The 1,153,433-nt window shown below is 40.4% G+C and overlaps 4 protein-coding genes, 3 long non-coding RNA genes and 1 other non-coding gene across 50 annotated transcripts; 6 read left to right on the top strand and 2 right to left on the bottom strand.

The window, feature by feature from the left end:
* Positions 1–217,611: 217,611 nt before the first annotated feature.
* LOC145508724 (uncharacterized) lies at positions 217,612–1,103,059 on the bottom strand. Of its 7 annotated transcripts, XR_014055558.1 has the most exons (13): positions 1,102,881–1,103,048; positions 1,098,895–1,099,012; positions 1,096,291–1,096,400; positions 1,036,705–1,036,826; positions 923,710–923,779; positions 864,952–865,055; positions 847,706–847,806; positions 733,887–733,963; positions 728,514–728,620; positions 659,615–659,706; positions 648,951–649,053; positions 564,098–564,255; positions 551,596–552,008 (listed from the first exon to the last, which is right to left on the bottom strand). XR_014055558.1 is itself a non-coding variant. In XM_081495989.1 (12 exons), the coding sequence occupies exons 2-5, from the start codon at positions 1,098,912–1,098,914 to the stop codon at positions 847,708–847,710; spliced, it is 345 nt and encodes a 114-aa protein (XP_081352115.1). In that variant the 5' UTR covers positions 1,098,915–1,099,012; positions 1,102,881–1,103,009; the 3' UTR covers positions 275,132–277,475; positions 450,556–450,697; positions 528,879–529,056; positions 532,316–532,364; positions 551,858–552,008; positions 648,951–649,053; positions 659,615–659,706; positions 847,706–847,707. The 7 variants fall into 7 exon arrangements, 1 of the variants encoding a protein (XP_081352115.1); XM_081495989.1 differs by lacking the exons at positions 564,098–564,255; positions 728,514–728,620; positions 733,887–733,963; positions 923,710–923,779; positions 1,096,291–1,096,400 and adding exons at positions 275,132–277,475; positions 450,556–450,697; positions 528,879–529,056; positions 532,316–532,364 and having other exon boundaries at positions 551,858–552,008; positions 1,102,881–1,103,009; XR_014055559.1 differs by lacking the exons at positions 551,596–552,008; positions 564,098–564,255; positions 648,951–649,053; ... (5 more) ...; positions 923,710–923,779; positions 1,036,705–1,036,826 and adding exons at positions 1,073,660–1,073,844; positions 1,099,338–1,099,526; positions 1,099,609–1,099,721 and having other exon boundaries at positions 1,102,881–1,103,059.
* On the top strand, positions 276,834–283,060 carry LOC145508727 (uncharacterized). Its single transcript, XR_014055570.1, has 2 exons — positions 276,834–277,143; positions 281,659–283,060. It is a non-coding gene; the product is annotated as an uncharacterized LOC145508727 (long non-coding RNA).
* NMUR2 (neuromedin U receptor 2) lies at positions 496,013–509,167 on the top strand. Its single transcript, XM_081495974.1, has 4 exons — positions 496,013–496,854; positions 502,841–502,925; positions 505,091–505,216; positions 508,872–509,167. The coding sequence occupies exons 1-4, from the start codon at positions 496,138–496,140 to the stop codon at positions 509,165–509,167; spliced, it is 1,224 nt and encodes a 407-aa protein (XP_081352100.1). The 5' UTR covers positions 496,013–496,137.
* Positions 775,786–794,816, top strand: LOC145508732 (uncharacterized). Its single transcript, XR_014055574.1, has 2 exons — positions 775,786–775,948; positions 791,128–794,816. It is a non-coding gene; the product is annotated as an uncharacterized LOC145508732 (long non-coding RNA).
* Positions 822,866–822,937, top strand: TRNAC-GCA (transfer RNA cysteine (anticodon GCA)). Its single transcript has one exon. It is a non-coding gene; the product is annotated as a tRNA-Cys (tRNA).
* Positions 998,646–1,093,209, top strand: GLRA1 (glycine receptor alpha 1). Of its 2 annotated transcripts, none has more exons than XM_081495973.1 (9): positions 998,646–1,000,033; positions 1,036,267–1,036,394; positions 1,041,642–1,041,709; positions 1,071,441–1,071,664; positions 1,074,410–1,074,492; positions 1,075,815–1,075,952; positions 1,078,223–1,078,437; positions 1,085,866–1,086,012; positions 1,092,473–1,093,209. In XM_081495973.1, the coding sequence occupies exons 1-9, from the start codon at positions 999,978–999,980 to the stop codon at positions 1,092,761–1,092,763; spliced, it is 1,350 nt and encodes a 449-aa protein (XP_081352099.1). In that variant the 5' UTR covers positions 998,646–999,977; the 3' UTR covers positions 1,092,764–1,093,209. The 2 variants fall into 2 exon arrangements, with proteins under 2 accessions (XP_081352099.1, XP_081352098.1); XM_081495972.1 differs by having other exon boundaries at positions 1,092,449–1,092,763.
* Positions 1,103,060–1,111,578: 8,519 nt separating the features above from the next.
* On the bottom strand, positions 1,111,579–1,140,048 carry G3BP1 (G3BP stress granule assembly factor 1). Of its 36 annotated transcripts, none has more exons than XM_081495941.1 (15): positions 1,139,584–1,139,701; positions 1,139,198–1,139,258; positions 1,138,657–1,138,941; positions 1,130,313–1,130,371; positions 1,127,171–1,127,283; positions 1,124,829–1,124,910; positions 1,124,198–1,124,371; positions 1,121,334–1,121,424; positions 1,120,458–1,120,551; positions 1,119,287–1,119,488; positions 1,117,941–1,118,042; positions 1,117,330–1,117,441; positions 1,116,987–1,117,115; positions 1,116,086–1,116,195; positions 1,111,579–1,113,061 (listed from the first exon to the last, which is right to left on the bottom strand). In XM_081495941.1, the coding sequence occupies exons 5-15, from the start codon at positions 1,127,263–1,127,265 to the stop codon at positions 1,112,855–1,112,857; spliced, it is 1,398 nt and encodes a 465-aa protein (XP_081352067.1). In that variant the 5' UTR covers positions 1,127,266–1,127,283; positions 1,130,313–1,130,371; positions 1,138,657–1,138,941; positions 1,139,198–1,139,258; positions 1,139,584–1,139,701; the 3' UTR covers positions 1,111,579–1,112,854. The 36 variants fall into 36 exon arrangements, with proteins under 36 accessions (XP_081352067.1, XP_081352048.1, XP_081352047.1 ...); XM_081495922.1 differs by lacking the exon at positions 1,139,198–1,139,258 and adding an exon at positions 1,128,390–1,128,508; XM_081495921.1 differs by lacking the exons at positions 1,138,657–1,138,941; positions 1,139,198–1,139,258 and adding an exon at positions 1,128,390–1,128,508 and having other exon boundaries at positions 1,139,289–1,139,701.
* Positions 1,140,049–1,140,551: 503 nt separating this feature from the next.
* LOC145508729 (uncharacterized) lies at positions 1,140,552–1,144,093 on the top strand. Its single transcript, XR_014055571.1, has 2 exons — positions 1,140,552–1,141,683; positions 1,142,436–1,144,093. It is a non-coding gene; the product is annotated as an uncharacterized LOC145508729 (long non-coding RNA).
* The last annotated feature ends 9,340 nt before the right edge of the window (positions 1,144,094–1,153,433 follow it).

Raw genomic sequence — 1,153,433 nt, 5'->3', positions numbered from 1 at the left:
TTTGGGTAGTCTGTAGAACTTAGTTTTGCTTGCTTGAGGAGTGGAAGAGGGAATGGATGAGGCTCAAGAAAGATCTTGTTATCTTCCGTCAGCTCCTAGACTTATGATGAATCTTTCCTTCTGAAAGCCTTGTCTCTGCCTTGAGAAGGAAGTGGCTATGAAGCAACATGGGGATGGTAAGTTGGTAGTGAATGGCAAAGGAAGAAAGACATAATGTTCATAGCCATGTCAAGCATTTATTAATTTTTTCAAGCAAAACATTTCAGAAAGACTGTTATGGATAACAGATCACAGAGACATGCAAATCAATAGGCAGTGTCAGATGAGAGGAAGATAGAATGTGAATCTAAGTCAGTGGAGTAAAAGTAGAGGAGAAGACTGCTAGACAGAAGACCCAGATTCATCTACTGTGTGAACTTCCAGGCCCGGAGAGGTAACTGCATTCACTAGTTTCTTATCTTTAGAGTGAGGAACAACTTTAGACTAACTCTAAATTACTCCCTGATTAGATAACCAGTGATTTGGGATATAATATATACTCTCAACACACTTCTGAGGGATCTCATGTCCTCAGTTACATCCAGTGATGGACAAGTGATGACCTTGGATGGGTCATGATGAGAAGGTGACTGAGATCTGGCACTCTGTATACATTTTCTCATTAAATACTCATATCCTGAAAACATAGTGGTATTATCCCATTTTCTAGGTGAAAAACAAACAAACAACAAGGCTTGGAAAGATTTAGGCAGGCACAAATTACCCTGAGAATACCAGAAATTAGTCTAGTGAAAGAGAATGAAGTAATGCAAGTTTCTCTCAGGAGGTATCAGAATAAAACAAAATAAATGAAAAATCATTCTGGATATACCAGCAATACTTAATGATGTTTTCAGAGTAACTGTGTGTATACTCAAAGCATACATTAACAAAAAATAATGGGAATACAATAATAAGGAGGAGAAGGAGAAAAAGTGGAACAACCAACTTACTGAATATCTATTTCTTGCCAGGCATTACGTATAAGTCCTCCAGTGGACCAAGTCCTTTACTCTCTAATTCACAAAAATTCTATGAAGTTGGTTCTATTATGGACCCCATTTTCAGGTGAAAAACAAACAAACAAAGAAACAAAACAGGTTTAAAGTGGCAGGAAGTGAATGGTTCAGTTTACACAACAGATGGACGGTAGAGCTGAATCAACACCAAAGAGTCTGACTTTGAAAAGTGTATACTTTGCCACTGGACTATATCAAAGCCAGAATGCTTTTATTAACAGGAAGAATCAAGTAAGGGTTCATGAAGGAGATGGTATTTGAGATGTTGCTAAAGATGAATAGGATTTTGTTTGGAGAAAGTGGTCCAGGACTTCCCATTAAAGGAGAGGCATGAGCTAAAATACAGAAAGATAGTGATTTCAGATGACATGTTTTAGACTAACATGTTTTAACATATTTTATTCCTCTACATAACAGAATTTTAAAGAGTTCTTAGGTAAGACTAAATAATGTATTAGACACTGGGTTCAAACAGATGTGATTCTACCCTCATGAGATTTAAGTGAAGTGTGAAGAGTGACCTTCATTGTCATCACTTAACAATATAATTCCACATGGTGGTTTAATGAGAGGACAGGACTGTGAAGCTATGAGTGAGATTCCTGAGACTGGGTATAAATGTCTGTGCATGGATCGGAGTGAAAGGTGGAGAGCGAGTACCAGTTGAGGTAGAATGAAAAACTAGGGGCAGATCACAGAGGGTTTTGTACCCCGGGAATAGAAATGTGGACTTTACCCTTAATGGTGAGAAGTCATAAAGGAAATATAAAGCCAGGAAGAGGCATGCTTAGTTGTGTATATTTGAAATACTTTATAACAGTTTAGAAAACTGGTTTGAGATAGGTAAGACTAAAGGCAGCAAGAGTAATAGGCAGATTCTTCCTAAATTTCTCATGAGAGATGCTATGCTATGCTATGCTAAGTCGCTTCAGTCGTGTCCGACTCTGTGCGACCCCATAGACAGCAGCTCACCAGGCTCTGCCGTCCCTAGGATTCTCCAGGCAAGAATACTGGAGTAGGTTGCCATTTCTTTCTCCAGTGCATGAAAGGGAAAAGTGAAAGTGAAGTCGCTCAGTCGTGTCCGACTCTTAGCGACCCCATAGACTGTAGCCTACCAGGCTCCTCCATCCATGGGATTTTCCAGGCAAGAGTAGTGGAGTGGGGTGCCATTGCCTTCTCCAAATGAGAGATGAGAATAGCCTAATGCTGTGACTGTGAGGAGGGAGAGAAGATCAAATAAGAATCAGTGATGTTAGAGAAATAAAAGCAACAGGGCTTGCTGGCCAGTTGGTTTTATGGTATTATTTCTCATGGCATAGCTGGGAATCTACTTGCATTAAAAATCCCATCCTAGAGACACAATCCAACCCCCAGAAGCAGAGTTCGGTACATTTAAGTCACTCTCCTCCCACTCCCACCAGCTGACACTGACATACATAGTGTTCAGTACCCACTGATGGCAGGGATGTGGCGAACACACAGAGGATGGCCTGTGGTTTCTGACTTAGATTTTGGAAGAAAGCAGTATGATTGGCTCGCAGACTCTAATGTGCTCACGAATCTGCTGAGGTAGTTGTTATAATGCAGATCCCCAGGCTGTCCTATGAGAGACTGTTTTCCTCTGGGCTAGATGTGGGTCTTGGGAATCTCATTTCCCAGGTTATCACAGGTAATACCACAGCAAGAGGAATCATTTAAAGAGAACTCATGGCTGGACTACTGACCTAGCTCACCTCACAATTTTGCCCCCTCTCCTTGCTTCCAGTCATCTCAAACGCCTTACTGATGTAAATACTAAGAAATAAAACAAAGTAGAAGCATCATCCCTCAGGGTTTTTTTTGTTTGTTTGTTTGTTTTCTCTCTCACTGGGCTCTAAGCCTGTTGAGTGCAGGTCTTTCTCTGTTTCATCCTAAACATAATACAATGATCTGCACATAATAGGCTTGTAGCATGTTTTCCGAAATTCCAACATGGAGAAATTCCAACAGGAAAAGCAAAGCACCATATGAGAGAAGTTTTAAATTCAGTACCCATGAATAAAGTAGCAATAGAACTTTAGAGAATGCCGTTAGTGAATATAATATTTCCTCTATAAATGGCTGTGTTCTGGTCCCCCCTCCCCAACCCCATACAAACTAAAATTAATGCTGGCTAAAACTGACATCAAGTACCACTGTGGAGGTAGCTTGAGCTGCTAGCATCTTTTTAGAGTCTTCAAAATTGTCACTGTAATTGTTCATATAAAATACTTGTTTGGCATGAGGTACTACACTAATTTAAATTTACACATTATGGCAAGTCTTGCAAAGTAGACATTATGGCTGCCTGTCAGTTATAAAAGCCCTGGCTTAATATTGTTCCTCACGAGGTTGAATGTCATTTTTTAAAATAGCTTTCATTGGAAGTTGCATCTATCTTTTCATTTTATCTCCTCTCCCTGCAAGAAAATATTATATAATCACGTGTAACTTACTTGATGGCTGGATCAAAAAATATTTATTGATGTGATACATCACTTCCATTTCCTTTCCCTGCTGCTTCTGGAAGCTGCGGAATCTGTTGTTCAATTAACTAAAGGTCAGAAAGCTGTCAGCCTTTTCTCACTGTTCCCTCACTGTCAGTTCAGCGAGAGTGAGAAAAGCAAAAGCCCCCAGGATGGGTGAGGACTACGGGAAGTAGTCTCCCATGAGCTGTGTGTGGCCGCATTTCTACACAGATGTCCAATCCCGACACACCAAGCCCCCAGGCATGTAGGAATCACACTTTTTCATTAAAGTTTGAAAAGAACCAAAGATGAGTAGATAAAATATTCAGGATGTCAAAGCTGTCACATTTACTCACAAAAGCAGCAGCAACTAAGGTTGAGCTTCCCTGGTGGCTCAGTGGTAAAGCATCCACTTGCCAATGCAGGAGATGCAGTTTCAATCTCTGGGTCGGGGATATTCCCTGGAGTAGGGAATGGCAACCCGCTCCAGTATTCTTGCCTTGAAAATCCCATGCACAGAGTAGCCTGGAAGGCTACAGTCCATGGGGTCGCAAAAGAGTCAGACATGGCTTAGTGACTAAAACAACAAACTAAGTTTAGCTTAGAGACCAGTTGCCCCCAATGAGAAAATCCAAGTTCCTGGATTCAGTTTCCATCTCTGTGACCTTGATGAGACAGTCTCACCTGCTTCAGATCAGGGTATTCTGAATTAATCTTCAAAAGTTGATTTATTTGCTTATTCATTTATTCATTCATCTTTCTGTTTTTCTGTCAGTGAGATGGGGCTTAATGTTCTTTAAAGGGGATCGTCTGCCTTTGCAGTTCATTCCAGTTAACTGAGAAAGCAGGAATCTACATTTTTTTGGTAAAGAGTCACATAGTAAATATTTTATTTTATGTAACCATATGTTTCCCATTGCAACTATTCGAATCTTTCCTATGCAAAGCAGCTGTGGACAGTATATAAACAAATGAACATGACTTTTCTTTATACAATCTTTATTTTCAGAAGCAGGTGGTGACCTACATGCTCTAGTTTTCTGATTTCTGAACTAGGACCATCCTAGAGTTGATGGAAACATCCAGTATTTCAGAAAATCCTGGTTAAAGTTGGCATGGGTGGCTTAATACCCACAGGGTGTGAAATGAAGACAAAAGAAACAGTACTAAATAAGGGTAGGGTTGCATTTTATCACTGACGCTGCCTTCTGCTGTGACCAAGGATAATTGCATCACTTTTCTCTTCTCCTATATCTTAACCTAGGTTTCTTCTCCTGGACTTAGAGACTAATGAGGGCCTCTTCAATGAATGGTCAAGATGAGAGATATTTAAACCCTAGTTGTAGGGTGAGCAACAGAGTAATAAATCAGTGAAAGCCAACAAATAACGTGTGATCACTGAGATACAAATCACAACGACTAAAGGCTTTACTTACAGCTGATGTGCACAAGATAAAATTGATGTGTCTTTCTCAGGAAAAGAGCCTGTCTCTGCTGAAAGCACAGATCATGAGAAATGCTTTTCAGTAAGCATGGGAGCTAGAGAAAATGTAAGATTACAAATTGGCCCTGGAACTAACCTCTTGTTTTACAGTTCAATAGAAAAGTGAAATAAGCAAAAGCTCTTTCGTAATCATAGCACTCATTCATTTGAAAACGGTCTTGGTAACGATCAAAGAAATCCTTCCTGCATTACTAAGAAGCTGTCCATGGGGTGTGACTTGAGTGAGTTTCTGGTAACTGTCCAATTAATCTATCCATCACCAAGATCCTGCTTTCTAGATTTGATTGTTCTCTGCTTCATGGATGACATGTGGCTAAAACTAATCCAGATGAGAAAAGCAGACACAGATTGCCCAATTTGTGTATGAATCAATACGCAGAAATTGGTTGAACATTATCTTCTGTTTTATAGGGAACACAGCATTATTGGGCTAAGCATTACCAAGCATCAGAACACGCACAGCAGGTAATTCATAGTTGTCAGATGAAAGATCTGGATGCTAGCTTCCTACCAAACCTGGAGGAAGAAGAGTTGACTTTTGCAGGTGGTCAGGAAAACTCAGAGGACAAAGTAAAAACTTGATGCATGAAATGTAAGGGTTATCTTCAAGATATAAAGACAGGATATAGGGTGAAAAGTGAAGTGAAAGTGACGTCACTCAGTCATGTCTGACTCTTTGTGACCCCGTGGACTGTAGCCTACCAGGCCCCTCCGTTCATGGGATTTTCCAGGCAAGAGTACTGGAGTGGGCTGCCATTTCCTTCTCCAGGGGATCTTCCCGATCCAGGGATCGAACCCGGATCTCCTGCATTGCAGACAGACGCTTTACTGTCTGAGCCACCAGGGAAGCCCAGAATATGGGGTATGGAAAAGAGAAAAGCATATTGAATGTACACAAAATAGACTCGTAAATGAAGGAGCTAAATGAATGAGTCTGGAAAATAGGTTAAGTTACATTGGAAAGGACTTCAAGTTACACCATGGAAGGCTTGTAATTCTGTACCTGCAGTGACAAAATAGGGAATATAAATAAGTGGAGCAAACAAAGAGAGAGCAAGAGGAAGCAGGCAGGAAGGAAAGCAGGTCACCAAGGCCCCTGTCGCTGCTGCTAAGGGGAAGGTGGCTTTCAGTTCAAGGACATTTTGTGTCCCAGGGATGTGAGCTCAATGTTGTCCATCACATAACTTTTCAGGTTGAGTGGAAGATCTAGGACTTTATGTGAAATATTCTGCAGATTAGACTAGCCAACTGAACACTTTTTAAGCACTGTGTGAAGCAAAATAATAGCAATAAAAAAACCCCAAACATAGGGCATAATCTGCTGGTGACACATTTGTAGCTTCTGGGCTGACCAGAAAGCACTGGGGAGCACCTGTTGCTGATGAGTCTGGAAAGGATGGCATTTAGGAGGGACTGAGAAGGAGAAGCTTGAGAGCTCCTATGAGACTGCCAGGGTGGTCCAGGTGGGGACAGTCAGTTGGACTTGATCGTGGTTCTGGAAAGTGAGAGGGAAAGAAGATGGTAAATGGGACATGGTGTGTGGCTGCAGAGGGAGGTCCAGTAAGATGGAATCTTTCTGGGAAAGCCAAGAGATAGGCTGTGCTCTATTTCTCCACAATGGCCCTGCCTGTGTCTTGCCCTGCGTGGGACACATCCTCAGTGGACCTTTCGCTGAGCTGATAATTTGAATCACTGTGCTATTATTTATTGACATTTCCCAGTGCAACACTTCCATCCCCCTCCTCCCCAGGTAAACTTGGATGCAGGTCCAAGTGAAGGCTGTCATCTTTAAAAGTGCCAAATAGGGACTTATCTTACAGGCATATTTTGATGTTTTTTCTTTTTTTTCTCTTACATTTCAAGTTGAAGAAGATCAAGGGCTTGCAACTAAATGATTTTAGAGATAAATGATCATAGGAAAATGCAATACTTTTGAAGAATATTCTATTTTCTCTTCTTGTGGCAATGCTCTTCTCTTTGGAGAAACTTCTCCTAACCACTGCAGCACACCATAACCCTTTATATATTTTGGACCTTCTAAAACTTTCCAGGGTATAGTTCATTTTCACAGCGTAAAGATTTACTTTGTTCTCTGGTTTAAGGATTGTATACTTACTAAAATAATGTTTCCCCAAAAATACAAAACAGAAATTTAAACATCTCCACTGCTATATGTTTGTTTTAAATGGTGTTTTCTATATATTGTTCCAAAACCTGAAGTTTCTCATTTAATAACAAATGTGTATATGAAAAGTGAAAGCTGCTCAGTCATGTTCGATTCTTTATAACCCCATGGATTGTAGCCTGCCAGGCTCCTCTGTCCATGGAATTCTCCAGGCCAGAATACTGGAGTGGGTAGCCATTTCCTTCTTCAGGGGATCTTCCCAACCCAGGGATGGAACCCAGGTCTCCCACATTGCAGGTGGATTCTTTACTGTCTTAGCCATCAGAGAAGCCCAAATTCATATATACATTTCAATAAATATGAAATTGCATTTGCATTTTTTGTAGCTCTACAGTATTCTCCTAGATATATCTGTGTGTATATCTACATAAATCTAACAATATATCATTGCCTTTTCAGTGGCTATTTAGACTGTTTCCAAATTTTCAAAAGTCTTATTAGTGAAGTAGACATCTTTTAGGCTCATTTTTATGTGATTATCCAGTGATTCCCTTAAGATACAGAATTAAAATAGTTGTATTGAAAGTAAAAATTTTTAAGGGTATTTGACTGTTTTTCCTCATAAGTGTTGTCACATTTACTTCCAGTAGCAAATGGAAGGGTGACCCCTTCCCTCCAGTCATGAACATTAGCAACATTTAGATATTTAATTATTCGAAAGGTAGAATTTTGTCTCTTCAGTTTCTATAAAATGTATTGTTTGTTTCTCTCATTTTGGGATTTAGATGCTTAGTGAGTTTATTGACATTTAAAGATCTTGGAAATAATTGTCTTCCATGTTAAAATATGAAGACTTAAGATGCTGTTTCCATTTATGACAGCAGTCTCTAGCATGGCTCTATCCCCTTCATTTCTTCATTTGTTTTCAGTGGCCTTCCAGCCTTATTTCACCTTGCATACCCCCCCAAATAAGGAATCATGAGATTAAAAAATAAATTATTAATATGATTTTTCATCTCCAAAACAGCAAACATTTACTAATAGCCTATTCTGTGTTAATTTTTCATTACTGCTGGAAAAAAGCCCCTGTAAACCCTACTAGTGACACATATGTCAAGTATACAAATGCAGCCAAGGTTTAGAGCTACACTGTCCAATAAAGCAGCCAATTGTTGCGTGGATCTAGTGAGCATTTGAATAATGGCTAGTCTGAATTGAGATATGCTATAAGTATGAAATGCACATTGATTTTGTAGGCTTAGGAAAAAATCCTACAAATAATTCTATATTGAGTGCATTTTGAACTGATAATATTATGGATATGTTGAACTCAACATAATAGACTAATTCATTTCACCTGTCTCTAACAATTTTTTTTTTAGTGTAGCTACTATAAAAATTTTGATAATGTGGCTTGCATGTGTGATTCACATTTTCTTATCTCTATATTTTTTTGGCCATGCTGGGTCTTCATTGCTGCCGGGCTTTTCTCTAGTTGTGGAAAGTGGTGGCTACTCTCTAGTTGCGGTGCAAACTTGTTGCAGTGGCTTCTCTGGTTGCAAAGAACAGACTCAAGAGCACTTAGACTTCAGTAGTTGTGGCATGTGAACTCATTAGTTGCAGACTCTGGGCTCTAGAGCACTAGCTCAATGGTTGTGGCACACAGGCTTAGTTGCTCCGGGGCATGTGGGATCTTCCTAGACCAGGAATCAAACCTGTGTCTCATGCATTGGCAGGCAGATTCTTTACCATTGAGCCACCAGAGAAGCCCTCTCTAGTCTTTTTTTTTTTTTTAATTTCATTTTATTGGTTAACTTTTTTCATTTTTATTTTGAGTATAGTTGATTAACAATATTATGTCAGTTTCAGGTGTACAACAAAATGATTCAGTTATACATACACATGTATCTAGTCTTTTTCAAATTCTTCTCCCATTTAGATTGTTACAGAATATTAAGCAGGCTTCCTGTGCTATATTGGAGGTCCTTGTTGGTTATGTTTTAAATATAGCAGTGTGTACATGTCAGTCCCAAACTCCTGATCTATCCACCCCACGCTTGCCCATTGGTAACCGTAAGTTTGTTCTTTAAGTTTGGGTGTCTGCTTCTGTTTTGTAAATAAGTTAATTTGTATCATTTTTTTAAGATTATGCATATAAGTGATATCATATGATATTTGTCTTTCTCTGACTTACTTTACTTAGTATGATAATATTTCTATCAAATGGTGCTGCTCTAAACATTTTTGCAGTGTAAATAAATATTAAGACCATAAAAGGTCAGCCCTGAATGTACTACTGGATGGTCTTCAGGTCAGAATTTCATCAGTCTTTTACAGTAAGAAAGAAAGCAAAGCCCTCCAATACCGTTGTCATACTGGCTAATGTTTGCCTTGTCTTTCATCTGAGGGAGCTTTGATGCAAGGAAACAGCTTCAACCAGAATAGTCTATAGACCCTTTGGAAAGAAGCTTATATTGAAAAGGAAGAGATAAATTGAAATAGTTCTGACTTTGAACAACTGCTCATGTCACCACAAAGCCAAGGCCACTGTGTGATCTGTCAGCTGGCTGCAGAAAGAGGGCAAATCACTGGTCTCCTCAAAATGCTGGCTGTTGCAAAATCCTGAAGGCGGCACAGAACTGATGAAAGCTCAGCCTGAGCTGTGAGGAGGGATCTTTATATGGCTCGCTGGTCCTTCTGTCTGTGGGAGTGGAGGCACGAGAATGGCTCTTCACACGGGGTCCCGATGATCTTCCCAGTAATGATGCTTCTTTAGGGGCAATGTGGCCTCCCTCCCATTAAAATGGACACTTGCAACACTTTGCAGTTGGCTTTCTCATTTTGTACATGAGATACATGACTAGTGAAGTAAATGACCCCGACCCTAGAATGGAAGTGTCTGCTGAAGTAGAAGTCAAATTCAAGTTTTCACATTTATGGTGCAATGCTCCTTTTGTAGCAGTTTCAACTGCCTATCATAGTTCTTTTAAGAGTGATATATCTTAGCTTTTTCTCCTCAAAGATTTCAATTCTCATTTCTCCTTGAATAAGCTTCATCAGTTGTCTCTGGACAAAGCCTGTTTTATACTAGATTTTTTGAATGCAAGTTCTCTTTATTATCTAACTTCTTTCCTCTATCCCCCTAACATTTGGCTTTACTGTTTGTTTTTTATTTTTTGTTATTATAATTTTTATTTTTGTTTTATTTTCTGTTATTGTACACACATATTTGTGTGTAAAATATTGTTATTTTTATTGTGTTTTTCTGTTATTATTGTTATTTTATTATTTTCTTTTTCCCTGTGTTAATGTATGCCTTTGGAGTGGCAGGGATATAGTTTGAACTCATCAAAATCAGAGTGGGTCTAAAACCCCTAACCGTACAAAAGAACACAACTTCTTCATTCATTCATCTGTCGATAGACATCTAGGTTGCTTCCATGTCCTGGCTATTGTAAATAGTGCTTCAGTGAACATTGGGGTACATGTATCTTTTTCAGTTATGGTTTTCTCAGAGTATATGCCCAGTAGTGGGATTGTTGGGTCATATGGTAGTTTTATCCCTAGGTTTTTAAGGAATCTCCATACCGTTCTCCATAGTGACTATATCAGGTTACATTCCCATCAGCAAGGAAAGAGGGTTTACTTTTCTCCATACCCTCTCCAGCATTTATTGTTTGCAGATTTTTATGATAATGGCCATTCTGACTGGTGATACCTCATTGTATTTTTGATGTGCATTTCTCTAATAATGAGCAATGTTGAGCATCTTTTTATGTGTTATTAGCCATCTGTATGTCTTCTTTGAAGAAAAGTCTGTTTAGGTCTTCTGAGATGCAGGTGTAGAGAACAGACTTGTGGTCACAGTTGGGGAAGGAGAAGGGAGGGATGAATTGAAAGAGTAACACTGAAACATATACATCGCCATATGTAAAATAGATAGGCAGTGGAGATTTGCTATATGAAGCAGGGAGCTCAAACCTGGTGCTCTGTGACAACCTAGAGGAGTGGGATGTGATGGGAGGTGGGAGGGAGGTTTAAGAGGGAGGGGACATATGTATGCCTATGGGTGATTCATGTTGATGTGTGGCAGAAACTAACAAAATATTGTAAAGCGATTATCCTCCAGTTAAAAATAAATAAAAAAATAAAACAAAATCCTATCCTTAACTTCCATCTTTGCATATTAGAAGATACTTAGATATCACACATCCAGATCTTACTAAATGTGTGTAGTATGTGGCTGCCCATAGGTGTTGAAGGATATGAAAAAGGCATTTATCTCACGTATCTTCTATAGAGACACTGCATTTGGAAAAAAATAAATATCCTACTAGAATGAAAGGACCAGGGAACAAGCTACTATATTGTCTATAAGTTATTTTGTGTAGCTTCTTTCATTCTTACATTTAATGAATTTCTTCATTTTTCTGCCCATCTAGAAGCTACCAAATACAGACGACTTTCGACTGTGTTATTGGCTTGGCCAAAAAGTTTGTTCAGGTTTTTCAAGTACTTTGTACAGAAAAACTTGAATGAAATTTTAGCCGACCCAATATGTTATGTTTGTTATTCTAGGAGAGATAGTCATAAGACTAGACCCCACTGTCCAGGATCTCATGGTAGAGTTATGATTCTCATATTAAGAGAATCAGGATGTTGAGAAAAGATGGTGAATGTTGACCTCTAGGAACCTGGGTTGGGTGGGGGATTTTGTCCTCTGGAAAAGGCCTTGGGCATCCATGGAGTGGTATGTGGCCTTGAGAACCTGGTGATGAATGATGAATAAATGATGAATAAAAGATGAGAGGAAAGAAGAGATGGTTCATAGATAGGGGATGATAAACTTCATTTCCTTCCTAATTTTGTTAATGGTGGTCCATAAAAGAAGAGTTATACATTGAAACTGTACAACTCGGAGGGATTCATCAGACTCTGTGTCTTTGGACTTTAAAGAGGAAACTGTTTACCATGGTCTAGCAGTCTGGGGAAAATTTGTCTTTCTCGATAAGAGAAATTTTAAGAAAGAGAAATGATTTTATTCTCTCCAATTTTCATTTTCTTTGAAACTAGAAACATAAGGCTTAGCAAGCCTGGGATTAGGGAACAAAGTCCCTTCATCTCTCAGTAAATAGCCATTTCCTGTAACAAGTCTGATTCCTTCCCCAGATGCTTGGAATTTGCAAGCCTTGTGATTCTATTTCTAGAATTGTTTATAATGGGCCTCTCTTTCCTCATTTCCTCCCCCTTTCTTTTTCCTGCATTCTGAATATGCTGTTGCTACTCTCTAGCTCTATTCTCAATCTCAAAGATAGCCAAGGTCATGGCAGAGGAAAATAGGGCTGAATGTTAAGACTTGGCTAAATAAAATCATTTGGAAACTCTGGAATTCATTATTTGGAAAACATATAATGTGCACTTGTTTAGGAGTAATGAAAAACATTATAGAAGATTAAGTAAGTGTTTCTACCCTGTAGTTACACATGCTTGTGGAATAGAAATAGCTTCATAAACAACTGCACTTCCCAGGTGGTGCTAGTGGTGAAGAATCCACCTGCCAATGCCAGAGACACAAGAGACGGGGGTTTGATCCTTGGGTCGGGAAGATCCCCTGGAAAAGGCAATGGCAACCCACTCCAGTATTCTTGCATGAAAAATTCCATGGACAGAGAAGCCTGGTAGGCTACAGTCCATGGGGTCACAAAGAGTCAGACATGACTGAGCAAGTGAGTACACACGCATTAAACAATTGCTTGAGGTTTGGAAGTCATGCCATCTTAGATATGATCCTTGAGTAGTGCGACTGCATCAGTAGCTTACCCATCTTGGCCCATTTCTCCACTTGTAAACTAAATACTAGTCCAGTTTAGTATTGGTGACCTCTTATCTATTGAGATAATAATATGAGGTAATATATATCTCTTGAGCCCTTAATATGAAGCAGCAACTGTGCTAATGACAGAAGTGAATTCTCTGTTTTATTTTTTACAGGCTGTTCTACAGCTTGTTAGGTTAGGTAATAATGCTGTCCAAAATCGAAGGGGCTAGTACTTGAACTAAGGTTGTTGAACTCTGGAGCTGAACTCTAGGCAGCTGATATCTTCCTATATCATCTATTGCTTGATTGAATATTAAAATTGGAACAAGATTCATGACTAGATAGTGATCTCAAAGTTAAAAAAAAAGTTTGCTATATTTTTCAATTTGAGGTTCTATAATATGAACTTAAAACTAAAAGAAAAAAAAATGTACTTGATGTTTGGGGGGATATTTGTATAGAAAAGGAAGAAGAATGCCAACCTTTCAGGTTGAGCCAAGAGAGACATGTGTCAGAAGTGAACTGGGTGAGTGAGACAGAGGAGTATAAAATGGTTAGGTTGGCTTTTAAGCAAGTCTCTGGATAGATGAGATTGAATAGGTAATAACAGTGGCCTATGGACAGCATCAAATATCATGCTCAGTAAAAAGGAATAAATTCACTCATTTAAAAGATATTGATAGAAATGAAACATAGATACTTTCATGAGTGCATAACCTAATACAGAATGAGTGTCCCTTTTGTGTTTGAATCGTGGCTCTGCTGTTTGCTAGTTCTTTGGCTTGAGTGAGTGATTTAACATCTCTGGACTTCAGTTTTTCATCTGTGGAATGGAAATAATGATGCACCTTACATAGTTTTATGAGAATTCAAAGTTGTATCTCAGATACCTCCAAAATCATGTACTCAATGGAGCAAATGATATGCTCAATCTATAGTAATGCTGTTATTTCCTGAATGAAAAAAATAATACATACAAAGTATCTGATACAGGGTCTAGCCCTTTGTAAGCCCTGAATAAATGTGAACACTTTCTGCTGCTACTTCTAGTGTAAGACAGATAATCAGCCTCAAATTGTTGGTAATCTAGTAGAAAGAAAAGCCAAATACAATTCATGAAAATGCAATGTAATTGTTATGGAGATATTACAAGGTACACTGTAAATATCAGTGAAGAGACAACAAGGTTGGCCAAGAAAATGTGGATGATCTGTGAAAGCTTTATAGAGAAAACCACATTTAGGGAAATCATCTTAAAAATAAAGAGGAATTAGAGTAGAAGAAGAAGTAGGTGAAGGGTATTTTAACAGGAAACCCAAGTAGGAAGATGTTAGAGATCATGGAGCACTACCTGAAAACAAATAGGAAGTGAATTGCTGAGACATGATATGAGAAGGGGGAATGGCAGGAAATGGGGATGAAGAAGTAGGCAACAACCAGATAAGGCTGGACTTTATACACCATCTGAAGTCATTTACGATTCCACATGGAACACAACAGGAAAACAGCACCTGACTGACATGGTCATGATCGTGAAAAGGAGACTTTTCATGAGTGTGTAAAGGAGTCTGCAAATGTCAAAGTGTCCAAAGGGAGGGAGCTACTTTTTGCATTTTTAAAAATGCTAACTGAAGGTGTGAGTCCTCTCCAAATCGAGGTGTTAGACTCCCGACTGCGGTGGGGAATTAATAGTATCAATCTTCACTTTGAATTCTGTCCTCTCGTAGTTGGAGGATGACAGTCTTCAGTTTGCGTCAAAAGAAGCAAAGTTACATGGGAATAGTGTGTCACACTGGTGGTGAAAATGACAGCTTGACACAAAAAATATTGATTCCAACTGTAAACAAGATACTTTTAAAAGGTCAGACCTGGGAGTCACAAAACACACTGTTCACCTTGTCAAAAAAGAGGTTGATGTACATTAAAATTTTATGATGAAATGAAACAAGCATGGACTTTGGAGCTCTTTCTCCTGGGTGGATCTGCCCCTCTCTAGCTGCCCACTTGCCTGTCTACCTTTCTTCCTTCCAAAATACTTATTGAGCACTTGCTGTTTAACCTTAGACAGATTACTTTACCCCTCTGAGACTTATTCCTCACTTGCAAATTGGAGATGAGCTCCCCAGTGCCTGAGCAGTAAAGAATCTACCTGCAATGCAGGAGACACAAGTTCAATCCCTGGGTCAGGAAGATCCCCTGGAGAAGGAAATGGCTACCCACTCCAGCTTCTTTCCTGGATAAAACCAAGGACAGAGGTGCCTGGCAGACTACAGACCATGGGATCACAAAGAGTCAGACATGACTGAGTGACAGATCACAAAAAACAAAAACAAAAGAAATGCCTCCTTCAAAACTGAGAATCAATAAGGCAATAGCATGTTTTCTTTTAAAACTTTTTGTTGAAGTATAGTTGCCTTACAGTGTTACATTACTTTCTGCTGTACAGTGAAGTGAATCAGCTATATGTATACATACTGTTATTGTTGTTCAGTCACTAAGTCATGTCGGATTCCCTGCAACCCCTGGACTACAGCATGTCAGGTTTTCCCGTCCTTCACTATCTCCCAGAGTTTGCTCAAACTTCCACCAAGTTGGTGATGCCACCCAACCGTCTCATCCTCTGTCACCCCCTTCTCTGCCTGCCTTCAATCATTCCCAGCATCAGCGTCTTTTCCAATGAGTTGGCTCTTGGCATCAGGTGACCCAGAGTATTGGAGCTTCTGCATCAGTTCGTCCAAAGCATATTCAGGGTTGACTTCCTTTAGGATTGACTGGTTTGATCTCCTTGCTGTCCGAAGGACTCTCAAGAGTCTTTTCCAGCAACCACAGTTTGCGATAAATATATATATATCCACTCTCTTTTGGACTTCCTTCCCCTTTAGGTCACCACAGAGCATTGAGTAGAGCTCCCTGTGCTGTTTGAAAACGCTCAGTCCAGGTCTAGTCACATGGTAGATGCTCAGCAAGCAATTGTCCTTTGTACTCAGTGTTCCCTAGATATTCACTCAGTACCGTTTGTGTTCCAGGCACTAGTGTGAACACTGGCCGGGAGCAGAACAGGCAGACTCTCCTGAAGCTTTCAGTGGAGAAACAGAAAATAAACGAGTTTAAAAAAAAAAGCAAAAACACAATTTCTGATAGTGTCAAATGTGACAGTTAAAACAGTGATGTAAAAGGCAGCTTGCACTGGAGAGAGTGTTAATTTTGTAGGGTGGTAAGTTGTATTCTCCTGGAGGAATGGTATTTTGCAGCTGAAACATGAATAAAAATTGGAGCCTAATGTGCCCAGTTCTGGGAACATGCTTTCCAGGCAGAGAGATCTCTAAGTAGGTTGGTGTTGAAGCACAAACTTGGGGCATCAGTGAAGCATAGCAGAGGCCAGAACCTGATCCATGAGGGGGAAAGTAACCTTAGGAGGTTTGGGGATAATACTCAGTAGCCTACTGTAAACCAGCAATCCTCGATAGCAGAGTGAGGTGCTGCTGTCAGAGATGACGCAGTTAGAAAACCAGCATCCTCTAAAGCAACCTTCTTCCTGTACGTGAATCCCTCCTGCACGACCTTGCCAAGTGAGCATTTAAGAGGGTCTTGGACATCTGGACTAGACAGATAATTTTCCTATTTCCTTTAAGCCAGCAGTTTTCAAAAGCACAAACTCAGACCTTCAATCTTTCTTTAATCTCTCAGTTTGTGCCATATGTCACTTTTGAAGATACACATTTTATGATAAAATCATAGAGCTTACAAGGTTATGGTAGAGATAAGTGCACACAGTAGAGGTAGTACTATAGCAGAATTACAGAAGCTCTGTGAGAATGCAGAAGATAGGCAAAATCTACATGTGTGGTCTGAGAAGGCTTCACAGAGGAAGTTTTAAGTCAAATGTTGCTGGTCCCCAAAGGTGGAAGGTGTAGTCTTCTTCCCTCTGTTTTTGTTGTTATTGTTGTTCCTTCTAAATATGTCCACATTTTTACCAACCTAAATAATTCTAGATTTCTTCTAATTCATTTCTTTCTGCTTTTCTTTAGAATTTCCTTTAACATAAAGAGATGATATTTTTTTATTTGTCCCAATTCGGGATCAGGTGTGCCCACGTCTTAGATGTGACCGTTCTGGTTTATATTTTCTTTTATAACCTCCTGTAAGGTGATATGATTTAATTTGCAGTGAAAAATGTCAGTTCCCAAACACTTTCAATAATTAAACATTACCTAAGATTATAGCTTTGTTAGAACCCAGAAAGCTCTAGCATGTTTTCTAGTTGCCACTCCAAAATTACATGATCACCCTCATTACATGCAAAAACACATAAGAGAAGGTGTTTTCTCACTTTGCAAAGCACAAGCAACATTTTCCTCTTTTTCTCCTTCATATATTTATTGTGCACTAATTAGATGTCAAGCTTGGCAGTAAGGATTCTGGCTTAGAACATACAGTTTGGTGGGGAGATGGGATGGAGCAAAGGATATAGAATTGGGAAGAACAGTGTGGTCATTTCTGGGTTCTTGAAGAAACTTCTGAGAAGAGGATATACAAGGCTTTTTTTTCTGAATAGAGAGGCCATTTCCTGGAAGGAGATATATAAGTAGGTCCTGGGTCCCAAATATCCAAAGAAAGGATATTTATTTATTTATTTATTTAAATTCAACTGTAGACTGAGTGGTCACAACTATCTGTGCTGGAGAAAGAGGCCAGGAGTAATCACATGTCCAGAGAGGCAATGGCACCCCACTCCAGTACTCTTGCCTGGAAAATCCCATGGACAGAAGAGCCTAGTAGGCTGCAGTTTGTGGGATCATGAAGAGTTGGACACAACTGAGCGACTTCACTTTCACTTTTCACTTTCATGCATTGGAGAAGGAAATGGCAACCCACTCCAGTGTTCTTGCCTGGAGAATCCCAGGGATGGCGGAGCCTGGTGGGCTGCCGTCTATGGGGTCGCACAGAGTCGGACACGACTGAAGCGACTTAGCAGCAGCAGAGATATATGGATTTTTTTTTCAGACAGTCATTACCATAATTCTAAGTCTTAGCCCTCTCTATTACTGATACAGTTCGTATTTATAGTTCATCTTCCTCCAAACCATTTGCTACCTAAAGAAAAATAGAATCATGAAATCTAGCCAATTTTTGTAGTGGTCTGCGGGTAGGTGCATTCATTCCATTTGCTAGTTAGCCTCCAGCACACTCAGGATGGAGAGGCATAGGTGAATTATTCTTCTTACCTGTAGCTGCAATAATATTTTGTTGAATGTAACTTATTTTCTCTGATAACAGTAAAAGCTCATTGAACAAAATTTGGGGAAATTGAGCATAAATAATAGGAGACAAATGAGCTATAACTTTAGAGCTCAAGGAAAATTCACTTTATTATTTGTATCTTGCTTCTGTTGCATGCATGTTTGTGCTAAGGACAGCTTGCTCTCCATAAACTTTTTAATAACATGAGATACCTAAATGGCCTATCATAAGAATGAGCCATACTGCTTTTTTTTTTTTTAGAGCTTTTTATTTTATACTGAAGTATAGGTGATTAACAATGTTGTGATACTTTCAGGTGAACAGCAAGGGACTCAGACACACACACACACACACACACACACACACACACACACACACGTGTATATACCTGTATCCATTATCCCCCAAGCCCTTCTCCCATCTAATTTGCCATGTAACATTGAGCAGGGTTTCCCTGGTCCTTGTTGGTTATCCATTTCATACTGCTTTTAAATGGCAGGGATATGTCCAGTGTTCACTGTGGTTGTTTCTCTTTCTGTTCTCATTGGGTTGCTATGATAGAAGCAGTATATTGGAGAGGTTCTGACTCAATTCTGGAGCCAGAATATCTAGGTTTGAGCCCAAGGTTACAATAGCTGTGTGACCTTGATTAAGTTTCCTAATATCTTAGTGCCTTGGTTTCTTCATCTGCAAACTGGAGATAAAACAAGTACTGAGTAGCGGCTAGGTACTTTGTTGAATGAGTTAATATGTAGGGACCAGAAGAATTCCTGGCACATACAGAGTGTGGAATAATGTAAGCTATTACCACAGGGGGATACAAGCTCTAATGCCTATAAAGAGATCAAGCAGATGATGTAATAAAGTCAGGTGTTAAAAAAATGCAGCTCTTTTTGTCTTTCATTTTCTAGCAGTGTATTTAAAATAAGAGGATAGAGGACACATCTCAAACATGAAGGGGAAAAAAGTCCCTTGAAAGCATAATAAATGCAGATAACTCTTATTTATTGTTGGAAAACAGTAGTAAATAATCAGGACCATAGACAGAGGACTTGGAAGCTAGGTGTACTAAGATCCACACAACTTCTGCCAAGAGAAGCTGGAACACTAGATTAATATGTGAAATTTCCCAGTGTTTAAATGTTAGCACCCAATGCAAACTTGGAAAAAAAAAATTGTGTGTGTGTAACCTAAGCAACTTATGCCTTCAAGCTACATTTGACCCCAAAGTTGGCAGTTTAAGAACTCTGAACTTCGACTAAGTAAGTAGTATGTTTTGAGTTCTAGTCAAAGAGATCTGTCTCTGATTCCTGGACTCCTTCTATGACAGCTGGCTGTAATGTCACACATTTATGGACTACTTTAACTCTTGGATTGAAAGGACCAAAAGATGTGACCCACACTGGTACTCTGCCCATTGCTAGCACTGGTATATATGGATCATCTGGGGGCCGCAGTAAGGAATGATCAGTCAGAGAAAATAGCACTGTCCCTAGTTCCTGTCCCTGTCCCTGTCCCTTGGCCACACAATAGCTATTTTGTCTTAGTTGGGAATCCCATCCTCTGCCTAAATCGCTGTCTACTTACTGGCTGATGATGGAGGCTTTCCAAATCCTCCATCTGACTTCAGAAATGTCATTGTGCTACTCATTCTGTTTAATTGCTCCCTCCTGTGGAAACACTGTGCTGTCCCTGCTGCTCCTTCAAGTGGAGAATAACATGTCTTTAGGTTTTTCTTGGCTCTTACTTGCTGAGGAAGGAGATGATAAATGCTCCGTGCTGTGGGGGCTGCTTTCTGAACCACCCTGAGGCGACAATTGCTTATTCAGACTTAAGGAAAGGAGGCAGACCTGCAGGGAGTAGCTTTTGAATAAAACAGTTTAGGATCAGGGAAGGCAAAGGAGAAAGTCAGACTTGACTTGACCTCTGGGGCTGTCCTCTCACCACGACAAAGAGCAGACTGTGAAGTGCTGCCGGGAACCAGAGCACAGCATTTAGAACCAGCCAAAGGGCTGCCTCGAAGCAGTCTGGTTGGCTTTACGATAACTGTCTATAACAGCTGGTCAAATAGAATGAAATAGGGAAATTCTGACAACCCTGTCGCTCTCCAAATCTCAGACTCTCCTCCCCCCACCCCCAACAAACTTCCAATTACATTTGAAGAGAGAAATCTTACATAGTCATTTCTTTAACTAGTCTTATCTAATGAGGCTCCGTTCCTTTTATTTCTGTCTTATCTAATCCCACTACCCTCTACCTACGCTCTAGTCTTCTCACTTGCTATACACTGTCTTTGCCTTTGCACATTGACTTTTCTATTTGGAATACCCATCTCTCATCCCATCCTGCAGAAATCCTGGGCTCACTTCAAACTTTGTCTCTACCAATAAATCTGTCTGGATTTCTCCCAGTGCAATAGAAATCACAAGCCTCTAGGAAGGAAAAGACGTTCTTTGCTTTTCTTCCACCCATTCTTCCATCCTGCATCCTATTCCCAGGAAAATATATAAATCTGAATGGCCAAATTCTAATACTTTTAGTGGGAAAGTTTTGCTAATGGGAGAATCACCTTACTTCCACAGCTATGTGTCAAGATGTTTCTCTCTCTCTCTACACTGTGTTTTGTTCTTATAGTGAGAGGAGTGATTGCAATTAGGGTCTGCCCTGCTGGAAATGACAAAACCAGCTTTCCAGGAAACCCTTCTCTTTTGTTGTGAGTCTTTCCTTTCCCACACTGATACTGTAGAACTGAGGTGGTAATGAGACAGGAGTCTGAGTTCTTGAGCTGAAGAATGGAATCCACAAACGCACAAACACTCATGGCAGCAAGTGAAGAGGATTTATTAAAGATGAGGAAAGTACAAAGCTCTCAGCATAGACACTGAGAGGGGGTAAAGAGTCCCCCCAAGGTGGGACTTATAGCAGCTTTTATATCTTTCCTTAAATCACATTATTTCTTACCAACCAATTTTAAAGGTCAAGATACTTGACATCTTTATGGCTTCTCTAGATCCTTGGATTAGTTCACCACCTTTTCTCGTGCCCTCTGGCCATTTTACCATGGACCAAATGGGCTTAAGATTAATGATCACCAGTATTTTGTGTTTTTTTCCCCTCAAGCACATGGAACAGAATTTAGTTACTGCCCTTCCCTGGATCTGAGTGCTGATAATTTATCAGACTAAAGACACATTCCAGAAATTCAGGACAATGGAGTGGGATGTTTACTGAGAACATGACTGAGGTCTCAGAGTTCTACACTGACTGCCTAGTAATTTCTACCTCAGTAAGGAATCCGGGGTACAATTTGGGAGTAATGGGCGATTCTTAAGCCTTCATCTTAGTGTATGTGTTCTAGCTCCTTTCATCAGAGCTTCCTTACACTATGGTTAGGTTTACAAGTTCGCTAAATGGGAAAAAGAATGTTTGCTTTAAGTTTGCTGATGTTATTATCTCCTTTGGGGACTCTTTAGGCGTGGTTTCAAACTCACTCCCTTTTCAAGAGGGAGAAGATTGGCCTGAAGAGAACAGTGTTTGAAGCTAATCTCCCTGGATTCAAATCCAAGTTCTGCCACTGAACAGATGTGTGATTTTAAGACAGTTATCTAACTTCTGTGCTTCAGTTTCCTCATCTGTATTATGAGGGTGGTTATAGTGCTAGCCTCTTACGATAGCTTGGGAAATCAATTAAAATATTATCTCCAAAATGCTAAGAGCAGCTACCTGGAGCACAGTAAAAATTTACCAAATGTTAGTCTTCATCCTCATCATCATTTGTGCGCCTAAGTGTTGTTGTTCAGTCACCAAGTCATGTCCAACTCTTTGTGATCCCTTGGGCTGCAGCACACCAGGCTCCTCTGTCCTCCACTATCTCCTGGAGTTTGCTCAAACTCATGTCCATTGAGTCGTTGAGGCTATCTAACCATCTCATCTTCTGTTGTCCCCTTATCCTGCCCTTACCTTTCCTAGCATCAGGGTCTTTTCCAATGAATCAGCTCTTCACATTGGGCAGCCAGAGTATTGGAGCTTCAGCTTCAGCATCAGTCCTTCCAATGAAAATTCAGGGTTGATTTCCTTTAGGATTAACTGGTTTGATCTCCTTGCAGGCCAAGAGACTCTCAAGAGTCTTCTCCAACACTGCAGTTTCAAGGTATAAATTCTTTGGTGCTCAGCCTTCTTTATGGTTCAACTCTCACATCCATACATGACTACTGGAAAAACCATAGCTTTCACTGTATGGACCTTTGTGGGCAAAGTGATGTCTCTGCTTTTTAATATGCTGTCTATGTTTGTCATAGCTTTCCTTCCAAGGAGCAAGTGTCTTTTAATTTTCTGGCTGCAGTCACCATCTGCAATAATTTTGGAGCCCAAGAAAATAAAATATGTCACTCTTTCCACTTTTTCCCTTTGTATTTGCCATGAAGTGATGGGACCAAATGCCATGATCTTCATTTTTTTGAATGTTGAGTTTTAAGCCAGCTTTGTCACTCTCCTCTTTCACTTTCATCAAGAGACTCTTGAGTTCCTCTTCACTTTCTGCCATTAGAGTGGTACCATCTGTAAATCTGAGGTTGTTGATATTTTTCCTGGCAATCTTGATTCCAGCTTGTGATTCATCCAGCCTGGCTTAATTCCATAACAGTCCTCAACAGTTTTCCAGGTCATATTATAGCTTGTATCTTACGCATTTGTCTCTCCACATTTTCAGCTGTGTATGAAAGCTGTTTACTTAATCACAAAAGGGGTCTGAAGTTTATTTTATAAGAAGAGCAGCAACAGAACTACCTGCTGATGAAAATGTGCCGTGTACAATGTCATCACAAATTTTAGAACTGAAATAAACTTTAGAGATTATTGAGTCCAAATTCTTCTTTTTAAAGGTAAGAAATCTAAGGCCTGGAATGTAGAACAAGTCCCTGGACCTCCCAATCTGCAGAAGGCTCATCCATGCAGCCCAGCTGTCAGAGCACATCATTGAGCACCTTTGTCTCTGCAGTGCAACTGTGGGGAGCATACAAACCCTTCAGTGTTCCAGAGTCTCACTGGAGGCTTTAAAAATTAAGGGTGGTGGTTATCTTTGCATCCAAGATAAGAAATAGTGTGTTTAAATGTCTCTCCAGATGGCTATATTTCCAGTTTAATAGGCACATTGCTCTCGTGTGTTAATTAGACACCAAGTTCCTGTTTGAAAGGATACCTCATAAGGTTTTATAAGTAAGTTTAGAGTCCAGTGCTCTGTGACTCCCTACTGAGTAATTAGTTTCACCTGTTTATGATGAGCATTACCAGCAGGGTTAACATAATCATGCATACAGTGTAACAAGTATAGCAGCAAATACTGATCTTTCTACTCTTCTCCTAGTCTATGCCTTTACCTGCATTCATTCCCAATTTACTTGTAAACTGTGTGGCTTCTTTCAGCATTTGGACAGTTGCCAAACACTTGTTAAAAACTTTAAATTGATAGCTAATTGATATGTGAAAGGATGACCTTAAATTTTTTTCCTACTATTCATTAAACACCAGCAATTTTCTTCTAAGATTCATGGGCTCTTTCCAAGTGCCCTGTAGCCAGTAACAGTGTCTTTGTAATTTGTAGATCATTGTTTGCTAATCTGGGCTTATGTCATAATCAGTAGTTAAAAAACCAGTGAAGGTCCTTTCAGAAATCTGCAGACATCAATCTAATATGGAACATCTCACCAAGAGTAATAAAGTAGTCATGCACAGGAGATATTAAACAATGATGAAAACTCTAAAAAAAAAAAAAAAGAAATTTAAGTCATTGGAGAAATAATCCTCCTTGTATTCAATAGTCTATACAGCTACCAAAAGATAGATTGTGCTTGTGCATTTTCTATGTATAAACATCATCCTAGTCTTAACATAAGATAAAGTCCTATGTCCCAAGGTGTTTATTGTACAGTGAGAAAGATAAGGCATCTCCTGAAAGAATGTTGCTTCAAGGTATGAAGTGGAAAGAAACCTCAGGAATTTCATACAAAGGGCATTTATATTAGAATACAGGAGATACACACAGGATAGGGTTAGAGACACAAGCTTTGGGAGGCAAAGAGATAAGGAATCAATCCCGCCTGACAGTATGCCAGTTTTGGGATAACCAAGTTGTTTAAATCATCACAACCTCAATTTCTTCACTTTAAAAATAAAACTGGCACAATAATGAAACTGCCCTTGACTGGTGTTTTATACACTGAGAGTCTTAGAGAGGTGGTGTTTATACTAGTACTTGAAGAATGAAAATATTTGGATAGGTGATGATGAGTGAGGTATAATGTGTCTAAGGAGAAGAAACTAAAGCAGATACTAGACAACCATGGCATTGAAAGGAGAAGAGTGTTAAAAATACATAGTTTGTCAAGGGAATATTTAAAGATAAAACTAAAAAACTTAGGGCCGGATAATAGAGTGATGTATCAAGACATTCTGTGTAATAATGTAATTTCCATATCATTGCATGGATGGAGCAAAAAATTATCATGCTTTTGTCATGCTTAAGATGTGAGCTCAGTAGATAGTCTGTGTGGCTTTTTAGCTTAGCTTTACTTTTTGCTATCTTGGTGATTTCAGGAAGGTAGCTTAACTTCTCTGCTTAGTGCCTCATTCATAAAATAGAGCTTATACTAGTAAATATGCTTTCTATGTTCACTCTTTATTATTGTGTTTGTCTCAAAAATGAGTATTTTGGATAGGTTGAAAAAAAAATCTTCTCTGAACAATCATTGAATAATTTGTAGCTCCCTTATCCTTCTATCATCTACTTCTAGGAATAATGAGCTAGATTCTCCAAACTGTTCTGCTCACATTGCCCAAAAATCTGCTAATAATACTGGACCAAATAAATATGTTAATTCTCCTTTAAAAAAAAACAACAACAACAACTATAGAGCTAAAAGATAATGGGGCATTACCATGCCAAGGGAAAGGCTGTAGAAAAGATATCCCTGGGCATACAATAAGGAAATATGCCCCTACCCATGACATGGAACTGGAACTCTCCCACCCTGTCTGGATATGGGTAGTGAAAATGTGTACAACGTATGTTGGGGACTGTCAAAAAGCATTAGAAACATGAATGTGGGTGAATCTCCTTAGATGACAAACTTTATTCCCATCACAATGTGTAAGCCCTCACCCATATATACCACTTGGGTACTGTTCTTAAATATTCACTTCAGTTTGTCACTCAGTTGTGTCCAATTCTTTGCAACACCATGGACTGCAGCACATCAGGCTTCCATGTCCATCACCAAGTCCATCCCGGAGCTTGCTCAAAGGCATGTCCATTGAGTCAGTGATGCAACCCAACAATCTCATCCTTTGTCACCCCTTCTCTTCCCGCCTTCAATCTTTCCCAGCATCAGGGTCTTTTCTAATGAGTCAGTTCTTCATATCAGGTGGCCCAAGTATTGGAACTTCAGCATCAGTCCTCCCAATGAATATTAAGGATTGATTTCCTTTAGGTTTGACTGGTTTGATCTCCTAGCTGTCCAAGGGACTCGCAAGAGTCTTCTCCAACACCACAGTTCAAAAGCATCAATTCTTCAGCACTCAGCTTTCTTTATGGTCCAAATCTCACATCCATACATGATTACTGGAAAAACCATAACTTTGACTAGATGGAAATTTGTCAGAAAAGTAATGTCTCTGGTTTTTAATATGCTGTCTAGTTTGGTCATAGCTTTTCTTCCAAGGAGCAAGTGTCGTTTAATTTCACGGCTGCAGTCACCATCTGCAGTGATTTTGGAGCCCCCAAATAAAGTCTGTCACTGTTTCCATTGTTTCCCCATGTATGTGCCATGAAGTGATGGGACCATATGCCATGATCTTAGTTTTTTGAATGTTGAGTTTTAAGCCAACTTTTTCACTCTCCTCTTTCACTTTCATCAGGAGATTCTTTAGTTTCTCTTCACTTTCTTCCATAAGAGTGGGGTCATCTGCATGTCTGAGGTTATTGATATTTCTCCCAGCAATGTTGATTTCACCTTGTACTTCATCCAGCCCAGCATTTCACATGATGTATTCTGCATATAAGTTAAATAAGCGAGATGACCATATACAGCCTTGACGTACTCCTTTCCCAATTTGGAAACAGTCTGTTGTTCCTTGCTTGGTTCTAACTGTTGCTTCTTGAACTGCATACAGATTTCTCAGGGGGCAGGTCAGGTGGTCTGATATTCCCGTCTCTTTGAGAATTTTCCACAGTGTATTGTGATCCACACAGTCAAAGGTTTGGTGTAGTCAATAAAGCAGAAGTAGATGTTTTTATGGAACTCTCTTGCTTTTTTTATGATCCAACGGACATTGGCAATTTGATCTCTGGTTCCTCTGCCCTTTCTAAATCCAGCTTGAACATCTGGAATTTCATGGTTCATGTACTGTTGAAGCCTAGCTTGGAGAATTTTGAGCATCAGTTTGCTAGCGTGTGAGATGAGTGCAACTGTGCAGTGGTTTGAACATTCTTTGGCATTGCCATTCTTTGGGACTGGAATGAAAACTGACCTTTTCCAGTCCCATGGCCACTGCTGAGTTTTCCAAATTTACTGGCATATTGAGTGCAGTGCATTCAAAGCATCGTATTTTAGGACTTGAAATAACTCAGCTGGAATTCCGTCACCTCCACTAGCTTTGTTTGTAGTGTGCTTCCTAAGGCCCACTTGACTTCTCATTCCAGGATGTCTGGCTCTAGGTGAGTGATCACACCATCATAGTTATCTGAGTCATGAAGATCTTTTTTTTTTTTTTTTTTTTGTATAGTTCTTCTGTGTACTCTTGGCACCTCTTTTTAATATCTTCTGCTTCTGTTAGGTCCATATCGTTTCTGTCCTTTATTGTGCCCATATTTGCATGAAATGTTTCCTTGGTATCTCTAATTTTCTTGAAGAGATCTCTAGTTTTTCTCATTCTATTGTTTTCCTCTATTTCTTTACATTGATCACTGAGGAAAGCTTTCTTATCTCTCCTTACTATTCTTTGGAACTCTGCATTCAAATGGGTGTATCTTTCCTTTTCTCCTTTGCCTTTCACTTCTCTTCTTTTTCCAGCTATTTGTAAGGTCTCCTCAGACAACCATTTTGCCTTTTTGCATTTTTTCTCTTGGGGGTGGTCTTGATCACTGCCTCCTGTACAGTGTCATGAGCCTCTGTCCATAGTTCTTCAGGCCCTCTGTCTATCAGATCTAATCCCTTGAATGTATTTGTCATTTCTACTGTATAATCGTAAGGAATTTGATTTAGGTCATCCTGAGTGGTCTAGTGGTTTTCCCTACTTTCTTAAAATTAAGTCTATATTTTGCAATAAGAATATATATACACACACATATATATATATATATATATATATTTTGCAATTACTTACGAAACTACTGAAAGTGAGAAGTGCTCACTTTTTGTTTGTTAATGCTGCATGCTTCTTAACTAGCCTTAGAGTTAAGAGTTAGGGCTAGAATCTGTTTTACTTACTCAGAAAATATATATTCTATGATGACTGATATAAACACTATGCAAGACATTTTTACATTCCTTAGCCTATCGTTGATCACTCTATTTTGTAGATAGTATTGTCATCTTTGTAAATGAGGAAATAAGGATGCAGAGAGATTAAAGATCTTGTCCGTGTTTGCTCAGCCAGTGGATGGCAAATGAGGAATATGAACTCAGAGCCTGTGATTTTTCTAGGATTCCAAATTGCTCTACTAGAAATTTCATTTTCAGTCTGTAGGAACTAGATGTATTAAAAGCCCTTTTTAAAAAATTTCAAAGCTTTTGGATTCTTTCTTATATGTAGGATAGGTTTTTTCTTTTTTGACAAGTGTAGTTGATTAACAATATTATTTTCATGTGTACAGCATAGTCATTCATTATCTTTACAGATTATACTTCATTTAAATTTACTACAAAAAAATGGCTGCATTTTCCTGTGCTGTACAATATACCCTTGTTGTTTATCTATTTTAGTAGATAGTAGTTTGTATCTTTTAGTTCCCTACCTGGGGAAGGAGCATGTTTTCTTTTCCTTTGCCCAGAGATATCTTATCTGCAGCCATGTCCTTGAATTTACTTGCCTAGGAGTGTGCAAGCCAACCTGGAATTGAACAAAAGAATAAGAGATGGATTTAGAGATTCACTGACTTACAAGGTGAAAATAAGTGGGAGAAAGAGTGATGAGATGGTAAAAAGTGACCGTACAAATTCTTCAAAAATGTTAACAAGTAGAAAACTCAAAGTAATGGAATTATTGGTCCATGGACAGTCAGGTCTGAAAGGACCCCAAGAAACAGAGGATTCAGCCCCCAGTATAAAATCATGAGGAGTAGAAAGGGCCATTTCCCGAGTGAAGGAGCAAAGCAGGCTTGCTGGAGACTCAGTTCTCTTCCGATGTGCAGGACTGAACACACAATGGGAAGTTTAGGGCAGACAGTGTTAAGTGCTTTTGCTTCCAGAGACACACAGATTTGCTTTGGTGATATTTCAGGTGAGTTAGAGACACATTTTGTAGTTCCAAATTTGAAACTAAGAGTAAACTCTCTTTCTATAACTGAGTGGGCTCTCACAGGGAATACAACATTCTCTAGGTAAGAAGTTTTAAAAATAAATCTTAATGACACTTCTTGCCACTCCAGAGCCAGTGGAAGGAAAAGGAAGGTCTTGAACTCAGGGGAGAATAAGGGTCACATTCTTACTGCCCCAGACAAAGTGACGTGTCCAATGAACCAGTGATGGGAAGAAGTAGGCGTCATTCCACAAAACTCAGGTCTCCTATGATTCTGGTCACCTCCTCCACTCGTGGCAAGGACGGCAGTTCTTGCCGCAAGTTCTATTCATTGCTTTGGCACAGACTTAAGTGTACGTACCCTCCTCCATCAGGTTGTCGCATGCGTATTCAGTAACTCAGTCATGTCTTAACTCCTTGCGCCCCCACGGACTGTAGCCCAACAGGCTTCTCTGTCCATGGAATTTTTGAGGCAAGAATACTGGAGTGGGTTGCCATTTCCTCCTCCGAGGAATCTTCCTGACCCAGGGATCAAACGTGCGTCTGCTGCGTCTTCTGCATTGGCAGGCAGATTCTTTACTACTGAGCCGCCGGGGAAGTCTCATCAGGATGTTAGAGAGCCAAAATGCTTTCTCTCATGAGGCTGAAAGGTACCTCCACAACTCTTACCAAAAGAAGTCAGACACTATAGACCTCATATATACAAGTTCCCTGCACCTCTCCTCAAGCAATAAAAACCAAGCCTACTTTTAGAGGCACAAGAAATTTGTACCTAAAGTCAAACTGTCCTGTGAAATATCTTGGATAATTCAAGGACTAGAGGACCATTCTCTTGGTCCAAGGCAGGAAGCCTCTTTACAAAACAGCACTTACTTGGAGGGTCTGGGTACCTTACATGACAGAGATCCTCCCATTTTCCCATCACTGTAACCAAAAGGGAGAACTTGAAAAATGACACTTGCTGAATGGTTACAGTGTGCCAAGTGCTATGCTGATTATTTTACATAAGCTACCTGTGAAGCTCAAAACATTTGAAGAAGAACTATTATTCTAAACTCCCAGAGAAGTTAAGGAAGTCACCTAAGTGTGCAAATAGTTAATATTTAGGTGATAGAAATGAGATTTAATAGAGGTCTATCTTTTAAATTTTTTTCTGTTTTTTCTGCTGTGCCTATTTCCAATAAGAAGTTATTCAGAAGTTATTCAGATGTTGTTGATCCTGTACTGTTAAGACAAGAAAAGATAACATTTATCTAGAGAGACAGAGTCTTCCTTTGAGTAGAAAATGATACTAGTCGTAGGTGATGATTACTTAGAATATTAAATCACTGTTCATTTCTAAAATATATTAGGTATTAACATATTCTTCCTCCATTCATGAAGTATTTCAGCATAATACACTGAACTGCTTTGTGTGCTTATGGCTTCAAACTGACTATATTCTTAAGTTCATATGAAGTTTCATTTTTTTTTCTTCATTTGTGTATTAAGACATATTAGCAGACAGAATTCAAAGACTATAGCTATCTTTCCATGTATATTTGTTGCCTAATTTCTGCCTAATGAGCTTTATGAGAATAAAGAAAGCTAGAAAAATGAAAGCAACTCTATTTGTCTTTTTTTTTTTTTTGGATAGCTAATGCACTTAAAAATGTGTTTTTCTAGAGAAATTGTTTGGCTCTGTATGCTTATTTTTATCTTTACTTTTGTTGCCATTATTATTCAAAGTACCTCCTGCTTCTCTACAAGAAGATAAAAGTATTTCACATTCTTAAAGTGCCTCATAATATCCCCAGGGAATAGCAAGGCATAATTAACCCCATTTTTCAGCTAAAGAGGTATGGAGCTGTTGACTAGTTTTCCTGGGTCAAACGATCGATTTCATTGAAAATCTAGGATCCGGGGGTCCTTCTGAGTTCCACTATTCAGTTTTGGGATTGAGGGAAATCTAACTTTTATGCTTGTGAGTGCTTTTGACTGTTCATAACCCATGGACAGATATGGGGAGATCTATTAGCTGTGTTACGGGCTTCTCTGGTGGCTCAGTGGTGAAGAACCTGCTTGCAGTACAGGGGACAAAAGAGACACAGCATTCGTTCCCTGGGTTGGAAAGATCCTCTGGAGGAGGGCAATGCAAATGACTCCATTATTCTTGCATGGAGATTCCCGTGGACAGAGGAGCCAGGCGGGCTGCAGTCCATAGAATCGTGGAGTCAAACATGACTAAAGTGACTGAGCGTACATTATCTGTGATATACATCTCATTCTCTTTTCCCACACCTGCGTTAAATTAGATCAGAGGAAGCACAGAATAATAATCTTTCCCAAATATCAAGAAACTTCAAAATGTGCATGTTTTCTACCCCTTCATGGCCCCCAACCTAACTATAACATCCTACCCAATACTGAGTCTCTAGAATCTACATTTTTAAGAAGCATTTATGATGGCTCTGGGACTCAGCAAGAAGGGTTTGGGAGGTATTAAGTTGTCCCTGGTTTATCTGATGCATGAAGACTCTTGTGAATCTCTAGTTTCAGTAATCATTGTGCAAGTAGGTATGGCTTGGATTTGAATGCTTGTTCTGCCCCTTGCTAACTAGTTGATCTTAGATAAATTTTGTAACATCTCTGAATTACATGGGGATTGACAAGTTAAAAAGGTTAGATATATAAAGGTAAAGTACCTAGGAACAAAAACAACTGAACAGAATAAGGATGCAATTAATTTCTGCTAGTTGAAGTAGTGTAGGGGTAGTAGAAGTAACATTGGCCCTCTGACAGCCTATTCCATTTGTACCTATTTATTAGATGATATTATTTATGAAATTAAAAGACGCTTGCTCCTTGGAAGAAAACCTATGACCAACCTAGACAGCATATTAAAAAGCAGAGACATTACTTTGCCAACAAAGGTCAGTCTAGTCAAGGCTATGATTTTTCCAGTAGTCGTGTATAGATGTGAGAGTTGGACTGTAAAGAAAGCTGAGCACTGAAGAATTGATGCTTTTGAACTGTGGTGTTGGAGAAGACTCTTGAGAGTCCCTTGGACTGCCAGGAGATCCAACCAGTCCATCTTAAAGGAGATCAGTCCTGAGTGTTCATTGAAAGGATTGATGTTGAAGCTGAAACTCCAATACTTCGGCCACCTGATGCAAAGAGCTGACTCATTTGAAAAGACCCTGATGTTGAAGGTGGGAGGAGAAGGGGATGACAGAGGATGAGATGGTTGGATGTCATCACCAACTCAATGGAGATGAGTTTGAGTAAACTCTGGGAGTTGGTGATGGACGACAGCGAGGCCTAGCATGCTGCAGTCCATGGGGTCACAAAGAGTCGGACACAGCTGAGCAACTGAACTGAACTCAACTTAGATCAAGGGGATGTTTTATGTTACTTCAGTTTCTGGCAATCATTGTTAGGCATACCTTCTTAATGGCGAACAACTTGTATTTCTTATTCCACATGAGAGGCCTACTCAACTATTTGCTGAAATCTCTTCTACCCTCATCCATTTCTTATCTCTAGATCTGTTCCTTCAACAGCAGCACATAAGAAATGACCCTGGTCCTGGTGTGTAGTTTGAGAGCAGTAGAATATCCCTGATTGATCTTCTCTACTAAGGAACGCCTCTGACCCATAGTGGACCAGTATTTCCATACCATTGTAAAACCAGAGCTGAAGACAGTATGTCCACTACATCAATGCCTCACCAGTTTGAATATGCATATGACTCACCTGGGGATCTGGTTAGGATAAGGACACTAATTCAAGAGGTCTGGAGTGAGGCCCAATATTGTGCATTTCTTACCCCTCCCCAGGTGATGCTGATGCTGCTGGTCCCTGGGCTTCATCTTGAGGAAAAATGCACTACACCACTAACTGTCCTTTATACCTAGCTTTATGTGGTAAATTCTTTCTTTAATCATATAGAAAATAAAATAATCTCTGCATATGAATGTATATAATGTCTACTGTCAGAAAATGGCATCCCTACAACTCAGTCACAGTTTGCTTTTGGAAAAAAACTTGACAAAAATCGCTGTCCACCTGTTAGGTCCTCCGTGCTGGTTCCTGCAACCATCTATCATGTCAGATATTTTTACTTAAATTTACTTATATTTAAATGGAGTATAATTGCTTTACAATATTGTGTTGGTTTCTGCCACGCATCAACATGAATTGGCCATAGGTATACGTATGTCCCCTTCCTCTTGAACCCCCCTCCCACCTCCCACCCCATCCCACCCCTCTAGTTTGTCACCAGCTGAGCCACCAGGGAAGCGCAAGAATACTGGAGTGGGTAGCCTATCCCTTTCCCAGCAGATCTTCCCGACCCAGGAATTGAACCAGGTCTCCTGCATTGCAGGTGGATTCTTTACCAGCTGAGCTACCAGAGAGGCACATTTAGGTTGTCACAGAGCACCAAGTTTGAGCTCCCTGCATCATAAAGCAAATTTCCACTGCATGCTAGGTAGTTTTAGATGAGCATTCTCTCCATTAATGCTCTCTCTTGAAAGTTTCTGTGTTAGGTCATGTTTAATTCTCCTTAGCAATAAGACTTTTAGTCTTTCAGGATTAACAGTGGCAACCTGTGTGTGTGTGTGTGTGTGTGTGTGTGTGTGTTGAGGGAATCGAGTGGGACCTAATTTTGACGTCCAAGATTTGCTGTTCCCCTGGCTACTTGTGTTCTGTTACAGTGAAAGGATCAGCTAAACAGCCTGGAGCTGATGTCACAGTTGACAAAAACAGCCCCCTTCGACTTCATGTCGTGTTAGTTAGGCTGGGGATCAGTGTAAGAAATGGGCAATGTGGGAGTTTTGTTTCAATCCAAGAATTTGGGTAGGGAAGGTATTGGAGATATTTTTATATTACCTGTCTTTCCTTGTTTACTTTAAAAATATTTTAAGATGAGATTAATATGTATAGAAAAATTTAAGCTACATGGAAAAAAAAAAACTTAAGGGAGAAAAGTTCCATATGCCAACCAGAGCCATATACTGTTGAATTTTTTCATTCCAGAACTTTATGTTCAGTGTATCTATGTGCAGTTTACCAAAAAAAAAAAAAAATAGTGTGCTAAGGCATATAAAATTGACATGTGTGTATACCCAAACAATTGAACATGTTACCAGTTCCATGTTCCGTATTTTGGACTGTATATATTTTGACTTGTAATATGGTTTTAAAGCTTAAAAGCCTCCTGTAAACATTCCCCTGTTCTATCTTCAACAGCATCATTAAAAATGGTAATATTAATGCATCAGTGTATATTTTGTTTGTTGTTCAGTAGTATCCAGCTCTTTGCAACCCCATGGACTCCTCTGTCCATGGTATTCTCCAGGCAAGAATACCAGAGTGAGTAGCTGTTCCTTCTCCAGGAGATCTTCCCTTCTCAGGGATCGAACCTAGGTCTCCCACATTGCAGGCAAATTCTTTACAGTCTGAGCCACCAGGGAAGCCCCAGTTCTCTATTATTGGAGGATTTGTTTCCATTTTGTTTCTAGTTTTTTTCACTATTTGAAGTGTTGCTCAAAAAATAGTACTCCGATACTTTGACCACCTGATGTGAAGAGCTGACTTATTTGAAAAGACCCTGATGCTGGGAAAGATTGAAGGTGGGAGAAGGAGACGACAGAGGATGAGATGGTTGGATGGCATCACCAACTCAATGGACATGAGTTTGAGTAAACTTGGGAGCTGGTGATGAACAGGGAGGCCTGATGTGGTGCTGTCCGTGGGGTTGGAAAGAGTCGGACACGACTGAGTGACTGAACTCAACTAAGTGTTTTTCAGTAAATGTCCTTACAAAGAACTGCTTGTGTATAGTATATACTCATAATGATTTTCTTAAAATTCCCCTCAATTGGATTAATCCATTAAAGATTTACACATATTTTAGATGCTTTTGATGCATTTGTAAATGCCAACATCTGTATACGAGCACGCACCTTTCACTGGATCTCTGCCAGCTCACAATCTTGATGTATTTTAATCGTTTCTAGTTTGATAGATGAAAATGGTATTTTATTATTTGCTTTATGTTATTAAGGTGAACGATGTTTGTACTGTTAGCATGTTTTATCTTTGGTAAACTGCATACAATATAATCTTCTTTGGTATATTTTATTAGTTTGGCTGTCTTCTTATTTCCAGGTTAGAAGAGTTTCTAATTTATAATGTTGGCCTTTTCCTGTCACTGATACTGCAAATATCCCACATTTTCACTTACTTTTTAACATTCTTCAAGATAGATTTCTTCTTATTCTGTGATTTTAAATGCCTGTGTAGCCTTTTTTTTTTTTTTAACTCTTTTCATTTGTGGTTTATGCGTTCAATGTTTAAAAATGTCTCATGCTCTCTAATTATTTGGGAAAAAAAAAATCCCTAGCTTTTCTTTGCCTAGTTGTTTTTAACAATTATTTATTCAGTTAATCCAAGATTATTTTAGGACGTTACATGAAACAAAGGTCCAGCTTTCCTTTCCTCTGAGCACAATTTATTGAACAATCCATCCTTTAATTGGAAATTTTAAATTCACATTTATCCTAAACTTAATTTTTTTATATGTGTGTGTGTTTCATGTATTTCACTTCTTTTTTATTCATCTGAAGGCCTATTCTGCAGCCATTACCAGTAATAACTAAACTATTATACATATTTTGAGTGGTTGGAACTATGCTACTCACTGTTGTTTGTCTTCGAAAGTTTCCTTCACTCTTCTTTCTCATTTACTCCTTTGCTACTCATTTTGTTCAGTTATGAAGAAAGCATAATTTCCATTGAGTATCAATGAGAATTACACAGAATTTTAAAATAAATTAGGGGAAAATGAAGATAAATAAAATTGTGAAATTTTCTCCGAAAATGGCAATTATTTTCAGTTCTACAAATTATCTTTTATATCACTAACTAGAGATTTATTTTGAATGGATCCTACACATTTTTAGTTAAGTTTAGTGAAATGAATATTCTGTCTTTGATTGCCTTATGAATAAGATTGTTAAAAATCACATTTCTGACTGGTTTTTGTAGGATTCTAGGCGTTGTTCCTTTTCTTTTTTTTAATAATAAATTATCTTACCAAACTCCAGAGATTTAATAATTATTCCATTTCCCCTTAGGCTCATTATATGAATCATCTTATCCCCAGTACTTCAGCAGTTAATGAAATTTTGGCATTGACTTTTTAAATAAATTTCATATTTGTATTCATTTATCTTATGTGATTTTTACCCTATCTTAACGTCTAGAATTTCCAGAATCTAGTGATGATAGCATTATTTTCTTTTTTCAGGTTTTAGTTAGAAATCCAGTGTAGTTTTACCTTGAGTACAGTGTTGACAGTTAATTTTAGATACACTTTTTCCATGTTAATTTAGTGCCATTCTTTTTTATAAATTGCCAGGAGGTTCTTTTTTTTTTTTTTTTTAGCTCTAATGTCTGTTGAATTCTGTCAGCTGAATCCTGGCCTCATTTGAGATAATGCTATTTCTCCTTTGATCTGTTTATTAATAAATTACACTGATAGGTTTCCTTATATTGTACCATTATTGTCTGCCTAAATAGTACCTGTTTGTTAATATGTTATGCTTTTTAAATGACTTTAACTCAGATCCATTTTATTAGAGGTATACACATATACACATCTTTATTAGGTTTTATTTTCAGAGTATGTTAGCTTGGTGAGAATAGTCAGGAAGATTCCCTACTTGTTAAAGCCTTTGAGCAGGTTATAGGAGGTAACATATCTGGGGCCCAGTTCCATCCCCTCCCCATAAAGAGTACAGATATGTTATTAGCTGTCTGTACTCCTTATTCTTGCCTTGAGAACCCCATGAACAGTATGAAAAGGCAAAAGGATAGGACACTGAAAGATGAACTCCCCAGGTCAGTAGGTGCCCAATATGCTAATGGAGATCAGTGGAGAAATAAATCCAGAAAGAATGATGGGATGGAGCCAAAGCAAAAACGATACCCAACTGTGGATGTGACTGGTGATAGACACAAAGTCCGATGCTGTAAAGAGCAATATTGCATAGGAACCTGGAATGTTAGGTCCATGAATCAAGGCAAACTGGAAGTGGTCAAACAGGAGATGGCAAGAGTGAACGTTGACATTCTAGGAATCAGTGAACTAAGATGGACTGGAATGGGTGAATTTAACTCAGATGACCATTATATCTACTACTGTGGGCAGGAATCCCTTAGAAGAAATGGAGTAGCCATCATGGTCAACAAAAGAGTCCGAAATGCAGTACTTGGATGCAATCTCAAAAACGACAGAATGATCTCTGTTCGTTTCCAAGGCAAACCATTCAATATCACGGTAATCCAAGTCTATGCCCTGACCAGTAACGCTGAAGAAGCTGAAGTTGAACGGTTCTATGAAGACCTACAAGACCTTCTAGAACTAACACCCAAAAAAGATGTCCTTTTCATTATAGGGGACTGGGATGCAAAAGTAGGAAGTCAAGAAACACCTGGCGTAACAGGCAAGTTTGGCCTTGGAGTACAGAATGAGGCAGGGCAAAGGCTAATAGAGTTTTGCCACGAGAACGCACTGGTAATAGCAAACACCTTATTCCAACAACACAAGAGAAGACTCTACACGTGGACATCACCAGATGGTCAACACCGAAATCAGATTGATTATATTCTTTGCAGCCAAAGATGGAGAAGCTCTATACAGTCAGCAAAAACAAGACCAGGAGCAGACTGTGGCTCGGATCATGAACTGCTTATTGCCAAATTCAGACTTAAATTGAAGTAAGTAGGGAAAACCACTAGACCATTCAGGTATGACCTAGATCAAATCCCTTATGAGTATACAGTGGAAGTGACAAATAGATTTAAGGGACTAGACCTGATAGACAGAGTGCCTGATGAACTATGGACGGAGGTTCGTGACATTGTACAGGAGACAGGGATCAAGACCGTCCCCATGGAAAAGAAATGCAAAAAAGCAAAATGGCTGTCTGAGGAGGCCTTACAGATAGCTGGGAATAGAAGAGAAGCGAAAAGCAAAGGAGAAAAGGAAAGATATTCTCATCTGAATGCAGAGTTCCAAAGAATAGCAAGGAGAGATAAGAAAGCCTTCCTCAGCGATCAGTGCAAACAAATAGAGGAAAACAACAGATTGGGAAAGACCAGAGACCTCTTCAAGAAAATTAGAGATACCAAAGGAACATTTCATGCAAAGATAGGCTCGATAAAGGACAGAAATGGTATGGACCTAACAGAAGCAGAAGATATTAAGAAGAGGTGGCAAGAATACACAGAAGAACTGTACAAAAAAGATCTTCACGACCCAGATAATCACGATGGTGTGATCACTCACCTAGAGCCAGACATCCTGGAATGTGAAGTCAAGTGGGCCTTAGAAAGCATCACTACGAACAAAGCTAGTGGAGGTGATGGAATTCCAGTTGAGCTATTTCAAATCCTCAAAGGTGATGCTGTGAAAGTGCTGCACTCAATATGCCAGCAAATTTGGAAAACTCAGCAGTGGCCACAGGACTGGAAAAGGTCAGTTTTCGTTCCAATCCCAAAGAAAGGCAATGCCAAAGAATGCTCAAACTACCGCACAATTGCACTCATCTCACATGCTAGTAAAGTAATGCTCAAAATTCTCCAAGCCAGGCTTCAGCAATACGTGAACCGTGAACTTCCAGATGTTCAAGCTGGTTTTAGAAAAGGCAGAGGAACCAGAGATCAAATTGCCAATATCCGCTGGATCATCGAAAAAGCAAGAGAGTTCCAGAAAAACATCTATTTCTGCTTTATGGACTATGCCAAAGCCTTTGACTGTGTGGATCACAATAAACTGTGGAAAATTCTGAAAGAGATGGGAATACCAGACCATCTGACCTGTCTCTTGAGAAACTTGTATGCAGGTCAGGAAGCAACAATTAGAACTGGACATGGAACAACAGACTGGTTCCAAACAGGAAAAGAAGTACGTCAAGGCTGTATATTGTCACCCTGCTTATTTAACTTCTATGCAGAGTACATCATGAGAAACGCTGGGCTGGAAGAAACACAAGCTGGAATCAAGATTGCCAGGAGAAATATCAATAACCTCAGATATGCGGATGACACCACCCTTATGGCAGAAAGTGAAGAAGAACTAAAGAGCCTCTTGATGAAGGTGAAGGAGGAGAGTGAAAAAGTTGGCTTAAAGCTCAACGTTCAGAAAACTAAGATCATGGCATCTGGTCCCATCACTCCATGAGAAATAGATGGGGAAACAGTGGAAACAGTGTCAGACTTTACTTTTTTGGGCTCCAGAATCACTGCTGATGGTGACTGCAGCCATGAAATTAAAAGACGCGTACTCCTTGGAAGGAAGGTTATGGCCAACCTAGATAGCATGTTTAAAAGCAGAGACATTACTTTGCCAACAAAAATCTGTCTAGTCAAGGCTATGGTTTTTCCATTGGTCATATATGAATGTGAGAGTTGGACGGTGAAGAAAGCTGAGCGCCGCAGAATTGATGCTTTTGAACTGTGGTGTTGGAGAAGACTCTTGAGAGTCCCTTGGACTGCAAGGAGATCCAATCAATCCATCCTAAAAGAGATCAATCCTGGGTGTTCACTGGAAGGTCTGATGTTGAAGCTGAAGCTCCAATACTTTGGCCACCTCATGCGAATGGTTGACTCATTGGAAAAGACCCTAATGCTGGGTAGGATTGGGGGCGGGAGGAGAAGGGGACGACAGAGGATGAGATGGTTGGATGGCATCACCGACTCGATGAACATGGGTTTGGGTAGACTCCGGGAGTTGGTGATGGACAGAGAGGCCTGGCGTGCTGCAATTCATGGGGTCACAGAGAGTCGGACACGACTGAGCAACTGAACTGAACTGAACTGACTCCTTATTTTTAGAGCCATCTAAAAAGTTTCTGCCTCTGAAGCAGCCCTTATGAAATGGTGGGAAAACTTAGGTTTTATCCCTAATTTGTTTTTCATTTGAACCATGGCTGCTTTCCAGTTGTTGAGAAATTTCTCTCTCTTCTTTCCAAATGAGTTTTAAACATAGCTACTTGATATTAACTGTCTTAGACTGTATGGTTCTGAAGTCCAACCTTTTAAATTCAGATTTAAAAACTAAACTAACAAACACTGCAAGTAAGAACTGTAGTTTTACTTGACATTTGGGAGATCCATCCATGTGTGCAGAGGTGGGTGGGCAGTGGTTGAGCAAGAGAACTTGGACATAGTCAAAAATTCCTTCTTTACGTTCACTACAATAGCTGCAAATTAGCTGGGGTAACCTGTCTCTAACAGAGGAGTGGTCTTTTGGGGGAGATTCAACTACCATGCTAGTATTCTTGGGGTAAAATAAGCACAAATATGCCATATGGGTGCTTATGTTACTAGAATGAAAATATGTTATTTGTTAATTATTTTTTTCCTTTGATCCCTTTATAAATTAGAAAATATAGATAAGTGGATGTTCATTAGAGATTCATTTTATCAGCCAACACGTCTTATATATATGGTCAATAATGGGCCATCTTGTCCTTTTTCATTTTAGTGTTTTCTGTATCTTTTCTTTCAAAATATTTCCCTTTGATCTGTAGCATAGGCAGCCCCTTTCCTCAATACCATTCCTAGTTTGAACTTCTCTCCTCATTGTATTCTTTTGGTCATGTGAGTGGGGAAGCAGAATGAAAAGAAAGATACGTACATAAAGATAAAACCCCGTGTCCTCACTTCCCAAAATTTCCTCGTAGGTACGTGTTGCCTTTTCACTTCACCCTGAGGACACTTGTCCAAGGAAATCAACGAGAAATCAACGTAGATTTCATGTGAATCTAAGGGTAGGCTTCTCATGTTGTAGAGGCTTGAGGAAAGGTTGGTTGTAGGAGTTTAGGGAGCAGAGAGCTAGCTCAGACCTTTGTGTGAGAGGGTTTTCAGCATCAGTGACCCCATGACATACGTAGATGGGGGGTAACTATCAACAATAGGACACACGGTCCCCCAGTTGTGTATGTGAGAGTCAGACGTTCTTCTTATGGGCACCTGAAGCACAAATATTTCACTACCTTTATATGCTTTATAAAGACTCATCTCTTGATTCCATGTAAATTTAAGAATCAATTTATTCTTGACAGTGCCCACCTAGGCAGTGAAGCCTGAAAAACTAGGGTTGTATTTTACATAGACGGCTAGGATATGCCTGCCGTTTTGTAAACAAGGAAACTGAAGTTCACTAAGGTAGGCGATGTCACCAAGCTAGTCAATGATATGACACAGGACCAGAAACCCAGGTCCTTAGACAACTAGTGTGTGGTCTTTTCCATGCTGCCCTTTTTTTTTTTTTAAGTCATTTCAGGATTTTGGTGCCACATCTTTACAGGGAAATTTCACAGAGGCCATTTCTATTTCTGACCCAGATTGTAAAACCCAAACCTGAAGCAGTTCACTCTTTACCAACTGAAGTGTTTTCCCTTAGAGTCTTCAGAGGAGTTAGCCAAAGGAAAATTCAATAATGCACCTAGAAAATTGAATACTACTGTACTATTCTATAGACAGTTCATTCTCTGACCCCAGCTTGAGCTCACTGCATACCCTGACACCAGGGGATTAATTGGCCATGTAATTGTTATTCTTGCTAGTAACTGCACAAGCTGTTCTTATTCATAAAAGCACCTAATCCTTTTCCAAATTCTTTTTGCTTCAATTTGCCTCAATAATATCCTGCAGTAGTGGATAATTGCACATTGTGTAGAGAAGGATTTCCTTTGATCTTCTCTAAATTTAGGCCCTGCTAATTTCATTTGCTGTCCCCTTCTGGGTAGGCAACAGGACCAGGTAGCAAGGAACACCCAATTAGATCCCCTATGGCATATCATTTAGATTCCTCTGTCCTATCAGATAGCACTTAGTTCTCTCCATCTCCCTGCTGAGGAGACTGGCTCTTTTTGTCCCTGCCTGAAATATTTCCCTGTTACACTTCCCCAGCCATTCTAATTATTTCTGCTGCAATCTGATAGACTTGGCAGCATTGCTCAGGTTCAAAGGAAGAATAAATGGAGATAAAATCATTGATTTCAAGTGTCTGGAGGGATATCACAAGGATAAAGGATGAGACTTAGCCTGAAGAGTTTAAGATTCTGAAATAACGATTATTATATAAGTTGTTGAAAAATGGACTTTAGATGAATGAGAAGTGGGAGTTATATATCTAATAGAGTTATCCAGCTAGGAAATGGTTACCTCAGAACAAGCTTTCCTATGGGAGACTTTGAAGCTGGTAAACAGTGAGCTAAGGATCTGTTGATTCTAGGGCATTTAACTTCCTTCTGTCCTTCTAACTTCTTCTATGTAAACGGATATGATCACCTATTTGGAAACACTTGTATAACCATTAATTACCACCATAATTATTCATCTCAGTGAAGGTCAAGAGCCAAGAGAGCAGAATTTGAGATATGTGTAGGAGACAAAATCAGAAGTACTTTGAATTTTTTTGAGGATGAAAGAGGTTTCAGGCACAACAACTTTCTTGCTTTTAAGGATCTCACATTTGTGGAGAAAAAAACACATATGAACTATAATATATTTTGCATACATATTTTTATTTGTATGTTTTTCCCCACAAATACTTTTCTGGACAGAAATATACATGCAAGAAATGTATGTATAAAGTATCACTTTGCATGTGTTAAATGTTACAATAACTTTAATAAAGGTAAAGGTAGGAAAGGGGCTTTCCAGGTGGCTCAGTGGTAAAGAACCCACCTGCCAATGCAGGAGATGTAGGTTTGATCCCTAGATCAGGAAGATCCCCTGGAAGAGGAAATGGCCACCCAATGCAATATTCTTGCCTGGGAAATCCCATGGACAGAGGAGCCTGGCTGATTACAATCTATGAGGTTGCAAAATAGTCAGGCATGACTTCGTGACTACACAGCAAAGTAGGAAAGGTCAAGCAACGCTCCACAGAGGTAGTGATGGAGCTGTGTTGTAACCTGGAGGAAGCATTAGAAGCAGGGCAAAGGCATGCTGAGCCAAGGATGGTGATGATAATGATGGCACCAATAATGACATTTATTGACTATTGTATCTGAGGATCTGTGCAAAGGAAGTTTATGTAGGATCTGATAGAACGTTCTTTTTCATATGAAGGAACTGAGTTTCAGAAAGATTAAGTAATGTCTCCACAGCTGTATATCCAGTAATTGATGAGGGAGGGGATTCCAACCCACTGCCAGTGTCTTTAATAATTTTGGAAAACTACTTGAGATAGATACATTAAGAGAGATTCTTAGAAATGTGTCTGTCTTCAGGAGACATTGTGAGTACATGGAGGGCTAAGTTTGCATTGATAAATTTTGCAGAGAAAACGTTCTAGGATAGAGCAGCAGAGATAGAAAAGAGGAAGGCATAGAGGAATCTGATGATGCTGGGAAAACTACAACCAAAGGGAGCCCCAAAATGGACATTGAGGTGAAGGTTCACACAACATTCAATTATATGCTAAAAAAAAAAAAAAGAGGAATGGCCAAGAAGGATGAGGCTGTGGGCAGAGAAAATTCCCCAAAGAAACTTGTTGTGTGACATCAAGTTAGCTTCAGGGTCTAAATAGGATTCATTATTATGAAGATAAACAAGTATAAATTCATGAACATGGTTTCAGAGATCTCTTAGTTCAAGCTACTCCATCCTGCTTCCTTCATTAAACAGAACGTGACTAGGCTGTCAGGAGCAGGCTGAAATAAAGGACACTGTGTGGTATGGTTGCAGAGAATTGAGAGTATCCAGGAATGGGTAATGAAACCCCTCCGAGCCTCAGTGAAGCTAGAAATGAAAACTGTACAGTTAGAACCTAGGCAAATGGCTCAGTGTTTTAAGTGGCCTCTGTTTTGTGTTCGCTTGGACATTTATCTTTGCCTTGATTGCTGGGAGAATATCATAACCTCAGATATGCAGATGATGCCAGCCTTATGGCAGAAAGTGAAGAGGAACTAAAGAGCCTCTTGTTGAAGGTGAAAAAGGAGAGTGAAAAAACTGACTTAAAACTCAACATTCAAAAATGAAGATCATGGCATCCTGTCCCATCATTTCATGGCAAACAGATGGGGAAACAATGGAAACAGGGACAGACTTTACTTTCTTGGGCTCCAAAATCACTGCAGATGGTGACTGCAGCCATGAAATTAAAAGACACCTGCTCCTTGGAAGAAAAGCTATGACCAACCTAGACAGTGTATTAAAAAACAGAGACATTACTTTACCAACAAAGGTCCATTTAGTCAAAGCTATGGTTTTTCCAGTAGTCATGTGTGGATGTGACAGTTGGACCATAAAGAAGGCTGAACACCAAAGAATTGATACTTTTGAACTGTGTTGTTGGAGAAGGCTCTTGAGAGTCCCTTGGACTGCAAGGAGGTCAAACCAGTCAATCCTCAAGGAAATCAACCCTGAGTATTCTTTAGAAGGACTGATGCTGAAGCTGAAGCCCCAATACTCTGGCCACCTGATGTGAAGAACTGACTCACTGGAAATGGATCCTGGGGAAGATTGAGGACAGGAGAAGGGGACGACAGGGAACAAAATTGTTGAATGACACCGCTGACTCAATGGACACGAGTTTGAGCAAGCTCCGGGAGTTGGTGATTGACAGGGAAGCCCGGCATGCTGCAGTCCCCAGGGTTGCAAAGACTCGGACATGACTGAGCAACTGAAGAACAATCTCATCTTGAACATGAAGCAACATCGCTGCCCAAATCCCATCTCTGTGTAACCTCTCACCAAAAAGACTTCCATGGATTGGCTTCCAGGTTCCATGAATCATAATTTAGATTTACAAGAGAAAAATAATCTGGTCGTCATTGATTCCACAGTATACTCTAGTGTTCTTTTTAGGATCTGAGAGCACAGAACACAGGGATAGCTATGTCTGTAACAGGTAGCATCCTAGAGGAGAATCTATTTTAACAAAGTTACACAACCCAGGCTTCAAGATTTGCTCAGGATCCATTGCATCATTCTGAGATGCCCCCAAGGAATTCTCTTAACAGCGCTGCAATGGCTAGAGTTAAACAAGCTACAGTAGGAAAGAGAGCAAGTGGTAATAATTGGAGATGGCATTATTGCACTTTTATTTGACTGTGAATTTAAAATAACTTTACAAAAGTAACAGGGAAACACTCCCTGCCACCCACATCCTTTCCATCAGTGGCTTAGCATGCCAACTAATCTATAAGATCCCTGCCGGAGGAAGGGAAAAAAAGTTTGGTGATTCTAGCATAGGCAATAAATATTGACAGTTGTGATCTCAGAGGGGCAGCTGATACCCAGAAAAGGGAAGAAACTAGTCCATAGTACAGAGTAGATCAGTGGCTAAGCTAGATCTAGAACACTGGTATCTTAATTTCCAGTCTGAGACTAGAATCCAACTTTCTGCAAATTGGTGTTATCTCATATGTCAAGTCCAGTTGGCCACTGTAGTAGTCTGGATTGTTTTTGCAGAAGGATTCCAACACCAATTCTTAACAGAAAAGAGCTCTGTGATTGATTTGTAATGTCTGTATCAATGTGGGAAAAGGGGATGGTGGGCTGTTTGTTTACCATCATACATTTGTTTGGTCCTCTTTTCCTCCCTGCCTCATTATGACTGGGCTACTCCTCACAAAAGCAGTAAACTACATTTCACATGCAGTGTTTTTTTTATTTTTTTTCCCCTATACATGATGATATCTTTTACTAGCATTCTGATTTCTAATCTGTTCTGTCTGAACAGGAGAGGATTGATCAGAGTTAAATTTATTTTAGCTAAAGTGATAATGTGGAATACTTGTTCAGTTGTTTCCAATAAACGTCCGTCTTCTACTAGTTTATTTGCCTTGAAAGGAAATCAGAGTTTTAAAGATACACTGAAACCACTAATGGTAATAATCACTTATGTTTATAGTACTTTAAATTATAAATAATTATTTTTATTTTTTCCATCTTTATGTTTAAAGGAATGATATAAATCAGCAGGCCTAAGAGAAAAATATTTTTGTGTGTTCTGTACTATAATAGGTCCCTCTATAAAATGCACTTAAACTCAAGCTGGTGACATGAAACAGAATCATATCATATAAAACTATCACCACTTGTTTTATTTCTTATATCTATTCTACCCTGTTTTCACTATAGGCCATTGTATCATTATTAGATAAAATTCCTAAAAACGTTGAACTGTAGTGTGAGGGACATTGAACCACAGAAATTGTAGCCTGAGTTTTGTGTCAGATTGTGTGAAACAGAAAGTGTTAATTGCTCAGTCATGTTGGACTCTTTGCAATCCCATGAACTGTAGCCCACCAGGCTCCTTTGTCCATGGAATTCTCTAGGCAGGAATACTAGAGTGGGTTGCTATTCCCTTCTCTAGGGGATCTTCCCGACCTAAGGGTAAAACCCGGGTCTCCTGCATTGCAGGCAGGTTCTTTACCATCTGAGACACAAGAGAAGCCCTGGTATGACTATTAAAATATCCCCAACTTGGATACTTCTTATTGTACACATATTTGACCTTATGTTTTTACAGAAGGATATACTTGGAAAGTATTTGATTCTTGAACATTAGGCCACATTCAAAATCGCTTCCTCTCTCTGAAGGAGTCTGAGTGCTGCTGCTGCTAAGTCGCTTCAGTCATGTCCAACTCTGTGCGACCCCACAGACGGCAGCCCACCAGGCTCCCCCGTCTCTGGGATTCTCCAGGCAAGAACACTGGAGTGGGTTGCCATTTCCTTCTCCAATGGATGAAAGTGAAAAGTGAAAGTGAAGTCGCTGTCATGTCCAACCCTTAGCGGCCCCATGGACTGCAGCCTAGCAGGCTCCTCCGTCCATGGGATTTTCCAGGCAAGAGTACTGGAGTGGGGTGCCATTGCCTTCTCTGAGTCTGAGTGCAGTGACAGAAAATATTTCTGGTCTCTTAAAATAACTAATCTATTGGCTATGGTTGTGCTGGGATTAGAAAGATACTGAGAATACATATAACATTAGCCAAAGGAATGTCAGGCAACTCTAAACAATACCTGGCAGAGAGGTAAGCTGAGCCATTTGCTAACAAAGTTTTAAATAGAGCCCCCCTTACCATATTCTTAGTTCTTTTTCCCAGAATGTGATTCTTCCATGTTTAGATGGGTCTAAACCATAGCAATTAATAAATCTACAAGTTAAGACTACCACCCTACCTACTCCTACTCATCATGAGAATTATCTTTCCCAGAAATTCTTTTTTTAGTCGATAGAATTCTCATCTAATCATACTCATGGGGTCACAAAGAGTTGGACACGACTGAGTGACTGAACTGAATTAAAATCATACTCAAAGATCTATTCTCAGTGAACAGTCTCACAGAAATTCCAAAGGTAGATGTGCTCACATCCTTCATGCCTGGCTATCTGTACTTCCCCCTTTTCAGAACCTGATACCTATGCTGAGTGATGTATGAGACGTGGAGTTGGGTGCTTGGGGAAATACTATGATACTTGGATTACAAATCGGGAGACCCATGTTCTTATCCTATTTCCATTTTCTATTCTGTGTGCCCTGGGAAAAGACACTGCATTTCCTAATGAAGAGCAGAGAGGAGTCACCATCCTCCTCCTCAACAGTAGAAGGTCAGAGTGGTGACTGCTCAAGGCTTCCTACTTCCAGGGATAGCCCCCAGGCCCAGTAATCTTTCTACCACATTTTTCCTGCCGCCATAGTCCCATCCTCTGAGTTCTGAAGTCAGTTCTGTAGAAAGAAACAGGAAAATGGTTTAGTTAGAAAATGGGAGCCTTCAGAAGCCATTTGTTTGCAGCTTCTTCCTGTCTCCCATCTAGTTAAGCCATCTGTCCATTGAGCCCTTCATCCGGATGTGATTTGACTCCAAAGACACAGACATAGTTTCCTTGGGAATATAGAGATTCAAGAAAGTCAATCAATTGTCAAAGTATCAAATCGTTTCCTCCTCCCTTTCATGCTGAGAACTCTAAGGAGCACACCCTTTTAAGCACATTTTAATGCCCAGAGAAGACAGAGCCCCTAATTCTGGCTATTTATCTTTTTCATTATTGTTGAAACCCTTAGTTTTCATTTATAGACTAAAAATTCAGTGGCAAGCACCTAAGAGTTAAACTAGTCAGATCACCTCAATGTACATAGAAGGAACTTGAGACCTATAGATGAGATTTCCTAAGGTTAGATAATATATTAGTAGTGGAACTTGGACTAGAACCCAGGTCCCTGGAGGAGTGTTCCTACAAGGTAGCTGGTCAACCTCATTCAACAAATATTTTTCAAAATTTGGTGGGCCTATGCTCCAGATGCCTATTGTTATGTTAGGAAACATCCTAATGTTAGAAGACATTCTGAGATGTTAGTGGCATAAAACAGTCATTTTCTTATTTTTATTGATTACACACATCAGGAATCAGAACAGGCACCACCAGAACAGCTCTGCTTTGCTCTGTGATTTTACAATTTCCAAGGCTTTTCCTGGGATGACTTAAATGAGGACTGAATCACTGGAAGCTGAAGGATCTACTTGCAAGATAGACTCTTTACTCACATACCTGACTCTTGGGTTGGGATAGCTAAAGAAAGGGATCGGCTTATTTACCAACACTCCCATGTGTGGCCCCTCCAGCATGGTAGTCCATGAGTAATGGACTTCTTACGTGGCAGCACAAGGATCTGTGTGTGAGCATTCCCAGCAGACAAGGCAGAAGCTGCATGTCCTTTCATGACTTACTCTCAAAAGTCACAAAGAATCCCTTCCACTGTATCTTATTTATTAAAGCTTTCCCAGATTGAAGAGCCAGGAGCATAAATCTTACCTCTCAGTGGAAAGAGTATCAAAGAATTTACAGCCGAGTTCTAAACCTGCCATAGCCAGTTGTCTTCAATAAGAAGTCAGTGTCTTAGGTAGACGTAACCACTAAGATTCTTCTCTTAATGGAGCTGATCTCTTTAAGAAATGGACAGATGAAAATAAGCAAATAAAATCATATAAATAAGAAAATAATTAGATTTTACATGCAGTAAAAGAAATACATGGGATGCTGTGATCAGTGGTTAGTACACCAGGGTAGAATCATGGGCTGAAACATGAAGGGATCAAGAATTGTTTCTTGAAAGAGATAATATTTAAGCAAAAACTTGGAGGATGAGAAGGAGCTAGCCATGGAAAGCCATGGGAAAAGCATTCTAGGGAGAGAAGAGAGTGTAAAGGCCCTAGAGTAGGAATGAATTTAAGCAAACCAATGATGAGGCCAGACAGTTGAGATAGAACAAATGTTGGGACAAGAAAAGAGCTTGCAGAGGTGGGTTACAGGTCATGAAAAGAATCTGTGTGTCCTGATTTGTTTTAAAAAAGCACAACTTTTGTCTCAAGTGTGATGGGAAGCCATGAAAAGGTTTTGAAATTATTCTAGTGGTATGGATGAGAACAGTTGGATTGGGTTATTATTGGTAGTGGGAGACCATTTACATGCATGTGGTAATGTCCCAGGAACAAATTGCAAGATACTTGTGCTGAAATGGAGTTTAAGAAAAGTAGATAGAATGCAGAATATGTTGGAGGCAAAGAGACACACATTTCTAATAGATTTGAAGGGAGAAATTCTTTTTTAAAAGCCAAAGATAATTTCTAGATTTGGGGCTTGACTAGTTGGGCTGATATTGCTGCCACTTGCTAAGACAGTTTCATCTTGCATGCTAGCTCTGATCAGTCATGTATGCCTCTTCAGGCACTGTATTATGTGCATGCTTTTGAATGCAAATAACGAAATCTTTGATTCAAATCTCTTTAAACTAGAGTGTGTTTATTATGTCTATAACTGAAAGTTCAGAAGTGGATAAGTCTTAATAATGTTACTAGGGACCCAGTTTTTTCCATGTCTCCATTCTGTCTTCCTCAGTATTCATTTTATTATAATGCTTATTCCTTTATGGTAGCAATGTGATGTCTTCTGATATTTGTAACCATGTGGTGTTTTGTTTATTTTCTGTAGAAAAGAGACACACAGCTACGCAAACTGACTGAGGTTGAAGCCAATCAACCAAGCATAGTCCATGATGTTCCATTTGTATTAAGTGAGATCATCTCTGAACCCTGTAAGTCGTCCAGAAAAGACCACGGGCTGCTAGCTTGGACCAATCAAAATCTGTACCTGGATTAGATGGTAAGGTCATCTTTCCTTGAATCATATTTGAAAAATTTAGCAACCTGAATGTATGAAGAGTTCTAAAAAGAATAAACAAAGGAGAAAGGAATGTTGAGTGCCTAATAAAAACTGTTGAAGATTCTGACCATGCCATAGCTGGACCTAGAGGAGAAAACTGACTTTGTCCAAAGAAATTACTTTGTTGTAAAAATTTCAGATATTTAATTTGGACAGAAGCATGTCTCTCATGCTTCTGATGAGGGATTGTTGATAGTTAAACAGTTTCTAAGCATCATCTCTCATGAATTATGGCCCACCCCATTCTCCTTCCAAGAAAACTGGTGCAGTGGAAAGTGATGGTTGTAATACATTTTTGTGGGCCAAACAAGCAGACACTCTCAGAAAGAGGAACTCTGGTAGAAAGAGGTAGGCATCACCTTATACTTACCTTTTAACTTCTGAAACTCCATGATGCTACTTTTTTTTAAAAGTTAACTATGAAACAGTTTCTACTATTTCATGCAAGTAGACTGCCTTAATATGAAGAGTAAAAAGATTTTATGGTTTATAATAGGCAAGGTTAGAGTAAAAAGTCAAGGTTCTTGAGTATTATTAGTGTGACCGTATAACTTACTGTCCAAATTGGGACAGTTCTGAGGATGTTGACAATCATTTTGGGACATCAACATAAGCCAGGGCCATCTTGGGCAAATGGAGACTCATTTGCTGTAAAGTATGTCTGGTTGAGAATATTTTGTGGCTGCAAGAATAAGTGACTTAAAGTTAGTTTAATATACCATAGAAATATTAGTCAATTATTGCTTTAGTCTACATTTGTAGGGGTTTTTTCCCCTGAAACTTAACAGTTATATTATTTACTGTTTTTATCCCAGTAAATTTTCATAGTTTGCATTTATATCCATGAATATAAATATGGATAAATATATATACATAGTTTTTAAAAGATGAAACTGTCATATTTTGAATTGTGGTCCCAACAAAATAGTTTCCACTCTAGACTATCAGTTCAGTCCAGTTCAGTCACTCAGTCATGTCCGACTCTTTAGGGCCCCATGGACTACAGCATACCAGGCTTCCCTGTCCATAACCAAGTACTGGAGCTTGCTCAAACTCATGTCTATTAAGTTGGTGATACCATCCAACCATCTCATCTTTTGTCGTCCCCTTCTTCTCCTGCCTTCAATTTTTCCCACCATTGGAGTCTTTTCCAGTGAGTCAGTTCTTCACATCAGATGGCCAACGTACTGGAGTTTCAGCTTCAGCATCAGTCCTTCCAGTGGATATTCAGGATTGATTTCCTTTAGGACAGACTGATATGATCTCCTTGCAGTCTAAGGGATACTCAAGAGTCTTCTCCGACACCACAGTTCAAAAGCATCAATTCTTCGGTGCTCAGCTTTCTTTATAGTTCAACTCTCACATCCATACACAACTACTGGAAAAACCATAGCTTTGTCTAGACGGCCCTTTGTCAGCAAAGTAATGTCTCTGCTTTTTAATATGCTGTTGAGGTTGGTCATAGCTTTTCTTCCAAGGAGCAAGTGTCTTTTAATTTCATGACTGCAGTCATCATCTGCAGTGATTTTGGAGCCCAACAAAATAAAGTCTGTCATTGTTTCCCCTTCTATTTGCCATGAAGTGATGGGACCAGATGCCATGATCTTAGTTTTTTGAATGTTGAGTTTTAAGCCAGCATTTTCACTCTCCTCTTTCAGTTTCATCAAGAGCCTCTTTAGTTCCTCTTTGCTTTCTGTCATGAGGATGATGTCATCTGCATATCTGAGGTTATTGATATTTCTCCATGCAATCTTGATTCCAGCTTGTGCTTCATCCAGTTCAGCATTTAACATGATGTACTCTGCATATAAGTTAAAAAAGCAAGGTGACAATATACAGCCTTGATGACATACTCCTATAGATTTTACTGAATTATGATTTTTAAAATGCAAAAATATAGGGAATAAGTATTAAATATACTCAGTCTTGTTTTCCCTTGCACATTATTTTGCATTGTACTTAAAGTACATCATCAAAATATACAGTATGAACTGATGTAAAATTACACATGAAGACACACCATATGTAGTTTGATTTTGATAATTTTGTTTCCACAGTGCTACTTGGATAGTCCTCTCCTCTGCTTTCCCCTAGGCCCTAAATCTGAGGCTATTCTTTTGGGAACTTGGATTATTACTTTGAATGTTGAAATCATTTTCTTATAATCAAGGAACTCCAGTCATGGTTAAGAATCACAGCTTTGGAGCCACACCTGAACTTGACCCATATCTCAGCTACTGTGAACTAGAGCCGTGTTTACTTGTCTGCACCTCAGTTTTCTCATCAAAGCCTCAATATCTTCATCTTTCATTTTACCTTAGGGCTGTGTGGAGTAAAATAAAATATTTGTAAGGCATTTTTCAGTGTACTTGGAACATAGCAAGTAATCAGAAACAGTATTTTGAAGAAAGGGATGGCAATAAAGAATCAATGTGGAAGACTCAAGGACGTATAAAAAATTCAAACGGGAAGTGTGGTGACACTTGATAGTCAACTAGGTCTTCAGACTTCTGAGAGGATAGCTCTGGTTATTTATTAAAAGAGATGATTCATTTTTCATAATGTTACTTTACTTAATTATATAATTAAAACACTATTGATTATAAGACACTTTTGATTTCAATATAATATTTTAAGAGAAAATAGCCATAGGTATCACATTAAATGCATGCATCAATTTTAAGGCTCATCCTAATTTCAGAAATAGTTAAGAAAAAATTCCAAAAACTATTACCATAGAATTGAAAAATAAGGGATTTATAGAGTGTAAGAGAAATGTTAAGCACTTACCTTTATTATATCCATAATATTTGAGAACCACTGTGATTCTCCTCATATGTCTAATGTCTTTGACACTCTTGGTTACCAAGAGAAACTTGTCGTCTCTTTATGTAGAGTTGCATGTTGATAGAATTTGGAAAAAATTTATTACATAATTGCTTTGGGCCAAACAATGTTCTGATAACCCTACTTTTGTTATCTCATTTAATTTGGCACCAATGCAGTGATAAGTAATTACCAATGCCCTTGTGTACAAGAAGAACCAGAATTGGCCAACATCCTTGGACTAGAGGGTAGCAGGAGTTAGTTTAGAATCCAGGCTTGTATGTCTAAAAAGCCTCTACTTCTGTCTTACTAAATCAGCTCTCTGCATAATTTGCCTGCCTTAGTATCTATCAAATCCATCACTCCTTTCAGCTTGGGTAGTATGAAGAAGTGGCAGAGCTCAAAGAAGCCAATCACTCAGTCTCAGGGCTCTCCACCGCAATTCCTTTTCTAGATTCCTCTGGCAGCCATAATTAACATGGACTCTGAGGAGTGGGGGAAAACAGCAGAGGTGATTTCTTCACTGCTGGCTTGCTCTGGTTAAAGTCATTGCCCACATTTAGGGTTTCAGGAGAAGAGCATCCCCGGAGAAAGAGTCAGAAGGAAGGATAATGGGAGTACGGGAAGGAAAAAAAAGAGTTTAATTATAGTGGATGCTGCTAATTTGGAGCTGTGACAATATGCTATTTTTTTTCTTCTTCTAATTAGGTTTGTAAATTTTATGTTTAGTTCAGTTCAGTCGCTCAGTCATGTCTGACTCTTTGCGACCCCATGAACCACAGCATGCCAGGCCTCCCTGTCCATCACCAACTCCCAACTTGCCTCTTGATCAAAGTGAAAGAGGAGAGTGGAAAAGTTGGCTTAAAACTCAACATTCAGAAAACTAAAACCATGGCATCTGGTCCCATCACTTCATGGCAAATAGGTGGAGAAGCAGTGGAAACAGTGACAGACTTTATTTTCTTGGGCTCCGAAATCACTGCAGATGGTGACTGCAGCCATGAAATTAAAAGACACTTGCTCCTTGGAAGAAAAGCTATGACCAACCTCGACAGCTTATTAAAAAGCAGAGACATTACTTTGCCAACAAAGGTCCATCTAATCAAGCTATGGTTTTTCCAGTAGTCATGTATGGAGGTGAGAGTTGAACTATAAAGAAAGCTGAGCACTGAAGAATTGATGATTTTGAACTGTGGCATTGGAGAAGACTCTTGAGAGCCCCTTGGACTGCAAGGAGAGCCAACCAGTGCATCCTAAAGGAAATCAGTCCTTAATATTCATTGGAAGGACTGATGCTGAAGCTGAAACTCCAATACTTTGGCCACCTGATGCAAAGAACTGACTCATTTGAAAAGATCTTTATGCTAGGAAAGATTGAAGGTGGGAAGAGAAGGGGACGACAGAGGATGAGATGGTTGGATAGCATCACCAACACAATGGACATGAATCTGAGTAAACTCCAGGAGTTGGCGATGGACAGGGAGGCCTGGCCTGCTGCAGTCCATGGGGTCACAAAGAGTTGGACATGACTGAGCGACTGAACTGAACTGAAAGATACAAAATATGTCTGTGTCGCGGTCCTGACTTCTCAAACTATCCGAGCCATTCCACCAGCTTTGGGTACACTGATGGCAATTTGCTGAATGTTCTAATTAAATTAGTAGTTGATGAATGTATTAAGTTTGTTAATTGAATTCTGCTTGCATAAAATCCTTACTTTTCAGCAGTTAGTATTTTGGAAAAAAGCAATGGATTTTTCATCCTGGTACTGAAAAACAATTTTGAACAATTGGAGAAATATATAATATACATAGTATAGCACAGACTCAACCTAAAAAGATTTCTTTGGCAGCTTGCAAAATTATTATCTTAAAAACAAAATGCATCTTTCATGAACACATTCACTATGCTTCACCTCTGACTTCTTCCCCCTAAAAAAATGGTAGGGTCTCTTATGAGCTGGAACATGATTTTGGGAAAGCTAGTTCTGTTTTTAGTGATGGAACTTTTCAAACAAACGAGAAACAAAATTCAAACATGTAAAATAGAGAAAAATGGGACTCCTTTCATTGGCAGTGTGAGTAGAGGACACAGAATCCAGCCCACTAGACACTTTTCAACCCCATAGGCCCTTTTGGCAGAGTATTTGAACCTCCTGATCCTAACCAACCCTTTAATATATGAAAAAGCAATTGGTATTCATGTGGGCTTAGTGACTTACTCAAGATCACACATTGAGATATTGGCAAAGTCAAAGCTTCTACCTGGGTATCTGACCCCCACATCAGTGCCATGAGATAGAACTCTTGCCATATGGCTGAATTTTAGTGTTCTTACATTATACATTATCTTTATACAGATCAGTGAAGTTCCGCCTCTTTCTTTTCTCCTGTTGTTTATTTTGTAACCTATTTAAATAATTTACGACTCAAAAGCATTTGCAATTGTATTAGTAAGTTCTAACAATATTTTTGTTAGATTATTTGTTTATATATATGTATTTTCTGGATGAGAGTTTCCTTTAGGGTAAAGCCTCAGTGTCCAGCATATCTTTTTAATAAGCATGTCTTAATATAATAAATGTATAATAATAACCTGGAACATATATTTATAGAAACTTTTTATTAAAAAAAAAACAAACAAGACACACCCACAAAAATCAGGCATATAGAATGGTCCCACTTCAACATCTTGGTACCAATTTTTTGTGACATTTGAACACCAGAAGCACTTATTGACTAGAGTCCTAATTGGAAATGTTTTTATGACTGTTCTTCCTAGGTAGCTTTTTCTGTTAATACATCTCATGTTCTAAATTAATCTGTGCACATTTATTCTTGACTTATCATATTGTGCTATCATATGTATTCTACCACGTTATTACTAGAGACACTAAAATTATTTAGCAACTGTTATACAACACAGGCCCTGGCCAAGCAGAATGGATACTAGCTATAACAACGAAAAGCCATCACAGCCCTCTCTGTGCTGTCTGCAGAGTATTTATGTCATGCACTCCAAATGGAGCAAGGAGCAGGCTCCCATGGGAATCCTCTTTTCTGAGCTCACCAGCCTCCCCCTTGCTCAGCAAATCTGTCCATCTTCTAGTCTCAATCTGCTCTACTAGACATTAATGAAGCTAGTTATCTTCCCGAAGGGTTTGTACAAACATGAAAGAATGTTATAGTACATAGAATTTCACTTTCCAAATACACATCACACTTTCAAGCCTTTTTTCAGCAAATGTTAATTAAATGCCATAAACCATAAGGTATCTTCTTTTCCATTACCTTCTTTTTAGGTTCTGTGTCTCCAGGTCTCTCACTTTCCCTCCCACCCTTTCCCATGGGCAGCCTTCAGCTCAGTCCTCCTCCCAAATCTTCCTCCCAAGTTCTCTGTATCCTTGTTTTCTTTTCCAGAATGATTCTAGTCAGCCACCAGCCAGCCATATCCATCATTAATATATGGTTCAATATGAGGATATTTGCAGAAAGATGATGTGAGCTCACTAAACAAATGCTGCTTAGTTGTTAGGACTTAGTCTCCTTAGAAACAGGAAGAGGAAAAATAACTATTTGTGTCATAAGATAACAATTTTTAAGATAACAATTTCTATTATTACCAATACAGTGAAATGCATATAATAGATGCTCTGATAAAGTGAAAGTGAAGTTGCTCAGTCATGTCCGACTCTTTGCGACCCCATGGACTGTAGCCTATCATGCTCCTCTGTTCATGGGATTTCCCAGGCAAGAATATTGGAGTGGGTTGCCATTTCCTTCTCCAGGGGATCTTCCTGATCCAGGGATCGAACCCAGGTCTCCTGAATTGTAGGCAGACACTTTACCATCTGAGCCACCCGGGAAGTCCCCTCTGATAATATATATTGAAAGAAAAATCATGGAAATAAGTTAATTCAACAATCCTCTTTTCTCATTTTTAAAGTATCTACTAAAATATATACAATGTTGGATGCTGATGCTAAATGGAAAGCATTTATTCAACCATCAATAAATCAATTTTTGACAGCTTGCTTTTTTGATGTGAGAGAATGGGGAATGCACAGTCCATTCTATGGGAGGGGCATTCAAGGCAAGTGAGATGGGCTGGAGACCACCAGAAAATGATCCACAGAACACAGAACACTTTCCAGGACTTTGAAAGAAGGAGTAGGAATTACTCAGGTGAAAGGGGTCCACACATTCCAGATAGTTGAAGCAGGTCGTGTATAAACCACAAAGAGCATTAGTGACTTCAGGGCACAGCGCAGGCTCAGTAGAGGGTAACTGGAGGTATGAACAGGGGGTCTGGGAAAGCAGAGGGTGCAGAGGTAGGCACCTTCTGTTTTCTTTTGTTTGCCTGATTTTAATCACTTTATTTGGATTAAATTTCAAACTTAGGGAAACATCATCAGAATAGTGCAAAGTACTCTTTTTAAAAGTGGAGTATAATTGTTATACAATGTTGTGTTAGTTTCTGCTCTACAACACAGTGGATTAGCTGTAGATATTTGTATATATATATGCGCATACACATACATACATATATACATACGTATATATGTACACACACACACACACACACACACACACACATACATAGCCCCTCCCTCTAGAGCCTCCCTCCCCACCCACCCTTGAAGTTATCACAGAGCAAAGTACTCTTATTTCTATTGTGTCCTATTGACCTTCCACTTCTCCCCCTCCCCTCCCCATCTCTCTCTCTGTCATTGTGTTTTAGCTAAAAGTTGCTGATATGTTGCCCTTTTGGGCTTCCCAGTTGGCACTAGTGGTAAAGAATTCGCCTGCCAATGCAGGAGTCTTAAGAGACACAGGTTCAATCCCTGGGTTGGGAAGATCCCCTGAAGGAGGAAATACAACCCACTCCAGCATTCTTATCGGGAGATTCCCATGGACAGAGGAGCCTGGACGGCTATAGTCCATAGGGTCACACAGAGTCATACATGACTGAATTGACTTAGCACAGCACACGGTATACGAAATGTGTTGTCCTTTTGATATTTCACGCACTTAAGTGTGTATTCCTAAGAACAAGAATATTCTCTTACATATGACCACAATACAGTTCTTGAACTTACATAATTTAGCATAGATGTACTGCTAATATTTCTTGATACTCATACTTTGCCACTGACCCAATACTGTTCTTCATAGGTGTTGAGTTCCCCCCTCCCCTCAATTCAATACCCAGTCCAGAAACAGTTATTGCATGTGCTGGCAGATATCTTTAGTCTCCTTTAATTTAGGACAGTTCCTCTGTTTTTCTTGACATTTTTGGAGAGTACATACTAGTTATTTTGTAGAATGTCTCACACTTTGGGTTCCTCTGACTTTTTCTCATGATTAGATTTAAATGTTACATTTTTTGGCAGGAATTTTGCAAAAGTGATACTGTGTCCTTCTCAGAACATCACATCCAGAGGCACAAGATGTCCTTTTATTGGTGACCTTAACTGTGATCACTTTGTTGAGATGATGTCAGTCAGGTCCAACCATTGTAAAGTTACTATTTTTACCTATTATAAAAAATAGGTTAAAAATTTGTAAATTTCTAAAAAATACAATAGGTAAAGATTCTGTAAGTAGTTTATGGGAGATACTTTGAGGCTGTCAATATTAAGTTCTCACAAGACTTTCACCCACTGATCTTAGGATCTCTTGATTTTTTTTGTCTGAGTCACTTATTAGTGTGGCGGTTGAAAATACTGATCTAACTCCATCTTCCAGATTTATTGGCATTCTATTGTTAAGAAAGGTTTTCCCGCCTCTTCCTTTATTTGTTTATCATCAGTGTGTAATCCTGGGTTCTTAATTTAGGCATTGGGTTATTATCTAGTGCTGTCATTTATTTTGAGGCTGAAATTGGCCAGGGGGAATCCCTCCAGGTTGTTTCCTGTGAACTTTTGGAATGCCTTCACCATTTTCCTATAGTATTTTTGCTTTCTGGCAATAGATATTCTGAGCTCAATTTATCTTTCCCCTGCCCCAGACCCTGAATCAGTTATTTTGATTCTTCCCTTTGAGCAGAGCTTTTTTCAGATCTGAAGTTTAGACTATGGGACACTCTGTAGGTTGTTTGGCAACATCAAAGGCTTTCAGGTGGGCAAGTGACATATTTGTGTTTGTTTTTGAAATCGATGATGTTAGCTCCAGTGAAAGAATGGATTGGAGGTAGTACAACTCTCCAGACCAAGCTCAGATAAACCAGTGATTCTAAGCTTTGCTGCCAGTTAGTTAAACACTAACCCTAACCCTTTGACAAATCCTCATGCTCAACAGGACTCCATGACTTATTAATCAGAATCAGAGAATGAGACAGAGATATAGGTACTTCAAAAAAAATTCAGATAATTCTAATACGTATCCAGGACTGAGCATTAGTGTGTTAGGGGCCCTTGCAATATCCAGGGATAAGATGATAATGGTCTCTGAAGTAATAGCTGTGGATTACTGCGAACGACCTTTGTGTCAAATCTTTGGGTTTAGAACTTATTTCCATTTCTTGCTTATTTCTGTGCCATCTTGAGTTCCATGTTCTTTCCTTAAAGGACATACTTTATTTTGTCTTGTTTACAAAATTTTTATAAAAATCAGATAAAACCGTAGATGAGAGGAGTGTCTGTTCACATGCAAATGCTTTAACTGTGAAGTCGTAGTATTATAATTATTTCATTGATTGAATAAGTAAATTAGATAAATAAATAAAACCTTTTTCATCCTTTACCAGATCCTTAATTTTGCTGTCAGATTCTTTTATTCTTTCAACCAGTATTAATTACACATAGGTACCAAACCCTGAGACTGTGATAATAACGAGGAGCAACAAGATTCTAAGGTTCGTGTTTCTTACAGTCTCACTGAGTGAGGTAGACATTAATTCAGTGGAAATAAATGCAAATATACAACGTGATAAGTCCTGAAAAAAAAGAGGATTACAGTGCTAAAAGCAAAAGTAGATAAAGGAAATTTAATTGGGAATAACTCAGGATGAGTTATTTGAAGGAATGAGAGATGCAGATTAACCTAAATGTCAAAAGGATATTAAAAGTTAACAATGCAGGCAGGCGTGTATGTCTGTAAAGTAAACCATACATCTTGGTTTGCTAAGGGAAATCTTGGTTTATACCATCTGGCATAGCATTTAACTAGATTTTTCTCTCTTTTGTTCCCCCTGCCTTCAGTAAGGTATAATCAAAGTACAATAAATCGTATATGTTTACTGTATGAAAGTTGATACATGTGTACACTTGTGAAACTATCACCCCAAAGGTAATGGATATGTCCATCTTCCCAGAAGTTTTCTTGAGTACTTTTGCAACCTGGCCCTTCCTTACCCACCACCAAGTCTCACTTTGTCTCAAGGGAACCATTGATCTACCTTCTGTCCCTATAGGTCTATCTTCATTTTCAGCAGATTTATATAATAGAATCATCAAGTATATACTGTTGTTGGTATGTGAGGTGAGGGTCTGGCTTCTTTGACTGAGTGTGATTATTTGAGATTCATCCATGTTGGTGCATGTCCCAGTCATCCGTTTCTTTTTATTGCTAAAGTAGTGCTCTTTTGTATGGATAAACTACAATGGTTTTACTCTTTCTACAGATGAACATGTGAGTTGTTTCCAGTTTGAGGCTATAACAAAAAAAGCTGTTAATGAACATTTGTGTACAAGTAAATATTTGGGTAAATATTTGTTTTTCTTTCTCTTGAGTAAATACATAGGAGTGGAGTAATTGTGTTATAGCAGAATATGTTCAAGAAAGTCCCAGACTTTACTCTCTTCCAAAGAATCTAATCTGTAATGTATGAGACTTCCCATTCCTCCTTATCTCTGGCAACATTTGATATGATCAATTTTTTAAATTGTAGCTGTTCTAATGGGTGTGCAATGCTAGCTCACATTATTAATTTACATTTTCTTAATGACAAATGATGGTAAGCATCTTTTCATATGGTTACTTGCCATCTTTATATCTTCTTTGAAGTGTTTGTTCAAATTTTGACCAATATCTCTAAGTCAAGTTATTTATAAAAACAAAGATATTAAAACAAAGCAAAGGTTTTTTGGTGTTCTGTTTTACATTACTTTTAGAGATGAGTCTTGCAAAATTATTTTCTCCCAGGATGTGGATTGCCTTTACTTTTTCTTCACTATTTTATGAGGAGCATAGGTTTAAATTTTGATGAAATTTAATTGATTTATTTTATTATTCATTCTGTTTGTGTCTTGTTTAAAAATCTTTTCCACACTCTGTGTCACAAAGTTTTTCTTGTATTTTTTTCTATTCTAGAAGGCTTATAGTATTAGCACTTACTTTTAGGTCAATTTTGAGTTGGTTTTTTACATATGGCATGATGTGGATTGAGGTTTTTGTTTTGTTTTGTTTTGCATATGACCATCCAGTTGTTGAGGCAACATTTATTGATAGCTTGCCCTTTCTCTATTGAGTTGCCTTGGCACCTTTGTTGAAAAATCAATTAAAAATATATGTGTGGGTCTATTTCTGAACTCAACCATCAATAATTGTTTCATGAAGACTTTCTCCAAAACAGAGATTTAATGCTTCTAACTGCAGAAGGTACACTTGCAGAGCACTCTGTGAAATGTGACTTTTTATTGAGATAACATTCTCATATTTACATGTGCATCTGTGTATCCTGGGAGACTTGTTAAAACACAGACAGCTGAGGTCTACCTCCAGAGTTTTTGCTTCAAGTAGGTTTGGATTGGGGGTCAAAGAATTTGCTTTCTTTAACAAATGTCTAATCAAAAATCAAATGAATACTCTCCTACGTTTAATTTTGCTCATTTGTATTTCTAAGTTTTCTGTGAATGCACAGGAAATGAAACAATAACTGATAATACATGGGCTCAGTTTAGCAGAAAAAGGACTTTGCAAGTTGCTAATGATGCCTATTTTCCATTGTTACCATCAAATGCTTCTATTATAAAATTAATTCATTCCAGTCATGAATCAATGTTAACCAATTCATGGAATCAATGTAAAACTTTGTAAACTTCATCTGTCAGTGGTGAAATATGACATTATTTTGATTGCTAATATAAATTCAATTTAAAATTTCATCATTGAAAATAATTTTTATGGTGGTAAAAAGAATGCACATTTTGCTGTGATATAATATTATATTCGTTCTAAATTAAGTGTTCTTACTAAATTAAGTTTATGAAGCTGAAATGTACTTGGCACTATTTGTTAGACATCCATATTTATAACTGCCTCCAAGCAACATAAGAGGTTTTTTTTGTTATTGTTTTTAACCAATCAAAATAGACACAGCAGTTGTCAAAATTTACAACCATTTTTATGCAGGAAGAATTAGAATAATTAAACCACGACATTTGTTTAACAAAGATAGGATTGAGTGTATTTTTGTTTTAAACCTTCATTGTGGTGATACTCACTTTTTCTCTTTGCTACCCAAATTCAGTTGATTTTCAGAAATATTTAAGTTTTTATTAAAGTCACCTAATGGAGTCTTATTGTATTACTGATTTTTGTAAATGAACCCTCTATATATTTTTTGTTTTCATAAGAATTTGTAGACAGCCTTTATTCAGTACAGTGGAGTACAAAGTACATCCACCTTTTTTTTTTCAACCCCTTAAAGTGTATTTGTTTGTTTTCTGGCCCGAGTTTTATATTAATTACCTGAGTATTAATTACTTTGGGAAAATATTAGTGATCTTGACATGAGTTTCCAATATTCATATTAGTTAGAGCTACCACATAACTCCAATCTTAGATAATTTTTTGTTTTTGTTTGTTTTTTTGTCTGTTTTTAAGAGCTTTTTTTGGAAATAATTTCACTGTGGTATGATTTACTTACCTTAAAATTCACTCCCTCTGCTGTACATTTCTATTTATTTTGATAAGCTTGTTTAATCTTGTAACTACCACCACAATCAAGGTATATAATGGTTCTATCAAAATCTCCTTATGTCCTATATAGTCAGTCCCTTTCCTACTCTCACTCTGTATTCCTATATTTTTTCCCTTTTCCAGAATGGAATGTAAACTGAATCATACAGTAGTAATCTTATGAGTTTGGATTCTTTTATTTAGGGTAATGCATTTGAGACCAGTGCCTGTTAATGTATTGATCATTCCTCTGTAGTGTAATACTTCATGGTATGGATGTACCAGAGTTGTTTTACCCATTAACAATTTGGAGGACACTTGGACTGTATTCAGCTTTTGGCAATTATGGACAGAGTTGCTATAAACATCCACATACACATTTTTGTGTGAACATAACTTTTTATTTCTCTTGGGTAAATACCCAGGAGAGGAATTACTGGATGAGTTAGTGAGTGTATGTTTTTCTAACTGTATAAGAAACTACCATACCATTTTCTAGCTTGCAAACTAAAAAATAGTAAAAAAAACTTTCCCTATAAAATGAGGAGGAGCCAGTCATATTAAATCATGAGAGTGCAAATGTTATGCTGAATTTTAAACTTGAAATTCTACAATTGGGGTATTATCTTGATGTGTAAGGAAAACCTTTTGATGAAGCTCATATTCTGAATGGATGGATTTTTACTCCCTACTGAAATAGAATGGAATTGAAATGATATATGATTGTGCTTTATCAACTTAAAAATATCAAATCAATCCTAGAGGTAAGTTACTTGGAAGAATTTTTTCCCGTAAAAATATTTAATGAAGAAATGAACTCTTAAGTCAAAGCTAAAAAAGTATGAAAATATTTGTATACAAGAGACTATTTTCCATTTAGGAGAATGGACATCTAGTAAGCATATGCCATATCTAGAAAAGTTTTATAATTTAAAACATTTTTGTAGAGAAAAGTTACTTTTAAATTGTCAAATTTTTCAAATTTATTAAACACAAAATTTGAAGAAACTTGCAAGTAATTTTAAAGAAAAAGCAGTAATAACAACAAAGCCATACTATCGGGGAAAACATATATTCCTCAGAAAAAAAACATAGTATATTTGATAAAAGACAAATATGGCTGGGAAACTGACTAAAATACTCGATTATCTCTTTTTCTGATCATTTTATTTTTAATATTTAAGCAATCAACATAAAGTTTTGTAAAATTTGCATGCAAATATATGTTGCTTTTATATTTTGAGAAATACTTTTATTTTTGAGGATAGTTTAGGAATAGGACAATAAATATAAAACAATAAAAATTATTTTAAAAAATAAAACCAGTTTAAGAGTGCATAATCATTTCAGTGGGGCTTCCCTGGTGGCTCAGATGATAAAGAATCTGCTTGCAATGTCAGATACCTGGATTCAGTCCCTGGGTTGGGAAGATCCCCTGGCGAAGGAAATTGCTACCCACTCCAGTACTCTTGCCTGGAAAATCCCATGGACGGTGGAGCCTGGTGGGCTGCCGTCTATGGAGTCTCACAGAGTCAGACACGGCTGAAGTGACTTAGCAGCAACAACAGCCAGTACTCTTACCTGGAGAATTCCATGGATAGAGGAGCCTGGCAGGCAACAGTCCATGGGGTCACAACTGAGCAACTGGGATATGACTGAGCAACTAACACTTTCACTTTTCTTTTCACTGTCAAAACTGTTCTGGTTTGAAGCATAATTTCTGTTGTCATCCAGCTTGAAGAAAAAGTAGTTTTGACTAAATGATCAGTATGTTAATGTTAGTGCAATTTTTTGTGCCCAGTGCACAGTGAGGGCTTCCCAGGTGGCACAGTGCTTAAAGAAGCCACCTGTCAATGCAGGAGACTTCATCCCTGGGTTGGGAAGATCTCCTGAAGGAGGAAGTGGCAACCCACTGCAGTATTCCTGCCTGGAGAATCCCATGGACAGAGGAGCCTGGCAGGCTACAGTCCATAGAGTCACAAAGAGACACAACTAGAACACAAATTGAAAAGAAGGCTGGTGAAGACTTTCTGTGCTACAAGATTTCAGATCAGCCACATTATCAACTCTCTTTCCTGATAGATAGAAATGTCACTGTCTTATAGCCAAGGATGTGCTTTCTAGTAAGTGAGAATCTGCAAAGACCTGCCACTTGTACAAGATCCAGCCACTCATTTAGAATAAATACAGCCTGCTATTTAATAACTGAATTAGCATTCATCTGGCTGTGCTTCAGCATCAAACTGAGTGTAATTGGACCCTATTGTATTATTCTTTCTTACTCTATTTCAGTTAACAGATGCTAATTTTGTTGGAGACTAAAGAGAACAATAACAAAAACAAAGATAAAAATTCTTCCTTAAGGTGTTTCCTCTGAGGGCAGTTCAGGAGCATTGATCTTGCCTGATGACTTCTTTAAAAATTGCCTCTGCCTAAGAGCAGATTCTCAGGGTAGAGGCCCCACCTGCTGAGAAGGTATTAAAAGGAACCTAAGTTATCAAACATGGAAGCTCTTTCTTTTATTTTTATGGAAACCATGCAATATTGTTGCAGGAAGAGGTACCCCTTTCAGGGCCTGAGAGTTGTCTCTTGTGTAACGTTCATAAATAGTCTGAGGAGACACACTAACTAACAAAGCAAGATACTTTATTGGCAAGGGGTGCCTGGATGGAGAGCAGCACAGTAAGGGAACCCAACAGAACTGCTCTGCCACGTGGCTTGCAGTCTCAGATTTTATGGTGATGGGGTTAATTTCCAGATTATCTCTGGCCCGTCATTCTCACCTGGTGTCCTGGTGCTGTGTGTATTGCTCAGCTGAGATGGATTCCAGAAAAAGTTCTGGGAGGTTGGTAGGACATACGGGCTGGTGTCTTCTCTCTCCTTTTGACCTTTCCCAAATTCTTCTGTTTGGTAGTAGCTTGTTAGTTTCATGTTCCTTACCAGGAGTGCCTGTTGTTAAGATAACTCAAGCAAGTGGTTACTATGGTGCCTGGTCATGGCGGATGGATTCAGTTTCCCCTAACAATATCATGGAAAAAAGTGTATGTATATATAGACATAAATATACATTTGACACACACACACACACACACACACACACACACACACACACACACACACACATATATATATATGAGTGAAAGTATTAGTTACTCAGTCATGTCCAACTCTTTGCAACCCCATGGACTGTAGCCCACCAAGCTCCTCTGTCTATGGAATTCTCCAGGCAAGAATACTATAGTTGGTTGCCATCTACTTCTCCAGGGGATTTTCCCAACCCAGGGATTGAACACAGATCTTTCACATTGCAGGCAGTTTCTTTACCGTCTGAGACACCAGGGAAGTCCATATATATATATATATATATATGAAGTCTTCCTAGTAGTTTACCAAGGTTCCATTAAGAATCATTAAAGTTGAGTGCTCTTCCTCCTCAGCTACTTAGACTGTCACTTACATTGTTGACTGAACTCTAAATATATATGTTTTTAACCAGAGACTCTACACATTCACTGACAACACTGAAAATTTCTTTCATTCCCTCCACACACCAGAGTTTCTTGCTTTTTCCAGTAAGATCCTTGATGAGCTGGCTATAGTTTTCAACTGCTGCACTTCTATTAGGTTAGACTTCTCTGGGTTATTTTGTGCTTTCATGATAAAAAATCTTATACCATTATGACTAATTTGATTCTCATTATTTCTCATCACCAAATTCTATCCCTCCACACACATCCCAAAGGCTAGTAGTGGATTAAGTAGGTAAACCAAGGGATTTTCCTCATTTAGAGAAACTGTGGTACAATTAAAATAAAAATCAGTGCTGTACCTGAAGGTACATCTTCAAGTAATTTAAGCCTGACTGGATTTAGATGGCTAGCAGGAAAAGTTTTTTGGAGTAATCTTGATTGGTCATGGAGGATCAAAGGGAACTGGCATTAATTCACTTATTCATTTGAAATACATGAAACACTTTAATTGTGCTGTTCTAGGAACTGAGGAAAAGGTAAAGTATATTGCTTAGGTGCTCAGTCCAGCTGGGGAACTAAGCCATGACATAGAAAAGTTTAAGTGAAAGTCACTCAGTCGTGTCTGACTCTTTGCAACCCCATGGACTGTATAGTCCCTGGAATTCTCCAGGCCAGAATACTGGAGTGGGTTGCCATTCCCTTCTCCAGGGGATCTTCCCAACCCAGGGATTGAACCCAGGTCTCCCACATTGCAGGCAGATTCTTTATCAGCTGAGCCACAGGAGAAGCCCAAGAATACTGGAGTGGGTAGCCTATCCCTTCTCCAGTGGACCTTCCTGACCCAGGAATTGACATAGAAATCAGTTCAGTAACTATGTTAGGCAGCATATGTTTAAGCATCCAAAAACTTTGCCAATAGTATGGTACAAGGACTCATAGAAAGGTGCAGAGACTTCAAAGAAAGCTTTGTAGATGAACACAGAATTAGGCAGCATATTAAAAAGCAGACAGCATATTAAAAAAACAGAGACATTACTTTGCCAACAAAGGTCTGTCTACTCAAAGCTATGGTTTTTCCGGTAGTCGTGTATGGATGTGAGAGTTGGACTGTAATGAAAGCTGAGTGCCAAAGAATTGACGCTTTTGAACTGTGGTGTTGGAGAAGACTCTTGAGAGTCCCTTGGATTGCAAGGATATCCAGTCAGTCAATCCTAAAGGAAATCAGTTCTGAATATTCATTGGAAGTACTGATGATGCTGAAACTCCAATACTTTGGCCACCTGATGAGAACTGAATCATTGGAAAATACCCTGATACTGGGAAAGATTGAAGGCAGGAGGAGGAAGGGATGACAGAGGATGAGATAGTTGGATGGCATCACTGACTCAATGGACATGAGTTTGAGTAAGTTCCAGGAGTTGGGGATGGACAGGGAAGCCTGGCATACTGCAGTCCATGGGGTCACAAAGAGTTGAACACAACTGAGCAACTGAACTGAACAGAATTAGGATAGATTTTGAAGATGAGTAGTCTTTGAAAAACTAAAGGGAGAAAGAGATAAAACACTTAAGGTCATAATTTAAGATTCTCAAGTGTTCAGCCAAACATAATATTTACCCCTTCATGTCAGTGTGGTCTACTCTGTTCTAGAGACAAAGAACGTTCCCCATGACTGTAGTAGGGAGGATAAGGTAAATATGGTACTACATTTATTGTTAGTTAACACTGAAAAATACATATCTTAGGAACTTCCTCAGAGTTTGTAAACTTCTTGAGAGCAGGCACCATCTATTTCCCACCCACCTCCACACCTTCTGCCTTCACGACATATACAACATATTCAACACAGTGCCTTGTCTAAAATGTTTGGTAAATATGTATCTTCAAGAATACTTGAGCACCTTGACTCTGATAGAATTTTCCTTGGTTCATAGAATTTCATTTGAATTAGGTTACATTTAGATTGGAAATTTAGGCAGAATGAAGGTGAAATTCCTGGCTAAATCTCAGCCATTGACAAACTCACAGGTTGCTTATCAAATCCACCTCTTATATTGCGGTTTGGGGGGGAATCCCTGATTATGATTATCTCTTTCTTCCAAATCCATTGCACTTGCTATCTAATTTATTTGACAGTTGATCATATGCTGTTGAGTGAAACTGACATCATCAAAACAGAAGGGATGTAAAGGTCTGAAGACCTGAGATTCATTCCTGTCTCTTTCTGACTTTGGGAGAGTCTCCTGCATTCTGTGGAACCCATGCATAAATTTTAACATCTTGCTGATTTTACCACTGTTAATGATGATTTTTTCAAGGATTTGTGAGCATATACTTCCTGCTTTGAAAGGGTTTCCCCTGCAACTTCTTTATATCTTACCCTAGATGTTTATGAGACATTTAGCAGCTGTTCCCATTCCATGAAAAATGAAGTGAGTAGGTTTGACAGCTGTTTCCATGTTGCTTTGGGATACATGAGCCTACACTATTCTGTGTAAATGGAATGTATTAATCATTCTTCATTCAAGTGTTTACATTTTATAAGCAGCTTCAGAAATGAAAAAGAAAAAAAGTTCAACTTGTGCACAGACACCTAAAGATAATTTAATGTTCATTCCAACAATTGTTCATAATAACAAATATAGTGACTTTGAGATGTCCTTATTAAAATTTTTTATGGATTAGACAAGCTTAGAGTTTAGGTTTGAAATCTCAGTGTGTAAGAAACTTTGGGCAGGGGGTGGGCAGAGAGTGGGGGGTGAAGAAGATGGAATGGGTGAGGAGGAGGGATAGTAATATATCCAGATATCTATGTGCCTATGTGAATAAACAGACATCTGACTCCAAAGAAAGGATAGGAGAAATGGGTATAGTGTAGAAGACAAATTTTAACTAAACATAGGACCTTTCTAAAGTCAGCCCAGGGATGGAGCTCACACTAGGACCTTTCTAAAGTCAGCCCAGGGATGGAGCTCACACTAGGACCTTTCTAAAGTCAGCCCAAGGATGCAGCTCACATATGGCTATAGATTCTCAGTCTCTTGGCACATTTGGGGGTATGACAACATTGAGAACTACTTGATTTGGATATCTTTCAGTTTCAAGTGAAACACAGCAACAACAACAAAAAATCAAAACTCTTCAGTCTATTTCAAAAAAAGAGAACTTATTATTTCAGATTGCTAAATAGTATAATCCCAGCAGAATCCAGGGGTTCAAGTAATATCATGGGACCGAGTGTCGACCTATGTCCTGACTCTGCTCTCTTCTATGATGGATCTATATATCTTCATCTGTCAGCTCCACTGTCCCAGGCAAGTCCTGGTTCCTCATATAAGCAAGATGGCTTCTAGAAGAGTCAGATTTACATGCTATGAATCAGTTCTGAGCTTAATGAAAATAACAAATCCTCTCTGTCTAGTGCTCATGTTGGTCTCAGCACTGGCTCAGAGTTGAAGTGTGAGTCCCCTGACCTTCATCATAGCTTCATCATAGTCCAGGTCTGGATAAGAATTCCTTCTCCTACCCAGAGGTATCTTTACTGCTATCTTGGCAGACAGTATCCAGTGTCTAAGCATATTCTATGAAACAAAATCAAGTTTCTAGTGGCATGAGAAGAAATGAAAGGTCAGTAGCAAAAGTGACAAGTTTCCATCATAGTACCAGAGCCCTCGAGAAGTGATAAGATCAAATCAACCATTTTTAGTACATTTATAGCAGTGAATTAATATTCAGTTAAGTTCAGTTGCTCAGTCGTGTCCAACTCTTTGTGACTCCATGGATTGCAGCACGCCAGACTTCCCTCTCCATCACCGACTCCCAGAGCCTGTTCAAACTCATGTCCATCGAGTCAATGAAGCCATCCAACCATCGCATCCTCTGTAATCCGCTTCTCCTGCCTTCAATCTTTCCCAGCATCAGGGTCTTTTCCAGTGAGTCAATTCTTCACATCAGGTGGCCTAAGTATTGGAGTTTCAGTTTCAGCAATGCATTATTTCATGAAATATATATGTGTGTGTGTGTGTGTATGTGTATGTATAAAACATAAAGAATGCTCTTCTAGTTGAAGCAAGATGAATGCCTAATTAAACAAAATGAATGACAAATTAAGCAGACCTTCACCCCTATTTACATTCCCCTCTGAAATCTACTGAGCAGGATAAATAGTAAGACCCCATAGAATCTTGAGTCTGTGATCATTATATCAATTTGGTTCTTCTCTCTGATGGAATCTTACTGTGCTTAATCAGTATTTGTTGGGTTGAATTTTAATGAGATGAATTTAGCAGGGAGGGGGGGATACCTGTGTGCCCCTCATGTATCATTTGCATTTTCCAAAGCACTTTTGCTTATGTGATTATTTGTTTTTAATGACATCCTTGTGAGCTAGGTTATTTTCATTTTTCAAATCTTTATTTTGATGTACTTATATGAACACTAAGGAAGAATAATATAATGAACCACTTTGAACTCATGAGCTCACTTTTTTCAAGTTTTAATATTACATCTACTCCAGTTCTCTTTCTCCATTTTTATGAAGAAAACTTTACAGTTAAAATTTCCTATATTCTACCTACATTCATTTCCCTCCCTCTCTGCCCAGAAAAAACATTATCATGAATTTGAGCGTTTACAATTTCCATGAATATTTTATTATTTTTCTGCTACCTATTTGATTATCCAAAAATATGAATACATATACTTTGCATTTAATATAAATAACATTAACCATATGTATCAATTTTTTTTTTTTTTTTTTACCTACATGATTTTGAAACTTGTACTGATACATATTGGAGTTGAAAATAGCAACCCACTCTAGAATTCTTGCTTGGAAAATTCCATGCAAAAAACAGTTCATGGGGTCGCAAAAAAGTGGACACAACTGAGTGACTCAGCATGCACGCACCAGCGCATACAGATATAGCTTGTTTTTACTATTGGAAGGAGTTAAAATGATCATTTTAATCCAAATAATACAATAATTAGCTCAGTAGTTTGTTTAGGTGATTTTTTTCCCTGTGTTTTTTGTTTGTTTGTTTTTCAATGAACATTGATCATGAATCAATGGATTTAACAAACGTTGAGAAACCATCACCCTGTGAAAAGCTAGCTTTAATCTACAGAACACAGACACACGGCCATATCTCCATAGCAATTGTTCCTGCCCTGGGATCTCTGTTTAAGATCCAGGAACTCCATGAACATCCTGAAGCAGATTGTGGAAACTCGATGTTTGTATTAGAATTTCTCAGAGAAGGATCTGCTTTTATCTTTGGAATCTCAGAGAGAACTATAACGTGCAAAATTTAAGAATACTACCTTAGATGTTTTATAAAACATTTACATCTCCAACTTACAGAATTAAAACAAACTTCTAGCAGGTAGAATAGGGGTACTTTGTAGTCCCTTTCTCAGCAGCCTACAGAAATGACATTCATTATTTTTTATTCCCCCTATGTCTCAAAAAGCAGGGGGTGAATTTTAGCAAATGAATAATCACGGCAAAACTGGATCAATCTATTCGTTTCACATACTTCCATATCACAAGACTTGTGAAACCAAAAGCCAGCCTGATCCTTTGCTCTTTTGTGATCAGCATATTATGATAACATATTATTGTTTCTAAACCCATTGAGCTCAACACAGTGAGAACCATCTCAACACACTCATTGAGAACTTAGAGGAAACTGTGCTTCTCAGCGCATTGAAAGTAAGGTGAAGAAAGAACCCTCTACTTTTTCCAACCCCATTCTGCCTAAACTTCTGACCAGAGAAGCTTGAATTTTAGAGAATATCTTAAATATAGGTTTCATGTCTGTGTCTCAGGCTAGAGACCCTTCAACCCATGGGTCCAGGTTGGACAGATGATACAGTTGGGTTTCTGTTCAGCTACCATATAAATTTCTTATTCTCCACTAAGCTTGGAGAACTGCTCTAAACCTTATCATCCTATATTTGATACCCTACATTTAACACCATATATTTTTCTTAACCTCCCTATCCCTTTCTTCTCAACTACTACAGAAGTCTAATACCAGAAAACAATAAGAACAAATGTAACAGTAACCAGTGGTTACTGAGTGCTGGCTCTAAGTCAGATACCATGCTAAGCACTTGATTCATGATTCATTTGCCAATTCATTTATCTATTCAAGTAATATTTGCTGTATACATACCATGTTATCTGCCAAGGATAATCAGTGCTGAACATAGACACTTTTCCTTGAGGTCATGGAGCTTACAGTCTAATGGGGAGGTAGATATGAACCAAACATCAGCTAACGAATGTGAACTTGCAGTTCTGATCAGAACTACAAAGGAGAATTGTACAGGAACAGGTAATGAAGGAACTTGAACTGGCTAGGAAGGAAAAGGAATGGATTTCCTCAAGAAATGATGATGGCATTGACATAAGAAGGATCAGTAAGAGTTAACTGGGCAAAGGAATGGGACTCTAAATAGAAAAAACATCATGTGTAAATGTTCTAGATGATGAGAAGGAACATCCTGGGTTCCAGGCATTATTATCTTTATTTTACTGTTGAATTTAGGCTAAGTGAATTTAAGTTGGGAAGTAGCAGGGCCAAATCAAATTTATGTCTAGCCTCAAAAGGTGTACAGTTAAAACCACATCCCTCCTTTGCCTCATGAAAGGAGCCACAAATCCAGATGATTCACAGAGGAATTCTAACAGATAGAAAGATCACATAGTCTCAGTACTTATTTTAGATAATAAAAAAAAGAACAATTCTCAAAGTTTTCTTTTTTATGAGACAGCTCATGGCCAAGCTTGTTTCATTTATATACCTCATACTGTGTGATTTTTAATCAAACCTATCATGTCATTTCATTCATAAATATACCAGAATATATCTCTCAAAATATTCTTTAAAAATAAAACTCCTATAATATTGTTATCATATCTAAGTAGATACAAATATTAATAATAATGATTAAAGTACTGAAATCTTATCAATTGTCTCAGAAGCTCTGTGCCCGTGTCTCTCTTATTTTCTGCTTTTCGTGAATAGTTCCAAAAATAAAATGTAAGTCTATATGTTTTTAATTGATTGATAAGTCATTTAAGTTCCTCAATCTTTAGGTTCTCTTTCCATCTATTACCTTTTTATTCTAGTATATTTTTTAAAGAAACAATTTTAAAAGGAAAAAAGTTTGTTTTTTTATAGTTCCCCATATTCTTGATTCTCATTATTTCATATTTTTCTCTCACAAAATTTTCTGCCATTTGGGAATTATATCAGTAGCTTTTTTTTTTTTTTTTTTGGCAAGAATCTTAATAAGTGTAATGTACACAATAGCTATTTTATTGTTCAAACTGAAAATGGTTGGCTGGAAACTTCCATTCATGTATCCCAAGTTACTATCCACATAAGATAAGTAGGATAAATACTTGACTCATTTCCTCTGTTTACCAGCTTTCAAACTGATAAACTCTTGTCTTCTGTCATATGCTAACATTGACCAATACGTTCTTCTCATATGCTGTTACTTGGTTTTATTATGAACTAATTCATTCATTAAATGTTTATAAAATTATTAGATATATTTTAAGTCACTGCAGTTATTTTTCTTGTTGAACAAAGCCCTGTAACATTTCTAGCTGAGCCTATTCAAACTGGCTCCTGAGTCTCTTTGACATGATATTGTTTTGGTTCAGTCTGGATTTTCTAAATCCAGCTTGTACATCTGGAAGTTTTTGGTTCACGTACTGTTGAAGCCTAGCTTGAAGGATTTTAAGCATTACCTCTGTAATATGTGAAATGAGTATATTGACATGATACTAGTAGTAATTGATAATTTCTTTGATGCCTGATTTGACAAAATTCTAGGGTCCTCTTATTATTTCTTATCTCAAACCTCAAATCATTCTTCCTTTAAAAATCCCTAGTGCCTTTAAATTAGAAAGTTACATTTGGGGGTCAAAATGTGTATACTCAGAGTGTTCACTGCTACCAGGTTAAGATAGCATTTATAGTCCTTCTCAATAGACAGAGGTAGGAAAGAAGCAGTGAAAAAAATAAAGAAGAAAAATACATACTTCTTGAATATATATTATTATTTACAATTGAAATTTGTGATTATAAGACTTTAACCTTCTTTGATTTTTTATCACATTTCTCTTATATTGAAATTCTTATTTTCTAAAGCTAAGTCTAGGTTTTTTGCTTTATCCTCCAACTTATTTATAATTATATCAAAAGTACATTGTCAATAGTATTTTTACTAATAATATTGTGACTGAAGGCTGCTAAAACGTCTTTTCAGTTACCTATGTCTTTGGGATATATCCCCCTAAAAAGAAAGTACTTCTAAATTTCTGTGCTTCAAAAATCACTTAAAATAATTCTTTTCTCTGTGGATATGCACATTCGATATGTGCTTGAATTCATTCATCCCCACCTTCATTTTGGAAATTAAAAAAAATTATCTTGTTTTCTAATTATGTAAAACACTAACAGGGCATTTAAATAAATAGGGCACAATAAGGAAGAAGTACTATCCTTTCTTGGTGATTAAAATATGACCAAGAGCAATGAATGCAGTGGTACAGTGAATATATGGATTGGAAAGTACTGGATCCACAGCAACCTTTGTGCTCCACAGCAGCAGGCTTGATTTTCTGGGTTTATTAGTTTGACTTCTGACCTACAGGATGAGGAACAGTACTGCTTGTATTGGTCAGGATTCTTTTGATTACTGGAAACAAAACTTAGTTTCCATGTTTATGAAAAATACTTCAAAAAAAGAATAAAACATCTATATTTAGATATTATTATATTAGAGGCCCCAAACAAAACCTGAACAAAACCGACTGGCTCATTAGATTTTTGAACTTCCTTCTCTTTTTGAATTTACTTTTAGATTTGGTTCTTTTCATGTCATAGCCAAGTGAGGATTTTCTGACTCATACAGACCATTGTTCAAATTCTGGCTTTATACCTGAAGGCTTATCTCTAGAAAATTCACCTAACCTCTTTGCCTCAGTTTCCTTATCCATAAAATGAGGATTCTACTTTAGGAATCTTGTGAAGATTAAATGAGATAATACATGTAAAATACCTAGTGCTATGGTCTGGCACATCCTAAGATTCCAATTGCTGTTGGATTTTGCTATAGATATTGTTTTTTTTATGTGTGTCTGATTAAAATTGGTGCAAACCATATTTTTTGTTGTTGTTCTCCTTTCTCTGTCATGTTCTTCCTTGAAAATTGCAGAGACTTTGTGCCCTATAATTTTTAATTCAGTTCTACTTGTCAACCAAAACTTAGCTAAAGATAGCTCTCTAAACTTAGACTTCTTAAAAGAGAAAAGGGGGAAAGATGTTTGAGCCTTTCTTTAATCTGAGCTAGCTTGGTTCTATATTTTGAATTCTCAGTGCCAAGCCAGGACTCAGACCCATGTGGTTCCTCTTGCCTCCTGGAGGAAGGCGCTATGTGGATTTCAAGGTAAATGATGCAACAATATGGGAAACATGGTGGCCTCTGAGCCCCTTACCCCTGCATTAGCCAGTTTATGATTTAGGTGATGTTAGGAAATTTACTTCCCTTCTCTGTGCCCAAGTCTCTCTGTGAAATTAGGTCACTCAAAGAGATCTGAATTTGCTTCCAGTTTTTGAAGTGTGTGGTTCTATTATATCAACTCTCTCCTTGATGTATTTCATGTAATCAGTTTTGTGACTTCTGTAATGCATGCTTCTCTTGCTCAATGTTTGGTATCCTTCCTTTTCTAAACGATAAACCTTATGGAGTCTGTAGGTTTTCCTTTTTCCTTCTTGGCTGCCAATAAGCCTGGAGTTAATTTTCATAGAAAATTGTAGTAACTCTAGTCAGAGTTTTTTTCATACAATAATACCCTTCTCTTAACTGTGTGGATTTTATTCTTTTGACATACCTCTCGCTTCAAGTAATAATCTGTCTTATTTTATGCCATCTTAACCACTTTGTTGCTATTATGAGACCCTTTATGGATTATAAATATTACTTCTGTGTCCAAATTGTTTTATGACTATTTAGGAGGAAATAATCCCAATCCAACCTATTCTGTTATGAGATAAAAGAGAGTGATAGATATAAAAATTAAGGGAATTTATAGTTTTTATAAATATAAAATTAAGGAAATTATGTAGTTCATGCTGAAGGCCTGTTTCCTCAGCTATACACAGAGGACTAGTTCCTTATTGGATTTAAACCATGACTCAGATGGTAAAGAACCTGCCTGCCAATACAGGAGACGCAGGTTATATCGCTGGGTTGGGAAGGTCCCCTGGAGAAGGAAGTGGGAACCCACTCAGGATTCTTGCCTGGAGAATTCCACAGACAGAGAAGCCTGGTGAGAGCTTCAGTCCATGGGGAAGTAAAGAGTTGAAAACAACTGAGCGACAAACCCTTTCAAGGAGATTATAGTTTTTAGATATAGCTTTCAGTTACTACTATAAAGGAGTTAAACATAACTCCAAAGGGATGATAATTAATTGTTAAATTAGTATGTGTCTCTGAGTTAAAAACATTATCTAAAATCCAGTATTTTAGTCTTATACAAAGATTCTAGTACTGAAACTGCTGTCCCCTAAGTGGTGATCAAAATGTTCTCCTCAGAGTAAGAAGCTGTTGTTTAGTCACTGAGTTGTGTCTGACTCTTTTGCGACCCCATAGACTGTAGTCCACCAGGCTCCTCTGTCCATGGGATTTCCCAGGCAAGAATGCTGGAGTGGGTTGCCATTTCCTCCTCCAGGGGATCTTCCCAGACCAGGGACCAAACCTTCATCTCCTGCATTGGCAGGTGGGTTCTCTACCACTGCGTCACCATGGAACCCAGTAAGTTGTTTCACTACGTGAAGCAAATTATAGGACTCCATTTCTATAGCTTTTTTGGCGACACTGACAAGTAATTTGCCAGGTGGTATGATAAGGTTCTAACTGACTTTTCAAATGTTCTCATGGATTCTAGGATGGACAAAGAGCCCAGTCCTTGGTAAAAAGAAAAAGCACATGAAAACTAGTTGTGTTATTTCCTCAATCTAATTCTATTGATCAATTCTGTTTGTAACTTGGACAGCGCATATTGACTACATTTGTACATGACACTACAAGAATTGAAGAAAAGTCGCGAAGAGTATGGCCCTGGAGTTATATAGACCTGTGTTGGAATGCCAGCACCTCTACACACTATTTTCATAACCTTCTACTGGCAGAAATTAGAATAAAGCCTAATTGCTACAGGAAGACCGACTTCAACTCATACATGAAGGACTTTTCTAGAGAAAATGCTTAAATGACTTTTAGCTATATTGTTGGTTTTAGAACCAGTAGGAAGTGGTAATGATTAAAAGTTTTTATTATGAATTTAAATTCTGAACTTGTAAACTCTGAATTAGAGTATTGCTAATTTTTTTTTTTTTTAATTCTTATTTTCTATTTGACTGCACCAAGTCGTAGTGGGCTGTTTGGTCTTCATCGCAGTATGTGGGATCTCTAGTTGTAGCATACAGGATCCTTTGTTGTGGCGTATGAGATCTAGTTCCCTGACCAAGGAACTCAGACCCCCTGCATTGGGAGTGCAGTCTTAGCCACTGGATCACCAGGAAGTCCTCTAAATTAGAGTATTAATTGCTTTTGTGATACTGGCAGTGGACAATGGTTGATGAATGGGATTGATGACATTGTTGGCCCTGTCCCACTTAGTAATTATAAGATCACACCTGTATTCCAGTTCTAGGGATAAGAAAAATGTTGCTGAATTCTAATGAATAGGGAGCTACAAGACCAAGTAGAGATGACTATGAAGCCAGAATGAAGGAATGGGGATATTTAATGAGATGTTTAGTTTGGGGAACATATCTTTAATGTCATGCACAGTGTACCTTTTAAGACAGTTCAGACAGTAGAATAAGAACTAGTGGTTTGAAGCTCCAGAGAAACTGACTTCAGTTCAATACAAAAAATTACAGAGAAATAATTTGGATATTAGATTGCCTTGGGTTTGAGTTCCAGCTTGGCCGTTTACTGAGCCTCAGTAATCTCAACTGTGAAGTGGAGGTGATATTAGACTTTTACTTCATAGGACATTTATACAGATTAAAATGAGATATTACATGCAGATAAATAACACAATGTCCAACACATAGTGCTTGCGTCCTCAGTTGTGTCTGGCTCCGTGACCCCATGGACTATAGCCTGCCAGGCTCCTCTGTGCATTGGATTTCCCAGGCAAGAATACTGGAGTAGATTGCCATTTCCTACTCCAGAGATCTTCCCAACTGAGGAATCAAACCCACATCTCTTGTGTCTCCTGCATTGGTAGGTGGATTCTTTACCACTGTAACACCTGGGGGTACATACTTCTAATTTTTATTATAGTTGTGGTTGGTGTTCTTGTTAATATTACTAGTAGTTAGGTCTAAAATATAATGAAAGTTTGCATGCTTCAAGGGGAGGCAACAAGGTAGTTGTCATTTGTCATTGGGTATTGTTTTCAAAAGGCGGGAAACAAAGGGTTTGCAGATGACTTGACGTGAGATGGACATGTCCATGACCCCATTAATTCCTGAAGTGCCTTTCTGGCATCATACTGTGGGTACCCCTGGTACGTTTTCACTGATGCCCGGTTTTCCTGGGTTCTTCTATCCTAGGTCCCCTATCACTGTGATCTACTTAGGCATCTGCTGGACCAGATTTAGCAGTCTCCCTACCATATAATTATCTGTAACTGCTTGAGCACTTACATGCCTAAATTTTTCATAAACCACTTTATGCTTTAATACCAATGGCTAATCATAGAGCCTTTGATTATAATCTCTCCAACATCAGTCTTTCTTTCTTGTTTACAACTGATTGGCCAGAGTCTATAATAGTAGCAGACATTGAATACATGATGGCTGAATGAATGGATGCATGCTTGAATGCATGAATAAATGGAGAAAGGTGCAAGTAAACTGGTAGAATTTCGTATGTATATGAGCAATCATTATGTTTAATATTCCATTCAATACCTAAATATTTATATTTGATACTTCTTCCAGGTGGCTATTTGGCCTCCACTTGAGAACCTTCTACAGTAGGGAATTCATCACCTCTTTAGGCATCTCATTTTTCCTTTGGACAAGTTTATTAGCATAGACTTGCAATGTTTCACCATATATTGAACTAAATTGCATCACTCAGCTAATAAATGAATATATTGCCTCTCCTAGTAGTATTTCAGTTTTAACAGGAGATTCCTAGAAGCGCATTCTTTAAATAAAATAATTTAATTTTGAGGACAGGATTTTAGATACCAGGGCTTGCAAAAAGAAACTATGCTGATTTGCTTCTTCACAAGTACAAGATCCTATTGTTATATAGTTATGGGGGATATAGGATGACAGATGTTTGCAGTATTTCCATGTTACAATAAGAAATGGATTTTACACATCAGTAGGTATGTGGGAGATGAAATATAAACTATGATAGAACTAAATACATAGTAGTCATGCTTCATGAATATATAAACAGTTGCATAAAATTTCTTAAAACTAAAAGAAAAATATAGCTTTTAGTTTTCAGAAATGCTATAGAAGTGCATTGTATTTTTTTTTAACTCAACAGCTCTTTCAAGTTAAACTTAGAGAACCATGAGAGTCACTGTATTTGAGTCAAACATTTTAAAAAATGGTTTATCCTAAGGAGCAATTAAGACTTAAATGTCATTATTTGATGTCTCCCGAGAAAGCATTTGTTTGCCATCCTCTGACTGAGCCACAAAATTGGCCACATCTGGAGACAAACCAAAGACAATGCTATATCAAATCTAATTTTCGGAGAACACATCTGCTTCTTGAGGGAAAAAAAAAATAAGACAACCAAAGATAAACCGAAGAACCATAGTAAATATGTGAGGGTGAGTGATAAACAAGTTATACCATGGAGAGATGGATTAATTTGTGTCCCACTTACCAGTGTGTCTCTGTAGTATGATGGTGGCTCTTGATGGGGCAGAGACTTCTAGAAAGAAGGATGTCTCAGGACAAAGATCTAGGTAGACTGATGGACATGTGATCAGACTATAACAATCCTGTTCCTCTGACAGCTGCCAGAAAGAGTTACTCAAAGGGGTAAGCTCCAGAAGCCAGGTTTATATGGTGTGATCCTATCTCCCTCTCATGGCCATAACTGAAAGGACCTGTGTAGACACTTGGCTTGAAGTTGATCAGTCTTTGTCAGGTATTTGGCGCTTGGTTTGAGATATCTCTCACTCTGACCTGTTTGCTTGAATAGAGGAAATGTTAACCTTAGAGCTTTGAGAAAGGTGTGTTTGTCCAAGTGCTGGGGAGGGGAGAGTAGATGAAAGATGGAAGTAAATCACTGCCATAGTTCTGAATGGATTTCTAGTCTCTGGTTCTGGACCTTTCATTATCCTTGGCTTCTAAGATATCACCCAATAACTCTAGCATATTTCTCTTAATTGGTTGAAATATTTGAAGTCAGTTTCTGTAAATTGGAAAATAAGAACACCAACTTAAAAGGTGCAAAAATTGATGCCATTATCTTGGTTCTGCAGTGGTCAGTGATTAAGTGTTTTAGAACTTTTAAACCAGGGAGACTTTCTTTAGTGCTTCATCTGTACTAGATGATGAAGAGAACATAGAGAAAATATAAGTTACTATATTATCCTCTTCTTTTTCTCTTTTTAAAAGAAATTTCATTGAAGCATATTTGATTTACAACATTGTGTTAATTTCTGCCATACAGCAAAGTGATTCAGTTATACATATATAGATTATTTTTCATCTTCTTTTCCATTGCAGTTTATCACAGGATACTGAATACAGTTCCCTGTTTTGTACACTGGATCATTGTTTATTCATCCTATGTATACTAGTTTGCACCTGCCAATCCCAAACTCCCATTCCTTCCCTCTGTCCTCCTAGCTTGGCAACCACAAGCCTACTCTATGTCTGTGCATCTGTTTCTATCTCATAGGTGTGTTCATTTGGGTTGTATTTTAGATTCCACATGTAAGTGATATCATACGGTATTTGTCTTTCTTTTCTGACATACTTCACTTAGTATGATGATCTTTAGGTCCATCCGTGTTGCTGAAAATGGTATTATTTCACTCTTCTTATTCTCCTATCACTGCGTGATATGTCAATATCATATCCATACTATGCCTTTCTAGGGAAAGTGAAACTCTGTGGAAGTAGATGTTCATATCTCTTTAAGGTTAAAAACAAGTCTGAAAGGACATTGCACTTCCAGTGTTCTCATTTTAACATTGACTAAAAGGTAATGTTCCTCTTAATAAATGACCACCTCCATCTCCCAAGATGGGAGCATTGTTTGCTCTTTTAATTAGACGGCAACATTTCCTTAGCTTAGAGGAATGAGTTGTATTAATTTTAAGTTATTAGTAAAATTAATAATTCATTGATTAATTTTCCATTTCTCTCTGGAATGGGAGGAGGGGAATATGAGATTTCCTCAGTTGGGAAAGTCTGAGAGGCTTGAATTTATCATGAAGTCTCCTTGTAGGACCACAAGGTTACAGAAACTGAAATGAATCAGTGGTTTGGAGTGAAAGAATAGATTTCATGGAGACTATTCACCATTACTTCATAATGGGCTTTCCTTCTTTTTTTTTTTTAATTAATTTTTATTGGAATACAGCTGCTTTACAATGTTTTGTTAGTTTTGACTGTAGCAAAATGAATGGTATATATATGGTATAATCATTTGTTCAAAATAATGATAGCAACAGTGTATGCTTATGGTTATTTATCAGTGAAATGAATGATGGTAATGATACAGTGGACAAGAGGAGGGAATTAGAAATACTGTGTTGTTATAAGTTACACTGCTCAGGAAGTGGTATAGTGTTACTTGAAAATGGATTTGAATTAGTTGGAAATACATATTGTAAACTCTAGGTCAAGGGCTTAAAAATATTAAAGAGATAGATAGGAAAATAAATATAACTAATTTTCTAAGAAGAGAAAATGGGATCATCTAAAATATTCAAAATGACAGAAATTAGTAAGAGTGTGGAAAGTAAAAAAAAATGTAACAAAGGATAGGTTAATACTTTTTTTTAAGAAATCAGTATGGTAGATATTAATATAACTAGCAAAGCAGAAGCCTCAACAAGATGGTAGGAGGGGCGCAATAGAATTTAAAATCAAATCTCAGACCTGCCAAAGATGCTCAGAGGATGCTAACAAAATCTTGTGCACACCAGGACCCACAAGAGACTGAGCCAGACCTGCCTTTGAGTGTTTGAGTGTCTCCTGCGGAGGCAAGGGTCAGCAGTGACCCGCCTCGGGGACAGGGGCTCTGGCTGCAGCACACGTGGGAGGCCCATTGTGCAGCATAAGTCCTCTTGGAGGAGGTTGCCATTAGTTCCAATATAGAGCCACCAAGCCAGCAGATGAGCTACAAACCGGAGAACAATTATACCAAAGAAGTTCTTGTACCACTACAGAGTTTCTAGGGCCAACAACAGATTTCCCAACCTGGGGATCCGGAAAAGAGGCTGAGAACCCTCAGGGAATTTGTTTGAAGGCCAGTGGGATTTGATTACAGAACTTCCACAGGACTGGGGAAAAGACCTGGAGTGTGCACCTTGTGAGCACCAGGACCCGGCAGAAAGGAGCAGTGACCTCTCAAGAGACTGTGCCAGACTTGCCTGTGAGTGTCAGAGAGTCTACAGCGGAGGCATGGGTCAACAGTGGCCTGCCGTGGGGTCAGAGGCACTAACTACAACAGTCCTGGAAGCTGTGGCATGCTGTAATAAGTCCTTTTGAAGGCGGTCACCTTTACTGCCATTGCCCCTACCATACTTTGGCCTCAGACTAAACTTCAGGTAGGGAACACAGCCCAATCCATCAACAGAAAATTGGATTAAAGATTTACTGAGCATGGCCTTGCCCACCAGAACAAGACTCAGTCATACAGATGATAGAGGAAATGAAAATCAGACAGAATGAAAATCACAATCACAGGAAACTAATCAGACTAATCATATGGATGACAACCTAGTATAACTCAGTGAAACTATGAGCAATGCTGTGTAGGGCCACCCAAGACAACTGGGTCATGGTGGAGAGTTCTGACAAAATGCAGCCCATTGGAGAAGCGAATGGCAAACCACTTCATCATTCTTGCCTCGAGAACTCCATGAACAGTATGAAAAGGCAAAAGATGTGACACTGAAAGATGAACTCCCCAGGTTGGGAGGTGCCCAAGATGCTACTGAAGAACAGTGGAGAAATAGCTCCAGAAGGAATGAAGAGGCTGAGCCAAAGCAGAAACAATGCCCAGTTGAGGATGTGACTGGTGATGGAAGTAAAGTCGCTGTTAAAACAAAATTGCATAGGAACCTGGAATGTTAGGTCCATGAATCGAGATAAATTGGAAGTGGTTAAACAGGAGATGGCAAGAGTGAACATCAACATTTTAGGAATCAGTGAACTAAAATAGACCAGAATGGGTGAATTTAATTCAGATGACCATTACATCTACTACCGTGGGCAAGAAACCTTAGAAGAAGTGGAGTAGTCCTCAGAGTCAACAAGAGAGTCTGAAATGCAGTACTTGAAAATATCTCAAAAATGACAGAGTGATCTCTGTTTGTTTCCAAGGCAAACTATTCAATAGCACAGTAATTCAAGTCTATGCCTCAACCACTAATGCCAAAGAAGCCGAAGTTGACAGTTCTATGAAGACCTACAAGACCTTCTAGAACTAACACCAAAAATAGATGTCCTTTTCATCATCGGGACTGAAATGCAAAAGTAAGAAGTCAAGAGATACCTTGAGTAATAGGCAGTTTGGCCTGGAGAACAAAATGAAGCAGGGAAAAGGCAAACAGAGTTTTTCCAAGAGAATGCACTGTCATAGCAAACACCCTTTCTAGCAAACACAAGAGAAGACTATACCAGGACATCACCAGATGGTCAATACCAAAATCAAATTGATTATATTCTTTGCAGCCAAAGATGGAAAAGCTCTATACAGTCAGCAAAAACAAGTCTGGGAGCTGACTGTGACTCAGATCATGAACTCCTCATTGCAAATTCAAACTCAAATGGAAGAAAGTAGGGAAAACCATTAGGCCATTCAGGTATGACCTAAATCAAATCCCTTATGATTATACAGTGGAAGTGAGAAATAGATTCAAGGGATTAGATCTGATACACAGAGTACCTGAAGAACTATAAACGGAGGTTCATCACATTGTACAGGAGGCAGTGGTCAAAATCATCCCCAAGAAAAAGAAATGCAAAAAGACAAATGGTTGTCTGAGAAGGTCTTACAAATAGTTGAGAAAAGAGGAAAAGATAAAGGCAAAAAAGAAAAGGAAAGATATACCCATCTGAATGCAGAGTGCCAAAGAATAGCAAGGAGAGATAAGAAAGTGTTCTTAAGTGAACAATGCAAAGAAATAAAGGACAACAATAGAATGGGAAATAATAGAGATCTCTCAAGAAAATTAGAGATACCAAGGGAACATCTCATGCAAAGATGCTTACAATAAAGGCCAGAAATGGTATGGACCTAACAGAAGCAGAAGATATTAAGAAGAGGTGGCAAGAATACACAGAACTATACAAAAAAGATCTTAATGATTCAAATAACCATGGTGGTGTGATCACTCACCTAGAGCCAGACATCCTGGAATGCGAAGTCAAGTGGACCTTAGGAAGCATCACTAGGAACAAAGCTAGTGGAGGTGATGGAATTCCAGCTGAGATATTTCAAACCCTAAAAGATGATGCTGTGAAAGTGCTGCACTCACCATGCCAGAAAATTTGGAAAACTCAGCAGTGGCCACAGGACTGGAAAATGTCAGTTTTCATTCTAGTCCCAAACAAGGGCAGTGCTAAACAATGCCTAAACTACCGCACAATTGCACTCAATTGACATGCTAGCAAAGTAATGCTCAAAATTCTCCAAGCCAGGCTTCAACATTACGTGTACCAAGAACTTCCAGGTGTTCAATTTGGATTGAGAAAAGGCAGAGGAACCAGAGATCAAATTGTCAACATCCATTGCATCATAGAAAAAGCAAGAGCATTTCAGATAAACATCTACTTCTGCTTCATTGACTACACTGAAGCCTTTGACTATGTGGATTGCAACAAACTGTGGAAAATTCTTAAAGAGATGGGAATATCAGACCACCTTACCTGCCTCCTCAGAAATCTGTATGCAGGTCAAGAAGCAACAGTTAGAATCAGAGGTGGAACAATAAACTGGTTCCAAATGGGGAAAGGAGTACGTCAAGTTTTATATTGTCACCCTGCTTATTTAACTTATATACAGAGTACATCATGAGAAATACAGGGCTGTATGAAGCACAAGCTGGAATCAAGATGGCAGGGAGAAATATCAATAACCTCAGATATGCAGATGATATCACTCTCATGGCAGAAAGCGAAGAAGAACTAAAGAGCCTCTTGATGAAAGTGAAAGAGGAGAGTGAAAAAGCTGGCTTAAAATTCAACATTCAAAAAACAAAGATCATGGATTCCAGTTTCATCATTTCATGGCAAATAGATGGGGAAACAATGAAAACAGTGACAGATTTTGTTTTCTTGGGCTCCAAAAATCACTGCAGGTGGTGACTGCAGCCATGAAATTAAAAGATGCTTGCTCCTTGGGAGAAAAGCTATGACAACCCTAGACAATGTATTAAAAAGCAGAAACATTGCTTTATCAGCAAACGTCCATGTATTCAAAGCTATGATTTTTCCTTTAGTCATGTATGAATGTGTGAGAATTGGACCATCAATAAAGCTGAGTGCTGTGGAATTGATGCTTTTGAACTGTGGTGTTGGAGATTCTTGAGAGTTCCTTGGACTGCAAGGAGATCAAACCAGTCAATCCTAAAGGTAATCAACCCTGACTACTCATTTGAAGGATTTTGCTGAAGCTCCAATACTTTGGCCACCTGATGCAAAGAGGTGACTCATTGGAAAGCCCCCAATCCTGGGAAAGATTGAAGGCAGGAGGAGAAGGGTATAACAGAGGATGAGATGGTTGGATGGCATCACAGACTCATTGGACATGAGTTTGAGTAAGCTCTGGGAGATGGTGAAGGACAGGGAAGCCTGGCATGCTGCAGTCCACGGGGTTGCAAATAGTTGGTCATGACTGAGTGACTGAACAACAACAATAATTACTTTAAACACCAGTAGTGTCAGAACAGCAGTTTAAATAATAGAAATTTTGAGAATGAATGAAAGAAAAACACAGCTACATGCTGTCTACAAGAAACCCACTTTGAATACAGAGAAATGTATAGAATAAAATTGTGGATGGAGAAAAAATACATCATGGTAACACTAATCAAAGAAAAGTAGGAGTGTATAACTTTCAGATAGAGCAGATTTCAGAGCAAGAAAAATTAACAGGCATAGAGAAAGACTTTGCAAAATAAAGAAGTCTATACTTCAAAGAAGACATAACAATCTTTACTGTGTGAAAAAAGAGTATAAAATATACAAGGCAAAAACTGTTAGAATGACAAGAAGAAATGGATGAATCCACTATTATAGTTGGAGACTTTACCATCTCTTTATCAAAAATGGACCAATATAGCAGACAGAAAATCAGTAAGGACATATTTGAACTCAACAGCACTGTCAACCAACTGGATATAATTAATATTTGTTGACTACTTCACCCAACCACAGCAGAATATATGCTCTTCTCACAGTTACAGGGAATATTCACCAAGAGAGACAATAATCTGGACATTAAAACACAGTCTAAAGAAACTGAAAAAAAATACAAATCATAGAATGTCTGCTCTTGAGGGAAAATTATATTTTAAACTACAAATCAATAACAAAAGAAAATTGGAAAATCTTCCAAATACTTGGTGATTAAAAACACAATTTTCATAACACATAAAGGAAAAATTTCATGAGGGATTTTAAAATATTTTGAACTTAAGAAAAATGAAAATACAACTTACCAAAATTTGTAGGAATCTATGAAAGTAGTGCTTAGAGGAAATTTATAGCATTAAATACACATACTTGAAAAAGAGAAAGATCTGAAATCAGTCATGTAAATTTCCACCTTCCAGAAATAGAAAAACAATCCAAAATTAGCAGGAGAAAAGAAATAATAAAAAATAAAGCAAAAATCAATGAAATTGAAAACAGTAAATCAATAGGAAAAATCAATAAAACTTAAAGATGGTTTCCAGAAAAGACAAATAAAATGTATTAATCTTTAGCCAGGCTAATTAAGTAAAAAGAGAAGACATAATTACTAATGTCAGGAATGAAAGAATGGCCATCACTACAGATCCCATAGAAAGTAAAAGGATAATAAAGGAGTATTATGAATGCCTTGTGCTCACATATTTGATAACCTAGATTAAATGGATGAATTCCTTGGAAAACACAATCTACCAAAACTCATATAAGAAAAAATATACAAAAAGTACTCTCTGTACTTTCCACTCAACTTTTCTATTAACTTAAAACTATTCTGAAAATAGTTTACTTAAGAAAAAAAAAAAGAAAGAAAAAAAAAAGCTGGACCCCAACAGGCAGGAAAAAAAATCAGAGTAGAAATTTACTTTTGTAGTTAGTATATTTTTAAAGGAATGCTTTTAAAAATGTTAGGCATGAACAAAATATTGTTATATTGTTTTGAGCAATATTATTTAACTCCATGTGAACAAGGGCAAAATATATCTTCCCCAAATCTTCCTCCATCTCTCACATTGAAGTCTTCTCAATTATTTCTGGAATTCACTATGTCTTAAGGCAAGCTCTAAGTCATAGTAGGTAAGAGCACAGCTTTAGAGCTCTGCTATTCACCATATGACCTTGGACAAATAATAAAAACTCTGAGAACCCTTCTGTTTTCCTAAGTACAATGAGGGAAATTATAGGACTTCCCTGCTAGGATTGCTATAAGCATTCAAGGAGAAAATGCATGCCAAATTCTTATGCAGGGCTTGGTACATGTGAGTGTTCAACACTTGATCATTTCTATTCTAATCCTTTGTTCTTAGTCAGTCTATTATGTTAACCCTTTCATCCTGCCCTGCTTCAGATACCTAACCCAAAGTCATGTGGTCATGTCTTATTGCTACAGGCAAGATTTTAACTGATGGCCCCTCAAATTCATGAAGTAGTTACTCACTACAGATATTGTTCTCAATCTCTCTTGAGCAAGATTCACTCTCATTACTCCACCAAAAAATATTATTATTAGGTTCACCAATAACCACCTTCACATTGATAAGTTTGTTGTTAATCTGTCCTCATCATACTTGACCTATTAGTAGTATTGAACATAGCAAATAATAATCTTTGATTGCCTTTTTCTTTAAACTTTTTTTTTTGTACTGGAGAATAGACAGTTAACAATGTTGTGATATTTTCAGGTTCACAGTGAAGGGATTCAGCCATATGTATACATGTATTCATTCTGCCCCAAACTCCCCTCCCATCCAGGCTTCCACATAACATTAAACAGAGTTACCTATGCTATACAGTAGGTCCTTGTTGGTTATCCATTTTAAATATAGCAGTGTACACATGTTGATCCCAAACTCCCTAACCTTCTCTTCCTGATGTCCTTACCCACGGGTAACCATAAGTTAATTTTCTTAAGTCTGTGAATCTATTACTATGTTGTAAATAAGATCATTTGTATCATTTCTTTTTAGATTCTGCACATAGGGGATGTCTTAGGATATTTATCCTTCTCTGTCTGACTTACTTCACTCAGTATGGCAATTTCTAGGTTCATCATGTTGCTGCAAATGGCTTTATTTAATTCTTTTAATGGCTAAGTAATGTTCCATTATATATATGTACCATATCTTCTTTATCCCTTCCTCTATCAGTGGACACTTAGGTTCCTTCCATGTCTTGGCTATTGTAAACAGTGCTGAAATGCTCCCCTCTCTTTTTGTTGTAATATATATATTCCCCATCAGGAAATCTCCTGTCATCAAAATATATCCAAAGTCACACCAGTTGTCATTATCTATCCTGTTAGTGCCTCTTTTCCTTCTCCATCAGAGGGCAGACAGACTGAAAACCACAATCACAGAAAACTAGCCAATCTGACCACATGGACCACAGCCTTGTCTAACTCAGTGAAACTATGAGCCATGCCAAATAGGGCCACCCAAGAAGGACGCGTCATGGTGGGGAGTTCTGACAAAATGGGGTCCACTGGAGAATGGAATGGCAAACCACTTCACTATTCTACCTTGAGCACCCATGAACAGTATGAAAAGGCAAAAAGATAGGACACTGAAAGATGAACTCCCCAGGTCGGTAGGTGCCCATGCTACTGGAGATCAGTGGAGAAATAACTCCAGAAAGAATAAAGAGACGGAGCCAAAGCAAAAACAACATGAAGTTGTGGTGGTGACAGGTGATGGAAGTAAAATCTGATGCTGTAAAGAGCAAAATTGCATAGGAACCTGGAATGTTAGATCCATGAATCAAGACAACTTGGAAGTGGTCAAACAGGAGATGACAAGAGTAAACATCGACATTTTAAGAATCAGCAAACTAAAATGGACTGGAATGGGTGAATTTAACTCAAATGACCATTATATCTATTACTGTGGGCAAGAATCCCTTAGAAGAAATGGAGTAGCCATCATAGTCAACAAAAGAGTCCAAAATGCAGGATTTGGATGCATCTCAAAAATGACGGCATGATCTCTGTCCATTTCCAAGGCAAACCACTCAATATCACGGTAATCCAAGTCTATGCCCCGACCAGTAACGCTGAAGAAGCTGAAGTTGAACGGTTCTATGAAGATCTACAAGACCTTCTAGAACTAACATCCAAAAGAGATGTCCTCTTCATTATAGGGGACTGGAATGCAAAAGTAGGAAGTCAAAAAATACCTGGAGTAACAGGCAAATTTGGCCTTGTAGTACAGAATGAAGCAGGGCAAAGGCTAATAGAGTTTTGCCAAGAGAACGCACTGGTCATAGCAAACACCCTCTTCCAACAATATAAGAGAAGACTCTACACATGGACATCACCAGATGGTCAATACTGAAATAAGATTGATTATATTCTTCACAACCAAAGATGGAGAAGCTCTATATAGTCAGCAAAAACAAGTCTGGGAGCTATGACTCAGATTATGAATTTCTTATTGCCAAATTCAGACTTAAATTGAAGAAAGTGGGGAAAACCACTAGATCATTCAAGTATGACCTAAATCAAATCCCTTATGATTATACAGTGGCAGTGAGAAATAGATTCAATGGATTAGATCTGGTAGACAGAGTGCCTGAAGAACTATGGACAGAGATATGTGACATTGTCCAGGAGGCAGGGATCAAGAACATCCCCAAGAAAAAGAAATGCAAAATGGCAAAAAGGTTGTCTGAGGAGGCCTTACAAATAGCTGTGAAAAGAAGAAAAGTGAAAGGCAAAGGAGAAAAGGAAAGATATACCCATTTGAATGCAGAGTTCCAAAGAATAGCAAGGAGATATAAGAAAGCCTTTTTCAGTGATCAATGCAAAGAAATAGTGGAAAACAATAGAATGGGAAATACTAGAAATCTCTTCAAGAAAATTAGAGATACCAAGGGAACATGTTATGCAAAGATGGGCACAATAAACGACAGAAATTGTATGGAACTAACAGAACCAGAAGATATTAAGAAGAAGTGGCAAGAATACGCAGAAGAACTATACAAAAAAGATCTTTGTGACCCATATAATCACGATGGTGTGATCACTCACCTAGAGCCAGACATCCTGGAATGCGAAGTCAAGTGGGCCTTAGGAAGCACTGCTACGGACAAAGCTGGTGGGGGTGATGGAGTTCCGGTTGTGCTCTTTCAGATCCTAAGAGATGATGCTGTGAAAGTGCTGCACTCACTATGCAAGCAAATTTGGAAAACTCAGCAGTGGCTGAGAAAAGATCATAGGACTTGAAAAGGTCAGTTTTCATTCCAATCTCAAAGAAAGGCAATGCCAAAGAATGCTCAAAATACCACACAATTGCACTCGTTTGACGTGATAGCAAAGTAATGCTCAAAATTCTCCAAGCCAGGCTTCAGCAGTACATGAACCATGAACTTCCAGAAGTTCAAGCTGGATTAAGCAAAGGCAGAGGAACCAGAAATCAAATTGCCAACATCTGTTGGATCACTGAAAAAGCAAGAGAGTTCTAGAAAAACATCTACTTCTACTTTATTGACTATGCCAATGCCTTGACTGTGTGACAAAAAGCTGTGGAACATTCTTCAAGAGATGGGAATACCAGACCAGCTTACCTGCCTCTTGAGAAATCCGTATGCAGATGAGGAAGGAACAGTTAGAACTGGACATGGAACAACAGACTGGTTCCAAATGGGGAAAGGAGTACATCAAAGCTGTATATTTTCACCCTGCTTATTTAACTTATATGCAGAGTACATCTTGAGAAACGCTGGGCTGGATGAAGCACAAGCTGGATCAGGGTTTCTCAGAGAAATATCAGTAACCTCAGATATGCAGACACTACCCTTGTGGCAGAAAGTGAAGAAGAACTAAAGAGCCTCTTGATGAAAATGGAAGAAGAGAGTGAAAAAGTTGGCTTAAAACTCAACATTCAGAAAGCTAAGATTATGGCATCTGGTTCCATCATATCATGAGAAATGGATGGAGAAATAGTGGAAACAGTGACAGACTTTATTTTTGGGGGCTCCAAAATCACTGCAGATGGTGACTGCAGCCATGAAATTAAAAGAGGCCTGCTCCTTGGAAGAAAAGTTATGACCAACGTAGACAGCATATTAAAAAGCAGAGACATTACTTTGCCAACAAAGGTCCATCTAGTCAAAGCTATGGTTTTTCCAGTGGTCATGTATGGATGTGAGAGTTTGACTATATTTAAAAATGCTGAGTTCCGAAGAATTGATGCTTTTGAACTGTGGTGTTGGAGAAGACTCTTGAGAGTCCGTTGAACTGCAAGGAGATCCAACCAGTCCATCCTAAAGGAGATCAGTCCTGGATGTTCATTGGAAGCACTGATGTTGAAGCTGAAACTCCAATATTTGGCTACCTCATGCGAAGTGTTGACTCATTGGAAAAGACCCTAATGCTAGGAAGGATTGGGGACAGGAGAAGAAGGGGACGACAGAGGATAAGATGGCTGGATGGCATCACCGACTCGATGGGCATGGGTTTGGGTAACCTCCGGGAGTTGGTGATGGACAGGGAGGCCTGGCGTGCTGCGATTCATGGGGTCGCAAAGATTTGGACATGACTGAGCAACTGAACTGAACTGACATAGTGCCCTAGTCATAGAGCCCTAGACATAGAGCCACTTACATCTCTGCAATAGCCTCCTGATTAATCCTGGCTGCAATTACAGTTAATATACCATGAGCTGTTTATATTCTGCTAAAATGTGATTGAGTGAGTTTCTTTCTCTTCCTATTCCCTAATTTGCTGCCAATATACAGTCTGATGGTAACATTTCTTACAATGATCTCAGAAGAGTTTCCTTTGCTCCCACATTTCAGGAAAATTTTGCGTGTGAGATACTTTTTCCTTTCTAAAACCCGCCAGTCATGAACCTGTAATGCACAGTGTCTGAGATGCTTATTGACACTCATTACTTGTCCACACTCTCCACCTTCCTTTACTACTCAAGCCATTCTTTTATTTCCCCCCTCTCCTCTTCTGATGATCCACACTCCCCCATTGTCTGTAAAGCAGTGCTCTTTATTATTCTTAAGGTTTTGCTATAAAAACTGAGAAGCTAGCAGTCTTCATTTACATATGTCATAGCCAAGCCCATGACATTCTGTGTAATAGACATGTATATAGCTGCCAAACTCTACAGAAGAGATGAAGCACAGAAAGTGGGAAGGATAAATGATGCATTGTACAGTTGATCAAAATGTGTTAGCATCACATTTTTTAAATGGAGTTTTTCTGTATTGTCTCTTAGGAAGCATTGCATAAATTTTCTTGTGAAATAGAAAAGCCATAGTGATAAATGATGACATCCAAGGGGTACAAGTTGGTTAGGTAGCAGAGCACTTTGAAAGGTGGAATGGGAAAACACTCTTTTATGAGCTAGCATGATTCTGTGCTCAGGAGGAAAGTACAAGAAAGAAGGCATGGGATCTACCTTCTTTGTTCAGAAGCCCAGGAATATATGCACAGTTTATACTTGATCCCTTCAGCCATGTGAAGATGTCTTAAAGAGAAATAAATTGTTTCCAAGTTTCCAGAGAAACAGCACACTTCACTTTCTGATTTGCTTTTCTAGTTCAGTTCAGTTCAGTTGCTCGGTCGTGTCTGACTCTTTGAGACCCCATGAATCGCAGCACGCCAGGCCTCCCTGTCCATCACCAACTCCCGGAGTTTACCCAAACCCATGTCCATTGATTCAATGATGCCATCCAACCATCTCATCCTCTGTCGTCCCCTTCTCCTCCTGCCCCCAATGCTTCCCAGCATTAGGGTCTTTTCTAATGAGTCAACTCTTCTCCGGAGAAGGCAATGGCACCCCACTCCAGTACTCTTGCCTGGAAAATCCCATGGATGGAGGAGCCTGGTAGGCTGCAGTCCATGGGGTCGCTAAGAGTTGGACACGACTGAGCGACTTCACTTTCACTTTTCCCTTTCATGAACTGGAGAAGGAAATGGCAACCCACTCCAGTATTCTTGCCTGGAGAATCCCGGGGACGGCGGAGCCTGGTGGGCTGCCGTCTAGGGGGTCGCACAGAGTCGGACACGACTGAAGCGACTTAGCAGCAGCAGCAGCAACTCTTCTCATGAGGTGGCCAAAGTATTGGAGTTTCAGCTTCAACATCAGTCCTTCCAATGAACATCCAGGACTGATCTCCTTTAGGATGGAGTGATTGGATCTCCTTGCAGTCCAAGGGACACTCAAGAGTCTTCTCCAACACCACAGTTCAAAAGCATCAATTCTTTGGCGCTCAGCTTTCTTCATCATCCAACTCTCACATCCATACATTACCACTGGAAAAACCATAGCCTTGACTCGATAGACCTTTGTTGGCAAAGTAATGTCTCTGCTTTTAAATATGCTATCGAGTTTTGCCATAACCTTCCTTCCAAGGAGTAAGTGTCTTTTAATTTCCTGGCTGCAATCACCATCAGCAGTGATTTTGGAGCCCCCAAAAATAAAGTCTGACACTGTTTCCACTGTTTCCCCATCTATTTGCCATGAAGTGATAGGACCAGATGCCATGATATTATTTTTCTGAACGTTGAGCTTTAAGCCAACTTTTTCACTCTCCTCTTTCGCTTTTCTAGGGAACTGCTCAATTTCAAATTCAGCAGACTTTTATTATGGGCAAAACTGTGCACAAAGTACAGTAGAAAACATTTTAACAAAAATTTTTATAACAAGCCTGTGAAGCAGGTGTTCAGTCATCTAATCTTCTTACTTCTGTCCTCTCTTTCCATCATGTATAGCTCACGTCTTATGTACCAAGTCACTGATGCAAAGAATCATAAGGCATTGTCCTTGCCCTCAGGAGGTTCACAGTGTGAGATTGGTTACATAAGCTGAGTATGTATTCTAGTCTATGGATGATTTGAAGACTGTTTAAGTGTCCCTTTCTTTATATGTGGCTTTCTCATTATCCCTAGTTGATATCTACATGTTCTGTTAAAAGTAATTCCATTGTATGTCCTATATATCACCACCCCACTACCTTGTCTCAGGTTACTGTAGATGGGGTACACAGTTTCTTCTACATTAATCAAGTGTTTCTCAGCCTTCAAGCCTAAAGTTTCCATAAAACACTGTTAGTTCCCCTAGCCTAAAACATCACTCTTCTGTTTATCCCCCAGCATCTGTGTTGGCATCTAATTATACGTCTCATTCTACCTTGCCTCAGCTGATAGCAGTTGTGATGTCTCGCTTTTCCACTGGACCAGGAAGTTCCTTGAGGGCACTGGGAAACTGTGGTTCTCTTTACTTTCCTTGGGATGGTCAACACTGGACTATCCCTGAATACATGTTTCCTGAGCTAAAAAAATAAAGAAATATATATCCTTGGGAATAAGTTCAGGCTTATTGTTGTTTAGTTGCTAAGTCATGTCTGACTCTCTGCCATCAGGCTATTCCCTTGTAAATAATCTATGGGTTTTTTATTATTATTATTATTAAGAAAGTACTTTTTTCAATGGTTTAGCCTTGAGGTCCATTTTCTAATTAGCCATGGTGTAACTAGTGTCTATAAAACTGACATCGGTCAATTACAAGTGTTGCAAAGATAAACTTAGTTAGAAAAACACTGCATAAACATTAGGAGATCTGCATTCTACTTTCAGCTCTGACAATAATGTGCTTTGTCACCTGGGTAAGTTCCTTCCTACTTCTGAGCCTTAGCTGCCTTAAGTATAAAAGGAAAATAATAATCTGTGCAGTACTTTTTCTATAGTTCTACTAAAGTACCTTCTAAATCAGTGCTTCCCAATGCTGGTTTCCCATCAGAGTGTCTAAGGAGTTTTAATTTAAAAAACAAAATAAATAACAACAAAAGTAAAACCCAGATGCCTAGGTTCTTTGTCCAGTGATTCTGATTTCAGCATGTTTAAAGTGGGGGCTGGGATTCATGTGCACCAGAGCACTATCATTTAAAAAGCACCCCAGGTTGTTGTAGTGTACAAAAAATTTGGAAATAATTGTCCCAAATGAAGAGGGAGTGAGTATATACTGCAATAAGTGTAGGGGGATGGGCTTCCCAGGTGGCTTAGTGGTTAAGATTCTGCCTTCCAATGCAGGAGATACGTGTTCAATTCCTGGGTGTGGAGGATCCCTGGGGAAGGACATGGCAACCCACTCCAGTATTCTTGCCTGGGAAATCTCATGGACAGTGGAGCCTGTCAGGCTACAGTCCATGGAGTCACAAAAGAGTCAGACACGACTGAGTGACTGATCACACACAGAAGTATAGGGGGATAGTCTGAAGCAATGCAAAATCTCAATTTCTTTGAAGTGTCACAATATGTCTTAAGAGTAGTTTGCAACTGTTTTATTTTAAAAAATCTATGCTCGTTTTACTCTAAAATGTATGTTTTCATTTACTCACAATTGAATACAATTGCTTTCCTAGAATGATGTGCAGTTGCCTTATGGCTTTGCATATCCTCTGGTGCACCACTAAAATACATACACTCCAGATTCAGAAACACAGGGCTTAATAGTCTTCTGAGCTCATTTCCAGTTCATACAACTATTGAGAAATATTTAGAGCTGGATACATGTTGTCCAACTTTAAATGCGCTGTTTCCACCCTCTGGATCTTGCATACAAAATGGCATGAACATTGTCCTCGCCTACACAGTGAAATGAGGCTTTGAGAAATTCTTTTAATGAGGTCTAATTAACTCAGAGATGCTGGCAGATGAAATAATGTTGATTTTTATTACATTAGGTATCATTCTTTAAAAAGCTAAGTCTATAAAAAGCATTGGCACCTATGATGGAATCAAGAAGTGTCTTCACAGTTTCTCCCAATTCGTTCTGAACCTCTCTGGAAGAATGTCTTGCCTTTTTAGATGTATTCCCAAAGTTTTTTAATATAGAAGGAAGTGCATAGGCTAATAAAGATAAAACCAAAAAGGAGAAAGAGGAGAGAATAAGATTTAATAAAACATGTTAGGTTCACTGACATAATATTCAAGAAAAAAGAGAAAAACCACACAGATTCTAAAAAGCATTGCATGCAACATTGCATACAAGAGGCTTAGAAAGGAGAAAAAGTCATATAAGGAATGCCTTTTGAAAAACATAAAATATTGTAATATTTAAAAATTAATTTTGACTCTTTGGATTTTATTTCCATTTAAGCTATTTTGGGACGTAGACTAATTTTTAAAGCATTTCACAACCTTACAAATTTCAGGGTATTAAAATGAAAATAATGTAATTCAAAGCTAGTGAGACACAATCTGAGTGTGCAAGGGAATTCACAATATTAACTCTAAGAGGAATTCACAATATTAACTCTAGGGAGTATACAACTATGAAGATAAATTCTAGTTCTCTGTGTAAAATATTTGTTCTTTTTCCTGCTTGAATCACAAGCCCTGGATTCAGTGAGATGGGCAGTTTGTATGAAATCAGCACACTATTTCAGTCAAGCAAGCAGGTGTTCTTGAAAGTAAGTTATCACACCAACTCTCCTGAGGTGGCAACTGCCTACTGTCATTGAAGGTTTAGTGGCAGCTGTATGTGATAGACTTGTCAAAACAAACAAAAAGGCAGGGCAGAGAAATGACATCTGGGCCACCTATGGTTGCCAATCATGAACTCTGCCATGTGTTTTCTTAAAGAACACTTGCCTCTAATAATTCCATATTCTTATCTGCCCCAGACATGTTTTATTTTTATAATCTTTTGAAGATTCACAGTGAATGCCAAAATGCAATAAAATTATAATAGAAAAATGAGCAGGGACTAAGGAAATAATATGTTATGATTTTAAAAAATTGGTATTATGGAGTAAAGTAAAAAATCCATTCCCAGAGAGAAATCACTGAGTTTCACATCAAACAATAGATCACTGACTCATATCGAGGAAACCAACTTCTGCCCATTGTTAGGATATGCTGATGGTTTTTATGCTACACCAGTCACCCCAAGTCTGTAGTCTTATGATACTCAAAATATCCATGTTTAAACTGAAAATAAGTCATTATGCCAAGAACTGGGAAGATCTAAAACTGAATGATGAAAGGTAACAGTGAATGCCAGCACCAAGATAAAAGAAATGTTAGAATCATTTGACAAAGACTTGAAAGTAACCATCTGGAAAAATGAAAGACAAACAATTATGAACATCCTTGGAACAACTAAAAAGAAAGTTTCAGCAAAAAAAAAAAAAAATAGTAGAACTAAATGGAAAATTTTAACCATAAAAATACAGTAACCAAATCAAACTTAATGGGTGAATAAATAGCAAATACAGAAGACAGAGAAAAGAATCAGGAAGCTTGATACTAATGATACAGTGTGAAACACAGAGAGAAAGTAGACTAGAAAAAAAAATGAGAACTTCAGGGACATGTGGAAATAAAAGATAGAACATTCTTATTACTGAAGTCTTAGAAGGAGAGGATGAAAAGTGCATGGCTAATAAAGTAATTAAAGCTTCTAAAATTTGGCAAAAAATTAAACATACAGATTCAAGGATCTTAGCAAATAGTATAAACTTCAAAAAATACACTTCAAGATAGACTATACACAAACCTGTGAAAACTAGAGACAAAGGACAAATCATGGGAAGAATGGAATTAATAGGAAGGACAGCTTAGCTATTGAGATACACTCCAAATGACAGCAGATTTCTCCCCAGAAACTATAGATGCCAGGAGGAATTAGCACCACATTTTCAAGTTACTGAAAGAAATGTCAACTCAAAATTCTATATCCAACAAAAATGTCCTTTCTCCAAAAAAAAAAAAAAAGAGATATTCTCAGGTGAAATAAAACAATTTATTCCAGCAAATTTACCTTAAAAGAATGGCCAAAAAAAAGAGAGAAAGAGAGAATAGCAAAAGAAAGTCGTCCAAACAGAAAGGACACAATAAAAGAAGGATTCTTGGAACATTAGAAAGGAAGAATAGGTAAGCCAAAAATGAGGATAAATACAGTAAGTCTCTTTCTCAAGTTTTCTTCATTGTTTAAAGGGGCTTCCCTGCTGTCTCAGCGCTAAAGAATCTGCTTGCAATGCAGGAAATGTGGGTTTGATTCCTTGATCAGAAAAATTCCCTGAAGGAGGAATTAGCAACCCACTCCAGTATTCTTGCCTGGCAAATTCCATGGACAGACAAGCCTGGCAGGCTACAGTCCATGGGACCACAAAGAGTCGGACATGACTGAGCAACTGAGTACACACACACATGCCAAAACTAAGACCCAGTACAGCCAAATAAATAGACAAATATTAAAAAAAAAAAAGAATAATAATAAGAAGAGGATTGCAATACAAGATTGAAGGACTCAGGAGTACAGAGGAGAAAATACACAGCTCTACTGGCTAAAGTCCATGAGCACCTACTTCCTATGTGCTCGGCTCTGTGAGTGAGTCGTCTTCTGAGTCTTCATTGCTTGGCAATAGAAGCAAAAGTTTTAGTACTCTTTCATGTGATTCTAAATGTATTTGAAAATATAAATAAGACAACTATACTTTTTAAAATGCTATGAGGTGAATTGTACTCCCCCCAATTCATATGTTGAAACCCTCCCCTAAGGTGATGGTATTTGGAGATGGAACTCTTGAGAGATAGTTAAGCTTAGATGAGGTCATGAGGGTAGTGCCCTCATGATGAAATTAGTACCCTTACAGAATAAGAAGAGGCTGCAAACTGCGTGCCTTCTCTCTCTTTCTGTCTCCCTGTTCCCCTCTCTTACTCCTTCCCCACCCCATGAGAGAAAATAGTGTGGAGATGGCCTTCTGCAAGTCAGGAACAGAATCCTTACCAGAACCAGATCATGTTGGCATCCTCATCTTGGACTTCCAGCCTCAAGAACTGTGAGGAATGAATTTCTGTTGTCTATGTCCTAAGTCTGTGGCATTTTTGCTACAGTAGCCTGAACTAAGCCACAAATGGAAGAAGAAAAAAGGACATAAAAGTAGGCAAAATTTGTATCTTTCATTTAAACTATTAACAGATGACATAGCAGCCTATTAAGTTATGCATATACAGAGAACCCACTATAAAAGTTATACAAAAATATACTACAAAGCACTGGAGATTATCAATCAAACTGGAATTCTAAAAATATTCAATCCATCTACAGAAAAATGAAGAAAAAAACAAAGAAATAAAAAAGGGAGAGCAAACATAAGTCAAAAAATACAATGGCAGACTTAAGCTCTATTACATCAATAATTGAATTAAATTAAAATGGTCTAAACATACCTATTTGAAGACATAGATGGACAGAGTGAAAAAAATATCAACGTGCTATCTATAAGAAAATCACTTCAAGTATGATATAGGCAGATTGATAGTAAAATGTCTCATTCAAATAGTCATCAAAAGAAAGAAGATTAAATCTATATTAATATCTGATAAAGTAGATTTCCCCACAGAGAAAATTACCAAGAGTAGAATGGAATATTAAGAACCCATGGAACTCTAACAAAACTGCAAATTACACAAAGCCAAACAGTTTATAACTGAAAGGAGAGATAAACAAATCCACTCTTACAGAACAAGCTTATGGTTACCAGGGGATGAAGTGGGGGAGGAATAAATTGGGAGATTGGGATCGATATATACACACTACTATATATAAAATAGATAACTAATAAAACCTACTACTATATAGAACAGGGGACTCTAGTCAATACTCTGTAATGGCCTATAAGGGAAAAGAATCTGAAAAAGTGTAGACATGTATATATATGTATATATGTCTGTGTGTGTGTGTATATATATATATATATATATATATATATATATATATATATAACTGATTTGTTTTGTTGTATGCCTGAAACTAACACAACATTATAAATCAACTATACTCCAATAAATATTACAACAAAACACACACACACAATCAAATCTGCACTTACAGCTGAGAAGTTCAACATACATTTGTCAACAATCGATGAAACAACTAGACAGAAAATCAGGAAGGATACAGAAGAATCTGCCAAGCCCATCCATTGACAAAATCTAGTCAATATCTATAGAATGCTCCAGCCAACAAAAGTAAAATATACATTCAAGTGCCCAGAGAACATATTCCAAGACAGACCATATACTGAGCATGAAACAAACCTCAACAAATTTAAATCAACTGAAATAACCACAAAAGAATCAAATTAGAAATCATTAACTGAAAGGTAACTGCAGCATCTTCAAAGACTTGGAAACTAAATTGAGTATGTCTAAATAACTCAAAAAAGAAGTTTTCAAGACAAAAAAACTTTAGCTAAAGCATAGCTGAGAGGAACAGCTAAAACACTGCTGCTGCTGCTGCTAAGTCGCTTCAGTCGTGTCCGACTCTGTGCGACCCCATAGACGGCAGCCCACCAGGCTCCACCGTCCCTGGGATTCTCCAGGCAAGAACACTGGAGTGGGTTGCCATTTCCTTCTCCAGTGTATGAAAGGGAAAAATGAAAGTGAAGTCTCTCAGTCGTGTCCGACCCTTAGCGACCCCATGGGCTGCAGCCTACCAGGCTCCTCCGTCCATGGGATTTTCCAGGCAAGAGTACTGGAGTGGGGTGCCATTGCCTTCTCCAGCTAAAACACTACATACATGCATAAGAAACAAGGAAAACTCTCACATCAATAATCTAAGGTCCAACCACAGAAACTCAGAAGAAGAATAGCAAATTAAAGGCAGAGCAAGCAGACAGATAGAAATAATAAATAGAAGAACAATAACAAATGAAATGAAAAACAAAGTACCTACCTTATAATATTCATTCAAAAATAGTAATTATCATCATTATATATTCAATGCTTTTCAAACTCTTTTGACCGTATTTTTCTTAGAACATTTTTGAGTGTACTCAAATATATGAATATTTATTGTTTATAGATTATGTATAGATGTTAGTCTACACCTATCTGCACACTCTAAGCATAAACAAAATTTTAAATAGGAAGAGATAAAATTAATTAAAATATAGTATCCTTGTTGTTTGCCAGTGAATTGTCTTGGATACCTTAATTGAGGATCACTAGTTGAACATCATCATCAACTAAGGACTCTCTCTTCAAATTTAGCTGAAGTAGCATCATTTCCAGGAGGCTTCTGCTAATCCTATGAGTCCTCATGAAAACTTCATTTCTCTAAAATCATATGTTAATTTTGACTGTGCCTTTGATTTTATACATATACTGTCTTAATTGTCATAGTTCAATTCAGTTCAGTCACTCAGTCATGTCTGACTCTTTGCAACCCCATGGACTGCAGCAGGCCAGGCCTCTCTGTCCATCACCAACTCCCGGAGTTTACTCAAACTCATGTCCATTGAGTCAGTGATGCCATCTAACCATCTCATCCTCTGTCGTCCCCTTCTCCTCCTGCCTTTAATCTTTTCCAGCATCAGAGTCTTTTCCAATGAATCAGTTCTTCGCATCAGGTGCCCAAAGTATTGGAGTTTCAGCTTCAGTATCAGTCCTTCCAATGAATATTCAGGACTGATTTCCTTTAGGATGGACTGGTTGGATCTCCTTGCAGTCCAAGGAACTGTCAAGGGTCTTCTCCAACACCACAGTTCAAAAGCATGAATTCTTCGGCACTCAGCTTTCTTTATAGTCCAACTCTCTCATCCAAACTTAACTACTGGAAAAACCATAGCTTTGACTAGACGGACCTTTGTTGGCAAAGTAATGTCTCCACTTTTTAATATGCTATCTAGGTTTGTCATAACTTTTCTTTCAAGGAGCAAGTGTCTTTTAATTTCATGGCTGTGATCACCATCTGCAGTGATTTTGGAGCCCCCCCAAAAAAGTCTGTCGCTGTTTCCACTGTTTCCCCATCTATTTGCCATGAAGTGATGAGACCAGATGCCATGATCTTAGTTTTCTGAATGTTGAGTTTTAAGTCAACTTTTTCACTCTCTTCTTTCACTTTCATCAAGAGGCTCTTTAGTTCTTCTTCGCTTTCTGCCATAAGGGTGGTGCCATCTGCATATATGAGGTTATTGATATTTCTCCTGGCAAGCTTTATTCCAGCTTGTGCTTCATCCAGCCCGGCATTTCACATGATGTACTCTGCACATAAGTTAAATAAGCAGGGTGACAACATACAGCCGTGATGTACTCTTTTCTCCATTTGGAACCAGTCTGTTGTTCCATATCCAGTTCTAACTATTGCTTCCTGACCTGCGTACAGGAAGGTTTCTCAAGAGGCAGGTCAGGTGCTCTGGGATTCCCATCTCTTAAAGAAATTTCCACAGTTTGTTATAACCATTTGCCTAATAAATTTCCTGATATAAATATGATCCTAAAAAACACATATAAAAATCTGAAGGATTGAGCACTTGACAAAAAGTATGGAAAGGAAAATGTCAAACATTCTCACAAAGATACATAAAATATTAAAAATCTAGAGGTTGATGGAACTAGAACTGTGTAATCATTTTTTTTTCATATATATTGAAGGATCATAACCTGGCAGTCCAAAGACCAGGCTATGCAGACATGTGGTATGTTTGGCACAGTGCTTTGGATTATGTTTTTTGTTACTGCTTTTACACTGGGCATGAACTCTCCCTTTCAGCCATCCTTCCATTATTCCCAACTTTTAATACCTGAGTGCTTCCAGTATTTTTACTTTTAAGTCACCTGATGTTAGCTTTGACAACTCTCTGAGGGTGTTCATACTTTATAGACCAGCACACTAAAGTACAAAGAATAGTGATGGAAGAATCAGAAGATCTGAGTTTCTGGCTCATGTGCCACTTGCTAGCTGTGTCATCTTGAGAAAGTCATATTACTTTCTAAAACACAGTTCCTTCAAGTACAGAATAGAGATGGCAATTCCTGCCCAGTGTGTCTCATGGGGAAAATGCAAAGACTGGTTGAAAACTGTAAAACTGTTGAACAAATATTACAGTTATCGTCAGATGACCTTGGTTCCCTTCCTACTGTGAAATATTTTGTTTCTATCATTTCTGGGAAATCGTGGGTAATTACAGCTTCATTTCCTAACAAAGTCATCAATCCCATAGCTATAAATATGCTACTTAGAGTTATGAGAATAAAAATGTTAGAAATCCTTGGCTGGTTTTCTGATAGAATTATAATTATAATACATGAAAAGAATGCATTGTGTGTTAAATGTTGACATCTTAGGAAATTGTGTGATACAGTTTGATAAGAGCTTGCCTATAAGATTAATTATAAATTGGCTTGGATATGAACACTGTCATCAGGATTGAACATTGTCAAAAAAAAATGTAATGACAACAGTGACAATGGGTGGTATCACAGGCTTCAAGAAGGTCAGGGTGTCTACAGGAGGGGTTTCTGGGATCAGAGTTCAATGAAATCTCGTTGCCATCTTCATTAACTACTCCAGGAAAGGGCTGCATGTTTCCCTAGAGAAATTTGCACAGGATTCTTAGTTGGCAGGGGCTGTAAACAGAGATGCAAAATTATCACAAGAAATCAGACAGATTACAGTGGAATTTTAGGCACACATAAAAACCAGATTGTTCTGGGGACATGGATGTTTGAGATTATGATCTCTGAAATGCTTTCCTCAACTCTGTTTACTGAATTAAAGCTGTACTGTTTGAAAATTTAGAGACCCCTCTTTCTTAAGGTTTCCTTGATCCCTTCAAGGAGAACTACGTCTCTGTCTTGTGAAAGTCTACAGCTTCTCCTATCTTAAGCTACTTATTTGGGCTTATAGAAATGAAACCAAGTTTTACTCCTATCTAAGTCATAAATACCTTGAGAGAGAGGATCACTCTATTAATTCTTCATGAATATCATGGTATCCAGCATGACGGCATATTCGTATAACTTTAGAATTTGAATCTGCTTTTCTTCCCTATTTCCACTGTCCTATTTCCAACCTTTTATGTCTTTCTTGGAATATGTGGCATCGCCTCCTAATTGCTCCCCCTCTGTTTAATCACTTACTCTCTTTGACTCTGCCCTTTAATCCATCTTTTATAAGCAGCCCTGAGAATCTTCCTGATGTTCTTACTTAGTCATGCACTTCCACTTACCATCTTCCGCAGTTTGCCCAAGTTCATGTTCACTGCATTGGTGGTGCCGTCCATCCATCTCATCCTTTGACACCCTCTTCTCCTTCTGCCTTGATCTTTCCCAGCATCAGATTCCAATGAGTCTATTCGGATCAGATGAGTTTCAGCTTCAGCATCAGTCCTTCCAGTAAATATTCAGGGTTGGTCTCCCTTAAGATTAATTGGTTTGATCTCCTTGCTCTCCAAGGGACTTTCAGGAGTCTTCTCCAGCACCACAATTTGAAGGCATCAATTCTTTGGATTTCTACCTTCTTTACAGTCCAACTCTCACAGTCATACATGACCATCAGGAAGACCATAACCTTGACTATATGGACCTTTGTCAACAGAGTAATGTCTCTGATTTTCAACACATTGTCTATATTTGCTATTGTTTTCCCACCAAGAAGCAATTGTCTTCTGATTTCATGTCTTCAGTCACCATCCACAGTGATTTTGGAGCCCAAGAAGAGGAAATCTGTCATTACTTCCACCTTTTCTCCTTCTATTGGCCATGCAGTAGTGGGGCCAGATGCCATGATCTTAGTTTTTTGTTTGTTTGTTTTTTTAATATTTAGTCTTAAGCCAACTCTTCATTCTCCTCTTTCACCCTCATCAAGAAACTCTTTAGTTCCTCTTCACTTTCTGCCATTAGGGTGGTATCATTGCCTATTTGAGGTTGTTGATGTTTTTTCCACCTATCTTGATTACAGTTTGTAATTCATCCAGCCCGGCATTTCTCGTAATGTGCTCAGTATATAGATTAAGCAAATAGGGTGATAGCAGACAGCCCTGTCATAGGTCTTTCTTGATCTTGAACTGTTCAGTTGTTCCTTTCAGGGTTAGAACAGTTGCTTCTTGACCTGCATATAGGTTTCTCAGGAGACAGGTAAGATGATCTGGTATTCCCATCTCTCTAAGAGTTTTCCACAGTTTGTCATGATCCACACAGTCAAAGACTTTAGCGTAGTCCATGAAACAGAGATAGATATAAACAGAGACAGATAGATAGACCATAGGGTCTGTTTATAGGGTCTGGAGTTCATGGCGAAGAACAAAAGGTTGAAACAAAGAGACCAGGAACTTGGTGATATTCTCTTGAAACAAGCTATTTTTAAAATCTTATTTATCTTTTAATTGAAGGATAATTGCTTTACAGAATTTTGTTGTTTTCTGTCAAGCATCAACATGAATCAACCATAGGTATACCTATGTTCTCTTCTCTTGAAACTCCCTCCCATCTCCCTCCCCAAGCAAGCTATTCTTAAAGCCAGATTTCCCTTAGAAATGCTAAGGGAAATATACATAAGCTACATAAGACAATAAATGTCCTTTTAAAATATAAGCCAGTTAGAATTGAGTTTTCTGTCAGTTGCAATAAAAATAATCAAGAGTGATTCATAGCTTGTGATTCATGGCTTGTGATTCATGGCTTCAAAGATGAAGATTAAGCCAAATCTTAAAGATGGCCAGGTCTATTACAAAAGACCCAGGCAAAGGGAATAACAGGTCCAAGACATGAAGACTGGAATAACATCATGGGCTTGGGGAACTGCAAATATGGGTTGATTCTTGTTTCAGGGTAAAAGAAAAGAGATTGCTTAGTTTGTGAGCATGCCTTGTTCCTTAGAGGCACTTCCCACCATAGTTTCTGTGTTGGTCTCTGCACAGTCACCTAAACAAATGTTAAATTAATAAGCAAATAAATTAATGGAAATATGAAAAATGCACAGAAATCCCCAGAGGAAAGAGAAATGTTAGGGGCAAAGAGTGGGGAAAAACTAATTTCTTCCCATACTGCATTTAAAGATTGGAGAGAAAGACAGACTTTAAAAGCTATCTACTGGCTACTGTACAAATATTAGTGTCATAAAGCATGCAAATTAAAATCCTGCTGAAGACAGATAAAATTGCATTAGCCATTCAGTGTTTATTCTGAGACTAATAATAATTCTAGCTCAAAGAATGGTTATTAATTGGTACCCCTGATGCTGTCAGGCCACCTTGTCCTCATATATCCAGGAGCCCTGCTTGAATGTTAGGGACATGTAAGCTGTCTGGAGACCACCGTCACCAATTATATTGTTTTGTTTATCCTTAAAATCATTGCATTATAATGTAGAATGGACAGGAAGTCTCATCATGTTAAAGAAAAGGAAACTGAGACTTCCTGCTGTCAAGTCACTCACTCATGATCACTCCTTAAGGAAGTATCAAGCTGAAATTAAACCCCAGATTGTCTGTTTCTAGTGATTTTTTTCCTTCTACAAAACGATGTAAATGTTTATTTCTGATGTTTTTCTGATGTTGACTGGATCAGTTAGATCCATTCATTGCAATATCTTTTGATAAGGAAAGGAATATTGAGGGCCTAAGAGATACAGGGAAGATAGGTGGTGATGGAAAACAGAGAGGAGCAACAAAGAGGATCAGGGGAATACAGTTAAAGAATCAAAGGGTACAGCCTGATGTTGGTCTGAGGTGCCAGATAACATACTAGCATCTTGCAATTAGTAGGACAGGAGTTGCGTTGTAGATTGCTTCAAATATAGAAGCAACTGCTGTACAACTCATTCACTTTATCTAAAAATACACCCCTCTTTCTCCTACATACCACTTAATATGTATTTTTTTTTAATTTTGAGATAATCATAGCTTGATCAGCAGTTTCAAGAAATAATACAGAAGGCTTCTACTTATTATTTACTCAGTTTACTGCAATATAACATCTTGTGAAACTATAGTACAATATTACAACCTAGGATGATGACACTGATACAGTCAAGATACAGGAAAATTCCACCACTTCAAAAGTGGTGCAGCTCTTTTTTTTAATAGGCATATAATTGCTTTACAATGTTGTGTTACTGTGCTGTATAGCACAGTGAATCAGCTATGCATATACATATATCCCCTCTCTTTTGAGTCTCCTTCCCACCCCCTAGAGGAGTGGAATGTACCAGTTTTTTTTTTTTTTTTTTTTTTTAATAATTCACATGTTGAAGGGCATCTAGGTTGTTTTGGATGGAATGGTTTGGGGCAATTATGAATAAAGCTGCTATAAACATTCGTGTACAGGTTAGGTGTGAACATAAATTTTCAATTCTCGGGACAAATCTCAGGATTATAATTTTTGGGTCCCATCATATTCATACTTTATATTTTTTTTAAGAAACTGCCAAATTGTTTTCCTGAGTGGCTATATCATTTTATATTTCCTAGTAATATGATCAAGTGATCAAATTTTTCTGGCTCCTTTCAAGCATTTGGAGGTTTTGTTTCATTTTTCTTTTCTTTTTTTAGTTTTAGCTATTCTTCTAGGTGTGTGATGATATCTCACTATGGTTTTGACCTGCACTTCCCAAAGGCTAATGGTATGAGCCATTTTTCATGTGCTTGTCATCTGTTTATCCTCTTTTGTGAAATACTTATTCATGTTTTTTGCCTATTTTCTAATTTGAATGTTTGATTTTTCAGTATTACATTTTGAGAATTTTTTATATTTTATAGATACTAGTCATTTGTCAGATACATGTTTTATAAATGTATTCTCCCATTCTGTAACTTGTCTTTTCATCTCTCACCACAGTCTCTAAGAACAAGTTTTTTAATGTGAATGAAGTTCAATTTCTTTCTTTTATGACTTATGCTTTTGATGTCAAGACTAAAGACTCTTTGCCTAGAGCTAGATGCTAAAGATTTTATCTTACTTTTTCTAAAATATATATAGACTTGCAAAATCACATTTAAATCTATGATTTGTTTTGAGTTAATTTTTATAAGGAGTGATATTTACGGTTTTTTATTTGTTTGTTTGACTACTGATGTCCAATGATTCCAACACCATTTGTTAGAAAGGGTCTCTTACCTCTGTCAAATTGCTTTTGTGTATTTATCCAAAATGAGTTGGACATATTTGTGTGTATCTATTTCTGAGTTCTCTCTTTTGTTCCATTGATCTCTATGGCTATATCTTGGCCACTATATCAGTCTTGATTCAGTTCACTTCAGTTCAGTCACTCAGTCGTGTCCGACTCTTTGCGACCCCATGAATGGCAGCACGCCAGGCCTCTCTGTCCATCACCAACTCCCGGAGTCCACCCAAACCCATGTCCATCGAGTCAGTGATGCCATCCAACCATCTCATCCTCTGTCGTCCCCTTCTCCTCCTGCCCCCAATCCTACCCAGCATTAGGGTCTTTTCCAATGAGTCAACTCTTCGCATCAGGTGGCCAAAGTATTGGAGTTTCAGCTTCAACATCAGTCCTTCCAATGAACACCCAGGATTGATCTCCTTTAGGATGGATTGACTGGATCTCCTTGCAGTCCAAGGGACTCTCAAGAGTCTTCTCCAACACCACAGTTCAAAAGCATCAATTCTGCGGCACTCAGCTTTCTTCACCGTCCAACTCTCACATCCATACATGACCACTGGAAAAACCATAGCCTTGACTAGATGGACTTTTGTTGGCAAAGTAATGTCTCTGCTTTTAAAAATGCTATCTAGGTTGGCCATAACCTCCCTTCCAAGGAGTAAGCGCCTTTTAATTTCATGGCTGCAATCACCATCAGCAGTGATTTTGGAGCCCAAAAAAATAAAGTCTGACACTGTTTCCACTGGTTCCCCATCGATTTCCCATGAAGTGGTGGGACCAGATACCATGATTGTCGTTTCTTAATGTTGAGTTTTAAGCCAACTTTTTCACTCTCCTCTTTCACTTCATCAGGAGGCTCTTTAGTTCTTCACTTTCTGCCATAAGGGTGCTGTCATCTGCATACCTGAGGTTACTGATATTTCTCCTGGCAATCTTGATTCCAGCTTGTGTTTCATCCAGCCTGGCATTTCACATGATGTACTCTGCATATTAAGCTGGGTGACAGTATACAGCCTTGACGTACTTCTTTTCCCATTTGGAACCAGTCTTTTGTTCCATGTCCAGTTCTAACTGTTGCTTCTTGACGTGCATACAGGTTTCTCAGGAGGCAGGTCAGGTGGTCTGGTATTCCCATCTCTTTCAGAATTTTCCACAGTTTATTGTGATCCACACAGTCAAAGGCTTTGGCATAGTCAATAAAGCAAAAGTAGATGTTGTTCTGGAACTCTCTTGATTTTTCAATGATCCAACAGATTTTGGCAATTTGCTCTCTGGTTCCTCTGCCTTTTCTAAATCCAGCTTGAAGATCTGGAAGTTGATGGTTCATGTACTGTTGAAATCTGGCTTGGAGAATTTTGAGCCTTTATGTAATATTTGCTTCACATATCTTGGTGATCCTCTTGATACATAAACATTTATAAATGTTGTAATTTCTTGCTGGATTAATCCCTTTGTCTAATTATGTAATTCCATTCATTGTCTTTTATTATATTATTTGTTTTAAAGTCTATTTTATCTGAGTATAGTTATTCCCATTTTTGTCTTCATTTCCATTTGCAGAGAATATATTTTTTTCTTCACTCTCATTCTGTGTTTTTGTAATTTCATCTGAAGTCAGTTTCTTATAGGGAGTGTACAGATGAGTCTTTTCTTTTTTTTTAAGTCACTCAGTGTCTTTTAATAGGAGATTATAGTCTATTTACTTTTAAAGTAATAATTGATACGTTGTACTTATTGTCACTCAGTTTATTCTTCTTAGCTGTTTTTGTAGTTCCTCTTTGTCACCTCCCCTTTTTTCTCTATCTCTTCCCAGGTGTTTTTGTGGCTTTCTGTAATGTAGGTTTAGAATTCATTCTTATTATCTGCTGTGTATGCACTATAAGGTTTTCCATTGGGGTCACCATGATTTTCACATACATATGACATTCGGTAACAAGTTAATGTGAATACATTCCAAAGCTTTACATTTTACTCCCACACCTCTGACAATTTATACTTTGCATGACACATTTTACATCTTATTTTCTGTATACCTTGACTAATTGTTTACTTTTTATTATTATCAATACTTTTTGTCTTTTAACCTCTATGATTATATAAGTGATTGATATTTTATATTTACCTTTTCAGTGAGATTTTTACTTTTGTATGTTCTCTTATTATTAATTAGTGCCATTTTTAGCTTAAGGCAGTCTCATTAATTTATCTCATAGAGCCAGTTTAGTGGTGAACTTCTTTACTTTTTGCTTAACTAGGAAGCTCTTGATTTCTCCTTTGACTTTGAATGATAACCATGATGGATAGAGAACTCTTGATTGGAAATTTATTTTCCTTTCAGCACTTTGAATATATTATGTCATTCCCTTCTAGCCTATAAAGTTTCCAGGGGAATTCTATTCATAATATTACAGGATTTCCCTTCTATATAACAAGTTATTTTTCTCTTGCTATTTTTAGGATTCTCTCTTTATCTTTAACTCTTACCAATTTAATTATAATATGTCTTAATGGTTATCTCTTTGAGTTCATCTTGTTTGGAACTCTCTGCCCTTCTAGCACCTCAATGTTTGTTTCCTTCCCCATATTAGGGAAATTTTCAGCTACTATTTCTTCAAATCATTTTATCGGCCATTTATCTCTCTCTTCTCCTGAGATAACTACACTGAATGAGGTATAAGAATGAAATAGTGAGCCATAAGATAAAACAGTAGAATTCACCCAAACAGAATAGCAAAATGAAAAATGACCACCAGATTTAGGTACTCAGTGATTTTCCCCTCTGTAGGCTCTGTTTGCCTTCCTGTTTTTGGGGGTCACAGAGTGCTGGAATGTGGTGTTAATGCTCAGCCAGCTGTGAAGCTGAGCAGAAATGCAGCTGTGAGTAGGTCTCTCAGTAGGTATGCCAATTGGCACTAACAGGTTAAATGGAGAATTCCAAAATGATACCTACTAGCATTGATATTATCAAGTTAAGCTGAGATCACATAAGTGGCTCCTGCCAATTCCTCACGAGGTGTCCCACCTGATTCCTGCATATCCTCAGAAGATTCAGGATTAGTATGTGAGTTCCCTTTGCCTGTGTTCCATACACTTTTAGCTGATGTTTTTGCACTGGTTTTCAGGTCTGTATACAAACCCTTTATGAGTAAATTTTCCATTCACTGCAGTTATGTAATTTGGGGGGACATATTCCCTATTGATTTACAAATCCAGTTGTTTCAGGGGGTTTGTCTCTGCAGTGAAGGACCTAGGGGTTATGGTGCTTGATGTGGAGCTCAAATCACTCATTTGTCAGGGAATATTTGTACCTTTGTGGTTGCTCTCAATTGTGGATTGCTGCAGATGTGCTGTGTATTTTCCTAGACCAGCCCATATCTCTGCCTCTTCTAACTGTGTTGATGCTGTCCTTTTACCTGTTTTTGTGGAGGCTCTGTTCATCCAATTTTCAGGCCCTTTCTGAGAGAATTATTCTATATTTAGTTATAGATTTGTTATGTTTGTGGGAGGAAGTAAGTTCAGGGTCTTCCTACATGACCACCAAGAGACTTCTGAATGTTGAACCAGCCTTGCATCTCCAGAACAAATTCTACTTTATAATTATTTTTATATATTATTTATTTTGCTAATATTTTGTTAAGGATTTCTGTGGTCATATTCATAAAAGATAGTGGTCTATAGTTTCTTTCTTTATACTGTCTTTGTCTGATTTGGTATCACCTTGATGCTATCTTCATAAATGAATTAGGAAGTATTTCTTCCTCTTCTGCATTCCAGAAGAGATTGTGTAGAATTGGTGTTACTTCTTTTTAATAATTTGGTAGAATTTTTCAGTGAAACCTTCTGGGCTTGGAGATTTTACTTTGATGGGAGTTTTTAAATTATAAACCTCATTTCCTTAATAGTTAAAAGGCTAGTCATAATATTTCATATTGAGTGTATTATGGTAGCTTCCAGGAATTCATCCATTTCATCTGTTTTCCAAGTTATGTGTGTAAAATTGATCATAGTATTCTTTTATTATTTATGTCTCAGAGTTTGTGATAATAACCCTTGTCATTACTGATAATAATAATTTACATCTTTTCCCTTTTTGTGCTTGTCAGTCTTGCTAGAGGTGTGTCAATTTTATTGATCTTTTCAAAGAGCCACTTATTTATCTCATTGATTTTTCTCTATTTTTTGTTTGCATTTTTATCTGTTTCTGCTCTTACATTTATTGATGTGAGAATTTTATTCTTTTCTAATGTATTTTGGGGATTCCCTTGTAGCTCAGCTGGTAAAGAATCCACTTGCAATGCAGGAGACCCCAGTTTGATTCCTGGTTTGGGAAGATCCACTGGTGAAGGGTTAGGCCACCCACTCCAGTATTCTTCGGCTTCCCTTGTGGTTGAGATGGTAAAGAATGGACCTGCAATGCAGGAGACCTGGTTCAATCCCTGGGTTGGGAAGATCCCCTGGAGAAGGGAATGACTGCCCACTCCAGTATCCTGGAGAATTCCATGGACAGAGGAGCCTGAGCCATAGTCCATGGTTGCAAAGAGTTGGATACAACTGAGTGATTTTCACTTTCACTTTCAACGTATGTTAGTACTGTAAGTTTTTCTCACAGCAATGTGTTAGCTATGCCATGTGATCTTTGATAAATGTGTGTCTCTTTATTTATTTACAACTATTTTTAAGTAGTTTAAGATTCATAACAGAATTAAGGAGAATGTAGAGATTTCCTAAATACCCCTTGCCTCCATATAGGTATAAGCTTTTGTCTTTATCAACATCCCCACCTGAGTGGTACATTTATTAAAATTGATTGAGCCTCCATTGACACATCATAATCACCCAAAATCCATAGTTCGTATTACAATTTATTCTAGGTGTTCTACATTCTATGTGTTTTGATAAACATATAATGACAATTGTCCATCATTTTGCTATCATATTTAATAGTGTTGCTGTCCTAAAAATCCTCTGTGCTCTGCTTATTCATCCTGCCCTCCCCCTTAACCCCTGGGAATCACCGATCCTTTTATTATCTCCATGGTTAGCCTTTTCTGATATGTCATATACTTGAAATTATTTTATAGTATGTAACCTTTTCAGATTGGGTTCCTTCCCTCAATAATAGCCATTTAAGATTCTTACATGTCTTTTTAAGTTGTAATCCTTTATTTCTTTTTGGTACTAAATAGTATTCCATTGTCTGATGTACCACGGTTCATCTGTTTATTCACCTACTGAAGGTAGGTTGCTTTAAAGTTCTGGCAGTTATAAATATAAAGCTGGTGTAAACATATTGTGCACATTTTTGTGTGGACACAGTTTTCAACACTTCTGTGTAAATACAAAGGAGTATGATTATTGGGTCGTGAGGTAAGAGAATGTTTAGTTGTTTTGTAGTTGTTGTCCAGTCACCAAGTTGTGTCAGCTCTTTGCAACCCAATGGACTGCCACACGCCAGGCTTCTCTGTCCCTCACCATCTCCCAGAGTTTGCCCAAGTTCACGTCCATTGAATTGATGGTGCCATCCATCCATCTCATTATCTGTTGCCCTCTTCTCCTTCTGCTTTCAATCTTTTCCAGCATCAGGGTCTTTTCCAGTGAGTCGGCTGTTTGCATCAGGTGGCCAAATACTGGAGCTTAATCGTATAAGAAACCACAAAACTGTCTTCCAAAGTGGCTGCACCATTTTGTATTCCTGCCATCAATGAGCGAGAGTTCCTGCTGTTCCACATCCTAACCAGCATTTGATGGATTCAGTGTTTTGGATTTTGACCATTCTAATAATTGTTAATTTGCATTTTTCTCATGACACATGATGTGCAGCATCTCTTCATATGTCTTTCATCTGTATGTCATCTTCTTTGATATGTCATATTTTTATAGTCATTTATTTCAATACATTTTTTTCATTTCTCTTGAGCCTTCCTCTTTGATCCATGGATTGTTTGGAAGTATATTGTTTAGTTTTGGCATGATTAGAGATGGCTCTATTATCTTTTTGTTATTGATTCATGTTTTGATTCCATTGTAGTCAGACAAAACACTATAATTTCAATTCTTACCAAGATTTGTATGACAAGAATGTTAAATCTTTTCTTTGTGTTTTTTTTTTTTTTATAGACATACAAATCCCTGAGGCTCTTTATTTTTTTGTCCATTTTCTCTTTGTTCATATTGGGTAATTTCTATTCTTTCTTTTCCCTACATTTTCTTTTGAGCCTATTCATTGACTTTTTTGGGGGGGTAAGCTACTATATTTGAAAATGTATACTTTGTATTTATTTCTTCTTTATACCCATTTCTTTGTTGAGACTTTATTTTTCTATTTTGTTTCAAATATGTTCTTAATTACTTGGTGATGCATTTTTTTGATAGTTGCTATAAAACCTTTTTCAGAAAAGCCTAGCCTCTCTTTCAACTCAATGCTGGCATCTATTAATTGTTTCTTTCATTCAGTTTGAGGTCTTTGTGGTTCTTCATATGTTGAGTGATTTTTAATTAAAACCTAGATATATAGGATAGTGTTGTTCTGGATCTTATTGATACCTTGTGTTTTTACTGGCAGTTTCTGACTTCATCTGGCAGTGGAAGCATAGCAGGATTTTACCTTGTTATGGCCAGTTAGGAGTAGAAGTCCAGGTTTCCCACTTGGCCTCCATTTACACTTTAGGGTGAGGAGTTCTTCATTACTGAACATTGTTGGGACTTAATGTTTCTCATTAGGCTTCCTCTGGGATCGCCCCTGCTACAAGGAGAGCCTGCCTTACGTCTCTGTGGCCCCCACTGACACTAAGGTGGAGCAGTGGCCTTACTAGCACTGGTGGTGTGAAGACCTGATTCTTCATTAGGTCTCTTGTTATACCACTCAGACGGGAGAAGAGTAATGCCAGTTTTGTCTCCCTTTGGTAGCAATTTTTGTGTCTTTTGTTGTTCTTATGCCCATTGGCACTTCCCAGTTACTGGATTCTGCAGCACCCAGTCTGGGTTATATGAAGCAAGAAGAAAACCAAGGGAATTCATTGTTCAGGGCACAGTTCCCTCTCTAGGCTGCCACCTCCACCTCACCTTTTAGAATTTCTTATATTTGTTGATATAAGAAGTTTCATTTGTAGTTAGCAGGAAAAGTAGGGAAATGTTTATTCTTTTCTCCTACCATCAGAAGTCTATTGTCCTTTCAATGGCAGGTATGTTCTTAGAAACATGTCTAATGTTAAAATGGTTTACACATGTAGACCTTTTAATATGTCTGTAGAACCTGAGGATTCAGAGAAATCAACCAAGGATCAGAGAAGGAAAAGTTGATCAAGTTTTCAGTGACTGGCAAGTAATCATATATAGCTATGATGTAGTAGGTACGTGGTAATACCAAAGGAGAGTGGCTAGAGATAAAAACTTTGAAGAATATGGAATTCTTTTCCATGGGCAGTCATGGAAGCCTATTTCTTAGAGAAGAATAAAGCTCAAGGGCACTTTCAAAGTTCCCTTCTTCCATCCCCAGTAACATCCTCATCTGAGCCGATGAGCTAGAGACAGGTCCAAATTTCCTGGAGGTGGAGGTGGGGACAGAAATATCACACTGAATGGATTACACAGGTCATTGAAACACTTAGCATGGCAATTGGAATACAGTTGTACATGGTCAAAATGAAGACTGGCTTATGTATTGAACAAAAAACGCCAACAGTAATTTACACAAAAGCTAGTAACACATCCTGCTGATTACCATGTATACCTGTAATCTCTACAGTTAATTTCATAATAATAAATTATGCAATTAGGCTTCTGTCAGTATAGATACAAACACTACAGAAAAACTGATTATGGTTTTGTATTCCCTTGGTGCATTTGTCAAATCAATTATGCCATATTTTCAATATAACAAACTGCTGGAGAGATTGCACATGATTTTTTTCTTCCTCATTTTTGTATTGTAATTCAACAGGCAAAAATCACTGTTACTAAGAGTAAGAAACATTTTCTTTTCAAGTTTGTTTTTACTCTCTTGTCTTTCAGGACTGTGTGTTGTCAGCCACTTTCTGCTGGCTTGGAGCAAATGTATGGACATTCTGTTTTGGAGACAGGCTGTGGATGGAGTCAAAGAACTTAGGATGAAGGTATATCTTCTAAATATTGTATTTTTACAAGTATTTAATTTTTCCAGTGGGTCATTTTTCTTTATCTATTACATTATTTATCATTGGCTCTGCTGGGTCTTCGTTGCTGCAAATGATCTTTCTCGAGTTGTGGTGAGCAGGGACTACTCTTGGTTGAGGTGCTCAGACTTCTCATTGTGGCAGCTTCTCTCATTGCGGCGCACAGGTTCGGTGCATGTGGCATGTGGCCTTCGTTGCCATGGCAGGTAGGATCTTCCCAGACCAGGGGTCGAATCCATGTCCGCTGCATTGACAGGTGGATTCTTAACCACTGGACCACCAGGGAAGCCCCCAGTGAATCATTTTTAGAGGAAATTTCATCTTAACCTCGGTGCAGAAAAAAAACAGAATGGCAAGGAAGTTCTTTGGTTGAAGCATTATGGGTTTGCCTAGATCTGTCTGCCTGCCTCTGACCCCTTCTTCTTCTAAGATAACCCCAGAGATACATCTCGAGATACTTAGACATGGTTTGAAATATTAGAGTTCTATATGACCTGGTTTCATCCTTTGATTTAAGCAGTGGGAAAGTCCATTCATTCATTTATTCTGCAAATATTTATTGAGTACCCACAGCATCAAGCACAATGTTTAGAACTGAGAATATAATAGTAAACAAAATACAGGATGAAATGCACAGACTATCGACTCTTAATCTGCATCCTTCTCTAGTATACCGTGCCCCCTTTAGTGCCCATACATGCATCAGGCTGCTCTTATTCCTCAGTGTTTGCCCTTTTCTTCTCCCGTTCAAGTGGGCAGTAACCTCATATTCTCCTCCTTCCTGTTAAGTCCCCCAAATAAAATATATGTACCATACTCCTCCTAAGCATACTTAATTCCTCCATAATATGATTGAAAGTAGGCAGGGGCTTCTAGCAGAGCCAGTAGACTCATATGTATAAAAGCCATGATTATGTTCCTTATGTAATTATAGTGGTGAGCCTTTCTTTTCTGAGACCAATATTGATGAAATTTCTGCTAGTCTAGCCTGTTCTTATTCTAAACGTTTTCTTCTTTGAAAGAAAAATTGCCTAACCCACAAACTGTAGTTCTTGTCTCATTTATCTAGTTTGGAGAGGCAATAGAACTAGCTTGTCAGATTTAGGGAAAAATACAGAATATCCAGTTAAAATTTTATTTTAATTGACACATAATTGATGTATAGCCTTATATTAGGTTTAGGTGGACAGCATAATGATTCAATACTTGTATACATTGCAAAATTATCACCACAGTAAGACTAATTAATGGGAGTTGGTGATGGACAGGGAGGCCTGGCATGCTGCGGTTCATGGGGTCACAAAGAGTCGGACACGACTGAGCGACTGAAATGAACTGAACTGATAGTTACAAATGTTTTTTCTTGTGGTGAGAACTTGTAAGATCTATTCTCTTAGCCGCTTTCAAATGTGCAATACTTAGTTACCATGCTTTACGTTACATCCCTTTAATGTATTCTATGAGTGGTTAAAATTTAAATTTGAATTACAGATAAACAACAAATATATTTTAATATATGCAGATGCCAAAAATTGCATGGCACATGCTTGTACTGAAAAGAAAAATTTAAATACTATTTTTAGTATAAATGTGACCCCAAGTACTTCATGGGTTATACTTATACTAAAATATTATTTGTTGTTAATCTGAAATTTAAACTTAACTGAATGTCATGTATGTGTTCTCTCTCTTTCCATATGTGTGTGGAAATATATGCATATACTGCTGCTGCTAAGTCGCTTCAGTCGTGTCCGACAGTATATATATACTAGATATATCGTGTGTGTGTGTGTGTGTGTGTGTGTGTGTTCTGCTTCATAGAGCAATCTTGCTATAAGTACAGAAGGGAAAAATGATCACTCTGCTAACAGCAGTTCAGGATTATTGAGCAGGGGAAAGCAGAACTATAGAAATGGGAGCTGTTATTATGCAGTTAGGTTTCCTGACCCATTGGAGGGGGGGGCGGAAATCTGTGCTTAATTTAAGAGTTATTTTCATTGCTTATAGAATACCACAGATATAATTTCAGTCTGTCAAATCCCTTTTCAAGGATCTGTAAAGCTTAAATGAATTTTGTCAGCCATGTTCCCATATTGAGAAAATCAAGACATATGCTTCTGATTCATTTACATTGAATCAATCAAATTAATCTTTTTTTCTTTCCCAACTCATAAATGCTTGCAAGGTTTTCAGTAAATATTTTATTTTGATGTTGTAGAGTTGGCTGCTATTAACTGAGATACTGGTGATAATTCCTGCACCTCCTTCTTTTCCATAGCTTAATTACTGATCACACAGGAGGTGGAATTATGAAGCAGCAGTTCTCTGTGCTGGATTGTTTCCATCTGGAAAATTGAATGAATGCTAACGGCATCAGTCTTTTGGAAAATAAGAATTTCAGAGAACACCAGCAATCAAGTTTGTATCTGAAACTGTTAGGAGGAGGATATCCAACATGTTCAGTTCCCTAATAACTAACACTGATTTATAGCAAAGATAATTGAAGCTTTTGCTCTTTAGTTTTGTGCCTATAGGAAAAAGCAGAGTCATCTGAGGTATAAATGTGGTAAGGAGCACTTCATCTGTCCATTTGTCTATTTTAAGTAACCACAAACACCAAAAAGAAAGGATTTCTTTTCATTGTGGTAGATTCAAACCAAGGTTATAAAAGCCCCAGAATAATGACTAGTAAATTCTGTGAAAGGATTCTGTTAACTGCTTGACAGTGACTTGCAAGACAGGAACTATAATTACTTTTGTTTTCTCTAAAATATCAAAATGACAACTAAATAGAAAAATATCCTGTAATTCACATGGATGAATATTCCCAGAATATGATATAAAGTTGACCAAAAAGTGCAACGTTAGAGGTAGACCATCTCATTTACCCACTTCATCTTAACAATTCTTATACCTTATAAAGTACTTTCACAAATGGCTGACAGAGGCTAAGACTTTGTGGCTGAGTTCAAGGTTGCTGTTGATTCATGAGTGAATGATTATTTTGTGGTTCAATTTAGAGTCTTAAAGGATACTGGAGGCAATAGGATTAGCACCTAATTTACTTTAGTGATGTGGTATTGGGGATCTTAAGGGGTAAAGTTAAAAACAGGTAGGCTGTACTTAGGAATAGCCAGTCTTGCCTTTACTAAACCTTCAAAGGCTGTTTTTATCGATTCCCCCAAATAATTAAGCTACCCTGTATTTTATTTATGTAGGCACGGTGAGTTTACCTGCTAGACTATGAGCTGAATTAGGACATCTCTCTGCAGAGTGTGATTCAACTTTGTTTCCTTTTAATCCTTTGTGCAGTATGTTTACTGTATTAAGTTCTCAGCAAATATTATCCTTAATCCATGTTTAAGGATTGGGGATCTTTCTACAGGCATGGATAAAAAGCAGGGTTGGCTGGCTTTGCATGTTCAGTTTATAGTTAGGCCTAACAGGCCCATCTGTAGCCAGAGCTAATAAATCTATTATGGTTTTTAACATGAAAAACACTGTAGGCTATAGAGCTTATCAGACATACCCAGGGAGTTGGGGTTTGGAATCAGAAGACCTGACTGAGTATTTGCTTCACCTCCACTATGTGGTATAAGTACTCTCTGTGAAATGTTAGGGAAATTCCTACATTTCTGGAATTTAATCTCTTCTGTGGCACTCAGTTACCCTGTTTCCCCTTAGAGTTTCTGCAAAAATACAGCTGAGAGGATCTTGTACTTCTGAGAATCTGTCCTGTAGAGAAACTCTTAGGAATGTGCAACGATAAACTGACAAGGAAGTTAAGCCACTGCTAGCCTACCCATGTTCAAGACTATGTGATTATTAATGGTGCAGATCTGTATATATTGATAAGGAGAATCTCTATGATGCATTTTTAATTTAAAAAGAAAATTTTAAAAAATTTGTTGTAGCTTATAGTCTTATTTAAATAAAATAGAGATAAAATGTTCATAAGTAGATGAATGTTTAGATTGAGAACTGTAGGGAACCCACCAGGTGTGGTTGGCTTTGGAGTAGAGGAGTAATGAAATGGATGAAAAGAATAGCTGATATTGATGAAGCTCGTATACGTACTAGGCACTATTCTAAATTATACAGTCATAAAGTGATCCCTCTCACAACTCTTTTACAAAGGTCCTACTATTATTTCCATTTAACAGAGATGAGGTAAAAAGAACTGAAATAACATGTCTGGAGTTAGAACAGAAACTTATCCTAAGAGGTGAAAACAGGGTACAAAATCATTTAGTCTGACTATGTACAGTCTTAGCTAAGCCACTGAATCATACGGGGTAAACTGGGCATTCACTTCAGAAATACTTTCTTTCAATTTTGTATGCTTCTTTCTGGTTTGAATATCTTCATCAAACACATATTACTTAATAACCCTAATATAATGTATTTGCAAAATGAAATCATATATGTGAAAGCACTGTTTTCTAGACTGTCACTTGCTGTACTTAGAGAAGTTCAAAGCTCCAAGAGAGGCTCATTATATTAAAAAAAAAAGTTGGTTCACACATCAATACCTCTTTGCTCCGTCTTTGCTAGGATAAGGGAAGTCAAAAATAAGTCAGTTGCATCCCCAGTTTTACTTGCATTTTCTTCATAATGTGGCTCATGATTGCTTTGCAGATGCACTCTGATTATCAAATTGTGCCTCCTTCTAAACCCACTCGTGTCAATTGCACAGCAGACAATAACTAGCAAGTGGTGTCAGCGCCCCATCGTCAGAGCTACTATCTGGCACAAAGCATCTGGGCCAAGAATAAGAATGACAAGTGTATACATTTCCAGCTTTGCAATCAACATGGAAATTAGTCAGCTTATAGATGCTGAGTGGTCTTATAGAGAGGGCCCCAGCTGCAGACAAAATGCCAAACTGATGCTGATAAACAGAGCAGAGACATTCAGCAGCTTTTCTTTTCAGCTGCTTGAAGTTTCAAAGCCTTGGCAGTAGGGCGGGTCTGGCAGGAGTTATTGATTTCAGAACTGGAGGGGATCTTCTAGGAGTATTGTTCTATGAGGATCCTGAGGCTCAGGAAGGGACTAATGGGAGGTCACACGGCGAAGTAGGAAAGGGGGGAGGTGAGGTGTGAGTCCAGCATAAGGGTGCAGCCCTTGGGGTTTTCTTTTTTTTTTTTTTTTGCATCATTGAATTCATATATTTATTCATTCATTCATGCATGAATGTGTTTGGGCACTTATTAAATAAGTATCTATTGGATGCTGGTAATTCATTCTCCTCATTGTAGTTAGAGCTAAGTAAGTAAGTGTTAGTCCCTCAGTCGTGCCTGACTCTTTGCGACCCCATGGACTGCAGCCCACCAGGCTCCTCTCTCCGTGAGATTTTCCAGGCAAGGTTACTGGAGTGGGTTGCCATTTCCATCTCCAGGGGATCTTCCCAACCCAGGGATCAAACCCGGGTCTTCTGCACTGCAGGCAGATTCTTTACCGAATGAGCTACAAGGGAAGCAGTTAAAGCTAAGTCATCTTTTAAAATTCTTACATCTCTTCTCCCTAAAACATACCAGTAGCCTCACATTGCTCTTCAAATATAATCCCAATGATATTACTAAGACCTGTGAAGCCAAATAGGATTTGTTCCTTGCTTGCCTCTGTTAACTCATCTTGTACCATTTTCATCCCTCATCATCTCCATCACTACTCTTGGGGAAGAAAAATAACTTTCCCTCTCCCCTTCTAAGTTCTTGTTGCTGTTCACTAACTCAGTTGTGTCTGACTCTTTGTGACCCCATGGACTGCAGCACCCTAGGCTTCCCTGTCCTTCACCATCTCCTGGAGGTTGCTCAAACTCATGTACATTGAGTCGGTGATGCCATCCAACCATCCCATGCTCTGTCGTTCCCTTCTCCTCCTGCCTTCAATCTTTCCCATCAGGGTATTTTCTAATGAATCATCTCTTTGCATCAGGTGGCCAAAGTATTTGAGCTTCAGTATCAGTCCTTCCAATGAATATCCAGGATTGATTTCTTTAGGATTGATTGGTGTGATTTCCTTGCAGTCGAAGTTACTTTCAAGAGTCTTCTCCAACACCACAGTTCAAAAGCATCAGTTCTCAGTACTCAGCCTTCTTTATGGTCCAACTCTCACATTCATGCCTGACTACTGGAAAAACCACAGTTTTGACTACATGGATCTTTGTTGGCAAAGTAATGTCTCTGCTTTTTAATACACTTTCTAGGTTTGTCATAGCTTTTCTTCCAAGGAGAAAGCTGCAGTCACCATCTGCAGTGATTTTGGAGCCCAAGAAAATAAAGTCTTGTCACTATTTCCATTGTTTCCCCATCTATTTGCCATGAAGTGATGGAACTGGATGCCATGATCTTTGCTTTTTGAATGTTGAGTTTCAAGCCAGCTTTTTTACTCTCCTCTTTCACCTTCATCAAGAGGCTCTTTAGTTCCTCTTCACTTTCTGCCATTAGAGTGGTATCATCCACTTATCTGAGATTGTTGATGTTTCTCCCACCTATCTTGATTCCAGCTTGTAACTCATCCAGCCTGGCATTTCTCATGATGTGTTCAGCATATAGGTTAAAGAAACAAGGTGACTTGGGTATACTTGGGGAGGGAGGTGACAAATTCTGCTCCCTGTCACCAACATACAGCCACATGTCAGGTGTTCTGTTCTCAGATCATACTAAGCCCTACCTACCAAGCCTCAGGTCTTTGTATTTGCTGTTTCCTCTGCCTAGAATGTTCTTTCTGGGTCTTACATGGCTGACTCCTCGTGTTTTAGCCTTAGTATAAAAGCTAACTTCCCAGAGAGGTCTACCTTTAGCATCCTATCTAAATTAGCCTACCATTGATTTTGGGTGGCCTCACCTGCAACAGCTTAAAACAAGACGTTGGTTCCTGGCCAGAGATTGAGGTCAGGTCACTGCAGGCAGGGCACCAAATCCTAGCCACTAGACCACCGGTGGCCAGTGGCCAGTGACAAGGCCCTAGTTTATCAGCTGTGTAGAAATGAATTTCCACATAGAGACAGAAAATAGTGAAACAAAGTGTTTATTAAGAGGAAAAAGAGAGCAGGATGTGTGGATAGATACAGGAGTGGTCTCAGAAAGAGAGTCTCAACTTTGTGGTAGTTTGAATCACTTTTATGGGGCATTCCTTTTGGGTTTCCTTTGGCCAATCATCTTGCTTTGCCAGGTTCAGAGTCCATCTTCGGTATATCTCAGAGTCCTCCCACGTGTGTGCACATCTCTTAGCTAAGATGGATTCTAGCAAAGAGGTCTATGGGTATGTTGACTGCACTTACTATGAGGTGACACCCCCTCTCTTCTGACCTCCAAAGAGCCTTTCTGTTCATGTATAGTTGGGAAGGTCTCCTTTGCTTGAAGAATGAGGAATATGTGGTCTTTTATCTCTTCTCTGGGCAAGGCTCCTCTCTCACTCCTGCTATTCTAGAGTATCTGTCCACAGGGGAAGGTCTCTGGCTACTTAGCCTGGGGCCCATCTATCTCCAGCCTCACCAGAATTCGTATTCTGGCACCTGCATTTCCCTCTTGGTGCTTCACTGCTATATGTGTGTATCTTTATCTGTTGCTTGTCTTGTACATGGTCATAATCCTGGTTGTGCCTGACCTAGAGCAGGCGTTAGAAGTATTTGTGAAGGGAGTAGGTTATCCACTAGAGCTGAGATGCTCTGTCCTAGGTGTCAGGACTGCCATGGTGAATAAAAAAGATCTCTGGTATGTGGCACTGATAATCTTAGGAAGGTTGAAAATAAAAAACAAGCAACCATTAAAACATTACAATCTGTTGATCTGTATGTCAACCTTACTAAACCTAACCCTCTCCACTTTTTAAAAAATATTTGTAACATTTTCCTTTCATATCCTCATACAGAGTTTATAGTTAATGTAACCAACTTTGATGGATACCTTTATAAAATCAAAGTAAGGCTATAAATAAACTATGAAATAGAAATGAGAGAAAACCAATTTATAGTAAACATATTATTCAGCACCTGGATACCATTATACTAGAACACACATCTACTTGTAAGGATTGTGTTTGGATTTGAGAGAAGCAAGACAATATCTAAATGAGTGTAATCAACACTTTTCTTACAGCTACTGTTTTGAAATTGGGGCTTATACGCACAGACACATACATTTAGAATCACAATGACTGTCACAGCTACAAACACAAACTGACACAAGTGTGTTGTAGCAGCAAGCCAAATACTAGGAACAGCAATACTGTTGATCACACGGCTTACCAAAGTGGTGAATGATTCTTGGTAAAGTTGTGGACAAAATAAAATATAATCATCCTGTGACTTACCTTGAAGTTATAGGCCTAGAAAATTCATTTTAAAAAATCATGCCAAAATACAACTTTTTTCATAGGTAAAATGGAATTAGGTTCTGGGTGTAAGTGAATTATAAATTGTTTTTTTTTTTTTTTTTTTTACTTCCTTAAGAATCTGTCAGAATATTCAAGAATTTGGGGGGAAAGGACAATTATTCTTACTGTGGATCTTATGCAGTGTAATTTGTAACATTTCTGATTTAGGGGAGGAAAAATCTTCCTAGATTCTATTAATTAGATTGGTCTATTAATTACATTGACATAAGACATTAGCAGGAGAAAAACAGATTTGATTGTATATGTATGGGGTCCCCATAAGAATATGAGACCCAAGAGCAAATCAGGCAGTTGGGATGTATAGACCATCCTGAGCTAAGGAAAGTGATAAAAACTTGGAGTTCAGAGGGTAGGAGAGTAATTCAAAGGATAGTAAGAAGAGCAGACACTTGGTAATTAGGTACTTGCCCCGATGTATAGAGAGGTCACTCAGGTAAAAGTTATCTCTAGGAATAGCTTTCTCTTTGAGCCAGGATCACCATCTAAATTCTTTTAGGTAGTTAAGGGAGAGGTAAAAACTTTTAGTTGGCTGTGTCTTGATTGTCTTGAACTCAAAATGAGCTTCAGTTCAGTTGCTCAGTCATGTCCAACTCTTTGTGACCCCATGAACCGCAGCACGCCAGGCCTCCCTGTCCATCACCAACTCCCAGAGTCGACCCAAACTCATGTCCATTGAGTCGATGATGCCATCCAACCATCTCATCCTCTGTTGTCCCCTTCTCCTCCTGCCCTCAATCTTTCCCAGCATCAGGGTCTTTTCAAATGAATCAGCTCTTCGCATCAGGTGGCCAAAGTATTGGAGTTTCAGCTTCAACATCAGTCCTTCCAATGAACACCCAGGACTGATCTCCTTTAGGATGGACTGGTTGCATCTCCTTGCAGTCCAAGGGACTCTCAAGAGTCTTCTCCAACACCACAGTTCAAAAGCATCAATTCTTCTGCACTCAACTTTCTTTATAGTCCAACTCTCACATCCATACATGACTACTGGAAAAACCATAGCCTTGACTAGATGGACTTTTGTTGACAAAGTAATGTCTCTGCTTTTTAATATGCTATCTAGGTTGGTCATAACTTTCTTTCCAAGGAGTAAGCGTCTTTTAATTTCATGACTGCAATCACCATCTGCAGTGATTTTGGAGCCCCCAAAAATAAAGTCTGTCACTGTTTCCACTGTTTCTCCATCTATTTGCCATGAAGTGATGGGACCAGATGCCATGATCTTTGTTTTCTGAATGTTGAGCTTTAAGCAAACTTTTTCACTCTCCTCTTTTACTTTCATCAAGAGGCTCTTTAATTCTTCACTTTCTGCCATAAGGGTGGTGTCATCTGCATATCTGAGGTTATTGATATTTCTCCCGGCAATCTTGATTCCAGCTTGTGCTTCATCCAGCCCAGCGTTTCTCATGATGTACTCTGCATATAAGTTAAATGAGCAGAAGTGGCATATTTTGGGGTCACATATTCTCACTTTCACTGAACTTACCTAGTAAATACTAGTAGCACCAATCAGCTATTGTGACCATGAAAAGTGCTCTCTTGGGGGTGACCCTACCCTTGCTGAGAACCACTGATTAAATTAAGCAGACTTATGTGTTGATATTCTACAAAAATGCTAATTAGGTTGTTCAAAAGATCATATTTCTAAAATGATGACCTGACCATGTGAATAATAATGCCAAGGCATTTGGAGAATAGAGTCAAAATCACTCTGAGTACTTTAGATGGGTCACAACATGTGACCTGTGGACACTTGTTCCCATTTCAGCTTCCACCACTGTGTGATATTGGGAAACAGAGCTTAGCAACTTGTAGCTCGCAGATTTGAAGAAATATCCTTCTCTACTGGAAAATCTTCTGAAAATCAAAATAAAACGCAGGGTACTTAAAGCATGTTTATGCCATCCAAACATTAGAAATACATAGGAGACTGGGAAATACAGATATGATGTTATCTGAAGGTGAAATATTTTTTATAAATATAAACTATTGCCCAAACTTGAATATGTATGCAGAAGGGAACCAAAAATAATGTGGAAAACTCAAATCCACAAAATCAGCCTATGATTTGAATCTATTTTGAATTAATGAATAAATATTTATCAATTACTTAGCATGTGCATTTCTGTACATTACTCGTTTTTAGAGTTTTAATCTTTTTGAATCAAACTTTCCAGCAGAAACCAAGCTTTTCCATTCTCTTAGAATCTACATTGTGCCTAGCGTAATACTTGACACAGAGTGAACATGTATTGTTGTCTTAGGAGAAGGGGTTTTCAAAGTGCACTAAAATCACCTGGAAGGTGGAGTCTGTGATTCAATAGTGTGGGGTGGTATCTGAGAATTTATTTTGCTAACAAGTTCCCAGGTAATGCTGATACTGATGATTTAGGAAACACATCTGGAGGATCATTGCCTTAAAGCATAATATTGTTGTGAAGAGTTCAGACTTTAGAACCAGGTAGGCATAGTTTTGAAGCCTAGCTGCACTACCTGTAGCTGTATCTTCTTGGATCATCACCTGATCTTTTAGAGATCAGGTAATGAGATTATGTAATAAGATTATGAAGATAACAATCCCTATTTCATCAGTTGTGAGGATAAAATTAAATAGTAAATAGAAGGCATTGTGTAACTAGCACACAGTATGTGCTCAGCAGACATTAGTTATTATTATGAAAGTTTCTCCACTAAGAAAAGGCATGGGGTCACTTGCAAAAGATATTAATTTGAAATGTATATGATAAGTATTATAATAGAGGGATTTTAGGAAATGTTTCAACTTTGTGTTTAATGATCTTCCTCTGGGTCTATCTGAAATACGGAGGTCATTCAGAGGAGTTTGATGTGGGGGGAAAAAAAAAACAAGCCAGTCAAGTACCCGTTCAAGTTGGTAATTAAAACATTGTCGAAGCATCAGCTGTATTTATATGAAAACAGCTCAATTTGCCCACTGCAGAAAGTAGCTGTCTGGGAAGAAATACAATATTCAAACAGCCTGTAATCAAAACAGCTACCCCACACCTGGGAAGAGCATCTTAGTAATTTTTTTGAGTAGGACAAGGGTGGAAATTAAATGCTTTTCTTTGCAGCAGCAGTAATAACAGTACTTGTAGAAAGACTTTTGTTTTTTCCTGCAATGTGATGATTCCTTTGATTGTCACTGAGCACAGGAAGTAGCAAGGTTTGAGAGTATAGCTCGTGTCCTCATGAAGGAAAAGGGATCGGGCACTTCAGAGAATAGCCTATACTGTTTGAATATTATGCTCTCAGTGAATTATCCATGCAGCCCTGGGTGAACCATCTGATTATAACCTCCTGGGGCTGGAGAAGAACTTAATGATGATCTGGTCTCCCCCTGCCTCCATTTGAAGTTTGAATGCCTTCTAACAATTCCTTTCCAAGCTGTCAGATATATTCTTCAGTACGTCTGGTAGCATGGAACACAACTCCAAAGGCAGTGTGCTCTGATCTTGATCAGCATTTACTGTAAGAACTGTCTTCTTCACATGGAGCTGAAAGCCCATCATTTTTTTACCGATATGAAATCAGTGACTGGGGCTCATCTAATTCTTGTTTTGTCTTGGCAAATATTTCCATGTCCAAGGGATTAATAAGAAATAATAATTCTAACAATTCAGATATAGGAAAACTTAAGGGTATAATCCTAGAATAAATTGCTTAGCATTAATAAAAAAAAAAAAATCCACAGATGTTCAGAGCTCTGATGTGAGCTAGGCATGACTTAAGGCTTCTCTCCCATCTAGGTCTTCATTTTCCTCTGACTTTTCCATGTAAGGTTCCCCTGGGCTCTGAGATGTGGACTGTGGCATTCACGGAGACATCCACATTAGATAGATGCATTCATCTATTTGTTTACCAAAGAAATAGTTATCCCTGAGCATAGTCTGTCTCTCGCGCTTCTTCATTGTTCAGTAGGTTTGAAGCGACTTGACTATGGATGACTGGCATGAGCAAAGAGGGCCTCCAGCCTCAGTTTGTTGCAGTATATTTGTGGATTCTATTCTGGCTTATCGAAGCACATAAATATATACCCAATGAGTACTACAGGTAGGAAATGCTGCCAGAAGAAAGAAGAAATAGATCACCATGGACTGGAATCACCTAAAGAAATGTGCCTTGAGCTTGTTTGGATAGAAAGGAGGAAAACATTCCAGGCGAGAAGAGGAACAGGTGTAAAAATAGAGAGAAAGGAATAGACACATTGTATTTGGGGACACAGATGAAATCATCAGACACTTGTCCCAGAAAAAAAGGACAAGGAGAGGTTTAATAAATACAAGTGTTGCCAAAGTCGAGTCAGGAAGTCCAGAAAGACTCATGTGTAGTTCTTGTAGCTGAATACTAGTAACTGAGAACTAGGAACAAAACATAAGAGGTGCTTCTCTTTTTGCCAATGACTTTCAGCCGAGAGACAAGCTTAGATCAGATGAATTGATTTGGCTAAATCATGAGCCCATATATTCAAGTTCACATTTGTAAGTGTAGAAAATAGTTTATTCTGCACAAAGGAAATGAATGTAATTTCATAATTGTTTTTACAGTGTCACTGTAATCACGCATGTGTGCCTGCTCAGTTGTGTCTGACTCTTTGTGACTCTATGGACTGTAGCCTATCAGGCTCCTCTGTCCATGGGATTTTCTGTGCCAGAATACTGATGCGGGTTGCTGTTTCCTTCTCCAGGGGATCTTTCTGACCCAGGGATCAAACCCATATCTCCTGCGTTGGCAGACAGATTCTTTACCACTGAGTCACCTGGAGATCCCCGTCACTCTGACAGTACCCCTTAAAATCATTGTGCAGACATATGAAACCAAATTGGAATTTTTGAAAAATCTCTTGTATAGCATTTAAGTTTAATTGCAAGACTGAAAGCAAGTTTGCAATATCCCAAGAACCTGTATTCTCAATTGGGACAGTATTGACATCAAAGAGGTAAAAGTTGATCCTTGGAAGGTAGGGCAAAACAATTTACTCCTTATGCATAAAGTGCAGATATATACAATATATAAACTGATATGCAGTATATCTGTGACATTAAAATTTCATAGGGCAGCAGTTAGGTTAAAAAAAAAATCCAAAATTAGTTTAAAAGGCTCCTTGAAGGAGTAATAACGAAAAAAAGATTGACAAATAGTGCTTTAATGGAAGAGCAATCGGTCAAGCAGAAGAAGATTTGGCTGGAAAGTTGAGAAACCTTATTTTTGTTAGTAAACACAGTAGAGACTCAGCTTTCAAGAGCATTGTCATCATTTATCACAATCACAGAAACTTATAAAGGCTCCAGAATGCCTACAGTGTTTCTCATTGTAAATGAATAAAGGGTTACCTGAGCTGAAATATCTATGTGGCTTGCCTAGCATCGCCACCTTTCTATACAGAAGGCTATGTGAGAAACCAAATACACACACATACACACACGCAAAATCAAGACTTGTCTTCAACAGCATGAACCAGATAAAGGAATTTACATATTTGATTTCAAATGTGAGATAGCAGAATTTAGCAGACCCTTTCACAGCTAATTTCCTTTTTAGGAATAAACCTGCCAGGGGAACTGGAAGCTCCCATGAGTGAGTTGAAGTGAGTCAGACCTAATTTCCTTGGATGGTTGCTGCTACTTTTTGCTACTGGCAGACCATTTTCTTATGCTTTTGTACCTGACCTCTCAGGTTAGTCATTTCTTATTTAAATTGCTGTATCATATCTGGTTGTCAATATTGTTTAAGGTGACTTTACATATCTCTAATCTCATCAGTTTCTGTTGCTGAACTCTGAGCAGGCAGTAGTGTGCATATCTGGGTTGGAACAGCTTTTCACACTACTCCTGTACAAATCTTGCTATGGTGACATCACTTCAGAACCTGCCTGAATAGTATGGTTCAGGGAGCATTTTGTTCTCAAGTATGACTTAGGCACTAGAAACAGACTACAGGGCTCTATCCACACCCACTGTGAAAGTATTTCTGAAGGTAGGCCTGAGGAATTTGCATTTTTATAAGTGTAAGGTGAGTGCAGAGAAAAAGAGAGTGAGCCGGGCAGTCAGGCAAGAAAAGGAAATTTATTAGAAAGGAAAAGAGAGGGTGACTGGCTCTTAAGGAGAACCAGCATTCTCCCTTTCTGACAATCCTTCTTATACCCCACCAATGAAAAATTCTCTGAAGGGATGGTCTCATAGCCAGAGGTCTGGAATCTGCTGGTCTTGCAGCTTTGAGAAGATAAGCGCCAGTGAGATAACAGGATGCCATTTGGGCAATTTGGTCAGTCTCACAGATCACTGTGATTTTATTTTTCATTTGCAAGGTCAACATAACAAACCATCTTATCAATGAGACCCCACGTGGCCCCTATCAATAAGCACTCTGTATGATTGATTCTGACATCTCTTGAAGCTTGAACAACACTGTTTTAGTTGCTCTGAGACATCTCTGTGGCAAGACTTTCCTGTTGCAGGAAGAGTGATCAGACCTCCTTTCCTAGGTCATTGTCAAACTGGTGACTCTGGTATGAGCTGCCTTTCTATATTTAATATAAATACTTGGGTATGTCAGTCTTAACCCTCAAGCACCACTGGTAAAGTTATAGGATAAAAGGTTTTCTGTCACAAATTTTATCATCACATTTTATCCCAAAGCATATAAATGTCCCTAAGTGAATTTATTCTTCACTTCGATAGAGCAGTCCTCTTTCAACTCTCTAATTTCTTAGAAGAATTATGTTGGAATTATGGAAAGATTTCTGGGGTAGAGTCTGAAATTTGGAGTTAAAGCCTAGCTCTGTAATAATCATGTCTTTTCTTGTAAGTAACTAGCTTAGCTTCTTTGGGCTGTAGTCGTCTAATTGGCTAAAACAGGATCAAAGATTTCCTAGGTATTTAACAAGATATGTAGAAAATCAAAGGAGGGAATGGTTGTTATGGCACCATGAAAAAAATGTAAAAGAATACAAAAGAATTTAAGGTATCATTATTGAAAACTTATTCCAAAATGTAGACATGCTTGTGATTGGTGTAATTATTTTTTTCTTATATTATGTTAAGATAATGGTGATGGGTTTGAGGAATGTTGAGTTGAAGACAATTTCAAGGAAATGAGATTAAATTTATAAATAATCACTGGAAGTGAACATATGTTCCTGAATGTGAAATGACACCCCCAGAATTTCCCAGGAACCTAAAGTGACATTTAAGCAATTGAAAACATCAGTGGAACGAATCAACTCACAGAACACAAATTTATGTCAAGAATGAAATAGAAGTTCAGTGTTGCATCTGAAAAAAATAAGAGAGACTTTCAAGAACATTAATAACATGTCTATCACATGGCCTTCTCTACCCAAGAGAAAAAATCCTTTCCCTATAAATCCACCCTAGATACAATGTCCTTCTTACTTTTTCTAAAGCACAGCTCTGCTTGTGCCAAAAGTTTCTTTAAAGTCTGTGGTGTTTCCTATTTCTTCTCTAAGCTCAGCTCTTTGGTATAAGATTGAAGACTTTCCCAAATATAATCCTATCCTGCATTTCCAAACTCATTCTCTCACTATGTCCCTTCACTCATAGTTGCAACCAACATCATGCTTTGTATTTCTCAGACTAATCTGTATTTTTCATACCCTCTTTCTAGAGCTCCACCTTCTAACTCCTTCTCATGCACACACATCTAATATCTGCCAGTCTATCAAGACCAAGTTAAAATATCACTGCTCTCAGTTATAAATTAAAATCCCACATTAAACTGGTTTAATTTATATCATAAAAGTGAAAAGATCAAATATTGCATTCACTTAAGGTATAACTGCTAGCTGCTGAAAGGATATCGTCAGTAAATCTGCATGTTCCTACCTCTTAGCTCTGATTTCTTTTGTACCGAAAAGATTTTTCATCAAGATTTCCTTTTGGAGTTAAAAAAAAAAAAGGCTTCCAATAGCTCTAAGTTCTACTACTTTACCAGCTCTACTAAAGTGAGAAAATCTGTAAAATTTATTTATTGTTATTGTGTCCAAAAAAGGTTCTAGGTAGGGTCCTCATGGCTGCCATTGGACCATGTGACCATCTCTAAGGTGACTGCCATGGCTGGGGAATGGTACTCTTATTGACAAAGTCATATGCTGAACCTGGTCCTGAGGGTGAGGTTATGTCTGTCTATACTATAGGGACTAAAAGTAATGGAGGATGAATCCTGGGAGCAAAATATGAATTCTACTAACAGAATAAAGAGGAATGGATGCTGGGATGGCACAGACATGATATTTTACTTCAACTATTTCTTCTAGCTGGAAGTAGCATCTTATTCTATTAAAATCCCCATAGCACTTTACAGCTTTCTATCTTGCATTACAGTTATTTGCGCATCCATATCATTTCCCCATTAAACTTGAAGATCCTGGAGACTAAGTGGAAGCTCTGAATCATCACTTTCTTCCCCATACTGCTTTGCAGGATGCTTTGTTCTTCTTTACTTTATGTGAAACACTGTGGAATTACAAACAAGGCACTTAACCTCCTTGGACCTCTTTCTGGAAAAAGAGGCATTGTAATCATTTCTAAGTTCCTTTCTAGTGTCACAATTCTTTGATTCTACTATATAATCAAATAGTTGTTGAGTGAATGACTGAATATAACACAGAGAAAATGCAAATACTTTCCTACCTTAGATTTGTTTAGATATGCTTCAGAAATGTCAATTACGGACTGAATTAAAAGCCCAAATCCAGGAACCCAGCATGTTCAGTATAAAAAATTATCTGACAGGGTTTTTTTCCCCCTCTGGTTTTCTACACATGTAGTGTATAGGATTAAGAATTATTTTCCTGTTTGTTACATTCACAAAGGTAGATGTGAAGGCTCAGTGTTCCATGGAAGGGAAGTGAATGAGAGTTTGTTTTGTTAGCTGATGTGAGATTTACTGGGTTACTAAGCCTGAGAACCTGAGTAAAAATAAAGATGCAAGAGGTAAATAACTGGAAGTGAATAGATTCTATATTACTTAAGTTAGCAAGGACTTTAAGGTTATTATATTATACTAAGTGTGAGGCAGTATACCAATTATATATTTTGTATTATCTGATTTTTACAAGGATCCTATGAACTAGGTCTGATATTCACATTTTAAAAAAGGGAAAACAAGAATTAAGATTCAGACTAAATGGCCTGTAAGAACTGACTCAGCAGCACAGATGTTAATCCCAAGGGGTTCTCTTCTGAATCCAGAACCCAAACATTCAAATCAGCATATCCTACTGTGTTTAGGGTCATCCTGCATCAGGATGTAATTTTGTACTCAGTGTGATTTTGTTAAACCATGAACTAACCACAGCAGATAACTTAAGGTGTTTTCGTCATCAACCTTCCTATGGCTTTCTTAAAAGAAGCACATTTGTAGGCTCCTCTATGATAACAGCAGAATGTATGGAATGTGGCATGAATGATTAGGGTCCAACTAGAAACCAGAGCTCACCTCTGTCCTCTGTTCTCATATCTGTCCCTCTGACGTGATTTCTCGAACCAGTAGTAGTGTCCCAGCATTTTCCACATCTGCTCTTAAGTGTGTGCAAGATATAGTGCAAGTCCATTGATAAGCACTTTTTTTTTTATGGTACTTTAAATAAATTTATTTATTTTAGTTGGGGGCTAATTACTTTACAATATTGTAATAGTTTTTGCCATACATTGACATGAATCAGCCATGGGTTTACATGTGTTCCCCTTCCTGGACCCCCCACCCACCTCCCTCCCCATCCCATCCCTCTGGGTCATCCCATTGCCCCCGCCCTAAGCCTTTGTCTCATGCATCGAACATGGAATGGTGTTCTGTTTCACATATGATAATATACATGTTTCAATGCTATTCTCCCAGAACGTCCCACCCTCACCTTCTCCCTCAGAGTCCATAAAATTGTTCTATGCATCTGTGTCTCTTATTCTGTCTCGCATATAGGGTTATCGTTACCATCTTTCAAATTCCATATGTATTCATTAGTATACTGTATTGTTGTTTTTCTTTCTGGCTTACTTCACTCTGTATAATGGGCTCCAGTTTCATCCATCTCAGTAGAACCGATTCAAATGTATTTTTTTAATGGCTGAGTAATATTCCATTGTGTATATGTACCACAGCTTCCTTATCCATTCGTCTGCTGATGGACATCTAGGTTGCTTCCATGTCCTGGCTATTGTAAACAGTGCTGCGATGAACATTGGGGTACACGCATCTCTTTCAATTCTGGTTTCTTCGGTGTGTATGCCCAGCAGTGGGATTGCTGCGTCATACGGCAGTTCTATTCCCAGTTTTTTAAGGAATCTCCACACTGTTCTCCATAGTGGGTGTACTAATTTGCATTCCCACCAACAGTGTAAGAAGGTTCCCTTTTCTCCGCACCCTCTCCAGCATTTATTGCTTGTAGACTTTTGGATAGCAGCCATTCTGACTGGTGTGAAATGATACCTCATTGTGGTTTTGATTTGCATTTCTCTAATAATGAGTGATGTTGAGCATCTTTTCATGTGTTTGTTAGCCATCTGTATGTCTTCTTTGGAGAAATGTCTGTTTAGTTCTTTGGCCCATTTTTTGATTAGGTCGTTTTTTTTCTGGAATTCAGCTGCAGGAGTTGCTTGTATATTTTTGAGATTAATTGTTTGTGTGTTGCTTCGTTTGCTATCATTTTCTCCCATTCTGAAGGCTGTCTTTTCACCTTGCTTATAGTTTCCTTTGTTGTGCAAAAGCTTTTAATTTTAATTAGGTCCCATTTGTTTATTTTTGCTTTTATTTCCAATATTCTGGGAGGTGGGTCATGGAGGATCCTGCTGTGATTTATGTCGGGGAGTGTTTTGCCTATGTTTTCCTCTAGGAGTTTTATAGTTTCTGGTCTTACATTTAGATCTTTAATCCATTTTGAGTTTATTTTTGTGTATGGTGTTAGGAAGTGTTCTAGTTTCATTCTTTTACAAGTGGTTGACCAGTTTTCCCAGCACCACTTGTTAAAGAGATTGTCTTTTCTCCATTGTATATTCTTGCCTCCTTTGTCGAAGATAAGGTGTCCATAGGTGCGTGGGTTTATCTCTGGGCTTTCTATTTTGTTCCATTGATCTATATTTCTATCTTTGTGCCAGTACCATACTGTCTTGATGACTGTGGCTTTGTAGTAGAGCCTGAAGTCAGGCAGGTTGATTCCTCCAGTTCCATTCTTCTTCCTCAAGATTGATAAGCACTTTTTTTTATGGCCCTCGTAGCCGAATGGGTAGCCAGACTGTCTCTGTGAATGTCCAGATGTGTCCGATGTGTTGTACCTGACCTCTCAGCTTTCCAGTCCTCTATTCCATGTGGCCCCCAATAGCTGTGTTTCTTTGAAGCAGAGAACACAGAAGGAAGTCCTTGATCTTTTTCTAATTATAATTCCACAGAAAGTGGTAGACAAAATAAACATAATGGAACAAAGCATGTCGTCATGTAGATTCCCCTTATGTTTGCCCCAAATTCATTGAGGCTGGGTCTTATTAAAGATGACAGGAAAAAAGCCTGAAGAGTCAGTTTCTGTTTGAGGATGCCAACCTCCTCAGCAGGCCTGGTCACGTCAGCTGTCACTTCATTAGCCAGGAATTGGACAGTCTTTACGAAGTGGTTCTTAATTCATTAGTGCTAAGTGACACAATTGACTTACAAGTATTAATGATTTTGACACTTTTATCACAGGGTCACTGGAGAGAGGCATTGCATGGAGGATATCTAAGTTCTCCAGAGCTCAGTGGCCAGTTATTTTTTAATGAGCATTTAACTCCAGTTGGTTGCCTTATTTTCTTGATTCTAGGGCACCATCATTTAATAATAGCTTTTCAAGGAAAATTCTATTGTTTGAAATGGGATTGATATATTCTATGTAGAGTAAAGGTAATGTAGATGATATACATATTTATTATTTTACATATTATACATTATTTTCTAGATACTATATTACATATTATCTAGAGCTCTGTAGGTAAGTGGAAAGATGTTATATTAGTTTAAATTTAAAAATATACAAGAAGTAGATTTAGATCATTTTATGTGAGTGTGTGAGTATTCTTGCCTGGAGAATCCCAGGGACAGGGGAGCCCGATAGGCAACAGTCCATGGGGTCACAAAGAGTTGGACATAACTGCAGCGACTTAGTATGCACGCATGTGTGTGCATACCTGTCTACATATATGATATTTGTGTTTCCTTTCTACTATTATCAGTAGGATGTTGTCAGTGTGTATGTGCACGCTTAGTCATGTCCAACTCTTTGTGATGCCCTAGACTGTAACTCACCAGGCTCCTTTGTCCATGGAATTTTTCAGTCAAGAATACTAGAGTGGGTTGCCATTTCCTTCTCCAGGGGATCTTCGGAACCCAGGGATCGAACCTGGGTCTCCTGCATTGCAGGCAGTTTATTTACCACTGTGATGTCTGGGAAGCTGTGGTGCTAACAGAAAGCCACCCACTAAAGATACTTCTGAGTTGACAGGAAACATACTGAGTACCTCCAGATCAAGCCTAGGTAGCCTAGGTTTAATGTCACCCTGTCAGCAAGATATAATGGTATTTGTGATTGTAATGAAGAGAATACAATGTCCAAATAATGACACCATGCTGTCTGAAAAATAAATGAGCTATCCCAAGCAAGATTAATCTGCATTTCTATAAAAGTGTAGAGAAGAGGAGTAAAGTTTGGTAACATCTCTGAAACATATCCAGGAAAGAAGATTCTGTACCCCACTGAGGAGTTCCTAGTATCTGTGTCACAGTATCTATAGATTTACTCATCATTCCTTTGGCAAATGACAGAGTAGTATATTTTGTGCCATACACTGTGTTGAGCTTTACAGATATGACTGTAAACAAACAAACAAACAAAGACATTTATATACCTTTCCCAAACAGACAAAGGGAAGGTAATCAATAATGAATGTACAACTAAGTCATGGATTACAGTCTATGAAAAGTATAAAGAAACAAAGAAACAGGGTATGCCAGGTGCATCAAGTTCAGTTCAGTTCAGTCGCTCAATCATGTCCAGCTCTTTGCGACCCCATGGACTGCAGCATGCCAAGCTTCCCTGTCCATCACCAACTCCCAGAGCTTATTCAAACTCATGTCCATTGAGTTAGTGATGCCATCCAACCATCGCATCCTCTATCATCCCTTCTCCTCCCGCCATCAATCTTTTCCAGCATCAGGGTCTTTCCCAATGAGTCAGTTTTCACATCAGGTGGCCAAAGTATTGGAGTTTCAGATTCAGCATCAGACCTTCCAATGAATATTCAGGACTGATATCTTTTAGGATGGACTGGTTGGATCTCCTTGCAGTCCAGGGGACTCTCAACAGTCTTCTCCAACACCACAGTTCAAAAGCATCAATTCTTCAGCCTCAGCTTTCTTTATAGTCCAACTCGGACATCCATACATGACTACTAGAAAAACCATAGCATTGACTAGATGGACGTTTGTTGACAAAGTAATGTCTGTGCTTTTTAATATTCTGTCTAGGTTGATCATAGCTTTTCTTCCAAGGAGCAAATGTTTTTTTTTAATTTCACAGCTACAGTCACAATCTGCAGTGATTTTGGAGCCTCCAAAAATAGTCTCTCACTGTTTCCATTGTTTCCCCATTTATTGCCATGAAATAATGGGACTGGATGCCATGATCTTAGTTTTCTGAATGTTGAGCTTTAAGCCAACTTTTTCACTCTCCTCTTTCACTTTCATCAAGAGGCTCTTTACTTCTTTACTTTCTGTCATAAGGGTGGTGTCGTCTGCATATCTGAGGTTATTGATATTTCTCCCAGAAATCTTAATTCTAGCTTATGCTTCATCCAGTCCAGCATTTTGCATAATGTACTCTGCATATAAGTTAAATAGGCAAGGTGACAATATACAGCCTTGACGTACTCCTTCTCCTATTTGGACCCAGTCTGTTGTTCCATGTCCAGTTCTAACTGTTGCTTCTTGACCTGCATACAGATTTCTCAGGAGGCAGATCAGGTCGTCTGGTATTCCCATCTCTTGAAGAATTTTCTACAGTTTGTTGTGATCCACACCATCAAAGGCTTTGGCATAGTCAGTAAAGCAGAAAAGCAAAAGTCCATGTTTTTCTGGAACTCGCTTGCTTTTTCAATGATCCAGCAGATGTTGGCAATTTGATCTCTGGTTCCTCTGCCTTTTCTAAATCCAGCTTGAACATCTGGATGTTCATGGTTCATGTACTACTGAAACCTGGCTTTGATAATTTTGAGCATTACTTTGCTAGCATGTGAGATGAGTGCAATTGTGCAGTAGTTTGAACATTCTTTGGCATTGCCTTTCTTTGGGATTGGAATGAAAACTGACTTTTCCAGTCCTGTGGCCGGTGCTGAGTTTTCCAAATTTGCTGGCATATTGAGTGCAGCACTTTCACAGCATCATCTTTTAGGATTTGAAAGAGCTCAACTGGAAGTCCATCACCTCCACTAGCTTTGTTCATAGGGATGCTTCCTAATGCCCAGTTTGACTTCTCATTCCAGGATGTCTGGCTCTAGGTGAGTGATCACACCATCATGGTTATCTGAGTCATGAAGATCTTTATGTATAGTTCTTCTGTGTATTCTTGCCACCTCTTCTTAATATCTTCTGCTTCTGTTAGGCCCATATCATTTCTGTCGATTATTGAGCCCATCTTTGCATGAAGTGTTCCCTTGGTATCTAATTTTCTTGAAGAGATTTCTAGTCTTTCCCCTTCTACTGTTTTCTTCTATTTCTTGGCCTTGATCCCTGAGGGAAGCTTTCTTATCTCTCCTTGCTATTCTTTGGAACTCTGCATTCAAATGGGTATATTTTTCCTTTTCTCCTTTGCCTTTAGCTTCTCTTCTTTTCTCAGCTATTTGTAAGGCCTCCTCAGGCAACCATTTTGTCTTTTTGCATTTCTTTATCTTGGGGATGGTGTTGATCCCTGCCTCCTGTACAATGTCACGAACTTCCGTCCATAGTTCTTCAGGGACTCTGTCTATCAGATCTAATCCCTTGAATCTATTTCTCACTTCCACTGTATAATTGTAAGGGATTTGATTTAGGTCATACCTGAATGGTCTAGTGGTTTTCCCTATGTTCTTCAATTTAAGTCTGAATTTGGTAATAAGGAGCTCATGATCTGAGCCACAGTCAGCTCCCGGTCTCGTTTTCGCTGACTATATAGAGTTTCTCCATCTTTGGCTTCAAAGAATATAATCATCTGATTTAGGCATTGACCATTTGGTGATGTCCATGTGTAGAGTCTTCCTTTCCAACAGGAAGAGGGTGTTTGCTATAACCAGTACATTCTCTTGGCAAAACTCTGTTAGCCTTTGTCCCGCTTTGTTTTGTACTCCAAGGCCAAATTTGCCTGTTATTCCAGGTATTTCTTGACTTCCTACTTTTGCATTCCAGTCCCCTATAATGAAAAAGCTGTGACTAAATTCCAGGGAGCTGGTCATAAATAGAATGTGGGGAAAAACAGTCTAGAAAAAGGGGAAAAAGAGTTAAAGACCCTAAATAAAAATCTCATAATAAGCAAATTTAGCCAGAGGACAGAGCAGGAAGGAGAGTGTAATGAAAGGAACTTAAGGTACATAGGTTGGGTCACACAGTGCCTTGTAGACTTCTGCATGAAGTTTATTTATTAATCTAAGTTCAATATCCTGTTCAATGCCTGTATAGCTTCTCTCTCTTTCTCTTTCTCTCTCTTTTTTGTTTCATGTGGCTGGATCCTCTGGTACATGTTAAGGAGGAGAAATACAGATTACCCTTATCTTTTTATTAATTTTCAGGATTGCATCTAAAATGTAGTCACTAAATATATTTGCTCTAGTTTTCTCATGGATATCCTTTGTCAGGCTAAGAAAATCATCTTCTGTTTTTAAATGAGAATGATTTTCTTCATAAAAAAATGTTTGACTATTGAATGCTTGATCTGTCTCTGATAAGATCACATTTTGATTTCTGTATCTATTAAAGCGGTATATTTTATAGACTTCATTATTTTAAATAATCTTACAATCTTGACAAAGCCTACTTATTCTACATATCTCTATCTATATATTTATTGTAATATGCTGCTAAATTCAGCCAGCATTTATTTTCTTTAGTCTTTTTGATCTGTGTGCTTAGAAGAGAGTGGTTTGTGATTCTTTTCTGTAGTGTCCTTTTCTTATTTAGAATTAAGGTTATATGCACCTCATACAATGAGTTGAGTAGTTCCCCTCCTTTTTCTATTTTCTGAAATGTTTTTAAAATTTGACATAATAACTGTATGGATTTTGGATCTCTTGTGAAGGGACACTTTTACATGTATTCAGTTTTTCAATGCCCATTGGTTCATACTGGTTTGGGTTATTCATAGCTTTCTAGAAAGCAGTCCTGGTTTTGTTTTCAAATTTATTGACATAAAGTTATTCATTAATAATGATTAAAGATTCTTCTCTGACTTGCAGTATGCTGGTAAATTGTATCTCCCAAAGTAACTTATCTGTAGCATTTGTCAATTTCCATGGTGTAAATACTTTGCCATAGTAGATTTCAAGCTATCAGCATGGCATCAGTGAACATGGAATTGGTCCACTATCAGCTCTCTAGCATCTTCTAGCTTCTGCATACCAGTGAGTTATATTTTTTTCTTTTTTCCTTTCTGATTTTATTTATTTGTGCTTTTTCTCTGCTCCGTCCCCCAGTCACACCAATTTGTAAGTTAGTCTTGTTAGAGAATTTTATATTTTATTAGACTGTCTTAAAAGAATGAATTTCCAGTTTTGTAGAGTCCCTCTTTTGTTCCTTTGTTTTCTCTCTTATAAATTTTCACAATCTTTAATGTAACCTTCCTGTTCTTAGGGTTTGTCTTTACTTAAAAAAAAAATTAAAAACTAGAAATTTAAAAGCATTTATTTTCTATTTGTTTGTAACAAATGAACTTAAACATATAGATTTATAAGTACTTTTTAGCTGCATAACACAAATTTTCATTTAGCATTCTCATATGTCAATCCTACAGATTCAGTGATCTATAAAATGTTTTACTTCAGGTGTCTAAAATGTATTCCTTTGCTTTTTGATAAGAAGGGCTTCCCTTTCATGAATAATTCCTAACTAATACCTGTAGGGCAAAGAAGATTAGATGATAGAACTTCTTTGAAATCTGAAACCAAGTGTTTGATTTTGCTCCAGTTTATGCATGCCTGAATGAGTCTATGGTCTTTAAAATCATTTCTACCTTATGAAATATTTAATTCCAGTGTTTGTAATACAGATATGTGTTTACTATTTATTTTGGTGGAAAGCATTTTGAAACAGTGTCTTCAAATAAATTACTCCATAATGTCTCTCTTCCACAGTACTCCATGTAGCAATCTTTTAATTTTTAAACACTGATCACTTAGAACTTTGCTAACAAAGCATACATATGCTACTCATTGTTTATATAACTGAACTTCAAAAAAAAATTTACTAAAGACAATGAAAGCAATGCAAATGATGCATTACATTATCATTGCCACCAACTAAAAAACCAGGAATGCAAACACAAAGATGATTGATAGCTCTCATTTCTTGCTGCTCAAAAGATACTCAAAATCCAAATTCAACTCAGTAAGAAGCAATAGGGAGTTACATTGAATCCCTTTTAATCATTATAATTCTTGTACTCTTAAGAGAATATCTTAGAGTATTACTTTAACAGATGTAGAGATAAATGTATAGATTTACAGACATACATGCCTATTTTTATTCATTTAAGATTCTTAGTCGTGCTAATTTTTTCTTGTCTCCTTCATCTGTCAGTTTCTCATAAAGGTGTTTTAAAATATCCCAATACAATTGTGGATTTGTCAATTCCCTTTTATGCTGTTGGATTTTACTTCACATACTTTAATGCCAAGATGATATGAACATTCAGAGTTCACAGGTTTTATATCTACTCAGTGAATTATTCGTTTTATTACCATGTAGTGTTCCTCTTTATTCCTGTTAATGAGATCTGCCCTGTAATATAAGTTATTCCCATTTTTAATATTGCTATCCAGCTCATTTTTATTTCACCTTCATTTCAGGAGTGTTGCAGATGTGTTTCTTATAAATAGGTCATTGCTATATATTGCTATCTTTCTGTAATATGGTAATATTTGTCTTCTAATCAGTGAGTTCAGTTACATTATATTCATTATAATTATTGATGTATTTGGACTTATTTATACCACATAGTTACCATCTTTTTTCTTTGTTTCTTATCCTCTCCTCTGCCTTTTGTTACATTGACAAAAAGTTTAATCTTTAAATATATAAAAATTCTATAGCTATTCAGGATTTCTATTCTTTTCCAGGCCAAGAAAGAACCCATGGTATATTTTAACTAACCATTTCACCTTGTTACTTTTGGTTTGCTAAACAAATAAAAATAGTTGTCATATTAATTTGATTATTAACACAACCTGGCAATAAAACAAATCCTGAAATCTCAATGGCATGATAAAACACACTTTAAAAGTTTCTTTTCATGCAAAGTCCACATTAGGCAGCTCCTTTCCAAGCAGACTTGGAAACTGTCTTAGCTTCTACCTTGTAAGAGGTCACAGTGACCTCTTAGGCTTACAGCTAGAAGTTTAGAATTAGTGCCTCTTCCATGATGTCAGGATGGTGTCAGATGCAAAACTAGTGCACAACTTGGCCTTATTACCAAGACTGAGTCCACATCTATGTTCCTTGCCTCTTGGGCCCTTAGCTCTGACAAAGCTTTCCCAGTTAAAGATTGACAACCTTTATTGGAATAGTGTGGGAGAGTGATCTTCCAGAATTAGACATGATTTATCCAGGCTCTGGCTCGAATCTGTGAACCTTCCTCTAGGTCACTAACTTTAAAGAGGTCCCACTACCGGCTTTACTCCCTGACCCAGGGGACCTTTGCCTTCTGCCTTGGCCACGTGTATTCTGAATCTGGTCCACTGAGCCAAAGGAGGATTGTAATCATAAACTCATCACTGCACAGATATCCACTTGCTTCTTTTATACCTACCTCTCATTTCATTTCTTTCATTCTATGGTTGTGATTCATTTTAGTATGTTAATAAAAGTGACTTACCTACATTTTGAACATCATAGATATACACTAGTATACATTTTAAAGTCTATTACAGATCATCCCATAAGATTAATTTTATGTGTTCCTTCCTGCAAAGAGACATTTTAGGTACTGTTACTTTCACTCAAGAGCTGACCTACGTCCACCATTGTCTGTGACGGGCCCAGAGCAGCTCATGGCTTTGGTTCTTCTCTTGCTTCGTTTCTTATCCATTTCTTTTTATCTCGTTTTGGGACCCTGTTGTATATTTGTTCATTTGTGTTTTGCATATCATTATGGTGTATTTAGAGTGGAGTGAGCAAATCAAAGCATGAAATTACTGTTACCTAGATCAGAATTATCATTTCAGTGTATTTCATTATTCTAAGGAAATGGGAGATTGAGTTTAAACAAAGAAGTTTTCCCCAATATGTTTGATTTACTTTTAGTGGTATTATTTATTTTTGAATTTAAAATAGCATTAGTTTTTTTTTAATGTTCAGCATATGGCCACATGGATTAAAATAAACTGTTGTGATGTATTTCTCTCAACCTTGTTACTCCTACGTGCTCTGTCATAGATCCATAAATGCACACTACAGTATGTTTTTAGACCCTGTGAACAACACATAATAACATGATCTGCTTTAGCTCAGGTGAGAGGACTGTTATGAACCCCTTTGACTTCAGCGAAGAATAGAGAAAACCTTAGGTTGAGAGCTCTTAAAGACTTTCCCATTACTTGAAGAGCTTTTCGAGGCTGGGGGCTGTGGATGTAACTCTCAAATATATTTGCCTCCTTTTCTGTCACTGCAGACAAGATAAAAAATGGTCTGCACTCTGCTCACAAGAGATTCAATGCTGAAATGATTCATTTCTGCTTCATGTGAACTAAGAAACACAGGAGCCATCACTAAAAACCACAAAGGCTTAAGCTGTCTATTGATCATGTCGTCAACAAATAGCTGTTGAGTCACCAGTATGTTCCGGGTGTTGTCCTTTGTTGTTCAGTCACTCGGTCTTGTCTGACTCTTTGCAACCTCATGAACTGCATCACACCAGGATCCTCTGTCCTCCAATGTCTCCCAGAATTTGCTCAGATTCATGTCCATTGAGTTGGTGGTGATATCTAACCATCTCATCCTTTGTTTCCCTCTTTTCCTTTTGCCTTCAGTCTTTCCAAGCATCCGAGTCTTTCCCAATGAGTCAACTCCTTACATCAGGTGGCCCATTTATTGGAGCTTCAGCATCACCCTTCCAATGAATATTCAGGGTTGATTTCCTTTAGGAGGCATTTTTCAAGGTACTGGCAATACAGAAGTACACAAAGCATAGTTTAAAAAATCCCTGCCTATATAGATATAGAAACAAGTAATACATGTAAAATGTTGGAGAGATGATATACACTGTATTATAAAACAAAGCAGGGAAGTCATGTTTAAAATTGTCATTTTAAACTGCGTAGTAACTGAGAAGGTGATACTGCTATAAAACATAAGAAGGGCATGTGAGCAAGTCACATGGACCATGTGAGGGGCAGCTTTGGGGCAGGGGCTACTGAAGCAGCTAAATAGGTGTGAAAGTACTCAGAGAAGTGAACCGAGAGGACTTAAAAGTAGGATTTGGGGGTTATATGGGAGCTATTTTTAATTTTTTGAGGAACCTCTCTATACTGTTTTCTTTAGAGGCTGCATCAATTGACATTCCCACCAACAGTGCACCAGAGTTCCCTTTTCTCCATGTCCTCACAAACATTTTTAATCTCTTGTCTTTTTGATAACAGCCATATTCTAACAGGAATGTGGTGGTATCTCATTGTGATTTTGATCTGCATTTCCCTGATGATTAGTGACGTTGAATATCTTTTAATGTACTTGTTAGCCATTTGTATGTCGACTTCATAAAAATGTGACCAAGTCCTTTGCCCAGTTTTTAATCACACTGCTCCTTCATTAATTTATTTGTTTAACACTTCTGAGTTGTATGAGTTGTTTATATATTTCGGATATTGATCCCTTATCAGATATACGATATGCAAATATTTTCTTCCATTCTCTATTGATTATATCTTTTCCTGTGCATTTAGTTTGATGTAATTCCACTTATTTTTTTCTTTTATTCCTAAATGCTTTTCATGTCATATCCAAAAAATTGTTACCAAAATCTATGTCAAGAAGCTTTTATCCGTATGTTTTCTTCTAAGAGGTTTATGGTTTCAAGTCTTATATATATGTCTTTCATTCACTTTAAGTTAATTTATGTAAGTGATATAAGATAGAGATCCAATTTAATTTTTCTGCATGAATTTATCCAGGTTTCCCAACACCATTTTTTAAAGAGACTGTGCTTTTACCACTGAGTATTCTTGGCTCCATTTTCAAATATTAGTTGATCATATATGTGGGAATTTATTTCGGGGATCTTGATCCTCTCTCACTGGTATACATGTCTTTTAATGCTAGCCTCACACAGCTTTGATTACTGTAGCTTTGAAGTATAGTTTGAAATCAGGAAGTGTGATCCCTCTAACCTTGTTTTTCTTCCTCAGAATTGCTTTAGCTATTTGGAATCTTCTATGGTTCCATAGAAACTTTAAGGTTGTTTTTTCCATTTTTTTGAAAGTTGTCATTGGAATTATGACAGGGATTGCATTGAATCTATAGGTGACTTTGGATAGTATAGACATTTTAACAATAATAACTTTTCTGAACTATGAACATGAGATATTTTTTGACTTATTTGTGTCTTCTTTATTTTTATTTATCAGTGTATAGATCTTTCACTTCCATGGTTTAATTTATTCTTACGTATTTTATTATTTTGATGCTATTATAAACAGGATTGTTTTCTTTACTTTTTCATACATCTTATTGTCAGAATATAGAAGAACAACTAATTTTTATATATTGATATTGTATCCTGAAACTCTACTGAGTTTATTTGTTCTAACAACTTTTTGCTAATCTTTAATATTTTCTATATAAAAGATGTCATCAGAAAACAGCAGTTTTACTTTTTCCTTTCCAATTTGGATAACTTTTATTTCTTTTTCTTGCCTAATTACCTGTCTAGGACTTTCTGAACTATGTTGAATAGAATTGGTGTGGGTAGACATTCTTGTTTTGTTCCTGGCCTTGAAGCCAAAGCTTTTAAACTTTAATTCTTGAGTATAATATTAACTGTGGATTGGCCATATATAACCGTGATTATATTGAGGTATGTTACTTCTATATCCAATTTGTTGAGTTTTTTTCATAAATGGATCTTAAATTTTGTTAATGCTTTCCCTTAATCTATTGTGATAATGATAAGATTTTTTGTTTTTAATCCTATATATGGCTTATATCACATTGCATAAGTTGAATCATCCATGTATCCCAGGGATAAATCCCTCCTGATCCTGGTGTATGATCCTTTAACGTGCTATTGAATTCAGTTTGTTAATGTTTTCTTGAGAATTTTTGTTTTTATATTCATACAGTACACTGAATTGTAGTTATATTTTCTTATATTGTTGCCTGACCTTGATATCGGCTATACTGGTATCATAAAATGAGTTTAGGAGTTTTACTTCCTCTTCAGTTTCTTAGAGCAGTTGGCATTAAATATTTGGTAGAATTTACCTGTGAAATCAAATGGCCTTGGGCTGTTCTTTGTTGGAGGTTTTTGATTATTGTTTTAATCTTCTTGTTTTTGGTCAATTAAGATTTTCCTTTTATTTATGATTCAAATCTCTTAGATAGTATAGTTGTAGAAATTTATCCATTTCTCTTAGATTGACCAATTTGTTGGCATATAATTGTTCATAGTATTTCCTTATAACCCTTTGTATTTGTGTGATGTCCTAATGTCTTCTTTTTCATTTATAATTTTGTAATAATTTGTAGTTTTCTTTAAAATTCTAAAAAGTGTGTCTTATTTTTGTTTGTTCTATTCTTTTCCTATTTTCTATTTCATTTATTTCTGCTATGGTCTTTATTTCCTTCCTTATGCTAACTTTAGGATTCACTTTGTTGTTCTTTTTATAGTACTTTAATGTGTAAACTTAGGCTGTTTGAGATTTTCTTTTTTAACATAGGCATTATTAGTATAAATTTCCCTCTTAGCAATACTTTTCCTCTATTCAATGTGTTTTGGTATGTTGTGTTTCCATTTTTATTTGTTGCAAAATATCTTATTTCCCTTTTGGGTTTTTCATGGACCAATTAGAGGTTTAGAAGTGTGTAGTTCAATTTCCACAGTTTGTGAATTTTCCAGTTTTTCTTCTATTACTGATTTAAGTTTTATACCATTGTGGTCAGAAATATTTGGTAAAATATTGATTTCAATCATTAAAAAAAATTTGTATAGTTCTGAAGAATGTTCTATGTGCACTTGAGAAGACTACATTCTAGTGTTGTTGGACAGAACGTTCTGTGTATTTCTGTTAGGTCCATTAGGATTAAAGTAGAGTTCAAAACCAATGTTTTCTTATCCATTTCCTGTATGGATGATATGCCCATTGTTAAAGTGGGGTTCAGTTCAGTTAAGTCTCACGGTCGTGTCCGACTCTTTGCAACCCCATGACCACAGCACGCCAGGCCTCCCTGTCCATCACCAACTCCCTGATTCCACCAAAACCCATGTCCATTGAGTCGGTGATGCCATCCAGCCATCTCATCTTCTGTTGTCCCCTTCCCTCCTGCCTTCAATCTTTCCCAGCATCAGGGTCTTTCCAAATGAGTCAGCTCTTCGCATCAGGTGGCCAAACTATTGGAGTTTCAGCTTCAACATCAGTTCTTACAATGAACACCCAGGACTGATCTCCTTTAGGATGGACTGGTTGGATCTCCTTGCAGTCCAAGGGACTCTCAAGAGTCTTCTCCAACACCACAGTTCAAAAGCATCAATTCTTTGGCGCTCAGGTTTCTTTATAGTCCAACTCTCACATCCATACATGACTGTTGGAAAAACGATAGCCTTGACTAGACGGACCTTTGTTGGCAAAGTAATGTCTCTGCTTTTTAATATGCTGTCTAGGATGGTCATAACTTTCCTTCCAAGGAGTAAGCGTTTTTTAGTTTCATGGCTGTAGTCACCATCTGCAGTGATTTTGGAGTCCAGAAAAATAAAATCAGCCACAATTTCCACTGTTTCCCCATCTATTTCCCATGAAATGATGGGACTGGATGCCATGACTAAGTTTTCTGAATGTTGAGCTTTAAGCCAACTTTTTCACTCTCCTCTTTCACTTTCATCAAGAGGCTCTCTACTTCTTCTTCACTTTCTGCCATAAGGGTGGTGTCATCTGCATATCTGAGGTTATTGATATTTCTCCCAGCAATCTTGATTCCAGCTTGTGCTTCCTCCAGCCCAGTGTTTCTCATGATGTGCTCTGCATATAAAATAAATAAGCAGGGTGACAATATACAGCCTTGACATACTCCTTTTCCTATTTGGAGACAGTCTGTTGTTTCATGTCCAGTTCTAACTGGTCCTTCCTGACCTGCATACAGGTTTCTCAAGAGGCACGTCAGGTGGTCTCGTATTCCCATCTCTTTCAGAATTTTCCACAGTTTCTTGTGATCCCCACAGTCAAAGGCTTTGGCGTAGTCAATAAAGCAGAAATAGATGTTTTTCTGGTACTCTCTTGCTTTTTTGATGATCCATTGGATGTTGGCAATTTGATCTCTGGTTCCTCTGCCTTTTCTAAATCCAGCCTGAACATCTGGAAGTTCACGGTTCATGTATTGCTGAAGCCTGGCTTGGAGAATTTTGAGCATTACTTTACTAATGTGTGAGAAGAGTGCAATTGTGTGGTAGTTTGAGCATTCTTTGGCATTGCCTTTCATTGGGATTGGAATGAAAACTGACATTTTCCAGTCCTGTGGCCATTGCTGAGTTTTCCAAATTTGCTGGCATATTGAGTGCAGCAGTTTTTTCACGATCATCTTTTAGGATTTGAAAGAGTTCAACTGGAATTCCATTACCTCCACTAGCTTTGTTCATAGTGATGCTTCCTAAGTACCACTTGACTTCACATTCCAGGATGTCTGACTCTAGGTGGGGATCACATCACAATGATTATCTGGGTCATGAAAATCTTTTTTGTATAGTTTTTCTGTGTATTCATGCCACCTCTTCTTAATCTCTTCTGCTTCTGTTAGGTCCATGCCATATCTGTTGTTTATTGAGCCCATCATTGCTTGAAATGTTCTCTTGGTATGTCTAATTTTCTTGAAGAGATCTCTAGTCTTTCCCATTCTATTCTTTTTCTTTATTTCTTTGCTCTGATCCCGAGGAAGGCTTTCTTATCTCGCTTTGCTATTCTTTGTAACTCTGCATTCAGATGGGTATATCTTTCCTTTTCTCCTTTGCCTTTCACTTCTCTTCTTTTCTCAGCTATTTGTCAGCCCTCCTCAGACAGCCATTTTGTTTTTTTGCATTTCTTTTTCTTGGGGATGGTCTTGATCCCTGTCTTATGTACAGTGTCACGAATCTCCATCCATAGTTCATCAGGCACTCAATCTATCAGATCTAACCCTTTGAATCTATTTCTCGCTTCCACTGTATAATCATAAGGGATTTGATTTAGGTCATACCTGAATGGTCTAGTGGTTTTCCCTACTTTCTTCCATTTCAGTCTGAATTTGGCAATTAGGACTTCATCAAGATGGTTTTAGAAAAGGCAGAGGAACCAGAGATAAAATTGCCAACATCCGATGGATCATCGAAAAAGCAAGAGAGTTCCAGAAAAACATCTATTTCTGCTTTATTGACTATGCCAAGGCCTTTGACTGTGTAGATCACAATAAACTGTGGAAAATTCTGAAAGAGATGGGAATACCAGACCACCTGACCTGCCTCTTGAGAAACCTGTATGCAGGTCAGGAAGCACCAGTTAGAACTGGACATGGAAGAGACTGGTTCCAAATAGGAAAAGGAGTACGTCAAGGCTGTATATTGTCACCCTGCTTATTTAACTTATATGCAGAGTACATCATGAGAAACACTGGGCTGGAAGAAGCACAAACTGGAATCAAGATTGCCGGGAGAAATATCAATAACCTCAGATATGTGGATGACACCACCCTTATGGCAGAAAGTGAAGAAGAAGTAAAGAGCCTCTTGATGAAAGTGAAAGAGGAGAGTGAAAAAGTTGGCTTAAAGCTCAACGTTTAGAAAACTAATATCATGGCATCTGGTCCCATCATTTCATGAGAAATAGATGGGGAAACAGTGGAAACAGTGTCAGACTTTGTTTTTTTGGGCTCCAAAATCACTGCTGATGGTGATTGCAGCCATGAAATTAAAAGACGCTTAATCCTTGCAAGGAAGGTTATGACCAACCTGGATAGCATATTTAAAAGCAGAGACATTACTTTGCCAACAAAGGTCCATCTAGTCAAGGCTATGGTTTTTCCAGTGTCATGTATGGATGTGAGAGTTGGACTGTGAAGAAAGCTGAGCGCCGAAGAATTGATGTTTTTGAAATGTGGTGTTGGAGAAGACTCTTGAGTGTCCCTTGGACTGTAAGGAGATCCAACCAGTCCATCCTAAAGGAGATCAGTCCTGGGTATTCATTGTAAGGACTGATGTTGAGGCTGAAACTCCACTACTTTGGCCACCTCATGCCAAGAGTTGACTCATTGGAAGAGACCCTAATGCTGGGAAGGATTGGGGGCAGGAGAAAAAGGGGACGACAGAGAATGAGATGGTTGGATGGCATCACCGACTCGGTGGACATGGGTTTGGGTAAACTCCGGGAGATGGTGATGGCAGGGAGGTCTGGCATGCTGTGGTTCATGGGGTCGCAAAGAGATGGACACGACTGAGCGACTGAACTGAACTGAACTGATCTGAGCCATAGTCAGCTCCCGGTCTTGTTTTTGCTGACTGTGTAGAGCTTCTCCATCTCTGGCTTCAAAGAATATAATCAGTCTGATTTCAGTATTGACCATCTGGTGATGTCCATGTGTAGAGTCCTCTCTTGTGTTGTTGGTAGAGGGTTTTTGATATGACCAGTGTGTTCTCTTCACAAAACCCTATTAGCCTTTTCCCTGCTTCATTCTGTACTCCAAGGCCAAATTTGCCTGTTACGCCAGGTGTTTCCTGACTTCCTACTTTTGCATTCCAGTCCCATATAATGAAAAGGGCATCTTTTAGTTCTAGAAGATCTTGCAGGTCTTTATAGAACCATTGAACTTCACCTTCTTCAGCATTACTGGTTGGGGCATAGGCTTCAATTACCATGATATTGAATGGTTTGCCTTGGAAACAAACAGTCTGTTGTTTTTGAGACTGCATCCAATTACTCTTCCTCGGACTCTGGTTGACTATGATAGCTACTCCATTTCTTCTAAGGGATTCTTGCCCACAGTAGTAGATATAATGGTCATCTGAGTTAAATTCTCCCATTCCAGTCCATCTTAGTTCGCTGATTCCTAAAATATCTATGTTCACTCTTGCCATCTCCTGTTGACCACTTCCTATTTGCCTTGATTCATGGTCCTAGCATTCCAGGTTCCTATGCAATATTGCTCTTTACAGCATCGGACTTTACTTCCATCACCAGTTACATCCACAACTTGGTATTGTTTTTGCTTTGGCTCCATCTCTTCATTCTTTCTGGAATTATTTCTCCACTGATCTCCAGTAGCATGTTGGGCACCTACCGACCTGGGGAGTTCATCTTTCAGTGTCCTGTCTTTTTGCCTTTTCATACTTTTCATTGGGTACTCAAGGCAGAATAGTGAAGTGGTTTGCCATTCCCTTTTCCAGTGACCCCATTGTCAGAACTCCCCACCATGACCCGTCCTTCTTGGGTGGCCCTACATGGCATGGCTCATCATTTCATTGAGTTAGACAAGGCTGTGGTCCATGTGATCAGATTGGCTAGTTTTCTGTGATTGTGGTTTTCAGTCTGTCTACCCTCTGATGGAGAAGGATAAGAGGCTTATGGAAGCTTCCTGATGGGAGAGACTGACCTAGAGGGAAATTGGGTCTTGTTTTAATGGGTGGGCCATGCCCATTAAATCTTTAATCCAATTTTCTGTTGATGGGTGGAGCTGTGTTACCTCTCTGCTATTTACCTGTGGCCATACTATGGTGGTAATGAAGATAATGGTGACCTCCTTCAAAAGATCCCATGCATGTACTGCTATACTCACTGCCCCCAACCCTGCAGCAGGCCACCACCCACCCATGCCTCTGCTGGAGACTCCTGGACACTCCTAGGCTAGTCTGGGTCAGTCTCTTGTGGGGTCACTGCTCTTTTCTCCTGGGTCCTGGTGCACATAAGGTTCTGTTTGTGCCCTCCAAGAGTCTGTTTCCCTAGTCCTGTGTAAGTTCTCACAGCTCTATGGGGGGATTAATGGTGACCTCCTCCAAGAGGACTTATGCTATAACCAAGCCTGCTTCACTGAGAGACCCTGCCCCTGCGGCAGACCACTGCTGATCCGTACCTCCACAGGAGACACTCAAACACAGTTCTGACTCAGTCTCTGTGGGGTCCCTGGTTCCTGGTGCACACAAGGTTTGTTTGAGCCCTGTGAGTGTCTCCAGTAGGATTGGGGTTTGATTCTAAACATGAATTCTCCCCTCCTACCACCTTGCTGGGGCTTCTCCTTTGCCCTTGAGCGTGGGGTATCTCCTCACAGCTGCTCCAGCGCTATGCAGCTGCCACTCCCGCACTGTGCAGCCACTGCTCCAGCGCCACATATGTAAGTTTAAAATTGTTATATCCTCTTGATGATTTGATCCACTTATCAATATATAACAACCATCTTGTCCCTTATTATGGTTTTTGACTTAAAGTTTATTTTGTCTGATATAAATATAGCTATTTCGTCTTTCTTTCAGTTTCTATTTGTATGGAGTATCTTTTTCCTTGCCTTCACTTTTGAGTGTCTTCCTGAAACTGCAGAGTCTCTTATAGACTGCATATAGTTGGGTCTTGTGTTTCTTTAAATTCAGTCCTCCACTCTTGTGTCTTTCAATTAGAGGATTGGATCCTTTTATATTTAAAGTAACTATTGATAGATAAAGACTTACTATTGCCATCTTATTTAGGTCTTTTTGGCTATTTTGTCATGCCTTTTTTTTTTTTTGCTTTCTTCCCTTCTTCCTTCCTGCCTTTGTAAATAGATGATTTTCTATAATAGTATACTTTCCTTTCTTTTTATTTTGTATGTATCAACTACTGGGTTTTGTTTTGTAGTTACTTAGAGGCTTTCTGAAATATCTTATCAATTTAATGGCCTATTTTAAACTGCTAATGCTCCACTGTCCTTTATATATCCTGAAAACTGGGAGGTGGCTCCAAAGATTTGGTTAGACTCAGGTTTGACCTCTTATGAATGATGAATGATTTTTTGTGATACTAAGTTCTTTCATCAGGAGATACCTAATATCTAGTTTTTGTTCTTTGGGATATTAACACCTATTTTTGCTTAAAACCAGCATACATTATTTCATCAGAGGTTGTAACATATAATATCTTAATACTGTTTTGTGATCTACTTGGAGAATAATTTTATGACAGAGTATTTCCCCTCATCCACTGTTTGGTTGCAAATAATAGAATTCATATAGGAAAGACAAGATTCATGCATATTTCCTTTCTTTGATAAATCTATATTTCAAAATAAAATGTCACCTGTCAGTCTCATCGAGTGAATATTACCATTACAGACAGTCCCTGACTTTTGCTGGTTTCACTTAGGATTTTTTGAATTTACGATGGTGCAAAGGAGATGCACTTTCAATAGAAATCACATTGTGAGTTTTGAATTTGATCTCTTCCTAGGCTATCAGTATGAGGTACTGTCCTTTCTCATGGTGCTAGGCAGTAGCAGTGAGCCACAGCTCTCAGCCAGCCATGCAGTCACAACCTTAACACTTAGACCCATTCCATACTCAGTTATTTTTTTCACTTTTAGTACAGAATTCAATAAATTGCATTAGATATTCAAAAACTGTATAATAAAATAGGCTTCTTGTTATATGATTTTACACAAAAGTATATGATTTTACCCTTAAGAATACTTAAGGTGGGTGTGGTTAAATGTATTAAGTGCATTTGTTATTTATATTTTCAATTTGTGATGAACTTATTGGGATATAATGATATCATAAGTTAAGGAAGATTTGTATAAAATTGTGAATACAACATTTTTGAAAGTCTGCAAAAGATGTCTAATTTCCTAGGAAACATAACTTGCCCAAACAGGTATTGTGAAGATAGATGGTGTTAAGCAGATACTTTCCCATTGGGGATAAGAGTGAGAAATAACAGTGAAATTCCCATAGAAAACAAAATAAAGTAAAACATTAGCACAAATGATTTTACATAATCTTAAAAACCATTTAGATAACACTAAAACCTGAACTATTTCTGACCATAATAAATATAAATGCTTTTTATGAGCAAAGTTTATCAGTGATAATAAAGCCTGATTTTTTTCAAGTTCACAAGATACTATAAACCCCTTGCTTAAAATGTTGATACAAAATCATAAATAAAAATAATATCAAGCAAAATTTAATTAGAAATCATATATCATGACCTGGTGAGGTTTATTTTAGGAATGCAGGAATAGTGTGATGTTAGGAAATTCTGCCTTTTAATCCATCATTGTAAGAGAAATAAAAATAAAAATTATATGATCATCACCATAGATGCTAAAAACATATTTTTACAAAACTTAATATTAATTTCTGATAGTTGAAGATTATCAGAAGAAGATATTAGTTTCCTTATCATGATAAAAATGTATACATTACATTCTCAAAGTCAGCATGTATACACAATTTATATCTCAATAAAGTTTAAAGATAGCATCTGAATTTATGATTTTGTCATACACATACACAAAAAACAAGGAACACATTTAGCAAGACACAGATAAGACTACTGCAGTGTAAACTATAAAATACTGTTGAGTGAAATAAAAGAATATCTAAATAAATGGAGAGTTATTTGATGTTCATGAATTAAAAGTTTCAGTGTTTTTTAAAGTGTTAAGTCTCCCCAGAATGACCTATAGCAAGCTTTCTTAACCTTAGCACTATTGATGTTTTGAACTAAATAATTTTTTATTGCCAGGGGAGTGGCTTTGATGTTCTGTGTGTTGTTGGATATTTAACAATATACATGACCTCTACTTACTGATACTTCCCCTAGTTATGACAACAAAAACTGTCCTTAGGCATTGTCAAATGTCCCCTGGGGAAGGAAATCACCCCAGCTGAAAACCACTATCTCTAGGTCAATGTAATTTCAAACATAATCCCAGCAGGACTTCTGTAGAAGTTGACAACATAATTAAAAAATGTGTATGGATAAGCAAAGCACCTAAGCTACCAAAGCACTCCCCCATCCAACCCCTCACAATAAGACTAGTTAACACCCGTCACCATACGTAGTACATTTCCCTGGTGACTCAGAAGGTAAAGATTCTTCCTGCAGTGCAGAGACCTGAGTTTGATCCCTGGGTCAAGAGGATCCTCTGGAAGAAGGGAATGGCTACTCCCTCCAGTACTCTTGCCTGGAGAATTCCATGGACAAAGGAGCCAGGCGGGCTACAGTCCATTGGGTTGCAAAGAGTCAAACGTGACTGAATGACTAACACACACACACACACACACAGACACACACACAGACACACACACACACACCCCTCCATACCCCCATACCCCCACACCATACATGGTTAAATTTTTTTCTCATGAAAATCTACTCTTCTAGTAACTTTCAAACATGCAATCAGTATCATTAACTATAGTCACCATTTTGTATATTACTTCCCCATGATTTATTTATTTTATAATTGGACGTTTGTACTTTTTAACCCTTTTCACCCATTTTGCCCATCCCCCAACCCCACCAATCTATTCTCTGTACCTGTGTCCCTTCTCTCTCTTTTTTTAAAATTCCATATATAAATTTGTTGTTTAGTCGCTAAGTCATGTCTGACTCTTTTGTGACTCCATGGATTGTAGCCTGCCAGGTTCCTCTGCCCATGGAATTTCCCAGGCAAGAAAACTGGAGAAGGTTGTCATTTTCTTCTCCAATATCTAAGTGTAGCAATACGGTATTTGTCTATACACACACACACATGATTTTATATAAATTTTTTTCTTTGTCCCTTCGTAAATTGATAGACACTTAGGTTGTTTCCATATCAGGCTATTACAAATAATACTGCAATGAACATGGTCATGCATTTTATATATATATATATATATATATATATATATATATGTATACATATATATTATAATTTTATATATGTATTTTATATAGTAATAATATATATTATATATACATATATATTGATTTAGTGATTTTGTTTCCTTAAGATAGATGCCTTGAAGCAGAATTGCTGGATCATATGGTAGTTATATCTTTAATTTTTTGAGGACTCTCCATACTCTTTTCCATATTGACTGTACCATTTACATTACCATTAATACTACTGGAAAAGGTCAGTTTTCGTTCCAATCCCAAAGAAAGGCAATGCCAAAGAATGCTCAAACTACTGCACAATTGCACTCATCTCACATGCTAGTAAAGTAATGCTCAAAATTCTCCAAGCCAGGCTTCAGCAATACATGAACCGTGAACTTCCAGATGTTCAAGGTGGTTTTAGAAAAGGCAGAGGAACCAGAGATAAAATTGCCAACATCCAATGGATCATCGAAAAAGCAAGAGAGTTCCAGAAAAACATCTATTTCTGCTTTATTGACTATGCCAAAACCTTTGACTGTGTGGATCACAATCAACTGTGGAAAATTCTGAAAGAGATGGGAATACCAGACCATCTGACCTGTCTCTTGAGAAACCTGTATGCAGGTCAGGAAGCACCAGTTAGAACTGGACATGGAACAACAGACTGGTTCCAAATAGGAAAAGGAGTCCGTCAAGGCTGTATATTGTCACCCTGCTTATTTAACTTACATGCAGAGTACATCATGAGAAATGCTGGTCTGGAAGAAACACAAGCTGGAGTCAAGATTGCCGGAAGAAATATCAATAACCTCAGATATGTGGATGACACCACCCTTATGGCAGAGAGTGAAGAAGAACTAAAGAGCCTGTTGATGAAGGTGAAGGAGGAGAGTGAAAAAGTTGGCTTAAAGCTCAACATTCAGAAAACTAAGATCATGGCATCTGGTCCCATCACTCCATGGGAATAGATGGGGAAACAGTGGAAACAGTGTCAGACTTTACTTTTTTGGGCTCCAGAATCACTGCTGATGGTGACTGCAGCCATGAAATTAAAAGACGCTTACTCCTTGGAAGGAAGGTTATGGCCAACCTAGATAGCATATTTAAAAGCAGAGACATTACTTTGCCAACAAAAGTCCGTCTAGTCAAGGCTATGGTTTTTCCAGTGGTCATGTATGGATGTGAGAGTTGGACGGTGAAGAAAGCTGAGCGCCGCAGAATTGATGCTTTTGAACTGTGGTGTTGGAGAAGGCTCTTGAGAGTCCCTTGGACTGCAAGGAGATCCAATCAATCCATCCTAAAAGAGATCAATCCTGGGTGTTCATTGGAAGGTCTGATGTTGAAGCTGAAACTCCAATACTTTGGGCACCTCATGCGAAGGGTTGACTCATTGGAAAAGACCCTGATGCTGGGTAGGATTGGGGGCAGGAGGAGAAGGGGACGACAGAGGATGAGATGGTTGGATGGCATCACCGACTCGATGAATATGGGTTTGGGTAGACTCCGGGAGTTGGTGATGGACAGAGAGGCCTGGCGTGCTGCAATTCATGGGGTCGCAGAGAGTCGGACACGACTGAGCGACTGAACTGAACTGAGCGTTTCCTTTACTCCACATCTTCTCTAGAATTTGTCATTTCTTGTTTGTTTGTTTTTTTATAATGGTCACTTTAGGGCAATGGCACCCCACTCCAATATTCTTGCCTGGAAAATCCCATGGACGGAGGAGCCTGGTAGGCTGCAGTCCATGGGGTCTTGAAGAGTCGGACACGACTGAGAAACTTCACTTTCACTTTTCACTTTCATGCATTGGAGAAGAAAATGGCAACCCACTCCAGTACTCTTGCCTGGAGAATCACAGGGACGGCGGAGCCCAGCAGGTTGCCATCTATGGGGTCGCACAGAGTCGGACACGACTGACGTGACTTAGCAGTTTATTAGATATGGGGTTATATCTTGTAGTGGTTATGACTTTCAGTTCCTTGGTGATTAGTGATATTGAGCACCTTTTCATGCACCAGGTGACCACTTGTATGTCTTCTTTAGAAAATGTTTATTCAGATCTTCTGCCCATTTTTAAATTGGATTGTTTATTTTTTGTTATTGAGTTGTAAGATAAACTTCTATTAAAAAGACAGATTAAGTTGGAGTACTTAGTCTACCTTACTACAAGGCATTCTGTGAAACTGTAGTAATCATGATGATGTGGTACTGGAATAAGTATTGACAAATGGATTAATAGAACAAAATAAAGTCAACTCATCTTCCATGGCCATTTGAGTTTTGACCAAGATGCCAAAGAATTCCAATGAGGAAAGAAATGTCTTTTCAACAAATTTTCCTGGTACAACTAGATATCCATAAAATAAAAGCATGAACCAAATGAACCTTGACCCCATCTTATACCAAGCACAAAATTACCTAAACTTGAGTCAAATACTATGCAATTTTTAGGGGGAAAAAAGCAAAATATATTCTGAACAGGAAAATATTTTCTTACTTGAAAAAACTAAAATCTCTTAACTGGAACATAGAGGAAAATATCATAAAAGTAAAAATTGATACTATGGACATCTTTAAAACAAGATATTTTTTCATCAAAAGATGTTACTAAAAATTAATAGGTACACCACAGATTCCAAAAATATATTCACAAAACATACACCTAACAAAGGACTAGTATCCAGGACACATAAAGAACTTCTAAGAATTAATAAAACAATCTCATTTTTAAAAAGGGCAAAAAGTATGAAGAAAGTTATATTGCAAGTGGGAAGGTAAAACAGTACAACCACTTTGAGAAGTGTTCTGGTTCTTTCCGATACAATTCCACTGCCATATATTTACCCATTAAAAAAAAGAAAACTATAAAATAAAAAAAAAAAGAAAAAAAAGAAAACTGATGTCAACAAAAAGACTGATGAATAAATTTCCATAGCAACTTCTTTATTTTTTAAAAATTAATTTATTTATTTTAATAGGAGGCTAATTACTTTACAGTATTGTAGTGGTTTTTGACATGAATCAGCCATGGGTGCACATGTGTTCCCCATCCTGAACCCCCCTCCCACGTCCGTCCCCATCCCATCCCTCAGGGTCATCCCAGTGCACAAGCCCTGAGCACCCTATCTCATGTATTGAACCTGGACTGGCAATCTATTTCACATATGATAATATACATGTTTCAATGCTATTCTCTCAAATCATCCCACCCTCACCTTCTCCCATAATCCAAAAGTCTGTTCTTTACATCTGTGTCTCTTTTGCTGACTGGTATATAGGGTCATCGTTACCATCTTTCTAATTTCCATATATATGTATTAATATACTGTATTGGTGTTTTTCTTTCTGACTTCACTCTGTATAATAGGCTCCAGTTTCATCCATCTCATTAGGACTGATTCAAATGCACTCTTTTTAATAGCTGAGTAATATTCTATTGTGTATATGTACCACAGCTTCCTTATCCATTCGCCTGCTGATGGGCATCTAGGTTGCTTCCATGTCCTGGCTATTATAAACAGTGCTGCAATGAACGTTGGGGTACACATGTCTCTTTTAATTCTGGTTTCCTCAAGGCATATGCCCAGCAGTGGCATTGCTGTGTCATATGGGAGTTCTATTTCCAGTTTTTTAAGGAATCTCCACACTGCTCTCCATAGTGGCTATAGTAGTTTGCATTCCCACCAACAGTGTAAGAGGGTTCCCTTTTTTCCGCACCCTCTCCAGCATTTATTGTTTGTAGACTTTTGGATAGCAGCCATTCTGACTGGCATGAGATGGTACCTCATTCTGGTTTTGACTTGCATTTCTCTGATAATGAGTGATGTTGAGCATCTTTTCATATGTTTGTTAGCCATCTCTATGTCTTCTTTGGAGAAATGTCTGTTTAGTTTTTTGGCCCATTTTTTGATTGGGTTGCTTATTTTTCTGGAATTGAGCTGCAGGAGCTGCTTGTATATTTTTGACATTCTTTGTCAGTTGCTTCATTTGCTACTATTTTTGCCCATTCTGAACCCTGTCTTTTCACCTTGCTTATAGTTTCCTTCATTGTGCGAAAGCTTTTAAGTTTAATTAGGTCCCATTTGTTTGTTTTTGCTTTTATATCCATTACTCTGGGAGGTGGGTCATAGAGGATCCTGCCATAATTTACGTCAGAGAGAGTTTTGCCTATGTATTCCTCTAGGAGTTTTATAGTTTCTGTTCTTACATTCAGATCTTTAATCCATTTTGAGTTTATTTTTGTATATGGTGTTAGAAAGTATTCTAGTTTCATTCTTTACAAGTGGCTGACCAGTTTTCCCAGCACCACTCGTTAAAGAGATTGTCTTTTCTCCATTGTATATTCTTGCCTATTTTGTTAAAGATAAGGTGTCCATAGATGTGTGGATTTATCTCTGGGCTTTCTATTTTTTTCCATTGATCTATATATCTGTCTTTGTGCCAGTACCATACTATCTTGATGACTCTACCTTTGTAGTATAGTCTGAAGTCAGGCAGGTTGATTCCTCCAGTTCCATTCTTCTTTCTCAAGATTGCTTTGGATATTCGAGGCTTTTTGTATTTCCATACAAATTGTGAAATTATTTGTTCTAGTTCTGTGAAAAATACCGTTGGTAGCTTGATAGGGATTGTATTGAATCTGTAGATTGCTTTGGGTAGTATACTCATTTTCACTATATTGATTCTTCCAATCCAAGAACATGGTATATTTCTCTATCTATTTGTGTCATCTTTGATTTCTTTCATCAGTGTTTTAGAGTTTTCTATATATAGGTCTTTTGTTTCTTTAGGTAGATTTATTCCTAAGTATTTTATTCTTTTCATTGCAATGGTGAATGGAATTGTTTTCTTAATTTCTCTTTCTGTTTCTGTATACATTGTTAGTGTATAGGAATGCAAGGGATTTCTATGTGTTAATTTTATATCCTGCAACATTACTATATTCATTGATTAGCTCTAGTAATTTTCTGGTGGTGTCTTTAGGGTTTTCTATGTAGAGGATCATGTCATCTGCAAACAGTGAGAGTTTTGCTTCTTCTTTTCCAATATGGATTCCTTTTATTTCTTTTTCTTCTCTGATTGCTGTGACTAAAACTTCCAAAACTGTGTTGAATAGTAGTGGTGAGAGTGGGCACCCTTGTCTTGTTCCTGAATTTGGGGAAAATGCTTTCCATTTTTCACCATTGAGGATAATGTTTGCTGTGGGTTTGTTGTATAGGGCTTTTATTATGTTGAGGTATGTTTCTTCTATGCCTGCTTTCTGGAAGGTTTTTTTTTTTTTTAATCATAAATGGACGTTGAATTTTGTCAAAGGCTTTCTCTGCATCTATTGAGATAATCATATAGTTTTTATCTTTCAGTTTGTTAATGTGGTGTATCACATTGATTGATTTGTGAATATTGAAGAATCCTTGCATCCCTGGGATAAAGCCCACTTGGTCATGATGTATAATCTTTTTAATATGTTAAGGATTTTTGCATCTATGTTCATCAGTGATATTGGCCTGTAGTTTTCTTTTTTTGTGGCATCTTTGTCGGTTTTGGTATTAGGGTGACAGTGGCCTGATAGAATGAGTTTGGGAGTTTACCTTCCTCTGCAATTTTCTGGAAGAGTTTGAGTAGGATAGGTGTTAGCTCTTCTCTAAATTTTTGGTAGAATTCAGCTGTGAAGCCATATGTCCTGGGCTTTTGTTTGTTGTAAGATTTTTGATTACAGTTTCGATTTCCATGCTTGTGATGGGTCTGTTAAGATTTTCTATTTTTTCCTGGTTCAGTTTCGGAAAGTTATACTTTTCTAAGAATTTGTCCATTTCTTCGAAGTTGTCCATTTTATTGGCATATAGTTGCTAATACTAGTCTCTTATGATCCTTTGTATTCCTGTGTTGTCTGTTGAGATTTCTCCATTTTCATTTCTAATTTTGTTGATTTGATTCTTCTCCCTTTTCTTCTTGATGAGTCTGGCTAATGGTTTGTCTATTTTATCTTCTAAAAGAACCGGCTTTTAGCTTTGTTGATTTTTGCTATGGTTTCCTTTGTTTCTTTTGCATTTATTTCTACCCTAATTTTTATGATTTCTTTCCTTCTGCAAACCCTGGGCTTCTTCATTTCTTCTTTTTCTAGTTGCTTTAGGTGTAGAGAGGTTATTTATTTGATTTTTCTCTGGTTTTTTGAGGTAAGCTTGTATTGTTATGAACATTCCCCTTAGCACTGCTTTTACTGAACCCCATAGGTTTGGGGTTGCTGTGTTTTTATTTTCGTTTGTTTCTATGCATATTTTGATTTCTTTTTTAATTTCATCTGTGATTTGTTGGTTATTCAGAAGCATGCTATTTAGCCTCCATAAGTTTGTATTTTTCATAGTTTATCTTTTCCTGTAGTTGACATCTAATCTTACCGCATTGTGGCCAGAAAAGATGCTTGAAATGATTTCAATTTTTTAAAATTTACCAAGGCTAGATTTATGGCCGAGGATGTGATCTATCCTGGAGAAGGTTCCATATGCACTTGAGAAAAACTTGAAATTCATTGTTTTGGGGTGAAATGTCCTATAGATATCAATTAGGTCTAACAGGTCCATTGTATCATTTCAAGTTTATGTTTCTGTGCTAATATTCTGTTTAGTTGATCTATCCATAGGTGTGTTCAGTTCAGTTCAGTGGCTCAGTCATGTCCGACTCTTTGCGACACCATGAATCACAGCACGCCAGGCCTCCCTGTCCATCACCAACTGCCAGAGTTTACCCAAACCCATGTCCATCGAGTCGGTGATGCCATCCAACCATCTCATCCTCTGTCGTCCCCTTCTCCTCCTGCCCCCAATCCTTCCCAGCATTAGGGTCTCTTCCAATGAGTCAACTCTTGGCATGAGGTGGCCAAAGTATTGGAGTTTCAGCTTCAACATCAGTCCTTCCAATGAACACCCAGGACTGATCTCCTTTAGGATGGACTGGTTGGATCTCCTTGCAGTCCAAGGGACACTCAAGAGTCTTCTCCAACACCACAGTTCAAAGGCATCAATTCTTCGGCACTCAGCTATCTTCACCGTCCAACTCTCACATCCATACATGACCACTGGAAAAACCATAGCCTTGACTAGATGGACCTTTGTTGGCAGAGTAATGTCTCTGCTTTTCAATATGCTATCTAGGTTGGTCATAACCTTCCTTCCAAGGAGTAAGTGTCTTTTAATTTCATGGCTGCAATCACCATCAGCAGTGATTTTGGAGCCCCCAAAAATAAAGTCTGCCACTGTTTCCACTGTTTCCCCATCGATTCCCCATGAAGTGATGGGACCAGATGCCATGATCTTAGTTTTCTGAACGTTGAGCTTTAAGCCAACTTTTTCACTCTCCTCTTTCACTTTCATCAAGAGGCTCTTTACTTCTTCTTCACTTTCTGCCATAAGGGTGGTGTCATCCGCATATCTGAGGTGACTGATATTTCTCCCAGCAATCTTGACTCCAGCTTGTGTTTCTTCCAGCCCAGCGTGTCTCATGATGTACTCTGCATAGAAGTTAAATAAGCAGGTGACAATATACAGCCTTGACGTACTCCTTTTCCTATTTGGAACCAGTCTGTTGTTCCATGTCCAGTTCTAACTGGTGCTTTCTGACCTGCATACAGGTTTCTCAAGAGACAGGTCAGATGGTCGGGTATGCCCATCTCTTTCAGAATTTTCCACAGTTGATTGTGATCCACACAGTCAAAGGCTTTGGCATAGTCAATAAAGCAGAAATAGATGTTTTCTGGAACTCTTGCTTTGTCAATGATCCAGTGGATATTGGCAATTTGATCTTTGGTTCCTCTGCCTTTTCTAAAACCAGCTTGAACATCTGGAAGTTCACGGTTCACGTATTGCTGAAACCTTGCTTGGAGAATTCTGAGCATTACTTTACTAGCGTGTGAGATGAGTGCAATTGTGCGGTAGTTTGAGAATTCTTTGGCATTGCCTTTCTTTGGGATTGGAATGAAAACTGACCTTTTCCAGTCCTGTGGCCACTGCTGAGTTTTCCAGATTTGCTGTCATATTGAGTGCAGCACTTTCACAGCATCATCTTTGAGGATTTGAAATAGCTCAACTGGAACTCCATCACCTCCACTAGCTTTGTCTGTAGGGATGCTTTCTAAGGCCCACTTGAGTTCACATTCCAGGATGTCTGGCTCTAGGTGAGTGATCACACCATCGTGAATATCTGGGTTGTGAAGATCTTTTCTGCACAGTTCTTCTGTGTATTCTTGCCACCTCTTCTTAATATCTTCTGCTTCTGTTAGGTCCATACCATATCTGTCCTTTGTCGAGCGCATCTTTACATGAGTGGGGTATTAAAGTCCTCCACTATTATTTTGTTACTGTTAATTTCCCCTTTCATACTTGTTAGCATTTGCCTTACATATTGTGGTGCTCCTATGTTGGTGCTTATATATTTATAGTAGTTACATCTTCTTCTTGGATTGATCCTTTGATCATTATGTAGTGTCCTTCTTTGTCTCTTTTCACGGCCTCTATTTCAAAGTCTATTTTATCTGATATAAGTATTGCTATGCCTGCTTCCTTTTGGTCTCCATTTTCATAAAGTATCTTTTTCCACCCCTTCACTTTCAGTCTGTATGTGTCCCTTGTTTTGAGGTGTGTCTCTTTAGACAGCATATATAGGGATCTTGTTTTCGTATCCATTCAGCCAGTCTTTGTCTTTTGGTTTGGGCATTCGACCCATTTACATTTAAGATAATTATTGTAAGTATAATTCCGTTGCCATTTACTTTGTTATTTTGCATTTAAGTTTATAAACCTTTTCTGTGTTTCCTGTCTAGAGAAGTTCCTTTAGTGTTTTGTTTGTTTGTTTGTTTGTTTGTTTGTTTAGCATTTGTTGAAGAGCTGATTTGGTGGTGCTAAATTCTCTCAGCTTTTGCTTGTCTGTAAAGCTTTTGATTTCTCCTTCATATTTGAATGAGACCCTTGCTGGGTACAGTAATCTGGGTTGTAGGTTTTTCTCTTTCATCACTTTAAGTATGTCCTGCCATTCCCTTCTGGCCTGAAGAGTTTCTTTTGAAAAATCAGCTGTTATCCTTATGGGAATCCCCTTGTGTGTTATTTGTTGTTTTTCCCTTGCTGCTTTTAATATTTGTTCTTTGTGTTTGATCTTTGTTAATTTGATTAATATGTGTCTTGGGGTGTTTGGCCTTGGGTTTATCCACTTGGGACTCTGAGTATCTTGGATTTGGGTGGCTATTTCCTTCCCCATTTTAGGGAAGTTTTCAACTATTATCTCCTTAAGTATTTTCTCATGGTCTTTCTTTTTGTCTTCTTCTTCTGGGACTCCTATGATTCGAATGTTGGGGCGTTTAACATTGCCCCAGAGGTCTCTGAAGTTGTCTTCATTTCTTTTAATTCTTTTTTATTTTTTCCTCTCTGCTTCATTTATTTCCATCATTCTATTTTCCACCTCACTTATCCTGTCTTCTGCCTCAGTTATTCTACTGTTGGTTCCCTCCAGAGTGCTTTTGATCTCAGCTATTGCATTATTCACTATTGATTGACTCTCTTTTATTTCTTCTAGGTCCTTGTTAAACTTTTCTTGCATCTTCTCAATCCTTGTTCCAGACTATTTATCTGTAACTCTATTCTTTTCAAGATTTTGGATCATTTTTACTATCATTATTCTGAATTCTTTTTCAGGGAGACTCCCTCTCTCCTCCTCTTTTATTTGGTTTAGTGGGCATTTATCATGTTCCTTTACCTGCTGAATATTTCTCTGCCGTTTCATCTTGTTTAGATTGCTGTTTGAGGTGGCCTTTCTCTATTCTGAAAGTTTGTGGTTCCTCTTTATTGTGGAAGTTCCTCCCTGTGGGTGGGGTTGCACGAGTGGCTTGTCAAGGTTTCCTGGTTAGGGGAGCTTGCGTTGGTGTTGTGGTGGGTGGAGCTGGATCTCTTCTCTCTGGAGTGCAATGAAGTGTCCAGTAGTGAGTTTTGAGGTGTCTCTGGGTTTGGTGTGACTTTTGGCCGCCTGTATTTTAATGCTCAGGGTTATGTTCCTGTGTTGTTGGAAAATTAGCTTGGTATATCTTGCTCTGAAACTTGTTGGCTCTTGGATGGAGCTTGGTTTCCGTATAGGTATGGAAGGTTTGGATCCACTCTTGTCAAATAATGTTCCTGCAGTCAGGAGTTTTCAGGTGTTCTCAAGTTTTGGATTTAAGACTCCTTAATGCAAGGGATTTCTATGTGTTAATTTTATATCCTGGAACTTTACTATGTGGGAAATCTGTTAAAACGAAAACTTCTTGGCCCCACCTCCAGAGACCCTGCTTTATGTGTCTGCAGTGGAACCTATTAATTTGTGTTTCTAATGAGCTCTCAAATGGTACCAATGTTGCTGGTCTACAGAATACACATTAAGTAGCACTGATATAGGCCATGACTGCTAACATCACAAAAGGAAAGACCGTCAAATATGTGCCTTCTAATTGGAATGCGCTATTTCACCTATGACACTATCATGCCAGAGCAAACTAAGGTAGAATCAAAACAAGTTTCTATATCTAACTTGCAATTTGCCGAAAATATAAGAGCTATTGGAAATGCCATGGCAATAAAATTCAGCAAAGTCCGAAATATGGGAAACTCTACGGGTCCAAGAACTCAGTTACTTTAACAAAAATTGGAAAGGAAATCGATGAGAGAAAAACATAGTTTAAAAGAGAAGAAAGTAAAAATTCAAAACAACCTGTTACAGTATCTGGACCTTATTTAGACCCTAATGCAAAAACAAATGATAAGGAAAAGTGATATTACAAGTGAGGGAATTTGAACACTGGCTTTGTGTGGCACTATAAAGAAACAGCCATTATTTTTTAGGCATACCACATATTCATTATAATCTTAAAAATAACAAGTCCCCTCTTTACTAGGCACATTCAAATATTTACATATGAAATTATAGATTGTTTGAAAACTTCTTTGAAATAACTTTGCTGAGATGGCAAATGTGGGATAAATTAAATAGAGTTGAGTATGAGTCATTGAAGCTGGGTGATGGATACATAGGGCTCCTCAGGTGGTACAGTGGTAAAGAATCAGCCTGCCAGTGCAGGAGACACAAGAGACTTGGGTTCAATCTCTGATTCAGGAAGATCCCTTGAGTAGGAAATGGCAACCCACTTCAGTGTTCTTTCCTGGAAAATTCCATGGACAGAGGAGCCTGGCAGATTACAGTATATGGGGTTGCAAAGAGTCAGACATGACTGGGCACACACATACAACATGCAATAATGAATCATGGGAATTCATTATACTAATCTCCCTACTGTGGGAAACACTTGATCTTTCCACACAGCGTGTTTTAAATATTCTTTAAAAACTGCAATAACACAAGAATAATGTATTATTTTGCAAATTCATTAAGCAGCATGGTTAAGATTCATTCATTAAGTGGTACATATAGGGTGACTTACTGCATAATGGGTAGGTTGAAAACAACTATCACAGTCTACTTCATATTGTAAAAAAATTCCTTATAAACTTCTTACAACAAAGTTAATCTGCCAGTCAGGAGGAAATACCAGAGAAACATAGGCTGAAAAATTTTGAAAAATAAAGTTACACCTAGATCAAAAAGAAAATCCTTGAAATTTCATTAAAACAAAACACTGCTGCTCCCTTCCATTCTTCCACTTAGATTTGTCAAGTGTTTTTATAACAACTTCCCTATCTCCAGTTCAACATTGCACAATATATTACCCCATTGTTATTTGCTTCCCTGATAGTTTCAGGGAATTAGTATGCATTGCAAATTTTGATTTTTCAGTGTAAAGACATTTAAGTAAAATGGATTTACCTAATATTGGAAGTCTATATAATGTGTTGTTTCATATTTAAGTAAGGCTACTTTTTACTTGATGAAAAGTACATACTTACACGTTCTTGAGTTGCTTTGCATAATAAAATGTATACTAAACAACTGTTTTAAGATACACAGTTATATAGTGTGTCAGTTGTTCTCCCAAGGAACAGTTGATACCATCATGAGACTTACATCAACAGACATTTTCCAGATCATCACAATTAACCAGTATTATCAAAGTATTTCATTATTGTCAGTTTATTGGGGGAAAATATTCTGTAACTGAATGTCTTTAATATCCGATGATGCTGAGAATTATTTAGTGTGTGCATTTGCATTAGTCTTTAGTGATTTGCTTATTCATAGCCCTTGTCTATTTTTTAATGGATCATTTGCCCATTTTCAATGATTTGTAGGACTTTTTAATGCGTTCTAAATACAGATTCTTTGTTAGATATTTGCAAATGTTTTCTCCCAACTGGTTACTCTCCTTTGAAATGTATCTTTTTAAAACCTTTACTGGGGTATAATTGATTTACAATGTTGTGTTAGTTTCAGGTATACAGCAAAGTGACTCAATTATTTAAATATATATATATATATTTACATATATATCATTTTTTTCTTTTCCCCATATAGGTTATTGCAGAATATTGAGTAAAATTCCCTGTGCTATACAGTAGGTCCTTATTAGTTATCAATTTTATATATAGTACTGTGGATATGTTAATCCAAATCTCCTAATTTATCACTTCCCCTCATGTTTCCCCTTTTGTAACCTTAAGTTTCATTTTGAGATCTGTGAGTCTGTTTCTGTTTTGTTAATAAGTCCATTTGTATCATTTTTTATTAGATTCCACATATAAGTGATATCATATGATATTTATCTTTCTCTGTCTGACTTACTTCACTTAGTTGATAGTCTCTAGGTCAATCCTTGTTGCTGCAAATGGCATTATTTCATCATTTTTTTTCAGCTGAGTAATACTCCATTGTGTATATATATATATATTACATCTTCTGTATCCATTTGTCTGTTAATAGACCTTTGTGCTGTGTGCTCAGTCGTGTCTGACTCTTTGCAATCCCATGGACCATAGCCCACCATGCTCCCCTGTCCATGGAATTCTCCAGGCAAGAATACTGGAGTAGGTTTCCATTTTCTTCTCCAGTTGATAGACCTTTAGGTTGCTTCCATGTCTTGTCTACAGTAAATAGTCCTGCATTGAACATTGGGGTGCATGTATCATTTCAAATTGTGCTTTTTTCCAGATATATGCCCAGGAGTGGCTTTGCTAGATCATATGGTAGTTCTTTGTTTAGTTTTTAAGGAACTTCCATACTGTTCTCTACATTCCCACCAACAGTGTAGGAGTGGTCCCTTTTCTCCACACCCTCTCCAGTATTTATTGTTTGTGGATTTTTTGATGATGGTCATCTGATCAGTGTGAGGAAATATCTCATTGTACTTTTGATTTGCATTTCCCTAATAATTAATGATGTTGAGGATCTTTCCATGTGCTTTTTGGCCATCTGTATGTCTTCTTTGGAGAAATGTCTATTTAGATCTTCTTCCCTTTCTTTGATTGGGTTGTGTTTTTTTTTTGTTGTTGTTTGTTTGCTTTTGTTTTTTGATGTTGAGCTGCATGAGCTGTTTGTATATTTCAAGATTAATCTCTTGTTGTTCACTTCATTTGTGAATATTTTCTCCCATTCTGTGGGTTGTCTTTTCATTTTGTTCATGGTTTCTTTGCTGTGCAAAAGTTTATAAGTTTACTTAGGTCCCATTCGTTTTTGTTTTATTTTCATTACTCTAGGAGGAGGATCAAAAAAGACATGCTGCAATTTATGTCAGAGAGTGTTCTGCCTATTTTTTCCTCTGAGTTTTACACTATCCAGTCTTATAGTTAGGTCTTTAATCCATTTTGAGTTTATTTTTATGTATAGTGTCAAGGAATCTTCTAATTTCATTCTTTTACATATAGCTGTCAAATTGTCCCAGCACCAATTATTGCAGAGTGTGTCCTTTCTCCAATATATTTTCTTGCCTCCTTTATCATAGATTAGTTGACTATAGGTGCTGGAGGAACCAGGCTCCTTGACCTCAGACTGTATACTACAAGGGTATACTAATCAAAAAAGTATTATATTGGCACAAAAACAGAAATATAGATCATTAGAATAGAACAGAAAGTCCTGAAATATGTCTTTTTTATTGTATCTACATTTTTGACTTGATGTACTCTCTTAGTGGTGAAAATTTAAATCGCTGGATGTCTGATATTACCTATTTTATTGATTTTTTTATTTCTAAGATTAATTAAAATAATTTTTACATGCGTTATATATGGTGTCTGCCATCAAGTAGAATGTTAAGTACTTTAAATATTTTATCTCAAAGCAACCCCAAGTGACATAATAATCCTTAGTTAGCAGAGGATGTAATAGAAGTTTAGAGAAATTTCTCAACTCAAACTACTAGTAAGAAGTGAAACTAGAATTTTATTCAAAGGAGTTTTATTGCCAAACTGAAACTGAAATTCTTTTTTGTTATGCTATGCTGCAGCTGTTTTTATTGACCTAATTGTGGGTTGTGAGCTCCATGAAGGCAGGAACCATATTGTATGTGCTCAGTTTATAAACTATACTCACCTTCAAGGAGCCAGTACTAAATAAAGATATATTAAGTTCATAAATGAGCTAACAAGCCCACTCTTGGCAAAATGCATTCAATCAATAAGATATTAACTTTCAGAGGTGCTTTGGCATCATTTTAAGAGGAGGAGTAAGTCTGTCTCCTTTGATGATGATTTATGCAGTAAAACTTGGCAGGTAGGAGTTATTTGGAGGAACAGGGATCAAGTATTTTAAGAGTTTCTGATGTCTTTACACATACACAGTCACCACCTATGTTCCGGCTGTTACCTTTTCTTCCTCTAGGTAAGAGTTATATATACAGGAACTTGTGTGTCCATTAACAGGTAACCATCTGATATAACTTGAAATTCACTGTGGACATCTAAAGTAAGACAACACTGAGATACTACTATCATGAAACTTAAAATCCAGGAAATTTATTTGGAATTTTCATAAGAAAACCTATTCAGAGTTCTTCTGTACCTGATAGACATTCTGTACATTGTATTTAGACATAACATGCATGATTAAAACAATAACCAGATTATATATTTATTTTTTAAAGTGTAGACTAGAAAAGGGGCAAGCTTACCACTGTAGTTTAGTTAAATTTATTATTATTCAGTAGTTATCAGTGGCTCACACAATGTTGCATTTGGTTTAATTAGTGGTGATACAAATAGAATAGGTAATTTATATTTTTAAGAAATTTATAATGTATCTGAGTGAAGAAGTCATATTAGCACTGCCTAAATTGTGATTATCTTATTTGGGAGCATCTTGGGATTCAGTACTTAAATACCGTCTGTTCCTGCTGACTTGGCCACTGAGCTGTTGGTGGACCTAGGTTTAAATTACTGACTGCTTCAGGGACCTTGTGTTTCTCTACCATTTCTTTATTCCTAGCATGTATCATATTCTCATTTTGCTCCAGAATCTCTCTGTATTTCACCTTATAATATTTCTTTCTAAATAGCACAGTTTCAGGAATCAGAAAAATAAGCATAGCTTCACCATTCACTAGTGTGACCTTGAATTTTACATAACTGTTTTTTAGAACCAATTTTCCAAAATGAGAGTAATAACAAACATGTTATAGAATAATGTATGAGGTAATGAAAGAAAGAATTCCACTTTGGGTTTTGATGGAGGAGCTTAAAATCTTTACCTTCCTGCTAAGAACAATTACATAAATTAAGGGAAATAAAAAGAAACAGCATATGAAGACACTGAAGAGCAACACAAGGCATCCAAGATTGAGAGGCCCAGTTTTCAGAGAAAGTATAGGACTGCAAAGAAATTTGTCCAATATTGTGTATGACTTCCTCTCAATGAGTTTGCCTCTTCCTAAATTGCACAAAGCAACAGTATGAAAACCAAGGAAAAAGGAGAAACTGGGAAGGTAAGTTGAGATGTCAGCCCAATAATTGGAATTCAGATTTCCTAAAGAGGGGCTGTGTAGATACTCTGGCTTTCAGTTGAAGACTCTGAAAAACTAAGCCGTAGGACACATCAAAATAGAGCAAGCAGGGCTTTCTAAGAGTAAAGCTCAGCCATGAAAAATTGCCATTCTTGGTTGAATTCAGGTGCTTACACCTCTAGTCTAACTTTCTGTCAAGAACAAAACTAATTTCATGTCTGAAAAAAGATTCCCCCATCCTGCATCTCTCTCATTTTCAATATGAAATGTCTGGCATTCAATAAAAAGTTGCCAGGTTCACAATGAAACAAAGGAATATCTTCAGGTGGAACAAAAATAAACTCAGAAGTGTGAAAATACAGGAGGAGATGAAGAACACAAGAAAAGTAAATATATAAAAACACTAAATGAATACTGGAAACTTAAAACAACAATGATAATGTGTTTTGGAGTTTTAAATATGTAAAATTTAAATATGATAGCAATACCACAAAAGATATGAAGGGCTAAATGATACATGACTTTTTAAGGTATTTTGTCTGGAAAGTGGAAAAACGTGAATTTATGATAGATGCTAATAATGCATAGTAGCATATCTAGAGTAAAAATAATTCATAATGTGTAACAAGTGACAAAATGAAAATGGAAAAATCAGTGAGTAAAACAATAATAGATTAATTTTCAAATGGCAAGAAGAGTAACATGAGATAGTTGACTTAAATAGAAAATAGTGAGTAGAATGATTTAAGCCCAAATATTTAAGTGGTCATATGCATCTTAATCAGAGAAGGCAATGGCACCCCACTCCAGTACTCTTGCCTGGAAAATCCCATGGACAGGGGAGCCTGGTAGGCTGCAGTCCATGGGGTCGCTAAGAGTCGGACACGACCAAGCGACTTCACTTCCACTTTTCCCTTTCATGCACTGGAGAAGGAAATGGTAACCCACTCCAGTATTCTTGCCTGGAGAATCCCAGGGACGGTGGAGCCTGGTGGGCTGCCGTCTATGGGGTCGCACAGAGTCAGACACGACTGAAGCGACTTAGCAGCAGCAGCAGCATGCATCTTAATGGACTAAATATTCCATTTAAAATATTAAGTTTGTCAGGTCAGAGTTAAATCATGCAATGCTATTTACAAGAGACAGTTTAAATAACAGGAACACAGATAAAAATGAAATACATTAGAAAGTATACTGTGTAAATCCTAAACAAATGAGAACTAATATCAAACATGTAAAATTTTAAAAAAGAATTACCAGAGCTTAAGTGGAACATTTCATTGTGCTAAATGACAATCTACATACATACACCCACAAAATTAATATAACTCCAAAGTACAGAACAGAACGAGCAAAGGAACCTGGCAAAGGAAGGAAGAACTAGTCAGATCAATTAACATTATTACAGATTTTTAACATATCTCAATAACTGAACAAAAACAGTAATAATAGCAAGGCTTTTTACAACACATCTCACAAAATCAATCACATGCATATAAACAGCACTGAAACATGTTTTAAGTCTACATGGAATGTTTACCAGTATTTACCATCTGATGTCATTTAATCAATTTCAAACAAATATCGGGTTTTAAATCATACAGAATAGTTTTTTTTTTAAACTAGGCAGAATTATATAAAAATTAGTAAAACCAAAAATTTTAAATTAACTTTAAAATCCTTAAATATTTAGAAATTAATCAGAACACATCTGAATAACTGAAACTTCCAAGAGGAAATAAAAATAGAAATTAGGAAATATCTTTAAATACTTTGTGATGACAGTACTCATCAAATCTTATGGGATGTGGTTTAAAAAGCCCTTATCAGGAAAATTAGAGTCTTAAATGAATAAATTAGAAAAGAACACCTCAGCATATGAAAAAAGATCTCACACAATAATCCAATGGGATTTATACCTGGAATGCAAGATTAGTTCAACATGAAAATCAGTCAAAGCGATATATCACATTAACAAAGGAAAAGATAATTTTTTGTGATCATTTCAATAGATGCATAAAAAATATTTGATAAAATTCAACTCCCTTTCATGATTAAAAAAAAAAAACACTCAACAATTGTGGGGGAAAATGGAATTTCTTTGACTTAAAAATGGACTTCTATGAAAAATCCATGCTATCATCAGACTTAAGTGTGAATACCTGAAAGCTTTCCTTCTGGAATCAGGAACAGGACACAGTGTTTATTCTATTCAACTTGGAACTGGAGGTTCTCACCACATCAATTAGCAAGGGGATAAAAGGTGATTCAGATTGAAAAAGAAGTAAAAATCACTATTTGCAAATAACATCATTTCATGCATAGAGAACCCCAGAAGAATCTACTAAAAACTATTAGTGCTAATAAATGACTCAGAAAAGATGCTGATAAAGATCAATAGAGAAAAAGTAGTTATATTCTTATGGAAATAATGAATCTGGAACTTGTATTAAAATATATAAAGAACTCTTACAAGTCAATAATGAGAAGACAAGTAGCCCAGAAACGGTCAAAGGATTTGAAAAGTCATTTCTTTAGAGAAGATATATAAATGGCCAATCAACACACACACAAAAAAACTGAAAGGTAGAATTATCAAACTAGAAGAAATAAAACTATTTGTTCAGACACAATAATAGTATACACATAAAGTCAAAATGAACCTACAGATAAATTATAAGTTCATGTAGCAACATTCAAGATACAAGGTAAATAAAACTTTCAAGTTTTTTAAAGAGCTGAAATTTATAATTGCATTAAAAAATCAAATGCTGTGCTCAGTCACATTCAACTCTTTGCGACCTGTGGACTGTAGCCAGCCAGACTCCTCTGTCCATGGCATTCTCCAGGCAAGAATACTGCACTGGGTTGCCATGCCCTCCTCCAGGGGATCTTCCCAACCAGGAAATCAAGTACCTAGGAACAAATTTAACAAAAGCTGTGAATGGCCTTTGCACAGAGAATACAAAACATTACTGAGGTGAGAAAACGGCTTCCTTCCCCAAATATTGGAGGTATTGTGCACATGCAGTGGAAAAATTGATGTAACAATAATCTCAGTTTTTCCTTAATGAATTATCATTTCACAGCAATCTGAAGCAGTATCAGTTTGTCAAAATCAATAAGCTGATTTGAAAATGTATATGAAAAGACAAAGAGCTGAGACAGTCTTTTAGAAAAATTAAATTGAAGGCCCTAATTGCTGAATACACTTTTTATAAAACACAGCAATTGGCCCAATGTATTAACAAAAATGTACAAAGAGACTATCAGAACAGAAAAGTAGAAAACATTGGTGAACTTATAACAAAGAAAGCAGTTCACTGCAGTGGCAGAAAGACTAAACTGAATACTTTAATAGATAGTATAATGCCTCCCCAAATATGTTCACATCTTAATCTCCAGAATTTGTGAATATGTTATTATGCATGGCAAAGAGGAATTAATGTTGCAGATGAGATCAGCTTGCTAATCAGCTGATCTTAAAATAGGGAGATTATCCCAAATTTTACGGATGGACCCAAAGTAATTGTGGTGGTCATTTAGTCACTCAGTCTAAGTGTCCAACTCTTGTGATCCCATGGACTGTAGCCAGCTAGGCTCCTCTGTCCATGGCATTTCCTAGGCGAGAATATTGGAGTGGGTTGCCATTTCCTTTTCCAGGTGATCTTCCAGACTCAGGAATCAAAACTGGGTCTTCTGCATTGCAGTCGGATTCTTTACTGACTGAACTATGGGGGGAAGCCCCCAGAGTAATTGAAACGTTCTTAAAAGTAGAAGGAGGAGGAAGAGGAGGTCAGAGTCAGAGTATGATTCAGCTACAGAAGAATTTGTTTCATTATTGCTGGCTTTGAAAATGGAAGAAGCATATGAACCAAGGAATGTGAATGACTTCTAGAGATGGAAAAGGCAAGGAAATGGATTTTCCCCTAGAATGTCCAGAAGGAAATACCACTCTGCAACCACTTGATTTTAGCTGGGTGAGACTCATGTCAGACTTCTGACCTAGGTAATTACAAGATAATAAGCTGTGTTGTTCTAAGCCATCAAGCTTGTGGTAATGTATTAAAATAGCAATATAAAAGTAACACAAGTTCCAGTATGGGAAAGTATGAACTCTAGCCCCTGACATCACACCATTAACAAAAATCGATTCCAGAAATTTGCCTACCTAAATGAGAAAAGGTAGATGAATGAAGAGATAGAGAAGGAAGGAAGAAAGCTTCCAAAGGAAATGCAGCAAAATATCTTCATAACCTTGATGTATACAAAATTTCTTAAACAGGGAAAAACTACACAAGGCATAGATAGTAGCCAATGCTTCTACTTTTAACTTAATGAAGCATTACATAAAATAAACATGTAATAGGAATTCTACTTTCTTAATGATAATAGATACCAGGAGCAAAATGAAATGCAATCTATGAAGTAGAAAAAAATAATTCCCTGGACTCATACCCAGGTTACCAAAAAAAAATTCTATAAATCAACATGTAACAGACAGACAACTCAATGCAAAAATCAAAAACACTTGGGCAGACACTTCATCAGAGAGGCCACATTTGTCCAGCAATAAAATGAATATATGGCAACTGCATACAAAATCATAGATGACTGTCACACACAAAATGGAAAAGAAGCCAGGCACAAGAGAGTGCATACTGTGTGCTTGCATTTATATAATGTTCAAAAGCAAGTCTAATTACCCTATGGTTTTAGAAGTCAGGACAGTGCTTACCCAGGGCACGGGGTTTGTGACTGGAAGGGTAACTGAGGAAGGCTTCTTGGAGTAAATGTCTGCTTGTTTCTCTAGATGCTTGTTACACACCAGGTGTGTTCAAATTATAAAAATGTGTCAAGGTGAACACTTACAATTTGTGCATTTAATAATATGTATTTTATCCTTTGATAGAAAACTTGGCTATAAACAAGAGCAAACAAACTAACAGAAATACTAGTACTTAGTATAAGAAAAACACTTACCTGTCTCTTATTAATCCCTCGATAGGTGGTAGCTATTAAATTACTTATTTTGACCTTTTTTTCCTCCTACTTTTTGCTAATATATTAGGGGGGGAAAACCCTCTCTCATTTTGCTACTCCACATTCATCCAGACATGAAAAAGACTAGTGTTATGCATAATTATGAATGTATGCCGTAAAGTTCTAAAATGCATTTAAGTGTTTAGATATCCCCTTCAGAATCTCTATAAAAGGTATCTGTTTCCTGCACTTCCTCTAATTAAATTCATTTTTCTTTAAGTATCAGTAATCAGTATTTTAAAAAAAAATATTCTGATTACATTGCATTGGATTAACTTTCAACTTCTAGTGCCTACTGGTGTAACAGTGTTTTCTACAATTTTACTGTATAAATAAGTTACTATACTCTACATATATATACATTCACACATGCACACACACATGCCTTTAATACATACATTATTATGTAGGCAGGTATACATACTCTGTGTGTGTATAGTATTCTTAATACAATTCAGATTAGATATGTTTTTATCAGAATGTACCTTCTAAAATTGTATTCATTGAAAAATAAATTCTATGTTTTAAAGTATAGACTATAAAATGAGCTTTATGAACTTACAAACGTAATCGTGTATCTTAAAAAAAAGCAAGTTCTAGACAGGCACATACAAATGTGGTTGATTTTTCTCAGTTATTTACTATATGTACTATTTTACTATATATCCATAATTTTTCTTTAAAAATTGTTCCATGAAGGACCAGGACAAGTATTATTCTTTATATTTTACACAGGTGGAAAGTGAGGCTCAGTAAAGTTAAACTTGATTGTCAGTAAACTCAGTAAACTTGATTGTCTCAAGTTAAATTAGCTTCAGATTCAAGGGAAAAACAAAACCCAGAACACCCAGGTCTTCTTTTTCTAATTAAATCCATTCTTTTTGTCCCTGGACTCCAGTCTCCCTCTCCCACTCAACTCAACCAGCTCCTCTCTACTCTTTTGGGTGCATCTTGTACTCAGAATAAGGAAGGCTCGTGTGGGTGCTAAGACTATACAGAGAAGTTAATAACAGTACAGGGGAATCTTAAGAATATAAGTTCTGGAGGACAGTTAGGGTTTAGATTGGTGTTGAGCAGAGACAAGAGCCATGTTGATGGGGAACTGTGCCACCTAACAGGTGATTAGCAGCTGGTGACGAGCAAACTGAACTTAGAATGGACTGACAGTGTTGAGATGGGAAGAGAGAGGTGAAGTTAGAAACAATTACAAATACTTCAACCTGCACTGCAGTATTTCTACCCAGAGAATCAGAATTAATTAATGAAAAGCTCCAGCAATCTGTTGGACTTTAAGGGCTTTATGGGTTTTTGTTTCCTGTTTAGCTCAGTTAGGAATAAAGGAGAAGGAACTCTCCCCAGATGGGAATTTGCCTCATAGGGCAAAATCTTGAGCATATTTCAAATGATAGATACTCATCTTGACCCATTCAAATTTCTTTAGTGCAGTTTGCCTTAGTAAATATATTTTCATATATTTTTTTAAAAAGTATTGGAATATAGTTGCTTTAAAATCTTTTAAATTCTTCTGTACAGCAAAGTGAATCAGACATATGTATACACACATCCCCTCTTTTTTGTATCTCCTTCTCATTTAAGTCACCCCAAAACACTTAGTTCCCTGTGCTGTACAGTAGCTTCTCATTAATTATCTATTTTATAATAGTGTGTATCCCACTCTCCCAACTCATCCCACACCCCATTCTGCCCTTGAGGTATATACATTTGTTCTCGATTTCTGTGTCTCTATTTCTGCTTTGCAAATAGCTTTATCTGTACTGTTTTTCTAAATTCCATGTATATGCATTAATATATAATATTTGTTTTTCTCTTTCTGATTTAAGTCACTCTGTGTGATAGGTGGTCAACAAGCCCTGAGTCATTTACCTTAGTGTTTTGGGTTTTTTTTCCCCTCTCTTTTCTGGAAGGCTCCGCAATGTGCCTTAATTACTGCAGCATAAGGAATGTGATGTGGCCTTCTCAAAAATTCATAATTCAGAGCACAGAATGTAGCTAATTACAGAAATAATGAATACATGCAGCTTCCTATCTCCTTAATTATTTTATGTTTCCTTCTTTTGCAAAACACAAGCCAGTTGCCTGCTGAGATGCAATTCCTCATTCACAGAGGAAACCAAATTGTAAGCTACAGCTAGTTGGGATCAGTAAATCTTCCTAGGTTAATTCTTAGAAAGGAAAAGTCTTAGTCACTTAGTTGTGTCCAACTCTCTTGACCTCATGGACTGTGGCCCTCCAGGCTCCTCTCTCCATGGGATTCTCCAGGTAAGAATAGTGGAGTGGGTTGTCATTCCCTTCTCCAAGCAATCTTCCTGACCCGGGGATCAAACTCAGGTCTCTTGCCTTGCAGGCAGATTCTTTACCATCTGAGCCACCAGGGAAACCCCTTGGAAAGGAATCATGCTGTAAAAATTAAGGTATATGTGTTTGCTTTGGGGAAGGGGGTCACTTTTATTCTTTTACTTTAAAAGGAGATCCAACCAGTCCATCCTAAAGGAAATCAGTCCTGAATATTCATTGGAAGGACTGATGCTGAAGCTGAAACTCCAATACTTTGGCCAACTGATGCAAAGAACTGACTCATTTGAAAAGACCCTGATGCTGGAAAAGATTGAAGGTGGGAAGAGAAGGGGATGACAGAGGATGAGATGGTTGGGTGGTATCACTGACTCAATGAACTGGACACGAGTTTGAGTAAACTCTGGGAGTTGGTGATGGACAGGGAGGCCTGGTGTGCTGCAGTCTATGGGGTAGCAAAGAGTCAGACACGACTGAGCAACTGAACTGAACTGAAAGATCAGCTTCACTATGGACTAGTCCTGTGGAGCAAGCTGTAGAAACTTGGAAATTCTTAAAGAAAGGTAAAAATATAAAAACTGAATATTCTGTTGTATATATAGGCCACATTTTCTTAATCTAATTATCCATCAGTGAACACTTAGATTCTTTCCATATCTTGTCTTTTGTAAATAATACTGCAGGGATCATGGAGGTGCATATATAATTTTGAGGCAGTGTTTTTCCTTTCTTCAGATAAATACCCAGAAGTAGAATTGCTGGATCACATATTAGTCCTCATTTAACTTATTACAAGCCCCCATACTGTTTTCCAGGGTGGCTGCATGAATTTATATTATTATCAACAGTACACAAGGGTTCTCTTTTATCTACGTTCTCACCTACACTTACTATCACTTGTCTTTTTGATAACAGCTATTCTAACAGGTATGAGGTGATATCTTATTGTGGTTTTGATTTACATTTCCCTTTTGATCAGTGATGCTAAGTATCTCTTCATGTGTCTGTTGGCCACCTGTATGTCTTCTTCAGAAAAATAAATATTTAGATCCTCTTCTCATTTAAAAAATTTTAATTTATTTATTTTATTTTTTGGCTGATGTTGGGTCTTCATTGCTGCTTGGGCTTTTCTCTAGTTGCAGTGAGTGGAAGCTCCTTGCTAATTGAGGTATGCAGGCTTCTCATTGTGGTGGCTTCTCTTGCTATAGAGTATGACCTCCAGGGTGCAAGGGCTTCAGTAGCTGCAGCATGAGAACTCTGGAGTTGTGGCATGAGGACTCAGTAGTTGCTTTTCCCAGGCTCTAGAGCACAGGCTCAATAGTTGTGGCATATGGGCTTAGTAGTTTCGTGGCATGTGGGTCTTTCCAGACTATGGATTGATCCCTTTCTCCTGCACTGGCAGGCAGGTTCTTTACAACTAAACTACAAGGGAAGCCCCTTTTCCCATTATTTTAATTGGATTGTTTGGTTTTTATTTAATAGTAAGAGTTCTTTATTTATTCAGGGTATTAACCCCTTATCTGATATATGGTTTGCAAATATCTTCTCCCATTCAGTAGGCTTGCTTTTTATTTTCTTAATGGTTTTTAGAATGATATAATCAAACTTCTGATTATTTATATTCTGCAAACCGTGAAGAAGCTCTTTAGTTTGATATAATTCCATTTGTTCATTTTGGCTTTTGTTGCCATTGCCTTTGGATTCTGGTCAGAAAAAAGAAAATCTCTATAAGGTTAAGAATACACAGAAGAATACAAGAATACACAGAAGAACTGTACAAAAAAGATCTTAATGATCCAGATAATCACAGTGGTGTGATCACTCACCTAGAGCCAGACATCGTGGAATATGAAGTCAAGTGGGCCTTAGGAAGCATCACTACAAACAAAGCTAGTGTAGGTGATGGAATTCCAGTTGAACTATTTCAAATCCTAGGCGATGATGCTGTGAAAGTGCTGCACTCAATATGCCAGCAAATTTGGAAAACTTAGCAGTGGCCATGGGACTGGAAAAGTTCAGTTTTCATTCCAATCCCTAAGAAAGGCAATGCCAAAAAATGCTCAAGCTACCGCACAATTACACTCATCTCACAAGCTAGTAAAGCAATGCCCCAAATTCTCCAAGCCAGGCTTCAGCAATACGTGAACCGTGAACTTCCAGATGTTCAAGCTGGTTTTAGAAAAGGCAGAGGAACCCAGAGATCAAATTGCCAACATCCACTGGATCATCGAAAAAGCAAGAGAGTTCCAGAAAAACATTTATTTCTGCTTTATTGACTATACCAAAGCCTTTGACTATGTGGATCACAACAAACTGTGGAAAATTCTTTAAGAGATGGGAATTCCAGACCACCTGACCTGCCTCTTGAGAAATCTCTATACAGGTCAGGAAGGAACAGTTAGAACTGGACATGGAACAACAGACTGGTTCCAAATAGGAAAAAGAGTATGTCAAGGCTGCATATTGTCATCCTGGTTATTTAACTTATATGCAGAGTACATCATGAGAAATGCTGGATGGATGAAACACAAGCTGGAATCAAGATTGCTGGGAGAAATATCAATGACCTCAGATATGCAGATGACACCACCCTTATGGCCGAAAGTGAAGAATACCTAAAGAGCCTCTTGATGAAAGTGAAAGAGGAGAGTGAAAAAGTTGGCTTAAAGCTCAACATTCAGAAAACTAAGACCAGATCTTAGTTTTCTCATCACTTCATGGCAAATAGATGGGGAAACAGTGGCAGGCTTTATTTTGGGGGGCTCCAAAATCACTGCAGATGGTGATTGCAGCCATGAAATTAAAAGATGCTTACTCCTTGGAAGGAAAGTTATGACCAACATAGACAGCATATTAAAAAGCAGAGACGTTACTTTGTCAACAAAGATCCGTCTTGTCAAGGCTATTGTTTTTCCAGTAGTCATGTATGGATGTGATAGTTGGACTATAAAGAAGGCTGAGTGCCGAAGAATTGATGCTTTTGAACTGTGGTGTTGGAGAAGACTCTGAGAGTCCCTTGGACTGCAAGGAGATCCAACCGGTCCATCCTAAAGGAGATCAGTCCTGGGTGTTCATTGGAAGGACTGGTGCTGAAGCTGAAAACTCCAATACTTTGGCCACCTGATGCAAAGAGCTGACTCATTGGAAAAGACCCTGATGCTGGGAAAGATTGAGGGCAGGAGAAGAAGGGGCCGACAGAGGATGAGATGGTTGGATGGCATCACCGACTCAATGGACATGAATTTGAGTAAACTCCGGGATTTGGTGATGGACAGGGAGGCCTGGCATGCTGCAGTCCATTGGTTCACAAGGAGTCAGACACAACTTAGCGACTGAACTGAACTTCTAAGACTAACATCAAGGTGGTTTCCACCAGTTTTTCATGTAAGAGTTGTATGGTTTCTGCTCTTACATTCAAGTTTTTAATCCATTTTCAGTTAATTTTTGTGTATGATGTAAAATAGATTTTCAGTTTCATTATTCTGTGCATAACTGTCAAGATTTTCCAACATCGTTTATTGAAGTGATTGTTATGTATCCTTCTATACGCTTGCCTCTTCTGTTGCAGATTAGTTGGCCATATATGCATGGGTTTGTTTCTGGGTTCTTGGGTCAGTTCCATTAATCTGTGTGTCTCTTTTTATGCCAAAACTATTCTGTTTTAATTACTATAGCTTTGTAGTAGTCGGAATCAGGGTACATGATGCCTTCAACTTTGTTTTTATTTTTCATAGTTTTACTTCTTCTTTTTCTAGATTGCTTTGACTATTCAGGATTTTTTGTGGTTCCATTTAGATTTTAGGATTGTTCTAGTTCTTTGAATAATGCCATTGGAAGTTTGATATGGATTGCACAGAATCTGTAGATTGCTTTTGGTATAATGGACATTTTAACTGTTTTCATTCTTCAAATCCATGAGCATGAGATATCTTTGTATTTACTTTTGTCTTTTTGATTTCTTTTCATTAGTATCTTACAATTTTTAGTATATAGTTCTTTTACCTCCTTGGTTAAATTCATTTCTTGGTGTCTTATTCTTTCAAATGTAATTGTAAGGGGGATTGTTTTCTTAATCTCTCTTTCTGATATTTTGTTGTTAGTGTATAAAAATGCAAATGATTTTGTATATTGAATTTATACCCTGCAAATTTACTGAATTCATTTATTCTAACAGGTTTTTTATGTAATCTTTAGGATTTTCTATATATAAAAGCATCACATCCACAGGTGATAGTTTTACCTCTTCCTTTCCAACTTGAATGCATTTTACTTATTTTTCTTGATTAACTGCTGTGGCTAGGACTTCCAATACTTTGGTAAATAAAAGTAGCAAGAGTGATCATCCTTGTCTTCTTCCTGATCTTTAAAGTTTTTAGATTTTCACCATTGAGAATGACACTAGCCCTGGGTTTGTCATATATGACCTTTATAATGTTAAGGTACATTTCCTCTATACCTATTTTGTTGAGAGTCTTTATTGTCAATAAATAGTGAATTTGGTCAAAATGATTTTTCTGTGTTTATTGAGATGATAATATTTTTGTCAAGGTGAATCATCACATTGAATTGTAGATGTTCAACCATCTTTGCATCCTGGAATAAATTCTACTTGATCAAGGTATATGATCCTTTTAATGCATTATTTAATTTGGTTTGCTAATACTTTGTTGATAATTGTTGTGTCTGTGTTCATCAGGGATATTGGCCTGTAATTTTATTCTCTTGTAGCATCCTTATCTGGTTTTGTGATCAGAGTAATGCTGGCCTCATAAATGAGTTTAAAAGTGTTCCCTCCTGTTCTGAAGAGTTGAAAAAGGACTGGTATTAATTCTTCTTTGAATGTTTTGATAGAATTCATTAGTGAAACTGTTTGGCCTTGACTTTTGTTTGTTTGGAGGTTTTTGATTGCTGATTCGGTATGCTTACTAGCAATCAGTCTGTTCAGCTTTTCTGTTTCTTCATTATTCAGTATTGGTAGATTTCATGTCTCTAGGAATTTATCTATTTCTGCTAGATTGTCCAATTTGCTGGCATTTAATTGTTCATAATAGTCTCATTATTGTTTGTATTTCTGTGGTATTAGTTGTAATATCTCTTCTTTCATTTCTGATTATATTTGAGTTCTCTTTTTTTTTCTTGTTGACAGTAGGTAATGTTTTGTTGATTTTGTTTACTTCTTTAAAGATCTAATTTTTAGTTTCATTGATTTTCAGTTGTCTTTTTCTTCTCTATTTCGTTTATTTATTATATTATTTATATTTATTTATTATTTTTATTCACTCTGATATATGTTATTTCCTTTCTTCTACTAACTTTGGGTTTCATTAGCTCTTTTGTTTCTAGTTATTTGAAGTGTGAAGTTAGGTTGTTTATCTGAAAATGTCCTTGTTTTAGGAAGTCATACTCTCAGATGATGGCTTGTTAATAGCAAATATAAATAGTCTTGTGTGACTGTAAGTGTAAATCCTGCTAACCATCAGAGCCAGGCGATCTGGAAGTATCCCCTGGGCACCAGTTTCAAAAATCAGGGGCCCAGATGAGTGTGCAAGATTGTTTCCAGGAAATACCAGGAATTGGAGTGAGGGAGAAGGACAGTGTAAACATGGAAGCAACCATCCTCCCTCCCCAGAGTTTATCTCAGTAGGCTCCTAAATGTGCCAGACCAGAAGCCTGCCCCTCAGGTTAAAGCTCAAGGGCAAGCAAATAGACACCCTTCACAAGAAACCTGGAGCTGCATTTCAGTCTGTTTTCTGGGCAGTGTCTTGGGTTCTCTAACTGGTGAAGAATTGTCTCTCCTCTTATTACCATCCCCGGGGACCCAGGAATGAAAGCCCATTAGCCACCAGAGCCGGTACATTATGAAGTGTCCCCTGGGTGACAGTCACAAAAACTGGGGCACTAGATATGATGACTGTGGCACCAAAGATGTGTAAAAGCTCCCCTCCAGAAGATACTGGCTCTCTGGAATACAGCAGATATATATAGAGAGAGTGGTGATTTAGTCACTCAGTCGTGTCTGACTCTTGCGACCCCATGAACGTAGCACGCCAGGCTGTTCTGTCCATAGTATTTTCCAGGCAAGAACACTGGAGTGGGTTGCCATTTCCATCTCCAGGGAATCTCCCTGACCCAGGGATCAAACCCATGTCTCCTGCATCTCCTGCATTGGCGGGCAGGTTCTTTACCACTAGCGCCACCTTGGAGGCCCAGTACAGCAGGGGGAGTGTGCAAAGAGCATCCACACCCTGAGTTTCTGAAAAGGATTACAGTGAGCTCTTAGATGTATGTTTAATTAGAAGCCTGCCCCTCAGGCCCCAGCTATGAAGATAGGTTAATAGGACTCTTTCGTGGAAAGATTGTACCAATGGGACTGTTGCCTCTTGCTTTGCCCTGGGAGTAGTAGCTGCTCAGGAGCTCTCTCCATTGGTTATGGTCCTGTGGAATCCACAGGCATAACCCTCACTGGCTACCAGAGCCAGGCAATATACAAGTGTCCTCTGGGTGGCAGGCAGCCACAAAACTCAGGGTGACAGAAGAGGGTACAAGCCCCTTTCTAGGCGATCCTGGGGAGCTGGAATGAAGTAGGAGAGCACAAAGATGGCACCCACTAGCCTTCACTCCCAGAGAGTACCCCAGCCAGCACCCAGAGGTACATTAGGTCAGATGCCTGCCTCTCAGGCAACACTTTAAACAAATAACACTCTTTTTACATGAAGGGTCCAAACAGAGTTTTATCAGAGAGGTGGTGGCCTCACCTTGAGGCCTGTAGCCCATGGGAGGCTTTGTTCAATCTCTTCCTCATCTTGTGCTTAGAACAAGATTTATTTATTGTCCGTAAAGAACAATATGTGCGTCTCTGCCAATTACCTTTGTGTCTGCATTTTAGGGGCTTCTAAATTCTAATAATAGTCCACTTGGCCTTGGCAATTAGCCAGAAATATTGGCTAAACTATACTCACCCACTTGAATGGTGGGTCTGTCTTCTTCTATGCTCTTAGGAAAGCCAATGCCTGCATCTCCTTGCAGCTGCCTGTATGTCCCTGTATTTCAAAATAGCTGGTTGCCCTGAGACCTCAGTTTCTGATGGATTCAGGAAAATTTATGCTCTCAGAAATTATGCCATTTTTTTCCTTAATGTTCAAGTGAAAGCAACACCTTCTAGCTTTTGATATCTTGAGTAGAAGCCAGAAATCCACTTTAACTTCTTAAGCATATGTTAGAGTTTTTCCTCAGTAATATAATCCTAATCTAAAATATTATCAATCCATTAATTATGATTGATTATATCTGATTTAAAACTACTAGAAGATTTTCTTACTTTACCTGTGTCTGATTTTGAGGTCTCTAAAAGCAATTGATCTCATTTTAATCTTCATTGAATGTTGTATTAAAAAAAAAAGAAAACCTTGCTAAAACTGTATCTGTTGCTTATCACATGTTCAAATTTTGAGAAATAACAGAGTTCTCAATCTCCTGGAGAAATTGTCTCGTCAGCTGCTGTTCTTTCCTCTGATCATAATGTCCCTCCAACATTTTAATATATTCTGGTTTAATTCCCACCTCAAAAATCCTCACTGATCTCTAGTTTCTTCAACACCTTAAAAATATGAGAATTCTAAAATTTAATTAGTGGTGGCTAATCGCTAAATCGCTAGGTGGCATTTTGGGGGGCTCCAAAGAGCTCTGGTCCTTTGTGTCTCAGCAGAGAAAGGATTCAGTGAGAGGCAAAGTGATAGATAAGAAGTGATTCATTAGAATTGGATGCTTGTGAGGCTTACAGGTTGGTGGGCGAGAGGGTACCATGCCCCAAGACTTAGTGGGCTACAGTTTTATAGTCAAAAGAAAGTGGGGAGGGGAGGAGACCAATTTTCTTCCTCATTCTTGAGTAGGCATCAAGCTTCTATCCTCCAGGTTGAGGGGGGGTAGTTTTCCTGTCCCTACATGATCAAGATAGGACTGTCATGACACTATGGAAAAATTATTTCAGGTGTCAGTACAATGAATGCCTTTCAGTTTGAAATGTTACATTTCCATATTTTTTTTTTAAACTGTGTGCAGAGAGCATGTCTTAGGGGTCATCAACTTACTGAGCTCACTGGGTAGAGTGTAGGTCTCATGTCACCATTTTTTTTTTTATAGTTTAGGGGCATGTCTCATGGTTCTGTTGCATAATTTTGCTGCTAAGCAAATCTGCTTGGTTTTGTGTTTAAGCAAACCTGCTTTCTTGAGTAATCATTAACATACAGGGTCTCCTGCATTTTTTTCTTTACTTACAATCCCCTAGTGGGAGTAACTATTTAATCACTTATTTTGCCCCTTTACTCTGTCCCTATCGGAACCAAAGCTGCTTCACATAAACTAGAAATTCACAGGAAGTAAGTACATTGATCAGCCCTTCCATGATTAACTCAAACATCTAACTCAAGAAATATTCATTGTACACAATGTGTTCTGCCTGGCACAGTTAGGAAGATGTTGGGAAGAGAAATTTCTAAAGATGTGTATTGTTTACTGCATACATCCTTGGCACTTTATAGTAGCATTTGACAAGTGCCACCTGACATAAAATTGACTTAGACGCTGAAGAAAGGTCATTTTAACCAAAATCTTTATCCAAGATCTTAATCCACCTGTATTCAAATAAACCACTGCCAAGGTTTGAATAATTCTAGAGTGGTACATTTTTAAGAATCAGCATGTATCAGTTAGCTACTGCCACCAGGCACTATTCTAAGAATATTATGTGCATAATTTTATTGAATTTTTACAACATAATGAGATAGATAATATTTATCTCCATTTTGTATATGAACAAATTGAAGCTTTGAGAAGATAAGAAATATTCCTAGGTTCCCAAAGCTAGTGAGTAGAGAAGCCAAGTCTATTTGTCTCCACATGCCACTCAACTATATGTTATGCTGTGCCTATAATGGCATTTCTACATTTTAATATCTGGAACAGAATGGGATTGAAAGGAAGAGCATTGTATTGAGGTTCCTCCTTTTTGAGTTCCAAAGCTGATTATAAAACTAGCTGTGGATTCCTGATCAAACCATTCCCCTCTCCCACCTTCAATGACTTAGTCTGATTGTGAGAGATTGAATTAGGTGATCTTTCAGACTCTTCTAATTCAGGAATTTGTCCAGAAGGTAGGAAGCAAACTGAATAATCTAATTTCTCAGTTCAGTTCACTCACTCAGTCATGTCTGATCTTTGCAACCCCATGAACCGCAGCACGCCAGGCCTCCCCGTCCATCACCAACTCCCGGAGCTTATGCAAAACCATGTCCATTGAGTCAGTGATGCCATCCAACCATCTCATCCTCTGTCGTCCCCTTCTCCTCCTGCCCTCAATCTTCCCCAGCATCAGGGTCTTTTCAAATGAGTCAGCTGTTCACATCAGGTGGCCAAAGGATTGGAGTTTCAGCTTCAGCATCAGTCCTTCCAATGAATATTCAGGACTGATTTCCTTTAGGATGGACTGGTTGGATCTCCTTGCAGTCTAAGGGACTAATTCCTACTAAGCTATAAATGACCATCTTCTGACCCTTCAGGGGCATTTGCATTTTCCAAGAGGAAGTAAAAGATGTCAGGCAACTGGGATTCTTGCCATCACTTATTTCACCTGTAGTGCCTATCCAGTTTTCCTCAATCTTTACCAGCCTTTCTTTTTCATTTGCTTCTTCTGTTTATTGTTCAGCTAAAGATTCTATCAGCCATATGCTGAAATTCAGGAGAGATATAAAATTGTTTTAAAATGTAAGACTCTAAAACACCAAAATTGAAAACAAACCCAGTGAAGGAATAGGGGAAAACACCCTATTGGGACTCCATAGAAAGAGATGCATTTGAGTAAACTTATTTGTCACTATCAGTCAGGGTTACCCATTTCTTAGCACCTCTTTTCATCCCAATGTCTAAATGACACTAGAAATGGTCAATGTTGTACTTCTCCATAATACACGGTCAATACAATAGAACTTACTATTTTTCAGCATCATTACAAACAGGCTGAAAAACTTGGATGGGGCAGTTGAAGAGTTGTGAATTCCTCTTTTCTCTCTTAGACAACGAAAAAAGTACTCTCATTGTGGTGCATATCTAAGTTACTGATCTTTCACAAACAGTATTCTAGGGTACATTTACCTGCTCTAGTTGTCTCTTAACTAAAGCTCAGGTTTAGCAGAGTCATTTCTATAGTAAGTCAAAGAGAAATAATATAGAATATTTAAGTTCTTCTGCTTGAGCATGAGACATACCTAGATTTGAAATTGCACTGACCTTTACGAGTTGTGTGTCCTTGAGATGTTTATTTAATTTACTTAAAGTTCAGTTCTCTCCTCTGTAAAAGAATGGAAGCAGGATGGTGTTAAAAAAACAAAATTTAACTGAATAAATTTTAAATACTTTGCTGGATGTATTCAACAATTCATGAATTGGGCAGCATCCAATCAAGCAGATAATAAAATGGAGCTCTGAGGAGCCGTACAGAATGGCAGACTTTTATAGGAAGAAGGGAGCAGGAACAAGGAAGTTATATACTAAGCAAAAAAAGCAGATTGGTTGTTCCAAGGTCACTCTCCTTTCTGTGTTTGCAAGGGTCTACCAGGAAAATTACTAACTAATGCCGATCAGGCGATTCCTGACTGGTTTAAGATTGCATTTTTGAAGGAGTTGAAACTGTAAGTCTCAGTTTGATGATGTGGGCTTTGGCATAAATGATTCCCTGTTGGGCATGTTGCCTTGTTTCCTACCAATGCATAATAAATGACAATGCCGCTTTGTACTGATTGTGAGGGTCAAGTAGAATATTGCATTTAAAGCGGTCTGTGTTGAACAACAAGAATTATTTGGTATTTAAAGTTGGTTTTGGTAATGTCTAAAGATGATCAACCTTTTTTTCCTCCCTGTATAATTTCAAATTTTTATTTTTTTTAAAAAATTATTGGAATGTAATTACTTTACAATGTCGTGTTTGTTTCTGCTGTATAGCAAAGTGAATCAGCTATATGTATACATACATTCCCTCTTTTTCAGATTTCCTTCCCATTTAGGTCACCATAGAGCACTGAGTAGAGTTCCCTAGGTTATATAGTAGGTTCTAACTAGTTATCTTAGAGCTTTCTTTGACATCACAAATTGAATGGCGGTTCTTAGACTATATTTTACTTAACCTCTTCCCAGACCAATGCTCACGCTTCCTTTGTCACCTTCTAGTGATGGAAAAGTTTATATTCAAAAATATTGTTTTATGGTTATGGAACAGTTAAACTTATTAATCCTGGAAATAGAGCTGAGTTCAAATACCCCACCCCACTCCCCTAACTATATGACCATATGGAGGTTATTTTATCATTCTTTGCCTCAGTTTTTGCACATGTAAAATAATGAAGACCAATATCTCTAGCCAAGATTTTCACAAGCTCTGAAGTGAATAAGACAGAAAATAGTTATTATGATGTGTGTTCTGAGTGAACAGCCAGGAGGATGGCCTGGCTGCTAAGAGATCAGGTGCATGACAGGTTGAAGAACATCACCCTGAGAGCAAAGAAAGTAACTTCTGACAGTTGGGATTGAAAGGCAGTCTTCACCCCTTATGGCCTGTGTAACCTTGGACAAGGTGCTCAAACTTTCTATCCCTCAGTATCCTCATCTTCGAAATGGAAATTACAAGGATATCTACCCCACAGAATTGACATGAGGATGAAATAAGTCAAAGCACATAAAATTGAGGCTGCCACTTAGTTATAAATAATAGCTGTTATTAATTGGATTTTATTAAATTCTGTGCCATTTTATTTACTAAATAAAAGAGCCTATGCTACTTTTCCAAAGTATATGCAAAATTCCTGACTTGAAACTCTTATCAAAGCCTCAAAATTCTATAGCCTACCACTGCCCACCAGACATTTCCGTTTGTATATCATGCATTACAGTTTGGCTCCCTCAAATTGGTCTTGTTTTACATTTAAACTCTATGTTTTGTCTATAGATTTCTCTGCTTCAATCACTGGTATCTCGATCTACCAAAGTACCCAAGAGACATGAGGACCTTCCTAGACTTTTCCTTCTTTCTCACCATCACTCTCCACTTACGAACAGTCACTGGATTCTGCCACTTTTCCCTCTTAATATAATATTCATGTATCCATACTCCAAAGAGTAAGTCCTACAAGGGCAGGAATTACAGGTCAATTCAGTCAGTCAGTCGTGTCCGACTCTTTGTGACCCCATGGACGGCAGCACGCCAGGCTTCCCTGTCCATCACCAACTCCAGGAGCCTACTCAAACTCATGTCCATTGAGGCAGTGATGCCATCCAAACATCTCATCCTCTGTCATCTCCTTCTCCTGCATTCAATCTTTCCCAGCATCAGGGTCTTTTCCAATGAGTCAGTTCTTCGCATCAGGTGGCCAGAGTATTGGAGTTTCAGGTTCAGTCCTTCCAATGAATATTCAGGACTGATTTCCTTTAGGATGGACTAGTTGGCTTTCCTTGCTGTCTAAGGGACTCTCAAGAGTCTTCTCCAACACCACAGTTCAAAAGCATCAATTCTTTGGTGCTCAGCTTTCTGTATAGTCCAACTCTCACATCCATACATGACTACTGGCAAAACCACAGCTATGACTAGATACACCTTTCTTGCCACAGTAATGTCTCTGCTTTTTCATAGGCTGTCTAGGTTGGTCATAACTTTTCTTCCAAGGAGCAAGCGTCTTTTAATTTCTTGCCTGCAGTCACAATCTGCAGTGATTTTGGAGCCCCCCAAAATAAAGTGTGCCACTGTTTCCACTGTTTCTCCATCTATTTGCCATGAAGTGATAGGACCAGATGCCATGACCTTAGTTTTCCAAATGCTGAGTTTTAAGTCAACATTTTTACTCTCCTCTTTCAATTTCATCAAGAGGTTCTTTAGTTCTTCTTCGCTTTCTGCCATAAGGGTGGTGTCATCTGCATATCTGAGGTTATTGATATTTCTCCCAGAAATCTTGATTCCAGTTTGTGCTTCATCCTGTCCAGCATTTCTCATGATGTACTCTGCATATAAGTTAAATAAGCAGGGTGACAATATGCAGCCTTGACACACTCCTTTCCCCATTTGGAAACCATCTTTTGTTCCATGTCCATTTCTAACTGCTGCTTCTTGACCTGCATACAGATTTCTCAGGAGGCAGGTCAGGTGGTCTCATATTCCCGTCTCTTTCAGAATTTTCCACAGTTTGTTGTGATGCACACAGTCAAAGGTTTTGGTATAGTCAATAAAGCAGAAATAGATGTTTTTCTGGAACTCTCTTGCTTCTTTTATGATCCAATGGACATTGGCAATTTGATCTCTGGTTCCTCTGCCTTTTCTAAATCCAGCTTGAACATCTGGAAGTTTATGGTTCATGTATTGCTGAAGGCTGGCTTGGAGAATTTTGAGCATTCACTAATGTGTGAGAAGAGTGCAATTGTGTGGTAAGTTGAGCATTCCTTGGCATTGCCTTTCCTTGGGATTGGAATGAAAACTGACCTTTTCCAGTCCTGTGGCCTCTGCTGAGTTTTTCAAGTTTGCTGGCGTATTGAGTGCAGCACTTTCACAGCATCATCTTTTAGGATTTGAAATAACCCAACTGGAATTCCATAACCTCCACTAGCTTTGTTCATAGTGATACTTCCTAAGGCTCACTTGACTTCACATTCCAGGATGTCTGGTTCTGGGTGAATGATCATACCATTGTGATTATCTGGGTCATGAAGATCATTTTTGTACAGTTCTTCTGTGTATTCTGGCCACCTCTTCTTAATATCTTCTGCTTCTGTTAGGTCCATACTATTTCTGTCCTTTATGGTGTCCATCTTTACATGAAATGTTACCTTGGTACCTGTAATTTTCTTGAAGAGATTTCTACTCTTTCTCTTTCTATTGTTTCCTCTGTTTCTTTGGATTGATTACTGAGGAAGGCTTTCTTATCTCTCCTTGCTATTCTTTGGAACTCTGCATTCAAATGGGTGTATCTTTCCTCTTCTCCTTTGCCTTTTGCTTCCTTTCATTCACAGATATTTGTAAGGCCTTATGAGACAACCATTTTGCCTTTTTGCATTTCCTTTACTTGGGGATAGTCTTGATCACTGCCTACTGTACAATGTCAGGAACCTCTGTCCATAGGCAGTCTGTCTATAAGATCTAATCCCTTGAATCTATATGTTACTTCCACTGTATAATCATAAGGGATTTGATTTAAGTCATACCTGAATTGTCTAATGGTTTTCCCTACTTTCTTCAATTTAAGTCTGAATTTGGCAGTAAGGAGTTCGTGATCTGAGCCACAGTCAGCTCCTCGTCTTGTTTTTGCTGACTGTATAGAGCTTCTCCATCTTTGGCTGCAAAGAATATAATCAATCTGATTTTGGTATTGTCCATCTGGTGATGTCCATGAGTAGAGTCTTCTCTTGTGTTTTGGGAGAGGGTGCTTGCTATGACCAGTGTGTTCTCTTGGCAAAAGTCTATTATCTTTGCCCTGCTTCATTCTGTACTCTGGCCAAATTGTATTGTGTATTCTGTGTATTCTGTACAAGGCCAAATTTTCCTGTTACTCCACGTGTTTCCTGACTTCCTACTTTTGCATTCCAGTCCCCTATAATGAAGAGGACATCTTTTTTGGGTGTTAGTTATAGTCAATAACCATTCAACTTCAGCTTCTTCAGCATTATTGGTCAGGGCATAGACTTGGATTACTGTGATATTGAATGGTTTGCCTTGGAAATGAACAGAGATCATTCTCTGATTTTTGAGGTTGCATCCAAGTACTCCTTTTTGGACTCTTTTGTTGACTATGATGGTTACTGCATTTCTTCTAAGAGATTCTTTCCCACAGTAGTAGACATAATGGTCATCTGAGTTAAATTCACTCATTCCAGTCCATTTTCAGAGAAGGCAATGGAAACCCACTCCAGTATTCTTGCCTGGAAAAATCCCATGGATGGAGGAGCCTGGTAGACTGCAGTCCATGGGGTCACTAAGAATCAGATATGACTGAGCAACTTCGCTTTCACTTTTCACTTTCATGCATTGGAGAAGGAAATGGCAACCCACTCCAGTGTTCTTGCCTGGAGAATCCCAGGGATGGGGGAGCCTGGTAGGCTGCCATCTATGGGGTTGCACAGAGTTGGACACAAATGAAGTGACTTAGCAGTAGCAGCAGTCCATTTTAGTTCACTGATTCCTAAAATGTTGATGTTCACGCTTGCCATTTCCTGTTTGATCATTTCCAATTTGCCTTGATTCATGGACCAACATTCCAGGTCCGTATGCAATATTGCTCTTTACAGCATCGGACTTTACTTCCGTCACCAGTCACATCCACAACTGGGTGTTGTTTTTGCTTTGGCTCCATCTCTTCATTCTTTCTGGAGTTATTTCTCCACTGATCTCCAGTAGCATATTGGGCATCTACCGACCTGGGGAGTTCATTTTAGTGTCCTATCTTTTTGCCTTTTCATACTGTTCATGGGGTTCTCAAGGCAAGAATACTGAAGTGGTTTGCCATTCCCTTCTCCAGTGGACCATGTTTTTTCAGAACTCTCCACCATGGCCCATCTGTCTTGGGTGGCCCTACATGGCATGCCTCATAGTTTCATTGAGTTAGACAAGGCTGTGGTCTGTGATCAGATTGGCTAGTTTTCTGTGATTGTGGTTTTCATTCTGTCTGCCCTCTGATTGAGAAGGATAAGAGACTTATGGAAGCTTCCTGATGGGAGAGACTGACTGAGGGGGAAACTGGTCTTGTTCTGATGGGCAGGGCCATACTCAGTAAATCTTTAATCCAATCTTCTGTTTATGGGCAGACCCATGTTCTCTCCCTGTTTTTTGACCTGAGGCCAAACTATTGTGGAGGTAATGAAGATAATTGCAGCCTCATTCAAAATATCCCATGTTCGCTGGTACATGTGTAGTGCCCCCAACCCTGCAGCAGGCCACTGCCAACCCACGCCTCTGCCGAAGACTCCTGGATACTCATGGGCAAGTCTGGGTCAGTCTCTTGTGAGGTCACTGCTCCTTTCTCCTGGGTCCTGCTGCACCCAAGGTTTTGTTTGTACCCTCCAAGAGTCTGTTTCCCCAGACCTGTGTAAGTTCTGGTGGCTCTATGATGGGGTTAATGGCGACTTCCTCAAAGAGGGCTTATGCCATACCCAGGTCTACTGCACCCAGAGCCCCTGCCCCTGCAGCAGTCCACTGCTGACCTGTACCTGTGCAGGAGACACTCAAACACAGTTCTGTCTCAGTCTCTTTGGGATCTTTGGGTCCTGGTGCACACAAGGTTTGTTTGAGCCCTCTTTGAGTGTCTCTGGCAGGTATGGGGTTTGATTCTAAATGTGATTTTGCCCCTCCTACCATCTTCCTGGGGCGTCTCCTTTGCCCTTGAATGTGGAGTATCTCCTCAGTTAGTTTTATAGTTGTTTCATGTATACTTTTAGAGCTGGAGATAATGAGCCAGCCAGTAGAACTTATGATTAAATGAATGAGACAGTTATTTCACAAATAATTAGAGGTATTTCTCACTTAATTTTAAGTCATTATTAGTGCTAAAGAGGAAAAGTATAGAAAGCAATGTGAGTGTATCAAAATGGCATGGCATACATGTGAGAAACCTGAGGCCCTGACAAGGTCCAAGGGATTTACTGTCAGAGTCTGAAGCCAACTGAATGTCTTTGGACCCCTTGAACTGGAGACTTTTACCCCAATCACTTTTGTCTTATCCCAACAAAAGCACATCCTTGTCCACAGAGGAGCCTGGCAACAGGAAGTCTCCTCAAAGAATGTGTTCTCATCATGGCAGCAATGCCTCAGTTCAGTTCCTCTCTTCAAAACCAGAGCAAGAGTTAACAGGGTCATGATGGCATTTAGTGTCTGTAGGATTACTAAGTCCTGTTGATTGGACCTCCTTAATGCTTCCGGAATCCATCAATTTCACTCCATTCTCATTGCCTCTGATCTAATTCAAGGTAGCATTCCCAGGTGGAGCAGTGGTAAAGAACCTACCTGTTCATGCAGGAGACATAGGAGACATGCATTTGATCCCTGGGTCAGAAAGATTCCCTGGAGGAGGGCATGACAAACCACCACAGTAGTCTTGCCTGGACAATCCCATGGACAGAAGACCCTGGAGGGTTATAGTCATGGGATTGCCAAAGTATAGGACACAACTGAGCACACACACAGAGCATTTCTTGTTACCGAATTATTGCCACAGTCACCTCCTCATTGCCCAATATCCTCTCTAGAGATCCCAATCCCTTCAATCGGTTTTTAATTTTTTTTTTTTAATAAATATTTAACTATGCTCTTCCATAGGCTAAATTTCTTCAGTGGCTTGTGAGCAAATCCGAAATCCTAAACAATACTGACATGCCCCTGCTCCTGAAGTCTTGCCTTTCTCCATTGAGAAGATCGTCTCCTTCTTCCACTCACTTGGGCTCTTCATGGCTCTCTTACTCCTACCTGGGAAACTCTCACCCAAGCCCCCTTACTTTAAGCCTCATCTTGCACAAACGACCTTCTTTGAATTCTTCCCCAACTATCACCACACGTGGACACATATCAATGATTCCCAACTTCAGTGTGCAAAAGAAAGACCTAAGTAGTTTGTTAAAAATGTAGCTTCCCAGGGCCCATGTCCAGAGTATCTCAGGTGTTGATCCAAGCATTTTACATTTTTGCTAACAAATATCCTGGGGATTTCTGACCAGGTAGCTCTCAGACCACACTTAGAGAAGCCCTGAGTGATGTTAACTTCTTTTACTAAATGATGTTAGAGTACCTTTTTTATTGCCTCCATGAAAGTCCTTCATTTTAGGTCTGTGGTCCTTGCTAATGTGTGTGCTATACTGCTACGGCAGCAACCTCTCTGTGTTGTTTAGCCATAATCCATAGCAGAGTGGATGCTTGATAAATGTTTGTTGAATTGATGATAACCCCTTACTTTTGTAAACTACAGTAATTTATGAAGAACAATACATGTAAACCAGGAAACAGGTGCTGTGAGAAGAGGTGGGGTATCCCACTGTACAAGACAGCAGGCTTGAAATCTTGGGAAGGCCCTGACTTCTGAAAGGTGGCTAATCTGCTTGTTAAAGCTCATTGATTTTAGCTCCCTCCGCTCGGGTCTCTTCCTTCTCCTCCTCCACGTACTCTGGCGACACTTAAGCCTTAATTGAACAGTGAAGTTCCTGTCACCTTCCAGTGACTCTGCTGATGAGCTGTCAACATAGAAAACACCAGGGACAAAATGCTGCTACCAGCAAAAAGTCTCCTGGTGAATCAAACATTCCACTGCAGCTCTATGCTCTAAGAGGTCAGTCTTTGGGGATGAAGGGTAGTTGATGAGGAAATTGAATTATCATTCCCATGGGCTTCTTTCCATTTCCACAGAAGCATTTAGCTAGGAAAGGACTGACTGATCCACAAAATCTCAAACCTGCCTCATGTAACTAAGAGGCAGCAATGATTCCAGGTCACGCTGTCAACACAATGTGTAGAAAGTGTAACAGGCTCAACATACTCGAGTTAAAAATCCTGAATGAACCAAAGCACCTGGGCACATTGTTGTTTAGTCACTAAGTCATGTCCAACTCTTTTAGAGACCCCATGGACTGTAGCCTGCCAGGCTTCTCTGTCCATGGAATTCTCCAGGCAAAAGTGCTGGAGTGGGTTGCCCTTTCTTTCTCCAGGGGATCTTCTTGACCCAAGGAATGAACCCAAGTCTCCTGAATTGGCATGTAGATTCTTTACCACTGAGCCACCAGGGAAGCCCAAGCTACTTGGCAGTAGTTTGTTAATGGAGAGTTAGGACTATCAAAAGTTCTAGGATGTACCCTTGTAGATTGTGAACCAGGATATCTTGGGTTGGCCTTCCTAGTTCCATTTACAAAAGTACTTCTCCTAATAATCCTAGTGCACGTGGTCCTCAGACCACAACTTGAAAACTAGTGTTTTGACTTAGATGAGTTAGATGTATTTTCTGAACCTCAGTTTCTTCAACTGCAAAATAGAGCTGAAAACTCTAGCCTGACTACTTCACAGGTCTGTTTGAGGGGATTGTGAATTTTGTGACAGTTCTAAAGTGGTATAAACATATAGAGATTTTTGTTACTAGCTTTGTTGATGACAGTGTTATTATTTCTAGGAAATGTATGAATTGCGATAGAGGCTTTCTAAATGTAACTATGTAACCCAAAGGAATACCTAAAAACTGAAATTTAAAGGTTAAATGAATTAATGAGGCATAGGGCATATCTGTCTTGATTTATGATCTATCTCCAGAGCTTGACATGGAATAAATGCTCAAAAAAAAAAAAAAAAGCTGTTGAAATTAGTAAAGGATGTGCTGTTTCTTTGATAGCTAGCATTTGTTGTTGTTCAGTTGCTAAATCGTGTCCAACTCTTTGCAACCCCATGTTTCTCACCACACCAGTCTTCCCCATCCTTCACCATCTCCCAGAGTTTGCTCAAACTCATGTTCATTGAGTCCATGATGCCATCCAACCATCTCATGCTCTGTCGTCCCCTTCTCCTCCTGTCCTCAATCTTTCCCAGCATCAGGGTCTTTTCCAACTAACACCCTCAACTGCCTCCTGAGGTTTTCTCACTTTAGCTTCCTTCACCAGGACCAGCCCTGGATATGCAAAGCATCAGGGACCCACAGGAACACTGATTTTATTGACTTAAGATCCCTCCTTTCTGAGTACCAACTTCCTGCTTAGCACTGTCCTAGGCCTGCAGCATCACTTGTGAATTTGTTTTCTGCATAGATATCACAGGAGAGAACCACATTTTGGGGATGGAAGAGAATTTTCTTGAAAAGCACCTCCTTGTAAATGCCTCGCTCCTTCAAAGAAAGGGGCGACGGGACCCCTGTCTGTGTGGCAGAGATAACCTTCCCAGATCCTCTAAGAATATCAACCTCCCTTTCCCCCACACCATGCTTTTATGCTTACCTGTCTGTATTCTGGCGTGTCTATTAGTCCTTAGCATGGACAGAATTTCTGAAACCCCCTTGTGTTCAGTAAAAGGCAGTGTGCTAGGTAGAAAACAGAGAAAGAACAGGTGGGTGGTTCCAGTCTGCAAGGGCAATGCTGGGAGACCTGCCAACTGCAGCAAGGGTGGCTAAATCGCCATGGCAACAAGCGAGTTGATCACTTAGGCACCATCACCCACTCCATAGACACAGCCTTCACGGACAAAAGGAACACACATCCCTCCTGAGGGCTTTGATATTAATGCAGGGGCTGCCTTCTCTACAAGGTGCCTAAATTTCTGGCCTATTTTAGAGTTTTGTTATTCTCTTTCAGGCTTCTTTGAAATCTCAAGGAAGCAATTAAACTGCACATAATGCTTTTGTAAGAAAGAACAATCTTTTCCTTTCAAGTTCTATAGCACTATTTGTATTTGTTTATTTGATAACTATTTACTGAATATGAAATTAGAGATATATTCTATCCTCAAGTCCTTTTAATCTAGAAGGAAAATAAAGACATAAGCAGAAATTCCTATAATTAAAAAAAAAGAGTAGGCCCTGGAAAAGGTTCTTTAGGTGCTTTGCATTCACAGATTTAATATTCATGATTTTGATGATTCAAAAGTTATTGCAGTGACCCGTGGCATGATAGAATTTGAGATGATTGCATTCTGCGTGGGCAAGACTGGTATTTAGGAATAAATCACATCATTGGTAAATGAATTAAGATGTCTTCCTGATATCTCTGTTGTGTGGCTTGGTTTCTTTCTCTTCATTGGCATCTGCACATCTGACTCTTTGTGACCCTATGCACTGTAGCCCGCCAGGCTCCTCTGTCCATGGAATTCTCAGGCAAGATTACTGGAGTGGGTTGCCATGCCCTCCTCCAGGAGACCTTCCCAACCCAGGGATTGAACCTGCCTCTCTTATGTCTCCTCCATTGGCAGGCAGTTTTGTTTTGTTTTGTTTTTTAACACTAACACCACTGGGAAGTCTCTTTCAAATATTAAGGATTTATTTTAGTGATAAAGGATATTAGAATTTTAAAAAAGGAAGTTCATTTGGTAGAGAAGATGGATATTTTGAGAGGAACTTTAAGGAGTAAGTGGCAATGAAATCAGCTTTGAATGGAAAGAGTTTTCTTATTTTGAGGAAAGGTATAGAAATGTGCACAGATTAAATCAACAATGAAATACCACTAACACATCTGGGCTTCCCTTGTGGCTCAGATGGTAAGAATCTGCCTGTAATGCGGGAGACCTGGGTTCAGTCCCTGGGTTGGGAAGATCCCCTGGAGAAGGGAAAGGCTACCCATTCCAGTATTGTGGCTTGGAGAATTCCATGGACTGTATAGTCCATGGGGTCACAAAGAGTCAGACACAACTGAGCGACTTTCACACTTCAACACATCTATGCAAATAACTTTAAAATGTCAATAACAAATGCTCACGAGAATGTGGAACTCTCATTTATTGATGGTATGAATCCAAAATGGTCCAGCTACTTGGAAAGACAGTTTGTCAGCTTCTTCCAAAGCTAAATATAGTCAAAATCTTAGGTATTATGTTTAAAGCAGCTTTATTAATCATTAGTAATAAATGGAAGCAACCAAGATGCCCTTTAATAGGTGAATGGATAAACCATGATACATTCATACAATGGAATGTTATTTAGTGATAAAAAGAGATGAGCTATTATTAAGCTAACAAAAGGCAAGGAAGAACCTTAAATGCATATTGCTAAGTAAAGAAATCATATGAAAAGGGTACATACTACATGATTCAAATTATATGACTTTCTGGAAAAGGTGAAACTATAGAGATAATGAAAGATCAGTGGTTGCCAGGATGTCAGAGGAATAGGACGGGGTTGAATAGATGAAACGCATGGTTTTCTTTTAGGGTAGTAAAAATATTCTGTATGATACTATAATAGATACCATGTAGATACATGACATTATGCATTTGTCAAAAGCCATTGAAGTTTATAGCATAAAACTTATGAAGTATAATGTATTGATAGATAAAATAAGTCATTTAGGAAGTGGACAACTTTACTGAAGAGGGTGGTGCAAAAAGGTGCTGACTTAAGGAACCTAGGAAATGAGTCGGAAAGTCTAAAGACAAAAGGAACTACATACAATGACTATTCTCTAGTTGGTAAAATTGTACCTCATAGAGATAGAGGTTAACAATTATGATATTGTTATACATGTCAACTGGAACCAAATGACTAAGTAACTCGATGGCAGATGGTGGGAGCCAGGTCTCTAACTGGAGGTGTAGGAGTTTATAGATAAGGATAGAAAGCTAGAATGATTCATCTGGTGATGGATTAAAGTTGGAGACATAAATCTGAACTCATAAGGAATGTTGTAATGGCATATATGATTTCATATAGAAATAGCGATCTGTGTATGTTTACAGGTTAGTAAACACACATGTAGTTCCTTGTCCTATCACCTAAGAAGATCCAGCAATAATGACACCTCAGTAACGGTGTGTACATCTACACCAAGATCTTGATTTCAAATACCATTTTTCCAGTAAAATAGACCAGGGCAGAAAATATGCAAGATGAGCTGGGAGCACTTTTCAGTGCCAAAAAGAAAGTGCTTAAAAACTACAGACGCATATTGTTGTGGGTATGTCAGAGGGACACAGCAGCTAACTAAGAGAGTTTCCAACAGACAAAGCAGAATTAATTTGACCAAAAAAGTAAGGTATTAGATTTTAACCCACAGTATAAAGTAAATATCAATGTATCTATGCTAATATATATACATAGATGAATAAATATACTGGGGAAAAGGGATACATCACCCATGCAGAAGAATTCCAAATAATTTATGTAGATACTCCACTTTCAAGGGGCAGAAGAATAACTCTTTACTCAAGTGTCAGCTGTGCATAATGACTTCCTTCTAAAGAACACAGTATGTGAAGGGTGAAAAGGTGTAATTTTATAATAGAGAAACTTGAGCTGCACCTCGTGTTGATAGTACATTTTTGATATGATGCAAGTGGCACTTGATCCATGGTCTTGTTCGCCAAAACCCCTCATAACTCCAATCTAACAATACAGAGAAAAAATACCAGTCAAATCATAGTGGAGAACATTGTGTAAAGCGTGACCAATGCTCTTCAAAACTGTCAAAAGACATCACAAGCAAGGAAAGTCTGAGAAACAGTCACGCCAACAGAACTTAAAGAAACATGACACCTACATGTGTTTCCCAAAAGAAAAGAGACATCACCTAAAAGCTTTCTTCAGAAGTCTGAATAAAGTATGGAATTTAATTGATAATAATTTATCAATATCAGTTTATCAGTTATAACAAATATGCCAACTAAAGTTAGATTTTAACAATGGAGAAATTGTGTGTGGGATATATAATAACTATATATAATAACTTCCTGTACTACCTTCTCATTTTTCTGTAAATCTGAAATGGTTCTAAAAAAATGTCTGTTTTTTGAAATGTAGGGGGCAGAATTGTTGGGGGGATAGTAAATAGTTGGGTTGGAAGAGGGACTGTACAGTACTGCAGTGGGAAATCAGGCAGGGATCATATAATGGAAGGCATTACTGTCTACTGTGACAGACAGTAGAGGTTGGCTACATCAAAACCCATTCACAATCTACTTTATTGCTCACTCTCACCTTAAAGACTGGGGGGAAAAACTTTCCTGCATTAAGAAATGAATAAATGGCATATTTTAATAAAGTGTCAGGAAAAGATACCTGGAAAACTCTTACTATCCAGAAAAATAGGGTAGATGTTTTTATTACTACCACTTCCACCTTCTCTGTCTTGAGTATACACTTGCTGCCCAGTTCTACAACCACCATCCCATGACCATGCAGCTCCAAACCATTATGGTAAAAAGTGTAGGGATGAAGATAGAGATTATATCTTTGATACATCTTTTAGCGCCTATTAGGTCAAGACTGCTTACCTCCTGGCTTCTTACTGTAAAACCTAATTTAGTGTCTTTATTACTTAAACCACTGCTGATCATGTATGTTGTTAGTTGAATATGGAAGTATTCCTAACAGAGTGACTTTGGAGGCCAGGATAGAGAGACAGGACTTCATTTACCAGGCAGTGGGGAGCTCATCTTAGTATTTTATTCCTTCATTCATTCATCTTCTATAATCATTAAGCCATTTAGGTTTTCTAGTTCAGCCAAAGTATTAACATTTCCTATACATCAGGCACAATTCTAGGTTTTATAGATATCCTTTTCTCATCAAGATTGCATAGTTTGGTGGAGGGGGGCAGATAAATCAACCATTTTAGTGGTTCTTAAATACTGAGAAGAGGGATAAATCAGGGGAGAAAGACAGAGATGAGTGTATTCTAGATGGATGGGTCAGGGGCATCCTCACTGATAAGTCCACATTTAATAAGAAACCTAAATGAAATGAAAGAGAACACCATGTGTGTGCCTAGGGGGGAAACAGCACAGACAGAGGGAAGAACAGGGAAAGGGCTTGAATCATTACTGAACCTGAGGAACAGCCACAGGGCAGTGGAGTCAGGTGAGAACGAAAGGGGAGGACAGGAGGCAGGATATAATGTCAGACCAAGAACAGGCTGTCATAGACAGCCTTACGGGCCGTGGTGGACTTTGGCCTTAGCATAAGGTGAGCATGAAGCCACTGGGGAATATGTAGGAAGAAAATGATGGCATGGAAATGATGTTTTAACAAAAAAGAGACAAAGGGATATTGGTTAGGGTTACTGACATTGCAATAATATGGGCAAAAGGTAATGGTCATTTCATCAAGAGTGATAAATGAAAATCAGATTCTAAAAAATTGCTTCTGTGTATATTTCCCCTTGTAAACTAAACTGCAAGACCAGAGTGAACAGGGAACATACGTTAAACTTCTTTCCTGATGTCTTCTCCTGTCCTAACACATTGTGTATAGCAGAATAAAGAAAGACACTCTTGAAATGAACACAATTTCTTGAAGGGTAAACACAGAGAGCAAGAAGGAAGTGCAGGTTGGCTTGAAGCATAGTCAGGGTACCAGATGTAGGCATTGCTAAGCCTTTTCTTCCTTTAAGCCCATCTGGCCAACCACTGAGAAGCAGCCCCTGCACTCGGAGCCCAGCTCAGACACAACTGAGCCTCAGCATGTTCCACAAATCTGTTCCTACAAGAGGTGGGTGCCATCTCTAAGGCTATGTGGAAGACTCCTGGAGAAATCTTGTTTGAGAAGTGTCAGCAGACATATTATCCCAGTGCTTAGGGATTCACAAATTGCTTGAAAATGCAGCTGAGAAAACCTATGATCAATTTCCTTGTAAGTGCGATTCATGAGGGCTATTTGGGGCAATCAACATATCATTCTGCAAGGCTTCCTTCTCAGGCACAACTCCAGTTTTGCTTGATGAGAGTTTTTCTGAAGGCTTTTGCAACATGATCTCATATTATATAGATAATCAGCAGAACCTGCTCACCCCTTAATGCAAGCAACTGAGACCAAGAGCCAGAACGACAGAGATAAAATCACAGCTTTACTACGTAGCCCATTAACTGGGTAGGAAGTGCATCCTGAGGTCATAAATAGTTATTAGCCAGTTAATGATAACTATAGTCAAATCGTTACATTTACATCTGATGAACAGGTATGAGGCCTTTTATGGTTTTTCAGCACTCAGACCATTTACTATAGGGTTTTAATATTCCAGGCAGTAGGATTTCTAAAATTAAAAAGACCAGTCCTTCCACTGATCTTGAAGAAACACAGTAAATGAATATAAGAATTATGTAAGTGTTCTTAGAGTATTCTACCTTATATTAATTCCTATCATCTTTGTGTTCCTAAAGTGCTTATATCTCATTGGAGGGGAATTGAGGCTGGAACCAAGTCTCCTGTCCATGTTGTGTGACTCTGCTTGGGTCATTTAACATTTAACTCTGCTTCAGTCATCTCACCTATGACATGAGGTTAGACCAGCTCACCTCCAAGCTCTTTCTTACAGAAAATCCATGCTATGACACTGAGACTTTGTTCCAAATGGCAGGAACACATTGAGTTTTGTGTTCTCTTGTGCTATTTTTAAAAGCCAATATTTTATCTTGTCCTATTTCCCTAAGTGGTTCCTGAAATTGAGAAATTTAAAATATTGGTTGAATCTAGCAATGACCCTTCTCCAGCCGTAGATGCAAATTAATCCACAATATACTGTTTGTGGTTGATTTTACACCCAAAGATACATAGTTTGAGCTTGTTTTCTACTTTGTTTAACTAAGGGTTTATGCTTTAATTGGAGCTATTTGGATGAAGGAAGAATATTTGCTCTGGCAGGCTCTCTGATAGGTACAGAAAACAAAATGTGATCCACTGGTATCACTGAAAGGTGAGCAGATTCAGAAGTCTTCAGTTCAGAATTTCTGAAAACAGCTCTAGGAATTGAAGGTTAAACATTATGTTAACTGTGATTCTGCAACTTCTCTTCTCTCATCAATAGTTACCATTAGTCCAAATTTGAACTTATGTGCATAGGCTGAATGCTTGGATATATGAGAGATGTGTAGTTAGGGGATGAAGTTTTACATGTATATAACAGCTAACAAGCATTTATTTAAGGTTCATTATCACTTACTGTATGTCCAGTTCCCAGTAAGTTACAGATGGCTTAAGATGAAATAGGAAGAGGATAACAATGTGATCATTGTCCTCAAGGATTTTCAGATTTATTTAAGACTATAAGACTAAATAAATATAGAATAATGGAAGTGTTTATAACCAATATTTGTTTGTTGAGTTCTGACACAAACTGCTATTGATGTTTTTCTGAACAGATAGAAGAATTAGGGAAGGCTTCCTTGACCTTAGGGGGCCTTGAAGGAGGCTGGAGATTTGAAACGGTGATGACAAAGGGAAAGAAAGGGCATCCGCATGTAGAGAAGCCTCCTCCCCAGACGTCTACTTTGAAGAAATGTCTCATTACAAAAAAAAAAAAAAAAGTTATAAATAATGTCATTTCCTCAACTTTCTTCTTGCTCTGCTTTCCAGAATGAAAAGAAATATAACTGGATTGATAGTGCCCGTTTGCATGGCCTACTCAAGTTTGCTACCACAACTGTCACATGTTCCTTCTTCCAGCATCCCACCCTGCCCCCTCCCCCCCCAAATACCAACCGAGACAGTTCCAGGAACTGTGAGCATTTATCTTTCCCTTTATCTTCATCCCAAACTGCTTCTCTTCTCTTCCTACTTAGCCTTCTCTCACCTTGCACTCCAGCTTGCCAGAATAAAAGGACCTCTCAACCAGTAGACACAATAGGATTCCACTGCACAGCGCTCAAATCAAAGGGACACACAAACACAATAATCGTGTGCTCTTTCCTCTTAAGATATCAGCTGCCCTTTGAAGTTGATAACATTATTACATAGGCTAACTGTGGGGGCAGGGGTGGGGGTGGGTGTGGAGGGAGGGATAAGATAATAAAAACAGTATTCTTCTTTAATATAGAAAGAATCCTATAATTCTTACTAACATTTATGAATGGTTAACTGAAGTGGAATTATAACCATATTTCCATGGTTATCCCTTCCCATATCTCCAATGTTTTAAGGAGCTACCTCTTTAGAGATTGCTGAGACTGTGTAGGTGAGACCCTCCCACAGTTATGTAATATTTAGGGGCAGAAATAAAAAACCACATGTGTGGATCAAACTAATTTTCCCAAGGGTAAGGCAGTTTTAGTTGAATAGAGAGGGACAGGTTAGCATCATGTTTTAAAACTGCAATAGCCTGAAGACAGGGAAATAGATAAGCTACACTCTTTCTAAGCCTCACTGTGCTGAACAGGGACAAGCTGGTACCCATCTCACAGAGTGTCTGTAGTGATAATGTAGGAACAGGTTGCGCACAGCATCTGAGAGATAGTATTTCACTGAGTGTTAGCTTCTGCCTTTGGTGAAGGTAGTAGGTGTGAGCATCGTGCAGGGATATGCAAACAACACAGGGTTTGGAGTCACAGAATCCCACTTTGAATCTCAGCCTTGGCAATTACTACATGGGATTGGACGAATAACTCTCTGTGTGAACGCAATTTTGAAAAACTAGAAAGTGGGTATTAGAAGATCTCCTTTTAGTTTTACCTCGTAGACTTTTTTAGGACCTCAGATGAAATAAGGCACATGAATGTGTGAAGTAAAGTGTGAAGTACTCTAAAATTGAACCTGTTTTGTTCTCAGCCATATATCTGACCAAGCTGGGGCCCACACAGCCTTGGCTGTTTCTCGTGAACGTTTCCTATGCCTTCTTTTTGGAAGGATGCCACTGCCCAGGGCCCCAGAAACTTCTCCATGAAATGAGTGATTAAAAGGGCCCAGTGATTTGCTTGGCCGGCTGCATGCAGGATTGTATTTGGAAGGCATGGAAATCTAATCAGATTTTCTGACTCGTGAGACTGAGCAGCTCCAAATGCAATTTTTCAGAGCATCTCTCTGGAGCAGTTGATGGGCCAGTGGTGAGATGGTGTCAGCCTGGAGTCAGGAGCAGGTGGGGGTGGTCACGTGGGGCAGAGGAGTGAGCAATCAATAAAAAACTCAGGGAAGCAGAGGCCTCGTGGTGGCCTGCTGACTGCTTTTACAGTTTCCTGGGCTCTGTGACACTAATCTCTGAAAAGGGACTCATTTTGGAAGAATGGTCAGCCACCTACCCAATTAGTAAGATAGAGAGAATGGAATTTAAATCCTCGCTACACAATAAGGGGATTCAAAATGCAATATACATTTCAGCAGGTAATCGAATTCATTCCAAAGCCTGGCGCTTCTTGCCACCTTTGTGAGTGGAGAGCCCATTATCGTCTCCAAGAAGAAGGAAAGGGGTTGACACATGTAAATTGCTTTGTCGGTTGACTGATTTGCAGATCAACTGCTCCAGAGTGATAGCAGGTTTCCCTCCGTATTAGTCTATGTGTCGAAATAAATTTGCTAACCGTGGCCTGAGCCCCCTGGATATTTTCAAGTCAGTGACTGCTTATGTTCAGGTTCAAATTTATAGCACAGGAGAGACGACCTTCAAAGCCTACGTTTTCTGTTTCTACACTTTCTGACTTTTAAGAATAAAAGTTTCCTTCAGAGGTGTTGTTGTATCTGGGCTGGAATGACAAGACCGCTCATTTGACAATGAGTCCATGTATAACACTGGAAGTGGCTGTGCCCATTCTGTTTTGGTACATCCCTCTTTTAAAATCATGTCATTTAGAGGTTGAGAGTTCTACTGAGGTATTGAGGAAGCAATACCTCAGGAAGCAATACCTCAAGCAATACCTGTTGATTGGTCAGAAAAGAAAGAAGAAAGTCAAATAGTGTGGGAAGCCTTTGATTCCAACGAACCCCCAGCCCCTGTGGTAATCACAGTCACTCAGCATTCATTGGTTCAATGTACTAGGGCTGTGCACAAGGTTTTCTGTAAAAGAAAAGAAAATTTTCTGATATTGATGCTAATGGTGATCCTTGATAGTTCTTTGTCAGTAGTAGCTGCTGTGCTTCCTGTGTCCTGTCTGTATCTAGCTCAATCATAGCAGCACCAATGCAGAGTGAAAAGAACACTGCCTAGGGAGTCAGAAGACTAGGCACTGGTCCTATTCCTGCCCGTGGTTAACATGTGACTTCATAAAGTCATCTGCACCACAGTCTCTAACCAAGATCTGGGCCTACCTTTTGGCTTTAGTACTAAAGACATATTGGGGGCTTCCCTGGTGGTCCAGTGGTTAAGACATTGTGCTTCCAATGCAGGGAGCATGGATTCAATCCCTGGTGGGAAAACTAAGATCCTACATTGTGGGTGGCCAAAAAATAAAGACCTTTCTTTCCCCAGACTCTCTGCCCAGTATCAGCACATCCCTTATTCCTTTATGGCAGCATCAGTTGCTATGAACTGATTTATGTTCTTTCTTCCTCTCCTCTGACTCGTATATTCATCCATTAACAAATTTCCTTATTAACTGTAATGTACAAAGTGACATACTAACCAACATGTGGACAGACCTCTCATTTAGACATCAATCTTGTCCTCAAGGAACTTATAGACATAATTTTGTTGTTGTTCAGTTGCTCAGTCATGTCTAACTCTTTGTGACCCCATGGAATGCAGCATGCCAGGCTTCCCTGTCCTTCACCATCTCCCAGAGTTTGCTCAAACTCATGTTCACTGAGTTGGTGATGCCATCCAACCATCTCATGCTCTATCCCCCTTCTCCCCCTGCCTCCAATCTTTTCCAGCATCAGGGTCTTTTCCAAGCATTGGCTCTTCACATCGTGTGGCCAAAGTATTAGAGCTTCAGCTTCAGCATTAGTCCTTCCAATGAATATTCAGGGTTATTTTCTTTAGGATTGGCTGGTTTGATCTCCTTGCTGTCCAAGGGACCCTCAAGAGTTTTCTCGAGCACCACAGTTCGAAGGCATCAATTCTTCAGTGCTCAGCCTTTTTTACTGTCCAGCTCTCACATCTGTAAATGACTACTGGAGAACCATAGCTTTGACTATACAGACCTTTATTGGCAAAGTAATGTCTCTGCTTTTTAATATGCTGTCTAGATTTGTCATAGCTTTTCTTCCAAGGAGCAAGCCCACAAATTACATTCTGCTTTTTCCTGTAGCTATAAATACCTGAATATAAGAGACTAAGCCTGTATTTACGAGAATATAACTCTTTCCTATAGTTTTAAATACCTGTATAAGAGAAGTTCAGATGTAGTGCCATTAGCACACAGAGAAGATAAAAAACATAATTCCAAGAGGCAATATCAGGGATAACTTCTGGGAGGAAGTTGCAATTGCCATCAGGCTAAGAAAGAAAGTAAAGTTTCTCAGTTGTGTCCAACTCTTTGCGACCCTATGGACTGTAGCCTACCAGGCTCCTCCATCCATGGAATTTTCCAGGCAAGAATACTGGAGTGGGTTGCCATTTCCTTCTCCAGGGGATCTTCCCAACCCAGGGATTGAACCTGGGTCTCCCGCATTGTGGGCAGACGCTTTACCACCTGAGCCACCAGGGAAGCCCCTACCTGTTCAGGCTAAGGTATGAACAATTATTATTCAGTTCAGTTCAGTAGCTCAGTAGTGTCCAACTCTTTGCGACCCCATGAATTGCAGCACGCCAGGCCTCTCTGTCCATCACCAATTCCCGGAGTCTACCCAAACCCATGTCCATCGAGTCAGTGATACCATCCTACCATCTCATCCTCTGCCGTCCCCTTCTCCTCCTGCCCCCAATCCTACCCAGCATTAGGGTCTTTTCCAATGAGTCAACTCTTCGCATGAGGTGGCCAAGGTATTGGAGTTTCAGCTTCAACATCAGTCCTTTCAATGAACACCCAGGATTGATCTCCTTTAGGATGGATTGATTGGATCTCCTTGCAGTCCAAGGGACTCTCAAGAGTCTTGTCCAACATCACAGTTCAAAAGCATCAATTCTGCGGCACTCAGCTTTCTTCACCGTCCAACTCTCACATCCATACATGACCACTGGAAAAACCATAGCCTTGACTAGATGGACTTTTGTTGGCAAAGTAATGTCTCTGCTTTTAAATATGCTATCTAGGTTGGCCATAACCTTCCTTCCAAGGAGTAAGCATCTTTTAATTTCATGGCTGCAATCACCATCAGCAGTGATTTTGGAGCCCCAAAAAATAAAGCCTGACACTGTTTCCACTGTTTCCCCATCTATTTCCCATGAAGTGATGGGACCAGATGCCATGATCTTAGTTTTCTGAACGTTGAGCTTTAAGCCAACTTTTTCACTCTCCTCTTTCCCTTTCATCAAGAGGCTCTTTAGTTCTTCACTTTCTGCCATAAGGGTGGTGTCATCTGCATATCTGAGGTTATTGATATTTCTCCTGGCAATCTTGATTCCAGCTTGTGCTTTTTCCAGCCCAGCGTTTCTCATGATGTACTCTGCATATAAGTTAAATAATCAGGGTGACAATATACAGCGTTGACGTACTCCTTTTCCTATCTGGAACCAGTCTGTTGTTCCATATCCAGTTCTAACTGTTGCTTCCTGACCTGCATACAGGTTTCTCAAGAGACAGGTCAGATGGTCTGGTATTCCCATCACTTTCAGAATTTTCCACAGTTTATTGTGATCCACACAGTCAAAGGCTTTGGCATAGTCAATAAAGCAGAAATAGATGTTTTTCTGGAACTCTCTTGCTTTTTTGATGATCCAGCGGATATTGGCAATTTGATCTCTGGTTCCTCTGCCTTCTCTAAAACCAGCTTGAACATCTGGAAGTTCACGGTTCACATATTGCTGAAGCCTGGCTTGGAGAATTTTGAGCATTACTTTACTAGCGTGTGCTATGCTATGCTAAGTTGCTTCAGTCGTGCCCGACTCTGTGCGACCCCATAGAGGGCAGCTCACCAGGCTCCGCCGTCCCTAGGATTCTCCAGGCAAGAATACTGGAGTGGGTTGCCATTTCCTTCTCCAATGCATGAGAGTGAAAAGTGAAAGTGAAGTCGTCAGTCATGTCCGACTCTTAGCGACCCCATGGACTGTAGCCTACCAGGCTCCTCCATCCATGGGATTTTCCAGGCAAAGATGAGTGCAATTGTGCGGTAGTTTGAGCATTCTTGGGCATTGCCTTTCTTTGGGATTGGAACGAAAACTGACCTTTTCCAGTCCTGTGGCCACTGCTGAGTTTTCCAAATTTGCTGGCATATCGAGTGCAGCACTTTCACAGCATCATCTTTGAGGATTTGAAATAGCTCAACTGGAATTCCATCACCTCCACTAGCTTTTTTTTTTATTATAAATGAGCCCATATACCATGAATTGCTGGATGAGTCTATTGTCTTTTCTTACTCCCTCTCCCAAGGTGGCAGCTGAGGAAAGAAGCACAGATCACAGATGTGAAAAAAGGTTCATTAGAACCTTAATAGATGAAGCCAAAGAAGATGCAGATGCTGGGAAAGCGTTCACTATCATACACAGTTTTACTCGCACAGTTTCATCCTTTTTAGTTGCATAGGATTATCCCCACAGACTATCAATAGAGACAGCCTCCAAACCACTGAGTTATTATTATAAATCAGACATATGTTATTTTTTTTCCATATGGTACTTTAAAAGGGACAGAATTATGGTAGGAGCTGGAAAAACTGAATGAGTAAATATGGACAGTGAGGCATGCTAGAAGAGAAATGAACATAAACTTTCAAAAGTAGGAAAAAGAATTTTCAAAGCTGTACCCTTACTATAATGGTAAAAGTTTACTGAATGAATTTCAAGACACATGGGGGAAAAAGCCTCTTAGGACTTTAACAGAGGAATCACATTGAGCCTTTAAAACAATTGGTATAGAATAGCCATCTTGGAAATATCTAGTTTTCCAACCCATGAATTTGGTATGTCTCTCCATTTACCTAGATCTTCTTTAACTATGGTTGACAACTTTTTGTAATTTTTTTAAAAATCATTTTATATTGTAGTTGATTAACAAAGATGTGTTACAGAAAAGTGATTCAGTTACACATACACGTGTATCTATTCTTTTCCAAATTCTTTTCCCATTTAGGTTATTAAAGAGTATTGAACACACTATACACTAGGTCTTGTTGGTTATCTATTTTAAATATAGCAGTGTGTATAAGTCAATCCCAAACTCCCAATCTCTCTCTCCCCCGAGCCCTTTCAACCTGGGAACCGTAAATTCATTTTCTAAGTCTGTGAGTTTGTTTCTTTTTTGTAAATAAGTTCAATTGTATCATTTTGTTTAGATTCCACATATAAATGATATCATATGATATCTCTTTTTTCTGTCTTTCTTACTTCACTGGGTGTGATAATCTCTACATCCATTCATGTAGCTGCAAATGGCATTACTTCATTCTTGTTTGTGGCTGAGTAATATTCCATTGTATATATATACGACTTCTTGATCCATTTATCTGTTGATGGACACTTCGTTTGCTTCCATATGTTGGCTATCATAAATACCACTGCAGTGAACACTGGGATGCATGTATTTTTTAGAACTATGTTTCTCTTTCTGAATATATGCCCAGGAGTGGGATTGCTGGATCATATTATAGTTCTATTTTTAGTTTTTAAAGGAATCTCCATACTGTTTTCCATAGTGGCTGCACCAATTTACAGTAGGGGGGATATCCTTTTCTCCACACCCTCTCCAGTATTTACTGTTTGTAGACTTTTTGATGATGGCCATTCTGACTGGTGTAAGGTGATATCTCATTGTAGTTTTGATTTGCATTTCTCTAATAATTGCAGTGTTGAGCATCTTTTCTTGTGCCTCTTGGTCACCTGTATGTTTTCTTTGGAGAAATGTCTACTTAACTCTTCTCCCCGTTTTTTGATTTGGTTTGTTTGTTTGTTTGATATTCAACCTAATTTACAAATTCAGTTTGTAAATTTTGGAGATTAATCTGTTGTCAGTCACATCATTTGCAAATATTTTCTCCCATTCTGGGGTTGTATTTTTGCTTTGTTTCTGGGTTTCTTCGCTTTGCAAAAAGGCTTTTGAGTTTAATTGGGTCTCATTTGTATATTTTTGTTTGTTTCCAGTACTCAAAAAGACAGATCAAAAAAGATATTGCTGTGATTTATGATGAAGAGAGTTGAGCCTGTTTTCCACAGAGTTTTATAGTATCCAGGTTTATATTCAGGTCTCTAATCCATTTTGAGTTCACTTCTGTGTATGGTGTTAAATAATATTCTAATTTCATTTTTTTACATGTAGATGTCAGATTTTCCCAGGACCACTTATTAAAGACTATCTTTTCTCCATTGTAGTCTTTTGTTTCTCCACCAAAAAAAATTGTTCTAGTGAAAAATTTGTTCTGTGAAAGAAAAATGCAATTGGTAATCTGATACGGATTCCAATGAATCTGTAGATTGCCTTGGGTAGTATATTCATTTGGATAATATTGATTCTTCTGATCCAAGAACATGGTATATCTTTCCATCTATTTCTTCCATCTTCATTTCTTTCATCAATATTTTATAGTTTTTGGAATACAGGTCTTTTGGCTCTTTAGGTTTATTCCTAGGTGTTTTATTCTTTTTGATGTAATGGTAAATGAAATTGCCTCTTTCATTTCTCTTTCTGATCTTTCACTGTTAATGTATAGAAATGTTCATTTTCTGTGTGTTAGTTTTGTATCCTGCAACTTTACCAAACTCATTGATGAGCTCTAGTGTTTTCTCACAGTATCTTTAGGATGTTCTATGTATAATATCATGTCATTTGCAAACAGGAACAATTTTACTTCTTTTCCAATCTGGATTCCTTTTACTTATTTTTCTTTTCTAATTGCCATGGGTAGGCCTTCCAAAAACTATGTTGAATAAAAGTGGAGAGAGTGGACATCCTTGTCTTGTTGTCGATCTTAGAGGAAATGCTTTCAGCCTTCCACTCTTGAATATTATGTTAGCAGTAGCTTTGTCATATATGGCCCTTATTATGTTGAGGTAGCTTACCTCTATGCCAACTTTCTGGAGAGTTTTTATCATAAACGGATGCTGATTTTTGTCAAAAACTTTTTCTGCATCTATTGAGATATCATATGGTTTTTATTCTTTAATTTATTAATGGGGTACATCACACTGATTGATTTGCAGATATTTAAAAAATCCTTGCATCCCTTGGGTAAATCCTACTTGATCATGGTGTATGATCATTTTAAAATATTGTTGGATTTGGATTGCTAGCATTTTGTTGAGAATTTTTGCATCTATATTCATCAGTGATATTGGCTTGTAATTTTCTCTTTTTGTGCTGTCTTTGTCTAGTTTTGGAATCAGGATGGCAGAGGCCTCACAGAATAACTTTGGGGAGTGTTCCTTCTTTTGAAATTTTTGGGAAAATTTTCAGAAGGATAGGTGTTAATTCTTCTCTAAATATTTAATACAATTTGCCTGTGAAACCATCTGGTCTTGGATTTTTGTTTGCTGGGAGTTTTTAAATCACCATTTCAATTTCAGTACTTGTAATTGGTTTGTTCACATTTTCTATTTCTTGTGGGTCCAGTCTTAGAAGTTTATACATTTCTAAGAATTTGTCTATTTCTTCTAGACTGTCTATATTTGGGGACATAGAGTTACTTGTAGTAGTCTCTTATGATCTTTTGTATTTCTGTGGTGTCTGTTGTAACTTCTTTTTCATTTCTAATTTTATTGATTTGAGCCCTCTCCCTCTTTTTCTTGATGGGTCTGATTTAAAGTTTATCAATTTGGTTTATTTTTTCCAAGAACGAGCTTTTAGTTTCATTGGTCTTTTCCAGTGTTTTCTTCATCTCTATATTTCATTTATTGCTGCTCTTATCTTTATGATTTCTTTCCTTCTACTAACTTTGGGTTTTGTTTGCTTTTCTCGACTTGTTTTGGTGTAAGATTAAGCTGTTTGAGATTTTTCTTTTCCCTGAGATAACACTGTATCACTATAAACTCCCCTGTTGGAACTGCTTCTGCTGAGTCCCATGGATCATTGTGCTTTTGTTTTCATTTGTCTCTAGGTATTGTTTTTTATTTCCTTTTCAATTTCTTCAGTGATCCATTGGTTGTTTGCTAGCATATTGTTTAGCCTCCACATATTTGTGTTTTTACAGTTTTTTTTCTTTATAATTTATTTGTTTATTTGAGAATTGTTTTATTCAACAGACTTTTTGAGGGCTCAAGCCCAGGAGACAGCCTCTCAGATAGTTCTGAGGTACTGTTCTGAAGGATATACAAAAATTTTGCAACAAAAGCAGGTAGTCAGAACATCAAAAGTTTACTATTCGAGAAAACCAAGCATCTCACATGAATGAATTTAGCTTTTTTCTGTGTAGTGGAAGAAGCAAGAATCTGGGGTCAATGAAATCATTACTTTGCTATGCACCTTAGCTACCCAATGCCAGTATCTTGTTCTTTTCCATTCTGAATCCCCTCAGGGTACACCACTGGGAGTGTCTGCAGTGGCTAAAGGCTTGGCAATAGTCAGCCCATTGGTCTCCATACCGGAGTCCCTCAGGGCCCACCAACCAGGCCACAGTACTGGCTGATGGCTAGACAGCTGCAGCATCCTTTGTTGACAGGGCAGCAAATTTTTCATTCTCAGCTACAAAGGACATTGAGCTTCAGTTGTCTCCAAGCCAGGTTCCTCCAGGTGGTTCCTCTGCCCATTAAGAGGGTCAGCAGGCCTGTGGCCTTGGGTCTGGAAAAATAAAAAGCAATCAAGTTTTGAGAAAATAATATATAGGAGACTCTTCATGACCTTGAGGTGAGCAGGTAGCAAAGTATTCTTAAACAGGACTCACACAGGACTAATTATAATAAAAAATAAATTGAACTTAATTAATATTTGGCTACAGGTTTTTTTAAATTATCTATTTATTAAAAAAAATGAAAATTGCTCTTTAAAAAGAGACAGTGACAATAAGATGGTAATGGTGTATTTTCTATCACAGCACACCCGACTCATACTCCTCTACCTTCTCTCGTTCCCCAATGATTGCCCAGAAAAGAATTTTTGTACAACAACCATACTTGTCATTGACAGGTTAACTGGTTTGGTGATATTTTATAAGCAAAAGAATATTCACATTTAGAAAAATAATTAGATTACAGTTTCCTTGATGCCATGGACTAGCTTAGACTTATCCAGGTAATTAATCTGACTTGATCATCGGTAAGAGTCGTAACAGACTTAATCTGCAAGACTCCAGAGAGAAACAAGGCTCAATGAGAAATCAAAGTGAGTAGCACTAGAATCTTAGAAGGGCCTGGAATCTAACTTAAAACAGCTCTCAAACCAATTAGTGTCACGTATGGTCATGGTTTAGAAGAGGTAAGGTAACTGGGAATAGAAGCAGCAGGATGAAACCTACTGGCAGAAAATCACATTTTCTCATAGTGTGTAAAAAAAAAGTGAGGGGATCACACAATCACAAGACCAAGAATTAGAGAAGGGCATTTAAGGGCAGAGGAAATGGCACATTCTGTGGCATGAATGATGGAATGATGGAATACTCAATGTCCTGCATTAAGAGGGGGAAAACAGTATGAGTGATGATTTGAAAGTAATCAGTGGTAATAGGAGAGATTTAAAAGAGCAAACTGAATTGCTGGCTTAGAAAAGGGTTTTTGTAATGTACTAATGTTTCAGATGTCGTTCTGTAGGTAAAGCTTTTTGAGTAGGCAATTAACACTTCTAATTTTCAGAATTTGATAACTCTAAAAATGCAAAAAAATATATAAAATAAGTAGATATTGAATTTGGAGCCTTTTTTTAATTGGCAAAAAGTACATGCTCATTGTAAATAATCAAACAAGATGTTGATGTATTAAGAAAAGGGGATATTATCCACCATTCTCCCCTAACCCCAAGCAGTTCTTCTTGGATGTGTTGCTAATCACTCAGTCATGTCCTACTCTTTGTGACCCCATGGACTGTAGCCCGCCAGGCTCCTCTGTCCATTAGCATTCTCCAGGCAAGAATACTGGAGTGGGTTGACATGCCCTCTCCTCTAGGGGATCTTCCCAACCCAGGAATACAACCCTGGTCTCCCACATTGCAGGCAACTTCTTTACCATCTGAGACACCTAACCAGTGTTAATAATTTGGTATTTATCATGTTATACCTTTATCTACAGTCAAAACATAGAAAAACATATGCATGTGTACACATACAATTTTATAAAAATAGGATAATGCTATAGGCATTGCCCCTGAATTTGTTTATCTAAATTCAAAAGTTATTGCTTCATAGTAATTATAAAGAGTGATAATGTAAAAAAAAAAAAAAAATTACCATATGTGCCTGGTCCTCTTTTAACAATTTTATTGGCAGTATTTCATTTAACCCTCATTATAATCATGTGGTGCTATTATTTTCTCTATTTAAAGATAAGAAAGTTGAAACTCGGAGAGGTTAAAGAACTCGCCTAAGGTCAGATCACCCAGCCATGTTAAGATCAATGTCAGTGAGTGTCCTGCATGTATTTTATTCTAAGAGTTTTATAATTTCCAGTCTTATGTTTAGGTCTTTAATCCACTTTGAGTTTATTTTTGTATGTGGAGTGAGAAAAGGTTCTAGTTTCACTCTCTTACATGTAGCTGACCATATTTCCCAACAGCACTTATTGAAGACACTGTCTTTTCCCTATTGTATATTCATGCTCCCTTTGTGGTAGAGTAATTGGCCAAATGTGGGATTCTTTCTGGGTTCTATTCTGTTCCATTGATCTGTGTGTTTCTCTTTGTGCCATTTCATACTGTTATAATTACTGTAGTTTTGTAGTATAGTCAGAAGTTAGGGAGTGTAATACCTCTAGCTTTGATCTTTGTTCTGAAGATTGCTTTGACTATTCAGGGTCTTTTGTGGTCCAACACAAATGTTGGTATGATTTGTTCAAATTCTGTGAAAAATGTCATGAGTGTTTTGATAGGGACTGCATTAAATCTATAGATAGTAAAGATAGTTTTTTAGCTTTATTTATATTTTAATCAGTGGAAAATTGCTTTACAATTTTGTGTTGGTTTCCACAGTAAAACAATGTGAATCAGTTGTAAGTGTGTGTGTGTGTGTGTGTGTGTGTGTGTGTGTGTATCGCTTCTCTCCCTCCCGTCCCAGGATATTTTAACAATACTAATTCTTCCAATCCATGAAAACAGAATATTTTTCCATTTCTTTGTGTCATCTTCAATTTATTTTAGCAGTGTCTTACAGTTTTTGAGTATTCCTACATATACTCTTTTTTATTTGATCATAATCAAATCCTTTTCATTTGATTATAAATGAAATTGTTTTCTTTCTGATAGTTCATTATTACTCTGTAGAAAAGTAACAGATTTCTATATATTGTATCCTGAAACTTAGCTGAGTTTATTTATTCTAAAGCTTTTTTGGTGGCGAATTTAGGGTTTTCTAAATATATTATACATCATGTCATCTGCAAAGAGTGACAATTTTACTTCTTCCCTTCCAATTTGTATGCCTTTTATTTCTTTTACTTGCCTAGTTGCTGTGACTAGGACTTATAATATTATGTTAAATAGAAGTGATGGTAATGGTCATCTTTGTCTTATTGATGAATTCAGAGGAAAGGCTTTCCAGCCTTTCACCATTGAGTATGATGTTGGCTGTGGGTTTGTTTTAAAAGGATTTAATATGTTGAGATATGTTCCCTCTATATGCACTTTGGTGAGAATTTTTAGCATGGATTGATGTTGAATTTTGTCAAATGCTTTTCCTCATACATTGAGGAAATTATGTGTTTTTTATCCTTCCTTTTGTTAATGTAGTGTATCGCATTGATTGATTTTGCATGCGTTAAGACATCCTTGTGGACCTGCAATAAATCCCACTTGATCATGGTATAGGATCCTATTTATGCATTGTGGAATTCTCTCTTCTAATACTTTGCTGAGGATTTTTGTGTCTGTGTTCATCCAGGATTATTGTTGTTCATTCCCCTCAGTCATCTCCAGCTTTTGCGACTCCATGGACTGCAGTATGCCAGGCTTCCCTGTCCTTCGCCAACTCCCAGAATTTGCTAAACTCATGTCCATTGAATCAGTGATGCCATGCAACCATCTCATCCTCTGTCGTCTCCTTCTCCTCCTGCCTTCAATCTTTTTAGGCATCAGGGTCTTTTCCAATGAGTTGCATCTTTGCATCAGGTGGCCAAAGTACTGGAGCTTCAGCTTCAGCATCAGTCCTTCCAATGAATATTCAGGATTGATTTCTTTTAGGATTGACTGGTTTGATCTCCCTGCAGTCCAGGGGACTCTCAAGGGTCTTCTCCAGCATCACCATTCGAAGGCATCAATTCTTTGGTGCTCAGCCTTTTTTATGGTCCAACTCTCACATCCATACATGACTAATGGGAAAAATCATAGCTTTGACTATACAGACCTTTGTCAGAAAAGTAATGTCTTGGTTTTTAATATGCTGTCTAGGCTGGTCATAGCTTTTCTTCCAAGGAGCAAGCATCTTTTAATTTCATGGCTGCAGTCACCATCTTCAGTGATTTTGGAGCCCAAGAAAATAAAGTCTGTCACTGTTTCCATTGTTTCCCCATCTGTTTCTCATGAAGTAATGGGACCAGATGCCATGATCTTCATTTTTTGAATGTTGAGATTTAAGCCAGCTCTTCCACTCTTCTGTTTCACCTTCATCAAGAGACTCTAGTTCCTCTTCAATTTCTGCCATTAGGGTACTGTCATTTGCATATCTGAGATTATTGATATTTCTCTCGGCAATCTTGATTTCAGCTTGTGCTTCATCCAGCCTGGCATTTCACATGATGCAGTCAAACAAGCAGGGTAACAATATACAGCCTTGACGTATTCCTTTCTCCATTTGGAACCAGTCTGTTGTTCCATGTCTGGTTCTAACTGTTGCTTCTTGACCTGCATACAAGATTTCTCAGGAGGTAGGTAAGGTGGTCTGGTATGCCCTTCTCTAAGAATTTTCCACAATCTGTTGTTATCCACACAGTCAAAGGCTTTAGCGTAGTCAGAGATGTTTTTCTGGAATTCTCTTGCTTGTTCTGTGATCCCACAGATGTTGGCAACTTGATCACTGGTTCCTCTGCCTCTTCTAAATCCAGCTTGTACATATGAAAGTTCTTGGTTCACATACTAGTGAAACCTAGCTTGAAGGATTTTGAGCATGACCTTGCTAGCGTATGAAATGAGTGCAATGGTGTGGCAGTTTGAACATTCTTTGGCATTGCCTTTCTTTGGGATTGCAATGAAAACTGACCTTTTCCAATCCTGTGGCCACTGCTGAGTTTTCCAAATTTGCTGGCATATTGAGTGCAGCACTTTCACAGCATCATCTTTGAGGATTTGAAATAGCTCAACTGGAATTCCATTCCCTCCACTAGCTTTGTTCATAGTGATGCTTCCTAAGTAAGGCCTACTTGACTTCACACTCCAGGACGTCTGGCTCTTGGTGAGTGATCACACTATCATGGTTATCTGATCATGAAGATGATTTTTGTACAGTTCTGTGTACCTTGCCACCTCTTCTTAATATCTTCTGCTTCTGTTAGGTCCATACCATTTCTGTCCTTTATTGTGCCCATCTTTGCATGAAATATTGCCTTGGTATCTCTAATTTTCTTGAAGAGATCTCTAGTCTTTCCCATTCTATTGTTTTCCTCTATTTTTTTGCATTGTTCTCTTAAAAGGTTTTCTTATCTCTCCTTGCTGTTCTTTGGAACTCTGCATTCAGATGGGTATATCTTTCCTTTTCTTCTTTGCCTTTTGCTTGTCTTCTTTTCTCAACTATTTGTAAGGCCTCATCAGACAACCATTTTACCTTTTTGCATTTCTTTTTCTTGGAAATTGTTTTGGTCACCACCTCCTGTACAATGTTGAGAACCTCTGTCAATAGTTGTTCAGCACTCTGTCTATCATATCTAATCTCTTGAATCTATTTGTCACGTCCACTGTATAATCGTAAGGGATTTGGTTTAGGCCATACCTGAATGGCCTAGTGGCTGTTCCTACTTTCTTCAGTCTAAGTCTGAATTTTGCAATAAATAATTCATAATCGGAGCCACAGTCAGCTCTCAGTCTTGTTTGCTGACTGTATAGGGCTTCATCTTTGGCTACAAAGAATATAATCAATGTGATTTCGGTATTGACCATCTGACGATGTCCATGTATAGAGTCATCTCTTGTGTTGTTGGATGAAGGTGTTTGCTATAACCAGTGTGTTCTCTTGGCAAAACTTTTGCAAGGATATTGACCTATTATTTTCTTTGTTTGTAGTGTGTTGGTCTGGGTTTGATACTAGGGTAATAATGAGTAGAATGAGTTTGGACTTATTTCCTCGTCTTCAATTTCTTGAAATGGTTCATGAAGGATAGGTATTGACTCTTTAAATGTTTGCTAGAATTCGATTGTGAAGCCATCTGATCCTGCACTTTCGTTTGTTGTGATTTTTTTTATTACTGATTCAATTGAAATACTACTAATTAGTCTGTTGACATTTTCTCTTTCTTTGTGATTCAGTCTTAGAAAACTGTATGTTTCTAGGATTTATTTGTTTCTTCTAGGCTCTCCAACATGTTGGTGTGTAACTGCTCATAGTTCTCTGCTTTGATTGTTAATATATTTGTTATATTGGATATAACTTTAACTGTTTAATTTCTATTTTTCTTTGAGACTTCTCTCTTTTTCTCTTAATGAGTCTAGCTAAAGGTCTATCAATTTTGTTTATCTTTTCCAAGACCAGCTGTTACGTCTATTGACCTTTTACATTTTTTTTTCTTTTGGGAGGGGGAAAAAGGCATCTTATGTTTTATTTCCTCTCTGATCTTTATTATTTCCTTCCTTCTGCTGACTTTGGGCTTTGTTTGGTCTCCTTTTTTTCTAATTCCTTTAAATAGAAAGTTAGGTTATTAATTTGAGATTTGTCTTGTTTCTTGAGGTAACCCTTTATCACTATAAACTTATATCTTAGAACTACATTTGCTGAGCTCTATAGGTTTGGGGAAATTTTGTGTCTATTTTCATTTGTCTCAGGGTATCTGATTTCCTCTTTGATTTCTTCAGTGACCCATTGTTTTTTTAGTGGCATGTTGTTTAAGTCTCCACGTGTTTTGGGTTCTTCCCCTATTTTTCTTCCTGTAATTGATTTCTAGTTTCATATCATTATGGTCAACAAAGATGTTTAATATAATTTCAATCTTCTTAAATTTATTAAGACTTGATTTCTGGCCCAGCATGTGCTCTATCCTGGAGAAAATTCTATGTGCACTTGAAAATAATGTATGTTCTGCTGATTTGGGGTGTATTGTATCAGTTCAGTTCAGTTCAGTCGCTCAGTCGTGTCCGACTCTTTGCGACTGCATGAATCGCAGCACGCCAGGCCTCCCTGCCTGTCATCAACTCCCGGAGTCTGCCCAAACCCATGTCCATCGAGTTGGTGATATCTATTAAGTCTATCTTGTCTCATATGTTTTTGAAGGCCACTGTTTCCTTATTGATTTTCTGTCTGGATGATCTATCCATTGATGTAAAAGTCCTGTACTACTAATGTGTTACTGTCAATTTCTCCTAGTATGTAAGTTCACATTTGCTTTATATATTTAGGCTCTTATATCAGGGGCATAGGTTCACAAAAGTAATACCTTCTTCTTGGACTGACTCCTTTATCATCATATAATGATCTTCTTTGTCTTTTGTTGTAGGCTTTGTGTTAAAGTCTATTTTGTCTGACATAAATATTGCTACCTCAGGTTTCTTTTTATTTCCATTTACATGGAATATCTTTTTACATCTCTTCACTTTCAGCCTGTGTGTCTTTAGCTGTGAAGTGAGACTTTACAGACAACATACAGCTGGGTGTTACTTTTTATCCATTCATGCACCCTATACTTTTTGATTGGAGTATTTATTCCACTGACATTTAAAGTGATTATTCATAGTTATGTGATTTCGCCATTTTGTTACTTATTTCTCACTGTTTTTTGTGGTTCTTCTCTGTTCTTCTTTTAGCCTCTTCCCTATATAGATTGATGATTTTCTTTAGATTTGTATTTGGGTTCCTATCTCAGTGTTTGGTGTGTGTGTGTGTGTGCATCTATTGTAGGTTTTTGAATGGTAGTGACAAAAAGGTTTATATATATATATATAAATAAATCTCAACCTGTTACTATCTGCTTGCTTTAAATAAGTTCAAACACATTCTAAAAGTACTACATCTTTACCATGTTTTAGGTTTTAGCATTATATTTTACATCTTTACAGCTATCCCTTAAGTGTTTACTATAGTTATATTTGATTTTACAATTTTTTGTGTTTTAACCTTTATAATAGCTTAACTGCCTTTACTATATATTTACCTTTACCAGTGAGATCATTGTCCTTCATATATTTTTCTTACAGCTTGTTATAGCCTTTTCCTTTTTGCTTCAAGAAGATCTTTTCCATTTCCTGTAAGGCCTAAAAGTGGCGATGAACTCTTACTTTTTGCTTGTCTGGGAAACTCTTCATCTTTCAATTCTGATTGAAAACCATGCTGAGCAGAGTATCTTGGTTGCAGATTTTTTCCTTTCATCACTTTAAATATATCATGCCACTCCTTTCTGGCCTGCAAAATTTCTGCTGAAAAATCAGCCAATAGTCTTATGTTGGTTCCCTTGTATGTGGCTCTTTGCTTTTTCTTGCCACCTTTAAAAGTCTCTAACTTTTGCCCTTTCAATTATGCTATGTCTTGGTGTGGGTCTCCTTAGGTTAACCTTGTTTGAGACTCTCTATGCTTCCTGAACCTGGATATCTGTTTCCTCCTTCATGCTAGGGAAGTTTTCAGCTGTAATTTCATCAAATACATTTTCTGCCCCTTTCTTTTCTTCTTCTGTGAACCATATAATATAGATGTTAGTATGACTGATGTTGTCCCTAGAGTCCCTTAAATTATCTTTTTTCTCTCTCTTCTATTTGGGTGATTTCTGCTATTTTGTTTTTGGGCTGTTCATGCATTCTTCTGTGTCACATAATCTGCTGTGAAGTCCTAGTATGCTTTTCATTTTAATTCTTTTATTCTTCTGCTCTGATTGCTTATTGTTTCAAGTTAAGTTTCCGATTTCTTTAAGTTCTCATTGTGTGGTTGTATTCACTTCCTGAGTTCACTGTATATTTTTATGCCTATTGACCTCTTTATTAGGTAAGTTCAGTTGCTCAATCGTGTCCGACTCTTTGCAACTCCAGGCCTCCCTGTCCATCACCAATTAAGTAAATTATTTATTTCTAATTCATTAGGTTTTCTCTCTCATTTTATCTTGGTTTTCCTCTGGAAGATATTCCTCTGCTTCTCAGGTTGTTGGGCTTTCTCTGTCTGTATGATATAAGGTAAAACAGTTACCTATCCTGATCCTGAAGATGTGTCCTTGTATGGGAGTGTCCCTATGCAATCTCGTGAGCCTAGTGGGTTTTGGTGAGAAAGCTGCACCTGAAGTGAGCATGGGCTGTATTTCATTGCTGGAGGTGTGCTGATGATGCCACTTGGTGGGGATGGTGTATGGCTGAGATCAGAGGGGCTAACACAGGAGCCTGGTGTGAACCAGGGGTGTTTGATGGTGGCCACTGCCCGTTGGGGAGTGAGGTCAGGGCCTGAGGGGCTGGAACAGGAGCCCTGAGGGAGTCTGGCTTCTCCATAGGGTGGTGGTGGGGGGTCTCAGACTTGACTGAGGATGGGGCTGGAGATAAGCCATCTCTGCTGCTCCCCTATGTAGTGATGTCTCTGCCTTGATTAGGGGTGGGATTGGGTCCTAAGGTATGAGAACAACAGTTCCAAGTAAGCTATGTTTCTCCTCAGTATGTGCTGTGACCTGGGTTGGATCCTTGGGTCAGAAAGATCCCCTGGAAGAGGGCACAGCCACCCACTTCAGTATTCTTGCCTGGAGAATCCCACGGCAGGTTACAGTCCACGGGATTGCAAAGAGTTGGACTCGATGGAGCCGCTAACACTTTCACTTGTCAGTGGCTGTGGTGGCACTGCCGTGTCTCTACCTTGGTCAGGAACAGTGCCAGAGCAGGAGGCGTCGAAGCAGGACTGAGCCTGGTGCAGACTGTAGGGTGGGCTGGGGGGTTCTGGCAGGACCACCAGAACAGGTGGGCAGTTTTCAATCTGCTGCCTTGTTCTAGGACTGGGAGCAACAAGTGTATGTGTGCACTCTTAGGAATCTTGGTTGCCTACATCCCTTTGGTAAGCCCCAAGGAGTCTCCTTCCCAGGGCTGGGATGCCCAACATGGGGCTTGAACCTCTTGCCTTTTAGGGAGGATGTGAGAGTCTACGATAACCCCCTCCTCTTCTAGGTCTCCCACCAGGGGATCTTTTCCAAGATCACTTCTCTCCTCCTGCCATACTCTGTAAAGAACCATATAATCTTGGTTGTAGAAGAGCTCTTCTGCTAGTCATCAGGTTGTTCTCAGAGAAAGATGCCCTGCAAGTAGTTGTAGTTTTGATGTGTTCATGGTGGAGAGGAGGTGTGTTGGTAAGCTCTGGATCCCCTATTCCACCACCTTGATCCTGCCTCAGTTTCAAATCATCTCCTCTGTTATTGAGATAGGGGAAGAAGTTTGGAAAGTGCTTGGCTGCCTTTCTTGATCTGTTGTCTTGAGATCTGCACGTGGGCATATATACATACACATATGTACATTGCACATGTGCTACTCCTCCTGTGTAGGCTTTGGCTTTAACCCAAGCACATCAGTGCTGTTGAAACAGCCTGCAATGTTTGTGCTACTCGGCATGTGACTGGGTAGTAAAGAATCTGCCTGCAATGCAGGAGACCTGGGTTCCACTCCTGGGTAAGGAAGATCCCCTGGAGGAGGGCATGGCAACCCACTCTAGTATTCTTGCCTGGAGAATCCCCATGGACAGAGGAACCTGGTAGGCTACAGTCCATGGGATGTATGAAGGAATTAGAAATTGTACTTTGTAACCAGAACCTAGGGCTCCTTCTCCTATCCAACTTTATTAGGATTCTGCTAATATTCAGGGTCTAGTCTTGTATCTGTGTTTTTTCTCCACTGGTCCTGAACTTGGTCCCCTGCCACATCATCAATTATTGAACAAAACCAAAGAGTGGGATACTGAATTCGATGCTCATTCAGTGCAGGAGATGGCCAATTAACCTTCCAGCACAGGTGAAAGCTGTTGGCCCATGAGGAGTGAGAACTATTCAGAAGAAATGGATGAATAGAGAAAGCACATAAGGAGACATAATAGAGGGTCTAAAATTCATGATTAAATTGTTTTGAATATATTCTCTGAGCTACTAGAAGACAGGAAAGCTCTACGCTAATGCATATTTTGAAATGCGTATGCATTTACTGATCCATTTTTATGCTAAACTGACAGCTACTGAAATTTGTAGGTAATCTAGCAATGGTTGATTGTTGTCATCTTCTCTTTCCTGTATCATGGGCCTTTCTTGGCACTCAAGGAAGGATATCTTGCTGTGGCATTTAGGGAAGTGAAAGAGAGGGCATTGGTGCAGGAATCTGAAAATAAATTGCTGTGATCCTGCAGCTGTATAAAACTGTCTTAAGCAATATTCCCATGGGGCCCATGGATAAAATACTGGCTTTAAACAGTGCCTTGTGAATAGGTCCACGATTCTAAATTATGTCTGGGTTTAGCCACTTGTTACAGAGGTAAGATGGATGCCTAGGAATAAACCCTGCCATCTGAAGCCCTCCAGAATGTGGACAGAGATGAAACATGTTGATGGAGGGCCATACTTCAGACTGATACATTAAAAATGGATTAGCTGGAGAGGTAGTGATTCTTGGTAGAACTTGGCCTATGTTGTTCCCTTGTTGCCCTTGGAAAAAGGGAGACGCCCCAAGCTGTGCCAGTGGCGCAGAAACGATGGAGCTGAGCTAAGCTAGAAATATTAATATCACTCCTAGTCCCATCTCTGTAAATGGTAAATCAATAGCTTGTGACATATAAATATATAAAACGTATCTTCTCACCAAGAATGAGGGTTTTAAAATTACATGATTTCTGTGAACACTTAGAGTCAGAACTCTGTGCTTGAGTTAAATGAAAGGGTTTCTTATCAAATGAATAGTGCTTAAAAAAAATCTTTGTTATATTACAGGCTTACTTTTCTATGAGGGCCACTGAGCCTTTTATTTAATCCCCCCAAATATTACATTTTTTTCAAACACTTAAATATTTGTAATTTGCTTAAATGTGGTAACAATATTGTGCTTACTTAGGAGAAGATATTTTAATTATGCTGGACAACTTAGGAGTAAAGAGTTATGACTGCAGCTTTTAATATTTTAGGGTAAAAAAAGTTGGTTTTATTTGTAATGTAAATATATATTTATCTCATTGAATTTTGGCTTCCTAAAGCCTTTGAGACTAAGATACTTAAAATACCTTCAAGGCTCTGTAGAATCTGGACCCAGCCTAATTCTTCACTTTTCTCTTGTGCCAATCTCTCCTTTGACTAGAAAACTTTAGCCATTTGCAATCCACAATATATCATACCTTTTACCACCTCAGAGTCTTTGAAAATGCAGTTCCTTTTTAGCCTACATCAAACTTTTCTATCCTTCCTCACAGTTCTTCTGTTACTTGTAGAGTACTACTCAGCTTTTGCTTAGTTGTGCATGTGCTCAGTTGTGTCCGACTCTTCGTGACCCCATGGCCAGGCTCCTCTGTCTATGGGATCTTCCTGACCCAGGGATTGAACCCACATCTCCTGCATTGGCCATCAGATTCTTCTCCACTGAGCCACCTGGGAAGCCTTTGCTTGGTTATGCCACAATAGCCAACATCCCCCCACCCCACCACATCAAGGATGGTTATATTCTCAGTCTTTCTTTGACTCTCATATCAGCCTGTTAAGAGCCCTAGGAAATGTATTCACTTTACTGGGATTTCTCCTTCATCTATAAAACAGGTTATGGTATCCATCCTTCCCCTGTCATAGACCTTTCCACTGTACTAGGTTATAATCCAAAGCCCTTAAGTGCAGCCTGTGTGTCCTGAACACAGCCTCAAACTCTGACCTTATTGTGAATCCCTTTCCTTCTTCCTCACCTTGTACCCTTGACAGTTGTCTCCTTCTGGCTCTTTGGAAGCAGACTACCACTCACTCATTCAGTGTTAAGCAATGTTCCCTGTCTTAGAAGGGTTTTACCCCTAGTGCACAACTGTCTTCTACTCTCCAGTTCTCAGCTAAAATATCTACGCTCAGAGAAGTCTTTGGAGTATCATAACTTAAAAGGAAGAGTTTCACTGCTGGTTTATTTGTTAAATGTATCTTTAATTGGAGGATAATTGCTTTACAATGTTGTGTTGGTTTCTGCCATACAACATGAATCGCCCTGAGTATACATACATCCCCTCCTTCTTGAGTCTCCCAGCTACTCACCCCTCCATCTCACCCATCTAGGTTGTTACAGAGCACCAGGCTGAGCTCCCTGTTATATGGCAGCTTCCCACTAGCTAGCTATTTTACACTCGGTAGTGAATATATTTCAGTGCTACAATCTCCTTCCTCTACTGTGTCCACAAGTCTCCTCTCTATGTCTGCATCTTTACCCCTGCCCTGCAAACAGGCACATCACTTTACCATTTTTCTAGATTCCATCTATATGCATTAATACCAATATTTGTTTGTTTTTCTCTTTTTGACTTAACTCTGTATAACAGGCTCTTGTTACTCATTTTCTTTCATAGGCCAAGGGAGTAAGTGGAGTGGCTAACAATGCAGGCTGTTGAGTCAGATGCTTGGGTTTGAGTCTCAGCTCTGATACTTATCTTCCACATCTTTAAAAGGGGCATAAAAACAAGTCTGGGAAATGGTGAAGGACAGGGAAGCCTGGCTTGTTGCAGTTCACAGGGTCACAAAGAGTGGTACATGACTTAGCACCCGAATAATAACAATAAAAACAGAAGGCTGTCATGAATAGATATGTACGTATATTTCTTCAACAATTGGCCTTTCAAGTTGAAAGGAATCTTAAAATCTTAAATGATTACTCCCACATTTCCAAGTTTTTTTTTTCTCTGTTATTGTTACCTAGACTTTGTTTGAACAATTCCTTGGAAGAATTCACTATATCATAAAGCAACCTTCAATGTCTGTAGATTTATATTCTTGTACATTCTACCACTTAACTCTTCCTTCTAGAACAGACCACCACAATCTATTCTCTTTTCTACCTCATAACTGCAGCTTTCCTGGCAGCCCAGGGAGCACCATTTCCAGTCAACTTTCCATCCTGGAGCCTCTTCTCCGTGCCGTATGAGTTAGTTTGTCAACATTTGTTTTATGGAGCTCAGTGTTGAATATGCCTAGGTGTTAAATCTATGATTTAGAGCTAATGTGAAAGGGTGAGGAAGTCCTATGCAAAAATAAAGGTTTAGTAGAGAATGCCGATAACATGTTTGGCATGTAAACACCACTAAATATGTGCTCTCACCTGATAAGACACTTCCAGATTCCTCCTTCTCATCTGTATACTCTCCTCCCTCCAGAACATTTCAAGAAATCATTTGGTAAATCATAACTTGCTTGGTACCAGTGATATGCCAAGCTCAGAGTACAGGGGTGTGGATGCTCTGTGCACATGGGGAGATTAGAGTCATGGACATCTCCAGTCTAGACAGGAGGGGATTCACAAGTGAACTGATAGTGGAGTTTTAGGCTTTTATAGGTATTGGATTTAATAAAATGACTGGTTGTGTTAAGTCAACACAAGCTCTAAGCATTTGGTGGTAATTATTGAGTACCTACTGTGTGTCTGCCCCTGTAGGTGCTAAAGTGAAATAAACAAGAAGGCAAGGAGATAGAGCAATTACAAGTCAACAGAAAGGGTAAAGATGTGAAATCATGAGGACTATCCTTCAGGTGTTCCTGAGGCTACTAGAGTGGGGGCAAGTCATGGGCTTCGTGAAGGAGAAAGAACAAGACTATGAAAAGTGTAGATTTTAGAACCTTAAAATGAGAGAAACTGTTTATCAAGTTCCTTGTCCATCTCAGCATTCAGAAAGTTGAAAATCTGCTTATTTTGGAAGTGAAGAATGCAGCCTGTCTTAGTCAAAATCTCTGGGGACAGACGTTAGATTTTTTGTGACTTAATTACACCCATTTTTTTCTCCTTTCTAACTGCAATATCTCTTGCCTCATTGAGGAGAAAATGGACTTATTTTGTCTGACAATCATATAGATAATCTGATCAGCACCCTGTCCCGCCAAGTGATTTTCCCATTTCAATTGCAAAACTTCCTGGACCAGTTAGAGGCAGAAACATTATTTGGTTTGCAGCTAAGCTAGAAAGGCTACTTCAGTGGAAATGCTTCTGACTTCATTCACTAAGCTACTTGTTTCTGTTATTAACACTGGTCCAGAAAGGTTGCTGGTAGTGAGAAACAAGCCGAACAAGGATGCTTGTTATATAAAATATGCAATTTTAATACACTAAGCAGTTTATCTTTTCACACAGCTTAGTTTGCTGGGATAATTACCTTCCTGAGCAGTGCATGTCATGTACAAGGCAAAGCATGTGCAAAATACACAAATCTGTGTGTGCCATTGGAAAATACGGCAGAGAGAGGAGTATTACATTTTAGAAAAACATGCTGTAGACAGTCAATCCAGGAAATCTGCTGAAAATTGTGCTATTGTTGTTGTGAAACTAAGTAAGCTTAACTTTATCTTACCTTATCACAACAATAGGTAATTGAGCCCTGTGCTCAGTATTTTTCAAGCCCCCCAGAGGTTAAATAACTTAGCCAAAACTGGCATTCAGTGAAGGCATGTGGAGGCTGAGTTTGACCCCAGGAAATGTGCCCCAGAGCCTGGATCATCTTCCCTGAGAGAAGCCCTCTGTACTTCCTTCAACGACCAGCACCTCCACTGGTGGACTAGACCCCATCCCCTCTTGCCTTGTAGGGCATAGCTCCCATATCTCCTCCACTCCCTCCTGGGACATGTGTTTTCCTTTCTCTTTTGCATCTTTTCCCGTCAGCATATACAAATGTTGCAGTTTGTTTTATCCTAAGGAACTTCTGTTGATCTCATTTTTCCTTCCAGTTATCACCTCATAGCTATGCTTTCCTTGATAACAAAACTTCTTAAAGACTTTATATTTAGTCGCCACTTCTGATTTTCTCCGGAACCCATTCTGCTTAGGCTTTTGCTGCTGCTAAGTTGCCTCAGTTGTGTCCGACTTTTTGCAACCTGTAGACCGTAGCCCTCCAGGCTTCTCTGAATACCGGAGTGGGTTGCCATGCCCTCCTCCTCCAGGTCATCTTTCCAACCCAGGGATCGGACCTGCATCTCCTGCTTTGGCAAGCAGGTTCTTTACCACTAGGGCCACCGGAGAAGCCCTACTTAGGCTTTTCTCTCTGTACTTCTGACACGGCTGCTTTAATGGTTACCTGTCCATTGTAGCATGTGACATTGATTACTCTCTCTTAAAGCATTTTCTATGTTTGGCTTCCAAAAATACACTCTCCTAGTTTCCTTCTGTCTTTGCCCTCCACTCCTTCACATAGCCCTTGTTGGTTTCATCTCCATCAAGTTTTCACGGTGAAGTAGAAGTAATACAGAGCTTTAGGACTTCTCTATGTTCACTGCCTTGTGCCATGGCTCTAGGACTTTATCTCCATCATGAAACCCTTCCAATACCCATATTCTTACTTAATGTCACTTGAATGTCTAACAGCCATCTCACACTCAACGTATCTTAAATGTACCTTGCGACTTTCCCCCAACACATGATTCGTGGCCGAATCAGAGCCATCTAATTATCCATACCTCTGCTGAGAAAAACTCCTTCTTTCCAACTGCTCAAGCCGAAATCATGAGGTCCTCTTTGACTCCTGTTTCTCTCCCATCTAATCTTTCAAGAAATCCTATTGGCCCCATCTTCAATATCTATCCACTCTTGGTACTACTAACCACCTACACTGATACCACCCTAATCCATGTCACCATCAGATCTTACTTGGAATAATATCTCAGTTGCCTCCTGCTTTCAAACTTAGCCCCCTGCACCCTAGTCTCAATCCATAAGCCATATGATACTTTAAATGCACCAGTTAGATCATCTCACTTCTCTGCTTAAAATATTTCAACGGCTCCCCATCTAATTCAGAAAACACAAAGTCCTTACAAAGATCTATAAGGTCCTATATGACAAGCCCCATCCCACCTCCAAATTTCTGATCTCTGGGGTACTTTGATTCAGGCATAATGGCTTCTTTGGTAGGTCTTCTGGAAGTTCCCTCTGCTTGGAACGCTTCCTCCTGATGCACACATGGTTGCTCCCCTTTCCTCATTTAGGTCCTTGCTCACAGGGCTCCTTCTCAGTGATGCCTCCTCTAGCAACTTTATTTAAAATGGAACACCCCCACACGCTTACATTCACACATAACCTTTTCCTCTTCCCTGCATTATTATTTCCATACTATTTGCTGTCCTTTTGCTTACTACATAATTTACTCACCCGTTTTGTTTACTGTCTGTACCCCTCAACTCAATACCAGCTCCTGGAAAGTAATGATGTTGTCTGTTTTCTTCATGGCTGTATCCAAGAGCTTAGAGGAGTGCTAAGTGACTGTTTGTTGAACTAATCTGTCCTAATACTGCGGACCTAGAGAATGGTGTTAATGACATCCATCACAGCCACAGGCCCATCTTCCAAAAGGGTTGGTGTGCTGCCTGGATTAGTATCGGGAACCCTACCTGTAACTCCATCAGTGTAATGTCTACATTTACTTGTGGGATGCAGTGGAGTATAGAGGTTATGGGTGCAGTCCTAAAGCCAGAACTCTTGGGTATGGATTCCACCTTGGGTACTTATTAGCATTTTGAATAAGTTCCTAAAATTTCTTGTGCCTCATTTTTTTCCCCCACATCTGTAAAATTAAGGTAATAATAGCATTTGCCCCAGAGGGTTGTTGTAAGGATCCATTAAGTTAAAATACATAAAGTGCTTAGGCCGGCACCCTATAAAAGTCATATTAATAATAACAGTAATAATGAGGATAAAGCTAACAGTCACATTTCTGCTTATCAAGAGAGATCAAAGATGTTGATCAAAGAATACAAACTTTCAATTACAAGATGAATAAATTCTGGGGATCTAAGGCACAGCATGGTGACTACACTCAATGACACTGTATTGTACACTTCAAAGTTGAGAGTGAGATGAGTTTTAATATTCTCACCATGACAACGACAAAGTAGCAATTATTTGAGGTAAAGGACAAGGTAACTAACCTTACTGTGGTAAACATTTCACTATATATATAAATGTGTATATATAATCACATTGTAAACCTTAAATTTACACAATGTGACATTACATGCCAATTATATCTCAATAAAGCCAGGGAAAATAGAGAGCAAAGAAACACTATGGAAGATACTATGAAAACCCTTCCATTTCCAAAGAAAGCAAAATGTAAATGGTAGCCCCTAAGAAATACATCTTAGCAACTAACCTTTTTTGAGCACTTACTCAGTAGAGGTACTGTTCTAAGTACTTTGTATGTTTTAACTCACTTAATCCTCACAAGAAACCTATGATATATGTACTAAAGATGTGGAAAATGAGGGCAGAGAAACTAATAAATCTGCTGAAGATGGATTTGCATAACTGCTATAACAGAAGAAAATGTTTCATTGGATGTTTCTAAGGTAAAAAAGGATACTTGCTGCCTAAGGAATTTATTACTGATTACAGCAGGACAGGTCACAAGTGCAAAACTTCAATGGTAGGCACTCAGATGTATCTCCCCAACTTTTCAAGCACAGTAGTTCTTAATGTATGGTCATGACACTAATGTCCAGAAACAATTCTAAGTTAGGTCCTGAATAATCTTCCCTCATAGCAAAGTACTGAAATTGGAAAATTATTTAAACAATAGAGCAGATACAAGTTTATCACTGCAATTACACCACTCTTACTATGATATGATTTCTAAACAGGGAGAGAAAGAGATGGAGTTACAGCTAGGATGTTGATAATCACCCTGAATGGACATTACCTCTGCCATAGCAACATTTAGTGGGGAATGACCACTGGTATGTAATTAATAGGTCAATTACTGTAGCACTTATAAGGTTTTTGAAGCTATATCAAGATGCGGGTGTATGCATAGGAAACTGTCACTCACTGGAACACCACGTGTTGCGTATGCTATAGCAGAAAAGGGTTGATACCTTCTGGACCACATGGTGAGGGTTAGTACTTATAAGACATTGCTTAGTTAAGGTTCCTGTCTGTACTTTAGAAGACTGATAATTAGTTGGAGACCTCTGGTCTTACATGCAAAGACTATACAGAAGAGGTACGATTGCAAGGCTAGTACAGCTCATAAATGGGCTTGGATCAGTAAAGATTTTGTCATCAAGCCTTATGCTGAACCCAGACACAGGAATGGGAATTGATGGGCAAAGGGAGGCTAGGTGCTTCCATCAGGGAAAGATGTTATTCTCTCATTAAGAGATACTTCAACTAGTTCCTGCCTTCAGGAAGAGTAAAGCCTAAACCCTAGATTTCTTCATACTCCTAGGAAACCCCATCACTCTCCAATGTGCATCATCTTCTGACTGCTGTCACCACAAGAAACCCAGGACTCCCTGGGAACCCATTTTCCTCCAGGCGCTAACACCTACATGACTCTATATGTAGATCACTGTTGCTGACCCCAGTTCCTCTCCTCCCCCATATCCTGCAACCACCTTACTGTGACCAGTGGGCTCCTTCCACGAACTCTCCATACTTTCTACGTCTTCAATCTTGCCTTCAGGAACCTTCAACCTTGGCAGGCAGATTCTTTACCCCTGAGCCACCACGGAAGCCCCTTTGTGTCACTAGAAACCATTAAAATAGCTGGTATCAAACTGGAGAGGGGCAGAATAAGCAAACCTTGCTACAATTCTACTGCCTTTCTCTTTCTTTAATTCAGTGTAAATAGAAATCCCCAAAGCCTTCAGTATTTATTAAAATATATAAAACAAACAAAAGTGTTCATCACCTTCTTATTCTCATAGAAACCTGGCTCTCCCCTGAGGTCAGTGCTACTTTGAAGTCTTCTCATGGATTCTTTCCCCACGTCTTTACCAGAGGCCTACGGTGTCACTTCCTTGCTTTTAACTGCTACTTCCAACTCTTTGTCTTTTTTTTTTTGAAAACTCCCACTGGAGTCTCACATTATTTGGCTCAAATATATATTACCTCCTCCTTACTGCAGTTGTCAGACGAATCTGTGCAACTATCCCTCATTTCTTAAAAACTTTGGTTCAATGTCTTTCCCTATTTGATCTTTCTCCTAAATTCAATTTTAGTGAATTACAAAAAGTAACCACAGGGAATTTTTAAAATCCCTGGACTTTCAATTCCCAAATGTTTCCTTTTTCAGTATTTTTCCTCCTACCCTTTCCCTAGACCTTATGAGTAGCAATAACCGCAACTCCTCTATAATCTCATTTTCAAACTAACTTACAAACTACCATCTTCTCTCTCTCCTGTTTATTCTGTTTTGTAATCTGACTTCTTCATTCTATGGGGCATGCAGTGAACTAAAGTCTCTGATCTTAGTAAAGGAGAGTCTACTTATGATCTTTGAAAGTACACCTAACTTGACCAGTGCCAAAGAAGAGGAACATTAGAGGTGGAAGACTAAAGACAGCAAAGATGGCAGAGTAAGCATGTTTGACAGTCTTCTGTTCCATAAAAACAAGAACAACACTGATATAAATTGTCAGAATAGATGTTTTCATTATTTTGCAAATTAACTAAAAGTTTATAGAAACCCTAAGAATATCTAAGAACAATGGTTGACTCTAGGTAAGAACAGTGAGCATTATGGCATTTACACTTGTCCTGTTTGTTTGCTCTCCCCAGCACTACAATAGCCTTGAAAATCAAAGGCCTGGCAACCAGTCAAGGGAGCAGAATGAGACTGGAGCACTTTCAAAACCACAGTATCAGAGAATCTGCCTGGTGATTTTCTGGACGAGCCTACTAGCAAGGCTATCTTTATTTGACCTAACATGGAGCTCAACATCTGAGGCCCTAGAAAACAGGTGAGCTACGTACTAGGCTAACCAAAGAGCTTTCCAGGAAATCAGAGGAATGAGATGTCCAAAGAGGGCTTTGAAAAATGCTGACATATTCCACAGTCTCTCGGAGGCCATGCACACAAGGCTGTGCTCATGCTCATGGTTAATGTAAATGCTTAGGATACACTTGAGAAGACCCTAAGTGCTTATCTTGGGCTTACTTTGAGTTTCTGCAGAAGTAGAAGGCTAAGTCGGGGTGGTTAACTGCCTGGCAGAATGCTGACTTCAATATCCCAATTTAAGTAATGGATAAAAAACAGTATAAACTAACTAAACATAACAGACACCTATAGAATCTTCTAGCCCACAACAGTTAGAATAAGTATTCTTCTCAAGAACAGACCTTATATTAAACCACAAAACAATTTTCAATAAATTTTAAATGACTGAAATCATAAAAAGTATGTTTTCCAAGCACAATGGAATGAAATTGGGAATCAATGACAGAAGCAAATTTGGTACATTTATAAATATGAATAAATAAAGCAACACACTCATAAATAACCAATGAGCCAAGGAAGAAATCACAAGGGAAATTTGAAAACACTTCAAGATGAACATAAACTAACAACATAGAAAATTTAAAGATGCAACTAAGGTAATCCTTACAAAGAAATTTATAGCTGTAAGTGACTCAATTAAAAAAGAAAGACATTTCTCTGAGGAAAAAAATAGATATACAAATGATCAATAAACTGTGAAAAATGCTCATACTCATCAAGGAAATTCAAAGCAAAATGACAATGAGATATAACTTCACAACCACTAGGATGGATATAATATTTGAAAAGTATTGGGAAGACTATGGAGAAATTAGAATGTCATACATTGCTAGTGAGAAAGTAAAATGATAGAGCTACTTTGTAGAACATTTTTCAAGTTCCTCAGTGCAAATGAAAACAAAAGTCCATACAAAATCTAGTACCTAAATGTTCACAGAAACATTATTCATAATGGACAAAAGTGGAAACAGCTCCTCAGATGTATTATCAGCTAATAAATGGTAAAAAAGAATATGGTATATTGATACGATGGACTGTTAGTCAGCCACATAAAATAATGAAGTGTTGCCCCATACTACGACATAGATGAATCTTGGAAAATGCTAAGTAAATGAAGCCAGAATTATAAGCCCATTCATTTTATGATTTCATTTTAAACAAAAGTGCCAACTAAGCAAATCCACAGGAACAGAAAGTAGATTAGTGGGTTCTAGGAGCAGGTGGAATGAGGAATGACCACTGAGTATGGAAGTTTCTTTTGGGGTGATAAAAACATTCTAGAATTAGATAATGGTGTTAGATGCACAACTGTACTATAAAAGCCATTGGATTGTATATTTTAAAGGGGTAAACTTTATGTCGACAAAGTAAAAATTAGGGCAGAAATACACAAATTAATCCTGACTGGAAAAATTATAAAAGACTTCATGAGTAGTGGGCAGCATTTGCATTGGAGCAAGATCATGAACGCTCTGCAAATAGGGAAACACTGTCCTGAGAAGAGAGGGAAGGCAGCATGATTGAGAAATTAATGCTTTTCTCTTTGATTACAAGATAGTATTCTGGAATGACATTAGAGTATTATATGTGGCTAGATTTGAGAGTAGCAACACTAGACCTCTGTGTATGTAGCAGATCGGCTCTTATGGCCCCTGGCTAAAATCAAATCATGGAAGATGTAAGGTGTGCTCCTTAAGGATCTCTAATTCTGCTTTTATTACTCTTGACTCTGTACATCTCAGATTGTCCCATTGGGAGTTTTTCAGGCTAAACAGTAAAGGAATCCAAATCCAGATTTCTCTCAAAACCACAGAATGCAGGTCATCTTCTGCCTGCTCTACTTAATTGTGGGGTTAGGTCTGTATTTCACATTTCAAAATAGCTTTCTGGGGCTGACTGTAGGTGACTCTGGTCCAAGCCACATTCCCAAGAAGCAGAAAGAAATCCAGAGTTAACAGAAGAGCGCATTTCCCCAAAGAGGATTCAAATTGTTTGGTTTATAGTTTAAAGAAACAAAATATTTTTCTACCTATAACAAGTTTTTTAGCTCCACTGGCTGCCTAAAAGCAGAGGGTTTGCCTGTACCTATGGGAAGAGAGAGATTAGGGTAAGAAATAAGGAACCCAGGGTATTTGGGGTTTTGCTTTTAGCTTTTCATATAATGGTAAATAATATACACACATGAAAGTTATATTAGAGTACGAAATAGCAACCCACTCCAGTATTCTTGCCTGGAAAATTCCATGGACAGAGGAGCCTGGTGGGCTACAGTGCACAGGGCCTAAAGGGTCAGACACAGCTGAGCGATGGAGCACATGAAGGTTATATATAAAGATTAATAACAAAAGAAAATCCATATAAATCCGAAGAATAGAAATAAGTCAAGAAATAAAACCTGTATTTGTGGTCATACCACGGCAACTCAAAGAGGAAAGGATAATCTTTTCAACAAATGGTTCTGGAACAATTGGATATATCCATACACAGACAATGAACAAAAACCCTTAATTCACGCTATACGCAGAACTTAATTTGAGATGCATCATAAGCCTAAATGTGAGAGCTACAAATACTTCTGAAAGAAAATAAAGGAGAAATCCCTTGTGACATTATATTAGGCAAAGGTTTCTTAGATATGACACCAAAAGCATAGCCTTAAAAGAAACAAAAAGTCAATCTTATTCAAACTTAGATCTTTGGCTCTTTAAAATAGACCGTTAAGTAAATGAAAAGGAAAACTACAGAGTAGAAGAATAACCACAGACTATTTACCAATTGTATGTGTGTGTGTGTGTGTATGTGTGATCAGTCACGTTCGACTCTTTGTGACGCCATGAACAGCATTACATCAGACTCCTCTGTCCATGGAATTTTCTTAAAAGCTTTTGCAACACTCAATAAAACTACAAACAAGGTGAAGAAAACCCTTAAAATGGGAGAAAATAATAGCAAATGAAACCACTGACAAAGGATTAACCTCAAAATATACAAGCAGCTCAATACCAGAAAAACAAACAACCCAATCAAAACGTAGGCAGAAGACCTAAACAGACACTTCTCTAAGAAGACATACAGATGGTTGATACACAAAAAGATGCTCAACATTGCTCATTATTAGAGAAGTGCAAATCAAAACTACATTGAGGTATCACCTAACACCAGTCAGAATGGCCATCATCAAAGATCTACAAGCAAGAAATGCTGGAGAGGGTGTGGAGAAAAGGGAACCCTCCTACACTGTTGAGGGGAATGTAAATTGATACAGCCACTATGGAGTACAGTATGGAGATTCCTTAAAAAAAAAACTAGGTGTAAAACTACCTTATGACCCAACAATCCCACTACGGGGCATATACTCTGAGGAAACTGTAACTGAAAAAGACACACGTACCCCAGGTTCATCGCAGCACTATTTACAACAGTGAGGACAGGGAAGCAACCTAGATGTCCATCAACAGATGAATGGATAAAGTAGCCGTGGTGCATATATACAGTGGAATATTACTCCGCCACAATGCATTTGAGTCAGTCCTAATGAGGTGGATGAACCTAGAGCCTGTTATACAGAGTGAAGTCAGTCAGAAAGAGAAAAAAAAAAATATCGTACACTAATGAGAGTATATGGAATCTAGAAAGATGGTACTGATAAACCTATTTGCAGGGCAGCAATGGGGACACAGACATAAATAACAAACCTGTGGACACAATGGAGGAAGGAAAGGGTGGGACAACTTGAGAGAGTAGCACTGAAACATATACGTCACCATATGTATAATTAGATAGCCAGTGGGTATTTGCTGCATGACACAGGGTGCTCAGATGCAGTGCCCTATGACAGGCTAGAGGGGAGGGGTGGGAAGGGGTCGGAGGGAGGCTCAAGAGGGAGCAGACATGTGTATACTTATGGCTGGTTCATGCTGATGTATGGCATGTACATCATATTTGTATAATACTGTAAAGCAATTATCCTCCAATTAAAAAAAAAAAAAACTAAAAGAAGACTGGAGTGGGTTGTAATTTCCTACTCCCAGGGATCTTTCCAACCCAGGGATCAAACTGGCGTCTCTTGTGTTTCCTGCATTGGCAGGCAGATTCTTTACCACTGGTGGCACCTGGGAAACCCAATTACAAATCTAATAAATGACTACTGACCAGAATATATAAAGAATTCTTACAACTGAAAGATAATTATTTTAAATAGCTATATTTTTATTTCAGAATCTTTAGTAATGAGAACTGTATAATTTGAACTGTGGTGCTGGAGAAGACTTGTGAGTGTCCCTTGGATAGCAACGAGATCAAACCAGTCAATTCTAAAGGAAATCAACCCTGAATATTCACTGGAAGGACTGATGCTGAAGCTGAAGCTCCAATACATTGGCCACCTGATGCAAAGAATTAACTCATTGAAAAAGACCCTGATTCTGGGAAAGATTGAGGGCAGGAGGAGAAGGGGCCAACAGAAGATGAGATAGTTGGATGGCATCATTGACTCAATGGACATGAGTTTGAACAAAACTCCAGGAGATAGTGAAGGACAGGGAAGCCTGGTGTGCCACAGTTCATGAGGTCACGAAGAGTCGGACACAATTGAGAGAATGAATAACAAACATGTATGAAGACAAAATAAATCTGACCAGCTCATCCTCCAAACCTTAGGTTTTTTCATGTGCCAGACAGATATAGAATTAATTTTGAGTAGATTTGGCTCCTAAGGAAAATCTAGGCTTTTCCTACATTATTAAGACATACATTTTGCATTTGTTAAGGGTACCTATTCAGAATTTTCCTCCTCTTGGAATACTGTTAAATTAATATGGTTATCTTTTCCACCATGACATTTTAGAAATCTCAGTTCTGTACAGCATGTTACAATGTTCTTGTCCTCCATAACCTCAGTGAACATAGGGTCAGGGGTAGCAGCAGTCATTGGGGATGATAAAAAGAAATCCAGACTGTTTTGCCACAGTGAGTCCCAGTTAGGTGCTGTCTGTGGGTCTGGACATGTCACACAATTCCCATACTGCTGCATTTACCCCCAAAACTGGAAGTCCCAGATCTAACTTTACCTAAGTCATCAGGTAGGTAGTGAAGGTTGTGAAGGTCAAATGAGATGAATGAAGCTTTTCAAGATGCTTCCCCATGTACTCAGTGTCATCCAAGGCCACGTCTTGGTGTTATTAACAGCAGCAAGTACATAAGTTAGAAAATTTAACTTGCTTTCAGTTGCGCAGCTTTTAAAATTGAGGTTATAATGAGTTCCTTGAAAAATGCCTTATCTGCAAATATTACGTTTCTCCATTTAGTATAGAAATGGGTTCTCTAATGATCTGCATACCAAGCTTGAATTTGATATGATCCCAATGGCAGTATAATTCTGTAGAAGGAGACTGGCTGTAAATGTGGGAGTCTTCAACATCATTTCCACCCCCACCACACCTAAGATGGACCACACATAGCATGGCCATTGATGACACTCCCCAGGCTGAGACGGCAGTTATGGACGGAGGATGGGAAGAGCATTTTCCTATACTTGACTAGAAGCTTTGGGGGTTAAGGAGTTACTGGTTCGAGGCCCAGGTCCTGCTCATGGAAGATTCTGGCATGCCTTTATAGGGTATACAGTCCTCTCTGAGAATGAAAAAAGTAATAGAAGGATGGAAACAGCTAACACTTCTCAACTACTATAAACAAGACATTGCACTAAGCACTCTCCTTATATTTACTCCTAATTAGTCTTCTACATAGAAACTAAAGAGATTTGGGGAGTAAAGTAAATTAGATTATGTCATACCAGTGCTTATAAAATCCTTTCGTGGATCGCCTCTCCATATAAAGCAAAATCTTGCCCTAACTACAAGATCAGATCTCGTGTGGTCTGTCTCTGCCTGTCTTTCTGACCTACCTTGTGCCCCTCTTCCTATGGCTCATTCACTCTTGCCACAATGGCTCATGCGTGCGTGCATCCTAAGTCACTTCAGTTGTGTCTGATTCTTTTGGACCCCAAGGACTGTAGCCTGCCAGGCTCCTCTGTCCATGGGACTTTCCAGGCAAGAATACTGGAGTGTGTTGCCATTTCCTACTCCAGGAAACCTTCCTGACCCAGGAATTGAACAGGCACCTCTTACATGTCCTGCATTGGCAGGCAGGTTCTCTACCACTAGCGCCATCTGAGAAGTCCCTACCGTGCCTCACAGCTTTTGCCTTTGCTCTTTGTTTTCCCAGGAGAGTCCTCACTCTTGATGATCGTGGAGTGGGCTCCTTTAGCTCCTAGCTCAATGACATCTCTACAGAAAGGCCTTTTCTGACCTTCCCCTCTTGAGATAGACTCAAAGGAATTAATCACTTGACACACAGGAGCAAAGCAACAATTTGCATCTAAGACCTTCCAAAGCAGGGGTCAAAAAAAGCTACTGCTGAAAGAAGGAGAGTAGAGAGTTGTCTTTATCTTAAGAAAACAATTAAAATGAACTCTCTCATATTCCAAGTTGAAACAAAAATTGTTCTTGACTGTAGGTTGGGTTTCTTTTTCTTTTTAGTCCAGAGAGAACTAAAATCAATAGAATTAAATAAGGCCACATTTCAAAATGACAGAAAGGGAGAAAGTTATAAAGGAGATGAAAGTGAAGGAAAATTCAGATCTTCTATCTCCCTTTAGGATAGCTTCATTATTTCTCCTCATCAAAGTAATTGTTGGTCTAATGCCAGATCTTTCCATCAGATAGGCCCAATAAGACATTGGAAACTGAATAAACACACTTCCTAATGACAAGTGATAGAGGCAAAAGGTGAAATTTCTATTTAGAAATAGCTATTTCCTTGTTGAAATTTCCCAGGGGCAAAGGGTCACCCAGCTGAGATAATTGCTAATTAAGATTGGACAGTCTAGGCAAGAAGCCAGACCAGTACCCCAATGTCACAATGGGTCAGCCATTGATTAGATTTCTGGGTCTTGATTAAATGTCATGAAATGATTAATCAGGCCTGTCTGGAAGAGACCCTCGTTCCACATACTAAGCTATAGCCCAATAATTCTTGTTCAATTCTTCTCTTGGGCATAGAATTCTTTTGAAAAAAATGTATGACTCACTCTATTCTGCTTTCTTCCCAGTAGCCTTGTTCAGCTTCTCTTTCACTTTGTAATCACTAATAAATGTGCTCCCTTCTTCTCTAAAGGTATGGCTTGGTTAATTTAACATTCCCCTCTGTATCCTTACCTGTCTATACAAACCATCAGGTAAGAATGCCTAGGACCAAGAAAGCATAATACAAATTGTAAGTGCTTATATATTGACTAATTTGGGAGGCAGTAAGCAAACTCTAGGAGATAGTGGAAGACAGAGAAGCCTGGCATGCTGCAGTCCATGGGGTCACAAAAAGTCAGACATAACTTAGTGTCTAAACAACAACAAAGTCTAACTGCCTGGGTTCACACCCAGCTCCAATGTCACCTTGGTGAAGGTACTTTTCGAAATTTTAGGTTTGGTTCTATAGCAGGAGGAAAATAATACTGTTTATCTCAATGGTTATTGAAAATTAAATAATATTATGTAAAAAAGCAGTTAAACATACACTGAATTGTTTATAAACATTTATAGAATGAGGCTAATAAAGAACTAGTAGAAATATCAGACTACAAACATCGGCCTCTTACCATATCGGGCTTTCCCAGAGGAGTGACTAGGAATATCCCTGTTCTCCTCTTAGACAGAGTTCAAAGAAAGCAGAGGTAAATCCTGCTAGCTCATAATAGACTAAATCTGATAATAAATCCCATTGTTGTCTTGGAAAATGTGACTTTTTATCAAATGATGAGAGAATTATACCACTTGCTAATTATTGTGTTTTTTCTTTTTTTATGTGTCAGGCACTATGCTGAGCACTTTATACCTGTGAGATCATGTAATCCTCCTAAAACCCAGTGAGGTCGGTATTAAGAATGGCAGAGTCAGCAGGCAAATTCAGAGACCACTGCCATGTGACTCCAGAGTGAGGCACTGTAAGCCTTCCCTTGCATGCTCTGAATTCCCATCTAGTCAGTTCCTGTACTTGTTCACTGAATGTCATTTTGAATCTTTTCAAAAACATCACTCCAGCAATTTGATCCATTCTCTAACACATCATCAAGAATTGTCTTCCCTTACTTTTTGATTTTTTCCATCAAATCATATTGGATTGGCCAAAAAGTCATTTGGGTTATCTTATGGAAAACCCACGACATTTTAGGCAGCTCACTACATATGCCATTGTCTTTCCCATTGTCTAAACCGAAATGACAAGAAAACAACTTTATCCTACTTTCTTCTCTAGCTGCCTCCCCACTGCTCTGCTTCTCTTCCCAGCGTAACTCCTGGAAGGATTTCTGTAACACTCGCTCTTTCCAAAGTTCCTCTTCCAATATTTTCTTGAACCAACTCCCATTTGACTTCCACCTACTCTCTATTAAGATTTGGCTTCCCAGGTGGCACAGTGGTAAAGAATCCTCTTGCTGATTCAGGAGATATGAGCTATTAAGATCACCATTGCTCTATACATGTTACTAAATCCAGTGATCTATTTTCCTTTCTCATGTTTATTGTCCTATCAGTAGTATTGGGTATAAGATCAGCTCCTCTTTGATACATTTATTCACTTTGTTTCCCAGATACCACCCTGTCCTGGGTTTGCTTCTACCCTTTCCATCTTAACTCCTGTGCCGCTTCCTCCTTTTCTCTCCAGCCTCAAGATGTTGGAGCAATCCACACCTCCATCCTTGGTCCTCTTTTCTTCTCTGTCTGTACACACTGCCCTGTTAATCTCATCTTTTTGTAGTATGTAAATACAACCTAAATGTTGATGACTACTAAAGGTGTAGTATCTGCTGTCCAGAACTCTCTCCCAACTGTAAACTTGTTTAAATAACCGTAGGCTTCCCAGGTGGCACAGTGGTAAAGAATCTCTCTGCCAGTGCAAGAGACCCCAGAGTTGCAGGTTTGATCCCTGGATCAGGAAGATTCCCTAGAGTAGGACATGACAACCCAGTATTCTTGCCTGGAAAATTCCATGAACAGAGGAGTCTGGTGGGCTGCAGTCCATGGGGTAGCAAAGAGTCTGACATGACTGAGTGCGTGAACACACATACACACACAGCTCTTAAAATGTGTGCAAATCATCTTGCATTGTTTCTTCTTTTCTTTTAGAATACTTTACAGCCTTTACTTGTGCACCCCACATTGGTGGCATCCAAGGCAGGGCAGATTTCTTACACAACCAATACATTATGCTATAAATGTCTATGTGGAAATTCTCTATGATTTTCAAGCTTGCGTGGAGATCATTAATGAAGCAATAAACTAAGGAAATCCTGGCCTAGTGAAGAGAGAACCTGTGATTTCAACAAGGACAAAGGGGTTTGATTAAGGTACTATTAAAATTCAAGTATCTATTTGCACTAGAAGTTTTACACCACCATGCTTTTTTTGTTGTTGTTGTTAGCCCTTTTATATCAATGGCAAATGTACAGTACTGGAATATTTCTGTCATCCTTGCATTATAATTGTGCCATACTGCTTTAATGAGTATTTCATTCATTTAATAGTTCTCATTGTTTCTCTTCTTTCCAAGAAGATAATGATAACCTCCATCCCAAAGCTTTGGTTTATGAAATTAGAGTAGCCTCAATTTACTCATATATGGTGATATAAACTCTGAATTTCAATGGGAAAAATAAAGACTGATTCAAAAAAATATGGTGTGAGTTACTAAAGTGTTATAAACATGTAAAAAGCAATTTGTTTAACCTTCATATGTATGAAATCCCATCTTTCACAGTGAACAATATCCAACATGTAGTCCAAATTCAGAACAGTATTTGTAGCATTTTAACTATAAATGGACAATTAGGCTGCCTAATTTCACAGCACAGCTAAAACCTACGCTCTTTAATCTCAATTTACATCGCGTATTCATTTCCTGAAACAATCTCTTTACTTAACGTAGTGTATAGTTCTTTCACAATTAAAGAGATGGTTCTATTTCCTTCTTATAGCTTCATTAAATCTCCCCTTAAAGTTTTAAGAAACAGAAAATGAGAACTGTCTTGTCTAAAAAGACTGAAGATAAATTTCTCATGCTTCTTATAACACATTCCCTTTCTCTTCCTCCTGTAAGTTCACGTGCCTTGAAAACCGAGGTCTAAGAATGAATGTCAAGACAACTGCTACAGTTATTTTAACCTCTTGATGATGAAGGTTTGAAGTATTAAAGTCATTTTGTAGAAGTTGGTAACCAGTTTCTTTTTAGGCATGAGACCAAAGAAAAAGCCAAGTGGATAGACACAAAGTACTTCTGGGATGTGGAGATTATGAGAAAATGCAAATTATTTACTTGAGAGGTTATAGATTTGGCCTCTCTGGGAATTACAGCCTACTCTTATTAATATATAATTTGGACCTTTTCTTGAATACTTACTGGGGGCCTGGCACTGCACTCAGAACTTCTTATATAACTTTTAAAATCTTCTCAACAATCATTTTGGTAGTAGGGTAGGTCTTAGTCTTATGCCCAATTTGCATAATAGCTAAGGGGGTTTAAGTACCTGGCCCAAGCTAACAAATTTCAAATCGTTTTCACAGTGCAAAAGTATTCTCCATTGAGATAATCAAGTATTGCTCTGGCTGGGGATTCAAAAAACATGAAAATTATCTCTGGACAAACTAACAGAAACATGCGTCTTCAATATAAGGTGCAAACAAGTGTATACCTAGGAGACAAGAAGCTGTGACCTGGCAGGAGTGGAATGAAATCTGAAGAAAATGTGACAGGCAGTTGACACTGTAAGAACTGTGAGATGTAGGATTCAGATTAAGAGAGTGTGCAGTTTTTTCAGTGCCATCCTTTAAGGAGGACACTATTGCCAAGTCAATGTTTTAAGAGAAAACTTGCCAAGAGAGAAAAAGGATCTTAAAGCTAGGTCCCACGGAGAATATTTCAACAACCTCAGGTATTTTACTGAGAAGAAAAGATTCTAACGCTCATGGTATCAAAAGAAGAGACCGCCTTGCTGAGAAAAGATTCATCATGTACTTTGTGAGAGCAAGAATTGAATTTCTGGAAGTGGCAGGAAGTCAGAGATGTCTTTCTTACATTGAATTTAAATAGAACAGTTTGAGCTATCCAAGTCCAGGTGAGAATAAACAGCTTTGAATGGTAACAGGATTCTTACTCTGAGGTATGGAAGCAGAAATAGGAGGGTTAGTGTAGGGAAACACCAAGCACTGGGTTTGGAACAGACTAGATTACTCTTAAAGCTCTCCTAAGAGACTATTCACGATCTTTGATACAGTTTCTTCTGATTCTGATTGTGATGACAGAGTCTTTAAGAATTATCTAGCTTTCTAAGATTCTTATCGCAAAGGTGGAACGCCCGTCATTAGTTGAGTAGCCTGTGGGTATTATACATGTTGCTCTCAATTTAAGGTTAACAACTTCATTGCTTTTCTTGTTCACTGTTTCTCTCAGAATGCCAAGGACACTGCATCAATTTCTAAGTTATTTCTCAAAACAAATTTACTAAGTTTTTTCTTTCCAAATAAAATTATATTTTGTTAGCTATAGATATAAGAAGGGTTGCAACCAACTTCTATAAGATTTTTCATGACTAGGTTTTGATGTAACGACTAGAGGTTCAGCAACAAAGTTAAACTGAACAATCCTAAGTTTTTCACAAGTGATAACTTTTCCAACCTTTGAGACTTAAACCACTGTGTTTTTCATTATGTAGTCATGGAAACCGTGGCTTCAAGAAGTTAAATATCTTGTCCAATGTCTCATGGTCAGTCAGTCAGGTGGCACAATTATGTGTCCATCTCAGATCTGAGTGACTTGACTTTCTAACCAGGGTAAGAGCAGGGATCAACCAAGCTGGGAACCCACCTGTCTGCTAGTAGACAATGACCACACCACAGCAGAAAGCATGTAACTATTTGCATTAACTTGGCAAAAACTCAGGAACCAGGAAAAGAAATAACAACAAAAGTACTGCCTGTTGCCTTGAAAAATAACTGTCTCCGAAGGTATGGCCACATGGCCTCAGTGCCTTAGAGTTTAGCTTGAAGGAAAGCATTGGTGTGATGGATATTCCCTTTGCAGAGGACTGTGAAGCACACATCTACCCATACAACTAATCTTAGAGGGGTTTTGGGGATGATATGTATGCTCAGTCGTGTCTGACTGTTTGCTACCCCATGGAATGTAGCCCACCAGGCTCATCTGCCCATGGAATTCTCCAGGCAAGAATACTGGCACGGGATGCCATTCCCTTCTCCAGGGGATCCTCCCAACCCAGGAATCAAACCCACATCTCTTGGTCTCCTGCACTGGCAGGTGGGTTCTTTACCACTAGCACCACCTGGACGTGCTGTGAAGCAGAAGCGTCTCCAGAGCTTCCCTGGGTGGGTCAGCCCGCTCCCTCAGCCGTAGGCTTTCAGCAAGGACTGCACTGACCTCGCTCACAGTGGCAATGACAGCCTTGTCCACAGCTATCCAGGAAACCATCCTTCACTCTTGGGTCACAGCTTTGTACTTACATGCATGTTAATATATTGATTTACCCTATTCCTTTACTATCAGAGTAGGTCACATCCAATGCACCACTATCTGGGTGATTTCTTACTCTCATTACACCATCTTATTTATTTCCTGATTATTATTCTAACAAAAAATTGTTTCCACTTCAATCAATCCCCCTCCCACACCTTCCCTTCTCAGCTGTCCCTCTCATGGGGCAGGCTTCCATTTTCTCTAACTTTCCTTAACTTCACAGTTCAATGACACTTATTCCTTCCTATGGAATTGTGAAAGACCTGTATTTACAGAGTGCTTCCTCACCCCAAACCAGTGGAAACATTTTGTTTTTCAAAACAAGTCTGAACAAGCTAAAGGGTTAAAAAAGGAAATTATAATTTAACTTAAAAAAAGAGTCACACCAATGAGAAAATGAACTGTATATGTTTTGTTTTCTTTTTGAAATCCCAGAGTTCAGACAGAAATATCAGACAGCTGTAACCTGCCTCTCTTGTGTATACAATTGTATATTCATACTGCCTGAGGTCATGTTCATACTATGGGGTCACAAAGAAAATACTGAGTCATATGGGGGTTAGGTGTGAACAGTGGTGGGCAGGCAAGTACTTCTGTCCCTAAGTCCCTCAGAGCTTGGCTGGAGAGAAGGCAACAAAAACAAAGATGACAGTTTCCGCATTCTGACAGACCTGGGCTATATTATTAATATCCACTCAAGATTTATTTGCACTATTGCCATACTCACATTATCTCATTTCATTCTCAGAACAGTAAGGTCACTACTATGGCTACTGATTTTGAGGACAAGGAAGCTGAGACACAACCAGCTGAATGGACTTACCCAATGTGTTAGGGGAAGCCCACTCCACCTACCCTGACCAGGCACCAAAGTAACCATTTGTGTGCGTTAATTTATAACAGGAGGTTCTGGTGGGGAACACTGAACTAAGAAGCTACCATCCACTGGAAAAGTTTGAGAAAAGTCAAAAGGAGACACCACATATCCGACCACCTCCGAGAATCCTTCTTGCTGGCATCCATCTTGGCTGAGCAATGTATGTGCCACCAAAGACACAAGTCACACTTTGATTGGCCAAAGACAACCTGGAAACTAATCCCATCACCATAAAATCCGAGACTGGGAGCCACCAGGCAGAACGGTTCTCCTGGATTCCCTTACCCTCCTGTTCTCCACCTGGGGTGGGGGGGTCTTTCCCAATATAGTCTCTTGCTTTGTCAGCATGTGTGTCTCCTCAGACAATTCATTTCTGAGTGTTAGACAAGGGTCCGCTCTCAGGCCCTGGAAGGGGTCCCTCTTCCTGCAATAAAAATCTACTTAAGCACAAAGTTTTTCCTGTACATATATTATTGCCAGTTTCTAAATGATGAAGTCTGAGGGAAATTTGACTTACTTTTTTGATTACTGTCAGATAACATATGTAAGGCTATATATTGTTCATGCAAAAAAAAAAAAAAAAAGCCCAAACCAAAATACTAAGTCCTACTATTCCTCTCAAAAAAAAAAAAAAAAAGACTGACACAAGATCTCTAGCAATGAGATGGCTGAAATTCCTGAGGGATACAATTATTCATCTAGAATCGCTCACTAATAGGCAAGAACAATAATAGCCATTAATAGCCATTTTAGAATGTCAGAGCAGGGATAAACAATGTTGAGTGGGAAGGGGAAACTGTTGAGACTTCAGACAAGTCTGCCCAGACTTGGACTCTTTGTAGTATCCTGCAACACTAGGGCGGAGGATGAGGCCTTGGTTACCTAGACAACAAAGGCGAATTGGAAAGAAGTACAGAGATGAAGAATAGGGATGACCTAGTACAAAGAAGAGAACTCATAACAGGCCTGGGTTTGGGTCCCAAATCCTTCCCAGTCTCCTTTAAATCACTGAGCTGAGTTCTCTTATTTGCATAAGAGAACTAAATAGTATTGTCTCTCTATGAGTTGCCCTGGGGATCAGATGCACATAAATAGGACACTGATTTACAAACTTTGAAGTACTAAGAAGTTACAAATGGGGGGCCCAGGACCAGTCAGGTTGATGGATGTTTTAAGTTTGGCCTGAAAGACTGGTCCCTCACAAAAGAGAAAAAGATGATGATAGTGATAAAGGAGGATAATTTTAGGCCAGGGAATGGACTCCTTTGTTGACCACTGGTTTCATCAGTCCTGCACACTTTATATTTTTGCTACCTGACCCTGCGACCCCATGGACTGTAGCCAACCAGGCTCCTCTGTCCATGGAATTCTCCAGGCAAGAATACTGGAGTGGGTTGGCATTTCCTTCTCCAGAGGATCTTCCCAACCCAGGGATCAAACCTGGGTCTCCTGCATTGCAGGCAGATTCTTTACCTCTTGAGCCATAAGGGAGGCCCAAATTGGAGCAAAGGTCTACACTATAGGATGAAGAGGTGACAATTTGGGTAAGAGCATCTCCCAGCAATACTTTCAATGCAGAGGACAAAGAGCAGCAGAACAAAAAGCATGATTTTATGAGATCTTTCCTGATATTCTAGATCAGCTACCACTCTCCTAGTTCTTCACTTGATGCTGTTGAGGTTGGGAAGGAAGGTGGGGATATGATCATACCACCAACATATCCCTTTTTCACAGGTAGTCTTAGCATCCAGGAATTTATAAATTTAACAGATGCTATATAGCATATTAAAAAGCAGAGACATTACTTTGCCAACAGAAGTCCGTCTAGTCAAAGCTATGGTTTTTCCAGTAGTCATGTATGGATGTGAAAGTTGGACCATAAAGCTGAACACCAAAGAAATGATGCTTTTGAACTATGGTGTTGGAGAAGACTCTTGAGAGTCCCTTGGGCTGCAAGGAGATCCAACCAGTCCATCCTGAAGGAAATCAGTCCTGAATATTCATTGGAAAGACTGATGCTGAAGCTGAAGCTCCAGTAGTTTGGCCACGGGATGCAAAGAACTGTCTCATTAGAAAAGGCTCTGATGCAGGGAAAGACTGAAGGCAGGAGGAGAAGAGGATGACAGAGGATGAAAAGGTTGGATGGCATCACCGACTCAATGGACATGAGTTTGAGCAAGCTCTGCGAGTTGGTGATGGACAGGGAAGCCTGATGTGCTGCAGTCCATAAGGTCACAAAAAGTCAGACTGAGTGACTGAACTGAAATGAACTGACACCAGCCAGAGTAACAAGAAAAACAAAAGCACAAAAGATATGAGAGGAAAATGCATTTTGGCATCCAAAGGGACCAATCATTAAGCAGCAGTAAGAATTTAAAAGCCCATCTCTGAAAGGCCTCAAACAAGCGCCTCTGGAGTGTTCTGGCAGGCTGGTGAAGAGGACAAATTCAGGAATTGCAATTCACGTAGCAACTGCCCATTCATCCTGAAAATAAATCTACGCTGGTCGCTATTTATCCAGCAGTTATCTTTGATTGCTAAATGAATCCGCGGTACCTCATGTTTGTTCCCCAATTCTTTGATGTCTGGTGTCAACCAGGCGTTTAATAACTGTCAACCAAGATACTGTATTTGAGAGAATATATTCAGTGAAAGATTAAATTAGTCACTGTAGCTAGACCACCAACTGTGCAGGAAAGTATTCCGTGCTAGAAAATAACATAACTGGCATGAGGATAAAAAGAATTTCAAATGAAACACTTAGGGTTTTCCACCCCAAAATGCAAGGTGTGAGTTTTTATCCTCAAGCTAGGATGTGTGTGGCTTAGCCTAGTTTCAAATGCACCCCTGGCCCAGCCATTGTCCATCAGGCCTTTGAGGCTCATTTCTGCCCAGAAGTTTTCCCTGATTATCCCTACCACATGCATCATTCTCTCACCTCAACTCCTCAAGTCAAAACATTTCAGGCCAAAAGGAGCAGAAATAACATTGAACTTATGGTCAGAACACTGGAGCTTGAATAATAATTCCCTTCCTCTCTACCACATGACCTGGTCTTTCCTGGACCTCAGATCCCTCATCAATAGAATCTGGTGTTATGTAAGCATATATACTATTAGAGCTTTAACATGTAAACATAGCCTTGTAACAGTTGTCCTATTGTTTCAGTATGTGCCCTTTGTTAAACTTGATTCAGTTCAGTTCAGTTCAGTCGCTCAGTCGTGTCCAACTCTTTGCGACCCCATGAATCACAGCACGCCGGGCCTCCTTGTCCATCACCAACTCCTGGAGTCTACCCAAACCCATGTCCATCGAGTCAGTGATGCCATCCAACCATCTCATCCTCTGTCATCCCCTTCTTCTCCTGCCGCCAATCCTACCCAGCATTAGGGTCGTTTCCAATGAGTCAACCCTTCGCATGAGGTGGCCAAAGTATTGGAGTTTCAGCTTCAACATCAGTCCTTCCAATGAACACCCAGGATTGATCTCCTTTAGGATGGACTGGTTGGATCTCCTTGCAGTCCAAAAGACTCTCAAGAGTCTTCTCCAACACCACAGTTCAAAAGCATCAATTCTTCGGTGCTCAGCTTTCTTCACCGTCCAACTCTCACATCCATACATGACCACTGGAAAAACCATAGCCTTGACTAGACGGACTTTTGTTGGCAAAGTAATGTCTCTGCTTTTAAATATGCTATCTAGGTTGGCCATAACCTTCCTTCCAAAGAGTAAGCGTCTTTTAATTTCATGGCTGCAATCACCATCAGCAGTGATTTTGGAGCCCCAAAAAATAAAGTCTGACACTGTTTCCACTGTTTCCCCATCTATTTCCCATGAAGTGATGGGACCAGATGCCATGATCTTAGTTTTCTGAACGTTGAGCTTTAAGCCAACTTTTTCACACTCCTCTTGCACTTTCATCAAGAGGTTCTTTAGTTCTTCTTCACTTTCTGCCATAAGAGTGGTGTCATCTGCATATCTGAGGTTATTGATATTTCTCCCGGCAATCTTGATTCCAGCTTGTGTTTCTTCCAGACCAGCGTTTCTCATGATGAACTTGATTAGCCCCTTAGCAATGGTCCCCAACCTTTTTGGCAACCAGGGATCGGTCTGGTGGGAAACAATCTGTCCATGGACCTGGAAGGGGAACGCTTTCAGGATGATTCCAGTGACTACATATATTATGTACTTTATTTGTATTATTATTCTATGAGTTCCACCTCAGATCATCAGGCATTAGATTCCAGAGGACTTAGAGGACTATTAGAAGGAGTAGAATTAATACAATGAAATACTGCAGCCAACGTGTTGTATACGTGTGTTAGTCGTTCATTCATCTCCGACTCTTTGTGAATCCGTGGACTGTTGGGCATTTCTGTTGATGGGGCTTATCAGACAAGAATACGGTTTACCAGGGAAGGTAGCCATTCCCTTCAGGGGATCTTCCTGAACCATGGATCAAACCAGGGTCTTCTGCATTGCATGTGGGTTCTTTACTGTCTGAGCCACCAGGGAAGCCCTCAAAACATGCTGGATGTGTTCAAGTTCACAGAAGAGGACAGATGCTAGTCACGCAGGGAAAAATGCAAATAGTAGGGTGGTGGTTGTTATGGATTAAATAAGAACAACGGTAGTGACAGGTCTGAACGCTGCCCCATGGCAAAAACTGTCGTTAGTTGTGCCATCTTTTCACTCCCAGACTGAGCTTGCCCAAAAAGTTAATCAGGCAAACCTGGAAAGTCACGGAGCTAAGGGTGAACCTACAGTGGGATAAATCATCTTCTCTCTGTAGGTCCCATGACACTTTAAGACATATGTCTGTCATCAAATGTGGCTTCAGTTCAGTTCAGTCGCGCAGTCGTGTCCGACTCTTTACGACCCCATGAACCACAGCACAACAGGCCTCTCTGTCCATCACCAACTCCCAGAGTTTACCCAAAATCACATCCATCGAGTTGGTGATGCCATCCAACCATCTCATCCTCTGTCGTCCCCTTCTCCTCCTGCCTTCAATCTTTCCCTGCATCAGGGTCTTCTCAAATGAGTCAGCTCTTCGCATCAGGTGGCCAAAGTATTGGAATTTCAGCTTCAACATCAGTCTTTCCAATGAACACCCAGGACTGATCTCCTTTAGGATGGACTGGTTGGATCTCCTTACAGTCTAAGGGACTCTCAAGAGTCTTCTCCAACACCAGAGTTCAAAAGCATCAATTCTTCAGTGCTCAGCTTCCTTTATGGTCCAACTCTAACATCCATAAATGACTACTGGAAAAACCATAGCCTTGACTAGACAGACCTTTGTTGGCAAAGTAATTTCTCTGCTTTTTGATATGCTGTCTAGGTTGGTCATAACTTTCCTTCCAAGGAGTCTTTTAATTTCATGGCTGCAATCACCATCAGCAGTGATTTTGGAGCCAATCAATAAATAAATAAATAAATAAAGTCAACCACTATTTCTACTGTTTCCCCATCTATTTGCCATGAAGTGATGGCACCGGATGCCATGATCTTAGTTTTCTGAATGTTGAGCTTTAAGCCAACTTTTTCACTCTCCTCTTTCCCTTTCATCAAGAGGCTCTTTAGTTCTTCTTCACTTTCTCCTATAAGGGTGGTATCATCTGCATATCTGAGGTTATTGATATTTCTCCTGGCAATCTTGATTCCAGCTTGTGCTTCCTCCAGCCCAGTGTTTCTCATGATGTACTCTGCATAGAAGTTAAATAAGCAGGGTGACAATATACAGCCTTGATGTACTCCTTTTCCTATTTGGAACCAGTCTGTTGTTCCACGTCCAGTTCTAACTGGTGCTTCCTGACCTGCATACAGGTTTCTCAAGAGGCAGGTCAGGTGGTCTGGTATTCCCATTTCTTTCAGAATTTTCCACAGTTTCTTGTGATTCACACAGTCAAAGGCTTTGGCATAGTCAATAAAGCAGAAGTAGATGTTTTTCTGAACTCTCTTCCTCTTTCGATGATGTGGCTTAGTGCAAACATAAATACCAAGAGCTACTCCAAAAAGCTGCAGGCTATACACATTCAAAGAGTCACACCTTTGCTAGTAGTAAGGGACGTTCAATGTAATTTGATTCTCTACTTGAAGGAAATATAGCATTCTCAGAAACGTGGTTGCTATACAATAGAAAAAGCTAGTAATATTTGCTTTCTTTATTGTTTTTCTTTATTTTTTGATTCATTCACTTTTTTCATTGATTATATTAAAATTGGAAGTGGTCAAACAGGAGATGACAAGAGTGAACATTGACATTCTAAGAATCAGCGAACTAAGATGGACTGGAATGGGTGAATTTAACTCAGATGACCATTATATCTACTACTGTGGGCAGGAATACCTTAGAAGAAATGGAGTAGCCATCATGGTGAACAAAAGAGTCCGAAATGCAGTAGTTGGATGCAGTCTCAAAAACGACAGAATGATCTCTGTTCGTTTCCAAGGCAAACCATTCAATATCACGGTAGTCCAAGTCTATGCCCCTACCAGTAACGCTGAAGAAGCTGAACTTGAATGGTTCTATGAAGACCTACAAGACCTTTTAGAACTAACACCCCAAAAAGATGTCCTTTTCATTGTAGGAGACTGGAATGCAAAAGTAGGAAGTCAGGAAACACCTGGCGTAACAGGCAAATTTGGTCTTGGGGTACAGAATGAAGCAGGGTAAAGGCTAATACAGTTTTGCCAAGAGAACACACTGGTCATAGCAAACACCCTCTTCCAACAACACAAGAGAAGACTCTACATGTGGACATCACCAGATGGTCAACACCGAAATCAGATTGATTATATTCTTTGCAGCCAAAGATGGAGAAGCTCTATACAGTCAGCAAAAACAAGACCGGGAGCAGACTGTGGCTCAGATCATGAACTCCTTATTGCCAAATTCAGACTTAAATTGAAGAAAGTAGGGAAAACCACTAGACCATGCAAGTATGACCTAAATCAAATCCCTTATGATTATACAGTGAACTGAGAAATAGATTTAAGGGACTAGATCTGATAGACCGAGTGCCTGATGAACTATGGATGGAGGTTCGTGACACTGTACAGGAGACAGGGATCAAGACCATCCTCATGGAAAAGAAATGAAAAAAGCAAAATGGCTGTCTGAGGAGGCCTTACAAATAGCTGTGAAAAGAAGAGAAGCGAAAAGCAAAGGTGAAAAGGAAAGATAGTCCCATCTGAATGCAGAGTTCCAAAGAATAGCAAGGAGAGATAAGAAATTCTTCCTCAGTGATCAATGCAAAGAAATAGAGGAAAACAACAGAATGGGAAAGACTAGAGATCTCTTCAAGAAAATTAGAGATACCAAGGGAATATTTCATGCAAAAATGGGCTCGATCAAGGACAGAAATGGTATGGACCTAACAGAAGCAGAAGATATTAACAAGAGGTGGCAAGAATACACAGAAGAACTATACAAAAAAGATCTTCACGACCCAGATAATCATGATGGTGTGATCACTCACCTAGAGCCAGACATCCTGGAATGTGAGGTCAAGTGGGCCTTAGAAAGCATCCCTGTGGAGGCGGGGCTAAGATGGCGGAGGAATAGGACGGGGAGACCACTCTCTCCTCCACAAATTTATCGAAAGAACATCTGAACGCTGACCAAACTTCACAAAACTACTTCTGAAGGCTGGCTGAGGACGTCAGGCTTCCACAAAGACAGCGCATTATCTTCAAAAGCAGGTAGGAGAAATTATAAAAGATAAAAAGAGAGACAAAAGAGCTAGGGACGGAGACCCGTCCTGGGGAGGGAGTCGTAAAAGAGGAGGAATTTCCAAGCACCAGGAAACCCTCCCACCGGCGGGTGTGGGGGAAGATTTCTTATCTCGGAGGGCAATGTAACTGGGAGGAAAAAATAAATAAAATCCACAGATTACGTGCCTAAAGCAACTCCCAGCAAAGAACCCCAGACGCTCGCATCATCCGCCACCAGCAAGTGGGGGCTGAACGGAGAGGAGCGGGCGGCACTGCCTAGGGTAAGGACAGGGCCCGAGTGCCCCGAGGGCAATCTGAGGGAGCTAACGTGAGATAGTAACCTAAACTGTGGGACAGCCAGAGAGAGAGAACTATCCCGCGAAAAGCCCAACTCTAAGGCACTGCCGGCCCGCTCACAGAACAAAGGACTGAGCGATACCAGAGGAGAGCTAGCCGGCTGCGGACCGCCCCATCCCCCGCCGGACACAGCGGGCAGGCGGGGCCCGCCAGAGCCGGAAAGGGGCAAACTCCGCTCCAGAGAGGGCACCCCCTACCAAACTGCAAACAGGCTCCCAGTTTCTAAGCAAAGACTGCCTGAGATCCCGGAGGGTCAACAGCCGCTGGGAGGGTCGCAGCCAGAGACCAGCTCCCCAGAACCGACACAAAGCACACCGGAGCCGGGCGCGCCCGTAAACCGAGGCGGGGACCAGGGAGGTGATAAGCCGCACCGCCCCAACAGGGGAGAGCGCGCTCGCCAAACTCCTGGCCGCCGGGGCAGCTCCGACCGGGAACGGCACAAGCCGCGGACGAAACCGAGTCTGCGCCTTTGTGGAGTAACCGAGAGCCTGAACCTGAGCGGCTTAGACCAGGGAAGTGCACGCAGCTCAGGGCCCGCTCCCCGGCCGAGTAACCTGAAGCCTGAACAGGGTAGACGGGGAAAGCACACACGCCGTGAGCGGGGGCGAACCCAGTGCGGCAGAGAACTGCGAGCTTACCACACACACGCCAGATTTGCAGTGTTCCTTCCTCCCCACAGCACGATTGAACAAGCGAACCTAAAGAGATCACCTCCACCGCTTTGTTGCAGGGCGGAAATTAGATACTGAAGAGATCTCCAAACAGAAGCCAAATAAACAGAGGGAAGCGCTTTGGAAGGGACAGGCAAACAGGTTAAAATCCCTGTAGTTAATACCGACTGCACTGAAAAGGACCTATAGATCTTGAGAAGTATAAGCAGGAATAAGGATCTATCTGAAACTGAGCAGATCCCACACTGCTCACAACAGCTCCAGAGAAAGTCCGGGATATATATATTTTTTTACTATTATTATTGTTTTAATTTTTTTTTTTAACTTAAAAAAAAATTTTTTTTTCTCTTCTTTCCTTTTTCTTCAAGTCCTCTATTACACCTTTACATTTCATTTTCATAACCCACTATTAACTTGCAAAAAAAAAAAACCCTATTTTTGAAGCAAACTACATACATATATCTTATACCTTTTGTGTTTTCTTTTTTTAATGTTTTTTTTCCTGTTTTACTTTTTTTTACTGTTTCTTTTTTTACTGTTTTACTGTTTTTTTTTCTTTTTACACTGTTTCCTTTTTTCTTTTTTTTTATATTGTAAGTTTTATAAGAGTCTAACCTCTACTCTAGATTTTTAATCTTTGTTTTACATATTTGATATCAATTTTGTACATTTAAGAACCCAATCTTTAGGACCCAGTTTTACTCAGGAGTGTGATCACTGGCCTGATCACTCTCTCCCCCTATTGATGCTCTTTCTTATCCCCCAGGGAACCTCTATCTCCCACCCTCCTCCTTCTCTTCTCAACCCAATTCTGTGAATCTCTGAGGGTGTTCTGGGTACCGGAGAACACTTCAGGAACAGGATACTGCCCAGATCTCTCTCTCCCCTCTTGATTCCTCCCTTTCTACTCATGCTCACCTCTATTACCTTCCTCCCCCCTCTCTATGTATCTCTGTGAACCACTCTGAGGGTTCCAAACTGTGGAAAGCACAGAGGGAAGTGCTTACTGGCTAGATTGCTCTCTCCACATTTGAATTCCCCTCTTCCCCTCCTGGTCACCCCAACCCCCCCCCCACCTCATCTCTCCATGTAACTCAGTGAACCTTTCTGGGTATCCCTCACTGTGGAGAATCTTTTCACCATTAACCTAAAAGTTTTATTATTGAGGCTGTATGGAAGGAGAAGTCTAGAGGCTACTGCAAGAATAAGACTGAAAGCCAGGGGAAACATTAATTAATAAGAGACCATCCAATAGCCTCCATATATACACTGAAACCAAGCTCCACCCAAGAGCCAATAAGTTCCAGAGCAAGACGTACCATGCAAATTCTCCAGCAACGCAGGAACATAGACCTGAGCATCAATATACAGGCTGCCCAGAGGCACACCAAATCCATAGACATCTCAAAAATTAATACTGGTCACTCCATTGCACTCTAAAGAGCAGAAATCCAGCTCCACCCACCAGAACACCAACACAAGCTCCCCCAACCAGGAAGCCTTGACAAGCCACCTGTCCAACCCCAACCGCAGTGAGAAACCTCCACAATAAAGAGGAACTTCATACTACCAGAATACAGAAGGGCCACGCCTAACACAGCAATCTAAACAAGATGAAAAGGCAGAGATATACTGAGCAAGTAAAGGAAAATGAGAAATGCCCACAAAGCCAAACAAAAGAGGAGGAGATAGGGAATCTATCTGAAAAAGAATTTAGAATAATGATAATAAAAATGATCCAAAATCTTGAAAGCAAAATGGAGTTACAGATAAATAGCCTGGAGACAAAGATTGAGAAGATGCAAGAAATGTTTATCAAGGACTTAGAAGAAATAAAAAGGAGTCAATATAGAATGAATAATGAAATAAAGGAGATAAAAGACACTCTGGAGGGAACCAACAGTAGAATAACGGAGGCAGAAGATAGGATAAGTGAGGTAGAAGATAGAATGATGGAAATAAACGAAGCAGAGAGGAAAAAAGAAAAAAGAATCAAGAGAAATGAGGAAAACCTCCGGGACCTCTGGGACAATATGAAACGCCCCAACATTCGAATCATAGGAGTCCCAGAAGAAGAAGATAAAAGGAAAGGCCATGAACAAATACTCGAGGAGATAATAGTTGAAAATTTCCCTAAAATGAGGAAAGAAATAGTCACAGAAGTCCAAGAAACCCAGAGAGTTCCAAACAGGATAAACCCAAGGCGAAACACCCCAAGACACATATTAATCAAATTAACAAAGATCAAACACAAAGAACAAATATTAAAAGCAGCAAGGGAAAAACAACAAATAACACACAAGGGGATCCCCATAAGGATAACAGCTGATCTTTCAATAGAAAACCTTCAGGCTAGAAGGGAATGGCAGGACATACTTAAAGTAATGAAAGAGAATAATCTACAACCCAGATTACTGTACCCAGCAAGGATCTCATTCAGATATGAAGGAGAATTCAAAAGCTTTACACACAAGCAAGAGCTGAGGGAATTCAGCACCACCAAACCAGCTCTCCAACAAATGCTAAAGGATCTTCTCTAAACAGGAAACACAGAAAGGATGTTTCAACACGAACTCAAAACAACAAAGTAAATGGCAACGGGATCATACTTATCAATAATTACCTTAAATGTAAATGGGTTGAATGCCCCAACCAAAAGACAAAGGCTTGCTGAATGGATACAAAAACAAGACCCCTATATATGCTGTCTACAAGAGACCCACCTCAAAACTAGGGACACACACAGGCTGAAAGTGAAGGGATGGAAAAACATATTACATGCAAACGGAGACCAAAAGAAAGCAGGAGTCACAATACTCATTTCAGATAAAATAGACTTTAAAATAAAGGATGTGAAAAGGGACAAAGAAGGGCACTACATAAAGATCAAAGGTTCAATCCAAGAAGAAGACGTAACAATCATTAATATATATGCACCCAACATAGGAGCACCACAATATATAAGGCAAATACTAACAAGTATGAAAGGGGAAATTAACAATAACACAATAATAGTGGGAGACTTTAATACTCCACTCACGCATATGGATAGATCAACTAAACAGAAAATTAACAAGGAAACACAAACTTTAAATGATACAATAGACAAATTAGATTTAATTGATATTTACAGGACTTTCCACCCCAAAACAATCAATTTTACCTTTTTCTCAAGTGCACATGGAACTTTCTCCAGGATAGATCACATCCTGGGCCATAAATCTAGCCTTGGTAAATTCAAAAAAATTGAAATCATCCCAGCCATCTTCTCTGACCACAATGCAGTAAGATTAGACCTCAATTACAGGAAAAAAACTATTAAAAATTCCAACATATGGAGGCTAAACAACACGCTTCTGAATAACCAACAAATCACAGAAGAAATCAAAAAAGAAATAAAATTATGCATAGAAACGAATGAAAATGAAAACACAACAACCCAAAACCTATGGGACACTGTAAAAGCAATACTAAGGGGAAGGTTCATAGCAATACAGGCGTACCTCAAGAAACAAGAAAATAATCAAATAAATCAACTAACTCTACACCTAAAGCAACTAGAGAAGGAAGAAATGAAAAACCCCAGGGTCAGTAGAAGGAAAGAAATCTTAAAAATTAGGGCAGAAATAAATGCAAAAGAAACAAAAGAGACCATAGCAAAAATCAACAAAACTAAAAGCTGGTTTTTCGACAAGATAAACAAAATTGACAAGCCATTAGCCAGACTCATCAAGAAACAACGGGAGAAGAATCAGATCAACAAAATTAGAAATGAAAATGGAGAGATCACAACAGACTCCACAGAAATACAAAAGATCATAAGAGACTACTACCAACAGCTATATGCCAATAAAATGGACAACTTGGAAGAAATGGACAAATTCTTAGAAAAGTATAACTTTCCAAAACTGAACCAGGAAGAAATAGAAGATCTTAACAGACCCATCACAAGCACGGAAATCGAAACTGTAATCAGAAATCTTCCAGCAAACAAAAGCCCAGGACCAGACGGCTTCACAGCGGAATTCTACCAAAAATTTAGAGAAGAGCTAACACCTATCCTACTCAAACTCTTCCAGAAAATTGCAGAAGATGGTAAACTTCCAAACTCATTCTATGAGGCCACCATCACCCTAATTCCAAAACCAGACAAAGATGTCACAAAAAAGGAAAACTACAGGCCAATATCACTGATGAACATAGATGCAAAAATCCTTAATAAAATTCTAGCAAACAGAATCCAACATCATGTTAAAAAGATCATACATCATGACCAGGTGGGCTTTATCCCAGGAATGCAAGGTTTTTTTAACATCCGCAAATCAATCAATGTAATACACCACATTAACAAATTGAAAGAAAAAAACCATATGGTTATCTCAATAGATGCAGAAAAAGCCTTTGACAAAATTCAGCATCCATTTATGATAAAAACCCTCCAGAAAGCAGGAATAGAAGGAACATATCTCAACATAATAAAAGCTATATATGACAAACCCACAGCAAACATTATCCTCAATGGTGAAAAATTGAAAGCATTTCCCCTAAAGTCAGGAACAAGGCAAGGATGCACACTCTCACCACTACTATTCAACATAGTTTTGGAAGTTTTGGCCACAGCAATCAGAGCTGAAAAAGAAATAAAAGGAATACAGATAGGCAAAGAAGAAGTAAAACTCTCACTGTTTGCAGATGACATGATCCTCTACATAGAAAACCCTAAAGACTCTACTAGAAAATTACTAGAGTTGATCAATGAATATAGTAAAGTTGCAGGATATAAAATTAACACACAGAAATCCCTTGCATTCCTATACTCCAAGAATGAGAAAACAGAAAGAGAAATTAAGGAAACAATACCATTCACCATTGCAACAAAAAGAATAAAATACTTAGGAATATATCTACCTAAAGAAACAAAAGACTTATATATAGAAAACTATAAAACACTGATGAAAGAAATCAAAGAGGACACAAACAGATGGAGAAATATACCGTGTTCATGGATTGGAAGAATTAATATAGTGAAAATGAGTATACTACCCAAAGCAATCTATAGATTCAATGCAATCCCCATCAAGCTACCAATGGTATTTTTCACAGAACTAGAACAAATCATCTCACAATTTGTATGGAAATATAAGAAACCTCGAAGAGCCAAAGCAATCTTGAGGAAGAAGAATGGAACTGGAGGAATCAACCTGCCTGACTTCAGGCTCTACTACAAAGCCACAGTCATCAAGACAGTATGGTACTGGCACAAAGATAGAAATATAGATCAATGGAACAAAATAGAAAGCCCAGAGATAAACCCACGCACATATGGACACCTTACCTTCGACAAAGGAGGCAAGAATATACAATGGAGAAAAGACAATCTCTTTAACAAGTGGTGCTGGGAAAACTGGTCAACCACTTGTAAAAGAATGAAACTAGAACACTTCCTAACACCGTACACAAAAACTCAAAATGGATTAAAGATCTAAACGTAAAACCAGAAACTATAAAACTCCTAGAGGAAAACATAGGCAAAACACTCTCCGACATAAATCACAGCAGGATCCTCCATGACCCACCTCCCAGAATATTGGAAATAAAAGCAAAAATAAACAAATGGGACCTAATTAAAATTAAAAGCTTTTGCACAACAAAGGAAACTATAAGCAAGGTGAAAAGACAGCCTTCAGAATGGGAGAAAATAATAGCAAACGATATAAGCAAGGTGAAAAGACAGCCTTCAGAATGGGAGAAAATAATAGCAAACGAAGCAACAGACAAACAATTAATCTCAAAAATATACAAGCAACTTCTGCAGCTGAATTCCAGAAAAATAAACGACCCAATCAAAAAATGGGCCAAAGAACTAAACAGACATTTCTCCAAAGAAGACATACAGATGGCTAACAAACACATGAAAAGATGCTCAACATCACTCATTATTAGAGAAATGCAAATCAAAACCTCAATGAGGTATCATTTCACACCAGTCAGAATGGCTGCTATCCAAAAGTCTACAAGCAATAAATGCTGGAGAGGGTGTGGAGAAAAGGGAACCCTCTTACACTGTTGGTGGGAATGCAAACTAGTACAGCCACTATGGAGAACAGTGTGGAGATTCCTTAAAAAACTGGGAATAGAACTGCCATATGACCCAGCAATCCCACTGCTGGGCATATACACCGAGGAAACCAGAATTGAAAGAGACACGTGTACCCCAATGTTCATCGCAGCACTGTTTACAATAGCCAGGACATGGAAGCAACCTAGATGTCCATCAGCAGACGAATGGATAAGGAAGCTGTGGTACATATACACAATGGAATATTACTCAGCCATTAAAAAAAATACATTTGAATCGGTTCTACTGAGATGGATGAAACTGGAGCCCATTATACAGAGTGAAGTAAGCCAGAAAGAAAAACAACAATACAGTATACTAATGCATATATATGGAATTTGAAAGATGGTAACGATAACCCTATATGCAAGTCAGAATAAGAGACACAGATGCATGGAACAATTTTATGGACTCTGAGGGAGAAGGTGAGGGTGGGACGTTCTGGGAGAATAGCATTGAAACATGTATATTATCATATGTGAAACAGAACACCATTCCATGTTCGATGCATGAGACAAAGGCTCAGGGCCGGGGCAATGGGATGACCCAGAGGGATGGGATGGGGAGGGAGGTGGGTGGGGGGTCCAGGAAGGGGAACACATGTAAACCCATGGCTGATTCATGTCAGTGTATGGCAAAAACTATTACAATATTGTAAAGTAATTAGCCCCCAACTAAAATAAATAAATTTATTACAAAAAAAAAAAAAAAAGAAAGCATCCCTATGAACAAAGCTGGTGGAGGTGATGGGATTCCAGTTGAGCTACTTCAAATCATCAAAGATGGTGCTGTGAAAGTGCTGCACTCAATATGCCAGCAAATCTGGAAAACTCAGCAGTGGCCACAGGACTGGAAAAGGTCAGTTTTCATTCCAATCCCAAAGAAAGGCAATGCCAAAGAAGGCTCAAACTACCGCACAGTTGCACTCACCTCACACGCTAGTAAAGTAGTGCTCAAAATTCTCCAAGCCAGGCTTCAGCAATACATGAACCGTGAACTTCCAGATGTTCAAACTGGTTTTAGAAAAGGCAGAGGAACCAGAGATCAAATTGCCAATATCCACTGGATCATCGAAAAAGCAAGAGAGTACCAGAAAAACATCTATTTCTGCTTTATTGACTATGCCAAAGCCTTTGACTGTGTGGATCACAATAAACTGTGGAAAATTCTGAAAGAGATGGGAATACCAGACCATCTGACCTGTCTCTTGAGAAACCTGTATGCAGGTCAGGAAGCAACAGTTAGAACTGGATATGGAACAACAGACTGGTTCCAAATAGGAAAAGGAGTACGTCAAGGCTGTATATTGTCACCCTGCTTATTTAACTTATATGCAGAGTACATCATGAGAAACGCTGGGCTGGAAGAAACACAAGCTGGAATCAAGATTGCCGGGAGAAATATCAATAACCTCAGATATGCGGATGACACCACCCTTTTGGCAGAAAGTGAAGAAGAACTAAAGAGCCTCTTGATGAAAGGGAAAGAGGAGAGTGAAAAAGTTGGCTTAAAGCTCAACGTTCAGCAAGCTAAGATCATGGCATCTGGTCCCATCACCAGAAATAGATGGGGAAACAGTGGAAACAGTGTTAGGCTTTATTTTGGGGGGCTCCAAAATCACTGCGGATGGTGATTGCAGCCATGAAATTAAAAGATGCTTATTCCTTGAAAGGAAGGTTATGGCCAACCTAGATAGCATATTTAAAAGCAGAGACATTACTTTGCCAACAAAGGTCCATCTAGTCAAGGCTATGGTTTTTCCAGTGGTCATGTATGGATGTGAGAGTTGGACGGTGAAGAAAGCTGAGCACCAAAGAATTGATGCTTCTGAACTGTGGTGTTGAAGAAGACTCTTGAGAGTCTCTTGGACTGCAAGGAGATCGAACCAGTCCATCCTAAAAGAGATCAGTCCTCGGTGTTCATTTGAAGGACTGATGTTGAAGCTGAAACTCCAATACTTTGGCCACCTCATGCGAAGAGGTGACTTATTGGAAAAGACCCTAATGCTGGGAAGGATTGGGGGCAGGAGGAGAAGGGGATGACAGAGGATGAGATGGTTTGATTGCATCACCGTCTCGATGGACATGGGTTTGGGTAAACTCCGGGAGTTGGTGATGGACAGGGAGGCCTGGCGTGCTGTTATTCATGGGGTCGCAAAGAGTCGGATACAACTGAGTGACTGAACTGAACTGATATTAAAAATAGCTATTGGAGGTTCAAGAGGGAGAGGACATATGTATACCCCAAGGCTAATTCATGTTGACGTATGGCAGAAACCAACACAATATTGTAAAGCAATTATCCTCCAAATGAAAATTAAAAAAAATTTAAAAAATACATATGGAGAGATATTGCATGTTCCTGGGTTTAAAGAATCAACACTGTGAAAATACCTATACTATCAAATGCAACCTACAAATTCAGTGTGATCATTATCAAATTACCAATGGAATTTTTCACAGAACTAGAACAAAAAAACCTCAGAATTCATGGAAACTCAAAAGACTCCTAATAGCCAAAGCAATCTTGAGAAAGAAGAATGAAGCTGAAAGAATCAACCTTCCTGACTTCAGACTATATTACAAAGCTACAGTCAGCAAGACAGTATGGTACTGGCACAAAAACAGAAATATAGACCAATGGAACAAATTAGAGAATCTAGAGAATAAACCCACACACCTATGGGTACCTTATTTTTAATAAAGGAGGGAAGAATACACAATGGGGCAAAGACAGTCTCTTGAATAAGTGCTGCTGGGAAAATTGACAGCTACGTGTAAAAGAATGAAATTAGAACACTTTCTAACACTATGTGTGCTAAGTCACTTCAGTCATGTCCAACTCTTTGCATCCCTATGGACTGTAGCCTAGCAGGCTCCTCTTTCTATAGAATTCTCCAGGCAAGAATACTGGAGTCAGTTGCCATTTCCTTCTCCAGGGGATCTTTCCTATCCAGGGATTGAACCCACATCTCTTACATCTCCTGCATTGGAAGATAGGTTCTGTACCACTAGCACCACCTGTGAAGCCTCAAAGATAAACACAAAATGGATTAAAGACCTAAATGTAAGACCAAACCAGAAACTATAAAACTCTTAGAAGAAAACACAGGCAGAACACTCTATGACATAAATCACAGCAAGATCCTCTAAGACTCATCTCCTAGAGTAATGGAAATAAAAATAAACAAGTGGGACCGAATTAAACTTAAAAGCTTTTGCACAGTCAAGGAAACTATAAACATCATAAAAAGACAACCCTTAGAATGGGAGAAAATAATAGCAAATGAAACAACTGACAAAGGATTAACCTCAAAAATGTACAAACAGCTCATACAACGCAATACTAGAAAAACAAACAGCCCAATCAAAAAGTGCACAAAAGGCCTAAACAGACATTTCTCCAAAGAAGACATACAGATGGCTAATAAACACATGAAAAGATGCTCAACGTTGCTCATTATTAGAGAAATGCAAATCAAAACTACAGTGAGATATCACCTAACACTGGTCAGAATGCCCTCGTCAAAAAATCTACAAACAATAAATGTTGGAAAGAGTGTGGAGAAAAAGGAACACTCTTGCACTATTGGTGGGAATGTAAATTGATACAGCCACTATGGAAGATGGTATGGAGATTCCTTAAAATCTAGGAATAAAACCACCATATGACCCAGCAATCCCACTACTAGGAATATACCCTGAGGAAACCATAACTGAAAAAGACACATGTACCCCAATGTTCATTGCAGCACTATTTATACAATAACTAGGACATTGAAGCAACCTAGATGTCCACTGACAGACGAATGGATCAAGAAGCTGTGGTACATATATACAATGGAATATTACTCAGCAATAAAAAGCAATGTATTTGAGTCAGTTCTAATGAGGTGGATGAACCCAAAACCTATTATACAGAGTGAAGTAAGTCAGAAAGAGAAAACAAATATCATATATTAACGCCTATATATGGAATCTAGAAAGGTGGTTCTGATGAACCTATTTGCAGGGCAGCAATGGAGACACAGACATAAGAGAACAGACTTATGGACATGGTGGGGGAAAACAGAGAGGATGGGATGTTAGGAAGAGTAACATGGAAACATAAATAACCATATGGATAACAGATAGCCAATGGAAATTTGCTGTGTGACTCAGGAAACTCAAACCAGGCCTCTAACAACCTAGAGGGGTGGGATGGGGAGGATGTGGGAGGGAGGTTCAAGAGGGAGGAGACATGGGTATACCTATGGCTGATTCATGTTAAAGTTTGGCAGAAACCAATGCAATATTGAAGAGCTATTATTCTTCAATTAAAAATACATAAATTTAATTCTAAAACATAAGTAAAAATTTAAAAATACCCATTTAAACTGCTTAGTTGTCAAATGTTGTACAAATATTTTATATAGCAGTATCTTACTTAATCTTCTTCACCAAACCTTTTTTAGATAAGAAAATGGAAACAGAGAATGAAGTGCTAGGTTCTTTTAAGAATTAATAATTGCTGAAGTCAGAACATGCATTCAATTCTGTGTGATTCCATTGGGAGAGTTTTTATAACCTGAGATATTTTGTCTCTGACATTGCTGTTTCCTCTACTAGGAACATGTTGCTGTTATTGCTGTTTAGACACTTAGTCTTGTCTGACTCTTGAAACCTCCTGTAGCCTGCCAGGCTCCTCTGATATCTCCTTCCAAAAAGGGGAGACCAAGCTGAGTGGCTGTGGCCAATCTCTGGGCTTTTCTTTTCAGCATCTGAGGGCATCTCTGGATTATTTACAACCTCCAATTCATTCTGTCTTACTCTTTAGTTTTCCTTTCTCTGTGGAAACCAGCTAGAAACATCTTAAGCCCCAGTAATTAATCTGACTTGTAGTCACTTCCTCAGCCTAGTGTCCATCTATTTTATTTGATCCATTTATTAGTGAGTTTAAACTCACTGGGAAATTTTTCAAAACCACTTAGATCTTATTATCAACAGGTCACATGAGCAGATTTGAACCGACAGGAAGGACATATAATACCATGAATTCTAGCTACATAGCTGTCTCCAAGCCTGTATTTCATAATTATGGGGTGAAATATGGTCCCTCTGAGTTGATAAGGTATTTTCTAAGTGAGATAGGAAGATTATTATAGGAAAACAATAATTTTCCAGGGGATCTTCCCAATTCAGGGATCAAACCCAGGTCTCCTGCATTGCAGGTGGATTCCACCAGCTGAGCTACCAGTGAAGCCCCTGGTAAAGTTTTAATTTATAAAGCTAAAGACAGTTATAATTTAGCTTTAATAGTCTAGTCTGCTAAAGAAAGCGAGTGTTTTCACTATGCACCCATTGTCAATAAAGCAGAAGTAGATGTTTTTCTGGAACTCTCTTGCTTTTTTGACGATCCAACGGATGTTGGCAATTTCAATTCTGGTTCCTCTGCCTTTTCTAAATCCATTTGCTGTTCAGACAATGTAAAATTTTTTTAAGTGATAACAAATAATAAAAATTGGATAAACATTAATGAAAGAACTATGTTAAATACCTGACCTTGGTTTAAAACTGGGGAACTTTTTCCTTATTAAACTCTAGTCCTCCATACTGCTTGACATTTTGTCCCTACCCTTTTAATTCTTGTGGTCTCTGAGCTTCTGTAACTGGCATCTCAGATTTACTATTTGCTTAAGAGTCTGGGATCTCCAGCACACAAATTTGTGGCATGTCTGAAATGCTCAGTTTGGCTGCTTCAAAGAGCCATATGGATTGAGTCAGCTGTGATGCATCTGGGTAGACTGGGTATAGGCCAGGTTAAAAAAAAAAAAAAAAAAAGACTGGATGGAGTTACCTTTCAAGAGTCTGGTTATTCTTACTTTAAATACTTGGCCATAAAATCATAAATTAGAAAGTAGCTTCAATGAGTGGAAACCCTTTCAAAGAATCACCTAGTATAATCTTGCCTTTCTATTTTGGAAACTCTTCCTCACATCTAAACAAACTTTTTCTTGCTACAGTTAAAGAGAAGCCACATTGTTTGGTTTAACTTCAGCACTGACTGGGAAGTCTTCCATGCCATCCCACAAAGTTATGAAAACTATCACAATGAAACCATGATCACATGGATGATATGAGTTTGGACTACCTGGGGGTTTCAGATAACTGACAGCTGGCTTGGCTAAAATAAATTTAAAACTTTCATCAGTGATTATTTACATTGAGGATGAGGTGGTTAGATAGCATCACTGACTCAGTGGACATGAATTTGAGCAAACTCAAGGAGGTAGTGAAGGACAGGGGAGCCTGGCATGCTGCAGTCCATTCGGTCACAAAGAGTCAAACACAACTTAGTGATGGAATAACAACATTGACAATCTGCCTCCAAAATGTCTGATTTTACTTTCTAGACATAGTAACTTTTACTCCTTTTTCTGTTCTTTAATGGTATCTTTTTTATGTATGATAAGTTGTTAGGTTTCATTTCTATGGACCATCTCAAGTGTTGACACTGACTTTCTAAAATGGAGAGGCTTAAGAGGCAGCCATTATTCCACAGAACCTCCTGTGCTATATAATTTATATTCTACTTTATCACCCCAGGTGATTTTTCAAGACATGCTGTCATTCATTTATCCTCTGCTTCACAAGCCTTGGTCTGAATAGAACACTAGGGAATGAAGGTAGCTCATCCAAGAATATTGGGGTCTTAGAATGGCTCACCTCCTTAGGGATGACCTATCACAAGGTATCTAATCACTTTTTAACCTCCCTCTGAGAAAGGTGCCCAAGCCAGACTTGATTTTTTTTTTTTTTTGCATCTCAGAAAAAGTCATTACTTTCCATCCATGTTTCAAGCCAAACACCTAGGAGTCATTCTTGACTAATTTTTTTCCTCTTCTAAAATAGTCAGTCCGTAAGTCCTAACTACCCCTACCCCAAAATTATTATTTCTCTGATTCATCAACTTCTTGCCACTTCCACTGTAATCAGCCTTGAGAGTGATTATTTTCTCTCAGGTGTAACAACTTCCCATCTGGACTCCGATTTTCACTCTTTTTCTCTTTGCCATCCATTATTTTTAGGCAGATGAGAACACCATAACCTTAATCTTACACTCAGGGATCACCACCAAGGTTAACACCTTAGTGTATGTCTTTATGGATCTTTTTCTCCACATGTATGTGTGTATGCATGTGTTGTTTTTTAACCAAAGTGAGAACAAAGTGTCTCTGCTGTTTGCTAACTTGTACGTTGCTTGATAGTGTTGCGTCTGCATTTCAGTAATCTTTAAAATCTACCCGATGATCTTGAAATGTCTTGAGACACATTTTCCCTCTCTTCCAGGATCATAATTTCACCATACTCTTAATCTAGCATAGTCCCTTTTTTCTATTCCTGACTTATTGAAAAGATAGGGCCAATTTTCTTAAATTTTCTTCACAAGGAAGTCTGACTTTCGTTCCTATATATGTAAATCAGATCAGACGAGTCTCTTTTTTAAGCCTATGAATGGCTTCTCACTTGCATGTAACCGAGTAAAATCCAAGCTCCTACTGTGGTCCTCTAGGCCTTAAAATCTGGCCTCTGCCCAAGCTCACCGACTTGATCTCATCACGGCCTCTTGCTCATCAAGTATGAGTTATCCAGGGCTAATCACAGATCCTCAGGAAGACCAAGCTTTTCTTACTCAGCACCTCTGTTCTTATCATCCTGTCTCTGATCTTCTTATACCCTTCTGGTCTAAGTTCAGGTATCACTGTTTCTCAGAGGTTTCCTATATAAAGCATTTACCACCAACTGAAATAATCATTTTATCAACCTAATACAGTTCATCTCCTGTCATTGTAAACTCGGTAACAGACATTTCGCTAGGATGTGACCAATGTATGTGTCTTTTGCATCTATGGCAGCAACTAGGACCTAGTAGACACTCAATAAAACTTATTTGGTGAATGAACAGAAAGCTCCAAGACTCTTAAGAAAAAAATATAAAAAGACGAGATGGAGTAAATACAAAGACCATTTAGGTCAATCTTTCTTGTTATTGGTGACAAAGTGGTAGCCCAGGGCCGGGGTGGTGGGGGGTGGGCGCAGGGAAGGGCACACAACGTGTAAAAGCAAGACCTATAGCATCTGGACTTGGAGCTGTTCTCCTAAACTCTGCCTGGAGTAGGGCTCTCTAGCGCTTGGGAAGGCAGTCTTGGGCATATGCCTGCTCTTTCAGTGCCAATTCCAAGCTGTCACAATTGCACATTGGGGCTTGAAGTGCCTAGTGGTGACCTAGACCCTCACAGATGCCAGGTTTCCCAGCTTCTACTAGAGGACTTTTCCATTCCGACATCCTGCCCTGGAGCTTTGAGTTTTGTTTTTTCTTTCAAAAAATAATATTGCCCAGTTTTACTCTGTGACAGTGACCTAAGTACCTACATGGATCAGCTCACTAGTCTCTATTTAATCGTTTACAATATATCAGGGCCTCTGCTAAGTGATTCCCTTGCATTATTCTACTTAAAGTTCATAGCATCTCTTTTTTTAACTTTTTATTTTATATTACGGTCTAGTTGATGAACAAGGCTGTGTTGGTTTCAGGTGTATAGCAAAGTGATTCAGTTATACATGTATATTTATTCTTTTTTAGATTCTTTCCTCATATAAGTAATCACAGAATATTGACTAGGGTTCCCTGCTCTATACATTAGATCCTTGTTGGTTATCCATTTGATCATGTTTTATTTTTAAGTGGAGAATAATTGCTTTGCAGTATTGTGTTGCTTTTTGTTGTTGGTTTGTACAACAATGTGAATCAACTATATGTATACATATATCCCTTCCCTCATGAGCATCCCTTCCCCCCCACTTCCCGCCTCTAGGTCATCACAGAGCACTAAGCTGAGCTCCCTGTGCTATACGGCTGCTTCCCATATCTGTTTTACACATGGCAATGTATATATGTCAATGCATAGCATCTCTCAGAGGTAAATACTATTCTTGTCCCCACTGTACTGGTGAATAAGCTGTGCATGAAAGAACTTAGGTAACATGTCCAAAGTTAACAACTAAAATAAGAGAAGAAGTCCTGCTTCAAATGTCTGTCTGTAATCTGCAAATCTTACCATCCAGTGCCTTCTCTCTGTAATGACTCAACCCTCAAGCACCTACACATGCCAACCCCAGCCCAGTTCTCAACCCTGGGTGCCTTTCATAGCAAATCTCACTAAAAGTTGCCTCATTCCTTTGTGTTCAAATAAGCTGTCAGGTATAAGCTGAGAATCAGTGAATGTTTACCTGATATGTCAGACTTCCTAAGTGGCTCAGGAGTAGTTTATGCCTTAACTCTCCCAAAAGTACTTACTCTTGCATCTTTCAAATGTGCTGGCAGCCTAGTGAGGAACATATTTGATGAGAAAGGAACTATACGAGTTTGGCTGTGTGAAAGGTAACTTCCCCTGTATCTCCATTTTGGCATATTCTGCCCTATGTAAATATTTAATGCTGTTTAGGCATGGGAAATAGTCATTTAACTTAGAACCTTCAGCTTAAAAAATTACAAAGCGCATTTACTCTGGGGTTTTTGGTAATACAGCCTTTTCTATCCATCCTTTCATGAAAATACAGAATATAAAAGATCTGAATCGCATGTCTCCAACTGAAAGAGGTACATGCACATTTGGTGGCTGCAGCGGTAGAAATGAGAACTTAGTGATACTTGGCTCCTTGGCTTTCTGATTTGGTCACACAGCCTGAAGCAGGAGAAAGTCACCAACCCAAGGTCACACAGTTCTCCAGATAATTGTAGAGCTACCTGTGAGCATTGGCACCTAACATGTTCGATGCTAAAATGCACAATTTAATTCAGTATGTGTACCTCATTTGTACCAGGGTAGTAGGCAGTGCTTTTTCTTTTCCTGCCTCAGCTGACTCTGAATAAGGAATCCCTTCTCCCTATTTTCCAGGCTCACCTCCCTGGATTCCCTCCTGGTGCACACTGTTTACTGCCTCCAGACTGGGTTGCTTAGCAACCAAGCTTGGCAGGCTTCCTAATAGACAAAGGTTTTTCCTTCCAGTTGACAAGGGAACAGTTCCCTGCTGAGCATACTCTGTAATCTGGAGGCAGATTTGGGGGCTTATTGCCAGGAGCCATGGACATCTCTCCTAAACGGGGAGGAGGAACAGAAGTTTGAGGACCAATTCATATTGAATGGACTGTTTCCTGTGTTGATAGATGACTACGCAGGCATTTCAACTTGGTCACTTACCAGAGATTGTATCACAGGAGACATTTGGTTACAGTGGTATCCAAATTCATAGAATAATTCACATTGCCATCTTCTTGTCCTATACAACCCGCAAAGAAATCATCTCCTATTGCCAGGTACGCAGCCACAACATTTGACATTATTTCATAGGCATGAATTAAGCTATCAGATTGAAGCTCCATTAAACTAGAAAGCCTTGAATCCATGGAGTGCTTTCAAATCCATCTCACGGGATCCTAACATTGGGCCATCCTCAAGGTAGGCAGAACATGGAAAAGCATTCCCACTTAGTAGAAGATGAGGCGACTCACCCAAAAGTAGACAGGGAAAAGGAGGCAGAGCTGCTTCTTCAAAACCAGCTCCTTAGAGTCCTCTGGCTCCAGGTACATGTCCAGCTCTGGGACAGATACATCTTCATGTGGAAAATGGTTTGATATTTGTGGTTCGCCTGCAGAGAAAGGAGGGCAGAGGGTTAGTTTGTAAATTACTAAATAAGCTTGGAGAAATGTAACAACTTATTCTGGGTTACTCAGCAAAGCTGTGACCCTCTCACCTTTCTGAATCAAGGCAATCAGCCATTAAACTCTACACTACTTGAGTCTCCATGGCTTTATTATGAGACAGCTTGTGAATGCACTTAGAAACATATGCAAGCAACTAAACTTTAAGTATAGATGAGTGACAAATTGCAGTTAATACACCCTACCATTGAATGCGGCAAGATTTCATAATCATTTTTTACCCCTTAGGACAAAGCAAGATAATAAACTTAATGAGAATAGGCGTTATGTTTCTTTCCCTTGCCTTGGGTCTTGTATATGTCTGCAAAGAGCCTGCATATGATAAATATTAATAGAAGTAAAGAATAGAAAGATGGCCAAGGTCAGGCCCAAGTTCAAAGATATGTTCAAGGCCAAGGTCAAAGTCAAGGGTAAGTCCAAGGCCCTTAACTAATCTAGTGCCAGACATATACAGGTATACTGAATATATTTATTACTTTACAGATACTTAGTAGCATTCCACTCCTGTTTTTATTGCCTTATCTGTGAGGAGTTTCTCCCTTTTTCCTTTGTTTTAATAACTGTATCTTTTCCTCAGACTTGCATACATATTTAGATACCGCACAAATGAACTCTTTGTCTTAACCACAAGAAATATAGGAGCAGAGTACAGCATATAGAAATATGAATTTTATATGGATAAGAAAATACATATGATTCCAAAACTAATGGTCATGTCTGTTCAGAGATACAATGATACAGGACTATAGTAGCAAAAAGCAGACACAAAGTGCATAGAATCATACCAATTAATCAGAATGCCTCTAGAATGGGATCTATCAAATAAGTTACTTTCTTGGTTAATAGTAATTAAATTTACAGATTTTTTTTAAAAAGAATTCATATGTTATTTATTTGATCCTCACAATGAGCACAGTGGTAACTATTAGCCCAAGATCACAAATGACAAAGCTAAGGCCTAGAGAGACTCGGTTACTTATTGTCTAAGATTACATAAGCAGGAGCTGATTTTCAGATCTTCCAACTGAAAATTCCATAGCCTCTTCAGTATACTATATAACATCCGATCAGCCAAAAATTAACCTAGACCACCTTTTTTTGGGGAGAGGGGTGTCCAGAAATTTTTGTTTTAATGATTGCTGCAGGTGATTTTGATGCATCCTAAAATTAGAGAAGCTCTGCTATCATAGACCAACTTTCACTGTATCCTCTTTTTATTTTATTTTTGATTACAGGATAATTGCTTTTCAATGTTGTGTTAGTTTCTGCTGTACAACAACGTGAATCAGCTATAAGTATACATATGTCCCCTCCCTCTTGAGGCTCCTCCCATCCCATCCCTACATAACCTAGACCACTTATTTAGAAGTCTTCTTGAAAATCGTTCTAAAGCATTTTCATATACTTGACTCAGGAGGCAAGTATAATCCCAATTATATACAAATTCTAGAAAATGCAAACTGATTCATAATGACAGAGAGTAGTAGTAGTTGCCTGAGGATGGGGAAGGGAGGGCTGGATTACAAAGGGACAGAAGGAAACTTTTGGAAATGATGGGTATGTTCATTATCTTAATTGTTTAGCTTAAAACAATTTAGAAAATGGTTTTCTAGATGCAGTATATGTCAAAGCTCATCAAATTCGCCACCTTAAATATGTGCATATTACTGTACATCAATTATATTTAAATAAAGCTGCAAAAGACTGAAAAGAAAGAAAAATGAGGAAGCATTCTATTAGCCAATATACCCAAAATAGCTTATATCCCAATACTACCCATATTATCTAGTTAGACTAAATAACACCACTTTAGATTCAAAATCAGGAAGAATTTTCTGGCACTTTCTGGTATTTTAGTATCACTAAAATCTTGGAATGTTGTCCAGAGAAAACATAAAAGATCTTCCCTGTGAAACAAGACTGGCTACCCAACTGTAAGGCCAGAGCCCCACATAATTTAGACTGGGAACAGGAAGAAAAGTCAGTCAAACCAGAAATGCCCTTCTAGCCGTCAGTATTTTAATTATTCTTCCATTCAATATTATTCCATCCTTCACCACAATGATTATTAAAGATCTTTTACTTAGCTAGTTCTATAATCTATTCTTTCTAGGGTAAGTTCATCATAGCGTACAGCATAATAATCAAGCATATAAAATTTGGACTCAAGCTGGCCCAGGTAAAAAGGCCTTTCCCCCTAGTGGTGTTTAGATCCTCAGGCCTCTTTGAACCAGTTTCCCTATACGCAAAATGGGAATTATCAAAGCACTTGTGTCAGAATGCGGCCATAGACATTTAATGAGGCAATGCTTAGTAAAGCTTTTGACTCAGATCTGACCTACAGGAGTCGATAAAGTTAGTCATTAATTTAAAAGATCACAGTAAGTACTATAATTTTAGTTTTATATCTGATTTTTTTCTTTGAAGAGCCCATATTCTTTGAACAAGGTCCCAAGATATCCCACACTTTTCAATCAACTGATGGAACAAGTGCCTAGTGCATTTCCAAGAAACATGTGTTCAAATAGCATTTAACCAAGATTAATACCTTTCTAGGTCCAGGGAGGAAATTCTAGAGAAGCAGCATTCTAGATCTTTTCCATGTAGGACTGTGCTGTTGGTATCCCACTATTTCCTTTTACTTCCCACCTTCACCACCAGAAGGAGGAATAATTCAGTTCACACGGTTCCTGCCCCTTCCTGTGCTGGATGGGAACATACCATGTGTTTCCCTCACATGCTAGATTTTTTTGACACCATCTGTTCTCCTAAGCCTACAGCACACAGTTTGCCTTGCTGTCACAACTCTATTTGAAAATGTCGAGAAGACATGTGATGAATGATTTAAGGAATGTTGTTTACCTACCAACCATCTCACTGCTGAGTGCTGGGCTGGAGCTGGGTAACAGTCTAAGACCTTACAGTACTGGGATTCTATGTGTAGCCCTACTTTATATGTCACAGAGGTTGAATGACAGAGACAGGGCTGATTCCAAACATTTTTAACTCAGTAAGGACATACTGCTACAGATCCTAGGTTAACTCTCAACTACTGAGGTCTTAGTTTCCACTGGGAACTATGGTAGTCACCTTCTACACATAATATAATCCTCACAAAACCCCAACAAGAAGGAAGACACCCTAATCATCTACATGTGTAATTGAGAAACTAGAGACTTAAATAGATGAGTTGCTCTTCTCCTGGTCACATTGCTAGTAATGGCAGAGTTGGGATATGAACCCAAGCTGTCTGTTTCCAGATTCTCGGTCCTTGCCTACAATGCCTCCAACAAGAGCAGTAAACTAAGGAGCAACTGCCTTGCAATCTCCAGTCCAACCTTTAGGATTTTTTGTCCCCTGGAGTTATAGTTCCATTTTTCTATATTACTTTCTTTCCTAAACTGGAAGGAAGTTCATTAAGGGCAGAGACCATGAACTACTTATATTTATACACTCAGCCACACAAACACACACCTCTCACACCACCTTTGCTCACTTGGTTGGTTGTTGTTCGGTTGTGAAGTCATGTCTTGACTTTGAGACCCCACGGACTGCAGCACACCACATTTCCCTGCCCTCCACTATCACCCGGAGCTTGCTCAAACTCATGTCCATTGAGTCGGTGATGCCACCCAACCATCTCATCCTCTGCCGTCCCTTTCCTGTCCTAAGTCTTTCCCAGCATTATGCACAGTAGGTGCTCAGTAAATATCAGTGATGGTTAGCAACTCAAATGTGATCAATCACCTATTACAACCATAATCAAGTAATTTATCATCCAAATCAGGGTATGTTTGAGAGGGAAATGGGTCCTACTAAAAATTATGCTGGGAAAATAGCTATCGAGATCATCCAAGACAAACTGGACCAGGTGGTTATCCTAATTATAACCCCTCTTCTACTGTATCTATTCAACATGATGAGTTTCCTCTGAGATAAAACTAACAGCCAGCCATCGAAACAGTTAAACTGAAACATGGAAAAATGGAGCCATCTATTCCAAACACAAACCCCAAAACAGAGACTATCAAAAAGACAACCTGGATGTCACCCTGATTCTGTTTTCCCTTTTATAAATGTGTTTATGAGTTTTTTTCCTCTCCTCAGCAGATGCTACCTGATTTGTGCTCTGGCTAATGTCACTCACGTCAACAGCATTGCCAAATGCAATGAGGTGCGACTGACACCAGGAAAGATGATGAGCAAGAAGAATGGCAGCTGGCTGCGTTTCCTTCTTGTAGAATTTTAATGAATCAAGGAGCATCCTGATAGAGTACATCTGTACATGCTAGAAGCTCAGCTGAATGCTCTAGTTCCCAACTCTGAGATCTGAGAAACCCAAAGCGGGCTCCATGCTCATGATAGGGCTACATGGGTCCTGAATAGAGGATGAGGACTGGGGCATACAAGAAACAGCTACAGGAGAAAACTACAGCTATGGGGAAAACGGCAGAGAAGTGGGCAAGAAACCTGAGTTCTCTCTCACTCTGTACTACTCATTAGTTTTGTGACTTAGGCAAATTATTTGTCTTATTAGGACTCTATTTTTTAATAATAAGCAAACATGAAAGCTATCATAAGTTAAGACAATAAAATAAGTTGTTTACTTCAAGGATGCACAGGCATTTCGTGAAAGTTGAAGGGAGGAACACACAGTCTCAGAAGTACTGGGTAAAGGAGCTACAATGGCACTGCATGCCTAGGAAGAAGACTTCCTTCCTCTTTCCTTATTGCTTCCTTCTGTGAATCTGCTTTTTTCTCACCTCAGTCAACCATTTTTTTGCAACCTAGTATGCCTGGTGGAATAACCCAAGTTTGAATGGTGCAGGTCCAGCCACAAGGAACGACTGATTCTCAATTCTTGTTTCTATGCCCGATTCCCAGTCAAAGATCTGAGCAGCCTAGCTAGGGCCAGGTGTCTCCCCCAGACCCACAAAGCATTAATAGAGTATACATCAATTCTAGATACCATGCCTGGGGCCTAGTTCTATGGCCCAATAGAAGGTAGATCCATCCCTGTCACAAAGGGACTGTTTGTAAGCTGAGACAACATTTTCAAAGGTATCCCATTAGCTTATGTAACTTTACTCCCTCAATATTAAAATCTGACTTTTCTTTCTTCATGAGGTTTTTAAGTCTTAAATGATACCATGTCTAGGGGGAAAATGTGGAAATCAAATGACATTCTATCTGTCAGGTACTAGCTTTAACCTTAAATCACCCCATTAGTCAGATGTAAAGCAGTCATATTTAAACCTATATCCTCTAGATCCCCAAGTTGTAGCCTTCCTTCCACAGATACCTGGAGGTCAATGTCACTGCCAGAAAAAAACAAAAAGCTTTCCTAGTGTGAACGTTATAGGTTTTAGAGGTCACTGACAAGCCAGAACATTCTCCCTTTTCTAGGTTTGTAATTGATTCCCCTGTTTGCATTATGTAAATAGTGCTTTGTATAATTTCATATCCATAATTGTTATCATCAATAAATTCAGTTGTTATTTCTCTAACTGAACTCTGTGATGCTTAATTATTAGAACTGTAAACAGAACATAAGGGGTGCAGAAAGCATGAATATTTAGTGATACTGACAGATTTTGTTCATGACCTGCCACAATTATTAATATTACTATTAATTTTTCCAGGATAGGTTGTCAACATCAGTACAGAGTACGAAGCAAAGAAAACTCCTTTACCCAGAACTTAATAGTCCAAGGAATACTACTAAAAAGGAAAGGATACACATCTCACAGAAGCCCTGAGAAAATAATCAATTGATTAACAGATCTCTACTAAGGCCTGTGATGGATAATGACTCAATAATGTCAGGGGGCAGGAAAGGGCTGGAAGGTAAAATAATATTCTGTAATATTCTCCACATGTCTGATCTAAACACTTCCTCCTCCCCAACCCTCCACATAAATGACTTTGTGGAAAGAGCACCAAGTTCTAATCTGATTCTGTAAATTACTGGCCTGAAATTCCTCACCATTAAAAGGGGTATAATTCAAATATCCGATCTGCCTAGCTGGAACTAGCAGAAAGGAACTACTTTGTCAAGGAGCAGCAGAGAAAAGCTGAAATTCAAGATTTGAGGCATGTTTTTCTCAAGAAAGCCTAAAGTGATATATGCCCTGGGTAAACATGAGCTATCTTGCCTAGAACTGTTGAGCAACCAAGTAGATCCAGCCTGTGAGTCCCTCTGCAGGTATACACAGAGGCTCTAAGAGAACGAGGGTACAGTACAGATCACTAAGTGGTGGTCATCACCCGAGAGGGCAAAACTTACAGAGATGAGGAAGGGAAAGTGATAGAGAGGGGCTAGAAAAAGGGGAGGGAAAGGGAGAAAAAAATATGAGATTATACTGACCAGGCTGTTTAAAGAAAACATCAACTAGAGGAGTGACTGTTTTTTATACTCACAAGGGTGCGCATGGGCAAACACAGAGACAGAGACACACGTGGTTAAGTACTTCCTCCACCCACAGACACTACATGTGTACATAGTATCCTTGTATTCCTCAATATGTACAGCTTGTGTGTCCGTCCATTGTTGTTTAGTCGCTAAGTCATGTCTGACTCTTTTGCAACCTCATGGACATAGCCTGCCAGGCTCAGGGGTTTCCTAGGCAAGAATACTGGAGTGGGTTGCCATTTTCTTCTCCAGGGGATCTTCCTGACCCAGAGATTCAAACCACGTCTCCTGCATTGGCAGATAAATTCTTCACCATCTGAGCCACCAGGGAAGCCTTCATTTGTCCATGCACACATATAAATGCACACCTACAAATCACACCCCCCCACACACACACACTTTCCACCTTGCTTATATCCATGAGAGTAGCAGCAGCACCTCAGCAAGCTGTCTGAAACAAATGCAGAAATGGAGTGCACAAATGCTTTAAAGACAGGCAGACAGTCATAGGGACAGAGGTTGCCACTGTCAATCAGAAAAACAGAGACCTATCCAAATGCCAACAGAAAGATCAGCATCACTGATACCTGCTTCCTTGAGCAACTGGTGAGTTTTTTGTGCTTCTGTAAATAGAATTGAAGAGGGAAGAAATTCAGGTTAATGGCTAAGTGCTACCATTAGCCAGATCACTGCCCATTTTGGAAAGGATATTTTAGTGACATGTTTACCAAAGGGTCTAATTCAAATACTAACTAAAATAGAAAATTATAAAAAATGTAAATTATTCTCCATCTTGACCCATCTCCTTGAAGGCACAGAGGAATCAAGTATTACACAAACATACAAACACACACTTGAACATCTGTAATTATTAAATATCACTCCTAATGCCCATTATCCAGCTGTGAGTTATCAAATAAGTTTTTAACTATTATATCTGAAGGTCATACTGTAAAAAGGAATGGGCTGTTGAGTTCACTTGAAAGCTATCATTTATTAAGCACTGACTGTGTGGACACTGCTCCAGCATCTTCACATTATCTCACTTAATCTTTTCAACAACTCGATGAAGTAGGTACTCTTATAATCTCCATATTGTGGATGAGGAAACTGAGACAGATAAGCCATGCTGAGGAAACATGCATAATATCATAAATAATATGCTGAAAAAGAGGCAGAGCTTGAGCTTGAACTCAGATGGTCTAGCTCTAGAGTGGTAGGCTAAAATGAGGATATTTCATCCCCATGTCAACTACCAACTATCAGTAACCATCTCTGATGCTATATGGAGAACTGTTTTTGACTGTATTTGAACCTGACAAGGAGTGCTACAGTCCATGGGGGAAGTGTACTACCCGTAGGAAGATGAGAGAGATGTGCATAGTGAGTCTTTACAATGCAGACCTGAGATCCAAAGACTGAACAACCACCAACCACAAGTGCAACCTTGCCCAAATATGACAGATGGAAAGTAAAACAATCAAAGATAAGGTCACAGGCTGAGCAATGTTGCTATGGGTTTGAACACTGGTGAGGACCTCTTAGCACAATGCTGGATGGCTAAAATAGCTTAATATACTAAGATCTTAGATCATTATCCTCTAGTTCAAAATGTGATTTCACAATTCCAATCTTTGTTTTTTAAACTCCATCCATCTCCATGTTGATTACTAAAAATAACAGAATACACTCAACAGTAAAACTCCTCTGTGTGCTTCAAACAAGTGTGGACTGAAATGCATGTCTGAAAGTCAGGTAACAATTAAAGAAAGAGAATTTCCATACTCAAAACAATTCCATGCAGAAGAAAAAGGAAAGGAAGTTGAAATTCTCATACTTAAGCAACATCTGAAAAGTTTGGCAGTTTGACTAGCTCTAAAAAAAAAAAAATGATATTTATTACTGAGCATTGATATGGGTAAGGGGAGTGCTCTGTGTCAATTTAATCCTTACAGTGACTTCCAAAAGCCCTGTTAGAACACTTAGCCTAGGTCATCCAGCCATTCTGATCAGATGAGAACTATTACTCCAAATAGCTAAAACTAGCTTGGTTTTTTTTTTCTATGGCCTCAAGATTGCCATTTGAGGCAATCAGACAAACAAAGCATGTCTCAATTTCTCTTATAACCAAGGGTCTATAGACTGGTGATGGGCAGGGAAGAGACCTGTGGACTATGACTGCGGAATGGACTGCCATTCAGCCTGGCTTCGTTTGAATCACACTCTCAAGTGACAGAATCAACCAGCCATGGAGATTGAGTTCACTGAACAGGAAAAATGAGGCTGCCAATAAAAATTTTAAAAAAAAGCTAATTCAATCTAAGCCTGTGTTAAATAGAACAGTCATTTATTTATTCTCTCCCCTCCTCCAAGAAAGATTTAAAGGGGCAATAAACAATAGTGTCCTGAAACAAGTAAATGAAAATCTCATTCCATTTCTGGTTTTCAGGCCACACATTGGAGACAGTCCTAAATTCCACAAGAAATACTTCACAGGGTCTTTGGAGAAACTAGAGTTCATTTATTTGGAGTGTCCAGGATGCAGATAGGCAAAAAATCGTGGCATGTAGCAAATGGCTGAACATCGGAGAACCTGAGGATATTTACTATAATGAAAAGACCCAGAAAATAGTTACCTTGTTTTACCTAATACTTAAAGTTCAGTTCAGTCACTCAGTCATGTCCGACTCTTTGTGACCCCATGGACTGCAGCATGCCAGGCTTCCCTGTCCATCACCAGCTCCCAGAGCTTGCTCAAACTCATGTCCTTCAAGTCAGTGATACCATCCAATCATCTCATCCTCTGAAATCCCCTTCTCCTCCTGCCTTCAATCTTTCCCAGCATCAGGGTCTTTTCCAATGAGTCAGTTCTTCACATCAGGTAGCCAAAGTATTGGAGATTCAGTTTCACATTCACTCCTTCTAATGAATATTCAGGACTTATTTCCTTTATGATGGACTAGTTGGATCTCCTTACAGTCCAAGTGACTCTCAAGAGTCTTCTCCAACACCACAGTTCAAAAGCATCAATTCTTCAGTGCTCAGCTTTCTTTATAGTCCAACTCTGAAATCCATACATGACTACTGGAAAAACCATAGCTTTGACTAGATGGACCTTTGTTGAAAAAGTAATATCGCTGCTTTTTAATATGCTGTCTATTTTGCTCATAGCTTTCCATCCAAGGAGTAAGTGTCATTTAATTTCATGGCTACAGTCACCATTTGCAGTGATTTTGGAGCCCGAAACATAAAATAACTCACTGTTTCCATTGTTTCCCCATCTATTTGCCATGAAGTGATGGAACCAGATGCCATAATCTCAGCTTTCTGAATGTTGAGTTTCAAGCCAGTTTTTTCACTCTCCTCTTTCACTTTCATCAAGAGGCTCTTTAGTTCTTCTTCACTTTCTGCCATAAGGCTGGTGTCATCTGCATATCTGAGGTTATTGATATTTCTCCCAGCAAACTTGATTCCAGTTTGTGCTTCATCCAACCCAGCATTTCGGACAATGGACTCCACATATAAGTTAAAAAAAGTAGGGTGACAATATACAGCCTTGACGTACTCCTTTTCCTATTTGGAACCAGTCTGTTGTTCCATGTCCAGTTCTAACTGGTGCTTCCTGACCTGCATACAGGTTTCTCAAGAGACAGGTCAGATGGTCTGGTATTCCCATCTCTCTCAGAATTTTCCACGGTTTATTGTGATCTACACAGTCAAAGGCTTTGGCATAGTCAATAAAGCAGAAATAGATGTTTTTCTGGAACTCTCTTGCTTTTTCAATGATCCAGCGGATATTGGCAATTTGATCTCTGGTTCCTCTGCCTTTTCTAAAACCAACTTGAACATCTGGAAGTTCACGGTTCACGTATTGCTGAAGCCTGGCTTGGAGAATTTTGAGCATTACTTTACTAGCATGTGAGAAGAGTGCAATCGTGCGGTAGTTTGAGCATTCTTTGGCATTGCCTTTCTTAGGGATTGGAATGAAAACTGACCTTTTCCAGTCCTTTGGCCACTGCTGAGTTTTCCAGATTTGCTGGCATATTGAGTGCAGCACTTTCACAGCATCATCTTTGAGGATTTGAAGTAGCTCGACTGGAATTCCATCACCTCCACTAGCTTTGTTCGTAGTGATGCTTCCTAAGGCCCCCTTGACTTCACATTCCAGGATGTCTGGCTCTAGGTGAGTGATCACACCATCGTGGTTATCTGGGTCGTATAACCCAGATATAGTTTTTTGTATAGTTCTTCTTTGTATTCTTGCCACCTCTTCTTAATATCTTCTGCTTCTGTTAGGTCCCTACTGTTTCTGTCCTTTATTGTGCCCATCTTTGCATGAAATGTCCCCTTGGTATCTCTAATTTTCTTGAAGAGATCGCTATTATTTCCCATTCTATTGTTTTCCTCTATTTCTTTGCATTAATCATTGAGGAAGGTTTTCTTATCCCTCCTTGCTATTCCTTGGAGCCCTGCATTCAAATGGGTCTATCTTTCCTTTTCTCCTTTGCTTTCTGTCATATTGAAGAGTGCTTAGATTTTTAGAATGTGGTTTCAGAGAACAGAATACAACTGATAGGTGAAAATACTGAAACCTATCCAAAAATGATAAGCAAAGCCTATGAAGTAGTGAGAGTTACTAATATCTCAGGTATTGAAGAAGAGGCAGGGTTATAAATCTCTTGACAAATGCTTCATGTCAGGTGGCAAGGAAGGACTTTTTAAAAAGTCATGCATTTAACCACCTCAAAAGTATGTACGTTGAAAGATATCTTTTCCTCTTTACTAGGCACTGGTGTGAAAGATTTGGCATAGTTTATGTGCTAAGCACAAGAAATAAGGAGCTAGGAAGAAGAATGAAGGAATTTCTATGAAAAGGCACAGAATTTTTCAGTCACAACCAAGTAGAAGTGAAATATGTCGCATTACTGAATGGACCAAGATGGCCGGAGTGAGAGATCACTGACTTCAGTCATCATAGGATTTACCTTTTTTTCCCCCACATTAAGAGCAAAAAATGTCCCCTCTATACAGACTTCTGAGCTGTAGATTATACCATCAGCCATTCAAGAAGATTGGACAATAGCAAATCATTTATCACTGGTGAGGAGCATTAGCCCAGCTTCTTTGAACTGAAAGGGGCTTTAAGAGCAATCCTGGGATCCCATTCTTTTTTCTCTTTAAAAATGTGACTAAGGCATCATACTTGCAAGAATCAGCCCACCTGATCAAGCTATTTGTAACGCAGTTAGTGACCTCATCGCCTCTACCCTAGTTGAATACCTTATTATATGTGGAAAGAAAAGAATGAAGCTGTTTTTTCATCTGCAATTTCCAGATTAAAAAGAAATATCTCTGCATTTTCAGAAGGTTTTATATCAGATTTCCTTTTCCTTACTTTGCCGATACAGCAGTACACACAATAGCTGTGAGGGGCAAATATCTAGCCAACTTTCTGCAACTAAGCAGTGAAGGATGAGAGATTGTATTCAGAATTTCCAGCATCCCAGTTTTGTCTTTCCAGATGACTAAGATCATGGCTTTCATTCACATACAATAAAAATAGGACAATAAAAATAAAAATAGGACAATAAAAATAACAGTAATTAAAAAAAAATCAGATTTTAGGTTACTTATAAAAATAAGCTAAGATAGTACACCCATATGTACAAATGTGTCTGATAATTTGTTATGTAAGGGGGTGTTATGAAAATGAAACCTTTTTGGTTTGATCTGTTTTTCTCAAATAAGAAATAACTAGTAACGCTTCACATCAAGTTTATAAAGTCTTATTTTTTTCTCCATGAATGCAACTAATTTTGATAAGTAAATGCTGGGTTTTATGAGCTTCTCCAGTGGCTCAGGGGTAAAGAATCCATCGGCAAAGCAGGAGACACAGAGACCAGGGTTTGATCTCTGGGTCAAGAAGATCTCCTGAAGAAGGAAATGGCAACCCACTCTAGTATTCTTGCCTGGAAAATCCCATGGACAGAGGAACTTGGTGGGCTCAAGTCTATGGTATCACAAGGAGTCTGACATGACTGAGTGACTAAGCAACGATAGTAGGTGAATATATTTAGACAGAAGACCATAAATAAGATCATAAATTAAGAAATCTAATATTTTAAAGGCCCAGGGAGATAATGCAGATATCTGAAAAGGATGGATATGAGGCAACAGAAAGCAGTGTTGGTGTCCAGTTGGAAATGCTGTGCCCTGTCTAAGCATACTATAGTTCAATAATATAAATAAAAACAACATTAAAAAAATGTGCCTTTACAAAATAATTGAATGTTCACAGCTTAGACTTCCATTTGAGCTGCAAAGATCTTTTTTTTTTTTTTTTTTTAAACCAGAGGTCTTAAAAGATCACCTGATCTGGGTGTTTTCAACTGACACCACATTCAAACCCCTGGATCTAAAAAATACTAGTGCCTGGATCCCATACCAGATCAACTGGATGAGCATCTCTGAGGGTGGGAAACAAGCATCAGTGTGATTTGAAAATCTCACCAGGTAATTCGAATATATAGCAAGGCATGAGAAACAAGATGAGAAAACTAAAGCTGAAAAAAGTAAAGGGATTTGTTCAAGATCATATTAGCACTTGGTAGGAAGCAAGCCTTACCTTAATCATCAGTGATTAAGTTCCAATAGAGAAGATGCCCAAAAGCAAATGGATAGAGGAAGTAATAAAAGGAGAATGTACAAAAGTTGTCAAGGCTCTTATTTGATTATAGCAAATATTTGGCTAGTTGGAAATTTAGTTGCATTGATGATGCAATGCACTTTCTTAGTGCCAATAATGTGCCAAAAATCACTAAACACTTGATGCATAGTTATAAGTTTTAACAATTCATTAAAGAGATGAAGATAGTAATGCACAGAAAGATAAATTATATTGCCAAGTATATAAAGCTAAGAAATATAGGATACATTTACATCTGTCTCTTTGAGATAAAATTTACATGAAACAAAATGTACAGATTTCAGCATACCGTTACATGTGTTTGCCAAATATATACATACACCCATGTAACCAAACCTACAATCAAGATATTAAATATTCCCATTACCTTAAAAATTCCCCCATATCCCCTTCTACTCACTCCACACCCCACAGGCAACTATGACTCCAATTTCTATCATTATGGACTAGAACATTCTTAAATGAAATTATATAGTGTGTTCTCATTTGTTTTTGTTTTTACATTTTTAAAAGATTTTATTTATTTTTATTTTTGGCTGCTCTGGGTCTTTGTTGCTGCACTTGGGCTTTCTCTATTTGCAGGACACGTGTTTCTCATTGCAATGGCTTCTTTTGTCATGGAGCATGGGCTCTAAAGCATGGGCACAGTAGTTGTGGTTCATGCGCCTAGTCGCCTCACGGCATATGGGATCTTCCTGGACCAGGGAATGAACCCATGTGCCCTGCATTGACTGGTGGAATCTTAACCACTGGACCATGAGGGGAGTCCCCTCATTTGTTTCTTACTGGTTTGTTCAACATCATTTTTTTTGATATGCATCTATATTATTCCTTGTATCAGTAGTGAGTTGCCTTTCTGTAGCTGAGGAGTATTCTATTGTATGAATGTACCACAATTTGTTCACCAGTTGTCTTGCTGATGATCATTTGTCTGTTTTTAAGTAATGATTTTTGGCTGATTATTAATAAAGCTGCTCAAAATGTGTTTAACTTTAGGAGAAACTACCAAACTACTTTCTAAAGTGCCTGTCTTGTTACATACCTACTTCCCTGAGCACTACGTGAGTTGTACAACTTCACACTGTCAACAGCATTTGTTGATGCAACAAGAAAGTGGTATTACATTATGGTTTTAATTTGCATTTCTCTGGTAACTAATGATATCAAGTTCTTTTTCATGTTCATATTCACCATTCATACATCCTTCCTGGTGAAATGTCCAGATCTTTTGCCTCATTGTATAAAAATTGCTTGTGATTTTATTATTGGCTTTTTCCTTATTTATTCTGGATCAAGTTTATTGTAAAATATATACTGTAAACATGTTCTCTCATATTGTAGCTAAACTTTTAATTTTCTTTTGCTGAGTAGAGGTATTGTTTGGTGAAATTCAAGGTATCTTTTTCTGTAGCTTTTTCTTTCACTCTAAGAAACCTCTGCCTGCTCAAAGATGATAAATATATGCTTCCATGTTTATTTCAAAAAAGTTTTAGTTTCTACTATTAGGTCTATAATTTATCTAAATTAATTTTGTGGATGAAATAAAGTTGATATTCATATTTCCATATGTTTATCCCATTATTCCAGCACCATTTGTTTAAAAAGATTTTTTCTCCTGAATTGCCTTGAAGTTTCTATACAATTTATTATATGTGTACTGATCTAGTGCTGAACTCTACTTTGCCTCAACCTATGCATCTTTATGTAACACAACACTGTCTTGATTACTGTGGCTTGTATCAAGTAATACAATTCACCTGATTTTGTTATTATTCAAGACAATTTCAAATATTGTATATTCTCTACACTTTCATATACATTTCAAAATAAGATTTTCTGTTTCCACACAAAAATTTGTGGAAAAAATTTTGCTTGAGATTGAAAAGTGTAAGTCACTCAGTTGTCTCCTTTGCAACCCCAGGGACTGAGCTTGCCAGGTTCCACTGTTCATGGAGTAGGTAGCCATTCTCTTCTCCAGGGATCTTCCCAACCCAGAGATTGAACCCAAGGTCTCCCACATTGCAGGCAGATTCTTTACCATCTGAGCCATCAGGGAAGCCCAGGAATACTGGAGTGGGTAGCCTATCCCTTCTGCAGCAGATCTTCCCCACCCAGGAATTGAACCGGGGTCTTCTGCATTGCAGGCAGATTCTTTACCAGCTGAGCTACCAAGGAAGCCCCTGCTTGAGATTATGTTTAATCAAAATAACATCGAATCTTTTAGTTCATGATATCGCCACCAATTTAGGTCTTCTTTAAATCTTTTAGGAATATTTTAGAATTTTTAGTAGAGAAATCTCATGTATCTTTTTGCTAAATTTATCCCTAGATTTTATGGGTATCTTTTATGCTATTGTACATGGTATATTTAAAGTTTATGTTCCAAATGTGTGCCGCTAGTATATATTGACACTATATCAATCACTACCTACTAAAAGTACCTATAATGTGCCACAGACTATACTAAACATGCTCCACACTAAAATCTTTACAGAAATCTCTTTAAGAGACAAGTAGACTCATTTGTAGAGACGTGGATGGACCTAGAGACCATCATACAGAGCGGAGTAAGACCGAAAGAGAGAAACAAATACCATATATCTAAAATGGCATAGTTGAACTTATTTGCAAAACAGAAATAAAGACACTGATGTAGAAAAAAACATGGACACCAAGGGGGAAATGGGGAGGAACAGAGTGATTTGGGAGATTGGGACTGACTTACATACACTATTGATACAATATATAAAACATAACTAATGAAAATCTAGCATATAGCTCAGAGAACTCTACCCCTTGTTCTGTGATGACCTAAATGGAAAGGAAGTTCAAAAAAAGAGGGGATATGTATACATACAACTGATTCACTTTGGTTATAGTAGAAACTAACACAACATTATAAAGCAACTATACTCCAATAAAAATTAATTTTTAAAACAGGGACAAGCAAACTAAGGCAGAGATAAATTTAATTTTATAGCTAAGGCTACAGAGCAATAAAGTTCCAAAGGTGAATTAGAACTTAATTCAGCTTAATGTGAAAGTCTATGTTAAACCACTGTGCTTTGCTTATGCTATACCATGGGAGACCTTGAATATCATGTCTTTGAGGATATAATACTACCATTCAGTGGGCTTCCACAGTCGATTCTTTAGCAAGGAAATAACATTTTGAAAGAGCTGTTCTAAGAATCCTGTACAGATTGAGGTGGGAAGAATGAAATAGGGGTGATGAGGGACAGACTACATATTGTCCAACATCCCACACTCTGCCACCTCCAATTTGACTTCATTTGCTTAAGCTCGCCAAGACTGAAATTCCATGCCACATCTTTGGAAAATGGGGGCTTCCCAGGTGGCTCAAATGGTAAAGAATCCGCCTGCTAAAGCAGGAGATGCAGGTTCAATCTATGGGGATCTCCTGGAGGAAGAAAAGGCAACCCACTCCAGTATTCTTGGCTCCTCTGTTCATGAGGTTATCCCGGCAAGATTACTGGAGTGGGTTGCCATTTCCTTCTCCAGGAGATCTTCCCCAACTAGGGATGGAACCCATGTCTCCTGTGCCTCCTGCCTTACAAGAGGATTCTTTACTGCTGAGCTAGGGGAGAAGCCCGAAAATAGTCTTCAAATGATTGAATATAGAGTTAACAACTCTACAACTAGTTATGTACCCAAGAAAAATGAAAACATGCCCTCACAAAAACATGCATGCACTAAAAAGAGTGAATATACATACATGTATAAAAGAATCATTTTGCTGAATACCTGAACCTAACACAACTAAATCAACTACACACCAATAAAATAATGCATGCAAACATTTACAGCAGTATTATTCATAGGAGCCAAAAGGTAGAAACTACACAAATGTCCATCAACTAATGAACAGATAAGCAAAATGTGATATATACAAATAATGGAATATTTTGACCATAAAAAGGAATAGAGTACTGATATATACTAGAACATGAATGGACCCTGAAAACATTATGAGAAATGAAAGAAGTCAATCACTAATGACTATATATTATATGACTCTATTCTTATAAAATGTCGAGAATATAAAAGTAAATCACTGATTGATTAGGGTTGGGAGGGGACAAATTTGGGGGAGAAGGGGATATCTAACTGGTATGGTGTTTCATTCTGAGATGATGAAAATGTTCTAAAATTGAACATCTGAAATATATTGCAGATATTTGTAAAAATGCTAAAAAATATTGAATTTCATTGCTTAAATGTATGAATTGTACAGTATGTGAATTATATCTCAGTAGAGCTATTAAATTTGCTGGCATATCGAGTGCAGTACTTTCACAGCATCACCTTTGAGGATTTGAAATAGCTCAACTGGAATTCCATCACCTCCACTAGCTTTGTTCGTAGTGATGCTTTCTAAGGCCCACTTGACTTCACATTCCAGGATGTCTGGCTCTAGGTGAGTGATCACACCATCGTGATTATCTGGGTCGTGAAGATCTTTTTTGTACAGTTCTTCTGTGTATTCTTGCCACCTCTTCTTAATATCTTCTGCTTCTGTTAGGTCCATACCATTTCTGTCCTTTATCAAGCCTATCTTTGCATGAAATGTTCCCTTGGTATCTCTACTTTTCTTGAAGAGATCTCTAGTCTTTCCCAATCTGTTGTTCTCCTCTATTTGTTTGCACTGATCGCTGAGGAAGGCTTTCTTATCTCTCCTTGCTATTTTTTGGAACTCTGCATTCAGATGGGAATATCTTTCCTTTTCTCCTTTGCTTTTCACTTCTCTTCTCTTCCCAGCTATCTGTAAGGCCTCCTCAGACAGCCATTTTGCTTTTTTGCATTTCTTTTCCAAGGGGATTTTCTTGATCCCTGTCTCCTGTACAATGTCACGAACCTCTGTCCATAGTTCATCAGGCACTCTGTCTATCAGGTCTAGTCCCTTAAATCTATTTGTCACTTCCACTGTGTACTCATAAGGGATTTGATCTAGGTCATACCTGAACGGTCTAGTGGTTTTCCCTACTTTCTTCAATTTAAGTCTGAATTTGGCAATAAGCAGTTCATGATCTGAGCCACAGTCTGCTCCTGGTCTTGTTTTTGCTGACTGTATAGAGCTTCTCCATCTTTGGCTGCAAAGAATATAATCAATCTGATTTCGGTGTTGACCATCTGGTGATGTCCATGTGTAGAGTCTTCTCTTGTGTTGTTGGAATAGGGTGTTTGCTATTACCAGTGCATTCTCGTGGCAAAACTCTATTAGCCTTTGCCCTGCTTCATTCTGTACTCCAAGGCCAAACTTGCCTGTTACGCCAGGTGTTTCTTGACTTCCTACTTTTGCATTCCAGTCCCCTATAATGAAAAGGACATCTTTTTTGGGTGTTAGTTCTAGTAGGTCTTGTAGGTCTTCATAGAATCGTTCAACTTCAGTTTCTTCGGCATTACTGGTCGGGGCGTAGACTTGGATTACCGTGATATTGAATGGTTTGCCTTGGAAACGAACAGAGATCATTCTATCGTTTTTGAGATTGCATCCAAGTACTGCATTTCGGACTCTTTTGTTGACCATGATGGCTACTCCATTTCTTCTAAGGGATTCTTGCCCACAGTAGTAGATATCATGGTCATCTGAGTTAAATTCACCCATTCCAGTCCATCTTAGTTCGCTGATTCCTAAAATGTCGACATTCACTCTTGCCATCTCCTGTTTGACCACTTCCAATTTTCCTTGATTCATGGACCTAACATTCCAGGTTCCTATGCAATATTGCTCTTTACAGCATCAGACGTTGCGTCTATCACCAGTCACATCCACAGTTGGGTATCGTTTTTGCTTTGGCTCCATCCCATCATTCTTTCTGGAGTTATTTTTCCACTGATCTCCATTAGTATATTTGGCACCTACTGACCTGGGGAGTTCATCTTTCAGTGTCCTATCTTTTTGCCTTTTCATACTGTTCATGGGGTTCTCAAGGCAAGAATACTGAAGTGGTTTGCCATGCCCTTCTCCAGGGGACCACAATCTGTCAGACCTCTCCACCATGACCCATCCATCTTGGGTGGCCCCACACGGCATGGCTTCGTTTCATTGAGATGGACAAGGCTGTGGTCCGTGTGATCAGATTAGCTAGTTTTCTGTAATTCTAGTTTCACTGTGTCTGCCCTCTGATGCCTTCTCGCAACACTTACCATCTTACTTGGGTTTCTCTTACCTTGGGCCTTGGGTAATTCCTCTCGCTGCTGCTGGCCGCCAGCCCCTAGCCCCCGGCCCGGCCTAGCCCCTGTCGGCCGCCGCCCCCGGCCCCCGGCCCAGCCTAACCCTGTCGGCTGCCGCCCCAGGCCCCCGGCCCGGCCTAGCCCCTGTCGGCCCCCGGCCCGGCCTAGCCCCTCTCGGCCGCACTCGATATGCCAGCAAATTTGGAAAACTCAGCAGTGGCCACAGGACTGGAAAAGGTCAGTCTTCGTTCCAATCCTAAAGAAAGGCAATGCCAAAGAATGCTCAAACTACCGCACAATTGCACTCATCTCACATGCTAGTAAAGTAATGCTCAAAATTCTCCAAGCCAGGCTTCAGCAATACGTGAACCGTGAACTTCCAGATGTTCAAGCTGGTTTTAGAAAAGGCAGAGGAACCAGAGATCAAATTGCCAACATCCAATGGATCATCGAAAAAGCAAGAGAGTTCCAGAAAAACATCTATTTCTGCTTTACTGACTATGCCAAAGCCTTTGACTGTGTGGATCACAATAAACTGTGGAAAATTCTGAAAGAGATGGGAATACCAGGCCATCTGACCTGTCTCTTGAGAAACCTGTATGCAGGTCAGGAAGCAACAATTAGAACTGGACATGGAACAACAGACTGTTCCAAATAGGAAAAGGAGTACGTCAAGTCTGTATATTGTCACCCTGCTTATTTAACTTCTATGCAGAGTACATCATGAGAAATGCTGGACTGGAAGAAACACAAGCTGGAATCAAGATTGCCGGGAGAAATATCAATAACCTCAGACATGCTGATGACACCACCCTTATGGCAGAAAGTGAAGAAGAACTAAAGAGCCTCTTGATGAAAGTGAAAGAGGAGAGTGAAAAATTTGGCTTAAAGCTCAACGTTCAGAAAACTAAGATCATGGCATCTGGTCCCATCACTTCATGGGAAATAGATGGGGAAACAGTGGAAACAGTGGCAGACTTTATTTTTTTGGGCTCCAAAATCACTGCTGATGGTGATTGCAGCCATGAAATTAAAAGACGCTTACTCCTTGGAAGGAAGGTTATGGCCAACCTAGATAGCATATTTAAAAGCAGAGACATTACTTTGTCAACAAAAGTACGTCTAGTCAAGGCTATGGTTTTTCCAGTGGTCATGTATGGATGTGAGAGTTGGATGGTGAAGAAAGCCGAGCGCCACAGAATTGATGCTTTTGAACTGTGGTGTTGGAGAAGACTCTTGAGAGTCCCTTGGACTGCGAGGAGATCCAATGAATCCATCCTAAAAGAGATCAATCCTGGGTGTTCATTGGAAGGTCTGATGTTGAAGCTGAAACTCCAATACTTTGGACACCTCATGCGAAGGGTTGACTCATTGGAAAAGACCCTAATGCTGGGTAGGATTGGGGGCGGGAGGAGAAGGGGATGACAGAGGATGAGCTGGTTGGATGGCATCAACGACTTGATGGACATGGGTTTGGGTAGACTCCGGGAGTTGGTGATGGACAGAGAGGCCTGGCGTGCTGCAATTCATGGGGTCGCAAAGAGTCAGACACGACTGAGCGACTGAACTGAACTGAACTGAGAGCTATTAAAAATAAAAGAGCAATATTCCTATTCTTTTTTATAGCACAATGCTTGACTCCTACTAAGGACCAATAAATATTTGTTGGAAATATTAAAGAAAGAATAAATCCATTAGAAATAGGCGTCTCGTTTTCAGGTAAGGGGTTACATTAAGGGATAAATGTGTTGAAAATTTGAGGAAAGTATAATGTCATTCCCCTTACTTATACATATACATAATAAATCACCTTGAACACTATTTACTATTCTAGGTTTCATTGGACTAAATACTTTACATATTTAGATCTTTCTGGAGTATTGTTGCCATCCATTATTACTGGCATTTTCAGCGCTGCCTTGCGGCATGACCTTCGATAGCTCTCTCTACTTTTCCTAGTTTGTTTCCATTAGAATTATTGAAAGCAGCCTTGAGAAGCTGATTGATGCCGAGAGCCAGGGAAGCTGAAAAGGACACAGCTGGAAACTACAACAGAGCTATAAGGACTAAACACAAGAAGAACTCTGTATCCCTTGGCAATTTTGCCTCCATAATTTTGAACTAACAAGAAAGAAAATTTTTTGACTGTGTCAGTAGGGAGCATTGCAATGTACATCACAAATACAGGTCATTCTTCTCAGAGAGAATAAAACAGCATTGTCACTGAAGCGGCTTTGTTTTGTTTTTCACTTTTTTCTTTTGAGTCCTGTTAATCATTAAAAGTTACGATAGAAAGGGGCCTTCGAGAGTCTTCTGTCCAATGCTTTCCAAACTTTAATGTGAACCATCAGAGGATTTTGATAAAATGCAGAATCTGATACAATAGGTCTGAAGACAGGTAATCCCAGGCAATGTAGGTGCCTCTCTTTCATGGACCGGACTTAGAGTAGCAAAGTTCAGTTCCAATCTCTTCATGTTACGCATTTAAAAAAAATGAAGAGGTAGAGAAGAAAAGGAGACTTACTCAAGGTCACAAAGTTTTGCAGTAAAAAGATCAAGGCCAGACATGAAGTCTCTAAAATACCAACTCAGAATTGTTCCTACTACGTAGCTTCTATCAGAAACCCAAAACACATTCTTCCTTCATTCCCATGGCATTAAATCTTGGTCCTAAGATTATTACATTTAACAAGCAAAAATCTCTGTATGAGTTTGTTCTTTGCCCTACCAAATACTTAAGAACATGGAACATGAGAAAACAAAACCAAACCTGTTTTTGGCCATCAAGGACCAACTGTTTTCCTCATCAACTGCCATTCTAACATCCCGGCATATGGTGAGCCTCTGTTTTGCCTCTGGTCGTTATCAGAAAGGGATTAGAAATACAGATATAGTTTAGCTTAAGCAAACTATGCCTATGGCACATCTAATAGAGTAACACCCTAAAGTTTGAGTGTTCTCTGATTTCTTATCCTACCAGTATGGATTAATGAGAAAGGATTTTATAACTCAAATATATATAGACTTAATAGTATACAGTAGTATTTACATGCGTGTGTTAGTACATGCATAGAATACTTCTGAAAAATTATGCAAAGCTAATAAGATGAATTACATCACTATTTAATAAACAGGAGTGCAGAATTATTGGTAGGAAAAAGCAGAGGAGTCTTTTAATTTTTAATTTTCACACTATCTTTTTTTGTCTTATCTTTATTTATATATATATTAGTTTAATTTTTTAAGCTAGGAATGTTTTAGTAATGTAAATAAAAGATAGCATAGAAGATTGTAGTTTCTTAAAAAAAAAAAAAAGAAGAAGATTGTAGTTTCTTAAAATGATCACAGTAGTATTTTTAGTTACACATGGGCCTCCAAAACCTTACAACTCCACATCGAAAGTTGTAGTTGGGACTTCCCTGGGGGCAGTGGTTAAGAATCTGCCTTGCAAGGCAGAGGACTGAGGTTCAATCCCTGGTTGAGGAACTAATATCCCACATGCCAGAGAGCAACTAAGCCCACACTCTCTAGAGTACACATGACACAACTACTCAGCCCTCACCCTCTGGAGCTCGCATGCCACAACTAGAGACTACGTGCACCACAGTGAAGATCCCACCTGCCACAGCTAACACCTGATGCAGCCAAATACATAAATAGTAAGTATTTAAAACATTTTTTAAATTGTAGTTTATTTTCATTCCCCTCAAACTTGGGAAGGCTTGTGACTTTTAACCAACCGAGTGAAGCAATACTTTATTTTCTGGGGCTGGGACTTAAAAAAAAAATACAGCTTTCACTTGAATCCCCTTTTTTGGGGGGTGGTGGATGTTTGTTTTGAGAAAGCAACCGCCATGCTGTGAAGAGGTCCACATTCACCCACATGAAAAGATCACATGGAGAGAGATCCATGTGGAGAGAAGTTGAGACCTCAGTCAACAGCCTTGATCAACCACCATGCTGAATCAACATGCCTTCAGATGATTCCAGTCCTCAGAATGAATCGTCTAGCCTAAACTCAGACATCATGGAGGAAAGACGCAACATCCCCTATACACACTGTCTAAACTCCTAACTCAGAGAATCCACGAACACAACAGATAGATTCTATATCCTAAATTTCATAGTAATTTGTTGTGCAGCACCAAATAATGGAAACAGATTTTTATACCTGGAAGTAGGAAAATGCCATTACAAAAATACCTAAAACCAATGGGTGACTTGGAGGTGGGCAGAGACTGGTGAAACATTGGGGAGGTTATTTCTGAAAACTTCAAGGGTTTTATAAAGTCAGTCAGGAAACCTTGATGGCTCTTCAGAAGATTGAAAGTGAGGGATTAAAGGAATGGAAGAAAAGTGTCACTAGAAGCTGAAAGAAAGCCCCATGTTCATTTATCCAGACCATTCAATCCATTTTCCAGATTCCATATTATCACAGGAGATAGTGTTCCTAAACTTTCCATCACCACATCACAAATGTCTTCTTTCTTTCAGCTTCCAGGAACACTTCCAGAGTCACCCGTTGGTTGTGTTTGAGAATTCTATGAGTTAGGAATTTAGACAGGGTGTAGGGGGGATGGTTTCCTTTGCTGTGCAAAAACTTTTACATTTAATTAGTTCCCATCTTTAACTTTTACTCTTATTTTGATTATGCTAGGAAATGGATTCTCCCACAAATTGCTGTGATTTATGTAAAAGAGTGGTCTGCCTATGGTTCCTCTAAGATTTTTATAGTATCTGGTCTTACATTTAGGTCTTTAATCCATTTTGAGTTTATTTTTGTATATAGTGTTAAGGAATATTCTAATTTCATTCTTTTGCATGTAGCAGTCCAGTAGCTTTCTTTTGCATGTAGCTTTCCCAGCACCACTTATTGAAGAGACTGTCTTTCCTCCACTGTATATTCTTGCCTCCCTTGCTGTGGCTTAATTTACCATAAGTGTATAGCCTTATTGATGAGATCTCTATTCTGTTTCATTAATCTATGTGTCTGTTTTTCTGCTAGTACCACACTACTTTAATTACTGTAACTTTGTAGTATAGTCTGAAGCCAAGGAGCACAATTCCTCCAGCTCTGTTCTTTCTCAAGGTTGTTTGGGTTATTCAGTGTCCTTTGTGTTTCCATACAAATTTTAAAATTACTTGTTCTAGTTTTGTGGAAAATGCCGTTGGTATTTTGATAGAGGTTGCATTGAATCTATAGATTGTCTTGGCTAGTATGGTTATTTAACAATACTGATTCTTACAATCCAAGAACATGGTTGTGTTGACTTCAGTTTCTTTCATCGGTGTCTTATAGTTTTCAGAGTACAGTCTTTTTACCTCCTTAAGTAGGTTTAACCCTAGGTATTTTATTCTTTTTCATGCAATGGTAAATGGGATTGACTCCTTACTTTCTCTTTCAGATCTTTTGTTAGTGTTTAGAAATGCAACAGATTTCTGTATATTAATTTTCTATCCTACAATTTTACCAAATTCATTGATGAGTTCTAGTATTCTCTAGTAGTATCCGTAGGGTTTTACATGTATCATATCATGTCATTTGCAAACAGTGACAGTTTTACTTCTTCCTTTCCAATTTGTATTTCTTTTTCTTCTCTGATTGCTATAGGTATTTTATTATGGCAACCTTAACTAATGCAACTGTAAAGCTCTGGTCAGGAAAATTCAGGATAAATGACAGAAAATGGTTTAGAATCCTATACTCAGATCTTCCAGATCTCTCGAGCACCTTATAATTCATCCAAGTAAGGCCCCCCCATTTGACCACTGAGGAAAATTAACCTTTGCCTCAAGCCACATGACTACTTAACATCAAAGGACCACAGAGTCATCTCCCATTTCAAAGTTTTTTTTTCTTTAAGTCTGGCAAACTCATTACTTCCAAATAGCTATGCAGAACTAAAAGACAGATTTAGGAAAATATATCATCAAAGGAGAACAGGATGTCTTCATCATGTCCCAAACCTTTGAAACTAGAATCTCCAAGGTCAGTTTCTTCCAACTCTGGCTCCTGAGTTATTGCTTGCAAGAGATTGTGATGTGGAGATCTTTAGGAGATACTACTGATTGGTGTCTAGATTTCTTGCTGTATATAAGTGGAAACTGAGATTCAGAAAAGATTAGGGATTTTCTTAATTTTCAGTTACAGAGACAGGATTACCCCATAATCTTACCTTCATTTAGTTAAGATTTGAAAGAGAAAATGAAAGTCGCTCAGTCGTGCCCAACTCTTTGTGACCCCATGGGCTATACAGTCCATGGAATTATCTAGGCCAGAACAGTGGAGTGGGTAGACTTTCCCTTCTCCAGCAGATCTTCCCAACCCAGGAATAGAACTGGGGTCTCCTGCATTGCAGGCGGATTCTTTACCAACTGAGCTATCAGGGAAGCCCCAAGTCAAAATTTATTGATTACTAAATGCTATACATTAGGCTAAGTGTTTTACCATCATCTTTTTAAAATCACCTACCAATGATATGGTAGAAGCAATCAGAAACATCTCCAGTTTATAGATGAGAAAAATGTAGAATGTACATTATTTGCCCCAAATCAGTCAACTAATTAGTTGTAGATCTGGATTTTAAACCCAAATACACCTGAATCTAAAGTCTATGACATAGGTTATAAAAATAATCATTTCTGGTTCAGCGCAGAAATATAAATTCTTTGACCCAATGGAGTTACTCCCAGGCTCTCCCTCCCGTGAGTTTTGGGTTCTGTGATAAAACAAACATCTAATTAAAGGAGGTCTCTTTTAATGAAAGAGAAGTACTTCTTATAAAGAACACTTATTCCTACTGACCATTACTTTCCTGTCTCCCTTATTTCCTCCAAAATGTCTTCATCACTGTTGCACTTCATTGCCATCTACAGGGTCTCAGGTTTCATCACACCTCCTCCAGAGAAACCTCTTGTGTGTTCTCCTTCATTTGCTGAGATGAGGAGTGGGGTGGGAAGAAAGTCAGCTAGTCTTCATTGGACCAGCTGGTCTGTGGAAGGAGGAACATTAGTGCCAAGCTGCAGGTCCTACAGAAGGAGGCCAAAAGCCTGCCACATCCCATTTGTTTTCTTTCAAAAGCCACTGCACTGGCTGTAGACAGATGTCTGACAGGCTGCATCTGAGGATGTTTATTCCACGCCTACCCACAGATGGCTTTACCAACTTCCACAGCATAAGTTCAATTTCTTTCCAAGCTTCAATTTATAACTAGGGCATCACAAAGTTATAGCTGAAGAGAATATCCTTATGACTTATATGTGAATACCTCATATTTGAATACCCACGTGCTTGACAATGTAGAAAACACTCAACAATACCTCATTTAATCCTCATGCCAAGCTTATAAAGTAACCATTATCACTAGTAACCATTATCACTACTCCCATTCTACTAATGAATTAGCTAATACCAAAGTCACTTGCCTAAGGTCACACAGCTAGTAAGAAACGAAGTTGGCTTTTAAATCCAAGTAGAGTTTGACTTCATAGTCTATATTCTTTCCTGTTGTTCCATAAAAGCTAACAGAGATGATGATAGTGGTGATGATGGTATTTACTGTTGTTAAGGATAAAAATATCAGCAACAACAAAAGACAACTGCGGTCCCTGCATTATGCCAAGTGTTTTACATGTACCAGTTCATTTAATGGTCACAATTCTTCCTGTGGCATGGAATTAATATCTACTACTTACCTGAAAAATCTGAGCTAATTTAGAGAGGTTAGTAACATGCTCAGGGCTACAAACCAGTGACAGCACCAAAAGGGCCCATTCTATCTAACCCTAGCTCAAGGTCTTACCAGTTATGACCACTGCCATCTTATTTTAAAGCTGGGGAAACTGAAGCTCAGAAAGGGAAAGCTCCAGGCCCCTATTTCTAGAGCATGGTAGCCTACCAGTCTAGCTGTGACATTCCTCCAGCTTGGATTACCAGCTCCCAGGAAAGGGCTATTTACTTAGCACCACGTATGGGAAAACTCAACCAGTCTTCATTTTCCAGAGTAGAGGAGTATTGTGGAAACAATGAGGGATAGAGTGGTTTGGGAGCCAGAAGGTAAGACGTGAGCCATTTATTAGGCTGCTTCACTTTGACCAAGATACTTAACTTGTCTCAGGCCCCTCCTTTTCCACAAGGGAGCTTATTATATGATTGGGAAGTTCTGCCGTTAGGGACTATTCCAAGATGGTGTGTAGGCAAGACCTAAATGAGCTTGTAAAAATATTAAGTGCTATCATTTGAGACTAAATAGATCACTATGGGTCAAAGTAATAAACGTGTGTTAATTGAGAGGGTGGCACCTAAGGTTGATTTGAAACATATGAGAATAATGACTATGTTTTTTTTTTTTTTTTTTTACTATGTTCTTACTACACATCAGATCCTGACGTAGGTAATTTATATGTATGATTTCAGTTTATCCTTATGAAACTTTTTATGTTTACTGTTATTGTGCTTCCTATTCTAGAAGTGTAGAAACTGAGGCCCAAACAGGTGCAAGGTTAAAGAACTAGCTGGTGACACAGTTGAGATTCAAACTCAGGGGTCTAGCCTTAATCACTGCATCACACTGCCTTTCTAGGTTGGTTAAACAGACAATTGTGGGGACAGCTTCAGTGAAAGCAAGAAGCATCCAGGGAGTTGAATTCTCTGCAGCAACTAGCAATGCATGCATTCCACAATATGGAATTTGCATTTCAGATCCTACAATGATAACCTGGTCATGCCCTGTGCTTTCAGGCAGAGCAAGCATCACCACCACCGTGTACTTCAGAAGAGTTGAAGGATACTCCCAAGGTCAAGCATCTAAGTTATCACCCCTTCCACAGCAGTGTTTCTTCCTCAGTCTCTTGCCATGAAGCACTGTTTAAATTCATGGACACCCAGGTTTCAGGTAATAATTTCTCTGTCTACCTTACATGTATTGGTTTTATAGACCACAGATTACAAAGAAGGGTGCTGAGATGTACTAAATTTCCTTCAGAGACAGAAAACTTTGTAAACACATGATATGTGGAAATCTAGAATAACAGGCCTTAGACAAGATCATAAACAGCTAGCCAAATGGAAACTGAAATACAAGGGCATTTCTGCTCCACAGAGTATTAAAGCTAGGAGAAGCCTTAGAAGTCAGGTTATGCAAACCCACCATGTTACCGACAGGGAAACCGAGGGGCAAAGTCTACTATGATGTGCATGAGGGTCCACGGGTGGCTGATGTTTAACCTAGGCCAGAAGCCAGTTTCTGGATTTGTAATTTGTTGCCTTTTTTTTTTTTTTTGCCATCCAGTCCTCTCCCTCACATGTCATCACTGTCAGTTCTAACCCACCACTTCTCATTCTAATCACTTGCCAGTTTCTCTGAAGCCACAGCCCCAGGATCCATTGCTTCTTAACCATCTGTCCCTCATTAAGGCATTCTCTCTGCTGGCCTTTCCACCTTCTGCATGCTTGGTTCCCTCAGAGGGAGGCACTGGAAGGTTCTCATTAACTGAGAGGATGCTGATGGGACTCTTGCAGGTACAAACATGCCCATTCCACTGAGCGAGCCCTGGTTATGCCAAGCGGAAAGGGCCTTCCCTCTGATAGGAAGCCCAAGAGAATTCTGAAGCAGGACAACTGTCAGTGTGGAGAGGGAATAGCCTGCTCTGAGCAGAAAAGCTTTCTCTGTATAAAAACCCACATGATTGCACAAAATGGCAGCTGAAAGGACCTGGAGTGAATGATGGCAGAGATTCATTTACATTTTAAATGAACACAACATTTGCCTGGGGGCATTGCTCCCTCCTAATGATCTAATCTATAAAACACATCATTCCTTTTTCTACTAGAAAAATCATTTTTCTTAAAGTCAATAAACAAATATATTTCTGCTGCCCAAAGCTGTTACTATCTGTATATCTTTTAAGCACAAAATCAAGACTGTACCTTGAACGAATGCTGATCTAAGCCATAGAGACATTTTCACATGAGTTAATAGATGGAATGACTCCTGAGATTCTCTTTATTTAAAATGCAAAGAATTCTCAATGGGGACAGGTTCCCCAGCCAGACTTCCTATCTCCCCTTTCACTGCAGAGGGAGAAAAAGAAATATTGCTTGGCAATAATGGCTTCACAGATGCTTCGGTGATTCCCAAGGTAATTCCACAGAGAGAAAAATTCATGCCTTTTAGGCACCCAGGTCACAGGAACTGAGTGTGTGCTTTACCACAAAGAGCATTTGTCATTCAGTGAAATTACATTTTTTAAAACAGAATCAACAGAGGATTCCAAGAGTCATGGAGGAGAACTCTGGCAGGGGAAAGAGTGATGAATTTTCTTAGCACTAGCTTCTCTAATACATGTTTACAGGGCCTGGGTGTAACTAAGGTTTGCCAGTGTTATCTAGTAGAAAAAGACAGAAACAAAAACTAAAGACTGACTATGACCCCTCCAACTCCCATAACCACATCAAGGCACATACATTTTCCCCATCACCCCAAGAAAAACAGTTGTTTCATGGGAGGCTCTGGTTCCCAGCTACATTTCTTCCTTTATTCTACTCGAGCAGTTGTTTCTGCTTTTTTAAGAATCTTGGTTTTGTTGGGACCCAGGGTACATTGCCCCAAAATACACCTTAATGAAATATTGATTATTTTGAATTAAAGTTACTTAAGAAAGAACTGATGCAAAAGAAACACTTTGACTTTCCTCTCAGCTTCATTGAATGCAGGGAATTTATCTCCCATGTGAAAGGTGCCCTTCCTGTGTCTGGAGGTAGAAAGACACCCTCATCTCCAGAGATAAGGAATTGGGCCAAGAAGCCTATATAAATAAACCTTGCCACTTCCTGAATTTACTATCCAGTTATATAATATTATAATACATATAAATAGGCTTCCCTGGTGGCTCAGAGGGTTAAGAGTCTGCCTGCAATGTGGGACACTCAGGTTCAATCCCTGGGTCAGGAAGATCCCCTGGAGAAGGAAAAGACAACCCACTCCAGTATTCTTGCCTAGAGAATCCCCATGGACAGAGGAGCCTGGTGGGCTACAGTTCATAGGGTCCCAAAAACTTGGACATATAAATGTAAGATATATTCCCTCCCCTGCCTCTTGCTAGACAGGCATTCCACTTTGAAAACCTCTGACCTAAATTAGCACTGAGTGACCCCTGCCTGCACACTTTGTCTCACTATTTCTCCACCTGGAATCAACCTGGAACCAGACAATAACCACAGATAGAGCAACTATCAAGTTCAAGTGAGGAGCAGCCAGTGTGAGAGATCTCAGACCTTGAAGGCCCTGTGCTTATGAAAACTCAACTCTTCAACTAATGTTCTGGGGTTCTACCACCACAAGTTCTACCACCTCCATAACACTTTTCTGATTATTTGGATCTGAAATACTCTTTTTACTCCAACAAAAGTCTATTGTCAATTTGTTGGGGACCAGGCATTTTGCTAAAGGCTTTTCGTCTATTTATATAACTCCAACACTCTAAGAATGAAGAAGCTTAATTCCCTTTTTCCCAGATTATAAAAACAAAGTTGGTTAAAATCTCACAGTTAAGTGAGAGGTAGACCTAGGACATTCAAACACTGGTCTCACACGAAATTATGTCAACTACACTGGGCTTCCCTTGTGGCTCAGCTGATAAAGAATCCGCCTGCAATGCGGGAGACCTAGGTTCGATCCCTGGGCTGGGAAGATACCCTGGAGATGGGAAGGGCTACCCATTTCAGGATTCTAGCCTGGAAAATTCCATGGACTGTATAGTTCATGGGGTCGCAAAGAGTTGGACATGACTCAGCAACTTTCACTTTCACTTTCACACTGCCTTTCGGCTTCCTGATGGCTCAGATGGTAAAGAATCTGCCTGTAATGCAGGAGACCATGATTTGATCCCTGGGTCAGGGAGATCCCCTGCAGAAGGGAATAGCTATCCACTCCAGCATTCTTGCCTGGAGAATTCCTTGGACAGAGGGGCCTGGCAAGCTACAGTCCATGGGATCACAAAGAGTTGGACACGACTGAGCAATTAACACTTTCACACTTCTCATTTTCACACTGTCTTTACAATAATACATATTACCTGAGCCATTAATTTGACACTTAACACATATGTCTTTTCCAAAAATAATAATTTGCTGGACTTTAGGCTCCTTCAGTAAGCCATTTGTGAGAGTGCCTGCTTTGAAGTTGTCTCTCTCAGCATTGAAATTCCTCCATGAACTTGCATTGAGAAAATGCTATGTGCTAGGAATAGTCCATGAGTTATCTCACTTGTCTTGGTCATTTTTCAGCATTTGTAACTATATCCATTTTAAAAATGAAAAACATATATCAGATTTGTTAAGAAAAAAAAAAAAAAAACTTCTAAACTAAATCAGTAATTTTGTAAGGGACAGAGTCAGGAATTGAGCTGTACTTAATTCCCAAATCCCATTACTGTATCTTTTCACACATCCCTTATCATAGGTAAGTCCCTCACTGCACATTTCACTGATGGGCTGCTATCTGTACATGTCACATGTTCCCGTTATATATAGCTAATGCCTCTCACTGTATCGTTTACCATGGTAAGTACTCAGCACATAATATATTTTTTAATTCTGCAGATGAACTGCTTTTGAAAAGGAATACTTGCTGTGGGATGCAAAAGAATGTGCTGGACTTCATTTCATATAAATGAATCTGATAATATGTTAACTGTGTGTGACTTTGTTCACTCAGCATATTGTTTTCAAGGTTCATCTATGTAACATGCAAGGTTCATGTATGTTCATCTATGCATATATATGTACACACTAGCACTTCATTCCTTATCATAGGAGAATAATATTTTACATTTCACTGCATAGATATACCTCATTCTGTTTACCCATTCATCAGTTGATAGACATTTGTGTTGTTTCACTTTCTGGCTATCATGAAAAATGTGGCTATGAACAATTGCATAGAAGTTTTTGTGTGGACATACATTTTCATTTTTCTTTAGCATATATCTAGGGAGAAAGGCACAGAAAAAATATTTTAGAAAAATAATGGCCAAAAACTCTCCAAATTTGAGGATGCAAACAAAAGAAGGACAAAAAGCACTTCACTCACCATCCAGGTCTACAAAGATTTACACACTACAGTCACTGACCAATAGGGCACTCTTTGCCTTTAGAAAGAAGAAATTAAAGAGCAATAATACAATGCTCTGTGCTTTGGACAATTAGGCCCCTTAGATAGTTAGGAACATTTCAGGAATAATTTTAATGAACCCAGATTCTCGCTAACTAACACTTGCTAACTAACATCTTCCCATACATAGAAAAGCACTTTAATCATTAATTTGAGATAGCTGTTCTTTGCGACAAGCAGTAATCCTTACCAAGATGTATGCTTGACTGCATGTATTCCCTAGATGAAGAAAAAATCATACATAAGCTAGCCTGTTCCCCTACCTCTTTGGAGCAGAGCTATCTGAGAAGCTGTCTTTCAGGGTATAGTTCTCAGTAAGGCCATAAATGAAACAACTTGAAACTGATAGGTTGGGCATTTTTCTTGACAATGAAAAACAGTAACCTACACATCCAACAATATCAATTAACTCCAAGTAAGATAACTCAAAGTGTTCCACATGTAGACACATCATGTTCAAACTAGTCAAAGTCAAAGAGAAAATCTGGAAAGCTGCAAGAGAAAAAGTATTCTTCACATTCAAAGAGTCCTCAGAAAGATTAAGAGTATACTTTACATCAGAACACATGGGGGCTGGAATGCAATGGTGTGACACAGTCAAAGTGCTGAAAGAAAGGGTATCAATAAAGAATTCTATATCCAGCAAAACCTAGGCAAATCTGCAAAGACAAAAAGAAGATTAGAGATTGCCAGGGACTGAGAGGTATGGAGAGAATTGCTAATAAGTACAAGATTTTCTTGATGGGGTGACGAAACATATTCTAAAATTAGACAGTAGTAACAGTTACACAATTATGTGGATATACTAAAATCCAATGACTTGTGTACTTTAAAAGGTACATAATTATATGATATGTCAATTATATATCAATAAAGTTGTTTAAAAACAAAAACAGTGGAGAAGGAAATGGCAGCCCACTCCAGTATTCTTGCCTGGCAAATCCCATGGACAGAGGAGCCTGGCAGGCTGCAGTCCAAGGGGTCACAAAAGGGTCAGACATGATTTAGTGACTAAACAACAACCTCAATACAAAATAAAAAGTTTTAAAAAATCAAATAAACTGGTAATAAAAAAAAAAACACAAAAACAGGATTCAGTGCATGGTAAATGCTGTATCAGGGTTGCTGTATCAGGGATAGTCATCACTATTACTATTTTTCATTATTTGTATTATTTCTATTTTCAAAATCATGGATCTTTCTGGTTACTGTGTGCAGAATGGGTTGCTTGGAGGCAACTGGGTAAAAAATAACTGTAGTACACTGATGAAGTGACTGTGAAGATGAAAGGAAGTGGCAGGATTCAGGATACATTTTGAGGCAGAGCACGCCTTGTGTGAAAGAAAGAACTATTCTTGGATAGGATGTCTGAGTGACTGGATGCATGCAATAACCCTTAGTGAACAGATAACCACCGACTCCCTCAGTAAATACAGCTGCTTTCAAAGGGACTTCTTGAGTATAGAGACTATTTTCTTTTCTTGCCTTGAAGACAACATTTCTTTAAGCAGATAGGTCTAAAGATGTTCCTGTGGCAAGTCTTGAGGACATCCACAATGATAAAATACAGCCTGAAGGAGAGGACCCAGTTTGGACTCATGATCCAAAGAATGGGTGGTTTGCTTCTTGGTTCAGCAAATATTGATTGATTATACCTTGAAATTCAAGTAAAGTGTCAAAGTGAGTAAGTTCTTGATTCATGCTGCAATAAGCAAGGAAACATTAAGCCCTCAATTGGTAAGGAGGAGCTGCCAAAAAGCACGGGATACTAGGCCATTTCCTGTCACTCATTAATGTCAGGCATGGTATTGAAAGCCCTCAGTGATTTCCACAGAGTTCTAATTTAGCTGAAGTGGGCTGGTCAGGTAATGATTAAGACCACAGAGGTCTTATCCTCAGCTATAATAATTCTCAGGGGAAAACACCTGAATGGGACTATTATGGAGAGTTGATTAATTCTGAAAATAATATATTGAAAAAGCCCCCTACAAAATTAGGCATTAAAAATAAAGTCATTCCATACTGGGACTCTTGAAGATAATATTAACATTTAATGAGTGCTAGTCCCGTGGACAGAGGAGCCTGGTAGGCTACAGTCCATGGGGTCACTAGGAGTCGGACACGACTGAGTGACTTCATTTTCACTTTTCCCTTTCATGCACTGGAGAAGGAAATGGCAACCCACTCCAGTATTCTCGCCTGGAGAATCCCAGGGATGGCGGAGCCTGGTGGGCTACCATCTATGGGGTCACACAGAGTCGGACACGACTGAAGTGACTTAGCAGCAGCAGTAACATTCTAACAGTGCACAAACTACTTTAAATGCATTGTTTCATTTAATCTTTATAATTCCATGTGGTAGATACCATTACTGTTCATATTTTGAGAGATCTAACTTTATACCTGTTAACTGCTAGAGCTGGGATTGAAATTCAGAGTAGGCAGAAGAAACATTGTTAAAGATAATCACTGTTTTCCTTTAGCCTAATGTGAAGATATTCAAGATGATGACATGCTAAGCCCCTTCATGTCTTTTGACCAACTTTAATCATCCTTTCAACTGGTATTTGTTGTTGTTTAGTTGCTAAGTTATGTCCAACTCTTTTGCAACCCCATGTACTGTAGCCTGCCAGGCTCCTCTGTCTATAGGATTTCTCATGCAAGAATCAGTTCAGTTCAGTTCAGTCACTCAGTCGTGTCCGACTCTTTGCGACCCCATGAATCACAGCACGCCAGGCCTCCCTGTCCATCATCAGCTCCAGGAGTCTACCCAAACCCATGTCCATCGAGTCGGTGATGCCATCCAACCATCTCATCCTCTGTTGTCCCCTTCTCCTCCTGCCCCCAGTCCTTCCCAGCATTAGGGTCTTTTGCAATGAGTCAACCCTTCGCATGAGGTGGCCAAAGTATTGGAGTTTCAGCCTCAACATCAGTCCTTCCAATGAACACCCAGGACTGATCTCCTTTAGGATGGACTGGTTGGATCATCTTGCAGTCCAAGGGACTCTCAAGAGTCTTCTCCAACACCACAGTTCAAAAGCATCATTCTTCGGCACTCAGCTTTCTTCACTGTCCAACTCTCGCATCCATACATGACCACTGGAAAAACCATAGCCTTGACTAGATGGACCTTTGTTGGCAAAGTAATGTCTCTGCTTTTAAATATGCTATCTAGGTTGGTCATAACCTTCCTTCCAAGGAGTAAGTGTCTTTTAATTTCATGGTGGTAATCACCATCAGCAGTGATTTTGGAGCCCCAAGAAATAAAGTCTGACACTGTTTCCACTGTTTGCCCATCTATTTCCCATGAAGTGATGGGAGCAGATGCCATGATCTTAGTTTTCTGAACGTTGAGCTTTAAGCCAACTTTTTGACTCTCCCCTTTCACTTTCATCAAGAGACTCTTTAGTTCTTCTTCACTTTCTGCCATAAGGGTGGTGTCATCTGCATATCTGAGATTATTGATATTTCTCCCGGCAATCTTGATTCCAGCTTGTGCTTCTTCCAGTCCAGTGTTTCTCATGATGTACTCTGCATATAAGTTAAATAAGCAGGGTGACAATATACAGCCTTGACGTACTCCTTTTCCTATTTGGAACCAGTCTGTTGTTCAACGTCCAGTTCTAACTGGTGCTTCCTGACCTGCATACGGGTTTCTCAAGAGACAAGTCAGATGGTCTGGTATTCCCATCTCTTTCAGAATTCTCCACAGTTTATTGTTATCCACACAGTCAAAGGCTTTGGCATAGTCAATAAAGCAGAAATAGATGTTTTTCTGGAACTCTCTTGCTTTTTTGATGATCCAGCAGATGTTGGCAATTTGATCTCTGGTTCCTCTGCCTTTTCTAAAACCAGCTTTAACATCTGGAATTTCATGGTTCACGTATTGCTGAAGCCTGGCTTGGAGAATTTTGAGCATTACTTTACTAGCATGTGAGATGAGTGCAACTGTGCGGTAGTTTGAGCATTCTTTGGCATTGCCTTTCTTTGCAAGAATACTGGAGTGTATTGCCATTTCCTTCTCCAGGGGATGTTACTGACCCAGGGATCGAACCCAAGCCTCCTACATTGGCAGGTGGATTCTTTACCAGTGAGCCACCAGGGAAGCATCAGACTGGTAATTATTAATAGCTTAATATGTGTCCGGTATCTGATCAATTAGGAAACATGAACACAGTGTCCAACAAAATGTCAAGCAATGAAAATTTTTTAAATATGTGCTTAGCTCTCTGTTAGACATTTTAAGTGGGAAATGCAAAGGTCATATAGGGTTTAGCACTAAAATATTTTTGAACCTAGAGAAGTAACCCACCAATCTTATAGAATACAGTCCAAGGCAGCATTTAATTATATGCTCTACCGTGTGATCTATAAAATGTACACTGTGAGCATTAAGAAAATAAAACGAGTTACGAATGACTTTCATACACCTTCCAAGATTAGTATGATTATAAAGCTCTCCATTTTAGTAAATGCCTTGACTGGCAGTGAAGAAATTTGATAGAAATTTTACATTAAGAACAATTATATGGTCTATAGGATTCATATAAGAATCTCAAAACTGTTTCTGTCTCCCTTTGAATTGCAGAATTATGGAATAGTAAGGTAATTCATAAGACAGCAAACAACCTTGAAATATGAGAAAAGAAGGATATAAAGAACCTATCTCTAAAGGCATGCATGACTATCCCAAAAACTAGCAGTAGAGAAAAAAAAAAAGAGCAGTAGAGAAAACATTCTCACTCACTTGTGTTTACTAATAGGGACATTATAATAATGCAGCACTTTTTAATGGTCTGTAATTAGAAGCTGGACATTTAGTTGTCTTTAAAGTTATGGTAAGAAATATCAGTGCACTCAGGGAGCTCAGCTGGGTGCTCTGTGATGACCTAGAAGGGTGGGATCAGGGAGTGGGAGAGAGGCTCAAGAGGGAGGAGATATATGTCACACATAGCTGACTCACTTTGAAAAAAAATAAAATAAAAATTTTTGCAAGGAAAAAAATTAGTGTAGTGAAAATCCAGTCATCTAGATCCATAATGGTTTGCCCTAACTTTGATATTATCCTATTATACCTATGATATGTTAGTCCAATGTGATAGCATCCTTACACATATATGCATATTCCATGTCCCCTCTTATAACACCCCACATTACTCATTGTCCCCTCTATATAAAACCTAATTAACTATTTGAAGTCTGCCCTATATTTCCACTCTCCTTGCTAGATTGCTCCCTTCTTTGAATTCATGTGACATGTTTTGCTTAAGCCTTATGATATAATTGCTTTATTATTCCCTTGAACTAATCTGATTTTCCATGCAGAAAAAAAAAAGCAAGTCTGTATCTTATACCTCTCAGAAATTTCTGGTGTAGCCAGTAAAAATGTGGACACAGAATAGATGGGCAATAATAGGACAAATAATTTATGTTCCAACTAACAGGCTACCCTATTCAATTGAATTCTTACAACAACAGATACACAGTTGCTGAGGAAATAAAAATTGAGATATTGAGGTGATGTGCTGTAAGTCTCACAAGTATCAAATAGCATGAGTTCCGCTCCTCCCAACCCAAGCCTGATGTGATTCTGTTGGTCACATGATTGCCTAGTACTCTTCTATTTCCTCTTCATGGAATAAATATATCAGCAATTATTTGTTGTTTTTAATTTCTTTCTTCCCTACTAAGTCTGTGAACACCATAGGGGTAAGACTCTGGTTAACATGAGTGCTTTCTCGAGTCTCCCTGTAGAGACACAAACTAAGTATGTGTGGAAGAAAGGGAAGAGGCGAGACAGAAGAAGTGGGGTTGTTGAGAAGCATCAAACTAGAACCAGAGTCAAAACCTGGGTTTTGGACTTGCCTAGTGTTCCAGTGGTTAAAAATCCAATTTCCAATGCAGGCAATATGAGTTTGATCCCTGCTTCTGGAAGATTCCACATGCCTTGGGGCAACTAAGCCTGGGTACCACAACTACTGAAATCCATGAGCCACAATTACTGAGGCCTGCACACTCTAGGGCCCATACTCCATGACAAAGAGTAGCCCCTGCTCGCCACAACTAGAGAAAGTAATGAAGAGCCAGTGCAGTCATAATTAATTAATTAAATTTTTAAAAAACATCTGGTTTTTAATTTCTTATCCACCTGACCCGCCTCTTGAGAAACCTGTAATGCAGGTCAGGAAGCAAAAGTTAGAACTGGACATGGAACAACAGACTGGTTCCAAATAGGAAAAGGAGTACCTAAAGGCTGTATATTATCACCCTGCTTATTTAACTTATATGCAGAGTACATCATGAGACACGCTGGGCTGGAAGAAGCACAAGCTGGAATCAAGATTGCCGGGAGAAATATCAATAATCTCAGATATGCAGATGACACCACCCTTATGGCAGAAAGTGAAGAAGAACTAAAGAGCCTCTTGATGAAAGTGAAAGAGGAGAGTCAAAAAGTTGGATTAAAGCTCAACATTCAGAAAACTAAGATCATGGCATCCGGTCCCATCACTTCATGGGAAACAGATGGAGAAACAGTGGAAACAGTGGCTGACTTTATTTTGGGGGGCTCCAAAATCATTGCAGATGGTGATTGCCACAATGAAATTAAAAGATGCTTACTCCTTGGAAGAACAGTTATAACCAACCTAGACAGCATATTAAAAAGCAGAGACATTATTTGTCAACAAAGGTCTGTCTAATCAAGGCTATGGTTTTTCCAGTGGTCATGTATGGATGTGAGAGTCGGACCATAAAGAAAGCTGAAAGGTGAAGAATTGGTGCTTTTGAACTGTGGTGTTGGAGAAGTCTCTTGAGAGCCCCTTGGACTGCAAGGAGATCCAACCAGTCCATCCTAAAGGAAATCAGTCCTGGGTGTTCATTGGAAGGACTGATGTTGAAGCTGAAATTCCAATACTTTGGCCACCTGATGTGAAGAGTTGACTCATTTGAAAAGACCCTGAACCTGGGAAAGATTGAGGGCGGGAGGAGAAGGGGATGACAGAGGATGAGATGGTTGGATGGCATCACCGACTCAATGGATGAGTTTGGGTAGACTCCGGGAGTTGGTGATGGACAGGGAGGCCTGGCGTACTGCGGTTCATGGGGTTGCAAAGAGTCAGACACGACTGAGTGACTAAACTGAACTGAACTATCTGACATGCATTTAGGCATATTTAATTAGACTCATTCTTGGGCAGTGGGGAAGAGCAATAAGTGAAAAGATGAGAGAGCGAACAGGCGAGTGTGATTCCACACACCATTCCCCTCAGTGGGGACTTAAAGTGACTGTTCCTCAGAAGGTCCCCTCCTCACCTGACTGCACCTTCCCTCCTAAGTGAGCATCTTATAAGGTTGTATGTGATTTATCTTTAAAGACATACTGCACTTTCTTCCATATAACACAATCCTGAAAATACTTTGTGTTCATGCAAATAAAGTGGTTCTGTCACTAGAGGTGACACTGGAAAATCAGCACCTCTTCTGTCTGGAGGAAAAACTGGAAGAAGTCCTGGTTGGACTTCTCAGGTATTGTGCCACCTCCGTAGGTATTTTCAAGGGTGGTTTTCACGAGACTTCTTTTACCTCACATACTGACTTGAGAGCCTAACTCTTCTCTGAGATGACACCTGGCCGCCTTTTAGTCTTCATTGATCCACTAGTTCTAGTAAACTTTCCTTTTACATAACACCTTGAAATTATATAATTCTAGGACAGAATCTTCTTCTATTGCCTTTCTTCTTCTTCTCTATGACTCACAAAATACTTGTGCATCTAAACAGAAATCACCCTTTCATTTAGAATACCTGTAAAATACTGTAGGCTAAGAAGTTCAAATCCAACCCACAAATATAAACCTTTTGCACACCTTAGAGAACTGCACAAAGTGTTCTGTAGACTCAGTAGGACTGCAGTGCACTCAGTATTTAGCTGGCCTTGGAGAAGGGGTGCTCACCTTAGAAAGCAGAGATTTTCTCCTATTGAAGCTATAAGGTTAAGTAATTGCTTTATGGGAAAGGATTTGCTTTCCTCAGATACTGAGACCTGGTTTTCAAACCCAACCCTTCTGTGACCTTGGAACATTTACTACCTAACCCCCATCTTTTGAATTCGATGTCCTCATCAAATTAGAGAAAAGTCAAAGCAAGTAATATATACAGTTGTCTCCATTCTTGGCAAGGTGACTCTCTACTCTAGCTGCCTCAAGTGAGTATATTAGAGTCAAACAATGTTTCAATATCAAGACAAGCTTACCAGGCCATTTAAGACTCTCCCATAGGGAAATTATGGTGTCACCACTATCTGTAACTATGGTCCTGGTATGAAAAGGAAGTAACATAGGAGAGAAGAAGCCAATTTGTGTCTGTCATGTATTTCACATCTAAGTAAAATTACCAAAATAACTCCTGGGACTAATTTTAACTATATAATGAAAAATAAATGCCCATTGTGTTGACTTTGGGGGTATGTCCAGGTTAACTAACAATATATTTCACAATCCAAGATACCCTTCAGAAGTTTTATTTTTAAAGATATATTTTTCTGGGCTGATGGATCTTCTAAGTTCCACTGTTAGAAGGCAAATTCTATTTGCAGGACAACCCCTTAAGCCTATGTTTCTTACTTAAAGGCTGGACATGAAAGTCACACTTCACTTATTTCCTAATTCACCAAGGTTGCCTCCCACACTTGGGTCTCTAGATTTGATAGATGAATGCTTCATATGGTTCTGCCAAAGAGACTACCCACTCTGCCAAATGTCTGTGACCTAAACCTCACAGAAGAAAAAGCCTCTTCATTCTACTTGCTGAGAAACACTTCAGTCCTGGAAATTTAAGAAGTATAAGAATTCAGCCAAGACCCTAGAGCACAGCCACAGTTGGATGGAGAGCAGGATATTCCTACCCTAATTATGACTTTAAAGGAATCAATAAAAACAAAGGCATGCGTGAGATTGCATCCAACTCAGAGGAAACAGAGTTGGAGCAAGACATTGGGAATCATGGCCAATGCAGGCAAAGGGCGATAGCCTTTCATGTGAATACACCCCCATCAGTCAACACAACAGGTAGGCTTAACCTACCAACTCCTTCCCATGGTAATCCCTCATGACGGATCAATTCTCACCCTCTCATTTACATTTGGGATGTGGCACAGCATCAAAAAACAAAAAAAAAGAAAAAGCAATTACTTGTGTATAGGCACAAAACTAGTTTTAGTGGTAAAAAAATGGAATAGAATCCTGTCTTTCCTGTATACAACTTTGTAGGTAGCTATGTGTGTAATGGGGTCTTAAATTATCCTGATTTCCCCCACAAACAATTTCTTTTCCAGAAACATGCCAAGTCGTGAGCAATGACAAGAGTCATAGGAGTCATTCATTTCATTCTCAAGACAGACAAAGAATGAGGTACCTAAATTAAAAGAAACAAAAAAGCCTTAGAATTATCTCGTCTTTTCCACTGGGAACAGATATCCATGCTGATTTATGTCAGTTCCCTTCCCACAGTCACGTCTCCCATTTATAACTGCTAAATAAGCCAGGTTCACAACGTTTCCCCATTTGAATTTGTTTATAAATACTCATTCCTCCAAATGTTCTAGTTGAACACACAAAATATTCACTTCAGCACAGAGTGTATAAATTCAGGGCCAGAGGAGGTGTGTGGCATACTGCATAAAGGCACTAATCCAGGATGAGCTTGTAGAGGTATGAATAGAGCTCAGCAGTATGCTTGCCATGGAAGCTTGAGGACCTTCGTTTTTCCTCTCTGAATACGTTCCCTGATCATCAAATTGGGGGAAACTAGATTTCTCATGCTCCTCTCATGGATAAGTGGAAGACCATATGAAATCACAGATAGACTTTTTAAAAAACTTTTGATGATCCTCACTTTTTGAATAAAGGGGAACAGCTATAACATCAGGCAAGTGCTTAAAGAAATTACAAGGAAATCCCAGGCCCAGTGAAATGGATTCTAGTTCCAATATTTCCATCAGCTTGCTCACACTTCTCTAGAAACTCTATCCATAAAATCAGAGGCTGAATGGTCTTTTATGTCTCCTTCAGTTCTATTTCTGGGTGATTGAATCTCTGCACCATTATTAAGAATACTGTCATTGTAGCTTGAATTAAAATATACTTATATCAGGACTTGAATTGGGCCTTTGGCTGCCTTCAGAGCCAGAATTCAGCCACTGTAGCTGTTACTGTTTAGTCTCTAAGTCATGTCCGACTCATTACGACCCCCTGGACTGTAGCCTGCCGGGCTCCTCTGTCCATGGGATTCCCAGGCATGAATACAGGAGTAAGTTGCCATTTCCTTCTCCAGGGAAGAAGAGACCTCCTTCTCCTTCCCAACCTAGGAATTGAAGCTGGGTCCCCTGCAGTGCAGGCAGATTTTTTACCACTGAGTCACCTGGGAAACCCAAAATTTGGTATACATAACAACCGAAAACAATGTGGGACCCTAAATTGGATCTCAGAACAACAAAAAGATAATTAATGAAAAGAAATGGTGAAATATGAATAAAGTTCATGGTTGGTAGGAATAATGGTTCAATGATATGATTTTTGGATAGGTATACTCTATTATTAAGTAAAATGTTAACATTAAAAGCTAGATGAAATATTCATGAGAACTTTCTGTACTATCTTTGCAACTCTTCTATAAGTCTAAAATTATTTCAAAAGAAAAAGTAAAAACACTGTCATAGGAGTCACCTCAGGTACATGTTGAAAATGCAAATTTCTCCAATTTAAGGGCATGAAAACAGTAGTCCTGGAGTAGGGTCCAAGAATCTGCATTCTAACTGGCACACAAGGAGATTCTAATGCAAATTTCTCAGGGGTCATACTTGGAGAAACTCTGGTCTGAAACAAACACTGCTTCAGAGTAAAATAAATGATGATTAGAGATGAGTAAATGGAAAATACAACCTGAGACTCTTGTGTGAGATCTCGATTTTTTTTCATTTTTTGAACAGATTTTACTAAAGGTCTTTATAGACCAACATGCAGACTCTCCAGATCCAGCTGTCAAGGAGACCCTATTATGCCAGGCGTACTGCTGGGGCATAGCAGGCAACTCTGACTTCCTATCCTTCTGTTCTGAGACAGAGGTGGTTGGCAGTGTCTCAACTCTGGGTCCACAATGCTCACATGGTCAGGCAGGGGCTTCTTTAAGGCCAGTCTTACCATTTAGGTCCCAGGATAGCATAATCTTCACTTGATGCCCAATGCACCCTGTCTTAGCATGACATGGTACATGGTGACATCAACATAGCAGTTAACAAGATCCCAGTGTGGATCATTATGCCATCCACAGTCTTCATGGATTTAGCCCTCTGTCCACAGAATTTCCCAGACACCGTGACCTCAGAGTCTTTGGCCCCACTCTCCATGACGAACAGAGCGCACCATAGCAGGCCCTTCAGATAGCAAGTTTGTAATGCAGAGATTTTGCCTGGGCAGTGGCACACAGACCTCTTGTGGCTGCCATTTTAGGATACCTCCGCCAGCTTATGTGTAAATTTAGGAAAATTGTTAATCTGCTGGGCCTCAGATTCCTCATTTATAAAAGAAGGTGAACCTATGGAATTCTAATGATCATCCCTGTATAGTACATAAAAGGAAAGGTCAAGGGTTTCTGCAGCATCACTCCCATGCATGCAAGAGTCTGGTCCTGCAGTGAGTTAAACACAGTCACAAAGGAGACACAACCATGTTGAAAATACACAGTCACTGTGACAATGTCAGCAGCGAGGGACATTAGGTTTTGAATTTGCTTTATTGAATCGAGAAGCAGACACTGTAGTTGTGATAGCATGCCCTTTTGCTTTGTGAAGCAGAAATCCTCTCTGCCATCTGGGAAGACTCTAGGGAAAGGAAGTGAGGTCTCTGGCTCCAGGCCTTTCATTAGAGAACAGTTTTGTACCAGATGAGGCCATAGACTCAGAACCACCATGTCTCTGCAGAGACCCTGCCTCGGATATGAAGAAAGATGGATTTAAGTTAGCTCAGGGCAACTGAATTTAGATGTGGCACTGAATAGAATCTTAGGATTGCCTCTGGCTTCTTGCTAGACTGGCTGTCTCTGCTAAGTATGTGTGCACATACACGTTAGCATGTGTGTAAACCTTTCAAGTCAGAGGGGAATAAGGTATTTATCTGAACAAAAATTCCTAGATGGCAGGAAATATGCCAACCTCATCGCATTCCAATTCCATTGACCTGACTCAACAGTTTAGAAGGGGCTCAAGTGGTAAAGAATCTGCCTGCAATGCAAGAGATCAGGGTTCAGTCCCTGGGATGGGAAGATCCCCTGGAGGAGGAAATGCAACCCCTTCCAGTATTCTTGCCTGGAAAATTCCATGGACAGAGGAGGCTGGTGGGCTACAGTCCATGGGGTTGCAAAGAGTCAGACACAACGAGCAACTAACACACACATTACACACATGAACTAAATCTAAGTTTTGTTTTCCCATACAGAAAGGAGATCAAAAGAACATATGACACTAAAATCTTCTGAGTACAAATATGCTATGTGTTATTAAAGAACATGATTGTATAGCATACTTAACTTCATATACCTTTCGTTTTTTCATTTCTGAAAAGAGCTAATAACACCTACAAAATTTTGTTTGAATCTTGACAAAAATTCTATGAATTTTAATTTATGTTAAATTATCCATATAGATGTATACACACACACACACACACACACACACACATATATATATATATATGAAAAAGGAAAGTGAGCTTAAACATCTAAATTTCTCAGTTTAGACATTAATCATAGTTAAGTGCAAGAGCTGACATTTGAATCCAGATTCAACAACTTGAAAACTCACACATCCATTAGGATGACTCCAGGCAAACAACTGTTAACTCCAGTCTCTTCATGAAAGCCAAAATGAATTTATGTCTCTAAAGCATAAAAAGAAGATAAAATTGGATAGGGGAGGATGGTTTATCACTTTCATATCTGTTCGTGGGTTTTTCAGTGTGATGATTTGTGATTAAGTATGAATGAAATGTATTTGCTGAGTAGAAACAGTTCCGATGACATCTGGAAACCAAGATCTACCTCAAGGTAAGGTACAATGAACTGAAAAGGTTTCTATTTATTCCACATATATTGGTCTCCTTGATTAGGAATTAGAGATGACAAAGTAGGAAGAATTAAGCAGAGTTAATAAAGTGCAGGACAGTGATATAACTGAATCAGGAGTTTGGTTTTCCTTTAGGTTTGCTCTATTTTGTGTATATCAGGAAAAGAGCAGGTTATTTGTTTTGCCAGGACCACTGCTTATTATTGTAAAAGTTTTCTGTCTCCCAACACTGGAGGGCACATTTCTAATACCTCTGTATGTGTGTGTTAGTCACTTGGTCACATCTGACTCTTTGAGACCCCATGGCCTGTAGCCCACCAGGCTTCTCTGTCCATGGAATTCTCCAGGCAAGAATACTGGAGTGGGTAGCCGTTCCCTTCTCCAGGAATCTTCCCAACCCAGGGATCAAACCCAGGCCCCACCTGCTTTGCAGACAGTCTTTACTGGTTGAGCCACCAGGGAAGCTCCAATCCCTATATTTATATGCTGAGGTACTACTGTAATTTTCAAGCAGATGGCAATAAAATAACTTGAGAAAGTTATTCTACATTGAAAATACTTGCTCAAGTTTACTTTCTTGACATCTGCTCTCAAGTTAGTATATTACCATACTATTATTTGTGATGATACATTTTTAAATGTAGACACTTCTGGATTTTAAGCTATATTACAAAGCTGTAGTAATCAAAACAATATGGTTCTAGCATAAGAACAGACAAATAGGTCATTGGATCAGAATAGAGTCCAGACATAAATCCATGCATATATAGTCAGTTAGTTTTGGACAATGGTGCCAAGAACATCCAATAAGAAAGGAATAAGTTTCTTCAATAAATGCTGTTGAGAAAACTTGATAGTCACATGCAAAGAAACAAAACTAGACACTTTATACTACTCACAAAACTTAACTCAAAATGGATCAAAGACTTAAATATAAGACCTAAAACCATAAAAATTCTAGAGGAAAACAGAAAAAAAAAAGTTTCCTTGGCAATGATTTCTTGGATAAGACACCCAAAGCACAGGCAACTATTAAAATAAGTGAATGAGAGTGTATCAAACTAAAAGTTTCTGCAGAGCAAAGTAAACAATAAATCAAAAGACAACCTATGGAAGGGGATAAGATACTTGCAAAATATACATTTAAAAGGGTTTAATGGCCAAAATATACAAAGAACTCATACAACTCAATAGAAAAAACAAACAAAATTGGGCAAAGGACCCAAGCAGACATTTTTCCAAAGGCATTCAAATGGGCAATAGATAAATAAAAGGGGCTCAGCATCACAAATCATCAGTGAAATGTAACTCAAGAGCATCATAAGATATCACTTCACACCTGTTAAGATAGAAAGTGGAAATGAAAGTGTTAGTCATTCAGTTGGGTCTGACTCTTTGTGACCCAAAAGGGTGTAGCCCACCAGGTTCCTCTGTCCATGGGATCCTCCAGGCAAGAATACTGGAGTGGGTTGCCATTCCCTTCTCCAAGGGATCGTCCTGACCCAGGGATCAAATCCAGGTCTCCCACACTCCAGGCAGATTCTTTACCATCTAAGCCACCAGGGAAACCAGCTATTTATCAAACAGATAAGACATAACAAATATTGGTGAGGATGTGGAGAAAAGAGGATCTTACCCACTGTTGGTGGTAATGTAAATTGGTACAGCCATTTTGGAAAACAGTATAGCCACTCCTCAAAACTTAAAGAAGAACTACCATATGATACATCAGTCTTACTCCTTGGTATATATTGGGCTTCCCTCATAGCTCATTCAGTAAAGAATCTGCCTGCAATGCAGGAGACCCAGGTTCAATTCCTGGGTCAGGAAGATCCCCTGGAGAAGGAAATGGCAACCCACCTAGAGAATTCTTGCCTGGAGAATTCCATGGTCAAAGGAGCCTCACAGGCTACAGTCCATGGGTTCATAAGAGTTGGACATGACTTAGCAACTAAACCACCACCGTATATCTAAAGGAATCGAAATCAGTATCTTGGAGAAATATCTGCACAGCCATGTTCACTGCAGCATTATTCCTAATAGCTAAGATACTAAAGCAACCTAAATGTCCTCCAAAAGATGAATAGATAAGAAAGATGTGAGATGTATGTATACAGACAGTCCCCAACTTATAATGGTTCAGCTTATATTTTTCAGTTTTATAATGCCATGAAAGTAATATGCATTCACTGGAAACAGTACTTCAAGTTTTGAATTTTAACCTTTTCCTAGGCTAGTAATATATTGTAGGGTGCCTCTAGTGGTGGAGAACCTGCCTGCTGATACAGGAGGCTTACAAAGAAGTAGGTTTGATTCCTGGGTTGGGAAGATCCCCTGGAGGAAGGCATGGCAGCCCACTCTGGTATTCTTGCCTGGAGAATCCCTTAGACAGAGGAGACTACTGTCCATAGGATTGCAAAGAGTCAGACACAACTGAAGCTACTTGGCATGCATGCATTCTTGTCATACTGGGCAGTGGCAGTGAGCCAGCCATGGGATGAGGAGGGTAAACACCCTCCTCATGTTTACAGTGGTTTTGTACTCTCACAACCATTATGTTTTTCACTTTCATTATAGTACTCAATAAACTACATAAGATATTCAACACTTTACTATAGAATAGACTTTGTGTTAGGTAACTTTGCCCAGCTGAAGGCTAATGTAAGTGTTCTGAGCACAGTTAATGTAGGCTAGGTTAAGCTGTGATGTTTGATAGGTTAGTTGTAACAAACATATTTTGACTTATGATACTTTCAACTAATGATGGGTTTATCGGAATATAAACCAAATTTAAGTGGAGGAACACCTGCATATATGTGTATATAATATATAATTTTTCTCTGTATATATATCCTATATCTTATGTCTTATATTACATATATCGTATACATGTAGTGGAATATTATTCAGCCATAAAAACAGAAATTTTGTCATTTGCAACAACATGGATGGACCTGGCATACATTATGCTAAGTAAAATAAGCCACTCAAAGAAAGGCAAATACCTTATAATATCACTTACATGTGGAATCAAAAAGTATCACATGCATGTGGAAACTGTAAAATAAAAAGAGAGAGAGAGAAAGAGAGAGAAAAGAAAAAATAGCCAATTTCATAGAAACAGAAAATACACTTGTGGTTGCCAAGGACTGAAGGAGAGGAAGAAATGTGGTGATGCAGGTCAAAGGGTACAAACCTTAAATTATAAGAATAATTTCTGAGGACCTAGTGTACAGCATCTTGAATATAGTTAATGTAGCATTTTATAATGAAAGTTGCTAAAAGTAGATTTTAAGCATTTTTAACACATACACACATAATCACACACAGAGTTAACTATGTGAGGTGATGAATATATTAATTATCTTGATCTTGGTAATTATTCTACAATGTATATCAGATCATCACACTGTATACTTTGAATATGTACAATTATATTTGTCAATTATTGTTCACTAAAGATGGAAAATGTTTACCATCAGATGCTGGTATTCTGTTTTGCCTTAAAATTACAAAGAGAGGAAAAGAAAAGAATCATCTGAAGGCTGTTGGAAGTCACAGCATAAAATCCAGCATTGTTGTAGGTAAGATACCAAGGCAGGGGAAAAAAAAAACTCCAGTGATAGCAGGGAAATGATGATGTGCTCAGCACACTTCTTGCTTTCTCCCCATCTTCCATCTCACTTGAGTTCCACACACATTTAGAAAGCTCATAATTTTGGATCAGTTCTACAATGCTCTCTCTGCTTCTCTGATCAAGTAGGCCAACATCACTGGAGAAATTAAATTTACTGGAGAATTCCTCAGTCTTTCCCTCCAGAAGCTGCTCTCTCTTTATATACTCATGCTTCTTTTTAACCCTTTATTTATGTATATCAACCACAGTTTGACCAACTTCACCTGCCTGAAATACAGCTTGTCTAAATTCACATTCTCCCCTGCAAATTGTTTTTTTTTTTTCTATAAATATTCTAGATGTCATATGGTGGTACCATGAAGCTGTAAATCTAAGATTCATCCCTTACTCTCATCATTCTCTCATCTTTATATACAGTATAATTATTCTTCTAATCAGTCATTAGAAATCATAATGATTTTGTCTTCTAAATGCTTCTTGAATCTGATTTTTGCACCTCTAATGTCTTTCGTGGCTACTCTATTTTTGGATATCAATCCTCTTTTGAATAGCCTCCTAATAATGTGACTATCTCTTGTGCGTTTTTTTCCCCAACCATTCTTCTAGGTATTTTTATAAAATGAAAACCTGAACACATTGAAGCTTTGCCTAACATGCTTTGCTGGATACCAAATGACCAACTTTTCCAACTTCACCTCTCCTTTGAGCTCCACATTTGCTTAAAACAACTCACTCTTGGCCTTTTCTTTAAAGCTTCAGAAAAATCTGAATCTATGGGTAATTCTTTACACATAGCTCCATAACTCTGCTTATGTTATCTCCTTTTAATGAAATGTACTTTAACTCTGCCCTTTTCTCTATGATAATTCTTCACCTAACTTTACTTTCACTTCAGAACTTATCTCAGCCATTACATTTTCCAGGAAGACTTCTGTAAGCAGCAATGTTACCAGACTAAGTTAGTGGCTGTGACAGAGACCTTACGGCCTGAAAAGTCAAAAACATTAAGTATATGGCCTTTTCAAGAAAAAGTCTGTCAACCTCTATCTTGGAGGGAAGTAATTATTTCACTCATTTTTTTTCATCCCCATCACAATATCAAGTGATTTTCATACTGCAGGAGTTTGATATTTGTCTAATAAATTCTATCAAATTAATAAAGATGGTTCTGAAGTTGCTTGATTTATCCATTAATTATTCAGTTCAGTTGCTCAGTCATGTCCAACTCTTTGCAACCCCATGGACTGCAGCACACCAGACTTTCTTGTCCATCCCCAGAGCCTACTCAAACTCATGTCCATCGTGTTGGTGATGCCATCCAACCATCTCATCCTGTCATCCCCTTCTCCTCCTGCCATCAGTCTTTCCCAGCATCAGAGTCTTTTCAAATGAGTCGGTTCTTTTCATCAGGTGGCCAAAGTATTGGACTTTCAGCTTCAGCATCAGTCCTTCCAATGAATATTCAGGACTGATTTCCTTTAGGATGGACTGGTTGGATCTCCTTGAAGTCCAAGGGACTCTCAAGAGTCTTCTTCAACACCACAGTTCAAAAGCATAAATTCTTCAGCACTCAGCTTTCTTTATAGCCCAGCTCTCACATCCATACATGACTACTGGAAAAAACCACAGCTTTGACTAGACAGACTTATGTGGCAAAGTAATGTCTCTGCTTTTTACTATGCTGTCTAGGTTGGTCATAGCTTGATTTACCAATGAAAATTGTGTAATAGTCAAATCATGATGTTAAAAAATTTAATGTAACTAGACCTAAATCAAATCCCTTATGATTATACAGTGGAAGTGAGAAATAGATTTAAGGGACTAGATCTGATAGACAGAGTGCCTGATGAACTATGGACGGAGGTTTGTGACATTGTACAGGAGACAGTGATCAAGACCATCCCCATGGAAAAGAAATGCAAAAAAGCAAAATGGCTGTCTGAGGAGGCCTTACAAATAGCTGTGAAAAGAAGAGACGTGAAAAGCAAAGGAGAAAAGAAAAGATATTCCCATCTGAATTCAGAGTTTCAAAGAATGGCAAAGAGAGATAAGAAAGCCTTCCTCAGTGATCAATGCAAAGAAATAGAGGACAACAGAATGGGAAAGACTAGAGAGCGCTTCAAGAAAATTAGAGATACCAAGGGAGCATTTCATGCAAAGATGGGCTTAATAAAGGACAGAAATGGTACGGACCTAACAGAAGCAGAAGATATTAAGAAGAGGTGGCAAGAATACACAGAAGAACTGTACAAAAAAGATCTTCAGGACCCAGATAATCACAATGGTGTGATCCCTCACCTAGAGCCAGACATGCTGGAATGTGAAGTCAAGTGGGCCTTAGAAAGCATCACTACGAACAAAGCTAGTGGAGGTGATGGAATTCCAGTTGAGCTATTTCAAATCCTGAAAGATGATGGTGTGAAAGTGCTGCACTCAATATGCCAGCAAATTTGGAAAACTCAGCAGTGGCCACAGGACTGGAAAAGGTGTTTTCATTCCAATCCCAAAGAAAGGCAATGCCAAAGAATGATCAAACTACCACACAATCACACTCATCTCACACGCTAGTAAAGTAATGCTCAAAATTCTCCAAGCCAGGCTTCAGCAATATACCACATGCCCCTCAGCAAACAAAAGATCATATGGCTGTTGGGAGTCTCTGGTTCTGTGTAAGAAAGTAATCACACACTACTCTATCTCTCCTACTAAATGTGGCTAAAAAATCTGGGCAAAATGCATGCAGCAGTTATTTCTTAACTGGTAGCTAAGCTGATAAAGAATGTGCCTACCAAAGCAGTAGACACCAAAGACATGGGTTCAATCCCTGGGTCAGGAAGATCCCCTGGAGAATGAAATGGCAATCCGCTCCAGTATTCTTGCCTGGAAAATTCCATGGACAGAGAGCCTGGTGGGCTATAGCCCATGCAGGTGCAAAGAGTTGGACACAACTGAGGGCACACACACACAATGAGGTATAATTGATATACAAAAATGCTGCACATATTTAATCCCACAATTAAATGAGTTTGCATATAAGCATACACCTATGAAGCCATTTCCATAATCAAAGTAATGGACATATCCATTACCCCTAAATTTTGTGTCTCCTCTTCTTTTTTGGAACACTTCACATGAAATCTACCCTTTTAACAAAATTTAAGTGGGCAGCACAGTATTGCTAATTATGTTGTACAGCAGGTCTCTAGAATGTACTCATCTTGAATAACTGAAATTTTGCACTAACTGAACATCTCTCCACTTACCCCCCTTCTCAACCCTTGGTGAGCAGTTTTCTTTGTTTCATGCAGTGGTTACTGAAGACTCTAACAAGTCAATAGTGGCAGAGAGACTGAGGAAGGAGACCAGGATTTCCAGTACCATCCAACTGGAAGTAAAACTGCCACACTCATTTTCTTCCTGCAACATCCCCATATCTAAATTCAACGTGGCTCAAAATTGGGAAGTGGGAACTAACTGGACCAAGAGAGATCCCAGAGAAGACCTCTAGGAGTGACTTAAGGAGTGGGAAAGGAGAGTAGAAACCTGTTGTTTTTTCAATTGTCTGTTCTCTTGTGCCCTGGCCCCCCAACAGTCTCATAGCAATTGGCAGCAGTGGCAATAAGAGGAGCCACAGGACCCAAAACTCCAAGGGAAGGCTATTGTCTTCTCTGGTTAAAGGAACTGTGGTCCTAAGAATGAGTGATTTTTTTCCTCTCTATCCTTCCCCTGCCTGGCCCGAAACTGTGATGCTTTTGCCAGAATTGTATGGCAGAATAGAAGAACTAGTCTCAGGTTTCTGGCCAGATTGAGAGGAAAACCCCAGGAAAACAAAAAGTACTGGGGAGATTGCAGAGAGGAAAAAGCTCAGAAAGAGACTTCATAATATGGTTGTTTATGAACTGCTGGACTTAAACTAGGTTGAACATGTATGGATCTGACTCTAAACAGCATACAAAGACTTTGAGAACTAAATTATAGTGGGACAAATGCCCTACTAGGAAGCTGCTATTAAAGCACAGGAAGCTCACCTCAGTGCCCTGTGATGACCTAGAGGTGGGGGGGGCGGGGGATGAGGGAGTGAGATGGGAGGGAGGTCCAAGAGGGAGGGGATATATGTGTACCTATGGCTGATTTACTTCCTTGTACAGCAGAAACCAATACAACATTGTAAAGCAATTAACTTCCAATAAAAATAAATGCCCCACTAGGTGGCACACACAAAGGACAGATCCAAGTAACACTGCAGAGGCTTTGACCACAGAACTGACACTGAGATTCAGTTCAGTTCAGTTCAATTGCTCAGTCATGTCCAACTCTTTGTGACCCCATGGACTGCAGCATGCCAGGCTTCCCAGTCCATCACCAACTCCCAAAGTTTACTCAAACTCATGTCCATTGAGTCGGTGATGCCATCCAACCATCTCATCCTCTTGTCCCCTTCTTCTCCTGCCTTCAATCTTTCCCAGCATCAGGGTCTTTTCAAATGAGTCAGTTTTTTGCATCAGGTGGCCAAAATTTTGGAGCTTCAGCTTCAGCATCATTCCTTTCAATGAATATTTATGACTGATTTCCTTTAGGATGGACTGGTTGGATCTCCTTGCAGTCCAAGGGACTCTCAAGAGTCTTCTACAACACTACAGTTCAAAAGCATCAAATCTTCTGCTCTCAGCTTTCTTTATAGTCCATCTCTCACATCCATACATGACTACTAGAAAACCATAGCTTTGACTAGATGGAACTTTGTTGGCAAAGTAATGTCTCTGCTTTTTAATACACGGTCTAGGTTGGTCATAACTTTTCTTCCAAAGAGCAAGCATCTTTTAATTTCATGGCTGCAGTCACAATCTGCAGTGATTTTGGAGCCCAAAAACATAAAGTCTGTCACTGTTTCCACTGTTTCCCCATCTATTTGCCATGAAGTGATGGCACTGAGACTACTGTCCATATAAAACTGCTCAGGACTTGTGGCCTAAACCCAAGAAGACTGAATACATGCTAAGATAGAAGTGATGAAATTCTTTGAAGAGTTTAAATATGAACTAGACTCATAAGATAAAATTTAAAAAGTCTAGAATACAAGCCAAAATTACATGGCCATTAAATAATCAGGAGAACCTCACTTCATGTGGAAAAAGACAATTAAGAAATACCAATCCCAGATGACCCAGATATTGTAATTGTCTGACAGACTTTAAAGTAACTCCAAGTAATTGTGAACACTCTTGAAATGACTGGAATGTTTAAAAGGTTAAGAAAAGAAATAGAAGATGTAAAGGAGAACAAAGTAGAAATGAAAAACAGAATAACTAAAGTATCATTAAATTAACTAAATGGGCAAATAGCAGAATGAAGATGACAGAGGGAATAGTTTTAAAATGTAAAGCTCAATAAAAATGATCTAATGTGAAAAATAGAGGAAAATGACCGGGAAAAAGTTAAGAGAGCCTCAGTTACTTGTGGAACAATGCCAAAGAGTCAAATATTCATGTCAAAGAACCAGAATAAGATGAGCAAAGGTACAGCATAATAAAAATATTTGGAGAAATAATGACTGAAAAGTTCCTAAATTTGAGGAAAAACTTATAAACCTACAAATTCAGTAATCTCAGAATACACAAAACAGGACAAACATGAAGAAATCCATGCCAGGACAAATCACAATCCAATACTACAAACTAAACACAAAGAAAAATATGGAAAGCAGAGTAAAATTATGCATTAGTTATAGATGAACAGAAATTCAAATAGCTGCACATTTCTCATTAGAAACCACGGAGCCAAGAAGAAAATAGAACAATATATTTCAAGTGCCAAAAGAAAATGACTGCAAAACCAGAATTCTGTATTCAGAAAAAAATACCCTCCATGAATGAAAACAAAGCGATTCTCTGATGAAAAAAATTTTTTAATAAACCATTGCTCTAAAATAATTGCTACAGGAAGCTCTTCAAGGGACATGATATAAGAAGGAAACCTGGAATATCAGGCATGAATAGAGAGCATCAGAAGTGGTAAATATATGATTAATACATTATGTTACTCTTCTATTGGTTTTTCATCTGTGTCCCCAGCCACTTTATTTTTTATCAAAATATAGTTGATGTACAGTATTAGTTTCAGGTGTACAATGTAGTTTTTTGACAATCAAATACATTGTGAAACGATTACCACAGTAAGTCTAACAGACATCTATTACCATACAAAAGTATTGTTGACTATGTTCCTTGTGCTATATCACACCCCTGTGACATTTATTTTATAACTGAAAATATGTACCGCAATTCTCTTCACCTGTTTTGCCAACCCTACCCCACTCCTCTGGAAACCACTAGCTTGCTCTGTGTACCTGTGAGTTTGCTTCTGTTTTGTTTTGTTTGCTTTGTTTTTTCAGATTCCACATGTAATTGAAATCATACACTATTTGTCTTTCTCTGATTTATTTCACTTAGCATAATACCCTCTAGGTCAACAATTCTACTTTCAGGTGTTTTTCCAAAGAAAACAAAAACATAAGTTTAAAAGTATATATATATATATATATATATATTCATTGTAGTATTATTTATAAGTCAAGATATGGAAGCAATATAAATGCCTATTAATAGATGGATGGACAAAGATGAGAGATACTTATACATAACTCAGGCATAAAAAAGAATGAAATTTTACCATTTAAAACAATATGTATGGACCCAGAGGGTACTTTTACATAATGTGTTGAACTGCTGAACATTAAAATTATGGTTTAAAGAGGTTTTCAATGGTTGTATATATAATACATAAGAAAACTGCAATATAAATGGAGTAGGAAAATGATTTTAATATATTACTTTAAGTGGTAAAATACTGATTCTACAAGGGAGTTAATTATTTTCTTATAATCCCAAGTGAATTCACTACCAAAGGTATAGGATAAGGTAAAGTTTAAAAACACACTAGATAAAATATTTTTAAAAAATATTCAGATAACACCAGAGAAAACAAAGAAACCAAAAAAAGAGATAATAGCAAACAAATAATAAAATAATAGTCCTAAATCCAAACATGTTGATAATTATGGTAAATTTAAATGGCCTAACCAACGAAATTGAAAATCAAAGATTTTCAGAATGTATGTAAGTGATCCAGCTACATCTCTGAGAAAAATGACTTCTAATGTTATGATATAATTAGGTTAAAAGCCAAAAGGATGAAAAAAAAATATATCATACACATCTTAACCAAAATAGGGTTACATTAATGTAAGACAAATGAGACATCAGAGCAAAGAAAAGAATGAAAAAGAAGAACAATAATGATAACAGGATCAAAACATCCACAAAGAATAAACGTAATTGTATGTACATCTAATAATAGAGCTTAAAAATGAAGCAAAAATTGATGGTATAAAGAGTCAAACCCACAATTATAGGTGGAGACTTCAACAGTCCTTTCTCAGTAATGGATAGAACAGGTAATAAATCAGTAAAAATATAGTAATAGAATAACGGGACTATATCATCAACCAATTGGATCTAATTAACAATTTTAGAACACTTGATCCAGCAACAGTAGAATACATATTCTTTCCAAGTGCACATAGGCTATTCAACAAGATACATCATATCTCTGTTTATAAAACAAACTTTAGCAAATTTTAAAGAAGTTAAATCATTCACAGCAATTTCTATGCCCATAATAAAAGTAAACTAGGACTAAGTTACAGAAGGACAGTAATAAAATCTCCAAATACTTGAAAATTAAACAAAATATTTTAAAATAATCTACAGATCCAACAGGGAGTCTCCAAGAAAATTAGAAAATATTGTGATTTAAACAAAAATGAGGATACTACATTCCAATATTTGTGGAATTCAGCTAAAAATACTGCAAGCAGCTAAATGTATAGCATTAATGTTTCCATTAGAAAAGGAAACTGATCTCAAGGAAGTAATCCAAACTTTCATGTTAAGAAACTAGAAAAATAACAGCAAATATAAGGAAGGAAGTAATGAAGGTAAGGGAAGTCAATAAAATATAAAGCACATGAAATAGAGAAAAATCAATGACACCAAAAGCCAGTTCTTCAGTAAGATCTTTAAATTTTATAAATCTCTGACAAAACTGGAAAAGAGAGAGAGACAGAGAGACAAACTACCAAAGTAGGAATGAAAGAGGGGATTCCTGTACAGATTCTGCAGACATTAAAATAAGCATATATTATAAAAAAAAAAAACTACATGCACATAAGTTTAACAGCTTGAATAAAATTGACAACTTGCTAAAAAATGCAAATGCGAGAGAAATGAAATGGATAGCATGAATAGTTACATAATCATTATAGAAACTGAATTCATACTTAAAAATCTTTAGAAAAAACTTCCTAAGCCCAAATGGTTTCTCTGATGAATTCTACCAAATATTAAAATAAGAAATAACATCAGTTCTACCAAATATATTCAGAAAACTTAAAATAAGGAAACATTTCTCTACTCCTTTTATAAGATCTGTGTTACTCTAATACCAAAATCCAGCAATGACATTGACCACCTCCCAGTGAACTCCACAATACGTAGGCTCTATATAATTCAAATGGAGAAGGAAATGGCAACCCACTCCAGTGTTCTTGCCTGGAGAATCCCAGGGACGGGAAAGCCTGGTGGGCTGCCATCTATGGGGTCGCATAGAGTCGGACACGACTGAAGCGACTTAGCAGCAGCAGCAGCATATAATTCAAAATTATGGAAATCATATTTCTGCCTAGCTCTTGAAGTGAAACTTAAAAGCCAATTTCCCTATTAAAGATAAAATTTTTTGCCAAATAGTAGCAAATATAATCCAACACTCAATGTAAAGAATGATACAACACAACAAAGTGTGGCTTATCACAGGAATGCATGGTTGGTTCAATGTTTGAGAATCAATCTATGTAATCTAGTATATTAAGAATCTAAAGAATAAAAGCTACAGGATAATATAAATGGACACAGAAAAAGCATTTTAACAAAACAACATCTTTTCATGATAATGCTATTAATATAAGCAAAGTAGGAATGGATGGGAACTTTCTCGACTGAAAGAGGGTATATCTTTATAAAGACTGCAACTTCCAGTCTTACATTTAAGTCTAATTTACTTCTGTATATGGTGTCAAGAACCTAAATGTAAGACTGAAAACCATAAAACTCATAGAGGCAACCACAGGCAGAACACTCTTTGACAGAAGTAGCAATATTCTTTTTTAAATCTGTCTCCTAAAACAAAGAAAATAAAACAAAAAGTAAGCAAATGGAACCTTATTACACTTAAAGGCTTTTGCCCAGTAAAGAAAACCATTGACAAATGAGAAGGCAATCTACTGAAAGGGAGAAACATTTGTAAATGTTGTGACTGAAATAGAGTTAATATCCAGCGTACTTAAATAGCTCATACAACTCAACATCAAAAAAAACAAAAACAAAAAACAACAGCCCAATCAAAAAATGGGCAGAAGAACTCAATAGACATTTTTTTTGAACAAAATGCAGATGACCAACAGCCACATGAAAAGCTGCTCAACATCACTAAGCATCAGGGAAAAGCAAATAAAAACCACAACGAGCAAACTTCACACTTGTCAGAATGGCTTTTATCAAAAAGAACACAGATAAAAAATGTTGGTGAGGATGTGAAGAAAAGGAAGCCCTCATACACTGTTGGTGCAACTGTAAATTGGTGCAGCCACTGTGGGAAACAGTATGGAGGTTTCTCAAAAAGAACTTAAAAGAGAACTACCATATGACCCAGCAATTCCATCCCTGGGTATAAATCAGATAAAAAACCAAACCACTAATTTGAATAGATACATGTACCCAACGTTCAAAGCAGCTTTATTTACAACAGCCAAGACACAGAAACAACCTGTGTCCATCAACAGACAGGTGAATAAGAAAGATATGGAATAGATACAATGGAATACTACTCAGCATAAAAGAGAATGAATTTTTGCCACTTGCAGCAATATGGATGGACTTAGAGATTATGCTAAGCAAAAGAAAATCAGAGAAAGACAAATACTGTATGGCATCACTTATACATGAAATCCAAAAAATACAAAAAACTAGAATCTAGTAAATAACAAAACAGAAGCAGACTCACAGATATAAAGAACAAACTAGAGGAAAGAGGTAAGGGACAATATAAGGGTAGGGGATTAAGAAGTGTATAATAAGCTACAAGAATATATTGTACCACAAGGGGAATATAATCAGTATATTATAAGAACTGTAAATAGAGTATAACAATTAAAAGTTGCGAATCACTGTACTGTACACCTATAACTTATATAATACTGTACAGGGACTATACTTCAATTAAAAAAAAAAGATTATGGCTAACATCATAGTCATTTGATGCTATGATGCTTCACTTTCATAAAAGTGAAAGACAGGATGCTTTCCCCCTAAGACTGTGAACATGGCATGGCTATGTACTCTCACTTCTTATTCAACATCATACTGGAAGTCTTGGCCAGTAAAGTAAGTTTAAAACAAAAAATATTAAGTCATACAGATTGAGAAGGAAAATGATGGGAGAAAATCCCAACAAGCCACAACAACTTCTTAGAACTAATCATTGATTTTACATAGGTCATAGAATACAATGTTAACACACAAAAATCAATTGTATTTCTATATATTCACAATGAAAAACTGGAAACAGAATTTTTTTCAATGTGTAAGAGTTCCAAAATAATGAAATACATAACTATGAATCTAACAAAATGTTAATAGTGTCTGTATAATGAACACTACAAATGTTGATAACATAAAAACATTTGGATAAAATGGAGTGATATAGGATATTCATAAATTGAAAGACTTATTCTGTTGATGATGCTTTTGAACGGTGGTATTGGAGAAGACTCTTGAGAGTCCCTTGGGCAGCAAGGAGACCCAACTAGTCCATCCTAAGGGAAATCAGTCCTGAATATTCATTGGAAGATCTATCTGATGCTGAAGCTGAAACTCCAATACTTTGGCCACCTGATGCAAAGAACTGATTCACTGAAAAAGACCCTAATGCTGGGAAAGATTGAAGGTGGGAGGAGAAGGGGATGACAGAGGATGAGATGGTTGGATGGCATCACTGACACGATGGACATGAATTTGAGTAGGCTCTGGGAGTTGGTGATGGCAGGGAAACCTGGCATTCTGCAGTCCATGGGGTCGCAATGAGTTGGACACGACTGAGCAACTGAACTGAACTGAACTGTACGTAGCACTTGGGGTTCCCAGGTGGCACTAGTGGTAAAGAACCTGCACACCAATGCAGCAGATGCAAGAGACGCGAGTTACTACATGAAGATGAAGGAGCTAGGAGAAAGGTTTGAAAAAAAAATTCTAAGGAAAAAGTGACATATTGTTGCAGACGTTGGACCAGTTAAGAAATCAAGCACCAAACTCGGAGAGTTGGAGAACTCAGGTTTTTTATGCCGGCAGGCCCAGAGGTGTTAACACTCCAAGCTCTGAGCCCTGAATAAAGGGGTTACAAAGTTTTATAGACTGTGCATGACATCAGACTATAATGGGCAATGCTAACTGTTAATAGGCTGGTTTAAACTAGGGATAACAGAGGTTAGGACAAGGTAGGAGAGTATCTGACCTTTATACAGACAAGCATAGTTAAGCAGGATTACAGCAGCTGGGCAATTGAAAAAGCAGGGCAAGGGTAGTGAGATAAGCTTTTGTTTCTAGTATTGTTGCAAGTCTCCACTTTCTCGAGACTACCTGACTTACGTGATCCAGGCTTTGCAAGGAGCAAGCTGAGTTACAGAAGCAGAACAAGCAAGAAGTTAATGTAAATTTTAACTTTTCCTTTTCAATATCACTGAATACTGAGAAACATAATTTTAGTGAGAAGAGGTGGAGGGAAAAAAACTTACACATCTCCCTGTCTGAAAGTAGAAAATAACCTGCCTCATTTGAGAAAAGTCCAATTTGCTTAAATAGATAATTTGGAGATGGGGCAAAAACTTAGCTTAGGGACTGATCATAAAACTTTGAATCCCAGGCAGAGGAGTTTGTTCCTAATTTATATCCTATGTAGCATACCTGACAATAAAGATCATCTCATATCCTATCATTTGGCCTTATCATGCATGCTAAGTCACTCAGTCGTTTCTGACTCTTTGTGACCCCATGGACTGTAGCCCAACAGGCTCCTCTGTCCATGGGATTCTACAAGCAAGAATACTGGAGTGGGTTGCCATTCTCTTCTCCAGGGGATCTTCCCAACCCAGGGATTGAACCCTGGTGTCCTGCATTGCAGGCAGATTCTTTAACCTATGAGCTACAGGGACTTATCAGTTGGATCCTATTTGAAAAAAAAATAAAAAAGGAATTTGCATCACTAAAGCCAACACTCAGAGTTAGAAGATGGATTCCATACTCCATCACCAATTTACCATATGAATAACATTGTCAAATTAACCTCAGCATCTGCTTTTTTCCATGCGTAACATACAAGGAATTATGCCAACATTTCCTATTTTGTGAAGCTTAATGACAAATGAATCTGATGAAAATGTAAAATGAATTTTTAAAGAGTAGTGTGAAGCATTTTCTCTAAGTGTGGTCTTTGAGTCAGCAACTTTAGGACAACCTGGAAACTTATTAGAGATGCAAATTCTTACACCCCACCCCAGACTTACTGAATCAGAAATGCTGGTGCATGTTCAAGCTTAAGAACCACTCACATAAGACATTATACAAATATACTCAAGTGCTATGAAACTCAAACTATGCATACATTAGTCCATGCTGAACATCACAATCTCAGGAAGGGAAAATGTCTTATTTGAAACCAGAAAATCAGATATTTTTCATTGGCATTTTGCTTCTCACAACTTATGAAGCTATTGAAAGCTGATTTTCCTAGAGGAATAATTACTTTCAGAAATCTTCAGCACTCTGTATCAGAAGGTCCAGGAGTGATTTCTTCAAGGGAAGGAAAATAGATAGGGAATTTTTCTTCACTGGTTTGTATTTTGATAAAGCAATTTTGCTTGAGAGAATTGATGTCAGCACACTGACCCTCAGTCACAATAAATTTGTGTCAGTTTAGTCAATGAATTATCTCTCTAATGTCAACATTTTCCCCTATACCCAAGTGCTCTTAAGCATTATAAATTCCTGCTGCAAAAAGGATAAACAATAAAGACTTACTAGTCGGAGGACAGAGCATAAACGACAAGGAGATAATGAGGACACTTTTCTCTCTCAGTGCAAAATAATAAACAAGAATATATTTCTATGTAATATATTTCAACACAAGATATGATCAGAATAAATAATTGAAATACATTGCCTGGTGCCTCACTCAATTGAACAATTAGGAAACAGTGAAACTGTTAATGTTTTTTAATCTGTATGCTTTCTTTCACTATATATAATCTATACAAGGTTATACATAACAAAGTGCTTAGACAAAACACCTGTGCTTGTTGTAAGACTTTGCAGTTATCAGTTGGCATTCCTTGGCTTCATCTTTGGGTACTTCATACCCAAATCCCTCAAATTAAGCCCCTCTCTTCTCTTTTACAATTGAGGTAGAAGATTATCAGTTAGGTAAAATGTGTGGCCATGACTCATTACTAGGAACTTAAACATGACCTTCTTGTCAAAGACTCTTTCAAATGCCATCTTCTACATCTAGTCTTTCATTTGCATAATATATGATCTCTTCGGGCTACATTTCAATTATACTTTCTGCACCTCTGCATAAAGGGTTTAACGTATTTCACCTTGTAGTGAAGTGTATTGGGTATAGGGCACCAGTTACACCATATATCATTTTATATTCTGATATCAGGGATTGTGCATTTTTGCTCTTTAACTCCAACATCATTTAGCACTGTGCCTGGAATATTTCTAAATCTGCCCCAAGTAAGAAACTGCTAAAAGTGGACTTTAATTCATTGAATTAAAATAAGCATGCATACGTGATTATCTATTCTTGCCCCAGCATAAGCACTAAACACAGTCACCTCCACTGTAATAGACTCCTACGCACACATGTCTATGAAGTAAACATCCTTGTGCCCTACAGATTCTAGTATTCTTTATCCTGTAGATTTTACTATGAAAAAAGGCAGACACTGGCTAGGAAAAAGGCTGCCTGGGTTGGGAGACTAGAGAGGAAGCAAAGCACACAACTTTTCCAACACTATAGAACACCGATTCATTTCTAAAATACTTTTCCTTCCTTAAAACTGTATTTACTAGAAGTTGTTGTCAGGCTGTGATTAAATACATTGATCACCAACTCCTCCCTGTTAACAAGACTAGCAATCAGTCCTCGTAGAGGAGGTCTGATTGCCCCCATTGTGAAGGCCTAAATATTCCAGATGGCTTTGCACAGATTCTTGGGTTTTGTCCAGTCCCATGGACAGCTCCAGTTATTCATCCACAATAGCCTGTGTACAAGTGCTCCCCAGAAGTGTTATTATGCATCTTTTGTCTAGCAGTTGTCACAACCCTAAGTATATATTTTTCTCTTCCACTGAGAGACACAGTGGCATTTTAAGATGCAGCATCCAACATTTCATGTGCATTAGACTTCTCTCTGAGCCATCACCAAGCTTTACAGCAAGTTTTTTGATAAAGTACATAAAATGATGACAAAAAAGTAATTTCTGCCAAATCTCAAAAGCATCTTAAAACGGCCATCTTTTTTTGTTGTTGTTTAGTGACTGACAGTTTTTATGAGTCATTATTACTGTGTGTTGTTTTTTTTTTTTCCTTTAAGTATCATCACCAATATTAACGTATCATTGCAGAGGGAAAGAAAGAAAGAAAAACTCTCAAACTATCATTGGCGAGATTTTAGATGAGGAAAGAACTGTTAGAGTTTTACTGAAAATAAGTGTTTTGCTGATGACTTATTTGTTTCAATAGGAGGAAAAGTAATCCCAGAAACCATAGTTACACATAGAATGTTGGCAGCCCATTGTCAGATCACAAAGGCTTAGCAGCCCAGTCACTGCCAAGAAACTCAGACTCAGTGAGGTCAGTGAGACTCTGTCCCCCTCTAGTGTCTCCAGTTCTCGATGGGAATCAGTTTCCCTGCTGGTCTCGACACATCAATTTTTTCAAGTATCATTGCAAGACAATCCATTTGTATTGTACTTTTCATTCAAAGTGTTAATAAAGAACCTTGATAAACCCTCAAATATCTTCCTATAATCTAATCTAAAACTGCTCACACTGGAAATAATAATAAGGATCTCCTCCAGTAACTAACCAATGGCCATATTTGCAGATAATCAAGGAGTTAAGATGGATTAGAAGACCTTTTGGTCATTCTAACATTGTGGGCATCAATTAATATGACATATAACTGTAAATAGTGTCCCTTACCTAGTCAATCTGTTCATAAATGTGATTAAAAGATAGTATGCTTTAAACCTGATGCTATTATTAGTGCAATATATAACAATGAATAAATGATGCCTTCTCCCTGCAAAAATTTCCTCTTTAAAATGACAAGTTTAAACAAGATGAGCTCAAGAGTTCTAGAATTCTGTGAATAGCACAGTTTCTTGTCACACCATTTTAGGCCTCTAATCCTCAGTCTCTTCACTTATGAAGATAATAAAATATGTCTTCTCTACTTCACAGATCAAAGGCAGATTATTAACAGAGCATTCTAGAATTATTTCAGCTAGACAACTCTGTTGTATTTTCTTTTGGCAGAGTTACATGTCATCAAGAGCCAATACTTCATAGCCAAGAAGTACAGGTACTCTTGAGTAGCATCATTACTTATAAGCTATCCTATTTTAAGGAAGTTGATTATAACCTCTCTTGGTATAAATTCCCTCAGTTGTAAAATAAAAAGGACATGAAAAAAAGAGAAGGAAGAGGAGAAGAAAGAAGGTGCTATTAAAACCATTAAATGAGAAATCTATCCAGAACACTCAAACATGGTAATAATTATTATGTCTACAAACGATATCATCTGCATGGCAGAGTCATCAAGAAAATAGTCTACAACTAAAACAATAAGAGCAGAAACCGCTTTGGCTGCATTGAGCCATTTCCCATGAACTGGGAACTGTGTAACCTGCTTTCTATGTCTTGTGTCCTCCGTTTCCTTATCTGTACCCCTCTTGTCCATTTCATTTTACTAATGGCCAGTCTGAAAAATGAGATCGTTTCAGGATTCCTTTGTGAATAACATCCTATGATTAGAGAACAGTCTCATACGTCCTCTCTCATTTGATTCTAGAGGCAATCGAGGGGTTATTTATCAAAGGACTTTTTATTCCCGTTTTCCAGAGGCAGAATATTCAGAGAGACTGCAGAGTCCAACCACACCTCCTGATTTCAAGCCTGGTCTTCCTGTCGTCCTACCTCACTGTCTCCTGCTGCAAAGCCTCTCCAGGTAAGCAAGTGGCATAGGCCTAATTGCTGATGGGTGCTGCAATGGCATGGTGCCCCACCGAGGAGGAAATCTGAGTACATGGAGAGCTTGCGTTCTGGCCAAGGACTTGTTTTATTCATCAAATGCCAGAGGGTTGAATTTTTATGTAAGCTTAGGATTGGGATGGCTGGCCAGAAGAAGGCAAATGAAAACTGCATGAAGTCTGCAGCAGGCTGGGGGTGGGTGGCAGGAGTCTCCCTGCTGACTTGGCCTTTGCTGCACGAAAAGAGTAAGCTGAACCTCAACAAGCCTTATGTGCCTCTTAGCAAATCTCGTTTGGTGAAAATCTAAGTCTTCCATAGGAAGGGAAATTCACAAGGCTGCAAAGCCTAGACAAGCTGATCATCCAATTTTTTTTTTTTAGAAGGAAATATGAAAAGTAGCAACTCTCCTTTTTGCTCTTTGTTCATGGAGATATATTTAACGTCCACTTGTATCTGGACTTTTGCTAGGAACTTGAAAGCCGATATAAGACACATCATATCTTTAGGCTCAAAGAATTAAATACAATAAGGACCAATGCTGGGCTATGAAGAATAGAAAAAGATAGGCCCAGCTTTAAGGAGCTCACATCTAATCAGAAAATAGACACTAATAGCCAACTACAATACCACAAGTGCTACTGTACTAGTATCAATACTATCAGAGGCAGACTCTTAAGTATTATCACAGAACCGGTTAAGTACTATAAGAGGGAAAAGGTGGGAAGGCTTCACAAAGGAGATGAGAATTTAGGGAGATCAGTGATAATATTTAAATATCATTATTTCAAGAGAAAATAAGACCCAGAAATGCTGAGGCATTCAAGGGAGGCTGAACAGTGGAGGCAGTCCTCCCACTCTAGAAATATCTTTTTCCTTTAAAATAACATCTTCATGGAAGCTAATGGAAGCAGTGGAGTGGGAAGAAAGTGACTACTGCTAATGTGATACAGCAAAAGCAGAACAGCAAAACGTTTAAGAGCTGGCACTGGCAATCAACTGCTCCCAACTTCAAATATCAGCATCACCATTTTTGAGGCTTGATTAACTCAAGGAAAGTCTCCAAACCTGTTGCCTCAACTGTAAGAGGAGGTAACATGACCAACTTAGAGTTGATGTGGGCATATTAGTAAGCTTGTTATTAATGTGTAAAGTGTAAAAGTGTATAGTATTTAACGGAAGAGAAAGAAGACAGAGCTCTGACTGACGTCCAGGAATTGTGTCAGGAAATAGTGGATGATTAGGTTTATGGGAATAAAAAAGTGGGAAAGAAAAATAGAAATAAATCAATCGGAGTTGAATGGTTTTACTTGATATTCAGCCTTTGGGGATAAATAATACACAGGTTGTGCATCACTACAGCTAAAGGCCAAGTAGAGAAGAACTAGGATCGGAGGGAAGCATCATCCCCTGCCTATTTTGAGCTCTTCAGTGGGTGGTTTTGCCTTTGGAACAAAAACGGCCAAGGTCCAAAGGCATTTGCCTAAGGAGGCACGGATTTTTAACTGTCCTTTGCCACCTGGAGAAGTAAACTATATCAGGATGCTCTACAGAATAAGCCCTGCAGGTAAGGAAAATATGAAAGACTCAAGAAAGATGAAAATTTCAGTAAATCAAAACTTTATTATTCCTCATGCTCTTACCAATTCTTGAAAAGCTTGGAATTTCTCTCGACTCCTAACTTTCTCTCCTAATGACACCTGCTCCACCTGCTCTACTTTTAAAAGGTGTCCAGAATCTGACCCTAAAGCTGTCCCTTTAGTCCAAGCCACCATCATCTCTCACTGGACTGTGACAATGGTTTCTGAACCAGTCTCCACTTTCTATTCTTTTCCCCCCTACAATCTCTTTTCCATGTAATAGCCAGAGAGATGGTTCAAAATCCTATCAAATGATGTCATTCCTTTGCTCAGATTCCCTCAAAGTCCTCCCATTCACTCAGAGTTTTTTTTTTTTAAAAGGTTGCCTATATGGTGGTTTAGTTGCTAGGTCATGTCCGACTCTTACGACCCCATGGTCTATAGCCCGCCATGATCCTCTGTCCATGGGATTCTCCAGGCATGAATACTGAAGTGGGTTGCTATTTTCTTCTCCAGGGGCTCTTCCTGACCCAGGGATTGAACTTAGGTCTCCTGCATTGCAGACATATTCTTTACCATCTGAGCCATCTGTTCAGTTCAGTTCAGTTGCTCAGTCGTGTCCGACTCTTTGCGACTCCATGAGCTGTAGCACACCAGGCCTCTCTGTTCATCACCAACTCCCAAAGCCCACCCAAACTCATGTCCATTGAGTCAGTGATGCCATCCAACCTTCTCATCCTCTGTCATCCCCTTCTCCTCCTGCCCTCAATCTTACTCAGATCAGGGTCTGAGCCACCAGGGAAGCCCTAAATTCTCTCTTTCCTGTTCAGCCTTCTACTGCTATTCTGGCTTCTTCGCTCTTCCACAAACATGGCAAGCACCCACATCAAGACTCTTATACCTCTTTCTCTCCCTGGGTTGCTCTCCTCCTAAGTAACATCCTGAGTTACTAGCTCACCTTATTCGTGCTATAATAAAATAGTAAGGTATTAAGATTAACACGTCCCAAATGAATAATTCTGAAAGAGTAACCAGTCCCTACCATCACTCTCTTCCCATCTTGCTATTTATTCCACAGCATTTATCACTGTTTGATAGATTAAATATATTATTCTCAACTACCTGTTTCCCCCTACCAGACTGAAGGACTAAACACTGTGGTTTGTTCTCTGCTATATCCTCAATGTCCATTATATATACTTAGTACAGTTTTGTTGAATAAATACTACCAGAGTCAGCTTTAGGAAATGAAATGTAATCGACTCACCAACCATGTAACACAAAAATCCATTTTAAGATATTGCTGTTCATTGACTTAATGCTAAAATGAGATGCTAAAAACCTGAAATGTTTATTAATGCACACATCAATGTGGAATGAAATCTACAATATTAAACAGATCCTAAGTTATTGGATTTTACAAACTCTATGTTGCTTTTTATTAAAGGTAGAAGATGAATTGCAAGTGCCAAGTTGAAATAAAAAAAACAAAAAGAAAAGAAACTGAGCCCTGCTACTTTAAACAGCTACTTCATAAATAAAAAATTTTTTTCTCATTAAAAGTAATGGTCAAAATTTACTATACAGTTATGTTGGAGCTAGCATACCACTCATCTCTTTTCATTCAGTACAGTCAGTCAGTCATGTCTGACTCTGTATGACCCCATGGACTGCAGCACACTGGCCTCCCTGTCTATCACCAACTCCCAGAACTTGCTCAAACTCATGTCCATTGAGTAGATGATGCCATCCAACCATCTCATCCTCTGTCATCCCCTTCTCCTCCTGCTTTCAATCTTTCCCAGCATCAGGGTCTTTTCCAAGGATTCAGTTCTTCGCATCAGGTGGCCAAATTATTGAGTTTCAGCTTCAACATCAGTCCTTCCAATGAATATCCAGGACTGATTTCCTTTAGGATTGACTGGTTGGATCTCCTTGCAGTCCAAGGGACTCTCAAGAGTCTTCTCCAACACCACAGTTCAAAAGCATCAATTTTTCAGCACTCATCTTTCTTTATGGTCCAACTCTGACAACCATACATGACTACTGGAAAAACCATAGCTTTGACTAGATGGACGTTTGTCAGCAAAGTAATATCTCTGTTTTTTTAATATGCTGTCTAGGTTGGTCATAACTTTCCTTGCAAGGAGCATGCGTCTTTTAATTTCATGGCTGCAGTCACCATCTGCAGTGATTTTGGAGCCCATGAAAATAAAGTCTGTCACTGTTTCCATTGTTTCTCCATTTATTTGCCATGAAGTGATGGGACCAGATGCCATGATCTCAGTTTTTTGAATGTTGAGTTTAAAGCCAGCTTTTTCACTCTCCTCTTTCACTTTCATCAAGAGGCTCTTTAGTTCCTCTTAGCTTTCTGCCATAAGGGTTGTGTCATATGCATATCTGAGGTTATTGATATTTCTCCTGGCAATCTTGATTCCAGTTTGTACTTTATCCAGTCTGGCATTTCACATGATGCACTCCGCATATAAGTTAAATAAGCAGGGTGAGAATATGCAGCCTTGATGTATTCCCTTCCCAATTTGGAACCAGTCCACTGTTCCATGTCAGGTTCAAACTGTTGCTTCTAGACCTGCATACAGATTTCTCAGGAGGCAGGTAAGGTGGTATGGTATTCCCATCTCTTGAAGAATTTTCCACAGTTTGTTGTGATCCACACAGTCAAAGGCTAAAGCTTTCATAGTCAATGAAGCAGAAATAGATATTTTTCTGGAATTCTCTTGCTTTTCTATGATCCAACAGATGTTGGCCATTTGACCTCTGGCTCCTCTGCCTTTTCTAAATCCAGCTTGAACATCTGGAAGCTCTCAGCTCATGTACTGATGAAGCCTAGCTTAGAGAATTTTGAGCATTACTTTACTAGCATGTGAGGTGAGTCCAATTGTGTGGTAGTTTGAACATTGTTTGGCATTGCCTTTCTTTGGGATTGGAATGAAAACTGACCTTTTCCAGTCCTGTGGCCACAGTTGAGTTTTCCAAATTTGCTGGCATATTGAGTGCAGCACTTTCACAGCATCATCTTTTAGGATTTGAAATAGCTCAGCTGGAATCCCGTTACCTCCTCTAGCTTTGTTCCTAATAATGTTTCCTAAGACCCACTTGACTTCACACTGTGTTCCTTATTTGTATTTTATTTTACAAACGTGTTAATCTTATGAAAGCCCTGAAGATTTTGGAAGTGTAAAGTGGCACACAACCAAACTCTTTTAAAATGGTTTCAGATTTAATTTATCATGTGATTGGGGGGGAGGGGCTGTGATTTAACTCATATTTCTATAAATATTAATGCTTTGACTAAAAGCAACATAGATATTTGTAGATTTTTACAAATGAGCCAAAATAAAAATATTAAGGAAATAATAGTAGACGTATTACTTGGATGTGGCAAAAACTGCGAAGGTTGTTTGTGAATTACTCAAGTTTGGAAAATGCTGCTACACAGTCTTTCACTTTAGCCTTGCAGAAATTCTGTGAAGAAGATACCATTAATCCCATCTCTCCTTTCAGATAAAATATTAATACTCAGAGAGATGAGGCAAATGACTCAAGGCCTCAGAGCTAATGAACTGAAGAACTGAAACTAAAATCAAGTCTCCCTGACCACACAGTTAGTATCCTTTCCCGTAATCTACCAGAATCAGAGACCTCTTCCATCTCAAAACCAACAGTGGCTGTCAAAGACTAGACCAGGACTGTAAACTGGTAACCCATTATCTGCATCTGGCCCACAGAGGGGTTCTGTTTATCCTACTTGGTATTTTTGATAAATGTGAACTCAAAGGAGATATTTTTTTACAAATCGAGAAATTTCATATTAAAAAGTATGTGTCTTTCTGGCTTCATTTGAAAACTCCAGACAGACAACAAAAGGTGGTCCAAGTCAAAAGTCAGCCAGAGTTGTGTTCCATGGATGTGCACATACTCTATAGAGAGAAGTAGAATCCCCAGCAGTACAATTTTTGTTCCTGGCTGGCTGTTATTATAGGCATTTTTGAGCATTGAGACCACTGGGTTATAGAAGAATTATTTTATAATCAATGGGGTTCTGGGTTCTTCTCCTGAAAGTTGAACAGAGACACTGGATGAAATTCAAACAAGTTCAATAACAGGACCACACATGTTTAGCTCAGGACCTGAGGCAGAATCAGTACTAAATAATCACTAGAGTACTGCTTTCCAGTCTATTTTTATCTCCCTGCTGTACTGAAAGGGATGTTCTAGGATGTTACAATATTTCTCAAAAAGTGGTCCATTGATCACTTCCTTCACACTGATCTGGAATGCTTGTTTAAAATGAGCATTTTCCAGGTCCCAGGTTGAGATATGTTTGGTTAGATCTTACAAAAGAGTAGGGCCTCATCTCTGGATCATCGCTGGAATCCACTTCCAGTTGGAACTGTGCTTCAAGGGATGGGACCTACACAAGTGGCAACATGAACCGTGCCCTGAAATTACACAATATGCCAGCCCTAAGTCCCAGGATTAGGTTTCCAGGATGCCAGAAAAACACTGGAACAAAAGTAAAAACATTTTCAGAAAAGCAAGAAAACTGTGGAAACACACAAATTTCCACAGAGACAGGGCAAAGTCAAATGGAGACAGGCCAGGTAAGTCAAACTAAGTAGTCTCCAGCAGCCACAGATAGCAATTTATCATATACACTAGCAACTGTAAGCAAAGTCTTGGTCCATCAGTCTAATGATCTCATCACAAGGTTAATTCTTCACATCACTTCAAAATCCTGCCTGTGAAAGTCAATTCCCCAAACACCTCTGTCACATAAGTAGAATTATTCTCTATTTCAAAAGAATGGAAATAATTCCCAAGGTGACTAAATGTCAATTTCAGGATGGACAGTCAATCTGTCACCAGCAAGGGAGGGGGCTCCTCCTCCACCATACCTCAAAAGCCCACGGAATGGGCCATGGCAGAGCCCAGGAACCAGGATGAAGCATTCTGGGATCAGCTGCTAGAAGAGCTGCTGTAAGACCATGAAATTAGACATACATTAAAGGTCCTTCATATCCCTGAGATTCTAGCCTTCCATTTTCTATCTGAAAAATAATAGAAGTCGTAACTCCTAGAATTGGGTGCTGCCAAAGTACTGGCCATAGAATAAAGCCTGAGCCGGCCTTTCATATACAGATGGAATTCACCCCCAGTAAGACTAGAGAACTAACAAAATGGGTAAGGCAAGTTACTTACTACCTTTCTGTCACATGGCTTTGTATTGGTGTCAGCCCTATAGAAGCCGTGAACATGCTTCTTACCATAGCTATTTAAATATTAAACAATAACAGCCACACGATTTGTTTTCAGTACAGGGAGTTAGAAAGCAATCTTGTTCTGCACTTGTAAGCACCATGAAGACATCTCAGAGGAATACGACCACACAAAGACTGTCAGACAGTATTATGCACAACAGAGTCCGCTTCTGGCTGGAGTGAACATGCACTGCCCCCTTGTGGTCACAAAAGGCCACAAGTGCTTGTCCACAAAGGACACAACACCCAGGAAGCCTTGGAAATGGGGCTCAAAGTATCACATCTGGCATGATTGATGGTGCTGATTGATGGAGCCATGTTTTCCCTGCTCAGGTGGCAATTGCAGGAACTTGCTGCAGTGAATTTGTCTGACGACATAAAAATCCCCGAAACAGACACAGCTCCTTTTAGATATGGAACAATCTTCTATGATACTAAATCTTTCATTGACTTATCAACATTTACTCAATAAATATTTATTGCCTACTAAGAGTAAAGAATTTTTCTGGATATTGAGAATATCTATGGGAAAAAATAGTCTCTGCTGTCACCATGCTCACTGTTTTGTGCATACTGTGAATATATATATATATATAAATAACAATCATGACCTTGAGTTTTCTGAATACAAAGTGTGTCAGGTTCACACTGAATCCTTCTCCCTCAGATGTAGAAAAGAAGACAAGAAGATACGGCCTTGCCCTATGCCATTCTGCCATTCTAAATCTGTGTTGGAAATGTTTCAAAAGACCACTCAGTAAATCCTTTCATTTGCAGTGGTAGCAAGACAGAGTTGTGATCAAGAGTATGCAGTTTACGTTCCAATGTCAAGGATTCACATTCTGGATCTACAACGTGTGCAAGTCATGGTAAATCTTTCTGAATCTCCATATCCTGTGGAGATATTTAACAGATATCATAAAGTTCAAAATGAACCTATTTTAAAGCAGAAATAGAGATGCAGACATAGAGAGCAAACATGTGGACACCAAAGAGGGAAGCTGCTGCTAAGTCGCTTCAGTCGTGTCTGACTCTGTACGACCCCATAGACAGCAGCCCACCAGGCTCCTCCGTCCCTGGGAGTCTCCAGGCAAGAACACTGGAGTGGGTTGCCATTTCCTTCTCCAATGCATGAAAGTGAAAAGTGAAAGTGACATCGCTCAGTCGTGTCCGACTCTTTGCGACCCATGGACTGCAGCCATTTAAGGGGGTATGAATTGGGAGATTGGGATTGACATATACACACTACCTTATATAAAACAGATAACCAATGAAAGCTACTGTATAGCACCAGGAACTCTACTCAGTGCTCTGCGGTGACCTAAATGGGAAGGAAATCCAAAAAGGAGGGGACTATATGTAAACATACGGCTGATTCACTTTGCTGTACAGCAGAAACTAACACAACGTTGTAAAGCAACTATACACCAATAAGAATTTTTAAAAAAGAAAAAGATCAAGAAGTAAAGTGCCCAGCCAAACACCTGACAGGGGTGTTTTAGGGAGGTGAAGGGGGTAACCATTCAGAGGTGGCAGCAGAGAGTTGTTCCATGAATGACTCCTCCCGTACCCTTGCTTTTCATTTTTATCTAGAGGGGGGAAAATGTGATTTCCACACAGCTGCATAACAAACAGAACTGTGACTTTTGTTTCACATTGTACATTTGTGTGTTTTTGAAAGGTTCAGATGGTCATGGTCATCCTCCTTTCACATATCATGGGAGTGTGTCTAGATGTCGTGCCAGGTCGTTAGGAAAGAGCATGTGAGAGTGCTGATGCTGCCCTTAAGGTGACTTACTCAGAATTGGATTCAATAAGTGTTTAAAAAGTCACTCATGCTTTAATAATATTATAGACAATAATTATTTTGTTATCAATAATTGTGTGTGTATACTCACTCATGTCCGACTCTTTGTGACCTCATGGACTGTAGCCCAAAAGGCTCCTCTGTCCATGGGATTTTCCAGGCAAGAATACTGGAGTGGATTGACATTTCCTTCTCCGGGGGATCTTCCCGACCCATGGATCGACTCACGTCTCCTGCACCTCCTGTATTGCCGGGTGGATTCTTTACCACTAGCACCACCTGGGAAGCCCTTATTAATAATTAGTAAGATTGCAATTATTATTACTACTACTACTTTAAGCAGATCTAAAATGGCCCTCAGGCAACAAAGAATAGCCCTAAAATCTATGAGCTTAGTTCAAAGCATGTTACGCTTGCATCATTTTGGACATTGTCCCTGAGAAACAGATGGCTCACGGAGTCAGGACACAAAACAGAAGTAAAACTGCCAGGTCACCATGAATAGCAAGATCAAGGTCACCACAGTTGTGCAGATTCATATTCCTTCTTAGCCTTTAAGGTGGGTGTTTCCATGGTGATATATCATACTATGACAATATAAGCAAAGAATTTCTCATCTATGATTGACCCCTATGGTTTTTCAGAAATCAAATACATTCAAGGTGGGTGGGAAACAGCACGCTGGTTTGGGTAAGAAATGCAACCCAGATGGATAGAAAGCACTTGGAGAAAAGAAGGATGTATTTAAGCTGAATTATTCTCATTTTTTTGTGCCTCTACAAGTAGTCTACATCAGGAAAGAGTTATCCAGTTAATGTAATGAGATGTAGGGCCATAATCATCTTTAAATAGGAGAAGGGAATAATGTAAGAGCCTAATTACCAACCTAAAATTCCTACTGGGATTCAGTTAAATTTTGGTTTTAGCCCCATTTTGAGATCTAACCAGCCAGTAACATGGAAAAGTCACTTTTTCTCTATAGCTCCCCTGGGATGATTAATCTCTCCCACCTTCAATTCCAAAGTTGTTCAGCTTTATCCTTTTTTTTGATGATTGAAACAAATATCTAGGAATCTAGAACCTAGGAGGAACCACAGATGCTCAATCCCACATTGGAGGGAACCATGAAGGAGGTAATATTGGGCCCTCGACCTTGGGTTTTGGAATCTCCCTTCACTGCTCTCAAGAATCTGGTCCCAGGGCCAAAGCAGAGCTCACCATTACTGCTAGAAAGATGTTGTTGAAGGAAAGGGACAATTGGACAAAAGACAACAGTGTGTAAAAACTTACTCTCACATTTAAACACGTTGCTTAAGAAGTTGGCATCCTCTATATTTCTGGGTTCTGGGTCTCTAAATCTAGTTCGTGGCTTAATCTAAAGAAAGCCTTTTTTCAGGTGCTATGAACAGAAGTCTGTTCCTCCAAAATTTATCTATTAAAGCCTCGGTATGGCTATATTGGGAGATAGGGCTTTTAGGAGGTAATTAAAGTTCAATGAGGTCGTAAGAGTGAGGTCCTAATACAATTTTTAAAATTAGAGCTTTCTAAGAAGCGAAAGAGAGAAATCTCCATACCCACATGCACACACAGAGAAAAGGTCTGTAAGGACATATGGAAAAGGCAGTCAAGACCTTGAACTTGGACTTCCAAGCCTCTAGAACTATGAAAAGTAAATGTCTGTTGCTTAAGCCACCCAGCCTGTGGTGTTTTGCTACGGTGGCCAAGGTGATAAAGATATCAGGTTCATCTCATACACTTGGATGGTGCTTTGACTACTACAAGCACGTTCACTTTTATTTTACGCTCTCATGGATACTGGGCAATAGAAAAGTAGGGAGTCCTTGACTCTGAAATGTGGGGACATACAAAGTGATGTCAAAGGACTTGCTGAAGTTGTGGAGCAAGTGGGAAGCAGTGGACCTTGAAGCCAGCTCCACACCCAGCTCTCCTTCCCAGAGGCAGATGCTCCTGTGTTGAGAATCAGCCTCCTTAAACAGTGAGCGTTCTCTCCTAACAGAGGGGCTTTGGTGACACGGTGCTAGCTTCACACTGGTCACCTTTCACCCTACAGCATGTTTCTAATTAGTACAAAAGGGAGGAGGGAAAAGAAACGACACTTTGAAACTGGGCAGAGGAAGGGAGGGAGAGAGAAGGATTAATCGCTTCCCAACTGTCAGGACAGTAATTAAATTCAGGTTGTTGATTCCAACCTTGCTTAGATTATGTGAAATAAATCTACAAACGTGTCCACATTTCTGTTGCCTTTCGCTTCTGTGCAGAAGGCAGGGTGGCTTAAACAACCTGCAGCAGAGAGAGAGTGACTTGTCTTTGGCCAGGAACCAGCCCATGCAACCTCTGGTTGCTGAGCAAGGTTAAGGCTTTCTAACTTAACTTTCAGTACTCTTTATCAAAGAGAACCACTCAAACTGTGTATGCATATAGGACTGCCTTTGGAGGGAATGAAATCTATGTGTTTTGGAAGTAGTTTCAGAAAAAGAGAACCATCTGTTATTCACAAGCTCAGGGAGTTTAAATCATTCCAAAGGGAGGGTGGGTTTTTTGATCAGTGATGATGACCTGCAGGTCTAGAATCCCAGGCTCTTGGACTAGGAATCCTGGGTCCTAGAGCAGGCTCTGACATTCAGTCTCCCTGACTTTGAGCACAATGTATATTTTACCTCTGGGCCTCTGGTCCCCAGGTTAAATCCTGACCCAATCCAATCCCTTCTGGAAGGATGAGAAGATTAAACTGATTCCCTCCCAGGGCTAATAGTCCTTGATTCTAAGATATGATCTTCCCACTTTCCATGAAAATATGTTCATGTCTAAATATTCTATGCTTCTTCCCTAATAAAATTGTAGCTGCTAAGTAGCCAGAATTTTCCTCTGGCCTACAGATACCTAGGAAAAGGGAATGAAGTGAAGTCGCTCAGTCGCGTTCAACTCTTTGTGACCCCACGAACTGTAGCCCACCAGGCTCCTCCATCCATGGGATTTTCCAGGCAAGAATACTGGAGTAGGTTGTCATTTCCTTCTCCAGAGGATCTTCCCAACCCAGGGATTGAACCCGGGTCTCCCACATTGCAGGAAAAGGGAATATTAGCCAATGTAAGTAGAAAATACCATGTGCATCCTCAGCTGCTAAGTCCTGTCTGACTCTTTGTGACCCCACAGTCTGCAGCCCACAGGGCTCCTCTGTCCATGGGATTTCCCAGGCAAGAATGCTGGAGTGGGTTGCCATTTCCTTCTCCAGGGAATCTTTCCAACCCAAGAATCAAACCTGTGTCTCCTGCATTGGCAGGGGGATTCTTTGTTGTGAACTTTAATGACCACAGGTTTTACCTGTACCTGCTCTCTGATGCCTGGAATTCAGTTTGGCAAGAAAAGTCTTAGTGCCCTCGGAGTCAAACAAAGTAGTAAAACCCCCAGGAGAGGGAACTCAAAGCCCGTCTCCCCAAAATGCAGTGGCTGTTGGCAAAGCAAAGATTCTGCCAAGTGAAGATACTGAGAAATATCTTGTCATTTCTTGACATCAGGATTGGAGGTGTGAGGAGGACCTGGTACAAGGGGACAAGAAACAGGTGAGGTGTGCACTATTTTGTCCAACACCAGGCTTGTCTATCAAGCTTTGCCTATCAAGTCTATCAAGGTAAAATTGCATTTTTTGTCTGTAAGAGAATGAGGAAGCACACAAAGACACTAGCTTCTCATTGGAAGACTTACAACAATGATGATTCCTACCAAAACTATGACAAACATCTAAGGAGATAAGAATCCAAAATACTTTCAATGGTGCTATTTCAATGGAAAGACAATGTTAGACATTTGTAAGGATGAACTGAAAAATTACTAACAAAGTGTACAGAGGACTGGATATGGGTCAGGGACCCTGATAAATGCTTTCCCTTCATTACTTCATTTAAACCCCCATCAGCTTTGTGATGTAAACACTATCCCCTCCCCACCATCAGCATTTTTCAGACAGAAGTTCAGAGACATTAAGTCATTTATTCAAGGAAAGCACTGCTGATAAATTATGAGTCCAGTACTCAAGTAAGCTTTTCTGATTTCAGAAACTTCCTTTTTAATTAACTAAACCCTATAATGTGAGAGTGTTCCCCATCACTGGACAGGTCCAAGAGACTGGAGAAACAAGTGTCATGAACACCGAGTGTGACATTTCTCTTTAAGGTTGGAGCCAATCTATAGAGACTTCTAAGGCTATTCTTAGAGAAGGCAGATTCTACAGACACAGCCAGTGGTTTAAATGCCAGCTGAACTTTACTTCCAGGGCATTGCTTAACATCCAAGGTGTTAAACAGTCAAAGATGAGCTGATTTCTCCAAGACGACTGTCTTTCTTCCAGCAAGAATGTACCTTCTATCTACTTGGTTGGAAACTGCATAACAAACCCTTGGTGTTTCAGAATGTGCATCTGCTCTTCCTCATCCTATTACCCAGGCTTCCCTGATGGCTCAATGGGTAAAGAATCCACCTGCAATGATTCTTTACCTTGCAGGAGATGCATGTTTGATCCCTGGGTTGGGAAGATCCCCTGGAGAATGAAATGGCAACCCACTTCAGTATTCTTGCCTGAAAAATCCCATGGACAGAGGAGCCTGATGGCCTACAGCCCAAAGGGTCACAAAGAGTTGGACACGACTAAGCACTCACGCATGCACATGTCCCCTCACAGTCAGATCCTCTTTATTTGGTGCTCTCCACTGTGGCTTACGGTGCTCAATCCCCATGCCCTCTCATCAACCCAATTTTCTCTCCCATGACCTGTAACAAAACCATGACTAATATTACTTCCTTGGCTCTGTGCTATGGGCCCTGAATATCTGCCTCTAGTTAATGAGAACAAAAGGTAATTAAACCACCCAGGTACTATTACTTCTGTGTAAAAGGCTATTGTTAATATTTTTAGAAGCTCTAAGATTAATCTTTATAGAATAGGAAATGTGCCTTTGGATGGAATGAGAACATCCACATCCCCCTAGCTTCTGCTCATGGCCTGATTTTAATAAGCAGTCATTTACCCAGTATCTACTATGTGTACCGGCCTGTGCTTAAATTAATAAACTGTAAAAATTACAGAGGGGACTCATTATTTCCCTGATATGGGTGGGAAATAAACTATTACTCATAAGTGAATTCTCCTTAATTAAAATGTATTCCTTTGACTCCCAAACTTTTTTTTTTCAAAGTAGCCCCTTTTTTTTCCTATAAAATTTCTGTAATGAGTTAAATATTTCTTAATCTATTGGAACAGAGTATACATGTAATTAGATAATCCTGCTACTTCTAACTTAAGAGTCAGGCACAACAATTAGCAAGCAATGCTAGGACACATGAATGCTCCTAGGGATCCAACAGGCTTTTGCCTTCATGTTAAATGTCCCACAAAGCGCTATGATTTTGGAAGTCTTGAGCCTTTTATATGTTTATGTGTTTTCTGCCACCACGTACCCACACACACATACACTCATACCAACACAAATATTATTTAACTGATCGACTGAGTCTCTGTCATTAGCCATGCATTCTAAATTATATTTCGTATCATTTAAGTTCTGAGAACTAGGTATAGTAGTTTATCTGCAACTGTGGCTGACTACAATCCCTCCCATCGATAGGCAGATCTGTTTGAATCTGAGTCAGCCCTATTTGGCTTTGATGAACAGAATTCTCCAGAAGTGACTCTATGCTGGTTCGGACCCCAGGTCTGACAGTTCCTCTTTCACTCATGAAGCCAATCTCCATGCTGTAAAGAAATTCCAAACAGACTACCAGACAGCAAGAGGCCAAGAGAAGAGTGAGGCCTACACAGTGGGAGGTCTTCTAGGACACTGCAGCCACATTATGTGAGCTCAGCTGACATGAAACAGATCCACCCAGCTGAGCTCAGAAAACCTCAGATTTATGAAAAATAACTGTTGTTGACTTAAGTCACTTAGTTTTGGGTGGTAAGAAATATTTTGAAATCATATATAATGAGAATGAAGCAGCTCTGTGTATACATTTGGGTCACACTATACATTAAATGTATTATATTTAGTAATAGACTCTGATATCTATTTAAATAGTGAGAAAGCAAATTTTCTCATCTTTCTAGTTATGATTATAAAGGTGATGGTATTAGATGAATGAAGAACTATTAAAAAGTGGAGGGAAGTCTTTTCTCAAAAGGTGTCTAAGGAAAAGATGCAAAGGTAAGGCTGAATGTAGTATGAGGCAAGACGGGAAGATGAGCCTGGTAATGACATCAAAACATTCATGTTGGGAACCAAAATAAAGGGTTAAAAGGGGTGAGTAAGAAGATGTAGATAACAAAGGAGCATAGGAGGATTTACAAGGTAGCTGAGAACTTTCTCTACGAGTGAAAGTTCATCAGTTGTGTTCGCCTCTTTGTGATCCCATGGAATAGTCCATGGAATTCTCCAGGCCAGACTACTGGAGTGAGTAGCTGTTCCCTTCTCCAGGGGATCTTCCCAACCCAGGGATCGAACCCAGTTTTCCCGCATTACAAGTGGATTCTTTACCAGTTGAGCCAGCAGGTGTGTTTTTTAAACAATAGAATGTCAACTCTAACCATGAGGTGAATTATACAAGAATAGCAGTTACATCCTTAGCTGGGACTAACTGGAAGTTTATAATTGTGCTGAAAGGGTTTTATGAATTCTCAAAAAGCTCGCAGATAAGATAGAAAGGGAGTGAAGTTTGCCTGGAAAATCCCATGGACAGAGGACCCTGGTAGGCTGCAGTCCGTGGGGTCGCGAAGAGTCAGACACGACTGAGCAACTTCAGTTTCACTTTTCACTTTCATGCACTGGAGAAGGAAATGGCAACCCACTCCAGTGTTCTTGCCTGGAGAATCCCAGGGACGGCAGAGCCTGGTGGGCTGCCGTCTATGGGGTTGCACAGAATCGGACACGACTGAAGCGACTTAGCATCAAAGTAGGTTATGTTCCATTAATTTATTCAACCAATATTTACTGAGTACCTCTTCCAGATGATAGAAATACATCAGTGAAATGCGCAGCCAAAGAGCCCTGTGTTTTTGAAGACTGCATTCTAGCTGGGGGAGAGAGATAATAAGCCTAATAAGTAGGTGAATTTTAGATAAGAGCTATGGAAAGAAACAGAACAGTGAGAGATCAAAAGAGCTGTGGGGAAGTGATAATTTTAAATTTAGTGATCAAGGCAGACCTCATTGAGAAAGGGGCCTGTGAGCACAGACCTGCAGGAGGTAAAGGAGGGAACCATGTGGAAGTTCTGTAGGAGAGTGCAGTGTGTCTAGCCAAGAAAACAGCCCTTGAAGAGGTCATAAAGTGGGAGCAGGCCTGGCCTAAGTGAGGAGCACAGAGGACAGTGTGGCCAGAGTGGGATGCATGAGAGGCAGGGGCAGTAAGACAAAGCGGCATGGTAGCAGGGGACACATCCTGTTCTTGAGACCATCCTAAGTGCTTTGGCTTTTCCTCAGTAAAAGCAGCAGCCTTTGGAGGCTTGAACAGAGGATGGATAGGACTACTTTTCCAAAACATCATTCAAGCTACCATGAAGTAGCTTGAATGTAGTCACTGAAGAACAAGGGCTAAATCAGTGAACTTATTTAAGAGGTTATTTACTTGATCCAGAGAAGGCAATGGCACCCCACTCCAGTACTCTTGCCTGGAAAATCCCATGGACGGAGGAGCCTGGTAGGCTACAGTCCATGGGGTCGCTAAGAGTCGGACACGACTGAGTGACTTCACTTTCACTTTTCCCTTTCATGCACTGGAGAAGGAAATGCAACCCACCCCAGTATTCTTGCCTGGAGAATCCCAGGGATGGCAGAGCCTGGTGGGCTGCTGTCTATGGGGTTGCACAGTCGGACACGACTGAACGACTTTCACTTACTTGATCCAGTGGAGAATTAATAGTCTCTTAGGTGAGGATGTATACACACACACACACACACACACACACACACACACACACACACTGACCCATGAATGATTAGAATTTTGAAAGACTTGGGGAAGAACTAGTCATGGGGTCATAAATATGAAGCGTCTTACCCTGAGGCTTCTGGACCTTGGACAGATAACCTGCAAGGTGTGATTCTAGGGGACTCAAGAGCCCTGCTCACCCCAACAGCCTTGTCCTTCTTCGGATGCTTCCTGAAACTTCAGGAAAAAGTTTCTTCTTCTTTAGGATCTTCTTCTTTTTCTTTAGGATTCAATTCCAGTTTAGCTGTGAATTACCCAGAGGACCTGAACACTAGAGATCTTTGTCACTTACACATACGTTTGAATGAAGAAACTGAGAAAACTGCTGCTGTAGAGAAAGGGGTCAGGACGTGCTCTACACATGTTCTAAGAGAAACACTTCCTTTTATGTGGAAGCTAAAGAAAAAGTGATTATAAAAGAAAAAAAGCGTGACTAATAAGTACAATTGCCATTGGCACGTGTTGGGTTTGTCACAGAGAAGACTCTTCATTTTGGTCAGCCATGAAAGAAAGGGAGGTGAGAGGCAGGGCCTGTGAGAGGTAAAGCGCCCCGTTCTGCAGTGTGCTCCTTCCCTGTAGCTTTCAAGTCGTCAGTTAATGCACTGAAATCACAAAACAGTGACAGTGAATGTGTGGTGTGTGTATATGTGTACATAAAGGGATCAAGGGGTGTGCAAAGAAGCTGATATGACAGAAAGCACATGAGTGGGGCTAAAACACTATAGGATGTTCTTGAGACAAGTCGTAGAGGCAGCTAAGCCAGACTGAGAGATGAGGAAGAGGTTGTCAGGATGAGAGTCTCTAACTGAGATCTGAAGAATGAGCAGACATTTAATAGGAGGGAGTGGAGATGGGAGGGAATGTAACACTCCAAGCAAGGGCAAAGCCCTTGAGGTGAAAAAGAGGAGAGTCGGCTGTTTCAAAGAAATAGAAGAGGTCATTTGCTGAGATATGGATGGACCTAGAGATTGTCATACAGAGTGAAGTAAATGAGAAAGAGAAAAATACATATCATATATGAATACATATACATGGAATCTAGAAAAATGGTTTAGAAGATCTTATCTGCAAAGCAAGAACAGAGACACGGACATAGAGAAAAACGCGACAGATGGACACAAAGAGGGCAAGGGGAGGGGTGGGATGAACTGGAAGATTGGGGTTGACACATATACACCATTGATAATACGTATAAAATAGACGACTAATAGGAACCTACCGTATAGCATGGGGAACTCTATACTCAATGCTCTGTGGTGACCTAAATGGGAAGGAAATCCAAAGAGGAGGAGATATATCTGTACACATAGCTGATTCACTTTGCTGTACAGCAAAAACTGACACAACATTGTAAGGCAATAATACTCCAATTGAAAAGAAAGAAAGAAAAGGTCACTGTGCCATGATGGAGGTGGGTCTGGGTATTGGGCAAGAGAAGTAGTGGGAGAAACATGGTCAAAGACTTAAAAGTTAGAGGCAAAGGCAATGGGAGCAACTGAAAAGCTTTCTGTAAGGGACAGTCAGGACTAGATCTGCGGTTTATATGACTTTGTCTGTTGCTGTGAGCAGACAGTCCACTACAGGGATTGACCTGCTGTCAGCCAGGAAAAAGATGATGGTGGTCTAGAGAGTGAAGACCCCCAAAAGTTAAGAAATTTAGAATGTACTCACTCACTACATATGGCAGAGAAGTGGGAGAGGGAACTAGAGATGGTGGCCAAATTTCTTTCTGTAATAAATACATACCCTTTATCAAACTTCACTCAACTTGTATTTTTAAAATGACATTTCAGATTTTAAAGATTAAGCAGTATACAGTGGAAAGAGCGCAACGCACAGAGTCAGGAAACCTGGATTCTATTCTCAATTCTGCCATAGGCTGTGTAACCTTACCCTGCTACATGAGCTAGGAAATACATTGATCTTTGAAAAATAGAAGGCTTCCACTTGGCGATGGGAGCCAGGCTGCTGCTATAGACAGAGGAGCCATCTCTCTCCCTGACATCCTGGCAGAGGGCCATATAATACACTGATTCCGTTTGGCAGCAGCAAAGTAGTTAATGAAAACTCCTCTTTCAAGATGTGACATGTTCCGCGTGAGCTGTCAGAAGGAAAGTTTACATAATGAAGAGTACTGGCATGGATCAAAGCCATCTGGAACAGCCCAGTTTCCCTTGGGGCATCTCGTGACTGGGGAGTCCTTCCGAGGAGAAAGCAGGGATGAATTCTGGTTCTGTCAATGGCTAACCAAAGGGATTAGCTCATAGGACTCAAAAAGGTGAGATCAGAGGTTTGATTTTTAGGGAATCGGTGAATGTAATGTTTCCTGGTGTGTGATTTTTGGACAGAGGACCCAGAATGCATTCACTGTAATTCCAGCAATAAACAGCCCCCTGTTTCAAGCTTCTGTCTCCTCCATGTCTATTCCACGGTTCAGGTAACACAAGTACACAGGTGGCACTCCATTGCTCAAGTCCTCATAAGTGGGTCTGGGTGGGCATGAGACACATGTGAGTCCAAACAGAGAAAAATCTCTTTTCTGAAAATTCCGTGATCAAGGTGCTCCCCTCTCCAACCATCCTCCCTACTTCCCCCTGCACTCTCCTCACTCCAGATCTGCATCTGGAAAGATATAATGCTAGGAATCTACTCACACTTCTCCAACTACACTGACAGGTGAAGCTCATGCAGCCAGTGGCAGAATTGAGACTAGAATCCAGATTTCCTGACTGCCACACCTGCGTCCTTTCCACTGTGTGTTACTTTATCTTTAAAATATGGAAGGGTCTTCTGTAAATATGAGTTGAGTAAGTACATGAGAAAGAGGGCTTATTTCATGATGGAACCAATCAAGAGAACAAGGAGAGGAGAGTCAGGTCATGACTTCATTATTTGAGCCCTGAAGCCAGCCCTCTCTGGGCTTCTTACATATAAGAGTCAATAAACTCATGCTGATCTTTAGACCATGATGTGTTAACAGTTTGGTTGCTTGTAATACAAAGATTTCTAACTGACATGTAGAGTCTTTCTTTTTCTAAGCCCAAAGACTTTTCTCAAACTAATCCATGGTTTTACTAGCACAGGACACTGAATGTTAAAACAGAGGTAGAGGAGACTCCATACTATTCTTCTCTCCATCAAGAAGAGGGGCAAACGGTACAACAGCCTGTATTCTGACTTCAAGTTCTGTCCACATTTCATTCGCGCTCCCAAGGTACAAAATATGTGGCCTCCGGGTTCCTGTACATAAGGGACAGGCAATGTCCCATTCCACAAACTTCTCATGGGGCTGCTGGGGGTATGAAATTATATCATATTTGTGAAAGAATTCTGGTAGGTCTAAAGCCTGATACAATGACTGGCTCAAAAGATGTACTTATTTATATGCTTTTAGTATCACAATGAGTTAGAAAAACAAACTGCCCATGTAGAGCACATGAATGTGTGTGGTGCTGTAATAGGCAAGTTGAAAAAGTTAAAGACATTCTAGTGAATGTTAGCCATGAGATTAAAAATTAGCACATCTATAATGCACACTGCTATTTTAATGAAAAGTTCTATTTTTACAGAACAAAGCATATAATGACATTTTACTTTTTGTTTTTTCTTTATCGGTTAGAGGTGATTCCCTGGGCACCAGAACCTAAACTAATGTACCATGATTGTAAAGAGAAAAAAATGTGTATGAACATTGCCCCCAGAGGAATCTACATTCTATAATGCAAGTTCCTGACAATTTTTAAAATCAATGAAGCTGACAGAAGTGACAGCTGAAAAATACAGCTATTTGCCAGCACCCCCTACCATGGACATTTCATCTGCATAATGACTGCATCTCCCTGCATAAATCACTTATCTCTAAAGCCTGAATATCTATACATTCAGAAAAGAAAATCCAAACTAAGGACTGACAGCCTTAAAAACAGTCAAGTTATTTTTAAGTCAATTTCTTATCCTTTTCTTCGTCTCCCTCATGTTTCCTCCCAAAAGCTTTCAGGAAGTATTCCCCGACCTCATCAGCTAGCTTCTTTCTAGCAACATTAAACTAGAATAGTTTTCATCCTATTTTTTAATCATTTATAATTGTCTACTCTTATTAAAATAACATTTCTTGGGACTTCCCTGGTGGTCCAGTGGTTAAGACTCCCCACTTCCAGGGCAGGGGGGCATGCGTTCAATCCCCAGTCAGGGAGCCAAGATTCCCACATGCCTTGTAGCTGAAAAAGCAAAATATGAAGGAAAAAAAAATAGAAGCAATATTGTAACAAATGAAATAAAGCCTTAATTTTTTTTTTCTTAAATAGTATTTAGTTTATTGTACATCTTGCAAGTATGGACCTTGCCTAACTGTTTCAAGAGAAGAAATATTTTCCTAGCGAATCACCTAGTGGAGAAGGCAGATGATCAAATGTGATGGGTTGATACTGTGAGGTGCTCTGGCAATTTAGTTCTATTAAAAAGCATGCATTAGGAAGTGACCACTGGACTGGAAAACAAGGACCAGGCATGCCTCAGGAGACAGCATGGTACACTTGATGGAAGTGACAGACACTGCCTGATTTCTGCGTGATATGGCTCTTGCATCCCCCCCAACCTCCAGCCTCCACTTATCCACACTATTCTCACTTAGCAAGCTCCAGGCACTCTTCTTCAGTCCCTCCCACATGCCAAGCAGTTCTTTTCTTTATGGACTTTTTCTCTTCTCTGTTCCTCCAGAAACCTTTCCCTAACTGCTCTTTCCTGTCCTTCAGGTCTCAACTTAAAGGTGGTGATGAGTTTTATCAACGCATCCTTTAAAATACATCCTCTCCCATCTTTTTTTTTTTTTCACTTAGGATCTCATGTATTTCTTTCACAGCATCCAAAATAATTCCATATTTAAAATGTATTATTTGTTTATATAAAGTTATTTCTTAGTTGTTTATCACTTCTCCTAGAACCATGCTGTGCAACTCAAAAGCCACACTAATTTAAATGAATTAAAATTGTTTGTTCAGTTGGTGAGTCATGTCCTACTCTTCATGACCACATGGGCTATAGCATGCCAGACTCCTCTATCCTCCACTACTCCCAGAGTTTGCTCAGATTCATGTCCATTGAGTCAGTGATGCTATCTAGCCATCTCATTCTCTGCTGTCCCCTTCTCCTTTTGACTTCAACATTTCCTAGCATAAATTAAAAATCCAGTTTCTTAGTCATGCTAGTCATGCTTCAATGCTCAGTAGCCACAAGTAGCTGGTAGTACCCCAATAGGAAGCAGATATAGGACAGCAGAAAATTATGACATGGTTCTAGAATATAAGCTCTTTAAGACTGAGTTCACCATCCATCTTGTTTGCTGTTGTGCTCTAGCACCCATCACAATGCTTAGAATGTGGTAGGTGCTCTAGTATTTGTTGAATACTTGCACAAATTAAAGAAATAGAAGGATTATCCAATGATGACTAGTAAAGATAGTCGTAAATTAAGACTAAGAACCAGAATAGATAGTTGGGATAGATTATTTGAAAACGATTCAAGCCCAGCCTTAGATAGTGTTTGCCATAAAATGCATCATATGTAATTACTGTTGATTTATGCCCTCCTCATGCTAGCATATAAGCTCGCTAAGAGCAGGGACTTTCCCTTGTTTGCTGCTGTATTCTCAACACCCTAGACAGAGCTCCTCTATGGGAAAAAAACACAGACCATTTAGTTCCTTTTCACACCGAGAAATGAAATGACAATTTTTAGAGAAGATCGCATGTATTCCCCAAATATACCACTTGTATCACTGGTCTTCATAATACCTGCCCAGTTTGTCAATTCTTCTTGTTTTTAATCCACAGGTTCCTCCTTGTTCTAGGTAGATCCCTGGAAGCAGATGCAGGACTCTCTCCCGAGTCCCACTGCCCTTCTCCATTCCACAGTGTGACCTGCAACTTCAGACAGTCGCTTGTGCTCAGCCCTCCCTCTTTCCATCTGCATCCACACTGGGGTATCCACTTTTAATTCTAACAAATAGCTGTCACCGTTCAGCTAAGCATGTAATGGCTGCCAATAGGTTCGAGCGTTCCTTCTCCAAGGTGATATAAGTCCTGAGCAGGATTCCTTGGAGTTGAATTAATTCTGAATCTTACTGACCTCTCAAGGGCCCAGCTTAGAACTCTTCTTCATGAAGCCTTCCCTTCCTTCCGGAATTAAATGTGAACATGCTTTTGCCTTTAGTCTAAGCACATTTGAAGGAAATCATTTACTTGTAGCCAAAAACTGCCCAAGTACAGCACTCTATAGCCCCTCTCCAACAAAGTAATTTCTTTATCCTCTCACCTCTCACGGCAATTTATCTATTCCTCTCCGATGACACATATTACTATCTATCTTGTATTGTAATGATTTATGTCCAAGTCTTATCTCTATAAGGCAGCGATTCATCTTTATATATCATCCAGCCTTACACAGAATAGCATTCAAAAAGTTATTTTCACATGAATGAGATGGAGTGCCTTGTGCTGGGTCTATGGTTTGGATTTGAAATTCGTATCTAGTAATTCTGTGTGAAACGTTTGCAAGATGTAGAGAAGAAAGCAAGTCTTTTAGCCCTAGGAATAGACAATGTCAACAGCAACATAGAAAAATTACATGGAATACACAAGGTCTAATATGCTAAGATTTTTAAATTACCAAAAGCTCCACTCTAGTCTAAAATTTCACTCATACTGACATATCATTATAAGGGCAATAGCTAGGGAAGGAGGAGAAGCCATGTTCTGAGAAAATGGCATGTTTTCATTGTTTGATAATAGGTTAGAATGAAGATATTGCAGAGACTGTGAGGAAAACAAGCATGATAGCCACGAAAACAGGAGCATGGCAAGGCAGACAGAAAAGCAGTCAAAGGCAGGTAGATGTTTTTTCAGCTAATTATTCTGTCCCCAAATTATGGCACCGACCCTGTCATCGCTCCCATGCTCCTTCAGTGTTATGACCCACTTCTGGTTAAAGTACCTCAAATTCCTGCATCTGAGACATATACATCTGAGTTATAACTTCTTATTTCTAAGAGACTCTCATAAATTGTAAAAATCCTTTTCAATGGTTAACATACTGAGATTAATACATGAATAAAGGAAAAAAGCTGTCCACTAAGAAATAAAGTTAAATCACTGGTTCTGTCTCCTTTCTGGGGAACCCTGGTGGCTTCTCCTCCGTTGCCTGGTATGCAAACTGAGTGCTATATGCACACACACACACACATGGACAGGCACATGTTTATTTCATATAGCTACATTCAATATAAAATGTGTAATATATACAAACAAAGGCTACAAAAGACTGTTCTTTTCATAGAAAATTAAAATGATTAGGCAACATATAAAGACCAACTGATTTATATTTTCTGTTTTACATACAGGGAAATTGTGACCCAAAGCACAGATATCTTTTCCTAGAAAATGGTTTTTTTCATTTCCTTTTCTTCTAGTGTAATTTTCCTATGAGGAATACATTACTTTCACAATTCCAGATTTTGAGACTCAAGAGAAATCATATTTGTTCTCAACTCTCAGATCAGGACTATCCAAGAACAGGGGGGGCATTCACAACATTTAACATCTGGATGGCATAAATATCAGCTGCAGACAACTGTAACTGCCCAGGCAAGAACTGAGCAGTATCTTCTCTGCTCGGGAGTAAACACATGAGGCTGCTCCATTCCCACTGGTATAGTGACAGGTGACTGGTTTAGGAATGGTCAGGACATTCCTAAAGAGACAAGAGACAACTCAGGCCAAAGAGTGGAGCCAAAGCCTTGTGGGGCTTATCGAAGAAAGACATTCTCTCCCTCTTTGGAAGTTCTTTAATGATCAGAGACAACTAATCATAAAGTGCTTGAGACTCGGAGAGAAGCACCAATACAGAGGGAAGAAGAGCTAAAGAGATGGAGAAATATATTTCCTTATAATACTGCTTGTACTCCAGCCAGAATCGACCTGGCATATTTTCAGTATGTGAGCCAACACCCCCCTCTTTTTGCTGAGACCAGTTTAACTTGTTCTTGCAGACACATAAGACCTGAATAATAACCAAGATTTCCTAGGAAATGTAACAGGGCCAAGATTCAAATCTAACTATGTCTCTTAAATTTTCTTTTCATTACATCAGAGGTTCTCATTAGGGGAGTGGGGGAAGATGTTAGGCGGAGGAACTTTAAAAAATGTACATTTGCTCTTAACACTTCCCTGCCCCCAAGGAAACCAGAAGAAAGAAAGAATGGGGATGGGAGTAGCAGAAACGTGGAGGTGAAAATGTAAGCATATATATTTTGAGAAAGGCCCTCCAGTGATTGACAGATCCTTAGTTCTATAACAACTCTATAATCTCAGGTTGCTTTGTTGCACTGAGTGCCAAGGGCTCAATTATGGTAAAGAAGTGAAACTTTGATTTAAAGCACTGCCTTAAGCTTTATGAATCAAAGAGCTGGTTTCTGAGCTAGTAACAATGAGCAATGTACAAGGAAATGACCTTCCTAAAAGGAAATGATTGACTTCTCTGGGTACCTGATATAAAATTAATTTTTAGAATTGTAGGAAATAAGTGCACAACAGTCATGCTTTTGAAGCAGGAAATTCACCAATGACTACTGGAGGGCCGCTTTGTCTTCTCACAAGCAGAAATGACAAGATCCTCAAAGATGTAGAACAAACAAAAGTACTGGGTTTGTCAGCTCCTGTACAAATTTCATGTTCTTGGGAATGTTTACATAATTTTGCTTGAATTGCAATAATGCAGGCTATCTTGTTAATAGGTTTCAGACATAATAAAGGAAGTGATAAATTCTCTTTCAGTATTACCTAGAAAAGAAAATGGGGTTTCGAATATGGCTTTGGACTGAAAGGCTGAGGCAGACCTTTAGGCCAATTCTGAATACTTCACAGTGCCTGTTGGGGATGCAAAATTGAGAACTGTGAAGCCCCATCTGGATGCAGTAGGAAAAGAGGTCATGATCAATGACTGATGTCCATCGCGGTCATGAAAAGGGAAAGCAGAGTTTGAGTGCAATTTACTTATCCTCTCTGATTTAAATCATCCACAACTAATAAAGGCCTGCAGTTGTATTTTTCAACTTGTGCAATCTCTCACAGATACACTCTAATAAATAATCTCATTGGCATCTGGCCATTATTTTTGAGCTAAATAGCGATTAATTGACATATTTTGAGAAATAACACTTAAGCTGTGTTGTCTGTGTCTGCCAACTGCATCTCTCCTGCCCTTTCCAGGGAAACTTCTCTTTCACTATTTCCTACCATCTAGTACAAGTGAAAAGGATGGATGGCAACTGGTAACTTTCACTCTTAGGGAGAAACACATTCTGGGAAAAGCTGTTACATCAGTTAAAACTGTAGGTACCAATCCCATTTCTTCTAAGTACTGATTGTGCATCCTTGTGTTCATTGGTTGACCTTTCTGAGCTTTGGGTTCTTCATTTGTACCACAGAGAGACCTATTAGCTATGCTGATGCCCACTGGAATAATGTATATGAAAGTGCTTTGGATATTGAGAAGTGCCATGTAATATACAAGTGCTATGAATAGGAGCTATTACTAAGTGAAAATATTTTGGAGAGCTCACTCTGTAACATCAAGAGATCTTCTGCAATTACAGGCCCCTAAAGCTCTATCAATTTCAATTATGGTTAAGTAAACTCAATCCTACCACACAGGGTGATAGCCCTGGGAAGCAAATATTATGCTGACTTACCTGATGCCTTCAGCCTTGTCACCCTGTCGAGCTTTAGTCCAGTCTCCCTCCAGGCTAGTTAGAGCTCTCTTTATGAGCTTTCCTTCTGTCTGCCTTCATCTCCAAATAGATTAGAACCTATTCATGTTATAAATTTCTATCCCATTAATCTCATATTCTCCTCACTCCTGCCCAGGTTTCCCCTGTTGCCTCGATCTTTGGCCTATAAACACAGGTTCCAAACTCCTCAAACCTCTAACTGTGCTCCTCTTCCACTGAATTATCTGAGCGAGTTCAACGGCCTCCATCTTAGCATCTAAATCCAATATTTTTGTCATCATTTTATGATCTTCGCATTTCTATTCCTAAATACTTAAGTCCTAACTTCGTATTCTCTTTTTCTCACTCATCTTTTTCCAATTCTTTTAAAGTATAAAAATAAGACGTACTTCAGAAGCATTATTTTATTTAATTCTCTTAACACACCTATGAGGTTTGTAGATGAGAAAATGAATACACATAAAGACAAATAAAACTGTCCAAGGTCACAGAGATAGTATCTGATGCAGACAAAATTTAAATCTAGGTCTACCTAACTCAGAAGTCATACTCCTTCCAGAGTATCAGGCTGTTTTCCAAATCCTCATCCATCTTGCAATTATCTCCATCCTGTTCTTCAGATGATGACTGTGCCAGAAAGGTTTCTAATGCAATCTGTTCATTATCCAAGAAAGATACACCATTGAGGTAAACAGCATCTAAATACCAGTCAGCATTACTAAAGTTGACCATCGGCCTCTATATCTCTCTATGTATAGTATCTGTGGACTTTGAAAAACAATAAGGAGAAAATATAGGGTCAGTATCACTGGTCATATAATTAGGACAGAGTAAGACTCTTGCTGGGAAAACTCCATGGACAGAGGAGCCTGCCAAGCTCCAGTCCATAGGGTCACAAGGAGTTGGATACAACTAAGTGACTGAACGTACACACGAGACAATATTAAATGCTTCTATTTTAAAGTTGGAAATGAAAATGCAGGTCAAACCCTTATGTTTCTCATGGGTTATGTCAGAGGCTTAGAATAGACACTCAATTTGTTCTAAAACTCTGGGCTCCTGGGAAGCTACCAGTTTTAAAATTAGAGAAATTGGTTTATTTTCCAACCCCATCATTTGAGAGAGTGAAATTCAGATCAGAAAGGTCAAGTGGTTTACTTACAATCACTGCAGCTAACACTACTCAAAGTGTCAGACTTTTAATAGAATATAAATCAGCATATATGGTTTCCTTCATCAAGAAAGTTTTGCTACCCACCGAAAAAATATCATTTGAACCAAATAGTATGCTGAGTGATGTAGCTGACTGACATTCTGTGCATGCTCATTATGTAGTGCAGTCTAGCACTAGGAAGTTTGTGAACTTGAAGTCCCTTATTTTAGTAGCATTGACTGCAGCTAAGTTGTTTACACAGGATTGGAAATTCATATCCAGATACCAAACTTATGCTCTTTCAATTCAAGTAGCATTTCCTACACGGCACTCCATGAAGCAGTATTCCTAAAAGTCATTTGGTAATAGGTGTTCCATACTTTCAGTAAGTTTGAAAAGCATCCTTCAAGCTCCTTTATTTCTGTTTTACACTCCAGAATCTTGGTGGTTTTATTATGTCCATATTCTCCATGACATTCAGGACAAAAGAAACTATATATCATTCTCCAAAACTCATTGCTCAAACACTCATTAGAATAACTGATCCACATTTTGGATTAAATGCTACACTCCTCAGGCAAGTTTCTGCTCTACCCTTTCACTCCTGTTTATGAATAAAAGCCTGAACAGCAGAAACCTCTGTAACACAGCCAGAGTTCATACAATTCCAAGGTCAAGATAAAAATGCTAGCAGTAGACAAAGCAAGCAAGCACAAACAGCTCATTTCTCCTTTGGGTAGGCTAGGATCACTTCTTGTTGAGTGAGCTGAGAGTCTGTCTACTCTATGACAAGTACTTTGGTAGAGGACAAAAGCCAAAACACCTTGTTACAGGCCTTGAAAGGCTGTCAATGGCAACTACACAACTTCTATACACAGGAACGTTAGGGGGGCAGTTGGGATGAATGGGAATTTGGGAAGAGTTCAGTGACTTATCCTGAATTTGAGTTTGCATAGAAAAATCATTGTGAGCTGGTATAATTTGTTGAAGGGTAAATTTGGTGGAGTTGAAAGAAATTTAAAGATGACGTCTCCTGAGCAACACCTCAGTTCTGTCATTAGAAACAGGTCTTCTGATGGAAGAGACAGATGACAAAACATTATAATAGGAAGATGAGCTCGCTAAACAAGGAACAGCATATTGAGCTCAGGGAGACCAGAAAAGGGAGTGACTCTGGGGACATTTTTATCTGCATCCATAATAGAAAAAAAATACTTTGAATTACTGTCATACTGGCATATGGGGGGAAAAAATAACATGGTATTCTCACTTATGCCCTAGTGAAGGAGACATTGTGTAACAGTCTTTTGGAATAATAATAAAAAAACAATGTTCCAGATGGATGCTTTCTGTTCTTATTATCAAAACCTCACTATCAGAACTGGGAACAGAAAATGTAGGTTCTCATACTGTCACCCTTCAACCAGAATGACCTTGAACAAATCCTTTAATATCTATGTGACTCAGCTTATTTATCCATAATTTGGGAGGCTTAAAGTACTCAGCTCAAAATGAGGCAATTTCATAATACTCTTCAATGCCTCTCAGATATTCAGACAGTGATTAAATGATCAGGCTCTTTGCCACTTAGTGTTTGCATGACTTTGAGCAAATTAATTAGTCTCTCTTGGCCTTATTTCTGTAATTAATAAAATAGAAATGATAATAATAATACCTATCCCGTATGTTTGGAGAGGATTAAATGAAGTAAAGTATTTAAAGTAGTTAACTGAGTTGCTAGCACCTGGTTACAGCTCAATACATAGCAGAAATTACCAGTGACACTATGTATTTTTTTTAATTTATTTTTTATTGAAGGATAATTGCTTTACAGAATTTTGTTGTTTTCTGTCAAACCTCAACATGAATCAGCCATAGGTATACATATATCCCCTTCCTTTTGAACCTCCCTTCCATCTCCCTCCCCAGCCCACCCCTCTAGGTTGATACAGAGCACCTGTTTGAGTTTCCTGAGCCATACAGCAAATTCCCATTGGCTATCTATTTTATACATGGTAATGAAAGTTTCCATGTTACTCTTTCCATACATCTCACCCTCTCCTCATGTCCATAAGTCTATTCTCTATGCCTGTTTCTCCACTGCCACCCTGTAAACAAATTATTCAGTACCATTTTTCTAGATTCTGTATATATGCATTAGAATATGGTATTTATCTTTCTCTTTCTGACTTACTCCACTTTGTATAATAGGTTCAGGTTCATCCAACTCATCAGAACTGATGCAAATGTGTTCCTTTTTACGGCCGAGTAATATTCCATTGTGTATATGTACCACAACTTCTTTATCCATTCACCTGTTGATGGACATCTGGGTTGCTTCCATGTTCTAGCTATTGTAAACGGTTCTGCAATAAACAATGGGATACCTGTGTCTTTTTCAATTTTGGTTTCCTCAGGGTATATGTCTAGTAGTGGGATTGCTGGGTCATATGGTGGTTTTATCCCTAGTTTTTTAAGGAATCTCCAAGTTGTCTTCCATAGTGGCTGTATCAATTTCCATTCCCACCAACAGTGCAAGACCATTCCCTTTTCTCCACACCCTCTCCAGCATTTATTGCTTGTAGACTTTTTGATGATGGCCATTCTGACCAGTGTGAGGTGATGCCTCATTGCAGTTTTGATTTGCATTTCTCTAATAATGAGTGATGTTGAGCATCTTTTCATGTGTTTGTTAGCCATCTGTATGTCTTCTTTGGAGAAATGTCTGTCTAGGTCTTTTTCCCACTCTTTGATTGGGTTGTTTATTTTTCTGGCATTAAGTTGTATGAGCTTCTTGAATGTTTTGGAAATTAATCCTTTGTCGGTTGTTTCATTTGCTATTATTTTCTGCCATTCTGAGGGTTGTCTTTTCACCTTGCTATAGTTTCATTTGCTGTACAAAAGCTTTTAAGTTTAATCAGGTCCCACTTGTTTACTTTTGTTTGTATTTCCATTGCTCCAGGAGGTGGGTCAGAGAGGATCTTGCTTTGATTTATGTCATTGAGGGTTCTGCTTATGTTTTCCTCTAAGAGTTTTATAGTTTCTGATCTTACATCTAGGTCTTTAATCCATTTTGAGTTTATCTTTTGTATGGTGTTAGGAAGTGTTCTAATTTCATTCTTTTCCATGTAGTTGTCCAGTTTCCCCAGCACCACTTATTGAAGAGGCTGTCTTCGCCCGTTGTATATTCTTGCGCCTTTGTTAAAAATAAGGTACCCATAGGTGTATGGGTTTATTTCTGGGCTTTCTATCTTGTTCCATTGGTCTATATTATTGTTTTTGTGCCAGTACCATACTGTCTTGATGACTGTAGCTTTGTAGTATAATCTGATGTCAGGAAGGTTGATTCCTCCAGCTCCATTCTTCTTTCTCAGGGCTACTTTGGCTATTCGGAGTCTTCTGTGTTTCCATATGAATTGTGCATTTTTTTTTCTAGTTCTGTGAAAAATGCCATTGGTAATTTGATAGGGATTGCACTGAATCTGTAGATTGCATTTGGTAGTATAGTCATTTTCACAATATTGATTCTTCCTACCCAGGAACATGGAGTATCTCTCCATATGTTTATGTTATCTTTGATTTCTTTCATTAGTGTCTTATAATTTTCTGTGTACAGTTCTCTTGTCTTCTTAGGTAAGTTTATTCATAAATATTTAATTCTTTTGGTTGCAATGGTGAATGGGATTGATTCCTTAATTTCTCTTTCTGATTTTTCATTGTTAGTATATGGAAATGCAAGTGATTTCTGTGTATTGACTTTGTATCCTGCAACTTTGCTAAATTCACTGATTAGCTCTAGTAATTTTCAGATACTATCTTTAGGGTTGTCTATGTACAGTATCATGTCATCTGCAAACACTGAGAGCTTTACTTCTTTTCTGATCTGGATTCCTTTCATTTCTTTTTCTTCTGATCACTGTAGCTAGGACTTCCAGAACTATACTGAATAATAGTGGTAAAAGTGGACACCTTTGTCTGGTTCCTGATCTTATAGGAATGCTTTCAGTTTTTCACCATTGAGAATAATGTTTGCTATAGGCTTATCATATATGGCCTTTACTATGTTGAGGTAGGTTCCTTCTATGACCATATTTTAAAGAGTTTTAATCATAAATGGGTGCTGAATTTTGTCAAAGGCTTTTTCTGGATCTATTGAGATGATAATATGGTTTTTATCTTTCAATTTGTTAATATAGTGTATCACATTGATTGCTTTGCATATATTGAAGAATCCCTGCATTCCTGGAATAAAACCAACTTGATCATGGTGTATGAGTTATGTGCTGCTGAATACTGTTTGCTAAAATTTTGTTGAGGATTTTTGCATCTATGTTCATCAATGATATCGGCCTGTAGTTTTCCTTTTTGTGTGTTGTCTTTGTCTGGTTTTGGTATCAGGGTGATGGTGGCCTCGTAGAATGAGTTTAGAAGTGTTCCTTCCTCTGCAATTTTTTGAAAGAGTTTTAGAAGGATAGGCATCAGCTCTTCTCTAAATGTTTGACAGAATTCTCCTGTGAAGCCATCTGGTCCTGGGCTTTTGTTTTGGGGGATATTTTTGATCACAGCTTCAATTTCAGTGCTTGTAATTGGGTTGTTCATAATTTCTATTTCTTCCTGGTTCAGTCTTGGAAGATTGAACTTTTCTAAGAATCTGTCCATCTCTTCCAGGTTATCCATTTTATTGCCATATAGTTGTTTCTAATAGTCTCTTATAATCCTTTGTATTACTGCACTGTCTGTTGTAACCTTTCCTTTTTCATTTCTAATTTTGTTGATTCAATTCTTCTCTCCTTTTTTTTTCTTGATGAGTCTGGCTAAAGGCTTGTCAATTTTGTTTATCTTCTCAAAGAACCAGCTTGTAGTTTTATTAATCTTTACTACTGTTTCTTTCATTTCAATTTATTTCTGCTTGGATCTTTATGATTTCTTTCCTTCTACTAATTTTGGGTTTTCTTTGTTCTTATTTTTCTATTTGTTTTAGGTGTAAAGTTAGGTTGTCTGTTCAATGTTTTTCTTGTTTCTTGAGGTTCAATTGTATTGCTATAAACTTCCCTCTTAGAACTGCTTTTGCTACATCCCATAGGTTCTGAGTTGTTGTGTTTTCATTGTCACATGTTTCTAGAAATCTTTTGATTTCCCTTTTGATTTCTTCAGTAACCTGTTGGTTATTTAGAAACATGTTGTTTAATCTCCATGTGTTTGTGTTTCTTACAGCTTTTTTCTTGTAATTGATATCTAGTTTCATAGCGTTGTGGTCGGAGAAGATGCTTGATATGATTTCAATTTTCTTAAATTTACCAAGGTTTGATTTGTAACCCAAGATGTGGCCTATCCTGGAGAATGTTCCATGTGCACTTGAGAAGAAGGAGTATTCTTCTGCATTTGGGTGGAATGTCCTGATGATATCAATGAAATCCAACTCATCTAATGTATCATTTAAGGCTTGTGTTTCCTTATTAATTTTCTGTTTTGATGATCTGTCCATTGGCGTGAGTGGGTGTTAAAATCTCCCATTATTATTGTGTTACTGTCAATTTCTTCTTTTATGTCTGTTAGTGTCTCTCTTATGTATTGAGGTGCTATGTTGGATGTGTAGATATTTACAATTGGTATGTCTTCCTTCTGGATTGATCCCTTGATCACTATGTAGTGTTCTTCCTTATCTCTTGTAATCTTCTATATTTTAAGGTCTATTTTGTCTGATATGAGGATTGCTACTCCAGCTTTATTTTGCTTCCCATTTACATGGACAATATTTTTCCATCCTCTCACTTTCAGTCTATATGTGTCTTTAGGTCTGAAGTGGGTTTCTTGTAGACAGCATATATACGGATCTTGTTTTTGTATCCATTCAGCCTGTCTGTGTCTTTTGGTTGGAACATTTAATCCATTTACACTTAAAGTAATTATTGATATATAAGTTTCTATTGTCATTTTCTTAAATGTTTGGGGTTGATTTTGTAGATCTTTTTTCTTCTCTTGTATTTCTTGACTATATAAGTCCCTTTAGCATTTGTTGTAAAACTGGTTTGATGGTACTGAATTCTCTTAACTTTTGCTTGTCTGAAAAGCTTTTTATTTTTCCATCAATTTTGAATGAGATCCTTGCCAGGTACTGTAATCTTGGTTGTAGATGTTTCCCTTTCAGTACTTTAAATATATCCTGCCATTCCCTTCTGGCCTACAGAGTTTCTGCTGAAAGATCAGCTGTTAAGTGTGTGGGGTTTCCCTTGTATATTACTTGTTGCTCCTCCCTTGCTGCTTTTAATTTCCTTCTTTGTGTTTAGTTTTTGTTAGCTTGATTAGTATGTGTCTTGGCATGTTTCTCCTTGGGTTTATCCTGTATGAGATTCTTTGTGCCTTTTGGACTTGATTGACTATTACCTTTTCCATATTGGGGAAATTTTCAACTACAATCTCTTCAAGAATTTTCTCATACCCTTTTTTTCTCTCTTTTCAGGGACCCCTATCATTCGAATGTTAGTGCATTTGATATTGTCCCAGAGGTCTCTGAGACTATCCTCAGTTCTTTTCGTTCTTTTTACTTCTCTTAAGAAGTTATCTCCACCATTTTATCTTCCAGCTCACTGATTCGTTCTTCTGCTTCAGATATTCTGCTATGGATACCTTCTAGAGTTTTAACTTCAGTTTTAACTTCATTTCCAGTCTTATATCTGACCTCTCTGACTCACCCTTTCTAGATAGTTCACTGTCCTCCTCACATCCCCCAAACAGTCCAAGCTGATTGGCTCATCCATAGCACTATGCTACCAACCCCACCTCCCCCCACCCCCGCTAACCTCTTCCTAACCCATCGAGTGGCATCTCCCATTCCTACGCTCTATTTACCTGAATCTAAGATGCCCAACAAGATTTACAGTTCCCCCCCCCATGAAGAAGTCAGTTTTCCTTCAGTTCACTCTAATTTCTCCTGTCTCAGTCCATTCCACTTGCAAGTAAGGATAATAACTTGTCTTCTTTCCTCCTATCCCACTAAACTGTAATTACTGAGAGAATAGGACCCAAAGGATTCTTTTGCATTTGTTTCTCAGGAATGACTCTCTTAATGCCTTAAGACAGCCCCAGAAAACTCCTCATGATTTGAAGCATTAGGATACAAGGCACATACTCCGTCTCATTTTTCTTCCTCTGAGCATATTTGAAACAATGGATAAGGCAGTCTCGTTTGACAAAAGCTAGTCTAGAGTGACATCTGGTGGTCATTTCTCAAAAGATCACACATGTTCACTGTTCTTACATGTCACAACTGTGCTACCCATCAGGACAGCAGGAAGAATCCAGTGAGACCAGGTGAACAGAAAGCCCTCTATACTCAATCATAAAAGCACAGAGCACCTTCCCTCAAGATGAGAGACCTTGGGTGCTAAGGCCCAGACTCAGAGAAAGAAGGTAAGTACCATTTTCAGTCCTGGCTGTTCACCCCTACAGAACAGCCAAGTTTCTTCCCCTCTCTGAGCCTCGGTTGCTTTTTTTTTTTTTTTTTCCCCCAATTGGGATTAAACTCTAAGTACTCTTCTCTCTTAGGGCTTTCCTGGTGGCTCAGTGATAAGGAATCTGCTTGCCTATGCAGCAGACACAGGTTTGATCCCTGGGGTCGGGAAGATCCCCTGGAGAAGGAAATGGCAACCCACTCCAATATTCTTGCCTGGGAAATCCCATGGACAGAGGAGCCTGGCAGGCTACAGTCCATGGGGTTACAAAACAGTTGGATAACACTTAGCAACTAAACAATTACAAAACTTTTCTCTCTACAAAATAGAGTGTCGCCTATAAATAAAAACATAAAATCCTCCTCAATTCCCAGGACCAAGGAAAGCTGGTAGTTATGACCTCCTATTTAAATACCATTTTGCTTTAAAACAAATTTATTGGAGTATAGTGACTTTATAATGTTGTGTTAGTTTCTGCTGTATAGCAAGGTGAATCAACCATACATATACATATATCCCCTCTGTTTTGGATTTCCTTCCCACTTAGATCACCACAGAGCACCAAGCAGAGTTCCCAGTGCTAAACTATAGGTTCTCATTTATTATGTGTTTTGTACATAGTAGTGTATATGTGTCAATCCCAGTCTCCCAGTTCATCCCACCTCCCCTTTCCCCCTTTGCTGTCCATATATTTGTTCTCTGAGTCTGTAAATACCACTTCTCTTAACACTAGTCCTTAAAAAAAATGAACCAACATAAAGAAGCTGAAGGTATGCTCATAAAAGTAGTAAGAAGAGTACCACTCATACCCTTAAGAGTAGTAGGAGTTAACACATGCTGTGCTAAGTATTTTTCTTTGTGTTGCCTCAAGCTGTTGGATACAGACAGATGCTTAGAACGCATCACCAGCAGGCAGGCAGTATCAATCTATTTTTTTTTTTTCCAGGAGCCACTGAGAAAGAGGAGGGGACCTCACAAAAGCTCCCACATTGAGACACACACCATAAGCATCAACACTGGATTAAGAACTCTGCCTGCCCTTCCCCTTTCCCACAGCTCTTCTGCAGTCATACAGGAGCGAGGAGCAGCCTTGTAAGGGAACGACCTGGAATGGAAAGACAGAGGAGCAGGTGGCAAAGCTAACCCACTATTTCCCAACTTTTCCACTGGAGGCACCCAAGAATGAATCAGGCTTAAACTGGAGGAGGGGGTCAAGTTTGAAACTGGAAGGAACACTGATGCTCTGATGTTAGAATGAATGGATTTTTTTTGCCTGGAAAACGAGACTACTTATTATTATTTTTGAAAGTGACAGAAAAAGCTATAAAACAAACCCAATGTATTGTCAGGGACATCAAAAAGAGATCTGACATAATACAGAGGGACAGCAATGGAGAAAAAGATTAAAGTTGTTTATTCTTTGAGAAGGACTTACCCTATCCAGTTCACTCACTAACCCATATTTACTCTTTGGACTCAATAGAACAGTCCATTTGAAAGATAACTAAACAAAAGCAAGAACTCACCACAAAACCTCTGAAAGAATGGGAGAGACAAGGATGAGACATGAAATACAAGAAAACAGCATGCTCTAGCTGCCTGTCTCTGTCAAGGAAATTAAATAAAACATAAAGGCTCTGAAACAGGAAATAAATTTATAACACAGTGAAAAGAAAGCTAGCAGATTAAAGGAATACAGATACTACGTGAACTGTCTAAAACGACAGGGAGTTATCCACAGCAGATTTGGCATTCATGAAAAATAATGAGTTGGTGACATGAGGGCAGGCTTGAGAAAAATCACATAATGCTGAAGTGAAAAAAAAAGACTAAGGTGGTGAGAGAAAATCTAATATATATTTTGTGAAAGGTCATAGAGAGCTATTATATTAAAATTGCTCTCCCTGAAGAGGAGAAAAAAAAAAAAAACAATTCCAACAGAAAAAAATTATTCAAATATACTGGGGGAAAAGGTAATTTAAAAGACAAGTTTATCTGAAGGCCCAATGAGTTTCCTGTTTTCCAGGAAATTTTAATAAATACTATCACAAATATATTCTGATTGAGTTATATTTTAAAATTAAAAGTATCCTACAAGAATAGGGGACAGAAGGAGTGGCTATTGAAATAGGAAAAAATATATATAATAGGCCCCGACTTCTCAGTGTACATGCAAGCAGTTAAGAGCTATGTCAACATAGTTTGGAAAGGGAACTACATATTTAAAAAACAGTTCATTCAACAAATTTTTCAATACATATTTTTATATATTGTATATATACATTCATATGTATTTCTATACACACACACACACACATATATATACACATTCAGATTTATGTGCTTACCCTGAGCTGCTCTCCTGAATTCTAAACTCCTTTAAGTTCAGATGATCATCTCCCCATGATCATCTGATAGACATTTCAAAAGTATAATTTCCAAAACCAAACTTCCAATCTTCCCCTGAAAACTAGGTTCCAGTTTTTTCATTTAAGTAAATGAAAAATGCATTTTCTACTCAAACAAAAAGACAAAAATAGTGGAGTTATCTTACACACACACACACCCCCCTCTCCTCTCTGCGTGTTTGGAAACTGCACTGGATCTACTTTGAAAGCACAGCCCAAAACAAACATTTCTTACTACCTCCACTGCTATCACCAATTCCATGGCACTATCATTTCTCACTGGAATTATTAGAACAGCTTCCGACTGTCTCTCTGCTTATATCCTTGCCCCCAGACTGTCCATGCTTAGGGTGATCCCATGTTTCCTTGTCTAACCTAGGACATTGTGACTGCGGAAGAGACCAGGACAACAGGCATAAACTAAGACTGTCCTGTACAAGCCAGGGCGTGCGGTCACCCTACCTAAACACTGCAGCCAAGATGTCTTTTTAAAACAAAAGTCACACTCTGTGAGTCCCCTGCTCAGAGATGTCTCAGCTCACTTCCTGTAGAAGCCACAGGGCTTCCAGTGTCCCAGAAAGCTTTCCATGATACAGATCCCTGAGGCCTCTGACCACATTGCCTCCTTTTCTCCTTCCCCGTTTTCTCCAACCCCAAGTGCCTGCTTTTTCTAGAAATTGTCAGGCACATTCCGGCATCAGAGCCTCTGCCTTGGGGTTCCTACATGGAATACTTTTTCCTCCTGTATTTCAGCTTTATATATTAATTTCACAATCCCTTCCACTTTTTGCTCAGATATCATCTTTTCAGCAGAACATCCTGACAATCCTATTTAAAAATGGTAACCTCCTATGCTATTTCTTTCTCTATCTTGCTTCACTCAGTATGACAATCTCTAGGTCCATCCATGCTGCTGCAAATGGCATTATTTCATTCTTTTTATGCCTGAGTAATGTTCCATTGTATATATGCACCGCATCTTCTTTATCCATTCCTCTGTTGATGGGCATATAGGGGTTACCAGAGCTTGGCTATTGTAAATAGTGTTGCCATGAACATTGAGGTACATTCTTTTGGACCATGTTTTTATCCAGAAACATGCTTATGAGTGGGACTGCAGGATCACATGGTTTTTTAGTTTTTATTTTATTTTTTTTAAAGAAGCTCCATACTGTTCTCCATAGTGGCTGTACCAATTTATATTCTCACCAACAGTGTAGGTGAGTTCTTTTGGAAGTAATGACCTAAATATGAAAAGAATTTTAAAAAGAATAATGTATAACTGAATCACTTTGCTGTATATTCAGAACAATCACAGCATTGTTAATTAACTATACTCCAATATAAAATAAAGTTTAAAAAAAAATGGTACCCTCCTACCCCAGTCCCTCCACGTCTCTCCCCTTGCTCACTTTTATACCACTCATAACCTACATATATTCTACATAATTTATTTATCATGTTTTTTGTCTTCTCCCATCACTGTCCATTAGTTCCATAAAGGCAGAATTTTGTATGTTTTTGTTCTTTCTCTGGTCTAATACTCATGATACAGCAGGCCATGGAAATAAACACCAACCAAATGAGAAGAAACAAACGCTATTTACTCTGAGCTTGCTAGAGCAAGTGTCTTGGTCACCATCACTGAGTATTCACAGAGACTTAAAGGCGGGGAGAGTCCTGGGGAGGCTTTATAGTGCCAAGAGAGAAGATCTGAGATGTGCCCTGATTGGAAGCTGTCAGCCTGGAGAAGCTAAAGGTAGGCTAACTATTGATAGAAGTAGGCATCCACGTGATCAGTTAGGAAATACATATTCAGCCTTCTGTGTGGATTCTAAGTTGGAAGAGGGGACAAATACTAAGGAAATTATCACTTATTAATCAAATCCTGAGCATTTGGGGCCAACTGTTACACAAATTTTTGTTTGCCTTCCTGGAAATAGCAGAATCTGACTTCCTGTAAGTCTGACTCATAGCAGGCTGGTTTCTGGGCTGGTAAATGGAGACAGGAGGGTTGATTTCCTGGACAGATTGCTGTAGATGGTGGGTCAGAGTTCTGCTTTTGCATGTGGTCAGGTCATTGGCCATTTGTGTATTCAATCTCTCAAGCACCTAGCATAGGATAGGTGCTCAATTAATATTTGCTGAGTAAATAAATATCACCTTATTTCTATACAATTTCAAAATTTGTAAAACTAAACAAAATATTGTTTAAAGATAGAAACATACATGATAGAAATATGACTAAAAACAGTGATAATTATAAACTATAATATTTAAATGAAATATATATTGTCTGAAATAAGGATAAACCAAAATATAATGAACTTCTGATACTAAAGTGGTCAACATGCTATTTGTATCATAGATGTGATGATGAAAAAGAATGTCTTTATAATGATAAACATTACAATCTACTAAAAAAATAAGCTGCCATCTATCAATCTTTTAGCACTCAAAGATATAGTACTGACATACATAAAGTAACCTCTGGAGACACCGAAGGAAAAATTTACAAAAAATAGTGGGAAACTACTTATCTCATAAAACTTGACATTTCAAGTGAATAAAAGTAAATTATTATTAAGGGAATCTTAACAATATAGTAAACAAGATGAAATACACTCAAAGTATCAATATAGCATTTAAAAAATTGACTGCCTAATATGGCACAAGGAAAAACTTTTTTAAAAAGCTATAAAGCAGGAAAAATACCAACTTTATTTTTTAATCTTTGCAATAAAAACAGATATAAATAATAAAAAGCAAAAGCTAAATAGGAAAAACAGCAGCAGTAACACTGGCAGCTTATAAAATGTAACTGAACAACTTAAAAATGCAAATCACTCTCCTAACAGCTCCTATATCACAAAAGAAATAAAACTTCAAGTATAGACTTTGCATCTAGCAATGTGGTGCACTGTATTCTTTAACAAGATCCGAATAAATTATAACCAACATATTTGTTAGTTCATTGCTAAGCATTCAAGAAAATAAGGGGATGTAAACAGCAACAGCTTGCTGAAATCAGAGTCCTAAGCTAATATAAGAGCCACAGCTGCCCTCAAAGCAAATGGACAAAAGACAACGGAAAACTCTAAACCCTTAAATAGTTTGATGGTAAATTCTTGGCTTGGCTTCTTAGCCTGGAGAGGCTTTTCAAATCCTTGTGAAAAGTCTAATTCCTTGTAAAAATCTAAGATTCCTTGTGAAAAGTTACAGCAGAGTGTATATGGTCAGTGACTATTTCTGCTGCTCTTATGTGAACAAACAGAGACCAGACTTATTCTGCAACAAGTTAGTCTTACTATGATTATCTTTGATAAAAATGAAGATGATCCCTGGAGAAAGAAATGGCAACCCACTCCAGTATTCTTGCCTGGGAAATCCCATGGACAGAGGAGCCTGGTGGGCTACAGTCCATGGGGTTGCAAAGAGTCGGACATGACTGAACATGCATACAAGTCCTTGTAAAGTTCTGGAGTTGAACTTAGACTTCCCCATTAAGCCAAGAACCACAAAGCAGTGTTATATGCTGAAAGAGTCTGCCTACCAGCAAAGGGAAACTTCTAGGAATCCTGGCTGCAATATTTCCACATCCAAGAATCCTTTGAGAATATTAACTCCTAGTCTGCTCTCATCTGGGTCTAGAGTTAAAACAGATAGCATCTGCCTGGCCAGGGAAAGAAAGAAAATAAAGCCCAAGCCAAGAAAATAAAGGAGTCCCCACTTCGCAGCACCTCCTGGTGTCTAACAGAAGCAAATGCAAGCACGACATGAACCCAGATCTCCCTATCTTAGGGTCTGTGATATTCTGTGATCAAGTTCAATGCTAAACGTGCTCATTAAAATACAAAACAAAAAAATATTGAAACCATAAATGAGAGTCAGCAGATTTTGATCCCAGAGGATTTCAAATATTGGAGTTACCAATAGACCAAATAGATAAATCTCAATATATTAATTTTTGAGAGCTATGAGATGAAATAAAAGTGAACAAGAAAATGCAAATTTAAGAAAAAGATTTTGTGAGTAGAGTCGCAAGAGGCTGCCATAGGAGCCCACACAGGCATCTTGACAGAAGGGGCACTGTTCCCTTTCTTAGGTCAGAGGGTGGGATCACAGGTGTTTGGTTATTATTATGTACCATAACATAATCCAAAATTATGAATAACCTTTGTTTCAAATACTGCACGAAATGCAACTTGAATACTTAAAAAATACTTCAGAATCTTCGTGCACATTTTGTTTCTTCCTGAAACCTCATAAAATATTTCAAATATTTTTAAAGGTGTAAATCAAGCCACAAGAACAAAAAGAACAGGAGAGGTGAAACAGGTATACAGAGGAGGGTGGACGCTTCCTGGAGTTCTCCAGTCCCCCACACTGGCCCCTCCAGCCCAGCAGTGCTTCTCCATCTGGCTGCTTCCAACTCCACTTTCATCTTCTACTCCCAGAAACACACCCCACAGCCTTTTAATGCTGGCTTCCCCTTATCCTGCCAGACTATACTCTTGCGCAGCATCTTTTTAAAAAATAACTCTGTGCCTTGACATCTATCACGGGTTTTGTATTTAGACTGACGGATTCATGGCTTTGTGTCCTCTGAAGGGACTTCAATTAGATCTAGACTACTTGCTCTTTCCCAGGCACAACTCAAGCACCAGGGCCTATTTCCTCCAGGCAAACAAATCAATCCCCTTTCTTATTCCACAAACTCAGGCAAACGCTTCTTCCCTTTGCCCATTTTGGAAAAGTCCTAGAGATTTATCCTCTGGGAGGGTGAACAGAAGGTTCCTGAACACCAGGCACAGTTCAAAGCAGCGATACCAAAACACAAACAGGAGGATTAAGCACCAAGTCCACCAAAATACGAAAAAAAATCACAAGAAATGGCACATGTATGTACAATGTAATGTGAGTGAGTTGCCATTTTCTTCTCCAGGGGATCTTCCTGACCCAGGGATCAAACTTGGATCTCTCACACTGTGGGCCAATTCTTTACTATCTGAGCTATCCAAGAAGTCAATTGCAGAGTACTAAATCAAAAAGAAGGATTTAAAAATTAGAGAGGAGAGACGGCTTTGCTGTTAAAAAAGAAAAGAACAATTCAGCTACAGTAGGTTTCTTAACAGCAAAAATTGAAGCCAGAGAGTAAATGTCAATCTAGAAATATGCACCTGATAAAACTATCTAAAAATGATGTTTTCAGCAAATAATTCTGAGAGCTTGCCATCAGCAGAACCTTAAGAAATTCCCAAAGGGTAGTCCCAATTCAAGTTCCCAATTTCATGATTAAGAAAAATTACAAGAGGACCTAGATAGAAGATCTCAAGTTTTTTAAAAGGGAGAAAAAAAAGTTGATAAATGTCAACATATAAACTTTGTATGAAAATAGTATCAGTTTTCAGCTTCAAAAAATGATAAACACTAGAAAAACTGCATTAAATCGGGAGTGGTCATAGATAAAATACTCTAAGTCCCTTGCAATTTGAGTAGAAAAGGTTAATAAGCTAGCTAACCTCAGATTTTTAATTATGTATTACTGAGACATTGAAATAAATAGAAACCATGGGGATTTATCATAAAGTTGTAATCTTCTCATTTTTCCTGCTCAATGGGTGACCTTTCTCTGTCTCTGAAGGAAAATTCTTCTGGTCACCAAGGCTTTTCTTGTCACTTTTAGATAACAAAAAGTCAGGCAATCCTTAAAACATAAAAGTATATAATACATATAATTTGTCTCAGTTCAATAACCAGCAGTTTCCAGTCGCATGTAGTGATGAACACCTTAATCTTTACATCAAAGTGGGTTTCCTTCCCCCTTCCTGATTTAACTCTAGATTGACTGCACTTTGGTTCTGAATGACAGGGTACTATGTTCTTCTTCTCTTTCCTCTGTGGATGCTTCTTCTTTTCCAGACTGCCAATAGTTACTATTGAATACTTATCACCAATAGTTACTACGACTGTTGAGTTCCAGCATCCTCTGCCCCTTCTTGGTCTCAGAAAACTAACAATCTGGCCTACTCTTTCAGGTAGAACATTACGAGCATCTCCTCTGGGAATCTGATGAGTATAAGAGGAAACACCTCAAGATATTCACATTTTGGGGATACCTCCATGAAAACACTTCCTCCATATTACCCTCAGTAAAACCCTCTTTGGAGGAATACCAATCTCACACCCAAAATTCCACTCAATTTCAAGTGCCCTAGTCTTAAACAAGAAAAAACACCAAGGAGCACAAACATCTTAGAAAATCATTTTTAGAAGCCCCCAATATCGAATGCAACCAACAGAAAGCCAAGAAATGAGAAGAAGCATAAATAAAATGATAATGATATCCCACCCTCCCCAGACTTCCAGCACATTAAAAGCAGATTTTTCATCGATAAAACATGAATAATACATGAAAAGGGGTATGTTTCTGAAAACCAGAGTTCTTACATATTAAAAAGATGAGCAGAAATTTCAGCCTCAGCACAGGAATAGAAAATAAGTAAAGGGAAACTAGAGAATAGAGCAAAGAGACAGGGAGAGAACACAGAAAGCATTGACGTGTATACACTGCTATATTTAAAACAGATAACCAACAAGGACCTATATAACACAGGGAACTCTGCTCAATATTATGTAACAATCAAAATGGGAGCAAAATTTGAAAAAGAATAGACACATGTATATGTATAACTGAGTCACTATATTGTACACTTGAAACTAACATGACATTGTTAATCAACCATGCTCCAATATAAAATGAAAATTAAATGGATAAATAAAACCACTTGGGCAAAATTTACTTCTCAGATCCACAGGTCAGTTCCTCTCCACCTTGAGCACCTTTTAAATGGTCATGACATCTATCTAGTTGCTCAAATATTTATTCTTGATTCTCTACTTTCCCACTTCTAATCCATCAGAAAGTCCTACCAACTCCATCTGCAAAATTTATTTCGCCTTTGTCTCCTCTTCCATCTCCCTACTGCTATCCTAATCCTAGCCCATCTCCACTCACCCAGATTGCAGCAGCAGCCTCTTAACTGGTCTTGCTCCCCTCTTGGTCTTCTCACTAAGGCATCTTTTAGACTGTAAGATCATGTCATTCCCCTGACTACAACCCTTCAATTACTTTCTGCTACTCTTAAGATAAAACTCAACCCCATTATAAAAACTGTAATGAGTTCAAGGGATTTTGTAGCTGATGATGCGGAGAAGTGACCACAAGATGGAGCAGCACAACAAGCTTTATTGGGGTGATGCTCGGACAGACAGTGGCTTCCCTTGTGGCTCAGACAGTAAAGAATCTGCCTGCAATGCAGGAGACCTGGATTCGATCCCTAGGGAATGCAACCCAGTCCAGTATTCTTGCCTGGAGAATTCCATGGACAGAGGAGCCTGGCGGGCTACAGGACTGAGCGACTAACACATTTACTTTCTGACAGTTTGAATGAGGGGAAGGGATGGGCATAAGTCCCTCAAAGTATGAGACTGTTCTAGTGGCCACCACATGGGGGAACACCAAACAGAGGGGAAGAAGACAAGATATTCTTGGGAGAGGGGACAGAAGGGGCTCACAGGTCTAGGTGATGTTGCTCAGCAGCTCAGAGGGGAGTCTGGGTCAGAACACGCCAAAGAACAGCAGAGGCTGAAGGTCTTGTATAGCTCTGGGGTTTATCATGCTTATGACCAGCTGATGTTGGGTGCAGCCAACTGTGTGCAAAGTAGGTAGGCTCTACATGGGAGTTTGGCTGTATGATCTGAGGTCCCCATGTAACCTTGGTCTTCTGTAAACCTTCAAGGTATATTTAAGTGTTGATTTTTCAGATGATTGTTCCTTTTCTGTGTTTGTCCATTTACTCATTAGGCATCTGCTTTGTAATAAACATTTTTCTCAAGCAGGAAACACTGGTGTGAACAAGGCAGATACAGTTCTTCCCTTTTAAGTTCTTATAGTCCAGTAGGCAATGAAGGTAACTATTCACCCTACACTAGGTGATAAGACCAGTGTACTGCAGGATGTCATGGCAACATACAGAAGGGTCACCTACAAGGCCAGAAGTCAGGGCCACTTTTCAATGATAGTGAATCTCAGCTGAAACCCATGCCGGACACAGGGTGTAGGGGTGTTGTTGGGATAGGGGTTACAGAGGGGTCGATTCCAGAAGAGCCTGTATAGATGCCTGGTCAAAGAATACATATAAAGAAATGGATAAAAGGTAAAATTTAACAGGGAGTGGTGTGGCCTGGTCTGGAAGGCAAGTGGTGTTTGGAATAGGAAATGCCTCTTAAACCCCATTAAAGAAATGAGAATTCTAGGTACTCAACCCAAGTGCACCGTGAAAAGCCACTGGAGGGGTGTCAGCAAACGAATCGCATGGGACGGATTACTCATCTACTGTGTGAAAAATGGATGGGAAGGAGCCATGCTAGGGGCTAAAAGACCTGTTAGGAAGCTGTTGTAGCTGTTCTCAAGGACAAAGAGGATGTCCTGCATTAGGATAAAGATGGTGAGAAGAAACGCTCTGACCAGACTCAGGAGAATTCTGTAGAGATTCAGTAGAGCTTCAGATCGATTCAAAGGAGCTTGAGGAGTTCTAGCAATAGGACTCTGTAGACTCGAGTGGTAAGGGACAAACAAGTCAAGGATGGTAAGCCTTTCACAGCTACCCTTCTCGCTGAGCCGACTCCTTGACACTATTGCAATCCACAGCATCACCTTCACTCCAATGCTAGCAGAGGGCAGTCTTAACCCCCACCTTACATGCAAATCGGGAAAGAGGTTGATCAGTTAGGAGTGCATTATATTATCCCTATATGTTAACATACATTCTCAAGTGTTGGGATTCTATACGTTCAGGTATTTTCACATTAGTCAACTATCAGAACCAAACACTGAACACCCCAGTTAAATAAAATCAACACATTTTAGAACTTGGCTGAACCTCAGAGGCAACACGGTTTGATATTAACTGATTTCCAGGAACGGTATGTAAATCACAGAACAAGGCCTGCAACTCAGGTTCCTAAATCTGTCCCTCCTAATTGCTTCACTCTACCTAGCAGAATTCAAGGGATCATAAGGCTTCAAAAGCCGACTAACGGGTTTAAATCCAAGCTCCTATAATTACTAGCTTTGTGATTTAGTGAAAGTTATCAAAAACTTGATGTCTATTTACTCAAATTAAAATGAGAACTATAATACCTACCTCAGAGGATTGCTATAAAATTTAAATGAGATCATATGTAAAACTAATTAGAACAGTGGCTAGAACAGTAACTGCAATACATCAGGGTTAGCACTTACCATCATTGTTGTTGCTAATACTAACATCATCTTTTATTACTATTTTAATTACTCTTCATTAATAATTACTCTATTGCTCAATTAACTCTCTTATAGAGATAGTTCAATTAATTCACTTATCCTTTCTACTTCCTCTTTAAGTCCCAATGAGTTCAAAGAGATAATGATATTCTGGATGAGCTCTATAATTCAAACTTTTTTTTTCTGTTGCCCTGAATTTATCCTCTTCTATGATATTCTTTCTGTTGCCTATCCATATCTTCTTCATATTTCAAAACTCATGTCAGTTCGTAGTGTTTTAGTGACAATCTCCCTGTGACCTCACCCTCTGGGTTTCCTTCTTCCATTTATAATTTAAAATTCAATATTGAGTCATTGCATCTTGAATTTTTTTCCTGAAAACAACAGCCATGTTTTATTCTTTAATATTCCCTCTCTTCTTCTCCCTCTTCCCCTCTATCCCTTCTCCACTCCTCCTTCCCTCCTTCCCTCCCTCCCTCTCTCTTTCTCTCTTTTCTCACACGTACTAGAAAATCTCTGTATATTTATGGCAATCTGAAATCACTTTGTTAAATAAACTCAGATATTCAGGACATTAACTTGCTGACTAATCTTTGCTAGTTTCTTTTCTCTACCATGCCTCTCCTAGTTATGGACCCCACTGTAGTCTTAAATATGTGGTCCATACCCAAAACATTGACATGCTTTTCTTATTTAGGGCAACTGAATAAGATTTCAATTTAGTTATTTTTAATCAATCTTTTCTGTGGTTGCTCTATCAAAACACATTTTCCTTACCTCCACTAGATGGCACCCACATCAGTCTATTAATCTTGGAGAACCAAAAAAAAAAAAACTTAAGACAATAAAAGGACTGATATAGAAATGGCAGTATCTCACAACCAATTAGATGTGATACATACATATAACATAGAGGAAGTAGTAAGAGGATGTGTGTATGGAATTTAATATAATAAAAATTGCTCCAAGTTTGTTTGTTGTTGTTTTTTTTTTGGCAAAACTAGACATACTCTTTCTGTACAATCCAGCAATCGTTCTCTTCAGTTTTTACCCAAATGACTTGTAAATTTATGTCTACACAAAAACCAGCACATGTGTGATTACAGTAGCTTAACTCACAATTGACAAAATTTGGAAGCCACCATGATGTTTTTCAGTAGGTGATGGATAAACAAACTATGAGACATTCAGACAATGAATACTATTAATAAAAAGTAATCAAACCATGACAAGACATAGGATAAAGTTAAACACATATTATTAAAAGAAAAGCATCTTAAGAGTTGTATATTGTATAATCCAACTATATGACATTCTGGAAAAAACAAAGATATGGAGACAGTAAAGGGTCGGGGGTTACCAAGTTTTGCAGGGAGAAAGGATGAATATGGCAGAGCACAGAGGATATTAGGGCAGTGAAAGTATTCTGTATGATTCTGTGAAGTTGGATACATGTCATTTTTATCTGTCAAAACCTACGGATTATATAACTCCACTGAACCCTAATGTAAACTGTGGACTTTGAGTGATAATCACATCATAGATTGTAACAAATCTACCACTCTAGTGAGATGTTAATAGTAGGGGAGATTATGCGTGTGTTTAGGAAAGTATATACGGGTACTTTCTCTACAATTTTGCTGTGAACCTAAAATTTCCTTTAAAAAATCAAGTCTATTAAAAAGAAAATGCTCTAAGACATTGATTCTTTGTATCCATCTTCCCTCTAGTGCTGTTCATCTAAATGCTCAGCCCCATAGATTGATCATATCAGGACTTCTCTTGGTCACTTATTTCACCCATTAGGAAATCCCGCAGCCCGTCTCCAACCATATACTCAGAATGTGATCACTTTTCATTCAATCCACTCCCCTCATCTTGATCTAAGCCACTGTCATCTCTCAACTGCATTATTACAACAGCCTTAAACTAGTCCCCTTGTTTCCACTCTCTTGTTTCAGTCCATTCACAAAACAAGTCAGGATGAGTACTGTATGAGCAGAAAATAGACCATGTCACTCTCTATGTTAACCCTGCTCCACCGGCTCCAAACTAATTAAATAAAATCCAACCTCTTTACTGCATGGCTCACAAGTCCCATACTGTCTTGTAACTGCCTCCCTCTTTAAAGAAATTCATTTCGATGGTACCTCTAGGTCTACTGGCCTCCTCCTATGATCAATTTATTTCTGCTTCAGGGTCTTTGCACTTACTATTTTGCTCACTGAGTATATTCACACGACTAATCCTTTCTAATGATTCAGGTCTTAGCCAATTTTACCTCCCCACAGAGGTCTCATCTTTATACTCTAGGTAAGGTACCCTATGGGGCTTTCCCATTGGCTCAGTGGTAAGGAATCCAACCACAAGGCAGGAGCCACAGGAAACTAGATTTTGATCCCTGGGTCTGGACAATCCCCTGGAGGAGAGCATGACAACCCACTCCAGTATTCTTCCCTGGAGAATCCCACAGACAGAGGAGCCTGGTGGGCTACTGTCCATGAAGTTGCAAAGAGTTGGACATGACTGAAGCAACTTAGCATGCACGCATGCAAGATGTCCCATCCAACGGTTCTACATCTTATCGCTTTGTTCACTTTCTTTATAAATTAATTACCATCTGACATTATACTTCATATGTCAATCATCTGATTCCCCACGTAGAATGTCATGTCCATCCGCATGATGGACAGACTCTAAGGGGGCTGCGGTAAGCCCCACTTTCTGTACTAACTCATGTGTAATCCCCTCCCCTTGAATGTGAGTTGCATGTATCCCTATTAGAATACAACAAAGTTGGTTTGATGTCAACTTGGGGATGACATATTATACTGTACATTACCTTCTCTTCCCTGCAAGTTGGGAGAAGCAAGTTGCCATGTGTTAAGATGCCTCCTGGAGAGCACTACATGGCAAGGAACTGAGGGCGGACTCTGGCCAATGGCCAGGGAGGGACTGAGGCCTGAGGGCTGACAGCCTGTGAGGAGCTGAACCTGGCCAACAACACAGAGGCTTAGAAGATTGCTTCCCTAGTTGAGTTTTCAGGTGAGGTATATTTTCAATATTTAGAGATGTGATGAATATTGAGAAGTTTGGGGCTCTAAAGGCCTGTATGTTACAGAGAAATGAGCCTAATCCTGAGAGTCCTCAGACTTTCCTGGTATTCTCTGAGGAAACAATAATTAAAAGAGATTAAAGGATGATTTAATCAGAGGATTAATGGGACAAAGTTCACAAAGTCGGCTGCATTTTTTCTCGACGTCTTATACTCACACCAGGGTTTTGAAAATATTTGCATACTGCTCTGTCTAGTGCTCAGATCTCAGTTTCTAATTACCATACTCTGTTTCTTTTAGTGGTGATTCCAGGTTGGCGGAGGCAGAGTACAAGATGAGCCTGGGACAGTCTGTGCCGGGAAGTAAGGAGGTGATCAAGTATCTGCAAGAACAGAAGAGCCAGCTTCAAGGAGCTCTCATTGACCTGACGTGCAACATCTTCAGTTTCAGTAAAAGGGAAATGGTGGCAATGGGTTAAAATACTTTGGATTTTAAAAAAATCCAAGTCCATAGTCACACCCAAAAGAGAGAAGGGGAAAACAGTTCTTTTGAAAATAATGTGAAATAATGTACAAAAAATAAGAAAATTACTATTTTCCACTTCCACTGTAATAATAATGCTACAGTTCATCTATAGACGCTTAAAACTTTGATGTCAAAATATATCTGAAAATAGAATGTTCACACAGGCTCAAAGTATCATCCCACAAATACTTAATATAACCAGAAGAACGTGACTTTACAACAGAAATACCTAGGAGTTACCAACTTAAATGATCAAACTTAGTAGCACCAATAGTTATAATCTACCTCCTGAAATCTTCAAAAAGTCAACATTATGCAAAATAAAATGTTAGTTTGAGGGGGTATCATTCTAAATTATAAGAAACCACAGGGATATAACAAACAAATGTAATACACTAACTCGGTTAGATTCTGGATTGAAAAATGATGTAAAAGCATGGGACAATTAAAGAAATTTAAATATAAATATTAGAAAGTATTACTGCTGCTGCTGCTGCTAAGTCACATCAATCATGTGCGACTCTGTGCGACCCCATAGATGGCAGCCCACTAGGCTCCTCCGTCCCTGGGATTCTCCAGGCAAGAATACTGGAGTGGGTTGCCATTTCCTCCTCCAGTGCATGAAAGTGAAAAGTGAAAGTGAAGTTGCTCAGTCGTGTCTGACTCTTCCTGACCTCATGGGCTGCAGCCTACCAGGCTCCTCCGTCCATGGGGTTTCCCAGGCAAGAGTACTGGAGTGGGGTGACATTGCCTTCTCCAGAAAGTATTACAGAACTATTAATTTTTAGTTATGTTAATGGCATTATGGTTATATTGAAAAACGTCTTTATTTTTGGTGATGTATGCAGAAGAATTTATGAGCAGAAGGTATATATACAACTTTCAAATATTAATAACTGGTGAACCTAGGAAAAGGGTATTTGGGTATCACCTATTCTTTCAAATCTTTTACAGACTTGGAATTTAAGGGAAAAGGCAAGGAAAAAAATTTTTAAATGAAACATCTTTTTCACAGGGACTGGTGAGGGGAATAGAGAAAGACCTAGAAAGACAGAGAGATCAACTGACCAGGAAGTATGACAGAGTATTGTGTTTCAACTTAAATCTCAAGAGGACTCTGAGCTAAAGACCCTCCATTCAAGAGAGAAAAAAAGAAACCAACTTCATATTATTAACACACAGCCTCAAGGGAGCACAGCCATGACTCAAAATAGGGATATACTCGCCCTCTGTATCTTAAATATGACATGTGATAATGCTGTTTTTGTCATTTCTCTCCCCTGGCTGAATGGAGGTAGAGTGAAAGTCAACAAAATCACAACACAGTGCCATAATATATCTTCAGATGTGTATACTGAGCAAATCCCTCAACAGAAGATACAAACCCTTCTGACCTCTCAGTGAGCTACTGGGATGTTTCAATACCATGCCATACATAGTGCTTTCATGATATGCACAGAGATGTTTCCAAAAGATCTGCGAGAACTTATCACATCTATCTTCTTTTGTAACTATGACTCAATAGTCTCTGATGGGGAGAACTTTTACAATTTGAGATGGATACAAAAGTCTGAGCACTGGACATGAAATGAAGAAGCCTGGTGACCCTAAATGAGTTGCTGTCCTTCCCTGGACTGTAAAAGCAGGAGATTGAAGATGTTAATCTTGAACTCTCTTTTGTGCTAATGTCCTATGCATCTGAACTCCTACTGCTGCTGCTGCTGCTAAGTTGCTTCAGTCGTGTCCAACTCTGTGCGACCCCATAGAAGGCAGCACACCAGGCTCCGCCATCCCTGGGATTCTCCAGGTAAGAATACTGGAGTGGGTTGCCATTTCCTCCTCCAGTGCATGAAAGCAAAAAGTGAAAGTGAAGTCGCTCAGTCGTGTCCGACTCTTAGCGACCCCATGGACTGTAGCCAACCAGGCTCCTCCGTCCACGGGATTTTCCAGGCAAGAGTACTGGAGTGAGGTGCCATTGCCTTCTCCTTCTGAACCCCTAAAACACCCCTTAATCTCAGACTCTCTTTTGTGTTAACATCCTATACATATGAACCCCTAAAATCCCCCTTGGTCTTCTGATTTTGCCAACTCACAATTCAGCCTGAGTATTGGTCTGACTCAGTTTATATACCCCATTGTGTATCTAAATAATGTATCCATTAGTGTTACTTATCACTTTAGATAAATTTCACTCAAACACTGCTAGTATTTTTTCAGCTGAAGTTGACTCAGAATCCACTAGATGGCGATCTTATCCATTTTTCTTCCAAGACATAACAAAGCTTCAATTCCTCTTTTCAACATTCCCTGAATATGTACTATGCATCAAACACAGAGGGCTAAGATCCTGCCTTCGTGAACTTCACAATGCAATAACGTCTCTGAGGACTCAGTGCCATCCACTTTATTTTTTTAAATCAATAATCAGTACTTACATTCTCTCTTTATATTCAAGTTACGGCACTATCTTCTCAGTTAGACATTTAGATAAATATTACCATTGAGAAAGAAAAAAACCAGTATGGAAATCTAAGTACTTCTAGAGCTTCCTTATTGCATCCACACATCTTTAATCTTCATTTGTAATGATTTGCTGATGAACTCTAAAGAGAATGCCAAGTTTGCTTCCTTCAGAGCCCTTACCAAGGGTCATGTTAGAAGGACACTGAACTTCGGAAGAGGTTAGGCTAAAAGCCTCTGACACTGGACTAAACAGAGGCCTATCTCACTGCTGTTCACTGATTGAGACTCTGAGTAACTTTAACTTTTACAAACCACAGCATCCTTCTCCATAAAGTGGAGATAATTAGATACATACCTTATAGGATGTTCTGAGAATTGAATAAGATAATGACAGTAAAGCTCTTAGACTAGTCCCTGGGGGAAAAGTGCCCAATAAACCATAGCTACTCCGTTGTTACTACTACTGTTATCAGTGTTTTTTTTTAATAGTAAGTTTAATAATTATAATCATTCTTGCTGCTAATTATAGTATTGCTATTATGATTGACCTAGTAAGTATTTAAGTATTGACAAGATTATGATGATCATTAATTGTTTGATCTAACAACCTTATGAGATAAACATATCATTCACACCTAAGGATTAGCTCAGGTAAGTTTAGTAACTGGACCTAGTCCATAGCTTCAGGAAGTAGAGCCAGAAGACCAGTAAAGGTTCTCTGCCCATAGAGCCAGGACTTTAACATATATAGACTACAATCAAGTGATGGGCTACAGCCTTCTCTTGCACGGAAGACAAATAATGGACCTCTGTTTTACATTCCTACAGAGTGTCAGTGGCTTGCCAAGGACATACAAAGGGCTAAGTGTCTGCCTAAGAACTAGAAATCAAATCCCTTCATGCTTAACCCAATGTCTTTTATCTTATACCAGCATTGGTTCAAGTACGCATCAAATAGCTGGATGTGACTATGCAGCCTCTTTGACAAACATCACCTTGCATGCTCGGTGTCCTATGGAACAGGCGTGAAGTGATCCCCTATGTGGATACTCTTCTTCAAACACTGAACTTTTGCCAGTGTAACTCGTACGCTGGCCATCAGGGTTCTGGGGTGGTTATTTCTGGCAGTGCAAATTCCTGGTGGACACTAACATAAACAGAAACAGGATAACTATTTCATTATGTCCAGCCTCTTTGGATGCAGCCTAGGAAGTAAGACAGCAAGCAATGTGAAAAACATTGATGGAAGGTAGATGTCAGGAGGGCAAAGCCAGTGACAACAGTGTGTTGGCATAAGGGTGGAGAACTGGTATTGACTATTTTAAAATTTGCTTCAAAGGTACTGAATCATTAAATCACAAACGCTAAGACTAGGGAATCTGTTCCACTTATTCTTCTCTCACAGAAGATGTGTTCTTACAGCAAGCCAGAAAGATTCCACAGTCAACATGTTCTTAAAAATGAGGAATCAGATTTGTCAAGTTGTGTGAATATCAAAAAATTTTCATAGTACACTGCTACAATCAAGAAGTACACATAGATCTAAATTTTCTTGCTTAGAATTTTAAGTCTTTGGTGAAAACAGTAAACATTTCACGGATCCTTTACTACGCACTTATTTATATGTATATACTCTTCTCATCTTCCCCTTTCAGCTTTTCCACTGCTTTCTGTCTTTTGTGCAATCTTCATATAAACAGTGACTGCCCATCCTCTAGTCTTTTCTCTGTGTCATGTTCAAGAGACAGCAATCAGAAGCAATTACAAGCAATCACAGTCTTACTGACGTCCCTCAAGCACACAAGGAACTCTAATTCACAGTCCATAGAAATAGTTTCAAATCGTCTTTTCCCTGTTGTCACTTCACACCTGCTCTGAAGCCTCTTTTCTGTGCCAATTCACTCTCAACCTCACTAGAATTCTTGGCATCGTTAACCTCCTTCATGACTCTATTCTTTTACCCTTCGTCTTTGCAATCCCAAAGATCCCAAAACCATACTTGATGGCTTTTTCTTCTATCCCTCATGATGTTTTCTTCCTCCAATCCATGCTTTATCCTCTCCTGCTTCTCATGGCATATCTACCTCCTTTCCCAACACGAGTTACCATGATCTGAGGAAAAGCTCACACACTGAATGACCCAAGACAAAATTCTCTTATATGGAAAAAGATTGTTTAATACATTTTCTTCTAATACTACCAATATCAGGCAACACGGAAAGGTAGAGAGACCCCAGTGGACTTGGCTTAGCAGCCCTTATCTCTCTTCAAACTGAAAGTGTTAACACCAGTTTGAAAATGCTTCTTCTTTCCAAATTACCTCCTCCAAACTGAGGACAGTACTTATCCATCAGTCTTTCTCTTGACCTTTCTCACTCTCATCCATTCTTCTACCTCCACACTACATGGCTGTTTAGCTCCCCTCCCCCTACCAGCCTCCGGATGTTTTTCCTCTCTTCTGCCTGTTTCTCAGGCTTGCTGGTGGTTCCCAAAGGCATGGCTAAGAATGTTCAAGGTCATGAGAAGTGGAAAATGATCACCCACTTCTCAAAATGAGAAAGGAAGAAGAAAAGCAAGGAAGGAAGAAGAGAAGGAAGGAAAGAGGGGAGGAAGGGATAAAGAGAGAAGGAGGGATGGATCCTTTGGTAAACAGAGATAACTAAGTCTTCAATATGCAGAAACATGGCTTGTATTTTCCTTGTTTCCAGAAAATGTTCTGAACGAGAGAGTGTTTTCTTAGTACTCAACCTTTTTTGGGCAAAGAAATGTAGCCCTTGAGATGTGAAGGGACATCTCTGTAGATACATAGTCTGTATCAACATCCACTCCATCCTGCCCTTTGCACCTGCCTAATAACCACTAGGTGAGTAAGCCAGCTGTACTCTAAATCCAGTTAGTCTCTGGCCCACCTTCCCAGTATTACAACTCTTCTAGAAGAATCAGATCTTGGGCCAGCAGCAATTCTGATCCAGCTAGTAACTGTCTTCTTTCCAAATGAAGATGGTGAAAAAGCTCAGATAGTATGAAGAGAGGAAGTCGTGATCAGCTGAGGGATACAGAGGGCAGGTTGAAGCAATATCACCAAACTATCATTAAACTGAGTTGGCATCTTCACACAAAGCAACTGGCCTTTGAGGATTTATATAAAAACAGCTTTACACACACACACACACACACACACACAACTTGATAAAAGAAAGAAGTTAGTGATCAGTTGTTGTGACCTCGTATTTGACTGATAGGGAAACTGAGGTTGCAACAGGAAAAGTGACGTGACCTTTCCTAGCACACAGAACAAAGGCACTGATGGCAGTAGAGCATAATGGTCTCTTATTCTGGTTCTCTTTCCACGGTATCAGTTTGTTCAAAAACCATGTCCCTCAGTTCACAAGTGAGTGTTCTGTGAGAAGGTGATAAAAAAGAAAAAGGCAACAGGGTTTCTTGATCAAAGGATCTTAGAAAGTATGGGAAGAACAAAGTTAATGTTTTTCTTTACTGCTAGACTCTCAGAATTGTCAGTATGCCTTTATGCTCTGTGAATCTCTAAATGGGAATATTAATTATTGTGTCTGTTCCCTATACTTCTTTGGCTACAGAGCAATCCTATCTGCATCCTTTTTTTTTTTTTTTAAGTAACATCCTCTTAAACCAGTAGTCCATGAAGTAAGCTAGATTTACAACACATGTATTCTCTTTTGATGAAACTGACACAATGTACCAGCCATTTCATACTTGTCATACCAGCAAGAGTTGGTATGTACCCAAACACTTCACAGGATCTGCTTTGAAGCAGTAGTTAGCGCAGTACCTACAGGTACATTATGTGATCTCTACATCTCCATGGAAACCTCCTTTCTCCAAGACATTTTCTCTTGACTGATCTTTTTTCTGTAATCTCACTGGTTTTCCTTCTATTTTTTTTTCCCCCTTCTGAGACATGTTCTCTATTCATTAACCATCACAGGATTTTAAAAACCTACAGCAGGGCAAGTTACCCACTTTGAAATAATTTCCCATTATGGCTTCTCAAGATCTTCACCAGGAGTGTGAGATTCAATGATCAAGTTCTTGCTTTTTTTCTGGCATCATCTAGCACCAACTTTCCTTTTGTTTGCAATGCCACAATCAACTCGTCCCTTTCTTCTCTTCCTTGAACACGAGAAGCCTCTTCTGGCTTAAGTACCTCTGCTCTTGCTGGTGTCTTTCTACATCCTTTTGCCCCTGCATCATCAACTGGCTGATTGGTTCTTTCCCTTCAGGTCTCTTCAGATGTCAGCTTTTTAGAATATTTTCCTAATCTGATCTCTGCTGCATACCCCTAGTTTATTTTCTTCAAAGTGCATTACTGAAATTACTTTTGTTAATTGTTTACCATCTGTCTCCTCTACAAGATTTTCAATTGTGTTATTTATTCATAAAACTTCAGTTCCTAGGATAATTTCTGGCACACAGTAGGTATTCCACAGATACTTGTTAAATAAATGAATGAATACAGTGACAACTCTTTGCCTTCCAGGGTTCTCAGAATATGGGCACCCTTCCAAAATTGAACATAGCTTATTCTGTTCATACATAGCAAAGTGTGTACATTAATATGTATGAATATTTTAACAATCATTTATTAGGTATTTTATGTGTAAAAAGCTAAGCAAGGTTTTGCTATCATCTGAAATATTTTTCTTTCAAGAATGATTATTATTTTAAGAACACCTCAGTTCAAAAGTTATCAGAATGTGTTATTTTGTAAACAATAGACCAAGAAAGGCATGATTCACAGCGCCCTGTACTGCAGCTCAGGTCACCAAGGTCTCCATCGATACATGCCACTCACTCTGAATGATCTGAAGCAAGTCGCTGCTTTGCTCTAAGGCTCAACCTCCTCATTTGCAAAATGCAAGAGTGGATGAAATGATAGTCAAGCCCCTTTGAAGCCTTTGCATTCTGATTGCTAAAGTCAGAGGTTTGATTATAATATTCAATCTTCTTTAACTCTCTTCAATGTACTCTCTTTTGGGGGGCTCTTAGGAAGCAAATTCTTTTCATCACATATGCAACATAAATTAAGAAATCCCTACATTAAAATGGAGAAGTAACAGAATTTGTAACAGATTTTTTTCATTAATTCTAATAAGTACTAAGCACCTAGAACCAGGCACTGTTATGTCCTGTTAGAGCTCTCATTATTCTAGTTGATGAGACAGATAGTAAATATTATACAGAAGTAAAATATGCAGTAAATAGATAATGTTGAGTACTAAGGACACAAAATAGAGCATGGAAAGTGAATAAAAAATGTTTTGAATAGAATTAAAATTTTACATAAAAAGGCCAAACAAGACATCACTGAGACGGTGATGGTTGAGGAAAGACCTGAAGGGATAGAGAGCCACGCAGACATCCAGGGAAAGAACACTCCAGACAGAGGAAAAGGCAAGGATAAACACCGTGGGACAGGAACCTTCCTGGTACATAAAATGAACAGAGAACCATGTAGAGATGACACCCTAAGGCTGAGCTGTCTTCCTTGAGGAGGCAGTCTACTCTAAAACCAAGGGGACTGTAAACTGGTACAACCATTGTGGAGAATAGTACAGAAGTTCCTTAAAAAACTAAAAATAGAGCTACCATATGACCCAAAAGTCCCCCTACTGGCCATATAACCTGAGAAAACCATAACTCAAAAAGATACATATACCCCAATGCTCTTTTCAGCACTGTTTACAATAGACAACATATGGAAGCAACCTCAATGTCCATCGATAAATGAATGGGTGGGGAAGATGTGGTACATGTATACAGTGGAATGTTGCTCAGCCATAAAAAGGAAGTTAAGTCAGGTGAAGTGATGTGGATGAATCTGGAGCCTGTTATACAAAGTGGAGTGAGTCGGAGAAAAACAAATATCATATATTAATGCATATATGTGAAATCTGGAAAAGAGGTACTGATGAACCTATTTGCAGGGCAAGAATAAAGGCATGGATGCAGAAAACAGACTGGAGGGGATGAATTGAGAGAGTAGCTCTGACATATACACTACCATGGGTAAAGAAGAGGAAAGCTGCCATACAGCACAGGGAGCTCAGCTCAGTGCTCGGTGATGACCTAGACAGGAGGGATGGGAGAGTGTGAGGGAAGCTCAAGACAGAGAGGATATGTGTACACATACGGCTGATTCACAATGTTGTATAGCAGAGACTAAACACAACGTTGTAAAGCTATCATGTTCCAATAAAAAAAGAAAAAAATCAATAAGCATTTTATGTAGGTTCATTCCACACAGATCACTTGTGGAATAACATTGATTAAATTAACATTAAAATACTAACCTGCTCAACAGGTTAAAAAGCACTTTTATAGTTGTAGCAGCATTCTGAATCAGTCTTTCTGTAAAATAGGCAAAAATGAATGCAGTGAATATTCTGGTAACAAAGGAATTAAATTAGGAGTGGCCTCCTCACCATCATTCTTAGGTGATTGTGTAGGCACTCACCATTCTCAGTAAGCAAATACATGCCTCCTATATCCATACTTTAGGTTCTGTGGTTCTAGAGGTGCTGATTCCCAGAAGGGAACAATTTGCGCAGTAGACATAGTATGAGAGCCACTAAATTCAAAGTGAACATGCCACTGGCTTACTTTAAGATTCTGTGTCAGTAGACCAGTATCCACAGAGAAAAGGTTTCATACTATCAGGAAGAATTAATCCTAACGGTCATAAGGGGATCATTAAACAGTATTAAAAAGCAGAGACATTACTTTCCCAACAAAGGTGCGTCTAGCCAAAGCTATGGTTTTTCCAGTAGTCGTGTATGGATGTGAGAGCTGGACTATAAAGAAAGCTGAGCCTTGAAGAATTGATGCTTTTGAACTGTGGTATTGGAGAAGACGCTTAAGAGTCCCTTGGACTACAAGATCAAACCAGTCAATTCGAAAGGAAACTCCTTAATATTCACTGGAAGGACTGATGCTGAAGCTGATATTTTGGCCACCTGATGTGAAGAGGTATCTCATTGGAAAAGACCCTGATTTCTTTGAAAGATTGAAGGCAGGAGAAGAGGATGACAGAGGATGAGATGGTTGGATGGCATCACTGACTCGATGGACATGAGTTTAAACAAACTCCAGGAGATGGCAAACGACAGGAAAGCCTGGTGTGCTACAGTCCATGGAGTCGCAGAGAGCTGGACACAACTGAGTGACTGAACAACAACATGAGGGGACAGGGCGGATGTCACTTAAGAAGCAGGAGGGGACTTTTCTTACACTCAGATAATCTAGTGGGGCATCTCTTGATAGTCTCGTGTTCAATTTCAACTCTAAATGGCAAAGTGAGGGGAAGAGCAGTCATAGCCTGATAAGGGCTTAATAACCAGGGGACTCAGACCTCTTAGGGATGAGGGTCTGGACCATCCAACACCTGAGAAGTACTGGCTGAGAGAGAATTGTCTAGAATGAGCTGTAGAGAAGGGAGATGATGAGAATCAGTCACAACCTCAGGACTGAAAACAATAGCTCTGGAGTTCATCCCACTAACCCTCCTCTTGAAAATTTCCCCAGGAAATGAACCTAGAATCCTGGAGAAGATATGATTGGATGGAATGAACATGTGAGAAGCAAGTGGTTATAAGCAATGGAAGAACTGGACTCCACACTACAATGCTCTGCCTGGACAACTTTCCTGGGCTGGCACATGAAGACCCCAGACTCTCCAAGGCATCAGCTAGGGAGTTTACTCTGCCCTTCCTCCCTGGAGAACTGTCTTCAGTTGGCATGACTGATCTCATCTGGAAAATTATGCACACATCCCCTTCTAAGGGTATCCCACAGCTGGTAGCTACCTTACATGTGGTACAAAAGGCTGCCCCTTTACTTTAAAGTGGAACACCTCTACAGGGCAGTTTACACTTCAGAGATTCCCACATCTCCGTAGAGCAGAGATTAGACTTTACCTGAGACCACAGTCTCGCTCTCCTGCTTCACCTTTTCTTAACCTGCTACACTCCCTCCCTTGTAAGTTTGCCCCTGAATCCCTGTCTGGAGCTCTGTTTCTACAAAAACTCATCCTGAGACACTAGTAGTATAAACAGTTGGGGGCAGTGGTTTTCTCATTTATGAAATCAGGGAACCAGGAGTCCCAGGACAGTATAACAGCTCCCAAGTCATCAGTGACTCAGGCTCTTTCTTTCTCTCCCTGCATCCTTAGCTTGTGGCTACTGCCATCACATCCAAGTTGCAGGCGAAAGAGAAGAAATGATATCAACATAATAGTATATCTTATCATGCTTAGTCCTGCCTTTCAGGGAGGGACTATTCAGTGACTTTTGTTCAGGACTAGTGGCCCCACCCGTGTCTGTAAGAGACACCAGAAAAGGCAGAAGTTTGGCTGGGCACATTAACACACCCAGGAACAAAGTCTGTTAGAAAGGAAGAAGAAAGGGCAGAGATTGTAGCAGTCTCTGCTACAGGGCCTGACTGTGACAGTGGGTCTTAAAAAGGGGATCCAAACCTTCTAAAACAGGAGCCTCTCATAGAGCACTTCATTAGATGTAGTTCAAAATTGAACAAGAAGTATGTGAAGAGGAGTAGATATACCTGGTAGGAGTAACGTAGTGACAATACACATGTTATTCAGGGCAGTCTGGGGTCTATTCATGTGTTCATATATTCAAATTCTTGGGCTTCTCTTGTGGCTCAGCTGGTAAAGAATCCGCCTGCAATGCAGGAGACCTAGATTTGATCCCTGGGTTGGGAAGATCCCCTGGAGAAGGGAAAGGCTACCCACTCCAGTATTCTGGCCTGGAGAATTCCATGGACTGTACAGTCCATGGGGCCGCAAAGAGTTGGACATGACTGAGCAACTTTCACTTTCACTTTTAGGGGATAGAGAATGGACAGACATTTTTTGATCCTGAATCCTTCCTTTAGAAGTCACAGTTTTTTTCTCTCTCTAGTCACACATTGTAATCTGCGAGTAGAAGTCACAGTATCAAGGTTTAACAAAAATGCTCAGAGCTCCTGAGAGCTTACAGTTTATTTATCAGGCAATTTCTAAATGCTTAGATTCATCCATGGTATAACCAATTATAGCAGTGAAATCTCTGAGAGAATTATCAGAATCAGTTTGTATCTTCCAAAATCACTCAGTGGGGGAAATAATCACATTAAATTTCTGCTGAACATTACAAAGCAACAATGTTAACTCTAAACTGTTTTTCTTCCCAAAAGGTATATTAAACCATGAGGAAAATAATTGCTGAAGAGCCTTAACATATAAAAACATTTTTCTGATTTTTTTTTTTTTTTTGGCCACACCATATGGTGTGTGGGATCTTAGTTCCCCAACCAGAGATCAAACTGGCATCTCCTGCATTGGAAACATGGAGTCTTAACCACTGGACCACCAAGGAAATCCCTGAAAGTATTTTTCTGAATAACTTCATTTTTTTAAAATAAGAAATATGCAATCGACTTGAGACTTATTACATTTAAAGAAAGCAGATTATTAAAACAGTAGGTATGATAAATACAGTAAGAAAATAACTTTAAATTTCAAACAAAACAAAGTAAATGAGGGACAGGGTTCAGTCAATAAGAATAAGCAATGTAAAGGCAACATAGTACTAAAATCAATGCTTAATTTGATATAGGAAGAAAAAAAAGCAACTGATTCTATCTCATAATAGTTTCCCAGCTATATCTCAGTATTGAAGTTAACTTTAGAAAGTATGATTTTAACAATTAGAAATATAATAAAGATAAAAATCAGATTTATTAAAAGTTAAAGTTACTTGTTTAGCGGTACATAAAAGTCTTCAGAAAATTCAAGTTTGACAAAAAATGGAAGTATAATCAAAGAAAGTACACTTAAAGCTGTTTGCCAGCAATCAAAAAGTAGCCTACTATTACTATACTGCTTATGATAAAGTGATTTTTCAATTACAAAAAGAGTATAGTCACAAAAACAATTCTCTTTCAAAAGTAGCACAATAAATTTTTAAATAAAAGTAACCCCAAACAATGGCCCTTTGCATTTTCATCTGTTTGCCATTTCTGGAATTTAGGAATGTTCTGTCTCCTATAATTCCACTTCACTAGATCCTAATAATGTCTTCATTCCAAAGAGGTCACTTAAAGGATAATCACATTGACTGTGATTCCATTATAAAATCTTTTTAATTCAACAAGTAAAATCACTTTTATAATTAAATCACAGTATTTTTGTGAAACAGAAAAAAAATGGAATATAATTTATATTCCTTTTAGAACTAAAGGTAAAGTTAAACAATTAAGTGACTGGGTAGAAGTCAGCTTCCCAGCTTCCCACCAGAAACGTGGTTGTCCAGATTGAGGTGGTATTTTCCCATCTCCCTGACAGCTAGGTGTAGTCACCTAAATAATGCTGCAAGTGATACGCAAAACCTCCAACCATGGTCTTAGAGAGGGAGCTGCTTCCCTGCATGCCCTTTGTTTCCCACACTGCTGGCTGGGAAGAGAGGACTATAGAAATGCTGGAAGCCTATCCTGAAGATAACAGAGCAATGCCACTAGCCTCAGACCACTCACCTCTGAACTTCTACTTCTACATGCCGCAAAAGGAAACTTACATATTATCTAAGCCACTATATTGGATGATCTCCTTTCCCAGCTCCAGTCAATAAGGAGCCTCACTTTAAGGCTCATTTAAAATGAAATGAGTTCACAACTGGGCACAGCAAGGTAACTAGAAATCATGTCCCAAGAGAGACTATTTGAAAGACACAGAAATATATAACTTGAGGAAGAGACGAAAAAGAGATACCAGAGGGATTTCCCTTCATATTCTTTAAAGATCATCATGTGAGAAAATTATCACCCTTGTACCCACATTTATCAAGGTAATAAAGTTATCCTGCAGAAACCCAGTAGGAACAAATTTCAGCCTTGTTAAAGGATGAGCGTTCTCATAATCATAGTAAAAGACGAACAGAATACCCTGAATATTAATGAGCCCCCTGTCATGGGAAGTATGCAAGGAAAACGATGTGAGAGAACATGGAATATAGAATACAGTAAGGATTCTAACTGAACCAAGTCCTAATTATTGCTGTGGTATTATCCATTGTTGTTTCTTAATATTTATGAGCCAAGTCTTCATCTATAAAATGGGGTTAATGTTATTATTTCTCTAATAGGGTTGTAAATAACAAAAGAGAAACTACATATGACTGTCCAGTGAAGATGCTAGAATATATATGCATGTATATATATATATATATATAGGAAATATATAACCTATTTGGTGGATATATTAAAGTAGGGTTTAATCATTGGAAGGAGTGAAGAATGGTCATGATAAACAGCCTTGCAATTCTGTGATTCTGAAATATTTATTTCCCTTTCAGCAATGTATAAGCATGTTGCTTAATGAAAAAGCTTGGCTAACAAACAAAGTTAGCAAATCATGTCTCCCTCTGTGAGCACCAGATGTTTCATGGATAATTAAATTGAGTGGCCCTCACTCACAACCACCTCCCATTCCACACCATAGTAAAGCCCAGAACACTGAAGCATCATTGTTGGATGGGAGCATTGCAACTCCTGGATGGCCTGAAAGTTCTGCCAGCAAAGTTTTCCTATTTGACTCCTATTTGGTCCAAAACGTTGAGAGAATAAGGGGTATCTGTGAGACAAGAGGTACCTGTGACACAGAGGAAATAACTAATACTTGGGAGTTAAGACAAGTGAGCTCTGGTCTAATGACTGACACTTACTGACTCTGAGATCTTGAACATGTTCGCACCTCTTTAGAATTTGTATACATGTCTAAAAGACAAAGGGTTTAGAAAAGATACTCTAAGGGTCCTTCCAGGTCAGAATCCTATTATTTTAATTCAAAGAAGTAAAACAATCCTCTCCTTAGAAGCCTGGATAATTCCTACAAGTTCAAAAGCTACTGAAGCCCAGGGCATGGAATCTAGAATAATATCCCAAGGAATCTAGAATGTGTAACACTGTCCTTTGAGTCTATAAAAATTTTAATAAGTCATTAGAATTAAGACATAGCCTCTCAACACACACCACCATTCCTCTGAGTACAGTCAGTTTGTAGATACATTTTCTACCTAGTCAACCACCAGTTGTGACATTTTTATGCTAGTTTACAGAGCTGGAGTTTTACACAAGCCAATTTAGACATATTTTTGCCTTGGGAATCAAGACAATTATAACTGTAATACCAAAAGTCTACTTTTTAAATAATCAACATCATTATTATAATTATTTAGCAACAAAAAGGGCCACTTTCAAAGTAGAAGGCTTTTACAGCCAGGATATTATTAAATGTGAATCCCCAAAAGATAATTTCATAGAAGAACCAACAATGTGTTCTATTAAAAATAACAATCTGTTGGCAAATGCTTCACATAAATAATGGACATTATGCAAACTGATTTGGCTTTGCTGTTTCTAAAATCTTTTTGCAAAACTTTAGAACTTATTTTATGTCACTGAAAATATTGACAAGATCTACTTTTTAATTTTTTTTCCAAAATACAAGTAATGGTATATATTATTTTTAATTCCTGTAAAATTGTATTTGTACTGATAGCTTCCATTATTAAGACCAATTCATTTATTAGTGAAAATACAGAAATAATTTTTTATCATTTAGATTTATGTACGCTGCTCAACATGACAGTCTTTAGTCAGTTGTAACCACTGAACACTTGACATGTGGCTAGTAAGACCAAGGAAATGAATCTTTATTTCTTTATTTTTGTTTGATTTTGTTCGGTTGGTTGGGTTTTTAATTTTTTAACTGGAATACAGTTGATTTATAATATATATGTTTCAGGTGCACGTCATAGTGACTGTATTTTTAAAAGATTCTGTTCAATTAAAAGTTATTACCAAGATGTGTACTCAGTCACTCAGTCTTGTCCGAATCTTCCGGACCCCATGGACCATAGCCCACCAGGCTCCTCTCTCCAAGGAATTTTACAGGCAAGAATAATGGAGTGGGTAGCCATTTCCTCCTCCAGAGGATCTTCCTGACCCAGGGATTGAACCCACATCTGCTGTGTCTCCTGCACTGACAGGTGAATTTTTTACAACTGCACCACCTGGGAGTCCCTATTACAAGATAATTATAATTCCCAGGGCTATACATTATATCTTTCTTGCTTATTTTATACATAGTAGTTTATATTTTTTTAATTTTTAGAAATTTTTATATAATTTTACAAGTTTACTTTCCCTTTGGACTTATTTCAAAATATTGGCTATATACCCTATGCTGTATACCTCCTTATAGACTATCTTACACCCCTTCTTCCATCCTTATATTGTCCCTCCTCATCCCCACTGGTAACCACTAGCCTGTTCTCTGTATCTGTGGGCCTGTTTTTTTGTTATATTCACCACTTCGTTGTATTTTTTTTAGATTCCACATATAAGTGATATCATAAGTCTTTTTCTGCCCGATTTATTTCACTTAGCATAATGCCCTCAAGTCCATCCATCCATGCTGCTATAAATGGCAATTTTTCATTCTTTTTTATGGCTGAGTAGTATCCCATTGTCTATGTATACTACATCTTCTTTATCCATTTATCTGTTGGTGGACAGTTAGGTTGCGTCCAGATCTTGACAAGTGTATATAATACTGCTATGAACATTGAGGTCCTTGTATCCTTTTGAATTAGTGTTTTGTTTTTTTTCTTTCAGATATATACCCAGGAGTGGAATTACTGGGTCATATGGTAGTTCTATTTTTAGTTTTTTGAGCAATCTCCATACTCTTTTCCACAGTGGCTGCACCAGTTGACGTTCCACAAATGTGTACAATTTCATATTACTGACATAAATTTATAAAATAAGGTATTATAAAATACTTTTACATTTAAAATAATTATGAATTCAGTAATATTACCTTCCTCTTTAACTGTTATAAATTTAGCATCTATCTGAAAGAGGCGAGTGAAAAAGCTGACTTAAAACTCAACATTCAAAAAACTAAGATCAGGGCATCCAGTCCCATCACTCCATGGCAAATAGATGGAGAAACAATGGAAACAGTGACAGACTTTATTTTCTTGGGCTCCAAAATCACTGCAGATGCTGACTGAAAGCCATGAAATTAAAAGATGCTTGCCCCTTGGAAGAAAAGTTATGACCAACCTAAACAGCGTATTAAAAAACAGAGACATTACTTTGCCAACAAAGGCCCATCTAGCCAAAGCTATGGTTTTTCCAGTAGGCATATACGGATGTGAGAGTTGGACCATAAAGAAAGCTGAGTGCCAAAGAATTGATGCTTTTGAACTGTGGTGTTGTAGAAGACTCTTGAGAGTCCCTTGGACTGCAAGGAGATCCAACCAGTCAATCATAAAGGAAATCATCCTGAATATTCATTGGAAGGACTGATGCTGAAGCTGAAGTTTCAATACTTTGGCCACCTGATGCGAAGAACTGACTCACTAGAAAAGACCCTGATGCTGGGAAAGATTGATGGCCAGAGGAGAAGGGGACAACAGAGGATGAGATAGTTGGATAGCATCACCAACTTGATGGACATGAGTTTGAGTAAGCTCCGGGAGTTGGTGATAGACAGAGAAGCCTGGCGTGCTGCAGTCCATGGGGTCGCAAAGAGTTGGACATGACTGAGCGACTGAACTGAACTGAAAGCATATTCTTCAAATTAAAGGAAAATGATGATAGATTGTGATTCCATAAACTAATGTAGAGCATAGTCAGTCATAAATATATGGGTAAATATCTAGAGGGTATTATGCTAAGTAAAATAAGTCAGACAGAGAAAGACAAACACTGAATGATATAATTTACATGTTGAATCTAAAAAATACCACAAACTAATGCATATAACAAAAAAAAAATAGACTCACAAAAAACAAACTAGTGGTTACCGTGGGTACAAGAGAGGAAAGTGGGGAGGGGCATATAGGGGTAAGGGATTGAGAGGTACACATATGATGTATAAAACAAGCTACAAGGATACAAGATATAGCCAATATTTTATAATTACATAAATGAAGTATAACCTTTAAAAATTGCAAATCATTATACTGTAACTTGTATAATGTTGTACATCAACTATATGTCAATAAAATTAAAATACTGGGAAACCAGGAAAAAATGCAAATTATAATCTCTAAAACAATCAACAAAACAAAGTATAGTTAAAAAGCCAATAAAATAGACTACTAAAACTATCTGATTAACCTAAAATATGGCATGAAAGAAGATGTGGGGAAACCATAAGTAGACAAACAATCCAGCCAATCTAAATAAAAACAAATAGCAAAATGATAGATTTAAACCTAACAGATTAATAACTACATTAAACAAAAATGGACTGAATACTTCAATTAAAAGTGAAAGATGACTGGACTGAAAATAAAAGACAAGAACTATATGCTTTCTAAAAATACTGCTATTTAAATTTAATCTACAAGTAAAAGAATGAAAGATGATTTATCATACATATAATAAACATAATGAAACTGGAGTAACATATTAATAGTAAAGTAGAATTTAAGGCAAGGAGTATTTTAAGAGATAATGAAAAACAGTTCATAACGACAAAATTGTTCATTTCTTAGGAAGACAACAATTAGAAATTTATGTGCCGATCAAGAGATCTTTGAAAAACATCAAGCAAAACTGAAAGACATAAAGGGAGAGACAGACAAATCCACAGTACTCATTAATATCTTTAACATTCCTCTCTGAGTAACTTACAGAAGATTCAGAAAATAAAATCAGTAAGAACATAGAAAATCAGAGCATTAATAACTACCTTGACCTAGAGAACATTCACAGAGCACTACACTCAGCAAATAGCAATTACAAGAAGACACGTACTCTTCAAGTGTACATAGACTGCTCAAAAAAGAGACTATGTGCTAAGCCATTAAAAAAAACTTCTCAAAGTGTTTTAAAAGATTGCTATATCAAGGTCTGTATTCTTTGACACACTGGAATCAAACAGAAATCAATAAAAAATATTTGACAAAAAACAACAAAATTCTGTAAGGCAATTATCCTTCAACTAAAAAATAAATATACTTTTAAAAATCTATAAAACCCTATGTATTTGGAAATTAAACAGTACACAGAGAAGCAATGCATGGATCAAAGTTACAGAGATTTTAAAAACTATTTCAAACTGAGTGACACTGAAAACACAACACATAGAAATGTGTTGCATATAGCTAAAACAGGAGCTAGTGAGAAATGTGTAGCCTTAAATGCTTATCTTAGAAAGGGAGATGCACTTTTTAATCAACAATCTGCTTCCATCCCAAAAACCTAGGCAAATTAAATTCAACATAAGTAGAAGAAAGGAAATTCTACAGAAAAGAGCTGAAATAAATAAGATGAAAAACAAATAGTAGATAAGATTAAAATCCAAAGCAGTCTCTTTGAAAAGATTAATAAAAAAGATCAACCCCTCACAAAAAATTATATGGAAAAAAGAGGGAGAAAGCACAATTATCAACATCAAGAATAAGAAGGAACATCAGGGCAAATCTTATAGCTATTAGAAAGGATGATAAGAATAATGTGTTATGTGAAAAAAAAATATATCAAAGTGCAAAAAAGAAGCTACAGGTTGCCTTTGGGTAAGTAAGAAGGGGAAAAAAAAAAACTTGCAGAAATCTCGTTTACACAAGAAGAAACATAGAAATGATAAACTAGAAACGGAAGAGACTGATTACCTATGATGTAGGTACACGGTAAAGGGGATGGAGGACTGGGAACTGGACAAAAAGGAATAGCAGAGGTTGGAGGAGTGACAATTTCGAGTATAATTTTTTGTACAGTACTGACTATTAAAATATATTTTTCAGTTCAGTTCAGTTACTCAGTCGTGTCAGATTCTTGGCAAGCCCATGAATCGCAGCACGCCAGGCCTCCCTGTCCATCACCAACTCCAGAGTTAACCCAAACTCATGTCCATCAAGTTGGTGATGCCATCCAACCATCTCATCCTCTGTTGTCCCCTTCTCCTCCTGCCCTCAATTCTTCCCAGCATCAGGGTCTTTTCCAATGAGTCAGCTCTTCACATCAGCTAGCCAAAGTATTGGAGTTTCAGCCTCAACATCAGTCCTTCCAATGAACATCCAGGACTGATCTCCTTTAGGATGGACTGGTTGGATCTTCTTGCAGTCCAAGGGACTCTCAAGAGTCTTCTCCAACACCACAGTTCAAAAGAATCAATTCTTCAGCGCTCAGCTTTCTTCACCATCCAACTCTCACATCCATACATGACCACTGGAAAGACCATAGCCTTGACTAGACAGACCTTTGTTGGCAAAGTAATGTCTCTGTTTTTTAATATGCTATCTAGGTTGGTCATAACTTTCCTTCCAAGGAGTAAGTGTCTTTTAATTTCATGGCGGCAATCACCATCTGCAGTGATTTTGGAGCCCCCAAAAATAAAGTCAGACACTGTTTCCACTGTTTCCCCATCTATTTCCCATGAAGTGATGGAATCAGATGCCATGATCTTAGTTTTCTGAATGTTGAGCTTTAAGCCAACTTTTTCTCTCTCTTCTTTCGCTTTCAAGAGGCTTTTTAGTTCTTCACTTTCTGCCATAAGGGTGGTGTCATCTGCATATCTGAGGTTATTGATATTTCTCCCGGCAACCTTGATTCCAGCTTGTGCTTCTTCCAGCCCAGCGTTTCTCATGATGTACTCTGCATATAAGTTAAATAAGCAGGTTGACAATATACAGCCTTGACGTGCTCCTTTTCCTATTCCGAACTAGGAATCAGTGAACTAAAATGGACTGGAATGGGTGAATTTAACTCAGATGACCATTATATCTACTACTGTGGGCAGGAATCCCTTTGAAGAAATGGAGTAGCCATCATGGTCAACAAAAGAATCTGAAATGCAGTACTTGGATGCAATCTCAAAAACGACAGAATGATCTCTGTTCGTTTCCAAGACAAACCATTTAATATCACGATAATCCAAGTCTATGCCCCGACCAGTAACGCTGAAGAAGCTGAAGTTGAATGGCTCTATGAAGACCTACAAGACCTTTTAGAACTAACACCCAAAAGAGATGTCCTTTTCATTATAGGGGACTGGAATGCAAAAGTAGGAAGTCAAGAAACACCTGGAGTAACAGAATGAAATACAGAATGGAGCAGGGCAAAGGCTAACAGAGTTTTGCCAAGAGAACGCACTGGTCATAGTAAACACTCTCTTCCAACAACACAAGAGAAGACTCTACACATGGACATCACCAGATGGTCAACACTGAAATCAGATTGATTATATTCTTTGCAGCCAAAGGTGGAGAAGCTCTATACAGTCAGCAAAAACAAGACTGGGAGCTGACTGTGGCTCAGATCATGAACTCCTTATTGCCAAATTCAGACTTAAATTGAAGAAAGTAGGGAAAACCATTAGACCTTTCAGGTATGACCTAAATCAAATCCCTTATGATTATACAGTGGAAGTGAGAAATAGATTTAAGGGACTAGATCTGATAGACAGAGTGCCTGATGAACTATGGATGGAGGTTCATGACATTGTACAGGAGACAGGGATCAAGACCATCCCCATGGAAAATATATTCTTAGTGTACATAAAATATAAATAAAATCAATAAGGATTGGGGAGATACATGGAATAGAAACAGAAACAAATGAACATAATTAATTCAAATGAATAACATAATCCCAGTGAAGAAGAAAAATAAACCATTCCAAGTTAACTACTGAATACCTTACTTTTGCTCTATACCCTCAAGCTAAAAACAAAAAGAGTAAACACAGGTTAGACTCTAGACAATAGATGTGTTTTTCAGTTTTAGCAAAACTAAATTGACCATATTAAGCATTGCAAATTCAAATACTAGTTAGAAATACTAAAATTACATGTACTCTAGGACTAATAAATAATATATTTTGGATAATTAGAGTTAAGTTTCTCAGTGTCAGAGAAAAGAATTATAAATTTGGAAAAGGGGAATGAAGAATTCTGTAAAATTGGAAACATCAGTATGAAGTCACAGTTCTAGATACAGGTGTGTATGTCTTTTGATGTACATACACACAAATAACTATGGAGTTCTTATCTAAGTCTACTTAGGGGACTTATAAGCATTGACACCCAGTAACTTGTCATGTCCAGATCATAGTTTTTAAATATGGCCCTCAATGAAAGGACCTATGGTTCTTTGGAGAAAGGCTGACTCCAGGACTGGGGCAGACCAAATGAAATATGAACATGGAGCTCTCCATAAGTAAGAAAGTACTCAAAGAATGATTGTGTATATGTGCTCAGTTGCTTCAGTCATGTCTGACATTTTATGACCCCATGGACTGGAGGCTGCCAGGTTCTTCTGTCCACGGGATTCTCCAGGCAAGAATACTCAAGGATGATTAGTATACATCAAAGGACACAGAAACTAGCTGAAAGTGAGCCCCCCTGGCCAACTCTAGCAAAATTTGAGAAAAAATAATAAATAATATCAATAGATCTTGTCCAATAAATAAGAATCCAAGAGACAATAAATGAGAAAATTAAATGGGAGATTCCCCCCAAAAAAACCTTTCTACACTACAGTGCCAACTAAAGTGTAGAACGGAACGATGCGATTTAAAAGTCACCATTTGTTAATCACCACAGTAATAATTGTCTCAGGCTAGAACCATTGATTGATGCTAAAACTAGTAGGTGAGTGCTTAATGAGAAACAGATTATTTTCATAGTCTCAAAGTATTAATACTTTCTAATTACGAGGGGCAAAGTAGCAACTTTATGGTGGAGAAAACTTGCAGACACTGACAAAGTCAAGTGATGAAAGTTGACAACACCATAAACAATTCCAGAAGATATAATATGCCTACTGATTTGATTTGCTGGAAAGGACACAGCATCATTTCTGAGATATTTCTGACAGAAACTTATAACTCAAATATAGTAACAAGAAAATTATTTTTCCAAAGACAAAAATTAAAGGACATTCTACAAAATTGTCAAGGTTATGAGAGACAAAGACTTAGAAACTACCAGACTAAAGAGACAACACTCAAATGAAATGTGTGGGCTGGAAATTGGAATAGAAAGCCTTTGCTTTTGTTGATTTTTTTTCTTTTCTCTATGAAGGCTATTTAATTAAGCAATTGATAAAATTTGAATAAAGTCTGTATATCAGGTAATAGTACTGTACCAGTGTTAATTTCCTGATTTTGAAAATTGTATTATAAAAGAGAATATCTTTGTTTTTAGGAAACACACACTGATGTGTTTAGTGGATAAAGGATAATTACATCTTATTTACTCAGAATAATTTACTCAGAACTCTGTACTGAGTCCAGAGATTTATATTTATTACATTATATAATATTTGTATACATTTAATAGATACATACGCATAAAAGGAAGCAAAAGAGAAAACAAAGCACAGGTATTAAATGTTACCATTTGCGGAATTTGATTCAAGAGTACACTGTCTGTATTATTTTTGTGACTGTTGTTTAACTCTGGAATCAAGCCCACAATATCTCTGAGGTATGCCTGCATATGCTTGAAATGATGTCTTTTTATTCTGCAACCTCTAATGTATTAGAGAAGAGATCCTCAAAAGAACAGGAATGGCTATAACAAGCAGTATCGAAGAATGCCGCAAAGGTCACTGAATACGTGGATCCTCAGCTATTTTGTGCTCTGAGTTACCCCAGGCAATGCTCCCCCACCTTCTCCCCTTTCTCCAATCCAGACCTCAGTTCCTGGAAGGAAATACTGGCAGCTAGAACTCAAGCAGATGCCATTTCACTCACCTAACATAAACGACAGTGCTATGATATGCAGTGGTTTGATATGCTTTCAAACTCATTTGTTTATGACAAAAATGATGATGTTCTTAAGAATGAAATTGTTTTCAAGAATGAAGGTATCATTTTGATATAGTAAAAGGGAACTGGTGCATCAGGACGTCACCACGTCTGTGTTTTCTGATCAGTCCTCTAGCTCAGGTGCAGAGGGGTCCTGCTGGAGGCTTATCAAGCAACTATGAAAAAGCAACTCTGGGGAGGGAACATTTAACACACACATTTGTGAGGACTATTCAGGAGTGGTTGGTTTGGACAAGGCCACCCTTGGCTGATCTAGATACCTCTCCAAAGGCCTTGAGGCATTAGCTCCTGCCATGGTAAAGGCGACTCTTTTACTGGCATTGGGGTAGCAGCCTCGTGAAGACAATCATCTTGCCTGTCAACACCACCACATCATTCCCTAGCAACTTGAAGGTTTTACTTTTGTTTGGCCAACAGATGGTTAAACCATTTATCTCTGAGAACCAACTCCATAAAGGTACTCCTCAAAGTACATATGGACTTTATCCCCTCATCTCCCATCTCCTTAATGTAATTAATCTATCATTTGTTTGGATTATGTTATTTATTTGTTGGCTTGTTAAGCCATTATTCTGTATGCTACTAGCTTGTGAAATTATTTAAGTTCTATAGTAAATCTGTGTTTAAAACGTTGGCAAAGACAGTCTCACTCTCTGAGCCTCATTTGCCACCCTCAAATCAGAGAGACAATAAATATAAGAAAAAGGGGAAAAAATGTAATTTGGTAATAAATAAAGGAACCACTAAACCAATGTTTTAGTGGAAATGAGACATTTGAGCCATTTTTACAAAAGAATTTCTTTCACTTTTGGTGGGATAATCAATCAGGTCAGCATTTACGAAGAGGCAATTTGGCAACCTTAAACAAAATGGCACTGAGAATCTCTTTTTCTCAGCAATTTCACTTCTAGGAACCCATTCTGTACGAACAGGAAATGTTTTGCATCTGTAAATTCCATTGGCATGCCTGATTCTACACAGCCTAAGGATAATCAGATTAGGCATGAAAGGCTTGATCCAGAAGCTCCACTACATCAAGCTCAATACTCTAATTACATAAAATTAGACAAGAAGCCAGTGGCACCCACTCCAGTACTCTTGCCTGGAAAATCCCATGGACAGAGGAGCCTGGTAGGCTGCAGTCCATGGGGTCGCTAAGAGTTGGACACGACTGAGCGACTTCACTTTCACTTTTCCCTTTCATGCATTGGAGAAGGAAATGGCAACCCACTCCAGTGTTCTTGCCTGGAGAATCCCAGGGACAGGGGAGCCTGGTGGGCTGCCATCTATGGGGTCGCACAGAGTCGGACACGACTGAAGCGTCTTAGCAGCAGCAACAGCAGCAGACAAAAATAAATCCGCCATATTACTATTAATTTTAATGGCATCATTCCTGTTGCTTTCAGTGGCATCTTAGCATCTTGGATCATCTTCTCAGGAACAGAAAGGCCTGTACCTCCCTTAGAGCCTGGGTTCTCAAGGCCATTTCTTTCTCCTACTGTAATCAGTGTGTGTGTATTTTCTAACAGAACAGTATAAAAAGTTAGTGTTAGGGACATTTCTGTAGTTCAATATACTAAGAAATATAGGTTGCAGTGATGAGAATATAGCAAATGTTGTGGGAACTTACAGTATCTTTGAGGAGATCCTCAAAAGAATATACAGAGTCTCTTTGAATCTAGCAACTATCAGAGCTCTGAAACACTATAGAATATGGCCTCACTCATGGGGATGTCACAATACACATATAGAGGTTATCTTTCAGAGTCTAGAACTATGTTACAGCCCTCTCCTATATCCCCTTCCTGCTTTTCCTAATTCTTCATCTTTCACATAACAAACCCACATTTTTCTCTCTAAATAATTTCTCTGGGGTCACTCTTTTTCCTCTCAGCTGAAGATGCCTGCTTTCCCTTGATACAGAAGGGAAATACTTTTAACACACCATAAAAAATGGTTACAGCTAACTCAGATTCCAGAAAGAAAATTATCAGCTATAGAATATTAAGCGTATTAAACTTTCAGAGTCTCCTTATTGGTAAAATGGATAACTGAGGTATCTACCTCATATATGAATCTGAGGATTAAATGAAGTCATCCACACTTAATAGGCCTGCAGGAAGAACTGACTCTTACTGTCATTTTTTGTAGTAGTCTATTAATAGCTTCACTTGGAGAAGGTTCCTGACTCTCTTTCTTGACTACTTTCTGATATACTCAACCTGTAAAATAACTAACAAGAAGAGGACTATAAACAATCCATATTTGTTTCTTCTTTCTTCCCCCTTCCATCCCCATAATTTCTAAACAAATATATTGCTTAAACGTATTTTATTTTGGGAGACGTTGTGGAAAGGAAATTTCCTAAGTAGGATCAGCACTATGAGTAGAGAATGTATAGAGGGAGTTAAGGTTTATGCTAATACCATGTTCATTTCAGACATCTAAAGACAGACTTCGAGGCTGTAGATGGCAGGGCCACCTGCTTCTCTCTTCAACATCCATCCACTCTTTAACTAGACATAAGCTGGGCAGCCCTGAGGCCCTATAGAATCCCTCCAAACTACACCCCAAACCACCTGAGAAGTTGCTCCTTCTTTGCACAAACTGCTCACGAAAATTTAAACAAGGCAGTCACATTCCAAGTTTCATAAGCACAACATTTATACTTTTAAATATGCTCAATATTCAGAAATATTTTATATGAAAAATACATAATCTTCCAATAATGATTTTCTTTGACAGAGTCCAAAGGTCCAATGTAGATATTTGTTTTTTTAATATTCATAGAATATAGCATACTAAGTTAAATCCTTAATGTCCCATCAAATGCATTCATAGTTTTTAGGTTATTACTACAATTGAGGTAGTCCTCTGCTTATCTTCCTCCTAACTTTGAATTTAACCCGCATCTGTTTAGAAACGCTTGACTTGCAGAGTTATGAACCAATAACCATTTAAACCAATAACCAATGACCCCATAAGAGACTGACCCAGACATGCCTGTGAGTGTCCAAGAATCTCTGGTGGAGGCATGGGTTGGTGGTGGCCTGCTGCAGGTTGGGGGGCAGCGAGTGCAGAGGTGCATGCATGGGACCTTTTGAAGGAGGTCACCATTATCTTCATTACTTCCACCATAGTTTAGAGGTACAAACAGCAGGGAGGGAACACAGTCCTGCCCATCAACAGAAAATTGGATTAAAGATTTACTGAGCACAGCCCACCCATCAAAAGAAGACCCAGGTTCCCCCATAGTCAGTCTCTCCCAACAGGAAGCTTCCATAAGCCTCTTATCTTTCTTCATCAGAGGGCAGACTGAAAACCACAATCACAGAAAACTAATCAAACTGATCACATGGACTACAGCCTTGTCTACCTCAATGAAACTATGAGCCATGCCGTGTAGGGCCACCCAAGATGGACGGGTCATGGTGGAGAGTTCTGACAAAACATGGTCCACTGAGGAAGGGCATGGCAAACCACTTCAGTATTCTTGCCTTGAGAACCCCATCAACAGTATGAAAAGGCAAAAAGATATGCACTGAAATATGAACTCCCCAGGTCAGTAGGTGCCCAATATGCTACTGGAGAAGAGTGGAGAAAGAATGAAGAGACAGAGCAAAAATGAAAACAGTGCCCAGTTGTGGATGTGACTGGTGATGGAAGTAGAGTCTGATGCCGTAAAGAACTATATTGCATAGGAATCTGGAACGATAGGTCCATGAATCAAGGTAACTTAGAATGGTCAAACAGGAGATGGCAAGAGTGAATGTCGGCATTTTAGGAATCATGAACTAAAATGGACTGAAAAGGGCAAATTTAATTCAGATGGCCATTATATCTACTACTGTGGGCAAGAATCCCTTAGAAGAAATGGAGTAGCCCTCATAGTCAACAAAGGAGTCCAAAATGCAGTAATTGAGTATAATCTCAAAAATGACAGAATGATCTCTGTTCGTTTCCAAAGCAAGCCATTCAATATCACAGTAATCCAAGGCTATGCCCCAACGAGTAATGCTGAAGAAGCTGAAGTTGAATGATTCTATGAAGACCTACAAGACCTTCTAGAACTAACACCCCCAAAAGATGTCCTTTCATCATCGGGGACTGGAATGCAAAAGTAGGAAGTCAAGAGATACCTGGAGTAACAGGCAAATTTAACCTTTGGTACAGAATGAAGCAGGGAAAAGCCTAACAGAATTTTGCCAGGAGAATGCATTGGTCATAGCAAACACCCTCTTCCAATAACACAAGAGAAGACTCTACACATGGACATCACCAGATGTCAATACTGATTATATTGATTATAATCTTTGTAGCCAAAATGGAGAAGCTCTACACAGTCAGCAAAAATAAGACCGGGAGCTGACTGTGGCTCAGATCACGAATTTCTTATCGCCAAATTCAGACTTAAATTGAAGAAAGTAGGAAAAAACACTAGACCATTCAGGTATGACCTAAATGAAACCCTTTATGATTATACAGTGGAAGTGACAAATAGATTCAAGGGATTAGATCTGAGAGACAGAGTGCCTGAAGAACTATGGACACAGGTTCATAACACTGTACAGGAGGCAGTGATTAAGACCATCCCCAAGAAAAAGAAATGCAAAAAAGCAAAACGGTTGTCTGACGAGGGCTTACAAATAGCTAAGAAAAGAAGAGAAGCGAAAGGCAATGGAGGAAAGGAAAGATATACCCATTTGAATGCAGAGTTTCAAACAATAGCAAGGAGAGATAAGAAGGCCTTCCTCAGTGATCTATGCAAAGAAATAGAGGAAAACTACAATGGGAAAGACTAGAGATCTCTTCAAGAAAACTTGAGATACCAAGGGAACACTTCACACAAAGATAGTCACAATAAAGGCTAGAAACGGTATGGACCTAACAGAAGCAGAATTTATCAAAAAGAGATGGCAAGAATACACAGAAGAACTGTACATAAATGGTCTTAATGATCTGATAACCACAATGGTGTGATCACTCACCTAGAGCCAGTCAGTCAGGTGGGCGTTAGGAAGCATCACTACGAACAAAGCTAGTGGAGATGAGGGAATTCCAGCTGAGATATTTCAAATCCTAAAAGATAAAGCTGTGAAAGTGCTGCACTCAGTATGCCAGCAAATTTGGAAAACTCAACAGTGGCCACAGGACTGGAAAAGGTCAGTTTTCATTCCAATCCCAAAGAAAGGCAATGCCAAAGAATGCTCAAACTACTGCACAATTGCACTCATCTCACACGCTAGAAGAGTAATGCTCAAAATTCTCCAAGCCAGGCTTCAGCAATATGAGAACCATGAACTTCCAGATGTTCAAGCTGGTTTTAGAAAAGGCAGAGGAACAAGAGATCAAATTGCCAACTTCTGATGGATCATCGAAAAAGCAAGAGAGTTCCAGAAAAACATATATTTCTGCTTTATTGACTATGCCAAAGCCTTTGACTGTGTGGATCACAATAAACTGTGGAAAATTCTGAAAGAGATGGGAATACCAGACCACCTGACCTGCCTCTTGAGAAACCTGTATGCAGGTCAGGAAGCAACAGTTAGAACTGGACATGGAACAACAGACTGGTTCCAAATAGGAAAAGGAGTATGTCAAGGCTATACATTGTCACCCTGCTTATTTAACTTATATGCAGAGTACATCATGAGAAATTCTGGGCTGGAAGAAGCACAAGCTGGAATCAAGATTGCCGGGAGAAATATCAGTAGCCTCAGATATGCAGATGATACCACTCTTATGGCAGAAAGTGAAGAAGAACTAAAAAGCCTCTTGATGAAAGTGAGAGAGGAGAGAGAAAAAGTTGGCTTAAAGCTCAACATTCAGAAACTAAGATCACAGCATCTGGTCCCATCACTTCATGGGAAATAGATGGGGAAACAGTGGAAACAGTGGCTGATTTTATTTTGGGGGGGCTCCAAAATCACTGCAGATGGTTATTGCAGCCATGAAATTAAAAGACACTTACTCCTTGAAAGGAAAGTTTTGACCAACCTAGACAGCATATTAAAAAGCAGAGACATTACTTTGCCAACAAAGGTCCATCTAGTCAAGTCTATGGTTTTTCCAGTAGTCATGTATGGATGTGAGAGTTGGGCGGTGAAGAAAGCTGAGTGCCGAAGAATTGATGCTTTTGAACTGTGGTGTTGGAGAAGACTCTTGAGAGTCCCTTGGACTGCAAGGAGATCCAACCAGTCCATCCTAAAGGAGATCAGTCCTGGGTGTTCATTGGAAGGACTGATGCTGAAGCTGAAACTCCAATACTTTGGCCATCTCATGTGAAGAGTTGACTCATTGGACAAGACCCTGATGCTGGGAAGGATTGGGGGCAGGAGGAGAAGGGGACGACAGAGGATGAGATGGCTGGATGGCATCACCGACTCGATGGACATGAGTTTTGGTAGACTCTGGGGGTTGGTGATGGACAGGGAGGCCCGGCGTGCTGCGATTCATGGGTTCGCAAAGAGTCAGACACGACTGAGCAACTGAACTGAACTGAACTGAGTGACTTTCACTTTCACTAAGGTCAACTGAGTATAAATGTTAATCATGTCTAGAAAATGCCTCCACAGCAACGTCTAGATTGTATTTGACCAAACAAGTGAGCACCACAGCTTAGCCAAGATATCATATAAAGTTAACCATCTCATCTACTTCCCTTCCTTTCATTCTTACTTTTCCATTTGACCATCTAGCCTAGAGATGTCTCTATATACGTGGTCATGTACAATACCTCAAGTTTTTTCCTGCATTTTTTTATATGGCAGCTTAACACTCTATTGTATAGACACATTTATTTAACCAGGTGATTCCATTGTTTTATAAATATGGTACAATAAAAAATCCTGCACATATGTTGCTTCATATTTGTTCTAGCATATTTTAGGAATAGATTCCTAAAAGGCATTTCTCAATTTTCAACTGAGACAATACATAATTTTCTTTGATGTCATCAAATTTCCCCTCCATTGGGGTCAGATCTATTAGAACTCTGCCCAGCAACATTGAAGAAAGCCTGTTTTGCCATAATCTCATCAAAAGCAAATTTTTAAAAAAATTTTATAAAATGTATATTTTTTCTCAGTTGGATAAGTAAGAATGGAATCTCAACAGAATAAGAAAAATCTCCTTCTACAAAAGGGTGTGAAACTCTCACCTCCCAGTCCCAGGCCAGAGTCACCTTCCACTAAGGGGATGTCAGGAAACTCGACTGAAGTCCTAAATCATCACCACTGAAAGAGGGGTAGGAAACTTGCTCTCAAACAAGACTCTCTGATACAGGGCAGAATTTGGCAGCCCAGAAGGAGGAACAGGAATACTGAGAAAATCCCACCCCTGAGGCTCAAGTACACAGAACCTAAGACAGAGGCTGGAAATGAGTAAGAACATCTCTTGCCCATCAAAAGGCTCACAGTGAATAATGATCGATGTCAGGATTTTCCGAGGATCATATCAGCTTCCCTGGAACAACATGGATCTCCAAACAAGAATCAGAAGCTGATGGCAATGGTGCACATGTTTACTAGGGGGACAACCACAAATGGCCAGTGCAGACTGAATTCTTAAGTGAGCTTCTTCATGTGGAAGAAGAAAACAGGTTTGGCATTTCCTTTTAAGGGAGGCAATTCTGTAAGCAGAGAGTCCTATACCTATTTAGTAGCTTGTATTTTTACACGTCCTTCACTAGAGGCCCAGTGAAGGGTGAGGATGAAGTGGGAAAGAGGAACAGGTGAAGGTATTCAGGATCTAACTTGGCAGGTAAGACCTACCCTGTTGATTTGGTGGAAGAGCAAAGCTTTTTAAGAATCGGCAGTCTTTCGACTATCTTCTCACTATTTTGTTCTTCTAGCAGTTAAATTTTGCTCTAATATCTGGTTATCACTGCACTGCTCAAGTTATGTGTCTGCAGTTATGTGTCTTAAATATTGAGAAGCAATACCATTAGACATGTTTGAGGGAAGAGTCTATTCTTTTGTTACCATTTTAGTGACACTTTCATCATTACTTAGGAGCTGTCATAAATTGTCAGCAGGTTCACACTCAGTCCCCAGTGGCAGAGTCACCCCCCACCAGTGAGTCATCAAGTTTGGACAGTGAGCTCCCTACATGACCATGGTGAGCTGAACTTCATGAATGTTCTTTGGCCATGACCCAGAGACATACAGGATAATTTGGTCCTTGAGTAAAATTAGGGAGAGGGAAGGTACTTAAAAAATTAACAGATGGAAAGGTGGGTCTCAGAGTTTAATTTGATACAGAGAAATGAATTGATGTGGTATTTCTTTTACTGGGATATATGTAATGAAATTTATACTCATTACACGTAAATGAATTTCAACTATACATTAGGGAATAATTCATCTAATACCAAAACTAAAAGTTCACAATTTTCTCCAAGCCTGATTTTTAAAAGAATTTTATTCTTTAAATATATGTTTGATTTAAGCACAAGAGGACAATTTGTTTCGCATATGTCATGACAATTACATCTCCAATCTGGCCGAGCAACTGTTCCACTTAGAGTCGAGGAAGGACTAAAAGATCTTTCAAAGTTCCCTGGAATACAAATACTGACAGTTTTGCAAATATATTTCAGTGTAATGTTTTTGTACAAAATGCTGGAGGTAGACAGAATTGATACAATCCTTTTCAGTAGACATTATTCCACCAATGCTTTCTATTTAAGAGGTCCGCTGGAGACTGATAGTTACAGCAGTTTAAGGAGTGTTGGCAAGAGGGAGAAATCCAATAACCTAACTGCCATGAGAAATTAATCTAAATGTTAATACTTCCACATCCCAGACTCCTCTGGGTCTGGGTTTGAAAGAATGGTAGCAAGGCAGAATGTTACTGGGGGAATTGCCAGACGGACACCACCAGAGGAAACATTGTACAATCTCTTTCATAATAAGATGGAATCCAATTAGAACTTGGCCACACAGGTAATGTTTTTCAAGTAAATCAATGCATGATCTTTCCAGATGTCTATATCCAGACTCCAACTGAAGGTAAGGAGGGTTTTAGTCTACGTGCTGCTAGAAATGGAACGTTCCTTAGCTGAATGTCTCTAAATGAAAGAGTATGTTCATCCATAGGCACTAATTAGGAACCAATGACCTATTAAACCCTGCGACCGTCACTAGAAAGTTATAATTCATCACACATGGAGTATTTTTGGACCCATTGCCATTTACAAGTCAGTCTCTCTCTCTCTCTCACACACACACTTACACAGACACATACACACACCGAAATTTTATTTTTGTACTTCAAGAAAATTACAGTTTAGATTGTGGATGAGAGAGTGAGAACAGATGCTGAATATTCCTTGAACAACTAAAAACACACAACTCTAATTTTATAAACAAAAGTTAAGCACTTACCATTCCAGGAATTGTGTTGATGACATATTAAATGGATTTAACATATATGGAAACAGGTGCTCTGTACAGTGCTAGGAGGCAAAAGGGTGCAATGATTGGCTTAAAAAATAATAGACATTCTTGTTCTCCTGAAATCCACACTGGTTTGCTACCAAATGCTAGAGGCAGACAGAACTGATACAATTGGTAAGACAGCTATTAATCCAACATAACCCTACCAGGTGGCACTCATGGTAAAGAACCCGCCTGCCATTACAGGAGACATAAGAGACATGAGATCGATCCCTGGGCTGGGATGACCACTTGGAAGACAGCATGGCAACCCACTCCAATATTCTTGCCTGGAGAATCCCATGGGTAGAAGAGCCTGGCGGGCTACAGTCCATAGGGTCACAAAGAATTGGACATGACTGAAATAACTCAGCACACACATTTGTCATCAACTCACTTTCTTCCCCTCTTTTCAACTTTGTTGAGAAGCATCTTGCTGTCATTCTCTTTGGAATTTTGTTGATCTTGGTCACTGTGGTTATCTATTTTCTCTTCTATGCTCTTCCTTCTTTCAAGGTATCAAAGCCTCCCTTCTGCACCCAAGTAGCTGTGAGAGAAGATTACTCCATCCTTCTTAGGGGTAAAATATGTGACTCAGGCATAAACTGATTAGGATATTCTCATCTCTGATTAATCAAAATTGGACCAATAAGAGGGAGGCATGGGTTTGCTGAAATTTTAAGCTTCCTTGTTCTAGGAAAACATCTTAAAGGGACATTTATTACACTGTATCCGGATGAAGAAGCTTGCTGCCCCAGGAACTATTGGTGGCCTTATTCTGACCACAGGAAAAAAACTGGTATGGAACAGGGCTGAGGCAAGAGATGAAGTGATATAGACAGATCTTTGATGGTATCATTGAAATGCTGAATCCAACTAGCTCTGAAATTCACTTAATCTCTAGATTTACCAGTTATTTGAGCCTATAAATCTCCTTTATTGTTTAAGTCAATTTGAACTAAGCTTTTTCTTATTTGTAGCTGTAATACATCCTAAATGATATTGATCATCACATTAAACAGGGCAATTTGGCAATGTTCAGAAGCCTCAAAAATGGATGTACCCTCTGAGCCAGCAGTTCCTAAGGAAATAGTTGAACAGCTGTGAAGATTTATAAGCACAAGACTCTTTGCAATACTTTTTAAAATAGTTGAATACTTAGAATGACTGAAATTTCTAATGTACAGCTAATCAAGTAAACTGGACTGCCACGATACTACTGAATACGAAGCAGCCATGGAACTTGATAAAGAAGATAGTGACACATACTTGGCAATAAAAACTACACATCATACAGAAAAACAGAAATACAGTGAGAGCGTGTTTTATTAATTCATTTTCTTTTAAAAAAAAACACAGTATAAAAATGGTGCCCATGCCTTTCTGAGTTCTAAGTATTGAGAGCTTTGCACACATTATTGCAGTGCTTTGCATCACAGTCATCTAGAGAACACTTTAGAAAAAACAGGACAAGCCAGGGCAATACAATGAAGTCAGCACTCTGAGGAAGTGGGGTGATCAGAATTTTTCAAGGATTTTGGGTGACTCTCATGCACAGTCAAGACTGAGAATCATGATATTAGCTCTTCCTTGGGACAACTTTCCTAGTATTATTTGCATAGTAGTTGTATTCCTCATACAGCTGAGGAAATCTTAGAAAGGTTAAGTAACTAGGTTCCTGTAACATGGAGGAAATCAAACTCTACTCAGCGTTACCTAATTAGAAAATGACAATCTTGGCGACGATATCAAAATGCCTTTTAGTGAATGAGGGTGATTATGTGAGGAGTTTGGGTGCCACAAAAAAAGACCAGAAGACACACAGAAGTGTTGTGTCTCTAGGAGATGAGATTATAAATTTTGACTTTCTTTCTTATAGATTGAAATGTCATTTTTAATACTCAGGATGCCTTTGTATTATAAATATATATATATACAGGTACATGTGATAGCTTACAGTGAACGATGCCGGATTTGTGACCTCCGAAGAAGAAGATTTAGCTTTGGGACCAGGGACAAGCCTCGATCACTCAAGAGCTTTTGTGTAGTAGAGTTTTAGTAAAGTAAGAAAAGGGACAAAGAAAGCTTCTGACATAGACAGCAGAAGGGGGACGGAGAATGCCCCCCTTGCTGGTGTTATCAAGGCCTTATATATTTTTTTCAGACAACATACATCTTAAATTAACAAGATTAGAATGAACAATAGAAAGATCTTACCAGACCCACTCCCATAATAAACATTTTAAGATGACAGGATTGGTCAGAAGGTTCTTGTGAAGGAGAAACATGTCCTTGAGCAAGATACATTGTTATACTAACTAAGACAAAGCAACGCAGAAAAGAACATTTGTCCTTTTCTCCTGGAGAGCCCCAGACTGCTTTCTCCTTCTTGAGGGCTCTGGACACTGGACTTCTTATCAACCTAACTAAGAATTGACTCTCTCATATGTATGTATGCATATGTTTACATATACACGTAAATGTGTGTATACATATACCTACGTATAGGGCTTCGCTGATGGCTCACATGGTAAAGAATCTGCCTGCAGTGCAGGAGACCCGGGTTTGATCCCTGGGTAAGAAGACCCCCTGGAGAAGGGAATGGCTACTCACTCTAGTATTCTTGCCTGGAGAAACTCATGGACAGAGGAGCCTGTGGGCTACAGTCCATGGGGTCACAAAGAGTTGGACACAACTGAGTGACTAACACTTTCATTTTCTCATATATCTACACATATGCCATGTCAGGGTCACTGCTGTGTCACCATCATCTCACTGCTTCCAAAACTCTCCTCCATGTTACCAGCTCATCCGTAGCACTGCTGTCTAGAATAGCACCCCATCTTCTCCTGAGAGAATCATATTGTGTCTGAATATCAAATTGCCCCCATCCTCAGTTTCTCAGACTCTCATTTTGAGTTGCAAGGTAACATTTCCATCTGTATTGAAAATAGGCATCAAAAAAACCCCCAAAAAACAAGCAGTACAATTATTAGAGAAATGCAAATCAAAACTACACTGAGATATATATACATCTATATATATATATCCTCATATATATAAGTATGTATGTATACTTATGTCTGATTCATGATGTTATATGGCAGAAACCAACACAACTGTGTAAAGCAATTACTCTCCAATTTAAAAAAAGCTACTAGGACATCAAGTTTTCTTTCCAAATCCATGTGAATTTATAACAAGGCAGTCCGTGTCTAACATAAGCAGATCAAAGTCATAAAAATTGCTAGGCTCTACACTCCTTGACAGTAGGGACTGGGTAGCACTGAAACATATATATTACCATAGGTAAAATAGATACCCAGTGGTAACTTGCTGTATGATGCAGGGAGCTCAACCCAGGGTTCTGTGACAACCTAGAAGGGTGGGATGGGGTGGGAAGAGTGAGGGAGGTTCAAGAGAGAGGGGACCTATGTACACCTACGGCTGATTCATGTTGATTGTGGCAGAAACCAACAAAACACTGTAAAGCAATTATCCTCCAATTCAAAATAAACAAATAAAAAAAAAAAAACCCTCATGTGATTACATTAGACTCATCTAGATAATCCAGAATAATCTTCCTGTCTCAAGATCCTTAATTTAATCACATCAGCACAATCCTTTTGGCCTTGGAAAGAAATAGTCACAGGTACTGGAAATTAAGATGTTGACATTTTTGGGGAGCCATTATTCTGCCTACCACCATGACTATCAATACTGTTTTCTGTCCTAGCAGGACTGACAGACACAGCATACTCATTAATGTTAATACCTACTTGCCAAGGCCATGATTCCCAAGCACAGACATGTACACTGCTAGAGAAGTCCATAAGGAGAGGGACAGAGATGAGAGTGGGAAATCATTTTTCAAAGGTTTTAGGCATTGGTTTTATTTTGTTTTTAAAATCACAGATGCCCTCTATTTCATGCATAGTATAAACTCTCAGCACAGTGATTATATTAATACCAACATTTCTTTTTGTATATTCTCATAGAGTTTAAATTCTATGACAGAGACATTTTACTGGTATGGGGTATATAAAAAGCAAGAAAGGAAGATTAGGAACATTTTTCTAAAAAATATGTATCATGTAGATTTTAATGTAAGGACTTAGCAAGTTAGAATTCAGGTTGCACGCTATCACATATAATTTACTTCGGACCCATCTCATGCAAAATGTGAATGTCATTGCCAAGAAAACACATGTCCTTAAGTGGCTGAGTAACATGAGGAAATTTTTTGGAAAACAAACTGGTAACTCAAGTTCCTGAGGGCAAAACTGTCAAGTCTCTTAGTCAAACAGTCCTTTTGCATTAGCAAGTTGCTGGAGGCAATGTCACAGCCTTGAATCAAGGGGTCTGGTAATTCCTAACAGGAGGGGAAAAATCCCCCAGGAGCTCTGGAATCTCTGCTCTCTATATACCCTCCACAAAGACCTCAGCTATGCTGATCACACTGACAGATGTGACATTTACCCTCAAAGCCACCCTTCCTTTTCCTACCTTCAAATCTCTAGCTCTTTCACTCTCTCTCCATCCTCCTTTTAGAGGTTATACAGTATCCTTCAATCACACAAAACAACGTCATTTCTCTCTTCAGTCAAACACAAAGGGGTTTAGAGAATGTGAGATTATGCTTTAAACAATAACATCGTACATCCTTGACATTTCTGGAGAACCTCAGAGGACAGCCATTTATCAAACATACACTGAGAACCTATTTCGCTAATTTCTGAGCAATAGGTTTTAATCTGGGTTATAACATGGAATCACCAGGCAAAATCTTTTAAGTTTATTGATGCCTGTGGTTCTACCTCTGAGAGTCTAATATAATTGTCTGGGATATGGTTCATTAAAAATGCAAACCCTATGGCTGCTTACCCACCCTTTACTTCCTCATGAAATTATTTTCTAGAGGAGAGAGGTGGGCCCCAGAAATAGTTATGTTAATAAACATCTCAGGTCAGTGGTAGTGGTTCTCAGAATATACTTTGAGTACCAAAGTGATGGGTGACAAAGAATTTTAGGGCAGCAGAGAAAGGCTGAACTAGAAGGTATGCTCATTTGAGACATAGTATGTTTTAGTGATTACAGGGTAAAAACAAAGACAGAAACATAAAGCTTAGACTCGACAGAATGAACTAAAAGTAAACTATTTTCTCATGAACAACAGCAAAGAAACAGCAAGTCTGGAATCCAAATACAGAAATTCTAACTTCTATGCTGTTTCTTTCCTTACTATCTCCACCATTTTATGATTTATAAATATGTCATAAAATCTTCAGAATTCACCCAACTGAAATCAGCCTTAAATGTCGATAGTGTGTAAAATAGATAGCTAGCGGGAAGCTACTGTATAAAACAAGGAGCTCAGCTTGGTGCTTTGTGATGACCAGAAGGTAGACAGCTTATTAAAAAGCAGAGACATTACTTTGCAACAAAGGTCCATCTAGTCAAAGCTATGGTTTTTCCAGCAATCATGTATGGATGTGAGAGTTGTATAAAGAAAGTGAAGAGCTGAAGAATTGATGCTTTTGAGCTGTGGTGTTGGAGAAGACTCTTGAGCATCCCTTGGACTGCAAGGAGATCCCACCAGTCCATCCTAAAGGAAATCAGTCCTGAATATTCATTGGAAGGACTGATGTTGAAGCTGAAACTCCAATACTTTCACCTGATGCGAAGAACTGACCCATTTGAAAAGATACTGATGCTGGGAAAACTGAAGGCGAGAGGAGAAGGGGACGACAGAGGATGAGATGGTTGGATGGCATCACGGATTCAGTGGACATGAGTTTGAGTAAACTCCGGGAGTTGGTGACGGACAGGGAAGCCTAGCATGCAGCAGTTCATGGGGTTGCAAAGAGTCGGACACAAGTGAGCGACTGGACTGAACTGAGAAGGGTGGGATGGGATGGAATGGGGGGAGGTGGGAGGGAGGTTCAAAAGGGAGGGGATTTATACCTCTACCTGATTTACCTCATTGTACGGAAGAAACTAAAACAACATTGTACAGCAGTTATACTTTAATTAAAAAAAATGTTGATGATAACTTGCACCCTGCCTAGAAGACAGCAATTCCAAACTGAGATCAATAACTTCATGCTCTGCCATTACTTAATAAAGATCATTTTCTAAGCCATGGCCTTTCCAGGCTGGTTTGCTCCTTGTAGATCATGAAGCTGAAATTTGAACTCTTCTCTCATTAGAAATCACTGAAACTGCAGTCTGTCTGCATGTTGTACTTCTTCATGCACAGATACAGAGAAAATAACTAACAAGTTACCAATTTGGGGCTTTGTATAAGAGTGCTGATGAAAAAGTGTGTATGTTATTTTAAAGCATTTAACCCGCAGATTCCCATGTGGGTATCTAAAGTATGACAGAAACTGCTATTCGAAGCAAACTTGAAAGAGCAAAAATTCAAGGAAAAATTGACTCCAATCTTTCACCTTGATTCAATCTTAGCTTAACCCTTAAGTTGATTCCCCAGGCTAAATAGAACCAGGCTAATTTTAACTTCAGAGTCTGAATTCTTTAATACAGAATACTGTCTCTAGCCTTCCTTTTATTCCTGGGCACAATTTCTGAGAGACAAACTGCCTCTTCCTGGCACATCATAAGAACAGAAAAGATCATGACCTTTGCTGTCATCTTCATTTGTGAAACCTCAAGCTAAATTACTTATTTGCTGTACCTAACATACTTGAAAAAGAAATTCAGTTGCAAAGAAAGCTTCACTTACTTTGCATCTGACCTTTATAAATGGCCTTTCAGTCTTATTATACTATTTTCTCTTTTCCTTAAGGAAGGAAAAGAAATGTACTTGACTAAGGGGTGACCTACCTATCAGTTCAATGTTCCCTGGCTTAACTTAGCAGTTATTAATGTGGAGAAGCTCTTCACATATCTTTGACTTGGTCACTTAATGAGAATTCAGTTCAATAAATCTTTCCAGGGCTCAGGGACTGTTCCACTGTTATCATCCCCAAACCTGCATCTATGTTCTTAAGAGGAGTTATCTTTTTGCTCCTATTAGCACAACACATTCACACACACAAAAGAAAAACAAAACAGTATTTATATCTAAAGATATAGGTACATAATGTACAAGTCAAACAGTACCATAAACAAGAATAAAAATGTAGGTGGCTTCTGCTTGGCTTTGCCACAAGCTAGGGAGAAGAGGTATGGTAAATTGCCTCATCAAACTAGGGTGAGAGGACTCTGCGGAAGTTTTTCTTGAAGAGGTGTATTTGCGAATAAAGGTGTGATTTCCACAAGGTGAAGAAAAAAAAATAAAAAACTTCTGAAAAGAGTCTGGTCAATATCTGGTAACCCAGCCTCTCAAGTTTCCCCCAGAGCACTGCAACCACCCACCTGCCCTTCTAATGCCACTTCTGCAAACAACTTCTGCTGAATAGCCAACATACCTATACCTCCCCGGGTGGTGGTATGAAGGTAGTCAAACTGACAGCAAATTCATCTTTGCATTTATTCATTAACTTCACTCTCCCTCTCAAACACAGTTGAGAAAGAGCAAGACCTCTTCTCCTCTCTCCTATAACCAAAGAGTGGGAGAAAGTCTATTCTTTTTCCCTTTCCCTCCCAAGAATAGAAACAGGAGAGTGAAGACAAGTAACATGAATTTCCATCAGTTATGCCCATTTGCTGGTCATAGTGTGGTCCTTCCTGGAACAAAGACACAATAATTTCTCTCCAACTTTCATATATTCATAGGAACATATAGATTTGTGAGAATATTTCCAATTCATGTTTCCTTATTCATTCAGGCCAGTCTTTCCACTTTTATCAGCTCACGATATCATTTTCTCAATCATCTCCCATGTGGGTGGATGAATTATTACCTCCTGAGTATCCAGCCTCAGGAGACCGCCCCCCCCAACCCCTTGTCACATTCTTCCTTCTCAGACACTGTTTAACTCTTCCTGGCCTGTTTCATTTCAGCCCCTTCAGCCTCTTTGTCTTTTCACAACTGCTGGCCCCCGGCCCAGGTCCCCCTCTCTGTTTCTCTCTCCCCAGGTCTCCCTTAAACATTTTCTGAAGCTTTGGTCCCCCGTGCCCTCAGGCTATGCCACACAGATGGCCGGGTCTTCTGCCAACACAGAAGAGAAGCCTATTGGCTTCAATTGTTTATTGGTTCAAAAAACGAAAATAATTTCCCACAGAGATGGCAAGAACCTGACTCCCCTCACATCATGAAGCTGGATGAGCCTCTCTCCTCTGAACCTGAACACATGATACCTTTTCCCTCAGAAATCCCAGGCCAGGCTCCTGGGTGATTCCTGCCCTCTGAGACAGGAGCGAAAGGGGTGGGGCACAGCTGCTAGAGAAATGCAGAAAGGGAACAGCACTTAGAATGCGATAAAAACTGGCAGCAACCAGCTGATATCAAGAGAAAAGTGTGGTCGCTGACCTTTAGCTCATTACACCTTCATTAGAATACAAAAAATCACTTTCCCTTCACACCATGACATTTTCAGGGCAGAACTAAAAAAGGCCAAAAAATAGGCAGTGGCCCAGTTCCTGAGAATCTCCACCTTCCCCAAAACAGCAGGAATACAGCCATTTCTCCAAAGAAGACACACAGATGGCCAAAAAACACATGCAAAGAAGCTCAACATCGCTCACTGTTAGAGAAATGCAAATCAAAACTACAGTGAGGTATCACCTCACACCAATCAGAATGGCCATCATCAAAAAATCTACAAACAATGAATGCTGGAGGGAATGCGGAGAAAAGTACCTCTTATACTGTTGGTGGGAATGTAAATCGATATAGCCACTATAAAGAACAGTATGGAGATTCTTTTAAAAAAAAAAAAAAAACAGACCTAGGAATAAAACTACCATATGACCCAGAAATCCTACTACTGGGTATATACCCTGAGAAAACCATAATTCAAAAAGACACATGTACCCCAATGTTCACTGTAGCACTATTTACAATAGCTAAGACATGGACACAACCTAGATATCCTTCAAGGGATGAATGGATAAAGAAGTGTGGTATATATATACAATGGAATATTACTAAGCCATAAAAAGGAGTGAATTTGAGTCAGTTGTAGTGTGCTGGATGAACCCAGAACCTGTTATACAGAGAGAAGTAAGTCAGAGAAAAATCTTATATTAACACAAATATATGGAATCTAGAAAAATAGTACTGATGAACCTAATTGTAGGAAAGGAATGGAGACCCAGACATAGAGAACAGACTTGTGGACACAGCAGGGGAACTGGGCAAGAGCCACCTCCAATGTGGAGAAATCAGAACAGTCACAGAGTTGGATGCCACAGGAGTCTTGTTCTTATTTCCATCAGTTTCTACTAGTGACTGAAAAGCAGCCACTGGAACTTACTGCATCTATGATGCCCCAGTTAACCCCTTCCTCTCCCTCAGTCCCCTGTGGACTGTAACTCTCAGCCCGAGTCCAAGCTTCAGTGGAGTGCAGAGTCTTCCTGACAGTGGAACCCAGGGGTAATAGACCAGGTTCTGTCTGAATGACCTAGAGATACAGCTGGTTTTCAAAACTCACCTAACAAGCTTTCACACATATACCTCTAGGGAAAGAGGGTACCATCAGAGACGCAAAATAAAAGCCCTTGGATCATTCATGCTTGCCTTCTCTTCCCAGTCTCCCCAAACTGACACCAGACATCCCTCATCAATGAAACCTTCACCATGTGCCAGCACAAGGCAAGACCACTCCAACTCCTGCAAGGCTCCTGACTTTTCAAACAGGAGTGGAAGACCCAACAAACGCTAGGGAGACCCTCAAGTGCCAGAAACCAATAGAAATAGGCCCAAGCTAATGCTAAGCTCTAGATACCTGCTCCCCTGAGTCTAGGTTCACCCGTGCTGCCTGGGATCCTGGAACAAAGCTGACCTGAGTCCAAGGACATCAGACTCAGACATACCCCCAAAAGCCTCACTCTCTCAGTGAAGGCCAAGGGAGGCACTGCCTGCGGTCAGCTCTGCCCTCCTTGGCAGTAGAGTCCTTGTGCTCTAGACCTGACTAGCTCTCCAAATCTGAAGGACACACAGATATAAGCATTTTGAGGATTTCTCTGGTAGTCAAGCGGTTAAGAATCCAACTGCCAGTGCAGGGGACATGGATTCGATCCCTGGTCTGGGAAGATTCCACGTGCTGTGGAGCAACTAAGCCCTTGCACAACTACTGAGCCTGTGCCCCACAACGAGAGAAGCCACTGCCGTGAGAAGCCCATGCACCGCAACTAGAGAGTAGTCCCTACTCACCGCAACTAGAGAAAGTCTGCAAACAGCAAGGAAGACCTCGTGCAGCAATAAATAAATAAATAATTTTAAAAGATATAAGCATTTTGAAAATTCTGTCAGCTACAAAGTTTTCTCACTGAAAACTCATTCTGCTCCCAGAAACATTCAGTCTTTCCTTTGCCCACCTGCCCAAAGGTGGGTAGGTTATCTTGGCAAAACATGTCTATCAGCAAGCCCAGAACAGGACTGACCAGCACTTACCCCCAAACCAGGAGAAGAGACGCCGACCTCCCGGTCAGAGATCTGATGCTGTCCTCTTGACAGCAGCCTCTCTACTCTGTAAAGGGAGAAGAGTGAGTTTCCTATAAGTTACAGCAGGTGTGAGGAGGATGGAAGATTGCTTCAGAGAAACACGTGTGCACAGAGGGGAACAACAGGAGACTGTAGGGATGGTTTTCAAAGCCCCACTGTGTACAAAATCACCTGGGAATGGTAAACATGCATGGTTCTGGGCTTCAGGCACAAAGATTCTGTTCAGTGATGAACACCTGGGGTACGCCTAGTGCACATACACTGCCAGCACCAGAGAGACGGGCCTAGAATGATGATAACCCAAGAGGACAGACCTTTCTACTTTATGGGAGCTTTCCGTTTCCAGGAAAAGAGTGGCTTTGGCCTCTGGCTGAGTCCATGATAATAACAATAAAAAAGTTACCTTTTACACAGTGCTTACTTTCTGCCAGGTACTATGTGGGGTGCTCTGTATGTATTATTTAGTTAACCTTCACTAAGAGATGGTAATGTCATCCCCATTTTATAAACGAGGGCAAGATTAGCTGCTACGTGCCCGAGGCTACACAGCTGTAAGTAATTAACACTAAGCAGAACTCTTATTTTTCCAACTCAAATCCCTGATCTCCATTAACAGTAATTCTCATATCCTGGTAATGTCCCTCTGTGCCACTGAAAATACTGAGACATGTCATGACCAGCCCGCTGCTGGCAGCCACTTCCCATAAACTCTGCGCTTATCTGTGCTCTTAGAGAGTTTCTGAACCTTTGGTGTAGCTGCCTGGGATCACAGCCTCTGGAGTAAGCTGTAGAGAACGAAGGTAGCAAATACTTCCTCAGCCCTCACTCTCTGTTAGTGAGATTCTAAGAGCTCTACATGAGTAACTCATTTTATCTTGACTACAGCCCTACAAATGTCAGTATGTAGATTAGAAAACACTAAGCTCTAAAGAAATTTAAAAGTTATGAGAGACTGATTATATACTTGGACAAGGCAGGACCATATATAAAAATAGAATTCTGATGCACAACATGCAGCAACCTGCCCGGGAAACCAATGCCCTTATCTATAGTAAACAGCCCAGGGAGCCAGTCTGCTGTAAGTCAGACTTGTAAGAAGTCTAATTACTATCTTTAGTAACAATCCAAGACGCTACATGATAACTTATGTAATAATCAGGTGAACTTCATTAACTGAAGGTTTGGATCCAGAACTCTTTTCATTCTGATTCCAGAGCCTATTTTCGTTTCACCCCCGTGCTACTTCCCCACTGCCCGTATATCACACACACACACACACACACACACACACACACACACACACACTGTATATCACACACACACACCGTATATCACACACACACACACACCATATATCACACACACTGTATATCACACACACCGTATAACACACACACAGCGTATAACACACACACACACTGTATATCACACACACACACACCGTATATCACACACACACACACACACACACACACACACACACACACACACACACACACACACACACACACACACACACACACACCGATACTCTGTGCTAGGCACAACAGAATAGCCAGATAAAAAGTACCATGATTCTTACTCTCAATAAAGCTAATTGTATAAGGGCACTAAGTATGATTTGCAAAGAGCCTTTTTAAGGTGGGGGTGAGGGGAAAGGACTAAGAGAAAAGTAGCCAGCTACTTGGTAATAACGTACCAACCACCAAGAGTTTTTCTTTTTACTGCTGTATCCCTACTGCCTGTAACAGTGCCTGACACATAGTAGGAACTCAATAAATGTTTGCAAAATGGATGCATGAATGAATTGGACCATTCAGTGCTATGGATTTTCCCCATTTTCTTCATGTATTTGGATGACCTCGACATAAAAGTCCCAGAACTACCACAACACAGATATAATGGAAGAGTCTAAACTTAATCTTTATTTTCCATTTTGTTGATGACATTTCTCAACATTTTGTTCCTGAATTAACACAGCACTTGACAAAATGTCTCTGAGGTTCTTGTAGTGTTTGAACTGAGATCTGGAATTTGATTCTTGAGATTCTACTAGAGGTACTTGAGAAGATTCTAAGTAAAAAAGTTAGAAGGTAAACTATTACCAATTTGTCCTTAAGAAGCTAAGAAATCTTGCCAAAGAAAAGCATCCCTAATCAGAATAATTCGACTACAACACCACTGGCACACACCTTGCCTAAGGCCTGTGCTCTGTACAGTGAGCATTGAAAAGAGGGATGAGAAGCAGCTCATGCCACTGATGACTCTGGTATAGCAGGAGATGAGGAAATGATGGAAAGACCTGATGCCCACTTAATGGTCTTCACAGATGCTCCAAGTCTTAGCCATCTTTGAAGATACAATTGAATTGCCATCACTTCGGAATTAATCTCTCCTTTTTTTCCACTTGATTGATCTCTTACATTGATCTCTATCTTACATTAAATTCATTTTTTAGTATATGTCATGTGCCAGGTCTGACTGTGACACCTTATAATTCTACAGTATTTTATGGCTAAAAGGAAAAAAAAGTAATTCCAGCCCCCAATCTCATTCTCTTCTTAGTCTTGAAAAAAACTCTCTGAGGCAGGAAGGAGTGATATAACCATAGCCAGTTTACAGATAAGGATATTAACAGTGGAAAAGTTTGGGTTTCGACAGGCTGAGATTTGAAATCCAGCTCTGCTGTTTATTAACCATGCGACTCTGAATGCTCATTTTATTACTCTGAGCCTCAGCTTCCTGAAAATGGGGAATAATGTCAAGTCTTGCTTATAGTTGTGAAGATCAAGTATAATAAAGAGCTCAGCACATAGTGAATGACAATGAGTTAATAAACCACAGCAATAAATCAATAAAGAAGGTGTGTTACATGACTAATTAAAAGGCATATTTTGAACCCAGATCTCAACTCCAAGTCCAGAACTCTTTTGGATATACTCTACACTGACTATTTTACATCATAACCTTCTTCATGACAGAAAAATCACTTAAGGCATCTTTGTACCTGCAGGAAGATTTGGCACGGTAATTTTCAATTAATAAGGGTTCAAAATTGTTAAAGAGAAATAATTATTTTACTGAATTGCCAGACATCTTTAGTCACTTTTTTAATGTTCTAGAGTAACTCATATATACTACCAAAGTATGTATTATTTAGGATAGTGTTTGGCTGTGAGAAACAGAAAGCAAGACAACAGTAGCTTAAATGCATAGAAGATTATTTATCCCATGCAAGAATGGACTCAGGGGGCCCAGGGCTTGTACCAGAGGACACCAATGCTGTCAGGGAATCAGGCTCTATCTTCTTGCTCTCCTTTTTGTTTCCATTGTCTTAACATGGCTACTGAACCTTGAACTAACATCTACACCCCCAGGTCCATAATCCAGGCAGAGAGAAAAGCAAAGAAAGATGCGTAAATAACCAAAGGACAAGAACTGTTTTATGGCCACTCTTAGCTGCAAGGGAAGCATAGATCATATATAGATATAGATAAAGAATTTGGATATAGACAGAGGTATACAAGCCTCTAGTGTTGTAAATCAGACAAAAAAGAAGAATCAGGATGGAGGGGATCAGATAGGTGTAGAAAGAGCCAACATATATTATCTGTCTCAGGAATATCTGATAAATTTATTTTATACTGTTATATCAAATTATTGCATTCATCTTTTATCAAGATTATTTTAGATGTGGCTTAAAATTCCTACTTTTCAGGATGGTGAAAACTTAAACATCAATCATATTTTTGAGTCTCTCCCTAGAATCATAAATGTTGAAATGTTGGGTAGGGATATGCATATGTGCTCAGTTGTTCAGTCATGTCCAACTCTCTTTGTGACCTCCATGGACTGTAGCCCGCCAGGATCCTCTATCCATGAGATTTCATAGACAAGAATACTGGAGTGGGTTGCCATCTCTACTCCAGGGGATCTTCCTGACCCAGTGATCAAACCTGCGTCTCCTATGTTTCTTGCATTGGTAGGCCAGGAAGTCCCTAAGGGTAGACATATATGGTATCATAAAAAAAGAGGAAAAGTCTCAAGTCTTCCATCCATTATGGCTTCCATTAAATTGTTCATTGATATATTCAATAGCACAGACAAATATTAAAGGCATTTTGATAAGTGAAAAAAGGCAAACCTCCAAAACTGCATATTGCGTGATTTCAACTTATAAGACATTTCAGGAAACACAAGACTGCAAGCATGGAAAACAGATCAACGGCTGCTGAAAAGCAGTGGAGGCAGAAATGGGTGAGTACAAAGGAGAACTGGGACAGGGAGGGATTGGATAGGTATAGAGTGAGCCAACATATCGTATCTGTCTCAGGAAGATTTGATACATTTCTTTCACATTAAGTTGCATGAAATATTAAATTACTATAGTCTTCAGAGGAAATTTTATGGAATTGTTCTATATGCTACTGTCGTGTTGAACATATGACTCCATACTCCATGCATTTGTCAAAATTCATAGAATTTTACATCACAAAGAATAAACACTGATGTATGTAAGTTATAAAATAAAAATAAGTAACTAGAATGTCAAGAGATTCCCAAAATACAGACTAAAAATGTTAGTCTAACTACATAATATAAATATATAACATAACTGTAATATAAGAGGAAGGGAGAAATAGAGATGACCTAAGTCACTTTGAAAGTGTGTTTAGACTGAAAACTATAAGGGCAAAGAAAAAAATTATGCATAGAGAGTGCATTCTAGTTGTCAAAGCTGTTTATCATGGGGACACATGAAACTTCTTTATATGTATACTGGGGTTGAAAAAAATAAATAAATGGATGGTAAGTGCCAGAATTCTCATTACTGGGAAGAAAACTTACTGCATGAATAGAAGACTGAATAACCTTGTTGTACATCAGTACACATTTATGTGTAGCTAAATATGCATATACAGTTGGATGGATAGAGAAACAGTTGCAGATAAGTGCATGGGTTAGTATATGTACATATACTACCAAGCTCTACCAAGCAATGTCACTCCAGAAGATCTTGGTTTCAAAATACCATCCTCCAGCAAAATAAACCAAGCTTCCTTGAAGAAATGACCGATTGTAGGGCCATGGCAAGGAGATTAAGAGCTAAGCCTGACAGATTTGGTAGTATCAGGAAGTTAGAAAATGCTCAGGAAATAAAACAATGAGGACACCTCAGAGGGACATAAGAACTAAACTAATGGAACTCTCAGTGACCAAACCTGGAAAACACGCAATATCAATAATAGCATACTGGGTCATAACACAAAATATAAACTAAATATGCATAGTATCTTGGCCAATTAGGGCTTTGACAACAAAAAACTACATACTGGGTGGCTTATATACAATAGTAATTTATTTCGCACACTCCTGGAGGCCAGAAGTCTAAGACCATCAGCACTGTCCTGTTCTTTGGGTAAGGGATTATGGGCACTCTTTGTACCCTGTACCCTCTTTGCAACTTTTTAGTAAATCTAAAGTCATTCCAAATCAAATATTCTTTTAAATGTTTACACTCTTACTTAATATTTAAATTGTAGTTACATTTAATTTAATAAAATACTTTAACTTCAAATCCTTGAATGTCAGGATGGAAAAATATTTTTAAATTGTCACATTTGAGTACCTCAGTGGAATCATTTATTCACTGAGGTGGTAGTAAGTGAGAAGGGACTTACATATTACCAACAAAATAGAGAAGAGAGATGTCTGGTCTTCAGTTCATTACAGCTGCCAATACATTGCTCACAGTCCATGACCATCTGATCTATCTGAAGATGGACCGGTGTTTAACGTAGGTGCGTCTTGTCATGTTCACTGAACACCTCCCAACCCCACCCAATGCACATCCTCAGCAGAGAGCCCATCTCCTCTCTGGGTGCTTTGAGGAAAGACCCGATGGTACAGTTTAGACATACATGGTTTCATTGCCCTAGTGACTCATTCTAGGAGGAGGCAAATCTCTTTTCTTTGGGACAGGCCAGTTTTACTCTGTGTCTGGCAACTTTCATTTGCAGTCCTGAAAAACAAGTGTTTTGTTTTTACCAAATCCTTGACCATTGAGATCCATATGCACACACTTATATATAAAATGGATAACCAACAAGGACCTACTGTATAGCACAGGGAACTCTGCTCAACGTTATGTGGCAGCCTGGATGGGAGCGGCATTTTGGGGAGAATGGGCAAGAGACACAAGAAACATGTTCGATCCCTGGGTTGGGAAAGACTCCCTGGAGTAGGAAATGGCAACCCACTCTAGTATTCTTGCCTGGAAAAGTCCATGGACAGAGGAGCCTAGCAGGCTACAGTCCATGGGGTTGCAGAGTCAAACACAAATGAGAAACACACACACACATCTATGTGATAATAACAGAAGCAGTACAAATAATAAAAATATCTTGATGGTTTATTGTGCTGTTGCTATATGCCAGACGTATGTATAGCCGAGTCGCTCTGCTTTGCACCTGAAACCATCACAACATTGTTCCTCAGCTATACTTCAATGTAGAATAAAAAGTTTTTTAAAAAATTCTAGACAAAATGGCAGGCTCAAAGGCTCCTACACATGTGGGAAGAAGTTGTGCTACCCCACCCACCACACACACACATATATTTTTGGTCTCTTACAGCTGGAAAAGACCACGTTAAAACAATGCTTCAATAAGCTGATGTGGCTCTCCTTTATTAATTCATTCTACTACTTCACACATCAGTATATATTTGTCTATCTCAACCCCACACGTGATTTCCTTGAGTTTAAAACTGTTTGGTATTTTTCCTCCTGAACCCAGAAGGGAGAACGGTGTCTGACACCTAGTATAAGTCATCAGTAAAAATGTGTCAAATGGATAAATGTGACCTTAATAAGCCCACGACCTCAGTCTCCCCACTTTGGCTTGATCAACAGAGCCACACGTTAGAAACACTTGGCAAGTTCTGGAGTTCAATGATCATCACTGAGCTGAAACCCAGCTGGATTTCTGCACAGATAGGGTACCAAGACACTGGAGTCCCACTTCTGAATTCCCCACTGGTACTGTCTTCATAATGCTAGTGATGCTGACTAGATCAGGATCCCAGAGGCAAACTGTTTTTGGTATAAATGGCCACCATCCTCATGCCCAGCACTATGCCAACATTCTTGCCAAGAAATATTTACTGGTTATTACATAAGATTCACTCTGCTAATCCATGCCAAGAGTTCTCTCTGGAAACCTCACAGTGCCAACTCAGGGTTGCCTGTAGGAACCTGTGTTGCATCTGATAAAAACAATCAGTGCTAAGGCTGAGGTTTTTCATTAGGGTGGAGGTGGAGTACGAGTTAAAAAAAAGAAAAAGTTGCTAGAGTCTGCTAATTTCTCTGCAGCCAGCAGCTAAGATTTTCAAATTGAACACGAACTTTAATGTAATTTAGTATATTTGCTCAGTGTGCCATTTTACCCCTGGGTTAACATGGGAAAATGAAGAAAGAACTAATTGCACCATTATCACTTTAACATAATGGGCCAGTGCCCCAGAGCAGCTGCTGTTCTTATTAGATGGTGTTACCAGGGGGACATACTATTTCCTCTTTCCTTAGGTTCAACTTCTTTTGTTCAGTAACTGTGTTTACAGGACACACTTGTCTGGTTTTGCCACTCTAGGTCTGGTGGCATTGCCACGTCCTCACTATAGCTTTCTTGCTCCCATAAACTCAATTTCAGGCTTTTATCTCTTATACAGCTACTCTGTTTTTGAAGGTAATGCATCTCTGGAAATCATTAATAAAATGTGGCAAACAGAATACTTCAACAGATCTTGAGTCCTATTCCTATCTCTTACCCACTGCATGTTCTTGGGCAAGTTAATTCCCTTGAACCTCAGTTTCCTCATCTGTAAAATGGGGATTATAATAGAAGCTATCTCTGATGGTTGTGAGGAATAAATGAAGAAAGTGAATGGTTTAGCCCTGTGTCTAGTATGCAGTAAATGCATCACGGCTACACAGTATGCTTTTTAATTTAAAAATATGATTAATTTATCAGTTTAAAACATTCTATATACCATCCAAAATTACTGAAAGCAATGGCAAAGGATAATAAAGGGTAATGGCAAAACATGAAGAAAAGGTGTCTTGGCAGCATTCTCTAAGTAAAGCAATAAAATGAGAAGTAGCAAAAAACAGGGGTAATGTTTGTAGTTCTCTTTTTAATTTATACAGCAGATTACTCTTTCATTGTCTGTGATTTGTTGGGGGGGATAGATGCAGTGACAAAGACGATAAACAAGAACAACAACAAGCTGTGATTTAATAAAATAACTAATGTTTGGATGGTATACAAGAGTTTTTAATTATTTCCTCAAATAATTTACTGAAAGCTATAAAATATGTAAATTATGAATGAAGGAACAGAGATTTGGGGTTAGAAAGGGGTTAGACCTTTAAGTCTCAGCTCTGCCTTTCAACAACTGTACAAATTGAGGCAAGAACCTCAATTTTTCTGAGTCTTCTTCAGTGTGTGACACAGGTATGATGCTGTTTCATTTATCATACCCTCAGTTGGGTGGTAGTGAAGACTCTTGAAAGTCCCTTGGGCTGTAAGGAGATCAAACCAGTCAATCATAAAGGAAATCAACCCTGAATATTCATTGGAAGGACTGGTGCTGAACCTGAAGCTCCAATACTTTGGCCACCTGATGCAAAGAGCCAACACTTTGGAAAAGACTCTGATGCTGGGAAAGAATGAAGGCAAAAGGAGAAGAGGGCAGCAGAGGATCAGATGGTTAGATAGCATCACTGACTCAATGGACATGAATTTGAGCAAACTCTGGGAGACAGTCAAGGACAGGGGAACAGCCTGGCATGCTGCAGTCCATGGGGTCACAAAGAATCAGACACAATTCAGGCACTGAACAACAACAATAACAAATATTTTGAAAATAAAAATGAAAAAATGAAGTTAGAAATGCCTCAAACATTTAATTGCCCCCCCATACACATGCATACACATACATACACAAACCCTGCACATGAATGTTTACAGTAGCTTCATTTATAATCTCCACCAAAGGAGATTATGGAGGCCACCAAAATGTCCTTTATAAGTGAATGGATAAACTGGCACCAATCTTGTTTGCTAATGTCATTCTCCGGTAAAAGATCCAGAGCTCACTGAAGAAATGACAAACTCTATAACTGAGGCAGGAAATATGTAAGAGGAATGTGTGGCCTCAAGGAGGATGGAAGGAAGAGAGGGAAGAAGGGATGGAAAGAGGAAACCCATGGTGACTGGGTATGCTAAAGGAACACAACCGTCAACCAACAGCCAAAGCTGAAACAGTCTGAGTAATGAAATGCGGTAGCATTGGAGAATAACTGAAATAACAAAACAAATATTCACCAGTTCGTACTGATACAAATAAGTGACCGGATAAACAGATGGGGAAAAGAGACAAATCTCCCGCGTAGAAAAATTTCAAATGCTTTATATAAATACTCTGCCCTCCAAGAGGTGAAAGATATCTCCCTATACCTTAAGTGTGGATGTGTATAGTGACACCTTTCCGAAGAGGAGGTGGGGAGAAACAACTTTATAAAGTGGAGAAATCTGACAAACACTGCCTCAGCCAGGTCATTGAGGGCAACATCAACAGTCATAAATCATACTAAAAATCTGCAGCTTGAACATGATGTAATAAAAGTGTAATTTTATGGCTGTGATCTTCTAAAAAATCCATGATCATAGCCTCATCTTGAGAAAAGCAACAGACAAATTCCAAAAGAGGGACACCATATAATACACCCGACCAGTACTGCTCAAAACTCTCAAGGTTATAAAAAAAAAAATAGACAGTCTGAGAAATGTTCACAACCAACAGGAACTTAAGGAACAATGACAGCTATACATAATGTGATGTTCTGAATGGATGAGCATCCAAAGGACATTATTGTCATTGCTATTTAGTTGTAAAGTCATGTCCGACTCTTTGGGACCTTATAGATTGTAGCCCGCCAGGCTCCTCTGTCCATCAATTCCCCAGGCAAGAATAGTGGAATGGGTTGCCATTTCTCTTCTCCAGGGGATCTTCCTGGCTCAGAGATCAAAACCACATCTCCTGCACTGGCAGGCAGATTCTTTATCGCTGAAGCACAAATAAAGTATAAACTTCAGTTAATAATATCAGTTATATCAATTCATTAATATAACAAATTTACCATACTAATATAAGATGTTAATTGTAGGGGAAGCTGTGTGCAGAAGAATACAGGAACCCTCTGTATTATCTTCTCAGTTTTCTTATAAATCTAAACCTTCCAAAAAGGTTTATTTAAAATCAAAATAAAACAAATAACAATCTAATGTCCTGCACAGTTGTAATTACTTATTACTTCATGTGACTGCAGGGGAGTTCTTAATATCCCTGCTTAACTGATGAGAAGCTCAGAATGAAAAAAGAGGAATTTGCCCAAAGCACCACAGCTATGAAGTTCTGAATGCAGATGTCCTGCTCAGGCTTTCTTATCCCTTCCTTAATTCCTTAATTCCACACTCTTTCCGTTCTACCAGATACTAAGGTTCATGAGTAGGGACTATATACATTCAGGTCATCACCGCTGTATCCCCAGCATCTAGGTCAGAGGTTGGCCAATGACGGCCACTTAATAGATAATTCATGATAGAGTAAATGATCACTCCTCTGAGCTATAAGAACACAGCTCATTAAGGGCTTAATCCCCAGACCTGACCCACAGCCTCAGGGCATACTACTTGTGTCCTTTGGGCATCTGCCATTACTGTAATTACAGAAGTTTGTTCATGTAAGCATGTCCTTAAGGGTTGGCAAATCCTGTCAATAGAGTATTAAGTGACCAATGTTCAATTACATTTGTTAAAAATCATGAAGAATCTCTTGTGTACATGAAAGAAAGCATTGTAGCAGGAAAAAGGGTATAGACAACTCAAAGTCCAAATGAAATGAGAATCAAAGAGTACTTTGTGCAGATAGTTTCTGTAAGAGAAGAATAAAAGACCTAAAATCCCAGATTTGGCAAATGTGAAGAAGATGGGGGGAAGGAGGGTTGTTAAATAAAACCTCAGACCCAAAGAGAATTTGTAAAGATTAAAGACTTTCTAATAGTAATCAGACTGACCAATCTGAAACTGTACTCCCTAATTTGATCTCAAGAAGAGGAATATCAAAGACATAAAGTCTTTGGATTAAGTCAGTACGGTATGCTTTTCTCAACTCTGTCAGTTGTCAGGGTCAAAACTTACCTTCTTCCATCCCCTTCCCAGACTGAAGAAGGAAAAGGAAGAAGAGGTGATGGAGGCAGAGGCAGATGTAGGATCCACCTGAGAAAAACTCAGAAGACAGGCACCCGCTGTCTTCTGTGTCAACAGGACTACATGTTTGCCGAGAATATAGCTGTACAAAGTACTTTCTCTCTCAGACCATCTCACTCAGCAGCTCAAAATGCTCCAGCAGCTTCCCATCATACTTAAGATAAAACCCAATTTTATTAACATCACCTGTAAGATCCTACATGATTTGGTCCCTGCTTTCCTTTCTGACCTTCCATCCTAATGTTCCTTTCCTCACTCTCCACATTTCAGCTCGCTGTCCTTTTCCCTGTTTCTTGAACATGCCAAGCACACCCCTGCCTTATAACATTTGCACTTGATGTTCTGTTTTCCTAAAATGCTCTTTTCTAGATCTCACCTCAATCATGTTCTCTTCCAACAAGCATTGCCTGAAACACACTGAAATTAGCAGTTCCTCCCCTGAATTAGTTGTCCTCTGAGAAGCAGGCACCCAGTGATATTAGACATGTAAGAGACATATTGGGAGACAATGCCTGTGAGGGAGTTGGGGGTGGAGGCATCACTGTGATGTAAGTTTGACCCCTGTGAAGAGAGAGAAAAGGAAGAAGGTTTGGGTAAGAAGCATCTTAGACTATGCTACAGTTCTAATGACATTTCAGCAAGGCTGATGTCCAGTCCTCAAGCCATAGTAACCATTGGAAGAATCCTTCATTCCACAGCAATGAGCCAGCATTAGAACTCCATCCTCCTGCATGCTGAGCGACTGGTGGGGAGCAGTCCTTGATAAGGGCAACTTTAGCATGAACATTGCCGTGGATTCCGGATGCAACAAATGAGGCCATCAATCAGTGATCTTCTTCAGAGTAAGAGATTTTTCATGGTCACCACACCCTCTACTGGAGCTATACTCCATCACATCCATTTGTTTGCTTCTTCATAGCATATTTGATAGGATCTTATTAATTTAATATCCCCTCTCTCATTATCACTGAAAAGAATATGGAAGTTTTAGTTTTCTTGTTCACCACTGTATCCTGGCAACCACAACACTTCCTGGCACACAGTAGGTGTTCAAAAAAAGCGTTAAACAGCTTTTTAGGTCCTTGACAAGGGGAAAGGGAAGAAGGGCTTTTTCATGTTTCTTCTCTGCACTGGACACTCCAACAGATAGTGCGTGTGTGTAGGTTAAGCCACCTCAGTCGTGTCCGACTCTGTGACTCTATGGACCAGAGCCCACCAGGCTTCTCTGTCCATGGGGATTTTCCAGGCAAGAATATGGGTTGCCACGCCCTCCTCCAGGGGATCTTCCTAACCCAGGGATCGAACCCAAATTGTATTTTGCTGTAAAAACTGTTTCATATAGGTTAGAAAAGAAATCTGCTAAACTGAAAGTTTGTCTCTCCCCCTTCACACTTAAATAGATTGTCCATTGTAACTACTATTTTCTCTGATTTTTTCTATGTTTTCCTAGGTGGAGATATTCTATTTAATCCACAATCAAATGAGAAAAGTTATAATATAGTTATACAGTATTTTATATTCTTAGTTGATAAAGCACATCCATATACATTATCTCACTGAATTCTCTCAACAATTCTATATGGCACTTATTATCCTTACATTCTGGAGGAGGAAACTGAACATAAACAAAAAAGAAGCAAAGTGGACACATTAGGAAGCCTATGCCAATGTGTTCAATAGAAAGGAAGAGAGAGTACATTTAGTCCACATGGAATTCTTTAATTATTCCTCCAGAGGTCCAGCCTGAGTCAATGCAGCAATTCTTTGTAAGATCAGAAAATGAATTTTAAAACAAAATCTGTTATCTGACCTACTTCTATTTCAAGTATTTTGCTTTCCTGACTCCAGTTTTTGAACACAAAAACTGATTACACAATGGTAATTTTCTGGGTGTCCACATTTCTGTGCTAAGAGACTCCTACCCTGACCTCTAAATGGTGTATTGGCTACCTAGCAAACTCCAGGCACCAGCACTTCATGAAGAGATTTGGGAAAGTCCTCATTCATTCCTCTTTGTGAAGTTATTTCTCTTTCACAGACTATGGACTATTTTTAGGAGTCAAGAAAAATAAACCTATTTGGCCAGCAATATGATCCTTCTGCTTGCTCACTTTTCCCTACATTTTCTTTAACAATAAACTCAATTGAAAATCAAATTAATATTACCTATTTTTATAAAACTGCTTATGATGTTAACATATTTACATGTTACATATAAACATATACTATTTATTTCTTATAGTATAGGTAGTGATTCATGTATTGCTTGACTGGATCATTATTTATTGATGACTTACTGTGTGAATATCCTTGTGCAAGATGTCATGAGACAGCTTGCCTGTGTAGCAAAGTTAAGCTATGATCTCCTTTAAGAGCTTCATGGAAAGGCTGGGACATGAACTGGACCATGAAACAGAAATCAGTAGGAAAGCTTCAAACCTAGAACAACAGGCAAGAAATTCTAGGATAAGAAAAGGAGTAACTCCAAAGCACTTGTATTCCTATCATGGTATCTGTGTTTCCTACAGATGGCAATTCTGATGGAGTTCATCTTTTTTCACTGTTTTTACCTGAGAATTTTCCAGATGCTCCACAGATATATACATATAACAGGCAGAATATCACAGCCTCAGGATCAACTTTATTGGTGCGCATGTACCCTCTCAAAAAGGTGGACATGTCAAGCGCAGGCCCACCTACATGTGGAACACATGCTGTTGTGACCTACTCCAAGCTGCATGCTAGTCATGGCTCACAGATCCCAGCTCTTATACTTAGCCTCCTTAGATGTCTTCACATTCAACAGTCCCTGGAATCTACTGGAATGGGCCCTATAGATGAACCAACCTGCCGCTCCAGACCTTACTCTCCTGGCAACAAGAAGACAGTTGAATGCATCTTGTCATTTTTCTTTTTTTTTTAACATTGATTCAATTTAAGTTTACATCCCAATAAAGTCTCATAATGAAAGTTAAAGTTTCTTAGAAGTTGTTTTTTTTTTTTTTTGCAGCCTGCTTGTGCATCATTATCAAAGTAACATGATGAAGAGAGCTCAGATGTGTTCAAATTTCATTTGACAAACAAGAAAACAGACAGGAAATGAGTGAAAATGACACATCCAAGGTTATACAGTAATTTTCTGCAAACCTAGGTCTCTTCATTCTTACTCAGTCCCTTCATTAGCAATCAAATAACAAGCTTTTGAATACATGTGCTCCATGGTGGGATATTACAGATTTTCTAAGTATTTAACCCTGAAATTAAGTCAGGGGATTTGCAACATACTAAAAATATCTAAATTGTTGAGTTCTGCATGCAATTAGCTTTAGGTATTTTAGTTGTGTTCTAGGAAATACCACTTCAGAAACATTGATCTAGTTCAACCTCCTTCCATTTCATTGATGAGAAAGCTGAGGCCCAAGAGGTTATGATGTCTTTATAAAGAAATATACAGAGAAGTAGAGTCAGAACTAAAAATTAGGTCTCCTCATAACTACCTTTCTTTTATACTCCACCTAAAAGTATCTTTAAAGGCAGCATGGGAGGGGAGGGTGGTTCTATCAAGACACACTGAATAGTTAATAATAGAGACCCTGGGTAAAGTGATTGAGAAATTGGAATCTCAATCTAAGCAAGGCTTTAGAACAAATATATTTGAATTTGTTTATAAGCATGGCACAGTCTAGTTTCCAGACTCTTCTTCAGAAACTGCAGTATTATTCTGCATCCTATTTTTACAGGTACACAGTCTAAATTGAAAATAAATTCCAAAGAAGCTATAAGGGGAAGACTGCAGTAATTTCAGCCTAAATGAGTTGAAAAAAATCACCTCTGAGCTAGACCATAAGTCCCAGCTATTTTATACCTTTCTCTGTTCTACTCTTTGGTTTGTTGAAAATAATAATAATAATAATTTCCTTAGTGAAAATACATTTTTTAAAAAGTTCAGAATGCAAAAGTAGATCTTAAGAGTTTCCCTTGGGATAATACTATCCAAGGGCTTGAAGCCCCATATGGCTATCTCTTGAGCTTTAGATAGTCTGTCTGGGAGTACTCTGGGTCTTCATGCAGCACAGAATTCAGGCTGCTCTTGATGTCAGTAGTTCCCTGAAGAGCAAGGCAGCACTAGACCAGGTGATGGTGGCTCCTGGCCTTGCTCTCTGGCCTCATGTGACGCACAGCCCACCTCAGCCAAAGCAACAGTCTCTTGCTAGCGGCAAGGAAATGATTTAGCCTGTGTTCTTCTCCCCCATCATGACGCACAAAGAGATACAAGAAAAATTACCTAACTAAACAACAATTGGAGAAGGCAATGGCACCCCACTCCAGTACTCTTGCCTGGAAAATCCCATGGATGGAGGAGCCTGGTAGGCTACAGTCCACAGGGTCGCGAAGAGTTGGACACGACTGAGTGACTTCACTTTCACTTTTCCCTTTCATGCACTGGAGAAGGAAATGGCAACCCACTCCAGTATTCTTGCCTGGAGAATCCTAGGGACGGCGGAGCCTGGTGGGCTGCCGTCTATGGGGTCGCACAGAGTCGGACATGACTGAAGTGAGTTAGCAGCAGCAGCAGTAGCAGCAAACAACAATTGGGAGGCTTCCCAGGTGGTGCTAGAGGTAAAGAACCTGCCTGCCAATGCAGGAGATATAAGAGACTCAAGTTCAATTCCTGGGTCAGGAAGACCCCCTGGAGGAGGGCCTGGCAACCCCCTGCAGTATTCTTGCCTCTTAGAGAAACCCATGGACAGAGGAACTTGGGGGGCTACAATCTACATAAAGTCGCAAAGAATCAGAAACGACCGAGGGACTAACACTTTCATTTTTCAGACAATAATTGAGGGATTAATAGAAATCTGGTCAAGACATGATAAAAGTATAGATTTCACCTTCACTCTTTGTGTGTGAGCATATAAGATATTTTAAATATTGTAAACAGGTCTTACATTTATATAAAACACTAGGCTCAGCTTCATTTTCTTTTTTCCAGCTGCAGAGATTTTTTTCTTTGTTCAGCAATGTGTCTCAATCTTCCTGCCTGAATCCCCATCCTGTTATTATACACACTCAACAGTGTGACAGAATTTTCTTTGAAAGGTTGGTGAGTCAAGCCTTAAGCAGACTGCAAAATTTCCGGTCAGGTGGATATTTGCCTTCATCAATGTGTCTTTAGACTATTTAGATGGTGACCCTGTAGGGGTACTTCTGGAGAGAGATTTTGGGGCCAAGAGAGGCAAAGACCAGGACCATTCTGGTGCAAAAATAAATGTTCTTAAAATTGCATTTATACAATGCCCTATACTGTATAAAGCACTTTTCCAAAACATTTAGGGGAAGCTCTAAATCATTTAGCGGTTCTTAAACCTAAATGCACATGAGAATCACTTGGATAAAATCCAATTCTGAGAGCCAGACATTCTAAATCAAAAGGTCTAGAGCAGAGCCCAGGAATATGCATAATTACTATAACAGCACCTACTCTTGACTCTTCCAATCCATTTGCCACCTTTCATCCTGAGTCATCTTCTCAAAAAGCAAAACTATTCACAATCCCCATATAAAACCCTCTAAGGTCTTCACCTTGAACCTTCAACTTAAATTCCTTACTATGACCTAAAAGTTAGGGCACATGCTTGTTTTGTTCTCTCTTGTATCCACCCCTAGGGCCTAACACAGGATAGATAAATATTTCTTGAATAAATTAATAAACGAGTGAATGAAGGGTAAACTGCATCTAGGCACCTGGGCTGGCCCTTAAAGGGAAGGAGAGCTGCGTGAGGGAAAGTCTGGAAAGATAGACGGGCAAAGTTTCAGGCGTGACACAGGGGAGAAGGAAAGGGATTCAGTCCCTGTGTAAGACAAGGAACCAGCAGAGGAGGTCTGAATGCACAGAAAATCCTCCTTATTCCACTGTGAAGAAACACCTGAGATGCAGAGTGGGAGCCTGCAAACACAGGGAAGCTTTGTCTTCTTTTCAAGAGAACTAAAATTCTCAGAGCTCTTGGTATTGCTGGCACCAAAACAGTACTGACTAGTTGAGTCACTGATGCTGATGGACAATTCTGCTGCTTTCAGAGCCAAGAGACTTGTAGGGAAGACCCAGGAATCAACCTTGTTATCTTGCAGACAGTTTTCACATCAGAAGCTCATTTCCCTTCATTAGATTCCATGCCTTACTCCTTTCTTTCCCTATTTATTCCTTTTATTTTGTCAATCTGACCACTTAGAGCTGGCACAAGCCTAGTTTCAGGGCTCACTGGAGCCTGAGAATGGATAATCAGTGCTTCATGTTCACTATGCTTCTCTTAGCTGATGAGATCTCCTAGGAAAAGTGGGGCAAACCAATTTAGAGCTGTCACAAACCTGTCTTAGCCAGACAGATACACCTTGTATTGAGCACAGTGCTGAGCCTCTGGATGCTTTATCCAGAGACAGTTATAGCCAGGTCGTTGAGGGTGTGGGCTGCAGATTCAGATACTATTGTTTCTCTCCTGGCTCTCTTCTCACCAGCTAGGTGACAATGGGTATGATGATTAACCTCTATATGTCACCTTTGCCTCACTTGTAAAATAGGGATAATACTAACATCTACTTCATAGGTGGGAATAAAGGAGTTAATATATGTAAGTCCTTAGAACAATTCTTGGCTCATAAGAAAGTGTTAGTTGCTCAGTCATGTCCAACTCTTTGTGATCCCATGGACTGTAGCCCACCAGGCTCCTCTGTCCATGGGATTCTCCAGGCAAGAATACTGGAGTGGGTAGCCATTTCATTTTCCAGCGGATCTTCCTGACCCTGGGATCGAATCTGGGTGACCTGCATTACAGGCAGATTCTTTTACCATCTGAGCCACCAGGAACCCTAGTGGCTCATAAGAAGTATCACATAATTATCTGATGCTGCTGGTGGTACTAACAGGAGTGATGTTGCTGCTGATACTATTACTACTACTACTCAGATAATCCTTTAAAAAAAAAAGATAATTGTGAAGTATGAATTGAAATTCTTCAGGAAATTGAGAACTGGAGAGTTTAACTGACTAGCCCAAGGTCACACAATTAGTAAGGGGTGGAGCTCCATAAAACTGAAGTAATTCTGTCCCTGAAGTCCATGCCTACACCACAGCCAAAGTTTTCATTATCTCAAATGCTGAGACAAGTGGAATCAGAACTGCAAAAGGAAGCAGGAGCTGAAAAGATGAATGAAGGAATAAACGAAAGAATGATGCCACGGATGCAGTCCTACTGTGCGACTGTCAGGTGAACTGTTTAGCCTCAGTTTCTAGAATCTGCGAAATCAGGTCAAGTGCAGTTTAGACAGTAAAACATGGCAGTAAGCACACATCTGAACCATCACTCCAAACCACCTTACACTTGGAAAAATAGTGTACAGAGCAATCACACACCTAAATTCTTTTATTACCGCTTGTTACTGTAACTGAGCAGGACCCCATGGGGTCTTCCCTGGGAGTGGCAGGTAGATACTTCTCACATACGCTCTGCTTTAGCTCCTCTCTGAAGTACCTAGATAACAGCACATTTCCTGAGTTGTTTTACAGATGTGAAAACCCCCCACCAAGTGGAAGATGTTAACTCTTTGATGGCCTTGAGTACATAGCCCCCAAGTCTCCAGGAACCTAAGGATTGATAATGTTAATTCCTGTGATACTACCTTGTTACCTCACTGTCAATCAGAGAATTGTGTACAAGCTGATCACACATCCTGCGATCCTTCCCCTCATGCATGCTCAGTCACTTAGTCGTGTCTGACTCTTTGTGACCCACAGACTGTAGCCCGCCAGGCTCCTCTGTCCATGGGATTCTCCAGGTCAGAATACTAGAGTGGGTTGCTATTTCCTCCTCCAGGGGATCTTCTGAACCCAGGGATAGAATCTGAGTCTCTTGCATTGGTGGGCGGATTCTTCACCACCGAGCCACCTGGGAAACCCTGCCCTCATCACCTTGGCCTTTAAAAATGCTTTGTTGAAATCCTTTGAGGAGTTTGGGATTTTTTTGAGCAGGAACCATCCATTTTCCTTGCATGACCCTGCAACAAACCTTTCTCTGCTCCAAACTCCAACATGGAGGTTTGTTTGACCTCACTGTGTGTCGGGCACACAAACCTGTGTTCAGTAACACCATAAGAAGTAAAAGTTGAAGAAATAAGGATGAGAAACTCCACTAGACTGTAAAGTCCATCAGGTAAAGGACTGAATCACTCTTGTTCAAAAGTACGGTAATTGGTACTCGGAAGGTTATCCATAAAAATTTTGAATGAAATGAATAAGCACAGGGCCCAAGAAGCACATATGAACAAGACCAATAAGTTTTTGCCCTTAACAGATCTTTTCCTGGGAGGAAATGCGAACATTCAACATATCATTGTGTAACTGTTGGCGTGGATGTTGTGCTGCAAAAAAAAAAAAAAAAAAAAAACAGAAGAAACTGACCTAGTCTAAGGTGTGAGAGAAAAGTCTTTTCAGGAAAATGACGTGAGACCTAAAACCAGAATGAGTTTGTGGAACCAGGTCAGTGGATGGCACCAAGAATGGGAGGCAGGGTATGTGATTTCTGATTGTTTCTTCCTAAAAGATGTACAATTTTATTTCAGGATTCTACAGAAAAACTAGCACATTTGTTCTTTGTTGATCAACAAAAAAGAACAAAACAAAGGAAATTCAAACTTGAGACAAGAGAGGAGCTCTGAAGCAGGAAGCCAGTCTGAAGGCTGTAGTGAATTCATGGTCACAGAGGTGGTATAGCAGAGACGGGGGAGAAAATTAACAACTCCTGTTGTTACAGAGTGGGTGCTTTCAATGGAGGAGAGTTGAAGGCTATAGTCTCCAAATTCTTTCCCAACCCTTGTTGTTTTTGTTCAGTTGCTAAGTCATGTATGACTCTTTGCAACTCCATGGATTGCAGCATGCCAGGTTTCCCTGCCTTTCACTGTCTCCCAGAGTTTGCTCAAACTCATGTCCATTGAGTCAGTGATGTCACTCAACCGTCCCATCCTCTGTCACCCCCTTCTCCTCTTGCCCTCAATCTTTCCTAGCATCAGGGTCTTTTCCAATGAGTTGGCTCATGTATCAGGTGGCCAAAGAATTTGGAGTTTAGCTTCAGCACCAGTCCAATAAACAGTCAGGATTGATCTCCTTTAGGATTGACTAGTTTGATCTCCTTGCTGTCCAAGGGACTCTTAAGAATATTCTCCAACACCACAGTTCAAAAGCAACAGTTTTTCAATGTTCAGCCCTCTTTATGGTCCAACTTGCCCATCCATACATAACTACTGGAAAAACCATAGCTTTGACTATACGGACCTTTATTGGCAAAGTGATGTCTCTGCTTTTTAGTATGCTGTCTAGGTTTCCCAGCCCTGAGCCTCTGTAATTCTTACTGGAATCAGGATTGCCTTGTCTCCCAGCAGCAATCCCAGCATGAGGGCAAAGTCAAAAAAGGAAAGGCAAGTTAATCTCCATAACCAGCCCTCCTCAGCCCTGGGAAATTGGCTTTCAAGGCTTTTTTTCTCTCTTTTTAATTGGCCTCTCCTCCCACACAACTGTGTTCTTCTTGCTGTTCTGGTCCTTCCTCTTATGGAGAAAATGACAGGAGAGACAAATGAATCCATATTTATGTAATAATGACTCTATCCTACTTCTTCCAGGCCTATCTATTGGTGACAGAATGGCAGAATGGTTAAGAGTGTAAGTCTAGAATCAGAGAAATCTGGATTGAATCACAGTCCCACCAGTTATAAACCGCGTGATCTTCATCATCTCTCTGAACTTCGTACTTTCATATGTGACATGGGAATAATTACTGTATATATTCTCTGTGTGCATATCCTTCATAGTTGTCATGAGGAATAAAAGTGATAATGGCCTGGCATAGCATAATTCCTCAACCCAATCAACATTTTTATTGTCAATAATAACAAGAAGTGAGTGAAGTAGCTCAGTTGTGTCTGACTCTTTGCAACCCCATGGACTGAAACCTACCAGGCTCCTCCATCCATGGAATTTTCCAGGCAAGAGTACTGGAGTGGGTTGCCATTTCCTTCTCCAGGGGATCTTCCCAACCCAGGGATCAAAACCGGGTCTCCCGCATTGCAGGCAGATGCTTTACCATCTGAGCCACCGGGATCTTGCTAAAAAGATAATGCTTTCCTGAAGGAAATTACATTATAATGCTGACATTAGTTCAGTCCAGTTCAGTCGCTCAGTCGTGTCTGATTCTGCGACCCCATGGACTGCAGCACGCCAGGCCTCCCTGTCCATGCTGACATTACTGGCACTGAAATAAGGAAGGTAGTGGTATTCTGGGAGTCAGGGAAGAATCAATGGCTATTGATTCGTAAAGCAAAACTTAGTATGGCAATAGTTTCTAGTATAAAATTTGTTATTAATGCATTGACAGTCTGAGAGGGGTTAAGTAATTTGCCATAAGACACTCATAGTGTAATGGAGCTTTCATTAGAACATGGGCAATTCTGATGCCAGAGCCCAGGCAAGTATGCAGTTTCAATTAGTTCTAGCTAAGCCAGCTGTTCTAGCTAAGCCAGCAACCCTCTCAGTTGCCGCCCCCGGCTCCCGACCCCCGACCCCCGGCCCCCGGCCCCCGGCCCGGCCTAGCCCTTGTCGGCCGCCGTCCCCGGCCCCCGGCCCCCGGCCCGGCCTAGCTCCTCTCGGCCACGCTTCTGCGCCGAGCCGTCGCGGCCGCCTCGCTTCGCGAGAGCCGGGGGCCGGGGGCGGCAGCCGAGAGGGGCTAGGCCAGGCCGGGGGCTGGGGCCGGCGGCGGCGGTGGCAGCGGCAAGAGGAATTACCCGAGGCCCAAGGTAAGAGAAACCCAAGTAAGACGGTAAGTGTTGCGAGAAGGCATCAGAGGGCAGACACACTAAAATTAAAACTACAGAAAACTAGCTAATCTGATCACACGGACCACAGCACTGTCTGTCTCAACGAAACTAAGCCATGCCGTGTGGGGCCACCCAAGACGGATGGGTCATGGTAGAGAGGTCTGACAGAATGTGGTCCACTGGAGAAGGGCATGGCAAACCACTTCAGTATTCTTGCCTTGAGAACCCCACGAGCAGTATGAAAAGGCAAAAGGATAGGACACTGAAAGATGAACTCCCCAGGTCAGTAGGTGCCCAATATGCTAATGGAGATCAGTGGAGAAATAAATCCGGAAAGAATGATGGGATGGAGCCAAAGCAAAAACGATACCCAATTGTGGATGTGACTGGTGATAGACGCAAAGTCCGATGCTGTAAAGAGCAATATTGCATAGGAACCTGGAATGTTAGGTCCATGAATCAAGGCAAACTGGAAGTGGTCAAACAGGAGATGGCAAGAGTGAATGTTGACATTCTAGGAATCAGCAAACTAAGATGGACTGGAATGAGTGAATTTAATTCAGATGACCATTATATCTATTACTATGGGCAAGAATCCCTTAGAAGAAATGGAGTAGCCAATGGTCAACAAAAGAGTCCGAAATGCAGTACTTGGATGCAATCTCAAAAACGATAGAATGATCTCTGTTCATTTCCAAGGCAAACCATTCAATATCACAGTAATCCAAGTCTATGCCCTGACCAGTAACGCCAAAGAAGCTGAAGTTGAACGGTTCTATGAAGAGCTACAAGACCTTCTAGAACTAACACCCAAAAAAGATGTCCTTTTCATTATAGGGGACTGGAATGCAAAAGTAGGAAGTCAAGAAACACCTGGCGTAACAGGCAAATTTGGCCTTGGAGTACAGAATGAAGCAGGGCAAAGGCTAATAGAGTTTTGCCACGAGAACGCACTGGTAATAGCAAACACCTTATTCCAACAACACAAGAGAAGACTCTACACGTGGACATCACCAGATGGTCAACACCGAAATCAGATTGATTATATTCTTTGCAGCCAAAGATGGAGAAGCTCTATACAGTCAGCAAAAACAAGACCAGGAGCAGACTGTGGCTCTGATCATGAACTGCTTATTGGCAAATTCAGACTTAAATTGAAGAAAGTAGGGAAAACCACTAGACCATTCAGGTATGATCTAGATCAGATCCCTTATGAGTATACAGTGGAAGTGACAAATAGATTTAAGGGACTAGACCTGATAGACAGAGTGCCTGACGAACTATGGACAGAGGTTCGTGACATTGTACAGGAGACAGGGATTAGAAAATCCCCATGGAAAAGAAATGCAAAAAAGCAAAATGGCTGTCTGAGGAGGCCTTACAGATAGCTGGGAAGAGAAGAGAAGCGAAAAGCAAAGGAGAAAACGAAAGATATTCTCATCTGAATGCAGAGTTCCAAAGAATAGCAAGGAGAGATAAGAAAGCCTTCCTCAGCGATCAGTGCAAACAAATAGAGGAAAACAACAGATTGGGAAAGATTAGAGACCTCTTCAAGAAAATTAGAGATACCAAAGGAACATTTCATGCAAAGATAGGCTCGATAAAGGACAGAAATGGTATGGACCTAACAGAAGCAGAAGATATTAAGAAGAGATGGCAAGAATACACAGAAGAACTGTACAAAAAAGATCTTCACGACCCAGATAATCACAATGGTGTGATCACTCACCTAGAGCCAGACATCCTGGAATGTGAAGTTAAGTGGGCCTTAGAAAGCATCACTACGAACAAACCTAGTGGAGGTGATGGAATTCCAGTTGAGCTATTTCAAATCCTCAAAGGTGATGCTGTGAAAGTGCTGCACTCGATATGCCAGCAAATTTGGATAACTCAGCAGTGGCCACAGGACTGGAAAAGGTCAGTTTTTGTTCCAATCCCAAAGAAAGGCAATGCCAAAGAATGCTCAAACTACTGCACAATTGCACTCATCTCACATGCTAGTAAAGTAATGCTCAAAATTCTCCAAGCCAGGCTTCAGCAATACGTGAACCGTGAACTTCCAGATGTTCAAGCAAGTTTTAGAAAAGGCAGAGGAACCAGAGATCAAATTGCCAATATCCGCTGGATCATCGAAAAAGCAAGAGAGTTCCAGAAAAACATCTATTTCTGCTTTATTGACTATGCCAAAGCCTTTGACTGTGTGGATCACAATAAACTGTGGAAAATTCTGAAAGAGATGGGAATACCAGACCATCTGACCTGTCTCTTGAGAAACCTGTATGCAGGTCAGGAAGCACCAGTTAGAACTGGACATGGAACAACAGACTGGTTCCAAATAGGAAAAGGAGTACGTCAAGGCTGTACATTGTCACCCTGCTTATTTAACTTATATGCAGAGTACATCAAGAGAAACACTGGGCTGGAAGAAACACAAGCTGGAATCAAGATTGCCGGGAGAAATACCAATAACATCAGATATGCGGATGACACCACCCTTATGGCAGAGAGTAAAGAAGAACTAAAGAGCCTCTTGATGAAGGTGAAGGAGGAGAGTGAAAAAGTTGGCTTAAAGCTCAACGTTCAGAAAACTAAGATCATGGCATCTGGTCCCATCACTCCATGGGAAATAGATGGGGAAACAGTGGAAACAGTGTCAGACTTTACTTTTTTGGGCTCCAGAATCACTGCTGATGGTGACTGCAGCCATGAAATTAAAAGACGCTTACTCCTTGGAAGGAAGGTTATGGCCAACCTAGATAGCATATTTAAAAGCAGAGACATTACTTTGCCAACAAAAGTCCGTCTAGTCAAGGCTATGGTTTTTCCAGTGGTCATGTATGGATGTGAGAGTTGGACGGTGAAGAAAGCTGAGCGCCGAAGAATTGATGCTTTTGAACTGTGGTGTTGGAGAAGACTCTTGAGAGTCCCTTGGACTGCAAGGAGATCCAATCAATCCATCCTAAAAGAGATCAATCCTGGGTGTTCATTGGAAGGTCTGATGTTGAAGCTGAAACTCCAATACTTTGGCCACCTCATGCGAAGGGGTGACTCATTGGAAAAGACCCTAATGCTGGGTAGGATTGGGGGCGGGAGGAGAAGGGGACGACAGAGGATGAGATGGTTGGATGGCATCACCGACTCGATGAACATGGGTGTGGGTAGACTCCGGGAGTTGGTGATGGACAGAGAGGCCTGGCGTGCTGCAATTCACGGGGTCGCAGAGAGTCGGACACGACTGAGCGACTGAACTGAACTGAAGCCAGCTGTAAAACAAAGCCACTGACTTTAAAAAAAGAAAAGGCAATATAGCATGGGGGTGATGTGTGGAGTTAGACCTGCTGGGTTCAAATTCTAACTTTTACATCTACTAGCTTGCTGAGCTATCTTTTTCAATTTCCTTAACCTCATTAAGCCTTGGTTTCCTCATCTACAAAATATGAGACACAATAATAGTACTTGCCTGTTTCATTTTCTTGAGTACCAAATAACGTTCTTAACTGAATGCCGAGCCCATGATAAGTGATGATGTGTGAAAACTAGCAAACTTGAAGAGGCAGATAAACCTTAAATATCATCCCTAGTTCCTGGATTTATAAGGAGATAAAGTAAAAGGACCAAGAAGTAAAGAGAAACCCTTGCTCAAAGTTATTTAGATCATTAGAAGGTACTGCAGTAACTCCCAGTCCAGGGCCTCTTAGTGGCAGGAATTGAATCTGACTCATCCTGCATCTCTCAGGTGCCTAGTGCTCCAGGGATGCAGGAGAGGAAATGAGGGGAAGGATGAAAGTATGGAGTAAAGGAGGGAGAATCAAAGGCAGGAAGAGAGGCTACCCCAGAGGGGTCCATGGTCTACTTTGAGCAACTTCCAGCTCTTGTTCTCGCCTCAACATTACTGATTTTCTATAATAGCGCTCTTCTCAAGGCTGCAGCCAATTCCTTCCCAACTCTTACTGCTCTCAGCTGCTATTCAATCTCTCAGCAGAAGCTTGGGCGGTGGGGTGGGGGGGATATTCTTATGCAAGGGGCACTAGCTGGGATCTGGCAAGTAGTGAAGTCTACTATTGCAAGTATCAGGTTGGGCAAAAAGATCTGAACCAGGATCTGAAGATGGGTAAGAACTAAATTGTTCTGAACAGGCATGGTCTCTTTGAGATACTGACACTGGCAAATGGACCACTAGGCACTTGCTCTGCTACTCCTAACTTCTGATTCTGCCACCACCCAAACTGTACTTGCATCTCTGTTTTGCTGCTGCTGCTGCTAAGTCGCTTCAGTCGTGTCCAACTCTGTGCGACCCCATAGACGGCAGCCCACCAGGCTCCTCCGTGCATAGGATTTTCCAGGCAAGAACACTGGAATGGGTCGCCATTTCCTTCTCCAATGCATGAAAGTGAAAATGAAAGTGAAGTCGCTCAGTCGTGTCTGACTCTTCGAGATCCCATGGACTGCAGCCTACCAGGCTCCTCCGTCCATGGGATTTTCCAGGCAAGAGTACTGGAGTGGGGTGCCATTGCCTTCTCCGCATCTCTGCTTTACTCTCTCAAAATTCCCCAGTCGGCAGGAGCACTGAGCTAGCAATCTGAAATCTTATGCCCATACTCAGGGAGCAGGGAACAGTCCTAGCACCTTGAGGAAGAAATATGACCTACTTTGCACCAACAACCCCTAAAGAAGTATTCTCCCATTACATGAAGAAGACTGAGTGGCCAAAAACAATAAACCTATCTGTAACACAGTAATTGACTTGACTATACCTCTGAGCAGATTGTGAGCCTCATGAGAGCAGGAGTTGGACTTTTCTGGTTGCTGAAGGATGCCTAACTCCTAATCTAAATTCTGTGTCATAAAAGCTACCCAAGGACTTTCATTAAAAAATTCACAAACAATAAAGGCTGGAGAGGGAAAGGAGAGAAGGGTAATAAATTCTTACTGTTGGTGGGAATTTAACTTGCTGCAGCCACTATGGAAAACAGTATAGAGGGTCCTGAAAAAACTAAAAATAGAGCTGGTAAAGAATCTGCCACAATGCGGGAGACCTGGGTTCAATCCCTGGGCTGGGAAGATCCCCTGGAGAAGGGAAAGGCTACCCACTCCAGTATTCTGGCCTGGAGAAGTCCATGGACTGTATAGCCCATGGGGTCGCAAAGAGTCAGACATGACTGAGCGACTTTCACTTTCAGAGCTACCATATGATCCTGCAATCCCACTCCTGGTCATACACCCAGAGAAAAGCATGGTTCAAAAGGATACATACACCCCAAACACTACAGCACTGTTTACAATAGCCAGGACATGGAAGCAACCCAAAAAAGGATTGGATAAAGAAGACGTAGTACATATACACAATGGAATATTCCTAAGCCATTAAAAAGAATGAAATAATGCCATTTACGGCATCATAGATAGACCTAGAGATTGTCATACTGAGTGAAGTAAGTCAGAGAAGGAGAAATAGCATATGACATCCCTTATATGTGGAATCTAAAAATAAACGATACAAATGAACTTATTTCCAAAACAGATACAGACTCACAGGCCTAGAGAAGGAATTTATGGTTTCCAGGGGGAAGGATGGGTGGAAGGGATAGGTAGGGAGTTTGTGATCTATATACAGACTGCTATATTTAAAATGAATAACCAACAAAGTCCTACTGTATAACACAGGGAACTGTGCTCAAAGTTATGTGGCAGCCTGGATGGGAGGGGAGTTTGGGGGAGAATGGATACATATTATATATGTGGTTGAGTTCCTTTGCTGTCCACCTGAGTTACCATAATATTGTTAATCAGCTATACTCCAATATACAATAAAAAGTTAAAAACAAAATAAAATTTAAAATATGAAAAAAAAAAACCCAGTACCCAAGAATGTATGATTAATGAACGAAAGAAATGTTTTGGGAGTGGTCTCTAGAAAGGGGTATATTTGTCAGGATAAAAAAGAAGTAGGGCTTACACACAGGGGCAATACCATGACCGGAGGGGCAGAAAGGCAGGAACTCACAGGGGAAGGGAGGAAGAAAATGGTCTCAGTGAGCGAAAGATTCAGTAATAGATGAGGCTAATCAATAAGACGGAGTCAAATTAAGGAGTCTTCCAGCCTTAGAAGCATTGGGAAGGCAGTGGAGGCGGCAGCCACCATATATCCTTTTCTGTTAACAGCTTTTTAATGGTATCATTGGCCACTATGCTTAATGTTTAAATTTTGATAAGTTTAACAAATGTATACACCTGTAAAACTATCATTATAATAAACACAATCAAGATAATGAACATATTTATCCTCCTAAAAATTTCCCCATATTTCTATTTCCTCTGTCCTGCCTTTTCTTATTGTCTTCTTACCCCATTTCCAGGCAACACTGACGTGCTATTGGTCACTACAGCTTGCACTTTATAGAATTTTATATAAATGGGATACACAGTAAGTGCTTTTTTGTCTGGCTTCTTTTACTCAGCACAATTATGTTGAGATGCATCTGTCCTGGCGTGTGTATCAGTAAATTAAATTCCTTTTATTGTTGAGTAGTATTACATTGTATGGATATACTACAATATGTTTATCCATTCAACTACTGATGGGAATTTGGATTGTTCCCAATGTTTGGCTATTATACATGAACATGTGAACGTCTATATATGAAGCACTATTTGGACACACATTTTAATCCTCTTGGGTAAACACCTAGGAGAAGCAAGGTTGGGTCACGTGGTAGTGGTATCTTTAGCTTTTTAAGAAAGTGCCAGATTCTTTTCTAAAGTGGCTTTACAATGTGTAGTCCCATCAGATGTGTATGGGAACTCCAGTTGCTCCACATCTTTGCCAACACTTACTATAGTCATTAGTACTATTAATTGGTATTACAATTTTAGCCATTCTGAGAGGTATAAAGTGGTATCTCTACATATAAGTTATGCAGAACACATATAACGTATATGCAGAGTACATCATGTGAAGTGCTGGACTGGATGAAGCACAAGCTGGAATCAAGATTGCATGGAGAAATATCAATAACCTCAGATACACAGATGACACCACCCTTATGGCAGAAAGCGAAGAAGAACTAAACAGCCTCTTGATGAAAGTGAGAGAGGAGAGTGAAAAAGCTGGCTTAAAATTCAACATTCAAAAAGCTAGGATCATGACATCCAGTCCCATCACTTCATGGCAAATAGGGAAATAGTGGAAACAGTGACAGACTTTATTTTGGGGGGGCTCCAAAATCACTGCAGATGGTGACTGCAGCCATGAAATTAAAAAAGACACTTGCTTCTTGGAAGTAAAGTTATGACCAACCTAGACAGCATATTAAAAAGCAGAGACATTACTTTGCCAACATAGGTCCATCTAGTCAAAGCTATGGTTTTTCCAGTGGTCATGTATGGATGTGAGAGTTGGACTACAAGGAGAGCTGAGTGCCAAAGAATTGATGTTTTTGAACTGTGGTGTTGGAGAAGACTCTTGAGAGGTCCCTAGACTGCAAGGAAATCAAACCAGTCAATCCTAAAGGAAATCAATCCTGAATATTCATTGGAAGGACTGATGCTGAAGCTGAAACTCCAATACTTTGGCCACCTGATGTGAAGAACTGACTCATTTGAAAAGACCCTGATGCTGGGAAAGATTGAAGGCAGAAGAAGGGGACGACAGAGGATGAGATGGTTGGATGGCATCACCAACCCAATGAATGCTAGTTTGAGTAAACTCCGGGAGTTGGTGAGGGACAGGGAGGCCTGGCGTGCTGCAGCCCATGGGGTCTCAAAGAGATGGACATGACTGAATGATTGAACTAAACTGAAACTGGTACTTCATTATGGTTTTGATTTGCGCTTCCTTAATGAATAATAATGTCGAGCATCTTTTTCGTATGCCTGTTTTCCATCTGTACACCTTATAAAGTCTTTTTAAATCTTTTGCCCATCTTAATTGGGTTTTTTTGTTTGTTTGTTTTTAACCACTGAATTTAGACAATTTTTAATAAATACTGGAATCAAGCCCTATATCCAGGGTTTTTTTTTAAGCAGTAGTTGTAGTAATAGTACAAGAACTAACAGTAACCAAGAACTAACATTTATTTAGGACTAATGCTGTGTTACTTACTTCAAACACATTGTCTCAACATTTCCAACAATCCTATAAGGAAGATACCACAACTATTCCAGTTCTGCAGGTGAGAATCCCAAGGCTTGCAGAGATTAGGTAATGTTCGAGTTCTCACTACTAATAAGAGGTGGAACCAGAACTTGAACTCCAAAACCCTTGCTTTTTATCTCATCTCCAGAGATATAGGAAAACCAATTCTCGCTTAAGCAAGCTCTCCAAAGGGGAAAAATAAATAAATAAATTAATATATACTTCTATCATGAGAGAACAAACTGTAAAAATATTTTCCCATATACCTAGGAAGTCTTTTCCTAAAATATCTAGGAGGTCTTTGAAGAATTTTGGATCTGAGTTCCCATAATACATTTTGGAACAGAAAGTTCTGTTCCAGAACTAAATGGGTAAGGTTAATCATAGCTTGGCTGTGCTTAGCCTTGTTCCCTTAGCTGAGGACACCTGCATGAATCAATCGTCAATCAGCAGCAATGTTGATGAAAGGTATAATCTCAAGAGGAAGACGACATAAGAAACTGTGATGAGGGCACTTTGAAAGTTAGGGAACAAAAACTGACATCTTAATGCTTCCTGGTAAAAGTGACTTAACTGTCCTTAGAAACAACTCATTTCACAGACTTTTGAAATTACCTCCATTTTCACTCAGTGTGCCCTGGGGTAGATGTTCATATATTTACCCACCTTTAATTCAACAACAACTATTTCATGCCCATTTTTCTGCTAGCACTGTAAAGACACACAATATATAATAAAACTATGAAACAAACAAACAAAAAAGAACTATGAAACATAATATTCAGGAGTTCTGTTAAAAATATTTAAACACTGGTATAGCAGTGGGCACTGATCAATCAGACCAGTGACTGCCAGAATGCCATGCTGATACGTACCAGAGAAACACAAGCCTTGCAGTAAGCATTATCATATTATTATATTGTTTTACAAGTCACAAGACTTTTTTATATCAAGCGTCTCATTTGAATTTCATAAAAGGCAGTTAGGCATGATTATCCCCACTTCACATATAAAAATGATGAGAAAGGTAAATGATTTTTTCCACTGCTTTTTTTAGAGCTAGTAAATGGTATAGATGGGAACTGTCAGGTGTTATGACTCAATGATCCACAAACGTTCTACTAGTCCCCACAGTCTCTGGCTCTAAGGAACGATCCTGTTGGAATAATAGACACACACCTATGAAACAAAGATAACACACTGAGTGGAGCAAATGTATATTAAACACAGGTGCTTTGGGCTCAGAGAAGGAACAAGGAGGATCGAAGGTTAAAAACTGACCTTCTAAAAATGGTGGGAACTATTAAGTAGTTCTGTGAGGATGTTCAGAGCTCCAAACATCGTTGATCAAATGCACCTCTGACGTCCCCTCCCAACCTTGACGCTCTCGCACTCGTCCAAGCCTGCGGAGCCTCGCTCCTCAAAGTGCAGTCCTCAATCCAGCAGCCTCAGCATCAGCTTGCCTCACGTTTGAAAAGAAGAATCTCAACCCCTGGCTCCTCTTCTCCCTAAGACCTACTCAGTCTGAATTTTCACAACATCCCAAGGAGACCTGCAGGTGCCTTGAAGTTTGAGAGTATTATTCTGGATCAACAATCACTACTCAGATAAGCTATGGACCTCCTCTAATATGCTTCCACAGCCATTATTCACCACCACCACCACCATCCATCTGAGCTTTTCCTCTCAGTTCTCTAGAACTTATGGTCTATCCTGGAAAACTCTCTGGTTCTTCCAACTTCTTTTTAGCTTCTCCATCACATAATGATGTGTGTGCTCCTCGTGAAACCAGGTTCCTTCCTGTGGAACTCCTGTCCCCTGCAGGGCTCTCAGGTGAAGGGTGTTTTTCCTTCCACATTGCACAGAGCCTGAAGGTGAGACTGGGCACTCTCCATGTTCCTCACAATCATTTATAGTCAATTATTTCCTCCTTCTTTCTTTAAAAACCCACCATTTTTTAAGCATGGGCCATCAAGCTCTACCAGCCATCATCCTGCTGTGTTGCAGTCACATGCCACCCTTCTTAGCTTCCTTAGTCACTGAAGACCTAACCTCAGTGCACTGTCTTACTCTGCACCCTTTCTATATTACTCTCTCACAGCCATATCACCACTCTTCACCTCCTCCACTCTATGACTATGTCTATAGTCTTGATCTTTTCCACATAAATGTCAATGTCACCATTCAACTCCTGAGCTTCACCCTTTACTATCTCACCTCCAGTTTTATCTTTCATCTCTATGGCCACCCAATACCATGGCCATAGTTTGTTGTTGTTACTAGACTTTGTTGTTACTAATAACTGCATTGCTTGTGAAATATTTTTTCAAACATCTGCTCTTATTTTTGCAACTATGTTAATTTTATACCCTCCCTTCTTCTCCTTCACAAATCACTGACCTGCATCAGGACCTCCAGCCCACTAGACCCACCATTTTTCATTGTCCGTTACCTGTCTCATGCCCCCAGTTCCTTCCTTATTTTTCTCCAATTCAATGATCAGTCTCTACAACCATGCCTTTTATATCTTCCCCAAACCCCAAATGGGGTTTTGGAGAAGAGCCTGGCTCCAGAGCCTGGCTCCAGGCTCTCTCCTCTTTTACCCTAGCTTGGCAAAACCCCAAGTTTAGTTTAACTCAATCCTCCCCCTAGTTTGCAACAACATTCAAGCAGCATAAAGGGGCTGGAGAAAAACTCACTAACGGTCTAACTTGTCTCTCAGTAAACATTATGACCAATACACTAAAGTGGGCTTCTAGTACTACCCACCAATTTCACTTTATGTCCCTAACTAACCCACTCTTTCAACCTCTGAGATGGATGTTCACATGCTCTCATCTCTTCTGAAATCTTCAGCATTCTCTCCTTTTCCTCTCTCTCAGCTTTTGACATTTTATTTCGGTGAGAAAACCAAAGAAAACAAAAGAGAACCACTGTGTCTTTCTACCACCTAGTTTCTCAAGCCACCTGCCTCTTCTCTCATAAACTCTGTTTTCACACCTGTATAAAACCAAATCCTCTATGTGTGTACTGGATCACATCCCTCTCACAGACCCAAGAGTTTGCCCTTGTGACTCACATTTCTTTCACCTCAGAATCAGTTTCCTCCTAAATATGGGCTCATTCCCAAGAGCACACAAATAGACTGTGCTTTAATCTATATTTTGAGAGATCCCTTCACTGGCTGCATGTCTCTCTCTAGCTATTTCATTTCTCTACTCATCTTAGGGGAAAATTCTATGAAATATTAGTATCCTTTCACTCCCTCACATCCTATGCTCTTTTTAACCCACGTTGGACAGGTTTTCCTTCCACCATCACACAGAGGCTACTATAATCAGAATCACTAACGAATCCCATCTTGCCAAACCCAGGGCTAGTTCACACCCCAGTCTGTGCGCTGCGCTCTTTGTCCCACCTTCTGGTCTCTCTTGTGCCTCAGGCATCTTGGTGGGCCCTGGTGTGACCTCAATAACAACTGATTCTCAACGAACCTGAATTAAGTATTAATATTTCCAATTTAGCACGCTCCTTATCCTAGAGAAAAGCAAATTTAATAACAGGCTTTTATTAAAAACAAAAACAGATAATAAAAAAGCAGTATGCTCCAAGGAATGTACCATATAATGATATTTCGGGTATTATTACAGAAAGCTTTGTCATTTATTCACCGTGGAGACATAAAACATTTCATGTCATCTCTCCAGGCCTCTATTTATCCATTAGTAAAATGAGAATGTTAGAACAATTCTAAGATAGTTGAAGTGTGAGAGAGAAATTCTAAGCATCCCTGAAAATGAAATATATCATTGGTCAGTGACTAAAGTCAGAACCAGTTACATGTGAAGATTAAACAACTGGTCATATCACTGGTGTTGGGGGGAGGTGTCCTAATTATTCATCAAATATGAAAAATATGAGAGCCACCAATCTAGATTTATATCAGGGCCTTGGAAATTGTGGTCCAATCACAGAACTTCATGGAAATATGCTCCCTCCTCACTTCTTAGAGCATGAAACTTATTTAATAGGAAACAAGAGCTCTCATTTTACAGTTAGAGAGAAGGTGTATGATTCAGAGATCCAGGCCTGTAGGAGAAGAGAGAAGGAGAACGGGAGAAGAAGGCTAGAAATGTAGGAGAGACATCTCAGGAAGGATGAAGAGTGGGAAGGTCTGAGTTTCCCAAAAATGCTACCTACTTCATAGTTTACTGTATACTCGCTTTCTGAACTCTATATTGTAACTGAGAAAGCATAGCTATCTTTCACCAGTGCTCAAGAGTTCTTACATATTTTAGAAAAAAAAAAAAGTCAATTGTTTATCTTCTTACAATGCGAAATATGCCTTATTCTATTCACTTTAGCATTTCAGACCAGGAAGGATCTTAAAGAGCACAATCCAAACATCAGCTTTACAGATGATGACACAGAAGATCAATATATCAAAAACAGATAAAGCAAAGACTCTCAATGGAGGTGAAAATTCTCCGGTTTTTATTCAAACAATAAATAAAAACTGTAAATAATGGCTATCTTTTATGGATGCATAACTAAAATGTTAGTAGTAGTTACCTCCAGACAGAGGGGGAGAAAGGGTGATATTTATTTTTTTCTTCAAATTTTCTGAAAAGTTTGCAGTAATTCTTTCTAATTAGAAAATATGACATGGCTATTTTCATTAAGATAGTTTAATGAAATAAGTAATAAATAAACTAATCCTTTTAGGTATTGACCTAAATACATTATTTTGTTAGTGTCAGTATAGAAGTTTTCCAGTTTCCAGTGACTTCATCATTTTTTGTACTTGTAACTCCCGCCAAAACTGAATTTACTCACTTTAGATAATTTTATTTCAAACTATATGCATCACTTGGGAGTTGACAAAATATTTAAATAAAGGACTGAAATTTGAAAACAAAACAAAAAATCTCCAAGTAATGCACACTGATTGCTTACCATGGGCCAAGTATTTTAGGCCCTGAATACTCTAAAATTTTAGTATTTTTAGATAGGCTAGTATTTTACACGATTATTTCATTTAACCTTGTCAACAACTTATGACTTTGTTACTATTATTTTGCTTCTCTCATAGACAAGGTAACTTATCCTAGAATGGTTAAGTCATTATGGCAAGTCTTGTCAAATTCAAATCCAGGCTCCTGATTCTTTAGCCTCTTAAACAAGACCATTCCTTCTCTATTATGCCACTGGAGGCAGGGTAGGTAATGAGTACAGAAACCTGAATCTACATCAAACATTTCCACTATTTCCAAAACTGGCTCTAAATGAGGACCTCCCTGCCAGGGCTGAGATGTGTGTAATCTGGGATGAAATGGGAAATTTGGAGGAGTCTTGCTGGGAAAATTCTGGCAGACCTACAAATAGAACAGATGGAGAACAACGTGAGGACATAATACTGTTCCCTTCTGTTTGGCCACCACTCTTGGCTCCCACTGTACTCTTGAAAAGACCCATCATGCATCATGAGCAGAGAATATTTTGTTCACTGGCAAGACATTCTGAAGCTTGATTTCCCCCCAGGGATTATAAATTTTATGGCACGAACAATAATTGATTAATGGCAATTCTATTTTAAGCAATATACCCAGACATGACTCCAGATGACCACTGCTATTTTAAAAGTAATTGCCTTTTGAGGCTGTCCAGATGAATTGATGGAAGGGAAGGCAACAATCTAGGTTAGATTTAAAAAATGTTCCAGGTGGAAAAAGATCTCTTTAGCTCCTCTGGTCCAATCTTCTCATTATAATCATGGGAGAAATTCAAGTGCCAAAGTAGGCACCTAACTTATCCAATATCATGTTGTAAGCAGAAGCCTTTCTAAGTCTAGAATTCAGATTTCCAGACTTCCAGTCTTGTGTTCTCATGACTACAACTTTTGGTTTAGTAAATTCTGTATGCCAAACTGAACACATAGCTGAAGCAAGCAAAGGAAAATATAAAAGCAAAAACAAAGAAGTGGTAGGTCTGAGAGACTAGGAAGTGACAGCCACAGAATGGAAGAGGGACATTTCTTCTCCTATTTGTAGTTGAGAGAGTGACTAGGAGAGGTGCTGTTAGAGCATACTTTTATCTATAATGAACCAAAAACTCAGAGAGTGATGTATCGATTCACTCACTTGTCATGTAGCAAATTTTACTGAGTGCTTGCTAGGTGCCAGTCATTGTGCCAGATGTTGGAACACAGCCATAAGTGGAATATAGTTCCAACTTTTATGAAGCTTACCTTCCAAAGGAGTAAACAGACCAAAGAAGATAAAGTAAACACAATAGAAGAAAGTGATTATTACAAAAGAAATACAAATTGAGATTGCTGCGAAGATAAGAAATCAAAGGTAGTAACAGAAAATAATATGGTACACTTGTTTTTAGGAAAGGTATTCAGGGAAAATCTCTGAGCAAGGGACATTTAAGCTGAGAACTGAAGTAGGAGAAAGAGGCAGTTTTGCAAGTCTCCAAGGGAAGGAACATTAGAGGCTGAAATAGATGCATAGGCAAGACCTGGAGGCAGGAAAGGAAAGTGGGTTGGAAGAACTAAAAGTCTTTTGTTGCTGAAAGGCATTGAGAAAGATTGAGAAAGGAGAAAGATGAGGGAAAAGTGGGGAGAGGCCAAATGGTGTGAGATCTTGTAGAACAAGTTGACGATGTTGGGAGGCTAATGAAGGATTTCAAGTTGGAGAAAGACGTGACTCGTTTTGCAGTTTATGAAGATGACTTCTTCAAGATCAGATGGGCTACATTAAACTCCAGCCAGAGAAAACAAATAACGTATATTAACACATATATGGAATGAAATTTAGGAAATCGAATATAGAAAAAAATGTATAGATGATCTTATTTACAAAGCAGAAATAGAGAACTCAGACATAGAAAACAAATGTATCAATACCGAAAGAAGGGGTAGGATGAACTGGGAGATTGGGACTGACATGTACACCCTATTGATACCATGTATAAAATAGAGAGCTGATGAGGACCTGCTGTATTGCCCGGGGAGCTCTCCTCAGTGCTCTGTGGTGACAGAGGGGACATATGTATACATACAGCTGATTCACTTTGCTGTACAGTAGAAATTCATGCAACATTGTAAAGCAACTCTACCCCAATAAAAATTAATTAGAAAAACAAATACATCAATTCCAAATAAATAAATAAAACCCAGCCAGGACTAAAACTGGAGTTCCAACTCTGCCTGGTGAGGAACATGTCAGTTTTCTCTCCCATGTTCACCTCTCATCGTTGGTGTCACCGTTAAGTGAACTGATGGATATGAAATCCCTTTGAAGAAGCAATCTGAGCCAAATGGCCCCCAAGAGTAAAGAGGCCCCTTGCATCCCTCTTCCCACAGTGCCAGTACACACGGGGTGCTGAGTACAAGCTAGAGACGGCGATAAGCCTAATCCAGTTCTCTTGCATGTCCTCATCTTTTCCTCACAACAATCCTGACAGGATATGCAATTCTGAGCCTGATTCATATATAAGGGAACTGAGGCTGAGAGAGGTTAAAATAACTTTTCCATCAACAGAAAGTCAGCATTTGTTTCTAAGACCCTTGATGTCTATCCCAAATTTCAATTATATTCATTATTATGTCTCTTCTCAAGCAGAAAGTTCTTAAGATCATCAGCCTTTGACAGTGGTAAAAAGGCAATACAAAGTCCCAAATTAACCTTAATATTTATAAAATAGATATACATTTCTACCAAGGTTTACCAATGTCTCCAAGAGACCCAAGTGTTTTGGTCTAAACTATAACTGTCACAGTAATACTCTGATATCATCCAATGATGTGACGTCACCAAGACTTGTCACAAATAGCAATGGAGCTCTAGAAGGAACAGACAGAAATATATCAAAGGATGCCTAAGCTAATGGGCCTGGAGACCACGAAGCCACAGATAAAAGAGTCTTCCTGTCAGATTGACTGAGACATATATTGAGAAGCCTGCTTTGAGCAATGATACTGCTCATCTCCTTAAGGTTTTAGGTCCATTAGTAATAACTTCCAAGTGAGCCAGGCTCTATTAGGAGGCTAGGTCAGTGACTTTAAATGCCTAAATTAATCTTAATGTTGAGAGAGATCTCTGGATTTATTTTTATCCCCGTCAACTTTTTTCCCAATAAGGAAGAAAAGATTTGTTCCCTGAAAGCCTTTGGTTAAAGAAGAATTTAGTGGAAGAGCATATCAGAAAGAGAGAGATAGGAAAAAAAAAAATGCTTTCCATTTTAAACTAATCAATCTGCCTCTTGGTTACTGAGTATCTTAAAAGGTACCCATTCCTCCCCACCTCTAGCCCTTGTTTCCCCATCTACAAGTCAAAAATTCAGCTTAGGTTATATTTAAGGGTTCTACTGCTCTAAAGGTCCTTGATCTTGATTTAAACACCCAAATTAACTACTCTCAATAAGTCATGAATCTCAGCTATTTAGAGTCAGTAAATTGCTTATAAGAAGCCATCCATGTACTCCTAGTTCCATTTGTTAACAGTGGTGAATCTTTGTGATACTTGGAGCATAGGAGAACAGCCTCTGCCTATGCAACAGAGAAGAGGGAAAGACTGTCCATTCTTCAAGGTACTGGACTATATCTTTGCTAACCTTCAAATTTTCATGAAATAGCTATGTGAGGACCCATATCCATCCCATTAGCTGCCAAGGGCTTCTCTCCAGTAACTCAAATATCCCTTCATGGAAGAAGCTCATACATAAGGAAGAAAGGAGATGGATTTACAACACCTTACTGATCCACTGCCTCTAACTTGGGATAAGTTCATGATGGTCTGTATTCAGGCCTATATTCCAGGATCACCATGGCAACACTTCCCATCAGTTAAAAATGAGATGGTAATGAAGACAGCTGCTGTATAATAACTGTGCATAAACAAGGGCAGAGCTTCTAGTGGGTAAAGGGGAAGGAATACATACTTGTATTCCAGGCTTTATCAGAAGGGTTTACCTGGAAGAGGTAAATTGATTATATGCAGTTCTTATGTCAAGACTTGGAGTTGAATGCTACTTTTCTGTTCCTGATTTGTGGCATTCTCATCAGGCTTGCCCCCTGTGGTCTACTATAAATTGCACCTTGATAATCCAGATATTTGTTTCCCACTCATATTATAAATGGGCCAGTATAGGGGAACTCATTTGGTGGTATATGGAGCTTTATTTCTTTTCAGGGTCCAAGTCTACCTTTTCCTCACTTGCAGTAAATAAAAAGCAATCAAAGAGCTGAAAATCTTCTGGGAGTATCAACTGGGGAAACCCAGTAGTCTTACTTCATCTTTCCATCCCCCTCATGTAGCACAAGGCCTTGCACTTGGTAGGCACTGGCCAGTGTTTACCAGATGCATGGATAGACAGACAGATGGATATTAGGTTTCCCTTGCTGATATTCCTATTACACTGTTCTCTGCCTGCCCCCAAGAGTATTGTCTAGCTTCTCTGTTCCCGACACCTCTAACTAGGTAATTTGCTGCATGCTGCAGCACCTCCAGGAATGGGATATAACTTAGACACTAGGTTAATATAATCAGAGTTTTGGCCAAAAAATGACAGCTCTGCAATGCCTCATGTCCATCTTTCTGCCTTTCTGCCTGAACTGCAGAAACGGCCACTCCATCACTCTCGTACTCAGTTCAATTCAGTTGCAGTCGCTCAGTTGTGTCGGACTCTTTGCGACCCCATGGACTGCAACATGCCAGGCTTTCCTGTCCATCATCAGTTCCCAGAGCTTGTGAAAACTCATGTCCATCAAGTCGGTGATGCCATCCAACCACCTCATCCTGTGTTGTCCCCTTCTCCTCCCACCTTCAATCTTTCCCAGCATCAGGGCCTTTTCCAGTGAGTCAGTTCTTTGCATCAGGTGCCCAAAGAATTGGAGCTTCAGCTTTAGCATTAGTCCTTCCAATGAAAAATCAGGGTTGATTTCCCTTAGGATTGACTGGTTTGATCTCCTTTCAGTCCAAGAGACTCTCAAGAGTCTTCTCCAACATCACAGTTCAAAAGCATCTATTCTCTGGTGCTCTGCCTTCTTTACGGTCCTATTCACACATCCATACGTGACTACTGGGAAAGCCATAGATTTGACTAGACAGACCTTTGTTGGCAAAGTAGTGTCTCTGCTTTTTAATATGCTGTCTAGGTTTGTCATAGCTTTTCTTCCAAGGAGCAAGCTTCTTTTAATTTCAGGGCTGCAGTCACCATCTCAGTGATTTTGGAGCCCAGGAAAATAAAGGCTCTCACTATTTCCATTGTTTCCCCATCTATTTGCCATGAAGTGATGGGACTGGATGCCATGATCTTTGTTTTTTGAATATTGATCTCTAAGCCACCTTTTTCACTCTCCTCTTTCACCTTCATCAAGAGGGTCTTCAGCTCCTCTTTGCTTTCTGCCATAAGGGTGGTGTCATCTGCATATTTGAGGTTATTGATATTTCTCCCAGCAATTTTGATTCCACCTTGTACTTCATCCATTCTGGCATTTCACATGATGAACTCTCCATGTAAGTTAAATAAGCAGGGTGACAATATACAGCCTTAATGTACTTCTTTCCCTATTTGGAACTAGTCCACTGTTCCATGTGTGGTTTTAACTGGTGCTTCTTGATCTGCATACAGATTTCTCAGGAGGTAGGTAAGGTGGTCTGTTATTCCCATCTCTTGAAGAATGTTCCACAATTTGTTGTGATCCACACAGTCAAAGGCTTTGGTGTAGTCAATAAAGCAGAAGTCGATGTTTTTCTGGAACTCTCTTGCTTTTTCTATGATCTAATGGATGTTGGCAATTTGAGCTCTGGTTCCTCTACCTTTTCTAAATCCAGCTTGTACAGCTGGAAGTTCTTGGTTCACATACTGCTGAAGCCTAGCTTGGAGAATTTTGAGCATTGCTTCGTTGGCATGTGAGATGAATGCAACTATGTGGTAGTTTGAACATTCTTTGGCATTGGAATGAAAACTGACCTTTTCCAGTCCTATGGCCATTGCTGAGATTTCCAAATTTGCTGGCATATTGAGTCCAGCACTTTAACAGCATCATCTTTTAGAACTTGAAATAGCTCAGCTGGAATTCCATCACCTCCACTAGCTTTTCTTCCCAAGAAAAGGAAACGCAAAAAGGCAAAATGGTTGTCTGATGAGGCCTTACAAATAGCTGAGAAAAGAAGAGAAGCTAAAAGCAAAGGACAAAAGGAAAGATATACTCATCTGAAAGCAGAGTTCCAAAGAATAGCAAGGAGAGATAAGAAAGCCTTCCTCGGTGATCAATGCAAAGAAATAGAGGAAAACAATAGAATGGGAAAGACTAGAGATCTCTTCAAGAAAATTAGAGATATCAAGGGAATATTTTGGGAGGGGGGTTCTGGAAGGGGAACACATGTACACCCATGGTGGATTCATGTCAATGTATGGCAAAACAAATACAATATTGTAAAATTAAATAATAGATAAATAAATTAAAATAAAAAAACAGATTAATAGAATAAACAGTTTATGTATTAAAAAAAAAATCATAATAATAATGCAGAGTTGTCCCCAAAAATGACTGTTTACAACTATCATGCAACTAAAGCCTTGTAAAAATAAACAAGCAAGTAAACAAACAAACAAACAAAAAAGATGGGCACAATAAAGGACAGAAATGGTATGGACCTAACAGAAGACATTAAGAAAAGGTGGAAAGAATACACTGAAGAACTATACAAAAAAGATCTTAATGACCCAGATAACCACGATGATGTGATCACTCACCTAGAGTCAGACATCCTGGAGTCCAAAGTCAGGTGGGCATTAGGAAGCTTCACTATGAACAAAGCTAGTGGAGGTGATGGAAATCCAGCTGAGCTAGTCTCATACTGGGTACAACATACTACCCTGTACCAGAACCCTTACACCAGTCACCTGATGGCAATTCAACTTGCTGCTGTCTTCTTCCAGCATGTTCTGCCTGCCAGACAAGGGTCTTTGAGAGCACCGTGGAACTTTCTGGTTCCTTCCAGTGGATGTGACCACATTTAGTCATCTCAAATGGCTCGTCAGAAGCCTCACAGGAGACAGGAAGAGTTTCCCTGTCTGCTGATCTGCTCTATCCACGGACTGCTGTGCATGGACCTGCTTGGAACGTTTCTGTCAGACTCTCTCACCATGAAGAGCCAGTAGGACAATTCAAAAACCACTACTTCCTCAGCTGAAAGGCTAAAACCTGGAGTTTCAAAAACTCCTACCAGACAGCCCTGGGTTCTCATCTCAGTTCTGCCAATTATTAATTCTATAGCCTGAAGTAACCAAGTCTCTGAGAATCAGCTTCCCTATCTTCAAATGAGATAACAGTAATGGGAATATCCTGAAGAACAAACAATAAGCAAAATGCTTAGGAATGACTGACACTCTGAGGAAGAACAAAAGCCCTGCTGAGAATCATGAGCACATACAGCATCCTGTCTCCTCACTCACTGCGGTTAGAACTAATGTCCCAGGCATGTATTTCATTCCTCAAAGACTCTGGTACCTGGTTTAGAGTGTCTCTCTCCACAAAGCCCATCATCATGTTGGGGCTTCACCTCCACATGTATAAATCCATTCGACACTCTGACCATTCAGTTTCATGACCATCTCATCTGTCGTGGCCCCCTCAACTCCATCTGAGCCAATCTGTCTTGCACCATACTCTAGATTTTTCCTTTAAGCATAATTATTCTATCTCTAAAACCACATATCTGTGAATCCCACTCAAACCATATCTCCTACTCTTCCAGTTTTCCTCTTCAGCTACCCCTAAGGCAACTACCAGTTCATGAATCCATTACTCCTCTTTAAATTTATATTATTTTAGTCTCCATGATCAATTATTTAAAATACGTTTAATGGTACTCAAACTCCTTTGTTTCTTTGCTTTTTTTTAAAATTTACACTTTTCAGGCAAATCTCTATCCTATTTGTAAAACTTTATCTACTGTATCTATGACTATAATCCAACAGTCAAGCATGATTGGTTAAAATCACAGAATAGAGAAGAGTAGTTTAGTAACATATCCATACTTTAAAAAAAAACAAGTCTTTTGTGGAGCCAAGAAGCCTCCATCACTCACCACCCTGTCACTAACAAGGAGGTTCCTCAATAGGAGACAGTTTTCCCTCTCACTCACTACTATATCCTGAGGTCAGAGCAATATCTGGCTCAACAAACATATGCTGACTGATGGACGGACCAGTCTAAAGTGGACCTTCATTAACCCAGCAACCTTACAACTTTTACTGATTAACTCAGTTTCCTACTTGCTGATAAGCCTAAATTAATCATTCTCTACTGTCCCCAAACTTCCACCTGACCTCTGACTTTTTGCCTCCCACTTCCCTCTCCCAGTCACCTCTTTGATGCCCCAGTAGAAGACATTTCTTTGTGCTTCACAAAGAAACTAGAATCTCTCAGACACAGGCCAAAGTCACTCAACTTTCTGCTACAAAATCTAGAAACCATCTTCCCTTCTCTCACAATAGAGGCGCTGACTTTTCCTCTTTGTCAAGGTCAATTCTCCTAATTCTGGAGGTGTATGCCCCCTTTCCCACCTACTAACGAATCTTACACACATATAGTGTTCTTTTGCTCTTTTTAAGTTCTCTCTCTTCTATCTTTCTTCCATTTTTCTCTCTCTTTCAAAGGGATTCTTTCTGTTTTTAAACAAATTGCTTCTATTAAAAACAGTAATAATCCCATGACCCAAAATTTAATCTCTAGTCTCAATCTCATCTCTCTTTTTCCCCTCCACAGCCAAACTTCTCAAAATAACTTCTACAATTGCTGCCTATTCAAAAGTCCTCATTTCCTTACTTCCCTCTGTCTGCTCAGATCAGTGCAATCCACATTCCCCACCATTATGATTATACACCTTTAGTAGAGAAGAATGATTGTCTTGACTTCTTAGAGAATCTCTTAGGCTCCTGGGTGAGGTTCATCTTCTATCTTGAAATTAAATGCTGGACTTCCTCAGGGATCCAATCTAGATCCCTTCTCATTTGTACTCTTTCCACAGGCAGCCTCACCCACACCAAGAGTTTTAATTATCCTCTACCAACAAATCCTCACACACTTAAATGTGTAGTCAAGATCTTCTTTGTGAGTTCTAGTTACATATATGCAACCACTTCTGGATTTTTATGAATAGCTGTCACCAAGATGTATCAAAGCCAACATGTCTAAAATGAAACATAATGCCCGCTCCTAAGTTCAGACTCATTTCCATCTTCTTTATTAATGTGAATTTACCTATATTTTGGCTGGTATGATTGACTGGATCACCATCAACTCAATTACACCAGGCCAAACCTAGGAATCATAGTGACTACTCTCTTCTCCTTCTCTCCATATCTAAACCACCAAATTTGTCTGTTTTACCTTAAATATCTTCCAAATCTACTTCTCTTTATCACTGCTCCACAAATCTAGTGTAAGCCCTCCTCATTCATCTCATCTACTCCTACAATTATCTCCTGATGTACTCTACATTGACTCCTAACCCCTCAAACTATTCATACGGTAACTGGAGGTATTTTAAAATGTATACTTGGTCATGTCACTCCCATGCTTATGATCCAGTAGCTTTTTATTATCTTAGGCTAAACACCAGAATACGTAAAATGATCCTGTATGACTGCACCACACTCTCCAGGATGCTTTCATTTGCTCCCTGCATTTCAAGCACATGGTCTTTCATTCCATTTCTCAAATAAATCATGCTTCTGCTAGGCATGGACTCTTTCCATATTCATCTCTGTAAAATTTTATCCCTGAGCTCCCTTCACCTGATTAATTTCTACACATCCTCTGATATCTTTATCTCCTCAGAAACTTCTTTGCCCTGCCAGGTAAGACCAAGTCTCCATATTACATTCTCTCTATGACTAATGAATTTCTCTTTCATCATAGTTACTCCAAATACAATCATACATCATTTTATATGTTTATTTTACTAAATGTCTGTCTTGCCACCAGATTCTAAGCACCATGGGGGCAGAATTATATTCAGCATAGTGTTTGATAAATAGCTTAAATATTAATACTGAATAAATTACTCAATAAATTGTGGTAGTGGTTGTGATAATAGTAATTACAAGGGTGGTATTTTAACACTCTTTCTATGGAGACAAACAAATCTAGGGAAAGAGAATACCCTGAACTCAAGCTCAGCTATGTTCTCATATGTGGCGAACTATGTTCTCATTTTCCTGGGTCCTAAATACACCCATGGCTTAATCTGGCAGATCAAAGAGGAAACAGTGAGATGAATATATAAAGACACGACTTTCACAGGTTAGGTAATGGACCTCTGTGGTTATTACCTCTCTGGTTCTCTCCTCCCATCTTCTAGTGGGGAAGTGGACCTCCTCTGTAATTCACAGAATTAGGCAAGAAACCTAAACTAAGTCAATCTCATTATTCCTTTGGAGAATGTGATTCTTAAGCAGAGATCCTAAGGAAGAGAATCTAGTTGGAATGAGGCATCAAACAACAGTGTCCCCAAGACGTTTCTCACAAGAATCTACTGCCTGACTCTTCAGATTGATCCTGGTTCCTCTCTTGCCCGAGGCTAGGTTGTTTAATCCTGTGAATTACCCTTAATTCTGTGAATTACAGAGTAGGCTACCCCTAAACAAGTTGTGTTTGTTTGTTTGCTTCTACAGCATCATTGGTGCTCTCCATCAAAGAAAACTACGTGATAGATGAAATTATATAGAACAGATTTTCTCATATCAAAAATACATTTCCTCTTCAAGCTTTCATACAACATTTATAAAAATGAATCACAGATTAGAACTAAAGAAAAATCTCAGTAATTTCAAAAGGCAGAAGTTGAATCAATATTTTAACATAAAAGATTTTAAAAATCCAATCATGTAAAAAAAATCACAGACATATAAATTGCCTTCAACTGAAATGTGATTGAGGACAAAAATCAATATTATATTTATGCATTCTACTTCAAACCATTTATTGGATGCCTGCTTGGTACCACTAAAATGACCAGTGATCAAATCTTTTTATTAGTAGATCAAACTCCTTGAAATGTTAGTACAGGAAAAGAGTATTTATTGAATGCTTGCTGTGACCAACCTAGACAGCATACTAAAAAGCAAAGACATTACTTTGCCAACAAAGGTCCATCTAGTCAAAGCTATGGTTTTTCCAGTAGTCATGTATGGATGTGAGAGCTGGACTATAAAGAAAGCTGAGCACCGAAGAACTGATGCTTTTGAACTGTGGTGTTGGAGAAGGCTCCTGAGAGTCCCTTGGACTGCAAGGGGATCCAACCAGTCCATCCTAAAGGAGATTAGTCCTGAATATTCTTGGAAGGACTGATGCTGAAGCTGAAACTCCAATACTTTGGTCACCTGATGCAAAGAGCTGACTCCTTGGAAAAGACCCTGATGCTGTGAAAGATTGAAGGCAGAAGAAGGGGACGACAGAGGATGAGATGCTTGGATGGCACCACCAACTCTATGGACATGAGTTTGAGTAAGCTCTAGGAGTTGGCGATGGACAGGGAAGCCTAGTGTGCTGCAGTCCATGGGGTCTCAAAGAGTTGGACATGACTGAGTGACTGAACTGAAATGCTGTACACCAAACACTATGCTTAACTATTTATGTCCATTTTGCCATTTAATCCTCACAACAATGCTAATTAGTCAGGAATTGTTAATCACATTTTGGTCTTCCCTGGTGTCTCAGTGGTAAAGAATCTGCCTGTCAAGCAGAAGATGTGGGTTCAATCCCTGGGTTGGGAAGATTCCCTGGAAAAGGAAATGGCAACCCACTCCAATATTCTTGCCTGGAAATCCTATGGACAGAGGATACTGGTGGGCTACAGTTCATGGGATCACAAAAGAGTTGGACACAACTCAGCAAATGATCACACATGCAATCCCATTTTACTGATATGAAATTGATGTTTAGATAGGGTACATAATCTGCCCAATGTAATATAGATTCAAGCAGAAAAATTAAATCTAGGTCTACCTGACCATAGAACCCTGGTTCTTCTCACTATACTACTGACCAGTTCAGTATCATCAATGAAAAAGCAAAACCTATGAAAGAAACATGAGGCCAGAAGACCAGAAAGAAACTTGGAGAAAACCTGATCATCACAAATAAGACTCTAGTGTCACACAAGCTGCCAGCTTCCTGTCCTTCCAACTTTCTTCCCTCTTCCTTCCTTCCTTCAGGCATGTATCCATCCATTTAACCAGGCTTGATTGAGTGCTCTTTGTGCTTTTATGTGGCAAAGCTGTCCTAGCCACGGAAGTGGAATAATGAGTAAGAAAGAGTGCCCTGCCATTATTAATCTTAATGTATTTATTGGGAAGACTGACAGCTTCTCTATTACTGATGTGTGCGTGTGTGTTAGTTGCTCAGTCGCGTCCAACTCTTTGTGACCCCATGGACTGTAGCCCGCCAGGCTCCTCTGTCCATGAAATTCTTCAGGCAAGAATACTGGAGTGGGCTGCCATTTCCTTCTCCAGGGTATCTTCCCAACCCAGGGATTGAACCCAGGTCTCCTGCATTGCAGGCAGATGCTTTACCATCTGAGCTACTAGGGAAGCCCAGTAGCTGACATGTAATAAACTATAAAAATCTCTTGGGAGCTACAAAGTATTTTCCCAAAGTATTGTGAGAACTACAAAAGCCTTGTGAAAAGGTGATATAAGAATAATCCATATTTTTCTGCATAAGGACATGGAAGTACACATATATAAAATAACTTAGCCAAGGACCCATTACACTAAACATCCCTGAAATGGTGGAACTGGGGTTATATACAGGTCTTCAGGTCACTGGGATTAGGACTGCTAATCAACATTAAACATTCAAACAACTAAGATTATGGCATCCAGTCCCATCACTTCATGGAAAATAGATGGGGAAACAATGGAAACAGTGACAAACTTTATTTTCTTGGGTTCCAAAATCACTGCGGATGGTGACTGCAGCCACAAAATAAAAAGATACTTGCTCCTTGGAAGAAAAGCTATGACAAACCTAGACAGTGTATTAAAAAGTAGAGACATCACTTAGCCAACAAAGGTCTATATAGTCAGAGATACAGTTTTCCAGTAGTCATGTATGGAAGTGAGAATTGGACCATAAAGAAGGCTGAGTGCCAAAGAATCAATGCTTTTGAATTCTAGAACTACAGAAGACTCTTGTGAGTCCTTTGGACTGCAAGGAAATCAAACCAGTCAGTCCTAAAGGAAATCAGTGCTAAATATTCACTGGAAGAACTGATGCTGAAGCTGAAGCTCCAATACTTTGATCATCTGATGGAAAGAGTCAGTTCATTAGAAAAGACCCTGATGCTTGGAAAGAGTGAGAGCAAGGGGACAAGGGGGCAACAGAGGATGATATGGTTAGATGTGATCACTGACTCAAGGTACATGAGTTTGAGTGGACTCTGGGAGATAGTGAAGAACAGCAAAGCCTGGTGTGCTGCATACCATGGGGTTGCAAAGAGTTGGACATGACATAGCGACTGAATAACAACAACTTAACTCTTCCCCATTTCTTCTCTGGTCTAGATCAAGACTTTTTATTGAAATGAATGGCAAACCTCAGCTGGAGAGCATGAGGGCAAACTAATGAAGAACATATGTTATGCTGAAAAGTTCTGGCATTCTTAGTTTACATTCCTTTCCATTTCGACTGCTGTTTATACTGCTCTTCATAGCCTGCTCTATTAAGCCTGGAAAAGACTCCTTCTGAGGTATTACAATCCCCACTCTCCTTGGTTTTGGTATTTGGCCCTGAGGACAGGCACCAGATTAATTTAAAAAGCAGGTTAACCTGTGAATTGTGTGTATGTTAGAGGTGGAGCGGGAAAGAGATGGAGGAGCAGAGGGATAGCAAGCTAGGGAGAGAACAAACTTGGTTAGAAGTTGAAGTACAAAGAAACTATCAGTTTTAATTTTAACCTGGGCAAGTGACTCCCCCTTGCTGCCCTTCAGTACTTTCTGCATAAAATAAAGCTATGGAAAAAACAAACAAACTATAAACCAGATAATCCTAAGTGTCTTTCACTCTGAGAGTCAATTTTCAATATTCACTCTGTAAGAAACAACCCACTTCTTCCTGTATCACCACAGGCACTGCTAATAACTTGGTGCAGAAATGCATGGAGAAGTTAGAAAAACCCAACAAGCCCTGCCAGCTCATCGGGACCTCCTCCACCATCCTCATGCCATGCCCAAGATCCTCCTCCAGAGATCATGCCTAAGTTCACAGGATCATTTCAATTAAAAAAGAACTATCAAAGTTATTTAGTCCAGTGTTCCTCACACTTTAATATACTCCTGGGAGTCCTGCTGAAATGCACTGTCTGACTGAGGAAGTCTGAGCTGGAACCCAAATTCTGCAAGTCTAATAAGCTCCCATGTGACACTCACACTGCTGGTCTGTGGAGGACACTCTGAAAAGTAAGAAACTCCTTCATCCTTGTCTGATTTATAATTTTTTCCAGCACATCTGAGAGGTCTCCAGGCTCCCTTGAATGTCTTCTCTGCTAGGAAAGTCCCTGCCTCTGAGACAGCTTCCTTTATTTGTATTCAGAGAATTCAGAGAACCATTAGAAATCTCTTCCTTATTTAACTTACTACATACCTGCTTGTAGCATCATTATTTGGGTCAAAGAAGCACCATGGGAAATGTTTATCTTCCAAAGTGCTCTTTCCTCCAGAACCAATCCTCCTGGGGGCTTTGTACTGTCACTTTGATGATTTCTAATCTCCTTACTACTTTGGTTGCCCTAATCTGACTCCTCTAAATTCTAAATATTTACTGGAATGTTGCCTTTTAGTATGTTTCTATGGTATTATCATAAGCCTTCTTTGCTTTTTATTACTTATGTTGGGCAAGTTGTGTGAAAAGGTGTTTCAAAGAAAAAAAAATGTAGACCATTAAACATGAAAAGATAGTCAAATTTAAACTAAAAATTAAATAATACTGTACCCCTAAAAAGGAAACGTTGCTGATGTTTAGTGTTGGCAAGGTTGGGGCGGGGGCATACGGACTTCCAGTCTTCTCAGTGGGACTATAACTCTGAAGAGCTTTGGGGAAGGATGAAAATGTGAAAGTTAACTTTTTTTCAGTCTGACACCAGGCTTTACAAAGAATTCACAAAAGAAAGTTACAAAGAAGTATATTTCAGGTCAATTACTTTCAATTCTATCTTTTTGACCCAGGAATTTTACTTATCCAGTTATTGCAAATGTTTTCATACTACTCAGCTCTTCATCCTGCATTTGGTAATATGACTATTATTACTATGACGACTTCTGCAACAAATACGAATAAAAACTAACACTTAGCACTTACCATGTGCAGCGTACCCATGTCAACTCACAATAACCTTAAAGTAGATACTATTATGGTTTGAATTTCTACGCAGGTGTAAACAGTGACTCAGAAAGGTTAAGGATTTTCTTAAGGTCACACAGACAGGAAGAGGTGGCCACTTAGTCCTGTTGACATTCTTCTCTATTTATATCTCCTCCCATCATCTCCACTGCCATCATTAAGTCCAAGTGAATGTGATCTCTTACTTGTATTACAAGACACAAGAAAAGCCTCTATCCTCTCGTATTCCTCATCTCCATCCATTTTGCTAGTGCAGTCAAAAGAGATCTTTCTGAAGATCGTGTCATGCTCCTGCTTAAAACTCTCACTGGCTCCTTCAGTAGCAAAATGAAATAAAATCAAAGACAGGCCTTGGCGTGGTCTGCACTTGTCCCTGCATGGTCCCATCTCACAGCATGACTCCCCTGATTCAGAGGCCCCTCACCCCCTCCTCGTGTACTAGACTGCTCCCCTCCCACCACAGGATATTTGCACATGCTCTTTGCTTGGCTTGGCATGCTCTTCTCTCAACTTCCACCCTCAACACTTCTAGTTGCTTTTCATCTCTCAGGTCTTAGATCTAGATCACATCTTACAGTTTTCTTAATAAAGCACCTCTCTTATGCAACCCTGCAATAATTTTACATTGTTTATGAGATTACTTGATTAGTCCGTCTCTTCAACTGGATCACCAAAAACCCTGCATACTTTTATCCAAAATACTTCCCACAGTGACAAGGACACCAAACGGTGTTATCTACAAGTGCGTGCTTGCATGTTCAATAGTGTCCAACTCTTTGCAACCCTATAGACTGTGTAGCCTGCCAGGTTCCTCTGTCCATGGGATTCTCCAGGCAAGAATACTGGACTGGGTTACCATTTCCTTTTCCAGGGGATCTTCCTGACCCAGGGATTGAACCCATGTCTTCTGCATCTCCTGCATTGGCAGGTGGATTATGTACCACTGATCCACCTGGGAAGCCGTATCTTCCAGGAGCCCTGTTATATAAAGAGCACTAATATGGAAAATTGCCATTTACTTTAATTTGTGGGCCAATTTATAACAGAAAATCTAGATATGTTCCTATGTGAAAGTTCGACAGGTTCTGATAACTTGAGTGCTTAAAATATAACGTTTTAACTTAAATCAGAGGTCCTTTAAAATGTGAATCCCAGAACTGAGTACATGTCAGCTGTGGACTGACCTCCATGTGAATATGTTGGTTCCATAGGAATACTCTGTTTGAAAGTAGATATCCCAGAAACACATGGCTCAGTAGTTCTCATGAGAATAAAATAGCATTTGTTGCATGATAATTCTGACTCATAAATAAGACAAAAGCAATGGGTTAGGTCCTGTTCAGGTCCTGGCACTAATGATAATTAACTCTGTGAGTTCTCTAAATCCTGGATTTTCTTGCCTGTAAAATGGGAGTAATAAAAATACCTCCTCATTGGGTTTGTATCAGAGGATTCAAGTAAATCTCTTAGCTCAGTTCCTGGCACCTAGTTAACATTCTATCATGGAAGCTGGCACTGCTGCTGATGCTACTGCTGCTCCCAATAAGCAGGATGAGGCTGAGGAGAAGGATATTTTCCCTCAAAAAGATAAGAAACTTAAAGAAATAATATGATTTTAGCAATGTCAGGGCAGGACATTTAGCCAGTTGGGCTTTTCTCTACTTGTGAATCATACCTCATAGTCTGAGGTTGACTTCCATTGAGTCCCCATCTGATCTGCAGAGAAAACTATTCTGGGTGACACCCTCATAAAGAAGTAATTACTAAACCCTTCATTTGTTAGTGGTTCAAGCACCCTTAGTCATTTTCTCTTTCCAATTAATATAAGTCATTGAGACTGAAGCTGAAACTAACTTTATTTCCATCAGATAGTTTAGAAAGAAATCAACAGCTACCATGATTCTCTTCCTGGATACATAGCATCTACTGCCACAGAAGCCCCCACTGACCTTCTGGGAAATTATGAATCCAGAGAAGCCTTTGTGAAAATTAGGATAAATCAAGGTCCTCTTCTTCTTTCTGTCCTATAAACCTACCAAAGTGCAGACCCACTGGGCTTTGTAAACAAAGGACAAGATCAGTCACCAAAGGTAAAAGAACTACCATATTTGCAAAATGCCATCAGTATTATAGAATATTAGGACTTTAGGGGTCTTAGCCTTGGTGATAAGGAAACTCACACCTTGAGAGATTTAGTAACTTATTTACAGATAACTGAAGACAGTCAAGACCATGATGAAAACATTCAGACATCTGGAAGCAATTATGAAATGGACTACAATAATTATATAAGGCAGCATAGATATGGTAAAAAATGAGATGTCAGTCACCAGGTGGAATCTCACAATCATTTCTTAACTAAGTGAGTATTGATTGAGTGATTAGTCTGTCCGAAGCATTATGCTATATACTAGTAATACTATCATTAGTAAGACCTGGGTCTTGCCCTTTGGGATATATGTTTGAATATAACACTGTAAACCTGGGGTTTTCTATGAAGAGCCTGTTACAGACTGAGTTTTGTCCACTCCAAAATCCGTATGTTGAATTCCTAACCCCAGTACCTCTCACTGTCATCTTATTTACAGATGAGGTCTTATAGAGGTAATCAGCTTAAAATAAGGTCAACATGGTAGACCCTAATTCAATATGACCAGTGTCCTTATAAATGGAGGACATTTTGAGACAGAATAGGACCCAGGGAAAACACCATGTGACCATCAAGACAGAGACTAGGGTGATGTGTCTACAAGCCAATGAATGCTGAAAATTGCTGGCAAACCATCAGAAGAAGGAAAAGGCATGGGACAGATTCATTGTCACAACCCTCAGTAGGAATCTACCCTGCCAGTACCTTGATCTTGGGCCTCAAGCCTCTAGACCTGGGAAACAATAAATTTCTGTTGCTGAAGTCACACAATCTGTGGTTCTCTGATATGGCAGCCCTAGCAAATTAATATACAACCCAATAGTAATTATTTGAGGTTTGGTGAACCACTCGGTCTTTTCAACTCTGTCCTTTGTCACACAAAAGCAGCCATAGACAAAGCATAAACAAATAAAGGTGGTATTCTAATAATGCTTTATGTACCATAGCATGTGACAGGATGTATTTGGTCTTTGGACTGTTTTTCTGACCCTGCTATAAAGGGTTAAGGTGAAGGCATATAAAAGGTAAGAGTAGCACCCAAGAAGGACACCTCACCCAGTCTGGAAATACAGGTGACGTCTTCTCATAAAACGTGTTGAATAAACTGAATTCTGGATGATGAAGACATGCTAACAGAGTGAAGGGAGATGAAGAAGGTGGGGAGATGACCTCAAGAAGAGGGAACAACATACACAGAGGTCTGATGATCTTTGTGGGGGAACTGCCAGCAACATACTCTGGCAAGAGTATGTTTATAAAGGAGACTTAGGAACTAAAGCAACAGAAGAGAAGGAAACAGATAGTGAATGACTTTATGAGTCATATTAAGGCCATGGATACCCTAGAAGGATTTGAAGTAGAAGAGATATATGGTCATATATGCATTTTAGAAACATTATTCTAGCTACACGATAAGATGGGACAGCAGACAGAGCAAAATAATAGTGGGGGACCAGCTAGAAATCCAGTGGAGAGATGATGGTGGCCTGGAAGAGGGCAGAGGCAGTGAGAATGAAGAACAGTGGATGATATATATACACATATACATGTGTGTGTACATATATATATACATATATTGACATGCATATATATTTGAGATAGAAAGGTATAATGGACAGGAAAGATTTGCATATAAACCAGATGATAGTAGGTAAATGAGAGGGCAGAGTGAGTATAATACACATCTCTCTAGCTTGGACAGCTAAGCACATGGTAATTCACTCACTGAACAGAGAATATAGGAGAAGCACTTTTTCAAGGGGGAAGATGATGCATAAACTTGGTTTTAGACATGTTAGCTTTGAGGTGCACATTGGATACCAAGAGGAGATACTGAGTAAGCAATAGCACATATGCAGCACAATACGACTGTCTTCAGGAATCTTAAAGGTACACTAATACTAACTGGCATAACCTGACAAAATATTAACAGATGGCCAGTCAGTCTTAGTTGAGTGACTTTAGTGACATGGGTGATCCATTGCCATCATAATCTACTCCAAATGCTCAAAATCTTCCTCTTTATATTGACAAGTTATTGCTCTCAGTTCTGCCCCAGGAAGTGAATTATGATAAATCAAATTCTTCTTCCATTAAAAATGTACACTTTTAAATAGTTGAAGACAGGAATAATGTCTAAGCCAGGCTTCCTGTTTCCTAGAACAGTAATTCCAAATCCCTCTACCATTCCAGTTGTCCTCAGTAAACAATGTCAACTTATTAAGTCCCTCTTTAAGAACAGGAGTCAAGACTAGAGCCAATACTCTTGGTCTGGCCTAATTAGTGTGCAACAGAATTGATGATAACCTTCCTTGTTTTACACACTACATTTTTGTCAGTATTATCCAAGGTCATGAGCGTTTCCTGACCCATGAGGATGCCGAAGTTAAAAAATGGGAATGTTATGCCTCTTTCTAAACCAAGCTTCTGTTCTCACTCCAGAGTCTCTGAGAAATGTGTTCAAATTGCTCACATCTGTAACAGAAACACTTTCTTATAAGATGGTGACAATTTTCCTAATTACTCCTTCATCAAGTATGATTGCTTCATAGACAATCTAGTTTCTACAACACCTCTTTATTTATAATCCACTTTCTGAGTACATTCTCAATATCCAGAGTACTACTAGATGTTAAAGGATGAAGAAAAGTCCCCCAGAAGGATGGGACTGAGAAGCTGCACCCTCATGTCAGGTCTTCCCAACAGTCTTATCACTGTGTTTTGAATGGTAGACTTTCCCATATTATCCTGGATGGAGAGAGTATTTATAAAGCTTTTTTCCCCCAGCCCCAATCAATGCATAGCACAAAAAAGAAATAAGCTTTTCTTTTTTTTTTTTTTTTAATAAATTTATTTATTTTACTTGGGGGCTAATTACTTTACAATATTGTAATAGTTTTTGCCATACATTGACAAGAATCAGCCATGGGTTTACATGTGTTCCCCTTCCCGAACCCCCCACCCACCTCCCTCCCCCTCCCATCCCTCTGGATCATCCCACTGCCCCGGCCCCGAGCCCTTGTCACATGCATCGAACATGGAATGGTGCTCTGTTTCACATATGACAATACACATGTCTCAATGCCATTCTCCCAGAACGGCCCACCCTCACCTTCTCCCTCAGAGTCCATAAAATTGTTCCATGCATCTGTGTCTCTCATTCTGTCCCGCATATAGGGTTATCGTTACCATCTTTCAGATTCCATATATATGCATTAGTATACTGTATTGTTGTTTTTCTTTCTGGCTTACTTCACTCTGTATAATGGGCTCCAGTTTCATCCATCTCAGTAGAACCGGTTCAAATGTATTTTTTTTAATGGCTGAGTAATATTCCATTGTGTATATGTACCACAGCTTCCTTATCCTGTTTAAAGTTACTGAGAGTTTATGTTGTTTGTTACTGCAGCATAATGTAATCCAATTTATTGACTCAAAACTGGATGTGGAAACAGAGCACTGCTGTAACAAAAACTCTAAAATACATGGCATTAAATAAAAACTACAATGAGCTACCAAAGAACCAATGCTGGAAGAGGTGTGGAAAAATTGGAACCTTCCAACGCTATTGGTGGGAATGTAAGTTGGTGCAGTCACTGTGGAAAACAGTATGGAGGTTCCTCAGAAAACTAAAAATAGAATTACCATGCGATGCAGCAATCCTGCTCCTGGGCATATGTTTGAACAAAATTATAATTCAAAAACATGCATGCACCCAACACTATTTACAGTAGTGAATACATAGAAACAACCTAAATGTCTATCAACATAAAGAAGATTTGGTCCATGTATATAAGGGAATACTACTCCATAAAAAATAATGAAATAATGCCGTCTGTAGCAGCATGGATGCAACTAGAGATTATCATACTAAGTGAAGTAAATCAGAAAGAGAAAAACAAATAGCATACGATACCACTTAAATGTGGAGTCCAAATTAGGACACAAATGAACCTATCTATGAAACATAAACAGAATCATGGACATAGGGAACAGACTAGTGATTGCCAAAGGGGTGGGGGTTTGTGGAGGGATGGAGTGGGAGTTTGGGGTTAGCAAATGTAAGATTTTATATGCAAAATGGATACACAACAAGGTCCTCCTGTATAACACAGAACTATATTCAATATCCTATAATGAACCATAATATTTTAAAAAGAATATATAGATATAAATGTATAACTGAGTCACTGTGCTATAGAGCAGAAATTAAGACAACATTGAAAATCAACTATACTTCAATAAAAAAATTTTTTTTAAATGCATTGCATTAGTTTAAGGATGAGATGGTGGCAATGAGAAAGATGTAATTAGAGGCTGGAAGAATCCATAGGGGAGGCTGATAAGTTGTCCTTTAATTTATAGGTCTCTGAAACGAAAGGAGCCACATATAGATCTGATGGAGAGAAAACCATGTGTGTACATAATGTTCACATTAGTGCCTAGGAAGAATAAGTGCTCAATAAATATTACCTATCACATTTTTTTGAAAGCTTTACATAGATGCCACTTGTATCCCCACATCACATCCCCTTGGCCTCCTGATTTCTACTCCTATTCAGACACAACTGTAAAAGTTCAGGAACTCTGAGTGGTACATGGTTTTCTATCCATCAGATCTGCATGTGTCTCCTCCTGTTCCAGATACCTGTAAACTAAAGAACAAATTATCAGTCCCCCACCCCCCATGGATCCTTCCAGCCTCTAATAGCATATTTGTCATTGCCCACTATCACCCCTAGACAAACGCCATGTATTTTATTTTGACCCATAGCTACAGAGAGTAGCCTTGTGCTTGTTCAGATTTATCTCTGTTGATAGAGGTACACTGTGAATTCATTCTGCACTTCTATTTTCTTACCCATAATATGGAAACCTGTTCAATCCATGGGCAAGAACAGTCCAGAGACATAAGGGAATTATTGCCCCCAGGAGCAACCCTCCTGCTCAAAACCATCCAAAGATTTCTCTGCGGCTTGAAGCACATCCAAAGTCCCTGCAGTTTAAATAAGATCCAGACTTATTATCAGATCCTAGAAATATGTATATAATCTGGTCCCTTCCAGTCATTTCAATCTCAACTCTCATATTCTCCTGTCCACTCATTAAGTTCCAGCTGTACTGGCCTTCTTGATGTTTCTGAAACACATCAAGCTTGTTACTGCCTCAAGACCTTTGTACTTGCTATTATTTTTTCTGGGAATACACTTCCCTTAGCTCTTTTGTGATTGACTTTTCATCAGTCAGAACTCAGCCCAAATGACATCTGAGATAAGTCTTCTTTAACCATTCTTGATTAAAAAAATGATACCTGTAGCCTTATGTTAGTATGGTCCCTTTTCTTCACAGCACAGATTATGATCTGCAACTCTCTTAATTCATTAGTTTGCTTGGACATTTTCAGAAATCTCTACTAGAAGAAAAGTTCACATAGGCAGAGACTTGGTCTTGTTTGTTCACTGATGTTTCTTCAAAGCCTAGAATACTTCTTGGTACACAGTAAATCCTCAAGAAGTATTTATTGAATACAATAACACGACTCTCCAGTTTACAGATTAAAAAAAATGTGGATCTGAGAGTTTGAGTTACTTTCCCAAAGTTTTACAGAATTTCTTACAGGTGTGCCTGATTCTAAATCCTACTGCCTTTTGCTTCAGCAAGGTACTGTCAAAAGTGAAGTGTCAGACAGCAGACAGGGCTAGGTGATGAGCAGGTGTTGGATTCTATCATGGAGGCAATCAGAACCAAAAAGGCATACTGATCACACTTTCCCCCAGGAGCCCTGAATTTTCAATGGAACAAGATACTTGAGCAATCTATTGATCTCCCATTTTTGTTATGCTGTACAGGTGATGGGGATCAATGGAGATTTGTACTTTTCTACGCACGACCTTGCAACCTCAATTTGTATTTCCACCCAGATTCCCACAACTTTGCAGAATGCACTGCTCTGAGTGCCCACACTTTACCTAACTTAGTGCCACCGTTTGTGACAGTTCTGCTTTCCCAGCTCCTTCCAATTCAGAGAAACGTCTCCCCTCCTCTCCAGCTCCCTGCTCAGGAAACCAGCACGCCCCACCCAGCTGTCCTCTTACTGAACGTCTGACAAGTACATTGGCCCACAGCCCGCGAAGGGGCGGGGCTTCTGTCTCGGGGGTTCTTTAAAAGGGATCCGAGGTCTGAGCAGTTTCTGAAGCACTAGCTCTCTCGGGGCCTCCTTCCCCAAGCCTGTGCTTTCCTGCCTGCTTTCTTTTTACTTTCTGGCTCAGCTTGGGACGAGCTCATTCCTGAGGAGGCTCAGGTCTTGCATTTTAATAGCAGTGATGGAAAAACATGAGAATGTTTCCTGGATCTACCAACAGGAACTGGAAGATCCCTTCAAGAAATACCTGAACAACACGGATGACTACCTAGCTTTGCTCTGCGGGCCTCGTCGCAGCCACCTCTTCCTCCCGGTGACTGCGGTGTATGCTCTGATTTTTGTGGTGGGGGTCGTTGGTAATCTCCTGGTGTGCCTGGTGATTCTTCGGCACCAGACGATGAAGACCCCCACCAATTACTACCTCTTCAGCTTGGCTGTCTCCGACCTCCTAGTCCTGCTTCTCGGGATGCCCCTGGAAGTCTATGAGATGTGGCGCAACTACCCCTTCCTGTTTGGGCCTGTGGGCTGCTACTTCAAGACGGCCCTCTTCGAGACCGTGTGCTTCGCCTCCATCCTCAGCGTCACCACCGTCAGCGTGGAGCGCTACGTGGCTATCCTCCACCCGTTCCGCGCCAAACTGGAGAGCACCCGGCGCAGGGCCCTCCGCATCCTTGGCATCGTCTGGGGCCTCTCTGTTCTCTTCTCTCTGCCCAACACCAGCATCCATGGCATCAAGCTCCACTACTTCCCCAACGGGTCCTTCATCCCAGGCTCTGCCACCTGTACGATCATCAAGCCCATGTGGATCTATAATTTCATTATCCAGGTCACCTCCTTCCTCTTCTACATCCTCCCCATGACGGTCATCAGTGTCCTCTACTACCTCATGGGGCTCAAGGTGAGTATCTAAGCTGGCTGCAACCCTTAGGGCGGTGTTCCTTCTCTTTTCTCTGACTCAAAGTTCAGAGAAACACTTAGAACTGGAGAAATTCAGAAACGGAAGGGACCTTAGAGAAAAATAGAGTGAACTCAGAGGGGAAACTCAGAAGTTAACAGACCGGCTTTCAGTTGGACAGACAGTAACCACAGCTATAAATCATTTCCTTTAACTCACCTTCCATCATTCTTCCCTCTGTAACTGTAGTTCTCAAACCTAGGTATTCCTACAAATCACCTTGAAACTCTACCATGGGAACTGATGTGTGAGTCCCTTCCTACAGCGAAGTCTGATTCAGGAGGTCTGGGATAGAGCTTCATTTTAAATAGGACAAGGCAGCCACCCCTGGAGAGACTGTTTCATATCCTGTGGTCTCTTTCCTGCCCTCACCTGCTTTGCCTGCATTGAAATTTTCCTCTGCACCACCTTGGTCTGAATATAAAATAAACTATCCCTGTGTAGTTTATACTCCAAGACAGATATATAGTTTTAAAGTCAGACACTTCCTTGTGGTGGTTGCTTTGATCCTTTCGTGGAAATATCATATTAAAATGTAAAAATATGGCCTCAGTGAGATCAACCTGGACTTGTTTTGAACAAGTGGAGTTTGAAGGACAAAGAGGTAAGCAGAGTGCCTAAAATAGATTAGAAGACAGTGTGAATGAGATATAGCTGGAATTAATAGAATATTATTACTTAGTTTGCAACATTTTATAATTAGAGTTTACCTTCATGTGCTCATGGTGATAAACTGATTTTTTTTTCTTTTTTTCTGGATCTAAATTATCTGAAACTGTTGTTTTGTTTTTAAGGAAAGGAGAAGTGAGTCTATATGATTCCTTTCCTGGTATATTCTGCATCCAAAATCACAGAGAGGAAAACTAAACATGACTGTTTTATACCCATTTAAGGAGGTAGTTATGTAGGAAATAGTCATGAGACCATTTAGACTCCCAGGTATGAAGCTCACATATAAGATGCCTTTAAGTAATGTCACACAATTCTCTCCTGGAATTAGTTTTTGTATTTATAAAATGAGAAGTTAACGTCAGATCTTATGTATTAGCACTCCTGATCGCTCTAACAGTCTGTAGTTCCTTAACAAAAGGAAAAGGAAATCTTTGAGTGGGAGCAACGTAAGTTATAAATGAAAGGAAAACAAAGCAGGCATCACATTCATATCCTACGTGGTAAGATGGCTCTGGTACCATGTATTATGGGATAATTAATATACTCCCATCTCAGTGCATCTCTGAGAAAGTTGTGTGTCAAAAATGAGTGTCCCACAGGTGGTCCTTTCACATAAATACTGTGCCTAAAGTGAATGGCAAAGTCCAAGGAGGAAGAACAGATTTTAAGTACCCAGGAGTAAATCTAATCAGGCAGAGAACTGTGCCAGTCTCCTCCTGGTGGACTGGCCCCTGTAATTCCAGAGACATGTGTCAAACCAGACTAGCTCACAGTCACCATGTCTTTAGCAAGCCCTGTGCATCGCACTGTGGGGAAAGGACTTCTGCATGATTCCATGAGCCCTGTGAGAAATATCCACCCCAAATGTACCAATACAATCTCTACTAACAGTGAACAATCACTTGTCTCAGGCCAATTTGGAGGAACTACCTAACTCTGAATAGGAGACACATGTTTCCCCTTCCAAACAATTACTTTAAGTGTCACTTTGTTGTGTTATCATGAATCTACTGCTCCCTGGTTATCAGGAGCTAGGTGACAGACAACAGCTAAGAAACCACCCTAGTGTGCTTTGTGTATGCAGTGCAACTTACAGCATCCTCTTCTCAGGAAGGATGAGGTGTTACCCAGAGGACACTGGGAAAGGAACTATCTGCTTAGAATGTCTCTTTTATAGGAATTTAAAGATTTCTAGACTGAGGGTCAAAAGTAGACCCTAGTCTGTGTCATTGGTCTCAAGACCTTTGCACCTTTTGTTGTATTTTTGCCAGAAACATCCCTACTGCCCACCACCACAATCCATTTTGCCTTTCTAACTCTCACTTATGCTTTAAGTTATACTTTACTCACACTTCCTCCAGGAAGTTCTCCCTGATTCCCTAACTGCCTGGTTCCCCTGTAGGTGCTCATGATTCCTAGTGATTTCCCATCATTGCATTTATCACAATTTATAATTCTATACTTGTGGGTTCCTTAACTTCTTCCTCTCCAACTAGACTATAAGCTCAATGAATGAATGAATGAGCCAAAATTATTTCCTTTATTGTTGGACTTCAGCTTCTCTACCTTCAAAATAGGAGACGTGGAAATATTATCTCAGAAGGCCTTTTTGATCTGAAAGGTTTTAAAGAGATTTGATCAACTCTGATGAGTACTGATTCTCATGGCAAGTCTAAAGATATGACTGAGTCTGGACAAATGCCTTCAGAAGACAGAAAACCAAGACTGATGAAATCCCAGGAGCAGGAAAGAAGGAAGGGAGCCATATGTGTGCTAAAAATTGACCACTCAGAGCTGCTTCATCATTCCAGGACTCAAGTCTCCAATGAGCTGCTCTCTATGGTTCTAACATGATGGAGATGGAAAATAGCCAATCCCAGGGCTAGTCCCTTCCCATCTCCTGCATGCAGCATTAATGCTTGAACTGGAGAGGATGTATTATGAATAGTAGCAGAATTCAGCCAGGGCAAACAGGATTGGACTGATTTTTTTTTTTTTTTTTTAATAAACAGATTTTGTTCAGATTGTGGAGATACACAAAAGCTGTAATTATATCTTGGTATTCTAAAGTTATATAAATGAAATCACAAGCTATATAAATGAATCACTGGTAAAATGATTTTAAGCAATATAAACAACTGATAAGGATTATCTGATTGATAATCAACACCATGTCTCCCTTCACCTTTTATCATACATAGCTAAAAGGACTGGAGTAGCAAGACTTCCGAACTTCCTACAGAGTGATGACAATTTTCCTCTCCTCTTTTTGTAACCTCAATTTTAAAATAAATGTTTAGGGGTGGGTGGAAATAATCAATAGGTAAATATATACTTTGTCAAACATCTGAAGGGAAATGAAATTATTCAACCAAAAATAATGCAGCATTTAATAATGCAGCATTTAATACTGGCTAAACAAATTGTTTGGATTCTATTCTGCTATGTTAAACCCCTTCAAATTCTGTTGAAACCATGTGTAACATGCATAAATATTCTGTTTCTCACTCTTCTTCTAGTTGAATAGTTGTGTCACTGTAACCTAAGAAAGCCAAAATGTAAGTAATGATTAATACACACGTGAATTTTCTTTTCAGTGCAAACTACACTGAAAAAGAAGCCTGTTCCTAAAAGGATTGTGGGAGCCATTTGCCAGCTGTTTGATTTAAGCAAACTGTTCCCTGGAGTAGAAAAATTTCTAATGAGAACTGTTGAATGCACCCAGGGAAGTGACTAATAGATCTTAATAATCTTTCACTGTTCTTGATTATAGACTGGAATCAAATAATGGAATAACTATCTTGTAATAAGGACAAATGTTTTAAATGGTATGAAATAATCAGAAACTTTAGTAGATTTAATTGAAGGTGAGTTAGAAAGATTTGTAGTTTGATTTATTGCTCTAACCTTAAACACAAGTGTTTCTCTTCTCAGTGTATCTGGATACTTATTTGTGTCAACACAAGTATAGCTTGTGGGTGAGTGGTACCATGAGAAGAATTTCTAGAAGGGACTCCATCATACAGATGAGTGGCCCCACGGCTATAAATAAATATTTCATGAAAATGTATTATGCCTTTTGAGTAAATGCAGGACAATAATCAGAATCACTATATGATTTTTTTTTTTTCTTTTGGCCACACCACATGGCTTGCAGGATCTCAGTTCCCTGACCAGGGATTGAACCCTGACCACAGCAGTGAAAGCCCAAGAATCCTAACCACAAGGCCACCAGGGAACTCCCAGGATCACGATATATAATTTACTGAGTATCATGTGCCAGCCATTGAGTTAAGACCTCTACCTGCATTCTTTTCTTGTACTCTTATATTCCTGGGAAGCCCTTATTCTTATATAAATAACATCTTATCATCTTTAGTTCCTTCTCATTTATTCCTAATAACTTCACAATATTTCCCCCTATTTCTTTCCAAGTTCTAGATGACTGCAAAGAGTCAAATCTCATGGAACCTTAGTCCTCTACTTTCTGAAGACACAGAAATATGTAGAGAACACCAATACATTCAAGATGGCCAGGTTTATTAATCATCCACGCAGATACTTCAGGGTAGTGTAGCGTGGAGAGCTACCTGACTTTGAGGAGCATATCTGTCTTTTAGATAGACAGGATATTGATTTGTTGAACTTTGGAGGTAACTTTTAATGATCCTTTCTTCCAAGTCTTATTTAATTTTAAATACCTTCTCTAAAATATTTTGTAAAAACACCATCCAGCCCAGGAAGGTCACTGATTCTTATAGAAGTCTAAATCTGTTCCATTGTTGCACAGACCACCCTAATTTCTTCTTTAGCTGGAACTGAAATATGTCTCCTTATAACTCAATCAATTGATCCTAATTTACACAGGTTATAAAACAGGTTGAATTTTCCTCCCACTGATGGCCTCAGTTTGTCAGGACCTTCCACACTGTGAAGAGGAAACTCCAACTCAGTCTGGCTAAATACAAGATGGAGCATAGACCTGAAAAATCCAGAAGGAGAGCTGGCTCTTGGGGAAGATTAATCTAGTAAGACACACAGTGACAGCAAGGATCTAGCTTTCTTTCTGGTTTTTTGCTCTTCTGTCTGTAGTGTTGCTTTCAACCTCGAAATCTGCATAGCAGCCCATTGGTGGCTCCAAGCACATTCCTCATGGTGAGGAGGAAAAAAACAAACAACTCTCCCTGGCAGTTCCAATAAAAGAGGAATGAAACTTTCAATCCTAATAGTATAAGGAAGTATCTGAAATCTCATTGGTCTCAATTATCCAACCACTCTGACTGAAGGGTGACAACTAAATTATATAGAGACTAAATGTGGTTCTGGGATTTCCCTGGTGGCTCAGTGATAAAGAACCTGTCTACCAATGCAGGAGACATGGGTTCTATCCCTGGAGAAATGGTTACCCAATTCAGTATTCTTGCTGGGAAATCCCTTCACATGATAGCATAGATTTAATGAAAGTGAAAGTGTTAGTCACTCAGTCGTGTCCCACTCTTACAGATCCCATGGACTGTAGTCCACCAGGCTTCTCTGTCCGTAGAATTCTCCAGGTAAGAATACTGGAGTGGGTTGCTATTCCCTTCTCCAGGGGATCTTTCCGACCCAGGGATTAAACCCAGGTCTCCTGCATTGCAGGCAGATTCTTTACCGTCTGAGCCACCAGGGAAGCCCATAGGACAAATGGTTGCCTGTAACTTGGCCACAACCATCTATACAGTTGAGTTAGGTAACCTGAGTCCAGTTCCACCTCCAACTTATTGTTAAACATTTAGCTAATTCTTACATTTCTCTGGGGGCTTCCCTGGTAGCTCAGCTGGTAAAGAATCCCCCTGCAATGCAGGAGACCCAATTCGATTCCTGGGTCGGGAAGATTCTCTAGAGAAGGAAGGGATAGGCTGCCCACTCCAGTATTCTTGGACTGCCCTGGTGGCTCAGACAGTAAAGAATCCACCTGCAATGAGGGAGACCGGGGTTCCAGCCCTAGTTGGGAAGATCCCCTGGAGAAGGAATAGGCTACCCACTCCAGTATTTTGGCCTGGAGAATTCCATGGACAGAGGAGCCTGGCAGGCTACAGTCCATGGGGTTGTAAAGAAACATGACTGAGCCACTTTCACTTTCACTTTACACTTCTCTTAGTTTTGTTTTGTTTTGTTTTTTAGCTTGCAAAATGAGTGTTAGACTCATACTTCTTAGATCTTAATGGGAGGAAAAACTGTTTCCCTTTCTTTATATCTCTTTGCATTTCCCTTGCAGCTGAAGAAAGACCAACAACTTGAGGCAGATAAAGTGACTGCAAATATTCAAAGACCATCCAGAAAATCAGTCACTAAAATGCTGTGTGAGTCCTCTATTTTGTAATTATTTGTTTGTTAAAGCAAAGCAGTTATATTTGGTATGATTAAGTGTTGCTGATATCAGATCAAAATTCTCTTCAAGCAAAATATCATGTCCTGTTCTTCCATGGCTTACTCAAGCATCTAGGGCCTGCCTATTTTGTTCTGTTTTAAAGACCTCAGAAAAACACACTAAACTGCATCCATTATAATACACTCTGTTCAGTTTTTGGTAAATCATATCCACTCTCAGAGCCTTCAAGTATCTCTTTTCCCTTTTAAAATGAGCAGGTGGTTCTTAACCTATTTTGCATTATGAGTTTCTTTATAAGTATTATGGAAACAGTGAGTTTTCCACTCAGAAAATATGTAAATTAACATCCATCAAATGTTTGATAGTCCATTTCAGGGGATCACAAAACCCTCTAATACCAAGTTTGGACTTCGTGAAATCTTTTACTTCCAGAATAAGAACAGCTGGTTAAGAATATTTTAAGCAGTCATTCCTCCTATGACATTGCATGATTTTATATAAACAGTACACTCTTTTATATAGATAAGATTTTAAGACAAAATCCAGGTATTGATCCACACTCTCTCAAAAGAATGTTATAAAAATACAAGATCCAGCACTAGTCTAACAAGATACTGATCAATTAGAGAAAGGAGGTTTGTGATCAACTTTCCAACTCAAAATGTGAGGTTTAGAAGAAAAAAAAATCTTCCAGGATAATATGCATACGAAACATTCACTGCAACTATGTGATGTATATGAACAACAACAATAAAACCTGTGAGGTCACTAAAATATGTCTTTTCAGCTCTACTAATCATCTTCTTGGAAATTTTTTACCACCTGTTAGCACCTGACTTTCTCTACCAAGCAATCTAGTCCCTTCAGTATTTCTCTCCCTTCCTTTTTGAACATAATCTTTCACTAAGAGACTTGAAGTGTACTCACATTAACGTTACAATGATAAAATATACCGTGAACCCTTTGCTTTTTGCAAGCAGAGGGTTTAATTTTAACAGGAATTAAAATTTTTAACTAGAGGAAATTGTAGACAGTAGTAAGCAGATTAGGGACATTTTCTTCAAGGGTAAATTCAGAAGAATCTTCCAAGCAGTCCTGAAACCACAAAAAGCAGGCAGACAACTTACTCTGAGTATGTTTAGTGCCAGTGGAAAACATATGTACTGTTTACTATGAAAAACATCAAATGTGCTCATGGGTTCAGAGAACTGTAAAGTGAACACCAAAGTACCCATCATCCAGCTTTAAAAGTTATCAATGCATAGCTAATCTTGCTTCCTCTACATTTCTATCTCTCCTTTAGCCCCTACAAGATTATTTTGAAGTAGATCTCAAAAGAAAAAGAAGGAAAAGTATTTTACAACTCCAGGAGAGAAGAAAAAACATACATATTTATATTCGTGGAGATTAAATACCCTATAGAGAAACTCTGGTAGCACCAATCTCTGTCTGGGGAACTGAAAGTAAGAAACTAGAAGGTGCAACTTCCTGTGAATCTGTAATGATTTAAAAACAAAAAGTAAAAACAAACATAAAGCAACTGGAAGGAATTCTGTGCCCTAGCAATTTATAACAGACACATCCCCATTCCAATCCAGAGATGCTTATAGTATGTTCATGGTTGTTCAGTCTTTCTCTTTTCCCTGACTTCTTGCAGAATTTTAAATGATTAAAATCATAAAAGCTTCTATTTTTTCTAGACTAACAATATAAATTCATACTGCACTTCATAGTTTATTAATCTATAACTTCCAAGAACACTGACTTGCTTGAGCACAATCATTTTACTTATATATCCAGTGTATGTGGTTACAACAGTCTACTGGCAAATAATTTATGTTCCACAGTAGAATGTTTTCAGAAGTTTGAATACATTCAATGCTATTTTAACACCTTAAAGGAAACTTACATTATACAAGAAATCTTGTACAACCATTTGGGAAACTGATTCTCAATCCTATAGAATTCTTTCTTATGTTTACATATTCTGTGTAGAAGTTCTGTAGGATCTAGTGACCTTTAGGAAGTATAACTTAACAAAGATGAAGGGCAAATGCTAGCAGGAACTCGGAGGGAGTAGTATACCTCTTCTTGCTTTGACTGCCTTCTGCTCTCCCCTTCATCCTCCTTTTCCAGTTGTCTTGGTCTTAGTGTTTGCTATCTGCTGGGCCCCATTCCACGCTGATCGGCTCTTCTTCAGCTTTGTGGAGGAGTGGACTGAACCCCTGGCTGCTGTGTTCAATCTCATCCATGTGGTGTCAGGTAAAAGTGCAGATCCTTTGGGTGAATCACAAGTGTTCAGCTACTTGTAGCTTTTTCATCTTGCTTAGAGCAAGTAGGTTCTATCTGTATATACCAATTTATCATGGAGATTTGCCAGGCATATATACATATAATGAAGACACTTGATTTTTATTGTATTTAAATATTGATTAAGTAGGTTACTGGCTCAAAAGAAATATACCATGTTACTACTTTAGACACTATTTTATGAAAACCCTCAACTGTAAACATGATGATCACAGCAGGAAAATGGTCTAAGGAATGATTCCTTTGGTTTTTCTGCCAATGGCCATGGGACTTAATTGGTTTTTATTTATTAAACATACATGTCCCTGAAATCCGGTATTGTCTTCAGCAAGTGTTACATCTTCATAAAAGCCAGCCAAAGGGCATTCATGGGACGTCAAGTTCTGCTTTTAGGCCACTTTAATGCTGCTCATTAAGGACATCATAGACTGGTGGAGAGTGGTGGAAAGGTTGCTGAATCGGAGGGCCTTGATTTGCATCTCAGTACCATTAATATTCTTAGCAATTTGCAAAACATGGATTCCTTCTTTCCCAAGTTTCCTCAACTATAATATGGTAATAATGTCTGTTCTATACACACCACAGGCTGATGCATGCTAAGTCACTTCAGTCATGTCCAACTCTTTGAAACCCCATGGACTGTAGCCTTTCAGGCTCCTCTGTCCATGGAATTTTCCAGGTAAGAAAACTGGAGTGGGTTGCCATTTCCTACTCCAGGGTATCTTCCCAATCTAGGGATCGAACCGCATCTCTTACATTTCCTGCATTGACAGGTGGGTTCTTAACCACTAGTGCCACCTGGAAAGCCCACAGGCTGATGGTGAGAACCAAATAAAATAATAGCTATTAAAGAACTTTTTAAATTATAGTATATCTTTCTATGACTATCACAAGTTTATAAAGTAAACATTATCATCAACATTTTATTGTTAAATAAACAGTTCTACAAAGAAGAAATGACTTGTCCAAAATAATGGGCAAATAGTAAAATTAAGACTCAGGCTTGAGTCACCTAAGTTCAAGTTCAGGGTTCCTTCCTCTCAAATGGAGGGAAGGATGGTCCCCCAAGTCTTTCTTTCTCAGTTAGTGTAACTGTTAGCCTTAAGTTCAGACCACTTTTATCCCTCTGCCTCTGCTAAGTCACTGGCTGGGTCTACAAGCTCTTTATCAAAGACAGAGACATCATTATGGAGAAAAGATAAGAGCAATTTGTAAAAATTAAAGTCCAGATATACACAGAGCAATAACAGTCATATGTATACTGAATACCATATATATTATCTGTTTTCTACCACCATTTTTTTTTTTTTTTATTCAGCAGGGCTTGTGTACAGCTTATAACTGGACATTAGGACCTTCCTCCGTGTTAAACTATTTATTATTCTGAATATCTCAAACATGTTTGTAGCTCTGATCTTTGTGGTTTGTCTGAGAAATGGAAGTGTTTAAATAATATACACACTACTATATATATAATAGATAACTAATAAAGACCTACTGTGTAGCACAGGGATTCTATTAAATACTCTGTATAGGTGTATATGGGAATACAATTTTTAAAAAAGGATATATGTATATGCATAATTGACTCACTTCGCTGTATAACCAAAACCAACACAACATTGCAAATCAACTATACTTCAATAAAAAGTGTTTTAAATAAATTATTCTTTTTAAAAAAATTGGAAAACACGCAAGATCACATGAGGCTTCACTAGTAGACTACACTTCTCCAGAGGCATCAAGACAACCATTTTAAGATTCCCAAGTTGTGGCATTTACAACGCAATAACATTTTCCTATTAACACATAATTCTTCCCTCCCCGACCCTACCAACCAGATGATATCTAAACCTCTTAAATGCTGTGCCCAAAACGCCCCCAACTTGCCTTCAGACCCTCAGATTATAGTATTTTCAATTCATAAACCATATACTCTCCAAGTTGGTGAATTAGGGGTTTCTGCACACCGTGCATTACTCTTGCATAATAACTGTTCCCGTCTCAGTACACTGGTGCATGCTGTGCCTTCTACCTCTCTTCCACTCCTCTCTTGAGACCCCCTCCTCTCTTCCCCAATGTCTCCTACCCATTTCATGGTCTGGTTAGAGTCCAGTCACCCCCATTAGACTTGTCATGATCATTAGAGTTCTTGTGCTTATGTGAATTTCCATAACATGACTGTTAGTATCACATACCTTGCTCTTTTCTTAACAGATATTGTTAGGTATCATCCTCTTGTTAATTACTGAAATCAGGCATAAATCTCATCTCTGTAATACTATCCTAAATCCTTGGAGAACAAAGTCTAAATCCACTATCTTCCAGTGTGCCTCAAAGTCACATAATAAAAGTTCAATCAGTATTTCTTTATTGAACAAATTAACAGTGTACAGAAATGCATCCCCCTCCCCCGCAAGTCTGCAGACCTTCCTCCCTGGGTTTCCTAGATGGCTCAGTGGTAAACAATTCCCTGCAATGCAGGAAACTTGGGTTAGATCTCTGGGTCAGGAAGATCCTATGGAGGAGGGCATGGCAACCCACTCCAGTATTTTTGCCTGGAAAATCCAATGGACAGGGGAGACTGGTGGGCTATAGTCCACACAGTCGCAAAAGAGTCAGACAGGACTTTGCGACTAAACAATGACACTCCTCTGTGCCCAGTTCTGTCCACCGGCAAATGGCCCTCTATGCGTCCTGAGCTATATAAATGAGAACGACAATGAATGTGTTGAGCATAGCAGCTATCACTTGTTTTATATTCTTATTCTCAACCCTTCTGTGGATAGTACCTCAGCTTTATACTCACAATAATGCAGGGAGGTGGGTTAAAATGGTATTATCATCTCCATTTTACAGAGAACAAGAAATTGAAGTGCCAGTTCTGTACAGGGTCACAGAATAAGCAAGGGCCAAGATCAGAAACTTAAGTCCTCTGATTCTTTAGGCTCCCAGGGGCCTTGAGGAAATAAAATAGGATGTGGTAATAAATGAAAAGTGTATATCAACCAAGAAAATGGCAGTGTGTAAGGCATTTGGTGGATAAAACAAATGGAAAGCAATACAAGAATTCATTAAGGTTGGAAATAAGGTGGGAAGAGCCATCAAGGGGAAGGAATTGGCAGGGAAAGGACACTGGGGAATGCTTCTTTGAAGAGTTATTTGGCATCATAAGGAGTCTTACCAGAGATTATGCCTTGACTGATTTACTATTCCTCCATTACTTGCAGTTTCAAATGATAGACTGAAGCATAAAATAAAAACATCTCTTTCCTCTGATACTTGAGCATCTCTCGTTAATGCTATGGGAACTTGTTCTTTAATTAAACAAGTGGGGATCAAAGGAAGTTGCTGAACATCTCAGAGAGATCCCATGCCAGTTTAAATTTTTCCAAGACTCTTTAATCTTTCTAGGTTTGGTTCCTAAAGTACACAGGTGGTAGATGTGTTCAGAGCATTTTGTATTCTCAGAGTCTTGTATATATCATCACTTCCAAAAGAGGCAGTCAAAGGCGTGTGAGAGCTTTATTAAACATTCACGCGTCTGCGTGTGGTGCCTCCCCCCTCAGCTTCCCCTCAGCCTGTCTCTTAATCCTCTGCGTTCCAGGTGTCTTCTTCTACCTGAGCTCAGCGGTCAACCCCATTATCTACAACCTGCTCTCTCGCCGCTTCCGAGCAGCATTCCGGACCGTGATCCCTCCTTCCTGCCAACAGCAGCACCCCCATAACCACCCACTGGGGCCATCTGTGCAGCGGAACATCCTCCTGACAGAATGCCCCCTTGTGGAGCTGACTGAGGATGCAGGTCCCCAGTTCCCTTGTCAGCTGTCCGTCTTCAGCTCTCACCTTCCCATAGCCCTCTGTACTGGACAGGCACCGAGAAAGGAACTCTCCAAGAGTTGACATCCCTGTGTGGTTCTGTACTCTGGAGGGGTGGGGGGATAGGCCATAATTTATGCATCCTTATATGATATTAAGGAGGTAAAATGACTCTTGGAACTTACATATCCAATTCTAGTTTTTTCCCCAACAAATGTGAAAATTGCTACTTAAATCCTTATTTAAAACCCAGAACCTCTTGATTTTTAGTTAGTTTTCCACTGTCTTAACTGCTTCATGTCCTTCACTAGTTCATGAAAAGAGCATGACTAACAAGTCACAGCACCTATACTCTGAGTCATTCTCACAATTGGGAACGGTTTGTCTTGCTATTAACACTCTGAGCCAGGCTGTCGTTCTTACAACCAGTGGTCCCTATGAGCCACAGAGGGAGACATTGAAATGCTGTTAATATAATTTGAGGGGCCCATGCCAGTTCTTCCACAGCAGTCTGTCTACCCTGCTTCATACTGTTCAATTACAATGTGATTCCTTGGAGTCCTGAAGCCTTTGACGTAAAGAGTCCTGATAACATAAGAATGCTCTTCAGAATTAATATTCCCACCATTCTATTAATGATCCCCAAGTCATTATCAGTCATTCCTCACCAGGGATGAAATCAGATACAAGCTCCACTTGGAGAAGAATGGGAAGAAAGAGAATACGGTGGAAGGTCCGAAGAGTCAACCTACACTACACACAAACTTATTTGTTTTCATCATTTGGTCTAGACCTGGATTTCTATTAACTTGTGTCATAAATAGATGTATGTCTACTGTCTCATAAAAAGGACAAGTCAAGTGATAGCTACTGGTCTCAAACTCATGACTTTTCCTACTCAATCCTTCATTGCCTCTGTTGCCCTCATCACTCCTATAGTGGCCACCATTGCATCGTCACAACTGTTATACATCTCTGCTCAAGTTCAATTACTTGCTCTTATGAAGTCACACCCCAGTTTCTCCAGCTGCATATGTTTGCTTACAGAATGCTCTCTATACCTCCAATCTTCATCAGATGTGATCCTACCCATTCTTCAATATCTAGCTCATTGTGGTACCTCTTCCATGAAGCCTTGCTTGATTTATTCCAATAGGAGTATCATCTGATTTTTCTATCAGTTTATGTATCTTAAGCTTTTCCTTCAGCCTGCTTTGTATTTCCATGATTTATATTCTTGCTTTGCTAGAATGTAAATGTGTCAAAGACACGAAGTATCCTGTGTTCCTTTTTGCTGTTACTGGAGTCCTGACAACATATCAATTACCATAAATATGTAGTAAATAAGTTGACCTCACATTCCAATGTACTGAGCCAAAAAACGGCTCCACAGGAAACCATGTTAAAGAGGCAAAAGACCAAGATTCTGCTTCTGACAGGGACATCTGACCTTCAGGTGGCCATTTAATCAGCTGTGATTACAATGGCATGCCTGCTGTGTCTGCAGTGTGAGAAGGCTCTTCTCAGCCCCAGGCCTTACTGATGCTGAAACATGCAAGCTCCAGCTTTTAGTCTGAATTTTCCCCAAGTTGAAAGGACCATTCTACTAATAAATGAGGATATTGGTCTCTGACATTATTTTCTAACTGAACAGTCATCTTCAAAGTAATTCAATATATTTTTTAAATCTCTTAGCTAATGATAAGCCAATGTTAATGAATCTGAATTCTTAGTGATGGTTTATGTTGGTGAGCAAAAATTCTCTGGCCATTTAGAGATTAAGTTGAAAAGACTCAACAAAAGAAAAACCTCAAGAAACAGACAATTGAGTTTCTTTCTTGACTTTTGAAGGTCTAGTACAATTACTGTCTTTAACATCAACTCCAAAGGAAACACTACTAAAACTGAACCTAGTAATCTGGTTGCTTGATTAAAACTTTAGTCTCTTTTTTAAAATCCTCATTTTTCTTTCTTAAAGATGTCAAAATCAAAAAATGATTATTAATTCTTTCATTCAACAAATTTTCAGAACCTATTAGGTAATGTGCATTGTAGCATCACCTGACCTTTAAATTATTTATCTAGTAGAAGAAATGATTATTTTTGAAAATCATTACACAATTGTTTAAATCTAATTGTGAAGTGTGCCACAAAATCCAAATATAAGCACTGTGGGACTATATATAAAAAAACAGTGTTTGATCAAGTCAGAGAGCAATAGGTTTAACTAAGCGTAACACTAAAAAAGGAGAGAAAAGTGTTAAGGTTTTGTCTATAGAGACATACATACATATGCACATACATACATACAGGAAGCTTATATTTCCTATAATATAAAGAATATTTCCTTCAATGAAACTTGAAGTCCTAGAGTTACCTTATAGAACAGGTCACACAAAATAAGTAGAATAAAGGGAGAAACTAAAACTTAAATTGTTCAGTGTTACTCAGTAGAGCACTTCATCATCTCTTGAGTTCCTTGTGATCCCTGAACTTGAGGATAATGACAGAAGAGGCCAGACAATAAACACAATTAACAACGTACTGGCAATTCAACTCCACTGCAATGACAAAGTGATTTTTGAGCTCTCTAGTGATTTACAAACTTAGTGAACAGAAGCAAAGATATTCAGACTGTTGCTTGCCAAATTAGTTTGGCCCAAAGTGATAGCAGCGATGATTAATCTGAGACCCATGGACAAATTTCAGGAGGTACAAGAATCCCCTGAAATCACAGTCGTAATTCTTAGAGTGTACTTTTTTTTCTTGTAGAGAAAATTCATAGCTTTGATTTGCTCTTCAAAGTAGTCTATGACTTAAATGATTATAATCACTGTTCTAAAGCGTCCTTAACAGTCTTACATAAAGATTCTCTCTTAATGGATGAGTTGCAGTTGAATGAAGGTACTGCAGGATAATTAACAAGTATCATTATTCCAACATAATTGTCCAGTATGTAAGAATTAGCTGTTTATTTGTGTTCTGGCTTGAACTTGTTTACAGAAGTTTATTATTACCTGTTTAGAATTTTGAGTGGAAGCTGTCAAAGGATAGGTAGCTTGACATCAGCCACAGTGGAAATATTTATGCCACAGAAACTGGCCAACACTGCCCATCAAAGACCTGGCTTATCAGCACACCATTATCAATATGCTGGCAATCCTCCAGCTTGCTACAATATATGTGATTTGTTTGTAGAATAGATCCCCAATAGCACCACTATAATTACAGACTAATTAAAGTTGCAGTTAACTCATTGGGGGAAAAAAAAAAGTCAATGGACCAGATTTTGACCAAAGAGGTAAGAGATAAAAATAAGCTAAAGCATACTAATTATGACATGAAAGACTCATCAGCATTTTATAATTAACCTTGAGTGGAAGAATTACCCTTGGATGATATCCATTAAAACTAGTGCAGAAAAAAGCAACAGATCAAATTTTCTTCCCTATACATCTGTTTCTAAATACCCCACAGGATTCATTGCAAAAAGATGCAAAATTTCTACATTCTCTCTTCTTGGCTTGACACCTCATTTTTTAAATATGTGGAAAGTGCAAGCCAAGCAAAGGTTCGGTTCATCTAAACAATCTATTTCCTCTCTTTTTATCCTTTTAAATCATTATACCATATTTAGACTCTACATTAGATATGCATATGCTATACTTTAGAAATATCTCCCAGGTTATGTCAATGTTTGAAAGTTTTAACTAACATAGCCTAGAAATTGTTGCATATATCCAAATTACACATGAGAAATATACACACTGTGAAAATATATATATATATGAATTCAGTAGGCTAAAATGGTTAGACTGAGCTGGTAAAAATAAAATAAAAAGCCTATTCTAAAAAAAAAGCACTTCATTCATTTCAAATACATGAAATTACTTGTATATTAAGAACCCCACGTTAATGCATAGATAAGAACATATTGTTAATAAAATAAAATATTTTTAAAACTAGATCTTAATAGGGCTTGGGTAAATATTGCTTATTTGAATATTATAGTAACACATAGCATATCATAATTTCATACTTCCCTTTATAAACACTGAAAAGTTTAATACTGATCATAACTTGATTACCAATTCTTTAATAATACAAACTGAAGTAAGTTTTACTTCATAACATTCATCTGTACTCTTAGCTCGGTAAGTTCTCACAGCTTCACTAAGAGGGAGGTATTGTATTCCCCCTTTACAGTTGACAAAATCTAATTTAGCCTCACTTTACACTCAGGGAAATAGACAAGCAAGCACAAAGTGTGAGTGAGACATACAATGGTAAGTATTTATGTCTCATTCATACGCCTGCAGGTTGTAGCTGGGCTGGCTCCACTCCAACTGAGGCGGGGCACTGATGAAGACCAGTGGCCACCTGGAGTACCTGCTTCTCGTGGCCAGCAAGTCACATGGTCAACTCCAAAGTCAGGGGGCCCAGCAGTACATGTCAATCTCTAGGAGGCCCTGGCCCCACCAAGGGTGGGAGGTATAGCACTACCGCAGAGAGTGAAATGATGATCAAGGACACACATCCAGTAAGCAGTACGGTGAGTTTGAACCCAGAACTATCTGACTCCAGTATCTGTGGTTCCCCACATCACTACACTAATTCCAAGTGAGACTCTTACTTCATCAAAAAGCCTCTCAGTTTAATGTCATCCCCAAATATTACCTCTCCATTGACTTTCCATTAGATCATTAATACAGACAAGACAGCAGACACAGAATTCAAGTGCATTGACACAGAATCTGATGCCTGCGTTCAAGTTCTGGCTGTGAGATGATTAGTCGTGTGACCTTGGGCAAGTTACCTAATCTCCCTGTGGCCCAGTTTCCCTGTCTATAAAATGGACATAATGACAGTATCTATATCTGAGTGACGACATAAGGATTAAATAAGTTAATATGTGATTTGTGACATTGTTTGACACCTAGGAAGTGCTATAAGAAGTGTGGGAAAATGACATAGGAATGGGAACATTTGTTTCATGAAGATATATTTTTTAACCCCATTTTATTTTGTTTACAGTTTTTAGGAACTGTAAACTCTCTGACAGCATTCAAACATAAGGTGATTTGAACAAGTGCTACACCAGGAACTGTGTCAGGCGTGTTTGTTTTTGTTTTGTAGCCATTTCCACTACATAAACAAGCTGCCCAAGATGCTATCACCAACTGCTAAGGTTTCATGAATAATGAAGGCACAAATATGTATTAAAGACTGTTTCTCTGTTAGATAAAAGATTAATCAATATTTTGATAGGGCAGTCAGCAGAACTATAAGGTATCAGGCTGCTAAGGAACAGCCATGCATATTAATTGCTTCTGAAGCCCTTCAGCCTGTTTTCATCTAGGGAATTAAATGTCTGATTTCTGGCTTTCCAAATGAGAAGACAGGGCTAAGGCTCCAATTAATGTGGTCACTCTAGTATAAACACCAAGCTCAGAGATGAGTAACAAGGAGAAAAGCCACTGGGGTATTAACTGGTACACTATTTCCAGTACATGTAGAAAAGGATATTTAGCTGCTTCCCCAAAACTCAGTATCAAATTCATATCATATGTGGCTATTTTATTGGACACTTACTAGGAGGCAGATCCTGGGCCATGTGCTTGACATCTTTATCAAGTAAATCTTACAACAATCCCCATTTGACAGATGGGATAACTAAGGCTTGACAAGGATAACTGAGCTGCGATTCATACAAACGAATAAATGAAAGGGCCAGGAGCCAAAAGCAAGAAGTAGGACTGGAAATTTATTAATTGCTCTGCATCTATACTCTATTCAGTGCCCCACCCCAGCAAATACTAAATACACATCAAGATGCAGACATTGAGCTCGATCTAAAGACACAGAGAATGGGGACTTCCCTGATGGTTCAGTGGCTAAGATTTCATGCTCCCAATACAGGAGGACCACGTTCAACCCCTGATCAGGGAACTAGATCTCCCATGCCACAACTGAGAATTCACATGTCACAACTAAAGATCCCACATACCATAACTGAGACCTGGGACAAGTCAAATAAATAACAAATATTTTAAAAATAAAAACACAGAATTAATAACAAATAAGTCCTTATCCTTAACCTACTGAATCTATGGTTATTCAAATTTACTAATTGAAAGGAAATTTACATTCATTTTTTTCATTATGTATTCTTAACTCGGACCCTAACTGAATGGAGACAGGTAGCCTGTTTTAAACTCCTATACAACTTATGAAATTTATAGAGATTTAGAGAATGGAGTCTTCAAGATCATCTAACCCAACATTTCTTCCATACATCCATAATAGTTATTGACACTATTCCAGCTACTGTACTAAGAGCTTTATATTTACCATCTGATTTAATCTTCCTCCAAATCCTAAGAGATGAACATTATTATAATCCTCATTCCATAGAAGAAAGATACCTTTAAACACAGAGGTTATGGAACTTGCCCAAGGTCACACAGGTAATAATTGTTGAAGATGAAGTTTAACTCACTACTGTTCAAGTTGGTTTTAGAAAAGGCAGAAGAACCAGAGATCAAATTGCCAATATCCGATGGATCACCGAAAAAGCAAGAGAGTTCCAGAAACACATCTATTTCTGCTTTATTGACTATGCCAAAGCTTTTAACTGTGTGGATCACAAGAAACTGTGGAAAATTCTTCAAGAGATGGGAATACCAGACCACCTGACCTGCCTCTTGAGAAACCTGTATGCAGGTCAGGAAGCAACAGTTAGAACTGGACATGGAACAACAGACTGGTTCCAAATAGGAAAAGGAGTATGTCAAGGCTGTATATTGTCACCCTGCTTATTTAACTTATATGCAGAGTACACATCATGAGAAACGCTGGGCTGGAGGAAGCACAAGCTGGAATCAAGATTGCCGGGAGAAATATCAATAACCACAGATATGCGGATGACACCACCCTTATGGCAGAAAGTGAAGAAGAACTAAAGAGCCTCTTGATGAAAATGAAAGAGGAGAATGAAAAAGTTGGCTTAAAGCTCAACATTCAGAAAACTAAGATCATGGCATCTGGTCCCATCACTCCATGGGAAATAGATGGGGAAACAGTGGCTGACTTGATTTTTCTGGGCTCCAAAATCACTGCAGATGGTGATTGCAGCCATGAAATTAAAAGACACTTACTCCTTGGAAGGAAAGTTATGACCAACCTAGACAGCATATTAAAAAGCAGAGACATTACTTTGCCAACAAAGGTCCATCTAGTCAAGGCTATAGTTTTTCCAGTGGTCATGTATGGCTGTGAGAGTTGGACTATAAAGAAAGCTGAGCGCCAAAGAACTGATGCTTTTGAACTGTGGTGTTGAAGAAGACTCTTGAGAGTCCCTTGGACTGCAAGGAGATCCAACCAGTCCATCCTAAAGGAGATCAGTCCTGGGTGTTCATTGAAAGGACTGATGTTGAAGCCGAAACTCCAATACTTTGGCCACCTCATGCGAAGAGTTGATTCATTGGAAAAGACCCTGATGCTGGGAAAGATTGAGGGCAGGAGAAGAAGGGGACGACAGAGGATACAATGGTTGGATGGCATCACTGACACAACGGACATGGGTTTGGGTGGACTCCGGGAGTTGGTGATGGACAGGGAGGCCTGGCGTGCTGCAGTTCATGGGGTCGCAAGAGTTGGACACAACTGAGCGACTGAACTGAACTGAAGTATAGATCTCTATCTCTGAGTTACAAATCTATACAACACACCTAAAGCACAAAACAGAAAGGTGCCTTGTCTGAGATAAAACAGTGAATGTCAAGGCTGGTATCAGGACTGATTTCCTCCCTCTCTTGTTCATAGCTCCTCTTATATCTCACTACATTTGAATGAATGGCAGGAAGCAAGAGTCTGGATAGTTCAGAAGATAAAGTATATCTTTAAAAAAAGCATAATTCTTAAACCTGTAATATTGGTCTTTGGACCTCATGAAAGAAAATTTCATCAATGGGTTTATGTCTATTTGATTAGCTATAAAATCAGTTTCTATTTCCTACACACAGACCAGTTCTTGACAGAAGGTTGTAGCTTTAAAACATGCCTAGGTAGCTGTTACATGGTTCACATTAAGAGTTTTAAAAAATCTAAATCATACTTTGACTCAAATTGAAAAAATGTCTGATAATCTAGGTTTAATCTGTCTACTGAAAATTTTATTTACTGGAGCTATCATTGCACTGTGGTGTGAAATGAAATAAAAATTGCACCAGACACATTAAAAATAGCAAGGAAGAGTTTTTCAAGACTATTTTAATAAGGAATAGAGGCTATTACAATGGAGAGAAGAGATCAACTCATATATAAGACCACATGGGGATTTATGGACAGAGGCCTGGGTGAGGAAGTGGATATAAAATTACCAAGAGGAAGGTGGTTAGGCATCAAGGGTGGGGGAAGGGAAGAGCAACTTGATTAGATAAAGGATATAAATAGGAAAAGAGCTTGATGGGCTATCAGTGATAACAAGGATGATCTATAAACAGGCTTAGCAGGATTCTTTGCTACAACTAGACTCAGACAAAGATGGGGATAAATGTATACCTATGGCTGCTTCATGTTGAGGTTTGACAGAAAACAACAAAATTCTGTAAAGCAATTATCCTTCAATAAAAAAATAAATTAAAAGAAATAAAAGATGGGGACCAAAGAGAGGCCTTAGCAAAAAGAGGGCTCCAAGGAGGCTGACAGAAGTCTGACCAAAGAGAACATCCTTGTCATTGGCTTCCAGGAGTTGAGAATGGCAACAGGAGGATCCTGTGGTGCACAGAGAAATGTCCCAAGTGCTACATAGTGCTGGGCCTTGGAATATGATGCTTAGGAAAGTTGTGACTTGCCTAAAATTCTTCCATCCATTTTAAGAGAGAGACAGAGACAGAAAGAGACTAATCATAAGAAACTGGTTCATGTGATTATGAAGGCAGAGAAGAGCCAGGATCTTAAGCAAGCTGGAGACCCAATCCCAGAGAACTGGTAGTATAGTCACAGAGTCTGCATCTGAAAGCCTGAGAATCAGGAAAGGTATGTCCATCATATAATTTCCAGCCCAAGGACAGGAGAAGGCCAGTAGCACAGCTTAATCAGCCAAGCAGGCAAAGTTCCCTCTAACTCAGCCTTTTTGTCCTATTCAGGTCTTCAGTTGACTGGATGAGGTCCACTTGCATTAGAGAAGGCAATTTGCTTTACTCATTCTTCTAATTCAAATGAATTCAAATTTTAACCTCATTCAGAAACACTCTCATAGAAACACCCAGAAAACAGTCTGACCAAATGTTTGGACCCCACCCCATGAACCTGTCAAGTTGACACATAAAATTCACCATCACAGATGTGTACTTTCACACAGTCACTTCTGTGAAGCCTGGAAATTATTTTTCAGTAGTTTCATTATTTCCTGTGGAATAAGTATTTTTCATGGTTAATATGAATAGTGTCTTACCTCCACCCCACTCCCTGACAGTGTCACTGAAAACAGCCTCTCATCTCTAGGCCTTGAATTTCTGCCTCCAAAGATCCTTTCTCTTTTAAACCACAAATACTTGTTAAGTTAGTAACTCTTGTATATTTATTAATTTATAGATTTTTTTTCTTGGTGGAAAATATCAAAATATTGCAGAAAGTGACTCAAAATAATGCAGAAATTAACTTTTGTGTATTTGTTAATTTATAGTTTTTTTTATTTTCTTTGTGGAGAAATATCAAAATATTGCAGAAAAGGAAATAATTTTTGTTGCTAGATTAAGTATAGCTCTGCCTAGATCTGTGGTCCTCACAGTCCGGAGACATTTTGATTGTCAAAAATTTCTGACATCAAGTGAGACCAGGGATCTGCTCATCACCCTACAAGGTCCAAGGCAACCTCCGCCATCCAACAACCATTAAGAATTATCCGCCTCAAATGTCAACAGTGCTGAGGCTGAGAAAATCTTGTCTAAAGGAAAGAGAGTTGAACAGAACAGAACCTTTCTTGTTGGAAAACAATATCCAAACTAGAAGGGATCTTATTAATAATGAGTGCAATCCCAAACTCCTAATTTGAGATTAACATATACACACAACTATATATAAAATAGATAATCCACAAAGACTTACTGCATAGCATAGGGAACTCTATTCAATATTCTGGGATAACCTATATGAAAAAAGAATCTGAAAAAGAATGGATATACATATATGTATAGCTGAATCAGTTTGTTGTATACCTGAAACTAACATAACATTATAAATCAACTATACTTCAATATAAAATAAAAATTAAATTCTAAAAAAGAGTATAATCAAATTGCCTCTCTTTGTTGACAAGGAAACCAAGATTCAGGACTTAAACCTGGGGTGATACAGCTGGTCAGCACAGAGGAAAGGCCAGAACCCATGTTGACTGACACCAGGGCAAGACAGGTTCTGGTTATTCCACCCGTAAAGTGGAAATCTGATGAAGTGCTGAACACTGTTTTAGCAATAATTCAAAAGAGAAATGACTTAAAATTACATACTGTGAAATCTGTCTAGTGATAGGCAGCCTATAAAATGGCCCCCTGCAATGATCCCTATCCCTTGGAACTCATGTCCTTTGTAACTCCCTCCCCTTAAATCTGGGCAAGGTGACACTGACTTGCTTCTAACGAACAGCGTATGATGGAATGTCACTTTTAAGATTAAATTACAGAAAAGACTGGCTTGTCTCCTGGCATGGCCTCCTTTTCCCTCTTAGCTAGCTTTCTCCAGAGGAGCCAGCTGCCAGTGAGCTTGGAAGCAGATTGTCTCCCAGTCAAGCCCTGAAAAGACAGGAGTCCTATGGACACCTTGATGGTAGCCTCTTGAGAAATTCTGAGCCAGGCTTACCTAGCTTAAACTGCACCCAAGCTCCTGACCCACAGAAACTGTGTGATAATAAAGGTTCATTATTTTAAGCTACTGAGTTTCGTAGTAATTTGTTATTATGGTAAAAAAAAAAAAAAAAACAGTAAAAATTCTGAAACAGTTTAACAGGAGAATAATTCAAGTGTTTGCCGATCTTTACAACTCAGCAATTTTCAAAACATCTTGAGACTATCTTAGTGAACTGAGTATAATGAAACTACCATTATAGAGTTAACTCAAATATCATTCAGATTCTGGGCATATCTATTGCTGATAAAAGAATTTTAATCTGTATGTTGTTTTTACATCTCTGGGCATTACAGGGGGGAAAAAAGGAAATGAAATCTGTGTTTGTCCGTAATTCCTATTGTGTTTGTTTATGCACTAGAAGAAACTGTCACTTATAAAATAAAAGAAATAACACAACAACTAGTTGGTGGTATTTTCACTTAAATCTAATGCATTTGCAGAGAAAATACTGAAAACTCCCTGGAGATACTGAAAAATACTTTACTACCTCCAAGTGGACATATAAGTTATTTTTACAGAAATAAAGTGCAAAATTGGCATTGACTTCGAAAAACAACAACAACAAATGGTATGCAACGCTTATACATCAGACTCAATCTCAGAGCTGGTTGGGACTATAAAACTTAGATCTTTAAAATTTAGAATCCTAGAATGAGTGAGATATTTGAATTCCCTCTACAATGTATCTCATGCTTGAACTTTTTAAGTTATGTAAGTTTGCTGCCTACCCAGGCAGCTCATTCTCTTAGCAGACAGCTCCATACAGTTATTCTAGTAAGTCTTCATTTTCCTTGTGAACTGTCTGCAATCCATGCAAGATTGCTAACGTGGCCTATGCTCTTCTTAATGTTCTTAGTGATTTCCAGAAAAGGAGATGCTACAACTCTCCAGAAAGCACATTCAAATAAGGCAGAGAACTAGATTTTAACATTTCTGGGGCCTTTGCCTAAAAACCCATCCAAATATTGTTTCCTTTGTGAGAAAGCAATACATGAACCGTGAACTTCCAGATGTTCAAGCTGGATTTAGAAAAGGCAGAGGAACCAGAGATCAAATTGCCAACATTCGCTGGATCATCAAAAAAGCAAGAGAGTACCAGAAAAACATCTATTTCTGCTTTATTGACTATGCCAAAGCTTTTGACTGTGTGGATCACAAGAAACTGTGGAAAATTCTGAAAGAGATGGGAATACCAGACCATCTGACCTGTCTCTTGAGAAACCTGTATGCAGGTCAGGAAGCAACAGTTAGAACTGAACATGGAACAACGACTGGTTCCAAATAGGAAAAGGAGTATGTCAAGGCTGTATATTGTCACCCTGCTTATTTAATTTATATGCAGAGTACATCGTGAGAAACGCTGGGCTGGAAGAAACACAAGCTGGAATCAAGATTGCCGGGAGAAATATCAATAACCTCAGATATGCGGATGACACCACCCTTATGGCAGAAAGTGAAGAAGAACTAAAGAACCTCTTGATGAAAGTGAAAGAGGAGAGTGAAAATGTTGGCTTAAAGCTCAACGTTCAGAAAACTAAGATCATGGCATCTGGTCCCATCACTCCATGGGAAATAGATGGGGAAACAGTGGAAACAGTGTCAGACTTTATTTTTTTGGACTCCAAGATCACTGCTGATGGTGATTGCAGCCATGAAATTAAAAGACGCTTACTCCTTGGAAGGAAGGTTATGGCCAACCTAGATAGCATATTTAAAAGCAGAGATATTACTTTGCCAACAAAAGTACATCTAGTCAAGGCTATGGTTTTTCCAGTGGTCATGTATGGATGTGAGAGTTGGACGGTGAAGAAAGCTGAGCGCCGTAGAATTGATGCTTTTGAACTGTGGTGTTGGAGAAGACTCTTGAGAGTCCCTTGGACTGCAAGGAGATCCAACCAGTCCATCCTAAAGGAGATCAGTCCTCGGTGTTCATTGGAAGGACTGATGTTGAGGCTGAAACTCCAATACTTTGGCCACCTCATGCGAAAGGTTGACTCATTGGAAAAGACCCTAATGCTGAGTAGGATTGGGGGCAGGAGGAGAAGGGGACAACAGAGGATGAGATGGTTGGATGGCATCACCGACTCGATGGACATGGGTTTGGGTAGACTCTGGGAGTTGGTGATGGACAGAGAGGCCTGGAGTGCTGCAATTCATGGGGTTGCAAAGAGTCGGACATGACTGAGTGACTGAACTGAACTGAACTTGTGAGAAAGACTCAACTGTCCCTAACATACAAAGAATTCCTGTAAAAAATTAATAAACAGAAATCATAATTAAATAAAATTGGGATACCAGAAAGGGGAGTAGTTCCCACGCCCTCCAGTGACAGTAGAACCCTTCAAGAAGAAGAAAAATTCCTCTCCCTTCCTGACAAGGATTCAGCCAATGAAAAGCCATGGACTCTTTGTTAACTACAGCCCTCCCAACTTCCTTTTTCCTCTATAAAAGCTTTCTCCTTCCTTTGTTATATGAGACGCACATGCATCTCACCATGGTTGCAGATCCTGAATTGCAATTCCCTGCTGATCCCGGATAAACCCATTTTGGCTAGAGAAACACCTGGTAATCTATTCTAGGTCAACATTTTGATGCCCCATACGGGGACAAGGGAAGACCAACCCCCCCAAAAAAGGCTCTACAGCTGGTGAGCAAACAGGTCTGGCACCCAAATTTGAACCCACTGAGCTCATTGCTTTTCTTGCTGATCCCTGGAGTTTAAATGTGTATCTTTCTCCTGGATCCAAGCTCACATCGTCTTTGCTTTTGAAGCTCCTCAGTCCCTTTAGGGATCTGTTTTAAGATTTCATCTTTCTGGTTAAGGCTTTCTTCTGTATGCAAGTAGTCATTTGACACTTCAGTCTGATTTTGAGATCAGACTGTTTCAGCTGAAGCTAGCTGAAATGCCAGCAGCTCATTCCTTCAGGAACAAGGGCTGCTTCACTGAATCTGTGCCAGTTCAGCCACTGGCCCATTCCTTTAAAATAGGGGCTGTCAGAGACTAAGCTGCCTCCTTAGAATTGGCAGGTGTTAGGCCTGCAGGCTGTATGAGTTGCAAGCTGCCTATACTGAGCTGTGTGAGCTACTTGAAAACTGCTCTTTTATTCTAGAGAAAAATCTCCAAGAAATGGGATGCCAGTTATCTAAATATCTTGAGGGTGCCTCTCCCCACCCCTGCTCCACAGGGACTCTGGCAGATTTTGTGTTTAAAAACTGTGTTCCTTCCTCATGTGCATTTTTAACTAAATGCACCAATCTGACCAAAGGTAATTTACAGCATCAATGGTCATTATGGGGAAATCTGAAATCCTCAAACATAATTTTCTTAAAACTGAACTGGATTAGAAGAGCTCAAAAATGTCCAGAATTGAATGGAAAGCCTATTTCAACTGGTATCTTGAGGTTTTCTGACCTTTTCAGGAGTCTAAAAATCTCCCCTCTGCAAAGTAAGATTTTAAAGTAACGGAGACAAACAAATCACTGAAGGAAAAAAAACTGGCTCTTGAAGCCTCAGTCTAGTCTTCCTAGGCTCCTTTGTCTCAGGCTTGCCTCCGGCGCCATCTTGTTTCTCTCCCTTAGTTCCTCAAGATTAGACTCCACCTCTGGCACAATCATTTCCATTCCTTTCTATGCCACTATCCCCTGGAGAAGGGAAAGACTACCCATTCCAGCAGTCTGGCTTGGAGAATTACATGGACTGTATAGTCCATGGGGTCACAGAGTCGGACACCACTGAGCGACTTTCACTTCATTCACTGCCACCTATGACCCTTCGATGCCCTCAGTTCCCCCATACCAATTCTCCTGCTAAACTTCCCCTTTCCTCTGAAATTCTCCCTACTCCCTTTTTCTCTGAACATCTCAGAACCTGTCCCTTTAAAATTTAGCTTTTTAAAGATCCAGAGGCTAATCTCTTATATTCTCTGGACTAAAGCTGATATGTCAGTCATAATCAAAGTCTTTCCCAAAGGAACCAAAGATCCTCACAGATTGGCTGAGGAACGTTATATAGTCATTCAAATTTATCAATCTTGTTTCTCTGACTTGTATCAGCTAGCTCACATGCTTGTCAGTGAAGGCAAGTCCAGCACTGGATGAAAGCTCCTGACTGAGAAAATCCTAAAAGATCTCTAGAATTACAACTGGGAAACCAGCCCCCTAATTTATATGATCAGGCAAGGCACCTTCATTGAGTAATTCTTAGGGCTTTACCAAAGCTGGAACTTTGCATGCAAAAACGTGATGAAGCTATTCACAACTATTACAACTGACTTCAGATTATTTTTAAATAAAATGCTAGTTTTCATTCAGATGTTAATTCTAACCAGGTACTTTTAACTCTTTATGAATGGACTGAACTGGAACCCTTCTAGTAAAAAGGACCAGGATGGAATGAAAAACTAAGTCCAATCCAGATTCAGTTAATCTGGCAAAACCAGCTCTCTCATACTGTAAATGGTCACCTCAAAGGAAGGCAGCCGAAATTCTTCAACTCCAACAAATAAAAACTCCTATACAAAAGCAAAACCATCTAGTTTCTGCTAGTATTGCAAACGCAGGACATTGGAAGCAATATTCTTACAAATTTAAGCACTTCAGGTGGCTTCAGCCCTCCAAAGCCCTCCCGATTCTCAGTGATGGGGCTCCAAAGAGCTACAGGGGCTTGTCCCATTCCTTCCTCTTAATCAGCTTGAAAAACATTTTTGCAGATTGGGAAAGAATACCTTCCAGTCCTAACTGGCACCAGAACCACACTCTTGGTGCTCAACTCCACTAACATAAAACAGCCTCTGCTCAGAGCAAACTGTTCAAATACTGATATCTTTAACAGACCTCAAGAGGTTTCGGTCTCTGAACCTAATTCCTTTGTTTAGGTCCTTTGAGAGAGATGCGCATTTTTCTCCTTAGTTCTTCTACACCTATCTATCCATTTTATTAGTCAAGACTTCTTAGAGAAACATGCCAGAATTTCTTATTCACAAAAGGGGGAAATAATTCTAGAAATTGACAGTAATAATCAAGGTAACAAACCAGGGGCTTTAATGACCCTTTGACATTTTTTTTTTTTGGTCCCATCTCTGATGGCACTAGAGCTGGTTCTGGAAACATCAATCATTTGTCTCTGTTGAATCAGCTACTACCCTCCTTATGAGCAAAAGCTCCAAGTGAGCGAAAATTCACAGTGCACCTCCCATCAAGATTCAAATAGATCTCTCAGAACTTCTACCCAGAATTAATCAGTACCCTATAAGTAAAGAAGTCCTTCAAGGCACAGAGCCCATAACAGAATATTACAAGGCACAAGGCCTCATTTATTCCCTGTACTAGTCCCTGTGGCACTCCCATTTTGCTGGTGAGAAAACCTAAGGGCTGAGGGTGGAGATTTTCCAGGAATCCCCACTCAATAAACAACACTGTTATTCCTAACAGTTGTTCCTAATCCTTGTACATTACTGATATCCGTTCCTACTGGAAGCAAATTCCTTAACAGTAATTGATATATGCAGTGCATTCTTTAGTGTTCTGGCTGATGAAGCTAGCCAGTACCTTTTGTCCTTCACTTGGGAAGAACAACAATCCAACTGGACAGTAACACTCCAGGGTTTTACTGAGAGTCCTTATTTCTCACAAATCCTGAAGGCTGATCCATCTGGATGATATAAGGTTCCCTAGAGGGTCAACTTTGTTGCAGTATGTGGATGATTTGCTTCTTTGCTCTCCTTCTCAAAGCTCTTCACAGGGAGACAGTATCCACTGGCTAAAGCTTTTAACCTTAAAGAAACATAAGGTCACCAAAGAAAAACTGTATTTGCCCAAATCCAGGATTGATATTTAGAGAATTTGAGATCATAACTATAGCTACAACTAGGTCCAGATACATTTCATAGTGTCCTATGATTCCAAAACCCAAAACTAAGGACCAACCATGATGATTTCTTGGGCCAGTTGGTTATTGCCTAAATTAGATTCCAGATTTCTCTCTTATGATCAAATTTCTGTATGCTTTAGAAAACAATAACAACCCCAACCCAATTTTATGGGAAGAACAGAACAACATAGCTTTTAAGCACTTAAAGGAGAGTCTGATGAACCTACCTGCCCTTGTTATCTCAATTATCAGACTCTTTTTCCTTTTTATGTATAGAAAGGAAGGCATTTCCCTTGGGGTCCTCACCCAAAAACATGAGGACCACCATCAGTTCAGGAGATATTATAACCAGAAACTGAATCCTGTGGCATGGGGATGTCCCACTTGCCTGAAAACTAGAACAGCCACTGTTTTTTTCCTTTAAGACCACCAAGAAATTTGCTGTGTCATCTCCTTTAACCAATTTTGTACCTCATGCAGTAGAAGCTCTCCTGAATTCTTGTAACACTCAGCATTTCTCATTCAGCCACCTCACCTCCTACGAAGTTCTTTTGTTAACTGCCTCTCACATAACTCTTTAATGCTGTAATAACTACTCTTCTGCCCTCCATCACTGAGCAAGTCCCTTATGACTACTTAATACTAACTTACTACCTCCTGTCTCCTCACTATGATATACAGGAAACTCCCCTGGGTAACGCTGACTTCTCATGATTCAATGGTAGTTTTTAAGAGATGACAATGGTGAATATTGTGCTGGGTATGCTATTGCAACTCGTTTTGATGCTGTTGAGGCAGCATCTTTACCTAATGTTACTTCAGCCCAACAGGCTGAATTATATATTCTTACACATACAATTGTACTTTGGTGAAGGGCAAAACTGCCAATACATAACTGATAGAAGATATTTTCAAAGTATCTCATAATTTTGGAGTGTTGCGGGAGCAACATGGCTTCCTTATTTCCAGCAGAAATAAGATTTAAAATGGCCCCTATGTTCAGGAATTATTGGATGAAATAATTTTGCCTTCCACTTTTGCTGTTATTAAATTCCAGGACAATCTAAACTTGACTCTCTGGAAGCTAAAGGAAATCATGTTGCTGATATTTCTGCAAGAAATTTTGTCCTTAAAGAGATCAAGAGCAGTCAAATTGCTGCCATGATCTAAAGGGATATTTCCCCAAATGATAATTTAGAAAACATGGCAAGAGAAACCCACAACTGGCCGCAGAAAAAGAAAAATAATACTGGAAATTCAACAAATGTCAGTTTGATAAAAAGAGAAATCTCTGGCTCGGAACAAAACACTACCCAGTCCTACTAAAAACTCTAAAATCTCCACTCCTCTCCATTGTATGCTGGTTAAACTATTGGCCTACTGACAAATTGACAGCATTCGTGAATCAACATTGGTTGTTCAAGCATGAACAAGGCTACAAAAAGTACCTATCTCACTTTTCCTGCTTGTCCCAAATATAACACAGGGAAACTTATTTGAACTGCTACTGGACATTTAAAATTGCCTAATGGACAATTTGAGATCTGGCAAATGGGTTTCATACAACTTCTTCCATCTAATAGATACAAATAAGTTTTAGTCATAGACTGTATGTTTTCTCACTGGACTGAACCTTCCCTTACAGATGGGCCACTGTCTCTTAAAGGCTAAGATCCTTTTGGGGAAGACTGTTCTAACATTGGGGAATTCCTGTCAAACTTCACAGTGACCAAGGAACCCATTTTACACATCCGGTAATTCAACAAGAGTGTGCTGTTGGACTGGCTTTACACTTTCACTGTGCTTATCACTCTCAATTGTCTGATTTAGTTGAACGCATCAAAGACATTATTAAGACTTAATGCACAAAATTTGTAGAGACCCTCCAAATACCTTAGCCAAAAACATTGCCCTTGGTCCTTTTAAGTCTCAGACTCACCCCATTTGGAATTTATAACCCTTCACCCTTTGAAATAGTCACAGGATGCCCTATGCACTTGCCTCCTGTTTGTTTTGACCCATGGTGATAAAAGGAGACACGGAGACTCCAATATGCAAAAGGCCAATTGTTTCTATTAAAAATAACCATATTTTAGAAGAAAAATCTTTTCACAGTGTGGTCTTAGGAGACAAAGGCCTGAAGCATCACACTTTGCAACTTGAGGATCCCATCTATTGGAAAAGACACCTCCAGAATAACTCTCTTCAGCCTTGCTAGAAATGCTCCTGCAACCAAACTCCAAGGAATACACTGTTGGAGTCAAACCTAGAGAAGGCACCAAACCCTGCTGGGCCTGCACATTATCTTGTGACTTGACCATAAACATGAGTCATGACTGTATGAGTGTATGACTATTGACATGACTGTATGACTCATGACATGAGTGTATGACTATTCACAAAGATGTTCATTTTGGCATTACTGATTAAAGCAAGTGTGTGTGTGTGTGTGTGTGTGTGTGTGTTGGGGGGCGGGGGAGGAAGATTTCCCAGAACTGAAGTGGACATTTGATGAGACGGTTTTCCCAAGATATCCAGACAAGGCTTGTTGCAATTTATTGCCAAACCTTTGATGATAATGTAATGACTTCCGATGCCCTCCAATGTCTATGATATTGATAACATATAGACTTTAGATAAAAAATGCCTGAGAGTCCTCCATTTTTACTCATATGTGACCTCAATAAGTTTCCAATCTGCACATTCCTGCCAACACTACACCCAGGAAAGTTTCTTCCTAGCATTGAGGGACCAAAAAAAAACAAACCCAAATACTGAAACTGACACTACTCTTGATCAGCGATGCTTTCAGAGAAAGATCTTAATCTAACGGAGAAGAATGCAAAATAAAATTTATTTATAGACCTTAATTATTGAATAAGGAAAAAATAAAGGACAGAAATGGTATGCAACTAACAGAAGGAGAAGATATTAAAGAAAAGGTGGCAAGAATACACAGAAGAGCTATACAAAAGAGAGCTTTATGACCCAGATAACCCTGATGGTGTGATCACTCACCTAGAGCCAGACATCCTGAATGTGAAGTCAAGTGGGCCTTAGAAAGCATCACTACGAACAAAGCTAGTGGAGGTGATGGAATTCCAGTTGAGCCAGTTCAAATCCTCAAAGATGATGCTGTGAAAGTGCTGCACTCAATATGCCAGCAAATCTGGAACACTCAGCAGTGGCCACAGGACTGGAAAAGGTCAGTTTTCATTTCAGTCCCAAAGAAGGGCAATGCCAAAGAATGTTCAAACTACTGCACAATTGTACTCATCTGACACATTAGCAAAGTAATGCTCAAAAATCTCCAAGTCAGACTTCAACAGTACATGAACCGTGAACTTTCAGATGCCAAAGCTATGGTTTTTCCAGTAGTCATGTATGGATGTGAGAGTTGGACCATAAAGAAAACTGAGCACCAAAGAATTGATGCTTTTGAACTGTGGTGTTGGAGAAGACTCTTGAGAGTCCCTGGGACTGCAGGGAGATCCAATCAGTCCATCCTAAAGGAAATCAGTCCTGAATATTCACTGGAAGGACTGATGCTGAAGCTGAAACTCCAATACTTTGGCCACCTGATGTGAAGAGCTGACTCATTGGAAAAGACCCTGATACTGGGAAAGATTGAAGGCTGGAGGAGAAGGGGATGACAGAGGATGAGATGGTTGGATGGCCTCACCGACTCAATGGACATGAGTTTGAGCAAGCTCCAGGAGTTGGTGATGGACAGAGAAGCCTGGCGTGCTGCAGTACACGGGGTCGCAGAGTCAGACAGGACTGAGGGACTGAACTGAACTGAATTACTGAATAAACAGAACTTGAAGACCAGAAGGGGGAGCTCTCATGCCCTGTAAGAAAGCAGAGCCCAGGGGGAGAAGAAAGACTCCTTTCCTGGCAAGGACTCGTCCACTGGAAGCCGTGAACGTTTTTTGTATACAGCCCTGCCAGCTTGCTTTTCTGCCTCTCTTTCCTTGTCTCCCTCGCTGCAGGGGGACTTGTATGTGGCTCACCACAACTGTAGACCTCAATTTTTGATTCTCTACTCATCTTGAATCAACCTATCTTGGCGATAAAAATAGCCGGCGTGTAACTTTCCGTTCATTCCCTTCAACCTCCTTTATCCATGAGCCTGACATGAGACAGTAATATTCCAAGATTTAAATCAGGGGGTGGATACGAAGTCTCTTGTGTGATCTTAAATTATAAATTGTGTGTTTCACTATGGCTTTTTACAGGAGAGCAGTATATTGGAGTTTTGGACACTTGAGCAGCTACTGATAAAGTGGCAGTTTGTTTTCACTTCCGTTTTCATTAGAGATATTGCTTGTCAAGGGAATTTATGGAAAGAAGAGGCATCTTTCAGCCAAGAATTTGGGCATTTTTAGGAATCAGAACCATCATACCATCCTATTAATAATAATCCTAAAACTTCATTCTTAAACCTGCAAAGCACATTTTATCCCCCTTTTAGGGACTCACGGTCATATTGGCATTTTAAGGCTCTGTGAAGTCCTGCAGTGAAAGATTTGTTTAACCTTATTTACCTTGGAGTTTTCATGCCTGTGTGTTCACTGTATCCCACTGTGGTAATGTCACTGAGAGCACATTTTGGGAAACAGTAGTATAGACTTGTGGGTCAGTAAACCTCTTCTGTAAAGGGTCATGTAGTAAGTATCACATTTGTATAGCTATCCACTCTCTTTCATAACTACTCAGTACTGTGGTTGTAGCATAGAAGGAATCACTGACAACATGTAAATCAATTAGCATAGCTGTGAGTCAATAAAACTTTATTTACAGGAAACAGGTAATAAGCCAGATTTGGTCTATGGGTTATGGTTTGCTGATCCTAGTATAGACTAAAAATAAGTGAATTTTTTTTTTTGGCATTTTCTCCTAGGTTCACAACCTAATGCTATTTTTTAAGGTCTTATTTCTTTGATGGGGAAAAATATTGGAAGAAAAAGAAAAAAATTGATTCATCATTTTGAGCTAAACCAATTAAAGATAGTTCTTGCTTTGAATTTTACTGTTTTGATTTTTCTGTTGTTCTCTCTTTTTAATCTGCAATTAAGAGTTCTGGCCAGGACAGCTTGCTTTCTGGAAAGTGAAATTCAAAAGCACTGGGCAGAAACCCAAAACAGGGGAAAAGAGTATCATGGCCAAGTAAAAATGAGAACAAGCGAGAGAGATCCTAAAAGGGACAAGAGAGCCTTTGCCCAGTACAGAGCTGCAGTTTCCCCTTTATGTTTTCCTCTAGAACCTTTGCCACTAGCAAGGTGGCCTGGCTGGTCCTCAGAGTCCATTTCATCCCTGATCCAGAGGCAGTCTTTCTCCTCCCTTGGGATAGTGAGAGGTGAGAGGATTAGACAGAGAAGACAGTCTCAAGGGTCCATTTAAGATTAGAGTAAGTGCCCAATAATTATAAATAAATCTGTTCCCCTTCCTTGACTGTGTTTTTTTAAAATTTTGATCCTCTAAACAAGCATTTTTGTGCACACTAAATACTTTCTCTCCATTTACTGCTTCTCTTTTATAGCAAAATTCCATCAGAGTCTCTATTCTCTGTTTTTACTTTCTCAGCTTCCACCTTTTCGTGAAATCACTATAGTAAGGCTTTTTTTTCTCCACTACTCCAAGGAAACCACATTTATTAAGCCCACCAGTGACTCCAGGGGTCAATTACCAAGGCTCTTTTTGCTCATCTTTGCCACAGAATTGGTTGAATTCATCTTCCTCACTATTGAATACTTCCTTCACTTGGCTCTGTGGACATGGCTCCTCTGTCCACTTCTCAAACATTTCTTCACTACCACTTTAATCCGAGCCCTCCTCTCTTACCTTATCAAAAAACTTCTTAGCTACTTTTCTTGATTCCACTTTTGTCTCCCGAACACAGGAGATGGAGTAATAGTTGATTTCATGCTTTAAGAAGTCTCAATCTGTTCAAAATCTACTAAGGACATGCCAACACACTTAGAACAAAACCCAAAACTAACTCATGGCTTAGAGAGGCCCTGCATAGAATGTGATCCTAACAGCTCTCTGACTTGCACTCAGTCACACACCACCCACATGGAGAAAATGAAAACATATACTATATCCATGCAAAAAATAAATCTAACTACTATTATCTGTTCTTTATAGATCAGCAGAGGGGCTCTGCTTATTGTAATTACTCAGGGACCGAGGATGATGAAGTGACCATCATTCCTACCAACAAATGTTAGCTATTCTAACAATTACTCTCAGCTCATTTCCATCTCATGGCATGTGTGCTTGTTGTCCTATCTCTCTGTAACACACTTCTCCCAGATGTTTTGCCAGCTTGCACATTACTTTATGTCAATGTCTATTCAAATATCATATCTAGGAAAAGCTTTCCCTAGTCAATACTCCCTCTTCATTGTCTATCCTCCTTATCTTACTTTAATTTTATGTGAAATACTTACCACATGTTAATTATGTCATATATTTATTTCTTGGGTGGTCTGTCTGTCCCTTTAGAAAATGAACTCCATGAGAACAGAGACTCCACGCTGTTCATAATTCTATTTATAGCACTTAGAATATTACCTGGAATAGAGATGTTCACTAAATATATGTTGACTGAGTTGGGCACTAGAATATACAATACTTACAATACTCAGCCTTAAAAAGACTCTGTAAATTGAATTAACTATGGATTAGAAAGCAATGGAGAATCATACATACAACTGGAAAGATACAAGGCAGACTGTTAGCTATCAATAAAAAAAAAGTTAAATTTTATGAAAGTGTGGTTGAGCTAGACATTACCTCTAACTAGGGGAAGACTCTGCTGAGCAGATGACATTAAGATGAACATTCAGTTCAGTTATTTTAGTCACTCAGTCGTGTCCGACTCTTTGCGACTCCATGGACCACAGCACACCAGGCCTCCCTGTCCATCATCAACTACTGGAGTTTACCCAAACTCATGTCCATTGAGTCACTGATGCCATCCAACCATCTCATCCTCTGTCGTCCACTTCTCCTCTTGACTTCAATCTTTCCCAGCATCAGGATCTTTTCAAATGAATCAGCTCTTCCTGTCAGGTGGCCAAAGTATTGGAGTTTCAGCTTCAGCATCACTCCTTCCAATGAACACTCAGGACTGACCTCCTTTAGGGATGGACTGGTTGGATCTCCTTGTAGTCCAAGGGACTCTCAAGAGTCTTCCCCAATACTACAGTTCAAAAGCATCAATTCCTCGGCACTCAGTTTGCTTTATATTCCAACTCACCCATCTATACATGGCTACTGGAAAAACCATATCCTCAACTAGATGGACCTTTGTTGGCAAAGTTATGTCTCTGCTTTTTAATACACTGTCTAGGTTGGTCATTAACTTTCGTTCAAAGGAGTAAGCGTCTTATAATTTCATGGCTGCAGCCACCATCTGCACTGATTTTGGAGCCCCAAAAAACAAAGTCAGCCACTGTTTCCACTGTTTCCCCATCTATTTGCCATGAAGTGATGGGACCAGATGCCATGATCTTCGTTTTCTGAATGTTGAGCTTTAAGCCAACATTTTCACTCTCCTCTTTCACTTTCATCAAGAGGCTCTTTAGTTCTTCTTCACTTTCTGCCATAAGGGTGGTGTCATCTGCATATCTGAGGTTATTGATATTTCTCTCGGCAATCTTGATTCCAGCTTGTGCTTCATCCAGCCCAGCGTTTCTCATGATGTACTCTGCATATAAGTTAAATAAGCAGGGTGATAATATATAGCCTTGACGTACACCTTTTCCTATTTGGAACCGGTCTGTTGTTCCATGTCCAGTTCTAACTGTTGCTTCCTGACCTGCATACAGATTTCTCAAGAGGCAGGTCAAGTGGTCTGGTTTTCCTATCTCTTTCAGAATTTTCCACAGTTTATTGTGATCCACACAGACAAAGGCTTTGGCATAGTCAATAAAGCAGAAGTAGATGTTTTTCTGGAACTCTCTTGCTTTTTCGATGATCCAGCGGATGTTGGCAATTTGATCTCTGATTCCTCTGCCTTTTCTAAATCCAGCTTGAACATCTGGAAGTTCATGGTTGATGTACTGTTGAAGCCTGGCTTGGAGAATTTTGAGTATTACTTTACTAGCGTGTGAGATGAGTGCAACTGTATGGTAGTTTGAGCATTCTTTGGCATTGCCTTTCTTTTGGATTGGAATGAAAACTGACCTTTTCAGCCCTGTGGCGACTACTGAGCTTTCCACCTTTGCTGGCATATTGGGTGCAACACTTTCACAGCATCATCTTTTAGGATTTGAAATAGCTCAACTGGAATTCCATCACCTCCACTAGCTTTGTTCGTAGTGATGCTTCCTAAGGTCCACTTGACTTCACATTCCAGGATGTCTGGCTCGAAGTGAGTGATCACACCACCATGATCATCTGGATCATGAAGATCTTTTTTGTACAGTTCATCTGTGTATTCTTGCCATCTCTTCTTAATATCTTCTGATTCTGTTAGGTCCATACCATTTCTGTCCTTTATTGAGCCCATCTTTGCATGAAATGTTCCCTTGGTATCTCTAATTTTCTTGAAGAGATCTCTAGTCTTTCCCATTCTATTGTTTTCCTCTATTTCTTTGCATTGATCACTGAGGAAGGCTTTCTTATCTCTCTCTGCTATTCTTTGTAACTCTGCATTCAAATGGGTTTATCTTTCCTTTTCTGGTTTGCTTTTTGCTTCTCTTCTTTTCACAGCCATTTGTAAGGCCTCCTCAGACAGCTATTTTGCTTTATTGCATTTCCTTTTCTTGGATTTTTTGCATTTCTTTTTCTTTTCTTTTGCATTTCTTTTTCTTTCTAATCACATGGAACACAGCCTTGTCTAACTCAATGAAACTAAGCCATGCCATGTAGGGCCACCCAAGACGGACGTGTCATGGTGGAGAATTCTGACAAAATGTGGTCCACTGGAGAAGGGAATGGCAAATCACTTCAGTATTCTTGCCTTGAGAACTCCATGAACAGTATGAAAAGGCAAAAATATAGGACATTGAAAGATGAACTCCCCAGGTCAGTAGGTACCCAATATGCTACTGAAGATCAGTGGAGAAATAACTCCAGAAAGAATGAAGAGACAGAGCCAAAGCAGAAACAGCACCCAGTTGTGGATGTGACTGGTGATGGAAGCAAGGTCTGATGCTGTAAAGAGCAATATTGCATAGGAACCTGGAATGTTAGGTCCATGAATCAAGGCAAATTGGAAGTGGTCAAAGAGGAGATGGCAAGAGTGAACATCAACATTCTAGGAATCAGCAAACTAAAATGGACTGGAATGGGTGAATTTAACTCAGATGACCATTATATCTACTACTGTGGGCAAGAATTCCTTAGAAGAAATGGAGTAGCCATCATAGTCAACAAAGACTCCGAAATGCAGTACTTGGATGCAACCTCAAAAAACAACAGAATGGTCTCTGTTCGTTTCCAAGGCAAACCATTCAATATCACAGTAATCCAAGTCTATGCCCCGATCAGTAATGCTGAAGAAGCTGAAGTTGAACGGTTCTATGAAGACTTACAAGACCTTTTAGAACTAACACCCAAAAAAGATGTCCTTTTCATTATACAGGACTGGAATGCAGAAGTAGGAAGTTAGGAAACACCTGGAGTAACAGGCAAATTTGGCCTTGCAGTACAGAATGAAGCAGGGAAAAGGCTAACAGAGTTTTGCCAACAGACCTCACTGGTTATAGCAAACACCCTCTTCCAACAACACAAGAGAAGACCCTGCACATGGACATCACCAGATGGCCAACACTGAAATCAGATTGATTATATTCTTTGCAGCCAAAGATGGAGAAGCTCTATTCAGTCACCAAAAACAAGACCGGGAGTTGACTGTGGCTCAGATTGTGAACTCCTTATTGCCAAATTCAGACTTAAATTGAAGAAAGTAAGGAAAACCACTAGATCATTCAGATATGACCTAAATCAAATCCCTTATGATTACACAGTGGATTTGAGAAATAGATTTAAGGGACTCGATCTGATAGACAGAGTGCCTGATGAACTATGGACGGAGGTTCGTGACATTGTACAGGAGACAGGGTTCAAGACCATCCCCAAGAAAAAGATGAACATTAGAGAATATAAAGTGTTTTCCTTGAAAGAAGAGTAAGAAGGAATAGCATGAAAAATGCTAGGGAAGTAGGAAAGGATGTCCATTCATTCATTTAATGGATATTTATTGATTTTTCTATTATGAGTTTGCTAAGCATTGTTATAAATGCTGTGGATTTGGGAATGAATAAAACAGAGAAGAATACAAATTATATCCTCATAAAGTTTATGTTCAAGTTGGAAGAGTTGGTCAAATAGGAAAATGAACACAGAAATATACTCAACAATTTCAGATCATGAAATAAGCAGGGTCATAAAACATTAGAAGATGGGATAAACAGCTCGAAAAGATTGTGCAAGAGATAGAGACACTGCTTGGGATAGACTTTTCACAGAAGTTCTCTCAGGGAAGTCCTGCAAGCTAAAAGGTGAGAAGGATCCAGCTCTGCACATAGATAAAGGAAAATCATATCAAGTCAAGGAAACAGCAAGGGCCTGGGCAAAGAAGTTATTAGTATGCTTGCTGACGAATTCTGGTTCTCCACCTCCCAGACACATGCAGAATTGCATTTCCTTGTTATTGTATTAGATGGGGTCTCATGATTAATTCCAGCCTCTAAATTGTGAACAGAAGTAATCTGTATAACTTAATTGCTGATGTGAGATCTGCCAGAGTTACATTTTCCTTCTAGAATAGCAACTAACAACTGTTGGTAGGAATCCTGGCCACTTCATCATCCTAGGTCCTCAAGTAACATGAATAAGTAGAGTCCCTCTGCTGATCTATAGTGAAGAGATAATATTAGTTAGTTTATATTTTGTAGGGGCAAATGTGTTCATTTCTCTTGGGTAGATAAATCTAGGAATGGAATTTCTTGGTCATATCATAATTCAATATTTAATATTTAAAATAGTTGGCAAACAGTTTTCCAAAGCAGGTGTACCATTTTACATCTCTAACATTAATGTACGAGGGTTCCCATTTCTCTGCATCCTCACTGACACGTGTTATTGTCTGTCTTTTTATCATAATTATAGCCATTCCAATGTGTATGAAACGGTATGCTGTGGTTTTGACTTAATAATTTCCTTAATGATTAAAGAACAGCTGATTTAATTGACACAAGGCAAGGAATTATACAAGGAAATCACTGAAGAAGCTCTTTCAAAAGTCCAATAATAAATGACGGTCAGGGTGTTAACAGTAAGGAGGCTGTGAACACTGAACTCCCAGGGCACAGACACTGTGCTGAGGGAACTGACTTAACTACAGACTGCTTCCCACCTGCGCTAGGTCATGTCCCTAAAGGTGACTCCAGCCCAGTGCTGAGTCTTTGCTCAAGAAAATGCAATGCTGCCAAGCTGCAAAATGTGCATTGTTCCAACTCTCACTGCCAAACCATTTTCGGTAATTCTCTACTTATTCCTCTCTGTAATTTTCCATTTTCCTACAGTCCCTTATTCCTTTTTGCCCCCCCTTTTCTCTCTCCCATAACCCCTTTGTGATCTCTGTTTTCCCTTTAAAAATATCAGTTATCTTTATCTTAGTTGGAGTTGAGTTCAGTTTATACTAGAGTCTCTCTCCCTTACTACATCAGTCTGAATAAAATCTGTCTGGCCACCTTTAACAAGTTTTTGGTGCTGCTGCTCTTTGACCAGGTAAAGAAAACATATTTCAGAACTAGAATGAAACATTGTGATGAAGGATTATAAATAGGGAATGAAAGTAAGGAACAAATCAAGGTTGACTCCTGGGATTTCAGCCTGAAGAGTCTCTGAGTGGGTTCTTAGATAGATGAAGGAGCCATTTAATGATACAAAATTGTCTTGGTGGAAGTGGGGAGCATGGTAGAAGAGGGAGAAAAAATTTTAAATTCTGTTTTGAAAATGATAATTTGACATGCCTATCATATATTCAGTTATAAATAGTAAAGAGATGGATATATAAATCTGGAACACAGGAAAGAATACAGGATGCAGATACACATTTGGGAGCCATTTTCATCCATTTGGTATTTAAAGCCATGAGGTAGATGAGATCACTGTGGGAAAATGTGCAGACTGAGAACTGATCTGTGACCAATTAGTGGAGAGCTCAAACAATTAAAGGCAGGATTGTGAAGGAAAAATTTGGGGGTGGGGAAGAAAGGAGGACATAAAAAGGCAAGTAAAATATAATGAGAGGATGGTATCCTAGATAACCAAGATGAGAATTTTAAGAAGTAAAGTGTAGTCAACAGTAAATAATGAGTAAGAAGTTTGAAGGTGTGCTCATTAGTTTTGGCAATATGATGATCATGGATAGGATATGCTTTAGAGAAGTAATGATAGTGAAAGCTAGACTGAAGCAGATTAAAGAAATAGTGAAAGATAAGGACAGGGATCCAGTGAGTGTAGACTGATTCTTCAAGATTTACTGTGAAGGAGAATAGAGAAATATGATGGTAGTAGAAGTATAACTCAGATCATGAGAAGGTAACCTGTAAGCAACTGCAGTATATTTATATGCAGTGGGAATGATTTGGATAAAAGGCAACTATTGTGAGGCAGGAGATGGGGAAACTACAGAGACAAAAACACATAAGGATGCTATAAGGGCTGGGATAGACAGCACAGGGGGAGACTGGCCCTCGATAGAAGCGAGAAAGAATGACAAATAGAAAATATGGGTCTAAATAAGGATATGTTCTCATTTGATAATGTAAATACAAGAGATCCCTCTGCTTCTATTTTTAAGCAAAGTTATCAGATAAGAGAGAGGGCATGGAAGTGGTAAGACATCTGAAGGAGTGAAGTGTAGAAGAGTTGTCCGAGAGAGGAGCAAAGAAATAAATCCAGACAGTGTGAGTGCTTATTTGGGGCTTGTAATCTTAAACGGCAATAGATTAGTTATACTACTGTATGTGCCTTTTCCATTGAGGTAAAGATGTTAATCTGTTTAGATGTAGATACAGATGGCTCAATGGTAAAGAATTCACCTGCCAATGCAGGAGACCCAGGTTCAATCCCTGGGTCAGAAAGATATGCTGGAGTAGGAAATGGCCACCCACTCCAATATTCTTGCATGGGAAATCCCACGGACAGAGGAATCTGGCGGGTTATAGTCCATAGGGCTGCAAATGAGTCAGACACAACTTAGTGACTGAACAACACCACCGCAACAAACAAGGTAAGTAATAAGATTCAATCTGTTGCCTTAGATTTAACAAGGCAAACACATCACGGGATTAGAAAGGCAAGATTAGGGAGGGTTTTTATAAGAGAATGACTTCTATGGTGGACAAGAGAGCCTGAACTGAATAAACAGGCAAATAGAGATAAGAGGGGAATAGTCAGTGGTGCAAATGGGTGAGGTCAATGCATTGGAGACCTAGTTGGGATCAAAATATTGTTGGGAGAGCTAAATGACTAATCAAGTCAGAAGCACAGAGGTAGGTGATCAGAGAGAAAGATACTTGAAGATTTCAGAGGTGACAGTGAATGATATAAAGGTTTAGGATGAGGTGGGGCAGAAGATAAGAATAATACTGGAGATGAAGGTGACCAATGGACCATCTTTTTAGACACTGAAGTCATTGGATACTCCGATAAGCACATGGTTTTTGTGAATTATTCACTTCGTATTTAGCTTACAATGGTTCATTATTAAAGGTCAAAGATGCAGATTGCAGATATTATCAAAATCTGCAGTAAGCTGTCCCAAGTGTTATTGAAGTCTACAAGCATGGTGCACCATGGAACTGTTATTGCACAAATTGTGTAGCTGCAGCAAAGTGCTGTGGACATACTGAGCCTGACCAATGGTCTAGTCCAGTTGTTCTTAACTGGGGAGTCATCTGGAGATGATCTGCTCTGTTTCTCCCCCAGGGATAATTGGCAGTATCTGGAGACACTTCGGATCGTTATAACTTCAGGGGATGCTGATGGAGTGTGTGTTAGTTGCTCAGTTGTGTCGTGTCTGACTCTTTTAAAACCCATATATAGCCCACAGGTTCCTCTGTGCACAGAATGCTCCAGGCAAGGATACTGGAAAGGGTTGCCATTCCCTTCCCCAAGGTATCTTCCCAACCCAGGGATAGAACCTGGGTCTCCCGCATTACAGGCAGATTCCTTAACATCTGAGCCACCAGGGAACATCCTTTAATGGACAGGATGGTTCTCTACGATAAAGAACTATATGTCTCAAAACGTCAATAGTGCCAAAGTTGAGAAACACCAATCTAGTCCTAGAAGCTTTTGGCGGGGAGGCGGGACATTTCCTGTATTTTTCTTCTATGAGTAAACAAATACATTGTGTGTGGGGGCGCGTGTGTACAGGTGTGCGCCTGCTTAGCCACTCAGTCATGTCCAACTCTTTGCAACCCCATGGACTGTAGCCCACCAGGCTTCTTTGTCCAAGGGATTTCCCAGCCAAGAATACTGGAGTGGGATTCCATTTCCCGCTCCAGGGGTCTCCATTGCTCAAATATATAAAACTATGGTGATTCCTGTGTAACAGCATTGGGTTCATGTAGACTCCTAACAAGTGGTCCTTGTCCTAATCTCTCCTCCTTTTCCCACTGATGCTTCTTATGTAACTTATTCGCATTCCTGGCTGGAGATAGAGAAAGCACTTGTAATCACTAAGTCATTCAATTAATTACCTGATGCATAAAATTAAGGTAATCAAAAAAGAACAATTAGGTCAATCCTTCTCAATTGGCCACACTCTAGTTATCCTATAAGCTATTAGTCTAATTGTGGAGGCTCCCTGGACTCTGAGAAATGCCCCAAAGGTACTTCTTGTCTACTCACAGGCACTTGCACTTGCCAAAGTGCTTGTAATGGGAGTTCTCTGTTAAGTATCCAATACCTGGGGGGCAAGTTCTGAATAAAGTGCTACTTGCCCTAAGACCTTCACTTGATGTTTTGCAACAACACAATAGGTGTTTATTTCAAAAACCAGTTCCTCCCCTGAGCTCTGCCACCAACTTGCCATGTACCATGGAGAGGTCACTTTCCCTCGCTGGATTCAATTCTTTGCCTGAAACTTGAAGGGGAGGGACAAATGAGGTTCTGTCCAAAGCTAGAGTTTTAAGAATCTCAGATTCATCTTGATAGGTACCAGTATCCTTAATGGGGCTTCCCAGGTGGTGCTAGTGGTGAAGAACCCGTTTGCCAATGCAGGAGACAGAAGAGATGCAGGTTCAATCTCTGGGTCGGGAAGATTCCCTGGAGGAAGGCATGGCAACCCACTCCAGAAATCTTGCCTGGAAAATCCCATGAACAGAAGAGCCTGGAGAGCGACAGTCCATGGGGTCACAAAGAGTCGGACATGACTGAAGCAACTCAGCATAGCACAGCACACACAATAGACCTAACAGTGAACCTGACAGATCTGATACGGTCCTCTGAAACATACTCTCCAGTGATGGGAAGACAGTTACTAAACACATAACAATGAAAGGTGATGAGAGCATACAGCAGATGGCCATAATATTGTCAGGGCCCTACATTCAAAGTGCGGTTCTAGGATCCACCTTATTAGCCTTACTTATAAGGCAAAACCCACGTTCCTACTCCAGACTTAGTGAATCAGAATCTGCACGGTATCAAGATTCCCCAAGTGACTCAGGCAAGCTTTAAAGTTTGAACAGTCCTGGTCTAGTGATCAGGAGGATGTTTACACGTTTTTAACAAGTGGGCGGTGGTGGGAATAAAGCTGGAAAGATTGGCTAGGGCCAGGTTAAGCAGCTTGGGCTTTCCATATTGAAATGTGAAGGCAGAATAAAACATTTAAGTGGGGGAAACAGAATCAAAGTTGAGATTTAGGAAGATGCAATTGTCCATATGTAGGAAAGGTTGCTGGAGAAGGAAATGGCAACCCACTCCAGTATTCTTGCCTGGAGAATCCCATGGACAGAGGAGCCTGGCAGGCTATGGTTCATAAGACTACAAAGAGTCAGACACGACTGAAGCAACTTAGCAGAAGCAGCAGCAGGAAAGGTTGCACGGATTAGAAAAAGGGAGACAGTTACTAGGTTATTGCAACAATGCAGGTAATGGTATCACAAAGACAAAGTAATGAATAAAACCTGATGTACTTTTATATTTCATATAAACCACAAGGTCATCCTATGATTTTAGAGTTTGTTTTCAACTTCTGAGACATTGAAGATCAGAAAGGGATTTTCAGTCTCTTTCCAAAGTGCTAGGGGTAAAAATTTTAAATTACAGCAATACGTAAAATAACATATACATTTCATGCATGCATGTCATTCTAAGTTGCTTCAGTCGTGTCCGACTCTTTGCAGTCTTATGAACCATAGCCTGCCAGGCTCCTCTGTCCATGGGATTCTCCAGTCAAGAATATTGGAGTGGGTTGCCATGCCCTCCTCCAGGGGATCTTCCCAACTCAGGGATCAAACCTGCATCTCCTGTGTCTTCAGCATTGGCAGGCAGGTTCTTTACCATTAGTGCCACCTGGGAAGCCCCTATAAATTTCATATATATAAGTTAAACCAATCAGTCTCTTACAGACATAAGTATTTGATTATCCATGGGTTGCTCTCCATTGCCAAAAATGATCAAGTTGTAAAAAATAAGTAAATAAACCTATGTATTGGGAAACATGAATAAATAAAGTAAAAACATATAGGTAAGACCCTTCTCTTTTCTGGAGCTCTATCATCAGCCAGTTGTGACAGTTAGGTTAGTCTCCTGGGGCTGTTAAACTCTGACATCCTAGAATTCAACCACTCAGTGGTATCCATTCACTCAATAAAACTTACTGAGAACCTATCAAATAGGTCCTGGTATTAGTGCCAATGTTGGGGGCAGGCGTGGGGAAGGGATGACAGTCCCACATCAACAAGCAATTCTTGGCACCCCAACTGGGTTTCCTACAATTCCACTCAACTGTGACACTCTCTACCCAGACACAGGCTTCCCTGGTGGCACAGAGTAAAAGAATCCACCTGCAATGCAAGAGATGCAGATTTGATCCCTAGGTTGGGAAGATCCCCTGAAGAAGGAAATGACAACCCATTCTAGTATTCTTGCCTGGGAAATTCCACAGACAGAGGAGCCTAGAGGGCTACAGTCCATGGGGTTGCAAAAGAGTTGGACACAACTTGGAGACTAAACAACAAAATAACTACCCAGAGAGGATCAGATTCCACCAGTTAAGGGTCAGTCCTACTACCGTCACGCTTAAAATGTCAGCTGCAAGCCTAAATTGTTACCTATACTTCTGAACAATTGGCTATAAATCATAGATTCCCAAGACCCCCTCCTCTGATTTAACTGACTTCCTAAAGCAGCTCACAGAACTCAGAGAAATAGTTTACTTACTAGATCATGGGATTGTTATAAAAAGATATAACTCAGGAACAACCAGACAGAAGAGAGGTGTAGGGAAGGGCAAGTGAGGTGTAGGCAAAGGGCAGGCAGCTTCAAAGCCTTCTCCAGGCATGTCATTAGCCATCTTCCCAGCATCTCCAAAAAAACACACAACCTAAAAAGTGAGGGTTATATTTTATTCAGTGGGAATTTTTAGGACTTTCAGTCTAGAACACAGCATCTCAGATAACCCTGGGAGAACTGCTCCGATGAGGGAAGGGGAGGAACCAGGTTATATAGAAGTTTTACAACAAATGGCAAGTAGCCTGAACATCAAGAAATTATTGCAAATTAAAGGAAACCAGATATCCCAAGTTAAGGAATTTAGCGCTTTTCTATGTATGGGAATTTGAAAGAGTCTGGTCTCACTGAAATCATTCCTTTCATATGTACCTCAGCTATCTGGGGCCAGTATCCTGCAAAGAAGGGGCAGCAAGAATACACAGAAGAACTATACAAAAAAGATCTTAATAACTCAGATAACCATGGTGGTGTGATCACTCACCTAGAGCCACACATCCTGGAATGCAAAGTCAAGTGAGCCTTAGGAAACATCACTACGAACAAAGCTAGTGGAGGTGATGGAATTCCAGTTGAGCTATTTCAAATCTTAAAAGATGATGCTGTGCAAGTGCTGGACTCAATACTCCAGCAAATTTGGAAATATAAGCAATGGCCACAGGACTGGAAAAGGTCAGTTTTCATTCCAATCCCAAAGAATGTTCAAACTACCACACAATTGCACTCATATCATATGCTAGCAGAGTAATGCTCAAAATTCTCCAAGTCAGGCTTCAACATTACATGAACCAAGAACTTCCAGATGTTCAAGCTGTATTTAGAAAGGAGGAGAAACCAGAGATCAAGTTCCCAACATTTGTTGGATCATAGAAAAAGCAATATAATTCCAAAAGAACATCTACTTTTGCTTCATTGACTACTCTAAAGGATCACAACAAACTGTGGAAAGTTCTGAAAGAGATGGGAATAACAGAACAACTTACCTACCTCCTGGGAAATATGTATATAGGTCAAGAAGAACAGTTAGAACTGCACATGAAACAACAGACTGGTTCCAAATTGGGAAAGGAATACATCAAGGCTGTATATTGTTACCTTGTTTATTTAACTTATATGCAGAGTACATCATGTGAAATGCCAGATTGGATGAGGCACAAGCTGGAATCAAGATTGCCAGGAGAAATATCAATAACCTCAGATATGCAGATGACACCACCCTTATGGCAGAAAGGGAAGAGGAACTAAAGAGCCTCTTGATGAAAGTGAAAAAGCTGGCTTAAAACTCAACATTCAAAAAACTAAGATCATGGCATCCAGTCCCATCACTTCATGGGGAAGCAGATGGGGAAAGAATGGAAACAGTAACAACTTTATTTTCTTGGGCTTCAAAATCACTGCGGATGATAACTGCAGCCATGAAATTTAAAGTCACTTGCTCCTTGAAAGAAAAGCTATGACCAACCTAGAGAGCATATTAAAAAGCAGAGACATTACTTTGCTTCCAAAGGCCCATATAGTCAAAGCTATGGTCTTTCCGGTAGTCATGTATGAATGTGAGAGTTGAAGCATAACAAAAGCTGAGTGCCAAAGAATTGGTGCTTTAGAACTGTGGTGTTGGAGAAGACTCTTGAGAGTCCCTTCGACTTTAAGGAGATCAGACCAGTCCATCCTAAAGGAGATCAGTCCTGAATATTCATTAGGAGGACTGATGCTGAAGCTAAAGCTCCAATACTTTGGCCACCTGATGAGAAGAACTGACTGATTGGAAAAGACCCTGATACTAGGAAAGATTGAAGGCAGGAGGAGAAGGGGATGACAAAGGATGGGATGGTTGGATGGCATCACAAACTCAATGAACATGAGTTTGGGTAGGCTCTGGGAGTTGGTGATGGACAGGGAAGCCTGGCATGCTGCAGTCCATGGGGTCGCAAAGAGTCGGACATGACTGAGGGACTGAACTGAACTGAGCTGACCTGATCCTGTGTTCTCACATGCTGAACCTCCTCAGGGCTCTGTGTAGGGAGCAGCTGCAGCCTCGTGGCTGCCAGACCACCAGTATGCTGCTCCTTCCCGAGTGCCCTGGAGGGCTGGAATCACCGATGACTGTAACACCCTTGCCTATCAATATGGCAGGAATACTCCATTTCTCATCACCAACCCAAAAGCTCTCCAAACCCTGTCTTTTATGATTCATGACCGACGCATGAATGATCGGCTGTTCAAGTCTCTAGCTCCACCCAACCCTCTCATCACAAAGTTGGTTCTTCTGGCAACCAGCGCCTCATCCTTAGGTTAAGGAAGGGTTTTCAACAAGTCACCTCATTAACATAACAAAATATGCCTTCATTTTGTTGCGGTGGAAAGGAAAAAGGAAGAATGAGTTTTTCTCTTTCCCTTTCCTGAGAACAAAGAAGACAGAACAGTGAGCAGGCCTGAACATTCCAGTTTTTTTTTAAACTGTTAACTACTCCTAACTCTGTATGTCTGTAACTAAATTTGCTTTTCTGCCCCCTAACCCTGCAGGAGCTACAATTCGTATTTTTTCCATATCTGGTGTTTACCCTTATAAACACACGTCCCCTCTAGTTACATAGCAGAAAAAAGGCCGCAGAGCGATTCAACTGCCAGACTCAATTTCTAGGTCAATGATGACAGTCTATGACCGTCTTTGAAACAATACGAGAGGAAGAAATGAAGATCGTATCACCGTTGTTCCTCATCACCAACTCCTGACTGCAAGCCCCTGCCTGCAAGCCCCTGCCTTATATAAGCCCCTAGACTCCTCATGGATTCAGGGGACACAGTTCTTGAGGCATGAGTCTACTGTGTTCCCCTCTCTGCCAGCTGAGAATTAAAGCCACCTTTCTATTCCCTCCAAACTCTGTCTCCATATTTTTCATTCAGCTTTGGTGGGCAGAGAAGGCCAAGATTTTGGCTAGCAACAGGCACTGTTAACCTGGTTATATAACTAAAGCTACAAGTCCAGCGAGAGCACCAACCATTGGTACTGTTTGCCCAAGTTGCCCCAACTTGAAGAAAAAGACCTAAATCAACAAAGCTGAGGTATTAAGAGAGGCACACATTTCTGTAAAACAACACTTATTCTGGGGCTCTTGAGGATGACTTCAATGACACTTCAGAAGTGCTTGAATGAACTGACAGAGTTTCAGGAAAGCAGCATTTAACTGAGGGGCTAATAATGTTATTTAGTTGCTCAGTCATGTCGGACTCTTTTGTGACCCCATGGACTGTAGTCTGCTAGGCAAATCTGTCCATGGGATTCTCCAGACAAGAATACTGGAATGGGTTGCCATTTCTTTCTCTAAGGGATCAAAGCCACATCTTCTACTTGCCACTGGAAGGTCTGTTGCTGAAGCTGAAGCTATGATATTTTGGCCACCTGATGCAAAGAGCCAACTCATTGGAAAAGACCCTGATGATGGCAAAGATTGAAGGCAAAAGGAGAAGAGGGTAGCAGAGGATGAGATGGTTAGATAGCATCACCGACTCACTCAATAGATATGAATTTATGCATACTCTGGGAGATAGTGAAGGACAGGGAAGCCTGGAGTGCTGTAGTCCATAGGGTTGCAAAGAGTCAGACACGACTTTGAAACTGAACAACAACATTAATAAGCTGTACAATTTTACATCAAAATATGGATAAAAATCATTATATACAATATACTATCATATTTAATCACTCATTATTATGTGAGAATAAGTTGAATAAAAAGCCATTCATCTACCATGAATCAATGAAATCCTTCACAATATCTACATTGTGATTCTCTGAGCTTCTATACTAACTGTAAAATTACCTGAAAGTGGAGATATATGTCATGTATAAAAGTGATCAAAATATATTTATAGCCTCAGAATAAATAGATTTCTACCCCAGGCCTCGATCCTAATAAAATCATCACCCTTGCCAAAACAACTCCTCCTCTGTGACCTTCAGTGCTTTGTTTTGTTAAGAGAAAGGAATTCTCTCTGGGGTTATGTAACACAGGTCCAGGTCCAGGGCTTCCCTGGTGGCTCAGATGTAAAGAATCTGCCTGCACTGTGGGAGACCTGAGTTTGATCCCTGGGTTGGGAAGATCCCCTGGAGGAGGGCGTGGCAACCCATTCCAGTATTCTTATCTGGAGAATCCCCATGGACAGGGGAGCCTGGCTGGCTACAGTCCATGGGGTTGAAAGAGTGACTAAGCACAACACAGGTCCAGGAAAAAAAAGAATATTGAAGTCAAGTCTGAGAAATGCTGCAAAGTATGTATTCTCCCTTGATATTCATAATTGACATTAGTATACTAATGATTCTAAGCTGCTTGCTGTTTAGTCGCTAAACTGTACCTGACTCTTTGCAACCCCATGGACTGTAGCCCAACAGCCTCCTCTGTCAATGGAATTTTCCAGGCAAGAATACTAGAGTGGGTTGCCATTTCCTTCTCCATTGGTTCTGAGAAGTGCTTTAATATGCGAGACAGAAAAAGAGACACAGATGTATAGAACAGTCTTTTGGACTCTGGAAGAAGGCGAGGGTGGGATGATCTGAGAGAATAGCATTGAAACATGTATATTATCATATGTGAAACAGATTGCCAGTCCAGGTTCAATGCATGAGACAGGTGCTCAGGGCTAGTGCACTAGGATGACCCAGAGGGATGGGATGGGGAGAGAGGTGGGAGGGGGGTTCAGGATGGGGAACACGTGTACACCCATGGCGGATTCATATCAATTTATGGCAAAACCACTACAATATTGTAAAGTAATTAGCCTCCAACTAAAATAAATAAATTAAAAAAAAAAAGTGGCCTGCACCACCAAAAAAATAGTAATAAAAATATGTAATTGCTGCTGCTGCTGCTGCTAAGTCGCTTCAGTCGTGTCCGACTCTGTGTGACCCCATAGACGGCAGCCCACCAGGCTCCCCCGTCCCTGGGATTCTCCAGGAAAGAATACTGGAGTGGGTTGCCATTTCCTTCTCCAATGCATGAGAGTGAAAAGTGAAAGTGAAGTCGCTCAGTCGTGTCCGACTCTTAGCGACCCCATGGACTGCAGCATACCAGGCTCCTCTGTCCATGGGATTTTCCACGCAAGAGTACTGAAGTTGGGTACCATTGCCTTCTCCTTTTTTGTAGATGTCAACAAACTAATTCTAAAGTTTACATGGAAAGTCAATAGACCTAGAACAGCCAATGCAATACTAAAGAAGAACATTTTCAAGACACACTACCCAATTTCAAGGCTTATTACCAACTACAGTAACCAACGGTGTGCTTTTTGTGAAAGAACAGAAACACAGGTCAGTGGAATGCAATAGTGCCCAGAAATAAACCAGGACAAATACTGTCAAATGGTTTTGGACAAAGGCAATTAAATGGATAAAGGGTGGTATTTTCAACAAACGATGATGAATAATTGGAAACCTATATGCAAACAATGAACCTACACACAGACCTTACACTTTAAACTCAAAATGGGTTATAAAAAGATAAAAGCAAAACTAAAATTTTAGAAGAAAAATATAAAGTACTTTGAAGTTGGTAAACTATCTGCCTGCAATGCAGGAGACCCCAGTTTGATTGCTGGGAGGGAAGATCCCCTGGAGAAAGGATAGGCTACCCACTCCAGTATTCTTGGGCTTCCCTGGTGACTCAGGCCGTAAAATATCCACCTGCAGTGCGGGAGACCTGGGTTTGATCCCTGCGTTGGAAAGATATCCTGGAGAAGGGAATGGCTACCCACTCCAGTATTCTGACCTGGAGAATTCCATGGACAGAGGAGCCTGGCAGGCTACAGTCCATGGGGTCTCAAAGAGTCAGACACGACTGAATGACATTCACTTTAAAAATATAACATGATGATTATGATTATAAAAGAGAAAAATTAGTAGGTTGGGCTTTATTAAAATTATATACTTCAATCTTGTGAAAGCCACTGTTAAGACAAACCACAAACTAAGAGAATATAATTGTAAAACATATCTAGTAAAGGACTTGATTCGAAATATACACATACAAAATTTTAATCAAGGATAAAAAACAACCTTCTTTAAAATGTGCAAAAGATATAAGACATTTCACCAGAGAAGATACAGGATGGCAAGAAAAACTATTTAACATCAATTGTTATTTTAAAAAATGCAAATGAAAATGAGATACTACTGTGTACCCATTCAAATGGCTAACATAAAAATTAAAAAGACAAATAATACCAATTGCTATCAAGGATGTGGAGCAACAGAAACTCTCATTCATTGCTAGTGAGAATGCAAAATGGTACAGCTACTTCGGAAGACAGTATAGTAGTTTCGTATAATATGAAACACAGTCTTACCACACAATCAAGCCACCACACTGCTAGGTACACACAACTGATTAGGAAACTCATGTCCATACAAAAACTTGACCACACATGTTTACAGAATCTATGTTAATAACCTTCAAAAACTGGAAGCAAACAAAATATCCTTCACTAGGTGAATGGGTAAATCAACTGTGGTATGTTCAAACAACAGGATACTACTCAGAGACTAGGAAAGAATAAGCTATCAAACCATGTAAAGACATGGATGAATCTTAAATGCATTTTGGTAAGTGGAAGAAGCCAATCTGAGAAAATTACATACTGTATGACTTCGTGTATATCATGTGTGTAAAAGAATGAACTTAACAGGCCTGAGACTGCTATCTTTAGAAAGATCTGTTTGTAAGCTGCTCCTTGCCTGGTATTTCAAGAAGCAGATTTCATGAAGATTCCCACCATCGCAAGTATTTACAAGAGAAGATCCCTGTGATGAAAATGCTTGTACAAACAATATGGTGGATGCTAAACATCTTTTATTCTAGGAGCCTGGAAGTTTGGTATATGCTAGACAGAGTGTGCCTGTAGGACCAGCCTCCAATGAAAATCCTTGACAATGAGTCTCTAATGAGTTTCCCCAGTAGACAACACTTATCTTGCTGTAACTCAGTGCTGGAAGAATTAAGCACATCCAGTGTGATTCCACTGGGAGAGAACTCTTGGAGACGTGTGCCTAGTTTCATCTTGACTTTGCCCTGTGTGCCTTTTCCCTGTGCTGCTTATTGCTTTGCATTCTTTCACTGTAGCAAATCTTAGCTGTGAGTATTACATGCTGAGTCCTGTAAGTTCTCCTAGCAAATCATCAAACCTGGGGATGTCTTGGAGATCCCATATATATTACTTTCTGGAAGGACAAATTCATAGAATCAGTAAACTGATAACTTGTTTCCAGGAGTGAACAGGGGCGTTAAAGCACAGTGGATTTTTCAAGGCAGTGAAACTATTCTATGTGGTACTGTAATGGTGGATATATGATAGTATATATTTGTCAAAAACCTATAAAACTTTATAGCACAAAGAATGAACCTAACACACAAACTTTAAAAAAAATAATGATTTAGAAAATCAGAGAATCTCAGGATGAAATACAGGCTGTGATAGAGGAATTTAACTGTAGTACAAATGAATAAAGCATCCTTACTTGTAGGAATGGAATAAACCTAACTTTGAAAATTATGGAACCTGTAAGATTAAAGGCAAAGGGAGCTACACATAAGCACTGTACTCTAGTTGATAAAACCTTCCCCCCTCCCCCTCCGTGAGGGTACAGAGCAACTCTAAAACAATTAAGCATGCATCCTGGATTGGGACAATTAAGACTGATTAACAGATGGTGGGAGGCAGGTTTTTCATTGCTGAAACCAGAAATTACACATAAGCAAGGAGAGTAGGTTATAATGATCCATGTGGAAATGGATTAGAGTTGTTAGAAACACCAAGACAAACTCTTATTTAGCTTAATACACATACAGATAGCTAAAAAGAGAACTATACACACACACACACACGCGTTAATATATTGTGCTCTGTCAGCTGAGACTGCCTAGAAGCTGTGGCACCCAAGCTACAAAAAGCACATCAAGCACCAAGGTCTTGGTTCCAATGTCACATACACACACACACACACACACACACAGAATCAACTAAGCCCTCCTTGTAAAAATGGCTGAGTCTACTGATTCCAGAACTGGGACAGAAAATGTGTAAGATGTGCCTGAAACATCCCATAGTGCCAGAAAGTAAGGAAGTGCTAATTTATTCATAAATAAATATCCCCAATGATGAAGGTATATCAGAAGAACACAGGAAACAACTTAAAGAGCCCCCAATGACCAAAGATGAAATAATTTGAGCAAAAAAATAAAACCACATTGAATTACAGTAACAATTATTATTCTAATACCTGGATTGATGGTATAACCCTTCTAAATGGCCACATGCAAGCTACTACTTCCCAGGAGTAAAGGAATAAAGGTCTGGTTTTGGTTGGTTCACAGTATCCTTGAAGATTCCTCTACAGCTCCTGCTCTGCTCTTCCAGGTTCAGGTTTGCCCCTCTAGGACACACAGTTGAAGCATGACTGGATTCTACTGCTAAAACAGAATCTGGTTTGAAAGAGCAATTTCTGCTCAGGTCCTTACCTGACAGATGAGCTGCAACTGATTGACCTTCCATTTGGATCCAGCTTTATGTTGTATTCGACTTGGTGGGATGTGAGTTCAAGCCATGGTTCTCCTTACAAAGCAATGGGCTTGGAAGCCTCGTTTAACCCAAGTGTCAGCATCTTCTCCTCTGAAAAAGAGATGATTCAGTTACCAAGTTCTTCTCATGAAAATGTCATCACAGTCAAATGAGAAAGTGAACACTGGCAATAAACACCATGCACCACAGACCATTACCTACCTCTGAAAGTGAACATTACCTACCGTTGAACACATCACTTACAAGCATTTGCTAACAATGTCATCCTTATAAGGATCACAACCAACTCTCATTAGGGAAACTCATCCATCATTCATGGCTTATCTCAAACACTATTACGTTTTCAAACCTCCCCCAATTTCCAAGTCAATATTTCCACAGTTATCAGTCCAGTAGATCTCCTATATATAAACCTTCAAGTTGTGAACTTTCAAAGATGGGACCATACAACTGGTTCCAGCAAGGAACTAGAACCTGTGTCATCAGCGTCGGGCAGGAGTGAAACTGCAGCTTACCCTCAGTCTCCTATTGCTGATGGTCCTTCAGCTCTGCCATCTCCCACTCCCTCTCTCCTCCAGTCAGTAACTTTTCTTGCCTGCTCACCCTATGCCAGTCCCTATAGGCCCGCTGTTGTACTGTACTACTACTGTATTTTTCAAGGTACTGTACTACAAGATTAAAAATGTTTTCTTTTTTGCTTGTTTTTATGTATTATTTGAGTGAAAAGTATTATATACCTATTACAGTACAGTACTATATAGCTGAATGTGTTAGTAGGGTACCTAAGCTAACTTTGTAAGACTTACAAACAAATTGGACTTACCAATGCACTTTCAGAACAGAATTTGTTTATACGTAGGGGACTCACTGTACTATTTTATACTGCTAATCATCCCTTCCCTTGTATTTCACTTTCTGTCCTGAGTGGTCATCTCATTCAAGATGTATCTGAATGGCATTCTTAGTTTCTCTCCCTTCACTTACTTCTCACATTCAGCATTAATCAATCCTGTTTTTCTGACCTTCTTGGTATTTCATGCCCCTCTTCCCATCACCCCTACTATTGCCTACATCTCTGTCGCCTGTCACTTGGATAACTTAAATAGCAATCTTTTTTTCTTAGGAGTAAAACTTTAATTGAGAATGAAATAATGTGTACATAGGAATAAGAATCTTAAAACTACCAGAAATAATGAGTTTACAAGGTTGTAGGATACAAAGTCAACATACAAAGTTATGTTGTATTTTTATATCCTAGCAACAAACAGTTCAGAATTTTTTAAAAAAAATGTTTAAAATAGCATGCAATAGCCATCTTAACACATCCATCAAGCTCTGGTCTTAGCTCCATTCAACTCTTTATTGTGCTACCAGAAAAATATTTTTCTTTTAAATCAAATACAATCATGTCACTGTTTATATCTTTCAGTAGCTCTCCACTGCCCTTGGGGTGAAACTCAAATGTGCTATACTCCTTGTATAACACAGCTATGCTATCTTTTGACAGTCTAGCCTCATTTCTCTCCACTCTAATCTATTCATACTGAATTCTCTGAAATTTTCTAAATGCATTAAATTTTTTCATGGTTCATCCTTTCTACTGCCTAAATTCTCCCACCCACATACTGCCACAGCTGACCCACACCCTTCATCTGAATATACTCATCCTATTCTTTAAGATTTTATCCAGGCATCATCTTCTCCATAAAAATTGCTTTGACCTCCTTCAACGTCCAACTATGTTTTATAGTGCTCTGGACATAATGCAAAAAAGGAAATCAGAATATATAATTTCAAAATTTGCCCCTTTAACATAATATGGTCATAAGCTGGAGGCAATCAAGAAGCAGTAAACACAGAAAAAATTCTTTCTTTTCTGTCTATGGACAGAATATAAATACTTCTCTTTCTAGAGACAGACTTTTATCAGCCCAGAGGAATCTACAAACTAACCTTGTTAAACTAACCCTCATCATGACCTAGTCCTACTTGGACTATCCCTAGGTCAAACCCCTTTGTCTTATCAGTTCTTCACAAATTTATTCTTTCTTTGTCTGAAAGTTATAGCTTCCTGCTCTGATCACTTTTTAGAATCTTCAGTTTCTTGTGAAGACTCTCATACACATGTTAAAATTCAGTAACATTTGGATGCTTTTCTCCTGTCAATCGTCTTTAATAACTTAATTTTCAGACATGGCCAGGTTCCCTAAGAGGGTAATGGAAAGCTTTTTCCCCAATCGCAATGCAGAAACTAACTGAATTTCCTATATACTTACTATCTGTCTCCGCATTGGTTCCCTGGTAGCTCAGCTGGTAAAGAATCCACCTGCAATGTAGGAGACCTAGGTTCAATCCCTGGGTTGGGAAGATCCCCTGGAGAAGGGAATGGCTACCCACTCCAGTATTCTGGCCTGGAGAATTCCATGGACTGTATAATCCATGGGGTCGCAAAGAGTCGGACATGACTAAGCAACTTTCACTTTCCCCATTGGACTGTGAGTTCCTTATCAGATAAAGAAATACATGAATGAGATCTGTACCATATTCCACTCTGTACCATAAACCAGGGTGGGTTTTGTTAGGGAAGACTGCTCTGAAACTAGTACTTTCCTTCTAAAGTGCCTGGGCCCATGGCCTAGTTTCTGGGAAATTAGCCTAGTTTATTACAGATTATGGGGCTTCCCAGGTGGCTCAAGTGGTAAAGAATCCTCCTGCCAATCTGGGAGATGCAAGAGACTTGGATTCAATCCCTGGGTCAGGAAGATCCCCTGGAGGAGGAAATGGCAACCCACTCCAGTACTCTTGCCTGGGAAATCCCATGGACAGAGGAGCCTGGTGGGCTACAGTCCACGGGGCCACAAACAGTCAGACATGACTGAGCAACTGAGCACACACATTATAGACTATGAACTAGTCTTCCCCTGGTTGTTGGCAACCTGGAACAGATTAATTTAAGATAGCAACATGTTACTCAAGGACTTTATGGCCTAAATCCAGTTGGAGGGATGATAAAATAATTTAATTCAGTGAAACAATTAGCTACAGTCACTAATTAGGTGTTTTCAAATCAAACTGTTATTTCTGCCAAATATAAAACTGTCCAATTTCACAGAATCAAATTCTTGGCCAGTTGGTCCAATGCTTCCACATTGTTCTCAAGAAGCCAAATGACATCCTCTCATGCATGGGCTGAGTAGATGGAAAACTACCCAGTGTGTGATGATGGTCAAGGAAAGGCCTATGAGGGAGGCCCCTCCAAAACTCCACCCAGGAAAATCTCTTCCCTTTAGAGAATTTTTGATACCAACTTTGCTAACTCATTCCTTTCGCTACAGCAAATCAAATTCCTGCAAATGATCCAGAACATGGGCGCCGTGTAGTGGTTTGGTATGATGTCAAGTCTACTTGTTTCTGACAAAGATGAAGTTATTTTTCAGAGTGAAGTTATTTCTAAGAATGAAGCTGTTTTGATATAAAGGTGAAACTGTGTGTCAGGATGTCATCATCCAAATCCGTGGCTGTCAGTAACCACTCAGGAGCTCAGCTGGACACTTATTGACAAGAACATGAAGAAGCAACTATGGTGGGGACGTTTAGACTATAAATCCTCAGAGTTGATAAGGACCATAGAATAGTGTTCCATCTGGCAAGGTGACCCTTTGCCGATCTCTAATGACCCTGAGGCATTAGCTCCTTCCATGGTAAAGGTGATTCTTTTACTAGCAGTCATGAAAGCTGTGCCAAGGCCCCTAGGAGATCATCTAGCCTGTCAACAGTGATGCCACTGTTCCCTAGCAACAAGCTCTAACAACAGGTGACTTTTGCTTTTCTGCTGACAGCTGGATACCATTTCTCAGTTGACTAAACCACTTCCCCTGAGAACCAACTGGTTGGTTTTGCACGTCTCAACTGAATTTTGAATTTATTGCTTTCATCTCCCCTTGCCTGAAACTGGAGTGTAATTAATCTATCATTGGCTCAAAATGTTATTTCTTGATGGCTTAAGAGCCATTGTCCTGCCTGTTACTCTCTTGTGAAATTATTGTAATCCCCACAGTGAACCAGTATTAAATAAAATTGGCAAGGACAACCTTAGTCTGTGAGCATCAACTGCCTCAAACAAAGCAAGGGGTCAGCAAACTTTTTCTTAAAGGGCTTGGTAATAATCATCAAAAAAGAGAGAGTTCCAGAAAAATATCTATTTCCGTTTTATTGACTATGCCAAAACCTTTGACTGTGTGGATCACAATAAACTGTGGAAAGTTCTAAAAGAGATGAGAATACCAGACCCCCTGACCTGCCTCTTGAGAAACCTGTATGCAGGTCAGGAAGCAACAGTTAGAACTGAACATGAAACAACAGACTGGTTCCAAATAGGAAAAGGAGTACATCAACGCTGTATATTGTCACCCTGCTTATTTAACTTATATGCAGAGTACATCATGAGAAACACTGGGCTGGATGAAGCACAAGCTGGAATCAAGACTGCCGGGAGAAATATCAATAACCTCAGATATGCAGATGACACCACCCTTATGGCAGAAGAAGAAGAACTAAAGAGCCTCTTGATGAAACTGAAGGAGGAGAGTGAAAATGTTGGCTTAAAGCTCAACATTCAGAAAACTAAGATGGTGGCATCTGGTCCCATCACTTCATGGCAAATAGATGGGGAAACAGTGGCTGACTTTATTGTTCTGGGCTTCAAAATCACTTCAGATGGTGATTGCAGCCATGAAATTAAAAGACGTTTACTCCTTGGAAGGAAAGTAATGACCAACACAGACAGAATATTAAAAAGCAGAGACATTACTTTGTCAACAAAGGTCCATCTAGTCAAGGCTATAGTTTTTCCAGTAGTCATGTATGGATGTGAGAGTTGGACTATAAAGAAAGCTGAACACCGAAGAATTGGTGCTTTTGAACTGTGGTATTGGAGAAGACTCTTGAGTCCCTTGGACTGCAAGGAGATCCAACCAGTCCATCCTAAAGGAGATCAGTCCTGGGTGTTCATTGGAAGGACTGATGTTGAAGCTGAAACTAAAATACTTTGGCCACCTGATGCGAAGACCTGACTCATTTGAAAAGGCCTTGATGCTGGGAAAGATTGAGGGCAGGAGGAGAAGGGGATGACAGAGGCTGAGATGGTTGGATGGCATCACCGACTCAATGGACATAGGTTTGGGTAAACTCTGGCAGTTGGTGATGGACAGGGAGGCCTGGAGTGCTGCGGTTCATTGGGTCGCAAAGAATCAAGACACGACTGAGCGACTGAACTGAACTGTACTAAATAAATAACTTGTTTTGTGGGCCAGAAACAAAATTGAGGCTATTACACAAGTACTAATATAGCCATTTAAAATGTAATCAGTTAAAAATGTATAAAATCCATCCACAGTTTCCAAGTTGCATGGCTGGATTGGCCTGTGGGCTGTAGTTGGCCAGCCCATGTGCTGGAGTGTTGTCTGTTCTCCCCATGATAGCTCTTGGGGTATCTGAAGATAGCACTCATGTTAGCACACCCCCCAACACTGCCCAAACCCAATCCCCAGACATAGCGATGGCTTCTTTCTCCCCTCCCTTTCAAGGTCTCCAGACCTCTCGCTGTTAATATGAGTTATAATGAGTTACCTATCCTGGCACTCTGGCCCTTGTTTGTGTCACATAAATTTTTGCCAGGAGCACTTATTCAGAATCCATATTTCTATCTAGCATGTCCTTCTGTTCTCCCCTCTTAGCTCTGCTTCATATAGTAAGGTCCTACTCATCATTTAAATCTCAATGTAAAACTCCTCAAAGAAGCCTCCTCTTATCACCATATTCCCAAATCATATACTCCTTCCACACCTTCCCTATGTTGCGTGTTCAGTCGTGTCCAACTCTTTGCAACGCTACGGACTATAGCCCACCAGGTGCCTCTGTCCGTGGCATTCTCCAGGCAAGCATACTGGAGTGGGTTGCCCTTTCCTCCTCCAGGCGATCACCCGACCCAGGGATCAACCCACATCTCCTCTGTCTCCTGAGTTGGCAGGCTATTCTTTACTACTGCACCACCTGGGAAGGCCTATGTTTCAGTGCCTTTGTTTTCTTCCTAGCAGGTATCCTGATTTGTAATTATTTTCTTAATTTGCCTGTTTGTTTGGAGGATTTTTTTGTTTGTTTCCTCTCCCAACAGGATAAAGTATAAATGTAAGACACCTAGGTTAAATTCTAGTTCTACCCTTGATGGAGTAGATGATAACAGATTTAACCTGTCCTATAAAACTGAACAACAACAAAATGGATACAAAATTGTTTTCATATGTTGGATGGTTACTAATACAGGGCCATCAGAAGAGAAGCACATGGGAGAAAGGCTTCCCATTTACACCAGCTTTCTTCCTGAAGGCATTGTCCAAATGGTGACGCAGAGAAATAGTTTTGCTGGGTTGAGGAAAAAGATCGGAGTTCACTGCTGCTGAGATGACTGGGATTGGAGGTGCAGAGAAAGCAGAGAGCAGCAGAGAAGGAACCTCAAAGACCTGTGTAAAAATTCCCCTCTTGTGTCTGGGGAAGTGACTATGAGCAATAATGATGAGGACAAACTATGTCCTTTGTAGACATAAAATTTAATGAAGTTTATCCACTTCTCAGTATTTATCCAAAATAACTGAAAGCGGGATCTGGAAGAGATATGTGTATGCCCATATTCAATGCAGTGTGATGCATAAGAGCCAAGAGGTGGAAGCAAGGCAAATGTTGTCAATAGATGAATGAATAACAAAAACATGGTCTATACACACAATGAAATGTTATTCAGCCTTAAAAGGGAAAGAAATTCTGATATACACGGCTACATGGATGAACCTTGAGAACATTAAGCTAAGTGAAATAAGCTAGTACAGAAAGATAAATACTGTATGATTCCACTTAGATCTAATATAGTCAAACTTATAGAGATCCAAAGTAGGATTGCTGCTGCCAGGGGCTGAGGGAGTTGGTCTATCAGACAGTTTAGGTTTTGCAAGACAAAAAATATTCTAGAGATTCAGTAAACATAGCTAACACCACTGAATTATACACTTAACTATTTAGATAGCAAATGTTTTATTTTCTGTAGTATCTACCACAATTAAAAACAAGCAGATAAAATTTTTAAAAAATCATTGCATTTACAAATTGCATACACACATCTCACCTCACTAACTCTTATAACAATCAATGCAGAGGAGGTGAAATGAGGAAAGAAAGGTTCAGAAAAGTTTTAACAGGCAATGGAAGACATATTTGCAGTCAATAGAAAGGCTAGAGGGCCTCCAAGGTTGTACTAATGGTAAAGAATCTGTCTGCCAATGAAGGAAACACAAGAGACATAAGTTTGATTCCTGGGTTGGGAAGATCCCCCGGAGGAGGGAACGGCAATACACTCCAGTATTCTTTCCTGATAATCCCACACACAGAGGAGCCGGGTGGGCTACAGGCCATGGAGTTGCAAAAAGTTGGACATTACTAAGTGACTCAAAAGGGCTAGAACTTTTTAGAAGGTGATGAGATTAAAATAACTTATTTATAAATAGATCATATATATGTAACTATAATGATTTTGACTAATATTTATTGCCCATCTCCTGTACGCAGATACCATGCTAAGTCCTTTCCATCAAAGACTTCTTTTCAACAGCACATCTGGTCTAAGAAGTACTATTAACAGCCATGTTCCACCCTCATCGCCAGAGCCTCCACCTCTGATGCTTTTTCAAGGTAACCCGACTTCATATTTTATTTGTGCTTCCTTGGAACTGAGAATGTCAGTAACCGGAATCATTAACACCATTTCTTTAGTTTATTTGTCTGGATGGGAGAAGTAAATCTGTTTCCTAGCAACTCTGTCCCCTGCTCCCTCAATTTCCCCTACTCATTATCTTCCCCATGATCAACTACAAATTAGCCAAATTATGGGCAGGTTTTAGACTTCCCAGAAACAGAAGGGGCACTTGGAAACATTTGTTCTCTTGGCATAAAGTGGCTCTGAGGACCCATGCTTGCTGAGGACAAGGCAGGAGAGTAGAAATGGCCATTCATCTTAATGTGCCTACGAATTTCGGAGCCAGGCCTCCCAGGATAGTCACTTACGTGCAATCTTTTGGCCATTTCATGTAAAAACTAATGTTAACCCCAAGAGGAGTCATCATTTTGGTTAAAAGGGGATCCCCATGACAGTAATTCCCAATATGGTAATTTTACCCTGAGCTCTAATGTGAAATCTCGAAATGACTCCCTGCCCCCAATGCTACACTTAATATTCTGAGAATCAGACAATTATTCCAACTGACCTGCCACATACTCTTGTAGAAACATGAAAAAATGACCCCTACTCAAAATGTAGAATGCCACTAGGGACTCGTGTAGCCCAGATCCTCTTCAAGCTTAGGCCTTTCCAATCACGAATAATCTATATGGGGACAATTTTCCCAAAAGTAGCCCTTTCTGGAGTTATCACCTAAGATGTTCCAACTAAGATAATTTCAGAACTGTGTCAGGAACCAGGGTTAATCCTGGGTAATACAGACTGTTAGTTTACTTTTGTTTGTTTGTTTAGTCCATATTTTTAAGCACCTACCATGTACCAGAAACTGTTCTAAATGCTGGGAATGTGGTAGAAAACAAGCCCAAATCCCTGCACTAGGTTTTAGGAATGGCTCTCTTCTTTGAGACCCATAAGAGTAAGAGTATACTTCCCTGCCTACGTGAAGTAAGGGCTTGATGTGGCCAATGAAATATTAACTATACTGATGTGTGTCAGTTTGGGGTGCAAGCTTTAAAAACCAAGATATTCTTGCCATGTTCTCCTTTCCCTCTGCCTCAGCTAGAAAACTTCATAGGAGAACCCCCAGGATTCCCAGTATAGATATACAACATCAGCAACAAACAAACCTTTGTCACTGTATGTACTGAAAAACATTGCATTAAAATATAATTTTTGTGATTGATAGAGCCCATTTGCTAGGGACACATATATTCAACATTCAATCTCTTAAGACATCTACCCGAGTTCTTCTAGCCTAACCATATGGCATGAAAGCTAACAGTCACCCAAGACAAACCCTGTTTCTCTGATATAAAAGAATGTTGACCTGTACTTCTTTAACTCTCAAGGCAGCAGAAAGACAAAAAGAAAGGAATCCTCGACTAGAAGTATGCAAATCCAGGCTCCTGCTGTTGTAGGCTAACTCAGAATCTACTGTGTGCAGGCGACCGAGGGCCTCCTAAGTCAGAGGTCTCTGAACTTGACCCAACATTAGATTCACCATGTGATCTTGTCAAAACAATTTTCTCAGCAGATCACTAGATCTGGGCAGGTGCCCTGAGATTAATCTCCCCAGGTGATTCTGATGCATCATGTAGCTTTTACTGTCACTGCTCTGAGTCATAAGCCTGCTCATAACACATGTAACGGTGGCCTACCCACGTGAGACAACCTCTATGTTGGTTCCTGATTTTCACACCTACTCGCATTCCATTCTAAGCCTAAGCTTACTGAACTGGAACCTTGATCACACACATGCCAGTATCTTTCTTCTGGTAAATGAGACCTGTCACCCAAACTACCAGCCACTGGTTTGACTCTTGCTTAATACAGATGACAAGGGACAGACACATGACACCTCTGTGATTAAAGAAAGTGTGACACCACTGGTTAAAAAAGAAGCCCTGCTGGAACTCTGCTCAATGTTATATGGTAGCCTGGATGGGAGGAGAGCTTGGGGGAGAAAGGATATATGTACATGTATGGCTGAATCGCTTTTCTGTCCACCTGAAACAATCACAACATTGTTCATCGGCTATGCTGCTGCTGCTAAGTCGCTTCAGTCGTGTCCAACTCTGTGCGACCCCATAGACGGCAGCCCACCAGGCTCCGCCATCCCTGGGAGTCTCCAGGCAAGAATACTGGAGTGGGTTGCCATTTCCTTCTCCAGTGCATGAAAGGGAAAAGTGAAAGTGAAGTTGCTCAGTCGTGTCCGACTCTTAGCGACCCCATGGGCTGTAGCCTACCAGGCTCCTCCGTCCATGGGATTTTCCAGGCAAGAGTACTGGAGTGGGGTGCCATTGCCTTCTCCTATACCCCGATACAAAATAAAAAGGTTTTTGTTTTTTAAAAAAGAAGCTCTACTGAGACTCACTGTGGGGTGTAATGTTAGGAGACCAGTAAAAGGCCACATTCTCTTCTCAGAGAATTTCCCTCCCGACCTCTATTGTTCAGTTCAGTCACTCAGTCGTGTCTGACTCTTTGTGACCCCATGGACTGCAGCACGCCAGGCTTCCCTGTCCATCACCAACTCCCGGAGCTTATTCAAAGTCATGTCCATCTAGTTGGTGATGCCATCCAACCATCTCATCCTCTGTCATCTCCTTCTCCCGCCTTCAATCTTTTCCAGCATCAGGGTCTTTACCAATTAGTCAGTTCTTCATATCAGGTGGCCAAAGTATTGGAGCTTCAGCTTCAGCATCAGTCATTCCAGTGAATATTCAGGACTGATCTCCTTTGATCTCCTTTAGGGTGGACTGGTTGGATCTCCTAGCAGTCCAAGGGACTCTCAAGAGTCTTCTCCAACACCAGAGTTCAAAAGCATCAATACTTCGGTGCTCAGCTTTCTTTATAGTCCAACTCGCACATCCATACATGACTACCAGAAAAATCATAGCTTTGACTAGACAGACATTTGTTGGCAAAGTAATGTCTCTGCTTTTTAATATGCTCTCTCGGTCGGTCATAGCTTTTCTTCCAAGGAGCAAGAGTCTTTTAATTTCATGGCCACAGTCACCATCTGCAGTGATTTTGGAGCCAAAAAAAATAGTCTCTCACTGTTTCCCCATTTATTTGCCATGAAATGATGGGACCAGATGCCATGATCTTAGTTTTCTGAATGTTGAGCTTTAAGCCAACTTTTCCACCCTCCTCTTTCACTTTCATCAAGAGACTCTTCAGTTCTTCTTCACTTTCTGCCACAAGGGTGGTGTCACCTGTGTATCTGAGGTTATTGATATTTCTCCTGGCAATCTTGAGTCCAGCTTGTGCTTCAACCAGCCCAGCATTTTGCATGATGTGCTCTGTATAAAAGTTAAATAAGCAGGTCGACAATATACAGCCCTGACAACACTCCTTTCCCAATTCAGAACCAGTCTGTTGTTCCATGTCCAGCTGTAACTGTTGCTCCTTTACCTGCATACAGATTTGTCAGGAGGCAGGTGAGGCGGTCTAGTATTCCCATCTCTTTAAGAATTTTCCACAGTTTTTTGTGATCCACACAGTCAAAGGCTTTGGTGTAGTCAACAAAGCAGAAGTAGATGTTTTTCTGGAACTCTCTTGCTTTTACAATGATCCAACAGATGTTGGCAATTGAGCCAGACATCCTGGAACATGAAGTCAAGTGGGCCTTAGGAAGCATCACTACAAACAAAGCTAGTAGAGGTGATGGAATTCCAGTTGAGCTATTTCAAACCCTAAAAGATGATGCTGTTAATGTGCTACACTCAATATGCCAGCAAATTTGGAAAACTCAGCACTGGCCACAGGACTGGAAAGGGTCAGTTTTCATTCCAAACCTAAAGAAAGGCAATGCCAAAGAATTTTCAAACTACCTCACAGTTGCACACATCTCACACACTAACAAAGTAATGCTGAAACTTCTCCAAGCCAGTCTTCAACAGTGCATCAACTGTGAACTTCCAGATGTTCAAGCTGGATTTAGAAAAGGCAGAGGAACCAGAAATCAAATTGCCAACATCTGTTGGATCATAGAAAAAACCTCTGTTGAGGAATAATAAAAGTAGGTGTGTTTTATCATGTGATCCACTACAAGTCATAGACAATTGTACAACCTAACACACACAAAAAAGGCAACACAAGGAAAGCCAAGCCACTAAATGGCTAGCAAATAATGAGTGTTCTTCCTTGAGAATTTGAGTAACGAAAAGAAAAAAATAACTCTATAATCAGACACAAGTATATGTTTAAACTACAAGGTCATGTGGAGACATGGAGTAATAATGGGGTGGTCATTTTCAGCCACATTCTTACTGACAAGTTGTCTTAGAAAGCTGTATTATAGAGAGAAACCAATCAACATTTTTAAATGCAACCAGAGAAAGAAAAATGAAAAGAGGAAACTCAATCATTAGGACCTTTTTAGCTAAGCATATACCTTTCTGAAGCAAAGTACAGTTGACTCTTGAACACCTTGGGGTTAGAGGTACACAGTTGAAAATCCATGTCTAATTTTACAGTCAGCCTTTTGCACCTGTTGTTGTGTATCCACAGATTCAACTACAGAGGACAATGTAGCACTGTTCTATGCATTTACTAAAAAAAAAAAAAAAAAAAAAAAGAAACTGAATATAAGACAATCAGTATAGTTCAAAGTTGTGTTGTCCAAGAGTCAAAATATATAGTTATGTTCCATTTTTATGAAATGCCCATGTCAGCTTTCAAAACTCTCCTTTACTCACACCAGCCTGAGTGGGAAGAGCTACTCACAAATAAAAAGATTTGCCTATCCTGAATTCCCTTCAAGTGGTGAACATTGGTCTTACTCTGGCCCAGAGCTGCTTCCTAGGTATGACAAAATAGACTATTTCCCAGACTAAGGCCATGTTTTCCCACCAGCCTGGCCACTAACATCCTAACATTACTCTGCTGAGTCAATCTTAATTACGTAAATATCTTCCCAGCTTTCTGGATCCATAATTGACAAATAAAATTGCAATATGTTTAAAGTGTACAACATGATGATTTGATATATGTAAACATTATGAAAGGATTCAAACCATCTAGCTAATTAACATATCCATCACCTCACAAATTTTTTGATGAGAACACAAGCTCTACTCTGTAAGCAAAATTCAGTTATACAATACAGGGTTTTTTCCTGATGTTTTCTTATAAATTTATATGTGCCTTGATTTAAGAAAATTTATTTAAATGCTATTTATTTAAGCATTGCAACTTGTAATAATTGATGAGGGTAAATTTGCTTTTCTAAATCAACTCTTCACATTTAGAGCACTCTCCTTTCACAAATAGTCATATATTTCAAATATTAAAAACTGCCCAGAAAAATTTAATGGGAGAGGAAGAAAAGACAACAGTTCTAACTGAAGAATATCTTAGTGACCCATGAATATCAGTAGGAAAGCAGGATTTTATTTGCATAGGTTGCCAGGACATACCACTTATTAGTGACAGGCAAGCCACATTGCCTATGACTCCAGAGACTCTGGAATGAGTTTATCTGACTCAAACCTCATTCAAACACACTCAATACAATCCCCAGAAAATGATATCACAGCATTATTCTTTCTAGGAATCAAGTCTTACCGCAAGCTGGTTACATTTGTCTCCTCTTTGCACAACACAGATATCATAACGCTAAGAGCCCTCCCTGGCTGCCTCCACATCTTCACATCTTTTTCTTTTTTTTTCAGTTTTGTTTAGATACAATTGAAATAAAGCCCTGTATAAGTTTAAGGTATACAGCATAATGATTTGACTTCATACCATGATGAAGTGGCTACCACTATAAGTTTAGTTAACACCATCATCTCTGAGCTTATACTTCTTAGTCTCCCTCACCTATTTCTCTCCTTCCCTGCCTCCGCTATCCTCTAGCAACCACCTATTTGCCCTCTGTATCTATGATTCTGTTTTTCTTTAGTTATGTTTGCTTATTTGTTTTGCTGTTTAGATTTCACATATAAGTGAATCATCTTAATGTACCAATTCCTTCTTTTTACTGAAATGCAACTGTCAGGACCCAAGAGACTCACTGTGAAAAGAAAACTGAATTCTCTACCAGATTCACCAGTGTTTGCTGAGCAAAACTCTCACTACTTCTTTCTTTTTTAGAATTAGAAAGAAAAAATCAAACATGGATTTATTGGAAGACTGGTGTTAACAGTACATTTAGTCACTCATCTATAGGAATTAATAATGGATGTTCAATATAATTAACATATTATTAGTGATTATATTTTTGTTAAATTTCTACATGACAATTCTAGAAAAAAAATAATTTAAAAATATTTATTATAGCATAGTGGTTAAGAATGAGTCAGTTGCCTGGGTTTAAATCAGGGCTAAATCACATACTAGTTGTTGTTATTCACAGACATGACATCAATCTTCCAAGGTTTAGTTTCCTTGCCTTTAAAATGGGGATAAAAACAGACATAACCTCTCAAGATCACTGTATAAGTTAAATGATATAACTCATGTGTGATGATTAATTTTGTATGTCAACATGACTGGGCAATGGTGGTGGTTGGGGTGATAAATTATCACCCCAGGGGATTATCAGATAAACCCAGATAGTTTATCAAATGTTATTCTGGGTATGTATTTTAGAATGTTTTTGGATGAGATTAACAATTGAATCAATGGACTGAGTAAAGCAGATTGCCCTCTCTAATGTCCGTGGGACTTATCTGATCAGCTGAAAGCCTCATCCTTCAGAAGACTGACCTTCCCCCAAATAAGAGGGAATTCTTATCTAAAAAAAGAAAAAAACTTATGTATATTTGTTGTTGATTCTGTTTCTCTAGAGAATCCTAACTAGTACAATACATAAAGCATTTAGCACAGTGTCAGATTCATAGTAAGCAAGTGATGAAAGTATAGCTATTATTATAAATAACAGACTATACTGGGCAATGGAGAAGGCAACCACTGAGATGACTCAAATATTTGCCTTCAGGAAACTCATAGATTAATAGGAAAGACAGAGTGTGCACACTACTAAAGATTATACTCTTGCTTAAAATCTTTCAATGGCAATTTATAAGCTACAGGATAAAATGGTCAACTCCTGAGAATGGATTACAAGCCCCTTCATTATCTAGTCCTGGCAACACCTTTGCTTGCCCTCTGTGTTGATGTGGTCTCTTCCCATCACACACTGAATTCCCTCTTGCTCCCTCTGTCTCTGATGATGCATTCTCTCTGTACTCCTGAAGAACTATTCATCTGTCAAACTGCATCTCTTTTCACATTAGCTGTTCCTCCCTATATGTTCCCTTTAGCAATATTCCTTCCACTTTAAAGCATACTTTACAGTACACCACCACTGTGGGTTTGCAGATTCTGTAGAGGTCCCAGCATGAGCCTAAATCACAACCCCACCTAGGAGGCTGACATAGTGAAGAATTCCCGAAGAACAACCTGAGGACACAGGTTAGCGTAAAGGGCCCAATACTCTCTGGGGCGATCCTAACCTCACAGAAGACGGAGTCGGACACACCTGCTTGGCCCACGAACAAAGTCTCAGGCCTGGACAGGGGGGTGCTTGTAAGTAAGTAAATATCAAAAGCTGGTGCTCATCTTCTCTTTTGGTAGAAATATTAATTTCATTTATACTTTCTCAGCCCAGACTTCCTTCTTTCAATTTCCTAGAACACAGGACAGAATAAACTTGTATGGCCAATTCAGCCCATGAAAAGTTTAAATTTATCTTCTTGAAACTAGGGTGTGGATGGTTACCTCAGTAGTTAGGAGCCTCCAATGTGGATCCATTAAAAACCCCTACAGCCTGGGTGTATGTAATGTAATATGAAAAAATTTCAATCTAAAATGAAACTGGAGGATATAAAATGGAGACTCTGATTCACTTGCCCTCAGAAGAATGGAACTTAACCGAGTGATCGATTTTCCACAAATGCTTGATTTACAGGAGACGAACATTATCTCCTGACTAATACATCTTTCCATCATCAAGCCAGCGAACTTCCTGCCTGGACTTAGCTGGACTTTTCCCTCTCTTCACTCCTCGCCCATAAACACAGCTCATCCCAAACCCTCAACAGACTCACTCACAGCTTTCTATTCCACGTGTTTCCCAAATGGCAATTCCTCTACTGTTTCCAAATAACCTCGATTCCTGGTAATCTGAGCTTGTCTCAGTTTACCCCTTATTTATGTTGACGCTGGGGCTTCCCTGATAGCTCAGTTGGTAAAAAATGTGCCTGCAATGCAGGATACCCTGGTTCGATTCCTGGGTCGGGAAGATCTGCTAGAGAAGGGATAGGCTACCCACTGCAGTATTCTTGGGCTTCCCTTGCGGCTCAGCTGGTAAAGAATCCGCCTGCAATGCGGGAGACCTGGGTTCATTCCATGGACTGTATAGTCCATGGGGTCGCAAAGAGTCAGACACGACTGAGCGCCTTTCACTTTCACTTTCAAGTTGACACTAATATGTAGGAGAGGATGGAGAACATGACACAATAAGAGGGACAGAGCATCCTTTCTTTCAATAAAGCAAAACAACGTGCCCCACTTTGGGGATGTAGCAGAAGCCACGCCTGATGGTTTGCTGCCCCCAGTCTCTTCCCACAGTTTCCCAGCCCCCATGGCTGAGGCCATTTGGTCCACTCTGTAGGTTCAGACACACTCAAGAGACAAGAGCCAAATTCTTATCAGAAACATAATCCTTGTGCTGTGTTGTGCTTAGTCACTGTGGTGTCCAACTCTTTGCAACCCCATGGACTGTAGCCCATCAGGCTCCTCTGTCCATGGGGATTCTCCAGGCAAGAATACTGGAGTGGGTTGCCATGCCCTCCTTCAGGGAATCTTTCCAATCCAGGGATCAAACCTAGGTCTCCCGAATTACAGGAGGATTCTTTACCATCTGAGCCACCAAGGAAGCCCAAGAACACTGGAGTGGGTAGCCTATCCCTTCTCCAGGGGATCTGCCTGACCCAGGAATTGAACCGGGGTCTCCTGCATTGCAGGCAGATTCTTTACTAGCTGAGCCACCAGTGAAGCCCACATAATACTTAAAAACATTCATTCTTATTTTAACTCACTACAAGTTCAATGTAAAAAATCATGGAAATTAACAGACAACCTCAAAAAATAGTTATCTCTAATTTAATCACTCAGAACAACAAAGTGATATGTATTTTGTATATATCCTTCCAGCATTACACTTATATATATAACATGCACACAGTTTTATTATATCAAAATACAGTTGACTTGCGGTTTTCACTAACTACATAACTTGGATATTCTCTCATATCATTAAATAATCTTCCTACTTATTTTGATGGTTTTGAAACACTTGATTGAATGTTACAGTTAACCACTACAGTTAACCAATCTACCTTTTGTAGGATGGCAAATTCTTTCCACTTTTTTGTTATTCCAAATAATCACACAGTTAATGTTCTTGGGTCATAATGAGTCATAACCCTTCTAAGCCTTAGGTATTTCCTTAGGTTAAACACTTGGAGGTGGAACTTCTGGATCAAAAGTCATGCACATTTTTAAGAATTTTGGAGATTTCTGAATAGTCTCATAGCAGGTTATCTGAGGCAGAGTATATTCCTCTGACAGTGCATGAAACGGATTCAGAAGGATTTAAGGAGTCCTAAGCTAATAGAGAGGGGACTTTACTGGTGGCTGAGTGGTAAAGAATCTGCCTGCCAAAACAGAGGACGTGGGTTTGATCCCTGGGTGGGGAAGATCCCCTGGAGAAGGAAATGGCAACGCACTCCAGTATTTTTGCCTGGGAAGTCCCATGGGCAGAGGAGCCTGGTGGGCTGGGGCCAAAGAGTCTGACAGGAATGACTGACTAAACAACAAAGCTAATAGAGAGATAACACAGCAGCCAGCTAGCCAGTCACACGTAGGATAAATATTTATTGACTGGATGCTCTACACATGTTCAAGGAACAGAGGAGTAAGAAGGACAGACAATCCCTGCCCTCCCTGTACTCACAATCCAGCAGTTAAATAGTCCAACAATGATAAAATTGATTCCTTTTGCCTTGATACTGCTTCCACTCTGACAGTATGTCTCATTTTAAATGCAAGGCTCCTGCTTTATTGCTAGGACAAGCACGCTGGAGAGCGGGTCTCTTTTTTCCTACATCAGGAGCCATGATCCCGGACCAGCCGCCAACCCCAGTAAGAACACCCCCACCCCTGTCTATACAAACTGCTTGTGCCAGACTCCAACTGCACAGTACTCCTTTTCTGGGAAAGTAATAAAAATCATTGCCACTTTGGGCTTTACTCACTCTGTTCCAGGCCCTATAAGAGGCACTTAATATAAATCATTTCATCTAAACAACAGTGCTATGAGAGTTACTATTGCTATTTCATTTTATGAATCAGGAACAGGAGATTCAGAGAGTTTTTAACTTTCCTATTACGAGACAACAGTCTGGGATCCAGACTGAAGTCTCTCTTATCTGCATTTCTCGGCACTATTTACCTAGGTCTCTGTCTATGCCCTTCATTCAATGCTTTGTCCTGCCAGGTGAAACATTCCCTGATCATCTATTTCTAGGTCCATCTCCAAATGCCTATCATACCAATGGCAGCTGTGGCCTGGCACTCTTCAAACTCTACTCTAAAAATGTATCAGGCTTCCCTGAGAAAATGCAGTGATCTCCATTGCTAACAATTTCCAAGTATGGATCAAAGATGACCTGCTGCAGAACCAAGGGAGGACCTTGTTTAAATGAATAAGCAAAATGCTACATGTGCATACAATGAAATATTACTCAGCCATGAAAAGGAATATGGTCCTAGGACATGATACAACATGGATGAACCTCAAAGCACTATACAAAGTGAAATATGCCAGATGCAACAAAATAAATATTGGATGATTTCATCTATATGAAATATCTAGATCAGCTAGATCCACAGAGACAGAAAGTAAACTGATAATTGCCAAAGGCTGGGGAGGACTGGGGACTGGGAGAGAGTGCTTAATGGATGTGGGATCTCCTTGGGGGTGATGAAAATGTTTTAGAACTACACAGAGGTAATAGTTACACAAAATTATGAGTGTACTAAATGGCACCAGATTATTCACCTTAGGATGGTTAAATTTATGCCATCTGATGTTTACTTCAATTTAAAAAGAAGGGGGGGGGGTGACAACCTGCTAAATCTAAATATTTGGGCCCAGAAATGTCCTTTTATGCAAGCTCCCACATGATACTTGTACACACTGCCATTTGGAAAACATTCCTAAAAATCTCCCTGCATGGCTACATAGGGCAATCCTCCCAAAGAAGCCAAAAATTGAGTTTTTTTCAAAGTTTAGTTTTAAGAAAATGAATCCTCGAGTTAAAGCTAACCAGCACAAAAAGCTCTAAAGTGAGGGGGCATCAGTGATCTGCCTGATACCAGTATTTCCAGTTAGCAAGGAATTCAAAGGGCTTATCCAGACCACATACGTATGTCCAGCCCAGTTCCTGAGGAGGGTGAAATGAGGACATAAAGCAGGGATCAAGAAAGGAATGGTGACATATGTGAAGGAGGAGAGACATGAGGCCACAGCAATGGGATCTCGGCTAATCAACCTGACCAGGCAAAGTAATGGCATCGCTCCTGCATAATACTGAATGAAAGCAAATGGAATCAATGAGCTGAAAACCATGGATTCAATAAAGATATTAAGTCAACGCAATTCCTTTTGAGGCAAATTAATTCCTCTGTGGCTGTCTCCTGTTGCTCCCAAGATGCAGTACTCTCCTGGCAAGGGATTTGGAGGCACTGCTCCCAACAATGGCACCCCACTCCAATACTCTTGCCTGGAAAATCCCATGGACTGAGGAGCCTGGCGGGCTGCAGTCCATGGGGTCGCTAAGAGTCAGACACTACTGAGCGACTTCACTTTCACTTTTCACTTTCATGCATTGGAGAAGGAAATGGCAACCCACTCCAGTGTTCTTGCCTGGAGAATCCCAGGGACGGCAGAGCCTGGTGGGCTGGTGTCTATGGGGTCGCACAGAGTCGGACACGACTGAAGCGACTTAGCAGCAGCAGCTCCCAACAAAGGCTTTGTCATCATTTGTCTCCTGCCGCCCAACGTATCCCAGTGGGAGGGGTCTTCTTGGCTTTGGCTGTCTTCCATCAGCACATTGTTCTTGCTTCAGCCCCTAAGTCAATTGCTTTTTGTTTCAAGGGAAACCACTTAGTCTCACCTGCTAACACCTAACAAGTATTGATGGTTAATACTGCTGTTGGCACCCTTCCCAAGGAAATATCTCAAGTTACCATGTATTCCTTTGCTCATGGACATAGTAAGGAGACTTACTGTGTGATTGGTGTTGCATGAAGAATATCAAATGTATTTGTCTTATTAATAGGGCCTGCAATGACCCTATGAGATAGGGTCCACTGAGTGGATGAGGAAACCAAGTCGTGAATGGTTTAGTGGCTGTTAAGTGTCTCAAGTCTCCAAAACCTACCTCAGGACTCCCATGTTACACAGTATCCAAGTACTTCTTCAGTGGAAGCCCTCCAAGATTCCAGGACCTGACTGAGTTCCACCCCACCCACCACCCACCAGAGTCAGAGAGGATGTCTGAGAGCAGGAGACACACAAGGAGGAATGAACGTCCTCCCAAATACAAAAGCTATGTTCTGAGGGACACCCACCAACAGACGTCCCCAGTTCCCTGCTCTCTTGCTGGCAGAAATTCTCATTAGCACTGACCAGGAAGGAGAGAGGAGGGAGATATTTCAGGTGAGTGGGTACTAAGGATGAGTAACCTAGACTGGCTACAAGGAGAACACTCGTGCAATACACAGAGGGTAAATTCAAGCCACTGCTTTGGAGATAAAGAAGCTGGGACCTAATTCCCAGCTCTGCCTTTCATTTGTATGACCTCTGGCAGTTCCGGCCTTGTGGAGAATCCACATTCCCACCTGTAAACTGAAGATGTGCATCTCACAAGGGCGGCTAGGGAGAGTGAAGGGGTATTCCACAAAAGAGTATCTAGTGTGCACCTGCCTCAGAATGAATTCTTAAGTGCTAGTTGCCAGTATCATTCCCAAGACCAGACCACTGTCAGGCAAACACAACACAATACCACACCACACCACACAAACACACACACACGCACACAGCCTTAGGCCTGTCTGGCAAATTTAGAGTCTGGTCTCAAAGAGACCTGACTGTTCTTTCCCACTAACCTGTGTGCCCCTGGCTATTTAAACTCTCTAATCTGAGTTTACTCAGCAGCTAAACAGGTATAACACTAATGTACACCTTCTAGGTTTGGGGTCTGGAATATTAAAACGAGAAAGATTTTAGTGATAGCCTGGTTCCGTATTTTATAGGTGAAGATCACCTATCGTAATGCCCTCTTTGCCCAGAGTTTTAGACTCCACTATTTTTCTGCCCCAGCACCGCAAAATATGTTGATTGGGAATTAATGCATTGTTTTAAAACTGTGCAGGACACAAGGCCAGAGGAGAGCGTAGCAGCAGCCAAGACTCCCTGCTCAAGGCACTTGGAGTCTCGAGCCACTAGGGGCCGCTGGTAAGCCACAGAAAGCTGAAAGGATGCCTACCTGGCAGGTTTTCAAAACCGATTTCTTATTTAAAGGCCGATATGGACTATCAGAAAATGGCAACCCACTCCTGTATTGTCTGAAAGATCCCATAGACAGAGGAGCCTGGTGAGCTACAAAGAGTCAGACATGACTGAGCAAGTGAGCACTCACTCATACACACATGGACTATCAGAAAGCCAGCTCAGAGCCTTTATTTTCTAGAATGGAGTTAATCCATTTCCCCTTGAGGTGGAAGGAAAAGAAGATGGGCTGTAGCCTGCTGCCACCTACTCTCTGAGCCACAAGGCTGGAAGAAGAGAAAACATCTGTGTGACAACACTGTGAAGATCCCCCACCTGCAAGAATTTCCCCAGTGCCCAGTGACTGAGGGGCTTCCCAGATGGCACAGTGGTAAAGAATCTGCCTGCCAATGCAGGAGACGCAGGTTTGATCCCTGAGTTGGGAAGATCCCTGGAGAAGGAAATGGCAACCCACTCGTGTTCTTGCCTGGAGAATCCCACGTGGAGAGAGGAGCCTGGCGGGCTATAGTCCATGGGGTTGCAAAGAGTCAGACGTGACTGACTATGCACACACTAAAGGATTGACATCCCTTTAAGTCTTACAACCACTGTAAACTTCCAAAGCCCACAGATAACTGTAGATTTTTAGGGAAGGGGCCATGTGTCAGGACACTAGTAAATGTTTTCCTGACAAGGAAAAAAAAAAAAAATCCATGCACAAAGAAAAGTGTGTAAACCTAGAGTTCCCAGATACAGGTTTGAATTCTAGCTTAGCCAGATATTAGCTGTGAAGCCTTGGGTAAGTTACTTAATATCTCTGAGCTTCAGTTTCCTTTGAAACTCTGACTTCACCAGCTTTATGTGTGGGCTGAATTGAATGAGATAACATATAGAATATTTCAGCCATGTCAAAAAGACTAGTTTGTATCAGCTGTTATTCCTCTTCAGTCAGGTCAAAGCAAGCTGCACTTAGGGTGTGGAGAGCAGGCATGCTGGCAGGGATTAGGGATTTAGGAAGAGGAATAGTGTGACCAGGAAAGTTTAAAAGTCAGGAGGAAACCAAAGTATATGTCTCTCAGTTCACTGGCATCCAGATGAAGCAAGTCAAGGAGCTTCAAGATGTGTGTTCACATATTCAGAAATTTTTTCCTGTTGTGTTTGTAGGGTGCATCATGCAAGGTGCATGTTAAATGAGCAGTGGTATAGCTACAGCTCAACTTCATGTCCCAAAAGCTAGAAATCATGTCGAGTCTCCTGAAGCAGGACGCTTGAGGCAAAATGAGACTGGAAAAGATATCCATTGTCAGAGGATCAGGAAAAATGAAGGAGACTCTAAGACTGCCCACTTCTGAATCCCACGCTGTGATAAGCACAAAGTAAATCGCAGCACATCCATAGGAAAAAGAGTGGTTTGGGTGGGGAACACAAACAGTCCCCAGAGATGAACTGAAGAAATGTGGGGTGATCCTCTAGAAAAAGAGAAACAAAAAGGAGATTGCACTCCTATGCTTGGGGAGCTCAAAGACTGTGGGGAACTAGAAGCAGTCGGCTGATTTACGACATGAGCCCAAGAAGATAAACTTAGGATAAATGAGCATTGGAGAGTCCACAAGTCCCCTAATATTATCTTCACAGTGAGTGTGTGTGTACGCATGTGCTGTACATATTGTGCATCTTTTAGGGGGAAAAGATCTGCAGTTTTCATCAGATTCTCACAACCTCAAATAAGAATCCCTGATATAAATAATAACAGCTAATATTTATCAGGCAATTACTAAATATCAAGCACTGGGTCAAGCTCTTTATGTGAGTCATTGAATCCTCACAAGAACCCTCAGGAGGCTGTATAACCAACTATGAATGCAAGCTTTGCAGCCAGCCTGCCTTTGTTTATATCCCTGTTCTACCAGTTTCTAGGTATGTAATCTTGGACAACCTACTTTCTCAGTTTCCCAGTCTGTAAAATGGGGATAATAACAACAATTTCAAAAGGTGTTTATAAGAATCAAGTTAGTTAGTACCTATAAGGCTCTTAGAACAATATGTGACTGACAATATACTTTATAACTGTTAGTTATTCTGTGGCACGTTGGTTAAAATTTTTTAAAACCAGTTCTTGAAGAAAATAAATAAAGCTGTGATTGCAGTAGTATTTGACAATTTTTGTGTATAAGTACTCCCATCTTGGCCAATTTCAAGCTTTTCATGAAACGATACAAGCCAGCTCCGGCACATCATGTTATTAAAGTTCTCTCTCTCCCTCTACATCTCTCTCTCTCCTTCTCTCTCTCTCTCCCGCTGTTTGGAGATAGCCCACAGGTATCTTCCTAATTCCCTGAAGGTGTGGAGTTTCTGAAGAATAGGGAGAAGAAAAGTTCATGTTCTGTTGCAGGCAACAAGTTAGATAAAGGGAGTTCAAGGGAAGCTGGCAAGAGAATAGAATCCATTTGGGTCAAGGACAGCTTCTGCAATTGGTGCACATCGATCTTCCTTGCTGTGAGGAGCAAATCCACAGCTACCATGTTTCGAGGGTTCATTAAATGCGAGGTGCTTTCCCTTCAGTCTTTCATTTGTTCGTCACAACAGCCCCTGATGTTGGTGGTCCTTGCCCCACGTTCACAGAGGATGGAAAGGGGGCTCTTTGTGGTTGTTGCTCAATGGCTAAGTCATGTCCAACTCTAAGACATTAAGAAATCTGCCCAAATGTGTGCAGCAGGAGGGGAAGAGCTGAGAGCGGAGCCCAGGCCTGTGAGATGCTGAAGTCCTCACTTTGCCCACTTTCCTGTGCTGCTGCTCAGGGAAGAGCACTTGGTAAGGGTGGAAAGAGACATTCATGAAGCTCCCGGGGTAAATTCTAAAGATGGAGGCTCAACTCTCACCATCCTTCCATTGGCCCACTCTGGAAAGCCCCTTCGCAGATGAATTTTTCAAGCTCCTCCATGAACAGAAGGCTCCCTCAGCCACCCACATCTCCAGGACCTTCCTTCTGCTGTTGCCGCCGTGGGGTTACTCTCTCATGGTGGTTCTCTGGAACTATTCCTGGCCCTTATCCATGAGGGTTCTTCCTAAAGAGTAAGTTCAAGTACCCAACCTGAGGACATTTTGGGAAACAGCAGCCATGGAGTCAAAGTCACATGATCTATAAAGACATGGAAAATGCTAGGCCTCCATCACCCCTGATGGATATTTTTATTCCTCTAAAGAGGCAACATAGGATATGATCAGGGTGACAGCTTCAGGAATTAGAGTCTTCAGTTCCAATCATGGCCATGTCATTTGACAATGATGTGACTTTGGGTGGTTGATTACACCATCTCTTTGTGCCTCAGTTTCCTCACTTGTAAAATAGAGATGACCATTTCAAACCACGGTTGTGGGGATTCCATAAGATAGTATTGAAAAGGGTTTTAAAGGGGGCTTAAAGTTATATTGTGAACATATTCATACACTCAATAAATATTAACTATTAGAGCCTGTCCATAGATCCATCTTCCAAATGCAATTTAGGAAAACTTATTGGCCCCACCTCTCCCATCCTGGAACTCTGGTTCTAGGACTCCTTGACTTGCTTTAATTATCCCCAAACAGTGGTTCACAATCCTTTGAAAACTTGCTTATGTATCCTCTTTCCAGTGTAATACACATACACAAATTTTACACATATTTTCTGAAGAATACCCTGACCTCCTGAAGCCCATCTTCAGCCATGTTCACCAGGTTAAAACTGTCTGCCTTCCATTCAAATTGGTCCATCCTTGATTTGGCTCTCAGATCCTTGCTTCTACTTGCTCCTTTTCTATCCCCCACCATTTTCTCTGATTCTTTTTACATGTAAGGGTTTTGCAGCCTCTGATTCTTGCCTGCCTCCGATCCCTTATTAATATAGCTCTGATATCCAAATAAATCAGGTTGATTATATTCTTTGCAACCAAACATTGAAAAACTCTATACAGTCAGCAAAAACAAGACTGGGACTGACTGTGGCTCACATCATGAATTCCTTATTGTAAAATTCAGACTTAAATTGAAGAAAGTAGGGAAAACCACTAGACCATTCAGATATGACCTAAATCAAATCCCTTACGATTATACAGTGGGAAGTGACAAATAGATTCAAGGGATTAGATTTGACAGACAGAGTGCCTGAAGAACTATGGATGGAGGTTCATGACATTGTATAGGAGGCAGTGATCAAGCCATCTCCAGGAAGAAGAAATGCAAAAAGGCAAAACAGTTGTCTGAGGAGGCCTTAAAAATAGCTGAAAAAGAAGAGAAGTGAAAGGCAAATGAGAAAAGGAACGATATACCCATTTGAATGCAGAGTTCCAAAGAATAGCAAGGAGAGATAAGAAAGCCTTCCACAGTGATCAATACAAAGAAATAGAGGAAAACAATAGAATGGGAAAGACTAGAGACCTCTTCAAGAAAATTAGAGATACCAAGGGAACATTTCATGCAAATATGAGCACAATAAAGGACAGAAATGGTATGGACATAACAGAAGCAGAAGATATTAGGAAGAGGTGGCAAGAATACACAGAAGAACTATACAAAAAAGATCTTAATGACCCAGATAACCACGATGGTGTGATCACTCACCTAGAGACAGATATCCTGGAAAGCAAAGTCAAGTGGGCCTTAGGAAGCATCACTATGAACAAAGCTAGTGGAGGTGATGGAACTCCAGTTGAGCTATTTCAAATCCTGAAAGATGATGCTGTGAAAGTGCTGCACTCAATATGCCAGCAAATTTGGAAATTTCAGCAGAGGTCACAGGGCTGGAAAAGGTCAGTTTTCATTCAATCCCAAAGAAAGGCAATGCCAAAGAATGCTCAAACTACCGCACAATTGCACTCATCTCACACACTAGCAAAGTAATGCTCAAAATTCTCCAAGCCAGGCTTCAATAGCATGTGAACCGTGAACTTCCAGATGTTCAAGCTGGATTTAGAAAAGGCAGAGGAATCAGAGATCAAATTGCCAACATCCGTTGGATCATAGAAAAAGCAAGCGAGTTCCAGATGAACATCTACTTCTGTTTCATTGACTATGCCAAAGCCTTTGACTGTGTGGATCACAACAAACCGTGGAAGATTCTTTAAGAGATGGGAATACCAGACCACCTTACCTGCCTCCTAAGAAATCTGTATGCAGGTCAAGAAGCAACAGTTAGAACTGAACATGGAACAATAGACTGGTTCAAAATCAGGAAAGGAGTACGTTAAGGCTGTATATTGTCACCCTGCTTATTTAAATTATATGCAGAGTACCTCATCATGTGAAATGCCAGGCTGGATGAAGCACAAACTGGAATCACAATTGCCAGGAGAAATATCAATAACCTCAGAAAAGCAGATGACCTTACCCTTAATGGCAGAAAGTGAAGAAGAACTAAAGAGCCTCTTGATGAAAGTGAAAGAGTGAAACTCAACATTCAGAAAAACTTAAAGCTTAAAACTCAACATTCAGAAAACAGATCATGGCATCTGGTCTCATCACTTCATGGCAAATAGATGGGGAAACAATGGAAACAGTGAGAGATTTTAGTTTTTGCGGCTCCAAAATCACTGCAGAAGGTGACTGTAGCCATGAAATTAGAAGACACTTGCTCCTTGGAAGAAAAGCTATGATCAAACTAGACAGCATATTAAAAAGCAGAGACATTACTTTGTCAACAAAGGTCCGTCTAGTCAAAGCTATTGTTTTTCCAGTAGTCATGTATGGATGTAAGAGTTAGACTATAAAGAAAGCTGAGCACCGAAGAATTAATGCTTTTGAACTGTGGTGTTGGAGAAGACTCTTGAGAGTCCCTTGGATTGAAAGATCCAACCAGTAAATCCTAAAGGAAATCAGTCCTGATTATTCATTGGAAGGACTGATGCTGAAACTCCAATACTTTGGCCACCTGATGCAAAGAACTGACTCATTGGAAAAGACCCTGATGCTGGGAAATATTGAAGGCAGGAGGAGAAGGGAATGACAGAAGATGAGATGGTTGGATGGCATCATCAACTTGATGGACATGAGTTTCAGCACGCTCCAGGAGTTGGTGATGGACAAGGAAACCTGGCGTGCGGCAGTCCATGGGGTCGCAAAGAGTTGGACACAACTGAGTGACTGAACTGAACTGACATCCAAATGCAACAATCATAACCACTGAGAATCAAAAAATTTTGGTCCATACTTTCAAGTATATGTTGACAGGGCTAGAGGGAACTATCATGCTGTACACAGAAGGTCCTGAATTATCTTCCCTTTAACACCCACTGTTCCTTAGACTCTAGTGTTTATGCCACCATACTCAGCTTTGTCATTTTGTCATTGTCATCTCTCAGCCCATAATAACACTTTCAGTATTATGATCAAGTCGAACAATCTCGATAACTTTAGCAATTTGTCTTCTATGAAGGCTAAGTTCAAAATAGATGTCTTCCAAAGGCAACACTTCACTGGGATCTAGACTGAAATTCAGCAGGTCCCAGAGATAGTATACTCTCCCTAGAAATAGACAGCATGTTTAATGAGTAGAAAGGTCATATCCTTTTTCACATTACACAGACTTGTATGTATCATTATATGAGTGACCACTGGCAAATCCCTCTGAGCCTTGCCTTAGTCATCTGTAAAATGGAAGTAGGAAAGGGAGTGAGGGTGGTGGTGAGCAATGGATAAGAAAGCCTACATTTATCAGTCAGCAGTCATTCATCAATTTAATACCTATTTATTGAGAACTTGCTATGAGTTGGTTGGCCATTATGGTGAGTCTGAGAATGCGACTTTGAGAAAGATAGAATGTCTCTTTCAAGTTGCTCCCAGTGATTTGTGGAAAACAGATCTTGCCAACTCTGTGCTAGAATGAACAGGATGCTCTAGAAACCTAGAGAAGGGTCACGTAAAAATGCTTAGCATATAGCCTGCACTGAGCCAACATGACTTTGTTTCCTCTCTCAGCTGACAGACCCTCCAGTAACCAAATGAATGGTCTTTTTACAGATGATGCCCCAGAAGAGAAGTTCCTGGTATTGCCTGTCTTCTCAGACACAAACGGCTGCCATCTCCCATTATCCACCCAAAGTGCAGGCAGGGGAGAAATCCCCAAAGCTTCATTAGGCAGAGGACAGAGAGCCATTTAGACCCAGTGAGTTGAGCCCAAGTGCTCACTGCATTCGTTAGAGCACTGACTGTTCTCATCTTGTGGCCAGGAGAGCAATAAGAAAGAAAGCAGCCAGGAAAATTAATCAGGATCCAGAGAATTTTAATAAAATGTTATTAGAACTCAGCGCAAACTGTGGGAAGGAGAGGCGGTGCGGCCTCTGGAGCACCTGCTCCTGTTTTAATTGGATGACTCAGGTCTAGCCAGTCCAAAAACATGCCCCACTGATGGCTAAGCTTGGCTTGTAGGTGGGGCTCATTTCACCTGCAGCAGAATAGCATTTCTTAGCTCTTCTTCTTCAGCCCTTACCCTGCCCAAAACCTGCCCCATTTTTATTAGTAACTCCTGCCCTCCATTCCAGAGGCCCCCACTTATAATGAATCCATGGCCCTTTCTGGGACGGTCAAGTACAGTATTAGAAATCAAAGAACCTGGCTGTTTTTTTAATTAGAGGTTAACTGTTTTACAATATTTTATAGGTATCTACTTGGGAACAATGTGAATCAGTAAACAACTCAGCTTTTGGTCCTAGCATCTGCTTCTAACTCACCACAGAACCATGATCAAATTTACCTCCTCACTAAGCCTCAGTTTTCTCATCTGTAAAGGGGGGCATTGGAATAAACCTTTCACTATTTCTGTTGTCTTTCCACAGTTCTTTGATTCTAAGATGTATGTATACATACCCTGTGACTTGCAATAAAAGGGTTTTAGTAACAGTTGTACCTCTAGCTGATATTAGAGGATAGAATCATCTTGCTTTATTCTTTTCTGCTTGATTTCTTTCATCAGTGTTTTATAGTTTTCTATATATAGGTCTTTTGTTTCTTTAGGTAGATATATTCCTAAGTATTTTATTCTTTTCGTAAATGGTATTGTTTCCTTAATTTCTTTGTTTTCTCGTTGTTAGTGTATAGGAATGCAAGCAATTTCTGTGTGTTAATTTTATATCCTGCAACTCGACTATATTCATTGATTAGCTCTAGTAATTTTCTGGTAGAGTCTTTAGAGTTTTCTATGTAGAGGATCATGTCATCTGCAAACAGTGAGAGTTTTACTTCTTCTTCTCCTATCTGGATTCCTTTTATTTCTTTTTCTGCTCTGATAGCTGTGGCCAAAACTTCCAAAACTATGTTGAATAGTAGTGATGAGAGTGGGCACCCTTGCCTTGTTCCTGACTTTAGCTCCTAGTGAAAATTCAAACTTGAATAAAGAAGTTGGGTTCTTTGCCTACTTGATATCCACTAGCTTTCTTTTTCTATCTTCCTATTCATCCTTCCACTGTATTCAGTGATTTCAACACCTCAGCCTTCCCTCACTTGTGTTGTTGGACTAGTTCCTTGCATGCCCTGGTAGTGCTTTCTTCTTTAAAAGGCTAGCTCATCTGTTGGGTTGCCCCAAAATTATTTGGGTTTTTCATGACATATTATGGAAAAACCCAAAGGAACTTTTCAGCCAACCCAGTACTATCTTCCTTGACCTTTTCTATATTTCCCATCTTATTTATAAGGAAACTGAGCCTGAGAAAATTTAACTGAATTGCTAACATTGTGCATCAATTAAGTTATAGTCTAAACTGACACTCCATCTTCCAACCACTGCTCTTTCCACTGTATTACCATACTCTGCTTAAACAACTCTGACAACCTTACAAAACTAACATTCTGATAATCTAGGAGAGAGACACCATGATATTAATTCAAAAATTACTAATGAATACAGACTTAAAAAAATAGTTGAGAAATAGATGAATGTATAGGAAGGCCAAAGGCTAGATAAGGAAAGAAAAGAAAGAAAAATTTTTTGGTGTCACCAAAGAAAATGATACCAACTATAATGAAGGTGGATCAGCTTCTTGGCAGTAGGGAAAGATACTGCAAACACAGCTTTGAGATTAAATTTTTTAGAAAGAGCCACGTAAGGATTTTTTTCCTCTTCTTTTAGTTTTTTATTTGCTCTTTTATTAATATTCTGTATTTCATAGTTACAAAAAAATGGTCTACAGCATACTGAAAATAAATTGTTAAGGTCAGCACTTTCTCTTCACAGCTGGGTCCCAGGCTGATAATGTTTTTCTCTCATAAAACCATAATCTCATAAAATTTAAGGTTATTAAGTTGCAGGTGAATAATTCATGAGGCAATTATGAAACATTTATGATGGAATATTATGAGCTTCCACATAAAAGAAAACATTTGGTGTCGCCGAACTGACAAACTTTGGTCGCTATGCTTAGACCTCTCTTGAGGGATGTACACGGGCATTCTCTGCTGCCTTGGGTTCAGAGATGGGCTAACATCCCTCCAAGAGGTGTCTGGAACATATCCCAACAACACAGATGGCTAGTGTCACAATCCACTGCAGGAGACCTAATTACTGCTGCTGCTGCTAAGTCGCTTCAGTCGTGTCCGACTCTGTGCGACCACTGGCTGAGACCAATAGTAATGGTACAAGGAACAAAACTTTGTGGAGAGCATACTCTGTGCAAGGCCCCATGAAAATTACTTCACATGTATTATGTCTGTAATTCTCATAATGACCCTCTGAAATCAATATTACCCCATCATCCCCACTACACAGACAAGGAAACTGAGACTCAATAATTTTAATAACTTGCCAAAGATCTTATATCCAGCAAGAGGCAGAGCCAGGATCCTAACCACGCAGTCTAGCCCTTGAGTCTCCACTCTTAAAAAACATAACTCAGTTAAGACTGCCAGGCAAGATAATGTCTAGAAAAAGGCAAATTATGACATCATTAATGTATCATTTTCACATAGTATGTCCTATTCTTCAAAGCACTCCCATATGCTTTTTCCATCCTCACAAGGCTCTGTAACATTATTGTTGGATAGGTTTTTTTTATTTTTAATTTATTTATTTTTTAATTGAAGGATAATTGCTTTGCAGAATTGTGTTGGTTTCTGCTAAATATCAACATGAATCAGCCATAGGTATACATATGTTGGACAACTGTTATTGTCTCAATTTTTCAGATTAATAAACCGAGGTCTGGAAAGGTTAGATGACCTGGTCAAGGTCACATAGCAAGTCAGTAGATATATCACAACTATAACTTCAAGGTTTAATCATAATGACCCCTGGGTCGGGAAGATCCCCTGGAGGAGGGCATGGCAACCCACTCTAGTATCCTTGCCAGGGAGAATCCCCATGGACAGAGGAGTTTGGTGGGCTACAGTCTATAGGATCGCAAAGAGTCGAACACAACGGTCATGCTTGATTCTTTAGGTCACCCCAAGGTCCTTGTTAAACAAGGACATTAGGGAAAATTTCAACTAAAGGTAGAGATGACAGAGAAGTCCAACTGTACCCTAAGTCAGCAACTTCTGCCTGCCCATCAATAATGTCAGACTAATACTTCACTCAAATCAGAGATCCACACTGAAAGAGCAAAGATGAGAGCTCCATAAACAACTCTATCACAAAAGACTGTAACATCACTTGACTATCAATATTCTGCAAATAATACTCCGGAGAAGGCAATGGCACCCCACTCCAGTACTTTTGCCTGGAACATCCCATGGACAGAGGTAGGCTGCAGTCCATGGGGTCACTAAGAGTTGGACACGACTGGGAGACTTCACTTTCACTTTTCACTTTTCTGCATTGGAGAAGGAAATGGCAACCCACTCCAGTGTTCTTGCCTGGAGAATCCCAGGGACCAGGGAGCATGGTGGGCTGCCGACTATAGGGTGGTACAGAGTTGGACACGACTGAAGCGACTTAGCAGCAGCAGCAAATAATACTCAGTTGCCAATATTCTTTAAGCAAAATTCGATTACTCATTCTCTTCAGACAGCATGCTGTTACCAAATTGCTGGCACAGATACTCATTTTTTTGTTTATTTTCTGCCTAGATGTGAGGACAATCAGCATCTCCAGACAGCAATGCATCCCCACGCATAGTGGTTAAGCCACAATATGCTGCTGTATAGGCCAAGAAGGATGAACAGGCTGAGTGGAGGAGACTCAACAAAGGAGAGGTTTAGGGTAGAAATCTGCCCAACACATCTTAAATTACATTCATTTTACCTAGATGGTGCACAACTAATATATTTTTAAGTGAAACAAAAGAATCTGATTTCTTTCACATTTTTTAAGGTTAAGGAAATATTTGTAACTGTTCACATCTAAAATATTTTGATTTAAAATGGATAACCAACAAGGACTTAGTGTATAGCACAGGGAACTCTGCTCAGTGTTATGGGGCAGCCTGGATGGGAGGGGAGCTTGGAGAAGAATGGATACATGTATATATATGGCTGAGTCCCTTTGCTGTCCACCTGAAACTATCACAACATTGTTAATCGGCTATACTCCAGTACAAAATAAAAAGTTTAAAAAATATTATTTTGATTTGACATGACAGGAGTTGGGGTGATGGGGTTATAAGAGAGGTTAGACCACGTCCACCTCCCTCACGATCCCTGTCAGGTACCAACCACTAAGACAGGACAAGGAAAAGGACCCCCCAAAAATGAAGCCAGGTGGTCAGCCAGTCCCGAAATTTCTCATGAAGGTTCCCAGCTCTGTACTTTTCCTCCAGCCCCATGTGGAGACATTGCAATTCCCGACACATAGACAGCAGGAGGTAGCACATAGATCCCAAGCAGGTGAGCTTGCATCAGAGAGCTTGAGCAGTAAATCTCCGGTTACACATAGCCACCTGCAGCAGGCAGCACAAGGGTCTGATGACCCAGCCAGCATTTCTGAAGAAGGATTAAGGGGACTCTCTCATGGGGATAGCAGAATTTTAACTCAAATTCAAGTTGCTATACTTGCATCTCTAGAGAGATCCTGGGCCTTCAGGTTTCCCAAATGGTGAGCTGCCATCACTCTAAGAATCCAGCTCATCTTAATCATCTTAACAGTTATAAGCACAAGGGTATTGCAAGCATACCATCTTCTCTTATATCCCGCAACACCCCCCTATACCTAATGGGATCCAGAGAGTGGAATCTCACATGAGCATAGAAGTTACAGCACACCCTCCTCATTTGCTTCTGATTTTCAATTACGTTGGCATAATGTACTTAAAATCTGTCTTTTATTTGGAAAGATAAACACAGCAGTTTGGTAATTTCATTGCTGTGTCAATTTGCAAAGAAAATTCTATTTAAACTCAGTGACTGGCCCACTGCCACTATCCCAGCCAGCGGCAAGCTGTCTAAAGGGACAAGAGAGGTGCCAGCTGAGTCTCTTGGGCGAATGACGCAGCTGGCAGGAAATCTCCCTTCATCCCCCAGTTGTCCCCGGAGATGTGCTGGGGGTTTTCTCAGTGTCCAAAGCCCATACTTAGAAACAAAGATTTTTTTTTTTCCAGCTGGTTTGCATGTAACTAACAATATCACTTAGATATCTATGATATATCTGGCAGTAAGCTAAGCATTTTTTACAAACTCATTTGATGCTCGTGACCATCCTTTGAAAGAGCTGTTGTCATCCTTCATGGAATGGGTGAGAAAACATAACTTAGAAAAATGACATGAACAGATTCTCACATTGTAGAGTCTCAATGCAGTTCCAGGTTGTCTGTCCACAGTTCACATATTTAACCACCATTGCAAACTGACTTTTACTCCATTTATCTGGACCACCTCTAGCCTACATGGAACAAAGTACACACTCAGCATAAGCATGTAAAAGAAATGAATAACTGGATGGCCTTGAACTTACTCTTGAAGTTGGCCCTATGTGTTGTACTCATTAAACCCTAATCCAGACCACATGCTGACTCAAATCTCAGCTTTAGACTGACCCTACAAGTCCGGTTATGATACACAACCCTGTGATTCCAGGCAGAGGGTGCCTCTTCACCGCCCTATGTGCATCCTAGCCTGTGACCCTGCCCAGGTGATCTTCTTTAGGCTCCCCAAATTCAAGCTTGCAGAGCTTGAGTTTGCCAGAACAGGAAGCTTGTTTCCCCAGCAAGCCTTCTCCAGTTGACCGAGGAACAGTTGCCCTGTTCCCCAGGGCACTTGGGGTGGAAGTTTTAGGCCATAGCTGGAATCAAGGACCACTCTGGCTCGAGTCAGAGGATCAACTTGTGAGAATAGAAATTCTCTGGATTATAAGGACCTCAAACTCTTAGGTGTAATTTTGCTTTGTGTAGGATAAAACAGAACACAGGGAATCAGGGTTGTCATTGGTTCAACTGCAAGAATTTAGGGTAGAAGCAGCACCAATGAGGAGACAAGAAATCTGAGTTCCTATCCTACGTGGGCCGCTGAATGTCTTGGGTGGGTCCTTACTGTCTCTCTGCAGTAGCACCTCTGTGGGCAGCCACGGGGTTCCCAACTGTAAAACCAATGGGTTGGATCAAGCAACGGTTCTTCAGTTCAGTTCAGTTCAGTCGCTCAGTCGTGTCCGACTCTCTGCGACCCCATGAATTGCAGCACGCCAGGCCTCTCTGTCCATCACCAACTCCCGGAGTCTACCCAAAACCATGTTCATCGAGTCAGTGATGCCACCCAACCATCTCATCCTCTGTCGTCCCCTTCTCCTCCCACCCCCAATCCTACCCAGCATTAGGGTCTTTTCCAATGAGTCAACCCTTCGCATGAGGTGCCCAAAGTATTGGAGCTTCAGCTTCAACATCAGACCTTCCAATGAACACCCAGGATTGATCTCTTTTAGGATGGATTGATTGGATCTCCTTGCAGTCCAAGAAACTCTCAAGAGTCTTCTCCAACACCACAGTTCAAAAGCATCAATTCTGCGGCGCTCAGCTTTCTTCACCGTCCAACTCTCACATCCATACACTACCACTGGAAAAACCACAGTCTTGACTAGATGGACTTTTGTTGGCAAAGTAATGTCTCTGCTTTTAAACATGCTATCTAGGTTGGCCATAACCTTCCTTCCAAGTAGTAAGCGTCTTTTAATTTCATGGCTGCAGTCACCATCAGCAGTGATTCTGGAGCCCAAAAAAGTAAAGTCTGACACTGTTTCCACTGTTTCCCCATCTATTTCCCATGGAGTGATGGGACCAGATGCCATGATCTTAGTTTTCTGAATGTTGAGCTTTAAGCCAACTTTTTCACTCTCCTCCTTCACCTTCATCAAGAGGCTCTTTAGTTCTTCTTCACTTTCTGCCATAAGGGTGGTGTCATCCGCATATCTGAGGTTATTGATATTTCTCCCGGCAATCTTGATTCCAGCTTGTGTTTCTTCCAGCCCAGCGTTTCTCATGATGTACTCTGCATATAAGTTAAATAAGCTGGGTGACAATATACAGCCTTGTCGTACTCCTTTTCCTATTTGGAACCAGTCTGTTGTTCCATGTCCAGTTCTAACTGTTGCTTCCTGACCTGCATACAGATTTCTCAAGAGACAGGTCAGATGGTCTGGTATTCCCATCTCTTTCAGAATTTTCCACAGTTTATTGTGATCCACACAGTCAAAGGCTTTGGCATAGTCAATAAAGCAGAAATAGATGTTTTTCTGGAACTCTCTTGCTTTTTCGATGATCCGGCGGATATTGGCAATTTGATCTCTGGTTCCTCTGCCTTTTCTAAAACCAGCTTGAACATCTGGAAGTTCACGGTTCACGTATTGCTGAAGCCTGGCTTGGAGAATTTTGAGCATTACTTTACTAGCATGTGAGATGAGTGCAATTGTGCGGTAGTTTGAGCATTCTTTGGCATTGCCTTTCTTTGGGATTGGAACGAAGACTGACCTCTTCCAGTCCTGTGGCCACTGCTGAGTTTTCCAAATTTGCTGGCATATTGAGTGCAGCACTTTCACAGCATCACCTTTGAGGATTTGAAATAGCTCAACTGGAATTCCATCACCTCCACTAGCTTTGTTTGTAGTGATGCTTTCTAAGGCCCACTTGACTTCACATTCCAGGATGTCTGGCTCTAGGTGAGTGATCACACCATCGTGATTATCTGGGTCGTGAAGATCTTTTTTGTACAGTTCTTCTGTGTATTCTTGCCACTTCTTCTTAATATCTTCTGCTTCTGTTAGCTCCATACCATTTCTGCCCTTTATCGAGCCTATCTTTGTGTGAAATGTTCCCTTGGTATCTCTAATTTTCTTGAAGAGGTCTCTAGTCTTTCCCAATCTGTTGTTTTCCTCTATTTGTTTGCACTGATCGCTGAGGAAGGCTTTCTTATCTCTCTTTGCTATTCTTTGGAACTCTGCATTCAGATGAGAATATCTTTCCTTTTCTCCTTTGCTTTTCGCTTCTCTTCTCTTCCCAGCTATCTGTAAGGCCTCCTCAGACAGCCATTTTGCTTTTTTGCATTTCTTTTCCATGGGGATTTTCTTGATCCCTGTCTCCTGTACAATGTCACGAACCTCTGTCCATACCCTTGGTCTATATTGGAGTTGCCTGGGGAGCTTTAAGAAACAACACTGATAGCCTGACCCCAACCCTAGAGATTCTGACATTTGTGTGGGGTAAGCCCTCCAGCACTGGGAGTTTTAAGATATCATCAAAGAATTCTAATGTGCAACAGTCAAGTTTGAAAACCACTGCAGGCCTGTGGCGGTGGCGGGGGGGGGGGGGGGGGGGCTCTTTCAGCCCCAATATGCCATAATTTTACAATATAAGACAGTAGTTCTCAAAATTTCACATGCATAAGGATCATCTGGGAAGGCTGTTTTAAAAATTTACATTTCTCACTATATAACACTTTTATGTGTACTCTAAAATATGACAAAAATGAACCTATCTACAAAACAGAAACAGACTCACAGGTATGGAGAGCAGACTTGTGGTTGCTAAGGTGGGGAGGCAGAGGAGGGGAGGACTGAGAGTCTGGGATTAGCAAATGGAAACTAGTATATATACGATGAGTAAACAATTGAGTCCTACTGTAGAGCACACGGAACTATATTCGATTTCCTGTAATAAAGCATTATGGAAAAGAATATGAAAAATACAAAACACTATTAAAAATCAACCATTAAAACTGAACAATTAGCTCTTAATCTGAAGAATTTTCACTGTAGTACATTTCTTAAAATTCATTTCAGCATGTATTTACATTTGAAATATGGATTCCCTTTGTAATTAAGCCCCATACAACTAAGTCAAATAAAGATGATCTAAATAATGAAAAAAATACATTTCTGGGGTCCATCTGTAGAGATTCCAATTCTGTAGATAGGAGCTGGACCCCAGGAATCTGCATTTTAAAGCACCCCAGGTCTTAGGAATACACTATGAGACACACTAGTCTCAACATTAGCTCAGAGGCAGGACTTCATTTCTCATTATCATTGTAATCATCAAACAGGCTTTCAGACCCAAAGCTCACAGCTAGGAAGGATAATGGTTAAGGCAGAAGTGTCCAACCACCAGAATCAGGCTCATCGCTTGGCCTATCAGAGGCCTGACAGATGGCAGGAGGAGGGCCCCTTGGTTTTCAGGAGGAATAACGTGGCGCTGCAGTATGCCACTGCAGAGACAGAGACAGCCTAAGATTGATGGTCCACGATGCTGCGGAAACCTACCATCACCTGAGCATCTTGTGACATCAGCAGCGATGCCACTGGCCATTATCAAATCACCCAGGGCGCCCAAGATTGATTTACAGCTCTGGAAATGACACCTACCATCAGTAGGTGCACAGGCAGAAAACAAGTTCCAAAAGCTGACTGTAATTTAGCATTCATTTGCATTTTTAAATTAGTTAGGCTGTGGACCGTTGCAAAGCAGTGACAGAGAATTTTTATAATAATTAGCCTTGTGGGATGGGGTGGGAGGGTGGGGTGAGGGAGGCAGAGAATAGCTCTGCCTCACCATTTCGCTAGAAGGAAAAACACCATTCAGCATCTCAGGTCACCAGAGCTGATAATGATTTCCTGGTCCCCACTGACCTTGTGGACCAAGACAGGTTCTCCAAATTCTCAGCTCAACATGCAGGTCTGTATCTGTCCTCCTTTGCTGGGGCTAACCCCCACTCCCCATTGCTTCTCTCCCTAAGTAGCCCAACTAGCATTTCCTTCTGTTGGCTGAATGCCATTACACTCCCTTTTGTTCTCTTTCTTTGTGGCTGAATTCTGCTCCATTCTGTACAAATACTCACTCAATATGTGTCAACAGCATGATGTGTCTGCTAAAAATAACTGACACTGAGAGAGAGCTTCCCAATTTGCAAACAACATTCCTATCCATTATTTCAAATGAATTTCCCACCCTTCTCTGGGAGGGGGAGTAACCAGGGTAGCAGTCATGGTCCCATATTTTATAGACAAGAAAACTGAGGCCTGGGGGGGAGATACAGTGACTTGCTCAACATCACACAGCTACTAAACGGCTTTGCCAAGACTGGAATGGGATCTTTGAACTTCAAAATCTATACCAGGTTGTTTCCATCTCTAGATGCACTAGAAGGGGTATAGGGTCCAGGATGAAGAAGGGTAAAGTTCTGCCCTCTGCACAGCTCAGATCATTCAAATGCAGCAAGGGATGCCCCCTCTGAACACCATGTTTGAAGAGGAGTTTTGAGAAGAAAATTGCTAACTGGAAAAGCAAAGGAGATTTTTAGATGCTGTCATGCAAGGAATGACAGAAACTAGGAACACTGAATCTAGGGAACACTGAGAAGGCTGACAGAAGATATCTTCAAGCAACTGAAAGGGATTCATAGGAAAGAAAAGGCATTTGTTCTGCACAGCTACAAAGGAATTTTAAGGAGGCAAATTTCAACTTGTTATGAGAAAATCAGCTGCACGATGGTTAAGGGCTCTGCAATCAAACTGCCAGCTCCACTACTTCCACGTAGGTGACTTGGGCCGAATTTTTCACTTCTATTCTGCAGTCTACTTATTTGTACAAAAGAAGCACTGATGACTATAGGATTGTCGGTATCATCAAATAACTAATGCAAACAAAGCCATCAACACTTAAAAAATATTCATTAGGTAACAGTTATTGTTATAACTTTGTTGTGCACACCAACAAAAGAGTTTTACACTTACTTAACCCAGAAAATCTAAAAAGTAGATTTTGGTCATTCATCTATATTTGAAGAATAGTTGTAAAATAGAGTAAGGGAAGAGGAAGCAACAAATAATTCTGCCTAGTCACAAGGAACCCTTGAACACAATCACCAACCCACTGATTCCTTTCACTAAGGTGGTTTCTAGAGACCAAATCAATAAAATAAGTCATGTTGGTTTGAGAAACAGATGCCCCACACTGGGGAGAAACTGGTTGCACACTTTGACCTCATTTATACAATGTTGTTTTGGTCTTAGCTATTGTAATAAAATAAGAAAAAGCAGAATAATAGCAAAAATACATGTGCAAAATTTTTCAGAATCTACAGATGAACTATTTCAATTAAGTAAATCAAGTGAGATCACTAGATACCATGTCAATCTATAAAAATCAGTTGGATTTTCATTTATTTGCAACATAGGAACTTACAAAAATAAAATTTTTTAAAGTATTTATCACTTGTAATATCATTAAAAACCACCAAATTCCTAGGAATAAATTTTATAAAATATACATCAACCTCTACACTAAAAACTACAGAAAATTATTAAGAAAAACTGAAGAGGATCTAAGTAAAGATTAGACAGATTAGACACATTAGCATAATGCAAATCTATCAGTTCTCCCCATTTTGATATACAAATTCAAAATCTCATATTTTATAGTGCCAATTGATATTTATAAAATATTTATAAAATTATTATGGGAATTTAAAGTGCCAACAACAGCCAACGAAACCTTAAAGAAGAAAAACAAAGCTGCAGACATACGCTACCGTATTTCAAGAGCTATTATAATGCTGCTGAATACACATACACACACACACATATGTACACATATACTATAATTTTGTTTTTATTTTATCTCTTGTTTTTAGTATGTAGGGTTATGCATTCTTTTGTTACATTTATTTCTAGAAATTTGATGGCTTTTGATACTATCATAAATAACATACTCTTGTTATATATATATATATTTATAAATAGTGATATCCTTGCAGTTTTTATGCAAGAAAATAGCAAACTAATACACGGCAATAGTGACACTGCAGTTTAGTGGGTAAAGAATATTTTAATTTAAAAAAAAAGTAGATCCACTGGATATCCATATGAAGAAAAATAAATCTTGATCCTTACTGATACCTACTGTACACATACATACACAATCACTGCCAGGGAGATTTAAAATCTATAATAAGATAAGAGAAGAAAATTTATAAAAACATCTTTGTAATTTTGAAAATGGCAAAAATTATTAAACACGATTCATAAAGTGCCATGAGGAAAAAAGATGAATTGTAATGTATTAGGTTTAGAAACCTCTGTTCATCAAACAAAATTCTTAAGAAGAAAGGCAATCCAGAGAGTCAGAGACAAATTTCACAAGACATAAACCTGACAAAATAGTCACACTTGGAACATATAAAGAACTTCTACAAAAGAACAGATAATCCCACAGAAAAAAAGAGACTTAAGCACATCACAAAAGATAAATTTATGGAACGGTGCCCTACCTTTTAGTCATTAAGGAAACAGAAATTTAAATCACAATGAGGTTTCCCCATATACTCACCAGAATTTCTCCAAAGAAAAAAGAACGACAACAAACACCATCAATAAAAATCCAAGTGCTGACAAGGAGCCTTAGCATCAGTTGGAATTCTCAATTAGCCCTGATAGGCCTATATATTAATATAAATACCTGGGGATGATTAGGTAGCCTGTAACCTATGACTCAATTACATACTTAGGCATTAACTCAACAGAAATGCATGCATGTGTTAACCAAAAAACACATGTAACATGGTGTTCATAGCAACACTATTCATAATAGCTGCAAAGTAGAAACCCCAAATGTCTATCAACAGTAGAGTTAATAAATCATGTAAAACATGCAAAATGGAAATAAGCAATGAGAATAAACAAACTATCACTGCATGCAATGACATGTTTGAATTTCACAAATGTAAGTTGAGGGAAAGTAGCTGACTCATTGGAAAAGACCCTGATGGCAAAGAGTGAAGGCAGGAGGAGAAGAGGGTGGCAGAGCTGAGATGGTTGGATGGCATCATTGGCTCAATGGACATGAGTCTCAGTAAACTCTGAGAGATAGCAAAGGACAGTGAAGTCTGCTGTGCTGCAGTCCTTGGGCTCGCAAACAGTAGGACACAACTGAGTGACTGAACAACATCCACAACAAAGTCAGACAAATGAAAGATCAAAAACAGCTAAACCAGACCTATAACTGTTAGAAATCAGTACAGAAAAGAGAATGAGGAGGGCTTCTGGGGCAATGGCAATTAATGTTCTGTTTCTTGATTTAGTGTCAGTTATAAGCATATGTCTTAAGATATTAAGAAGAGGTGGCAAGAATACACAGAAGAACTGTACAAAAAAGATTTTCACGACCCAGATAATCATGATGGTGTGATCACTCACCCAGAGCCAGACATCCGGGAATGTGAAGTCAAGTGGGCCTTAGGAAGCATCACTACGAACAAAGCTAATAGAGGTGAGGGAATTCCAGTTGAGCTATTTCGAATCCTGAAAGATGATGATGTGAAAGTGCTGCACTCAATATGCCAGCAAATTTGGAAAACGCAGCAGTGGCCACAGGACTGGAAAAAGTCAGTTTTCATTCCAATCCCAAAGAAAGGCAATGCCAAAGAATGCTCAAAATACCACACAATTGCACTCATCTCACACACTAGTAAAGTAATGCTCAAAATTCTCCAAGCCAGGCTTCAGCAATACATGAACCGTGAAATTCAAAATGTTCGAGCTGGTTTTAGAAAAGGCAGAGGAACCAGAGATCAAACTGCCAACATCCGCTGGATCATTGAAAAAGCAAGAGAGTTCGAGAAAAACATCTATTTCTGCTTTATTAACTATGCCAAAGCCTTTGACTGTGTGGATCACAATAAACTGTGGAAAATTCTGAAAGAGATGGGAATACCAGACCACCTGACCTGCCTCTTGAGAAACCTGTATGCAGATCAGGAAGCAACAGTTAGAACTGGACATGGAACAACAGACTTGTTCCAAACAGGAAAAGGAGTACGTCAAGGCTGTATATTGTCACCCTGCTTATTTAACTTATATGCAGAGTACATCATGAGACACGCTGGGCTGGAAGAAACACAAGCTGGAATCACAATTGCCAGGAGAAATATCATAACCTCAGATATGCAGATGACTCCACCGTTATGGCAGACAGTGAAGAAGAACTAAAGGGCCTTTTGATGAAAGTGAAAGAGGACACTCTTTAAGTTGGCTTAAAGCTCAACATTCAGAAAACTAAGATCATGGCATCTAGTCTCATCCTTCATGGCAAATAGATGGGGAAATAGTGGAAACAGGGGCTGACTTTATTTTTTGAGGCTCCAAAATCACTTCAGATGGTGATTGCTGCCATGAAATTAAAATAAGCTTACTCCTTGGAAGGAAAGTTATGACCAACCTAGACAGAATATTAAAAAGCAGAGACATTCCTTTGTCAACAAAGGTCCATCTAGTCAAGGCTATGGTTTTTTCAGTAGTCATGTATGGATGTGAGAGTTGGAGTATAAAGAAAGCTGAGCACTGAAGAATTGATGCTTTTGAACTGTGGTGTTGGAGAAGACTCTTGAGAGCCCCTTGGACTGCAAGGAGATCCAATCAATCCATCCTAAAGGAGATCAGTCCTGGGTGTTCATTGGAAGGTCTGATGTTGAAGCTGAAACTCCAATACTTTGGCCACCTGATGCAAAGAGTTGACTCATTGGAAAAGATCCTGATGCTGGGAAAGATTGAGGGTGGGAGGAGAAGGGGACGACAGAGGATGAGATGGTTGGATGGCATCACTGACTCGATGGACATGAGTTTGGGTAAACTCCGGGAGTGGGTGATGGACAGGGAGGCCTGGTGTGCTGTGGTTCTTGAGGTCGCAAAGAGTCAGACACAACTGAGCGACTGAACTGAACAGAGAAAAAAAACACAAACTGATGTTCTTTTCATCATAGGGGACTGCAACGCAAAAAGTAGGAAGTCAAGAGATATTTGGAGTAACAGGCAAGTTTGGCATTAGAGTATACAAAATGAAGCAGGGCAAAAGCTAACAGAGCTTTGCCAAGAGAACACACTGGTCATAGCAAACACTCTTCCAACAACACAAGAGACGACTCTACACATGGACATCACCAGATGGTCAATATCGAAATCAGACTGATTATATTCTTTGCAGTCAATGATGGAGAAGCTCTATACAGTCACCAAAAACAAGACCGGGAGTTGACTGTGGCTCAGATCATGAACTCCTTATTGCCAAATTCAGAGTTAAATTGAGGAAAGTAAGAAAAATCACTAGACCATTCAGGTATGACCTGAATCAAATCCTTTACAATTATACAGTTCAGTTCAGTCGCTCAGTCGTGTCTGACTCTTTGCGACCCCATGAATTTCAGCACACCAGGCTTCTCTGTCCATCACCAACTCCTGGAGTCTACCCAAACCCATGTCCATCGAGTCGGTGATGCCATCCAACCATCTCATCCTCTGTCGTCCCCTTCTCCTCCTGCCCCCAATCCTACCAAGCATTAGGGTCTTTTCCAATGAGTCAACTCTTCGCATGAGGTGGCCAAAGTATTGGAGTTTCAGCTTCAACATCAGACCTTCCAATGAACACCCAGGATTGATCTCCTTTCGGATGGATTGATTGGATCTCCTTGCAGTCCAAGGGACTCTCAAGAGTCTTCTCCTACACCACAGTTCAAAAGCATCAATTCCTCAGCGCTCAGTTTTTTTCACCGTGCAACTCTCACAGTGGAAGTGACAAATAGATTCAAGGGATTAGATTTGATAGATGGAGTGCCTGAAGAACTATGGACAGAGGTTCATAACACTGTCCAAGAGATGGTGATCACACCATTCTCAAGAAAAAGAAATGCAAAAAGGCAAAATGGTTGTCTGAGGAGGCATTACAAATAGCTGTGAAAAGAAGAGAAGTGAAAGGCAAAGGAGAAAAGGAAAGATATACGCACCTGAATGCCAAGTTCCAAAGAACAGCAAGATGAGATAAGAAAGCCTTCCTCAGTGATCAATGCAAAGAAATAGAGGAAAACAATAGAATGGGAAAGACTAGCGATCTCGTCAAGAAAATTAGAGATACCAAGGGAATATTTCATGCAAAGATGGGCACCATAAAGGACAGAAATGGCATGGACCTAATAGAAGCAGAAGATTAAGAGGTGGTGGCAAGAATACACAGAAGAAGTGTACAAAAAATATCTTCATGATCCAGATAATCATAATTGTGTGATCACTCACCTAGAGCCAAACATCCCAGAGAGTGAAGTCAAGTGGGCCTTAGGAAGCATCACTATGAACAAAGCTAGTGGAAGTGATGGAATTCTAACTGAGCTATTTTAAATCCTAAAAATGATGCTGTTAAAATGCTGCACTCAACATGCTAGCAAATTTGGAAAACTCAACAGTGGCCACAGGACTGGAAAAGGTCAATTTTCATTCCAATCCCAAAGAAAGGCAATGCCAAAGAATGTTCAAACTCCTGCACAGTTGTACTCATTCCACATGCTAGCAAGGTTGTATTCAAAATCCTTCAAGCTAGGCTTCAACAGTATGTGAACCGAGAACTTCCAGATGTACAAGCTGGATTTAGAAAAGGCAAAGGAACCAGAGATGAAATTCCCAACATCTGTTGGATCAAAAAAACAGCAAGAGAATTCCAGAAGAAAACCTACTTCTGCTTTATTGACTTCGCTAAAGCCTTTGACTGTGTGGGTCACACCAAACTGTGGAAAATTTTTAAAGAGATGAGAATACCAGACCACCTTACCTGCCCCCTGAGAAACCTGTATGCAGGTCAAGAAGCAACAAGGAACAAGGACATGGAACAACAGACTGGTTCAAAATTGGGAAAGGAGTATGTCAAAGCTGTGTATTTTCACCCTGCTTATTTAACTTATATGCAGAATACATCATGTGAAATGCCAGACTGTATGAAACACAAGCTGGAATCAAGATTGCCAAGAGAAATAACAATAACCTCAGATATGTAGATGACACCACATTTACACAGAAAGTGAAGAGGAATTAAAGAGCCTCTTGATGAAAGTGAAAGAGGAGACTAAAAAACCTGGCTTAAAATTCCACATTCAGAAAACTAAGATCATGGCATCTGGTCCCATCGCTTCATGGCAAACAGATGGGGAAACAATGAAACATTGAGAGACTTTATTTTCTTGGGCTCCAAAATCACTGTGTGTGCAGCCATGAAATTTAAAGATGTTTACTTCTTGGAAGACAAGTTATGACAAACCTAGACAGCGTATTAAATAGCAGAGACATCACCTTGCTGACAAAGGTCCAGATAGTCAAAGCTATGGTTTTTCTAGTAGTCATGTACGAATATGAGAGTTGGACCATAAAGAAGACTGAGTGCTGAAGAGCTGATGCTTTCAAACTGTGGTGTTGGAGAAGACTCGTGAGAGTCCCTTGGACTGCAAGGAGATCCAACCAGCCAATCCTAAAGGAAATCAGTCCAGAATATTCATTGGAAGGGCTGATGCTGAAGCTGAAGCTCCAATACTTTGCCTTTCTGATGTGAAGAGCCGACTCATTAGAAAAACCCTGAAGCTGGAAAAGATTGAAGGCAGGAGGAAAAGGGAATGACAGAGGACAAGATGGTTGGATGGCATCACCGACCTAATGGACATGAGTTTGAGCAAGCTCCGGGAGATAGTGAAGAACAGGCAAGCATGGCTTCCTGCAATCCATGGGATCACAAATAGTTGGACACGACGAAACAACTGAACAACAACAAATACAAGCAAAGACCTCAATTGCCAGGTATAGACATCTGGACATCTTTCTCTAGACCAGGATTCAGGGAACTTCTTTAGTAAAGGGCTAAATGGTAAATATTTTAGGTTTTGTAGGCCATAAGCTCTCTGTCACAAGCACCCAACTCTGACACTGCAACGTGAAAGCAGCTGTAGATAAAATGAAAATAGATGATAATAACAGTTCTAATAAAACTTTATTTACAAAAACAGAAGGAAGGCCAGGTTGCACATGGCTGCTCAGGACAGTGATATCCACGGAATATTTTTGAGCATTTAGTGATGTGAACGAGAGTGGTGATTCAGGAAAATCATTCTGACAGCAAAGATAGAGTTATCATGGAGACCACAGCATTCATCCAGAAAGACAAAACTGGGGCAGAAGACCAAGAACACAGGGAGTTTCAATAGCTTTTTTCCATTTGATCTTTTGGGAGTCTCCACAGCTGCTCTCTCTCTCCCAAAGATGAAATGAGGTGAAAGGTATGAACCTCACCACCACCTCCACCCCATCACCCCATCCCCAGACATAAGTGTCATGATTATGTGGTTGGTCAGAGTCTAGAAAATGAATTAGGCTTTTTATTCTAAGGGTGGTGTTCTCAGAGAGACATACACAGGCTTAATAACACTTCCTGTGGGATCTCTGTCCAGCCATCCCCACATCTCAGAATGCTTTCCCTTCCTCTGGCATTGTAGCCAGGCCTTAGCCTCATCTAGCCTGAAACAGCTTAAGGGGACAATGGAAGAGGATGCCATCTTTCCATCTCTCTCTCTCTCTGTTATCAGCAGGTGTACATTTCCATTGTGCCATAATGGAAGGGATCTAAATTTGGGAGAAAAGTATGTCATTCAGACTTTACTTGCCCCTTGGCCTGCCTCTGGTCTCAAGAAGAGAAAGTTACTACCTGATCCAGGCCATCCTTACTTTGAGGTTTAAGATTAAAGCTCAGCTAATAATAGAGTTACTTTTGCTATGTCTCTTTGAGGAAGCTCATAGGAAGAAGAATAGCTGGACCAAGGCAGGATTTGTGTACTCCTGGATCCTCTGGCCATATATAATCATAGTCACCCCCTTGCATGCCACTGCAGTACCCCCATCAGCTAACACTCCACACTCCAAGCAAGCCAGCTCTCCAGGCAAACAGAAGAGGAATTACCTGACTGAAATTTCTAGACAATGGAGAAAATGGATTAGGAAAATGCATCCTTCTGTTTTTCCTTTCCTCTCCTCTAGAGTCCTTCCAGTCCCCTTTCTTCTCCCCCCCCACCCCCACCTCAAAACCCCCCACCTTGCAGCACTGAATGAGACTGAGAGCAGAGAACCAGCCTCTCCTGGCCTCTGGGCTTAATTAAAATTCTCACAGCTCCAGAGAATGAAGAAGGAAAGGCCTGTGGTTTCCCGTCCTGAGCCATTTTCCTGCTGGCACTTCCTCTCCACCCCTCCTTCCTCCAGGCAGAGATATTCACCTTGTTAATCATTCGACCTGCATCAGAAAACATTACCTCCACGACCGCAAAATAGCAGCCTCATTATTGGAACAACAGCCCGCGGTCAGATGGATTTCCCCAAAGGCCCCCAAACCTTTCCCATTTTATTACCATGTCACTCCTCATTTTAACACATATTAATCACAAAGATACATTTTTCTTGGGCTATGGATTTAAGTAGCCCTTTCTAAGCACTCGGCAAAGGTTGGTTCAGGGGAGGAGGAAAAAAAGGAATGATTAAATTTGCAAAGTCGAGGTGCTATCCCAATCTGTAGATGCCTAGAGCAGGAATATTGGGTTTGTCACAGACCTCAAAAGTGTGTTAGGGACTGTAGTCCTTTTATGGGTGGGAAGCAGTAAAGCATACTAAGTAAAGATCTGAGGTTTACATCATCCTGGCTTAAGCCATGGCTTCACTACTTACTAGCAAATGATCTCCCTTTTCTGACCCTTCGTCTCCTCACTGTGTAATGGGAATGGTGGTGGTGGTTCAGTCACCGAGTCATGTCTTCTCTTTGTGACCCCATGAACTGTAGTCTGCCAGGCTTCTATGTACACGGGTTTCTCCAGGCAAGAATACTGAAGTGGGTTGCTATTTCCTTCTCCAAGGGATCTTTCCAACCCAGGAATCAAATCTGGGTCTCCTGCATATTGCAGGTGGATTCTTAACCAACTGAGCCTCCAGGGAAGCCATGTAATGGGAATACTTCTTTCCAAGGTGACTGCAGGCTTAAATAACATCCATCCAAGGCCCGGGCCACAGGAAGTGCTCAGTATACTATAGCCAGTGTTTTTCTTCTTTTCTCTTGGTTCAAGGAGCCACACTAAGAACTTCATCTCCCTTTATAAGAGGCCCACTCTGGGTGCTTTTTTCCTCCCACTTTTCCGAGACTTACAAAGAAGAACTAGTGTTTGTCCTTACACTGTTTAGTTTCAGCATTCTCTGCCATATTTAAGGGGAAAAGCAAACAGTCTCCTCTCTTTCTTCTAGTGTTTAATAAACTTCTGTCTCTGCTTTTTCTGTTTCAGAAATGGAACCCTTCCATCTTTCTAGGATAGAGAAGATAAATTATTGAGTAGGGTCAGACTGTCTATGACAAAGAAGAAGATTAAAGTGAGTACCTCTCATGCAAAGACAGTATTTTGATGGGTCTTGAGGTCTGCTTCTTGTGTAGTGATCTGGGTTGTTTGGATCCAGCCTCAATCTCCCACACCAGCTCCCCATCCCCTCTTCTGAACCAATAACCTGAAATGCCAGAGACCTGGTCAGGGGTGCAGGCACGGTCTATGACACAAGGGAAAGCTCATTAGCTTTTTTGAGGTGAAAACTATTATTGATTGTGGCCTTGCAGGGGCTGAACTTAATGCATTATGTTTACAGCCTAAGTTCAAGATGGCAAGAGGCAGAATAAATACAAGGCTTAGTGTCAGGGGATCTAAATTTAAAGCTGAGGTCTTCCCCCAAATGACTTTGGGAAAATGACCAAGTCACACGTTACCTCCCAGCCTCAGGTGTCTTCGATATTAAATGAAGACATTGTGCTGGATGCCCCCGAGGCCCACACTGACCCAAAATTAGTAAGTGTAGACACATTAGAAGTGGAGACCCCCATCCATGTAGGGACAACTCTGTCATATATTCTTAGCCGGGGATACCCACTGCTCTAACTCTAGCATAGAAAAGGGAAGCTAAATAGATCAGCAATGAGTGATGCTCAGAATTGAAAGAGGATAAATGAATACCATAAATGTCAGGGCTTGGACTTCCCTGGTGGCCCAGTGGTCAAGAACCTGCCTGTCAATGCAGGGGACATGGGTTCGATTCCTGATTGGGGAAGATTCCACACGCCGTGGGGGAACTAAGCCCATGCATGGGAACTAATAAAAGCCACCCGCCCTAGAACCCATGCTCCACAATCAGAGAAGCCACCGCAATGAGAAGCCCATGCACCGCAACTAGAGAGTAGCCCCCATGCAGCAACAAAGACCCAGCACAGCCATAAATAAATAAATAAATAAAGGGCTTTGTGAAGCCAGGGAAGAAGGGTCTGGGGTTTTCTATGGAAGCAATTTGTGGTCTTTTTTCTCCTGTCGCTTTAGAAAGCCTCTGACCCAGGTTCTTGCCTTTCTTACATGCCTCCATTGTGATCCAAGTTCTAAGGAATGAGAATAGGGTTGTTCTGTTTTAGGCCACCTGTCCTCTCTGAGATAGGGAAGCAGAGGATCGTGTGATTGGCAACCTGCCAAATCCATGCAGCGGGAAAGGAGGGTAGTTCTCCTGAGGTGGACAAAAGGCAGTCCACATGCATCAGGTTGGAGAAATTCACCTCCCACCAAGGAGGCCTGGCCGGTTGGGTTTTGTCTGCCAGTTCATGAAAGAGGAAAAAGATTAGGGCTTGTCCTCTCAAGCCTGAAATAGCAAGGTCATGGCTATGTGGCATGAGCAGATTTTCCTGGGTGGTTTTTCCAAGTCCAGCATCTACTCTGAGCCAGGCCCTCTACTTTTGAACTTCTGAAAGACAGGCATTATTAACCCCTTATCTACCAGTGGAAACCAAGCCTCAGAGAGACTAGGTGAGGTTTTCCATGCCACAGAGCAAGTAAGAAGCAAAGCTAGGATTTGAACCCACATCTGTTTGGCTACAAACCCTGACTCTTTTCATGGCACTGCATACTAACAGAGTAAGGAGCAGGCATGGTTTCTAGGCCCCGATGTGGGCTAGTAGTCTGAAGACTTGCATGAGACTTTTTGTCTGAGGGCTCACATGTCTGAGGCTTTGCTTTGGTCTTTCCCAAGCAGCAGCATTCCCTCCACCGAGAAAAGTTGGGAAACGAAGAGGGAACTTCAAGGAGGCATAGGAGTGTTGAGACCTCACCCTTTATAAGCATAGGTCATACCTCTGGTTACTTTTACTAAGCTTTGCAACTGCATGAAAAAAAATTGAAAATGTTGGCTGCTCAGCCGTGTCTGACTCTTTGAGACCCGATGGACTGTAGCCCACCAGGCTCCTCTGTCCATGGGATTCTCCAGGTAAGAATATTGGAGTGGGTTGCTGTTCCCTTCTCCAGGGGATCTTCCTGACCCAGGGATCAAATCTGGGTCTCCTGCACTGGTGGGCAGATTCTTTACTGTCTGAGCTACCAGGGAAGCCCACAGTCCTTGATAAATAAGAAGAAAAAATCAAATATGATTTTTAAACTTCAAATTTGCAGAGGGAGAGAAAATGCAGTCATCTTTCAATCTTCTTCAATGCTTCTACTCCTTAGAATTTATTTATGCTCCATAAAGTAACTGGGTTAAATAAAGGGGAAAAAAATATAAAACCTAGCTCAAAACAGTCAGAAGTTATGTCTCTCCTTTTGAGATGAGGTTTCTAGATCTGCTTGATCCCTATTAGATGAGGATGAATGACCTCAAGGTTCCCTTTTCTCAAATAATGAATCTTCCACATGTGACTTTCAATTGAATCTGATTTGTCTCTCATTGATCTTAGCCCGAGAAAACGCCACTGCAATGACAGGCCTCTCGTGCTTTTGCAACTAGGAGACTAAAGGATCCAAACTTCCTATTTCAGATAAGAAAACTTAAGACCAGAACATGAAGGTGCTTTCTCAAAGTTAACATCAGAAGGACAGGGCCATGTATTATTTACTATAAAACACATCCTTTCTCCTCCAAAAAGATGCATGCCTATGTATTCCTTAGAGTCAAGATGATAAATAGATATTTTTCTGCCAACTCTGACCCACTGATGCAGTGACTACCAGAATCATTGAGTAGCGAGAGTTTGGGAGGACATGTTCAGGATTTAGATCATTGATTGCCAATGTCAGGTTTGGTCATAGGAGTGACAGCATATGTTCTGAGTATGTGTTGAGTAATACAGCACAATTTTGATTCAAGATAGGTAACATCAGAGTCTTGAATCTGATGAAGGGAATAGGACAGAAAACAACAGAAAAATACACTTGCTATGTAGTTGACTCTCACCGGACAAGGCATAGAGCTGATCCTCTTCCCTATAATAATAACTTATCCTACTGCTCCACCTTCCGGTCCTTATCCTTTGAACCACTGGGGCTTTGGGAAACTTCTAAAGCCCTAAGAGAGGAGGCACTGTTTGGGGTCTTTCCCTTCTAGCTTGCCATTTATTAGCTCATACCTTAATTATCAAGCAGTATCTTAATTATCGGGCTTCCCTGGTGGCTCATTGGTAAAGCATCCATCTGCCAATGTAGTAGACACAGGTTCGATCCCTGGGTCAGGAAGATCCCCTAGAGAAGGAAACGGCAAACCACTCCAGTATTCTTGCCTGGGGAATCCCATGAACAGAGGAGCCCAGCAGGCTACAGTCCATGGGATCGCAAAGAGTGGGACATGACTTAGCGACTGACCACATACACACATATCCATCTTAATTATCAGGAACACAGTGATTCTCAATTTTTGTTGCACATTACAGTTATCTGGGGAGCTTTTAGAACCCTCAATGCCCAGCTCACATCTCAATTAAATCAATAGCTGGGGGTAAGGCCCAGGCATCAGTAGTTTTAAAGGATCCTCAGGTGATTCCAATGGGCAGTTTGTGAACCAGGGAGCTCATGTCTCAGCAATCAAGAATGAAGAAGGTGCTAGAAACACAGAAGTAACAAATGGGTGAATGTAACAGAATTAAAGTTCTGGCTCATAACTCTGTGGAGGTTCACCCAATTCTGACAAAGTCAGATGAAGGGCTCCCATGTGAAGACCTCAAAAAATCCCTTAAGACAAATGAAGGGAAGTGGTATTTACAGCAGGAATTCACTGACTTATGAGGAGTAGTGAGTGCAAGTTGCTCAGTCATGTCCGACTCTTCATGACCCCATGGACTACAAGTCCATGGAATTCTCCAGGCCAGAATACCGGAGTGAGTAGCCTTTCCCTTCTCCAAGGGATCTTCTCAACCCAGGAATAGAACCTTGGTTTCCCTCATTGCAGGCGGATTCTTTACCTGTTGAGCCACAAGGGAAGCCCTATGAGGGGTAGAAGAGACTTCAAATGTAAACAGATTTATTTTTTTTAATTAATTAATTTTAACTGGAGGCTAATTACTTTACAATATTGTAGCAGTTTTCGCCATACATTGACATGAATCAGCCATGGGTGTACTTGTGTTCCCCATCCTGAACCCCCCTCCCACCTCCCTCTGCATCCCATCCCTCAGGGTCGACCCATTGCACCGGCCCTGAGCACCCTGTCTCATGCATCAAACCTGGACTGGCAATCAATTTCACATATGGTAATATACATGTTTCAGTGCAAGGTCATTCTAAGAAGAGTGAACAGCACAAGAAAAGGTAAGAAGGCACAGAGCAGTGCACTCACTGTGTGACAGAAGCTGTGAGCCGCTTACTGGGACGGAAGGAAAGAACCAGATGAAGACAACACCCTAGGCCATCCTACAACCTGGTCTATACACTGAAGGCAGTAAGGAACCACTGAAAGGTTTTAAGCACAGTAATCAGCGGCTCGGCTCTGCCTTTGAGAAGCATCCCTCTGGCAGTTGCGAACTGGATGAATTTCGGCAAAAAAATTCAAGAAGCAGGGAGAGCTATCAGGAAGCTGTTGAAATAATTCAAACGAGAAAATAGCAAACTGAACTAAGACAATAGTAGCAAAAACAAAGAGGATAATAAAATGTGGGGATTGACTGAATTCAGGCTGAAGCAGGGGCTGCCTAGAGGTTTCAAAGTTTACAGAGGTGGAGGGGCTTTATTCTAACAGGACACGCTCAAGGCAGGCAAGGTTTCAGGAGGGTAAGGAGTTCCCTTTATTTATCTATCGAACAAAGAGTGTGAAGGAATTGACTAACCTGTGAAGTGCGGCTCAGACGCCCCTCCGGGAATGGAGGTCTAGGCAGCTGTGTGCCCGCCTGCAGGGACTGACGGACTGAAGAGCTGCCTCATGCCAACTGAGGACAGCGCTGAAGGGTCTTCTCCATGCAGAGCTACCCGCGGGGCCTCTGTCCTCTCACGCAACCTGCCGCCCTGCCTCTCCTCTCCCAAGAGCGGCTCCTGAGAGCAACTCGAGTGAACTTCCGGCCCTCCCGTCTCCACCGGAGTCAGCTTCCTGAGGAATGCAGCCTGCCACAGGTGTGCCCCTTTTACTCGGCACAGCAGCTCTGGGAAGACTGGAAGATGAGGATAACGATCTCTGTTTAACAGGTGAGGACCTGTTACAAATTGAGCTTGAGGGCACGTAGGTGGTTCGAGTTGAATCAGATTGAGACACCTCAAGGGTGCTACTCTAGAAGTTTCTCTCCATGGTACCTCTCAGCAGGTTCTTGAGCCTGGCTGCACATGAGCATCATCTTAGGAGTTTTTACTTTAAATATCAGTCTGTATCAATTTACATTCCCACCCACAGTGCAAGAGCGTTCCCTTTTCTCCACACCCTCTCCAGCATTTATTGCTTGTAGACTTTTTGATGATGGCCATTCTGACTGGTGTGAGGTGATATCTCATTGTGGTTTTGACTTGCATTTCTCTAATAATGTTGAGCATCTTTTCTTTTTTTTTTTTCATTTTATTTATTTATTTATTTATTTATTTTTATAAATTTATTTATTTTAGTTGGGGGCTAATTACTTTACAATATTGTAATAGTTTTTGCCATACATTGACATGAATCAGCCATGGGTTTACATGTGTTCCCCTTCCTGGACCCCCCACCCACCTCCCTCCCCATCCCATCCCTCTGGGTCATCCCACTGCCCTGGCCCTGAGCCCTTGTCTCATGCATCGAACATGGAATGGTGTTCTGTTTCACATATGATAATATACATGTTTCAATGCTATTCTCCCAGAACGTCCCACCCTCACCTTCTCCCTCAGAGTCCATAAAATTGTTCTATGCATCTGTGTCTCTTATTCTGTCTTGCATATAGGGTTATCGTTACCATCTTTCAAATTCCATATATATGCATTAGTATACTGTATTGTTGTTTTTCTTTCTGGCTTACTTCACTCTGTATAATGGGCTCCAGTTTCATCCACCTCAGTAAAACCGATTCAAATGTATTTTTTTTAATGGCTGAGTAATATTCCATTGTGTATATGTACCACAGCTTCCTTATCCATTCGTCTGCTGATGGACATCTAGGTTGCTTCCATGTCCTGGCTATTGTAAACAGTGCTGCGATGAATATTGGGGTACATGCGTCTCTTTCAATTCTGGTTTCCTCGGTGTATATGCCCAGCAATGGGATTGCTGGGTCATATGGCAGTTCTATTCCCAGTTTTTTAAGGAATCTCCACACTGTTCTCCATAGTGGCTGTACTAGTTTGCATTCCCACCAACAGTGTAAGAGGGTTCCCTTTTCTCCACACCCTCTCCAGCATTTATTGCTTGTAGACTTTTGGATAGCAGCCATTCTGACTGGTGTGAAATGATACCTCATTGTGGTTTTGATTTGCATTTCTCTAATAATGAGTGATGTTGAGCATCTTTTCATGTGTTTGTTAGCCATCTGTATTTCTTCTTTGGAGAAATGTCTGTTTAGTTCTTTGGCCCATTTTTTGATTGGATCGTTTATTTTTCTGGAGTTCAGCTGCAGAATTTGCTTGTATATTTTTGAGATTAATTGTTTGTCTGTTGCTTCGTTTGCTATTAGTTTCTCCCATTCTGAAGGCTGTCTTTTCACCTTGCTTATAGTTTCCTTTGTTGAGCAAAAGCTTTTAATTTTAATTAGGTCCCATTTGTTTATTTTTGCTTTTATTTCCAATATTCTGGGAGGTGGGTCATGGAGGATCCTGCTGTGATTTATGTCGGAGAGTGTTTTGCCTATGTTTTCCTCTAGGAGTTTTATTGTTTCTGGTCTTACGTTTAGATCTTTAATCCATTTTGAGTTTATTTTTGTGTACGGTGTTAGGAAGTGTTCTAGTTTCATTCTTTTACAAGTGGTTGACCAGTTTTCCCAGCACCACTTGTTAAAGAGATTGTCTTTTCTCCATTGTATATTCTTGCCTCCTTTGTCGAAGATAAGGTGTCCATATGTGCGTGGGTTTATCTCTGGGCTTTCTATTTTGTTCCATTGATCTATATTTCTATCTTTGTGCCAGTACCATACTGTCTTGATGACTGTGGCTTTGTAGTAGAGCCTGAAGTCAGGCAGGTTGATTCCTCCAGTTCCATTCTTCTTCCTCAAGATTGCTTTGGCTATTCGAGGTTTCTTATATTTCCATACAAATTGTGAGATGATTTGTTCTAGTTCTGTGAAAAATACCATTGGTAGCTTGATAGGGATTGCATTGAATCTATAGATTGCTTTGGGTAGTATACTCATTTTCACTATATTAATTCTTCCAATCCATGAACACGGTATATTTCTCCATCTGTTTGTGTCCTCTTTGATTTCTTTCATCAGTGTTTTATAGTTTTCTATATATAAGTCTTTTGTTTCTTTATGTTTTGTTAGCCATCTGTATGTCTTCTTTGGATAAATGTCTATTTAGGCATTTTCCCCACTTTTTGATTGGGTTGTTTGTTTTTCTGGTATTGAGTCGTATGAGCTGCTTGTATATTTTGGAAATTAATCCTCTGTCAGTTGTTTCATTTGCTATCATTTTCTCCCATTCTGAGGGTTGTCTTTTCACCTTGCTTATAGTTTCCTTTGCTGTGCGAAAGCTTTTAAGTTTAATCAGGTCCCACTTGTTTATTTGTATTTTTATTTCCATTACTCTAGGAGGTAGATCAAGAGGATCTTGCTTTGATTTATGCCATGAAGTGTCTGCCTATGTTTTCCTCTAAGAGTTTTTTAGTTTCTGGTCTTACATTTAGGTCTTTAATCCATTTTGAGTTTATCTTTGTGTGTGGTGTTAGGAAGTGTTCTAATTTCATTCTTTTACATATAGCTGTCCAGTTTCCCAGCACCATTTATTGAAGAGGCTGTCTTTGACCCGAGGAATGGATAAAGAAGTTGTGGTACATATGCACAATGGAATATTACTCAGCCATAAAAAGGAACACATTTGAGTCAGTTCTAATGAGTTGGATGAACTTAGAGCCTATTATACAGAATGAAGTAAGTCAGAAACAGAAATTGTATTCTAACACATAGATACAGAATCTAGAAAGATGGTACTGAAGAATTGATTTACAGGGCAGCAATGGAGAAACAGACATAGAGAGTAGACTTATGGACATGGGAATAGGGGAGCAGAGGGTGAGATGTATGGAAAGATTAAGATGGAAACTTACATTACCATATGTAAAATAGATAGCCAATGGGAATTTGCTGTATGGCTCAGGAAACTCAAACAGGGGCTCCGTATCAATGTAGAGGGGCAGGGTGGGGAGGGAGATGGGAGGGAGTTTCAAAAGGGAGGGGATATATGTATACTTATGGCTGATTCAAGTTGAAGTTTGAGCGAAACAACAAAATTCTGTAAAGCAATTATCCTTCCATTAAAAAATAAATAAATTTAAAATATATATATATCTGTCTGGAACCCAGAACCAGAGATTCTGATTCGGTGGGTATGGAATGGGGTCCCTGTCAGTTATTAGAAATCTCCTTCCTGGCAAGTGACAGAGCCCAACTCAAACCAGCCTTGGCAATAAGAAAAAGTGTAGTGGGGAATAATTTATAAGGATAGTGGGGTATTTCAATAAGGGTAACAATGAAATGCAGCTAAGCCTCAAAAATAAAGAACTTAAGTCTCAGTGTGATCAGAAGTCATATTCTTTTCCTTTTCTCTTTTTCTCCTCGTGTGCCTGCTTCAGTTCTGTTCTGCTCCTTCCTTCAGGTATCATGTCATTCGTGGCTGAAGACAAAAATGACCACTAGCAGCCCCCAAGCTTTACATCAGTAAGGACACTCAAAGAGTCTAGATTCTCTTTCTCAAGACTAGAATCAAATTCTCCATGAGATACTCTGATTAGCCCAAATTTGGCCAGGTGCCTACAAGCCCCTGAATCAATCAGTTTATGTCTTAAAGGTGAGGTCATAGTATAATATAATCTTTCTGCAGTGATTTTGATGATGACAAGGGGTAACTCTTTGCAAAGGGTTGCTGGGCAGACAATTCCAAAGCTGTTCACTGCATCATCATCTCATGCCAGCCCTTGGCTTCCCTATGTCTCTTTACTCCCATTTTCTAATCCTAGCATGGATATGATTTAAAATTGTTCCTATTGGTGGTCTAACTTTTATATGTTCTCAACTTTGAAAAGGCTAGAGAGGAGAGGAAGTCAATTGGGATCAAAAATACACAATTAAGGAAGCCTCTGAGATTAGAGATAGAGGAAAGGCTTGCAGAGATCCTCTCCTCAAACCCTGCCATTTTTTATTTCACTTGGGGAAGCTGACATGCAAAGAGGTTCAAGATTTCTCAAGATCACACTTTATGAGATTGCAGGGTTAGACCTGGTACCCAGGTTTCTAACCTTTCAGTCTAGTGTTTTTTTCTTTACAATCAATAACTGTCTTGAAGCAATTACCAACTGAAAAGAATTCAAAAATTAAAATCAAACACTTCCAAGATAAAGTAAATCAATGGAATCTGATTTGTACAAATTTGATTTGTATACCATTTTTCTCAATATTTACTTATTCTATAAATCAAGGACAACCCACAACAATCACAGTGTGTCTAATGCTCATACGGTTTCAAGGTAGCTACTATGACAAGTAATTGTGAAACAAATTCTTTTCATCCATGAATGGAAGCAATAGGGAGTTTAGAATTTGTAAAGCAGACCTGTAATTAACAGATTGATAACTTGGGGCTTTAAGAAGGATGATCAAAGGAGGATCGTGGGGCACTACAGGCAAATAGGAAGCTCACTGATGAGGAGATGGGAGGCCTGGGTTCTGGTCCAACTCCACCCCTGGTTCTGAGCCAGATATTTCCCTTCTCTGGGTCCCAGTGGCCCTATCTGTGAAAGGAGGAGTTTGAATGAGAAATGCATTTCCCCAACTATGGCTATGCCATCTTGGTGCCTCTTCAAGATGGCATGACAGCTTCATCATCACTTATTTAATAATCTGTCTTTACCTCAACTCTCTTTGCTTAAATTTTAATAAGAAAACCTTATCACTGTTAAAAACCAGCATCAATTACATCAGTTGAGGATAAATATCTCAGCATATACATAATTATTCAAATAAACAAAAATGTTCACCTGTGTTCCATTAAAAAATTCCCTTGCTACTACCACTGGTATATGTACCCTATGATGGGGACCCCTGGACCAATCTCTAGGGACTTCTGGCTCCAACTCTGGATGCCCCTTAGGAATGGTCAGAGGTCAAATGAGATAGAAATCAAAGGACCTCACACATAAGAGAATTTTTGGACTTAAAACTCAACATTCAGAAAACTAAGATCACGGCATCTGGTCCCATCACTTCATGGAAAGTAAATGGGGAAATAATGGAAACAGTGACAGACTTTATTTTGGGGGGCTCCAAAATCACTGCAGATGGTGACTGCAGCCATGAAATTAAAAGATGTTTGCTCCTGGAAGAAAAGCTATGACCAACCTAGACAGCATATTAAAAAGCAGAGACATTACTTTGCCAACAAAAGTTCATCTAGTCAAAGCTATGGTTTTTCCAGTAGTCATGTATGGTTGTGAGAGTTGGACTATGAAGAAGGCTGAGCGCTGAAGAATTGATGCTTTTGAACTGTGGTGTTGAAGAAGATTCTTGAGAGTCCCTTGGACTGCAAGGAGATCCAACCAGTCAATCCTCAAAGAAATCAGTCCTGAATATTCACTGGAAGGACTGATGCTGAAGCTGAAACTCCAATGCTTTGGCCACCTGAAGCAAAGAACTGACTCATTGGAAAAGACCCCGATGCTGGGAAAGATTGAGGGCAGGAGGAGAAGGGGATGACAGAGGATGAGATGGTTGGATGGCCTCACCGACTCGATGGACATGAGTTTGAGTAAGGTCTTGGTGTTGGTGATGGACAGGGAAGCCTGGCATGGTGCAGTCCACGGGGTCACAAAGAGTCGGATAAGACTGAGCAACTGAACTGAACTCCCTGTTGCAGGACCTGGTTCTCTGCTGTTTACCTTTCCCATCACTGCCCTGGAAATGCAGCCCACAGACCTGGCCTGGGCTTGCTTACTTATCTCTTCAAGGCAACTCAATCCAAACACTGCTGTGAGGTTGGCTTTAAGAAGGAATGACCTGATAACAATTTCCTGTTTTGTACTAGTTCAGGAAATTCTGGATTTTAGTAGAGGTCAGTGCCTTAACACACCACATACACCACACATACACACAGTTTCTAATTCCAGTGTTGGAACTTCAGGCAGCTCTACCAAAGGAGATGGAGGAACCATAGGCAGGGCACTCTCCAGTTTCATCTGTGCCTCAGTCTGTTGTCTGTCACATCTGCCTTTCCTGGTTCCCTCCCTCCCTCCCTCCCTCTTATCCTTCCTTCCTATTGTCGTTTTTTCCTTGCCTACTGTTTTCTTTCTTCATATTTCTTTCTCAGTCATTTTCTGCCCTGCCCCAACTCAATTTTCTCTTTATATTCCTTCATCTCATTTTTTTCTCTCCCAAATTTCTTCAACATCAACTTGGCAAATACTTACTCAGTGCCCTCTCACTGACAGGCATTGGTGCCAATCCTCCTCAGTGCCTCTCCCTCACTTTTTCCACCACCCATTCATCCATCTATGCAGTCTCACCCCGTCCATTCATCCATCCATACAGTATCTATTCAGAACCCACCTCTCAGCCTCTGCTTACTTCTTTTCCATCAGCTTTCTGAACCCTATCCTGGCCCATCTTCTGACCCCACCAATTGCTGGCTGATCAGGCACAGAAGCCCTCAGAGGGGCTAAAGCGAAGAACAAGACTGTTGACTCCAGCTAAATGTATGGCAAATGTCCCAGATTGGTCTGGAACTTTAAAATGTATCCAGAAGTACCAAAAATGGACCACAGAACTAGACTCCCAGCACCAGCGTCCAGTTGCAGCTTGGGGATGGGCGGGCTGGTGTCTGTTGGATGGGCAATAGCATCGTCCTCTCCCTTCCTCAGGCAGTGGAAGGTGGACACTGCAGTTCCAAGTCCAGCCTCTGGCCCAGACCAGACATCCCATCTGGTCAGACGTCCCAGCCCTGAGTGTCTCCAGACTTTGCAGAGGCTGAGAATGCACTTAATGTAGACTCCAGTGGTAGAATCACAAACTAGGAGAGCTGGCAGTATTCAGCCAGAGGCTATTCTTTTTGAAAGTGAAAGTGTTAGTCACTCAGTTGTGTCCAACTCTGTGACCCCATGGACTGTATAGCCCACCAGACTCCTCTGTCCATGGAATTCTCCAGGCAAGAATGTTGGAGTGGGTTGCCATTTCCTTCTCTCTAGGATCTTCCTGACCCAGGGAGTGAACCCAGGTCAGTCTTCTGTATTGCAGGCAGATTCTTTACCATCTGAGCCACCAGAGGAAGCCCACTCTGTTTATGGGTGAGAGAAATGAGAGCTAAAGAAAGAGTGAGCTTTGTAGACCCCAGGCTGCAGAGAAGTTAGTGGCAGAGGTGAACTAGAACCCAGGCAATCTGACAACTAACCTCCCAACCCCATCACTGAAGATTTCTCACCTTCCTTCCTGCCTCCCTAAAAGCCACTTTGGATGAATTACATGGTGAGTGTTGGCACTTTCTACAAAGAGAGAGTCTAATGATGCTGCTCCATTTTCTCCACTGTCTGAACCGGATGCCTCATTAAGCCAGTATGTACATGCTAAGGTGCTTTAGTCATGTCCGACTCTTAGCTACCCCATGGACTGTAGCCTGACAGGCTCCTTTGTCCATGGAATTCTCCAGGCAAAAATATTGGAGTGGGTTTTCATGCCCTCCTCCAGGCGAGTTTCCCAACCTGGGGATCAAACCTACGTCTCTTATGTCTCTTGTATTGGCAGGAGAGTTCTTTACCACTAGTGCCACCTGGGAAGCCCCAGTACGATGATAATGGGAAAAAAAAAAAAAAGATTTATCAAGTGTTTACCACATTAAGTCCTTTACATACATTATCTCATTTAAATCTCACAGCAGCCCTTGGATGTAGATATTAATGTGATCCCTAATTTACAGATGAAGAAAGAGGCCTGTAGAGAATTCATAAGGCCACATGGTTAGCAATTGTTAGGACCTAATAGAGCAGCTCACATTATGTCCAACAGACCAGACAAGAATCTCAAAAGCAGCGATTTCAGAAGGAGCATACATATATATATATATATATATATATATATATATATATATATATATATATTAACGACAAAGTAGATAAGTACGGAGTCAAGGCTGCTGAGATGCAAGAATCCTTGCTCCAGGTCCTGGGTCCATGATGCTATAGAAAATGGTGGTATAAAAGCAAAACTTCACCCAGCAAGAGCCATTCCCAAGGCAGGAGGTGGATGGGGCAGGGGGAGGGTGCGAGGGTGAGAGGGTGCGAGGGTGCGAGGGGGCAGGCTGGAACTTAAAGCCGGATGGATGAAGACAACTGGATATGCAGAAGGGCTCTGCTAGGGGCTGGAGCATGTGAGGTTTGGTCCTGAGAAGACAACAGCCCGATAAGCAGAACAAAGGCACAATGCCAGAGGAAGGATACATAGCCTGAGAGACTTTGTTACCTGCATTGGCCAACTGTGGGTTCTCTGATGAGGGGCTGGTGGATTCTAGGAGGCTGAGGGAGACTTAGGCTTGTTATGAGGGCTGAACACGTGGCCCTGGCTGTAAAACTGGGGTACCAGAGTGTTGCACCAGAAGGTCAAATATCTGAGTTCTAATCTGGGTGAAACTAGGCATGTATCCCCTTACCAAAGCCCTTCAATGCCCCCACCCCCACCCCCACTCCCAGTGACCACAAGATAAACTCAAGGTCCCTAGCAAGGCATTCAGGGCATTTTAAGATCCAAGTTCCATGATTTCTTTGATTTTCCATTCCTCGTTTTTTAAAATTCTCAGGCCATTTCTCCAGGCCATGCCTTTGCTTATGCTGGCTTCCCAACCCCTTCAACCTAGATTACACCTCTTCAGCCTTAAATCTCAGGCACCACCACCTCCTAGAAGCCTTCCCTGATTACCACTCCTTCTTAGGCTAAATTGGGTGTTCTTCTCTTTCCTTTAATGTCCTCTGACATATGGATGTCACTGTGCTAACCAAATATTACAATTTCTTATTCATGTTCCTGTGCTGATCTTCCCTATTAATGGGTATTCCTCCAGGCCAGGTCAGTGTCTGGTGCATCTCTCCATGCCTAAGGTTTGCTGAACAAATGACTGCAGAAATAGCTTTGCCCTTATATGACGTACCTGATACCCCATGACTCAGTTTACCCACCTAAGGACAGGACTCCCTATTCTTCCTGTCTTATAGGACTACCAAGAGGATCAAATTAGGTGGTGTAAGTGAATGCTCTGAGAGCTTCAAAGCCAGCAGGAGTGTAAGGGATTCTTATTATCTCATGCCTCCCTTGGGCGGCCAGAGTGGCTCTACTATCTTCTACTGCCTTGTCAGTCTTCAGAGGAAGTTTTCCTCCAAAAGAAACCAATTCAAGTTTGCTCTATAAATGATGATAAAGATCATACCAATACTCCGCCTCCTCCCTGCTCTAATTTCATGAAAACGGGCTACCCCAGAGGAAAGAAGTAAGCAGAAACGTGACTAGCATGTCCTCCCTAGTGACACCTCTGCATGCTGCTGCAAGACGGAGGACTTCCAGTGCAGAAGAGGGGGGCTAGGGGAGGCATGAACACTCACCTGAGATCCCAGGAATTCAGGTCATAAGTAGGCAATGGGATGAATGCTGTTTACCCATTGATATTTGAGACTTGTTTTTTGCCTAAGGAATAAGGGGTTGAGTGGACATACAGGATGTGGGGCACCTGGTAGGCAGAGATGTGGGCTTTGGGCACACTCAGGATCTAACTAGCTGTGTGGTCCCAGGCAAGTCTGCTTTGGTCTCTGGTCCCCACAGGTCTTCATCTATGAAAGAGGACAACTGTGATACAACAACTGAAGCTGAATGAGAACCAGTCATGCTCCAGGCTGGCCTCAACTCTGCGCTCTGCACAGGTTTCTGCCTTGGATCCCATCCCGTTCTTTCCCAACACTCATTTCAGCTTCACATAAGAGAGGGACGCAGCTCAGAGTGGCTCAGTACCTTACCTGCAGTTACAGAGATGCTGAGTTGTGAGTAGGGGGGCCTGACTTCAAAGCCCTCACACCTACTGCATTTCCCAGTCTGAACAAGCATCCTCATGAAAACCCATATAAGGAGTTTTGGGGGGCAAGTTAAAATTCCACACAGTCAGGGGGTATTACTATGAAAATACGGTTTATCCCCAGTGATGTATTAGCTTTTAGGAGATAATGATGCTTTTTACAAAGCTGAAAGGGAGAACGAGAGCAAGGAAGAGAAGGAACTAGATAAGACACTTGTATTTAATCTGGGCTTTCTCCTGCCCAAGATAGTTATTATAACTTTATGAGAATGGATCAGGAATATTAAGCAGGCATCCATTTTTTACCCAAGTATTTTAGGCAGAAGAAGAGGTGAAAGAAGTATTCTGTTAAGAAGCCCAGAGTCTCCAAATGCCACTGCTAGTTTGACCTTGGACATGACACAGTATATTAGCAATTAGATGCAGAGACTTGGAAAATGAGCAGGCAGGGCTAGATCCCCAGCTTTGAGGCTTACATAACTACCACTATTCATCTTTCTTCATTTGGAGAAAAAAGTAATGGGACCTGGAAGTGACATTCCCAACCATGACTTAGTATGTGTTCCATGTGCCTGAAGCTGGCCTAGTAACAATTAGCCAGCCAGGTAGGCATCAGATACTTTAACTATAGCCAGAAGACTATGGCACAGGAGGGCAGGGGAAGTTCTAGAGAGACTTCCAGGCTACTCATTGAGGCACAAGCCCCAATTCTGTCCTGCTTCAAGGGGGCTGAGTGACTCACTCACCTTCCTCAAGCCACAATTCTTTCTCATCTGTAAAAATACATCTCTATAATAGAGTCACCCTTGCCTATTTTGCAGAATTAACATGAAGGTCACTGATTCCCCAACCATGATGTTAGGGCCTATCTATAAGTCACTTCAGGGCTGTCCACCCTCCTCTGATGGTGCCTTGTGATGTACAGCTCCTCTTCATGTCCTTGTCTACATCACCTCCATGGGGAGACCCTTCTGGAACCCCTATACCAGCTCAAGCCTCCATGTTAAACACACTCATTGAAGCATGGAATCTGCTTTCACAGCACTTTCTGGTGTTCATAATAAGACATTCTGGGATTATTTGATTAATGAGCCTCCACCTAGGAGACCATAAGCTTCTCAAAGGTGGGGACTATGCCAGTTTTGCTCATTGGTATATTCGCAGCACCAGCACAGTGTGTGGAAAGTTGTAGATGCTGAATCGATGTTGGTTGGTTGAATAAATGAATGAATCAAAGGAATGAAAGAAAGAAGGGATGGAGACAGGGAAAAAACAATCACCCAGGGAGGCAGTCTGGGACGTTCACTGAATGTCTTAACATCTCTCAGGTGTACGTTGTCACTTCCCGTAGTGGCCACAACATAGGAGAGTGGGAAGATGGTATGGGATAAAAATTTCAGATAAGTGAAACTTCAGAGATCCTAGAGACCTCTGACCCCATCACAGTCTAAGTTAGAGCCAGTTATTCTCTCTCTCAGAACCACTCTCTTCCTTCCTAGCACTGGTCACACTGTGTTTGGTAGGTTTCCATGTATATCTATTGTCCCTATGGCTCACCACCAGTAACCCAGTGCCTGGTGTAGTACTGGCAGCTGGCTGGGGTCTAAATGAATGTCAATCACGAGCCTAGGGCCAACAGGATCAGGGTTACAGAGAGGAGATGGACAAGACATCTGATCTTAAGAAGCCATCAATCAAGTGGGGAGCACAGTCAGGCCAATGAATGTGAAATACCTTGTTAAATGCTGTGTGAATATAAATGATTACTGAGTTCCTTCTTGTGAACATAATAATCTGCTGAAGTTTCTGATATTAGAAAATTCTAGGGGAAAAAAGCCTGTAAGTAGGGTGTTTTTAGAGACTAATTCTCTTCTTATGAATCATTTGTTCATTCAACAAATTCTTTCTGAGCACCTACTATGTGCCATGTAATGTGCTAGTGAGAAGAGGTCAGTAAACAGGACTGGTTGGATCCTAGCTCTCAGGGAGCTGGGACTGCCCAGAAATAAGAACACTTTCCTCCCTTTTTCTCATCTTCAGTACCTTACTGGCCTGTAAACAAAGGGCCTGCTGTCACATACTGCAGGATTTGCTATTCTGGGCTCATTAAAAGAAAAGGGGGGGGGGCATTTACCTGAAGAAACTAGTCTGCCAGGCATCTAGAAGCTGCTTATGGATTTAAAAGAGTCATATATCAGCCTAAGTGTCTCAACTTGAATTATCCAGCTTCCCACCACTATTTTCCCTATGGTCCTCACCCCACACCCCTTTCATTTCTCCTACACAGGCCTCCTACACCCAGTTTCCCTGTGGTCTAATAGCATCTTCCTTTTCAATTTCCAAAAGGAACAACCACCCCAGCCACAAGACAAGAAGGATCCAGGGAGGCCCAGAACAGGAGCATAAGCCAACCATCTGTCCCCAAGTCATTTGGGGAGCAATTCAGACAGCTTGGAGGGAGGAAAATGATGCTTTGGCTTCTGGGGAAGCATAAAACAGTCTTTCAAGTTCCAAAGGCAGCTATAACTGCATCCAGTCAAAACTGGCTTAATGAAGACCTGCCCAGTGATGGAGACTGCAAGGACAGACCAATAATGTCCACACCCAAAGTGTCACCGTTCTCTGGACTGATGACCTGAATCATACAGATGCCATGATTCTTCAGGGAGGGGAGCATCGTAAGCTTCTATCCATCATTCAACCCAGCCTTCTGAGCTCAAGGCAAGAGGAGGGCAGTACTGGGGAACAGGGCGCCGTGACAGCCGATGACAGCAAGTCCCCCGGAGCCAGAGACCAGTACACGGGGAGCAGCTAAACACTTTTAGCCTCAAAAAAAGGGAGCAAAAGAGCAGAGGTACTAATTTGTCGTGTCAGCTAGGTAGGTGATGGCTCTCTCAGACCTTCGGTTTCTCCAACTCCAGAGAGGGGCACAGGGTGCCTGTCTGACCCTGGTGTTCTCTGCAGACCTGCCTTTCACTTCCTGGATCTGTTGTCCTTGTTCCCCCAGATAACACACCAAGCCAGCCAGTAATGTGCTGCGAGGCCTGGCGCAGCATGATTTACTGTGAGGCGGCCTGCATGCCCAATGGTACCTTTGGAACAAGCTCGCCATCCACAATCTTGAGTGTCATCATTATTGGCCTCATGGGAGGAGTTTGTTTCTTCCCTGCCCTTCGATTCTCAGCACAAGGTGAGAGGCTCCTGCTTCTTTCCCTGAGCTATGCAAGATCTACATCTCAGAACCCAGGGACAAATCCATTACAAGGGCTGGCTTTGAGCACAGGAGAAATGGCCGGCCCAGACACAGGATCAGTAGGGTACAGTTCATCCATTCCACAAATCTGTTTTGAGTTCCTACTATGTGGTCCCTAATGTATGTCTCTTTTTGCCTCATCCCAATCCATTCTCTGCAAGGCCTCCCTCTGCCTAGAATGCTTTTACTGCCTCCCTTTTTAAATCTCTAAAATGTCTTTCATCATTCAGGTTCCCCTACAGAGAGCATCTCCCCTGTGAAGTCCTCCCTAATATGCCCACCAAACTGCTCCTGCCTGTGCTTTAATCTAGGACTTACTGATACTTGCACTTTCTCCCCAGGTTAACCTTCTATGTTCTGTAATTAATGACTTTTACATCTCTCTTTCAACTGATAGATTGCACATCCACTGAGGTGAAGGAAGACCTCATCTCTCTAACTGATTCCAACCAACATCTTGTATCTTCATGGCCCTCTAGGTATGTTTTCTCAATTAGAGGAAGAAAACTAAGAAAAATCTGAATGGCACACACTCACTAATCCAGTGGCTGCTGTCAGCTAACAATTTTGAGTGGATTTTTGCCATAGCACACTGAGAATACTCTCTTCAGCCCTGCACCTTTTAATACCATCCTAGGCTGACAACTCCTAGAGTTGGTACTTCCACCTCTGACTTGTATGCTGAGCTACAGTACCCTCTCTCCGCTGAGATATTCAATATCCATCTCAATCCAATCCATATGCCCCTAACAGAACTCTTAATTTACACCTCCAAATGTTTTTATCCTCAATCTTCCCCAGCTCATTAAATGGTACCACTAGGCATCCAGTTGCTCAAACCTCACACGGGGAGGCCTCATTGACTTCTTACTTGGCCTCGTTTCCTGCAAGTCCCCCAGCTCCACCTCCAGAGTGTTCCCTGGGTCTGTCCTCTTCTCTCCATCTTCATTGCTAAGAACCCAGTCCAAGCCACCATTGTCTCTAACCTGGACAACCACCAACAGTCTCACTGACCACCCACTTCCACTCTGTCCGTGTACAATCCGCCTACAGTCTAAGTGACCTTTTAAACACATGAACCATACAATCTCACTCCACTACTCAAAGCCCTCCGATGGATTCCCAAGGCCATCAGAACAGAATTGCCTTTGGGCCTGCTTATCTGATCAGCCTCGTGCCCTGAAAGCTCCCTCTAGTCAAGCACTCTGCTCATCAAGCTGACCAAGCTCATTCCTGAAGGATGCTCCCTCTGCCTGGACCAATGCACTCCTAGATCTTCAGATAGCGGTCTCCTCTTTATCAGGAAGACCGCCACTAAACTGTCACTTCCTTCCCTGACTGCTCAGTTTAAAATGTCTCCCCACACCCCATCCAACATTCTGTCATATTGCCCAGTTTTAATTTTCTTTATAGCACTTATCGCTCACTGAAATTATCATCTTTCTTCACTTATTTGCCGTGATTCCCCTATCGCGGTTGTTCAGTTGCTAAGTCATGTCTGACTCTTTGGGACACCATGCATTACAGCACATCAGGCTTCCCTGTCCTTCACTATCTCTCAGAATTTGCTCAAACTCATGTCCATTGAATCGATGATGCCATCCAAACATCTCATCCTCTGCCACCCCCTTCTCCTCCTGCCCTCAATTTTCCAGCATCAGGGTCTTTTCCAATAAGATAGTAAATTCTCTGAGATCATGTAACTTGTCTATTTATCTTCACATCCTTTATCTTCACATCCTTAGGATCAAAAGCAGTATCTGGCCCATGTTAGGTATCACAATACCACAATCAGCCAAATGAAGTAAGAAGAGTGACTAGCTGAGAGGAGGAGTAGCCTGGCAGAGCAGTGGGGACTCCTGATCCCAGAGTTACAACTGGTGACAAAGCCCAGGCTGGAAATGAAGACTGATGGGGCATCTTGCTGACTCCTCCTGTCAGCTAGTTTCCAAGTTTTGTTCTGGGATCTTCATGCTTAGACAAGGGAAAAACAAGGACTTAATTGATCTATAATATTTATGAGAAAACAGTGAAAGCAAATCCCTTCCATAATTGGTATATAAATCATTTCAGATGTGAGTAATGAAGCCAGGACTGGCCATTTATTTTAAATATTAGAGACTTGTAAAGCCTAGTTTAGTTGTACTTAAAATCCTTTCTAGAAATGGAACAGGCTACCCTGGGAAGAAATGAGTTCCCTGACATTGGAGGTATTCAAGCCAAGATTAGCCAGCCACGTGGCATGGATGCGAGAGAATATTAAGTCATGGGTGCCGGAGAATATTAAGTCATCAGACCAAGGTGGGACTGGACATGCTCAATGGACAATTCAGAGGTTTGATTGCAACTTGCCAGTAGCACTAACAAAAATGTTGATGAAGATACTAATGACACTGATGGTGAGGATGCTGAGACTGCTGTAGCTCATGGTGATGATGACCACATGATAGCTAATATTATTGGGCTCTATCTATGCTTGATTATTTGTTGTGGTTTAGTCGCTAAGTTGTGTCCCACTCTTTGAGACTCAATGGACTGTAGCCCACCAGGTTCCTCTGTCCATGGGATTTCCCAGGTAAGAATACTGGAGTGGGTTGCCATTTCCTTCTTCAGGGGATCTTCCTGACCCAGGGATGGAACCTGCATCTCCTGCATTGGCAGGTGAATTTTTTACCACTGAGCCACCAAGGAAGCCTACATGTGATTTCAAACACTTAAATGCTTTATATTAATTATCTCAGAGAATCCTCAAAATACACCTGAGAAGGAGGAATTATCATCTTTATTTAGAAAATGAGGAAATAGAGACAAAAAGAACTTTAAACATTTATTCAAAGTCACCCAACTTGTTGGGAAGTGGGAGGGCAGATATTTCAGTATAGCTCTCAGTGACATAACCATAACTACACTGCTCAATTTTATGGGTACAACTGCAGAATATGGTATGTTCTTCTTTGGTACTGGGACATAGTAAAGAAAAAGATGATTCTAGCAGATATCTTAAATATAGGATATGCTGGCTACTCATGCATAAATTCATAGAGGAATGAGATTCATACTGAGGTGAACTACAGCACCTAACCATAATTCAGAAAATATTGATTCCAATGTGAGACCTGTCACTGCGTTGCTGGGTGACCCAGGCACGTTGCTTTTCCTTTCTGTACAACCTCAGTGTAAAATGAAAAAAGGAAAAGAGAAGATTCCTGAAGTTAGTTTCAGAAGTGTTTGGGTATTCAGGGAAACTAAGTCCTATATATTTATCTTTCAGTCTATATTTAGAAGTGAATAGCATGTAAATCATCTCCTTATTGTGTATTAAGACAAATGCAAATTCAAAAATCCCCAAGTACTCCTCAAAACAGCACAGATCTCAAGGTACGAGTCAAATGAGGAAATGTAAGGCATTTCTAAAGCAAAAGACTAGAAACTCCAGAGAGCATCTATTTCTTCTCTAAGAGTCCCAAGAGTAAAAGGGAAAAGATGACTCCTAAAATTGCTGGTCCATTATTTCATGCAGTATATGCTCTGTATCCTAATCCATATTAGAGTTCTTATGCTCTACATTGAGGGGAGAAGGCATTCAGAGCATCACTGCAACATTCAGCAGGTAAATAAGCACATTTTATCCTCTTCTGCAGGTCTCATAAGAGAGCATTGCTTCCTTGAAGACTGCCATGAACTATGAGGAATGTGTCTTAAATCAGAATAATGTCCTCTTATTAAAAGGAAAAAAAGCTGTCTTTCAAAAAGAGTCACTGTGCTGGTTTTCTGATTAACTGTCTGCAAGCTGTGATTTCCCATGTGGATTCAAACCATGAATCTGCTAGAGTTTTCCTTCAACCTGACTCCGATCTCCTTTGGGAAACACAGGAAAAGCATTTCCTAGTCTCTGCCACCTCCTAGTCATGTAACCTTGAGTGGATTTCTGCACCTCTCCAAACTCACCTCACCTCCTTCAGGGGAATTTTACTGATAATGGAAATCAGCCAGTTTAAAGCAAATCCACTTAAAACAAGTTCTAAAACATTCTACTAAACAGTGGAAGAGATACCATTGGGACCTTAGTTTAAAAATCAAATCAAAATCTTTAAGTTATTTCTAACTTATATTTAGTGAATTGTAACTCCATGCTAATTCTCAGAAGCAACAAAGAATAAATCAAGTATGGAGGGCTGAGGGCACACTTTGAAAAAAAAAAAGGAAGCACAAAGCAAGATACAACCTTTTTTAGGTTTGATGTTCACAGATGATCATTAACTGGTTTATGTTTTCAGAAATGTTTAAGAATTTTAAAAAATTCCCAAAGGTCTCTCATAGTCCTTTGATTAAACATTTTCTTTGAAAAAGTCTATTGTGTTTAATCCTCAGTGATTCTCTCTTTTTCAATTGTTAATTCTAAAAACTCAGATCCTTATTTGGTTATAATCCAAGCACTTTTCCAACATAACTTTCAGCAGATCCATTACCTTTACTATCACTGGTCATTTTACTTTACAACTGATTAACTACTTTTGCTTGTATTATTCGATGTCTGTAATACCTATCACTTATCAGCAGACTTGCCAAAAATATCGATGTGATGGCTGGGGAAACAATTGTTGAGCAGAGAAGAATGTTTCAGTGGGGCTAATTTTACAAAGGGGCGATTCGTCAGTGAATATTTCCATGTTAAAATGAGTTTTGCCCCTCTGCACACCATGACATGGCCCTAGATGACAGCCTGCCCCATCCTCACCCGGCCTCTCTCACCTCTCTTAGGTCTCGCCTCAAACGTCACTTCAGTAAAGTCCTTCATGAAAATCTTATTTTAAATGGCAGTCCAATTCCAAGCTCATACATATCCACTCCATTCACCTTTTTTCTGTTTTGGCTTCTTTATAGCACTTACCAATACCTAACACACTGTATATTTACATCTTTATTTTTATTGTCTGTCCTTCCCCTGTTCCCACTAGGATGAAAGTTCCATGAGAGCAGGGAATTTTGTCTACTTTATTCATGGGCTTCCTAGGTGGCGTAGTGGTAAAGAATCCACCTGCCAATGCAGATTTGATCCCTGGGTCAGGAAGATCCCTTGGAGTAGGAAATGGCAACTCATTCCAGCATTTTTGCCTCGAAAGTCCCATGGACAGAGGAGCCTGGAGGGTTGTAGTCCCTGGGGTCTCAAAGAGCTGTATACATGACTGAGCACACACACACATTTATTGTTTATCACCATTAGCAAGAACCGTGCTTGGAATCTAGCAGGAGCTTTAAAAAAATGTGTTGAATGAATTATATTCAAATAAGAAAAATCTCCAGGATCTCAAAGGTTAGAGAACATTGCTGATAGTACCAGTGTTGTGGGGGTCTTTTGTGCTAAGATAGACAAATAGGTTCCATCACAACTTTGCTGCTGGCTCTCTGGAGCCCTGTGTAGAAATGAATGATAAGATTGATTAGTGATAATCTGCCCTTGGGCATCAGAAGTACCCAGAGGAATGATGTCTAAGTATTCTTCCCTCCTACCTATATTGTTGCACAATCATCCTCCAACTCCATGGGAGACTTTTCAATAGTGTCTACCATTACACACACACATGCAACTAAGACAAAAGTGTAGCATGGCTCACATTGTTTTTAAAGGTAACAGGCATTGTTCGGATCTCAACCAAGATAATTTCAACTTCATGGTCTGTTTTAGCTGCCAGCTAATTACTAACTGCCAACCTGGTATAAGTAGTCATCAAATAATATAGCATCCTTGGGAATCAGACTTTTGGTTAGAAGAAACTTTAGAAATAATCTGATCCAAACTGATCATTTTACAGATGGAGAAACTAAGGCTTAAAAGAGTAAGTATTTGTTCTCAAATCTCACAGCTAAAATCATACAAATGAGAACTTTATATCTTTAGCATTTATAAACAAAAGACAAATCAGAGACCCAAGGACATTTTTAACAAATTAAAAGGGAAGAAGAGAAGAAAATAAAAGCTTCTGGGCAGATGCTGGGCAGGCCACTCACATACTTTGTGCTTTATGCTGCAATGAAGTAAACAATCACCGCCTCCCCATTTCCAGGAGGCTACCTCATCTCAGGGCTCAGGTCATAGAGAACATCATGCTAAGTGAAGTAAGTCAGACAGCAAGACAAATGTTATATATCATTTACATGTGTAATCCAAAAATAGTGCCAAAGAATTTATATATAAAACAGAAACAGAGTCAAAGACATAGAAAACAAATGTGAACAAATTTATCGAAAGAACATCTGAACGCTGACCAAACTTCACAAAACTACTTCTGAAGGCTGGCTGAGGACGTCAGGCTTCCACAAAAACAGCGCATTATCTTCAAAAGAGGGAGGAGAAATTATAAAAGATAAAAAGAGAGACAAAAGAGTTAGGGACGGAGACCCGTCCTGGGGAGGGAGTCGTAAAAGAGGAGGAATTTCCAAGCACCAGGAAACCCTCTCACCAGCGGGTGTGGGGGAGGATTTCTTATCTCGGAGGGCAACGTAACTGGGAGGAAAAAATAAATAAAATCCACAGATTACGTGCCTAAAGCAACTCCCAGCAAAGAACCCCAGACGCTCGCATCATCCGCCACCAGCAAGTGGGGGCTGAACGGAGAGGAGCGGGCGGCATTGCCTAGGGTAAGGACCAGGCCCGAGTGCCCCGAGGGCAATCTGAGGGAGCTAACGTGAGATAGTAACCTAAACTGTGGGACAGCGAGAGAGAGAGAGAACTATCCCGCGAAAAGCCCAACTCTAAGGCACTGCCGGCCCACTCACAGAACAAAGGACTGAGCGATACCAGAGGAGAGCTAGCCGGCTGCGGACCGCCCCATCCCCCGCCGGACACAGCGGGCAGGCGGGGCCCGTCAGAGCCGGAAAGGGGCAAACTCGGCTCCAGAGAGGGCACCCCCTACCAAACTGCAAACAGGCTCCCAGTTTCTAAGCAAAGACTGCCTGAGATCCCGGAGGGTCGACAGCCGCCGGGAGGGTCGCAGCCAGAGACCAGCTCCCCAGAACCGACACAAAGCACACCGGAGCCGGGCGCGCCCGTAAACCGAGGCGGGGACCAGGGAGGTGATAAGCCGCACCGCCCCAACAGGGGAGAGCGCGCTCGCCAAACTCCTGGCCGCCTGGGCAGCTCCGACCGGGAACGGCACAAGCCGCGGGCGAAACCGAGTCTGCGCCTTTGTGGAGTAACCGGGAGCCTGAACCTGAGCGGCTTAGACCTGGGAAGTGCACGCAGCTCAGGGCCCGCTCCCCGGCCGAGTAACCTGAAGCCTGAGCAGGGTAGACGGGGAAAGCACACACGCCGTGAGCGGGGGCGAACCCAGTGCGGCCGAGACACTGCGAGCTTACCACACACACGCCAGATTTGCAGTGTTCCTTCCTCCCCACAGCACGATTGAACAAGCGAACCTAAAGAGAGCACCTCCACCGCTTTGTTGCAGGGCGGAAATTAGATACTGAAGAGATCTCCAAACAGAAGCCAAATAAACAGAGGGAAGCGCTTTGGAAGGGACAGGCCAACAGATTAAAATCCCTGTAGTTAATACCGACTGCATTGAAAAGGACCTATAGATCTTGAAAAGTATAAGCAGGAATAAGGATCTATCTGAAACTGAGCAGATCCCACACTGCTCACAACAGCTCCAGAGAAAGTCCGGGATATATATTTTTTTACTATTATTTTTTTTTTTAATTTTTTTTTTTTAATTAAAAAAAATTTTTTTTCTCTTCTTTCCTTTTTCTTCAAGTCCTCTATTACACCTTTAACTTTCATTTTCATAACCCACTATTAACTTGCAAAAAAAAAAAAAACCCTATTTTTGAAGCAAACTACATACATATATCTTATACCTTTTGTGTTTTCTTTTTTTTAATGTTTTTTTTCTGTTTTACTTTTTTTTACTGTTTCTTTTTTTACTGTTTTACTGTTTTTTTTTCTTTTTACACTGTTTCCTTTTTTCTTTTTTTTTTTTAGATTGTAAGTTTTATAAGAGTCTAATCTCTACTCTAGATTTTTAATCTTTGTTTTACATATTTGATATCAATTTTGTACATTTAAGAACCCAATCTTTAGGACCCATTTTTACTCAGGAGTGTGATCACTGGCCTGATCACTCTCTCCCCCTATTGATGCTCTTTCTTCTCCCTCAGGGAACCTCTATCTCCCACCCTCCTCCTTCTCTTCTCAACCCAATTCTGTGAATCTCTGAGGGTGTTCTGGGTACCGGAGAACACTTCAGGAACAGGATACTGCCCAGATCTCTCTCTCCCCTCTTGATTCCTCCCTTTCTACTCATGCTCACCTCTGTTACCTTCCTCCCCCCTCTCTATGTATCTCTGTGAATCACTCTGAGGGTTCCAAACTGTGGAAAGCACAGAGGGAAGTGCTTACTGGCTAGATTGCTCTCTCCACATTTGAATTCCCCTCTTCCCCTCCTGGTCACCTCAACCCGCCCCCCCCCACCTCATCTCTCCATGTAACTCAGTGAACCTTTCTGGGTATCCCTCACTGTGGAGAATCTTTTCACCATTAACCTAAAAGTTTTATTATTGAGGCTGTATGGAAGGAGAAGTCTTGAGGCTACTGCAAGAATAAGACTGAAAGCCAGGGGAAACATTAATTAATAAGAGACCATCCAATAGCCTCCATAAATACACTGAAACCAAGCTCCACCCAAGAGACAATAAGTTCCAGAGCAAGACATACCACGCAAATTCTCCAGCAACGCAGGAACATAGACCTGAGCATCAATATACAGGCTGCCCAGAGGCACACCAAATCCATAGACATCTCAAAAATTAATACTGGTCACTCCATTGCACTCTAGAGAGCAGAAATCCAGCTCCACCCACCAGAACACCGACACAAGCTCCCCCAACCAGGAAGCCTTGACAAGCCACCTGTCCAACCCCAACCGCAGTGAGGAACCTCCACAACAAAGAGGAACTTCATACTACCAGAATACAGAAGGGCCACGCCTAACACAGCAATCTAAACAAGATGAAAAGGCAGAGAAATACTCAGCAAGTAAAGGAAAATGAGAAATGCCCACAAAGCCAAAAAAAAGAGGAGGAGATAGGGAATCTATCTGAAAAAGAATTTAGAATAATGATAATAAAAATGATCCAAAATCTTGAAAGCAAAATGGAGTTACAGATAAATAGCCTGGAGACAAAGATTGAGAAGATGCAAGAAATGTTTATCAAGGACTTAGAAGAAATAAAAAGGAGTCAATATAGAATGAATAATGAAATAAAGGAGATAAAAGACACTCTGGAGGGAACCAACAGTAGAATAACGGAGGCAGAAGATAGGATAAGTGAGGTAGAAGATAGAATGATGGAAATAAACGAAGCAGAGAGGAAAAAAGAAAAAAGAATCAAAAGAAATGAGGAAAACCTCCGGGACCTCTGGGACAATATGAAACGCCCCAACATTCGAATCATAGGAGTCCCAGAAGAAGAAGATAAAAGGAAAGGCCATGAAAAAATACTCGAGGAGATAATAGTTGAGAATTTCCCTAAATTGAGGAAAGAAATAGTCACAGAAGTCCAAGAAACCCAGAGAGTTCCAAACAGGATAAACCCAAGGCGAAACACCCCAAGACACATATTAATCAAATTAACAAAGATCAAACACAAAGAACAAATATTAAAAGCAGCAAGGGAAAAACAACAAATAACACACAAGGGGATCCCCATAAGGATAACGGCTGATCTTTCAATAGAAACCCTTCAGGCTAGAAGGGAATGGCAGGACATACTTAAAGTAATGAAAGAGAATAATCTACAACCCAGATTACTGTACCCAGCAAGGATCTCATTCAGATATGAAGGAGAATTCAAAAGCTTTACAGACAAGCAAGAGCTGAGGGAATTCAGCACCACCAAACCAGCTCTCCAGCAAATGCTAAAGGATCTTCTCTAAACAGGAAACACAGAAAGGATGTTTCAACACGAACTCAAAACAACAAAGTAAATGGCAACGGGATCATACTTATCAATAATTACCTTAAATGTAAATGGGTTGAATGCCCCAACCAAAAGACAAAGGCTTGCTGAATGGATACAAAAACAAGACCCCTATATATGCTGTCTACAAGAGACCCACCTCAAAACTAGGGACACACACAGGCTGAAAGTGAAAGGATGGAAAAACATATTTCATGCAAACGGAGACCAAAAGAAAGCAGGAGTCGCAATACTCATTTCAGATAAAATAGACTTTAAAATAAAGGAGGTGAAAAGGGACAAAGAAGGACACTACATAAAGATCAAAGGATCAATTCAAGAAGAAGACGTAACAATCATAAATATATATGCACCCAACATAGGAGCACCACAATATATAAGGCAAATACTAACAAGTATGAAAGGGGAAATTAACAATAACACAATAATAGTGGGAGACTTTAATACTCCACTCACGCATATGGATAGATCAACTAAACAGAAAATTAACAAGGAAACACAAACTTTAAATGATACAATAGACAAATTAGATTTAATTGATATTTACAGGACTTTCCACCCCAAAACAATCAATTTTACCTTTTTCTCAAGTGCACATGGAACTTTCTCCAGGATAGATCACATCCTGGGCCATAAATCTAGCCTTGGTAAATTCAAAAAAATTGAAATCATCCCAGCCATCTTCTCTGACCACAATGCAGTAAGATTAGACCTCAATTACAGGAAAAAAACTATTAAAAATTCCAACATATGGAGGCTAAACAACACGCTTCTGAATAACCAACAAATCACAGAAGAAATCAAAAAAGAAATAAAATTATGCATAGAAATGAATGAAAATGAAAACACAACAACCCAAAACCTATGGGACACTGTAAAAGCAATACTAAGGGGAAGGTTCATAGCAATACAGGCGTACCTCAAGAAACAAGAAAAAAATCAAATAAATCAACTAACTCTACACCTAAAGCAACTAGAGAAGGAAGAAATGAAAAACCCCAGGGTCAGTAGAAGGAAAGAAATCTTAAAAATTAGGGCAGAAATAAATGCAAAAGAAACAAAAGAGACCATAGCAAAAATCAACAAAACTAAAAGCTGGTTTTTCGAGAAGATAAACAAAATTGACAAGCCATTAGCCAGACTCATCAAGAAACAAAGGGAGAAGAATCAGATCAACAAAATTAGAAATGAAAATGGAGAGATCACAACAGACTCCACAGAAATACAAAGGATCATAAGAGACTACTACCAACAGCTATATGCCAATAAAATGGACAACTTGGAAGAAATGGACAAATTCTTAGAAAAGTATAACTTTCCAAAACTGAACCAGGAAGAAATAGAAGATCTTAACAGACCCATCACAAGCACGGAAATCGAAACTGTAATCAGAAATCTTCCAGCAAACAAAAGCCCAGGACCAGACGGCTTCACAGCGGAATTCTACCAAAAATTTAGAGAAGAGCTAACACCTATCCTACTCAAACTCTTCCAGAAAATTGCAGAAGATGGTAAACTTCCAAACTCATTCTATGAGGCCACCATCACCCTAATTCCAAAACCAGACGAAGATGTCACAAAAAAGGAAAATTACAGGCCAATATCACTGATGAACATAGATGCAAAAATCCTTAATAAAATTCTAGCAAACAGAATCCAACATCATATTAAAAAGATCATACATCATGACCAAGTGGGCTTTATCCCAGGAATGCAAGGTTTTTTTAACATCCGCAAATCAATCAATGTAATACACCACATTAACAAATCGAAAGAAAAAAACCATATGGTTATCTCAATAGATGCAGAAAAAGCATTTGACAAAATTCAGCATCCATTTATGATAAAAACCCTCCAGAAAGCAGGAATAGAAGGAACATATCTCAACATAATAAAAGCTATATATGACAAACCCACAGCAAACATTATCCTCAATGGTGAAAAATTGAAAGCATTTCCCCTAAAGTCAGGAACAAGGCAAGGATGCCCACTTTCACCACTACTATTCAACATAGTTTTGGAAGTTTTGGCCACAGCAATCAGAGCTGAAAAAGAAATAAAAGGAATACAGATAGGAAAAGAAGAAGTAAAACTCTCACTGTTTGCAGATGACATGATCCTCTACATAGAAAACCCTAAAGACTCTACTAGAAAATTACTAGAGTTGATCAATGAATATAGTAAAGTTGCAGGATATAAAATTAACACACAGAAATCCCTTGCATTCCTATACTCCAATATTGAGAAAACAGAAAGAGAAATTAAGGAAACAATACCATTCACCATTGCAACAAAAAGAATAAAATACTTAGGAATATATCTACCTAAAGAAACAAAAGACTTATATATAGAAAACTATAAAACACTGATGAAAGAAATCAAAGAGGACACAAACAGATGGAGAAATATACCGTGTTCATGGATTGGAAGAATTAATATAGTGAAAATGAGTATACTACCCAAAGCAATCTATAGATTCAATGCAATCCCTATCAAGCTACCAATGGTATTTTTCACAGAACTAGAACAAATCATCTCACAATTTGTATGGAAATATAAGAAACCTCGAATAGCCAAAGCAATCTTGAGGAAGAAGAATGGAACTGGAGGAATCAACCTGCCTGACTTCAGGCTCTACTACAAAGCCACAGTCATCAAGACAGTATGGTACTGGCACAAAGATAGAAATATAGATCAATGGAACAAAATAGAAAGCCCAGAGATAAACCCACGCACATATGGACACCTTATCTTCGACAAAGGAGGCAAGAATATACAATGGAGAAAAGACAATCTCTTTAACAAGTGATGCTGGGAAAACTGGTCAACCACTTGTAAAAGAATGAAACTAGAACACTTCCTAACACCGTACACAAAAATAAACTCAAAATGGATTAAAGATCTAAATGTAAGACCAGAAACTATAAAACTCCTAGAGGAAAACATAGGCAAAACACTCTCCGACATAAATCACAGCAGGATCCTCCATGACCCACCTCCCAGAATATTGGAAATAAAAGCAAAAGTAAACAAATGGGACCTAATTAAAATCAAAAGCTTTTGCACAACAAAGGAAACTATAAACAAGGTGAAAAGACAGCCTTCAGAATGGGAGAAAATAATAGCAAATGAAGCAACAGACAAACAATTAATATCAAAAATATACAAGCAACTTATGCAGCTGAATTCCCGAAAAATAAACGACCCAATCAAAAAATGGGCCAAAGAACTAAACAGACATTTCTCCAAAGAAGACATACAGATGGCTAACAAACACATGAAAAGATGCTCAACATCACTCATTATTAGAGAAATGCAAATCAAAACCACAATGAGGTATCATTTCACACCAGTCAGAATGGCTGCTATCCAAAAGTCTACAAGCAATAAATGCTGGAGAGGGTGTGGAGAAAAGGGAACCCTCTTACACTGTTGGTGGGAATGCAAACTAGTACAGCCACTATGGAGAACAGTGTGGAGATTCCTTAAAAAACTGGGAATAGAACTGCCATATGACCCAGCAATCCCACTGCTGGGCATATACACCGAGGAAACCAGAATTGAAAGAGACGCGTGTACCCCAATGTTCATCGCAGCACTGTTTACAATAGCCAGGACATGGAAGCAACCTAGATGTCCATCAGCAGACGAATGGATAAGGAAGCTGTGGTACATATACACAATGGAATATTACTCAGCCATTAAAAAAATACATTTGAATCGGTTCTACTGAGATGGATGAAACTGGAACCCATTATACAGAGTGAAGTAAGCCAGAAAGAAAAACAACAATACAGTATACTAATGCATATATATGGAATTTGAAAGATGGTAACGATAACCCTATATGCGAGACAGAATAAGAGACACAGATGCATAGAACAATTTTATGGACTCTGAGGGAGAAGGTGAGGGTGGGACATTCTGGGAGAATAGCATTGAAACATGTATATTATCATATGTGAAACAGAACACCATTCCATGTTCGATGCATGTGACAAGGGCTCAGGGCCGGGGCAATGGGATGACCCAGAGGGATGGGATGGGGAGGGAGGTGGGTGGGGGGTCCAGGAAGGGGAACACATGTAAACCCATGGCTGATTCATGTCAATGTATGGCAAAAACTATTACAATATTGTAAAGTAATTAGCCCCCAACTAAAATAAATAAATTTATTAAAAAAAAAAAAAAAAAAGAAAACAAATGTGCGGTTACCAAAGAGGAAAGGGACAGGGGCGGGAGGGATAAATTAGGAGTATGAGGTTAACAGACACAAACTCCTGTAATAAAATAGATAAGCAACAGGGATTTACTGTACAGCACCGGGAACTATGTTCAACATCTTATAATAACCTATAATGGAAAATAATCTGAAAAAAATATATATGCATAACTGAATTACTTTGCTGTACACCTGAAACTAGCACAATATTGAAAATCAACTATACTTCAATAAAAGTTACATGCAGTCTAATGTTCACTGCAGCACTATTTACAATAGCCAAGACATGGAAGTAACACAAATGTCTACCCACAGATCAATGGATAAAGAAGATGTGGTATATTTATATAATGGAATTTTACTCAGCCATAAAAAAAATGAAACCGTACCATTTGTAGCAACATGGATGGACCTAGAGATGATCACCACAGTAAGTGAAGTAAGTCATAAAGAGAAAGACAAATATCATATGATATCACTTATATCTGGAATCTTAAAAAAAAAAAAAACTGATATGAATGAACTTAGATAAAAAACAATGGTTACCAAAGAGGAAAAGTGAAAGGAGGATTAAATTAGGAGTTTGGGATCAACATAAGCATACCCCTACCCATCTGTGCTCAGTCATGTCTGGCTCTTTCTGACCCCACGGACTGTAGCCCACCAGACTCCTGTCAATGGGATTTTCCAGGCAAGACCACTGGAATGGGTTGCCATTTCCTCCTCCAGGGGATTGTCCTGACCCAGCATCGAACCCATGTCTCTTGCATTGGCAAGCAGATTCTTTACTACTGAGCTACCTGGGAAGCCCAAAATAAGCATATATAAAATAGATAACTAACAAGAACCTACTTACAGCACAGGTAACTCTACTCACTATTTTGTAATAAACTATATCTGTCTCTGTTAGTCACTTAGTTGTGTCCGACTCTTTGCAACCCCATGCACTGGGAGCTGCCAGGCTCCTCTGTCCATGAGATTCTCCAAGCAAGAATACGGAGTGGATAGCCATTCCCTTCTCTAGGAGGTCTTCCTGACCCAGGGACTGAACCCAGGTCTCCTGCATTGCAGGCTGATTCTTTACCATCTGAGCCACCAGGGAAGTCTGGCAGAGGGATCTGAAAATATATATATACATGCGTACATATAAATAAATGATATATATATAGATGAATAATATATATATTATATAGTAATGTATATATAACTGAATCACCTTGCTATCTACCTGAAACTAGTACAATATTATAAATCATTTATACTTCAATGTTAAAAAAGGAAATAAATAAAGCCAAGAAAAAATACAATGGGGATATCCTTAGAGAGGGAGATGGCTTCATTTAAAATGGAATTCCTGGGGAGGGAGGTGGGAGGGAAGTGCAGGATAGCGGGACACATGTACACGCATGGCTAATTCCAGTCAATGTATGGCGAAAACCACAACAATGTTGTGAAGTAATTAGCCTCCAATTAAAATAAATAAATTAATTTAAAAAAACAAAATGGAATTCCATTCCTCTGACCTGGGGGAGCCCTTCTCTCAGACAAATGGTTGTATTTCCTCCAGGCTCTCTCACAAAGCTCTTTCTCGCCATGACCAGGGACACAGGACACCCGAGATGGCATTTCCAACTGTCAAGTCTCTATTCTCCTGAAAATACTCGCTAGAAAATTCCAACAAAGCTTTCCTATAGAAATAGGAAAGTTTATCAAAATTATAGAAGCCAGCCAGCAATTCCTTTTTATCTTCCTCATGCCGGTATTATGTTTTAGTGTATCAAAACTCATAGAACTTTCACCAACTCATGGGAAATTTACAGAGGAATCGGGGATAAGGGAGATCTGACAATGAGATCATGCTTGCGTTTGCCTCATTCCCTGCTTCTCTTCAAGCCTTACCCAGGCAGGACTTCCAGCTCTGCCAAGCTAGGAAAGAGAGATATCTTGATTAGAAAAACCATCCTGGAGGGTGCGAAGCCCTGTGCACACAGGAGAGCTCGCTCAGCAAATGAAGGGGTCACCCAAGAGTCCTAGATAAACAGACACATGCTGAGGTTTCAGTGACCCAGAAAGTCCTGGAAAAAAATATATGGTTTCACATAGGAATAAGAAAAGATATTTTCCACCTAAAACAGCTGATGGGTATTTTTCCCTTTCCAAATGGACAAAATAATACCTTGAGGTAGAGGGGGGAAATGGGACTCTTTTTTAATTCCCCAAGGAGAAATCCTTGGGAGAATTAAGAGCCAGCGAGAAGGATCAGCTGGAATCGGAGCCCTGCTGCAGCGAGATCTGTGCCAAACAAGGACAGAGCCTGGCCAAGTCTATTTTCAGTGGCACTTATGCTCCCTGCCGATGATGTCCCTGACGTAACAGGCTGTGTGCTTCATGAGGGCAAGGACAGTGCCCTGCCTGCCACAGTAACCCTGGTTCCTTCCAGAGGGCTGGCCCATCATAGGTACTCAGTAACTCCTTAGAGAATGAGTTCATAAGTCTTACACCTTTTTCCTACCTTGTCTCACCCCTACCTTGTTCTACCCTTTAGACCATGATGCCAAATGCTGGAGGACCTTCATGAGCTTATTAGTTTCCCAATATATTAATCTAACTAACATTAAGGACTGTATGCCAATACAGTGACAAAGGCTGTCTATAATATATCGTTTAAGCCTCGCAATTTATTTATGAGCAAGGTATTAGTTTGTTTGTTTTAATCTCCCATTGTACAGATGAAAAAACTGAGGCTCAGATGCTAAGGAACCTGCTTAAGGTCACAACACAGTTTAGATTCAAAACCAGGCCTGAATCTAAAGCCTGTGCCTTGATCCCAACTCCTAAGGACCTGTACAATGACTTGGATTATCTCTAATATAGTCTCTCTCAAGCTCTTCTATTCACACAAATAAAAAGGCAAATTCTGATTCAGAAGAACTGGGCTGAGCCTAAGTCCCAGCATTTCTACCAAGTTCCCACATAGTCTGTAGACTCCTCTTTGGATATTCAGGATGTCTGACGCATTTTTTCTTTCTGATGTCCACCATTTCTATTAAACAATAAGTCGTCTTTTTTTTTTTTAACCTAAAAAATGTTTGATTTCACTGTGTATTGGTGACTAGTGATATATTAAGCAAAAGCTTTCTGGTATATTGCAAAGTCTCAGGGGTCTGCCTTAGAGCCTGGAGGGAACCTCAAAAGTTTGAGAGCAGAGATGTGACACATGATCTTATTTTCACTTTAGAAGGCATCTCTGGCTGCAGTGAAGGGGAGAGTTTAGGGAGAGACAAGGTTGGAAGTGGCAGAGCAGGGCAGGAGCTATGGCAGTGGTCCAGGCAAGAAATGATGGTTGCTTACAGAAGCTCACCTGCTTCCTCTCTTCTAGTTTTAATTCTGCCACTAATGTGCAATAATTAGAATCATAGGAGCTCAGAGGGAACTAGTATTTAACCTAATTGTGTAGATGCAAACTATTATATATAGGATGGATAAATAACAAGGTCCTACTGTATACCACAAGGAACCGTGATCAATATCCTATGATAAACCATAATGGAAAAGAATATGAAAAAGAATGTATAAATTTAAAACTGAATCACTGTGCTGTATAATAGAAATGAACATAACATTGTAAGTCAAATATACTTCAACAAAATAAATTTAACCTAATTATTTAATTTTATAGATAAAGACTGAGGTTAAGAAAGAAATTGTCAAAGTCATACACTTGATCTGCCATAGCATTTTTCAAAGCACTTTGTATAGGATATTAACAGGTGTTGTGAACAAAATATAAAAAATGAAAAGAGGTTAAAAGGTATTTAAGAAATATTTGATTAAATAGTTAAGCAGTTTTGTTTTCTAAAGGACTTCCCAGAGCCTTTAATAAGCTAATGTTCCCCATGGATCTTCTAGAGTGAAATAAACATATTTCTCAAATGATTAGAGAATTTTTTAAGACTTGTGCTTCATAAAAATATTTTGGGAAACTGCTGTCTGGTGACCCTTCTTGGATCACATCATTTGGCTTCTCATCACTTGGACAAATCAGCTGCATCTTCCTGGTACAGACATGCCCCACCTTCTACCTCTCAGAAAACCTCCTCATATCCCATATATTTGCCCAGGTAACTATTGTCCTTTAATTTCTATCACTTTCAGTTGTTTGTCAAGTATATTTATTTGTTCAAGAAGTGTGAATTAACTTGGTTTATCTCTACTATCTGATCCCCAAATAGGGAAAGTGAAAGTGTTAGTCATTCTGTCTTGTCCGACTCTTTGTGACCCCATGGACTGCAGCCCACCAGGTTCCTCTGTCCGTGGGATTCTCCAGGCCAGAATACTGGAGTGGGTAGCCAGTCCCTTCTCCAAGGGATCTTCCAGACCCAGGGATTGAACCCAGGTCTCTCGCATTGCAGGCAGATTCTTTATCATCTGAGCCACTAGAGAAGCCCTAAGAGAAAAAGTTACTTTCAAATTAAGGAAGACAAAGTTTTAAGAATGAGTGCAAACCCAGACACAGAGAACATGCTTGTGGTTGCTAAGTGAGGGAGGCTGGGGCAGTGAAGGAGGAATGGATTGGGACTTTGGGATTAGCAGATACAAACCATCGTATATATATAATGGGTAAGCATCAAAGCCATACTGTATACCACAGAGAACTGTATTCAATATCCTGAGATAAATCATCATGGAAGGTATATAAAAACCTATATATATATATATATATATATATATATATATATGTACAACTGAATCACTTTGCTGTACAGCGGAAATTAACACAGTGTTGTAAATCAACTATACTTTGATAAGAAAAAGACTGAATGCAAACCATAGCTTTGTTAATATCTTTTTATATAATCATAAAAAGTATAACCCATTTTTTTCTCATTCTTCAGATAATATGGCATAACCAGATTATCTCTGTAAAGATAAATTCTTTCATTCTGTAAAGTCAATGTCCTGGTTAAACTCTCTTTGATCTCTCTTAGCAAGGTCAGACATAATCTGACAGGTTGATGACTTTATTGAACTCAAGCTTCCGTATTGTATGCCCACGTTCTCCCCTTGGAGCCTCCATTCACTGCCCCTGAGAGCTATGCTACCCTCATATCTATTAAAACACACCTTCTATGCATCCGCGTATCCAGAGACAGAGTTGGGAGTAGTCCTTCTGAGAATGCACTGTTGTCTTTTCATGGGTACCTGACTTACATCACTAAAAGATACTAGCGGCCCAGCAAAGATACCCCAATTTCTTGCCCAGCTCTCTTCCAAGCACCAAGACCTTTTGATTACACCAAACAACTCCTCACTCCAAGCTTCTGTGGTAATCACCAAAGCTGCCACCCATCAGAGAGTGACACAAATTCCTATCAGGTCCACATTCTGTCATCGCATGCCTCGGAGCTGCCAGCCCAGGCTGCTGCAGCCAATCCAGGCCACTTTGGTCATGACGGAACAGCCTCAGGGAAAATCGGTGGCTCATTCAGCCTCACTCCAGCTGGGAGCAAAACCTGCCAGAACTCATTCTCCTCCTCTCTTCCTTCCTTTCCCTCTTCCTTGTCCTGTCCCATTATCTCTCAGAGAGGCTTCCCAGGGGAGCACAGTATCTCTTGTGGTTGCACTCTGTGTGCATATGGAAATATGGCCTGAATAATTTATCATTCCCAATGTGTTCTTCTTCCCCTGAGTAAAGGGGTATGGGCCTATATCTGTATCAGGAGAGACAGAGAGGTTTTTACATATCAAATGTGTTTTTGCATAAATATATGCTATTTGCCAGCTTCCCAGGTAGCACTAGTGGTAAAGAACCCGCAATGCAGGAGATGTAAGAGACGTGGCTTCTATTCCTGGGTCAGGAAGATTCCCTGGAGGAGGGCAATGGCAACCCACTGCAGTATTCTTGCCTGGAGAATCCCATGGACAGAGGAGAATGGAGGGCTATAATCCATAGGTTTCAAAGAATCGGACACGACTGAAGCGACTGAGCACACACGCGTGCTATGTGCTAGTCACTGAACAAGCTATATGTTTTAAACACTCCCATGTCATTGCTCAGGTTAGTCCCTTGGCTAAGATGGACCTTCTGTCCTTTTATTTCATATTGACATCCCACCTACCTATAGAAGACTTCAATTTGTCAGCCTTGGATAACAAAACTCCAATACATTTTCCCTTTGAGAAACCACTCTTTTGTGGGATTAAGTTCATGTGGTTTGTGTGGCAATGACCCCACTTAGGCTCTAGGATAGATATATGATCCAGTCAGGTCCATAGGTATATGGATATATAGATATATATCCATAAATATATGGATATATAGATATATATCCATAAATATATGGATATATAGATATATATCCATAAATATATGATCCATAGATATATGGTCAGTCAAAGCCTACAGTCACCTGGCCACTGGGATAGGTTCAAGGATATGCCAGTAACTCCAGGAGGTCATTGGCAGCCCAGAACTATTGCTAGAAATTACGAGAAAGAGAGCCTTTCCACTGAGATGCTAGGAGGGCAGAATGTAAGCCTAGAGCTATGACAACTTTCTCTGCCACGCTCGAGTGTGAAAGAAGCCAACAGAAAGGAAAACAGAGACCAGAGAGTAAGACATACTAGGGAAATTACCATTTGAGATTCTGAATCCAGCTGTGCTTGAAACTAGCCTTATCCATTGACTTTTCAAATTTGAGAGCCAATAAATGATGATAATGATGGTAATAATGCTGCTGCTGCTGCTAAGTCGTTTCAGTCGTGTCTGACTCTGTGCGACCCCATAGACGGCAGCCCACTAGGCTCCACCGTCCCTGGGATTCTCCAGGCAAGAACACTGGAGTGGGTTGCCATTTCCCTCTCCAATGCATGAAAGCAAAAAGTGAAAGTGAAGTCGCTCAGTCATGTCTGACTCCTAGCAACCCCATGGGCTGCAGCCTACCAGGCTCCTCCATCCATGGGATTTTCCAGGCGAGAGTACTGGAGTGGGGTGCCATTGCCTTCTCCAGATGGTAATGATGATGATTATGATAATAATAATGATTATGATAATGATGACTACAACAACTGCCCAAGTCAGCATAAGCTGGTAGAATGGATGCTGGTAGAAGAGAATGAGGGTGCCATCCTCATCCCCCTCTAGGCTCGAGGCACTCATTCCATCAGTGGACAAATACTGTCTGCTGATGGTCCAGCAATTCCCCTTAACTAAATGAAAGTGTCTCACCCAAGGTTATATTTCCTCTCCAGAAGCAGCTAACTCCTGATGACTGATCACTGCAGGGGTACACAGGCCCAGGCCCCTTATTTCAACTCCAGACAATTCTGAAAGACTATCCCAGATCCAACCTCCCCACAGAATTGACTGAAGTTTCTGTTGCAACTCAACTCAGCTGAACTCCTCCTTCTGCCTAATCCTGCTTCCCTCAGAGCATCAAAGGCACTACCCTCAAGAAGAGTCTCCAGGAAACTCATTTAGACATGGCCATTCCTACTCACGTTACAGCTGATGGTCTATCTCCTCCTACAAAATTCTTATATCTCTAAGTCTTTTCCATGTCTGCCTGAGTCCTGATCTACCTGTACACAACTTGCACTCACCATAAACTGAGGGTCACCACAAGAAGCATCCACTTGAAATTCCTAACTGTGATCACTGTGAAGAAGTGTTCAGGATTGTATTATGAATAGTTACCTGTCACTGTGTAACACAATTTCCCCAAATTTTGTAGCATAAAACAATAAACACATATTCTCTCACCAGCTTCTGAGGGTAGAAAACCTGGAAGCAGCTTAGCTGAGTGGCTCTGGCTCAAGTGTTTCATAGGACTGTAGTTATTAGGCAGAGCTGTAGACACATGAAACCTAACTGAGGCTGAAAGATCTTCTTTCAAGACAACTCACTCACAAGGCTGTGGCAGGACCCCGCCACAGGGCTGCTTGAGTATCCTCACAACATGGCAGCTGGCTTTCCCTAGAGGGAGGGATGCTAGAGAGGGGGAGAGAGAGAAGGGGAAAGCCACAATGCCTTTTATATCCTAATGTCAGAAGTCTCACAGTCAATAAGAGAAGAATTAGAACCAACCCCACCCACTTTGGAAGAGAGGAATCTCAAAAAACTTGTGGATGTATTTTAAAATCACTGCAAGGAGGCTGCATGCTCCTCTGCCCAGCTTCCTCTCTGAGCTATGGGAGAGTCTTCTCCAATCCCACTAGAAAAGATCGTAACACTTTTCGTTTTTCATAAGCAGCCTGTTTCTACCTTCTGTGCACTGTAAACTAAGTAACTGATCTTATTTTACTCTTTGCTCCTCGGAAATTCAAAACTAGATTTATAGCCCACCTCCATCATGGGTGAAATATTTCATGGCATTTATTTTATATGCTATTCTCATTTCTAAGCTTTGCTTTTCTCTTCCCTGCTTTTCCTTTTGCATCATTTTTCTTATTTAAATTTTACTTTACTTTGCTATATTCTATGCATGTTAATAAGCTGCCTTATATCCTTTTTTAGGACAAGTCTAGATATAAATAAATAAGTACAAGCATACAAACGTACACTTACATACCTAAAATAGGGCTCTGGATTTACTAATATATATCCCTGGAGTTTGAACAGCAAATCATTTAAACAAATCCAGGTCATTTTACCTGACAAATTCTGTGGTAGGAATAGCAACACCTAGTAACACTTGTAAGAATAACAACACTAATATTCATTGTATGTTAACAATGTACCAGGCACCATGCACAAAAATTGCACCCATTTCTTGATTTAACCTTCATGATGTCCCTTTAAGGTAGGTACTATCGTGATTCCCACTTTTCAGATAAGGCTTGGAGGGGTGAAGAAACTTCCCTGAGGTCATATTTCTAGCCAGGGGCAGAGCCAAGTTTCTAATGCAAGATCACTGGGGCTCAGAGTCAAAGCTATATACTACTTCTGCTTTTTTTTAGGGCAAATGGAAAATATGTTTTAACATATCATCAGTGAGAAAACTGATGCCCATGAAGATGAATTCAAAGTCATCAGGTGCTCTGGTGCCCAATGATGAAGCAAGATACTTGGGGTGTAAAAAGGAAGGGGGAAATGTACAACTGAAGATTTCATAGTCCAAGTAGGAACAGGTAAGTTACAAATGTTAAGCAATTTTAAAGTAGAAATTATATGAGACAAAATGAATGGAGAAAACTCTATGATCTGAGGTTACCGAAGGCTTTCAGGAAACGGTGAGATTCAAGATAGACTGAAATTGGACAGATAAAGAAGGTACAGCTTGGAAAGAAAAAAACAGATTAAATTCTCCAGCATCATGTAAATAATGCCATAACCTTTAGCCCCTTAGGAACTACCTTTTAGATCAACCAACTCACATGCCTGGTAACTTGTAGAGAGGAAATATGCAACACACACACACACACACACACACACACACACACATGCATATGCATGTAGGTTTCAAATGCGGAAAGGAAAAGTCAAAAGCAGCAAGAAACATATAGGTACTGAAACAGAAAATCAGAGATGATGTAACAGTAGCTCTCTGAAAAAAAGAAAATCACGAATATACAGGGCACAGAGTAGCTCTAAACCACTACCTTATCCGTCCTGGTTTATAAGATGAATCAACAAGCATGTTTAAACTTTGGAGGAAGAGAACTACTTGTGAGGTCATAAGCCATGTACCATAGTCTCAGTTTGGCCAAGAATGATGGGCCTCCTGAGGTCTGTTTGCCCATCTATAAAATGGGGATGGTATAAATCTTTTCTTTGTGAAGATCAAATCAGATAATTTACATGAAAATATTCTCCAGCTCATAACACAGAAGAGTAATCCCCGTAAAGAAACTGCCTGCAATGCAGGAGACCCAGGTTCAATTCCTGGTTCGGGAAGATCCCCTGGAGAAGGAAATGATGATCCACTCCAGTATTCTTGCCTGGAAAATCCCATGGACAGAGGAGCCTGGCGGACTACAGTCCATGGGGTCACAAGAGTCGGACACAACTTAGCGACTAAACTACCACTACCTAGGACAAATCACTACTAGATATAAAGCTAACACAGCTGTTAGAGACTGCCTGACACAAACATCTTCTTAATGTCTGAAAGCCCGCCATAAACTCTATGACTTATGTGTGAACTTCTCCAGGGTCAGGGAGCTTCCTTCTACACAAGACTGGAGTTGTATGTGCATCCCATTTGGGAACATCTTAAATTGAATTAAGGACTGCCTCCTGATATTTTTCACTGGTCTTGGTTTTATCCTCTGGGATGCACATAAAAAAATGTATTCACTGTGACATATATTGGCTCTTCAAGTATTTACAACAAATAATTAACCACTATTGCCCACCTTTCAACCAAAATCCTAGACTATTCTCCAAAACACAGTTGCACTTTCTTAAAAGGTCTTTCAAGTAACACAATGCCAAGACCTCATACCAACCTAATTATCCTCTGTCAGATACTCTGTAGACCTTCAGTGTGGTGGAGAATACCACAATGTATTCTAAATGTAGCTGAGCTTAGAGTATAGGGCTGACTCTAGGCCACATAATCCTACATTCCATGCTTCTGGACCACCTTTGCTGATTGTAATTATACAGATACCTGACTATTTCAACATTCAACCAATATCCTTGAATAAATGAGCACACATCAAGAAGACACCAACTAAATTATATATTAAATAAACCAAAATAACTAGTGTTTATTGAGTACATATCATGCTCCCCTAGGATATGCTAGACAAGAAAGGCATTATTTATTTGTTAATTGTGTCTTGTCTATCTTCCCTGTCTGAATACATGCTTCATTAGAGGAAGGAGATGGTCTTATTTTTGTGTTCCCAAGTCCAAAAAAAAGTGCCTGAAGAACAGAAGGTGCTTAACAAATAATTTATTAACAAGTTAATTAATGAGATCCTGCCCTACAGATAGGCTAAACAAAAAAGAAAAAGGGGGGAAAGGGGGCAGTGCATATTAAATGAAGCCCTCTAAAGTACAGGGGCTCCTTGCTTACTTACCACCCATCTTCACTCTACCTCAAGCCAATGAGACTTTCATCAGTTTGGTCCAACAATGGGACTGAAGCTGTGCTGTGATTGCAGGTGGAAAGGATCAATGTTCATTAAAAGTCAGCCTTTAGGTGCACCTTGCCCTTTTCTAGTGATGCACAATAGTTGGAATCTAGAGCAATATTGTCCAGATGTCATTTTTCCACCATTAAAATCTCTGAAACCGAAAGTATGAGTTGCTCAGTTGTGTCTGACTCTTTTGTGACCCTGCGGACCGTAGCCTGCCAGGCTCCTGTGTACATGGAATTCTCCAGGCAAGAAGACTAGAGTGGGTTGCCATTTCCTTCTCCAAGGGATCTTCCCGACCCAGGGTTGAACTCGGGTCTCCTGCACTGAAGGCAGATTCTTTACCATCTGAGCCACTAGGGAATTAAAATCTCTAGAACTCCAATAAGTGATGTGGCTTGAAGTATAAATGTTTGAGTTTTTCAGGGAAAGATCAATAGGATTGAAACTGGCTGGTTTTAGAGAAGTTGAAATGCTAGGCCTAAGCTTTGGAGGAAAAAGGCAGCCGAGTTGATGCGGAAGTATGAACGGAGGGACAGGAATCCTTCAACTGAAGGTGGGCTCAAGAGACAGAAAGCTTGGAACACTTTGCTAAGCTGTTCACATATTATTCTACAGGCAACGGGGAGCTATTGAAGGATGCTGAGCAGGGGAGTAGCAGGATAACAACATCTTTTTGGAAAGAATTGTTAACTGGCCTTTGTGGTGCCTTTAAAGAGAGCAAATCCTATAAGGGGTTTGTAACCTAAGCTCTGCCCTTAATGGGCAGATTTATCCTGGATAAATGCTTTGTTTGATGGGTTTGACTTACCCTGCATATCAAAGGAAAAGCAATGAAGGTAGTTAGTGTGTCTCATTGCAACTGCCAACTCCACACACTCAGCAGTGGATCTCTAAGGCACCATGTTTAGGATTCTGAGATCTTATCAGGGCTTAAAAGAAAAGTGCTGCCTTCAGCTAGTAATGTCTGCCACAGGTGCAGGAATGAGGAGTATAGAGAGCTATGCCACATGTTTGACATTGATGGTAGATCAGAGAGGCAAATTTTAATAGTATTGCAAAAACTCTTCCACTGTCATCAACATCACTATCATTCTCTTACCAGTTCTACCCATCCGCTACACCTGATCATTCCTGAAATCTAGGATTAGAATTTTCACAGTTTTCTCTGTCATGGGAAAGTATCAATAGAAATGAGCCACAAAGAGTCTCCCAGTCTCACTTTCTGTTCTTCTACCAGGGGCTCATTGGGAGCACCTCTGGGTGACCTCTTGCTCACTCTTCCAATCCACCCTCTTCAGGACAGATCTGCCCAGAGAACAAGGTGAAGAGAACCATTTTTTTCCATGCAAATGTCCCCTTCATGGGTAATGAGGCAAGCTGCAGCAGCTGGATGTGCTGTGTAAGGCTGAATGTCTCGAAATAGAATATGGCTCAAGTTTTCCATGGGGTACCTGCATCAGCAATTCTGTAAGTAAGTCACCAAGGGGAAACAACTTTCTCTCGGGCATCTTTTGCCCCTAGCAAATCACAGCTGTGCAAAGAGGGAAAGTAGGGTAAAGAGAAGAGGCCTGGGGTGGGGCAGGAGGAAGAAGACAGTCAAGAAAAAAGAAGTAAGCAGAGCACCGTCCTCATCTCTCCCCACCCATTTTCACAATTTTTCTCTCCATGCTAAACTACACAAGGTGGGCTGCTGTTTCTCTCTTCCAGGCTTTTGCACATGCTATTTCTTCTTCCTGGAATGCTCCACATTTGCTTAACAGGACTGCTCATGCTCTCTCTTAAGGTATTAACTGGGTGTCACCTCCTCCAGGAAGCCTTCTGAAATCTAGATAAATAAACCAACCCTGAATATTCATTGGAAGGACTGACTCTGAAGTTGAAGTTCCAATACTTTGGCTACCCAATACGAAGAGCCGATTCACTGAAAAAGACCCTGATGCTGGGAAAGATTGAGGGCAGGAGGAGAAGGGGGCAATAGAAGATGAGATGGTTGGATGGCATCATCGACTTAATGGACATTGAGTTTGAGAAAATTCCAGGAGATGGTGAAGGACAGGGAAGCCTGACATGTTGCAGTCCATAGAGTCACAAAGAGTTGGACACGACTTGGTGACTGAACAACAACCACCAATACTTTCTCTATCATAGCATTGATCACACCATATTTTAATTATCTTCCTTATTTGTCCTTCACTAATAAAAACGATAGCCAAAGCTGACTTAGTGGTTCATATGAGTTAGGCACTGCACCAGGCTTATGACCGAGATTATGTCACTTAGTAGCACAGTAATTCTATAAGGTGATAGCTCCATTTTATAAACAGAAAAACAGCCTCAGAGAGGTTAAATACCTTGACCAAGATAACAAAGGGATTACATCCAGCAAGTGGTAGGGCCATGTTTAGAATCCAGATCTGCCTACATGATCTTAACCACCACGTTACATCACATCCCCTTCCATGTGCTGGGCTTCAGGGGGCAAGTCACATGGTCTTCCAGCACTGGTGTGCCTGGCAAGTAGGTGATACTTACTGTATATTGGTTGATTAAATGAAAGTCCCATAGATTGAACATTTATGTCCTCTCAAAATTTATCTGTTGCAATCCTTACACTGAAGGTGATGGTATTAGGAGTGTGCGGCCTTTAGGGTGGTATTAGTGGCCTTGTAAAAGAAGCCCAAGAAATCTCCCTTGCTTACTTTTATCACATGAGTTTACAGTGAGAAGACATAGTCTGTCACCCAGAAGAGGGTCCTCACAAGGACGTGACCCTCCTGGCACTCTGATCTCAGATATCCAACCTCCAGAACTGTGAGAAGTAAATGTCTGTTGTTTATGAGCCCCAGTCTGTGGAACTTTGTTATAGCAGCCCAACCAGACTAAGATAGAATGAATAAATACAACAAAGAATGAATAAAATCACTACACATTAGAAATAAAAGATTCCATTGGGTCAACTCCAATTTAAAGAAATGAGGCTAATTGAAGGGAATTACTCTCATGAGAGCATATGTTTCTCAGGGCATTTGGGGGGAAAAAAAACCAAACAGTATTCATTCTAATTGACAAAGGAAGCCAAAAGTCAGAATCAGAGAAGTAGTGCTAAGGGTCAGGCCCAAGAAGGAAGCCATGAATGGGAAACAAGGCAAGGAGTCGGAGCTGTGGTGGCAAGGATTAGGTAAGTATGTAAAGTGGGCTGGAAAGATAAAAGAGAAAGGAAAGATAAAAGAGAAAGGAAAGATAAAAGAGAAAAGAAAGATAATAAATGAAGGGGGTAGTTGGAAGGCTGTCATCACTGTCGCTAGTCATACAGGGTAGAGGGTAGGCTGGTTGCCTACCATAGATGCACAAAAGTATAAATTCCATAAAGATCCATGACTTGAACCAGAAACTGATCCCCATACCTACACCCTTGTTACTACCACATGCTGCTTCCCTAAGCAACGTCTGGTCCTCACAGCATTTTTCTTTGTTCATTTATAAAAACACAGATTCTTTGGACTAGCCACTTATTCCCCACAATTGTTCTCATGGTAGGAGTCTCAAATATTCCAGTCCAAGACACACATAAGTTAAGAAACAGGGTGAGGAATAACCTTTGCAAGTTCTGGGCTGGGTAAGTGGCAGCTCATTTATAAGTTGTCTTATTTACTACACTGGACCATTAAACTCCATTCCTGAAAAATCTATTTATTATCCACGGCTGCTTAAAACTTTAATAATTCTATAAATGCCTATTCGGTGCCTTTTTTGAGTGCCAGGCACTAAGGTGGAAGACACAGAGATGAATAACACAAGGTTAATTTCTACAAGCCCAGCAAAGAACTCTCTGTTCAAGGCAGGAGTTTAAAATCAGAAGACCTGAGTTCAAGGCATGGTCCCTGTCCAGGTCTTCTGGGTTCAAATAGTAACCACTCACTCAATCACTGTGATTTGGGACAAGTTAAATAACCTCTCTGTGTCCTAGTTACCTCATCTATAAAATGTAAAGTTGGCATCCTTACCTCATAAGGTTGTCAAGGGAATTAAGTGAATTAGCATATGGAGTAATATTTTGCAAAATTGTAAAGCCCTAGGCATATTCAGTTGTCATTACTAAAAATGCCTCTACCTTTATAAGACACCACCCTATTTCACAGGTGGATTTAGCCAAATGCCCGGGACAGAGATTTCAATCCCACAGAGACTTTTAACAAATAAAAGAAACCTCCATTGAGTCCAATTGATCTGAATTCATGTGTACGCAGGACCCATACCACACAAAACAGAAAAGTATCATCTAGCCTCATGCCAGCTGTGTGAGCTAAGTATTACTTTCTCTGTTTTAAAGAGGTAAGGTAACTTGCTTGAGTTACACAACAAATAAATAAAACGTATTTGTACACAGGTCAGTGAGTCTTACCTCTACGACGTGGCCTTTTCTGAGCAAAAGTTTTATTCTGTCTGTAAAGGATGCTCACCTCCAGCCCCTCAATCAGTGACCCCTAGACAGTCCTGCACACTGGAGCTCCATACTTCCTAACCCAGTGAAAACTTTTCTCTTCTCTTCATGATTCCATTATTCTGCAAGAAACCCACAAGGGACAAGCATATCAGCAATGAAAGGAAAGGCATATATAAGCCAGTTTCTTTATCAGCCTCTCCCATGCTTGTGATTTCAGGCTGTGAAGGAGGAATGGGAGCTGTAAGTAATGCTAACAGCATCATCCAAGGAGTGGCAGATAACAGCTCCCATGGTCCCAGGGAGGAACTGCCTTTGTGCCATCCTGGCTGTGAGACGAGATTCAGAGAAATCAGATGTGATAGGTTTAGAAATTCCACTAACTCGTGGCTGGTCCACAGCTTCCCCAAAGAGGGACAGAAACAAAGAAGGAGTTCGCCTGTATAAAGCCTGGGCAGACATTTGCACTTCCTTGCAAGGTAAGGAAGATAAACCATGACCATGGTGACCCTGGCACTATCACATGGGAGGAGAGAAGTGTCAGGAGGAAGACCTGGTCACTGCTGATGGGCTTCCTTAGGGCACACAGAGGGCTGAGCAAGTGGAATTTGATCGCTGGAGGAGTGATAGAGAGGCAGGTTTATCCCATCATGAGGGGGAAATTAACATTTGGGTTAATTTCCATAATGAAGTGGGTTCACTCAAGAGGAAGTGAGTTCTTGTCCCCAGAATGCTCAAGAAGAGTTAGGAAACCTCAGAAGGTATGTCACAGAACATATCCATGCATTTAATGCTGGTGAGGTGTTCTGATGACACCAAATTCTGTTGCAAAACTAGGATTCTGAGTGAGGGTAATACAATACAATATAGTGATCAAGGTCATAGAATCAGAATTCCAGCTTTTCAACTTATTACTCTTATGACCCTAAACAAGTTACTTAACCTCTCTGGGCTTCAGTTTGTTCTATGAAATAGAGATTGCAATAGTAGTGACTTTTAGAATTAAATTAGTTAGTGCAATGGTTCAAGGAGTATTTGCCTCATGGTAAGTACTGATGCTGAAGCTCCAATACTTTGGCTGCCTAATGTGAAGAACTGACTCATTGGAAAAGACTATGATGCTGGGAAAGATTGAAGGCAGGGGGAGAAGGGGACAACGGAAGATGAGATGGTTGGATGGCATCGCCAACTTGATGGACATGAGTTTGAGCAAGCTCCGGGAGTTGGTGATGGACAGAGAAGCTTGGTGTACTGCAGTCCACGGGGTCACAAAGAGTCAGACACAACTGAGCGACTGAACTGAAGTACTCAGAGCTAAGGACCAACTGGGTGCCAGATACTCTTCTGAACCACAGAAATGGACAATCATATACAAAAGAGATAGATGTGTAATTCTCACAGGTAAACACATATAATTTCAGATGCTGATAAGAACTATGGAGATAATTATAAAATGTAATAAAATAGAGTATCCTTGAAGAAGGGGTGACGGAAATCAACTAGGACAGGTGGAGAGGGTCTCTCTGAACTGAGTTTTACTGAGGCAAGAGGAGCAGCCAGCCACGCTGACTGAGTTGGGGCATCCAGGCAGAGAGGATAACAAACCTAGAGAACTTGAGACAGGTCAAAGCTTGAGATGTCAAGGACCAAGAAAAAAGGACTGTGTGTCCTGGAGCAGAATGAGTGAGGAGAGAGAAACAAAGGGAAGATGAGATCAGAGACGTAAGGCCTTGCAGGCCGTCATGAGTAGTTTGGGATTTATTCAATGGCAAGTGGGAAGACATTGAAGGTGGTAGGCAGGGAAAGATCCTGGACAACTTACATTTTAAAGAGATCATGTGCTTGACTCCTAAAAACTTCCCACGCATAATCCTCCCCATCCTTTCCCCTTTTGTGGAAGTCCCTGAAGCCCTAAAAGAGGTCAGAGTTACAGCGCAGAAGGTGTCTGGGTCTCCAGATAATCTCAAAGGTGTCCTTGAGCTGGCTGGGAACACTAATGTTGGTTTGTAATGGAGTAAAAATAAGCTTGTGTATTAAGCCAAAGAGGGAGAGAGAGTAGGAAGGAGGGACAGAGGAGGTAAGCACATTCTGACTGCTCCCTGAAGAATGCAACTGTGGGGTCCAGGCATTAATGACAGTGGAAGCAGGGGACCTTCCACCTGTCCCCACCACAAGGCCTTGAATAGAACAGTTAATTTTAAGTAAATAAGTGGACTCAGTCAAGGACCAGCTAAACTGTCAAGTTCACCAGCTTACTGCATGAACCAGCAACTACGCATCTTCCCTTCAGGTGTTGGCCATAATGGAAAGTAGCAGAAAATAAAAGTAGCAGACCAGGTTGGCCTGAGACTGCATCTTCCAAGTGTCCTACCTTGAGAAGCCAGATTTAAAATACATTTCCTTCCTCCATTAGACCAGCCTGCCTTTTTGAGTCTTTTGTCAGATTGGTAATATTTGCTTCTATGGTAATAAACCACAGAAAGGATCAGGAACAGGTAGTTGAGTTTTAGGCAATACCCAGGCAGTTGCTAACCCTATTTAACCTCTGCTAAATACCACCACCCCAAAGAACTTCAGATCCATCATATGAACACAGATATGAATGTTCACTCATTCATCAAAGCATGGACCAACATCTGCTTTGTACTGGGCACTGGCCTAAGATTGGAGTTATGTGCATGCATGCTAAGTTGCTTCAGTCGTGTCCGACTCTGCAACCCCATGGACGGCAGCCCGCCAGGCTTCTCCATCCATTGGGATTCTCCAGGCAAGAGTACTAGAGTGGTTTGCCATGGCCTCCTCCAGGGGTTCTTCCCCACCCAGTGATTGAGCCTGAATTTCTTATGTCTCCTGCATTGGCAGGTGGGTTCTTTACCACTGGTGATTTAGTTGCTAAGTCATGTCCAACTCTTGGCAACCCTCATGGACTGTAGCCTGCTAGGATCCCCTGTTCATGGGATTTTCCAGGCAAGAATACTGGACTGGGTTGCCACTTCCTTCTCCAAAATTGGAGGTACAGTAATAACCAAACAGACAAAGCTCTTTTTTGTAACCGAGCAGGATCCTGTCGGGCCTTCCCAGAACAGACACCCCCTACTCCACCCCTGCCCTCCAAACACCATGTCCTCTGCTTGTCTCTCATCTGTAAAAAAACTTCAGCCTCCTAGGCTTTCCCCAAGTTCCAAAAGTAAATTTAATCAGAGAAGTGAGAAAATGCAGAAAGAAAAGGAAACAGTCAAGCAAGACAAAATAATAACACTTTAACAATTAAATAAAGCCAAGGACCTTCAGTTCCTCCTCAAGGGCTATCGATGATATATATGGGAAAAGAATAAAAAACAAGTGGATATATATAATGGATTCACTTTGCTGTACAGCAGAAAGTAACACAACATTGTAAATCAACTGTACTCCAATGCAATTTTTTTTAAATTATGTCCTTCAAAAAAAGATACGGAATGAAGTCCAATTTAGTCTTCATGTGTCATGTCTAATAAAACCCTTTACATTAGCTAAAAAAAGCCAACAACTAAGAGCCATAGAAATGCATCATTTAATGTGCATTATCCACTTCATATACAGTATGTTTTGATATTAAAAAGAAGATATTTCTACTTAGCCAGAAGTAAAGAACAAAATAATGCCATTTGCAGCAACATGGATGCAAATTGAAATTACCATACTTAGTGAAGGAAGTCAGAAAGAGAAAGACAAACACTGTATGCTATCACTTATATGTGAAATCTAAAATGTGACACTAATGAACTTATCTATGAAACAGCAATGGGCTCACAGACATTGAGAACAGACTTATGGTAGCAGGATGGACTTGGAGTTGGGAATTTGGTTTTGAACGTTCCTCTGGGACCTTCCAATTGTGCTACTAAGTAGATGACAGGCATTGACAACATACTGAAGGCAACTGAAGTTTTAGCCATTGTTGTGGACAATGTCCCCTGCAAAAGAGTTCACTGAAGTCCTAACGCCAATGTGATGGTCCTAGGAAGTGGAGCTTTGGGATGGCTAGGTCATGAGGGTGAAGCCCTCATGAAAGGGACTGGTATCTTTGTAAAAGAAACTCCAAAGGGCTTCCTCACCCCTTTCCACCATGTAAGGACACAAAGAGAAGAAGGCCACCTATGAACCAGGAAGTAAGCCTTCACCAGACATCGACTCTGGCAGCACCATGACCCTGGACATTTCAGCCACCAGAAGTATAATAAATGTTTGCTGTGAAACCCATACAGTCTGCCATTAGTTTGCTCTGAGACCCTGGGAAACCCATCTTCCCTCCCTGGATCTGTCTTACCACCTGATCTGTCAACTTTCTCATTGCTCTAACACATCCTGACTCTGTCAGAACAGGGTCCGGGTAGCTTCCCTCCAAAACAAGGAGTCTGGAATACAGCCATACAGAGTGCTGATCTGACTGAGGAACTGACCTTTAAATATCCCATTTTTTTATTGGTGCTTTGGATGGGAGCTCTCGAGGGAACTCTGAGGGTAATTGCTTTTGCCTCTGCCGTAGAAGGGACTGACTTTGATGCAATGCTGTTCTCATCTGCAGGTTTAACTTAGATCTTTTGTCTGCATTAAACTCACAGGGAACTATCCTTTGTGTGGTACCAAACACATCACATGGCTAGCCATTTCTAGCTGAATTTAAACTTGCCCTTTCAGCTAAGGATCCTGGGATCCTCTGAGGGCCAGGGCGGGTGAGCTGACGTCTATCTCTCCCTCAGGATCCTCTCTCTGGGAGTTTTGGGGAATCTGGACAAGCCACTGGGTGTCAGCATTGCTTTGCCCAATTATAAGGGGAAAAAAGGGTATTTGTGTGGTTTGGGAGTTGTTTACGCAGTAAGTGTGGGCTCTAAAGCAAGCATAACCACAGTTCACATTTTTACAGCATTTAGTATGAAACCAAGACCTCTCCTCTATCTTCACTTCTGGACCCTCCCTACTCATTTCACTCCCTTCATGTCACTCGCCTGGATTACTGCACAGTCTTGATTTCCAGTTTTGTGTCCTTCAAGTCTATCTTTTTTATCTGGTTACAATCAGGACTATAGCAGGCTCAGTTGTAGGATAATAAGGACCCTGTTATTGGCGGTTTGCAAAACAGAAGTGGCAAAACCAACTTGCAGGAATTTTTGTAGAAAAGAAAAACATGTTATATATAAATAATGTACTTTATATATATGATGTGTGTTTTAATATATTTGTTTAAAAAATTATAACACATATATTATAAATAAATACATATATATGTCTTTTCCCAGCTTGAGAATCATCACTGATCCCCTGTTGTCCATAACAGGGAAAATTCTAAGCTGTCTAGTGTAGCAAACAGAGCTATCTACACTCTGGCTGCCCCTAACCCTCAGTCTCATCTCCTGTTTCAAACATCAGGCTTCAATAAGAATGAACTTTCCCTAGAGTACTTCACATTCTTCATGCCTTTGCTCATTCTTCTTACAGGGAACCTCTATTCATTCTTCCAGAGCCTCCTCCAGGAAACTTGCTGGTTACCCTTCCCCAATGCCTACTCTCCAGCTTAAGCTTGGTGCCCTTTCTGTAGGTACCTAAGGCATGTTGACTAAATATATTAATAGAATTTACTGTAGTGGGTCAAAGTTTTCTGCTATGTATCTCTCACCCACTAGGTTATGAACTGTTTTAGGATAAGGTCTTTGAGTTTTTCATTTTGCATCTCTGCCTCCTGCCACTGTGTCATGTGGGCTGTTGATACAATATATGTTCACCTAACTGAATTCAACTGAACCTATGTGGTTATTAAGCTTATTTATCTGAGTCTGCAGCACCTCTTTGGTAAATTCCTTATTTGGAGTCCCAACTGTCATCAACCTGGTTCAGAATTTTCCAAACTTGTCACTTCCTTTGTCTGATAATTTTTGCTACCATGTGGGCTATATTTTTTAAAAGACTTACTCTTTATATCCACTTATATTTGTCTCAATTTTGTTTTAAAAGAAAACTTTTTATTAGTACCATAAGTAAAAAAAACTTATAACACTCACACAAAACAACTGTTTAAAAAAATAATGATGAAGCATTTCCATTTCTTTGTATCATTTCCAAATTCTTTCATCAATGTTTTATAGTTTTCAGAGTATATGTCTTTTACCTCCTTGGTTAAATTTATTGCTAGGTATTTCATTCTTTTTGATGCAATTTTAAACAGGATTGTTTTCTTGCTTTTCCTGATGATTATCAGTGTAGAGATAAGCAATAGATTTCTGTATATTAATCTTGTATCCCGCAAAATTCCGAAATTCATTTGCTAGGTCCAAATTTTTCTGGTGGAGACTTTAGAGTTTTCTATATATATAGCATTATGTCATCTGCAAATAGTGACAGTTTTAACACTTTCCTTCTAATTTGGATGCCTTTTGCGTCTTTTCCTTGTCTGATTGCTATAGCTAGAACTTTCAATACTAATTTAAATGGAAGTAATGAGACAGGGCATCCTTGTCTTGTTCCTGATTTTAGAGGAAAAGATTTCCACTTTCCACTGTTGAGTATGATGTTAGTTGTGGCTCTGGGATGCAAGAATTAATATTACTAAAATGCCCATACTACCCAAAGCAATCTACAGATTTAATGTAATCCCTATCAAAATATCCAGGCCACTTTTCATAAAACTAGAATAAATAATCCTAAGATATGGAACCACAAAAGACCCTGAATTACCAAACTATCTTGAGAAAAAAGAATATACTATACTATACATGTATATACTGGACTATACTACAAAGCCAAAGTAATGGAAACAGCATGGTACTGGCACAAAAAAAGACACACAGCTTAAACAAAGAGAATATAGAACCCAGAAAAAAACCTATGCACCTATGGCCAATTAGTCTACAACAAAATGAGGCAAGAATATACAGTAGAGAAAAGATAGTCTCTTCAACAGGTGGTGCTGTAAAAATTCAACAGCTACACATAAAAGAATGAAATTTGAACATTTCCTCATACCATTACAAAAACAAATTCAAAATGGATTAAAGACTTAAATGTAAGACCTGAAACTTAAAACTCTGAGAAAAGACACAGCCAGAACACTGTTTAAGTCATAGCAGTATATTTTGAATCTGTCGCCTAAGACAAAAGAAATAAAAACAAAAATAAACAAATGGAACCTAATTAAACTTGAAAGCTTTTGCACAGTAAGGGAAACCATTGACAAAATGAAAATAAAACTTACTGAATGTAAGAAAATATTTGCACATAATGACTGACAGGGTTAATATTGAAAATATATAAATAGCTCATACAACTCAATATAAAAAAATCCAGTTAAAACATGGGCAGAAGATCTGAATAGACTTTTATCAAAGACATACAAATGGTCAACAGGCACATGAAAAGATGCTTGACATAGCTAGTCATCAGAAAAATGCAAATCAAAACCATAATAAGATATCACCTCATACCTTTAATAATGGCTCTCATCAAAGAGACCACAAATAACAAATATTGAGGAGGATGTGGAGAAAAGGGAACCCTTGAACACTGTTAGAAATTTACACTGGCTTAGCCGCTATGGAAATTAGTAAGAAGTTTCCTCAAAAAACTGATAATAGAACTCCCTTATGACCCAGCAATTCCACTCCTGAGTATATATAAAAAGAAAATGAAAACACTAATTCAAAAAGATACATGTTCCACAATATTCACAGAAGCATTATTTACAATAGCTAAGATACAGAAGCAACCTAAATGTCCATCAACAGATGAATGGATAAAGAAGTTGTAGCATACACACAATGGAATATTACTCATCCAAAAAAAAGAATTAACTTCTGACATTCACAGCTATGTGGATGAATATTAAGCTTAGTGAAGTAAGTCAGACACAGAAAAACATGTTATCACTTATATATGAAATCTAAAAAATAAAACAAACAAATGTTTATCACAAAACAAAAACAGACTTATAGATATCAAAACCAACTAGTGGTTACCAGTAGAGAGTGAAAATAGGGAGGGAAGACAGGAGCATGTGATTAAGAGATACAGACTGCTACGTATAATATAGATAAGCAACAACAATATATTGTACAGCTTAGGAAACTACAGCAATATTTTGTAATAGAGTATAATCTATAAAAAAATTGAATCATTGTTGTACACCAGAAACCAATACAATATTATAAATTAGTTATATTTCAATTTTTTACAAAATATTAATAAATTCTGAGGATCTAATGTATACTATGGTGAATATAACCCTGTAATGTATAATTAAAATTTGCTAAGAGAGTAGAACTTAATGTTTTCATCAGAAAAAGAAAAAAAAGGCAAATATGTAAAGTGATGGGTGCGATAGTTGATAAGGATAATTCTTTCACAATGTGTACATATATCAAATCACCACGACGTTCCCCTTCAATGTCATAGAATTTTACTGTCAATTATGCCTCAAAAATTATGCCCTTTTAAAGCTGAAAAAATAACAGTGAAAAACATGCTACAAAATTCTAGCTAGACAATCTTGCCTGCTATACTAGATATACTGAGACTATTGATTTTTTTCATCTCCTCCTGTATCCATGTCTCTTTACCACATGACTTTAAGTTCCTCTCACTGAACAGTCCATTTCTCCATTCCTTGCTTCTACATTCAGCCACAGAACATACTCTAGCCAAGAGTGTGTTAACAAATTTGACACATGCAGAGGCATGAAAGCTCTTGTATGACTGGGAGCACTCTTCTGCAATGAGAATGTGCCCAGGCTAGTCTAGTGAAAGGATGTTAGAAATGCATGAAGTACAGCCCAGTTACCCCAGGAAAGAGTCATCTGAGAAGCTAACTGCAAAACTTAAGAGTAAATCCAGTTCAAGACCAAAGAAACCACTTGCTTTAATGGCTGACACTCAAGCTAAATAAAGGTTTATTGTCAGAAGACACAGAGGTTTTTGTTTTGTTTTTTTAATTTTGCTGCATACATATTAAATGGCAATCGATAACTAATATACTTGTCAGAGCTCTGAGCCTGAAGTATGTTTTCTCTTTGTTCAAAGGGTAGATTAGAAAGTTTCAGAGAGGTATTAAAATACTAGTGGGCTTTCCTGGTGGCTCAGATGGTAAAGAATCAGCCTGCAGTGCAGGAGACATGGCTTCAATCCCTGGGACAGGAAATTCCCTAGAGAAGGAAATGGCAACCCACTCCTGTATACTTGCCTGGGAAATCCCATGGACAGAGGAGTCCATGGGGTCACCAAAGAGTCGGACACAACTTAGCTTCTGAACAACAACAACAACAAAATACAAGCCCCCAACTGAGAATGTCTCCTCGAAGTAATCAGATGAATTGAAATAGAACTGAAAAGGGAAGAGCCTCACTATACAACTCAATGTAATTTGTCATAGTTTATATCTAAAATCATCTCTGTACTTTGCCACACTTTGAGATATACTGCCTTAGCTCCTGCCCTTTCTGCCGTTTTCTTACAGACAACAGATATATTGGATTAGGGCTTCCCAGACAGCACTCAGGTTAAAGAATTTGCCTGCCAATCAATGCAGGAGACGCAAGATACATGGGTTCAATCTCCGGGTTACGAAGATTCGCTGGAGTAGGAAATGGCACCTTGCTCCAGTGTTCTTGCCTGGAAAATGGGGCCATAGAGTCAGACATGACTTAGCTACTAAGTGCACACACACACACACACACGGTTGGCCAAAAAGTTCATTTGGGTGATTCCACCATGGTCTTGGGCTCACAGCCTAAAAACTAAAGCCAAACCCTGACTCAAATTCCAGGTGCTCCATCATCTGGTCCAGGCCCACCCCTCCAGACTTGCTCCCACTGCTTCCCCTCTTTGCATAACCACTAGAACCACCCAACTTCTTCAGTGTTTACCGAGCACCTCCTGCAGGTTCTCAGTCAGAACCAAGCACCTAGCTAGGAGGTTGGGGGGAAAGATGGTGTTTAAGATGCAGCCTTTACTTTGGGCTCTCTGGACAAAAATAAAGTATGTAAGCAACCATGTAACTCTAATATGTGAAGAGTGAGTCTGAAAGCTACAGAATCCATGGATAGTATTGAAAACGTTTAGGGCAGGAGAAGACTGAATCCAAGAAGGATCCCCAGGGGAAAGGATTCCCTTGGTTACAATGAAAGCTCTCCTGATTCTTCCATCACAACCTAGAATAAGGGCTCATTTTTTATGAACCCCCATAGCACTTTATAGCTCATCATATATTATTTATACTTAATTTATCTAATCTCTCAGACTATCAACTGTTTAAGAGCAGTGATCATTAATCTTTGCATCAACCACCATAGTAGCAGGTCGTAAGGCAAACCCTGGGCACTAACACATGTTTGGCTGATGGATATGTGAACAGATGGATGAATGGATGTATAAATGGAAGGTCAGGAGAGAAACAAATCATAACTGAAGACAATCTTTGGCTCTCTGTAAGTCACTTCATGTAGGTGGCAGCCTAATCGAGTGGTTTCCAAAACTGGCAGCCCATAAAGTATACCTTGGCAGCTTTAAAACCTACATATCCCATAGACCTGCTTCTTTAGGATATTCTGATTCAATGGATATGGGATTGGACCCACTAATCCATATTTTAATGACCCCAGAAAATTCTGGATCATCTAGTCCAACAACTGATGCTTGAGGATTATAAGTCTAACTTACCTGAGTGTCGTATTGGCTCCATAGTCTCAGGTGTTCTATTTTAGAGATGTTGAGTCTCTCTTTTCTCTGATGACTCAGCCCATTCAGATAATCTGCATAAGGAAAATACTCCTATGACTTGGAAGTTTTCACAAGAAGATGTGTATGTTATTACAATAGTAATAAAAATTCATTGCCATGTATTAAATACTTAACCAGTGTCAGGCATTCTGCTAACTGCTTTTATGAATATCTGCTAATTCAATCCTATCCCTAATAGTTTCAATTTAACCATTTTATTGAGATATGATTGACACACAAAAAGCTGTATATATTTAATGTATTTGGAGATGTATAACACCTATGAAATCATCACTACAATCTATACCATTCTATGCTAGTCTCCCGCATTGCAGGCAGACTCTACTGTCTGAGTCACCAAGGAATCCATGCCATAAACATCTCAACTCCAAACGTTTCTTCCTTCCCTTTAAGTCATAAAACATTGCTTTTTGTGAGAAAAAATACTTAACAAATGATCTACCCTCTTAGCAAAATGTTAAGTGTACAGTATGATACTGTTAACTATAGTAAGAGTGATGGCCTGAATGTCTGTGTCATCCCAAAATTCATATGTTGAAATCCTAACAACCAAAAATGATGGCATCAGTAGGTGGGACTTTGGGGAGGTAATTACATCATAAGACTGGAGCCCTCATGAATGGGATTAGTGCTCTTATAAAATAGATACCACAAAGACCCCTTCATTCTTTCTGGAGTTATTTCTCCATTGATTTCCAGTAGCATATTGGGCACCTACCAAACTGGGGAGTTCATCTTTCAGTGTCCTATCTTTTTGCCTTTTCATACTGTTCATGAGGTTCTCAAGGCAAGAATACTGAAGTGGTTTGCCATTCCCTTCTCCAGTGGACCACGTTTTGTCAGAACTCTCCACCATGACCCGTCTGTCTTGAGTGGCCATACACGGCATGGCTCATAGTTTCATTGAGTTAGACAAGGCTGTGGTCCATGTGATCGATTGGTTAGTGTCCTGTGATTGTGGGTTTCAGTCTGTCTGCCCTCTGATGGAGAAGGGTAAGAGGCTTATGGAAGCCTCCTGATGGGAGAGACTGACTGAGGGGGAAATTGGGCCTTGTTCTGATAGGTGGGGCCACGTTCAATAAATCATTAATCCAATTTTCTGTTAATGGGTGGGGCTGTGTTCCCTTGCTGTTATTTACCTTGGGCCAAACTATGGTGGAGGTAATGGAGATAATGGCAACCTCCTTCAAAAGGTCCCATGCATGTACATTCAGTGCCCCTAGCCCTAGAGCAGGCCACCGCTGACCCACGCCTCCACTGGAGACTCCTGGACACTTACGGGCAAGTCCAGGGCAGTCTCCTCTGGGGTCATTGCTCCTTTCTCCTGGGTCCTGGTGTGCACAAGGTTCTGTTTTTGCCCACCAAGAGTTTATTTCCCCGTCCTGTGTAAGTTCTGGCAGCTCTTTGGTGGGGTTAATGGCAACCTCCTCCAAGAGGGCTTATGCCATACCCAGGTCTGCTGCACCCAGAGCCCCTGCCCTTGCGGCAGTCCACTGCTGACCCATACCTCCACAGGAGACACTCAAACACAGTTCTGTCTAAGTCTCTATGGGGTATCTGGGTCCTGGTACGCAGAAGGTTTGTTTGAGCCCTCTGAGCATTTCTGGCAGGTATGGGGTTTGATTCTAAATGCAGTTTCACCCCTACTACCATCTTGCTGGGGCTTCTCCTTTATTCTTGGACGTGGGGTATCTCCTCACAGCTGCTCCAGCGCCACACATAGGTCCATGAATCAAGGCAAATTGGAAGTGATCAAACAGGAGATGGCAAGAGTGAACATCAACATTTCAGGAATCAGCTAACTAAAACGGACTAGAATAGGTGAATTTAACTCAGATGACCATTATATCTGCTACTGTGGGAAAGAATCCCTTAGAGGAAATGGAGTAGCCATCATAGTCAACATAAGAGTCCTAAATGCAGTACTTGGATGCAATCTCAAAAATGACAGAATGATCTCTGTTCATTTCCAAGGCAAACCATTCAATATGACAGTAATCCAAGTCTATGCCCCAACCAGTAATGCTGAAGAAGCTGAAGTTGAACAGTTCTATGAAGACCTACAAGACCTTTTAGAACTAATACCCAAAAAAGATGTCCTTTTCATTATACAGGCCTGGAATGCAAAAGTAAGGAGTCAAGAAATACCTGGAGTAACAGGCAAATTTGGCCTTGGAGTACAGATTGAAGCCGAGCAAAGGCTAATAGAGTTTTGCCAAGAGAACACACTCGTCATAGCAAACACCCTCTCCCAACAACACAAGAGAAGACTCTACATATGGACATCACCAGATGGTCAACACCAAAATCAGATTGATTATATTCTTTGCAGCCAAAGATGGAGAAGCTCTATACAGTCAGCAAAAACAAGACTGGGAGCTGACTGTGGCTCAGATTATGGACTTCTTATTGCCAAATTCAGACTTAAATTGAAGAAAGTAGGGAAAACCACTAGACCATTCAGGTATGACCTAAATCAAATCCCTTACAATTATACAGTGGACGTGACAAATAGATTCAAGGGATTAGATCTGATAGACAGAGTACCTGAAGAACTATGGATGGAGGTTTGTGACATTGTACAGGAGGCAGGGATCAAGACCATCCCCAAGAAAGAAATGCAAAAAAGCAAAATGGTTGCCTGAGGAGGCCTCACAAAGAACTGTGAATAGAAGAGAAGTGAAAGGCAAAGGAGAAAAGGACAGATATACACATTTGAATGCAGAGTTCCAAAGAATAGCAAGGAGAGATAAGAAAGCCTTCCTCAGTGATCAATGCAAAGAAATAGAGGAAAACAATAGAATGGGAAAGACTAGAGATCTCTTCAAGAAAATTAGAGACACCAAGGGAACATTTCATGCAAAGATGGGCTCAATAAAGGACAGAAATTGCATGGACCTAATAGAAGCAGAAGATATTAAGAAGAGGTGGCAAGAATACACAGAAGAACTATACAAAATAGATCTTCATGACCCAGATAATCACAATGGTGTGATCACCAACGTAGAGCCAGACATTCTGGGATGCAAGATCAAGGGGGCCGTAAGAAGCATCACAAAGAACAAAGCTAGCAGAGGTGATGGAATTCCAGTTGAGCTATTTCAAATCCTAAAAGATGATGCTGTGAAAGTGCTGCACTCAATATTCCAGTAATTCTGGAAAACTCAGCAGTGGCAACAGGACTGGAAAAGGTCAGTTTTCATTCCAATTCTATAGAAAGACAATGCCAAAGAATGGTCAAACTACCACACAATTGCACTCATCTCACATACTAATAAAGTAATGCTCAAAATTCTACAAGCCAGGCTTCAGCAGTACGTGCATCGTGAACTTCAAGATGTTCAAGCTGGATTTAGAAAAGGTAGAGGAACCAGAGATCAAATTGCCAACATCCATTGGATCATAGAAAATGCAAGAGAATGCCAGAAAAACATCTACTTCTGTTTTATTGAAAGCCAAAGCCTTTAATTGTGTGGATCACAACAAACTGGAAAATTCTTCAAGAGATGGGAATACCAGACCATCTGACCTGCCTCCTGAGAAATCTGTATGCAGGTCAAGAAGCAACAGTTAAAACTGGACATGGAACAACAGATTGGTTACAAATAGGAAAAGGAGTACGTCAAGGCTGTATATTGTCACCCTGCTTATTTAACTTATATGCAGAGTTAAAAACATCATGAGAAATGCTTGACTGGATGAAGCAAAAGTGGCAATCAAGATTGCCAGGAGAAATATCAATAACCTCAGATATGCAAACGACACCACACTTTTGGCAGAAAGCAAAGAAGAACTAAAGAGCCTCTTGATGAAGGTGAAAGAGGAGAGTAAAAAAGTTGGCTTAAAACTCAACATTCAGAAAACTAAGATCATGTCATCTGGTCTCATCAGTTCATGGCAAATAGATGGGGAAACAATGGAAACAGTGACAGACTTTATTTTGGGGAGCTCCAAAATCACTGCAGATGGTGACTGCAGCCATAAAATTAAAAGACGCTTGCTCCTTGGAAGAAAAGCTATGACCAACCTAGACGGCATATTAAAAAGCAGAGAGAGACATTACTTTGCCAACAAAGGTCCATCTAGTCAAAGCTATGGTCTTTCCAGTAGTCATGTATGGATTTGAGATGGACTATAAAGGAAGCTGAGTGCCGAAGAATTGATGCTTTTGAACTGTGGTGTTGAAGACTCTTGAGAGTCCCTTGGACTGCATGGAGAGCCAACCAGTCAATCATACAGGAAATCAGTCCTGAATATTCATTGGTAGAACCGATGCTGAAGCTGAAACCCCAATACTTTGGCCAACTGATGCAAAGAACTGACTCATCTGAAAAGACTCTGATACTGGGAAAGATTGAAGGTGGGAGGAGAAAGGGACAACAGAGGATGAGACGGTTGGATGGCATCACCAACACGATGGACATGGGCTCTGGGAGCTGGTGATGGACAGGGAAGCCTGACGTGCTGCAGTCCATGGGGTCACAAAGATTCGGACGAGACCTAGTGACTGAATTGAACAAACACATGAAAAGATGCTCAGTATCACTCCTTATTAGAGAAATGCAAATCAAAACTACAATGAGATATCACCTCACACTGGTCAGAATGGCCATCATCAAAAAGTTTAAAAACAACAAATGGTGGAGAGGGTGTGGAGAAAGAGGGAACCCTCTTGCATTGTTGGTGAGAATGTAAACTGATATAGCCACTATGAAAAACGGTATGGAGATTCCTTAAAAAACTAGGAATAAAACCACCATAGTATAAAGTGAAAGTCCCTCAGTCGTGTCCAACTCTTTGTGACCCCATAGAATTCTCCAGGCCAGAATACCGGAGTGGGTAGCCTTTCCTTTCTCCAGGGGATCTTCCCAACCCAGGGATCGAACCCAGGTCCCCCACATTGCAGGTGGATTCTTTACCAGCTGAGCCACAAGAGAAACTCAAGAATACTGGAGTGGGTAGCCTATCCCTTCTACAGTGGATCTTCCTGACCCAGTAATCGAACTGGGGTCTCCTGCGTTGCAGGTGTATTCTTTATGACCCAGCAATCCCACTCCTAGGCATATACCCTGAGGAAACCAAAATTTTAAAAGACACATGTATCCCATTGTTTATTGCAGGACTCGGAGAAGGCAATGGCACCCCACTCCAGTACTCTTGCTTGGAAAATCCCGTGGACGGAGGAGCCTGGTAGGCTACGGTCCATGGGGTCGCTAAGAGTCGGACACGACTGAGCGACTTCACTTTCACTTTTCCCTTTCATGCACTGGAGAAGGAAATGGCAACCCACTCCAGTATTCTTGCCTGGAGAATCCCAGGGATGGCGGAGCCTGGTGGGCTGCCGTCTGTGGGGTCGCACAGAGTCGGACATGACTGAAGCGACTTAGCAGCAATAGTAGCAATTGCAGGACTATTAATAATACCTAGAACATGAAAGCAACCTAGATGTTCATAGACAGATGAATGTATAAAAAATTATGGTGTATATACACAATGGAATATTACTCAGCCATAAAAGGGAATGCATTTGAGTCAGTTCCAATCAGATGGATGAACCTAGAGCCAAGGCAATGGCACCCCACTCCAACACTCTTGCCTGGGAAACTCCATGGACGGAGGAGCCTGGCAGGCTGCAGTCCATGCGGTCGCGAAGAGTCAGACACGACTGAGTGACTTCACTTTCATTTTCACTTTCATGCACTGGAGGAGGAAATGGCAACCCACTCCAGTATTCTTGCCTGGAGAATCCCATGGACGGAGGAGCCTGGTGGGCTGCCGTCTATGGAGTCGCACAGAGTTGGACACAATTGAAGTGACTTAGCAGCAGCAGCAACAGCATACAGAGTGAAGTATGTCAGAAAGAGAAAGATAAATATTTCATACTAAGCATATATACAGAATCCAGAAAGATGATACTGAAGAATTTATCTGCAGGGCAGCAATGGGGAAACAGACATAAAGAACAGGTTATGGACATGGGGAGAGGGGAGGAAAGGGTGAAATGTATGGAGAGAGTAACATGGAAACTTACATTACCATATGTAAAATAGATAGCCAACAGGAATTTGCTGTATGTCTCAGAAAACTCAAACAGGGGCTCTGTATCAACCTAGAGAGGTGGGATGGGGAGGGAAATTGGAGGGAGGTTCAAGAGTGAGGGATATATGTATATCTATGGCCGATTCATGTTGAGGTTTGACAGAAAACAACAAAATTCTGTAAAGCAATCATCCTTCAATTAAAAAATAAATTAAAAAAAAGAATTATATCAATAAGACACATGAAGGATTAACCATTCTGTAAGTGTCTGGTGGTTAATAATAAAAGTCACTAACATCAATTGAGCATATGTAACATATGGGAATGATCTCATTTAAGCTTCACGGGTAACCCAGAGAGATATATATTGAAAACTATCATTCCTGTTTTATAGAAACATATACTATGGCACCAAAAAAGGCTAGATAACCTGCCCAAATCCCCAAACTTTTCTGTAGTAGAACAGGAATTTCAACCAAAAAGTCTGACTCTGACATTTACACTCTCACAATACCATATTGTCTCTACAGCAGTGTGACAGTGTAAGGACACCGGTAGGTTAGCATCCTTCACTTTGCCGTAATCTTCTTTTTATCAAAATCCTTTCACTTTATCCAGAGTGCAATGCTCACAGTTAGAACTATAAGGGCCTTCATGTCTTGGTGCCCACCATATATTTTTGCTGAGCTTCCTGGATTCCAACTTAAATAATGGATGGTGCCCTGCATTTCAGTCTTTTCACAAAGTTGCAGATGACGAGTTGCTGGTTAGCATGTCAGATGAAGGACAATATATTTTAATGCAAATGCAATGAGCTGGAACGACAGTATTTTCTCCAAGAGCCTTGACTAGGTTAGCATGACCTCCGAGAGGGGCCAGAATCCTAACAGCAAAATTAGAATAGAAAGGCTTATGGAGATTTCTATGCTAATCAGCCATGTTTTACTGGAATGGTTATGTTTAGCACAGTGGCCATTTGCCAGCTTCAGCCAGGGCACCACTTTTGGTCAGGTGACCAACTGAAAATAATGACTCAGAAAGTGCTGGGGAGGCCACGGTGAGGCAACAACATCCTAAACTGGTGGCAGAAGTGGGAGAAAGTGCTAGGACCCCAAAGAAAGAAGATTTTCTTATAGGAATTCTAGCATACACCTTGCCTGCGATGCAGTTTGTACTGCAGTAAAACTCCTGTTTTAGAGTTGATAGAAAGAATGGACCTCTGGGACATGAAAACAGGGTGGGGGGAAGGAGAGAAAAACAAGAAAATTCTTCTTCCAGTTAAGGACAGATTCCCCCTCCCACCTAATCTTTGCTTTTGGCACAAAGACTGCATTCTGCTGAAGTAAAGTGAAGTTGCTCAGTCGTGTCCGACTCTTTGCAACCCAATGGACTGTAGCCCATCAGGCTCTTCCGTCTTTGGGCTGAAGTAAAGGGGAAATGCTATTTTATATGACTTAGCCTAGCAAAATATCTCATCATCCCTTGTGTTTGTTTTGTTTTGTTTTGGAATTCAGGGAATTGACAGAAGCTGAGCTGGTTGGACACAGACAAAACTAACAAAACAATCACACCAGACATTCTCTAGTCTACCTATACGTGGGTCTGTGAGAGTCAACAACAATCAAAGAAGGAAAGAAATAACTGGAGATGTACCATGGTGCCCCTTGGTATTTACAATGCCATCTGAACAGATTTCTAATGGTGTTCAAAAGATGTCTTGGCACTTTCCCAGAAATACTGAATCACATTCACAAGGGGAACCAGAGGAGAAATAATCTATATTTTTAAAGAAGCTGCCCAGATGATTCTAATGCAGGACCAGGTCTGGGAATCTCTCATCTGGACCGAACTTCCTCATGTCATCACACAAAGGAAAGGCAGTGATGCTATTCTGGGTCCATCTTGCCCAGCATTAAGGCTCTAAAAGAGCTGTGATACAAAGAACACAGTTGTTCTGTTTCCTGACCTTGACCCCAAACAATATTACATCAATTAATATTCACCTAGCACTTAATATGTGTCAGGGACTTTTACACATATTGTCTTGTTTTGGCCAAAGGTTAATGTTGCTTAAATATTTAGATGGTTTACTTTCAGTCAGAAATGTTTAACAGCAATACCACTTTATGTAATTGGATCATACAATTCTGCTCACATTTCAATTTGGATGAAGATGGAAAATAAATTTATTTTGCTTGTAAGTGAACTTATAGCTGTCTATAACTCTCATCTGACAGTTGGCAGAAAAATGAACTAAATGATCCATCTGGCTTAAATCTTGTCTGTCCTTATTATCTAAATGGTCACTTTAAGTAGTATTAGTCTCTCTAGAATAATTTTTTTTAATGTTTCAAGTAATCTCTCCCTGTTTCTCCAGCAAGAGGGATTCTGGGTATAAGGAAAATGTGGAGAGAGAGAGTTCACGATTGCGGTTTACAATCATTCACACTGATATGTAGGTAGAAGGATAGCTCCTGTCCACTGTGGTCCAGAGACCACATCCCTAATCCAATTGATGTCCACTTGCCCTGGTTTTAGAAAAGGCAGAGAACCAGAGATCAAATTGCCAACATCCGCTGGATCATCGAAAAAGCAAGAGAGTCCCAGAAAAACACCTATTTCTGTTTTATTAACTATGCCAAAGCCTTTGACTGTGTGGATCACAGTAAACTGTGGAAAACTCTGAAAGAGATGGGAATACCAGACCACCTGACCTGTCTCTTGAGAAACCTGTATGCAGGTCAGGAAGCAACAGTTAGAACTGGACATGGAACAACAGACTGGTTCCAAATAGGAAAAGGAGTACGTCAAGGCTGTATATTGTCACCCTGCTTATTTAACTTCTATGCAGAGTACAACATGAGACACGCTGGGCTGGAAGAAGCACAAGCTGGAATCAAGACTGCAGGGGGAAATATCAATAACCTCAGATATGCGGATGACACCACCCTTATGGCAGAAAGTAAAGAACTAAAAGGCCTCTTGATGAAAGTGAGAGAGGAGAGTGAAACAGTTAGCTTAAAGCTCAACATTCAGAAAACGAAGATCATGGCATCTGGTCCCATCACTTCATGGCAAATAGATGGGGAAACAGTGGAAACAGCATCAGACTTTATTTTTGGGGGGTTCCAAAATCACTGCAGATGGTGATTGCAGCCATGAAATTAAAAGATGCTTACCCCTTGGAAGGAAAGTTATGACCAACCTAGATAGCATACTAAAAAGCAGAGACATTACTTTGTCAACAAAGGTCCGTTTAGTCAAGGCTATGATTTTTCCAGTAGTCATGTATGGATGTGAGAGTTGGACTGTGAAGAAAGCTGAGTGCCGAAAATTGATGCCTTTGAACTGTGGTGTTGGAGAAGACTCTTGAGAGTCCCTTGGACTGCAAGGAGATCCAACCAGTCCATCCTAAAGGAGATCAGCCCTGGGTGTTCATTAGAAGGACTGATGTTGAAGCTGAAGCTCCAATACTTTGGCCACCTCATGCGAAGAGTTGACTCATTGGATAACACCCTGATGCTGGGAAGGATTGGGGGCAGGAGGAGAAGGGGATGACAGAGGATGAGATGGCTGGATGGCATCACTGACTCGATGGACATGAGTTTAGGTAAACTCTGGGAGTTGGTGATGGAGAGAGAGGCCTGGGATGCTGCGATTCATGGGGTTGCAAAGAGTCCGACACGACTGAGCGACTGAACTGACTGACTGCCCCTCTGGCCTACATGGCAGAAAGGGAGGCTGGCTGGACATTGCTTCCTATTTGTTCTTTTTCTTCAACTGGGGACCCCTGGCTACTTGGCTTCACCCCACCTACTGTTAGCTGCTGAGATTTCTCTGAGGTTTGGCTGGAAATTCACTCTCTCTACCTGGTGGGTCTAACACTCAGTCTTCACCGCAGGGCCAGCTTGCCCCAACCACCGTAATCCACACTGGCAAGATCCCCAAATACACTCTCAAGTCTTCTTGGGACCAACCCATAGCACATCGGGCTGGCAGGTCCATCTTGTGCCCTAGGTTGGTGAATGTCAATGTTGCCCCAATTTCTCTAAAGAGCCTCCTGCTTCCTGTGCCAAAGTCAGCACAGGGATGAGAAAATCAGGACCATGTCTCTTCACTCTGCTCTTTCACTCCCTTCCCTCTCCTTTTGTCTCCTACCTCTTAAGCCAGGAAGGGGCAGGCTCCCCCACCTTCAGGAGAAGACATCCCTCAAATAAAGCCTGCTCTTGACATATGCCAAACAAGCAGCTAAAGGCACTTAGTATTTAGAATAGTAGTAGACATACAGAACATGAGGTATACATATATACGTATTGGTCTTTATATTTAGGTCTTTATTTTGTGTCTCTTAACACATAAAGCTGACTACAAAGCTGATATTTGTTTATGTTTCTGAGTTGAATTATTTGAATTAGCTAAAGATTTTTCTTTTAATACTTTATTTTCTATAATAAAATTGTTGAAATGCAAAGCTAAATTTATTAACTTTTAAATTCTTCAGATAAATGTCTATGAAAGTGTAAAAAATTATTTTATCACCAAAAATTATCACTGTCCTCAAAACCACATCTCATAAAAATTAACGGTCCTCACCATCTTCCTAACTATCTATAGTCACAAAGAAAGCACAGTCTTAACCTTACCCCCTTTAACTATCACAGCACCTCTGAGAGGTTAGTTAAGTCAAGGACTAGCGTGCTCATTTTAACTGGTGGCAAAACTGAATATTGCAAGTCAAGAGGCTGGACCATGTCACTAGGAAAGTTCTTAAGGGAAGCAGGGATGGGACTCAGAGCTCTCCCACTCCCAGATGCATATCTGTGCCCCAGGCTTGTCAGTTACCAAGCACTTTAAAGCCCATGATCTCACTTGACCCTCCTAGGGAATTCCTGAGCTTCTCAGAAAAGGGATCACAATTCCTATTTTGCAGGTGAGGACACCACAGCTATGGAGGCTAAGAAATAGCAAAACCTGGGACAGAGCCTGAGTCTTCTGATCAAGAACCCTATGTTCTCCCATCTCCTCCTGGTACCCTAACCAAAGGACACAGTTATTACAAGGAGGGGATGTAGCATGGCACCTGCAAGGTGAGTTCTGACCCCCAACACACCTTTGTCTGGATCCCATCTCACCACATACTGGGTGTGTCCCTCAGCAAAGTTCCTGATCTCTCTGGGCCTCAGTTTCTCCATTTGTGAGACATAGATAATACTAGTACTTTCCTCAAAAGGTTAAAAAGAGAATTAAACTACACAGTGTGTGCAGATACCCAGCATATTTTCAGGCAAATATTAAGGACTCAGTCAGTATGGTTGGGAGAAAGACTCATTTCTCACTCATTGTATTTCCATGTGCAAGGACTTCTGCTAAACCAACATTCCTGGCTTCTCTTCCCACCTCTGCTCACACTTCCCAGGAGAGAAGGGATTTATTCGAGTGTGAATGTGGAAGGGTACTTTGGGGTCTGCTCTTAGCGATGTACTAGGCTCAGCAAAGGAGGCCTGTGATTGGACATCCTCTCCCGGTCTGAGAATGCTCTGTTCTGGGATATAGTATTAGGACATCCATTGCTTCCTTATCCCTCAGTCAAATCCTCCAACCTAACTTTCATCAGTAATAGAGCTGACACTTTGATAACCATTTTTCTGATTCTTGCATCCATCTCTGAATTGGCTTAGACTTAGGGGAAAAGGTAGATACTACTTACTGATCCCCTCAAATCCCTACAAATATTATCTACTTCTATGATCATCAGTTCAGTTCAGTTCAGTTCAGTCACTCAGTCATGTCTGACTCTTTGCGACCCCATGAACTGCAGCACACCAGGCCTCCCTGTCCATCACCAACTCCCGGAGTCTACCCAAACCCATGTTCATCGAGACAGTGATGCCATCCAACCATCTCATCCTCTGTTGTCCCCTTCTCCACCTGCCCCCAATCCTACCCAGAATTAGGGTGTTTTCCAATGAGTCAACTCTTCGCATGAGGTGGCCAAAGTATTGGAGTTTCAGCTTTAACATCAGTCCTTCCAATGAACACCCAGGATTGATCTCCTTTAGGATGGACTGGTTGGATCTTCTTGCAGTCCAAGGGACTCTCAAGAGTCTTCTCCAACACCACAGTTCAAAAGCATCAATTATGCAGCGCTCAGCTTTCTTCACCATCCAACTCTCACATCCATATATGACCACTGGAAAAACCATAGCCTTGACTAGACAGACTTTTGTTGGCAAAGTAATGGCTCTGCTTTTAAATATGCTATCTATGTTGGCCATAACCTTTCTTCCAAGGAGTAAGCATCTTTTAATTTCATGGCTGCAATCACCATCTGCAGTGATTTTGGAGCCCCCAAAAATAAAGTCTGACACTGTTTCCACTGTTTCCCCATCTATTTGCCATGAAGTGATGGGACCAGATACCATGATCTTAGTTTTCTGAATGTTGAGCTTTAAGCCAACTTCTTCACTCTCCTCTTTCACTTTCATCAAGAGGCTCTTTAGTTCTTCTTCACTTTCTGCCATAAGGGTGGTGTCATCTGCATATCTGAGGTTATTGATATTTCTCCTGGCAATCTTGATTCCAGCTTGGTTTCTTCCAGCCCATTGTTTCTCATGATGTACTCTGCATATAAGTTAAATAAGCAGGGTGACAATATACAGCCTTGACGTACTCCTTTTCCTATTTGGAACCAGTCTGTTGTTCCATGTCCAGTTCTAACTGTTGCTTCCTGACCTGCATACAGGTTTCTCAAGAGACAAGTCAGATGGTCTGGTATTCCCATCTCTTTCAGAATTTTCCACAGTTTATTGTGATCATCAGTATTACATAAAAATTGTTCCCAAGTAAAAGTGCCCGAGATCTGTGGCCTCTTTGCATTCCATCAGATGGCTGACACGGCTCTAAGGGTGTGGTTGCTAGACTCAGCAGCCACCAGCCACCCACAGCACCAGGATGCCAGAGATGAAGTGACTGTTGTCTCCAACACTTCCCAAACTGAGATCTCAGGAACGCATCGAGGACAATGCTGACTCACAAAATTTTCTCAGGGCCTTCTCTTGTGAGTGGCCCACTATGATTGGAACCATAGCCCCACTAAATCTGTCACTTTCTCAACATTCTGCTAGGCGAGTTTCACCTTGGGTGTCCCCAGAACTTTGTCAGAGCAGATGGGGAATTCTAGGAGGGTGACTAGACGGCCTGTCTATTTTGGTTCTCCAATTCTCCAGCAGCCTGGTGTCTGAGCTAAGAGAAATGTGACTTGTGTCAGTACAAGAGAGCGCCAGTGCCAAGGGCTTCCACGTGTCTATTTCTGGCTGTCCCCTGATGCTGTGTCATTGGAGGAACTGTGACATCACAGCCTCTGCCTTTTTACAAGGGCCTGACAATACAAGTGACTCATAGAGAATGTCAACCGTGGCTGCCAGCCTGGCTCAGTACACAGAGACTTAGGGAGTCACACAGAGTGACTTGTGCCAGGGTTGCATAGGGGCACAAAGACAGACTATTAGGACTAGAAGTGACCTTAATTTTCCTCTAATAAAGCTCATCAAAGTCTGAGCCCCTGCTATCATATTCCTGAGAAGAGGGCCTCTGGGTTCTGCTTGCGTAACTCCAAGGACATTTATGAATTCATTATCTTCCGAGGCAACTGTATCAGGAGATCAGTCCTGGGTGTTCATTGGAAGGACTGATGTTGAAGCTGAAACTCCAATATTTTGGCCACCTCATGCAAAGAGTTGACTCATTGGAAAAGACCCTAATGCTGGGAAGGATTGGGGGCAGGAGGAGAAGGGAACGACAGAGGATGAGATGGTTGGATGGCATCACCGACTCGATGGACATGGGTTTGGGTAACCTCCGGGAGTTGGTGATGGACAGGGAGGCCTGGCGTGCTGCAATTCATGGGGTCACAAAGAGTCGGACACGACTGAGCGACTGAACTGAACTGATTCAAGCCACAAGCAACAGCATATTTAACAACACAAACTTTTAACATCTCACTTAACAAAAAGTCTGGACGGAAGTGGCACCAATGGCACTTCCTTGGTTGCTCAAGAAAGTCATCAAGTTCAAAGGTTGTTTCTACCTTGTAGGAAATCAGTGATGGTTTTCCTCATTGGCTCAATGATCTTTCTCTCTTCTGATACTATTAGAACAAGAAGAAAAATGGTGCACACTAGAGGCTTTCTCCTTATCTAGCTCTCCCTTTTAATAATTAGAAAAACTTTCCAAGGCCCCTAAGACTTCCTGAGTATCTCACTGGTCAGAATAGGATCACATGCCCATTCCTAAGCCAGTCATTGGCAGAGGTGCAGAGGACTGTCTGACCAACTGTGAATCATGCCTTGGAATTGGACCTACAGTCCTCTGGAACAAAGAATAGTTTTATAAGCAAAGAAAAGGGAAAATGTCTATCTGTAACAGTAGCCCAATCCCTGGTTGAACTATTTCAAAGTTCTTTAAACAACTGAGTCAGAAACTTCCTAACAATGTATCTTCTCAACCATTAATTCTAGATCTACTCTGATGCCTCATACAGAATAAACACAATGTGTTTCCATATAGTAATTTAATATACATCTGAAAACTGATCATTCTGGAAAAATCTCCAAGTTTTTAAACCCTTTCCTGAGAGACAACATAATACAGAACTCTGGAGTCAGACTGTCTGGGTTCAATGACCAGCTCTGTGACTCACTAGCTGGGTATACAGGGAATGTTACTTTAAGATCTTTATATGAATTTCCTCATTGAACAATGACTGTAACAACAGTGCTTATCTCATAGAGTTGCTGGTAAAGATTAAATAGTTAATATACGTGAAACCCTTAAAACAGTGCCTGGCATATAGATGATACATTCAAGTGTCTATTATTGCATTACCAGTTTTAAATTTTTGGTTGATTCCCTCTGTCAGTAATTCTATTTGTCTGCATCTCCATCAAAGAGTAGAAGCAGGAACTTAAATCTAGATTTTTCAGTATATATCTTTATTTTCTATTCACGGCTGCCTCAGGGAAAGTTAAATAACAATCATGATCTTTCATTCACTATTGTTAAATCATGTCTTCAACATGCATCTGTGTGTTTGATTTTTTTGAACCTGGATGAAAGCTTTACAATTTAATTCTTTCTCATCTCATGGAAACACAGCAGGACTGAAAGTATGCCTTTCAGGAAGGGGAAATAAAGAGTATCAAAAACCTTAAGTTTATCAAACTAACTTGTTCGCCCATCCCTAGGACCACCTACCTCATCCCATCCACTCTAACCACTTGGATTTTGCCCATTACTGAGCCTGGTCTCTCAGCACCCTATAAACCCTGTGAGCCTAGGTCAGTGTTTACAGGTTAAATTATGTACCCTCAAACTTCAAATGCTGAAGTTCTAACCCCAGAATTGCAGAATCTAAATATTTGGAGATAAGATTTTTAAAGAGGTGATTAAATGAAGCCATTAGCAGGGACCCTAATCCAATCTGTATGCAGCTCAAGAAGCAACAGTTAAAACTGGACATGGAACAACAGACTGGTTCCAAATTGGGAAAGGAGTACATCAAGGCTGTATATTGTCACCCTGCTTATTTAACTTATATGCAGAGTACATCATGAGAAACGCTGGGCTGGAAGAAGCACAAGCTGGAATCAAGATTGCTGGGAGACATATCAATAACCAAAGATACGCAGATGACACCACCCTTATGGCAGAAAGTGAAGACGAACTAAGAGCCTCTTGATGAAAGTGAAAGAGGAGAGTGAAAAAGTTGGCTTAAAGCTCAACATTCAGAAAACTGAGATCATGTCATCTGGTCCCATCACTTCATGGCAAATAGATGGGGAAACAATGAAAACAGTGACAGACTATATTTTTGGGCTCCAAAATCACTGCCGATTGTGACTGCAGCCATGAAATTAAAAGATGCTTACTCCTTGGAAGAAAAGCTATGACCAACCTAGACAGCAGAGACATTACTTTTCCAACAAAGGTCTGTCTAGTCAAAGCTATGATTTCTGCAGTAGTCATGTATGGGTGTGAGAGTTAGACTATAAAGAAAACTGAATGCCAAAGAATTGATGCTTTTGAACTGTGGTGTTGGAGAAGACTCTTGAGAGTCCCTTGGACTTCAGGGAGATCCAACTAGTTCATCCTAAAGGAAATCTGTACTGAATATTCATTGGAAGGATTGATGCTGAAGCTGAAACTCCAATACTTTGACCACCTGATGCGAAGAACTGATTCATTGGAAAAGACCCTGATGCTGGGAAAGATTGAAGGCAGGAGGAGAAGGGGATGGCAGAAGATGAAATGGTCGGATGGCATCACCAACTCAATGGACATGAGTTTGAGCAAGCTCTGGGAGTTGGTGATGGACAGGGAAGCCTGGTGTGCTGCAGTCCATGGGGTCACAAAGAGTCGGACACGACTGAGCGACTGAACTGAACTGAATCTGATCTTATTGGTATCCTTTTAACCAGAGGAAATTTAGACATACAAAGAGTCAGAAGGGGTGTACACACAAAGGAAAGATCATGTGAGAACACAATGAGAAGACAACCATCTGCAAGCCAAGGAAGGAGGCCTTAGAATGAAGTCAACTGTACTGACACCTTGATCTTGGACTTCTAGCCATCAGAACTATGAAAAATAAATTTCCACTGTTTAAGCCTCCAGTCTGTGGTGTTTTATTATGGCAGCTCTAGAAAACTAATATATACTGCTTGAGCTGATTTCTGTTGCTTGCTATCAAAACACGCTGTATAAGATGTACCACTAATGCATTCTCCTCCACCTCCATCACCACTACCAACACCTTTTCCATCTTTTTTGTCTATCTCTATTGAATCATCTTGGGTCACTCAATAGGCATTTTTTCTCCCTTCTGTACCTACTTTATTAATCAGGGTGATCTCATGGTCCACATCAGAGCAAGTGTGGTCTTCAGAAAACAGAACCTAGGGAGAGGGTTGAAACTGTATATTCCTGGGCCCAACTGCAGATCAAGTGAAACAGAACATATTTAGCAAGATTCCTAGGTGATTCTTATCCACCTTCTCAAGTGTCTGTGACTAACAATTTGTTACTTTCATGGCTAGCTTTAAAAGCCACAAATTGGAATAAAGAGAGAGGAACTCACTGTGGGGACTTGGAAAAGTCATTATTCTGTTATAGATCTCCATTTGCTCTTCAGTGTTGCTAGGAAGGTGAAACCTAAGTTCCCTTCTTGATCTGTTACTTCTCTAACTGGAAGCAGATTTAAGTCAGAAATAGGACATGGTGTCAGACTGATATTAACTAGTTTTCAAATCTCAGTGTTGAATTTCTGATGGTACCCTCTGAGGTGAGGGCTAGTGCTGTCACATAGTTCAGAGAAGCAAGAACCAAAATCAGACAGAGGAATTCACTGGCTCATGATTCAGGCAAGAAGATGAAAACATAAAATTTTGCCAGTGGACCGACAATCCCTCACAAGCTATTTAAACACCTCTAAGGACTTAGGCTCCAGGAAGCCCACCTAGAGTAGCTAATGCAGCAGGATTGTCCTCCTGGTCTCAAGCTGGTGACCTAGGAGTGACCAAAACAGAAGACTAGTGTCTCCAGGCCTTGTGGCTGCCTTTGGTCACAAACATCTGGGGATGAGAGCAGAAGGAAGGGGAGAGGTATGTCGTCAAAAGGAAATCAGTTGACTCCAGCAGCTGGGCAAACACTAGCTCTAACACTCAGGCAACATGGCAAAGCAGAGCCAAGCTCTGGGAATCATCCCTCCCTGCCCTTTACGTGGAAAATTGGCCAAGGGTATGTAATTGGGTGAGAGAGGAGTGGGATGAAGAGAGCAGTAAGGTAGAAGATAGGATGGCGTGGGATGCAGTATAGGGAAAAATAATCCTTGGGAACAACCAGACTCCTTCTGTCAGTCAGCTATGCCATCAGATACTGTAAACAGTTTTGAATCAATCCTTGGTCCTGTTCCAGTCCCCAACATACTATATAATTTTCAATCACTTTGTATTTGTCATCCTGAAAGCAAGGGGACCTTTTGCCTTTGCACACAAAATGAATGAAAAAATGCATTCATGCCATCATTAAAAATAAAATATGCTCCAAGATATAAAATATGGAGGGACAGCTTGCTCCAAGGGAAGACTACTATTTCAGAATCTTAAACAGACTTTATTCCTAGCAGGTTTATTAATTTATCATTAATATATTCATCTATTTGTTCATTTACTCAACAAATATTTATTAAGAACTCTGTGCACTAGGCATTGTGCAAAATACTGAGGATAGTATAGAGATCAAGACAAACCCAGTTCCTCTCACAAGGAGCTCCGAGTCTAGTGGAGGAGTAAGACAGTAAACAAAATATCAATACATAATTATGTCACTTCCATTTTTATAAGTGCTATAAAGGAGACATATGAGTTGCTTTGGAAACGTTTGGTAGTTGTACTTGCTCCATGCAGAGTCAGGCCAGCTTCCCATGAGTTCTGAGCCGATTCTGCCACTGTATTATGTGCATGGCAATTCTACTTGACAAGATCCTTCAGACTTCTTAGGCCTCAGTTTGACTGTCTGTAAAATGGTGAGGCTGTACTCATAAATTTCAGTGTTTGTTCATTACACTATGATTCTTGTATGTTTACTACACTGTAAGTCTTGCACCTGGGAGTACACATACATAATGTGCATTATATATGTATGTGTGTATTTATATTATATAATGGATTTAAGGAAGCTAGCACAGCACCCAGGGTGCCCTTTCTCAATACAGAGACCACTGAGGAGGAGGAGACAGCCTTCTCCAGAGAAAGATTTCTGCCCCTGGAACCTGGTCACTGCATCACTGCAACTCCCATCACAGCCATCTCTGGGTTGACGGCTTGAAAATTTTCTTCCCCGGACAGAAGTATATTTCATCAGCATGCGAGCAGGACTGACAGAATGGGGTTAGGAAGTGGAGAAGAGTGACATGGTTTTTTTGTCTGAGGCACTGCAGAGAAGGAGGTGGCCAGGAGCCAGTGATGGAGGCTCTCTGGGATGAGGCAAACAGGCATGCCGTTGTGATGAGGGTACTGTGGTTCATCAGGAGTACAGGTGTTCAGAGTCTGAGCTGAATCAGGAAACTCAGTCTTGAGATGTTCCCTTGTGCTTAAATCTCTATTTAATTTTAGTCAAGTCATGGACTTTCTCTGGGCCTTGGATACCTTCTAAGCAATTAACCACTTCCTCTAACTAGCTTGATGATATTAACAAGAGGATGCAAGTTATGCGATCAATGTGTTAAATGGATAAACAGTTATTTAAGATAGCCATCCCTATTTCTCATTAGCAAGAATATGGTTAAAATTCTTAGACAGGCTAAGTCTGTCACCTTTAGTAAAGAGCCAGGTGAATAGGGAAAAACAATTGCCTCTAAGGACTTCTACAATACACACATGCAGCTTGCAAAGTACTTTGTAAACTGTAAAGAACCATGTACATGTAAGATATCACTATGTTACAATAATTATTTCAAGTATCATTATGATAATTATGAACATAATAATTATGAGAAGTTAACTATTCTTAACCGGAGTTGGATGCATAGATGAACAGTAGCATGGATGACAAGGCATTTCAAAAGTCATATACAAGTTTGTTTCCTGTCACTTAACAGAGATTGGAAAAAGTTCTCTATGACTCTTATCACAGAGAAATCTAAGAGAAACTAGCTCTCTAAACTCACCTTACATGTTGGATTTTGATAATGTTATGTAAAATGCTGATTGTTTAAGTGAATGATGCAGAGCATCTTAATAAATATTAAGTCATCCAGTGCTCACAAGATAATGAATTAGTTAAGAATGGTGTTATTATCCGTTTTTTCAAAAATGGAAACTGAGACAACAGACATTAAAGGCTTGACTATCCACAAGCTTTTAAAGAATGAAGAAAAAAATCTAAGTTTTCTTTCATTGAAATCATGGATCCCTCAAAGGCAGCCTATGGGAGAAATATGTGTAAATCATATACCAAAAAGGGATTAATATCCGAAATATATGAAGAACTCCAACAACTCGAGACTGGAAGGAACCCAATTAAAAATAATCACCCCAAATAACCCAAATTTAAAAAATGAACAAACGAAATTAACAGATGTTTCATCAAGGAAAATATACAAATGGCCAACAGGCACATGAAAAGTGCTCAACATCACTTAATCATCAGGAAAATGCAAGTCAAAACCACAGTGAGGTCTCACCGCATACTTGTTAGCATGGCTATTACAAAAGAAAAGCGAGAACCACTGTTGGTGAGGATATGGAGAAACTGGAACCCCGTTACAGTACTGGCAGGAATGAAAAATGGCTCAGCCTTTATGGAAAACAGTGCGGATCTGCCTCAGGAAATTAAGGATAGAGCCACCACATGATCCAGCATTCTTACTTGTGAACATTTATCCAAAAGAATTGAAATCAGGATCTTGACTGATCTCCCACGTTTACTGCAGCATTACTCACAACAACCAAAAGGTGGAAGCAACCCAAATACTCATCAACAGATGAATGGAGAAAATGGGGTACATACATACAGTGGCATACTATTCGGACATAAAAAGGGAGGAAATCCTGCCACACGCTGCAACACAGATATACCTTGAGAATATTATGCTGAGGGAAATAATCCAGTCATGAGAACATATACTATGTGATTTCATTTATAGGAGATGTGTAACATAGTCAAGCTCATCAGAGCAGAAAGTAAAATGGTGGTTCCCAGGGGCTGGCAGGAAGGGGAGCTGGGGAGATGCTATTCATTGGGTATAAAATTTCAGTCACGCAGATGGAAAAGTCCTAGAAATCTTCTGCACAGCACTGTGACTGTAGTTAACAACAATGTACTATTCACTCTAAAATTTGTTAAGAGGGTTTATCTCACATTATATGTTTTTATCACAATATTTTTAAAAGGCTATCTGGACTGCCATTCAAACTATTGGTATCAACACCCAGTTCATTATGTCTTGTGTTACAGAACAATGCCTATCTTGGCAAACAACAATGATAACAAAAATAACAACAGCAACAAACTATCTCTCTAAGCAGTCTAGAGCCATATACTGCAATTACTATACTCTCAGAAATAAAATCATAAAACATCAGCACCAGAAACAACTTAGAGATAAGCTAACTGACCTCCCACTTCACAAATGAAAAACCTGGGGACTAGTGCTGGCAAAAGACTTAAATGAGACCCTATAACAAATTAATAAGCTAAATAATAAATGAGCTTCCATTCTGAGACTGGTATTTTGCTTTGAAAAGTCATTTGCAAACCTGATTATATATCAAAACCACTTGGGAACTTAAATATAAATGTCTGGGCCCTAGGAGAACTACTGAACACAAAATCTCTGGGGGCCAAAAATCTGTATTTTAAAAAGCTTCCATGGTGACTCTAAGGCAGGCGGTCTTCCAGCTGGTGTTCACCATTTTGGTTAAACCGAACCATTGGTTTGTACATAGTAAATTCTATCTAATGGAAATCAAAAGCCCAGTTGAAGTTCAGTGTAAATCACTCTTGATATGGTCTAGTTAAAAGTTGAGAAAGGATTAACTCATGTGAATATCATTCCTTTCCTTTGAAAGTAACTAAATATTGACAGAGCTCCTTAATGCCTAAATACTCGTTCTCTATAAAATAACTAAATAACTAAAATGCTTTCTTTGTGAAGGTTTTTCTCTACTTATACAGCCCAAAATTGATGTTTCTTAAGTCAAGTTCCAAATGCCATTCTTTTAAGAATGAAAGATAAATCATTTTCATTTCCATGTTTGCCTCACTGAGTTAGGGTCATGAGAGGCTGGCTGGCAACAAAACAAGGAGTTCTCAGAAGGGCTTGTTCTTCTCACTGCAGTGAAAAGGTGAGACCCAGAGGCTGTAGCACAGAGGTTGTTTCTAACACTATGAAAGACAAAAAAAGAGGATACCAAACCGTGTTAGTCTAAACTCAGCCATCAAAAATCCATGAAGGAGAAAAATTTCCAGTTGTCTAATCTTTGTTCTATACTACATTTTATACACACCATTCTCTTCTGTCCCCTTAGTGTTGTCTTCATTGTGTCTTTTGCTTAGAGAGATGACCCATAGCCACATACTGACCATAGACCATACTGATGGAGATGTAATTTAGACACAGGTCTTTATGAACATAAAGCTTGGGTTCTCTTAACCACTGTGCCATGTTGGGCGCAGGAGAGAAATGCCTGCATCTCAGGTAATGCTTCTGTCCCCAGAGAGTTAAGAGTTTAGTTATAAGCCAACATGAAAAGTGTCCTGCTTTAAAGGTTGCTAATATATGAAAAACATGTATTTCACCACTTATATAATATTGGCCAAGTCACTGTTCTTCCCTGATTTTTAGTTTTCTTATATTTTGCATGGAATATTAGAAAAGCTGGCATTTGTCATCAAAACGTCTACAAAGAATAAACGCTGGAGAGAGTGTGGAGGAAAGGGAACCCTCCTACACTGTTGGTGGGAATGTAAACTGGTGTAGCTACTATGGAGAACAGTATGGAGGTTCCTTAAAAAATGAAAAATAGAACTACCATATGATCCAGTGATCCCACTGCTCACCATACATCCAGAGAAAACTAATTCAAAAACTTATTCACTGCAGCATTATTCACAATAGCCAAGACAAGGAAACAATCTAAATATCCATCAACAAATGAACAGATAAAGAAGATGTGGTACATATACACAATGGAATATTACTTAGCCATAAAAAAGAATGAAATAATGGCACTTGCTGCAACATGGATAGACCTAGATATTGTCATACTGAGAGAAGTAAGTCAGAGAAAGACAAATATCACTTATATGTTGAATCTAAAAGAAAGAAAAGACTCACATCAACTTATTTCCAAAATAGAGGCACACAGAAAACAAAATTATGGTTACCAAAGGCAGGGAAGGTATACATTAGGAGTCTGAGATTAACATATATGCACTACTATAAATAAAATATCTAACTAACAAGGACCCAGTGCATAACACAGGAAACTATACTAAATATTATGCAATAACCTCTAAGGGAAAAGAATCTGGAAAAATTATATGTATATGTATATAACTGAATCACTTAGCTATATATCTGAAACTTACATGTTACTGTACATCAACTATACTTCAACAACAAAAAAATTTTTAAGCTGACATAATTATTATGGATCCATGCTCTTGTATCTAATAGCCTCACTTAAAACATGGTTCTGTATATCACTAAGTACAGATCTTAATCCTTTCTGCAAAAGCCTTTATGGCCACATGTATTTTCAAACACTATTTGAGGGCTGGGGAGGCAGAATTAGATAAATAATACACAAATATTACACAATAAACCTCTATCCTGAGAAAGGTCTGGAGTAGTACTCAATAATTAAACACATAAATATTTTTGCAGCAAAACATATTAATATTAACATTAAGAGACATAAATAATTATAAATACTCTGATGTTAGGTCTTGTCAGGCGTTATCACAGATCAGTTTAAGTCACATCAGGTTTTGCTGACAAATAAGCTTTTTAAAAAAATAACTTTCCATTTCAAAGTATTTAACTGACTGAACCTGTAGCTATTAAGCACGGAAAATTAACTAATTTCTTGATATTTCCATTTCCTCATTTATAAAATGGAAATAATATATGTGCATACTTCACAAGGTTTAAATGAATTAATGCAAGAAAATCACTGAGAGTAATGCATGGTTCATAGTAAATACTCATAAAATCATGAACTATTGTCATTTGACTCATTGGAAAAGACCCTGATGCTGGAAAAGATTGAAGGCAGGAGGAAAAGAGGGAAACAGAGGATGTGACGGTTGAATAGTATCACCAACTCAATGGACATGAGTTTGAGCAAACTCTGGGCGATACTGAAGGACAGGGAGACTGCCGTGCGGCAGGCAATCGGGTCGCAAAGAGTCAGACACAGCTTAGCGACTGAACAACGTGCATTTCACTTCTGGTATTCCATGACTCTAAAGAATCAAACAATAGTTAAATAAAGTTGAAGTTCACAGTAGAAGAGACTTCATGATACATGATCTAATGGAGTCGGAGCTATAAGAATTCTACAAAATTAAATTGCTAAAATGGCTCAGCATAATAAAAATCAAACACCTCAGGATGTAAAAAAAAGTTTTCATAGAAGATTGGAATCTAAGGTAACCTTATAAGCAAGCAGGGTTTTGATAGATGAAAGGGAAGGGAACACGTTAGTTTAGTTAAGAAGTGGAAGGAGGACAGGTTATAGAATCAAATAGACTTGGCTTTGAATATGGCTCTAGCAGCTTAAACAAGCGATTTAACTCTCCTGAGTCTTATTCTCTCCTATTTAAAGAAATGAGGATAATAATAGCTATCTTTCATTATTATTGGGAAACTTGGGAATTATGTATGTACAGCACACAGAACAATGGCTAGCAAGTCCTACATAACTAGCTGTTAGAGGAAAACCGATTTCAAGTTAACATAAGAAAGACCTTTCTGACAGTCAGGGCTTCTGAACACTGGAGTGATTTATCTCGTGAGACAAGAAGATTTTTATAACCAAGGCTGTTTGAGAACCAACTATCTCATGTATTTGAGAAGGGTTTGCTGTTTAAGGAAGTGACAAAGGCAAAGAAAGTGGGTGCTACCCACTTTCACCCCTTCCCACGTTGAGACTCTATCATTGGAGATTATGATTGAGTGCATTTTGATGTCTTCCTTCTGAGATAAGGATATTTAGACCCTGAGAGTCTGATTCAGGCAAGGTTGAGGACAAAAGAGAGAAAGTTATATAGGTTGGGTGACCTCATCTATGGCTATCTTTGAATGCAGGATGAAGATCTGACTCCTTAAAGAAATAAGTGATATATTTTTAAGGGATCTTTTACTCTGCAGATTTCCTATAACATCAATTCAAAGATCCTTCTTGCTTCCTACAGCAATGAAATTACAACTCTTTCATTCTATCTTTGCCTAGCTCCTCTTTCTCAATTTTCTCTTTCCCTCCACCTCCTCTATTCTTCTTCATTTCCATTCCCACTGACATTTTCCCCAACATACATATCAACATTATCATCATCCCAAAGTGGTTTGCCAAGGCTATAAGTTAGGAGAAGCAATACGGAAGCTTACCCTTCCCTGTGTATCTGAATGTCCTCTCAATTCCTTGCAGGGAAGGTACCCAATAAAACCAAGCTGTTACTATCACCGCCACTGCCATATAGTACAGAGCATATTACTGGTGCCAAATAAATAATTCCCCTTGGCAAGTCAATAGAGCGAGAGCATGACTAGCCTGCAGCCTGGCTAGGACACGGGTTATACTGAGGTAGAGCTTTGGAAGAAACTATATATCAGAATAATGGCCTAAGCTGTCATCAGGACTCATGTCCTTTCAAGTGGATGGTTTTAAATAATTTAAAGTTCATGGAGGCTTTCCTGGGAATGAGTATCCTGTCTCTCCTTTAACAAGTCAGACTTGGGTCTGCTAAGGTCAACAGGCTCACCAATACTGATATTCACAGTGAGAATATTCTTTACTTACTTAGCGTTCATTATCTTCTGCTGATATAAAATTTGTGATAGTTTAAGAGTGGGAGGCCATTATTTGAAATGTCTAATATTCATATTAATAAATACAACAGTAATACTAGTATTTAATGAATGTATTTCACACCTGGGTTTCCCCCATTGCTCAGTTGGTAAAGAATCTCCCTGCATCTCAGGAGACCTGGGTTTGATACCTGGGTCAGGAATATCCCCTGGAGAAGGAAATGGCAACCCACTCCAGTATTCTTGCCTGGAGAATTCCATGGACAGAGGAGCCTGGTGGGCTATAGTCCATGGAGTCGCAAGAGTCAGACACGACTTAGGGACTATACCACCACCATCACCATTTCACACCTATGTTAGAGGCATTGCATTAAACACTGAACATGTTTTACCAGATGAAAATCTTACAACAGCCCTACAAAATTGGTATCATTGTGCTCATTGCACTATTGAGAAAACCAAGGCTCCAAAATCTTGATAAAATTTCCTGGGGATACATAGCTGGTACGTGTTGGAACAGAATCATTCTGACTCTAGTTTAACTTAAGATAAAATGCCTCCTTAATTAAACAAATTCTTATTTTAACATATTTAGAGGAAATGTTTAGGAAACCTTAGAGAAATTTATTTTTCAAACATTGTCACACAAATTAGAACCATGCACTTATATTTTTAATTATTTGTTAATTTTATATCATTCCCATCTGTTACATTAATGAAATTAACTAAGGATATGCACCAGGAAACAATTACTTTGACTTGTTTTAGTAAGTAATAGAAAACTACAAGTCACTGTATTTCTTAATTTGGGTTACTCTTCTCATTTAGTTTGAAATTGATCTAAAACACTTTAGAGAAGGGACAGTCCTGAAATTAGATATATGTTGGTGACTGCCTTAGCAAAGTTTTTCTTCACAATTCATTGAATGCATCTCAATTTGAATTAGCCAACTCTAGATTCATGAGTCTCAACTGCTTCTTACTTGGATGTTCCTGAACCCACCAGATGTAAATAAAAGTGATTTATTTCCAATTTTCCAAGCTTCCATGCAGCCAGTGATTGAGGACTATAAAAAAGCTTCTTTTACACTAATGTACTGTTGACACCAACTTGTTCTGTAATTTAGAAGGTAGTTACATCAATGATGAAATTATAAATTAAACAGAAGGGCATTTTTTTGTTTAGTGTAAGTGTTGAGAAAGGGAGAGGGAATTAAGGTATCTAGTTTCGGTCTCATCTCAGATCTGCCACCAAAGGGATAACTTCAGTCAAATCTTTTTTTCTCTAGGCCTTAATTTTCCTGTATGAAGAGTTACGTGGTTGATAAGTGCTTTGTGAATGAATATTGGAAAGAACGGACACATAATGAATAAATTTTTTGTGATGTATTAGTCTGGTTTTGATATCAGGGCAATCTTGGCCTCAGGTAATGAGTTTTAAAATGTTTCTTCCTTTGCAATTTCGGAGAAGGCAATGGCACCCCACTCCAGTACTCTTGCCTGGAAAATCCCATGGACGGAGGAGCCTGGTAGGCTGCAGTCCATGTGGTCGCTAAGGGTCAGAAACGACTGAGCAACTTCACTTTCACTTTTCCCTTTCATGCACTGGAGAAGGAAATGGCAACCCACTCCAGTGTTCTTGCCTGGAGAATCCCAGGGACGGCGGAGCCTGGTGGGCTGCCGTCTATGGGGTTGCACAGAGTCGGACACAACTGAAGTGACTTAGCACTTAGCACCTTTGCAATTTATTGGAATAATTACAGAATAGGTGTTAACTCTTCTCTGAATGTTAGGTAGAATTCACCTGTGAAGCCATCTGGTCCTGGACTTTTGTTTTCTGGGCATTTTTAAATTATTGCTTCAATTTAATTACTGGTAATTTTCTGTCCTTGCAGCATTATTTACGACTGATAGGATACGGAAGTAATCTAAGTGTCTATCAATAGATGAATGAATAAAGAAGATGTAACACATACACACAATGGAATGCTACTCAGCCATTAAAAAGAACGACATTATGCCATTTACAAGAACATGGATGAACTTGGAGGGCACTGTTCTAAGTGAAATAAGTCAGTCAGAGAAATACAAATACTCGATGATATCACTTATATGTAGAATCTAAAATATAGAACCAACTAGTAAATAAAACAACAACAAAAAAAGAAGCAGACTCACATATATAGAGAACTAGTTGATTACCAGTAGGGAAAGGGGTGAGGGGTGGGAAGATGAAAGGCACAAACTATCAGGTGTAAGATAGGCTCAGGATGTAATTGTACGACATGGAGAATATAGCCAATAATTTGTAATAATTGAAAATGAAAAGTAACTTAAAAATCATAAAAAATTTTGATAAAATAAAATTCTAAAAATTAACAAAGAATAATCTTAGCTGATCTTCAATGTGCTACCAGTTCCACTATCACAGGATGACCAGGTTTCGTCCTCTGGCTGAAGCCACTGCCTCAGGACCATAACAGTGGAAGAACCATGGCTGGGATTAAAAAAACTTGGAATGGCTTTATTAGCCTGTGCCTGGTTTCAACTTGGAGAAAGTCTACAGTCCCATGGACTTCTATTCAGAGATCAAGAATTCTAATGTCCTAAAATAACAGCTTTGACATGAACAATAGATCACATAGTCCAACTTCATCATAACATTAGCATCTGCGAGGGAACTTTTGATGCTTTAGATCAAGGAAGAAATAGGCATTTCAAACTTCCTTGCAGGACCACAGCAGTCAGTAGGTTCTCTGTAGTCCCCATAAGATGATATACCTTACAATTCACTTTACTTCTATGTGGAAGGCCAAACTTTCATTTCTTTCTTACAGCAAATGCCCAAGAAAGTTTCTTCAGCTTTGCCTTTGATCTGGCCTAGTTTAGGAGATGAATCAGCAGCTTTCCAAAGGCTATGGAAAAGCAGCTCCAATTTAAATCTTCCTCCATCCATACCAGTCCCTGTTCAATAAGTCCAGCTCCCTAGGCTGAGGAGACCTTGCAGAAAGTCTGACAAAACTTGCAGCTTGAATTTCTAGCCTTGATTACCCAGTCTCATATCTCAATGAGCAGTCAATTTTAGTCAATTACAACTGCCCAAAAGCAAAGCTGCTAGGAGAAACAGGCTTTAACCAGGTGAAAGATGATGGTCACAGAATCTCTACCTTGGTGAAATAAAGTTGCCACTGTTTATAGGCTTATAAATCACAAATGAACTTGGGATAGTTGTCTTTAATATAAATATCACCTTGCTGCTCTGGTGCTGTTAAAACTCAGTTATGAAGAGGCAAAGCAAGCAAAAAATACATATCAAATACAAACATAGGGCTTTTAAATATTAAGTAGGAAAAGGATAATTTCCTTTAAGGTAATGTATTACTACTTGTATTCATGCATTACTTGTACACATGCTTTACTCATTCATTCAGCAATATATTCATAATGGACTGGTTCCAAACTGGGAAAAGAGTACGTCACAGCTGTATATTGTCACCTGCTTATTTAACTTATATGCAGAATATATCATGTTTAATGCTGGGCTGGATGAAGCACAAGGTGGAATCAAGATTGCAGGGAGAAATATCAACAACCTCAGATATGCAGATGACACCACCCTAATGGCAGAAAGTGAAGAGGAACTAAAGAGCCTCTTGATGAAAGTGAAAGAGAAGAGTCAAAAAGTTGGCTTAAAATGCAAAATTCAAAAAACTAAGATCATGGCATCCAGTCCCATCACTCCATGGCAAATAGATGGGGGAACAGTAGAAACATTGAGAGACTTTATTTTCTTGAGCTCCAAAATCACTGCAGATGGTGACTGTAGCCATGAAATTAAAAGATGCTTGCTCCTTGGAAGGAAAGTTATGACCAACCTAGACAGCATATTAAAAAGCAGAGACATTACTTTGCCAACCAAGTTCCATCTAGTCAAAGCTACCTAGAGAAACAAAAGACCTATATATAGAAAACTATAAAACACTGGTGAAAGAAATCAAAGAGGACACAAATAGATGGAGAAATATTCCATGTTCATGGACTGGAAGAATTAATATAGTGAAAATGAGTATAGTACCCAAAGCAATCTATAGATTCAATGCAATCCCTATCAAGCTACCAAAGGTATTTTTCACAGAACTAGAACAAATAATTTCACAATTTGTATGGAAATACAAAAAATCTTGAATAGCCAAAGCAATCTTGAGAAAGAAGAATGGAACTGGAGGAATCAACTTGCCTGACTTCAGGCTTTACTACAAAGCCACAGTCATCAAGACAGTATGGTACAAGCACAAAGACAGAAATATAGATCAGTGGAACAAAATAGAAAGCCCAGAGATAAATCCACATACCTATGGACACTTTATCTTCGACAAAGGAGGCAAGAATATACAATGGAGAAAAGGCAATCTCTTTAACAAGTGGTGCTGGGAAAATTGGTCAACCACTTGTAAAAGAATGAAACTAGAACACTTCCTAACACCATACACAAAAATAAACTCAAAATGGATTAAAGATCTAAATGTAAGACCAGAAACTATAAAACTCCTAGAGGAAAACATAGGAAAAACACTCTCCGACATAATTCACAGCAGGATCCTCTATGACCTACCTCCCAGAATATTGGAAATAAAAGCAAAAATAAACAAATGGGACCTAATTAAAATTAAAAGCTTTTTCACAACGAAGGAAACTATAAGCAAGGTGAAAAGACAGCCTTCAGAATGGGAGAAAATAATAACAAACGAAGCAACGGACAAAGAATCAATCTCAAAAACATACAAGCAACTCCTGCAGCTCAATTCCAAAAAAATAAATGACCCAATCAAAAAATGGGCCAAAGAACTAAACAGACATTTCTCCAAAGAAGACATACAGATGGCTAACAAACACATGAAAAGATGCTCAACATCACTCATTATCAGAGAAATGCAAATCAAAACCACAGTGAGGTACCATTTCACGCCAGTTAGAATGGCTGCTATCCAAAAGTCTACAAGCAATAAATGCTGGAGAGGATGTGGAGAAAAGGGAACCCTCTTACACTGTTGGTGGGAATGCAAACTAGTACAGCCACTATGGAGAACAGTGTGGAGATTCCTTTGACAACTGGAAATAGAAATGCCATATGATCCAGCAATCCCACTGCTGGGCATATACAATGAGGAAACCAGAATTGAAAGAGACACGTATACCCCAATGTTCATCGCAGCACTGTTTATAATAGCCAGGACATGGAAGCAACCTAGATGTCCATCAGCAGACAAATGGATAAGAAAGTGGTGGTACATATACACAATGGAATATTACTCAGCCATTAAAAAGAATACATTTGAATCAGTTCTAATGAGGTGGATGAAACTGGGGCCTATTATATGGAGTGAAGTAAGCCAGAAAGAAAAACACCAATACAGTATACTAATGCATATATATGGAACTTAGAAAGATGGTAATGATAACCCTATATGTGAGACAGCATAAGAGACACAGATGTATAGAACAGTCTTTTGGACTTTGTGGGAGAGGGCAAGGGTGGGATGAATAGGGAGAATGGCACTGAAACATGTATATTATCATATGAGAAATGAATTGCCAGTCCAGGTTCTATGCATGAGACAGGGTGCTCTGGGCTGGTGCACTGGGATGACCCAGAGGGATGGGATGGGGAGGGAGGTGGGAGGGGGTTTCAGGACAGGGAATACATGTACACCCGTGGCGGATCCATGTCAATGTATGGCAAAACCACTACAATATTGTAAAGTAATTAGCCTCCAATTAAAATAAAAAAATTAAAAAAAAAAGAAAAGCTATGACTAACCTAGACAGCATATTAAAAAGCAGAGACATTACTTTGCTGACAAACGTCTATCTAGTCAAAGCTATGGTGTTTCCAATAGTCATTTATGGATGTGAGAGTTGGACCATAAAGAAGGCTGAGCACCAAAGAATTGATGCTTTTGAACTGTGGTGTTGGAGAAGACTCTTGAGAGTTCCTTGGACTGCAAGGAGGTCAAACCAGTCAATCTCAAGGGAAATCAGTCCTGAATATTCATTGGAAGGACTGACGCTGAAGCTCCAATGGCCACCTGATGCAAAGAACTGACTCATTGGAAAAGACCCTGATGCTGGGAAAGATTGAAGGCAGGAAGAGGAGGGGACAACAAAGGATGAGATGGTTGGATGGCATCACCGACTCAATGGACATGAGTTTGAGCAAGCTGCGGGATTGCGGATGGACAGGGAAGCCTGGCATGCTGTAGTCCATGGGGTCTCAAAGAGTCAGACATGACTGAGCAAGTGAACAGACCTCAAGAAGCTTACAGTCTACAAAGAGACGGATGAAGAAACATATTAAAATATTATGACAACAAATCTTATTTTTTTTCCTTTACTTCCAACATCTAATTTTCCACTAAATCTGACATATACCTTGAATTCTTCCTCTTCTCTCCATCTCCACTACTAATATCCCAGTCCAAACCTCTATTATTTCTCATCTGGAGTATTGAAATACCTTCCAGGATGTCTCCCTGAGTCTGCTATAATTTCAGTCTTAGAATCCATTATTTACAAATAGCCAGAATAAGCTACCTATCCTTTAAAAACATACATTAAACATATCACTTTACTGCTTAAATTAATTGGATTTCCGATGCACTAAGAATCCACAGATTAAAATGTTCTGGACAATTTTATCATTTATCTCATCTTCTACCCTTCCATTTGCCCATAAGACACCAGCTACACTGACCTTTTGCTTTTTCATTGTCCTAAATCTATGCATGACTTACCCCTTTTTGTCATTCCAGCTTCAGTTTAAAGGTATACCTTCAGAGGTGGCCTTTCTTGGCCATTTTGTTGTTGTTGCTATTGCTCAGTCACTTGGTCGTGTCCAACTCTTTGAGACGCCATGGACTGCAGCATGCCAGGCTTCCCTGTCCTTCACCATCTCCCAGAGCTTGCTTAAACTCACGTCAATGCATTGAGTTGGTGATGCCATCCAACCATCTCGTCCTCTGTTGTCCCCTTCTCCTCCTGTCTTCAATCTTTCCCAGCATCAGGGTCTTTTCTAATGAGTTGGCTCTTTGCATCAGGTGGCCAAAGTATTGGAGCTTCAGCTTCAGCATCAGTCCTTCCAATGAATATTCAGGACTGATTTCCTTCAGGATTGACTGGTTTTACCTCCTTGCAGTCCAAGGGACTCTCAAGAGTCTTCTCCAACACCACAGTTGACTCCAACACCATAAATGACTACTGGAAAAACCACAGCTTTGACTAGATGGACTTTTATCAGCAAAGTAATGTCTCTGCTTTTTAATATGCTATCTAGGTTGGTCATAGCTTTTCTTCCAAGGAGCAAGCGTCTTTTAATTTCATGGCTGCAGTCACCATTGCAGTGATTTTGGAGCCTAAGAAAATAAAGTCTGTCACTGTTTCCATTGTTCCCCCATCTATTCGCCATGTAGCGATGGGACCAGATACCATGATCTTAGTTTTTTGAATGTTGAGTTTTAAGCCAGCTTTTTCACTTTCCTCTTTCACCTTCATCAAGAGGCTCTTCAGTTCCTCTTCACTTTCTGCCATAAGGGTGATGTCATCTGCATATCTGAGGTTGTTGATATTTCTCCCTGCAATCTTGATTCCAGCTTGTGCTTCATCCAGCCTGGCATCTTGCATGATGTATTCTGCATATAAGTTAAATAAGTAGGGTGACAATATAGGAGCCTTGACATACTCCTTTTCCAATTTTGAACCATAGTTCAAACCACAGGCACTCTCCACTTCATCACCCTGTCTCATTCTATTTTTATTTTCCTTTTATAAATTAGTGATGACACATATTCCTAATCACAATCACATATAATTTTAGTAAATAAAATGTGACTAATTGAGAAATTATGATAATATGTAAAAAAGATAAAAGATTTTGCCCTCAAATTACTCCCTATGTCATGAAGAAGTTTACATTTTATTTGTGTGTGAACAACTATGTGTTTGCATTTAATCAAAAGAAGGAATATCTACACAAAATCAGTTTCCAATAAAATCCCTGCAAAGTACCCATCATTCCAGGCAAATATGTATGTCCCTGACCTCCAGTATCTGTATTATTCACGTGTGTGTGAAAAAGTGCTAGTCACTCAGTGGTATCTGACTCCTTGCGACCCCATAGACTGTAGTCTGCCAGGCTCCTCTGCCCCTGGGATTCTCCAGGGAAGAATACTGGAGTGGGTTTCCATGTCCCACTCCAGGAGATCTTCCTGATCCAGTTACTGAACTTAGGTCTCTTGCATTGCAGGCAGATTCCTTATCATCTGAGCCACCAGACAAGCCTCGTATTATTTATGACTATAAGTCATAAAGAAATTTCTCTTCTAAGATGAAAAAAGAATTATATAGGGAGACCCATAAAACTGATCCTTACTTTTGCACAAAGCTTTTAAATTTATTATACAAAGCACTGACAAATTGATTACCTCCTTTTTTCCTCATGGAGACTATTTTTTCCATTTTACAAATGGATAAACTGAAGTCTAAAGATTGAATAGCTTGTGCAAAGTATAAAGCAGATTTGTGACAAATCCAAGACCAAAATCTGAGTCTTTCAGCTCAAAGGAGAGATCAGAGTGTAGGACCCTAAAATGTAAGTTTTGATACTGAAATAGTAACAGGACCGTGGAAGTTTAGGTGCTATAAGAAGCAATGGCACTAAACGTCCCATCCCCAGTGCAAAGCTAATGCTAGGGTTCACCACTCAACAGAACTGTGGAAGTTTAGGTGCTACAAGGAGGTTCTATATATCTAAGCAGTAGCCTAGGTCAGGGAGGAAATTTGCCCAGATCTAAATAAAGAGCTTCTAGTAGTCACTTCCTTTCCAAGGCATCTGGCCTTCAAGTTATTCCTTCTCCACTGGGATTAATCCATTGCCATATTCAGAGTCATTTTCCAAGTTACTAATCATTTGGGAGCAGTGCTGCTTCAGCAAGAACCCAGCAAGGTGACTGCTAAAAACCAGGAGAGGACAAAGAAACCTGGAGATGAGCAGGCAGACAGCCAGAGACAGCCAGGGTAACTCAAGACAGACACAGCAGCAGAGTCAGAGACACCCTGACAGAGGAGTCAGGGACTGACACTTAACTAGTATGAGAGAAGTGAGCAGGTGGGTCCAAACCATGAAGTCTTCAACAGATCAAGTTAGAAGATCCCCTCATTTAAAATTCCATTCAAAACTGTCTGTGAAATCCATCCAGAAGGGGGTATACATGTCATAGAGTCTGGCTACTACTCTAAGTTGTAATCAGATAGTGTGTTCTGAGAGATTTTCTACCAAGCTTCCTATTCCCAGCCCATAGTTAAGGCTGGGGTTTAGCAGTCAATGGCAGTGAGCCTGAGATCAAGAATCTGATCCCATTTGGACCAGTTTGCCTAGTGTCCCTTGATGGGACACTGACTCCCAATCCTAGCCTCCCACTCAGCCCTGAGCATGACCACAAATTGTGTCCTGCTCCGACTCAAAGAGTAAAACCTGACCTCAGCTGCAAACAACCAGACTTCTGAAACTAGCCACAGACTGCCAACTAACCCTGGGCACAGAATTAGCCTTAACCCCAACCAATACTGGGCTCTGATCCTGACCACAGAGTGAGGACATTCATTAATTCTTTATTCAACAACTATTAAAGTGCCTAATATGTGTCAAAATCTCTTCTGGGCAATAGGGCTATGGTAATTAACAAAATACCAATGTCAACAGACAAAACATCAGTTAATTATAATCTTGCATATATTTACTGTGATAATATAACTCCAAATATAAACTGACTCTAGACTTTAGTCACAAATTGAGTCATAACCCCCAAGTACAATGGAACCAGAGCTGAGGCTGAGTATCTAAGCCGACTGAAAACTTGGAGAATTATAGGAAGAGCTTCTAAAAAGCTGCGATTAGGTGCCCAATAAAGACCTGACAAACTGCAAAAGCAATCATTCAGTGCGTGGTGACGTGAAGAAAAGCCAATCTAGTGTCCCAATGATATTGAAACAGATAGAGACAAACACGGAAACACACTCTAGTTTGGCAGCACCTGCCAGGAGTCAGTGATAAAATCTGCTGTGTGCACGTTAGTTATTAGTGAAGCACAGAGAACGAGAGGGAGGTAAAGGATGGAGAGAACCATAGGATCTAGAGTAATGTTTGAAAAAGTGTATAGGAATGAGATTTGAAGAGTCAAGATGGAGGGACAGAGAAAAGAGATGCCTTATGGAATGTGCACACTGTGTTTAAAAGGAGAGATGGGCATCTTTGGATAAGAGATTCCATTCAGAGAAGAATGGAAGAGTAAGTGCATCCATTTTATGATCAGACTTCAATGCCAAGCTGAGGCTCCAATGGCAAGAGTGTATGATTGTATATTCAGTTCAGTTTGCATGCTAAGTCGCTTCAGTCATGTCCAACTCTTTGCGACACTACAGACTGAGGCCCACCAGGCTCCTCTGTCCAAAGAATTCTCCAGCCAAGAATACTGGAGTGGGTTGCCATTTCCTTCTCCATCAGTTTAGTTTAGAAAACATTTATTAAAGATCAATTATGAATTTTTATTCATTTTTATGTACCAAGACTTATTTTTAATCTTTTAGCAATACTCAATTAACAGGGAAGGAAAAAGAACACGAGGCAATAAAGGAAGAGAAAAAAGCAAAAGAAGATGAGATTTTGCTGACAGTTCTTCATCAATGAAGCCATGAGAGTACCATCAAGAAGCTGGAAAACTCTCTAGAAATGGAGCTCATTGATTAAACCACCATGAGCTAGTCTCACAAACACCAGTTCTGTAACTCCCACATTGGGACGATCTGAAGTTGTCTTTTTGACCTCAGGCCTCCCCACATTGTGAGACATGCTAGAGCAGCAATAGAGCCTACAAGGCTGGAAGACAGAGAAATTTGTGAGGAGAGATTCACTGGCAAGATGTCCTCACCCATTAACTGAATCCCCAGGGTACAAAAAGCAGGGAAAGGCAATTTTAAAAAAATTCCTTCACCATATTACTTTAACTCCAGAAAACTAAACCTGAGTATTGTACCCATTGTCCTACCTGGCTCTTCCAAACAGCCAAGTTACAAGGAAAGGAAAGAAAAGGACAAAAAAGAGGAACCAATTCACTGCAATTGGGATTAATCCCGATGAAAGCCTCAATCCATGTTAGCGGCTAATCCAGTTAGCACAGTTTTCATGGCAAGCTTTGATAAATCTTTTAGTCTCTTGTTGGAACCACAGGCCCCTGCTCAGCATTCGTGAGGAGATCCATCAGTACTGCAGCAGATCTAGCACATGTCTGGCTCACCAACACATTAAGCCAACTGGGACCCCTCTCAAGGTCACTCCCTTCCCAGACACTACCAGCCCTTTTGCTAAATCTCCCCTGCTTTAGAACTTCACACTTTTAAACCACCCAGCCTAGCTCGTAAATTTTTAATCTTGCATTTCTCATAAGTTGTGTTATGTGTGATTAAACTGTTGTTCCCAACCAGATTATAAATACTTGAGATTAGAAATTACACTATTAATTTTCCAGAAGACAATCCCCAGAAGTGCCTAGGACAGAGTTTCGAACAGAGTTTTAGGAACTCAAAAATTATCTGCTTTATGGTTTATTGATAATGTCACCCCCTTAAATACCAAGACTCATTGCATACATCAAGGACAAGGACCAGTTTGACTACTGGTCTCCCCTTCTCTGCTAGGTTACCCTGATATGTTGTGTTGCTTTCTTGGGCCTCTTACAATTTTATCTTGTAAATGGACATCCCTTTTTTATACTTAACAATTTTTTTTTATTTTAATTAGAGAATATTGCTTTGCAATGTTGTGTTGGTTTCTGCTGTACAACATCATGAATCAGCTAGATGTATACATATATCCCCTCCTTCTTGAGCCTCCCTCCAACCTACAGCCATCTCAGCCCTCTAGGTCATCACAGAGTACTGGGCTGAGCTCCCTGTGCTATACAGCATGTTCCTAGAAGCTAGCTACTTTACACATGGTAGTGTATATATGTCAAAGCTACCCTCAATTCATCCAGCTCTCTCCTTCCTCTGCTATGTCCACAAGTCCATTCTCTAAATTTGTGTTTCTATTCCTGCCATGTAAATAGGTTCATCGGTATCATTTTTCTAGATTCCATATATATATACACACATACACACACACACATACGTTAATGAGATATCCCCTCACAGCAGTCAGAATGGTCATCATCAAAAAAAATCTAGAACAATAAATGCTAGAGAGGATGTGGAGAAAACGGAATCCCCTTGCACTGTTGGTGAGAATGTAAATTGATACAACCACTACGGAGACTAGTATGGAGGTTCCTTTAAGAACTAGAAATAAAGCTACCATATGGCCCAGCATTGCCACTACTGGGCACATATACTGAAAAAAACATAATTCAAAAGATACATGTTCCCCAATGCTCATATCAGCACTATTTACAATAGCCAGGACAAGGAAGCAACATAGATGTCCATCATCAGATGAATGGATAAATAAGTTGTGGTACATACATACAACAAAGTATTACTCAGTCATAAAAAGGAGTGGTTTGAGCCAGTTGTCATGAAAGGTATGAATTTAGATCCTGTTATACAGAGTGAAGTAAGTCAGAGAGGGGATCCAAATTTGTGACTATATACCATTCCTATACAAACTTGTGTGGATCAAATTTCAAAGTTATATTTCCAATTCATTTTAAAATATTTTTATTCTGGTAAAATCTACATAATATATAAATTACCATTTTAACTATCTTTAAGCATATGAGTGACATTAAATGCATCCACAATGTTGTGAAACCATCACTGCTATTCATTTCCAGAACTTCTTCACCATCCAGAAACTCTGTACTCATTAAACAGTAACTCTTCCTTCTTCTCTCTCCCCAGGCCCTTGTTATTGTCGTTCAGTCACTTAGGCATGTCCAACTCATTGCAACCCCATGGACTGGATCATTACAGGCTTTCCTGCCCTTCACTATCTCTCAGAGTGTGCTCAAACTCATGTCCATTGAGTTGACGATGCCGTCCAACCATCTCATTCTCTGTCGCCCCCTTCTCCTCCTGCCCTCAATCTTCCCCAGAATCAGAGTCTTTTCTAATGAGTCAGCTCTTCTCATCATGTAGCCAAAGTATTGGAGTTTCAGCTTCAGCATCAGTCCTTCCAATGAATATTCAGGACTGATCTCCTTTAGGATGGACTGGTTGGATCTCCTTGCAGTCCAAGGGACTCTCAAGAGCCTTCTCCAACAACACAGTTTGAAAGCATCAATTCTTCAGTGCTCAACCCTCTTTATAGTCCAACTCTCACATGCATGCCTGACTACTGGAAAAAACCCAGGCCCTGGTAACCTCTAATTTATTTTCTCTCTATGAATTTGCCTACTCTAGGTACCTCATATAAGCGGAATCTTACAATAAACCTCTGCTTATTCATTTATCTGTTGATGGAGATTTGGGATGTTTCTACATTTTGGTCACTGTGCATCATGCTGCTATGAACACTGGTTTACAAGTATCTCTCCAAGAGCCTGTTTTTAAATTCTCTTGTGTATTTAGCTAGAAGTGAAATTATTGGATCCTATGATAATTCTATGTCTTTTTTGAGAAACCATTAAATTGTCTTCCTCAGCAGCTGAACCATTTTACATTCTCACCAGCAATGCATGTGAGCTCTAATTTTCCCATAGCCTCATCAACACTTGTGAGTTTCTAGTATTTTGTTTTGTTTTGTTTCATAACAGCCATCCTAATGGGTATGATGTGCTCTCTCATTGTGGTTTTGGTTTTCATTTCCCTAATGTTGAACATCTTTTCCTATATTTATCGTTCATTTCTATATCTTCTTCAAAGAAGTATCTATTAAAATATGTTGCTAATTTTTAAATTAGGTTTTCCAATTAGTATTTATCCATAGAAGCTCTCATATCAAAAAGGAATACATCAACTATTAATACTGATAATTCATGCTAAAATGTTAAATGACTTACCTCTAACCAGGCTATCTATACTATTAAAGGCCGTGCATTTATCCAGTTGAATTTCTTTCATGGTGGAAGTTTCAGGCAGGCAACAAAGTCAGGGATAGTTTAGGATTGTAAGGACAGTTCTTACCCAGGTCTCCTGACTACTTAACGGGTAAAGAAAAGAAGAGCCCTTCTTGACAAACTTAGTCAAAGGACTGAGTGGGAAAGCCCTAAACAAGGTAGGAAGAATGAGCAGCTCTCTTAGATCTGATTCTAACTGTGTGATCTTGGTCATTTCAGATGCTACATGAAGACCAGTGGTTAGTTATTATGGACCGAATTGTGTCTCCCTCAAAATTGAGATATTAAAGTCTTAACCCCTAATACAGACTGAATAAACACAGGATGTGCCTACCACCAACATGCTGAATTTTTCCCTGAGGTCACATGATTTTTTTTTCATTCTTTAACTTGAATTACTATAATGCCCAAGACTTTAGATTTATAGCAGAAGTTAGAGGATTTAAAGTGAGACCCTGTACCACTTGCAGTCTGGGTAACTTCAAGAAAGTAAATTAATCTCTCCTAGCCTTATTTGCTCTTTAGGAAAGCAGTGGTTTCAATAACTGGAATGTATTAATATAACAAAATATACAATATAATAATAGTAGAACAATTACTCTAAGAAAAAATATAATAACTCAGAGTCAAGATAAGTTCTAATTTCAGTAATAATAGAGTAGCTTGTATTGCAGTAATCCAATTACCAATGAATATAACAAACTGTGAATGAAATGCTTTAAGACACTAAGAGTGATCAAAAGCAGGCAGAAACTGGAATGTACTCTACCCATGAAAGAAGAAAACAACATGGGGTAAGATCCATACTCATTTGGCTTTTTCCTGAGGGCATTCTTTGGTCCATGTGGTATAGACTGGTTAGTAGTCAAGCAGAACACTGCAGTCTTATTGGCTACAGGTGTGTAAAGATTTCAGTGGTACCAGAATGGCTAGAAATTGATGGAGAAAATCCAGCAAGGTGAGAACCTATGGAGGAAGAAGCACCAAAACCTATATATAAACACCTCTCAAATCTTTGGCCAACTCCAGAAGAGGACTTGTGAAGAACTCAAGGAACCAAACAGAAATCAACAGTGGAAGGCAATATGCCTACAGTGACATTTCAATTTCTGCCAACTTCCGAGGGGACAGCACTTGGAGGTTTAACCACATCATGTTAGGAATGCTTGATGAAGGACTTGGGCTTTCCATTAACAGTCCAGAAAGGCTATAACACAGAGTAAAGACAATTTCTCAGGATCAGAGGAGTCTCCCTAGGATTAGGAACAAACCAGAAACACTCATACCCTAAAAATGTATACAATCAACCCTTCACATCTGAAAAAGAGTATATATAAAAATTTATATATATATATATAGATAGATAGATAGATATAACTGAATTACTGTTGCACACCTGAAACTAACACAACATTGTAAATCAATTATACTTAAATTAAAAAGTTTTAAAAATCCCTCACAAGTTTAACATGATCATTCAGTAACTTAACTGCCTGGTAACACAAATCCTGGTAAAAGAAAAAATTTGAAATATAAAATCTGCAATGTATTGTCCACAATATCCAACTTTATCATATGTGAGAAGAAGGAGGAAAATGTGATCCATGGTCAAAGGAAAAGACAAGTAATAGAAATAGACCCCCAGAACACCTCTGATGTAATTATAAGACCAGGACTTTAATATTAGAAATGTGTTCAGAAACTTAAAGAGGAAAAAAAAAATGGTATTAATGAACAATGAGAGGGGATTATCAAAAGAAATATTTACATTACAGAAAAGAACCAAGTGACAATTCTAGCACCAACAGTATTAGATATGAAATATTCATTTAATGGAATTAACAGCAGAATGAGACTAAAGGAAAAGAGATTAGTGAAGTTGAAAGGAGATCAATAGAAATTAGAAATTATCCAATTTTAAGAACAGAGAGAAAATGATTGGGAAAAATAAGAACAGGGTCTCAATGACCTGTGGGAAAACTTCTAGCAGTCTAACATGTAATTAGAGACTCATAAGGATATAAAAGAAAAATGAAGAAAACATATTTGAAGAAATATTGGCTGAAAACTTCTCAAATACTATGAAAAAAGATCAAACCAGAGGTGACAAATTACTGCAAGCCCTAACAAAGATCAATATAAAGAAAACTACATGTCAGAGGCAAACTGATAAAAGTGAAAAATAAAGAGAAAAATCTTAAATGTAACCAGACAACAAAGGCATATTACATAAAGGTGATAAAAAAATATCACGATGGCTGATTTTTCATCAGAGGTTAGATGCACCAGAAGCCCAATGGAATGACATTTTTAAAGTTCTGAGGAAAGTAAAATCATCAATCTATAAATTCATATCCAGTAAAAATATCCTTTAAAACTAAAGGTAGTTTTGTTGTTGTTGTTTTTTAATTTTGATAAATAAATGAAATAACCATTGGGGGAATTAATAGCTGGTAGATCTATTCATGGAAGTGGCAAAGTAAGTTTTTACAGAATGATGATAGATGACACTGAATGAAACCTTAGATTTCTATAAATATAGAACACCAAAAATGCTACATATGTAAGCAAAAAGTGAAATCTAGATGTTTATCTTCTAATGTATTTAAAAAACAGTTGATGAATTATAGATTTAAATTTTAAATTTTATATCATAGTTTACTATGATATAAAAAAATTCTTTGCAACTACGCTAGGAAAAGATACCTTAGATACAACATGAAAAACATGGTTTATACATGAAAAAAAAAGATAAATTAGATTTCATTAAAATTCAAAACATCTGCCCACAAAAGACACTGTTAAGAGAATGAAAAGATTAAGCTATAGACTAGAGGAAATATTTGCAAAACACTTACCTGACAGAGGACTTGTATCCAGGATATATAAACAGCCTTCAAGTCTCAATAAAAAATGGACAAGCTATTTTCTTTAATTGGGCAAAAAAGATTTGAATAGTTTCCACAAAGACATATGGATGGCAAATATGCACATGAATAGAGATTCAACATCATTAGCCATTAGGAAAATGCAAATTAAAACTACAATACTTTTCTAATACACATCTATTAGCATGACATTCTTGCCTCAGCATAAAAAAGAAGAGTATCCACAACACAGAGCAACTACAATTCTCAAAGACTACTTGTAGGAGCACAAAATGGTACAACAATCTTGCAGTAGAATTTGACAGTTTTGTATAAAGCTAAGAATACACATATCATACACATATATTTACCATTTGACTCCAGCAATTCCTGTCTCAGATATTTATGAGAAATGAAAATGTACACAGACACAAAATGTCTACAAAAATCTTCATAGCAGCTCTTCATTCATAATAAGAAAAACTCTAACAAATGGGACCTAATTAAACTTAAAAGATTTGTACGGCAAAGGAATCCATAAACAAAACAAAAACACAATTCTCAGAATGGGAGAAAATAGTTGCAAATGAAGCAACTGACAAGGGATAAATATCCCAAATGTACAAACAGCTCACGAAGTCCAATATCAAAAAAAAACCAAACAACTTAATCAAAAAATGAGTGGGAGACCTAAATAGACATTTCTCCAAAGAAGACATACAGATGGCCAACAAGCACATGAAAAGATGCTCAACATCACTAATTACTAAGGAAATGCAAATCAAAACTACAATGAAGTATTACCTCACAGTAGTCAGAATGACTGTTTTCAAAATTCTACAAACAATAAATTCCAGAGAGAGTGTGGAGAAAAAGGAACCCTCCTACACTCTTGGTAGGAATGTAAATTGGTACAGCCACTATGGAGAACAGTGTAAATGTCCATCAACGGAGGAATGGATAAAGAAGGTGTAGCACATATATACAATGGAATACTCAGCCATAAAAAGGAACAAAATATGCCATTTGCAGAGATGTGAATAGACCTAGAAACTGTCATTCAGAATGAAGTAAGTCAAAATGAGAAAAACAAATGTTGTATAATATTGCTTATATGTGGAATCTAGAAAAATGGTACAGATGAACTTATTTGCAAAGCAGAAATAGAATCACAGATGTAGAGAACAAACTTCTGGTTGCCAAGAAGGGGAACAGGAGAGTGGGATGAATTGGGAGATTGGGATTGACATCTATGTATACTAATAAGTATAAAATAGGTAACAAATGAGAACCTACTCTATAGCAAGGGATCCCCTAGTGGCTCACCGCTCAAGAATCCAGGTACCAATGCTGGAAACACAAGTTCAATCCCTGGGTTGGGAAGGTCCCCTGGAGAAGGAAATGACAACCCACTCCAGTGTTCTTGCCTGGGAAACCCCATGGACAGAGGAGCCTGGCAGAGTCCAGGAGTCCATGGGGTGGCAATAGAGTCAGACACAACTAAACAACAACAACATAACTACTAGAAGGGCTAAAATTAAAAGTACCAACAACATCAAATATTGGCAAAGATGTTGACCAACTAGAACTTTGATGTATTGTTGAGTAGGAATGTAAAAGGGTCCAGCCACTTTGGAAAATTATTTGGCAATTTCTTAAAAAGTTAAATATAGCCCTACCTCATGACCCAGCAGAAAAGACAGACAAAAGAATGTTTAACCTTATTTGTAACACCTCAAAACTGGAAACAACTATCAACAGGTAAACAGTTTTAAGAAAAGATATGGGTAAATTCATACAATGAGATACTACTGGGAAATAAGAACCTAATAAAGCCTACAATAATATGGATGAATCTCAAAAACATGCTGACTTAAGGAAAGCAGTCTCAAATTCTAACACTAATTTCATATATATTCAGTCTTTGAATAGGCAAACAAAAATATAGTATTAGAGAGCAAAGCAGAGATTGCCTCCGAGGGGAATGGAGATTGATTGGTACAGGGCATATAGGAACTTACTGGGGTATGAAAATGTTTTCTCTCTGTATCATTTTTCTAAAAGAACTTTATATTGGAGTGTGGCTGATTAATAATATGTCATAGTTTCAGGCAAAAAGTGAAGGGATTCAGCCATATATATACATGTATCCATTCTCCCGCAAACTCCCCTCCTATCAAAACTGCCAAAATTGGTCCCTGTGGACCAAGGAACAGGGCTAGGACTAGTGTGAGGCAGGTAAGATATGCGCCTTGGAGGGATCATTTAAGGAGGAATCCACAACTCAGTAATCAAGATAAATAACATTTTAATGCAATATCTTCAGAAATCAAGCAAGCAAACTACAGCCCACAGAACAAACCATACATAGCCCACCAGGACAAACCTTGGAAAGCTTAATGAAGATTTTCTCTTAGGGCTGAAGCAAAGGATTACATTTCAAGCTTCACCAAACCATAGCCCATTTTTTTAAGAGATATTTTTGTTTGTTCTTTAACAACCCAGAAGCTAAAGCCTCCTACGCAAGAATAACAAATGAATCCACCTCCCAGGATGCCCTGAAGGCTGGTTCGCCATCAAGCAAACTTGTAGTCAGTCTCTGAGCAATAAAGCAGCCTCAAGGACTATAGTTTACCTTTTTCAAAAGTGACAAACAGACCTCCTGGAGCAAAGATGTATTTAACCGGCTGTGATCTTACCTGGCCGTTGCAGGAAAGCAAGTGAGGAAAAGGGAGGTTAAAATCAGAGCTGCATTTGGTGCTTCACTGCTTTCTGCTGTCCTTTCATTTTTCTCTTCTTTAATGCGTGTTCTTTGAAAGCTCTTCTCTCCTCAGAGCTACTCTTTCTTTAGCATCTGCTAAGTTCTGGGTGCTGTGCTTAGTCTTTGTTATAGATATTTCTTAATCATCACAACAGCCTTGCATAGGAAGTATTATTAGTTATTTCTCTCGCTCTGACAATCAGAGGTATGAAGGATCTAGCCCAAGGTCACACTTTGGTAGCAGGACTGGGAGTCAAATCTGCATATTTCTGAGGTCTCTTCAACATGCCCCACACAATGGCCTTGGACCTAGTTCTGTCGCAGGGAGGAACTGTTTCTTCAGCTTGCTTTTCATTGCTTCTGTTATTATAATCATACATGATGGCTTGCCTCAGAAAACCCTGCCCCTCTGCCTACTGTTAAACCAAAGTACCCTTGTTCAGGACCCTGTCCACCTGTGGATGGCAGGGAAGAAGAAATTAACATATCCTCTGCCCTTCTGCCAAGCCGTGCCATTCCAGGAGATGTTTAAGAGATTAACGGTCTGTTTACTTTGTTTCCCCATATTCCCCGATCTCTGTTCTATGAAAGAACCTGGTACCCAGACCTCATAAGATGGTTATTTGAGACATTAGTCTGCCATCTTCTTGATCAGCTGGCTTTCCAAATAAAGTCACATTCCTCACCACGTTTAACACCTTGTCTGTCAGATGTACTGGCCTGTCACACAGTGAGTAGAGTGAGCTTGAACTTGGTACGAGTTCCTATGACAGTAATTATTCAACTTCATCTATTCATTATCACTTGGATTTTTGTCACATCTGTATTCTATTACCATCATCTGTACTGTGATGTGCATAAGATTTTTTCATAAATCAACTCATTTTTATTTAAATAAATTTTGAGAAGAACCTACTTTTAAAGAAATGCTAGACCATTACATGAATTGAGAATGAATATGATTTGTCATATGTGCAAAATACACACAATGAAAACAAATCAGTATTATTAAATTCTGGCCAGGCACTCTTGCCTACCACAAAGCCCTCTCACCTTGCTCACATGCTGTGAGCCTGTGGCCTGCACACTCTGCTAAATGAGGCAAATTAGCAAGTGCTCGAGTGGTGTTAAGGTCAGATTCGAATCCAGCAGCGAATTTCCCTTGAATGCAACCAGAAGAGTTTAAAGAGAATTAAAGAAAATTACCTTCTCAGAGCTTGAATCAATGTTACTTAATTGCATGTGTAGAAGTCACCAAAGTTCACTCTGAGTACCACCCAAGGCTGGTGTGCTTCACACTCTCAGAAACACTGCAGAATTATTTAGAAGATCATCTCAATCACCACAACGAAATACCTTAGGGCAACAGGAAATTGGAATACGTATATTCTTGCTCAGTCTCTACCATAGGCCAGAAATAGGATCTGAGGCCAATTATATCAACTTTCTGAAAATCAGTTTCCCTACCCAAAACGAAAGAGGCTTCCCAGGCAGCATTAGTGGTAAAGAACCTGCCTGCCAATGCAGGAGACGTAAGAGACGGGTTCGATCCCTGATTCCCAGAAGATCCCCAGGAGGAAAGCATGCAACCCACTCCAGCATTCTTGCCTGGAGAATCCCATGGACAAAGAAGTCTGGTGGGTCACTGTCCATGGGGTGGCAGAGTCAGGCACGTCTGAAACAATTTAGCATGCACACACACACCCAAAACAAAAAGAGGTATTCTTTCTTTTATTTTATAGTCTCCTGCTCAGATCTAAAATTCTCAAAATTTAGTTTCATCTTGCCTGTTTATATTATTTTCCCCAAATTCTGTTATTTGAATTTTATTTTTGTGAATTCAAGCTCTGTTGTCCCTGTGTTTGACTTTCATATAAGACAAATATGTAACTTAACAATGGTAAGACTTGAAAACCTTAATGGTTAGCAGTCTATCATACTGCTTTATATTATCACATAAGTAGAAGTTCTGTCAGTTTAAATTCACTATTTGATTCAACTGTAACACTAAAAAAGTAAACGGAACCAGGCGATGAATTCTAGAACTGGTTCTGTCCCTTACATGCTGTGGGTCCTTAGGTAAGTATCTTAACCTCTCTGACCCTGTACCCATATTCATAAACCTGGTTAAATAATTCTTATCCTCTCACATTTTATAGAAATGTTGTGAGAATAAGATGATATCACTGATGAGAAAACACTCGGAAAAAGCCAAGGAAGGTTCATGTGTCACAGGATTGTTCTTAGGTTGTCAAATGAGGTAAGAGGTGTGAAGGCACTTTGATTTGTCAGTTGACCTTGTAGAAGTCAGTTAGTCTCTTCTGGCCTATTTTCTCATTTAAATAATAAGCCCACTTAGGTCCCTTTTATCACTAAAATGTGATGGTTCAGGGATTGATTTATTGTCATATGTGATTACTATTCCCCCACAGCCTATCCATCAAGATCACAGAAAAATAGATGATAAATGACCAGTTCCTAAAACAAAAAGCACAGGGTTAGAGAAGAAAATTCTGGGTTTACGTTTCAGCTTTACCATGCCCCAGGTTTCTGGCTTTAGGCAAGTTACTTCCCCTTTCAGAGTCTCTACATCCTCATGAGTAAAAAGTTGGGTTAAATTAATGTAGAACAGTCCTTTGCTACTTACCCCTCTCTAGCGTCTATGCTTCCTTTCTTGTAATGACTCCCCAGTACTCCCCTGGGGAGCCGACCCTACCTAGTCCTCATCCAGGAGGTACATGGCGCACTGACCTTATCCCCTGGAACTCCATGATCCCTGGAACAGATGATCAAGGCCTGGCCAAGGCTGGTTTCATGTCCCTGCCCCTGGTGATTGACTTGGGGATGAGCACTCAGCCAAAATGTTCCAAGGAAACCATATCTCTGGCTGTGCTGAATTCCTAAGAAGGAGAAGCTTTCCTCCTAACAGGACTGCTAGCTACAGAGATGATTCAGACCCAGAATCTTGCTTGTGGGTGACTATCTCCCACTTGGGAAGAGGTTTCCTGAGAATAAAAGCAACTCAGAGAAAAGCAAAGAGTGATGGAGATCCCCGAGGACATCATCTGGGCTTCTGGATCCAGCCCTGTCTGCGGACACGTACCCAGAGTTACCTAAACCCACAAACTAACTTTTCAGCTAAAGCCAGCTCAAGCTGGGTTTCTGTCACATGCAACCAAAGAGTTCTGCTGGATACAAAGAAGTCCCCAAATTTGTCATGTAGAGCCCCTGGGGTGCCCTGAGGGCCACTGAATCAAGCCTAGGGGCAGCTCAAACTAACTGGCAGAGATATTGGGCCTATGTGCCATCATTTAAACAGAGAACCTTCTCCTCTATTGGTTTTATATACCGGGATGCATGTGGCATTCGCTTTGAGGACAGGCTCTAAGGATACTAGACCTCATGGTTTCCTTGAGATCTCTCTTTCTAGAACCCAAACTAAGAAATTTTGAGGGGCAGGTGTTCTTGATCTTAATCCCTCCTGGGGTAGGAGACAAAAAACTCACAGGCTTAAAAGTGGGGTGTGGGGTGTTGACAACTGAGGAGCCTTCTCCACATTAAAAAAAAAAAAAATAGTACAGTTCAACCCAGCTAATTGCCACCATGTGAGTTCAAGAGTGCCGGACATTTTAATTTTTTTTTTTAAAGTCAGATCCAAGGATTTTTAGGTGGAATCTTCTGATTTGGGTTTTAAGGAACTAATTTAACAGAATTTTAAATGACCTTTAAGCCAAGCAAGATATATCTACAAATTAAATTGAAAATGTGAACAACCAAATCGCCTCCTGACTGTATCTAGAGACACTTTTTTGTGGATCTCTGAGTTCCATGACATCATATGCATGTACATATATGTGTTCTCCTGGGAAAGGGTTCAGAGTTTTCAATCGATTCTTCTAAGGATTTCCACAACCCAGAAAAGGTGGGTTAAGAGAAGACTCTCAGAAATGTTACCAACTGCATGTGTGTGTGCATGCATGGGTGTGTCAGCAAGTGTGCGTGTGTGAGTATTTTGATGGGACACTGCCTCTCCAATATTCTTTTCTTTCAAAGCTAAAAGGTCAATCCCTCCTCTTTTCTTTCCCTCACTCTCCCCCTATCAAGAAAGAACATTATATTACCATCAATATTTACTGTGCTCAGCCAGGAGAGAAAGGAACTGTTCATGGGCCATTAATCCAGCTTTAACCCAAGGCAGAATTTACTTCTGTCCAGGCCAGGACAAGGCAGGTCACAGAGAAGCACGCTTGTTCTTGAGGCGGTGGGGCTGTTACAGAAATGGTACGTGGCAACCAGCTTGAGGGAATTGGTCCTATCTGCTCCTTTTCACCACAAGCAACAGACACCAGAGGAGACTCATTTGTCAGCTCACTCCTTTGCTCATTCATTGATTCATTTACACTGAGGATCTCTTACAGACAGAATTGTGCTAGGCCCAGGAATGCAGAGATTCTGTCCCTATCCTTGAATTCACAGCTAAGTTGCCATCCTCATTAGCATAGTATAGTGGTTAGTATCCCCATACTTTAGATGAATTATTAGATTCAAAAGAAGTCATGGCTGAGATGTTTTTCATGCAAATCATATAACGATGAGTTTCATATACCTGAAGAGATGCATAATATGAGACCCTAACTCACTAAAAAACAAAGTAACCTGCAGTTCATGAAGCAATTTCCCCTGCATTAGCACAGGTAACCTAGTGGCAAAGAAAAAGACTTATACTTTACAGATGAATAAAACCAAATTCCATGTCAAGCCCTTATTTTCGCTAAAAGGCTAAGGCTGGAGGAGGGCTCTTGTCCTGTCTCTCGAAGGCCACTTTCATTAAATACTCATTGTGTTTCTTAAGGGGACTTGGGGGTGCTATTGTTATTTTGGGTGAGACCTTTTTTGTTGTACAGAACAGGACTGTTCTGCACATCACAGGAGAAATGGCATCTGTGACCTCCTATCTACTAAATGTTTGCAGTGCCCCCTACTCCTCTGGGGCCAACCAAATGACCGTGCAAATTTCAAATGTCCTGGAGGGGTGGGGGCGGGGTGGGAGGGACAACACTGCCTTAGTGAAAGACCTTGTTAGAAACAGACTCACAGACTTAGAGAATGAACTTATGGTTCCCAGTGGGGAAGGGTTGAGGGGAGGATAGATTGGGAATTTGGGACTGACATGTACACACTGATATATCTAAAACAGATAACTAAGAAGGACCTACTTTACAGAACAAGGAAATTGCTCAATATTGTGTAATAACCTAAATGGGGAAAGAATTTGAAAAAGAATAGATGTATGTTCAACTGAATCACTTTGCTGTCCACCTGAAACTAACATAACGTTGCTAATCAACTATACTCCAATGTAAAATAAAAATTAATAAGAAAGTATCCTGTTAGAAAAAGTTATAAGAATGGCCTATACTCATTTTAAGATTTTCATTAAAAGGCCCCTGCCCGTAGTAACAACGTTACCCCCATCACACCCCCTCTCACATCCTAATCTAATTCACTCTAGAAATACCCCTGGTGAGGCCTGTGTGCCAAGCACTACTCTAAGAGCTGAAGACATAGCAGTGAACAAGACAGACAAGATCCCTATAATCAAGACACTATAATCAAGTCAGGAAAGGCAGGCAGGCTAAAATAAAGTGAACTAATAAATATATTCTTCCAGGTAGTGTGATGCATAAGGAGAGAAAACAAGGGAAGTATCTGGTCCTATCACTTCATGACAAATAGATGGGGAAACAGTGGAAGCAAGCAGTGACAGACTTTATTTTGGGGGGCTCCAAAATCACTGCAGATGGTGACTGCAGCCATGAAATTAACAGACACTTGCTCCTTGGAAGAAAAGTTATGACCAACCTAAACAGCTTATTAAAAAGCAGAGACAGTCCTTTACTGACAAATGTCCATCTAGTCTAAAGCTATGGTTTTATCAGTAGTAATGTATGGATGTGAGAGTTAGACTATAAAGAAAACTGAGTGCTAAAAAATTGATGCTTTTGAACTGTGGCATTGGAAAATTTTCAGAGTCCCTTGGACTGCAAGGAGATCAAACCAGTCAACCTTAAAGGAAATCAGTCCTGAATATTCACTGGAAGGACTGATGCTGAACCTCCAATACTCTGGCCCCCTGATGTGAAGTACCAGCTCATTGGAAAAGACCCTGATGCTGGGAAAGAGTGAAGGCAGGAGGAGAAGGGAACAATAGAGGACGAGGTGGCTGGATGGCATCACCGACTCAATGGACAAAAGTTTGAACAAGCTCTGGGAGGTGGTGAAGAACAGGGAAGCTTGATGTGCTGCAGTTCATGGGGTTGCAAAGAGTCAGACACGACTGAGCGACAGAACAACAACAAAAAAGAGTGAGTTACCAGCTGGCGGGGGTTGAGGGGGCAGGGGTAGGCAATTGCCATTGACACAGTTGTTCAGGGAGGCCTCTTGAGCAATGACATCTGCGTCAGGGAAGGGTCCATGCAAAGAACCGGGGACGAGAGCCCTAAGAGAGGAAAAAGCTGACACAAGAGACCTGAAGCAAGAGTGGCCTGGTACGTTTGGGGACGAGCAAGAAAGACAATGTGACCAGAACAGGGTAAACGAGGCAGAAGAAAAGGAGAGGTGATTAAAGCTGGCAGGAGCCCAATCATGGAGGGCCTTGTGGTTTCCCAGGCAGCAGTTCTTCTTTCTCCCTGGAATGCCCTTCCCTGGTTGTGTGATTTCCTCCAGAGCTTCCCTTGGTCTCCCTAGGTTACAACTAACCATTGATGGCTAAGGGAATTAGCTCTGGAGTCAAAGCACCCAGAGTCACTAGCTCTGCATCCTTGGGCAAGTTACCTAATTCCTCTGGCCTTTGGTCTCCCCTTCTTCAAAACTAGGGAACCCTTGGGTACTACTACTGGGTTAGGATGAGAATTAAATAAGGTAATGTGAGTGCCTTAGAATAGTGCCTACACATTGTGAGTGTTCAACCAATGTTGCTGTAAAGCATTGTATTATAGTCATGTATTTCTTCATCTGTCTCCCCAAATAAATTCTAATATACCTTGAAGGCATGACATGGCTCATATATCTTACACACATGTCCTCCGTAACTAATACTGTACCTGACACATAACAGATGCCCAGGAAGATTGTATAACGAAGGGAGAGAAGAAAGGAAGGAAGGCAAAGGATTAGAAGGCAAGAGGAGGAAAGTTTTATACTTGTCCAAGTGTTTTGACATCACTTTGCATCTTCATAGCAACTCAGTGAGCCAGCAGAGAAAGAGCTGCCTGCCCCATTTCACAGATACAAAAGTTGAGTTCCAGAGATGTGAATGACTCTCCCTTCACAGTGTATGGCTGAGTCCAGAGGGCTCTCACTACACAGTGACTTCTTCAAAACATAAGATATCCTCAGTGGCAACAAAAATAATCACGAGACTTCTGTTTGTAAAGGGCTTTGTGTTTATGAAATACTTTTACATCAATATTTATTGGAGTTTTTACAACATGACAATGAGGTGATCAAAGTTGACTCTTTCCATTTTCCAGAAGGGGAGAGTGTGGTCCAGAAAGGGAGATTGTGGTCCAGAAAGCTTCCAGCTCCCATGTAGTTGGCATGAGTACTACAACTAAAGCCCAGTCCAGGACTCTCTCCATTCCAGCACATTCCCCCAGGCCAAGCACCCAGGCATGTGTTCCTCAATTTGTTTGGACCCCTCTTCCTCAACTCTTTGGGCCTGTTTCCTCAGTACTCATAGTCCATATTCATCAAAACATAGGGAAAATATTCACTGCCTAACAAATATCTGGATGATGTTCAAAAACAGTCAGAACCTTCTTCCTGTGCCAATTGCTATTCTAGGCACAGTCCGTGACTCACTGGCGACCTTGGGGGGAAAAGAGGTAACCTTTACTCCTGTGACAAGTTTCTATTTCTCAGAACTGAGAGTTACCAGCAACACAGTTTCTGACAAGATTTCCCCACTGCCCAAATCCAGAATGGGCCCTCCAGAAATCATGGGTTCAGCCCTCCATCATTTGACAGATTTTGACAAATATATTTCAGGCTGAAGTCACCAACCAGAAATATAACCTGGGACTGATGAGTATATTAAGATTTCAGTGGCTTTCTCAAGATCTCCTGGCTAATGAGGAGTTAAGATGTGACCAGGATGAACCTTGTGATTGCCAATGCAATGCCAATGGCAAACACACCTGACAGCATCTCTGCTGTCCAGAAGAGACAGCGTGCCCAGAAGAAAGTATAGAGAATCTTCCAGAGCTTCCAAATATTGAGCGATCACAAGCCACAGAGCCTGGGATTGGTCCAGTGGGAGGCAATGTCCAGGTGAAAAAGAATCAAATGGACTTCACTTGTCCCTTTCTCACTACATGAGGAAACTGCCTCCAAATGAAATACTCTAGGTATGCAGAATGGCCAAGTAACATTTACTTAGTGTCTTTAAAATGAACTATGGTGTTAGGTGACAGGAAAATGGCTTTGAACAAGGGAGTGCCTGCCCTTTTGGAGCTTCAGTTCAGTTCAGTTCAGTCACTGAGTCACGTCCAACTCTTTGCGACCCCATAGACTGCAGCATGCCAGGCCTCCATGTCCGTCACCAACTCTCGGAGTTTACTCAAACTCATTCCCATTGAGTCGGGGATGCCATCCAAACATCTCATCCTCTGTTGTCCCCTTCTCCTTCTGCCTTCAATCTTTCCCAGCATCAGGGTCTTCTCAAATGAGTCACTTCTTTGCATCAGGTGGCCAGAGTATTGAAGTTTCAGCTTCAGTATTAGTCCTCCCAATGAATATTCAGGATTGATCTCTTTTAGGATGGACTGGTTGGATCTCTTTGATGTCCAAGGGACTCTCGAACCCAACACCACAGTTCAAAAGTGTCAATTCTTTGGCGTGCAGCTTTCTTTATAGTCCAATTCTCACATCCATACATGACTACTGGAAAAACATTAGCTTTGACTAGATGGAAATCAGTTGGCAAAGTAATGTCCCTGCTTTTTAATATGCTGTCTAGGTAGGTCATAACTTTCTTCCAAGGAGCAAGCGTCTTTTAAAGTCATGGCTGCACTCACCATCGGCAGTGATTTTGGAGCCCAAAAAAATAAAGTCTGTCACTGTTTCCATTGTTTCTCCATCTATTTGCCATGAAGTGATGGGACCAGGCGCCATGATCTTAGTTTTCTGGATGTTGAGTTTTAAGCCAACTTTTTGACTCTCCTCTTTCACTTTAATGAAGAGGCTCTTTAGTTCTTCTTCACTTTCTGCCATAAGGGTGGGGTCATCTGCATATCTGAGGTTATTGATATTTCTCTTGGCAGTATTCATGCAACTTTGTGCTTCATCCAGCCTGGTATTTTGAATAATGTACTCTGCATATAAGTTAAATAACCAGAGTGACAACATACAGCCTTGACGTACTCCTTTCCCAATTTGGAACAAGTCTGTTGTTCTATGTCCAGCTCTAACTGTTGCTCCTTTACCTGTATACAGATTTCTCAGGAGGCAGGTCAGGTGGTCTGCTATGCCTATCTCTTGGAAAATTTTCCACAGTTTTTTGTGATGCATACAGTCAAAGACTTTGGCATAGTCAATGAAGCAGAGGTAGATGTTTTCCTGGAACTCTCTTGCTTCTTTGATGATCCAGCGGATGTTGGCAATTTGATCTCTTGTTCCTCTGCCTTTTCTAAATCCAGATTGAACATCTGAAAGTTTACTGGGCCGTGTCTAACTCAATGAAACTATGAGCCATGCCGTGTAGGATGGGTTAAGGTGGAGAGTTCTGACAAAATGTGTTCCACTGGAGAAGGGAATGGCAAATCACTTCAGTATCATTGCCTTGAGAACCCCATGAATAGTATGAAAAGGCAAAATGATAGGACACTGAAAGATGAACTCCACAGGTCGGTAGGTGCCCAACATGCTACTGGAGATTAGTGGAGAAAAAGCTCCAGAAAGAATGAAGAGATGGAGCCAAAGCAAAAACAACACCCAGTTGTGGATGTGACTGGTGATGGAAGCAAGGTATGATGCTATAAAGAGCAATATTGCATAGGAACCTGGAATGCTAGGTCCATGAATCAAGAAAAATTGGAAGTGGTCAAACAGGAGATAGAAAGAGTGAACGTCGACATTCTAGGAATCAGTAAACTAAAATGGACTGGGATGGGTGAATTTAACTCAGATGACATTATATCTAGTACTGTGGGCAAGAATCCCTTAAAAGAAATGGAGTAGCCATAATAGTCAACAAAGAGTCCGAAATGCAGTACTTGGATGCAATCTCAAAAACAACAGAATGATCTCTGTTCATTTCCAAAGCAAACCATTCAATATCACAGTAATCTAAGTCTATGCCCCAACCACTAATGCTAAAGAAGTTGAAGTTGAACTGTTCTATGAAGACCTACAAGACCTTCTAGAACTAACACCCCAAAAAAAGATGTCCTTTTCAATATAGGGGACTGGAATGCAAAAGTAGGAAGTCAAGAAAAACCTGGAGGAACAGGCAAATTTGGCCTTGGAGTACAGAATGAAGCAGGGCAAAGGCCAATAGAGTTTTGCCAAGAAAAAGCACTGGCCATAGCAAACACCCTCTCCCAACAACACAAGAGAAGATGCTACACATGGACATCACCAGATGGTCAACACCGAAATCAGGTTGATCATATTCTTTGCAACCAAAGATGGAGAAGCTCTACACAGCCAGCAAAAACAAGACCAGGAGCTGACTGTGGCTCAGATCATGAACTCCTTATTGCCAAATTCAGACTTAAATTTAAGAAAGTAGAGAAAACCAGTAGACCATTCAGGTATGACCGAAATCAAATCCCTAACGACCATACAGTGGAAGTGAAAAATAGATTCAAGGAATTAGATCTGATAGACAGAGTGCCTGATGAACTATGGATGAGGTTCATGACATTCTACAGAAGACGGGGAGCAAGACCATCCCCAAGAAAAAGAAATGCAAAAAAGCAAAATGGTGGTCTGAGGAGGCCTTATAAATAGCTGTGAAAAGACAGGAAGTGAAAAGCAAAGGAGAAAAGGACAGATATACCCATTTGAATGCAGAGTTCCAAAGAATAGCAAGGAGAGTTAAGAAAGCCTTCCTCAGTGATTAGTGCAAAGAAATAGAGGAAAACAATAGAAAGGGAAAGACTAGAGATCTCTTCAAGAAAATTAGAGATATCAAGGGAACATGTCATGCAAAGATTGGCTCAATAAAGGACAGAAATGGCATGGACCTAACAGAAGCAGAAGATATTAAGAAGAGGTGGCAAGAATACACAGAAGAACTGTACAAAAAAGATCTTCACAACCCAGAAAATTATGATATGATCACTCATCTAGAGCCAGACATCCTGGAATGCAAAGTCAAGTGGACTTTAGGAAGCATCACTATGAACTAAGCTAGTGGAGGTGATGGAATTCCAGTGGAGTCATTTCAAATCCTAAAAGATGATGCTGTGAAAGTGCTGCCCTCAATATGCCAGCAAATTTGGAAAACCCACCAGTGGCCAGAGGACTAGAAAAGACCAGTTTTCATTCCAGTCCCTAAGAAAGGCAATACCAAAGAATGCTCAAACTACCGCACAATTGCACTCATCTCACACGCTAGTAAAGTAATGCTCAAAATTCTCCAAGCCAGGCTTCAATAATACATGAACCATGAACTTCCAGATGTTCAAGCTGGTTTTAGAAAAGGCAGAGGAACAAGAGATCAAATTGCCAACATCTGCTGGATCATAGAAAAAGCAATAGAATTCCAGAAAAACATCTACTTCTGCTTTACTGACTATGCCAAAGCCTTTGACTGTGTGGATCACAATAAACTCTGGAAAATCTGAAAGAAATGGAAATACCAGACCACCTGACCTGCCTCTTGAGAAATCTGTATGCAGATCAGGAAGCAACAGTTAGAAATGTATATGGAACAATAGACTGTTTCCAAATAGGAAAAGGAGTATGTCAAGGCTGCATATTGTCACTCTGCTTATTTAACTTATATGTAGAGAACATCATGAGAAATGCTGGGCTGGATGAAGCACAAGCTGGAATCAAGATTGCCGGGAGAAATGTCAATAACCTCAGATATGCAGATGACACCGTCCTTATGGCAGAAAGCAAAGAACTAATGAGCCTCTTGATAAAAATGAAAGAGGAGAGTGAAATAGTTGGCTTAAAACTCAACATTCGGAAAACTAAGATCATGGCATCTTGTCCCATCACTTCATGGCAAATAGATGGGGAAGCAATGGAAACAGTGACAGACGTTATTTTGGGGGGCTCCAAAATCACTGCAGATGATGACTGCAGCCATGAAATAAAAAGGTGCTTACTCCTTGGAAGAAAAGTTATGACCAACATAGACAGCTTATTAAAAAGCACGGACATTACTTTGCCAACAAAGGTCCATCTGTCAAGGCTATGGTCTTTCCAGTAGTCATGTATGGTTGTGAGAATTGGACTATAAAGAAAGCTGAGCACCAAAGAATTGATGCTTTTGGACCGTGGTGTTGGAGAAGACTCTTGAGAGTCCCTTGGACTCTGCAAGGAGATCCAACCAGTCCATCCTAAAAGGAATCAGTCCTGAATATTCATTGGATATACTGATGCTGAAGCTGAAACTCCAATACTTTGGCTACCTGATGTAAAGAACTGACTCATTTTAGAAGACCCTGTTGCTAGGAAAGATTGAAGGCTGGAGGAGAAGGGGATGACAGAGGATGAGATGGTTGGATGGCATCACCGACTCAATCGACATGAGTTTGAGCAAGCTCCGAGTGTTGGTGATGGACAGGGAAGCCTGGTGTGCTGCAGTCCATGGGGTCACGAAGAGTCGGTCACAACTGAATGACTGAACTGAACTGAACCCAGAGAAATCAGTGTTCAATGCAATGGCTTGACCTATTACAAACCTTCATCCACATTCAAACCAGTGATGCAAGTCAAAATGTTCCACAATTCATAGGACAAAAGAACAAATCAAATCTTTGTTGGTATTTTTGCTTTCATTCCCCACAGACATTTTACCTCTATTGGACTTTTAATGATAATTACAGAAGATCAGATTAGGAGATGATATTTTCATAGACCAACATTATACATATATACACATATAAGTACACACACACATATATATATATACCCATATATACATGCACACTCATATATATATATACATATATATGTGTGTGTATGTGTGTGTTAAGTCAATTCAGTCATGTCTAACTCTTTTGCAACCCTATGGACTGTATCCTCCCAGGGTCCTCTGTCCACGGAATTCTCCAGGCAAAAATACTGCAGTGGGTTGCCATGCCCTCCTTCAGGGGATCTTCCCAACCTCAGGATCAAACCCATGTCTCTTATTTCTCCTGCATTAGCAAGTGGGCTCTTTACCACTAGCACCACCTGGGTTATCTGAGGTCTCTGCCACTCTGACCCTTTTACCCTCCTGCCTCTGGGCAGGCCATCACTCAGACTGTCCAGGATGGGAGGTTAATTTTTCCAGCTTCACAAGTATCTGCAGAGAAGGAGCCCTGGAGAACCCTGTGGCTGACACATGTCGGAGTGTCACAATATTGATGAAGTTCCCTGAGAACACAGTGGCCGCCTGCCTCCAGAGCTGAATGTGTAATTGTGTAACAGGAGTCACTACTGAGGCAGAGCTGTCAGTCTTTTTCCTCAGCTCTGAGCTCTCCTTTGACAGTGGAGGCTCCTTGCTAAGAAGGAAAATATTTAGTGAGCATTTACTCTCTTCCCAAGACTGAGCAAAGTTCTTTGTCATCAGTTTAATTATGCCCCCTTCAAAAAAGATATATTGAAGTCCTAACTCCTAGTTCCTCAGAACACGAGCTTATATGTAAATAGGGTCTTTACAGAGAGAATCCAGTTATAATGAGTAATTAGAATGTGTCGAATCCAGTATCACCAGGGTCCTTATAAAAGGGAAATTCAGACACAGAGACAGACACACACATGGAGGGAGGATGACATACAGACGCCCAGGGAGAAGCCAGCTTTGTGACTAGAGCACAGTATCTACACCCCAAGGAACATCAGAGACCCCTGGCAACACTGGGAGTGAGAAGAAGCAACACAAGATTCCCGCCGAGGGCCGTCAGAAAGAGCACAGCTCTACCCACACTTTGATTTTGGACTTCCATACTTCAGAATTGTGAGACAATAAATTTCTCCTGTTTCAAGCTGCTCATTTGTGGTATTTTGTTACAACATCCCTAGGAAACTAATACATACTTTAAGTCCAAGGCCATATTAAAATCTCACACCATGAGATTGGTATGCGGCGGTACTACTATTACTGCCTACTTTGCTGGTAGGTAAAAGAGGGTAAGTAACTTCCCAGAAAATAGAGTTAGTGGGGGAGGAGAGTCACAATTGTACCTAGTCATCCTGACTTCTAACTATTCTCCTTTATTGTCCCCAGTAGAGTGGAAAGAACATGGAATAAGAGGACCTAGACCAGCACTGGATCTTCACTGCATGGTCCTGAGGAAGTCAAGTCACCCCTTGGGCTAAAAGAAATGATGCCACGTGTTCTAACTAGGATGATGGCTATAAGAACTGACATACATTAATAAAATAAAATCTACAGATGTTGATGGATCAAATGTTATAAGGGAGAGGGAGGATGAAAAGTCACACCGTTCTCTACTCTGACTAACCAGCAGATGATTACTGCCTACCACAAAAACCACACCGCCACCCATACGACCACTTCCGCTCCTCTGCTGACACCGGACCGCAGCTGCACCTGCCACTCTTTCGCCAGGGCCTCTAACTTCTCATTCCCCTCCCCACAACTGATGGCTTATTATGTGTCAGGTAGAGTTATTATTCCCACATATGGACAAAGAAACTGAGGCTTGGGGAGGTTGAGATAAAAAACAGGTCACACAGCTGGCAAAGGGAGGACTTCAGAAAGAAGGAATTCAAAGTTACTCGACGCTCCTTTCATCAGACCCCTCGTTACTCCTCCCTAGGGCTGAGGTCAAGGAGAGGCTATTCCATTCACAAAGAGGAAGAATGCTGATCTGCTCAATTGCAGGACACTGTATGGTGTTCCAGCCTCAGTGAGCAGGTTTTCAAAAGGATGTGATGCTGCAATGTAAACAAATGCGCCCTTTCCCTTCGTGTCTCATTCCAAACAGCTACAGTCTGGCTAATCCTCTTTTCCCAAAATCCTGGAGAAAGACATATCTACTGGAGACTACTTTTCTAGGAGAAAACCCAGCCATGATTTTTCTTGATTTCACACCTGTACATAGTTTGTCATATGAGAGGAGGGATTCAGCTTGGGCACTGAGTTATAAAAACAGAATAAATTTTTCAACCTACCTTGTTTCAAGGTCACTTAAATTCATCACATGGAGACATGAATCCTCCATTAGGCCGACTTGATTCACTTTCCATTTTATGCTGAGGATGGGGTCCAAAACCATATAGCTAGTAATCAGACGATTCCCTTTCATGAGTCTCCTCTGCAGATCTTATAAGAACTTACAACTGACTGAAGACAGGTTTCTCCTTTTCCCACATTACCAAGAATCATCATATTGTTATATTAATCTCATCATAACCTCAAACAGTGGTATTACCCACTGACTTAGGAAATATAGTAAAACAAGCAATTCCATTGATGGGTGATAATGGGAGTGGAGGCTAAGTTTAATTCTGAGATGCCAGTGGGCATCTATTGGGAAACTGAATAAAGAGCAGCTCAAAAAGAATTCTAGGCTGGAAACACAGATTTGGTCATGAGCATATAGATGGTGACTGATGTCATGTAAGAAGATGCTGTTTCTTAGGGACACTACGTGCAATGAGAAGGCAAAAGCTGTAAGAAGGTAATCCTGAGGAACATCTCCCTACCTTTCTGAGACTCATTTTTCTTGTCTATATATTGAAGATTAAAAATAGTTCCCCTCTCACAAGGTGGTTCCTTGGATTGAATGAGCTAATGCATGTAGACATCCAGTAGTGTCTGGCTTATAAAATGTACTAAAGAAGTAATACCAGTTAATTTTGTTATTATGCTACTGAGATGTCAGGCAATGAGCTAGGGGTGGAAGTTAAGAAGTGCAGGCAGCCAGAGGAATCACCATCTGATGACTGCTGTTTTCTCTGCACAGGAGATGGATAAGCTACCTTTCAACAGTGAAGGCAAGGTGGTAAGATTGGAGGCTTGGAGATAGTGACGAAGACTGGTAAAAAAAATTACCAGCATTGAGGCACTAGGAACAGGGAGAAGCATGTGGGCAAGTTAGACAGGAAACTGAAATAGGTGCCTGAATTTGTAGAACAAGAAAATCAGTAGAATGTTCATTGGAAGGACTGATGATGAAGCTGAAGCTCCAATACTTTAACCACCTCATGTGAAGAGCTGACTCGTTGGAAAAGACCCTGATGTTGGGAATGATTGAGGTCAGGAGGAAGAAGGGGGTGACAGAGGATGAGATGTTGGATGGCACCATCAACTCAATGAACATGAGTTTGAGGAAACTTCAGGAGATAATGAAGGACAAGGAAGCCTAGCATGCTGTAGTTCATGGGGTTGCAAAGAATAACACATGACTGAGCAACTGAACAACAGAAAATCAATGCTGTGGATTTTTCTCCAACATCCTAAGCAGTCCTGAGAAGGGGTGAGCCAGGCATATGGATTAGCGCAGTTGACTGGTTAAATCACAAAGATATCTGATAGTTGAGGGCACAGACGTGTAAACAGATGTGGTGGGTTGCTCTGCAGTCTACATTTCTGAGCTAGACTTTAAATGCTTGAGTATGCTATACCAGTGTTTTGACTTGGAACCCTGAGAGTAACTTCTTCCGTTCCTAACTTGTACTTGTCTCCCCCCATCCCGATTTGTTTCCTTGTTTCTTCTGCACCTGGCTGTGAAGGCCCTGAAAGTAGAATAGCACCTACATCATACTCTGCACATTGACAGTGTGTAGTACTTCTAGAAACACATATTGTATCAAACATGAGCTCTGGTGCCAGGCTGCCCATGTATTCCTAGCTCCATCGCTCACCATCTGTGGGATCTTGGTTGAATGATTTAAGATTGCTAAAGCTTCAGTTTTCTCATCTATAGAATGAGGATCCTTCTTACTTAATAGAGAAGTTTTATGGTTTAGATAAAACGCTACAGAAAATGCTTAGCCCAGCATCTGGCCATAACGAAGATTTTAATAAATGTTAGTAGTTTGCAATAAATACAATGATTTTAAACCAGCATGGAGCATGTTCATTTAGACTGTTGGATCCGATCAGTTCTAACCAAAAGGGAATGCACTAATGCAAAGTGAGTGGTGGAGTTGAGAGACGACATGAAAAAAACATGAGGGCCGCTACAAGCCGGAGGCAGGTCTCCCCACTGAGCACTGCCTGAGGAAAGGCTGTTGGCTGGCGCCTCTGAGCCCAGACATCTTCTCCAACATAATTGAGAAATATGTTCCTCATGCATTCCTAATTGGAGTAGAGCAGATGGCACAGGCATTTGTTTAATGAAATATGTCCATTCGATTAAGCTGGGCCACTGGGGATTTAGGACTTCAATGCAATCTCATTGCTATCCTTCCTCTTTGGAGACCAGGGAAGTTTCAGGGATTTTAACTAACTTGGATTCAAGGTTGGAGAGGGAACAATGCTAGTGGAGGAGTCTAGAAACCCGGAGCTAATCTTCCAAGTTTCTGGCTTGATCGACATTTTCATATGTGGCAAAGAACCATTGCATAGAATAACTCTTGTGTGAGCTCTGGGCATGGGAGGAGCACAGAATCAATTATCAACCTATCTGTGAACCAAACAAAATTAACTGATTGGGGTCCTCTACACAGGCTACAAGTTTCTTCCTGTGGGCCCTGCTTATGCCAGTCCCTCTGGTTAAGATACCCGTCCTGCCTATTTGCATCTGTACAAGACTCTGCTTTTGTGTGAGTGTGTGTGTGTGAGTGTATGTGTGCACATGAGCATAACCTCCACCATGAAGACTTCCCTACTTCTCATCAGAAAGACAATATAAAAACCCTCAATCATTTCACCTGAAGCTCTTTAATGACATGTTACTTTCTACTTTGAGTTATTTCTGTTCACCTCTATGCAAGACTTTCCTGGGATATGCTGTTCTCCTTCCTCAAAGGTGAAGGGCACATAGGTGGCTAACTCTTAACAGCCTTGGCTATGACACTCAATGGGCTCGTGAAGAATGAAAAGACAAGGGATCTAAGGGGAGAAAGCCCCAAATCCCCTCTCCCTGACTTTCTGTTTAACCTGTACCTCTACTTCCAACCAGGGTGGAACAACAGTTCATCTGATTTGAAACACTGTCATCCCTGGCCGTCTGGGATACCACATCCTTCTTGCTTTCTTCCAGAGACACTTGCTGCTCTTTCTGAGTCGCCTTTGGTGAATCCTCTTTCTCGTCCATGTTTCTAAATATTGCAGTGCTCCAAGATTCAGTCATCAGATCTCTTTTTATCTCTCCATACTCTCATTCCTTATGTGATCACATCCAGTATCATGACTTTAAATACTACCTAATGTTCTGAGACACCCAAATCTATAATTCCAGTCCTGACTATTCCCTCATAATCCAGACTTAAATATCTAATGACCTACTCTACATTCACATGAAGGAGTTGTAGACAAATTATAAATGCTGGAGACAGTGTGGGGAATACGGAATCTTCTTACATTATTAGTGGGAATGCAAATTGGTGCAGCCATTATGGAAAATAGTATGGAAGTTCCTTAGAAAACTAAAAATAGAGATACCACATGATCCATAAATCCCACTCCTGGGCATGTACCCAGGCATAACTATAATTCAAAAAGATATATGCACACTATGTTCATAGCAGCACTATTCACAGTAGCCAAGACCCAGAAACAAGCTACATGTCCATCGATAGATGAATGGATTAACATGGAATTAATGGATATACAAGGGTATACTACTTAACCATTAAAAAGAATGAAATAATGCCACTTGTAGACCAAGAAATTATCATACTAAGTGAAGTAAGTTAGAAAGAGAAAAACAAATACCATATGATATCACTTATATACAGAATCTAAAATATGACACAAATCTATAAAACATATTTATAAAACAGAAACATACTCACAGACAAAGAGAACAGACTTGTGGTTGCCAAGTGGGAAGAGCAGTAGGGGAAGGAAGGATTGAGAGTTTGGAATTAGCAGATGCAAACTATTATACTTAGGATGGATAGTACAGGGAGCTATAAAATATTCAATATCCTGTGATAAACCATAATAGAAAAGAATATGAAGATTTTATATATATATATATATATATATATATATATATATATATATATATATATATGTATATCGGAGAAGGCAATGGCAACCCACTCCAGTACTCTTGCCTGGAAAATCCCATGGACAGAGGAGCCTGGTAGGCTGCAGTCCATGGGGTTGCGAAGAGTCGGACACGACTGAGCGACTTCACATTCCCTTTCCACTTTCACGCATTGGAGAAGGAAATGGCAACCCACTCCAGTGTTCTTGCCTGGAGAATCCCAGGGACGGGGGAGCCTGGGGGGCTGCCGTCTATGGGGTCACACAGAGTCAGACATGACTGAAGTGACTTAGCAGCATATATATATATATACATATATACACACACACACACAACTGAGTCACTTTGCTATACAGCAGAAATTAAACACAATATTATAAATCAACTATACTTCAATAAAATTAAAAAAAGAAGTTGTAGACATCTTGAATTTAACATGGCTAAAATGGAACCATGGATTTTGCTCCCCCCACCCACATATTATGTCCATCCATTTCTTAGGTCAATATTCTAGGAGCCACCCTTTATTCTTCTATCTTCATTCCTCTAGCTCTATCCATTAACAAGTTTCATCCATTATATCTCCAAAATATACCCTGAATCCCACCATTCCTTGCTATCTCCACTGCTAACAAGCTGGCCCAAGTCACCATCATCTCTTACCTCAGAAATTTCAACCTCTCCACTCTCAGTCCCCTATACTTTATCCTTCACATAGCAGCATAAATTAGTTCACATATCTCCCTCCCCCTCATTAAAATCTGTCTGAAGCTTTTTCTCACGCATAACACAAAATTTAAAATCCCTTGAATGGCCATTTAAAGCCTAAATGATCCATGTGCCTCTCTTTGACATCCCAACACTCTCCCAGGCATTTACTGAAATTCCATGCTGGTCTTCCTTCTATCACTTAAACACACTGAGCTCACCCTTAGAGTAAACATTTGCACTAACTGCTCTTCGGCTTGGCACATTCTTCTCCCAGTTCTTGGCATGAGTGCCACCTTCCCTTCATTCAGGTTCAACATCATCTTTCCTTAGGAGAACCTTTTCTGAGCACTTTTCCATATTATTTTCTGATCTAATTGTTTCCTGATCTCCAACATTATAACCTCCTATTTTTCTCACAATTATCCATTAAGCTATTCCTTCTAAAAATCCTTCTAAGTCTCCTCTTCCTCTGCCCACAAAGTGAATTTTTATGTCCTTTATGGTTTTATCTTTGGTTTTGTCTTGCTACACATTCTCTTCTCTTTCTAAGAAACTTCATTCAGTAATTTGACTTAAATGATCTCATATGATCTAGTGACCACCAAAATCTCTGAACCAACCTGGACATATTCCTTTCCCTCTCTTTCTCTCTACCCATATATCCTTTAAATATCCTAAAAACTCCCCAATTTTAAAATGAACAACAAAATGCCAATTTACTACAATTTCCTTTTTGCAAGTTTCATCTACACCCAGCATTCATTCTCCTCATGAATAGCACTGTGAGCTATATAGTCAACCAAAAACAAACTAGAATCTTTGTCAACATCTTCACCAACAGCCTTACTTCCTACATTTAACTTATCATGAAGTCCTTCTGATTCTACCTTATTTCTAAATTCATCTACTTAGCTCAGATCCATTCAGCAAGTTTACAGAATCAGTTGCACTGCTGGTCTCCTTACCTCTAGACTTTTTCTTCCTTAAACAAGTGTCCTCTCTACAGCAAGATAGATCTTCCAAGCACAAACTTATTCAAAACATCCCTATGCCTTGAAACTTTTAATGGCACCATATTGCCTTTAGAATAAATTCCAATTCCTCTTTATGATCTACAAAGTCATGGTTCTTAATTCCTGCTTATCTCTCCCTGTAACCCTGTCACTTCTGGTCACTTCCCCTCATAAGCTGAGCTCTAGAAGCTAAATCACCCTACATCTTACAGAATATAGACCATGCACACTCTCAATTCCCTTTAGCCATTTGCTCCCATTGTTTCTGTCACTTAGTCTAATCTTCCTTAACTCCTTCTTCAGGTTTCTGCTTAGCTATCACTTTTTCTAGAATTTCATCCTGTTTCTTTGAATTTGGTGTCTTTTAAGAGTTCCCATAGTACCTTGGCACTTTATCCCTACTATGGCACTGATTATGCTTACTTTAACTTGCCTCTCTTCAAGCAGCTTTTTTGAGAGTATAATTTACATGCCATAAAATTCACCTATTCTTAGTGCACAATTTAATTAATATTAGTATATTTACAGAGTTGTAGAACAATGCCCATGACCTAATTTTAGAATGTTTCCATCACAAGCGTTGATAGCACATAAGCAACTTGAGGGCACTGCCATGTTTTGTTGATTTTTACACATTCAGGGCATAGAGTAGTACCTGTCACCAAGTATTTGTTGAACAATTAAAAAATAAATGAAAGGAAAAAATGAATGCCTAAACCATGATATATTCCACCCACTGGGCTCCTCTGTCCATGGAATTATCCAGGCAAGAAGACTGGATTGGGTAGCCATTCGCTTCTCCAGAGGATCTTCCCATTCCAGGGATCGAACACAGGTCTCCTGAATTGCAGGCAGATTCTTCACATCTGAAGCACCAGGGAAGGCCATTTATCCAAGATGCAACCTAATTTTGAAGCTTTCATTTTCATACACATTCTCCATCCTCTCCTTGACATTTCACCAACTTCCCCCCATTGCAGTCAATGATGAATTTACTATGGCAGAGAAAATAGGACTTTAAAATACCCAAGAAGCCAAGGAAGTCAGCACTGTGCATTTATGGGTGATTCAAGCATGTCGAGAAACTCATGGCTGCCCAAAATGAAGTTGGGTTTTTTGCTCCAAACAATTGAGATTGTCTCCAGTAAAATGGGTTAATGTAAAATGTCTGCTTTGAGCTCTATTCTCTTTATTTTTTTTCCTGCCCTTCTAAAATTTTCAGGCTGAGAGTCCAGTAACCTAAGATCTAGGCATAATTATGTCAACAGTTCACCTAATGAGTTAAGATAAATCACTTCACATCTCTGAACCTGAGCTTCCTTATAATATTCATCTCATCTCTTCCTATTCTGATTTAGTGAAGATGAAGTAAGCAGGAAGGTAAAATAGCACTTTAAAAGGTGAAAAGTACCATTTATATGTGATAGATTTGAACTGGCTACCATTCTCTCTGGTTTATTATCAATCACCTCCTTTATTTAAAGACACTCTTGTGATGACTGCAACTGTTAATACTACAACTACCTCAAACTGATGTTCAAACATACATATTTCATGCATAAAGCTGATATACTCTGTTAAAGGAAGAGGGTTTCTGATCTTCCTGAAGCTGTTCTCTTTTCTCAAATGATTCTAATGAATGTGGTTATACTGTTTCCCAAACCATAGCAGATTAGAAACGGAAATGAAAAGGTCCGCAAGAACACAACACATTGAGAACAGGAAGGGTGACAGCTGAAAACAGTAGAAAAAATAGCAACATTATAAAAGTAGATTATACTTTTACGTAACTCAAAAAAGTATAGCCAGGGGCCATTCACAGTAGAGACATGTAGTCCTGACTCAATGAGTCCTACAGAGCAAAAGGTCATTATGATGACTCTGAGTTACCAGAAGACTCCACTGCTTGAGAAAGATGGAAAGTGCAATTTTTAATACAGATTAACTTCTACTCTTTTACTCTTAATACAGAGATGAAAACAAATTATGTTTGATCCTAAACTATTAAATTAATGAGTTTGGTAACACAATAAATTTGATTTTTCATGTTATACCCAATACTGTTCACTTAGGTGACTTTACTGTATTTTCTGACTCTTTTGAGAATGGATGAGAACATTCTTCATTCTTAGTTGAGAAACAATTCTTTCCTAGGGGACACTGAATTATTTAGAGAAAGAAAAACCCATGAAATTTATAGGGGATATATAAATTGATCTAGGGACTCATTCCAGCATAGACAAGTACATAGCTTCCTAGGATTTAATACAGTTTGTATTATAATCATACATTTATGTTTGATTATCTCCTTTAGTCTCATTCTTCCCCATTAAACCACAGGCTCTACAGGGGCAAGGATTATATTTGTTTTGAACTCACCACTATAGCTCCAAAGCCTAGTCGAAGGCCTGGCATATAGAAATTATTCACTGAACATGTGGTGCTGTTGTATAAAAGTGGCCATCCACCTTCTTCGTAGCATTATACTGTAGAAAGAGTCATAGTCTTAATTTCATTACTGTTCAGTGAAGATACTCCCATGAGGTAGTAAATTCAAAAAAGTTAGCACAATATTTTACTTTTGCAGACAAGAGAACTGTGCTAAAAAGAAATAAAGTCATGTACCATGTGTTTTGTTCACTGAGAGATGGACCATGGATTCCTTCCCATGTTCTTCTTACTATTCCATACTTGGAGAGAAATTGATGTAACACTGGCCTGAAGATTTCAGGTAGGTTTTCTAAATTATCCATAGGAAAGTTTTATTTATAGATGTTCAAACAGAGAGACATGATAGTGCATTACTAAGAAAGGAGAAAAAGTGAAATAGGCAAGCAATTTCTTCCTAGAACTCTCTCTGCTTCTGGGTACTCGGTCCACTAGCAAAATTATTTATAAGACATTTTCTAAGTTCCTGGGGATGGTTTTGGCTCAATTAAAACCTGATTATTTTGTCCCCAGGATCTGAAGTGAGATATGAAATTAAGAGAATTGACTTTGTCAGGTTTCAAGTTTCCTCCCTTCTCAGACTCAAGAAATTAACTCCTCATCAGGCTGACAAATAACCATGGCATTTGGCATTATCATTATTAATTTGTGCACCTCCATAACTGCCCTTCTTAAAAAGCCTGTATTATCTGACCACATGGTCAATAATGCTGATGTTTGCCAAAGGCAGTGACTGTTACATAATAGATACTCATTTGTTGAAGGAAGAACTATGGATGGACAGATGGATAATCATAATTATAATCATAACTGTGATAATATGTTATCAATATCCTTAGAATAATAATGTATGGTACATCAGCCCCAACAGCAGCAGCCACTGTTTACACATAACTAGCCATATGAAATTAATATATATCCATATGCCAAAAAAACCCTCAATCTGTACTTCATATCTCATATAAAATTTACTCTTGTACTATAGAACCTAAATGTTAAACTTAGCACTATAAAACTGCTAAAAGAAGACATATGAGAAAATATACATAATTTCAGATAAAGCTAAGATTTCTTATACACAACACCTAAAGCAAGAAAAATTGATGAGTTGAACATCATCAAAATTCAAAACTTCTACTTTACAAGAGACATAGTTCAAAGAATGAAAAGATAAACCACAATTGGGAGAAAATACTAGCAAAAAACATATCTGACAAAAGACTTGTGTTCAAAATAGAAAATTCTCAAACTTTGATACTAAGGAAACAAATTGTTGTTGTTTAGTTGCTAACTCATTTCTGACTCTTTTGCAACTCCATGGACTGTAGCCTGTCAGGCTCCTGTGTCCATGGGATTTCCCAGGCAAGAATATTGGAGTGGTTTGCCATTTCGTTCTCCAACATTTATCACAGGACCCAGCGATCACACTCCCTAGATATTTACCCAAAACAAATGACAAGTTATATTTATCTAAAACCTGTATTAATACACAAATGTTTATAACATATTTATTCATAATTGCTCCATACACACTATAAACAACACAAATGTCCTTCAAGTGGTGGTGGTGGCTTGGTGGTTTAGTCTCCAAGTCGTGTCCAACTCTTGCAACCCCATGGACTGTAGCCTGCCAGGCTCTTCTCTCCATGGGATTCTCCAGGCAAGAATACTGGAGTGGGTTGCTATTTCCTTCTCCAAGGGATCTCCCCAACCCAGGAATCGAAACCAGGTCTCCTGCATTTCGGGCAGACTCTTTACCGACTGAGCTATGAGGGAAGCCCCCGTTCAGCTGGTGAATAGATGAATGTGGTATATCTGCACAAAGGAATACTATGCAACAATAAACAGAAAAGAAGCAATGATATAGGTATACCACAACATGGATGGATCTCATGAACAATGCAAAGAGAAAGAAGGCAGTTTCAAAGCCTACATAATATAGGATTCCAGTTAAATGGCATTCTGAAGAAGACACGATTATAGAACAGAAACAGATCCATGTTTGACAAGTCTAGGAGTAGGTGCAGATGTTGAATAGAAATGGAGAAGTCAGGAATTTCTTGGAGTAATGGAGCTGCTTTGTATTTTGATTGTGGTGGTGGTTACATGACTATATGACTTTGCCAAAAGTCCAAGAACTATACGCAGAATAAAACCCTAAAAATTGTATCACATATAGATTTCAAAAGCAAATATATACTGCATTCTAAGAAAAATCATAAAAATATGTAGCTAGAAATCTCTCAAAATCTTTAAAAACAGTGACTAACATCTGCTGAGTTCTTACCACATGACTCTGTGCAAAGGGTTTTTTGCAATTTGTCTTACTTAATCCTCACCATCCTTTTGAGGTATGATCTATGGTGATTCCCATTTGCAGATAAGTAAAAGGAGAGTCACAGAGGTTAAGTATCTTCGTTCTGATCTCAGTTTGCTGCCAAAGGCACGTGTTTCCAGAGGCTGTATTCTGATCCATCACTCTGCACAGCATTCCACTGATAAGGGCAGGAAATAGGACTGGGACCCATAGCCCAGTCTCAACCCTGTTTTGCTACCAACACGTCATGTGAGCATAAATAAGTACTTAATCTTTCTGTGTTTTCTTATTTCAAAATCCAGGCACTACAAAAATGATTTCTCAGTTTCTATTTAATCCTAGTTTACAAAGCTACAAATATATTTTGGTCACTTGCTGCCTGAAAAGACCAACATTTCTCATTTATTCAGGCTCTTTACATGCCCTCCTGCCCTGACATCTGAAAGTCTACCATTAGCTCTTTATTTCATAAGATTAAAGCATAGTGCCTCCAGAATAGTGCAGTGCATATATTGGAGAACTTGGAGTCTGGAAGCAGGTATAGGGATTGGTCAAGTCACTCACAGTCTAGCAATTGACAGAGTGGGATGATTGACCAACAGTGATCCAGGATTTTGTGTTATATGTTAAGGCCCTTGTTGTGAAGCGGTGTTATTTGGACTCGTGGGCAAGAGTGTGAGCTCTGGAGACAGACAGAGTTGAGATTAAAGCCTCTCTTCATCCTCAATTTTCTCATTGACAAAATGGGGCAATAACAATAACAAAAGATATTGCTATATAGGTAACTCTATGCCTATTAAAAAGAAAAGCAAAAAGCAGAGACACTATTTTGCCAACAAAGGTCCATATAGTCAAATCTATGGTTTTTCCAGCAGTCATGTATGGATGTGAGAGCTGGACCATAAAGAAGACTGAGTGCCAAAGAATGGATGGTTTTGAATTGTGATATTGGAGAAGACTCTTGAGAGTCCCTTGGACTGCAAGGAGATCAAATCAGTCAATCCTAAAGAAAATCACCCTGAGTATTCATTGGAAGGACTGATGCTGAAGCTGAAGCTCCAATACTTTGGCCACCTCATGTGAAGAGCCAATTTATTAGAAAAGACCCTGATGCTGGGAAAGACTGAGGCCAGGAGGAGAAGGGGACAACAGAGGTCAAGACGGTTGGATGGCATCACCGACTCAATGGACCTGAGTTTCAGCAAGCTCCTGGAGATGGTGAAGGACAGGGAAGCCTGGCGTGCTGCAGTCCATGGGGTCACAAAGAGTTGGACACAACTGAGCAACTGAACAACAATGCCTAATATGCATATAAAGTACAGTAAAACAATGATTAATCTCGCTCACAACTATTATGTTATTGAGGAACTGGATAAAACCAATATTCTTCTGGAATCAAAGAGGAAAGGAGGAAACAAATGCTCAAAGAGGATTAATAAGTTGCTCAAGGTCAAATATCTGGTAGAATTAAGAGTACTCCACAGAGCAGTGTAGCAACTGAAGGAGAGATGACTAAATGCTTTCTAATATCCGTGATATTCTGCATGTTTCTGACCTTGTAGAATGAGCTGTGTCCTTCGTGTTTCTTCAAGGCCCCCTCCCATCACCATCCATAACCAGAAGTTGGCAGGAACTACAAGCCCCTAATGTGCTATGCCACGGTAGGAGGTTTCCTCCACAAGACTGATCTCCCCATCTTTCTTAAGGGTACAGATTGTTCCCACAGGAAATACGACTGCCCAGAAATGATGCTGTGCTTGGCACTATCTTCACTCTCATATTATCTTCTGTTCCTCACTGGAGTCATCTCTGGCACTCTCTGGAATTCCACTTATGTGACTTTTCATTTGCTTCCTGTCAGAATAGTTGTATAATCAACAATGCTTGAAGTCAGTATACAACTCTACACCAGTGGCTCTCAAATCAGGGTTGATTTGTCCCATGGGGGGACATCTGGCAACAATTGGAAATATTTTTAGTTGTCTCAGTGGGGGAGAGGGGACTGATAGTATCTAATAAGCAGAGGCTAAGGATGCTGCTGAATATCCTATAAGACATAGGATGGCTTCCAAGAAAGAAATACATGGCCCCAATGACAAAAGTGCTAAGGCTGAGAAACCACTCTACAATGATAAAAGTCTTACATATCCATCTGCCCATTTGATTCTTATCACACCTTTGAGATGAAAGCCAGGTCAGTATTCACATTCATCCCCACATATCTCTTTATAATGAGGAGGATATAGACGGATGGGTAGTCCCACAGTTGGACTGAGAAAACTGAGACCCAAGGAAGTAAAGTGAGGCTGCCCTGCCCTTCTCCAGGTGATCTTCCTGAGCCAGGGATTGAACGTGGGTCTCCTGCATTGCAGGTGGATTCTTTACCACTGAGCCACCTGGGAAGCCCATATTCAATATTCCGGGACAAATCATAATAGAAAAAATGTAAAAAAGAACATATATATGTGAAGTCACTTTGCTATGCAGAAGAAATGAACACACTGTAAATCAATTATACTTCAATAAATTAAAAAATAAAATGTGAGAGTCAAGTTGTCCCTACTAACTTCAATCAGTGTGAACTCCTCCCAAATGGGCATTTTAAATCAGCAGTCCCCTTCTCCTTCAAGCAGACCCTGACTCCTCTGGCTGGAAATCAGCCCTTGCCCTCAGAACATTTCTATCTATTGTTGGCATGGTTCTCCCAGTCTTTTTTCTCCTCAGTGGCAGCTCCACATTTGAGTTAACTTTTATTCTTCTGGTGTCAGTACCTGGAACAGTACCTCAGGTGAGAGGAAAATGAATGTCAAGTGAAGAGCCCAGGGTTTCATGAGCTGCTTCCAGCTCCTGCCTTTATTTCTGCTGATCTCACCTGAACAGCTTCTGCCAAACACGTATCTTGGCTGGCTGTGCCAACCAGTGAAAAATGAATTAAGAAGGACAGCTAATGAGAAGATCAAACAACCCACAGAACTGGTAACTCATACCTTCTAGAGAAGTTTCACTGCTCCAAGTATCTTAAATAAATCATGGACCTTCTAGGGATGGTCCTTTGCACTCTGCCCTGAAAATCAAAGCAAAATGTCAATATTCTTTCTTTAGATGAAAGCTCTGAACTGAAACTTCAGAAAAGAATCACGCCTAGAATAAGGGATTATCTGTCTCTAAGTGCTTACCCTGAACAAAAGGCCCTGGGCTAGTCTTCCTGAAAACCTGTTCCCTGGAACCCCAAACCCACAGTGTACTTTAGGAAATAAAAGACAGGTTCAAATAAGCAGGTAAACACCACACACTGTATTCCTCCTTAGGTATTCACAAAGCATATTCACAACAAGAGTCCCTGAAGAGGCTTTCAAAATACCCTGCTGCTTAGAAACCTGCATAACATATTAATACTGAAGTTACATACTCTGGGAAACATGTCCACTGCCAAGTTTTGCGTCTATCTTTCCTGACTCACCATCTTGGGACTCTTTTCAAAAACAGCGTGCTATTTGGGAATTATATAAAGCCACTCTATGGATTACAAAGTGTAAAACTGATATTCAGGACTGTTATTATAGCAGTCATGTCAATAACAGAGGTGTTAAATCAATACTCCAGAAATATTTAGTTAGCACCCGTTAAGGGTCAGCAGTAGGAATGTTTGTTCAGCCGCTAAGTCGTGTCCAACTCTTTGTGATCTCAGGGACTGCCGCACACCAGGCTTCCCTGTCCTTCATTGTCTCCCTGAGTTTGCTCAAACTCGTGTCTTTTGAGTCAATGATGCCATCCAACCATCTCATCCTCTGCACCCCCTTCCCCTCCTGCCCTCAATCTTTCCCAGCATCAGGGTCTTTTCCAATGAGTTTTGTTATATAGGAATATAACAGCAAGGAATAAGGTCCCTATTCTCTGGTCTAATTCTTGGAATGGTATCATCTTCACACCTGTCATCCCCACTCCCTCTTCTGTTCTTAGTCGCCCAGTCATGTCTGACTCTTTGTGAGCCCATGGACTGTAGCCCTCCAGGCTCTTCTGTCCATGGGAATTCTCCAGCAAGAATACTGGAGTGGGTTGCCATGTGCTCCTCCAGGGGATCTTCCCAACCCAGGGGTCAAACTCAGGTCTCCTGCATTGCAGGCAGATTCTTTACCATCTGAGCCACCAGGGAAGCCCAAGAATACTGGAGTGGGTAGCCTATCCCATCTCCAGAGGATCTTTCTGACCCAGGGGTCCCCTGCATTGTAGGTGGATTCTTTACCAGCTAAGCTGCCATCCTCTGTAGTTTAGGGAGCCTAGAAGATGATCACTGTTGAGGAAAGAACAGAACTACTATTCTCCTTAAAGAGCAAAAAAGTCACCAGGGAGATGATTCTCCTCTGCTCTCTGAATTACAGTCTGAGAGAAAGTTCAGCGGAAAGATAAGGTTAGCTCTACTGATATCCAATGTCAACAAGACACAAGCTATGAGCACTCTGTCAGGGTCTTCTAATCTATAAAATGTCATGAACACACAAATCTTGAGAGCCAAGTTATTTAAGCTGTTCTACTGTTAAAAAAAAAAAAAAAAAAAGAACTACATGGGATGTTTCTGAAATTTGTCCTAGAGGCCTGATAAATGTGTGGAGGATGAATCCATCATGTCTAACTCTGAAGGAGTACAAAACCAAGAGTTGAGACAAACTCTTCACAGTGTGTGTATGAAAAGAAACTGGCTCAAAATTATCAGTGGGAGCATAACTTTCACATAGTAGTAGTACAAGCTCTTTATAGAGAAATTTGCCAATATCCATCAAATTTTAAATATATATACCATTTGACCCAAAACTCATTAATTCATTCAAGAAATGTTTACTGTGTATTGTTGGAGCTGCTAGAGATACAATCTACAAACTAGCGAACATACAATATTTTAAGTGATGATAAGGAACAAGCAGGAAAACAAGTCAAGTTAGAAGGAATGGAGAGTGCCAAGGTGGGACAAAGGTATTCTGGGAAGGCCTCCCTGTTTCAAGTGAAAACTGAAGGGAATGATGGGTAAGCTATGTGGGTACCTTGGGAAAGAGTGTTTCAGGTATGGGGACACTATGTGCTCTGAGGTCAGAGTGCATTTGACACTTTAAGGAACAGAAACAAGGCCAGCAAAGTGAGATAACTCAGAGAGGGAGCAGGACCCAAAGCCTGCAAAAGTCACAAATCAGATTATCCCAGGCCTCTAGGCCAGAGTAAAGACCTTGATTTTGCTCTAAGAGAGGTGTGAAGTCATGGGGACATTCTGAGCAGAGCAGGACAGAAAGTAATGTTTTTAGACAATCACTGTGACCTCTTGTATAGAGAAGAGATGGTAGGGGAGCAATGCAGAAGGAGAGAGACAAGATCAGAGGCCACTGCAATAAGTCAGGGAAGACAGGATGGTACTCTGGACCACTGTGGTAGCAACAGAGTGGGAAGCATTGATCACAGACAGGATTGGCAGCTAGTTTTGGCTGTGAGTGAGAGAAAGAGAGCCAACGAGGATGAATACAACATTTTTGGCTTGAAATGGTGGAAGGCTGCAGTGCCATTTACTATAATAGGGATTTTTTCTTCAAAAAAAGAATCACCAGTCCAGGTTCAATGCATGATATAGGGCGCTCGGAGCTGGTGCACCGGGATGACCCAGAGGGATGGGATGGGGAGGGAGGTAGGAGGGGGGTTCTGGAAGGGGAAAACATGTACACCCATGGTGGATTCATGTCAATGTATGGCAAAACAAATAAAAAAAAGAAACATTTTAGGAATGGATTCAGCATTTTATGAGTTCAGTTTTAGACTTGTTTACTTGGAGAAACAAAATGTAGACATCCAAACAGACAGTCAGTGGGCAAATGAATACATAAATCTGGCTTCAGGCAGGTGTCAGGTTGGAAATATATATATTTGGGAGTTCTCATTGTATGGTATTTAAAAATACATAAATCTGGCTTCAGGCAGGTGTCAGGTTGGAAATATATATATTTGGGAGTTCTCATTGTATGGTATTTAAGGCCAAAAAATCATGCAATATCTTCTATGGAGTAAGACTAGGTAGGACAGAAAAGAGGGCAACATTATAAGAATTTATTCTACCCATACATTCATGAATATGTGAAAAGTGACATATGTATAAGAACATTCACAGGAGCATTATTATGCAAAAGATTGAAAGCAATAAAAATCCACTAATAAAGAACTGGAGAAGTAATTATAGCAGTCTTTCAATGGACTATTCTTCAGTAGTCTTTTTAAAAATGAAGCTAACATCGTACTTAAAGCTGAGAAACTAAATGTTTTTCCCCCTGAAATCAGGTACAATGCATGGAGGTCTACTCTTACCACTCTTATTCAATAAAGTACTAGATGTTATAATCACTGAAATAAGCCAGTAAAAAGAAATAGAACCCATACAGAATTAAAAAAAAAAAAAAAAAAGAAATAAAATTATCCCTATTTGCAGGTGACCTGATTGTCTAATGTAGAAAATACAGGGAATCTATTCAAAATTAATTCTGGCATTTTTCAGCAATGAGTGGGTTGATCGAGCTTGCAGGATGCAAAATCAAAGCACAAGAAATAAATACATTTCCTATACTAACAACAAACCTATGGAAATTGAAATTATAACACAGTAGGTGGCTCAGATGGTAAAGAATCCGCCTGCCAATGCAGGAGACCCAAGTTCGATCCTCGGGGTGGGAAGATCCCCTGGAGAAGGGAATGGCTACCCACTCTAGTATTCTTGCCTGGAGAATGCCATGGACAGAAGATCCTGGCAAGTTATAGTCCATGGGGTTGCAAAGAGTCAGACATGAATGAGCAACTAACACCTTCACCTTCACCATTGGATTAATCATATCACAATGTTTATGTATATTAAATCATCACCTTTTACATCTTTTAAAAAATCATGTTGTACAACCTAAATAAATGCAACTTTTATCTGTCAGTCATATCTCAATATAGCAAGAAAATAACATGCTACCATTTACAACCAATCCAAAAAAATGAAACATTTAGATATCAACATATACAGATTATCTGTCTGCTGAAAATTACACAATGCTGATTAAATAAACCAAAAAAGATCTAAGTGAATGGAGAGCATAGTGAATATTCAATGTAATAAAGATGTTCAGTTCAGTTCAGTTGCCCAGTTGTGCCCGACTCTTTGTGACCCCATGAACCGCAGCACGCCAGGCCTCCCTGTCCATCACCGGCTCCCTGAGTCCACACAAACCCATGTCCATCGGGTATAATGTCATTACTAACAAAAACCCAGCAAGTATTTTATACGCATAGACAAGCTTACTCTGAAATTCATGTGGAGAACCATAGTCCACAGGATAGCTAAAACATTCTTATATAGAAAAATAAAGTAGAAGAAATCAGTCTACTTGATTTCATGGCTTCTTATATATTACAATAATCAAGACGGTGAGGTTTTGGCGGATGGATAGACACAGATCAATGGCACAGAACAGAAAGCATACAAATAGGTTCACACAAGCATGTGCTATTGATTTTTGATGCAGGTACAAAAGTAATTCATTAGAAGGACAGCCTCTGCAACCAGTGATGCTGGAGTAATTGGACACCAATTGGCATAAGAAATGAGCCTCAATCTCAGCCTCACGTATTATACAAAAACTAAGTTAAAATGGGTTATGGACTTCAATGTAAAACTATAAAACTTTAAAAGAAAACAGAAAATCTTCATGATCTAGGGCTAGACAAAGTTTCAGACTTGACTCCAAAAGCATAATCCATTAAGGAAAATGCTAAATTAGTTCTCATCAAAATTAAGAATTCTTGCTCTGTAAAAGTCGATGGAAAGAGAATAAAAACACAAGCTATAGACTGGAAGAAAATATTTTCCAGCCATATATCCAACAAAGGAATGGTATCTAAAATATATTTGAAAACTCAACAGTAAAAAATAAAACAGCTCAATGAGAAAATTGGCAAAAGACATAAACAGGCATTTCAATAAAGAGGATGTATAGATGATAAAGGCCCAAGAAAAGATGTCCACTATCATTAATCATCATGGAAAAACAAATTAAAATCATAATGAGATACCATTACACACCAAACAGAATGTCTACAATAAAAAATAGTGACATCACCACATACCGGTATGGATGTTAGAAAATGGAAAACTCGCAATTGCTGATGGGAATATAAAATGGTACAGCTATTACGAAAAAATTTGACAGTTTCCTATAAAACTCAACACACAATTACCATACAAACCAGCAATCATACACTTGTGCATTACAGAAAATTGAAAACTTATTAAAAAACTGTATGTAAATATTCACAGAAGCTTGAGTCATTGTAATAAAAATCTGAAAACAGCTCAGATGTCCCTCAGCAAATGAATGATGAAACAAATTGTGATATGTAAATACACACTCAATAATAAAAAGGAACAAGCTATAGATACAGAGAACTTGGGCAAATCTCCAGGGAATTATGTTCAATAAGAAAAAAAGCAAATCTAAAAGATAACACATTGTGTGATTCCATTCATATAATATTTTTTGAATGACAAAAATTTTTTAAATGAACAGATTAGTGAGTGACAAGAGTCAGGGACCAAGAAGAGGTGGGAGGAAGGTGGGTGTGAAGGGTGAAGAAAATGTTCAGTGTCTTGACTGGCCGTGGATACAAAGAACTACACATGTGATGTAATTGCATAGAACAAATACTCCTACATTCTCTCTTCTACCTAAATAAATATAAGTGGAACTGGGGAAATCTAAATAAGATCAGCAGGTTGTTGCAATGTCAACATTTTAGGTGTGATACTATACTATTTTGCAAAATGCTGATATTAAGAGAAATTATATAAACAGTACACAAGATCTGTTATTTCTTACAATGGCATGAGAATCTACAATTATTTTATTAATATTTCTGATTAAAAGTAATTGTTTAAACAAAATACAAAAAAGAGAGAGACTGCTCTGTTTATACTGAGAAAGAAGATATTAAATATTTATTTGACTTAATTTATCTATGATACAATAGCCGAAAACACAAGGTACATAAGAGAAACCTACCATTTTAAGGGAAAAGATCAGACCAGCTATGGGTAGGACAATGGAGGGACTGGTAACAGTGACTGCCTCTGGGGAGACAAACAGAGGAGGTGGGGTGGGGCGGGGTGAGACCAGGGGTGGGAGGGAAGACACATTTTTGCATTTCACTTTTTGAATTTTGAGCCATGGGAATATATTATCCATACCCCACCTCAAAATTAATTAATTTTAAATAAAAATAAGTTGTTCCTAAATTCAAATTGCTAAGCCTGAACAATGAAACAATAACACAGAGAACCAATCCACCAACACACATGTTTTTTAACTGTCCCCTAAGATAGATGCAGGTTTCCCTGCTAGCTCAGATGGTAAAGAATCCACCTGCAATGTAGGAGATCCAGGTCAATCCCTGGGTCAGGAAGATCCCCTGGCAAAGGAAATGGCAACCCACTCCAGTATTCTTGTCTGGAGAATCCCATGGACAGAGAAACCTGGCAGGCTACAGTTCCTGGGGTTGCAAAGATTCAGACACAGCTAACCAACAAAGCACCCATGCATGCTCATGAGATAGATGCATAGATTAAGGCTATAAAATACTTGAAATTATGTGTATAAAGCATTACCAATTTCAAGTCAGAGAGAAACATTCATAAACAGGGAGAAAGAACTAACATATGACAGCTATGCTAAGGTCTGAGGAGTCTAAGTAGTGAAGGCTTAGGAGAAATTAGTGATGGGAGAGATTTAGAGTTGGAATAGAAGAAAGGTTTCCTACAACAGATGGGATGACCTTGACCTTGAAGTTCAGAAAGAATTTTTGAACAAGTAAAGAGGGGACCAGTATAAAGATATTTGGTGGTGGTTTAGTCCCTAAGTTGTGTCCAACTCTTTGTGACCCCATGGAGCCTGACCCTGCCAGGCTCCTCTGTCCATGGGATTCTCCACGCAAGAATGCTGGAATGGGCAGCCATTTCTTTCTAAAGGGAATCTTCCCTGACCCAGGGACTGAACCTGGGTCTCCTGCATTGCAGGCAGATACTTTACTGACTGTGCTACCAGAGAATGATAGCTACCTAAAGATCTGTTTAGGTGAACAGACAACAGAAGTGCTATATTTTCATAATGCTCTAGAGATTACCAAGCCTGTTCAAATTATTGGAGGGCTCTAAAATAGGTGTTAATGTTTTGTACATGTGCAAACTGAAGACTAGAAAAATTCAATGAAGTTTCCAATGTCCCAGATCTTATAAGTTAAAGAGAATAGGAGTCCTGACTGCTAAAAACTCACTCATTCCACTAGATATGAAACAAAAAAGCTAAAGATGGCCAAGATAGTAAGGATACGTGGGGCTTCATGCCTAGTCCAGTTAAAAGCAGCTCTATCACCAGAATTGAAATTTACACTCAGAAAATTGACAAATATTTTGTTTAGTTCTAGATGTACCAGTTGAGAACCTTCCATAAATTTGCTTATTTTATCCTCATCATCACCTTTTGATTTAAATATCTTTAATCCTAATTTTGTAGAAAAGGAACTCTGGGACCATGGATATAAATAACATGACTCAGTTCACAAAGCTGTCACATAACAGAGTCACAGTGGAAACCCCAACTGTGGTCTGTTTCTGCATCCAATGCTCTTTTCACATCACTGGTGTCACATTTTGCTAAAGTTACCAATACATTACCTTGCTTTCCCCAAATCCTCCCTAATAAACTAATTTCAAAAAATAATAAGTCTGACTTGGCATTTTAAGAATGACTATAGAGCTAGTAATTACTAATATTTCACTCATTTAGTTAATATTTTCTACGTCTTTTGATCTTTATAGCCACAGTGCAGATGAAAGAAATAATGCTAATATGTTCTTCTGCTTATTAATCAGAACCAGCTTTGTCCTTGCAGACATGTAAATAGCAGAGCTAAAAGTATCCTAAGATATAAACAATCAGGTCCTTTCATAAATGAGGAAACAAAGACACAGAGAAGCAGAGGGGCTTCCTCAGGGTCCCGCAGCTGACCAGTTAAAGATTTGGGACTGACACTCATGTCCCCTGGTTCTCAACTTTAGGAGATGAATTGCTGATAGCAAGATGCAATAGTAACATAAAACAAATTCTAAAGCATACTGACTCCATAGATGAGGCTGTTGAGGAAGACAGTAAAGGAACGGATGGAAGAAGTAGTATTTAAACAGTAACAATTGGGCTTTACAGATCACAACAGACAAAAATCAATCTTCATTCACCATCTAAAACTGAATCAGATATCTCAAAGGGAAATGCATAAACACCATCTGTGAAAACAAACTCCAGAAAAATCAATTGCATTTTATGCATTTGGATCCTGGGGAATATATTACTTCACTGAGATGGTGAATTTGATTTTGACTTGGCTTTGAATAAGACTTTTAAAAGTGGCCATCAGTGAGTCTGAGATATAAAATCATACATTCATATAAGACTCCTTTTAACCCAATCCCTTCATTATGAAGGTGAAGAAACTACTACACGGAATAGAACAAGGATTCAAAATGGAACAAGACATTCCCAAGTTGATCTTTTTTTTCTTTTGAGATAAGGAGTAAAAGTCAGATTAGCTAATGCCTGGTCAATAAAAGCACAGACTTCAGAGGGAAACAAACTTATGTTCCAGTCCTGCCTCCACTACCACTATCGGCCTGACTGTAGCAGTCACATCTATTCGCTAGGATGTATCTATTGCTAATCCCCATTTCCTTGGCCTGCCTCCTGAATAAAGCCAGAGGAAGGCGAATACTCATCTTCTCATTTTGTGTGTGTGCATGCGTACTCAGCAGTGTCAACATAACTCTGGCCAAAAAGACATAAGTAAAACCAGCCAGGGTCCTCAAAGAAAATTTTTACTTTTCATAATTAAAGAAATACACATGGCTAGTGCCACCCATCTCCTCTTGCTGCTTCCCTGAACACAGATTTGCTGCCTGAATCAAGTACTCTAGGTCATAACCATTATGTGGCCAGGGGTATTCAAGCATAAAGAAGAAAAGCCAATACACTGAAGATGGTGGAGGCATAGCAGAATCTTAGAAAGAACTTGAATCCTTAATGACATCACTGAAGTGGAATATGTAGCAAGAGTATCACCAGAATTCTCATCTGAGGGGAAAAAAATACCCGCATTTATGTAAAACAACATTCGCTGCAGTCAAAAGACAACTGATAGAGTTACCTTGGACAAGTTAATCTCTCTAAGCCTCAGTTGCCATATCTGTAAAATGAGGAACAACCATATTATCTCAGCAGTTTACTGCACATCATTAGTTCAGTATATATTAACTGAGCATTTACTATGTAAGAGACAGTTCTAGGAGATGGGGATGTAGTGGTAATTAAAGGTTCCTTTGACTATAGAATAGACATTCTAATCTTAAAATTCAGGCAATAAACAAATAAAGAAGTTAATTTTGAAGACTAAAGCTAGAAACACACGTGAAAGACCTGACACAGTGCTTGGCACAGAGTAATGCTCAAAAAATAGCAGCTGCTACTGTTATAATTCTTATTGGCCTTCAATCATTACTGATTAAATTCTTAGGACTTCCCCAAACCCACATATATAAGAGTTATTAGAAATACAGGGATCTCAAGCCATCTCATAATGCTACAAGGAATCCTTGCACTCTGACCTGCGGATTAATTTTTTCTTCGCAAGCTGGGAACATTCTCTCGATCTTGAGGCACCAAAGTTCATATGCCTTTAGAACTTGCCAATATCAGGACTTGTTTTGAATGATCAGACCAAAAAGACTCACATAGCTGGAAAGGAAGAAGGAAGTTGGAGATGAATGGGGATTTGCTATGGGTGGTTGTTCTGTCTGTAACTAAAAATCTGGCAGGACTTTGCCTAGAGCAATTAACCCATGTGAATGCATGTTAATGACCACTTCTCTTAGGAGATGGCCATGAGACATCTAACTGGGACAGGACAATATAATCCAAAATGCCTTTGTTTTTCAGATGTCATTTCATTTGAAAGTTGTTTCTTGAGTGGGAATTGAAAGCCAATGATAAAGAGTTAGGCTTGAAAGTATCATTGAGTGAATCCAGGGTCTAGTGCTAGATCCAGTCTACGGCCATACCACCCTGAACCCGCCCGATCTCGTCTGCTCTAGTGCTAGATTCAAAAAATGATTTTCTGTGTAGTACCGAGCAATCCTTCCTTTATCTGGTCCTGTTTTCCCATCAGCACAGTAACAGAGATGGACTAGACCATGTCAACTCTGACATCCTCTCATTCTACTTTTCTCAAATCATCTGCTCTGTTGAGATGCCCTCCTCCCAGCAGCACTGGAACAAGGGTGCCTCTCTCAGCAGATTTGCTAATGCCCAGTCACTAGGGGAAAAAAAAACTGCTGACGGATGCTCTGGCTGCCTCCATGTTGTTAAACACCTACTTACAGCTCTAATCGGCTGGTTTTCACGCCCAGGAGATAGGGATTGATTGCTGACACCGACCTGGCAAGAAGACGATCCTGCAATCACCAGCCAAAGCAACTTAGGCATGCAGGCTGGGAATTTGGCAAGTGGTGCTGTGAAGGGGAGACATAGCAGGGGACACAAGAATGGGAGGTGGTTTTGCTTAGTGGTTAAGAGCATTGGCTGCAGAGTCAGGTGCTTCTAGATTTCATTCCTATCTCTATCCCATTCTACCTGGGTGAAGTTGGACTTGTTACTCCACATGTTTCTCAATAGCAGCAGACTCTGCCCCACTGTCCCAGGGACTGAACCTGGATGGGTCTATATGGCACCGTAGTCTTTTCTGCTTGTCTGTGATTGTGTAAGTGGCTGTGTGACCCAATCCTGGCCATTGAGACCTGAGATGATATTTTTTCTGGGTAATTCTTTGGTAAAATAAATAAATAAAAGAGACATCTGTAAGATACTTCTTGGTCATTAATGTTATAATGCTAAGCCACTCTGTGACCATAAAGACTCTGTTGATAGAATGAGTATCGCAGAGCAAACACATGGAGGGAACCTGGGCCTGTGATGATGTCACTGAATCACCATATTCTTCACAACCCTAGAACTGCCCTATTCTCAGCATGCTTGCTCTTGCTAGATGAGAAAAGAAATTCCTATTACTCATACTACTTTTAGTAGGTTTTATGTTTATTGTATCCAGAGTCTTCTGAGAATAGCAGTCATAATAATTGCTATTATCATTGCTAAAATTCTACTGTGCATAGTAGCATGTGTGTGTACTTAGCCAGTCAGTCATGTCCGACTCTTTGTGACCCCCATGGACTGTAGCCCACCAGGTTCCTCTGTCCATGGGGATTCTCCAAGCAAGAATACTGGAGTGTGTTGCCATGCCCTCCTCCAGGGAATCTTCCCAACCCAGGGATCGAAGCCAGGTCTCCCACATTGCAGGTGGATTCTTTACTATCTGAGCCACCAGGGAAGCCCCAGGGTAGTACACAAAGCAAAAATTCAGAGTTAGAAATCTGGGCTCAAATCTTAGTAACTCCACTCAGTATGCCATATCTCCATTTCCTCACTTTTCATTTACAGGTATACCTCTGAAAATCATGAGGATTTGAAAAGTCATAAGGATCTACACAAACTTAAAGGAATATTTATTAATACCCACTTTACCATTGGTAGTCTCTGACGTGTAAGGAAAAGCACAGTAGCTGAGAGTCACCAGAACTGATTCCTCACTGTGGCTCTGACACTGACTTCCTTAGTAACACTGCACAAGTCCCTTCCCTTCCCTTCCCTGAACCTCAGTTTCTCTGTAAAATTAGAGTCTTGAGATGGCTTAAATCTAGTGCCATTCATGGAATTGATATTCTATAAATCAAAGTGATATATTTTTTTTCCTTGTGTAGCAGGAAGACATTGACCGAGGTGACAACAAACTTAGTGGAAGAGCCGTGAGAACCTCCTATGAGCACTGTGTGCTGTGCTTAGACCTTCTGCATTGCAGTCAGCTACCACACGTGGACAGTCCCTACCTAGGCAAGATTTCACTCTCCTCTCAGCATTATGCTGCCTACTGCACCTTACCTTCACTTATAACTATCCTGTTGGACAATTTCTCTGGCATCTCAACTCACAAAGAAAATACTGCCTGAAAATTTCTAGTTTTTCCTCATGAAGAATGAGCTACTTAAAAAGCAAGGCCAATAAAAGCAATGTTTCTTCAAGTAAAATTATTTTGGCTTAATGCAGAAATTGTTTAAGAAAACAAACTAAAACTCCCATCCAAATGAAGCCAACAGCACTTCCAAAATGCCGAATCTAGACACAACACCAGATGGAACAGAAGTAGATGCTGTTTTACCCATTTTCGTTGCCTTCTGCCACTGCATGGAGACTGACAAGAAAGCCTTCCCATCTGTGTGGTGTGTGGTCCTTTTAAAAGCCCTTTTATGTGACTCTCCCAACAGTACTATAAGGAATGAAGGCAACGAGATGGCAATATAGCGTAATGGTTAAGATCTACACTTTGGAATAAATGGTATCTGAAGCCAACTCTAGCTCTGCTCAGTTCATTCTTTTTCCTTCTCTCTCAAAATGTATTGTACACTTTCTATGTGCCAGAAACTCTTTTAGGCTTTAATATCACTCTCCAACATGCATACATATCCTCCTCCCGCAATCACTCCAATCACTCCCAGAACCTCACATGTGTTCAGGTGGTGGGCCCTTTTGGCCTCCCTCCGGTCAAAAGGATGAATTGTGTTCATCAACACTGGTCATTGCAATTTCTCCCATTCCTCTTTGACTGTTACAAGTCTCACAATGAGCACGTGTCCCAGGGGTCTCAAAGACCATGCAAACACTTGATGTTTTTCTAAAAGCACTAGTGGCTAAAGCTTATTAAAGCAGAAGGATATATAAGATCATCAAGGGGAAAAGACACAAGGCAGAATCTAGGGAAATCCATGCCCAGGCTTTGTGAAGCGATTTCCATCTGGTGAGGTGACACATGAGTGTGCTTGTGCTTTCCAACAATAAAAATGTAGTGACAAGGATGCCTACTCTCATCACTTTTATTCAACAGAGTAATGGAAGTCATAGCTAAAGCATTTAGGCAGGTAAAAGAAAGAAAAAGCCTCCAAATTGAAAAGGGAAATGGATAAAGGCTTGAATGCAAAACCTGATACCTAAAACTCCTAGAAGAGAAGAGATTGCTAACTCCTTGACATCAGCCTTGGTGATGATTATTTTTGGATTGGACACTAAAAACAAAAGCAATGAAACCAAAAGTAAACAAGTAGGACTGTATCAAACTACAAAGTGTCTGCACAGCAAAGGAAACGATCAACAAAATGAGAAGGCAACTCATTAAACGGGTGAAAGTATTTGCAAATGATATACAGGCATACCTCAGTGATACGGTGTGTTCAGTTCCAGACTATGACAATAAAGCAAATACTGTAATAAAGCAAGTCACATGAGTTTTTTGGCTTCCCAGGGCATATAAGTTATGTTTAACCCATACAGAAGTCCATTAAATGTACAATAGTATTTGCTTTAAGAAAACAATATACATACCTAATTTTAAAAATATATTAGTGGTTAAAAAAAAAAAAAAGCTAACCATCATCTGAACCTTCAGCAAGCCATAGTATTAATAGTAATACAGAGCTCACTAATCATTGATCACCATGAAAAAATAATAATATGTGTGTGTGTATTAGTTGCTCAGTTGTGTCTGACTCCTTGTGACCCCAGGGACTTTGGCCCACCAGGCTCCTCTGTCCATGGAATTCTCCAGGCAAGGATACTGGAGTGAGTTGACATTTCCTCCTCCAAAATAATAATACAGAAATGTTTAAAATATTGCAAGAATTACCAAAATATGACACAGACACACAAAGTGGGAAAACAACACTGATAGACTTGCTTGACAAAGGGTTACCACAAACCTTCAATCTGTAAGAAAAAAACAAACAACATCAGTCAGCGTGATACAGCAAAGCACAATAAAATGAGGTATGCTAATATCTGATAACAGGTTAATAACCAAAATATATAAAGAATTCAACAGCAAAAATTTTTTCAAGAGCAGAGGATTGAAAGAGACATTTTTCCAAAGATGACATGCAAATGGCCAACAAGTGCTGCAAACACGCTCTGTATCATTAATCATCAGGGAAATGCAAATCAGAACCCCAGTGAGGTATCACCTCACACCTGTCAGAATGGTTATTTTCAAAAAGTCAAGAAATAACTATTAGCAAAAATGTGGAGAAAAGGCAACACTTGTACACTGTCCATGGGAATGTAAATTGGCATAGCTACTGCGGAAGATGGCATGGAGGTACCTCAAAAAATTAAAAGTAGAACTACCATGGGCTTCCCAGGTGGCGCTAGTGGTAAAGAAATGACCTGCCCATGCAGGAAAGGCAAGAGATGATGGTTTGATCCCTGGGTCCAGCAGATTTCCTGCAGGAGGGCATGGCAACCCACTCCAGTATTCTTGCCTGGAGAATCCCACAGACAGAGGAGCCTGGCAGGCTACAGTCCACAGGGTCACAGAGTTGGACATGACTGAAGCAGCTTAGCACACACACACATGCAGAACTACCATATAACCCAGCAATTCTAATCCTGGGTATTCAAAGAAAATTAAAACACTCAGAAAGATATCTGCACTCTCGTATTCATTGCAACATTATTTACATTTGCCAAGATATGGAAACATCCACCAACAGATGAATGGATAAAGAAAATTATATATATGTGTGTATACATAAATATACATATATATACACACATGCACACAAGCATATAATGGAATATTACTCATAAAAATATTCACAAAACTTATAAAAAGAATGAAAATTTGCAATTTGTAACAACATGGATGGACCTGGACCCTAACTAAAATTAATTCAGGCAGAGGAAAACAAACACTATAGCATTCCATTTACTTGTAGAATTTTTTATAAAATGACTCATCTCATAGATACAAAGAACAGATTGGTGGTTGCCAGAGGTTGGGGGTAGGAGACAGGCAAAATGAGTGAAGGGAATCAAAATGAACAAACTTCCAGTTATAAAATACATGTCATGGGAATGTAATGTATGGCATGATATAATGTATAGCATGATAATACTACTAAATAATACTGTATTGCATGTTGGAAAGTTACAAAAAGTAGATCTTACTAGACCAGACTCATTTTATTGATCATTTTGCAATATACATAAATATTGAATCATTATGTTATATACCTAAAATTAATATAATTTTATATGCCATTATACTTCAATTTAAAAAATCAAAATAATGCAGTAACATGCACAATGTTTTTGCCTAGGGAAGCCCATTTGGATTTGGCATCGAAGTTTTTTACTGGGGACTGGTCATATCAGCACACTCTGCTCAGCATATTACCAAAATTCCATACTCTCAGAAGAAAAGCAGATATTCAGTATAAATTACATTGCTTCCTAGGTGTCACTAGTGGTAAAGAATCTACCTGCCAATGCAGGAGACACAGGAGATGAGGGTTTGATCCCTGGGTCAGGAGGATCCCTTGGAGGAGAGCATGGCAACACATTATAGTATTCTTGCCTGGAGAATCCCCAAAAACAGAGGAGCCTGGTGGGCTACAGTCCAAAGAGTCTCAAAAAGTGGGACACAACTGAAGTGACTTAACAGTACAAATAGTTGAAGAGCCATAAACCACCCTTGGGCTTCCCTGGTGGTTCAGAAGGTAAAGAGTCTGCCTGCAATACAGGAGACCCAGGTACGATCCCTAGGTCAGGAAGATCCTCTCGAGAAGGGAATGGCAACCCACTCCAGTATTCTTGCCTGGAAAATTCCATGGACAGAGGAGCCTGATGGGCTACAGTCCATAGGGTCACAAAGAGTTGAACATGGCTGAGTGACTAACACAAACCATCCTTATCTGTTAGGGATTCGGTCAAATACTGAGTTCTCAGAAGCCAGCCAAGGGCCAACCTCGCAAGCAGGCTCTTCTAAAAGCAGCGCCCTCTGTCCTGCTATGCTAACTCTCTTACGCATAACATGTGACTCAGTTCTGATCAGTGAGACTTAAAAGGAAGTCTGTTGGAGACTTTCTTTGTGGGAAACTAAGAGATCTGCATAAGGAAAAAAAAAAAAGCCTTTTTGTCTATCATTTTTACATCCTCCTTATTGGGATGTTGAATAAAGATAAAGTACCCAGAGTTAAGGCATCAATCTTGCAACAGCAAGGGCACAAACACGAAGATGAAAATACAACACTCTAAATATAACCAAAAAGAGGTGGGGGAGAAGTGCCTGGGTTCTAGAAAGTAAGTGCCACAGAGCAACTGAACTACTACCATTAGCCACCTATCTCCACATTTTATATTTTGTAAGGGAAAAAAGCTCCTGCAGGCTTAAGCCACAACTATTAAAATCCTGTTACTTGCAGCCAAATTCACTTCTTTTTTAAAAAAATCAGTTTATTTATCTATTTTTTAACTTTAAAATATTGTAAACATGTACACCCATGGTGGATTCATGTCAATGTATGGCAAAACAAATACAAATTCACTTCTAACTGATACAATGATCAAGCAAAAACAGCCACACCTCTTTTTTTAAAATGAAGCTTCCAGTCTAGTAGGGGAGACAGAGAGCAAAGTAGTTATACTACTGGATGTATAACTGCAAACTGAGATAAGTACTCTGAAAAAAGGGCATTTAGTTACATTAGAGTATATAAAAAGGAAACTGACCTAGGCTAGTTACGAACGAGGAGGAAGTATCCATGGAAAATTTTGTTCAAGTTATTTATTTCCATACAATAAACTGCTCCCAAATGTAATAGCTTAAAACAATCACTTTATTTAGGTCACAATTTCGTGAGTTAGAGATTCTGGAAAGGCTTCAATGGGAATTCTGTCTTGGGTCTCTAATGAAGTTTCAGTCAGTTATCAACTGAGGCTACAGTCTTCTGAAGGTTTGGCTGAGCTGGGTGTTGAGGACAGGTTACTCACAAGGCTGGCAGGTGATGCTGCTGTCAGTGGGAGCTCAGCTGGCTGCTGAGCAGAGCATCTCCAGCACAGACTCTAAGGGAAGCTGAAGCTCTTGTGCGGTGACTCAGGACTCCAAGTACCACTGTTCCAAACAAAGTGGAAATTGCCTGGTCTATTATGACCTAGCCTCATAGGTACATAACGTCACTTCCATCACACTCTTGGTCAAAGCAGTTATAAACTGCTCAGACCCAAGAGCGAGGATATAGACCACTCCTGTCAATGGGTATTGTCATTATTATTCAGTCGCTCTGTCGTGTCCGACTCTGCGACCCCATGGACTGCAGCATGCCAGCCTTCCTTGTCCTTCACTATCTCCCAGAGTTTGCTCAAAATCATGTCCACTGAGTTGACGATGTCATCCAACCATCTCATCCTCTGTTGCCCTCTTCTCCTCTTGCCTTCAATCTTTCCCAGCATCAGGGTCTTTTCCAGTGAGTCAGCTCTTCACCTCAGGTGCCCAAAGTATTGGAGCTTGAGCTTCTGCATCAGTTCTTCCGATGAACATTCAGGGTTGATTAACATGCCAAAGAAACGAAGGGCCTATTTTTAGATTATTTTTAGGCTTCCTTAGGAGAGTTGACGGAGAAGGCAATGGCACCCCACTCCAGAACTCTTGCCTGGGAAACCCCATGGATGGAGGAACCTGGTAGGCTGCAGTCCATGGGGTTGTGAAGAGTCAGACACGACTGAGTGACTTCACTTTCACTTTTCCCTTTCATGCACTGGAGAAGGAAATGGCAACCCACTCCAGTATTCTTGCCTGGAGAATCCCAGGGACGACAGAGCCTGTTGGGCTGCCGTCTATGGGGTCGCACAGAGTCGGACACGAATGAAGCGACTTAGCAGCAGCAGCAGCAGGAGAGTTGAACTAACAACTGGAGAATGAATAGGTAGCATTAAGGAAACAGAAGAGGAAAGGAGACATGACATCTACAGAAGAGCCTGGTCCAAGAAAGAGCAAGTCATAGAAGAAATGACAGCATATTGGAGAATAAAGAGAGTACAGCACAGAAAGTAAGGTGTGGGGGATGGGATGGGGGAGTCATGATGGGAAGAGAATTCACGCTGGACTTCGTAGGCTATGGTAAGGATCTCAATCTTTATCCTAAAAGTCACTACTTATGTGACCTTGAAGAAGTCTCTAAAAACTAGTGCCACTCTCTGTTGAGGAGGTGGGGTAGACATTGATCACTCCTGCCTTATAAAGCTGTCAAAAGATTTAGTGAGATGGTATCTTCACAGTAAGTGAAAGTGAAAAGTGAAAGTGTCAGTTGCTCAGTCATCCCCAACTCTTGCAATTCCATTGACTATAGCCCATGAGGCTCCTCTGTCCATGGGATTTCCCAAGCAAGAATACTGGAGTGGATAGCCATTCCCTTCTCCAGGGGATCTTCCCGACCCAGGGATCAACTGAGTGTCCTGCATTGCAGACAGATTCTTTACTGTCTGAGTGTTCAAAAAATAGCAGTTGTAGCCATTGTTGTGGGCATTTTTATTCTGTTTTTATTATATTACTAAATAGGGCATTTGCTTTGCAGATAGAAAACTAAGACCCAGAAGAGTTTAAGTGGCTCAGAATATCCAAAAAATAAGTCACTGAGCAAGGATTGAAACCCAAGTCTCTCAGCCCCTCATTTAAGTGTTCTCCCCTCCTCGCCACCTCGGCCAGGGCAGTATAGAGGCAGAGATTCAGCCACACTTTGACACCCCCTGTATTTCTAGATGGCATCTGCTAGAAGCAGGCATGGGATTTAGGAATTCCAGTAATAAACTGAGGCCCATTGCTGCTGCTGACAAGCCAGGAAGCCTGGTCTATGTGTAATTGATGAAGGAAGTGATGTAACAAAGGGCAAATGCATTGATTCTGCCACCAGAGAGAACCCCAGCTCAACACTCTCTGGGTCTGTAACCTCCAGCAAACACTGAGCTACACTGAGCTTCAGCTACTTCATCTCCAGAGTAGGAATGATATCCACCTCATTTTGAGTTATTTTGAGAATAAAAGAGAAGATGAATGTGAAACATTTGAAACCTCAACAGTACCCCATTAAGGTCTCTTTTCCCACTCGGAAGTCTAAACCTCAAAACACTGAAATAACACCAATTCTTTCCACGAGACCTTATCACCACTGACATAAATACAAAAGTGAATCGGACATTGACTGGTCTCTGTGTGGGTCCATAAATCTACCGAGTAGATTCCAGGTATGGAGTCTTTCCTCTGCCCAGAAACTCTCCCCTCAGATTCTAGCATAGATTGCTCTTCTGTTCACTCAGGTTTCTGCTCAGATAAGAAGGAGGTAAGGAAAGGCTTCATGAGCTAGGATTTCATAATAGGTGGAATTTGGCAACAAAGAGATCAGGGCAGAGGCCATGACACATCAAAAGAACAGCATGAATTAAAGCATAAATGCAGGGAAAATGGGGATCCTCTTCAGGACCATGGTAGGCAGTTCAGAGACATGGTAAGAGGCAATATGGGCTGGTACAATGGGTATGGGACATACACAGGTGAACCCAGGAATGTCATTCTGAACATTAAGAAGAATTAATACAATAGGGCCTAAGGCCCTGACCCATTAATCCAACAACAATCCATCATTTGTGTGTACCTATGCTCTCTCTCAAGATTGCTGGGAGAAATAACAATAATCTCAGATATGCATATGACATCACCCTTATGGCAGAAAGCGAAGAAGAACTAAAGAGCCCCTTGATAAAAGTGAATGAGGAGAATGAAGAAGTTGGCTTAAAACTCAACATTCAGAAAACTAAGACCATGGCGTCCGGTCCCATCACTTCATGGGAAATAGATGGGGAAACAGTGGAAACATTGACAGACTTTATTTTCTTGGGCTCCAAAATCACTGCAGATGGTGACTGAAGCCATGAAATTAAAAGATGCTTGCTCCTTGGAAGAAAAGCTATGACCAACCTAGACAGCATATTAAAAAGCAGAGACGTTATTTTGCCAACCAACTTCCATCTAGTCAAAGCTATAGTTTCTCCAGTAATCATGTTTGGATGTGAGAGTCAGACTATAAAGAAAGCTCAGTGCTGAAGAATTGATGCTTTTGAACTGTGGTGTTGGAGAAGACTCTTGAGAGTCCCTTGGACTGCAAGGAGATCCAACCAGTCCATCCTAAAGGAAATCTTTCCTGAACATTCATTGGAAAGACTGATGCTGAAGCTAAGACTCCAATACTCTGGCCACCTGATGCAAAGAACTGACTCATTGGAAAAGATCCTGATGCTGGGAAAGATTGAAGGCAGGAGGAGAAGGGGGACAACAGAGGATGAGATGATTGGGTGGCATCACCAACTTGATGGTCATGAGTTTGAGTAAGCTCCGGGAGTTGGGGACGGACAGGGAAGCCTGGCAGGCTGCAGTCCATGGGGTCGCAAAGAGTCAGACATGATGGAGTGGCTGAACTGAACTGTGTTCTTTCTCTTTCACACACACACACACTCACTATGGACCTCTTGCCTAATTATCCTCTTATAAGCCTAGAGGACCACTTGCCAGTCTGGAGTTAAGATTGATAAGCCTGTCACTGATGGAAATCAGAGCTGGCAGACAAGTTATGAGAACATAATTTAGGGGACTGTAAGGGGAGACACCCATTCATTGACTCAGCAACAAAGGCGTATGAGGAGAAGAAAGGGAGCGAGCGAGGAGAGGAGAGAGGAAAGGACAGAACAAAGATGGGACAAAGGGGTAAGGAAAGGGGAGAGAAGGAGAGAGGAGGAAGAAACTGGAAGAAACTCTAAAATTCCCACTTTCCGTGGAGTAAGAAGAATGGCTGCCAAAATCATTCTTCCTGAGTCACCCTTGTGGGTAGATAGAGCAGAGAAAACCTTGTGAGCTAATGGTCTGGGACACATTACTTGCAGCCTACAATATGCCCCCATCTGGTTCTGGCTCAGCACCGAAAATTCCTCCAGTTAGGGATGCAGACATCTTCAGGAGTCCAATGTTAAAATGCAAATAACTCTAGGAGGAATACAACATTAAGCTATTAACAACTATTAGCATTTCTACAGGGATTAGACTCACAGAATCAGAGGTTCTCAGGGCAGGAAGGGATTTTTAGAGATTAATTTATGAGATAACTTACTAAGACCTGGACCTTCAGAACCATATCCTCAGGGGAGAAAAGTACAGCCCATGCTCTGGCTCCGTCTCCTCTACCTCCTTCATCTCCTCCTCCACCCTAAGGCACACTCATTCATTCATTCATGAACTATTTACCAAGTACTGTTTTAGATATTAGTGATAGAGGGTAACCAAAGTAGGCAAGGTCTTGGCATTCTAGTGGAGAATTAAGACAGTTATAAAGAAACTCTCTAATCTTTGACGCTCACCCTTAGTCTCTGTGTTCACATTCCTATGGTGAATGCTAAACCCTAGCCCACACTGCTGTCTCCCTTTTTGGAGAGCCTGCTGCATTATTCAAATTCTCCCATAGTTTAGTTTTTAACAATGCTCTAATTTCTTGTTCTGCATTCTCACCCAGACTGTAAGCTCCTGGAAAGCAGAGATATCATCATGCCTAGTTGTATCCCTTACTAAGCCAAGCCTAAGACTCAGCACACAGGAATTCAAGGACCTGACGATCTCTACAGATCACAGGTATTTTTCCTCACCACTAAACTCCTGGCATTTAGTTGGTACTTTGTAGACATTTTTTTTCAATAAATAAATACTTGTTGACTGATACACAGAGAAGACATTCCAAGTGGGGTGTTCTGGGGAAATGGGCAAAGCAAACAAATGAACAGCATTTGAACATAAGACATTTGAAGCCGGCACCAGAACAAGGAAGAGTAGATGCTAAAAGGGAACAGGAGGTAGAAGACAAACCCTGACCTTACATTTTTTTAAAGATTTATTTATTTTTGATTGTGCTGGGTTTTCATTGCTGAGTGCAGGCTTTCTCTAGTTGCAGCGAGTAGGGTCTATTCTCTAGTTACAGAGTATGGGCTTCTTGTCACCGTGGCTTCTCTTGTTGTGGAACACTGACTCTCGGCACAAGAGCTTCAGTAGTTGCAGTGCATGGGCTCAGTAGTTGCCACGCACAGGCTTAGTTGCTCCTGGCATGTGGAATCTTCCTGGACCAGAGATCGAATCCATGCTTCTTGCATTGGAAGGCAGATTCCTAACCACTGGACCACTAGGAAAGCTTCTGACCTTATCATTTCCTAATGTTTATTTCCCAGGTGTGACGTGAGCGAACTGTGCCTTCTAACTTGGTGTTCAGTGATTGAGGACTGGTTTTTCAACTGATCTGACTTGTTGACTGATTTCTTGCAACATTCAACATGTACTGCAAATCTGCTGAATGTGAAGCACTCTGTAAGACTCTTGGAGGATAGCCTCTTGATAAGAACTAAACTCAGGTTCTGCATTTGAGCAGATTTTGTGAGACCACTGTGTGATGATTCTGAAGGTCTCGTCCTTGGGTGTCCAGAGAGTAGGCAGCAGATGAATATCTATAGCTGTGAATAGCAATGACCTTGAATGCTTTTGTTACAAACTGGAAATATCCAGTGCATGGGGTAAGACAGAAGTGCTCTTAGTGAAGTGGTCACCTGGGGCTTCCTAGCCTCAATAGTGCCCTGGCTGCCTGATTGATCCAATCACACCTCATGAGTTCATTTATTCTATGCTGCTGGTGCTGCTAAGTCACTTCAGTCATGTCCAACTCTGTGCGACCCCATATTCTATGACTGGATTTGAAATACCCTTTACCTGACAGGTTCTGGAAGTAGATAGCTTGGATTGAATTCCTGGCTCCTCTTCTACTTATTGGTGATATGAAATTGGGCAACCTACTGAATAACAGTATCTTAGTTTCAGTTCAGTTCAGACGCGCAGTCATGTCCGACTCTTTGCGACCTCATGCACTGCAGCACACCAGGCTTCCCTGTCCATCCCCAGCTCCCAGAGCTTGCTCAAACTCATGTCCATTGAGTCAGTGATGCTATCCACCATCTCACCCTGTTGTCCCCTTCTCCTCCAGCCTTCAATCTTTCCCAGCATCAGGGTCGTTTCCAATGAGTCAGTTCTTTGCATTAGGTGCCCAAAGTTTTGGAACTTCAGCTTCAGCATCAGTCCTTCCAGTGAATATTCAGGACTGATTTCCTTTAGGAGTGACTGCTTGGATCTCCTTGCAGTCCAAGAGACTCTCAAGAGTCTTCTCCAATACCACAGTTAAAAAGCATCATTTTTTTGGCACTCAGCTTTCTTTATGGTCCAACTCTCACATCCATACATGACTACTGGAAAAACCATAGCTCTGACTAGATGGACCTTTGTTGGCAAAGTAATGTGTCTGCTTTTTAATATGTTGTCTAGGTTGGTCATAGCTTTTCTTCCAAGGAGCAAGTGTCTTTTAATTTCATGGCTGCAGTCACCATCTGCAATGATTTTGGAGCCCAAGAAAATAAAGTCTGTCATTGTTTCCATTGTTTCCCCATCTATTTGCCATGAAGTGATGGGACCAGGTGCCATGATCTTTGTTTTTTGAATGTTGAGTTTTAAGCCAACTTTTTCTCTCTCAGTTTACTCTTATATAAATTAGGGATAATAATAGTGCCAGTGTGTTTCCTAGACTAATGGAAACAAAAGCAAAGAGATGGGACCTAATTAAACTTACAAATAATTGCATAGCAAAGAAAACCATAAACAAAATGAAAAGACAACCTATGGAATAGAAGAAAATATTTGCAAATGATGTGATCAACAAGGAATTAATTTCCAAAATGTACAAACAGCCCATATAACTCAACAACAACAAAAACAAACAATCCAAATGAAAAAATGGGCAGAATACCTAAATAGATACTTCAAAAAGACTACAGATGGGTATCAGGCACATGAAAAGATGCTCAACATTGCTAATTATTAGGGAAATGCAAATCAAAACTACAATGAGGTAGGTATCACCTCACACTGGTCAAAATAGTCATCATCAAAAACTCTACAAATAATAAGTGCTGGAGAGGGTGGTGGAGAAAAGGCAATCCTCCCATTCTGTTGGTGGGAAGGTAAATTGGTGCGGCCACCATGGAAAACTGTATGAAGTTCCTTAAAAATTGTAAAACAAAGTTACCATATGATCCAGCAATCCCACTCCTAGGCACACATTCATAGAAATATCTAATTCGAAAAGATACTTTCACTCCAATGTTCACAGTGGCACTATTTACAATAGCTAAGACATGAAAACGAAGATCATGGCATCCAGTTCCATCACTTCATGGCAAATAGATGGAGAAACAGTGGAAATAGTGGCTGACTTTATTTTTCTGGGCTCCAAAATCACTGCAGATGGTGATTGCAAGCATGAAATTAAAAGACGTTTACTCCTTGGAAGAAAAGTTATGACCAACCTAGACAGCATATTAAAAAGCAGAGACATCACTTTGTCAACAAAAGTCCCTCTAGTCAAGGCTGTGGTTTTTCCAGTGGTCATGTATGGATGTGAGAGTTGGATAATAAAGAAAGCTGAGTGCCGAAGAATTGATGCTTTTTAACTGTGGTGTTGGAAAAGACTCTTGAGAGTCCCTTGGACTGCAAGGAGATCCAACCAGTCCATCCTAAAGGAGATCAGTCCTGGGTGTTCATTGGAAGGACTGATGCTGAAGCTGAAACTCCAATACTTTGGCCACCGGATGCAAAAGCTGACTCATTTGAAAAGACCCTGATGCTGGGAAAGATTGAGGGCAGGAGAAGGGGACAACAGAGGATGAGATGGTTGGATGGCATCCCTGATTCAATGGACGTGGGTTTGGGTGGACTCCGGCAGTTGGTGATGGACAGGGAGGCCTGGTGTGCTGCAGTTTATGGGGTCGCAAAGAGTCAGACACTATTAAGCGACTGAACTGAACTGAACTGGAGATATGAAAACAACCTAAGTGTCCATCTGCAGATGAATGGATAAAGAAGAAGTGGTATGTATATACAATGAAATACTACTCAGCCATAAAAAGAATGAAGCAACACCATCTGCAACGACATGGATATACCTCGAGATTATCATATGAAGTAAAGTAAGTCAGACAGACAAAAACAAGTATATGATACCACTTATATGTGGAATCTTTTAAAAATGATAAAAATGAACCTATTTATGAAACAGAAATGGACTCTCAGACATAGAAAATGAACTTATGGTTACCAAAGGGGAAAGGAGAGGAGGGATAAATTAGGAACTGGGGATTAACATATACACACTAATATATATAAACTAGATAATCAATAAGGACCTACTGTATAGCACAGGGAACTATACTCAACATCTTGCAATAACCTATAATGAAAAATAATTCGAAAAGTATATATTTATATATGTATGTATAACTGAAAGAAAGAAAGAAAGAAAGTGAAGTCGCTCAGTTGTATCCGACTCTCTGCGACTCCATGGAGTATAGCCTGCCAAGCTTCTTATCTGTGGAATTTTCCAGGCAAGGGATAATGGAGTGAGTTGCCATTTCCTTCTCTAGGGGATTTCCCAATCCAGGGATCGAACCCGGATCTCTTGCACTGCAGGCAGACTCTTTACCATCTGAGCCACAAGGGAAGCCCAATAATAATCTAAGAGACAAATGTATTTTGGAAGACTCATTCACAGAACAAACCCCAAGAAGTAATGGGGGTAAGGTAGGGGGTAGGGAGAACAGGAGTGACTTTAGACTTAAGGACTATTTAAGTAAACTGAGAACAAGAATAGAACCCTAAGCTCCATGAGGGAAGGGTTTGTCTGTTTTGTCCACTGGTATATTCCTTGTATCCAGAACATGCTCATAACTGGTAGCCATTTAATAAATATTTTTAGGATAAATGAAAGCTAAGAAATAAATGAACGCAGATTCTGACTGCAAGATACATCCCTCCCCCCATATTTCTCTTTATTTCTATCTGCACTGTTGAAGAATAAGGACCATTTCTTAAATGTGTCTCTCAGAGGCCACTCCAACCTGACCCTAATTCTACCTATCTCATGAACACACCATACTCATTTCCTAACCTTATGCCTTTACTCACACCACTTACCTGATGTGAATCCCACCCATTTCACTTTGCTATACACCTGAAATGTAAATCAACTATACTTTGATTAAAAAATAATAATAATAGTGGTGACAGCTGAGGATTATATTGAAAGTTAAACAAGTTGGTATATGAAAAACACAACTATTTATAGCATATAGTACATATCTAATAACTCTTTGCTATATTTACAGTATGTGGTGGAACAGATACCTCTCTTCCCAGAATTCGTGTCTATTAAGGGAGAAAAACAATTACAATGCAGTGAGAGAAGTGATGGGTGGGGTAAAGTCAAGGCTGAAATGAGAAGGCAGAGGAGGGGCCCTGAACCAGGAGGTCAGGGAGAATTGTTAGAATAATGTGAAGACTGGAATGAGACATAAAGGAGCAACCCATCAAAGAGCTAAGGGAAAGTTCTAGGTGGAGTTTATTTAAAATCTTAGACATCAGAGCATGTGACCTGTGTGGGGAAGCTGAAATTTCAGTATGGTAAAGACACCAAAGAAGAGACAATAACAATAAAAACCTAGTAAAGCAGAAAGAAAAGTGGTAACTGCATTAGCAAAACCAAGAAAGCAGAATTCTAATGTGGCTGTGCAAGGGGAAAATAAAAACAAGCCAGTTTACACTGAAGAAACCCCACAAAGCTCCAGGATGGGTGGTGTCAGCACTTCTGGAAGGAGGCAAAGGCAGGGTTGAATAGAAGAGGGAGGATTATAAGTATAGTCAAAGTAGTTGAAACTGAAAAAGAAAATATTTGCAAGCACTGAAGCTGGGTGTTAGGAAGATGGGAGTTCATTACACTCTACTTTGGCTTATGTTTGAAATTTTCCATTTAAAAAGGTTAAAAAAAAAAATAGCTCCCACATGTCCTCCAATCTGCATAGCTGGGAAACTGCACCTTACTGACCTTGACAGAAAATTGGAAGCTCACTCTGAATAAAAAAAAAGGGGTTGGGAACTTTCCTGATGGTAGAGTGGATTAAGACTCCACACTCCCAATGCAGGGGGCCCTGGGTTAAATCCCTGGTCAGGGAACTAGATCCTGCCTGCCACAATGAAGATCCAGCACAGCCAAATAAATAAATAAATAGCTTTTTAAAGGATGAATAAAACCAATATCTCTGAATATTGGGCTTCCCTCATAGCTCAGTTGGTAAAGAATCCTCCTGTAATGCAGTAGACCCCGGTTCTATTCCTGGGTCCGGAAGGTCTGCTGGAGAAGGGATAGGCTACCCACTGCAGTATTCTTGGGCTTCCCTTTTGGCTCAGCTGGTCAAGAATCCGCCTGCAATGCAGGAGACCTGGGTTCGACCCCTGGGTTGAGAAGATGCCCTGGAGAAAGGAAAAGCTACCCACTCCAGTATTCTGGCCTGGAGAAGTCCATGGACTTTACAGTCCATGGGGTCGCAAAGAGTTGGAAACAACTGAACAACTTTCACTTTCACTGAATATGCAGGCATACTTAAAATGCAAGTATGCACACATACACAAGATTCCAACTAGTTTTTTGGTTTGCATTCCTACATACGTAAAGATAGCCAAAGATGATGAATTATCTGAAGAAAGCCTTTAAAATGAATGACAGATAATAAGATAGCAGACAAATAAGGGGGGAAATAAGCTTGCTAACACAGAGACTATTCAGGAAGATGAAAGCCTTAAAAAAAGAGAGACAACAAAAAACTTCCATTAACATCCTCAGAGACAGAAGGAAAGATATTGCATTCATAAAGCAAAAATACAATCTGTTAAAGGGGTAATTAGAAAGCATGACAGAACTCTTAGAAATTAAAAATATGATAGGAGAAATGGAAAACTAAGCAAAGGATTGGAAGATGAAGCTGGAGACATCACCCAAACAGAAGGGAAAAAAAAGGAAATAAAAAAGAAAAGTCAATAAAAATAGAGAATCCCTCTATAAGATACAACATCTATGTGAGAAGAGACCTGAGAAAAGAGTGGAGAGAAAATAATCAAAGAAATAAATTCAAATAAATTTCCCTCAGCCAAAAAAAACCTGAGTTTCCAGATTGAAATACTCACTAAAAAGACCCACAGGGATAAAAAGTACAGGTAAGCCAAAGTATAATAATGAAATTTTCACAATGTTGAGAATAAAGAAAAGATCTAAGAGATTTCACAGAGGAAAAGAAAAAATAGGTTACATATTAAGAATCAATAAGCAGATAGGCTTCAGGTTTATCAACAGCTTCACTAGATGAGAGAAGAAAAGGAAGTAAATACCTTCAAAGTCATAAGGGAAAGTAATTTTCAAACCGTATTTCTATACCCAGCCAGAATGTCGATTAAATATAGAGACCAATGAGAGATATTTTCAGACACGCAAATTAACTTTTATCCTGTGCACTCTTTAGGAAGAAAACTACTGAGTGAAATGCTTCACCGAGATGAGAAGTAAAGTGAGAAAGAGGCAAAACTGGGATTCAAGGCAAGAAAGAGAAGGAATGACTCAGGATGAAAAGAGAGACCCCAGAATTTGAGCAGACTCAGAGAACATTAAGTCCAGATTAAAGCAAGTCAGAAATTTCTAAGAGTAATATCTCTAAGAACATTGAATTGAGAGAATTGAGAATAAATAATGTGTATAACAATGTAATGAGCGGAGACTATGATAAGCATGGGGGCAGGATATGCCACTTGGGATACATTTTGGAAAATGACATTTTAAAAAAGTAAACAAATCAAAAAGAGACTATCATTAACTCCACAAAAAACAAAGTTAAAGAGGAAAGAGAAAGTAATTGTCATTAAACGGCTCAGTAGTGAACAGTGTTTATGGAATATAAACATGGAAAATTCAGGCAACTATGTAGTTAGTATATTAGGGGGAAGAAGAATGGAAATGTATTTGTATGCATTGGCGGGGGAGGTGCTTTGGGATGAAAGGCAACTTACCTTGTATTTTTCCATCAATTCAGTTCAGTCCCTCAGTCATGTCCAACTCTCTGCGACCCCATGGACTGCAGTACGCCAGGCCACCCTGTCCATCACCAACTCCCAGAGCTTGCTCAAACTCATGTCCATTCAGTTGGTGATGCCATCCAACCTTCTGTCGTCCCCTTCTCCTCCTGCCTTCAATCTTTCCCAGCATCAGGGTCTTTTCTAAGGAGTTAGTTCTTCGCATCAGGTGGCCAAAGTATTGTAGTTTCAGCTTCAGCATCAGTTCATCCAGTGAATATTCAGGACTGATTCCTTTTAGGATGGACTGGTTGGATCTCCCTGCAGAGTCCAAGGGACTCTCAAGAGTCTTCTCCAATACTACACTTCAAAAGCATCAATTCCTCGGCACTCAGCTTTCTTTATAGTCCAACTCTCACATCCATACATGACTACTGGAAAAACCATAGCCTTGACTAGACGGACCTTTGTTGGCAAAATAAGATCTCTGCTTTTTAATATGCTGTCTAGGTTTGTCATAACTTTTCTCCCAGGGAGCAAGCGCCTTTTAATTTCATGGCTTCAGTCACCATCTGCAGTGATTTTGGAGCCCAAGCAAATAAAGTCTCTCAATGTTTCCACTGTTTCCCCATCTATTTGCCATGAAGTGATGGGACCGGATGCCATAATCTTAGTTTTCTGAATGTTGAGTTTTTAGCCAACTCTTTCACTCTCCTCTTTCACTTTCATCAAGAGGCTCTTCAGTTCTTCTCTTTCTGTCATAAGGATGGTATCATCTGCATACCTGAGGTTATTGATATTTCTTCCAGCAATCTCGATTCCAGCTTTGCTTCATTCAGCCCAGCATTTCTCATGGTGTACTCTGCATATAAGTTAAATAAGCAGGGTGACAATATACAGCCTTGACGTACTCCTTTCTCAATTTGGAACCAGTCTGTTGTTCCATGTCCAGTTCTAACTGTTGCTTCTTAACTTGCATACAGGTTTCTCAAGAAGCAAGTCAGGTGGTCTGGTTATCCCATCTCTTTCAGAATTTTCCACAGTTTGTTGTGATCTACACAGTCAAAGGCTTTGGTGTAGTCAATAAAGCAGAAGTAGATGTTTTTCTGGAACTCTCTTGCTTTTTGTATGATCCAGCAGATGTTGGCAATTTGATCTCTGGTTCCTCTGCCTTTTCTAAAACCAGCTTGAACATCTGGAAGTTCACGGTTCATGTACTATTAATGCCTGGCTTGTAGAATTTTGAGGATTACTTTATTAGTGTGTGAGATGAGTGCAATTGTGCAGTAGTTTGAGCATTCTTTGGCATTGCCTTTCTTTGGGATTGGAATGAAAACTGACCTTTTCCAGTCCTGTGGCCACTGCTGAGTTTTCCAAATTGCTGGTATATTGAGTGCGGCATTTTCACAGCATTATCTTTTAGGATTTGAAACGACTCAACTGGAATTCCATCACCTCCACTAGCTTAGTTCATAGTGATGCTTCCTAAGGTCCATTTGGCTTTGCATTCCAGGATGTCAGGCTCTAGGTGAGTGCTCAAACCATTGTGGTTATCTGGGTCATGAAAATCATTTTTTTATATAGTTCTGTGTATTCTTGCCACTTCTTCTTAATATCTTCTGCTTCTGTTAGGCCCATACCATTTCTGTCCTTTATTGAGCCCATCTTTGCATGAAATATTCCCTTGGTATCTCTACATTTCTTGAAGAGATCTCTAGCCTTTCCCATTCTATTGTTTTGCTTTATTTCTTTGCACTGATCACTGAGGATGGCTTTCTTCTCTCTCCTTGCTATTCTTTGGAACACTGCATTCAAATGGGTATATTTTTCCTTTTCTCCTTTGCCTTTTGCATCTTTTCTTTATTCAGCTATTTGTAAGGACTCCTCAGACAACCATTTTGCCTTTTTGCATTTCTTTTTCTTCAGGATGGTTTTGATCCCTTTCTCCTGTACAATGTCATGAACCTCCATCCATAGTTCATCAGGCCCTCTGTCTATCAGATCTAATCCCTTGAATCTGTTTCTCACTGCCACTGTATAGTCATAAGGGATTTGATTTAGATCATACATGAGTGGTCTAGTGGTTATCTCTACTTTCTTCAATTTAAGTCTGAATTTGGCAATAAGGAGTTCATGATCTGAGCCACAGTCAGCTCCTGGTCTTGCTTTTGCTGACTGTATAGAGCTTCTCCATCTTTGGCTGCAAAGAATATAATCAATCTGATTTCGGTGTTGACCACTGGATGATGTCCATGTGTAGAGTCTTCTCTTGTGTTGTTGGAAGAGGGTGTTTGCTATGACCAGTGCATTCTCTTGGCAGAACTCTATTAGCCTTCGCCCTGTTTCATTCTGTACTCCAAGGCCAAATTTGCCTGTTACTCCAGGTATCTTTTGACTTCCTACTTTTGCATTCCAGTCCCCTATAATGAAAAGGACATCTTTTTTGGGTGTTAGTTCTGGAAGGTCTTGTAGGTCTTCACAGAACCATTCAGCTTCAGCTTCTTCAGCATTACTGGTCAGGGCATAGACTTGGACTACTGTGATACTGGATGTTTTGCCTTGGACATGAACAGAGATCATTCTGTCATTTTTGAGATTGCATCCAGGTACTGCATTTCAGATTCTTTTGTTGACTATGATGGCTACTCCATTTCTTCTAAGGGGTTCTTGCCCACAGTAGTAGATATAATGGTCATCTGAGTTAAATTCATCCATTCCAGTCCATTTTAGTTCACTGATTCCTAAAATATCAACGTTCATGCTTGTCATCTCCTGTTTGACCACTTCCAATTTGCCTTGATTCATGGATCTAACATTCCAGGTTCCTACGCAATATTGCTTTTTACAGCATCAGACTTTACTTCCAGTACCAGTCACAACTACAACTGGGTGTTCTTTTTGCTTTGGCTCTGTCTCTACATTTTTTCTGGAGTTATTTCTCCACTGATCTCCAGTAGCATATTGGGCACCTACAGATCTGGGGAGTTCATCTTTCACTGTCCTATCTTTTTGCCTTTTCATACTGTTCATGGGGTTCTGAAGGCAAGAATATTGAAGTGGTTTGCTATTTCCTTCTCCAGTGGACCACGTTTTGTCATTTTTCCATAGTGGGACATAAAAACAAATTTCTAAAGTAAAAAAAAAAAAATCACGAAGAGACCCTATATGTATATTATTCAGAGATAAAAAAAATTCTAAGTATTTAAGATTATTGGGTAGGATGGTGTATTTTTTTCATAAGAACTGAACAGAATCATTCAACATGAAACTTTGATTAAAAAATTAGTACTATATTAAAATTAAAAGGGGGTAGGAAAAATCATGTTCTGGTCCACCAGCAGGTCACAAAGAGCACTTTAATCATGAAAACTGACCTAGTCTGATCCCTACCTCAGCTTTACAGATAATCTAGCTGAGACCCATAGGAGTGAAGAGACTTGCCCAGGATCAACCAGAGGTGGCAAGGACAGAAGGAAGTACTAGATCTTTGAACAGTTTTCAGACCTACAGAGGTTTTGTTTATAGTACTCTGCCAGTAAGCCATGTCTGCCCAAGGAATCTGTGCAGCATCTGGGCCTCAGTCATTTGGGACTGAGTTCTGTAGAGGCAAGCACCATGGAAGGAGACTTGACCACTGCTACTAGAAGCTTCCAGTCAGAAGACTAGGATCCATCTGCGTCAAATCCCTGTAAAATAGTCAAGTGCCCCAGGAACTTACTCTTAACAATTACCCCTGCCTTGCTGGCACTGCTCTCTCCCTTCTATCCTCAGTTTTTGGCTACTGTGGCCTCAGCTAACTGAGAAGTTAACACATGTGGATTTGCCTTTTCTTCTTACATTGTTAAATTTTTAAAATAAATAAATCTTCATTATTATACAAGTGAATAATCATGCTTTTTATAACATTATATAGAACAAATAAACAAAACAAACTAAACATAAATAGACATATATAACAGCTCAGAAGATAACAACACAAAAAAATTCAAGTTGAAGGGAGAATTTAGAGGCATTAGAATTCTACATACCTTATTTTAAAATAGGTTTCATAGAGTTGGCCCAAAAAATGATCAAAAAAGGGACAGTTGTTCAGAAATAGGCACTCACAAACCCTGTTGGTTAAAATGTTAATCAAGGCAAACTTTGGAAGACAATAAAGCGACAGTTACCAATAATTAAAACCCACTTACCCTTTGACTCAGCAGTTTCTTTGCTAGGAATTTACCCAAAGGTATACCAAGATATATGCACAATGAAATTCACTGCAGCATTGTTTGTAAAGCAACAATAAAAGAACAAAATATAAACTGCTTCAGTATCTATCAATACCACCGTGGTCAAACCTTAATTGTTGTATATTCCTACAATGTAATAATAAGCAGCCTCTAAAAAGAATGAGTTAGATCAATCTTGCTGACATGGGAAGATTTCCAAAATATACTCTTTAGTCTAAAAGGCAAGGTTCAGCAAAGTATATTTCCATTTGTTACACACACACATGCGCACTGTTTTCCAGAAAAAGAGTTGTCATCTTTGAAGAGAGGAATCAGAGCCCAAGAAGAGAGATGAGGAAGAGTTCTGCTTGATTTTGTACCTTTTACAAAGTCTAAATTCCAATCATATGCAAAAGCGAAAGTGAAAGTGAGTCGCTCATATGCAAGTATACCTTTTTTAAAAATAATGAAGTCTAAAGATAGATACTTCATGAAAAGCAATAAGTAAATTCTCATCCAGAGAAGGGAAATTATTTTCCTAACTTCAGTCAAATGAGAGCAGGAGTCTGAGAAATAAAATTAAAGACTCTTGCCTGATGCACTGCTTTCTATAGTTTCCTCTCCCTGTCCCCTGATCAGTAAAATGGGAACATTCCTTTCTCCTCTACTTCCAAAGATGTCATAAAAAGATGCCTCGATCCTGAAAGTTGTGTTGTAGCTGCATGTTCAATAAATGAATGAATGAATGGGAATTAAGTGAGATCATGCATGGGAAAAATAAAGGATTACAGCTTTGAAAGGGTTAATTAATGCCCTCTCACCACCTGGGACTTGACTGACTGCCCCCTGAGTCCCCACTTGGAAAGAAGGTGACTGGCCCGGTGACTGCTCTGCCTGGCATGATGGATGAGAAGAACATGCAGGAAGCAGCCACCAAAGGCTTGGCACTGGCTCCTGTTGGCTTTCTGATCACATCGCGGCTGGCTGTCAAGTCCACAGCCCAGCGATTTATGGTGTCCCTGGGCAGGAGCAGCCTGTGCAAGGCTGTTGCTGCGGCAGCCCAGGGACAGGAGCCAAGCTCTCATTCTCCTTGAAGCTGGAGCCACTCTTCCTGTGGGCCAGGAGCTCCCTACGTCAGATCAGAAAGACTGCACCCTGATGCCTCCCATCACCACCACCACCCCCAACAATTTCTCACCAGGACTCTACAGCTGCCAGTACAGTGATTCTGTGGACAACCTGGGCTGGTGCAAGGCAGACATCTTTGCCAGACCCAGCTTCCCAAATCACTGACAGCAATAAAATGCATTTACTATCTCTATCTTCACCTCAGACATATGCCTGACTAGTGCCGCATCTCAAGAAGAGTTGAACAGAGAGCTCCCTATAATTCATTTAACCATCTCTAAGCAGAATGCTGCCGGCAGCAAGGGTGGTCAGGATGGAATACCTGGCTACGAGTGTGAGTTCTGGGCTCCAAAAGAGCTGCATCTAAACCCTGGCTCTGCCGTTGTCAGCAATGTGACCTTGGGCATGCTACTTAACCTCTCTGTGCTTCAATATTTTCAGCTATGAAATGATGATTCTGATAATAATACCCAGCCCACAGGTTTGATATGAACAAAATGAGTAATTCATTTGAACAGGACTTTGTCAACTACATTTAGGTAGGCTGTTTAGCAAAGAATGGATCCTACCTACAGTGAAGGGAGAAGAATTCACATCCAGTTGGAGGAATCATAAAAGGCTTCCTGAAAGAGGAAGTCGTTGGAGGCAGATGATCAGAGACAAAGGAAGGGCATTCCAGATAAAGAAACACTAAAGAGGGATGCACAGGGGAAGGAAAACAGGTAGCATCCTTAGGGAAGATGCGCAGTTCAGCAAGGCTGAAACGCAGCACAGTGTAGGGAAGAGGAAACTGATGGGAGATGAAGCTGAGAAGGGAAGCAGGCTGTGAGCGTTCTGAATGTCAGGCTAAGGAACTCGACTGGGAGCCATGGAAGCTGTGTGAGCTGGGGCGAGGTGGGAGCAGAGCTGCCCCTTGAAGGAGGCATTTGGTAACGTGTGTATTGGAACAGATAAGAGAAGGTGCTCCAGAGGCTTCTATGAAAGGCAAGTTTATTCAGTGGAAGCACTTCTAAGATGCCCTCCAGATAATCCTTCACGCACAAGCATGCACGCTCAGTCGTGTCCGACTCCTTGTGACCCCAGGGACTGTAGCCCACCAGGCTCCTCTGTCTGTGGGATTTTCCAGGCAGGAATACTGGAGTGGGTTGCCAGCTCCACTCCAGGGGATCATCTCAATCCAGGGATCAAACCCACATCTCTTGCACTGGTAGGCCGATTCTTTGCCACTAGAGTCTCTCTAATAATAAATGGGGCACTGTGGGCTAGAACTCTGTCTCTTCTTCCCAAAGTGACATGTATCACAACCAGATTTGTATGTGAGGAGCATGGTACTGAGGACCCTAGCTGCCAGTTTCAAGGGTCATTTAAGTCTCTTTTCCCTGGGCTCCATTTCCCTATTTAGTGAATAGTGAGTGTGAAATAGACAATGTTGATTAGCCTTATATGATTTTTTTGCTACATCCATATACCCACTTTACTATCTAACCTTTTTCTTCAGTGAACCCACTTGTTTTTTGTTTTCTGTTTCTGCTAAAATATACTTGAAAAGGACTCTTTCTACTACTGCCATGAAGAGAAAAATATCTATTTCCTCCTCCAAAGAAAAGGTAACCACTATAAAAGGTAAAGAAAAAAATGCGAGAAAAACAAAGAATTGTGAAAATCTAGCTGGAGCTTCTTGCTCTCCGCTCTCTCTCTCTTTTTTTTTGGAAAAGAAACTAGCAGTTGTTAATGAGATGACATATAGCAGAAGACGGAGACATTCTCCCCTTGAGCTAAAGCAATGATTAAAGGAAGGTCAAAGAGCAAATTTCTTCTTCACAATTAAGTACAAGTTTGGGGATTGATCACAAGTGTTAGTCGTGTCTGACTCTTTACACCCCACAGACTATAACCCACAGGGCTCCTCTGTCCATGGGATTCTCCAGGCAAGAATAGTGAAATGGGTAGCCATTCCTTTCTCCAGGGAATCTTCCCAACCCAAGGACTGAACCTGGGTCTCCTGCATTACAGGCAGATTCTTCACCATCTGAGCCACCAGGGAAGCCCCTTTTTCACCATGGATTCACTTTATTCAGCAGGGTCCCACCTAAAAGCTTTTTTATAAACCAGACTTACACATTCACAATTTGACAAATACTGAACTCAATCATCTCTAAGAATCCTTCCATTTCATTTTTTCTTCCTTTGATAAATACAGTTTGAGGATAATTACATATCAGGTGCTTTCCTAAGCTTGAGAGATCAACAAAATGAGTATGAACTGTCTCCTGCTTCTATCAAAGAGTTTACATCTGCTCATCCTCATCCAGGTCAGCTGGGAACTTGTTTGGTATCACTGGAGAGCTTCCTCACCCAGTCACACTCAGACCTCACTTTTTCTACCTCTGAAACACTGAGGTTGAACCACACGATTGCTATGGTTCTATATCTGTTTATAACTCAGTAAAGTCAAGGTGGGAGAACTGGAGATTAGGACAGGGGTTAATGCAGAAACTAGGGCAAGGATGAATCTGATAATGACACAGTCAGGTTGATCTGGGGAAAGGTTGAAGGTAGGTATTAAGGTTGGCTAGCTTAAAATCATGAAAGCTGAGTAAACTGCTTTAGAAAACTGTCAGTATTTGCTAAATCCAAGCATATGTACATGCAATGATCCAACATTTCCGTTCCTTAGTGAAAATAAGTACTTATGTCCATACAAAGACATGTATAAGAATATCCATAGCAACTTTTTTTCATAATTTTTAAAAAGCTGGAGACAATCCAAATGATCTGCAGCATGAAAGTGGATAAATAAAACATGATAGATTTATACAATGTAATACCATACAGCAATGAAAAAGAATGGACTGATGACACACTTTACAACATTGATGACTGTCATGGACACTATGTGGAGCAAAAGAGGCTAGATATAAAAGAGTATGTGCTATACAATTCTATTTATGTGTTGCTAAAGAACTAATAAAGACAAATTTATCATAATAAAGGTCATAATAGTGGTTGCCTACAGGTGAGAGGTTTCTATTGATTGGAGAGGGGCATGAAGAAAGCTTCTGGGTTGCTATTAATGTGCTACACCTTGATCTGGATGGTGGTTACCCAGATGTGAACATATGTAAAGATCCATCAGGCTCTACACTTACAATTTATACATTTGAATATGTGCAAGTTTTATCTCAATAAAAATTAAGTAAAAAAATAATCAAGGATACCAAAGATTGATGAAGATGTTAGGCTGACCCAAAGATAGAAGCAAGAGAAAAGATTTCTCCAGAAAAAGCATTGCTCTGATTTATCCCACTATGGAAAGCCACTTCATGCACTGCCATGGATACACTATCTTCAGGTAAATTAGGTGATATGATGGGGTCTTCACAGATACAAGGTGTTGGAAAATGAACCAGCAGAGATGGATCCCAATGGAAAGTAAGACCCTCAAAGCAGTGGGTGGTGGAGAGGAGACACAGTCAGATCTCACAGACTAATAATAAAAAATGGACTGTATTTTGGGGACTAACTATGTCCTCAAAACTCCATCAAACATACCACTCAAGTTCTAAACATAAGCCTGGGACAAACAGGACGTATGGCAGGTGGGAAATGTGTAGGATCAAGTATGTGGAAGTATTAGTCCAAATTTGATCCACCAATAATTTACAGTATGACCTTGGATATCTTACAACCTCCTCTTTAGCCTTGGTTTCTTCTTCTGTAAAGAATGGTAAGTAGATTACACTGCTGGACTTTAACTTTGGGCAATCATGAAGCATTTTGAGACTCTAATGAAAACCATTGCTCCCCTCCCTAGAAAAATGCCCATACACACCAAGTTTTGCATATGATTTCAAGAGTCTTGTGGAATCCTTGAGACCCATTTATGGGCTGCAAAATTAAGAGTCCATAGATTACAGGCCTTTAAAAACTCATTCTAACGATGATTTTTCTACATTTTCTTTTTTACTGCTGCTTCCCTGGTGGTTCAGACAGTAAAGAATCTGCCTGCAATGCAGCAGACACGAGTTTGATCCCTGGGTCAGGAAGAGCCCCTAGAGAAGGTAATGGCTACCCATTCCAGTAGTGTTGCCTGCAGACAGAGGAGCCTGGTGGGCTACAGTCCATGCGGTAGCAAAGAGTTGGACATGACTGAGCGACAAGCACTTTCACTTTCATTACCGACTCTCTTTGTTCTCTCTTTACTTCCAACTTCATGAGCTGCCAAGACTACTAGCTTCAGGCTGCCACTTTCAGATTAGGTTGGGGACCAGAGGGAATTGTGATGGACACACACAGCTGGTCCCAGCCAAGGACTCCCCCCTGTCCATCAGTCTCATCCAAGTCTTAGGGGATGTGTGCTTGCTGGAAGCACAGAAAATCAATTAGTAGCAAGGTAACTGGAAACCACTTCTTCCAGTTGTTACTTTTCAGTAGTAATTAAAATAATCAGGAGGCAAGGAAGAAGGAGTTTTTGTTTTGTTTTGTTTTTTTCCCTTTCCACCAGCCTATCCATTTCCCACCACGTGGCGGGGAGAAGGGCCCAGAAGCCTGGGAGTTAGGACTTTTCTTATTGAATCTCATCACTTTGGGGCTGCATTTTATCAAAAACAGACCACAGATCTGAACTCAAAGCAATATCCAACACCATAACAGTTAGATTTTCCTTGTCAGATTTAGGCTACTAGATAACCACTAAGGAAATTTGGGGGTGGGGTGGAAAGGAAAAGTTACAGAGCACAGATGGAAGAGGGGAAAAGCTGAGAGAGAGTAGGGGGTATGATTTCCTATCTCAGAGAATTAGGCAAACCAATGTAACTGGCTTGGAAGACAGTTGAATGCCTGTCCTCATTTGTGCAAGGGTTTCCCTAAAGGCCCAAACAGGTCTTTCTCACATCTACACAACTACTCCAAGTCATTTCCCATTATAATCCAATTCTGCTGACAAATTGCCGAATTTTTGGTTTCATATCCAAGAAATAGTAATTTTAAGAGAGAAAAAAAAAAAAAAAAGACATCCTAAAATCCAAATCAGTAATTAATGGTGAGAAATGCAGGTAATTTGGATGCCAAGAGTGGGGGCGGAAGGGAGAATTAGGTTATAGTAGTCTTTTCTTGCCATTACATCGATACTCACCCACCCTCCTTGTCCATAGAAATCTACTTCGTAATTAGAGGATCATAAATGTGAGGTCAGAACCTGCCTTCACTAGCTGTGCAATCTTAGTCATGTTAGTTTTATTTTATAAGCTTCAAGTTCCCTGTCTCTAAAATCAACATAATACCAACTGCTCCTAAGGGCCACTGGAAAGAGTAAAAGTGAGTACGCAACACACGTCAAGACTGGCCCAGTAGATGCCCAGGACATGTGAGTTCCTCCTCTGTCCTTGCCCTGTTTCCTGGTGGGCTGGGCTCAGACAGCCCGCTCTTCTGAGCACAAGGAAGAACAGAACATAGTCATGGAAAACACAGTTTGGACTGTAATGGGAGGAGGGGATCGCTCCTGACAAGACACGCTCAGAACAGGAGATGCTAGGCTGTGTTGCAAGCTCTCAGGATAGGCAGAACCTTTCATGACACTTAGATTATGTGTGTTCATGTCTCACATTCCAGTTAAATAATAGGTTTTTGGCACAGAATTCATTGTTCTTTCATTCCCAAGGCTGACTGAAACATTCATTCATTCAGCATCTCACCATATTATATCTGAGCTGTATTGCAGAGACTCTGGTGCCAGACTAGTGGGTGTGAATTCCCAGTCCACCTCTTTCTAGCTGAGTGACCTACAACAAGCAATCTAACTTCACTGAGCCTCAGTCTTTGACCTGTAAAGTGAAGTCAAAATAGTTCCTGCTTCAAAGAGTTGAGTTCTAGTTGAGGTCACAGATATGAAATGCTTAACCAAATAACACAGAATAAGCAATCTTTAAATATAAGGTACAATCACTACTGTTGTTAGAACTGGGAACATAAAAGGAATAAGACTTGATCTCCACTCCAAGGAAATAAGGGAGACAGAAAAGAAAAAAAAATGAATACAAAAAATTATGTGACACAAAGTAAATACCCAAATATAGGGTACAATGGGGTACCCATAGAAGGGAATAAAGAAAGGCTTTCAGAACCAAATGATATCTGAGGTTAAAAAAACTGAAGGATCAGTAAGAAGTACAAGGGCCTAGAGACAGGAAGAAGGACATGGACATCTTGAGAACTGACCTTCTGAATGGAACAGAGAGTATGAGCAGAGAAGTCAAGGAACAAGAGAATAGGGAGGACACCAGGGACCAGATGTCAGCTCCAAATACTACGCCTTGAATTTGTCCACACTACAAACGGATCTGCCCATTCTATGAATGAGACAAATGAAACCAGAGAAGGTCACAGCTTGCTGAACCAGAACAGAGCTGTGAATTCTCAATAGAGTTCCCATCCTATTACACCACCGGCTTTTTGAAAGTGAATCTTTTAGAAGGAAAGCTATGGCAAACCAGGGCAGTGTATTAAAAAGCAGAGGCATCACTTTGCTGATAAAGGTATGTATTATCAAAGCACTATTCTTTCCCAGTAGTCATGTACAGATGTGAGAGCTGGACTATAAAGAAGGCCGAGTGCCAAAGAATTGATGCTTTCAAATTGTGGTGCTGGAGAAGACTCTTGAGAGTCCCTTGGACTGTAAGGAGATCAAACCAGTCAATCCTAAAGGAAATCAACCCTGAATATTTACTGGAAGGACTCATGCTGAAGCTGAAGCTCCAATACTTTGGCCACCTGATGCGAAGAGCTGACTCACTGGAAAAACCCCTGATGCTGGGAAAAACTGAACGCAAAAGGAGAAGGAGGTAGCAGATGAGATGGTTAGATAGCATCACTGACTCAGTGAACATAAATTTCTGTAGATAGTGGAGGACATGAACTTTTGTTGCTAGTGGAAGACAGAGGAGCTTGGCATGCTGCAGCCTGTGGGGTCACAAAGAGTCGGGACGTGATAGTGACTAAACAGCAACAAATTTTGGAAAGCCTAAGATCTAGGTCCCTTGAGTTGTGTTAATAATCTCACCCTCACCAGGCTGAGCAGCAAAGAACTGTGGGATGCAGTCAGCTTTTTCCCACCTCTGATGTGTCACATTCTCCAAATTTAGACAGTGGGACTGAAACATTCAAGGAAATCATTCTTTCACTTGAAATGCCAGGACCAGACATTAAGACTGGACAGATGAGGGAAAAGACAAACCACATCAAGGAACTATCACTGGAGTCCTTGTTCATTTTGCCTTGCAGGAGTCTCTGCTTCCTGAGGGAAAACAACAAATATAAACAAAACAAAACAAAACCACCTTTGGGAAGTGATCTGATAGCACATGGTGACCCTCTGAAAGCATTAGAGGGGTGAAAAAGAATATGAAAAGGGCCTTTGAAATGGTACAGTTTTGCTGAGCTAAGGGACAGGAAAAGACTGGAAAGAAAATAAATTAAGACTTGTGTTGGGGGGGGCGGGGATAAGATGGCGGAGGAATAGGACGGGGAGACCACTCTCTCCTCCACAAATGTATCGAAAGAACATCTAAACGCTGACCAAACTTCACAAAACTACTTCTGAAGGCTGGCTGAGGACTTCAGGCTTCCACAAAAACTGCGCATTATCTTCAAAAGAGGTAGGAGAAATTATAAAAGATAAAAAGAGAGACAAAAGAGTTAGGGACGGAGACCCGTCCCGGGGAGGGAGTCGTAAAAGAGGAGGAATTTCCAAGCACCAGGAAACCCTCTCACCGGCGGGTGTGGGGGAGGATTTTTTATCTCGGAGGGCAACGTAACTGGGAGGAAAAAATAAATAAAATCCACAGATTACGTGCCTAAAGCAACTCCCAGCAAAGAACCCCAGACGCTCGCATCATCCGCCACCAGCAAGTGGGGGCTGAACGGAGAGGAGCGGGCGGCATTGCCTAGGGTAAGGACCGGGCCCGAGTGCCCCGAGGGCAATCTGAGGGAGCTAACGTGAGATAGTAACCTAAACTGTGGGACAGCGAGAGAGAAAGAACTATCCCGCGAAAAGCCCAACTCTAAGGCACTGCCGGCCCGCTCACAGAACAAAGGACTGAGCGATACCAGAGGAGAGCTAGCCGGCTGCGGACCGCCCCATCCCCCGCCGGACACAGCGGGCAGGCGGGGCCCGCCAGAGCCGGAAAGGGGCAAACTCGGCTCCAGAGAGGGCACCCCCTACCAAACTGCAAACAGGCTCCCAGTTTCTAAGCAAAGACTGCCTGAGATCCCGGAGGGTCGACAGCCGCCGGGAGGGTCGCAGCCAGAGACCAGCTCCCCAGAACCGACACAAAGCACACCGGAGCCGGGCGCGCCCGTAAACCGAGGCGGGGACCAGGGAGGTGATAAGCCGCACCGCCCCAACAGGGGACAGCGCCCTCGCCAAACTCCTGGCCGCCTGGGCAGCTCCGACCGGGAACGGCACAAGCCGCGGGCGAAACCGAGTCTGCGCCTTTGTGGAGTAACCAGGAGCCTGAACCTGAGCAGCTTAGACCTGGGAAGTGCACGCAGCTCAGGGCCCGCTCCCCGGCCGAGTAACCTGAAGCCTGAGCAGGGTAGACGGGGAAAGCACACACGCCGTGAGCGGGGGCGAACCCAGTGCGGCCGAGACACTGCGAGCTTACCACACGCACGCCAGAATTGCAGTGTTCCTTCCTCCCCACAGCACGATTGAACAAGCGAACCTAAAGAGATCACCTCCACCGCTTTGTTGCAGGGCGGAAATTAGATACTGAAGAGATCTCCAAACAGAAGCCAAATAAACAGAGGGAAGCGCTTTGGAAGGGACAGGCCAACAGATTAAGATCCCTGTAGTTAATACCGACTGCATTGAAAAGGACCTATAGATCTTGAAAAGTATAAGCAGGAATAAGGATCTATCTAAAACTGAGCAGATCCCACACTGCTCACAACAGCTCCAGAGAAAGTCCGGGATATATATTTTTTTTACTATTTTTTTTTTTTTTTAATTAAAAAAAAAATTTTTTTTTTCTCTTCTTTCCTTTTTCTTCAAGTCCTCTATTACACCTTTAACTTTCATTTTCATAACCCACTATTAACTTGCAAAAAAAAAAAAGCCCTATTTTTGAAGCAAACTACATACATATATCTTATACCTTTTGTGTTTTCTTTTTTTAATGTTTTTTTCCTGTTCTACATTTTTTTACTGTTTCTTTTTTTACTGTTTTACTGTTTTTTTTTCTTTTTACACTGTTTCCTTTTTTCTTTTTTTTTTTTTTAGATTGTAAGTTTTATAAGAGTCTAACCTCTACTCTAGATTTTTAATCTTTGTTTTACATATTTGATATCAACTTTGTACATTTAAGAACCCAATCTTTAGGACTCACTTTTACTCAGGAGTGTGATCACTGGCCTGATCACTCTCTCCACCTATTGATGCTCTTTCTTCTCCCTCAGGGAACCTCTATCTCCCACCCTCCTCCTTCTCTTCTCAACCCAATTCTGTGAATCTCTGAGGGTGTTCTGGGTACCGGAGAACACTTCAGGAACAGGATACTGCCCAGATCTCTCTCTCCCCTCTTAATTCCTCCCTTTCTACTCATGCTCACCTCTGTTACCTTCCTCCCCCCTCTCTATGTATCTCTGTGAATCACTCTGAGGGTTCCAAACTGTGGAAAGCACAGAGGGAAGTGCTTACTGGCTAGATTGCTCTCTCCACATTTGAATTCCCCTCTTCCCCTCCTGGTCACCTCAACCCACCCCCCCCCACCTCATCTCTCCATGTAACTCAGTGAACCTTTCTGGGTATCCCTCACTGTGGAGAATCTTTTCACCATTAACCTAAAAGTTTTATTATTGAGGCTGTATGGAAGGAGAAGTCTTGAGGCTACTGCAAGAATAAGACTGAAAGCCAGGGGAAACATTAATTAATAAGAGACCATCCAATAGCCTCCATAAATTCACTGAAACCAAGCTCCACCCAAGAGACAATAAGTTCCAGAGCAAGACATACCACGCAAATTCTCCAGCAACGCAGGAACATAGACCTGAGCATCAATATACAGGCTGCCCAGAGGCACACCAAATCCATAGACATCTCAAAAATTAATACTGGTCACTCCATTGCACTCTAGAGAGCAGAAATCCAGCTCCACCCACCAGAACACCGACACAAGCTCCCCCAACCAGGAAGCCTTGACAAGCCACCTGTCCAACCCCAACCGCAGTGAGGAACCTCCACAACAAAGAGGAACTTCATACTACCAGAATACAGAAGGGCCACGCCTAACACAGCAATCTAAACAAGATGAAAAGACAGAGAAATACTCAGCAAGTAAAGGACAATGAGAAATGCCCACAAAGCCAAACAAAAGAGGAGGAGATAGGGAATCTATCTGAAAAAGAATTTAGAATAAGGATAATAAAAATGATCCAAAATCTTGAAAGCAAAATGGAGTTACAGATAAATAGCCTGGAGACAAAGATTGAGAAGATGCAAGAAATGTTTATCAAGGACTTAGAAGAAATAAAAAGGAATCAATATAGAATGAATAATGAAATAAAGGAGATAAAAGACACTCTGGAGGGAACCAACAGTAGAATAATGGAGGCAGAAGAGAGGATAAGTGAGGTAGAAGATAGAATGATGGAAATAAACGAAGCAGAGAGGAAAAAAGAAAAAAGAATCAAAAGAAATGAGGAAAACCTCCGGGACCTCTGGGACAATATGAAACGCCCCAACATTCGAATCATAGGAGTCCCAGAAGAAGAAGATAAAAGGAAAGGCCATGAAAAAATACTCGAGGAGATAATAGTTGAGAATTTCCCTAAATTGAGGAAAGAAATAGTCACAGAAGTCCAAGAAACCCAGAGAGTTCCAAACAGGATAAACCCAAGGCGAAACACCCCAAGACACATATTAATCAAATTAACAAAGATCAAACACAAAGAACAAATATTAAAAGCAGCAAGGGAAAAACAACAAATAACACACAAGGGGATCCCCATAAGGATAACAGCTGATCTTTCAATAGAAACCCTTCAGGCTAGAAGGGAATGGCAGGACATACTTAAAGTAATGAAAGAGAATAATCTACAACCCAGATTACTGTACCCAGCAAGGATCTCATTCAGATATGAAGGAGAATTCAAAAGCTTTACAGACAAGCAAGAGCTGAGGGAATTCAGCACCACCAAACCAGCTCTCCAGCAAATGCTAAAGGATCTTCTCTAAACAGGAAACACAGAAAGGATGTTTCAACACGAACTCAAAACAACAAAGTAAATGGCAACGGGATCATACTTATCAATAATTACCTTAAATGTAAATGGGTTGAATGCCCCAACCAAAAGACAAAGGGTTGCTGAATGGATACAAAAACAAGACCCCTATATATGCTGTCTACAAGAGACCCACCTCAAAACTAGAGACACACACAGGCTGAAAGTGAAAGGATGGAAAAACATATTCCATGCAAACGGAGACCAAAAGAAAGCAGGAGTCGCAATACTCATTTCAGATAAAATAGACTTTAAAATAAAGGATGTGAAAAGGGACAAAGAAGGACACTACATAAAGATCAAAGGATCAATTCAAGAAGAAGACGTAACAATCATAAATATATATGCACCCAACATAGGAGCACCACAATATATAAGGCAAATACTAACAAGTATGAAAGGGGAAATTAACAATAACACAATAATAGTGGGAGACTTTAATACTCCACTCACGCATATGGATAGATCAACTAAACAGAAAATTAACAAGGAAACACAAACTTTAAATGATACAATAGACAAATTAGATTTAATTGATATTTACAGGAGTTTCCACCCCAAAACAATCAATTTTACCTTTTTCTCAAGTGCACATGGAACTTTCTCCAGGATAGATCACATCCTGGGCCATAAATCTAGCCTTGGTAAATTCAAAAAAATTGAAATCATCCCAGCCATCTTCTCTGACCACAATGCAGTAAGATTAGACCTCAATTACAGGAAAAAAACTATTAAAAGTTCCAACATATGGAGGCTAAACAACACGCTTCTGAATAACCAACAAATCACAGAAGAAATAAAAAAAGAAATAAAATTATGCATAGAAACGAATGAAAATGAAAACACAACAACCCAAAACCTATGGGACACTGTAAAAGCAATACTAAGGGGAAGGTTCATAGCAATACAGGCGTACCTCAAGAAACAAGAAAAAAATCAAATAAATCAACTAACTCTACACCTAAAGCAACTAGAGAAGGAAGAAATGAAAAACCCCAGGGTCAGTAGAAGGAAAGAAATCTTAAAAATTAGGGCAGAAATAAATGCAAAAGAAACAAAAGAGACCATAGCAAAAATCAACAAAACTAAAAGCTGGTTTTTCGAGAAGATAAACAAAATTGACAAGCCATTAGCCAGACTCATCAAGAAACAAAGGGAGAAGAATCAGATCAACAAAATTAGAAATGAAAATGGAGAGATCACAACAGACTCCACAGAAATACAAAGGATCATAAGAGACTACTACCAACAGCTATATGCCAATAAAATGGACAACTTGGAAGAAATGGACAAATTCTTAGAAAAGTATAACTTTCCAAAACTGAACCAGGAAGAAATAGAAGATCTTAACAGACCCATCACAAGCACGGAAATCGAAACTGTAATCAGAAATCTTCCAGCAAACAAAAGCCCAGGACCAGACGGCTTCACAGCGGAATTCTACCAAAAATTTAGAGAAGAGCTAACACCTATCCTACTCAAACTCTTCCAGAAAATTGCAGAAGATGGTAAACTTCCAAACTCATTCTATGAGGCCACCATCACCCTAATTCCAAAACCAGACAAAGATGTCACAAAAAAGGAAAATTACAGGCCAATATCACTGATGAACATAGATGCAAAAATCCTTAATAAAATTCTAGCAAACAGAATCCAACATCATATTAAAAAGATCATACATCATGACCAAGTGGGCTTTATCCCAGGAATGCAAGGTTTTTTTAACATCCGCAAATCAATGTAATACACCACATTAACAAATCGAAAGAAAAAAACCATATGGTTATCTCAATAGATGCAGAAAAAGCCTTTGACAAAATTCAGCATCCATTTATGATTAAAACCCTCCAGAAAGCAGGAATAGAAGGAACATATCTCAACATAATAAAAGCTATATATGACAAACCCACAGCAAACATTATCCTCAATGGTGAAAAATTGAAAGCATTTCCCCTAAAGTCAGGAACAAGGCAAGGATGCCCACTTTCACCACTACTATTCAACATAGTTTTGGAAGTTTTGGCCACAGCAATCAGAGCTGAAAAAGAAATAAAAGGAATACAGATAGGAAAAGAAGAAGTAAAACTCTCACTGTTTGCAGACGACATGATTCTCTACATAGAAAACCCTAAAGACTCTACTAGTAAATTACTAGAGTTGATCAATGAATATAGTAAAGTTGCAGGATATAAAATTAACACACAGAAATCCCTTGCATTCCTATACTCCAATAATGAGAAAACAGAAAGAGAAATTAAGGAAACAATACCATTCACCATTGCATCAAAAAGAATAAAATACTTAGGAATATATCTACCTAAAGAAACAAAAGACTTATATATAGAAAACTATAAAACACTGATGAAAGAAATCAAAGAGGACACAAACAGATGGAGAAATATACCGTGTTCATGGATTGGAAGAATTAATATAGTGAAAATGAGTATACTACCCAAAGCAATCTATAGATTCAATGCAATCCCTATCAAGCTACCAATGGTATTTTTCACAGAACTAGAACAAATCATCTCACAATTTGTATGGAAATATAAGAAACCTCGAATAGCCAAAGCAATCTTGAGGAAGAAGAATGGAACTGGAGGAATCAACCTGCCTGACTTCAGGCTCTACTACAAAGCCACAGTCATCAAGACAGTATGGTACTGGCACAAAGATAGAAATATAGATCAATGGAACAAAATAGAAAGCCCAGAGATAAACCCACACACCTATGGACACCTTATCTTCGACAAAGGAGGCAAGAATATTCAATGGAGAAAAGACAATCTCTTTAACAAGTGGTGCTGGGAAAACTGGTCAACCACTTGTAAAAGAATGAAACTAGAACATTTCCTAACACCGTACACAAAAATAAACTCAAAATGGATTAAAGATCTAAATGTAAGACCAGAAACAATAAAACTCCTAGAGGAAAACATAGGCAAAACACTCTCCGACATAAATCACAGCAGGATCCTCCATGACCCACCTCCTAGAATATTGGAAATAAAAGCAAAAATAAACAAATGGGACCTAATTAAAATTAAAAGCTTTTGCACAACAAAGGAAACTATAAACAAGGTGAAAAGACAGCCTTCAGAATGGGAGAAAATAATAGCAAATGAAGCAACAGACAAACAATTAATCTCAAAAATATACAAGCAACTTCTGCAGCTGAATTCCCGAAAAATAAACGACCCGATCAAAAAATGGGCCAAAGAACTAAACAGACATTTCTCCAAAGAAGACATACAGATGGCTAACAAACACATGAAAAGATGCTCAACATCACTCATTATTAGAGAAATGCAAATCAAAACCACAATGAGGTATCATTTCACACCAGTCAGAATGGCTGCTATCCAAAAGTCTACAAGCAATAAATGCTGGAGAGGGTGTGGAGAAAAGGGAACCCTCTTACACTGTTGGTGGGAATGCAAACTAGTACAGCCACTATGGAGAACAGTGTGGAGATTCCTTAAAAAACTGGGAATAGAACTGCCATATGACCCAGCAATCCCACTGCTGGGCATATACACCGAGGAAACCAGAATTGAAAGAGACGCGTGTACCCCAATGTTCATCGCAGCACTGTTTACAATAGCCAGGACATGGAAGCAACCTAGATGTCCATCAGCAGACGAATGGATAAGGAAGCTGTGGTACATATACACAATGGAATATTACTCAGCCATTAAAAAAAATACATTTGAATCGGTTCTACTGAGATGGATGAAACTGGAGCCCATTATACAGAGTGAAGTAAGCCAGAAAGAAAAACAACAATACAGTATACTAATGCATATATATGGAATTTGAAAGATGGTAACAATAACCCTATATGCGAGACAGAATAAGAGACACAGATGCATGGAACAATTTTATGGACTCTGAGGGAGAAGGTGAGGGTGGGACGTTCTGGGAGAATAGCATTGAAACATGTATATTATCATATGTGAAACAGAACACCATTCCATGTTCGATGCATGAGACAAGGGCTCAGGGCAGGGGCAATGGGATGATCCAGAAGGATGGGATGGGGAGGGAGGTGGGTGGGGGGTCCAGGAGGGGGAACACATGTAAACCCATGGCTGATTCATGTCAATGTATGGCAAAAACTATTGCAATGTTGTGAAGTGATTGGCCCCCAACTAAAATAAATAAATTTATAAAAAAAAAAATTAAAAAAAAAAAAAAAAAAAAAGACTTGTGTTGGTTTCTAAGAATTTAAGCAATGGCCAGACGTTAGAACATTGTGCTGAAGCAAAGGCAAATCCGAGAAGGAAGACACTGAGGGTGATTTGACTTTGAAATGAGGGAGAAAGAGGAAGGATAGTCTTTAAATCTGTGGTGAAATGGGCAAATAGAATCAACAGCCTTTGTTCCTTGATGTGGACGCCCATGTATCTCAAGGGAAGGCAATAGAATAAAGGATCTTCAATGACATTTCAGATTTCAAAACTAGAAGGTTCTTCTTTGGAAAACTATAGCAAGACCCCTTTCAAAGACCTTTATGTGGATGGAACAGACACTCCAGAGTACCCAGGCTATTGTGGGAATGAGAAGTATTGGTAGGTCAGGGACTGAGATTTTTTCAGAGAAGAGTGTGTTATGTTGTAGATAAAAGAAGGGCATACTTCAGAGACAGCTCAGAGATAGGACATCAAATAAAGGAATGTATTTCAAGAAGAAAACCCAAACTCTCCTTTTTTTGACATGAAAGGGCAATCCTTGTCTCAGCTATGTGCTTTGCCATTTCATCACACACTGCCTAGGGTTCTCCAATAACCTTACATAATCTTCACTAGTAAACACTGGTTGAGGATTTCCATTATGTGAAAATTAACTCTACCTGACACTAGGTGGGATTCGGTGAAGCAAAGAGCAGAGTTCAACCCAAGAGAAGTTTCCATCTCATTTGGAGGCAAAAACACAGGTGGGAAAAGTAAATGACGAGACAGGAATATATATGAAGTTTCAATAACAATAATAATCATAAAGGCAACAAGTTCTATAGCAGTTCAGAGGGCAAACATTCCTGCTGGTATTACTGTCCCAGCAAGGCTGTATGCTCCACACAGAGAAGAGTCCTGTTCCCTGCTTCTCTGTATACTATGCATACACAGACCACCAGGCTGAGGGAAGAAAGCAGCTCACTACAGAGCTCTTGTCTTTAAACAGAAGGAGTAATGTCAAGTGCAGTCCAAAGCTAGAGTGAGTCATGGATCTGCAGACTGGTTGTTGGAAGTGAAACAGCAAGTGTGGCTCATGGTGATAGGCTACTTACCCTGCAGATAGAATAGTGCTGTGGTTGAAATATGGGAGCTGCCACTGAACGGCCTAAATTTGAAACTTGGTTGTTGTTTTCTTTTTTAATGTATTAATATGCACCCTTGTATTACCTCTATAAGCTCTCTCTGACTCACTTTTCAAAGTTTCCTCATTTTGCAAGGGGGATAATAACAAGACCCACCAAGATGGCTCCCTGATAGCTGTGCTATGGCCTGAATTTCTGTCTCCCTAAAATTCGTTTGTTGAGGCTTAATCCCCAATGTGACAGTATTAGAAGACAGGCCTTTGAGAGGTGATGAGGTCATGAGGCTGGAGCCCTCATGAACGGGACTGATGCCCTTACAGCAGAGGCCCTGGAGAGCTCCCTTGCCGTTCTGCCATGTGAGGACACAGCGAGAAGACAGCTGTCTTTGAACCAGGAAGTGGGCCCTTACCAAATCTGCTGGTACTTTCAGCCTTCAAAACTAATAAATAAATGTCTGTTGTTTTAAGCACTTAGCTTACAGTGCTTTTAATTATAGTAGCCCAAACTGACTAATGCAGCCTGCCTCCCACCGTTCAGACCTTTGCAGAGTCTCCTGACATGTTGGTCTGTGTGACCAATAATACACGGCGGATGTGATGGAATTCACTTCAGAGACTGGGGTATAAGAGACCATGGCCTCCATCTTGGACACTCTCTCACCTCCTCTGTCTCAGATCTTTGGATCTGGAAGAAGCCAACTGCCATTTTGTGAGCCAATTAAGTGAGAAACTGCAGCCTCCTGTCCACAGTCAGTGAAGACTGAGTCCACCGGGCATCTTGGAAGCAGATTCTCCAGCCCCAGTTGAGCCTCAAGACGACAACAGCCCCAAGCAACAGCCACACCTACAACCCTTTGAAAGACCCTCAGCCAGGACCACCCAGCTAAGCCCTCCTGATTTCCCAAACTTCAGAAACTGTGAGAGAGAACAAAATCTAAGTTTGAGGAAAGTTTATTACATAGTAATATGTAACTAATATACCTATCTCATTAGGCAGTTGAGAAAAGTAGAGGAGATAATAGATCTGAAGCATTTAGTGCCTGGCACTTGTCAGTAAGTAGTTGCTAAGATTATGAGCAAGACACCATGGAGAGCATTTCATTTGCACAATGTCACTTACTTCTTACAATCCTACCAATTTCAGACAAATTCAAAATACTGTGATAAAAAGGTAAAAGCTCACTTTATGCACAGAAGTTAATATAATGTCAGTCCTCACTCCTTCCATGTTGGCCAAATATTACACAATTTTAAAGATTATGAATTGAAAGATTTATAGATGATGTTTATAGTATTTCTTAAAGCTTCAGCACACCAAAACCTCCACAGGTTCTCCCAAAACCTCCATGGGTTCAGCAGGCCCAAAGCTCTCTGAACCCCTTCATTTTGGGTTTTTATGGAGGCTTTATTACATAGGTACAACTGACTAAATCATTGCCTGCTGGTCATCGATTCAATCTCTAGACCCTCTTCCCTCCCCAGAGATTGGGCAGCTGGAACTGAAATCTCCAACCCTCTTATCACATGGTTCACTCCATATCCTTAGATGGTGTCCTAAAGTCCATCCATTCACTTAAAAAAAGATACCTATGTCTGCTCTCCTCCAAATTCCAAAGGTTGTAGGAACCCTGAGACAGAAGTGGGATGAAGACCACGTGTGTATTTCTTATTGTAAATCACAGTATCACAGTCAGAAACACTACTCCTCTCTTCTGTCAGTCTTATGAGAAAGTTGATTTTGAAATATCTTAGTTTTGAAGCATACATGGTCCTCTGGAATGCAGCCCTCAGAAATCATTGTCATTATCAGATATATTATCATTCCACATTTTACCAATGAGGAAACCGAGGCCTATAAGAAACATGGGTAACTTGTTCAGTCACATCGATAAGTGGCAGCAGGTGGCATTTGACCTCAGGCACCTTAACTTCAGTCAGGCTCTGAACCACTATACTGCTGCTGCTGCTGCTAAGTCGCTTCAGTCGTGTCTGACCCTGTGAGACCCCACAGACAGCAGCCCACCAGGCTCCGCCATCCCTGGGATTCTCCAGGCAAGAACACTGGAGTGGGTTGTCATTTTCTTCTCCAGTGCATGAAAGGGAAAAGTGAAAGTGAAGTCGCTCAGTCATGTTTGACTCTTAGCAACCCCATGGACTGTAGCCTACCAGGCTCCTCCGTCCATGGGAGTTTCCAGGCAAGAGTACTGGAGTGGGGTGCCATTGCCTTCTCCAGAACCACTATACTACAGAGGGAAAAAAAAAGCCTAGTTTTACAGCGTCCCCTGAGCTGCCTTGGGGTGAGTCCAAGATTAACGTTTTTCAGCTATTGATCACAAAAAGTCATATCACTTCCTCTCTTACTGCTGCATTTTAATTAGTATCAAAATTAATCAGCAACCTCAACATTGTCCTCTTCTGAACTTCAACCACAGTACAAACACTTGTACATATACAATGCATGCCAGTGGTATTTAATTCGAATTTATACACCAGTAACCTTTTCTTTATTTCTTAATTACACTATGCTTCCCTTTACAGTCTTCAAGTCAAATACAATTTATAGTTACAGATACACGGCCAGAGAAATGAGCAGTGGCACTTATGTCACTGTGAAGCATTTGCTGTAGCTTTCAAACGAACCCCACCTTCCCAAGCTGTTTGAAGCAAATTTTCCCGTTAGGTCAAAGACTTTTTCCTTCAAGGAATGGGTTACCCTTTGCGTGTGAATCATGTGACTGATGGAAAGAAGAGAGCAAGCCAGTATTTTATGTGTCAGACTATGCACCAAATGCTTCACAGGGTCACCTCACTGCATCCTCACAGCAAACCTTCAAGGTAAGCAGTTTGTCACACAAACACACAAAGTGGTAGAGTAAAATCCAAACCTGTTCAATCTGACTTCAAATTCTAGCAGTAAAAACTCACCTCTGAATCTCCTCCCAGTCCACTTGACTCCTGGAAGCATTGCCTGGTTTGGTTGGGCTACAGCACCCGCTTATATAGTGATCTTAAGAGTGCAAAATGGAGTATCTTTACCGTAAGAGCTGGGAGGCACGCTTCATCCCAGCTGAAACCAATGATCAACAGACGGGCTAGAACAGAGCTTCTCGAATTTAATGGACACAAAAACCACCTGTGACCTTGCTAACCAGCAGATTCTGATTCAGTGGGTCTAGAGTAGGGTCTGAGATTCCTAATTTCTAACCACCTATCAAGTGATGTTTATGCTACTGGTCTCTAGCCCACACTTTGAGTAAAAAAGTTTTAGGGAGCAGTATCAAGAATATAATACCAATGGCATTCAGAATTATGTACTAGTGAAGGAAGGTTTTTTTAAAAAATGCTCAATTGTATATGTAAAAAATGATGATCTTGATGATGAAAGTAACATTTATTCAAAGCCTGCCATGCATCAGGCAGTGTTCTAAGTGCTTAATATCTATCAAATCATTTAATTCTCTCAGCAATTCTTTTGAAATGATTACAACTATGTCCCAATTGACAGAAGAAAAAAACTGAGGAATAAAAAGGAAGGTACACATTATTTGAGTCTGAAAATATATATATATATATATATAAAGAATATATACGTGTGTAACTGAATCACTCTGCTGTATACCTGAAGTTAATACAACGTTGTAAATCAACTATAAAAAAAATTAAAATTAAAAAACAATATCTAGATATGAGCCCAGATAACCTATCTCCAAAGATAGGCTTAACACCTGATGCCACCAAAAAAAAAAAAAAAAGAGCTAACAATTTTAATGAACCACAAACTCAGGATGAACTACCAGTGTGTGCCAGTGACTAACAGCACACACAACAACTTTGACAACTGTACTGGGCCTGATAACTTGAGAAAACAACCACAGCAGAAACACAGAGTGCACTCCTTATTACACCATATGAATTTATAGTAATTTAGTTAACTTGTTACCTTCTTTTGAAGCTGAATGTTTACAGAAAAGATCCCAGCAGAAAAAATGGGTCCCGGTGACCTCTATAGTGTCTTCCAACCTAAGATCCTATAAATGTGTGATGTCCAGACAAAGCAGGCTAGGGGATCTCATGGGAGACCGCTGAGTCAAACTGCGCCAGGAGCACGCCTCAGGAAGCACGCCTTCCTTCCGGGAAGGAAGCTCGGCCAGGCTGTGCCTTCACCTCTCCCTGACACTGAGAGTCATGTCACTGCGCTGCCATATCTAGCCTGACAGCCGCAGCCTCCTTCTTCATGACGATGATACCCCCTGACCTCCCTGGAGGCTTCTCGATCCTCTTTGGCGAGTGTATTGCTAACAGCTTCACATTTCATGATTTGTGTATTCAGAGCATCTCGCACTAAAAGCATGGGAAATGAGCATCCACTGCGGGTGAAAAATTAATCTCTCTAAACGTCGCATATCGCTGTTATTTAATGGGACAAATGGTTGGCCCTGTCTTTGCAACTGTGTGTGTGTGTGTGTGTGTCTCATATGGTTTAAAACAGGATTTAGTGTCAGATAGACCTGAGCTCAAATGTTGGCTTCATAAACATGTAGCCACAAACAAATTATTGGCTTCTATGAACCTGTATCTACTCTTCCACAAAATGGGGCTATTGACAACAACAGCTCAAAATAATTAGGTGACAGAAGGTAACAAAGACACACTAACTACACACTGAACAATATTATTATTATTAATATCATCATCGTCAGAAGAGTGAATAGATTGCCATGTGTCCAAGAGAAAGGATCAAACAGCTGAGAGGAAACTAATAGATGAGGAGGTGAGGTCTATTTTCAAGCCCCACCAATGCCCTTCATCTTTGTGTGTTCAAACAGCAATCTCTCTGACGCTCAGTATTTCCTCTCCAGGTAAAAGGATATAGTAATTTTTGCCCTACTTAGTACTCTCATGAGAAAATAAAAAGATGCTTAGGAGATCACCTGTTCAACATGTCACAGACTCTCAGGCAAGATCCAGGCAGCAAACCTTAGTGAGACAAGTGGGTGAGTGAACAGAAACATAGTCTATTGGGAGCGAAGGGCTTAGGAAAACACTCATCACCTAAAGGCAGAAGGTTGCCACTCAACTCCATCTACTTAGTGCCAGCAGCTCTGATACCTAGTTTCTTATGAAATTGCTTAAGTTTTAAGTGTTGACAACTAAGTTAAAATTTTAAGACCTCTATCAGCCAAACAAAGCCCATCTGTGGGCACCAATTTGGGATCTCAAATAAAATAGGATTCATTCTTTCCCTCTCTCTCAACACATGAGAAAGCAGGAGCACAGAAAGGTCTAGCAATTTACCCAAACTCAGCCTTAGCAGTGGTAACTGGTGGAATGAGTTTATGACATCATAAATTTCTTTCCCGTCTCAGCAGCCTCTGTTAGCCTCCACTGGACCACTCCAAGGTGACCTTTATTGTTGTTTTTAGTCATATGTGCATGTGTATTTCTCCAAGCAAGCTGTTGGAAAGCCTTTCCCACATCTTGTTCTGCCTAACATCGATCGTGTGTCTCTGCCTGCACAGACCACACTTCACATGAGAACTGAAGGCTCGATTGTAACATGCCCAGTGACTGATGAACATGGAGTGACAGCAGATCTGTGTCCTGAAGGCAGGGCTGAAAAAGACCTAGCTATGAGTGAGGACCTTCTACTGATGCTCCTTTTCCAAAAAGCAAAATAAGCAAATACCATTAGAATGCCTTACAAGTTACACAATAGTCTTATTGGGAGAAAAACACTCTTAGGTATGTATAATGAATTTTGTTGAGCACTGCTAGAGGCTGGGTGTGGACCAATGACTGTACCTGATTCACTTAATCTCTGCAACAATCCTATAAGGTAAAAATGATTCCTAGTCCCATTTTTCAGATCAGGAAACTGAGACACAGGGGAGATAAACCAAATTGCTCAGGATCACACTGCAAGAGAGCCACAGCCAGGATGTGAATGAGTCAGCCTGAACCCAGAGCCTATAGCCTGTACCTATGCGATGCATAGCCTCCCCTGGATGACCTAATTTAATCTTCACAGTGACCTTATGAGAAAGCTCTGCTGTCTCCATTTTGCAAGTGGGTAAACTTAAGTCTAAGGGAGGGGGAGGTTTTACTCAGGGTAATGCAGCCAGCAGGTGGTAGAATTAGGATGGCTGCCATTCTACTTGAAACCTTTATAGGGAAGAAACATTGGAACCACGTTTCTCTAAGTTGCTTTCTTAGTCCTTAATTTTTTCTCATTGTACAGACTCATGCCGAAGCTGAAGCTCCAATACTTTTGCCACCTATTGCGAAGAGCCAACTCATTGGAAAAGATCCTGATGCTGGGAAAGATTGAGGGCCAAAGAAGAGGGTGGCAGAGGATGAGGTTGGATAGCATCACTGACTCATTGGACATGAATTTGAGCAAACTCAGGGAGATAGTGAAGGACAGAGAAGCCTGATGCACTGCAGTTCATGAGGTCACAAAGAGTGGGACATGACTTGATGACTGAACAACAGTATTTTCACACCTATCCTTTCTTGGATGCTGGCTCCAAAAGGCATGCCCATGTCTCCAGGTAAGGCAGTGAGTGCCTTGTCAGGGAGAAGAGGAGTCACGGTGGCCTACTGCCCACTGTATCACTAGAACATAAGCTCCACATGGTAGGAACCCATGTCTGTTTTCTCCCTCTTCTATGCCTAAAACCTGGCACAGATCATCATAAATATGTCCTGAATGAATGAATGGGATGAAGGCATGAATGAAGTGAATGTATAGTAGAACTGTTTGAATTCTGCAGTTATATCTCAAATACATTGCAAAGATGCAAAAGAGAAGGAAACTTTGAAGCTTAAAATAAAACTTATTAGCAGAAAGCCAGAAGGTCAAAAGCAGAGTTTGGTTGAATAAATCTCCTCAATTCTAACAAAGCAATCATTAAAAAGAAAGGACAAGGGAGCAATCTGTCGGGAACTAACAGTCTAGTCACTCAGGTGCCCAAATAAAAAGATGTCAGAAGGAGACAAAAAACAAAGAAATAAGGCAGGAGCGGCTCTGCAGGGTCTCTGGAGAGGTGAGCAGGATCAACCAAGACTGAGGGAGGCCTCTCTCTGCAGCTCCATCTCTGCCTCAGCGCCTCTGCCATCCCTCCTCCCCTCCAAGTCTACTCCTTCCCCACAGTGGTTTACGAGTACACAGAGCCACAAGAAAAAGAGCCCTTCCCCTTGTTACCCAGAGACACCCCGGGGCCAGCCAGGACCCCTCACTTCAGTTATAGCATCTGGAGGCTCACCTGCTTTCTTGTCACCATGTTCTCATTTATCCTTGCAAGGCACCTGTGAACAGCCTGCCTAGGCACAGTGACCCCCACACTGCACAGACTCAAGGACAGACACAGTAAATCGAGTGCAGTGGACCACACCGCCCCAGTGTTCATCCAAGAAGCCTGACTCAAGTTCCAGTGCTCCTCCTCTCCCTAGGCTGCCTCCTAAGACCTGGGATCTCCTGAAAGATGTGGTAGACTCACCAGCTTGCCTTTATTAGAAGGAAGTAGAGTCTCCTTATCCTCTGCTCTTTCTCAAAATGGGCACCATTCTTATACTGGAGCAAATCGGTCAAGGAGTAGCTAACTCATCCAAGCTTGGCAATTCTAACGTCTCATCTTATTGACCACAGGGATTGAATCACGAGGTAGCCATATGACCCAAGACAAGCCAATCCAAATACTTCTCTGCAATTTTCTAGACCTAATTTGAAAGAAAAGTTCTTTATAATAGATAGCATGGTAAATGTCCTAAATTCATTCAACCCCAGATAATTTTTCTAGGCCAATGACGGTAATTTCATCCTCTGATCAGTAATTGAGTCCATGTCTGCCATGTGACCCAGCTCTGGCCAATGAGAGGAAGAGTGTTAAGTATATGTCTAGGAATCCACAGACTGCTGTTGGGTCTGCATGTGACACTGGGACCTCATCCAAACACCCTACAAATGGTTTAAAGATGAAGCCAACACTAAACTCTTGTACACTGTTGGTGGGGGTGTAAACTGGTGCCACCACTGTGGGAAACAGCATGGAGGGTCCTCAAAAAACTATAAATAGAACTATCATATGATCCAGCAATTTCACTTCTAGATATATACCTGAAAAAACACTAATTTGAAAAGATACATGCACTCTAATGATATGAAAGCAACCTAAGTGTCCATGAACAGATCAATGGATAAAGATGTCACACACACACACACACACACACACACACACAATGGAACGTGCTTAGTCACTCAGTTGTGTCCTCCTCTATCCATAGGATTTTTCAGGCAAGAATACTAAAGTGGGTTGCCATTTCCTCCTCCAGGGGATCTTCCCAACTCAGGTATCAAAACTACATCTCCTGCACTAGCAGGCAGATTCTTTACCACTGAGCCACCTGGAAGCCATACAATGAAATATTAGCCATTAAAAATAATAAAATATTGCAATTTGTAACAACACAGATAGACTTGAAGGATATTATGTTAATGAAATAAGTCAGACGGAGAAAGATAAATAGTGTATGATATAAGTAATGTGTGGAATGTAAAATATGCAACAAACTAGTGACTGTAAAAAAAAAGACTCACAGATAGAGGGAACAAAACAGTGATTACCAGTAGGAAGAGGAAAGGGGAGAGAGGCAAAATAGGGGACGGAAGTAAGAGAAACAAACTATTAGGTATAAAATTAACTACCAGGATACAACACAGGGAATATAGTTGTTTTATAATAACTATAAATGGAGTACAAATTTTAAAAATTGTTAATCACTATATCATACAACTATAACTTTATTGTGTAACCATTATACTTCAATCTAAAGAAAAAAAAGATGAAGCCAACACTGAAGATAAAAATAGGAAATGGGAAGACTCAGGGTCCATGAGGACTCACCACACACTGACTGTGTGTTGACCAGAATACCTCTTATGTGGCATAATAAATTCCCTTTTTATTTAAATTATTTTGTGCCTGAGTTTACTGTTACTTGCAGCCAAAGCCTTCTTTGTGATACAGGCTTCTTTCCTTCTGGCCACGGTGATGCTACAAATTGACTTTGGAGCTGCTGGCAGTCAGTACAGCATAGCTGTGATCACAGCCCCTCATCACAGAAAACAATGGATCTAAAGCAGGAACAAGGATGCCTAGAGCAGAAATAAGAAGCAGAAAGGAGAAAGGATCTGAGAACATTCAGGTTCCTGGTTGCTGTAATCCTGCTGTGTGGCTTGAGGGAACCTGGACCTTTCTGACTCCATGTCCCAAAACAAGTTCCATGTGAGGTCTCAGTCAGGGACAGGGCCTGAACTATGGGGGACAGCACCCTGGTGAAGGGCTGGGGAAGTCATTTCAAGTCCATCTTCTGCCACTGATATGCTGGGGGCTCTGGACTCTCACTGGATTTCTGAAACTATCTTTAAAATGAGGAGGCTGGGACAATATCTGTCATGACTCAAAAGTACATCCCAGCAGTTGCACTCTGATGAATTCATCCTCCAAATAAACTCAACAGCTGCTGAAAGATGTAGCACGAAGACATCCATTGCAGCCTTGTTGAGAGTAGAAGCCTATGTGGCCACCCAAGGGACTCCATAAATGATCTACAGCCATGGACTAAATCTGGCCGCGGTCTGTTTGGGGATGGCTTGTGAGCTGTGAATAGTCTTCCTGTTTCTAAAACATTGTCAGAAGAAGAAGGAAGAGGAGGGGGTGATGGTACAGAGACCCTATGACCCACAGAGCCTAAAATACTGGCTCTTCACCGAATAAATTTCTTGACCCATGAGCTATTGTATAATTTTCCTGTGAAAAAGCAGCCACTGAAAATGAAAAGAAAAAAAAAAAAAGATATCCATATGCACTGACACAAAAAGAGATCTACTACATACCGTTAAATAAAAATGCAGGTATCTGAACAGCATGAGTAGTCTGATTGCATTTGTGTCAAAATATGGAAGGCAAGTTATCTATGCGGTGTATGCAAATAAAACTTCTGGAAGGATACACAGGAAACCAAACGGTGATTGCCTCTGGGGATATGAAACTGAGTTGTAGGTGATGAGAGGGAGAAAGCCTTTTACACGGCACTTTACATTCTTATCCACCCTTTGATTTTTCCCGAGAGCATGTGTTAGAGCTCTAACCATAAAAGTGAGCCAGCCGGTTGGACAATACGATCTCTTGGGGCACCTTCAGCTCTGAGTCCGTCTAGAATAATACGTTACAATGTTGGTTACTATTTTTTTTTTTTTTGCCAGTGTGATTACTATGATGCAAGTCACATCCTGCACTTTGTTTTCATTTTCACAAAAACCTCCCGAGGGTATGACCTCCCTCTGCCCGATGAGGAGACTTAGGCTCGGACTAGAGCTGAGGATTCCAGGCCTCTGACTCTACTACCCAGCTCCCAGAGGTGACACCGTCCTCCTACCTGAGCCTGAGAGGTTGACTGTCCAGCAAGTAGAAGCAGCAGAAGTGAGATGTAAACGAGGCCAGATATGCAATATGGCTGAATATTTCTTCCCTGGACCCACTGAAGGCTTCTATGGAACAGATGGCAAGGATGGGAGGTTGATTTTTCACAAGGAAGTGAGAAAAAAAGTATTTTCTACTACCCTTCAAATCATATCATGAAAAGGGAAGCCGTGTGACCTTGGGTGAATCACAGTCCCTCTCTGAGCCTCTGGGCTTTCGCTTTTAAAATGAAGAGGTTGGCCCACATCGGGGCTCACAAACTCACACTGACAGGGCCAGGCCAGTCAAGTTAATGGTCAAGGGACCAGGTGGGGATGGTGGGGAACTCAAGAGGTCTTGCTCTACTTAGAGCAGGGCAGAATCTATCTATTCCTTGCAGACTGGTGCTAAGGGTAAATGTAGACCAGTGTCACCAAATGGCCTGGTTTTCAAGAGGAGCTGGAATCCCTATTTTTATATCAAAAAACTCAATTTTAAAATCTTGCCATCTCATTCTAAATACTGAAAAAAATGCACCCTGGTGCCAAGCCAAAACCACCCCCAAGTAGCCTGCAGGGCTGCCAGTTTGCCAGCTCTAACCAAGAGGGCCACCAGGACACATCCCACTGAGCCCTGGTGGGGGTACTGGGGACTGCACCACCCAAAGGCCAAATTCCACTGATTTTTCATTTGCAACATCCATCAGGCTTCTCCCTGTTTCCTCTCAGCCACATCTCTGCTCGTCCCAGCAAATAAGAATTGGCAAAATCCAGGAGATAAAATACCGAGCAAGCAAAGGAAAGAGGTAGGGATCCGGTCATCTGGAATCAGCAACAGGAGTGAGAAGGCAGAGGCAACCTCTGCTAAAGTGCCCAACTGCCCCTTTCCTGGGGACAGGCCTGAAAGCAGTTTCAGGAAGGAGTCTTTCTCCTCTCTCTACACACAAGCAGCCTCTTGCCGCCTCTCCTCCCCATCCTCAGCATCTTTGCACCCATGTCAGAGATATCCATACAAGGGAACAGCCACTCAATCTGGAAGTGAAAAGCCCCTGCCAGCAGCCAACCATGACGGCCCGGGTCATTCCTCTTTCTGACATGGCTGCAAGTGACTCCAGGTTCCTTGGCGACAACCTCAAGGTGATTGGGATACTGATTATCACCACCACCCCAGTAGCAGGTCTGTTCCTGTGCATGTGAGCACGTGCAGGCACACATGATGGGGACAGCCGCAATTCGGGCTCCTGAGAGCCTGTGCATCAGAGGAGCAGGAAAAAGAAATCATTCAACAGACATGGAAAACTGCCCTGCTGGAATCAGCCACATCTCCCCACCAACTGCAGGAAACAGCCAAGCTGCCACCATTGGAGGCCACCAACCATTTAGGATCAACCTGCTTTGCCAGTCTCATCCTCAACTCCACTGTTCTCTCAAGGAACCTCAGTGACATATGTAATTTTCCTAAAACTCAACCATGAATGTCCCTACATTGGGAGGAAGGCAGTCTTTCATGGTTCTTGTTAAAAAAAAAATAGGCTATTCCTAGGTACCTAAAATAGTAGTTCCCTTATAAAACCATGGATAACCTCTTCCAACCAATACTACTGAGCAGTCACAGCAGAAGTAATGACAAGTATGGAGTACCTGCTATGCGCCAAACACTGTACTGAGCGCTTTGCCTGCTTTACATTATTCAACCCTACACCCACCCTGTTGGATGAGAACACTGAGGCACCAAGAGGTCAGGCGCCCTGCCCAATGTCACACAGCTAACACAGGTAAAGCAAGGATTCAAACCCAGAACGTCTGTCTCCAGAACCTGAGCCCTCTGGATATACCGTCTTCCTCCAAGGTTCCCCATAACCCCTCACACACACCGTGAGGTCCAGAGCGGGAGACAGCACCTCAAGAAAAACGGGAGGAGATGGAAGTCAGGCAGTCTCACCACTGATGTGCTGGGTCACTTTGGTCAGGTCACTTCACCTCCCTAAGCCTCTCTTTGACTCTTCTCTATAATTAAATTTCTCTAAAAGTAGTGCTTAAATTAGATGACCCACCTTAATGTAGTTTGGGATGCCATATACAAGTCATTTCACTGAATGTATTACAAAGGCGCCAAAAGGAAAAAGAACTGCATATGGTGGAATTTAAAGCGATATGAGTGTCTCAGTGAACATAATGGAAATAGGATAGAAAAGCAGTGAGATGTGCATAAACCAAGACATAGAATGACCTAAAAATCCATTTCTTTGGGGCAACTTGGTGGGCTCTACTGTGACTGATGAGACCCTGAGAATTCTACTCCAGAGGTTTAACTCCAGACTGAGAGGCTCCTTGCCCCCTGAGTGAGCGCCCAGATAAGCATCACTGTAGATTCTCCAGTGTCCAGCAGAGGGCCCCCACGTCCACGTACTTGGCTGCTTGGAGGGACTGTTAACTTGGCAATCGCTTCAGACAGCCCCCTGCCAGGTCCTCCTCTGTCTTGCTTTGTTTTCCCTGCTTCGTTTGCCAGCGGGAATTGGAACAACCAAGGCGCGGGATAGGCGATTGAGAAACTTAACGTTTGTTCCTCTTTGCCTCTAGATTTCTAACCAACTCTCTTAAAAGACAAAGATGAAGTTCAGCGGCCCCGTTCCTCTCTGCCATTTCTCTTCTTTGTTCCTGGGTTTCTCCAAGCCGGTCTGGGAGATAAGAGAAGGCGCCCAATCTGCACTCTTGCTGTGCCTTCTCTGCCTGCTCTCAGGGGATCTCTGATTTAGCTGAGAAGAGTTTCTCTTTATCAAATCACAGGCCTCCTTAGAAATGGCCCAAGAGACCATCATCGCCCGCTGGGTGCTGAAATATGTTATCATTAGGCTCAACATGTGATTTAGTTAATTAAATGTCATGCTTTTGATGGCATTAATTAGACCTGCTGCCAACTCCTCAGAACATAATACCAAACAAAAATGAAAACATCACTCCTAACCCAGAGAGACTCCGCGGAGCCAAAGTGAGGTCTTCCTAAACCCCTCTCTCCTCCCAGGACAAAATTAGTCCAAAAGGATCTTTAAACAGTTCAAGGAGTCCCGTGATATCATTTCTCCTTTGAGGGATGATGCTGCTAATGCCCCTGGTATTTAAGAGCATTTAATGTTTTTATTAATAATGACACAATCGTTCTTTACATGAATGTACTGTTTCAGAGGTTATAACCTACTTTCACATTCATCCTCTCTTTAATGTATCAAAATAACCTGCAGAGGTAGGTGGGGGTGAGCAAAGAGGCTCTCTTGCTGGAGGTCAGTGTGCTGGACCTCAAACCCAGGCTTTTCTATGGACCCACATCCTCCCAATCACAACAGACTTTTGTGTATGCTTTTTCTCGTGTGAAACATCTAACAAAAATCCAGGAAGGGAGAAACTGGACTAATTATCAGCGCTTCTTGACAAGTGATGAAACAGAAGCCCCAAGAAGTCAAATGAGTTTGCTGAGGCTCCTGAGCTCATTAGTGAGGTTTTAGTTACTGAGAGTAATAAGTGACAAAAGGAGGACCAGAGTCCCAGGGTCTTGGGATTCTAGTCCAGATGCTTAAGAAACTGTCTAAGAGAGAACCAGGAGAGACCATGCTCTTCCAACACAATTAACAATAGTAATCTGAGCACTGAACAATTATTTAACCCCACCATATGCCAAGCATCCTGACATAGCGTGTCTAAGTGCCCACAAAACTTTAAAACTAGGTATGGCTATCTAATCTATTCAACTGAGGGAACAAAACCTTAGCAAGTTGATCGTACAGCTGGAAGAGTGGGGGGCTGGGATCTGTAGCCAGGGCTTCCTAAATCCAAAGCCCATGGTCCACTCACTTTACCAAAATGCCTTCAATAAGGCTATCACAGAGCAATGATGTATTGGATCTGAGCTCAGCATTATGGCACACGTATGGAGAGAAGACAAATACTTTGGACATGATTCCAGGCACAAAGTGTTTGCAGTTCACTAGAGAAAGATTAGCTAAACAAAAGGAAAAAAGAGTATGGAGAGCAGTAAACACAAAACTAAGGAAGAATCCTTGGGGTATCTTCTTGAGCCTTAACCTCAAGCATCAAAAGTGCTATGGACTTCCGGATACCTTTGATTTTTCATATTACCAATCATGTAGAGTAGACTTATGCAATATGCATAATTAATATACATTAATTCACTGGCATGTGTTCGGCAGAGAAAGAGAGAGAATTTAAATAGTTGAGAGATGTCCCTGCCATTCCCCCCAGCAAGAGCGTGCCCCTCCGTGAGCATGAGGTGAGAGACATTAACCTGCTGGTCCCTGAGGCAGTGTCTGTCCCTGTAGCCCTCTCTGAGCATGGGCATCTTAGCAAGATGACCATGACTGTTTTGCTTAAAGACACAGTATTATTTTGGTATTAATGGTTTCTAAACACAAGGCAACCATTTCACGTGGGGCTCAACCAAAGAAATAGACATCTGTTCCAATGCTCAAGGACAAACTGGCTGTGCCCAATAATGGAAGAGATGGAATTATTTTTGAACATTATAGACAACTTAAAGTATTTTCTAGGATCATTTTTATTATGTAAAATTTTCTACTTACACGTTGATTTTAAAGCTTGACCACAGGGACTTCCCCGGTGGTCCAGTGGTTAAGACTCCACACTGCCAATGCAGGGGGTTTGGGTTCATTCCCTGGTCAGAGAACTAGATCCCACATGCCACAGCTAAGACCCAGTGCATCCAAATAAAATAAATACATAAAAATCTTTAAAAGTAATAATGAAAAAAAAAAAGAAACTTGACCACACATATGGTGTGACTCCACCGTAAATTGCAAGCATGTACTTGCCACTATACTATGCACTGGAACATCTGAGCCCACTAGCATTGCTTTAAAAATAGCAGCCATGTGTGAGCAGGTAGCCAGAAACCCAGAGATATACAAGTAACAGTGCTGACCAAGGGTTAAAATGGACATACAGTCAGGTGGTCCTCTCCTGTCACTACCGAAGAAACAACAAAATGTGAGGCAAGTCCAAGATTAGACAGAGGAAGTCATCAAGGCCCAAGGGACAAGCATAGGCAGCAAGATCTAATGTAAAGATTATTGAATGAGGAATCAAAGGTCAATTCCTGGTCAGCAATCTTATGCAAGTTACCTAACATCTCTAAGCCTTGATTTCCTCAGCTATAATTGAAAAGAATGTACTAGTTCTCTCGAAAAGATTAACCTCCAAATCCTGACGCCAGGAGTCAAAAATGTACACAGAGGCAAACCTCTGGGAGTCTGAACTACTAGGACTTTTGCAGAGAGGAGCCAGGGTCCAGAAGTCCAAGAGTTGGAATCAATGGGCTTGCCAACGGGTTACCACTTAGTGGGTGACACTTTTGAGAGTGTAAACGAGAAGAGTAATCCTTAAGCAAGCAAAAGGGGCATAAGCCAGAACCATCTCAGCAACACAGTTCCCATGGCCTCTCCTTAGAAAAGACAAAAGTCTCAGAACGTTGGAGAGCGCCTTCTGCCCTCCAGCTCTCCCTCTGCCTGGGTCTGTCTGGTCAGCACTGCCCCACTTAGCAGACTCCTCGTGTCTTGCCTTGGCTTGTGTCCCAGGGCAGAGGTCCACTTGGGGCAGGCTAAAAGTTTTCAGAGGAGCCTAAGCCCTGAGCAGATGCATTTAGGTTAAATAAGAGAGACAGCCAGATTCAGCAAGCTGGAGGCTAAGCCACTCAGAAGTGTAGCAAAATATAGAAGAAAAGGGTATATTCAACTGAGACCCAGGAAGTCTGTGTTATAAAGCCAGATATATCTTTGCATTACTATACAATTTTGGGAAAGTCACTTGGCTTCTCTGAGCCTCAATTGTATCTCCCATAAAACCAAGGAGAAAGCTTGGTTCCCTTTGGCATTTTGAGCCCTAATATCATAGCATTTTATATTCTTACAAAAATGGGAATATATCTTGGCATTTTGACGCTCCTGTGGGATTTTAGATTTTCAGTTTTTCCTTCACAGTATAAACCACCCTACATCTCTAACCATGACCAATGGACTAGTTAGCTGTTGACATGGTGAGTATCCAGCCATTGTCTTCCACTAGGAATGATGATGCCACAGAGTAGGCAATCACGGCAGTGTTGCTAACACTCTAATATCTCATATGTCTACCACGGCATTTGCTACTCTGTTTAGATGATCAAGGGTAAGATCACATTAGTATTACTCATCAATTCTGATAATATCATTGAGCACCAGGATCTAGCCATGCCTGAAGCCAACAATCCCCAGATTTTCCAGCTACATGACTCAGATACATCCTCTTTTTAATTTACAGGGGTTGAAAAGTTCCCTGTTTCCATTTATCCTACTGTATCCCATTTCTACCACTTGTAACTGAAAAAGATCTGAGAATATGCAATGTATCCAGAAAGTGAGATTGCTACATATAGCGCATAATATAAAGCTTTAGATTTAGATGTCTCCATAGGTTTTTTTTTTCCTGTAGGTCAGGAGTCAGAAGGGGAAAATTGTAGAGTCAAGATCATGCCAGTGTCAAGAATCTGCCAGACAAGGTTGCAGAACAGTTTGTTGAAATGCCCTTTTGGCCAGTCGTGCTGAGCATTTTTAACAGCCTACAGTTTTCGCCTGAGAAATTTAGCTGCCTACAGGAAAATTTGCGTCTCTAGTGATATCGTAGCATTAATGAAATAGACAGGCACTCCAACAAGATAAGCTGATAGGTTCTACGAGATACATGCCTGAGGAGAGGTAACAGCCATTTATTGAAGACCTACTGTGTGCCGGGAATGTCCTGTGCACTGATGTCATTCTCACAAGAACCCTGGAGAGTGATACAGTCATCTCCATTTTATTAACATCAATGTTAAAGTCAGAGAGGTTATGTGACTTTTTTCTGAAATATCAGTAGTCAGTAAATAGTAGATCCTGTGTTCAACGTTTAGCCTCTCAGGTTCACGTCCACAGTTCTTTTCCCCATGCTAAGACAACTTTCCTTCCGTAGAATGCAGGGGCCTCACTGAAGACAAACGGCATGAAAGGAGAATAAAAACAGCCCAGCCCTGAAGGTAGGTGGGCCAGGGGCTAAGGGAAAGCATCTGTTTCCAAAGGGGCAGAACTTGTGGAAAGGACAAGCATGAAAACAGCTGTGTTCACATCATGGTGTAGTAGAGCAGTGTTAGTCGCTCGGTCATGTCCAGGTCTTTGCGACCCTATGGACTGTAGCCCACCAGGCTCCTCTGTCCATGGGATCCTCCAGGCCAGAATACTGTACTGGGTTGCCATTCCCTTTTCCAGAAGAATTTCCAGACCCAGGGATCGAACCCGGGTCCCCTGCATTGTAGGCAGTTTCTTTACCTTATGAGCTAATCCTGTAAACACTTTCCCAGAGCCATCATTGTCCTTCTTCATTCTTCTTCCTCCAAGGAACCCTTAAGATCAGGCTCAATATCACAAAGCTAGTAAACATCAAAGGAAGGGTTAGAACCCAGGCCTGACTTGTTCCAGGAGCCCAGGCTCTTTAACAAGCACCTCGGGGGTTCCCAAATGACACCACTTCCATGTCACACTCTGGATTTTTCTAGACCCTTATACTACTTGCATGGTTATTTACTTACTATTTTAATTCAAAATGACAATATTTGCCGTGGAAATCATTCAAAAAGGAAGTTTGACATCACTACATAAATGGAAAAACTATTGCTTGAAGTTCAATAGAAACTTCAAAATAAATAAAAGAACAAGATAAAGTTATTATATTTAAGAGGCATTGGTGCTGAAGGTGTTTCTGAGCCTAAGACTCGATCTTTCTTTAGTTAAAGAGAAAGGTAGGAAGGAGTTACTGGGGGTCTTAAAAATATATTAGCACAAATGTGAGTCTTTCTCCCTGACATGATGAGATGGATTAAAGGAGAATTGAAAAGAAAATAAGTCTCATAACACGTTTCTACATTATTGAAGACCCAGTTGATGTACCACTTAAAACTATGGTGGAAGTACCAGCAGAGACACACAGCCTGTAGTTCAGGACACGCTGCCTCGATGTATATCAAGTTCACACAAGCCTGCCACATCCCCATCTCAATGTCTTTGCTGAAGCTGTCCAAACCTACCATTTTTTCCTTTCTTCTAGCAAGTCCCACTTCTCTTTCATGGAGCCTTCCAGAAATATCTAATTCTAAAGTGTGATTTTGCTTCTGGACCACATATCTAAAAAGTGCATAAATTATTGTTCTGAGTGGTAACACAACCACCTCTTTTGTAGATTTCTTCCTTTGCTAAACTTGATATCCTAAGAGGTAAGGTGACTGTCCCATTCAATCCCACTGCCCTATCTACAAAGCAAACTGCAAAACAGCTAACACCCATTCCAGCTCTGGCTGTGGCTGTGTGTATTTTAGTACTGGAAAATATCTTCATGATTATCTGATCCATCTTCTTATTCTGTAGATGGCAAAGCTCAGACTCGGGTTTTAAAGTGACTGGCTCAAGGTTAAATCCCCATATGATGATGGTGGGGGGCGGAAGTGGTTCTGAATTCAGAGTCTCTTGGTTGGTAGAGATCTTTCATTTTGCTATATGTTTTCTATATGATAAGGATGTAAGAGCATTTAATGAATACAACTCCAATTTGAAATACTCAAGAACAAACAGCCATGCCCTTGGTTCAGTTGCTAAAAAATTCCAGTGGATACAGAATCCCCACCACCACCACCACCAAAATAAAGAGCAAATTCCATGGGAAAATGTTCATCTTGCAAACCAGGTTTTGCTGGTTTTGTAGCGATTTATAAATGAGGACTGATGGGGTAGAAGTGCTGGCCAGAGGGAGCAGGGAAGAGTGATTCTGCCAGTAATAAATGTCTCCTTAGGAAAGGTTTTTTTTAATTGCTATTATTAAACCTCTCAGACACAACCATGTGAAGAGCGCCTGCCAAATCGTACCTACCTCTGCTGCTCAGATGACTCGGATAAGCTTTATATAAATACCCCCGGATCTATGGCGCAGATCCAACAGGAGCTGGAACTTCCAACACTCTGAGGTTTCCCCAGCTCTAAGTAATTATCCCTGGAAATATTTACTGTTTATCTACCTTCAAATTTTAATGACAGACATTACACTGCTCCCATTGTGATTTGGGGCATGGACAAAAGCTCCCCCAGACTCTCCCTAATAAACATAACACAGCATAGAGTAGTGCTGAAGTCTTTATAAGTCTGCAGAGTCAGTTCCTCATGTTCGCCCTGTCACCCCTTTCCAGCTTTTCATTCAGAGAGCAAGCAATGCTTCTTAATTTGTTCTTTTAAAAAAGCTCTCCTATCTGGGTTACAAGTTCTATGAATTACCTCTGTTTTAAGATCTATGTCTTGGTCTTTTCTCTTCTGGGAATGTAGTCCATTTTTCTTAGCAAGAGGTGTGCCCACCCACAGCATACACCCTGTGAATTCCTGGACTATTTCTGTGGTGTTTCTCTATCCTTGATGGTCCAAATCAATGTCACCCTCTCCTTTCAAGGTCACCTTGAAGACGATGGCCTTGGGATGGGAATGGAGAAGATATGAGAGTCAAGAGTCCTCTCTGACCTCAGTTGCCTTATAAGTAAAGGATGGGGTTTGAGCTAGACAAGACCCGAGGTTTCTTGCTGCTCCAACAGTCTGTGGGTGAGCCTGTGGCAAACATCCAGTGACTGTTACCGTCAGAGAACCAACTCGCTGTTTCATCAACGGCAAAAGATGCTCATGGCCAAGAACATTGCACTTTGGGAGAATTATCACCTCTCCACTGGGGACACCAGGCAGTGAAGGACTGACCACAAGTCAGGCAGTCTTCATCTCCCATGGAAGACACAGCCCAAGGAAAGACCATATTTCTTTCTTTCTGCAAAACAGCATGATGAAATCAGCCTCCTTCCCCTGCTCCTAAACAGACTGGGATGTCAGCGGATTTGTCCTGGGGCAGTTTTGTCAGCTGCTTTACTCCGCTCCCCAACAGGCAAGGAGGGCAGAGTAAGGACTGTTCCAAGAACTTGGCTACCAGCCAAGTTGGGCAGGGCTAGAGCTCACTTATAGAGACCTGTGGAAAGCCACTCCTCCCACAACACTTGTCCACAATTAATGTCTACACTATTGGTTTTCATTTGTGAATTTATAGGTAGAATCAAAATAAATAATATATGATAGTAAAGTTCTGGATTAGATTTTAATATCTGACCTTTGTAATAAACAGCTTCACCTCCAGTATATAATTGTCAACTCCTTAAAGGTATAGAATGCCAAAATCAGGCACCCCACAGAGTGAAACATTCCTAGCTTAAAATCAGATTCCTGGGCTTAGAATCAGAAGACAGAGATTTTGGTTCAAGCATTCTTTCTTACCTGCTATGCAGCTTTGAACAAATCTCCCCACCTCTCTGGACTCGGTATAATTCAACCACCAGTCCTTGAGTGTCTAATCAAAAGACACTAACACGCAAGACAAAGTTAGGCAAAGAAGAGGACATCGTGACCTTGCCCTAAACTCAAGACAAACACTGGTGACTGTAACACAAAATTCTAATGAGAAAAGTGTCATGAGAAAATGACAGTTTGGAGACTTCCCTGGCAGTCCAGTGGTTAAAACTCCATGCATCCAGGGCAGGGAACGTGGGAACTAAGACCCCACATGCTGCATGGTGCGACCAAAAAACAAAAAACAAAACCACTATGGTTTTTACTCTCACTGATACTTTAAAAAAAAATGATAGAAAATTATAGTTTCAGTCCAGGGTGCAGGGTGGAAGATGAGAGGGCATCTTGAGGAAGTTAGCATTTAAGCATGGATGAAAAAGAAAGAGAATTGTGAGAGTAGACCTGAAGAGAAAAATGAATATTTCAGGCAAAAAGAAATATGAACAAAGATATGAAGCAGAAAATAGCAGACTGGGATTGCCATGGGTGGTTGGCTTGGTCAGAGGATGCAGAGCTAAAAGAGGAGGAAGAGTGAAAGCTGAGGACCAGAGACAGACACGGAAACCTGACTTTAGAAAGTATTTATTTTACCTAAGGGGGTTATAACTCATTCCTGCAATAGGGAGCCATTAGATGCTGAGGAGGGAAGGAGAGGTGTGATCAAAGCTGTGCTCTAGGGACTGGAGTCTGGCAACAGTGTAGAGTGAGAATGAAGGGTGGAGACAGACTAGAGGCAAGAAAGCAGTCAGGAGGCTACTGCACTCCCTCTCCTAGGGTGCTGTAACAAGGCACTGATTTAAGGCAGCACATAGCTCCCATAGTCGTAAGGAAAAAAGAAAAGAAAGAAAAAAGATGTGAGAGCATTTCAAGTTCTTTATTTGGATAAGAAACAGGACGTCAAGAACTGGGAAGAGTATGAGATCTTGTAAAACAATAATTGAGTCTGCCACAACTTCATAGATGCTGACGGAACCCAGGAGTCAGAGACAAAGGACTTTGTTCCTCAAAATACAGCAGACAGCATGAGCTTCAAGTCTGCCTCAGTTTCCCTTGCCCTTCACGTCTTGTGGGACCCAGGTGAATGCAGCCAACACAATGTGTTTGTGAGACAGCTGAGGAACCCCAAACCTAGGAAACCTCCAATTTCATAATGCGGTTAGCAGACATGCCCAATCCTTGCCCCCAAGTGAGATGTTATCTTCATTTTCCTGATCAAGAAAGAAATCTTTTCTCTGCCTTCAAGGGAGATGCTGTCTGTATTTTCTAAGGCTGTTTGCTAAACCAACATCCTTGAAAAGATAGTTCTGAACAAAGCTGTAGCTGTCTCTCACTCAAAAGATAGGCAGAAATACCAGAAACATGGAGAATATATGCTGACAGTCTTTCCTGATGGAAGTGAACGGTTCACATATCTGTGTTTGACTGGAGAACCTCCATAGGAAAATAACCAGGCAAGTAGACTTTAGCAGGGCCACAAAAGTGCCAGATAACAAGATGCTGTGTCTTCCATGGTTTACTGAAAATCATCAACAAACAAAATTAGTGCTATTGGCTTGTCAATGGTGTCGTCAGTCTGCAAGAACAGGCACTTTACCACTTTTTAATACTGCTCTCTTAAAGAACCATTTCTTCTGCTGATGAAGATTAAAAGAGGCTTTACAAGTTACTTGCCCCAGGGAACCATCCAGTGGACAGGCTCTCTACCTCAATGCTTCAGATTCAGCTTTATTGTTATTACTGTGCATATTTTTATCCTCCCATAAGGTTACAGTGCTGAAGAAGATAGTTTCACATTGCTATGTAAACATCATTTCTGCTTCCCAGGATGACAGAGAAGGGGGAAAATTCATAAGAGCATTAGCATTTTCACTTATTGAGCACCTTTTACCTGAAACACCCAATTAATGCTTTGGCTGAAATGTATTCATTTATAATTCCATGACACCCCTGAGAGGTAAGGTAAGCATTATTAAATTCGTCTAGCAGTTCCACAGTGGGGACTATGAACCAATGCTAGGTCAAACAGGAAGGGTTCAGGGTAACAGTAATAAAAGTTGGAGCACAAATATCGGGTTCCCCTCTCAGGTGTTACCCAGTCTTTCATTCTCCTAATGAGGAAAATTCCAACAACTAAAAACTACAAGACCGTATCCTCTACTATATCTATTTTATTCATATCTAAGTCTTAAAGATCCAATTTACTATTCTTATTTGTTTTTCACATTTCTCTCTGACTACCTTCATTTAAGTCAATCTGACCTACTCTTGAAACTGCACTAGTGGAGTCAACGCAGCTTGTCAGGGTTCACTCCCACTGCCCACCCTGTACTTCCACATCACATCCATCTCTGAAGACTAATGTTATCTCCTCGCTGGAGTCTTCCAGGATCCCTCCGCTAGCCTTTGATCTACACCTCTTTCATGATTTAGGCATAAAGACCCACAATGAAAAGTAGAAAGTGACATGTAGCAGCTCCTTCCAAGACTGAAACTTTTTTTAATTGGAATATAGTTGGTTTACAATATTGTGTTAGTTTCAGGTATACAGCAAAGTGAGTCAGTTATACATATAAATATATCCACTCTTTTTTAGATTCTTTCCCCATATAGGTCATTACAGAGTAGTGAGTGAAGTGCCCTGTGCTATACAGTAGCTCCTTATTATCTATTTTTTATAGTAGTGTGTATATGTCAATTCCAGTCTCCTAATTTAATCCTCCCTGATTTTATTTTCTGGTAACCTTAAGTTTGTTTCATATATCTATTACTCTATTTCTATTTTGTAAATTAGTTCATTTGTACCCTTTTTTAGATTACACATATATTTTTGAAGGCATAGTTCATTTTCATTTATGTCTATATGTCTTTTAGCACCTAGATCAGTGTCTAATTCTATATGCTGCTGCTGCTGCTGCTGCTAAGTCGCTTCAGTCATGTCCGACTCTGTGCAACCCCATAGATGGCAGCCCACCAGGCTCCCCCATCCCTGGGATTCTCCAGGCAAGAACACTGGAGTGGGTTGCCATTTCTTTCTCCAATGCATGAAAGTGAAAAGTAAAAGTGAAGTCGCTCAATTGTGTCCGACTCGTAGCGACCCCATGGACTGCAGCCTACCAGGCTCCTCCGTCCATGGGATTTTCCAGGCAAGGGTACTGGAGTGGGGTGCCATTGCCTTCTCCGCTAATTCTATATAGTTTCTCAATAAAAATTAATGGAATGGACGAACTAATTTACACTACAGTGGTGTATGTTGCCTTTTCCTCTATTGTGCCTTCTGGTGAATAGCAACATAATATCAGATGCTTCATTCTGCTAAGATACTTAGCCTGACTATTCTTTACTTCCAGAACACTAGAACAAGTGAGTCATATGTGTAGCTTTGGATAGTACCAAGGTATATTTTTACCTTGAGAACCCCATGAGCAGTATGAAAAGACAAAAAGATATGACACTGAAAGATGAACTCCCCAGGTTGCTAGATGCCCGATATGCTACTGGAGAAGAGTAGAGAAATAGCACCAGAAATAATGAAGAGGCTGAGCCAAAGCAGAAACAACACCCAGTTGTGGATATGTCTGGTGGTGAAAGTAAAGTCTAATGCTGTAAAGAACAATATTGCATAGGAACGTGGAATGTTAGGTCCATAAAACGAGGTAAATTGAAAGTGATCAAACAGGAGATGGCAAGAGTGAACATCGACATTTTAGGAATCAGTGAACTAAAGTGGACAGGAATGGGTGAGTTTAATTTAAATGACCATTTGTATCTACTATTGTGGGCAAGAATCCCTTAGAAGAAATGGAGTAGCCATCATAGTCAACAAAAGAGTCCAAGATGCAGTACTTGGATACAATCTCAAAAATGACAGAATGATCTCTGTTCAATTCCAAGGCAAACCATTCAATATGACAGTAATCCAAGTCTGTGCCCCAATGACTAATGCTGAAGAAGCTGAAGTTGAACGGTTCTATGAAGACCTATAAGACCTTCTAGAACTAATACCAAAAAAAGCTGTCCTTTTCATTATAGGGGACTGGAATGAAAAAGTAGGAAGTCAAGAAATACCCAGAGTAACAGGCAAGTTTGGCCTTAGAGTACAAAATGAAGCAGGGCAAAGGCTAATAGAGTTTTGCCAAGAGAACATACTGGTCATAGCAAACACCCTCTTCCAACTACACAAGAAATGGCTCTACACATGGACATCACCAGATGATTAATACCAAAATCAAATTGATTATATTCTTTGCAGTCGATGATGGAGAAGCTGTATATACAGTCAGGAAAAAGAAGACTGGCAGCTGACTATAGCTCATATCATGAGCTCCTTATTGCAAAATCTAGACTTAAATTGAAGAAAGTAGGTAGAACATTAGGCCATTCAGGTATGACCTAAATCAAGTCACTTATGACTATACAGTGGAAGTGACAAATAGATTCAAGGGATTAGATCTGATAGACAGAGTACCCAAAGAACTATGGATAGAGGTTCGTAACATTTACAGGAGGCAGTGATGAAAACTATCCCCAAGGGAAAGAAATGCAAAAAGGCAAAATGGTTGTCTGAGGAGGCCTTATAAATAGCTGAGAACAGAGAAGCAAAAGCCAGAAGGAAAGATATACCCATCTGAATGCAGAGTTCCAAAGAGTAACAAGGAGAGATAAGAAAGCCTTCTTAAGTGATCAATGCAAAAAAATAGAGGAAAACAATAGAATGGAAAAGACTAGAGATCTCTTCAAGAAAATCAGAGATACCAAGGGATCATTTCATGCAAAGATGAGCACAATAAAGGACAGTTATGGTATGGACCTTATAGAGGCAGATTTTAAGAAGAGGTGGAAAGAATACACAGAAGAGCTGTACAAAAAAAGGTCTTAATGACCCAGATAACCATGATGGTCTGATCACTCACCTAGAGCCAGACATCCTGGAGTGTGAAGTCATGTGAGCCTTAAGAAGCATCACTAGGAACAAAGCTAGTGGAGGTGATAGAATTCCAGCTGAGCTGTTTCAAATTCTAAAAGATGATGCTGTGAAAGTGCTGCACTCAATATACCAGCAAATTTGGAAAACAGCAGTGGCAACGGGACTGGAAAAGGTCAGTTTTCATTCCAATCCCAAAGAAGGGCAATGCCAAAGAATGTTCAAACTACCCACACAATTGCACTCATTTCACATGCGAGCCAAGTAATGCTCAAAATCCTTCAAGATAGGCTTCAACAGTATGTGAACTGAGAACTTCCAGATGTACAAGCAGGATTTAGAAAAGGCAGAAGAACCAGAGATCAAATTGGCAACATCCATTGGGTCACAGAAAAAGCTAGAGAATTCCAGAAAAACATCTACTTCTGCTTCATTGACTGTGCTAAAGCCTTTGACTGTGTGGATCACATAAAACTATGGAAATTCTTAAAGAGATGAGAATACTAGACCGCCTTACCTGCCTCCTGAGAAACCTGCATGCAGGTCAAGAAGCAACCATTAGAATCAGACATGGAACAATGGACTGGTTCAAAACTGGGAAAGGAGTACATTAATGCTGTATATTGTCACTCTGCTTATTTAACTTATATGCAGAGTACATCATGTGAAATGCCAGGCTGGATAAAGCACAAACTGGAATCAAGATTGCAGGGAGAAATATCAATAACCTCAGATATGCAGATGACACCACCCTTATGGCAGAAAGAGAAAAGGAACAAAAAGCCTCTTGATGAGAGTGAAAGAGGAGAGTGAAAAAGCTGGCTTAAAACTCAACATTCAAAAAACTAAGATCATGCCATCTGGTCCCATGACTTCGTGGCAAATAGGTGAGGAAAAAAATGGAAACAGTGACACACTTTATTTTCCTGGGCTCGAAAATCACTGTGGATGGTGACTGCAACCATGAAATTAAAAGATGTTTGCTCCTTGGAAAAATAGCTATGACAAACCTAGACAGCATATTTAAAAGCAGAGACATCACTTCACTGACAAAGGTCCATATAGTCATAGCTATGGTTTTCCCAGTAGTCATGTATGGATGTGAGAGTTGGACCATAAAGAAGGTTGCATGCCAAAGAATTGATGCTTTCAAACTGTGGTGCTGGAGAAGACTCTTGAGAATCTCTTGGACAGCAAGGAGATCAAACCAGTCAATCCTAAAGGAAATCAACCCTGAATATTCATTGGAAGAACTGATGCTAAAGCTGCAGCTCCAATACTTTGACCACCTAATGAGAAGATCCTTCTCATTGTAAAAGATCCTGATGCTGGGAAAGATTGAAGGCAGAATTAGAAGTGGACAATGGAGAATGAAACAGTTGGATGGCATCATCGACTCAATGGACATGAGTTTGAACAAACTCTGGGAGATAGTGAAGGACAGGGAAGCCTGGAGTGCTGCACTCCATGGGGTTGCAAAGAGCCAGACTTGACTTCGGACTGAATATCAAAAACAAAGTCAGACAAAGATACTACAAGAAAACTACAGGCTTACAAGTATACATATTAATAGAAAAGGGAACCGTTGTACACTATTGGTTGCAATTTAAATTTGTACAACACCTATAGCAAATAGTTTGGAAGTTCCTCAGAAAATTGAAAACAGAACTGCCATATGATACAGCAATTCTACCTCTGTGTATATGTTTGAAGGAGATAAAATCAGTATCTCAAAGAGATATCTGCATCCTCATGTTCATTGCAGCATTAGTCACAACAGCCCTAGGACATGGAAACAACCTAAGTGTCTATCAACAGAAAAATAAAGAAAATGAAATATATGCAAAGTATAGAATATTATTCAGCCTTTAAAAGGAAAATAATTCTGCAATATATGACAATATGGATTAGTTAAATAAACCGGACAGAGTAAGATTAATACTGTATAATTCCATTTATATTAAGTATCTAAAATCGTTAAATGTATGGAATCAAAGAATGAAATTGTGGGAATTCTCTGTCAGTTCAGTGGTTAGGACTCCACGCTTTCACTGCTGAGGGCACAGATTTAATCTCTGGTCAGGGAACTGGAATCCTGCAAGCTATGCGGTGCAGCCAAAAAAGAAAAAGGAATGGTGGTTGTCAGGGTCTGGGGAGAGGGAGAAATGAGGAGTTAATAGTCAACTACCTTAAAGTTTCAGTCAAGCAAGAAGAATAAACTCTAGAGATCTGCCATACAAAACGGTACCTGGTGCTGAAGCTGAAGCTGCAAAACTCTGGTCACCTGATGCAAAGAGCTGACTCATTGGAAAACACCCTGATGCTGAGAAAGATTGAGGGCAGGAGGAGAAGGGGGCAACAGAGGATGAGATGGTTGGATGGCATCATCAACTCAATGGGCATGAGTTTGAACAAATTCCGGGAGATAGTGAGGACAAAGAAGCCTGGCATGCAGCAGTCCATGGGGCCACAAAGAGTCAGACACAACTGAGAGACTGAAAAACAACTCAATAATAACATATTGTACATTTTAAAGTTCGTTAAGAGGGTAAATCTTATGTTATACATATAGATAGATGATAGATAGATGGAATGAACAAGTATCCCAGGGAAAGGCCAGAATGGTTAAGTGTATGAAGTGGTTTGGATAAATGCTGTGTGGGAAGATGATGACATCACACAAAGGGCAAAGGCCAGTTGTAGAGAATCTTGCCTACTAGGTAAGGAGTTCACAATACATCTGACAGATTATAGTCATTGTGGGTTGAAGGAAGACTTTGAAATTATTTAAGCAGGAAGAGGGATAACCATATTTGAATATAGATATACAGTTCTGTGGTTATTAGCAGTGGGAGGAAGGAAAGAAAGTTACTTTGAAACAAGGAAACCCTTAGGAAGCTTCTATCTGATTGATATCTGAGCATGATGGGCCTGAATTACATTCAGAATAAGATAATAAATCACAAGCTCTCAAGGAAGCAAGTACCAAGGAATTTAGTGAAAAACTGCACTGGCGGGATATATGGAATCAACAATCTAAATGACTTCTGGATACAGCTTGGGTATCTGGGTAAATGACGATACCATTCAGGGGAAAAGAAAGTGTGGGGAAAAGATGATGAGTCTGTTCTGAATGCTGCATCTGAGAGAGTTGTGAGATATCTAAGGGGAGCTGTCTAGCAGACAAACAGAAACAAGGGTGTGGCCATTACCACAAGAGGTGTGGTTTTGAGTTTTCTTTTCAGAGCCATGAAATTATAATTGATAGTTTCTCCCAAAGGCTTACAAAAGGTCACGCAGGGAGAGTGTTTCAGATTATAAGAAGAAAGGGATCAGAGTGGGGAGAGAAGAAAAAAGAAATTTATGAAGAGAGCCGACGATGCCACTTTCTCAGACATGGAGAAAATTAAACTCCGATGTCCTACAGCATCCACTGTATGTAATGATTTAACTTCTCTCCTGTATACCTAGGATGGTACTAATTATGTTTGTGGCCTTGGGAGAATTAAGTAAATAGTTCCTAAGGCCATATTCTGTATTCTGTGTCTCGGCTAAGGATCCCTATTTAAGAAAGACTTCTGGGGAGATAGGAGAAAAACCAGGAAACAGCAGTGCTACAGAAACCAAGGGAGATGGTCAATGGCAAATGCCACCAAGAGGTTGAGAAGGAAAAAGGCAGAAGTATCCATAGGACCTGGAAAGATGTTATTAGCAGTTAAGAGGGGCAATTTAAATGTGTGTGGAGAGGGAGGAGAGAGCATGATATTGGTAGAGGAGTAATTGGGTTCTCATGAACGAGCTGTGATAAAAATGTTGAAAACCAGTGTCTGCTTTTGAAGAAAATTGGCCATTAAGGGGAGGAAACAAATCAAACTGTAGCTCATGGGGGATATAGGATTGATGATATTTATATACTAAAGGAAAATCACAAGTATTATGGAGGTAGCAATTGAGGATAAGACCACAAAGTGGATAACAGGAAGAATAAAGTTTATACGAGAGTAATGAAGGTTGGTACTGAAAGGCAGGCAAAGGTATCAACCTTGCCCAGGAGAAAGAATTTCTCTTCTCTGAGATAAGGAGGAAGGAAGAAAGTTATATGGAATGAGATAAGCTTGTAGATATCAAGAAAGGCAATATGATTTGGAACATGTGGAAGGATAACTAAGCTGCATGGAGGATTCACCTGAGACTGGAAAACTCTAGAAACAGTTACTACATTATATTCTACATTGTCAACATTTGCTTGCATGGAGTTCATGCAATCATTAATACTCTCTCAGCCTATCCTTCTGGGATCAAAGACATGCGTTTGCAGAAGAGCTGGCCAAGTTTAAGGCAAGTCTGCTTGGCTATGAAAGAAGTTCCAAATTGACTTTTAATGAAGCCTAAACTTTCTAACTTAGCCTCATCAGCATAGTTCTCTATCTTCCTTACCTAATAAGCCTAGGATAAATGGTTCCTCTTCAGTTAGTATTCTCAAATGCACACTATTTGGGAATATTAGCCCTTCACCAGTCAGCCACACAAACCCTAAGGTATTGATGTATTATTTACATTGCTATCAAATGCAATAGGACCTTGAGTTCAGAAGATTCAGTAGCTATTCAACTACATGCTTATCTCTCTCATTATAACTTGACTCTCAAGCAGTCTTAAGATGCAGCTGATGTTCTAGGTCAAGGACTAAAACAGAGTGGGAAATATTTCTCCTACCTCTGGTATTGGTCTGAAAATGTCTTTCCTTGAATTCATAGTATTTAGCACACTGAGCCTTAAGTGGAGAAACTTGGTATTCAGTCAACCAATATGTTGATTGAATCAACTCATTATCCATCTACCACATGCCACGTGCCACACTAGGAACTCGGCATGCACCCACATATCAAACGGACATGGACTCTCCTACTGTGAACTTTTCGGTCTAATGTGAAGAAAGTCCATCTTACTGATGATTGGTCATCAGTGAGGGGCCATTAAGACAAAGAGAGGGTATCCACTGGGATGTTGACATGAATAAGAAAAATTATACTTGAACTGGGACTGTGAGCTAAAATTGATGGCCTAAAATTCCCTTACTACATTTTTGTCAGTATAAGTCATGATTATTAGATGACCTGATGGCCACGAAGGATTTCTTCTTCCTTCCCATCTTTGTATCAAGCTGAAGGAAGAAGTCTAAGCCATGGGTATGAATGATATACCCTTATATACTTATCATGAGAATAGTATATAAGAAACTAAGAAACCTAGACTCCCACTAATTTAGAGATCAGTTTTATTCCTTTTTGGTGCTTGAATCTTCCATAATATTCTCACCAGGTAGCCATCCAGCCTCTGATTAAAGGCTGGTTAAGAAGTAGTAGTAGGATCACCTACTTTAGGATCACCTACCTGATCTTAAAAATCACTGCTTTACGTTTGAATGAAATTCTATCTTTCTGTGGCTTCTGTCCCAATCAATTCCTAATCTTAAAGGACAAAGAAACTTCAGCTGTACATGACAAGCTAACAGGAGTAGGTGATGTCATTTACAAAAATCACCAGCACCGTTCTTAATCCTGGGTTTACTTAACACATTTCCAGAAGAAGTGAAGACTGCATTCCCACTGCCACCAGTGGAGGAGGAAGGAACATGCCATGTGTATATGTGCTGAAAATCAGTCACCTACAAAGGGAAGTCTGGAAATCAGACACAGTCCAAGAGAAAAGAATGAGCAGTTCCTATCAGCCTGACAGGAAGACATACTGGATTTGTCTTGAGCCCAGCTCTCAATCTCTTCTCTCTCTTCCTCCCTATATTGAGTTCCTCATTCAGTCAGCCATTACACACTGATTGTCTGCCTCCTCCATACCAAGTACTATGGTAAGTGCTCAGGACAAGGTCCTTCACCTCTTTCTTCTGACCTGTGCAGACAGACAGATCTCAAGATTCAGGTTTGAAGAGGAAGAAGTAAAAGTTCCCTTTAGACCTTGGACTCCCGCTGTGTACTCTCACTCCATTTGCGCATGTTCTGCACTGAGGTAAAATGATGCCTGTTTTCTACTTACCACAGTCCGTTGTCACCATAATTCCCTTGGGAGCAACGAGGAATGAAGGATATGGTTAGAACACAATGTAGACATCCCTGCATCCCCTAAGCAAATTCCAAGTGAAAATGTTCCAAATCTGTGTTCTTTCTTAACCAAATGCCTTATTACTGGAAGTCAGAGTAATGCCAAGCCTTTATTATTAGAAGATAGAATAATTCAGAGTCCACTGCAATATCTCACACTCCGGTTTTTCCTCAGCCCAGCTTCTTACAGGTTTATATCTAGAGGGCAAACAAACACAGAATTCTCACTAAAAGCTCCATGAGCCACTGGGAGACAAAGCAACGTAAGAGGTGCATTTTTTCCCACTTTGCCTGCAAATCCCACACAGAGACAGCTCCTTAGATCCTTGATACATTCACTACACTGGTGGACGAATCTAACAGAGCAGAATTGACTAACAGAAGTAAGAATTGATTCCTACAGTGGCCCTGGGGTCTGACAGGGCACAGTGGGAGCAGAGACACCACAGGGCTCCCTTGGAGGCCACAGGGGCCTGAGGAAACATCAGGGCTTGGCAGGAGGTGGCTCACCTGTGGGCATGGAGGAAACTGGTGAAGGAACTAGCCCCGACCAGTGAATACAGCAGAGCATCAGCTATGAACATCACGCCCTGTCCACAAGGGGGAGATGGCAGATGCCAGGTAGTGGCTGACCAGATATATTTGCTAGCACATAAGGAACTCTCCCTGGGGGCCCTCTGAAATAGCTTGAAGGGCCTTGCTGGGAGCTAGAGACACTGCATTAGCAGGTGCAGATGAAAAGCATCACAATATGGGCTGTTACCAAGAGCGCTTCATTCCGAAGAGAGGGTGAAGGGGTTTAGGGAAACCAAGATGATAGATTCAACAGAATCATAGAATACAAGGGGGCAGGGACAGGAACACAGAGATCACCGAGCATGAAATATTTACTGTTTAGATGGGCAAACTGAAACCCAGAAACACGCAAGGACAGAAGCAAGATCACACAGCTGAGGATGTAGCAGGACAAGGACTAGGCTCTCATCTAGCACATGGCCCTTCCCTGTTCCTGTGCAGGTCCTTGTCTCTGATGAGACTAACCTGGACTGTTCCTGGTGGTAAGAATGCTGGGCCTGGTATCTGCAGATGCAGACTATACATGTGTGGATTGATGACTTAGTGAAGCTGACTGTCGATCTCTGCATCTGCATATTTAGCATATCTTGGGAGAAAAAGGGAGGGGGGGAGAACAAAGGTCAGGGAGACGCTGAGCTGGGCCAGGCTTGCTGAAACTGGAGCCTTCTTCATGCCCCATCAGGGCCCGCTCCCGGTCTTCCACCTGTGAGGGTTCTAGCAGTAAAGGAGGAGATGGGTCACAGGGTTTCATGTGCAATATGTGTAGTATGTGTTGTACTTTTTTTGGTTTCCAAAGTTCATTTAAGATATGTATGCTTCTAGAATATTGGAAATAAAAGCAAAAATAAACAAATGGGACCTAATTAAAATTAAAAGCTTTTGCACAACAAAGGAAACTATAAGCAAGGTGAAAAGACAGCCTTCAGAATGGGAGAAAATAATAGCATATGAAGCAACGGACAAACAATTAATCTCAAAAATATACAAGCAACTCCTGCAGTTCAATTCCAGAAAAATAAACGACCCAATCAAAAAGTGGGCCAAAGAACTAAACAGACACTTCTCCAAAGAAGACATACAGATAGCTAACAAACACATGAAAAGATGCTCAACATCATTCATTATCAGAGAAATGAAAATCAAAACCACAATGAGGTACCATTTCACACCAGTCAGAATGGCTGCTATCCAAAAGACTACAAGCAATAAATGCTGGAGAGGATGTGGAGAAAAGGGAACCCTCTTACACTGTTGGTGGGAATGCAAACTAGTACAGCCACTATGGAGAACAGTGTGGAGATTCCTCAAAAAACTGGAAACAGAACTGCCATATGACCCAGCAATCCCACTGCTGGGCATACACACTGAGGAAACCAGACTTGAAAGAGACACGTGTACTCCAATGTTCATCACAGCACTGTTTATAATAGCCAGGACATGGAAGCAACCTAGATGCCCATCAGCAGATGAATGGATAAGGAAGCTGTGGTACATATACACAATGGAATATTACTCAGCCATTAAAAAGAATACATTCGAATCAGTTCTAATGAGGTGGATAAAACTGGAGCCTATTATACAGAGTGAAGTAAGCCAGAAAGAAAAACACCAATACAGTATACTAACACATATATATGGTATTTAGTTAATTGGTAAAGATAACCCTGTATTCGAGACATCAAAAGAGACACAGATAAATAGAACAGTATTATGGACTCTATGGGAGAGGGCGAGGGCAGGATGATATGGGAGAATGGCGTTGAAGCATGTAAATTAACATATGTGAAACGAATCGCGAGTCCAGGTTCGATGCATGATACAGGGTGCTCGGGGCTGGTGCACTGGGATGACCCAGAGGGATGGGATGGGGAGGGAGGTGGGAGGGGGCTTCTGGAAGGGGAACACATGTACACCCGTGGTGGATTCATGTCAATGCATGGCAAAAGAAATACAATATTGTAAAGTTAAAATATAGATAAATAAACTAATTTAAACTTAAAAAAAAAAAAAGATATGTATGCTTCTGATGGCTCCGACAGTAAAGAATCTGCCTGCGATATAAGATACCTGGATTCGATCCTTGAGTTGGGAAGATCCCTTGGAGAAGGGAATGTCTACCCATTCCGGTATTCTTGCCTGGAAAATCCCATGGACAGAGGAGCCTGGCGGGCTACAGTCCATGGGGTTGCAAAGAGCTGGACAGGACTGAGTGACAAAGAACAAGCACATGTTTCTGATAGACCAAGGAAGAAGGGAGGGAGAGTCTAGGCAAATGGACAAGCTCTGTAGTGAGAATGTCTGGGAGGCTGTAGGAAAAAGGCAGGCGATAGGGGGCTTCCCTGGGGGTCTAGTGGGTAAGACTTCGCTTTCCAATGCAGTGGGTGCAAGTTTGACCCCTAGTCTGGGAGCTAAGGTCCCACATGCCCCTACAGACCAAAGCACCAGGACATAAAACAAAAGAGGCAATGTTGTAACAAATTAAATAAAGACTTACAAAAAAAGGCAAGTGATAATGCTTTCCGCAAACAGCCACTAGCAAGCCTGAGCTGCCGCAATCCCAGTGCCTGCCACAACCAGCTTGACATAACTTGCCCACGCAGCCAGCCTCCTGCATCCCTCAGCACCAAGCCACTGCAGAAACTTCTCGCCAGAGACTGTTGCCTCGTCCCAAGCCAGAGCCTGACTACCTTCCTCCTCCTCACCATCAAGGGTAGGAAGCATCTGCTGAGACAAGAGGAAATGAGTTGAACTGCACTAGTCTATCACCTCTACAGGGTTTCCAGGACAACACCCTAGATATAGTGACATCTGAATTCCCTATCTTTCATCTCCCGGAGCTATGTCCTTCCCCTTACTCCCAGGACACCCTCCATTATATACCCTCGCCAGGTCAGGAGCTTTGCTTCTCCAGGTCTGCTCCCCAGTAGGCCTGTACCCCCTCACTCTCCTCCATAGCAGCCAAGAACCATTCACAATATCAGGTTTCATTTGACACCTACAATAGGGCAGGCATGGCCTTGCTGAGGGCCTTGAATTATACTGCCTTCTTTAACTCTCACAATAAATTCATGGCATAGATACTGTTGTTAAGATGCTTGCTTTGCAAAAAAATAATAATAATAGTAAGGCTTATTGTCACACAGAAAGAGTGTGATTCAAAAATAAAGCCATTGGGTAGAGCCCATGCATTTAAGCACCTTGTTATTATATACTTAGCCTGCGTGTTCAGTCATATCCGACTCTTTGTGACTCCATGGACTGTAGCCCACCAGGCTCCTCTGTCCATGGGATTCTCCAGGCAAGAATACTGGAGCGAGTAGCCATTTCCTCTTCCAGGTTTACATTTTAACCAGGACCACCAAATTTGAGTTAGCAGCGATATACTGCCCTAAAGCGTTTTTCTAGCCTCTTCAATTCATCTGCTTGAATTATCTCAGCCCCTTGATTTAATTAAGGTGCTGGACCAGGACCCATTTCTTTCCGCAAAAACAATTATCCCACCTTTGTGGTAACCATACTAGTCTGTGCAACACTTGGCACTTCTCTTATATATTCTCCCACTCGGTCCTCAAGCTGACTCTGTGCTGGAGACAAGGCAAGGATTAGTCTAATCTCATAGATGAGCAAAGGAGGGCTCAGCAAGGTGAAGGTGAACAGGTTCATAGAGCTCATGAGCTACATACACATCCAAGAACAGAAGGTTCCGTACCAGAGCGTCTCTCCATCACATCCAGGTTACATCCAAGGACCTTGCCTAGGAATAAAACAAGCCAGTCACTCCACAAATGGATTTCAACCAAGGAACTGCTTGACAACAGCTAACAAAGGCCTTTCTATTTTTTTTTTTGTTTTTTCTCTCTCAAGTCCCGGCAAATCAATGAGGACACCAGTGGAGTGAAGTGTTGCTGTCCCATTTGCCCCAGCCTCCACGCAGGGAGGTGGAGCAGACAGAGACAGGAGGGCTGCTCTCCTCACAGAGAGCCATTTACAAGTTGTCCTTAGAGGGAGGGAAGAACCACAATGCCTCTGTTTAAAAGGAGATGTAAACAGCTGTCTAGCCTTTTGAAAACACTCCCTGTTGGGAACAGAGATGGCAGAGAGGAAATGCAACAAAAGGAAAGAACATTTAAATGAACAGGAGGCAGCTGTTCCAGGACAGGACACCAGGATGTCAGTTAAAAGAGTTTCAGATCCCTCAGTGGCTTCCTTATGCCTAAAAAATAAAGTCCAGGTGTGATGGCTGGTTTCAAGACTCTCCCTTTCTCCATCATAAGCTCCCTTTCCAGTTTTCTTTCTCACTACTCACCTGCATGTTCTCTAGCCTCCAATCAAAATGAACTATTCCCCATGCATACTCTAAGCCAAGGGGTTCATATTCAGATGCCTAAAAGATCCAGCCAGAAGTGGTGGAATAAAGTCAGCTGGGAAAAAATAATATACCAGGCATAGTTTTAATGACTACTGACCTTTAGAAAAACAGTAGAGTGATGAGGCCTGATGCGAAGAACTGACTCCTTACAAAAGACTCTGATACTGGGGAAAACTGAAGCTAGGAGGAGAAGGGGATGACAGAGGATGAGATGGGTGGATGACATCATTGACTCGATGGACATTAGTTTGAACAATCTCCAGGAGTTGGCAATGGACAGGGAAGCCTGGCATGCTGCAGTCCATGGGGTCGCAAAGAGTCAGACATGACTGAGCGACTGAACTGAACTGATGAGGCCTGAGGCAAACTGGAACGTTTCTGCCCTAACAGGTGCAGAAATTTCCTAGCTCCAGTCAATCAAGGCCCAGCTGATACCTAACTCCACACCTCAAGAAATAAAAAACAAAGAAAGAAGTAAGCCAAAAGTTAGCAGAAGGAAGGAAATAACATAGATCAAGAGGGTAAATAAATGAAAGGCAGACTAAGAAGACAATAGGAAAGGTCAACGAATCTAAGAGCTGACTTTTTAAAAAATTAAAAAATAGACAAATCTTAATGGCTTCCCAGAAAGATGATTCAAATAAAACTAGAAAAAAGGAGATATTATAACGATAGATAAAAATACAAAATCATAAGAGACTACCATACAATTATATGCCAACAAATTGGACAACAAAGAAAAAATAGATTAATTCCCATAAATATACAATCTACCAAGACTGAACCATGAAGAAATACAAAATTTGAATAGACAAATTACAGTAAGAAGATCGAATCACTAATCAAAAACTCCACCCCCCCGCCAAAAAAAAACCCACAGCCTAGGGCCAGATGGATTCAATAGTAAATTTAATCAAATGTTTAAAAAATAATTACCAATCCTTCTCCAACTCTGCTGAAAAAATAGAAGAGGAGGCAATACTTCCAAACGCAATTTTCAAGGCCAGTATTACCATGATACCAAAACCAAACAAGGACACTATAAGAAAAGAAAATTATAGGCCAATATCCCCAATGAGCTTCCCTGGTGGCTCAGATGGTAAAGCGTCTGCCTGCAAAGCGGGAGACCCGGGTTCGATCCCTGGGTTGGGAAGATCCCCTGGAGAAGGAAATGGCAACCCACTCCAGTATTCTTGCCTGGAGAATCCCATGGACAGAGGACCCTGGTAGCCTACAGTCCATGGGGTCGCAAAGAGTCAGACACGACTGAGCGACTTCACTTTCATCCCCAATGAGGGCTTCCCTGGTGGTTCAGTGGGAAAGAATTTGCTTGCCAATGCAGAAGACAGTTCAATCCCTGGTATGGGGAGATTCTGTGGAAAAGGAAATAGCAACCCATTCCAAAATTCTTCCCTGGAGAACCCCATGGACAGGGGAGCCTGGAGGTCGCAAAGTGCTGGACATAACTTAGTGACTGAATAACAATACCCAATGAACATATATGCAAAAATCCTCAACAAAATATTAGCAGACTGAATCCAATAGTACATTAAAAGGAGTACACAACATGATCAACAGAGATTTATTCTAGTGACACAGGATGATTCAACATTCACAAATCAGTAAATGTGATCTACCACCTCAACAAAAAAAGACAATAATAAATACAGAAAAATCATTTGACAACACTCAACATCCTTTCATAATAAAAACTCTAAACAAATCGGTTATAGAGTGAATGTATCTCAACACAATAAATGCCATATATGACAAGTCCACAGCTATTAATAATATCACACTCACAGTGAAAAGCGGAAAGATTTTCTTCTTACCAAAGAAGAGTGGAACCAGATGCCCACTCTTACCACTTTTATTCAACAGATTACTGGAAATGGTAGCCAGAGCAAATAGGCAAGGAAAAGAAATAAAAAGCATCCAAATTGGAATGGAAAAAATAAAATTGTCTCTATTTGCAATTAACATGATAGAAGATACTAAAAATTCCACCAAAAAAAGTTATAGCTAATAAACAATTTCAGTAGAGTTGCAAGATACAAAATCAATATATAAAAATCAGTTGAATTTCTACATACTAACAACAAATCATCAAAAAGAGAAGATCAGAAAAAAAACCTACTTACAATAGCATCAAAAAGAATAAAATTTATAGGAATAAATTTAACAAAGGCGGTTAGAGATCTGTACACTGAAAACTGTAAGACACTGATGAAAGAAAGTGAAGAAGACATAAATAAACGAAAAGATATTTCATGCTCATTGATTAGAACTGATATCGTTTAAATGTGCATACTACTGAGAGCAATCTACAGATTCAGGATTACATCTACAGTGTGATCCCTATCAAAATCCCAATGATACTTTTCACAGGAAGAGAAAAAGACAATCCTAAAATATGTATGCAACTACAAAAGACCCTGTGTAATCAAAAAATCTTGAGAAAGGACAAAGTTGGAGGCATCAAAATTCTTGATTTCAAACTGTACTAAAAGCTGTAGTCATCAAAACAGTCACAAACTGGAATTAAGATTGCTAGGAGAAATATCAACAACCTCAGATATGTAGATGATATCACTCTAATGGCAGAAAGCAAAGAGGAACTGGAGAGCCTCTTGATGACGGTGAAAGAGGAGAGTTAAAAAGTTGACTTAAAACTCAACATTCAAAAAACTAAGATCATGGCATCCAGTCCCACCACTTCATGGCAAATAGAAAGGAAAAAAATAGAAGCAGTGACAGATTTGCTTTTCTTGCATTCCAAAATCACTGCGGATAGTGACTGCAGCCATGAAGTGAGAAGACATTTGCTTCTTGGACGGAAAGCTATGACAAACCTAGACAGCACATTAAAAAGCAAAGACATCACTTTGCTGACAAAGGACTGTATAGTCAAAGCTATGGTTTTTCCAGTAGTCAGGTACAGACGTGAGAGTTGGACCCTAAAAACGGCTGAGTGCCGAAGAATTGATGCTTTTGAGTTGTGGTACTGGAGAAGACTCTCAAGAGTCCCTGGGATTGCAAGGAGATCAAACCAGTCAATCCTAAAGGAAACCAACCCTGAATATTCATTGGAAGGACTGATGCTAAAGCTGAAGCTCCAATACTTTGACCACCTGATGCAAAGAGCCAACTCATTGGAAAAGACCCTAATACTGGGAAAAACTGAAGGCAAAAGAGGAAGAGGGCAGCAGGGTATGAAATGGTTAGATAGCATCATGGACTCAATGGACATGAACTTGAGCAAACTCTGGGAGAGAGTGGAGGACAAGGAAGCCTGGTGTGCTGCAGTCCATGGGGTCGCAAAGAGTCAGTGACTACCACTGACTAGTTCAGCCACTACTTAGTGACAAAACAACAACAACAATCAAAACAGCATAGTATTGGCATAAAAACAGGCACAGAGATTAATGGAACAAAATAGTCACCCCAGAAATAAGCCCATATGGTCAATTAGTTTATGACAAAGGAGCTAAGAATATACAATAGGGAAAGGACAGTCTCCTTAATAATTGGTTTTGGGAAAATTAGATAACTGCATACAAAAAAAAAAAAAGACCCTTATCTTACACCATACACAAAAATCACTTCAAAATGGATTAAAGACTTGAATGTAAGACTTAAATGAAACCATGAAACTCCTAGAAGAAAATAGAGAGGGTAAGTGCCCTGACACAGTTAATGGTAATATTTTTTGCATATGACTCCAAATCAAAGTCAACAAAAGGAAATGTAAACAAATGGGACTACAACAAACTACATCCAAAATATATAAAGAACTCATACAACTCAAAAGCAAAAAAAAGAAAACCTGATTTTAAAATGAGCAGAGGAACTGAATAGACATTTTTACAAAGAAGACATACAGACAGCCAAACAGCCAACAGGTACATAGAAAGGTGCTCACTGTCACTAACCATCAGGAAAGTATAAATCAAAACCACAATGATATATCACCTTACACCTCTTAGAATGGCTATTATCAAAAAAACAAAAGATAAGCAAGTGTTTGAGAGGAAGTAAAGAAAAGGGAACCCTTGCACACTGTTGGTGGGAATGTAAATTTGTATAGCCATTATGGAAAATAGTATGGAAGTTCCTCAAAAAATTAAAAATAGAGCTACCATATGATCCAGTAATCCTAGTTCTGGGTATAATTCAAAGGAAATGAAAACAGGATCTTGAAGAGATATATTTATTCCCACATTCAATGCAGCATTATTCACAATAGCCAAGATATGGAAACAACCTACATGTCCATCAATAGACGAATGGATGAAGAAGATATGGTATAAATGTATGTATGTATATACAAACACACAAACACATACAATGGAATACTCTTAAGCGCTGAGAAAAGAGGACATCCTGCCAATTTTTGAAAACATAAATGGGCCTTGAGGGCATTATACTAAACTTAACAAGTCAGGGAAAAACAAATATTGTGTGATTTCATTTATATGTAGAATCTAAAAAAGCCAAACTTATAGAAACAGAGACTATAATGGTGGTTACCAAGGTTGGGAGGAGGCAAAAGGGAGAGACTGGTCAAAGAGTACAAACTAGCAGTTATAACACAAATAAGTTCTGGGGACCAAATATAGCAACATAATGATTATAGTTAATAACACTCTATTATATACTTTAAAACTGCCTAAAGACTCAGCCTTAAATATGCTCACTGGAAAAAAGAAATGGCAATTATGTGCCATAATACAGGTATCAACTAATGCTATGGTGGTAATCATTTGCAAAATGATCACTATTTGCAAATATATCAAATCAACACATTGCACCTCAAACATACATCTTGTGATATGTCAACTATATTTCAATCAATCTGGAAAAAACAATCATGGTCCAGGTTGAAGCCTGGCTCAGGCTTGCCAGAACTTCTAAGTGAAGAGAACTCAGCAATGCATATATCTATATGAAATATCCTGATGGTCAAATGTAAGTAAAAATAATTTTTCAAACATGCTATAGACAAACAACATATTTCTGTGGGTCAAAGCTAGACTGACAGTGGCTAGTTTTAAGCCTTTATTTTAACTTCTTTACTCCTTTACTACTTCACACCTGCTATATTAAATAGTCTCTCCTTCTCCACTGCCTACTAAATGCCTACCCAATCATAATCTGAGAAAGTAGTACAACATCAAGAAAAATGTCTCATTTTTTTTAAATGGCATTTAAAAAAAATGTTAGAGAAGAACCCTCCTACACTGTTGGTAGGAATGTAAGTTGTTGTAGCCACTATAGAAAACAGTATGGATGTTCCTCAGAAAACTAAAAATATGCATACCATATGATTCCACTCCTGTGCCTATCTGGACAAAACTACAATTCAAAAAAAAAAAAAAAAAGATACACACATCCATATGTTCATAGCAGCACTATTCACAATAGCCAAGACATGGAAACAATCTTAGGGCTTATCAACAGATAAATGGAGAAAGAAGATGTGGTACAATGGAATACTACCCAACCAGAAAAAAGAATGAAATAATGCCATTGGCGGCAGCAACATGGATGCAACTAGAGACTATCATACTAAGTGAAGTAAGTCAGAAAGAGACAAATACTACATTATGCCACTTACATGTGGAATCTAAAATATGGCACAAATGAATCTGTCAACAAAACAGAAACAGACTCACAGACATAGAGATCAGACTTGTGGTTAACACGGTGGGGTGGGGGGGAGCAGGAGGGAGGGACTACGAGTTTGAGGTTAGTAGATACAAACCATTTCATGTAGGATGGATGGACAACAAAGTCCTACTTATACAGCACAGGGAACTATATTCAAGACCCATAGATAAACCATACTGGAAAAGAATGTAAAATACATATACACATAAAACTGAGTCACTTTGCTGTACAGAAGAAATTAACATAACATTGTAAATCAACTATACTTTAATAAATAGATAAATGTCAAAAGTATGTTAGGAGAAAGTGGTATAAAACTTGCAAAACCAGGTCTAGTGAGTATGATAGGTCTAACACTCTCAGGCTAATATCACGAGAGATAAACTAGTCACTGGGGAGAAGGTGAGATGGCAGCCCGTATACAAACAGGCAGCAGGGCTCAGTGTCAGGAGCTCTGTCACTTGAAAGTGTGGTACCCTAAGCAAATTACTTCACTCTCTGAGATCTGTTTCCCGTAACTGAAAAACGAGGACTAATGGTGTCTACCTGCCTACCTCCAAAGTTACTGCAAGAATCAAATCAAATGGAAAGTATATTAACATGCTTTCAGACTCGAAGATGATACAAAAATGTAAGAAATTATTACTAATGTTATATTTTGACATTAATAAAAATTTAACGAATAATAACTTACAAACACAGTGCCTTTTAAAGTGCAAGCCTGCTAACCATTTCCAGAACTTAGAAAATATAATAGTTTTTTTAAAGGGTATGCCCCTTGGGGCCAGAAAAGCTACTGCCAAGAAATCAGCCTGAGGAAATAAATAATGTGTGATTGCATTATTTAGCTGCAGCTATGTTTTTTGTAGTATTGTTTGTACAGGCAACAAACAAACCAAAAAACAAACAGGAAACACTGCAGATGTTCAACCATAGAAGCCTGGCTAAACATACTATTGGATCTCCAAGAGTCAAATACCCAGTAACCATTAAAATGTCTAAGCTCACATGTTGTGAAGTTTAAAATATATTTTCCTGCTGTCTCAACATTCCCACAGGCTGTGAGTATGGTACCCAGACGAGCAAGCTCGCCGGAGTGAGAAGGCTGCCCCCTGCCACTGCTCCCTTTCTGTCCTCTCCTGACTGCAATCTGTGTCAGTCGCTCAGTCGTGTCCAACTCTTTGCTACCCGTGGACCGTAGCCCACCAGGCTCCTCTGCCCATGGAATTCTCTAGGCAAGAAAACTGGAGGGGGTTGCCATTCCCTTCTCTGGGGATCTTCCCAACCCAGGGATCGGATCCGCATTGAACAGTGCGGGTCTCCGGCATTGTAGGCAGATTCTTTCCTATCTGAGTCACTAGGGACATCTGACTGTGATCCAGTGGCATTCAAACACTCCTATGAAATCCCCTCATGCATTTGCTTGTATCCTCTACCCTGACCTCCAGTAAGGCACTGGCCCACGGCTCCTTGCTCTCTCTCTTAGCTCCCCACCTGCTGGCGGCGCCCGCTGCCCTGGCATTCCCCCCACATCACCCTCGTTCTCATGGTGCATCAGTGACTCTCCAGGACTTGTGAATAAAATCAGCTCTGTTTTTCTGCACCTCTCTGTGTCCCTTCTTGTGGCCATCTTGTAAAAGAATACAAATGAAGACATTCCATGGAGTGAAAAAATATTTAAAATGTGTTTTGAAGTAAAAAGAAATAAACTGGCTCTAGGGTAGCACAGTCCCATTTGAATAACTGTGTGTGTATACACTTACATAATAAAATGTTCTAAAAGTATGCAAATCCATGGTAACTAGTTAACTCAGCTGGTGACTTCACAAGGGAATTTTGATTTTTCTTCCTTTCGTTTACTGACTTTTTCTAAATTTTCTAGAGATCAAGTAGAACTTTTGCAGTGCAAAGGAAAATATCCAAAATGGTTAACTACACATCTTCAAAACAATGAAATCTTACTCATCCTCCAAACAACATTTTAGGAACCACCTTCTCCCCAGGACTTTCAGCATTCCACCAGCTGGATGGCACACCTCTGTCACTGAACCTCCATTTCACTAAGGATTTCTTCAAGGAAATGTTATTAGAATTACTTTTAGATTGTTTTATCCCTCAATTTAATCACCTTGGGGATAGGAACCATGACTAGGAAAAACTCTTGTATATAATAGACCATAAGTTTTATAGAACTGATTAATTTTAAATGAAATTAACTCTTTTCAGAAAGACATACTCTGCCTTTGACTAAATAGATCAACATTATCATCACCATGCTAATAACCAACATTTATTGTGCACTTACTATATCCCAGACACATATTTGCTTTCAACAAAACAACACAATATAAAGCTATTGTTATTACACTCAGTTTTAGTTGAAGAAACTCAGTCTCAAAGAGGTCAGGTAACTTGCTAAGGGAGCAAAGCTTAATAAACAGTGGATCTGGGATTTGAACCCGTGCCTCTCTGGCTTTGCAGTCCTAAGTCTTATGTGTGTGTCTATTAGTCATTCAGTTGTGCCCGACTCTTTGTGACCCCATGGACTGCAGCCCTCTGTCCGTGGAATTCTCCAGGCAAGAATACTGGAGTGGGTTGCCATTTCCTTTTCCAGGGGATCTTCCCGACCCAGGGATCAAACCCAGGTCTCCTGCATTGCAGGTAGCTTCTTTACCATCTGAGCCACCAGGGAAGCCCTAAGTCTTAGATTCACATATAATCCTGTCTTAAACATGATGGGGAACCTAAAGTGGTCATCCCCGTGTGGTCAGGTTACAAGCTAATAAAAATATAAGTGTTGAATTTTCCTTTATCACTCGCTTTGAAATACTTTTAATGAGACCACAAAATGTCTTCATTGGCTATTGAAGGAAACACACCCATTATACTATCTCTATGAAAAGGAAATCATTTACTTAAATGCAGTGGGGTGTAGAGGTAAGTATATTGGCCTAGAAATCACTAAACCAGGGTTCAAGTCCTGCCTCATCTGCCAACTCACTGGGAAGGTTTGGCAACCAGTTCAACTCCATCCATGTGGGGAAAGGTTGGATCCAATGTTTCCTATGGTCCTTTCTCTAGAGCCTCCTAACTGTCTCAGCTTCCACTGTGTCTTCTCCAACCTATTCTCCATCTAGCAGTCAATCCAGATAATGTCAGTTTCCTGCTTCAAATCCACCTGCAGATGCTTATGAGCATCATTTGAATAAAGATAAAGATGCTTAAAAAGGCCTTTCTTCCCATCTCCCACCTCTTATCCGCTCACCCACTCCAAGGAAGTCTCATCACCTCCTTCCAGTCCCTCAGATGCAGTTCAGCTTTTGTCCCCATTGTTTATTCTTCCTGGAAGCACACCCCACATATAATCATCAAACCCAAAAAAGGGTTTGGTATACCAGGTGAATGCCTACTTATCCATGAAACCTCCAGATAAAAATCCCTTCCTCAGAGACATCTTCCCAATTCCTCCAATCTGAAAAATTCTCTCTTAGGACCCTATATTTCTCTCCACAGTACATCATGATTTACAACCGCTGAGTTCCTTGAGAGATCGTTTTCTTAGAGACTGTCCCACGCTCACAAGCTCCCTGGAGGGTGGGGTCTTATCTGCTTTGTCTACCAAGTAGACAAGTCCTTGCCTGATTTATAGTAAGTGCTCAATGCTCAGTAAACAGTTAATTGACTAATTAATAGCTACACAATGATGTGACCATTGTGAGCTCCCAGAGCATATAGGTGGGAACATGTCAGAGAAAGGAAGTGGAATATAGGACTGGTCTAGCAGACACAGGCCCTCCTAGGTGGCTCAGTGGTAAAGAACTCGCCTATCAAGCAGGAGACACGGGTTCGATCCCCAAGTTGGGAAGATCCCCTGGAGGAATTAATGGCTACCCACTCTAGTATTCTTGCCTGGAGAATCCCATGAACAGAGGAGCCTGGCGGGCTATAGTCCATGGGGTTCCAAAAGAGTCAGACAGGATTTAGCAACCAAATAGCAACAACAACTAGGGGACACAGATGAGGCGCTGGCAAGTAGAGTGTCTTGGCTTTAGTGCTGAGGAAAAAACAAGAGCAAGATACAGCCCTGAAAAGGTCCATGAGGTACATTAGCAAAGTTGGACTGGTACCCGTTACAGAGCATCTTGGCTGGACACTTTGTGTGTGTGCATGCATGTGCATGTACACACACATGTGTGTGTGTGTTGAGAGTGGAGGGGGGACACAGCTCTGTTCTGGCCAAACTGAGTCCTTCCACCTGCTCCTGGCACTGAACCCTCCCCAGCTCGCCATCTGCACTGCTGGAATTTGGTTGGCTCTGGCAGGCTGGGCCTCACCATTGCATTTCAGTCCTGTGGTGCTGCACTGCCGCTGCTGCAGTCTGCTGCGCTGAGTTCTGGCAGGGTGAAGGCATCTCAATCCAAACATCTCTCTGCTGTGCCAGTTTCTACCCTGAGATGGGACCCACCAAACAAAAGCTGCTTGTTCTTGCTGTCACTCTAGGCCTCCTGGTGGTAACAACACCATTTCAATGTTGCCAGTGGTGCTGGGGAGGCAGAGATCCACCCTCTGGCAGTATATCCCATGACCCCATTGGCAAGCCAGCCGCAAGGGAGAAGCCGTGACCTCAGTCCCTTACACTGACAGCAGGAGACCAACGTAAAGTGAGGTCAATGGGGAATATTTGCTTGAAATATCATTTTTACTTGAGAAACTATTTCATTTATTTTTCCATGCAATCTTCATTATTGCTGATCAAAATTCTATGTGAATGTGAAAACTGTGAATGAATTATCTCCATGAAAGTGCAAGTGATAGTCATTCAGTCATGTCCAACTATTTGCAACCCCATGGACTATAGTCTGCCAGGCTCCTCTGTCCACGGGGATCCTCCAGGCAAAAACACTGTAGTAGAAGTAGGTTGCCTATGCCCTGTTCCAGGGGATCTTCCCCACCCAGGGATCGAACCCACATCTCCTGTACTGCAGGCAGTTTCTTTACTGTCTGAGCCACCAAGGAAGCCCAGATATCTCCACATGACTTATCAATTGTTTGCCTGCATTGAACCCTAGTTTGCATTTGACCATTTCTAAAGCACTGTTGAATTTTTCCCCTTTGAGCTTCACAGCAATCCCAGGAGGTCAGCAGACACTGTTAGTTTCTTGGGGCTGCAGTAACAAAAGACCACAAACTCGGTGCCTGAAACACAAGAAATGTATTTCTCACAATTCTGGAGGCCTTCAGTCTGAAACCCCACAGGGTCATGTCCCCTTCAAGGACTCTAGGAACGCATCTGTTCCTTGCCTCTTTCAGTTTCTGGTGACAGCTGCTCAGTGCAGGACTCCAATCACTGCTTCCATCTTCAGATCACCGCCTTCTGTGTGTTGAATCTCCCTCTGCCATTCTCTTATAAGGGCATTTGTGATTGCATGTAAGATCGCTTGATTAATCCAGCATAATCTCCTCTTCTCAGGATCCTTAATTACATCCATGAAGCTCCTTTTTCCAAATAAGGTAACACTCATTCATAGGTTCTAAGGACTGGATGAGAATGTCCTCTAGGGGAGGGCCATTTTTCAGCCTACCACAGACATGGATGATTATCGTCATTTTACAGTTAAGCAAACTAAGTGAGGAGTCTAACCCATGGTCACACAGCTAGTGACAGAGACCACATGGAAATCAAATCTTGCACTAAACTCAAGACACTTCAGTTCTGTCATGTGGCATCCCAAAAGTCCCTCTGATAGAGAGAGAGAAAGAGAGAAACTCTCCCTAGCTCTCGAAGACAGAGCAGTCTATGTGGGGCTTTCTGGGATGTTCCAGATAAACTTAGTCAACTACTTGCCCAGGGCTACTTAACCATTTGGTGACTGAGCCACCACACGAGCCAAGCCCTGGAAGCAAAGTGGTTAGAGAAGCTTCTTGTTGTGTGACCACCTGGTTCTGTCCCAAGTAGCACTAGTGGTAAAGAACCTGCCTGCCAGTGCAGGAGACATAAGAGATGCAGGTTTGATCCCTGGGTCTGGAAGATCCCCTGGAGGAGGAAATGGCAACCCACTCCAGTATTCTTGCCTGGAGAATCTTATAGATGGAGGAGCCTGGTGGACTACAGTCCGTGGGAGAGCAAAGAGTCGGTCACAAGTGAAGCAACTTAGCACACACCTGGTTGTGTCACTCCACAAGGATGACACCTGTCACCGCCCTCCAACTGGTCTTCCTGGTCCCTTCAAAGAGAGTAGAATTAAACAATAAAGACTTTCTGGAAGCAACGAAACAGTAAGCCATAGAAAACAAACATGGTTACCAAAGTGGGGAGGGAAGAATAAATTAGGAGTTTGGGGACAAAATATGCACATTACTATATATAAAATAGATAACCAACACGGAGCTACACAGCACACAGAAAGTGAAAGTGTTAGTCGCTCAGTCGTGTCCGACTCTTTGCGACCCCATGGACTGTAGCCCACCAGTCTCCTCTGTCCATGGGATTCTCCAGGCAAGAGTACTGGAGTGGGTTGCCATGCCCTCCTCTAGGGGATCTTCCCAACCCAGGGATCAAACTTGGGTCTTCCACATTGCAGGCAGATTCTTTACCATCTGAGCCACGAGGGAAGCCACTCTACTCACTATCTTGTAATAACTGATAATGGAAGAGAATGCTTTTCAAAAAGAATACATATTTATACATACATATGTATAACTGACTCACTTTACTGTACAACGGAAACTGATGCAACAATGTAAACCAGCTATTCAATAAAAATTAAAAAAAAAAAAAGCAAACCAAACCCAAAAGGCACAGATATCTATGAAGCAGCAGGGAGAAGAGGATAGTACATGTTTGTTGGAGGCAGAAACATAAGGCCTGAGCAGGAAACAGGATCAGGCAGTCTGGACTAGACAACTTCTACTGGTGGTTCTATAGGGGAAAATGTGTGTTTCAACAGAAAATGACATATTGTCCACAGCATGCCCTCCCACCTTATCTGATCTGACTCTGGGAATTGTTTATACTCTATAAACTGTAGATAACTGATAACAGTGCCAAATAATTCTTGCCTGTAGACATGCAAATGAATTCTTTCCAGTGGGAGAAAAACCCTCCCTACCCTGTTGGAAAAAAAAAAAAAAACAAACTAGTTCTGTCTCCATCTGTAAATTCATTTCAATATGTCTGATTTCTAAATGCTCCTGTTCTTTGGATTCTCCTTTGAACTGGTTGTAATATCACAGTTGTTTCTTCACTAAAGGAGTTAAATAAAATCTTTAATATGAGTTTATCTTTGTACCTGTATAAGAATCATTTTTTATTTCCAATTTTTTTAACAGTTCAAAGGAGAGAGTCTTGAATGGCCAGAGCCAGAAAATACCTTTAAGTTCATCTAGTTTAGTGTGTTTTACTGAAGAGGAAACTGAGGCTCAGAGAGGGGGTAGGGCTTGTCTGAGGACCTGGGGAGGGGGGTGGGGGTAGCAGAGCCTGGGCTAGAACATGGCACCAGATTCATAGTCCCACATACCTGGGTTCCTTCCACAGCTAGCCCCTAATAAGTGCGTGGCTCCAGCAAGATACTTACCTCAAAGAGCCTCGCTTTCTAGATCAGTGTACCTACTTCATATCACTGACACACGCTGGGTTGCCTTGAGGGCAAATGAGATCATGCATGTAAAGCAATAAGAAAGAATCTCGATGACAAGTGCTCAAAAAGAGTCAGATAATAGGATTTTTCGGCTGTATATTTTCACCCTGCTTATTTAACTTAAATGCAGAGTATATCATGCAAAATGCTGGGCTGGATGAAGCATAAGCTGGAATCAAGATTGTGGGGAGAAACATCAATAACCTCAGATACACAGATGATACCACCCATATGGCAGAAAGCAAAGAGGAGCTAAAGACCTTCTTGATGAAGGTGAAAAAGGAGAGTGAAAAAGTTGGGCTTAACACTCAACATTCAAAAAACTAAGATTGTGGCATCCAGTCCCATCACTTCATGGCAAATAGACGGGGAAATACTGGAAACAGTGACAGACTTTATTTTCTTGGGCTCCAAAGTCACTGTTGGAGAAGGAAAGGGCAACCCACTCCAGTATTCTTGCCTAGAGAATCCTGTGGACAGAGGAGCCTGGTAGGCTGCCGTCTATGGGGTCACACACAGTTGGACACAACTGAAGCGACTTAGCAGCAGCAGCAGCAGCAAAGTCACTGTGGACAGTAACTACAGCCATGAAATTAAAAGATGCTTGTTCCTTGGAAGAAAAGCTATCATGAACCTAGACAATGTGTTAAAAAGGAGAGACGTTACTTTGCCAACAAAGGTCTGTCCAGTCAAAGCTATGGTTTTTCCAGTAGTCGTGTATGGATGTGAGAGTTGGACTATAAAGAAAGCTGAGTGCCGAAGAATTGATGCTTTTCAACTGTGGTGTTGGAGAAGACTCTTGAGAGTCCCTTGGACTGCAAGGAGATCCAACCTGTCAATCCTAAAGGAAATCAATCCTGAATATTCATTGGAAGGACTGATGCTGAAGCTCCAATACCTTGGTCACCTGATGCAAAGGGCTGACTCATTAGAAAAGACCTTGATGCTGGGAAAGATTGAAGGCAGGAGAAGGGGACGACAGAGGACAAGATAGTTGGATGGCATCACCGACTCAATGGACATGAGTTTGAGCAAGTTCCAGGAGTTGGTGATGGACAGAGAAGCCTGGTGTGTTGCAGTCCATGGGGTCTCAATCAGTCGGACACAACAAAAGTCCTGAGATGGATAGGAGGGCAGAGAGGCTGAAGTGATTCAGTGAAATGACTGGATTTTACACGTGTCTTGCAGTAAATTATCATGTCATTATTCCATCATGTCTGTCTGTCTCTTCTCCTGTAGGACAAATGTGTTGAGGACAGGGATTCTCACCTTCTCTTGGACAAACCCTCTTTATGTGTCTGGGCACTGAGTTAAGTGCTCTACATGCATCTTCTCAATTTAATCCTCACAAAACCTAGGGGGATAGGCAATATTATTCGGCTCCTATAGTGAGGACTCCTACCTACTTGTTCAATATCCATTATCCCTTTCTTCCTTCCTAAGTGAACTCCAATTTTATTCAGAGCTGCAGAGGTCCCAGATAAAACATTCTATCTTGCAACACCTCTTGTAAGTAGGGATGGTCACACAGCCAAGTTCTGGCCATGAAATGTAAGAATTTGTAAGCTGGGTTTTGAGAAACATCCTTCAAAATGAAACTGACTTCTTTCCCTTCCATTTTGTGTGTTAGTTGCGCAGTCGTATCTGACTCTTTGTGACACCATGGACTGGGGCCCACTAGGCTCCCCTGTCCCTGGGATTCTCCAGGCAAGAATACTGGAGTGGGTTGCCATTCCCTTCTCCAGGGGATCTTCCTGACCCAGGGATCGAACCCCAGTTTCCCACATTGCAGGCAGACTCTTTACTATCTGAGCCACTACGTTTCCTCTATATTCCTACAAAAAAACTTTAATGATAATTGGAGCTGAAGCAGCCATGTCACGACCACACATTTAGAATGAAGAAAGCAGCCATGCACTAAGGAAGGCAAAGAAGAAAGGGAGAAGGATCCTGAGTCACTGTTAAATTATGCAAATGCCATACAAGCCCTGGTCTGCTTATTCATTGACCTTTTTAAGTGAGAAAGGTAAAACTCTAATTTGTTCAAGTCACCATTTGTGGGTTTTTCTTCTTCCTACCAGCTGAATGCAATTTCTAACTACCTCTTTATTTTCCAGTTGAGAAAATTTCACCTCAGAAAACTAAAAAGTCTTCCCAAGGTGACACATTTAGTAAATGTGAGATCTGAGAGTGTTACCAGGCATTCTTAACCATGTGGCTTCACTGCCTCCCTTGTAGCATACAGGGCCATGTTGGATATTTTGAGCCCAACATATTTCCACTCACTGAGCAATTGATCTGGCTACTGTAAAGCTGGCCAAAGTTCATCATCCTTCCCTCTTCTTGTTGCCTTCCATCTAAATCAGCATTATTTGGGGCTCATAGCATTAAAGAGATTATCTGGACTGGGAGAAATTTCTCCATTTGTGCAAGGAATCGCTCACACTAAGTGATATCTCGAACCTGAATGTCATTGTAGGATATCAGCTCTGACATTCTGCAATGTTACTGTCATACCAGAGTATAGCTTCATAAGTCACCAGGCAGAGGAGTTTCTCTGAAGTCTCTGAGTCCTACTTTGGCTTACCCAATGCATGAATCTCCTCTACAGCATCTCCTGACTGACTGCCTGCTCTTTACTTATATTCTTCCAATTCTTTTAAACAATTTTTAACCCCAGCATCAAGAATAGTACCTGTTACCATTTGATAAGTTTATCAAATGAATAAAAAACTGAACAATCTAATATAATACATCCAAATTTATTCAGAGACAACTCTAGGCAAAATGTATGTTAGGTCCATGAAAAAAATCATTGGAAAAGACCTTCATGCTGGGAAAGACTGAAGGCAAAAGGAGAAGGGGGCAGCGGAGGATGAGATGGTTAGATGCCAGCACCGACTGAATGGACGTGAATCTCAGCAAACTCCAGGAGATAGTGGAGGACAGAGGAGCCTGGCATGCTGCAGTCCATGGGGTCACAAAGAGTGGAAATGACTTAGAGACCGAAGAACAACAACAACTAGGCAAAAGGAAGTTCTACATCATACAACTTTTAACTCACATTGAAAAAATTTGTGTCAGTAGCAGCAACTACCACTTATCAAGCGATCATCAGATATCAAGCACTATCCTAACATCTTAATGTGCATTCTCTTATGGAGCTGAAATTTGCCTACCTATGGTTTCAACCCACTGGTCATAATTCTACCCTATGGAACCCATCTAGAGGTCTTGCTTTGTGACTGGCACTATGCTACATACTTTACATAGCTTGTGTTATTTAATAACTTCAATAAATGTATGAGGTAAATATCATCATCTCCATTCACTAATGAAAAAAGATCAGGAAGTTTAAATAACTACCCTGAGAAGTTAAATAACTAGCCCAAGACAATCAAAGTATCTTGATTAAAACGAGGTTGTTAATACAGAAGCTCGTGTACCTAATCACAGTGCAGTACTGCATCCCAGTGACGAGGAGGACTTAGCACTCGTCACAAGTGGAGGAATCCAAGTAAATTGCAACTAAGTGATACAACAAGCCTCTGCTTTAAGACCTCTCAGGTAGCAAAGTGAGAACGGGAAAGGCAGTGAGAGTTGTTCACTTTGCAACCCATAGATAGAGTGCCTGAAGAACTAGGGACAGAAGTTCATAACATTGGACAAGAGGCAGTGACCAAAACCATCCCAAAGAAAAGGAAATGTAAGAAGGTAAAATGTTTGTCTGAGGAGGAATTACAAATAGCTGAGAAAAGAAGAAAAGTGAAAAGCAAAGGAGAAAAGGAAAAATATACCCATCTGAATGCAGAGTTCCAGAGAATAGCAAGGAGAGATGAGAAAACCTTCGTAAGTGAACAATGCAAAGAAAAAGAAGAAAACAATAGAATGGGAAAGACTAGAGATCTTCAAGAAAATTAAAGATACCAAGGGCTTCCCTTGTAGCTCAGTTGGTAAAGAATCCTCCTACAATGTAAGAGACCTGGGTTCGATTTCTGGGTTGAGAAGATCCTCTGGAGAAGGAAATGGCAACCCACTCCAGTATTCTTGCCTGGAGAATCCCATGGACTGTAGCCTACCAGGCTCCTCTGTTCACAGGGTCACAAGAGTCGGACATGACTTAGCGACTAAACCACCACCACTGAAAATACCAAGGGATCATTTCATGCAAAGATGGGCACAATAAAGGACAGAAAGAGCAAGGACCTAACAGAAGTGGAAGAGATTAAGAAGAGGTGAGAAGAATACACAGAAGAACTGTACAAAAAGATATTAATGACTGGGATAACCATGATGGTACGATCACTCACCTAGAGCCAGATACCCTGGGGTGTAAAGTAAAGTGGGCCTTAGGAAGCATCACTAGGAACAAAGCTAGTAGAGGTGATGGAATTCCAGTTGAGCTACTTCAAATCCTAAACGATGATACTATTAAAGTGCTGTACTCAATATGCCAGAAAATTTGGAAAGCTCAGTAATGGCCACAGGACTGGAAAACATCAATTTTCATTTCAATCCCAAAGAAAGGCAATTACAAAAATACTTTCCAATTACCACAAAATTGCACTCATTTCACATGCTAGCATGGTAATGTGCAAAATTCTTCAAGCTAGGCCTCAACAGTATGTGAACCAGGAACTTCCAGATGTACAAGCTGGATTTAGAAAAGGCAGAGGAACCAGAGATCAAATTGCCAACATCTGTTGGGTCATAGAAAAAGCAAGGGAATTCCAGAAAAACATCTATTTCTGCTTCACTGACTAAGCTAAAGCCTTTGGCTATGGATCACAACAAATTGTGGAAAATTCTTAAAGAGGTGGGCATACCAGACCACCTTACCTGCTTCCTGAGAAATCTGTATGCAGGTCAAGAAGCAACAGTTAGAACTGGACATGGAACAACAGACTGGTTCAAAATTGGCAAAGGAGTATGTCAAGGATGTATATTGTCACTCTGCTCATTCAACTTATATGCGGAGTATATCATGTGAAATGCTGGGCTGGATGAAACACAAGCTGGAATCAAGACTGCCTGGAGAAATATCAACAACTTCAGATATGGTGATGATACCACCCTTATGGCAGAAAGCAAAGAGGAACTAAAGAGCCTCATGATGAAGGTGAAAGAGGAGAATGAAAAAGCTGGCTTAAAATTTCACATTCAAAAACTAAGATCATGGCATTTGGTCCCATCACTTCATGGCAAATAGATGGGGAGACAACAGAAACAGTGACAGACTTTATTTTCTTGGGCTCTAAAATCACCGCAGATGGTGACTGCAGCCATGAAATTAAAAGACACTTGCTCCTTGGAAGAAAAGCTATGACCAATCTAGACAGCATATTAAAAAGCAGAGACATTATTTTGCCAACAAAGGCCTGTCTAGTCAAAGCTATAATTTTTCCAGTAGTCATGTATGGATGTGAGAGTTAGACTATAAAGAAAGCTGAGCACCGAAGAATTGATGCTTTTGAACTGTGATGTTGGAGAAGACTCTTGAGAGTCCCTTGGACTGTAAGGAGATCCAACCAGTCCATCCTAAAGGAGATCAGTCCTGAATATTCAATGAAAGGACTGATGCTGAAGCTGACACTCTAATATTTTGCCACCTGATGCCAAGAACTGACTCCTTAGAAAAGACCCTGATGCTGGGAAAGATTGAAGGCAGGAGGAGAAGGGGATGACAAGATGAGATGGTTGGATGGCATCACCGACTTGATGGACATGAGTTTGAGCAAGCTCTGGGAGCTGGGGATGGACAGGGAAGCCTGGCATGCTGCAGTCCATGGGGTCTCAAGGAGTCGGACACGACTGAGCAACTGAACTGAACTGAACTGACTGGATATCGAGGAGATCAGACCAGTCAATCCTAAAGGAAATCAACCCTGAATATTCATTGGAAGGACTGATGATAAAGCAGAAGCTCCAATACTTTGGCCACCTGATGTGAAGACTCTACTCATTGGAAAAGACCTTGATGCTGGGAAATACTGAGGGCAGGAGGAGAAGGGGGTGACAGAAGGTGAGATAGTTGGATGGCATCACTGACTCAATGGACACGAGTTTAAGCAAACTCCGGGAGATGGTGAAAGACAGGGGAGCATGGTGTGCTGAAGTCCATGGGATTGCAAAGAGTCAGATATGACTTAGTCGCTGAACAACAAGCAGGCCTGTACTTGCTGTCTAAAGGTTCCAACTGACTCTTTGCCAGAGCAGCCCCACCTTTAGGACTCACCATCCTGTAGGAGGTGATGGCAAATAAACCTGCCTGGAGCTGGACAAGAGAATGCTGCCACACAGTGATGCATGTAAACGTATCAAGTCCTACAGTCCTAAGAAGGCCCAGAGAGAGGGACCTGGCTCTCCCTCTACCTTGAAGCATTGAAGCCAATCCACGTTTGTGTCTAAAAGATCCTTTCACTTCTCTGGGACTCTAGCTGTACTTTACTGTTACATAAGACCAGCAGATCACAAATACCTAAGACTGTCAGGTCCTGGTCCCAGGACCCCTTTACACTCCCGTAAATCCTCAAAGATCCCAAAGAGCTTGGTTTTTGTAGGTTCTACCTACCAATTTCACTGAATTAGAAATTCAAATTGAGACCTAAAAAAAAAAATTGTTTATTGTAACACAACCCAACAATAAGCCCATGAACAAAAATAACATATTTTTATGAAAAGTAACTGTGTTTTCCAAACTGCATACACACAAAACCACTGGGAAGCACAGGATTGTTTTGCTTTTTTGCAAAGCTCTTTAATGTCTGGCTTAATAGAAGATAGTTGGATTCTTATATATGTTTCTGTATTCAGTCTGTTGCAATACATAAGTCATATCGCCTCTAGAAAACTCAACTGTACATTCATGAGGGAATGCGTGAAAAAGGCAAATAATGAAAATAGTTTTGACTCCCCACGTCAAAGTATCCCCAGACTATAGTCTGAGAATTTCTGCCCTAAGCCAATCACATAACACGCTGCACTTTCCTGCAGTGTGTGCCTTCTCTGTGAGCTTCTAGCCAGGCCTATATTTTTTTCTTTTTTAATTTATTTTACTGAGGCATAGCTGATTTACAATGTTGTGCTAATTTCTGCTGTATAGTAAAATGATTCAGTTATATACATACAGACATTCTTTTTCATATTCTTTTCCATTATGGTTTATCACAGGATATCAAATATGGATCCCTATGCTATACTGTAGGACCCTGTTGCTTATTCATTTAATATATAATAGTTTGCATCTGCTAATCTCGAATTCCTAATCCATCCCTCTTGACAACCACAAGTCTGTTGTCTATGTCTGTGAGTCTGTTTCTGTTGCATTTGTGTCATATTTTAGATTCCATATGTAAGTGATATCACATGGGATGTTTTTCTCTTTCTGACTTCACCTAGGATAATAATCTTTAGAATCAGCCTGTTCCTGAAAATTGCATTATTTCATTCTTTTTCAGAGCTGAGTAGCAGTCCATTTTGTGTTGTTGTTGTTCAGTCACCCAGTTGTGTCCCACTCTTTGCGACACCATGGACTGCAGCACGCCAAGCCTCTCTGTCCCTCACCGTCTCCCAAAGTTTGCCCAAGTTCATGTCCAATGAATGTGTGTGTGTATGTTTACACACACCCCTCATCTTCTTTATCCATTCATCTGCTGATGGACGTTTAAGTTGTTTGCATGTCTTGACTATTATGAATAGTGCTGCTGTGAACAGAAGAGTGCATGTATCAGTTTGAATTATAGTTTTCTCTGGAGATACATGGTTAAGCCCATCATGACTGTTACCTTCCTAGGACTCAGACTCTGATTCTGCATTTCTCTGCCCCCAGGTTGGGAAAATTCTCCACCTTCTCTGAATCCTAAAAGAGCTTTGTTTCTACCTTTTGTGTGTTACACGTCAGTTGGTAGCTTGTGAGAGAATCATCCAGCCACATTTTACGCAACAACGTAAATCAACCACATTAAAAAAAAAAATTCCCATTGCTCATTGGTTACACTTCCGACTCATTACCAGGCTCTCAAAATCCTTGGTGATCTGGGTCTTCCTCAACTCTCCACCCCATTTCACAGCATTCTCCCCACCCTGCTTTGCTCACCATGCTTCAGACATAGGGGCCTCCTTTCTTATTCCTAGGACCTGCCAGGCTCTCCCCCACCTCTGGAAAGCTCTCCTGAGACTCCTTATAAGGCTGACTCACCCTCAATGCAAATGTACGTCTTCAAAAAGGAGCTCAGTGACCACCCTGTTCAACATGGCCTCACCGAAACCTTCTTACTCATCACTCTATTTCTTTCATGTGACTTCTGATGAGTCATAATTATTTATTTGTGGAGTTTTTGTATGTTTTCCTTATTAGAACATAACCTCCATGAGGCAGAAATTTTGTAGGGTGTTTTTCACCACTGTGTGACAACACTACATATGGCACTCAGCACTTGTAGGTACTCAATAAATATGAAATAGGTACTGAATAAATAAATTACTGGTCCAAGATTTGGTAAATGGTATAAGTGGTAAACGGTATTTGGTAAATGGTATAACTGGTAAATTGTAAATTTACCAAATTGGTAAATTTGGTAAATTGGTAAATGGTATAATTATACCATAAGCCAATGGTACAATTTGGCTTCCCAGGTGGCACTAGTAAAGAACCTGCTTGCCAGTGCAGGAGACATAAGAGACACAGGTTCGATCCCTGAGTCAGGAAGATCCCCTGGAGGAGGGCATGGCAACCCACTCCAGTATTCTTGCCAGAGCATCCCATAGGGAGAGGAGACTGGTGGGCTACTGTCCATGGGGTCGCACAGAATCAGACATGGCTGAAGCGACTTAGCACGCATGCACATAAGCTAAGTCCCCTTACCTGCTGCAGTATCAGAAAAGGAAAACGACAGTGACCCCACTGAGGCCTGAGGGGGGATATATATTATCAAAATAATCATCTTCTGTGCCCTTTTTGGCCAGAATGCCAGTGTGTGCCCTCTCCCAGGCACTACACAAATCCTTGCCAGTGAACTGATTGAATTGTGGAGAGCTATGCTTTGTTGGTCTTTACGGTTATACTTTCAAAGCTTGTAAACATGCTTGAGATTACAGTACAGTGGGTGATGTTATATGCATGGAGACTGGGAGAAACAGCTTCTAGCCATTTAAAATGTTTAGCACATCCTAAAGAAATTCCATTCCACTGCCTCTTACCATGAAAGTGCCAGCATGCTGGAAGGTGGGAGAGAATTATCTACCCATGTCCACTGTCAGTATCCCATCTCGAACTTCTTTATTGTCATTGTTTGGCTGTGAGCTGTTTGGCAAGCTGTTTTGAAAGGCTCCAGGTTGTTAAATTCAAGAAACTCATGTAAGAAGCCGAGAGAAGAACAATCACAGCAACAATAAAACACAGGCTCATCCTGGCATGGTACGTTCCCTCTCCTGTTCCATCCCTCTCCCCTAGACATTACCCCCTGCCTCGAGCAAGCAGGAGATCTGGACTTTGTTGATGGAACCAGTATGCTATGCCTGCAGGGCCCCTATTAGTATTGCTCAAGGACTGTCTAGGCCAGGCCAAGAGAGCTGAACTAGATGCTTAAAGAGCAGAGAGACAGTGATCAGCCCACACGTGGGAAGAGGCAGCTCATAAAGACTTAGGGTTTTCGGGATCCTTCTACATTCATTGTATTAAGTGATTCTTATAGGAAACCTGTAAGGATATCTCTCCTTAAAAAGAGCAGGAAGCTGATTGAGAAAGGTTCTGTGATTTGCCCAAGATCACAGAGCAAACAGATATAAAGTGCCAGTTCTCAAGCCTAAAGATGCTGACTTCTGATGCAAGTCTTTCACATTAATAATAATCAACCCTGTTTGCAATATATATGACAGCCAAAGGTTAATATACCTGTTAGACACAGATGCCTGCCCAAAACCCAACCATAAATTTCACGTTACAGAGGGAATCTCAGTTTTGTTCAGGGCAACAACAAGCCCAGTCATGGACGACAAATAATTGATTCAAGCCAGTGGTTCTCAAAACCGAGAGTATCAGAATTATCCAGAGACTTTGTTAAAACACAAATCTCTTATTGAACATATCCTTTGCAAATATTTTCTCCCATTCAGTGGATTTTCTGTTCATCTTGTTGATGGCTTCTTTTGCTGTGCAAAAGCTTTTGTCTCTGAGAAGACAAATCTAAAATAATATTGGTGCTTAGCTCAGTCGTGTCCAACTCTTTGCAACCCCAAGGACTGAAGCCTACCAGGCTTCTCTGTCCATGGGATTCTCCAGGCAACGATATTGGAGTGGGTTGTCATGCCTTCCTCCTGGGGATCTTCCCGACCCAGGGATCAACCTCAGCATCTCCTGCATTGCAGGCAGTTTCTTTACCATTGAGCCACTAGGGAAGCCTACACAAAATTATTGTTACGACTTAAAGAGTACCTTGTCTATGTTCCCTTCTAGGAGTTTTATAGTTTCCAGTTTTACATTTAGGCCTTTAATCCATTTTGAATTTATTTTTGCATACAGTGTGAGACAGGGTCTAAAAAGGGGTTAATATCCAAAATATACAACCAGCTTATACAACTCAGTATCAGAAAAACAAACAACCCAAATTTAAAATGGGCAAAAGACCTAATAGACATTTTTCCAAAGAAGATACACAGTTGGCTAACGTGCACGTGAAAAAATGCTCAACGTTGCTAACCATCAAAGTGAAAATAAAATATCACCTCATACTTTTAAGAATGGCTATCATGAAAGAGACCACAAATAAAAGATATTGGGTTGGATGTGGAGAAAAGGAAATCTCATACACTGTCGGTGGGAATATAAACTGGTACAATCACTATGGAAAACAGTATGGAGATTCCTCAAAAACCTAAAAATAGGACTACCATCTGACCCAGCAATTTCACTCCTGGGTATATATCTGAAGGAAATGAAAATACTAACTCAAAGAGATGCAAGCATCGTAATGTTTATTACACCACTATTTAAAATAGCCAAGACATGGAAGCAATCAAAATGTCCATCAACAGATGAATGGAAAAAGAAGTTGTGATAGAAATAAAACACACACACACAATGGACTGTTACTCAGTCACATAAAAGAGTGAAATTTTGCTCTCTGCAACAACATAAGTATACCTAGAGGGCATTATGATTAGTGCAATAAGTCAGACACAGAAAGACAAGTCCTCTATGTTATCACTTATATGTGGAATCTAAAAAATCAAGCAAATGATTGAATATAACAAAATAGAAACAGTCTCACAGATACAGAGAACAAAGTAGTGATTACCAGTGAAAGGGGAATGAGGAGGGGCAAGATAGGGGTTCAGACTACTATATAAAATAAGCAACAAACTACTATATAAAATAAATAAGCACAAGGTATATTGTATATCACAGAGAAATATAGCCAGTATTGTATAATAACTTTAAATGGAGTACTATCTATAAAAATATTGAAACACTGTGTTGTACACCTGAAACTAATATGATACTATAAATCAATCATATTTCAATAACACACACACACATCACTGTCGCTACTCTTGGGTGTTCTGATTCAATAGGTCTGGAGTGGGGCCTAAGAATTTGCATGCCCATCAAGCTCCCAAGTCATGATGATGCTATTGGTCTGAAGGGCTCTCTTAGAGAATCACTTGGACAATATAACCATGGAAGTCCTGATCTCCAGCTCCCTTGCAGCCATGTATGGTTGTGGATATAAGCAGTTCTGTTAGTAAGGTAGTAGGAGATGGCTGCTGGGAACTTCTAGGAACATTGTGAACATCGTGCCTTCTTAACAAAAAGGAAGAGTATGGTTAGTGCCACCTTATCCCTTTTCCTGCTTTGGGCAGATAGGTGATGCCTGGAACTGTAGCAAGCATCCTACATCCATGAGTCATCAAGACAGCACTGTGGGGTTGCAGGAAGGAGAGGTTGCAAAAAAGAAGAGTCTAGGTCACTCATGACATATGTGAACCCTGGACCAACTATCTCTGAACCTCTTTCTATTTAGGAAGTTAGACAACCAAACATCTTATTGCTTAAACATCATTAGATTAAGGATCAGGTAGATTGTTATTTATAACTAAAAGCAATCATGACCTATACAAAAAGTTTCTGCAAAACAATTTTTTAATCAGACAGTGGAAATTGGTGCCTCCCAGTCTGCAAAGGGCTCTTCACATCCATCAGGACATTCACTAAATCCCAGAGTAACCATGATGTTGATATAAAACAATTTTCTGTTTTCTGGGAGGGATGCCTTACTTTAAAAATTTGCAGTCCACTGCCAAAAATAAACTACACTTTGAAAAACACTCTGCCTAATGGGCTACAGTTCAGAGGGTCTCAAAGAGTCAGACACAACTGTAGCAACTTAGCACATGTGCACAAATGTGCTAGAAAACATGTTGTCTAAAATTAATACTGAATGAAAGATGTGGGCCAGAAGTGAGGAAAACTGCCTAGAGATGGAGGCTGTTTCAGATTTGTTGTTATAGGACCACCATGCCTGATACACAGCAATAGCCTCCAAAGACTGGATTCGTTAAGCAAAACAAAACGTGACCTTCTATACACAGGTTGCCAGATTAAAGAAATGACCTACCACTAAGTATTCCAGAATGTGTCCCAAAAGGCAAAGGATCCATTAAATGCTCCTCCTGGAAGTACGAAACACGTGCTGATGTTGTAGCTCTTGAAGAAGTCCTACAGTAGAAAAATCCATTGTGTTCCATTTAATGCAAACTTTCCCAAACTTACTCAGCCCACATTTTCCACCATGATATCTACTACTCTTTCAAAACACTTTGAAGAATGCTGACTTAATAAAATAGTAATCAAAAATGACTCTGCCTGTGGCATGAGTAACACAGTAGAAAAACTATATTGTTCTGTCATATACAGCCATGGATTCCAAAATTTAATTTTTTCCCACATTTATCATTTTGGAAAGTCATTTCTTAGCTTAACTGACAGCATTTATTTTTCTCAGTGTAAATAAAATAATGGTGAATCTTACAATCAAAGCCACCATTAATTACTTATCAAACTGGTAAAGCATTGTATATGACTTTGAGCTAGTCACTTAACCAGGGTGAGCCTCAGTTTCCTTGTTGGTAAAACTGGGATATTAAAGGCCTCATAGGGTGGATATGAAGAGGACATAATGTAGGAAACCTGGCCTCAATCTTCTCTAGGGAAGGTCCCATAGAGAAGGGAATGACTACCCACTCCAGTATTCTTGCCTGGAGAATTCCATGGACAGAGGAGCCTGGTGGGTTCACGGGGTCACAAAAAGTAGGACCTGATTGAGTGATTAACACGCCACAATGTAAGTGCTCAGTAAATGCTAGTTACCCTAATAAAAATTTTAGGAACTCTGAAAATGCTCTCTGTTCCCCAAGTCCCTTCCTCACCTATCATTAATTCTTAAACAATGAATATTTTCCCCAAGAGATGTTAAAATGCAAATCCTTCAGGGAGAGAGAACCATAGGCTGGCAGTCATGCTCAAGAAAAAGACTAATAAAAGATCCTCTTTTGCAGGCAGATTTTGACAGAGAGAGTAGAAAGAGGTCCCAAGGCACAAAGGTGTATGAAGGCAGGGAAAGAAACTGGGCCACATCTAGTGAGGGAAAAGAGCAGTAAGCGTGGAGGCATGCTCTGCATGGTTTTCCTCAGTGTTGAATCCAGACTTGTTTCCCCTGAGAGCCTCAGATTACTCTTTGCTTGGAAACCGAGCATCCCCCAGAGGCTTCAGCCCTTCAGAGGGCATCAGGTGTTCATCAACAGCCTCCCAACTGTGAGAAACCAGACACTGGGGAGGCTCCAGGAGCAGGGGGTGGAGGGTGGGGGGTGGTTGCAGAGACAAAAGATGGAGGTGACCAGAGGCCAGTTTTGTCTCTTCATTCTGCTGGATATTTAGGCTAAGAAGCCAGAAGCAGGGAATCATCTGAACACTGAAAATTCTTAAAACTTAAAAACTACTGTTGAAAACCCAACACCAAACTTTGAAGAAACCTCTTCTCTCTTTCCTTTGACAAACATTTTAATTACAAGCCAGTATGTCCTTCACTGGGTTTCCCTGGTGGTGCAGTGGAATCTACCTACAGTGCATGAGACACAGGTTCGATCCCTGGGTCAGGAAGATCCCCTGATAAAGGAAATGGCAACCCACTTGAGTATTCTTGCTGGGAAAATCTCATGGACAGAGGAATCTGGCGGGCTACAGTCCATGTGGTCACAAAGAGTCGGCCACGACTGAGCATGCACACAGACACACATACATGCACACCTGCCCTTCATCAGCAGCATCCTTTAAATAAATGGGGCCATCTTTCTGATGGAGCCCTTTTTCTTTTCCTAAGGAATCTTCAAAAAATATAACTAAGGAAGAGCAGAGAAGAAATATTTAATGGATCAAGGACAAGTCTCAGAGGCACAAGAGCTCTAAGAGGTCCCGGCCATTCGCTGACTGTTTCACCTTGGACAAGTCACTTAACCTCACTGAGGTTCACCTGCAAGGCAAAGGCAATGCCTTTCACCTTGTCTACTGCATGAAGGTGACATAAATATCAATTTAAATAATACAGGTGAAAGTGCTCAACAAAAAAATAAGTAACTGAATGAGGTAAGACAAACTATTGAAGATTAAAATTTGTATTTCCTTTGTCCTAATAATTCCGTATTTTAGAATTCAAATCTATAAAAATATAATATCTGTATGAAAGGAATTTTGTATGCAGATATTTATTACAGTTCAGTTGGTACAGGAAGGGATGGAGGAAAGGAAAAGGAGAACAAATTTGAAAATTATTTTAGTGTTCCTCAATAGTGGACTGGCAACATAAATTTCTGGTATGTATGCATAGGATGAAATATTATGAAGGTATTATTATTTGAGTGAGATTTATATATCCTGACCTAGAGCATTTTCTATGGTATGTCTTTAAGTCAGAAAAGCAAATAATATGTAGAGTTTGGTTGTATTATCTTATTTTAAAAAAAAATGGGGAAGAAATTTATATAGTTGTAAGAGCATTAAAATAAAGTGTGGAAAAATACAAACTGCACTATTCGCATTGGTTATCTGGGGAGGAGGGAATTAAAGAGGAAGATTATTAATGTTTCCTTCATGCATCTCTGAATTGTTTGACATGATAAAAATAAATATGCATAACTTTCATAATATGAAAAATCTAATAATGCTCAAGGAAGGGAGGGAGGGAACAGGCAAGAGGGAGAAAAAGGGAGAGGAAAGGGAGGAAAAAAGAGATCTATGACCTTTGATCAAAACAGATAGAAGTGTCTTATATGTTTACAGTTTCCAGGATCATGCCTGGTTCTTTATGGATATTAGGAATTTTAGGCATGGCATTGACCTAATAAATCATGACTCTGAATTACCTGTTTCTTCTCCCTTCAGAGTCTGCTAGGTTTCAGGAGGTCAAGCAAGAAGACTATGTTGTTACAATTCAGGATGAATTTTATTTTCCAAAATGAATGTCTAAGCTGTTTCCCTTGCATCTTAAATATGAGATTCCTTTGTCTACTATCTTTACATTTCTCTACCAGATATATGAGGGCTTCCCAGGTGGCTCAGGGGTAAAGAATCCACCTGTCAATGCAGGAGACTCAGGTCTGATCCCTGGGTCGGGAAGATCGCCTGAAATAGGAAATGGCAACCCACCTGGAAAATTCCATGGACAGAGGAGCCTAGTAGGCTACAGTCCAGGGGGATCATAAAAAGTCATACACAACTGAGTGACTGAACACTCTCGCACACACGCACCAGATACATGAGTTTCACATCCTCCTAGAGCTCTTAGGAGTTTTCCCCGAGAGGAGCAGACACAAGGAGGATCCTGTACTTCTACATCCTTGACCGCTCAACACCAGAGATGTGTGCACACACTTGTTTTCTGGATACCACCCTGTCCTCAACTCAGCTCCCAGATTCCACTCCAGCAAAGTACAAACAGTTTAGTAGCTACCACAAGTAACCGTTGAGATTTTACCAGTTGTAGATTTATAATATCAGCATAAAGTTTCAAAGGTCCTTGAAGGTATAACGATGCAGTAGAAAACACTCAGAACTCAAAACACTTTTTAAAATGATAAAACACTTTGCTGGTGAAAGTGTAGAGAGAGGGACACATTCACATCCTACTGGTTTGAGGATAAACAGCTACCATATCTCTGAAAAGCAACTTTGTAATATAGCTGAAGGATCTTAAAAATGTTTATATATTTTAAAGAAATTTTCTTTCCTAAGGAACTAATCAAGAAATAGCAAAAATATTTATGTATGTATGTAAGTTTCTCAAATGATTGTTATGGCAATTAATAAGCCAACTTATGAAAAGTGCTTAGAATAGTTGCAGGTACCTAGAATGCCCTTTATAAGTATTAGGTAATAATAATAACTGTAGGTTCTTTCCCTCTTTTTTCTCCCTTGCTTTTTTTTTTTTAATTTATTTTTCTATTGAGATAATTGCTTTACAGAATTTGTTGTTTTCTGTCACACCTCAACATGAATCAGCCATAAGTATGCATATATCCCCTCCCTTTTGAACCTCCCTCCCATCTCCCACCACATCCCACCCCTCTAGATTGATTCAGAGCCCCTGTTTGAGTTTCCTGAACCATGCAGCAAATTCTCATTGGCTATCTATTTTACATATGGTAATGTAAGTTTCCATGTTACTCTTTCTATACATCTGACCCTCTCATCCCCTCTCCCCATGTCCATAAGTCTATTCTCTATGTCTGTTTCTTCATGCCTGTCCTGTAAATAAATTCTTCAGTACCATTTTTCTAGATTCCATATAAATGTGTTAGAATACGATATTTATCTTTCTCTTTCTGACTCACTTCACTCTGTATAATAGGTTCTAGGTTCACCCACCTCATCAGAACCGACTCAAATGTGTTCCTTTATATGGCTGGGTAATATTCCATTGTGTATATGTACCACAACTTCTTGATCCATTCATCTGTCAATGTACATCTAGGTTGCTTCCATTTTCTAGCTATTGTAATTAGTGCTGCAGTGAACAATGGGATACATACATCTTTTTCAATTTTGGTTTCCTCAGGGTATATGCCAAGAAGTGAGATTGCTGGGTCACATGGTGGTTTTATTTCTAGCTTTTTAAGGAATCTCCATACTATCTTCCATAGTGGCTGTATCAATTTACATTTTCACCAACAGTGCAAAAGCATTCCCTTTTCTCCACACCCTCTCCAGTATTTATTGTCTGTAGACTTTTGATGATGGCCATTCTGACCAGTGTGAGGTGATATCTCATTGTGGTTTTGATTTGCATTTCTCTAATAATGAGTAATGTTGAGTATCTTTTCATGTGTTTGTTAGCCATCTGTATGTCTTCTTTGGAGAAATGTCTGCTGAGGTCTTTTTCCCACTCTTTGATTGGGTTGTCTCTTTTCCTGGTATTGAGTTGTATGAGCTGCTTGTATATTTTGGAAATTAATCCTTTTCAGTTGTTTCATTTGCTATTATTTTCTCCCATTCTGAGGGTTGTCTTTTCACCTTTCTTTTAGTTTCCTTTGCTGTGCAAAAGCTTTTAAGTTTAACCAGGTCCCACTTGTTTACTTTTTTTTAATTTCCATTACTCCAGGAGGTGGGTCATAGAGGATTTTGCTTTGATTTATGTCATTGAGAGTTCTGCCTATGTTTTCCCTCTAAGAGTTTTATAGTTTCTGGTCTTACATTTAGATTTTTAATCCATTTTGAGTTTATCTTTGTGTATGGTGTTAGGAAGTGTTCTATTTTCATTCTTTTACACGTAGCTGTCCAGTTTTCCCAGCACCATTTATTGAAGAAGCTGTCTTTGCCCCATTGTATATTCTTGTTTCCTTTGTCAAAAAATAAGGTACCCATAGGTGCGTGGGTTTATTTTCGGGCTTTCTATGTTGTTCCATTGGTCTATATTTCTCTTTTTGTGCAAGTACCATACTCTCCTGATGACTGTAGCTTTGTAGTATAATCTGAAGTCAAGAAGGTTGATTCTTCCAACTCCATTCTTCGTTCTCAGGACTGCTTTGGCTATTCTGGGTCATTTGTGTTTCCATATGAATTGTGAATGTTTTTGTTCTAGTTCTGTAAAAAGTGCCATTGGCAATTTGATAGGGATCACACTGAATCTGTATTTTGCATTTGGTAATATAGTCATTTTCACAATACTGATTCTTCCTACCCAGGGACATGGACTATCTCTCCATCTGTTTATGTCATCTTTGATTTCTTTCATTAATGTCTTTTAATTTTTGTGTGTGCAGTTCTTTTGTCTCCTTAGGTAAGTTTATTCCTAGATATTTAATTCTTTTTGTTTCAATGGTGAATGGGGTTGATTCCTTAATTTCTCTTTCTGATTTTTCATTGTTAGTATATAGAAATCCAAGTGATTTCTGTGTGTTGATTTTGTATCCTGCAACTTTCCTAAATTCACTGATTAGCTCTAGTAATTTTCTAATACTATTTTAGGGTTTTCTATGTACAGTGTCATGTCATCTGCAAACAGTGAGAGCTTTACTTCTTTTTTTCTGATCTTTTTTTTCTTCTTGATGAGTCTGGCTAAAGGCTTGTCAATTTTATCTTCTCAAAGAACCAGCTTTTAGTTTTATTAATCTTTATTATTGTTTCTTTCATTTCTTTTTCATTTATTTCTGCTCAGATCTTTATGATTTCTTTTCTTCTACTAATTTTGGAGCTTCTTTGTTCTTCTTTTTCCAGTTGTTTTATGTGTAAAGTTAGGCTGTCTACTCGATGTTTTTCGTGTTTCTTGAGGTAGGACTCTGTTGCTATAAACTTCCCTCTTAGAACTGCTTTTGCTGCATCCCATAGGTTTTGAGTTGTCGTGTTTTCATTGTCATTTGTTTCTAGAATTTTTTTCATTTCCCTTTTGATTTCTTCAGTAATCTGTTGGTTATTTAGAAACGTGTTGTTTAATCTCCATGTGTTTGTGTTTCTTACAGTTTTTTTCTTGTCATTGATATCTAGTCTCATAACATTGTGATTGAGAAGATGCTTGATATGGTTTCAATTTTCTTAAATTTACTGAGGTTTGATTTGTGACCCAAGATGTGGTCTATCCTGGAGAATGTTCCACGTGCACTTGAGAAGAAGGTGTATTCTTCTGCATTTGGATGGAATGTCCTGAAGGTATCCATGAGATCCATCTCATCTAATGTATTCTTTAAGACTTGTGTTTCCTTATCAATTTTCTGTTTTGATGACCTGTCCATTGGTGTGAGTGGGATGTTAAAGCCTCCTACTATTATTGTGTTACTGCCAATTTCTCCTTTTAAGTCTGTTAATGTTTGTCTTATGTATTGAGGTGCTACTATGTTGGGTGCATCAGAGAAGGTAATAGCAACCCACTCCAGTACTCTTGCCTGGAAAACCCCATGGATGGGGGAGCCTGGTGGGCTGCAGTCCATGGGGTTGCAAAGAGTCAGACATGACTGAGCAACTTCACTTCACTCACTTCATACTTTATCACTGGAGAAGGAAATGGCAACCCACTCCAGTATTCTTGCCTGGAGAATCCCATGGACAGAGGAGCCTGACGGGCCGTGGTCCATGGGGTCGCAGAGAGTCGGACACAACTGAAGTGACTGAGCACGCACACACACATGTTGGGTGCATAGATATTAACAATTGTTATGTCTTCCTCTTGGATTTGTCCCTTGATCACTATGTAGTGGGCTTCCTTACATCTTATAATCTTATTTATTTTAAGGTCTATTTTGTCTGATATGAGGATTGCTACTCCAGCTTTCTTTTGCTTCCCATTTGCATAGAATATATTTTCTATCCTCTCACTTTCAGTCTTTATGTGTCTTTAGGTCTGAAGTGGGTTTCTTGTAGACAGCATATATATGGGTCTTGTTTTTGAATTCATTCAGCCAGTCTGTATCTTTTGATTTGAGCATTTAATTCACTTACATTTAAAGTAATCATTGATATATTTATATCCCTATTGCCATTTTCTTAATTGTTTTGGGTTGATTTTGTAGATTTTTTTTCTTCTCTTACTTCTTGACTGTTTAAGTCCCTTTAACATTTGTTGTAAAGCTGGTTTGGTGGTACTGAATTCTCTTAACTTTTGCTTGTCTGAAAAGCTTTTTATGTCTCCATCAATTTTTAATGAGATCCTTGCAGGGTACTGTAATCTTGGTTGTAGATCTTTCCCTTTCAATACTTTAAATATATCCTGCCATTCCTTTCTGGCATGCAGAGTTTCTGCTGAAAGATCAGCTGTTAAGCATATGGAGTTTCCCTTTCATGTTACTTTTTGCTTCTCCCTTGCTGCTTTTAATATTCTTTCTTTGTGTTTAGTCTTTGTTAGTTTGATTAGTATGTGTCTTGGTGTGTTTCTCCTTGGGTTTATCCTGTAGGAGACTCCATCTTTTGGACTTGATTGACTATTTCCTTTTCCATGATGGGAAATTTTCGACTATAGTCTCTTCAAAAATTTTCTCATACCCTTTATTTTCCTATTCTTCTTCTGGGACCCCTATAATTCGAATGTGGTGCATTTGATACTGTCCCAGAGGTCTGAGACTATCCTCAGTTCTTTTCATTCTTTTTACTTTATTCTGCTCTTCAGAAGTTACTTCCACCATTTTATTTTCCAGCTCACTGATTTGTTCTTCTGCTTCAGATATTCTGCTATTGATTCCTTCTAGAGTATTTTTTTTTTTTACAATAACTTTTTTTTTATTTATTTTTTTAAAATAAATTTATTTATTTTAGTTGGGGGCTAATTACTTTACAATATTGTAATAGTTTTTGCCATACATTGACATGAATCAGCCATGGGTTTACATGTGTTCCCCTTCCTGGACCCCCCACCCACCTCCCTCCCCATCCCATCCCTCTGGGTCATCCCATTGCCCCGGCCCTGAGCCCTTGTCTCATGCATCGAACATGGAATGGTGTTCTGTTTCACATATGATAATATACATGTTTCAATGCTATTCTCCCAGAACGTCCCACCCTCACCTTCTCCCTCAGAGTCCATAAAATTGTTCTATGCATCTGTGTCTTTTATTCTGTCTCGCATATAGGGTTATTGTTACCATCTTTCAAATTCCATATATATGCATTAGTATACTGTATTGTTGTTTTTCTTTCTGACTTACTTCACTCTGTATAATGGGCTCCAGTTTCATCCATCTCAGTAGAACCGATTCAAATGTATTTTTTTTAATGGCTGAGTAATATTCCATTGTGTATATGTACCACAGCTTCCTTATCCATTCGTCTGCTGATGGACATCTAGGTTGCTTTCATGTCCTGGCTATTGTAAACAGTGCTGCGATGAACATTGGGGTACACGCGTCTCTTTCAATTCTGGTTTCCTCGGTGTATATGCCCAGCAGTGGGATTGCTGGGTCATATGGCAGTTCTATTCCCAGTTTTTTAAGGAATCTCCACACTGTTCTCCACAGTGGCTGTACTAGTTTGCATTCCCACCAACAGTGTAAGAGGGTTCCCTTTTCTCCACACCCTCTCCAGCATTTATTGCTTGTAGACTTTTTAATTTCAGTAATTGTGTTGTTTGTCTCTGTATGTTTATTGTTTAACTCTTCTAGGTCTTTGTTAATTGATTCTTGCATTTTATCCATTTTGTTTTCAAGGTTTTTGATCATCTTTACTATCATTATTCTGAATTCTTTTTCAGGTAGTTTGCCTATTTCCTCTTAATTTATTTGTGTTTCTAGTTTGTTCCTTCATTTATGTAGTATTTCACTGCCTTTTCATTATTTTTTTTAACTTATTGTGCTTGAGGTCTCCTTTTCCCAGGCTTCAAGGTTGAAGTCTTTCTTTCTTTTGGTTGCTGCCCTCCTAAGGTTGGTCCAGTGGTTTGTGTAAGCTTCCTATAGGGTGAGATTTGTGCTGAGTTTTTGTTTGTTTGTTTGTTTTTCCTCTGATGAGCAAGGCTAAGTGAGGTGGTAATCCTCTTTGCTGATGATTGGGTTTGTATTTTTGTTTTGTTTGTTGTTTAGATGAGGCCTCCTGCACAGGGTGCTACTGGTGGTTGGATGATGCCAGGTCTTGTATTCAAATGATTTATTTTGTGTGAGTTCTCACTATTTGATATTACCTAGGGTTAGTTCTCTGGTAGTCTAAGGTCTTGGAGTTGGTGCTCCCATTCCAAAGGCTCAGGGCTTGATCTCATGGGAAGAAACTTACGATGTGCCATCGAGGAGAATTTGTGCATCCGAAGAGTTGTCTGGATTGGAAAATAGAGGTGTTCCCTGTGCTTAGAGCTTCTTTGACAATCTCTTCAATCTCTCCCTTGCTTTTTAAATCTTCTAAAACACCCTCATATTATATTTATAACTGGGAAAATTTTAAAATATAGAAGTCAATCTTAAAGAAATAACCTAAATTATTTTTTAATTATTTAAAACGCTTTATGCCCCCAGATGTTCATGCTACCCTTTACAATTGTGACAAACTGTAAATAACTTCCATGTACAACAATAAAAGATTGATTAAGTAAATAATGATGCCTTCTTACAACTGAGCCCTTGGCAGAAATTAAAAATGATCAGTTCAGTTCAGTCACTCAGTTTTGTCTGACTCTTTGCAACTCCATGGACTGCAGCATACAAGGCTTCCCCATCCATTACCAACTCCCAGAGCTTGCTCAAACTCATGTCCATCAAGTTGGTGATGCCATCCAACCATCTCATCCTCTGTTGTCCCCTTCTCCTGTCTCCAATCTTTTCTCAGCATCACAGTCTTTTCCAGTGAGTCAATTCTTCACATCAGGTGGCCAAAGTATTGAAGTTTCAGCTTCAGCATCAATCCTTCCAATGAATATCCAGGACTGATTTCCTTTAGGACTGACTGGTTTGATCTCCTTGCAGTCCAAGGGACTCTATAGAGTCTTCTCCAACACCACAGTTCAAAAGCATCAATTCTTTGGCACTCAGCTTTCTTTATAGTCTAACCCTCACATTCATACATGACTACTGGAAAAACCATAGCTTTGACTAGATGGACCTTTGTCAGCAAAACAATGTCTCTGCTTTTTAATATGCTGTCTAGGTTTGTCATAGCTTTTTTCCAAGGAGCAAGCATCTCTTAATTTCATGGATGCAGTGATTTTGGAGCCCAAGAAAATAGTCTGTCACTGTTGCCATTGTTTTCCCATCTATTTGCCATGAAGTGATGGCACCAGATGCCAAGATCTTCATTTTTTGAATGTTGAGTTTTAAACCAGCTTTTTCACTCTCCTCTTTCACTTTCATCAAGAGGCTCTTCAGTTCCTCTTCACTTTCTGCCATAAGGGTGGTGTCATCTGCGTATCTGAAACGTGTATTAAAAATGATGATCCTGAGGAAATTTTAATAACTTTTGGAGATGCTAACATTCCTCAGTTAGGAGGGAGGGAAAGGGATACAAGATCAAATACATATACTTTCAACTGCGATCCAAAAAAAAAAAAAATGGTGGTGGGGGCATGGGGAGAAGCATGGAAGAAATTCTAACAAAATGTTAGCTAATACTTTCTTCCTACACCTAAATCTCACCCCCTTAAAGGGATACAGTAAATTTCAAGATATATAAACTTTCAGAGAATAAATAGATGACAGCTTCCTAAGGCCCAGAATAGCTCTCTGCCCTTGTGAACAGTAGAGGCAATGGTAACGATGGTGGGCTTTTCACCACAGTGTTGTGAAGTGATTGTCTTCCAATTAAAATTAATTAATTAATTAAAAAAAAAAAGTCTCCATTTCACCCTGAGTATATTGTGGCCTTAAGAGGTAAAGACACTTGTGTGAGTCACTCGCCATTCAACCGAAACAGACCCCAAGCCTCCAAATTCCCTTGCTCTGGACCAGAATTTCCTCCCCTGAGTATTTTTTCTTGCTTTGCCCTCTCCAGTCCCATTTTTCCTTTTGGAAACAGCTGAAAGTACCACTCTGATATTTAAAAATGCAAGTTACTGCCATGTGCCCAAAGTAATAAATGTTTTAGAGTTTCAATTAAATTAAATGTAGAAAAGCTGGATCCTTTTTCTACATCTAATGTTTCGCACAGACCTGTTACCCTACTATCCATTAATTCTAAAAAGGTTGGCTCGGTACTGGTGACTCCTCATGACTGTGTAATGAACCTGGACTGGGTGTACCTTAAGCAGACCTGCAGAGAGACCTGAAGCCAAGGCCTCTGGAGTTTCTGCGCTATTTCTCTCATCCATCAAAACTTGGGCCTCAGAGTAGAGGGCAGTTCATACCCATAAAGGCCAGAGGTGCTAGGGAAATGTGTCTGAGACTTACACATCTCGCCTAGAAGTCAGGAAGCTCCAGCTCTCGTCTCTCCTGATGCTTGAGTACAATGGTCTTCCAGAGTTTGTTTGTTGACTGTTGTTTGTGTCTCCCAAGCTAGAATCTCCACTTCTTCAGGGGAGACTCCCTAGTACTTATTGGCCATCTACTCTGTGTCAAGCACAGTGCTAGACGCTATTATTATCACCATCCTGCAGATGAGGAAAATCACTGTCAACCTCAGAGTGGTTAAATAGCTTGCCTAAGGACACACAGTTATGATAATAAGTAGCAGGGATGGAATTTGAGCCCTGAATCCAAGTCCCATAGTCTTAACTACGAAGTTCTTCCTCTCTCTTCTGTTAAGCATTCCAAATGGATTGGAGACAGAGAGCTCTGGACAGGGACCGTCTTGTTCCCTGTGGCATCTCCAGTCAATCTTATATGATTGAAGATTAAATGAGATAATGGAAGAAAAGCCCCTTGACAGAGTGTAGAGATTTTGGTGTTAACACAAGCAAACATGATTACAGTGCTGGGCACTTAGTAGTGCCCATTAATCTAAATAGATCATTAACTATTTAAAATGAGAGAACTTTACATCTTGACTTCAGAAAACGCTTGTCTCAACCCTCTCATTGTTATGGAGAGGAAAATAACTTGGTTAGGAGGATGAAACTAATTAAAAACAGAAGAGGGGTTGAGTTCAAGTCTGTTCTCTCTTCTCTTCCCCAGTGACTTTAAAAGACAGCTGCCTGTAGTGCTGGGGCTTTGCAAGGCTTGGAGGGAGTCCCTACAGAAGGAAGAAGATGATAATGAGGGACTATAGCCCTCCATAATGTTGTCCCTCCAACCAGAGTTGCTCTGCCTTTATCCATTTTTAAACTAGGCTTCTGTACATTACCTCGTGGCTCAGATGATAAAGTATCTGCCTGCAAAGCAGGAGACCAGGGTTTGATTTTTGGGGCAGGAAGATACCCTGGAGAAGGGAATAGGGAATTCCATGGACAGAGGAGCCTGGCAGGCTACAGTCCATGGGGTCGCAAAGAGTTGGACACAACTGAGCGTCTAACACTTTTCTGTATACTTCATGTGACAAAGGGTTCTACTGAGTAAAAAAAAATTCAAAAAGTAGACTTTATATTTCACTGTTGGATCATACAGAACTATACTGAGAAATATCAGAGATTTTACACACCCCTCTCAAAACCAATAGATCAATAACAGCAAGAAATAAAGATATAGAAGATGTTTTTAATGCAATGAATAACCTAGACCTAGCAGAATAAGTGAAATTTGGCATCCAGCAAATGAAGAGCATCAATCCTTTCAAGTTACTTATGTAACTTTTACCAAAAAAAAACAAAAGACACAAAGGAAGATTTCAAAATCTCAAAGAATCAACTTTATGTAGAATATGCTCTTTGTAGAATAAAATTAACAATTTTTAAGTACAGCTTAAAAATTTAATGTAACTGCAAACAAAAAAGAAAAAAAATGCTATTGAATAATCCTTGGGTTAAACAGAAATCCAAAAATGAAATTATAAAACACTTAGGGATTCCCTCATAGTTCAGTTGGTAAAGAATCTGCCTGAAATGCAGGAGACTCTGGTTCTATCCCTGGGTTGGGAAGATTCCCTGGAGAAGGGAAAGGCTACCCACTCCAGTATTCTTGGGCTTCTCTTGTGGCTCAGCAGGTAAAGAATCTGCCTGTAATGTGGGAGACCTGGGTTCCATCCCTGGGTTGGGAAGATTCCCTGGAGAAGGGAAAGGCTACCCACTCCAATATTCTTGCATGGAGAATTCCATGAACTGTATAGTCCATGGGGTTGCAGAGTAGGACATGACTGAGTGACTTTCACTTTCACTTTCTAATCAAAGAACAGTGAAATTAATGCATATTGAAACTTGTAGAAAATGGCAAAGCAGTACTAAAAGAAAAATTATAGCTTTAAGTGAGCTTCCCAGGTGAGTCAGTGGGTAAAGAATCCGCCTATAATGCAGGAGACACAGGAGAGATGAGTTCTACTAGGAGACATGGGCTTGATCCCTGGGTAAAGAAGATCCCTTAGAGGAGAGTATGACAACCCATTATCTTCCCCATGCCTGGCACAGCGCCTGACACCTAGCGGTGTTTCCAATAAACATATATGAGTAAATGAACACATCACAACATATCCATCAGCCTTTCTAGGGAAAAGCAGGAAGGGAAGTCCACATTTACTCATCACCTCCTTCAGTTGAGACAAGCAACAGAGGCAAAAGAGAAGGGGTGAGGAGAAGAAATGGGGAACGTGCTTCCAGGGGAATCTGCAGAGGTGTATGACGTGCCAGCCCTGTACCTGCTTCTGAGAGGAACCCAGAATCATCAGGTAACCCACAAGAGATGGTCCCTGTCTTCAAAGAGCTTTTCATCCCATACAGAAACCTTTAGAATAAGGAGCAGCCAGGGAAGAGGGTGAAAGGCACAAGAATAGCAACTCCAAAATTATGCTTCATTTTTGTAGACACTATTAGCATCTTATAGCAAAATAATTTGTGAACCTAACAGAGAACACAGAGAAGCAAAGAATAGTTGCATCTTGACCATACCAAGGGGGGCAAGCTGCAATTAAAGGGACACCCCTTATTCAACAGCCTGCAGGCTCTACAGCTAGGCTCAGGGTTGGTGCTGAGTTTCTTTCTTTCTTGGTAACTTAAGACTCATTTTCCCCTTCTGGTGTCTTATTGTAGTAATAGGTTTGTTATTACAGCTCTGAAGTCAGAGCAACACACCAGAGCAGGGGAAATGAGAGGGAGGAAAAAAAAAAGCAGAACATGAACAAATGGCTCCTGCCTGAGAGTTCCTTCTCCATTAAGATTAGGAGGGAGGGCCGTTTCCTCTCGCTCCCATTTGCCTTTCTCCTTCTGGCACTCTCTGAAATGAGCTGCAGGGTAACAGAAGAGGCTGTCTTTGGAGGGTGGATGCTCGGGGCCCTGAAAGAATTAACTTACCTTCAAGAGGCACATACTTACCTCCTCCTTAGGTAAAGGAAAGAGGAGAGAGCTTACAAGTAGTAAATGCCCCTTCCCTGCAAGACTCTGGGGACTGAGGAAACACTGGCAAAGAGGAAAGCCAATCCCCTCACCTCTCACCCACCTGCCATGGTTCTTGTACCCTACTGGGAGAGAGACAGATAAACAAACAAATAAGATAGATAAGCCGAAGAACTGATGCTTTCAAACTGTGGTGCTGGAGAAGACTCTTGAGAGTCTCTTGGATAGCAAGGAGATCAAACTAGTCAATTCTAAAGGAAATCAACCCTGAATGTTCATCGGAAGGACAGATGCTGAAGCTGAAGCTCCAATATTTTGGCCACCTGATGTGAAGAGCTAACTCATTGGAAAAGACCCTGATGCTGGGAAAGATTGAGGGTAGGAGGAGAAGGCCACGACAGGGGATGAGATGGTTGGATGGCATCACTGATTCAATGAACATGAGTTTGAGCAAATTCGAGTAGCTAGTGAAGGACAGGAAAGCCTGGGAGGCGGCAGTTCATGGGATCAGAAAGAGTTGGACACAACTAAGTGACTGAACAACAACAACAAGATAGATAAGACAAAAAATACAAATACAAGATCGCAGGAACAGATGAAAGCAAATCTGAAATTCCATCCTGCCTAGAAGCTGTTTCACCTAGGAACTGGCCTTGCAGGAAACACTCTAGTCTGCAGAGCAGTAAACAGGAGTCCGGAGAGTGACAGGACCCTAAGAACAGACAAGTCGGAGCTCCCTGAGGACAGAGGGAATCCTCATCTCGGCTGGCTGACACACCAGCCACAGGGACCTGAAGGGCTGTGACTTTCAATGAAAAACCATGGCTTGCCAACCACGGCCCCCCTCTGCCCCTCCGCCAGCTCTCTGTAGCTGTCCTCATGCACGGAAACTCTTACGTCTTTTAATTACATGAAAGAAACGTGCGTCCTTTGCCCGGGTGTGTTAGTATCTCTTCATCAGTCACAGTCACCCTTGAGACAACCACACAAAGGTAATTTCAGAGAGTGACAGAAGTCTAAGTGGGGAACGAAACCAAGGAATGTGACATTGAGGGACTGGGAAGGGGAAAACAACATTCTCTTGGGTGTTCGGGCAAGGCCTCTCTGAGCAGGGGATGAACACAGGCCGTCGGGGCCAAGATCAGACAGAGGGCACAGCAGAAGCCAGCCTTCCTGGAGGTGGAAGCGAGTCTGAGCACAGAGTGAAGGTCATGTGGCGAAACTGGTGCTTCCAGTGTGACCCTCCCAGACCAGGAGCATCAGCACATGGGGGAACTGATGAGCAGGAAGCATTCCTGGGTCTCATGGAAGAGTCAGAAACTCCTAGGGTACAGCTCAGCTGTGTGTGTATATGTGTGTGTTTAACAAGTCATCCAGGTGATTCCAGGGCACATACAGTATGAGAGCCATGAGGCTGGAGGGTAGTGAGACAGCAGTGGACTTGTGGGAAGGGCTGAGCCAAAGCCTCCTTTAGAAGTGAATTCCCAAACCACGAAACGAGTCAGCCGGTTCATCTGAGTTTTTCACCATTATATCCTCCGCACTTAGCATGTTGCCTACTACAGCATAAATGCCCAATACTCGCTTATTGAACAAATAAATTAATATAAATAATGAGCCTCTAACTTTTTGAACCTATACCAGGTACTGGACAAAGATAGGTAAGATCACCAGTAGCTTGTGATCTACAAATGGGGAAAAAAGAGACAAATGCAAAGAAAAACTGAGAGCACTAGAATCAGATGCACTGATATTGACAAGGAATGAGAGGGGAGATCTCCTAAAGCAAGGAGGGTCAGAAAACCGAAAAAGCAGACAGAAGAGCTCAATAAACACAAAGGTGTCAGCATTTACTATTGGAGCGAACAATTTAGTTCATTAACCCCCTAGGGAATGACTGTATTAATGGCATGGACCAACTATCATTCACTCATTTTCTCCAAATAAACCAGAAATGTTATATTGATTCAATCCATCTAAAAAAAACACAAAATAAAAGTCTCGACTTAAATGGAAAAATCCTCAGCTTTATGGAAAATTCCACTATCCAAAATGCTTCATTTCCAGAGGCATTTTAGATAGCCAAGATTTTTACTGTATTGCTTTTTTTTTTTTTTTTTTTTAAACCAAAGCGTTCTCACAACCCAGAGTAGGGAATATTGGTGCTAACCAAGTTCACCTGGAAGCCGGCCGGAGGCCTCCACCTCCAAGGGCCTTCTGAGCCAGTGCAAGTAGGGAAACCCAAGCCAGCCAAGCCCCTCTAGCTGTCAGAACATCAAGTAGGGCGAGTCACTCTGAGACCAGGCGCCAGCCTCTCTATTGAACCTCTCTGTAACAGAGTGGATTTTAATAGACTGTTCCTCTCCTCCTTCCTTCCTCCTGTTCTGGCAGCAGATTCCTGAGATGAAAGCACCTCCCAGATTTCCTTCATGCACCTCTGTCTTCAGATCAGAGAGTGCCTGGATCATGTCAGAGGACATGGGAGCCACCAAGAGAAGCCTTACCTTCCTCTGATCACTTAACAGGCAGGAAGTTCTTGACTGTCTAATCCAAATCCTTCTGGCTGCATGAAGTCTGCTTCTCTCATTGAATTTGGAAGATCCCTCTGCTAAGGAGAAAAAAAAAAAGGGGGGGGTACTTCATTATGGATGTTGCTGTTCTCAATTGATTTTCCTTCTTCATCTACATTTCCAAATCTTGAATATTTGTCTTACTGGTTTTTTCTATCACAGTTCTCCTGTCAACAGTCTATGTTTCATAAGGACTCACTTCCTGTATAAGTGAAAATACCAGTGAAATAGCCCTAAAAGTTGCTTTTTGGGTATGTTAAGTGCATTCACGTGCACACATACACACATACACAATTTGATATTAATAAATATACTTGGACTCTAATCATCAAAAGTGTCTACACGTGGACTGGGCCTCACAGAGAGCACACCATTTCTGGAAGTAAGATCACTTCTGGTCAGTGGTTCAAGGAACAGATGACGTATTGGACTAGATGTCCCCAGGGGTCCTTCCTTGCTGAATTGCTGTGATGTTCTGTGATGCAGTGAGACTCCAAACCTGATCATGACCTTGGGCAATAGCTAAGAGGAGAAGATGGAATAGCACAGTTTTGTTGACCTTATCTGGTATCCAAAGCTACACCAGAAGTATTTGGGGAGCCCGGCATTGGCAGTGCAGTGGTATCTGTGATGGTGTCATAATCACCACTGCAAACATTCCTCCAACACCTGCGGTGTGCCAGGCACTGCACGCATCATTTCAGTCCATCTTACAACAGACCTATCAGATGGGCCTATTATTAACCCCATGTTGCTAAGGAGACGAATGAGGAATGGAGAAGTTAGACTATCCAGTATCACAAAGCTGGTAACAGATCCAATACTCAAACCTATGCTGTCTGACTCCATCATGCTGCCTCCCTCAAGGGTTGTAATGATCTCTTGTATTTTATTTTTTCATTACTTTTTACTGCAGTATTGTTGAGGCAAAAGAAGAGGGTAGCAGAAGATGATATGGTTGGAAGGCATCAATGACTCAATGGATATGAACTTGAGCAAACTCTGGAAGATAGTGAAGGATGAGGAAGCCTGGTGTGCTGCAGTCCATAGGGTCACAAAGAGTCAGACATGACTTAGCAACGGAACAACAACACAGTTGATTTACAATGTTCTGTTGGTTTCCACTGTACAGCAAAGTGAACCAATTATACATATACATACATCCACTCTTTTTTAGATTCTTCTCCCATATATGTAATGACTTCTTGCATTTTAAGCATCTTTAGCATTTTATATGCCAGAAAAGAACATGATTTCTTTCCCTCTTTACAGAAGTCTGAGGCCAGGAAGCTATCCCTAAATGACACATGGGAGGCAGAAGGTCGGGGAGGAGGGTGACTTGTCCACCGTCACCTAGAAGTCAGAGGCAGAACCCCTTGGTACTCTGCCCACATGTTCTCTTCCTGCCCCATACCACCTCACTCTTCAGCAGCTCCTAGCCTAGTTGTGCTGTGCTTAGTCACTCACATGTGTCCGACTTTTTGCAACCCCATGGACTGTAGCCCACTAGGCTCCTCTGTACACGGGGATTCTCCAGGCAAGAATACTAGAGTAGGTTGCCATGCCCTTCTCCAGAGGATCTTCCTGACCCAGGGATTGAACCCGAGATCTCCCACATTACAGGCAGATTCTTTACCATCTGAGCCACCAGGGGAGCCCCCTAGCCTAGTTACCTGTGCAGAAAAGTAGCACCTGTTAGTCCCCTGCCTACAAACTGGCCATTCAGTCCTGCACCCTGAGGTCCCAGATATGCTCGACTTGCAGCTGCCAACTCCCTAGGGAAAGAGAGGGCCAGAGAGAGAAGGGGATCAAGAAAGAAAGAGGATGCCAGGATGCAAAACTTGCAGACATCTCTGATGCATCCTTTCCTTCAGTTTCCTAAGCCTGCCAGTCCTCAAACCGCAGAGACAATAATAACACATTCCCATCTTGCTGATGAGGTTTGAGTGGGCCATGGGCCCATGGGCCATGTCTGGCCTCCCCATCACACCTATCCTTTTCTCTCCTGACTATTATGACAACCTCTTCACTGATATCTTTTTTTACCCCTCTCTTGTGACTCTTGCCCTATTCATATGGGATACAGGGCTATGCTTCCTGGATCATATGTAATCACGGCCCTCTCCTCCTCAAAGACTTTCAATAGCTCCCTGTTACTTACAAAGACAAACCCCAGCTGCCTAGCCTGCTCTTCAGGCCTGCTGTGATTTGACCATAAGCCACATTTTCAGCCTTATATTTACTACCTACATCTAAGCTATAGTAACAGTACTCCAGAAAAGAACCCAGGAAAGTCTTTTGTACATGCTTCTCATGATGATTTCTCTGCTGGAACCCTTTGCCTGTTTAAAGCTGCACTCAGATGCCACCCACTATAAAAACTTCTCTCTCTCACCTCTCAGTGTCAATCTCTAGGCTACCCGCATCACCTATCAGGATTATACTCTTCATTCTAACTATGTTTGACAATGTCTATCCCATGGCCTCTGGCAAGAGTAATAAACATACTCTTGCCATATGATCAAGCAATTGTACTCCCTGGTATTCACCTAAAGGAGTTGAAAAGTTATGTCCACACAAAATCTGCACACCCATGTTTACAGCAGCTTTATTTATAATTGCCAAAAGTTGACAGCAGCCAAGATGCCCCTCAATAGGGGATGAAAAAATAAACTGTGGTACAGGCAGATACAGGCTTCCCAGGTGGCTCAGCAGTAAAGAATCTGCCTGCCAATGCAGGAGACGCGTTTTGATCCCTGGATTGGGAAGACCCCCTGGAGAAAGAAATGGCAACCCACTTCAGTATTCTTGTTTGGGAAATCCCATGGACAGAGGAGCCTGACAGGCTACAGTTCATAGGATTGCAAAACAGTTGGATACAACTTAGCAACTGAACAACAACAGCCAGATAATGGGATATTATTCAGTGCTAAAAAGAGATGAACTATCAAGCCATGAAAATACATGGAAGAAGTAAAAGAAGACAGTATTAAAAGGCTGTATATTGTAGCCATATCCAACAATGTCCAACCAATGTCCAACTACATGACATTCTGGAAAAGGTAAAATTATGGAGAGGGTGAAAAGATCAGTGGTTGGTAGGGGTCAGTGGGGAGGCAGAGCAAAGAGGATTTTTAGGAATGTGAAGCTGTTCTTTGTGATGTTTATAAAGGTGGATACATGTCATCACACATTTGTCCAAAACTGCAGACTGCACAATACCAAGTGTGAATGCTAATATAAACTATGGACTTTGGGTGGTGATGATGTGTAGTTTCATCAAGTGTAACTAATGTCCCCCTCTGGTGGACAGTGTTGATAGTGGGAAAGGCTGTGACTATGCATGTGTGAGGGGGAGGGCAGGTATAGGAAATCTCTGTACCTCCCCTTAGTTTTGCTGTGAACCTAAAACTGCTCTAAAAAACAGTCTACTTTTTAAAAATGCCTGCCCACATATGATAAACCCCTTAAGAGAATGAGGCATGCCTTCTGCTCCTGTAACCCCCACATGCCCTAGCCCTCCCACCACCACAGCAGGTGCTAATAAATGTTTGCTGAATTGAATTAAATTGACAGGTCACCTGGAGGGAAAAGAGCGAGAACTTGATCATAATCTGGACTGTGAGACGACGGGGAAGTTGAAGGACCAGTGACCTCTCTCTTCAGAGCTCAATTATCTGCATAAGAACAAACGTCTCTGATATCTAGCTATTAATTTGCTCACAGTTGTCTCAGCCTCCAAAGTTCACAGGTGTCCCTTTCAATTTCTCAGCCACATCGTTCATAGGAAATGAGATTCTCTCCTCATTCACCGTGTCACGGTAGCCCTTGTACCATCTCCCTTCCCCACGGTCCCCCTCCAATCGCCTCACACATTCTTTCTCTTTTCTGTTTGCCATGATTAACCCCCTGGGCATCAAAATGCCTGTCACCATAACTTTCTTGCGGCCTGTTAGGGGACCCATCATTTCCTGCTCAGCATCATAAATCGATAGCCGAGGACCGCAGGTTTTATTGGCAGCCTGAGTCAAAGGAATCTATTCTAATTAATCCTCCCCACAAAAATGATGGCCTTTAGCCATCTCGCAGGTGGGAGCCAACAAACCTGGAGTTAAAGGAAAATAAAATGCTTGCCTGGCTTCCTATGAAATCAATACAGCCTCACTGAGTTCTCCTCTGGGTTGCACAGAAGGGGCAGCAAGTATGGTCGAGATCACTGGCAAGGTCCCTGACCATGAGTCTGACAGCTGGGGTGGCAGAAACTAAGGATGTCCGTCATACCACAGACCCCAGAGGATGAAGGCCCAGTGCCTTTAGAAGCCTTTAGCCCTTTGGTACACATTCATTCATGATTAAAAGTGATTTACAAAACATGACCGCTTCCATATGCTTGACATGAAAATATCCTGGGACAAGCAGGAGATGGGCAAATCTGAGACTGAATGAGACAAGAGAAGAGAAAATTCACATCATTCTTGATGTTATTCTGCAACAGGGCCGTTGGACAGTCCAATGTTCGGTGACCAGCACATTACATGATTTCAGGGATGGCTCAGGCAGTCCCTGATGAGGAGTGAGGGGGGCCACCTAGCGGGGCATGGCCGAGGAAGGCTCAGGAGAGCGGCAGTGCCTGTAGCCAGGGGGAAGCCATGCTCTCCTTCCAGAAAAATCATGGCTCAGCAGAAAGACTGTGACCTGTGAGATGGAGCCCAGGCCTGGCTTTAAGTCCACTTCTTTCTACCTGCATGACCTTAAGCAAGTTACTTAGCTTTTCTGGGGTTTTTCCTCATCTGGAAAATGGGATAAAGAGTGACAGTTCTTAGTTAACCATCTTATAGTGAAACTGTCTTCATGGTGGAATGGTGTGTGAAACACAACGTGACATGCTTTTTCCCCTTCATCCTCCTAAGTCCGAGATCTGCCCTTTTCCACTGAGTGGGCTAGAACAATTAGGTCCAGGCTCACTCTCTCTCTCTCACACACACATGTTGCCCCACTCTACTATGTTACAGAATTCTCCACCATTGGTGGGAAGAAAATAGGAAGGAAGGAAAAATGAGAAATCTCAGACAGTAATAAGAGGCCTTATACCCCACCAAACCATCCCATCCTACTTCCCGATTTCTTTGGTGGTTCTGGGAGGAGATAAACTCCTGCTATCAAACCCTATGCCATTCCGTGAGGAGAGAAACAAGAGGGCCCCTTGGGGTCAAAGACAGAGAGGCTCAGGTGATGGCCCAGTGCAGTGCTACCAGCCAGTCCACACTGGGGTGGACCAAAGACTGGGTCAGGGCAGGTTGCCCCTCTGGATCTCATTGTAGCCTCAACTTCAAGGGAAAGTAAGGAGAAGGGGGAAATCTGAGGTTTCCTGAGTTTTTACCTGTAAGACCCAAAGAACTAAAATGACTGAGTTCTTCCGGAATTGACAAGAATATATGTTCTGCCTTCTGGTGGAATGGAGCTCAAGAAGGAAAGTAGATCCAGTTTGGGGAGAATAAAGCAAGTTACACTTTGGTAACCTGGGGCCATGGTATATATACCTAAATATTTATACACATATATGTGTATTAAAAGTAATCAAAAATAATAATTGACATAATGTAGCAACTATGTTTATTAGGTGCTTCTGTGTGCCAGGTCTGCTCTCACAGCTTTATACAGATTATATCTTTTATCTCTCACTAAAAGGCATACAAGTTCAGTATTACTGTCTTCTTTGGGGGGGATGGGTAAACTAGGCATAGACAGGTTAGATAACTTGACAACTAGCCCAAGGTTACAACACAAATGTGGAGGGTCCAAAACTAAAACCCAGGCCATCTGATGGCAGAGCCCATGTTCCCGATCACTTTCGCTGTCTTGCTTCTACCTTGAGCATTCAACATCTTACAGCACATTTATACCTTACTGAGTGATGACTGTGACTTAGGCATTATGCTACAAGCTTTACTCTTATATTGATACTCTTTATAGTAATTCCCAAAGAAATGTGTTCACCTTTCTAAGGGTGAAGAAACTGGGACTCTGTATCTGATTCTGTCTGGCTCCAAATGTATAGTCTCGACTCCTTCCTATACAACCTCCATGGAAACACAAACAGAGGGCTTGGTTCACTGCCAGTTTTAGAGCAAGGCTGTCACATGAGTAGTTTCCAATATTTGAAACATGATGGTAAGGAGGGGATATGGGTCCCTGACAGCCCCAAGTCCAAAGGTGAGGGCCAGAGGGAAGGGCTCTGCAAGAATTAGGGTCCAATCTCACCAAGAAAAGGCCTGGCAAAGACTAGATGGGTATCCAGTCAGGCATAAAGATTCCCAAGGAAAGACTCAGTTCCTGGCAGGTGGGGTGAGTCCTGGATTAAGACAGAATTCTGGCTTCAGAGGCCACACATGGGGCTACGGCCACCAAGACCTGCCCAAGGGAACCACGGCATCGTGTACCCCACGCTTCTAGCTACAGGGCAACCTTGACCATTCAGGGTGTGGTTGTCTTGAGTCTGAAAGCAGAGGCCATCACTGAGCTTCCGTCTACAGGTAGGGAAATCCAGAGGCCGCAAGTGAGGAGCACAGTCACACAGCAGGTAAGTGGCGGAAGGAAGGACCACAAACTGGGTGTGTTCCGACTGCAAATCCCGTGCTTTTCCTCACCACAGCGTTTATCCCAAGCAGAGTAAATACAACTTGTGGCTTGACTCACAGGAGAGAAAGGGGAGCAAAGATACACTCTACCAATCTCCTGTTGTTCACAAGGCTCAGTCCTATATAATCAGTGACTATTTTCCATTGTCTAGGCTTGCCCGCCCCTCCTGGCCCAGAGCCAGTTGACGTCAGACCCCAGACCTCTCCCTGGCAAGGGATTAGTTAAAGAAATAAAGTCCCATTTCACAAGCTGCTAAATCCTATTTGAACAGCCCTGCCAGGGATTTCCTGGGCTTAATCACCTGCTAGCCGTGGACAGTGGGGAAGACGCTGGTCTATGACTTTGTTTTTCCCTGTCCTTCTCCCCTGGTGTGATTCCACCCCCTAAGAGAACCCCTCGGGGTTTACACAAGAATGCTCACTGCAGTAGGGCTCATAATGGCAAAAAAAAAAAAAAACAAAGAAGAAAGTAAAATCTGTCAATAGGAGATAGATGAATAAAACACTATCCAATGGTTAAAATGAATGTACTGAAGTTTACAGTCTATCAATGTGAATAAACCTCAAAAATACACTCAGTGAAAAAAGTGAACAGCCAAAGAATATGTATAGTATGGATATTTCTATAAAGTTCTAAAACATACAAAGCAATGCTGGACACTGTACCGGGACTCGAACACGTAGAAAAGTCAGAAATCATGCCCGAAAATGGTAACCACTCTATTTTTTCTTCAGAGAAGAAAAAGAGGAAATAAGATTAAGAAGGTGTTCTTGGAGTGGTTCAAATCTATTTGTAATTTTTTACTTCTTTTTTTAAAAACATGAAGAAGGCAAAATATTAAAATCTGTTAGAGCTGTGCTATGGGTAATGAATGTTTATAATACATTATCATATTTACATTTGAAATCTATCACTACAAAAAGTTTTTTAAAAGAATAATTGAACCTTTAAGTATTACAGTATGTAATTAGAATCAGTCTGAAAGCAATGAAAGTTTACATGCAGGAAGAGACGTGATCAGTCAGCCCGATGGAGGTAAGGAGATACAATCTTAGCATGGGGTTATGAGGACCTGGTCTAGTGCAATAGCACAGTGAAAACAGAAAGAGCCCAGAAGTCAGAACCCAAATCTTCCAGTAGCATTGGACTATGAAAGTATTGCCTAGACTAGTCCTTCTCATGGAGAAGGCAATGGCAATCCACTCCAGTACTCTTGCCTGCAAAATCCCATGGACGGAGGAGCCTGGTAGGCTGCAGTCCATGGGGTCGCTAAGAGTCGGACACGACTGAGCGACTTCACTTTCACTTTTCCCTTTCATGCATTGGAGAAGGAAATGGCAACCCACTCCAGTATTCTTGCCTGGAGAATTCCAGGGATGGCGGAGCCTGGTGGGCTGCCGTCTATGGGGTCGCACAGAGTCAGACACAACTGAAACGACTTAGCAGCAGCAGCAGCAGCAGTCCTTCTCATCCCTAAACCTGCCTCTGAGAAATCTACCCTCCTCCTTTCAGCCCTCCAACCGTGCACTTACATTAGGGTTGCCAACCATGGTTTCCTTCCCAAGGATGGGCATCGGAGTCAAGCTGGTCAATTAACGACACCCCATCACCAAGGTCTATTCTGACTGGTCCAAGAATGGACAATGGCCCAAAGCTAAACAAATGAGAGCCAATTTTTTTCCTGGGATACCTTCTTCACTGGGAACTGAGTGGGATGTAGTAGAGCTTGAAAGAGATGATTACATATCTCTCCATGGCCACAATCCCCAACCAAGAGAAAAGCTAGTCAGGGGTTGGATAGAATGAAATCACGCTGGAGGGTACAGCAGTGATAAGAGATTTCTAGGTCATAATGAGCTCCCAGTTTCAGGTGCCACATTCTGTATACAGCTGCCCTATGTGAGTGTGAGTGGCAGTGGCTCCCATGGCATCCTTTCTGAATCAGTACTGCTGTCAGTTTGGACATTGAACCTGGCTTCACAGCCTCCTGGTCCTCTTGTGCTTCAGAACACTGTGAGCTACCCAGTACCCAGTACCATTTAATAATGACCTTTACTGTCTAAATGAGCAAGTGCTGGTCTCTGTTGTTTGCAACCAAGAACCCTGATGCTGACATGCAGTGTAACCACTGTTTTCCCAGGAGACCCCAGGAAGACAACATCTCATAATGGTGCCACATGTAAAGACTAAGCCAAATGGGGCTCAGAGTAATCAGGATCTCACTATTTCCACCTTGGGCTCTTACTCCCCGAAAGCAAGAAGCCCTTTCCAAGAAATGATCTTAACACAGTCAACCCTTCACAGAACATCTAGCACCCTGTCACCATTCCTGCAGGCAAAGTGTTAACATCCACAAAGCCCATTCATGCCCAGCAAGTCATTTCATCCTCAGAGTCACCCCAGGCAGTGAGCAGCGCGGGCCGGAGACTATTAGTCTCATTTAATAGAGGAGGAAGCTGAATTTCAGAGAAATGACATACTCAAGTCACACAGCAACTTAGCCATTGTGCCTGGAACAGAGTTCAGGCTCCTTAACACCAGCCTGACATATCAAAAAGGAAATAAAACCACAGAGCTAGGAAACACCATCAACTAACATTTCCACAGTGCTGGCTATGTGCCTGACAATATGCTAGGTGCTTTTCACACATTAACTCACTTAATCCTGCTTCGAACCCTGTGAGGTTAGTACTAGTGTGGCCCCTATTCTACAGATGAAGTAATGGAGGCACAGAGAGGTTAAGGTACTTGTTCGAGGTCACACAGCAAATAAGTAGCAAGAGCTAGGATTCAAACCATGAATCTGGTTCCAGAGTTTAGACTCTTAATCACTACATTAAATAGAGTGTGAGGAGTGGTCTTTCTGGGGTCCAGGTACCTTGGTCTCCCCACCATGGCATAAGGGGAAGTTCTAAAAGGCCTGGCTGTGAAGGTACCCAAAGCCCCCCACAGCTTTAGGCAAATCTAAATACAGATATCTCACGCTGAAAGCCTGGAAGGGAAGTGTGCTAACAGAGCAGGTGCTGAATTGCAGAAAAGTTAAATATGGAACGGGAGTATGGGAGGCTGCAATAAGAGCAAGGAGGGTAAAAACCAATTTCAAAACAGAGCCCCAGGCAATGATTTGGAGCGAAAAACCAATATATGTGGTATCACATAATAACTATAGCAATGCCTTCCATTTACCTCACCCATTCCTTTCCAGGAGGCCAAAGAAGTTCACCAGTTATTACAATTCTTCCTTCTTGAGGCCTGGGACCAGCTAAGGATGGCTGAGGGCCCTCTCATTATTAGCAGGAGAAAGGGAAGCACTCAGAGGTCAATACAGAAATCACAGAGCAGTAAAGGAGCTATCAGGGCCAAGTGTCTGGGCTTGAGAGCCAATAGGCAAAAGACAATGCATTGAAAATCAATTCAGCAAAGGACCGATTCATACTAAGCTGTCAGAAAAATCCCGAAGCTCACTCTAAGAGAATCGGCCACTGCCAATTTACCTCCTGGGAATGAGCAGAAGGAGCAGATATAGGGGGACAAGCAGGAGCTGGGATATGGGGCAGAGAGTATGGAGCAGGAAAGGGGACTAAGTGACAATTGAAAGACAGTGAAGTTCTCATCAGAGAAAGTCTGCCCATTCACAGGCAAAGCCCCAAGCAAGCCAAGATCAAGCATCTTCAGTGCATCAATGAACTCGTCATCTAGCAAATTGATCATTCAGCAAAATGGCTCTCACCCAACTGGTCTGGGGGTCCTGCGGAGTTCCTTCTGTAGTACACCAGGCAGCCAAGAAATGTGTCTCCAACCATCCCTTCTCTCTATCCCCTGCAACTTCACCTTAAACTATAGGTACCCAGTCCCCTCTTCCCATCAAACCAACTCTCTGGAAATGATCTGATTGGTGTCATCACCTCTTTCTAACATTATTTCTTTTCCCTTTTTATTCATCTTAAACCCAGCAGGATAGGGTTATCCACTCCTCTCCAAACAATCTCTACAGCCACCACCCCCTACACCTTTGCTTAAGGGCTTCCTTGGATTGGAAAGACCTCTCTTGGATAACTGATCCATTTCAGTGTGCAAATTAAAAGTCGCTAAGGAATTAAGAAGGTGGTGATGGCTGTACAACTTTGTAAAAATTCTAATAATGGTAGAACTGTACACTAAAAATGGGTGAGTTTTGCCATATGCATATTATACCCTAATAAAGCTTTTTTTAAAGTAACCCAAGGGGCATTATTAGAAATGCATTTTTCCATTTCCTACCCCTAGAAATTCTGATTCAGTAAAAGTAGAAGAAATATGCTTTTTTCTTTTGAATGATCAACCCATGTGATTTCAATGCCTGGGGAACTCACCCTAGGAAACAATAATTTGCATGGAGATTCTGGTCACATACCCACTCCATCCTGAGGCCCTGCCAGCCAGAAGTAAGCACTCCCTTCTCTAAACCTTATGGTAAGACAAGACCCTAAATGAATCTAGTCTGCCTTGTAGTAGAGCTTTCAGCAGACAGGTCTCTATCTTCTACCAGCATCTGGAAAGCCAGGAACATGTCATCTCTTGACATCTTTTGTTTATGTACACCTTGGTTCACTCCACAGATTAGAGGTCAGACTGTACACGTTGTTATGAACTATGAGAAGACAGTAGATAAGGATGCTTAGAGGGGTCAATAGCTGGTTCAATGAAAGATGAGTAAAAGAGTGATAGACAGATGGACAGATGAATTGGATGGATGACTGAGTAATGGGAGATGAATAATTATGAATGATGGTGAGATAAATGAATGGGTGGCTGGACAGATGCATAAAAGGATGGAGTCATTTTACTCCAAAACGTGCATGTGAGCCCCACTGTTCCCAGTGCAAGACTAACGGGATTGGGGAAAACACTCCCAGCACGCCCACGTAAGTATGGGGGCATCACTGAGTGCATGAGAGAGCACTGGGCTGGGGACCAGGTGACCTGGTCAAGTTCCCACTTTCCCCACTGTCTCCAAGTGTGCCCTCATCCGAGTCATTTTCATTCTCTGAGCTTCAACTATCTCACCTATAAATGGGCACTACTCCCCCTATCCTGCTGCACCACTATGTAATTTTGAAGATCACACTATCTAATGAAGGCAAAAGCTATATGATGGCACTGTCTTATGAGAATTTCTAAGGGAGAAAGCAAAACAAAAAAAATTTTTAAACATATTCCAATGACACTTGATAGTTCTACAGGTGGTCAAAAGAAACAGCTTCATACAAGCCAAATTTTGTTGCAAACTCAGATCTCCTCATACTGTGCTTCTAAAATGGAAGACCTACATTCCACTTGGGTGTAAATTTTTTGAATAAAATAGATTTGAGTCAGAACAAATTGGTTTCAGTCAACAATCATTGGCTATGTGCTTTTGAACAAATTATTTTTTCCTAACCTATAAAGTGAGCATAATAACATCCACTTCACAGAGCTAAGAAAATGAAGTAAACGATGTTTATGAAGCATCTAACACTGTGCCTCATACAAAGCCCAAAAGAAAGCGTTCTGTTTGCTCTCTTGTCTCTTTCAATGGACACTGGAGTCTTCATGAGCATGTCATTAATGAATAGGTGGAGGAAGCCCCCAGTTCTGCCACTGCACATTTCTCCTGATCTGCGTGTTCAACACTGTTTAGAGAGACTTTCAGTTCTCTCCACCTTTCCTGAACCAGATCCCCTCATTCAAGGTTCTACTTGTATCCAAAATAGACAAAAGCAACCGATGCATGGATTGCTCACTTATCAAGCACTTGTTACACATCAAATTCACCAAATACCCACTAAGCATCTATTCTCGTGTGTCCAGAGTGGTGCTGGGATCCAGGATAGAGTCATTTTAGCACAAGAGGCTTCACTACGCAGCACTTCCTTTAAAACACAATCTCTAGAAGGCATCATAAGTGGAAAGCAAGAATCACCATCTCTACATGCCCCGCTGGCTTACCCTTGTGGCTAAAGTTTCACAAGCCATGAAATTAGATTATGTAAGTCTCTCCCAGGGGAAGGAAGAAATATTAATTTTAATGATTCATTCAAATATACAAGCAGAAAAGCACTGGACTCTGGACTGGCAGTCTGGGATTCTGAGTTCTCATCTTGGACCAGTTGTTAATAGCCGAGTGTCTTTCAACAAGTCCCTTCTCCTTGCTGGGCCCCAGGTTTCTCATCTACAAAATAGGAAGATTAAAAAAAAAAAAAGGCAGGAAAATACATGGGGTTCTGGATAGCATTAAGTTTTGTGCTGGGAAGATTAATGCCCCTCCCACCCACTCCCAAATTCAAGTTTACTTGGAACCCGTGAATGTGACCTTATTTGGAAATGGGACTTTTGCAGATATCATCAAGTTAAGATCATCTTGATAACCAATCAAGATGAGCAGGGGCCCTAATCCAGTGGCTAATATCCTTATAAAATAGGCAGACACATGGGGAAGAAGCCATGTGAAGAGACAGACACAGATCAGAAGATTCATCTGCAAGCCAAGGAACACCAAGGATGGCCAGAAACCAGCAGACGCTGGAGGGCCAGGTCGGATTCTTCCCTAGGGGTTCAGAGAGAACATGGCTCTACGGACACTTTGGTTTTGAACTTCCAGTCTCTGTATTTTGAAGTAAGTCAGAAAGAGAAAGACAAATAGCGTATATTAATGCATACCTATGGAATTCAAAAAGATGATATTGACGATCTTGCAGGACAGCAAAGGAGACACAGATGCAAAGAGCAAACTTTTGGATTCAGTTGGAGAAGGCAAGGGTAGGAATGATTTGAGAGAATAGAATGGGAAAATGTATATTACCATGTGTAAAGTAGATGACCAGTGCAAGTTCGAGGCATGAAGCAGGGCACCCAAATCTGGTGCTCTGGGACAACCCAGAGGGATGGGGCGGGTGGTAAGAGGGGGGTTCAGGATGGGGGGCATATGTATACCTGTGGCTGATTAATGCTGATATATGGTAAAAAACCATCACAATATTGTAAAGTAATTATCCTCCAATTAAAATTAATCAATTAATTTAAAAAAAAGTTCTATTGTTTTAAGCCACCTGGTTTGTGGTACTTTGTAATGGCAGCCTTAGGATACTAACACAAATCCCCTCAAACTTCATGCTAACTCCAACTTATTGGCAGCATCTGCTTGGAGGGGTGTCTTGAGGAGGTTTCTGAGGCTGCATAGGATATAGGGATTAACTCATGATGTCTTTCCTACAGAGAGAAGGGAGTAGAGACCTGGGTTTTGCCATCTTTTAGCTAGATAATTATTATGATATTTTTATGCTCATACAATATATGATTCTATAATTCTAAATCCATATACTCCTCCAGGAGTAAAAACATTGTGAATGGGGGAAATGTGGGGAGAGAACTATGCCTTCCCCCCAAACACTGCCTCCAGCTCCTCCTGGATAAGACCAGCCCCATTCTGCTCCAAACACAGCCTGGGAGTCTGTCGCCCTCTTAGCTTTGCCTTCACCGGATCTAATCTGAGATCAGATTGGCAAAGACCTGAATAGGTTTCCCAGCTGCCACTGCCTGAGGATTATGACCAGAAGTAAACTTGATTTACAGCAGTATCATGGTTGAGATAGGAAAAAAAAAATCCTCAGTGGAGTGGAAGCTACCGAAGGAATGAGCTTCCCTGGGAAGGATTCTGAGAAGCCAGTCTCCTGGAGCCTTTTAGGGGCACAGATCAGGACAGGGAAGCTCACTGTTTCTGCCCCTCTTCTGCCTGACTGTTCCGACACCCTGGGTAGAACATGGCTAGACAGCATCCAGGGTCCAAAAAGAAGGGTCTCAGTGATGGTGTTTTGTAGGCTAGGTTTGAGTCCAGTGCCCCCTTCACCCAAAGCAACCCAGTCTTTGGAACAGGGTCTTCCTCTACCTGCACAGCCTAGTGTGCCAAGCACTCCACTCACCCGCCTGTCCTAGGAAGCTAGAAGCTCATTAAGAAATGAAGCTGCAGACTTGCGGAGTGCTCATGAGCACTGTCAAGGATCACAACCTCCCTGGTGCTGTCTCTGGCCCAGCACCCAGCCAGGTGGGTCCGAGGGAGACAGTATACATACACACTTGCTACTGTCCCAGACAAGTGCTCTCAGCTCCTGGGTCAGGGCAGGAACGAGGGCCTTTCTTCCTGGGGAACTTATGTCCCTCTGCATTCCCAGCAATGACACTTCCTGCCTCCAATGCACCAAACTGTCCAAACAAAGCTCTCTCCCCTGTTCTCTTTTGTCTGCCTGACAAAAACCCCTGCCAACAAATCTGCCTTGGTTTCAAGTCCTGCCCAATCCCAAATCCATCCTCGAGGGCACCTTCCTGACCTGAGCCACAGTCTCCTGAGCCCTGGGTCAGCACCCTCAATGTTCCCAGCTCCTCCGGCACCCCTCTCCACTCCAAACTCCCACAGCAGCCAGAGCTGTCTTTGCAAAACTCAACTCTGATGTTGTCACGCTCCTAGTCAAAATCATTCACTGACTTCCGGATAAAGACCAAAATCCTCCTGCCGTGAACAATGAGACTGCCTCCCCCACATCACTCCATTGAAAATACTGAATCATATAAAACTGAATTGCTTGAAAAATGAATAAAAAGACATTAAAAATACAAGATTTAACAGGCATAAAATTACTATCAGATTGCAATAAAAGCTCACTCTCCACTCTGTGCCTGCCTCATCACAGATCTGTAAATAGCAGTTTGGCAACCATCCTGGTGCAGAGACCATGCTGAGCAGCACTGGGCATCTAGGTGCGGCCAGATCCACCCTTCCCTCCCCCCGACCCCTGACATCTCCAGCTTCATCCCACTACAGTTTCATCCCACTTCAGCCCTCACTCCCTCTACAGCCACTGTCCTCACCTACCTCTGGTGCCCGCCACTCACTTTCTTCTGCCTCATGGCTTTTTAACACATTATTCCCTCCATCTGGAACTCTCTCCCTTCTCTTTATGTCTCATCCATTTACTCACTTCCAACTCATCCTTCAGGTTTTAGCTCACATTTATTTCTTCAGAAGAGCCTGCTCTGACCACCCGCCCTGTACATACACACAGAGACACACTCATCCCCCTTCCATCTCCCCCACCCCTGTCGGGACAAGCTTCCTTCATCATTTGCTTGCATAGATCCCAGTCCTTCACACAAGCACCTCAGTTTCTATTCTTTCATCCATTAGAACAATCATTTGCTTGATATCTGTCTTTCCCTCTGCTCTACAAGCACTAAGAAGGGGGACCACCCCTCTTGGCTCTCGCTACACTTCCAGCAGTTAGCACAGGGCTTGGGCCCCCCCAGGTCCTTCAACAACAGCTTGGAGAAGGTAAATAGGACACGATTGAGTGGCATCTGATTTGTCAGTGCCTCCTGCTCCTGCACATAGTGCAGCTCCTTCAACTTGAAGCCACCCATGTTCATCCCGAGGCCACGCTTCTACAAACATCTCCCTTTAGTTCTGTGTGTGTGTTTGGCACTGCCCTGGACCCCACTCTGTTCAAGTACCTTGGGCCTCCTCTCTGCCCATCAGCTTTCACTTGTGACGCTGCTCTCTTTACAGTGTTCACACTCTTGAAACAAACATTCACATTAATATTAATTCTGCATGCCAGGCAGCAAATCACTTAGATACATGTCTTACTAAATGAGGTTCTGGCCACATCTCCCAATCACACATGCCTTCTCCAACAGGCACTTGTAGAGGGCACAACTGCAGGCAATGTGATGAATCCTTAATGGCAGCGTTCCAGGCACCAACAGCAGGCCGGATGAGAGGGCTAGTCAAGGGAGCTTCTCTGTTTGCCTGGAGTTCTAAAACGGAGGCAAAGACCTAAACCTTAAGAGACACTGCTTCTAAGAGCTCATCTTGCTTCAGCTAAAACAACCATAGCTACAGGAATAAGAACCCAAACCAAGAGAACCACAATCTGGACAGCACTAGCAATTTGCTGTGTGTCTCCGCCAAGGTCACCTCCCCTCTCTGTGTCTCACTTTCCCACCAGTAAGATGAGACTGGTCTAACAGTCTCTAAACCCCCAACTGAGACATTTCACAAATCTGCAGAATGCTCGGATTTTCACATACCAGAACTCAGCATCATCTCTAATCCTTGTATTGATTTATTCAGTAGATATTTATTGAGCCTCTACTCAGATATATTAATATTCAGGACTGGGGTTCAACAGATAAAGACTGACACAATGCCTGTCCTTCTGGCCTCAGAGAGGAAGCAGATGCTAAGTAAATAATTAATTATTGCAGTTAAGGCTATCAGGGAAGAATGAAGGATTTCATGAGAGCCAACAGTGTGGAGTCCCATTAGCCTGTGGAGGATGAGGGACTGCTGTCAGAGGAGGTGACATTTGAGCCAAGAGGCAGTGTTTACCTGTGTGTGAGGCCAGAGAATTCCCAAACTATCTCATTTAACCACACGATACCCATAAGGTGAGAAAGGCTAGCATCAAAGAACTCTGTTTCTTGGCCCATGGGACCCTCTTGGCCTCATGCCCAGACCCAGCCCTGCCACATCACGCCCCTCCCAGGGCAGCACAGCTTCCCTTCACCACATCTGTCACAGGTTCCATTTTCATGGCTGTGTCTGTGCCCTCTTCCCTCTACCCTGGGGAAGCCCTGTGATGGGGGGACCATGTCTGTATTGCACATCACAGTGCTTCCAGCCGTGCACAGTGCCCAGTGCGTATCAGGTGTTAAGAGCTTGGCTGGATGAGTGAATGAATCCTCACATCACAGAGGAGGAACCTGAAGTCAAGTGATGGGGAATGTTTTCCCCAGTTCCTAAGTTAGCATGTAACAAAGATGGGTCTCAAACCCAGCCTAAGGTTGGGAAGGGAGGTATACTCCAGGCATCAACGTCCACCCTCCTTCATTCAGAACAGAGTCCCTTTACCTGTTGTGTATTTTGACTCTCCAATCAAGAGTTCATTTGTTTAAAAAGGGGTCTGCTACTCAGTGAGATTTAAACACTGTGGCCTTACCCCAAGCTGGTTCTCATGCAAAATCCATCACCCCCCACTCTATCTTGGATATCTTGGGTACCCAAGTCAGGAGACACACACAGGCACTGCCCCCACAAATGAAGATTCAAGCCCATCTGCTCTGCTCAAAGTTAGTTCTCATCAGTGGTAGACCAGGAGGCCCAGGAACACGCGTGGTGAGCCTGAGGTGGAGATAGCAGAATAGTTTGTGGTGGCTAACATCTACTCTCTGGTTTGGGGCCTGGGGAATGAAGCTACAAGTCAACAGGATGTGCTTGGTGAAAACATACACACACCAGAGGGATCCTTTGAGTGGGGAGCAGCGCCTGAGAACAGATGTCAGTCTTGGTTCTCAGCACAACCAGTGAACCGGTCTTTCCTGGCCACCTTCCATGAGCCCAGCCATGTGTTGATGAAGCGTGGGTGGGGGGATGGGATGAGGAACATCCAGAAAGCAAAAGGCTGCTGCCAGGCCTGGGAGCAACCCAGGCAGAGACGGGTAACCCTGGAAGGGATCCAGGCACAGGGCGCCAGGCAGAGTGAGAGTTTTCAGAAGCAAGTCTCTGGGGTGGTTGGGGGACTGGGTGCTGAGTCACACCACTTTGGGGGCTGGGCTGTTTTAATTATTTATGTATCCCTAATATCCGGCACTATACTTGGTTAATGTTTGTGGAATGACTGAAAGATAAAGAGGAGAAAGCGGCCATGGGCCACCAACCCAGGAGGCAATCATTATAATGCCCTTGGCCATTATTAACTGAGCATTTACTAAGTGCCAGCACAGGGCTAAGCACTCCACACCCAGCATAGTCCTGAGAAGAATGCACTGCAATCTTCATCTGACAGCTGAGCAAATATGACACAGAGCAAAGTGAATAATCTGCATAAAAATAGTGGAGCTGGGATGTGACTTCAGCTCTGCCTGATTGGAGCATCTGAGTTCTTAACTACAGTGAATTTTAGTCAACTCACCTAACAAGTTGCTCTAAAGGAATGGAGAACTTATAGGGAGGGAGAGAGAAGAAAGGATATTTTTCCTAGGAGGAAGAAAAACACAGAGCTAGATATAAACTAGGAATGAATATAGGGAATGATCTCAGATTAAACAGCACCAAAAAAAATAAATAAGCAGAAACACAGAGAAAAAATAAATAAATAAATAAACAGCACCATTTCCCCCAAAGAAGACTTCCCCGATTCTCCTTCCTAACTGATGGGTCTCTTCTAATACATTTTAGCACTTCTTCCCTCTTTGCAGTATTTGTTACCATTTTGACTAGACAAGCGATGGTGAATGGAGTTATTTAAATGTCTGTCTCTTCACGGAACATAGGTCTATGAGGGAAGGTGCTATGACTGATAACTCACTAGTTCTTCACCCCAGTGTGTGATACGGTGCCTATCACATAGTAAGAGCTCAGGAAGCATTTTTAATATGAGTTAAGTAATGGTCGGCAATTGGGAAAAATTCTCATAGCACACAATAAGGAGAAATAGGAGAAAAGACAACAGAACAACATCCCAAAGTCCCTTGAAGACCAAAGAGAAGAGCTTCATGTTGCAGCTGCAGGTCACAGGGAGCCACTGTAGGTTCTTAGCTGTATAAGGAAGATAATTCCACTTCAGATAAGAAATAAATCAGCTAAGAGACAATCTGATGCTTGAGCCCCAATATTATCAACATTCAAACCAGGCCCAGTGCTTGAAGTGACAAGGATCTTGTGAGGGTGGCAGCAAGAAGGCAGTAGAAGAGATAAATCAGAGAAACATATGGATGCGGGTTCTACCCAGAACATTGTTCATCAAAAGTGAGTAAGCAGTTAGGGACATAAATCTGGGTCAGTAGAAAGGACAAGAGGAGATATGACTTTGCCCTGGCTCTAGAAATTCTACTTGCTCCCTTTATAGAAGAGAAGATTTCACTGAAACTCAGTTGATGCCAAACAAGGGTAGAAAATATATTTCATTATCATTCCATTTGTTTCTCAGTCCTATACATGACCAGCCAGGAGTAAAAAGAATGTTTTCTAAGGTCTTCACAAGGCTCTGAGTCATTTCCCAATGAAGCATTTACTCATCCACATCTCTAAACCTCCAGCTCTAGATCATTGACTCTGGAGCAGAACTGTTTCCAGGGCAAGGTCCCTGCCCACCCTCCCCCTTCTTCTCTTGGACGGACTGCAAGAGGGAGCAGTAAGACCTCATGTTAGACTCTTAAGATTCTTGCTTTTCATATGGAAGACCTGGTTTCACACACCAGCTGTGACACTTACTAGGAGGGAAGCACTGGTCATATAAGCTAGAGATACATAAACTGCTGCTTAGAGGTCCATGAACCAGAACAATGGATCTGGATTCATGGTTCAGAAATATAAATCCTCCTTGAGGATTCTCACTCATAGGAAAAATAGCCACTGACTACCAGTGCCAGGCACCATGCTGGTTACTAGGAATTGGTGATAAGTGAAATTGGTGAAGATTCTGGTCTGGGCAGGCAGATATCTGGGCAGGCAGATATCTGGGCAGACAGATATGAAATAAAAATCATACAGTCAAATGTAAAATTGCAACTCTGCCAAGTGCTATAAAAGACAAATTTGGGATAACAGGGAAGCCTATAAAAGGGATATTTGAACTTGTGATAGAGGTCAGAGAAGTTTTCAAACTGAGGACTAAATTAGGAAGGGATACAGTTTAGGTGAAAATAGGGTATAAAAGTACTCCAGGGAGGACAGTCATGGACGAAACACCCGTGAAAGAAACACAGTCAATGGGAAACAAGACCAGGTGATCGGTCAGTCTGAGCAGAGAAAACACAAGGGACAACATGATGGAAAATGACCCCAAAAGACAGCCAGGGTGCAGATCATGACAGACCTTACAGCCGTGTCTCTGAGCATGTTTCACCTTGGGAAAAGTCGATGGGAAACCACAGAAGAGGTGTTTGTGGGTGGGATGGCATGGGGAGGACATGGGGTAACCGATGCTCAAAAAACTACTCTGGCTGGCCTGGGAGAGGCTAGAGAAGATGCAGAGCAGTCAACTGGGAGGTTTTGTAGGGGTCCAGACCAGAGATGATGGTATATTTGATCAGGATGGTGCGTGGGCATGGCAAGAAACAGACCGATTCAATGTTTATGCAGGAAGCAGCATAGTAAGGGCTTTCTGATACAGTGGATTGGGGAGGGTACATCACAGACAACCTGGAGCTTCTGGCCTTCAAAACCAGACAGAGTGTCCATTCACTGGGAAAGGCAAACCTAATGAAGATCAGGTTTGGGAGCAGATTACCAGCTCTGGGTTAGACACGTTGAATTGGCAGTGAATTTGAAGCATCAAGGAAGAAATGTTAATCAGGTAGTTGTCTAGGCATATCTGGGGCTCAAAATACACATTTAGACATTATTAGTATAAAGTGAGTAACTGAATCTGAGGGTGATGACAAGATCATACAAACAGTGAGAAGTAAGGGACTATGCTTAGGTTTGAAGAACTTAACATTTCCCTGCTTAGTTCTTATGCTTCAAGGGCTCTGCTTTTTGAAATATTAAAGGCAGTGATGATGGTCAGCTGAACTTATTCAGACCTACTATTTCCCAGGCACTTTACATAAATAAGATAATTTAACTTAATCTTTCTTATAACATAGAATGTATGCCCAAGTTTTCCTGTTTTCATTTTGCAGATGTGGGAATTGAGGCTTAGAAATATTTTCTTTGCCCAAGATCACATAGCTGGTACGTGATTGGTTTGAAGCCTAGATATATCTGATATAAAAAATATTCTTTATGATTTGTCCTTGCTTTACCCTCCAGAGCTATGATGCAGAGGTACAGTTGGGACCAAACCTGAAGGCAATGAGTTTAGCCAGCGGAAGGACCTTTGAGGGCAACAGTAAAAGATGCCAACTAAATTCCTGCGGCTAATGGCCCAGCCCACATACTCAGCCTCTGGTGAATGTTGGTGTCTCTGCAATGTCCTGCTTTCTCCCCACATTAGTCCCCAGGCCAATATGAAGAATGGATTTAATGACTTCACCTCCATGTGGACAATTTACATTAAACCTCATGAGGACTCCTGTAATATGGCAGAGCAAACTTTGACCTGAAAAGGTTAAATGTTTACTTCTCTTTGGCACTGAACAAGTTACTTAATTCCTCCCTGACACTATCCTTTGAAAACAGGGAGAGCAATATGCTTACACCCTGGGTTATTTTGAGGATTAAATGATATTTGACAAAGTGCTCTGGAAACTGACAATGATGATGAAATCAAAATTTTGTGGGAAATCTTGCCTCTCGAATGGATGACTTTTGGCCCCTAAGATCTGTTTGAAGCACCAATCCAGATTAATGAAAAGGAAATGATTGGCAACAGTTGGTAAAGAATTGGATCTAGGATAAAAGCTTGTTTTTAAAACTGACATTAATTGATCTTAAAAGGGGGATGAGAAGTTGATCTAATAAATTATTTCTCCTGTCAGAAAAAAAAAAATAGGATGATGAATGTGAATCAGGCTTAGTCTTTTCAAAAAGATAAGAAGTGTGCCTTGGTGGCCCCAGATAACCCCTCATCGTCACTCTTACTCTCGTTGCTACCCCTGTGCCTGGTGCTGACAATTATTCCAGGAGTGGTCAGAAAAGTAATACTGGTAGCTAACATTTAATGATTTGTGATCATGTACCAACCATGTGGCTAAAGGCTTTACCTGTGTTATTTCACTGAGTCCTTGTGGAATGAGAGGTATTGATCAAACAAAGAATCTATTGAATTGAAGGACAGGAAGGTATCAGAATTAGTCAATGAAGTCAGAGGATCATGTACAAGTTACCAAAACTATGTGATAAAATAAAGGGGTATTCTGGCAGAAACTGCAGAATGTCTACATTTTGGGGACTCCAAAGAGAGATGGACAGAGTGGGAGTTGGACGAACTAGAGTTAATTTTCCAGTAAATCCACACCACACAAACTTCACTCTGAATGGCTGCTGATCTTGAATGAGTTACATAATATCATTTCAAGCTCTCATTCAATGTTCCTGGAATAATGATACAAATATTATTAATAGCAACAGCAATCCCTGCTCACATTTACATTGAGGGCTTAGGAACTTCCAGGCAGCGTGTTAAGTGCTTTTATGCATTCGTTTCATTTCATCCTCTCAACAACCTAATGACATAGGCTTGTATGAATCTGTTCATTCTCCATGTAAAGAAACCTAGGCTCAGCAAAATTTAGTCATTTTGGTCAAGCTCACACACTGTATAACTGACAGAGTCTGAATTTGCATGCAAGTCTACTTGGATCTAACATTCAAGATTTTAATCAGGGACCTCCTTGTTGGTCCAGTGGTTAAGAATCTGCCTGCCAATGCAGGGGACTTGGGTTCGATACCTGATGCAGGAAAATCCCACATGCCACAGAGCAACTAAGTCCGTGAGTCACAACTACTGAGCCCACATACCTAGAACCTGTGCTCCCCAATAAGAGAAGCCACCGCAGTGAGAAGCCCACGTACCTCAGTGAAAAATACCCCCGCTTGCTGCAACTAGAGAAAGACTGAATGCTGCAATGAAGACCCAGAGCAGCCAAAAATAAAACATTTTAATCAGGACACCTATTCACATTCCTCATCCAGCCCAGCAAGTCCTCATTCAGGAGCAGATGCTCCATCATGAGCCCTACATGTGGTATGCTTTATAAGACGACATTTTCAGAGGTTCAGATGCAAATGCGTCAAGTAGGCACAGTTTGTCACAGAACTAGGAATGCTGTCCACGGTCTTAGTTTTTGGGCTCAAAGTGTCTCACAGGTGACTTATGTCATCGAGTCGTCATCTCCCAAAGAACCCTCAGTTCTCAGAAGGATTTTTAAATTCAAGAATTAGAAAACCTAGTGAAATCTAGGCCAAGATTATTCCCCATGGGAAACTAAACAAGCTTCTTTATAGGGAAAAAGATAAAGGAGAGTTGACATGTGCAAATTCACCAAGGGAAGCAATAAGAAACTCCACATGCTATTCACAGGAATAAAACTACAAAACCTGGATTCACAATCTTTCTCTAGATTCAGTGCTTTCAGCCTCAGTTTTCTTATCTAAATAGAGACCAGTCTGGACTGAAAGATTTCCAAGTTGCCTTCCAGCTCTTACAGTCTATGATACTGTGATAAAACGCTTTCTAAAGAAGCTGACAAGCATTTGGAGGATTTAAGAAATGCTGCCTTTGGAGGAGAGCTGAGTAAAATTGCCTCAGTGCCATTCACCATGGCCTTCTCCCACACATCAGGAAAAGCTGAGTTACCCAACTCTCAATTCCGAAGTTTCCTGCAACTTGCTTGAGGTCCACAGGATCCCCCTACCTCTCCTGCAGGTTTAAAGTCATGTGTAACATGAAAAGCACTGCTCTGTCTTCTGGAGTCTAAGACTGTGTGCTTCCCCATTCCAACAACCTCCGAGGATACTGGTAGGTGAATGGAGACATGAGGGTTGGACAGGTGATATGCTTACACAGATTTCACGAGGAGTCTTTCTGGTCTGTCATTTTTGCCCTCCCAGCATGGATGACATCTCCCAACAGCAGCAGCCCACTTTCCCTTTGGGAATCACTCATTTTCTGTCCACATAGTTCAGATGAGGGTGACCGCATTTACCAGCCAGACCTTGGCCCATCTACATACTCTGCCTTCTGGCCACTGAGGTTGTTTCAGGGATGAACATGTAATCCAAGCCAGGTCAAAGAGGACAATGCATTCAGACTGTAAAACTTGCCTGAGAAAGATACCAACACAAAAGGAGGCAGACACTGAACTCAGAGAAACTCAGGTGACTGATAACAGTACATGAACACCTAGATCGCACTATGCCTGAAGTCCCACTCCACCCCTTGTCTTCTCATTATGTAGGCCAACAATTTTTCTTTTTTGCTTTGACAAGCTCAAGTGCATTCCTTTCACATGTAATCCAAAAAGTTGAAAATCCATATTTTAGTCAGAAAATAAGTCTTTATTAATTTCTATTAACTAGGTGTTGTAGGTATAAGAGGAAGCAATATATGTCATAGTCACTTTCCTTGAGTGAGTGATGCTAGTGGTATTTTGAGGTTCCTTTAGGTAGTGACATTTTATGATTATTGGTGAAGGGGGTGACTCATCCGCTCCAGAGATAATCACACCATTCCTGGTCTTTTCTTCACTGCCCTCTGGGCTCATCTCACCTAAGCCTTCCATCTTTGTCCAAGGTCCCATGCCTTAGCCAACCCTCAGACTCAGAGAAGATCAGACTCTTTCCGCATTCAACCATTCAACTAATAAACTGCCCGTGCCAGACCTCGGGGATTGCCTTAATTCTCTTTCCCTTGCCCCTAAAGCTTAATTTATCTTGAAACTTTCCCATCTCTCCATTTCAATTTGACTGTCTTAGGCCAGGCCACCATCATTTCTTGCCTGGACCACTGTGACACACTTCCTTCTTTCAATTCTGCTCCCCTTAAATTGTCTTATAGAAGGAACTTCCTAAAATGCGACCATCACTCCCTTAAACCTTCTGTGGTTTCCCAGCTATACTTGAAATAAAGTCCAAACGCCCCTGCTCTCCCTAAAGACTACAGATGGTGTGATCTGCTTCCTCTGCACACTCACATCCCTTCGATCTCCCCACCAGCACCTCTGCTGTTTGCCTTCCGTGCCCCTTGATTTTCCTCCAGTTTTTCAAACATACCAAGCTACTTCCGACCTCACAGCCTCTGCGTGTTTTCCAGTGTTCTCACTCCAGTCCTCACCTGGCTGGTTCCTTCTTTTCCTTTGAGACTCGCATGTCATTTCCTCAAAAACAGCTTTTCCCCTCACCACCACCACCACCACCACGAAGTTAGTCTTATTCCCACAACCTTGGCCTTTCATTTCACCATCCCTATCACAGTTTCAAGTTATCATGGTTTGTTTAGATTTATATCGTGTATACTTATTTGTTTATAGTTACGCAACCCAACTTAAATATAAACTCCATGAAAGTGAAGTCTTGATTTATTTTATGTATTCTCAGCTTCAGGCAGGATGCCAGACTTATGGAAGATGTACAATAAGTATGTGTTGGATGAATGGATGGATAGAAGTGGAAATGTTGGGATTCTAACTCAGGTCTATTTAACCTAGGTTTCAGAAGAATAAATATCACCTGCGAGAAGATTCTCCAACTTATAGTCAGTAGTTATTTTCTTAACTGTGTTGCATGAGATACATCACCTCACCTATTTCTCTCTGTAGAATGGGATTGCCGTGGTGTACTATGAAGCTGAATTAGGAACTTGGTGTCCTACAGCTGAAACATCCAGAGAGAAAATAAAAAGCTCCATGACGTATACCAGTCATTATAACTGATTACATGTAGACACAGGGAACACCTGGCCAGTTGCAGTCCTCAACAAACTTTGAAATTCAAACAAAATGGACTTTCTAACCTTTGCTGCTGCTGCTGCTAAGTCGCTTCAGTCGTGTCTGACCCTGTGCGACCCCATAGACGGCAGCCCACCAGGCTCTGCCGTCCCTGGGATTCTCCAGGCAAGAATACTGGAGTGGGTTGCCATTTCCTTCTCCAGTGCATGAAAGGGAAAAGTGAAAGTGAAGTCGCTCAGTTGTGTCCGACTCTTAGCGACCCCATGGACTGCAGCCTACCAGGCTCCTCCATCCATGGGATTTTCCAGGCAAGAGTACTGGAGTGGGGTGCCATTGCCTTCTCCGTTCTAACCTTTAGTTTTTAATAAAAAAAATATTGAGGAAGGATGATGAATGTTAAGGCAATCACAGAAGATATATTACCTTCCATTGTTTTACACTCAGATCTATAGCTATTTCAGAAAGAGAGACTTGGTTACAAGGTAAATTTCATTTGTTTTGGATAAAGAACAATGTGACATTTTTGACAATGTACTGTGAAATATGCCACATTTTTTAAACAAAGTGAGATATAATAAAAATGACATATAAGATTTCAGGGAAAAGCAATGATTAGAAAAGACCTCATAGTTCTTTCTGGACTACCCATAACATTTAGGAAAAAACAATCTCATACCCTTGCATGCATGTATAAGTTAAATAATGACAAGTGTAATTAAATAACTATTTTGTGGCTTACTTAACATCTTTCCCTCACTGGACTATAAGCTCCATGAAGGTTGGGACCATGTCTGCCTATGACTTCAGTACCTGGAAGAGATATAGCCAGCCTCAAGCAGAGACACAAAGCCTAGGAGAGAACAGCAACTCACACCCCTAACTTCCACCATACCAATTACAAGACAGACGTCTGCTGCTGCTGCTGCTAAGTTGTGTTAGTCGTGTTCGACTCTGTGCGACCCCATAGACGGCAGCCCACCAGGCTCTCCCACCCCTGGGATTCTCCAGGCAAGAATACTGGAGTGGGTTGCCATTTCTTCCTCCAATGCATGAAAGTGAAAAGTGAAAATGAAGTCACTCAGTCGTACCTGACTCTTCGCGACCCCATGGACTGTAGCCTACCAGGCCCCTCCATCCATGGGACTTTACAGGCAAGAATACTGGAGTGGGTTGCCATGTCCTTCTCCGGACAGACGTCTGGAGTCAGACAATCCGGGCTCATATCCCACAATCGCTATTTACTAACACTATGACCTTCAGCACAACTGTAATTTCTTCATCAGTAAAGCAGGGTTAAATAGTAGTAGCTTCATCATAATTATGTTATGACGATCCCATGCCTAGCATATAATAAGCACTCAATAAACATCTGCAGACACCATCCTTGCCACCCTCACCAGGTCATAGCTGCCTCTTCTTCTTCCCTCTCAGAGCCAAGTCTGAAACTTCCTCTACTTCATTCTTGGCTGCAAAAGAGCTGCAGAAGCCAGAGCATTCATGCCTCTGACATAAATCAAAGGTAGACGATCTCCTTTCACTGACTCCTCCCCATAAATCAGTGCAGCTCCCTGAACAGAGACAAATTTGGATTCCAAATGTGTTCTCTAGTCTCCCTCTACCTGGTGAAAGATGAATTCTCAAACCAGAATTGGAACTTTGAGAGATGACCCAGTGCAGCACCCTAAATTTACAGTTAGGAAAACTAAGGCCCAAAGAGAAAAATGAGAATTTCCCAGTTAGGAACTGAGAGCTGCCACTTGCAGGCAGAGACAAGACTAACACCCAGAAATTCTAACTCCCATCCCAACCCAGTGCAGCTGTTACTTAGTGGTGTAACAAGGGCCAGACAGTGGGAGCAACTGGTCCCAGACATGGGCAGTAGGACATGCACTGCCCGTAGAGAATTTAAAACAATAATTTTTAAAGTGACCAGAAATCAGTTCACTTTTAATCATTGCCACTTGCTTCAAATTCTGAACAAAGCCAGTGACAAAATACACAACCCTCGCAAAAAAAAATTGGTTTGTCTAAGTTATGAACAACTGCTGAGGTCACTGCCATCTTTTGAGAATATGTAAGTAATTTGAAACAGGTGGGATCAGCCTCACACAGTAATTTCTTGAGTAAGTCTGTGACAATTTGAAATTATTTGAGCTTGCTTCAGCCACAGTCGCTGTCTCCAATCCCTATTGTTTTGGGTCAGCCAAAAACTTCATTGGGTTTTTCGAGAAGATGTTAAAGAAAAACCCAAACTAACTTTTTGGCCAACCTAATACTATATATTTCAGTGTTTAAGCAGTAGATTTGGGGAAAAAAAAAAAAAAAACAGTGAATGAAAAGAAGGAAAAACAGAACTTCAGATCATTCAATTTTGTCATCCTATGTAACTTGAAGTTTTTACTGGAGTTTAAAATTTAAAACAGTGGAAATGCAACTTGTAATATTTTTGTTTGGCAAGTGAAAAGTAAAATTGAGATGTGAAATACTATTAAAAATCAAACTCTTCTGTCTTGTGTGTCGACTGTTTTAAAACCAAAAATTGAAACAAGAAAATAGTGATTACTCCTGATCATTACATTGTTAGGGCTTCCCTCATAGCTCAGCTGGTAAAGAATCCACCTGTAATGCAGGAGACCCCAGTTCAATTCCTGAGTCGGGAAGATCCACTGGAGAAGGGATAGGCTACCCACTCCAGTATTCTTGGGCTTCCCTTGTGGCTCAGCTGGTAAAGAATCCACCTGCAATGGGGGAGACCTGGGTTCGATTCCTGGGTTGGGACAATCCCCTGGAGAAGGGAAAGGCTACCCACTCCAGTATTCTGGCCTGGAGAATTTCATGGACTGTAGAGTGCATGGGGTCACAAAGAGTCAGACATGACTGAGTACCTTTCACTTTCACTTTCATTACATTGTTACCACTGAAAGCAATTCTGTTGCCTAACAGAATTCAGTGATCTCCAAATATCAAATGTGTTCAGGATATGATGGGGTTTTTACATGGTAAAGGTTGGGGATATCCTTCTTATCCACTCTTAATACTCCTTCCATTTGGAGAAGCCTTCATTATTGTATACCTTCATTATTGTAAAACCCCTTTCCTAGCTCCTTTTTCCCATCCCAATCCCCACATCCAGCAGGAGGAGTGGTTTGTGTGACTAGCAATTAGCGGGTAAGGTACAGGAAGCTCTGACTTTTCTCTCTTCCATGTTGAGAACCAGGTGACCTGGAGGAAGTTCATCCCATCCTCTAGATGGTGAATCATACAGGAGTGGGTTCCTTTAAGATGTGGGTGAGTGCTGGCCAGGAAGGGAGAATCACTGTAATTCTGTCCACAAGCCACAGCCTCCAGTGCTAACTTTCCAGTTATAAAGGTGACGTTTTGACCTCCCACCTGACTGACTCCTTTGACTTACTTCATTATTGATGCAGAACAGGCAGGGAAAAGGGTCACTACTTATTGGACCCCCTGGGACACCTCAACAGTCATGACAGTGATAACAATATAACAATAGCAATATTCTTAAGCTATCCTATTTTGCAGTGAGATGAAACCAGTCAATCCTAAAGGAAATCAACCCTGAATATTCATTGGAAGGACTGATGCTGAAGATCCAGTACTCTGGCCACCTGATGCTAAGAGCCAACTCATTGGAAAAGACCCTGATGCTGGGAAAGATTGAAGGCAAAAGAAGAAAGGGGTGACCCTAGGATGAGATGGTTAGATAGCATCACCAACTCAAAGGACGTGAATTTGAGCAAACTCTGGGAGACAGTGGAGGACAGAACAGCCTGGCGTGCCACAGACCGTTGGGGTAGCAAAGAGTCAGACATGACTTAGGGAATGCTGCTGCTGCTACGGCTAAGTTGCTTCAGTTGTGTCTGACTCTGTACAATCCCATAGATGGCAGCCCACCAGGCTCCCCCGCCCCCGGGATTCTCCAGGCAAGAATACTGGAGTGGGTTACCAGTTCCTTCTCCAATGCATGAAAGCGAAAAGTGAAAGTGAAGTCGCTCAGTCATGTCCGACTCTTCATGACCCCATGGACTGTAGCCCACCAGGCTCCTCCATCCATGGGATTTTCCAGGCAAGAGTACTGGAGTGGGGTGCCATTGCCTTCTCCGGACTTAGGGAATTAACAAGAACAAACACAACATCCTGTTGTGCATATTTGTTGTGACAGGTACTGTGATGAATTTAAATGGATTGTCTTACTGAATCTTCCTGACACATCTGGGAGGCAGGTCCTATTGTTGTCTCTACATCACAGATGTGAAAACGGAGATGTAGCGAGTATTAAACCTGCCCATCATCACATAAGCACCAAATGATGGCAGAGGACGTGAGCCTGGGTTGATGATGCAGGACCCAAACACTTAACCACTATGCTCCTTCGCTTAGTGGTGGGAGAGAATCCACTTAGGAGCCCTACTTATTAGATTTACACTCAGAGCTAATGCACTCATCCCAGGATTACTTGGGCCTCCAGCTCCGAGGATGGAAAAATGGCTCCTGTTCTCTCACCTCTGTTCTGCCGACTTGTCCTCCCTCACCTCTCTCCAAGTGAGAAGTCCAGCAGATTTAATTTGGAGATGGGCTTTACACTGTGAACATGCAACACAGCAGCCTGGTCGTGCCCAGCTCCGTGGCCCCACTTTTGCCAGTCATCTCATCTTGAAGTCTTGCCTTCCAATTTGGCTGGGCACCTTCCTGCCCCAAGACTGCCAGCGACAGTGTCTTCAGGCTGAGAGGGGCAGGAAAGCACGCTTTGCTACAAGGTGACAAACTCAGCTCTTGCCAAGCCTTCTTGGCAGGGCCAGGCAGCTACCACTTCTGTGGAGCAATTTCAGGAGCACTGGGATATCCCAATCTGTACCCAAACAGATCTCTCTTCCCATGCCCCAAAGTGGCCTATCATGGGGCCTGAATTTGCACCATTCTATAAATGTATCCCTTTGACTTAAAGCATCATTCCCCATTAAAAAGCAAAACATACATGGAAAGGAACACACTCAGCCTTAGTTTCTTCATGTAGAGTGGGGAGTATGCACAATACCCACTTCAAAGAGTATAATGTAAGAACCAAAAGGGATAATACATATATGTATAGACTTATCAGAGTGCCCAGTATAAAATATACACTCGATATATATAATTAATAGCAGTTACCGCATCACTATCACCACCACTAAATTTGGATGTGTTCATCTGTAGGATTTCTTTGTTCACAGGTTTAGACATGGAGCCTAGGACTGATCCCAAGAGGCAGTCAGGATAGCTGGGAATCAGGAAACTTGAATTCTGAGTTGAATTCAGAAACTTGAGTTCAACGTCCCAAGTTAGCCCTTAACTCCCTGTGTTCTGGAAATATCACTGATACTCTCTGGGCCTTTTTAATTATCTTCATTATTCTCATAATTATAAAAATGCCTGTTATTTTTACAGTATATTCAGATTTACAAATATTCTCTGGTATTCTCAATCTCATTCAAGTTTCCCAAAGAATCTAGAGTTAGTAGTAGTGTGGAATTTGAGGCTCCGGGTATGTGTCTGATTTCCCCAAGGTCAGGGAGCTGGCTAGCAGAGCCAGTGTGACTTTCAGAAGACATCACCCAGTCTCTGGTTCAAGAGAAATTTGCCAGCATTAAAGTAAGAGAATTCTAGAGGCAAAAGATCACTCTAGTGTAGTCTAGTTTAGTGATGGCCAGTACCAAGCCCACAGGACCCAATTCCCCTTTCCACATCCACAGCAGAAACCACTAATTGATCATGACAGGTCCAGTAATACTTCTCAACATGGTACCCTGAGAAATTTTTAACTCTTAATCAAAGCTACACGTGAAACAAACTCATTGTTTTCGCCCATCTAGACCGGAGGTTGGCAAACTACAAGTCAGCTTGTGAGTCACCACCATCTCCTAGTCTGTGCTGCTCAGATTTTTAGCATGCCTATGAATCACCGTGGCATTCTTTTAAAACATACATTCTCAATCAGTAGGTCCAGACTGGGGCCCAAGATGCTACATTTCTGACAAGCTCTCAGGGTTGCCACTGCTGTCAGTCCAGGGACCACACTTGGGAAGATAAGTTCCTAGGTGATGAGACAGAGATGCCCCACCTCTGTGTGTGCAAGCCTCAGACCGCAGCCCGTCTCTTAACACCGATCCTGCCCCAAGGCTGCCATCGATGCTACCAAATATTGCATTCCCTGGAACACAGGTGTGTTAGAGAGGGGAGCAAGAGATAACACACAGGGTGACATTGTTCTCCCAGTCCCAGAGCAGTACCTCTGACACATACACACACACACACACACATACATTCATGCACAAGGATTCTGAGAGTTCCTGGGGCATTTGTGTGGTGCAGCACACAGCATATTCCCTGAGAATGCAGGGACCTGAGTTCTAGCTTCCTCTGTAACTTTCACTCTGTGATCTTGGTCAAACCACTCCAGGCTGTTTCTGTCATCTTAAAGGACCCCACTGAGCAGTGAGCCCAGTCCAAAAGCCAACTTGCTATCTGGCCCCAAGATCACTTTCTTCCCTGGGTAGTTTGGGGACAAAATGTTAGAAGGTGTGGCCGTGGGCACTTACTGAGGCCCCACCAGGTTTATCGTGGGAAGTGACAGACAGATGAGCAGTAAGCCTCATAAGATGTCAGTGCTCAAAGGACCTCAAGATCCAGCCTTCAACGTCTTCACAGAACATCTTGTTCCTCCTAGTTTGTTTTTTCATCTTGTTTAAAACAAAGAAACCCAAACACCTTTGCCCTGAAGCCTCAAGCAATGCTTTAGCAATTAAAAGATACTTAGAAACTGCAACAAATCCTACAAACTGTAGCAGCATTTTAGTGACCCTGAAGTAAAACCTGGTTTAGGAAAAAAACAGAAAGGCTTTCCCCTTCTCACCTGACAGCTTCTCATCCTGATGACACTGTCCTTGCTGTGAAGGAAGATGAATTGAGGCTGCTCAGTGGGCTGGAGCAGGCAGAGATGGCAGGAAGTCAGGAGACCTGGGCTCCCATCCAGCTCTGGCAGCCTCGGGCAGTCCCTTTCTGAAGTGGATTGTCAGTTTCCTCCTCCGTCAAATGGGGGTGACAATAATAATAGCAAACACAAACTGAGTGCTTAATATCTGCCAGGCACTATGACTTGTATTATGTTATTTAATCCTCCCCAAATCTCCAGGCTATGTGTATTACTATACCTAATTTACGGTGAGAAAACAAAAACTTGGGAGAGATTTAATACCATGGTAAGGCCCCCATAGCAAGTTGGTCCTCTCAACTCCAAACTAGCTCAGATCTCCTGTACTGGATCAACTCTTCTTGCTGTGAACCCTCACATGTCTATGCAGTTCACAGAAGACAGATATGAAAAATCACTTCATGCTCCTAAGTGTTGTGTGTGTGTGTGTGTGTGTGTGTGTGTGTGTGTGTGTGTGTGTGTGTGTGTGTATTTATATATGTATTACTGTGGTTGTGAAGCTAAAGCAATGACTGCCAACTGGACAGATCTCTGGCACCAGAGTGGTAGTGGGGGTGGGGTGGGAGAAACACAGAGAGGAGTTAGGGTTCTTCTCAGGGAGTGTGGAACATAACCCATTCTCGATTCCACTTCTCTATAAGCTGACTCTATTGCTCATCTCTCTTCTTCCAAAGACTCCACCGCTCAAGACACACTCCACATATCTAATTAACTCCCTTGCTGGGAGGAGGGGAGATTTCCCTGGTAGTCTGGCAGCTAAGACTCTGTACTTCCACTGCAGGGGGTGTGGGTTCAATCCCTGGTCGGGGAACTAACATCTCACATGCTGCATGGCGCAGCCAATAAATAAATTAAAATAAACTTATTTTTTAAAAAATGAAATTCCCTGGGGTCACTCAGCGCTAATCTCCCACCATATTTTTACTGTCAGTGTTGGTTCATCTTCTTGCAGGTGAACAGTGAGAGGCAAAGAGGAGGTGGGGGTTGGAATTTCACCCTTTGCCAAGTGAGCTGCCTTTTAATTCAATTCTCCTGTCACCCGTTCTTTCATTATAGTTATGGATTTGGGCAGCCTCTTGCCATGCTTACACAATCTTCTGATTAAATTCTGCCAAGCAACCAGCTCCAGTTTCAGAAACTGAATGAATAAATAAACTGCTGCACTAAAGCAAAGAGGAGACACAAGCCTTGGGTACAGGGAGAGTTCTCTGAATTCTAAGACAAACGAGGCCACATTAAAGGAGGTATAGAGATCTGAATAAGGGAGGAGAGAAGAAAGGCTTTATACTTTATGGCATTTAAGAAAGAAACACTTATAAGAGTAGAATATGCCTAGCACTTAGAGTGGAACAGTCGAATAGGTGTGGGGCGCTAGAAAAGTCCCGTTCCCTCTCTGAGACTCTATTTCCTTAGCTGTCAAGTGGCATAATCACACTAACTGGTAGTTGTTAAGCACTTACTATGTGCCAGGCACCGTGCCAAGTACTTTAGCAGTTAACATGTCACACAGATTAGGTGAAAGAACTGAAGATGTTTAGCCCAAGGAAAGGCAGCTGGGGAAGGAAAAGTCAACTGAATTTAAATATTTGCTATAACCTGAAAAGAACACAAATTTATTTTGTGTCCCTGTGGGCCTCAGAGTTGAAAGAACACAGTGTTTCCTGTTAGACTTCAGGGAGGGTACTGAATCATCCAATGCCTCACTCTTTTGATGTTGCAAGATTAAGCCTCTCAGTCTCAGTTTTCTGGGCTGCAAAATGGGGATAATGCCACCTACTTCATACATTACAGGGAGGGTTAAATAATGTAGGTAATTAAAAAAGAAAAAATAATAATGTAAGTAAATGTTGTTAAGTATATAACATACACGAGGGTTCAACAAATATTTGCTCCTCTTTATCACAGAGAATTAGAAATAAAGGACAATTACTTTGTACCATGGCCTTGATCAAAGAGAAACTCAGATAGCCCAGGGACATCATCATTCCATTACTTGAGTGCACCCTTCACCCTGGCTAGAACCATTGCATACCCACATGCATCTATGCCAAGGTAAATTTTGGACACACTCCAAACTTAATTATCAGAATTCTCTAACCTCACAGGGTGGGGAAAAAAATCCATTCATCCTATCAAAATAAATGACAGAATCTTCTTGTCCCTTACACCCTGATAGCTCTTGAACTAGGAGGAAGCAGGTGAATCTATAACCCATAAGTCCCTGAAGGCAAGGATCAAGTCCATCTAATTTACCCCAGGAATACCAGCTCTGGGCAGAGTCCAGGCTGTACTGCCCGTGCTCCATAGATAAGTTCCTGGTTGACTATGGTTGACAGGACCATTTCTCTGTTTCTTGCTTTACTGTTTAAATACTTGGATGCATTTTACTTTCTCCCTACCCCTCTAGCCTCTCTCCTAAGAACTCTTCCAGAGTACAGGATGGCATATTCCTCCAACTTCCTTTATTTTAAACATGCTAATGATCCTAGATTTATGTCTCAAGCCTAGATCTCACTCATGAGGTCTAGATTCATATAGGTATTGAATCCAAATAAATAACTTAATAAATAAAGGGTCTTTGAATATTTCTCCAAAAGAACTCTTAATCTATCTTCAAATAAATAGATCATGAATAAAATCCAGCCCTCCCTTCAATCTTCCTCATCATGGATAAGGGTACAACCATCTCTCCAGTTACTCAGGTAAAAAACCTGAGTCATCCTTGCTTCTACACCCACCATCAGTCTACATTTAAGTCATCAGCAAATGCTATCAGCTCTTCCAAAACATATCCCAAGACTGTCCATTTCTCAGCAGTTTCCCCGAAGCATCTTAGAATAAGCTACCATGGTTTCAATCCTTCACTCCTACAATAGCCACTAAGAGATGTCCCAGCTTATTCCCACCCTCCCCCCACCCTCCCCTAGTACACTTGTCATACAACAACCAAGTGATCTTTGTAAAAGACATCATCACTTCACTTGCCTGCTCAAAACCCTCTCCTTCATCCAACGGTCAGCATTTATGGTGTCCTGTCTGAGCTGTTAGGAATGTAGTAAAGGGAACAAACTTAAAAGACCTGCCTGCCCTTGGGAACGCACGTCCTACTTAGGAAGGCAGAGAATAAACAAGTAATGGGGAATGTGGGAATACAATCTTCATATGGATAGTTGGGAAGGAATAGCTTTAGGAGGAAGGTAGCAACTGAGCAAAACGCCGGGCAAGTGAGAAGATGAGCCATGTGGACATCTGTAGAAAGCTCTGCAGATGGAGGTAAGAGTCAGGGCAAAAGTCTGGAAGCAGGAGCAGGCCTGGCATGCTCCACAAACAGGAAGAAGCCAGCAGGGCTGGAGCAGAGTGAGCAGGAAGAGAGCAGCGAGAGGGGAGCTCAGGAAGGGAACACTAGGCCAGGTCATGTAGGACCATGTAAGCCATCCTGAGGACTTTGACCTTTCCCTGAGTGAGACGGGGAGAACTTGGAGGGTACTAGTTAAGAATGATACGACCTAATTTACATTTTTGCAAGTACCCCTGGGTTGCTATGTTGCAAATACAGTGAAGGAGGTCAAATCAGGAAGATCAGGTAAGAGGTTTATGCGAGAGATGTACTAAGAGGAGGCAATGTGTGTAGCGATGAGCAATCAGATCCTAGGAAGAATTGGAAGGCAGAACCATCAGCATTTGCTAACAGAGTGGAAGTCTGGGGCTTGAGGCATCAAGGCTACTCAAGAAACTAGACAAGTGGATTCACCCTTCACAGAGACAAGGGAGACTATGGGTGAAGCAGACTTGTGGGACAGTAGGAGATGGTCAGGAGTTCAGATTTGAATGTTACGTTTAGGTTTCCTTTTAGACACTGAAGTGGAGCCACTGAGTAGTCGATTGTATACACAAGTCTACAATGCAGGGGAGAGGTCCACTCTACAATTATAAAATCAGGGGTAAAAAGATCATATGGATGGTATTTAAAGTCAGGAAACTGGATGAGATCTCCTGGGAGGAGAGCCAGGAGAGGAAAAGGAGAGGTCAGTCCACAGACTGGGCCCTGGGATGCTCCATAGTTAAAAGATGTCTTAAAAAAAAAAAAAAAAAAAAAAGGGAGGAATCCATCAGATAAAAGATGGGTCACTTTCCAGAGCACTAGAAAACAACTTAAACTTCTTACCTGGAGGCCTTGGTTGATCTAATCCAGTCTCTCCAACTTCATCCTTTGCCTTCTCCCCTCCCCCTACTCACTATGCATCAGTCATAGTGCATCTCATTTTGTCCCTAAAATAAGTGGAATTTATTCTTCCTTCAAACCTTTGGACTTGCCTGGGAAGATCTTCTTCCAGACTTTCTGGCTGACTTCTTGTCACTTAGCTGTCAGAGCTTTTATGTTGATTCCATGAAGAGGCATTCCCTCACCTACTCCTTATTCAATCTGTATAAGCTCTTATCTTGGTTTGCTTTTCTTTCCTTCTCTCCTTTCTTTCTCTCTCTTTCTTCCTCCCTCCCTGTCTTTCCCCCTCCTCCTCCACTCCATTTCTATCCATCCATCTATATATTTCTCTATTGTCTATATGTTTATTCTGTAGCACTTACCACTATCTTACATGTTCTTATTTCTTTACATTTCTACTGTCTATTCTACCCCTCCCCCTACTCTGGCCAGGTAAACTCAAAGAGGGTAAAGACTGGATCCTCCCATAGATGTATCCCCATCATTTAGACTGACACATATCATTTAGTAAGGTCTTAACATATATTTATGGAATGAATATTAACTAAGATCCAGAAACGTACAGTAAGCTCCCCAAGTTCACCCAGAGAGCTAGGACATAAACAAGACTAGAGCCCAAGTTTCTGAACCCTAATCTCAAGGTTAGGGTTTACTTGCTTGACAAATATATATTGAACCAACTATTCTAGAAGCTGATGATCCAACACTGAACAAAATAGAGAGGTTTCTTGCTCTGAAATGCTTACATTCTAGTCAGAGAGACAGACAATAAATAAGCAAATAAACAAATGGACAAAATAATGCCAGGTGATGTTCAGTAGCTCAGTTGTGTCCGACTTTCTGCGATCCCATAAATTGTAGCATGCCTGGCCTCCCTGTCCCTCACCAGCTCCTGGAGTTTGCTCAAACTCATGTCCATTGAGCCAGTGATACCATCCAACCATCTTATCCTCTGTTGACTCCTTCTCTTCTTGCCCTCAATCTTTCCCAGCATCAGGGTCTTTTCCAGAGAATCAAATATGAGTGATGTTAGCTAATGTGAAGGCAATATAATAGGACAATGTGATACACAGTATGTAGCCATTTGAGACAGCAGCAGACTTTTGGGAGAATTTTCGATACCTGGTTCCCACACTGTATTCTGACTTAGTATCAAGTCTACACAGATTTTTATGGTTCTCCCCTTGGAATAGTGCTCAGTGTCTACTCATGGGAAATCCCTGGGACCCTGATGCCCACATGATTCATTTCATAGATTAGAAAGCAAGCTGAGTTCTAGCTCCTATATATGACCCAGCATACCTTCAACTCCATTTAATGCCAAAGCCCATTGCTCAGGGTACAATACATACAAGGGCTGAGTCCACAAGGCTGACCTTGTTACATTGCCCCCTGAGCTATTTACTTACTCTTTACACATCTAATTGGACCTGAGGTTAGTCTGCCAAATGTCTTGGGCAGCACACTTGCCTGTGACCTCGGCATTTCACATGATGTACTCCACATATAAGTTAAATAAGCAGGGTGACAATATACAGCCTTAATATACTCCTTTCCTGATTTGAAACCAGTCTGTTGGTCCATTTCCAGTTCCAACTGTTGCTTCTTGACCAGAATACAGGTTTCTCAGAAGGCAGATAAGGTGGTGTGGTATTCCCATCTCTTTAAGAATTTTCCACAGTTTATTGTGATCCACAGTTTCAAAGGCTTTAGCATGAATGAAGAAGAAGTAGATATCTTTTTGGAATTCTTTTGCTTTTTCTATAATCCAGCAGATGTTGGCAATTTGAGCTCTGGTTCCTCTGCCTTTCCTAAATCCAGCTTGTACATCTGAAAGTTCTCAGTTCATGTACTGTTGAAGCCTAGCTAGGAGAATTTTGAGCATTACTTTGCTAGTATGTGAAATGAGTGCCCTTGTGTGGTACTTTGAACTTTCTTCCGCATTGCCCTTTTTTGGGATTGGAATGAAAACTGACCTTTTCCAGTCCTGTGGCCACTGCTGAGTTTTCCAAATTTGCTGGCATAATGAGTACAGCACTTTAACAGCATCATCTTTTAGGATTTGAAATAGCTCAACTGAAATTCTATCACCTCCACTAGCTTTGTTCGTAATGTTGCTCCCTAATCCCCACTTGACTCCACATTCCAGGATGTCTGGCTCTAGGTGAGTGGTCACACCACCGTGGTTATCTGGGTCATGAAGATCTTTTTTGTATAGTTCTTCGGTGTACTGTTGCCATCTCGTTTTAATATCTTCAGGACAGGTCTTTAGATAGTTGGATATTTTCAGTAACAGATTTTATGATCCCAATCCTTGCATCTCCTCATATCTAAAAAAGTACTAAATCACTTCATGATGACATCAGCTCCTCATGAGCAGCAGAAAACCTCTTGTAAAATAGGTGTTTGATTGTATTGAACTCCCCCTTCACTGAAATCTTATATACTGACCTTTCCCGACTACATCTTTGGAGCAATCTCTCAGAGCCAGTCTATCCCAGCACCTAGGAAGTGCTGCCTCCCTGGCTTCAGTCCTCATTTTGCCTCAAATAAAACTTAACTCACAACCCTCAAGTTGTGCACCTCTTTAGTTGATAATACGTAACTCTGTGTGTATGTGTATGATCCTCTCAACAAATTTCAAATGTAGAATACTGCCTCATTAACTATGTTCACCATGCTGTACATTAGATCCTCAGAATTTATTCTGCTATAACTGAAATTTTATATCCTTGACCTACATCTTCCCATTTTCCCCTGTCCTCCCACCCCCATCCCCCGGCCACCACTATTCTGCAATTTCTAAACTGGCTCTTTTTTTTTTCAGATTCCACATATAAGAGATACCAGGCAGTATTGCTCCTTGGAAGGAAAGCTATAACAAACCTAGACAGTGAATTAAAAAGCAGAGATGTGACTTTGCCAACAAAAATCCATCTAGTTAAAGCTATATTTTTTCCAGTAGTCATGTATGGATGTGAAAATTGGACCATAAAGAAGGTTGAGTGCCAAGAATTGATGCTTTTGAACTGTGGTAATCTAGAAGACTCTTGAGAGTCCCTTGGACTGCAAGGAGGTCAAATCAGTTAATCCTAAAGGAAATCAACCCTGAGTATTGTCGACTAAAAAGATGCACAACTTGAGAGTTGCAAGTTAAGTTTTATTTGGGGCAAAATGAGGACTGCAGCCTGGGAGGCAGCACCTCAGATAGCTCTGAGAGACTGCTCCAAAGGGGCAATAGGGGAAGGTCAATATATAAGATTTTGGTGATGGGGGGAGTTCAATACCATTAAGCATTCATTTTACAAAAGGTTTTCTGCTAGTCACAGGATCTGATATCACCATGAAGGGATTTAGTGATTTTCTAGATATGAGGAGATGCAAAGATTGAGAATATAAAATCTGTTCCTAAAACATCTATCTAAAGACCTGTCCCACCAGATTGCCTCCACCCTGAACTCTCTTGGGGAGTGTTGAAGGTCAACAGCTGCAACAATGCAGGGTTCAGTCTACACAGAAGCAGATGGCAAATGCCCTTGTTGTTCAGTCATTGGCAATGATCTTAGCAAGTGCCAATTTGTCGTTGACAGTATTCACTGAAAGTACTGATGTTGAAGCTGAAACTCCAATACTCTGGCCACCTGATGGGAAGAACTGACTCACTGGAAAAGACACTGATGCTAGGAAAGACTGAGGCAGGAGGAGAAGGGGATGACAGAGGATGAGATGGTTGGACGGCATCACCGACTCAATGGACATGAGTTTGAGCAAGCTCCAAGATGGTGAAGGACAAGGAAGCCTGGCATGCTGCAGTCCATGTGGTGGCAAAGGGTCAAACATGACTGAATGACAACAACAACAAATGCATTATTATCTTTCGCTGTCAGACTTATCTTCCAGGTTCATCCATGTTGTTGCAAATGGCAAGATTTTCATCTTTTTTATAACTGAGTAACATTCCATTTACTATTATTGTTATTGAAGCAACAGTTAGAACCAGACATGGAACAATAGACTGGTTCCAAATTGGGAAAGGAGTACGTCAAGGCTGTATATTGTCACCCTGCTTATTTAACTTATATGCAGAGTACATCATGTGAAATGCCAGGCTGGGTGAAGCACAAGCTGGAATCAAGATTGTCGGGAGAAATATCAATAACCTCAGATATGCTGATGACACCACCCTTATGGCAGAAAGCAAAGAAGAACTAAAGAGCCTCTTGATGAAAGTGAAAGAGGAGAGTAAAAAGATTGGCTTAAAACTCAACATTCAGGAAACTAAGATCATGGCATCTGGTCCCATCACTTCATGGCACATAGATGGGGAAACAATGGAAACAGTGAGAGACTATTTTTTGGGTCTCCAAAATCACTGCAGATGGTGACTGCAGCCATGAAATTAAAAGATGCTTGCTCCTTGGAAGAAAAGCTATGACAAACCTGGACAGCATATTAAAAAGCAGAGACATTACTTTTCCAACAAAGGTCCGTCTAGTCAAGGCTATGGTTTTACCAGTAGTCATGTATGGATGTGAGAGTTGGTCTCTAAAGAAAGCTGAGCATTGAAGAACTGATGCTTTTGAACTGTGCTGTTGGAGAAGACTCTTGAGACTGCAAGGAGGTCAAATCAGTCAATCCTAAAGGAAATCAGTCTTGAATATTCATTGGAAGGACTGATGCTGAAGCTGAAACTCCAATACTTTGGCCACCTGATGCAAAGAACTGACTCACTGGAAAAGACCCTGATGCTGGGAAAGATTGAAGGCAGGAGGAGAAGGGGACAACAGAGGATGAAATGGTTGGACAGCATCACTGACTCAATAGACATGAGTTTGAGTAAGCTCTGGGAGTTGGTGATGGACAGGGAAGCCTGGCATGCTATTGCCCATGTGGTCACAAAGAGTCAGACAGGACTGAGTGACTTAACTGGACATTCCATTGTATGTATATACCACATTTTCTTTATCCATTTATCTATCAACAGACACTTAGGTTATTTCCGTATCTTGGCTATTCTGAATAACACTGCAATGAACACAAGAGTACAGGTAAATCTTTGATATATTGATTTTGCTTCCTTTGGATACATACTCAGAAGTAGAAATGCTGAATCATATGGTAGTACTGTTAAATTTTTGAAGGACCTCCATACTGTTTTTCATAGTAGCTGCACTAATTTACATTTTCTCCAACAGTGTACAAGGGTTGCCTTTCCCCCACATCCTCACCAACACCTGTTGTCTCTTATATTTTTCATAATAGCCATTCTAATAGGTGTGAAGTGATAGTTCATTGTGGTTTTGACTTTGTGTTTCCCTAGTGATTAGTGATTAGAGTGCCTTTTCATATACCTACTGGCCACTTGCGTGTCTTCTTCAGAAAAATGTTTATTTAGTAATGGGTGAAGATATTTGCAAACCATATATTTGATAAGGGGTTAATATCCAAAATATATATGGAACTCACAAACTCAGTAGCAAAAAATAATAATAATCCAATTTTAAAGTGACCAAAGGGACTGTATTTGGTTATTTTTAATATATTTTAATCTATACTATTTAGTATCTCCAATCCACCACTCAAAACCAAAAATGCATTTTTATCAGTAATTTACTCTAACCACATGAGCCCCATCTCATCTTGTTTCTCTTCCCCTATCTGAGATAAGCATGACTCTAAACCTTGTGTTCTAAGTGGCTTGTTTTCCTTTTTATACAGCTTTTAAATATCTACATGAAATCATTAGAAGTATTTGGTTATAGGCATTTTTATTTTATAAAATGATTACCAAGTTGGATGAAAATGTGAATTCTTGCTTTTCAAACTTTTTCCATTAAGTTGCTAAGATTCATCCCTCCTGATGTATTTCCCTGTACTTCATTGCTTTGACTATTGTATAAGATTCAATTCTGTGAATGTAACACCATTTATTCACACACACTTTCAAATTGGCATTGGGCCATTTCCAGGTTTTTGCCATGATGATCAGTACTGCTATGGACATTGTCTTATACATCTTTCTGCTCTTCTTCTACAGAAATGTCCTGACTATTGTCAGCCCTTTACTGTTTCATACACATTTTAGAATTATCTTTATCGAGTTCTGTGAGGGGGGGAAAAAAAAACTCTGCTGTAACGTTCATTGGAAATCCATTAAAGCTATAGACAAGTTTATAACTTATTCTATGATATTAAATATTCCTGTCCATGAATGTGGTATATGGCTCCCAATCAAGCATCTCATTATTTAGGTATTCTTTAATACGTGTCTCTAGTAAAGTTGTATATTTTCTCTTTATTAAGCTTTTCACATATCTTGTTAGATTTGTTTCTAAGACCTTGATATTCTCTAATACGCTTATAAATGATTTCTTCTCTTTACCTATCGGTTTTTGTATCTTGTAACTTTTAAAAATTCAAATTCATGCAAATTATAATGACATCTCTAATACAAAGTTTACCTCATCTATCATCAGCAGGATAAGATTTTTAACCTTCAGTATTGGGTGAAAGGATTTGGAAATGAGGTTGTCTTAGAAGGTGGATTTCATCTTTTTATGATTTTGGCTCTAATCCCAGCTCTGCCGTTGTTGGTTCTGAGGTCTTGTGATAAGTCTTTGCACTCTCTGGGCTTCATATTACCTGTGGTAGCTTTACCATTAGTATCTTCCCTTCCTATAAACAAATCACCTCCCTATTGAAAGGTAGAATTTCTTCCCTCACCCCTTTGTATTTGGACTTGTCTATTATTTCTTAGGCAAATAGAAATGGTGACATTGTGTAATTTCCAAAGACAGGTCACTAGAGACCTTGCGGCTTCTATCTGGGCCTCTCTGAATGCTCACTCTGAGGGGTGAGCATTTTGCCATCTTGCAAAATGAGACCACCATGTTGAGAGGAAGCCCAATCTAGTCACATGGAGAGGCTAGGTTAAAAGAGAGATACCCAGTAACCCTTAGCTCCTCTAGCCATCCCAGCTTAAGGCAGAGATATGAAAATGAAGAAGTCTCCCAATGACTCTAGCCCCAGATGCCATCTGAGTGCAACTGTGCTGTACTTAGTCACTCAGTCATGTACGACTCTTTGCAACCCCATGGACTGCAGCCTTCCCAGTTCCTCTGTCCATGGGGATTCTTCAGGCAAGAATATTAGACTGGCTTGCCATGCCCTCCTCCAGGGAATCTTCACAACCCGGGGAGCAAACCCAGGTCTCCTGCATTGCAGGTGGATTCTTTACCATCTGAGCTACCAGGGAAGCGTCACTTGAATGCAACTGTATGCAACTGTATTTTTTCTCTCTCAAAAAAGAAATATTCAGCTAACCCTAGTCAACGTACAAATCATGATAAATAATAATAAATTGTTTGAAGCCACTAAAATCTGGATTGCTTATGTATTAATCAGAAACAACAAGCAATATATAAAGGAAACTCAAGTTTTTCAGACTGTTTTGTAGAACAGTGGAATTCATAAACAAACAAACAAAGGAAAAAGAAACAAACAAAAACCTTGCTGGGGAATAGATTGGCTTGCCAGGCTCCATATGTTTTCCTATGTTTTCCTCATCACCCACTTCAGCCAGGGGAGGTCCTGTCTTATCTCTTATAATTGCAGTCCTACAAAGAATTTCTTTTGAAAAAACGGAACAGGAGAAAGATAACGAAGGGAGTTCTAGTGCTATTGACAGACACCAGATCAGATGATATCCAAGTTTCCACCAGTCATTATCTTTCTATGATGATATCACTAGATAAAATATCATCCAGAGTAAAAGCAGATAAGACAATGTCAAATCAGAAGTAATAACGAGGATTAGGAATGTCTAATCTAAAGGGAAAAACAACACAACTCAGATACACTGGACTGAAGTTGTCTAATACTGAAGAGATCTGTGTTTTGAGGAGGCAGCTCTCATCCATCCACTCCACCTCATCCTTTGCCCACTCTCTTCCTATACTGAACATGATTTTGGTTCAGATTACATTTCTCACACTTAACTCAAGACCCACTTTGTGTGTGTGTGTTCGTGTGTGTGTGTGATCGTTGTCATCCAGCATGAACTTCAATTTGGGAGGAATCCCTCACTTCCTTGGTAGCCATGTATAATACGACTGTCGGGTATCTTTGGTCTGCTCCACAATTGCTCAGTTATCCTTCTAAACAGAGGCCTCACTATTTTTCTTCTGCTATTTTTGGCTGCCATTTGATTCTGAAAACACATAATAGAAAACATAGATTTTTCATTCCTACCTACTTAAGCTTCTCTAAACAGAACATAGAGCATAGCCCCTCTGCCTCAGGCCACCATGTATTTGTATTCCTGGGGAATCTACTGGACTTCTGAATTCTGAGTCCTTGTTGCCAATACGGAGTTTCTCTCCACATGCCATCTGTGTGAAAACAACAGTGCTTTCCCTGCCACAATTTCATCATAGGAACTTCATCCAAACACCCTAAAGAAAGGCTTAAAGATGTTCAGGAAAATACACAATAATCCTTGGCTGACTAATTTAATATCCTTTGGAGACATTCAGTAGCGCACTAAGCTGCTGGAAGCCATAACTTCTACTTTTATTCTGGAAGCTATAACCTCCACTTGCAAATTTTGCAAGTACTGTTATTTACCCAATATTTCCTTTAAATAAGACTACTTTTTCATATAAATGAACTTGGAGTTGATTTCCCCCTAATACACTCCAAAGTATATGTACAATCATTAAAGTGATATTCAACTATAGATTAAATAAAATCACCACATTCCTCAAAACACTGGACTGCATGACCCTTTCAACTCTAAGCTCAAATAGTCTTCAAAATATATTAGCTTTTTCAAAACTGCATTCATTCCAGAGGTCTGAGTCTATTTTTCCCATTTATTTCAAGGTCTTGCTCATGTCCTTTTCTTCCTCCCTGAAACGTTCTCTTATTCTCTGTATTGACAAATTCCCAAGGGTAAAATACTCAGTTTCCTTTAGAATAAAAAATAATAACCTTTATTGAACACTAACTATACCTTATACCAAGTACTTTGCATGAAACCTAGATGTTAAATTTTTAAAAAGCAAAATATAAGGGAACATTTATATTAGCTCAGCCTCGTTGGTTTCTTTAATTCCCACATCTGGTTCCTTTTTGCTCTTGGTCACATAATTACAAAAAATGATGTTTCATTACTTAATGCTCTAAATGAGATGGCAGTGGAGATCCTTATTTTGGAAAAATAACAACCCCATATTGCCAAAAGCTAGCCTTGTGGTAGCCTTATAATAAAAAAGGAAAAAGTCTTCAGCTTAGCCTTTCCAGAATGAAATTAATTGTGAGAATTCAACTCTTTCTAAGTCTCTGGGTGCTCATGCCTTTCTCCCTGAGAGACAGTTATAAATGATTTTGCACTTTCTGTGCTGAGTAATGTGGGCAAAAATTTACAGCCTGGAGATGGGGTAGAACACTGCAATATGGCTTAAACGTCCTACTCCGGGGACTCTCTCAGGGCTACCTGGTCTGGCTCCTTCTGCTCCATGAATCATTAACAGTCCCTGTGTCCCTTATTTCTTAGCTTTGACCACCCAACTGAGCTTTACGTTGTTATTCTTACATGCCTATACCACTGAGAGGCTATTGAAATTGCCTACATAAGTGTCTCTTCAGCCAAACAGGGCTGAAATCTTACTTACCTCTCTCTCTGAAGCACTGTCTTCCCACATCGCAGCTAATAAGATATTCATTTTGAGTTTGTTAATTCAAGAGACACTATCAGCTCCTGTTGTGTTCTGTACATTATATGAGACAATGGGGGGGACATATCAGTGAATATCTAACTTTAATAAGCTAAAATGCAGAACCAAATAGTTAAAATAGACCATAGGCCAAGCTCCCTCCACAGCCTTCAAGCACTGAAATGCTAGTATCCTGAAGGCAGAAATTGTGTTTTACATATTATACATTCCAAGCACCTAAAAATGTGCCCAGCTATGATAGCAGTTAATAAAATGTATTTTGAATGAATAGAAAGATGCTGTGGTAATTCACTCAAAGGAAGTCATTTTGGCTAGGGATATCAGAGGAGGTTTCTTGGAAGGAATAGCAATTGAAGTAAACTTGAAGGAGAGATAGAGAATAAAATTTGTGAAATATCTCTTTGCTAATAAAAGTAATATACATAGCAACGAAAATCATCAACAAAACGAAAAGGCAACATACTGAATGGAACAAACTATTTGTACATGATATATTTGATAAGGAATTAATATCCAAAATATATAAAGAATTCATACAACTCAATAGCCAAAAACTCCAAATAATCAGATTTTAAAATGGGAGCAGGGCATGTTTCAGGATGGAAGGAAAGGCCAAAGCTTGCCGACGTGCACGTTTGGATGTGGGGTCATTGTGGAGGTCTGGGGCTCCTGGGATCCTTGGTCTGGGTGAGCGGTGACGTCCATCTCTCCAGCCTCTTACAACTCAAAGTGTGGTCCTGGGACCAACAGCATCAGCACCAGCTGGGCCTCACCCAAACCTGCTGAGGGGGAATCTGCATTTTAACAGGATTTCCCTGAGTGACTGGTGTGCCCATTGGAGCTGAAGAAGTTCAGCTCTAGATCTCCATCATCCACAGAAGCACTAATCAGTCACATGTCTCCTCCCAGCACCAAGCCTGACAGCTAAATGGAAGTTGCCCACAGGGGCGGGAAGGCAAACAGGAGGCTGGTCCTTGAACATGCCAAGATACACTCCAGAAGTCCAAGTCTAAGTAGCCCAAGAAGAAAAGTGGGCATAGACTAGTTCATGTAACTGATATGAACAGACTGGAAAGGACTTCAGGGACACTGGACCGAGAAACACCAACAGTGTCTCTGGGGCTCTGCTCATCTCTGTGTTGGCCTCATTCCCTCATCCTGGACCTTAACGTGGGATATGAGGAAGGCTGACACCTCTAGGCTTGTATCACCTAGAGTAAATAAAGTGATCACTGATTTTAAATTTAAAAAATAAATAAAAATGGGAAGAAGATATAAAAAATATTTTTCCAGAAAAGACATACAGATGGCCAGCAGATACATAAAAATATGCTCAATGTCACTCACCATTTCAGAAACAGAAATCAAAAATCACAATGAGATATCATCTCACACCTGCTAGAATGGCTGTTATCAAAAAGACAAGTAAGAAGTATTGGTAAAGACATGGGAAAAGAAAACCCTTGCGTACTGTTGGTGGGAATATAAATTAATGCTGCCACTAATTAGAAAACAGTGTGGAGGTGCCTTAAAAAATTATAAATATAACTCCTAGGTATTTATCCAAAGGGAAAAAAAAAAAAAACAAGAGTTGACATGAGTTGAAAAGATATTTGCATCCCCATGTTCTTTGTAAGCGTTACTTACAATAGTCAAGATATGGAAACAATCTAAGTGTCGAGCAATAGAAAAGGAAAATGTGGTACACACACACACAAAATGAAACACTGTTCAGCCTTAAAAAGAAGAAAACCTTGCCATTTGCAACATGAATGGACCCTTAGGGCACAATGTTAAGTGAAACAAATCAGACAGAAAAAGACAAATACTATAGGACCTTACTTTTATGTGTAATCTAAAAAAGGGAAAAAACAAAATCATAGATACAGAGAACAGATGGTTGGCTGCCAGAGGCAAGAGGTTAGACAGTGAATGAAATGAGTAATGGGGTCAAAAGGTACAAACTCCCAGGTATAAAATAAATAAGTCATGGAGAAGTAATTCACAGCATGGTAATTACAGTTAATAATACTCTATTGTATATTTGACAGTTGCTAAAAGAGTAGATCTTGAAGTCTTAATCACACACACAAAAAATTTTTTATAACTAGGTATGGTGACAGATATTAACTAGACTTACAGTGGTGATTATTTCAAAATATATACAAATACTGAATTATTGTGTTGTACACCTAAAACTAATGTTATATATTCAGTTCAATTCAGTTCAGTCGATCAGTCGTGTCCAACTCTTTGCGACCCCATGGACTGCAGCATGCCAGGCTTCCCTGTCCATCACCAATTCCCAGAGCCTACTCAAATTCATGTCCATCGCATTGGCGATGCCATCCAAACATCTCATCCTATGTCATCCCCTTCTCCTCCCACCTTCAGTCTTTCCCAGCATCAAGGTCTTTTCAAATGAGTCAGTTATTTGCATCAGGTGGCCAAAGTATTGGAGTTTCAGCTTTAGCATCAGTCCTTCCAATGAATATTCAGGACTGATTTCCTTTAGGATGGACTGGATGGATCTCCTTGCAGTCCAAGGGACACTCAAGAGTCTTCTCCAACACCACTGTTCAAAAGCATCAATTCTTCGGTGCTCAGTTTTTTTATACTCCAACTCTCACATCTATATATGACTACTGGAAAAACCAAAGCTTTGACTAGGTGAACCTTTGCTGGCAAAGCAATGTCTCTGCTTTTTAATATGCTGTTCAGGTTGGTCATAGCTTTTCTTCCAAGGAGCAAGCATCTTTTAATTTCATGGCTGCAGTCACCATCTGCACTGATTTTGGAGTCTGAAAAAATAAAGTCTCTCACTGTTTCCACATCTATTTGCCATGAAGTGATGGAACTGGATGCCATGGTCTTAGTTTTCTGAATCTTGAGTTTTAAGCCAACTTTTTCACTCTCCTCTTTCACTTTCATCAAGAGGCTCTTTAGTTCTTCTTCACTTTCTGCCCTAAGGGTGGTGTCATCAGCATATCTGAGGTTATTGATATTTCTCCTGCCAATCTTGATTCCAGCTTGTACTTCATCCAGCCCGGATTTCGCATGATGTACTTTGCATATACGTTAAATAAGCAGGGTGACAATATACAGCCTTGATGTACTCCTTTCCCTATTTGGAACCAGTCTGTTGTTCCATGTAAAGTTCTAACTGTTGCCTCTTGACCTGCATACAGATTTCTCAGGAGGCAGGTCAGGTGGTCTGGTATTCCCATCTCTTTAAGAATTTTCCAGTTTGTTGTGATCCATACAGTCAAAAGGCTTTGGCATAGTCAACAAAGCAGAAGTAAATGTTTTTCTGGAACTCTTACTTTTTTGGTGACCCAGCAGATGTTGGCAATTTGATCTCTGGTTCCTCTGCTCTTTCTAAATTCAGCTTGAACATCTGGAAGTTCATGGATCACATACTGTTGAAGCCTGGCTTGGAGACTTTTGAGCATTACTTTGCTAGTGTGTGAGATGAGTGCAGTTGTGTGGTAGTTTGAACATTCTTTGGCATTGCCTTTCTTTGGGATTGGAATGAAAACTGACCTTTTCCGGTCCTGTGGCCACTGCTGAGTTTTCCAGATTTGCTGGCATATTGAGTGTGGCACTTTCACAGCATCATCTTTTAGGATTTGAAATAGCTCAGCTGGAATTCCATCACCTCCACTAGCTTTGTTCATAGTGATGTTTCCTAAGGCCAACTTGACTTCATATTCCAGGATATCTGGCTCTAGGTGAGTGGTCACACCACCGTGGTTATCTGGGACATGAAAATCTCTTTTGGATAGTTCTTCTGTGAATTCTTACCACCTCTTCTTAATATGTTCTGCTTCTGTTTGGTCCATACCATTTCTGTCCTTTATTGTGCTCATCTTTGCATGAAATGTTCTCTTGGTATCTCTAATTTTCTTGAAGAGATCTCTAGTCTTTCCCATTCTATTGTTTTCCTCTATTTCTTTGCATTGATCACTGAGGAAGGCTTTCTTATCTCTCCTTGCTATTCTTTGGAACTCTGCATTCAAATGGGTATATCTTTCCTTTTCTCCTTTGCCTTTAGCTTCTCTTCTTTTCTCAGCATTTGTAAGGCCTCCTCAGACAACCATTTTGCCTTTTTGCACTGGCAGCATCCAGGCCTGTGAGGTGGTAGGAAGGGGGGAAAGTTCTATAACTTCCCTGTCATCCTGCGGAAGAGTTATTTTTATTTTCCTCTTTTTGATTTAAAGAATATGGAAGGAACTGATGTAAATGTTTGATGGAAAGTGAAGTTGAAAACTGAACTGTCTTCCTCTTTCAGAAGAAAAGATTCAAATTACCATGAGGAAACTGGGAAACAATTCCAGCTTGAAGACTATGTTCTGCTATCTGGCCATTATTTTTAAAAAAAAAAACAAGCCTCTACAAATAATAAATTTAGGAGAGGGTATGGAGAAGAGGGAATCTTCCTACACTGTTGGTGGGAATGTAAATTGATGCAGCCTCTATTGAAAATAGTATGGAGGTTCCACAAAAAACTAAAAATACTTTATGTGGAATCTAAAATATGACACAAATGAACTTATCTATGAAATAGAAACAGACTTACAGACATAGAAAACGGGCTTATGGTTGCCAAGCAGGAGGGCAGGTTTGGAGAAGAGGAATTGGGAGTTTGGTATCAGTTCAGTTCAGTTCAGTCCCTCAGTCGTGTCCAACTCTTTGTGACCCCATGGACTGCAGCATAGCGGGCTACCCTGTCCATCACCAACTCCTGGAGCTTGCTCAAACTCATGTCCATTGAGTCGGTGATGCCATCCATCTCAGCCTCTGTCATCCCCTTCTCTTCCTGCCTTCAATCTTTCCTAGCATCACAGTCTTTTCCAATGAGTTTGGTATAGCAGATGCAAACTGTTATATGTAGGATGGATAAACAACAAGGTTCTACTGTACAGCACAGAGAATTATAATATATTCAATATCCTGTGCTAAACCAAAATGGAAAACAATATGAAAATATCTGAGTCATTTTGCTGTATAGCAGAAATTAACACAGTATTTTAAATCAACTATACTCCAAGAAAAAAATTTTAAGTGAAAAATGAAAGCGTATATTCTGTCATCTCCACCTCACCATGAGATTAACAAAATCTCAGGAAAGAGATCAGGATCCAGTTTCACTTTCTGGTAATTAGTAGCAGTCATTTGATATTATGCATATTAAGCAAACATTTGCACTATCCAGCATTATGGCAATTATCTATTTTATACTTCCATCTTTGAATACCCTAGTTTTATTGATTTGTAACATAAAAATCTAAACATGAACAACTTCCTTAGCCCCTGCTTCCAACCTCTGCCACATCTAAATCAATTCAATTTAAAACTACTGGACTTGCCACCACTCAAAAAAGACAGATTATAAGAGTCATGAAAAATTCATTGATGCTATATCAAGCAACTGGAAAACTAAAACTTCTCATACTAAGTATAAGCAAAATTTAAAAAAAAAAATTTAAAAAGAGCATGTCAAGTGTACAAATATGCTATAGCAAAATATTAGAGTGGAAGGTAGTATACAAAAGACAGTTGAAAGAACCCCATCTGGAAGAAAACATGCTCTATGACACAGGAAAATTCCCCACAAGTACTTCATGTGACTTAAAATTTTAAGAAGGCTTAAAATAAAATAAGACCTTAAATGCCAGATGATGAAAGTACAGAATGAGATTAAAGGTAATTGTATAGCTATGGAAACAAGAGTCAAGGTGCTATTATTATAAAACTGTTAAGTATAACAAATTAGAAACAAAAAGAGAGGCTAGACATCACTATAAAATTAATTACTGAAATGAAACAAAGGCTTAATGTAACCACAATGAATTAAAAAAAACAAAATCAAAACAAGACACAAAAATTACAAGTCAGTCAACATGCAGGACAAAGGTGCTCTAACTTGGGGATAACTGCTGCTGCTGCTGCTGCTGCTAAGTCGCTTCAGTCGTGTCCGACTCTGTGCGACCCCATCGACAGCAGCCCACCAGGCTCCTCCATCCCTGGTATCCCTGAAAAGATATTTAACCATTTAAAACACCATAAAACAAAAAATTATTCCTTAAATGAAAGAAGTAAATCTGTACACTGAAAAAAAAACACAATAGTAAAATAAAAATTGATGCATACATATTAAAACCCAGGTTTTTAAAAAATTTTATTTGAGTATAATTAATTTACAATATTGTGTTATTAATAGTTTCAGGTGTACAGCAAAGTGTATCTGTTAGACAAATACATATATCAACTCTTTTTTTATATTCTTTTCCCATATAGACCATTAAAGAGTACTGAGTAGAGTTCCCTGCATTATACAGTAGGTCCTTATTAGTTACCTATTTTATATATAGCAGTGTATATATGTCAATTCCAATCTAAATTTTAAAAGCTCAGGTATTAATGTATATGTGTATATGCATATATGTATAATATTATGTAAAATATATATAATACAACATGCAATGTTATGTAATATAGTGTACTCTCTACACTTTTTTCTTCTATAAGGCAAAAAAGTTAAGCTCATTTAACAGTTCTCTTCAGCAGCATCCATTCCCAGAAGTTAATACAGGGCTATATATAAAGTTCTAAAAAAAAAAATCATGACCAGAGAATACTATATCTTACCAACTCATTTCTTTAGCATAAAAGCAATTTTTTTTTAACATGGAAGAATTCAGGGAGTACAAAACCTGTATGTCCTTCTTAAAAAAAGATTAATGTAAAGTTAAATCCAGCCAATAAGACATGAATGGAGAATCCAGGCCAATGAAACTAATGCACCAACCAAAGTCAGCAGACACTTCAGAAAAGTCCACAGAGTTGTGAGGGAACTGAATTTAATACACACCTGTCAACTGACTGACTGACTTCACTTGGGTTAAGAACAAATGAGCAACCTTAGATGTTATCATTTGACTTGCCTCTGTAGCTGGCAAGATATTTGACTTGTCCCTTAGGAACACATGGCTCCATTCTGCTGTCAAAATTTTATTTCCCAAAAGACACAAAAAAGGCACACAGAATTGATTCCCCTGTAAGCTCTATTCTTTTCCACTCCCATGATATAACTCATCTAATTCATCTCTCCCTCAAACGGCCCTAATCTATATTTCTAAAATTTTCCTATAGATTACCATTATAAACAATTCAGTACTATAATTCAAGAGCTTCAAATATCTTCATATATTTTGATCCAATAAATTCTTTCCCAGAAATGAGTGTTCAAAAATCATTTGCGATATGGGCAGATGTATGCTTTTTATAGTATTTATAACTATATTTACAAAATTTTACAAGCAATATAAATGTCCCCAAAGAAATGATTAAATTATGGTATATACAAGGAATGTTGATATTTTGAAAATTGGCTGTGATAGCAGAACATGAATATAATAGAATAATATCTGGAAAAATGAGGATACAACAAATGAGGGTATACATATATATATGGTAAGGTTCAAAATGTGTTAAAAAATGTTTATGAAGATAAAAGATAATGGAAGGAAACACTCTGATTTCCCCTGGGTTGTGGTTTTAAAAACTAATTTTATTTTTAATAATTATTATGATGAAAAACTATATATTATCATATGTGAAACAGAACACCATTCCATGTTCGATGCATGTGACAAGGGCTCAGGGCCGGGGCAATGGGATGATCCAGAAGGATGGGATGGGGAGGGAGGTGGGTGGGAGGTCCAGGAAGGGGAACACATGTAAACCCATGGCTGATTCATGTCAATGTATGGCAAAAACTATTACAATATTGTAAAGTAATCAGCCCCCAACTAAAATAAATAAATTTATAAAAAAAAAAAAAAAAAAGAAAAACTCAAGGTGTATAGTAAAAACGAATTAGAGAAAAAATAGCGGCCTAAACTCCATTATTTCTATATATTATCATTAACATTAGATGAACACAATTTCATATATTTTATATGTATATGACTTTCTCTTTGTGTGTGTGTATATATAATGTGCATTACTCAATAAGAATGACTATAATATAGACCTACCTTTAAATGAAGTGTAATAAGTATAATCATACTTGAATTTAATAGAAAAAATGAATCAATTAGCAGAAACTATTAGACCATAGAAAACAGGTTTTTTTGCTCCAAGAAATGGTATCTCTTAAAATATCTTTCTTAATAGAGAAGGTATGAAAAATCATTTAGAAGCTATGATCCTATTTTTCAGCCACATTTTAGTTTTGGATAATGTCATTTCAGACTCTATGATAAAAATGCCACAATTCTTTATAAAAATGTCACAACTCTTATGCTTTATTCTCCTTTTCCACATTCAAGTTTTTTGTATTTTCATTATTTCACATTGTCAAGGTGTGTAGCATTTCTATTGTAATTCATAATTGCAACTTGTAGTTACTCAGTCTTCATTCTGTACTTACGTTTACCTGTCCTTTAAGCAGGGCTTTTCTATAGCTAATTCTCTTCTTTTGATTCATCATTTCATGGGCTAGATTTTTTCTTCCAACAAGCATTTACAAATCTTGATTCCTTTCCATTTTACATACTTGAGATAATGAGATTTGTTTGCATGTATACCAAAGGACAGCTTGATAGAATAATTGGCTTTATTTGAGCTGCAGCACTGTCATCTAAAGTGTAAGACTTGCTCTCTGCTCCCTAAAAACTTTGTCCACATCTAAACCTTTTCCCATATGAATTTCAGAATTTATCAAGTGAGACCTTAATTCTCTGGATTTTTCCTTCAAGGCTTGAGAAATGTGTTGGGTCCAGGGAGGGGACTGTATTTTAGGTTCTGCAAAATGCAGTAGCAACCAAGACAGACAAGGCACCTTCTCTCAAAGAGCATGCATGATGAATTAGAAAAGGAAAAGGACAAAAATAAAAAGCAAAGCACAGACTGGCAAGGTCTACCATAGGGGTGATACATGGCTATGTCATGAAGCAGGATCTAGAAACCTGGGATAAACTTACTGTTCATCCATGGGAAATACAACTTTCTCTGGACCTTAGTTTATCTCTAAATTGAACATGTTAAACTAGGTTATATCTGGGATCATTTCACTATTCCCCAAATTTCCTCCCATAATTTATTCACATGACTGTCTTCTGCCCATACAAATCCTATCCTGGTCTAATCCTACCTCTTTCTCAATAAGGCTTGGCAAACCACTTAAGCTTACCAATGTTCTCCATTCAGTGCAATAAATGATGTCAGTTCTACTTATTGTACACTTATCATGTCCTTCGTCTTCTCAATTAGCTAAAAGTTCCCAAAAGAAGAGACCAGATCCTAAGCTTTATATTCCCACAGCACTGAGCATATTGCCCAGCATTTCCAGGAAAGTACAACTTGAAGTCACAGAGACACGGCCTGAGTGGAGACACAGAGCAGCAATGCACATTGGTATCTTAGTCCTTGATGAGAAAACAGCTTCTATTCTTGCCTTTTTTTACAAACTATTCTACCACTCTAGGATATACAAGCTGGGGTATCACAACTTCTACCAAATGTTTATATTGCAAATATTAAAAGCACTATATTCTACCAATATCAAATACATTTAGAAGTTTTAAACCCTAGTCCCAGATTTCTGTGGCCTTCTCAGTTTCATTCCTTATAGAATAAGGAAATAAGAGCATAGATGATCTCTAAAGAGATGGTGAAAACTCAAGTTCCTAGGCAGTATACATGGATGAAACACTTGAGTTTTATTACAGTAACATCTTAATTATCTTTTACAACACAAATATTTGCTCTTTATTTACAAGAATAACCTATGTTCTCAAATTTTTCTTGAAACTAAAGGCCCTCTCAATCCGTCATTCATTTTCCCATTAGCATAAAGAAACATATATAATCAATATTGTTTTAACTCTACTACAAAAAAGAACATGCAAAATGATGAATGCCACTGCCACTCAACCTCAGTCCACACTGAAGGCTGAGGCCCCATCTAACCCATCTCAAAAGGAGTAGCTGCTTCTTATTTCCAGTGAAATACTTCCTGTTCTATTTGTTTTGTTTTGCTCCTGCAAGAGAGGCTGGAAATCTGTATTTTTGTGTAGACTCTCCCAATTAAGAAATATTAGCAATTGATTTAAACAAAACAAAACTGTCTATGAATATGTGGCCCACAGACTGAAAGTCTAAAATTTCTTCAACTCTTACACATAATGAATTTCTCTACTCAAGGTAGGGTTGGAGAGTAAGCTCTATGCAGGGTTATTCTGCTCTCAGTGGTACTGAAATTTCTATTCCTACTCAGCGCTGCACTGGAGACATGACCCTATCTGATCTTTCGCTGGGGAAATGTGCTGTATGCTTTAATTTAATAGTGGGATTCCAAAGTTATCTGTGTGGGTTGCACCCTTCTCAGCAGATTGTGCCTTTGAATTTTATTATGTAAATAGAATGCACTTAAACTTCTTATTTTTAATGGCGACAGACACCCTAGTGGTCTCAGTGTTCACAGAGACATGTAAAGAGAGCTATTTCTCCCCAGCCAGATTAGAAAATCTCATAATTTATGGGGCATTGAGCAGATAATTCAGAAGAGTCTTGTCTCAGTAGAGAGAATAAAAAGCCCTAGAATAAAAATTACTCAGGTCTCATTAAACAAACCTTAAAAGTAAGACTTGAAAGAATCAACTGTTTCTAAGTAACTTAATTGCCTTCCAAAATAAAGCTCAAGGATATTTATAGGAATAGAAAAGTATTCAGCACCTAACAAAATAAAACTTATAGCCTCCAATATCGAATCAAAAATTACCAGGAAGGTCAATAAACAGGAAAACACGACCTATAACAAGCAGGAAAATCAACTAATCAAAACCAACCCAATACTGACATGCATGTTAGAATCAGTAGACCAGAGTGCTAAAACATTGCAACTATGTTTCATATGTGCACAAAGCTAGAGGAAGAATTACAGATGTTAAAATTAGTGATGTGAAAGAAAAATTTTAAAGACCAAGATCAAACTTCTAGAACTGAAAACTGTAATGGCTGAGATGAACCAGACTCATTAGGCTTTACAGAAGAAAACATTGGTAAACTTGTATATCAATAGAAACTATACAAAATGAAACAGAGAAAAAAGATTTAAAACAAAAGAAAAGTTCAAGTAGTCTAACATCCATGTACTAAGGTGTTCCTGAAAGGGGGATCAGGCGGGGGAGAGGGAGACAAACAATTTTTTTTAAATAGCCAAAATGTATCTATATCTTATGAAAACTATAAATCCATCATATTAGTTTACAAAGGCTGCTATAAGAAGTACCGTAAACTGAGTGGCTTAAACTACAATAAAATAAAATAGATGCAAAGCAAATAAAGCTCTAGTGGATCAACAAATTTAAAGTAATAGGGAAAAAATGGTCAATGTAGAATGTTATGCTCACCAAAAATATCTTTTAAAACTAAAGATGAAGACTTCCAGACTTACAAAACCTGAGAACAATTACCATCAACAGACCTGCCTTACAAGACGTGTTAAAAGAAATCCTTCAAAGAGAAGGAAACGGGAGTGAATACAAATACAGATCCACACAAAAAAACAAAATCATTGGAAGTGGTGACAATGTGGGTAAACATACAAGATTTTTTTTATTATTTCAATCTCTTTAAAAGACAACTGACTTTCAAACAAAAATAATCATGGAGCTTATAACAAGAAAAAAGTAACATACCTGACAACATTAGCACAAACTCTGAGAGGAGAGAAATGGATGCAACACTGTTGTAAAGTTCTTACACCATCTGTGAAGTAAAACAATGTCACTTAAAGCAGACTGTAATAAGTTACAGTTCCACACATATGTGAAAGCTAGAACAACACAAATGAACTATATACAAAACAGAAAAACTCAGACATAGAGAACAGACTTGTGATTGCCCAAGGGGAGGGCTGTAACAGAGAGAAGGATTGGGAGTTTGCTATTAGCACCTGCAAACGAGGATATATATAGGATGAATAAACAACAGGTATATAGCACAGGGAACTATATTCAATATCTTTTGATAAACCATAATGGAAAAGAATGTATATATATAGATATATAACTGAATCACTTTGCTATACAGCAGAAATTAACACAACATTGTAAACCAACTATTCTTCAATAAAATTTTTAAAAATAAATAAAAAGGGGCATAAAGAAACTTTCTGGGTGATACATATGTTCATTATCTTGACTGAGGTGATGGTTTACAGATGCATACATATGGAAAGGTATATCAAGTTATACACTTTAAATGTATAAATGTAGTGTATTTTATGTAGTTTATTTTTAAATGCAGCTTATTTTATGTTACGGAGAAGGCAATAGCACCCCACTCCAGTACTCTTGCCTGCAAAATCCCATGGACGGAGGAGACTGGTAGGCTGCAGTCCATGGGGTCGCTAAGAGTCGGACATGACTGAGCGACTTCACTTTCACTTTTCACTTTCATGCATTAGAGAAGGAAATGGCAACTCACTCCAGTGTTCTTGCCTGGAGAATCCCAGGGACGGCAGAGCCTGGTGGGCTGCTGTCTATGGGGTCACACAGAGTCAGACACGACTGAAGTGACTTAGCAGCATTTTATGTTAATTACACTTCAGGTTTTAAACAAAAGTGTCACCACAACAAATGTACTTATAACCTCAGGCCAGGACTTCCCTGGTGGTCCAGTGGTTAAGAATTTACCTTGCAATACATGGGACCCAGATTTGACCCCTGGTCCGGGAAGATCCCACACGATGTGGAGCAACTAAGCCCATGTACCACAACTACTGAGACCACTCTCTAGAGCTGGAGCTCCACAGCAAGAGAAGCCACAGCAATGAGAAGCTTGTGCACTGCAATAAAGAGTAGTCCCTGCTCGCCACAACTAGAGAAAGCCCACGTGAAGCAATAAAGACCCAGAACAGCCATAAATAAATAAATAATAATAAAAATCAATTATACCATAGTCTAGTAAGGGCCCATTCTAAACAGGATAAATGCTACATATTAAGATTGTTTAAAAAATGAGATATGGCAAGTTTGCAAAAGGCATACATCAAGTCTACACCAAAGCCAGGCTGGAAAACATCTAATCCAAACTCCATTTGGAGGACTGGATTGGTTTGGATATTTGCTATTGCCAATTCTTCTTAATAACATTAAGGCTTTCCAAAGCAGGTTTTGAATAAGACTAAATCTACAGGTGGTTAGTCAGCATCATGCAAAAGAAAAGAAGGAAGGAAGAAGGATCTGTAATAAAAGGATGGGAAACTTTCAAAATGCATTTTCTACTTCAGAACTTTCCCCACCTTTGCACACGCCAGTGTGTGTTTTAACTGTGAGATCATGAGGCCATGATGTGTATACAGTGGTTTTGAGAGTATTTAATCCTGGTGTCCTTGTTTTCAGAGAACTTTTTCCAGTAGTATCCCACTGAATATTGTAGGTGCATTCTTTGAGAGCATATCTAGCTCCTCCTTATCCTCTAAATCCTGGTAGCTCAGGTAGTAAAGAATCTGCCTGCAGTACGGGAGACCCAAGTTCTATTCCTGGGTTGGGAAGATCTCCTGGAGAAGGGAATGTCTACCCATTCCAGTATTCTTGCCTGGAGAATTCCGTGGACAGGGGAGCCTGGCAGTCTACACTTATGGAACCACAAAGCATCGGACACGACCACGACTGAATGTCTGACACTTTCACTTTGACTGACTAGATAGTTCTAAACGAGGAGAAATCTAAAGTGGACATAAAATGTGGGGAAATCATATGCATATAGGCTGTTCCCAATAGTTCAAAGCATGAGAAAACTGAACCCCAAAATAAATTGCTTTTGCATTTTTCATTGTTTCATTTTTCCAGGACACTCACATGAAAGATTCTTCTCACCATGATGACACTCCCCTTTATGAATACAGATAATCAATCAGCAGTTGGCTGTGCTCAAAACAGAGTGACAGACTCAGCATAGGGACAAAGAATGCCCATTAGAGGACAGAGAGAAAGGAGGGGGCTTGGGAATCACCCCTGTTAAGAGAGGTGATCCCCACCTCCAACAGTGACATCTCCAGGGGCCCCATTTATTACCATAACCTCCTACTTCAGACATGGAGTTCACGCATCTGGGTACCTCCATCCATTTTCCAGTTGACAAATGGCATCATAAATCTTCCTTTCACTTCTCAAAAGGGCCACAGCTGAGCTAGAGCATCCATCCCCCAGTCTCTCCCCGCCTCCTGCTTCTTCAACCTAGGCACCATTCTTCTGGAGCAATTAAGCAAAATCAAGCTGTTCTACCCAGCAGTAATAGCGCCTGACCTTCTCCTACAGGAGCCAGGGTCTCAGCCCCAGGAGACAAGCCAGCTGGGAAGACTGAACAATGCAGTGGGCAGAAGAAAGAACATGAATATTCAAGCATGGCCAGGGGCACTGAGAGTCACTCACCCCAAAGGGAAGCCTGACTGCTCCCTCCCACTGCATAAAGGGAACCAGCCAGAAAACTCTGAGCCCTTCTGACTCCCAGCAGTAACCAGACTGAACTCCAATACTCAGAGATTGCTCAGATTCAAGAATGGAGAGTAAGGAGCCTTACTGGTAGCCTTCTCCTGCCCCAATTCCTTTTCCCAGGGCCTCTCTGCACTGTCTGCACCATTTTGAGTCATCCCCTGATTCTATAAATTGAAAAATTCATGCTCTGAGAAGAGATTTCAGTCGAATATACATAATGGGTAATTGGTAAAAACCAGGGCTAGGACCTAACCCCTACTCCACTTCATTATACATTCCATTAGATGAACTAGAGGCTTCTAACTTAAGGGCCAAAGGACCTTCTGTACATCTAGGTAAACTTTAGAGATATATGCATACTTCTCAGAAGAGATGAATGAATTTGTATTTGTTACAAATTCAAGGGAGTAGAAAATGACAATTAAGCATCATTGACTGCTGGGACTCCCCTGGCAGTCCAGTGGTTAAGACGTCACCTTCCAATGTATGGGTTTGATCCCTGGTCGGAGAGCTAGGATTCCACATGCCTCACAGCCAAAAAAAACCAAAACACATAAAACAGGAGCAATATTATAACAAGTTCAATAAAGACTTAAAAATGTCCACATCAAAAGGAAACAAAACAAAAAAACCTTAAAAAAAAAAAAAAAAAGAATCATTGCCAGGGAACAATTCAGTTGAAAAGCAAAAGGAATGGCAGAAAGAAGTTAGACTCAAATATCAGATGCCAATTTCTGGGAGAGAGGAAAAACAAATAAAGGACAGTATTTGGGGGAGGGGACATTGGTAGGGCTGCCCTGAAATAACCTATGAGATGGGGAATATAGATTTTGCATTCTCCCATCTTCCCTTTTAGCTTGATATCCCTAATCTGGTCTTCCATATTCTCCAACCTTTTCTTCATTTATCCTCCATAATCATTTATATATCTGTGTCATATCTCATGCCCTCAGGCTTCAAGTTCTTTTGCAAATAAGTCCATATTAGTATATTAATAACGTGCTAAGGTTTTTCTTCACATGAGTCTTTACTGCCTTAAACAAGGGAAAAGTGATGGAATATTACTGGGGTAGTCTGGCTTAGGAGCCATTTGGGCAGCAAAAAAAAAACCCTTTTGCGGATGCTCACAGATGGAGTTAATTTCTGAAGTCAGAGAAAAGAGTGAAAACAGTGATTAATCAAAACTATTTGAAAAACCCTTAAATCTCTCAATAAGTATAATATAGTAAATGTTACCATTTATATCAACACTAGATAGGAATATGTATAGACAGCAATTGTGCTATAGGTAAAAGTTCAAATCTTTAGTCACTGGCACATCCCTTAATGTGGCAAAATGTTTAAGAGACACTGTAGAAATCAAGACCGACTGAGCGCCTGTCGGAGAAGGCAATGGCAACCCACTCCAGTACTCTTGCCTGGAAAATCCCATGGACAGAGGAGCCTGGTAGGCTACAGCCCATGGGGTCACTAAGAGTCGGAAACGACTGAGCCACTTCACTTTCACTTTTCTCTTTCATGCACTGCAGAAGGAAATGGCAACCCACTCCAATGTTCTTGCCTGGAGAATCCCAGGGACGGAGGAGCCTGGTGGGCTGCCGTCTATGGGGTCGCACAGAGTCAGACACGACCGAAGCGACTTAGCAGCAGCAGCAGAGCGCATGTCTCGTGCATCTCCCATCTCATAGGTACTCCGGAGCATTCCATCACAGGAGGGAATGGAAGGCAGGTTGCACCGGTCAACAATTTAAACTGCTGTTTTGTTGTTGCTGTTACTGTTGTTTTGGCTATATTGTTTTGTTTTGGCCAAGCGTGTTCCTGGGTTTGTAAGATGTACCTCTCATGCAATTCAATGTGGAGAGAGAGAATTGTAGGTTTCTGCCCACATAATCAATCACTGGCTCAAAGACTCACCTGTTTTGAAAAGTCCCCTTTATTAGCTGTCTCGTATGTGATCTTAGAAGAGAGAATTTGTCAGTTCTCTTTTGCTCTCTCATTTCTTAGGGAGGAGCATGAGTAAGGAAGTCATTAAGTCTGGATACATCTGGATTTGAGGAGTCTAAGTAAAAGAATGGGCATTGGCGGATAGTTAAAAGATGTGAGTTCACATCCTTGCTCCGCTAGTGACTCACTGGGAGGCCTCAGAACAGCCTTCCCCTTTCTACTTCCCAGGATCTTCACTTAGGCAAGGAGGCGATGAATGCTGAGAAACCCTAAATTTCTTGCTAGCTCTGAAATTCTGTGCCTCTGACCCAGTTTTGCCACTGGTTGGATATCCTTAGCCAACAGCATACCCTATCCGGGCTCAAATTTTGTCTCTTCCACTTCTAGCTGTGTGACCTCTGCCCTTACTTAACCTCTTTATGACTCAAGTCCCTCATCTGTAGAGGACAGAGTAAAGGTCCTGACTTCACAGAACTACATGAGATAATGCAAAGAAAGAACACAGCATCACATGCCCTTAGTGATGAATACACCGAAGCCAGTATTACAATAAAATGAGAGAGCTGGGCTAGCTGACCCACGAGTCTGCTTCAACCCCACTCTTCCCCAGGTCTATCGCTCGTTTTCTGGGCAGTCATGGATCAGCATCACTTCACTGAGAATCAATCATTCCTCAGACTGCTGTCCAGGGCAAGCAACTGCCTGTGCCAGAGGAAGCAAAGAAATGTTTGCCTTGGTGCAGAAAACTTTATTCAAGGGTTTAAGATGAGAATATTATCTAGCAGGTACAGCCCATTCACCAAGAACTGGAGGATGGGATTCTGGCCATTTTCCATCACAAAGTGGCACCTGGATAACTCATTCTGGCCTTGCCATTACCAGAAAGGATTCCCTCCTCCCTGCAAGGCCTCACAGGGGCACAAGTGAATCCCAAGTTGGGGAGGTGTGACATTTCTCTGATCCCAGCCTTCTCTATTAGCCACTTTACAGCTCTCTATGAAGAACAAGGTGTGGGATTTGCCATGTTTGTGATGTTATGCCAGATCTCTGTTTGGGATGTGCTTTGCTTGATCCTTGTGTCAACCCTGTGAGGGAGGCAGGGCAGCTAATATCGCCATCACAGAGGGCCCGGGGAGGTGACATGATTCACACAGGTCACAGAGCACATCAGTGCAACCTCAAGAAGGCAAGCCGCATTCTCTTCACTCCAAATTTAGTTCCTAGACGCTTATTTCATTTTCCCAGCCACCAAACATAAAGGGTTTTTGCCCTCTTCCTGCCACCACCCTTCAGTCCAAAATACCTCAGGGTCTCTATGGTGACTAAAAAATGCCTTAGTAACCCAAGTCATGGAGGTCACCTGTCATTGACATCCTCAGCTCTGGCCTGATCCCTGACCTCTGCCTCATTCTGAATCATACCAATTCTACCGGAATAAAGCCATGTCCAACCCCCACCTGCCTCCCAACTCATAAAAGAAAACGGCCTGAATGATCACACTTGCTGACCAGTTGTCTGGCTCCTGAAAGTTCACCCACCCTCTCTATTCTGCCTCGCTCCATTCCCAGCATGAGAGTCCAGAGGACCGCCTTAGCAGCCTCTGCATTGCGACGGTCCTCTTGCGGTCTCCCAAACTATGCATGACTGGGAGAAGACGAGCCGAACAGTCTCTTCTGTCTTCAACCAAGCAAGGGCTACAGGGCTGCCAGACAAAGCTAAGGGTTGCAGATCGGGGTGAGGGGACTCAACTCTCTGCTCAACCCCAACTGCAGCCCAGCAACCTCCATCTGTGACATTCCCATCGCCACGCAACCCACGTTTCCTCTCCAGCGCGCACATTCACGCTGACTCGGATTGGAGCTGGGGCTGTTCAATAGCTCTTGGTGAGATGGATGGAGATCCAGCCCCCTCCCCCTTCTCTGGATGGAAACTGGACTCTTGGCAGTGATGCTGCACTGGAAAAGCATCTGTGCTGCAGGAAACCCAAATTTACAGAGAGAAAATTGATTCAATGCAGAAAAGGTGTGCAGCATTAAATGAAACCCGTTCCCAGTTAAATGTGTGCAGCGGCAGGTTTGACGTCAACCACCTCAGCTTCCGCCTTCCGCGCAAGCTCTCCTCAATCCATCATGTCTTCTCCTCCCACCCAGGGACTTGCTGTCTTCATGTTGTCTTCCTCTCTCCTTATCAAAGACTGCGTTCAGAAAAGGCGTCTCCTATCTGTCCCTTCCAGCAAAGTGAGGATGTCAGTCACTGTCTCTTCTCCGCTATAAATATCCTCATGTCCAGCTTCATCTCTTGGTGAGGAATGGAAGGTGTTCATTCTTTGGGGCCGTAGAATAAGGTATGGATGAGTGACCAAGGGCTGGAGAAGGAAGTACAGAGTCGGGTGCGACCCCAAGTGAGATACTTCACTTCTCTGAGCCTCCACACTGTTGTCTCATGGGTGGCCAGGATAAGATCAGATACAGCTATCTCCTGGGGCTGTTTCATCAGAGGAGAGTTTGTTGACAAGAGTCAGTGATTAGAAACCTGGGCTTAAAGTCACTGGTCCCTGAATTTAAATCCTAGCTCTAGCTGTGTGACCTGCAGCAAGTTACCTACTCTCTCTGAGGCCCAGCTTGTCCATCTATAAAACCAGGGCAATTACACTTTAAATACTATACAGGGTTGCAAGAATGAAAAAACAAACAAACAATGGAACCTATATAATGTATTGGTTAAAAGCATGGACTTTGGCATCGGTTTATGTGAGTTCAAGCCCAGCTATACTCTTCACAAGCTGTGTGACATTGGCAAAGTCACTTAACCTCTCTGTGCTTCAGTTTTATCATCTGCAAAATGCTAATAATAACAGTACCTCCTGCAGTTGATAGTTATAAGGATTCAGTGATAATATTTAATATTTTAATATTATATTTAATATTCAGTGATTATCCTCATAACTATCAAGTTTTGGGGGGCTTCCCTGTTAGCTCAGACAGTAAAGAATCTGCCTGCAATGCAGGAGACCCAGGTTCAACCCCTGGGTCAGGAAGATCCCCTGGAGAAGGGAATGGCAAACCACTTCAGTATTCTTTCCTGGAAAATCCCATGGACAGAGGAGCCTGGCGGGGTACAGTCCAAAGGGTCGCAAAGAATCAGACATGACTGAGCGACTAACACACATGCATACAAAGTATTTACAAGAGTATCTCACTGGCACTGGCACAGAATAAGCCTTAATAAGTATTAGCTGCTATTAGTGTGGTTATGAAAAGCATTGGCTACTATTACTATTATTTAAGTAAAGCCCTTGGTACCATTCCGGATACATATAAGTACTCAATAAAGGATGGTTATTACTATAGAGTCCAAATATATAATAGTGTCATCTTATAGTGTTACCTTTATAATGGTGACTCCCTTTGACACCCCACCATGTAAGGATGACTCCGGTCCTTAAAAACCAAGTGACAGGATTGGTACCGACACAGACAGGATTTTCAATGACTTGCAAGGCAATGCTTGTCATTGAAAGAGGCAAGTGAGTGGAATAAGTCTGTTGCCCAATGTGCTCAGGATAGAAGGAAGGGAGGGGTGTGAAAAGAGAGTAAGAGAAGCAGCTTTGATCTCACACATAGATTCTGCAGCTGGCATGACCCTCTGCCTGCACCTACTTACCAGTGTGACAAAGCTCGCAACAGCCTTGCCAAACTTGCTGACCAAAAATACATTTCTATACAATGATGGAAAATGCCCCTCCATGTCACAGAATCAGAATTTCGTGGATTCTATCCAATTTCCTTACTTACACATGAGGCAGTTGAGGCCCAGAGAGGGAAAGGAACTTACCTAAGGTCACACAGCTGATGAGGGGCAGTCAGGACTATAAGCAGGATTTCCCAACCCAAGTCCAAGGTCATATCCCACCAGGCTAGGCACTTATCGATGGTAATTGTGGCACAGGGAAGTGACCCTCAGCCCTAAAACAAGTCCTCTTACTGGGAAATGCACAGGAAAATGGTGTTGGGAATACCTAGGTGTGCACTCTTGCCTTCATCTGGGTGAGAGATGTTTACCTGCCCATTATCCTCTCTGCTGTCCTTCTTCAGCTTCAATGCCCAAGTGCTTTGTAGACACACCCTAAAGCCTGTCCAGCCCACTGAATTATACAGTGTCTCTTTGCCATGCTTCCCTGAGGGGCCCCAGATGTTCATGCCATTGGTATAATTGCTGCAGGGCTCACCCGGAAAGGGAGGAAGTTTCAGACACAGTTGAAAGCAAAAGAGAAAGGTTACTCCATGGCGATCTTACATGATCTATCCCCATATTTATGATGCCTGCCTTAGCTTCTTCTTATTGGCCAGATGGTCCTGGAGTTTACATATTTCTAGCCAGTAAAATGCAAAAAGGAAGTAGCTATAACTGCTGCTGCTGCTGGGCCTCTTACAGGCTTTTCTGCAGATGATGTTGGGGAAAGCAGCTTAAAATGTTCTGCAGAGATGAGAGTCAAAACATCCACGTTAGATTGACAGGTGACACTGCCCAGTCTCTACCAACTCCATCTCTAGAGCTGAATCACTAACCCATCCTTAAGCTATACTATATATGCCAAAGAGGTATGTGGTAAATCCTCTCTGGTCCTTATGTTATGAATGCAGATAAAATCTCATCATTGAACAAGCTGTTGCCAAACATCATTACACAGGATTCCATGAGGGTTACAGAGACAAAATGAAATGTAGTTTGTTCTTTCAAAGAGCGAAGTGTTTGGTGGGGGAAGCGTGATATGTACTTATTAAAAATCAGACAGAGCTCTAAAATATGTCTTCTTATTACAGTCTTTGTCAACTTCCCACTAAAATATTCAGATTACAGAAGAAAACACATAAAAATTCATAATAAAAAAAAACCCAGAATGTGGTAGGAATGTTTACTAATCATGAGGCAGCTGATATTGCTAGAGAAAAATTTGGCAAAGTCTTGCCTCAATATGCCAGGCTTCATCTCTTAAAGCCCTAAAACATGTCTCCTCACTGTCTGCCTAATTCAGAGACTCAAGCAGATCACCAAACAGCCATGTCAATATTACATGGACGCTGCCTTTTGAGGAGGCTGTAGCACGGTGTTTGGTACATGTGCACACTAATTAAGTATCTGCTAAATGGCTAAATGCATGAAGAAGCCCTTCTCTGATCCACCCATTGTCACACTGCCACTCCTAATAGCCTAACACTACATCCTTTGAGAGATAGCACCTCTGTGGGCATGAAGCAGGGAGAGCTGGGAATGGTGAACTACATCCTGGAACATGACATTTGTATATATAAAGTGGCTCAATTGGGAAAAGACCAAAAAGGGATTTGGGGGAAGCAACAGATGCTGAAAATTGCATTTTGCATGCGTTCCATTGACTCTGAATATCAGAAAGATCCAGGGACTAGGTAAATTGCCACCTTAGCAGAACAGATCACAGAGCTGTCATAGATCAGAATTTCTCGATTTTGGTACTATTAACACTTAGGGCCACATAATTCTTTTTTGTGGGGACTATCTTACACATTATAGGGTGTTCAGCAGCATCCCTGGCTTCCCACCACTAGATATACACTCCTCCCCAATGTGTAACAATCCAAAATGCCCCCAGATACTATAAAATGTCCCCTGGTGGACACATCACCCTCAGTTTAGGACCACTGTCATAGATGAATGTTTAAGAAGCTAGAAATCATATGGTGAGCTATTCACATCACTTTGCCCTCTAGCTGTAAAGCTGACCCATCACCACACAAATGCACTTGGAAGAAAGCCAGAGGAAGGCAATATCCTTGAATATCGACAAACTGAAGGTTCTGAGAAACTTAGAAGGATAACTAGTGTGAAAAAAAGTTATAGGCTTCACGGGGAGGAAAAGTGCAAAACAAAGGAAAAGAAAAATTATCCTAAAGACGCCAGAAATAATCTACCGTGAGATGCAGGAGAAAACCTGAGAAAACTGTTTTGTATTCTCAGCAGAGAGCACAGAGACCTGGCACCCATGAAATAAGCAGAAAGCCATGAGGACAGATGGCTGTAGGAAAAGGTAATAAATATGATAAGACCCAATGAGGTAGAAGGATAGAATGAAATAAAAATGGATGAGGTTTTTTGGAAAGTTTTAACAAAGACTGAAACTATAATCACAGAATCCAACAGCACAGGAGAGGCAGTAAATACGCATAATTGATAAAGCAGAAAATCACAATAGTAATGTGAGATGCACTACCAGACTGCAAAGAGAAAAAGATAAAAACCATGAGAAAATTAGAAGAAAGAAAATAAAAAGCTAATATGTAGATGGTTAACATTTCTGAAAACTGCATTAGAAGAAAAGAAATAGCAGCCATAAGCAAAGATAAGAGAAAAATTAAATGTGCTCAGATGGAAAGGACTCATAAATATAGAGATTGAAAAGATCTGCTAGTTTCCTAATCAATTAAAAGCCACTCTCATAGAAAAAAAGTGCTATCACTTTTTTAGAAATTATATGAATAAAGAGAATAATATTATATGTATGCAGTTTTTTTAATTAATTTATTTTATTGGAGGATAATTACAATATTGTGGTGGTTTTTGCCATCCATCGACATGAATCAGCCACGGGTGCACATGTGTCCCCCCAACCTGAACCCCCTTCCCACCTCCCTCCCCACACTATCCCTCTGGGTTGTCTCAGAACACCGGCTTTGAGTGCCCTGCTTCATGCTTTGAACTTGCACTGATCATCTATTTTACATATGGTAATATACATGTTTCAAAAAAAATAAAGAAAAAAATGGGATTTCTATGAAGGAAATAAATCAGGTAGTTCCCATATTTCTACTCTGAAATGAATTATAACATAAGAATCACACTCAGCCAGTTTGTACTAGGTAGGCTAGGGTTAGAAAAACATGTTATTCATGTTCACTTCTTTTTAAAAAAAATTACTTAAAGGTATACCTCCAAAGAGCAAAGAAATGAGGGGGGAAAAAAGGAAGACCTCAGAAATAGAGGATTGATAGTATTAAAAGGTGGACACTAAAAGAGGCTTGTTCCTTGGAAGAAAAACTATGACCAACCTAGACAGCATATTAAAAAGCAGAGACATTACTTTGCCCACAAAGGTCCACCTAGCCAAAGCTATGGTTTTTCCAGTAGTCATGTATGGATGTGAGAGTTAGACTATAAAGAAAGCTGAGCCCTGAAGAATTGATGCATTTGAACTGTGGTGTTGGAGAAGACTCTTGGAATGCAAGGAGATTCAACCAGCCCAAACTATAGGAAATCAGTCCTGAATATTCATTGGAAGGACTGATGCTGAAGGACCAATACTTTGACCACCTGATGTGAAGAGCTGACTCACTGGAAAAGATGAAAGATTGAAGGCAGGAGGAGAAGGGGATGACAGAGGATGAGATGGTTGGATAGCATCATCAACTCAATGGACATGAGTTTGAGCAAGCTTTGGGAGTTGGTGATGGACAGGAAAGCCTGGCGTGCTGCAGTCCATGGGGTCACAACCAGTCGGACATGACTGAGCGACTGAACTGAACTGACTGACTGAAACACTAAAATCAGGTAATGAGATGAATCGCCATAACTCCAACTCTAGATAAAACAGTGTGAAAATTATTACTGAAATAGAATATAAAAATTACTAATTTAGCATGAATATTGTAGATCTAAATCCCAAGATTATATTAACAAAGAGTGAAATGTGGATACAGGAGATCAGAAGTTTAATAACCATGTACTAAATGTTTTAAATATAATTTTGCTCCTGATAAAGTTAGATAAATATGGATTGATAAAGTTAGATAAATATGGATTATATATTGCTCTCACAAACATTTTAAGTAATAACAAATAGAATGTAACTATTCAAAAACACTAGGAAAACATAGCAACATATCCTCCATAAAACACAGACTAATAAAACAAGGATGTATAAAATAATGTAAAATAAAAGACTATACAGTAGACATTAAAAATAAATACTAATGAGTTTAACAACTCTTTTTTAAATTAATTTATTTCCTTTAATTGGAGGCTAATTACTTTACAATATTGTAGTGGTTTTTGCCATACATTAACATGAATCAGCCATAGTTGTACAAGTGTCCCCCTTCCTGAACCCCCCCTCCCATCTCCCTCTCCATCCCATCCCTCAGGGTCACCCCAGTGCACCGGCCCTGAGCATCCTGTCTCATGCATCAAACCTGGACTGGCGATCTATTTCACATATGGAAATATATATGTTTTATCAACTCTCTTAAATGACAACTTTCAAAGTGAGTACATCCTTGTAACACAAACAACTAAATTCCATGCTATTGAAAAACATCTCTAAAATCTAATAATATACATGCAGAAAAAGTTTTAAAACTAAAAAAATGGAGAAAGACATGACAAGCAAATTAACAACAACAATAACAAAAAAAAACTGGGATCACAGTATTGTTACTAGAAGAACTGACTCAAACTTCAAGAAAAGAATGCTTAAAGAACATAAAACACATATGTTATAAAGAATAAAAAGCATAGTGAAAAATACTAGATTTTTATGCACAAGAAATTTCTTTGAAATAAATTACATTATATAGATACTAAGGAGAAAAATCACTACTGAGATTATTAAATACACCTAAATCTCTGACTGGAAAAGCGAACAAAAATTAAGACAAGAAGGATATAAATAATGTAAATTGTGATTTAACAAACTGGGATTCCCTACAATAATGGGATGGAGCTTCCTTCTAGCAGTGATGAAAGAGTCACAAAAAATGATCGCTTATCAAGCCACAATGAATACCTCAGTGAGCTGCAAAAATAAATGTATAGGCCACATTTCAGATCATAATGGAATAAAATAAGAAATTAGAGTTTCGAGTTCTTAACAACTTACCAACTATTAGCACCATCCCAAATACTAACTGCTAAGTGAAAGTGAAAATGAAAATCATTATTACCAATCATTTCAAGAATAAAATTTAAGACTTCTACATATTGAAATATATGAGATACAGTCAAAGCTGTACATGTATTAAAATTTATAACAAGTATCATTAGTTAAAGAGAAAAAGTGGAAATAAATTGATTAAGCATTAAAGACAAGATATTAGAAAAATAAACTGAGGTAAGCAAAAGTAATAAATTCAACAGCAAAAAGTAATGAATTTAACTGATTGATAAGTTGAATAGTTATCCAAGGGACTATTCAATTTTAATAAAAACTTTCAGAAAATCTGATAAAAAGCTAAAGCAAACGCAAAATATTAAAAGTGAGACCTTCTTCTTTAGTATGAAGAACACTAATAAATTTTTTAAATCTCATTGAAATAGATCATTTTCTAGGAAAAGATAAATTAACGAAATTCACTCAAAAAGACATTTAAAAAAACGACTATTTTGATAGCAAAGGAAGAAACTGAAATAAAAATTTGAACGCCATCATGCATTATATGCCAAAAATAATTTGCAATGGGTTTAAGAATAAAATGTAAAGTGTAGTTCTTACATAGAAGAAAATGTGTGTGATTTTTTAAACTTGATATTATAAAAATCCTCAAGCATATAAAGAAAAAATATCTACATAAAGATAATATATATACAGGACTTCCCTGGTAGCTCAGGGGTTAAAAAATCTACCTGCCAATGCAGGAGAAATGGGTTCAATCCCTGATCTAGGAAGATCCCACATGATAACAAGTCCATGCACCATAACAATCGAACCACTACCCTAGACCCCACATGCCACAACTACTGAAGCCTGCATGCCCTAGCGCCTATACTCCCAACAACAGAAGCCATCACAATGAGAAGCCTGTACACCGCAACAAGAACAGACCTACCGCTCGCCACAACTAGAGAAAAGCCATGCAGCAACAAAGGCCCAGTACAGCCAAACTAATAACAATAATTTTAAAATAAATAAAATTTTTAAAAAATTTAAATAGTGAAATATATACAGATTTGACAATACTGAATTAGAATTTCAGAATGAAAATATCTTTTACTACTAAAAGACAAATTTAAAATTTGGAAAAAGTGATTTCACATGCATGACAGAAAAAGATATGAAACCTTTAATATAAACAAGAATAAATAGGAAATAGACAATCATTAACAGGGGTATAAATGACAAAAAAAGAAAAAAATGTTCAACCTCTCTAGAATGTAACAAGCAAATTCAAATAAAAATGAGTTCCATTTGCTTCTACTTAATTGATCTTTTAAATGATAATTCCCAGTTTTAACAGAGATATGAAGAAACTGATTCTCTGCTCTCCATAGAAGACAAATATGTAAGATATTTAATGTTTTTAAATCCTTGTAGAAGGCAATTTGGCCATTTATATCAGAAGCTTGAATATATACATATTTGTTAATACAATGATTCTAGAGTAGGAATTTATCCTAGTGATACAGGTATATAAGACAATTTATTTAGAGAGATGTTCATTTTGTTATTATTCATTATATAAAACACTGTTTACACTGTAAATATCCAATGATAAAGAATAGTTTGGATATGTACAAATAATAGGATATTATACAGCATTAATTATAAGAGAGCTTCCCTACAGAATACTAAATGTCATAAGACAAGCTTTTTTAAAAGCTGATATTTTAAGAAAAGAGCATCACAATGCCAACTGTACATCAGAGTCAACTCAAAGCACATTACACATTCAGATTTTCAGGTCTTACCCAGGATTACTGAATGGTCTGAGAGCAGAACCCGAAATCTGTATTTTTACCATGCTCCATATGCAATCATCTGTACATGATAAGAGAAAAAGACTGAGTGTATATACAACGTATTTATTTATGGGTAGAAAGAATACAGATAATTTTTACTTGCCCTTTATGTGCATACTTTTCATTTTCCATAATGAATATATGTATTACATCTATCCACTTAAAAATCATAAGCTACTTAGTATAAATTAACAACAAAGGGGATTGGTGGTCAAATAAATAAACCCTAAGGACCAGGGTTCTGAATAGTTTGCACAGTATAAAAAAATGAAGAGAGAAAACATGAACTGGCATCCCATAAGGTACATCTGAAAACTAAACATCTTTAATCTAATCCAGATGGTGTTTTAATATTTTAAAAGTGATTGTCAACATTTAAAAATCGGGAGATTTCCTATAATAAATAGTGACTTTCATCTTCTCTAGAAAAGGAAGACTTTGCTATTCTGGGCCCAGATGGCAGTAAGTTATTGGAGTAGAGTGGTTCCTCCTTAGCTGGGCAAGGGCTCTTAAGTTTACCACTGTCCCCACTGCTCCCTAATATCTTCCCAATAGCCTTTATTATCATACTGTCACTGTACTGACTTTCTAAAAACAAAACAAACTTACCAACTAAGCTGCTTTTACCTGTCTGATCCCTGTAGGTGTCTAAGTCTACGATTCCATGAGTGAGCAAAACCCTAATCAACCTGTGAAAAGTGGGGAGACAAATGCCATTACTAACACTTTACAGCTGAGTCTCAACCCTGACTGTACACAATGGACTCACCCAGAGAGCTTTTAAAAATCCCAAAGCCCAGGCCATACCCCAGACCACTTACCTCAAGAGCATCTGGGATGGGGCCCAGGCATCAGGGTGTTTAATCTCTCCTAGGGATTCCAGCATGCAGCCAAATTTGAGAGCCACTGTTGTAAGGGTGAAGATGTTAGTAGGGGGAACTCAGATTTGAGGGAGAGAAAGGAGATGATGCTAACGTGTTGCACTCAATATGCCAGCAAAGTTGGAAAACTCAGCAGGGGCCACAGGACAGGAAAAGGTCAGTTTTCATTCCAGTCCCAAAAAAAGGCAATGCCAAAGTATGTTCAAACTATCGCACAATTATACTCATCTCACACACTAGCAAAGTAATGCTCAAAATTCTCCAAGCCAGCCTTCAACAGTATGTGAACTATGAACTTCCAGATGTTCAAGCTGGATTTAGAAAAGGCAGAGGAACCAGAGATCAAATTGCCAACAACTGCTGGGTCATCAAAAAAGCAAGAGAGTTCCAGAAAAACATCTACTTCTGCTTTATTGACTACACCAAAGCCTTTTGACTGTGTGGATCACAACAAACTGGAAAATTCTTCAAGAGATGGGAATACCAGACCCCTTTACTTGCCTCCTGAGAAAGCTGTATCCAGGTCAAGAGGCAACAGTTGAAACTGAACATGGAACAACAGACTGGTTCCAAATTGGGAAAGGAGTACGTCAAGGCTGTATATTGTCACCCTGCTTATTTAACTTATATGCAGAGTATGTCATGCAAAATGCCAGGCTGGATGAAGCACAAGCTGGAATCAAGATTGCTGGGAGAAATATCAACAACCTCAGATATGCAGATGACACCACCCTTATGGGAGAAAGTGAAGAAGAACTAAAGAGCCTCTTGATGAAAGTGAAAGAGGAGAGTGAAAAGGTTGGCTTAAAACTCAACATTCAGAAAACTAAGATCATGGCATCTGGTCCCATCACTTCATGGCACAGAGATGGGGATACAATGAAAACAGTGAGAGACTATTTTTGGGGTCTCCAAAATCACTGCAGATGGTGACTGCAGCCATGAAATTAAAAGATGCTTGCTCCTTGGAAGAAAAGCTATGACAAATCTAGACAGCATATTAAAATGCAGAGATATTACTTTGCTGAAAAAGGTCCATCTAGTCAAAGTTATCGGAGAAGGCAATGGCACCCCACTCCAGCACTCTTGCCTGGAAAATCCCATGGATGGAGGAGCCTGGTAGGCTGCAGTCCATGGGGTCGCGAAGAGTCGGACACAACTGAGCGACTTCACTTTCACTTTTCACTTTCATGCACCGGAGAAGGAAATGGCAACCCACTCCAGTGTTCTTGCCTGGAGAATCCCAGGGACAGCGGAGCCTGGTGGGCTGCCTTCTATGGGGTCGCACAGAGTCGGACACAACTAAAGTGACTTAGCAGCAACAGTCAAAGCTATGGTTTTTCCAGGATGGATGTGAGAGTTGGACTATAAAGAAAACTGAGTGCCAAAGAATTGATGCTTTTCAACTGGTGTTGGAGAAGACTCTTGAGAGTCCCTTGGACTGCAAGGAGATCCAACCAGTCTATACTAGAGGAAATTAGTCTTGAATATTCATTGGAAGGACTGATGCTAAAACTGAAACTCCAATACTTTGGCCATCTGATGCAAAGAACTGACTCACTGGAAAAGACTCTGATGCTTGGAAAGATTGAAGGCAGGAGGAGAAGGGGACGACAAAGGATGAGATGGTTGGATGGCATCATTGACTCGATGGACATGAGTTTGAGCAAGGTCTGGGTGTTGGTGACAGACAGGGAAGCCTGGCATGCTACAGTCTATGGGGTCACAAAGAGTCAGACATGACTGAGCAACTGAACTGAACTGAAGGAGATGATACTTAGGGGCGGCTGAGAGGCAGCAAGGAGTTTGGGACAGCAAAATCTAGCTGTCTACAATGTAGCTGTGCTTACTTAACTAGCAGGCTTTCTTCTCTGGTCTCCACGTTCTCATCTCTGTATGAAGAGTCATATTCCCTTCCTTAGAGGACTGTTGTGAAGATTAAATGGAATTGAGGCCTGCAAAGAGCTTAGCACAGTGTCTGGCTTATAGTAAGTGCTCAATAAATGCAGGCAATTTTGAATGTTATCATTGAAATTGTACCCAGTGCAACGGAGAGACGAAGGAGGAAGGTGAGGTGTTGGTGATAGTTGGGAACTTCTACTGCATAATTTATGACACTATCTCATTTCTTTCCCTCAACAAACCTACCAGGAAAGCACTAGAAAGTGGTTGAGTGAGAAGACAGAGATGAAAGCATTTTCTGAGCCATGAAGAACTCCTGACACAAATGATATTTAATGGCATCATTAACTAACAGGCAGAGGATCTGCTAATATCTTATCAGCCATGTTCCCTATCTCCTCTCTTCTGGCCTGATATTTCCCTCTTGATCCATTTCCATTCCTTACTCACCTAAAAAGTACATAAATGAAATAAAAACCTGTAATAAATACTTTTTCATTTTCCCATCCCGCTGGTGGAGCTGAAAGCAAACAGGATGAATGAGCCTACAGGAAGGCCCCTGGGTTGGCAGAGGGACAGTCTATCACCCCAAAGAGAAGATTACAGGGAAAGGAACTGCCAGAAAGTCTCGGGCAGGTGGGCTCCCACCAGATGGGTGCCGGTGCCCTTATCTTCTCCTCGCCCCAGCCCTCCCCTCACCCCCACCTCCAGTTTCCGGTTGGGTCAGCTAACACTGCCCTTGCACTTGTGTGTGTAGAGTAGGGAGGGGGCCTTTGCAGGAGGAAGGCCCCAGGCTCTAGTCTTGGCTCTGCGATTAACCTAGAGAAATTCAGTTTCTTTCCAGAGCCTTCCTTCACTTCCTCATCTGTTAAATGGGAATAATAATCCCAGACCTCTCCACCCATCTCTTACAAAGGTGAACTGTATGAGGACTGTAGATCAATGCAAGAAAATGTATGAAAATCCATGATTCCCGGATAGAGAATTGTAGGCCAGGGAATGAAATTAGGACCAAATCCATGTGTGCATGTGTTTCTCTGCAACATAAATAGATTAATTACACCTTAACTTATTAATAATAGTACAGTTCTATTTGGATTTGTGTGTTAGCCGAGGTGTCAGAATTTCAGATATCTGCAGGGTGTGAGAGGAAGTCATGCAGGGCAGAGGGGCTTCTGAGGTCTTTGAAATGCTTCCATACAACTCATGCCCAATATGCCCATTTGGAGACCTCCTCCAGGGTGGCCTGGAAATCATAGGAAATCATTCATTCACTTCCAGTTATAATCATCCTTATCAGTGCAGCTTGCAGTTTTTTTTAAGCCCTTTTCTAAATGGCATCTTATTTAAGCAGTTGCAAACCTCCCCCCGGCCCCCAACCAAGAAAACAAAGCACAGATCTTTGTCCCTTTCATAGATGGAGGTAAAAATGTTGGGCAGGATTATGCAAGATTTGAATGAAGTCAAATTATGAAGCACTTAGCACAAGCATGGCACAAGGGCTCCCTGAGTGGTAGTCAGGGTCAATGTGGTCTCAAGCACCATTAAGCCTCATTTCCACACACGTTACTTCACTCAGTCCAAAGCAACTACAGCAGCCCCCTAACGAGTTGCCTCACTTTCAGACTTATCCCATGAATATGTTCTCCACATTAGCAATCCTACCAGTACTCAAATCTGGTCATGTCACTCCTTAGCCTAAAATCCTCCGTTGCTGCCCATTTCCCCAGGACCAAGTCCAAACAACTGCAAGTGGCTGACTGAGTCCTGCACCATGAAACCACTGTCTCCCCATCACCCCGGAACCCCTTCTTTCCAAGCTCCTGTGTCCCAGCCACTGCTGCTCCTCTCTCAGCTCCCCCAACATTCTTTGCTCCCTCTTGCTTCTGGGCCTTTACCCATGCTGAGTGTTCCCTGCAATACTCACACTGCTCTGACTGAGCCACCCCCAATCCCCACCCCCCAACACTGCCCTCAGCATTAGACACTTGCCCTCACACTGATTCATTCCCCAGTTCTCCACTGAAGGGTCACTTCCTCCAGGAGCCTCTCCTGACCCTATATGAGGACAGATACTCTGCGGTGTGCCCTCAGAGCATCTCGCCCTTCCCATCAGAGGGTACGTCACACTTGGCTGCAATTGCTTATTTATCTCTTTGCTCCACTAAGATGATAAGCCATGTGTGGAAATGAATGATACTGAATCCTAAGAACCTAAGAAAGAAGGAGGGAAGGAGTGGTGGAAAGAAAGACAGCAGGAGAGCAAGAAGAAATTGCCTAAGCTCTCCGAGATTTTCCTTATTCAGGCCTTTGTCTTTCTGTGTGGGTTGATTCTTCCATCTGACCTCTGGGAAGAAATGAAGGATAGGGAACCACCCCCCAACAAACTGAAAGAGAAGAAGAAAAAAACAAGAGAAGTCAGAGCTTTTTTTCTTTAAAAATTAATACCTGTGCCTGAGAAATTAAGCCATGGAAATGAAGAAATATTCATGATTCAGAATGTCCTCTAAGCCAAGAGTTCCTTCTGAGAAAGCCCCTTGGAATAGCCAGTTCCTCACTGAGAGAGACGGAGAAGCCAATGGCACCCCACTCCAGTACTCTTGCCTGGAAAATCCCATGGACGGAGGAGCCTGGTGGGCTGCAGTCCATGGGGTCTTGAAGAGTCGGACATGACTGAGTGACTTCACTTTCACTTTTCCCTTTCATGCACTGGAGAAGGAAATGGCAACCCACTCCAGTGTTCTTGCCTGGAGAATCCTAGGGACGGCGGAGCCTGGTGGGCTGCCGTCTATGGGGCCGCACAGAGTCGGACACGACTGAAGCGACTTAGCAGCAGCAGCAGCAGCACTGACAGAGAAACAGAGCAGCACAAAGCCTGGCTGAAATATTAACAAACCATCTCAGGGACGAGGCACAATCAGCCCCTTCTTCCTTTGTGTCTCATGGTAACCAATATGGGCTTCCACCTACAAGGACTTCACATGTCCCTCTCTACCTACCAGACTATGAGCAACAAAGTCAGGACCTAAGCCTGAGCTACGTATGTCCCCAAGACTTCACACACTGCTTGGCACATAGCAGATGCTCAGGAAATGTTTTCTGCTTGAATAAATGAATGAATGACCTTTACTCATATTCCTCTTTGAATAAGCTACCTGTATCATTCATTCTTTCAATGCTTATTTATTGCATACCTATACAGGTAAAAAGACACACATGATTTCTCACCTGATGGAGTTTGCAATCTCCTGGAGAAGCTTTATGTGTGTGTTAGTCACTCGGTCATGTCCAACTCTTTGCAACCCCATGGACAGTAACCCACTGGGCTCCATGGGATTTTCTGGGTAAGAATACTGGAGTGGGTTGCCATTTCCTTCTCCAGGGGATTTTCCCAACCCAGGGATCAAACCCACATTTCCTGCATTGGCAGGTGGATTCTTTACCATCTGAGCCACAAGGAGAAACTTTATTTGAGCACATAATTTCAAGTGTGCTAGGCGTTAGGAAACAGACACTCACTGTGACCTAGGAGCCTATGAGAGGGTTGGAGCCGCAGCTGTTTGCCAAAGTGGGCAACTATTTTGGCACAGGGTTTCTCAAACTTCAGCCTGCATACAGGTCACCCGGGGATTTTGTTCAAAAACAGAGCCTGACTCAGGAGGCCTGGGGTGGGGCCTGAGAGTCTGCTTTTTTAAGAGCTCCAGGTGATGGCGGCCAATGCTGCCTGTCCACCAGCAGCACTTTGAGCAGCAAGATCCTAACCACCTACCAAGCAGTCAACCAGGACCCAAGATGAAGCAGGGGAGGGCCTAAAGACCTCTCCAGACCGAAAGGCAGGCTTGTGTGGGGCGTCAGGGATGTGCGAATCTGTAGGTCAGGAAGAAACCTTGTGAGTTGGAGGCTGTATGCGCTCTTATTATTGAGGTCGTTCGTATATACGTGTTCATACCTGCCTCTGTTTGTGTGTGTATGTCTCTTTAAGCAGTGTGTATGTGTGCGTGTGTGCACACTTCAACAAATGCTCACAAGTAGAACAAGACTGATGGGCGCTAAAAATAGTTCCTGGGAGTTATAGCAACATAATCCGGATTTAGAAGAAAATAAATTATTTGATCTGTCATTCTGATGTCAACGGGTCACTTAACAATCCACCCAACTCTTGCCCTGTTATTTCAGTTCTACTGACAGGAAAGCAGTGGGGACATGGTGCTTCATAAAAGAATTGTCTCTCCACCCAAGAGTTGGTTCAAAGGCCTCACTCCACTCCACAGGCATCCCAAAATGGTGCACAGTCAAAGGCACCTATGCCTGGAGAGTAGAGGGCTCAGACTGCCTTGGGATTTCGGGACTATCTGAAGATCCTCTGGCCCAAATCTGTGCACCCCCCGCCCACCAGTTATAATGCCTAAATCCACAAGATTTAAGTTTGTGCTCCCATAATCTAAAGGTTTCCAACCTAAAGGATATTCAGTCTTCTACATGGGAGCATACTTTAAGCCTTTATCATGTAATTCTTTGGAAAGTTTGAAAACTAATAAGTGAAAGCAAGACCTTCTTGAATGAGATCCTGGATATGAGCCACTGTTTTTTTAAGACTGCCTAAAGAACAAGTATGATCCATCGTTGTGCTGGTTAGAGGGTACAAAATGAAAGAGAAGATGACTCCAAAGAATTCCCTGTATTCAGAACCCATGAAGCGGTCAGAGTGATCTTAAAAGGCAAATCTTTGCCATGCTCTCCACCACTTAAAGCCCTCTGACTGGCCAGTGCTCTCAGGAGACCTAACTCCTTCAAATGACCTATGAAGTCCTGCATTACATGGCCCTGGCCACCACTCCAGCCCAGTGTCCCCCGCTGCTGTCCCTCTCTCACTAATGAAGAGCCATCCACGTTGACGTGCTTTCAGCTCTGGTCACATGCCAAGATCTTCTCCTTAGGACCTTGGCACATGCTGTTTCCTCTGTTTGAACTGCTCTCCTCTCCCTCATCACCTGGCCAGTTCTTGCTTACCTTACAAGTCTGAGCTCAAAAGCTAGAGAACAACGCTTTCCATGAGTCCATAACTCTTCAGTCTATGCACCTCAGTGTCTTGTGCTCCACCATCAACCAGAGCTAACATTCTCTCAGTGTTTAGAATGTGCCAAGCTTCACTCTAAGCACTTTTCTTATTTTTTTTTTTGCAAATTGAGAATTCTTTTATCCCTCAATATTTAGAGACAGACGGATACATAATTGAAATAAGCACTTTTTATTTATTAACTACTAATAACAACTCTAATGAAGTAGAAGTTATTATGTCCCCTCATTCAACAGATGCAGAAATGGTAGACCCAAAAGATTGAAAAACTTGCCCAATGGCATGAAATGGTAAGCGGTGGAGCTGGAGTTCAAACCTACCCATGCTAACTTCGGAATTCCTCCCCCAATGCACATTCTTCCCACTACATCCCAGGAGCCAGGAGGCAAGTCTTAATCTTCCCTCCATCTTAATCTTCCCACCTGCACAATACCTGCCATATGGTAGGCACTTAGCAAACATTACTCATTTGTTGTACAATAAAGATTACTCACTTGTTAAAAATAACTTAATGAGCAAATCAGGGTGAGAAGAAGTCTACAGAAGTCTACAAATTATATCAAAAGAGAGATGGCTGAGGATCTGAGAATGCTCAGTTGAGAGCAAAGCTACAAAGCTGACCTCAGAATTGAGAAGAAAATACATTCCTTCTGAGTGACTACAGAGGACAGAGCCAGAAACAATTGGTTAAAAAAAAAAATTCACAGAAAGGAGACTTCAGCTCTGGAAAAGGAGCATCAGGCTTCTTTAGTGGATCAGTGGTAAAGAAAAGTAAAAGTGAAAGTGTTAAGTCGCTCAGTCGTGTCTGACTCTTGCAACCTTCATACACTGTAGCCTGCCAGGCTCCTCTGTCCATGGAATTCTCCAATCAAGAATATTGGAGTGGGTTACCATTCCCTCCTCCAGGGGATCTTCGCAACCCAGGGATCTAACCCAGGTCTTACTGCATTGCCGGCAGGTTCTTCACCATCTGAGGCACCAGGGAAGCCCATATCTGCCTGACAATGCAACAGACATTGGCAGCAGACATGGGTTTGATCCCTGGGTCAGGAAGATACCCTGCAGAAGGAAATGGCAACCCACTCCAGTATTCTTGCCTGGGAAATCTCATGGGCAGAGGAGCCTGGAGGGCTACAGTCCATGGGATCGCAAAAGAGTTGGACACAACTTAGCAACTAAACAACAACAACAAAAGGAACAACAGTCAGTGTTATGCCAAAATACAGAGTACTTCTCTTAGGTAGTCAAGCAAAGGCTGGATAAGCAAGTAATAGGAAGGAAACTGGAATAATTCATGCTTCAGCTGGGGATCTAAAACTGGATCCTCTCAGTGTGTCCCTCCAACCCTTATATTCTAAGGACCTGTGAGTCTCACCCACCCCTTCTATCCCTCTTTCCCTGAGATTCCAAAGAAAAAATTTCAGCACAGAAGTAAATCCACAGAGGTAGTCATCATCTGCTCCCAGCTGAAAAGATGAACTAGAGTCAACAAATACAGCAGAGAAGGAGGACTCCTCCCCATGAGTCTTATAGCCCAGGAATGGGAAAGCTGGACTCTAAATTAAACAAGAAGGCCTTTTCCTACCCATCAAAGGCACACTGGGTAATTCCACCACACCACCGCCCTGCCTGTCCAGAACAAAGCACTGCTCTGAGGGATGGAAAAGCTGTCTGGGGTCCCTTGAAGCTGTGGCTAAGAGGTTTCATTTACATTTAGTTAAGTTGACAGAAGGGTACTTCTTCTAGATGCCCTTTAAGGGTCTTCCCCATTTATATTTGGATTTTATGAACTGATTTACATTGACTATATCAGAACTAAAAGAAAACTTAAAGTATTCAATCCGAGCCCTCTGCTTTACAGAGAAGAAAACTCATACACAGAGTGGGGAGGTGGACTGTCCAAGGTTGCTCAGTAAACTGGTAGCAAAATTGGAACTCAACCGTTTATCTCTCAACCTCTTCTGTAAAGCTCATTTTTGTCCAGTTCTCCAAGATTCTTTTCTCAGAACTGGTGTTTTCTGAGATCAGGCAGGCCCTGTGTGTCCAGCTTCTTTTGTGTCACACTCACAGAGAGCACTTAGCATGGTTCTATTTGGTGAAAGCTCCATTTGTGACCAAAATTCACTCCCAGTTCTTGAATAATCTTTTCATAAGGACCAGGTGATTTCTTTCTATTTATGAAGACCAGAGATTCTGGAAACAGGAGTAGAACAGAAACTAGAAGGGCATATGCCCACATAACTACCCAGACACCGTCAGGCATTCTGATGTACGTTTGGGGGCTGGCTTGGTGAACTGGCTCTCACTAAAGAATTGGAAAAAAGAAAGACCTAAAATGAGTAAGACAGACATAACCTTAAAGATCTCCCAATCCAGCGACTCCCCCTGTGTCTGCATCTGCCATGGTGAAATGAAAAACTAAAGAAATGTTTAATGATATTTGTCTGTATGCATAGATATCTTTCCTTTAAAAGGCCTCCTTTATTCTGAGACTATATTCTTCCTTCTTTACAGTTATTAAACAGCAGTGGCAGTAAATGGTGCTTGGTTTGAGGTTTTGGTGGTTTTTTTTAATATTTTTAACCAGCAAGATGAAAGTTGGCACCAATGTCAACAACCTTGTGCTTGGGTACCTCAATTTTTTGGAAATTTTAGAAATACATGAAGTCTGAAAACTACAGATCTAAACCAGTATTGTCTTTTTATAGTTGTGGGACCAGAGGATAGTGGCAAAAATCTAAATGTCTCCATGTGTTAATAGTCAATTACAAACCAAATGCAAATCTTGAACATTCATAAAACTACTCTCACCTTAGTGCTAAAGTTGCTATGTGATCCTGGGCAAGTTCTTTAACTTTGGGCCTCTATTTTCCAATCTGGAAAATGGACACAATAATTCCTGCCCTGACATCCTTATAGATAGCAAAGGTCAACACATCTTTGAATGTAAGGAGTATAACTATAATCAACTCTGTACAAACAGCTGCAAACTCCAGTGTTTGCAGGATCAGACAAACAACAGAAATAAGTAAAGCAGACCAAATCTGACTGAACAGATGGCAGCCACCACTTAGCCCTGGTGCTGAGAACCCACTGAGGCATGGTGGGGAGTGGGGAAAACTATCAAGTCTGGCAACCGAAGGGAAAAGAGAGGCTACTGCAGCGAATTTTTACCATGCAGTAAAGTGGGCCGAGTATAGCCAGATATTCTCATTTTCAAAGACACTGGAACTTTACATTTTTAAGCTATCTTTTGATTTTTAAATGTTGACTACAATTCAGATTTTAAAGATTGATAGAGACAACAGATAACCCAATCAGAAAATTGGCAGAATGGGCTTTCCTGACGGCCCAGAGGTTAAGAATCTGTCTTGCAATGCAAGGGACACCCAATTTGATCCCTGGTCTGGGAAGGGATCATGCCACAGACCAACTAAGCCTGTGCACCACAGCTACTGAATCAGTGCTCTAGAGCCTATGAGCCACAACTACTGAGCCCGTGTGTCACAACTACTGAAGCCCATTCGCCTAGAGCCCATACTCCACAACGAAAGAAGCCACCGCAACGAGAATCACACACACTGCAATGAAGAGTAGCGCCCACTCACTGCAACTAGAAAAAGCCTGCTTGCAGCAATTAAGACCCACTACAGCCAAAAAGTAAAATAAATACACCTTTTACAAAATGGGCAGAAGACCAAAATAGACATTTCTCTAAAGAAGACATACAGATGGCGAACATGAAAAGATGCTCAACATCACAAATTATTAGAGAAGAGCAAATCAAAGCTATTGTGATATAATGAGATATCACCTCACAACAGTCAGAGTGGCCATCACCAAAAAATCTACAAATAATAAATGCCAGACAGGGTGTGGAGAATAGGGACCCCTTCTACACTGTTAGTGGGAATGTAAATTGATGCAACCACTATGGAGAACAGTATGGAGGAGGTTCCTTAAAAAACTAAAAATAGAGCTACCATATAAGCCAACAATCCCACTCCTGGATATATGTCTGGGGGAAATCACGGTTTGAAAGTATGCATGGACTCCAGGGCTCACTTCAATGCTGTTTACAACAGCCAAACATGGAAGCAACCTAAATGTCCATCAACAGATGAATGGGTAAAAACAATATGGTACATGTGTACAACGGAATATAGCTCAGCCACTAAAAAGAATGAAATAATGGCATTGGCAGCAGCATGGATGGACCTAGAGATTGTCATACTGAGTGAAGTCAGACAGAGAAAGACAAATATATGATGCTTATATGCAGAATCTGACAAAATGATGCAAATGAACTTATTTACGAAATAGAAGCAGACTCACAGTCATTGAAAACAAACTTGTGGTTACCAAAGGGCAAAGGTAGAGGGGCGGGATAAATAGGAAGTTCTGGACTGATTTCAGATGCTCACAGCAGCAAGTGGCAGTTTGCAGCAAGTAGCAGTGAGCGGTAACTGGAACAAGGTCTTAGTTTCCTGGAGCGGGAATCCTAACCACTGGACCACAAGGGCCAGCAGTCAGGGCCAGAGTCCTGAGTCCTTGCCTGCCTAGTCAAGAATGAATTCAGGTTAGGAAGCAGAAGGTAAAAACTAAAAATTTATTGAAAAGAAAAGTACATGCAGAATGGTGCACAGGTGAATTCAGAGAGAGAATCTTGCCTTTGGGAAGTTGAAATCCCTTTGAAGGGGGCAGTTTCCTGGGTCTCTGCCCCCCTCAGGCCAGTCATCTTGCTCTGTCCTCCCTGCTTGATTTGTCTCAGGACCCTCCCCTGAGGTGCACACACATCCCTCAGTCAAGATGCATCTCGAAGTGAAAGGTTCTGGGAGGAGCAAGACTTGTTATGGTCTGAAATTATCCCCTGACTTTTGCCCCCAAGGAGTCTTTTTTCGCATTTGTAGTGTCTCCCTTGTCCCAAAATGGAGGAGAGCGGACTCCCCTTAATTATTTACCCAACAGGGTTTTGCCCCTCTTTGTCCTTGCCATGATTATTACCTTGACTATTGCCATAACTATTACCTTAAGGTGTTTACAAGAGACAAAGATTGGTTATTTACCCTGTTTCGGTTGTTACTTCCATTTTGGAGGGCAAACAGGAGGTTGATTGTAAATTCCTCAACTGAAGCCCACCTATCTCTTGTCTCAGGAAATGCAAACAGGAGGCCGGCTGTAAATGTCTAAACATCTATCTGCTACCTCAGGAGTGACATGTACATACTACTTAATATTTAAAATGGAAAACCAATAAGGACCAGTAAGCACAGCAAACTCTGCTTAATATTCTGTAATAACCTAAATGGGAAAAGAATTTTTGAAAAAGAACAGATACATGTAAACTGATTCACTTTGCTGTACACCTGAAACTAACACAACACTGTTAATCAACTATAATCTAACATAAAATAAAAATTTTAAACAAAAGGAAATTTCCATTCTCAGTTTTTGAAAACAAGAGAATTCAAAATTTTAAGTATTAAAAAAAAAGACTGAGAGAGACAAGCAAAATAATGCCATACATGGGCTGCCCATATCACCTCTGCACTCAGTGATTCCACTTTGTTCTTGTTCTGGAAGCCCCACGGGCTGGTCAGATCAGTAAGTGCCAAAGTGCCCTTTATTGCCTAACGACAAGAACACAGCTCAGGCCAACCTGAACAGTACAATGTGCAGTAAAGATCAGCCCCTGAGGGTCTGTACAGTCATTTCGGAGGTGCACAAGGGATAAAGCTGGTTGACAAAACACTTCATGAATTAGGATGACACTCTCTCTAAAGGCTCTCCTCTGTATTTTAACACTTGGAATCATCTCTCTGAACTCGCTAACCAGCTTGAAATACAATTTTCTCAACCTAAAAATGGGACCAATTATACAAGTTATTATTGCCTACTTAAATAAGATAGTGTATATAATTTGAGTAGAACAAGCATGGTAAATACGTGGCAAGACTGTTACGTCCCTGATATTGAAGGTGGTGATGATGATAACAGTGTGCCAGGCACTGTTGTATATTAGGAGTAAGCATTTAATCCTCTGACAACCCAGTGAGGTAGGTACTGTTATCATTAGCATTTTATAAATATGAAAACTAAGGCACAGAAGGGTTAAGTAACTGCCCAGTGCTGCACCATGGACAAGTGGCAGAGAGGGAGCCAACCGATTGCAGCCTCCCTTCCTGCTGAGCCTCAGAATTCTTGTCCCTAGAGCAATCCCAGAAGCCCCCAAAACTGATCAAGTTGGCACTCGGATTAAAGTCTATTTTCCCAACTCTAATTCAATGCCTGGCACAAAAGAGGGCCCATTACTCTTATTACATATCAGCTGCCTCCGTCCAGCTTCACGACGTGTTGTGAAAATCAAATCACAGGATGGGTGTAGGCAGGGGAGCTCAGCCTTAGCACGGCTGGCATTTGGGGTCTCATCATTCTTAGCGGTGGGAGCTGTCCTGGGCACTTCCCAATATTTAGCTGCATCCTTGTCTCTCCCCGCTGGATGCCAGTAGCACACTCATACCAGCCCCCATTGCCAGGCTATGACAACCAAGAGTCTCGGACCATTGCCAAATGTCCCCTGGGGGGCAAAACTGTCCCCGGCTGAGACCCATGGTGTAAGGTATGATTAGTCAGAGTCCTCCTCCTGGACCCACAGTGCTGACTCCCCCCGCTTTCCTCTGAAAAGCTGCCAAGCCCCATCCTGTACTGTGAGGGGTCTCCGCCCTGACTAGAGAGTGAGAGGTAACTCTCCAGGATCCGCCTCTGCTGTTCTCAAACACATCCCCAAGAACTTTCCTTTGTAAGGGTGTCGCTGTGGAGTCCAGTAGGAATGGGTTGTGGGGGCGGGCAACTAACAAGACAGGGCTAGTGTAATAACACGAGTTGCAGAGTTCTCTCAACAGTAGTGACATATAATACCTGCCTCCCAGGGTTGTTTGGAGGACTCAGCAAAGGCCTGGCATCCAGGAAGCACTCAGGTAAAGAGTAACCATCAACAGCAACAAGCTGAACTTAGTATTCCTTCATTCAACACTCTTTCCATACCTTCCAGTTACCAGCGATGACACAATGGCTTCACTTAGATCATCCGACCCCTAGTAATTACAAGAAACTATATTACCATATGGGCAGCTTATAAACTTAAAAGACTGAACTTCAATGGTGTTAAAATACTTGCTGAGAGCTGGCTATACAGCAGAGGAATAGGATTCAATCCTGCAGACACCACCACAAAGGAAACACATCTCAGCACAGTGAGAAGAGACTGATGCCCCAGAATCTCTGCCATTGACTGGTGGCCCAGAGCCCATAACTCAACCTCCCTGAGGCCTGAGTTCCTCATGCAAGATGAAGGGACTGGAGGAGAGTAGGTGTGGCTCTAAAATTCCAGAACCCTCATCCATTGTCTCTCTGCAACCATTCTCCAAGACAAGTGGTGGTGATTCGTCATTAAACTAAGATTTAAAAAAAAAAAATCTTGTTTCAGAAGAAAAAGAAGATTGCCTCTCAAACTGAGTGTTCACCATTATAAAACCCCATTTTCTCGCTAAATACCGGATTAATGTGGTTTAAATTGCATTGCTGGAATGAGCGGGGGAGGGGAGAAGTAACGAACTTCTGCTAGGCAAAAAAAAAAATGCTCATCATCCAGGGAAGAAGATATAAATTAATGAGGAAGAAACACTAAAAAACAATCACGTCAGGCCAGCTTGCTCTAGAATTATGTTATTAACACAACACAGTGAAACAGCAATTGGCTGCAAGTGGAGAACAAAGGAGAACAATGAAGGAGGAAAAGCAGCAGTCTGCTTGCTCATAGAATACCAGGAAAGAGGAGCGGGAAGGAAACCCAGCAAGTACAACATCCTCTGTAAGCAACCAAAATAACAGGAACAGCGATCTCTAAGGGTCTTTCCTGTATTAGGCCATTTAACGCTCACAGTCCAGGAATATGGGCTTTATCTCCGTTTCACTGTTAAAGACGCTGCATCTGGAGAGGTTTGTTTCCTTGACCACAGAGTAAACGACGGCGTCAGGATCTGCACCCAGATCGGACATCAAATCTCTTTCTCACAACCTCCACCTCCTCCCGCATCACTCTGGCTGGCCTCTGCTGGAACGTCTATTTCCAGGGTACACGCTACCTCACAAGGTGGCCCAGTTCCATAGCAGATGTCTCTCCACTACAAGGTGTCTTTTTAAGTTGAACTGAATATGCCTTCTTCAAACTTCGTACAAAAAAGCACCGACTCCGCCTCCTCCCCCACCCCCAACCCTGTGACTCTGGTGTCCCACAGAACCAAGCATCTCCCTCTTCCCCAAGGCAGCCCTTCAGGGATTAAACTGATCACCCTGACACTTGTCTTTTCCAGGATAAAAACAATCTCTCATCTGTGCCCTTGCCCCCCATTTGGCAAGTCCTCCAGACCCTTCCTATCTCTCTCACCTTCTTCAGGACATGCTCAGGTTTAACAGTGAGACTCCCAGAGAACTGAACCCAGATCTCTAAGTGTATCCAAAGACATCTCCTCCTTCATTGTAGGCTTACTACTTCTGTTAATACACTCTAAGAGCCCAGTATCTATCTTGGTAACTGGATCACACAAAGACTTCTGATGTGCTTGCTCTCAGAAAACTAAGACCTCTCTAAGTCTTTTTCAAAGTGGCTTCTCTAGCCAGTGTATAATTCAGCTCTACTGTTAACAATTTGTTGGTTCATAGCTGAATGCAACCAGACAGAATTCATCAGAAAAAACTACCAAGGAAACTTATACTCATGTGTTCTGTCCCATTCAAAACTCTTTCTTTGAACGTAGCTAATTGTTATCAGTTGGTCCAATAGGAATAGACATCCTGTTAACCAACAGAACAATCATCATCGCTTATAAGCCTTTAGGTCTCTATTTCATAAAACAGTTTCCTGTCAATCACAAAAACTAGTATTTTGAGCACCTATTATTAAATAAACACCAGGCAAATTGATGGTCATAAACCCTTAAGAAAATCCTGCAAAGTGGCATTATTATTACCTTTTCTTAAATGAAGAAATTGAGGCTCAGGGGAGTTTAGTGACCACTCCAAGGTTTCACAACTACCTCAACACTTTCTCTCCTATAAGGCCCAGGTCTGAGATTGAAACCCTGGTCTGGATCCAAAGCTCACACTTTCTCCACCACAGCACAAGGGGTTTTGAGTCACTGTGCACCAGTGCATCCTGGGCTGCTGAGCTTCCACCTAATTTCTGTTGCCTGAAACAAAAACACACGACGTGAGAGTTATGAGCTTCAGTTTTCTTTGGGGACTTACTAAGGGCTATAGCCCGAGATACAGCCTCTCAGGTGGCCCTGCGGGACTGCTCCAAAGAGGAAAGGGGAGAGGTCAGAACAGATGTAATTTTGGAGAAAGGGTATGTGCAATCAAGCACACATCTTGGTAGAAGGCTACTGCTAGTCATAAGAAACAGATATTTCAGATGATAATTTTTTTAGTGCTTTTCTAAGTTTGGGAAGTTGCAAGAAATTGGGTTTATAAAACTTTTGCTTGAGCTTACCTCAAGAAACAAGAGAAAAATCAAATAAATAACCTAATTTTACACTAAAGCAACTAGAAAAAGAAGAAATGAAGAACACCAGGGTTAGTAGAAAGAAAGAAAGAAAGAAAAATTAGGGCAGAAATAAGTGAAAAAGAAACAAAGGTGAATATAGCGAAAATCAAGAAAACTCAAAGCTGGTTCTTTGAGAAGATAAATAAAATAGACAAACCATTAGCCAGACTCATCAAGAACAAAAGGGAGAAGAATCAAATCAACAAAATTAGAAATGAAAATGGAAAAATCACAACAGACAACACAGAAATACAAAGGATCATAAGAGATTACTACCAGCAACTATATGACAATAAAATGGACAACTTGGAAGAAATGGAGGAATTCTTAGAAAAATATAACCTTCCAAAACTGAGCTAGGAAGATAGAAAATCTTATCAGACCCATCACAAGCACGGAAATTGAAACTATAATAAAAAATCTTCCAACAAACAAAAGCCCAGGACCAGATGGCTTCACAGGTGAATTCTACCAAAAATTTAGAGAAAAGCTAACACCTATCCTACTCAAACTCTTCCAAAAAATTGCAGAGGAAGGTAAGCTGCCAAACTCATTCTATGAGGCCACCATCACCCTAATACTTAGATGCCACAAAAAAAGAAAACTATAGGCCAATATCACTGATGAATATAGATGAAAAATCCTTAACAAAATTCTAGCAAACAGAATCCAACAACATATTAAAAAGATCATACATCATGACCAAGTGGGCTTTATCCCTGGGATGCAAGGATTCTTCAATATCCGCAAATCAATCAATGTAATACACCACATAAACAAATTGAAAGCTAAAAACCATATGATTATCTCAATAGATGCAGAGAAAGCCTTGGAGAGAAAATTCAACATTCATTTATGATAAAAAAAAAAATTAAAAAAGCCTGCAGAAAGCAGGCATAGAAGGAACATACCTCAACATAATAAAAGCCATATATGATAAACCCACAGCAAACATTATCCTCAATGGTGAAAAATTGAAAGCATTTCCCCTAAAGTCAGGAACAAGACAAGGGTGCTCACTCTCACCACTACTATTCAACATAGTTTTGGAAGTTTTAGCCACAGCAATCAGAGCAGAAAAAGAAATAAAAGGAATCCAGATTGGAAAAGAAGAGGCAAAACTCTCACTGTTTGCAGATGACATGATCCTCTACATAGAAAACCCTAAAGACACCACCAGAAAATTACTAGAGCTTATCAATGAATACAGTAAAGTTGCAGGATATAAAATTAACACACAGAAATCCCTTGCATTCCTATACATTAACAGTGAGAAAACAGAAAGAGAAATTAAGGAAACAATTCCATTCACCATTGCAAGGAAAAGAATAAAATACTTAGGAATAAATCTACCTAAAGAAATAAAAGACCTATATATAGAAAACTATAAAACACTGATGAAAGAAATCAAAGATGACACAAATAGATGGAGAAATATATCATGTTTGTGGATTTGAAGAATCAATATAGTGAAAATGAGTATACTACCCAAAGCAATCTATAGATTCAATGCAATCCCTATCAAGCTACCAATGGTATTTTTCACAGAACTAGAACAAATAATTTCACAATTTGTATGGAAATACAAAAAACCTGGAATAACCAAAGTAATCTTGAGAAAGAAGAATGGAACTGGAGGAATCAACCTGCCTGACTTCAGACTATACTACAAAGCTACAGTCATCAAGTCAGTATGGTACTGGCACAAAGACAGAAATATAGATCAATGGAACAAAATAGAAAGCCTAGAGATAAATTCATGCACTTACGGACACCTTATCTTTGACAAAGGAGGCAAAAATATACAATGGAGAAAAGACAATCTCTTTAACAAGTGGTGCTGAGAAAACTGGTCAACCACTTGTAAAAGAATGAAACTAGAACACTTTCTAACACCATACACAAAAACAAACTCAAAATGGATTAAAGATCTAAATGTAAGACCAGAAACTATAAAACCCCTAGAGGAAAACATAGGAAAGACACTCTCTGACATAAATCACAGCAGGATCCTCTATGACCCACCCCCCAGATCAACGGAAATAAAAGCAAAAATAAACAAATGGGACCTAATTAAACTTAAAAGCTTTTGCACAATGAAGGAAACTATAAGCAAGGTGAAAAGACAGCCTTCAGAATGGGAGAAAATAATAGCAACTGAAGCAATGGACAAAGAATTAATCTCAAAAAATATACAAGCAGCTCATGCAGCTCAATACCAGAAAAATAAGTGACCCAATCAAAAAATGAGCCAAAGAACTAAACAGACATTTCTCCAAAGAAGACATACAGATGGCTAACAAACACATGAAAAGATGCTCAACATCACTCATTATCAGAGAAATGCAAATCAAAACCACAATGAGGTACCATCTCACGCTGGTCAGATTGGCTGCTACTAAAGTCTACAAACAATAAATGCTGGAAAGGGTGTGGAGAAAAGGGAACCCTCTTACACCGTTGGTTAGAATGCAAACTAGTACAGCCACTATGGAGAAGAGCGTGGAGATTCCTTAAAAAACTGGGAATAGAACTGCCATATGACCCAGCAATCCCACTGCTGGACATACACACCAAGGAAACCAGAACTGAAAGAGACACGTATACCCCAATGTTCATCACAGCACTGTTTACAATAGCTAGGACATGGAAGCAACCTAGATGTCCATCAGCAGACGAATGCATAAGGAAGCTGTGGTACATACAGACAATGGAATATTACTCAGCTATTAAAAAGACCGCGTTTGAATCAGTTCTAATGAGGTAGATGAAACTGGACCCTATTATACAAAGTGAAGTAAGTCAGGAAGAAAAACACCAATATAGTATATTAGCACATATATGTGGAATTTAGAAAGATGGTAATGATGACCCTATATGTAAGACAGCAAAAGAGACACAGATATAAAGAACTGACTTTTGGACTCGGTGGGAGAAGGCGAGGGTGGGATGATTTGAGAGAACAGCATCGAAACATGTATATTACCAAAGGTGAAACAGATCACCAGTCCAGGTTTGATGCATGAGACAAGGTGCTCATGGCCAGGGTACTGGGATGACCCTGAGAGATGGGATGGGGGAGGGAGGTGGGAGGGGGGTTCAGGATGGGGGACACATGTATACCTGTGCCTGATTCATGTCAATTGATGGCAAAAACCACTATAATATTGTAAAGTAATTAGCCTCCAATTAAAATAAATAAATAAATTTTAAAAAGAAAAAGAGAAAAAAAAAAACCTTTTGCTAGAAAGTATCTATCTGAAGGTCTGTTCTGCCAGTTTTCCCAGAGTACAGAGCACTTCATTCCTGACCTCCTCCCTGAACTCCTTTCAGGGAGTGTTGAACATTAGCATGTGCAGTGGAGAGTGACTTGACCCTTTCAGAGCTGAATGGCAAGTAACATTCATTGATTATCAAAAACAATCTAGAATCCTAAGAAGGGAGAGACCAAGGGTCTTGTCCAAGGTCCCAAACACTAGCCATCCTTCTGAATCTTCAGCAGCTAGTCTCTCCTCTCCTGGTCCTGGATCCAGGCACAGAGGATCCCTTGTCCTGCCTTACTAATCCACGTTCTTGTTTCTGGCTGAGGCTCCCAGAGCTCAGAGGACCTCTGCAGGTCAGAAGGTTGGAGTGGGCCAAGTCACATCCCCTGCAGAGAAAACCAATCAATCTCATGTCGACCCACCTGTTCTCCACAAGAGCAGCTGATCAGCCACGGCTGATAAGAGGGAGGTAATTTAAAGGTCAAATGAAGCCTGGATGTCTGTCTGCTCGTCTTTCATGACAAATGTGTCTGAGACATGAGCACAGTGAGATGGTGATATTTTAAGATGAGTAGCTTATCGGGAACACTGAATTCACCCAGCCTGTGGCAGTCCCATTTTATCAAATGCGGTGTCCAGGGGTTTCAAAAGGCAGAGCAATAGAATGAAAGCAGTGGAGCCCCAGAGGGCAGGGGAAACCCAGGACACAAAATCCTGGCATCAGCTGCTGGTCTTTGGACCTTGTTGCTTGGGCCCTTGGAATCTCAATTTGCTCATCTTTTTTTTCTTGGTCATTTCCCTCTTTTTATTGAAGTCTAGTTGATTTACAATGTTGCATTAGTTTCAGGTGTACAACAAACGGATTCATTTACATATATATACATGTATATATGTTTATTTTCCTATATATATTCATATATATTGTTTTTCAGATTATTTTCCCTTACAGGTTATTATAAAGTATTGAGTATAGTTCCCTGTGCTGTACAGAAGGTCTTTGTTGGTTCACTGTTTTATACAGAGTGGTTTGTGCATGTTAATCCCAAACTCCCAGTTTATCCTTCTCCCCTTCCCCTCACCTTACTCATCTTTAAAATGAGATCACTGTTTGAGCTATCATCGTAATAATACTGTGACAAGAACACAGAACTGCCGCCCTGGATTTCTAATCCCATGCTGTAAAGTGCTAGAGTTGCAAGAACCCTTAGAAAGCAACTAGCAGAGAGGGTTATTAGTGGACCCTATTCTCAAAAGGACTCTTGTATGGAACTCCAAAACACAAAACTGATCAAATCGCAACTTCTGCTCCAGTTGTCACAGAATTAGGGGGCACAGAACAATCACCAGCACCTCCTTGAAACCTGAGTGCACCAAGGAACAGTCCAAAGATCATCCATTTAGGACCCCATTTTACAAATGAGGAAACTGAAGCCCAGAGGAGTGAAGAAACTCAAAGTCTCAAAGTGAGTTTAGGGCAGAATCCAGACTAGAGTTCAGGACTCACAGGTGCTAGTTGAGGGCATTTCCTACTACTATACAATAGAATGCTCAGTCTTTGCCTCTGTGTAACTATACATGTCTGACATAAAATATACAGTGCCCTAGAAAGTAGCATCGCTTACCTTAGTTTCTACCAAAGCCAGTCTTCACACCTGTTAATAGCATCCACTAACATTTACTGAGCACTTACTCTCTATCAGGCATGAGGCTAAGCATTTTCCTGGGCATGATGATCTCATTTAATACTCTCAATCAGCCTGTAAGGTAGCTGTTATTTTATTCCTATTTTAGACATGAGGAAACTGGCAGTTGGTTGAGTAACTTACTCAAAGCCATACAGCCAGCAAGGAGGAGAGCCAGAGTCAAACCCTCAGGGCCTATACCGAGGGGCATATACGCAGTCACTGGGGTCCTCAGCAAGCCTGGGGCGTTGAGGAAGACCTTTAAGCTGGAGTGTACTGACTAGACTGCTTCTGAAATCGAACACCAATGCCTTGGCATTTATAGATAGCCTTGGTCTTCCCACCTCAGTGCAACTGTTTTTGAAGAAAGGAACCCTCAGCCACCTGTCACTTTTTTCTGTTTCTTTCTTTTCAGTTCAAAAGGCCCCTGCTCTAAAATGGAGAATCAGCCCCTTGGCTTCTTTTCTCCCCAAGCTCCTCACCTTGTGTCTGAGATGGGTGAGTCAGCAAAAGGGTCAACCTTTACCCAGAAGTGAAGTGGACAGCCTTCTGCATGGCCACCAGGTGAGGATCTCAGCAAACCTGTGTCCTCCGCTGGCCTGACACAGACTAGTGACCTGACAGGTCTCCCACGATCACTGAGGCCACCAGCAAGTCCAGTCAGGGCTCCTCAGAGCCCAAAGCCCACAGTGGTAACTTCAGCTTCCCTCCCCTCCCCCATTTCACCTGTGGCTCTCTCGTCTGCAGTTCTGCAAGGTGGATGAGACAGCTGCACCCTTGGTGTGCACACAACATCTCTGGAGTCTCACTAGGTCATCATCAAGCCCAAACCCCAACCTCGGCTTTGAAAGAAACTACTTTCCACCAACCAATTTCTGTAACTTTCATTTGTCCCTGATCTTTTCTGCCTTGACCCCAAAAATGCCAGCTCTGCACAAGGCTGCTGAGACAAAGGCTATATATAAATGCCAGGGCGTTGGTGTTTCTATTTCAGAAGCAGTCAATACACTCCTGCTTAAAGGTCTCCCTCAACTCCTTAAGCTTGCTGGGGACCTGAGTGACTGGGTCCCACTAGAAAGGACCAGAAAGGAAATGAGAGGTAGATACCCTCTTCCCTGAAATACAAGTTAGCAGGAATAGCTGGGATGGCAGAGCCCAATGCCAGCTCAGTCAGTACTTCCCCAATCCCAAAGAAACCCAGGTGTCAGGTGAATCATTCTACAACCACGTAACAAAATACAGTCCTGAGAAGGATAGTGCAGGGTGATACTAAATGGCAGGGGAAAATGTTCATGACTGTCAAATGGAAAACCCTCTTCCAAGAAAATAGCACATTTTATTTTTATGCTTTCAAAGCATATATATTTGTTCATGTACAGATAGAATAAAAAATTAAAAATGAAAATAAAATGTTCTTGTATGAACTGTTTTCTATCACGGTCTTTTGTGTTTTACTTAAAGTAAAATAAACATCTTTTTGCACATGTGTGTGCATGAACAGCATTAGAGTACTAGTGATTTTGTTCTTTCTTATGTCCATACTTTTGGCAGATAGCTATTGATTTTGCATACTCACACTTGACTTCTCCTTTGGGGAACACCCATTCTGCCCACCCTGTTGTGGCAGAACAATCACAATATTCCCATTCCTGCCTCTGTCACCGCCACTCACCCTAGAGACTGGCATGTGACTCAGGCTAGCCAAGCAAAGGTGTCTACCCCTCTGCACAGAGTGGATGGTTCCAGGAGAGCCCTGGCCCAGTCTTAGCCTCTAAGACTTAACATCTGAATGTTGTCAGAGAGAGAGCCTTACTCTTCCGCTGGAATTTCGAGCTCAAAATATCATAATAAGCTGAGAAATGTTGGGAAATTATTATGCTGCTTCCATTACATAGAGGAAATCGTGCCTTAGAATGAAGGCAAGACAGTGTGGAAAACAGAGCCAAAAAAAAAAAAAAAAATGGAGAAATAGCCCAAATGATTGAGATTCTGGATCAGTCACACCTGAAGCTGAAGTGATTCTGAAATTTCCATATGATCCAACAGATCTCCCCGTTAAACTCATTGAATTGGATTTCTACAACAGACCTAACACGTGTGTTTTCTAAACAACAACTTCGTGTATATGTGTATTACTTTTTGTGAACAATGGTAAACAATTTCAGTCATACTTGAAGCTATCAGTGTGTTCCTCAAAGCTCATTTCTCTCACTTTATAGCACCAATTTTCTATGCCATATTCCCACATATTTTTAATCAGTTCATTTTTCATATGTCAATTCAATATAAAAATAGAGAACTAAATAAACATTTCTCCAAAGAAGACATCCAAATGTCCAACACGTACATGAAAAGTTGTTCAACATCACTAATCATCAGAGAAATACAAATTAAAACCACAATGAGATACCACCTCAGACCTGTTACAGTGGCTATCATCAAGAAGATAAAAGATAAGTTTGGGCAAGGATGTGGAAAAAAGGGAATTCTTGTGAGTTGTTACAGGAAATATAAATTGGTGCAGCACTATGGAAAACAATATGGAGGTGCCTCAAAATATTAAAAATAAATCTACCATATGATCTAGCAATTCCACTTCTGGATACATACCCAAAGGAAATGACAACAGAATATTAAGAGATCTTAAGCTTTCCCACATCTACTGCAGCATTACTACAACAGCCAAGACATGGAAACAACTTATGTGTCTGTCAAAGGCTGCATGAGTAAAGAAGATGTGGGGTGTGTATATGTCAATATGTGGCTTATTATGATATTTTTCGGAGAAGGCACTGGCGACTCACTCCAGTACTCTTGCCTGGAAAATCCCATGGACAGAGGAGCCTGCTAGGCTGCAGTCCATGGGGTCACTAAGAGTTGGACACAACTGAGTGACTTCGCTTTCACGCATTGGAGAAGGAAATGGCAACCCACTCCAGTGTTCTTGCCTGGAGAATCCCAGGGACAGGGGAGCCTGGTGGGCTGCCGTCTATGGGGTCTCACAGAGTCAGACACGACTGAAGTGACTTAGCAACAGCAGCAGCATGATATTTTTAGCTTGAAGTTTCAGAGGAAGGGCAAGGCTCTCTCTCTAACAACATTCAGATGTTAAGTCTTAGAGGTTCAGACCGGGCCAAGGCTCTCCTGGAACCATACACATATTTATATGTATATACACACACCTCCACACACTGGGATATTATTCAGTCAGAAGAAAGACAGATGTCTGCCATTTGCAACAACATGGATGAGCCTTGCAGACATTATGTTCATTGAGGTAAGTCAGACAGAAAGACAACTACTGTATGATATCATATATATGCGAAATTTTAAAAAGCCAAACTCATAAAAACAGAGAGTGAAATGGTGAATACCATTGGCTGGAGGGTGGGAGAATTAGGGAGATGCTGTTTAAGGGTATAAACTTGCGAAGAGTCATAAAAAAGTCCTAGAGACTGAATGCACAGTATAGTGAACACAGACAGCAATATTGTATTATAATCAAACTTACTAAAAGGCTAGATCCTAATTATTCCAACCACTAAAAGCAAATGATCATTATGTGATGTGATAAAGGTACAAATTATCGCTGCAATGGCAATCATATTACAACATATAAATGTCCCAAGTCAAAGTCTTGTACACCTTACATTTTCACAATTTTATATATCTAATGTGTTTCAATTTTTAAATAAAAGAAGCTCCCCAAATAAAAGGTGACTTCCTTGAAAAAAGGAGCTATGTCTGCCTGACCCAATGATGCCTAGTACCCCACACATTGTTCACAGTAGGAACTCAGAAAACCCTGCCTTACTACTCTCCATCAACAGCTGTAGACGTGTATTAAGTTTAGATTTCAACTTGGGGGATAAATTGCCTTACAGCCTTCTCATTATGTTCATAAAAAGAGCCCTGCATGGGGTTTAAGTCTGTGGTCATGTATTAATACAGAAGAATCAAATCCAGAATCACTTAATGTTAGAATGCAAAGAAACTTTAGCCATCAGAGGTTTTCAAACCACCCCTACAAAGGCCTAGGACTGTGTGTGGATGTAAACGGGCAGGAGTTTCAAACTCTGATGAGAGAAGCAAGTGGTTATGTTGAATGTGCTAACCCCACACTCCTGTTTCTACTAGAACAGCCCCCATTTAATCTATTTAAAAATTGAGAGTGCAAAAACACTCTTGTGCTTTAAAAAAAATTAGATTGCAGATCCAATCAACGCTCTTATTCTACCCAAGGGCAAGTAAGGGCTAGGGAGGAGAAGAGCTTGCCCAGGATCCTTCGGGGGAAACTGACAGAACTGGGTTAGAACTTGGTCTCCCAATACCCAGGTCAGCACGTGCTCCACACTACTGCCTGCTTCTCCAGATGCCTTTGAGTCTCCCATCTCCCAAGGCTTTTGAGAGCCCATGACAGTGACTCTCCAAGGTCCGTGACCCTCATACACCAAAACCACCTGTGTGTGTGTACACACATGCGCACACACACCCAGTCGCTCAGTCATGTCCAACTCTTTGCAACCCCATGGACTTTTGCCCACCAGGCTCCTCCTTCCGTGGAATTTTCCAGGCAAGAATACTGGAGTGGGTTGTCATTTCCTACTTCAGGCGATCCCCCCAACCCAGGGATCAAACCCACATCCCCTGCATTGGCGGGTGGATTCTTTACCACTGTGCCACCTGGGAAGTCCCCAAAATCATCTGAGAGTTTATTAAAAACCCTAAAGGCTGGGTTCCACCCCAGACCTACTAAAACCTCCAGTCACGTGTGAGGTCCCAGGATGGGGTTTTTAACAAGCATGCACTAAAGTTCAGGTAGCACAACTTGAGAGTCCATCCAGAAATGGAGGCTCCTGCCAGTCTTCTCTGGAAATCCTATCCATCCCTACCAGCTCCCTGCCTGGCTAACCCCAGCCTCCCGGGGAGTAGTAATTGAATGTCACATGTTGAGAATAATCCTAGAAAATCCTCTGTCATCATGCTCAAGTCCCAACAGCTCAGAGTAATTAGATCTAGACAGGGGAGAGGCACAAAGGAATAGTATATTAATGCAATTTGAAGTTTCTGAGGCTCATGAAATGAGGGAGACCAGGATCAGCAAAGGAAAGCACAGCCATAAATCCCAAGTGAAGGGCAGCATGGGGAGCCACAGTAAACCTGGAATATCCTAAGTTCATTTCAGCCTCTGTCACCCTTGCTGTCTGTCCCCAGTCTGGTATCCCATCAAACAAGGACATGCATACATGGTGGCAAACATGGTCCTTCACAATGTCAAGCAGTGATAGATTTAAGAGCTCCCCTCTCCCCAACTGCCTATGTTTCAGCAAATTGGTTTCTAATAAAAACTAAGAACACTTCCTGATCCTTCTCCAGATCTATTAAGTCAGAAACCCCAAGAGTGGAACCCTCAGTTCAGTTCAGTCACTCAGTCGTGACTGACTCTTTGTGACCCCATGGACTGCAGCACGCCAGGCTTCCCTGTCCATCACCAACTCCCAGAGCTTACTCAAACTCATGTCCATCGAGTCAGTGATGCCATCCAACCATCTCATCCTCTGTCATCCCCTTCTCCTCCCGCCTTCAATCTTTCCCAGCATCAGGGTCTTTTCTAGTGAGTCAGTTCTTCGTATCAGGTGGCCAATGTATTGGAGTTTCAGCTTCAGCATCAGTTCTTCCAATGAATATTCAGGACTGATCTCCTTTAGGATGGACTGGTTGGATCTCCTTGCAGTCCAAGGGAGTCTTAAGAGTCTTCTCCAACACCACAGTTCAAAAGCATCAGTTCTTTGGCACTCAGCTTTCTTTATAGTCCAACTCTCACATCCATACATGACTACTGGAAAAACCATAGCTTGGACTAGATGGACCCCAGGATCTGTATTTTTATAAAGATCCCCACTGATTTTTACGTAGCCAGCCTAACTCCAAACTACTGGGAACCCCCATACAGGTCCACATTTGAAAGTTGCTGGATACTATAAAAAAAAAAAAAAAAAAAAAGGGTAGAATATGCATTTAAAAACAGGGCCTGAAAGGATGAAAGAATTAGAAAGTTGCCATCTTTTAACTACTAATGAGAAGATGATCTAGACAAAATTGTCAGTATATGAAAGCCACTAGGTGAGAAGTTGTCATGGTGGGAACCAGGCTGACATCATGGAGCTTAGGACAACTTGACATTACATGCCTGGGATGTGGTAGAAAAGAAAGAACCCATTCACCATACCTGCCTATAAGGTCATCTAGCCTAAAATATTGAGTCTGAATATAATCACATTCTAGACCTAATACCACTTTATAGGAAATACTGGGGCTAAAAGAACAACCTAAATAACACTAGGAAGAAGTAATCAACTAAGTTCTTAATATGTGATCATCAACAAAAGAACCCAATTTCTCAAACAGGCCAAGGTGATATCAACAATCAACTATTCAAGGGCAGCTTTGAAACAATCTGGGAAATTTAAACGTGACTAGTTATAGATGATATTAAGGGGTTATTATAATTACTACTAACCATAATATTTTAAGTCATTATCAGTTAAGCTAGTTAGGAAGAATTTACAGCTAAAATGACATGATTCTGGCATTTACTTTAAAATGCTCCAGCTTTTCAAAGAAGTAGAGGGATAGTCAGAAGATTACCAAAATGTCAATAACTGCTAAAACTGGGTGTTAAGTTTGTTATATCATTCCTTACTACATGTACTTTTAAACATCTCCAATTAAAAAAATATATATATTAATACTAGGCACAGTTACTCATCCCTAGTAGGAAATGAGTCCTAGTAGGAAAAGCTAAGTGGGTGGATAAGAATGAAAAAATGAACAAGCAAATAAAAATATAATTTACTAAAGCATGAGGGGCTGTTCACCATTGCCCCATATAAATAATGAAAACAACTCTTTAGACATTCATTCATTTTTGCTTCAAATCTTATTTCAGGGCCTGATATTTAGATTCTGTGAGGTTAAGAGTAACTTGGAGTGGGGGCAGGGGCAGAGAAGGGGTGAAGTTAGCATCTAGTACAGTGACCAAAATTCCGAAATTAAGGCAAAATATAAAGTACAGAATAATAATTAAGAAAAGTTAACTATGGGTTTCCTTCATGATCTAGTGGATAAGAATCTGTCTGCCAATGCAGGGGACACGGGTTTGATCCATGGTCCAGGAAGATCCCACATGCCCCAGAGCACCTAAGCCTGTGCACCACAACTACTGAAGTCCATGCGCCCTAGAGTCCTTTGTTGCTCTGCAACAAAAGAAGCTACTACAATGAGAAGCCCCATACACCACAACCAGAGAGTAGCCCCTGAACAACTAGAGAAAACCCACACACAGCAACGAAGATCCAGCACAGTCAAAATACATAAATCTTTAAAAAAAAATTAACTAGATTGAGCTCTTACTCTAGGAACTTAGTATTATCTTATTTAATCTCACAACACCTTTAAAGGTAGCTACCATCACCCCAATTTATAAAGAAATTGAGTCTCAATAAGGTCAGGTAACTCACCTGAAGTCATGCAGGTTATGGGGTTGTGGCGGGGGGAAGTTGGGCCATCACAGGGCAAAGGGAGAAAATGTGCTTGGGAAGATGAAATCAATTCTTGCTTGTTCCTCACAAAAACAAGTTTAATGATGGAGAAGTCAATGTTCTTGCTCTGAACAACAGGGCAGCCTGAAGGCCCAGGGGGCATATAGAGGGTTTTATTAGTATTACCAGTTTTCTTTTGTCTCTGGAAAAGGAAGGAAGCCTGACACATTTAGGAAAGTGGCAACTTCTGCAGAGGCTCAACCCCTGAAACTATTTCCTCCGTGATTTGCCTACCCTTCAAAGTCAGTTCCCACCAGAAGAGTCACGTCTTTGGGGATTGAGACCCTGGAGTCAAAGAGACATAGGGCTTGACCTTAGCCCCATCACTTAGCAGCTGGTGACCCAGGAAGGCGTATGGTTCTTTCTAGGTCCATGAGTGAAGTGGGATGACAATTGTCCCTCACTCACAGGGTGATAACAAGGTTTCCGCATCACGTGTTTGACCCCATGCAGGTGATGGATGAGTATCAGTTGCTGTTGGGATGATGAAATTTCGCATTTCACTGACATTTTTCCTTTCTTCCAGACCCCTTGAGCTCACTGACTAGTGAACTACAACCGTAAGACACCAACACCTGGCATACAGCAGGCTGTCAATAAACATTCATGTCTCTCCCACAGGCTTATAACATTATTGACTTGTGAACATGCTCCTCAACCAGCACACAAGTACGGAAAGTCAGACTGGCCTTTCAATTCTGTATCCCCCATTGCATGCAGCAGAGCTTTAGGGATTCAACAAATGCTTCCTGAAAGACCTAAATGAACAGCAAAGTGTTGGCTGTGTCTATGGGACAGAGTGACCAGGGCCCCGGGCACTTCTATAGCACAACCTCCAGTCGAGTCCATTCCTACAAGAAATACTGCAAAACCTAACCAGTCCAGTGGGCGTGATTCAAGCCCCAGGTGACCAGAAGCAATTTCTCCCGACTCTACAACACCCACCTCCTCTCTCCGCTCTGCCAGGCCACGGGGTGGACACGTCCCTTCCAGTGATTTGCAATGCCTCTGCTGGGATGGAGGAAACGCAGCAGCGGTGACAGTGCCTAGCGGGGACGCATGCAGCAGGCTGTCCTGCTGGAGAGATGCAGGCTGGCCACAGAGCCAAGCACAGGCTCCCCCAGGCAGGGCGTGCTGCCGCGCTGACCACAGCAATTCATCATGCTTAAAAACCTGCCCACAGGAGGGGCCCTGAACAGAGGCTAGGGAGCTGAAGCCGCAGGTTCTCAGGGAAATTCAGGGCTGGGATCATTTTTTGCTTTTTGTTTTTCTCTTTTTCACCAAGCCTAAAAGGATGGTGAGAAACATCCAATCTGCAGGATCCTGGGAGGAGCACTCATTGCGGACTAAACAATCAAAACAATGTATGAAAACTCAACCTCATCCACGAGACAAACTCCCTTTTTCCCGCAAAGTATTTCCTCCTGTTCTTCTGCTTTAAACACCATTCTCTGTTCCAAAAAGAGAGCTCAGTTTCGAGATCCAGGTGGTCTAGCCCAGTCACTGTGTGACCTTGAGCAAATCACTTCTGCCCTCTTGACCTCAGCTTCCTCCTCTCTAAGAAGAAAGGGACAAGCCAGATCAGGGTTCACAAAGTTAAATGATTGGGTCAAAGCAGTTTACATCTATATCTGTATCTATATCTATACCTGTATCTATATTGTTGTTTAGTTGCTAAGTCCTGTCCAAATCTTTGTGACCTCATGGACTATGGCCCATCTCCAGGCAAGAATACTGGAGTGGGCTGTCATTTCCTTCTCCAGGGGATTTCCTGACCCAGGGATCGAACTTGCATCTACTACAGTGGCAGGCAGATTCTTTTCTGCTGAGCCATCAGAGAAGCCTACGCACGCACGCACGCACGCACACACACACACACACACACACACACACACACACACACACACATTTATTTAATTTATTTAATGAGTGGGCACACACACACACATTTATTTAATTTATTTAATGAGTGGGCAGATGGCAATGGTGCTAATCTGTTTACACTGCCACTTGACTAAAACCCTGGAAAGGTATAACAAAAAAACACAGCAAAACAAAACTCTCACAAGTCTACCTGTTTGCAACCCACATTAATTAAAGAGCTACTGAAGACCATTTCAAATCTATGGCATTCTCCTTCACTTTCTTTCAATGGTGTCTGCAGCTTTCTCCCATGGTTCCGTCTGCTTGGTGCCCTACCAGAGTTGGCAACAAGGTGCATTCATGGGAAGCAGCACTGGAGCCCGGCAAGAGATTCCTTCTCCCAAAACGTGAGTGGAGAGAGGTGAGAAGGAGGGGTGGGGACAGGAGGGAGAGGCGTGGGGGGATGGAGAGGGAGAAAAAGGAATCTCCTCCTTTCAATCATTTCTCAATATCCCTACAAGTGAGAAAACTGAAGCTCAAGGGGGTTACATAATTTAGCCCTAAGTACCTCTGTGCAGAGTGGCTGCTACTGCTAAGTCGTGTCAGTCGTGTCCGACTCTGTGTGACCCCACAGACGGCAGCCCACCAGGCTCCGCCGTCCCTGGGAGTCTCCAGGCAAGAATACTGGAGTGGGTTGCCATTTCCTTCTCCAGCGCATGAAAGGGAAAAGTGAAAGGGAAAAGTGAAAGCGAAGTCGCTCAGTCGTGTCTGACTCTTAGCGACCCCATGGACTGTAGCCTACCAGGCTCCTCTGTCCATGGGATTTTCCAGGCAAGAGTGGAGACAGGATTTAAACCCAGGCCTGACTAAACGAGAAGGCCCTGCTCTCTTCTTTCTCCCTCTTCCCCCAAAATGGGGTCAGTGAGAGCCTGGTTCTGACTGAGCCAAACAAAAAAGCACCCACCACACACACATGTGGGATTCAGGGGAGAGAAAAGACAATACATTCATCAACTAAGCATTTCAGAGATAGACGTCTCCCTGACGTACCTTACTGTCTCCAATACCATTGGTTTCTAGCACTTGCCTGCATTCTTCCCTTTGCCTAGAAATTCCCCGCCTCTGACCAGGCTCTCAGGACCAGTTAAAGACTTCCTCCTCCAGGAAGTCTTGCTGATTCATCCCTCTCTGCCAGCCCTTGAAGTTTCCCCTCTAGACAGTTGACAGCCCATATTACTGGCAATAAAAATATGAATATTAGGCACAGCAGTAGTTTTTATTGAATTCTAACTCTATGTCAAGCTCTGTTCTCAGTGAGTAATAGATGTAAAGTTTAATCCTTACAACAACCCTGTGAGGTGAGTATTTTCACCCTCTCCCTCCAGCAGTAAATTTAGGTAATTTGTCACAGGTCACACGTTCAGAAGCCACATGGACCACATGAACAGGATTCACACCCAGGCAAGTCCAGCCGTGGGTCATCCCTAACCATCCCCTTGTATTGCCTCATGGTCCCAAGCTTCTTTACAAACAGCCTCCTCATTTTTCATCTCACGTCAGGCTCATAGCAAACTTCAATTATAAAAGGAGAGGAATCTTAAAAGCAAGCAAAAAACCTGTTCAGTTGGGAAACTTGCCAAAGGAACATACTAGGTACATGATCACTCTGAGAATCCAAGTCCCATGGACCCCTACTCCCACGACTGGACTTGTAATTAAGTCCTGTAACCAACACTGAAATGCCTCCCAGAGGTGGCATGGCTGGGACCAAAGATACAGATTTATGAGACACTACCAGGGACCAGAGTTGTATGACCATGAAATCACAGACAATATTCAAGTTCCAGGGAAGAGGAGGCCACAGGTCCTGGGCAGCAAATGCTGACAATTCTGTGCCCTCTGGTAGAAGGTGTGAGGCTGCTGTGTGTAACCCAAGGCTGCATGCTCCATGTATCCAATGGAGGATGGAGATTCAGTGTGTGTGAGTTTCTCTTTTTCAGGGACTCTATGATCTGTGAAAGTCAGTAGTGTCATCCCCTTCTTAGAGAAAATGAAACTAAGGCTCAGAAAGAGGAAGTTCTGGACCAAGACAGCAGAATAAATCAGCACAAAGAACGAAACCCAAGGTTTTTCTCCCTTTATTCTCTCTCAACCAGATAGGACCCCAGCAGCACCCAGCAGGCCCAGACAGGGGACCATCACTCACTGGAGAGGTGGCAAGGAAACCCTAGCTATCTAGCTTCTGCCTGGGCATGTCTCCAGCCTCTGTAGACAACCACGCCACATGCAGGAAAGGTAGGGTGCTACCATCTGCACAGAGCCTTAATGAGAGGTCTGGGGTGTCTTGGTCGAGCTGTTAGCTGGTTCCAGCAAGTGAGCACCTGTAGCCTAATCTAATACAGGCCTTTAGCCCCCGCACAGACTAAAGAAATCACCCTGAACTCCTTTCATCTGCTCTGTAACAAACAGCTTCCTTGGTCATGGAAATATTTTTTAAAAATCCTGGCAGCAAGAAAAGAATGGAATAAATCCTGTAGGGTTTATGGGTTTGAAAGGAAAACAATCCTGTTTTGGTCTGTCTCCATTTAAAACAAGATTTCTTAATGCTCGATCTCCTGGGGTCTCCTTGCTGTGGAAGCCGGGGATGGTAACCCGACTGCAAGGGTCTGGGTTGAGATGTCCATGGGCAATAAGGAAGTCACTGAGGAAAGCAGAGGAGAAAGACAATTCTTAAGTTAGTTAAAGCCTACTAGCAATTAATGTCCTTTGTCAATGGAATGGGTGGGCTCCACAGGACAAGGAGTCAAAGGGAGGTTGAATTAATCTGTTGAGGACCCTGTAGCAGATCCTTTTGGGTAGAATCATGTAGAGGCCTTCCAGGCCCTTCCAAATCTTGGGTTCCGTTCCCATGATTCTTGGAGGGCATCAGTTCAAATCGCATAGATTTCAGAATCAGGACAATGCAGTTCAGTACTCGCTCTGCTCTTCAGAGGCTGTATGAACTTGGGGCAAGTGTTCCCGACCTGTGAATCATGGCTGACCTTCCTCTACCTCTTTGGGTTATCGGTGGGGTTGACAATGGCAGGGAGAGGGGGGCTGTACCCTGCGAGTACATAGGTCCTCCGCAAATATTAATTCCTTCCCTCCCTCTAAGGGAGCGCAAGGAATTCCAAGATCCCCTGATCCTAAGACTCATAACATTTCTTAAAGTCTGATTACAAACAAAATAGGACAAGCAAAACATTGATATGGAAATCTTCTTTCCTGTCTCTCAAGAGCACTAAGGCGATCTTCTCAACCTTTGAGATGATGCCCATGTTGATTTTTATTTCCAAACTTGCAATTTGGCACCCTTCTCTAAGCTTTTTTTTCCCTTTTCCTTCAAGTGACAGGCTGAGCTGTTACTTTAGCCAAAAAAAAAAAACCAGGCTGAAGTCTGCACCCTTCCTTCCAGAAGATAAATTATGTTGGTTTTTGCAGTGAGTGAATTGGGGCAGGAGAGAGATTTCACTAGAATAAAATGTTCTGGCTGAAGAGGTGACTTGAAGTGGATCTGCTTTGTTTGCAGAGGTTTCCAGGCCCCTTGATGTCCTGGGGTTGCCACTCACTTCCAGGCCATCCAGTGTGGCCTGGGGGTGGGGGGTGGGGGTGTGGCCAGAAGACTTGGAGCACAGATGGCCCTGGGTAGAAGGGTCCTAGCCATTGGTAAGCTTGCCTCTCTCCTCTCCCTTCTCTTGGGAACAAAGCTATAAGTGGAGATAGGAAGGAATAAACCATCCTGTTTCTTTTCAGAAGGAAAGCAGCTTTTAGTAGGATTGTCTGAGATATCACACCCGAGGAGAGAGAAGGCTTCCTTTCACTGACTCGGCATTTTCCAATCAGTGCAACACCCACTTCGTGCAGTTCAGGAGATGATTTTGTGTAAGATGCGGACACGACGTTAAATCACATTGAGTCACTCCGTGAAGAAGTTATTTCCTTTCCAACTCTCCTTAAAACCTTCTCATTATGAACAAGAAAGTCTCCGTTTGGTACCAGTGTGCCTTTCTAACATTCTTCTGCCACTTCTTAATCATCCTTTTCAACAAAAAAAGCAGGCCCTGGCCAAGGTCCCTTAGGCAACAATATCTGCAAGAATGTAATTACTTTTTCTAATTTTGTTATATTTACTTTCACATTGCCTAATTCTTAAAGCAAGTGGTAATGGCTTCCCATTTATCGTAGTATATAAAGATCCTTTTAAAATAAATATACGTATGCTTTTTAAAGGGAAATGATTTTTTTTTAAATATTAAGTAAATAATATAGCTGGTTCCCCTATATGGCAGCAATCATAAAGCTAGGATACAAAACACTAAAACTGAAGAAATACTGGATTAGTGGGAAAGAAATACATGACATGCAACTTTTTTCCTTTCTTAAATTAAATAATATATCTTGTTGCCTTGTTTTTTTCCAGCTGAAATGAAAACTGAAGCTCTTTAACTTCCTTTTTCCTTTGTTTTCCCAAGGCTTCCCTAGCAACAGAGGAATCTGCAGCTGAAAAGAAATATGACTGCATCATCTTCCTTTCCCTTAGATTCTAGGTGAATGCTTTGAGCAATATAAATGCTCACTATACTCATTTACTTATTCATCTATTTGATTAATATTTGCAGATGCCCACTCCTTTGAGTCCTTCGCCTGATATAGCAAAGAAGAAAGATCAGGTCCCTGCCTTCCTCAGGCTTCTAGGCTTGTTGGGGAGACTGACTCTAACTACACAGGCAACCGTAATGCAATGTCACAAGGACCAGAGTGGGCGAAGAGCATGATGCTCGGAGCACCAAGAGGGGCTCAGAGGGAGCTTGCTGGGCAAGGGTAGCTGTACAGTTGACCTTGAATTGCATGGGCCCACTAATATGCAGATTTTTTTAGCAGTAAATACTACCTGTGTGCTCAGTTGTGTCTGACTTTCAAGACCCCACAGACTGACCACCAGGCTCCTCTGTCCATGGAATTCTCCAGGTAAGAATAGTAGAGTGGGTTGTCATTTCCTTCTCCCAGGGATCTTCCAGACCCAGAGATCAAACCCACATCTCCTGCATTGCAGGAGTATTCTTTACCATTGGGGAGCAAAGTAGAGGGGGAATATTTCTATATCCTGTTAATTCATTCAGTAAAGAAATACTGATGGAGATTTTATTATGTGACTTCCAGGCACATTAGACTTTGTTCTCCAAGGACTACAACACTATACAATCCAGGATTGGCTGAATCCACCAATATGGAAAAATATGGAACAGAGGAAACTGGTAGATGATGAGCTGTATATAATTTACACAGATTTTCAAACTGCGCAGAGGGTCAGCTCCCCTAACCTTCATGTTCAAGGATTAAATGCATATTGTTACTGTTAAGCCTATCAGCTCTAGAGTAATCAGACACAACTCCTAGTACCATATCTCTCTTGCTAGGAGATAGTGGGCAAGTGACTTCAACCTCAGTCCCAGTCTATTAAGTAGGGATAATCATGTTATCTTCTCTTAATACTATGGAGAGGATTAAAGGAGACAATGACTATAAAATCCTTTAGCATATACCCAGCACATAGTAAATGCTCAATAAAGGCCAAATAATTTCTTACAGCATCTTTCATCCAAATACTATCTCTTACATACACACACACACACACACAATTTCATGCAAATATCCCTGCCTGAGCAAATTCTATGTGAAAAGGCAAAAAGAAGTTAAGAATGTTCTCAATGAGTTTCCTGGCTGTGGCGTGGATTTAACCCCTGATTGGGGAACTAAGATGCTGCATGCTACACGGCATAGTTGGAAAAAAAGAAAATGTTCTTAGAGCACAGAGCAGATCTAGGACAATACTAAGGAAAAATACCTTCTTGCTTCAGATCTGATAGGATTTTCTTAAGCACAATTTGGTCTGGAGGACGAACCCCGGGTTTGTAGTAGAGTTGATTACCAAGGTCAAGATGAAGAAGTTCAAAAGAAAGAGGAAAGAGAGTGCTTCTCAGTTACCAGTGAGAGAGGGGAGAAAAAAAAGCACCTGAAATAGTGGTAAATAACCAGATAATAAATGTTAGAAGCAGGAAAAGAAGATCGAATAATCCCTCCTTAGCTTAGAAAGACCTCCAGATTCCATTAGAAAGCATGAGGAACTGAAATGGATATTTATGAATGCACGCTGTCTGTGACAAAAGCTATAACTATTGACGGAAATCAAAATATCTCATTTTTATAATGCTTTCATGCTTATGAAGCAGATTCACACGCTTCCAGTCCTCACAATGGTCCTAAGAGGTAGGTAGTATCATTAGCTCCATTCATAATCAATGGAGACATGAAGGTGGGAGAATGGACTTGGCATTCCCAGGGTCACCTGGGGACTAAGTAAAAGTGGCAGGGGCCCACACCAGGCCTCCTGAGTCCAGGGGTTTGTGAACTTTTTCTACAAAGGGCCAGACAGTAAACACTTTAGGCATGTGGGCTGTGCCATCTTTGTCACAAATGCTCAACTCTGCCCTTGTGGCATGAAAGCAGCCATAGACCTACATAAATAAATGGAAGCAGCTGTATTTACAATAGAAATGATATTTGAATTTCATATAATTTTCATGTGTCACAAAATATTATTCTTTCAATTGTTTTCCACCTTGGTAAAAAATGTAAGAGCTATTCCCAGCCGGCGGGCCACAAAAAACCAGGCAGTGGAGCAGATCTGACCTACAGAAGGTACCTTGCCAGCTCCTACCTAGAAGACCTCAGAGATGAATGAGTCATAACCTCTGCCCTCCCAGACTTGAGAGAAGAGGATACATAATCAATTCTCCTCCTCCAGAATTTATTTCAGTTAAATTTTGGTCACTGTGTATGACTTCCACGACACTTGCCTCAGCTGCAGAAAATTTCTATTATTTAATCCTTTTTGCCCATCAACTCATTTTCCTTACTTCCATAAGCTTCTTTTTTAATATTATAACATTTTTATAAACAGAAAACCCATGTTACTGGCCAAAATCAGAAGATGAACTGAAATAAAAACCATGTAATTAAATGAGTGCTATTAAATTCTAGCTACCTACAACCTGGGCCTGAGGACTGCTCATTATTTCAAAATGAGAAACTGGTGAGTGACAAAAAGGTGTAAAGTCATAGCAGCACCAACAGGAGACCTTCTTGGTATAATCAGAAATACTGAAGTGGAAACAACTGCCTTACCACATACTTCACTTCCACATCTTTGTCCACATAAAACCATATTCCCAGACATTAGGCCCACAAAGCCCAAAGTCTGGAAACTGCTCTAACACAAGCCAAGTGCCCTAGGTTTGCACAAGCAAGAGAGAGTCATGCAGAGTGCGGGAGAAACTATAGAGAGGACGGGGTCTTTTTCAGCAGGACTTTGAATGATGTCTAACATTTCATTAGCCATCAAATTCAGAAAGAATACTCTAGACCAGCTGAAAAAAAGGAGTAAAGAAAGATGGAACAAAAGAGATGTGACTTCTAAGCTATGAAGGGCCTGGGATAGCATGCCGCAGGCTGTGGATACCAGCCTTCTTGTTTTCTCAGTGTTCCCCAAATCAATGGATGCTCGAGGCTATATGTTTAGGTTCTTCTCTGAGAGGGAGATAAGGAGATTGGACCAGGGTTTCTAGAGAAGACCCATAGGATCAGAGGAAAATGAGGACTGATGGCTCTTGACTGTTGTACTACTGAAGACCCATTTCTCATTTACCTTCGTGCATTCCTGGCTTCAAAATGTTTCAATGATTTAAGTCCTGAATGATTTAAGTGATTGTCCTTCTGTTTGCTTAACCAATGACATACATTCTTCCTCGTTACCATGACAGATCAGTATTGACCATACTGAGTTGCTCTACTTCCAGCCAAAGTGAAGGGAATTAATTGGGGTGGTCTCATTTGGGTGACTCTGTCTGGCTTCAAATTAAGTGCTCTCAATGCTCGACCCTGCTGCCCTTTACTGAGCCCACACATACAGATGGAGAGCCAGTTCGCCAAGGCCACCAAACGTATTACATCGCACAGAACTGGCCCAGGACGGCAACAGCACTGATGGTAATTTTTAAAGAGAAAGAAAGAAGAGGGTATCATATTCTCAGTTGCTTGCTCTCACTTCCACTTGGAAACCCACACATAAATATGGGAACTATTCTCCTTTACAGACTGCAATGTAATCTCAGAGAAGCAAATGCAGTTTGCGGGAGCTGCCTCCCACCTGCAGGGCTCCCAGAGTGTTCGATAACTCGATAACCTCACAATTGGTTGGTGGAATAACACTGTAAGGTGATGTGGCTGCAATGCAGCTGCAGAAAACACCCAGCGGGGCCTCTCCCGTGAGCCCCATGGAAGCAGCAGGACTGGCCCTCAGCAGAATCATCAGAGAGACCCGGCCCATCCTTTGCCCCCTTAGTTATCGTCACCATGCAGTGCACACGGGGCTTTGAGGCTTGCAGACAGTTCACCTTATCTCATTGCACGCGCACATTCCCAAGAGAGAGAAGGGGGACAACTCAGCTGAAACCCTGTGTCTTATGTGAGACGACTCCAAACTTCCACTCCCTATAATGACCTCTCCTGACCCAGCCCACCTACCTGACATTCACAGCTTCCTTTCCAGCATGGAAGATGGTCTCCAAAAAATAAAAAATGGTTCAAATTCATTGTGGCCTTCCCACGCTCTAGCAGATATTTTCTGTGTGCGAGCTCCCACATTTTCAAGTCTGTGTTAATTTCGAACTCAACTTGGCCCAGCTTACCTTAGCCCTCATTAAGCTGCTCTTGAACATTTGTGCAGTTCGGCCTTCACTTTGCTGCTGCTGCTGCTGCTAAGTCGCTTCAGTCGTGTCCGACTCTGTGCGACCCCATAGACGGCAGCCCACCAGGCTCCCCTGTCCCTGGGATTCGGCAGGCAAGAACACTGGAGTGGGTTGCCATGTCCTTCTCCAATGCATGAAAGTGAAAAGTGAAAGTGAAGTTGCTCAGTCGTGTCCAACTCTTAGTGACCCCGTGGACTGCAGCCCACCAGGCTCCTCCGTCCATGGGATTTTGCAGGCAAGAGTACTGGAGTGGAGTGCCATTGCCTTCACTTTGCTCTTAACCTTTATTCCCCACTGCTCTCCTCCATACCCTCTGCGGAGACCCACAGGCCATCTCCCAAGGGAGTTCTGCCCCTACTCCTGGCCCCAGGTAAGCTTACTCTCTAGAACACCCTCCTCTCATTGGTCTACCATTCACCTATCTCCAAAGTCTGAATTCCACCTCCTCCAGGAGCTCAGACAGTAAAGAATCTGCCTGCATTGAGGGAGACCCAGGTTGGATCCCTGGAGTGGGACGATTTCCCTGGAGAAAGAAATGGCAACCCACTCCAGTATTCTTGCCTGGAGAATTCCATGGACAGAGAAGCTTGGCAGGCTACAGTCTACAGGGTTGCAAAGGGTCAGACATGACTATCAGTGGCTATCACTTTCACTTCCCAGAAGCCACCAAGTCCCTCTGGAGTGTGCTCACAGCTCTGGTGCTGCCCTGTTCATGGCCCTCGTCCTCTCTTCCCGTGTTACTGGAGTCCACTTCCCAAGACTGTGCCATCTTAGCCACTGTATTCCCAGGACAAGATCCAGCACCTCTCCCAGGAGAAATGTTGTGTGACTGAAGAGCTCACTCCTCAAATTAGAGGGTGAACACAGGTTTGGGAGGCAGATATCACCTTGACTCTAGTAGTGTGTCATCTTTAGACTGCACATGACCATGAATGATGAACTCTCCAAACCTTAGCTGTAAGAGGCCCAGAATACATTCCTCAGGGGTGTTGGAGGATTAATTAACATAAGGCGCACCAAACTCAGCATATTCCTGGAACAAGAAAAGCATTTAATAGGTGATACCCATTGATATCGGGGGACTTCCCTGGTGGCTCAGTGGTAAAGAACCCACCTACCAATGCAGGAGACAGGAGTTCAATACCTGGTTCAGGAAGATCCCCTGGAGAAGGAAATGGCAACCTACCCCAATATTCTCACCTAGGAAATTCCATGGACAAAGGAGCCTGGCGGGCTACAGTCCAAGGAATTACAAAGAGTCAGACACAACTTAGCAACTGAACACACATGAATGAACCCACAGACATAGACCTAGAATCTCAACTTCATGCCAGGTCCTGAAATAGGCACTGGAGATTCTGCAGTTGTTCAAACAGTGCTTCATATCTGAATTATTTTATGTAAGTCTTATCTACCCAATTAATGGTGCTACCATTTATTTAGCATTTACTATAGTAATAAAATAACACATGCCTTGCACTCAACAGTTTATATTAGTTATCTCCTATAATTTTCACAAGGTTACTCTATAAATTGGACACATTTACTAGATTGGGAAACAAGGCTAGAAAGATTTAACTAACTTGCCTAAGGTCACACAGCTAATAAGCGACCACACATTATCACACATTATCTGACTCCAAAGACTGATCTCATAACCTCAACATCAAGCTCTCTCCTCATCTCTAAGAACTTGCTGTTGACTTTTTCCCATTCTCACAGTGACCTCTGTTACACAGGGGTTAACACTTGAGGTTACCATCAACTTAAATGTGTATCTATAAAACCCTTAGGGGTAGAACAGGTACCAGTAAATAGGTTTCAGAGAGATAAAAGGAGTGGGGGAGTGAGGGGTAGGCAGGAGAACTGGTTTTCAGGTCAACTCTTCTTCAGCAACTACCTGGCATTCAGTGTGTGGACCGAATGAGTGACTAGAAAGAGGAAGCCCGAGGAAGTACTAGACTGGAGACCCTGAGCGGTTAAAAGAAACCTAACAACTCAAGGGAAGGCGAAAGTGGGCAAAACAAAAAATGAAGCAGAGGAGAACCAGAGCAGAGCCTCACATAAGTGCGAACAGGTGCTTTTAACCTTTCTTCCCCAATCACCCTCTTGTTTGACAAGAGGCAAACGTCCTGGCCGCGGGCCTGTCATTACTAACACAGGGTATTGAGAGTCCACCCTGCCAGGCTTGGTGGATCATGGAGAGACCCCATGAAGATTCCTCAAAGCACTTTGAAAAAAGTTAAAGAAGGTATATTTTGACGGTGATTTTTAAAAATTTCTTTTTTGGAGGGCTATAACTGTCATGTGATGTGATAATGATGAAAAATGCACCACCTAAATGGTTTAGGTGGTGCATTTTGATAGCTCTGTTGGTAAAGAATCTGCCTGCAATACAGGAGACCCCAGTTCAATTCCTGTGTTGGGAAGATCCACCTGGAGAAGGAATACGCTACCCACTCCAGTATTCTTGGGCTTCCCTTGTGGCTCAGTGGGTAAAGAATCCACCTGCAATGTGGGAGACTTGGGTTCAATCCCTGGGTTGGGAAGATCCCCTGGAGAATTCCATGGACTGAATAGTCCATGAGGTCACAAAGAGTAGGACACACCTGAGCAACTTTCACTTTCAAATGGTTTAGGAAGCAGTGTTTGCGTCCTGTTTTGCTTCTTAGGGCTGTTTTACTACTCTGAGTAAGCTCCTTCACTTCTTGGAGTCTATTTGTTCCTACTTATAAATCAAGGATATGAACATCGACGTCTTGGGTTGGCCTGAATGATAAACATGAAGATGTACACATTAGCCCATTGTACAGATGGGTCATCATGTCTGAGGTTTCTACAGCTGTGTTCTGTTCATTTATTAAATGCATTATAGAAATAAATAATAATATAAGTAATAAATCCTCCCTTATAGCCCTCCTAATAGAAGACAGCATGACTCACCTTAAATGATCCGAGTTTTGGGGGTCAGACTTACAGTCTCAACTCTATCCCTTACTAGCTGGGTGGGCTGAGTTACTGTGACCTTTTTCCTTTATATTTAAAACAGAAAATAAAACACTACTTCATTCCTCTCCTTTAAAATGGAGATATCATGTAGATAAAACATTTAATAAGCACCCACTGTATGTAATAATTTCTTATCAAGGAGCTTATATAAAAGAAAAATTATATAAGAGAATCTTTGAGTCAATTTTTTCCACACTTGTTAAATCTCAAGAGGGCTTCCCTGGTGGCTTAGACAGTAAAGAATCTGCCTATAATGCAGGAGACCCGGGTTTGATCCCCGAGTTGGGAAGATCCCCTGGAGAAGGAAATGGGAACCCACTCCAGTATTCTTGCCTGGAGAATCCCATGGACAGGGGAGCCTGGTGGGCTACAGTCCATGGGATTGAAAAGTGTTGGACATGACTTAGCAACTAAATTATTAAATCTCAAATCTCTCAGGACAGAGAATGACTCTGGGAGCAACCTTGCTCTCAACCAAAGGATCAGCTGGAAACTGGAGATCTCCTCTTGCCCTGTTCTAAATGGCCAAGGGACAAGAATGGATTTTCTGATCCCAGAGTACATGTTTTGTTGATGCAATAATAACCCAAGCACTGGAAATTCAGGTCAGGGATATGGGGGGAAACTGAAGAAACTGCCGACAGCCTTTTGGGAACCCAATGTTAGCCATGCAGCTTTTAAAACAAAAAAGGACCCCTTGCTTCTGAAATTCAGGAGAAAACTGCCTTTAATGAGCAGCAGCAACCAGGATCCCAGGAGAGTAGAGAAATGATATTGTGTTTTTATCTTTCACTGTTGGCTTTGGAAAGTGGCTGGAGGCCTCAAAGGCTCAGATCTCCAATCTCAAAGTTAGCTGTCAGCAAACCGCTCAAAGGCAGTTTGAGCAGTGTTTACTCTAGGGTCTCTGAGAGCCCTGCCTGGACCTCTGAGATGTTACCAACAGGAAGGATGGACACAGCCCCCAGGAAGCGCAGATCACACTCACAGGCTAGGGATTATGGTGGAAGGGGAAGGGTGGTGGTAATAGCAATTATAATAATAATTGGGCACTTTCTCTGTGCCAAGATATGTTTCTTTTCTGTGTGCATGGCTACACAATCTCCCAATGATGTGGGTATTGTTACCATCACCATTTTACAGATCAGGAAACCGAGGTTCAGAGACATTAAGTAGCTTTGCCAAGGTCACACATTGGCAAGTAGCAAAGCCAGAATTTAGACACTGAAGCCCACATTCTTAGTCATTGTGACCACCATCTATGTGGGTATCAACTGAGTAAGATTTACCTTCTGAGTACAAGTTTTTCTCCCACATTCCACAACCAACCACACTGAAGATCTCTTGAACCTAGAAGCCTAACCCCTCCTAAGATGCTGGAATGTCCTCTGCACTAATCATCACCCCAAATCTGCTTTCATCCCTTCAATTACACATATTAACTACCTTATAAGGCAGATCCACCACCTTTCAAGAGCTTTGGTTACAGGAAATCCTACATTGAGCTGAAATATGTTCCTCTGAAATGTCTACCCACTGGGCTTATTTCTGCCCTTTAAGGTGGCAAGAGCAAGTTCAACCCTTCTTCCACCTAACAGTCCTCTAGGTACTGCAGAAACAATTCTGGTCCCTTCGGATATACCTTATAGGAGTGGTCACCTCCTGCCACTCCTGTAAAAAGGAAAAAAATTAGGCATTTATTTACTTGTTCACACTCTTAGTAAATATTCCCCAAATACCCAGCACAGATCAAACATTTTGCTATCTATATGCTAAGGGGACAAGGGAGTTTAATTCTCAGAAAGAAGATAAAACTATACACAAATCATTATATTACAAGGTAGAAAATGATGAAACCATGGGAATACCTGGAGGGGTGCCACACAAGTTCCGACAAGAGATCTTTTCCAGCTAGGCTGTATGTGAAGACAGCCTAGAAGAGACATCACCGGAGCATGGTCTGGAGGAATAAGTATTACTGACCATCTGCTGTTCCAAAGACCTGGGTGGTCAGAGGGTCCTGATGTGGTGAGGAAATGAGAGCACTGGTCTTGGAACGGACCTGCTGCCCTGTAGCTCTCTCTCTCTCTCCTCTCTCTGAACCTTATTTTCCTCTCCTGTAAACTGGAAGTTGTAACACTTAACCCTGACTATCCCCACATTGCCATAAGGATCAGGTGTCAGGGTTTTGAAATAAGATGATAACAAGGGGAAAGTGCCCTAAGTGTGCAAGGAACTAATAAACCCTATTTTCCTGTTTGAGGATTCCTCTGACTCTCCTACAGTTTGGTGAGAGCGGGAGGAATCAGAAGATATGTACTTTGGTGAGAATGCCACTGAAGGGTTTATATTCCAGCACCAGCAAATGAAGGAAGAAAACTTGAAAGGAGGGAGTGAAGCAACATGGCCTAAGCATGAGCACGACAACCAAATCACAGCCTCACTTCCTCGGCACCATCTCATGGCAGAATAATCCTATAAGGCGTGATCAAAGAAAGGATCAGCAGCACAAACATATCATCAGCCACCTAAGCCTTTAGAGGAGAAGGCCTACTGAGAGATTAAGACACTTAGGACCTGTCTGAGAGGTTTCCCTGCAGTTAGAGTTTCACTAATTGACATCCAAGCATCAGCAGCCATTCCATCTGACTCATTATTACCACCACATGAGAAAGAAGCGCCTGCCCTCACAGAGTCATGGTCCCAAAGCAGAGAGCAGAGGGAGGTACATGGTGAGATTTTCTTCAAGGCACACAAGACATGCTTCTGCCTCTAGTTAGGCTACATGGATGCACTCTTGGGTTAGGTACAAGTTGCATGTCCACATGGCCAATCAACCATCAACAGGCATTTATGGAGAACTACGTGAATCAGGGCTCTTTCCGGTGTAAAGGGAAGTGAAATGCAGCTAAAACTGGCTTAAGCACAAAATAAATGGATTGGTCCATTTAGCTAAGGAGGATAGCGGAGATCACGGTTTGAAGCTAGCTCAATGCAGGTGCTCAAACAGTATTATTGGGAATCCAGCTTCTCTCCAACTCTTCGTTCTGATTTTCTCAGTATTGGCTTCATCTTGTTTGTTTCCTTTTAATGAGAGTGGGGGGATGGAGGTGGGAAGGGGAGTGGGCTCTCCGATTTACATCCTCAAGGCATTAAGTCTAACTCATTATGATTGGATAGATTTGAGTCATATGTTTATTCCTGAGCAAGTCACTGTTCAGGGACTGGAGAAGATTGATTACACAGTCCTGTATCAGGCTCTCCCACTCTTAGATCTTGGGATAACTCCACCCAAACCACCTGGAGTGACAGTGGGTGAAGTGACAGGGTATTCCCCAAGCAAAATTCAGGTACTGATACCAGAAGAGTGAATAGATACTGGTGGGGCAAAAACAGAAACCTATTCTCAAAACTCCTCCTGGCACAAATCCACACAACATAGCCACATTTTTGTCATCAAGGAAACTATTATCTAATTGAGAGGAAGTTGCCACATGTAAAATTAGTAGAAAACCTAATTGGTTATAACAAATAACCTGAAGTGTACAATACAGAGCATCAGTCTAAAAAGTGATGGTGGGAGTTTAAAGTGCAAGCTTGGAACCAAATCCCAGTACCACCAATTACCTGCTATAACTGAACACTTGATCTCTCTGTGCCTCAAACACTATCCCTCTGTAACATGGGGGCAATAATAGACTACCCTCCACAACGTTATTGTGATCACTTCATGAGAGAGTTTATTGTAGGATTTCATTCATTCATTCATTTAATGCTTACGATGTGCCAACAGCTACTTATAGGCATTGGCAATATAGAAGAGAAAAAGAAAGTTCCTATTATTGTGGTGCTTACATTCTAACATGAAAAGGTAAGTATGCAAATGAGCAAAAAAAATTTAGATGAGGCTAAGTACTAGGAGGGAGAAGGAAATGGCAACCCACTCCAGTATTCTTGCCTAGAGAATCCCAGGGACAGAGGAGCCTGGTGGGCTGCTGTCTATGGGGTCACACAGAGTCAGACACAACTAAAGCGACTTAGCAGCAGCAGCAAATACTAGGAAGAAAAAAATGAGTGCTAATGATGGGGGAGAGGGACTTCAAAAAGGATAGTCAGGGAAGGCTTTATTGAGAAGGTAACATTTTTTTTTTTTTTAAGTGGATAATCAAGTATTACTATAAGAGCTTTATTTTCACAAATTCGACAACTTAAAAGAAATAGACCAAAAAAATTTCAAACACCATACATTACAAGCTTTAAGTAAGATGAAATAACCTGAATGGTCGTCTCATCATCATTAAAGAAATTAAATTTGTTACTAAAATCTCTTGAAAAAGAAAAAGACTGGAGAAGTCTACAAAAGTTTTGAATATTTGACACCATTTTTCACACAGTTTACCCCTGGAAAAAGAAATGGAGAGAAATATTTTCACTCATTTTATGAGGCTAGTAGTACCTCGACCACAAAATCAGACAACAACAGTACCAAAAAAAAAAAAACTACAGATACAATATATTCCATAAATTTAGACACAAGAATCCTTAACAAAATATTAGCAAATGTAATCCAACAACACATCAAGAGAATTATAAACCATAAACAAGTAGATTTATTCTAGGAATACAAGAGTAGTTCAACTTTTTAAAATCAATCAATTTAATCTACACTATCAATAGGCTAAAAGTGACAGACCATATGAATATATCAAATGATGAAGAAAAATATTTGACAGCATCCAACAAATATTCATGATAAAGACTCCCAGCAAGCTAGAAATAGAGGGGCTCTTCCTAAAACTGATAGAGGTATCTCTAAACTATCTATAGCTAACATCTATAGAGAAGGTAACATTTTAACTACGATATGAATGATGAAAAAACAAAGCACAGGAAGACAAGTGGGAAAACATTCCTAGCTTGGTGAGATAAGGGGAGAGAGGCAGGAAATGTGGTCAGAGAGGGAGGCCAGGCTGACCATGTAAGTCCATGGTGAGGAATTGTATTGCATTCTAAGAGCAAATAGAATTCAGTGTGAAGATTTAATATTTTAAAGATTGCTCCACTGCTCTGTAAAGAATGGACTATGAGTTGGATGTAAAAGTAGAAATAAGAGCTAGAAAAGAAAAACTGCTTGAGGGAAGAGAAGAAGTAGAAAAATAACAAAGGCTAGCCCCTGAGGAAAGCATCAGGTGAGATAGACAGAAAAATGGGACCAAAAGTGAGCCCATTGAAGAAGCCAGGCACACAATGCAGAGTGGCTGTGGGACACTGTCAGTGGCTCCCTATTGCCTCCTGGCTATGAAGAGGTAATTTGTACCTGACAAACCCACCTACTGAGAACAACTATAAAAACTGGATCAAAAATAAAATCAGGAGCTGGAAGGCAATGGGAAACAACAAGGCAACTGCGTCTTGAAGGGCCAGAGGAAAGGAAACATATTGAAGCGGGCCCTAAATTGGTGCTTTCCCCACTTACTGTATTTTCTGACACTCACTGCAGGACGAAAAAGGGAAAACAGAAAACAGGGGCCTAGGAGTTCCACTGGGCTGAAGGGACAAAAAAAGGAGTTACAGGCAGCCAGAAATTACAGTTACAGAAGAGCCAATATCCTAGAGAAAAAGGAACCACAGAAAAGTGAGCTGCATATTTTCCAAGCGGTTTCTGTTGTTGTTGTTCAGTTACTGAGTCGTGTCCAACTCTGTGCAACCCCATGGACTGCAGCACACCAGGCTTCCCTGTCCTTCACCAACTCCCAGAGTTTGCTCAAACTCATGTCCATTGAGTCAGTGATGCCATTCAACTATCTCATCCTCTGTCACCCTCTTCTCCTCTTGACATCAATCTTTCCCAGCATCGGGGTCTTTTCCAATGAGTTGGCTCTTTGCATCAGGTGGCCCAAGTATTGGAGCTTCAGTTTCAGCCTCAGTCCTTCCAATGAGTATGCAGGGTTGATTTCCTTTAGGATTGGGTTTCTCCATGCATTTGCCAAATTCTCAGATGCACATGTATGTGGTGAGAGTCTGAGGAACCAAGCAAATCTAGTTGATAACCTCCTCCAGGAGGTGAAGTTCATTTCCCAGGAAGAGCTGGACTTAATGACTGAGTTACTTCCAAAGAGCAGAATATGAGAATGGACCAATAGTAACTCTGCAGTGCAGGAACCTGCCAGACACCACCTTACCCAAATGATCAAGGTTAACCTCCACAGTGATAAACCATGGTGACATCATGTACCTGATGATATCACATGACAAGAAGGGCACTTCACTACTCCGATATTCTTCCAAAAATTCATGACTTCAGTCTAATCATGAGAATAAATTAAAATCATTCAAGCTCAAATTGAGTGACATTCTCCAAAATACCTGACCAGGACTCTTCAAAACTGCTAAGGTCACGAAAAACAAAGACTGAGAATCTATCACAGTTCTGAAGAGATTAAAGAGGTGTGATGACTAAATGTGATGTGGTATCCTGGACTGGACCCTGAGACAGTAAACAGACGATCAGGGGAAAAAGGTGAATTGGAAAAATCCAAATAAATCCTATAGTTTAGCTATTAGTAATGTACCAACATTTATTCCTTAGTTTTGACAAATGTGCCGTGATATATAAGGTATTAACATTAGGGAAAAACCGAGTGAAGGGCATCTGGGAATTTTCCATAAATCTAAACATAAAAAGAATGATAGTGATGGCAGATACCATAGGGAAGATTGTCAGGGAAAGCTTCATTACAAAATAAAATTAAAAGACTGGTTTTGAAGAAGCACCTGCAAAGAGGTTTAAAAACAGGTGAAGCAATGATTTTAGCAGTCCCATAGATTTGGGGAAACAAAAGTTGGAATTTAGGGCCCATCAAAGAGAAGGTACTGGTTTTCAGCTGAGACCCTGATAGGCTATACCCAAGGATAAAGGGAATCAGAACAGATGTCCCTCACAAAGCCTGAAACACAGCTTCAGATCACCTCAACCCACAGCTGGATCAAGGTGAGCTGTCCAAGCTCTGTCAGCCACAAGGAAATTCAATCCTTTCTAGAAGATAACATGATTCAAAGCCACTATAATTTTTCATAGACAATTTAAGGTGTTCACTTCAAAAATACCAGGCATGGAAGTATACAGGCACAAATGACCTAAATCCAATTTTAAAAATACCAGGCAACAGAAACAAAGTAATAGATAACCCAGATTTTAGAATTATCAGACAGGAACTGTAAAATAATTATGATTAATATCTTCTAGAAAATAGGTGAAAAGGTAAAGAATTTCTTCAGAGAAGTGGAATCTATTTTTAAAAAAGGAAAAAGAAGCAAGTGGAAATGCCAACCTGAATACTAAAACAATTGAAATTAATTCAATAAATAAGTGCAAAATCAGATTAAACACAGCAATGAGAAGATTAATCAAGACAGTATAAAACATCCAGACTAATGTGGAGAGAGAGGAAAGAAGAATATAAAAATGCGGAAATAAGCATGAGCAACATAAGGCATATAATGAAAAGGTCTAACATGTGAAACTGGGATTCTAGATGGACAAGAGAAAGTAAAGAAGCAATAATTAAAGAAATACTGATGAAATACATCAAGACACAAATTTAAAAGACTTTGAGCTTCAAGCAGTATACTCAAAAAGAAAACCTCAAGAGAGGGGAGAAGAAAGGGAAGCCTCCTACACTCTTGGTGGGAATGTAAATTGGTGCAGCCACTGTGGAGAACAGTAAGGATATTCTTTTAAAAACTAAAAATAGAGTTTCCATATGATACAGCAATTCCAATCCAGGGCATATATCCAGAGAAAACTGTAATTCAAAAAGATCCATGCACCGCAGTGTTCACTGCAGCACTGTTTACAATAGCTAAGACATGGAAGCAACCTAAATGTCCACTGACAGATGAATGAATAAAGAAGGTGTGGTACATATATACAATGGAATATAATTCAGCCATAAAAAAGGAATGAAATAATGCTATTTACAGCAACATGGAAGGACCTAGAGATTATCATACTAAGTGAAGTACGTCAGAAAAAGAAAGACAGATCCGTATGATATCACTTATATGTGGAATCTAAAATATGACATATATGAACTTATTTATGAATCAGAAATAGACTCGCAGACACAGAAAACAAACTTATGGTTATCAAGGGGGTAAGAGGAGAAAGGGATAAATTAGTAGTTTGGAATTAACAGATACAAACTGCTATATATAAAACAAATAACAAAGTCCTATGGTATAGCACAGGGAACTATATTCACTATCTCATGATGAACTGTAATGGAAAAGAATATATATAATATGTCTAAATCACTTTGCTGTACACCAGAAACTAACTCAATATTGTAAATCAACTACACTTCAATTTAAAGAAGAAAGAAAGAAACCAAACATAGGTAGCCACTGAGATGTAAGGCAGAAAGAATGAAATGATATCATTGAACAAAGCATTTCCAAATACCTTAAGGATTTAATATTTTAACTAGAAAATATTTTGAACTGAATAATATTGAAAATATTACAATTTGTTGGATGCATCTAAAGTAAAACTCAGGAGAGAATACAAAGTTATATATATGTATGTATATTAAATACATTGCATACATACATTATTAGAAAATAAGAAAAGTTAAAACTCAATTATATAAGCATCCATTTCAAGAAGTTAGAAAAACAAGCAAATTAACCCCCCACCAAAAAAATGAATAAGTTGAGAGGGGAAAAAAAAGAACAGAAAACAAATTTGTAATATAGAAAAAAATTAAAGCTGGCTATTTGAAGAGGCTAATAAAATTGCTAATACCCTAGGAAGAGTAATCAAGGAAAAGAGAGAAAGTACAAACTACCAATATAACAAACAAAAGACAACACTACAGACTCTATAGACTAAAAAGATAAGAAGATGACAGAATTTTATGTGAAAATTTACCTAAAATGGACAAACACAACTTATTAAAACAGATACAAGGATAAATATACAGTCTTAACAGTCCTACACCTATTAAATAAGTTGAATCTGTAAATTACAACCTTCTACTAAGAAACCACCGGGCCTAAATGGCTTCACCAGTGACACTTCTAAACATTTAAAAAAGAAATAACACCAATCTTACACAGACATTTCTAAAGAAAAGAAAAGAGGAAACATTCACAACTCGTTGATGAAGCTGCCACAATCTATAGCAAAACCTGCAGAAGACATTTTTAAAAAGGAAAGCTTCAGGTCAGTTCCGCTTGTGAACAAAGATGATTTTAATTAGACAAAAACAAGCAAATTAGAAGCAATAGAAATTAGAATAATATTAATATATTCCCTTTGGTAGATAATGCCTGGGAAGGGATATGAGGCAGGCAGGTTATGTTCTCTGTCATGATGTGGATAGCTTACTTTTTTTCCTCAATATATTTTTTTAAAATTTATTTTTAATGTGGAGGATAATTGCTTTACAATATTGTGTTGGTTTCTGTATTACATCAGCATAAATCAGCCATAGATGTACATGTATCCCCTCCCTCTTTGCCCTCCCTCCCACACCACCCCCCATCCCACCCCTCTAGGTTGTCACAGAGCACCTGGTTGAGCTCCCTGTGTCATACAGTAAATTCTCACTGGCTGTCTATTTTACCTATGGTAGGGTATATGTTTCAATGCTACTCTCTCAATTCACCCTACTCTTTCCTTCCCGTACTGTGTCCACAAGTCTGCATCTCTATTGCTGCCCTGCAAATAGGTTCAACTGTACCATTTTTCTAGATTCTATATATATGCATTAATATATGATATTTGCTTTCCTCTTGATAGCTTCCATTTTGTAAATAGTTTGTGCACTTTATATATATATATATATATATATATCTGTTTTCCCCATTTTAAGTGGTTTTTAAATATGCAGTACAAGAATCTCTTTTCATCACCTCCTCCCTTCAGGCAACACTGTGTAGCCTCTTCTTGTTTTACTGTTTGCCATAGTTTCTAGCACTGAGAAGGTACTTAAATACTTGTTAAAAACTGAATGAACAAACCTTTGGTGAAACATGTAAAACCACAGCACTGTGTCACACACACAGCCAGTGTTCAAACTACATGTCCCATTAAAACAAATGAATGAATCACTGAGTGAAAACTCAGAAAAAAAGGTGTATCCTCTGCTGAACCTTGTTGATGCCAAAAGTCCTTGTGGAGGCAGTAGAAAATGAGAGACCCAATAAGAGGAACATACTGAATAAACATGAAATCAGAGTCAAGGGCAGATTGAGAAGAAAGTAGGGGGGAAAGAGGCAGAGATGGCTTGAGAGAGAGAAGAAAATGAAGCACAAGGGGTAATAAAAAGTCTCACATGGATGTCAAGCTGCTAGAGCCCAGGGTAGAAGTACAGACCTGGCAGTGAAAGAGAATCCAAGAGTCTTCAGGCAGAAAGCCAGAGTCTGATCAACATGATATGAAGCTTTTGTCCTCTCTCATCCAACCTTCTCTGCTTGTATTTTAGGTCTCGGAGTGAAGGTATTGGGAGCCATGACTTGAGAGGCAGGAGTTTTGCGGTCTAGATTCAACTTTGTGGCGGAACATTAAGCCAGTCACACCACTTTCCTGACCCCTGGGAGACCAGGCTATAAAGTAGAAGGAAAGTTCTCTCAGTATTTTATGCATCTGCCTCCTGTGAAAACTGTATGGAGGCCAGGAAGCAATAGTTAGAACTGGACGTGGAAAAATGGACTGGTTCCAAAGTTAGGAAAGGAGTATGTCAAGGCTGTATATTGTCACACTGCTTATTTAACTTGTATGAAGAACACATCTTGCAAAATGCTGGGCTGGATGAAGCACAAACTGGAATCAAGATTGCCAGGAGAAATATCAATAACCTCAGATATGCAGATGACACCACCCTTATGGCAGAAAGTGAAGAGGAGCTAAAGAGTCTCTTTATGAAGGTGAAAGAGGAGAGTGACAAAGCTGACTTAAAACTCAACATTCAGAAAAGTAAGATCACAGCATCTGGTCCCATCACTTCATTGCAAATAGACAGGAAAACAATGGAAAGTGACAAGACTTTATTTTCTTGGGCTCCATAATCACTGCCAATGGTGACTGAAGCCATGAAATTAAAAGACACTTGCTCCTTGGAAGGAAAGCTATGACCGACCTAGACAACATATTAAAAAGCAGAGACATTACTTTGCCGACAAAAGTCAAATAGTCAAAGCTATAGTTTTTCCAGTAGTCATGTATGGGTGTGAGAGTTGGACCATAAAGAAGGCTGAGCACTGAAGAATTGATGCTTTTGAACTGTGGTGTTGGAGAAGACTCTTGAGAGTCCCTTGGACTGCAAGGAGATCAAACCAGTCAATCCTAAAGGAAATCAACCCTGAATATTCATTGGAAGAACTGATGGCTGAAGCTGAAGCTCCAACACTTTGTCCACCTGATGTGAAGAGCCAACTCATTAGAAAAGACCCTGATGCTGGGAAAGATTGAAGGCAGGAGGAGAAAGGAACAACAGAGTATGAGATGGTTGGATGGCATCACTGACTCAACGGACATGAGTTTGAGCACTGGGAGATGGTGATGGGCAGGGAAGCCTGGCATGGGGTCACAAAGAGTTGGACACGACTGAGCAACTGAGCAACAACAACCACTGAGACTTCCTAAGTAGCTCTGAGTTCCCTTCTTTAAAGCACAAAGAGCATAGGACTTTCCTGGTGGTTCAGTGGCTAAGACTCCACACTCTCAATGCAGGGGGTCCAGGTTTGATCTCTGGTCAGGAAACTAGATCCTATATGCTGCAGCTAAGACCTGGCACAGCCAAATAAATAAAAGATCTTTTAAACCACAAAGACCAGACTATTGCTTTGTGACTAAAAATGTTTAAAAGTAGCAAGTGCATTCTTTAAGTTGGGTTAGGAAAGGCTGGCAGCAAGCTGGCAGCTCCTTGGAGGAAAGTCTCTTCCATAGTCCCATTTTCAGACCCAAATTCATCACAACACTTCAGCACAATTAGGCAAGCTGCTTAGTTGCTCCAAATATCCATCTCTCTTTACAAAGTATCACTGGAGCCTGTCAAAGCAGCACTGAAGTCTCCAGCACTCTCCTCTGTGAATGTCATTTTAGACAGAGGCTTGCCATTGTTTTAATTACATTAGCTGGCTCAGGACAACATAATCTCACCTGATTAACACGTTCCTTCCTCTTCTTTTCCTCCCTTTGGGTCCTCTGCCTGAACCTTTTTGTTCTTCTTTCATTCACTCACTCATTTATCCTTGCAAGAAATAGTTACTGAGCATTTCCTATACGCCAAGCACTGTGCCAAGTGCTAGGTATATATCAGTAACAAGCCAGGTAAAGCTCTTCCCTTGTAGATTTCCTTAACCTTCATCTTAGTTGGAATTAAAAAACAAAACAAAACAAAAAACAGTGGAAAGATCCTTTAGCCAAAATTAGGGTACCTGCATTCTTATCCCAACTCTGCTAATTTTCCTCTTCAATATATAAAAAAGTGGAACAGGAACAGTCTCTAAGAATCTCACATGGATTTTTTTTCAGTAGCTCCTAACTAGTCTGCAGCTTTCATTTTGCCTCTCTCCTCCCTGCACATTTATTCTAAACACAGCAGCCAGACTAACCTTATTAAAATGTTGTCAGATATTGTTACTGCTTTGCTCAAAACCTTCCAGTGGGTCTCACTCAAAATACAACTCAAAGTCCTTACAATGCCTTGGAGGGAGAATACAATCTAGTCCCTAACTACTTTCTAAATTCTTTTCAGGCACCCTCTCCTTCACTCACTTCACCCAGGCACACTGGCCTCCTTGCTGTTTCTTGCACACTCTAAGCATACTCCCCACCTCAGGGCCTTTGAATTTGCCTTTCTGATGCCTGGAAAGCTCTTTCTCCCCTCCCTGAAGTCCACAGGGCTCATTTCCTCACTTTCTTTAGTCATTTTTTCAAAGGTCTCCTTTTCAGAAGGCATTCCCTGATCTGCCACACCACAGTTGCAGTCCTCCAATGCTGCTGCTTAGTCGTTCAGTTGTGTTCAACTTTCTGCAGCCACATGCACTGTAGCCCTCCAGGTTCCTCTGTCCATGGAATTTCTCAGGCAAGAATATTGGAGTGGGTTGCCATTTCCTTCTCCAGGGGATCTTGGCGATCCAGGGATCAAATCCACGTCTCCTACATTGCAGGCAGACTCTTTACCACTAGAATCACCTGGGAAACCTGATCTGACCACCCTATATAAAAGACCATCTCAGTGTTGGCCTCTGACCCCTTACCCTGCTTTTTTCTTTTTAATCCTTCTTATTGCCTAATACATCACAATTTACTTATTTATCTTCTGTGTCCATCTGCTAGAAGATATTCTCCAATGGAAGAGGGATATTTACCTGTTTTATTCTCTGCTGTATACCCAGTGTCTAGAGCAGTGCCTGACATGAAGTAAATGTTCAATAAGTGTTTGTTGAGTTAATGAAAGAATGTGTCTCCTCTAGTAATAAAATAAGGTCTCAGCGCATGTCATAATTTAGTCTTATTTAGAGGGGTTCAAATCTAGCTACTGGGGCCTATAAGGGACCAATCAAATACTGGACTTAGGCTACAAAGGATGTTCACCAATAACAATGGACCATCAACTGAAGCCAATCCATTCCATTCCATTAAGAGTTCTGTTTCACAGTATGGTAGTCACCCTAAGATTAGACTTGAATGCCATTGCTTCTATGCAGCTGCTTATGGGGAGAAGCTGTGGGCATGATTGTCTTTGTTTGACTTAGGCCAGAGAGGTTTGGTCATTTATCCAATGTCATCCAGGCTTTTTAAAGCCGAGAGAAAATAAGAACAAAAATCCCTGACCATGGAGGTCATGGTTTTTATTTTCAAAAGTGACATACACAAGACAGGAAGATCTGGGTATACCGTTTAAGGCACAAGAAATATGTGAGATATGAAGTAAAACATGAGAAACTTTTACCACTGTAAATCTGAAGTGACCATATGGGCCAGAGGTACAAAGTACTAGTTATCTAGTACTTTGTTATCTAGTTATCTAGTACTAGTTATCTGGTTATATAGAACTAGTACATCCCCAATGCTTGGCACATACTCAGGTTATGTGTGCTAGTTAAATGAAAGTAGAAGCCTCACATTAAAAAAAAGCCTACTAGAAAACAGGCAATAATTACTCTCATTTCCTGCAGAGGCCACAGTTTTAGAGCCATTCACACCCATAAACAGCAACACCACATAAACACATGCGCGCGCGCGCACACACACACACACACACACACACACAAAGCATCTCTTAAAGGAAAAGAAAAACTAACTGTACACACTGCATCCCCACCTGCCTACAGCTTCCTAGCCAGGTCAGGAGCAAAAACAAAGTTGCCAGCTCACAACTTCAGTTGTGAGTTTACTTCAGTACCTCCAGGGGCAGAGAAATGACACAGATAGATGCAAACATATACACCTATGTGGACAGAAACCCATTCACAAACCCAAATGTACAAATACACATATACATTTCACATTGACTTCAGAATTAGGGAGGTGGGGTAAACCAGTTTATAGCCACAGAAATATGTGTGCTTGTCTTTCCCAAGCAAACTCACTAGTGGGCACATAAACAAGCATAGAAGCACATTCACAAAGATAATATTTATTTCAAGGTATGACTGTAAGAAGTAAATGAGATTATGTGAAGTGCACAACAGTGCCTGGTGCACTGAAGGCATACTAATCAAGGCTAGTGATAGATAGATAGATAGATAGATAGATAGATAGATAGGAGCAGGTAGATAACAGACTGACAATATAAATTTGTATCAGTTTCATGTGAATATTCACCTTCAAAGCAAAATTTCCTACTCAGTCACTAGTCAGAATTTCATGGAAGTTCTAAACAACTCATCACTGTTCTGGTGTGGGGGAACCAATAGAAAAGGAAGTAATGAAGGGTGTGCTGTAACAGTGTGGAAAGTAGGGGGCGAATCCCTGCTGATAGGAGACTAGTGGACAAAGTTTTCCAGACTTCTTTGCTCAGAGAAAGCCTGAGCTTGGAGAGAAATAAGCTCTTAAGAACTATTCTAGGGAGAATTTTGGAGGCTATTCTGGAGGCTATTCAGCCTCCAAAAACTCAAAAGAAGGAACTCATAAAGCTACTAGGTAAGAGGGAAGGGTTACCTCCTTTCAGTAGGCTGGGAGAGAGAGACCCCAGTGTCCCAGCCAGTTCAAATCAGCCAGAAAATCCTGCAGAGGCTATTAATCCACTAAAGTCCGATAGCTTGGAGAAAATCTGATTAACTCCACCTCCCCAGCTGGGCTCTAGAGTGAAATGTATAGCTGGTTTCTGAGATTCAAATAAGCTGGGGAAACAGAGAAGCAGGAGGAAGAAAAAAACAGAGAATGGGAGCAGTAAGTACTGGATATCTGTATGTACAACTTGGCACTACCATTATTTTGTCGCAAGCCACAGCTCTCTGAGGCTCTGTTTCCCAAGGTTATGAATGTAAATAAAACTGTCTCCTGCCCAGTAGAAAAAGGACATATCTTGCAGTGAGGCCAGGGCTGCGCTCCCTCTTGACTGTGTAAACCGCTCAAGGAATTTCTTCTGTCTTTTCCTGCTGCAGTGGTCCTGGAGAGAGAGGGGGTGGGGAATCTTCCTTTATAGATCAGACTTCTTTCTGAAACCTCTCCTCCCTTCTTTTTTTTTTTTTTTCTGGAGTCAAACCATACTACTTCAGAGCTCTAAAGAAACTCAGAGATCAAGTTCAATTCTTCCCTTTCAAGATGATAAACTGAGCCCAAAGGCACGTCTGAACTGGGACCCGCGGTGTTTGCTTCACTAACATACAACTACATTCTTTAAAAATAAAGGCAATATTTTGAAAGACCTCGAGAGATTAACTCCATAACCTCCCCCACTCCACCACCAACCTGCCATGAGAGGGGAGACACGGATCTCATTCAGCACTCTAAGTGTTAAACTCAACCCAGAGTCTAACACGCGATTGGCCAAACACTGAGAAAAGATCTGGTTTTCGCAGCCACGGGCCAATGAGCGCCTCGAGTGGGAGGGTTTGAAGATACTAAGGAGTTTTTCCCCCCTTTTTTTCTCTCCACCCGCTCCCGTCAGCCATCGCCCGCCCCCGCCCCCCGCAATCCCCCACGCCGCCAGTTTGTTAAATTAATGCAGTAAGAAAGTCTGAAGACCTGAAGGAGTCCTGGCCTGAGGAAGATGGGCGAGCTCAGAAAGCCGAGATGCATCTGAAGCCTTGGGCTCCTGAGACCCGCGGGGTCGCCATGGACCCCGGCAGCCCCTGAAACTTGCCCTGAGCTCTCTCACGTCTGCAGCCCCAAGCAATGGGATACCTCTTCTGCAGCGATCATAACTTATTCGGCGGGGACCAGAGAACAGGGATCGCAAGGCGACAGCAGACGGGTACGCAGGCAGGGTAACGAGATTCCGGGACTCGGTAGTGATGCACCAGCCTGGCACATTCTCCGGGATTTAACTGAAGGCAACACTTCAATCGCTTCCCCTCGCCCCTAACCCCCTCAGGCCAGCCCAGGGGCATAAAGCCCTGATCTCCCTACCCAGGATGCTCGCCCAATCTAACGGTCCGAGGCCAGCGCTCTGATCTCCACAGATTTTTTTTTCCTTTCACGGGGCTGGCCGTTTAAACAGAAAAACAGGGGCAAAAAAGAAAATATACCCACCCCCAAACGTGCCTCCCCAGCGCCGCAGGGAGCCAACAGACACGCTGGAGTTTAACAAACAGCAATACTCGTCGCGCTCCTGAAAAGCAGGGGTGGACGCTCTCCGTGGTGCTGAAACGCTTAGAGGCTGCCTCTGTCCGTCGTACCTAGAGCCCACCCCCGCTCCGATTTCCCCTGGGGCTCTCCCTCCGCGTCCCTGTTCCCCACCTCCCCTTAGGATTTGGATTATTTTTTTCAGCAGCGCTCGCAGGTTTTGTAAGTGCCAATTTGAAACATTTTTGCCCCCATAACTCGTGGACTACAAAGCACAAGGACCTGAAAAATGTACAGCTTCAATACTCTTCGACTCTACCTTTGGGAGACCATTGTATTCTTCAGGTATGCAATTTTTTACTGACCACATCGCTCTGATGGAATTGGGGGAAAGGAGCATGGAGGCTGACTCTGTCCGTGATCCCCTCATTCGGGGGGAGGAGGGTGCTGTATACCGCGGCAATCAGGTCCTTCCATCTCCCGCTCCCTCATTCCCCCCCCGCCCCCCCGCTCCCCCCCACCGCCCGCAGGGTGTCTGGCTTGTGCGTGGAGGTCTGAGACAGTGGCTGCCCTGGCAGCTGTTTGCCTGTTTCTTGTGATTTGTTTGTCCTTCTGCCTGCTATACTCTCTGCCCCATCACTCTCCCTCAAACCCTCTGCATATTGACTCTCACTCGTATGAGGACTTTAAGGGGAAGCTTTAGGAGTTACTCAGTTTAATTAGGACTGCATTCTCTCTAACCGCAGTGCCGAAAACCTCAGTTCTCCCGTCTGGGAGCCAAGTGACAACTAGCGGTGACGGGGAAGGTTGCACTCGAACCCACTGGACATAGAACATATTATTTTCTCTCCTTTTTTGTTGTTGTTTTCTTTTTCTGCGGTGTGGGGGTGGGGGGTTGTTGCTGAGGCTCCGTGATTGGAAACAATAGCGTTATGACCTCAGGTTGTAAAGCTCTGAACGTAGTTGCAGAGGGGAATCTACTCAGGAACAGACTCCGGAACACATTTCTCTTTTGAAACTTTGACTCCCTCCTATCTCCCATTCATCTTTCCAAACTCTGCTTGCTAGCTGCAGATACTGAACTGATGGACAAGTCTCATTTGTTTTGTTTTTTTAATTTATGTCTATCTCCAACTCAGAAATAAGTTCCCCCAGCCACCATCTCCCAGGTTAAAATTTTCTGCCCCTAGTCTTAGCATTCTTACGTTAGCATAAGTGAAAAGCGAAAAATCACCTCTTCAGGAAGCATTGAAATATACAGTCCTTTTGTAAGTGGGTGAATCATGCCATCTTCAGAGATGGTTATGATAAATTCCATTTACATGAATTGAAAAAAATTAGTCTTCTCCCATGACCTGCAGGGATCATTAATCTTCTTCATTTTAGATGTCTGCCTCTCATGTTTGACCATCACATTGGATTAACAGTCACTTGAAAAATCCACTCTAGATTAATTTTAAAAATAAGTAAACCAACACATATTAGTCTCTACCATCATAAATCTGCAGCAAATATTTCTTGTTGGATTTTTTTCATTTTTACATTATAGTGAACTCTGCATATGAATTGTTGGTTTGATTAATCCAGTGGTTGGTTTATTAAGTGAATGATACCTCTCTCCAGATTGTAAGGGTCTACACGTGAGCCTCTCTTCATGTATTTCTCTTGGGATGAAGAAAAGACCTCTCTCCTTCTCTGAGATACCCAACGCTAAATCTTCTAATCCCCAGTTCAAATAATTATTTGATAGGCCATGGTCCTGCCCATAGCTCACAATACAAATACTCAAGGAGTCAAATTTAAAAAGTGCTACAATCCAGGGCCTTGCGAAATGTAGCTACTTTATGGGCTAAAGGGCAGGAAGTATCCCCTGAACAATAACAAATTCCTTCTCTTCTACATACATAGTAGAACTGGAAAATGCTGTGGAGGTGGGGTACTTGGTAACATTTGTATGCAAATTGATTCTGTTTGGCTTTCTGAGACAGAACTGAACCAGAGAGATTAAAGAGCAAATTAATAGGACCAAGCACATCCTCCCTTCCAACTCTTTTTTTTCTTGATGAACAGTATATAATGCTTGATTTTTCTTCTCCCAGACATTGTCTTTCACAATAGGGAGACAGTCTGAAAGGTTGGCATTGTAATCATTTAGATAAGGTTAGGAATCCACTGTGTTAATTTTTTAAATTATGGGTGGTGGATTATCAGGACGCGTAACTCCACATCTCCTTCCCCCACCTGCGACAAGGCAGACATGATCTACAATGGATATGGGATATAATGCCCTGTGTTTATAAGGAAAGAAGAGTCATGACTATGGAGATCTGAGAAGGGAATGGTGCTGCTACACCTTCAAAATACAGAAATGGCTACATTATTTGGGGAATAAAGGTTGTTTTAGAACATGAAACATAAAATAGGAAATATAAGAACTGAACTAGGGAAATACCCTCAGCAATTTTTCAGAGATGAGAAAAATAAAAAGGTCACAAGGAGAGAAATTACTTTCTATGTCTAATTGGCATTTTCATTACTAACTCTCTCATTTTTTAAAGTTTAGGTGAAAATACAGAAGCATTAAAATCCGGGGGCTCAAGAGAATGTATGTAGAGGTAATTGGAGACTGGTTCCCTAGCAGATTCCATGTGAATAACCCCTTCTCCCCCAGGGGACAGGTACTGTGTTGCAATGAGCCAATCCAATAATCTCAGGCACCCAGGTAGTCCTTAGATTAAATGAAGGCCAGCTGCTCACCTTGTAGGGGAAATCTGGGGGCTAGGAAAGGCTCTTAATGACAGAAGTGCTGCTGCATCTGCACATAACCAGCAAAATGACAATAATGACAGCAAAACAAACAAAACAACACTCAAAGTGAGTGAGGGAGAAATCGCACAGTGTCAACAAAGAGAATGAATTGAGGCCTTAGGAAAAACTGAGGTGAAAGAGATAAGAGGGTACCGGGGGACAAACAGCATTGCAATGCTAACCAACTGTGTCCCTATAAGTAAAATAAAGTGAGTTGGCTGAAGTTCTTGTCCTGATATTTTAAAAAATCTGTGGTTCTAAAATTCTATGAGTGATATTGAAGTATTCAATAAACTAAATGCTCTCTCTTTGTTTTCAGTTTGGGATGGGGCTTTATATCCAGACTGGTCAAAAGCAATAAGCAAAGATGTTTTTGTTTTTAATGGGAGCATATTCCTTTCAAACCTCTTTTTAAGTAGAAGGAAATTTAATTTGATTCCCAGAGGCCTTACACTGGCTTATGGCTGGGAAAGGGCCCAGGGTGAGCCCCATATTTTCTCACCCTCTGAGCAACTCAAATAGATTCATGGTATATAATCATGTTTCTCGATCTTGGCACTACTGACATTTTGAACAGTTTGGAAAATTCTGTGATATGAGGGCTGAACTATGCGTTATAAGATGTTTAACAGTATCTTTGGCATCAATAACCCTCTCTCCCTTAGTCATGCCAATCAAAAATGTCTCCAGAAGTCTGGGATGGGAGGAGGGCACAAAATTGCCCACAGTTGGGAACCACTGGTATAGAATGACCAAATATTTAACCTAAGACTCTGATGAACCAATTGTAATGAGGAGGAAAGTCTTTTCCTTAAGAAAATGCCCCCTGGAACACAAAAGGCACAAGAGTGAAGCAAACAAAGACCTAGCTTGTGCTTGAGATGGGAATAAAGACAGAGGAGATAAACCAAGTCTAACCCACGGGTGGTTTTCCCAAAAGATGATCAGCTTTCCTTTATTATCACTTCTGTCTGCCAACCCATAGGTGTTTCCTTGCACAGGGTTTTGTACTGAATATAGTACTCACTGGCTAAGAAAGGTCATCGAAACCTTGAAGAAAAGCTGTCTCTACCTCACTGGGGTCAAAAGGAGCATGGTAAACAGATTGCTTCATATCTCAGTCCTGAAAAACCACCCAGCTGAAAGGTAAATAAGCTTTCTTCTAAGGTGGCTCTTCTGGCCTCCCATTCTCCAAGCTTGCCAAGAGGAGTAAATGACAACCTGGATCTTTTCCTCCTGGTAGCATAGCTGTATTCCTCCTCAAATCTTACCTGCTGCATTTTGGGCACTGCGGAAAGTAAGTGTCTAGGAGCTTCTGGAGTGGGTCAAGGACTTTTTCCCAAGAAAAGATGCCCCTTGGGCAACTTTGCATTAGGGCCAATCAAAATGTCAGTCTACCCTCTTTGGGGGCTCAGGAAGCTTGAGAAAGAGAAAATGTCATGTTTTTTGTTTCTGAGGGACATTCTGGACAAGAACATCAACCTGGTAAATGGAGGCATGAATCAGCACATAACTTCTGCATACTTACAAAACTGGGAATGACCTATCAGGGGAAATGGAGGGAATTTATCTTTGAGACCACCTTATGAAAGAGGCTACGACCATGCGGTGCCGTGGAAAGAGCAGTTAGGCTACGATTTGAGAGCCTTCCTTGGAGAGTTTGGCTCTTCTCTTATCCTGCAGCACGGCTCTGATGAATCTCTTTCTTTCATGGGGATTCAGTTGTCTTACCAATCCACTCAAACAACTAACTCCGACTAATATACCTCCCAACTCACGTAAGGTCTTCATAAAAGACAGAGGTCCATTCCCACAAAGGCTCAAGCTGAATTTACCTCAGTGATGATACTGCCCTCTTTTCTACACCAGGTATTTATTTATCTTGTGTTGACGTGCCCAGTCCAAAACTAGGCACTCTGCAGGGGAGATGGAGGTAATAGATGCCACAGTCCCTGTCCTTGCAGAAAGGGGAGCCACTGCTCCTTTTAAAGCTCCATTAAATACCTTTTTACTTCGTCAGAGGGCCCGCAGAGCTCCCCTCCAGACAGTCTGTGCACGCGGCCTGCGACAGCATCACATTTATGTGGGCATCATTAACTTTATTTCCTTCATCAGCTGGCAGAAGCCAGAATGATTTTTAAGATGGATGGCACTGTCTCCTGCCTGGCCATCTTGACACTATTCTGCAGGTTCTCTGCTGCTTTAGGCAAAGTGGCCTTGGCCCCAAGGGTAGAAGACCCAGGATCCAGAATTTAGCTACTGACATGCCCTTGAGACGGTTTCCTGACCTTTCCAGCCTCAGTTTCCCCAGCTATAAAATAAAGAAAATTGACAAATCACTGTCTCTAAAATTAATTTTCCCTGTGCCAGTCAAGGATTATTACCTCCCAATCTCCTTCACAATAGAACAGTTTTGGTAGCAGGGTATTTCAATTATTATAAGAATTATATTCAGGCTCAAAGGTCTAAAAGAATTGAAGACCATAATAAATAACCTCACTCTCTGGAAAATTATCCCAATCTGGACATGATTATTGACAGATTCCATAAATATGTCAGTTTCCCCAGAAAATGCTTTGCATGAGAAAATATGAAGTATGATCACTATCCTCAGAGATCTGAAGAGAGGCCTGAGGAAGAAACCAAAGGTGTTTATACTTTTGTCGGTGATTCTGTTTAGGTTTTTCCCTTCCCTATAAGGCTAAGTTTTTTAAAATTTGTTTACCAAACCCCATCCATTGTTAACTTGTTTTCCCCATCTTTATTAACCAAAGACAAACTGCCAGAAATACTGAACATCATGTGATAAGCAATGCCACCACAATGAGTTAACCTAAGAAAATACAAAAGAAAAGGTGTGATGTTTTCTTGTTAGTCTATAGAGCCTTGTCAGAAGTAAATATTCAATTTGATAATCTCTGAAATGTTTAAAATGGATTCTGAGTCCTCATTACTATTTCATAAACCCTCTAGGTATTCAGGGACCCCATTTGGGAAATATTAAGTTTGAATTATTCTATATGGCTTCAAGAGAAGAATTGGAATTAATAGATAAATATATTTTTAATGCACACACACAAACTGTTTTAATGTAATTTGGAGCCTTCTGGCAGATCTGTCAACTGTGTACCGGCTGCCTCAGTTGTAGTGAGGGTCCATGTCAGTGGAAGTATGCAAGCAGAGACTGGAAATCCACCTCCCATGAGGGATGTGGAAGGAATTCGAGCTACTTTTGTGCATTGGGATTTGTAATTTGCTGCAGAAAAGTAAATGAAATGCAGGTCAGAGACAAATCTTCACGATACTCATGCTCCAACCCCCGCTGCCCACTCCTGATCCCCAAATTATCATCTGATCTCCGTAAATTTTCCGAGTCATGCCATAAATACACATCCACTCATGCCTTTTCCTTCTCTGAAATGGATTGGATAATAAATTGGGCAATGAACACGCACATAAACACACAAACTCATATGCGACCAAGGATTATTAAAAGAAAATCACCTTGGTTATGTAAGACTCTGGCTTTAAGAAATGAGAAGGACTTCAGAAATAAGACAATGTCAGAGCCAGAAAAACCACCAGAAAATTCACTGGTTCACGGACCAGTCCTCAGGCACAGATGGTGTTCACAGGACTGAATGGCTGAAGGCCTCTCAGCCCTGAACTCCAGCTGTCTCTCCTGAACCAACTCCCTGTTCAGCCTCACACAACTGAAAACACCATCAGGCCAGCCAGGAAATTCATTCAGAAAGCACATTAGAAGGGAACAATGCCCTGAGATGCTGGGCAGAGGGGCTTATATGCACAGTGCCTATGCTTTGTAGTGCAAGCCCTTATGAGGGGTGCTGAGGCCCCAGTGCTTTTGAAACTCCTTATAAAGGATCCCTTTGTGGTTTTCTGAAGTTGATATTGTCCGAGTCCCCCGAGGCTAATTCAGTGCAATTAGATTACCACTCTCTGCTTTTGAATTCGACTGTTTTTCAGTGTCTGTTGCTAAATGAGTTTACCGTCTTAACGGGGAGCTGCTGACAGTCATTATCCCAGCTGTGAAATGGGCAGTGTTCTCTCTTGCCTCGTATACTGGGCAACCCCAGGCCCCTAGAGAACAAGCCTCTGCTCCCTGGCTTGCGAGGTCCAGTCTCCATCTCACACCCGTTCACCCGCAGAGAATCATATTTTGCTTCAGGGTACGAACAGAATCACGGAGACTTAGGGCAGTTCTGTAATTCAACAGCTCTCATATCTAGCTATGAGGGGCTTGTCAAGCGTTCAGATTCCCACCATCATACTAGACTAACTGAAACAGCATCTCTGAGGATGGGGACCCAGAAACCTCTAAAGGTAACAAGAGTCATCAAGTCAGAGCTTCTCAAACTTCAGTGTGTGTGGATCCCCTGAGGATCTCATTAAGATGCTGATTCAGACTCAGGAGGTCTAGGGTAGAGCCTCAGAGTCTGCATTTTTAGCACCCCCCAGGTGATGCTGATGCTTCTGTGGACCAAAGGTTTGAATAACAAAGCTCTAAACCATTCTGACTGGGGACTCTGGATAGAGACCAATCCGTTTATCTTGAAGATCGGGAGAGAACAAATGACTTCCTCAAGAGTGAATGTCAGCCCACCCAAGGCCCTATACAAATGAGCTCATCCCCCAAACTTATTCCTCTACAACCTGTGTGCCCTGGACTCTGCTGCTGTGCTTTCCTTCCTTTGCCCCTTTCACATGCTGTGCTCCCTCATAAACATAAACATGCACCTTAAGAAGGGCTCCTCAGGGAGCTATTTGCATCTCCAAACTGGGGCGACGAGGGGGGGCGGGGGGGCGGTAATCCTAGTGCACCGAAAATTCTCATTCACACAGCTGGGAAGTACAATTGTGTGATGGCTGGATGAAGAGAAGGGGCACCTGAGTAACTGGCTTTGAATGCTGGCACCAAGGGGCCCTGGGGCACAGCAGTGAGAGTCTATAGGGATTGATGGAAGAGGTAGATCAAAGGTGATCAGAAGGAGAGAATCTGTGGTTTCTTTCTCCAAGGATGATCTCGCTGACAAGTCTTCCTGTGGACATTGTACTATTAACTCTGCATAACTGGAGGCTTATTTAGGACCCCCCAGATGTTCAGAGACTGCCGTCCCTTCTGTCATCTGTCTGATCTCAGAACGATGTCCTTCCTTCCTTTCTCTCTCGCCCTTTAACTTGTCATCCTTTCCAAAAAGCATATTAGTATCTTACACATCTAATAGAGTGACTGTCAAGATCTTCAGCCTTTGAGAGCTGTGTGTTTACTGCTCTGTGCTCAGTTCTGCAACACTCCCCAGCTCCAGAGGAATGCGGCAAGGCTGCTGCAACCCTGGCTGCCAGAAGACTTGTAGGGTTCTCTTACAAGAGCACTTCACAGTCCATAGAGCGTTTTGCACCTGCATTCCCATATGAGCTTTCCAACCACCTTAAAAAAATAGATATAAGGCAGTGGCTACTATCCCCATTTTAGAGTCAAGAAAACTGAGACTTGGAAAAGTGACTTCCCGAAGACACACTGTTAATCTCAGGGTTAAGTCAGATTCAGATACAAACCTCCTTCCTCCTAGCTCACCACACTGCCTTTTTCTTCTTAAAGTTGGAATATAAACATATATATATGTGTGTATATATATATACATATATATATACACACACACACACATATATATATATATATATCCCTAACCTACAGCTGGAATATCTACACCCCTAACATGTATATACACTGCCCTCCTTAATAGGTACCCCTCTTTATATATTCCTCTCAAAGTTGCAGCCCCTCTGAACTGATATGGCTATCAGGCTAATAGCCTCCACCCTCTACCAGGGGGCCACAGGGGTTATGAACTGGGAATTTCCCATCAGGGTTTTGGTTTGACAAAGTCATTGTCTTGGGATTCTTAGCCAGATAGGTATTTATTTTTCTCTTCTTAACCTTTTTTAATTGTACTATATATATATATATATATATATATATATATGTTCTCTTTTTTAAAAATGCTAATACTAGACTTAAACCTAAAATCCCCTTTGATGATGATCTCCAGGTCCCTCCCAGCTTTTATTTCTTTAAGAGGTAACCTACTTGATCACTTTTATTCATATATGCATATATATACACACACACACACACACACATATAAATATACACAAAGTGATAGTATATATAGTTCAATAGTTATACATACATATGTTGAAATATATATTGAAATCTATTGAACTATATATACTACCTATTGAACTGTATATACTATTCATTGAAATATATACACTATCATTTCATGGAATCAAATCGCCCATATGATTCCACAACTTACTCTGTTCACATATCACCATGTCTTGGAAAGCTTTATCTGTTGAGGCAGACATCTCCACCTCATTCTTTTAGCTACTGCAGAACATCTTATGTTATGGATATCCCGCTGTTCTCCAGCCACTTCCGTATTGATGGAAATTTCTACTTTTTTCCAATTTTTCCACTGAAATCAGTGCTGCAATAATCACAGTGTACCTACATCTTTGTGAATGAACACAGGCCATTTTTCCAGGCAGATAACAAGAACAGAAATGGAATTGCTGGGGCACAGAGCTTGCGCATCGTTTACGTTAACAGATACTACAGGCGGGCCTCCCTTCCTTCCTTCCCTTATGATGCTCCATCTCAGTCTTGACTGCAACCACTCAATACCAATCGTTACTATTTATCAAGTGTTTATTGAATGCTAGATACTGTGCTAACAACATCATGTGCCTCATGTCACAAACCCTTAGACATAAGTATTATTATATTCCCATATTACAGGTGATAAAACTGAGGCATAAATAGGTTATGTAGTTTACCCAAGGTAAGGCAATTCATAAGAAGCAGAGCTAGGATTCAAAGATAAGTCTGACTGCAGAAAACATTCTCTTAATCATTGTACTGCCACTGTTATTCCAAGAATGAACCTGGGAGGAAAAGTGGGGAGGAGACTGAACTGAAAGAGGAAGATGGAGGCCAAAAAGAGATGAGTTTGCTTCTTCAAATAATCAAAAGCTCATCTCCTGCAGGTGGTTCTAGATATAAAGTTAACAGAAATACATAAACAGATGTGAGTTTTTAATCTCCACCCTTCACAGGAGGAATATTACACTACCTTCCACCCTGGGCAGAGAGCATGTGGTTAGAGCTCTGTCTCAGGGTGGAGATGGGTCCCTGCAGTACAGCCTTTCTTTGTCCCCTAATCACTCCACTGAAAGAGCTATCGGGGATGATGGGAGAGAATGACTGAGCAGGGAGGCAAGGAAGAAAGGCAGCATAGTCTCAGGCTCATCTTTTTTCTTTTTTAATTGCTGGTCCCTGGAATTCAAACCAAACAACTTGTCAAGCCTCATGCTCTAACCTCCAAACACACAGGATTGAGGATACCCAGTTTCCCTTCACCTTCTCTCTGTAAGGTTGGAGAGGCAGCCCAATCTCCAGCACTGGAGACCTCAGCACAAAATCAGGACCTGCCACTCCCAAAGCAGACCCCAAGGGCTTCTCAGAACACCTCTAGGCCAGGAAAACATACCCAGTCCAGATGAGGGCAGGGAGCAGAATGGGGAGAGGCAGCAAGGACTGGGCTAGCTCTCCTTTACAAGCAGTAGCATCACTCCAGACAAGGCCTGTGGGAAACCCAAACAACAGTCTCAGACACCTGTTCCCAGCAGCCATCTGAGTGACGCCAGAGACAATTCTCAATGTGTAACTAGTAGGCCTGTTGCTGATAGCAGAAAAAAACACAATAGAAATAAAGTCTTCTCATGTCAACCTCCTAATATTAACTTTTGAAATAAACTTGCTGGTTCGTCTGTTTACATTATAAACATTATACATGTTTGCCATAAAATATTTAAACCACAAAGGGAGGTATGTTTAAAATTAAAAGACACAGAAGTCTTACTCTCTAAGGTAAATCACTTAACACTTCAATATATTCATCTTTCCAGATAATCTTAATAACATGATAATGACAAGAATGCCTTTCTAAAATTTGAATATGCATTAACTCATGTAATCTTCAGAACAATCCTGTAAGGATATACTATTATTCATCCCATTGCACAGATGAAGTTACAGATGAGGAAACAGAGAAGTTTAGTAATTTTCCTAGGGCTGCCCAGCTTAGAAACGGCAGTGCCAGACTGACATCCAAGCAGTGCGACGTCAGAGTCTTTAACTGCTGCGCTACAATCATGAGCTGTTTCTGTTTTACAAAAATAGGGTTATACTAAATGCTATGCTCTGCAGCTTCCCTTTTTTCACCCAGCAATACCTTGTCAGTACACATACAGATGGATCTCATTCATCTGCGCATTTATGCTGCCCTTCGCTGAGAACACCAGGCTCTAGTATGACCCCACTCTCAGCTTGCCACAGTACAGCCTGCACTTCCATTTCCAGCTCCTTCACTTCACACAAACCAAATTCTACCTCAACCGAACTTCTCATTGGTCTGTTACATGCCCATTGTTCTCATCTCTGTCCTTTTCTCCCACTGGTCCCTAACGTTCCTTAAATCTAGAAAAACCCCTCCCTCATTTTTGCCCTGAAAGGCACACCCACCAATTCTGGATTCAAGTTCATTTGATTTTTGAATGTTGTCTCTATCACTTCCTAGCTGTATTATCTTGGCAGTTTGCTCAACCCTTCTGAGCCTCAAGTTCCCCATCTTAAAAAATGGAGAAAACTTTGCCAACAGACAAATGCAGTCACCTTTAAGCACTTTTTCTGAGCAGAGCACAAGCCCTTAGTGAATTCCCTCTCCACTTCTCTCGGATCCTATCCACACCTCAAGAGCCACCTCTAACAACACTTTCTCCATGAAGCAACCCCAGACTGCCACCATCCCTACCCAGAACTGGGCATGGATTCTCCTTCCTAAATCTCCTTGGAAATGTAGGCATTACCTTCAGCACTCAGTTTGCACACTGTGGCCTTACAAACATTTGGGTGCCCTTCTACTTGTTCAGTTGGAATATAAGCCCTTCAAAGACTAGGGACTTAATGGGTTTCTTGGTTCATGTGAAAGGCTAACATGAAGATAAGGTGCTCACCAGGGTTTTCAGCTTGCTCCATTCTCCTCATTGATAGTATTACCCCAGTGGCTCATGTATGTTAGATATTCAGATCTTGTTGAATTGAATTGTTTTGTCCCCATATACCTGCTCCCATACTTCTCTTATTGGCTCTGCTGAAGCCCAGGACCAGAAGGTTTCCCACCAGAATGCAATGCACTGCTATGTCTCACAATGACACATTTTTGCTCCAAGAAATGAGTCACAGTGAGAGTGAGCTAGACATACAGCTCAGCCCTGGCTTGAGAGCTGTTGCAGAGGGTTGTTTAGCCTTATCCTTGCTGTCTGGCCAAGGATGTCCAAACTCTGGGCCTCTCAAAACATCCATGCCATTGCACATATGGTTGCTTCCCACTGTGGCCTGGGTCCACAGAGAGACCCCTTTCCATAAGACAAGGCAAACTTTTGAAAATGGCTTTCAGTTGTGCAGAAAACACAGACCTCACTGGAGACAGTTTTTGTGATGTGACCTAAAACATCTAGCAGAAGAGAAAAACTCTTGACGGGAGCCAAGAAAAGATTGCATCATGCCCAAAGGGAGGGGTCTTGGAGGAATTCACTGAAAATGCCCTGGAATATGAAAAGCTACACCTCTTGACAAAGAGGGTGACAAGGTTCAGTAAGAGTCAACCTCCACGCCACCTTGATTGGACAGCTTAGAGATTAGAGCAGAATTTTCCTCCCTCTGAAAGCCCTGCTCTGACTTTGTAACTGAGTCTCAGTTTCTCTATCCCTAAAATAAGATTGGACTTCACAAAAATCCTAGGTCTTTCCAGCTGTCATTGCATAATTCTTAAGTCAAGTTGACCCCAGCAGTTACAAACTCTGCCTTGGCATCAGTCAAATATGTTCTGGAATCCTTGTTAAACCACTTGTGATGGTATGAAAGAAAAGAAAGTGAAGTCACTCAATCGAATCCAACTCTTTGCAACCCAACGGACTGTAGCCTACCAGGCTCCTCCGTCCATGGGATTTTCCAGGCAAGAATACTGGAGTGGGTTGCCATTTTCTTCTCCAGGAGATCTTCCCGACCCAGGTATTGAACCCAGGTCTCCCGCATTGTAGGCAGACGCTTTACTACCTGAGCCACCAGGGAAGTCCAAATGCAATGGTATACCACTCTATGACTTGGAGCAAGATTGTTTTTAAGATGTCTAAGCCTCAGTTTTCCTCATCTGTAAAATGGCAATGATAATTATCCTTCCCTGCCAAATCACCCTAAGAATTCAACAGGAAAAGACGTAGAGTGATAGCAATGTAGGTGCAAAGCATTGTGGGATCATAAAGAAGAATCTGACTAACTCTGCCTGGGGGTTTCCTTGCTGGCTTACATGGTAAAGAATCTGCCTGCAATGCAGGAGACCCAGGTTCAATCCCTGGGTCAGGGATTGAAGATCCCCTGGAGAAGGAAATGGCAACCCACTCCAGTATTCTTGCCTGGAAAATTCCATGGACAAGGAGCCTGGCAGGCTATGGTCCATGGGATTGCAAAGAGTTGGACATGACTGAACAACTAATACACACACAACTCTGCCTAGGGTGGGGGTGGTGGGCACAGTGCAGTACAAAGTTGAAGACAATTTTAATAGGAATCAAGGCACTTAAACTGGGCCATCAAGAATGACTAATTCACCAGGTGGCAAAGAGGGCCAAAAGAGGATGATGCAGGCAGAAGAAAAGGGCTTACAGAAAGGGGAAACTGGGAGATGGGAAGTTCAAGAACACTGGATGGTCCAGCTATCTACGGTGACCTAAGACTCAGCCCACTCCTGCTCTGCCCTGTTCTCTCCCTATGGGTCTTTCATCATTCGGAAGCAAGGCTAAGCATGGATAATTTCTTCATCATCTAAAAATTATTTATTGACTTCCTACCATAAACCAGTAATCTTTCTACACTTGGGGGACAGATATGGTGATGAACAGAAGAGATGTGGTCTTTGCTCTCACACAGCTTAACTTCTAGAGGTGGTACAAAGAAACAACCCAGGAAATCATAGAATTTCAGGTCACGGTCAGTGCTCCAAACCCAGTCAAACAGGAGAATGGGACAGAGGAGGGTTCATTGGAGTCCACCACAGGGTGCCTACACTTTCACAGGCTCTCTCCCTTAAAGCTTATATCACAGGCAAGTGGGAAAGGGCTGTTTCCTTTTACCGATGAGGAAACTGAAACCCTGAGAGGAGGAGCGATTCATCTACAGTCTCACAGTCAGTAAGTGCCAAAGCCAGATGACCTCATTCCATGCAAAAAAAGTCAAAGATTCTGAGGAAAAAAGATTAAACAGGGGGAAAAGCAAGAAGCAAAACAGTATGTATAGTAGGATCTCATTCTTATTTTTTTTAATGTTTCATTGTTCTCACATGGGAAAAAAGTCTAGAGAAATGGACCCAAAACTGTTTATAGTTGTTATTATCTATTGGGAATGAGACTATCGGGTGCTTTTATTTCTTACATTAAATATTTTAGTAATGTTTGGATGTTTTACAACAATATTTATTACTTTTGAAAGCTGGAAAGTTTTCTTTAAAAAAAAAAAAAGAAAGGAAGAGGATATCAGAAAATATGGGCACAAAAATAAACTTGGAGCTCCCCTTAATAAAAAGACAACCTGTACCAGGTAGGGGAAAAAAACATTTGGAGCAAGGTGAACCTGGGCCCAGTTGCTTGGTATCTTCCAGGTAAAAAACGAGCCTAAGGGCTGAGACAGTTTGGGGTTTCTGAAGGAATTTTCCAAGCAAATGGAAGTTGCTTTTCCCACTGAAGTCATTGTGCTGGAAGCAAAATGTCATTGGAAAATGGAAGCCAGAGTTACATTAGAGATTTGGGTTTTTACAACAAGTGATGTTTGGAATATATTTTCATCAGAGTGACTAGAGCCCTGCACAATTCTGTATGTAATTTCATAACAACTTCTAGGTCATTAAAAAAAAAAAAAACTTAGGGAAAGAATTTTCTGACTCCATCCCTTCAATTCCCAGGGGAAAACTGAGGCCAGAAGGAAAAGTCAACCACGAATTAATGTCCAGTCCAGACAAAGACCGAGACCTCTAACGCTGTTCACATCGGGATGATTTTCCCTAAAATTTCATGATTGGCCCACTGATAGTACGCAACATAGATTTCAGTGGTTCAGGATAACTTTGTTATACTTGTCATGAATTTTATTTTCCTAGGTACTAGAATTATCAATTTCATTATAGTACTGAGTTTATTTTAAACAAAAAAATCAAATTAAAAAGTAATTAAATCACAGTATATGAGTTGGGCAAAACGTGTCAGACGATATGCAACTGATTTGGGCTTGGGGAGTACTGTACCCTATCATTCTATCTTGGACAGTGCTATTGTTTTAACTGGAAAAGACCAGTAAGACTTGTGAGATTGGGGTGGTTCTGAGCAAGGCTTAACTTGAAGTCCCAAACAGCTTCTCAGAGTGAATCATAGACATGAGCTGCTACCTGAATTCAAATGGTTGGGAAAAGATGGCACATTTGGGTAAAAAGTAGGCATCTTCGCCTGGCAGAGCACAGCGGGGATGAGGTCACCAACGAGTGTCTATTGAAGCTACTTTCATAGGTTTCCATCCCCTTCTTATGTAAGAGTGACATCTGTGGCTCCCAACCCTGTGCCTGACAGACAGGAATTCCTCTAAATAATATCTATAATCAACAATTTTATACAAAACATGCATTAAGAACCTACTATATGCCAGGAACTTCTCTAAACGCTCCATACACATTAACTAATATTTATAGAAATCCTCTGAAGTAAGTACTATTTTCATAGTACTTTTGTGGATGAGGAAACTGAGGCAGGGATCTTCCCAATCTGGATGCCTGTAGACCAGCCACCTTGCCAATCCAATACAAAGTCTTCATAAGACATGGTACAAACCTCTCTCCAAAGATGTGGTGGGGCAGAGTGGAAGGAACAGAGCCTCTGAGGAAGAAAACTGAGGCTTACTTCAAACACAGCCTTTGCCAGTGAGGAAGGGAGGTGAGGAGAACCTGACAACACCCTTCCCCTCAGATCTGCTACTCAAAGCCCTGATTTCCTTTCCATCTATCACCATGGGGTTTATGAAGAGACGAAAGAAAATAAGGAATAGCACTAGGCAAGGAATAAAAAGGAAGGGGGAGGGGACAGGAAGGGAGAGAAAAAGAGAGAGACAAGAAGAAGAATAAAGAAGAAAGAGCACTCAACTCAGGTCTCCTCTGGGTGGGTTCAGCCAAGAACTCACATAGGAGTCTCCTTCCCTCCCTGGACCACAGTATTCTAAACTGTAAAATGGATGGAGGGACTGTACTAGATGACTTTTAATATCTCTCTCAGGTCTATCATTCTAGGATTCAGAAACAAATGAAGGGAAAGGAAAACCCAGAAGACCAGGAGGGGAAAGAAATGTTGGTGGGAAGAAGCAAATGCTAAGGAGGAAAAATGAAAGGAGGAGGAAACAAGAGAAGGAGAAAGGAAGGCACTTCCCAAAGCGGGTAACATCTGCTTATTTCGTTGAAAGAGGAGAAGGAAGAACATTCACATTAAGAATTACCAAAAAAGCTTTATTCTCAGGCAGCCAACTCACGTCTCCCACCACTGAGTCATGGCTGATGTTGGCGGGAGCCACAGCTGATGTTGGCGGGAGCCACGGCTGATGTTGGCGAGAGGTATGGCTGGTGTTGGTGAGAGGTATGGCTGGTGTTGGTGAGGGGCATGGTTGGTGTTGGGGTCCATGGCTGATGTGGGTGGGGGGCATGGCTGATGTTGGTGAGAGGCATGGACAATGCTGGTGAGGGGCACCACTGATGTCTGAAAAACAGGGACCTAAAAGGAGCCCTGAAAGGAGGGAGGATTGGCTTGTTCTCTGTGTCTAAGAAGGACAGCCCTTCCTTAACAATGAGCAACAATGATCAGTATATCCCCAGGTTCTGGGAGTCGTCCTAGGGAAATGACTAGAGAATATGCCCAAGGGAGCTACAACTGCAACATTACCACACAGTGCCTACGAGGATGCAATCCTGAGAACCATTAAACAGAGAAAATTCCAGGCCAGAAAGAAATCTTCCTAGGTCATTTTTTCCAACCTCCTGCCTCTAATCATCCCTTCCCTAACTGCCCTGTGCCAAAGGACTTAGCACAGAATGACACTCAGTCCTATTCTTTCATCTTTTCAGAGCTGTCTGAGCCAACCCACGCACTGAGGCCCATGAAAACAAAGAGAGTGCCCCCAACTGATTGGATATATGCTTAATCTACATGGCACATGCTGGGCACACAGTGGGCTCTTCACACCCATCTGATAATTGATCAATAGGGTAAAATGGTTCTAGTCTCTCTCTCAATAACATCTATATTTTTGCTTAATAATACAGTCTAAACATACTTCATTTCATTTACTCCACTACCTACCCCTGTTCCAAAGTCCAATCTGTCATTTGCTTGAGAGGACACCTAGGTAATTGCCTCTGCAGAAGTGAGCTAGAGTACCCACTCTGCAGGTAACATCTCCAAATCTGGAAATGACCTCCAGGAAGAAACGAACAGATAGACTCACTCTATAAAACAAGAAGCACAGGTACAAATACATTTTTTAAAAACCATAGATAATTGTTCACTTAACATGCAATGAACAGATTCCTGGCTAAGCAACTTATCTAAATGTTTTACTCTTCCAACAAACCTAAAATTAGATTTAAGTATTCCTAGTTTCCAGATGAAGAAACTGAGGATCAGAGAAGATAAGCAACTTTCAAGGTCGTATAATAACTAGTAAACTCATGACTGTAGCCTACTCCCTGGCTGATTCATCCTTACAGTGTGATACTAAGAGCTCAGCCTGTGTGTGAACACTTCCAGAGGTAAGAAACTCACCATCTCCTTAGGTAGTCTCTTCCATTACCTGATAGCTCTAATGGTTAAAATATTCTTTCTTCACATTGGGCAGCCATTTCCCACTCTGAAAATCCCATCTGCCTTCCATAGTCACTTGGAACAAGTCAGTAGCCTACAGAAGGTACCTCAACTGTGGAACCAGAAGGATCAGGTTCTATTCCTACCCTACCACATACTAGCCATGTAACTTTCAACCAAGTCATTTCTGCCATCTGTGCCTTGGTTGCTTCCTCTGGATGACAGGAACACAAATATATACCTCATGTAGTGCTTTGGAGAAGAAGACATAAATAATATCTGCAGAGGGCTTGGTTCAGTGCCTGGCAAACAGTAAATATCCAAGAATATTATTTTACTAAGTTGAGTCTCTCTTCCCCATGACAGCCCTTCAGAGATTTGTTAAAAAATGATCTCTCTGTCTATGTTTTCTCTGAGCCAAACACCCACAGAGTCTTTAATTATTCCTTACAGGTCAATTCCAAGTTTGTTTACCAGCCCAGTTGTTCCTTTCTGGACCTGCTCCAACCTGTTAATGTCCCTCTTAAGATGCAGGACCTGTGATGGAAAATAATAAATTAGCCAAGATGTGAAGTACAGCCCACATCCAGTATTTCCTGCCATATCGGCTTCTTTTAGTCGTTAGGTTTTTCGGAAGTTCTTCAGAATTGTCAGGTGTAATCTAGACTAGCATAAGATTTTAATGAATATTTGAGTCTTACCAACAAAGATTTTTATTTTTATTTGTAATAATGTCTAAGATACTAAGCAGTTTTTATCTAGCATGATATCAACAACTGATTTTCTCCTTTAATTCCAACCCTAGGAGCACTATTATTAACGCTATTTTACTGACAAAAAATTTAAAAAACAGATTTGAAGAGGTTAAGTAACTTGCCCAAGATCACACAGCTACATCGTAGAACCAGATTTGAGTTTGCCATGATATCCTACTTCCCATTGCAAGCGTTTACGGGATACTTATTATACATAAATACTTTCAGGGATAAAAATGGAATATGACATAGGCAAAAGACATAAGCAGGCAGTTTATAGCAAATGAAATGTATTGCACCAAACTACGCTGAACTGCCAAACTACACTGTCACAAAGATCTCTCCTTCTCCCCTCCAGCACATTCCAGTGTCTAGGGCTTCTTGGGTAATAGGCACTAAAACAGAAAAAGGAAAAAGAATTGGTCACCTCTCTTCTTCAGCTTCCACTTACTCACCATTGCCTCCAGCACTGGCCACTACCAGACTTCCCCTTATGAGGAATTCATCTTCAGTGAGGAGCCAAGCTGCTGGTCCTGGAGTAGGGAGGGGTCCCTTGACACTGCTAGAGCCTTTCTGCCTTAGAAACATTCATACCCTTTGACTCAGCAATTTTGCTTCCAGGCCATGAACACAGGTTTGTGAGCAAGGGGGCTTTTTACAGCATAAATTATAATAGTTCAAAATTGGAAATAATATAAATGGCCATCAAAGAGGGACAGCTAAATGAATGCTGATATAGCCACACACTGGCTCATGCAGTCACTTACAATTATCTTTCTAAAGGTTTAATAACAAGAAGAAATAAAATCCTCACTTAGAACCTTCAATAAAAAATCAGGAAACAAAATTGATTATAGTGGGGAAAAAAAAAAAACCTAGAGGAAATTTACTAATATGTTAACAGTAGGTATCTACATAGTAGGATTTTCCAGGTAGGTTTTATTATTTTTTTTTTCTTTGAACCTTGTTGTATTTTTCTAATATGCATTCACTGCTTTTATCATCAGAGGAAAATGTTATTTTTTTAAAGGATGGAAAGAATCTGGTCTGAGGGCTGCCAGCCAGCTTGTGAAGAACAGTTTTTGCCACTAGACAGTTTCCATCTGTGCAGCAGCAATTACTACTCCGTTACCATCAGATCATCTTAATCCTATTGATTGAAATGCCAAAGTAATTCTATTAATTTACTACTTAAGAGATAAATTACTAAGAACAGAGCAGAAGAATTACCAGAGAGAGCTGTAGTAGTCCTCTAGGTGTGAATGAGGGTGGTCCTTGTAGATTCAAGTGTAAAATGCCAAGAAGCCACTAGAAGTTCATATATTCATTCCCTATCATACAGCCTAGAGCAACCAATGAAAATCTAAATCAATAAAAACTGTTTTGAACATTTACAATGTTCCAGGTACCAAAGTAAGCACTGCAGAAGAACTATTTGATCTTTGTCACAACTCTGTGAGTGGCAACAATGATACCCATTTTACAGATGCAGAAACAAAGACGATAAGTAACTTTTCTGAGGCCATACAGCTCATAAACAGAAGAGCATGGTTTTGACAGCAGAATTTGTGTGCTTAACCCTGGACCAGCTTCTGTTTCAATCCAGAAATGAATGAGCTCTTGTTAGTGCAGTGTCTTACTGCACCCAGTAAGATTTCTTTTTTTTTTTTTTTTTTGGCCACACTGTGCAGCATGAGGGATCTCAGTTCTCTGCCCAGGGATCAAACCCACACCCCCTGCAGTGGAAGCCTGGATTCTTACCTACTGGTCCACTAGTAGTGATTCATAAGTTAGGGCAGGAAGGATCTACACTCTATAGATGAGGAAAGTGATGCTTCAGTATAACAAAGGATGCATTCATGATCACGGAAGAAAGAATAGAAATGAGTAGTAGTCAAACTTAGAGGACTTCTGATCCTACACCCAGTTTGTTCCATTTGCCTCAGAGCCATACGACAAGAAGCAGAGGGCAGTGCAATTTGGATCCCTATTTGGGCCTCCTATGGAGCACAGGGAGGTGACCCCGCTAGAGGATCCTGAAGGTACAGGGTGAAAAGGGAGGAAACCCTCAAAAGGAAAAGACAGTCTCAGCAATGACCCTTGCCACCCTTTCACCACTAGTCCTCCTTCCTCCTAAAACCAGGAAGGGACACTAGCCATCTAGCATCATCGTCCATCTACCTTGCTTTCAGCTCATTGAGTCCCTTAGGCTTCACTAACATGTCTTCTCCTGAATACTCCTCAGTAAATATTACTTGCAGAAGCTGGTACTAAACTGCAGAGGAGCAGGAACTTAAAACAATGCATATTCAAGTTGAGTGAGCTATATTAGCACATTTGAACAGCTGCTCCAAAACATATGGCAAAATTCCACCTCAATTAGAGTCGCATATCAACTCAGCCACCAAATTACCTTGATTACGTCACTTAACCTTTCCAAGTCTCCTCAAGTGAAAACTAGAGAAGAAAATGGTACCCACCTCACCGAGCAGTTAAGTGGGTTAGAAAGCATGTATGGGAAACTTCTTAACAAAGTGGGTAGCAATTAGAAAGTGTTTGATCATTGGTAGCCATTGCGATTCTTGTTAGTTAATCTCTTAGTCAATTTCCTTGTCTATAAACGAAGATGACATTCCTTCTGACACTGCAGTCACAATATACAATCATTAATTTATATAAGATGCTCAAAAAATATCTTTTTTTTTAATGCACAAGATGTCCCAGTTCCATAATTCTATGATTCTTCTACCCACTTCTTCCCCAAGACGTTAAAACCTGCTAAGTAAGACAAAGAAGTTCCACTCCACTAAGCATAGCTGCAGCTCTCTGTCTTAGAGGATTCAGGGGAATCAAGGAGGGCTATTTAGAGCCTTATTAGAGATTGGGAGCATCAATAAAACTCTGTATTTACATACAAATACCCACTTCAACTAAATCCTCTCAACTCACAGTTAAGTGTGCTCTTTCTGAAGACCATTCACTCAGTTTATTAATGGCAGATGCAGATTTTAATCCAAGTTGCTTTTTCTACAGTTTAAGGTCATTTCTTCCTCAGTGCCCAATGAAGACTGTTTATTATTTTCTCAACATCCTCCTTTGAATCATGGTCTCTTGGATGCCTGAAGACCACACACATCTAAGATTCACTCTTAGGGAAACCTCTGTTTTCTCTGGAACAAACAGACCCATTTTGCCAATACATTTCCTAGGGGTTCATTGCAACTTGGCTTATTTTCCTCACTAGGTCTAAACCAGCACAGATCTGGGAGGGGAAAGTAATATGGTTTTCTAATAGGTTCAAATAGTCAAGCACTAATTTGTCTTTTCATAGGTTTCCCTCTATTAATTTGGGAGTTCTCTGAATACAAGAGCTATGGTATATCTATTGTTAAGATATTTAAAAGAGAAGTCTCTGGATTTGCTTGTTCAGTAGCTCAATCATGTCCAACTATCTGGGACCCCATGGACTGCAGCATGCCAGGCCTCCCTGTCCTTCACCAACTCCCAGAGACTGCTCAAATTCATGTCCATTGAATCAGTGATGCGATCCAATCATCTCAGCCTCTGTCATTTCCTCCTCCTCCTGTCTTCTATCTTTCCCAGCATCAGGGTCTTTGCCAATGAGTTGGCTCTTTGCATCAGGTGGCCAAAGTATTGGAGCATCAGCTTCAGCATCAGTCCTTCCAATGAATATTCAAGACTGATTTCCTTTAGGATGGACTGGTTTTATCTCCTTGCAGTCCAAGAGACTCCCAAGAGCTTTCTCCAACACCATAGTTCAAAACATCAATTCTTCGGTGCTCAGCCTTCTTTATGGTCCAACTCTCACATCCATACGTGACTACTGGAAAAACCATAGATTTGACTAGACAGACCTTTGTTGACAAAGTAATGTCTCTGCTTTTTAATATACTGTCTAGATTTGTCATAGCTTTTCTTTCAAGGAGCAAGTGTCTTTTAATTTCATGACTGAAGTCACTATCTGCAGTGATTTTGGAGCCCAAGAAAATAAAGTTTGTCACTTTCCATTGTTTCCCCATCTATATGCCATGAAGTAATGGGACTGGATGCCATGATCTTAGTTTTTTGAAAGTTGAGTTTTAAGCCAACTTTTTCACTCTCCTCTTTCACTTTCATCAAGAGGCTCTTTAGTTCCTCTTCACTTTCTGCCATAAGGGTGGTGTTATCTCCATATTTGAGGTTATTGATATTTCTCCCAGCAATCTTGATTCCAGCTTGTGATTCATCTAGCTCAGCATTTCGCATGATGTACTCTGCATATAAGTTAAATAAACAGGGTGACAATATACAGCCTTGACGTACTCCTTTCCCAATTTGGAACCAGTCTGTTGTTTCATGTTCAGCTCTAACTGTTGCTTCTTGACCTGCATAGAGGTTTCTCAGGAGGCACGTAAGGTGGTCTGGTACTCCCATCTGTTTAAGAATTTTCCACAATTTGTTGTGATCCACACACAACAAACTCTGGGGTTAGGTGTACCTAAATAGGGCTTTCCAGGTGCCGCTAGTGGTAAAGAACCTGCCTGCCAATGCAGGAGACAAGAGATGTGGATTTGATCCCTAGGTTGGAAAGATCCTTTGGAGGAGGGCATGGCAGTCCCCTCCAGTATTCTTGCCTGGAGAATCCCATGGACAGAAGGGCCTGGCAGGCTGTGGTCCAAAGTATGGCAAAGAATCAAACACAACTGCAGTGACTTAGCACAAATAACTTATTTAACCTCTATAAATCTCAGTTTCCTCATGAGTAAAATGGGGGTAATTAATCCAACCCAAAGGATTATTACTGAACTGACTGACTGAAAGGATTAGATTCAGGATTCACTACTTTAAATAAACCTCTTTGTGTAAGGCCTGGTCCTTTATAACCACTCAATAAGGGAGGTTATATTTTTATTCGGAGAAGGCAATGGCACCCCACTCCAGTACTCTTGCCTGGAAAATCCCATGGACGGAGGAGCCTGGTAGGCTACAGTCCATGGGGTCGCTAAGAGTCGGACACGACTGAGCGACTTCACTTTCACTTTTCCCTTTCATGCACTGGAGAAAGAAATGACAACCCACTCCAGTATTCTTGCCTGGAGAATCCTAGGGATGGCGGAGCCTGGTGAGCTGCCGTCTATGGGGTCGCACAGAGTCGGACACGACTGAAGCGATTTAGCATAGCATAGCATAGCATATTTTTATTATTTATATTCTGCTCAGTCACCTAGTACAACCTTTGACATACAGTAGGCACTTCATAATTATTTTAGATAAATAAGTAAATAAGTGAAGTAATAAATTAATGCCATCTCAAATGAGATGATAATGATCTCAAAGTACTTAGTGAATGCAAAGTTGACTGACCTAAGAAAGGAATTTATTCCTACAGCATCTTTAAGCATCATGCCCATTTACCACTCAAATGATACCTAAAGTTGATAAAGGCAGGTGGTATTTCAAAGATGAGTAGACTGAGACAGAGAAAAATAAAATGAAAGACAAGTTGACTACAGAGAAATTTTGAGTGACAATTCAATAAATAGTCAGGAAGGATTTATTCACTCCCTTCCTGTCTGTTGGGTCTGGCCAAATACTCAAGCAGAAGATGCCCCAGACCCTGGTCATGTTGGGGCTCTGCCATCTGAGACGCTGAGATGAGATCTTAACCTTTCAGTTGATCCTCAATGTCATCAGCTGTACATGGAGATGCTAAGATCAAATGAATTGGAAGTGCCAAGTATACCATAAGTGTTATTTGTGTGAAAGTGATCATCATATTCTTCTCAACCCATAATTTCCAATTCTCAGAGCTCAATGAATTCTCACTCACAGTTCCAAAGAGTCATACAAACATTTCTATTATAAACCAGAGCAGCTCCTCAGAGGGACTCTGGAAATCTCTATCACTTGGGATAGTCAATAAAATAGTGTGGGCTTTAGAGACCAACTGACTATTGACTATAAGTGGGGCTGCCACTCATAAGCTTATATGACCTCTGCTAAATTTCAGAAAATGCAAGAATCAGTTTTCCCATCTAAAAGATGGAGTAATGCTGTCACCATCATAGGATTGTTGAGAAGATTAAATACAGTAATATATGTGAAGCGCCCAGCACCTAGTAAGTACTCAGTGAATAGTAGCTATTACTCTCATTAGCTAATAACACATCCTTCTGTTTTTATCATATTACTATTAATATTTCTCCTCAATATTCATACTCCCAGAACTTTGCCACATCAAATGACCATTCCCTGATGATCAATACAGGCTTTTTTCCCCAAAACTTTTTGTCTAGAATCCCTGAGCTGCATTCTCTACAAAGACATACTTTTCCAGTGGGATTTATCTGATTAAAAAGGAAACTGCATTGAAGGTAATGAGAGCTATTTGCTCTCCTGTCCAACTCGTGGGTTGCATGCTAATTACACAGGGCCTGCTAAGAGCTTTGACTCAAGCAGAGTAACCCCCATAGGCCTGTTCAGCACTCAAGCCTCTGAAGAATAGACTCCCACCCGAATTCCTAACATTGTGACTCACCTAGGGGGTTACTTGAAGCTAACAGGCTTAAGCCAAGAATTCTTGCTGGAACCAGACCACTGGATGACACTGAAAATCAGAGGCACAGGAAAACTTCCTTAAGTGAGATACACAGGGACAGTCAGGGCAAAGTGAGACGGTGGTTGTGGAATTATAATTAGTGACCTGGGGCGGGGGGAATGAAAGGCATAGGTTTGACTAAGGACATTGATCTCAGTCATTCTGTAGAATGGTGATACATACTCCTGAAAGGAAAAGGGGTGGCTTCTCCTCTTATTTTCCTGCCTTGGGTTTTCCCAGAGGACATCAGGTATTTTCCCCCAGAGACTGATTAACAATATCAGGGCCAGAATTCAGGGCTTTTTGACTCCAGTCAAATCACATCACTGATGCTAAGTACCTGAACAGCTAAATTCCGCTTCCTCTGAAGTATCAGGTGTATACAAGGCATTTAACAAATACCTATTGAGCTCTGACCGGGTGCCAGGCTTTGTACTTCATGAAAACCATATGGAAGAAGCTTGCCAAAGCCATGTTTCTGGGGTCTTGTCTACATAACACATGACTGTCCCAATTTGGGGAAAAGGAAGGTTGGCGACATGAAGGTTGAGCTTGAACCAGAAAACACCAAGGACTGCCATGATTCTGGTCCTGCAACAAGCACATGAGGTAAGAAGAAGGGAGGTGAGAAGAAAAAAAACATTGGCATGGTTTAAGCAAATGCAGTGCGGTATGCCAGAGTTAGACAGTCAAGCCACAAGCTCCTTAAGCCTTAATTTTCTTACTTTAAAATTGAGGCAGACATCCCTACCTCTCAGGTTGTTTAAAGGATAAATTGTGATAAAACATTTAATGTTAGGAGATATTTGACCACCAAACAAGAAAAACTAAAATGAAGCTTTCTGAAAATGAAATGAGATGCTGTGAGAGGCAGACATCCATTTTAGGTGACCACACTTGATTATCTACAGGAAACTCTACCATTTGGTTTGAGGACTCTACCGACTGGGTTTGAGGACCTAGGATGTTCTAGGAGGACAAGGACTGGCGTAAAGCAAGTGAGGGCAGAAAGCTTAAGGAGGCGCTCACTTTCAGGGCTCTGCAAGGGCAGGGTTGGTACCTACACAGCCCCCGGAGTAAGCGCCTATTTGAATTTTGCCAGGCACTTCATTCTTCTCACCCTACTTCATGAGGATACTTAAATAAAAGCAACAGAAGAATTAATGGAGAGAAAGCTATCTAGAAGAACAGACTGGAAATAATGATAAGGAATGTGAGATATCCCTAGAGAATCAGACTCCCCTAAGGGTAGGGGAAGAACCAGATGGAATCTCAAGGTTCCTTTCAGCTCCAAGGATCCAAGGTTTGGTTTTGTTTTTTTTTTAATCTTTGGCTGCACCCCCGAAGCACATGGGACCTTAGTTTCTTGACCAGTGATCGAACCCCAATCCCTTGCATTGGAAGGCAGAGTCTCAACCACTAGACCACTGGGTATGTCCCCAAGATTTCATCTCACTGCAGACGAGAACCATGTTCAAATACTTACGCTTCTTATGCAGATAATGGTTCCTTATAAGAGGCAGATCTAGCCGTAGAAGGTAAGACAGGAAAGGCGAGGGAGTCTTGTTCCATAAGACCTGGAGAAGTGAGCTTAGGGCATGCCTGCACCATTCTGCTCCCTAAGGGGCGCTTAGCAGATCATGAAGTGAAACTAATAAAATGTCAGGCACTCTGGGCCAACCTAAGCCCCTTACTGCAATCAAATAAAATCAGAATTGCACAGCTGGCCAAAGCAAGCCAGCTGTTGACCTGAGGGTGCAACCCAGGCAAAGCTCACAGTGACCAGCAAGGACCATAACTGCGCAACAACCCCCAAGCCCCTGGTGTCAGAGTCACAGACAGGAAACTAGTTTAGCCCACAAGGTCAGAGAGTGCCATCCTTACTCAGCCCCAACCCTTCCTAGGACCTAGGATACCCACCCCTCACACCATCCCTCCATTCCTTTGTAAGGACAGCCCCACAGGCATAAGAAAGCTTTCTCCCTAAAAATATACAACACGGACATCGACAAATGTCAGGTCTTCCCAAATGTGTACAGAGGCAAAAGTTTATAAAACTCAGAAAAATTCTGATTTTTGTCTCCATCTACCCCCAAATACTGCCTTCCTCTTCTGAACCACCAGAGCACTCCAATTATGCTCCCTAGGCTGAGGGCAACCTCTTATAGTTGTTTATATGTACCTACTCTAGTCTATCTGCTGAACTATAAACAATAAGAGGGCAAAAGCTATTCATCGACAAATGATCATTGGGAATTCCCTGGCAGTCCAGTAGTTAGGACTCTGTGCTTTCATGGCTGAGGGCTGGATTCAATCCCTGATCAGGGAACTAAAATCCCACAAGCTGTGCGGTGTGGACAAGATAAAAAAAAAAAAGAAAAGAAAAGATCATTGATTGCTACTACCTGTCAGGCACTGTAGACAGACACAAACTCGGTCCACACAGAAGGCTTCTTCTGTAGACAGCGACATATTTATCCGCCTCTCCTCCACAATGCCTTATTCATGTAGTAGGTGCTTAATAAATTAGAAGGATCAGAGGACTGTAGAGCAAGAGGACCCATAGAAATCAGGCAAGCCCCCACTCAACAATCTAGTCCCTTGACAGAGACTGATAATCCACCCTGCTCCCCTTCCCTGCTGGGTCAGGATCCAGACCCATCTTCCAAGCAGCTACTCAAAGCGAAGTGTTTACCATGCCTGATCTAATCCAAAACTTCCATTTCCCAGATGAAGAAACGGGACCATCTGAGAAAAAGAATTAGACCAAGAGAAATTTAGACACAGAGCCAAAACTATATCTCAGTTTCCCAGCCCCACTTTCATGTTCTCCCTCTATTCCACAATGACTTTTATAATTGTGTATGAAGTAGTGGGAAAAAGTGGAAACAGCGTCAGATTTCATTTTCTTGGACCCCAAAATCAATGCAGATGGTGACTGCAGCCACAAAATAAAAAGACGCTTGTTTCTTGGAAGAATAGCTATGACAAACCTAGACAGTGTATTGAAAAGTGGAGACATCACTTTGTTGACAAAGGTCCATATAGTCAAAACTATGGTTTTTCCAGTAGTCATGTATGGGTGTGAGAGTTGGACTATAAAGAAGGTTGAGTGCCAAAGAATTGAGGCTTTCGAACTGTGGAGATGGAGAAGACTCTTGAGAGTCCCTTTGACGGCAAGGAGATCAAACTAGTCAATCCTAAAGGAAATCAACCCTGAACATTCACTGGAAGGATGAAGCTGAAGCTCCAATACTTTGGCCACCTGATGTGAAGAGCTGACTCATTGGAAAAGACCCTGGTGCTGGGAAAGATTGAGAGGTCAAGAGGAGAAGGGGGTGACAGAGGATGAGATGGTTGGATGGTATCACTGACTCGACGGACATGAGTTTGAGCAAGCTCTGGGAGACAGTGAAAAACAGGGAAGTCTGGCATGCTGCAATTCATGAGGTTGTGAAGAGTCGGGCACGACTTAGTGACTGAACAAAAACAACAACATGAAGTAAACGCTCGTGGAAACAGACAGACCTTCTGTCAACATCTGACTAGTTGACTTGGTACTTTCTACAAGGAATAAACACCAGTTCATTAGATTACCTCCCTGCCAAGGCAAAGGGGATGTCCTGGCCCAAGTCAGAGGACACATCTGCCTAGAAACCAAGTTGGACACCCACCCTTTGGAGGGGTCTTATGGAGAGTGCATTTCCCAAGCTTGGCCAGGCTACAATTCAACTTAACCAGACAACAGCTGAGAAATCCAGATGGATTATTTGTACTATCAAGGCATTGAGGAGGGACAATCTTCCTTAACTTCCAGACCCACCACAAGGACACAGAACAGGGGGTGCAATCCTGGCTACTCCCAACCTTGAAGTGTTCCATTCTCAATTCTTCATCCTTTCTCTTTTTCTGTGTCCCTCCCACTCTCTCTCCCTCTCTCTCTCCTTCATTCCCCTCTTCACTCCCACACGTGCTTAACTTTTCTTTAATTCTCCAAGTCCTCTCTCACCTCTGGACTTTACACATGCTGTTCCTTTTACCCAAAACACTCTCCTTCTCTGTTTCTTCCAGATCAATTCCATACCCAACCTTCATGTTTTACTGTAAAAAACACTATCTCCACAAAGCCTCTTGGAAACCACCTCCTCCCACCAGGTGCAGTTGGGTACCCATCCTCTGTGCTCACTGACTTCCTCAGTTATAGCACGAGCCATGCCTAGACACCTCCACTTTCCTCTACCTCTCTCTCTCCCACCCCTGCTTCTCTTCTTACTCTGTGCCTCCAACTTCCTCCTCCAGCTCCCTGCATCCCTCCCTTGGCTGTCCTCAGCCTCTGCATCACTCTTCTGCCCCTCATTTTGTCCTTCCTCCCTTTTCCCCCATCCCTGACCTCCTGACTTTCCCACCCATGGTGAACTCAGGACATGGAATATGTTGGGGTCAAGATGGAGGGACCCCCCCACTGCTACCCCCACCCGCCACGGTCCTTGGGCATGTGGTACCATGAAGGGTCTAATTGAAACAGTTTCTCCCCAGGCTAACTGCCAAGCCCAGGTCATTTGAAATTCAGATTGACAACTGCACATTGATTACCTATTTCCAACTGATGCTGCAACTAGAGAATGAGAATCTGAGCATTGATCTGGCCTGGCTTCCAACAAATCCCTGAGAAATGAGCTGTTCCACTTAAGAAAAATGAGGAGACTAGATGGGAAGGCAGCAAGACAAACACACTCATACTCCCCAGAGGGGTCCAGATAAATTCAGGTCCCAAGACCTGATGTGTAAAGAAGAAAAAAAAAAAAAGAGGGAATATTATAGATTACTAAAATGATGGTTTAGAACCAGAAAGACTCTTAGAGATTATTCTAATCCCCTCATTTTATAGCTTGGGAAACTGAAAGCTCAAAAGGGAAGTGATCCATCAAAGGTCACAAAGCCCCCTCTTCACTCTGTCACCCTCCCTCCAATTCCACTGTAGACAGACTCCTGGACTTTTGCTTAATCTCTGTCACTAGGAGTCAAAACTGAGGTCCTTTAAGTACCAAAATCTCCTAGTGTGACAGATGCCCTGACTAAGAGGCACTAGACAGTTCAAGGCTCTGTCCAGTCAGTGCAGCCATCGCCATAAGCCTTCTCAATGAGGGACAGAACCCTTGGTCCCAGGAGACCTTATGGGCATTCTGAAAAGGACTGTTAATCAAATCTGTCTAAATCAAGTCTGATTCACCACATTGCATCTCAGTAATCCCTGAAACAATCTGCATCATTTCCAAATACGTTCATAGGGTCAGCAAATCCTAACAATCAAGTGTTTCATTTCTCGGACTCATTCCCAGCCTCTGCGTCCAGTCTCTCACTGTCTATAAGCAAAGGCTTAACCTCACTAGAGGCAGTGGCTTCAAATATGCATGAAGGGCCCCTGGATGCCTATTTTCTCCGCATAGAGGCGCAAAGCACAGATTTACTTGAGGGGGCCCTAGAAATAATTCTGTGCAAAATGTGCTGTCTAAATATAGCTAGAAATGTACAATGATCATCAAGTGGAAAGGCATGGCTATTTGACATTCAAATGGAGGATTTATCAGAAAAAGAATTAGGGAAACTTTGGACGAGGGCAGTAAGGGATGGGAGACGATTTTAGGCGGTTCAACACATAATAATAATGTAGAATCATCATTTCAGTCATTTGCATTATCCCAGGAAGAAAGTCTCCATTGGGAGTTACTGTGTCTCTAACACCTTTCCAGTGCTCGCTGATCTTTTGGAACTAAGGGCAGGCCTCAGGCTTGGGATGTCAGCCAGCAACAGAATTTAACTAGGATTTTAAACTCTTCTCTTTCTGTTTTGTTTTCATTGCTATGGTTATCCTCTATTACAGCAAGTAATACTGGTTTTTCACTTGTGAAGAGTGAAATATAAAGTTACTTTGTTTTAAAGAAGTGAGATAATTCAAGGAGAACTTTTTTCCCCTAAATAACAAATATTTAAAACATATCACCTCCATATCCATTTTTAAATAAATAGAAATAATTCAACATCTGATATCACTGTGACCCAAACTGTATGAATTTTCAAGATGATTAGAAATATACACAGAAAACAAGATAAGGCCTTTAAAACGTACATGTCAATGCAATGAAAACTTTTAAGTGACTAATAATAGAAGTGATTAAAAAAAAAAAAAACTCGGAAAAAATTGTCAGTGTTCCAAGAAACCATGATACACGGGAGGGGCTAGACTAGAGAATCTCAAAATTTCCAAGAATTCTACTGTGAGTCACCTGACAAAACAGAGGATCTTTTGCTAAGTCACAACTACTTCTTCCCCAGTTTCAAGTGTGGTAAATTCAGAGTGTGCACAGGGATCACCAGGGGTCATGCACAGGTTTTGATTTTCTTGGCTGTAACAATACAACAGAGCTTCAAAACAAGTAGTAATACTACCTACTATCATGATTTATATTCTTTGTAGTTTACAAAAGTTTTTCCTATACATTGTAGCATTTGAAAGAAGCAGGGCTTGAAAATGTGAGTTCTAATCTTTTCCCTCATTCAAGTGCCGTGTGATGTGAGGTCAGTTATTCTCTCAGAGTCTCAATTCCCACCAGTTCAGTTCACCATTCAAGGACTGTTGATGAGTCAATGGCCAGGTGACCAGACTATAAGTGCCTCGCTGCAGACGTGTGAGCTAGGATAATCAGAAGATGCTGCAGCTTGGGGAGGATCAGATATTAAATGGCATACTTTGCTAATAGCAAATGGTAGGGAATAATTTGGGGCGAATTCGTTTTCTCACTGTACTGCCTAATGGGATTCAGGCTTATGAAATAGGCCCGAGGGCAAGAGAAGTCTTAGGCTATAGTAACTGCTAGGAAAGAGGACCACATTCCCAAACCTTATTGTCTGAGGGGAGGGGCTGAGAGAGAATAGGAGCTTATGAAAGCTTCATAACTGCCACTCCTGGAGTGGTTCGAGAAGTGAATCATAGAAGCAACAAAGTCATAAATCACCGGTTACGTGCCCGTGGTCCCCTTTGTCACACCAGAGTCGCACAGAAGCCATGGGTCTGGTGCTGAATGGAGAAGAGACTGGGACTGTGGTAAAGTATGGCCACGGAAGGCACCTGGCAGGACTTCCCAGTCACGCGGGGGCTACAGCGCAGCTGAGAGCAGCAGTGAGACCAGGAAAAACTCCAGACTGACTCTCAACTGCCACACACACACACACACACACACACGGTAGTGGAAAAGCAAGACAGTAGACTCAGTGCCTGCTATGAACTAAGAACAGTCTTTGACATTTTTTACCTGTGCTACCTCAGTGACTCCTTGTGCAAAACTTCTTTTGATGCATCAGGCAACTGAAGTTCAGAGAAGTTAGGTAATGTTCCCATGGTCACATAGCCAGTAAATGACTAAGACAGGATTGATTCCAAATCATCTGCTCTTGTTACTCTTTATGAACTATTCTATATTACATGTGACAGTACATTTCAGTAACACACACATGCAATATATACACCACACATATACAGCCACAAAGGCATTTGACATTTTCACACACTGTATGCCATGTCTACATACATGCCATATGTACACACAAAAATGCCCATACTAAATATCACTCTGAACAACACACTTTGACAGGAACACAGGTCTTCATATTTTTGCATATCCAAACCTATGTAACACAGTTCAGTTCAGTTCAGTCACCCAGTCGTGACTGACTCTTTGCGACCCCATGGACTGCAGCATGCCAGGCCTCCCTGTCCATCACCAACTCCCGGAGTTTACTCAAACTCATGTCCATTGAGTTGGTGATGCCATCCAACCCTCTCATCTTCTGTCATCCCCTTCTCCTCCCTCCTTCAATCTTTCCCAGCATCAGGGTCTTTTGCAGTGAGTCAGTTCTTTGCATCAGGTGGCCCAAGTATTGGAGTTTCAGTTTCAACATCAGTCCTTCCAATGAATATTCAGGACTGATTTCCTTTAGGATGAACTGGTTAGATCTCCTTGCAGTCCAAGGGATTCTCAAGAGTCTTCTCCAACACCCAACAACACAGTTCAAAAACATCAATTCTTTGCCGCTCAGCCTTCTTTATAGTCTTTATAGTTCCATACACGAGTAGTGGAAAAACCATAGCCTTGACTAGATGGAACTTTGTTGACAAAGTAATGTCTCTGCTTTTAAATATGCTGTCAAGGTTGGTCATAACTTTTCTTCCAAGGAGTAAGCGTCTTTTAATTTCATGGCTGCAGTCACCATCTGCAGTGATTTTGGAGCCCAAGAAAATAAAGTCTGTCATCATTTCCACTGTTTCCCCATCTATTTGCCATGAAGTGATGGGACCAGATGCCATGATCTTACTTTTCTGAATGTTGAGCTTTAAGCCAACTTTTTAACTCTCCTCTTTTACTTTCATCAAGAGGCTCTTTAGTTGTTCTTTGCTTTCTGTCATAAGGGTGGTGTCATCTGCATATCCGAGGTTATTGATATTTCTCCCAGCAATCTTGATTCCAGCTTGTGCTTCATCCAGCCCAGCGTTTCTCTGTACAGCATTTCTATGTAACACAATCCTCTCTATATCCATAAATGCCCTCATACACACCCTAGTCCCCACGCATCCACCCACATCCATCCATTTATACACAAAACATGCATACTCATCACACCTAGAAACCTACCCACAACACACAAGCTCACAAACATCCATACTCACACTTGTAAAAACAGTATAATGCATTGTCCCTCATTCTGTCCATCAAAACGAGCCTTTTACAGCCTAGATGTCCATCAATAGATGAATGGATAAAGGAGCTGTGGTACATATATACAATGGAATACTACTCAGCCATAAAAAGGAAAGCATTTGAATTCGTTCTAATGAGGTAGACGAACCTAGAGCCTATTAAACAGAGAGAAGTAAGTCGGAAAGAGAACTATAAATATTGTATACTGACCCATATATACAGAATCTAAAGAGATGGCACTGATGAATTTATTTTCAGGGCAGCAATGGAGAAACAGATATAGAGAACAGACTTATGGACATGAGGAAGGAGAGGAGGGAGAAGGGGAGATGTATGGAGAGAGTAACATAGAAATTTACAATACCATTTATAAAATAGATAGCCAGTGTAATTTGCTGTGTGACTCAGGGAACTCAAATAGGGACTCTGTGACAGGCTGAACGGTGGGATGGGGAGGGAGATGGGAGAGAGGTCTGGGAGGGAGGAGACATGGGTGTACCTATGGCTTATTCTTGTTGATGTATGACAGAAAACCATAAAATTCTGTAAAGCAATTATTCTTCAATTAAGAAAATTTTTAAAAAGAGCCCTTTAGGATATGAATATGGAATCTTCAGATTACTAAGCATGAATGCAACCATCCTAGAAAATCTTCTGAACCTTCAAAGGAATAACTGATTCTTTTCACTATTTTTCATTAGTGAGTATAATAGTCTACTTATTTTAAAATTGCTAATCCATACATGAATATTTCTGAATACTTCCTATTAACCAAGATATTTGATTAATTAAAATATTATTTCATTTATTCAGCAATTATTGAGCACCAAGTATGTGTGAGACACACCATGGTAGACACAGTAGATTAAAGAAACAAACAATAAAGGCAACCCACCACACTTGCTGGCCTCGGAACACAAACACAAGGAACTTCCAACAAGATAGCACAGTCATGACACCTGCATGACTGGAAAGGCCCCAGTGAGCGAAGGGACATGGGAGGAGAGGGGACACAGAGACAAGACAGTGCTGAAGCATCTGGTCCTAGAGAATGGGAAGATGTCGGTGCCACCAGGGAAACTTTGGGAAGGAAGTTTGGGAAGGAAGCTGCAGCATCTGATTCAGAATGAACTTGAGGCATGGCAGGACACCCTGATGGACATGCGCCCCAGGTGTTTGCAAATGAAGAAAGGGGGCCTATGGGAAAGGACAGGGTGGAGACAGAGATATGAGGGCCATCCATTAGAGGGGATCACTTAGACAGTGACAACTCTGACATCAGAAAAGGAGCCACGGCAAAGAACACAAGAGGCAGCGCAAATCCTTGGAGAACACCACGTCCTATTTGGCCGGGTGACAGAAGCTCTCATTTTATGCGACACACACGTGCATCTCTACACATGCACCTCCTCCAGCATACAAGCCCCACAGCACACGCAGCGGGGCTGCACCAGCTTCCAGCTATCTCCTGGATATAATCGTTTCAGGTCAGGGAAGCTCAGTCACCCAAAGCAGCAGAAATAATTAATCGTCAACCTAGAAACGTGCATGCCTCGAAGAGTATGGCAGGGGGAGGGCCCCTGTTTTAGACCTCAGTCATTCGTACTACGTACTATGGTACAAAGGAAAACCTAAAACTTTGTTGTGAGGGGAGGGTGACAGAAACAATGTGAAGCATCCCCAGTTTGATTTCAAACCCTGCAATTCTGGCTACATCCGGGCAAGTGACCACTGATTTACTCTGGAACCTACATCTCCTTCATTAGCTGTGTCTCAGTTTCTTTAAAGTGTTTTGAAACTTTGAGTGTTTTTGAGAGAGCATTTTTGAAAGTGTTTTGAGAGAGTCCCATAAGTATAGGCATCTAAGCTTGTCAAAGATTCTGAGAAGACCCAAGGTAAAGATGGCTGGTTCCATTTGTGTTCCCAAATGCATTTGACTTGGGCATCTTCTTTAAAAAAATATTAGTAGCTCATTCTGAAGAGAAATTTTGGGGGAAGACTGGACTGTTGTTGTTGTTGTTTAGTCACTCAGTCGTGCCCAACTCTTTTACAGCCCCATGGACTGTAACCCACCAGGCTCCTGTGTCCATGGGATTTCCCAGGCAAGAATACTGGAGTGGGTCGCCATTTCCTCCTCCAGAGGATATTCCCAACCCAGGGATCGAACCCACATCTCCTGCATTGGCAGGAGGATTCTTTACCACTGAGCAGCCAGGGAAGCCCAAAAAGGCTGGCCTACTTGATCTCTAAGATTCTTTCTGGCTGCACTGTTCCATGGACCTCTGAAAGTACAGGCACCCAAAACACAGGGCTGGCCTCGTGTGAAGTTAACCCTTCAGTCTCCTCTCCCAGGGAAACCAGCAGTCAAGGGTGATTGCTCAAAACCTTAGAGATGCAGCCTCAAAAGAATCAGCAGTTTCTTAGCATCAATCAGACACTCTCGGCCGCCTGCCAGGATCCCACGCTGGCTGATACCTGGGCTGGGTAAACAAGGTAGCCTGGGCCTTACCTCATTAAGGACCCATATTTCCTATTTCTCCAATGGTTCTTAGAGCTGGGCTGAGCAAGGCTGGGATCTGATCTCAGCGTGAGAAAAGCCCTCATTAACCATCTGCCTCCTATCTCCTTTCTTAGCCTTGCTGCTTCCAAGGAGGCTGAAGCTGCTCGGTCTGCTTCCAAGCCCATGTCGCCGTCCGATTTCCTGGATAAGCTCATGGGGAGGACCTCTGGATACGACGCCAGGATCAGGCCCAATTTCAAAGGTAGATAAACTTGCCTTTCAGAGCCCCAGGGATCTGCTCTCCGAGATTGTGGCAACAAGCAGCACTGAATTGGATGCATATGGTAAATACCCAGTATGAATTCCATGACTCTTTCCTCTACCCCCAAGGCAGATACTGTTAGTCAATTCAACAAGACCAAACAAAGCCTTGGAGAGTCCAACTCAACAGGATCTCTGGTCGCCTGTGTCAGTATGGGAACTAAACCCACTTGCTAGCTTTACTAATGGACAAGCAATGGACGCAGAATGTAGAGAAATGGGTTCAGGTTTTGCTTCAGGTACAAACTTACCCTCTGAGCTTGGGTAAGCCTCTTTCTTTCTCTGGGTTTCAGTCTCCTGGCCTGGGCAGGGATGGAGCGGGCTATCTCTGTGGTTTTTAAACTGTGCCTCATGGAGTCCTGGGGCTTCATCCCTGTGTCCCAAAAGAGAGAAACAGAGGACAAGATGAGCAAACCACCCCCCTGCTTCTCCCCTAAGCAGCTGTACTTTTATTTGTCTTAGATGAGAAGCTTCTAACTACAGTTCATCCACTGAAAGCTTCCCCTGGAATAACAAATAATTTTGGAACTCTCTCACCTAATAAGAGCCACAATTTCAAGTGCCTAGTAAGATAATAGAGAGTGGTAGAGATATGGAAACACAGTGGTGCAGGCCCCTGGAAAGTAGGCAGCCCCTCCGTCCCCCGAGTCCCTGGTCACCCTACAGGACTGTGGGTCTTGTGCTGCCAGACCATCCCAAAGTTCAAGGAAAGCCACAAATCAAGATTAATGAGAAACTTCCTGGAACCTAACACATGTAAATACAAACAAAACATGTTTGGGAGCCAGCTATGCCCTATGGGTAGCCCATTTATTAACCACAAATGAAGTGATCTGAGAAGCTTCTTCTGGTTCACAGTCCTCTGAGCTCTTATGTCTTACAACAAGAGGGGCAAGTTCCTGTCATCCACTGATGCCTCAGGAGGCTGTAACCATCTCTAACTGCTGGGCAAGTTTCTGCAGGCACAGACTTGAGGACCTCCTTGGAAGACTGTGCACCCTGACCTTCCTCCCAGCACCCCTGAAAAAATCTTATTTCAAAGACCCACAGCCAACCTCCTAATCAATTCTTGATTCCAGACCCCCTTCTTTGCTGTTCCTTTAGGCTCAAGTCCAAGACCAAACAAGAGATGTGACAGCTGCTAACAGCTTCTAGTATCGGCTCCCCCTACCACTGCCCACCCCCCCAAGTCCACTTCTCAGAGTGCTCTGCAAATGGAAAACAGGCTGGGAGGTGCACTGAGGTTTGTTTGGGGGCCCAGTTTCCACCCCTGCTCCCCAGCACCTCACTCCTGAGGCCATTCTCTTCCAGGATTGTTAGCACCACCTTTCTTCCCTCAAAGACAGTGAGTCAGCATGCCAGCCCTTCACCAGAGTCACAGTCTCAAACACCCAGAGGGGCCCAGCAGGTACGGCACACAACTGAAATAGGATTGGGGTAAGCAGAGAGAACCAGAAAGCACAGGCTCCGCTAAGGGCGGCCAGGTCTCAGTTCCTGCCAGGTAGGAATGCAGGGCCTGGGTGGCATGCCTTCCCAGATGAGACTTAAGTCGGGGAGTTTGTGTGAAATCTTTCAAGTTGGCAGCTAAACCATATCATTGAGAAACACCGTGGGCCAAATCAAACACATCAGAGAAAACTGACCACCAGTTTGCATCTGCAGCTTTGCAGTTTTCAGGAATTCCATCCCCCCGGCGCCCCCTCGTGAGCTCCTTCAGAACTCCAGCCTGAGTAGAAGTGCCTTGGTCTTGTCCATCTGCTGAACGTGGGGGCATCCAAGTGTCATGTGCTAGTTATCCTTTGTGCATACCACTGCCCTTGGCACACAGAAGGCCCACAGTAAACCCATCATAAATGAAAGCATGAGCAAATGACCCTAAAAATATGCTAGGCAGAACAATTAAGTGACTTACCCAAGTCATGATGCCAAGACTGGGGACTTTAACCCAGCTAGCTGCTCTGACTCAATTCTGTCTAATGCTAGTCATTTATTTAGTTGCTTACTCCCTGGTTCATTTATTTATTTACTTACTTACATAGCAGTGGACATAACCATTGAATCAGGGCCCTTTCCCTCCCCACCCTGAAAACATTATTCCAAAGACTCAGACCCAAAACATATAGGATGAGACAATCCCTTGGGCCTTTCCCAACCCTGCACTATCTCTATCCCCTATAATCTCCTCTGACTTGGGCTCTAAGCCAAGTGCATCTTCTTGGAACCCCACCCCAGGTAAAGAGGAGCAAGATCTCTACTTTCCCTTGTGGTGAGGGCTGAAACATTGACTGCAGGGTACCTCCTGCTTCTGAGCCCCATGGCCCCTTTCACATGTCCCCAAAGCCCCCCACAAACTACAGAGCTCTTGTAAAGGCCAGGCAGAGTAGGCCCCTATGACCCCAAGACAACAGGAAGGGGCCTGCCTTGTTTGAAGACCCCACAGAGTGATGAATCACTCAACAGTTTCACCTGAAGATATGGGTGCCGGGGAGAGTGGGCTCTGCAGAACAGTGGCAGTGAAAATCGTAACACTGAAGTAGAGAGCTTGACAACTGGATTCTAACCCTCTCACTACTTACCTGATGTCTGTGACCCAGAGTAAATCATTTGACACTTCTGGGCCTCTGTTCCTGCATCTGTGAAATGATCCAGGAGAACCAGGCCCTGCTAGCTTTGATATTCTGTATCTTCGCTAAGACTCTGTGTATCACAATAGCTCCCAGGATCGAGGGCATGGCCCAATGCAAACATACACACAAGACCAAAATTAAACTTTAATATTTAATGAAATATATACATTACACTGCTGCCAAAGGCAGCCAGATTGTAATTTTCTCGAGGAAAATTTAATTTCAGGTTTATTTCAATGAACCACACCTCCCCATGAGGTCCTTTTGGCTGGCGCCCTCTCGCACACATAAATCAGGATCTAATTTATATGGGAGTCACAGCACCAGACACTGGCAGGGCCTGGGTGGGAACTCTGTGCACGTCATTTCAAGGCACAGGCAGTAACTCTTTGGGGCATCTTAATGGTATGAGGCTAAATGAAAAGAAAAACCTGGATCTGAGTCTAAATGAGGGGAAAAAAACCAAACCCTAATGAGCCTTTGTTCTGGTGAAAGTGACCAAGAAGGCAATTTTCTGCTCAGCATAAGGAAAACGTTTTTAGCAGGCAGAGCTATCCAACTATGGAAAGTGCTGCTCGAGACGAAATGAGTTCCCCACTGCTGGAAGTGATCAAGAGCTCAGCCCTGAATGAGTAGCAGTGGTTCCTAAACCCACCTCTGCATGAGGATCACTCAGGCCACTCATTAAACAATACACTCTGGGCTGATCCCTATAGATTTGGGTTCACTGGGCCTGGGGTTGGGCTGAGGAATCTGTAGTTTGACAAGTTCCCCAGGTGATTCTATGGCAGACAACCCCGTCTGCACCTCAGTTTGAGAAACAGTTGGTTAGGTGCTCTTTCAGAAACACTCCAGCCCTGCAATCCCATGCGGTAACCTCGTAATTCAACTGAAGGGCTTCCATAAGGGAATTCCAAACCCTTGGAGCTGAAAATGACTGCCCAGATCAAGATCTACTCTCCCAAGTTGATGGGGAAATTGCATCCCAGAAAAGGCAAGGGGCATGCCTCAGAGAAAAGAGCCAGTGAGATTTGGGGGCTGTGTCTCAAACACAGGGATCCTGGCAAACCCTTGGAAGGAAAGCCTGGATTCTCACAGCAGGATTGAGTCCCTTTCTATACCCCAGGATTTCTGAAAAGAAAAGAATCTTGGTTGAGTTTGGGTGAAATGCTTGGGCTACTTTTTCAAGATGAACAGAGAGGAGTGGGTATAAGAAAACTTGGATTCAAGTCCTGGCTCCACCACTTGCTGGGTACAGAAGTCCAGGTGAGCTACTAAAGTTCTCTGTGCTCTACTGTGAAGCTGGGAATCTCATTGCTAGAGGGACCTAGAAACAATAATTTTGCCCTGCCTAACTCAGGACCTCATGGGGATCAACTAGAAAGTAGAGCTGGAAAAAATTCACAAATGGCAGGTTGCCATCTTCAAGTGAAGGATTATAACCTATTATCCAAGTCTGAACCCCCTTCAAAGTCAGCTCAAGGTCATCATCACCTTCACAAGGGCTTCCCTAATGCTTTGCTCTTCAGAACCTCTCTCACACCTGGACTCTTACTGCTTACATAACTTTTACCCATGGCCTCAAATTCTTTCCTGGTTATTTTATGCTGGCCCTCTTGTCAGCATGAGTGGAAACCTGGTGCTTAAAATCCTGGATTTTGCCACATTATGACCGTGAGCATGTCCCTTCCTTTCTCTGAACCTCTCTCCAAAAGTATAGTCATTAAAACCACTAGCCTCGGAATTAGACCAATTTGAGCTCAGGCTTGACCACTTACTAGCTGTGTGGCCGTGGACAAACAGCCTCTCTGAGCCTGCTTCCACGTCTGTAAAACAACGGGAATAACCGTGTCTTCTCATGGAGCTACCGAGAAGAATGAGATAACATTAGTGATACTCTCAGTGCAAGAGCAAACCCTGCTCAGTAAATGGTAACTGATTGTACAAAATGAAGAGACTAGGCTTCAAGTGGACAGAGGTCCTGCTAGCAACAAGATTCCAAAGGGCAAATAATCCTCCTCTTCTTTCCTACCCTTGCAGTAGGATTCAAAAAGCTTGCTTGGAAAGTATTTACCAAAGACTTATGGACGTCCCTTGAGGTTCCCTCTGGATTCCTCAGCTGGTAATTCCCATCAACGCCCTTTCAGACAATCATTCTTGGTTCAGAAGTTCAGGGCAAGGAACTTGCTGTTTCTTGCAATTCCCAAGATGGCCTCCAAATGTTGCAGCTGTAAGTACATTTCGGCCACAAATTAGAAGGCAGCTGGTGGGGTTTGGGGAAGGCATTTCAACCATATGGCAGGATGATGAATCATCCTCTGTTAATGAAAGTACATCTCCGCCTCTGGTGTTCTGTACCTGGTGCTCACTTAGGGACTTGGGAACCTGGCATAACGATGTGGCTGCGAGTCCCTGCTACCTGAGAGTGGGATGGAGGACAAGTACGGGTCTCCTCCACCAAAGGGGATCTATCCCTAAATTCAGCATTTCATAAATGGGTCTCGTCCGGGGAATTTTTTTCATGACCGTGGAGCTAAGCAGGAATCTCTTTTAATTGGCAGGTCCCCCAGTGAATGTCAGCTGCAACATTTTCATCAACAGCTTCGGTTCCATTGCTGAGACAACTATGGTGAGTGAGTCAAAACACAGGCTGCTAGTTACTGCCTGGGAGATCTCTCCCCCTGAAATATTTACCCTCTGTACTGGTCTTGCTCAGGAGGTGGGAAATCTGGTGTTTTTCAGGGCTTCATGAGATTGGGACATTTTTACTGTCCTGTTCAATGTTTTGAGTGAAGACATATATCTGAAAATGGCCAAGGAGCTAGGGGAGAAAATATAAAGACCTGCTTGTAAGTTTAAAATTCAGCTGCAGAATAGCAAAAGACAGGTTATACAAGCTGAGATGGGTATACTTGGTTGATTCTTCTATGTTTGAGATATTTAAAAATTCCCACAGTGAAAATTTTAAAATAAATCTGTTATAGTAGAAAAAATTCTAGAAGGAAAAATAACCAAAATGTTAATAGCAATTATCCCTGGATCATAGACTTATGGAGAATTTTATATCCTTCAGTATTTTTATATTTTTCTAATTTCTGCAAGGAGTAAATCTTATGTTAATAATTATAAATACATGTAATGCTACTTTAAAATATTTTTCTCAATGCTTGAAAACAAAAAATCAATTGTACTTGTTTTGAAGGGCACAATCTAGTTTGTGAGAAAATAATTAAAGCAGCCTCAAATCATCTCTTTATGAACAGAGTGAGAAGCAGTCAGTCAATCACCAAGTCCTATAGATGTTACTGCCTTCAAATCCTCTAAACCATCCATCCCCAGATGTTCACTTGCCCCTAGTCTAGCTCAGGCTGCCACGGTGCCTTGCTCACATTACTGCAAAGTGTCCCCAACTTGCATCTTGCCCCCTCCAATCCATTCTTCCTTACACCGTGGTCTTTCTAAGATACCTACCTAACCACACCAGTCCCCTGCTTTAACACCTCCCCCGTGGCCCCCTCGCCTTCAGCATCAAGCTTGCAAGGCCCCTCTGATTCTGGTTGGCTGCATCTCTTCCCTCTCACGTCCCATTCTGGATGAATGGAATTGCTCAGCCTTCTCCACCCGGGAGGTGCTTGCTCTCTGGTTTTCAGCCTTCTCTTCATGCTGCGGAGGCCTCTGCCCAGGGCCCCCACTCCAGCCTCCTTTCCATTGCCAACCCTCAGACTCCCTTAACTCTCTGCTTAGGATGACCTCCACAGGAAGTCTTCACACTCTAACACGCACGTACATGTGTGTAAGTTCATATGTGCACTTGACCTAACGCTAGGATGGGTTCCTTCTACCCATTCTCACGAAGTGTGCTACAATCCCCACAGAATGCGTTGGCCATGCATTCTCACACTCTCACAGTCTGCCCGTGTGTCCCTCCTCTCACTGTAATGTAGCTCAGTTCTCTGGGGGCCAGAATTTTATCTCATTTCCTGTGGGAACCTCAGCACCTGGCACAGTGATTTAATAACAGGTACTCAGTAATTTTTTTTAAATAAGTAAGCCAAATCTGATAAACTGTCTGTTGATTCAAACCATTATTTGGTCTGAAATATTTATGCCAATTAGATTTAACCTTTTAGTCCCAGATTGGCAAAAATTGCTGAGGTCTATATGTTATGGGGCAAATGGTCCAAAATCTATCCTTTTACAGAGAGGTCTGTTTTAATATGGTCAAGTCAAGCAATCAAAGTCCCTAAAACCAACAGGCCTTTTATCTCCATGTGGAGATTGTCCTGCCTATCGACTAGAACAAGCATGGCTGCTTTTCACTGGACCTCCAGGTCCAAAAGCCATGTCGTTCCACCCTGTGCATAGATGCCTTCTCAGAGCTCCTAGTGAACCCCTCTGCTGTTCTTCTCCCTCCCAGACCAGACGTGCATGGACATCTGCATCATTCACAGTGCGTGTGGCGAATGTTGAAACTTCCACTCTTCCAAAATGGGAAAGAGTTATCAAACCAAGTCACGGTTTACATGTGACCCCATTATGTAAGGAACTGGTTATCTGAGACAAGTGTACGTATCTGCACTCCACCCCAACCCCTGCTTTCCTATAACAGTCACACAGAAATCTATTTCCTTGTTACAGATTACTACCATTAGTAGTGGTTTGCCCTTGTTTTGCATGGTGGTTAAAACTGAGACTCTGACAGAGACCTGGATTCACTCACTATATGTAAGAGGCTGATTTTCTTTGTTATCTTTAAGCCTCAACTTCTTTGTCTGTAAAATCCCAAGGGTGATTAGTATCATACTACTTCACCAAGTTAATTTTTTTGCCTCCTGAAGTTATTATGGATGGAAATTATAAGCAGGAAAGCGTTTCTCAGAGTAAATGCTTTGTAAGTGCTCTTACTGTTTCCAATGACGATGATGAGAATGATGGGGGCAATGATGGGGGCCCTGGGCACTGAAGCCCCAAAGTCACCCCAGATTAGTTGTGTGATCCTGAGCAATTCCTTGACTTCTCTGAGCCTTAGTTTTCCCTTCTCCAGTATATCCTGTCTTCCTCTTCAGACTTTATTCCTGCTACATACACTTTCTACAGAGACAGTATAGCAATTAGGACACAGTCTTCCGTGCCCAGATGAAATTTGAGACTCGGCTCTGTGGCCATGCACAAGGTAGCCTAAGTCAGCCTCCTCCTTTGTAGAGCAGGGGACCAACAGCATCCACCTGGGACTGTTGAGGATTGGGAGATAAGGCACAGAAGTGCTGAGCACAGGGTCGGACACAAAGTACACACACAATGAATGGTAGTTATTATTTTCAGATGCCACTCATAATTTTCAACAGCTTTCACATCCATTCTCTCACTTCATTCCTTCACCAAATACTTGCTCTGAAAACCACTCTATAAAGCAGACATGGCAGATACAATGCTCCCCAGTGTATGGCTGAGGAAATGGAGATTTGGAGACACCCCCATCCCAGAACTAGTTAATGACCGAGCAGGAATTAGGGTCCAATTCTCATAACTGCCAGGAAACCATCCCCAAGAAAAAGACATGCAAAAAGGCAAAATGGCAAAATGGTTGAAGAGCACAGACATGGGAAATTGAGGGACCCCAGGCCCACAAACACACTTAAGCAACAATCTAAGTGTTACCCAAAGTGGAAACCCAACCTCAAATCATGCCAGGCTCAGCATGGCTCAGGAGAAAATAGTACTGAAAATGGAGGTGACCAATGAGGGGAGGAGCCCAGAGAGATGGCTCCCTGGGGCAGAAATAAATAATGTATAGACAGAACATGAAGGACTGGCAATGAGGTGCTTCTTTGGGAATGGGCCACAGCTGACACAGTTTTCTCTTTATTAACTAAAGTTAATCCAAAGTAGAGTTGTCATTTTCTGGCTTCCACATTCAATAATACCGTGATTTTTTTTCCTACGGGTTTCTTAATTATCAGTATGTATTTAATTTACATTGCAGATAATTCAGGAGAAAACCTAAAATCTCAGAGGTAGAAAAACTGCTAAGAAACTAAATCAGTCTTTACCAAAAGGGAATCCAATGTCTCTGAGTGGTGACATCACCTGAGCAAGGTCACACAGCATACACTGGGTGCGACAGAAACCCAGGTCCAGGCCTCCTTGCAATAGCCAAGAGCTCCACTCCCCTGCAGCTTCTTTCTCCCCTAGATCCCACCAACCAAACCCTCTGGATCACTTTCCCATTCAAGCCTCTTTTCTTGTCACTCTGAATATGCTTAGAAAACAAGATTGCATTCAAAAGCAAGACTATAGACTTGTACTAATATGGAACACTAAAAAGGGCAAGAACCACACATTAAATGCCACTGTGCCAGGCATTATTCAGAGCACTTCCATGTGTATCATCTTATTTGCACCTCACAACAACCCCCATGAGGCAGGACATGTTATCTCCATTTTTGTTGTTGTTGTTTAGTCGCTAAGTCATGTCCAACTCTGTGATCTCATGGTCTGTAGCACACCAGGCTCCCCTGTCCTCCACTATCTCCCGGAGTTCGCTCAAATTCATGTCCATCGAGTTGGTGATGCTATCTAACCGTCTGATATTCTCCTGCCCCCTTTTCCTCCTGCCCTCAATGGCTCTTCGCATCAGGTGGCCAAAGTATTGGAGCTTCAGCATCAATCTTTTCAATAAATATTCAGGGTTGATTTCCTTAGGATTGACTGGTTTGATCTTCTTGCAGTTCAAGGGACTCTCCAGAGTCTTCTCCAGCACCACAACTCAAAAGTGTCAATTCTTTGGCACTCAGCCTTCTTTATGGTTCAACTATCACATCCATATATGAGTACTGGAAAAAGTATAGCTTTGACTATATGGACCTTTGTTGGCAAAGTGATGTCTCTGCATTGTAACACGCTGTCTAGGTTTGCCATAGCTTTCTTTCCAAGGAGCAAATATCTTTTAATTTCATGACTGCAGTCACCATCTGCAGTGATTCTGGAGCCCAACAAAATAAAATCTGTCACTGCTTCTACTTTTTCCCCTTCTATTTGCCATGAAGTGATGGGACCAGATGCTATGATCCCAGTTTTTTGAATTTTGAGTTTTAAGCCAGCTTTTTAATTCTCCTCTTTCACCTTCATCAAGATGCTCTTTAGTTCCTCTTCACTTTCTGCCATTAGAGTGGTATCATCTCTGTATCTAAAAGTTAGTCACTCAGTTGTGCCTGACTCTTTGCAACCCCATGGACTGTAGCCTTCCAGGGAAGAATACTTGAGCGGGTAGCCATTTCCTTCTCCAGGGGATCTTCCCGACCCAGGGATCAAACCCAGGTCTCCTGCATTGTAGGTAGATTCTTTACCATTTGAGCCACTGGGGAAGTCCATATCTACATACCTGAGGTTGTTGATATTTCTCCCATCGATCTTGATTCCAGCTTGGGATTCATGCAGCCTGGCATTTCACATGATGTACTTGGCATGGAAGTTAAATAAGTAGGGTGACAATATACAGCCTTGACATACCCCTTTCCCAATTTTGAATCAGTCTGTTGTTCCACGTCTGGTTCTACAGATTTCTCAGGAGGCAGATAAGGTTGTCTGGTATTCCCATTTCTTTAAGGATTTTTCACAGTTTGTTGTGATCCACACAAAGGCTTTAGTGTAATCAATAAAGCAGAAGTAGATGTTTTTCTGGAATTCTCTTGCTTTCTCTACGATCCAACAAATGTTGGAAATTTGATCTCTGGTTCCTCTGCCTTTTCTAAATCCACTTGTACATCTGGAAATTCTCAGTTCACGTATTGCTGAAGAGTAGCTTGAAGGATTTTGAGCATAATCTTGCTAGCATGTGAAATGAGTGCAATTGTGCAGTAGTTTGAACATTCTTTGACATTGCCCTTCTTTGGGATTAGAATGAAAATTGACCTTTTCCAGTCCTGTAGCCACTGCTGAGTTTTACAGATAATAAAACTTAGGCTCAGAAAGGTTAGGTCCCTTGCATAAGGACACACAATCGGTTGCAGAAGTAGGATTTGATGTCAGATATCACCCCAAACCCCATGTTCTTCTGAGCCAAATATGAACACTTAATGTCCAGATATTTGGGATTATCCAGCCCTTGCTTGTTTCTTTTCATCATAAGGAAATCAGAGCTGAAAGGGAACTTCACTGAACAGACATGCCCAGGCCCCATACTTCCAACCCAGGGCTCGGCCTCACCAACCAAGCAATGAGCTGGTCGTGTACCCTGGGTCTGTGGTAATATGGTCACAGTCCCAATGTCAGAAACTTTCCAGGCTGTGTCTGTTCTCTAAGAGCAGCAGGAGTGCAGAGCAGCTCTATAACCAGCTGGAGTCCCCAGGCCTGACTGTCTGCCTCCCAGGGCCCAGCTTTATTCACCAGAGCTGAGAGTAGGCAGGCAGCCAGCAAAGCAACAGGGGTCTCCATCCATTCCTGACGGGGGGAGCACTGAGGCTGGCTGACCTTCATTCGAAATTTGGAGTGATTCTGAGCCTGTGCAAAAAGACGAAAGTAGGAGTTGGGACAGAAAAGTAGGAAGGAGAAAGGGAAGAGGGGTGCTGATCTACAGCAGTACCTCCAGCACTCTATAAGACAAAAATGTGGACCTAGGACCTCAACGGGAACAGCCAGTTTGTCTGACCACACATGCTTATGGGGGAGCATCAGTGTGTGCTCTGCAGCATCTATATGTCATTGGAGGATGTGCATGCATGTGTATATTGCAGGACCATGTATTTCTGCAAATGCACACATAGGCCTGTGTACCTGTGCACACTAGTTTGAATATATTTAGACAGGTAGTGTTAGTCCCTTAGTCGTGTCCGACTCTTTTCGACACCATGGACTGTAGCCCGCCAGGCTCCTCTGTCAATAGAATTCTCCAGGCAAGAATACTGGAGTGGGTTGCCATTTCTTTCTCCAGGGGAACTTCCCAACCCAGGGATGGAACCCAGGTCTCCTGCATTATAGGCAGATTCTTTACTGTCTGAGCCACTAGAAAGCCCATATAGACAGGTAACCGCAGATAGAAAAGTGTCTGATCATGTATGGATATGAACATAATAAGTAGGTATACTTCTATGGTTATAATTGCACATGTGAATGTGTGTAATGGGGATGCGCATATATCTGCATGTACATGTAAGAATATGTAAAAGTGGTTACGAGTGAAAACACATGAAGGGTATTATTTTCAGTTATGTAACTGTGTGTGTATATTTGTGAATATAGATGCATGCATTTAAGTATGTATCAGCATTTGAGCCATCACTCAAATATGAATTCTGTGTGCGTGCATGTGCAAATGTATGTACATACAAAAAGATGTGAATAAGTGAAAGAATATTTAAATGTGTATCAGCATGTGGGTATGAGTATGACTATACAGTGTGCAGGTGCACACGTGAGTGTGCACACATGGGGACACACAGACAGCTGGAATTCACGTGGAACTCAATGTCAACAGATGTGAGAGAGAGACAGAATGTGCGTGTGTGGCTACTGAAGTCCTTTGGGCACAAATCCCGGCATTTCCATGATAAGGACGTGTGCTCCAGCCTCTCTTGCCAAGCGCCGGGCTAGCCTGGCATAGAGACAGGCACACTGTGGCCAGGACCCCCGGCGATAGGTGACAACCTAGCCAACTAGAGCCCACAGGCCTGGCCTTATTTGTAGATATTAGGGGAGAAGTGGACAGAGCCCTGAACCAGGAAACAAGAGACCAGTGTTTGAGCTCTAGCTCTGCCACCGCCTAATACTACTGAGACTCACTTCTCCCTTGGCACCTGGCTCTAGGAATCGAGTGTAGGGATACACAAGAAATGGGTGTGAAAGTCCTTTACGAATGCTACAGAAATGTAACAGATGATTAACTACTAAAATAATCAGCCACAGTCACCAATACATAAGCCTAAGGGTTTTTTCTCCCTTCTGTTCCCTATTTATTCATTTATTGTTTCCATCCCCATTTTTTTTTTTTTTTTATAAATTTATTTATTTTACTTGGGGGCTAATTACTTTACAATATTGTAATAGTTTTTGCCATACATTGACAAGAATCAGCCATGGGTTTACATGTGTTCCCCTTCCCGAACCCCCCACCCACCTCCCTCCCCCTCCCATCCCTCTGGATCATCCCACTGCCCCGGCCCCGAGCCCTTGTCACATGCATCGAACATGGAATGGTGCTCTGTTTCACATATGACAATACACATGTCTCAATGCCATTCTCCCAGAACGACCCACCCTCACCTTCTCCCTCAGAGTCCATAAAATTGTTCCATGCATCTGTGTCTCTCATTCTGTCCCGCATATAGGGTTATCGTTACCATCTTTCAGATTCCATATATATGCATTAGTATACTGTATTGTTGTTTTTCTTTCTGGCTTACTTCACTCTGTATAATGGGCTCCAGTTTCATCCATCTCAGTAGAACCGATTCAAATGTATTTTTTTTAATGGCTGAGTAATATTCCATTGTGTATATGTACCACAGCTTCCTTATCCATTCGTCTGCTGATGGACATCTAGGTTGCTTCCATGTCCTGGCTATTGTAAACAGTGCTGCGATGAACATTGGGGTACACGCGTCTCTTTCAATTCTGGTTTCCTCGGTGTATATGCCCAGCAGTGGGATTGCTGGGTCATATGGCAGTTCTATTCCCAGTTTTTTAAGGAATCTCCACACTGTTCTCCATAGTGGCTGTACTAGTTTGCATTCCCACCAACAGTGTAAGAGGGTTCCCTTTTCTCCACACCCTCTCCAGCATTTATTGCTTGTAGACTTTTGGATAGCAGCCATTCTGACTGGTGTGAAATGATACCTCATTGTGGTTTTGATTTGCATTTCTCTAATAATGAGTGATGTTGAGCATCTTTTCATGTGTTTGTTAGCCATCTGTATGTCTTCTTTGGAGAAATGTCTGTTTAGTTCTTTGGCCCATTTTTTGATTGGGTCATTTATTTTTCGGGAATTCAGCTGCAGAAGTTGCTTGTATATTTTTGAGATTAATTGTTTGTCTGTTGCTTCATTTGCTATTATTTTCTCCCATTCTGAAGGCTGTCTTTTCACCTTGTTTATAGTTTCCTTTGTTGTGCAAAAGCTTTTAATTTTAATTAGGTCCCATTTGTTTATTTTTGCTTTTATTTCCAATATTCTGGGAGGTGGGTCATGGAGGATCCTGCTGTGATTTATGTCGGAGAGTGTTTTGCCTATGTTTTCCTCTAGGAGTTTTATTGTTTCTGGTCTTACGTTTAGATCTTTAATCCATTTTGAGTTTATTTTTGTGTACGGTGTTAGGAAGTGTTCTAGTTTCATTCTTTTACAAGTGGTTGACCAGTTTTCCCAGCACCACTTGTTAAAGAGGTTGTCTTTTCTCCATTGTATATTCTTGCCTCCTTTGTCGAAGATAAGGTGTCCATATGTGCGTGGGTTTATCTCTGGGCTTTCTATTTTGTTCCATTGATCTATATTTCTATCTTTGTGCCAGTACCATACTGTCTTGATGACTGTGGCTTTGTAGTAGAGTCTGAAGTCAGGCAGGTTGATTCCTCCAGTTCCATTCTTCTTCCTCAAGATTGCTTTGGCTATTCGAGGTTTCTTATATTTCCATACAAATTGTGAGATGATTTGTTCTAGTTCTGTGAAAAATACCATTGGTAGCTTGATAGGGATTGCATTGAATCTGTAGATTGCTTTGGGTAGAATACTCATTTTCACTATATTAATTCTTCCAATCCATGAACACGGTATATTTCTCCATCTGTTTGTGTCCTCTTTGATTTCTTTCATCAGTGTTTTATAGTTTTCTATATATAAGTCTTTTGTTTCTTTAGGTAGATATATTCCTAAGTATTTTATTCTTTTTGATGCAATGGTGAATGGTATTGTTTCCTTAATTTCTCTTTCTGTTTTCTCATTATTGGAGTATAGGAATGCAAGGGATTTCTGTGTGTTAATTTTATATCCTGCAACTTTACTATATTCATTGATCAACTCTAGTAATTTTCTAGTAGAGTCTTTAGGGTTTTCTATGTAGAGGATCATGTCATCTGCAAACAGTGAGAGTTTTACTTCTTCTTTTCCTATCTGTATTCCTTTTATTTCTTTTTCAGCTCTGATTGCTGTGGCCAAAACTTCCAAAACTATGTTGAATAGTAGTGGTGAAAGTGGGCATCCTTGCCTTGTTCCTGACTTTAGGGGAAATGCTTTCAATTTTTCACCATTGAGGATAATGTTTGCTGTGGGTTTGTCATATATAGCTTTTATTATGTTGAGATATGTTCCTTCTATTCCTGCTTTCTGGAGGGTTTTAATCATAAATGGATGCTGAATTTTGTCAAAGGCTTTTTCTGCATCTATTGAGATAACCATATGGTTTTTTTCTTTCAATTTGTTAATGTGGTGTATTACATTGATTGATTTGCGGATGTTAAAAAAACCTTGCATTCCTGGGATAAAGCCCACTTGGTCATGATGTATGATCTTTTTAATATGATGTTGGATTCTGTTTGCTAGAATTTTATTAAGGATTTTTGCATCTATGTTCATCAGTGATATTGGCCTGTAGTTTTCCTTTTTTGTGACATCTTTGTCTAGTTTTGGAATTAGGGTGATGGTGGCCTCATAGAATGAGTTTGGAAGTTTACCATCTTCTGCAATTTTCTGGAAGAGTTTGAGCAGGATAGGTGTTAGCTCTTCTCTAAATTTTTGGTAGAATTCCGCTGTGAAGCCGTCTGGTCCTGGGCTTTTGTTTGCTGGAAGATTTCTGATTACACTTTCGATTTCCGTGCTTGTGATGGGTCTGTTAAGATCTTCTATTTCTTCCTGGTTCAGTTTTGGAAAGTTATACTTTTCTAAGAATTTGTCCATTTCTTCCAAGTTGTCCATTTTATTGGCATATAGCTGTTGGTAGTAGTCTCTTATGATCCTTTGTATTTCTGTGGAATCTGTTGTGATCTCTCCATTTTCATTTCTAATTTTGTTGATCTGATTCTTCTCCCTTTGTTTCTTGATGAGTCTGGCTAATGGCTTATCAATTTTGTTTATCTTCTCGAAAAACCAGCTTTTAGTTTTGTTGATTTTTGCTATGGTCTCTTTTGTTTCTTTTGCATTTATTTCTGCCCTAATTTTTAAGATTTCTTTCCTTCTACTGACCCTGGGGTTTTTCATTTCTTCCTTCTCTAGTTGCTTTAGGTGTAGAGTTAGTTGATTTATTTGATTTTTTTCTTGTTTCTTGAGGTACGCCTGTATTGCTATGAACCTTCCCCTTAGTATTGCTTTTACAGTGTCCCATAGGTTTTGGGTTGTTGTGTTTTCATTTTCATTCGTTTCTATGCATAATTTTATTTCTTTTTTTATTTCTTCTGTGATTTGTTGGTTATTCAGAAGCGTGTTGTTTAGCCTCCATATGTTGGAACTTTTAATAGTTTTTTTCCTGTAATTGAGGTCTAATCTTACTGCATTGTGGTCAGAGAAGATGGCTGGGATGATTTCAATTTTTTTGAATTTACCAAGGCTAGATTTATGGCCCAGGATGTGATCTATCCTGGAGAAAGTTCCATGTGCACTTGAGAAAAAGGTAAAATTGATTGTTTTGGGGTGGAAAGTCCTGTAAATATCAATTAAATCTAATTTGTCTATTGTATCATTTAAAGTTTGTGTTTCCTTGTTAATTTTCTGTTTAGTTGATCTATCCATATGCGTGAGTGGAGTATTAAAGTCTCCCACTATTATTGTGTTATTGTTAATTTCCCCTTTCATACTTGTTAGTATTTGCCTTATATATTGTGGTGCTCCTATGTTGGGTGCATATATATTTATGATTGTTACGTCTTCTTCTTGAATTGATCCTTTGATCTTTATGTAGTGTCCTTCTTTGTCCCTTTTCACATCCTTTATTTTAAAGTCTATTTTATCTGAAATGAGTATTGCGACTCCTGCTTTCTTTTGGTCTCCGTTTGCATGGAATATGTTTTTCCATCCTTTCACTTTCAGCCTGTGTGTGTCCCTAGTTTTGAGGTGGGTCTCTTGTAGACAGCATATATAGGGGTCTTGTTTTTGTATCCATTCAGCAACCCTTTGCCTTTTGGTTGGGGCATTCAACCCATTTACATTTAAGGTAATTATTGATAAGTATGATCCCGTTGCCATTTACTTTGTTGTTTTGAGTTCGTGCTGAAACATCCTTTCTGTGTTTCCTGTTTAGAGAAGATCCTTTAGCATTTGCTGGAGAGCTGGTTTGGTGGTGCTGAATTCCCTCAGCTCTTGCTTGTCTGTAAAGCTTTTGAATTCTCCTTCATATCTGAATGAGATCCTTGCTGGGTACAGTAATCTGGGTTGTAGATTATTCTCTTTCATTACTTTAAGTATGTCCTGCCATTCCCTTCTAGCCTGAAGGGTTTCTATTGAAAGATCAGCTGTTATCCTTATGGGGATCCCCTTGTGTGTTATTTGTTGTTTTTCCCTTGCTGCTTTTAATATTTGTTCTTTGTGTTTGATCTTTGTTAATTTGATTAATATGTGTCTTGGGGTGTTTCGCCTTGGGTTTATCCTGTTTGGAACTCTCTGGGTTTCTTGGACTTCTGTGACTATTTCTTTCCTCAATTTAGGGAAATTCTCAACTATTATCTCCTCGAGTATTTTTTCATGGCCTTTCCTTTTATCTTCTTCTTCTGGGACTCCTATGATTCGAATGTTGGGGCGTTTCATATTGTCCCAGAGGTCCCTGAGGTTTTCCTCATTTCTTTTGATTCTTTTTTCTTTTTTCCTCTCTGCTTCGTTTATTTCCATCATTCTATCTTCTACCTCACTTATCCTATCTTCTGCCTCCGTTATTCTACTGTTGGTTCCCTCCAGAGTGTCTTTTATCTCCTTTATTTCATTATTCATTCTATATTGATTCCTTTTTATTTCTTCTAAGTCCTTGATAAACATTTCTTGCATCTTCTCAATCTTTGTCTCCAGGCTATTTATCTGTAACTCCATTTTGCTTTCAAGATTTTGGATCATTTTTATTATCCTTATTCTAAATTCTTTTTCGGATAGATTCCCTATCTCCTCCTCTTTTGTTTGGCTTTGTGGGCATTTCTCATTTTCCTTTACTTGCTGAGTATTTCTCTGCCTTTTCATCTTGTTTAGATTGCTGTGTTAGGCGTGGCCCTTCTGTATTCTGGTAGTATGAAGTTCCTCTTTGTTGTGGAGGTTCCTCACTGCGGTTGGGGTTGGACAGGTGGCTTGTCAAGGTTTCCTGGTTGGGGGAGCTTGTGTCGGTGTTCTGGTGGGTGGAGCCGGATTTCTGCTCTCTTGAGTGTAATGGAGTGACCAGTATTAATTTTTGAGATGTCTATGGATTTGGTGTGCCTCTGGGCAGCCTGTATATTGATGCTCAGGTCTATGTTCCTGCGTTGCTGGAGAATTTGCGTGGTATGTCTTGCTCTGGAACTTATTATCTCTTGGGTGGAGCTTGGTTTCAGTGAATTTATGGAGGCTATTGGATGGTCTCTTATTAATTAATGTTTCCCCTGGCTTTCAGTCTTATTCTTGCAGTAGCCTCAAGACTTCTCCTTCCATACAGCCTCAATAATAAAACTTTTAGGTTAATGGTGAAAAGATTCTCCACAGTGAGGGATACCCAGAAAGGTTCACTGAGTTACATGGAGAGATGAGGTGGGGGGGGTGGGTTGTAGTGACCAGGAGGGGAAGAGGGGAATTCAAATGTGGAGAGAGCAATCTAGCCAGTAAGCACTTCCCTCTGTGCTTTCCACAGTTTGGAACCCTCAGAGTGATTCACAGAGATACATAGAGAGGGGGGAGGAAGGTAACAGAGGTGAGCATGAGTAGAAAGGGAGGAATTAAGAGGGGAGAGAGAGATCTGGGCAGTATCCTGTTCCTGAAGTGTTCTCCGGTACCCAGAACACCCTCAGAGATTCACAGAATTGGGTTGAGAAGAGAAGGAGGAGGGTGGGAGATAGAGGTTCCCTGGGGGAGAAGAAAGAGCATCAAAAGGGGGAGAGAGTGATCAGGCCAGTGATCACACTCCTGAGTAAAAATGGGTCCTAAAGATTGGGTTCTTAAATGTACAAAGTTGATATCAAATATGTAGAACACAGATTAAAAATCTAGAGTAGAGGTTAGACTCTTATAAAACTTACAATCTAAAAAAAAAAAAAAAAAAGAAAAAAGGGAACAGTGTAAAAAGAAAAAAAAACAGTAAAACAGTAAAAAAAGAAACAGTAAAAAAATGTAGAACAGGAAAAAAACATTAAAAAAAAAAAACACAAAAGGTATAAGATATATGTATGTAGTTTGCTTCAAAAATAGGGTTTTTTTTTTTTTTTTGCAAGTTAATAGTGGGTTATGAAAATGAAAGTTAAAGGTGTAATAGAGGACTTGAAGAAAAAGGAAAGAAGAGAAAAAAAAATTTTTTTAATTAAAAAAAAAATTAAAAAAAATTAAAAAAAATAATAATAGTAAAAAATATATATATCCCGGACTTTCTCTGGAGCTGTTGTGAGCAGTGTGGGATCTGCTCAGTTTTAGATAGATCCTTATTCCTGCTTATACTTTTCAAGATCTGTAGGTCCTTTTTAATGCAGTCGGTATTAGCTACAGGGATCTTAATCTGTTGGCCTGTCCCTTCCAAAGCACTTCCCTCTGTTTATTTGGCTTCTGTTTGGAGATCTCTTCAGTATCTAATTTCCGCCCTGCAACAAAGCGGTGGAGGTGATCTCTTTAGGTTCGCTTGTTCAATCGTGCTGTGGGGAGGAAGGAACACTGCAATTCTGGCGTGTGTGTGGTAAGCTCGCAGTGTCTCGGCCGCACTGGGTTCGCCCCCGCTCACGGCGTGTGTGCTTTCCCCGTCTACCCTGCTCAGGCTTCAGGTTACTCGGCCGGGGAGCGGGCCCTGAGCTGCGTGCACTTCCCAGGACTAAGCCGCTCAGGTTCAGGCTCCCGGTTACTCCACAAAGGCGCAGACTCGATTTTGCCCGCGGCTTGTGCCGTTCCCGGACGGAGCTGCCCAGGCGGCCAGGAGTTTGGCGAGGGCGCTGTCCCCTGTTGGGGCGGTGCGGCTTATCACCTCCCTGGTCCCCGCCTCGGTTTACGGGCGCGCCCGGCTCCGGTGTGCTTTGTGTCGGTTCTGGGGAGCTGGTCTCTGGCTGCGACCCTCCCGGCTGCTGTCGACCCTCCGGGATCTCAGGCAGTCTTTGCTTAAAAAACTGGGAGCCTGTTTGCAGTTTGGTAGGGGGTGCCCTCTCTGGAGCCGAGTTTGCCCCTTTCCGGCTCTGGCGGGCCCCGCCTGCCCGCTGTGTCCGGCGGGGGATGGCGCGGTCCGCAGCCGGCTAGCTCTCCTCTGGTATCGCTCAGTCCTTTGTTCTGTGAGCGGGCCGGCAGTGCCTTAGATTTGGGCTTTTCGCGGGATAGTTCTCTCTCTCGCTGTCCCACAGTTTAGGTTACTATCTCACGTTAGCTCCCTCAGATTGCCCTCGGGGCACTCGGGCCCGGTCCTTACCCTAGGCAATGCCGCCCGCTCCTCTCCGTTCAGCCCCCACTTGCTGGTGGCGGATGATGCGAGCGTCTGGGGTTCTTTGCTGGGAGTTGCTTTAGGCACGTAATCTGTCGATTTTATTTATTTTTTCCTCCCAGTTACGTTGCCCTCCGAGATAAAAAATCCTCCCCCACACCCGCCGGTGAGAGGGTTTCCTGGTGCTTGGAAATTCCTCCTCTTTTACGACTCCCTCCCCGGGACGGGTCTCCGTCCCTAACTCTTTTGTCTCTCTTTTTATCTTTTATAATTTCTCCTACCTCTTTTGAAGATAATGCGCAGTTTTTGTGAAAGCCTGACGTCCTCAGCCAGCCTTCAGAAGTAGTTTTGTGAAGTTTGGTCAGCGTTCAGATGTTCTTTCGATAAATTTGTGGAGGAGAGAGTGGTCTCCCCGTCCTATTCCTCCGCCATCTTCTGCTCTCCCTCCATCCCCATTTTTAAGGTCCGATACTGAATGTACTGAAGACAGCATTACATAGGCTCAAGGGATATAGCTCACCTTTACTCACATTAGGCTAGGCTTTCCTGTACCAACAAATACCACCCAAAATCCTAGAGTCTTAAAACCTCAAAGACTGATATATTCCTCTTCTAAAGTCTGCCACAGATCTGGGGGGCCCTCCAGGACTACCGTCCTCCACATCATGGCTGAGCCTTGCATTTCCACATCGACACATGGTTTCACACTTGCTGTGCAAAGAAGGCATTAAACAGTGGCACATTGGCAAGTTAATGCTTTCCACCCAGCAGTGACATCTACCACTTCTGCTCACATTTCAATAACCAAGGAAAGCCACGTGGCCCTATCTGAATCCTCCCATAAGGAAACAGACACCAGAAATCTGTGACTAGTAGGGCCCTGCTTTTAAGGAGTCTCCTAGAGAAAGGAAACCAGAGACAAGACCACAGTGTGATGGGTGAGATTACAGAGGTGTGCACAGGACTCTGCTGGAACATAGAGAATGGCCACAACCAGCAGCAACATTAGGCCACGCTTGCTGAACATGGACGACGTGCCAGGTGCTGTGAAAATGCTGTGGTGTGGTTTTGAGTAGCTTTTTTTTTTTGGCGTAGAAGTCTGATCATGGTTCTCTCCATGTTAAAACCTTCCAGGAGAGAATGGCTTAGTGGAATAACCCAAAGAGAATGGGTTTAAAAACTGGTGTGTGTGATCAACAGCGTTAAAAGAGGAGACACGTCAACTAAGAAAAGAGAACCGTATTCAGGGGATTTGGCGATGGGATGTGAAAGGAGGGAAGCATGTATGAACGTAGGGAATGCAATTCAGGGACATGAAGAAAGCAAAAGACAAAAACATGAGAAGACACTGGGAAGATAATTCTTTCACAAAGCTTGCTGTGGCAAAAGGTGAGGTGGTGGCGGTAGTGGTGTCATTTATTGAGCACTTTTCTAAAAATCAGGCATCGGTGGTTAGCAAATTATGGAGATTATTTCATATAACCTAACAATTCCATTTTATAGATGAGGAAATTGAAGCTCAGAGAGGCTTAATTCACCCAGGCTTTTCCAGCCAATAAACATCCTCACCAGTTATGGGGTAAGAGGAGAGGCTACGGTGCCAAAGGGAGGCAATGTCATGGGAAGACATGACCTTGTCCTGGTCTTCTGCACTCAGATTTGGCTAACAAGTAGGATTTGTGCAATTCTATCAGAACGGGTATCTCAAAAGGTCTTGGCCATCCATTCTTGTGGATATTTGGAAATGAGAGCTCAGGATGTATGAAAACAACTGCCATATAAGGAGATTAAACGTCATTATGTCTAACCATAAAAGTTAACACATTGTTTAGGAAGCAGTCACTTCTCAATGCCAGCCGACTTCTGGGATCAATTGACTAAATTGAATCAACTGATTGAATTGAATTGGGATCAGGTGACTGGATGAATTGATTTTGAATCATAGAAGATAAAACTTGAGTCCATCTACTTCTTTCCAACTCTGCTGCTGTCAACTCTTGTTCAACTTGGCACCCTCTCTCTCCTGCTTGACTAAAATGGCCTCTTAATTGGCCTCCCTGCCTCCTTTCCTCCCATCCTCACCGCTTCCCATAGTGCCAAGAGGGAACCTTTTAAACCTTAAATCATATCATAGCACTCTGCTTCAAATACTATGACAGCTTCTTAATCCTTTTACTATGTTCTGTTCCTTATGTCCAGAAAAATATTTGCATGAATGACTCTCATTCTTTCAGGTCTCAGCTATCTTTTCAGAGGTCCTTCCCAACTCCCTATCTAAAAATGTCCCCCATTCCAGTCACTGTCGCTTCATGTTCTATTATCTTCAGAGTTATATCTAAAAAGTAACAGCTTGCTTGTTAGTTTGTGATATTGTTTGCTTTCTTAGTGAAAGTGGGGAGCCTGTCTCTCTAAATCACCCCTATATTTCCAGTACCCAACACATTGACTGAACCAGAGAAGCTCAGTCAATATTTGGGGAGAGAATTAACCTTGAAGGTTCTCCAGTTGAACTCCCATCTGTTGTCAGAATCTCTGCCACCAACATTGTGGTTTTGGCTTGCACACATCCAGTGATGGGAACCCCTGCACCTCTCAAGGCAGCCCATCTCATCTTGGGACACCTCTTACATCTCTGTTTATCCAGCTTTCATTCTGATGCTGGGGCCACAGAGAACTAATCTATGCACCTGACAGCCCTTCCAAAAACTGAGGTCAGTCCCCTCACTCCCTCCCCAGATCTGGCTCCCTCAGTCATTCTCTCTGGTTCTCAGTCTCTTTGCCTCCAGGGTGCTCTCCCAGCACAGCCAGCATGTCAATTTCCATCTTGAGCCAAAAGGCCAAGAAATGAACCCAGGCCCCCAGGAGTGCTCAGAGTGGAGAGCACTGGGACCATGCCCCTCCATATTCTGGGTTAGTGGGCTTCAAAGCACTGTTTTTAATAGCAGCTACATACCACAGTTCATTTTTAAGTGGAATCTTTTTTTTTTTCCCCACATCTTTTTTTTAATTGAAGTATATAATTGCTTTACAATGTTGTGTTAGTTTCTTCTGTATATCATGCATACATGTATTCCCTTCCTCTTGAGTCTCCCTCTCACCCCTCCACCCATTCCACCCCTGTAGGTCATCACGGAGCACTGAGCTGAGCTATACAGCAGCCTCCCATTAGCTGTCTGTTTTACATGTGGTAGTGTGTATATGTCAATACTACTCTCTCAATTTGTCCCACCCACTCCTTTCCCTGCCATGTTTACAAGTCCATTCTGTACATCTGAGTCTCTGTTCCTGCCCTGCAAATAGGTTCATCAGTACTATTTTTCTAGATTCCACACATATGTGTTAATATACAATATTAGTTTTTCTCTTACTGACTTCCTTCACTCTGTGTGACAGACTTTAGGTTCATCCAGATCGCTACAAATGATCAAATTCCATTCCTTTTTATGGCTGAGTAGCAGTCCATTGTATATATGTACCACATGTTTATCCATTCATCTGTCAATGGACATGTAGTTTCCTTCCGTGTTCTGCCTATTGTAAATAGTGCTGCAATAAACATTGAAGAGAACCATATGGTGCAATGCAGGAGACCTGGATTCTATCCCTGGGTCGGAAAGATCCCCTGGAGGAGGAAATGGCAACTAACTCCAGTATTCTTGCCTGGAGAATCCCATGGACAGAGAAGCCTTGTGGCTACAGTTCATGGGGTCGCAAAGAGTCAGACATGATTGAACAAACTTGCATCTCTTATGTCCACTAGCTCCACCTGGGAAGCCCACCTATAGGTCTACTTCATTCTTAATGTTCTACACATCCTCAAATTTAGAAACATTACAATGGTTTATTATTATTACATTCAATACATGACAAAATGATTTTAATGAATATTTCCAGACTTACGGCCTACCTGTAAAATTCCATGGTCCAGACATAACATCTCTAGGCTTATGAAGCTTTCACTACTACAAACAAGTGTCACAGTGAATAGTCTTGGACATGACTCTTTGCATGTTTCCTTAGGATACATCACTGAAGTGGAATTACTTTATCAAAGGACCTGCACTATTGTGACAAATATTATTGCCCAAGTCACTTCCAAAGAAGCTTCAATAACTGACTGTCCCCACAACAGTGTTTTTATCTTTGCCAACTCAGGATATTACCAAGCTTTTAAATTTTACCAAATGAGATTTAATGGTATTTCATTGTCATTTTTAATTTTCACTCTAGATTCTTAGTGAATTTGAGTGTCTTTGCTTTTTTGTTTGCCTGTTTTTACATAGTGGGCAATTTGAATAAGGGCTTCCCAGTTGGCTCAGTGGTAAAGAATCCACCTGCCAATGCAGGAGACATAGGAGACACAGGTTCGATCCCTGGGTTGGGAAGATCAGTCCCTGGAGAAGTGAATGGCAACCACTCCAGTATTCTTGCCTGAAGAATCCCATGGACAGAGGAGCCTAGTGGGCTACAGTCCATAGGGTCACAGAGAGTTGGACACGACTGAGCAACTGAGCACGTATGCACAATTTGAATAATATTATAAGGTCCCTCTTTTATATGTACCTCCATAACCCATTTGGAGTTTAGTTTGCTGTAAAGTAGTTGATGATGGTTTAACTCTATTTTTCTCTGATTAGATAATTTCCCAGCATTATTCTTAGTAGCCATTATTTCTCCACTGATTAGAAATGCTGTCTTTAAATGCTATTTCTTCATCCAGGGGATCTTCCTGACCCAGGGATCAAACCCTTACCTCCTGTGTCTCCTCTACTGCAGGTGGATTCTTTACCCATTGAGCCAACTGGGAAGCATATATATATGGTGGGCTACAGAAATAGTTGTTGTGTATAAATAGTCTCAGTTTACTGTCCACTGCTCTATTTTCTATGTCCAGGAGAAAAAAATCCTCTGCTGTTCCTCCTTTATAAGCTTTTATTGTCATTTCTAGTGTATTTTCTTTTTCATATGAACTGTAGAATCAGTTTGTTGATCCTATAAAAATTGCCTCAGATTTTAATTGGGATTGCAATGAATATATAGATTCATTTGCAGAAGGCTGACATCTTAACAATACTGTATGAATGTGGTATGTCTCTCCATTTATAGAGATATTCCGTTATGCCTTTCAGTAAAGTTTTAGAATCATTTTGTCACATATATATATGTATAACTTCTATATATATACACACACAAGTCACACATTTCTTGTCAGGTTAGTTCTGAATATTGTGTGAGGTTGGTTAGCATTGTGGATAAGATCCTTGTTTGTTGCTTTTTTCATCACACTTTCAGTTGTCTACACAACTAAGGCTAGGTCACTTATACTCTGGAGTCCAGGAAATCCAAGAAAAAGTCTAGCAAATGTCATCCAGTTAGACATAGCTCAACACTCCACAAAACCTTGGTAAACTGAAGACTGAGAGGAAGCCAAGGAGAGAGGCCTCACATTTGCTTTTAGAGTCTGTTCAAGGCAGAAAACAGGTTATAGCTCATCTTGGTATGGTCTGCTGGATGGCTCTCCCCAAGACTCCACCAAGGGAGGCATCACAGTCTTGAATTTACAGCAGCACAGGGTTGGCACTCCATCAGGTCAGATTCAGGAAGGCTGACTAATGACAACCAAACCCATGAAAGACTGAAGTGGGTAAATAAGATCAACAAGTCATTTTAATTTATGATGGGACTTCCCATTCCAATAATAGCATGCATGTGTCCTCCATGAAAGCACTCTCTTACCCCTCCTCCCAGTACCAAGAAAGCACATCAAAAGTTGCTTTTGACATACGGAACTGGAGGAAAAGAAGGTTTTGAGGAAATTTCATCTGGGCCAGAGACAAGTCTAAGATGTCATCTTGTCTCACCACATAGAAACCCTCTTTCCAGGGACTTCCCTGGTGGTCCAGTGGTTAAGAACCTGCCTTTCAATGCAGGGGATGTGGGTTTGATCCCTGGTCAGGGAACTAAGATGCCACATGCCTTGGGGCAACTAAGCCTGCACACCACAATTACTGAGCCCACATGCCACAACTAGAGAGAAGCCCGTGCACTGTAACAAAAGATTCCACATTCCGCAACTAACACCTGACACAGCCAAGTCAATAAATAAATATTTCTTAAAAAAACACAACTTTTTAGTGATGAAAAAATTGGTGCTCCCCCAAGCAGGGTGACCCCACCCTCCAGATGATGCTAATTTACCAATCACCAAATCCCTGATCCTCAAACTGCCCTTTCTTGTACCACTAAATGCCTTCAATATGTTTATCTAATAGTTCTCTAAACAAGACATGATACAATAAATTAGGGTTCCACTGATTAAATTACAAGCAGAGGCCTGTTATAAATCACTAAGATTACACATGGGTCATTGTGATTGGTGCTGAGCCTTGCCTAAGTTCTCTGCTGCATGTTCATCTCTGCCATTAGTTTAACTCTCAGAGGTCAACCTTATTTCCTATATTTCCAAGTTTTCTAGTGGCACATCTCACTTTTATGCCCTGTACTGCCAATATTGGGCTTCCCTGGTGGCTCAGTGGTAAAGAATCTGCCTGTCAAGGCAGGAGACGCAGGTTCAATCCCTGGGTCAGGAAGATTTCTTGGAGAAGGAAATGGTAACCCACTACAGTATTCTTGCCTGGGAAATGCCATGGACAAAGGAGCCTGGCGTGCTAGTGTCCATGGGGTCACAAAGAGTCGGACATGACTTAGCGACTAAACAACAACTGCAATATTGTCCTCTTTCCTCTTTTCAAGTGAATAGTCACCCTTCAATTTGCATCCTTCGGCAGCCAGTTACGAATCCACCTCAGCTTGTATTACAATCCAAAGTTCTCCACCTGATACTGACTATGAGGATATGTATGAGCCAACCTGTCACCAGGGCTCAGTGAGGTCCAAGGACACTAGTCTACTATGTTTCTTTCACCTCCCTATCTAGGAACTTGGTTTTCAAAATAAAGAAAGAAAATAGAGAGGCAGCATGTAACTGTCAAGAGAATATGAAATTGGGAGCCAGACATTCCTGGATTCATATTCCTGCTCTAGCGCCTACAAGCTATGGGACTCGAGGCAAGACACTTCACCTCTGTTTAAGTTCTCTGAATTTCAGTTTCCTCCCCTGTGAAATGAGTATAATAATATCCAGTGTTCTAGGCTGATAAAAAGTTTAGAAACACAAAGCATATAAAGTTCTAGCAAATGTTAGATCCCAATAAAAGTAGCTGCTATTAGCATTTTTATGTAATTATTAAACTCCTGCTGGGCTTTAGTGATCCCCTAAAGACAGACAAAGAGGTTCCGCTCCACTGGTCCAAACCACCTACAGCTCCTCACAACAAATGCAGTCCTGATTGTGTGTTAACCAAACGAGAATTCTCCAGGTAGGGTAGCGACTCAGGAGAGGGAGGAGTAGGCACCAGGAGCTCAAGAGGCAACATCAGGTATAGGGACTCTGCCAGCTCTGAACCTGAGTGTAGAGCGGACAAAGGCTCAGATCCAAGGGGCAAGCCAGGAACAAGGCAGGAGAGCGAGCCTGCTGGACCTGGGGCACAAGTGTTTAGACCTTTGCCCTTTTTCAATACTTTCTGCTAATTGTGGGTCTTTACAAACCCACAGGTACATAACAACAGCCAGAGGCAGTTGCTGATGACACTGAGGTATCACAAAACTGTGGCTCAGTACAAAACTGGGAGATCCTGGGTGGTATAGTCTAGTGGTTAAATGCTCAGGCTCTGGCATAAACATCCTGGGTTCAAACTCCAGCTTTGCCACTAGCTAGTTGTGTGGTGTCAGGAAAAGCACTCTAACCTCTATGCACCTTCATTTGTTGTTTAGTCACTCAGTCTTGTTCGACTCTTTTGCGACCCCAAGGACTGTAGCCTGCCAGGCTCCTTTGTCCATGAGATTTCCCAGGCAAGAACACTGGAGTGGGTTGCCATTTCCTTCTCCAGGGAATCTTCCCAACCAGGAATCGAACTCACATCTCCCGTATTGGCAGGCATATTCTTTACCACCGAGCTACCAGAGAAGCCCATCACTAACTTCAGACAAAGCATTAAGAACTCCTATGCTCAATTTATCCATAAAACAGTGTCCCTGTGAGAATCTGGGGAGAGGGTTCAGTCAAGCACTTAGCACTGTGCGTGGCACTCAGTCGGAACTCAGTAAACTCTGCACATGCTGGTGAGTCAGCTCCACACTCTCGCAGGTCTGTGAAGAGTCTGGGGCTGACCCTTCTCACATTTGGGGGCAATGTCTATGACTCCAGTTCCACGGTGCATCTCGGAGGTCTGAAAAGCTTGAAAAGCAGCAGCAGCTCATGAATCAAGCCTGAACCCTTTTCTCTCAATGCTCCTGTTCCCTAGCTCTTAGCAGACAGGTCCAGTTCTCAGGCATCTTATCCCAAACCCGGTCAGAGCTGTCTCAGAGTTTCTCTAAGACAGCAGAGCCTGCCTGATGGCAGATTCACCTTGGTTCTCCTCCTCCTGCCCTCAAAGTTCTACAAGTGGTTAGAAAAAGCAGTGGACTAGGGCAAGATTTCTGTATGAAAGTCCACACTTGATTGCCATGTGGCCCAGGAAGTCTCTTTCCCTCTCTGGGCGATCTATAAAATGAAAGAGCTGAGACAGAAGTCTACATGTAATATTTGACGAAGAAGATGACAATGATGACAGAGAGCAATGGTTCTCTCCTGTGTCCCACTCTCGATCCCTACTGTCTTAGTTTAGCTCTTCTTCCTCTTTCACTGAACTGTCACAATGGCCTCAAAGCAGGTCTCCCTGGACCTGTTTTCTCTCACTTCAACATTCATGGTCATGCCTGCCACACTGATCTTTCTGAAGTCAAACTGTGCTATTGCTTCGCTGCTTAAAACTGTAGTAGTACCCAACTGGTCACAGAATAAGATCCAAACACTTTGGTTTGGTAGTTAAGGATACCCACAGTCTCAAACCAATCCATTCTACAGCCTCAACACAGCAGAGTGGTTGAGAGAACTTGGTTTCAGACAAACCAGATTTCAACCTCACTATTTACTATGTGAGTTTGGACTAAATACTTAATCTTCCTGAGCCTTCATCTATAAAACTGAGGTGAAAATACCTATAATCATAGGATTGTTTTAAAGATAAAACGAGATGCAATTTGTGTCTTGCTTAGCAAAAGGCCTGGTACATAGTAGGTCCTCAATAAGGGAGACATTTTGTTACTTATGCAGTTGATGCTTCAGCTAAACTGAACTGTGTGAATGCCCCTGCCTACACACCTTTGCTTATGCTATTCCTTCCACATGAAATGCCTCTGACACTCCAACTCTACAAACCATAATCCTATACACACCAAGACTGCAGCCCTCAGTCCCTCACATCTAGTCATGCTTTATGTCTGTACTCCTCACCCAGTCCTTTCTCCTCACACATTACTGGCCTCCTTTCCAGCAGAAATCAAGTATTACTCTTATTTCAGAACAATATCAGATCTAGAGATGCTAACTTCAGGAGGATGGAACAACCTGATAGGAGCCATTTCAAATGCTACCTTCTCCCCAAAATCACTTCCAGATTCACCTGGAAGTAATCTTAACAACCTAAAAGCAATATCTAACAGCTGCTTATCTAATAGCAATATCTAGTAGAATCTTTTCTGACCATTATCACATTCAGCTTTGTACATCAGATTTGTGCCCATTCCTTTCCTGGCTGGCTAGGTAATCTGAGCTCCATGAGGGGAGAAGCCTGAGCCTCCACGTTCATTGTTTTCCTGCTGGGCCTCATAAGTGTTTACTGAGTTGCATCTCATTTAGAGAAGAGACATTCCTTTGAGAGCAGGAAGACATAAGAATCTGGTTCTTCATTCTCCTCTTGGGTAGTGTCTCTGGGTTCTGATTGCAGTGGGCACATATCTTGCCCTCCATGTCCCCTTCACCAACACTCTCACCAGGCTTTTAGCGCTTTCCCACTAAAGCACCTCATGCTTCCTATTTCACCACAATTTACAGTTTTAGAGGAGGTTACTGGGAGAGGCTAGAGTGCAAAACTAGACATAACAGGGGTGGGGAGAGGAGTGGCACACAGGAAGCCTTGGTCTCACAAGCATGCAAGCTGCCCAGTTTCCAGAAATCAGGCCATCAGAGAATCTCAGAGGTGAGACTGGAGAGTGGATGCTAGAGCCTGCTGAGCCAGAGCTCTGGCAGACCCTCCCCCTCGGACTTAGAAGATGGGCCACCTTGAGGGTCTGAGGACTAGAAGCCAACTACAGGAGGTAGGACCTGAGATTCTCAAGTGGAGAACTCCAATGCTGCTTCTCCTGCCCATGAACCTGAATATGGACTCCCAGCATGTTGAATACCAACCAACGGGAGTGTACAGCCAAGTAAGTGAGACGGCATTTAGCTCTCAGTCGATTACAACAATTATATTGATCCCTTCTGAATGGCATTTCCCACTGCTGTTTACCAACCAGGGACAAGAAAAATCAATCAATTCAGAGGGGAGGAGCCAGGCCACTGGGAGGAGGAGACAAGTTGCCTGTGGGAGTCTCCACATCTCCTACCCTCACTGCTTATGAAGCATTTCATAATAAAATCCTACAGTTTTTATTTTGTTTTTCTTCTTTTAGGTAATGTATGTTTCTATTTTTTATAATCAACATGGATTACTTCTGTAATAAGAAAACTAAAGTATTTTTAAATATCAGTAATAAAATGCAACTATAATAACGTCTTTCCCTACTTAGAATTCTCTGAAGACTCCACTCACTGCGTGCCTCCTCCCGCTCCTGCCCTTATTCATTCACTCGCTGTTCTTTCCAAGGCACGTGCTCTTGCTTTGTCTCCAGGCCATCCCAGGGGCAGTTCCAACTGCCCTAAATGCTTTTCCTTTTCAACTCTGCCATACTTGGTCTCACTTTAAATATCACATCTTCCCGGCACCTTCCCTGACCCCCATATCCAAATCTAGATGGAGAGCCTGAACTCTGTATCTCCCAGCGACCTGTTTCAAGCCTCAGCAGAGCCCTGAATCCGTGTGGTGTAAGCACCTCATGGTAGGCTCTGGGACACCATAAACATGTCTTTCTTGTTCCCAATGGATTCTCCAGTTCCTAGAACGGTGCCTGGCACTTAGACACTCAGTTAAATGTCACCGGAAAAAATAAAAGTAATAATCGTTACCTATGAGATTTGGAAGGGTTCCTAGAGACCGCCTAGGAGCTCCCCTGGTGGCTCAGAGGGTAAAGAATCTGCCTACAATGCAGGAGACCTGGGGTTGCTCCTTGGGTCAGGCAGATCCCCTGGAGGAGGAAATGGCAACCCACTCCTGTATTCTTGCCTGAAGAATTCCATAGACAGAGGAGCCTGGTGGGCTACAGTCCATGGGGTCCCAAAGACTCAGACACGACTGAGTGATCTTCACTCACTCACTCACTTAGAGACCATCTAGCCTAACATTTTTTGTGAGTGGCTGCCTCACCTAGCTTGAGAGATCTTAGTTTCTCAACCAGGGATTGAACCCAGGCCACGGTAGTGAGAGTATGGAATCTAAACCACTGGACTTCCAGGAAATCCCCTCCTAACTCCTTCTTTTAACAGTGGGGCCCAGAGAAGTAAATCAAGGTTCTAATCCCAGGTCTTCTGTGAACTGTTGTGTGAACTTTATAAAAGAGTCTCAGTCTCTCCAGCCATAAAATGGGGAAAGCTCATACTCCAACTTTTTCTGGCTACATTCCTCCTCCTCCCCCGCAAGGTACACAGACTGGGTGGGTAGGTAGGATGGTATGAGAGAACTACAAGGTCAGGTCTATTGTCTCTAATTGTTTCGCATCAAGTTAAGGAGACAAGACACAGGCAAAGTGAAAGCAAGTGAAGTCACTCAGTCGTGTCGACTCTTTGCAACCCCATGGACTGTAGCCTACCAGGCTCCTCCGTCCATGGGATTTTCCAGGCAAGAGTACTGGAGTGGGTTGCCATTTCCTTCTCCAGAGGATCCCGACCCAGGGATCGAACCCAGGTCTCCCGCATTGTAAGCAAGACGCTTTACCATCTGAGCCACCAGGGAAGACACAGGGAGGAAGGGCTAAATTAAACATTTCTGGTGATCTGGTTTTACCAGAAGATCAGAAAAGGAAGAAATCAGGAAAGCCTGTGGGCATTAAGGCCCCTAGTAGGAGATAAGGCTGAGCAGGCTGTGGGGATGAGAGAAAACGGTCCCCAGCAAAGAACTGGCCAGCCACTGCCAGGGGACATAATCAACAAGTTCTCACTAGGAGGCTGGGCTGATGTGGATTCAGACTCCAGCTCTGCCACTTACTGGGCTTCCCTGGTGGCTCAGAGAGTAAAAAAAAAAAATCTGCCTGCAATGCAGGAGATGTGGGTTTGATCCCTGGGTTGGGAGGATTCTCTGGAGAAGGGCATGGCTACCCACTCCAGTATTCTTGCCTGGAGAATCCCATGGACAGAGGAGCCTGGCGTGCTATAGTCCATGGGGTTGCAAAGAGTCAGATATGACTGAGTGACTAACACTTGCACTTTCACACTTTCTGCTGCTTACTAGCTCTGGGCCTTGGACAAGCCTCTCAACCTTTCCAAACCTCGGTTTCCTTAAGCTCACTGTGAGAAGAATGTGAACGTCTAGCTTGCAGGGGTTTTGTAAGGATTAAATGTATGTGACAGTATCTAGAACAGTGCCTGGTGCCTAACAGGCCATTTTAAATGCCACTTTATTTTCCTCCTTCCAGCCACATAAACTATTTGACATGTCACTGGCAAGAACATCAGAAGTGCAGCTGGGGTTTGGGGACTTGAAGGCTTTTTCTGTCCAACCATTCATAGTCTGTTTACTCTGACATGACTTGCGCAGTGCCTCATCTCTCTCCCTCTCTCTCTCTGTCACACACACACACTTCATGTAAATCCACAGGACAAAAAGAGGCCATTTCTAATCCCTGATCAGATGGAACCAGATTGGAAGCTATCTATTACGGTCAGTAGGAAAAACAAAGCATCAACTTTCAGTCTGGTCTAAAGTTTTCCCTCCACCCTGGGACTTATAAGATATGAAATTATGAGACCAAATGCCATTTGCTATGGGGCTGGAGGGAGAGGCTTCAATTAAATTATAGAACAACCCTATAAAATACCTTGGAACACTTTATGAAGCTGTTGATATTTCTATAGGCAAACAGAATGAGGCATGAGCTGAAGGGGGAAGTGGTGGGGTGAAGGTGAGGGCGGGAAGAAGGGCTGTTTATTTCAGTTCATTCGTGCTGATGACAGACCAAGAGTGATTAGGATTTAGAGGCAGCCCCCAGAAGAAAACATAGCACAACCTCCCTTATCCTGCACCTTCAGAGAAAAAGCAATAGCAGGTGCTTGTGAGTAGAGATTATTACTTGAAGGAGAACATTTAACATTGGACTTGAACTGAGGTTATAATATTCTAGGGAACTATAAACCCTCTTGGGAATCCAACAGAGAGAGCTAGACACTTCTTCATAGGAAAACTCAAATACACCCCAATTTCTACATGCAGTGGAATATTCATGGGCTGCAAGTTTACAATGGGTCTCTAACAAAATTTTAAACTTTTCTTAATGGAAACATTTATTAACTTCATTACCCAATTTCCCACCATGGAGATCTACCCATGCCATGAATTGCTTCTCAGGATGTGAATACAAACTAAATGGATTCTTTAAGTTCCTCTAGGATCCAATGAACAAATCCTCAGCTAGTAGTCAAGGCACCCAGGCTCCAAAATGGGCTCTGCTTTGCCTTTTCAGAGAGACACTAGCCAGTCTCAATTGTTTTTTGATTTCAGTTTCCTCATCTGGAGAAAAATAAAGATGGAGAAGCGGGTAGTTTTGACTAGGACAGCAATTTCTAACCTACATTCTGTAGAAGACAAGTAGCGTGCACAGAGTAAGAGTTCTATGGCCAAAATGAACCAAGGAAATACTGAATAGTCTAATCTCTTCTTGGAAATACACACAACTCCTTAGTATATTAAGGTCTCTGAGAAGTCCCGCAATAAAGAAATCTGATATATTTGCTTTAATCAAACATTTCCCTACTTGGTTTGATTGTAATCTTTTTTCAGTGGAGTAACTACACTACAGTCCCATCAGAGAGCATTTAACTTAGCACTGGGTTTAAAACTCAGTAAGGTGTGTCATCTATTAATCCTCCCCAAACAAACAAATCGACACATATTATAGAAGGTAATAGAAGGTGGGTACCAAAACAGAGTGGTATGAATTCTAAGACCAGCAGAACACTATAAAATTCCTCCACCCAACCTTCCTTCACTTCTTGGGAATTGGGCAAAATAGTGTGACTGCTCAGGCATTAGCTTTTAGTCTTTCTGTTCTTTCAATCTTTCTAGAATAGTGACTCTTAAAGCTTAGTGGTCCTGAGAATAACTGCACTGATGGGGTTGATAATCAGAGGGGGCCTTTAACTTTATCTGTGATGTATTATTTCTCTTATATAATAAAAACTGATGCAAACATGACAAAATGTTAACAGGACGAAAACAGGTTAGGGTTAGTATGGATTTCTTTTTTTTTAGTTTTTCAAAAGAAAAATATCTAAATAATATCAGTTCAGAGTTGACTATACTTAATAGGGCATCCAGAGAATTTTCAGGGATAATTATGACTCCCCTGATTTTTGCCTGATGCACAGACTTGACGCCTCACCCCAACATGACATACAGCCACACTCTGATGACATCCTCCAGATGGGCTTTGGGGAACACTGACTGGAAGCACCCAGGCCCTCCACCATGTGACAATCCAGGGCCTAACTCTGAGTCCACCTCCTTATCTCCTGGCTGTAGGACTACAGGGTCAACATCTTCCTGCGGCAGCAGTGGAATGACCCCCGGCTGGCCTACAATGAATACCCCGATGACTCTCTGGACTTGGACCCATCCATGTTGGACTCCATCTGGAAACCTGACCTGTTCTTCGCCAATGAGAAGGGGGCCCATTTCCACGAGATCACCACGGACAACAAACTGCTGAGGATCTCCCGAAACGGAAATGTCCTCTACAGCATCAGGTGAGTTCTGTCAGGCTCATCACCGACACCACCCCCCCCAACACACACATCCTCAAAACACGGCTTCTGGGAGCAGACACTAAGAGGAGGGCTGAGCAGAGGTGAACGGGCCCTGACAACCCAATGCCTTTGCAGAACAGACAGAGCCTGCTCTGCCTCTTACACAGCAAGAAAGAATCAAACACCATGGAAGCTTCTAGAAGTCCGTGGTTCATTATAACCAGGGGGACCAAGGAAGCAGCCTAGAGAGGGAGGGTTAAAGTGAGGCCCCCAAGTTTCCCCAGCATTTCAATAAAACAAGATGGGAAAAGAGTATTCAAAAGTCAATGCCCACCCCAGGAACACTTGGTTACTCAAGATAACTAAGTTCCAGAGAGCTGCTGTCCATCAGTGTGCCTGTAGATAGCAATACTGGACTCTACACTAAAACATGTATTAAGAGGGTAGATCTCATACGACATTTTTTTTAATGTAATTTTTTACGTAAGTTTTTAAAAAATAGCAGGAGCAAAGGCACGAAGTCTAAAAAAATCACAGCAACTTCAACATAAATGGCCTGCTAGGTGGACAGTGCTGCTCACAGGTATAAACCAGGGAGGCTCCGTCCTGATTATAAAACCTTTCTACCCTCTATTCCTTGTATTGACTTTAAGAACCTGGGACCCTCTTTCCAGGTTGGGAGGTATCCTGCAGACACTAGTTGGGGGTCAAACCTTCAGAATTTTCTGCCACACTCTGCACCCTCCATCCCACCTAATTCCCAGTCTCCTCCCGCAAGTCATGGAGGGAAGAACCAATGTCCATGTAATAGTCTTACTATGCATCATTCCCTGAGAATTTACCCACTAGGCTGGGACTTTCCACATATGATTTCTAATCCTCCCAACAACTCTGTGAAGCAGGTTTTGTTATGCCTATTTTGCAGATTAGACAAGTGAGGATCTGAAAGTTTAAGCAACTTGCCAGAGTTCCCACAGCTATTTAGTAGCAGAACCTAGATTCTACTATGTTAGTGTGGATCTAATGCCCACTCTGAGCCTATAAGAACATTCAACAGGCACTCAAATATTGGATGAACATATTTCTATTTCAGAGAGCTTAAAGGGACACTGGTCCTAAACGCCTCCCCATCCCCATCAGTTCCTCAGGGGAATATATCTTTTTAATTCTATTAGGAGATGAGCTTTAAGTGTCCAGGCCCATAGGCGAGGCCGTACAGGGCCTAATCCCCAAGTGTGACTTGTCTCAAAGTCTCTGGAGAGCAGACAGGGTAGGAGGGGGACGCAAGGACCTCAGAAGGGAAAGGAGGCACTGCGGGAGGGCAGACTGGGAGGAATCAGGGGCCAACATGGCCTTGCTCACTTGCTGCCCACCCCACCCCACGCACATCCAGACTGGAAGAGTGACAGGCTCAGGATGGCCACCACGGCCCTGCTGGCTAGGGATTTGCTGCAGCCAGGCTAGTTTCACATCTCCGGGAAGCTAAGCCCCAGTGCAGCATGACAGAAGGACAAATCAGCAGAAAGTGATGTTCCAAGGTCATTCAACTTCAGGAAATTAACCCAGTGTGACAGTTGCCCCACTTTAGAGCTTTTATCTGCAGAAATTCAACTGCGTGCTCTTTCCCTTCCCCCTCCTCCTCCCACCCCCTCTTTTCCCTCTTCTTTCCCTCCCTCACTTCTGCCTTGCGCTTAAAGGGCCCACATCCACAGCCGTTGGGTAAAAGCTGGAGGGGGGCGTTCACCCAGGGCTGTGTGCCTCACCATGTGGGGCCAAGGTGCCAGCAGCTAAGCCCCACATGACCACCAGTTAGGGGTCTTTGGGCATTGAGGTTGGCTTTTCAGGACAGCAGTGCTAGAAAGCCCATCAGCAAATACATGAGTTCAAAACCCAAAGGTCAGGAGCAACAGTTTTGAATCCTGGCTGAGCCATCAGCTTGCTGTGTGAACTGACATGCGCCCCTCCCTAGCCTCCTCTGCACCCCGGTTTTCTCACCTGTCAAATGCGAGAGTTGGCCTGACGACTGAAGTCTCTTTGGCCTCCACTGGTCTTTCTTCTCCATCCCCTGCAGCAGGGGCTCAGGAGTTGGCAGAGCCCTTCAAGCTGAAGCCTTGCATCTCAGCTGAGCTGCAGACCTCAGATTCTGCTAAGGGGACTCCCTCTGCTTGAGACTGCAGCCTCTGCCAGGGTTGAACAACCCAAAATCAATGGCTAGCCCAAAAGCCTGGGGCAACCACCGCTTCCCAGCTGAGCCCAACAGGAGCCCACAGATGGGAATCAGCTGTGTTTGGACACTGAGAAGGCAGGGGACCTCTTGGAAATCACCTTTGATGAGTGTGTGAAGGGAGGAGCCAAGAACCACCTACACACCTGCTCCAGATGCACCTGGGGATGCCTAAGGCCTGGCAGTGCTCAGTTTAAAAGTCAGGCTCTGTCCATACCCAAGAGCTCTGCAGAAGAGTAAGGATGAGGGCCTCCAGGCCTCAGGCAACTTGCTAAAGGCAGGTTTCTAGAAGCCAGACAGACACCAAAGAAGCCCAGAAGTTCCACAGACTCTGTGTGACTGGAGGCAACCTCCTTTCTCTCTCTGATGTGGAAACATGCCATATATTACTTCAATAAACATTTAGTTCCCTGACCTCCTTGCCCTCTCCTAGATAACTAATTTGCCGGTAGTAACTAGCATGGAGGTACAACTTCCCTGGTCTGTGGATCCAGCATCATTCAACTCCTTTCTCTTCCCAGAATCACCCTGACATTGGCCTGCCCCATGGACTTGAAGAATTTCCCCATGGATGTCCAGACGTGCATTATGCAACTGGAAAGCTGTGAGTCCCTTGCATGAGGCCTCTATAAAAAAAAAAATCAGATCCTCTACCCATGGGACCAGTAGAAATCCCCACACAGCTGCTCCTAACCCGTGGACCCCAGGAGATTACTGTGCTGTGTGCTATGTTTAGTTGCTCAGTCATGTCCAGCTCTTTGCAACCGCATGGACTGTAACCCACCAGGCCCCTCTAACCATGGAGATTCTCCAGACAGGAATACAGGAGTGGGTTGCCATACTGTTAACAGTCCAAAATTCCAGATAAGGGGCTTTGCTCTTGGAAAGTGCATTAGAAATGTAACTACCCTTACATTGTCTGACTCAGGTCCAGGTATAGAGCCAGCAGCATTCTCCAAAGAGGCACTGTTCCATGTCTTCTGTGAACATGCTCACCAGGAATAGAGAAGTAATAGCTTAAATAAGTCAGAGTCCTTAAACTCCCAGAGTTGCTCACTCCAGCAGGGGAGAGAGATGTCTGTCCACACAAATAATTCTAACGCAGAGCAGCAAGTGGTAAGTGTAGGGTTAGATGTACAAAACGCTGTGGCCTCAAGGCAGAAAGGGCACTTCCTTCTGATTGGGAAGGAGACAGGATACAGAGAAGGCTTTATGGAGAAGATCACAGGTGAACCAAGATTTTAACCAATGGGGTAGCTCACTTACTTGATTGGAAACACAGAAACCAATCTGATGAATTTAAAGACTGGAATTAAGTGGAAGGGCATAGGGGTTCAAACTCCTCATGGATTTGAAGGAGAAGGTAAAGTACAAGAACCAGGGCAGAGCATTTAGGCAACAGGAACTAACAGACCATTCCCTGGAGTACCACCTCCAAGGAGACTCAGCACCAGCCAGCTCCCACCCTGCTGTCACTTTACTCAAGAGTCAAGGTTCTGGGGCAGAGAGATTGATTGGCCTAAATGAGTCACCATCTCAGACCTGGTCCCCCAACTGATAGCCCCACCATGACAGCAATCCATACAGTTATTCCTCGGGAGTTGGGGGGGGGGTGTGCTTGCAAGGATGGTACACAGGCAAAAAATAGCAGAGGTCAGCTAAACTTGACAACAGAACTGAGAGCTGGGATGCTAAGATGGCATGCTGGGAGAAGCAAGAGAGGTAACAGGGTTGTGAAGTAAACACAAGCAATTAAACCAACTTTAACCTCCCATGGGGGGAGGAGGGTGGGGAAATAAAGCAATATAGTCTCATGAGTTCCACTGAGGGTCTGATGCCTCTTCACCTCTAACCCTAAACACCCCTGATATGCTTCTAATAAGAGCTTCCAGGTGGTGACTTCTCCTTCTTCTGATCCCATCCCAGTTGGATACACCATGAATGACCTCATCTTTGAGTGGCAGGAGCAGGGGGCTGTGCAGGTGGCAGACGGACTAACTCTACCCCAGTTTATCCTGAAAGAGGAGAAGGACTTGAGATACTGCACCAAGCATTACAACACAGGTAGGTGCAAGGGGCCACCCTCCTCAGGTCCCACCCTACTGCAGCCAGGGCCAAAAGTCACTGCACACACTCAGGCCATCACTGACTCAATGCGTCTTATAAGGTACCCATGGTGGATCTAGTTCTGTATTTATTACCCAGGGGTTAAGGGAATGTCCCTTGAAACCAAAAGTGGCTCCCACAGTTTCCTCCTGAAGTCCTGGGGCGAGTAACTTGAGCTTGGACCACGGCTCACGACAAGGGGAACTGGGAGATACAGTCTTTCTTCCAGGTAGCGATGTGCTCAGCTCAGGATAGAACCTAAGGCAGAAGGGAGAGCTGCCAGTGGGAAGACATCTAGCAGTGTCACAAAGGGGCTGGCATTTCTCAGGGAGCAAGAGCAGATGATGTTCCCACTAGATCTCCGGAGGGAGCTACAAGCCGTCACTGAGGATTAGTGAGCAGTGAAGTTGGAAAGGGTCCCCCAGAGTGTAAGCTATGAGGAGAGAGGGGAGAAGCCTACTCTCTATCTCAGCTCTCTACCTTCCATGCCTAGCCCAGGCTTTGCTGGGCTTAGGCTGGAAGATTGAACACACGAATGAACTGGGGCAGGACAAAGACTGGCTTCGCCTGCCCTGTTTCAGGCGGGGAAGGAGCTTATGGAACATTGCAGACAAAAGGCAGCCAGTCAGTATGCTAGCTGTGTGCGGCGGGCAGGGGCCCTGCTGTCTGAATGCAGCCCAGTGAAGTGGCGGCACATGATAGGCTGTGACAGGGGCCAAGGAGAGGAGGAGGTGAGGGCGAGGAGTTTAGGGAAACCACCGTGCATTCCGATGCAAGTAGAAGGCCCAGAAAAAAAGCAGGCAGCCTGGGTTCTGCTCTGTTTAGGACAGGTGTCCCTTTCCAGTGACCTCGTAGATAGATATCATAGAAACTTCAAAAATACTCTCTTCATCCCTGGGAAGCTGAGACTCAGAGAGAGAGCAAGCTAGTCATCCCTCAGTCTCCAAAGGAATTTGGTTCCAGGCCCTCCAAATTACCAATATTCAGGGATGCTCAAGGCCATGGTCAGCCCTCCTCACTGGAGGATGCAGGGCCTATGGGTACAGAGGGCCAGTGAGTCCCCAGGCATCAAATAATCACAGCCAACTCTCATACACCACAGCGTTTTTCTCATTCATTATCTCAGTGGCCCTTCATTACCCACATTTAAGTAAGAGCTGAATTCCAGGCTAGTTCTGTGGACTTAATGAGAAAAGACACAAGGCCCTGACCACACGGAAGGTGCAGTCCAGGAAACTGTACGAAATCCCCCTGGCAGCTGTGTGTCAGTGGACTGGAGCCAAGACCCCACCAGGGGACGGCCTGGCCCAGTTCAAGGGACACACAGACGGGGAGATGAGCTGTCCACAGCCTGCTGCAGAGGACAGAGAAAGAGAGAGAGGTCGACTTGCCTACTCAGTGTACTACGCCTCAAAGGCTCTGATGCTCATGTGAACAGAGCTGAAGGGACATGGGGAAAAAAGAGGCACTCTGCCTGGAGGAGATGTCACCATTAAACTGCCATACAGGAGAGGCAGGATTCCTTGGTGGGTTGTGGGGTAGAAGAAGGGCATTATGGGCAGAGGGATTATCAGGCTCAAAAACTCAGAAGTGTGAAAGTACAGAGGATGTTCAAGGCAAGGGCTGGAGTGTAGAGGTCACGGGTGAGGTGAAGAAAGAAGGGAAATGGGGTGGAAACAGGCTGCACTGTGAAGGGCAGACTACAGAGGCTGAACTTCTCCCTGTAGGTATAGGGGACTTTCTCACATGGGGAGAGATGGAAGGGAAGAGAGGTTTTACTGGAGGAAGTAACAGAAATGAGTCACTTTGATGGAACACAACAGGCAGAAGGATAGAGAATGATCCACTTGGGCCCACTCTTAGCAACAGAATAGTTGCAAAGGTTTCAAGTAATCACATGATGAGGCTGATGGCGAATGACATTCTGAGCACTAATGGTTTGTGAGGGCTGTGCTAACTTCTTTACTCATTTTACCATCTCATTTACCATCGCAGTAAACACAAGTAGCCATGTGAGGTTGGCATTATTATTATTTACTATCATCATCATCATCATTATCCCCAATTTACCATAGATGAGGAAACTGAGACACAGAAAGATTCAAACGCTCACCCAAGAACAGGGCTAGTGTGAGGCTGGACCAGGATTCCAGCTGAGGCTGTTCTGACCTCAGAGCCTTGTTCCTATCCACTAGGCCACTTTGCCTTCCCACTCTAATTTCTTGCAGGCAAATTCACCTGCATCGAGGCCCGGTTCCACCTGGAGCGACAGATGGGCTACTACCTGATCCAGATGTACATCCCCAGCCTGCTCATTGTCATTCTCTCGTGGATTTCCTTCTGGATCAACATGGATGCTGCCCCTGCCCGTGTGGGCCTGGGCATCACCACTGTGCTCACCATGACCACCCAGAGCTCCGGTTCTCGAGCATCCCTGCCCAAGGTAAGTCCCACCACCCAAGAGCACAGAACACCGAACAGACAAGGACACACGTCTCCCTTCCCTGCCTGAGATCAGGCATGCACAAGGAATTAGGCACTATTTCTTGATCCTCTAAACTCACCAGGATCCAGCATTCAGATCCACCAAACCTTTCCTCCAGAACATTTCCTGAATAGAACATTATGTTCTATACAGTTGCCAGATAACCACATTTTGTTCCATTCTCTACCAACACTAGACCCACATTCTGCTTCATCTGCTATTAACGCTCAACTCCACTTTCTCCAGCCGCTTCACAGTAGTGCTGAGGACAACATTCCATTCCTTTCACCATCAATGGCACTTTGTGTCTGGGGTCTTCAAGACCACACCACATACAAAGATTCATAGGAATCAGAGACTCAACAAATTGTTGAACTCACAGCTAAGATTCCTTACAGTGATAGATTAAGGATACACAGCTAGATGATAAGAGAAAAAGACACAGGCAGAGTCTAGAGGGAGCCACGTGCAAGCTTCCTCCGTCTCTCCATCCCACGAGGGACCACACAGAGCTCACTCTCACCCCAGCAACAAAAACACAGCTATATGTGTGACAAATTTCCACCCAGAGAGACAGAGAGAAATTGTTTTGAGATTCATTTAAGATTCAATATCAAAGGTTTTTATTAGGTGCTGGTCACACAAGTACCCTCTGCCCACCACATCCCCAAATTCCAGACTCCAAAGAGAAAAGCAGGTGTTCAGCTTAAACCACACTGTTTATACCAGTGGTCAAAACATGGTGGGCACCCTTATCAGTTAGGGAAAATGGGAATATGCCCAAAATCCAAGTTCCAGATGTCAACCAAGGGCCAACCTTGTCACCAGGTCCTTCATAAGACAGCAGTCTGGTGCCTGCTCTGTTGTACTCTTTTCTGCAGTACCCCAGTCTGATTCTGGCATTTCTAATGTTAAACACCACCTTCTACATTCACTATTAACTCTTGAACCATGTTCTGCTCTGTCACTATTAACACTCAGCACATTTCACTCCACACACTGCTAACGCCAGATACACATTCTGCTCCATGAACTCCGTCTAGACCCAGCATTCTGTTCCATTCTTCTCACACCAGATACAGCATTCCACTGCATTCATACCAACACCAGACGCTAATCCTCCTCCAGTCAACTTGACGATGAATGCAACACTGTTCCTTTCACTGTTAACACTAGACCTCACATTCTGTTTAATTCACATTTAACACTAGACAGAATGTTCTGCTTCGTTTACTATTAATGCCAGACGCCACACGCTCCTCCACTCACCCACACTTGAGGTAACAACACTCGGCTCCATTCACTATGAGCGCTTGATGCCTAAATCTGCTTTACTCTCCTGTATCGAGTGCTCGGTGCTGTTTTCCACTTAGTTTGCTAGTCATTGGAGCCACTTTCCACATTCCTCAACACCAGACCCAACATGTGTGTGTTAAGTCACTCAGTCGTGTCCAACTCTTTGAAACCCCATGGACTGTAGCCTCCCAAGCTTCTCTGGAAGAATACTGGAGTCGATTGCCGTTCCCTTTTCCAGAGGATCTTCCCAAACCGGGATCGAACCCTGGTCTCCTGCACTGAAGGCAGATTCTTTACCATTTGAGCTATAGGGAAGACCCAACATGGTGCTCTGCTATTAATGCCAGACACCAACCATATTCTGCCCCCTTCAGCCTTATGCTAAATGCAACATTCTGCACCATGTGCAATGAATACAGCACTTCACATCCTGTTCTGATGCAGAAAAGTTGGAAGAATAAGCAACGAATACCTAGTAGCCTTCACCTCAATTCCAGTTATCATTTTCCACATTGTCTTTATCTTTCTCTATAGGTAAGTAGGTAGATAGATGCAATTTTTACTGAATCATTTGAAGGTTACCGACAGCATGACAATTCACCTCTAAATAAGGAATAATGATCACATGATATTATCACAACTAAAAAATTAACATTAATACAATAATATCACTGAATTAGAAATAATTCCATAATTTCATCAAAATTTAAAGAGCCTTTAGATTTTCCCAATGGTCCAAAAACCGTCATCAGTAGACATGGTGAGGGATCCAATCAAAGATCCAATAACAATACACATTGCATATGGTTTACTCTTTTAAACTAAAGAGTCTCCCCACTGTTTTTTTTGTTTTTCGTGACACTGACTATTCCATTAACTTTTAATGTGAGACATGACATTCTACTCCAATTGCCATCTATGCTAGACACCACTCTCTCCTCTACCCATCCTGACAAGAAAACTCAACAATCTGCCCTTTATACCATTAAGGCTAGACTTTGCATTCTGCTACGTTTACTATAAAAGCTTGAAACCAAACCCTCTGTTTACTGTTACCAGCTGACAGCACATTCTGCTCTGTTCATTTGCAACAGCAGGAGGAATATCCTGCTTCCTGTTCCTTATGTTAGGCTCAACATGCTGCTCCTCTCTCTGTGAATAGTCTACGCCACATCCCCTTCACTTATAACTGACTCTAGACTCAACATTCTGTTCCACCCATTGTTTACACTGGCCTTGAAAGTGGGCTCCGTTTGCTAATAACACTCAACCTGACATTCTTGCCTCTTTCAAGGCATAAAATTCGGTGGCATTTAGTATATTTACAAAGTTGTATACCCTCGGCAGTGTCTAATTCCAGAACATTTTCATCACCCCACAGGGAACCCCCATATTCATCAACAGTCACTCCTTGTTCTCCCCTCCTACCAGCCTCTGGCAACCACTCATCTACTTTCCACCTCTATGAATTTGCCTATCCTAGATGTTTCACCTAAGAGGAATCACACAGTATGTGCGCTTTCTGGCTTCTTTCATTTAGCATAATATTTTCAAGGTTTACATATGTTGTAGAATGTATCGCTACTTCATTTCTTTTTATGGCTGTGTACCCTGATGCTGGGAAAGATTGAGGGCAGGAGGAGAAGGGGATGACAGAGGATGAGATGGTTGGATGGCATCACCGACTCAATGGACATGAGTTTGGGTGGGCTCCGGGAGTTGGTGTTGGAAAGGGAGGCCTGGTGTGCTGCAGCTCATGGGATCACAAAGTCGGACATGACTGAGCTGAACTGAACTGAATATTCTGTTGCATGGATAGATCACAGTTCATTTATCTATTTATCAGTTGATGGATGTTGGGTTATTTCCATGTTTGCCTGTTTTAAATAATGCTGCTGTGAACAAGCATTTCCTGTGTATAAGGTTTTGTGCAGACATATATTTTCAACTCTTAAAGATACATTATTATATGGTACATTATAGTCATTATATTAATATATACTATATATTATATATAATATATAAGTTATAGGTATATTATATACTCAATTTTTCAAGGAATGCCGAATTATTTTCCAAAATGGCTATACCACTTTATAACACTGCCAAGGTTCCAATTTCTCCACATCCTCATTAATGTTTGTTATTCTATGTCTTTGATTATAAATATCTCCATAGATGTGAAGTGCTATCTCATCACAGTTTTGATTTGAATTTTCCTAATAACTAATAATGTTTAGCATCTTTTCATGTGCTTATTGACCATTTTTATATCTTCTATGGAGAATCTATTCAAATCTTCTACCCATTTTTTAATTGGGGCATTTATCTTTTTATTGTTGTAATAGTTCTTTGTGTATTATGGATTTTAAACTCTTAAGAACATGATTTGCATATATTTTCTTCTATTCTACAGGTTTTCACTTGATTGAAAATGTTCCTTATGCACAAAAGTTTGTAACTTTGAGGAAATTAATTTAAATTTTCTATTGTTATTTGTACTTTTGGTATCATACTTAAGAAACTAGTGCCTAATCCAAGATCGTGAAGATTTACACATACACTTTTTCTAAGAATTTCATGCGCTGTGCTTAGGCACTCAGTCATGTCCAACTCTTTGCAACCCTATGGACTGTAGCCTGTCAGGAAGTTCCTCTGTCCATGGAATTCTCCAGGCAACAATACTGGAGTGGGATACCATGCCCTCCTCCAGGGGAATCTTCCCAACCCAGGGATCAAACCCAGGTCTCCTGCATTGCAGGCAGATTCTTTACCATCTGAGAGTTACATAGTTTAGCTCTAAATATAGGGTTTCAATCTATTTTGTTTATTTTTGCATATGAAATGAGGAAGGGATATCATTCTTTTGTATGTGGATATCCAGTTATTCCAGCAGTTTGTTAAAAAGATTATTCTTTCCATCCATTGAATTTATATCCTTCTCAAAAGTCAATTGGCCATAGGCTTTGACTAAGTAAACCCAAAAATATGGGTTTACTTCTGGACTCTCAATTCTATCCCATTGATATATACATATACATATATATATATATATATACACACACATACATGTACATATATATATATACACACATACACACACACACACAAATTTATCTTCATGTCAGCATCACACTCTTGAGTATCATAGCTTTATAGTAAGTTTAGAAGTTGAGGAGTGTGAGTCCTCCACCTTTGTTCTTTTTAAAGATTGTTTTGCCCATTTTGGGTCCTTAGCATTTCCATATGAACATGAATATAAATTTTAAGATCAGCTTGTCAATTTCTGCAGCGACAATAAAAACAAATTTTAGTTTTAAATGCATTGAGTCTATATAGGAACTTGGGGAGTATTGACATCTTAACAATGTTAGGTCTTCCAATCCATGAACACAGGATATCTTCCCATTTATTTAGATCATCTTTAATTTCATCCCACTGCTTTTTAGATCCCCTGGTTTATAACGAGAAATCAGCTACTCATCTTAGTGAGTATACCTTGTACATGATGAATTATTTCTCTTTTGGCTTTTAAGATTCTTTTCCTTTGGCTTCAGTTTGATTATGGTATGTCTAGGTGTGGATCTCTTTGAGTTTATCTTGCTTGGGGTGTATTTAGCTTCTTTGATGTGTACATTAGTGTTTTTCATCAAATTTGGGGAAATATTGGTCATTATTTGTTCAGATATTCTTTCTGCCTTTTTCTCTCTCTCTCTCTTCTTCAGAAATACCCATCAAACACAGGTTAGTGCACTTGATGATTCCCCACACGTTTCTCAGGCTCTGTTCATTGTTCTTCATTCTGTTCCTCAGACAGGATAACCTCAAGTTCACTGATTCTTTCTTCTGTCCACTCAGATATGTTCTTAATTCTCTCCAGTGAAAGTTTCAGTTCAATTATTTTACTTTTTAACTCTAGATTTGGTTCTTTTTTGTAGCTTCTCATGCTCTACTTAGTGAGACTTTGTTCCCATACTTTTCTTTAGCTGGGTAGCCAAGGTTTTTGGTTCTTTGAACATATTAAAAATATAAGTGATTTTAAAGTCTTTGTGTATTAAGTCCAATATCTGGGCACAACTTTTTTTGACTGCGTTTTCTCCTTTGTATGGATCTGACTTAATCAATCCAGCTTCTATAACAAAGTACCATAAACTGGGTGGCTTACAAACAACGTAAGTTTGTCTCACAGTTCTGGAGGCTGGAAATCTGAGACCAGGGTGCCAGGATAGTCTGGTTCTGGTGAGGATCCTCTTCCAGTTACAAACTGCTGACTTACTGTTGTATCCTCACATGGCAGAAAGAGAGTAACCTAGCTCCTGGACTCTTTCTGTAAAGGCACTATTCCCATTCATGAAGGCTCCACTCTCATGACCTAATTATTTCCCATTGATCTCATCTCCAAATACCACCATATTGGGATTAGATTTCAACATATGACTTTTGGGAGGACATAAAACATTCAGTACATTGCATTCACCATACTTTCTTATTTCTTTGTATATCTTAAATCTCTTTGATAAAAATTATACATTTACATAATATAATGTGGCATATCACTGAGCCAAGCAGTTTAAAACTCTGCAGCAGCCTTTACTTTCTGCTTATTTAGAGTTGACAGCTAAGAGCCTTCTCAAATCACCCTGGACATGCACATAGGCCTAAAACTGCACATTGGTTCCCAGGAATATATCATAGCTTTATGGACAGCTCATTCTCCCAATTTTCCTTTTATTCTTTTTGATCAACCAATTGTTTGCCTCAACTGTTACCAACTGCCTGAGGCTGATGTAATGTTCAACACTTGCCAATGATTGTTTTCAACAAATGCCCTCAAGGAAAAAGCTGCTCACATTGGGACAGCTCCAAGTCAGGTCAAATAAAGACAGCCTTGTGAGTGGTCTCTTTCAGAGAACCATAAAACAGGTCAAATAACAATTCCCTGAGAACATAGCTTTAAAGAAGCTCCTACTCTCTTCAGCCCCATCCAGTGGCTGTCAGGATACTGGTGTTCACTGTGCCTGCAGGCTGTTGCTTTACAAGACTAGCACAGAGCCACACACAAGAGGATGGGAATAGGGCAACTTAAAACATCACAAAGGAAATAAAAACGTACATCCACACAAAAACTTACGTTCATAGCAGCATTATTCCTAATAAGAGCCGAAAGGTAGAAGCAATCCAGATGTCCTGAACTGATGAATGGATCAATGATATGTGTTATAGCCATACAATTACAGTGTACTATTATCTGGCCATAAAAAATAAAATACTGACACATACTATGATGTAGATGAATATTGAAAACATTATGCTAAGGGAAAGGCCACATATTTTATGATTCCATTCACATAAAACGTCCATGATTGGAGGAAGAGAACTGGGGGAATAAGGAAGTGATAGATAAAAGGTAGTAGGTTTTTTCTGAGGTGATGAAAATGTTCTAAAATTTACTATGATGATGATTGTGTATAACTGTGAAGATATAAAATCATTGATTTCTATACTTAAAATGTGTATGATACATGAATTATATCTCAATAAAGCTGGGTTATTTTTAATGCCATAAAGCCTGCTGTTCTTACTGGGATTCAACTGATTTCCCTCAAATAAATGTTTATAGGATTTCTGTTAGACTTTGATTCATTAACAGAGTTTGGAGAAAAGTTGGTTCTGACCATTTTTGATAGAGTCCTCAGAGCTTTTTTAGGGGGAGATAGTTTTTGAAGATGTTGCTCTACCATTCTCACTGACATCCTCCACTTACTTTTACCATTAGGTAAAAATTCTCCTATCACCTTCAGTCTGAACACCACATTCTATTCCATCAATGATGGAACGATGGACACACTATCCCCCTTCTCTTTAGGGCTCTCCTAGGCACAATGTTTTTTCTCAATATTCTGTCCAGTCTTCTTGATGAATTTCTCATGTTTCCTTTTGTACCCTCCATCCAATATTCCAGCTGAGAGGAAACGACAGAGGATGATGGGGAAGGGGGTTCTTAAGGAGCAGAAAACATCCCTCCATACTCAATATCTCACTCTGCTCTCTCCTCACCTTCCTGTGTTCTTCCCCCCACCTCCACCCCAGGTGTCCTACGTTAAAGCCATCGACATTTGGATGGCCGTGTGCCTGCTCTTCGTGTTCTCAGCCCTGCTTGAGTACGCCGCCGTCAACTTTGTGTCTCGGCAGCACAAAGAGCTGCTCCGATTCAGGAGGAAGCGAAGACATCATAAGGTAGGCCTTTGGCTCAATGCTGGTGGTAAACAGAAGAGTTCTGGGCAATCTTGTCTTATGAAACTTGTTTTGCTGTACCATTCTTCTCGGTGGATAAAGCATGCACAAAATACAGATCAAAGTCCTACAAGTCCTAGTTTCTCCTCCCATAAATAAAGCCCTGATTGGGTTTATGGGCACTCATTCTTCTAACACTAATAACACTAATTATCAGGTTATACTTGAAGACAGAATTGATGGAGCAAACCCTGATGGGGCCAAGATAGAAACTAGCTATAAACCCAAAGCATGGAAGGCTGCGGGATGTTTGCTGGTGTTTTCTATAAGAGTGGGCTGCACTGTTTCAATGAGCCTGATTCCAGAAGAGATTGGTATCACAGAACATGAGATCTTAGAATAGAATGTCCAGTTTCCGGGCCTTTGTTTCCTATCTCCAAGAAGAGGCATGCAGCAAGGTCTTCCCCTGGAGTGAATTCTCTTCCCTTATGAGAGAGAATAAATACTTGGAAATTAAATATTAAAGTAGGCATTTAAAGTATGCAAATAATACCAAGTTTATCTCATCATTGCTGCTGCTGCTGCTAAGCCACATCAGTCGTGTCTGACTCTCTGCGACCCCAATAGACAGCAGCCCACCAGGCTCCTCTGTCCCTGGGATTCTCCAGGCAAGAATACTGGAGTGGGTTGCCATTTCCTTCTCTGTATCTTGTCATTAGGGTTATTAAAATAAAATAGTACATTAATATATACTTGAAAAGTTTGAGTACTAATGAAGAAAGGCAGTTAAAAAAAAAAAAAGAAATACTTGGCAGGGACTTCCTTGGCAGTCCAGTGGCTAAGACTTCATACTTCTATTGCAAGGGGCCAGGATTCAATACCCAGTCAGGGAACTAAGATCCCATATGCTTAAGACTCCGCAAGCTATGTGGTGCAGCAAAAAACAAAACAAAAAAACTTGGCAGACCGCCTCTGAAAAGTGACCAACCTCTGTTAACTCTGTGGGAGCAAAGTGGCTCCATACCCAAGTCTGTAACCACTTCCCCAGGAGACCTTTCTCCTAGGGATCAGAGGACTTGCTTTTCTCTCCAGTCTCATCTTCATGTCACTTTTTGCCTTGCTCTCTGAGCACCATCCACACTGGCTTTTTTCATAGTTCCTCAAACACACACACAGGACTTCAGGTGTCTTGTTCTCTCCACCCAGGTTGCTCTTCCAGTGCACTTTGCTTTGAAGGGCTCATTTTCCAGTTCTCAGCTGTGGCATCTTTCCCTAACACCCTAGTCAAGGTGCAGGCCCTGTACTGAGGTGCTGATGCCAGGCTGTTGTGATCATGCAGGTTGTATCTGAGGGCCCCCAGCCAAGGAAGCGCTCTTCTCTTAAGTCCTGCCCTGGCGTGGACTGTATCAGCTAGAGGAAGTGATCCCAATTCAGACACCCAGAGCAGAGGGTGCCGCTCGTCTGATATGCACAAAGACACTGTTTATGTCAGCCAAGACGATACTCAGTTTCTTTCCTTCTGGACACGAGTTATAATTACATTCAATCAGGAGTTTGTTTCATGCACACCATCCAGTGAATGGTAAGTTCCATCAGGTCAGAGACCATATCTACTCTTGCTCAGTACTACTGATACAGCCCTGGTGTTTACCACAAGGCCTGATAGATAGTGAACGTGGAATAGGAATTTGCTGAACAAATGGACAAAGGGATTAAAAAAAAAAAACTAATGGAATAAAAAAAGGAGACCCTGCAGTCTGAGAGGCTGCCTGGGAGCTTTCCCAGATATGGATGAAGGCAACCAAGAACTCAAACACTGGCCACACCACACACCTAGGCCCTACCTGCTTTAGACTGACCTCCTGAAAGCAGCTGTCTACCCAGCTACAAGTGCTGGGACAAAGGACTCTGCCTCTTGAGTTCTCTTTGCTATGTGATTTTCAGCTAGCCTCTTCAAGGGACCAGCATCCACATCTGTAAAATGGGCACAATGGGAGACTGGTGAAAGATGAAATCAGATCCCAACACAGCTTTAAGTTATGTTCCTGCCACACAAGTACCAGGAATTAAAACAATTCCAAAGGCACACATTTCCCTCAGTATGTTTCTTAAACATCAGCAATCTGATTCGATTAACTTCTAGCAGTTTACCCCAGGCGGCAGGCAGACGTTCTGAGACACAGGCTGTCCACGGAAGTTAGGATAAAAGCTGCACTGGAAGAGGGAAGCAAGCATCTAGGGTGCAGCTGGCCAGACAGGACTTCTTAAAAGATCCTGGTTTTAGTCTTTCCATTACTGTCCATCAGATACCTAGCCTCTGATTCTTAACACAATCTAAGCAAGGAACTGACCAAACACAACTATTTCTGGAATTTACTTCTATTTTCCCTGACCAGGGGCTAGCAGCTTTCAGCATTTCCCTCTGCAAAAAGAACGTCAATAATTTATCACAGAGATGCTTACATGGGAAGACTATGCCCAAAATACTTGACTGGTACCAGGTCACTAGACTGTGCCCTGCATAGCTCCAGCAGGCATTATGTGCATGGACTAAAATGTGAATGGAGCCCCTTGCAGATATGTAACACTGTCAGACCTACAGTATTTGCAAAGGCTGCCTCCACCCTTGCCAAATGCCTACCAGTTTTATGTATTAGAGGAAAACAAGCTTTGTCTCTGGCCAGGTAAAATGTGAATAAGGCCACTGTGCAGATTTGATCAGATTCCTCTGCTGTGTCCCTTCCTCATTCTCTCACAGCATGTTGGTGCTGGAAGAGCTCTCAGAGAGGGTTCTGTCCACTCCTCCTGTGCAGATGATGACAAAGAGGAGGGGCAAGTCACCAGGATCTTGGAGGCACTGATGGGAAAAACACAGAGGTCTTCCAAGACCCATGGCTGATCTCTAAAAACACTGACCACACACCACCAGCTGCTTATCTGTTCATCAGCGTCCATCCTGAAGCAGATAAAAATAGTCCTGCATTTATTAGATCTTAAATAGGAACTAAGATTTACCCCAAGGCAGAGGTCAAAAACTAGTAGCTAGAAGGTCAGATTCACCGTGCAAATATCTTTAAGTTCACCAGCAGTACCTTAAAAATCTGGAATGAAGTGCCAGCATTTCAAATCACACTTCCAGCTTCACTCAAAACATCACAGCCTCTGGTCCCTCTGGATTCACATCCCACATGGTACAGGCTCACTGCAAATGCCTTTAGGTAAGGAACGCAGTCCACGGCCCCAATTCACTTCATCACTGTCTCTCCTGCCTGGCCCCTGGTGTGCATCTGAATTAGTGTGACCTTGTGCCCACAGGATCTGAACTTGGCACAAATGTCAGAAACTGAAGATGCAGAATTGGGCTCACCATAAAAAACAGCTTCCTTTGGAGTAAGGCCCTGTGGATGTGGCTTGTAGGCTGGCCATATATTAGCTTGGGCTACAGAAACCTCCCTTTAGCAGAAAGTTTGCAGAGAGGATTTTAAGCCCCAGATGGTGAGTGAAGAGGAACTAGCCACATGCCTGAGTTTCTCTGAGCCCATGATCTTGGCTGGGCTCCTCGACTCCCACCACCCTCCCATGTTACCTCATTTGCTGGGCAGAAACCATCTGGTCCTCGAACTCTCCAGCCAGCCTCATTAGTCAGATTATTAGGAAACCTCTGTGAGCCCGACTGGGCAGGCACACTACCAACCTCCCTGGCTTCGATCGGATTTCCCCTATTCCAGTCTTGCGCAGCTCCAGATGCAGTTGGGCATTCGTTGCCTGCCATCTGCTGGCTCGAATAGGAATAGTAGGCTTTTGTCCAGTTATTTCTAGGGAATTTCCTTTCTCCTGGATACAATGTAAAATTGATCACCTTCTAACCAGATGAGGCTTCCACACACCCATCCCCTCCCCTCTCATGTTTAACTGATGAGGAAGGCAGAAAATAATTTGCCCAAAGCGATACAGAAAGTTAATTTTGAGTCTCCGTCTGAATAACTAGAGCCTAGCGAAAAAACATTTTCAAGCACACCCTCTTCCCACCCACCCCACAGTATTGCTACAGTGAGCAGATGTATATTGATAAACAAGACTGTCAAACCCAGTCCTGCTCCCAGGCACAGGGTCCAGTCACCTGGCCAGCTTCCCCCGGTCCTCTCCTCAGTGCTAGCATAAACCCTCTACTGTTGTCCTCCCCACAGAAAAACACTTGTTGAGCACCCATCTGCCAGGTACTGGAGCCCACCTTCTTACCCTCATTTCTGCAATGAGGGTGTTGGACCAGATTCACTCATTTGTGAAAGATGTCTTAAGCATTCATCATATGTATCAAATTCTCCAGGTGCTAGGAATACAACACCATTTTAATTTAAATTAACAACAACAACAAAAAAAGGAAGCTGGGACAGACTGGATATGCAAGTAAACCATTTGGTCAACAAATATTTGCAAAGTTTTGACCTCCTTCTCAGGAAATATATTCATATGTCTGATGTTGAGGGTGCAGTGAACATGATACACTTTGCCTTTGCCTTCATAGAGCTTACAGTCTAATGAGAAAGACAGACATTAATCAAGGAAAACAATGTGATAAGAGATTAAAAATAAAAAATGGAAAAGCAGGGAATCCTGATGTATGGATCACACATCAGGGACATTGAGCCTAACCTCAGGCTCGGGGAAGGAGTCTGAGTAGGAATCAGTTCAGGAAAAGAAAGGGCTGGAAGCAGGGGCGGGATTGGGAGAGACAGACTCAGCAGAGAGAACCACCAGCCCAGAGTGCAAGAGAAATGTGGCACTTCCCAATAGATGGAAACACCACAGGGCGGCTGGAGCCCAGAAAGTCAAACGGAGCATACACAGACGGGCAATGTAGGTCACCTAAGGCCTTGTCACCATGTAAAGCTTTTAATTATCCTCAAGTCAGTGGCAGCCTATTTAGAAACTTCTAAGCAAAGGATGATGGATAAGATCCATGTCATAACAACCCAGAAAGGTGGCAGGGTTGGGGGAGATGGGAGGCCAAAGGGAAACTAGGGTAGAGGTTGTCACAAGCTCAGATGAAGGCCCAGGCTGGGGTGGCACGGGCAGAGCTGGACAGACACCAGGGCCCCCAGACTGCTCTGCACAGGAACAAGCAGAAGACAGAGTGGCTTCCCCAAAAGCGCTCCCTCTCAAGTCGGCTGCTGCTGCTAAGTCACGTCAGTCGTGTCCGACTCTGCGACCCCATAGACGGCAGCCCACCAGGCTCCTCCATCCCTGGGATTCTCCAGGCAAGAATATTGGAGTGGGTTGCCATCTCCTTCTCCAGTCCATGAAAGAGAAAAGTGAAAGTGAAGTCACTCAGTCGTGTCCGACTCTTCGCGACCCCATGGGCTGCAGCTTACCAGGCTCCTCCGTCCATGGGGTTTCCGAGGCAAGAGTACTGGAGTGGGGTGCCATTGCCTTCTCCCTCAAGTCGGTAGTATGAGGTAATAAAGTCCCCCAGAGCCACACACTGAATCAGCGGCTCAGCAAGACTCCGAGGACCACCTCAGAGCTCACAAGGAAGGACCACAAAGGCGGAAGTGATGAGAGCAGACAAGAGTGTCTCCTCAATCCAGATGAGGAAAGGGGGAAGTGAAGCGGGTCAGGCAGCAGGTGCTTGGGTAGTGAGCATGCAGCCGGGAGGTGGGGACGCATGAGGGATGGCTGAGAATGTGCAACACAACAGGCAGGTATGCAGAGCACAGGGTAGGGGAGGCAGGGAGCCTGGAAAGGTAAGTTGGAGCCAAATGATGAAAGGCTTGGAAAACTTCAGATGAAAATCTTGATAAAAATCCAGAGCCTGTCTGAGGTCATACCTGCCAGGGATGCGGGAACAGTGAGGTGAGAGGCAGCTGTGGTCCCCGGGCTTGCAGCCCTTGCTCGCTCCTGATCCATTCACTCCCTCCCCAAACCTACACACAGAAGCCTGGGGAATGGGGTAGGGGAGAGGGCAAGGAAGCAACAGAGGCAAAGCAGGGGATCTTTCCAAATTGTCCTCTGGGTTTCTAACAAAACAGCATTCAGAGTATCTGCTTAGCTACAACTTCTGATGATCGAAAAGCATCTTAAAGGAGTGGAGTGAATCTTATCCCCACTTAAAGTAAAAAAAACGAAATTAAAAACCCTGGGTCACAGGAGGATGTCTTCTGAGGAAGTGACCTGCCCAAGGTCATACAGCCACAGATGACTGAGCCGAGGCCGTTGCGCAGGTCTCAGACTCTGCACCACACACCTATCCCCTGGTTTGCCATCTGTTTCGGCACTTGATGGCGCCCCTCTATAAGGCATAACTCCCCAGCCAGCCACAGAGCCTTCAGAGGCCTAGAGTGGTGCCGTCTGGGAGGCAGGGCGAGCCAGATGGGCACGGCCTGGCCCCCAGGGGAGTGCCTGCAGGGAGGGTGCCCAGCCCCTGTCTTATTTTAAGCAGAGCCCCATGTTGAATCTGTTCCAGGAGGATGAGGCTGGAGAGGGCCGCTTCAACTTCTCGGCCTATGGCATGGGCCCGGCCTGCCTTCAGGCCAAGGATGGCATCTCCGTCAAGGGCGCCAACAACAGCAACACGACCAACCCCCCTCCGGCACCATCCAAGTCCCCAGAGGAGATGCGAAAACTCTTCATCCAGCGGGCCAAGAAGATCGACAAGATCTCCCGCATCGGCTTCCCCATGGCCTTCCTCATCTTCAACATGTTCTACTGGATCATCTACAAGATCGTCCGCAGGGAGGACGTCCACAACCAGTGACGGGTCTGGGCTGGGGTTGCTGGGAGTGGGCAGAGTGGAAAGGGCACAGGAATCTGAGGGCCGGAGGAGGAGGAGGGGACGTGTGTGTGCCATCTCTCAAATGCGGCGATGCATGGCTCAGAACGTGGTACTATCTATTCAACCTGGGGGGGGGGAGGGAGGGGTTTTTCTAATATGGGAACTGAGGGGCGGAGAGGAAGGGGAGGGTTCGGGGTGGGGGCAGCGGGGGGTGGGGGGGGAGTGGTGAAAACCACTTTCAAAAATTTGAGTCCGTGGGCTGTTCAGTTTTCCTGTTTGGAAGGAGAATACAGTCTGCCCAGAGCAGCAGCAAAGCCATGTAATATATATGATATATATTCATGCTTAATATTAATGCAAAACCACAAGAACAAAAGACTTGTTTCTTAACCTATCAGCCTAGTAATTGCTTAAATTTTTAAAAGTCACAGAAGTGATGGACAATTTTTCCCAGAGTGGAAAACAGTCACAAATCAGCTTGCTCTGCTGTGTCCCACATCACACCCCTCCCAACACCATGCCTGTCTTCAAACTGGCCCAGGTGGACTCATGCCGAAAAGCCATTCCGCCTCTGCTTCAAGGGGGTCGTGCGGCCCAAGCACGGGTGGTGGAAATGGGGGAAGGTGGAGAGAGGAGAAGGGGAGTGACTAAAGAGATGGGACGATTCAGAGGCCCAAGGATGGAGAGTCATCTTCACACCTCCAGGCTGGGGCCCTCTCTCTCAGCTGCCCCTCTCTCAGCCCTCTCATTTCTGTGCTTCTCCACTCACCCCGCTTACCCTCCACCACCCAGAAATGGCCCCCATGGTTTTTCTCATCATATTGCTAATATGCAATCTTTTTTATGGTTAAAAAAAGGTAATAATCTCAAGAAATAACATGCAGATAGACTAAGTATAAACAGATGCACTTTTTCAGATGTCTATTTTTTTGGAGAGTGTCTTTGGAATTGCAAGCGGGGGTATGTTTGGGAAGGTGGGGTTGTAGGATGAAACAGATGTATTATATTGTGGCTCTACGGAGTGGAGTTTTACGAGGTGAAAGGGCAGTAGTAAGGCTGCTGCCATTTAGATACATGGATACGGGTGGAAAGAGACAATGATGTTTATAAAGTCTGTTCGTTATATTCTACCATTTCATATACCACAAAGAATGTGGGGAGCTTGGCGGCGGGGAAAGAGCCCATTATATTTTTGTAAGTCTTTTTTTGTTTTCCTTTTTGGTGCTTTGTTTAGCTTTAACATTTAGGAAAGTTAGACAAATTCTCTTTCCTTCTAACTCTGAAGTGCCAGAACTATCCCAAGATAGCTAGGGTACTCCAGGGGAAAAGAAGAGGGACTCGGCAGTGGACCGCAGGGAGTAGGGGAGCCTGCTCCAGGACACGGATGTTGACAGGTAGGAGGTCTGCAAGGTGGGCCGTGGGATTAGAAGGGAGCTGTGTCGGGCAGCTGTCACACCACTGCACTGGGGACGACAGCACCATTATTTGCAGCCTCCTCCCTGCCACGGCCTATAACCAGAATATCGGGATTACACTTCTTTCTTTGCACTTTCGTGGGTCAGAGTGGTAGGCAGCTGACAATCAGTCTGTACTGTGACTTTGGGTTCACTTGTGTCTTTGGCGCATCCTTAACTTAGGGCAGGACAGAAGTGAGACACTGGGAACCTAACCCCACCCTAAAGCACCTTCCCCAGGGGAAATGTCTCCCATTCCCCATGGTGCAATAGCTAATTCCCATAGAGGCCCAAAGAAGTGGGTCAAGACAAGGACCCAGAAGTGATTAAGGTCAAGAAAATGCACTATGAAGCCAAAAAAGGATTCGGCTTTGTGGCTTTAATGAAAAAGTTGTCTGCAACCAAGTTCCAAGGTCAATAAATCATTGCCTTCCTTTCTCTTGGCCTATGTAGAGCAGAAAACGAAGCTGTATTCTAGCCTTGGAGGGTGTGGGATGGATCCTGGAATCCTTTTTTCTAAGAGGCACTGAGGGATGGGAGCCAAGTGAATAGGAGTCTCTCATGTAAGACCGCTCATTTCCCCACCACTAACAGGTGTCTGAAGGGGGAAAAGTTAAATAAAGGGATGTAAACAATCACTACCAATTCAAGACTAGAATATCAGACTTTGGACTGCTATTAGCACCTTTCATGAGCACTACATTCACTTTATTTAAGGGGGAAAAACTTAATTCCCAAGTGGTACATGGGTCTCTGGAGAAGCTATCAGCCCCTTTCACTAGCACTTTATTTACTTTATTTAAGGGGAAATCATTTTTAAATTTTTTAAAAAAATTAAAGAACCCCTTCTCTCTACTTCACTCATTATTACACTAAATTCAACATGTCTGAAGTCTAGGTGAATCAAGCAACAAAGGCACTAGGCCACTATCAGCAACTAAGACAGTACCAATTATTCCAAAACATTCTGTTTCTGCTCAAACAGCAAAATCACACTGGGCTCCTTACATGATGAGGTGTCCAGAATCTCTTTGAGACATAGAAATCACTGGGCCATCTGCCCAACCTCTGCTAGATCCTTGAAATTCTGCCACAATAGTGAATTTGTGTGCCCACTGGGTGCTGCCAGGTCTAGCTGACAGTATCCACCAGACAACAGAATTATTTCAAACACAGAGGAGACGAAATCTTTTCTCAGGCTATTCTAAACATGGGATCCCTCATAGAAAATAAATGTGAGGTGATGCATGATAGCAATGACAAGAAGAATGAAAATTTTAGTCTTGCCACTAATATGCTTGGGTGACCTTGGGTAAATCACTAAGCTTTGGTTTCTTTAACTATACAATGGGGAGAGTGTTACAGGTGATTTCTAACTCCCTCCTAGCACTGTCTGTTATGTGTTTGAACTTGTCTATCAGAAAGTTTAACATCATTTGTATTTCTTAACTCTCCAGGTAGCTATGAGCATACATATGCACATGTATATAGACACACAGTTCTTGTTGCCTTTCTTCTTTGGACAACTGGCAGCTTTGTTTTTCCTTTTGCTCTACTTCATCAAAGGTAAACAGTGGCAATGGAAAAGACAGTAATCATTATAATGTCAAAAATTCCATCATGAATTACGAATGGAATATGCTCAAGAAGAAGACATTATCATTAACTTATACTGTAGTAAGGATTTAGCAATTAGTTATATGGATCTCATCATTATAGAAAATCAAAGTAGATAATTTAGGCCATTTTTTTAGATGGCTCTAATAAACAGGGCAATGTTTTCTTAATTTCCTTTCAATTTGCTCACAAAAGACATCATGCCCTGGGAGTATGCATGCCAAGTGCTAACATGGGGGGAAAACTGATTTAGGTGTAACAAGTGGTTTACTGGTTTTCAAACCCTTTATATGTATATACCAGTATTGATGCACGGAGGAGAATCAATACTGGCATAGGCCAGTGGGTGATGATTTCACTCACCTCCAAAACTGCAGCCATTCCTAGGAGTCAAATTTAGGAGATATCAATTAAGCTATAATACCAACAACTTCTCACCTATTTGCTTATAATAGATCTCATTTGTTTCAAGAGTAGCCAAAATAAATGGCTCAGCTCTGCCATCCTCTGGTCCTTTCAAGTATTCAAGAGTCCATTCTTAACAAATCCTATAGGGAGTGACCAAGGACAGACATAAATTGAAAGGAAAATGTGTGTATGAGAGAGATACCTTGAACTTAACTCTTTTTAGTTTGTCTTCAAAAACAAAAGGTAATTTGATCCAAATTACTTCTTCTTTTAAGCTGTCATTGAATTTAAACAAAGGAACTCCTCTAAGAAGTTCACCAGTATCTTTCATAGGCTATTTTTTCAAACTGGGGAGAAAATAAATATGACTGGAGATGGCTCTTTTCATTAGAAGTATGTACTTTTATGAGCATCATTAAAAAGAGATGAGATAGTGTTTTGTGAGGCTTCATATTAGATTGCAGAATAGATCAGTGGCCCAGATAAGCCGGTACTATCACTGGTAACAGCCATGAAAATTAGATTTCTTAGTTAATTGTAACACTGAAATTGAAGGGAGCTGAGTTATCATCATGTCTGCAGTAACTGCCTCCTTAGGAGAAGTTGGCGAGCAGTGGGTACAATCTGTATCAGCTTTGGGACTGGGCTGGAGATCTGAGATGTGGAGATATCCCCCCATCTGGCTGGAAGCCCAGCCCAGGGACATTCAACACCACTCTGAAAGCTACCAGACTTATTCAATGAGCACCTTCTACACATTTAAAAGGCTGCCCTCCACGCCAGCTCTGAAGAGCCAGGCAAGAATCAGGTTTCCTCTGTGAGCTATGATTCTCAGATTGACTGCAAGGCTTGCACTTTGAGGGGCTGGTAAGGTCTGTTGAGAAAGGATGAGTGGATTGCTAACCCCTGATTAATAAAATCTACCAGACCAAAAATCCTTGAAGCAGGATATTCTTAAAATATAATTTTTCTTCTTCCACTAAGACCCTTCTCTCAGAAACCAATTCCTGAAATTTGAATGAAGAACCCTTCTATTTCCCTACAGCTCTAGGAACCAGAAGCTTATCCTGACCAGAGGAAGGAGTAAAAGACATACACTTTGTTTTGATTGAGCTGGGCCACTCTTAACTACTTGTAACACTGTAAGGAAAAGCATATGTTGCAAAGGCTTTGGTCTCAGAGTCTCATGAAATCCCAATGGATAGGAGGAACTTCTGTAGACAGGCTGAAATCCCTGTAATAATTAGGAATTAAAAAAAAAAAAAAAAAAAACGCTGCCCTTCCCATCCTAGCCCATGGGGTAAGAGAATGAAAGCGACGACTGCTTTCTGGCTGTCCCAGTTAAAGATCTCGGGATGTCCAGGAGGACAAGGGCAAGCTGCCAACATCTCTCCCATCCTTGAGGCATCTAGAATCTTGAGGGCCCAGATTAGACGATGCCTCTACCAAGTTATTATCCTGTTGCTTCCTTAAGGATTTCTTAGGCTGTAAACAGCAATGGCAGGAGATACGTTTGCTCATATGTGGGTGCTATTTCATGCTGTTTTGATGGAGCCGTGTGGTTATTTAAAGCAATAATTAAGATGCTTTATCATTCTTCGAAACAATGAAACGAGTTCCAAAGTAGAAATTATTGCACAGTAATTTTAGGATCATTGAGGCTTCTTTAGCTAGCATCTAGACCATTTCTTCTCCCTCTTCTCTCTCCATCCCACGTCTGCCTCCTCCCACTGTCTCCCTCCACCTCCTGTTTCATCAGTTTCTTCACCTTGTTTTGTGAAACCCAACTCTGCCAGAAGATACGTATTTCTGAGGGGGTGGGGAATGGGCTACTGGCGTGGGGACTACTAGAATGGACTAGTAGCTCCTGTCTCATCTGCTTTAAGGCTGTGATTTCTATTCTTCCTCTAGCTCTTGCATTTTGAAAAATTCAGTGCTCTGGAAAATGTTCACTGGGACACTGGGTCAAAAAGTCAGACTATAGAGAATGGCAAGCCAAAAATATACCCTTCAGAGAGCCCAATGATGAAGATTATATTCTATGTAAGGATATTAACCAGCTATAGGGCAGAACCAGGTTACTAACCTGGGGGGTGAAAGGCACTGACTGGCAACAATAGATTCCAAGCATGATGGGTCAATTGCCAGGCTTCCCACTTCCCCACATTGCCTTGTTTTAGGCCTGCCTTTCTTCAGATTCAACTGTTTTCTCATGCAACTCCAGAAACCCAGTGTTCTATGTAAACACACCTGTCTCCTAAAGTGGACAGAGGTCAGTGGGAAGTGGGTCCTCATTCTGGCACTATCTCAGGCTCACCAAGGAAATATAGGTAAGCTACTCCACCTTTCTTGGCCCAAATACCCCCTGTAAACAGAGGGAGTTGAAGGAGATTTATCAAAGCCAAATTCTGGATACTTTGATGGGCTGACCAAGAATAGACTGTGTGTTGTAAAAAGGTTTCACTGTTTCCCCATTTCAGTGTCAGGCTTGGGACCCCACCTCAGCCCTTCAGTGGGCAGGTAGGGAGAAATTAAGAAAGAGGAGAGTCTTGGTCCTCAAAGCGATTACCATCTTAATTTTCTGGCCATGAAAGTCTTAGGTATTTCACAGTACAGATAAAACTAACTTCTCACCTGAGAATCCCATCCAACATCAGGACAACATTCTGCTCTTGTAGTTTAGCATGTATGTCCTGTGAAGGTTGTACCCCACTTCCCAGGGCAGTTGTTTGAATTCTCTATGCCAGAGACTCTGGAAGAATCAAAGAAAAATGTGTCAGAACTGAACTTGTGAAATACCCCTGGGGAAATAACTGCAGTGACTCCAAGTCCCCCCTAGCTTGTCACCACACATCGTTTAACCAGGAAGACTTAGAAATATTTTCCTCTGTTCCTCTCTCTCTAGCTGCAGTTGCGGGCAGAAAATAAAAGGGGAGGGGGGATGCTTCATACCATTGGGAAGGTTCATCTAATTTCATACCACTAGCTAGGTTATACTAATAAAGAGAAGAACTATTGTACCAAGTATGGTGCAGTAGAGCCAGCTGTCTGCAAACCCTCCCCTCCCCCAAACAAACCTCATCCTTGCAATGATGTTCCTGAAACCATTTCCACATTCCTGTAGCTCCAACAAACACTCCTTATAATCAAAAAACACTGCTCCTGCCTTTCCCACCAGAGATGTATTTATGCTTTATAGCAATAGAATCTCTTCAAAATGCTTACAGGCTGACATGACAAATAATCTTCACTCCCTTCATCTGGCCCTGAAATTAATGGGAATATTGCAGACAACTTTTTTCTGGTTCAAAATTTTAAAAAAATTAATAAGACTTTTAAAAAACTCACCATTTTAGATTTCACATAAGATAGTAAAACAGAAATGATAATGCTTCCATTAGGAAACCAACTGCTTCCTATCCCAGCTCCCCATCACCATATAGCCACTTCCTTCTTTGTCCCTAAAAGATTCAAGCCAGGCATATTTTAAAAGACCTCTAGAATGGATAGATGTGATAAAACATATATAGTGAAACAGTAGTTGTATAGTCACTGTAAAGTTCTATTTTCCCCTCAGTTTCCCTGTCTCTAAAGCAGGAGTATTGAATTAGTTGAGCCTGAAGTTTTCCTAGCTGTAAAGCTTGTTGATTTTTTTTAAGGCCACTTCTCCAGTTGTCTTTTAGTTGCAGAGAAAAAATAAGGACTTCCTCAGACTCTGTGATGGTCTTACTCTTCCTCTTCTCCTCTCAACTTTCCTCTCCAAACCCACTTGTGATTTTCCTAGTACAGTGGAAAAGGCACGAGCTCTGAGTTAGAGGGCTGACAGGCAAGTAGCTGAGCGATCTTGAGCAAGACCATCACTCCTCTGACTCTCAATTTCTTTCTGTATCTGGGGATACTAGCCACATCACAGACCCACTGTCTCAATAAAATGACATAATGTTAACTCCACCCCTTGTTGTAAACTGTAGAGCATTTTCATCATCTCAGTCTCTCTGAAACTCCTTCTTACTTCTTCCTGTTTGCCAGAAGAGGTCATCAAAAAGCTTTCTTTCACAACTGAGGCTGGTTCCCAAAGGGCCAAACCCACCCACCCTCTAGAGCAGCTGATTTGGGGAAAATTCATGCCTAGCCCCAAACATTCTCTCACTGGTGAATTACTCTGAGCTCACTTCAGAGGCTGTACACATTCCAAGAAACCTAAACTCTGGTACTGATTCCACTTAACAAGCACTGCATCCCTTTTTCCAGACACCATTTGAGTACTACCTAAATATAATAGAAGCACCGTATTTAGTAAACTCTGTAAATAGTGCTCAGTCACATGTAGACTATTAAGAGATATTGAATAAACACTGAATATGACAATAATATTGTTGAGCACCTACTGTATGTCAGTCTATAACTTAATTCCCACAGTGGCCCTCATCCTTTTTCTCCTTTTATAGATGAGGAAACTGAGGCTCAGAAACCTTATGTTACTAGCCCAAGTCCCAGCCTTGCCCAAGTTTGACATCATTATAGACAATGGGAAGCCAAGTTTTGAAACAGGCATGACATTTTTGCCTCTTCCACTCATCTGTTTTTTACTTCAACAAATTATTTCACTGTGACCTTAGTCACCTGCTTGTAAAAACCTATCTTCCCAAATTGTAGAGTATAAAGTCAAGTAATTGATGTGGTAGTTTACTTTGTCATTAAAAAACAGTATATCTAAGAGACAATACTTTAACTCAAAATGATATTTTCTTATCTTCTGATAACGCACATGGTTCCTTTTGCCTAGGTACATCCCAATATACATAAATTTGACTTCCTGTAACGTTACATGCCAAGGCATACCATCTTGTACTAGACTGGAAACCAAACATCGTGTAAATCAAGAACCAACCAAAAAAATCCTTAGCCTCCCTCTGGTAATAAACAATATAAACCAGCCCACCGTTAAAGACTGAGAGCCTACTAATCCAGTGTTTGGTACATGAAGGATTTGTAAGTGATACGGGGCCATTTTCTGGCTATAGAACTGTGGAAGTGAGGAAAATCAGTTGACAGCAGGGCAGAGTGGGAATAAACAGCATTTGGAAGACAATGAGAACACCTTGTTTGTAGTCCTGTAGGAGAGGTCACTGTGACCTGGAATGGCTTGGATTTGGCTAGACTCATGGGTAAGAACTAGACCTTTTCTGGAAGTCTTTCCTAGGTCCCTCTAAAACACTTAACCAAGAACCTACTACAAACAATATAAGGAACAGGAACCAAAGGTAATTACAGAACTTAATTTATGAAGTGAGATGTGATATGGATATGAATAACTAAGCCAAAAGATATGGTAACAGATGAGGCAGAGAAATCAGGAGAGGCCTCTTGGAGGATGGCTATCTGGGCTCAGACTCTTAACAAGAAATAGCAGTTTACTTTTTAAGCCACCTTTCAAAGTGTTAAACCCAAGATCACCACTTCCTTCAAGTAGCTGCAGAGGTAAAGAGGGAGCAACTCTTTATATGGATGTAACCCACCACCACTCCCCAAAATTTTTAATAAGCTACTACTTGTCTCCAAGCTACTACTTGTCTCCTTTTGTTTCTGACTAAACAATCACCTAGGTAACTTGATATGCACAAACTAGCCAGACCAGTTCATGGGAGTAGGCTTCTTACATTTCTGAGGTCCCCTTTGGCCTCATCCATGACTCTACAGTTGCACCCACAAGTCTGGCCTTTGGCATAATAGGACCATGAGCTATAAGCAGCAATGTCAGGCAAATCTTGGCTACTGCTCTGAGGGCCAGAACCATACTTCCCTGTAGCTCTGTCTGGATGCTGGTGAGCAAAAATGGCACTCTGAATGGACCCTATCTAATGATCACAAGTCAGGTTCAGCAGGTCTCCAGGCAACTGTTGAGTGCTTGCCTTTGGGTGATTTTTCAAAATGTCTCAGTCTAGAGAAAGCAGTTTAGCCCTTCAAGGTTTGAGCTGGAAGCTCAAGGGGGAGGTTTCAAAAGAAAGTGTTATAGCCAGGACAGCTAGAGTGTACACATTCTTTCCAGTTTTCCTATCAGCTTTGTTTTTAACCTCCCTACACCTGCCTGTCTTCATCTACGGGCTATTTATTACTTCTACTGTATCAAGGCAGTTTACCATGAACGCAGAGTATCAGAATATAACCGAGCTTCTTTTCTTAAAACATACGAAGGGATAATAGAAGTATTGAAGTAATTACTAGTGTGGAATGCAGGAAATATGTGACAGAGAAAGGAGGGTGCCATGGACTGTGCAGAAAATAAATCATGGAACGTTTCATGGCTTACAGGCCATTTGAGAAGTAGTAACCTTAAAAAACATGTGAGATTTTGACAGATGGGACAAGAGTATTCTGGCAGAAGGAACATGAGTAAAAATACGGAGGTAAATAACAAGGGGCACAAGATAAGGCACTGTGATTATCCATTTGGCTGAAGTCTAATGAACGGTAGGCAGGTTTGGAAAGACAGATTTGGAGTACATCAGGACTAAAAGTAGAAAAAACCAAAATGGTATTCCCTCATGGTTTGTAAAGCAGTTCATTCTATCCCCTCACCATTAGCTGATATTAATACTTCCAACCTAATTCAAACTTACCTGTACTTTCTTGCAGGAAACTCAACTTTACCTAAGCAGCAGATATAGTAAGTACCCACTAGAAATTCACATCGTCAAGGACATCAATTCAAGCCAAGTATTAAGCATTTAGTTTGTGATAGGTAGGCACTAGAAAGAGGACAATAAAGGCACATTCAGCTCACTATTCTACAGTGATTCTGAGAAAGTTACTTTTAGAGTTTTATCTTTTGTCAAATATCAAGCCAAGCCAATCTTAGTACAAGGCAGGTTATTTGTAAAGGAGAGACTGTGCTCCTAATATTATTACATTTTGTTGATCTGAAATATTAAACAGAGATGACCTAGAAGACAAGTACAGTTTAGCACCCCGCCCTTTTTTTTTTTAGCTTTAACTGAAATAATTCTCCCAATCCAGAGAACATCTCTCCATTCAAAGCACGAAATCATGACTATAAAGTAAAAACTGTATGGAGGGGGAAAAAGTCAAATATGAATAGGGAAAAAAAAAAGTAATTGGTTTTTAATAAGTTATTGCCTATAGAAGTAAATAAAAAGAATAGTTTCCTTCCAAATGATTTACCTTTCTTCAGAAAGAATATTTTTGGGAAAGAGAAGGTTAGTATCACCTATCCTAGTAAATGAAAGACTGCCCCAGGTCTTTTTTAGAAGTGGTGCTTACATATCAAATAATCACTTTGCTAAACTTTTTCCCACATTAGATATATTTCTACCTCATTTAAAGGTGTACTATGCTCAACATGCCATTTAGCCAGACTACGTAAGAAACAGAAAAAAAAAAAAAAAAAAATGGACATTACCACAATGCATTTCAGAGCATTTTTTAAATCCAGACTATTTCATATTTTGATGGTTCAATCTTCCCATACTTGATCCCTTATATTTTCAGCACGAACAACAGTTAAAATGAGATGAGTAAATTAAATTCCAAAGAGTGCATCTTTGCTACTTAGTATATTGGACACAGATAAAATACCTACCCAATGTGATTGTTGCACACATTAAACAAAAGTACAATGTTCTTTAAAAAAAATTTTTTTTTCAAAGCAAGTTAAATAGCGGAAGTTCTACTTTCAAGACAAACATACCAACTGACTTCAGTAGCCTGCAAATAAGTTTGAAAAACAATGCAATACACATCTTCACTGTTGTAATTAGACTTGACATGTACAATATGAACCACAAAGTGTCTAAGACAAAACCCTTAATGCTTTTATGCCTGGAGGTAAGGTTGCCAAAGTGTATCCCTGTCTCATTGTCTGGATCAGTCCAAACTCAGTTTATCTAGAATGATTCAAATCACTGCAAGCAATGTAAATAACAAGTGTCATTTTGGGTGAAGTGCACTTGGAAAAGTACAGTGACTGCTCACTTTCTAAGTGTTCAGACATACTAAAGTGCTTCCAAACCACACATTAACTGGTCCTCTCCCAGGACAAGCCATTTCCAGAGACCTCATTCTCAAACTTGACTGACCCAGGGAACATGGGATAAAACAAAGTAACTTGCAACCAAAGTTGTGAATGCTCTGAGGCCCTACTTGGAAACTGGCCCACAGACACCTGGGGATGAACAGGACTATTTGATATCCAATTCATAGCTAAGTCAACATTAATGAAAAAGCACTGTTAGATTGATCTACAACATTCCAAAATGAGTGATAACATTACCAAATAAATGCTCAGTCACTGTACCTTATTTACATAATTTATCTTAGACTTAATTTCTTTTTGGGGTGGGGGAGACAAGATTCACTCACTGAGATGGGCCAATCTCAAGATTTCCCCTCAACCTTGCCAAAGTAAATGACTTCTGCATCATTGGAAGTCAGCTCCAAAGGACTTGCCCTTCAAGCTTTCCCCATTTAACTCATGTAGGTATTTGCACAAAAGATCTGCCCTTTGTCTTAAAACTTGCCTGACTTGATGTTTAGGCAGAAGAGCAAATCCCATGTATGATACTTCTGCAACTAATTTTACATTTCCTTTTTTCGGAAAAGGTAACTGCCAACATAAATGTGTGATACAGTGGAGATAAAAGTTGATTGCTAAGGGAACTTCCCTGGGGGGTGTCCAGTGATCAAGACTGTGCTTCCACTGCAGGTGGCATGGGCTTGATCCCTGGTCGGGAACTCAGTTTCTGCATGCCTCATGGCACCACCAACAAAAAACGAAGTTATTAACTTTCAGTGACTCTAGGGGTTGTTACCTGAAACCTCACACTCTGGTCATTACACTTCATTCAACAAGTTCTCCTAACTCCAAAGAATGGAAAGGCACTGTGCAGTTCTTCAGGTCACAATGCCAACACTGACTGCAGTCTGTTACAGGCAAGACAAATGCAAATTACAATTCTGACTGTAATTACAATACTTTTTGGGAGATGTAAAAATTATGCTGGATGGGGCAGTGTTAGCTAAGCTGCTAAGTGCTTCATCATCTATGATGGAAGAGGTTCAAAATAATTCATAGCTCCCTGTAAGAGACTGCAAAAGTCACAAGCCCACACAGCAGTAACTGACAACTAGCCAAAGTAGAAGACATTTCTCAGTAGCCTGGGGACATCTTAAAGAATGAATGGGCCTGGAAAACTGGGTCAGGATTACTCACAAAGCTCCTCATCCTTTCCTGGAAGAAAATGTGATAGTATGTCTTTTATACGGAATTTTATTTGTATATATGTATAAACTTGGTATGGCCTTAATGCTGCAGTTAAGGATTTGTTTGGCTACCACCTTAAGCAGCGTGTTAAGCAATCGCCTCCTTATTGTATATTTTTACTTCTCCCTGGACTCTTAACCTTGAACAATCAATTCCCCTTTGTCCCTTATTCAACCCTGTTTTTTGCATGAAGTCATAATGTTATGGCAGTTATTTTTTGGCTTGTAAAAAAAAAAAATCTATTTCTGCAGTTTGAAGATGGAATGTAAACTTTCTGTGATACATGTATATAAAAATATATTTATTGAACCATCCATATACACACATCCATGCTGATTCCAGTGGAAAAAAATTAAAAGTTTTCTGAAATTTTCCCTGTGGTTAACTCATAGTTGTTACTAATTAACCAACTTGATATTAGAACTTTTGAAATCTCGCAGTTACCCGAGAGAAACCTACGTATCATCTGGAAAACATCATTTCACTTAAGACAAGGCTTTATGCTGTTCGTTCAAGATATATTTATTGATAGGTGCTATGGGATACAAAGATGACTGAAACACAGATCCTGCCCATAAGGAGCTTACAGTCTAGTAGGGAAGACAGAACACATACATGGGATACATGGTCAGAGCTAGGTTTCAGTAAGATGAATCTAATATTGTGTAGAAAGTAGACAGGAAGTAAGAAGAGGTTAAGAAAGCTGCGAGGCCACTGAGAGGAAGTGAGGAGGAAGGATGTCAAAGACTGTTGAGGTAGAACTGACAGGAATTAGCTGGAAACAGGATGTAAGGAGTAAGGAAAACAGGAAGCAGGTGACTAAGGTGACTTTGACTTGTAGTATGGGTAATGACAAACTGAGAACGGAGTAGGTTTACAATAAGAAATGAAACTTGGCACACACAGCTCCTGCGCGTAAACACAAAATGCCCAGGATATACTGGGCACAATCAGAAAGAAACAGGTAACTGCCCAGACCAGGGACGGAAGTACTTCAAAATGATCAGTGACTTCTTCCTCTTCTGCCCACCCCTCAAACGTTCACACCAATCCCCTCCGATATGAAATGCGTGATGCCTATAATTTACTGAATTATGCCCAATCCCTAGGCATGCCTCCCTCATAAGCATGAAAACAGGAATACATTCTTCAACTGAGTGAGTCATCATTTCAGAGTGCTTTCGTGTACCTCCAGGAGGAATGGATTAACCCTCTAGTCCTTGTCCTCCAGGAGATTATGGTATGTTCTAATTCTAGGTTGAAGGGGTAAGTTATAAGCTAAGAGAAAGGTATTAAATATTCTAGGAACATATTTTAAAATGAAGATTGGGATAGAATTTCCAACAGGAGGGACAATGTGGAAGAAAAGTAGATGAAAATAAACTTGCTCCTTACTTCAAATTCTGGACAGAGCAACCCCCACAGGGTAATGAATTAACCTCTCGTAAGACATCTTAAGACACCTTTTCTCTTAGGGAGAAAAAAAAAGCTCTTGAACGAGGTCTTGAAAAAAAAGGTTTTGATGGTAAGAGATTGGAGGTGGTGGCGGGAGGGGTGGCAGGGAGAATGCAGATGCAAGTCTATCTTCAGGGAAGTGAAGGCACTTGAAGCCACAGAATCAGCAATACCTAGCTTGTCAGCAAACCATAAACACCCTTCCATGAATAGGAAAAACCATTGGAAAGGCAGATTAGGACCCTGATTCACACATGGTACTGCCAAGCACTGAACAGGGTATATGCCTAAGACCAAATTGCTGCCCCTTAGGAGCTTACAGTTCTAACAATACAAGGTGGGGAAAGCACCACAATGTACAGAATGCAAAATGCTGACAGATTTAGGAGAAAATTACAGCTGAGTTTCAGCTATTAACACATTAGGATACCCAATAGCTTTCTGACAGCTAGTAGTAAACCCATCCCTGAGGGGAACACAAGTTAATGTCCTTATTGACAAAAGGCCCTGGTAGAACGGGGCATTAAAACAGCTGGAAGAAAACAGAAAATGTGGGTATGAAAACTGAGCTAATGAAGCAACTGGATAAGCAAACGCAATGTGGCTCCTTCCCTTTTCTCCCCACATCCCACCTTTTGACAGCTTTGGCTCACTAAAGCAAACATGGGGCAGGACTGGCAATTCCTGAATGCGCTGTACCAGTCATCCGAGTCATCGACCTTTTCAAAATTGCAGGGGTTATGCAAATCACCTTAGTCCTTTCCAGCACTGATATTCTAAGAAATCTAGGAGTCTCCTCCTGTTTCTTGTGATAACCATCAGTACAGGGGGGGAAAAGCCTTTACAAAAATAGTTGCTCACTTAAAATTATGATTTTCTTTTATATAAACCATAAATTATTCATATTCCATCAGCTAAATTCCACCCCATCCCACTCTTCTTGAAAACCAATGTAGCTATCTATACAAATTTATTTTTAACACAACGTGTGTTCTACATAATCTACTTAAATTGTACACTGAATCTTTAAAGAAAGGAAGTCCCTTCTTTCCTAATTCCTTATGTCTTCATTTAAAAGGGCCAAATCATTGTACATACACTCCTCATAAAAACATTAAGAATCTAAACCAAACCCAAAGTCAAACAGGTGACTGTTAACAAAACTTAGGGAGAGTATCAGTAACCAAAGTGTTTAATTACAGCAATAGTTAAAACTTTATATCCATATTAAATGATAAAATCATCCCTCTAATTACTACCAAAAATATAGGCAAACTTCCCACAAGTGGGTTTCTGAAAAATAAATACTTGCTAAAGTACTTCAATAGTGAATTTCTGGGTAAGCATCACTTACTTTTTTTTATAAAAAACAAAGACACACTAGATGGATACAAGTCCCTTAGAAATCTGTGACATTGGACACATTTCAAAGTAATAACCATGCATAAATTTCTGTAACTGACCAGGTCACATGGTTTATGGAAGTAACAAGAGAATTGATTTCCAATACTATATGCTTCTCATTGAGGGCTACCAGGTTTCCGTAGAAACTGAAGAGGAGAGACTTCAAAAGTCATGCAATCAAAAGACGACAACTTTGATTCTAAGCCAATACATAAGCATGATCAAAAATATAACTGGTTAAGGGTTGTAGGCCACCTTTAATCAACCTTTCACTCATTCAGGCCATTATTAAAGACTGCTTCATGAAAGCATGAGCAAAGCAATCTAATTTCAGCATCATCGAGAGTTAGATACATATCCACTAAAAATAATAAAAATAAAAGTTTTGTCTCACATGTGCCACCATATCTTTAATTCAGTCTAGTAAGTTCACAAGCCCATCTATGGTCCCCAGAACCTTGATATTACAGTAAACACAAATTCCAAAAGGTATTACTACCTTAAAACCAGAAGTCCTCATTTAATGACCTAGTACAACATGACAAGCAACTTTAACCTACAATCCCATCCCACATAAAATATTGCTAAGTTTCTGACACATTCTTTAAGGTTTCTAAAACACTTGCAAAAAACTACCTCTAATCGTCCACTGCCAATCTGTGGTACATTAGGCACTTAGCTAGAACTCCATATTCAAATAAATGTTGAAGTTGCTTCTTTTACAAGATTCAAAATTGCTAAACTAAAAGTTCAACAATTATCTAATTTGTATACAGCCCCTACAGAGATTCTTTTAAGTAGCACAAAAATAAAGCTTTAATATAAAAATTATTTTTATAGATTAGTAGATATGACAAATGCAAACACTTACCTAAAATAAGCCACAAGAGAAACAATGGTCTACAAATTTACACTTCATAGAAAGAAATTTTCATATAGATTCTAACAAACAGTATCTATAAAGTGCCACGTTCTCCACTAAATCACTAACTCTACCAGGGTTTTCAAATAAAGGGATGAAGAAAAGTATCAGAGGATGGCAGTTATAAGCATAAAACACAACTAAACTAACCTGGATGATGCTATGATAAAAATATTGTCTTCCACATCCAGATTAAATTGTACTAAATGTATTATCAAACCAGATGAGAAAATAATCTAGTAATTCAATAGTACTGTTATAATACAGTCTGCAAATCACAAGAAGCCCTACAAAATTAATGTTTAACTACTTTACCCTCAAGGAAATAGAAAACAGTAATGCTAGTCTTGACCTGAATCTCTACACTGAAGTTATTTCATGCCCCATTCCCTTAATGGTATTCAAATGTAAATAGGTAGGCACTACGGTTCTAGGAAAAAAGCATCAGTTTTGGAGGCCAATCTGCTCCTACTACATGGAAGCTGGTGATGTAATTTCTTCACCTACTACTTTGGGGGGTGGGGGTGGGGAATAACACCTAATCCACAGAGTATAGCTGTGAAAAATTTAGTTGTCTAACCTAAAACTAAAGTGCAATTTGACTAACATGGTGGTAGTAACCTACTGATCCAAAACCAAACAATTATTCTTGCATTATCCATTTCACCACTTCCCAGCAATAACTCAAAATGTTGAGAACACAGGAAAACACAAAACCAACCTCAATATAAAAGCAAACAAAATTATTTTTGTACAGTCTAAGGTCTATTTATTTTCAACAGGTCTTAAAAGACTGAGATCTACTGAGCCAAACTAGTGTAACTTAGCTAAAATGTTCATGTGTGAAGGGTTTTAAGCTCAGGAGAAAAGAATTACATGTTGGGCCATTTTGACAGACAAAAAAATTATGTTGAATGTGATGAGGTGATGCTGCCTACAGAAAATCTTGCCCTCACCTATTTTCATTTTCACTAACTGTGAAATATGTGAATAGATGTGTACCTAGGGTAACATGTTTATTACATCAGCAATAAGTGTAATCAGTGATAGCTGGATACTTAAGCGTGTTAACCATGACACTAAATCCTATTTATAAAGTCCAATGCAAGTCAAAACACCATAATATCCCAATTATGGTAACTTGAAATTACTGAAGCAACTGTTTGTGAAATTATGCAGGAATTCCCTGCAATAAATTACAAGCAGCATATAGTATATGGGTACCTCTCCAAATTAAAACACACACACACAATTGGTACAAATAAAGTTGGGATTAATTACTTACAGTAGTTGTTACTATAATTCCTGAGAGAGATTTCTAGTTGCTATTTTTCTGAGACTCTATTTCAAAGGAACGAGTCTTCACTCCAGCTGTCCTATTCCACCATTCCACCCACCATGAATTACAGGAGTAAGGACTCCCTGTGTTCTCAGTGGGGCTGCTTCATTTTCCAAGAGCATTTTGGCATCACTGGCCCCCATTCACCAAACACCAGAGGCAGGGTATGCATCTCCCTCCACCCGCCCCCCCTCCAAAAAACCCCACAAATTTCTGCATGTCCTCTAGGATATAACAATAGCCCCAAGTTGAGAAACACTGTATTTAGTTAGTGCCCTTAAAGCTCCACTCTGAAGAGGAAAAACATTTAGAAATGTATCGTTTAGTATTCACTTATGAAAAATGACTCCTAGGTTATCTATAATTTATCACCTAACAGTTACTGCAACTTAACTTTTTCCTCAAAAATAACTCAGGCTAAATTTTCTTCTTTCTACTACAAGCTTAATATAAGCTACAAAAGTACAAGCTGAATTTCTTCTAATTCTGGGCCAAATCAAGTGGTTACCAAGTAGTTGTTTAAACTGACCCAAAAACCAGCCATGGGATTCAGTTATTTTATGTTGTTATATATGTTTATGAAGGAGATGTTGCCAATTTTCAAATATTTGAGGTACTAAGAACCAACTGATAACATCAAAAACTTCATTTAAGATTACACCCTTCAGTAAACCTAGTTTCCCAGTAACAGCAAAGCATTCCTATTCCTACTAATATACTAGCCTCAAACAATAGTCTTAAAGATGAACACTGTTAAAAAAATAAGTTAAAGTTGACAACCTCGTTGCCCTTCAATTGGTAGTGACAAGTTATCACACAAAGGCTTGCTACACAAATGTGTAAACAAAACCTTCATCCATCTCACACACAGCACTCAACACATACTATGCAAAACGAGTATTAGTCTATATCACCGGATCTTCCAGAAACGTTTTAATAAAAATTGGCCATTTCCAAGAAATACCCACTGCATGCCCACCAGTAAAAGGGAACCATAACAAAACAGAAAATTTACCATATGGCTATGATTAAAAGAAAAAAAACTAGCACGCACTCAAGCACACCATCAAAGTCCAATATTAATGTCACATTCTTTCTTATGGGCTATGATTAGGATTCTGAATAGACACTGAAATAAAACTTAATACAAATGCTGAACTATTCAGGTCAAAGGACTCTACAGAAGCATCTGTACTCAAAGGTATTCCAGTTTGAGACTCAATTTCAGAATAAGGCATAATAAACGAACACAAGACATACAGGGTAAAAAAGGGAGTCATAATTCCCAACATACTCTGAACCTGATAGAACAAATCTAGGGGTCTTTTTTTATTATTTTCTTTAAACAATTGCCAAGACTGGAATCAAAGATAAATAGAAGGCACAACAGTTTTGCTCTGGTTTTGTGTTACTTAGATTTGGAAATTTTTTTTGTTCTTTTTTCTTTTTTTACAAATACAAATTAAACATGAAAAAAACTCTACCTCAAAAAAAATTTAACAGTTCAAGAAAAGCTTACCAGTTGCATTCTAGACATTTAAACCTATCTCACTATTTAAATTCCAATGTCAAAAACAGTAGATTTTGGAACTGTTTTGTGATCATGTTTTAAAAGAAAACTCTACGTAAACACCTTTTATTCAGTTTTTAACCACATCAACGAGAACCAAAATTGTCAATTTTTCCAATGGTAATTTCTCCACACCAGAAGATAGTCATGACTCTCAAAGAAGAAACAATTTGGGTTTATCCGGTCTTCAAAATGTTTATCAAATCCTGTAATTCTCACAGGCTTTTGAAACACATAGAAAGTAAGTAAGAAATAGTCCAATGAATGAAACATACCAAATGTCAGTAAGAAGCAAGACACATTCCTTTGGGGAAACTGTTAAAAAAAAAAAAAAAATCCAGTCTGTATATGCAAATAAAGCAAAGAAATTCAGTCTTTTTTTTTCTTCTTTAAAAATCCATTTTTCCTAAAATATCATTCCACAAAATTGGAAGTGAAGGACTAAAGGTGGGGGGCAGGGGAGAGAAGGAGCACACACTATTAACACAAAAAGTAAAATTTTACAAACTTAAGCAGTTTATGATAGACTAGGATCATATTCCAAGATACCAAGGTTGGCTGAAGAAATTCATCATTCTGTGGGAGCTAGTTTGTACTGCTGCCTGAAGACTGGTGAAGAGCAATTCACTGCCTTGGAGCAATGCTCCTGCCCACTCCAAATCCTGGTTTCTGCACCATGCCTCCACGGGGTGGGCCTCTCATACCACCACCCAGCCCACCTCGAGGACCTCCAGGTCCCCGCAGGCGGTTATCTCGGCGGTCCCCTTCACGGGCAGCTCGAGTCTTCTTTTCTTCCACATTCAGACGGACCTCTCCTCTGAACATGATGGGCTGTAAGAATCAAGGTGAACAGATTTATAGAGTGCTTATGAACTACTCTCAGAAGAGTAGCAAAAGTGCTTATAAGCTAGCTCTCACAGATAAAACAAAGCTAAAAAAAAAAGAACAAAGAACCAGCAGCTTACAAATCAGCTACCTTCTCATAGTTCACTTTTTGTGAACTTTTTGTCTCAAACTCAGAACACATAATTTTTCCATTAACAGATATATGAAAAAACGATTAGGTATCCAAGTTAGTTCAAAAGTTAAAAAGTCCACTTGTGCACAGCAGTACAAGTAACTCTTATTATAGCAAACCTTACCTTCTCATAGAATTATGTAAATGGAATACAAATAAAAACTGTCACCTTCTCCAGGGATTGGGAGACTTAGAATAAAATCCCATCATCATGTAATGTGGAAAGATTTTGCTGCACATGTTTATGCAAAGCACACATACATCTCAAAAACATCATGAATTTCATTTCAATATAACCTTAAGAAAATGCGATTTGCCTTCACAGAATTTGAGAAAATACTAACATAACAATACCAGATCTTAGTGCAAGGGAAAAAAGTCTTGGGTCTTCTTTTTTGCCAAAAGAACTATAGTAAACAAAGGATTACTCAAGATTTCAATGAACTCAATTTATGCTCCTTGCCGGCACTCTGTGGTTTTCTAACGGAAGTATTTTTTTAAAATAAATACCTAACAGTACTTAGTATGCAGAAGTGTTCTGTATACTTCACCTTTATTATCTCTTTTAATCTTTACAACAACCCTTTAAGGGTTATTATCACAACTATTTTATATAGACCAGCAAACTGGTACTAGGGAGGTTAAAGAACGCATACTGCACAGGTCACAAGTCTAGTGAGTGACAGGAGAGCAATGTAAACCCAGGCATCCTGACGGGAAAGTAGAAGCACTCAACCTACACAGCATGGACCTACGCCAGTTATATTCTACAAGCTATTTCTGTACACAAAAAACTGCTGAAGGGAATAAGGTAAACTTCTACCCAAACAGTGAGATGAGGATAAGTGTTAGTCGCTCAGTCATGTCCAACTCGTTTCTTGTTCAGTTATGTCCGACTCTTTGCAACCCCATAGACTGTAGCCCACCAGGCTCCCCTGTCCATGGAATTCTCCAGGCAAGAACACTGGAGTGGGTTGCCATTCCCTTCTCCAGAGGATCTTCCTGACCCAGGGATCGAACCTGGATCTTCCACACTGTAGGCAGTTTCTTCAGTGTCTGAGCCACTTAAAGCAAGCTACGTTTGCAGCCCCCGAAGGACACAGACGTGACCTGGAAGCGCTCGTGAGGAAACCTGCATGGGGGTCAGGCAGGGAGGCCTCTTTCGGGCTCTGATTCTAATTTAAATCTTATATTCTGATTAAACATATACTTGTACATATATAAATATCCTAAATATCCTAACACATCCAATATTACAGATATTTTATATATATACTTTATATATACACTATATAAATCATACACATTAATGTGAAGTGCCATTCCTGGCAATGTTCTACATACAATGAGAAAAACAGAAGTATTTTAAGCCTGAAAGATAAGAGGTTACGGGACTGCAGATATTTTAAAAGGTAGTTATAGAAGACATCTCTAAGGAGGTATCACAAGGACAGAAGCAATCTGAATGAAAAAAAGTACCAGACACACACCCCTTTCTGAAGAACTTTACCTAAACAATTCTTATGCCTAAAGATACCATGACTTACCCACACGCCGTCAATGAAACACCAAAGCCCTCCTCTTGGATAATGAACTAGGAAGCAATCAGGTCTGACCTTGTTTGGCCCCACTGGGATTATCACACCATTAAAGAAAATACAAATTCAAGGTTGCACCAAAAAGTGTGACCACTGAACTATCACATGCTTAATGGTGAATTTACAACAAAGCCTACAGGACATTTCTGAGTTCAGCATTCCTGTGTCCTGGGTGAGTTAAGCCATTATTTTCTCCACAGTTCTCAGTGTTTTGCAAGAGATGCCTCGCAAAAATAGTGGTCAAACAGTTTGATAGATAATGCACATTTCCAGGGGAAGGCTAACTTTTAACCACAACATTAAACTTTGTAGTATACCCACTAACATTCTGGAGAACATCAGAGGTTCTGGAGAACCACTGGGAAATAATGATCTGCACCATTTCTAACTAACATGGTTAATAAAATGTGTAAGCTTTAACTGGCAGAGACTCAAAATAGACTAGTGGTTGCCAGGGGTTGGGGAGAGAGGATATGGGGAGAGACTGCTTAATGGGTAAGGGACTTACTCTTGATGAAACTGTTTGCAACTAGACAGGTGATGGTTGCACAACAATGTGTATTAAATGTCAATGAATTGTACCCTTTAAAATGTTTAATTTTGTTACGTGAATTTCACCTCAGTTGAAAAAAAGTGAGGTCTAAAAATTGCCACACTCATCTCAGTAAATTAACAATATTTATATCTTTGTTCTTCTCTACAATGACTACTACTACGGAGCTTTTTTGCAATGAAAGATGTGGGGGAAGGAAAGGACCCTATAAGGACACAGAAACAAGACTCCAGTTCTACAAATTCCTCTACTATTGGAGAAGGTAGGTGGACTCCAAACCCAGACAAGTCAAAGAACAAAAGGAGATGCTCCTCGTAGTTACACCCAAACAGTTATATAGGAAAACTGCAAGTATACCTGGTAAACAAACTGATTCTAAGTTCTTAGCTAAAAGTAACATTGTGCTTCATTCATCTCTTACAACGAATAAAGGAACTGCATAAATCTCAGTGTACTGGTAACCACAGTTACTTCACTCTCCATCATGCACTTAGGCAAAAACTATTTATATGATATTTTGTTTTGCTAAGCTCCCAGGCAGTTCTTTTAATAATGGTTAAACATGATGAAAAATATTATCCAGATAGGTTGGAATAAATTGCACTTTACATATAAGACACAGTTTTAAGGATGGATGAATACATTAAGATAAACATAAAAAAAAACCAAGAAGAAAAATTGCTTACCCTGTTGCTAAGCACCTTCTGAACAGGCTCAGAATCATCAAACACAACAAACCCAAAATTGGGTAATTTCCCACCACTGTTAATACGCAGTTCCACCACATTCCCATAATCTGCAAGTGAAACACAGATTCTCAAATAAGTTAGAGCACTTTTTAAAAATATTATATGCACATTGTCCACCAACAGCCACTAGGCACATGTGGCTATAAGGAATGTGAACTGTAGCTACTATGAAAGAAGATGTGCCCTGTGTGCCAACACACACACAGCATTTCAAAGACTTACAATAGGATCATGGAAAATGTCTCATGTTTATATATATTCAAATGATGTCTTAGACACACTGGGTTAAGTGAAATACTAATTTAATTGTCCAGTTTCAAAGTGTAACTACAGGGTGGTCTAGTGGTTACGAATCTGCCTGCCAATGCAAGGGACACGGGTTTGATCCCTGATCCGGGAAGACCCCACATGCCGCAGAGCAGCTAAGCCTGTGTGCCACAACTACTGAAGCCCGAGCACCCTAGAGCTGGTGCTCCGCAATAAGCCACTGCAAAGAGAAGCTCGTGCACCACAACTAGAGAGAGCCCAAGTGAAGCAACAAAGACCCAGCGCAGTCAAATAAATAAATATATCTTAGAAATAAAATATACAATGTTACTAGAAAACTTAAAATTACATATGTGGCTCATCTATTTCTATTGGACAGCAAGTGAATCTAGTGTTTAAAACTCAACAACATGGGGTGGGAAGGAGGTTCAAGAGGGAGGGTACATATGTATACTAGGGGTGATTCACATTGTTGTATGGCAGAAACCAACACAACATTGTAAAACAATTATCTTCTAATTAAAACTAAATCTTAAAAAAAGATGAAGGAAAAAAAAACTTAATAACCTACTTTGAAAAAAGTCTTTAAGCTCTGACTTGTCCACCTCATGAGGCAGGTTGCCAATGAAGAGCTGGTGACTGTCAGGGTGTCTCACAATTCTTCGGGGTTCCACATCTCCTTGCTCACCAGCCTCACGGACTGAAGAGGAAACAAAAACATCAAGGAATGAGAAAGAAGACATCCTGCAGTAACTGTTCCATTCAACAGTTTTCTCTCTACCCCTAACACAGATAATTCAATTCACTCTGCAATGTATTTTTAAATCTAAGTACCCACAAATATCAACTGCCCTCGCAAAACAAGCTCTCATCCTCAACATGCCCGGCACAGAGAAGCCCTTCTGAGCTCTCACCTGGTCTGGGTCCCCTCTGGGGAGGAACATTTATTCGCTGTTCTCGCACCCTCTGATCCCTCTGAGGCCTCTGAAGTGGAATCTGAGATTCAGGCTTAGACTCCGGGCGAGGCTGAAAAATGTATGCATCAACTTTGGTGTAAAAACAAAGCAAGCTTACCTTTTTTTTCCTTTTTAAGTGTTCTAACTAACAATAAGGTTTAAAACTAGAAAATGACAATCCTTGAGTTCTCTCGCCCCCCCCCCAAAACCCAAACAAAAATAAAAACACATTAAAAATCAGCTTGTACCCTTTCTCCTCTGCCTTATCTGTTGCTGTTCTTTAGTTGCCAAGTCGTGTCCGACTCTTTCAAGACCCCATGGACTGTAGCCTGCCAGGCTCCTCTGTCCATGGAATTCTCCAGGCAAGAATACTGGAGTGGGCGGTCATTTCCTTCTCCAGGGGATCTTCCCAACCCAGGGATCGAACCTGTGTCTCCTGCACCGGCAGGCGGATTCTTCATCCCTGAGGCACCAGGGAAACCTGTCTTATCTGTTAAACCTCTGTAAATTCACATTACATGAAAATATAAGTAAGTTGGCCTAATATGCAAATTTAATTATAAACTCACCTGTGAAGCGGGTACTTTAACAACATGTGGGGGTATCCCAGTAACTGGAACAGCTCCGCTGGGTGGAAGGTTCTTACTGGTCACAGATGCCCAAGAAAACGTCTAAGGGAACAACACCATGAGTTGTTATAATACTTAGCAAAACAATATAAAAGTTCTAGGCTTTTGATTTCTCGTACATTATACATGCATCACATTCTCAAGAGGCAAGATGGTTTATAAGTAACTTGAAATTCCTTTGCCCCATCACTTAAAATTTAGTACTAAAGTTCCTTAGGATTTATTAAGCATCAGCAAAATATGAGCAGCTAATTCCACTCAATTTCAAGTTGTGAATCCAAGAAAATTCTCCCTCCAAAGCCAGTTCTTCCTCCTTTGATTTTCTCACTCTACAACCCAATTATACCACCTTTAGAATTTTCTTGAATTATTTCAATCAGTATCAAAATCACCAGATCTTATTTACCTCTTATCTCTTCATCTTCACTGCCATGACCCTAATCCAAGATGTCATTACCTCTCTCCAAGACTACTACAATTAAACCACCTAACCTGTCATCTACCTCACTCCATTAAACCTAATTTTCCACCTGCAAGCTATAGTCATGTCACCATTTCTCTTTACTACTCACCTACTAGCTGCCACACACCTATTTTATACAGATCAGCAAACTACAAACCAGGGAGGTTACTGACAGTTCCCATACATAGAATAATGCTCAGAACAGTATCAAGACACTTGAAATAACTCTTAGACAAATAACAATTTAAGAACCCTGGCCATATAAATACAGCACTAAAACATACTCCTGCACAGAGGATCAGCTGTAAAGGTTCTGTGAATTCAGCCAGTATCATCCTGGTGTGACTCATAAGAGGTAACTGAAAAGCTTCAAACTTTTGAAATCAGTTATTCCAATTAGAATATATTACAATTTGTTTCTACTTCTACTGTAAAGTTGTCCTCAATTAGATTTCACAGAAAGGGCAAGAAAAGTGCTGTGCCATGTTATTTTTTTGAAGATACACTATCATTTTTCTGTGTACTAAGCACATAACAACATGCAATCTGAATGTAATATTAAAAAGAGGGTTTGTTGATAGGGCAACAAAATAGAACCCAAAACTTCTGGTCTGAAAGTATTCAAATTTCCTTAGAGGAGGGAAAAAACTCTTTTGATTTTATAAAGCAATATGCATCTTATCTGAGGTATGGCTCAATATGGAAGACATTCCCCAATGAATACAAAAACGCACCTACAAAAGTCAACCTAGCAACAAAAAAGGAGAAGAGAGATTTTTTACAACAGAAAGAAGCAGAATAAAACTGAAGACATGCTGCATACTCTCAAGTCCTCCTGCACTGTCTGGGCTATGTCTGCTGGTGCTGGAGAAGAACTCTTCTGAACATCCTCAGGAGCAGTTTCTTCCAATACTGGCTCAGACTTTTCCTCCTGGACGTCAGATACAGGTTCCTGCTCTGGTTCTGGTTCCGGTTCAGGCTCTGGTTCAGCAACAGGTTCTTCTAAATGTTCTTCTAAGTCATTGCTTTCACAGTAAAATTTGAGAAATATCATTCTGCTTCCATTGATTTAGCAAGAAATTCCTAGAGACCTAAACCTAAAAATATCTCCCTCCTCCCCACAAATATCTACAAATTATGTATTTGAGTATTAAACATGAGAACTTTTCAGAAAAGCCCTCGATGAGCAAGTCAGATTTGCTAGATTCTGATTAAGCAAATGCATCAAGCATATCAAAAGGAACCAGACCATTGTTTCTCAAAATCTCAAATTATCACAATTTACCTATCACATATCACAAAACTCTAATAGGTAGTGGGCAGGGGGGGAAAGGAGCTGTTTAACAGGTATGGTTTCAGTTTTGTAAGATAAAAAGTTCTAGATATCTGTTGCACAACTGTGTGCATATACTTCACACTACTATAAAGTACACTTGAAAATGGTTAAAATGTCATGGGGTTTTTACAACCAAAACATTTTCTCATTATAAAAACACACTAGGAATTTCGGAGGAAAAAAAAAATCAGCTGTAATTCAAAATAGTTCTTAAACTTCCACTAAGTCATAGGAACAGTCTTTTAATACTGTATATGCTTTCCCCCTTAACTTCTAATTTGGTAGGCTTGTGGTAGGATAATGAATCTTCATTTTCAGGTGAGTAAAGTCAGTCCCATGACCACACTTTCTAGTTCTCTGAAAGCACTTAATGCTATGTCTTTAATGTATTAACACTTGATAAATCCCAAATCTATTTCCACTTATGATGAAGAAAAAAACTGAACCAAAAAGCAACTTATGGATACTATTTAAGTAGGTCTCAGAGTGCAATCTATATTAAACACGCTTTATATTTATGTTAGATACCAAAAGCAAAACCTTTCTTCTGGGAAATTATCACTGAGATAATTCTGAGCATTATGGCTGCCCTCTAGCAAACAAGACTATACAACTCAAGTTTTCACGCAGCTCTGGACAGACAAACAGTTTTCCTTACCTGACAGTTTGATCATAAAAAGTTCCAGAATCATCAGGTACCACCTCAGGTGTCTGCTGTCTTTCTTCAGGTTCCTCTACTTCTTCTTCAGATTCTAAATGAGAAAAGAAATTTAACATCTTTGTGTTCACTTAATTCACAAATATATTCACTTTCACAATGTTCATCATGACAAAAAAAGGCAATGATATAAGTACATACACATAAAAAGATAAAGAAAATAGGGCAACTGGATAAAATCATGATACAGGATTTAAGGACAGAATTAAGGCTATTTTAATGTCTGGATTACAAGCATGGAATCTGAGGTAATCCAACAAATGGTTCTACCACCTAACTAGCTATATGACATCAGGCAAATGACTCCTGGGCCCTGGTTTAGTAAATGGGAACAACAATACATAATGTACTTATCTGTAAGGTTGTTGTATTCCAGCCTTAAATAAATACTTAGAATTCTCAGCCATATAGAAAACACTAAAATACAGTCTCTCTCCAGAGCAATGGGCAGGTGTATTTGCTAAGCATTATAAGGTGTCAATTCCTGAAACTTAGGGTTCTACTCTAGTAACACACCCCACTGCAGTGGAGGTACCATCTAAACTTCTGCAGAGTCCTACGCAAACTGTGACCAAGATGCTACTACTGCTGCCATAACTCGTCTACTAACGTAGGAGTTCAGTGTGTCCCATCAATACCAGTGGCGTAGGCTAAGCGGTTGGCCTCAAGTAGGTTAAAATTGCCAAGATTTCTTATATCTTAACAATTAAAAGTTACTAATGAAAAATACAGAGAATTATGAAACCATTCAAGAAACTTACACTCTCTTCAAGTCAAACTGATGCCATCCAAAAAAATTTTAGACAAGTAACTTACCCTCCTGAGGTTCAGTGATAAAGCCACCGAAGACCTCATCTTGGTATCTGAAGATATCATTGTGAACATAGAACTTATTTGCAACAGAGCCCTGTAATGCCAACAAAAAGTTTTCATTTATCAGACTTTTAAAACTCCAAATTAACCTACTCCAAATTACCCTGGGCCATTAGCTCTCAACTAATGGTGATATTGCCCATCCCAAGAGATATTTGGCAACTTCTGGAGACATTTTAGTTCTCCCGTCAGGGAGAAGAACTGACAATTACTGAGTGGAGGGCAGGGATGTCGCTAAGCATCCTACATTGCACACGATAGCCCTGACAACAAAATTATCCAGGCTCAAATTTTAAGAGTCAAGGTGAAAAAGATCCTTGCTCTACCCTCAAATAGGTTAAAACCTCCAAGATTTTAAGACTTAACATGTTTGTTAAGAAGCACTCATATATACCGAGTGCTTGAAATAATACCACCAGATGAATATTTAAAATCGACCAATTATTTAAGATGCCAAAGCCCAAATCTCAAATCATTTCTTGAACAATAAATACGTATTACCAACTGCGTATTTTAAAATCCCCTAAATCTGTATCCAAGAATACTGACACAGCACTCAAATGTGGTATAGCTAAAAAGCTTTGCCTACGCTAGTTATAAGACACACTTACGTTGAAATCTAACTATGTCACTTTACTAGTCATTCAATTTCTAAGACTGTTTCTTCACCTGTAAAATGAGGGATACGAACTCAGAGTTTTGATTATTAAATGAGACAGTTTATGAAACAATCCATTATACTTAGGTAATATTAAAATCTTCCTCTTGAAAGATAAGAAGTAAATTTATAGTATTTATTAATATCTCATGATTTCTTGCATATTTAAGTCAATCAACAATTTTAACACTACAGATAATCTAAGCCTTCTCAAGAAATCATGACTAAACTGACTTCATGTGATTTTTCAAACAACCTGAGTTATTTTATATTTAAACAGTAAAACAACAGGGATTTTAGATTCATTGTCCTTCAACAGAAAATTATCTTAAGGGTAATGCTAGAGAAAACTTTCAGCCAGCAAGTCATCATGAATCCCTTCCACATGCTCACACAGATCACAGACAGGATTCCTAACTTTGCTCATTCTGGACCAGGCGAGAAGATACCTCAAATGCAACTAATCAACATAAACCTGTGGTACTTTCATGATAACATGATAAAAAAAAAAAAAAAAAAAAAAAACAGCACTCCTTGAAGAAACAGTTGATTCCACATCCAGGGTGGAGGCTGGAGCAGGGAAAATGCAAGGTGATCCTGAAACCTCCTGTGCCATGGAGTGCCCTGTTCCCAAAAAACCCCCAAACAAACAAAAAACCCAAACCCACTCAAAAGGGTTCACACTTTACAGATCTGGGACATTTTAGAAATTGATAAAAGTTACTAATTAAATTTATTAAACAAAGATCCCATGATAGATAGGAGAAAAAGTCAAGTTACTTACAGTAGAATGCCAACAAAAAAAAATTTAGATGATCACCATTTGTACCCATCAGCAGTTGATTCTGGCAAGAATTAATGAATGCTTAAAACTAATACCTATAAAGTTTGATGAAGAACATAAGTATACGCACAGTCTCAAAGAAACCCGCAAGGAATCCCCCGGTGGTACAGTGGACAAGAACCCACCTGCCGACGCAGGTCTGGGAAGATTCCACAAGCCGTGGAGCAGCTAAGCCCGTGGGCCACAACTACTGAAGCCCATGCACCACAAGTCTGTGCTCCACAAGAGAAGCCATTGTAATCAAGAGCAGCCCCAGCTTGCCACCAGGTAGAGAAAGAAACAAAGACCCAGCACAGCCAAAAATAAAATAAATAAAAAAGAAGCAAGCATAATTTACATAATGATGAGAAAAGTAAAAACATTAACTTTACATGTCAATCTGGTGACCATCACCTTAACTAAGTAATACTAATAATAGGACTTAATGATAACAAATGCTGAAAGACACGTATAACCAAAACCTGATAAGGAAATATCAATTTAAACTGACACATTCTACATGGTAACTTGATTGTCCTCTTTAAAAATGTCTACATCTTGATAAACAAAAGATTAATGAATTAAAGGAGCCTAAAAGGACATAACAGCTAAACACAATGTGTCATAATGAACTGAATTTTGGATAAGGAAAAAAAATACTATTCTTTGTATTACTGGAACAGTAATCAAAATTTAAATATGGACTATAGATGGATTAACTGTATTACAAATATATTTTTTTTAATATTGTATTTATTTATTTATTTGGCTGTGCCAGGTCTTAGTTGCGGCACATGGGATCTAGTTCCCCGCTGCTGCTTAGTTGCTCAGTCGTGTCTGACTCTTTTCAACCCTATGGATTGTAGTCTACCAGGTTCCTCTGTCCATGGAATTCTCCAGGCAAGAATACTGGAGTGGGATGCCACGTCCTTCTCCAGGGGACCTTCAGGAATCAAACTTGGGCCTCCTACACTGGGAGGGGGGGAAGTCTTAGTCACTGGACCACCAGGAAGTCCCGTAAATACCTCCTGAATTTGATTAAGAAGTGACGTGCTCATTCTTAAGAAATGTTCACTTCAGTATCTGAAGACGACTAGCCATAATGTCTCCAATTTATTTTTCAAACAGTTTAGAATTAAAACTGACAAGTAAATAGAAAAAGAACTATATAAAAAAATAGAATTATAAATGTGTGGGCAAATGTGGCTCTAGGTAAGATAACATGTAGGAGTTACTACTGTACTATTTCCTCAACTTTTCTGTAAATTTCAAAAATTAACAGTTTTTAGAAAGACATGTACCAATTTCTCTCTCTTTTTTTCATACCTCAGGAGCAAGGACAAAGGTCTGCATGAATCTCCTCAAAGCCTGGTTGTTATTAGAGAGCAAGCCCATCACCTGGACCACCACACCGTCATTCAGAGTAGCATGAGCATCGACATGGCGGATTTTAGTGTGGCAATTGGTGAAGTTTTGTGACATCACTTTCCTATGGATTTCCTAAGGAATCAAGGCAAGAGATAATGCATAATCTCCAAGAATAACAAAAAACTTTCTAACACAACAAAGAGCATTTATCTGTGCACATCTGAATTACAAACTACAGAGACCCCACTGTAATTTGTCTTAGTATACTATATTTCCAGTGACACCCTGACTTTTTAAAATTATTATTTTCAATTAACATACTGAAAAATGTTTACAATAGGTGATCTCCATGCTAAAACCAATTATCTTCAAACATAAAAAAACTTCAGAATATATCGTACCAAATGAACAAAAAAATTTTCAATGACTAATAAATCAAGTAGTTACTGAATATCTAAATTTCTAAACAGAAGTTGACAATTTTGATTTTCAAATATCAACAAACATTAAGCATGTCTCCACCTCAATTCTATGGGTTATCTCCTAGCTGATCAACAGCCTACATAAAGCTTGTTATGCCTATGCTTACCTTCTGTCCATAGACAGCGTCTGCTGGCTTTCCATTTGAATCCAAACCCCCATGGACATAAGAAGAGTTCTTTCCATAAAACCTGTACAACAGAAAGATACTTGTCATCTTCAAGCATCTTAAGACCAGGTATTTATTGTTCATGTTTGAACCCATCTGCTTCACTAGTACATTCTTGCAGGCACGAACGTGTTTTCTTTCTCATCTTTATATGCATCCACCCCCTACATTCATAACATTTGCTGAACGGGAATGAATGTGGTCAAGGAATTTTTACAAGTCAAAAGTTCCAGGTCTCAGGAAAGGATGTTCACGTTGGAAGGGATCTTGTAGTGCACCTCAGGAAGGCCACTTAACACGCAAGTTCCTGTTTTCACTCACAGAGAACAGAGGTAGTCTTGATATAGATAAGGACATCTATGGACTACCCTGGTGGCTCAGAGGTAAAGAATCCACCTGCCAATGCAGGAGACTCAGGTTCAATCCCTGGGTGGGGAAGGTCCCTTGGAGAAGGAAAGGGCCACCCACTCTAGCATTCTTGGCTGGAGAATTCCATGGACAAAGGAGCTTGGTGGGCTACAATCCAAGGGGTCGCAAGAGCTGGACAAGACTAAACAGCTATTCCTCCATAGTCTTGGAGAGTCCTTTTCTATCTGAGAATGCATGTGATGAATTCCCATTAAAACCCAGTAACTCAGGCAGAAGGGTTTAAGGAGTTCAATTTTTGTTGATGCATTAGGAGCTTCAGACTTAATTAATTCTCCATACCTTTAATTCACCTATATCTTCGACTGGTTTGTTTTCATTACAACAATACTGAATTAGGAAGGTGCCAACAATTTCCGCCCCAACCCCCCAACCCCCCCCCCCCCACACACACACACTGCCCTAACTTGGGGATAGTCACTACTAGGATTTCTTGGCACCTGTACTCCAGACAAACCATCTTTCACAAACGAGCCCATATTTTTCTCTATCCTGATTGTTTCCCCCCTACTCCCCAAAAAAGGGACAGATGTGGGCCCTTAGGGATACCCAAACTACCTTTCAACTTTAAAGTTATTAAAAGGCTCCACATAAGCCAGCCACTTAGTTCACTGCTGGCTAATCCACTTTTCACTGTATCTAAAATGTACCTCAGAGACTAAATGTGAAAAAATAGATGTGTTAGAATCAATAAGTAACAACAGTGACAAGAAATATATTTGGTTAGTTTGTTTCAACTCCTATTCCATTTTAAATTCTAAATGTATCCAACTACTAAAAGCCAAGAATACAATTGACCAAAAAATAACAAAAAGGGGGATATTTATGCTTTAAAGACTTATTCTATCATTCAATAGTCCTGTAAATAACAGCAAATTTTTAAGCCCTTAGTGTCTTTACCTGAGAAATGAAGTTAATTATTCCACAAGGCCTTACACTAAGAGCTTCTTTTTATTTTAAAGATCAAGAAAGGTATAGGAGAAAAAATAGTTCTGGTCCAACAAATACACATACGTTTTAAAATTTCTAAAAAGTATTTCTAATAATCCCACATAAACAGACAGAGGAGTTTTCTATAATGCAGCATTGTTTATAAAAGGAAATAATGGAAGCAACTTATATATTCATCATTAGCGGAATAACATAACAATTTTTTAGAAAATAAAAATTTCATGGATATTAAAATTAGTATGATACATGTACTATCCTTGTAAGATAACAGATTATCAAGCTAAAACACAACATAATAAAAATATTTTCATCTACACAGAAAAATTAGCATTGTTTTTCTAAAGCCTCTCATGTTTATTTCATACATCTGTTTTAATTTACAACAAACCGTTTCCACAAAAAATGTACATTCTAATTTTTTAAAGCATATTAACACAAAAATATGTCAGAACAGGAACAGTCTTGTATCTTCAATACATGCATAACTAAATATAATTCATGGTTCACCAAAAAAGAAAAATAAGCAAAAAAAAAAAAAAAAATCAAAAGTACAAATATACATTTATATTTTCAAGCATTATTTTTCTGATAATGTATAGGAAACTTTGTCTAATTTTCACATATTTACATATTCTACTATTATACAATTTGAATACCCATCACTTTTTGGTACTTACAAAGCACTTTTATGCAACAACCCTAGACAGCGCATAATGAATCAGAGAATCTTTTTATTTTCAACTGAAGGTTAATTACAATATTGTGTTGGTTTCTGCAATATATCAACATGAATCAGCCATAGGTATACATATGTCTTCTCCCTCTTGAGGGAATAAGAGCATCTTAAATACTTACATACTAAAACACAGCATTAGGTGATACTCAGGGAAAAAAAAAATTTTTACCTGTGTAGCATGTCTGGGGCCTGGTTCAACAGTGTGTAATACTGTCTCACAAATTCCCGCCCGACCAGCAGGGGACTAGGCTTCTCCATAACCATTGCTTTGGTCAATTCAACCTGGAAAAAAAAAAAATCAAACATGTTCTACCTGATAGATCAAGTATAAGGGGAGAAAGGAGCAGGGGAGAAGACTGAATCATTTAGCTGAGATTGACTCATAGACCAAAAAGATCACTTCAGCAATTCTTGGGTTTTAAAAGGAATAATCATTATAAGAAACAAAGCAAACCCACGTAGACCAGTGAGATTTTATACATTCAAATTTACTGTAATCAGACAAATGCTATGGGGAAAAAAATATCCCTATGAAGAATTAACTCATCATTATTCCCAATATTCAATTTTTGTAAACTGAACATAACAACATCAAAGGTACATCTTTGCAACATGCATTCCAACTTTGCCAAGCTAGTAAACTCAATTAAGAGGGTTCCACTTGGAAAAAAAAAAAAAGTGTTCCACCTGTAACATCACAACACATTACGGTGGCAGGATTCGGTTCAAGTGCAACAAACACAGCTTTGACAATACAGACACACAATATCACCTTCTTAGTCAAACTAAATCAGAAATTTTTACTACCTTTAAATAACTCTAAATTGCTTAGTTTATTTTATAACACGATCAAAAAAGGAAAACAGGCAAAAAGTAACAAGCAAGATGTTTTTATTCAACAAAATAATCCCTGCCATCTCAAAATTAAGACTTAAAGTGAGTGTGCTGGAATATTTAAAAAGGCACCTGGCACACAGTAAGTTTTCAAATACTGTCACTTACTACTTTTAAAAACCCTTTCAAAAAAGTATTTGGCATGAGATCACTCAGTTTTTCATTTGAGGAGATAAAATCACCCTGAACTATAAAGGCAAAGAGAGGTATGTATAATTAACTATAGCATAAAGAAGAAATGAGAGAAACTGCATTACAATTTTCTTAAAGAATGAGCAAAATGGATTGTTTGGTTCTTGCTCAAGCAGGATGTGGAGATGTTTATCCTTCACTAGTCCATGACTGCATTATTCTTAAATTACCTGTATCATTTATTATTTGTTTTACCAAACTCTAAGAAACTAGACTAATAACATCAATCTAATTGTATCCTTTGATACTGCCAAGTAGTTCATTATAAATTTCTAAATAATACCTTATCAAATACTGCTTACCACATTCAATCTTCTCATGCAAAATGATGAAAATCCTCCAGGTTACAATATCAAAGGTTAAGAAAAAGAAAAACATATACAGACCACACCTACAACTTCTCCTTTCCCTTTGAGATTATCTAGATAATTCAAATTAAAAAAAAACAAAACCACCCTATCAGCTCGATTACACCATTATCATCAATGTTTTATCTTAGACCACAGCCATAAAGAAAGGGAAACATATTGATATTTATATAGTAAATTGATCTTTATTTCATGATTTTTTTCTTTAACTGTTATAATTCTGAAGCTTCTCAGAAAAATCTGTATTATTCACCAAGTTTCTTAATAGTTTAACAGTTTACAGAATTGAGTATCTTGCAAACTAGGGTCTCAATTAGCATTTTTAAATGTTTCAAATAGATGACACTTTATTTCAGGATTACTTCAATTAGCCTTGCATACTCCCAAGGATTATATCCACATTACAAGCACTATGTGGTTCCATTAAAATGGAAACTCCAGCTCAAGTCTCTCCTTTAAGCTCATCTATAATAAATATCAACCAATCAGCTCAAGGGAAATGGTAGCAGTACTTAAAACTAATACTTCTGTCAACTGTATCTCAATAATTGAGGAAAAAAGAAAAAAAAGCAGTATTTTGAAAAGTAATTGTATCTCGATAATTGAGAAAAAAGAAAAAGTAACAGAATACACATAGTATTTTAGTGATGAGAAACTATATTGCTTCAATGCTTAAAAAAAAGGGACTGATTCTTAAAATAGCCAATGGCTTCAAGAATTCTAAGTCATGGTCAGATAAAAAGAACATTTGCAAGAAGGCTTCAAGCTTCCTTTAAGAGTTAAGTTTCTTAAGAGACCATTTCTTATGTAACTTTCTAGCTCCAAAACTGTGTCTGACACACTCAGGAATAAAAAACTTTCTTTCATTCATCATTTTCATCACAAAAGAGGTTTATCTTTCTTTTTTTTTGGTTAGAATTTTATACAAGCAAAGCAGATTTTTGATCATCCATTTGTCAGGCTACTGTCCAGGTTGTCCAGAATTCAGATTACGACAGCAGATACATGTTTTTTTTCCAATGATTAAGAAAAGGCCAAAGAGAAAACTAAGCAAAGGGGCTTAGAAAAAGAAATCTAAGTTGGCTGAGAGGGCACAGACTGGGAAGGACCTCAAGGGAACTGCCTGGGGTGAGAGGATTCATGCATCTGAGTAATGGCTTATTGTATAAAACTAAAAAACTTTTCAAATTGAACCTTTAAATTCTATAATTTCGTAGTTTGTAAATTACGCCTCAAAAATTTAAATAAAAATGATTTCACATAAAAAAAAAATCTTGACATGATAAAATGTGTTTTAGAGTAATTAAGAATACTGAACACCCAACAGCACCAGTGACTACAAAATGTTTGGGGAAGCTCTTCAGTAATCTAAGATCATACTCTGCAAGTTTTGTGAATAATATCAGCATTTCCAGTAAAAAACAAACTGTAGGACTTCCCTGGTGGTAGAGAGGCTAAGAATCTGCCTGCCAATGCTGGGGATGCAGGGTCAATCCCTGATCCAGGAAGATTCCACATCCTGAGAAGCAACTAAGCCCGTGGGGCCCAAGTACTGGTCCCACACTCCGGAGACTGAGAGCAACAACTCCTGAGCCTGCGTGCGCTGGGGCCTGGCTCCACAGGAGAAGCCACAGCAACCAGAGAAAGCTCTCATGCAGCAAGAAGACTCAGCCCAACGAAAAATAAATTTAAAAAAGAAAACTTTGGCAATTTGAACCCAAAAGAGTTAGTCTGTATGAGACTCAATCAATTCTCATCAGAAAAATTTTATTTGGTAAATTAGCTCTCTGAAATCTCCATCTTCATTTCTGGTCCAAACATAAAACAGAAGCTATAAGGAATATGTTAACATCATACCTTCTGAGAATAAAGTCTCACCCTGGTTCATTAGAACTCTCAATTCTATCAAATTCTATCTAAAATAATGAAAGCAAACAAAATCAAATTACATTTTCTCAGAGAAAATAATGTTTTACCAGTTCCTGATCTATTATAATTAGAAACTAAGCATACCAATGAAAATACATGCTAAAAATTTCTCAAGATCCTCCCTTATTTATTAAATACTCCTGAAACACCATGTCCTTCTAGAAGAGCTTTTGCAAAATTTAGAATACTATGGATTCTGGTTGTTACTTATATAACAGCACGTGCTAATGGATACATTACTGGTTGGACTATGAAGCATGTACCATAATCAGAAATAGGAAACAAACTAGACAGTCTTATCCTTTTTAATTATCAACAGCAGATCCTCCTTCCTCGTGCTGATGTGAAGACTGGGAGACTTCCTAAAATATAACATGTCACCGTCCCAAGACTAAATAAGTCTGCTGAACATTCCAAATATATCTAATTTGGAGATCACTCTCTTTTAACACTACTTTCAGATCTAAAGCATAAACTTTTGGGGGCATATATTACAAATCACTCGGAAATCATTATAGTCTAGAAAGATCAGTGATGAAAGAAACAGGACCTGGCAAAAAATAAAGGAAAAGGGAAGAAATCACTCACTTCCATTCAACTTTACATCCCACTAATTTTATATCTAACTTTGTAATGTTGTGACTGTCATAATATGCCAAAAAGGGCATAGGGGACAAGAAAAACATATTTTAAAAATTATACTTTCTCTTACTTTTTCAAGAAATACTTTAAAGGTCCTAGGTTAGAGAAAGGGGAATTACAGAACAGTTCTTGCTCTCAAGAAGTAAAGGAAAACGTGGCCACTTAGAAATACTTAAAGAAGGAAAAACAGAAAATAATACCTTCAGTTTACCAGTTCAAACTGAAATGGTAACTCTAGGACCCGTAAGATATAATAAGTGAACTTTGAAAAGAAGTGCTCTATTTTAAAACAGTGAATGAGTATTTCAGATGCAACAAAAGGAAACCCTCATATTTTCTTCAACCAATTCTCCCTGGGCAGAATTTTAACACCATCCACAACTGTATTCCTGAGCTAGTAACAATTTCTCTAGTGCCCCTCAGTTCTTTCATCTCTAAAATTAAAATCATAACTGCAGGAACTAAGTGTGTGGTAGTAAGCACTTAATTTAACTGTTACAATATATTGATATTGTAACTATTAACTGTAACAAATGAAAACATTTCTACATCCCACCATTTTCTGTCACCTAGAAGACTATTTCCTTAACCATTTTGCTAGCAAAATAAAAACAGGATTATCTCCTGCAAGAATAAGAATTTTTGTACAGAGTACCCTTGGACTACAAAAGCCCAAGCACCTAAAACTATGTTTTATTGAACTTCTAGGTTGACTTGATGACAATAGTGTTCCACTCATGAATGCCACATAGGAAGACTCGCCTGTATGCCCACAGAATGTAACTGGTCCAATTAAACTGTAAAACCAAATCAAATGTACATCTTAGTATTTTAACTTTTAAAACATGCATTGTGAAGATAATTTTAGTATGTTTACACTACATTACGTATAAAAATTTCTACTTTAAAAAATATAAACAAAGCATCATGTATATTTTTGCTCAGTGGCTCAGTTGTGTCCAACTCTTTGCTACCCCATGGACTGTTATCCATGGACTACAGCCTGCCAGGCTCCTCTATGCATGGGATTTTCCTGGCAAGAATACTGGAATGGGTTGCCATTTCCTACTCCAGGGGATGTTCCCAATCCAGGGATCCAACCTGTGTCTCTTGCACTGGAAAGCAGATTCTGGAAAGCCCCAAGATAGTCACAAAGGCACTTAAAAGATTAAAAAGTGATGCAACTGATAACTATGCCAGTTTAACTGGAGTGAATTTGAGTATTCCTGGGAAACAACGATATAAAGTCACCCTATTTACAGCAGGCATATAAAGTCAGTATGAACTAGATCTCAGAAACACAGTCACTTGCCAAATATGCACTTGCATGATAGCCCTGAAATGTTTAAGCGTATTCAGTATATGTAAAACAGTACACTGTTTAGATACACAGGTAAATATATTTTTAAAATAGTCTGGATGTGAAAATAGACAAATAGATCCACCAAACAGAATAAAGAAATATACTCACACATAAATAGACAACTGATCTCCAAAAGGCCAGACAATTCAATAGAAAAAGGGTATTCTTTTCAACAAATGTTGCTGGAACAACTGCATATCCATATATACAGAGAGAACCTCAATTCAAGCCTCACAGTATATTAAAATTTAACTCAATAGTTTTAGATGAAACCTAAAACTATAAAACTTCTAAAGAGAATCTTATTTTTGGATATAACTTTTTGATATACGTTTTTCGTATTCTGTAATAAGACAGATTGATAATGTGAACTCCCATCAAAATTAAAACCTTTCAGGGACTTCTCTGGAAATCCAGTGGTTAAGACTCACTGCTTCCAATGCAGGGGATGCAGGTCTGATCCCTGGTCAGGAAACTAGGATTTTGTACACTGGGTGATGTGGCCAAAAGTTTTCACTTTGCAAAAGAGACTATTAAGGGAATAAAAAGGCAAAGGATTGCAGTAAATATCTGGAAAGCAACTTGTATCCAGAATATATAAAGAACTCTCAAAGCTTAATAACCCCATAAAAAATTAGTGTAAGACCTAGAGACAATTCATCAAAGAAATTATGAAAAATGCTGAACTTCAATACCATCAGTAATTACAGAAATGCAAAATAAAACCACAGTAAAGTACCACTGACACATCTGTCAGAGTGACAACTTCAAAGGCTGACTATACAGTGTTGCGGAGAAGGAAATGGCAACCCACTCCAGTATTCTTGCCTGGAGAATCCCAGGGACAGAGGAGCCTCGTCGGCTGCCGTCTATGGGGTCGTACAGTCGGACATGTCTGAAGCAACTTAGCAGCAGCAGCAGCATACAGTGTTGGCCAGGATATTGAGGAAAAGGAACACTCAAACACTGCTGGCAGGAATGTAAAACAGTACAACCAATTTGGAAAAGTTAGGCAGTTTCTTAAGCAGCTCTATTTGTAATAGCCAAAAGCTGGAAACAAACCAATTTCCACCAGCAGGTGAATGGATAAACAAATTGCGGTATACTTACAGAACAGTCAATACTAGTCAGCAATTGAGAAAAAAAAAAAGCATATATTGTATGACTCCATTTATATAAAAATTCTAGAACGTATAAACTGATCTTCAGTGAAAGAAAGCAGGTAGATCCCTGGGGGCAGAGGAGGAGGGGGAGTGGACAAGAGAGAGAGAATGCAAAGGAGCATGAGCAACTTTAGGGGATGATCGCTATTTTCACTCCGTTCTTGACTGTGGTGATGGTTTCATGGGTATAAACAATGCCAAAAGCTATCAGAGTCTACACTTGAAGTATGTGCAGTTTATTGTATGTCAATCATACCTCAATAAAGCTATTTTTTAACCCACTGATATTACAGCTTGGAAAGACAAAAGGTTGTCTCACAAGAAGAGGGCAGGATGGGAACCTATACAGAAAAACAAACAAATTTAAAAGAGTGATGCAAAATGTTAACTGTCAATTTTGAGACAGAGACATTTAACGGATCTTTTTACTCTATTGTAATACCTATCAAAAACACTAAGGAGAAATAAACAGTGAGGGTCTCTGTCTACTAACATAAGTGTACTAAACTACTGTAAAGTTTGCTGCAAGGCTATGCTATGTATTCAAACACGTGAAATCTGGCTTAACTATCAGAAATAAAAATGCTTTCCAGGAACCAGAGAAACCACTGCAGAAACCAAGCTGCTCTAGCTCACAGCAAAAGCAGCGTAAGCATCACTGAACCTACTACTGTTCAATCTGTTTTCCAAACTCCTCACATTTACCACCTGTTACCCTCCTTCAAAGTTCTTCCTGACAACTCCTTGGAGAAATGGGACAGGCAAAAATACAAGATGAGTCTGAAGTACCTGATAAAGGAAATGCTTTAAAAAAAAAATAGGCAAACATCAAAAGGACACAAGTCAAAACTAGAACAACTGAAGCAATAAAGTAATAAGTGAAAAAGCAAAAATAAGTTAGAAGAACACTGGATTACAACCCCAAAGAATAACTAAAAATGTAAAAATTAATGGGTAAAGTGTTTAAAAAATGGGAAAATAAAGTTCTTAAAAAAAATAGCAGGACTTTTCTGGTGGTCCAGCAGCTAAAACTCTGTGCTCCCAATGCAGGGAACCTGGGTTCAATCCCTGGTCAGGGAACTAGATCCCACATGCCGTAATGAAGAGTTCACAGAGCCACAACTAAAGATCCTGTGTAAAGACGCTGCACAGCCAAATAAGTAATTTTTAAAAATGAGACTAGACACCTTTCTTACAAAAGAATTTTAAATGTAGAAGAAACAAGGGAAATATAGAATCACCATGAGAACACCTCAAGAGCTGCAGGCAACATCTACTAATAAATGCAAAAATTTAGCAGGGAAACTAGAGAAACAGAGTATCTTGCTTAAGTTCCAACTGTTTTTCCGCCAAAATGTTCAGTTACCTACAGTGGCAGCTTTAATGCATGTCCACAAATTCTAAGGCTCTCCTTCCTTAGTGACTAGCTTCTAATGAAAATAATGCAAAGGAAAGAAATACTACCTGGTAGCCACCACATTATCAAGTGATCAAGGTTAAAGTCAACCAGGAGTGATATTATGTGCCCTGGGATGTGGTGAGAAGGCTAAATCACCTCTGTGGTATTTTCCCCCAAATCTATAACCTTAGTCTACCCAACACCAAGTACACTCAAATTGAGATCAAGTGTCAAGGTCATTAAACACAAAGAAAATACAACAAACTGGCACAGATCAGAGGAGCAAAACCAAGGAGACTGGAGGACTAACTGCAATGTGGTATCTTGGACTGGATTCTGAAATAGAAAAAAGGACATCAGTGGAAAAACTAAGGAAATACAAATAAGGTCAGTCCTTTAGTTAACAGGACTTTATCAATGTCAATTTCTTACTTTCGATAAACGCATCATAATTAGGTATGATGTTAACAAGCAAGATGGGTCTGTATTGCAACTCTTCTGTTGCAATCTAAAATTACCCCAAAACAAGTTTTCCCAAGAGAAAAAAACTTAAGAATTGAATTCACTAACTTTTCTTGGTTTTTAATATCCCTCCCCCAATCCAGCAGTAAAACCTAGTCAACTAGATTTACAATTAAGCAAAGATCTGGCCTAAGATGAAAAAATACTTTTATAATACTTCGTCTATGAAATTCCTTAAACATGAATTTCCTATGCTTTAGATCTCATAAAGTATAGGTGGATGTATGCCAGGAGTAAGCCTAAGATTGTTGATAAACACGGGGTATACTTGAGGCAGGTTAAAAAAAAAAAAACCTAAAAAGGCAGGTGCCACTGATGCCTTCCAAGACTGTAAAACCTTGAAAGTTTTTTGAATAAGGAAATATATCTAACACATATCTCTACTAGGTACACCACAAGCTTTACAAAATAGTTTGAGACAATTACTTGGGTTACAGAGCTCTAGGTCTTATAAGAAAAAATATGAGAATACCTAAAATAGGTGAAAGAACTTCAAAAATACATAAAGGGTTATACAAATAAGCAATGATGCTGCCACATAGCCACTTAAGGATGACATTCCTACCAAGTCAAAGTGTCCCATGCAAGAAGCCAGTTTTTTCTATGAACCATCTCTAGTATTTGCTTTTTATTAAATATCTGAAATACAGCACACAGGCTAAACAGCTAAGCAATAAGACATAAGAGACTGGCCAGTGGTCAGAAGTGCAAATCTATCACTTGATGTCATCTAAAGCCTTGATTTTATTTACAAAGGCCATAGCCTTCGAGAGAACTTTTAATTACTTTCTGCTTTGTAAAGCTCCCTCTTTCCACTCTTCATGTGCAAATTTTTCCTAACTCTTCACCCTCTTCACCTAATCATCAGGTTTGCAATTAAGTTTTCCCAACCAAAGCCAGATGGCATGACTAAGGATACTGAAAAAACAAACAGAATGCTGATTTTTGAGATTTAAAAACATAAATGTAGTTGTTCACCACAGAGTGATCACCAACTACAAGTGATTACAGTTACTGAATCTCAAATTTAACTCCATGGCTGGAAGGACAGTATTGGACTAAATGTCCTACAGCTGTTCAAAACTGACTAGCCAGAGGTGGGGGAAAAAAGCTTTTCTTACCTACCTACTTTAACAATCATCTTCCTATTTAAAATCAGTAAACCTTGCCAAGGCAGTCTTAAAGCACAATTAAATGAATATACAATGCATAACTTGAATTTTGAAATATTTTAAAAAACAAGTCTAACTGCAAAATGTTGAGAGATCAAGTGAGTGATGTTATAAATTGGCAAAAAGAAAAATTGGTTTAGGTCACACATTATACCAGATTTCATCTTTTAACACTGTCCCATCCATCTTAAGTATATACAGTTCACAAACCTATAAAAATTTAAAACTAACCTCTGCCCTTGACTTTCTAGGCAAAGCACTAGAACAAATTATTAAAAATGTAAATTACCAAAACCTGCTGTGAAGTAGGTCACCAAGAAACATTACCAAATCTAATGTTCCCTTAACAGACTGTCAGCTGAGAACAGCAAACTTGAGTTAAATAAAAGAACAAAGAACTACCTACTTTTCTACCAGTTAGAAGAGGTACAAAAGCTTACATTCAAAGGATTTAACAACAAAAGTAGTTATCTCTAGTTTGGATGGTAGACTGGAAGGCAGACAAGTCTTATATTATCACAATTTGCTTCAATTAATTTGCTCCAGATAAATGAAAGCACAAGTCATCAACAGGGCTAATCTGTGAAATACATTTTCAATATTCCTACCCAATTGGAACCCATCTGCCTGAAATCAAGATATTTTTTAAAATATCTAAAGGGGAAACTGGCAAAAATTTCCCTCATATAATGCACAAACTTTCATTCTGATATTTACTTCAAGGAACAATTAGTGGACTCAAATGAACAGTTTAAATGTTGGTCATTAGTGTTTCAACGTTTGATAACTTAAAATGTTACTAGTTAACTGGTGTCTAAATGCAGGTAACTGTAATGGTTACAAGAAGGCAAGTTCCTGAACCTCCCTGGAGATACCAACGCAGGGGGCCCAGGTTCACTGCCTGGTCAGGGAACTAGATCCCACATGCCTCAACTAAGACCCAGCACAGGCAAATAGATTTTTTTATATATATATATAAATGAAAAAAAAAAAAAGAAGGCAAGTTCCAAGGAAAACAATGTTCTACTCCAAGCTATCTGTCATTTATGAAAATACTAACAAAGGTTAGGAGCCTATTCATAAGATATTTTGATCCTATATTTACTGCTACTTTCGGTTATGAAATATGGAAATTACTGGGTAAATGGAAACACAAAAGTGTTTTTTTAATTTACTTATAAATTTATGTATAAATTATAAATTAAATTTACTTATAAATTAAATTTATTTTTAATTTACTTATAAAGATGTGAATTATGTGTTCCCTCTAGCAGCAAAATAAGGGCTTCCCTAGTGGCTCAGACAGTAAAGAATCTGTCTGAATGTAGGAGACCTGGGTGATCCTTGGGTTGGGAAGATCCCCTGGAGAAGGGAACGGCTACCAATCCAATTTTCTGGCCTGGAGAATTCCATGGACAGAGGGGCCTAGCAGGCTACAGTCCATGGGGTCGCAAAGAGTTGGACATGACTGAGCGACTTTCACTTCACTTAGCAGCAAAAAAATTCTTATATAAAGGCCAATTCTAAAAAGTGTCTGCTGACACAAAGTAGATTTTAAAAAGAGAGAGAAAGGAAAAGGTTGACAGTCATTCCAATCAAAATTAATTCGGAAGAGTTAGCTCCAAAACTCATTGCAGCTTTAGCTCAAGTAGAGACATTTGTGATGCCAAGTAATGATTCAGACCTGCAACACAGGAATACTTATTATTTCATTAAGCCAAGGAATAAACTAGCTTTGAAAAACCTCAAATGTAACTCTACTAGAAAAATTTACACTCAAGTTTTTGAAGGTGTTTTCTGCCTTTGCATATAACAGGCGCATCTACAGAATACTAAATAAATGTATGAAGACAAAAGCGTTTCATCCACAGAAGTTCCCAACTGCCAGAAGGGTAAGATTTCCAACACCTCAATCACCCCTAATTCATCCAGCTTAGGCTCCACAGAGGGTCAAGCCTGTACTGTAACTGGGCACCAAGCTTTCCACTCCCAATTTCAAAATTTCACTTACACATGCTGGCCAGACCTGAACGTCAGCGCTCTGCAACTTCATTTTGTTAACTACATAAAACGAGGAAGTTAATCTTGTGGAAGGTCTTTCTCAAAACCTTGCTCCAATTAAAAAATGGAGGGGAAAAAAGATTCAAGATCTAATATCAGCGCCTAACTTCCTGCTGGCGGTAACTTCCCATCATCAGGCTGTAAGGATCGAATCCCAGGAGGAACACTGTCCAGGATCACCTGGACGTATTGATTTTATTCTGCACTTTTCCCAGAAGCTTTTAGGGCAGCAAACCTGTAGGAAGATGTGCAGAAAGGAACCCTTTCTTACCATTTGTCATAATCCCACGTCCAACCCTCTTCTCCCTGGAAGCCCGCAAGTGGCCCAAGTACAAACAAATGCCTCTGCAGTCGGTCTTTCGAGGCTGCGGTTGTTTCCAGGGACTAGAGCTCTGGGGGCAAAGATGCCCTGGGGCCGCACAGAGCGCTGGAACAAAGAATGAAGCAGGTTCGGGGACTAGGAGTCAGGAGGCCTGGGTTCAAACAAATACCTGCCACTTATGGCCTGTGTGCCTCTGACCGTGTCACTCCACCTCTGGGCCTTCGAGTCGGCTGTAAAAATAGGAAAATCACCGTACCTACCTCAACTGGGCGTTTCAGGAGTAAAGGAGAAACACACAAGTTGCTCTGCACAGTGCCTGGCACATAGTGAGGGCTTAGAAAAATGTTAGTTATTATCGTCACTCAATACCCACGAACTCGCTGTCCCCCTCTTTATTCCCTGTAAAAAAAATCGAAAACCTAGGAGTAGCATTTCGGCTTCCAGTGTCGAGAAATTCTCACCGCACTTTCGTGCCTCACCTCCCCCCGGCTTCCCCCACCACCACCACCATCAAAGAAAAGCCTCCTCCGGTCTGGGTTAAGCTGGAGCCCCCACCAAAGGAGGAAGGCCTCGGCTGGCGCGCGGGGAAAGCGAGCGGGAAAAGCTGACGAGCCGGCCGCGCGGGGCCACTCTGGGGCCCGGGCGGCGGCCGCGGCTCGCTCTCGCCCCGCGTGGCCGTTGGGCGCGGCACGCGCACGCGGCGGACGCGGACACGGCCACGCGCGCCGGACCGGTGGGGGCGGGGGGCGGAGAGTCGCCGCGCGCCCGTGCGCCCGCCGCGCGCGCCTGCGGCCGTTGGCCGGGAGTAGGGGGGGGGGGGACGGTGGGCGCGCCTGGCGCGGTCGGCGTTCGGACTTCTCCTCCCTCCCATCAGAGCCCCAGTTAGTCCTCGTCCTGGGGCCGCTCAGCCCCGCCCACGCTCCAGCTTACCTGCGCGGCTGAGCGGGAGAGGAACAAGCTCTGCTCCACGACACGGCAGAAGGTAAAAAAAAAAACCCTCACGCAACTGCGTCCGCACACACGCGTGCTCCGTCGCCGGGCTATATAAAGGTGACTCAGCCTAACTTGTTGCGGCCAGGTCGGCCAGGCTGGTGGCCAATCCCGGCTGCGTCCTCTGGGCTCTTCGAGCAGCAATTGGGTACTGACTCAGGATGAAGGCGTGGCTCTTGATTGGCTTTAACTCATGCCTATGAGACTGTGAAGAGCTCGTTTCCCTAGTAACGAATTGGCACTGAGAGAGGCCAATAAGTGAAGGGTACGGGGGAAGGAGGGTGGGAAGTTCTTTGATCGATGTCCACAGTAGCCAATAAATGTGTGGGGCCGCTCCCATTCGTTAAAACGTCTTCCCCTGGGCGGAGATCAGTTCTCCCCGCAGGAGCGGTTGCTCCACAAGGTGGGGCCCGTGTACTTTGGGGAAGTAAACCCCAAGCAACTAGGAGGTGGGCGCCAGGATGGCCAAAGAAGCCCTCAGCCAATCGCAGCGCGGGAAGGAGCTGATTGACGCGGGGGTTGGACAGCACCAAGGAGACCGAGCCCCGGGCTGCCATGCCCTCTGGGGCGGTTCTGAGGCTCTACCGTTCCCTGCTTCTGTCTCCTTTTTCCTTTCCTTCCTTCACTTTTTGGGTGCGATCCCTGAGACCCCCGATCTCACCTTTTCTGCACAGTTTGGTACCAGGGGAACCAGGTGATAAAGTTTCCCGTTGTTTGGTGGTTTTGTTTCTTTCTTATACCAACTTTATTTCCATGTGGCCGCCTAAGGGCACTTGGTGGCTCCCACCATTAGTCAGCACTATTGGACAACTATTCAGGGAAACCAGAGGGGCAAGAAACTCCCATTGTGTACCTAAGATCCTGTTAAAAAAAAAAAAAAAGTCGCACGTGAAGAGCATTGAGTTTAAAGACATAAATTTCTACCCCGCGGTTCTCAGCAAGTGCTGCCGCAGGTCGTCTCGTGCGCGTCCACCCAGGAACGGGAGTTTGTAAATTCTCCTAACGGCTTGGGCCTTCCTGCAACATCCTGGGCGTCACCACCATTGTCATTCAGATTTCCAATGCTGTGGCTGTGGGGGCTTATTTCTTGGGGTCGTTACGTCTTGAGAAGGTAGCTTGTCAAACTCCTTTGTGAACACCCCGAAGCTTTCGCGAAACACTTCAGGCGCTAAGTGGTGCTCCAGACTGGTACTGTCCACGTCTCTTACCGTTTTGTTGGGCCCTCTATTGGTCACCATGAGCGGTTTTATATGGAAACACAGGGTCACGCCTCGGTCCCGTTTTCCTTCCAGGCATGTGACCCTGCAGTAGGGGCTCGCGTTAAGTTTTGCAAATTTGGAAATGAAGCACGTGGAGCCTCTCCATTGGAGACAAGGGGGCGCGGAGAGCAGCCGGTGGAGTCGGAGGTGCGGCCGCAGGAGCGAAGCGGGAGCATCCCTTTGGCCCCCTAAGCCCCATCCAGCATCTACTTGGTTCATTCAGCATTTATTGAGCTCCAGGGGCTGGGATCAGAGACGATAGAGACGCTGTCCTTGCTCGCTGTCATCCATTCAACAAGCCCGGACGCTGCGCCGAGAGCTCCCAAACCTGGGGAACCGGCATGTGGGGCTCTGGAGGCACCTGAGGGAACTCGGCTCAGACTGAAGCTGCTAAAGGTTTTCTGGAGTAAGGAACCTACAGGATCGTGTTAGCCTTGCTAAGAAATTTGAGCTTTATTCTGAGGGCGGTGGAGAGACCCCGAAAGGTTTCTTAGAACAGTGGACTAAGAATTTTGCATTTTACAAGACAACTTTCCAAATTGAAAAGCTAATGAGAGCTGGTTGGCAACCCTTGAAATTCATAGATTGGTTTTCTTGATCACACTTGGAGCGAATTTTAAGTGATACAGGCAGTTCTTTTTGTAAGACTTTTGGCAGTCTGTTAAAATTGTGTATATTTATTTACCTTCTTGCTTGATAGCCATGTCTTTACCAAGAGGCATGTACTAGGTGTTAGTTACAGCACTGTCCACTTTGTTATGATATTTAAAAACTGAAAACGTAACTACTCATGAATTTGCAAACTGACTAACCGATAATATACCCATAATATAGACTACTGTACAGCAGTTTAAAAGAGAATGAGAAAAAACTAGAAGAGAATGAGGTCAAACTATACTGCTATGAACCGATCTCCAGTTGTTAATTGGATTAACTGACAAAAATCAAGTTGAACAAAATATACAATGAGTTCCAATTTATGTTAAAAGTGAAAAAACGGAACTCTTGATTTCTGTATGTTAAAATAGGTATGTAAGTGTGGGGCAGGGGGAGCCGTGGGAATTTAAAACAAGTCTTTCCCCTAGGTTGAGAGTGGCAAGGATAATGTTACTTGAAAATGTTACAATGATACTGTTTTCGCCTGTGGTTTTGTCTAAGATGTCTGTAGGAAGAAAAGAAGGGGAAACAGATTACCAGAGAGAGAATGTGGACAAGACCCCTCAGGTGGCTTTGACTGTCTTCCACAGGAGAGAGCAAGTTGGCATCTTCCTGTGGTCATTTCTGTACTGGAATCATAAACCCTCAGGAGGCAGATGCTGGATACTTAGTAAATGTTCAGCGAATAATTTACCACCTGTATGGATGTGAACGTTGGACTGTAAAGAAAGCTGAGCGCTGAAGAATTGATGCTTTTGAACTGTGGTGTTGCAGAAGACTCTTGAGTCCCTTGCACTGCAAGGAGATCCAACCAGTCCATCCTAAAGGAGATCAGTTTTGAGTGTTCATTGGAAGGACTGATGTTGAAGCTGAAACTCCAATACTTTGGCCACCTGATGCGACGAGCTGACTCACTGGAAAAGACCCTGATGCTGGGAAAGATTGAGGGCAGGAGGAGAAGGGGTCGACAGAGGATGAGATGGTGGATGGTATCACCGACTCAATGGACATGAGTTTGGGTGAACTCCAGGAGTTGGTGATGGACAGGGAGGCCTGGCGTGCTGCAGTCCATGGAGTTGCAAAGAGTCGGACATGACTGAACGACTGAACTGAACTGATGGAAGTGTCTGGAGTGCTGGTTCTCAAGATGGGGGAGATTTTGCCCCCAGGAGACATATGATCTTTTCACAACTACGTGGAGGGGCTACTGGCATCTAATGGATGGAAGCTAGGGAAGCCTAGGAGAGCCCCTTGCTGAAGGGGGCCACATTAATAGTGCCGGGGTGAGGAACCTTGATCTAGTCATCTAAGGGAGAGTACCCACCCTCCTCCTAATCTTTCCACTGATAAGCAAATTGTGCGAACCCCTCAGAACATGACTTCACCCTTTTTTTCTGCCAGTTCTCCCCAAAGCTCTGAAAATCAGGGTGGAAATGAAACAGAACGAGACCCTGTGGAACTCTTCAGGTGCAAATCCTTTCTATGGCCCATTTCTTATTTGCAAGGAAAAAGACTTCAGCCTCCTTGACCTTCCTTGAGTTTCAAAGGGCTGATTCAAATGGTAGCTAGTCAGGGAAGAGGAGGAGCAGTCAGGAAAGGATAGTGCAGCCTAAGGGTAGGGTCCTGGTTCCTCCTTAAGAAATATACATAACAATATCTTTTGAGTTCTTCTGCAGGAACTAAGGCCCCCCACCCAGGAGAAGGATGGTAACTTAAGGCTGAGATTCAAGATCCCTAAAACCATCCCATTACCTCACCACCAACCAATCAGAAGAAAGTCACAGAGGGAGCAGGGCACAACTTTTGAAAGAGTGACATAGCCCAAGGACACAACATAAACCAATTAGAATCAAATGGGATCAAGATGGCAGACAAGACTAGACCTTGATCCTCAATCAGCAAATGAAATGACTCACCCAGAGACGCCATGACAGTTCAGAAGACCAAGGAGTGGGCATGGCCCAGCTCCTGAAAATCTCCACCTTTCTCCAAAATAGATGGAATAATCCACCCACTCATTAGCATATGAAATTACCCAGCCTATAAAAACTAACCATACCACATTTCAAGCCCATACTTTCCCTCTGCAATGGCCTACAGTCTGTCTGTGGAGTGTGCTTCTCTCTCTGAATCTGAATAAATCCACTTTTTACCTATCACTTTGTCTCTCACTGAATTCTTTCTGCAATGAGACTTCAAGAACCTGAGCTTCATTAGGTCCTGAAACCAGGTACCATGGGTTTTGGCTGGGTTCAAGTCCCAAGCTGAGGTAAACAGTTTCACCCTCACCCCAAATTTTGCCAGTAAAAACCTCACACTGAAAACGGTCAGGGGATTTGGGGGTTTTTTAACCCGAGTCACCCATTCCCCAAGCATAGCCCTCCAATAAACCTTTCTCTGCCGCAAACTCCAACATTTGCAGATTGTTTAGCCTCACTGTGCATCTGGCACATGAACTTTTATTTATTAATAGTAACAGAAAGATGCATGGGCAAGACCCCAGAAAATACAGTTTTGTGGAGAGAATGGAAGGGTGGTGTATTAGGTAAGGAATGGTAAGGAATGCTTCTAGGAATACATCAGAATCAGTATTTCCAAGACTCGTGGTTCAGTGGCTATGGCTCTGAGCTCCTAATGCAGGGGGCCTGGGTTTGATCCCTGGTCAAGGAACTAAATCCCACATGCCACAACTAAAGATCTGCAGGCCACACTAAAGATCTTGCACGTCACAACAAAGACTGAAGTGTACTGCAACTAAGACCTGGTGCAATGTTTTTTTAAAACATTGAATCAGCATTTCCCAAATATAGCTAATTACTCAGAAACAGTGATTAACTACTTGCAGTAGACACAGGAAACAACCTAAATACAGAGCTATATGAGACTAGGTGGATAAAATACAACCATACGATGCACTCTTACAGTGGACTGTCAAGCAACCATAGAGAAAATGAGGCAAATTCATGTATATGGTTATAAAGAACTCAAAGAGATGTAAGTAAGTGAAGACAGGAAGAAAAGGGTGGGGGGAGGGGACCATTATTAATGGGACAATTATTTCTATTAAGATATTCTGTATTGCTGTAGTTGTCCATGCACAATGCTGTATGGTTTTGCTGTACATGCACAGGTAATACTTGAAGGTGGAGTCAGTCATAAGAAACTGTTAATGATTGCTAACAGGGAGATGAAATTGGACTAGGGTGGGAGAAAGGCTTATTTTTCATTCATTCAAAGTACCCTTTGGTACTTTATAATACTGGAATGGGTAGCCATTCTCTTCTCCATAAGATCGTCCTGTCTCAGGGACTGAACCCAGATCTCCTACATTACAGGTGGATTCTTTACATCTGAGGCTCCAGGGAAGCCCTAATTTTTTTATACATGAGCATGTATTTTTCAAAAACTCAGTGTTAAGTATGGATTTTAATAGTGATATCAGGAACTACACATATGAAAACTTTGATCTTTAAAACAAACAGGATGGAATACTATACATTACCCCTTTAGGTATACAAGGTGTTTTGGAAATGAGGCATTAAAGTTTTAATCTGCCTCCCTCCCAGATTGCTAACCTCTTTTCCTTTTTCCCCTTACCTTACCAAAAGCATACAAAGATCCCAAAGACCCTTCACTGGCTTATAAATGCATGCCTAACTGGATCCCTCTCTTTTTTGTTACGGACAGTCTACAGACACATCACCTCTTCAAATTGTGACCATGAGCCAGGCATCCTGCTAATGTTCTCTATAAAAATCATCTCATTTAGTAGTCACAACAACCCTATCTCAAAAACAGGCTCAGTGAGAGTAAGCAACGTGCCCAAGGTCATACACCGAGGGCTAGAAACTAGGACTCCCTGACTTCAAGTCCATGTTCTTTTACCCACTTGTCACCACTGCCCAGGGAAGGACAATACAGCAGCCACAAGTAGAGAAAGGAGGCAGGACCTCCTCAGAAACCCCTGAGAGGCTGGGATTTTCTTTCCTTCTCTCAGGCAAGGCACTGGGTATTGCTGCATAGACAAATAGAGTTGAATCCATGGGAAATCCCTGTAATCTACAGCCAAAGCTCTTTGCAAAAAGAGCACACTCTGGTACCATCTATAGACTTAGGTGTCCTTGCTTCCTGTGGCTTCAAAGAGGGACAAAAACTTGTAACTACAAATAACATAGCATGCATCAAGCACCTACTGTGTGATAGGCACGGTGCTCTAGGCACCATGTTTGAGTAGCTCCTCACAAAGGTGTTAAGAAATCACCTTCCAAGTCAGGGGACTAGAGTTCAATCCTTGGTTGGGAAACTAAGATCCCACATGCCGCAGAACAACTAAGGCTGCGAGCCAAAACTACAGAGCCCGTATGCTGCAACTAAGATGCATCACAGCCATAAATAAATAAGTAAATAAATAAATACTTTCTAAAAATGTTGAGCAGGGTTAGGAAAAGAGTTACTTTCATATACTATTAGAAATATAAGTTAGCATAAGCATTCTGAGGGCTATTTCAAAGCAACTGTTAAAATCTGCCGGGGATGGGGTAGGGACGGATTGAAAGTTTGAGATTAGCAAATGCAAATTAGTAAGTATGTATAACTGAATCACTTTGCTGTACCAGAAACTAGTTGTAAATTAACTATACTTCAATAAAAGAATTTTTTAAATTCATAACCCTATGACCCAGAAATTCTACTTTTCTACACCTACTCTGAAGAAACACCACCACATGCAAAGATGTTCATTACAGCATTGTTTGTAATACTGAAAAATAATCTAGACATCTCTCAATAAAGGAATATCTAAATTTACAATAATAAATAGATTTTATGCAGTGATTTTAAAGATTGAGCTAGTTCATGTATATATGTGCATTTCTATTCACAATATTCATATTTTAAGTATATGCTACAATAATACATAGCATAAATCTCAAGAGGATATTAATTAAAAAAAGAGCATCTCACAAATTATGTACAGTATGTCATGTATGTCTAAAAAATACCAAAACTTAGAGCTTCCCAGGTGGTCCAGTGGTTAAGAACCCATCTGCCAGCTCAGAGAACACAGGTTTGATCCCTGGTCTGGGAACTAAGATCTCACAAGCTGCAGGGCAACTAAGCCCAAGCACCACAACTACTGAAGCCCGTGCACTCTAGAGACTGTGCTCTGCAACAAGGGAAGCCACAGCAATGAGTAGTCCCCACTCGCCACAACTAGAGAAAGCCCACACACACAGCAACAAAGAGCCCATGCACTGCAACAATGACTCAGCGCAGCCATAAATAAAAAAAATACCAACAACTATTATTTGCATGTGTTTATCAGTGTTTGTAAATGCACAGGGAACTATATGGAAAGATGTAGAACAATCTGATCAGTTACTACCTCTATGGAGGACAGTGACCTAAGAGTTTGAAGGAGACTTTCACTTTATCTATATTATTTTTCAATTTTGTTTACATTAAGAAACTTTTCCTATATTACGTAATTTTAAAATTAGTTTGTCACAACTCGAAGAGTAGGTTTTGAGTGCTTTTATGTACCAGACACTGAACTGAGCATTTTGTGAGCCCTGTCTTTTTTCTCACAACAGCACTATGAATACAGGTCAAATTATTAATATTATCTTTATTTTAGAGGAAAAGAAACTGAGGTTGGGAGAGGTTAATTGTCCAAAACAGCCGGGAACTGAACACAGGTTTGTCTGGACTGTCTCATGGAACACAGCTTTAAATCCTGGAAGCCTACAGTAGCTTGGCAGAGAATAAAGGAACAAGCTCCAATAATTTGGCCACCTGATGCAAAGAGCCAACTCATTAGAAAAGACCCTGATGCTGGGAAATATTGAAGGCAGGAGGAGAAGGGCATGACAGAGGATGAGATGCTTGGATGGCATCACTGACTTGATGGACATGAGTTTGAGCAAGCTCCAGAGGATGGTGAAGGACAGCAAAGCCTGCCATGCTGCAGTCCATGGAGTCACAAAGAGTCAGATGACTGAGTGACTGAACAACGACAACAACAAAGGAACAAGAGGAGGGTGTCTGACAAATATCCTCTTTACTTTTGGCCACAGTGCTAGGAGTCCACTGAAGCATGCTGGGGACTGTGGTGGCCCAAAGAGTTTGTTCCTTGTCTAAAGAGTCCCCAGCAGTCATCAGTTCAGTTCAGTTCAGTCACTTAGTCATGTTGACCCCATGGACTGCAGCACGTCAGGCCTCCCTGTCCATCGCCAACTCCTGGAGTTTACTCAAACTCATGTTCATTGAGTCTGTGATGCCATCCAACCATCTCATCCTCTGTTGTCCCCTTCTCCTCCTGCCTTCAATCTTTCATCTTTTCTAATGAGTCAGCTCTTCGCATCAGGTGACCAAAGTATTGGAGTTTCAGCTTCAACATCAGTCTTTCCAATGAATATTCAGGACTGATTTCCTTTAGGATGGGCTGGTTGGATCTTCTTGCAGTCCAAGGGACTCTCAAGAGTCTTCTCCAACACCACAGTTCTAAAGCATCAGTTCTTCAGTGCTCAGCTTTCTTGATAGTCCAGCTCTCACATCCATACATGACTACTGGAAAAACCATAGCTTTGACTAGACAGACCTTGGTTGGCAAAGTAATGTCTCTGCTTTTTAATATGCTGTCTAGGTTGATCATAACTTTTCTTCCAAGGAGCAAGTGTCTTTTAATTTCACGGCTACAGTAAACATCGGCAGTGATTTTGGAACCAGCAGTCATCAGAGAGATGAAATTGGGCCAGGGTGGGAGAAAGGCTTAGTTTTCATTCATTCAAAGTACCCTTTGGTACTTTGTAATACTGGAGTGGGTAGCCATTCCCTTCTGCCGGGGATCTTCCCGACTCAGTGTTATTTTCACCCTGTGGTTTCTCCTCTTTCCTGGTTCCAGGCAGGACTATACTTTCCTGTCCCCTTCATTGTTTGTTTTTTGAAATGTTTATTTATTTGGCTGTGTTGGGTTTTAGTTGTGGCACTCCAGATCTTTGTTGGGTCTTTCAGATCTTTCATTGTGGCATAGGGACTCTAGCTGTGGCCTGAGGGCTCAGTAGTTGCTGTACACAGGCTTAGTTCCCTGTGGCATGTGAGATCTTGGTTCACCAACCAGGGATTGAACCATGTCTCCTGCACTGCAAGGCAGATGCTTAACCACTGGACCACCAGGGAAGTCCCTTCCTGTTCCCTTTAAAGATAGATATGACCATGCTCTTTGCTTTGACCAAAACAATGTGAGCAGAAGTGACCCAGATATCTTTCAGGCAGAGAAGTCTTTGGGTTTGTGATTGTTTGCCAAGGTCTTCCCTACCCACACTCACCCCAGTATTCAATGTTGTCCCAGATGGGTAATCCTCGTCGACCTGGATCTGTGGGCAAAAACAATTTTCACAGAGCCATTCCTCCAAGATTCCCAATCTCTGATGGGCAAATGCATGAAGCAAGAAAGAAATCTGTGCTTCGAGCCTTTGAGGTTTACAGAATGTTTGTTATTATTAATACCACAGCATTACCTGGCCTATCTTGCCAATTACATATAGGTTTCCAGATCTTCCAATTTTTCAGGAGATACTTAAATCTGGGTCATCATAGATGGAACATCACTCTGTTCTTTTTTTTTCTTAACACTTTATTAATAGTATACAACTGTTTTGCTCTCACTTGAAAAAATGCAATGAAATATTCTAGGACTACAACTGAATTCATTCTTTTTTAAAACTTTATTTGGAATTTTAGTTTTTTAAAAATGCTTTCTTTGGGCTTCCCTGGTGGTCCAGTGGTTAAGAATCCACCTGCCAATGTAGGGGACATGGGTTCCATCCCTGACCTGGGAACTAAGATCCCATATGTGGTAGAGCAACTAAGCTCATATGCCACAACTACTGAGCTCAAGCACCTGGAGCCTATATTCTGCAACAAGAGGAGCCACTGTCATGAGAAGCCCTCACACCTCAATTAAAGAGTAGACCCTGTTCACTGCAAGTAGAGAAAGCCCACGCACAGTAATGAAGACCTAGCACAGCACCCCCCCACACAAAAAAATGGCTTCTTAGTTCTTATAACAAAGAAGCAGCTAATTTTACATGCCATTCTACAAGATTTTTTTAAAGTAGATTTGTTTTTAACTGTGGTAAAATACACAGAACATAAAATTTACCCATCTAACCATTTTTTAATTTATAATTCAGTAGCATGAAGTACATTCACAATGTTGTTCAACCATACTCAGTGTTCTTAAATGTGGTCACCTACTCCAATAATGTTTTGAACCCTTTTGGAACTGAATAAAATATGTCTACAGGCTAGATTGAGTCAGTTTGAAACTTTGCCAGATGCTAGGCTCTCCGTCCTAACCCTGCAGCCCAAGCTGCCTTGGCTTTGTACCCCCTCTCTTCTCACACCTGGCTTTCTCTGCAGGCCTTTTCAGCTCAGAACCTTTGATCCTAGGCTAAATGTTCTCAGTGTATAAAGCAATGAAGCAGCTAGTGCATACCTATAACACAGAAAATAGACACTTGGTCTTCTAGAAGGAGTAAACAGCAGCTACAAAAGTCTCTCTTTGCAAAGCTTAACCCCAGCATAGGGCTTCCCTAGTAGCTCAGCTGGTAAAGAACCCGCCTGCAATTCAGGAATCCTGGTTCGATCCCTGGGTTGGGAAGATTCCATGGAGAAGGGAAAGCCTACCCACTTCAGTATTCTGGACTGTAGACTGGTGGACTACAGTCCATGGGGTTGCAAAGAGTTGGACACAACTGAGTGCCTTTCACAGACACAGACGAACCCCAGCATCTGCCAAAAGGTCACTCCAGTAGGTGGAGTTTAGAGGTAGGGTATTCCTGGAAGAAGGCACCAATTACTGTCTGAGAATGCACCCACCACTACACGTGACCATAGTCTATACATTCCTATCCTCCCAAGAGTCAGAAAGGGCCCACTTCCCAGGCCCACTGGCTTGTGATGAAGTGACTTACCCAAGTTGACAAGGCTAGTAATGAGATTTCTGGGCAGTGTGAAACTCAGAATTCCTGAAGTCTGCTTTTCAAAACTATTTTTCCCTGTGATCTTTTAATACATTTTCCTTATAGAATATATGGCAAGGGCTTCCCTAGTGGTCCATGGGTTAAGAATTCACCTGCCAACAGAGGGGACACAGGTTTGATTCCTGGTCCTGGAAGATTCCACATGCTGCAGGGCAACTAAGTCCATGCACACAACTATTGAGCCCGAGCTCTAGAGCCTGTGAGCCGCACCGACTGAAGCCATCACAATGAGAAGCCTGCGTACCACAACTTGAATAGCCTCCACTTGCCACAACTAGAGAAAGCCCAGGCAGCAAAGACCCAGCACAGCCAAAACAAAGAAAAATTTTAAAAATTAAAATGTGACAAAGGAAAGTTTCAAAAAGGAAATAAAAATCACCTAAAATATTGGAAAGGATAAGAGTGATGCACAGAATATGTATAACTGAATCACACAAAAAAGAATTCTACTTTTTGAAATTTAGTAATGTTTATCTTTTTGCCAATTTTTCTAATATCCTATAGATATCTAATAACAACATATGTGATACAAAATTTTAAATATATTTGTGTGGAATATAAGATCAATATAAATTAATGTAAATAGAAATCTATTAAATTATCAATGACATCATTCAAGATGCTCCTATTCTTATTTTTTCTGAAATTGATAAAATATTCTCAGAGAAATGGCTACCCGCTCCTGCATTCTTGCCTGGAGAATTTCATGACAGAGGAGCCTGGGGTTGCAAAGAGTAGGACATGACTGAGCAACTAACATGAAGAGTAAAGAGGGATGGGCCACTGAGAAGTAAAGAGAACTCTAAAGAATACAGGAGTAGCAGATTTGGGAAACAGCCACTGGCCATAGGGCTAAAAAAGAACAATGGTTGTGCCCAAAGAAGAATCCTGCACCCCACACACCCAGGCTAAGATCCAGCCCTTGTGAATGGCAGAGGAGTGGCTATGGTGCCATGCTGGTGGAACTTGCTAGAAATTCACCTTATAGGCTGGAAAACTATCCACTAGGATGCTGGAGATAGCTATTGATAGGAAATCATCTCACTGCAGTTACTGTATGAAAGCACGTAAGCAGGGTAGGTCCTGGGGGAAGCTGCTGGCTGCTAGGTCCTGCTGGTCCCTTACACAGCAGGAGCCTGGTGCTGGAGAAGTCATCCTCAGAAGCTAAGCAGAGACCAATTACACATACTGCAAGAGCCTGGAGAACGAGCACACCAGAATCAGAAAGGAAAACCTTTTCTCCTCCAGGGACTCTCCGGGGTCTTTATTGGCCATGCTTAGTATCGTGCCATTAGGCAATAAAACACTGTTTAAATGGTTTAGATTTTCACAAGCAGGCAAAAAGGTTGAATTAGAACTGAGACAATAAATCAACAACCAGCACTTTCTCTAAAGGGTTTCATGTATATACTGAAACTATAGTTTGGTACTTCTCTGGCAGTCCAGTTTCTAAGACTGCGGTTCCACTGCAGGGGGCACAGAGTCGATCCCTGGTCAGAGAACTAAGATCCTGAATGCCGTGCAGCATAGCAGAAAAAACAGAAAATGTCTATAGTTATGTTCAACGTGGTTCCCCAAAACCAGAAGGAGGAAGGAGACTATAAGTACACCTGGAAACGAAGGGACAGTGTATCTAAGGAAAGGACTAGAAATCTGAGTTTTTAATAAGCTCTCCAAGCAGCTTGACTGATGAGAGAACTTTGACGCTACTAACTTGGACGGTGGAGCCCCTTGGATATTACAAGGATAGAACCAGCCTGGTACTGTGTGTGTGTGTGTATGTGAAGTTCTGGGTCTTGGTGCACCTCTTTGTAAGATACTAGAATTTCTCTGCTTCTGTGTGTCTTCACTCATGGATATGGGTCTCGTGTCTTTGTAGCTTGTTTCCCCATCTCTTTCTGTGCCTGCCTCTCAGTCTGAATATCTCAGCCTCCCAAGGCATGCCCTCTAATGCCTTTCGACTTTAATACTTATTTGACTGTGGACACTGAAGCTTGGTGGACTTACAGTCCATGGGGCTGCAAAGAGTTAGGACTGAGCACACACATCCTCTCCTTGCAAAGCAGATTCTTAACCACTGGACCACCAGGGACTTCCCCCTTTCAACTTGTACATGCTGTTCTGTCTCCTTCCTTCCCAATGGGCCCATCTTCCATCTTCAGATGAAGAAAGACTTCCTCCTCTGCAAGCCTTCTCTCTTCATGAACCGTCCCCATCCTCTCCAGTCTGAGTGAGAGATCCTTTCATGGCTCCAAAGGCACAGCTCCTTTAACACTTGTATTGTCCTGCGTTATCCTCTTGCTTCCCTGGCTCCCTGCTAGGCTGTGTCTTTTCCATTACTGCATCTTGGCTGCCTAGCACAGTGCCGCCCCACGGTTGGCAATCAGCAAATATTGAGTGAGTAACTGAGATTGTCCCTCTAGGGAGGGACCGGGGTAGGGTGGAGGCAGTGTCT

Source organism: Giraffa tippelskirchi, chromosome 6, assembly GCF_054371585.1.
Source record: "Giraffa tippelskirchi isolate mGirTip1 chromosome 6, T2T-mGirTip1v1.2.pri, whole genome shotgun sequence".
Taxonomy (NCBI): Eukaryota; Metazoa; Chordata; class Mammalia; order Artiodactyla; family Giraffidae; genus Giraffa; species Giraffa tippelskirchi.
Note: the sequence above shows the minus strand (reverse complement) of the source record. Positions and strands in the feature narration are given on the sequence as shown.

Bases quoted from the DNA above. Each gene is read 5' to 3' on its own strand.
- G3BP1 (XM_081495912.1), bottom strand. From the start codon at position 1,138,698: ATGAAGTTGCAGAGCGCTGACGTTCAGGTCTGGCCAGCATGT. The intron at 1,117,442-1,117,940 runs GTGAGTTTATAA...TACATTTTTCAG, and splicing joins TTAAAGTACCCGCTTCACAG to CCTCGCCCGGAGTCTAAGCC. The intron at 1,113,062-1,116,085 runs GTAAGCAATTTT...TGATTCTTACAG, and splicing joins AGAAGGTGCTTAGCAACAGG to CCCATCATGTTCAGAGGAGA.
- NMUR2 (XM_081495974.1), top strand. From the start codon at position 496,138: ATGGAAAAACATGAGAATGTTTCCTGGATCTACCAACAGGAACTGGAA. The intron at 496,855-502,840 runs GTGAGTATCTAA...TTTCCCTTGCAG, and splicing joins ACTACCTCATGGGGCTCAAG to CTGAAGAAAGACCAACAACT. The intron at 505,217-508,871 runs GTAAAAGTGCAG...TCTGCGTTCCAG, and splicing joins TCTCATCCATGTGGTGTCAG to GTGTCTTCTTCTACCTGAGC.
- LOC145508724 (XM_081495989.1), bottom strand. From the start codon at position 1,098,914: ATGTTGGATGGGATTCTCAG. The intron at 865,056-1,036,704 runs GTAAGTTTGTAC...TTTTCTCCTTAG, and splicing joins GGCTTACCCAAGCTCAGAGG to CAGAGGGATCTTCCAAATTC. The intron at 847,807-864,951 runs GTAAGGCTTCTC...TTTCTACTGTAG, and splicing joins TGTTAAGTGATCAGAGGAAG to GACTTCTTCAAGAGCTACAA.
- GLRA1 (XM_081495972.1), top strand. From the start codon at position 999,978: ATGTACAGCTTCAATACTCTTCGACTCTACCTTTGGGAGACCATTGTA. The intron at 1,036,395-1,041,641 runs GTAGATAAACTT...TTTAATTGGCAG, and splicing joins GATCAGGCCCAATTTCAAAG to GTCCCCCAGTGAATGTCAGC. The intron at 1,074,493-1,075,814 runs GTGAGTCCCTTG...ATCCCATCCCAG, and splicing joins CATTATGCAACTGGAAAGCT to TTGGATACACCATGAATGAC.